Raw genomic sequence first — 1,098,581 nt, forward strand, 5'->3', positions numbered from 1 at the left:
TGAAAATACTCATGATGCAGAATAATTTTAAATGAAATCAACATCAAAACTTTAACTAGCATTATATTGCAGGAATTTGAAAACAAATTTGCAGATCAACCAAAAATATAGAGTAGTAAGAATACAACAGACACGATATTGTATGTTGTGAAGGCTAAACAGCAAATACTATTCTCTCTGCCCTAAAAGTACTATGACACAGGGTTGATTGCATTATCAAAGGAAAATCACAGTCATTTTTTCTCTTTATTTAATCACTTGTTTCAATTTTTCTAACTTTTCAGATATCTGATTTATAAGTAACAGAATTCCAATTCAAACCTGGTGAGTATGAGATAAATTTGGGGTTTTAGTATTGAAAATGTATGTGTAGATATTTCCAAGCAAATTTCAGAATAGGCTGAGTATGCAGTCTCTGTTTTTTATCTTTATCTTAACTCTTTGTGGATACCCAGGGAGTACAGTTTGGAGGCACAGCAAGCCTGCACAGTTCAGAAGTTCTCTCATCCCACATAGCAGCAGATGAGCACATATCCCAGGCAGCAGCAATTGTGTAAGATGTGACTAGGCAAAACACAATACTCATATGCTCACCATGCTGACATGGATGTGGACCATATATGCACATGCATGTACAAGCCAAGGATGTACGACACATGTGCATGTCCATGTACCATTTTGTGCCAAAGCCTATAAAAGGAATGGAGTGAGAGTAAATTTGTTGTCTCCCCCAGATGATGGCTTCCTGTGCATTCTTCATTCTGGTGATCTTATCACTTGCAATCACAGCTGGTCCCTGACAATTGTAGTAGTCAGCAGAATGTGGTGAGAGCCCCCCTCCCAGCACCCTGTGCCCCTTCAGAGGAGTAGCCTTGGGAAGAACAATCCAGGGTTGAAAATATATCACCTAATGAGGACCTCAGGGTATTAGAAGTCCTGGAGCCCAACCATCCAGGGGTGTATAGAGAGGCAGCCGGACAGTTGGCTTGATAGTTCTGTTGCATGGCAGCTGTGACTGACTTTCTCCCAGACTAGGTACTTGGATGAGTTATCCAGTTTTGGGGGGAAACAGCTGACCTGTACCTGCATTTACTGGTCCCCTTACAATATGACAAGTTGAACATGCCCCAGTTACTTGGAGAAATGAGCATTTGCCTCCTAAGCAGTATGATATGTTTATATTCCCCACAGCTGAGTATACCCTGGGAGTGGATTTATTACAGAAATAGGTTGTATAGATAACTGTTGGTGAATTCTGGCTACAAATGTGTGTGGAAAAATCTATTACTAGAGGACAGCCCCATCAGGGTTACAACTCCCCCAAGCTACAAGGATTGTGAATTTACAGCACTTCAAGTTACAAGAAAGGCAAGAGGAAATGGTACAAATTATTAGAAGAGTTAGAAGAGGCCAGTGTAATTCGTGCAACTCATAGCCCATTCAACTATCCCATGTGGGTAGTAAAAAAACATGACAGTTCCTGGTGCATAACTATGGTCCATCAGGAACTAAATCAAGTGACATCACCATTGCATGCAGTGGTACCCAACATTTCAAACCTGATAGATGGATCACTGGTCAAATAAACTGCGACAATTCTATTATGTTGTACTGTGTTGGCAGAAGCCTGGGGAATGTCACAGTAGGGTGGCACAGGATTTAACCTCTTGGCAAAAGCCTGAGGCTGCACAGTTGTACCATTGTATTGATGATGTGAGGCTAACCTTTCATTCTCTTACAGTTAGAAGCAAATACGACAAGCCACTCTCTAGAAATGGGAGTGGGCTATCAACAAGGACAAGGTCCACGGAACTGGGTATTCTGTCAAATACTTGGAAGTTGTCTAGTCAAGCAAGACAAAGATGATACCTAAAACAGTGATTAAAAAAAAAAAAACAAGCATAACCACAATCAGGAATGGTTAAGACATTACTGGGTCAATGATGGTGCAGATCACCTATTGTACTGACTGTTGGCTCAGATCCTGGACTTGGACTCCTTACACAAGTGTAACCAAAATGCTCACTCTGGAAAATTGAGGAACATACTTTGAATACAGAGCATAGTTTTCTAATTGTTACATTCATTTTTGGGGCCAGTACAGTTTTGAGCAGTAGTGCCTTGGACCCTGTGAAAATGGAAGATACCCCAAGTTGCTATGAGGAATGGAAAGCACTATAGCCATGGAAACATGATACACTGATGGTTCTTGTCATGGGCAAATGCCCACATGGGCTAAACTTCAGCCAGTTTCATTAGCTCTCATGAAAAATATTGGTAAATTGTATGTCTGTACAGATAGCTGGATAGTCTAGCATGGGATAAACTTGTGGCTGTCCTGACTGGCAGCACAAGACTGGGTTTTTTTTGTGTGTGTGTGGGGGGGGGGTTACCAGTTATTGTGGGTCAAGAATATATGAGAAGTTTTATGAAAATGGGGCCTCCAGGAAAATACTGTTATATAGCATGTTCCAGGGCATAGGCATTACAGACTCTGGTAATGACATGGCTGATACTCTAGTGCAAGTCTAGTCCAAAACAGCAAAAATAATTGAATGCTTTCATGAACTTCTGAAGGTACGCTGAAGGCCTTGGGCCCTCATTGGAAGAGGTGATGGGCACAAGTACCTTGCAGTGTAGTTTTGAGTAACCTCAGCTCACTGAGCCCGTCCTCTTGAATAAGGTGATAGTAGGAATGCCCCACACTTTGAAGGTGCTAGGAAGCTCAGCAGGCTCCTAGGGGCAACCAGAGGTAAGAGGAGATGGTCTCTTACTCTCTGCACCTTAACTCTTGGTGCTGGGGTGATGTCTGAGAGTAGCACTGTCATGTGAAGAAGCCATGGGTTTCACTCCTGGAGCCATGAGGCCTGGAAGGCTCAGTTATAGCTGGACCCTTGAATAGCTGCCTAGCCCTGCCTGGTATGGTACAGGTCATACTCCCTGCAAGGTGGAAGGCAAATTTTGAAGTCATACAGGTCATAAAATTATGACCTATTTTCTTATATTTTGTAGAGATTATTTGCAAGGTGAGCATGGCATCCATATTCTCCTAAAAGAGAAGGACTTAGCAATAATGGTCTCTCTTTACACTCCTGTCTTACCATCCAGGTTAAGGGTAGGGGACAGCCTGTTTTCCTGGCTACATGTGTTTGAAAGACTGCACAGCACCTTCCATTGCTGAGTTTCTATTGAGCTGCCAGTGATCACCAGAATTCTCCTGCTGTGAATTGCCTCTTCTGCAGAAAAGTGGACTACCTTGTGAATCTGAAACCACTGAACTGGTTAGAATGGAATACATGACAGCAGCCCCAAATGGAATGAATGACACCGTGTTACAGAGAATTTGTTACACAGATACAAGTAACAATCTCCTATAATAATACCCCCCTTGGGGAATATGCTATGGAAAATGGGTGGGGATGGTTAATAGGGACACATGTTGAGCTTCTAAGCATAGCACCTTTTTTGAATAGAAGAGTTAAACCAGCTTGTGACCAACTATATTATTGGATGGTTGTGCCAAAAATTATGTTAGGTGGTACTATAAATTTAGAAATTCAGGTGGAAGTCTTATTCCAACATGTTGTAAAAGCTTTAAATACATCTCAATGTGCTCTCTTCCTTTTAATGTATAGTCCCCCCACACCCCAGTTGTGGAAGATGGTTTTGTAGAATTCAGTGTCATTAGATATGTTCATTGCTACACAGGGTTAATATGTGTTTTTCTCATGTAGAATATTGCATGTATATTCCAGATACTGGCAACAGGCACAGCATGCCTTACAGAAAATGGATGCAGAAGTTTAGGCTATTCAGCTTTACAGGAGGATCCACCTAGAGGCTGGTATAACTCATTGTACTACCCCTGGAGATGAGTATTGACTATCTTCGCCTGTATGGCTAGAGGGATAGTTACCTGTTCTGCCCTTTATGCTGTAGTGATCTTTGGGCAAAATGTAATATTACTCTCTGGGTCAAGTCACACACTGCCACCTTGTAGGGGGTAGAGTGTGGGGATCCCAGAAGAAGTATAGGCTGCAGCAGGGACATGCCCTTGCTAGGCCTGCACATCCACAGAAGTTCGTTTAATTCAAGGAACTACAGTTGTGTAAGATATAACTAGGAAAAACACAATGCACATGCACACATAGTGCTGACATGGACACACCATATATGCATGTTTCCCAGGATCCTATATAAGGAAACAGTCCAAGAATAAACTTGCTGGTTTGTTCTCCTCCAGATGGCAGTTCCTTATGTGTTCTTTGTCCTGGCAACTATAGCTGGCCCCTGACCAGGCTCCTGACACTGTCTTAGCTTCATTTGCTGGCAGCTTTTTTTCTGAAGGGAAAGAAATAGCTGCTGCAAAATATTAAATTAAAAATTTAGAAACTTTAGTAGAAAGAGATTTTTCTACTGTTTTTCTCTGCTTCCCCTGTATTAACTCTGGAATTCACTTTGATTGAATCTTATTGGAGTTTTAGCATCTTTATTGAAGACATTTCTATATTTCAAGGCATGAAATCCTGATTGGCCAGACTTGTATCATATAAAAATAGGAGATCAGGAGTAAATGCATTAAGAAAAAAGCAAAACACTCTGGCTAAAAAGAGGAATGAAAATAGCTCAGATACCACAAACAAAATTACAGATATTTATTATACTATCTACCCCTTAGGCTTCATAATTTTAAAATAGCACTTTATGAATGATTTAATCACAAATTTATTTTTTATGAGAAACAAAATTTTCCCATAAAGAGAATAAAGCTAATATAAACAAAAGTAGGGAGATAGTGAAGGAAAAAAATCATTGTCAACCTATCATTTGTACACAGATGGAAAATGTAACCCAAATTTCCTATGGCATATTTATATACTGAACATTTTCAAAACAATCATTCCAAATGTTTGTTAGATAACTTGGTTACACTATCATTTTATGCTATTTATGTTTTTCTTCTTTACTAGAAAGCTGAGTCTAGGTACATTTAGTAAAAGTAAAATAAATCCTGACTAGCCTGTTCCTAGTAAGCAGAAGCCTCAAGAATGTGAAGACTTGAGGTCAGCATTCACCTGCAACACTAACTCTGTGACAATGGTGGTAAAAAAAAAAAAAAAAAAAAAAAAAAAAAAAAATTACCTTTGGTGTCAGGTCCTTCAAACCTTAAAAGAGGGAGGCTAGAAAAACTGACATCTAAGGCAGGGCATAGTGGCGCACGTTCATAATCCCCCACTTGGGAGGCGGAGACAGGAAGATTCCGCTGGTTCAGAGCCAGACTCCCTGGCTTAAGAGACCCTGTTTCCAAATAAAAAAATATAAAATAGGTCTGGGAGTGTAGTCCGGAGGTAGACGGGCTTCCAGGAACCCCAGCACACCCCCCCCCCCAAAATGACATCTAATGCAACCTTATTCATAAGTTTCCCCAAAATAGTGACCATATTTTCTCTTTTGCCCAACCATAAAGTTTATTTCTAAAAATATATGTGTCTGCTTGCTTGTAATTTTATTAATAACATTTAACTTCCTATTATTTTTATTTCTCTTTGTTTTAAAGATGGATTTTTCTTGGAACTTCTCAATGTAAATAAATAAAAATATCTATGATATTAATATTTTTATAATAAAAGATAATTTTACAATAATATATAACTATTTATTAATTATAAATACAATTATACTTTGATGTATATTTGGATATAATTTAGGCAAATGTATTTACAGACTAAATATATTTGAATATTAACATTTGTATGTATGTATACATTTATATATTAAAATGTCACACATATTATTTCCTATGTATGTATATGTGTTGAGTAGGTAGTCATATTATCTAGTGGTTTGCAGAAACTGAGAGTCATAATTAGTTAAGCTCTTAAAATTAAAATAGATTATCCACAATACAACTGGGTGGTGTATGAGAGAAATGTGATTAATTAAATTCTCAAATAATCAACAACACAAAAAACATTTCTTCGATTATCTTTTCCTAAAATATACTGCAACTCTACTAGTAAAAAAAAAAATGGGATGAAGGAACATGTTTTACCTTTTTACTGTGTCAAGCATATATACACTTTCAAATGTATAAATAATTGAACAAAGACAGAACCAAAAGAAGGAAAATCAAAGTACTTAGAAAATCATTAATAACTTGCCATCTATTGAGAAGAGTTGTAAATACAGTATATAATTGCTTTTTCTATAAATTCTTGTAAATTTTAGAAAAAACATATAGATTTTTATGATAAATGCTCTACACTATGTCATCAGTAAATGAATATTAATCTGGGCTCTCTTTTTCCATATAGTATAGTATTTATATAGTACTTATGGTAGTCCTAGTATAATCTATAGAATATATTTTAAAATTTCTTTTGTCATTATATCCAGACTAAGCTTTGTTTTCTTCTGAACTCAATTTCTTAAAATGCCCTGTAGATAAGAAAAACAAAAAAAAAATAAGTGGAATGTTACATAATCAGATTTATTATTACTAAATCAAGTAGAAAACATTTATGCTTGCTTTTGGTTAATATGTATTTTAAGTAAAATTACCTATTAATATAGTTGGATTATTTTCATTCAAAATATACAATTTATTAAAAAAATCATATGCATCCAGTCATATGAACTGTACTTTGATAAACTTAGCAAAATAATGTAAACAGTGTATAATGAAAAAAAAAAAACAAAGAAAACAAAATAGACTAGGGTAATCTGGTCATGGTGGCGCATGCTTGTAATCCCCCCACGCTTGGGAGGCAGAGACAGGAGGATTGCGCAGGTTCGAAGCCAGCCACGGGCTCTGGCTTAGGAGACCCTGTTTCCAAATGTAAAAATAGGTCTGGGAGTGTAGCCCGGAGGTAGAAGGGCTTCCAGGAACCCCAGTACCACCAAAAAATAGACTAGGGTTTCTTGTCTGTGTTACTAATATTAGCTTTTGTTTTGAGAAACATTTCACACATGCTGACAAAGATTTTTAACAACAAGGCTAATAATTCTTATTATAGGGAATGTAGCTAACCTTTCCGTGAGGAAGACAAGTCACAAATAGATTTAAAAATAATACATTATAGCAAATGGGACAAAATAATTGTAGTGATGTCTAACAAATTGTCCCAAAACTTGGTGGCTTAACATGGCAACCCTGTATTTTACTTAAAATGTGCTCTTTCGTTAGACAGTGTCCTTGCATCACTCATGTGGCCACAATAATCAACGTGTCTGTACAGGATGATAAAAAATGCCCTCACTCAGCTAACAACTGAGCCATGTGACTTCAGGAAGTGGATTCTAGGCTAGGTGTTTTAATGTCCTAGCCACAGTCTAGGGAGGCAAAACACAGAGGGCAAAAGCAAATTCATCCGTTTCTTGTGCTATGTTTGCTGATGTCCCATTGGACTTAGCAAGTCAGATGGATGAGCCCAGGACCAGTGTGATGGGGATTATATCACACATGGGGAAGAGAGGAAAAAGATGACCAAAAATCATTTTTTGTTTTGGTACTGAGGATTCAGTCCAGAACTATTCTACCTCCTAACTACAAACTCAATCTCTATTTTGTTTAATTTTTTACTTTTTAAATTTTGAAAGAGTTCTCACTAAGATGTTGAGGATCTTACTACGTTCCTGAGGCTGGCCTCAAACCTGAAATTATCTTACCTCAGCCTCCAAAGTACTGGGATTACAGGCATGTACTACCACACCCAGCTCAGCTATTACATATGCATTTTCTAAATATTATATGTAATATTTTATTGCCCAGAGTCACTCTTAGTCTTCTGAGCAGAGAGATTTATAGCAGGTGTCACAGGAGGATTTTTTAGTTAATGATCTCAAAGTAGAACTGTAAATTCTACCCCTAGGAATGCTGCAGGCAGGAAGGGGGGGCGGGGATGAACACCGGTGGTAGCACTGGCTCCTTCCCTGTCTAGCCTTGAAAGACTCACTGTCAACTCATTGACCATTTGTTTCTTCATGCATGAAATGAGCTGCGGCCCTGGAGGAGTCTGAGCTGGACTGGAGCTGAATTCTACTGAGGAAATACATTCAGGGTATTGTTAATCTTGCTCTGTGAAGGGGAAGCCCTGGGGTGATATGTTTTTTTTTTTTTAAGATTTAAAGTCTGTCTGACATATATGCCTTCTAAGCAAGTTTAGTGCTGCTGAAAAAGTAGCACAGAGAAGCTGGGATGTCTTTAGAAATGTGGATATAATGAGCATGGCTCCTTTCCTGCCATGAGGACAGCAGCAAATGCTCACCTCCTTTCTGGATGCCTGGAGGGGAGAATTGTATCAAGCTTTATTATTGTCTCTTTTCTTTTCCTGTTTTCCCAACCTTTCTTCTTTTTATAATTGTTTCCCTGGTACACATAAATCATTATGTGATCACATATTATAACAGATTTTCAAATGGTGGCGGGCCATAGGAGTCATGAAATTTGAATTGCCTCTTTCTATCTCCCCTGACATCTTTCTGTTAAAACGATCTGTTTCCATAAAATCAGTCCTCGTCTTTCAGCACTGCATAATATGCTCTGTTGGCTCCAGTTAGGAAGAGATTGGTTTGTCTTTGCTCATTTACATCTCACTCATTCTTCCCCGGTGACATATCTATTCCTCCAACACATACTCTAAGCTTCTCACAATGCCAACTTTCTACCCTGGAGGGATCAATTCACCTTTTTCAGAGCTCTAACCTAGCCACCCTTTACCTATCTGGGATTTGATCCATTTTCACAGGAATCCATATTTTCTGGCTTTCCAAATGAAATTTAGAAGTCAATACATTCACAATGGCACTCACCACTTATACGACTTTTTCCTCCCCACATCAAGAATACCATGCTATGTTCTTGATCTAAGTTGGCAATCCCATTTGGGCATCATGTATGACTCCACTGTGTGGTGCGTGCATGCATGCATGCGTGTGTCTGCATGTGAGTGTGTGTGTATGTAACAATGTGGTTTTAATTCTATATGCTAGGACATGATAAAGCCAGTGTGAAAGTAACTTGGTGAAGTTTAGCACTGAGCATCCTTAGAAGATGAAAAGCCTTATATCCCTGCATACTTATTTAAATGTTGAGTATTAATATTTTTATTTTCCTTTATTTATATATAATATCTAAATTGATTTTCTCCATACTTCATTCAAACATGTTGAAAATTTATTAATGTTTAGCACTCATCAAAACCTTACTTTACAATAAAAATATGAAAGAATTTAGAAAGGGAAAATGAGAAATGGAAGTAAAGGGCAGGAATATGGCTGATGTTGCTTAAGTTACGCTCTCATTTTAAGAGAAAGAGTAAGCCAAGACAAATGAGCTCCTCACAAAAGTTGCTGAACAAAGTGCTATTAACATATAGCGTGTCTGTTTTTTTTTTTTTTTAGTTTTTTTTTAATTTTATTTATTTATTTATTTATTTATTTATTTATTTATTTATTTTTTGGTAGTACTGGGGTTCCTGGAAACCCTTCTACCTCCGGGTTACACTCCCAGACCTATTTTTTATATTTTTATTTGGAAACGGGGTCTCTTAAGCCAGCGAGGCTGGCTCTGAACCTGTGTGATCTTCCTGTCTCTGCCCCCCAAGTGTGAGGATTACAAGCATTCGCCACCACACCCGGCAATGTCTGCTTTTTAAGATGAGCTATTTGTTACTTGTTTCAAGAGCAATACATGGCACAAAAATGATTATCTTATTATTAGTATAATGTGCTCCTTAAAAACACTGTGCTTCTTCTCAGCCCCTTCTTAGCTGAGAAGAATGATAGTATTTTATTAGTATTTAGATTTTATTAAAAATTCAAGCCAGGTGTGGTGGTGCACGCTTGTAATCCTAGCATTTGGGAGGTTGAGACTGGAGGATCAAGGTTTGCGGACAGCCTCAGTAAGTTAGTGAGACCCTCTGCAACTTAGTGAGACCCTGTTTCAAAATAAAGAATAAAAAAATAGGTCAGGGGGTGTGGCTCAGAGGTTGAATGCCCCTGGGTTCCATCCCCAGACCTAAAAAAAAAAAAAAAAAAAAAAAAAAAAAAAAATCAGATTGTGTTGTTTTAGAGACAAAATGGGGAATATTTAATTATGTGCTTTTTGGCAATTAAAAATAATGTTTTATTCTGTTTTCATCAGATGATCTTCACTTTTCTCTTTTCTATATCAAAGTGCACAAGATATATGCCCAAATAATGCTTAAGAAAATTTTGTGATTTGTTTTGTTTTGTTTTCTTTTCTTCATTTTCTGAAGACCTTATGATGCAGAGGTCAAGTAGAGAAGAACTAATAATCTTCCAGTAATCACTGTGAGCTATTGATGATCACCAACGGCTCTTCTCTGCCCTATTTTATTGTTATATATTTGGGGAAAGAAGAGACTAAATGAATGATGTGTGCATGTATGCTTATACCATCTTGTACCCCATTAAAGTGTAGGACTACAATGCACCAATAAAAAAAAAGAGTTAAAAAGAAAAAGAAAAAAGAAAATAGAGACATAGAGATGCAATGAAGATTTCAATAATTCTATGTTCACATGTGAAATTATGAGTAGCAACCTCAGTGTTGTGTGTGGGGAAGAGGAGGAAGTGGAGAGGGATCCAAGTATGTGCATGCATATTTCTATCACTCTATACTTTATTAAGATATATGATCACAACACACAAGTAAAAGTATTTTTAAAACACCTCACTGTTTTGACATATCCTCTACAGCCAACTTTTTGAAGTCCCAGATATGTGATCCATCTTACACTTGATTGCCAAACTCACCTCTCTGAAGATTAGTTCTTTAAATATTTTTTCACTGTTTTTTCCAAGAAAAAGAAACAAACAAAAATTGTCCCAATATTTTTAACCTTAATTCTAACCAATATCTCCTGTTAATATTTCCAGGTTTTTTTTAAAAAACATTTTATTAGAGCACTGCAATTATTCATCATAGTAAGATTCAATGTGATATAAAACAAACATGCAAGTAGGGCATGGTGGTGCACACCTGTAATCCCAGTACTTGGGATGCTGAGACAGAAAGATCATAGATTCAAAGAAAGGCTCAGCAATTTAGCAGGACCCTCAACAATGTAGCAAGATCCTGTTTCAAAACAAAACAATAAATTAGGGCTGTAGCTGTAGATCGGTAGTAGAATGCCCTTGGGTTCAATATTTGCTGTCATAAAACACAAAACAAAATAAAACAAAAATACATGCACACAGTTCTTGGCATATATCCCTCTACATCCAGCCCCCTCTCCTTTTTTCTCTCCCCACATATGTTAGTGAAATTGGTCGTAATACCCTTGCATATTTCCAGGGTTGTTAAGGGCTTATGTTTTCTTAGTTACTCTAGCTCTATTGTCCCATCACTTCACTATATCTTTTTTTTTTCTTTTAGCAGCCTCAAGTTAAGTAAAAAACAAACATTATAACTTTTCTCTTTACCATTTCCTCTCCAAGGTCCCAATTCCACAATGCATTCTATGTTAACGAAGCTTGATATGGAATAGAGAAACAGCAAATCATACTGTGTATTATTACTACACATGCATGAAAATACATTAGGATTCTGAAGTCTTTACTAGTTACTAGGAATGACACCTCTGCTTCCAGTAGCCTGGCTTTCTGTTGTACCTTGGGAGCTCTTCTTTAACCTTTTTTTTTTTAACTTACCTCTTTCCAAATAAAATTTCCACATTTTATTTCAAGTATAAACTCAGTCTTTTTCAGACTGGTGTTCACATGAGATCAGTGAATGTGGAAGACATATGCACTTTTAGAATAGAATCCAGTTCTTTTGTTCATATGATTCAGCATCTACCTACTTATCTATTCTTTTTAACCCTTACCATTTCCACACAAATATTGTTCCTTCATTGATAGTTAAAAATAGTGGCTATTTTCTGAAAATCCTATGATTTTTTTCTCTTTGTACTGTTTATTTGCTGTGTTTACACCTGTGACATAGATATCAGCTTTGCTTCTCTTGTATTGTAAATGGCCCAGATGTCATCTTCTTCAAAATACTCTTAATAAGGTACCCACTCTGCCTCTGGTATAATGTTCATATTTTCTCTGCCTGTGCTATGCATTATTTTTGGGGAATGCCTATTTGTATGTATTCTGGCAAGTAGTTTTGGTTGCTATTGTACTTGGGAGCTGATATAATCATTTTAATTTATGTGAGACCACAGTTCCTATTGTTACCTGGTAATGATTTCTCTTGGGTCCTTGTTTCATTTCATGGAAAGAATTTGGTTGAAAAGCATGAATGAAGGGACATAAAATGTTTGTCTAGCATCACAGAAGCCATGATAAAGAAAAGAAAAATGGTGGTGTTATGATCCAGAAAAAAAAAATGACTAGAATGGGCCATTTTCTAGGAATTGAAATGGCCTGGAGTTTTCCATGTGGCTGGTCTTGTATTCTCTCTGGACACTTTTTCTTTCATATTTCTTTTCTGCATCATACCTTAATGATTCCATGTTGTATCTGTCCCGATCTACTCTATCCACTCATTTTTAGCTAACTACTTGACACTATCCAAATGATAGTATACTGCGGAGAACAGATGATCAACAAATGTTTAAAAATAAGGAATTGTTGCCAGAGTTTATATTTGTTTATAAGATTAAATATTGTATTAGTATATTTTGCCCTTAAATATTTTTCTAAAATATATATATATTTTTTTTTTTTTTTTTTTTTTTTTTTTTTTTTTTTGCGAGTCTGGGGATGGAACCCAGAGGCATTTGACCTCCGAGCTACACCCCCTGCCCAAGTTTTTATTCTTTATTTTGAAACAGGGTCTCACTGAGTTGCAAAGGGCCTCATTAAGTAGCTGAGTCTGTCCATGAACCACCATCCTCTGGTCTCAGCCTCCCAAATGCTGGGATTACAAGCTTGTGCCACCATGCCCGGCTTCTAAATATTTTAATGGAGAATTAATGCAAGCATTATATTATATATTGTAGAACTTCTTTGCTTCAGCTGGATGTGAAATTTTTTTTCTCATACGTCAATGACATCCCCAAATATGTTCAGTTCATTCCTGACCTACTTTTAAAATATCTTACATTGTAACACTGAAAAATCTAGTCAACCTATCATATTACTGAGTTTGCTAACATCATCTTATGTCTTTGTGCACACTCTGCAATAAAAAAAAAAGTATGAATAGCTGCCTTAAAAACATCCATGGAAGGATTTTTAGCAACAGTCGTGAAGGAAAAATGTGTGGTTTGCAAAGTGACAATTTATTGAATTTTCTTTGTCATTTAAATAGTAGACTGTCACAACTGTTAATTGTCTTCCACAAGTCACAGACTCTGCTTAACTATATCATTCAGTTCATGGAACAGTTACTTCCCAGTTGTCTCAGCATTAGTTACAAAAAGGCAGCTTTGGAATCTTTCCAAGGTTCTCGTAGGATATACAGCAAGAGGAACTTATTCCATAAAACCTCTTTTCCCTTTGTAAAGTTAAGTATCCAGAAAATATGAATTATAAAATCACTTTCCTGGACTGTTCCTGGTCTAGAGACTTGAGGACATCTGTTCAAACTACATTGGCATTTTCTTCCCATTGAAGTTATTCTAGGTGGCACATCCAGATAGCCTCTCATCTGGCATCTGTAGAAAGCCATCTAGTTCTTTTCAGGAGTTTGGCTTCCTAAATGCTGGCTTCTAACTCTGTTAGCAATAATGTGGTCCAGTGTTTATGAGTCCAGTGATATTTAAAATTCTACAGATTTTGTGGACACTTTTTGTGAAGACTTGCAAATTGTTCTTAACCTAGCTTGACCTTAGCCTCCTTATATCACAACTGAAGACCATGGAATTTTCATGCCAAGAGATCTCTTTGCTCCTGTCTTTACTGAAGATGCTGATTTATCTGATATCTGGATTTAGAGCTGAACTCATAAATTATTTTCTTTTCCTGCAATGCTGGAGATTGAACTCAGGGCTTCCCACATTCCCACATAGGTAAATGCTCTACAATGGACCTTCATTCCTATGAATCTGAAAATTTTTATTTTCCTAAGATTGTATGTATTGGAGGCAGGCAGGCTTTGCACTGAAATGTTTTGTCCAAAATCCGTGCCCATAAGCATCTAAGCTAACCGTGGCTCTGTTTATTTACACCTCCACATTGGTTTCTCAGTTATACAGTCAATTGATCCTCTTAATTTACCACACTGACATTATAGATCACAGATGAAATGAGATTTCTCCATGTGCCAGCCTATATTGTGCACTTAAAATAAAGCTACACAACCTTTCTAAGGTGCCAATTTTTTTTTAAGTACGTAAACAATAGCTGGGCATAGTGGCACACGCTTGTAATCCCAGCATTTGGGAGGCTGAGACAGAAGGATCGCAATTCTCAGACAGCCTCAAGTACTCAGTGAGGCCCTTTACAAATCAGTGAGATCCTGTTTCAAAATAAACAATAAAAAAAATAGGGCTTAGGGTATAGCTCGGAAGTAGAATACCACTGGGTTCCATTCATGGCACCACAAAAATAAATAAACGAAAATAAAATATGTAAGCAATATGTGAAGGCCAATGACTGGAGACATTAAGACAACTTCTAGGTCACAAGTTTAGGTTTCACTCTGTCAATGTACCTACAAAAGGCACTATATTTCCATAGCTCTAATTCATACCCTGCACTTATCTTACTGCCTAGAGATGGGCATTTCCTCTATGTTACTCCTCTCTGTAAATTTTTTTATTTACCATTCAATTCCTTTTATCCCTATGGAATATTCATTTGTCAAGTATAGCTCCCCTCAACACATTTTTATACCAAAGACAGATTATGACAACAATGGTAAAAGGAATATCTAATATTATTGAGCATTTGTGTTTCATACTTTGTTGACATTGCATACATCCCTCAAATCTCATGTAATCCTTACAACCAATCAATTCACTCTTGTGATCTCTAGTTTATCACTGAGGAGCTAGTAGTATATGGCCCAATGTTATCCAGTTCACAAATGACATAATTTGTATTTAAATTCAGACAAATTTTATAAATATCTTGTTAGTTCTATAATAATGTCTAAAATTCCATTTGGACATTTTGTGATTTTTATTAATTTTGATAGAGGGGCTAGGAGCTGAATTTGGTAGCACACACCTGTAATCCAAGTATTTGGGCGGCTGAAACAAGAGTATCAAAATTTCAAAGCCACCCTCAGCAACTTAGTGAGGTCTTCAGCAGCTTTGTGAAAGCCTATTTCTAAATAAAAAAATGTGACTGGGAGTCAGTCTCAGAGGTAAAATGACCCTGGGTTCAACCTCAATATCAGAAAAGAAATTTAAAAAAAAGAGAAAGGAAATAAAGAAAGAAGGGACAAAGGTAGGAAGGGAGGGAGGGAGGGAGGGAGGGAGGGAGGAAGGAAGGAAGGGAGGGAGAGGGAGGGTGGGAGGAAGGAAGGAAGGAAGGAAGGAAGGAAGGAAGGAAGGAAGGAAGGAAGAAGAAGGAAGGAGGGAAGGAAGGAAGGAAGGAAAATACAGGAAACTTTGATATTCAGACTCTTATAATACCTGACCCTTTAGTATTGGAGTCCCAGATACATTTTACATTTAGTTTTATAAGGACTGGAATCTTGTCATTCTTCCCTTCTGGTCAACGTATAGAGTTTCCAGTGCCGACCACAGCATGGATCACTGCATATAATGTGGCTCTGGCTTCTTTATGCTCATGTTCTGATTGTCCTTCAAAAACTTGTAGGCACAAATGGAAGTCATTTATGCTAATAATGCTACTAGGCTTTCATCTGTTGTCTGTTCTTATACCCTCTGAATATCATGCTCTGTTTATTGACCTTGGATTCCTTCCTTAATACGAAAAGCATCCTTGCTATTCATTCTGGGACATTGTTCCTACTCCTACTGCCAGATCCCAAAAGAAATATCAGACCTATGCTCTGTTTTATTCTCCTGCTGTGAAAAGAATCTACCTTTGAAATGACTATATTAAATTTTCATGTTTTATCTTTATATGTCATTTGTCTTTGGCTCATCAGATATGAGCTCATGGATCTTCCCCTTCATTTTGTTAAGTTACATATTTTTATTCTGTTTTCATAACAGCATCTTTCTTTTCCTACCATTTTTTTCTCTCTGGCAATATATCTAAATTAACCAAACATTTACTTTCCAGTTTTTTAATAATCTTGATTCTAATAGTTGAGGGACTTTAGTAGTTACCACAGTAACTTATATTAAATAATATTTAGTTCAGGTTTTTTTTTATCTGACACATAAATTACTTGAAACACAGAGAAGCTAAGTGATTGGACTTAAGTGGGAAATGATGAGTTGAAAATTTCATAAGCATCTGTAATGAACACTTATAAGCAGAGGAGTTACTTTAATTGGTCAGCCAGTCAAAGAAAATTTCCTTCTACCACAAATATACTAAATAATAAAGCATGCATAATTTTAAATATACACAATTTTAAATATATTTTTGTTTTGTTAAAAATAATTAAATGGAATTAATTAAAATTACTGTTTATTGGAACATATAACACATGCATTTGTTTAACGTCTCATTTTATGGCCCCTAGTGAGTTGGGTTACATCTTGGGATACATTTTGCCTTAATGGAGTAGTGGCTCTACATAAAAGGCTAGCAAATATCATGGTCCAATCAAATGAGTCAAAGTGAAGGGCTTTGCTTCAGAAAAAAATCTTATGCATATATTCTTCAATCAATAAATGTGAGTAATATAAAAGTAACAAGATAATTTGTTAATAATTATTAGTCTATATTTCTTAATTCTGAAAAGTTTCATTTCTCAGTATTTTTTCTTTAATTTTTTTTCTTTCAGACCATTTAATTTTTATTGGTGCATTGTATTCGTACATTATAGTGATAAAAAAAATTGTGTAAACATACATGCACGCACCACCCAGTTAGCCCCTACTCAATCTCCACCCCATTCCCTCCCCATCCCTCCTTCTCATGCTTGGCTTAGTGGTTGATATGTGTATGTTTGTTTAAGTACATCAGATGCTTTAGAGAGTTTCCTTCTTCCCTCTCCCATCCCCTCAGGCTACTTTACGTGCTCCTCTATAGGATCTCCTTTTTCACATAGAGTTTCTCCTATGACCCATTTCTCCTTAGCTTTCACATATTAGGGAAAGCATCCAATTTCTTACTTTTTGTGACTGACTAATCTCGCTTAGCATAATGTCCTCCAGTTCTATCCATTTCCCTGAAAAGTATATAATTGTGTTTTTTTATGGCTGAGTAAAATTCCATCGTGCACATATCCCACAGTTTTGTAATCCATTCATTTGTTGATGGATATCTTGGCTGGTTCCATAGTTTGGCAATGGTGAATTGTGCCACTATGAACATAGATATGCATGCATTAGTTTGGTAGTTTGGTCTTTCTTTTGGGTAGATACACAGAAGTGGTATTGCTGGGTCAAATGGTAAATTTGTTCCCATTCTTTTGAGGATCCTCTATACTGTTTTCAGTATTTATTAGTAATTGTTTGCTTTGATTTTCTGTTTTGTATGATCATTTAAAAATATTATCTTATAGTGTTAAAGTAGAGCTGTAATTTTTACTCCATACTGTATAAGTCACTAAAATATTTCTATCCTATTGAAAGTTCTTAAGTAGAAGCAAAAGTCTTCTAAATTAGTTTTAAGCTTTTGTTGTCTTAATTACTCCTTAATTCTATATATTGGCCACCCATAAAAAATAAAATAAAAATGAATATTAAATAATACATGAAAATGAAAGTAAACATTATTTACACATAAATTAAAATATTAAGAGGCTTGAACCTTTCTCACTATAATACAATTTGCTACATGGTGATATGATTTCAGATTTTATCTTAAAACACATTATTTATTTATTTATTTATTTACTTATTTAGATACTGTTGATTGAACCCAAGGGTATCTATATCAGATTCATACTCCCAGCCCTTTTAGTTTTTTTTATTTTGAAACAGGGTCTATTAAGTTTCTGAGACTGGCCTGGAAACTTCAATCCTTCTACCTTATCCTCCCATATACTGAGATTTTAGGCATGTCCCACCACACCCAACTTTAAAGCACATAATTCTTGTTTGACAGAGAAGAAAGTAAAGTTTTATATTGATATGTCACAAATAACATACACTATCTCAGAAAAGAAAGGTGAATACTGCCGATATAAAAACTAAAAATCATTTTATTTAAATTAATAAAATTTTCCATTATCTAAGCTTTTATCATATATATATTTTTCATATATAATATTTGTAAATTGTTTTATTCTCATGGAATAAAGCAGAAACATAAAAAACAATCACTTTTCTATTGAAATCCACTTGATAGTATTTGCACACATAAATATAAAAGATTCAAATAAAAAAAGGAATATGACTAATATATGTATGAAAGTCGTTTGCCTCACAGGTTATGTGAGTATGGCCATATTTAATTATGAACCTTGCAAGCTATCACTGTGTTCCCACACTCTCTGTATGGAAGAGAGAAGGCAGTGGTAGCCGAAAGTCTCGTGTTTGATTTAACACATTCTTTTCTTCCTAAACTTTTGTAGATATGATAGGTTGTACTTGCTTCTAGAAAACAATACAATAATACAGGCCTCAATAGAAGAAAAGACTAGAGAGAAAAAACTCAAGACTCAAGAGATTTCACTCAAGTTCTCTTTCCTCTAAGTCTTCTTTTAATACAGCATTTTATAGCTCATACTTTGTTTCTTATTATTGAAAATCAAATCCAATCTGAAGTTCATGATTATTAGACAAGTTAATAGATTTTATGGAATCTTCAACAAGGTAGTATGGTTTCTGAAGATATGCAAACAATTGTGAAGCTTCTGGTCTCAAACCACTGACAATAAGCCTTTCAGCACATATTCATTGTGAGTTATAATGAGAAACAGCTTTGCTTAATGGAAATCATTCGGAATCAGCAACCTAGTGACAAAAAGATAATATTTGAATCGATTATGTTTCAAAACAATAAATTGGATACTCAAATTAAACAATTACAACTAAAACATTGCAAGCGGACTAAATGGTTAGAATATTTCATTTTCCACTTCTGTTCTCCTTGGTTAAATAGGTTTTTGCTAAGCAACCTGCACCATTAAAAAAAAAAAAAGACTGCACATTTTCAAGCCTGGGTATTAATGTAGTCAATGTAAATGTCAATTTAGTAATTTAGAATATCGATGCATAAATAAATACGACAGCAAATGGGAATGTTGACAAACTTCCTAGCTTACAAAAAAATTATACATTTTAGCCGGGCATGGCGGCGCATGCTTGTAATCTCAGCATTTGGGAGGCTGAGACAGGAGGAATGAGGTTCAGTGAACATCTCAGCTACTTAGTGAGGCCCTTTGCAACTCAGTGAGACTCTGTTTCAAAATAAAGAGTACAAAACAGGACTGAGGTGTAGCTTGGAGGTAGAATGCCTCTGGGTTCCATCCCCAGTATTGCAAAAAATTATATGTTTATATAAATTTTCAGCTATGCTGATAAGTTGAAAACAGTTTTCTGAAGTTTCTGATTTTGGAAAGTGTTGTGTGACAGCTTAGCCAGTGCAGTAACCTTCAGCGTGAGATCATGTCTTGGAGCAAAAGAGAATTTCCCTTGTGAGTTGTATAATACACTTTTATTGGTGCACTATAGTTTCACGTCATACTGTAGTTCAGAGCGATAGCGACATCATTCAAGCACATAGCACTTGGTGGGGTCTTCCACATTTTAACTTACAGCTTTGTCTTTGTTTTATCATGCTTTTTTTTTTTTAGCAGGAATTGAATCCAGGGACATTTTTATTTGGAAAAAAGGTCTCATTAGGTTGATGAGCATTTCACTAAAAAATGCTGAGGCTGTCCTCAAACTTGAGATCCTCTCTCAGCCTCCCAATTACTGGGATTACATGCATGTGTAATGTTCACATACATGATCTTTAAAAGATATGACTACAATACATCAATAAGTGATTAAAAATAAATAAAACAAAATAAACAGGGTGTACTCTATGTGAGAATAAAGTATGTTGATGTTTAATTAAAAAATAAAATAATTGACTTGAGTATCTCCAAGCATTTTAATTTTTTTCTTATCTTAAGATTCATTTAAAAATATTTTTGAATCCAGGGGTGGTGACACATGCAAATAATCCTAGTACTTGTTTGGGATGCTGAGATAGGAGAAATGCAGGTTCTAGGCCATCTTCAGCAACTTAAGAACCTCAGTAACTGAGTGAGATCTTATTTCAAAATAAAACATAAAAATAGGGCTGGAAGTATAACTCAGACGTAGAATGCCCATGGATTTAATCTCCAGTACCACATACACAAAAAAGTATTTCAATCCCCGACTTTCACCAAACACAAATGGAAATCTAGTGCTTTCTAATTAATATCAATAAAATGTTTCTGGAGCCCTCCTCTTTGAGAAACTTATTAAAATTCTTACTTTAACTTACACTCAGTTGCCTTTTTTTTTTTTTTGTAGTATTGGGGTTCCTGGAAGCCCTTCTATCTCTGGGCTACACTCCCAGACCTATTTTTCTACATTTTTTAATTTTTGGAAACAGGATCTCGTAAGCCAGTGTGGCTGGCTTTGAACCTGCGCGATCCTCCTGTCTCCACCTCCAAAACCTGGGGATTACAAGCGTGCGCCACCACGTCCAGTGTTTCAGTTGCCCTTTTCTGTTTTACCTTCTTCGTTCTAGTCCTAACCTACTGCCACATGGACTCAAATGTGGACTGAGTCTTCCATTTTTCATTAGCAGATCTCAATATCCAAGAGAAATGAAACAATTACTGAAAACGTTGGTTAATCAGAAAATAGCATAATTAAGAAGCCAAAGTGAAATTGAACAAGAGTTAAGACACCTTTGCTTTTGAAAGATTATCAGCCATTCTTCTTACTGTTAACTTAGCACTGCCCAAATCTTCTGCCTAGACCCTGTTCTCTACCACTTTCTAAGTCATTTCTCCGCTTCTTAGGTCTTCTTAGGGTTCTCACTATTACCCAACAGACTGTCTCTGTATACCTGACACTCAGTTTTCTTTCTCATAAAAACACTTTTCTTATTAATAGTTTCTCAGATCAAAGAAGCCATTCATTTGTTTAGTCATCATCTTAGAACCATGACATCCCCTCTGACTTCAGCCTATATTTGCACAAAAGAGTTGCCATCAGTATGTGTGTGCATGTGTGTGTGTATATACACGCATGTGTATGTTTGTATATATATAAAACATAATATATCATATATATGGATACACACATATGGGGCATTAAACCCAGGTGAATTATACCTCTGAGATACATCCTCAGCCTTATTTTACTTATTCATTCATTTATTTATTTACATATTTAATTTTGAAATATTTACATATTTAATTTTGGAATAGTGTCTTGTAAAGTTACTGAGGGCCTCACTAAGTTGCAGAGGCTGGCCTAGAACCTAGGATACTCCTGTCTCAGTGTTTCAAGTATTGGGATTACAGGTATGTATCTCCATGCCCTGCTGCCATTCAGTACATTTTCATAATTAAAAATGCAAAATATTTAAACTGTAAGAATTGCATATGAAATGTATTCTACTCTGATATACATTCTTAGCCCTATTTTATTTTTAAAAATTCTGAAATAGGGTCTTACTAAATTGCTGAGGCTGGCCTTGCATCTGTGATCCTCCTGTCTCAGCCTCCCAAATTCTGGAATTGCAGGTGTGGTCTACCATGTTCAATATCATTTCCTTCTTAAGCCATTTAACAGCAATGCACTAACTCAAGTGCCTGGTTTCATCTCTGAGTATTGTTTTCATTTATTTTATTGTCATCTACAATGTAAACTGCATTTCCACAAGACATCCTGAAATGAAGAATTTCCAACTCTCTGCTTTCTAGAATGTTTCTGCCTACTCCATGAGATATCTACTCTTGTCAAATAGTGACTTCCTGGTCACGATCCTGTCCCCATGGGCTGCCCCTGTCATCCTTTTGATCATACTACTACTTAGCTGAAATCCACTGCCATAGGGTGGCTTCAGATTGGATTTAAGCTGTTTTTTTTTTTTTTTTCATTGATTATACACTAGAACTTCTTGGAAATCACTAAAATAAAGGTTAATTTTTTCATGAATTTTGGTTTTCAGAATCTAAAATTTGGCAATCAAACTTTATATATCAGTGAATTTTCCTGGAATATTTTATAGGGTACTGTAGCTAACTTGTAAGTGGAACTATCATGAAGTTCTAAATGTACCAACATTGGACCATCTTATTTCAGAACTTAAAGAACTGTTCTCGATTCGAGACTTTCCAGTGCTCTAGTAAATTTTCAGTGCCTGAGACAGCTTAGACTGATCACATCATAGGTAACATCACACCAACAAACACAGAAGTAACGTCTCCAAACCTATTATAATCTCCAAAGAGCTTGTTACTGAAGAATGAGCTGGAGACACAAAAATATATAAACCTTGAACCTATTATTTTCATAGCACTCCACCTATCTTATACTGCTTTTCCAATGTTCACGCATGATGGGGTGTGTCCATACAGCGCCTAATGAGATTCGGCCTGAGCGGCCTACGGCCTAAGGCAAAACTTTAAGTAAAGTGATTCAGCAAAAACGGGGCAAAGATGGCACCTGGAGGAAGCTAGGAAGGCGTGGTTTTCCCATTCATTATGGGTGGGGAGACTGAGCAGTTTTTCCCTTTCTACCTTTAAAGGAGCTTTGTGCACACATGAATTGCTCATGTACTGGCCTGGGATTAGCTGTAAACTACGTGCTAGTGATCTTTATCCTGGATAGAAAAGGCTATTTCTCATGGAAATTCCCCTCGTGGCTTGGTGCTATATATAGGACTGCTTGGAGAGAGATAAATGAGATCTTGCTTGACTTGACTCCCGGCTCATGGGTTTTTGTTCGAGTCGTCGATACTCATCATCTTACTACGCCCCGCCAGCTGTTGGGCTGGATTCCCGACACATGCATATCTGAAGGTCTTGTGTGTTGCTTCTGTGATGATGATTGACTAATTAATTATATGTAAGTGCATGAAACTCTTAAAGTACCCATGAAAACATGTGGACATACCAACGTTCAAGTAGGGTTTTGCTTGCCAGAAATTTTGAGAGAATAGCTTGGAATTTTCAAGATCAATCCTCTGGCAATATTTGGCTTCCAGTAAGTGCTTTTTCTCCTGCCTTGCAGAGTGTGCTTTCTACTGTGTTCTTACTTGGTGAGAAGAACAAATTTTGATGTCTCTTCTTAAAACTATAACAAAAGCTGTCAAGGTGGCACATGCCTGTATTCCCAATACCTGGGAGGCTGAGACAGCGGGATTATGGGTTCAAGACCAGTCTCAGCAACTAAACAAGTACTTTAGCTACTTAGTGAGACACTGTTTCAGTGTAAAAATATAAAAATTGTTGGGTTTAGCTCAGAGATAGAATGCCCCTAGGTTTAATCTCATAACCACACACACACACACACACACACACACACACACACACACACACACACAAGGAAGGAAAATACTATCAGCCTAGGATTCTATAATTATGATTTCGATTAACTGTAATTATTTCCTAAAATTCTTCTCCTCAAACGTTGTCACACTGCAGGTTAAGGTTTCAAAATATAAACTTAGGAAAGACAGTTTAATCCATGGCAACTAAATTTCTCTACAAGCAAATACTAGCAAACTTAAAATCTTAAATGTTTTGTGGTTTAGCTAGAAAAAAACTTAGTCATTCCCTCATATTCATGAATTCCATATATTTACATTCAATCATACATGAATAGAAAATATTGAAAAATGTACATTTGTACTGAGCATATACAGACCCTCAGCAACTCAACAAGACCCTGTTTAATGAAGCATTGAGGGTATGCAGTAATTACTCAACTCTGCCATTATGTCTAGCCAAAGGCCTGTCATTATTTCTGACTTCAGTGAAATTTTTGTACCAAGAAAGGCAGGATTACAATTTTTTCTGACAGATTGAGTCGGTGCACTACATTTTTGGTTATTGAAAATATTCTTGTAGCTTTAGAATTTTGAATGGAATATTGATGTGTAGAAAAGCATGGTATATACTGTGATCTTGATCACACAAATTGCATGTTGGGTATGTGTACACAGGAGTGGGAAGGCCACAGCCAACTAAGCTACTTGGGACTGGATGACTTCACTCTTTGTTTCTTGTGTTTTTATTTCCTGTAGTGCATATATTCACTTTTTAAAAAAGGATATTTTATAAACCTGAACAAAAACTTAAAACAACAACAACAACAACAACAACAACAACAACACAAATAAACTGGGCTGTAACTCAGAGGTACAACATCCCTGGTTTCAATCCCCAGTACCAAAATTAAAAAAAAAAAAATCTACCAAGGAATGCATAATTATATTCAAATTCCATATCATATTATATAAAAGACCTAAGCATAGTATATTTTGGTACTGTGGGAAGTTCTAGAATTATTCTTTCATGGATACTGAGGTACACTTGTATAATTTCTTTGTTTTGGATTGTTAAAAATCGAATTTTAGAGCCGCATGTGGTGGTTCACACTTGTAATCCCAGTACTTGGGAGGCTGAGACCGGAGGATCGTGGTTCGTGGACAGCCTCAGCTACTTAGTGAGGCCCTCTGCAACTCAGTGAGACCCGGTTTCAAAATAAAGAATAAAAAATAGGGCAGGGGGTGTAGCTCGGAGGTTGAATGCCCCTGGGTTCTATCCCCAGACCTGCAAAAAAAAAAAAAATCAACTTCAATATTAATAAATTGAGATATTTGGTTTTCCAGCATGGTAGAGATTTTAAGAAAGCTTGGTACAGAATAGAATTTGAGACTATAGAAAAAAATAATATTGTCAATGTCTAACCAACATGTTACTTTCTGATTAGTTTCATGTGTCTACATTAAATCATATTTTAGTAGGAGAGGAGGAATCATTGCTTAGCAAACTGTTAGATTTATGAAGTAAATTTCCTGCTGCAAGTATCTGATGAATGGAGCTATATTGATTGAACAATCTTGATATGCTGTGTGGCTTCAGAAACTGCCATTATGCACACTGTACCCAATTAGAAAAAGACACTTACATGAGAACATGAAAAGGCTAAGAAGCCTGCATGTTCCTTCTGCTTGTGACCTTCCGAGTCATCAAAATTTCCAAAGGTGACTTTATAGCCACAAAATTGCCACCTTTCTCTGACATGGATTTTCTCACTTCAAGAGCTCATAGTGGTTCAGAAATGCCATCTTACAGATCCTCAAGGTAGATCTTGAGGACACTGACAGGGACCTATTAAAATGCTAAGTGGGTCTGGACCTAGCACAGGATAATTATTGTTAATTTAGGGCCAAAATAAAATGACATGTCAAAGGAATAACTATATTAAATAATTATCTTACTTCCTGAGATGAGGATATTGAAGCAGAGGATCAGCCCCTGACACATTTTAACTGCAATGCCTATATTCTAAGGATGCAACTCAATCAACAAATGATTCTATTGAGGGTAAGTTGTGGTTATTGTTGTTTAAAATGTCTTTATGGTATGCAATATGGTGCCTACAATTTCAGGGCACAGGATTCAAGGGATTCAGTATTTCTGAGACTTTTATATTTTGGAGGGATAAGGCTCTGTATGTGTAAGAGTACTTTTCTTCTGAATAGACTACTCATAAATTTCATCATGTTTTAAAAGCCAGTAAATATCAAACTTTAAGAATTGCTGCTCTTGAGTTATAATACAGTGGAATAAATCAGTCAAGCTCTAATATTAAAATGTAAAGTACAGCCAGGTGTGGTAGTGCATGCTTGTAATCCCCGCTCTTGGGAGGCCTAGACAGGAGGATTGCACAGTTTCAAAGCCAGCTTCAGCCATTTAGTGAGGTTCTCAGCAGCTTAGTGAGACTCTGTTTCCAAATAAAATATAAAATGTGTCTGGAAGTATATCCCAGAGGTAGAAAGCCCCTGGGTTCCACCCCCAGTACCACCAAGAAAAAAAAAAAAAAAAAAAAGTAAAGTGCAACTGGAGGTATCGATCGGAAGTAGAACATGAGCATGGTATATGTCAAAAAGAACAAAATCAATCTGAAAAAAACACAGAATACTCAATATTAAAATTATTTATTTATTTATTTTTATTCATGTATTTATTTATTGGTGCTAGGGATTGTTCTCACATGCATTCAAACTCTGAGCTACACTTCCAGCTCTATTTTAATTTTTAATTATAAACAAGGTCTCACTAAATTGCTAAACAGCCTTCAATTTCTGATCCTCCTGTCTCAACCTCCTAAGTATTGGATTACGGGTATATACTATCATGTCTGGATAATACTAGAAAAAATTGAGCAACCAAAATTATACTATTTAAATATAATAAGAATAAACTATATATTCATGAGTCTATATTGATATAAAACTTGCTGAATATAATAAAATAGTGGGGAAAGAACAAATCCCCCTTACAAAAAATTTCAAAGCATAAATAACAATACATGTACATTCAACTGGTGACGTCTAGTGTCCTTCGTTCTGTATATGGACACGAATTACTTGAGACTTGCCTCCAAACATTAAAAAATAAAGAATAAAAGTCATTTTATATTGGTGAAATTCACCTGACATCGCCTTAAAAATTAATAAATAATATCATTATTTATAACTCATTGTGTCTTTCCTTACATAATGTAAAAATAATTACTTCATATTTGTTTTATTTTTTTCAACTACATAATCCAAATATAATACTGAGAATCATTAGGAAAACCCAAATCAAGATATATTATTCAAGCCAGATATGTGTGAGGCTGAAACAGGAAAATTTCAAGTTCCAGGTCAGCCTCAGCGACCTAGCAAGCTCCTACTGGCAAACAAAATAAATTAAAAAGGGCTGTAAGTGGAGCTCAGGGGTAGAAAGATCCTGGGTTCAATCCCTAGCAAGAGGGAAGAGAGAGAGAGGAGAAGGAGGAGGAGGAGGAGGAGGAGGAGGAGGAGGAGGAGGAGGAGGAGGAGGAGGAGGAGGAGAGAGGGAGGGAGGGAGAGAGAGAGAGAAAGAATTGTTCAAAATATTTGACAAATATTCTTCAAAACTATCAACGGTTATAAAAAATAAGAAAAGTTTGACAAAATGTAACAGACTGGCAAAAAATAAAAGATGTAACAACAAAATGGTGTGTTGAGTTCCGGAGAGGCTATTTTAATAGGATGAGAATATTATTGGAAAAAACTGGTCAAACAGGAATAAATTTATAGTCTATTTTATAACACTGAACCCATGTCAGGTTTTAGTTTGGACATGTTGTAATGCACTTTGCTAACACTGGAGGAGATTGGGTGAAAAACGAATGGGAACTCTCTGGATTGATTATCTTTGTCGATGTTCTATAAATCTAAACTATTTGAAAACAAAAAGTTAAAAACATTAATTTCTCACTAGGATATTCTATAAACTCTAAATTGGTCCAATAATCTCTCTCTAGTAGAAATTATTTTTGCTTTAAGTACTATATGTATGTATTGGCTTGAGTAGAGCACCTAAATGGTGGTAAATCCAACTTTAAGTGCTAACATAATAACAAGAAGGGTGATACTGGCAAGGTATTTACACTGTGAAGGGAGATACAGGCTCTCTGAGACTTCGTTAAAAATTGACATAACATGGAATTAAATCTCATTATTTTTAAAATATTTATTGGGTGCATTGTAGTCCTATATCTTAACGGAGTACGCATCACTCATTAAGCTCTTCCCTAATTCCCTCCCTCCTCCTTCCTTCTCATGTTTGGCTTAGTGATTGACTTTGATTTGTTTGTGAATGTACATCACGTATATTTGGGAATTTTCCTCTTCCCCTCCCATCCCCCTCAGTTAGGTTGACGTATTTGTTCATCTCTGATTTTTCCTTCACCCAGAGTTCCTCCTACGATCCTTTTTCTCCCTACCTTCCACAGATCAGAAAGAACATCTGATTTTTTACTTTTTGTGAATGACTAATCTCACTTAGCAGAATGTTCTTCAGTTCCATTCATTTCCTCAAAAATGACATAGTTTTGTTTCTCTTTATAGCTGGGCCTTTTAAAATGCACATTTCAGTGGCAGGTAGTGAATTCTCAATATTATATAAACAGATACCTCATTCTAGTTTCAAAGCCATTTCAACACCCCAGAGGAGAACTCCTAGGCTCTTTTGTGATCAGACCACACATATTTCTCCCCATCCACTGGCAGTCACTCGCCCACTTTCTGTGTCTTTGGACTTGTCTATTCTGGATATTTCATGTAAAGTTAATTACAATATTTGACTGCTGTTTCTTGATTTTTTTTTTTACTTTTTATGTTTTTAGGTTCATCTAAGTTGTACCATGTACCAGTATTTTCTGTCTTTATGTGGCCAAATAATATCTATGCTTGCATATGCTTGAATATATATATATATATATATATATATGTATATATATATATATACATATATATATATATATATATATGTATATATATATATATACATATATATATATATATATATATATATATATATATATATATATGTGTGTGTGTGTGTGTGTGTGTGTGTGTGTGTGTGTGTTCATCCCTTGATAAGTGTTGGGGTTTTTGTACCTTTCAGTGTTTATGACTAATGTTGCTATGAATATAAGGAAGAAATATTTGTGTGAACATGTTTTCTTTCAAGTATATATAGAAATGTCATTAACAGATTATATGGTAATTTTACTTTTCCAGTTTGAAGATTCTCCTTTTCTAAGCTTATCACTTTACTTTTTGGAAAATGTCCTTAGATTTAACTTTAAAAAATTAATATGGAGTAAAATTTGTCTATTTGTTATTTTGTTAAATAAGAGTTTTGGGCTCTAATCTAAGAATGCATTGTAAAACCCTTGGTTGTAAAGGTTTATTTCTAAACTTTCTTTGACTAGTTTTATAGTTTTAGCTTTTGTGGGGTTTATTCCAGTTTGTGTTAATTTTGACAGATGTAGTAGTATTGAAATACAACTCTTTTCTCTTTACATGTAATAATTCAGTTAACCCCTCACTATTTGTTCTAGAGATTTTTTTTATCATTTTCTGAAACCCTGATAAAACCCAGCTATATATTAATACAGTCAGTATGGAAAACAATAAAGATTGCTAAAATTATTAAAAATAAAATTTCAAAGTAGTCCATCAATCCACTACTAGAACCAAATAAAATTAATTCAGTATGTTAAGGAAACATCTGTACTTACATATTTAGTGCAGCACTATTCATGGAAGTAACCCATGTGTACATAAACTGAAAAAGAGACAGAGATAGTGTATTATATAAATGCAGTGGAATACTATTTAGACATAACAAATGTTGGAACCCTATCACTTATGGCAACATAAAAGAAGTAGAAATCATTATGTTAAATAAAATAAGAGACACAAAAAGACAAGTTGTGCATGTTCTCACTTGCATTTCTAGTCTAAAAAAATTGATCTTATAAAAATAAAATATATAATGTTAGTCAGCAGATGCCAGAGATGAATAAAGAATATTTGGTCAACGGGTACAAAATAAGTCTGGTGTCCTTTGGAAATGTAGCAAGTGTATAATAATAATAATAATAATAATAATAATAATAATAATAGTAGTAGTAGTAATAATAATATAGTGCGTGTTTCAAAAGCCAGGAGAAAGTATTTTGAAAATTTTTACCATAAGAAAATAAATAATAAATGTTTGAATAGCTAAATGATAGACCTGATTTAAGCATTGTGAAATGTAGATCCATGTCTAAAAAGCACAAAACCCCTTTAGCATGTACATTTTTGTCAACATGTTCAAATTAAAATAAACATAATTAAAAATTAGAAATATACCAGGATCTGTGGCACATTCCTATAATCCCAGTACTTCAGAGACCGAGACAGGAGGATTGCAAGTCTGAGGTCAGCCTCAACAACTTAGAAAAACTTTGTTTCAAAACAAAAATAAAATAAGCTGGAGTGTAATTTGGAGACAAAATGACCCTGAGTTAAATATCCAGTATAAAATAAAATTAGTAAAATAAATTTAAATTTAAAATGTCAGTTGGCCATAGATGTAAGGTTTTATTTCTTCTTTAATTTCTATTCCATTAGTCTGAGTGTCCATCCTAATGTCAATACTATTTAGTTTTAATATTACAGGTTTGTAAGTTTTTAAGTTGGAGAAAGTCATCCTTTGAATTGGATTCTTTGTGTTGTTGCCTTAGCTATTTGGAGTTCCTTGAAATTCCATATGAATTTCAAGTTTGGCTTTTATATTTATGTAGAAAAATGATCACCAAGATTCAAGTAAATGTTATTCGTGTATTTATGGAAAGAAATTATCTGTATATGATTTTTCCAAATCATCTCTACTTCACCTAGCTCAAAGCTCTCGGGATTCCATTTCCACTTCTCTTATATGACTTTTGTCTGCCCTGAACTTTAGTATATTTAAGTGTGTAAACCAAAGAATAGCAAATGAGGCAGGGTATTTTCATATAGCTGAGGTGTGTGTGTGTGTGTGTGTGTGTGTGTGTGTGTGTGTGTGTGTTTTACTGGGATTGAACCCAACGACCTTCTACTTCTAGGGTACATCTTCAGCTCTATTTTATTTATTTGGATGCAGGGTCTAGCTGAAGCTCTCTTCAAACCTGCTAACCTCATGTCTCCACCTCCCAAGTACTGGGATTACAGATTTTCACTATGAAAACTAGCTTATTCATCTTATATTGGCAGAAATTACTATACTGAGCAGATATGCTTCAGACTTCTCAACTGTCAATCAAAATTAATATTCATGCATTTCTTGTGCAATTGTTTTGAAGACTAAGTTAGGATGTTAATGCAAGAAGAGTACTATTTAGCATCTACTAGGAGCTCAGTAAATGGTACTTGCCATTATGACTAGTTATAGTCACTTTAAACAACTTTGGAAATATGTATTTTCACACATTTGGGAGCTGCAAATTGAGGAATTGACTGAGGTTGCATAACTGGAATAACATGAAGGGTGCCTTGCTGGATCATGTGACTTTGCTGGTGAGAATGAAATAAAACCTGGCAGCATTAATCACAGCCTGATTATGGGCTGAGCTGTTAGTCAGAAATACTGTGGTTCTCAACAATGAACCATTCTAGCTCTTTCTAAAAAAGAAAGATGTGATTATTCCCACAGACCAACAACAACAACAAAAATAAAAACAAAAAAGGCAAAAAGGTGAAATAACAACTGACACTCACCATAGACTGGAATGAAATGCAATTATTAACTTGTACTGCTGCCTTTACAAGATACAGCTTCTTTTTAATTCTCCAAAAAGCTGTGAAGCATGTATCTTTTATTAGGTGGTTACTGTGATCTCAAGGGTTTACAAAAAGCCTATTGCAAAATGAAATACATGTTATAAAGCTGTTTTTTCTTTAATCTCTTTTATAATAAAGGATGATAATTAGAAAAACATTATAAATAAGGGACTCAGTAATCTATGTTTTACTAAAATGCCAAGAGCAAAAATTCAAGAAATGGGACCTCTCATGCTTTCTTTTTTCTCTGCTGAAACTATAAAGATCTGAAAACAGTTGAAAGAAGCCCTTAAGACATATTTTAACCCCATTATTGCCACTCCACTTCATTGCTTCAGAAAAAACTTGGTGAAAAATTGAATTAAAATAACCTTCAGCACCGGGCTTGGTGGCGCATGTTTGTAATCCCCCCGCTTGTGAGGCGGAGACAGGAGGATGGCTCAGTTTGGAAGCCAGCTGTGCTCGCTTAAGAGACCCTGTTTCCAAATTAAAAAAAATATATAAAATAGGTCTGGGAGTGTAGCCGGAGGTAGAAGGGCTTCCAGGAACCCTAGTGCCACACACACACACACAAAAAAAAAAAAAAAAAAAAAAAAAAAAACCCAAAAAACAAAAAACCTTCACTTCAGAAATAAAATAGCCTTCATGCAAGATTTGGTTTTCCTGGTGGCATTTTGAAATTTTATTAACGTAAAAATTCCTGAAAGATAAAACAGTTTTACATGATTCATTGTAATTATACATAATATTGAAGTATAGAGTTATAGAAATATAAATACATGCAATACTTGGAGCATTTCCTACCTGATTTTATCCTTCCTTCCCCTTCCCTTTGAGATTTGCATTGGTAATTTAATACATGCACATAGCATTGTTTCAACTATTACCTTCTTTATGTCTCCATCTCTGCCCCTCTTCTCTTTTTCCCCTAAGTCCCCCCCACCACCATCATTCCATTGGAATCTCTGCTCTACTATCCTACGTTGCCATTGTTTCTCAATTGCTATTTGCTTTAAATATATGAGAAAACACTCTACTCTTCACTTTTGGAGACTGGCTAATCTCACGTAGGAAAATATTCTCAAATTCAATCCTTTTTCCTACAAATGACATAATTTTGCTTTAATACAAGCTCTTGGGGGACAGTCCAGATGAATGTCATAACACCCGCTTAAGCAATACATAGACACTGAGAAAAGAATTTGAAAGGTGACTATGATGGGGAAACATCTAGGACAGTGAACATACATTCTTGAATTCAGCAAAAACTGTAGCCAGGAGTGATTTCAAAGAAATCCTTGCTTAAAACACACCTAGGTAATTAAGTTTCTCTATGCTTGTCTAGAAGCCTTGGGCAAAATACCTTATTACAAACTAGAAAAATGCTTGGTAAATAAATCCCTAAAGAGTAAGACAATAATAGTAAATTATAATATATTGTATGTTTGCTAAATTCTGAACCTTGAGTAATGTGCATTTTAAAATATTTCATCTCATTAAACTTATCAAGATCGTTAGAAGCCAAATATTATTAGTAATATTTTATATTCGGTCAAATGAACTTCCAAAAGTTATACAACATATAATTTATAACTTATCAGGGAAATAACTTTTCTGTCCCACTGGAAGCTGAAACTAAGAGAGTGTAGGATGTATTTCAGGTAGAAGAGTTGAAGCCTGTTTCTTGACAAAAGCAAGAAAACATTCATTTATGTAAAAATTAGTTTGTCAGTTGGGCATGGTTCCATATCCAGTACTGAAAAAAAAAGTCCTCTTGTTTTGGGCAGGTCACTAATATGTGTTTTGGTTTTCATATATGAAAAAAGAAATGATTCTCTTGTGGAGGCTATAGGTAGGCTCAAGGAAGTCTCGGCTATCCAAATTCACTTAGCCAAAAATAATTTACTACACATTTATTTCTTACATTACTAATCATGTGCTATACTTTGTAAACTCTGAAAGATACCAGAATAGTAAAGGCACAGACCGACCTGAAAATGTTTATTTAAATAAAATGGAGAGCCTGATGTGGTGGCAAACTCTTGGAATCCCAGCATTCAAGAGGCACAGACAGGAGGACTGTATTTCGTAGACAGCCTCGTCTACTTAATGAAGCCCTTTGTAACTCAGTGAGACCCTGTTTCAAAAATTAAAAGACTAAAAAGTAGGGTTGGAGGTGTAGCTCAGAGGTAGAATGCCCCTGGGTTCCATCCCTAGTACCATAAAAAAAACAAAATGTAGAAAAGAAAAATGACCAGCAATTATAAACAGTACAAGAAATCAAAACATTTTGACTAAGTCTTCTCCAGTAATGCTCAAAAAAATAAGGGAGGTATATTTATGGAAAATTACTGTAGCTTCTGTTGTGATAGAGAAGGCTGACATAACTCCCATTTAATTAAAAATATGCATAGCTAGTGCTCTGGAATGAAGTAAGAATATATAAGTTCTCAAATAAAAAATCTCCTAAGGAATATTTAATAGTTTATTATCTACTGCTGTATTCTAGATAGCTAAAAACATAGTCATTAAATCATTACTTACACAAACATTATTTATTATAGTTTCTGAATCAAGATTATGAGTGTGGCTTCGCTATTATATTTCTGGTGCAGGGTTACCCACAGGCTGAAAGTGTTGTTTAGGGCTAACGTTGCATTTACTTTGATGAAAGGAAGATTGGGGTCCAAGCACATTCGCATGGCTATGATCAGATCTTGACTCCTGACTAGCTCCCAACTAGCCGGTGGTCACAGACATCAGTTTCTTTCCACATAAGCATTTCTCATAGAGTATGTTGCAGTTTATTAGGCCACTTCTGGACTGAAGACTCCCAAGAGAGAAAAGCAAAGAAAGAGAGGCACACACAATAAAGCACAACATTATTGGTGAAGTAATTTCAGAAGTATTACTCTTGTTGGTTATGAGTAACACATCCAGCCCACAATCAAAATGAGAAGATTAAATATGAAAAATAGATATTATTAGGAAGTAGGGATCTTTGGGAGCAACTTTAGAGTTTGTCTACCATAGAAAATATCAGTGATTTTTTTTATAAAACCTTAATTTTTGTCTGTTAATACTTAATTTTCAGCATAAATGAACACTTAAATGATATACTTACTTAATATTCCCTTAAGACTTTACTTTTACAAATTAAGTTTTATTCTTCATACCTAATGTGTGGATTTTAAATAATAAATCTTAATAATAAAATAGCTAATCATCTGTGAATTCTTCAATATGAGTTGTGTAATATATGGGTTTACAAAGTGATATACTTTATTATGAAAACTATCTGAAGCAATTGTTATCGTTCATGCAAAGAACAGAGAACAACTTCAAAGGAAGAGAGGAAATATCATTTTGATATTGTCCTATGAAAATGACGTTGATATTTATAGGAGTTTCTTCCATCATTTAGTTTACTCATTTCTTTTGACCAACTATGCACTGAACTTCAACAGTAGGTGTCATAAATTTTTTAATGTATCCTTAGGACAGCACTTTCAGTTCCAATTTTTGCTTATCATTATATCCAGGAATAATTTTAAGTATATTATATTATATTTCTTATAACTATATGTAAAATAGGCTCTAACTTTTCAATATATTTTAACTCATTTTTTTGTTGTTTTTAAATAGTCTTTGGAAAACAACTCTGATACAACATTGAGGTAATGTTCAGAAAGCTTATGGAACTTAGCATCAGGAAGCCCTTTTCTTTCTCTTTCATTTTGATTTTATCTTCTCATATTTGTTCACTAAAGTTATATTGTGAATGTTGTACATTTTAAATTTTTGATATAAACTGAAGTTATGAATGTTAGGTAAACAGAAAATCAAGAGTGATAGTTAAAATTAAAAAAAAAAATCTTCTAGGATTTTGGAACCACCCATAAAGAATTAGTTCATGTTTTGTAGTGTAGAATAAGAATCTGGAAAATGGAAGATTATAAAATACTTAAATTTATAAGAAAAAGATTTTTGTAAATTCACTGAATGTAGTTAAACACCTAATTTTCTACTGTACCTTCCCTATATACCTTAATCACATACACCCTAGCAAGTTTCTGCCAATCTACAAACAGACAAAATTACTTTGCAAAATAACCCAAGAGACTGAAAACAGTCATAGAGCCTCATCTTAAGCAGCGAGCAGCGCCCACACTTGAATCCTGTGTGCTCACCAAAAACGGGACTGACAGTGAGTCAGTCCTAAAGACACCTAAATCAAGGAAGCCAGGTATCTGAGATCTGCGGGTCTTAGTGTGCACCACAGGTCTGGCACTGGCCCTGGGCGTCTGTCCCCCACCCCAGAACCCAGCACTGTCCTCGTGCGCCCTGTCTGCGCCCCAGGACCCCCACTAGTTGCCTGTGCCACCCTTACCCCTAAACTCGGCGCTCACCTTGTGCGCCTAGACCCTGCACCCTGCAGGAGCCTGGGCACTTACCTCAGGAGCCCTGCCTGCTTCCTGGGCAGCAAAAGCTCTGTGCGCATCCGTGAGATATCCTCGGGCCCCCAGCTCATGCACCGGGTCCACCACCAGCGTGTATGCCTGCCGCACGCCCTGGACCCTAGTGTTACTGTCCTGCACCCTGTGCACGCTGTGCGCCCTGCCAGAGCCAGAGACCAGTGCTGGATTCTGCGCTGCAACTGCACCTCTGGACCCATGTGCACCCTCCCCACACTCCTGACCCACCGCTGGGTGTCTGCGCCCACCCCACAGCTGGAGACTCAGTTCTAGTCTAGAGCACAGCCCTGTGAACCCTGGCCTATCCCAGGTCCACACAGTAGGCATCTGTGCCCACCCACGCCGGGGTCCAGTAATAGCAGGGCACCCTGCCTGCACCCTGGTAACTGGCAGTGCTCTGGCAGTAAGTGTGTGTGCCTAGGGACCAGCAACCCTTTGCCCAGGATGCATCTTGAGACCACACGGGCTAGCCCAGTTAGAATTTTCAGAGACACAGGAAAATTCATCAAGGGTAATACCTGCACAGGGCCTCAAGGGGAGGTTCCAAGTTTACTTTGGACATCCTCCATCCCTGCTGTAGAGAAGTACAGGCCTGAGTCTAGGGTGGTGAGTGCAGAAGCACTGAGTACAGGTTGGAAATACATAGAACCTGGGAATTGTACAGAATTTATTAACAGTGACACCAGACATTCTGACACCTAAACCCAAAGCTGTCAAAGGAAAGAAAGGTGTCCAAACACCCAGAGAGTGACTTAAGAAGATGAAAATAAAGTACAGAGAAAATTAAGAGACATTGGATTATATTCTGAAAGCTACCACAGCAATCAGACATCCAAATATTGCATGAACCTGACCCCATATTCATAAATAAGTAGGACTGTTTTTTTTCTTTTGCTGTTGATGTTTTGTTTTGTTTTTATATTGCTTTTTTTGTTATTGTGGTTTTGTTTTTTTCCCCATCCTTCTTTTACTTTTACTTGTTTTTTAATAAATATATTTAATAGTTTGCTTTTGTTTTCTGGTTTCACACAGTCACTAGTTCTTTTTATTTTATTCTTGTCCATTTTTCCGCTTTCTTCCTCCTTCTTTTCTTTTTCTTTTTCCTCTTTTGGTTGGTTTTTTCTTTGATTACATAATGGTTAATCTTGGTATCTTGTGTTGATATTTTATTTATGTTTGTTTGCTCCTTCCTCCACCCCTCTTACAAACTTCCCCACACTAACCTATCTACTCTTTTTCCCAAAAACTTTTTCCCATAATATGCCTCCTTGTTTAATACTCAAAGTATTTCATATTTCCATACTTACTCTACTAACTACAAGAGTCCTACTAATTAACTCTCTCTCATTCTCAGCAAGATATTACCTTATCATACTTGAAGTCTTTCTCAACCTAAACATATCCTCTACCTAATCTGACTCCTATACCCATCACCCCAGCTCCTCCCCCATCATCCAACCCTCAATACTGGAAAAGCATTGCTGACCTGCCAATACCTCTAAACTCCTAATACTAAATTGGACTAAACATAATACTCACAAGCAATGTGTATAAATCAGAAAAACAGGGCTGAGAATGCTGAAAATACGAGAACCAGGAATAATGAAGAGACAACAGAAATCACGAATACCGACCTACAAGAAATGCAAGAAGGAGAGTTCAGAATCTTGATATACACTATGATGAAAGGTTTTAAAACAAGTCTACAGGAGATGAAAGAGGAAATTGAAACATTAAGAAATAATCAGAAGAAGGTCTGGAATGAAATGAAAGAGTCAATAAATGAAATGAAGACAGCAATAGAAAGAAATTCTGGAAGGTTAGATGAAATGGAAAGTAGAATATCACTGTTATAAGACAGTTCATTCAAAACTGAAAATACAGTCAACAGCATACAGAAGTCATTACAGCAACAAGACCTAAGCATCCAGCAACTATTGGACAATATGAAGCATCCTAACCTACGGATAGGATAGGAACACCACTAAGACAAGATCAAAGAAGAATATCCCCACGTCATATAATAATCAAAATGACCAATATAGACATCAAGGAAAGAATCTTGAAAGCAGTGAGAACAAAAGGATGAGTAACATATAGAGGCAAAACAATAAGAATCACTCCAGACTATACATCCCAGGTCATGAATGCCAGGAGAGACTGGTATGATATGATCCAGACTGGAAAAAAAAAACAACTTCCAACCAAAACTACTATATCCAGCAAAACTATTATTCAACATTGATGGGGAAACAAAAGTATTTCAGGATAAGCAGAACCTCAAAAAATTCATGAATTCTAAGCCAACACTAGAGAAAATACTTAAAGAAATAAACCATAAAGAAGAAAAAAGAAGCAGACTCCAGAACCAGAAAAGAGATAAAGCTGATCAGCAGGAAATAAATGAAATAGAGAACAAAAACCAAAACAATTCAAAGAATCAACAAAATAATAAGCTGGTTCTTTGAGAAGATTAATAGGATTGACAAACCCCTGTCCAACCTAATCAAAAGAAAGAGAGAATCAACTCAAATTATTAAAATCAAAAATGAAAAAGAAGACATAACCACAGACAGAGGGGAAATTCAGAGGATTATTAGAAACTATTTGAGAATTTATACTCCAACAGACTGGAAAACATGGAAGAAATCAATAGATTTCTAACCACATATAACCTACCTAAACTGAACCAAGAGGACATAGGAAGCCTAAACCAACCAATAGCAAACAAAGAAATAGAAACAGCAGTCAAAATTTTGCCAACAAAGAAAAGCCCAGGCCCCTACAGGTTCCCAGCTAAATTCTACAAAACTTTCAGTGAAGAACTAATACCAATACTTCAAAACTTGTTCCAGGAAATTAAAAGAGATGGAATTCTCCCTAATTCCTTCTATGAGGCCAGCATCACATGAATCCCCAAACCAAATAAAGATACTTCAAGAAAGGAAAATTACAGACCAATATCCTTAATGAACATAGACGCAAAAATTCTAAACAAAATACTAGCTGTACTCATTCAAAACCATATCAAGAGATTTGTACACCATGACCAAGTTGGTTTTATCCCAGAAAAGCAAGGCTGGTTCAACATATGCAAATTAATACATGTGATTCACCACATAAATAGAACTAAGAACAAAAACCACATGATCATTTCAATAGATGCTGAAAAAGCATTCTACAAAATCCAACACCCATTTATGTTAAAAACACTGCAGAAAATTGAAATAGAAGGAACATATTTCATCATCATTAAGGCTATATACAATAAACCCAAAGCCAACATCATATTGAATGGAGAAAAACTGCAAGAATTCCCTTTAAAATCAGGCACAAGACAAGGATGCCCATTATCACCTCTCTTTTTTCAATATAGTTCTTGAGACTCTTGCCACAGCAATAAGAAAAGAGAAGGAATTCAAAGGAATTCAAATAGGAAGAGAGGAGCTAAAACTATCCTTATTTGCAGATGACATGATTCTGAATCTAGAAGATCCAATGAACTCAACCAAAAGACTTCTGGAGCTTATTAACCAATTCAGCAAAGTTGCATGGTACAAAATCAACCTAAAGAAATGAGTTGCTTTTCTGTATGCCAACAATGAATCCACAACGAAAGAAAGAAAGAAAACTATTCCATTTATTATAACCCCTAAACCAATAAAATACTAACCAAAATAAAATAAACCTAACCAAAGATGTAAAAGACCTCTACAGAGAAAACTACAAAACATTAAAGAAAGAAATTGAAGAGGACCTTGGAAGATGGAAAGATCTCCCTTGCTCTTGGATAGGCAGAATTAATATCATCAAAATGGCCATTCTGCCAAAAGTGATCTATAGATTCAATGCAATCCCCATTAAAATACCAACAACATTTCTCATAGACCTGGAAAAATCAGTTATGGATTTTGTATAGAGGAAGAAAAGACCCAGAATAGCCAAAGCAATTCTCAGCAACAAGAACAAGGCAGGAGGCATCACAATCCCAGACTTCAAATTATACTATAAAGCAATAGTAGTAAAAATAGCATGGTATTGGCACAACAATAGGCAGACTGACCAGTGGAACAGAATAGAAGATACAGAAACAAACCCACACATCTATAGTCAACTGATCTTTGACAAAGGGGCCAAACTCATATGCTGGATAAAAGACAGCCTTTTCAACAAATGGTGCTGGGAGAACTGGCTATACATTTGTAGAAAGTTGGATCTGAATCCTTACTTCTCAGCGTGCATGGGAATCGACTCAAGATAGATCAAAGACTTAGAAATTAGACCAGAGACTGTGAAGTTATTAGAGAAAGGCATAGGATCTAAACTCCAACATATAGGTACAGGAAGTAACTTTCTCAATAAGACTTTCAAAGTGCAGGAAATTAAAGCAAAAATTAATAAGTGGAATCTCTTTAAACTAAAAAGTTTCTTCTTATCAAAGGAAACCATCAAGAACCTAAAGAGGAAGCCTACAGAATGGGAGATCTTTATCAGCCACCACCATGATAGGGGACTAATATCTAGAATATACATAGAGCTCAAAAGACTCTACACTAGCAAAACAAACAACCCAATCAAGAAATGGGCAACTGAAATGAATAGACATTTCACAAAAGAGGAGATACAAATGGCCAATAGATACATGAAAAGATTTTCAACATCACTAGCCATCAGGGAGATGCAAATCAAAACTACTCTGATATTCCATCTAACCCAAATCAGAGTGGCAAACATAAAGAAATCAAAGAACAACAATTGCTGGCAAGGATGTGGGGAAAGAGGAACTCTTTTACACTGTTGGTGGGAGTGCAAAGTAGTTCAGCCACTATGGAGATCAGTATGGAGATTCCTTAGAAAACTGGGAATAGATCCACCATTTGATCCAGCTCTACCACTCCTGGGTATCTTTCCAAAGGGGTTGAAATCAGAGAACTACGTTAACATATGCATACCCATGTTTATAGGAGCACAGTTTGTAATAGCCAAAATATGGAACCAACCTAGATCTCCATCAACAGATAAATGGATTGCAAAATTATGGGAAATATACACAATGGAATTCTATTCAGCTATAAAGAAAAATAAAATAATAGCATTTGCAAGAAGATGGAAGGAACTAGAGAACATTATGTTAAGTGAGATTAGTCAAGAATAGAAAGAGAAGGGACATATATTCTCTCTAATATGTTCAAGCTAGGGAGTAGTGATAATACCAGAGGGATTCCAGATGATGGAGGGGAAATCTCAGCAAAGCTTGAATGGAAAGATAGGAGAGAAAGAAAGCTGAGGTTGTTCATTGGAGGAGCTACAATATGAGTATGTGTAATAGCATAAATACAACATGATTAACCTTGTCACTCTCAATTGGGGGTGAGGGAAAGGGAGGGGGATTGGCATGAAGCACAATGTAAATGTATACCACTCTCAATATGTTCCACTTATAAAAAATAAAAAATAAAATAAAATAAAATCCAGACAGTAACCGAAAAAAAGTAAAAAATATGAAATTTTACATAAACTATGAATTTAAAAAATCTACTAAATAGTACTATGTATTTATTAAAACTTAGAAAAAGATAAATGAAATCAATTCTTGAAGATGGGAATATACTGGATGATAATTGCATATCTGCTGCTTTTTGGCTAGTAGTCATTTATTGAAAGCTGATATTTTTATGAGTTGTTTATACTAGAATTCAGTGTTCAGAATTGTCAGATTAACAGGAACATGATAAAGTAACAGAACCTTGCAAAGAAAGGTGCTTCTGAAACAGCACACTTCTAAACCCTTCTTCAATGCTTATCTGAACAGCAAACCACATGTGCATGGAAAGTAACTCAGGAAGCTGGGCAAAGAAAGCAGCTACAAGACAAAAATTGAGCAAAGATTTTAGTTGTTTCCTTGAGATAGAGACTAGGGTTGTTGTCTAACCCCATAAAGTACCACTGAGCAAATAAAAGCTTTTGGGGACATTTGCCTTAATTTGTGATCTCTATCAATCAAGATTTTTGGACATATGTCATGTTACCCTTTGGAGACAATGGATTAAGCTATATTTCTCAGAGTATTGACATGTTTTTCTTATCAAATTAGACTTCAGCTTCTAACTCTGTTTTTCTCTGTATTAAACAACATGTCCAATTTCCTTAGTTCTTTTTGTGTAAATTGCAGCTGTTTTAGGACTTCCCAGAGCATGCATGATTCAGAAATCAGTCTGCCAATTAGACAAAATTTATACAAAGATTTTGGGCTTTTTTTTCTGCTCCCTACCAAGATTCTCCCTCACTTTTACATATTTATGGGTATCTGGGCACTGTCCTTTTTTTCTACAGTCAAAAAAGATGAGTTTTTAATCAGGATTATAGCTGTTCTTTATTGCAAATGTAGTTGATCTTCAAAACAAAGCTATAAAACTTGAAAGTATATTCAATGTCATTCTCTATTTCATGTTATGACTCCCTGCCAAGAACTGCTTGCATTTGTTCAGCTTCCAAGGAATTTTTGCATTTTGCTTAGTTTATAGTTATGGGTAAGGGGAGTGATAGTCCTCTGCAATGAGCGTACTCCGTATCATTAAAGCAGAATTCCATATGCATAGTCTTGAGAACTAAAGAGGGAAATCTAATAAAAAAAATTCTAATGGAAATTTTTTTCTCTTATCTTTCTATAAGGAGGTTTATTCTCCAACATTTTGAAAATAAAATAAAAAATGAAAAAAGAAAAGAAATAATCATAAAAAGAACAATTTTTCATTTAACATGAATCTTTCCACACTGATGTCTTGTTCATAGGGTTTATGCCCTCTATAGAAAGACCACATCATTAAACATGCAAATTTACTTTGTGTTAGATGAGGGCACAGGTCATAGTACATAAAGATGCAGAGGATACAATGTGAAGGATCTAATTAGAAGGAATACAAAGGGCACTAGATCAGAAGGTTTGGGTATGAACTGGGTTTACATTAGAATGCTTTTAAGAAGCCTATTTGATTTCCTTTAGCATTAATCATTTTGCAAATCCTTGAGGAGTTGTTTGATGAATAGCTAAATCATTTCCTACTTAGTAGGTGGAAAGAAAATCAAAGAGAGAGAGCTGTGATTAATAAAGATACGGCAGCTTCATGTCTTTTCCTTGTTTTCCAGAAAAAATGAACTTTTGGTTATCTTTGTTGTTTTCTTTTTATTTTTTTCTGTACTCAGAGAGTGGTCTTGTTTCTGTATTTATCTAACAAAGTTCGTGAATGTTGAAATTGTTTCACTTCTGTAGAGCAATGCCATCATCATTGTGACCCAGTAACTAGTGTTAGATTGTCTTCACCTAAACAGTTACTTTTGTTGTTGTTTGCATCATTTTTATTTTCAATAGAATTAAGGCATGTAAACGGTGTCATAAAAGAAGTTATATAAAGTCATTATTTACTCATTTACTTATTTTAAAGTAAAATTATTTAATAAGTTTATTTATTAAATATACTTATTTATTAATTTATTTTTACCAAGCCGTCAGTTGCATGTGGTATACTTCTGCAACAATAAATATTTGTTGGAATTTTTTGTGTTTTACCAAGAGAGGCAAGGTTCAGCATATTATTAAGATTGTTTTCTAAAGAGTAAAAAACATTTCTGTTGTACCCTTCTTTTCTGTGTCCCCAATAAAAGGCCAATCTGGAGTTCAAATTTAAAACATTCTCAGTGTTTTTAACAAAAATACCTAGGTCTCCTAAGGGTTTTTGATAGTACAGTTCTCTGAGTCAGCAAGAATGATGCACTTATCTGTAACACTGTGCAGGGATCTACAGCAATAACTATAACCAAAGAATTTATGTAGCAAAGTTGCTAGAAACAAGGTATTGTGCAAAATTTACATAATAGTTGCTTAATGAATATCTATTTCAATAAATAAACTCACCCATTAGTGAATGGCCTTAAAAAATAAATGTATATCTTTGTGAAACTAAATATAATTAGAAAAAAAGAATAAACCAAGATACAGTCATATTAAAAACATAAAAATCCTAGAAATATATTTTACAAAAATCTGTGAAACAGTACACTAAAATTACTACATAATTTATGAAATACATTTTTAAAATATCTAAACCAATGGAAAGATACATAATATTTTTTAGTTAGTAGATTCCTTATTACTGACATGAAAATTTGTTTCATCTTGATAGATTCAGCATAATTCTAATCAACACCTCAATAAAATTTCTGGAGATAGTAAAAATACATTTTTATTAAGGATATAAAAACAAAATATTGTAATAAAAAAGAAGACTTAAACTGTTGTAGTGTTAGTGAACTATAGAAAACCAAATTAAAGGAACAAAATATAGGGTATAGAAGTAGATATGTACACATGTAGTCACTGTTAATGCCATCACTTAATATTTTCTAAATATTAATTTTCAAACCTAGGGAGGTTGGATGGGACATGCTTACATTACCAGATACTTGAGAAGCTGAGAAATAAAGATCTGCCTATAATCTGTCTATCTATCTATCTACCTACCTATCTAAACTGTCTATCTAGTTTTAAAAATCATTCAGTTTATTCTCAAAAAGAAAAATCAACAAACTGTTTAAGCAAATGGCTATTAATGAGAAATGAGATCAAGTTAATCCTGGTCACACATGATACTAACAACAATTCAAAATGAAACACAGAGCTAAAAAGAAAGCCTAAAATATGTATGCTGTAGAAGAAAACATTGGAGGATATCTTTATTTTTGTGAAAGAAAATATTTATTAAATTTATCACAACCAAATAAATGATATCTGGCTAAGACACCAGCATACATATGTTTTAGTCTGCATTTTCATTGCTATAATCCAAAAATCTGATGGTAACAATTTAGAGAAAGAAGATCCATTTGTTCACAGTTAACGATTCAGTCCAAGTTAGGCTGAATGAATTCTTGCAGCTTGGAGTATGACACAGGAATGAGAGAGAAGAGCTCAAGGGCTTGCCTCCCACATCGAAAGTCCAGAAACAAAAGAAACAGGGATTCAAGGACACATGTGCAACCAAGGCCATACCCCTAGTGATCCACCTCCTTCAGCTAATCCCACCTACCTTGGTTGCTACCCAGTGAATCTTTTACAATGTGTCTATCCACTGATGAATTGCAAGCGTGATTATATAATTATATCAACATGAATGTGAACATATGAGCTCTCTCAGGGGATATTCTCTATCTAAACCATAACATTATACATGTATGTGTGTGTATATCTAACTATTCATCTCTATATACATTCATACATACACACACACAAACACACACAAATTTAATACTTCTACTAATCAAATGATCCTAAAGCAATCTGTGGTGGTGCCCACCATGTGTAATTCTAGTACATGGGTAATTTTAGTACATGTAATTCCAGTACATGTAATTCTAGTACATGTAATTCTAGTATATATAATTCTAGTACATGGGAGGTCAAGACAGGAGAATTGGGGCTTCAAGCCCAGGACAGAGTAACTTTGGGAGATTCAGTTCTGAAACAAAACAATGAAATAGGGCTAGAGGTTTAGCTCATAATGCCCCTGGGTTCAATCTAAAGTACCAAACACACAAACAAAAGAAAAATGAGACCATTAAGTAGGTGAAAATTTTAAGCAGAGAAACACATATTCAGTACATATGTTTGAAAAGAGGCATATATACTTAATATACTTTACATATATATCAGTATCTTCCACACATCAATAAGAAAAAATAAATAATAAACAAAGACCTAGCTAGACACTTCATGAAAAGCATTCAAACATCGTCAAACACATGAAAATATGACAAGCAACTCTAAGCTTCAGGGAAATACAAAATTAAATGGCAAAAGATGTTGCTATACAGCTCCCAAAATGGTCAATAAGTATAACCTTATAAATCTGTTAATGAAGATATGGAGCAATTAGAACATGTATATATCATATGTGGAATATAAAAGTTACAAACATTTTGGACAATTTTATGTTGTTTTAAAACTAAGCTTACATGTATCCAGTACCAGGTAGCACTACTCTTAGGGAGACATTCCAGAGAATAAATGCCTCTTATCACAAAAGTGACTCATGTATCCACATGCCTAACAACTTTTTCCTTATATACCCTGTCAAGACAAAAATGAATCATAAACTTGGTATAGTCAGATAGAAGAACACTACATAGCATAAAAAATACCCTTAACATGTTGAAGACCACTGAATAAGGGAGAAGTTAACTCCTCTTATAAGTTTGAAAATGCAAATAAATTGTATAATATTGAACATCTTCAAAAGGCACAATCTCTAGGTCTGTCTATTCCATGAAATTATTTGCATCTTTTACAAACCTCTTACGGTATAGAATTGTAAATCCCCTGTTTGTTAGAAAGTCAAGCACAGGGCTGAGCTGAATGAAGACATTTTGCCAGCAAAGTGCGTGGCACTCTCACCATCTGGGCTTGTGGAAATCACTTTAACATCCCTGTAAACTTGCAAAATCCTTGTCAATTTCCACTGAAGAACTTCATTATTAGCAGAAGGTTATGGTACACATTTTTCTTATGTAAGCCAGAGTGTACTTACAAATTGCCTTGTTGGAAATAGATAAAATATCACTTTGTGACCATCTGACTAAGACCTCTAAACAGACTTCAGCACTTTGAATGGTTTGATTTTTTAAGTTATGTTCACTTATGCGAATAGGAGCAGGGTTCCTCGAAGCTCTGGCAGTCTTCCTATGGCAAGATCTACATCCAGCATCAGCATCGGGAGCTGGAAAATTATTTCAGGGTGGACCCTATTCAACCCACGAGGTCATGGAGGGCCTTCAACCTGAAAGGACAACTGGCGTGAAGAGGATCCGTGGATTTTGAGGCGCCGAGTGGGCGCTCACCATCAGTTGGCTGTAGGCTGCAGCATGGAAGCTTCAGTCTGATCTCCCTGAACCACATCAGGAACCACCTGGGCGGGCATCAGGGCGGCCCCTCCTACCTCTTTCCTGTGCAACTGAAACTACTGCAGGATTGTTGTCGCTGCCTTCCAGCAAGGACCCCTGTGCTAATCCTTGCTGGCCAAGGCCACACTGTGGTCCTGTGGCAGCACCCTGCCCTGCTTCCACCATTGCTGTTCGGCGTCTGGGGAGGATGTGGCCTGGCCTTCGGGGTCCCACCGCCCATGATGAAGATGATGAGACAACCCTGGCCTCCTCGCCACTCTGGAGGCCTCCCATAGGCTCTTGGTCTCAGACACCATCTTGGGTGTGCCCGCCAGAGACTTTTGAGTCTTCGGATTGACCCCAGGGGCATCCTAACGCCTCGCCTGTGATTTGGCCACGAGAAGCATCTTGTCTTCTCGATTGCCTTCACTTCTTACAAATGTTAAAGTACCTCAAATATCTTTCCCACGAGTACTGGCTATTTATTAGTGGAATATGCACCTATTGTTGGCTGTTTTAGTATTTTTTAAATTACTTGTTAGGAATACTTCTTTGGTTTTCTGTTCCCATCAGTGGCAGGCTGTTGTGAAACAATAAAATTAAAAATTAAGGTGACTTGGAAAAATTGTTTATGGATTCCAAATAAAAGAATAGAATACTGTCCCTCTGCATCTCTTTCCTTTCAAAGGCTTCTTGTTAAAAGTTCTACCTAGGCCATGAAAACCTGTTTGTTTTAGGCTGTCTTCTCACCTAAACTTTTTCTTCTTCCTTCCTTCCTTTCTTCCTTCCTTCCTTCCTTCCTTCCTTCCTTCCTTCCTTCCTTCCTTCCTTCTTTTCCTTCCTTCTTTCTTTCTTTCCTGCTGGGGAGAGAACCCAGGAACATTCTACCTCTGAGCTATACTTCCAGCCCATTTTATATTTATTGTGAAGCAACAGGTTCTCACTAAGTTACCAAGGCTGGCTTCAAACTTTGACCCTCCTATCTCAGCCTCCCAAGTATTGGGATGTAAAGGCAATTACCACTATGCCTGGCGCACCTAATCTTAATATGGAGGAAGTGTATGATATGTCACTAGGGATGGGAAGAAGCAATGAGTAAGGAGTTGGAAATTAAATAGAGTGGACTATGGAGAATCTGCAGCATTAGGAACTATGAAAAAAAGAAAATTTATTTGGCCTTTTTTTAGAGTTTTCTCGATGAAAAGAGCAAAAGGAAAGAGTGGTGACATGAGGTGAGAAAAATATTAAGAAACTACTTCAACTACTGCAAAGACAGAGTCTTAATACTTACTGTACATGAGGGTTTCTTCATTGCTGTGCAAGTGTGGCTTCTGCGTGTCCCTACCTCCATCCTCTACAAGAGTTCTTATTGATGTTATGATATTTCTACTTCACCATTACACATGGGTGGGGATTAAACTTCTCATTGACAGGACTCTCATCTCCCCAAATTACTATAATCTGAGCAGAATGCAGAATTGGATTAGGCTTCTATGTCATTCTGAAGGAAACACCCACATGTCATAAATCGGAAGGGTGCATAGTGTGTGTCTGGTTATACAGAGTGCAGAAGATAGTCACTAGCTGATTTTTAGTATCTATATTATTATTATTATTATTATTATTATTATTATTAATTTTGCGGTACTGGGGATGGAACCCAGGGCCATTCTACCCTCGAGCTACACCCCAGCCCTATTTTTTTTCTTTATTTTGAAACAGGGTCTCACTGAGATGCAAAGGGCCTCACTAAGTAGCTGAGGGTGTCCGTGAACAGTGATCCTCCTGTCTCAGCCTCCTGAATGCTGGGATTACAAGAGTGTGTCAACACACCTGGCTTCCTTTTTCAAATTGATAGGAATAAATCTAAATCTATGTTTAATCACACAGCAAGATAGAGCTTTTTCATTCTCTGCAATTAGTGGAGGTCATGTGAGTACCAGTGGACTGACAGGGTTTGAGGAGAAGTGAAGTGTGATACTTATTATTAGTAGTGCACTTGATAGGAGGAAGTTTTAAAATGTGACCTTAGCTGTATGTCAAAGAGTTTTTAAAAGTATAGAAGAGTCATGATATAGAGGAGAAAAGTACACATGGACTATGACTTAATATTTTCTTGGTATCCATGGTTAAGACATCAATCTGACAAAATATACTTCTTTTCGATAAGGAAAAAAATGAAAGAGAAGGCCAAAAATGCAAAGTAAGATACAGGAACGACAGGAGGATGAGGTTCTTGAGAGCATAATTGTGAGTCCATGGGATCCCTGTGCCTATTCAATCCAATACCACCTAGCATTGTTTAGCTTATTAGTTAAATAAATGTAGCGAGCACATCATTGGAATGTTACCTTGGCTTTGGCAATCAGTCAGCAAAGTTGTCCTAGAGCCTAAACTTTTCATTCAAGGTCAATTAATTTTTTTATTAATTATTTATAGGCACATACCTCTAAAATGTCTGTAGAAGTATTATTTTGATATTCTAATCCCCACTACCAGAATTTATGGCTACCAAAAATTATAAATTATATATTATTATTTATATCATTCTAAGTATGATCAAACTGAGAGAATGTTTTACTATTCTATAGTCATAAATATAGAAAATTATAGAACTAGTATTTGAAACTACTTCTACATTTTTAATAAAAAAAACCATTTACAAAACTCACTCAACACTACATTAAAAATGGCAATTTTACTATTTGATAATTATACCTCAGTAAACCCAATTTTTGTAAACTATTTTAAAAACAGGGTCTCACTGAGATACTGAGGATCTCACTAAATTTTTGAGGCTAGCCTCAGACCTGTGATCCTTCTGTCTCAGCTTCTCAAGTACTTAGACAATAGGCATACACCCTGATCCCTTTTTTACCTATTGAGTTCAATAGGTAAATGGAAGATGAGTCACTTTGCCCTTTAAAAATTGCCATTAAAACACATTAATGCATTATATTTATTTTTAGGGTTTTCTTTTTACTGGTGCATTGTAGTCATTCATCTTAATGGGGTACAAGATAGTAGAAGCATCCGTGCACACAACATCACTCATTTCCCATTTCCCTTTCCCATTTCCCACCTCACCCACCCCCACATTCCTGATGTTTGGCTTAGTGAAATGAAAGTTTCTTCTGCATTTGCCAAATTGGAAGTGTGGACTGAGAAGAAAAGGCACTGAGACATTGTATCTTTGGAAACAAGTGTGACAGGAGAAATAAAGAGGCCATTCAGCATCAACAAATCAAGGAGATGGGACAAATAAGCAGGACACAGACTTCTTGTCTATTAATGCTTCCAAATATAGGAAGGCGAAAGGTGATTTCCTCTGAGTTCATACTTTTTTCTTTGCCAAGAACTACTGCCATTGTCCTCTGGAATGTTCAGTGTATTCAGCAATCATTTATTAAGTGACTCATAGAGGCCAGGTGCTAGAGGCTTGTGTCCCGGAACTGTCAGTAATGATTTAAATATATTTGGGTCACAGAAAAGTGGAATTGAAAACAGCCATTAAGATATGTAGTCCCCTGCCTTCTAAATATGGGTCTCAACCTGTATTCTATTTCCCTCACTCCAAGTAGACCCTGAGTGGACAGTTTATCTGGTGGGAAAGCTAACGTCAGAAGAGAGAGATGTTAGCTCAAAGGATATATGATGATGCTGAATTCTACTGAAAAAGCCTGGAGCTCAGTACGTAGGGAGCCCTGTGTGGCAGTGTCATACACAGTTCTGAGAGTGTGAGGAATTTCATGCCAGTATGTTGACTCCTACGAGAGAGATAGAGGGAGGCATCTTCTGCATCTCTGATCTTTTATGGGGAGACAAAACACTTGGGTCAAAAACAGTTAAAACCTTCAGGCAAATAGAAGAGGATGCTGGCATATTGAACTTTGTGTAGCTTTTATGAAATAGAGCGGAAGGGGTTTCAGGTGAGGGCTTAATAGCATAATTTGGATAAAAGGAAGGTTATTCAAATCTAAAGTAGGTTCCTTTACTCTTGATAATCTCAGCTTTATTTCTTTGTGTATATAAATTAACATAGGGTAGCTTCAAGAGGACGACGTATTATGAGTGTTTACAAACTGTTTGACAAAAAAATACTTTGAATCTTCAAACACATTATAAGACTAAAGTTTCCTAGAAATATTTTGACTTTCTTTGATCTAATCCAGTTGTCTATATTTTATAAAGAACATTAAGTCTAGATTAATGATATTATATTCATAAAAACTAAAAGTGCAGAAATGTAGAAAGAGATTAGTCCATCTGCCCAAAGTTAAGGAAACAGAGATCCAGACATGTGAGAGAAATTTTCTATTGAACATATCTGTGCGGTTGTCATCCTCATTCTGGTTCCATCCAGTCTTTTATTAGCCTTTATGACTCTGACTCTGTCTTCTGAGACTAAAATTTAATGATCAGCAACCTATAATACACATTTAATTGTCATATAAATTATGACATTAGGTAACATATTAAATATTAGTTGATATCCAGGTATATCAACACCAATGAATGATAATTATGTTATTGTTATAAAAGTTTAGCTCCTCCCACAGAAAACTTCATTTATTTATTTTCTTTTTTCTCTGAACTATGAATTAAATCCAGAGCCATTCTACCTCTTATCTACACCCCCAGCCCTATTTTGTATTCTTTATTTTGAAACAGGATTTCACTAAGTTATAGAGGGTCCAACTAAGTAGCTGAGGCTGACCTCAAACCTGCTGTTCTCCCGTCTCAACTTCCCAAATACTGAGATTACAAGGGTGTGCTACCATGCTTGTCCAAATATTCATTTTCTATTCATTATCCCTATGTGTGGGTTATATATTTAGAAAGCAGTAATTGCTTATTTTGTAAGGAGACTGAGGCTGGGAAATATTGGCATCTTTCGAAGTGTTAAAGTAATTTAGAATCAGAGCCACGTTTCAGGGTCAAGAATCAAATCCTCACTGCTGATTATTTGAGGCCCACTGCTTTCATTTCCAACAAATTTCCCTGTCTTCTTAAAGTTCTTCAGTTAAGATTTTGAAAAATGTAGTTAAAGTTATGAGTGGCATGGGGTAGAATCATTTTCGTCTAAAACACATTTAGTAAATTGATGGTATGCAGGAAGGAAGTTGCGATTCTAGCATTTATCATAGCATGATTTATTGAAAGGTCACCATGTATAGGCAGAATATATGAAATGTTAAGTGGCTTAAATCTATACAACTAAACTACTTATCTGAATGTATTATTTGTATTTGTACAACCCTATGTTTTGTCAAATCATGAGGATGAGTTACTCCTAGAAAACTGGGGAATAGAGTCAAAACTAAGTATATATGAGTGTGAGCTAAGAATCTGATCTTCAGAATAGAAACTAGCCTAGGAAATTGTTAATGTAATAGTGAAGACTTAGACTTATTTCACCAATCAGAGAGGTATTTTTTTTTAAAGTGAATATTGTATGTATGTATGTATGTATGTATGTATGTATGTATGTATTTTTATTGGTGCATTGGAGTCATACATCTTAATAGGGTACAAGATGGTAGAGGTATACAAGCACACATCACTCATTTAGCCCTTACCTAATTCCCATGCCATTCCCTTCCCACTCCCTCAGAAAGGTTTTCTTAAAACTATAGCTCTATTGTTAGAAGGAATTCCTTGTACAGCCCTTTGTGGAATAATGAATGAGTTAATTGTTGATAGACAGGCATCCAGCTAGAAAAAGGGAAAAAAAAGAGAAAGAAAGAAAGAAAGAAAGAAAGAAAGAAAGAAAGAGAAAAGAAAGAAGGAAAGATTAGCACTTCTTATAGAATATTGCTAACCACCATCAGATACAAACCACTTAAGTATGTATTGTAAGGAGCAAGAGCAGGAAAAAGGAAGACATGAACTGGACTCCTCTCACCAGAGCCCCTCCAAATGTGACCATTTCACTATGTGGAAGCTTCAGAGGGTCCCTGAAGGCAGGTTCAGTGCTTAATCCTACAAATGTCAAATGATGGCAGACGTGAAATAAAATTATGCTCATCAATGCAGCCTACTATGTAACAAGAAATATTGAAGGGGATACTTTTTTGTTAGAATCTAGGATAGCTCTTTATAAAATGAGCTGAGGACACTTTAAAGAAACATTATGGTAATAACAATAGCAATACCATAATGCATGTTTTATGGCCATGTTTGTACACTTTTTGAATAATTTTCACATAAGTATAACCACTTTTAATATCAAATTATTAATTATTCTTTGAAAACAGAGAAGATCCATAATGTTATTGTTGCCATATAGGCCTAAATCCACATTTCTTAAATAAACATGGTAAATTTCAAATAATGCTTTGTTTAGATCTCTGGGGTGTTTGGCAAGTGTTAATGCTTCTAAACAGATGTTCAATTTACTTGATTGTGAAGGTTGGAACATCCAAAACAATAATTTTCTTTTGTAGTACTGGGGATGTAACCCAGGGGCATTCTACCTCTGAGCTATGCCCGCAGCCCCTTTTTTTTTTCTTTTTGTCTTTTTAATTTTGAAACAGGGTCTCACTCAGTTACAAATGGCCTAAGTAGCTAAGGCTGTCGCGAACCTCAATCCTCCTATTTCAGCTTCCCGAATGCTGGGATTACAAGTGTGTGCCACCAGGCCGGGCTTCGGAAAAACAATTTTATATGTATTTATTTACCTGATAAAATTGTGGTTTTAAAACATCCACCCCCCCCTCAAGAATTATTCATTCTATGCAAACATGATGTTATACATTGGTAATCCCAGTACTTATGTGGCTGATTCAGGAGGCTCGTAGGTCCAAAACCAGGGCACAGTAACTTAGCAAGACCCTGTTTTAAAATAAAAATATTAAGACTGGGTGTGTAGCTCAGAGGTTGAACATCTTTGGGTTCAATCCCTAGTACTACGTATGCACACACACACACACACACACACACACACACACACATGCATACACACACACAGAAAATAGTCATCAACCCTTCAAAAGGTAGTAGTCATAAATCACAAAACTAGATTAACTAAATTCAGTCATCACATTTTCTTTACAGGTAACAAACTTCATAAAAACAAACTTTGTCATTTATATATAAAACAGAATTACTCTACAGTAAATTTTGCAGTAACTGACCCATCAATTCAACACGTTTATTTCTTTTTCTTGTATTTTTTACTGTGAATAAATGCACTACTCCCAGATCAATATTTCCCCCTAATATGTGCTTTATTTCTTATTAGTACATTATAATCATACATTATGATGAAGTTCAGAGTTATACAAATATACATGTACACAGTACAGTATTCAGTGAGCTTCCTCCTGCTCCCATCTAGCTTCTTTACTCTTGCCATTCATAACTTTGAAATTGACATTGATAAATTTATATATGTACTTCATGTTTATTGAAATGTTTTCTTAATAGAATCTCCCTTAAGTCACCTGCCTCCCCCACTTAGGCCCCTTCCATCACTCCACTAAGAGTTTTCCTCCTTTGTCTAGAGTCCTTTATCTATCCCAATTTCTCCCTAGTTTCCACATATGAGGGAACATATGATCTTTTATGTTTTCTGGCTGATAATCTCACTTAGCATAATATTTTCCATTTTTATCACTTTCTCTGTAAATGATATAATTTTATTCTTCTTTATGGCTGTGTAGACTTCTATTGTACATATAATAATTTTGTAATTCATTCATCTACTGACAGAGACTTAGGCTAGTTTCATAATTTGGCTATTATGAATTATGCTGGTATAAACATTGATATGCATACATTATTGTGGTAGTCTAATTTAAGTTCCTTTGGATAGATACCCAGGAGCCAAAGAGCCCAGGTCCAGATGGATTCATAGTTGAATTTTATAAAACATTTATATATAAGTTCTAAACCCAATACTTTTCAAACTATTCAATGAAATAGAAAGGGATAGAATTCTCCAAAACTTATTCAGTGTAGCCAGTATCACCTTAATATCAAAACTGAATAAAGAAAGCTTAAGAAAATTACAGAACAATATAATTAACTTAGACACAAAACTTCTAAACAAAATACTATAAATATTTATTCAAAACGACATCAAGATTATTATACACCATGATGCTTTTCTTAAATTAAAAATATAAATTGGTGTTGACCCCTGCTACCAATCAACAAGATTTCAAAGATTGCCATTACTAAATTATGAACTTTTAAAATCCACAGGACTCAAATTTTGGCTGCCAACTGTGTTAGATTTTCTATATACAAATGTATGCAGAATATAATGACTTCAAACAGAACAACTCTCACACGAGCTTATAGTTCTACAGGTCAGAAGTCTAGATAGGCCCTGATGAGTTCTGTACTAGAGGCGTCACAGGAGGAAATTAAAGTGTTCAAGTCTGGGCTTTTATCTAGATATTCTGGGGGAGAGAAGTCTGTCTTTCTCATTAAGGCTGTGGTCTGAATTCAGTTTCTTACAGTTGTAGGACTGAGGCATCTATTTATTTCATGGCTTTTAGCTGGTGGTATCTCTTAGCTCTATAAAGAACTCTTCAATCTTACTTATCTAGTTGCTTGCATCTTCAAAAGTACGTACACACACAAATGCAGAAAACACCTCTCCAGCTTCAAACCTTGACTTCTTTTTCTTCCAAAATTTGTTCTTTTAAAGTACATGCAAGGTTACATTGGAATCATTCAGACAATCCAGGACAATCTATCTTAAAATCATGTGTTTTAGTCAGAATTCTCACTGTTTTAATTAAAAAACCGGACCACACCAATTTATAGGAAGAAAGGGTTATGTTTACAGTTCTGGAATCATGAAACATGTCAGTCAAAGTTAGACTAGGTTATATCTGCAGAACTCAAGTCACGGCAAAGAGAACAGAGATAAATAGATACAGATGATAGATAGATGACTCTGCTTTCACATAATCAAAACAGGAAGCAGATAGAAAGCAAGCGGATGAAAGACCGTATGTAATTTCCAGGTCCACACTCTAAGAGACACTTCCTCCAGCATGGCTGCCTTGTCTATGTGAGGTCTAGAGGAACATATTAAATCCCAACCATGACATCAAGTATGTCACAAACTATAATGTATTATGTGGTGCTGTATATTAACAATTTCTAGATTTCAGATATTAATATATAATATGATTTTTAGAATATATTTTATTGTAAAATTATTTTGACAAATAAAATACATATACTGATAATATAAAATATGACTTTTCTTTTGGTGGTACTGGGGTTCCTGGAAGCCCTTCTACCTCCGGGCTACACTCCCAGACCTTTTTTTTATTCATTTGGAAACAGAGTTTCTTAAGCCAGCGAGGCTAACTGCGAACCTACGCGATCCTCCTGTCTCTGCCTCCCAAGAGCGGGGATTACAAGCGTGCGCCACCACACCTGGCAAAAAAAAAAAAAATATATATATATATATATAGTATAAAATATATAATATATAATATAAAATATATATAATATAAAAATATAAAATATATATTATATATATTATATATATATATATATTACAAAATTGTTAAATCAAGCTGATTAACATAATCTTACTTTATACCCTTATCAACTTTTGTGGTAGGAAAACTTAACATTTACATTTTTAGATATTTCCAGTTGTATACTTTTAACTACAATCAACAGGTTTACCAAAGATCACTTGGACGTGTGTGTGTGCGTGCGTGGCGTGTGCATTAAGATGCTTGGGATTGAAACCAGGAACATTCTACCTCTGAGCTAGACCTCCAGATCTAATTTATTTTTTATTTGAAACAGGATTTCACTAAATTGCTTAGAGCCTTGCTAAATTAATGAGGCTAGCTTCAAACCTCTGATACTCCTCTCTCAGCCTTCCAAGTACTGGGATTATAGGCATTTTCCACTATCCTTAGATTTATTCCTCTTTTCTAACTGAAAATTTGGTAATGAGATATTTTTCTGAGGACATTTAAATTTTTTGCCAACCACACCTAATTTAATTAATAGCCTTAAAAATGTAGCTATGCATCTTTTAGCAGGAATTTAAATTTTTATGTCTAAACCTATAATGTAGTTGGTAGATGAAATAATGTTGGCACTAGAAACATATATTCCACTTTTATACAATTATATATTCAGCATATAAGAATCTACTTGCAGTGAGATAATTTATTGTTAATCAAAAATAGATTTGGAAAATAATATGCATTGAAACATCTAAAGATAATGCTTTTATTTGAAATGTCTGAAAGTTTTAGACTCAAGAGCCTAAAAAAAGGTGACCTTCTTCATATTTATACTTGCAACATCCTTATGAGATGACAGAAGTTCAGGCTAGAAACTCATCATAGAATAAATGCAACAAAAAGGTTTCTGATTTTTGTGAGAAACAAAAATGGTCACTTGAAGCAACTGCCAGTAGACTTTGGCAATAAAGATATAGTTTTCTTTATGAATTTGAGAAAAATTTTAAAAGAATTGTCTCTTAATATAAGAACTGTGATTTCGGTTTAAAATAGCTGTGGGATGAATTAGAAATTACTTCAGTTCCTCTCAGGTAGAAATAGTAAAATCTTTTTTCTAGATTTAAAAAAAAAATTATTGGTGCATTGTAGTCATACATCTTTTTTAAATCCTTTTATTGGCCGGGCGTGGTGGCGCACGCTTGTAATCCCCTTGCTTAGAGGCAGAGACAGGAGGATTGCGCAGGTTAGGAGCCAGCCCCGCTGGCTTAAGAGACCCTGTTTCCAAATTTAAAAAAGTATAAAATAGTTCTGGGGGTGTAGCCTGGACGTAGAAGGGTTTCTAGGAACCCCAGTACCACCAAAAATAAAATCCTTTTATTGGTGCATTGTAGTTATACATATTAATGGGGCAGAGTATGATAGATGCATACTTGTACACATCACTTATTTAGCCCTTCCCAAATTCACTCCTTACTCCTTGCTCCTTTAGTCCTTTCCTCCTTCTTATGTTTGGCTTAGTGATTGACTTTAATATGTTTGTGAATATACATCATGTTTATTATGGAATTTCCCTCTTTCCCCTTCCCCATTAGGTCACCTTATTTTCTCATCCATGGTTTCTCCTTCTTTGCCTAGAGTTCATACATGATGGAATTTTACTCAGCCATAAAGAAGGACATCATTAGTGGGAAAACGGATGGAACTGGAGAACATTATGTTAAGTGAGATTAGTCAATAACAAAAAAAATCAGATACTCTTTCTAATATTAAGAAGCTAGAGAGAAAATGGGTCATAGAAGGAATTATAGAGGAAGAAAAAAAAATGGATGAAATCTTTATTTATAGTCTTGATCAAAATGTTTTTAGAATCTAGTTAATTCAAATCATATTTTTATGCTGGGTATTGCACCCAGGGCCATTCTACCTCAAGCTACACTCCCCACCATATTTTCTTTTTTATTTTTAAAATATATTTTTTGATGCATTGTAGTCAATATATTCATGAGATACAAGATGATGAAGGCATTCATACACACATCACCCAATTAGCCCTTACCTAATTCCTGTCACATTCCCTCAGCCTCCTTTCTTCTAATGTTTGTTTTAGTGATAGACTTTAATATGTTTATTATTGTAAATCATGTGCATTAGAGAATTTCCAACTTTTATCTAGAGTTTCTACTATGAACCATTTTCTCCTAGATTCCACACATTAGGAAGAGCATCAGATTTCTTTTTTGTGTGTGACTGACAAATCTCACTTAGCATAAGTTTCTCCAATTCCATCTATTTCCTGGTAAGTGATGTAACTGTGTTTTTCTTTATGGCTGAATAGAATTCCCTTGTGTACATATTCCATAGTTTTGTAATCCATATATACTTCAAAGTTAGGTATTGTGATTCTTCTTTCCTGGTTTTTGTTGCTGAGAACTACTTTGGCTATTCTGGTGTTTTTGTTGTTCCCAATGAATTTAAGGACTGATTTTTCTATGTCTGTAAGGAATAAACTTGTAATTTAATGAGTATTGCATTGTATCTATAGATCACTTTTTGAAATATGGCCATTTTAATTATATTTATTCTGTCCATCCATGAACATAGAAGATATTTCCATCTTCTAAAGTATTTTTTTATTTCTTTTTTCTTTTGCTTTTTTTTTCTTTCTTTTCTTCTTTTATGGTACCAAGGTTAGAACCCAGGTTTTTTTTCTACCTCTGGGCTATACTCTCAGACATATTTTATATGTTATTTGAAAACAGGGTCTCACTAAGTTGCTGAGAGCCTCACTTAGTAGCTGAGGCTGGCTTTGAACCTGTGCGATCCTCCTGTCTCAGCCTTTCAAGCACTGGGATTACAAGCATGTGCCACCATGCCTGGCTTGATTTCTGTTTTCAATGTTCTATAATTTTCTTTCTAGAAGTCTTTTACCTACTTTGTTAAGTTTATTCCTAAGCATTTTATCTTTTGTAAGATATCCTGAGTGGGAGTGTTTTCTGACTTTCCTTTTCAGTGGATTTATGGTTAGCATACAGAAAATCTTCCTATTTTTTTAAGACTGGTTTTGTATCCAGACACTATCCTGAATTGGTTGATAATTTCTATAAACCTTTTGATAGAATTTGTTGGGTCTTCTAAGTATAGTATATCATCTGCAAAGAGTGAAAGTTTGAGTTCTTAAATTCCTATTTGTACTCCTTTGATTTCCTTTTTTTGCCTTATTGCTCTTGCTAGAGTCTTAAGTACTATATTGAAAAGAAGTGGTGATAATGGACATCCTTGTCTTTTTTTCTGTTTTTAGGGAGAATTCTCAAAAATGTTTTCCCATTTAATATGATGTTGGATGTGGACCTATTGTAGATTGCCTTTATGATATTGAGTTATGTTTTTCTATTTTGATCCTCTGCAGTGATTTTAGCATAAACGGGTATTGGATTTTGTCAAATGCTTTTTCATTGTCCATTAAAATGATCATATGATTTTTGTCTTTGTTTCTGTTTATGTGATGGATTATATGGATTTATTTTCATAAGTTGAAATAGCCTTACATTCTTCAGATGAATCTACTTGGTAATGGTGTATGATTTTCTTGATGTGGTTTTGAATGCGTGTTGCTAGTATTTTATTTAGTAATTTGGCATCCAAGCTTATCAAAGATATAGGCCTATAGTTTTCTTTCCTTGAGCTGACGTTATGTGGTTTTGGTATTAATGTAATGTTGGCTTCATAGAACGTATTTGGGAGAGTTTTAAGGTTATTGTGAACATAAATTTCTGTATTTCTTTCTTCATGAATTCATGGTTGGGTAATAGAAAAGCTACTGATTGCTTTAAATTTATTATATATATATATATATATATATATATATATATATATATATATATATATATATATATATTGGTGGTACTGGGGTTCCTGGAAGCCCTTCTACCTCTGGGCTACACTCCCAGACCTATTTTATATTTTTGAAACAGGGTCTCTTACGCCAGAGCGGCTGGCTTCGAACCCGCGCGATCCTCCTGTCTCCGCCTCCCAAGCGCGGGGATTACAAGTGTGCGCCACCACGCCCGGCTTTAAATTTATTTTGTATTTAGCTATTTTGCTTATTTTTTTAATCAGCTCTAGCAGTCTTTTGGTTGAACTTTATAGATCTTCAATGTCTAGGATAATGTCATCTGTAAACAAAAGTAATTTTATTTCTATTTATACTTCTTCTATATCATTATCTTGTCTTATTGTTCTTGCAAGGGTCTCAAGGACTATATTAAGGTGATAGTGGACTTCTTCATGAGTGAACTGAGTGTCACCATTTAACTGTTTAGTCATTGCAGAGGCAGAGCCATGTGGCTTTTGTTTGAGTCATAGGTACTTGAGATGCTTTTAGTTTTAAATGTAGGTAAGACTTATTCATTTATTTAAGATTTAATTATTAGAGTTATATTTTTATACCTCAGGAATTTAAAGGAGAAAACAATCATCCCTTAAAAAGAAAGATTTTTTTTAATTCATAGTTTATCTTGGTTGATGCACATGATATTTTTTTCCAGGATCTGATTTCACAACTATGTTAAATCAAATAGAACTGAGTTTTTTGTGGTTCAAAGTGGATTGTTTATTTATTTATTTATTTATTTATTTATTTATTTATTGTGGTACTGGGGATGGAAACCAGGAGCATTTTTCCTTCAAGCTATATCCCTGGGCCATTTTAAAATTTTTATTTTAAAACAGTATCTCACTGAGTTTTAAAGGGCCTCACTAAGTAACTGAGGCTGTCTGCAGACCACAATTCTCCTCTCTCAGCCTTCTAAATGCTGGAATTACAAGCATGCATCACCACACCTGGCTTGGTTCAACTACTTACAACTTTATATAGTCCAGTTTCACTGATAAAATAGACATAAACTTTCAATTGTTTTTAGCAACAACCATAATTCATAATGCAATAACTTAAATTATGACCAATGTGCTTATTTTTGAAATTTAATGTAGTTATATTAATTATAAAATTAGATTTTCTTCATTCATTTAATTACTATTATTTGAATCATCCCTGTTTACAAGGTATTGTTCTGTGTATAGCACAGAAAACAGAGTTATTTTCTTACCTACAGAAGGTATAAACTGTGGTGCAGAGATGAAAAATAAGAACAGAAACTTATGTTTACTATATAAAATAACAATAACTTCAAGGAAGAAAAAGTAAAGCAGAAAGAAGATCAGGTTAAAAGAATAAGTAAAAGTTTAATATGGTTGTTGATTTCAAGGAATAAGAAATGCCTGAATGTGAAGAGAAAATAATTATTGTGAATGTCTTTTGAAAATTATGGCAGACAGAAGAAACAGAGTACAGAAGCATTGATTTTTCCTGGTGATGGAAGAAGGTTACTGTAGGTAGAATAGAATAAACCTAAGGAAGAATAAAAGGGACTTCATGTACCACTTAAAAGTCTGAGTGTACACAGAAAACAGATGGGGCCTAAGGGCTAAGTTTTGGGAAAGCTTAATACCTGATGAGGTGTATCCATACAGCTCCTAAGGAGATGCAGCCTCCCTCGGCCTGAGCCACCTGCAGCCTAAGGCAAAACTTTAATTAAAGTGATACAGCAGAAAAGGAGCTAAGATGGTGCCTGGAGGAAGCTACGGAGGCGTGGTTTCCCCATTCATTATGGTTGGGGAGACTGAGCAGTTTTTCCTTTTAAAGGAGGTTCCGCACACATGAATGGCTCATGTACTGGCCTGGGATTGGCTGTGAGCTACGTGCTAGGGATCTTTATCCCGGATAGGCTAGGCTATTTCCCATGGGAATTCCCCTCGTGGTTTGGTGCTATGTATATGATTGCTTGGAAAGAAATAAATGAGATCTTGCTTGACATATCTCCCGGCTCTGTGTGGTGATCGGGCCCTCGGTACTCATCATCTCTCAAGCTCCGCCGCTGTTGGGCTGGATTCCCAACAAATACCCAATGCTTTGATTTCACACCAAGTTCTATTGCATGTATGTTTTCTTCACATTGAGCCTCTCTATGATGTATAATTACAGTATAATTATTTTAATATACTTCTTAAGAAGTATATTAAAATAGATTTCAATAATTTGAAGAAAAATGATCAAGTACTAAGAAAGAGTGGCAAGTAATTTATAAGAAGATAAAATTATTGTAGAATACTGAAGTTCAGGTTTAAAAAAACTATTTTGAGAAAGATAAAGTGATCATGTGCTATCATTCATGAAAATAAAGGGATTCTTTCATTTAGAATAAGATTTGCATTTTTCATCCAAGATTTTGTGAAGGTATAATAAAAGAAAAAGAAACAGAACCTGTTCTTATGAAGTTTTTTATTTCAAAAATATATGAATATAGCCGAGTGTGGTGTCACATGCTTGTAATCCGCACTTGGGAGGCAGAGACAGGAGGATAGCATAGGTTCAAAGCCAGTTGCACTGGCTTAAGAGACGGTGTTTCCAAATAAAAATATAAAAATAAAAATTGGTCTGGGAGTGTAGCCCAGAGGTGGAAGGGTTTCCAGGAACCCCAGTGCCACAAAAATATGAATATATAAAATAATTTTGTATAATGTGTCATTTAAAATATTCTACACTCATATAATAGCCATTAATAATATGTGTAATGCAAAATATAAAAATACTTTAAACACAATAAACATTTCTGACTATGTTCTATGGGTAACCCATTTAAATTGAGAATCATCTTCAGCTTGTTTATAGAATACTATGGGTCAGAGGAAAGCTTACAAAAACAGAATAAACTTCTGATCTGGAATAAACAATCTATAAATTTCTTTCAGTCTGAGCTATTTTTTTCAGTAAATGCAACTCCAGCAACTCATGTCTTATGAAATATCAATACCCTTTAGCTTGCACCCATTCATGAAGTCATTTGGCAGTTGCTTTTATACACAAGCTGATTCTGAAGTTTTCATCTCCTTAGATGAGTCATTTAACCTCTTTACCCTCTAAATATAGGAATAAATTGTTCCTTGGCCTACCTCACCCACTGAAATGACTATTGGTGAGATAATGTCTTTGAAACAATGTGAATGTCTTACAAAATCTGTGGCACATGTTGCCAAACTGACCTGCTGATGTTCTGACCCAGAGGCTGATGAGGACAGATACAAACTGGATTCTTTCAGTGACTTTACAAAGATTAGTGGCTAAGGGAGATTTTTTCTTTTACTTGAAAAAGAGACAGGATTGCTCTATGGTTGTAAAAATAAAATTGAAGGAGAGAAGCTCATCCGCCTCGAGTAAATTTCTGTTGTAAACTTACTGCTTCTGTAATGGTTCAATAGTCATGTTAAAGGATGGATATAAACCTGACTGTTACTAGAAGTAAACTAGAGTAATCTAAGCAAACTTTAAAAGCAAATTTCTTCCAGATTTTCTTGATTTTGGCACAATGTAGTATCTACCAGGTTGGCCTAATATATTTGTCAGGCTTCTTTAGAGTAACAGAACTCACAGCTATGCGTATGCTAAAGGTGGATTTATCAAATGCGTTTCTAATAGAAAACAATGTAGTCTGAAGTAGTCTCCTGCATGTGGAGGGCCAGAGGAACCAGCAATCCATGAACTTGAGTCTCAGAGTCAGAGCAATTGATAATAGTTCCAGTTCAACATAAAGAAGCCACGAAACTCTCCAGAGAAATGGCGGTGAAAGCCTAGTTTAAAGAGTTGAAGTCTGATATTTCAGGTAAGAACAATTATGCTTTTCTCAGGAAGAACTAATCATGCCTTCACACAGCTTTCTCCTTATTATCCAGGTTCCGCATCTATCAGAACAATGCTGCCCACATTTAGAGCAAGACTTTCAATCTGTGATTACATAAACTAATCATCTCATCAACCCTCAAACTAGGAGCCAAAATAAATGCTGCCAAAACAAATCTATCCTCTTTTAAAATGGATTTTCTCAGCAATTTGTTACAGTGGTAGAAAGTTGAATTATACAAATACACTTTCTTGTTCAGGAGCAAAAGTAGAGTAACATGTTTGGGAACTGGCCTTAGTGTCAATGTCAGCCTCCCCTTTCTAACTATCTGTCTCTGAGAAAAGTTCTGAACTTCTTAATGTTTCAGTGCCTCCACTTGTCTCTCATGTAGAGATGATATTAATATCAATCATAATTTGTGATAAGATTAAATGAAGGAGGGGGAAAGAAGGAAAATCTCTAAAACACACAATGTACTTAAACATATCGAAGTCAACTACTAAGCCAAGCAAGGGAAGGAGGGATGGAGAGGGAATGGGGTGGGAATTGGGTAGGGGTTAAATCAGTGATATGAACATGTATATACACACAAGTTTTTTACCCCAATATGATGTATGACTATAATGCACCAATAAAAAATTTAAAAAAGAAAAATATTAATTTTCAGTTGGGGGTGGTGGTACATGCTTGTAATTCCAGTACTTGGGAAGCTGAGACAGAAGAATCTCAGGTTCTCAGCCAGTCTCACCTATTTAGTGAGGCCCCCTGCAACTTAGTGAGACCCTGTTTCAAAATAAGGAATAAAAAATTGGGCTATGGGGAGTAACTCAGAGGTTGAATGCCCCTGAATTCTACCCCCAGTATTGCAAATTAAATAAATATGTAAACATAAAATAAAATAAATGAAAAATATTAGTTTTCTATTCTAAAGGTAAAAAAGATGTCATTTGTGCAAATAAATTAACTTGACTAAAATTAAATTTATTATTATTATTTTTGTTTGTTTAAGTCTTCCTTAACCTTCATTTCAAAACTAGCTTATTTTATTTTCATAAATGTCTCTTACCACTCTCTTCTCTCTGCAGCAGGGAAATTTCTGATCTATTTTTCATTCCATTCCTTTATCATACATGCATACTATAATAATCTTAACATTTGTTTGAAATCATTTGCCAAAATATTTGTCATATACTTCAACTGTGAAACTTAATTAAGAATAGTTCTGGTTCTTACTTACTTACTGATTTCCACCAAATAATATATTGTTAGTATGTATGTAGGTATGGATTTGAAAAAGTAGAATTCTAAGTCTTTATTATAAAATTTTCTACCAAAATGAAAGAAATGTCTCTTTTTCTTTCTGTTGGGTAGCACATGCCCTAGGGCTTAATGGCAGATACCTTTGTTTTCCTGAAAGTGATGTTTTCTTTCTAAACAACTTCCTCAGGGACACACAAAACCTTAATGATAAATTTGGTAGAAAATCTCAAATGGCTTATTGTAGTTATTAAGACTGCACAATCTACAGTGAAGTACTGATTTTATCTATCAGAATGTGAGTTTCATATTCTTGGTAGGTAAAGTATTTAAGATTAAACTAGTTACTACTAGTCTGTAGTCACTGAAATATCTTGGTAACATAGCTTCAGAAAAAAGCACTGGGCATTTATTTTAATATGTGTGACCTGAACATTTTTAATTAATTATAATTAAAGTCTGACACATAAGTTTACATATAAAATGCCAGCATTAATAGTTATATAATATCTGTAACTTCATTATAAATACTAAATTATTATAACCTAATTGAATAAAAGTTAAGAAGTCAACGTTTTTAATTCTTAGAATCAATGTAGCTGAAAATATTTCTGAAAGCAATTTCTGTGCTGAATGAGTTACCTACTGAAGAAAATAAAACTGTACCTTTGGTGCTAATCAAAAAATTCAATCAGAATTTTAGGTGTATGTATTTGGAAAATATTGAATTCAATCTTTTAGTAACTCGACACTCATCCTTAATGAGAAAATTTTGAGAGAGAGGGAGAGAAAGAGAGAGGGGGGAGGGAGGGGGAGAGAGAGAGAGAGAGAGAGAGAGAGAGAGAGAGAGAGAGAGAGAGAGAGAGAGAGAGAGAGACTAGCAACACATATTTTGCCTTCACAGTATAGCTTCCCAAAGCAGTGGGACCCTATAAATAAAAGCTGAAGGTAGAGACAGATCTTATTAATAGCTTCCAGGTTTTTCTTTTTTTTTTTTTTCTCAGTGCAGTTTTGGGTATCTTAAGACAGTATAATCACTTCTAAAGAATAAAACAAATGGTAGGTGTTCAGCTGCCGTGTGCTCTGCACCTAGTCAGCCCAGTGCATTGCTGGGCAGCATACCCTTTACACTAGGAGCTGGAAACTCCCTTGTGTCATCCTGTGTTATATTTTGACATTTAGCTCAGAATGGCATTCCTTGATACAAGAAAAAATAAATACATTCTAGAGTGTATGGAAATCCAAGATATAATATATAGTCTGGAAGTATTTAAGCTTCTAATTAATAAATATAGTTTTTAGGAATAAGAACTCAAGATGAGTTGAGTTTCTTATTTGATAATGGTGTTTCCCCTGTGTTTTCTAATAAAGATAAAGTAGCCTTACTATCTTGATTCAGCCACTTACTTCATGAATGATAACATACTTAGATGTTTGGCACCTCAGTTCTTTATGTGTGAGATTTCAATCACATCTTTCCTGCTGTGTTAGTTTCCTCTTGTCACTCTAACAAATCACTGAAAAAGTCTATCACATAAAAGAACACAACTTGACCATGTAAGAGTTTGAAAAGTGTGATATTGAGTCTCACCAGTTTAAAATCAATGTTTCACAAAGGCTGTGCTCTTTCCTGTATGTTTTAGGAGAAAACTTGTTTCCTTCCTTTTTGCGGATTCTAAAAGTTTCCCACTTACTGAACTCAGAGCTGTCTTCTTTCATCTCAAAGCCAGTTACATTTCATCTTTTTGATGATTCTCTATAGGTATGTTGCCCTCTGATTACAGCCAGGAAAGCTCTTATGTACTGCTGAGCTTAGATGAAGAACACTTAAACAACCGAAGATTCTCTCCAATTCAAAGCCTAAGACTAATCACATTTTAAAGTCTCTTTACCATTTATTTAAAGTATCATATTTATAGATCTCAAAGGTTAAGACTTAGAGTCCATAGGAACCCATTATTCTGCCCTCCATATCTACCTTGGGAAGTTTTATGTATTGCTTATTGATAATTTTGTAAAGCTTTTAGCACACTATCTGGGCTGGAGACTCAGTAATCACTGTTGATGCTTAGAATGACAGAGGCTTGCTGGGCGTGGTGTCACACGCTTGTAATCCCCGCACTTGGGAGGTTGAGACAGGAGGATCGCGCAGGCTAGCCTCAGCTGGTTTAAGAGACCATGTTTCCAAATAAAATATAAAATAGGTCTGGGAGTGTAGCCCGGAGGTAGAAGCCCCTGGGTTCCATCCCCAGTACCATAAAAAAAATAAAAAATAAAAAAATAAAAAAGAATGACAGAGGCAAGTTCTCTTCTGGGATTTTTCTTTTCTATATGCTTTGATGTTAAGAATACTTTAAGTTATTTTTTGTAGCTGTAATATTTTATAATCCTGAACTAGTGACTCCTGAGATAAAAATGTTTGGATTTTATCAAATTAAATGAAGGAAAGTCATTTAATCTCCTTAGAGCATATTTAACCTTTGTTAAAATCTTAAATACAATCAGATTAAAACCAGGACCTATTGTATGCAATTTCAGTTTTTAATTTTCTCATTTCTTTTTTTTAGCAGTTATAAATTTTATAAGGATTGGTATTTTATAACTTTAATTACTTCATAAAGGTTCCTCAATGTAAAATACAAATTTATTATTTAAAGAAGAATAAAAATCATCATCTATAAGTTCTGAATGTACTTAATGAGTCTTGAATTCTTTTATAAACCTGAGATACATTATCAGAAGTATCTCAGTTTTCCAGTGTTGTAAAACAGTTTTTCATTTTATTTATCCTGATATGTATTTTAAATTCACTACATACTAAGTATAGCCAACAGTAGTATAAATATATAAAAATAATGAGAAAATGTAATAGTGAAGTCACCCTTCCAAATTGCTCTTTGTCCCACACTTCCATGTCTTTGTGTATATTGTTTTCTCTGGCTGGAATGGTTTCTTTGCTTCTGACACCAAACCAAATTCTTCATTCTGAAGTCTCGCTTTCAGCCTTATCCCCTTTTTAAAAATTCAGGATTATTTCGTGGTTCACTGTGAAAATTTCATTCTTTAATTTTGTTTCTTTTGAAACATATGAAAAGACTTCATGTCAGCACAGAACTCATTCAACTGTAATTCACTGACTCTATGTGTGTGTGCCTGGAGAGGATAAGCTCCTAAATAAGGGAAGCCAGTTCCTTAGTACTTACTATATAAAATGTGTCTAATAAATTTTACCTGGCTATGCTACTTAATATGAATAATGGTAATGATGTGAATTAGGCACCAAACATTTTTATATTGACAGATATTTATAAGATGACAGATGCCTAGATGATCATAAGTAGGTTATACAAACCAGAAAACAAAGGATTTTGTGACGATGCCTGGGCATGAGTTTTCAGAATCTGGCTTCAGTTACAAATGTTACTTAATTACTCTTAAATACTTACTTTTGTCTCTAATCTCTCATGGCTCTCACTATCAGTCACTGAAATTATCAACAACTAATTAAAAATCCTTAGGTTCCTATGGACTTTCTAAGATCTGTGCTTTTGTTTATTCTATTTCTTATTTTATTTTATTTTTATTTTTTGCAGTACTAGGGATAGAACCTATGGGCATTTTACCTCTGAGTACACCCCCAGACCTACTTTTTAATCCTTTTTTATTTTTTGAAACAAGGTGTCACCGAGTTGCAAAGGGCCTAAGTAGCTGAGGTTTGTCTGCTAATTGTGATCCTCCTGGCTCAGCATCCCTAATGCTGGGATTATAAGCATGTGTCACCACACTCAGCTGTTGATCCTATTTACCTTCATGAAAATATTTCCTATGTATATTAGCATATTTAATTATATTTATTTCCATGCTCTAACTGAAAGTGTAATTTTTTTCTTATTTTCTCTAAGGGAGTATTTACATATACCACCCCGGGTTCCAAGGTACTTTGTTCATACAGTGATACAGCATAAAGAACAATTATAGTTTATTTTATTTATTCAGTGTTTACAATGTACCAAGAGCTACTTTAATGTTTTCCTCTATTTCATGACGTAGTTAACATGAATATCCACGTGTTAACATGTGCTAACCAGCTGAGCATGGTGGCCTATCCTTGTAATCTCAGTCATTGGGAGGCTGAGATTGGAGGATCACAGGTTGTGGCCAGCCTCAGGAATTTAGTGAGGTTCTCAGCAACTTAGTGAGACCCTATTTCCAAACAAAAAATAAAACAAGGCTGGGATTGTAGATCAAAGGTAAAAGCCCCTGGGTTGCATCCACAGGTCATAAGTTAAATATGTTATCCAAATTTACAAACCTGGTAAATAAATTATCTAACATTTCTATATATACATTAATAGCATCTGTACGTACATGTTTTTATGTATACACTTATAGCATCTGCTCTTAAATTTTGTGTTATATAGTTATACATATGTATGTATTTTATACTATGGGATATAAAAGATTCTTAGCTCTTTGAAGACAAGAACTTTCTTATTCTTTATCTTAAAGAAAAAAAAAAAACAAAGAGCTTTTTGTGGGCTACCTCTTCATGTTGTTCAGAGAATCTGCCATGATATTTGTAGACAGTGCTCAGTAAGGGATGAAAAGAATCAATACAAGCACACTGTCAATGTGTCCTATTCAAGTGAATGTGCTACACTGCAGAAAGAAATGGAGCTTGCATTGCTTTTAATTAATTTGGATAGGCCAATTGTAGTAAAAGCCAAGATATATCTTATAGACATCTACATCTGCACTTTCCTTACATGCACCAACTGCAACACATAAAGTTTTCCATCTGACAATTTTGAATGCCTGGGAGACACACTACGCATTGTTTTATCCTGGAGAGTAGGGCTTTGTATAAAGGAAATGATCCATGAATTCACTGTTAAAATATTTTGTGAATGTTAAATCTGGTGCTGTAGTGGAGCCTTAGAATGTCTGTTCACTGAATGGTAATCATGAGATCTGGTCCTGGTTCATTCCCTAGCTTATTCCCTAGCCACACTGAGACCTGTGCCAGTTTTCTCTCCTACCCAATTTGATCACCATCCTCCTCCTTGGTAGCTGCAGAAAAACATCCTAGACCTTATCCTTATTTAAAACAAAAAAACTTACTATAATTATATCACAACCCTGCTTGTATTTGTGGTATTTGTATTGTACCTAAGGACACTCTACCTCTGAGCTAGAACCCCAGTATTAATTAATTAATTAATTAATTATTGCGGGTCTGGGGATAGAACTCAGGGGCATTCCACCTCTGAGCTATACCCCCTTCCCTATTTTTTTTTTATTATTCTTTATTTTGAAACCAGGTCTCACTGAGTTGCAGAGGGCCTCACTAAGTACCCGAGGCTGACCGCAAACCACATTCCTACGGTCTCAGCCTCCCGAATGCGCCAGCGTGCACCACCACGCCCGGCTTCTTTTTTATTTTTTATTTGAAACACAGTCTCTTTAAATTACTATGCTGGCATCAAACCTGTGATCCTCTTATTTCAGCCTCCCAAGTATAGGGATTATAGGCGTGCATCATCTCTACTGGCCCCTTCTGATAAACAAAACCACGTTTTCATTTGTTTACCTATCAATAATTTTCTTTACTTTTAACAAATCCATAAATAATTCAAATAAACCTGCATGATCCTAAGAAATAGTTCTAATACTAATATTGCAAAGTCTCAGCCTAAGAAGCTGGCATTGGTGGGAATGCTCTCCAAGTGATCCACAATTGTCAATCCTTCCCTATATATTTCACTATCTATAATATATATCACTACCTAAATTAATGATTTCTTTTCTTCTTTTCTAGTAATTGGCCATAAAATTTTAATGTTTTATAGTTATATAATACTTCCAGTGTAAAACCTAATGTTTGTATCAATATTTATCAAAATGTAAACCTGGGAATATTCCCAGGATCTAGTATAAGAGATATAGCATATATTTATATAGCTATGTTTTATTTTTGTTTTGTAGAAACAAGATATATAAATCATAATTTTAGACTATATACTGTAGATTAAATTTCTTAGTTTTAAGAATATAAAAATTCTTATGGTTTTTACTATTGTAGAATTATTCTCCAAAATGACTATAATAATTTAAATTACTATGATAAATAAATGTTTATTTTTCAGTTTCCCTATGTCCTACTGATTATAGGACATTATCTATCATAGTTTGTCTTCACTAATTATATTGTGTTATAGTTAGACCTCACAAAAATTTTATTTGTGTATGTGTGAATATTTTTATACTGTATAACTTTTGTTTAGGTTAATGGTGCCTCTGATGCTAAATCCTGAAATTAGTGATAGTAAAACTTTTATTCACCTCTGTTTAGCTGTTTCTAGGATCTTGCAGAGTTATGAGAGCAAGTCAAAAACAAGATTGGCAAGAATATCTACTGAGTTTTAATTCTGTGGCAAAAACAGAATCACTTAGAATTTTTGTGTTGTTTTACAAATCACTTAAGGTTTTCAACTACAAATAACACATTATCCAAGAAACAAAGAGAGTTTTAATTCCTGTTTCTAGATCAATATACAGACACATCAATACAATAAAAATGGAGAGAGTAGACATCTTGCATTTTTTATAAATTTGGGGAAATTGTTGCGCATTTCGTCAGTAAGTGCCATGTAAGCTGTATGCTTTTCGGAGACATTCATCATCAGATTGAGGTAGTTCTCATTTTCCAAATTTACTGAGAGTTTTTATTATGTATATACTGTTACTTTGCTCATTTTCCCCTTCTACTGAAATGATTAAGTGTGGTTTTCTTCTGTATTCTGTTTTATGGTGTGTTAGTTTCCTGCCATAACACATTATGACAATTTGGTAGTTTCAAGCAAGAAAGATGAATTCTCTCACAGCTCTGAAAGCCAAAGCTTTGAAATCAATGTGCTGGCAGGGTGATATTCCCTCTGAAGGATCCAAAGGAGGATCCTTTTCTTCTCCTTCCAGCTTCTGGCAGCTCCAGGGATGCGTTGGCTTGGAGAAGCACGGCTCCAAACTGTGCTCCTGTTTCCCCTGCTCTGCTTCTCCGCATGTCTCTCTCTGTGCCTAAACTTCCCTCCTTTTAAGTTTTATTCTAGTTAACACCAGCCATTGAATTCAAGAGTCATTCTAAAGCTACGATTATTTCATCTTGGGATTTTTAGTGAATTCAATAGTTAAGGACCCTGTTCCCCCATTATCTAATATACTAAGGTTTTTTGATAAACAAGCCTAGTTGAGGAACTACATAAGGAAAATACATTGACTGGTTTTAAATAGTTTAATTAACCTTGTATTGAAACCGGGTCTCACTGAGTTGCAGAGGGCCTCACTAAATAGCCGAGACTGTCTGAGAACCGTGATCCTCAGGTCTCAGTCTCCCAAATTCTGAGATTACAAGTGTGTGCCACCACACCCGGCTGGTAGCAAACTTGTTTTTGTGTTTGTGTATTTTTTTTTGTTTGTTTCAATATCACTATCTTGTTGGTCTCATTAAATGAGTTGGAAAGTGATCCATTTGATATTGAATAGGAATGAAACTGTCCTTTTAACTTTCCTTTTAACTTTGTTCTTTGTGTGTTTTTTAAAAGTCAGCTTTAATTTATGTCAGGGCATATCTAGAGAAGTCCTTACCCAAAGGCTTTTTGGCCTCGCTACTAAAATCTAAAGACTTATTATTTTTATTCCATTTTTGCATATTTCTTGCATATCTATTGATCAGTTAAGTTTTCAACACATTAGTTGATAATCTAACATTGTCCAAATATTCTAACCTAGAGGGTGGTCAACATTTTATTTTATAACTGTAGAATTCATTTTCTAGGCTTCATGATTTCACAAAGCATGCATTTACAATTAATTAAACAACTAACACTTGAGGATGATTCGTTTTCTGGAGTTTTTCTCCCTTAACCTTTTTTCTTTTGTGCTCTGCTCTGAAAACTCCATCTGCATTAGTGGTCCTGTGGTCTGATCTCTATTTCCTAGTCAGCAAAATTGATGTTCTCAGCTCAGGTATCCTTTCCCTGCACAAAAGCCTGGTATGAAACATTTTAAGGACAATAGTTAAGTGACCATAGTGCTTACAATTGCTACAGTTTCTGTAATAAGTCATTTGGGTAGAATGTGAAGAAAGAAGTATGAAACTGAGATATTGGCTAAAGGCCAGAAGATTGGCCCTTCTTTTTTCTTTCTTTCTTTCTTTTTTCTTTTTTTTTTTTTTCTTTTGGTGGTACTGGGGTTCCTGGAAGCCCTTCTACCTCCGGGATATACTACCAGACCTATTTTTACGTTTTTTTTTTTTTTAATTTGGAAACAGGGTCTCCTAAGCCAGCGCATGCGGCTGGCTTCGAACCTGCGCGATCCTCCTGTTTCTGCCTCCCAAGTGCGGGGATTACAAGCGTGCGCCACCACACCCAGCAGATTGGCCCTTCTATAAGCACAATGGTAGTCGTGCTTTGTTGTCTCAAAACCACCTCTTTTACTCTGCCAAAAACCTAAATTCAAAGTGAGCATTAAAATAGAATAACAGACATTGTGTCTCTAATGAAATGTCCATTTGCTGAGCAAAGTTGAGTTTCTGCCTTTAGCAAGTTGTGTTCATTTTATTTGTAGCATTTACACTACTGTTACTTTGTGAATGTTATTTTAACTTCCTAGATATTTTACTGCTTGAAGTATTTTACCTACTATAGATGAGAACTAAATAAGTGAATGAACAAAGGAACCTTTTCATATGCTGAAATATGGCCTCTAGACACCCAAGGTATGGCACAGAGGAAGTGAAAAGGTAGCAAACGAAAAGCCTGAGACAATTCCAACATGTCTGAGGGTGTTTTTCTTAGTAAGACACTGTTTAAATAACAAATGACTGAAACTAAAACTAAAGTGTCTGGTTGGAGGAATGGTAAACTATTATAATTTAAACAGAGACATAGATAAATTGAGTCTCAATTGACAGGTAATTTTGACAAACAAAAGAAAAAATATTACACACTAAAAAATAAAAACCATTGGAGCATATGCTACCCTCTAACCAGCCGTTTTCTAAACATGAAAATAATCATATTTGACATTTGACCATTATAACTCCCAGGTTAATACAATAAATAAATATGAAAATGTGTGTATGTGTTTGTGTTTGTGTGTGTGTGTGTGTGTGTGTGTGTGTGTGTGTGTGTGTATGTTTGATGTATAAGCTGAGGGATTTCAATTTTCCCTGCAGGATTTTCTGACATTGTGATATCAGTGTTGAGTTGCAAGAGTTAACTGACAAAAGAGGCTTATGAAATACAAGGCATTTATGGATAATACCACCTGAAATTGTATTCCCTTTACTACCAATTTATGATTGCAATCTAGCCAAGATATTTACTATGATTTTTAAAAATAAACTGTTGTTTTAAAACAAATATAGAACACTAAAATAGCATAATTCATAAGGAAGAAAAACTTTTTTGTCATTCATTTGGCTGACTTTCCCTTTTAAATCTATCCAAGAAAATAAATATTTGAAAATTGACTTAATCTAAATGTTGAGATTCCAGCCTGAAAAATAGAAAAAAGTAAAGTAATCACTGAGATTAAAAATTAAGAGTACAGTGGAAGAATTAATGTAAAGTTATATTAAAATACTGATTCAGTTGAGGTCTAACTTGTAGCTTAGTGTGATGGTGCATGTCTGTAGTCCCAGTATTTCGGAGGCTGAGACAGAAATATCTCAGGTTCAAGAGTAGCCTAAGAAACTTACTGAGACTCTCAGCAATTTAGTGAAATCTCTGTTTCAATAAATAAATAAATAAATAAAAAGTCTGAGGGTATAACTTGGAGGTAGAATGCTCCTGGTCTCATTACCCAGTACCACACACACACACACACACACATAACTCGAAAAGTTAAAAAAGTGAGTTATTAAGCTCATCTTACAGAGGCTCCCACAAGTTAATCATCCTTCTCTTTTTAACACTCATTACTCTTTCAAAATGGTGCACCAGTGGCAACAACAACAACAAAAATGTTTTGGTATTTCTTCAAAGACTTTAAGGTTATGAGATTTCCCTAAATATTTTGCCTATGCCTGTCTCTCTCTCCCTCTCTCTCTCTCTCTCTCTCTCTCTCTCTCTCTCTCTCTCTCTCCCTCCCTCCCTCCCTCCCTCTCTCTCTCCCTGTCACATAAAAACATACTTTGAAATCATTATATTCAAATAACTTTTATCCATTGTTCAAAATTTAACTTATAATTTATTCATTGTCATGCATTTATCTGCCCTTATTGCCACAGAATGAGTGAGTGAGTTTAAGGAAATAAGTTTATCTGGGCTCAGTATTTTAGAGGCTGGAAGTCCAATCAGCATGTGCAGGCTCTGGCCAGGGCCCCAGGCAGATCATGGGAACATATGAGGGAACATATGAGGGACCATGGAGACACATTTAAGAACAGGATGCAAGACAGACTAGGTTGAGCCAGGCTCAGGCTGCTCCTATGAAAACGCGCTCCACCAGCCTAGCTTTTCTTTCTGAGGGACACTCCAATGATCTAAGAGCTCCGTAACTTAAAGGCTCCACCTCTTCCAGTATAACTATCCTCGGGAACAAATCTCAAACATATTAATGTTAAGGGGGACAAACATCTTGGCCACAGCCTCTCCATTAGTATATTACAGTTTTCTCAACCCCAACAATGTATTAAGTAAACTACTGTTGTCTTTTAAGATGTGGTCCATTCTTTCATCCTAGTACTACAGTGTGATGGTTAAAACTAGGACTGCAAATGGAACCACCATATGACTCAGCTATATCAGTTCTGGTTGTCTTTCCAAAAGAACTGAAATCAGAATATTATAGTGATGTGTATATGTCAATGCTTGTAGCAGCAGCACAATTCACAAAGCCAAGTTATGAAACCAGCCCAGGCATCTATCAACAAATGAATGAATTTTAATTATGGTATATACACAAAATGAAATTCTACTCAGCTGTAAAGAGGAAACATATGTAATTTTTAGGGAAATGGATGGATTTAAAGAATGTTATGCTAAGTGAGATTATCCAGTCACAAAAACTGAAGGGTCATATGTTTTCTTTCATATATGGAAGCTAGGAAAGAATATGGATACAAGAGTTTTTACAAAATGTAGGAGAAACCTCAGTGGAGCACAGGACGGTATGTAGGGGAGGGTGTGGGGAGAGTGAGACTTGAGAAAGTAAACATTTCTATTGATATTATGCACATATACAAAATTATAAATGATAAGTCCGTACGCCGCTTGGGGAAGGGGAGGAATGGGTGGGTGGGGAAGCTCACCACGTGCTGTGCACAGGTAAAGTCCCTAGCACTCTGAGCTTCATTATGATGTGAGACTGTAATGTACCAGTGATAGTACATATAGACCTAGGGCCATGAAGATAAATTAATAAGGATTAAATTCCTTTCTCTTTAGAAAATTATCTTAACTTCATCAAAACCATATTCTCCTCTCTAAAATTTAGTTTAGAATGTTGCTTCGTTCATCAGCTTCTGGTGAGGGTCCTATCCCATTACAGAAGTAAAGCCTTTAGCAGAAGATATAGTACATACAATATAGGTAATATATAGGTACAATATATATTATTTATTGCACCAGCCCTCACTGCACTGAAATGAAACCATGTCTTCCTGTTTCCTTTCTGCATCCAAGGACATAGAGAGCAGAGGCCCTGCTTTCTTCTCCCGTGTTTCTCCAGAGAGGCCCCATTGTCTGTTGCGCGGTAACCACTTACTAGCTCTTTGATGAACTATAATCAACATAGGGACCTTACCATAACATTTGTAAATTCTTTTAGGCATTCTGTCATGTGTGTCCATTTTTTGATGAAGAAATGATGGCATGGAGGGGATAAGATAACTGTCCAAGCCCTAGTAAATATCAGGCCAGCTCTGACAGTAAATTTTCTGGGAGCAAAGCTCCCGTTATATCTAATCTGGCACAGTGCACTCAGCATGGAAACACTGCCTCTTCTGACAGAATACCTCATTAGCTAGAAGTGTCAGACATGGTATTTAAGCTTGTCATAATTTGTACTTAATGCATCAAGGAATTCAGGGTTTGAACCAAACAAAAGCCATAGGCATGATTCTGTTGACAAGACAGAGAGTTCAGCAAATAACCCTGTATTGATGTGTGGGCACACCTCGTTTCACAGAAATTGTAGTGAACAACTTGATAGGAATGAAGCATTGGGCCATAATGAATGTGCCTTAGTATAATAGATGTCCTGTTGAGAGGAAGGTTTTTTATGAAGGAAAGCATCACAGTAAATTCTCACTGCCCTAAAAAATACCCAGCATCTCATCAAATGTCAGCCGTACTGAATAGAAGTAATTAAAACAATTACTAATGAGTATCAAATTCAAATATATTATCAGAACACAGAAGGGTATATTTTTGCCTTTTTCAGTGGGAATACCAGGTATTCTGCACTTGCCTTGATCTATTTATATAGTTTGTGGCTATGGTATTATTTCAAATCCAAGAAGGACTTCTCCCTCACCTGCTCTCCAGCTGAAAGTGTGGGTGACTTAAATAAGAGAATGGCCATTCTCTAATGCACAGCTGTCTTAAATACACATATCATAGGCTATCTATTATATTAAACAATATAAAATTATATATTTTCTGTGATTTTTAGATTTTTTGCTTGAACATATGTCCTCTGAACACATTTTCTTTTGTCCCTCATTTTGGTGCTCCAGACATCTCAGAATGCTTTGCTTAGAAAGTTTCAAAATCATTATACAAAAGTACTATAATATAAGACATACAAATGTTACCAATATCTCTATGTCTATAGAGATATTGTTTCTATATATCTATGCATATAGAAATATTATATATATTGTATATATGTAGTGTATATATGCATATATTTGTCTTTGGATTTGTCTATGAATAATGGCAAGTAATACAAACAAATGAAGAGAGAAAAATCAACATGTTTTGATTGAGTCCCAGATCCCCTAGTGCTTGTCAGGGACTTTATTTAATTCCTTTTATTTTTGACTTACATTCTCAAAAAGTGGGCACATTATATTCATTACAGACAAAATAAATAGGCTCCAAAAAGCCAAATTTATGTAAATCTACATAGGCTATACTATACCCAGTTGTCTCTAAAAATCCTTCCAATTTCTACTACACCATTTAACAAACTATTTGATACTTATATGTTACTGAAACAAGTGAAACATAACAAAACTTCTTGCAAAGCAATCAGGAAAGAAATATTATTACATAATTTTGTAAATATCGCAGTAGCCAATAGTTTTAAGTTCATACAGCATGACAGAGGGTCATCCCCTTCATTTGGCACCAAAAGGAAGTTAACTTTCATAGGCAACATAGATTGTGAAACATATAAGCAAGATTCTGTTTCCTCTCACTTTTTAAACAGGGTTATATTTGTCAAAGAAAACAGATAGAAATGAAACACACATGCCATTTATGAATGGGTTTACAGTTCTTCTGTCAGCTTATATCATTCCAATCATAAGCTGGAGAGAGAGAGAGAGAAAGTGAGATTTTCAGGGTGTAGTTTTACACTATTGGGGCAAGAGAGTAAATATGATATATTCTTTCCTCTTTATTAGTCTAGGTCTTTACTCCTTGATAAATATTTAGAGATTTACTGATTTTCAGCTTCAATTTTATCTACTTTGCGGACTTGTTGCTCTTTTTTTTTTTCTTACTCAACTGGAGAAATGTGTAGACTCAAGGATCTTATATGTTTGAAGGACCTGAGATATTGATGACTTAGTTTATTATAATAACTGATGAATGTGGGTGTTTTATAGTTATAGATGGGACCTTGTGATTATGATTATGAAAGTAACCAGGGTCATACGAGTGAGAAAGGGATATGAGTTATTACAAGTGTCTTTTGGCGTCCCTAGAAACATACTGCATTAACATTCTACTATGGTGCTTAAAACGCTTCATTTTAAACATGTGTTTTTGTTTATATACAGAAGTAATACTCTTCTTCCTTTATTTCATTTATGACACAAGGAAAAATAACAATAGCAATAACATTCTTACTTTTTATTGAATTCTTTCTTTGTAGTTAATGTGTGTTATATTTTCAGCAATAATATGAGAACATTGTCATCATTATTCCATTCTATAAATGAGAAAGATAAAAAATAATATAGTAACTAGCTCAAGGCTACCCAGCTAATAGGTAAGAATCAGGAGTGCTATATACATATGACTAATGTCTGAGTTGGTATCCAGTAATGAGCTATTAAAATACTTGAGAAATGAATACAATACCAGGACTATCAGGAGTTTTTATTTAAACAATATTTACACAGTACAATATCAATAAGCATTATGAAAAATACAGTAAAATAAAAAGGAGAAAATAAGAAGTGTTCCCAAATTCCATATACTCAGAAATTACCACTGTTAACCATTAGTTTCATTTATTTTTTATTTTATTTTATTTATGTATTTGTGTGTTTCTCTCTCTCTCTCTCTCTCTCTCTCTCTCTCTCTCTCTCTCTGTGTGTGTGTGTGTGTGTGTGTGTGTGTGTGTGTGTGTGTGTATGTCTATATAACACTGGGGATTAAATCCAGGGGTATTATACCTCAGTGCTATGCCACCAGCCCCATTTTACTTTCTATTTTTGAGAAGGACTTTGCTGAGTTGCTGAGGATCTTGTTAAATTGCTGATGGTAGCCTCAAACCTGTGATCCTCCTGTCTCATCTGCCCAAGTACTGGGATTACAGGTGTGTACCATGCACCTAGCCTGTTAGCAATTTTGTATACTTAAGTCAAATAACATTTCAGTCATCTTGTATTCTTACCTAAAGGAGATACAGTTGTACAAATATACTTTTTATTCCTCTACAGTTATGCTTGAGTCCTTGTGCATCTGTTTTCTCATTTAGTTTTTGCTTTGATTTTTGTCTATACTTAAGGATGTCCGTAAGAGTTTTTCTGATGTAAAACAGATTTTTATTCTCTTAAGGGAAAACTGTCACCTTTAATGAAGTCTTCCAGGTTATTTTCAGCAGGTGAGCACTCACTCTCTCCACATTCACTTCTGTTTAACATCTTTATTAACTGACTTTCAACTTCATATTTGGCCTACATGTTGATAAGTAGACTTTGGATTTAGCTAATTAAGATATCTCCAAAGGCAGAATGTTGTAGTTAATGAGAGACCTCAAATCCTTGTTCACAAATCAAACAACTTGCTGCAAAGCATGCTGGTATTCTACAATTAAGCCAATTAACACCAGAAAGTTGGGTGGAATTTTTGAATTAGGCTGACTCCACTTTTATTCCATGGTATAGCTATGGGTTAAGTTTATGAGGATCAAATTAATGCAAGAACTTAGATATTTTACAAGTGTTTCTTTAAAAAATAATAGTGCGTGTTGTGTGTGTGTGTGTGTGTGTGTGTGTGTGTGTGTGTGTGTATCCGTGTGTGGTTGCTGTGTGTGGAATGCAAGGGCATTCTAACTGAGCTACATTTTATCGCCAAGCTATCCCTCTAACCCAAACTTTTAAAAAATTGAAAAGAGAGTTTCAGTACATTGCTAAGAGCCTTACTAAGTTACTGAGGCTGACTTTGAAATAACAATCCTCCTGCCTCAGCCTTCCAAGTACTGGCATTGCAGGTATGTACCACTATGCCTGGCTAAGTGTTTCTATTTTAATACTGGTTTTTGCAATTTCTACTACTGGATAAACTAGAGTGAGGCATAATATAGTGCCCTTCACTGCAAGATAGTTCTGACTCACATTAGCCCCCAAAATATTTATCAGTTTATAGAACTGGCTTAAGGATAATTAGGTCAGTGGGTTAACAATGTCATCCACTCTATGGGTTTTTTCTCTCTTTCCTCCTTGACCTTTCCAATGTGTGAGTTTATCCAATCCAATGGGCACACAACAACTGGAAATGGCCTAAGCAATTATGGTTGAAGGCTGTCTCTCTTTTTCATGTGTGATGGTCAGTTTTGTGTGTAATTTTGCTAGCATATGATAGTTTACAATCAAACAGTAATGTAGGTGTTGCTGAGAAGGGTTTTGGAGACATGACTAACATCCACAATCAAGTTAACTTTATGCATACAATATTGTCCAGGATAACTTGAAAGGGACCCTTACATGAAAGGCTTTAAGAATGGCAATGAAGATTCTCTTGGGAAGAAGTTCCACCTTGGCCTTCACAACCAGTTTGTGCTTGAAAGGCTCCATGGGCTTCTCCAGGCAGCCTTCTCTATAAAGCTTTTACTACGTTTGGCAGCACTCAAAATTTAATAAGCCAGTTTTTGCAAGAAAACTTCGATTCACTGTTTCTGGTTCTTTTTCTCTGACAGAATCAGACTGATTTACCACACATCTTGTTTTCTCAGGAATAAAAGTTTACCCAAAGCAGAATTTACCAAAAGCCACCATATAGGGCAAGAATTATATCTCCTGTTTCTTTTAATAATAATAATTGTTATGAAGAGTAAAGTAGTTTAACTTATAATGACTCATTCCCAACAAGCTAGAAGAGAAATAGACATAGGAAGGGGCAGATTTCATTAGATAGTCATTAGAGATAAAGGAACAGTGAAAGATTAAACAGAGAAAAATTGCATGAACATTCTTTATTCACATTAGAGGTATAAAATTATATAGTAGAAAGAAGATTAATCCATGAATAATGATGGGTACCTTTCCAGGCTCTATCTCAAAATATGTGTGAGAATTTGGCTGATCCCATGACCCTTCTGACCCTCAGTTTTATCATCATTATAATAAATATGCTAAATTAATAAATTCTAAGCTCAATTTAGCTTGTTTTGGAGACAGAGGGTTTCGATGTCTTTATCAACTTGCAAATTTAAACACCTATTTCCTGACCTAGTTCATATTCTTCCTTCTGTTACTGCCCAAGAGAAAGTAAACTGCCCTTAACATTTTATCATGTCCATAACATCACAGATGTAAACTCATTTGTGTTATATAACGTTAGATAGTAAGTCAACTTAAGTAAAAAAATATCTTAAGATGCCTCCCTCATCCCCAGTACTTGGGAGCCTGAGGCAAAAGGATAACAGGTTTTAGGTCAGCATCAGCAACTTGGCAAGACCCTGTTTTAAATAAAAACTTAGAAGGGTTGGAAATGTGGCTTGGAGGTAGAGTGTCCCTTGGTTCAACTCCTAGTGCCCCCCACCCCCCAAAAAAGAAAGTCATAATAATATCTATAATGCCTAGATTATTATGTAACATGGTGCATAAGCATCTGATAAGCACACCTAGTCTAAATTAAATACTGTAAACATTGCATTGCTTGATGTGATGGTTAATAAAAATTAATCAATCCATCAGTTTTTCCTACCATTGTGGGATAGGGCTTAGACTAGTACAAATGTGATGAAATCCAAAGACTAATCAATAAGCTCCTTGGAGCATGTATTATTGCTACAAGTCATAGAAGAGTAATCTTTAACAGTGAACCTAATGTGGGAATTGGAGGACTGTCTACATAGTATAGCTATGACAGCATGCTACAGTAAATGGTTACTGTTAACCAGAATTAATGTGATGCTGACATGAATATAAAACTGTTTCAAATATTATACTAAAGACTAAACCATAAAATGAAAAGTAATGTTTTCTAAACATATGTGCAACTAGTTCAATAAATTTATTTCTGATCACATATGTGAAAAGCACCTGAACAAGTTCCCCAGCACCTGCAGCATATTGGCAATTAGGATCTCAGCTTCTTGTTTCAGTATGGTAAGTAATGTCTGAATCTTCATAACTATAAACGACTTTGATCTGAACTACACATCAAGCCCTATTTTTTATTCTTTATTTTGAAACAGGACTCACTAAGTAGCCAAGCTTGGCCACAAACTCAGACCCTCCTGTCTTAGCCTCCCAAGTACTAGGATAACACGTGTGGGTAGATTCACATTCTTTAAGACCCTTGATCTCTGCTCCCATGGTCTTAAACATGTACTTCCTGAGCCTTGAAAGCAAAAGAGATTATGTCTTTATTATTTTTGCATTCACAACTTTTAAAAGCACTTAGAATATGCTGAGAATGCTTCCTAGAATATAGGACAGGTTACATGAAAAACTGATAAAATGCCAACACTGTTATTATATTTTTTATGATTTTTCCTGATACTAGACAATTACTTTTATTTATTCAGAATGGTCCTTAGGTTGTACTGTAAACAAACATAGAATGCAATAACTAAATATGATTAGACATAGAAGTCAGTCACTCACTCCCTCACACTGAAAACAAACTGTTTTATTTAGACACACCTATGAAATACTTAAGCATCAAGATCATTTGCTCTCTTCTTCCCCTCACTGTGCTATTATAAATATCACAAACAGATTAGCAAATAACTCATTACCTGAATAGTTTGGAAAATTATCAGCATGAAACTGTTAAAACACTGCATGCTATCAAAATTTTTTCCTAAATGTGAAGCAATTTCTTAGCTATCAAACCATGACTATTCTTCTCTAGGTGAAATTTTAGGACAAAGAAAGCAATAATGAGTTACTATCCCTGTCTCACTATTTGATATTAAAATTAAGCTTTTCTTAATTTTTAAAAAGGGGCACTGCCTCACTGAAAAAGCATAACCTTTATCACGACAGAAAAGTATGGAGGGAGGCTTAATCTGACACCAAAGAGACAAGTGATAGAATTGTTTAATAATGTCTTTTTTGAAGAGAGGTAAAATGAAAGATTCTGGCATTAATTAATTAACTCTGGGAAATTATTTAATCTTTCTGATCTTGATTATCTGTATATATAGAATGACAAATTTGTAATCAGGTGTGGTGGAATATGCCTGCCATCCCAGTACCTGGGAGACAGGAGGAAGCCCATCCAGCCTCAGCAATTCAGCAAGACCCTCAGCAACTTAGTAAAACTCTGTTTCAAAATAAATAATAAAATAAAATCAGAAGGTGTTGCTTAAAGGAAGAACACTCATGAGTTCAATTTCCAGTACCACAAAATACATACATACATACATACATACATACATACATACATACTTGAAATTAGTTATCCTTATTGTCCAGGAAAAGATGCATTCAAGGTCTTTCTTAGACATAATTCAGTTACTCACTGGTTTTTAAAATTAAGCACAAAAATGGACAGAAACAGATTTTACATGTTTTGCTGAAGTTATACTATATACATTGTACCACTTTAAATCCTGATAACTTTATCATTGGCCCAATTCTGAAATAATGGAGTGTCCAGTATTTTTTAGTTTTACAAAGAAAGCTGTAGAATGATTTCATGGGGTCATTCTGTGGCAATATTATAAAACTTTGAGAGAAATACTACAAATAGAAAAGTCTTCTGTTGAACATAAAACAGAATGTGTCATAAATTTACACATTATATGGTTTTCTACATATTTCCAATTTCTTCTTATTAATAAAACAATCAAATATTCTGGTTCTTTAGAGCATATTACTGGGACCAAAACTTGAGACTCAGTTTACAGTATATCTTAGGCTTTAAACCTGGCCTTCCGCCTAATCCTCCGCATCTCACAACATGAGCTAAGTGGAGAGAAGATTTGGGATGCAACAGTGACTGTTAATGGACTACCCTCTGTTACTGATTTCCTTGGACAGACTTTTCCAACACTGACTCTGATCTAGACCAGAAGGAGCATTAGCAAGAATGATGAAAGCAGAAGTTTGCTAACTTCTCGCACAAAAGAAGATCCAAGAGCCCTAGTGAACAATGGACAAAATGATTCACAGCATGAACAGGGTCAACAGTCCTGGGCTCCCAACTGACTTCATAGTTGGATCTGGCATCTTTGCTATAAACCAATGAAATTGAAGCCTGCATACAAATAAATAAGAGGGTTCCTCTAAAAACTAGGAATGGAACCAACCCACATGTTCATTAACAGGTAAATGAATAAAAAGAATGTGGTTGAATGGAATTTTACTCCACTATAAAAAACAATAGCTGGGCATGGTGGCACATGCTTGTAATCCCAGCACTTGGGAGGCTGAGACAGGAGGACTCCACAGGTTCGAAGTCAGCCTCAGCTACTTAGTGAGACTCTCAGTAACTTACTTAGACCCTGTTTCCAAATAAAAGTATAAAATAGGTCTGGGATGATACCCCAGAGGTAGAAAAGCCCCTGGGTTGCACCCTCAGTACCACTAAATCAATCAATAGCAACAGAATTATGTAATTTTCAGTAAAAAGTGGATCTGAAAAATACTATGATAGGTGAGATTAGTCAGTGTCAGAAAGTCAAGAGTCATATGTTCTCTCTCATGTGGAAGATAAAAAATTAGGAAACATAAGGGACTTTAAATCATGCAGAGAAAGAACTGTAGAGTAGCTGAAGAGGGTTAGGAGAGGAACTTAGGTAAGGGAAGAGGGAGGATTGAAGAAGAAATCAATTCAAATAATACTATAGCAATAGGTGAAGATATTACTACCAATCTCACTAACTCCTGTGGGGAAGAGGAAGAAGAAAAGGAGAGCTGAGTGGAATGTGGGGAAAAATGTGTGTATGTATGCTTTTTGAACACATTGAACCTTGCTATAATGTATAATTGCAATGCACTAATAAAATTTGTTTTTAAATAGAAACAGATAAAAGATGTATCTGGTGTGTTCCCCTTCTTCATCTGAACTCTCCCCTGTCTCTCAGAGTACGTACTTTTTTTTTTTACCTTCTCTAAATAAAACAATCTGTGCCTTATTATGACCTATACTTATTCCTTTCTGTGGAGATATCAAGGACCCTCATGGCCTGAGTCAAAACCCAACTTTCTTTTGGGAACTTCCTCAGGTTCTTTGTCCCAGTGACATTACCAGATATAGTTTTGATAAAGAGATGGACCACCTAGAACTCTAGGATACCAATGAATTACATGTACAATCATACGATCACTTTGGAAAATAATTTGGCTGTCTCTTTTTTTATTTTATTATTTTTTAACAGCAGGAACGGATTTATTTGGAGATAAATCTGGAAGGAGGCACCTGACCTGGAGAGAGTCCACAAGAGTCAGGGGCTGTAAGACTAGGAGCTTTTATGGGGCTTTTATTGTCTCTTAAAAGTTAAATAGTCTCAGCTACTTTGTGAGGCCCTTTGCAACTCAGTGAGAACCTGTTTCAAAATAAAAAATTAAAAATAGGGCTGGTGGTATAGTTCATATGTAGAGTGCCCCGGGCTCAATCTCCAGTACCACAAAACAAAGTTAAATAGTCTGACCTTATGATATAATCAATTTAATTCTAAGTATTTTCCCCCAAAAAGAAAAAAGTTTTATGTACAAAATTATTCATAGAAAATATATTTATATTAACAAAAAATTTAAAATATCCTAACTTTGTATCAACAATTAAATTGATAAACAAGTTCCATATGAAGGAATACTAGAGCCTCTACTGTGCAACTAAAGGAATGAAGTAGGTGATAATATAGATAAATTTAAAAATAATTTTTCTTAGTGAAAGATGTCAGGCCAAAATACACTATCTACTATTTAATTAAATCTATAAAAATGCTTGAAATAGCATTTTGTTGTTGGAGGATGGGATGAAGCAGATAAAAAGAAATACAAATAAAGCATTAAGATAAATTTCACGGTGATATCTATATTCATAATCTCAATCGTTTAATGTTATTTTGGTAGCTATTTATGTCAAACTTAAAAATTGTAGTTTTTAAATAAACGAAGTTGGTTGCAGGTCATTTTTAAAACATGCATATGTAAATGATTTGTATAGTTATTTTAAACATATTGAAGTACCTTCATAAAATGGAATAGTAATCAGCAATAAATATGAAGCACATGCAATAATATATGTATCACAACAAAGACAATATTGAAGTAAAAGAAGGAAGACAGAAAAAGCTACACACAATGATTTTATGTATAATACATTCTAGGAAAAGCAGAAATACCAAAACAGAAACAGAACAATGGTTCCTAGGAGCAAAGGGGAAAGAAGTATATTGGTTTCAAAGGAGAGATGAGGAGCTACTTAAGGATGCTGAAAATGGCCTATATCTTTTGCTTTCAAACTTTGTGTGTCTGTGGTACTGAAGATTGAATCCAGGGGCAACCTACCTCTGAGCAACATCTCAAACTTTTCTTCTTCTTTTTTCTTTTTTTTAATTTAAAAACATGATCTTGGAAGTTAGCTATTTTTCTGGCCTGAAACAAGTGATCCTTCCACCACCACCACCCCCGCAAGTACTGGGATTACTGATTGTACCACCTTGCCCTGCAGTCTGTCTGTCTATGGGGTGTTTATATGAGTTAATATATTTGACATGATTTATAAAAAAACAATGCTCTTAAAAGACCTGAATTTTATCTATGTAAATTATACTTCAGTGAACATCCCTTAGAGTTTTATTCTAAGCACAAATTAGAAATGAACTTTCCTATCCCTTCAGCTGACTGCATTCATACAATAAACAATCATTCACTGTGCTTGCTGAAAGCTGCGTGGTGTGCAGTTTTAACACGTAAGAATTTCAAAGACACATTCATGCCTTTTCTCCCATCTTATTGCCTTTCTCTTACATAAAACATTTTATTCTGCTGCCACAGATACTCTGAAGAAATGTTACTTGGGTTTTAGAAGTGTTATATTTTTTCCTACTGTATTGAAGAATTAAGAGAAAAGATGGTATAAATTATGAAAGATTTTCATCTGTCTTACTTATGTATTCAATTATTTAAGCATGTACTTCTCTATAAAATGTTTCTCAAGCCAGTTATGTTGTTGCATGTCTATAATTCCAGTACTTGTGAAGATGAGATGTAAGGATCATGGGTCTGTTCCCAGTTTCATCAACTTATCAAAACTCTTGCCAACTTAACCAGATACTCCTTCAAATAAGAAGTAAAATGGCATTTTAGCTTGGAAGTGGAATACCTTTGTAGGAACACACACACACACGCACAAACACAAACAAACACAAGAAGAAGAAGAAGAAGAAGAAGAAGAAGAAGAAGAAGAAGAAGAAGAAGAAGAAGAAGAAGAAAAAGAAGAGAGAAAAGAAAAGAAGGAAGAAACATTTCTCAGATTTTATAACCTCTATTTTTTGCTAGGCATGGTGGAGCACATTTGTAATACAAGTATATGAAGAATACTCATTAAAAGACCAAAAATACAGCCTCAGCAAGCACTGAAACTCTCATCCATCTAGAAAGATCTTGTTTCAAAATAAAATAAAAAGGGCTGAAGGTTTACCTTGGAGGTAGGATACCTCCAACTCTCGTACCCCCTCCACACAAATATACAAACAAATAACCCCAATTCTTAATTCCATGAGCTATATATTTATTATTTTTATTATGAAATCAATCATATATTTTTATTTTCAATATATGTGATTTATGAAATGCATACATGTTCTTACCTCAACTCCTGCCAGAATTTTGGTATCACCCTTTATTTTTGTTCCTTCCTGCCCTCTTTTAAACATCTCTTACAAAGCCAGGTCATTATTTTCAACAGCTTCACTGTGTCCCTAGCTCTTTCACTTCTCAGGATCATGAAAACTTTTTTCATTTCAACCTTCCTCACTTACTCTTGCAATGAGTCTTTTGGCCATTTTGCTAAAATAAATAAAAGAAGGAAGGCATGGTGGCACACATTTGAAATGCTAGTATTTTGGAGGCTATGACAGAAGGATTTCCACTTCCAGGCCATCCTTATCAACTTAGCTAGGCCCTTAGCAATTTAATAAGACCCTATTTTAAAAATAAAAAATACAATAGGACTGAGGTTATAACTCAAAAGTAGAATGTGCCTATGTTCAACACTCAGAACTACAAAAATAAATAAATTACTAAGTAATAAATAAAGTATAAACTTAAACTTTTACAATTTCAGTTTACCTTCTTACTGGCACCCTTTGAAAAATCTATTTTATTCATTACAGGTGAAAGAAAGAACATTTAAACCCACAAATCTCCAGCACTCGCATACCATTCTCCTTGATATTCTTCAAAAATTTTTAGCACAAGCTTGCTGAAATCTGCTCATCCTAGTCAGATACTAGTGCACTTCAGTACCCCATATTTTCATGAAGTCACATAGGGAAAAATAACAAAGAAAACTTAATCCCTTATTTTCTTTTGTGGAAAATAACTTTCCCAGACCTTCATTTTGCAAGCCTTGTTTTGTATAAATGAGCATTAACAACCTTGGTAGGCTGAGTAATGGTTTCTCAAAGATATACAGGTCCATCAGAACCTATAATTGTGTATCTAATAAGAAATAAAAAATGACTTTGTAGATGTGACTACATTTTAAAAATCTGCTATAAGTCATACAGCTGACTGAAGACAATTTAACATTTTAATGTCTTCCTGTTACTGAATTAATCTTAATTATTTCAATGTAGCTCTCTTAATGCTTCTGAAACATGGTAGGTATGTCTGCCATATACCTTACATTCATTTTTTTATCCTGTACAAAAATATCCCAAAACTAAGCAGTCAAAAAATGAAAAAAAAATAATATTACAGTTTTTGTGAAGTAAGATCTTGAACATGACCTACATGGGGACTCAAGTTTAAGGGTTCTTATGATTTTGATGTTAAGATGTTGGCCAGAAATACAGTGATCTGAAAACTTGAAGGACGGACTTCAAGAGGCTGAGAGAATCAACTTCAAGAGGTCTCATTTTCCTGGTTATAAGCAGGAGATCTGATTTTTACCACAGGGCTTTTTGCTGGGCCTGTTTGCAGTGTTCTCAGGACATAGAAGTTGGCTTTTCTTTGAATAAGTGATTCCCTAGTGAGCTAAAACCAAGACAGATCCTTGGTGTTTGCTATGACCTAATTCAAATTTCAAATGCCATTACTTCTGAGGTATTTGACTCAGTAGAAACAAGTTACATAACCCAGGCAACACTAAAGGGAAGAGAAATTTGGATCCAATTTTTGAAGAAAATTTGATAGAATTCATTGAAATACTTACATTGTGATAGAGCTTTTGCTTTAATTCTTCCAACTTGCTGGAATTCTCTCTTCTTTGACATTTGTTTGAAGAACTTTGTAAGATTTTGAGTCTTTGCAAAAATGTACCTTGTTATTCCCTTGCTTTCTGTGATGATAGAGCCAGATTTTTCTAGATCCCTTTTTTGCATAAGGCTGAAGTCAAGAATTTACTTATAATTGCAGGTTTTTTTCTTTGCATTTTTATCTATTTCTCCAATCTACTAGCACCTTTTAGTGATATTATTTTTGAGAGGGTACATGAGGCCATAGCATTCTACCTACAAGCTACACCCTCTCTGGATCTATTTTATTTATTTATTTTTTTAAATTTTGAAACAGGGTCCTGTTGTTTAAGGACTGCTAAATTGTTGAGGCTGGCTTCAAACTTGTCATTTTTCTGTCTCAGCCTCCCAAATACTGGAATTACAGGCATGTACCACCATGCTTACTTCTTAGTGTCATTTTTATTAAGTTACTTTCACATTAATTCTCACTCCAAGACTAGAATCTAGAGAACATGATTCAAAAAAATTTTTTCTTGGTATGGTGTCACATATCTGTATTCAAATTATTTGTGAGGCTGAGACAGGAGGATCATGAAATCAATTCTATCCTCAACAACTCTAAGGAGCCCTCAGTATCTTAACAAAACCCTGTTTGAGATTTAAAAAAAAATTAAAACCAAAATAGGCCACAGGGTGTAGCTCAGAATGTCCCTGGGTTCAATCCCCAGTACAAACAAAAGGATAAAATAAAGAAAGGAAAGAAAGAAAGAAAGAAAGAAAGAAAGAAAGAAAGAAAGAAAGAAAGAAAGAAAGAAAGGAGAAAAAGACAGAGAAAGCTGTACTTTTTGTTACATGAAATGTTTATCACCTGACAATACATATCTGATAGCCTTTATTTCCTTATTTTTCCATTGGATGTATACAAATCCTACTTACAATCAATTTTGTTTACTTACCCATTTATTATTTACTGCCAGTCTCCAACAAAGTATGATCAAGCAAAGCAGAATCAGTGTCTGCTTTATTTCCTTCCTTCCTTCCTTCCTTTCTTTTTTTTTAATCTTAAGTAGACTGTGATCCTTTCATTACTTTGGGAACATTAGAAATTTCTCTAGAGGTGAAGTTTAGTGGCAAAGTAAATAATTAGATGACTGAAATGCCAACTATTTTGGAAGCTTCTTTAATAAAATCTCACTAGTACCTCATTGATGAAAAAGCTTTAAACAATCTACAACTTAAAAACAATAGGTATTTGGAAAATTAATGTGGCTAAACACCAACTCTAGCCAGTTAATGGTACAGAACAGTCATTTGGCAGCCAAACTCTATCCCAGCATTACACTGATTACTGAAATTGTAAACAATAGCCCCTGTTACTTTTTGCAGTGATAAATATGCTTGTGGATAATAAAGAATAGAAAAGAAGGGGTCGTAATTATCCTGCCTTTCTACCTCACTCAGAGTACAAAACACAGCAGTTTAGAGGAGGGTGTAGGAGTGTATGTGAGTGTTGAACATTGAATTACTTTTTCTCTTTTAAAACTGTTATTTTGTTTTTGCTGTTTTCTGTGTATTTCTGTACATCAATTAAAGTCACTAGAGAATGGATGATCTTTTAAGTAACCCTTTCGTGTTGATAATTGGTATTCATTTTTTCCAAAGAGTACAGGACAGTGTGTGGAACATGCCTCAAATAATTCCGGCCCAGGAATGAGGAAACTGGGAGACATTTCTGTCCAATTCCTATCAATCTGTGTTGCTCTCCTGCTGGCTAAGAACACTTCTCAGTAGACAAGAGTCGTCAGTAATAGTGTTATGCTGTTTTCTAGAAGTAGTTTTTGGCAAGTAGAAGTGAATGTTGAATGAATATAGATAGGGCAGCAAGAGCAGCTGCTTCAGGCAGTGAAAAGTGTTTGGATTCTGGAGATACATGTTATAGCTACAGGCTGAACATAAAAGTATCTCAAATACCCACACATAAACACAAACACATACACATTTAACAATTATATGTCTATAAAACATGTTTATTGAGAATTTGAGAACTTCAAATACCTGTTTTCTTTTAGCAGATACATACTGAGCATAAAAATAAATATATCCAATGCACTTATAAGAAAAAATAGGAAAGGAAAGAAACATAAATACTGACATCAAGGGATTCTAATTTTAGATGGGAATTTAAGACTTTTTCATTACTTATACATTTAATAATAAGCCATGCCTTTAAATGAAAGGTAAAATATAATATAGCAGAAAAGGATGATGAAGTCTTTATTAGAGCAATGATTCTGGCATGGAGGCTGGAGGGCTAGCCTATTTTCCACCTTGAATTCACAGGTCCAAGGATAGATCCTGGCTATTGGAAATTGCTTAATGAGCCAGGCATGGTGGCACACGCTTGTAATCCCATTACTTGGGAGGCTGATACAGGAGTATCTAGATTTCGGCCAGCCTCAGCTACTTAGTGAGACTATTTACAACCTAGTGAGACCCTGTTTCAAAATAAAGAATAAAAAATTAGGCTGGGGAGTGTAGCTCATAGGTAGAATGCCCCTAGGTTCAATCCCCAACACCAGAAAGAAAGAAAGAAAGAAAGAAAGAAAGAAAGAAAGAAAGAAAGAAAGAAAGAAAGAAAGAGAGCATTGTGGTCATATAGCTCTTTCACAACCTGCTATCTTACTTTGCAAAGCCAGCAAGGGACTCTCCCCATTTCAGGAAAAAACTAGATCCTTATGAAGACCAGATCTACCCAGGATACTGTTCTTTTTGATTAACTTGAATCTACTGGTTTTAGACATTAACCGTATGTTTAGAATCTTTTCACACTTGTTATGTAATGTATCCCAATAAAAGCACTGAAATCTTATAGATTCACGGGTCCTGCCCATACACAGGAAATATATAAGTTGTGTTCATAAGAAGACGAGAATCTTGAGCTCAATTTTGAGTTCTGCCTTTCATATCCTTCAAAATGAAAAACAAAGTTTTTCATTTGCTAGGACTGTATCTTATACCCATAATATTAACTTATTTTCCTTTCCCCAGCTTATTTAATGCTACCATCATCCAACCAAGTATTTGTACTAGAAATATAGACATTTGTACAATTTCCCCTTTTCCTTCACCTTAGAATATACCTCTTATTAGTGCTTTATTTTGAATTTACTTACTCAAGAACTATATACTATACACTCTGTTCTAGGTTTCAAGTTTGAACATATTTATTCAAACTAGAATAAAATAGGCCAACCCCCATTCATCATGTCCTGGACCACTCCATCAATCTAAACCTTTACTAGTATTTTTTATTAAAATTGTTTGTGTGTGTGTGTGTGTGTGTGTGTGTGTGTGTGCATGTTTATATTTGTTACTGAGGATTGAACCCAGGAGTATTTTGTCTTTGAGTATACCCCTAGCCTTTTATTTTATTTTATTTTTTTACTGGTACATTGTGGTCATACATCTTGATGAAGTTTAGGGGTGATAGAGACATACATGCACAAAGCACTCATTCATTATTCCCCTAGTTCCCGCCCCACTTCTTCCCCTCCCCACTTTTCTATGCCCAACACATTGATTATTTTATAACAGGGTCTCCCTAGGTTTCTTTAAGTCTTGCTACATTTCTGAGGCTGTCCTTGAGCCTGTAATTCTCCTTTCTCACTTTTCCAAGGACTAGAATTATAGGCATGTGCCTAACATAACATATACATTAACTTTTATTTAACCTGATTGTTCTGCTTTCTTTCTTTAACTGCAATTTATGCTTAAACTGGCATTAAAATAGACAGTGAAAACTTTCTCAAGACCCCAAAGGCATAAGAAACTAAAAGGATGACCAATATGTGAGATTGCATTAAACTGAAGAGCTTCTGCACAGCAAAGGAAAATTTCAAGAACCTCAACAGAGAGCCAACAGAATGGGAAAAAATTTTTTGCTAAATATTTCTCAAATAGAGGAATAATATCTAGAATATACAAAGACACAAGTAACTTACGACTAAGTAAATAAATAACCTAATCAAAAGATGGACAAGGGAAATAGACAATTCACAAAAGAAGAAAAATTGCCAGAAATTTATGAAAAATGTTCAGCATCATTAGCAATCAGAAATGCAAATCAAAACTACCCTGAGATTTCACTTAGCTCCAACTAGAATAGCAATCATTTAAAACACAAACAACAACAAATTCTAGTGAGGATGTGAAGAACTAGAAACTCTAATACATTGTTGGTGGTATTGCAAATTAGCGCAAGGACTTTGATAAACAGTATATAGGATCTGTAGAAGAATGGAAATAACTCTACCATATGATCCATCAAATACCACTTCTGGGTATCTACCCAAAAGAACGGAAACCAAACTACCAAATTAATGCATGCATATCTATGTTCATAGCTGCATAATTCACAATTGCCAAACTATGGAACCAGCCAAGATGTCCATAAACAGATAAATGAATTACAAAACTATGGTATATGTACACAATGGAATTTTAATCAACCATAGAGAAGAACAAAATTATGTCATTGTGGAGAAATGGATTGAACTGGTGAACATTATGCTAAGTGAGATTAGTCAGTCAAAAAATGTAAGAAATTGGATGTTCTCCCTAATATGCAGAACCAAGAAAGAAAAAGGGTCATAGAAGGAACTGTAGATGAAAAAGGGGAAATCATAGATGAGCTAATAAGGTGACCTAACTGAGGTGGATATGAGGGTTGAAGAGAGAAATTCCCTAATGTGCATTCATAAATATATCAAAGTCAATCACTAAACCAAACATGAGAAGAAGGGGGAAGAGAATGGGGTGGAAATCAGGTAAGGGCTAATTGGGTGATGTGTGCATATATGCTTCTACCATCTTGTACCCCATTAAGATATATGACTACAATGCCCCCAATAAAAAATTTTAAAAAGTTAGTAATATATTTCTAAAATATAACTACATTTTCAATAATAAAATACAACTATATTGCATTCTGGATTTTTTGGCTGTCTATTTTGGCTCATTTCAAAATTACTCAAACCAAACTGGATGTCTTTTGTTCTTTTTCTGTTGTTTTTACTGCTTTTCAAATTAAAAATTTTCATGGTATTTTTGGATTTACACTAGGTCCTTGTTTCAATCACCATTCTTTCAGTCATTGTAGCAACATTTCTGAGGTGTGTTGTTGAAGATCAACATGAGTAACACCCATTATAAATCAGTTACTGTGGTCTGTAGAGTGAGTACACAATCTGACAAGACTACATTACATTCTCACTCCTGGATCCAAAGAATGAAGTCATTTCTAACAGAACTATGTCAATCAAATATCAAAAGAAATTGAGTCTTCAATAAATATTTCCAATTATTTCATTAAGTAAAAAAGCAGTGAGTGAGGAGATTTGACACTGGATACATAAAATAATATATGTCCACAGACCTACCTGTAAAATTAGCATGAATCACGATATTCCTTAATGTGAATTACAAGTTTTTGTACAGCATTACTATCATCTAACTTATTAATCTCTTCTTATCACTTCTTTTGAGCCAACTTAAGTTCCAAAAGCATTAATTCGGCATCTGTTCTACAGTGCTCTGTCTGGTCTCTATCTCTGTTCTGGTTAATCTCCCCGTACTCTGCCCTCTGTCCTTCCCTCCAAGTAAATTTCCCCTGTTAATAGTAAAAAATCTTTTATTCAATAAAACACCTTTTCTGTGAAATTGCTCCTGTCTCTCCTGTAACAGCAATTGTCAGCTACTCTCTGTCCTTAGCAACACCTTGCACAGGGCTCAATTTGGGTTCTAATTGTGTCTGGTGATTTTCTGTTTGAGTCTTGTCTCTTTCTCTACAGATTGACCTTGAAGTAAAAAGGCCTACAATCGCCCAGTTAACATTATATTTCTTGGACCTGGTGGGAAGTCTTTGAAATTTGTCAAATTAATAATATTAAGTAAGTGAATGAGATACTGCTTTTAGACTTTACTTTGCAGGCCAAAGTGTTGGGAAACTTTGGCAGTTTTTTTTTTTTTTTAATAGAGTTTTGTGGGTTTTTTTAGAAAAAGTTAAAAAAGACACTGCATTTTTTATCAAATACATTTATTCTTGATTTCCTATATTTTTCTACAATTTTCTAAAGATTAAATACGACATATATTCTAAATAGTGACAGTCTTGGTGATCAATGGTGATGATATACTCTTATTTTAAGTACCTTTACACTAAATGGAAATAAACTTCTTTAAAAGCCTTCAAAAATCTGTAAGATTTATATCTTTGTTCAGGTAGGCAATTGTGATATGCCTCTACACTAACATGAAGAGTCATAAAAAATAAGCAAAATATAGCACATATCAAAAGTTTCATGTACAAAAGATCCCATTCCTAGTGACAGTGTAGAATAAGGTGGCGGGTGGGGATAGATGAAGCAAGAAAACTTGGGAATGGTGTGTGAGCAGTGCGAAGCTGTAAGTGTATAGAAGGTGGGCATTTATCTTTTTGTTCTTTTTTAGGTACTGAAGATAATTCCGACAACCATTCTATCCCTGAGCTACATCTCCAGCCATTTTTACTTTTTTACTTTTGAAGCAAGGTTTCTCTAAGTTGCTGAGGCTGACCTCGAACCTGCGATTCTCCTGTTTCAGCCTCCCAAGTACTTGGATTACAAATATGCACTGCTCCCCATGCCTGGTTTGCCATTTATCTTCTTATACTGTATTAAAAACAAAAAAAGTTGGGTAGCATGATAGAAGTCTTCTGTTTCACTTTCCTAAATGAAACTTAAAGCACAGAGACACAGAAGAATTGATGTCACACAGTGAATGTGTGGCAAAACTGCAAACTGAGGCCTATGACTCCTGGCTTGGCATACATATTTATTCATAATTCTTTCAGAATACTTCCCAGAAGGCTTGTTAGTGGAACACAATACAATGTAATTGAAAATATTAATAATATAGAAATAAAGGGTGACATTTGAGGCATTACATGTATAAAAGTTATACCATAGCCAAGAGTGGTGGCACACACTTGTAATTCCAGTACTTATGTAGCTGAGACAGAAGGATTACAGGATTGATTCCAGCCTTAGTAACCTAGCAAGACCATGTTTAAAAATGTAAAACAAAAGGGTTGGGGATGTAGTTTGGAGGTACAATGCTACTGAATTCAATGTTCATCCAGTACTAAAAAAAAGGAAGAAAGAAAAATAAGTTCCCATCCCATAGCCCCTGGCATTTTATTTGAAGAACCTGTGTTTTGAAATTTGTCAGGCTGACGGTTACAAAGCTTCTCCTTTATTTTGAAAAGTTTGGACCTAGAGAAGATGGGATTAAGGGACTTTTCCATTCTCACCTCAGCCCATCTTATATTTTTGCATGTAGAATCAAAAACTAGTTAAGATAAACTGATGGAATTTATTCTTTGTAGGTACAAGATCTTCAAAGTCTTTTCTTAAAAATAATCCATGTATACATATGCAGCCCATTAAAATGCAGCAGGTGCATACTATGTATTAATATTAATAAATAGATCAAGAGAAATATAAGCAGAAGTGCATGAGACTATTAACTCAAGGAAGTCCCTGGACCTCGGTTTTGCCATCAGCTTGAGTAATGATTGCTTAGGTTGCTGTACCCAGGACTGAGAAGCCAAGTCATCAAATAGTGCACAAACACAGATTTCCATGCTCTGCTCTCAACACTTATTCTTGGGCCTCATTTGGCCCTTTGATCACTGATGCTTCTGTAATCTTTATTTATAGCACATCTTTCATTTACTTCTGAAAGACATGTTTATTCCAGCTCCTCACTCGTTTCCCAATAGCTGGAGAAAAAGATGAAAAATTCAAAATTAGCCACTGCTGAATAATATGTCAGCTTAAATTTTACTGGTGACCTTCTGAGTAACCTGTGAACATTTTCCATCTCCTTTCATCACTTCCTCTCCCTTTTACACTTCATGAACTTTAAGTACACCTCTTAATTTCCCTAGGCAGTACCATCAGACCTTCTTGCTCACTCTCAGCCTACTCTTTTCTGTATTTATGATCTGTCTCCACAAAAATTTCCACTTATTTTTTAGCCCACAACATATAAAGAAAAGTTATAACTTTTCCATATTTTTAAAAAGGAATGTTTTGAACTTTCCTAATGGGTCAATGCCCTTTAAAATACCAAATCAGAATAACCCCATTCGTGTTAATAGTAGTTTAAGAGAAGTCACTTATTATAGGATGGAGAAAAAACATGTACTGCATGCAAATTATATAGATATACATTAGAAGTAATGGTCATAGATTTTGAACCAGCAATTTCTCAATTCAAGTATCTTCTCAAACACTTACTAATCAAGACATGAGCTAGTTATTTATTCCTTGTAACATTTAACTTTCTTCATTCTTAGTTAGGGATAATATTATCTCTCAGATTCTCAAAAATGAGAGCACTTTAGTTTCGGCACTTTCAACTTGCACCAGAGGTTTTACAAAGGGATAATATGAATAATTATTTATTTAAATAATTCTTCTTTTGGAAATAAATACAAAGTCTCAGTTAATTTTATTATTTTATTATAAACTTATTTTCTAGTACAAGACTTTTTTCTTAGTGTAAAATTATGAATTTTTTCAAGTACTTCTTAAATAATTTAATAGTGTAGTAACTGATAAAAATACATATTTAGTATTTTAAATATTTATCATTTGACTAATGATTTAACTACACCTATTATTTTAGAGGATAAGTTTTGGTAATTAATAGGCATATTATTTAACTTTTTATCAGTATATTGTAGTCATACATCTTAATGGACTACAAGATGGTGAAGACTTACATGCACACATCAGTCTAATAGGCATGTTTTAAGCCAATTTGTGTTTATGAAGAACAAACTGATTTATCTAATCAATCATTGTAATATCTTTTGGCCACAAATTTGGAGATGGTGAGGTGCAGCCTCAAGCATTAAAATGTCTTTAATATTATATTGTCAAGCCCTTGTTCTAACCCAGAATAGCAAACGTGATTCTCACCAGTAAGAACATTCATGAGGTATCAAAACATCTGTCTTTAATTATACTATAAATCTATAGTAAAAAAAAATAAACAACAGCATGGTATTGGCATAAAAACAGATACATAAACCAATGAAAAATAATAGAAGACAAAGGAAAAAATCTATACACATATAGCCAATTGATTTTGGAAAAAAATTGCCAAAAATATTCCTTGGTGAAGATAGCCTGTTCAACAAATGGTATTGAACAAACTAGTTATCTATTTGTTAAAAAAATGAAATTAAATCCCATCCTCTTACTTTGAACCAGAGTCAATTCAAGATGGATCAAAGTACTTGACACTCTAGCCAGAGCAATAAGGCAAGACAAAGAAATCAAAGGAGTACAATTAGGAAAAGAGAAACTCAAACTTTCACTATTTGCAGATGACATGATACTATACTTAGAAGACCCAAAAAACTCAACCAAAAGGCTTATATAACTTATCGACAAATTCAGCAAAGTATCTGGATAAAAAAAAATCATTCTTAAAAAAATCAAGCTTTTCTATATGTGAACCATAAATCCACTGAAAAAGATACTCAGAAGACACTTCCACTCAGGATTTCCCACAAAAAAATAAAATACTCAGAAATAAACTTAAGCAAAAAGGTAAAATACTTCTACAAAGAAAATTATAAAACATTGGAAAAAGAAATCAAAGAACTTAGAAAATGGAAAGATCTTTCATGTTCATGGATAGGCAGAATAAATACCATCAAATGGCCATACTTCCAAAAGTAATCACAGATTCAATGCAATACCCATTCAATTACCAAGATAATTCCTCATAGACATAGAAAAATCAGTCTTTAAATATGTTTGTAACAACAAAAAAGCCAGAATAGCCAAAGTAGTTCAGCAACAAAAAACATTAAGAGGGAATTACAATACCCAACTTCAAACTGTACTACAAAGCCATGGTAATGGAAAGAGCATGGTGCTGGCACAAAAACAGATACTTAGACCAAAGAAGCAGAACAGAATACTCAGAAAACAAGTCCACACACTTATAGTCAATTAATTTTTGACAAAGGGGCCAAAAACATACACTAGAAAAGGGTAGGCTGTTCAACAAATGGTGTTGGCAAATCTAGCTTAACCATATTCAGAAAAATAGAAATAAACCATACTCTTTCACTCTGCCCAAGAGTCAATTTAAGATGGATCAAAGACTTGGAAATTAGACAGTGATCTTGAAGCTCTTTGAAAAGGGCATAGGCCCAACATTGCAACACATAGGCAAAGATAAATATTTTATCAGCAAGACTCCCAAGGCACAAAAACCTAAAAGGTTTGTGTATTCCAATAAACTAAAGAGCTTCTGTACAGCAAAGGAAACTATCAAGAACCTCAACCAAGAGCCAACAGAATGGGAGAAGATTTTTGCCAACTACTTCTCCAATAGAGGACTAATATCTAGAATATACAGAGAACTGAAGAAACTCAGCACTAAGAAATCAAATAACACAATAAAAAATGGGCAAGTGAACTAAATAGACACTTCATAAAAGAAGAAATACAAATGGCCAATAAATGAAAGAATGCTCTGCATCATTAGCAATCAGAGATGTGCAAATCAAAATTACCCTGAGATTTCACCTAACTCAAACTAGAATGGCAATCTTTCAAAACATAAACAACAACAAATTCTGGCAAAGATGTGAAGTGGAAATTCTAAAACACTGTTGGTGGGATTGCAAATTAGTGCAACCACTTTGGAAAACAGTATGAAGGCTCCTCAGAAGAATGGAAATGAATTTACCATTTGATCCAGCAATACCACTTCTGGGTATCTACCCAAAAGAAAGAAAACCAAACTACCAAACTAATGCATGTATATCTATGTTCATAGCTGCATAATTCACCATTGCCAAACTATGGAACTAGCCAAGATGCCCATCAACAGATGAATGGATTATAAAACTGTGGGATATGTATGGAATATCCTACAGTTTTGTAATCAATAAAATAGTTTTATAAACAATAAAATAATGAAATTTTACTCAACCATAAAGAAAAACACAATTAAATTATTTAAAGGGAAATGGATGAAACTGGAGGACATTATGTTAAGTGAGATTAGTCTGTCACAAAAAATAAGAAATCAAATGCTCTCCCTAGTATGCAAAAGCTATGGAGAAAATAGGTCATAGGAGAAACTCTAGATGAAGGAGATACTATAAATGAGCAAATAATGCAGAAGTCAAAGGCAATTTTCTTTGCCTTCTTTGGTATTTGTGTAATTTTTGTGAAGCAAAATAGCAATATTGATTTTTAGATATAATTAAATTTGCAGATTTATTGACCTTGAGATAGGGAGTTTATTTGAGTGGGCCTAATGTAGTTACATGAGTCCTTCAGAAGCAGGGCATTTTTTTTTTCTATAATAGCAGCACAGGATGTCAGAAAGAAGGAAAGAATTTATTATGAGGAGGATCTCTTGCTGAGATAAAGAGGGGCACAGAATCATGATCTGGGAGCAGCTTCTGGAAAGAGAGCAGTCCCAGGCCAACACTCAGCAAAAGCATGGAATTGAATTCTGCCATTCTGAACTATCTTGGCTATATATTTCTCCCAAGAGCCTCAGGGTAAAAACCCATTCTAGCTAATACCTTGACTTTGGTCTTATGATACCCAAAGCAAACAACCAGGTCAGTCTACCTGGAATTCTGAACTAAAAAACTGTAAAATAGTAGGTGAATATTGTTTTAGACTGGTGTTTTGTGGTAATTTGTTTCACAGATGTTCTAAACAGTATAAATTTTACAGAGAATTTTATGAAAATTCCCTTCGAGTAGTCCACAAAAATATTGAACAGAAAGCCAGATAAAATACTCTGTAGGCTCAGCTTCTTTTTTCTCATGATCTTGAGTTTACTCTTATAAATTCCATGTGAATAAAGGCATGTATAAAATGTAGGGTAAGAACTAATGATTTAGCACAAAGTGTATATGATGGAAACAAATTGAGAAATGCAGGTTTATATGTCAGTTTATTTTATTTGATTAAAATCCTAATGTTAGCTGGGTGTGGGGATGCACGCTTATATCCTAGCATTTGGAAGGCTGAGACCAGAAGATCATGGTTTGCAGACAGCCTCAGCTACTTAGTGAGGCCCTCCACAACTTAGTGAGACCCTGTTGCAGAAATAAATAATAGAAAAAATAGAGCTGAAGGTGTAATTCAGAGATAGAATGCCCCTGGGTTCTATCCCCAGTACTTAAAAAATAAATCCTAATGTTAACTGAAGAAATTGGAAACAAATCCAATAGTTGGGATGCAATTCAAAATTTATTGAGTATTATACCATATCCTGTGTTAAAACATCAGACTCAATAGGAAAAAGTGCTAAAGATAAGATAAAGCATTCTGGGTTAAAATTGTGGAAATACAGAAAAATGACTGTGTTGCACAAGATAAGGACAAATAAGACTTAATTAGTGAGATTATCATTTGAAGCATGTAAATTGTCAACTACCAGGACATGACTAATTCCCACACCATAGAGAGATACTTGCATATCTAGTATTTCTTGATACTGGCATAAAAGTCTCATACCTTATCTATTAGAAAACTGAAATGTCTTTCTAACAATTCCTCAACTTGGGGGATTATGTTCCTCTAGTTTCTATTCTGAGGAATTCTTGATGATGTTTCTGTTTTGCCATCTGTAGCTCCCATCTCTTTTCTAGTTAAAGTTACTGAGACTGACACTATTTTCCTTTTCCTCATAAGATTAGAGTAGATGAATGATATATTAATAGTTTGAAGCATATAAAGATTATGTATGGCCGGACATGGTGGCACATGCTTGTAATCCCTAGGCTTGGGAGGCTGAGAAAGGAGGATCACACAGGTTGGAAGTCAGCCTCAGCTACTTAGTGAGGCTCTCAGCAACTTAGCGAAACCCTGTTTCCAAATAAAATATAAAATAGGTCTGGGAGTATAGCCCAGAGGTAGAAAGCCTCTGGGTTCCACCCCCAGTACCCCACACACACACACACACACACACACACACACACACACACACACAGATTATATATGTAACATTAGCCAACTTTAATTAACTATTTTTTGTTTTAAAAATTTACATATTTGCTCTTCATAGAAGTTTTACCAAGAGCCCTGTAATTTAACTTCTCTTGGATTTCTGTCATTGCTTCCTTTCCAACTTAGTATCTCATACATTTCTTATCTAAAATGTGTTAAATATTTTGCTATATTATCCATAAATTATCAGGATACATCTGTAGTATTTTAATTCTTAATCTATATACTCAAAAGGAATTTCCTTGTTATGAAATCTTAAAGCAAATAAAGCTAGAAAAGTTATGAATCTCTGAGATAAAATTTGTATTTTGATAGAAGAGTGGCCTAATGAAATTTTCTGGAAAGATGGAAATGTTCTGTAGATGGAGATGTGTGAGTTAAATGGTCATATTTTTTAATCAAAATTTATCCAAATGTATATTTAAGATTTTTATATTTTATTGTATATAATCCTTTCCTAATATATTATGAAAAAGATATATACTAAAAATGGAAGAAAAGAGAAAAAAAAGCAAAGAAAGGAAATGAAATATATTTAAACATAACAAGAATATACTTTTTAAAAGATTTCAGAAACTCTTTATGACCAATCTGAAATCTGAGTTGGGATAAAATCTTGGAAAGATAAAGACAGATTTTGAAAGACAGAGGTAAAAGTAAGATTATATTATGGACATTATGATGTAGAATAGCTACTTAAAGAAAAGAAAGTTTGTTACATTTAGAGCATGTAAAATATCTGGAATCAGAAAAAAGAGGAACAATTCAGTAGAGTCTCTTAAAAGTTCAATTAAGAAATTTATAATATGTTAATGGCTGAAAAATATTGAACATTTATAAGCATTAAATCTTTGCCCATGAACCTATTTAATTATTAATAGTATTCATTATTAACAAGATTAATGAAAGAAATGAAATATTTTTAATGCAAAGGAAAATAGACATAATTCATGCCAATGGGTGTGAAAAAGACAGACGGAATAATGGTAATAGCAAATTCTTACAGAAACAGGGAGAATACAGAACATCATTCGAAAGACTTTATATTTGATAAATTGCATTTCACAACCATCTTAGGAGGCAAGCATCGTTATTTTTATTTGATAAGGGGGAGGCATGGTGACACAAAGTTAACACAGAGCCATTCACCCAGACTCACATTGCTGTTCACAAGTTGTGGAGCCTTCTGATTCTAGATGGTAGAACCATAGAAATTTCTTCCAGTAACAATTTAACCTACATTCACCATGACATGAAGAAGCTTGGGCCAATCTCGGCTAATAAAAAAAAAAAAAATACTTTGGATGGATTTTGTTGACTATATATGTTTTTTTCATGTTTTTTATTGGTGCACTGTATTCATACATCATAATGGGATAAAAAAAAAAAAACTTTTGTAGACATACATGCACACATCACCCAATTAGCCCCTACCCGATCCCCACCCCATTCCCTCCCTATCGCTCCTTCCCATGCTTGGCTTAGTGGTTGACATCTAGTATTACAGCAATTTATCCAAAATTAACAATAATAATCTCACATAACAGTTTCATTTGTCTGATACCAAGCTTTTGATGACTTAAAGATAACATTTCAATATTTCTTTTTGTTTTCTTTCTTACCAGAGAATATATGTTTGTTTTGAGGGTTTTTTTTTTTTCTGGGATTTGAACTCAGGGGCATTTTTTTTTCAGAACTCCATTTCCAGTACTATATTATTTCTTAATTTGAAACATGGTCTCCTTAAGTTGCTGAGGCTGGCCTAGAACATGGGTTCTTCCTGTCTCAGCTTCTCAAGTACTGATATTGCAGGTGTGCACCACCATGTAGCACTTGGAACTCTATTGCAATATATACGTGAGAACAAAGAGTCTCAGTTGGCTTCAAAGAGTACTCTGAAAATTTGAAAGTTGGCAAACACTGCCAAGAAAGTATTCACCAAGGTCTGAAAAGTGTGATATTGGAAATAGTTAGAAAAAAATTACTACCAGAAAACTTCCTACTCTGAGTTTTCTGAAAAAAGTGAAAATGAAAGTATTAAAAATACTTTTTTTCTGAGTTTTCTAAAAAAGGATGAAAATGAAAGTAATGAAGACATTTTTAGTTTATTGGTTGTTTTACCAACTATCATAGGTCAAAGAAAGTAAATGAAACTAAAGGAGGTCTGGGTGATTATACATCTGGAGCTTAGGATCATACTGGATTAGTTCTGTTTTAGAAAGAGTTCAAAGAAAAAGACTGTGTGACTATTTAAATTGGTCAGAGAAGACATCAGATAAATTTTCTTTTTTTATGTGACCCCCTTAGATTATCTCAAGGTTTCTGCATTCAAATAATAGATAAGAAATTTATAGTTACCTATTTGTGGAAGGAGGAGCTCATGCACATGCCTATGGGTGGTGCTAGAAATTGAACCTAGGGGTAGCCTGTCGCTGAGTTATAACCCCATACCATTTTTATTTTTTATTTTGAGACAGGGTCTCATGAAGTTCCTAAGGCTGGTACCAAACTTTCCATACTCCTGTCTCAGTCTCCCTAGTACTGAGATTAGAGGTGTGTACCACAGCAGCCAGAAGGCTGTCTGCTTTAATTAACTGTGTGTTTGAATTCTGATGAAACTAGAAATCAAAACAGCATTTTGTCAAGTGCTTTAGCCACTCCATAATATTGAATAAAAATATATAATTCTTACATAATCATAAAACAAATTTGCAATTATAAATGGATCCAAGATATATGTGAAAGCTTTCTCTTCTATTTTATAAAATGTATTAAGTTTAATGCTAAAATTTAGAGTTTGTTCAAGTGAGAATTATAATTATTTTAAAGCAAAAAATAGGATAAATGTACAGGGACCAGTAGAACATAAGTAAAAGTAAGAAAATACAATTTCAGTTGCCTCTACTGAATGCCTATTAAAGATAGTCTTAATTAAAGAGGTAATTCTGATAGTGTCATACAATTAAATATGAGCTTAAGTGATTTGTCAAAATTAGTGATTATCCCAGTTGTTATCTTTCCAGAGAGAGAAACATTAATGAAACCTATAGGTTCTTTTTTCTTTAGAGTTTAACCTGGTTTATTCTTTTTTATATATATTTTATTGGTGCATTAGAATTTACATCATAATGAGATATAGAGTGATACAAATATTTATGCACAATATGTGCATCCCACTCCAATCTCCTACCCCTCATATGTCACTGAGATTGGTATTAATAATTTTGTATATGTATACAGCATTATTTAAACTATTACTTTAAGTCTCTATCCTCCCTTGTCCCTGTCCTAAAACCCCTCCATCTCTCCACTGTAGTACCTACTCCTTTATTTGAGGTCTCTTTTGTTACCCAACTTTTCTCTAGCTTTCACATATGACAAGAAACATACGACTAGTCGCTTTGAGACTGGCTCATCTCAGTTAGCATAATATTCTCTTGTTCCATTCACTTTCCTTCCTACAAATATTCTCATAAAATATGGAGTTAAAGTTTTGTGTAATATTTTTTATTTTGTTCATAAATTAACTATCATACTTTCATTAGGCAGAGGAAATATCATTTTTTATATTTATTTTTATTGGTGCACTGTATTCATACATCATAGTGGGATACAAACTTTTGTAGACATACATGCACAATTATTTGTTTCTGCCAGGCGTGGTGGCGCACGCTTGTAATCCCTGCGCTTGGGAGGCAGAGACAGGAGGATCGCGCAGGTTCAAAGCCAGCCGCACGCACTGGTTTAGGAGACCCTGTTTCCAAATTAAAAAAAAAAAATGTAAAAATAGGTCTGGGAGTGTAGCCCGGAGGTAGAAGGGCTTCCAGGAACCCCAGTACCACCAAAAAAAATTATTTGTTTCTGAGTGAGTCAACTTTTAATATAAACTTGATGTCCCTGTTTATGAGGTTAAGGTCACGTTTTTGTGAATATAGTAAGTTATTCTCCTCACTCTTTCCTTCTACTTTACTGAGGGAGCCTTGTTTTGTTAGTTATGTATTTGTTCCCAGGGACATTGTTGGGTAAGGCATATCTAGGACTAACAAGAATATATTCTCATGAGTCAGAAACTTGTTCTGGGTATGGGGTAAATTCTTCCAACTGGCCACTGCTCACTCTTTGCATAGACTCATCTCTTTCTTCTTGAATTGTCTACTGAAGGTCCTGAGCATGCATCTTCCTTCACACTGATACTGTTTTGTTTGTTTTTTCTTTAATGCTTTATTCCAAGTACAATCACTAAATTTGACTTTTAAATACCCACAATAACAGCTGAGACCAGACGGTACATTGTGGTGAAGTATTATTATATATATAGATATAGGCATAAAGAAATAACAGCACAAAAGAGGAGTGATGTGTAATTTCTAATAAAGGTCAAATGTCCAACCTGACTGATTCCCCTAGACACCATAAAGAAAGAATGGATTTTTATACAGTTTGTCAACTTTTTTCATGTTTCCAATAGGAATGCTTTGGGCAGCCTGACTTTTAATGTCATTTTTCTTAGCCCTCATTTATTGGCTTTGTTCTCTTCCTAAATTATGAGTAATAATTAAAATGTCTACTTTTTCTGAGCAAGTCAGTAATAATGCTCAAGGCTATAGAATTGTCCAACAACCTCTAACAGAGACTTAGTTGCTCTCAAATGAAACAAGCCAATGTTAGTACTTTGTAGGATTTTTATCTTTGTATGTTATTTAGTGAAAAATGTAGAGGGATAAAATTGACAGACCAAACTCAAACCTATTTGAGATTGATGAGGCCAGGTTCTTTTTCTTTTCTTTTCTCTCTTTTCATTTTTTATTTTATTCTTTAAATTTTCTTCTCATTTTTAAGTCTTCATCTTGGTGTTTATGACTTAAGCCTTTTATAACTTGACCTTCCCAAATTTATTGGCACAAGTAACTTGGAAACAGTGACATCTGCCTTCTCCTTAGGGGAAAAAAAAAATCACTACTACTATATGGGAAATAAAAGAAAAAGGCACCTCCGGAATATATTTCTCTCATCATTCTTATTCAAACTTAGAAAAAAGAAATAAAGGGAAATAATAGGCATTCAGATTAAAAATACAGCAACAAAAATCTTTCTCTTTTAAATGGCACGATTTTCTATATAGAAAAATAAAGAAATCTACAAAAAATATTCCAGAAAGTATAAACTGTTGAGTAAGATGATGATAATCAATATGCTTAATTTTTTCTAAATATATATATTTTTAATTATTTTGTTTTTATGTGGATTATATTGAAAATAGCATACATTCAGACTGTGCTTGGTTCTCTCTCCCCCCCCACTTCCCCTTCCCTCCTCCCAACAATGAGTGTCCAGGTTGACCACCGTACATTCATACTTTTACACATATTCAGATATAGCTTCTCCATTAATCAACCTCAGGCTTCTTCCTCTCATATCCTTTCATTCTAGCTTTGCTGAGGTTTTCCCTTCATTATCTGGAGTCCTTCTGGTATTCCTAATATTCCCTAGTTTGGGCATATTAGAGAAAACATATGTCCCTTCTCTTCCTGTGCCTGGCTGATCTCACTTAACATAATGTTCTCAAGGTCTTCTCATCTTCTTGCAAATGACATGATTTTGTTCTTTATTGCTGAGTAGAATTCCATTGTGTGTATTTCCCATAGTTTTGCAATCCATTCATCTGTTGATATAGACCTAGGTTGGTTCCATATTTTGGCTATTACAAATTGTGCTGCTATGAACATGGGCATACATATTATGTTACTGTAGTGCTCTGATTTCAACCCATTGAAAAGATACTCATGAGTGGTATAGCCAGATTATATGGTGGATCCATATAGAACAATTTGAATGTAGAATGCTTATCAGGATATAAAAGTGTGTGTGCACTATGGTAGTTTCTCAAAAAATTAAAAATAGAATTAGTATATATTCTAGTAATTTAATTTCTGAGTATGTTATCAAAATAATTCACAAGAATTAAAATCAGGTCTCAAAGAAGTATTTTATACCCATATTCATAGCAACATTGTTCCTAATAAAAGGTAGGAACAATGTACTGTGCATAGACAGGTGAATAGACAAGCAATATTTGCATGTATACACAATGCATTACTACCAGCTTTACAAAGCAAAGATGTTCTGAAAATGCTAAAACATGGAGGAATGTTGAAGATATTTTTCTGGGTGAAATAATAAGTCATAAAAATAAACCACATGATTCCATTTATATGAAGTATTAGTCAGATTCATAGATACAGAAAGTAGAATGGCATTTCCAAGGACTTGAAAGAGGTAGAAATGGTAGTTATTATTTAATAGACATAAAGTTTTGATTTTGGAAAATGAAAAAAATCACATTTTTGGGCATGGATAATGATGACGTTATACAACAATGTGATATAAATTGTCACTGAAACTTACAATTAAAACAATTAAAATTATAGATTTTTATCTTATATTCATTTTATCATAGTTTAAAAATAAAAAAAATGTTGAAGCTGTAACAAATCTGGAGGAACATATAGAAGAACATTATGTGGCTTTGAGTTAAGTAGAATGTTCTTAGAAATGGCACCAAAAGTAAAATGTAAATCAAAAGAAGATAATTTGGGTTCCTTCAAAATTAAAAGTTAGTGTTAGGCATAACACATGCCAATAGAATAGTTTTTCCATTACTTATAAGAAAATATTTTCTTTAACCTCTGATAAAAGAAATATATGAGGGATATGCAAAGATTTTCAATAAGTCAATTATAAGGAAAATTTAAAAAAAATTTGAATGTCAGTACACACAAGTGTGTGCCATCTGAAAATATGCAAAACATAAACCAGAGTGCAGATTATGATATCCAACCATGGGAATTTTCATATACTGTTGATAGAAATAAAATAAAATGACACAACCCCCTTGAAATCATGTTGGCAGTTCAAAAATAGATAATATATCCAATATAATAATTTTTATTGCTGCAACCCAAATTATCATGACCCCATAACCTTAATACAAGACCTATTTTTAGGTCATAGTTTAGTACCTCAGAAAGTGTAGATGGGCATTACCAGGTTCTTTAGTTAGACTTTCATGAAACTGAAATCAAAGTGCTGTGTGTAGGAGGTTTTAGCTGTCTCTGAGAAAAAATATTCTTTCAGTCTAGTTTAGCTTGATGAGATAGCCCAGTTCTTTTGTGGTTGTAGGAGTAAAATTCCTGTCAACGCTTCTTTAGCTACTTGAATGGGGTCTACATTCCTTCTTATGTGGTCTCATCTACTTTTTAATCATCTATGACTGCAGTCTCCCTCACACTGTAAATCTCTCTTACTTCTTCTGATACTCACCAGAGAAAACCCATTGCTTTTTAAAGGCCTGAAGCTAAGTATCTCTGTGCACATCTGTAATCCCAGTTCTTGGGAGACTGAGACAGGAGGATAACAGGTCCAAGGCCAGCCTCAGCAACTTAACAGAACTCTTGGCAATTTAGCAAAGTCCTGTTTCCAAAAAAAAAAAAAATAGGTCTGGGAATGCAGCTTGGAGGTAGAATGCCCATGGGTTCAATAGACAGTACAAAATAAAAAATATATAAATAAATAGGTGGCTCAAAAACTACCTCCCTGCAAGGCCGGTATTGGGGCTTCCGAGGCCAGGATAACAACCTGCCGAAGGGCTAGACCGGTGCTGGGGCCAGCAAGGCTGGCATCGGAGCCTGCCGTGAGGCGAGGCCAGCATCGGAGCCTGCCATGAGACATGGCCAGTGCTGGGGCCTCCTAACCCGGGAACGGAACCTGCCGTGAGGCTAGGCCGGTGCTGGGGCCTCTGAGGCCGGGATTGGAATCCTGCCAAGGGGTTAGACCGGTGCAGGGGCCAATGGCCAGCATTGGAGCCTGGCGTGAGGCAAGTTCACTCCTGCGGCCTCCAAGGCTGGGACCAAAGCCAGCTTAGGGTTAGACTGGTGCAGGGGCCAGCGAGATCAGAACTGGGGCCTCCCATGAGGCAAGGCCGCTGCTTGAGCCAGCGAGGTCTGGATCAGTCCACTGAGTAGTCAGGCCACTACTGGGACCATCAAGAGTGGGATCGGTACTTGCAACGCAGCATGCACAGAGAAATATCGTAGAAAATATAAATCAGACACTTCTCTTAATCAGCAACAACTAGGAGGAAAAGGGCAACAGGAAGAGGTTGAGCTATAGAAAGGGCCCTATAGTGAAGCAACTAATGTGACCAATCAGAGGGTATGTAATACTGGAGGACGGAGCCTCTTTAAAACACCGGAGGTACATAAACAAATGTATCAAAGTAAATCACCAAAGAAGCGTGTGATGGAGGGAGGGGGAGGGAATGGGATGGGGGCTGGAGGAGGGCTAATTGGATGATGTGTGCTTGTATATCCTCTCAAGTCTTGTACTCCAATGTGATTGATATATGGCTACAATGCACCAATTTAAAAAATAAATTAATAAAAATTAAAAAAAAAGAAATCAGAAAAAAAAACAAAATAAAGAATAAAATAGAGCAAGGAGAATAACTCGGTAAAATACCCATGGGTTCCACCCCCAGTACCAAAAATAAAATAAAAAAATAAGAAAACTTCAAAAAAAAAAAAAAAAACTGCCTCCCTGGAGCATGGTAGTTGGAGCTTCTTGAACAGCTGTGGGCTGGAGATTCTCCTTCTCTGATTTGCTACTGGGCCTGGGCTGGGCTGAATGAACTTGACAGGTGGGAATGAGGATAAGTGGAGGACAGGTAGGAAAAAAGTAGATCAGTAGATATTTAAATATGGAAAATTGAAAGGCAGAATCTCTTAAAAACAACATAGCCTGTGGGCCTGACAAATAAAATAAGCATTAAGTGATGAAATACCAAAGTTCCTAAGCAAAGTGCAAAAGATATACCTTTGGTCAATTAATTGTTCATAATTAACTCTCCTTTCTGTGCATAGTCCTGGCTATCTTTAGTTCATTAACTATTAGAAATTTTTATTTGAGATACATTGATATCAATTGCCTATTTTGAGGAGAAAACCATAGCTGAGTATTTTTAGATATCATTGACACATAAAAAAAAAAAAAAAAAAAAAAAAAAAACGCCCTTCCACCACTGTGTCAGCTTTGACCCAATGCCTGGCATAGAAAAAGAGATTTTCATGACCTTTCTGATTATTGAGCTGTTTTGAGTACCATGAAAGCAAAAGCACACAGCTAAAATCTAATCAAGGAAGCATTTTTACCAGAGTGGATAGGTGTTCCATTGGGCAATTTTCAAGCCTCCCTAAAGTGGCAAAAGAGAGCTATAATGTGGAGCAAAGAAGGCAAATAACAAAGAAGAAAAATGTTAAAATCCCATTAACTACGCGAAAGACTCTTAGGTGCTCAGACAGCCAAAGCTGTGACTAGCCCACACTTTTCTACTTAAATTTCTTCACATTTCCTAGGAGCACTCCTTCCTATGTTAAGTGTGGCATTTGCAGGAGTGTCCTTGGTCTAGAGACACAGAGCCTGAGGATCCCTAGAGGCAAGAGATCTCAGTAATGGCACAAGTGTCAAACATCTTGACAGTTACTACGAGCAGAAGCAAGTCTGAAAGTTTAGATTCCCAGGGTTAATGCATCATCTTCTTCCCCTCAATTACCTAAATGCATTTTAAGGGTTTGCAATTTTCCTGAGATGTAATTTTATATTTCTAAACCCTGGTTCTTGTTTCAGATCTGCCATTAAGCATCTATGTGAACTTCAGTGGGTTATTTTACCTCCTCAAGTCTCAGTTTCCTTCCTTTTAAAGTAGTATGACAAGTTAGGCACCTATGGTTCTGATTCATTATGGATTGTATAAAGAAAATAGATTTTTGAAAGTGAATTGTGGGTGTGTAACAATAAGTACATATGAAAGGTTGTATTATTCCAAGAAGAACCATGTGGGAGTATTTTTTTTTTTTTTTTTTTTGCAGGTCTGGGAATGGAACTCAGGGGCATTCAACCTCCAAGCTACAACCTCTGCCCTATTTTTTATTTTTCATTTTGAAACAAGCTCTCACTAAGTCATGGAGGGCCTTACTAAGTAGCTGATGCAGTCCACAAACTGTGATCCTTCCGTCTCAGCCTCCCCAGTGCTTGGATTACCGTGCCTCTCCACTCCTGGCTCCTATGTGGGAGTTTTAAAGGATGACAAATTGAGACACAGAGAAAGGACATAAGGATCAAGATGTTTCTCTTGCTGTAAATGAAGTACAAAACATGACATGACGTGACTGAGGGGCAAATGGACTCTTGACAGCTTCTATAGGGAATTAAAGTTACATGCCCATCCAGACATCGAAGAAGAGGAATCACTGGTTTCTTCTGTGAGAAATTCCCTGAGTATTATTCTGTGTACTTCTGGAGAATGATTAACAGAAAGATAACAAAAATAAAATAAAAAGGAGGAAATACCACCATTTCTGCCCCTAGAATTATTCAGGTTAGTACAAATGGAAGAACAAGAGGAAAAGATAGAGGCTTTCTTCTGAATTGTGATTGAGGATTTGATTATGATTTTAATAACACCAAAGCAATGGGAAACAGTAAATACACAAAAAATGTACTTACATTGTAGGACATAAATATGTTATTTTATGAGAAAAAAACCTGTGTGAAATTATAAGCATATGATCTAAAAAAGAGAATTTAAAATTTGTGCATATAATTTATGTCTTTCTAGGAATCGGGATTTCTCATAATGTAAAATATTTACTGTAAAAATAATTTATTTTTAATTTCAAAACTGAGATTAATAATTATTGAAGTATTAGCTATATATGGCATTATATATGATATGATCATATGTAGTATGAGATGATATATGTATTAATCATACATATATGAGGGTCAACTTATTTTACATAATAATCATAAATGCTTATAAGTTAAAGAATGGTGTTTCCAAAGAACTATACAATACTGTAAAAATCAAATTACAATTTTATTTATTTATTTATTTATTTATTTATTTATTTATTTATTTATTTATTTTGGAGTGCTAGGAGTTGAATGTAGGGGCATTCTACCTCTGAGATAAACCCCAGCAGTATTTTATTTTTTATTATTTACTTATTTATTTATTTGGTAGTACTGGGGTTCCTGGAAGCCCTTCTAACACCAGGGCTACACTCGAAGACCCAATATATATATATATATATATATATATATATATATATATTTTTTTTTTTTTTTTAAACAGGGGCTCTTTAGCCAGCACAGCTGGCTTCGAACCTGCGGGATCCTCCTGTCTCAGTCTCCCAAGTACTGGGATTATAGAAAACATGACCACACCTAGCTCAAATTACAGTATTTAAAATATCCATCACTAGCGCTGGCTTGGTGGCCTACGCCTGTAATCCCCCGCGCTCAGGAGACAGAGACAGGAGCATTGTGCAGGTGCTCGCTGCCGTGAGACCCTGTTTCCAAATAAAAATATAAAAAGTAGGTGTCTGGGAGTGTAGCCCGGAGGTAGAAGGGTTTCCAGGAACCCCAGTACCACCAATAAATAAATAAATACCCATCACTTCAAGCATTTAATTTTTTTTTGTGAGACTATTAAAAATTTACTCTTGTAGATATTTTGGCATATACAATAGGATACTATTGACAGTAGTCCCCCTACTATGCAATAGACCACCCCAAAGTACTCCTTGTATGTAATTATGGAATTGTTTCATAGAAAACTTATGGAAGACTAAATACAAAATATTTATTTTTAAAAAGTTGTGAATGTGGTTTATATAAAGGAGAAATCCATAAGATTTCTAAAAACTACACATTTAAAAAATACATTGTTTAAACATGGCCATCTATGATAAAAATGGACAGTGAGTATACAAAAATTTAAAAGGCTACTGTACTCCAAAATTATTATTGGCAGAAGCAGTTTCAGCCTATAAAACATGAAATATCTCATGGATAAAAAAAAAAAGGAAGAGGGATCACTACTCTACAGATGTGGGTATTCTTTAAAACAAGGACAAAGCAAGAAAATAGAATTTTTTTTTAGCCAGGCATGGTGGCTTATGCCTATAATCCTAGTACTTGGGAGGATGAGACAGGAGGACTATCAATTTGAATCCAGCATGTGGTAACTTAGTGAGATTCCATTTTAAAATTAAAAAAATATAAAGAGACTGAGGATTTAATTAAGAGATAGAATCCCCCTGTGTTCAATCTCTAATACCACATAAAAAGTGGATTTTTTTCTTAAAACATCCAAGAAATAATTTAATCCTACTGACATTTTGATTTAACTTTCTGAGACCCAGGCCAGATTTTGACCAAAAACACTGTAAAAATTATTATTAATTTATATTGCTTTTAGCCAGTAAGCTGGAGCTGTTTCATTACAGAACCATCAGCAACCTAAGACAATATTCATTACTGAGATAGTCCTTAGGCAAGGTCAATGGTATGAAAATAAAATATACTATTTAAGGAAAAATAAGATGATAAAAAGCAGTGTACCTAAGTGAGCCCCTTTCATGGCAATCAAGCAAGTTCTCACTAGGAAATTGATTATGGTCCTTACAATGATTGCCACAAAGAGTGACAGCAAATGAAAACATCACTGGGTATATATGACTTTTTATTCATGATTTGTATTTGCTTGACATCAAGCTTATAGTCTCCATGTAAAAGAGAATAAAATTCAGCAATTTATAAAGCACTGTATCATAGGCATTCTACACAATACGATTTAGTAGGGTTCTACTTAAGCATGTCTGTGACTTTTCTTTAGTGTATTACAAGATAATATTAAAGACAGTCGGAAAGCCAGAGTGCTAATTTTAAGGGATACATATTACAGGTGTGTACTTTTAAAACGTGCATTATCACAAGATCAATTTTAAGGAGACAAAGTAAACCAAAAAATTATGTCTCTCACATTTAAAAATGTTACTGAGGCCTTACTGTGTGCTAGATCTTAAGGGTACAAAGTTGAATAATATATGGTGTTAGACATTAAACAAATAATAGTTTGGTCTAGAAAGGTAAAGAAACATAGATGGATGTAATGTTTCTTTATAATGTGTATAGAACTAAAAAGTATATATATCTGAGAATAATAAAGAAATAGTACAGCCAGCAAGATGAAATAACAAAAACAGGAGCAGGAAAGGTAATCATGTTAGGAAGTAAAGTTATAAATGATCTCATAATGCGTGCCATTCGGTTTAGACTTTACTCTGTAAGACATTTCACAAATATTACCAATGTATATAATATTTTCAGGATATTTTCACATATCAACATAGCAAAAAAAATTTATTCTATGGTCTGCTTCTTTCTTGCTATTTGAAAAAAATGAGTTCATATATAGTGCACATACCTATCACACACCACACACCATGCACAAACACATATACATAAGTGAAATTTGTGTTGAGTGGAATCTTAGCACATGCTTTTATATGGGTAAGTGACAATACAGACATTATTAGTACCCTGGTGCTATTTGACTCTTTGTCCAGATTTTCACCTTTATGTTTTTATATCATTGCAAGAAACGTGTGTTTGGTGGAAGAAGTCTCATAAATAAGTCTGAAAAATTTTACACACTGAATATTTAGCCCTTGTTCTTCTTAGTAGCCATGATATTTCCAAGGCCATCTAGTGAAGTGGAAATGAGGATATAAGAGCTGAGAATCATGAACTTTGTAATTCACTTTCTGAGCAAAGATGACAGAAAAAGACTTTGAAGGAGCATGATGAGACACAGAAAACTTACAAACTATCCAGATTTAGAGAAAGCCTAAGGCATGTGTGTAAAAAACATGTGTCAATAATAGGCCTATCCATGTTTTACAGCAACCTTTCTAAGAGTTTATTGCAGGCTTCTTCACACATAAATCTTGCCACTTTCCCCTTGGGGAAATTTGTAATTTCTCAATGGAAAAGAAAAGGAAGATGAGGAAGAGGCAGTGGAGGGAAAAGAGGAGGAAGAGAAGGAGGAGGAGGAGAAGGAGGAGGAGGAGGAGGAGGAAGAGGAGAATGAAAGCTTGACCAATATTTAAAAACATGAAAAGAATTTAATTGGCAATTTAACAGGTCAAAGTGACCAACTGAACTGTAAAAGTATTCTAGAAGACCACAGGTGCAACAAAAGTGAGGACACCTTATTATAAGAATATAAAGTCATGTTGGCTTGGCTCATGCTTCTGGACTCTGGGAAGTCCTACAGCATATTACTGTGGCATCTGTTCTCTCTCTACTAAGAACCTTCTCGCTGCATCACATCATGTCAGAGGACCCCATGGTGAGCGTAGCAAGCATGTTAGCTTATTTCTTTCTTAAAAAGTCATTAATGCCATTCTGGGGGCTCCACCCCCATGACCTCCTGAGTCTTAATTACCTCGAAAAGCCAAACATCCAAATCCCATTAACATATGAATTGTGCATTAGGACTTCAATACATGAAGTTTTGGGGGATACATTTAAACCATAGCAAGAACTAAAATATTAGAGTTTGAGTAGCTAAAAGTTGAAACTCGTTAGCAACAGACCTAGATGTTATATCCAGTTTGCTTACATAATTTGTACACCTTCACTAAGTAGAAGTTGACTGCAAATAAAAGAAATAATTCTGATGATTATTACTCAAGGAGCTTTATGATGATAAATTATCACTTATTTTCAACATGGGCAAAGTTTTCATAAACAAAATTTTGAGTGACAAAAAAGAGTAATTCATAGGATTTAATAGATTATTAATTATAATATCTCAACATTGTTTATTACATACTGCTAGTGACATAATACATGTTAAATAATTTATTATGTTAAAACAGAGACAATAACTTTACATTAAAATTAAATTGAAATTGGTAATTTAAAAAAGTATTTGCACAAAGGAAACTAAAATTAACAGATTTATTTTACCAAGATACTCTTATTTAGTAATATATATTACTCAGAAAATTTTCAAAAAGCAGAGGGTTCATTTTAGCTCAGAATCCTCAGATAAAAAAATAAATAAATGTAATTTTTCTCCAGAGAAAATTTCTTATATCTCAAGGAAATGAGTTTTATGTATTGAAAAAAAGAATAAAATTCAGGGATGAAGGCTTAATCCAAAAGTATATGCAAAAAAAGACAAAACAAAACACGTCATTGTTCTAAAAATAATTTTGTTTTAGTGATTCTAGGTTTACAAAAGCTTTTAAAAATAAAACTTACTATTTAAATAAAATGGTATGAGACTCTTAAATGTATAAAGAAATCTCGAACTAAAGAAATGGTTTGTATAAAGAGTGTTTTACTTCTACACCTTCCTCCTACCCAGTAGGTGACAGAGATGGATTTTCCAAACTCATTGACTGAAATAGAGTTACATGGTCTGAATATAAATATATATATATATATATATATATATATATATATATATATAATCTGGAAGAAAAATTACTATCTCATCACTATCTCATCAAAGTGACCTACAGAATTGGAATTGAATATATTTATATTGTTCCAAATGTTTACAGTGGAAATACAATAAATACCATGCTTGCACAGTGATAAACTAAATGTAGAGATTTGAGCCTGGCATGGGCCACATGCCTGTAATTCACATGCTTGTGAGACTGAGACAGGAGGATCTGGGTTTGTGGCCAGCCTCAGCTACTTAGCCAGGCTATCCAAAACTTAGTGAGACACTGTTTCAAAGTAAGGAATAAAAAATTGGGCTGGGGTTGTAGCTCAGAAGTAGCATGCCCCTATGTTCATTCTCTAGCACCACTAACAAAAATAGTAAAGATTTATTTGTAATCTAGTTCAATATGAGTCAAACTCCAATAACCCTAGCAGAAATGTCATCAGCTCTTACAAATGTTGTGCAAATTCCACTGTGCTTTTCACTGGCCAAAGACCTGCCTTTTGGACAGCAGTGTTCAAAATCTCTATTTCTGTTTGCTTCACCTGAGAGATAGGACTTTTAGTGCTGATAACAATTTATAAAGAACAGTTTTAATCACTTAGCTTGTGGGGAAAATGATATCTCTTACGGTCTTAAGAACTAAAAGGACAACCATGATTTGCTGCATTCATAAGTCATCAGACATCTTTTTAGAAAAATATTCTCTTTGCCGTTTACGAATATGATTTTATTAAGATAGTTTTATCAATATAAATTTATACATATTCCTCATTCAATTAATCTGTAAATTATTGCATCTTTTCCAAAGTAATAGAAAATAAAGTCAGGTGTATGGGGGTACTACTTGGGAGGCTGGGACAGTAGATGTGACAAGTGTGATACTAATTATTGAGTTTAAAGGTGTCCAAATGCAAACATAGCTTCTTATTTCTGTCTTGCATGTCTGATCTTGTGTTGAACATTTTTTATCTAATTCAATATTTTCTTATTGCCAATCTGAGTTAAATTCAACTAAATTGATTTGAATTAAGTAAATATATCATAGCAACTATCTTAGTCTCTTCAGGCTACTATAACAAAATGTCAAAAACCAGGTATCTTATAAACAACAGAAATTTATTTCTTATAGTTCCAGAGGATGGGACGTAAGAAAAACAAATCAGAGAACTGGCAGATTACAAGTCTGGCGAAAGTCCACATTCTGGTTTACAGAAGATACCAACTTCATGTGTCTCTACAAGCTGAAGATGGCAAAGCAGATTATTTGTGATCTTTTTTAAGAGCACTAGTACCCCAAACCCCATCTACTATCATTTAGATTTTATGACTAATTTTTAACACAGGAATTTTAAGGGGATATATCCTTTCAGATCATGGTAGCTATTGGTGTTCAGTGTTTGAAAAGGTAAAGAATTAATAATGAACTCTGAAAAAATGAGAAGTCTTAAAGAAGCAAATTTAAACACCAGATCTCAGAAAGTTAGACTATGATACTATTGATATCTTTTCCTTATTACTATTTATTTAGGACTGACTGTAATAAATTATTTGTCACACCTATAATAATATTTCTAACTCTATTTGTTCAAGGCTCTACAGTTAGATGATTAGATGGAATTTATTGCCTGAACTCATAGATTTTCTATGTGCCTAACATGATTCGTATCTGTTGATTTCTACTTTTGTTCAGTGGTTCTTTGTTAGCCTGTCATGTCTTTAAATTTTGTAGGGTGTCTAAACAGAGTCTAATATAATATTCAAATTCTGGTTGCATTGTCGTACCCATTAGGGTTATATTTCAAAAAAGTTATATCTTAAAAAATTTGGGATTTAGATGGTGAAGGAAGAAGCTGACTACTATTCTACAAAGACAAGAAGAAACAAGACAGAAAGCAGCAAATAATGAAGAAACATTTTCCCCTACCTAACCCAGGGGACTTGTTTGAAGACTAATAATAATAATAATAATAATAATAATAATAATAATAATAATAAATACATTCACTACTGGAAACTAAAGAAGCTGAAAAAAAGATTTTTTTAGAATCACTATAATCACTTTATTTTATTTTATTTTATTTATTTATTTATTTATTTTTTTGGTGGTACTGGGGTTCCTGGAAGCCCTTCTACCTCCGGGATACACTCCCAGACCTATTTTATATTTTTGAAACAGGGTCTCTTACGCCAGCGCGGCTGGCTTCCAACCTTCCTGATCCTCCTGTCTCAGCCTCCCAAGCGCGGGGATTATGAGCGTGCGCCACCACGCCCGGCTCTTTATTTTATTTTTTTAATTTTGTTTTCTTTCCACAATGTCACAAGGTTTATTCAACACTTAAAGATTATAACACACAGAAAATTATTGATAAATTGTCTAATTTAAGCTAGTTTCAGATGTTAGGCAGCTGCTTTGTCAAAGCTACTTAGCTATGAATGAACATAATATGTTACACTTCATGCTAACAATTTTTTTTTTTAGGTTCCAAGATTTCATGATGCTTTATTTCCTTTTGCATATGTTAAGGTAAATTTTATTTATTTTTTAATTTAATTTATTTTTATTGGTGCATTGTAGTCAAACATCTCAATGACATACAAGACTTGTGAGGATATACAAGCGCACATCATCCGATTAGCCTTTATCCAATACCCATCATATTCCTTCCCCCTCCCTTGATCCATGCTTGATTTAGTGATTAATTTTGATATATTTGTTAATGTGCATCATGTGCTTTAAAGAGATTCCATCTTCCCCCATCCCATTCCCTCTGATTGGTCACCTTAATTGCTCCACCATAGGGCCCTTTCTTCAACTGGATTTCCTCCTATTACCTATTTCTTCCTAGTTTTTGCATATTAGGGAAAGTCTTTGATTTTTTATTTTCTGTGATATTTCTCTGTGTATGCCGCATTGAAAGTTCCGATCCCACTCTTGGAGGCCCCGGTATTAAAAATGTGTTGAGAATCACTGCACTCACTATACAGCATAGTGTATACCCTTACACACTATGCTGTCATTTCAGGATGGCTTTAAGATAAAACACAGAGTAATATTTCCATTGAAAGCAGAGGTGAAGTCACTGTCATGACGATGATGAACCAGTGTGAGAGAATGGAAACTATTTTATTTTTTATTGGTGTACTGGTGTATTTTTTATTTAACCTCCATGGATCGTCTGATTTGATCAAGAAAGACATTAAGGATTGTGGTAAGAGGGCTGAGGACCACCTGGGCACATAAAGGTGAAGTGTTAATGTGGTCTAATCTTGACCACAAGCTGGAGATGCAGATCAGTTATGTTTACGTTTCCTATACACTTCTACTTCCTCTATAGACTAGCCATTTCTTAAGTCCTAACTCATCTGTCATACTGTGTTTAAATCCTGCGCATGTCTTTACACATTTTGAGCACTAATACCCCTTGAGGAAAATAAAGTTTAAAAGGATTACTGAAAAAAAAGATAAGTCAATTTTACATCTCAGTAGATTTGAGTCATGATTTCTTTACATGCTGGGTTTTGTACTAGGAAGAAAATCTAAAGTGTCCTTGGAGTCTGTGGACTTTTATACAGGTATTTATAAAATGTATGAAAGAAGTGATTTTGTAAAATTCAGAAGGTGCAATATATTTCAAGTTGATGGGATCCAGATATTTCAGAGTAAGTGACCTTAATGAATTTATGATGGGCTTCCAGTCTATTTAGCTGTTCTATTCTATTTCTTGTGTAAAAGAAAGCAAACTATATTTAAACAATGATACTATAGGGGATAAAGAATATAGGTAAAGATACAGGAATAAATGCTGTCTTGAGAATAGAAGCAGAGCATTATTTTGTAAAAATGTGAGTTTTCCCCATTTGGTTTACCCAGGTCTGCTATTATACTCTTTTTTCAAACAATTTAGACATAGATTTAATCAATATTTTAGTGACTATACTTTAGTTATGTACCATGATAAGAGAAAAAAAAGAAATTATCCTTTAAATATGGAATTTATAATATAAAGATAGAGATAAATTTAAACAAATAAACACTATAAAATTAGAAACTCGGGCATGGTGGCGCACGCTTATAATTCTAGTTCTTGGGAGGCTGAGAAAGGAGAATTGGGATTCCTGGCCAGCCTCAGCTACTTAGTGCTTAGTGAGATTCTGTTTCAAATAAAGATTAAAAAATAGTTCTGGGGGTGTGGATCAGAGGTGGAATGTCCTTGGGGTTGATCCCCAATACTGCAATAACAACAACAACAATGAAAATAAATAATAATAATAATAAGCTGAAAAATTAGAAATGTGCCTATCCCCAAAATAGAAGTATATAGTTATCTAAGTTTTAGTATGAAACAGATATTTTCATGAAAATAGAAAAAAGATAATATAAGAAATGTGATGCTTCAGATGAAAAATAAAGACATTGACTGATAATGTTTAAAGCAGTATAAGAACATCCCTGGAAGAAGAACAGAACATATAAACTTGGGTTTGGTTTAGACACCTGACAAAATGAAGACTGAAGTTTGCTATTTGAGACATTAATTTTAGAATTTCTATAATCACTATCTTCTCACTGATCTAGAGAAGGTAGCTGATGTAGTAAAAAAGACACTGTACAGAACATAAATTTAGCCTTATAAGTTCCCTAAAGGCTCATTTCATTATCTTGAACTATTTTATAGTTTTATTGATGCATTGTAATTATATATTATAGCAAGAAACAAAGCGATACACTCATACATATACACACCATTTGTTATTTTTTATTAAATGGTCTTAATTAAATTTGCAGCAAAAGTGTGTTGTATATTACAAATAGCAAAATAGTCCATTCCATGATGAAAAATGTGATATTACAAATTTTCTAAGAACCATGTAAACAATGGTGCATTTAAGTACATAAGAATTTGATGCCTTTCCCCTCATTCCTTTCCTTCCTTCCTTCCTTCCTTCCTTCCTTCCTTCCTTCCTTCCTTCCTTCCTTCCTTCTCTTCCCTTTTCTCCCATTTCCTTTTTTTTCCTTATCTCTGTTTCTCACCTTACAAGAAAGATATGAGAGATGACCACCCACATGCATTGCCACCACTGATCTGACTATGATGATCACCTCCACAGTAAAGTGGAAAGCTCCATGAGTACTTACTTGTTCTGAGGATCACCAAATAGGTTGCCTAAGAAGATATCTGTTTGATATTGAAACCTATTTAGTTAACAAAATAAGTTTTAGTCAGTCAGTTTGTTTGTTTTTTTTTCTAATTTGAAGGATGGTAACACCATCCACCCTCTGAGAACCTAAATGTCATTCTCCTTCACTCTCATTCCTAGTATCCAATAGAAGATGCACTACATGTTTTCTTCTCTGGTTTCACCAGACTCCAAGTCAACTGCAACTGACCAGTCTTTCTAATACTAGCTGTGCTTCCTCAAGTACGGTCTCATCTCATCAGTTAGAATCAGACTCTTAAAACACAAACAAACTGAGTCGTATCACATTCCACTATATTATGAAAGTTTGATTTCTACTGAATGCTTTTTTTTTTTTTGCAGCATCATACTGCTGGCAATGTGAAATAACACCATGTGGGCCATCTGTATATACTATTACACATGCACCACCTGTGACAGTATGTGGACTAGATTTTAAAATGCCAAATGCCATATTTAAACATATTTTAACTCAAAATGTTGTCTAGGCATGCTAATAATTTTAATATGCTTTCAAATTTATTTTCTCTCTGTCAAAGTTATTTTTCTCTGATCCCTGAATTTCAAGTCACCATTCAAAAGAATACCCTTCTTTTTGGAAGTCTGCTTTATTAAGCCTCCTTACTCATTGGTATGGTTACTTTTCCTTTGTGTATTTATATACTGCAAATATAACAATCATGCAAGGGCTTATACTTAAGCATTTCTGTCTCTATGCTAACCTGTGTGCTCTTCTATTTAACCCTGCGTTCATCAGATTTTAGACTCTCAATAAATCAATATGTTACAAAGGGAAATATTGAAAGGTAATTTGATGTGTAAATTTACTCTGAACTATTTGCATAGTTTAGCAACCACCTAATATAAAATATGAGTTTTGAAACAAATTAGACAAAATAAATCTTTGATGAAACACTAAACAAGGTAGATGGTGTTATTGTTTAAAGTAGGAATTACTAAGAGACTTAACAGGGAGATGTGGGTATAGGTTTATCTATGAAAACAGTTTTTCTGGTAATATTTTTCATTTCATTAAAAATATTAGTCAGTAACTACAGTTCAGTCACTTTAATTAACTTATCTAAATACAGTTTCCTGGGGGTCTAGAATGCACTCCAGACTTTTATAGCAACTTAATTAAAATATATGTTAGAAAATTGAGGAATAAAAATGCTTCATCTCCTTTATTTTAATATAACAATTGTGTATTTCAGAGATTGAGATGCTCCCCTTAAAATAAAAGTGATGGAAGTAACCATGTGCCTCATGACAGCCCTTCAAATGGGTTTCTGATATTGGCTTCCATATTTTATGTTGTTCTTTGTAAATAGTACATAAAAGATAGTGAAATGCTTTACAAGGCCTTTGAGATAAAGAAAATAGACTTAACCTCAGAGATTTAAAAGACTAAAAGTGCAGAGACTGGGAAGAGATAAGAAGTTTTCTATATTTGCTGGAACTACCATCTAGATTATTAAATTTAAAGAAACATGATATTAAATAATAGAACTGACCAACTTAGAAAATTAAGTTTATACTATCTTCAGTCCCCACAGTTTCTTAATCCTTTGCTGACTAGGAATACATAGATTTAGTCTATATGTATGAATGTGTGGATAGGACGATCCTAAACATTTTATTCCAACAGACAAATGAGAATAACCTGAGTAGAATTCCATCAAATTAAAGTGTAGATGTGAGGACTACTGGGTCTTTTCCTGGTAGAAATACCTTTTCTACCTCACTTTCAGAACATGGGCTAATGAAAACATCTTATGAGGAAGTACATTGAGTCTTGTGAGAAAGTTTCAAGAAGGACAAAAGTATTTTACTCAGTGTGCCTCGGACTAAGAGGTAGCCTTGGTGTGTTCTGCTTCCTGCCAAATGAGTATGTTTTAACCAGTCATCCCTAGAAAAATGTATATTCCTTATAAAAAGAATTTGTTGCAGAACACTTTTACTTGGATATTTTTTATTTTCTATTGGTGCATTGTATTCATACATCATAATGGGGTAACAGCCTTGTGTGGACGTACATGTCCACATCACCCATTATTTTGAGAATGTAATTCATTGTGCTACTTGCTTAGTGCTGTCCCATAGTCTGTAACCTCTAATAACCTCTTGATTGTAAAAACCTCAAATTTCCCAGAATGAAATGGCCAATGCAAGAATTTAGTCCAACTAATATATCTAGCTTTGCAGTACAAGTTCAGCACCGATTTTGAGAGTGGTGGTCAAACCTCACCCCCACTGTATCTGTTTTATTTGGGATGATGTACATAAAATTGAATCCATGGGCATCTCCCTTTGAGTTGAATTCTTAGCCATTTTTTGTTTCTTGTTTTGAAACAGGGTGTCACTAACTTGCTGAGAGTCTCACTAAGTTACTGAGGCTGGGCTCAAATCTGAAATAATCCTCTCTTAGCTTCTTCAAAATGGAAATTACAGGCATGTACAACAGTGCCCGGCTACTGTATCTCTTTAGCAAAATTAACTTATTTTTTGCTTTTTATTTCATCAATAAAATATTGGCTCATAATAAATATTGAAATATAGGCATGACTTTATTTCTAGGTTGGTTTCTACCTACAACAGTTATAAACATCACAACCTCCTAGAATCCAAGGCATCTGTGTGATAAATTAATTGAAATTCAGCTAGCCAACATGTCTCCAAAATAATAATATACTGGGAGCTGGAATTCCCAGTTCCCTCATCAACTGAGATCATACAACTTATATCTTACAAACTCTCACATCACTCAATAGTTACATTTACTAGAACTAAAAGTTAAAAAGATTGTTAAAATTAAGTAATTTACCTTTCCCACCTAAGTTTATAGCCCCACACGATATCTTTAAGTTATAATGTGATAGAAAAATGTCTGGAGGGGCCAATTAGTCACTTTTTGAGGTAGCCAGTTTTATCAACAGCTCTGAAAGCAAAATTATGATTTTTCCTAGAGCGTCTACCAACCATAATCAGACCATGACTTACATCATACATAATGCTATATTTCCCTTTGCAAAGCTACTTCCTGAAGCTATAATTTGACCCAGATTTACAATTTGTTTAACAATTTTGACACATCTCTATTTAATTTCCATTTGAATATATTTTATTTCACCTCTATAGCTCTTAAAGGGTGGTTCTCTCTGATAATTGCATCATTTCAAGGGCATTTTGATAATGAGGACAAAGTAGAGTGAAACTTGTATGTATGAACTGTGTTTTTTATTTGCTCAGAATTCAAATGTCTAAATACTAATGCCTAGTGGGATGATATTGAAAAGCAGAGGCTTTGCTAGGTGATTGGATCACAAAGGTAGATTCCTTATAAACATTATTAGTACCCTTATAAGAAGAAGCATGAGACAGATAAATTCTTTTCTGGCCATGTGAGAATACAGTGAGAAGTCAGCTGTTGCTTTGACCTTGGAATTCAAAGCCTCCAGCATTAAAATAAATATTTGTATTTAAGTCACCCTATGTGTGATATTCTGTTATAAAAGCTGGAACTAAAATAGTGTATATATATATATAATTTTATTTTTTTGGTGGTACTGGGGTTCCTGGAAGCCCTTCTCCCTCCAGGCTACACTCCCAGACCTTTTTTTTTATTTATTTGGAAACAGGGTCTCTTAAGCCAGCCAGGCTGACTAAGAACCTGCATGATCCCCCCCTATCTCTGCCTCGTGCATCACCACGCCCGGCTAAGATAGTATTTTATGTAGTAATTTCCCCGTCTATGATAGTATTTGTTAACTCAGTGATAAATGGAGTGAAGTTACCTCACACCATTAAAACATACCACACTTACTGCCAGTTGGAACTTGTAGTGTTTTTTACTTCCTAATGTGAAACATTTGAAACTTGTCTCCTGTATCTTATAGTTAGACAAAACAGATTGCGTGATTCACTATAGTTAACCATTCACTTATCCTGATAAATGTGTTTATGTATCTATTCACTTTAATTAACCATAAATGAAATTGTACTTATGACTAATTTTCTAATGTTTTCTTCAGGAAATTACTCATATTGGCAATTCTGTTTTGTTAAATTGTCGATGAATTCAAGAAGCCATACAAACTTGAAAAACCTGATATAATCTGAATTAAGATGTTATGTTATTTGAACTTTTTTGTCACATCTAGGCTAAAAATACAATTTAGAACTGCTTCTACGAAATAATTTAGTTTAGCAACAATAGGTTAAACTCCACAATAGAAAAACTAATAGTTACCAATGTCCTGCAGATCCCTTAGCATAGTTTCTCTTCTGATGAATTTTCATTCTCTCAATAAGAAAAATTTGTTTTAAAATTCATGTCCACATCTCATTGAGCAAAATAGTTAGACAACAAAATCATTTTTGTAACATTTTACTTATAAGTCTGATATTTTAAAAACAAACAATACAAAATAAAGTAGAATAATTTTAAACAAATTACTTAAAACTATTCTTTGTTGTAGTGGTGGTGGTGGTGGTGGTACTGGGGGTGGATCCCAGAGGCTTTCCACCTCCGGGCTATACTCCCAGACTTTTCTTATATTTTATTTGGAAACAGGGTCTCACTAAGTTGCTGAAAGCTTCACTAAGTAGCTGAGACTGGCTTCGAACCTGTGTGATCCTCCTGTCTCAGCCTCCCAAGCTCGAGGATTACAAGCCTGCGCCACCACACCCTGAAAGGCTCCATTTAGAAAAAAAAAAAAAAAAATTATAAGCCCCTAGCAGCCAGCTAATAGTTAAAAAGAAAAGTATATTTTACTGCAGTTTACAGCTTAGGAATGTAAAATATGCGATAAGCCCACCCCATCTTATCTATACTGTCTGGGTCAGAGCGCCTTGACCCGGGAGCTTACTGACTACACCTGGTATTTTATCTAACACTTGACTACAGAATGTACTTTTCAAATAATTCTTTAATTTTCTGTAAACGCATGCAATCTAGCCCAACCCCCCCCCCTAACTAGTGGTCTTTCCCCTATAAATACCCTCAGTTTCAGTGGCTTGGGGCCGAACTCCTATACGAGTCGGCCCCAGTGCACTGGCTCCTTAATAAACCTTTTTTGCTCATTGCATCAAGGACGTAGTCTCTCGTGGTGGTACTTGACGTCGCTTATCCCAAGGTTGATTGAGGGTCTCCCCTCGGCGGGGGTCTTACAACCCGACTACTTTAATTGTGAAATTTTAATAAAATCATATAAAAATAACACTGTAAAGCTTCAAGGTTCATTTCTTTCATTTTATTTTTTTACTTTCTTTTCTTCTTTCTTTCTTTGTTTCTTTTTTTTATGTTGAGCCTAGAAAATTCTAACTCTGAGCTACACTCTTAGCCCTTTCTGTTTTATTCCTTTGAAACAGTCTTGTAGTTTCTGAGAGTCTTGCTAAGTTGATTAAGAAGGCTTCTAATCTATGTTCCTCCTTTCTCAGGCTCTCAAGAACTTGTATTTACAGGCATGAGTCATTGAACCTAGCATGAAAAATTACTTTTTAAAGACAATAATTATTATTTTTATTACCAGCATTAATTTTCTTTCATGATGCAATTTTATTTGTTCTATACAATATAACCTACCAGTCTGATAAACTGACTTAATATAGAATATAATAGTTACATCATAAGATTAACTCCCCAATTTAGGTGGTGCAGATTTATTATAATAAGAATTTAATAAGTTAGTTAAACAGTTTGTTTTCAAATCTGTTTTGATTCTATGGTTATTGCTTATTTTAAAAACACAATGGTTTTCCTTCAGTGTTAGTGAAGAAATAAAAAAAAAGAATATATTTAAATGCTAATTTTATTCTTTACATAATGGAAAGACTTATACCCAGAACCAGTCTAAATACAGTATGTTTCCAAATAGCAAATTTAATAGAAAAAATATGTAAACAAACAAAGTTTTGTTTGGTGAGAAGGATACGCAAGACTTTATTAAAGACAGAGGTAGAAAAATAAGTATTCAGGTTATTATTATTATTATCATTATTATTATTGTTTTCGGTATTCTTATTTTGGACTGGACTACCCGTTTGAAATACATCTCATGGCACTAAATACTTTAATTTCACAGCTTCTTATAGATGTATAATATACAAACAGACATAATACAAAATTACCCATGTGTATACTGCTTGCTCTATTTACAAAAAGTAAGTATAGATATTTACTTAGAACTAAGATAATAAATCAGTCAGCAAACACTCTTAAAGCCTTTTCTTCCCTCCCTGCCAACTTCTAGCAGCCTCTCCTGAGTCAGTATCTTCCATGGGATTTCCCAATTTGATACAAAATAATGTTTTCTGTATCCACACCCAATGAAGATAAGGATTATGCAGTGGGTACTTTCTTGTGTTTGTCTATTTTCTTCAACATTATGTTTGTTACAAAGGATTTCCATATATAAACCTTTGGTAAACAGCAATAGTATTCCCAAGTGAGTATACACATTTCCTCACAATTGCTGTTCTCATTACCCTGTATCTTTGCCCTTATCTGTAATTTTATTTTTCACTCATAGTGGTTGGAATTATAGTGCTACCTCAATTGCTTTTGCAAATGGTTGTAATTTGATTTTGCCTGCTACATAATTAATTTTAGTATCTTTTAGTATTTATCTTTTTATATATTTTTCTTTCTTATGTAGAATCACAAATAAATTTATTTATGGTCTTTCTTTCTTTCTTTCTTTCTTTCTTTCTTTCTTTCTTTCTTTCTTTCTTTCTTTTCTTTTCTTTCTTTCTTTTTTTGGTGGTCCTAGGGTTCCTGGAAACCCTTCTACCTCCGGGCTACATTCCCAGACCTATTTTATACTTATTTGGAAACAGGGTGCGCCGCCATGCCCAGCTTGGTTTCTTTTAAGAATACTTCAAGTTGGGCGTGGTGGCTCATACTTGTAATCCCTGTGTTTGGGAGGTGGAGACAGGAGGATTGCGCAGGTTCGAAGCCAGCCCTGCTAGCTTAAAAGACCCTGTTTCCAAATTTTAAAAAAAGTATAAAATAGGTCTGGGAGTGTAGCCCGGAGCTAGAAGGGTTTCCAGGAACCCAGTATCACCACCAAAAAGAAAAAAAAAAAAAGAATATTCCAATTTTAGTTTTTATGTTTGAGTTTAAGTGACCTTTGTGTAATATTTACTTAATTTATACTAACACATGGTATGAGGTAAAAACAGAAAAATTTTTTTCCCAATACCATTTATTAAAACTATTGTTCTTTTTCTAGTAAGTTACCTTTGAATTTTTGTCAAAAATCAACTGATCAGCTAGGCATGGTGGTGCACACTTGGAATCCCAGGACTTGGGAGCAGGTTCGTAGCCAAACTCAGCTACTTAGTGAGTCTCTCTGCAATTTAGTGAGATCCTGTTTCAAGATAAAGAATAAAAACTAGGGCTGGTAGTGTAGCTCAGAGGTTCAGTGTCCCTAGCTTCAATCCTTGTACTGCAATATAAATAAATAAATAAATAAATAAACAAACAAACAAATTGATCGTGTCCATGTAAGTCCACTTCTGGACTCTTTTTTTACACCATTCATCTATTTGTCTTCATGTCGAAACTGTACACTTTCGATTTGTGTATTTTAAGTAAATTCTGATATCAAGTAAAATAAATAAAAATAAAATATAAAGAATAAAAAACAATCAGGTTTTCTGGCAACAAGCCACACTTCTATTATCTCCTTGCTAATTCACTACTAACACAGATGAGCTTCTTCTAGTAAAAAAATTGATTAGATTCGCAGGGCGTGGTGGCGCACGCTTGTAATCCCAGCATTTGGGAGGCTGAGACCGACCGGAGGATCGCGGTTTGCGGACAACCTCAGCTACTTAGGCCCTCTGCAACTCAGTGAGACACGGTATTCAAAATAAAGAATAAAAAATAGGGCAGAGGGTGTAGCTCGGAGGTCGAATGCCCCTGGGTTCCATCCCCAGACCCGCAAAAAAAAAAAAAAAAAATTGACTAGAATCAATAACATTAATATCTGCTTTGAACAAAAGTGTAAAAATCATCTTTTATAAAGATACTCTTCACATTTAAATGTGTTCTAATTCTATGAAAATATCTTAAATTTTGATATACTTTTTATATTTTTGGCATTGGTGATCATAGAATATTAAAATCTATAGTTATGAAGAGAGATCAGAAGTTTTCGTATCACCATCTGTTCATTGCAAGGTCCATAGTTCCAAAGTTAATAGTCCAATTTATTAAACAAAAAGCAAACCATGCAATTGTGGTTGATGTCAAATTAATCATCTCAGTCTTTTGAAGTAACTAAATGAGCAAAATGTGTCTTCTTTCTAAAAAAAAATATTCCTGGCTCTTTGCTGTGAATAATTTGTTTTAAATTCCAGATGGTGAGGGAGAAAAGTAATTTAATGTAAAAATATATAGAATATTCTTAAAGTTCTATGGAGTTTTAGTAATTCAAAGTTAACATTCATTGGAGTAGATCATCAAAAATATAATAAATATTGTCCATATTATAGAGATCTTGTGAGGATCAATTTATCCCAGAGTATAGATCTATATGAATAAGTAATACAATTTTACCACACTCAGTTGTAAACTTTCATTTTCTAATCATATTTTATGTGCTCATGATTTCATTTTCTTACAGAAAAATAACATCTCAGTATTTCAGATATATCTCAAATGTTTCTACATTAAAAATATTGTCATTATTATTTTAAAAACAGTACCATGGTAACTACTTATATTTTAATCAACATTTATTATTTAAGATTTTCAACCATCAGTCTATTTCAGTGAAAATTTTCTAAGTGTTCATTGATCATTGAAGATTATTTCAACAAGCCAATAGATATTTTCTAAATACTGTATGCTATTCAAAATAGTTTTATTAGATAAATTGGGATGAGTATAAAAGAATGTGCACTCACTGTGATAGACTGAAACAGGAGGGAGAATTCTGGGGTCACCAAAAGACTCAGCTACTTAGCAAGGCTCTCTGTAACTTATTGAGTCCCTGTTTCAAAGTAATGAATAAAAAATAGGGATGAGGGATAGCTTGAAAGTAGAATGTCCCTGAGATCCATCCCTACTACTGCAAAAAAAATTTAAAAAGGACCTTTGAAAAAGTGACTAAATATTTGGAGATAAGAATGCCATTCTTCATTATCTGGATGAACTCAATGTAATCACAAAGATCTCTGTAAGGGAGATAGAAATTCTGTCAGGACCAGAAGCTCAGAAATGAAGCCAGCCTAGGAAGCTTGAAAAGACAATGCAACATAAACCCACTAAGGTATTCAGGGAGGACACAGTCTTAATGATACTTCAGTCTAACTCAGTTTACTTATGATATGTAGAACTATAAGATAAACGTAACTTAATCCACTGTGTAATGAATATTTGCTACAGAAGCAATAGGAAATTAATATCAGTATATCATCTAAAATCAATGGATGAGTTATGTAGATAGAAAATACAAACCCCAAAATATGTGAAAGCATTCAAGAGGAAAATGGTGTGAGCAGAGACCATGCAGTCTTCTGGGATGCACTGCTTGGAGTAAAATAGACTTTGAGTCATATTTAGAAAAATTAAATTCAAATATGTAAAAAATGTATAAACAGAATACCACTTCATCTCACCAACTTTTACTAAAACCTGCCACCTGTCTTGGCATTACAGCTCCCAATCAGCCTGTAGGGGTCCCAAACTGCACATATTATTAATATATTTCTTCAATTTGGTATCTTCTGTTCAAAAATATATTTGGATTTTGTTACATAATTATCCTAGTAACTCATATTTTTAATGAAAAATTTGTGCCAATTCTAAGGATGCTCATCCTTAGTACTATGAGTATTAAAAATGAAGCTATATGCCAGGTGTGGTGGTGCACGCTTGTAATACCAGCGTTTAGAAGGCTGAGGCAATAGGACTGCGATTTGCAGCCTCATCTACGTAGGCTCTTTGCGACTCAGTAAGACCCTGTTTCAAAATAAAAAAAAAATAGGGTTGGGGGTGTAGTTCAGAGGTAGAATGCCCCTGGGTTCCATCCCCAGTATTACATAAATAAATAAATAAATAAATAATTAAATAAATAAACCTGTATTTTAAAGAGATCCCACAGGCTCCGTTCCTCACAGATTTTCCAAAAAGCTATCATAAAAATCTACCTTTCTTAACTCCTATACCTTGTCATTTACCAAATATGTAACACCAACATTTGATTTCCACATTATCTGTATAGAAACAGGAGTTCATGGAACCAAAAAGGAAAGGAACTAAGATGAGCACAATGGTATTCAGCATGGTTGGAAACTGTGTGGTATAGAGGTGTAATTTTTATCAATGAATATGTATATTAATGTGCATTCATTAGGTATAAACTTTTTGAAATATATTCCTATTATAATGTGAATCATGTTTCTCCCTTTTTCAAGGAACAGAAATAGTTATCTGCTCTTTATTAAGGGACCGTGTCATCTCCATATTACCATGTATATCTTGTGAGGAAACAAAGGCTCTAGGAAGTTAAATCATCTTCCCAAGTTTGTGTAAATTAAATACCAAACTCTATTCATATAGGACTTGTCAATGTTTATGTGCTATGAAAACACTTAACATGTAAATAATAATAATAATAATAATAATAATAATAATAATAATAACAGAAAAATAGCTACTGGTTTATGATGATTCATGTATTTAGTAATGAATTGAATTGGAACACAATCATACCTGAACTCTTTTTTATCACACATGTCAAAAGGAGTAGTAAGAAAAAGGCTTAATAGTGTTTTGTAACACCATATTTCAAGCTAATTAATAAAGACAAGTGATGTGTACATTAACTATCATATATAGCAAAGCTTCAGTTACCCATGTAAAATTTATAGGAAAATTATTCTTTTATTTTCAATTACAATATATGACAGTGTAAAATAACATTTTGTAACTCTAGGAGCCAATCAGAATCTGATATTTTTGAGAGTTTTTTATGTTGTTGTTGTTGTTCTATTTTAACAAATTTGATTACAAAACTTTGTTTCAGTATAAAACAGTATCTCTCCAGGTGCTTGTTTATTTCATTATAATTAGAAATTATATATATATATATAATTATATATCATATATATAATTATATCTCTATATATAATTATATATATATAAATATATATATATATATATATATCTTTGCTTGGTTATTATATCTTTTCCCTAGCAAAAACAATAACATGTTTCTTAGTGACTGATCAATTCATTTCACCTAAAAAAAAATTCATGACCTAAAATTTTTTGGATAAATGAATAAATAAGATGAAGGATATATATTTTACCTGATTTATTTAGGTGTTCTATATACACATATATATATACATACATACATACATACATGCACTTGTGTACATACACACATATATGGTACTTATATGTACAAATAAATATATGTACGTATATGTGTATATGTGTGTATGTGTGTATGTGTGTATGTGTACGTATGCTTGTGTGTGGACTCACTTATTGATGAATGGACTGGATACATATTTAGAAGCTCCTTTTCTGGATTCTATGGTTGACAGAAATCTAATATTACCTGAGATTCATCCCTGTTGATGTACATATCTTCTGTATTTCCACCTTTTGAGAATGGCCTTTACCTACAAACACGATGGGTCTTTATTCCTCTGATTTTTATGTGATATGACAAAAATGAAGAGATTTTTTAATAAAATTAATATCATATATCTGTTGATTTTGAATCAGTCAAAAGGGAGACTATAGCAAATTTCTTGCTAATTAGCTGAAAGTCTTTAACAAAGAGAGTAGATCCTTTCTGAAAAAACCACAGAGAACTGAGATCCTTTGTTTGACATAGATAAAAGTTACAGCAGAGAGAAAGTTAACAGAGGATCATACTTCAGGAACTGTGAAAGGCTGCAGGTCCTGAAAAGCTGTCTTTCAGAACCACCCTAAAAGTTAATGGAAACTTCAGTAAACAAGGACAGAGACTGAATCCCATTAGTAACTAGTGGAAAAGGGCATGAACTCCAAAAATAAACCTAGCCAGGTAGACACTTGAATTTTAGCATCGAATGACCATAAGAATACAGGTCAGTGAATCTATAACTAGACTCCTGATCCAAAAAAACCCTATGAGATTGAAAAAATGTACACTTATTTTAAGCTTCTGAATGTGTAAACATTTGTTACATAGCATAGAAATATGTGAAGAATCAGTAAAGAATGTTGTTTGTACAGGAAATTTGAGATTTAAATACAAAAGCTTAAAAGTCTTATAATCCAGAGCAGGGCGTGGTGGCGCACGCTTGTAATCCCCGCGCTTGGGAGGCAGAGACAGGAGGATCGCGCAGGTTTGAAGCCAGCCGCGCTCTGGCTTAGGAGATCCTGTTTCCAAATATAAAATGTAAAAATAGGTCTGGGAGTGTAGCCTGGAGGTAGAAGGGCTTCCAGGAACCCCAGTACCACCAAAAAAATAAATAAATAAATAAATAAATAAATAAATAAATAAATAAATAAAATAAATAAATAAATAAATAAAATAAATAAAATAAATAAATAATAAAAGTCTTATAATCCATAAATAGTAGAATAGCAGATAGACCAAGTTGAAGGGCTCTTCTCTTTTATCTTCAGGACAAAAACAACAGCAAACCATTTTATAACTACTAATTTTTTTAGAATATTGTTGCTGAACAGTAGACAACATGGTGTGTGTGTGTGTGTGTGTGTGTGTGTGTGTGTGTGTGTTTGTGTGTGTAGGGTTATTATAAAATGGCAAATGGCACCAATACATCTTTTACCAGTAATTATGAGTTATATAATCTTAATTTAAGACTCAAAAACTCAAGCAAAGCAACAAGACCCAAAGCTATATCTAGAACAAGTGACAAATTTAGTATACCAAGACTTGTGGCTTTAATTTTTCTTTGCCTATGGATAATGATAATGAGACTATTTCCTATTTTTATTTTTTAAGTATATATTTAAATAATTTACCAATTTTTAATTAGATTGTGATTATATATATATATATATATATATATATATATATATATATAATCTTTTTAGAACTATATGCAGAGTGGTTACAAATCTGAATTATTGGATCCATGCATTTCTACCTAAAGTTGAGCTCAGAATTTTTTTTTTTTTTGAGGTACCATAAATGTAACCGAGGAGCATTCTACCTTTGACCTACACCCCCCAGCTCTATTTTTTATTCTGTATTTTGAAACAGGGTTTCACTGAGTTGCACAGGCCTCACTAAGTAGTAGCTGAGGCTGTCAATGAACCATGATCCTCCTGTCTCAGCCTCCCAAATGCTGGGATTACAAGCGTGCACCACCATGCCTGGCTAGGCTCAGTATTCTTTGTTTTCTTTCTTTCTCTCTCTCTCTCTCTCTCTCTCTCTCTCTCTCTCTCTCTCTCTCTCTCTCTCTCTCTCCTCTCTCTCTCTCTCTCTTTTTCTTTTTTATGCTACTGGGATGGAACCCTGGTGTATTCTACCCCAAGCTACATCCCTAACCTTTTATATTTTATTCTTTGGTAACAGGGTCTCACTAAATTTCTGAGAGCCACACTAAATTGCTGAGGCTGGCTTGAACCTGAAATCCTCCTGTTTTAGCCTCCCAAGTACTAGGATTACAAGATTGTGCCAGAACACCCAGATTAGCCTGCGTGTTTTCAGTTTTTATGTTGAGATGACCAGACAATGGAGACATTAGGAGACACAGCACAGCATATTGCAAAATCTCTGTGTGAGAGTTAGTAGGAGGTTAATTCCCAATTATGAAACCTATATTGTGACAGCCTTAGGAGAATCACTTTATACTTCTGAACTTTGCTCTCCCTTTAATAAGGAAAATAGAACACACAAAAATAAAAAAGTACATTTGTGCTATTGGATCCCTACTCTGAAAATCATTGTCTGTATCAAAGTCTTTAAGCGTTTCTTCTATGTCTAGCTCCAGTGGCTTCAGTTTCAGGTCTTATATTGTTGTTGTTTTTTTTTTTTATCCATTTTGAGTCGATTTTTGTACTGAGAGATAGATTTAATTTTTAATCTTCTGCAAGTAGATATTCAGTTTCTCCATCATCATTTGTTGAGGAGGCTGTCTTTTTTGAATGTGAATTTTTGGAATTTTGTCAAGAATAAACTGACTATAAATGGATTGGGTGGATTATTTTTGGGTTTTCTGTTTGGTACCATTAATATATTTGTTTATCTACCATGGGTATGTAGTATGACTTGAAATAAGGTATCTTGATGCCTTCATCTTTGCTTTTGTGGTTGAGATTAATTTGGCTTTGGCTTTCTGTGAAAGTTATGGGAATTTTTTTTTCTAGTTCAGTGAGAAGAGCAGTTACTATTTGGAAAAAAAATCAGGAAGAGTGAGTATACCGGTTAAATAACACCTTTAATTTTCAGCCAAAATGGTATTTAAAAACTACATGGTAGACCTAAATAAAAAAATATCCTGCTCATTATGATAGTTCTAGAACTTCATTTTAAAATAATTTTATTATGAATTATAATTATAGAAGTTAGTGAGATTCAAATTAATAAATTTATATGTGCATATGTCAGTTATACAAATTAAAGAAGCTCTCAGTCTTTGTAGAAGTTTGAAGTTCTTTAATTGAAGTTTGTTGGGCAAGGTTTTAATAAATGTCAAGGAAAGAGATATTCTGCTTTATGGAATGAAACTTAAGAGAAATTTCCAAATGCCCTTGATGCATGCTTTTTGATACAAGCAAATAAGATAGGAACATCAAAAGTTTCTCCATCACGAGTCTACCATATCCAAATATCTGATGCCCTGGAGCACAGGTAACTGTGGGTAATAATAAGCAATGCAGAAAGATCCTCCAGCATTAAGGACAATGCAGAACGGAGTCATTGAAGCAGAAGGCTCGGCATTAATAAGAGACATTGGAGCATGAAAATTAAAATTGCATATTTCACTGAAATAAACTATGGTAACATAATAATTGTTACAAGGAGAAAGAAATCTTAACAAGCAAGCATAGGAATAGGTAATGTGTGAGAACATAGACTTTAAGGAAAAAGAGATTTAGCAAGAGTGAAAGAGAGCATACTTACTTTTGAAAAGTTTAATATTTGAAACTTTCTGGGTTATTTGAGGCAAAAAAACAATAGGTAATGTGTGAGGACATAGACTTTAAGTAAGAGATTTAGCAAGAGTGAAGGAGGGCATACTTACTTTTGAAAAGTTTACTATTAGAAACTCTCTGAGTTATTTGGGGAAAAAAAAAAAAACAGGGAACAAGTTAAGTACCATGCTCCTCATAATGATGTACAGAGTGAAACCAGATGCTACAAATAAGGTAACCATTACAATGTATATGTGATGTCATTACAATGTATATGTGTAAGGTAATCATTACAATGTATATGTGATGTCAGCCTAAGACTACCATGCTGTAAAGTTAATTGATATGAAGAGGACTTTGCTGGGGAAAAAAAAAAAAAAAAAAAAAAAACCATGAAGGACAGAGTCCATAATCTCTCCTTTGAAGAATTTGTCCAGGTTGCTGGAGGGAGAAGCTAGCAAGAGAGTTAATGAAACTGGAATAAATAAAGTACTTTCCAAATTAAATAAAATTTGGTCATGAATTGAAATATACTTAAGCTTATTAGTAATTTGGCCTACATTCATGATATTCTAGGAAATTAGGGAAGCACTAAAGGAGTGATGTGTGCATGTATGCCTCTATCTTTTGCACCCCATTAAGATGTATCACTACAGTGCACCAATAAAAAATTAAGAAAGTAAATAATGTTGACAATATATTTAAAGATGTACAGGCAGATGAATTACATTGTAACTATATCACACAGTAAAGACTTAACAGACTTCAGAATCAGTAATAATATCAATATAGTGCTCTTTTGCTATGCAGTGTCTAATGTGATATAAATTAAAACAATACACATAAAGTAACACTGGAAAGTTAAAAGTAAGCATTTCAGTAGGTATCAAGTGTCACTTTGAATGTAGAGAACAATATTCCAGCTTTCTATAAATGCTCAATGAGTGGAAACCATGTCTTGCTACTGCTTCTGAAATTCTGACATGTTGTGTATTACTTGTCACAAAATAAGAAAAACATTATATGCAAACAAATAATTTAATTTGTTACTGTTGGCAATCTAAATTGTATTGAAAGAAAAACAAAAACCTCCAGTGAGAATTTTCATAATATAAAATGCAGCAAAACTTTCTCTCTGTTTTGAGAAATAACACATGCCCTGTGGTCATAATTGTAATAACACTTGACCTTGAATATCGAATAGTATCTAGTAAGGAATCCAGAAAGAAAAGTGGCTTCAGCCAGGGTGGTGATATATGACTACAGTCCAGTAGCCTTAGGAGGCTAAGGTTTAGGAGGAACACAGACCCCAAATCATCCTCAGCAATATACCAAGACTCTGAGAAAATTAGTTGAACTCTGCTTTGAAATAAAAATTTAAAAGAACTGTGGTATAGCTTGAAGCAGAATGTCCCTTGGTTCCATCCCCAGTATGACATACATATAATCACACACACACACACAGGATTGGTATTCATTTTATTTGCAATGTATTAAAAATCAACTTTAAATATCTTGGAAAAATGCATGTGAAAAATATCAATTTTTGTTATAAAATGTTCAATAAAAATTCAAAACTCAAGCTAGGCATGGTGGTACGTACATGCTTGTAATCCCAGTACTTGGGAGGCTAAAACAGGAGGATCACAGGTGTGAAGACAGCCTCAGCAACTTAGTGAAGTCCTCAGCAACTTAGTGAGACCCTGATTCAGAATAAATAAATAAATAAATAAATAAATAAATAAATAAAATGGGGCTGTGTTTCTGTTACTTTTCATTCCTACATTTTGAGTAATAATTATATTCTCTATTATGATGTGTTATTTAAAAGATGTGTCTATCTGAGGAGACTTTGGACTCATTTTTGAAAAATTCTAGAACTTTTATAATTTGGGAGGACTAAGAAATGGATTAAATGCAGTTTGCTTGTGAGATTGGCATAAGCCTTTGGGCAGTAGGGACAGAATGTTATAATTTGGATTTAGAATATCTCTTAAAAGGTCATGTGTTGAATACTCGGCCCCCAATACAGCAGTGGTCAGAGGTGGAGCTTTTGGAAAGTGATTAAATCCTGATGGTTCCAACCTCATTAATGGATTAAACCATTGATTACCAATTGAGTGAACTGCTGGTGGGTGGTAGCAACTGTAGGAGGTTGGACATAGTTAAAGTGAGTGAGTCTCTGGAAGTCATCCTTGGAGACTATGATTTTTCATCTGAATTTTGTTTAACTTTCTGCTTTCTAGTTGCTATGAGGTGAGCCACTTTGTTCTGGTATGTCCTAGTAGCACGATGTTCTCTCTCACCACAAGTCCAGGTACAACTGAGACACTCATCTATGAACCAAAGCCTCTGAAACCATAAGTCAAATATATTTTTACTTCCTCAAGTTGATTTTCTCAAGTATTTTGTTAGAGAGGCAAAAAGCTGTTTAACATTAAAGTATTGTTTCCTCGATACAGTGTGAGATTAACAAACAATTTAACTAAAAGGAAAAAAGTGGCAGTTGATGACACTTGATTTAGTAAAATAGGATATCAGTAAATTTGTATATGCTAATGCACACTATTTTATGGCAAACAGAAGACTAAAAAGTAAGTGATTAATTTATCTTTTTTTTTTTTTAGAGGTACTAGAGGTGGAACCCAGAGGCTTTCTACCTCCGGGCTATACTCCCAGACCTTTTTTATATTTTATTTGGAAACAGGGTCTCACTAAGTTGCTGAGAGCCTCACTAAGTAGCTGAGGCTGGCTTTGAACCCATGCGTTCCTCCTGTCTCAGCCTCCCAAGCATGGGGATTACAAGCGTGCGCCACCACGCCCAGCTTAATTTATTTTTAAATTTATTTTCACTTCCATCCTTTTCCCTACTGGAAGAAAACAGGTCATTGGAGGAACTCTAGATAAAGAAGAAGAATTGGGATGAAATTTGGGGTAGGACTAAATGAGTGATGTGTGCATGTATGACACTGCCATCCTGTATGATTAAGATGTATGACTACAATTTATCAGTATAAGAAAGAAAATAAACAATATTAAAATATTAAAAATAAAAACAAAGTGTTATTGTACTTAGCAAAATAATTTGCTTAGTAAACATTGTGCTTAATAAAATATATGTTTTGTCAGTATGTATGATAGATTTCAATGAATAAAGATTAGTAAAAGGTATATTGATCAGAAATCAAATATATCTGTATAGATAAGAGGTAGTAAATAGTCATTACCATGACATGGGTAGTAGCCATAGAGAGAAAAAATGGTTATATTTGAGAATTTTTACTTTATAGTTTCTCTCTAATATAATCCAATTATTAATAGCTTGCCATATTTTATTTCTGTTGATATAGTGCTTTTGAAGTACTGATATTTCTCCTTTTTTGTTTTTCATGTTGTAAAATCAAATTTATAAAATATTGACACAAAGTTTGTTTATATAAGTAGAAATAATTTTTGATGTTCAGAACTTATAGAATAAGGTTATGTATAATGATCCTTTGTTATCTAATTTAAGAAATATTGAAGGTGAATTTTATAGGTTTTTATCAGAAAAATAAGGCATAAATGTATATATGCATATATGTGTTTGCATGTATTTAATCTGATATGAGTACTATATAATGTACACATGTATTGAGAAATCACATTACCCCTCTAATCTTTAACAATTTTTAATTATCATTGTTATAATTAAAAAATTATCAGAAGAAAATAATAGAGCAAACATTATGAAATGTTTTTAGGATAGACTGAAATGAATTATTATTATTCCAAATTTTTAATGTAGTCCTGAAAATTGTGGGTAGTTATTCTTTTATTTTTTTTAATTTTTATTGATGCATTGTAGTCATACATCTTAATGAAATACAAGATGATAGAGGCATAAATGCACACAATACCAAATTAGCTCTTATCTAATTCCAGCCCTGTTTTGTCCCTCCTTCTCATGTTTGGCTTAGTGATTGACTTTGATATGTTTGTAATGTACATTGCACATTAAGGAATTTCCCTCTTCCCCCTTTCCATCATTCTCAGATCACCATATTTGCTCATCCATAGTATCTCCTTCTTCATCTAGAGTTCCTCCTATGACCTATTTTCCCCCTAATTTTTGAATATTTGAGAGAGCATATGATTTCTTATTTTTTGTGACTAATCTCAATCAACATAATGTTCTCCAGTTTTATCCATTTCCCTATAAATGACAAAATTGTTTTTTTTTCTTTATGGCTGAATAAAATTTCATTATGTACATATCCCATAGTTTTGTAATTCATTCATCTGATGATGGACACCTTGGCTGGTTCTATAGTTTGTCAATGGTAAATTGTGTAGATATAAACATAGATACACATGCGTTAGTTTGGTAGTTTGGTTTCCATTCTTTTGGGTAGATACTCAGAAGTGGTATTGCTGGATCATATGGTAAGTTCATTCCCATCCTTCTGAGGATCCATTGTACAATTTTCCAAAGTGGTTGCACTAATTTATAGTAATTTAAAACAATGTAGTTGACTTTACACTTCTCTCCTTGTCAGCATTTGTTGTTGTTTGTGTTTTGAATGATTGCCATTCTAGTTGGAGTTAGGTGAAATCTCAAGGTGGTTTTGATTTGTATCTCTCTGATTGATAATGATATTGAGCATTTTTTCATACCTTTATTGACCATTAAAATTTCTTCTTTTGTGAAGTATCTATTTAATTCACTTGCCCACTTTATGATGGGTTATTTGTTTTCTTAGTGCTGAGTTTCTTCAGTTCTCTGTATATTCTAGATATTATAATCTATTGAAGGAGTAGGTGGTAAAAATCTTCCATTCTGTTGGCTCTAGGTTGAGGTTCTTGATTGTTTTCTTTGCTGTGCAGAAGCTCTTCAGTTTAATGAAATACCATATACTGATCTACCTATTAGTTTCTTGTCCCTTTAGGGTCTTCTTGAGAATGTTTTTACCTGTGTTTGTGTGTTACAGTGTTAGACTTTTGCCCTCTTCAAGGAGCCTCAAGGTTTCTGGTCTACTTTCTAAGTCTTTGATCCATCTTAATTTGACACTTGTGTAGGGTTAGAAGGGGAATTTTTTTCAATTTTTCTTCATATGGCTAACCAGTTTTGCCAACATCATTTGTTGAACAGGTACTACTACTGCAGTGTAGTTTTTTTGCCCCTTTGTCAATAATCAATTGGCTCTAAGTTTATGGTTTTGTTTTTGAGTCTTCTAGTCTGCTCCATTGGTCTACATATCTGTTTTTGTGCCAGTACCATGCCTTTTCTTTATTACTATGGCTTGGTAGAATTCTTTAAAATCAGGTATTGTGATTATTTCTGCATAGTTTTTGTTGCTAAGAATTACTTTGACTATTCTGGGTATTTTGTTGTTCTAAATAAAGTTGAAGACTGATTTTTCTATATCTGTAAGAAATGACTTTGGTAATTTAATGAGTTTTATGTTGAATCTGTAGATCACTTTTGGAAGTATGGCCATTTTAATTATATTCTGCCTATTCATGAATATGGAAGATCTTTCCATCTTTTAAGATCTCCTTTGATTTTATTAATATTTTATAATTTTCTTTGTAGAGGTCATTTACTTGTTTGCTTACGTTTATGCCTAAGTATTTTGTGTGTGTGTGTGGGGGGGGGGGATATCCTGAGTGGAAGTGTTTTTTTTTTATTTCTCTTTCAGTGGCTTTATGGTTAGTATACAGAAAAGCTTCCAATTTTTTAAGATGTATTTTGCCTTCAAACAATTTGCTGAATTTGTTGATAAGTTCTGTAAGTCTTTTGGTTGAGTTTATTCTGTATTGTAAGCATAATATCATGTCATCTGCAAATAGTGAAAATTTTAGTTCATCCTTTCCTATTTGTACTTTTTTGATTTTTTTTTTTTATCTTGCCTTAGTGGTCTGGCTAGAGACTCAAGTACTATATTGAGAAGAAGTGGTAATAATAGACATCTTTGTCTTGTTACTGCTTTTAGGGAAAATTCTCAAAATTTTTCCTCATTTAATATGATGTTGGCTATGGGCCTATTGTAGATTGCCTTTATAATGTTGAGGTATGTCCCCTCTATTCCATTTCCCTGCAGTGCTTTTAGCATAAATGGATGTTGGGAATAATCATGTGTTTTTTGTATTTTGTTCTGTTTATGTGGTGAATTACATGGATTTATTTTTGTATGTTGAACCAGCCTTGTATTCCAGGGATGAAATCTACTTGGTCATAGTGTATAATTATCTTGATGTGGTTTTGAATGGGTGTTGTTACTATTTTGTTTAGCAGTTTTACAGATAAGTTTATTAACAATATATGTCTGTAGTTAGTTTTCCTTCCTTGAGCTGTCTTTATTTGGTGTAGGCATTAATGAAATGTTGGCTTCATAGAATGCATTTTGGAGAGTCCCATTTCTTTCTATTTCACAAAATAGATTAAGGAGTATTGGGATTAGCTTTTCTAGAAAGGTTTTATAAAATTAACTTAGCCCTGGGCTTCTTTTTTTCTTCTTTTTTTTTTCTTAATGGTAGGCTCTTTATTGCTGCTTCAATCTCTTTGATTGCTATTTGTTTATTTAAATTTTTAAATATTCTTGCTTCATTTTAGTAAAGTTGTATTTATCTGGGAAGTTGTCAGTATCTTCCTGATTTTACTTTTTTTGGAGTACAGCTTTTCAAAGTAGTTTCTGATAATCCTGTGGTAATTGGTGGTAATATCTCCTTTTTTATCTCTTATTTTGTAATTTTAGTTGATTCTGATTCTCATTATTGACCTTTTTGCCTAGAAGATTGGTCAAATAGTGTGAGGGGGTGTGTTGAAGTCTCCCACTATTATTGTACTGAGACTTATGGGTGAATCTATTTCACAAAGAGTTTGTTTTATGAAAGTAGCTTCACCTATGTTTGGGGCATAAATGATGACTATCATTTCCTCTTGCTGGATTGTTTCTTTTACGAGGAAATCTTACACTTTTTGTCTTTTAAAATAATCTTGGGCTTAAAGTCTAACTTGTATAATATAATAGTTGCTACTCCTGCTTGTCTTTGTGTCCACTGTCTTGGATTCCCTTGCTCTGGCCCCTTACCTTTGGTGTGTGGCTATCTTTACTTGTAAGGCATATTTCTTGTAGAGAGCAGATAGATGGATTCTGATTTTTAATTCACCTTGCCACCTTATGTATTTTTATTGGGGACTTGAGTCAATTTATTTTCAGTGTGATTATTGAGAGATGATTTTTAATTTCTAACATTTTGAGTTTTAACTTATGTTTGAGTTAGTGTTTGTTCTTCTTTGCCTAGTTGTTTGCTTGATGGAAATACTTATTTCTCTGGTTCTGATGTGTATTACTTATTTCTTCTTTGTAGTTAATCTCTTTATGTATTTTCTCTAGTGCTGGTTTGAAAGACATAAGTTCTTTTAGCTTCATTTGTTGTAGATTTTTATTTCCTTATATAAGTTGAGAGATTATTTTGCTGTGTAGGAAAATTTTGGCTGCAAGTTGTTTTTCTCTCAGAGTTTGAAATATGTTACTCTAGGTTCTTTTGGCTTTCATGACTTTATTTGAGAAGTCTGGAGTGATTCTGTTTTGCCTCTGAATGTCACTTGGTGTTTTGTTTTGTTTTTTGCCTTTAAGATTCTTTTCTTGTCTTGTACGTTGGTCAGTTTAACTATTATGTGGTGTTGTGAACCTTTTTTCTCTGATATTGTCTAAAGAAGATTTTCTTTTTCTATATTTGGAAATTTTTTTGTTATTGTTTCTTTGAAAAGATTGTTGATCCTTTGGTTTTACCTTTTATTTCCTCTTCTATGCCTATTATTCTTAGGGTAGCTCTTTTAAGATGGGTACATATCACTTCAATGTCCAATTTATGCTGTCAAATTGCTTTTTTTTATAAATTACATACTATGCATTTGTTTTTGGAGTAATCATCTTCTAAAAGTGATATTCTATTCTCCATGTGTTCTCATTGATTATTTATAGTTTGAATTGATGCCTTCACTTCAATGATTCTATTCTTTATTTATTTCAAACTTTCTCTAAATTCTTTTTGAAAGTCCTGTATAGTTTCCATAATTATAGTTCTGATTTGTCCTTCTGTTGATTTATTCTATTTTGTGTTGTCAGGTTTCATTTTGACTGTGGGATTGTGAGAGCTCATTCCTTCCTTGTTATTCTTTCTTCTTATCTGTTACTTTTGATAGAATTCTCTCAGTCTTTAGGTGTCAGCTGGTATATTCAAGGACAAGTTGTATTGTATTCAACAGTGAAAGTTGAGTGAGGATTAAAGTGATTTCATAAATGCAAGAATAAGTGATTCCAAAAAAGCCACAGATAGGATTGAATACAATGAGAGTATGAGTTTGGTAAAGTAGAGATTAGAGATAGTGAATATTTAGTAGTATTTTGGGGTATTTAGTAGAGCAATATAAAGTGGATTTAATACAAGACAAAGAAGAGAGAAAAAAATACATGAAGCGAAAAGAGTAGGTTTGTACAAGAGAAGAAGCTTGGGAGAAGGTTGGGAAGAGAGTAGACAAGCATACACACACACACACAAAAAATAAATAAATAAAAACAAGAGATAAAAACAAAAAATCAAAACAAATCAACAATATAATGCAACCCTACAAATATATGAATGTTCAGCAGAATAAGCCTCTGTAGTCTCTCTCTGTGCAGGCATTGAGTGACACCAGAACCTTTCTTGTTGCAAAGCTTGTTCTCTGAGTCTTCCCAGTCTATGCAGATGGATGGTATTTATGGGCCTGGATCCAGTATTTAGTATAAGTCACCCTCCATGTTTTCCATGGGTGGAGCCTGAGTATCTTCCTGCCTTCAAATGTAGTGGATGCCTCTGTCACCAAACTCAATGTAAGAGTCTATGTTCTCCAAGGCTAGTGCTGGGCTGATCTGACTTTTTTCTATTTATTATGATTGGGTAGTCTGTGGTGATCCCAGAGATCTTACTATTTGGATTTAGTGTTAAGCAATAGATTTCCTTCATGGTTTTCACTGATGCAGAGCCTGAGTTTGTCCAAACCTCTGATATCTCAAACTGCAGACTCTTTCCCCACATTTTTTCAGGTTGAACTGCAAAATGTCAGCCACAGGGAGTTTATCATAGCTGCGGCCACCATTGCTGCAAGTTGTAGCTGGTGTATGAGCAGGCAAAACTGATGGTTTACATTTCTAATTACCTAAATCTGCTTTCCTTGTTTCAAGTCCTTGGTTGTTTTCCTTTGAGTCTCTGGAGTAAGGCAAAATAATGCTAGGGCCACTGAAGCAGGTGGGGTTCTTTTCTATTCTCTGATCAGTCTTCTAGCTTTTTTTTTTCCCTGTAGCCCTTTACTTATCATGTTATTTTTAAAGTTATGGTGTTTTCTTGCTTTTGTAAAAATGCTATTTTAAAGGCAATGGAGATCAGGTGTCAGCAGAGCTGACACCTGTGTGGCTTCCCTCAGACACCATCTTCAGTTATTTTATTTTAATTTCAAAAGTGTTTATAATTTGAAGCATAGAGAAAAACATTTAATTCTAGACATAGCAAAATCTTGGTATTTTAAATAATTTAAAATTTTTTAAATTTGTAAGGACATTACATTGGGAAAAATAAACTTAATTATCACTGAAAGAAAAAGAAGAAATGCCTTTTATGAGTAGTAAAACTGTTGAAGTCAAACCAGTGATATGATCAATGATCTGGTGCTTCAATGTTGTAAGTAGTCTGTTTAACATGGTTTCAGAAAATAAAGCCTAAACCAGACAAAAACAAAATCAACTCTTTTATTATACTAATTCAAAACCCTAGTAAACTCATGAGAAAAAACATATTCTAAGCAGTAAAGATGAAAAGGCAATGCTTTATAATAGAACCTTAAATTGTATTGGGTTATAAGTCATTAGAGTAATGAGATCTACTCAACCATTGTTTTTTATAAATTGAATGTGTAGTGCTGCCTGCCTACCTGAACTCTATTATTGTTATAAAAATATATTTAAAGACACCTATCTCCATGTTCAGGAGCTATACATATTAAATATTTTTGTGCTATTTGAAAGACACTCATGCACAAAATGTGAAGCTATTTTATGTAAAATATGTTTATAAAATTGCACATGATGTTCTAGGATATACTTATTTGGAAGAAATGCAATTTTGTAAATATGTATGAATGTTAAAAACTTTTGAAAACTGTAGGTTAGAATCTTATGCTCTGCTTAATGCTATATAAATATTGCTTCACAAAAGAAGAAATTTATATGGTCAATAAATGTATAAAAATTTAACATTATTATCATTGAGAGAGATGCAAATCAGAACTACCTTGAGATTTTACCTAACTTCAATTAGAATGACAATCATTCAAAATACAAACAACTAATGTGGGCTAGAATATAGAGAACTGGAAACTATAATACACTGTTAGTGGGATTGCAAATTTGTGGATCCATTATGGAGGAACCTCAGAAGAATAGAAACCATATGATCCAGCAATAACAGTTGTGGGTATCTACCCAAAAGAATGGAAATCACAATTATCAAATTAAGGTATGAGTATCTATATTCATAGTCTCAGAATTCAAAATTGCCAAACTATGGAATGAGTCAAGCTATCCATCAACACATGAATGGATTACAAATCTATGGGATATTTATAAAATGAAATTTTACTCAGCCATAAAGAACAAAATTATATTATTGGAAGTAAATTATCAAGAGTCTAATGAGAAAGCCTACAGAATAGGAGAAGATCTTTACCAGCTATCCTTCTGACAGAGGTCTAATATCTAGAATATAGAAAGAACTTAAGAAAACTTTGTACTAGAAAAACAAATAACCAAATCAAGAAAGGGCAACTGAATTGAATAAACATGAAAGAAGTGATACAAATGGCCAATAGATAGATGAAAAAATGTTCAACATCACTAGGTATCAGGAAGATACAAATCAAAATTATACTGAGATTCCATCTAACCCGAATCAGAATGGCAAGCATAAAGAAGTCAAAAAACAATAAATGTTGGAGAGGATGTGTGGAAATAGAATATCTTCTACAATGTTGGTGGGAGTGCAAACTAGTTCAGCTACTATGGAGATCAATGTGAAGAGTCCTTAAAAAATTATCAATGATTCCACCATATAATCTGTCCAAAACACTACTGGGTATAATTCCAAAGGGGTTGAAACCAGAAAACTACAATAATATATGCATACCCATGGTCATAGCAGAACAAATCACAATAGTCAAACTATGGAACCAACCTACATTTCCATAAGCAGATGAACAAATTACAAAACTTGAGAAATGAAGAAAATAAAATTCTACTTAGCAATAAGGTAAAATAAAATTACATCATTTTCAAAACAAATGGAAGGACCTAGAGAAAATTATTTTAAGTGAGATTATCCCATCACAGAAAATGAATGGTCATATATTTTCTTAAATATTTGCAGGATAAGCTGGGTGTGATGGCTCATACTTGTGATTCCAGTATTTTGAAGGCTGAGGCAGTAGAACTGTGCAAGTTTGAAGCCAGCCTCAGCTACTTAGTGAGGCTTTCAGCAACTTAGAGGGACATTTTCCAAATAAAATATAAAAATAGGTCTGGGAGTGTAGCCAGACAGTACAAAGCTTTTGGGTTCCATCCCTAGTAACCCCCTCCATACACAAAATGCTCAGTATAGAAAGTAACTGGGATACAAGAGAGACTCCAGATAATGAGGAGAAACTTCTGGGGAACCAGGGAGATGATATAAAGGTAGGGATGGAGAAAGACTTAGGTTCATTAATAAAAATACTATCATAAAATATGTATATACATATGAGTATATACCAAGTCAATCTGGGTAATCTATATTGGGAGGGAGGAAAATGGGGATGGGGCACCAAGAGCATGTGCACATTTGTCCTTGCCAATATGATTTACATTATGATGTGACAAAATAATTCACCAATATAAACACATAAAAGCCAATCTAAATCTTAAGAAATAAAAAAAAAATACTAAATACAGGCATGGTGGTGCATGCCTCCCAGTACTTGAGAAACTGAGACAAAAAAATCCCACGTTTAAACAGAGCACCGGCAAAGTAGTCTCACATCCACCTAGCCAGAACTTGTGGCCAAATAAAAATAAAATATGGTCATATATTTAGCTCAGAGGAATGCTGTCCCTGGGTTCAATTCCCAGTACCACAAAATACAAGACAAAACTAATTAAAACTAACTAACTAAAAGGGCTTGGTGTGTCGTTCTGTGGTAAAATCCCCTTGAGTTCATTCTCCAGTAAAATAAATAAATAAGTTTTATGAAACTATCCTAAATTTTATATTTAGAACTAATTCACAATGCCCTACACTTTCTCTCTAACATTGGGGTTAATTGTGACCAGATATGTTCTGTTGTCATGGTGGTAGGGCAAGTCCCTTACAGTGAGTGAATCTTCAGTTCATTTGTATATGAACTGCATAACTCAGTACAATGGCTGTATGTTTCACACACACACACACACACACACACACACACACACACACACACACACACACAAATAATGCTCATTGAATTGGATATTACTGTTAAACTGCAGTGATTTCAAATACTAGAAGCCTTCCAAACCTTATCCCCAAAGGCGTTTTCCTATAGGAGGAACTTTCATTTATCTACTAGTGTTTTTAAATTGCCCTACAACACTGTTCCTACAGGTTTACTAAACCTCCTGCTGAGATAGTACAATTAGGAGCTACATATCTTGCCAATTTGTGTCATAAAAGGTTAAAATATTGTCTTTTCCCAACTGAACTTAACATCAGGGGCTCTGAATAGTTACCCTGGCAACAGAGGTGAGGGAAGTTGAAAGGAGCCTGTAGACTCCATTGGAGATGGGAGGGCTGGGTTTGCTAAAACATATGAACAGAGAGCCCCCAAGGGCAATCTCAGTCCTCTTTATGTAAAAGGGCACAGAAGCTGCTTTTGCTAACATGTTCTGAATCTTCACTTAGGTTTTCAGATTCCTAATGGGTCACTAAATGCAAGATGAATCTTGGCGTCTCTGCCTTTATTTTGCATCCATCCTTTGACCACCTTAAACTTAAGGTCAAATACCTGCTTGACTCTGCATGTAGGAAGATACATTGAGAAAATATTTTCTGTCTATATTCTAGTCTTTGGTATTGTTCCAAGAAGCACAGCAATCAAGTTTGAAAGCTTGTTTCCCACAAAATTACATATGTTGAAATCCTAAACTCAATAAAATAAAATTAAATGGTGAGGCTTTGGAAAGCAATGAGGTCATAAAAATGGTGCCCTCATCAGTGAGATCAATATCCTAATAAACAGACCCCAAGATAGTGTTTTATTTCCTCTGCTCTCAACCATGTAAAAATACAATGGAAAGCAGCTGCCTGCAAATGGCAAGGAGAGTCTCACTAGATATCAGATCTGTAGACACCTTGATCTTGGACTTTTCAGACTCAAAAATAATGAGAAATGAATGTTGTTTTAGCGACCTAGTCTATGGTATTTTGATATAGCAGCCCAAACAGATTAAGCAGTAGTATTGAACACTGCCTAGAGAATAGGAAAGAAATTGACAGTATTATAGACAATAATCAGATTCCTATATGGAAATAGACCTTTCACTTAAATACCATACACCTATATTTTATTATACTTTATTCAGTGTGTGTGTGTGTGTGTGTGTGTGTGTGTGTGTGTGTGTGGTGCTGAAACCCATGTGCATTCTATTTACTAGCTACACCCCTAACCTTTTTATTTTTTTATTTTTATTTAGGAATAAGGTCTCATTAAATTGCTGAGGTTCCTGAGGCTGGCTTTGAACCTGTGATCCTCCTCTTAGTCTCTCAAGTTTTGAGATTACAGTTATGTACCACCAATTTTCTCACTAATTTTAATTTTATTCTTTTTAGATTTCTAACTCATTTTAAATTATCTGGTAATATAATTTTCTTTGTTTTTCTTCCTACCACAATAATTTATTACATGTTTTTATCTCTCAGATTGTAATTTTGTCCAGTGGCATTTATTTTATAATTTTCAAATTTAAGCAAATATAATTTTAAGAATATTAAATGAGTTTTTCTTGAATATATTTTATGTATAAATGTTTGTGTTTATTATTTGCATCTCTTTTGTTTCCAAATTTTTAGTAATTCATATTTTCATGCTTTGCTAGTTCCTATTTGATACATTAATTTTCTCCATATATTTTCACAGTCTTAGCTATGGCATGTATAATTAATCATGCCTTCTAATAATGTGAAAAATTTTATGAGCAATTTACTGTTTTTATTTTCTACTTATGTATGCAAAATTCTCCCTTAAGATTTACCTTGAAATTACAATTAAAATGTAAATATCCATCCTTTTTATTTTTGTAATATCTTATGTACTATAACAAATATTGACATTCTTAGCATTTAAAATTAGAAAACTTGACTTCTGAAATGTTTGTTTTCTTTCTCTAATTGCTTGTTGAGTTGAAAGAGTGAAGTAATCTAATTGAGGTTATGGTTTTATACTGTAAACTCAGACCTGTGCTCCTGTGCTCAATACAGACACAGAAAAGCAGAACCATTGATAATCAACTAGTAAATACCAATACAGCATATAAAGACTTGTTTTGCATTTGACAGACCAAATTCAATTTCTTTTATCAAAGATTTTTATAAAATGTTATGATAAGATCCATATGTAAACTACCAGATCACTTAAAGCTTTTCTTCCTGCCAGTACTCTCTTCTAATAGAATCCTTCCTATGTTAGAAAAGTAGCATAGCTACTATCAAATGAGATTAAAACTATAATAAATAATCATGTACTTCCCATTTTTTATCCAGAAAGCTCTAGATATAAAAGATGTTTATTTGAAGCTAAAAAGGGAGCTTTGCATTGGCGTCCTATATCTACCAAATGGACTAAATTTACTTTTTGTTTCTCTTAACTAGAATAATACAGGTTTCAAAATATCATACCATTTTCCAACACCATTTTATTGATGCATTGTAATTCTACATCATGATGAAATTAATAGGTGAGCCTTTTCCCTGTTCCCACCTCATTCCTCCTTCCCATCTTTCTGTGCACATCATTGTGACTTGGATTGATAAATTTATTTTCGGTAAATGTAATTAAATAAAAATAAATAGGAGGAAAGATATAAGTGAACTTCCGGTATTCTCCTACTAAACTGGGTTTGTTAATCTTCACTGGAAGCTTACAGCATGTGATGAACTATATATCGTAGTGGAATAAATCATGTCTCCTCAAAGTAATGCCCACCTGGAATATTAGAAAGTGCCTTTATATAAAAATTAGGTCTGTTAAGACAAAATTAAGATAAATATTTCTAAATGAGATCACCATGTATTTAGGTGATAACCTAATGACAATGTCTTTATAGAAAGAAATGACACACAAAGAAACAGTGGAGATGACCATGTGAAACTTCATGTGAAGGCAGAGGTAAAACTGGGGCACCAAAAACAAGGGATAGCTCAAACCATCAGTAGTTGGACAAGACATGAAATAACTCTTTCCTAGAGTCTTTTAAATTAATGAGATTCTTCTGGCACCTTGATTTTTGGCCTCCAAAACATTGAGAAAATAAATTCACTTTGTTGTAACTCATTTTGTCCCATCATTTCACATGTGGAACACTTAAAAAAATCTTTAAATATAGTATGTAGTATACAATATAATTATATAACATAATATTAATTTATTTTTAATTTAAATATATATATATATACATATATATATTTTATTGGTGCATTGTAGTCATACATCACAATGTAAAACAAGACTTGAAAGGATATACAAGTACACATCATCCAATTAGCCTTTATCCAATCCCCATCCCATTCCCTCCCCCTCCCTCGATCCCATGCTTCATTGGTGATTAACTTTGATACATTTGTTTATGTACATCATGAGTTTTAAAGAGATTCCATCCTCCCCCATTCCATCCCCTCTGATTGGTCACCTTAATTGCTCCTCTATAGGACTCTTTCTTGAACTAGATCTCCTCTTATTACCTATTTCTTCCTAGTATTTGCGTATTGGGGAAAGCATCTGTTTTTTTTTTTTTATTTTTGTGATATTTCTCTGTGTATGCTACAAGTTTTGATCCCACTCTTGATGGCCCTGGGACTGCTCTGGCCACCCAGTAGACTCTGATCCTGGCCTCATTGGCTCCAGCACCGGCATTGCCTCATGGCAGGCCCCTATCCTGGCCTCTCCAGCCCTGGCACCAGCTTCACCCCTCGGCAGGCTCTGATCCTGTCCTCAAAGGTCCCAGCACTGGCCTTGCCTCACAGCAGACTCCGATCCTGGCCTCACTGGCCCCAGAACCGAATTCACCCCTTGGCAAGCTCTGCTTGCGGACTTGGAGGTTCCAACACCAGCCTTGTCTCACAGCAGGCTCTGATCCGGGCCTTGCTGGTTCTGGTTCTGGCCTAACCCTTAGGCAGGCTCTGATCCCAGCCTCAGAGGCCCCAGCACCGGCCTAGCCTCACGGCAGGCTCCAATCTTGGCCTTGCTGTCTCTGGCACTGGCCTCACCTCTAGGCAGAATTCCATCCAAGCACCCTCTTCACTTAGTATGATGTCCCAAGTTCCCGAGCATGTGCGGTGGTAGCGTTCTGCCTCTGGGGTTATTTCTTCAAAAGATCCAGGTGTGTTGCATCAGATCTCTGCCTCTCCTAAGTACTGGCTGCTGCCATTGCCGCTGCCTCCACCATCTCAATTCTTTCCCAAACTCTTTTCCCACACTGCTTGTTGTCCAGTATTCCTGGGCACGTGCAACAGTAGCATGCCACCTTTGGGGCAATTTCTTCAGAAGATCAGGGTGGGTTGGATCAGATCTCTGCCCCTCCCAAATACAAGCCTCCACTGCCACTGCAGCCACAGCTGCCAACTCTGCCTTCCTCCTAGGTCTCTGCTGAACTCCCTCCTTACAGATGATGTCCAGGATTGTTAAGCATGTAAGAAGAAGCAGTCCCCCTTCGTGGGGAATTTTTCCAAAAGTTCCAGGTCAGTTGGATATATTTTGTTTGCATCTCCAGAACCCTGGCATGGCTGCCATCTTGACCCCTCTCCAATATTTTTCTTTTCTTTTTTCTTCTTCTTTCTTTCTTTTTTTTTCTGAATAAGCGAAGACAGTATGTGTGGTTTGAAGAGATTGTGGGATCAGGCACTTGGTAACAATGCATTTTTTTTTCCTTCCAAGAGCAGAGTCCCACAGCCTCGCCACACAGAGCAGGATCTGCTGTTCTAAGTGCATCACAGCCTGGTGCAGCACAGCAGCGCTGAGTTCCTCAGTACCCGTGGCTCGGCCTCCTGACCAGCAGCAGACCTTCCTGGGAGCAGGCCAGGCCACCCACCCAAACCAGGCACTGGGCCTTCCCAGGAATGGGCCTGTCCACCTGCCCCCAGCCCCGCACTGGGCCTTCTGGGGAGTGTGGAGGGCCCCATAATATTAATTTAAATGAATTGTGATGTGCTATTCATAATACAATGGTATAAGTACTAATTAACATATGCATTTAAGATTATTATTTTCAACATATTTTAATGTATATTTTAACTTATCTTTTTCCATTTTGTTAAAATATTTGTAAAATTGAAAAGTTAGGACTTAATGGATTAAGCAAACAAGTTTGGAGCAAGTTGTTACAACATTATTAGGAAACAGATATAATGCTTTATTTAAATTATGCTGTTTGGGTAATTTTTTTGAGATTTGATAAGCTTATTTTTATTTATACCCTTCTCAAGAACTGCACTTAGATACTTAAAGGTAATGAACTTAAATTATCTGTTCATATTATGCAACTGATTATACAATAATCAATAGATATAGCTATAATAACCTTAATGTTTAACTTTGTTTGAGAGGGTTATTGCAATCTATGTAAGTCAATGATTCAAATTTTCTCTCTAGAAATACAACATACATATTTTATCAACAAAATTGCTTATTTAATATCAGAATATTTCAACTATGATTAGATGTCTTAAGAGATTAATGTGCTATTAAGATGGCTATTGTGTAATTTAAAAAAATCAATACTCACTTTGATATGTTTCCTAGGAAATTTTTTTTATTTTTTCCCTTATTTGATAATTGTTTATGTATAATGAAACTCAATTTTCTATTGATAAAATTATTATTAGAATGAAATGTGAAGTTCTGAATTACAAATTTAAAAAATACATATAATAGAATAATTTCTTACAAGAAGGAACCAGTAATGAAAAATGTCTCAAATTTATTTTACTAGATAGAAGATATAAAATACACATACACAAAAATGCACGTGAATGTACACACACACACACACACACACACACACACACACACACTTAATCTGAGAAGGCAAAATTTAAGTTTCCAAGGGTAAATATGCAAACATGGGAAGGTAAGATGTTTTGTTTCTGTTTGACCTTTGGCTGTAATGAGATGATTAAAAGTAAATTCTGCACAAATATATGAATAAGTAACTGACATTGGAATCATGCAATAATTAACTTATGAAAATGTGAGTACCCTGTCAGGCCAGAGGGAGTTACTGTGAGAAATCTGGCACTAGATAAAGTTTTACAGCACTAAAATTTATGGCTGAATTTAAGTAATATTTGCATCATTGGGTTGTTTGTATGCTCAACTACTACCTCAAGAAATAAAAAAAAAATAAGATAGGTCTCAAATTATGAGAAGTCTTGAATGGAAAATTGAGAAGTCCTGATTTTTCTCTAATCAAAAGGCCTTGGAAATAGTGCCAGGTGTGCTAATTGAAGTTTTTGCATAATTACACAATCAAAATAAATTTCAATAAAATCAACATATTATTAAACAAAAGATATTTTGTAATATATGCTAACATTTGTACAAATAAAAGTGTTTTTCCTCATTTGTTTTTCTTAGAAAATTTCTAAAAAACATTCTCCCAGAAATTAAAAATAAATGAAAACACAATCAAGAAATATGTGAGGCTAATGAAACAGATAAAGATATAAAATAATTAACAAATACTTTGACAGATATATGAACATCATGAAACACACTATAAAAATATAATAATTTTGAAGAATTTCATTTTTTATTCACTTACTCTATTGCCAGACCCTTGTAGAATAAAATGATGAAAATTTCTAATTCCTAAAGAAATTATAAAGTTCCTTATAAATCCACATTAAAGTTTCTTAAAATCCTATGAGCACAGAAGAGTAGAATTAAAACACTAAAAGTAGATAAATATGGTAGTAAAGTCCTATTTTCCACTAGGAGTTATATTTAATTTATATTTTAATGAGAAAATTTGCTCACACATGTGAGCACAATTACTCAGAGAATTTTACCACAATTTTTTATACATTTTGATGTTAATTTTGCCTGGGTTATATGACTATTTTTGCCAAGGGTTTAAAGGAATTCTGAACATTCTGCCATACTAGGCCTTATTCTGGTGTTTATATATAATATCTTCCAATTTTAATCTCAGCTGGTGAAGACCAAGGTTGCAATTTATTTTTATTTTATTTAAAATATTATTCTGTAGCCTTTTTATTTTCTATGAAGTCAACTGAGAAGTTTTACACAGAATAGGGAATCACATAATGATCTCTCTATATAGTGATTTCTTAGTATTTTTAAAAAGCAGCAGGAAGTAGTATTAAAGATAGGGTTTTTCTCCTAGTTTGCAAGGGTTGAGAATACATTAGAGGGAGTGATGTGTAGATTTCTTTATCATTCTTATTTTAAGAATAGTTTTTAAGGTAATTATATAGACTTTCTGAAAAGTTGTGTTTATTTATTTATTCAAAAGTATTAAATGCTTTGTTATTTAGGTGCTAGAAACAAAAAGTTAAATAGCCTAATAAACAACTTATAGTTAACAAAAATAGAAATAATTTGTATACACATATAAGTACAAAACAAATTTTAAAGGTGATATGATTCTTGAGCAAGAGGAAGGCAACTTTCAGTAGGTCTGGAGATCACTAAAGGCCTATATGATTAAATGACTAAATGACTTCTTTTTAATTAAACTTGGAGGAATCTCTCTCTCTCTCTCTCTCTCTCTCTCTCTCTCTCTCTCTCTCTCTCATGGCAATCACACACAGGGCCTTGCACATTTTAGGCAAGTGTTCTACTACTCTAATATTTTGTTAAAAAAATGTATTGGTGCACTGTAGTCATACATCTTAATGGAGTACAAGATGGTAGAGGCGTACATGCACACATCTCCCAATTAGGCCTTGCCCAATTTCTGCCTCATTCCCTTCCCCTCCCTCCTTCTTATGTTTGTCTTAGTGATTGACTTTGATACATTTGTGAATGTACATCATGTACGTTAAGGAATTTCCCCCCTTCCCCCTGAGCCCCCTCAGTTATGTCACCTTATTTGATCATGTATAGTATCTCTTTCTTCTAGAGTTCTTCCTCTGACATATTTTTTCCTAGCTTCTGCATTTTAAGCAAATGTTCTACTACTCTACTATTGAGCTACACCAGCTATAAATTTGCATTTCCATAGCCCCCTTTTCTGATTAAATATCTAGACCTGGTCATAAATCAGAGGGATACACATCAATTATGTTTACCTAAAAATATTATAAAAGACACAAATAAATATTCAGATGGAAGATATGCACAGGGAAGGATACATTAGAAGTGGAAAAGAGTTTCCATGGCCTTTCACAGGGTTGGTGATTCTTCAAAATCTCTCTTTTAAGCTCTCTAGAAATCTGTGAAAACTGGGTCCTTTTGAGTATCAATAAAGCTTTTATAGATTATCATGGTTGGTTAAATCATTGGTCATTAATGATCAACACGCATTTTAGCCCTTTCCCCTCCCTGGAGATCAGGGGGACAAGGTTGAAATTCAAATACTCTAAAACCCTTGGTTGATTTCTATGATAAACAGCTAGCACTTTGAAGCTACCCAGAGTCCACCAGAAGATACCTAAAATATTCTTAAACAAAGAAAATTTTTATCACACAAAAAATTTTAAAGGTCTGAGAAGCTCTGGATCAGGAACTGGGGATCCAAGCATAATTTATATTTATAACTTTTTTTATTTTATATCAACTGGGCATTTGTTACAGAACACTTAGAAATTCATCCCTAAGTATGATTTGACAATCAAATTAGTTCCCAAACTTTAGTAATGTAAGCTGTACCATACACTAAAATGCATCAGTTAGAAAGGAAGTGGTCTTATGTAAATATATATATATATATATATATATATATATATATATATATATATACTTTCAGATATGTTTTCCACCTTAAAATCTTACATAACTTGAAATAAATTCACTTACATAAATTTGATTTTTATTTTTTATTGGTGGATTGTAGTCATATATCTTAATGGGGTAGAAGATGATATACGCATACATGCACACATCACTTATTTAGCTTTTTCCCATTTTCACCCCATATCCTCCCCTCTTCTTCCTTCTCCTGTTTGGCTTAGTGATGGATTTTGATATGTTTATGAATGTACATCATGTTCATTAGAAAATTTTCTCCTTCCCCTTTCCTATCCCCCTCAGTTAGGTTGCCTTATTTGCTCATTATGGTTCCATTTTTTAAAATATTGTTATCTAACTCTAGTACTGGTAATTTCATTTTTCAACTTTTGTCTGCTAGTAATTTGGCCAACAAGCTTAATTGACATGTCTTACTTTTAGTTTTTATTTTTTTTAATTGAGATTTAATTACATTAGCAGAAATGTATAGCTCTAAATTTCTAATAGCAAAGTATTTACAAAACATGAAGGAACTGAAATGATGAGGGAATCTGATATCTGACAAGGTAACATCTCATGAGAGACCTGACAGCCCTAGAGAAATGTCTATCTGCCTTCTACCTGAGGCTGCTTCTTGTACTTATTCACAGAGTTACATATTGCCCAAATTGATACACTTTCATTCATTGTTAGTTGAAAAAAGAAAACAAAAAATAATTAACTGGTAACTATCATTCCCAGGAATAGAAAAAATAGAAATGCAGCATCTATTCACATAAATGAAAATAATATCAATATAATTTTGGGAGGAGATAACCTACTATTTTATTTATAATTATTTTTGTATCTCAAAATTGTAAAATCTACCATTTAAAAATTTATAACAACTGTTTTTAATCCAGATAAAGATGGTCATCTGCTGATTACACATAATTTTTTCCAGTGATAGATCTCAGGGGAAATTGGTTTTAGATAGCAGAAATTTGCAGACAGGTGCTCTTACATTTACATTAGTTCTATCAATTCAATTTGTGTGTGTGTCTCTGTGTGTGTGTGTGTGTGTGTGTGTGTGTGTGTGTGTGTGTGTATTACTGGGGATTGAACACATGGGCACTCTACTTCTGAGCAACTCTCCTAGCCTATATTTTAATTTTTGATATTTTTGAAGTAAGATTTCACTAATCTGTGGAAGATTTCAATAAATTGCTGAGGCTGGCTTCAAAACTGAGACCCTCCTGTCTCAACTTCACAGTTATTGGGATTACAAGCAGCACCACCATGCCCAACTTATCTATGCACTCTTATTACCTAGCTTCAAAGACACCTAGTTCCTCTACATAATATCTAACTCAGGCTTTTTATGAGGTTAATTATGATTTAAGAGGTATAAATCTATTTCACTCTAGAAAAATCATTGTATGACATGTAACAGCATATCCTTAATGGTATCCTAACTTAAGTGGAACTATAAAAAGTCTTTTCAGTGTGAAAAACAATTTAATAAGGCCAGAATATATTGCATGATATTGCACATGCAATAAACAAAGGATAATCCACAAAATTTTAGAATATTGGGATATTGAAGAATTTTAATTGTATACCTGTCATGTAATTTGTATTTCCCACTTGAAAGCCACAAAAAGGTTCAAAATATTTAGTGCTCTGAAAATGTTTCTTTATTCTATTTATACATACTTACAATAATATTAAATTATTTGGCTTGAATATAGGTGATGATATCTTAAACTTTTAAGATTGTCATAAACTTTATTTTCTTCTTCAAATGTTTAATTTTTAAAAATGTTTCAGTTATAAATTACATCCTTTAAAATGCTCACAAGCACTGAATTTGGTAAATTTTGATAAATATTTTATGTCCATGTAGTCCACCAACAAATTAATATATAAATCACTTTTTGTCATCTCTGTACCTTAAATCACACTTATATTTTATAAACACCCCTTCAGTAAGTAAGAAAGACAAAGAGTATATTCTTTCTCTCAGTGTTCTGAGATTCAAGCATTTTGGGGTTTTCCACACAGGCTTTTTAATCTCTGGATTTTTTTTGGGGGGGGAAACACAAAGAGTCATTTATTTTCTTTCTAAAAGTGAGAGTTCTAGAGTCCAGAAACAAAAATCCCCACAACATATTGATCTGGTTAGGTATGTGTGTACAGGGTTTGACAGAGCTTACCTGAGATAAGTATCTTAATTTCTCTTTTTTTAATTATCAAAACTTTTTTTTCTTTTTAATCAGTGCATAGCAGTCATACATCTTAAAGAGTACAAGATGGTAGAGGTATACATGCACACATCACTCATTTAGCCCTTCACAATTTCCTCCTTATTTTTCCCCACTCTCTCCTTTTTATATTTGGCTTACTGATTGATTTTGATATGTCTGTGAATGTACCTGATGTACATTAGAGACTTTTCTTCTTCCCCCTCCTATTTCCCTCAGTTAGGTCACCTTATTTACTCTTCTATGATTTTGCCTTTTTTGTCTAGAGTTTCTACTATAACTCTTTTTCTCTCTAGCTTCCACCTGTTAAGAAGAGCATCCTATTCTTAACATTTTGAGACTGACTAAACTCACTTAGTATAATGTTCTCCAGTTGCTTCCATTTGCCTGTAAATTATGTAATTTTGTTCTTCTATATGGCTGAGTAAAATTTTATTGTGTACATATCCCAAGGTTTTGTAATCCATTCATCTGCTGAGGAACATAATCGCTGGTTCCATATTTTGGCAGTTGTGAATTGGGCAGCTATGAATATATATATATATATATATATATATATATATATATATATATATATATATATATATATATGCATTAGTTTGGTAGTTTGATTTTCATTCTTTTGGAGAGAAACCCAGAAGTGGTATTGCTTATATTATGGTAGGTTTGTTTCCATCCTTCTGAGGGTCCTGCATATTGTTTTCCAAAATGCAGTAATTTGCAACTCCAACAATATATTAGAGTTTCCACTTCTCCACATCCTCACCAGTATTATTGTTGTTTGTGTTTTAATGATTCCATTCTAATTGTACTTAGATGGAATCTCATGGTAGTTTTGGTTTGTATCTCTCTGATTGCTAATGATGTTAAACATTTTTTATATTTCATTTGCCATTTCATCTCTTAAAAATGTGTTTATTTAGTTTGCTTGCCCAATTTTTTATTGGATTATTTGTTTTCTTAGTGGTGAGTTTCTTGAGTTCTCTGTATGTTCTAGATATTAGTCCTGTTTTGAAGAAATAGTTGGCAAAAATATCCTTCCATTCTGTCAGCTCTCTGTTGAGATTCTTAACAATTTACTTTGCTACATAGAAGCTCGTTGGTTTAATGCCATCTGATATATTGATTCACAGATTAGAAAGGTTGTATGCATCTGAAAAATCAATTTCTTCTAGATAATTTTATTTTGTTGGAGTATAGTTTCTCATAGTAGTTTTTGATAATTCTCTAGATTTTCTTGCTGTCAGTGATAATATCTCTTTTTACCTTTTATTTTAGTAATTTAATTAATTCACTCTTTTGTTTAGTTTATCTAGTGGTTTATTCATCTTATTTTTTTGAGAAACCACATTTTAGTTCTGTTGATTTTCTGTACTTTTTATTTCTATTGATTTATTTTTTATCTGAATAATAATTTTCTGTTATCTACTTACTTTGGGATTAAAATGTTTCTGTTTTTCAAGGACTTTGATGTGTGTCACATTATTTTTTTGGTGATTTTCTGTTTTTATATGGGAACTCAGGGCTATGAATTTTTCTGTTAATATTGCTTCAATGTGTTTCAGAGGTTTTGATATGCTGTATCTGTCTTTTCATTTGTTTCCTGAAATTTCTTACTCCCACATCTTACTTTTTTGATGGCCTATTCCTTATTCAGCAGTATGGTATTCACTTGCCACGTGTTTATGTGGTTACTCTGGGTCTTCTTATAGTTTATTTTTAAATTCATTCCATGTATTCTGGAAAGACACAGGGGCGTATGTCACATTTAAAAAAAAAAAAAAATTGATAGTGCTCACTTTGTGGCCCAGGAGAAAGTTCCAGGATCAGCTGAGAAAAATGTGAACTCTGTTGTAACTGGGTGGAATATTCTATATATGTCTAAGAGATGCATTTGGCTGATGGTGTTCTTTAGGTCTGAGGTATCTTTACTGACCTTTTTGTCTAGAAGATTGGTCAAATGATGTGAAAGGTTTGTGGAAGTCTTCCAGCATTATTGTATTGGGACTTATATGTGATTTAACTTTACAAAGAGTTTGTTTTATGAAAGTAGCTGCACCTATGTTTGGGACATAAATGTTGACTATTGTTATTTCCTTTTGCTGAATTTTTTTTTCTTTTATTAATAAAAAATTATCTGCTTTGCTTCTGATAAGCTTGGACTTGAAGTCTAATTTGTCTGGTATCACATAGTTTATCTTTCTGCTTGTCTTTAAGTTCTATTGGCCTTCACCTTTAATATGTAATTATCTTTAATTGTAAGGTGTGTTTTTGTAGGCAGAAGATAGATGGATTCTGGTTCTTGATCTTTTTTACCACCTTATGACTTTTTATTGGAAAGCTTAAGCATTTATGTTTAGAGTGATTATTGAGAGATGATTTTTTATTCCAAAAATTTGAGTTTTAACTTCTGTTTGAGATAGTGTTTGTTCTTCTTGGCTTAATTGTTTGTTTGATGGAAATTATTGTTTCTCTGATTTGGAGTTTATTATTTATTTCTTTTTTAAATGTAATTTTCTTATTTTCCCTGGTGATTGTTTGGGAGACATAATTATTTTAGCTTCTGTTTATAGTAGAATATTTTATTTCCTTGCCAAATTTAGGAGATCATTTTGCTGGATAGAAAATTTTAGGCTACAAGTTGTTTGCTTTCAGAATTTAAAATAGGTTGCTCCAGGCCCTCTTGGCTTCTATGACTTGGTTTAGAAAGTCTGGGATGATTCTAATTTGTTTGCCTCTGAATGTAACTTGATCTTTTGCTTTTGTTGCCTTTAAGATTCTCTTCTTCGCTGATGGGGTGTGTCCATACAGTGCCTAAGGAGATACAGCCTCCCTCAGCCTAAGTGGCCTGCAGCCTAAGGCAAAACTTTAAGTAAAGTGATTCAGCAGAAAATGGGCTAAAGATGGTGCCTGGAGGAAGCTACGAAGGCGTGGTTTCCCCATTCATTATGGGTGGGGAGACTGAGTGGTTTTTCCCTTTCTACCTTTAAAGGAGCTTTCCACACACATGAATGGCTCATGTACTGGCCTGGGATTGGCTGTAAACTATGTGCTAGTGATCTTTATCCCGTATAGGCTAGGCTATTTCTCATGGGAATTCCCCTCATGGCTTGGTGCTATATATAGGATTCCTTGGAGAGAAATAAATGAAATCTTGCTTGACTTGACTCCCGGCTCGTGGGTTTGTGTTCGAGTCATCGGTACTCATCATCTTGTCAAGCCCCTCCAGCTGTCAGGCTGGATTCCCGACAGTCTGGTGCCCCGTGTGAGGATGCCCTCTTCACCCCCTAATGAAAGAAATCGCTGGTGAGCAATCACTCTTCGGGTGAGTATCCCCCCATATATTAATATGGGTATTAATATGGGGAAGTACAGTTCTAAACCTGACCCTGCCCTAGAATCCCTTCGACTCGTTCTCAAGAGCCGAGGACTTAATCTTGCTGATAACCAAGCCACCCAGGCCTGGAGGTATCTTCTAAAAACTGCCCCATGGCTCCCTGAAAGTAATCTTTATGATTGGGATACCTGGGATCAAGTTGAGGGGCTGGTTAGGAGAGCCCAGACAGAGAAAGGGGAGATCTCCCCCTTGCGGTTCTCCCCACCATCTCCATGCTTAAAAGTTGTTTTCCCCCGTGACCCCCAGATAAACTCTCTGACCATATCCCCAAGCCAGTGAAAAATGGGGCCGCAGAGCATATACACCCCTTTGGTCCTGAAGGCCCTAAAAAACCTCCCAATCCCTCTGGGGACACCAAGAACTCCCCACAGCCCCTTTCCCTGGCCAATTCATTCTCCCTCCCTTCCCCTCCGCCGCCATATGCGGGCAAAGCGGAAGCCAGAGGAACCCTAGTGGAAGGGCTGGCCCAGCAGGCTGCACCTCCCAGGCTGCCTCGTGGCTACATCTCCCCGCCTGCCCCAGCCCCAGCCCCAGCCCCAGCTTGGAACAGGGCTGTGCGCCCTGCCACCACCCTCGCTTGGTGGCTGCTGATTCTGGACTCTGCCTGTTGGCTGTTGTTTCTGGGCTCAGCCCTGCTCCGAGGGCGTGAAGGGGCCTCCGTGATTATTTATCCCACTTTCATAAAAGGAATGGATCCTCAGCCCCCCAAAACCATCTTCCAGCCTGTAAAAGGATCCTCCCAATTCAAAGAACCATTTTCCATAGCCCTAGCCCTGCAAGGATTTTTTGAGTCTATAAATTTATTGTCAGATAGTTTATATGTAGTAAATTTGTTACCTACTTTAATAGATGCTTATATTAAATTACATGCCAACCCCGCCATCCTCTTAACCTACGGCATGCTTGCGGTGATGGCCGAGCCGCATACCACTGGCCTACAACAGGTGGCCTTGCCCCCCCCCCCCCATACCAGGATCAGGTTAGGGCGCGTGCACTGGCAGCATGGAGAAAATTAGACGATGGGCCCACTGAGGACCCTATTGCGACAATCACTCAAAATCCCAGTGAGGATCTACCTACATTTATAGAGATAGTGTATAACAGCCTTGGGAGGAGGTTTCCAGCCGGTCCATTGGGAGACAAGTTTGTCAGAATGCTAGTGTGGGACAGGATAACAGCTGATCATAAGCTGGCTTGTGCAGGATTGAAGGGGCATACTTTAGAGAGATGGATTATGGCCTTTTGGGATGTTGGCTCTATGAGCCATCAACTTCAAACCATGACAGCTGCGGTAAAGGAAGGGCAACGGGAGGGCCTACAGACTCTGATACAGACAATGCAGCAGTCAAGGGTTGCCCTCCCCACATGTTTCAGATGTGGAAAGGAGGGCCATTTCCGTGGAAAATGTGCGTCCCAGGCCACGCCTCCTATGGGAGGAGGAAAGAAAGGGGAAACTCCCTGGACACCCTGCCCCAAATGCCTTAATGTATTTCATTGGTCCTGGGACTGCTGGTCCAAATTTAACTTAAAAGGGGAAGCCTTTAACCTCCCAAGGGAGCTTCCCCCAGCCCCGTTAAAAAAGGTGAATGGTTCCACCAAGATCCATTGGACGGTACCTCTGGTAACTGGGTTAAGACCCAAAATGGTCATCACAATTAGAGATAAAAATTCTAAATGTTTAATTGATACTAGAGCCGATCAAAAAGGAGTCAGGTTCAGATCCCCAAGTCCGAAGTGGAGGAGATGTTCGCCGCAAGGTGTCCAGTGCAGTAATGCGACCAATCCCGGAGAAGCCGGTGGGAGCCCCGGGGAGAGTTCTCTTTTCATTGTGAAGGGCAGGGCGCCCTGGAATGGGTTCATCCCAAGAGAGGGGCCTGTACTTTAGACGCAGCAGGTCTCCAAGGTAAACAGCCTCTGGCATGCTGGAACAACAGCAGTCGCACATGGGACAATAGGTCCTAAAGAGATGGGCGAATGCCGTTCAAAAGGGATGGGCATTCAGAAGGGACAGGCGATGGCCTGCACAAAAGTTCAAGCCCTTTGTCTTTTTGTATAGTTTTCTGGGACAGCAATCTTTAGCTTCAAATTATCAGAGACTCTTGATGAAAAAAATTAAGAACAGTGTCTCTAGAGTTTAGATATGAACAAGAAAAAAACTTTAAATGGGATATGGAAAAGAGAAAACATACAAGTGCACAAACACAAACAAAACAAAACAACAACAAAATAATACAGTCCAAAATACTTTAATACTAAGCAGACTTGGCCCAATTGTAATGCTGGTTTTATGTCTCTCTCTGTGCAGGCACTGAGTATCACAGGAACCTTTCACACTGCAAGCCTGGGTCTCTGAGCTCTCAGAAAAGGTGTGAGACTCTCTCAGTTTATACGGGAAGCCAGTATTACTGGGGCTGGATCTACTGTTAAGCACAGGTCTCCATTCTTCCCACTGACACTGAGCCCTCATCTTTCCCTCCCTGTACAGGTGGCATTTGCCACTGGGACCAACCTAGTATACATAAGAGTCCACATTCTCTTCAGGTAAGGCTGAGTTGGTCTGACTTCTAATTGGGTGGTTTGTGGCAGTCTTCAGAGACCTATTAGGGTCTCTGAGCCCTGAGGACTATAGACTTTTTGCTTGATTAGCCCTGGGGGCTGTATGCTAATACATACCTCTGTTATGTCCAAAAGCAGACTCTACTCCCAACTTCACCAGGGTGAACGACAAAGTCTCATACACTGAGATTCTATCATTTGCTGTGCTAGCACCTGCAGCTGTGCCAGGTGGTCTTTAGTAGGATTGGCTGGTTCACTTACATTGTTGTTGAGCACTGCTCTGAAACTCTGCAGAATGAGGTGAGCTCAGCAGCCACCACTACAAGTAGTAGCCAGGGTCTGTGCAAGATGAGCTGACTGCTTACAATTTCACTGAGCTGCAGCTGCTTATTTTGCTTCAGGGCGCTGGCTTTTTTGCTGGGGTCTCTGGAGCTCACAGTGCCAGAAGTTCCAGTGTGCTAAGCCACATTGGTGCATCCTTGGAAGCTGGTGGGATACTTTTCTGCTCTCTCTTCTGCCTTCTAGCATTTTCCTGATTCTTTCTTTTTATCTTTCACTTCTTGGTGCTTTGTTCATATTAATGCTGATTTCTTTCTCTTTTCAAGATGCTGTTCTCATGGAGATAGAAATCGAGTGTCAGCAAGACTAATATGTGCTGCTTCCCTTGGTTACCATCTTCCTGGAAGCTCCACACCTTCACTTTTCTGAGCATCAGATATTGTTCTTGGTGAAGAAAGTGACATTGATGTCTCTGTATAATTTTGTGAAATAAAATATATGTGAGTCTGGTCCACGTCATTTCATTCATCAGTTCTTAGAACTTTTGATTGAAGATTAGCATTCCTCTATACATTCCACAGTGTGTTCAAACATACTTATTTTGTCAGGCATTTGAGTAGATCAATTCTAAGATATTTTGAATTAAAATAGTATTAGAATTTTTTACAAGTACTGTGCAATTTATTTTTATTATTTATTTGTGAAAATATGCAGGAGTGAATGAGAAATATGAAATTTAACCTTACTTGCATTTTATTATATACTTTTATTTGTGCACTGTAATTATATGTCATAGTGAGATTTACAGTGATACATTCCATACATGTATAAATACATAGTTAATTCTCTCCCTCTCTCTCTCTCTCTCTCTCTCTCTCTCTCTCTCTGTGTGTGTGTGTGTGTGTGTGTGTGGTACTGGGGATTGAATACAAGAGCCTTCTACTTTTAAACTACTTCTCCAGCTCTATTTTTTTTTTAAACAAAGACTCATTAAGTTACCATGTGCTGGCCTTGAAAGCATGATCGTCCTGTCTCAGCCTCCTAACTACAAAGAAACAGGTATGTACCCTGGATCATATTTCTTATTTCTTAACATAGAATAGTAGCATCTTTTTTGTGGATTTGTTCTTGTATTGCAGCTACATCATTACTTTGAGAATCCGCTCACCTATTTTATTTTATTTTTTGCTAAAAAGAACTGCTCTGGCCCTGCACATATTCTTCTTGTTCCACTCAAAAACCAACTATTTTGTTCTTTATTTGATCTCAATTCCCTCTTCTTGTAAAATAGTTAGAAAATATGCTCAGAACTTTTTCTAGTAATCTTTTCTAAATCAAGCCACAGCAAATTATAGCTTTCAGGTTAAGCACAGCTCACTTTGTGGGCCAAATTAGCCCTTGTCTATTTGTTCATAGCATAAATAACTTCATGCTATAGTGGTAGATCTGAGTAATTGCAGTAAAGAGGGTATGGTTCAGAAACCATAAGTATTTTCTATTTGGCCATTTATAGAAAAACTTTCATGATGTTTTATCTAGGACAGGGATACATTTTCTATTTTTTTATGTTACTTTAGTGGTATTTTTTAATGTACTTTCTGCCACTACATAAGAAAGACTTTATTTTCTCTATCTTCTGGTTAAATTCTTCTGGTATTTTTTTTTTTTTTTGAGGATTATTTGTCAGACATTTCCAGCCCTGTCATTTTTCTATAAACACACCCCGCAAAGTTCTTCTAAACTTCTATCTCCTACACTATTTTAAAGTGAATCATGCATGTTTTTGAAGTTCTATTATAAAAAGTCCAATTCCAGTAGCAAAAGTTGTTGCAATTCTTTACTATTGAATAATTGTAATACTATTTAGAAACTTAAAGTAACAACAGTAAATGTATTAATTATCATTTTTTAGCAGCTAAAACTTTTTTTTTTTCTAGCAGCTAAAACTTCAATAAGAACTTATATAGTCTTGCCTTAGGTTCTTCTTCTGTAATTACCATTAGGTGGTAGCTGGAACAAGAACAGTGGGAATATCGAGTCATATCTTTATATAACTTTTTATGAAAGCTGGGTGTGGAGGTGCACACTTGTAATCTCAGCATTCGGGTGGTGGAGACTGGAGGATCTCAGTTTTTGCAGACAGCCTCAGATACTTAACAAGGCCCTTCACAACTCTGTGAGACCCTGGTTCAAAAATAAAATAAATAAAAAATAGGGTTGGGGGTATAGCTTAGAGGTATAATGCTCCTGGGTTCTATCCACAGTAACACACACACACACACACACACACACACACACACACACAGAAATGTAAAATAATTATAGGGAAGGTTAATCTACTTCATGATTAAAATTATAGAATCTCATATAAGTTAGTGTTAAATGATAAATACAACAGGCTAAGAACTCAGATCAGATAAATCAATACTGTCAATGTCTAGAGTGATGGATAGCACTGCTTGCTTTTGTAGACATGCTGTATGACATGAAAACACTTATAAAAAGCCTTCCCTTAATAACATAATGCATGCAAATGACTTAATGAAGGATCAGGGGTGCAAAAATCCATAATTGAAAAGTGGAGAATGGTTATGATTATTATCAAAAATTGTGGTAGCCTGGTGTGGTGGCGCACGCTTGTAATCCCCGCGCTTGGGAGGCGGAGACAGGAGGATCGCGCTGGTTCCGAGCCAGCCTCACTGGCTTAAGAGACTCTGTTTCCACATAAAAATGTTAAAAAATAGGTCTGGGAGTGTAGCCCGTGGGAGTGTATACCAGAGGTAGAAGGGCTTCCAGGAACCCCAGTACCACAAAAATCAAATAAAATAAAATAAAATAAAATAAAAATAAAATAAAATTGTGGTAGCACATTAGAAGGAAAGCAGAAGTAGTTATAATAGTGGATTGCATAAATAATATGTGAGTATATTAAAAGGTATAGAGGGTGGGGTGTGGTGGTGATACATGCTTGTAATTTCAGTATTTGGGAGGTTGAGACAGGAGGATTAGGATCATGGTTTGCAATAACCTCCACTATTTAGTGAAGCCCTTTGCAACTCAGTGAGATCCTGTTACAAAGCAATAATAATAATAATAATAATAATAATAATAATAATTAATAAAGCTGGAGGTGTAGCTTGGAGGTAGAATGCCACTGGGTTAGATCCCCAGTAATATAAAAAAGTATTCAATGTAAATAGTAGGAAGAATTTAGATCATATCTAAGGTATCATATTATAGTAATTAAATATTAACAAATATTTGTGCCACATTTAATGTATGAAAAGCAGCTTTAGTCTCTTTCCATTTGACTTGTATTTATTTCATGCAAATCCTTTATTTTATTCAGAAAATGAATAATAGAATATATTTAGGACATGACATTACTTTTGGGATCATCAAAATTTTATAATAAAATACTATTATTTAATAAAATAAACAGTAAATACATAAAAAACTTAATCAGAAAAAATAAAATGTAGTTTGTTTTGGTTTTGTTGTTAATATATGATTTATTCTAATGTGTATTTAAGTTATTAATAATCCTATTGTCTATAAATACATGTTTTATACCATACAGAAAATCACTTTCTTGTCTTAAAAATCCTATAAAATTTTTTAAATATTGAAATCTTTAAGTATATTTGAAAGAAAAAATTATAACTTAAAATGAATATTTTTATACTTTTTCAACAGAAGAACTAAATGGTTTAAACCTGATATTCAAAGAAGCAATCTAAAATAATTTCTCTAAAGCAACATAGAAATCTATGTAGAACATTTTCAAAGAGCACTTAAAGGCTAATTAGTGGGTGTTAAACTAAATCATTTCTCTTTAAGAAAAAAAACATTTTAGTAGCTAAAGTACTGGGCAAGGCTTATTAAATTTTAAAACCTGTTTAAAGAGATAGTGAAAACCAAAAAAAAAAAAAAAAAAAAAAATTAATGGAGAAAATAATCTTGCATTATATCCAGCTCTTATAAGGCTAAACTTAGTTTATAATTACAATGCAAGTTTCTTTATCAAATATGACTTTCTCTTAAATGTTCTGAGTAAATGTATAAAAATTATAACAATAAATAATTTTAAATAAAACTTTCCAAAACAAAACAATAACAATAATAAATCTAATAAAAATGCCAGGGTTCACATTCTTCAGCTTAATTCATTAATTAAAATTTTTCTGAAAATAGATGTCTGCAAAAAAGTAATAGTTTATCTACACAAGGGTCATTAGTATAAGGGTCTTTAGACACACAAAATTTAAATAAGCAAATCTTAGAGAGAACTTTATGTTAATAAATCACCCTTTATCTCAAACTTTATTTGTCCCTAGTTTGCAAACATATGTTGGTTTATTAGATAAATTTTTATTGCATTTATTTTCTAAGCAATATAATTTATTTATATTTTCTAAGCACTAACTCTCAGGATGAAAGAAAAGTATATACAAAGATACACAAAAAAATTGATATAAGAAATTATTTGGCTTGAATAACCAAGGATATCTAGCCAGGCACACAGGAATATTTCTGCAATTTCGGGACTTTAGAGGTTGAGACAGAACCACAAGTTTGAGTTCAGAGCCTGGTAACGTGCTTCAAAACTTAAAGTATAAACACAAGGTCAGAGGAGTAGCTCAGAGACAGAAATTTCTGGATTTAATCCTGAGTACTATGTAAATGCACACACACACACACACACACACACACACACACACACACACACAAAAGGAAAGAGGAGGAGGAGGGGAGGAGGAGGGGAGAAGAAAGAGGAGGAGGAGGAGGACAAGAAGAAGAAGAGAAAGGAAGGAAGGAGGGAAGGAGGGAGAGAAGGAAGGAAGGAAGGAAGGAAGGAAGGAAGGAAGGAAGGAAGGAAGAAGGGCGGGCCATTTTTCCCACAGCAAATAATTTAAGAGTTTAGACACTGTTTCCAAACTGTTTATATGCACTAGACTGAAAGATGTAATTACCCATGGTCTAAGCCAAATAAAGAGGAGGCACATAATTTAATATTAAATCACACATTGGAGTGTTACTTTAATTCATTTCTTCATAAAATGCATTTTAGTAAAATTGTTGTTCATTTGGGTGACATATAGAAGAAGCATATGTACTTTATTACAAATGTTACCAAACTTTATTATAAAAACACTACCAAAATGAGGAAATTTATTGCAATAATGATGAGCTTTCTTTGTGTAATTTATACTTTTTCACCATTTAATTTTCAAGATTTAATATACATCGGAATTACTTAGGTGATTTTGTATATTCTGATTCAAAAGATCTCAGGTATGAAGTAAAATTCTGAGATTTTAAAAACCAATAGGTTATACTAGTTTTTGATTTTAAGTAATAAACATTTATAAAACTTTTTGTTGTTGTTGTACTGGAAATGGAACCCCCTCCTATCTCTGAGGTACACTCCCAGACCTATTTTATATTTTATTTGGAAACAGGATCTGTTAAGCCAGCTGAGGCTGGCTTTGAACCTGCACCCTCTTCCTGTCTAAGCCTTCCAAAAGCGGGGATTACAAGTGTGCGCCACCACACCCAATTTATAAACCTTTTTATTGTAAGTTTCTTATTGTATTGAACATTGTATGTTTTCTTTCATACAATGTTCAATACAATTGTATTGTATCTATGTACAATGTTTGTACATGTCTCAGCATCTATGTAAATGTTTGAAATATAATAGATGCCTAGCAAATGTCCATTGAATAAAAAATACACACGTATGCCAAACACAGTATTTTATTACATGAAATAATAATTTGGCAACTCTAATTTTTTTAAAATGAGCCACTATTAAATTAATAATATGGTTTGAATTTTGGGGTAGATACCCAAAAGTTGGATTGCTGTATCATAATATGTTCATTCCCATTCTTTTGAAGATCTTCCATACTGTTTTTCAAAGTGGTTTCACTAATTTTTAATTCCACCAACAATGTATTAGAGTTTGCTAATATTTCTCTACACACTTGACAGTATTTGATATCAATTTTTTAATGATTGCCATTTTAATTAGTGCAAGGTGAAATCTCAGGATCAAGGAGCTGCAAGGTCTCTGGTCTGATTTTCAAGCCTTTAATCCATCTTGAATTTATTTTTGTACAGGATGAGAAAGTGGGGTTTATTTCCATTTTTCTGATATGGTTACCCAGTTCTGCCAACACTACTGAAAAGGCTATCTTTTTTCCAGTGTATGTTTTTGGCCATTTTGTCAAAAATCTATTGGCTGTAAGGATGTAGATTTGTTTGAGTCTTCTATTCTGCTCCATTGGTCTGCGTTTCTCTTTTTGTTGCAATACCACACTGTTTTTATTACTATGGCTTCATAGTAAAGTTTTAATTCAGATATGGTGATGCCTCCTGTGTAGTTCTTGTTGCTGATAAGTAGAAGTAGCTATTCTGGGTGTTTTGTTGCTCCAAATGAATTTACACAGTGGTTTTATTTATGCATTTGTTTATTTGTTTATTTATTTGTGTGTGTGTGTGTGTGTGTGTGTGTGTGTCTGTCTGTCTGTCTGTCTGTAAGAAATGACTTTGGTAATTAAATGGGTATTGTATTGAATACATAGATTACTTTTGTGAGATTGGCCATTTTGATGATATTTATTCTGCCTGTCCAAGAACATGGAAGATCTTTCCATCCTTTAAGTTTTACTTGGCTTCTTTCTTCAATGATTTATAATTTTATTTGTACAGTTAACTACTAAACTAACACACACACACACACACACACACACACACACACATATATGTACAATTTACAACTGCCAAACTATAGAAGCAGCCAAAATGTCCATCAACACATGAATTGATTACAAAACTATTGTATATGTGCACAGTGGAATTTTATGCATCCGTAAAAATGAACAGAATTACATCATCTGTGGGGAAATGGATGGATCTGGAGTACATCGTGCCATGTAAAATTAGTCAGTTACAAAACGTAAAAACTTGGATGCTCTCCTTAATATGTGGAAACTAGGGAGAAAGAGGGTAATAGCAGAAAATCTAGAGGAAGAAAGAGAAACCATAGATGAACAAATAAGCTGACCCAACTGACAGGGATGGGAGGGAAGAGGAAAATTTTCTGATTTTCTTAAGGTACATTTATTTATTTATATTTTATTTATTTATTTATTTGTCGCAAACCAGCTCAGTCTAATTGGGGCGCGAGTCCACTCGCGGTCGAGAACCTCAGCAAAGATGGGGAAGGATTAGAGTGAAGTACTGCAGCCTCTTATCTGCAGCGATTCATTCCCTTCTAGGAACTAAGAGTTTCTAGTGACGGCGCTCTCTAGAAAGAATCTGATATGGACAAAGGCTTCTTGAGCCAATGACACTTTATTACAAGAACCCCGAAAAATTTATACCCTTCACCAGTAAAGTTAATAGTAAGAGAAAAGGAAGTGAATGCAATCACTGTGAAACAATAGTGAATGACATGTAAACAAAGGTAAAAAAAACTAGTCCGGCTTTCAGCTGGCTTTTGGCTTTCGAGAGATTAACTCCGGATCCTCTCCCAGATCTTGCAAACAAGCAGTTCCAAAGGGCAATCTTCCAGAAGAAACGGGCACGCCCAAGGCTTGGAGGCTTCTCGGGGAATCTTCTTTAACTTTCTTGGAACTTTCCATCTTTTGGGCTCAGTTCATATAGCAAGTATGGGAAGATGTGGTGATTCAGGTGGATGTGATAGAGTTTCTTCAGGTGTTGGCATCTTACCTTCTAAATCTGAAAGCTTAAGCAAACCCACAACACAGTTTGGCAGACAAAACACCACAAACAACACCATGAAGTTCTTGGATTTAGTTGTCAGATGTATTTCCTTAACTGCTGAACACTCTTCTTTAGACAACAAGTCTATTAAAAGCCTATTCATCTTTAATAATCCACTTCCCTGTCACAAACCCTCTGCAACCTGCTTCTAACTTTCTAATTCCTTTCTTTCCCAGTTGGGACGTACTTATAATAAGCTCTTCTTCATGCAAAAATGCTTTTCTTACTCTTACAGCATTTCCTTTCTTTCATACATATATATTTAGAGCATCTGTCCTTTATTTTGTCATATTCATTTCAAACCATGCGGCCAGTCTCTCTGTCTCGGGGAATGCTCATATTGGGCGTAAAAGTCAACAATCTTTTTCCTTCAGCTCTATTGTATTTGGGCAACTAAGTTGTTCATCAACTAAATTGCTTTGAAGTCACACACAAAGTTTTATCTTCTCTGTCTCTAGGCAGGATCTCAAGGGTAAACAGAGTTACCTTAAACTGAGCTACCAGTTACCAGAGTTAATGGCTTAACCTAAGTTAGTGATAGGAATGAGGGTTGGAGACCATTTGTGATTGCTGCAGCTGGAATGCTTATCACAGCATCTGAGTTCTGGCCAGTTTTTTCATTACTATTGAGCAAAGCCAAGGGCGTTTAGACAAATTATTAGAGAATTTATTTCCACGGACTCAATTTCTTTCATAGTTCTGATCTCACATCACCAGAGCAATTCATGTAGAGAGTTAAAAGGAATCATTACCAAGAGAATAATAGTCATGAAGGGTATCTAAAAGTGGGGGGTACTTTGGCCAGAGACGACACCTCCTTCTCGGGGCTTGTTGCCGATTGGCTATGTGGAGTGGGGTCTCAACACATAGATGCTGAGGCAGCAGGCGGTCTCGGCATTTATTTATTTATTTACAGGACTAGAGATGGAACCCAGGGTCATTGTACCTCTGAGCTACATCCTCCGCCCTTCTTTTTTTAGTTTTCTTTTTTTTTTTATTGTTGAAATAAGGTCTCACTGAGTTGCAAATGGCCTCACTATATAGCTGAGACTGTTGGTAAATCGAGATTCTCTGGTCTCAGCCTCCCAAATGCTGGGATTACAAGTATGTGCCACCATGGCCTGCTTAAGGTACATTTATAAAAATATCAAAGTCAATTACTAAGGCAAACATGAGAAAAAGGGAGGGAGGAGGGAATATGGTGAAAATTGGGGAAGGGTTAAATGACTGATATGTGCATGTATGCCTCTACCATCTTTTACCCCATTAAGATATATGACAATAATGCACTAATAAAATAAATAAAAAAATAATTTCATTGACTTAAGTATATCCCCTCCTTTTACTTTTTTTTTTTTTTTGATGGTACTGGGGTTCCTGGAAGCCCTTCTACCTCGGGGCTACACTCCCAGACCTATTTTATATTTTTGAAACAGGGTCTCTTATGCCAGCATGGCTGGCTTCAAACCTGCACGATTCTCCTGTCTCAGCCTCCCAAGCGCAGGATTTCAAGCATGCGCCACCACGCCCAGCGTAGTGGTTTGGTTTTAAAGTTTCATTGTTTCCCCACTATTGTATTTTCTTTCCTTGTATCTGGGCAGTCAATATATCACTTTCTCAGTATGATTCTCCTTATTATGTGTGAAATTAATTTCTTAAAATGTCTAAAAAAAAAGAATACCAAAAAGACTACTACAAATTGTGCTGCTATGAACATAGGTATGCATATGTTACTGTAGTTCTCTGATTTCAACCCCTTTGGGAAAATACCCAGGAGTGGTAGAGCTGGATCATATGGTGGATCTATTCCCAGTTTTCTAAGAAATCTCACACAGATCTCCATACCAGTTGAACTAGTTTGCACTCACACCAACAGCGGAAAAGAGTTCCTCTTTCCCCACATCCTTTCCATCATTTGTTGTTATTTGATTTCATTATGCTTGCCACTCTGACTGGGGTTAGATGGAATCTCAGTGTAGTTTTGATTTGCATCTCCCTGATGGCCAATGATGTAGAACATCTTTTCATGTATCTATCGGCTCTTTATATCTCTTCTTTTGTGAAGTGTCTATTCATTTCAGTTGCCCATTTCTTGATTGGGTTGTTTGTTTTGCTAGTGTAGAGTCTTTTGAGCTCTTTGTATATTCTGGATATTGGCCCTCTATCAGAGTGGTGGCTGGTAAAGATCTTCTCCCATTCTGTAGGCTTCCTCTTCAGGTTCTTGATGGTTTCCTTTGATGAGAAAAAACTTTAGTTTGATGGTGTCCCACTTGTCAATTCTTGCTTTAATTTTCTGAGCTTTGGAGGTCTTGTTGAGAAATCTCAGCAAAGTTAGAATGGAAGGATAGGAGAGTAAGAAGGCTGAAGTTGATTAATAGAGGAGCTACATCTGAATATGTGTCAAAGTATGAATATAGCATGGTTACCCTGTACTCTCATTGTTGGGGGGAAGGGCAAATGAGGGTGGGGAAGAGAGGGCACCAAGCACAGTTTAAATGTATACCATTTATTTTCAATAAATAACTTTACTCAGCAATAAAGAATAAAAAAAAATACCGTTTTCAGGAAAAATGAATAGAACTGAAGAATATCATGCTGAGATCAGTTGGACTCAGAATATCAAGAGCTACATATTTTCTCTCATATGAGAATGTTAGAAAGAAAATAGAATGCTAGAAAGAAAATAGAAAATGAAAAGTTTTGAGTAAAAAGGAGAGGACTCATAGAAGGGTTTGGGGAAGAAGGAATGGATGGAAAAATGAGGTTTGGAGAAAGAAACAGACCTATGCATCTAGGACACATGCATAGATGAATGTATCAGTATCAGTATAAACTTCACAATCACTTCTAAGGAGGGAGGCTTTGATGGAGAGAGGAGGTATGGGGAGGAAATCAGACCAAGTGATGTTGTATACATTTATGAAAGTATCACTATGAATCTCACCATGATGTATATCTATGATACACCAATAAAAATGCAATAAAAGTTAAAAAAGAAGACAAAAGAGACAGCAGAATAAGAAGAAAAAAGAAATTTCTGCAAATCACCAAGAACTATGAAGAAAGAAGTGTGTTAGTTAGCTTGACTACTCAAATCAGTTCACTGTGTTTATGTATATCAGAATGTTGTACAGCTTATGTTTATACAGTTAAAACAAGACAAAAGCACTAGAAGATAAGAGGGTGACGTGTATGAATAGTGTCAAGGAAAAGGATTAAAGCAGGAAAAATATCATGATTAGAAAAAATAGTAAGAAAGCAAGTCAGAAAGACAATGCCCTTCCCAAGAATGTCTGTTTCAGGTCAAGAATGTAAATGATTTCTAACATTTAGAAGGAGCACCAGCAGATTCTAAATGACACATTTGCCTATAGCTTCTGGCTGAGCAGACACTACATGAGTCCAGCTGAAATCAGAAAGCTTCATTGGTTATCCGTAAACTAATTGGATCATCCATTCATTCAAGACTGTATGAAAGCCTACAATATGACATTTATGCTCCAAATATTATATATTATTTCATCCAGTATTATCATGATTATTACAATTAGCCTTTTCTCATTACCTTCAATGATGAACATGCAGCTACTCTTTCCTATTGATAGCTGCACTGAGAATTCCAGCAAAACCACGGATTAAATCGAAGCTAACCTATTCCAGCATAGGTGACTGATACCTTTTCATTAAAAGATAATAATTCATTTTGTAGAAATATTAAAAGTCACTATTTTTAACAATTTATTAAATTTCTAAGTCATATGTAATTAATTTTACAAATAGGTATGGATATGGAATATGAAATATCCTTAAAGAACAATAATTACAAATAAATAAATTGTTGCAGCCTTTTAGGAGACTAAAATTATTAAAATTTAATCGAAATATTACAACAAAAAGAGAATACAACTTTATATGCATAATTCAAAATAGTAAACTGCAGCTATTTATAAATAAAATTAATGAGAAATCTGACAGGGCCAACATGTGGTAAATTAGATTTAGGAAGCTTTTTCTACAATATGGATCCCCAAAAATGCCTAGTTACTTATTTTTATTATGCTCTTATTAGTGCTTTATAGTCTCATATCAAAATGTAAATGATGTTGATAATGACATATATGCCACAGCACTTGGTGTCCTCCCTGCCTCATTTCTTTCAGTTTTTATATAGCATGTTATCCCAAAGTACAAAGAAAAGCGATGAAATACAGATGCCTTAAGTGAGGATAAAATTAAAAAGCTTTGCCCCTAATGTTCATTTATTTTACAAAACCAAATAATTGGATAATGATATTTCAGCTAGAAAAATATTAATATTCTTGTAAATTTGCACAAAAGAACTATACTACAAAGAATTTTCTATCTAGGCAATAAAAGCATGACCTTCTATGACACAATAGATCTGGAAAAGGGTGAGGACAGATTAGAAAATGAAAAGCAGTTGATCAGTTCAACTGGCTGTTTCCAGTGAAATTTTATGAATTGAAAGAAACTGAGACTTTATCTAACACCAAATTTCTATTATTCAACATAATAAATCTTTATTAAGTACTGAAGTAATATTATTTTCCTAGTATGTGTTACTCTATACTAGGTAACATAAGATATGTAAAACTAAATATGTAACATTCCCTTTGCTTTATAATCTATATGACCTGAAAAATGAGGAATATTATCAGAAATTAAAAAGATGGTTTATTGCTTAAATTTTTCAAGTAATTTTATTCTGAAAATTTTTATTGTCACTCAAACTTGCTAGTATCATTTATAATACATATTACAATAATTGTTAGAAACTTAACCTTTCTATAAGTTGGGGTTATCTTCAATATAATCTTATTTTGTGTGGAAGTCGGTACTAGGGATTGAACCCAGGGCCCTGTGCGTTTGAATAAGTATTCTAACACTGCACTGAGCTATAGCCCAGCCCTCACCATGTTTAATTAGTGTTAATTTATTCTGCAATCTTGCAACAGAGTGTGGCACTGTGTCTAAGGAGTCAGTGAATAAGGGTATCAAAATCTTTACTACAGGACATTAAATTCTAATTGGTTTTAACAAAACATGCAATTTAAAAGGCCTAGGTATCATCACCCAAAGAATTATAGTAAATCTCTAGAGGCATACATTTTTATTAATTCTCTACCTTTTTATTTTTATTTTATTTTTCTGTGGATCATATTGATAATGGTATACATTCACAGAGTGCTTGGTGCCCTCCCCCATCGCTTCCCCTTCCCCTCTTCCCAACCATGAGTGTCCAGGTTGACCATGCTACATTCACACTTATATAGGTATTCAAATGTAGCTCATCCAGTTAATCAACCTCAGCCTTCTTCTTCTCCTAACCTTCTTTTCTAGCTTTGCTGAGGTGTCCCCTGCATTATCTGGAGTCCCTCTACTATCCCTAATACTACCTAGTTTGGGCATATTATAGGAAACATATGTCCCTTTTCTTTTTGTGCTTGGCTGATCTCACTTAACATAATGTTCTCCAGTTCTTTTCATCTTCTTGCAAATGACATGATTTTGTTCTTTATTGATGAGTAGAATTCCATTTTGTGTATTTCCCATAATTTTGCAATCCATTCATCTGTTGATGAAGACCTAGGTTGGTTCCATATTTTGGCTATTACAAATTGTGCTGCTATAAATATGGGTGTGCATATGTTACTGTAGTTCTCTGACTTTAACCCTTTTGGAAAGATACCTAGGAATGGTATAGCTGGATCATATGGTGGATCCATTCCCAGTTAAGGAATTTTCACACTGATCTCCATAGTGGCTGAACTCGTTTTCACTCCCACCAACAGTGTAAGATTTCCTCTTTCTCCACATCCTCACCAGCATTTGTTATTATTTGATTTCTTTATGCTTGCCACTCTGATTAAGGTTAGATTGAAGCTCAGTGTAGTTCTGATTTGCATCTCCTTGATGGCTAATAATGTTGAGCACTTTTTAATGTATCTATTGGCCATTTGTATTTTTTCTTTTGTAAAGTGTCCATTCATTTCAGTTGCCTGAGCATGTGACTGACCTGGTATGGCACTCAGTGCCATTTTGAGCTGCTGGCCCAAACTGAAATTGTTGGCTCCAGCGCTGCAGCCCCAAGAAACCCCAATGCAAGAACTTGAAGTGCAGAAAGCAGTGGCAGAGCTCCAATTCTCAATTCATCTTGAAAGTAAAAGAACAGATGTGAACAGGTGTGTGTGTGTGTGTGTGTGTGTGTGTGTGTGTGTGTGTGTGTACTTTCTAACAGTGCTCCTTCTATTAATTCCTTGAGGAACAATAACTACATAGGGAAAGAACAAACTCTTCTTTCAAATGTATTTCATTCTTTTTCTCTTTATTTTTCCTACTTTATCACTGTTCCAGCTTTTAAAGTCGTAGCATCAAATTTCTGGATTTGTTATAAATTCTTCAAATAAACATAGTCATTGAAGTGCTCCAGAAGTGCCAGAGAAAGGATCGCCTCATTATATAAGCAACAGTGTTGAGAAAAGGCAAATATCTTTTTTCAGGTTTAAGATCTGTGCTCAATAGAAAGTCTTTCCTTGACACATCATAATCTTTTATTTTGTTGGAATTTTTCTCTAACTGCTTTAATAAATAGTACTATCATTAAATTTATATTTTCTCTTGAGAAGAGAATCCTGATGTAACTATAACTATGTCATCTATATATTTATCTACACTAAAATCTATGGCATATATTTAAATTTTACTTTGTTCTATAAACATAATTACTGCTTCTGTGTTCCTTCTAAAACTTCCAATTTTCTTTTCTATTATGTAGTTCTATAAATTATTTCATAGACCATTTAAGGAACATCGTGCAAATATTTCTATGTTTAATCAAAGCTCATTTTATCTTTCTACAACAGGTATGTCCTTTGATAGAAATACATTTTTTTTTTTTTTTGGTGGCACTGGGATCCTTGGAAACCCTTCTACCTCTGGGCTACACTCCCAGACACCTATTTTTTTTTTATATTTTTATTTGGAAACAGGGTCTCGTAAGCCAGTGCAGCTGGCTTTGAACCTGTGCAATCCTCCTGTCTCCGCCTCCCAAGCACAGGGATTACAAGCATGCACTACCACAGCTGGCTTAGAAATACATTTTTATAGACAATAAATTTTAATTAAAATGTATATTAATAAAATATTTCTATTTATATGTTTTTAAGAAAAATGAAAATAATTATAAAAATTTTTCCAAAAAAATAAATTTTCTTGACAGACAGAGTAGGGCATGCCTATAATCACAATACTTTGGAGCCTGAGATAGGAGGGTGACAAGTTTGAGGCCAGTGCATGGTAACTTAACTAGAATCTGTTTCAAAATAAAACTAAAAAATAAAATAGGAAAAGGGATATAATTCAGAAGTAGAATGGTCCTTGGTTCCACCCAGAGTACTGCAAAAAATGAAAGATATGGGGAGAGAAAGAGAAGAAGAAGAAGAAGAAGAAGAAGAAGAAGAAGAAGAAGAAGGAGGAGGAGGAGGAGGAGGAGGAGGAGGAGGAGGAGGAGGAGGAGGAGGAGGATGTGAAGGAGGAAGAGGAAATCCAACATGATTAACTTATAATTTGGGATTAAAATGAACCAATAAAAGCATATTTAAAAAAGAGAAGAAGGAATAAAGGAAGGAAAAAGAACTGTAATCTGTACCTGTTTAAAAGAAATCATTATTACGTTACCAGGTAAACTTGAAACCCTATGATTCAGAAGTGTAGTTGGTGCATTTTATTTCCTTTATTTCCAAAACTGATGTTTTGAAAAGTTATGGACATGCATTTTTACACATGAACTGTGTAAAATATATTTTATGAGTATCATTCAATAAAATACATATGCACATGACAGCTACCTAGATGAGCTCTGAAATCTACAAGATAATGGACCAATATTTCAAGAGTGTATCCTGCCTATACTGAATAAACACAGTATAAAGGTCACCCTTTTAGATGCAGAGACACAGCATATTCATTCTTGACACATTTGTAGGTTTGACCTTTCAGTGAAATGTATGTCCACATGGCCATACCATGGTAAGCTCAAATATATTTTCATCAATTTCTTAATTGTTTTGCAATTCTTAAATTCTTAGGACACTGTCATGCAAAAGGTTAGTGTTGCTGTTTAAAATGTGTACTGTATGTAATGCAGTAAAAAAAAATACTACTTTTTTAATACTCAACATGCTCTGTCTCTATAAACTAAGAACACAATTATATGGAAAGTGGTTAAAATAACAGGCAGTAATATCCCAGCTAAAATTTATTTTTTTCTGTTTGATAGTAGACATTTCATAAGGTCCAGAATCTATCTTTATATCTTTCTAATTCTTTTTTAAATTTTAGATCGAACATACTGAGAGAAAGTACTCAGAAAGAATTCACTGAGTACACATTTAACAATCTTGACCTAGAATGAATCATTGTAGCTTCAGAGTCTACATGCTTAAAAAGTTAATGAACCCAGGATGCTCACACACACTCCCCCGGGGAGCTACAAGAGAGGCTTTCTGTAGGTAAGGAAAGAGGTTTTATGGTGTGATTCTACTTAGTGTCCTCTTGTCCTAGCAAGATCACCATTGATCCACCAGAAAGTTTATTTGAATATTACATTTTATAAGAGAAGAAAAAAGAATCCTTCCTGTTTCATCACAGACGCATTGCTTTATTAAAGAACCATCATGAAACTCCAAAATCTCTCTGAAATCTAAAAATAAAGTGTCACCACTTTTCTTAGTGGTATGCTCTTCTTTTGAGCTAAATACCACCTTTAACTAGATGGCATTTCTCCACCATAGTATAGCCTTGATATCTGCAATTTCCCACATTAAGAGAATATTTACTATAGTATAGCACTAATAATGTCTACCACACAGTAAGGCTGAGCATATTTTAGGTTCTTCAAAGTAGTCAATTTTTCTTCTCCTTTAATAAGGTACTTTGTGTTAAATAGAAAGTAAAATTGGGAATAAAAAAGAGTGAGAAGTGGATATAAAGAAAGTATGACACCAAATGTATGCAAGCGTGTTTCTATGATTATGAAATTCAGTATAATGTATGATCACAATGCATCAATAAAAGTATATTAAAATTAAGATATGTAAAAGATGAATAATATTTAAAGAAAGTATCAAGTAAAATAATACTGTAGCAAAGGAGGAAAAGTAACTAAAGAAAAATGACTATGAAAAATAAAATAAAATTAATATATTTTATCCTTTTCTGAACTTGGCAAAGCAAAGTTTAATAACTAAGACTTCTTTTGAATAAGGATCCTTAGAGAAAATTACCCAATTTATAATTTTTTGATACTGAGGACTAAATCTAGGGGTATTCTATCACTAAGCAACACTTCTAGGCCAGATTATATTTTTACTTTGAAACAGGGTCTTGACGAGTTGCTGAAGCTGATCTTGAATCTGTGACCCTCCAATCTCAATTACTGTGATTACAGGTATATGCTACCAAACTCAGATTATGATATCTTTTTGTTTGTGTGTGGTGCTGGGGATTGAAAACAGAAGCATTCTATCTCTGAACTACACCCCAGCCTTATTTTTTATTCTTTATTTTGAAACAGGGTCTCACTAAGTTGAGGTTTTCACCAAGTACTCTAACTGACTGTGAACTTGTGATCCTCCTATCTCAATGCCCAAAGGAGTAGGATACAAACGTGCACCACCATACCCAGCTTTACAATATCTTTTCTTCAGTACTGGGGATGGAACCCAGCAGCATTCTAACACTGAGTTACACCCCCAGCCGTCTTTAGTCTTTTTATTTATTTATTTATTTATTTTCGTGGTACTGGGGGTGGAACCCAGAGGCTTTTTACTCCGGTATATACTCCCAGATTTATTTTATATTTTATTTGGAAACAGGGTCTCACTAAGTTTCTGAGAGCCTCACTAAGTAGCTGAGGCTGCTTTTGAACCTGCAGGATCCTTCTGTCTCAGCCTCCCAAGCAGAGTGATTACAAGCATGCTGCAGAAACAGGGTCTCATTGAGCTGCAAAGAGCTTTACTAAGTAGCTGAGGCTGTTTTCATGAACCACGATCCTGATCCTCTAGTCTCTGCCTCCCAAATGCTGGGATTACAAACCTGCGCTGCCACGCCCAGCTCCTATGATATCTTTTATAAGAAAAACTGTATTCTTTCAGCTGGGCATGGTGGCCCATAATTATAATCCCAGTACTTGGGAGACTGAGAGAGAAAGATTGCAGGGTTGGGGTGAGCCTCAGCTACTTAGTGAGACCCTTCATAATTTAGAGACCAATTTCAAGATAAAAATTTAAAAAATAAGCCTGGGGGTGGAGGCTGGAGGTAGAATACCCCTGGGTTCAAACTCAGTACCACAAAAGAAGAAAGAAAAATATATTCTCAACTTGAAGTGTGTTGTACCCAAACTCAGAAATATACTTGAGAAAAAAAAATGAGTAAATACATGAAACACCAAGGGTAAGCAGGGCAAATGTGAAAACTAGAAAAATATTAAGAAACTAACTTCACGCTAAAAATAAACTCTAATAGTCATGGTCTTGCAAGTGCAGAGGCTATTGCAGCTCAGTTCCAATGAAACACATAAAAAATGCAGAATTTGATAGGAAATGCCTGCAGCAACCTCATATACTCAAGGTTAAGATGCTTTTCATAAGTACCCAGAGAACACCTACAACCTAGCTTTGCATATATCCGGGTCTAAGGTCCATTTCCATTGATACCTATATTTTCTTGCTCTACGCATAATAAGAAATTAATAATTCAACATGGTTCTTTAAAATTCTTTCTGAAACTTCCTATCACCACTTTCCTTCAATAGTATATGAATAATGGATATCAAACTCCAAAATAATGCCAGCCTTGCCATTATCTAGAATTATGTACAGAAAAGTCTTTTCAATTAAAGGTTTACTTATAGCATGGTACCTTCTCTAATAACTAGCTTAGAAGTAAAAATTGGTTACTTTTCTCCAAACTCCAGAAAGCAAACATAGGAAGTGTGGCTCTAAGATAGAGATCATTGAAATGATAATGAGGAGGGGATCTTGAATATGATAGAAAGTGACTTATCTAGGACATACAGTGGAGAATTATAGTGATGATATGGACCGAGTTCCTTTATGTGCCAATTATTAGGAAAAGGTACAATTCTTATTTATTGTTGAGATAAGCCTTTAGTCAATCTTATGCTTGATGCATCTGATATCTCAGAAATGAAAATAATATTTTACTAAAGGTATTATTTTTAAAAGTTCTGACAAATGATAGCTTTTAATAATGTTTCAGATTAGATCTATATCTCTCCATATTTGTCTCATTTTTCTTGGATTATTTAGATAGCCAGAGGATTTCCTTGTCTTAATAATGGCAGAATTCAAGAGGGCCTAAAAACAAAATCAGATGTTTAGAATTAGATTTGGACCTACCTATCAAACCTTTCCACATCTGAAGTTATATATTGAATCCCAGTATTAAAATAAATATGTATGGATATAAAGAGAGGTGAATAATTGGGTAAAATAATAAAAACTTCTACAATAGCATAATTTATGCCAGGTACCATTTCACAAATTGCAGATATATGAATAATTTAAAGTCTCTTCCTTCATGGAGATTGAATCTGTTAATATAGACAAAAATTAAATAAAAATACATGTGAAAGTTTTCAATAATACCCCTGAAAATACCTGAAATATAAGTAAAGTAAGGGTATAAATGTGATGAAAATGTGAGGGTTCTTTTTAAATAGTGAAAGTAAGCTGTGGCCTGTCATCCAAATCTGACTGATGGCCTTTTCACGTAAATGTAGTTATATTGAAACTAGTCAAGCTGACTGCTTATAGAAGACAATTTTTTACTTGCTACTAGGGCTCAAACTTCTTTCCTAGACTACTATACAATCAACATCAAAAACAGAATTAGAACTTATGTCATTTGTAGGGAAATGGATAGAACTGGAGAATATTATGCTAAGTGAGAGGAGCCAGTCACAAAAATGAAAGTCAGATGTTGTTCCTTGATGGAGGACATGGATAAAGCCTGAGGAACGGAAGGTTCCGAAAGAGTTAAAGGAGATTCCAGGAAAGGTCTAATTCTCCAAAATTCTGGTTGTGACCATTGTCTTTCCAAATTTGCCCTTTAAGGCCCACCTGCAAGGCCAGGGGGCTGACCTTAATCACAAGGTCTGGGGATGATCTTAATCACAAGACCTATGATGTCACAGGTCTTCCTTTTGTCTTGCTTATGATTGGTGATTTACATGTCCTTCACTTAATACCCCACTATTGTTCTTTGGTGTTTACTCTTTTCTATTAGGATCTGATGATTAACCTAACTGGAGAAGTGTATAAAGATCTTGGTTTTAGAGAACAAATTTGTCAGTTGCTCATCAGGCAATTGTCCATTCATTTCAGGGTAGTTGCTCATCAAGCAACTGTCAGGTGTTCAGGGCAGCTGCCCATCAGGTAGCTGTTCGGTTTCCCCTCTCAGGTCTCTCCCTCCCAAGTCACGGAGAGGAATCTCCACAGTTCCTAATATGCAGAATCTAGAGAAATAATGGGACATAGGAGGAACTCTATACAAAGAAGAAGAAACCTTAGATGAGTAAAGGTGACCTAACTGAGGAAGATGGGAGGAGAGAAGAGCAAAACTCCCTAATATACATAATTCACATTCACAAGCATATCAAAGTCAATCACTAAGCAAAAATTGAGGAGGAACAGGGCGGGGATTGGGGAAGGGCTAAATGTGTGATGTGTGCATATATGACTGCCATTCTGTGCCTCATGATGATGTATGATTATAATGCACAAATAAATAAAAATGAATAAATAAAAAGTAAAAAAGAAACAAAATTAGATGCTTTGAGTAAAACATTCATTGCCAATGCTCTTGGAAAATCCCAAGATCAATGTTTTTTGTCTGTAAAAGATAAGTGCACTGGCTGTGATTTAGATCGTAGGTTTCACAATGAGATGACCAATGTAAAAATTATAACCTTTCTGTTATTTGTCAAAGGAGAAAAGAAGAAAAGGAAGTTTGATATAACTGAGAACTTGATTGATTTTCTTACTTGCTTTATACTTGTATAACATGTTGACACTGCCTTTTGCTGGTAGTCAGGAAAAGTTAAACTGACCACATTTGATTCAGAGGCCACTTGCCCAGATGTTAGCATTTGAACATATTCTACACAAGGGCTTAGATAACTTTATACTTCAAACATAAAAATTTACCCTTTGTAAACAAACCCCCTTATTCTTGTTTAGTTGTATCATGTGCAAAAATAGGAGAAACATTTTTATTTTACACAGAAACTCAAAATCTTAATTTTCCTTATGGTATTTAAATTGGCTTATAAAAATGACACATTCATCTCCAGGCCTATAAGGAGTAAAATTAAATAAAAAGTTATGAAATGATAGAAATGTATCTCAGTGGCAGAGTATTTGCTTAGCATGTAAAAGTCCCTGGATTTGATCCCCAGCAGCACATCCACACATACCCCAAAACACGTGCGCACACACACACACACACACACACACACACACACACACACACTGTGAAAAGTATTAATGCTTTTTCTTTGTTACATAGGATCTGATTATTTCCCAGGTAAGTCAGTAAATATTAAAAATATGTGATATAAAACATGATGGACTATCACTAAACAAAAAAATTAAAATGTTTCTAACATATTTCAGTCAGTCTTATGTCTTACATTATGTTTTAGAATAACAACTGGGTTTTAGCTTTAAGACATCATGTAATAATATTGTTATTACTGAGTCAATGCATGTACACTTTGTTCTACTTAAATTTTGAATGAGATTTTTCTACATAATCACCTGTAGTTGTCTCCAAAAAAGGGTTATAATTTACAAAACTAAATAAAAGTGAATATTATATTTTCTATAAGTCTTAGATTTTAAAATCTGAAAATAGTTATCTGTAGTGAATTAGAAAATTTCAGTTGTATATTGGAGATGAAGAACTATATTTTAAGGAACTTATTTCAGAATAAATATCTGTTAATGGTGGAAAGGTTAATAAGTTAATGGTAAAATTAACCTAAGCCTGTCACCTCATCGAACAGTTATTCAATATCAGTTTTTAAGTTCAATTATCTTTGTCTAAAAATAAATACAAATATAGACTGAAATATAAAAACTATAAAATCATAGTATGATAAATTATTAATAATAATACAACCCTAGACTCTTCAATGACTGGAATTTTTCATTGTGAGCACCAGGATGTGATTCTGCTTCCTGTTTACAGTAAGAAACACTAATATGGAGGAATACAATTTTTATAGCACCATGACTAATATAAATCTATTATTGAACTAGCATAAGCAGCAAAATAGAATATGAAAGTCAGTCACAGGGATGCATACCTATAAAGACAGTATTTAGGAGGCTGAGACAAGACAAAAGGATTGCAAGTTCAAGGCTAGCCTGGGCAATTTAGCAAGACCCTGTTTCAAAATTTTATTTATTCATTTTACAAGTAAATATGTTTATTTTGAAAACTATGATTTCTTAAATCTTTTATTGGTGCATTGTAGCCAAACATATTAATGGGTTACAAGATAGTAGTGGCATACATGCACACATTATTTTTATAGCCCTTTCCCAATTCCCACCCTCTTCCCTTCTCCCTCTCTCCTTCTCATATTTGGCTTACTGATTGACTCTGACACGCTTATGAATTTATATCATGTACATCAGGGAATTAAAAAATTAAAATGGGCTTGGAGTGTAGCTCAGTGACAGAGCATCACTGGATTTAATTCTTAGTAGAATATGCATACAAACACATGCGTGTGCGCACGCGCACACACACAAATGAGTAGATGAAAAAAAATCCTTTGTTTTGTTTTCTTTAATATTGCTAAGAAATTTTCAAGGCATGGAGTCTAAGAATAAGTATACAATATTTTAATTGATATCTTTGTTTGATTGAAAACAATATTAAATTTGACTCCATGCCATAGTTTAATGTAAATAAAAATATGGAAAATGTTCAAAAGATATCTTTGTTTAATTAACACAAAAAGCTAAGAATTCAGGATTTTAGAGGTATAAATTAGTAGTCCAAAATTTCTAGTAAATGTTCTGATTCTTAGGGTATGGTTGATTGTGTATCTTCACTTGTTCACTCCATAAATATTAGAGTTATTCTTTGTTCTTCCTTTCTCCCACAATAGAATTCTGTATCATTAGTATGTGAAAAAATGTTAGCGAAACTGCATGCCTTTTTTTTTTTTTTTTTTTTTTTTTTTTTTTTTTGGTGGTACTGGAGTTCCTGGAAACCCTTCTACCCCTGGGTTATACTCCCAGACCCATTTTTATATTTCATTTGCAAACAGGGTTTCTTAAGCCAGCATGGCTGGCTTCGAACCTGCAAGATTCTCCTGTCTCTGAGTCCCAAGTGCGGGGATTACAAGTGTGCACCACCACGCCCCACTTCATGCCTCTTTTTAAAATGTAATTTTATTGATGCGTTATACTTAAACATCATAGTAAGATTCATTGTGATATAAACCTGCATTCACACAGCATTTGATGTGATGTCCAACAAATCTTGACACACAACACATTAAATGTGAAATAATTATAAATTTAAGAACCAAATTTTATTTCATGCTCCTCATTTGCAGACTAGAGGATAGTATATCTGTATCAAAGGGTCATTGGGAAGATATATGACTGTCATATATGAATTTCCCGTTGTGTGTGTATGTGTGTGTGTATTAATTGTCTTAAATTTTGTCTAAACACCACATTGAATTTGTTCTCTTAATAACTTCACAATCTAGAAAAACACATTATTTTATTTGTAAAATTAAACTTATTTTTAACATAGCTTAACAAATGAACATAAAGCAAACCAGGTCAACAGTTGTCTTTTTTCTCAAGTACTTCCAAATTACATCTCTTAACTGGAGTGAAGAACATTTATGAGTCCTTTGATCCCTCCTCAGATCGATATATATTGGTTTCCACATAAAATGCCATTTAGTTCCTGATAATATGAAGAAGTTTTATAAGATCAGACGGGAACAAATTTTCAGGAGAATCATGCTTATCCCAGCATTTCTGGCCTGGTCAGATCTAAATGTGACTGTCATTTCAACCATAAATAACTAGCATTTTATCTTTTCTTTTCTTTTGAGGTTTAACATTTATAGATGACATAATCCTATACAAAGAAGACATAAATTTAGGTGACTTGATAATTATTAGCAAATACCACTATGTACAGAAATGAAATTATCAACACCAATCTCAATAGCATGTACAGTGATACAAATAAATTTATATTAAAATGGATTTAACATTATGCAATCCAATTTTTATTATTTTATTTATGAAATAATATCATACAGTAAAATAAAATGTCCAAAGTCTCCCAATTAATGTGACCAAGATTGAATACCCATTGTCCAAGTAATCCTTCATTAAACATGCAATACTATATGCTCTAGAGTGTACATTTTTTACATATTACTTTGATTTAGCCAGGTGTGGTGGCACACGCTTGTAATCCCTGCACTTGGGAGGCAGAGACAGGAGGATGGCGCAGATTCAAAGCCAGCCTTGCTGGCTTGAGAGACCCTGTTTCCAAAAATAAAAAAAAAGGTGTCTGGGAGTGTAGCCCAGAGGTAGAAGGGTTTCCAGGAATCCCAATGCCACCACAAAAATATATATACATATATTTCTTTCATTTAGAAATTTTTATGATGAATTGATGCTAAACTTCATTAAATAGCTTCTGCATCTATTGCAAGTATTACGTGTCTTTTATCTTTTATTCTGTTGTTGTGGTAGATAACATTCCATCCAAGGAATAATACCATTTATTCTGGTATATAATCATTTTGATGTACTGTTGAAGCCAATTTGCTAGTAATTTATTGATGATTTTTGTGTTTCTGCTCATAAGAGTTATAATGTAATGATGGTTTTATCCTATTTTTTGTCCCCCAATCATTTGATCCTGTTGATCAAATTTTCACTCTTTCTGTCTTAATGGGTTTATGTCTTTTTTTCATGCAGCTAAAAAACAATAATGACAGCCTCTACAGCCTCGCCTTGAGCAAGCAGCCTATGTCACAGGAGAGAGCCAACCTGGGACAGAGCAGCCTGCAGTGACCTGTGAGAACAAAAGATGATCTGGGGCTCAAGGTGCATTGGAGTCAAGGATCCAAGCTGAGATTTAGAGTGAAATGCAATGTCACAAATAATGACAGGACTCTAGATCAAGACATGTCGCCAGGCAACAAAGTTATCATGGAGTTATGCAAGTGGAAGAGACAGCCCTACAGAGGCCTGCATAGTTCATAAATATCTTGTAAAATTGCATTAAAATTGTGTGATGAGGAAGAATGTATTTAACAATGAAGTAGAAGACCAGAACTAAATTCTGGCATAACAAGCCATTAACTCTGATAGAAAGCCATACACTGACAATAAGGGCAAACAGATAGATTTGTATATTTGGTTACTGTCAGTTAAAGAGTGAAAAAATATGGAAAATATGAGGGGACGATATTAACATGGTTGTGCTCTAAAGGGTGAAACTAAAGGAATATAACATAAAGAAGATAGATGAAAGAAAAGTGTCTAGAGCATTTATTTTTAGGGAAACAAGCATGTATACCTGAGGCACCTTCAGAATTCTCCTGCTCAATTCTGTACAAGCATCACAATTGCTTTGTAATAAGAAGCTCCTATAGTTGGTCTATACCAATAGTAATTATCAAATCAAATTAATCATAGCCAAAACATTGCCCCAGTAATGACATTACATACTTCTGCTATTAATAAGCCACTATTAACATCTCAACCCATGACATATAATACCATCTAAGTTAAAAGAGAAGGTTAAATATTTATAATATCATATTGTATGTTTTTGTGATTTTTAATTTGTTTTAGATTTGATAAGAGCTATTTATTATATTCTATATCTTAATTACATAAAATATTTTTCAACCTTTTATTTATCGACAAATAGTAAAACAATGAGCTGGGTGAGGCAGTACACACCTGTCATCCTAGTACTTGAGAGGCTGAGATTCCCAACAACATACAGAAAATATGCTTCTAAACAAACAAAAATAGGACTGGGTTTATACTTTAGTGGTAGAATGGCTCTGGTTCAAGCTCCAGTATCACTGGAAGAGGAGGAGGAGGTAGAGGGGGGGAAATTTTCTCTTTAATTTTGTGGTTTATATTTTTGTGTGTGTGTGTGTGGTACTGGGCATGGAACCCATGGGCCTTCTACCTCTGGGCTACACTCCCAGACCTATTTTATATTTTATTTGGAAACAGGATCTCACTAAGTTGCTTAGAGCCTCACTAAGTAAGTAGGTGAAGCTGGCTTCAGACATGCACAACCCTTCTGTCTCCGCTTCCCAAGTAATGGGATTACACGCATATGACACCATGCTTGGCTGTGGTTTAGATATTTTTATAGTTCAAAATTGAATATATTCAAGCATACTACATAATAAAACGCATTACCTGAATCTAAGAATGAAGGGTGTGTTATGAGAAGCTCAGTATTTCATTATGAGTAATTTCCTTGGCAGAAGAAGTAAACAGCCCCATTGTAAAAGAAAGACTTCTACTTCATAGAAGTAGATTTTTTCAATACTATCAAATTTATTTATTGGCAAATTTATTACAGTAAATCTAAATTAGTCAATATATAGCTGAATTATGTTGTCAGTAAAATCAATTAAAATAAATATAGATATCTGATATTCACACACAGAAAAAAGAGAAATTTATTACTCTGAACTCTCTTAATTATTTTAATCATGATTTCATCTTTAAACTGTGTAGTATGTGTGACTGTATATGGATTGTCAAAATTATTATTAAGGGTAAAGTAATATTTGTATAATTATATACATAAATAATAAGGATAACAAAGATCTTTATCTTCCAAATTTTGAAGAAGACAAATATTTCTCAAAGAGAAGATAAAATGTAATAACCATACAAGAAAAGATCAACAAATTTTTCTGTTAAAATAAAAAAATGGGCCTAATGGGGCCCGGGTCGCGGGACTCTGGGCCCCGGCCGAACTGCGCATAGCACGCCAGACCCCTGGAGAAACCAGACCCAGTAAGACGCTGGGTTCTGGGCGGGGGTCGCGGGCTGGGCACGCCAGATGGGGCCCGGGTCGCGGGACTCTGGGCCCCAGACCGAACTGCGCATAGCACGCCAGACCCCTGGAGAAACCAGGCCAAGTAAGACGCTGGGTTCTGGGCTGGGGTCGCGGGCTGGGCACGCCTAATGGGGCCCGGGTCGCGGGACTCTGGGCCCCTGCCGAACTGCGAGTAGCACGCCAGATCCCTGGAGAAACCAGGCCCAGTAAGACGCTGGGTTCTGGGCAGGGGTCGCGCGCGGCGCACAAAAGCCGGGGCCTGGGTCGCGGGACCCTGGGCCCCGGGCCGAACTGCGCGTAGCACGCCAGACCCCTGGAGAAACCAGGCCCAGTAAGACGCTGGGTTCTGGGCGGGGGTCGCGGGCGGGGCACGCCTAATGGGGACCGGGTCGCGGGACTCTGGGCCCCTGCCGAACTGCGCGTAGCACGCCAGACCCCTGGAGAAACCGGACCCAGTAAGACGCTGGGTTCTGGGCGGGGGTCGCGGGCTGGGCACGCCAGATGGGGCCTGGGTCGCGGGACTCTGGGCCCCTGCCGAACTGCGCGTAGCACGCCAGACCCCTGGAGAAACCAGACCCAGTAAGACGCTGGGTTCTGGGCAGGGGTCGCGGGCTGGGCACGCCAGATGGGGCCCGGGTCGCGGGACTCTGGGCCCCAGGCCGAACTGCGAGTAGCACGCCAGACCCCTGGAGAAACAAGGCCCAGTAAGACGCTGGGTTCTGGGCGGGGGTCTAGCACAGGGCACGCCAGCTGGGGCCCGGATCGCAGGACTCTGGGTCCCGCCCGAACTGCGAGTAGCACGCCAGACCCCTGGAGAAACCGGGCCCAGAACAGAAAAAGATAAAGAAAAATATCGGAGAGGTGGTAAGAAAGCCGTTATGGATGCCAGGACACTGGAGATGCAGACAAAACTTATCTAAATGCACTGGAACTTATGGAAAAATTCGCCGTGAAAGAGGACTGCTATTTCTCTATATTGTTAAGAATCTCAGACATCACATATAAGGAGAGAGTTTAGCGGAGACCAAGGAGAAATGCGGTGTTGAAAGAGTTCTTCGCAATGGTGGTAGAGACTTGTATTCAGGAGAAGCAGAAACCGGATCTTACCAACTTTATTTTTTTGGAGAAATTACACCAAATGTCGAATGCTACCATCACGCATGCTTAGGAACACTGGACAACATTCAGAGTGGAAAAAGAGCCTGGGAAGGATTTGAAACGGTGGAGGCAGTGGCAATGCCAGTGGCCAATATTCGGGGGAGGCAGAGATCTGATACATTACAACTGGAACCTTTGAAATACTAACCACAGAGACAGTGATCGGAACCTGCTGAGGGGTTAGGCGGGCGCCGGGGCCAGTGGCCGACATCGGAGCTTGCTGTGAGGCAGGGCCACTACTGAGGCCTCCGTGGCGGGATTGTAACCTGCAGAGGGGTTAGACCGATGCTGGGGCCAGCGAGGCCGGCATTGGAGCCTGCCATGATGCAAGGCTTGTGCTAGGGCCTCCGAGGTCGGGTCCGGAACTTGCTGAGGGGTTAGGCCGGTGCTGGGGTCAGCGAGGCCAGCATCGGAGCCTGCCGTGAGGCAAGGCCAGTGTTGGGGCCCCCGAGGATGGGACCGGAGCCTGCTGAGGGGTTAGGCCGGTGCTGGGGCCAGCGAGGCTGGCATCAGAGCCTGCCATGAGGCAAGGCCGATACTTGGGCCTCCGAGGCCAGGATAAGAGCCTGCCGAGGGGTTAGGCCGGTGCTGGGGCCTCCGAGGCCAGGATAAGAGCCTGCTGAGGGGTTAGGCCGGTGCTGGGGCCAGCGAGGCCGGCATCGGAGCCTGCCTTGAGGCATGACCAGTGCTGGGGCCTCCGAGGCCGGGATCGGAGCCTGCCGAGGGGTTAGGCCGCTGCTGGGGCCAGCGAGGCCGGCATCGGAGCCTGCCTTGAGGCAAGGCCGGTACTGGGGCCTCTGAGGCCGGGATCGGAGCCTGCCGAGGGGTTAGGCCGGTGCTGGGGCCAGTGAGGCCGGCATCGGAGCCTGCCGTGAGGCAAGGCCGGTACTGGGGCCTCCGAGGCCAGGATAAGAGCCTGCTGAGGGGTTAGGCCGGTGCTGGGGCCAGCGAGGCCGGCATCGGAGCCTGCCTTGAGGCAAGGCCGGTACTGGGGCCTCGAGGCCAGGATAAGAGCCTGCTGAGGGGTTAGGCCGGTGCTGGGGCCAGCGAGGCCGGCATCGGAGCCTGCCTTGAGGCAAGGCCGGTACTGGGGCCTCTAGGCCAGGATAAGAGCCTGCTGAGGGGTTAGGCCGGTGCTGGGGCCAGCGAGGCCGGCATCGGAGCCTGCCTTGAGGCAAGGCTGGTACTGGGGCCTCTAGGCCAGGATAAGAGCCTGCTGAGGGGTTAGGCCGGTGCTGGGGCCAGCGAGGCCGGCATCGGAGCCTGCCATGAGGCAAGGCCGGTACTGGGGCCTCCGAGGCCAGGATAAGAGCTTGCCGAGGGGTTAGGCCGGTGCTGGGGCCAACGAGGCCGGCATCGGAGCCTGCCGTGAGGCATGACCAGTGCTGGGGCCTCCGAGGCCGGGATCGGAGCATGCCGAGGGGTTAGGCCGGTGCTGGGGCCAGCGAGGCCGGCATCGGAGCCTGCCGTGAGGCAAGGCCAGTACTGGGGCCTCCGAGGCCAGGATAAGATCCTGCCAAGGGGTTAGGCCGGTGCTGGGGCCAGCGAGGCCGGCATCGGAGCCTGCCTTGAGGCATGACCAGTGCTGGGGCCTCCGAGGCCGGGATCGGAGCCTGCCGAGGGGTTAGGCCGCTGCTGGGGCCAGCGAGGCCGGCATCGGAGCCTGCCTTGAGGCAAGGCCGGTACTGGGGCCTCCGAGGCCAGGACAAGAGCCTGCCGAGGGGTTAGGCCGGTGCTGGGGCCAGCGAGGCCGGCATCGGAGCCTGCCGTGAGGCAAGGCCAGTACTGGGGCCTCCGAGGCCAGGATAAGAGCTTGCCGAGGGGTTAGGCCGGTGCTGGGGCCAACGAGGCCGGCAGCGGAGCCTGCCATGAGGCATGACCAGTGCTGGGGCCTCCGAGGCCGGGATCGGAGCATGCCGAGGGGTTAGGCCGGTGCTGGGGCCAGCGAGGCCGGCATCGGAGCCTGCCGTGAGGCAAGGCCAGTACTGGGGCCTCCGAGGCCAGGATAAGAGCCTGCCAAGGGGTTAGGCCGGTGCTGGGGCCAGCGAGGCCGGCATCGGAGCCTGCCGTGAGGCAAGGTCGGTACTGGGGCCTCCGAGGCCAGGATAAGAGCTTGCCGAGGGGTTAGGCCGGTGCTGGGGCCAACGAGGCCGGCAGCGGAGCCTGCCGTGAGGCATGACCAGTGCTGGGGCCTCCGAGGCCGGGATCGGAGCATGCCGAGGGGTTAGGCCGGTGCTGGGGCCAGCGAGGCCGGCATCGGAGCCTGCCGTGAGGCAAGGCCGGTACTGGGGCCTCCGAGGCCAGGATAAGAGCCTGCCAAGGGGCTAGGCCGGTGCTGGGGCCAGCGAGGCCGGCATTGGAGCCTGCCTTGAGGCATGACCAGTGCTGGGGCCTCCGAGGCTGGGATCGGAGCCTGCCGAGGGGTTAGGCCGCTGCTGGGGCCAGCGAGGCCGGCATCGGAGCCTGCCGTGAGGCAAGGCCGGTACTGGGGCCTCCGAGGCCTGGATAAGAGCCTGCCGAGGGGTTAGGCCAGTGCTGGGGCCAGTGAGGCCGGCATCGGAGCCTGCCTTGAGGCAAGGCCGGTACTGGGGCCTCTAGGCCAGGATAAGAGCCTGCTGAGGGGTTAGGCCGGTGCTGGGGCCAGCGAGGCCGGCATCGGAGCCTGCCGTGAGGCAAGGCCGGTACTGGGGCCTCCGAGGCCAGGATAAGAGCTTGCCGAGGGGTTAGGCCGGTGCTGGGGCCAACGAGGCCGGCAGTGGAGCCTGCCGTGAGGCATGACCAGTGCTGGGGCCTCCGAGGCCGGGATCGGAGCATGCCGAGGGGTTAGGCCGGTGCTGGGGCCAGCGAGGCCGGCATCGGAGCCTGCCGTGAGGCAAGGCCAGTACTGGGGCCTCCGAGGCCAGGATAAGATCCTGCCAAGGGGTTAGGCCGGTGCTGGGGCCAGCGAGGCCGGCATCGGAGCCTGCCTTGAGGCATGACCAGTGCTGGGGCCTCCGAGGCCGGGATCGGAGCATGCCGAGGGGTTAGGCCGGTGCTGGGGCCAGCGAGGCCGGCATCGGAGCCTGCCGTGAGGCAAGGCCAGTACTGGGGCCTCCGAGGCCAGGATAAGAGCTTGCCGAGGGGTTAGGCCGGTGCTGGGGCCAACGAGGCCGGCAGCGGAGCCTGCCGTGAGGCATGACCAGTGCTGGGGCCTCCGAGGCCGGGATCGGAGCATGCCGAGGGGTTAGGCCGGTGCTGGGGCCAGCGAGGCCGGCATCGGAGCCTGCCATGAGGCAAGGCCAGTACTTGGGCCTCCGAGGCCAGGATAAGATCCTGCCAAGGGGTTAGGCCGGTGCTGGGGCCAGCGAGGCCGGCATCGGAGCCTGCCTTGAGGCATGACCAGTGCTGGGGCCTCCGAGGCCGGGATCGGAGCCTGCCGAGGGGTTAGGCCGCTGCTGGGGCCAGCGAGGCCGGCATCGGAGCCTGCCTTGAGGCAAGGCCGGTACTGGGGCCTCCGAGGCCAGGACAAGAGCCTGCCGAGGCGTTAGGCCGGTGTTGGGGCCAGCGAGGCCGGCATCGGAGCCTGCCGTGAGGCAAGGCCAGTACTGGGGCCTCCGAGGCCAGGATAAGAGCTTGCCGAGGGGTTAGGCCGGTGCTGGGGCCAACGAGGCCGGCATCGGAGCCTGCCGTGAGGCATGACCAGTGCTGGGGCCTCCGAGGCCGGGATCGGAGCATGCCGAGGGGTTAGGCCGGTGCTGGGGCCAGCGAGGCCGGCATCGGAGCCTGCCGTGAGGCAAGGCCAGTACTGGGGCCTCCGAGACCAGGATAAGATCCTGCCAAGGGGTTAGGCCGGTGCTGGGGCCAGCGAGGCCGGCATCGGAGCCTGCCTTGAGGCATGACCAGTGCTGGTGCCTCCGAGGCCGGGATCGGAGCCTGCTGAGGGGTTAGGCCGCTGCTGGGGCCAGCGAGGCCGGCATCGGAGCCTGCCGTGAGGCAAGTCCGGTACTGGGGCCTCCGAGGCCAGGATCAGAGCCTGCCGAGGGGTTAGGCCGGTGCTGGGGCCAGCGAGGCCTGCATCTGAGCCTGCCGTGAGGCAAGGCCGGTACTGGGGCCTCTGAGGCCAGTTTAAGAGCCTGTCAAGGGGTTAGGCCGGTGCTGGGGCCAGTGAGGCCAGCATCGGAGCCTGCCGTGAGGCATTACCAGTGTTGGGGCCTCCGAGGCCGGGATTGGAATCCTGCCAAGGGGTTAGACCGGTGCAGGGGCCAATGGCCAGCATCGGAGCCTGGCGTGAGGCAAGTTCACTCCTGCGGCCTCCAAGGTTGGGACCAAAGCCAGCTTAGGGGTTTGACCGGTTCAGGGGCCAGCGAGACCAGAACTGGGTCCTCCCATGAGGCAAGGCCGCTGCGTGAGCCAGCGAGGTCTGGATCAGTCCACTGAGTAGCCAGGCCACTACTGGGACCATCAAGAGTGGGATTGGTACTTGCAACGCAGCATGCACAGAGAAATATCGCAGAAAATATAAATCAGACGCTTCTCTTAATCAGCAATAACTAGGAGGAAAAGGGCAACAGGAAGAGGTTGAGCTATAGAAAGGGCCCTATAGTGAAGCAACTAATGTGATCAATCAGAGGGTATGTAATACTGGAGGACGGAGCCTCTTTAAAATGCAGGAGGTACATAAACAAATATATCAAAGTAAATCACCAAAGAAGTGTGGGATGGAGGGAGGGGGAGGGAATGGGACGGGGGCTGGAGGAGGGCTAATTGGATGATGTGTGCTTGTATATCCTCTCAAGTCTTGTACTCCAATGTGATTGATATATGACTACAATGCACCAATTTAAAAAATAAATTAATTAAAAAAAAATAAATAAAAAAATGATCACAAATGGACATTATTAAGAAATTGAAAAGGCCAACCACATATTGGCTGAATTTTTGCAAAACATTTAAAAGAAACTTTATTTTTATTGGTACATTATAATTTTACATCATAAAGAAGTTCAAAGTGATATGAACATACATGCATACAGTTTTGTTTGTGTTTTCTTTTTAATTCCACCCACTCCCCCTCATATGTAATATTAAAATTGATATCAATAACTTTATATATAAGCATAGAATAATTTGAACTACTTTCCTTTATCAAATCTCTTTCATTCTCCACCTCCTTCCTCAAGCACCAATGCTTATCCTTTAGCAAATGTCTGAGAGCTAAAAAGAAATCTCTTTATGAGAAGCTGAGAGAAGTGAAGGGCAGGGCTGAGGTGGCTTCACAGATGGATCAGCTTAATAAGTGCAAGAAAGTCAAAGTGGATGGCTGCTACATCTCAAAGAATGGTGTTTAGAGGTTCTCCCAACGGACAGAAATCAATGACATAAAAAACAATGTTGTCTAAGGTAAGAATATATAAATCTATAGGTAATGGAAAACAGTTTAAAAGCCTGTCAATCATTAAGCCAAACATGAGAAAAAGGGAGGGAGAGGAAATGTGGAAGTAAATGGGGAAGGGCTACATGAGTGATATGTACATGTATGCCTCCACCATCTTGTACCCCGTTAATATGTATGACTACAATGCACAATTAAAAAAAAAAAGAAATTTGGAGTCCCACTGGTATCCTCTTTGTTTCCTAGTTTGGGCATATTAGAGGAAACATATGTACTGTCTCCTTCTGTGCTTGGGAAATATCAGCAAAGTTTGAATGGAAAGATAGGAGAGGAGGAAGGCTGATCTTGATTAATGAGGGTCTACATCTGAATATGTGTAAAATTATGAATATGACATTGTTAACCTGGACAACTATTGGTGGGAGGGGTGAAGGGAAAACGGGGGCAGGGGGAAGAGGGAACCAAATATAGTATAAATGTATATTATTTATGTTCAATAAAAAATTGTTAAAAGAAAAAAAATAAATAAAATATTTGTAGAAAAAAATTTATGATACATAAGGCTGATTAAATCATTTGGCTTCCCTAACTCTTATCCAAATCAGACATTGGCACAGTTAGCAAGTAGGCATGGTGTTAGAGTTGAGTCTTCATGAACTTAACTATGTGAAATCCTGTTAACCACACATAATTAAGAAGTAGCTGCTTCTGAATGTGTGAAGAAGCTACAGTGAAGACAGAAACCGAGCTCCCAATATGAGACAATCGTCTACCTTAAGAGATTTCCATATACCTAGTATTGGAAATCTGCATAACCCTTTCCTATTCTGCTTCCCTCATGCTGCTGTGATTTTACAAAAAATAAAAAAGCACTCCATGTATAAACCAAGTTTATCAAGTATGTTCAAGTAACTATTTCTTAAAAATAGAACTTAGAATTATATATAACCTAGAAATTCATTTTTACCATCCAAAACTACATATACTTGTTAGGGTCCAAGAGTCGCCCCTTCCCCAAATAACGAAGAACACACCAAGGATGTAAATCACAAGCACAGTTTATTGTGCTGCAGCTCTTACTGGCAAGCGAGGGTCAAGTCTCCTTCACAAGCCTAACTGTCATTCAGAGGAATTGTCCAGCAGCTACCAGAGGAATGCTTCCTTCTGGCTGGGCTAACGTTCAGCCTCTTAGACATCAGCAAGTGGTTGGAGCTCGACCTCAAGCTCAAAACAGACCTTATATTTATAGTCCTAGAAGGGGCATTCACATTGGGATACAGCCAATAGGTTTACAAAGTAAACAAGTGCAGCCATCTTAACAGAAAAACAAGTTCCAGACACTTTGGGAACATTCTTAACAGAAAAACAAGTTTCAAACAAGTTCCAGACACTTTAACTTACTTCTATATCCTAATATTTTAATTTGATAAGGGGAGTGGGATGGCCCTCTCAATAGTCTTACATATTCTACATCAAAAAACATACATAGTAATGTTCTTAATAGCATCACTTATAATAATTCAGAACTTGAAATAACTTAAAATTAAAAAAATGTTGTTAGTAGTTGAGTGTGTATATATTATTTCATCTCTTCTTTATTTTACTGCTTTATATCTGAGAACAGTGCATATCAAATTATATTTATCAAAGACAGTGACAGAAATACCTCCTATCCTACATTCACTGTTAAAAAGTCATTTTAGCACTCCTTGTATGTAGTTGCTCTTTTCTACAGTTCCTTCCCTTCAACCTACTTGTTTATTGCTACTTCTTTTTAACAGTAGTGTTAGGGAAAGTGATGCTTTGAGACTTCTGAGGCTGGATTATAAAGATATCATAATTTCATGTTGATTTTTCAGGATTTTTACTTGGAACCCAGTTATTTTCTATGTGGAAGCCCAAATCTGCCTAACCAGAGAGGCCAGATTAAATGTTTTAGCCAGACTTTTAGTAGGAGTCCTAAGTAACAACAAACATTAACTGTGAGACATATGTGTGAAGAAAATCTCTGGGTGGTTTCAGCTCCAGCCACTGAATCATTCTTGACCTTAACATGTTCTCTAATAAGGCACCTGAGGCCTATGGAACAGAAGCCAGTTTTTCTTACTCCTTCTCCTTCAGCTTCTCCTTCTCCTCCTTCTCCTTCTCCTTCGTTTTTTTCCTCCTGCTCCTCCTTTTGTTACTGGTTACTCTAAACTGAAGGGCATTCTGTTTCTGAGCTACAACTTTAGCCCTTCTTATTTTTTATTTTAAAGTGGTCTCACTAAGCTACTGAAGGTATAAATTGCTGAGCATGAACCTAAATATGATATTCTCCTGTCTTAGCCTTCAAAGTCCTGAGATTATAAGCATGTGCCACCAGGCTCATCTGCAGAATATCTTTGGTATGGCCTTTCCATATTCCCAACACAGGCATTATCAACATAAATAATAAAATGACTGCTTTATGCCATTGAGTTTGAGGAGTTATATAGCACTACTAGAATACATATATCTATAGAGAAGTTAAAATGAGTAAGAGCATACAGATGATTTTCACAGAACATTGTATAAAAGATAGACCTAATGTTCAATGAAAAAGATACAGAATTCATGCACTGTGAAATTCCACTCATGCAAATATCAATAAAAAGAAAATTTAAACTGTGCTAATATAAATCAGAATAGTAGTTATTTGGGGGAGAAAAAAGTAGTGGTTATAAAGACTTGAAGACTTTTCGGTACTGGTAGAATTCTACTTCTTGACATGAAGTATGATAATTTTGTGAGGATAGTTGTAGTTATTCCTTAAAGGTTTTAAAAAATCTATATGAATCATACAAATTAAAATAAATTTTATCTTAACAAATACAGTAGTAACACTTTGTTTTTGATATGGTCATTCATGTTTTCTCTATTATTATTAGATTCCATTTGCATCATTTGTTAAGAACCTTAGTATTACACATATTCCTCCAAAGTTTTAATAATAAATTAGCATATTTTATGGTAATAAATAACACATTCCCTTAATAAGTATTACATGGTAAGAAATTATTATAAGACTAAAGATATACCTCAATGGTAGATCAATTGCTTTGCATACCAGGGCCCAGATCCCTACCACCACAAAGAAAAAGAAATTATATTTGAACAGTAGTTATTTTTTATATTTATAGCTTGACAGTTTTTATTTTTGAAGTGATTCAGTACTACAAATATAGAATTCCAAAATAATACAAATGTTTAAAATTGTATTATTTTTAAAATATGTATATCATTTAATGTGCATTTTTTTACATTACTGGGGATGGAACACAGGGACAGTCTACCTCTGAACTACATTCCCAGCCCTATATTTTATTATTTATTTTTGAAACAGGATCTCACTGATTTGCAGAGGGCCTCACTAGGTAGCTGAGACTATCTATGAACCATATCCTCCTGTCTAAGCCTAATGTGCATTTTCTAAGTACTGAATTTAAACTATGTACATTTTCTCAGCTCTTATCAATCACTCATTCATTATTTATAATTAATTGTTCAATGAAATAATAAATAGTAGTTTAAGACTTCTATAGGAAAATATATATTTTATCCACAATGAACTTGTTCCAGTTCTATACAGGGGGAACAAATGAGTTAAACCATGTCATATATATTAATCTAGAACCAAGGGAAAGATATCTGAACAATATCTGGTAAAAATTTTTATATTTTATTAATATAAAAATTTACATTTATAAAAAGTAACAAAACTTTTGTGCTGATTGAATTATGCCTCTTGATCTGCATAGTCTCTTGCAGTCTGGACATAGTTTCCCATGATTATGCATTTTTAACTTGGTAAGAATAGCCTTTAACCAGTATCATGACATTCTTTGAAATAAGCAGCTCAGTAAGTATCATTTTAGGTCAATTCTTTAAAGATCTTCCAATTCTAACTAAAACACTTGCTTTTAAATCAAATAAGATGAGTACAAATTTATTGGTGGGATTTATGATATCATCATCAAAAACTATAAAAAATAAATTGCATTGAGATTTCAGACCCTTTTACAAAATTAAGATCTTTCTCCAAAGACAGAAGTTAAGCTCACCGTAATGCTGGATGAATTCGAAAATACTTTTTCTAAGATATATTACAGTTGATTAAGTAGAAAGTTCAAATTTTCTGAAATAACCAGAGATTGTTTTATATAATCCAAAGTCTGACTTGGTTTTTAAAACTATGCTTAGAGATAATAAAATAAATATTTTATGAGACAGCTTAAGATTTAATTAACTAAAATTAAACAAACTGATTGTAATTATAGATTAATGCATATTAAAATATTCACTATTATTGAAAAGTAAACTTCTGAGTCTAGAAATACACTGAGGGACGATATAGTCTTAAATATCCTAATGTGTTTTTTGGTGGTGTCTTTTATTAGGTATAGTGTTCTTTGTACCAACCATTGTTATTTGCATAATATAAGACATTAAAGGAATCTCAAAGATATTTAAATCTCTTATTGAACACAATCTTGGGTAAGTTAATGAAATTCTGAGGCTGATACATTTAAAATTGTTGCTTTACCTTCGTGCATTAAAATTTTAAGAATAATTTTTAAAATAAGCCTTGGAAGTCAGGTTAGTGTGATTGTATAAAATAATAGCATTTAGAGACTGTAATCCTAGAGTTGAGTGTTAACTACTATTTATTATCTGAAAACATAGGAAATTAATTTAATATATATAAAATATCTATATCTTTCCTCTCATTTATATGCCACCATCCCTTCCCCGGCAGATGTGAGCGTGAGAAATGCTTGTATTTAATTGGCAAGACCTCACGGAGGCCAAGCCCCAAGGAGGAGACATCATCTCTGGCAAAAATACTCCCTGCTCTTAGATTTCTACACTAATAAGCTCCAATGATCTAAAACAGGATCCCAAGAATTAGGACTGTGGAAGAAGTTGAGTCCATGAAAGATAAATTTTCTAGTAAAATGTCTGAGCCTTCAGAATTTCTCTATAATGTTCCAGCTGTAATAAAGGGCAGTCAGAATTCAGGGGCTGCAAAATTCCTCTCAGCAGGCAGGTCCTTTAACCTAAAGATTAGCTCCCAGCACCTCTCTGCCAGCAGGAAAAGCTGCAAACCTACCTTCTGCTCCATTTCCCAAAGAGATGTAAAACTGTCTCTGGAATCTGGGCCATTTGTTTCCCCCTTAAGAGATGCCAATAAACTCTTCTCTGGCCTTAACTTAACAAAAGCCTACCATTTGTGACTCAGCAGCAGGACAGTAAAAAACCCAAAAGTCTGCTTCAAGATTATGCATTAAATAACAATTATAGAAATCCAATCACCTGTGTTATAATGTTTTTGCCCTGTCTACTAACTGTAATATAAGTATTACCTTATAGGGGATGGCAGAGTAGACAGGGCCAAACAAATCCTCAAAGCAACTCTATGGATCTTGATAAAGGAGGGCCTGGACTAAGCCCTAGAGACAAAAGACTCTGAAAGGATCAAAGGAGATCCTAGAAGACTGCATTTCCCCAAAATGGACTTTGGGTGTGACCTCCACCTTTACAGATGCCTGCCTGTATGGGCACTCCTTTCTGGACTCTGGACCTTGCCCCCTAGGGCTCACCTGTGAGGCCAGAAACCTGATTCCACTGACAAAGGCCAGGGGGGATGAATTTAATCACCCAGTCCCAGACGAATCTTAAACTGTGATGCCATGGATCTTCTTTTATCCTGTTTTATCTTGTTTACACTTAATGCCTCACTATTGTCCTTTGGTGCTTACACGGGGTGTAGGGTATAAGTACTGGTGATGGAAATTAAAACATTGTCAATTGCACAGAAGGCAGTTGTCTGCGTCATTTCTTCAGATTCCTCTCTCCCAGGTCCCCGGGGATGAGACCCCACACTTACAGGGGCTTGAAGGAGCTCCTCCTTGCTAAGGGGGAGGAATCGCTGTAGGACTTAACCCCTGCAGAACTGCAACTAAAGCCCTTGCCCACCTTTCTAAGGATCTCGGTCCCGAGCAGACTCAGTGCCAGATTTATTATTCCCGATTGAGCAAGTTCGTCCAATTTATATATTGGGTAAAACCTTTTATGGTTTATTATCTAACTTAAGTGTACTAAATTTAGTTTTTTTTTTCATTTTTTATTGGTGCATTATAGTCATATATCTTAATGGAGTACAAATGGTAGAGGCATACACGCATACATCATTCAATTATCCCTAATCCAACTCCCACTCCATTTCCTCCTCCTTCTCATATTTGATTTAGTGATTGATTTAGATATGTTTGTGAATGTACATCCTATACCTTAGAGAATTTCTGTCTTCCCTTTCACCTCATTACCCCCAGTTAAGTCTGCTTATTTTCTCATTTGTGTTTTCTCCTCCTTTCTCTAGAGTTTCTTCTATGACCCTTTTTCTCCCTAAGATCCAATTTCTTACTTATTGTGACTGACTAATCTCATTTAGAATAATGTTTTTCAATTCCATCCATTTCTCTGCAAATAACATAATTTTGTTCTTCATTATGGCTGAGTAAAATTCCATTGTTTATATATGTCATAGCTTTGTAATTCCTTCATCTGTTGATGGAAATCTTGGCTGGTTCCATAGTTTGTCCATTCTTATTTGTACAGCTATGAACATAGATATGCATGTTTTATTTTAGTAGTTTGATTTCCATTTATTGGGTAGATACTCAGAAGTGGATCATATGGTAGATCATATGGTAGGATCATATGTGGATCATATGGTAGATCATATGGTAGATTCATTTCCATTATTCTGAGGATCCTCCATATTGTTTTACAAAGTTGTTGCATTAATTTGCAATCCAACCAGCAATGTCTTAGAGTTTCCACTTCTCCACATCCTCACTAGCATTTGATTTTGTTTGTGTTTTTAATGATTGCCTTTCTAGTTGGAGTTAGGTGAAATCTCAGCAAAACTGGTTAAGCATATGCAGAAGGATTGACATAAACCCCACTCTCTCACCCTGCAGAAGGGTCAATTCAAGATGGCTTAAAATCTTGAAAATTAGATCAGAGACCTTGCAGCTCCCTGAAGAGGGCTTAAATCCAACAGTTAAACATATAGGCACAGGTAAAAATCTTTCTCAACAAAACCCCAAAGGTACAAGAAACTTAAAGGTGGATCAATACATGAGGTTGCATTAAACTGAAGAGCTCTTATAAGGCAAAGTAGACTACCAAGAACTTCAACTGAGAGCTGACAGAATGGGAGAAAAAATTTGCCACCTACTTCTCCAATGGAGGACTATTATCTATAATATACAGAGAACTCAAGAAACTCAGCACTAAGAAAACAACCTAATCAAAAAATGGGCATGTGAACAAAATAGATACTTCACAACAGAAGAAATTAAAATGTTCAATAAGTGTATAAATGCTCAATATTATTAGCAGAGATGCAAATCAAAACAACCCTCAGATTTCACCTAAATTTCTAAATAGAAAATATTTTGTTAATAACATTTTATATTTAGAATTAAAGTGATTTTTTAAATTTACTTAATAAAATTACACCATTATACTGATTTTCTTGTATATTCTCACAAAGATACTAAAGTCAATCTCATACATGTGCCTTTTCAGTCTCCTAAGCCCTGTCATATTGTGTTGATCAACTAAAGTATCAGTAATTAGTTTATTTTTTATCTTATTTGATAAACTTCAATATATTACTCAATTATAAAATCATAAAAATTAATATAGAAGAGGCTTAGTAGTGACTTAATCCAATCCATGCTTATTTTAAACTAAAAATCTCCCCATAAATGTCTTAAAAATATATAAATAAGCCAGGCATGGTGTGTACACTTGTAATCCCAGTGCTCGGGAGGTGGAGACAGGAGGATCACACAGGTTCAAAGCCAGCCTCGCTGGCTGAAGAGAACCTGTTTCCAAATAAAGAAAGAAAATAGGTCTGGAAATATAGCCTGGTGGTAAAAGGGTTCCATCCCCAGTACTACGAAAAAAGAAAAAAAAGTGTATAAATAAATATTCTTTGAACAACAAATCAAAACCAAAAACCAGAAAAGACAAAGTTATTCTCAGCAATAAAAACCATGCAGGAGGCATCACAATACCTGACTTCAAACTATACTACAAATCATAGTATTAAAAACAATATGGTGCTAGGAGGGGTAGCACACATTTGTAATTCTAGCATTTGGGAGGTGAAGACCAGAGGATCTCAGTTCTCAGACAGCCTCAGTTACTAAGTAAAGCCCTTCACAACTCAGTGAGACTCTGTTTCAAAAACTAAAAATGACTAAAAATAGGGTTAGGGGTCTATCCTGGGGGTAGGATGCCCCTCAATTCCATTCCTGGTACTGCGAAAAATTAAAAAACAAAAAACCCAGCATGGTATCAGCACAAAAACAAACACATTATTGACCAACAGAGCCAAATAGAAGACTCAGAAACAAATCTACACACTTACAGCCAATTGATTTTTGATAAAAGTGCCAAAAACATAGACTGGACAAAATATAGCCTCTTCAACAAAAGGTTTTGGTAAAACTTATGGTGGATCATATGCAGAAAAATGGACATAAACCAACTTTCTCAACAAAGTCTATTCAAGATGGATCAAAGACATGGAAATTATACCAGAGACCTTGAGGCTCCTTGTAGAGGGCATAGGTCCAACGTTACAACACATCGGCACAGGTAAAAACTTTCTCAACAAGACCCCAAGAGCACAAAAAATTAAAAGGTGGGTCAATACATGGGATTGGATTAAACTGAAGAATTTATGCACAGCAAAGGAGATTATCAATAACCTCAAAAGAGAAAGAACAGAATGGGAGAAAATTTTGTCAACTACCCCTTCTACAGAGGACTAATACTTAGAGTATACACTGGACTCAAGAAACTTACTACTGAAGAATCAACCCAATTAATGAAATGGGCACATGAACTAAATAGACACTTCACAAAAGAAGAAAATAAAATGACAATAATAGTATGAAAAAATTAACATAATTTTAGCAGAAAAATGCAAATCAAAATTACCCTGAGATTTCACCTAACTCCAATTAGAGTGACAATCATTAAAAACAGAAACAACATTATACGCTGGTGAGTGGAGAAGTGGAAACTCTAAGACATTGCTGGTACGATTGCAAATTAGTGCAACCACTTTGGAAAACAGTATAAAGGATCCTCACAAGAATGGGAACCAATTTATCATATGATCTAGCTATACCACTATTCTGCGATACACAACAGAATAGAAGCCAAATTACCAAACTAATGCATGTGTATCTATGAAACCAGCCAAGATGTCCATCAACAGATGAACAGATAACAAAACTATGGGATACACATTGCAATTTTACTCAGCCATGAAGAACAAAATTACATCATTTGTGAAAAAATGGATGAAACTGGAAAACATTATGCTAAATGAGATTATTAATCACACAAATGAAATATAGAATGCTTTCCCTAATATACAGAAGCTAGGATGAAAAAGAATCACAGTATCTAGTGTAGACAAAGGAGAAACCATAGATGAGAAAATAAGGCTACCTAACTTAGAAATATTGGAGAGGGATAAAAAAAATTCTAATGTATATGATGTACATTTACAAACATATCAAAGTCCTTTACTAAGCCAAACAAGAGAAGGAGGAAGCAGGGAGGAAATAGGGTGGAAATTGAAGATGGGCTAAATGAGTGACATGTACATGTATGCCTCTACCATTTTGCACCCGATTAGGATGTGTAACAACAATGTCTCAACAAAAAAATAAAAAAGAGTGGAAAATGACAAAATTTATAAACATGAAATAATGTCTAATTCTCTGAATGGGATGGGATTTATTTTAAATCTACTTAAGTATGATGATTGACAATAAAGAAATCTAGATGTGATGACTCAAAAGAAAAAAAGAAATGAAAAGCTACACAAATAAATATTTAGCAAGGATTGCATTCTTTTCTCCATTTAAGATCCTGAAAGCAGTAAAGAAATACCTACACTGCTAGATTTTCTAATAGAATAACAAAGCATTTGCTTAAATTGTATTCATAAAGACTATACTTTCAGGGATCATTTATATAGTATATTAAATTGTATACATAGACAATCTGTTCGATATTATTTGGTACATAACATGTGTATGTTCATAAACTTACCTATATAGGCATTAGAGAAAATCCAAAACAGTATTATATATCTTAAATATTTATAAAATGTTGTTGTTTTATTTTAAATACCACATGGTTAAATGCTATGTTTTCATATGTTGGAATTATCAAAAATCTTTAGTCGTTTTATTTCAGTTATCAGTTTACTCTCACTACAAACTGATCCATTTTTGCTCTGCTTTTATGATATTTTAACTGGGTCCTATTAATACTTCCACTTGCTGGCTGGAATTACATTGGGCTATTAAAGGAACAATGACAATAGAAGTGAATTTTTACCTGGTTTGTAGCATTTCTTCTTGCTTTTTGGCTCATAATGCTCTGGACTACCCTAGATGCACACAACAAGCTTTACTTCCAACATCAAACAGGCCTGGTTAGTGAGTTTTTCTTGCAAGCAAGAAGGTGATTTACTTACCACCTCCAGTCCATGGCATCTCAGAGAATTTCTCCACTATGCTCTGGGACTCAGGCAACATATTTCTAATAAGGTAAATAATATTAAGTCTGACATGGGGAGAAGGCTTTTTATTTCCTATTTTATTATTTTGGTTCTTTGTTTTATAAATGCAATTTTAAGGCTTTATGTTAAAATTATTTTGTTCATTCAGGTTATCCTCCTACTTGGGAGGCAGACACAAGAGAATTATCGATTCAATGTCAGCCTCAGCAACTTAGTGTTAGTGAGATCCTGTTTCAAAATTAAAAAAAAAAAAAATGAAAGGGATGGGTGTATAAATTGCAGGTAGAATACCCCTGTGTTCAATCCCATCCTGTCCCCAAACAAAATAAAAGAAAGAAGGAAGAAAAAGGGAAGGACCTCCTTATTCAAATAACTGGCATAGGATTTGCCTCATCACTGGATCCTGCACAAGTCTGCCTTCTTTTTTTTTTTTTTTCCAGCGCTTATTTCTACTTAGTAAAGATTAAAACCAAAGGCATGGGAATCATATTGCCTAAACTTGAGTTCTGAAACTGCTATTTAATTTCTCAGTGCTTTTTGGGAACTTACTCTACATCCCTAGTTCCTTGGTTCTATAATTTCACAACCTCAAAATAAATGTGATAAAAATTATATTTTCCTCATAGACTTTTAAGTACAAAATAAGTTATTTGATGCAAGACATATACAGTAAAGCCAGGCAAATAGAAATCATGCAATTAATGTTTGCTGATATGACTTATACTTCCTTAATCTCCCATTTTCATGAAGTTACAGTCATAGAATGACAAAATATAACCTTGACGCAGTGTATAAAAAGGAATATGAAGAATCTAACTTTAACATTCATGTTTTATGGAAAATCCTTTCTAAACATCTCATCTTTCTACTTCATCATATGATACATTACTTTGTCATTGTAATTGCACTGTAAATTGTTCATTTGAAAATCTATCTTCAAGGCTAACATGAAAGTCAAAGGCTATATCTCATCCATGCTTCACACATAGGTAAACACTTATGAAATGCTAAACAATTGAGGACAAGAGGTAGAAATTAAGTGTATTCTTTTCCTGGGTCATACTCTTAAATTTTCAAGACACAAAACTAACCTGAAATGGGAAACTGACCTTGTCACTTCCTATCAGGGAAACTATTTTATTTCCTCTGACACAGAACAGAAAGAAGTACAAATCTAATAGGATCAAGCTTCCAGAGAGGTTGGGGAGAGATCAGACTTGTGCTTAATGGTTAAAGACCTATTGGGCCTGCCATTGCCTACTGACTGGAGTAAACAATATTCTCTATCCCAAATCATCCCTACTTCTTTCTTAATTAGTTTGTTAAAGAGCTAATGCTTCCAATGTACTGTGAAATTAAAACAATGTGTTGTCTACTGTGAACCTTAGACATTTTCATTGGACATAAAATTGGTTTTACCCTCACTGTGATTTTCCTTTTTTTTTTTTTTTTTTGCTTCTTTTCTATTTATAAAAGAATTAAAAAAGAAAGCATAAAAAGGTTCAGGTGTTTTGAATGACTAAATAAACTCTCAGCATGAGGAACAATTAAATAATCTAAAAAAAATGGAACCATAGACAGATGCAGACACCACAGGAACAATGCTTGACTGGCAAAGGCAAAGGCTCTGGGTAGAATGTCTGATGAAGGAACTTGGCTCAGGGGGCTGGGCAATCCTGGTTCTGTCCCTCTGGCAATCAAGAGTACTTTGGACACTCTCTCTGTGCACCTGGGAGGAAGCTCTTCAGGCAATTCTGAGGGAATAATGATTAAGTTTACTGCTGCCAAGTAATCAGACAACACAGAAATGGATGCATAAACACAGCCTTTTCTGGCCAGAATGGAGCACTCAAGAATCCTCAAGCACGCATGGTACTGTCTGCTGTAGTTGTCCATTCTCTCTGGCTGCAGAAATATTCTTCTTGTTTATAATATCCTTATTTGTATTTTTATTTTTTCCTTCATTTTGTTTTTATTATAGCATGTTTGCTTAATTTATAGCAAGCAGAAAATAAGCTGGGTCTTGTTTTGATCCAAACATTGATGTTTAAAGGTTGTATACAATATTTGTTAAAAAGAACATATAAAAATACTTTTTTAGAAGCTTCTATAAGAAAGAAAATACAAAGTTTAACCCCACAACTTTCCTCTTTGCTAGAACTGCAAACTACTGCTACAGTTTTAAATACTTTTTGTTGTTTAAACTATACATCCAGGAAAATCTAAAAAATTAAAGAAACGTGCATATATATGATTGCATATGAACCTGCAACACAAAGGTTCTAGAATCAATCCTTTAAACACATTCCACAAACAATATTTTAAAACCATCTTTTTGTTCTTTACAGGCTAGGCCTAGATTTCTAATTACAAAATTGAAAAAATGTAATCCTCTTAAAGAAATCTTTTCTCCACAATATTCCTCACTTGCATATGTAAGCAAGCAATCTGAGATTTTTAAAAAGATGCTAGCTTTTTACTACTCTGAAATGAGATTGGACATTTCAAGTTATTCTCTATTGCTCCAAACGATCTTTCAGAGAAACACTAGAAATTATAAATAGTTAAGGGTATTACTTCCTCATTTTTAGTCAGGTATGACATTGGTAATCAAAAACTCAAGAGATGAGACTTTTTTTTTTAAACTAATTCTTTTTCAAAATTATTTTAAATTTCATGGCACCAGTCACCTAGAGTGGGAGTGTTCTTTCAACTTGCCTCACATTAAATAAACTGAGGTGTGAAGAACAAGCCTCCCTCATAAAGAGGTAGGCAAATTTTGATACAAATGCACATGCCCAGTGCTGTAAGCATCAAAATTCAGTTCCTTTACACTATGCACACACAAAAAGCCTACTTTGAAACAATTTACTTGCTCCTAACAGCAGTAAGAACTAAGCAACAACGGTCAACAATGCTTCTTAAATTTCAGAATAACTACATTAAGAACATTCTTTTCCCCTCAAAAATTGCCATCATTGACCTGCATAAATTTTAAGGGGAGCTTTTCTGATATTGTTATGTTCCCAATCTTCATAGAAATCAGGAAAAAAAAAAATCCACCAAACACACACACAAAAAGGGAAGGCTCCATGTTTCAGTCAAAAACTTAATCTCCCTGAAAATGCTACCTAACCAGTTGGCATCATTCCCCAAGACAGTGAGGTTAACAAAAGAACTATTCCACGCTGCATCATAAATAAGCTATTATCACGGGCCTAGACATAAAGGTCCACCCTGAACCTAAATGTGTCTGAGCAGTCAGTGTTGTACTGTGACTATAACTCACGTTTGTATCATTCTATCTTATTAGCAAGCTACATTTCTAGGTTAACAATTCTACCAAATATGGATATGAAAGTTTATTTTTAATAAGACAATGTTGCAAATTATGGTCAACCAACATCTTTTCACCAATACTTCAAGCATAAAAAATGAGTATCTTTACAAAAATATACAGAGACACCACAAATTGGTAGCTGCCCATAACATTAAACAAACTGGACTCTTAAGAGTGGCTTCTCAACAGCATATCATTTTAATTATAACCATTGCCTGGTACAGGGAAAACTAACAAGTGTTTTTTATGCATCATTGCAACACTGTATTCCTGATAATTTAAGTATACCAAACTATGAGTAAATGAATGATACATGCCTAAAAATGATCATGGATTGTACTGTCAGTGGCCACTGGACTTAGGACTAGTCCAAGACCTTGACCTAGATTTTGACCTAGACCTAGACTGTGATCTTGACTGAGATTTGGATCTAGGTGGTTCTTTTTTCCTTGATTCCTTTTCATATCTTGAGCCAGACTTATAATGTGTTTTGGAATCTGTTTTAGAGGTGCCTCTAGTTTTGGTTTGAGATGCAGACCTAGAACGTGATTTAGCCTTCATTTCTTTCTTGGGCTGGGACTTGGACCGTGATTTTGAATTGGATTTAGATCTTGAAAAAGATCGATTTCGGTGTTTGAATCTATCATTGTCGGAATGGCTTCTGCTACGTCGTGGTCTTCCAGTCGGTCTATTTCTAGGGCTATAAGATCTTCTATAGTTGTAATCGAAAGACCGACTTCTTGACCTCTTCCTTTCCTAACTTCGGCTTCTGGGCCGTCTAAATCTGTCATAATCATCATAGTGAAGAACTGTAGACATTCCTTCCTTCCTTGGCTTTCATTTGATTTGGTGTCTTCCGATCTCCCTGTGCAAACTGTATTTCGATTTGACGTCCACAAATCCATTTTCTGTCCAAATTATGTAAAGCATCTTCAGCATCACGAACATCCTCAAATTGAACGTAAGCAAATCCTCTTGGACGGCGAGTGTAGAAGTCAAGGGGAACATACACATCAACTATAGGACCATAACGACCAAATTCACATCGTAAATCTTCAGACCTGGTATAGTCGGCCACGTTGCGGACGAACAAAGACGTGTTGGGGGGACGCAGGTAGCGGGACATGGCGGCGGCGAGTCGGGCCGGGCGCACTAACGAAACCATCCGCGGCTCCGGCAGCGGCTCCTCTAGACCCGCACACAGCCAGAGGGCTCCGCTACCCTTATTTGTATTTTTAAATAACACTTATTATAAAATACAGAAAGACCATTATTTCTATAAAGCATCACAATATAAATCTAAATTTATGTGAATTAACACCCCTCTTTTAAAAATATTTCTAACAAAATCTATTGTAAAATTAAGAGACATAAGGGAAATGTTTATTGTCTTTCATTTAAAAGAAAGGCACCAGCTGGGCGTGGTGGTGCATGCTTGTAATCCCTGCACTTGGGAGGCTGAGACAGGAGGATCGTGCAGGTTTGAACCCAGCCTCGCTGGCTTAACAGACCCTGTTTCCAAATAAAAATATAAAAAATAGGTGTCTGGGAGTGTAGCCCTGATGTAGAAGGGTTTCCAGGAGCCCCAGCACCACCAATACATACATACATACATACATACATACATACATACATACATACAAGAAAGGTACCTATGAAAACTACTGGGTAGAATGGAATGAGCAAAAAAGATAGTAACTGTAGTAATCTGAAGCAGAACAATCATTTCTGGCTTGTGAGGTGAAAACGATTTATAGGAAGAAGTTGATTTGAGTCCAAATAACAAGAATGACTTTCATAGATGATACAACCTAGAAACAATAGCTCCAGAAACCCAGTAAATCCTCTTTGTTGACATTTTCTTATTAAGATAAAGAGAACTTACCATTATTTTCTTCTTCCTTTCATCCCTGACTGTTCCCTCCTTTGTCTTTTCTTTCCTTCCTTCCTTTCTTGTTTCCTTTTCTTTTGTATTTCCCCCTCCTCCTCCTTCTCCTCATCTTTATTCTCTTCCTCTTTTTTGTGGTACTGAGGATGAAACCCATGAGTGATCTACCTGTAACCTGAACTCCTATCTCTATTGTATATTTTTTCCATTTTTGAAACAGTCTCACTAACTTACTGATGTTGACTTCAAAGAATGTGCAATCCTCCTTTCTTAACCTCCTAAGTACAGAAATTACAGAAGTGTGCCCCTGCCAAGTTTCCTTCCTTCTTTCTTTTATTACCCTTCTTTTTGTTTCAGATTTATCAAAGAGTCTGACCAATAATGTTTTTAATATAATTTTTATTGTCATTCTGTTTAGGCCAAATTAATCATTCTTATAATGATGTTTAAGATGTATGTATAAGATGCATCAGGTTTGCTCTTCAGCACCAGAACTAATTTTCAAGTGCTTTTTTTAGTGATGTGAAAAAAAAATTTGACTGCATTTTAATTAGAATAGAAAGACATATCTCATGTAGTCTGCTACATATAAAGTTTTTCTAGCTGAGCCTTTTAGCCTCAAGGCAGGAATGGCATTAACTCACTCAGGATTCAAAGTGTGATCCTCAGACTACAGCTCAGTGTTGGTTGCTCTACCTGAAATTCAAAGGACTCCTATATAATTTTTTTTTTTTTTACAGTTAATGGATAAATACTGTACCACTTAGAGAAGCATGCTTATTGAAAGAGCAATCTATTGGTAAATATCCTTGGGCCAAAATCAAGGTTGGTATGGACCATTTGGGCAGAATCATTCAATTCAGCTTGACTGGTGACCTGCTGGAAAGTATAAATTAAAAGTTTCATTTTGGATTATGAACTGTGGTATGTGATTATAATCAGTATATATTCACAAATCATACCCATCAAAAAATGACTTTGGGTGTGCCTCATTAATTTATCATTTTTTTTCATCTTTCAACATTCAAAAATAGATCCATCAATAGTTTTCTCTTAGTTTTATTCCATAAGTTTTACCAATACATTTTCTATTCTTTTGCCAAAAACTAAAATAATTTTTTTTATTATTTTGTTTGGTAGTACTGGGGGTGGAACCCAGGGGCTTTTCTACCTCTGGGCTATCCTACCAGAATTATTTTATACTTTACTTGGAAGTAGCTGAGGCTGGCTTTGAAACTGTGCAATCCTCCTGTTTCAGCCTCCCAAGTGCTACGATCACAGACATGCACCACCACGCCTGGCTAAATTGTGTTTTCATTTTACCTATTGTGATCAAAGGGTTGGACTTGGAAGTCAGCAAGTACTTTCATATGTTTACTCATATTGTTAATGTGTTAATTACAGCACATAGCAGGTAGTTTAATATGTTAAGTGAGATCGGTCAGATACAGAAAGACAAGAGTCCTGTTTTCTAGTTTTTTCTTATAAGTGGAAAAATTAGAGAGAGAAAATAGTAAGCAAAAGGGAGTTTAGATTAATGAGAGGAACCAGTAGAATAGTTGAATGGGACTGAGGTAGATAGGGGGGAAGGGGTAATAAAATAACTAATGGGATTCAATTCAAATAGTGTTATGTCCATGTTTGCAGGCATCACTATCAATCTCACTGATATGAATGGGGAGGGTGGAGGGTGGAGCAGGTTGGGATCTGGGGAATCACATCAAGTGGAACAGTTATTATGTTTGTATCATTGGACTTCAATAGAATATATAATTATAATACACCAGTAACTTAAAATGTATTTTTTACAATAAAATTATATATTGTAAAACATTTTTATATGTAATGAAAGCTCAGAATAAAGCATATCAAATGCAGTTTAAATTTGTTCTCACAATGCCCATTGAACCCTAAGAAAAGATTTCTTCATCAGGATAGATAATTGTAATCAAATAGTCAAATATCTATAACTATGCTGAAACATAGAAATTGTTCACTAAATTACATAAATCATGTAGTTTAACTACATACATAATGAAGAGTATCCATACAAATGAAGTTTTACTTGAAAAAAATCAAGAGAAACAATACATTTAGTATTATATGGGCTTCAGAATCTTAAACAAATGATAAGCTCTATTTTTAATGTCCTTATTTCAAAAATGCAAGAACTGATTCATTGTTTATTCACATTGACACTTTGACTACTTTGACACAAAGAAGAGTCATAGTACAGTAACGAACCTGACAGGAAGACAAATGACTACAATTAGCTTTCTCATTAGTTTTAACTGATATTCCTTCTTTCATCACCACTAATTTATCTCTGTTTCACTTCTCCAGTACATCAGAAGTTGTCTGCCAGACACCAAAGACAGGTAAAGGGAGTTTATTTTAAAATTTAGACAGCAAACATCTATTATTTTTTATTGACCTGTGGCTAACATTCAAAGGACAAAGTATATATGTGAACTTTTATATATTACTATAGAAAAGCAACCAACAGTATTGAAATATACTAATGGACTTATAACACAGACCAATACTTCATTCGATGAAGCCAAAGCTATTTAATAAATATCTAGTGGACTCTTGAAAAATTCTGTATTAAGCTTATGTTCCTGACTCTGTCTCCCTCTCAGTTTTATTTTTCAGTAATACACCAAGAGTAAGAATAAAGAGTTGGGACAGGCACACTGGTAGAATCTACAAAAAGAGCATCGTAGGTAGAGGGTTTTCTTAGGTGATCAAGATTTCCAAGTCAAAAACAAACACGCAAACCTATTCTTCAAGTTTATGAAAAGCCATTTTTGAGGAGCAGAGAATATTTTTTTCTTTTTTTTTTCTTTTTATTTTGCTCTTTTGAGAAAACATCTCACTAGTGTTTTTTGTTTCTTTGTTTGTTTTTTTGTTTTTTAGGCTGACCTTGAATGCCTGAATGCATGTGATCATCCAGTTTCAGCCTCCCAAGTGCTGGGACCTCAAACATGTGCCACTTCATATGGCTAACTTTGCTTTTTCTTTGAGTCTCAGATGAAGATTAACAGTTTATGCTTTCCTTATGAAGGTTCCATTTACATAAGCATGTGAGTTTCTTCTGCAAATTTCTGTGTGTCCCTGTACTCAAAGTGTGGTCAAGAGAAAAATGTTCCAAATTTGCTACCTTATACCTCCCTCAGGATGCAATGAAGTGCTTACAAACACAGATGTTAGAAAAGAGACATGTGAAGGAGGAAATCTAACTGGGGGAAATGAGAGAGGAGAGAAGGAAGACTGAAAGAGGGAAGCACCTCAATAGACTTGATGTACATACACAGACTTTCCAATGTTAACCAATGTGTTAATCATGGGAAAATGGTGAGTGAGAGGAAATGGGGTGAGAATTGAGCAGTGCTCACCAAGTACTTGTGTGTATGTATGCCTCTATCACCCTGAAATTTGTCAAGATGTATAATTACAATGTACCAATAAAAATTTTTATTTTAGAGTCACAAACACACACACACATAGACACACACAAATGACAGCTTTATTCTACTACCAAAAAAAGGAGTAAAAGAAGAAACATGTGAATCAGGCATGTGGCAAACACCTATGATTTCTGTTCTTTGGAAAGAAAGGCAGGAAGATTTCAGGCTTTGGGTCAGCTTCAGAAATTCAGCAATGGGGCGGGGGTCGCATGGGCATGCCGGACCCTTGGAAGAACTGGGGCCTGGGCCGCAGGACCCTAGGCCCCAGGCAGGGGTGGTGTGGGGCACGCCGGACTCCTAGAAAAACCAGGGCCAGGGTTGCAAGGCCCTGGGTCCCGGGCGGGGTCGCGCAGGGCATGCTGGACCCTCAGAAGAACCGGGCCCGGGTCACAGTGCTACTGAGTGCCTGATCTACAACCTCTTCAAACCACACATACTGTCTTCTCTTATTTAAAAAAAAAAAAAAGAAAAGAAAAAGGAAAAGAAAAAAGAAAAGAAAAATATCAGAGAGGGGTTAAGAGGGCCTCGGCGGCTGCCAGGATAATGGAGATGCAGACAAAACTTATCCAACTGATCTGGAACTTTTGGAAAAATTCCCCGCAAAGGAGGACTGTTTCTTCTCTACATCCTTAAGAATCCTGGACATCACCTGTAAGGAGAGAGTTTAGCAGAGATCTAGGAGGAAGGTGGTGTTGGAAGCGGTTGCCACGATGGCAGTGGAGATTTGTATTTGGGAGAGGCAGATCTGATCCTACCAACCTTACCTTCTGGAGAAATTACCCCAAACATCAAATGCTACCTTCGCACATGCTTAGGAACACTGGGCTATATGCAGAGTGGAAAAAGAGCTTGGGAAAGATTTGAAATGGTGGAGGCAGCAGCCAATACTCAGGGGAGGCAGAGATCTGATGCATTACACCTGGAACTTTTTGAAGAAATAACCCCAGAGGCACCTTCAGGAATGTGGGACAATCTGCTGGGTGAAGAGGGTGGTCGGATCAGAGCCTGCTGAGGGGTGAGGTCAGTGACAGGAACAGCAAAGCCGGTATTGGAGCCTGCCGTGAGGCAGTATAGGAGACTACCGAGGGATTAGGCTGGTGCCAGGGCCAGCGAGTCTGGGATGGGAGCCTGCCTGGGGGTTAGGCCGGTGCCGGGACCAGCGAGGCAGGGATCGGAACCTGCCGTAAGGCAAGGCCGGTGCTGGGCCTCCGAGGCCAGGATTCGAGCCTGCCAAGGGGTTAGGCCAGTGCCAAGGTCAGCAAGGCCAGGATTGGAGCCTGCCATGAGGCAAGGCCGGTGCTGGGGCCTCCAAGTCTGGGATCGGAGCCTACCAAGGGGTTAGGTCTGTGCTGGGGCCAGAGAGGCTGGGATTGGAGCCTGCCATGAGGCAAGGCTGCTACTGAGGCCTCCGAGGCTGGAATCGGAGCCTGCCGAGGGGTTAGAATAATGCCAGGGCCAGCAAGGCCGGGATCGGAGCCTTCCATGAGGCGAGGCTGGTGGCGGGTCCAGCAAGGCCAGGATAAGAACCTGGCGACGGGTTAGGCCTGTGCTGGGACAGCAAGGCCGGGATTGGAGCCTGCCGTGAGATGAGGACAGTGCCAGGTCCAGCGAGGCCAGGATCAGAGCCTGCCATGAGGCAAGGCCGGTACTGGGGCCTCCGAGGCCGGGATTGGAGCCTGCCAAATGGTAAGGCAGGTGCCGGGGCCAGTGAGGCCGGGATCGGAGCTTGCCGAGGTGTTAGGCCGGTGCCGGGGTCAGCAAGGCCAGGATCAGAGCTTGCCATAAGGCAATGCCGGTGTTAGGGCCTCCGAGGCCAGGATCGGAGCCTGCCAAGGAGTTAGGCCTGTGACGGGTTCAGCAAGGCTGGGGTCAGAGCCTGCCGTGAGGCAAGGCTTCTACTTAGGCCTCTGAGGCAGGAATCAGAGCCTGCCGAGGGGTTAGGCCAGTGCCGGGACCAGCAAGGCCAGCATTGGCGTCTGTCATGAGGCAAGTCCACTAACTGAGGCCTCCGAGGCTGGGTTCAGAGCCTGCCGAGGGGTTAGGCAGGTGCTGGGGCAAGCAAGGCCAGGATTGGAGCCTGCTGTGAGGCAAGGCCGGTTCTGGGGCCTCCGAGGCCGGGATCAGAGCCTGCTGTGAGGCAAGGCCAGTGCTGGGGTCTCTGAGGCTGGGATCAGAGCCTGCTGAGGGGTTAGGCCAGTGCCGGGGCCAGTGAGGGGATTGTTGCCTGCCGTGAGGCAAGGCCGGTGCTGGGTCCTCTGAGGCTTGGATTGGAGCCCACCGAGGGATAAGGCCGGTGCCGGGGCCAGCAAGGCTGGGATTGGAGCCTGCTATGAGGCAAGGCCAGTGCTGGGGCCTCTGAGGCCAGGATAGGAGCCTGCCGAGGGGTTAGGCCGGTACCAGGCTCAGCGAGGCCGGGATCAAAGCCTGCTAAAGGGTAAGGCCAGTGCTGGGGCCTCAGAGGCTGGGATCAGAGCCAGCCAAGGGGTTTTGCCGGTGCGTTTGCCAGCAAGGCTAGAATCAGGGCCTCCCATGAGGCAAGGCCAGTGCTGGAGCCAGCGAGGTCGGGATCAGAGTCCTCTGGGTGGCCAGGGCACTATTGGGGCCGTCAAGAGTGGGAATCAGAACTTGCAATGCGGCATGCACAGAAAAATATCACAGCAAATTAAAATGATATGCTTCTCCTAATTAGTAAAATCTAGGAGGAAAGGGGTAACAGGAGGAGGAGGTCAAGTTGAAGAAAGGACCCTATATCGAAGCAATTAAGGTGACCAATTAGAGGGAATGGGATGGGGGAGGATGGAACCTCTTCAAAACTCAGGAGGTACGTAAACAAATGTATCAAAGATAGTCACCAATCAAGCATGGGTTCGAGGGTGGGGATGGGATGGGGATTGGATAAGGGCTAATTGGATGATGTGCGCTTGTATATCCTCTCAAGTCTTGTATTCCAATGTGATGTATGATTACAATGCACTAATAAAAATATAAAAAAAAGAAATTCAGCAATGAGAATGACACTATGAGTTCAATCCATAGAGCTGAACAACAACATCAACAACAATAACAATAATAACAACAGAAATCACAAATAAAAAACATAGTCATGTTCTTGCAATTTAAAAACAGATTAAAGAAGCTTTCCTTTCCTAAATGGAAAATAAATATTTTGCTGATCAAGATACTTCCTCCTGCATCAAATCTGAAGATGAGAAAAGACTAATAAAGGAGTAAGTACCAAAAAAATCATTAATGTAAAAAATTTAACTTAGAGCTTGAAAATGGAAGACCAAGCACATTTAGACTATAGGTCCTCATTGACATAGAACTGATTGAATTGTCATTATCTAAATCAGACATTTCACCAAGTAATTTTGTATTTTTAGTGGAAAACATTAAGGAAGCAAATTGTCAAATTATGCTCTCCATGATGAAATGATATTGATTCCAGCTTATTTTAGTCAAAAGTGCTAAAAATACATATTTTCAAATGTGGATTTCTACTATAAACATGGATATGCATACATTACTATAGTCTTCTATATAAAATTCCTTTGAAAAGATACCCAAGAGTGATATAGCTGGAAATAGAGTGAATTCATTTCAAATTTTCTGAGAAAGCTCTGCACTCATCTCCACAGCAACTGTACTAATTCACAATCTCACTAACAATGTAGAAGATTTTATATTTCTTCACATCTACACTAGCAATTTTCTTTGACGTCTTGATGTTTGTCATTTTAATTGGAGTTATATGGAATCTCAGTGTAGTTTTATTATGTATCCCCCTTCCTACTAATGATGTTGAACATTTTTTCACATATTAATTGCCCATTTGTATCTCTTCTTTTTGTGATGTATTTAGTTCAAGAGCCCATTTCTTGATTGGGTTATTTGTTTTATACAGTGTTAAGTCTTTTTTTTTTTTCTTTTTATTTTATTTTATTTATTTTTTTATTAACAGTAGTTTATTTTTTTTAATTAATTTATTTTTTAAATTGGTGCATTGCAGTCATATATCAATCACATTGGAGTACAAGACTTGAGAGGATATACAAGCACACATCATCCAATTAGCCCTCATCCGGCCCCCATCCCATTCCCTCCCCCTCCCTCCATCCCACGCTTCTTTGGTGATTTACTTTGATACATTTGTTTATGTACCTCCTGCGTTTTAAAGAGGCTCCGTCCTCCAGTATTACATACCCTCTGATTGGTCACATTAGTTGCTTCACTATAGGGCCCTTTCTATAGCTCAACCTCTTCCTGTTGCCCTTTTCCTCCTAGTTATTGCTGATTAAGAGAAGCGTCTGATTTATATTTTCTGCGATATTTCTCTGTGCATGCTGCGTTGCAAGTACCAATCCCACTCTTGATGGTCCCAATAGTGGCCTGGCTACTCAGTGGACTGACCCAGACCTTGCTGGCTCAAACAGCGGCCTTGCCTCATGGGAGGCCCCAGTTCTGGTCTCGCTGGCCCCTGAACCGGTCTAACCCCTAAGCTGGCTTTGGTCCCGACCTTGGAGGCCGCAGGAGTGAACTTGCCTCACGCCAGGCTCCGATGCTGGCCATTGGCCCCTGCACCGGTCTAACCCCTTAGCATGATTCCAATCCTGGACTCGGAGGCCCCAGCACCGGCCTAGCCTCATGGCAGGCTCCAATGCCGGCCTCGTTGGCCCCAGCACCAGCCTAACCCCTCGGCAGGCTCCGATCCCGGCCTCGGAGGCCCCAGCCCTGGTCATGCCTCAAGGCAGGCTCCGATGTCGGCCTCGCTGGCCCCAGCACCGGCCTAACCCCGCGGCAGGCTCTTATCCTGGCCTCAGAGGCCCCAGTACCAGCCTTGCCTCAAAGCAGGCTCCGATGCCGGCCTCGCTGGCCCCAAAACCGGCCTAACACCTCGACAGGCTCTTATCCTGGCCTCGGAGGCCCCAGTACCGGCCTTGCCTCAAGGCAGGCTCCAATGCCGGCCTTGCTGGCCCCAGCACCGGCCTAACCCCTCGGTAGGCTCTTATCCTGGCCTCGGAGGCCCCAGTACCGGCCTTGCCTCACGGCAGGCTCCGATGCCGGCCTCACTGGCCCCAGCACCGGCCTAACCCCTTGGCAGGCTCCGATCCCGTCCTCAGAGGCCCCAGCACTGGTCATGCCTCAAGGCAGGCTCCGATGCCGGCCTCCCTGGCCCCAGCACCGGCCTAACCCCTCGGCAGGCTCTTATCCTGGCCTTGAGGCCCCAGTACCGGCCTTGCCTCACGGCAGGCTCCGATGCCGGCCTCGCTGGCCCCAGCAGCGGCCTAACCCCTCGGCAGGCTCTTATCCTGGCCTCGGAGGCCCCAGTACCGGCCTTGCCTCACGGCAGGCTCTGATGCCGGCCTCACTGGCCCCAGCAGCGGCCTAACCCCTCGGCAGGCTCCCATCCCGGCCTCAGAGGCCCAAGTACCGGCCTTGCCTCAAGGCAGGCCCCGATGCCGGCCTCGCTGGCCCCAGCTCCGGCCTAACCCCTTGGCAAGCTCCGATCCCGGATTTGTAGGCCCCAGCACTGGTCATGCCTCAAGGCAGGCTCCGATGCCGGCCTCACTGGCCCCAGCACCGGCCTAACCCCTCGGCAGGCTCTTATCCTGGCCTCGGTGGCCCCAGTACCGGCCTTGCCTCAAGGCAGGCTCCGATGCCGGCCTCGCTGGCCCCAACACCGGCCTAACCCCTTGGCAGGCTCCGATCCCGCATTTGGAGGTCCCAGCACTGGTCATGCCTCAAGGCAGGCTCCAATGCCGGCCTCACTGGCCCCAGCACCGGCCTAACCCCTCGGCAGGCTCTTATCCTGGCCTCGAGGCCCCAGTACCGGCCTTGCCTCACGGCAGGCTCCGATGCCGGCTTCACTGGCCCCAGCAGCGGCCTAACCCCTCGGCAGGCTTCGATCCCGGCCTCAGAGGCGCCAGTGCCGGCCTTGCCTCAAGGCAGGCTCCGATGCTGACCTCGCTGGCCCCAGCACCGGCCTAACCCCTTGGCAGGCTCCGATCCTGGATTTGGAGGCCCCAGCACTGGTCATGCATCAAGGCAGGCTCCGATGCCGGCCTCACTGGCCCCAGCACCGGCCTAACCCCTCAGAAGGCTCTTATCCTGGCCTCGAGGCCCCAGTACTGGCCTTGCCTCAAGGCAGGCTCCGATGCCGGCCTCGCTGGCCCCAACACCGGCCTAACCCCTCGACAGGCTCTTATCCTGGCCTCTGAGGCCCCAGTACCGGCCTTGCCTCAAGGCAGGCTCCAATGCCGGCCTTGCTGGCCCCAGCACCGGCCTAACCCCTCGGCAGGCTCTTATCCTGGCCTTGAGGCCCCAGTACCGGCCTTGCCTCAAGGCAGGCTCCGATGCCGGCCTCGCTGGCCCCAGCACCGGCCTAACCCCTCGGCAAGCTCTTATCCTGGCCTCGGAGGCCCCAGTACTGGCCTTGCCTCAAGGCAGGCTCCGATGCCGGCCTCGCTGGCCCCAACACCGGCCTAACCCCTCGACAGGCTCTTATCCTGGCCTCTGAGGCCCCAGTACCGGCCTTGCCTCAAGGCAGGCTCCGATGCCGGCCTCGCTGGCCCCAGCACCGGCCTAACCCCTCGGCATGCTCTTATCCTGGCCTCGAGGCCCCAGTACCGGCCTTGCCTCACGGCAGGCTCCGATGCTGGCCTCGCTGACCCCAGCACCGGCCTAACCCCTCGGCAGGCTCTTATCCTGGCCTTGAGGCCCCAGTACCGGCCTTGCCTCAAGGCAGGCTCCGATGCCGGCCTCGCTGGCCCCAGCACCGGCCTAACCCCTCGGCAGGCTCTTATCCTGGCCTCGGTGGCCCCAGTACCGGCCTTGCCTCAAGGCAGGCTCCAATGCCGGCCTCGCTGGCCCCAGCACCGGCCTAACCCCTTGGCAGGCTCCGATCCCGCATTTGGAGGTCCCAGCACTGGTCATGCCTCAAGGCAGGCTCCAATGCCGGCCTAACCCCTTGGCAGGCTCCGATCCCGCATTTGGAGGTCCTAGCACTGGTCATGCCTCAAGGCAGGCTCCAATGCCGGCCTCACTGGCCCCAGCACCGGCCTAACCCCTCGGCAGGCTCTTATCCTGGCCTCGAGGCCCCAGTACCGGCCTTGCCTCAAGGCAGGCTCCGATGCCGGCTTCACTGGCCCCAGCAGCGGCCTAACCCCTCGGCAGGCTTCGATCCCGGCCTCGGAGGCCCCAGTACCGGCCTTGCCTCACGGCAGGCTCCGATGCCGGCCTCGCTGGCACCAGCACCGGCCTAACCCCTTGGCAGGCTCCGATCACGGATTTGGAGGCCCCAGTACCGGCCTTGCCTCAAGGCAGGCTTCGATGCCGGCCTCACTGGCCCCAGCACCAGCCTAACCCCTCGGCAGGCTCCGATCCCGGCCTCGGAGGCCCCAGTACTGGTCATGCCTCAAGGCAGGCTCCAATGACGGCCTCGCTGGACCCAGCACCAGCCTAACCCCTCGGCAGTCTCTTATCCTGGCCTCGGAGACCCCAGTACCGGCCTTGCCTCACGGCAGGCTCCGATGCCGGCCTCGCTGGCCCCAGCACCGGCCTAACTCCTCGGCAGGCTCTTATCCTGGCCTCGGTGGCCCCAGTACCGGCCTTGCCTCAAGGCAGGCTCCGATGCCGGCCTCGCTGGCCCCAGCACCGGCCTAACCCCTTGGCAGGCTCCGATCCCGCATTTGGAGGTCCCAGCACTGGTCATGCCTCAAGGCAGGCTCCAATGCCGGCCTCACTGGCCCCAGCACCGGCCTAACCCCTCAGTAGGCTCTTATCCTGGCCTCGGAGGCCCCAGTACCGGCCTTGCCTCACGGCAGGCTCCGATGCCGGCCTCGCTGGCACCAGCACCGGCCTAACCCCTCGGCAGTCTCTTATCCTGGCCTCGGAGACCCCAGTACCGGCCTTGCCTCACGGCAGGCTCCGATGCCGGCCTCGCTGGCCCCAGCACCGGCCTAACCCCTCGGCAGGCTCTTATCCTGGCCTCAGAGGCCCCAGTACCGGCCTTGCCTCAAAGCAGGCTCCGATGCCGGCCTCGCTGGCCCCAGCACCGGCCTAACCCCTTGGCAGGCTCCGATCACGGATTTGGAGGCCCCAGTACCGGCCTTGCCTCAAGGCAGGCTTCGATGCCGGCCTCACTGGCCCCAGCACCAGCCTAACCCCTCGGCAGGCTCCGATCCCGGCCTCGGAGGCCCCAACACTAGTCATGCCTCACGGCAGGCTCCGATGCCGGCCTCACTGGCCCAGCACCGGCCTAACCCCTCGACAGGCTCTTATCCTGGCCTCGAGGCCCCAGTACCGGCCTTGCCTCAAGGCAGGCTCCGATGCCGGCCTCACTGGCGCCAGCACCAGCCTAACCCCTCGGCAGGCTCCGATCCCGGCCTCGGAGGCCCCAGTACTGGTCATGCCTCAAGGCAGGCTCCAATGACGGCCTCGCTGGACCCAGCACCAGCCTAACCCCTCGGCAGGCTCTTATCCTGGCCTCGAGGCCCCAGTACCGGCCTTGCCTCAAGGCAGGCTCCGATGCCGGCCTCACTGGCCCCAGCACCAGCCTAACCCCTCGGCAGGCTCTGATCCTGGCCTCGGAGGCCCCAGCACTGGTCATGCCTCACAGCAGGCTCCGATGCCGGCCTCACTGGCCCCAGCACCGGCCTAACCCCTCGACAGGCTCTTATCCTGGCCTCAGAGGCCCCAGTACCGGCCTTGCCTCAAGGCAGGCTCCGATGCCGGCCTCACTGGCCCCAGCACCGGCCTAACCCCTCGGCAGGCTCTTATCCTGGCCTCGGAGGCCCAAGTACCGGCCTTGCCTCATGGCAGGCTCTGATGCCGGCCTCGCTGGCCCCAGCACCGGTCTAACCCCTCAGCAGGCTCTGGTCCCGTCCTCGGGGGCCCCAACACTGGCCTTGCCTCACGGCAGGCTCCGATGCCGGCCTCACTGACCTCAGCACCGGCCTAACCCCTCAGCAAGTTCCGGACCCGACCTCGGAGGCCCTAGCACAAGCCTTGCATCATGGCCGGCTCCAATGCCGGCCTCGCTGGCCCCAGCATCGGTCTAACCCCTCTGCAGGTTCCAATCCCGGCCACGGAGGCCTCAGTAGTGGCCTTGCCTCACAGCAAGCTCCGATGTCGGCCACTGGCCCCGGCGCCCGCCTAACCCCTCCGCAGGTTCCGCTCACTGTCTCTGTGGTTATTATTTCAAAGGTTCCAGTTGTAATGTATCAGATCTCTGCCTCCCCCGAATATTGGCCACTGGCATTGCCACTGCCTCCACCGTTTCAAATCCTTCCCAGGTTCTTTTTCCACTCTGAATGTTGTCCAGTGTTCCTAAGCATGCGTGATGGTAGCATTCGACATTTGGTGTAATTTCTCCAAAAAAATAAAGTTGGTAAGATCCGGTTTCTGCTTCTCCTGAATACAAGTCTCCACCACCATCGCGGAGAACTCTTTCAACACCGCATTTCTCCTTGGTCTCCGCTAAACTCTCTCCTTATATGTGATGTCTGAGATTCTTAACAATATAGAGAAATAGCAGTCCTCTTTCACGGCGAATTTTTCCATAAGTTCCAGTGCATTTAGATAAGTTTTGTCTGCATCTCCAGTGTCCTGGCATCCATAAGGGCTTTCTTACCACCTCTTCGATATTTTTCTTTATCTTTTTCTGTTCTGGGCCCGGTTTCTCCAGGGGTCTGGCGTGTTAGTTGCAGTTCAGCCTGGGGCCCAGAGTCCCGCGACCCGGGCCCCATCTGGCGTGCCCAGCCCGCGACCCCCGCCCAGAACCCAGCGTCTTACTGGGTCCGGTTTCTCCAGGGGTCTGGCGTGCTACGCGCAGTTCGGCTGGGGCCCAGAGTCCCGCGACCCGGGCCCCATCTGGCGTGCCCCGCCTGCGACCCCTGCCCAGAACCCAGCGTCTTACTGGGCCTGGTTTCTCCAGGGGTCTGGCGTGCTACTTGCAGTTCGGCCTGGGGCCCAGAGTCCCGCGACCCGGGCCCCATCTGGCGTGCCCAGCCCGCGACCCCCGCCCAGAACCCAGCGTCTTACTGGGCCTGGTTTCTCCAGGGGTCTGGCGTGCTACGCGCAGTTCGGCCGGGGCCCAGAGTCCCGCGACCCGGGCCCCATCTGGCGTGCCCCGCCCGCGACCCCCACCCAGAACCCAGTGTCTTACTGGATCCGGTTTCTCCAGCCAGTGTTAAGTCTTTTAAGTACTTTGTATATCCTAGACATTAGTTCTTTATCAGAGAAGTAGCTGGCAGAGCTTTCATTTCATAAGCTCTCTTTGACTTTGATCCCATTGATGAGGAAAAACATTTTAGTTTAATGACATCCCATTTATTATTATTTTTTTTAATTTTCTGAACTTTGGGATCTTATTGAGATAGTTTCTACCTGTGTTTATATGTTGGAGTGTTGTACTTATGCCCTCCTTCCTTCTTTAGCAATTTCAAAGTACAATTCATAATACTCAAATTTTGGAACCAAGCTAGGTGTACATCAAAATATGAATGAATTATAAAAGTATGGGATGTATACACAATGGATTCTGTGCATCAATAAAAATAACAAAACTATGTCATTTCAGAAAAATGTGTGTAACTGGAGCAAATTATGTTGAGATTAGCCAGTCATAGAAAATGAAGGGTTATATATATTTTTTTCATTTATGAAATCAAGGAAACAATCAGAATACTAGAGGAAATTTAGATAATGGAGGGGAAACTCCAGTGGAGTTAAGGCGGTGGTCCAGGAGAAGATGGGGTTGGAGGAGAAGGAGAGTTAATGAAAGAGTCACTTCCTTTGCTATTAGGTACATATGTGAGAATACTAATGCAAATCTCAATGTCTTGTATGAAGAAGGTGAGAAGTGAGAAAGGAGACTGAGGAAGCTCACCCGGTCCTATGTGCATATATTATCACTGTCACTTTGAACTATATTACCATGTGAGACTACAATATATCAATAAAATTTTTTTAATGTGTTCAAAGTGAGACTTCTAATTTAGACACTTCAGATTGTACTTCAATTTCTTTATAAGAATTAGACCTTTTTCCTAAAGTCTGCAGCTGATTAGCTAATAAAATATGTCCCCAATAATATCTGCCCCTTACATGAATCTGGATCATTATGAATATATCTTTGGAGGGTCTTAGTTAAGTGCCTCAGAATTATGGCAAGGTTTTTATTCATTTCTTGTAGTGTCTCTTTTATTTTATCATAATTAAATGGCTTAATTATACATTTCATACCTTCAATTAAACATGACCATATGATTCCATTTGTTAAAGTATTCACTCTCATCTTAATAATTCCAGTTAGGATTTTGACAATGATAGCCTTTTCCCTGCAGGCTGCCTTTGGTCATGGACATAAATTTTATTACCAAATGTTTTTGTTGCTTCCTGTATATGAGTCCTTTTCTCAGAAGTGCAGCAAGTGGAAAGGATAATATAAATATCTATCAACATTGGATGGAACCCATTTTTAAATCTATCAGAGTCTTATAAAAATTGACCCAATTTTTCTTTACACTGGTCTTGCTAAGTCATAGAAAAAGGAATATGTACTCAATATATTTTTCCTCCATTAAAATTTTACTTTAGCCAGGCGTGGTGTTGCATACTTTTAATCCCCATGCTTGGGAGGCTGAGACAGGAGGATCATACAGGTTTGAAGCCAGCATCACCTGGTTTAAGAAACACTGTTTCCAAATAAAATATAAAAAAATAGGTCTGGGAGTGTAGCCCGAGGTAGAAGGCCCCTGGGTTCCATCCCCAGTACTATCAAAAAATAAATTTTTACTTTATATATATATGTATATATACTCAATAGATAAATATATATATTCAGAGTGGTATGATTTGGATTGCCAAGTATTGTATCACCTCTAATTTTGCTTGAAGATGATCATAATATAATTTTCAAACAAATTTTTTTGAAAAGTGCTGAGAGTGTGGCTTGGAGATAAAATGCCTCTACGTTTAATGCCTAGTAGCTCCTTCCCCTCCACACACAAATAAATACACATGAAGATTATGATCCTATCTTGAAGTAACATAATTACTTAAATGGAAGACAAACATGTACAACTAAATAGTACATCAGGCAGAATTAAATAAAAGGATGTTAGCTATACAGATGAAAAGATGTTGAAAATCTCGGCTTAAAAACAGGTGGTTATAACTGAGTATTTGAGAACATATGTACAGCATTGTTCCTCAGCATGAAGGTATGAGAGGAATTTCTAAGAACAGTAATAACTGAAAAATCATTCTAGACTAAAAAATTAATTTTAGAATCAAACCAAGTTTAACTAAAACTATCTTGTACCCCATTAAGATGTATGACTACAATGTACCAATAAAAAATAAAAAAAAATAATTAGGAAGTGAATTTTATAAAACTTTTATAGAAGATTTAATAGTGCTCAGTCTATTCTATAACATAGAAAGAAACATGACTCTCCAAAATACATTCTACAATGCTAACATCACATTAATACCAAAAACCAAATAAAGACAGCTTAAGGAAAGAAAACTACAAGCTTTTATTGTTGAAGAACTTAGACACAAAACCACTAAAGAAAATATTAGCAATACACATTCAAAACCCCTTTAATAAATCATACACCATATCAAGTAGGGTTCATCCTAGAGATGCAAGACTAAGTTCAACATTTAAAAATCAGTCTATGTTATTCATCACATAAACAACCAAAGACAAAAAAAATCACATGATCATTTCAATAGATTCTGAGAAAACATGCTACAACATCTAATATCCATTTATGCTAATAGCACTGTAGAGAATCAGAATATAAGAAATATACCTCACACACAATATAAACAAACAAACAAACAAATAAATAAGTAAATAAAATCAAAGTTATAGAAAAAATATTTTAAATCATATATTTATCGGGGCATGGTGAAACACACTTGTAATCTTAGTTCTTGGGAGGCTGAGACAGGAGGATCTTGGTTCACGGAGAGCCTCATCTACTTAGTGTGGGCCTTTGCAACTCAGTGAGACCTGTTTCAAAAATAAAGAATAGAAAAAATAGGGCTAAGGCATAGCTCAGAGGTAGAATGCCCCTCAGTTCCAACCTCAGTACTGCCAAATTATATATTTAATATAGGATTTTTATACAGAATGCAAAACAAAATTTCACTTTTCTTTTCTAGTTTCCAGTTTTCCAGCCCCTTTAATAGTTTCTTTGTGCTACTTTTTTATAGATTTTAGTGGGATCCAAGTGTTATTCAGATAATTTGGACAATTAAGAAAATATAATTTTACACTAACAATAAACTTCTCTAGGCCATACTTCTAAGATCCATCAAGATATGAGTCCAAATTATTCTTCCAGCCTTACTCTTATTCTCCCTCCATCAGACACTATGGCAGAAATTGCCATGAGTAAAATTACTTGTACAGCACTTTTAGTTGTGAATGCAAAATTCACCTACAGATCAGGTTATTTTTAGTGCTTAAATTCTAAGTATTGACTTCATGTACTTGTGAACTTTTGACTTTGTTGAAAGATTGTTGATCCTTTAGATGTCAAAGTCATGCCATCAAATTTAGTTAATTTTTGATCAGCATCCTGCAGTCAAAGACAAAGATAATCTAAGTGATTATCTGAGGTGACTAAATGGTTTTGGATTTTATTTATGCAATCACTGTCAAAAATAGGTAATAGGATAAAAAAGCAATTAAAATTCAAAGAAGGAATGCATAAAAAGCATTAGCTGTTCACAGTTAGAAGCAAAATCATAATTATCATACATTAGAAGGAAAAGGAATGAAACTTGATTAAGCACCTACTATGTATCAGCCATCTTTTCCTGATTTGCAATTCTTATCTCATCTAGAAAACAGTTCTTGAAGAAAAAAAAAAAACTTCATTTTAAACATATGTGGAATGTATTTGTAAGAAAATTTAAAGTCTAAAATAATTTAAAATTGATCTAGGGTTTGAACTCATGAATATCTATTATATAGGACACTTTTATGAACTTGCTTTAAAGGGGTAGAAATTATTCACTACCTGAAAAAAGTTCAACTGGGAAAGAATAAAAGCAATATGAGAAAATACTTAAAATATAACATTTAATGCCATATCACCTTTTGGCAATATAGACCATTAATCCACATTTTTTTTTAAGGGTCTTGGGATGGAACCCAGGGGCATTTGATCTCCGAGCTATACCCCCTACCCTATTTTTTATTCTTTATTTTGAAACCAGGTCTCACTGAGTTGCAGAGGGCCTCACTAAGTAGCTGAGGCTGTCCTCAAACTGAGATCCTCCAGGTCTCAGCCTTCTGAACGCTGAGATTACAAGCGTGCACCACCACGCCCGGCTATAATCCACATTTTGACTATTCATATTTTAATCACTTCTAATATAATTATATAATTATTTAAGATTCCTATTTTAGAGAAAGAATTTAGTCATATTTTATAAAAAAATACAAATGTATCTACTGTAATGTATTGTTGTGGGCATTATTCATGGTAAACAGCTTTTATATTGTATAATAATTTATTTCTATGGATAAATTTTACATAAAAGTCTTTGTATAATATTTTCCCATAGAAAAGTTTAAATGAAATTTATTCTAAAAATGTTCTTCTCTGGAGTACATATAAACTTAAGTAATTGAATCTTGACAAATAACCATTTAGAAATCATAGACATTTAAGAAATATGAGGAAAATGAGCAGAAAACGTGTCACCACTAGCTAAATAATCTATACTAGGTTACAGTAACATAGAACAAACCCTAAATAACATACTTTAGGTTTTTTGTCTCTGATTAAAATTTCACTATGTGTATGTATTATAGTTTCATAATCCATTCATCTACTGAGGGACAGCTGGGCTGAATCCATAGTTTGGCTGTTTTAAATTATGTTTAAAGATATGGGCATGAATGTGTTATAATATTCTAACTTAAATTCCTTCAAAACAGTCTCCAAAAGTGATATGTGGTTAAGATCAGCTCTTGAGGTGCTATGTAGGTGAAAGAATAAATAAAATAATACAATAAAATATCCTAAGATATATTTTAATTTTAAGATATATTTTAAGATTGTATAGATCAAGTCCTCAGATATTTTTGTAATAATTCAGAGTAAATATTTATTAATTTGTTGATACTTATATAACAATTTGAAGTTCTTTATTTGATAACAGTCCTTATGTCTCTATCATACATGTGCAAATAATATGCATTAATTTATTTTCTCAGTAGATATTAATACTTAGCCAAGAGATATTCACTTAAATAACAAGAAAAAAGTAAAGTGAACCAAACATATTAAGAAATAGCAATAAATATTGGAAATATTTTTTGTAAACATAAGTAGAGCCAGGATAAAGTTTTGTAAGTATATATTTTAAAATAAAATGTGAAGAGTAATGAGAGTAAAAGCTAAGAATTATTTAAAGCCTACATGATATTCCTAATAAAAAACTATTTTAAAAGTAACAAATTTGATGCCAGACATGGTGGCACATGCTTGTGGTCTCAGCATTTGGAAGGCTGAGAGAGGAAGATTGCCATTTGTGAACAGCCTCGGCTACTTTGTGAGGCCCGTTGCAAGTCAGTGAGACCCTGTTCCAAAATAAAGAATAAAAAATAGGTCTAGGGGTATCGCTTGGAGGTAGAATGCCCCTGGGGTTTCATACTACAAAAAAAGTAACAAATTTGATCATTAATAGTGCATTAAAATGGCCATGGTTACATTTTAAAATTACTATTAATGTGAGTCTTTGTAAGTGTGAAAAATAGAGAACAGTAAGAGATCTTTGTCATGTCTTATCAAACTGTGTCTCCTACCATGTTGAACTAAATTTAGTGAAAAAAGACAAATTGGAGAGTGGCTGAAAGACTAACAAAAGTAAAAAATATAAATATTGTTAGGAATAACTACAAAATATAATATTAAGAAAACACAAATATATCTTTGGCTTTGAGAAATATAGAGCACTTATTTAAAAGGTAAGAAAGGTTTCGTTCTCTGACTCTTGTCCATTCTCCATGCTATATTTCTCTTTGTATATGAGAGTTTGTGTGCATGCATCTATCTAGCTACTCCAGAAAAAAATTGCCCTCTGCAGTACACATGCAACTGGGAGTGATTTTTTTCAATTTTGAAAATTTTAAGCATTAAAAATTGAGTTAAATTTAGTCTTAAAATACAAATGCAATATGTTAGAAAAACATTTATTTCTCTTTATTGCTTATAAATTGTTTTATTATCATGAATCAAATAGAAGAGCTGGTCAATGGCCCAAAATATAATCAACATTTTATTTTACACTCAGCTTAATAACTGAACAGAAATATACATGTTAAAACATGAATTAAAGTTGAAGCATAAATGTACATTCACTGAATTTACTGAATAGCTTGTTTATAATATGGATAATGATAAGCAAGAGCTGAATGTGAATTAATTTCTACAAAAATATTAAAATCTATGTACTATTCTTACTTGTTTATTTTTGCACTAGAGGTTAAATCTATGGGCCTTATACCTTCAAGCTATACCACAAATCCTTTTTTTTAAACAACATCTAAGTTGCTGAAGATGTCACTAATTGTTGAAGTTGTCCTCAAGCCTACAATCCTCCTGTTTCAGCCTCCCAAGTACTGGGATTCCAGGCTTGTGCCATCATTCCCAGCTTACATGCATGATTGACAATGAATTGGTGTGAGACCAGCTTTTCTGCTGAAGAACTTTATAGACACTACTGTTTTAAATAATTCAACCTCTCTATTTAATTTTGAATTAAAACTGTCTTTTTGTGTATCACTCCCTTATCTAACACCACAGAAAATGCCTTTCCAAATTCTCATCTTTTTCTTCATGGCATTTCATTTGTTATCAGTAGAAGTGATAATTTCCAATAGAACAAACACAGTGAAGGAGAAAGATAAAATTTCTGAGTAAATATCATACATATGGATTAAAATTTGTCTGCCCATTATATTAGTATTTAAACAGAGACTTCAAAATATTGGGCCAATTTTAGATGGGTCTAAACTATGGCTCACTTTCACTTCTAATCTTAAGATATTATCTTAAAGCTGCTATTTTGCAGGCATTTTTCTCTGCTCTTTTATATGCTAATTAAAAGGAGTAAATTAATATTTTACCTTTACGTATCTATCACAGAACCTGTGACATAATAGGTAGCACTTGGATATTCATTTAATAACGATTAAAGAAAAATAAGATTGATTTTTCTTCAAAAACAATATTTAATTATTCTTCATTGATAGTTTCCTATGATTTAATAGTTTAAAGGAACCTAGCTTAGAATTTTGTAACTTTGTAGATTATTGTATCTTTGTTCCATATATTTTAACATTAAAATAAATATAATATCAAAATAAAGAAACAACAATTATTGCAAGGGTCTTTTTATTTTATTTTTATTTTATTTTTAGTATATTTTTATTGGTGCATTGTAGTCAAACATCACAATGGAATCCAAGACTTGTTAGGATATCAAAGTACACATTGTCCAATCAACCTTTATCCAATCCCCATCTCACTGCCTCCTCCTCCCTCAATCCCACGCTTGACTTAGTGTTTAACATTGATATATTTATTTACGTACATCATGTGCTTTAAGAGATTCCATCTTCCCCCATCCCATCCCCTCTGATTGGTCACCTTAATTGCTCATCCATAGGGCCCCTTCTTTTATTAGATTCCCTCCTATTACCCATTTCTTCCTAGTTTTGCATATTAGGGAGAACATCTGATTTTTTTCAATATTCTGTGATATTTCTTTGTGTATGCCGCTTTGCAAATTCCAATCCCACTCTTGAAGGCCCCAGCACCAGTCTGGACACCCAGTAGACTCTGCTCCTAGCCTTGTTGGCTCCAGTACTGGTCTTTTTCATGGCATGCTCTGATCCCAGCCTCGGGGGTCCCAGCACCAGCCTTGTTTTTAGGCTAGCTTCTATCTCGGCCTCACTGGCTCCAGCTACAGCCTCACCAAATGACAGGCACAGATCCTGGCCTTGCTGACCCCAGCACTGGCTCCGATCCCAGCCTCCGAGGCCCTGGCACCGGCCTTGCCTCATGGCAGGCTCCAATTCTGTCCTCGCTGACCATGGAACTGGCCTTGTACAAGGCTCTTTTTAGCAATGTTTAGATAAAGCATTTAATGAGCAGCAAGAAAACAATTCTTGCCTGGAAATGGTAGAGCAGTTGTACATCTATTGTTCTTTCCATTCTTTATACATCTATTCATCTGCTTCTTAATCATATAATATTCAGTATTTACTAACCAATGTTAATATACACTTATCATTTAACTCTTTTATTTAACTCTTCTTTAAAAATATATGTTTATTGGTGAAATGTAATTATATTTCATAATGAGATTCAGAGTAATGCAAACACATATGCACATAGTGCACACAGCATGAATTATGCTCCTCTCTGGATCCCATTCCACTCCCTCCCCATTCCTGTACATAATATTGAGATTGGCATTGAAAAAAACTATAGATATACAACATTATTTACATTGCCTCAAAACCACCATTCTACAAAGCCAGAAAACAGTATCAGTAGAGGAATAAAAATGATACAAGGGACAGGGAAAAAAAATATTAGAAGACTGATCAAAGAGCAGAAAAAAACCCACCCGCCTTGTGGCAGCTGGCACTGCAGTGGTGCCATATTGGCTCACAGCACCCTACACAAGAGACTAAAAGGAAATCCAAGGGCCTGAGGTGAGCAGCTGCAGACCATTGGGTTGTAAGCCCTCAGTTGTACCTGTGCAAACACTGGCTACAATCTCTACCAGTGGCAAGTGAGCTTACCACATCCTCCAGAAAACCAGAGCACAGCTCAACACCAGAAAAGAAACTCTCTCACCTCACGGGTGCCACAGTGGTGCCATCTTACTTCACTGTACTTGATTCCAGGGACAATCAGGAAAACATCCCAGGACCTGAAGTAAGCAGCTGCAGATAATTGAAATTATAAGTCATCAGTTCCTCCTGCACAAACACCAGATACAACTTGCAGCAGTGGTGGCCAAGTCTACCATTCCCTCCGGAGATCCTGACCAACTCACACCAAAACCATAAATGAATGGCCGGGCATGGTGGCGCACGCTTGTAATCCCCGCGCTTGGGAGGCAGAGACAGGAGGATCCCGCAGGTTCGAAGACCCTGTTTCCAAAAATAAAATAGGTCTGGGAGTGTAGTCCGGAGATAGATGGGCTTCCAGGAACCCCAGTACCACCAAAAAAAAAAAAAAAAAAAAAAAAAAACATAAGTGAAGCTGCAGTCCCACCAGGAGAATGCTCAGTGCAGCATTCCCAGGGAAATGTGCAGCTGTGATAAACTTTCTGGGTCTGATACTTTCCAGTTCAACCCAGCAAAGGAGGGATTTGAGCTTACAACTTGCAGCAGTGGTGGCTGTGCTCACCACACCCTCCAGAAATTCAGAGCTGAACTTAATAACACCATAAGTGAAGTCGCAGTTCCCATGGTAGAACATCTGGTGTGGCACCCCCAGGGACTCGTTCAGCTACAATTCAACCTGGAGAAGGTGGAGCTGGAGTATGCTGTTGGATGTAGCAGAGGCTCAGACATACTTAGGCTCTGATCAGTGAAAAGTGTGGAGGGAAACTTACACTTACCACTAGACCCAACTAGTAGGATCTCTGGGATCACCACTGACCACCCAATTGTGGTGTATTAGAAGTCAGACCAGCCCAGGCCAGCCATAGCTTTGGAGAAGAGACTCTTACATTGAGTTTGGTCTCAGAGGTATATGCCACCTACAGAGGCAGGAAGAGACCAAGATTCCACATCTGTGGAAAACATGAAGGGTGATCTGCCCTTAACACTTGATCCAGCCCCATCAATACCAGCCATCTGCATAGACTGAGAAAGATGCAGAGAACCAGGCTTGCAGCAAGAAAGGTGCCAGTAGCACTCAGTATCTGCACAGAGAAAGACTACAGAGGCTCTGTATACTGACAGTCATTTATTTTACTATTCTATTGATCATTTAACTTTTTTAGGAAATAGTGAGTCCATTTTTTGATGAAAATTAATTAAGTAAACAGAAAACAATGCACAGAAATATACATACAAATACACAAATAATATTTTAAGAGTTCTTTTAAATGAAAATTGAACAAACAACAAGATCATCTTAATTAATATACATATATCAATATGATCATATACAAATGTACTAGTCAATATAAAATTTAGTCCCTGGGTTTCTCTACTGTACAAATCTCCACTTGATCTCCCAGGAAGTGAAGAATCACACATTGGTGATAGGTGTGGGATATTAGAAGATAATTATTTTTTATTTTGTTTCAAGTACATTTAGATCAAATGTCTTTAAGAATTGTCTGTATTCATATTACTTAAATAGAAATATAAAGAGATCATGTTTAGGATGACATAATTAAATCATGTAAACACATATATAAGTATATATTTTCTGTGCTGCTTTTTATGTATCTTACCAAAGCAGTTGCTTCCCTCTAGCCATATTCCATCCACAACCAGTATCCCTCTCCTTCTTCTTCTCCTTTCCTATTAATATTTGTTATCAGCACTATTTTCAAATAATCTGTGCTTTAATTATTTCTCCTATTAATCAACAAAATGAGGAGAGAGCCAGTGTTACCTAGTTACCTTAGTGGAGTAGGAAGATTGGAATGAGAAGGAATTGACAGAAAAGAGCAGAGGTAGAGGTGGTGGGATTGAAAGGAACCCATTTCTGTTCAAATAATTAGGCTCTCTACATCCAGCATATTTCATTGAACTGACAGAAAACTTCACATGGATTTTTGATTTATTTATGTTATAAAAATAATACAAATCACCATGAACTAAATTACCTCCTGTGATTTGCAAAACTTTTGTGGTTGAGAAACCTCATCATCCTGAAGCTCCCATGTGACTTGGCGGGATATGCAGCTTTTCCTTCTTGTAGGGAGTCCCAATAGAACATCCCAATTGTATATGTCCTAATAGAAAATCTATAAAGTGCAATTGAAAGGATCAAGAGAGTCCAGCATGGTACTGCATGATTATAATTTCAGAATTTGAGACTGAGACAAGAGGATCACAGGTTTGCGGTCAGCATGAGCTACTTATTGAGGACCTCCACAACTTAGTGAGACCCTATATCAAAATTAGTGATAAAATAGGGCTGGAGATGTAGTTCAGAGTCAGAATGCACATGAGTTCAATTCATAGTACCACAAAAAGGGGGATAAAAAAGATGCATGCAAGTCTACTCAAAGGTTTAAATACATCAGTGATATATAAGACTGAATTACTTAATAAAGAATTATCACCTTTCTGTCTTTCTATAACACTCTATAAGTAACCATTTCTAAGTAAAACAGACTCGATATAATCTTTCAAGATCAAAACTTTTATTTCATACTGGATATATTTAAATATGCTTTTTATTGGTGCTTTATAGTCTCACATCATAATGTAAATCATGTTGACAATAACATACATGCACACTGCACTTTTTGGCCCCCCTGTACCTCCCCATTTTTCTCCTTCTCAATACAAAATACTGAGATTGACATTGATATATTCACATATGTACACAGAGTAGTATTTCTATTCATGAACTTCAGTCTTCCTACTCCCGTTTCCTCAGACCACCTCCCTGGCTCCAATGAAGTTTCTCCTTCATTATCTAGAGTTCCTCTGGTATCCCAATTACTCCCTGCCTTGCACATATTAGAGAAAATATATGACTCTTCACATTCTGTGACAGGCTAATCTCACATAACATAATATTCTCCAGGTCTTTCCATTTTCTTGGAAATGACATAATTTTGTTCTTTTATATTGCTGAGGAGAATTTCAATGTATATATTTCCCATAATATTGTAATCGATTTATCTATTGATGGATACCTAAATTTGTTCCATAATTTGGCTATGATAAATTTTTCTACTGTGAACATGGGTATGCATTTATTACTGTAATTCTCTGATTGCAGTCCTTTTGGAGATATAGTCAGGAGTGGTGTAGCCAGATCAAATCAAATGATAGATTTGTTTTTGGTTTTCTGAAGAATCTCCACACTGATCTTCTTAGTGGCTTAACTAGTTTGCAATCCCACCAACATTGTAGAAGAGTTTCTATTTCCCCACATCATCACCAACATTTATTGTTATTTGACTTTTTGATGATTGCCATTCTGATTGGGGTTAGATGGAGTATCATTGTAGTTTTTATTTGCATCTCCCTGATTGCTAATGTTGTTGAACATTTTTTTCATGTATCTATTGACCATTTATATGACTTCTTTGGTGAGGTGTTTTATATTTATTTCAGTTGCCCACATCTTTACTTGGTTGTTTTTTTATAGTGTAAAGTCTTCTAAGCTATTTTTATATTCTACATATTAGTCCTCCATCATAGGGAAACTGGTAAAGGTCTTCTCCAATTTTATAGACTCTCTCTTTAGACTTGTAATAGTTTCCATGGTATACATCCTACTTAACTGCCATCCTATTTATTAATTTTTGTTTTAATTTCCTGAGCTTTCAGATCTTGTTGAAAAGTTTGTTCTTGTGTCTATGTGTGAGAGTTCTGGGTCTATGCCTTCCTCTAGTAGCTTTAGACTTTTTTCTCTAACTTCCAGGTCTTTGATCCATCCTGATTTGACTCTTGTGCATGGTGAAAGGTTAGGATTTAGTTCCATTTTTCTACAAATGGACAACCAGTTTTCCCAATATCATTTGTTGGAAGTAGAATCTAACCTAGATCCTGAAAATAGAAACTAAGATCTGCCATCACTTTTTATTTGAGCCCAATAAATCATGTTTTTGACTTCTGGTTTCAAAAACAGAAAGATAATTTGTGTTGTTGAAGTCACAAATTTTGTGATAACTCGTCAAGGCACCAATAATAAATTTGTTTTTATTATAAGTGATTATTCCAGATTGCTTTTCTTTTATTTTGTCCCTTAAAATATTTCATAAAGGAAATATCTATTTCTGGTTAGAAAGAAATAGATCAGTTAATATTTAGTTCTTATATCTAATCATATGATGTAGATATTATGACAATGTTTATTTTATAGATTAAGAATTCAAGCCACTGTGAGTTTGCAAAATAAAGAAATCTTAGACAAATTTAAAAAAAGAGTTTGGTTGAGAAAAAAATGATTTACATATCCAGCGCTACTCAGCCCTGAGAGAAATTCAGAAATCTCTGCCTCAGTGTGGGCAGAAAGTATTTATAGCCAGAAACAGAAATCATGAAGAAATACTAATGCTTGGTTACAATTCAGCATTGGCCTCATTTGAATGTAGTCTAATTATTTGGCAGCCTGGTATTGGACAAAATTCAGCTACTTGTTATAGATAATATTATGCTCTTAAATTAGGTTACAATTTGCTATTAAAGGACTCAAAGGATTGAGGCAGTTTTTGGCCAACAGCATCATGGTATTTATTTTCTAATGTGAGAAATCAAGTTACCATGAATTTAAGTAATGAAGTACATGAGAAATCTAGGATTCAAGGAGAACATTTTTTTTTTAACAGTACTGGGGTTAGAACCCAGGGACATTGTACCTCCGAGCTACACCCCCAGCCCTATAGTTTAGTCCTTTTAAAATTTTGAAACAGGGTCTCACTAAGTTACAAAGGGCCTCACTAAGTAGCTGGGGCTGCCCATAAACCTTGATCCTCCAGTATCAGCCTCCCAAATGCTGGGTTTACTAGTGTGTGCCACCACACCTAGCTAATGGTAAAGCCTTTTGAGAGAAAACACTTAATAACTAAATTAATCTTCTTTTTACAATATCCAATGAAATGTGTTAATGGCATGTGTTGTGGGAGGAACAATTTCTACAATCACATTTTTTTTTTTTTTGGTACTAGGCATGGAACCCAAAGTCATTCTACCTCCAAGCTACATCCTCATCCATATTTTTTTATTCTGTAGTTTGAAACAAGGTCTCATTAAGTTCACTAGGTCTCACTAAGTAACTGAGGCTATACATGAACCACGATCCTCGTGTCTCAACCTCCCAAGTATTGGGATTACAAGTGTGCATCACCAAACCCAGCTCCATGTTCACTCTTAATTGAGAATCACATCTCTACCTGAAAACTCCATACTTGCTGATGCTTAGGCAGCCTATCCCTAAGATATACATATTTTTTCTCTTTAATATAAAAAAGAAAAGAGCATTAAATAAAAACCCCAGTTAAGGTAGAATCTTTTCTGCTTTAAATATAAAGTTAAACTATATCTCATAATTCAGGTACAGTATAATGAAACAATTCTTATGAAACAGTAGTTCAGTTCACCCACATTTTAATCCTGGTCAATGGTATGTGGATTACTCAACCAATATGACACTTTAACTTCATTTATCTTCATGTATTAAATCACATCTAAATAGTACAGCATTAGAACACTGTTCATACCTTGGGACATTTCTAAAATAAAATTTTAAAGTGACTTTTCACCAAACATAGTAAATTAAGCATGCCTGTAGTAACAGATTCCAGAGAAGCCTTAGTAACTTAGTAAGACTCTCAGCTACCTAGCAAGACCCTGTTTTAAAACAAAAATTAAAAAAAAAAAAAAGACAGAAGATGCTACATAAACAGGCATCTGCTAGGCATCAACCAAGATTTCCAAAATTCTTTATTACAAAAATGAGCCTTGGTCATAGGAAAAGCACATTCACTTCTCAGAAGCCAGTCACCTGTAAAAAACTGAGAATCAAAAGGTATATTTGTTTGCTTTACCATCCGTGGAGAAGAGGCACAGGAGCAGAGTAGATGCGAAGTCAGTAAAAGATTTTGATGCCCAGGAAAGAAAGAGAAATGAAAACAAAAAATGATGACTTAATTAAAATGTTTTCCCTCTCTCTGCTTTGAAATAAACACACAGCCATTTTGTTTACTCAAATTTTCTTAACATTTAAATTTTTCACTGGTGTTTTGTATTGATCATTTAGGACATGCTTAGTCTTCTGATGTGGAGAAAGAAAACATGCTCTTTGAAGAAGGACTTTAAAAATGAAAGCTGGTATTTCTTTTGATAATCTAATCTTGAAGTATGCATGTCAAATGGCATATGAGTTTGGCCACTTTGTCAAATATTAATTGACTATGACTGTGTGGATTTGCTTCTGTATTTTCTATTCTGTTCCATTGGTCTGTGTGTCTGTTGTTGTGACAATACCATGCTGTTTTAAATACTATTTCTCTGTAGTATAATTTGAAGGCAGGGATTGTGATGTCTCCTGCATGTTTCTTATTGCTGATAATTGCTTTGGCTATTCTGGCTCTTTTCTTTCTACATATAAAATTCATGACTAATTGTTCTAGGTATATGAATAATTTCATTGGTATTTTGATAGGAATTTCATTGAATCTCTAGATTTCTTTTAGCAGAATGGCCATTTTATTTATTTATTTTTTGGTTGTACTGGGGTTCCTGGAAAAACTTCTACCTCTGGGCTACACTCCCAGACCTATTATATATATATACACATTTTTTTCTTTTCTTTTTGAAAGTTCTTTTAAGCCAGCAAGGCTGGCTTTGAACCTGCATGATCATCCTGTCTCCACCTCCCAAGTGCAGATATTACAATCATGTGCCACCATGCCCGGCAGAATGGCCATTTTGATGATACTTATTCTGCCTATCCATGATCAAGAGAGATCTTTTCATCTTCCAAGGTCTTCTTCAATTTCTTTATTATTTTATAGGGTTTTTTTTTGTAGAGGCCTTTTACTATAAAATATTTTAAAGTTAATTTCTAGGTATTGTATTGGTTTTGAGGTTATTGTGAAAGGAATTGCTTTTTTTTCATTGTGGATATATTGTTGGCATATAGAAAAGCAAATTTTTTTTAAGGTTGATTTTGTATCCTACAACTTCTCTGGATTGGTTAATCAGCTTCAATAGTCTTTTGGTTGAGTTCTTTAGGTCTTCTAGATAAAGGGCCATGTCATCTGCAAACAAAGATAATTTTAATTCCTCTTTTTCTATTTTAATTCCTTTGATATCCTTCTCTTGCCTTATTACTGTGGCAAGAATCTTGTGAACTATATTGAAAAGAAGTGGTGATAGTGGGCATCTTTGTCTTGTTCCTGATTTTAGAGGTAATTCTTGCAGTTTCTCACATTCTATATGATGTTGTCTTTGGGTTATTGTGTATTGCCTTAATTATGTTGAAATATGTTCCTTCTATTCCAATTTTCTGCAGTGTTTTTTTAACATGAATGGACATTGTTTATTGTCAAATGCTTTTTCAGCATCTACTGACATGATCATGTGGTTTTTGTTCTCAGTTCTATTTATGTAGTAAATAACATATATTTATTTGCATGTGTTGAACCAACCTTGCTTTTTTTGGATGAAGTCAACTTAGTTGTGATGTGCAAATCTTCTGATATGGTTTTGAATGGGAATATCTAGCATTTTGTTTAGAATTTTTGCATCTATGTTCATCAAAGATATTTTCTTTTTTCCCTTGAGATATCTTTATTTGATTTTGGTATTAATGTGATATTGGCCTCATAGAAGGAATGCGAGAGAATTCCATCACTTTTGATTTCCCAGAACAAATTGTAAATTATTGGTATTATTTATTCTTGGAAGTTTTGTAGAATTCAGCTGAAAATTTGTCTGTTCCTGAGCTTTTTTTTGATGGTAGAATTTTTATTGCTGTTTCTATTTATTTTCTTGCTATTGGTTGGTTTAGGCTTATTTGGCACCTTGGTCCAACATAGGTAGGTTATATGTGCTTAGAAATGTATTGATTTATTTTATGTTTTCCAGTCTATTGGAGAATAAATTTTCAAAACAGTTTCTGATATCTTTTGAATGCCCCTGCTGTCTGTGGTGATAACTCCTTTTTAATTTCTGATTTTAATTATTTGAGTTGACTTTTTTGTGTTAGTTTGGCCAGGGATTTGTCAATCTTGTTAGTCTTTTCAAGAAAACCAACCTTTTTGTTTGTTGATTCTTTGAATTGTTTTTTACTACTCTATTTTGTTTATTTCTGCTGTGATTTTAGTTATGTCCTGCCTTCTGCTTGCTTTGAAATTAGACTGCTGCAGTTTTTCAAGGTCCTTGAGAAGTGACATTAGGTTGTTTATTTTTTGGTGACTCTGTTCTTATGTACACACTCAATCCTATAAACTGTCCTCTTATTCCTCTTAACACTTCCTTTTAATTGTCCCATTGTTATTTGTATGTTGTTTCTCTATTTTCATTTAATTCCAGTAATTTTTTATTTCTACCCTTAGTTTTTCTTCTTTTTCTTTTTGTGGAACTGGGGATGGAACCCAGGGGCATTCTACCTCCAAGCTACACCCCCAGACCTATTTTTTGTTCTTTATTTTGAAACTGGGTCTCACAGAGTTGCAAAGGGCTTCACTAAGTAGTTGAGGCTGTCTGCAAACCATGATCCTCCGGTATCAGTTCCTGAATGCTGGGATTACAAGCGTGCACCACCACTTCCAGCTTCTCTTCTTATTTCTGATGTTACCTACTCATCATTCAATAGTGTGTCATTCAGTCTCTATGTATTTAAATAGTTTACTTTATTCTTCCTGTTGTTGATTTCTACTTTCATTCTACTGTGGTTGGTCTGAAAAAATGCAGAGAATTATATTACATCTTTTGAATTTGCTGGTGCTTATTTTGTGGCTCAGGATGTGACCTATTTTGGGAGAAGGTTTGATAGTAAGATTCTTGTAGTTGGTACAGAGTATTTAGGTATGACATTATGAAGTAGCTTGAATAAAAATCAGGGAGATACAGTAAGGGAAAAAGTTTTGAGAGAAGAGAATAGATAGGCTAGAGTGAGAAAGCTTGTAAAAGGAAAGGGAGAATGAACAAGCAAACATGCCTAATGTAACAAAACAAGTTATAAAAAATAACAATTAGAAATCAAAGACAAAAATATCAACTAAAAGAGAAAAAAGAAAGAAAAAACAAAAAGAATTAGCAACAATGTGAAAGAAAAAAAAACAACAGTCCTGGATATATATATATATATGTATATGTATATATATATATATACATATAACATATAATATGCCTTTTCATTGTGGTAGATTTTTGAGTATATTACAGTGCCTCTCATTTGCTTCATAACCTATTGTCAGATTTTGGACCCACTTTATAAAAGTTTATACCCCTCTCTTGTGTCTGAGAGCTTTGTGCTCAGAGTCAGGGGATTGAGTGTCACTGTAAATGAGTTTATTGTAAGTTCAGGGTTCTGAATTTCATCCTGGGCTCCAAATACTCCAGCTCTGGCTCTGTATTCTCCATCCTAGGCTCTCCAATCTCAGGCCTGTGCTTTGTACTTTTAAGCCCTTAGCTCTGTGCTTTCCAGGTATGGCCTTTGCACTTTCTGGGCCTGTATTCTAAACCTTCAGACCCTAGGATCTGCACCTTCTGACTCCTGGCTCTGGGCCTTTGGACTCTGGCTCTGTGCTTTCTGGGACTGTGCTCTATTCCTTTCTCCCCTGTGCCTTCCCCCTCCCTACCCACAGGTGGAGGATGTCCAGTATAGTCTTGTAGTGACCCCCTGTGACCCTATGCAGGTATCATGCTCTGAGCACTATGGGACTTTCCTATGTCTCTAGAAGTTCTAACTGGACTGCCTTCAAAATGTGCCACCAGGTCTTAGCCTGCTGGGTCCCCTGCAGTTGTTCTGGGCTGTTGTCCACCTCCACCGAGTAATGCCACACCATTGCCTCGCTGTCCTGTGGGCTGGGACTCTGGATCACACAGTGTGCCACTGCAGGTTCTGTCCTTTGGTGAGCACACAGGCTTTTGGATCTGTATCTGTGTCCCTGAAGTGTGGTGCTGGTCGCTTAAAATGTTGGAGCTCTGCCACTGCTTTCTGCACTTCAAGTTCTTGGATTACTTGTCTGACTTTTTGGGGGATGCAGAGCCAAGCTGGCAATCACAGTTTGAACTAGCTGCCTGAGATGGTGCCAGCTATCACACCAGGTCAGTCACACACTTGGACTCCTTGTAGTGAATCTCAGGTTCAAAATATTGAATTTTTTTCTGCTATGGTTCCCTTTTTGTGTTTTATTTTTTGTAACTATATTTCACCGCTTTTTTTTTTTTGGCATGATGCTGCCTTCTTGGTAGTTGAATTTTAATTTTTACAGCTACTGCAATGTGATGTGTCCCACAGTCACCATTTTTTTTAAGCCAAAAGAATAATCTTTTCAATAAGTGATAATGAGAAAAATGAATAGCCACATTCAAAATAAAACTAGGCCAGTATCTCTTGTGAGTTAGGCAAATCAGTTAGAAATGAATTAAAGACAGATAAGAGATCTAAAACAAAAAATAACTACTAGAAGAAACCATAGAATAGAATAAATGCTTCAGGGCACTGCAATGGGAAAGAAATTTTTGCACAAAATATCAAAAGCATAGGAAACAAAAGTAAAAATAAATAGGATTAAATCAAACTAGTAAGTTTATACACAGTAAAAAAAATCAATCATCAGAACGTAGAGACATCCTACAAGATAAAAGGAAACATGTAAAAAACTATAGAACTTTTCTTTCATATTCTGTAATGAGATTTATTAGTTTTTCATCATTTCTGATAAATATTTCATTTAATTTATATGCCATTATTATGTGTTGGGGGAGGTATTTGGAATTGATCCCAGGAGCATTCTATTTTGTGATATACCCCCAGTCGTAATTTATTGTTTTATTTTGAAGCAGGGTTTTACTATGATATCAAGATCTAGCTTCATTCCTGAAATTCTCCTGTCTAAGCCTCCCAAATATTAGGATTACATATATGTGTATCTGCCATCATATGAAATTATTTCTGACTCATAATCTTTATTATGGCTATTTCAACTATTTCCAAGTTTTGATTTTTATTAATAGCACTACTCTAAATAGTTTTGTGCAATTTTTAGGACATTTTTTTTCTCTTAGATAACAACTAGTACTGAAATTACTGTCTAATGTTACATATCTGATTAAATGAAAAGAATTTGTTAGTCTACAAGGTAGTTTTAAAATTACCACCAGAGGTAAATTAAAGGTTTAGTTCATGTATCTGAAAACATATGTGGTAGTTTTAAAACATATTTCAGTGTTTATGGAATATTATATTGTGAAAGGCTTAATTGCATTTTTCTGGTGATCCATGATGTTAAGCACCTTTTAACATTCATATAGTCCATGAAGATTTTCTCTTTGAGAAGTGTTTGTTTAAATTTTTCTCATTTTTATTTTAATGTTTTTCATATATTATTGTAAGAGCTATTTTTATTTACTTTATACAAGTTATTTCTCATATATATGCAGTAAAATATTATTTTGGTTTTTATTGTGTCTTTCACAGGGCATATATTTTTAATTTCAAAGTGTAATTTGTTATTATTTTCTTTTAGTTTTTATTTCTTTTAGATATTTATGAAAAATGACTATATAAGGTTGCAAATGGTTTTGGTTTTATTCAAGAAATGTTATATACTAGTTTATTTAGGATTAACACTCTCCTACAATGTATTCATGTGTAAGCCATAGGCGTAGTAAGGCATAATAATTTAGTACTTGGAAGGTTGAAACAGGAAGACATCAGGACATCAGGTTCTAGGTCTGCATGTGGTAATTTAGAAAAACCCTGTTTTAAAGTAAAAAGTACGAAGAGCTGAGGGTGTAACTCAGAGGTAGATCACACCTGTATTAAAGCCCCAGTACCACGTACCACATACAAAAAGAGATGTATTTATATTTTGCAAAAGATATAAATGTTCATTTTTCAACCTGTGTGATATTTTCAAGTTGTTCTAGCAATTCTATTCTTTAAAAATATACCTCCAAAGCCACTTAAATTACTGCAATTGTTGAAAATCAAGCTTTTAGGTCCATTTGGGTCTGTATCATTAGGCTACTTGGATATATTTATTCTAATACCAGCATTTTCTTGGTGATTATAGCACCATATTATATCTTGATATCAGGTAGTATAAAATTATACTACTTTACTTTTTTTCTTTTGCAAGATTATTTTGCCTACATTAGATTCTTTGCATATTAAAGTAAATTTTGGAATTTTTATTTATATTTCTTCAAATTTTGTCATTTTTAATGTATCAATTAGAGAAAGTTAGAAGGAAAAATATTTTGAAGAATCCTATCCAACTAAACTTATATTATAGATAGAATATTTTATTGCCATATATTTTGTGTGTGTGTGTGGTACTGAGGGTAGAACCCAGGGACTTTTTCTACCTCTGGGCTATACTTCCAGACCAAATTTTTTATACTTTATTTGAAAACAGGGTCTCACTAATATGCTGTGAACCTCACTAAGTAGCTGAGGCTGGCTTTCGGCCTTTGAACCTATGCAATCCTCCATCTCAGCCTCCCAAGCCCTGGGATTACAAGTGTGCACCACCACATCTGGCTTATTGTTTTATATGATAATTTAAAATTGATATATGTTTATGGAAAATAATGTGCTATTTTTAGAAATTGGTAGTTAGAGTCCTATATTATAATGGGTACAAGATTGTTGAGGCACAGATGCACACATCACTCATTTAGTCCTTACCCAATTCCCACCCCATTTCTTCCCCAATCCTTCCTTCCTATCTTTGTCTTGGTGATTGTCTTTGATACATTTGTGAATGTACAACACATACATTCAGAAATTTTCCTTTTCTCCTGCCATCCCCTTATTTTGGTGTATGAATGCATTGTGAAACATTTAAATCAAGCCAATTTACTGTACACATCATCTTAGATTTTTATAATCATTTTTGGGGATGATTATTTTGCTTATGTATGTATGTATATGTATATATTATGTATGTATGTATGTATATATGTATGTATGTATGTATGTACATATTGTGGTACTGGAGATTTATCCCAGAGGCCTTATACCTCCAATGTATGTCCCCAGACATCTTTTATTTTTTATTTGAAAACAGGATCTTACTAAGTTTCTGAGACCCTTGATAACTTGCTGAGACTGACTTTAAACTTGGAATTTCTCTGTCTCGGTCTCCCAAGTACTGAATTTATAAGCATGTACCACCATACCCAGAAATTCATATGTTTAAAATGACCTACCCATTTTATTATCACTGAAATAAACAAATCTTCAGCATCATTTAACAAAACTGTTTTTTTTTCTTGTAGAACTCAGACATACCGAAGTATTTCCATATATGAAAATCAAAATCACTAGCAACTTTTCAACATAAACATATATTTTTATTAAGTACAGTCATGATGCCCTATTGTTTGTCATGACCCAATAAGGGGGACTATAATTTTGACCAATTATTAAACTTATGAATTATTATTATCACTTAAAAAGACTCTAATATTGCTCCAAATTTTGCCATTTTTCTTATTTTGCAGTTCTTAGAATCAGATACAATTTGCCTACCTTATAATCACAATATTTCTGTTTTGAAGAGAATTCTGTGTGAGAAGTCAGTTCTGCCCAATAAATGCTTGTGCAATGAAATAACATTAAATCAGACCAAAAGTGTTCAATTTGAAAAATTTCAGAGTTACAAATGTAGTGTCATTTTACTAAGATTTACTTGCATGGTAAATGATATTTTAATATAACAGCACAGTAGTAATTAAGCAATGGAGAATGTCTATATATTTGAATATTGTCCAATTAATTCATTTTTACATCTGTCACATCTCAACTTTTAGTATAAAACTTTTACTAAACTATAACTTCTATCTTCATTATTCCAGAAATAAAAATATTTTCCCAAGAGAAGCTGAGTCACACATAATTTTAGTTTGTCTTCTCACAGTTTAAGTTTTTAAAAAATATATATAAAACAAGTTTCAGTAGAATTTACATAAAATCCACATCTTTATGGAGATATCTCATGTGCATTAAACTCAATCAGTGAAACTAAGTGAAAATTCAATGAATAATTTAGAGAATTTTATGTTGTATAATTATTTTAGTTAAGTAATCTCATAAATTTTTAACTGTAAAATCATTTATCCAGCATGTAAATTTACTGAATCATTTAGTTGCATGAGATTAAACTTCTCTTTATTAGAATCTCATTTGATAATTCACAAAATTGAAAACTATTTAATTATTTTAATTACAAAAGTATCTCAGCTATTTACTTAAAAGCATTTTACTAATATACTAGAAACATTTTCACAAGAGAGCAATACAATTTGATAGAATGTTAATTAACCATTTATATTATTTGAAATAAAATATTTCTGCAATTCACATAATTTGTTTCTTCTTTATAGCTAAGTCAAACTCCATTCTGTGTATAGGCCAAATTTTCTTTATCCAGTCATCTGTTGACAAACACTTTGGTTGGTTTTTCTCTCATATGCAAAAGCTAGAGAAAAAATAGGGAAGAAAAGTGATTTCAGGCAAATGAGAAACCAGTAGATTGTTTAAAGAACATAAAAAAAGAGAAGATGGAAGGGGAAAAAGGAGGTTTGAAAAAGAAAGCACATCAAATAATGTTATATTTATATGTGAAAAACTTACTACCAATCACATTATCAGGTACAGGGAGGGAGGAGGAGAGTAATGGGATGAGATGACAAGAGAAAAACACGAAGAGCTATTATGTGCACATTTGAATTTAATTCTATTCACTTTGAATTACGCTATGATGTATAATTAGAATGCACCAATAAAGTTCTAAAAATATATAAAATAATTCAATAAAAGAAAATAGTTCTAGCATTATACATGAGAGTCAAGTTTTTTTGGTACTGGAGATGGAACCCAGGGAAATTCTACCTTCAAGCTATACCCTCAGCCCTATTTTTTATTCCTTATTTTGAAACAAGTTCTCACTGAGTTGCAAAGGACCTCACTAAGTAACTAAGGCTTTTCCTGAACTGTGATCCTTCTGTCTCAGCTTCCTCAATGCTGGAGTTACAAGTGTGTCCTGCCACACATGGCTGAGAATCAGTTTTTAAAATGTTTAAACTTTAACTGGGAGTGGTGGCACACTCTTGTAATCTCAGCATTTGGAAGACTGAAACAGGAGGATCGCGGTTTGTGGACAGCCTCGGCTACTACTTATGAGGCCTTTTGCAACTCAGTGAGACCCTGTTTCAAAATAAAGAATGAAATATAAGACTGGAGGTGTAGCTCAGAGGTAGAATGCCCCTGGATTTCATCCCCAGTACAGCAAAAAAAAAAAAAGTTTGATTTTTGATAAATAAAAAAATATTTTACATTACTGTCCTCCAGTGCCTGCTAACCATTCTAAGATATACTGTAGTTATATTGTGGTATTGTCAAATTGTTAAAAATAATAATAAATCCAAAAAATAGCTATGAAATCCTTGATAGTGATTGTTTAAATATCTTCTATTTTCATTTTATTTGCTCAATTCAATTAAGCAAGGCACTTAAGTACACATAAAGAATATTTGGGTTTTTTTACATATTTCAAATTTTATAGCTCATTCACTTTATTATCACTGAAATGAACTAATTTTCAACACCATTTAACAAAACCATTTTTCTCTTTGTAGAAATCAGATATACCAGAATGTTTTTTGGTGTGTGAAGACTTAAGTACTTTAAATTATATCAAAAGTATATAAGATTTATTGTTGGAATTCATCTGTAAGGCTGATAAGACATTTGTTTTAATATTTCACAGGATGTCCCAGAAGCAACAGCATTAAATACATACATACTGTATATGTATGTGTATATGTATATGTGTGTGTATGTATACTTATATACAGTGCATTATCTGTGTAAATGTTTATGATATATATAATATATACATAGCATTGTCTATATAAAAGAAAACCTAAAGATCACTCATGATCTCTTTCTATTATGTGAGAAGAAAAGAAGTTGGAAGTTTGTGAACTCTTTTAAACATCTAATGGTCATTTATATCATATACATCTTTATCTCTGAAGCCACAGAAACATACAGAAAATCTGAACAAACTAACAGTTCTCAGTTGCCTTTAGTTTGTCTTGTTGTTGTTGTTTTTTTTTTTGTTGTTTTTTTTAGGTTTTGATAGTGGGCTTTTATCCCAGGATATTGAGCATGTAAGAAAAGAATTTTTTGAAGAGTCACTCTCCCGTCCCGGTTTATTGCAATTAGGTCATGTCCCCTTTATCCAATTATATTTTTCCATGACCATCCACCTTTATTTCAAGTCTAAACATAAAATTACACAGGTTGTCCTTGTGCTCCCTGTCATAAAATTTTGCCTTTCCATAGACCAAAGAGCAATGGAGGTAGTGAACCACGGACAACAAACTCTGAAACTCCAAACAAAACAAACCTTTCCTCCTTTAGAAAAAAAAAAAATAATGTAGCATAATATGGGTATCTGTCTTAAATCAAGTCTCAGTAAAACATAGTATATATTTCTTATTTAGAATTTGTCTCTGTTAAAAAAATAAAATGAGATAAATCTTATGAGTAATTGCAAAACTCTCCAGTTTGGTTTTGCACCTTTATCTAAACAATGGGAAAATCAACAAGATGGAACCAGAGTCAGGAAAAAAGTGCTGGCAGCCAAAGTTTTATACTCTCCTAACTGAATTAGGTTATGTCTAATTTTTTTTTATAGTGAAAGTAGTTGATGTATAAACATATCAAAATTTGACAAAAAAAAAACCTTTGCTTTTGTCTATTTTCAGTTGCTTTAAGAGTACTAGAGACTGAGTAATTTGCAGAGTAGAGGTTATTGGTTCACAGTTCTGAGACTGAGAAGTTCAGAAGCATAGAAAAGACATCTGGTAAGAGTGTCGTATGGCTGAAGGTGAAGAAGCAGGTGAGCTTCCAACAGGATGAAGAGTTGAAGGGGGGCGTACCCATTTCATAGCAACTCATTTTTTTAACAATCAATTCCTCCTTGAGAATAAATTTTTATCTAGAAAGAACATATTAATTACTCTTAAAACGTAATTATCTCTTAAATATTCTATGTCTCACAATCACCAAAATGGCAATCCAATTTCAAAATGAGTTTAAGAGAAGACAAAATATATCAAAAACATAGCACTGTGGAATGAAAATAGAGCCTGAAGAAACTAGGAATGATTAACATGCAGAACATATTTAAAGAATAAGTAATTTTTTGTTGTTGTTGTTGGTTTTGTAGTACTGGGAATGGAACCCTTCTACCTCTGGGCTACACTCCCAGACCTATTTTATATTTTTATTTGGAAACAGGGTCTCTTAAACCAGCAAGGCTGGCTTTGAACCTGCGTGATTCTCCTGTCTCTGCCTCCCAAGCACGGAGATTACAAGTGTGCATCTCCACGCCTGGCAAGTAATGTTTATTTTTTTTTAATATTGCAGAATTTGCTTCATGAAAAAATAGAGAGCCTCGTTTGGTGTTCCATTGGGTATCCATTAGATCACTTGGTGAAGGCACCAGGGAAATTGTAAAGAAGATTGTTCAAATAATTACAGTTACCCATAAAGGTAATGCATTGCATTGTATGACTTTTTTTCTTATGTATGAAAAGTAGGACTGATAGCATATACAAGAAGTGTTCTTAGATTGAATATTTTGAATGAAAATCTTTCATAAATTCTAGATACACTTGATCATAAGAGATCAAGTTACAAATATACTTTATTTATTAAATTTGTTTCTGTAACTAAAACAAATCAGTGTATGAAAAGTAATTAAAGCCACAATTATATGACTGAGTTGTAGAATAAAAATTAGAAGATATATTACTTTTCTTCTTGTGTTAGCCACCCTAAAACCACAATGACAAGAAGGAAAAAGAAAAAGAACAGCCAGGATCTGGGAGAGAGAGGAGTCATCTCTCCTAAGATAGCACCCAAGCCTCCACCAACTAACTGCCATAAAGAGATGTTTTACAGACATTACTACAACTAAATAATTTTTAACACAAAGATATCACTTCTGAATCTAATCTGATTCAAAAATATTCCAAAGGACAAGTTACTTCCCTACAATTTATTCCTAAACTCAGTGTTAAAAAATAGAAAAATGGGTGGGGTCAATGCTACCTTCTTTATATTGCTAAATATATTAGATTTCTGTTTTTTTTTAACAAAAAGTATCTCATCAAAACACAATATAAGTTTAGAAATAGAAAAAGAGGCTATTTTCAATTTACTCAAGCACTTATTTGAATCTATTCTGAAACCTGCCTCATCACTGTATCATCATCCATTAAAAATTAGCTATTGGGAGGCTGACACAGGAGGATCACACAGATTCAAAGCCAGCCTCTGCTACTTAGTGAGGCTCTCAGCAATGTAGTGAGACCCTGTTTTAAAATAAAATATAAAATAGGTCTGGGCGTATATCCTGGAGGTAGCAAAGCTCCTGGGTTCCACTCTCAGTACCACAAAAATAAATAAATAAATAAATAAATAAATAAATAAATAAATAAATAAAATTATCTATCACAAAATTACTCCACAACATTTTAAAACTTTGTATGTCTTAATCTTTAAGTAGAATCCTGGAAGATAATAATTCACAATATAGACAATCATACTAACTTTTTAACACTTAAAACTAACATTAGATTAAATTTTAATACATAAAGCCTTCTGTTTGTAGATAGTGTAGGATAATTTGTTACTACCAGTTCCAATTGTCTGTTTTATGCAAATAACATTTTCTGACATACTAACACTATTATTATTATTATTATTATTATTATTATTATTATTATTATTTTGGTGGTACTGAGGTTCCTGAAAACCCTTCTACCTCTGGGCTGCACTCCCAGACCTATTTTTTTTATATATTTTTATTTGGAAACAGGGTCTCTTAAGCCAACACGGCTGGCTTCGAACCTGTGCGATCCTCCTGTCTCTGCCTCCCAGGCACAAAAATTACAAGAATGCGCCACCATGCCCGGCTTTAACATACCAACACTTTTACATCAAACAAAAATGTATAACGCAGGCATTCTCTACAAACACAATAACAGATTATAAAAATAATTTTAATTTGGGGAAAACCAAGAGCTCACATTTTTCACATTTTAATGTATTTAAATAGCTAATAATTTGGTAGATCCATAATCAATGAATTCAAATTAAATATGAATTATGTACATTAATATTAGAATGTAATATAAATATGTTTTATGAATAAAAGAAAGGTATAATAACAGTAAAGTATTTCAATGAAGAGTAATTACTCTGAGAGTAAAATTAATATTTAAATGAATTTATAATAAATCATAGTTGCTTTAAAACCATAAAGAGTAAATAACTGTTGTTTTCTTGAATATTTTGTGAAGTGGAGAAAAACAACAGCATTTTACCTATGGGAAAAAAAATCAGTCTGAATGCATGTGCCATCACTCAGGGTTTTACAATTACAGAAAACCATCAAAAAGGTGAGCACACTGAAGAGCAACTAATTGTGTTTTGGCTTAAAAGTCTATTTAGTTATGAAAGATGGAAAATAAAATATAAATTCTTGCTTTAGTACACCAACTTGTAATAATAATATTGATAATAATAATAACAATAATTAACAATAACATAATAGCACTGTATACTTCAAATTCCTCAGGGCATAGTTTAATTCAAGCACTTGGGAGACTGAAATAGGACAACAATTTCAAAGTCAGACCATGTAATTTAGTAAGACATAAAATTAAAAGTGCTGGCCATGTAGCTTATTGATAAAGTACTTTCCTAGCATGAGTAAATGTCCAATAATGAAATCAAACCAAAAACCAAGAATATATTACAATTCATCAATTACTTATAAGATTGTTCTTTCCAATAATCTCTGCTAGAAAGGAAAATTATTTTTTCACTATTTTTTTGATAAAAAGCTAATGTACAAGGATCTCACCTGGCATAGTCAACCACCTAGTAATGCAATGTTATAGTCACTATAACCTATAGCCCCCTGTGATATTTGCCATTGTTGAGATTCAATTATACACCAATCATAAAGACAGTCATTAAAACACTGACACACCAAAGCAATATTTACAAATAAATGTCAACCATTTTATAAAACAAAAATGTGAGTTACATTTCTGTTACTAAATAATTATATCAAGAGAGTAGTTACTCTTTTGATTTATGCAGCTATATTTGTGACTGACCCATTTTCTTCACTTCTCTTGATGCATGTTCTTATTAAGAGGCCAAGGGTGATATTATGGATGGATCAGTTTTAACCCCCTAGCATTCTTTTGTTTACAATATAATGGTAGTCATTTTTATTGCTAGCATCATCATACTTTTGTATTATTATTTAACTGGCATTACTCAAAAATTTTATTTGATAATACTTCTGCTTTCTAGACTGCTTCATTAGTTCTTCATCCATGACTTTTTTGTGTACCTTGTTCTATACATTTGGGTTGCTTCTTTACTGCTATACTCTAATAATTTCCCTGAGTTTTAAAAATCTGCATTATACAATTCATTTTCTTTTCATTTAATATATCCCAAAGCTATGTTTTATCTTCATCCTCTGTGATTTCCATCACTCCAGATTCTCCCCAATGTGTCTTTCCCATTTGTGACTCACACTACCCAAAAAGATGCCCTCCCTTACATTTTGTCAGCAATCAACACAAAGTAAGTTTGTTTCCTCCAATATAGTTCCATACCAACATAATTGAAAGTTTACATATTTTTGTATTTCTGCAGCACTATTGATTGACTATCTTGTTCTTATTAATATTTAGTTTTGAATCTGGGAAATGAACCCAAGGTCATTCTACCTCTTAGTTATGCCCTCAGCTCCCCTCTTCTTTTTTTCTAAATTTTTAAAAATCCTTCTTTCTTTCCTTTCTTTCTTTTCTTTCTTTCTTTCTTTCTTTCTTTCTTTCTTTCTTTCTTTCTTTCTTTCTTTCTTTCTTTCTTTCTTTCTTTCTTTCTTGTCTTTTCCTTCATCCTTTCTTTCTTTGCTAAACCCAGCCCTATTTTTCATTTATTTATTTATTTATTTATTTATTTATTTATTTATTTATTTATTTTGGTGGTACTGGGGTTCCTGGAAACCCTTCTACTTCTGGGTTACACTCCCAGACCTATTTTTTTTTTTTTTTTTAATTTGGAAACAGGGTCTTTTAAGCCAGCAGGGCTGGCTTCAAACCTGCGCGATCCTCCTGTCTCCGCCTCCCAAGCGCGGGGATTACACGCATGCGCCACCACACCCAGCCTCTTTTTTAAATTTTGAAGCAGGTTCTCATTAGTTACTGAGGCTGACCAGAAACCTGTGATCCTACTTTCTCAGCCTCTCAACCACTGGGATCACAGACATCCACCACTTTGCTTCATAAACACTGCTTCTTAGATTATTAGATCTTTGAGTGTCTGTTATTTTTGAGCCTTGTTCTCATCCCCAAAAGTCCTTGGCTCCTATACACAGCTAGCTGCTTTCATTGCTCTTCCTTTCCTTGCTCTGTATGCTTAAGACATTTTTTTCCCTTCTCTAGATGGTAACTCCTGAAACACTGGTTGTTCCTAAACAAACATCTCAGGATCAAAGATCTCAAAGCATCACTCTCCTACATTTGTTTGTCTGTATACATGTGCATTTAAATGGCACTTGATAGCTGTGCTCAGTTTGCCCAACACGGAGGTAATCATCTTCTTCCCAGAGCTGTCTTTACTTGGTGTTAATGGGCATTATGACTATTCACCCAGTTTAACTAGGTATGTAACCTTGACCTTGATCACATCTACCAATCAATCAGTATATGTTACTGATTTTATCTCTCACCCTGTCATAGTTGAGAGCCTCAGCATCTCATCTAAACTACCATATTGACTTACTGCCACACTGCATGTCTTCAGCATTCAAAAAACTACAATGATACAGCTTAGCTAAAGAATAATAATTTTCCTATCGTTCAAGGATATTCCATCTTTTCTCCCATTATTCATGCACTATGCCTTAATTTCCCTATAATAAACAAGATTCTTGACACAAATATACTATACATCTAAAATATAAAAATGTGTTTGAAAAAAACTTTTGCTTCGAAGAATGCATGCAAAAATGTATATAAGGCATAAGTCTATATTAGAATGAATTTTCATGAAGTGATTACACATGATTTGATATGCCTCAAGATTAAGTAAAAGAATGTTTCCAGCAACCAGAATTCTCTGCTTGAACTCCGCGTGAATGATCAAGGCTGCTTTCAGGCCTGATGTTTCTTAGTATGGCCACTGTGGCTCAGAGGTGCAGTTATATTTAATGCTATGGCTCGTTGCAACCAAACAATAAAAATTAAAGAGAAGAAAGTGAATGGGCACATTGTGTAAATCAGGTATAGGCTTCCAGGTGTCCCCTCCCAGCAGAGTCACATAGGAATGTGCTCAATCTGCCATGAATGGTATGAGAAATTACAAGCCAAGTGTTGCCAGGAAGGAAAGCTCACCTGAGCCTAGGTACCTGCGTTTACATTGGAAGATACGTATACAAGTATAACACCGATATAAGGCTCCAGGCCAACAATCCTTCTAGCAAAAACAAATGTTTGACATGAATCTCATTGTTCAGTAAACTTCATCTGGTGAAATGGGTAACTTCATGACCAAGCTCTTGAGCATATAAAACCAGACATTTGCCATAAATACAAGTTCCCTAAGGCCTCAATCAAATTACAATATTTTTACCAAAAATATTCTAAAATTTAAGAATGCATATCCCAGAATCCAGCAGTTAGCCTAAGGCCAATATTGAAAGATTTTCTTTGGAGCATGACTATGAACAAAACAGATTATTGAGTTAACACTTTCCTATTTGGGTCCCCTGCTAGCCATGTAGAAGGTAACATCCATGCCAAATTACAAAATAAAAATGAGTTTGTATGGCTGGGTATAGTGACACACCCCTATCATCCTATTACTTGGGAGAATGAGACAGGAGGATTCCAAGTTTAAGACCAGTATGGATCACTATAACTTAGTTAGACTTTGCTTTCCAAAAGATCTAGGTATATTATTCAGAAGAGAATAACTCTGGGTTCAATCCCCAGTACCAAAAACAAAAAGTTAGTTTTGCCTGAGTTAGAACTTTCCATCAGCAAAATTATTATGTACATACATTTTTTAGAAGAGAATTTCACTTAACAATATATTAAAATGAATTTATTTTATATTTGTTGTGTGTATTTATCTTCCTTGCTTTATATATATGTATATACGTATATTGTATATTGTATATATATATATATATATATATATATATACACACTATATATATATATATGAAGCAAGAAGGATACATATATATGTCTTATTGGTGAAAGCCACTTGGTATAGGCATAGTTGGATCTCTTATAAGAAGTATGTTCATGAATATGAAACGATAAAACTTATTATAAAATAATTATTTTTGCTGGGGGTGGTGGCTCACACTTATAATTTTAGCACTTGGGAGGCCGAGACAGGAGGATCGCACAGGTTCAAAGCCAGCCTCAGCTACTTAGTGAGGCTCTCAGCAACTTAGCAAGACACTATTTCCAAATAAAGTATAAAATAGTTATGGGAGTATAGCCTGGAGGTAGAAAAGCCCCTGGGTTCCACCCCCAGTACCACACACACAAAAATATATATAATAATTATTATTTATTTTAATTTTATTCTATTTTCTGATAATATTTACCCTATCTGAGTTAGATTATTAAAAATATGAAAATAGGTGCAGTGGGCATATTGTGACTTTTTAGAACACAGTTTTAAATTTTTCTATATTTATAAAAATAATAAAGTACATATTTTAATAAAATTTTAATTCATATTGTGAAACAATAATATGTTTCTTATTGAACACATGTAAACACAGTTCTAAAGGATGCTTGGAATTGTTGCATAGACTCTGGACATATGTATCTTTGGTTGGCACTATAAAATGTTTTCTATACTGTTAAAAAGTATTTTATAATTCAACCAACAATATCTAATAATTCCAGCTATTTTGAAATCTGTCAACAGTGAAAAACAGACATGTCCATTAACAAATGAATGGATTACAGAACTATGAAATATGTACACAATGGAACTTTGTACAGCCATAAAGAACATAATTATAGTGGGTGTGTTGGCACATGCTTGTAATCCCAGCATTTGGGAAGCTTAGACAGGAGGATTATGGTTCACGGACAGCTTCAGATTCTTAGTGAGGCCCTGTATAACCCAGTGAGACCGTATTTTACAATAAAGAATAAAAAAATAGGGCTGGGTTTATAGCTCTGAGGTAGAATGCCCCTGGGTTCCATCTTCAGTCAAAAAAAGTCATTTAAGGGGAAATGGATGAATGTGGAGAAAATTTATGATAAGTGAGACTAGTCAGTCACAAAAAGTTAAAAAAATTCAGATGCTCTATCTAATATGCAGAAGCTAAAGAAAAGAAGATCATAGGAGGGAAATTAAATGAAGGAGAAACCATAGATGAACAAATAAAGTGACCTAAATGAGGGCGGTTGGAGGAGGAAAAGGGAAATTCCCTAATGTACATGATGTACATTCACAAACATATTAAAGTCAGTCACTAAGCCAAACATGGGAAGAAGGGAGTGGGAAGGGAATGGGGTGGAAATTGGGGGAGGAGTAAGTGAGTGATGTGTACATGTATGTCTTTACCATCTTGTACTCCATTAAGATGTTTGACTAAGATGTCCAGTAAAAACTACAAATAAATTAATAAAAATGAATAAAAACATATTAGTCTTACACTTTTACATTCTTGGGTGAAATTTTATAGCAGATTTACATTTGTCTGGTGATAAATTAAGTTTATCAACTTTATATTTCTTATTGGCATTTGAATAATAATTTTGTGAAATGCTTATTTGCTTACTTAAAAATTACATGTTTTTGTTTTTTACAACACTTCTTTATGCATAGCTTTCAACTTTTATTAGATATATTAAATATCATTGATCATTTTATGGCATTTCTTTCTCCCGGTAACTGTTGATAAATAGTAGCTTTTTTCAATATTATCTAATTTCACATCATTCCTTCTGATATAATTACTATTTCCTTGTTCTAAGAAATCCTTGCCTACTCATAGCTACTACACGTATGTTATCATCAAAAGAGCTGTGTTGTTTCACTTTTACATTTAAGTTTGTATTCATCTAGGATTGATTTTTGTGTGTGTAAAATATGAAGATTATGATTTATTTTTGTATGGGTTTTCAAATAAAGTAGCACCATTTATTCAAAAGACTAGCTTTTCATCTAAGTGCTGCAATTTCACCATTGACATAAACTTATAATTATATATTTGAAAGCTTGAGTCCATATTATTAGTCTGTCCCTTTTGTTTGCTTGTCTATGTTGTGCCAGTTTCACTGCTGAAATGTTATTGGGATTTATTTAATTATTTTATATGTATCAATCATAGAATATTATTGTGTTATCTGATGGTTTTTTGTTTGTTTGTTTGTTTGTTTTTGTTTGTTTGTTTTGGTGGTGCTGGGGTTCCTGGAAGCCCTTCTAGCTCCTGACTACACTCCCAAACCTATTTTATATTTTTATTTGGAAACAGGGTGTCTTACCCAGCACGGCTGGCTTCGAACCTGCGCAATCCTCCTGTCTCTGCCTCCCAAGAACAGGGATTACAAGCATGTGCCACTACGCCCAGCTTGATGTTTTGTTATGACTTATACATTCTGGATGAAGATCATTATTAGTCCCCAGGAATGAACAAAATATATATTTTTCTTAGGTGTGGAATGATTAGGGATTTTTAGGGTGCATTATGTTCTGTCATTTTTATGCATTTATAAAATATATCAGGAATAAACACTTTATCCATGTATAATCTTATTTTTATTATTAATTTTTGCAGCACTATTAATTAAACCAAGTAATTCATACATGCCAGGCAAGAAGGAAACCTACCATTGATTTAACACTCTAGCCCCTGAATGCATGATTTTAAAAATGTTTTTGTTTTTCCATGTTTCTCTGCTATATATGGTATATACACAAAGAATAACTAAGAAGACTTAGTAGAGCAACAGAAAATTTTAAAAAAATCTCTCAAAATGACTCAAAAGTATTAGAGGGCCATTAACTGTTGTTACTTTATTTGCCTTTCCACAGTTTATGCATAATATTATTGTTCTGTATTAATTTAATTAGAATATATGGTGGATTGAATTTCTGAGAGAGAGAGAGAGAGAGAGAGAGAGAGAGAGAGAGAGAGAGAGAAAGAACGAAAGAGGATATTAGTAAGTTACTACTGCTCTACTGCTTTTGTTAAATTATTATTATTTAAAGATCAATTTTCAAATAGGACTTTTCTATAAAAATAACCACCAAGAAAATGTATTTCAAAATTACAAATTACAATGGAACTAGCCAAGATGTCCATCAACAGATGAGTGGATTAAAAACTCTGGGATCTGTACACAATGGAATTTTTCTCAGCCATGAAGAAGAAGAAAATTATCACATTTGCAGGAAAATATATGAAACTGGAGAATATTATGCTAAGTGAGATTAGTCAGTCAAAATAATTAAAAACTGGATGCTCTTCCTAATGTACAGAAGCTAGAGAGAAAAGAATGTCATAGGAAGAACTCTAGATAAAAAAGGATAAACCATAGATGAACGAATAAGATGACCAGAGGGAGATGGGAGGGGGGAGGAGGGAAATTACCTAATGTGCATGACGTACATTCACAAACATATCAAAGTCAACCACTAATTCAAACATGAGAAGGAGGAAGGGGGAAGGAATGGGGTGGAAAGTAGGGAAGGGCAAAATGAGTCATGTGTGCGTATTTACCTCTACTGTTTTCTGCCCTTTTTAAGATTTATGACTACAATGTACCAAAAAAAAAATGTGTTGGGGAAAATTTGAAAAAAAAAAAAAAAAGAAGAATCAAAAGGAAAATGTATGCTATAGCTGTATCATAGGGAGCCCGAGAACTGGAGTGACAAGAGACAGAATAGTCAGTGTATGAAACTGGAGCCATAATGGAAATTGATTGGGACCTTTTGGAGGCCTGAGAAATGTTCTCTATCTTGACAGTTTCATGGTTATGTATATATTTGTCTTAGTTAATAGAGCTATACCCATATTTGTTTATTCACTATATATAAATAAAATACTGTTGTCTAAATAAAAATACAAATTAGAAGATATAAATTTGTCTACATTCATTTTAAAAGTCTCATTCTCAGTAAAAATATATATATATAATACACACTCCAATCCTCTCCTAGTATGAGGGCAAGGGCTACAGAAAACCTGGCCTGCATTCCCCCAGACTAAGTTGAAGCCCATTTAGCACAGGCATTGAAAGAGGCTCCAAGTAAGTTGGGGGCGTTCTCCATTTTCAGACTCAGGTGAGACTCCAGAGGTTGGGGAGGTCCTCAGGTCACATGCTGGCTCTTGTGCCAGGAAGACAGGATACAGAGAGGCAGGTAGGATACCATTTCCTATGGCAGTGGCCAATGCTCTTCCAAAACAGAACTGAGGCTATTTCCCTGGCTTGGAGGTTGTGCCATAGATAAAAAGGAAAAATCACTGAGTGAGGAGACCCTGAAGGAGAGCAGCCCAAAGGGGAGAGGACTAAGGGTCCCTTTACCAAGTTCCCCAGGTCATACATTCAAGAGTGACCCTTGGCAAGGCTAGTGAAAAGCCAGGAGAGTCTTGTAAGTTGGAGGCCACAGCTCCTCAACTTCTCATTAGGCTCTAGAATCGGGAAGACAATAGTGTCTCCAGTAACCAGAGCTAGGTTTCTGATGCCATGGGGTGCAAGAGCAAACTCTGAAACATTAATGATACCAACTCCCAGACTCAGAAATATGTCAACCATGACCACCATGGCCAGTGGCTCAGAAGGGACAGTTCATGCCCAGCTTGATTTCAAACTGTAGCTTCTGCCACTTCTGGTAACAGATGCAATCCCCTGCAGCTATAGGATCTCCTTGGTGACCACCACAAAGACTAGGGACAGGCAGCTCAGGAGTCATGTCAGCAGAAGCACATCATTCAGGCAAAAGTGGACATGACTCTTTCTTTGTGTCCACAGATGCAGGTCCACACCATCTGGACCGCAGGCATGGTCCCCACCCACCAAATGTTCATCAGTGGACTCTCTGCATAAAGCTTGGTGTGATGAAGATGATTGATAGAGTTGGAGATAGTGTGTAAGACAATCATGGCGGTTGTGAGCTTCTGAGCCAACAGCAGCCCATTGGCAAAGTCCTCAAACCAGCCTGAAGCTCTGTCATCAGCACTGAGCACATGAGTGTAGCATAGCAACCGGTGAGGTTGTGAGTCTGGGTGCTCTCACAGAAGATCTGCAAGGTGAAGCCAAAGAGGATGAGGGAAAAGCTGAGGTTATGCTGAGCAAGAAACAGAACAGGAAGAAGTGATGAATCTTCTTAGCAATGGACTAATAGTTCTTCTTTGTAGGTATAGACATAATAGAGATATGGGATGGTTTCACCAGCAGAGAGATGCAGAGTGTAGCAAAGCAGGACAGATGGGATGCCTACGATACTTAGAAGTGGTGGCAGCTGAACCAGGCAAGAAAAGAACTGCTGATCATAAAGGTGAGCTGGCACTGCAGTAGGAAGAGAAAGCACTTTCAGATACCATAGGTAGCATGCTTGATAAGCCTAATGATGCTGATGCTTTCCTCCTAGTGAATGGTCAGGAAACAGGGCAGGCAGGCTGTTGAAAGGCCACCCAAGGCCTGGGCCATGATGGAGCTTGTGGTACAGCCAAAGGTCTCCTAGGATCAGCAGGGTGGGTACATGGGATCCAGGGCAATACTGATGTTGTTCCAGAGAAAGAGGCAGCTGTTCCACAGATTAGCAGAGCTGCCCAGGAAGCAGGTTGCCTCATGTACTACTGCGTGATATTTATCATCTCACACATGGTCTCAAGAGCACACTCAGTGAAAAGAGGTACCAACGGAGGCACATTGTCAATGTTCTGCAGGTGGAGTTGCACCTGGTGGATGCCTCTGGGCTGCTTGTGCTACTTGTCATCCTCCAGAAAGCTGGAGATGTTACACTGTTCAGAAACTGAAAGCTCATGAGGTTTGAGTAACCCTTTTCCTCCATGAGGTAGAATCTTTCTGCACCATCTCAGGACACTTAAGTCAGGTCATCATTCAGGGAGCCTGTGAGGCTGGGGTTAGAACTAGTTATCTCCGAGCCAAGCATGTCACTCTTATGCTTGAGAGAGATGTAGCAGTTAGTTCCAGAAAATCTCCAGGCCCATCTTTTCTGCAAACACCTTGCTTTTGAGCTCATCCCTCAAAGAGAAGTAGACAATGTAGATGTATTCTTTAAGCCAGTGATAATGACTATTAGACTATTAGAGAAAAATAAGAAAAAGAGATAAAGAATGCTGATGAGGATGTGGAATGAAAGAAACCCTCATACAGTGTTCATGGGAAAGTTACAGTGCAGTCATTATGGAGAATAGTAAGGAGGTTCCTGAAAAAGGTAACAAAGGAGTCAATTATAGGACACAGCTATGCCACTTCTGGGAATATATTCAAAATAAATGAGAATAGTTTAACAAAGAGACACCTGCATAACAATGTTTCTATTGGCAAGGATTCACAATAGCTAAAATATGGAATCAGCATAGGTGCCTATCAGTGGATGAATGAATAAAGCAAAATTGACATAAATACACAACAAAATATTATTCTGCCATAAAGGAAAATAAAATCCTGTCATTATTAGCAAAATAGGTGGAACTGGAGGACATTGTATTAAGGAAAATAAGCCAGATTAAAAACAGCAAATAGCTAGGAATTGGGAAATGGAGGTAGATAAAGGGAGGCTAGATTTTATTAGTCCATGCTGTATGCATGTATTGAAATATCACATTTATTGCCATTAGTATATACAGCTTATTTACAATAATCAAAAATAAAATATTTTAAAAGCCACAATGCTTCTCCAAGTTCTAATTATAATCCTTCAGTGGTATTAGACAGAAGAGAGTCTAACCAAAGGAAGGAATATTCACTTCATGTAGATTTCTTGGGCATAATTTATTCCAAAAATTGTCATTTTATCCACATCCTACAATGTCACTATTGTCATAAATAACATGTAAATAACTATATATTTAGCTATAAAAACATATATAGTACAAATAAAGTTGTATTCATATCAAATCAGAAGGGCTTGTAACTCATAATAGATGATATTCTTTCTACTGAACAGTGCAGTTTTTAAGCTAGTAGTAATTGATGGCAGTTACAATAAAAGAAAACCTAATTGTTTCTTGGGAAAAAAAGTCTTCCATGTATGGTTATTAAAATGTCCCCAGTTGCCAAAATGACCTTCATAATATCTTTTTAAGTTCAATAATTTATATTCTAACTACAAGAGACAATATATTTTAAGTTTTATAGGTTTCTTTCTGTTGCTATCTTATTTTATATGGGAAGTTTAGAGAAGCTACAAACATTGTTTAGCTCTGTTTTCTATAGAATTTTTACTAAGGAAGAAATGGGCAGCATTCATGAGATCCCTAGAGTAACCTAAAAGCCTCCTCTCGAACCATAATTTGCCAAAGTTTCTGCTAACAATACCCAACTTGGGAAACTGCAAGGAAGGCTAATCTGTGAATAGGAATCTTAACTGAAATCTTCAAATAAATTTCATAACTATTCAATAAAAGATACCTCAAGATCAACTTTTTCAGAGTCAAATTAACAAAACACATGAAGATTTATACTAGCTTGCATTAAGAGAGTCAGGGGAAAGCATGCAAAAGCATATAACACAAAACATTTTATAGTGCAAATAACAGGTTTTAAAAACTGAAAATGAATAACCATTTTAACTCTACAAATCTACTTCTAGAAATTTAAGTTACCAATAAAATGACAAAAGTTCACAAAATAATAAAAAGTGGTACAATATTATCCATTCTAACAGAAGATAGGAAACATCTTAACTATCCATAAAAATAAACCAATGAAATAATTTACAGTGGATCAATAAAACAAAATATTATGAAACCATAAACAAAACCATAAACAAAAATGATGGTGGCCTCTATGTTGGTATGAAAGTCAATCCCATGTGTGAGTTTCTACAATTCTAGGTGGTATTTTCAGCTATATAATAAACTCACTGTGATAAAAGTTTAAAATGAAATGTGCACTCTCTCTTCCTACTGACACTTTATTTGGGCATCTAGGGCTGTAATTTAAGAATCACATTAGAGATAAAATAAAACTTATAAAGTGTAAGCTTAAATCTTGTGTTGTCATTTCTTGTCAATTAAGTCTACTTAATTTTTTAATGTAGTGCATTGCAGGTAATCCAGACAAAGTTACACAGTGACAGTGAGTGGAAAGTGTCCTATGACCCTTTTTCAAGGCTTAAAAATTAAAAATAAGCTAGGCGTGGTGGCACACGCTTGTAAGCCCCGCTGAGGCAGGAGGCTGAGACAGGAGGATTGCACAGGTTCAAAGTAAACCTCAGCTACTGAGTGAGGCTCTCAGCAATTTAGTGAGACCCTGTTAATAAATAAAGTATAAAATAGGTCTGGGAGTATAGCCCGGAGGTAGAAAAACCCCTGGGTTCCACCCCCAGAACCACCAAAATATAAGTAAATAAATAAAAATAAATAAATAAACAAATAAACAAATAAATAAAACACAAAAATTAAATACTAAATTTCTGGTAGAAAAAATGCACTTCCAAATAAGAAATAGAACAGTAGAATAGTAGAAAGAGATTAGGAAAGAGAGAAGAGGAAGGAGAAATCATAGATGAGCAAATAATTCTACCTAATTGAGGAAGATGAGATGGGGAAGATGGAAATGTCCTAATGTTCACGATGCACATTTATAAACATATCAAAGTCAATCACTAAACCAAACATGAGAAGGAGGGAGGGGGAGAGAATGGGGTAGAAATTGGGGAAGGGCTAAATGAGCAATGTGTGCATGTATGCCTCTACCCATCTTCTACCCAATTAAGATGCATGAATCCAATGCACCAATAAAATAGGGCAGAAAAGAAAAATGTATAAGACAAATAAATAAATAAATAAATAAATAAATAAATAAATAAATAAATTTTACTTTAAATAAATAAATTTTACTCTAAAAGGGTAGCTCAAATAAGAAAACAGGTCAAATAATGTATGTTCATGTTTGATGGTATCACTACCAATCTCCTTAGCATGTGTGGATAAAGGGAAAGGGATAAAGATAAGACATGAAGTGAACCACACCAAGAAATGCTGCATACATATATGAATGTATCACATGCCAATAACATTCTAAAAAGGTAAATAAAGATATTTGTGGAACTGAGAATTAAGCCCATGGGCATTGTACCGCCAAGGTACACCTCAGCTTTATTTATTTTTATTGTTATTTTATTATTTATTTATTTATTTACTTATTTTTTGGTGGTACTGGGGATGGAACCCTTATACCTCCAGGCTATACTCTCAGATATATTTTTTATATTTTATTTGGAAACAGGGTCTCTTAAGCCAGTGAGTATGGCTTTGAACCTGTGAGATTTTCCTGTCTCCGGCTCCCAAGCTCAGGGATTACAAGCACATGCCACCATGCCTGGCTATTTATTTTTATTTTTCAGACATGGTCTTGCTAAGTTGATGAGAGTCTTACTACTTGCTGAGGCTGTCCCTGAACCTGAAACTCTCCTGTCTCAGGCTCCCAGTTACATACTTGTGCTACAGCCTGTCTCTAAATAAATAAAGCAAAATGTAAACAACATATTTGGTTATGGATGAATAAAATTTAAAATATTTGTTAAATTATAATTTATTAAATAATTAATAAAATTTTGTTGAAGTTTCTTAATTCTGTTAAAAATATTCTGCCATATTATTTTTGTTTGGTTACTGTAAGATAGAGTGGAAAACAAGTATTTGTTATGCTAAATTTATTAGCACTAAAATATTTTATATTTGGATATTATTTAAGTTTCAATGCAATAAAAATGTAGGTGACAGTAGATTGACTGTAGATATTTGCAAAGAAACCCAGCAATGTATTCAGCTAATAAAGTATAAATTTTTCTATGGGGTTAAGGTGTTAAGTGAAAGAAACAATATCTTCACTACTGTGTACCTCTTCCCCCAACACACACACACTTAGCCCAGTGAGCATCACTCCCAAAACTATATTCTGAGCACTTAACAGTCCACTGTTGATCTTACTGTTGATTTCTCCATTTATATAAGCCTAGTATAATCTTACATTAAACAAATTCTAGAGAATGTGTAAAAACATAATAGTATATTATAGGTGCTTACATTTATAAATGTATACATTTATAATATTAAATATTTTTGAGATAATATTGCAACAATAACAAACATTGATGGCTCTTCCACACCTTTTCCTTTGTTTTATGCAAGAATTTTACATATGCACCAACAATTTTGTATAGCCATAATAAAAAAATGGTACTCCAGTTATCTTACTTTGCAAGAATACATATTTTTGTTTTGCTTTGTTTTATTTTTGTAGTACTAGAGATTGACCTCAGGTGCACTCTACAACTGAGCTATACCCTCAAAACTTTTTAGTTCTTATTTTGAAATAGATTCTCACTTTGTTACTATGCATTGTCTTCAAACTCATATTTTCTTGCCTCTGCTTCCCAAGTACTAGGATTATAGGGGTGTGCCTTACAGCATGAATAATTTGTGTGTGTGTGTGTGTGTGTGTGTGTGTGTGTGTGTGTGTGTGTGTGTGTGACTGGAGACTGAATCAATGGCATTATACCTCTGACCTACACCCCAGCTTTATGTAATGCCTTGAACCTGAGGTCCTACTGTTTCAGTGAAAATCTTCTGACTGTATTGTATTCCAGTGATCCACTTTCATACATGTTTTAAATGCACAGAAGTTTACTAACAAGATACAATTGACTTATCATAATTTATATATGTCTACATAAAAATTCACGTGGCATTATGTTTTATTATGAGGCTCATACATTGAATGAAACCCTGCTTTACACTCGGAGTTTACAATGTTCTAAACTAATTTGGAAAAGTTACAATTGATCTTAACTGTTGCTGAAAATCATTTTAGCAACAGTTTATTGAGATAATTTTATTTGGTCATAATGTCATTTATTTTATATGTTGCTGAATTATATGTTCTCACAATTGTATAGTGTTTTATATATTCAGCTAATAAAGTATAAATTTTTCTATGGGGCTAAGGTGTTAAGTGAAAGAAACAATATCTTCACTACTGTGTACCTCTTCCCCCAACACACACACACTTAGCCCAGTGAGCATCACTCCCAAAACTATATGATATCAAGATTGATATCAGTCTCTAATTTTTTATTGGAATGTTTTGTTTGATTTGGTATTAGAATAAATCTAGTCTCAGAATGATTTGTAAAATATTCACTTCTCCATAGTTTGTAGAAAAATGTGTTTCAAACTGGAACATTTATCAAAGCCCTTTAGATGGCCATAGTGACGCAAGACACACACCCATCTGACTCCCTTACTACCAAACTGCATACATGTACCCTAAAGATGGCCCCCTGCATCACCCCTGTTCAGATACAAGAAGCTAAAAAAGTTGGAATCCTTATTCCTTTGCTAGGCTTACATGCATGTAGCTAAAATAGGGGAAATTGATGGGGAGTATGCTCATGTTAAATGTTAATGAGAATTGTAAAAGTCAAAATGTATTTTCTATGTTTACCTTTGGCCTGATAGGTGTCAGAATGTTACTAGACAGAGGGGGAAATGTACCAGTATTAGGAATGGCCTAGGAAGATTTGAAAAATGAGTTTTGTTTATTAATATATTTTCAAAAATAGGTTAATGGAGGTCAGATCTGTGAAGGAGAAGGGCAGTCAGGGCTTGGTTACTGCCCGGCAGTCAGGTAGCTATTATAATGTAAATTAACCTAGGTAAAAGTAATTGGCAAGTATACAGGAAGGGGAGCTAGGACTTCTTCATTCTAAAGACAGGTTTACATAATAATTGATATTTAGTTAATAGGATGGGAGGAGGAGATCAACCTTCATGAAAGGAGAAACCTGATCATAAACTAAGAGTTCAGTGGGAAAAATTAAGGGGACAGACTTTACCTATGTTAGACTTATGTAGGAGAGAGCAAGATGGAGGATGTCATATCTATAAAAGGCTGTTCCAGATTTTGTATTTCAGTAAATTTGTTCAAACAATCCCTCATGCTACAGCATGGGGCAGTAACTGTCTTCTGTATTTTTATCTTTTTAGTAAACTTCTTTAAATCTTCAGCCAGAGTCTGGGCTATTGTATATTTATCCTTAGCTCAGGACAAGAACCTGCGGTTTGAGGGAAATTGTGTCTGAGAGCCTAACAGGGGTCCCCGGGAACAGTTGCCTAAACACACATCACCCAAAACCGTAAAAGTTATGTTTTCTTTAACAGTAGTTATTTTTTAAAGATAGGCATATATTTTGAGAGGGAAATAATTTTAAAAGCTTTTGGTCTTGGGGGACAAGATGCCAGTGGCCGCAGCATTTTTGGGTGATGTGTGCTTGTTAATCCTCACAAGTCTTGTATTCCATTGAGATGTTTTACTACAATGCACCAATAAAAATATATTTAAAAAAATTTTAAAAAACTATGCAGCTTTCTTTTGTAAACAGACGACAAAATTGTTCTATGAATCTTCAAACATATGTACATGATTGCTGCAGTTCTCTAATATCTATACTATCTATATTTTTCTCTACATACACATTGGATTCAAAGATAGGCACTTTTAAAGTAATTCTGTCATGTACTGATTTTGATACCATATATTCAGTGTACTTCACTCATTTGGAGTGACATCATTTATAGATGAAAGAGAGAATAATAATATTGTTTGAGCAAGCCTAACAAGAAGATGTAAAATTTGAATTGCTCCCCAAATCCAAGCTTTCTAGAATGTCACATGTAGAAAAGTTCACACCAGAAAATATTAATAGGAATTACAAAAATAAAAATACATTTTCTATATTTACCTTTGCCTGACAGGCAAAGGTAAATATAGAAAGTTATTAGAAAGAGGGGGGGATGTACCGGTATTAGGAATGGCCTAGAAACATTTGAGAAAGAAGCTCTGATCATTAATAAATATATTTTAAAAATTGGGTGAAGGGCAGACCTGTGGAAGGGAAGGGCAAGTTTGAACTGGGTTTTGGCCGGAAAGCAGGCAGCTATTGTAATATAAAGTATCCTTGCTTAACGTAATTAGCAAGTCAATAGGAGAGGTGAAACTTTGGACTTCAGATTCTAAGGACAGGTTTACATGATAATTGATATCTAGTCAAGAGGATGGTAGGAGGGATCAACCTTCATTAAAGGAGAAACCTGGGCATAGACCAAAGTTAGGTGGGAAAAATTAAGAGGACAGACTTTACCTATGTCAGAGTTATATAGGCAAGAACAAGATGGAGGATGTCGTGTCTGTAAAAAGGCTGTTCCGTGTTTTATGTTTCTGTTAATTTGCTCAAACCATTCCCTAATGCTATGCCTGAATAGTATGGGGCTATAACTGTCTTCTATATTTCTATCTTTTTAATAAACTTCTTTAAATCTTCAGCACGAGTCCTGACCAGTGTACATCTGTCCTGAGTCATAAAAGAACCCAAGGTTTGAGGGGAATTGTGTCTGGGAACCTAATAGGGGCCCCGGGGAACAGTTGCCCAACAGTCACCACCAAACCATAACAATAACTCATCTTTGCACTGGCTTTTTTTCCACCGTATGGAAACAAATAATACCAATGGTGTATTAAACCAGTGTCCTATCATTATGACAAAAACAAGAAACAGATAAAGATTAACAGAATACAGAAGAAACAACAAGGAACATTATTTAAAGGGCCAAGAAATTAAAATATAATACTCCTTTGTAAGGTTATCAGATATAGCCAGCTAAGGTCATCAGAGTGAGGCTGTGATTAAAACATGATCAGTATTGGCAGGAAAGATAACATTACATCAGCACAGAGCATGAACTCTGTGGTTAAGTGAAACTGACCTCAAGTTCTTCAATCTTTAAATTGTTAGATATTTGACCTCAAACAAATAGCTTAATCTTACCAAGTATAGTTTCACCATCTATAAAAATTGTATATAACTTGCAGGTTTATCATGAAAAGATTTTTTGAACATCTTAATTTAAATACTGCTTGTCACATAATAGGTAATTTACAGGAGATATTTTCTATTACTCTTTTATTTTCTCTATAGTAGTTTCTTGAAGAATATTTTTAAAAGGAAGCATAATAAGCCGGGCGTGGGGGTGCACACTTATAATCCCAGCATTTATATTGTGTTTGTGTGTGTGTGTGTGTGTGTGTGTGTGTGTGTGTGTGTGTGTATTATAGTCTCACATAATAATGTAGGTCATGTTGACAGTAGCATATATTCACATAGTCTTGGTTGCCCTGCCCCCTGCCTCCCCATTTACCTCCCTGTCAATAATAAGTGTGCAGTTTAACAATGGTATATTAACATTTATCCACATAGTCGTAGGTAGGTAGCATTTCCATGAATGAACCTCAACCTTCTTTCTCCTCTATCCTTCTTTCCTGACTCCACTGAGTATCTCTTCTATTATCTGGGGTCCTTTCTCTTTCTGTGTTTGACTAATTTTACTTAACATAGTGTTCTTCAAATCTTTCCATCTTTTTAAAATGACATAATTTTTTTCTTTTTTATTGCTGAGTAGAATTTCATTGTGTGTATCCCCATAATTTTGTAATCCATTTATCTGTTTATGGACCCTTAGGTTGGTTTCATAGTTTGGCTACTGTGGATTGTGCTGCTATGAACATGGATATGCAAATGTTTCTGTAGTCCTCTGATTACAACCCCTTTGCAAAGATAGCCAGTAGTGGTATAGCTGGGTCATATGGTAGATCCACTACCAGTTTTCTAAGGAATCTACAAACTGATCTTCATAGTGGCTGAGCTAGTTTGTACTCCTACCAACACTGTAGAAGAGTTTCTATTTCTTCACATACTCATCAACATTTGTTTTTACACTAGCAAAAAAAAAAAAATCAAGAAATGGGCAATTGAACTGAATAACACTTCACAAAAAATACAAAAGACCTGTAGATACATAAAAAATAATTTCAACATCATTAGCAATCAGGGAGATGCAAATCAAAACTACACTGAGATTCCATCTAACCTCAATCAGAGTAGCAAGCATAATGAAGTCATTTCTAAATGGAAAGGGTGAGTTTCTTCCACGGATAATTTAAAAAATATACATATTGTTCTAATGTTAGCATAATAAAATATGTGCAGTCAAAATATAATATAGATTTTTGTGATAAATACTTGTTTTAGAAAATTGGTATATTTTGTGCAAAACTAAGCTGTGATAAAACTAATATAAATCCTGACTCAAAAATTTTGTTCCTAAAATGACAGCTTTCAGCATCCTTCGTCTTGGTTTCCATCTGGTATCAACAATCAGGCAAGGCACTAAGGACAGACAGACATTTTCTCCTTTGGCATAGGTAAAGAATAAACTACATAGACACTAGTTTTTCCAACTATGAATCTTATCATATGATACATAAACAGGATATAAACCACAGCTAATACTTATCCACATAATTAAAGCCATTCAATACTAGCTGGGGTGATTATCTTCTTTTCTCAGACTGTTATATTATGTGAGTAATGTGTGCAGCAACAGATGGCTGGATCAAGAAAATGTCGTATATGCAACATGACAGAGTTTGACTTAGCCATAAATAAAATCAAATTATATCCTTTGTAGGAAAATAGATGAAACTAGAGAACATCATGCTAAGTGAGATCAGCCATTCTCAAAAAGTCAAGGACCACATGGTTTCTTTTATATGTTGCTGACAGAAAGAGAGAGAGAGAAAAAAAAGGAAAGAAATGAAACCTCATGAAAACTAGAAGAGAGAAAAGCATAGTATTGGAAGGGAATGGAGGATGAAGGAGGTGAAGGAAAGGGAGGTTCAGAGAAGAAACTGAACAAACTATGTTATGTACATGTGGAAGTGTCTCACTGTCAATCTCACTATCCTTTATATATAAATTGCAAGAATAAAAATTAAAAACTTTTAGCTAGGCGTGGTGGCATACACTTGTAATCCCAGGACTTGAGAGGCTGAGACAGGAGAATGACACAGGTTTGAAGTCAGCCTCAACTACTTATTAAGGCTCTCAGCAGCTTAGTTAGACAGACCGTTTCAAAATAAAATACAAAATAGATCTGAAAGTATAACACAGAGATAAAAAGCCCCTAGGTCTTCATATTTGCATCAATTTTGAGTAGAGGTAGTTGCTTATATCCCTAATTGGCAATTACAAAATGATGTTATTTTATAACACAAGTTTCCATATTAATGTGTGCAAAATAATTTGGGATATGAGTACACATATACACAAGCATGCCTATAATTCCAGTACTTGGGAGGCTGAGACAAGAGGCTCAGAGGTTCAAGGTCAGTTTCAGCAATTTAGAAACCCTCAACAACTTAATGAAAACCTATGTCAAAATTAAATAAAAGGACCAGGAATGGTGGCAGATGTTTGTAATCCCAGCATTTGGGAAGTGGAGACTGGCGGGTCATTGTTCACGGACAGCCTCAGATACTTAGTGAGGCCCTTTGAGACCCTGTTTCAAAAATAAAAAGACCAAATAAAAAGGGTTAGGGATATAGCCTGAAGGTACAATGCCTCTGGGTTCTATCCTCAATACTGCAAGAAAAAAAAATAGATCTGGGGATGTAGCTCAGAGGTAGAGTACCCCTGGGTTTAATCCCTAGTACCAGAAAAATGAAAAGAATAAAAATAAAAACAAATGCAAATTTCTAATTTTTATCATACACAAACTAAATCAAGAAAGATTAACTATCTAAATTTGAATTTTTAAAGATTTCTAATACTTGGTTTTATATTAAAAATAAGATAAAAATTAATTCATTTATACATACAACTATATCAAGAAGTATTATATTTGATATTATATTTCTCATGTTTGCTAGAACTTAAAAGACACAATTTTTAAAACAACATATATAGATATGTGAAAATTTGAATTCATAGAAACTTTGATAACAATTTTGCCTCCAGTAATGTGATAGAAGTAGTGCTGGCAACCAGGTATGGTGATGCACACCTGTGATCCCGGTACCTGGAAAGATGACACAGCAGAATTGCAGGCTCAAAACCAGCCTCAGCAACTTATTGAGATTCTCAGCAACTCAGAAAAATCCTGACATGGTGATATAGGGTTCTATAAATGGAACCCAAGGGCATTCTACCTCTGTAACTACATTCCCAGCCCTATTTCTTTTTAATCTTTAATTTGAAATAGGGTCTCACTGAGTTGCAAATGGCCTCACTAAGTAGCTGAGGCTACTCGTGAACTGAGATCTTTCTGTCTCAGCCTCCCAAATGCTGGGATTACAAGCATGCACCACCGTGCCCAAGTATAATTTTGTACTGATTATATTTCAAAATGATTATGTATTGAATATGCCAGGTAATATTAAGCATAGTATTCAAATTCATTTCACATGGTTCTTTTTAATTTTTAATGAAGTTGTAAAATATAAGTTTTATCTATGATTGATATGCATGACACATGTATCTCTATTGAACACTTTTGGAAGCTTCTGCTCAACATAAACATGTTTTTATTATTTTATTCATTGTAATTTTACATCATATTGGTATATATAGTGACAAAGAAATACACGCACATTACTCTTGGCTTTCTTTCCACTGGGTCCTTCCCCATTCCCTCATCTTTGTACATGTTTTTGAGAATGGAAATATTAATTTTATATACATTTCCAACATTAGTTCAAGTGTTACATGTTTTAGTACTTTGTTCCTCTTCTTCCTTCTCTGATTCCACTTTGTCACTCCACTGGAGTCTCTGCTCTTCTACCTAATGTTGCCTTTATTTCCAAATAGCTACCTAGAGTTCATGTATTAGAGAAAACATACTCGCTTTTTGAGACTGGCTGTATTCAGTATAAGATTTTTTACGTTATACCCATCTTTCTACACATAGAATAAGTTTGTTCTTTTTTTATGGCTGAGCAAAATTCCATTATGTGTATATGCCAAAGTTGTCTGATGATGGACAACGAGGCTGGTTTCATAACTTAACAATTTTAAATTATGCTGCTATGAACATGAATACACAAGTATCATTATAATATTCTGATTTCAATTCCTTTGGGAAGATTCCCAGGAGTGCAATAAAATAGGAGACAATTGTTAGGCAATATAAATATTTCTGTAACTTAATATTTATTTAAAAACTAGAGCGATCATGTCTTTCTATGTAGGTTTTTCTGAAATGTTTAACTTTCAGTGCTAAAAATAGTACAGTCTCATAAAAAACAAGAAATGTTGACTAATATAAATAAAGCTACTACTAATGATTTTATAATGAGAAATATATTATAGTGTTTGTATATGGTGTTTCATGGGTACTTAAAAATTGACATGTCCAAAACCTGCCTTCCACAGTATGTCCAATTCTGATCTCATGATATATAAACACAGTGATGTCATGCTTCATCATCTCATGAGTTTAAAAGAGAAAAACAAGTAAATCAAATTTTATAGTTATCTTTTCTCTGGCAAGTTTCATAGTGTTATATTCATAAAATTATATAAATACTTTTTAAGATGTTTTTTGAATCAAGCATCTCCTGTCCATGTCTTTTATTTCCAAATTTCTTCTATATATTACTAATTAGCTACTAATGGAATAATGATAAGTTTTTGATTTTGTGTAGAGCTTTGATTTGTGGTTTGGGTATGAGATGTGAGGTATACGTGTCTAAGTATTGGCTGTATGGATCCTCCATTTGATAGACAGCTGTGGCTTGTAAAGTGAAGGTCACAGTGGATCCCATTTGAATTTGGGTTCAGAATATTTCCCTGAAACTCCTGTTAAAAATATGGGCCCAGTACAGCAAACATCAGAGTTTAGGCCTGGCTCAGGGGCATGACCTTCAGGACTATATGTCCTTGGATGCTTTCTCCCTGCATGTTCTCATATTTTAAAAGTAGTGAACCTTTTCTTGCTGTTTGTTCTCAAAGTTCCCATTATTTTTACCACCTATTTTTCTTGTCAATATTTACTTAGTAGCTGATTCTCCTCAATTTTTACTAGAATATACATTACTAGAATATACATTTTTCATTTTCTATCAAGATAAATTCCTTTTAATATCTTGAAAAGAATTATTTAGATACACAAAATGGTTAGTGCAACTATCTTACAACTGAAGATTACTTGACATAGTCAAGGAAATTAAAGGAGGACAGGTTAGTGGGAATAGAGGGATCAAAAGAGACTGAGAAGCTGGGCGTGGTGGCTCAATCTTGTAATCCCCGTGCTTGGGAGGCTGAGACAGGAAGATCACGAAGGTTCGAAGGCAGCTGGGCTGGCTTAAGAGACCCTGTTTCCAAATTTTTAAAAAAGTATAAAATGGGTATGGGAGTGTAGCCCAGAGGTAGAAGGGTTTCCAGGAACCCCAGTACCACCAAAAAGAAAAAAAAAGAGACTGATAAATTATATGAGAAAACTATCAAAGGAATCCAGCAATGCATAGCCTATATGTGGCAGAGAAATATTGGAGTAAAACTTTATTGTGTGTATGATGAGAAGATATTGTAGAAGTTTGAAATGAGAGGAAAATTTATCATCATTTGAAATTAATCACAAAGATTACTGACTGCGTAATAGAGTTAGGTGAGTGGGAGATTGGAAGTGCTGACTGTTAAAAGGCTACAACAATAATTCAGGCAACACTTGAAGTGGTTTGGATTAGAATAAATTTGGTAGAGGCAATCAATCTTTTTTAAAGATTTATCAATGAATTGCATTTGAAGAGTAGAGAGAAAATGGGGGGAAGATGACCCTAAGCATTTTGATGTTGGGAAGAAAAGCTTTAATGGAGTTGAATGAGTTCAACAATGAAATGGAGCCAAGAAAGTTGATATCATGAATATGGAAAACTGTTCCAAAGAATTTTGCTAAGAAGACAAGCAGCAATACAACCTAATATCCAGTTAGCAGTGTAGGTCCAGAGAAGAATTAAAACACATATACATATAACTTCTTAGTGTTTGTATATAGTATAATGATGTTAATATATGTACAGGTTAAAATGTAAGTATAAAGTATATCTATAGGCAAATAGAGTCAGAACTAGAGTGCACAGTAGGAGCATTCTTATAAACTCATATTAAGTATATCTATTTAAATTCATGAATAAGTAGACTATAAAGGTGCTACTAAAGGCAAACTAGTAGATTATGGAATTACGTTGAAATTCTTTTCTAATTTTTTCTCCCCAGGTTATATTGGAGACTTGAAAAGGCTTGATGTGCAGAAAAAATTGGAGAGAATGAATTTAATAGGTTATATATAGTAGAATTCATGAGGCATGTTGAGGGTTAATTAATAGGCTTGTATTTTTTTCTAAACATTTGGAAAAGAAGCAAGAGATATCAGTATTAAATTCTGATTAGAGGTGTGTTTAGTGAATTTTCAGATATAGAAGCAATGGTGTTAAGAAGATAGACAAATAGCTCATTAAAGCATATTGAATCTAAAAATGAGGAAAAGGATAAAGTAAAAAAAAGTGAAAAATGTACTGGACAATGGGAAGATCAATACATAGAAAATGCCAATCAATATTTTTTCTTATTTTTTTAAGTTGGGTTATTAAAGTGAATGCTTGGATACCCGTGCCTCCTTAAAATCCAGGTGTGAAAGAATAGTCCCAATTGTGGTATTGCTGAAAATGAGGGCTCTGGGAGGTGATTACTAAAACATAAGTCCTTATGAATGCTCTTAGTGCCCTGGAGAGATGCCTTAGCCTCCACCATGTGAGATCACACCAATGAATGAATAAATAAATGAATGAATGAATAAAAAATTAAAATAGATATGTACCAGAAAAATCATCTTCACCAGACACCTAATTTCCTTGCATCTTGATATTGGTTTCAGCTAAAGGAGAATATGAAATAATTTTTTTATAAGCCACCCCTTCTTTAATATTTGATTATAGCATGCTGAATGAACTAAGACAGAAAGTGAAATGGAGAGGGAATAGACAATTAGTGGAAAGTGAGATACTTTAATATTTTGAAAGGAGTAAAATTACTGGAAAGGAAAAGAATGAAGCATGTTAGTGTTGGAGGAGGGAATGAGGGACATAGGAGATGAGAAGCCTCAAAACATTAGAGATCAGAGAATTGCAGTAAGAGAAAATTTTAGGAAATAAAGGATTGCCAAATGGTCCCCATCAACAAAGTGGGGTAAAGGTGACAAAATAAACTTCAAAGAAAAAATGCTAGAGAAGAGAGAATAAAAGTTATATTCAAATATAAATAGGGAGCAGGATGATATGTCCCTTACAGGGAAAGATTATAAAATCATACTATGACATGATGCAATGTTCTCATAGTGCAGCCAGATTTCTATTAGAGTGAGAAAACCAAGAAAGATTCAGAAAAGACATAAAGACATAGATAAATTTTCTGGAGCCATATTGTGAGTTCTAAGGGTCACAGAGGAAATGGCTGGATTATCAAGATATGGGGTAGGAAAGAGAGTTTTATAGAGATAAATGAAGCATGAGCTTTGAGCATAAGATTTTTTGTGGTTACTCAGGTTAACATAGATATAATTTAGGAGGAATTCTCTCTAAAAGTCTCTCAGAGGAGGTCGATCCACTCTAATTATAACCTCCCTCCTGAAACTGGTCTCTTAGACAGATTGCAATGGCCATTTGCATAGTATGGGAAGCGGTCGACAAGTACTGCTAACATCTGCAGAGCTGTATGCATTCTCTTTTAAAACCTGCCAAGAGTAGTGTTAATGCCAAGCAATTAAAATATCTCAAAGACAGAAAGTCATAATATAGTTGCTATATGTATGTTTTGTGCACATTTTGAAAATCTTTGGCTAAAGAGCTTCAAATATTCTTGTATTAGGTAACTTATTTGTCTCAGTCATAATTTTATTTAAGCATTTTAAAATAATACTCTGAAACAAAAAAAATAAATTTTCAAGTGATTACTTGTCCTTTGAGATAATTAATTAGGCTCAGTGATTCTTAGCAGAAAATAATTTGAACCAGTTTACAAATTTCATTCCTTCTAGCTATTATAATTTGAGTCAGATTGAAATAAACAATGCTACAAATCATACAAACTAGAAATCAAACATTTAAAATTGCATATAGTAAATTTCAAAGGACTATAAAGTACATAATAGATATATGTTGTTTCAGATATTCTTAAAATATAGTAGATGATACTTTCATGAGAATCATGAGAATGTTAAATTGAATATTTAATGTTCAAATATGTATATATCTCAAAGCATCTCTTGAGTCATAGTCTAGGTGCTAGGGATGCTAATTTTGATAGCAATTCCATAGAGCCATTACATTCTAGCAGAGAAAATTGATATGTTTATTCCCCAACTTATGTCAATCACTTTTTTCTTTATTTTGGTGGTACTGGGGTTCCTGGAAGCCCTTCTACCCCCCGGGATACACTCCCACGGGCTACACTCCCACCCAGACCTATTTTTTAACTTTTTTTTTATTTGGAACAGGGTCTCTTAAGCCAGCAAGGCTGGCTCCTAACCAGCATTATGCTCCTGTCTCCACCTCCCAAGCGCGGGAATTACAAGCATGAGCCACCACCCCGGCCAATCATTTGTTGTAACATATATTGTCAAGAGTGATTCTTCAGGTTTCTCTACCTGCCACATGTATGGGCAAAGCAAGTTCTAGTGGCTACATAGAGCCCTCCAGTAAAGAGACACAACTGCTGGCAGGTGGAAATCAGGTGATATGAACAAAGCAGTAGGACCATGAGGATGTGCGGGTCACAAATATTTGTTTATAAGAACTTTAACACAATTGTTCTTTTGTCCTCATGGAAACTCTGTGAGCAATTCTTTATTAATTATACATGTCTTATGAGGTAAATTCCAAAGAGAGAGAAACAAATTGTTTTAGTGCACACAGGCATATTTTCAAAAGTCAAAAAGTTGATAGGGAGAGGATTCAAAATGGCGACTGAGGGACACAGCACTTCTCAGTATCTGAAACAAATAAAGTTCAACTACTTAGATAGCAGTGTCTTAATCAACAAAATAAATACACCCCAGGAACCAGAACAGATCAAGGTACCCCGGCAGAATCTCTGAACTCGAAGAAGAAGAAGAACAAAGATCGGGTACCAGACCTACTGCAGATACAATCAGGATCCCCGCTGGCGGGCTGCTGGCATGGGCGGGCTGCCTGCCGGCCCAAACTGCACTCCCGAGAACTGCACTCCCGAGCCCTGACTGAAATCACCGTGGCAAGATAATCCGAGACTGAAAAAGGACATAGGGCCTCATCTTAAGCTGCGAGCAGCACCCACGTCAGAATTCTGTGTGCTCACCAGTGACTGGATCACAATTTCACAAAGACTTCCACAGACCCCTGGACCAAGGAAGCCAGGTACCTGAGTGCGTCCAGGGAAAGTGTGGGTACTAGCGTGCACCCCAGGCCCAGCACTGGCCCGGAGCATCTGTCCTATGCCTCAGAACCCAGCACTGTCCTCACGCACCCTGTCTGCACCCCAGACCCCCTAAATCAGAGCCTACCTTGTGTGCCTAGCCACAGCCCCCCACTGGTGCCCAGACACCCACCCACCCACCTTGCTGGAGGCCTGCTTTCCAGGCTGTGAAAGCTCTGTGTACCCATGAGATCTCCTTGGGGTCCCCAGCTTCTATGGACCGCAGGAGGCATAGATCATTGCTAGACCCCTTGCAGCATCTGCCCCCCTCGCCCCGACACTTGTGCACCTATCCCACACCCCTGGCCCACCTCTGTGAGTTCCCGCCCACCCGGCAGCCTGATACTCAGTTCTAGTCTAAAACACAGCCCAATGCAATGTGGAGGAGCATAGCAGCAGGCACTAGGCAGCTGCACCCACTCACACCTGGGTCCAGTAATAGCAGTGCACCCAGCCTGCACTCTTGGAACTGGCAGAGCTCTGGCAATAAGTGTGGGCATCCAGTAACCAGCAACCCTTTGCCCAGGGCACATCTTGGGACCACACCGGCTAGCCCAGTTAGAATTTCCAGAGACACAGGAAAATCCATTGAGACACAATATCTGCACAGGACCGCAGGGGGAGGTTTCAAGTCTACTTTGGACATCCTCCATTCCTGCTGTAGGGAAGCACAGGCCAGAGTCTAGGGTGGTGAGTGCAGAGGTGCTGACTACAGGTTGGAATTACGCAGAACTTGGGAATTGTACAGAATCTAATAACAGTGACACCAGACATCCTGACACATAAACCTAAAGCAGTTAAAGGAAAGAAAGGTGTCCAAACACCCAGAGTGACCTAAAAATATAAAAATAGAGTACAAAGAAAACTAAGAGACATTGGATTATATTCTGAAAACTACCAAAGCAATCAGATACACAAATATTATATGGATCTGACCCCATATTTGAAAATAAGTAGGACTTTTTTTTTTTTTTTTACTGTTACTGTGGATGTTTTGTTTTGCTTTTACAGTGCTTTTGTTTTGTTGTGGTTATTGCTGTTTTATTTGTTTCCCCATCCTTCTTTTACTTTAACTTGTTTTTTTATATATATTTGATAGTTTGCCTTGTTTTCTGATTTCACACAGCTGCTAGTTCCTTTTATTTTATTCTTGTCCGTTTTTCCTCTTTTTTCTTCTTTCCTTCCTTTTTTTGTTCTCCTCCTTTGATTGGTTTTTTCTTTCTTTTTCTTGGATTACATAATAGTCTTGGTATCTTGTGTGGATATTTTTTATGTTTGTCTGCTCCTTCCATTACCCCTCTTACAAACTTTCCCACACTAACCTATATACTTTTCTCCCCCAAAACTTTTCCCCATAATATACCTCCTGGTTTAATACTCAAAGTATTTCATATCTCCTTACTTACTCTACTAACGACAAGAGTCCTATTAGTTAACTCTCTCTCATTCTCAGCAAGATATTACTTTATGATACTTAAAGTCTTTCTCAACCTAAACATATCCTCTACCTAATCCGACTCTTTTACCCATCACCCCACCTCCTCCCACATCACCCACCCTCAACACTGGAAAAGCTCTACTGACTTGCCGATACCCCTAAACTCCTAATATTAAGATTAGACTAAGCATAATACTCATGAACGATGGGTAGAAATCAGAAAAACAGGACAGAGAATGCTATAAATATGAGAACCAGGAATTATGAAGAGACAGCAGAAATCACGAATACTGTCCTACTAGAAATGCAAGAAGGGAAGTTCAGAATCTTGATGTACAATATGATGAAAGGATTTAAAACAAGTCTAGAGGAGGTGAAAGGTGAGTTAGAAACACTAAAAAAAAATCAAAAAGAGGTCTGGAATGAAATGAAAGAGGAAATAAGTGAAATGAAGACAGCAATAGAAAAAAATTCTGGAAGGTTAGATGAAATGAAAAACAGAATATCAATATTAGAAGACAGTACATCCCAAACCAAAAACACAGTAGGCGATATATAGAAATCTTTACAGCAACAAAACCTAAACATCCAGCAAATATGGGATAATATGAAGCATCCTAATGTACGGATAATAGGCATTGAAGAAGAGATAGAGGTACAGACCAAGGGCATCTGTAATATCTTCAAGGAAATAAGCTTAGATAATTTTTCAAATTTGGAAAGAGACTTAGACCTTCATGTCCAGGAGGCATACAGAACTCCACTGAGACAGGACCAAAGAAAGACCACCCCATACCACATAATAAGCAAAATGACCAATATAGAGGCCAAGGAAGGAATCTTAAAAGCAGTAAGAACAAAAGGACAGGTGACATATAGAGGCAAAACAATAAGAATCACCCCAGACTATACAAACCAGGTCATTAATGCTAGGAGAGACTGGTACAACGTGATTCAGACCCTGGAAGAAAATAACTTCCAACCCAAACTAATCTATCGAGCAAAACTACTATTCAGGATCAATGGTAAAACCAAAGTCTTTCAGGATAAACAGAATCTCAAAAAATTCATGAATTCAAAGCCAACACTAGAGAAAATTCTTAAAGAAAGAAACCATAAGGAAGAAAAAAGAAGCAGACTTCAGAATCAGAGAAGAGAGGAAGTTAATAAGTGGGCCATTTAAGTAAAGAAGAAAGATCACACCACCCAAGAGTAGACAGAACACAAAATGGCAGAAAACAAAAATCATATTTCAATAATATCTCTTAATGTCAAAGGACTTAACTCACCAATCAAAAGACATAGACTGGCAATTTGGATTAGGAAACAAAATCCAAATATATACTGTCTGCAAGAAACTCACCTCACAGCCAAAGACATTCACAGGCTGAAAGTGAAAGGATGGGAAAAAATATACCATGCCAATGGTGACAAAAAAAAGCAGGGGTAGCAACTCTGATATCCAACAAAACAGACTTTAAACTAAAACACATCAAAAGAGACAAATCAGGGCACTTCCTTTTATTAAAAGGAACAATCCACCAAGAAGATATAATGATAGTAAATATTTATGCCCCAAATGTGGGTGCAACCACATTTGTAAAACAAACTCTTCTGGACATAAGATCCCAAGTAGAAACAAATACAATAATTCTGGGAGACTTTAATACGCCTCTCACACCACTGGATCGATCTTCAAGGCAAAAGTTGAGTAAAGACGCTTTAGAACTAAAGGAAACCATAAACTAAATGGACCTAATAGACGTTTTTAGAGTATTTCAACCAGGAACTACAGAATACACTTTCTTCTCAGCAGCCCATGGAACCTTCTCCAAAATAGATCACATCCTGGGACACAAAGAAAATACCAGCAAATTCAAAAAATGTAATATAATTTCATGCATCTTTTCAGACCACAACGGAATAAAAGTAGAAATCAACAACAGGAAACTCGAAAGGAAGTATTCAAATTCATGGAGAATGAATGATACACTATTGAATGACGAATGGGTAAGAGCAGAAATTAGGGAAGAAATAAAGAAATTTATGGAAACAAACGAAAACAGAGACACAACGTACCAAAACCTATGGGACACCATGAAGGCAGTACTAAGAGGAAAGTTTATTGCATTGAGTGCCCACATAAGATGGACAGAGAACCACCAAGTAAAGAACCTAATGACACAACTCAAGGACCTAGAAATTCTGCAACAGTCTATTCCCAAAGCCAGCAGAAGGCAAGAAATCATTAAAATTAGAGCGTAAATAAATGAAATAGAGAAAAAAAAAACAATTCAAAGAATCAATAAAACAAAAAGTTGGTTCTTTGAAAAGATGAATAGAATTGTTAAACCCCTGGCCAACCTAACCAAAAGAAAAAGAGAATCAACTCAAATTATCAAAATTAGAAATGAAAAAGGAGATATCACCACAGATAGTGAAGAAATTAAAATGATGATCAGAAATTACTTTAAAAATTTATACTCCAATAGACTTGAAAACCTGGAAGAAATTGATAGATTTCTAAGCACAGTTAACCTTCCTACACTCAGCCAAGAGGACATAGCAAGCCTAAACCAACCAATAACAACCAAAGAAATAGAAACAGCAATAAAAATTCTTTCACCAAAGAAAAGCCCAGGCCCAGATGGGTTTCCAGCTGAGTTCTACAAAACCTTCAGTGAACAACTAATACCAATACTTCATAACTTGTTCTGGGAAATTGAAAGAGATGGAACTCTCCCAAATTCCTTCTATGAGGCCAGTATCATATTAATCCCCAAACAAAATAAAGATACCTCAAGAAAGGAAAACTACAGACCAATATCCTTAATGAACATAGATGTAAAAATTCTAAACAAAATACTAGGTATACGCATTCAAAACTATATCAAGAAAATAATACATCATGACCAAGTCGGTTTCATCCCAGAAAAACAAGGCTGGTTCAACATATGCAAATCAATACATGTTATTCACCACATAAATAGAACCAAGAACAAAAACCACATCATCATAGCAATAGATGCTGAAAAAGCATTCGACAAAATCCAACACCCATTTATGTTAAAAACACTGCAAAAAATTGGGATAGAAGGAAATTACTTCAACATCATTAAGGCAATATACTGCAAACCCAAAGCCAACATTATATTGAATGGGGAAAAACTGCAAGAATTTCCGCTACAGTCAGGAACAAGACAATGATGCCCACTATCACCACTCCTTTTCAATATAGTCCTTGAGACTCTTGCTGTAGCAATAAGACAAGAGAAGGAAATCAAAGGAATTCACATAGGACGAGAGGAATTAAAATTGTCCTTATTTGCAGATGACATGATCCTTTATCTGGAAGACCCAAAGAACTCAACTAAAAGACTTCTGGAGTTGATTGACAAATTCAGCAAAGTCGCAGGATACAAAATCAACCTAAAGAAATCAGTGGCTTTTCTTAATGCCAACAATGAATCCACAATGAAAGAAACAAAGAAAACAATTCCATTCAGTATAACTTCAAAACCAATAAAATACCTAGGAATAAACCTAACCCGAGATGTAAAGGACCTCTACAACAAAAACTATAAAACATTAAAGAAAGAAATTGAAAAAGACCTTGGAAGATGGAAAAATCTCCCGTGCTCATGGATAGGCAGAATAAATATCATCAAAATGGCCATTCTGCCAAAACTGATCTATGGATTCAATTCAATTCCCATTAAAATACCAGCGACATTCTTCAGAGACCTAAAAAAGTCAATCATGAACTTTATATGAAGAAAGAAAAGACCTAGAATAGCCAAAGCAATTCTCAACAATAAGAAACACACAGGAGGCATTATAATCCCAGACATCAAACTATACCATAGAGCAATAGTAGTAAAAACAGCATGGTACTGGCGTAATAACAGATATACTGACCAGTGGATTAGAATAGAAGATACAGAAACAAACCCACACATCTTTAGTCAATTAATCTTTGACAAAGGGGCCAAACACATACACTGGAGAAAAGACAGCCTTTTCAACAAGTGGTGCTGGGAGAACTGGCTAACCATTTGTAAAGAGATGAATCTAAACCCCTATATCTCACCAAACACAGGAATCAACTCAAGATGGATCAAAAATTTAGAAATTAGACCTGAGACTGTGAAGTTAGTAGAGGAGAGCATAGGTTCAACACTACAACATATTGGCACAGGCAGTAACTTTCTCAACAAAACCTCCAAAGCTCAGGAAATTAAAGCAAGAATAAACAAGTGGGATAGCATCAAACTAAAAAGTTTCTTCTCATCAAAGGAAACTATCAATAACCTAAAGAGGAAGCCTACAGAATGGGAAAAGATCTTTACCAGCCACCATTCTGATAGGGGGCTAATATCCAGAATATACAAAGAGCTCAAAAGACTCTACACTAGCAAAACAAACAACCCAATCAAGAAATGGGCAAATGAACTAAATAGACACTTCACAAAAGAAGAAATACAAAGGGCCAATAGATATATGAAAAGATGCTCTTCATCACTGGCCATCAGAGAGATGTAAATCAAAACTACACTGAGATTCCATCTAACACCAGTCAGAGTGGCAAGCATAAAGAAATCAGACAACAACAAATGCTGCAAGGATGTGGTGAAAGAGGAACATTTTTACACTGTTGGTGTGAATGCAAACTAGTTCAGCCACTATGGAGATCTGTGTGTACATTCCTAAGAAAGGTTGGAATAGATCCACCATATGATCCAGCTATACCACTCCTGGGTATCTTTCCAAAGGGGTTGAATTCAGAGAAATACAGCAACATATGCATACCTATGTTCATAGCAGCACAATTTGTAATAGCCAAAATATGGAACCTACCCAGATCTCCAACAACAGATGAATGGATAGCAAAACTTTGGGAAATACACACAATGGAATTCTATTCAGCCATAAAGAAAACAAAATTATATCATTTGCAAGAAGATGGAAAGCCCTGGAGAACATTATGTTAGGTGAGATCAGCCAAGCACAGAAGGAGAAGGTCCATATATTTCCTCTAATATGCCCAAACTAGGAAACACAGAGGATACTAGTGGGACTCCAGATAATGGAGGGTAAATATCAGCAAAGTTTGAATGGAAAGATAGGAGAGGAGGAAGGCTTATCTTGATTAATGAGGGTCTACATCTGAATATGTGTAAAATTATGAATATGACATGGTCAACCTGGACAACCCAACCATTGGTGGGAGGGGGGAAGGGAAAACGGGGGCAGGGGGAGAGGGCACCAAATATAGTTTAAATGTACACTATCTATGTTCAATAAAAAAATTGTTTAAAAAAATAGAACTGAGGGTGTTGCTCAGAAGTAGAATGACCCTGCATTCAATCCCCCAGTACTGCTAAAATAAAATAAAATAAAATAGTATAATAAAATAAAATAAAATAAAAAGTTGATAGGGCAACTAGACTTTGTATTCAGGTACAAATGATTTTTAAGTTTGTGCTTTTAGCCACGATAATAGCTGCCAAATCTCAATTCAGCATAATTGTATGCGTATTTGTAATTGTACCCATTTGCGAAAGAAAATGTTTTTGTTTTTGTTTTTTTTTTTTTGGTGGTACTGGGGTTCCTGGAAGCCCTTCTACCTCCGGGCTACGCTCCAAGACCTATTTTATATTTTTGAAACAGGGTCTCTTACGCCAGCGCGGCTAGCTTTGAACCTGCGAGATCCTCCTGTCTCCGCCTCCCAAGCACTGGGATTACAAGCGTGCGCCACCACGCCCGGCTAAGAAAATGTTTTTGACCTTGGAACATGTTATAGACTATTTGAATTAATTCCTCTATTTCTAAATAATTTTAAAATCTCACCCTAAAATTGGTGAAACTAGCCAGGCGTGATGGCGCATGCTTGTAATCCCCGCACTAGGGAGGCAGAGACAGGAGGATCACACAGGTTTGAAGGCAGCCTCGCTGGCTTAGGAGACCCTGTTTCCAAATATATATATATATATATATATATATATATATATATATATATATATATATATATATATATATATATAGTAGGACTGGGAGTGTAGCCTGGAAGTAGAAGAGTTTCCAGGAATCACAGTACCACCAAAAAAAAAAAAAAAAAAAAATTGGTGATACTAAATTGAGAATTTTGCATAAAATTACCTCAGGAAAAAAAGCAGGCCTAAAATACTAGCTAATACAAAAAATAGCAAGGAATTTTTTGAACCAATGTATTTCTTTTATTTATTTATGTATTTATGTATTTTTTTATTTTTATTTTTATTTTTACCACCAACCCTAATGGCAATTTGGGAACAAATATAAAATGAAAGGCTTTCATCACCTGTGTAGTTGAGTTAGATTTGTATTATATGACTAAAATACAAAAAATAGTGATTATAGGTCTATAAATAATGCTAGAATTTTTAGAAACTACTGAACCAATATTTAGTTCAGTAATACAATCAAGTTATGCTTAGCAAGCACATCAAGAACTATAAATAGAGATATTCTGAATAAGCAGGTATAGAGAGTGTTTGGGGGACAAATGATTAAGAAATTTTGGGGTCCAGACCCACTGCTCCAGTATCCTATTTTTCTAGTCTCTGTTTTACATTCTCTGCTGACTTTATTAAACCACTTAAAATTTTGGCAGCCTCTATACTATCTCTTGCACTGAATATGACAACATTGACTCCTTAACACATTTTCTTACATAAATAATGGCATACCCCATGGTGAAAAGCTAAATGAGTCTCCCTTAATCTTAGGAACAAGCCAAGGATACACATTAGTATCTTTTTTCTATTTAATCATTACCCATAGGTTTTTATCAGTGATAAAGAAAACTTTAAAAATTTTGTACAAACATCGGAAAGAATTAACTATAACTAGTTCTATTTGTAGATGTAGATTTGTAGAACTATAACTAGTTCTATTTGTAGATTTCTAGTTCTATAACAGCTTCTATAAATTATAACAAATATTAGATAACCAGTACAAGTAATAGTAAGTATAGCAAGCTTATCAAATGCATCTTCAATATTTAAAATCCAGTTGAATCTTTCTACTAGTAGACAACTATTTCAAGGCAAAATTACATGAATTATATTTTCAAGTGAAAAACATACAGTGCTTAAGAAAAAATTAGTAAAAGAAATATAAGACACCTACTTTGCAAGGTCACAGAATCGTGTCAAGAAAAATAAAAGATCTATCTAAAGTTATAATATCATAAGAAAAATGGTTATTGAATTGATCTATAAAGGTTAACACAGATAAAATTCATAATGGGCTTTTCTTTAGAAACTAACAAACTGATTGAAATTTTAGATTGGTATATAAATATGCTTCAAGATACAAAACAGTGGAAAATATAACAAAAGCAGAGAACTCACACCCACATTCAAGATTCAGTGAATAGGTATAGAAATGAAAAGCGTACAATAATGACATACTTATACATTCATGGAATAATAGAAACTTGAAAAATAGCCCAGTGTATAATTTGTCACATAATTTCTGATAAAGTCATATAGTCAAATTAATAGGGAAAAGAAAGGTCATTTTCTCAAATGAGGTTCAACAACTAGATGTCAAAACAAAAAAAGAATTTCATTAATTAGTTTCTCACATGATATGAAATATATACTTGAAATTCATGATAGTTATAATTATAAAAAGTAAAAACGTAAATTTTGTAAAGAAAAATCTTATTGTAAAATTGGCAAAAAATTAGATGAAATATAGACACCGAAATCATGGACTTAAAAAAAGTATATATCCAGTATTATTAAAATGAAAACACTATGTTTTAAAATATAAACCTAAAGAACATTATGTTAAGTAAGATTATCCAGTCACAGAATGTAAAGAGTCATATATTTTGTCTTATATGCATAAGCTAGAGAGTAATCAAGATATAAGAGGGACTTAAGGTAATGGAGAAAAAACCACTGGGTGCTGGTAGATGGGATGGTGGGAAGAAGGGAGAATTAACAAAGAAGGCACTTCCAATGAACTTATGTACATAAGTGATAATACAAATGCCAATCTTAATCTTATTATCAAGTATGATGAAATGGAGGGATTGCGGAGGGAGCAGGGTTGAGGGAAGCTCACCAAGTGCAGTGTGCATGTTTGGCACTATCACTCCGAACTACATTATAATGGCAGACTAAAATGTACCAATAAAAGTATATGAATTTACATTTTTTTAAATATATGTTTAAAGATTTACATATGCATATACATTTTTAGCTGAATTTTAGTCTCCCATTATAATGTAATGCAAGGCTTACATGTAATGTAATGTTAGTCTCACATTCACAATATAATATACTGTGTGAAATATATATATATATATATATATATATATATATATGCATTTGTGAGACTATATATATATATGTGTGTGTGTGTGTGTGTGTGTGTGTGTGTGTGTGTGTGTTTGTGAGACTATCTATATTTTTAAAGTATGTTTAAATATAAAAATATGAGGAAGTCGTATATGGTGGTACATGAGTATAATCCCAGTTCTTGGGAACTGAGATAGGGGATAGCAAGTTCAAGGATAGCCTTGGCAATTTATCAAGACCCTCACAAACCTAGTGAGATACTATTTTTTTTTTAAATTAGAATAATGAGGAGAGGAAAAATGGCGGCTGTGGGAAGCAGCACATCTCAGCAGCTTTAGCAAATAAAATTTAACTAACAAGAAGGCAGTGTCTTGTCAAAAAAAAAATTAGTGGAAGATATTTATGAGCAAAAACTCAAAAAGAAAACTACAGCAGAAGGAAACTCAATATTCCAAACACAAGATCGACTGCAAAGAGCCTGAGTGTGTGGCTTGACTGACCTAGTGTAGTGGACAGGGTCATTTGGGGCTGCTGGCCTGAACTGCAACTGCTAGCTCCAGCTCTGCAGCCTCAAGAAATTTTGACAAGCAATCTAAGACCCTGAAGTGCAGGAAGCAGCAGCCAAGCTTCAGCATCTTAAGCGACCAATGCCATGCTTCGGAGATGCAGAAAAAGATTCATGTGCTCACCAGAGACTGGCACCTGCAGCAGCGCACTGTGCCCTCCAGAGATCTGGCCTGCAGGACAGCAAGGTAACTGTTGCCTTACTTGGTGGACTACCACCCAGAGCAGCTGTGAGACCCCAGTGGGCTAAGATCTTGTGGCCCATCCCTGAGGTAGTCTAGTTAGAATCTCTAGAGACATAGGAAAGGTCCATAGTGCTCAGAGCAAAGTACCTGCACAGGGTCACAAGATGTTGCTCCAACACCAAACTGGATGCCCTCTGCCAGTGAGAGTAGACAAGTGCAGGCCCAGGGTCAGAAGATGCAGAGACTAGAACTGGAAGGCACAGAACACATGCCCAGAAAGCGCAGAGCCCATGCCTGGAAAGCAAAAAGCTGAGGACTTCATCTCAAGGCACAGGAGCTGAGATCAAAGAGAGCAGGATGGAGAGCACAGAACAAGAGCCAGAGGGCATGGGGCCCAGGGCCTGAAGGCATGTAGCTCAGGGCCAGAGAGAACAGAGCCTAGAATCAGAGAGTATAGAATCCAGGCCTGGAAAGTGCAGAGCCCAGGATGTGAAAACCAAGAACCCTAAGCTAACACAGAACTTGTTTATGATGACATCCAATACCCTGACACCTGAACACAAAGATGTCAGAGGCAAAAAAGGGGCACAAGCCAGGCATGGTGGTGCACGCTTGTAATCCCCATGCTTGGGAGGCAGAGACAGGAGGATCGTGCAGGTTCGAAGCCAGCCACGCGTGCTGGTTTAGGAGACCCTGTTTCCAAATGAAAATGTAAAAATAGGTCTGGGAGTGTAGCCCGGAGGTAGAAGGGCTTCCAGGAACCCCAGTACCGCCAAAAAAAAAATAAAAAATAAAAAAAATAATAATAAAGAAAGAAAGAAAGAAAGAAAGAAAGAAAGAAAGAAAGGGGCACAAATATTCATAAAGTGGGATCGAAAGCTGACAATAGGTTATAGAGCAAAAGGCAGACATAGGAATATACTCCAGAATCTACCACAGTGAACAGATATACAGCTATTATACAGGCCCCAGCACTATATATGTAAATTAGAAGGACTGTTGTTTTTCTGTTTTATTTTGATTTGTTTTTCACACTGTTGTTAGCTCTTTTTGCTCTTTTTCTTTTTCTTTCATTTATTTTTTTTGTTTTTGATTTATAATTGTTAGTTTTTGTAACTTGTTTTGTTACTTTGCACTTTTGTTTGCTCCCTCCCTCATTCCTTTTACAAGCTTCCTCCCTCTAGCCTATTTACCTTCCTCTATCAAAACTCTTTTTTCTTTACTCTATCTCTTTTTTATTCAAACTATTTTATATATTCATACTTAAATACTCTATACTAACTATAAGAATCCTATCTAAACTTCTCTTATTCTCAACCAGATATTACCTTATTATACTTAAATTCTTACTCAACATAGTTATGTCCTCTACTTTACACAACTCCTGTATGCATCCCCTCATCTTCTCCCCCCTTACCCAACCCTCATCATTAAAAAAAGCACTGCTTACCTATGATGAACCTGCTGACACCTCTAAGTCCCTACTGCAAAGATTAGATCAGACAGATTACCGACAGTCACACACAAAAAGTAAGAAGATGCCATGACATCAGAGAAACAAACCCGAGAACCCTGAAAATATGAGCTAGGAGCTAGGAACAGTGAAGAATTAAGGAAAATCATGAATCCTGACCTACAAGAAATGCAAGAAGAAAAATTCCAAATCCTGATTTTCAATATGATGAAAAGCCTCACAGTAAGTATACAGAAAGTAAAAGTGAAAACATTAAGAAAGAATCAGAAAGAGACCTGGATTAAAATGAGTCAACAACAAAAAAAGACAGCAATAGAAAGAAATTCTGAAAGATTAGATGAAATCAAAAACAAATATCACTGTTAAAAGACTGTTCATTCAAAACCAATAGCACAGTCAACAGCATACAGAAAATGTTACAACAAAATCTGAGCATCCAATAACTATGAGACAATATGAAATGTCCTAGCTTATGTTTAAAAGACATTGAGAAAAGGATAGAGGTACAGACCATGGGTATTAGTAATCTCTTTAGAGAAATAATTTCAGAGAATTGTTCAAACATGGAAAGATACTTGGACATACTCATACAGGAGACACACAGAACACCGTTAAAACAAGATCAGAAAAGAATCTTCCATTGGTATGTGATCATCAAAATGACAAAAATAGAGGCTAAAAAGAAAATTTTATAAACAGTGAGAACAACAACAAAAAAAGGGTGAGATACAGGTGCAAAATAATCAAAATTACCCCCAGACTCTACAACCTAATTCATGAATGCCAGGAGAGACTGGTATGATGTAATTTAAACCCTGAAAGAAAGCAACTTTCAACCAAAACTGTTATATCAAGCAAGGTTATTATTCAAAATTTATGAAGAAACAAGTGTTTCAAAATAAGGAGAATCTCAAAAAATACATAAATACAAAGCAAACACTAGAAAAAATACTTAAAGAAATAAACCATAAAGAAAAAAAAAAAGAACCAAATTTCAGAACCAGAGAAGAGATTAATTTAATCACTGGGACAATTAAGTGAAAAGAAATAAAATTGTATCAAACAAAAGACAGAACACAAAATGACAGAAAACAAAAATCATATTTCTTTTTTTTTTGTGGCTCTGGGGATGGAACCTAGAGATAATAATATTTGACCTCCGAGCTACACCCTCTGCTCAATTTTTTATTTTTTATTTTGAAACAGGGTCTCACTGAGTTGCGGAGGGCCTCACTAAGTAGCTGAGGCTGTCTGTGAACAATGCTTCCCCAGTCTTAGCCTCCCAAATGCTGGGATTACAAGTGTGAGCCACCACACCCGGCTATCATATTTCAATAATAATCCTGAATGTCAAAGTTCTTAATTCACCAATTAAAAGACATAGACTGGCATTGTGAATTAGGAAAACATAATCCAAATATAAGCTACTTGCAAGAATCTCGTCTTACAGCCAAAGACATTCTTAGGATGAAAGTGTAAGGATGAAAAGAAATATCTCATGCTAATGGAGAACAAAATCAAGCAGGGGTATGAATGATAATATCCAACAAAACAAACTTTAAGCTAAAACATATCAGATGAGACAAAGCAGGGCACTTTCTTTTATTAAAAGAAACAATTAACCAAGAAGATATAATGATAGTAAATATTTATGCCCCATTCATGGTGCACCCACATTTGTAAAACAAACCCTTCAGAACATCAGTTCTCAAATAGACCCGAATAGAGTAATACTGGATGACTTTAACATAAAACTCACACCACTAGATTAATCTTCAAGGCAAAATATGTGTAAAGATGCTTTAGAACTAAATAAAACTATAAACAAAATGGACCTAATACACATATACAAGATATTTCAACCAGGAACAGCAGAATACACATTCTTCTCAGAAACCCATGGAACTTTCTCCAAAACAGATCACATCCTAGGCCACAAAGCAAGCACTAGCAAATTCAAAAGATGTAATATAATTCCTTGCATCTTTTCAGACCACAATGAAATGAAAGTAGAAATAAATAACAGGAAGACCAAAAGAAAATATTTACATACATGAGATTGAATGATACAGTATTGAATGATGAATGGGTAAGATCAGAAATAAATGGAGAAAGAAATAAATTCCTAGAATTAAATGAAAATAGAGACACAGCATACCAAAATCTATGGGACACTTTGAAGGCGATGTTAAGAGGAAAGTGAAATTTCTCTCTTGATTCAGAAACTGACTGAGGCTGGGAATGAAAGAACATTCACAGTGCAGAGTTGACTGAGGAATCATCTGTTGTTGGTGCCCCAAACAGATGTACTGTACCTTGATTGTGGAGGTAGTTTCATGGGTAGATATAGTAGTCAAGCTTCATAATATTGTATACTCTAAGTGGATGCAATTCCTTACAAATAATTTATATAAAAATACTTGATCAATCCTCAGTCAGTGTGTGTATACATATATCATATATACATATATATATGCATATACAAATTTTGTTGTGGTACTGGACTGAGGAGCATTCTATCTCTGAGCTATACTTCCAGTCCTAACTTTTTTTTTTTTTTTTTTTTTTTTTTTGGTGGTACTGGGGTTCCTGAAAGCCCTTCTACCTCCAGGCTACACTCCCGGACCTATTTTTACATTTTTATTTGGAAACAGGGTCTCCTAAGCCTGCGCACGCAGCTGGCTTCAAACCTGCGCGATCCTCCTGTCTCTGCCTCCCAAGCGGGGGGATTATAAGCATGCGCCACCATGCCTGGGTACTATTTTTTATTCTTAATTTTTAAACAGAGTCTCACTGAGTTACAAAGGGCCTCACTAAGATGCTGAGGCTGCCCATGAACCATGATCTTTCTGTATCAGCCACCCAAATGCTGGGATTACTACCTGAGCCAGCCAGCAAAGGTATGAGTTCCGAAGAGACACCTGAGGATGAAGAATTCAACTCTTAAGAATTTGATTCCAAGAATTTTATTATTCTAGCATGGGGGGACCACCAGCTTACTATCTCTACTGGCCAACCCCTGCTCCTGGGTCATTATCTCTACTGGTCAATGACTACTACTGGGTCTATATCCTCTATTGGGCCGGCCATGGGTTTATTTCTCTAGAGGTATTAATACAGTTACAGGTCAATCAATATCCTCGTGCTATCACTGCCTGAATACAATAGAGACCAATCCAAAGCACATACATTACAGGTAGATTACCACCAGCTTACTATCTCTACTGGCCAACCCCTGCTCCTGGGTCATTATCTCTACTGGTCAATGACTACTACTGGGTCTATATCCTCTATTGGGCCGGCCATGGGTTTATTTCTCTAGAGGTATTAATACAGTTACAGGTCAATCAATATCCTCGTGCTATCACTGCCTGAATACAATAGAGACCAATCCAAAGCACATACATTACAGGTAGATTAATCAGTACCCTCGTGCCATCACTACCTGATCTTCTCTCAGACATTTTACTTTGAACTTTCCATGACCCCAAACCTTGTTGACTCTGGGTGAAGGACAGTCAGCTGAGTCAGAAATATTCTTTTAGAGGAAAACCTTAATGGCTTCCCACAGATTACAAACACACACCAACACACCCAGCTCAATTATATTTTTATTATTTTCAGTCTACCCAAGATATTATTCTAATTACAGAGGACTTTTGAAACTATCAACTTTGAAATTAGGAGAAATGTTCTTACCTAATGTGAACAAGATCTAGTATATTCATAATTAAACAAAAATAATAATTCTAAACTTCAATAGTTTACAGCATAAAGATAAAATGAATAAAATTATCTCAACTTTTGCCTAAAATATAGCCTAATAACAAATAAGATTCCATGAATATAGTGGTGGACAAAAAATAACACCATTAGATTTATAGCATTCTAAATTGATACCTATGTCATTATAATTATGAATACTAAGGTTACAAAAGTTAATAAATAGTTGTTAGTTGCCAAAGGCATTTTCTCATATTCTGTCTGGCAGTATCCTGTAGCTATGCCAGAACAATTTTTACAGCAATAAAACCTGTGCTCTAAAAAGCTGCTAGGCATGTCATTTCACTAATAATTGATTTTCTTCTTTCACTTTCAAAATCCCTGAGGTAGAAAACACACTGACAAATAGAAAGCATCACCAGTAGTGATTTACTTTTAAATATTTAGTTGTGATATCAATACCATCTTTCTAGGCTCCACCTAAATAATTTAATGTGCAATGTTTTAAAGTTCTAAGAAACATAATTTTAAAAACTTTCCTCAGTATAATAAAAATAATTATTAATTTTCACATTGTGTTTACATAGTTTCAAAACTACTCAACACACTTAAAAGTTGTAATTTCTGAATATCTTGTAACTTATATAAGACTAAATGATAGAAAATCTGCCAACCTACAGATTCATCTTTTTTTGTTATTCTCTTAATAATCATAACTTTTTGCTCTTTTTAACACTTGAAAGTGGCTATGCAAATTATAATGATTACACAGATTTTACTATTTATGTTTTTAATCTACATTGAAATTTTAGACTCCATGCATAGTGTACTATTCAATTTTTATTTTTTATTTTTTATTTTTTATTTTTGATGGTACTAAGGGCAGAACCCAGAGGCTTTCTTACCTCCGGGCTGTACTTCCAGACCTATTTTATATTTTATTTGGAAACAGGGTCTCACTAAGTAGCCAAGGCTGGCTTCGAACCTATGCTATCCTCCTGTCTCAGCCTCCCAAGCGCAGGGATTACAAACGTGCACCACCATGCCCGGCCGTGTACTATTCAATTTAAATGGATTTAAGACATGGTGTCTATTCTACAATACTCTTTTATATCAGTTTAGGTTATCTGATAAAGAGAAGCAAAATTAGAATTATATGTGCAAGAAATTTTTTTGAAAACACTTTTCATGATTGCTGGGCATGGTGGCACACGCTTGTAATCCCAGCATTCGGGAGGCTGAGACATGAAGATCTGGGTTCGCAGCCATTCTCAGCTACTTAGTGAGTCGTTTTGCAACTCAGTGTGACCCTGTTTCAAAATAAAGAATAAAAAATAGGGCTGCAGTGTAGCTTGGAGGTAGAATATCCCTGGGTTTCATCTTCAGTATCACAAAAAAAGCACTTTTGATGGAAAAAAAATGAAGAAATCCATTAAAAGGCAATAAGAACCTATAGACCAACTTGGGAGTCTGGCAATTTTAAAGAAGAGGGTAAAATGTGAAAGATTTGGTTAAAAAAAATCTCAGCTACTATACTGTTCCAAGCAAGTTCAATCAAGCAAATGGAGATTTAACCAGAGTTGCATGTCAGAAGAATCCTACTTCTTAAAGAAATAGCCCAGAGTTAGTATCTCACTCATCCATGGCCCTTGAAGAGGAGCCAAAGAAAAATGGTCTTGGCACAAATATCATCCAAAGCTCACATGGCATTCTGCTAGAACTATCAGCTGGAGGTTTTTCTGAACAGTACATTTTTATCATCATCACATCTCATCCCTTGAACCATGAGAATCATCTTCTCCATAGAGTCCAATGTGTAATTTCTAGCTGGTTCCTCTGGGGCTTTTTTTTTTATTGATGGAGAAACTTAGAAAAGGAGAGTGGAAGGCAATGGAGCAAGTAGTTATCACTGAATTGGTGTTCAGCTGCAAAATGGTACCTATCATCTCTAGTCAATGGATTATACATCTCAAAATTTGATCATATTTTTGTATTGAGGCTTAAAGCCACCCTCAAAGACTCCTGTCTTATCTTTCTCCCTTTTTCTCATTGTGGCTGTTAAGTATGATCTTTATTGGCTTCTCTTTTCATTTTGCCCCTAAAGAAAAACTACTCTTAGTCATTTCCATGCCTCCCAGTAGATCATGCCCTTTAGCTTCCTCTCTAACAGTGTTGCTAATTGAGGCCTTAAGACTTCTCATCATTTAACACTCACACCTAATCTCTATTACAGGAGATTGAATGGTTTCATTGGATGTTAAAGATTCCAGCTCTGTGACACCTTTCCTAACTGTATCAATAATCTACACTCAGAGTTGTCACTGAACTTTTCTGTGATTCTGATATTCTCTCTTTCAACAGAGCATTCCCAGTGTCTTTGAGAAAGTGTGTGTTATTAGTCTTTTCAATAGAATAAGAGACCTGATGTTTTTGTTTTTGTTTTTGTTTTTTTGTACAGGGCATTGAACTCAGAGATACTGTATTATTAAGTGCTATATAATTGAGCTGCCTTTTCTGCTTTTTAATTATCTTTCGTTTTAGACAGGATTTTGCTTTGTTACCCAGACTGACCTGAAATTTGTAATCCTCCTGCATTAGCCTCCTGAGTCACTGATATTATAAGCATACAATTTCCTCCTGGTAGATTGTATCTTCTTTCAAAGTGTATTCCTTCCAGCATGGTCACTTCATCTTCTAAGAAATTGCCAGGACAATTCCGACAATTCTCCACTAATTGTTGACTAATGATTCATGCCTTTCTAAGAGCCATCCAAAGAATTTTACTTCATTTTGTGGATTTTTGTTGGGGCATTTAAATACTATATCCTGAAAAATTTACAAAGCCAGTGAATTCTGGCTACTTTGGGCTCTTAAATACACTCAAATTCTCATCCCCAGGTATTGTTCTGGTTCTTCCCCTACCTGCAAACTGGCTCATTCAACTTCTTTTTTATGTAATTATATTTTTCTCTTTTCAGGGAAAGCATGTTTCAGCCTAGTTAATGTATCATGCTGAAGGCAGGGTCAATTGGGATGTTTCTAATCAGGACACTAGTCACATTGCTATGAGGAGGCCTCTGCATCATCTTCTAGCAAATAAGTAATGCCAGCTATTATGAAGAAAGGATGGCTAACCTTCTTCACACCCTGAGATTTTTGGTGGAATTTCTGGGCAGACTTCTTCATAGATTCCACCCAAATATCTTCATCCATGTTTTCTGTCACAGATTTTTCCTAAACAGAGCCCTAAAATTATAATTAAAAACTATACATTTACATATCTCTAGAGCTCTGTGAATATATTAGGTTCTTAATCTGCTTCTCCCCAATTTCAGTCTTTCCACTTGATGAAAATGTCTCTTTAAGCTATCAAGGTATATTTATGGCTCTTGAATTTAGGCCCTAACTGCTAGTTTTTTAAATCATTATCAGTTAGCAGTAATCCAGAAACCCTCCTGCCTTTGTACTTTGCACATACTTCAAGTGTCTGAATCATCAAACCTACAAGTTCCCAGGTCACTAGCAGGGTCAGTGCTTGTTCTGTCACCTTGTTTCAGGGGTTATATGATTAAGGATGAGAACCTCTTTGCTGGGAGTGGAATCTAAACCAATCCTCAGGCTCTGTCTTACTGTCTACCTTTCTGTAGTACTCTGAGTCACCATTTACTTCAGGTCATCTGAAAAGCATATGCTATGATAAGGTTATGGATCCAAGATAGACACAGAGGGAAAGGCTCATGAAGAAATAAAGGGAGAGAGGTATGAGAAGGAGAATTCTTTCACATCACACTTAAGGCTGACCACTGTGAAGAAAAGCAGAGGCCAAGGAGGTTGGGTGTGGGTAGGTCTCAGTCTATAGCGCCCTTCTAAAAACAGCTTTAAAAGGGAGGTACACAATTCTCGAGCTCAATTTTCCTGTCAGAACAGTTTCTCTTCTTGCAGGGATGGGCTTCTACTGATGGTCATGGCAATGATTGGGAGCAGACTTTGGGAAAAATAATCTTGTCATTGACACACTGACAAATCATAAATTTACCCTCTGGAACTATCATATATGCAACATACTCTCTCCTTGAGAGAATATCTGAGGAACATTAGATTTTTGTTTTGTGGTTCCTTCCTTCCTTCCTTCCTTCCTTCCTTCCTTCCTTCCTTCCTTCCTTCCTTCCTTCCTTCTTTCCTTCCTTCCTTCCTTCCCTCCCTCTTTCCTTCCTTTCTTCCTTTCTCCTCCCCCTCCCTTTTCTCTCTCTTTCTTTCTTTCTTTCTTTCTTTCTTTCTTTCTTTCTTTCTTTCTTTCTTTCTTTCCTTCTTTCTTTCTTTTTTGGAGGTTGAACCCAGAGGCATTCTACCACCAAGCTACACCCCTTACCCCTTTTTTGTTTTTTATATTTGAAACAAGGTCTTGCTAATTTGCTGAAGGTGTCCTAGGTTCATATCTGCAATCCTGTCTCAGGCTTTCAAGTAATGAGAGTAAAGGCATGGTTACCACATAGAGGAAGTCATTAATGTAAATAAAATTTATGCTACACAGTGTAAAGTAATAACTACATGCGAGGTACAGATGTAATAAACTGACAATTTAGAAAAGTGAAAAGTATTTGATAGTAGCAGAATTGTGGAGGAGGACTGACTGGAAGGAGATGATATCCACAAGGTGTTTGTTTCATGAAGTAGTTGCCAGTAGAAATGAGATTTAGAGGTGCAAAAGAGAGGGTTGGGTTTGAAGGAAGAGAGTAAAAGGGAATAGCCAAAGCAAAACATCAGCTTCCTTGGAAAATGTCCAACACAAAGGCTAAATTTGTATGAAGTAGAGTTGTAGAGGGTGTATATGAAAGTGATGCTGTCAATAGAATTTCTATCTATTCTTCAATTCTAGCCTCTGAGACCACTTCCTACAGTTCTCATCCTGGTAATTGTTGGGGTCATTTCTTCCAATAATTTTGTCCTTCTCCATATAATAAATTTGATATTAACATTAAATTATTGCATTTGAGGAATAATATTCAATGTCTCTATGATGAGTGAATAATTACATATTAGGATGAAGGCTTTGTTGTGTCAGACTCACCACTATTTTCATTTTTGTTGTTGCTTTTTAACTTTTTTGCTTTAGTGCCTTTTTGGTACATTGAAATTGTACAACACAGTGAGGTTCAGAGTAATAGAACCATACATGTATAAAACATTAGCTTTGTGCTGTTATTTTTATTAGTGTTCCTCTTATGATTCAGGTCAATAGTGAATCAAAGTATTTAAATAAAAACATATTTATGGTAATTTGTATTTCTAACTTTGAATTAAAAAAGAATGGCTCATTTCATTTTAATTTGTTTTTTTTCCTCATTTTTGTAATATACTTCAGAATTTATGACCTAAACCACTTGTAAGAAAATATTTGATTTAAAATACAATGTTAATTTTCTAATTATAAGTATAATGAATAAAACAAAATATAACATCATAGTATTCTACTGTGAAAATATTACTGTTGTCATACGTCTTAATGAGGTAAAAGATGGCAGAGGTACAAATGCACATATCACTCATTTAGCCCTTCCCCAATTCACATTTTATTTCCCCCCTTTCTACTTTTCATGACTACAATACATCAACAAAAAGCCTTATTTTGTCTGAAGTTAAAATACATGGAATGCCAGCTCTTCCCTTCATTTTTAATGTGTCCAGCCTTCATTTGCTGAGGGCTCTTTAGCCCCGTGACAGCACCCACAATTCCAAATGCAAAGGTGAAACTGAGGCTATTAGAAATGGCCACTGGATTTAGAAGTATTTAGTTATTTCATTACACAAAAGACATTTTACTGCTGCCAGGAGTATTTTCGGCTTAGAGGAGCTCAGTCACAGAAGCACAAAGCTGCAGTTTCTAAAGGGTTTATACAAAGCATGAAATCATCTCTGCCTCTGTATGGACTTTACTTAACTCTTCACACTAATTCTGCAAATCCAGTGTTCAAGCAATAGCATTTAAACTGAGCACTGCAAGATGTTCTTGACTCTTGTCGTTAGTCCATTGAGAGGGAATATAATTAATGCAACACTGGAGTGCAATTTCCTGAGTACTAGCAAAGGAGAAAATGGCATTTGGGCTTATGAAGTGACTTCTGCTCACATCTTTTAGAGAACGCAAAATTTGTTTTTTAAAATGTAGGGAAGAAATCAGTGTTGTAAACATGTTCTCTCAGCTAAAAATTTAGACAAGAGAACATTCAATTTTAGAATTTTAAGATATATTGAGAATATTCTAGTACTTGATGGTAAATAATTATTTAACCAGGTAAAAAATATACTTCATTGTCAAAACCACATGAAGTTTCATGCTAAGGATGATTTTAATGCTGACATTGGCTTTAGTGGTGGACAATTTATATTGATTGAATAACCAACCCATATGCATAAAAAAAAGAAGTGGCTGGCATCTGCTGGGGAGTTGATAATTTAATGTGGTCTCCTCTTAAACCAGAGAAAATGATTTTTCAGTGCTACATAGTAATATTAGTGGAACATAAGGAATTTAAGTCTCTCATTTTCTAAATCAGCATTTTTCCTACTATATAATATTTCTTGCTGATAAATTTCTATCATTAGTTTTATTAACTGCCTGTCTAAAACACCTATAAGTAATGAAAGGAATTTTTGTTTAAAAGGTTATGAATCAAATATAAAACCTTTCATGAGAGACTTAAGGAACTTAAATTTTATATAACTTAGTATTGACATAATTTAATATTATAGCATTACATTTTTATATCTTTGCTAATAATACTTTACAACAAAATTTGAAAATGTAGAAAATAATATTTTATTACATTCCCTTCTTGCACATAGAACTATGCACATATAATCATTCTCCATTTATCCCTGCATCTCTGTCTTTCTGTCTGTCTCTCTCACATGCACAAACACACTTTATTTTTTCTTTGCTAAGAATTGAACTCAGGGACTCAGTCACCCTAGAAAAGCTTTTCATCACTGAGCTATTATAGATCCAGCCAGAAATACACAGTTTTTATCTCTAAAACTATCATCTTTGTGATATTTTCATTCTGTTTTAGTTGATCGACTGGTTTTCACCAAAGGTTTTAAACATTGGATTGTTTTCTATTAAAAAATAATTGCACTTAAGAGTTTTCTGGGATGCAGCTAAGGTAAATAGAAACATTTTGAAACATAAAGCTTGCTTTAATAGATAGGATCAAATTAGTATTTAGTTGGTCATATTTGGTCCTATTCCTAAAATAATTTATTTTCAATACCCTCCTAAAAACTTCACTCAGTGTTCAAAGTACTTAGAACATACACTCACACATATACTTTAGAAGGAGGCCTTTGCCCTCTGGCTTGGCGAAACATGTTATATTCCTTATCCTTTTGAGGAATTTCTACTGATTCCCTTGAAATCTAGGAATCACTGATCATTTACTATTTCCCAATATATAAATTTTTTTTCAGTTCTTTGAGATGGGAGAAAAATTCCTTTCACTGTTTGTTGGGGTCTGCACAACCGCCTGACAAAACCACGAAAACTTCTGATGAATCAGCAACAAGTAGCGCCAAGCAGATATGGAGCGCTTAACTAGTCCCCTTGTCCCCGCTAGCCCAATTTGGTAATGTTGAGCCTTATGGCTCATATAATGCTTCCGTGCTCTTGAACCCCTCGTGCATTGGATAATGATTGCCTACAAGTTATGTGATTTGTGCATGCAAGAGTGATCTTTAGCATGATAGGTTAGAATAGTTTCCTGTTCGAAAATCCCCCTTGCGGTTTTTTTTTTTTTTAATTGGGTTGCCTGAGAAAAATAAACAAATTCCTGCTTGATATGACTCCCGGCTCCATGTGCTTCTGTTTGGGACCATCGACACTCACTTTCCTGCTGAGTCCTACTGCTAATGGGCTGGACCCGTCAACTGTTACTTTATTATAACATAAACTGAAAATCTGTCCCTACTTTATTATACCCTGCCCCAGATATGTGTGTGTGTGTTTGTGTGTGTGTGTGTGAATTGAACACAGGGCGTTCTGCCTCCAACTACAACCATGGCCTCTTTATTATTATTATTATTATTATTATTATTATTAATTATTATTATTATTATTTTGGTACTGGGGATTGAACCCAGGGGATTTCTACCTCCAGGTTACACTCTAAGATCTATTTTTTACTTTTGTTTTGAAACAGGTTCTCACTAAATTGCTGAGTCTTACTACGTTGCTGAGTCTGTCTTCAAACCTGTCATCCTCCTGTTTTATTCTTCCAAATAATGGAATTACAGGTGTGCAGCATGATACCTGAGATGATAATACACTTTTTATACCTAAATTATTTACTGTTTACTTGAAAACTACAGTGTATTTATAATGAATTAATATTGATCCATAAATTTTATATTATCTACCTCCATATTCAGATTTTATTAGTAAACCCAATAACTTCTTCTACTTTTTTTCTTCCCAAAATAGGATCAGTTTTAGAAACATGCAATGAGATATGATTCTATATTTTACTGCATTTGAAATGATATCTCTTTCCTTTTTTCCACATTTCTTTTTTCCCTTTTCTTCTTATTTTGCAATAAAAAGACAAGTGTTCTTATATTTTGCAATATATTACAATATATGATTATTTTATGATCAAATTGTCTCAGATTTTGAAATCTTGTTTTTCTTATTCTTTTATTTTTTAAATTATTATTGTAGATATACATCTTAATGGAGTACAAGATGTAGACCATCCATGCACACATCACTCATTTAGCCCTTCCCCAACTCTCTCCCCCCTCTTTCCTTCTCCTGTTTGGTTTAGTGATTGACTTTGATATGTTCCTGAATGTACAATCTGTACATTAGAAAATTTCCCTCTTCTCAGCTCCCATTCCCCTCACTTAACTCACCTTATTTGCTCATATATAGTTTATCCTTCCTCATCTAGAGTTACTCCTATGACCCTTTTTATTCCTATCTTCTGCATATTACAGAGAACATCCGATTTTTTACTTTTGTGACTGACTAAATAATATTAGCATAATGTTCTCCAGTTCTATCCATTTCCCTGTAAATTACATACTTTTGTTCTTTTTTATGACTAAGTAAAATTCTATTGTGTACATATCACATAGTTTTGTAATCCATTAATCTGTTGTATTTAGAAATTGATATCTTGGTTATTAAGTGTTTTTTTTATTCTATTTTATTTTTTTGTGATACTGGGGATGAAACCCACAGGCTTTCTACCTCTGAGCTACACCTCCAGACCTTTTTTGTAGTTTATTTGGAGACAGTCTCACTAAGTTGCTGAGAGCCTCACTAACCTGCTGAGGCTGGCTTAGAACCTGAGATCCTCCCCTCTCAGCCTCTCAAGTACTGGGATTACAAACATTTGTCACCACACCCAGCTTAAGTATTTTAACATATATATGTATGTTTTGGGGTGTTTTTTTTTTTTTTTGCGGGTCTGGGGATGGAACCCAGGGGCATTCAACCTCCGAGCTACACCCCCACCCTATTTTTCATTCTTTATTTTGACACAGGGTCTCACTAAGTTGCGGAGAGCCTCACTAAGTAGCTGAGGCTATCCACAAACTGTAATCCCCCTGTCTCAGCCTCCCAAGTGCTGGGATTACAAGCATGCGCCACCATGCCCGGCTTATATTAAGTTATATTGTCTTGATGAATCTTAGAGAAAATAATGTGTGTGAGTGTGTGTGTGTGTGTCTGTGTGTGTGTCTGTGTGTGTGTTGGTGTGTGTTACTGGAGAATGAACTCAGGCATTCTGCCTCTGAGACAAACCCTTGGAAATTTTTATTTTTTGTTTTGACATGGGATTTCACTGGGTTGCTGAAATTCTTGCTAATTTGCTAAGGCTGGTCTGGAACCTGCAATCTTTCCATCTGAGGCTCTCAGGTAACTGTAGCTACAAGGTTGCACCACCATGCCTGGTGTAAAATGACTGTTATAGCTGGTAAAATTTAAATATGCAGGTAATTTGCAAAAGTCTTCAAAATACTGAATGCAGTATGACAGATACATTCACCTCCTAATTTTTGTTGTTTGCCAAATTAAGATAAAGCTAATTTCAAGTCTATATTTGACAGTAATATTTTAGTATCTTTTCAAGTGAATTTCATTGTGCACTTATAAGCACTTGTCTAAACATCAGAGCTATAACAGTGAAATCAAGTAAAAATCACTGCAGTCATGGAAATTATTTTCTAATAATGCAACACAGTCCATTAAAAAGAGAAAAAGTGGGTGGACTTTGTGGTGCATGCCTGATCTCCCTATCCTTTACTTTGTAGGGTGAGACATGAGTATTATAGGTCAGAGGTCAAATCATGGTAACTTAGCAAGAATGTGTTTCAAAATTAAAAAAAAAAAAAGGACTAGGGTATACCATGAAAAAAATTATATTAAATGATAAAGTATGATTAGTCCGGCGTGGTGGCAAACACTTGTAATCCCCATGCACTTGCGCTTGGGAAGCAGAGACAGAAGGATCACGCAGGTTCAAAGCCAGCTTCAGCTGGCTTAAGAAACCTGTTTTCAAATAAAATATAAAATAGGTCTGGGAGGTAGAAGACCCCTGGGTTCCATTCCCAGTACCACCAAAAAAAAAAAAAAGTATGATTGATGGTAAAATTAGCTAAAAAGTAAGATAATAAATATGCTAATTAAAATGTAAGAAAACTAAGGGGATATGGTACATGCCTGCAATCTGCAATCGCAGTATTTGGTAGGTTGAGGTAGGAGGATGGCAGTGTTGAGTCTAGTCTCATCGATTTAGGAGACCCTCAGAAACTTTGCAAGACACTGTATTGAAATTACATATATAAATAAATAAATAAATAAATAAATAAATAAATAAATAAATAAAGGCCAGGGTGTAGCTTGGAGGTAGAATGCCCTTGGGTTCAATCCCCAGTACCTAATTAATTAATTAATTAATTAACTAATTAAAAGAATATGCATCAAAAGTGATTTGTACACTCTTGATTTGTTTTCTTGCTTTTCTTACTTTGTATAATTTTATTTAAATAAATGTGTGAGTTGAGCCAGGCGTGGTGGCGCACGCTTGTGATCCCAGCATTCGGGAGGCTGAGACCGTAGGATCGCGGTTTGAGGACAGCCTCAGCTACTTAGTGAGGCCCTCTGCAACTCAATGAGATCTGGTTTCAAAATAAAAAATAAAAAATAGGGCAGGGGGTGTAGCTCGGAGGTCGAATGCCCCTGGGTTCCATCCACAGATCTGCAAATAAATAAATAAATAAATAAATAAATAATGTGTGTGAGTTGATTACCTTTTTAGAGTATATGGACAAATGTATAGAATTTATGAGAAAATCAAATCCAATTCTCACAGCGCATTTGTTGGCTAGTTCTTTTAAGGTGAAACAAATAACAAAGAAGGTGATGGATGCCATACTTTTTCCAATGGTTCTTTGGTCATCCTGAACAATTCTAATCAGGATAACTGCTTTTCTGCACTCCAATTTGGAGACAATGAGTAAATTTCTATTTCACCGTTTATTGTTACTCTAGTATAGTTTAGCATTATTTAATATTCTTCTCAGATTTCTCTCTTTGACCATATGTAAATATGCAGTTTTATGTTCTCAACTGTGAGGAAGCAGAGAATAAGCATTGTAATAAATATATGGATTCACAAATAATGCAAGTTATGAAATTGCTTTTTAATTTAAATCTTATTGTATCATTTTTAAATTTTCCTGAGATCATAAGTAAAAAACTATGAAGGACTCTGCCTTCTCAATTTTTTCCATTGAAAAAAGCCTAGCTTTTTTTTTAAATTATTACAAAAAAGGTGTATATTTATTTTTAAATCTTATGCTATTGTTAATAGTTAAGAGAGAATAAAATTAAATTTCTCTGATCATGTAATCAACAAAATGTTCTAGATACCTTTTCATGGTAAATATATATAACTACTATTTTATTTCATTAGATTTAGAATGCATTTTAATAGCTAATATTAAAATTCCTCTTTCAAAGGGAGAGAAGTTGCTGGATATGGCATGCATTCTTGTAATCTCAGTACTTGGAAGGTTGAAACAGGAGGATCAAAGGTTTCAGAGCCAACCTCTACAACTTGGTGAAGACCTCTGCAATTTAGTGAGACCTTGTTTCTAGATAAAAAATTAAATAGCGCTGGGGTTATAGCTCAGAGGCAGAAATCCCCCTGGGTTCAATCTTCCAATACCACATAGAAAAATAAAATATAAAACATAAATTAAAAAAATAAATATAAAGGAAGAGAAATATCTATATAGATTACTTTGTAATAGATAATGTGTTCCTATAGTATATGATCAGAAGATTAGGATTTAACTGTATACTAATTTCTATGCATAAAGTGTTAGAATTTGGTGGAGAGATAGAGACCATAGAGGAAAGTATATCAGTAACATTTTACATGGTTATGGGGAAAGATGTTTGCTGTAAAATCACTGTATTCTGGCAGAGTTGACCAGAGCTATTAATATGGTATAGCAACACTGAATTCGTTTTAGTTTGGGATTTATGTTATTTCAGGCCAGCGCACTATCTCTAAGCTTCGGAAAAATCTGTAATAATATACAAATTGCAAGGGGCATTAAGTTACATAGAGAACATTGAGTAAAAGTTACCATGTTCAAGGATAACCTTAAGAGCACAAGTCCAGCTATCTTCCAAAAAGCCAATTGATACCAATAGTCAATAGTGAATGCTCTGTCACAACTTCATAAAACTTGTGAGGTATTCTTTAACTTTTGTTAGATGCTTTAATCTACCATACATTAAATGAATAATCATAATTTTAGGTATTAGTGCAAACAAAATAAGGGTCCTAACAACAAACAAAATAAGTTATTATTTCTAACAAGCTTATATTATTGCAACAAGTTTGAGTTGTTTGAAAGATTGAAGAAAAGGGCAGATTTGGGTGAGGGTAAAACAAAGTTTTGTATGAAAACAACAAATAAAAATAATTTGCAGATGCAAAGTTACATCTCATTATATTAATTTTATTTTTATTCCTGAGGGTCACTCCCCAGAACCTATGTCCTTTTCATAACAGTAGTCAAATAAAACTTGTTTTTCACTCCCAATTCTGAACATGGCTTCAAGGATGTCTACATGTTGAGAACTGAAGTCCCAGTTGCTTCAGACAACATCAAGCTCATCTATGTTCCACCAGAAATGATCTCCTTTGGAATTTTCTTCTATACTGAGAATATTACAATGGGTTTAGTACAGATTCAAAAGTGCACTTAATCTTTTATTTATCACCTTAAAATCCTTTACTTCCTCCAAGTGCAATTTGTGACTTATTCTCTTCAGTGATATGTCTAATTTCTTGCCTATTGGACTTCAGTGATATGTCTAATTTCTTGCCTATTGGACATGCACTTCCCTTTACACAGCTTGCTTTTAATTAAACTGTCTAGTTTTCATGGTTGAGTTATTTTATCAATTATATTAAATTATGAATGTTATCCACAACTGAAATTACATCTCAGAAGTACATTTTTTTCTATTCTAGGAAGTTGATGAAGCTGATGAAGTAATTAGAAATCTATTTTTTATGATCTCATCTATACTTGTTTGTCCATTTTCTATTTTTCATTGACTACTGCATATAAACATATTATTATGTTAAATTATTCTTCGTAGAGTGAGTTTATCTTTAAAAGTTTATTTCCTGGTTTCCATTTCTCATTTGTTTTATGAAGCTATTTCATATACCAGTTTATAACTTCAGATCAAAACACAAAGCAATTATGATCATAAAAACTATTGGCAATAGATAAGAAAACCCATTTGCTATCTTCTTTTTAGGAATATTTGGAGAGATATATTATCATCAAATGGACATTTGTTAATGTTGGCAAACTTTTTTGTCCAAGAGATTCCATTTTACGCAGATATAACCAAAAACTAAAGTCTCAGACTTATTATAACAAGGCAAGTATTTGCCTCATTTGTGCATTAATAGCACAACAAGGGCCGGTGGAAAAATTTTCCTCATTAGAGGCACTTCTAGACTCACATCAGAAGAATAGCCCATTTTGATGCATGCTTCTGGTATAATATTTTAAGTTTTTATACATGTTTCACATCTGAGATGATGGAGTAAATGAGTTAATACCTTTAGCATGGTTTCACCAATTTTTAGTCCAGTCACATTGGAAAAACAGTACTTGTCAAAATTACCCAAAGCTAATATTTAAGATTTTTTAAAATAATTATATAATAGATGAACAAGAAACACCTCATGGAAAAATTATCTGAGGGAAGAAGGTCTAATGTTCTCCATTTGCACATTAAATATATTAATATAATCTATATATTTAAATTTTATTTAACTACCCTTTTTTGTTCATCATGTTACCATTAAATTATTAATTTTTATTTTTGGTGGTACTGGGGTTCCTGGAAACCCTTCTACCTCTGGACTACACTCCCAGACCTAGTTTTTAAATATATTTTTTATTTGGAAACAGGGTCTCTTAAGCCAAGAAGGCTGGCTTAGAACCTGTGTGATCCTCCTGTCTCCGCCTCCCAAGCGTGGGGATTACAAGCATGCACCACCATGCCCGACTACCATTAAATTATATTATAACATTAAATATTTTATAAATGTACTCAACAGAGCAAAAGAGAATACCTCCCTTTCCTAAAACTACACTCTTAACTACACTTAACATCACTAACATATTTCTTTTCAGGATTTCACCAAGAATTGAAAATATATTTTAAAGATATAATGTAATCAATGACTTAGTTTTCTATTTCTGTTATTGGTATAGTCTCTGATTCATTGTGTCTACCATGAATTGGCCTGATGACAACAAACACTGGGATTTAGGAAGACCAGTACTCAATTTAAAATTCTCCGTAAATGGGAATGGATGACAACAGCTTTGGAGATGACCACAGCAATGAGGACTGGAGTCAATAGCTATAAAACAAAAGATTCAGAACTGCAGAGGAAAACTTATTTGCATGTTATGGCATTTTTTTAAGCAATAGAAAAGTAGTATCATTAAATTAATGAAAAGGACTCTAAAGATCACAGGTAATGTCTCTAGGCCCCAAACCTCTGTAATATGGAATAGGAAACAGATTCTATAGAAGAGAGACACATGCAAAGTGGTTCCCTATGAAAAGATCCAGTTGACATTGGAACATGCAGGTAGAGATTGCTTTGTGACAGGAGGAGAAAGCTGAGGTAGGACGAATGGAAAAGTGAGAATGTGCTGAGGGTACAGCACACATGTTGAGGGTGCTAGGAACGGAAGCGTTTCAAACAATGAAAGAAGAAAATTTCTGTATAACTAAGCACACAGGTGACATGGCCAGAGAGAGAGACTGCATTTGCTTGGTGACTGATGGTGACAGATGTGATGGGTGTGACTGATTCTCCTGAATTCTGTATGAGGCTGAGGGTGCAAATGGAAACAGTGACCTAGAGAAATAACAAGATAGAAGCCTTTGCTCAATGTGCAAAATGAATATGGCTAAGCTGTTTGTGTCTTCAAAATGAACAATAATTCCCTTTCATAAGTTGTTATCAGAAATTTTATTGGACTTCTTGAATTTTTTTTAATTTTGGTTGATATACTAATCCAAAGTACCTAGAAGACTCAAGGCTATCAAATTTCACCCTAGATGTTCTGGGTTTCAGATCAGTGGAATATTTGAACTTATACTTTAAAAGCTCACACTCAGTAATTTAATAAGTATTTAATGAGTGTCCTTTATGCCAAAATTATTATTCTAGTTTCTGATTCAGATGATAAAATCTCTTCAAGCATGAAACTAACAGTCCAGGGGAAAAACAATTAAGACCATCAACACAAATTAAAATCTATTGCTTTATTTAATTACAATCATGGCAAATGTCTCACAAAGATTTGTGAATACAAAGAAGTATATTACAGGAGAAGCTAACCCGATGGGGTAAAAAAAGTGATTTTGGGGGTGAGGGTAGTGAGGAAACAGAAGGAAGTTTTTTATAAAAATATAAAATTACTTTTTTTAGAAATAAGAAAACTCATGTGAATAAGGAAAAGTATTTTCAAGCAAAAAATGCCAATATATCTCAAGTAGGATAAAGAGATGGTGTGGTTCACAGTAGTGCACCTATAATCCCAGGACTTGGGAAGCTGAGACAGGGGAGGTTGAGACAGATGAATCTCAGATTCAAGGACAGCCTCAGCATCTCAGTGAGCCCCTGAGTAACTTTATGAAATCCAGTTTCAAAATAAAAAGGGAAATAGGGCTGGGGATGAAGCTCAGAGGTAGAATGTCTCTGTTTGATCCCCAGTACCCCAATAATGACAATAGCAATAGTAATATTAGCAATATTAAATAGAAACAAAAACAAATTAAAGTGAGACTAGTGTAAGTGGTTTCTAATATAATGACTTTATTCTTCCCCTCTATGCAAATTAATACAATTTCTTAAGCCAAGTTCAAATTATCTTCTTAGAGCAACCTTAACTTTTCTGGCCAATAGTGCTCAGGCTATGACTTTCTATAGTGTTTTTTTCTCTATGTCCATCATTCATATTTTGTATTTATTCATATTCAGAGCCTCACGTTTTTCATACCTATAACTGGTTCTCTACTCCTTCTATTCCTCAACCTTTGACTATTTCTCATATCATGATATAGTTTCGTTGGTATCCACATACATAATTCTTTGCAAACCGTAATTTTTCAAAGGATTCTGACAAAATGTTTGAACTTGAGTAATACTTCTCAAATGTACACAGTTCATATTTGGTTATTGTCTCAGTAAAGATTGGTGAGGCCCTTGGGTCTAAACATGGCGGCCTTGGCGGTGAGGAGTGCCATGGCACTGTGGACGAGTAGCAGCCGGCCCATTGCTTTTGTCAGAAAAATTTCTTGGACCGCGGTGGCCAGTGAGCTAAGAGAACACTGCTCAGTTTGGTCATTACACGAAAATGCACTGTACCTTTTGACAAAGAGACTGGCTTTCACAGAGGTTTTGGGTCGGATTCATTTTTCTTCTGAAGAACTTCAGAATGCAGTACAACAGGAAAATCATATTATTGATGGAGTCAAGCTCCACATTCAAGCCCAAAAAACAAAACTTTTGCACAGTGATCAAACATCTGATGAAATAACGATATCTGAGATTAACTGTGCATTAAGTAAAAAAAAAAAACAACACCCAAAAGACAGTAACTAGAAAAAAAAATTAAAGATTATTGAGTACCGTATCTGTATTAGGAAATGCTGTAAATATATTAAGCTGCAATGATATGTTTTCCTCTCAAAAGTCAATGTTAAACACAAGTTTCTAAGTGACCAAGTGGATGAAGAAGCAATGTGCTTTCTAAGAACAAGAGACTAGAGAGATGATCAAAGGCAAAAAGAATGTAGGTTATGGAAAGTGTAGTAATAAAGCCTACTTTCTTAACACTGAGAATTACTATGAGGGGAATTGACAAAAGAAAGTTTTCATACAGATAATAATAATAATTTTCCCCTGAGAACTAAAAGGAAACTGGTGAATCAAGAAGTGGAGGCAGTCAGTATGCTCCAGGCAAAGAATGGTGAAAGCTGTCAAGTAAGCATAAAAGCTGTGGCTCATTTGAATAACTAATTTCTTTTAACAAGTACCTATTGATGCTTAGTGGATACTATTGTTCTAGGATAAGGAATATACTTGGGAATCTATAAGACAAGTCCCAACATAAAGAGTGTTCACCAGAATTGAAAAAAGCTTCCAGATCAAGTTCTGGGCAGCAGCATTCAACTTCTTACTATGTTGCTGTTTCTGCTTTGAGCCTGACTACCACCCATAACCAAAACCAAGAATAAATCCCAAAGATCAGAATGAGGACATCACAGATCTCAAAGTACTGTAGCTTGACATCTGATTTCCCCCCAGTACCTACAAACACTGTGATGTGATTCAGCACTGACCGACCAGGAGGCAGAATGAGGAAGGTAAAAATGAGTAGTCCCTGAGTTTCACCCTCTTTAGCAAAAGATCTCAAATGTCATCCTGGATTTCACAGTGGCCAATGTTTGGTCTTCAAGTTCTCCTTCTGTGGCTCTTCTTTGTTAGATGAAAGTAATTACACTTCTGCAGTCCAGAGAAGAGCTTTTCTGACATCGTAAGATGACGCTGATGCATCGGCTTTTGTAATCATTTTTATAACAGGAAAAGTTTTATCTCAGAAAGGTTAAGATGGCAAGTTGTTAGCCCTGTGTTTACTTAACCTACTCAGCTCCAGAAATGTCATAATGAATGTGTGAGTCCTATGTGCAGGATGCCTCAAACCCAGCATTTCATTGGGTGAGACATAGTGAATGACTCTGGTTTCCCTGGGGCCATAAGTAAAGTAATGAATCCAGGTTATTATCTTTAGTCTCTGTAAAAAAATATTCCTCAGTTAGTCTGCTTCTCATCCCCACATCCAACATACAGCCTCTGTCTACAAATATATTCTATGAATGACAGATAAACTGAACTTGATCTCAAATTAAATATGACAACTTGAACGTTAATGTGACCTGGCAAAAGTACAGATAAAATTAAATAAATAAAATCAACTGGTAATAATATTTAGAGAACAAACAGCCTCCTCTCTTCCATGGCCTACTTTTATTCAGGTCAATTTAAATATCGTTGATTCATTACCTAGGTTCATCTTTGGCTCTTGTGTTTGAGCTGCCTTTGTTCTATTGAGTTCTAACTCCTGGCTCACATCAGGCACACTCTGGCAGCCAAACCTCATCCATTTATTCATCTATTCATTCAATTAACATAGTGTGTACCCCATGCACTGGGTCCCTGGCCAGCCCAGAAATAAAACACAGATGCTAACCCTCATGAAGCTCATCAGGCTGGTATTTGTGCTGATTATCACCTTCATGATATTTTATTTTCTTGTTGTGGTATGTTACTCTATCCAGGATGAAGCTTTCTCTGCATTTTTTTCCTGATTTTTCTTTTTTTTCTGATATTTTTCAATATGTCTTTTGTCTTTAGTTTCATGTTACACAACTTATTGCTATATCAGTTCCTCTGAGTAACTGGCCATAATTCATTCATTCATTCATCCATTAATTCAATAATTCATTTATTCCTTTTGTGTTATTACCAGTTGAGCTGGGGTGCATTCCATCTTAGAGCTGCTACCCCAGCTCTATTTTTTTTTCCCTGTACTGGAGATAGAACCCGGGGGCATTCTACCTCTGAGATACACTCCCGGTCCTACTTTTTCTTCTTTATTTTGAATTTTCACTGAGTTGCTAAGAGCCTTATAAAGTAGCTGAGGCTGTTTGAGAACCACAATTCTGTCTCAGCCTCCCAAATTCTGGAATTACAAGTGTGTGCCACCACACCCAGCTTCTATTTTTCATTGTGAAACAGACTTTCACTAAGTTTTGAGGGCCTTGCCAAATTACAGAGGCTGTTCTCAAGCTGGATATCCTCTTCTTTCACTCTTCCAAGTACTAGGGTTACAGGTGTGTGCAACCATGCCTGATGCATCTGCATATTACTAACAAAACGATTCTGAAAAAAATAAAAACAAAAAAACCTGTATATTAAAACATGCTTTTTAAAAGCTGTAGAAAATTTTTGTTTTCATTCTTTTTAAATGTTGCAAGCTGGGTGTGGTGGTGCACACCTTTAATCCCAGTACTTGGTAAACTAAGACAGCAGGATTGCTGGTTCCAGGCCAGGGAACTGCCAGCTACTGTGCTCAAAGGTGTACCATGGCCAAGAAAATAGCCCTGATGTAGACTTCGGTGGCCTCGGTATCACCCTCTACTCTATGCTCTTAGGTTTCCTCCCATTCAATGACACCATCTTGGGGCAAGTCCAGGAGCAGGTGCTTCAGGAAAGATACTTGGTGCTCCTTCACATTTCTGCCCAGGCTCAAAGTCTCATCAACTGCATATTGACTGTTGACTCTGCCCTGAGTCCAATAGCAGCCAAAATCCTGGGGCACCTATGTCTGAGATAGTGTAAGGAGCATTTACGTCCTACTAGTGAGGTGCTCTCCAAAGGCCTGAACCCCACAATCCTGAGCATGAAGGATCACCTGGGTTACAACACAGATCAGAGTTAAATGTCAGTGGTGAATAGGACATTTTTTAATGCTGTGGCTACATACCAGTTGACCCAGTGCTATGTTGGCTAGGGGCGGGTGCAAGCATCAGGGTGTGGTGCAACCCCCATACACAGCAGATCTTACCACCTTCATTCTGCCCTGGAGGAGAAAAGCCATTGAGCCAAGTCTGACCTTCGTACCTGATGGTTTGTGCCCTGTAAGTATCTGCCAGCCAAGGATGACATGCAGTCCAGGTAGAAGGACAGCAGAAGGGCCAGCCTGCCTACCATTCCCCTGAACTGCTTGGTCAAGAGGACTCCTCCTCTCAGCTCAGCCTCTCCCCCAACCCCAGCATGATCTTGAGGGCCCTCCAGGATAGCCTTCGCAAGAGCAGCAGCAGCAGCAGCACAGAGAAGGCAAAGAGACACTGGTCCTCCAGGGAGGGACCAGCAGAAAAAGCTAACTCCTGTGCCCTGAAACCTCATTATGAACCCACCTCCAGTGCCACAGTGAAGATGACAGGAAGAACCGGAGGCGGGTCACCAGGAGGAATTTTTACTAGTATCCTCCACACCTGCTGCTGTTGAATGCTGGTACCTGGAGCCAAAAAAGTGGCTCCAGGGAGAAGGAGTCAGAGGCATCCCACATTTTTCAACAAAAAAATTGCTCCAGAGAAACAAGACAGATAAGGTGGATGAAACCAACTTCCTGGATCCTGACGTTGGCCAGAGTGGACTCAGCTGTAGGACAAGGTGCTCCAACTGTCACAGGCTTCACACAGATTCTATTCAAGAGGCCCCTTTCTAGGAGAAACCAAAGACTTTTATCCTCTCAGGAAATCCCCCTTTTTCTCTGAGATGATTCTTGATAAATTGTATTTCTTATAATAAAAGTGAGATGCTTCTTGATAAAAGAATAATATGATGGAAAATTAATTACATTTTAACATTATTTCATTATATATACATATATTGTAATAAATGTGTATAAATCTCCAAAAATATATGCATAATGCTAATGTATCTATCAGTATTGTCAATCAAACAATATTAGTAAAATGATTTAGATATCACCTAGACTAATTTAAGAGTGAAATATAACATTGCCACATTTGTGTGTGTGTGTGTGTGTGTGTGTGTGTGTGTCACTGAAGATTGTACCACAGTACAATCTGAGCTACACCCCCATCCTTATTTTATTTTTATTTTTTTATTTTTATTTTTTGGTGGTATTGGGATTCCTGGAAACCCTTCTACTTCTGGGATACACTCCCAGACCTATTTTATATTTTTATTTGGAAACAGAGTCTCTTAAGCCAGTGCGGCTGGCTTTGAACCTGCACAATCCTCCTGTCTCCACCTCCCAAGTGCAGGGATTACAAGCATGTGCCACCACGTCTGGCATCCCATCCTTATTTTATTTTAAAACAGGGTTTCATTCAATTGTGAAGGAGGGCCTTGCTAAATTTCTGAGGGTACCACAAATCCACAGTTCTCCTTTCTCAGCCTCCAAAATACTGGAATTATAGGTGTGTCCCACCACACTCGACTCAATGTCACATTTCAAAACTGTGAATCTAATTTATGTATATGAGAGACTTTTATTATGAATTATTTTATTTTATTTTTTGTGGTACTGGGGTTCCTGGAAGCCCTTCTACCTCCTCCTACACTCCCAGACCTATTTTTCATATTTTTTATTTGGAAACAGGATCTCTTAAGCCAGCGCGGCTGGCTTCGGACCTCTGCTATCCTCCTGTCTCCTCCTCCCAAGCGTGGGGATTACAAGTGTGTGCTACCACGCCTGGCTGAATTATTACATTTTTAAAATACATTGTCTTAACCAAACACAAATGCTTTTGTCACTGTGAATTGAATATCATATAGATACATTTTGAGAATATACTTTATTCTTGTAGCTATTTTAGCTTACGCATTAGTATTTTGTCTCATTCCTCAAACTGCATTTAACAAAATTGAAATTATGTGTAAATAAGACAAACTTTACAATTTCAGAGTATTTGGTAATCATATAACCTATACGATTTAGTCAAATTCTTAGTTTTTGTTACTGTTATCTCACACATAGTAAATATGCACTCTACCACTGAGCTACCCTCCAGCCAAATTTCTTTTTTAAATGGGGTCTTGCTAACTTACCTTGTAATTGGCCTTCAAACTGTGATCCTCTTGTGTAAATCCTTCCAAGTATTATTATTATTCCACCACATCCAGCTTCAAAATCACTTTAAGAAAAACATTAAAGTAGGATAAACTTACATTTTTTGTGACTTTATAATTAGCACACTTAGAAAATACTCTAGTGTTTTCTGTATATGTAGTATAATAAACACCTATTTACACAAAATGTTTCTTTCTGAAACTTCAAACTGTGGTGGGGCACTGGGAATGTTGTTCAGTGGTACAGAGCTTTCCTACTCTTGCAAAGACCTACATTGTTTCAATAGCATCAATAAATACACAATTATTGAATTAATTAATTAAAATGGTAGGGGATATTCCACTGAGAATATTCCTGTATACTCAAAATGACAATGCAATACTTATAATATCACATGGACAGATTCAGCAGTTTTCTCCTTTATGCTACTTATTATCTTAATAAATTGTTAGATAACACAAGTTTCTAAACTAAATATGAGCTTCAGATGAGATGCAAATAGGTATATTGTATTTGAAATACAAATGATTGTAAATATTTATATTAATAAAATATCTTAAATTATTTTAACAACCATTTAAGTTTGTATAACTTAGGTAATATTTGTACAGTTCCTGCTGTAAGATGCCCATGTTGATATTTTTCGACATAACACACATTTGAATAGCATCATCAGCTTGAAAATTTTCTTTTTGGATCTCACAGAATCTCAACTTTAAGATTCTTTGATCCAGCAATACCTCTTCTGGTTATCTACCCAAAAGAAAGGAACAAAACTACCAAACTAATGCATGTGTATCTATGTTCATAGCTGCACAATTCACCATTGCCAAAGTATGGAACCAGCCAAGATGTCCATCAACAAATGAGTGGATTACAAACCTGTGGGATATGTATACAATGGAATTTTACTCAGCCATAAAAAACACAATTACATCATTTATAAGGAAATAGATGGAACTGGCAGACATTATCCTAAGTTAGATTAGTCAGTCACATACACACACACAAAAAGAAATCTAATGCTTTTCCTAATATGTGAAAGCTAAGGAGAAATGGGTCAGAGGAGAAATGCTAGATGAAAAAGGTAATCCTATAGAGGAGCAAATAAGACAACCTAACTGAGGGGATGGGATGGGGAAGAAGGAAGCTCTCTGAAGCACATGATATACTTAAACATATTGAAGTCAACCACTAAGCCAAGCATGGGAAAGAGGGATGGGGAGGGAATGGGTGGGAATTGGGTAGGGACTAAAACAAGTTTTTTTTACCCCATTATGATGTATGAATACAATGCACCAATAAAATTTTTTAAAAGATTTTTTAAAAGACTCATAAAGTGTGATCACTTTTCAGAAATAATGTAGATAACAGTCTTTTTTATTTTCTTGTGTAATAGTTACCATGCCTTTTTTAGGTTAAGATGGTTGTAATTATCCACAATATCCTTAAAGGAATCTATTTGTGGTTGGTATCTTTATCAATAATGTTATCAACAATGTTTGATATCAGGTATTTCCATGCAGAATGCAATTTTATAAGCTTTTAGTATTAACAACTCTTCACATTCTTGCTCATGATAAAAATAGGCATAACTTCTTGTTTCGCCAAACTCCCAATTACTACTTTTTAATACAAATAAATATTTTAAAATAGTTCAATCTAATTATTCATTAAAGAAATCACACATAAAATATTTTAAGTTCTATATAAGCAAATTTATTATTTTACCAATTGGATTATTTAAATGAATATTAATATAAAATATTTCTATTGTGATAAACAGTATAAGTTCTGATTTATGATGATCATGCAGATTTAATTCAAACTGGTCAGTGTATTTATGTTTCTTAGCCAAAAGGCCTTATGATAAAATAATGAGATAAGCAACTATTTCAACTGGAACATCAGCTCCAAATAAAAAATAAATGAATAAACTCATATCAGCTCTTTTATTTAGGAAGCAAAAAAAGAAAAAAATGTTACCCTTACTGCCTAAAGACTAGTCATATTTTTACACTCAAGAAGTTATTTAAAACATGGCAATCAGAAGCTTCATCTAAAATGCCACACACAGTTGCAAAATTGCTTACTTCCCCATGCTATTTTCAATTTTCAGTGCTATGTTACAAGCCAAATTATTGAAGAAATAAACTTTTAACATCAAAATAAACTCATAATAAGAAATGACTCCACGGAGGTAATATAAAGATAAAACAAACCCAGGGGACTGTTGAAATTTAAAATTTTCATCAATATTGGTGGATCTATGATATTAGTTCCTGTATGCAGTTAACAGACTAGACAAAATAGCGGAAACAAAATATTTTGAATAAATATAGGTACTTCAGAAATATTCAAAAAAGCATGTAAACAACTATAAAAGAGTACTTTATTTTTACTTTTATTTATTTATTTTTGGGGTACTAGAAACTGGGGCTAAGTTACTGAGGGCCTCTACAAGTTGCTGAGGCTGTCCTCAACCTGTAATCATCCAAAGCACTAGGATTACCAGAGCATGCCACTACTAACAGCAGGCCAAACAGTATTGTAAAAATAGGATAATATGGAAAACATTAGCGATGAGAGGATTCATATACTACATATACATACAAATATACATGTATACATATATACATACAAATATACATGTATATATCGCCAGTGGGATTTTATATATATATATATATATATATATATATATATATATATATATACCTGTCTCTCTCTATATAAATATACCTCTCTATATATAATAGATACAATATATATACAATATATAATATAATATATACAATATATAATATATAATATATAATGTATATAATGCATATAATATATATATATACTATATAATATATAATATATATAAATATACCTCTCTCTATATATATCTCTCTATATATAATATATATAATATATAATATGTGATATATAATATGTAATATATATTATATATAAATATACCTCTCTCCATACATATACCTCTCTCCATACATATACCTCTCTCTATATATAAATATAAATTTATATATTTATATATAAATATATATAAATATACCTCTCTCTCTATATATATATATATATGTATATGTATATAGGTATATATATATATATACATGTATGAATAATGCGTTATGTTCATTATTATATTTTTCATGAAAAATATTGCCAGTTATTAATAAATAAACTGGGAGAAATAATGCAAAGAGGAGCAAAGAGGGACACATCCTAAGTGATTTCTCTTATTTCTTTTATATAAAGATCCCAAATAGTAAAATTCATAGAAGCAGAGAGGAGAATAGTGGGTTTTAGGTGTAGGGAGAGAAAGGAGTAGGCAATTATTTTCAATGTAATACAATTTTAATTATGCAACATGAGTAAGATCAAGAGAAAACAAAGGTACAGGAGGATATTTTTGGAGGTGAAGGACATGGTTATAGCCTTGAAAACTTTGATGATTATTTCATGGATATACACATAGATCTAAAATAATAAATTTGTATACTTTAAATTCGTACAGTTACTGCATATGACTTATAACTCAACAAAGTTTTATACCATAGAAAAATAAGGAAAACAGTTTATAAGGTCAAGCGTTTGAGAAAACTTTTATTTTGTAGATCTGTTGAAGGACAGTTGCTTCCCTCAAATAAGCTACTTCAGTGACATTTTTAACACAAGTGCACTTTATTGGAATTGCTGTAATTTGTGTATTATATTCCCCACAGCTATGTGGATAAAACTTTCTTCTCAGCGTGGCACTCCTGGAAGGCTATGGAACCTGTAAGTTAGGGTCAGTCTGAAGTGTTCTGGACATTGAGGATATGCTCTTTAAGAAACCATGATGTCTTGGCCTCTTCTCTCTTTTTCACTTCTAGGCCATGGGATGTTTTTCTCCCCCTCTCTACTTCTGCCCATGGCATACTGCCATAACACCCGCCAAAGCAAGGGCAACAAATGACAGTGGGCTGAAACTCACAAAGCTCTGAGCCAAAATCAAGCTTCTCGTTTTACAGGTTTATTCATTTTGTGTGTTGATGGAACACAAAAATTCACATGCACTTATGTATATTGATGAAATAAATGAATTCAGGGAGGTTGGAAATCTAACTTTCAAGAACGAATTTTGAGTAATCCCAGCATTCAGGAGGCAGAGATCGGAGGATCTTCACAGACAGCCTCAGCTACTTACCGAGGCCCTTCACAACTCGGTGAGACCGTTTCAAAAAACAACAACCCCCCCCCAAAAAAAAAAGCCAAAAAATTTGGGGTTAGGGTGTAACTTGGAGGTAGAATGCCCTTTGGTTCTATCCCTGGTACTGAAAAAAAAATGGATTTTGAGATCCCAAACTGAAACAAACAAAAAGACTAGTTGAACAACTGTTTATGTTTTAGGGAAATAATCTTTAAATTATTGAGACAGAGAATCCTTAGTGATATATAAATACATTTTTAAACTCCATTTCAAGATTGCCAGGCGTGGTGGCGCCCGCTTGTAATCCCCGCGCTTGGGAGGCGGAGACAGGAGGATGGCTCAGGTTGCTTAAGAGACTTGTTTCCAAATAAAAAGTATAAAATTGGTCTGGGAGTGTAGCCTGGAGGCAGAAGGGCTTCCAGGAACCCCAATACCACAAAAATATATTTCAACATAATATTTATTTCTTGAATAATAAAGATATTAGAAATAAAGAATATTTATAACATGTTATATGATTTCAACTTAAGAACATTTGGATTAATTGGGAGAAAAATGTTCTTTACAGTAAGTAAAACCCATGTATGTGTGTTTTAATTTATCAATGATGGCATCAATAGGATTGTAATGTTAGAATATTTTAAATAAATGCATCTAAACATCTTAATAATGAAATACCATTTGAATATGTGTTCACGAAAGCATGCTATAATTTTTCTTTCAAAAATAAAAATATTATCCAGTATGATGATACACACCTATAATCGCAGTATTTGAGAGGCTGAGGCTGGAATCTCTTAGGTTTGAAGCAAGCATGGTAACAGTGACATCTTATTTTAAGGTACAAAATAAAAAGAGCTGGGGATGTAGTACACAGGTAGAATGCCATTTGGTTTATTTCCAATGGCAAAACTAACAATTTTATTTTATTTGGAGATTTTTATATACACTAAAAAGTTAACATATTATCTAATATATTCATGCATATATTTGCTTATAATTGTGTATTTTTATTGGTGCACTATAGTCTCATATCGTAATGTGGATCATGATGACAATGGCATACATTCACACAGTACTTGGTGCTCCCCACTTCCCCTTTTCCCTCCCTCCCAATACTGAGTGTCCAGGTTAACAATGTTATACCCACATGTATATACATATTCAAATGTAGCTTTTTAATTCATCAACCTCAGCCTTCGTCCTTCCCTATCCTTCCTTTCTGACTTCGCTGAGGTTTCCCATCCATAATCTGTAGTCCCTCTGTTATCCCTAATATTTCCTAGCTTGAGGATATCTGAGGAAACATATGTCCCTTCTCTTTCTGTGCTTGGCTAATCCCACTTGAAAATATTCTCAAAGTATTTCCATCTTCTTGCTAATGACATGATTTTGTTCTTTATTGTTGAATAGAATTTCATTCTGTGTATTTCCCATAATTTTGCAATCCATTCATGTGTTGATGGAGACCAAGGTTGCCTCTCAAGATGTGCAGGAATCAATTGGATCAAAGACCTGGAAATCAGACCAGAAACTGTGCAGCTGTTAGAGGAAGGCATAGATTCAACACTCTACATATAGGCACAAGTAGGTACTTCCTCAACAAGACCCCCAAAGCACAGGAATTAAAACAATATTTAAGAAGTAGGATGGCATCAAACTGAAAAGTTTCTATGCTTCAAAGGAAATCATCAAGAACCTAAAGAAAAAGCCTACAGAATGGCAGAAGATCTTTACCAGCTACTACTCTGATAGAGGACTAATAACCAGAATACACAAAAAGCTCAAAAGATTACACTAGCAAAACTAATAACCCAATTAAGAAACAAATAACTGAATTGAATAGACACTTCACAAAAGAGATGCAAATGGCCAATAGATACATGAAAAAATGTTCAACATCATTAGTCATAAAGGAGATGCAAATAAAAACTACACTGAAAGTTCATCTAACTTCAGTCAGAGTGGCAAGCAGAAAGAAGTCAAATAACTATAAATACTGGTGGGGATGTGAGGAAATAGGAACTCTTTTACATTGTTGGTGGGAATGCAAACTAGTTCACTTGCTATGCAGATCAGTGTGGCGATTCATTAGAAAACTGAGAATGGATCCACCATATTATCCGGCTATACCACTCCTGGGTGTATTTCCAAATCAGAGAACTAAGTAACATATGCACACCCATGTTCATAGCAGCACAATTCACAATAGCCAAAATATAATTGTATTATTTAAAGAATATATGACTTTTATGTCACCATGATTCATGTAAATGCTCCCAAAAGTTTTATTTCAGTGTAATCTTCTGTGAAAATATAATTAATCATTAGATTATTGATGTAAAAACTTTGAGAAATGCCAGCATAGTGAATAGTGTTTATGACCATTATATGTCAAGATGGATTAACATTTTGGAATATTAAAATGCCTCTTACAGCTGGGCGTGGTGGCGCACGCTTGTAATCCCTGCACTTGGGAGGCTGAGACAGGAAGATCTCACAGGTTCAAAGCTAGCCTCAGCTACTTAGTGAGGCTCTCAGCAACTTAGTGAGACCCTGTTTTCAAATAACGCATAAAATAGGTCTGCGAGTATGGCCTGGAGGTAGAAAGTCCCTGGGCTCCACCCCCAGTGACACCAAAAAAAAAAAAAAAAAAAAAAAAGAAAAAGAAAATGCCTCTTACCAAATGTGAAATTTCAGACATAATGTAGAAATGAGCAAAAATATGGAAACCACAATCTAATAAAAAGGCAAGTCAAATAAAATAAGTCTAAATTATATTTTATCTGAGATTTCATTAAGAGTCTATTTTCTTAGTAAAGATTTTTGTATATTAACATGCTTTAGTGGTTAACAATAACATAATGAAGTGCATTTTTAAATTATTTTAATATATTATATTAGTCAAATGACCTGATTCTGTTAATATTTATTTATTTAAGCACTGGGCATTGAATTCAAGGCTATTATATTCATGAGCTAAACTTTAATCTAATTTTGCTTTTATTTTGAATCAGGGTTTCACTAAATTACAGGGGTTGGCCTCAAACCTGCAGTCTTCTGTCTCAGCATAGTATTAATATTTAAATAAAATTGTATATAGATATTTAAGCGTAAGAGAGCCCTTTCTGGACATTGACACATAATTAACAAAATTATTTTAAGAATCAAAAGTTGATAACATGTCTGATAAAGGAATAAAATGTTAAATATATCAAAGAAAGTCAAATTTCTGGCAGTACAAGGCTCAAAAGATGTATGGAAGTACATAGTCTTAAGGAGTTTTCTAGATAGTTATATTTCAAAATGAAATAACATCAACAGTAAAACTATAAGTTAAACTTAGTTCTTTTTTGTGGTACTAGGGATGGAACCCAGGGGCAATATACCTTTGATCTACACACTCAGCCCTATTATTTTGTTTTTGAAACAGGGACTCACTGAGTTATAGAGGAAATAATTAAATTGCTGAGGCTGGTTGCAAACTTGTGATCTTCTTGTCTCAGTCTCCCATGCTTGGTATTACAAGCCTATGTCATCATTTCTCACCTAAAATTGCTTCTAATTAATAAAATTATATTTAATTAATATTTTGAGAGCATAAGGTGAATCCTTTTAGCTAAAATATTTCCTAGGAATATTTTGAAATTATATAGCTTGACCTACATTTTTACAAATTTTAATGTTGTTACTGAATATTTTATTACATGCATAAAAAAGCTCTTATAAATATCCTTGTATTCCCAACTGTCTTTCTTAGACAAATTTCTTTATTCAAGTTCTAGTATTTAATTATATCTGTGAGCAGTTATATATTCACCACTATGGGTTTTCAGAATTGGGGTAAAGATCGCATGTACAAGCTTAAAATGGGACTTCCATATCAATCATTTTAACAAAACTCTCCACAGCCTAGATTACAAAGAAAAATAACAGAAAGTATTTGAAGCTTAATACTAGAGAAAAGAAGAGACACTTTTTTTCAGCAGTATTTTTCTGCTATAGAGATGAGAGTCTGACCCATGAAAATAAGAGCATAGGATGGATATGGGTTAGCTTTTACCCAGGATGCAGGTCCATTAAACATTTTTCTTAATCTAGACATATGACCACAAAGGGAAAATGTAGCAAAGGCTGGGGAGACAATTGAACCATACAGCTGCCTTTACATGCCAATCCAAATTAGTTACTAGAGATGATTGGGTTATATTTCAGATAAAAATAAATATTTTACCTTACTTCGTATAAGTCTACCATTTATATGCCCAATTGTTCCGGGCGTGGTGGTGTACGCTTATAATTCCCGTGCTTGGGAGGCGGCGGAGACAGGAGGATCGTGCAGGTTTGAAGCCAGCTGTGCTGGCTTAGGAGATCCTGTTTCCAAATAAAGATATAAAATAGGTCTGAAAGTGTAGCCTGGTGGTAGAAGGGCTTCCAAGAACCCCAGTACCACATATATATATATATATGTGTGTGTGTGTGTGTGTGTGTGTGTGTGTGTGTGTGTATAGTTAAGTATATATATATAAATAAAGTATACATATATATGACATTTTTCTTAGGAGACAGATGTGCAATTCCCAAAATCATGAGGACATGCTGAATGGTAATAAGATGGACCCTTTAATCCTCTAAGGCAGTCTTAGGTCTGGTAAATTTTTCCAGGTTTCCAGAGGAGGGTTCTGTCTGATAATATATCAAACAGTGCCAGAATGCATCATATATTGTGGTGAGCCAAGTGAATAGTCAATTCCATATGTGGCTGGGATTTTTTTTGTTGGAAAAGTGATGTATCTTTAGTTAGGGTGAAGGTGCCATCTGAGCTCCAGGAGCATTTCATTGGGCTTTCTTCTCTGCCAATAGAGCCGTCAATAAATCAAACCATATTTCATAATTTCAATAGGGTTCAGTTCATTATCCTCAGCCCCATATTCCCACAGATGCAACAACTATGCAGGTAGTTTTTCTATCCTTTGTTTACCATTGTTTTTCCAAATCATGTAATTTCATCCATGCATATAGATGTGGTAGGTATATTGTCAGAGTCCTGCAATTCCTGCTTCAGAGGCCAAAGGCTCCTCCATCTCTACCTTATGCCTTATCAGAGAATAGACACATTAGAGGGAGCCTATCAAACTACTGGTGAAATAAGTTGGATAAAACTCATTCGGGTTGGAAGGGATTTAGTTGGTGCCCACTAAACATTGCTCTAAGTCTTCTTCCCATCACTGTAGCTGGTGAACCTCTTATGTCAGCTCCTGAATGCTGTGGCTGGCACCTGAGGACACCACCAAGAACTGAACATTTGGCTCAAGCATCTCTAATGCACTGCAGACCTCATCCAGCTGAGGACGTACATCTTCCCAATTCTCTGGTGGGGCCGATGCCACCAGATATCTCATTACTGGAAGCCACCGAGAGTCTGGGGGGCTATTCTTTTTCCACCTCAGTTTGCTCGGTACTGGGGGCATTTACCTCTTCCTACCAACTGCACCAAGTTTCAGAGGTCAGCTGTAGTTAGAGGGGACATTCTGTCTGTAAGATTCCCAGAGAGAAAACACACACACACACACACACACACACACACACACACACACACACAGCTTCCATCAGAAAGAGAACAAAAGCAGCTTTATTTTATAGACTAGTCCTTTACATGGAGTTCTGGGAAAAATGACTCATGTTCATGCCAGCATGACATGCATACGCATGTTGCATTTTACCTAGTCACACTTTTATAACCATATAAACATTTGTGACTGCACACGATGACCTGCGTAGTCATGATTCTATAACTAAGTCCTCATCTGTGTTTGTGTCCTCACCATTGACCTATACTTCCTCTGGACCCCATTTATGCTTTTATTGATGTGTTGTAATCATATATCACGATCAAGTCAAAGTATTTGGTGAGCTACCTCCCAGGTCTCCCCCTCCATACCCAATATTGAAATTTGTATTGATAATTTTCTATATGTACAGAGTGTCATTTGAAATGTTTCTTTCATGAAGTTTCTATGCACACACCTGCCTCCAATAAACTCTCTCCTCACACCACTGGGGATCCTCCTCTTTATGAGATAAAACAAGACCCTTCACTTTCTGTGTCTGGCTAATATTACTTACCATAATAGTCCTCCATTTTTCTGCCAGTGACATAATTTTGTCCTTTGTTATGGTTGAGTAAAATTTCATTGTGTATATAAACCACATTTTTTGTACATTCATCTATTGACAGATACCAAGATTGGTTTCATGATATGGTTCTTGTGAATTGTGCTACTATAAACATAGATATGAATGTGTCACTATAATACTCTGTATTTATTTCTTCTGAAAAGATACCAAGAAGTTGAATAGCTGGGTCATATGGTGGTTCCATTCCCAGTCTTCTGAGGAATCTCCATACTGATATCCATAGTGATTGTACTAATTTGCAATCCCATCAATAGTGCATAAGATTTTCTATTTACCCTCTTCCCCACCAGCATTTATTATTTGTATTTTTATGATTGTAATTATAATTTGGGTTAGATGGAATCTTAATGTAGTTTTGGTTTGCATGTCCCTGATTACTAATACATTTTATTTATGTGTAAATAAATGTATTTTGTGGCATGTTTTTAAATTGTTTGGAAAGAAAATTCCCATTCTACTAGGCTTAATTTTTGTCAATCATACATAAAAGCTCTTCAAAATAACATATTGAACAAAGTAAACAACCTGCTTACTGTGAAGAAAAATAGCATAGCTTCAAAAAAGCAAAACATGTCACAGAGCAGTTTAGGGTATAATATTGTTTATTAAATTCTACAAAATCATGTTCTCACATTAATAACTGACTCTTTCTTAAGTGTTTACCCAAGAATGGGTAATTCTTGGGATTTCATTTGAAATGTTCATTCTGTGTTCATCCAATATGCCTTGTTTATATGGACAGATTAATTTATTAGAGCTCATCTATCAAAAGCAGTTAGTAAAAAGAAGCAATTTTGGTATTTTTCCTAATTAGTTAATGATTTAATTCTAAAGACATCTAAGTCACCATACTAACATTCAATTATAAATAAATTCCCTAGAAGCTGAGACAACCCATGGACATCTATCTAATAAAAATAATGTAGAAATTAGCTTAACTGAGGATAAAAAAAAAACTGTGACTATAATAAAAAGTCCTACTAAATGAATGAAAATAATTGGTATATACCCCAAACCTGAAGAACTCTCTGGAAGAATAGTTTATATGATTTCATGTTTTTTATGACCACTGCCAATAAAGTGAATGCTTATTATTCTAGTCTCTGTGTTCCAGAAAAAAAAAACAATTTCATGTTAATCTTATGTCCAGAATTGCCTTTATACTACAGACAACATTTAAGAAGTTTGTTTATATTTTGGAGCTAACCAATCTTCCCCTTTTATGCAGAAATGATATCAGAGACACAGGAGATGTGCCACAGCAGAACATTGTGCCCTTTTGTTTCCTGGGAGGTTATATTTCTTATTTAAAGTCCTGCAGGTACAAAATTGGTTTCTAAACAGGTATAAAATTTTACTGCCTTCATTAATCAAATCTATTAACGAATTTTCAGTTCCCCCTTAATGGACTGAATGATAATACTATGTACCAGACACAGATATAAAATTGATCTTTTTGACTAATTAAACTGATAGTGCCACCACAGCCCTGTAATATTTATCAGTATTCACTTTATAGCTATTTTCTGGAACTGAATATCATATAAGAGTGGCTTGCTTCAAAGATATCAAATATGACACAATATTGCCTAACTGTATAACAAATTAATTACTATAACGCTGTAATATAAATAAAAGAAAGCTCAGAGGAATAACCTAGGAATAAAAAAAACAATAATAGAAAGCTCAAAGGAATGACCTAAGAATAAAAAATAAATGTTTTTCTTTCTCAGTTAATACTTGTAGTAGTAGTAGTAGTAGTAGTAGTAGTAGTAGTAGTAGTGGCAGCAGATTGAGCTCTGAGGCATTCCACCTCTGAGCTACATCTCCAGCCCTTTTTATTTGAAACAGGATCTCCCTAAGATGCTGAGGGCCTTTATAAGCTGCTTAGGCTGTTCTCAACCTTTGTTCCTCCTGTCTCAGTCTAGTGAGTACTGGGATTGCAGAAATGCACCACCATGCTAGGCACAGTTTATATTTTAATACCTCGATAAAAAAGATATGATGTTTAAGATTTGCTAAATAAATTTTAATATATCAACTAAATCTGAGAAAAAACTTTGACACTTGGAATTTTTATTTCATAATAATCATTTTTCGTAAGTCAAGTATTCATTTAACATCTCCGTGGTTGTTTAAGCCTAAAGAAAAAAGAATTTGAATGAGTTTTTGCCTCAAATTATCCAAAACACGGCCTTTGGGAGATAAGAGTCCTAGCAATGTTCCTGTTACAGGTGAAGTTGCCTAGCAACAAACCCACACACACCACAGTGGAACCCTCTGAACACATCAGTGCCAAGAGCAACCAGCCTGCAGATCAATTATAAAGACAGAAAATGAAGACAAAAGTGAAAATGTTGGTGAAGTGCCCTATGGAGTAAAATAATATTCAGATATTGCAAGGAAAAACTACTATAAAACATCTATTCTTATATATTTTTCTTGCAGAAACACAAATATGTAAGGATCTTGACAGAAAAATTTTCTCTTTTCAAGTGAAAAGTCTCTCACCACAAACAAGAACTGGTAGTGTGGGGACATCTTTCATTATTGCATTTAAGCAACATACATGGTAACACAGAATGTCTGTTTGTTATCTGTTCGCTTCTTTCAAACTGCAGCTTTTATGTATTATGAGAGCCTTGAATAAATTATTTTACAATTGTTAAATGTATGTTTTAAATGATATTTATATATAAAAAATCTATTTAGACTGTGGATTAAACAGTCACTCTATTCCTTTTGTATCTTGTATTTTCAACCTCTCATTAAAGCTATTAATCATAACACTATACAGTTTAAGTTCAAACGAATCATAACCAAAGTCTGAATATTTTCTCTATTTGTTGGAAAGTTTCGAAGACATGTTGTTCTCCAGGTTTATACTAGCTCTCTTCTACTCTTCCACCCCACAGTAATTTGACTTACTTGGTAGGATTGTGAAACAAAATGTCTACACTTTAGATTACTGGGTATATTATAAAAATTCTAGATTATCTTTATATAGCTTTCCATTTTATCATAAAGATGAGATTAGCTGGGTGTGGTGGTGCACGCTTCTAATCCCAGCATTTGGGAGGCTGAAACAGAAGGATCACAGTTTGCAGCCAGCCTCCACTACTCAGTGAAGTCCTCTGCAACTTAGTGAGACCCTGTCTGTTTCAAAATAAAGAATAAAAACATGGGGCTGGGGGTGTATTTCAGAGGAAGAATTCTCCTGGGTTCCATCCACAGTACCGCAAAAACTGACATTATAGAATTAAATCTGTATTTTTATAGTGGAATAAAAAATGACCAAAATATTTTCATGAACCCCACTGGGTTTAATTGTTTTATTTTGGTGTTTTCCATAGTCCAGTTCATCTGTCAATGAGGTATACAAGATGTTTTCACCAATCTACAAAACTACAGTATAATGAGAACATAATGTGTACCTTTGGTTGTTTTATGTAAGAAAAAATTTTACTTTCACTGATTACATTAACTAGTAACTCATTGAAAGTTTATGAATACAAAGATGAAACTTTAAAATGTAACTTTTGCTGAATGTATTTAAATGTGATATGCAGTATATATATTATAATTAATACATCTTCACATCTACTTAAAAAATGTTAATATCATCCCATGTTACATATGAAAAAAAAAAAAAAAACACTGACAACTTATGCACTTTGTCCAAGATCAGAAAGTAATGAACAAGCTCAGATTAAAATTCAGGTTATTTAATTTTAGAAGTTGGTATTCTTACATAATTTACTATATTGCCTTGTGAGAAAACCATTAAAATACAGCCAGAAGAATTATACTTCCTCATCATTTACTCCCCTAGTTTGTTTCTTGTGGTGACTGCACTGAGTTATACTGATACAGTTTATGTGGAAGTCTTCATTTGATCTATTTTTTTTTACATCTGCGTGAATCGTGCAAACCACAATTTTGGAGGCTGAAAATTAGAGCCACATGTGGAGACCCCTCCTCATGGGGGTCGGTACTGAGGAGCAGAGAGTGAGGAAAAAGAGAAAGTAAAGAAGGGCACAGGGCACCTGAGGCTTAGAATCACAACAGGTGTTTATTATGAAGCACCGCAGTATATTTATATCATACAGAAATACCAAAAACTCTTTAACCCAAGTAAACAATTCGTATCAAGCATACACAGCATATTTTCATAAATCATACCCGACATGCTAAACACAGCCTGAGTCACAAGGTCTGAGATCAACACCTGGGAACAGCCTTCTGTTCTCATGCACCAAAGGGCTTAAAGTGTGACCCAGACTCTCGTGACTGGCCTGTCAGAACTCTGTCCCCCAAGAGCCAAACACCAGCAATGACAGTGTACAGCCCCATAACCTCTGAACTACATGTCTCTAAGTATGTATAAACAAGATAAATAAATGTATGCATTGAGTAATTCCTCTTAATAAGAGTCTTTATTGGCTGTAGTCTTATCTAAGATTTCAATAGAGCCTCTAGTCATAGAATTTAAAAGGCCCAGATCACATAAATTATAGGTATTCACCAGTGATTGAAATGCAGCTATCTCTAATGTTTACATGACAGAATATGTATCCTCCCTACTCTTTCTTATTCTACAGAAATAAGAACAGAGAGGCAAAGAGTAAAGAACAGCCTGTTTTTTTATTTTTTATTTTTCGTGGTACTGGGGTTCCTGGAAGCCCTTCTACCTCCGGGCTACACTCCCAGACATATATATATATATATATATATATATATTTTTTTTTTTTTTTTTTTTTTTTGAAACAGGGTCTCTTAAGCCAGCGCGGCTGGCTTCGAACCTGCAAGACCATCCTATCTCCGCCTCCCAAGTGCGGGGATTACAAGCGTGCACCACCACGCCCAGCGGAAAAATGTTAACATGTTAGTATTTTATTTTCTCTCTATTATCTATTTAATGTGACAAGTAATCTACTATGCAAGATCTATCATTATTTAGAAAAATATGTCTTATATGCTATACAGATCTACATCTCAATAAGAATAAATTTTAGTTCACCAATTTAAAATACTCTACACATTTATATTCTTATAATTATCCAGGAATTGTTTTCTTTCTTTTTTCCAGAAAAGAACTGGATCTAACTATGTGTGTTCTAATTTTGTATGTGTTTAACTTTGTATGTGTTCATCATTTGGCAAGGATTGCAAAAGTTATTGGTAGGCTATAACTTTAAAAAAACTTAAGAAAAAATCTTTCTCTCTAGAGACTTTCTGTTGCTATGATCCCATTATTTTATATAGATTCATATCATAAAATTGCAGTCAAATTGATCTGGGTTTAAGTCCAAGCTTACCTATTCTGTGGCCTTGGGAAAAGTATTAATGTTCTCTAAGCCATGATTTTTTTTTATCTGTAAAATAGTGATAATGGTACAATTCATTGCCTAGAATTTAACTGTGTGGATTAAATGAAAAAAAAAATACACGAAAGTACTTAGTCTACTGTCTGGCTTTTAATAAGATCCTGGAACATGCCTATCACCAAAAATTTTTAAATCAAAAAGGAGAAAATATAGAGGTCTAGGAAACAGGAAATCCAAAATTACATAAAATAAAGGGTAAATTTTATGATAATGTAGTAAAAAAATTCCTTTACCATTACCTTTGCCATCAGAAATATCACCACCCATTCAGGAAATCTCAGGAGACTGGAATAGACTTGTAGAATTGGACCAGAATTAGACTGATAAAATAATTGATAATTGTGAAACAGTTTTTGTTGTTTACAGTTCTGAGAGAGAGTTTGAGGAGGATGAGTGGTACATACAAAAATTTTAAGAGCATAGAAGGAGACTAAGGGTGATAGTCATATTTTGATCTTGGGTAGGCATTAGAGAGAGAAGCAAACAAAACGACTTTTAAGATGCAGTGTTCAAAAACAAAATACACAGAGTCCTTTACAAAAAGTCTGCTCAAGGAAAGATATACAAAATATACCCAGAAGCTTCACTTTTTACCAAGTATAACTAGTAAGTTAAAGTGTATCATGATTTTTAAAAGAGAGGGAAGGAGAATATGTCTTGAGTTATAACATAAAGCCTCCTACCTTGCTTTAACCTCAAAGAAGTACCAAAGTTTACCAGTGAGGAATGGTTAAAAACATGTTCTTTGCTAATAAAAAATAAAATACAGTATTTTAGCTACTGAAATATATTAACCCTATTTACATTGATAAAATATAACATATGACGGGTGTGGTGGTGCATGCTCTGAATCCCAGCATTTGGGAGGCTGAGACAGGAGGATAATGGTTTGCGGACAGCCTCAGCTACTTAGTGAGGCCCTTTGCAATTCAGTGAGACCATGTTTCAAAATGAATAAAAAAGGGGGGCTGGGGTGTATCTTGGAGGTAGAATGCCCCTGGGTTCCATTCCCAGTAACAAAAAAATTAATTTATAAATTAGACACAGAAGGAAATTAATAATGCCTAATAATAAAATAAAAGCCAGGAGCAGTCTTGCAAATCTGTAATCCCAGCTACTTGGGAGAATGAAGCAGGAGAAATTCAATTTTGAAGCTAGCCTCTGCAATTTAACAAAACTTTATCTCAAAATAAAAGTGAAAATGGGCTCTGATTGTAGCTCAGTGACCCCTGAGTCCAACTTCATGTACTGAAAATAATAAAATATTTTAATAATTTCAGACTAGGTTTGCCCTCAGGTAGCTGATACCACATAAAGTAAAAGAGCAGATATGTGGGGAGCACTCCCCATCTCTGCCTAGATATCCACATGTGCTGTCTCCTGTGTTTACATTTGCATTTTTCTCTTACAAAAATGCCATTTACATTGGATTTGTAACACACTCTAATCCAGCCAGGCTTGATTATAACTCGGTTATGTACATTTATTATTCCCACAGTTTAAGGCTTTGGGTGGACAAACATTTTCTAGAAGGGGATATTCTTCAATCCATTGTAATTACCTTACCATACCCTAATTCACATTCATCTTACGTACAAGATGCATTCTCTCTTTCCCAACATCCCCTAAAATCTTAGCCAATTCAACCATTAATTTCAAATATATGAACTCAAAATTATTATCAATTCAAAGAATTCCAAGTATTATTATGCAAAAATGTAAATCAAGTAAGTTTATCAATTTCTTGTACATTTAGTAATAAATTATGCAATTTAATTTAATTTTGTTATGATCAATGGCATTGTAATTATATAGATTGGATAGTAATAAAAATAATGAAAAACAGATTCTTGGTGATTTATGTTTAATACGATGTCTATGTACAAAGAGCATTTGCTACATGACTCTATATGAAAAATATATGTAGAAACACTAATGTGATTTGGGGGCAGAAAGAATTAAATGGAGAAATTAGAAACTTATGGAAAAATTTATGATTAAAGGGAATGTTCTGTATTTTGAATTGGGAAATATTTATAGAGGCAGGTATATATACATATATGTAAAATATACCAAACAATATACTTAAGCTTTGTGCAGTTTACAGAAGTTACAATTTAAAAGCAAGTGACAATAAAATAAATCCAGCAAAATGGTCCTTTTTTCACTTTCCTAAATTCTTTTCACAGATTCAATAAATATAATACTTAGAAATTTGTCATGAAATCATAGGAAAGGCCAGTGTAAATGTTTGGAAGAAAGCCATAAAATATAGAAATATTTTCCTGCTATTGTTTCACACAGACTTTATATCCCATAGGAAATACAATTATATCTATGATTTAAGAATGACATCAAAACATAATTCAATAGAATCTAATTCAAAGTATGTATTATTTACTTTCCCATGAAGATCAGTTTATATGTTTCACTTTAATATATTTTATTTTAGGTATGTGTATCTCTTAGATTTTATTTCCAATTATTTTATTTTTATTAACCCAGAAACTTAAATTAGTGTAGTAATAGTATTCAAATGATAGGTCTTTTAGTGTATCTGTTAGCATTCTTCTATGTTATAGGTTGGAAAAAAATTAGTGTAAAAATAACTAAGACCATTTTTATGATATAAATGTAAAATAAACAAAAGCCTAAAATTGTGACTTTTGTACTTTATTGCTTCTCAAAACTAACATGTTAATTAAATAGTTAACATAAAAGCTGATTTAATCTGACATAGGAAGCCCTGGATTGAAAGATACTGCAAAATTTATTTATTAAAGTTTACTTAAACAAACAAAATAATGGAAGCAAATATTTCATCAAATATGTGCAATAAGGTAAGCCTAAGTTTATATAAACATTGGTTTCAAATTTTTTTATTGTTTTTATATAAATAGCATATTGTAATTTTATACTTTTATTGCTGCATTACAATCTCACATCATAAAGTAACTCATGGTGATAGTGGCACACATGCCCAAAGCACTAGGTGAATTTCCTCTTTGGTTCTTCCATTCAACTTCCTCCAGTGTATAGAGGAATACTGAGATTGAAATTGGTATTCTTACATATGTACATAATGTCAGTGGAAGTGTTTTCTTCATTAATTCTTCCTCCCTGCTAATACCGTCTTCCTCGCTCCGCTGGAGTTTCTTCTCCATAATATAAAGTCCCTGTGATATCCCGATTCTTTCCTAGAATCTATTTTCTGCATATGAGATAAAACATATGACCTTTCACTTTTTGTGGATTGCTAATCTCACTTAACACAACGTCCTCCTGGTCCATCCATTTTTTTGCAAATCTATTTTAAATTAAAATTTCAACTTAAAACTGTAAAACAAATATCAGTGGTTTAATAAGAAGATGAAATAAATTCTTGCTTTTAGTTTTTCTCCATAGTGCTAAAGATCAAACTCTGGATTAGTAAAATGTTCTGCCATTGAGCAACATCTTTAGATCATCTGGCATACATTTTAAATATGCTAGAAACCTGGTACATTGCCTAAAAACCAAAATAGTTATTTTCAAGTTTTTAATGAATGCAAAGTATAAAAAAAGTTTCATAAAATTGTGTACCATGACATCTTTGACCAAAAAAGAAGTCAAGCTTTCACCTTTCTCATAATTAAAAAAATAAAAGAAATTCTGTTAAAAAACATTTTTAGAATATTTGCCACTGTATGCATAAAATGATAAAAATTGGAAGCACCTTCATTACTTTCTCACAGTATATTTATTGTGAAAATCAGGAGTCTTTTACCTTTGAATATTTTCAGCAAGCTCTCTAAAAATTATCCACAATTTCTTGCAAGATTTATGAGGTGAAGAGTGAAAATTTAAGTGTTGACAGTGTTAAGATCACTTAACTATATTTTAGTTAAGGTCTCCAAAAGATCATGCGTATTTTGTGAACCATTCCTAGCACCAGTTGTGTTAAGAAGGGACTTCTAATAATCAGTGACCTTTCAAGGAATTGTCAAAAGAATTTGTAATATCAGCACTTTGGAGGCTCTGACTGGAGGGTCTCGGGTTTTCGATGAGCCTCAGAAACTTAGCAAGACTCTCCACAACTTAGTGAGACTTTGTTTCAATAAAAAATAAAATAGGACTGGGGCTATTGCTTAGAGGTAGAATGGCCTGGGTCTAGAATTAGCACTAAATCTCAGTGTGCCTGACACAGCCCTGTGACCCCAGCAGCAGTCTCTGCCCCAGGCCACCCGACTGCCCCCATGGGACTGGCCTTGTTCTCCACTATTTTTGTCCTACAATATGTAATTTTTAATCTCAGATATTATTATACATTATTAACTTGTCTCTATTCTCTAAGATAATGAATATATTTTCTACATTTTATGATTAAAAGCACTTATTTTCTATTATTATTATTATTATTATTAATTAGCATTATAGTCATTATCATAATGATTTGTTTTATTGATCTAGTACTAACAAGAGTGACCACGACTCATTTTCAAATTTGAGAAATATCTTATAAAATAATATACTCTATACTTGATAATACAATTCAGCATATCCTTGTCTCTCTTTAAGGTAATGTACTTAATTCTGATTTAATACTCTAGAGCTTTGTGCTTTTTTCTCAGGGAAAAACAGGTTTTGAACTAGAATAAAAGATGTAGGCATATAATTGTTTCTATGTACTTCAAAGTAATAGTCACTTTGCTATGAAGAAGCTGATAAAAGTTGTTTTCTGGAAATAAGCTCTGACAGTGAATGGACCCAATTTATGAGTGAACATATGAAGAGAATAGATGGTTTTGTGGATATAGAAACACTCAAGTTTGATGTTATGGAGGTGAACATTTAAAATGACTCATCTTCATATAAGAAAATAAAAATTTAAAGAATACCATTCCCTTGCAGCCTAAAAAAGTTCTACTCCCATCATAAGATAGAAGGGGCAATGACAAGTGCATAATTTGCTAGAATCCATCTGATATACCTGGACATCTAAAATTTGTTTATTCATATAAACCTTAAATAGAAATACCAGCCACAGTGTGGAAAAATCAGTGAATATCTCTAATTTGGGACAATATTTGTTCTTTATTATCTTCTTTAAATCATTTGTTAATGGATATATGAAAATTAAAAACAGTATTAAATAAACATTTTGCACTAAAAACAGTCCACTTATATGAGATTACAAGTCAAGAAAGGTAGAAGTTGAATTATATAAATTTCTCTTTTTTTTTATTTCCTCATATCTATGAAGACCGAGGTTTTAAATTGTCAGAGGAGGGATGCTCATGATTCCAAGAAAGTGGCATTTTGTAATTATTTAGAGAAAGTAAACGTTAACTAACACAACAATATCACATCTCTTAGTCATGTGTGGAGTGTACATGTAAATTAATTGCATTAAATTTTATCCAGAAGGACTGGTCTGCAAGAATGTAAATGAGTAAACAAAAACATTCATTGTAAGAGTTTCTGTCCTTTTAAAAATATTTTAATTTTTATAGCAACATGTTCATTTTACAAATATAATTTAAGCATGTTACATAAAATTTTGTTAAAAAAATCTACCTCTCATTTTAGTTGTTTAAATGCTGCCTTGCCTTGCTGTACTGTCTAATATATTTCTGCTTCCCAGGTAGCCAATGTACTTTGAATTCAATGTAGGGAACATTTTTAGGACATAGAAGATATGCTTAGGTGGCAGTGGGAAGTTTTTTAAAGGCTTTCTCTATATTAATTGCAGGAGCAAAATCTTCAATGACAGATGTTGCCATTTCTCTGAAATTTTCTTTTCCATTAACCAGCGCATTTCCATCTGCAAGCATATGTTCAATGGTACTAGTAAGAACATGTACTTATAAGATTACAACCCCATGCACTGTTGAGAACATACTCTATTCTCATTCCCAGAAATGCTTCTAAGATATATATATATATATATATGTATATGTATATGTGTATATATATAATGTATAATGTATACATTGTATACATTGTATACATTATACATTATATTATATATCATACATATACATTATATATTATACATTATACATATATATTGTATATGTATATATACATACACATAATACATATACACACATATAATGTATATGCATACATTGTATACATATACATATTATGCATTATGCATATATATTATATACATTATACATTATACAAATATATGTATATATAATGTATATATGTATGTCTAAGGTATAGTATGTAAGATATCATATATATGATAACACACCTGCCCTAAGAGAGTACTTTGTAAGAAATAAAAAGTATATTTTTATTAAAACATAAAAAGTTTAACAAAAAATGTCTTGCAAACAAACCCAGTAGATTAAAAAAAGGGGTAGAACTTTAGCTACAATATTTTTGGTATTACCAATATAAACTTAGATATATTCCATAACCTCTTAAATTATCATTGTCATCATCTATTAATGAGATAGTGCTAATGCATAAAGAAATGGTTATTTGATTTTTCTGTGCAGTGTATTACATGTGTAACCATGTCTAGAGATCTCCAGAGACACAGATAACCTACTCATAGCAGTATGAACTCTCTTACCATATTTGCTGGTAAGGAAGAGCTGCTATAAAAGAAAAAATCTCAATCCATTACCTAGGTGAGCTAAATTGATATTTCATTTACTCGACTTCCTCATAGACTCAGCTATTATACAAATTATGGTACATTAGAAATCTTTATTTTATTCACCATTTAGACCAAGAAGCTGATAATTTATAACCAAAATTATTTTTAAAGAATTTGAGAAAACGATTAACAAAAGATAAAGAACACTTCTAATTACCACCTTCAGCAAATATAGAATTAAAGGCTATACTATAGTAATATGATATTTTACAAGTACAATGTTTGTAGTATGTATGTATGTATGTATGCATGTATGCATGCATGCATGCATTCATTCATTCATTTACTTATCCTGGGAATTGAACCCAGGGACATTCTACCTCTGAGATACATCCCCAGACCTATTTTATTTTATTTTTTATTTTGAAACAGAGTCTCACTAAGTTGCTGAGTATGGCCTTAAACATATGATCCTCCCATCTCAGCTTCCAAAGTACTGGGATCACAGGCATGTGCCACCACATCTGGTTTAATTTATACTTAGAGATAATATGTAACTTATAAAACCAGTACTCCTGAGTATTCAGGGGTCTAGTAAACAAAATGTTACCAATGACTTCTAAAGAGAGGACTACAGAAATCAACGAAGTAGAAAGAAAAAACAATACAGAAAATCAACAAAACCAAAAGCTGGTTCCTTGAAAAATTTAACAAGATAATCCTCTAGCCAACCTAACCAAATAAAAAGAAAGAGTCAAGCCAAATTACTAAGAGATAAAGAAGGAGATATTACTACTGATAGTGTAGAATCCAGAGGATTACCAGAAACTACTTTGAAAAACTATACTCCAACAAAATGGAAAATCAGGAAATTGACAACTTTATAGGTAAATACAACCACCCTAAACTGAGACAAGAAGATATAGAAAAATTAAACCAATAAATACCAATCAAAGAGATTGAAATAGCAATAAAGAGCTTACCATCAAAGAAAAGCCCAGGACCAGATGGTTTCCCAAGTGAATTTTATAAAACTTTTATAGAAGAGAATCCCAATACTCCCCAATCTATTTCATGAAATAGAAAAATATGGGACTCTCCCAAATACATTCTATGAAGCCAACATCGCATTAATATCAAAACCAAATAAAGACAGTTCAAGGAAGGAAAACTACAGGCCTATATCTTTGATGAACTTGAATGCAAAACTGCTAAGCAAAATACTAGCAACATGCATTCAAAACCACATCAAGAAAATCATACACCATGACCAGGTAGGGTTCAACCCAGGGATGCAAGGCTGGTTCAGCATATGAAAATCAATCCATGTAATTCATCATATAAACAGAAACAAAGACAAAAATCACATGATCATTTCAATAGACACTGAAAAAGCATTTGATAAAATCCAACATCCATTTATGATAAAAGCACGGAGAATCTGAATAGAAAAACAAACCTCATCATAAAAGCAATCTACAATAAGTCCACAGTAAACCTCATATTAAATGAGGAAAAACTTTGAGAATTCTCCCTAAATACAGGACCAATTCAAGGATGTCCATTATCACCACTTCTCTTCAATAGAGTACTTGAGATTCTAGCCAGAGTACTAAGGCAAGTAACGAAAATCAAAGCAGTACAAATAGAAAAAGAAGAACTCAAACTTTCACTATTTCTAAATGACATGATACTAAGAAGACCCAACAAACTCAACCAAAATTCTTACAGAACTGATCAACAAAGTGTCTGGATACAAAATCAATCTTAAAAAATCAGAAGCTTTTCTGTACACCAAGCATAAATCCACTGAAAAAGAAATCCAGGAAACACTTCCACTCAGGATTTTCCACAAAAAAATAATAAGATACTTAGGAATAAACTTAACCAAGGAAGTAAAAGACCTCTACAAAGAAAATTAAAAAACATTGAGAGGACCCTTTAAAGGTTTCACTGTGAAGACTGATCACCAAAGAAAGAGCACTGGGAACATAAAGAGTTCTGAGGTAGTTTTCTGATTGGGGCCTGATTAAGGGACCAATGGGTTCTTTATATCACCATATTCAGTATATGTTATTGTTAGATAATCTAAAAGTAATAAGAGATTGCAAGTGCTAAGTTGAATTGAAATTACTTGTCATCAGTACATGCTAATCTGCACTGTATACATTTCAGACTTTATCAGAATCTAAAAGAGAACTAGAAGTTTGGCTAGAGTATGCAGGAATAGAAGCGAAAAGGCACAGGTAGAGTAGTAGTTTAAAAACTGCCAAAATCCTCAGAAAAGCTTCAATAAGAATAGTATTGATTGAATGTTAAGGTAAGAGATGTAAGTTATTATTTTATTTATCAGTCTTCAAAGTTCTGGTGAAATAGATACATTACCTCAATTTTTCAAATATAATATTTGAAACTATAGTCTTGAAAAGTTACTTGACTATAATTACAGGGCTGGTGAATTACAGAGTTATCATTTGAACCAAGGAATATGGATGGAAAGTCAATGTACTTAACCTCTTGAATGTATCACGTTTCCTTTTAACAGGTGGTTAATTCCTATTTTCTCAATAAATGAAGTGATGAAAGTAAGTAATTACATAATTATAAATGGAAGCTTATTCCAATAAACTATAGGAAAATAGCAGTGGCCAAACAATATATAAACCCACATGCTTACCTAACAATTATAGAACACAGTGTAATAATGTTTGTTTTTTTGTTTTCAAGAACCATGGGAACACTTGTTCTACAAAATATTAGATGGTGTAAAAATATACACACACCTGCATAAGCTAAAAACTTTCCTGGGATATGAAAATTTATTAGACTTAAAGGCAATGAAAGATTATAATCAATATATGGGTAATTTGGGGAAACTTTTATGTGTTTAAGCTAAAGTTGAGGGAAAGGAAATAGCATTTAAAGCTTTTCAGACATATATTTTCTCTTCCTTTTCTTGGAATTATAAATGATGTTAAACTTTATGCTGTACATATTATATGTATTCTCACTAATGTATCATTATAAAATAATCTTACAAATAATGCTCATTTTGAATGTAATTTTTCCTCATAACTTTTCTGGAAATTATGTATAAAATTGTCATAAAATTATAGAAATGGTTATTTAATTTATGTGCAGAGTTTTCAATTTTTGAGTCTATATGGTTACTTTTCTTTTTCAAAAAAATTAACCCATACAATTGTATAGTTAAAATGGCTTTGAGATAAAATTTCCAATTACTTAACAAATAAGAGTGTTGAATAATGTTTCAGTATTTCACAAGCAACTGTTGAGTATCCTGTGACACTGGGCCCAGATTTTGTTTCTTTTACCTGCAGTCATCATGGAAAAGTAATTAAATTGAGTTCAGTAACAACTCTGAGGAGACCTGGCCGGTGGTTGCCTCACTGAAATATCTGCAGTTTTATTAAATCAGGGTTAACATATATATTAACTCACTGTTTTGATTTACCAAAAAATAAAGTTCTGAATTCCCAAATTAGATTTTAAGACAAGTCATTATAAATTTTGTGATTCAGCTTGAAGAGAATTTATTTCTGACATAAAGATGTTCATCTTTTACTTATTTTTTAAAGGTTACAGAATAATTTTACTTATTTACATAAGTATTATAAAGTTAAAACACACAAATCAATAGTTTAAACATAAACCATTAAATGGTTTATCTTTGACAAGTGACTTATAGAAAACTCTGAGTAAATTATAAGAAGACATAACAGAGGGCATTTTTTAAAAAAATCATATACACTTAGAGTTAAAAAGTAAAAATAAAATTTACCTGGTGAAACTGTTGTTTTAAATGACAACAAATCCAAGATTGTTGAGTAAAGTAATCCAAAACTTTTGGGTACTACCCGATCTTTCCTGAAATACCACATCCACTAAAAGATTTAGAGACTTCTCTCTCATTTTTCTCCCATACCCAACTCAAGGTCTCCATGGGCCTATAAAAGCTTTTCTGAAACTTGGAAGAAGATACCTGCTTTACATAAATTAAGAAATGCCCCACCATATACATGCTTGGTGGCTCAGGAGAGAAGAGGCTCCTTTCCCTTTTGGCTAATCTTGAGCACAATGTCACCAAGCATGGAACAGTCAGGATTTTAGAACCCTTTGTACATCAACTCAGTGTTAGTATCTGCTGTGCAAAGTATTCAACAAAATGGGGTTACTCTTTGTTTGTTTTATATCACACTACCTGCAAAGTTAATTTTTTGTTTTCTTAAGAGATTAGTGTGTTCAACTCAATTATTTAATTGCAGTTTTAACAGATAATTTTCCCCTTAGAACATTTTTTGTTCCTTATGCATATTATATCTTCTAATTAGTCGTTTTAATCACTGTGATAATCTTTCCATGATATCCTTTCTTCTGTTCATTAAAATGGCATTGATTTTCAAATTACTGCACTTAAATCATTAATATAACTACTGTTGTCACTCTTTGTTTTTATAAAAATACCTGAATGAATTCAGGGGAAACTACTAAGCACAATGAAATATCTCACTAAGAAAAGAATCATTTTTACTTAACAGTACTTTATTTTAAAGTACCCTGAGATTCCTAATGTATTTTCCACTGACAATACAACTCAATCCTATTCTTCTTATTCCAGGGCACAGATACTTTTCATTTCCCTCTTTTCTTGGCAATTTATCAGATATGGCTTTGTATCGATAGTTCTAGCAAATAGAATATGAGGAAATTAGGCCACTTCTGGACCTAGCTGACCAACACTTCCCAAATTATGATATTTTTAGCCACTGATTAAATGCAGCACTACATTACAAAAGTGCAATACACTTAAATATGGTGACATGCCAAGCTAGAGAAATATCATCAAGAGAGTGATTGCCTTTGTTCTGAGCCATTATATTTTGTAGCATGAGAAGTAGTGGTTCTATTGAAAATAGGGGACAGAAATAGAATATGTGTCTTTTTTATTCAGTTACTACATTATTTTTAGGTAGTTGGAATATGATATTGCATTCTTACGAGGTATTTTGTGTAACTATCTTCCACAAAATTTCAAAATTTTAAAGCATATTTAAATGTATTGCACAAACATTTTGTAAATAAGATATGTGATGAGTAAGTACTTTTATGTGTGATGTGATGTGTTGTTGAATAAATTATATTCAGGAGTTCTATAAAGTTAGAAAAGAGTTGTTTAAATCTTGAGATATTTGTCCAAATATTTTCATGAAACTCTCGAAGCTCAATTTTTCTGAATTAATAAATTTTGATTAAAATTAACCCTTATTTGTGAGAAAGAGATCTTATATCTCATATATGTCCTTATTAATTTAGAAATCTTTAAGTTTAAGTGTATCATCTATGAGCTCTTTGCTAGATATTTCTTTTTTATTTATCTTTATCCTTTTTTTTTTTTTTTTTTTTTTTGGTGGTCCTGGGGATGGAACCCAGGGACCTTCTACCTCCGGGCTACACTCCCAGACCTATTTTATATTTTTTATTTGGAAACAGGGTCTCTTAACCAGCTGAGGCTGGATTCGAACCCGTGGGATCCTCATCTCAGCCACCCACGTGCGGGTATTACAAGTGTGCGCCACCACGCCCGGCTTATCTTTATACTTTTATTGATGCATCATAGTCTTACTTCATAATGAAGTCCACAGTCATTGTGACATACATATACACAGCAATTAGTAGGCTTTCCTCCAGATCCTTCCCCACTCCCTCTATCCCCATACAAGATATCTTCTATTCTGCAGGATCTCTCTTTAGACTCTTGATGGTTTCCTTTGATAGCAGAAGATTTTAATTTACTACCACACCTGTTATTAATTCTTGTTTTATCTTCTTGAGCTTTCAGGGTCTTATTAAAGGAGTTTCTACCTGTGTCTATATGTTGGAGTGTTGGACCTATACCCTTTTATAATTTCAATTTTTCTGGTCTCATTTCCAAGTCATTGATACATCTTGAGTTAACTCTTGCACAGGATGAGAAGTAGGGATTTAATTTCATTGTTCTACAAATGGATAATCAGTTTCATGAACACCATTTGTTAAAAAGGCTACTTCTAACATATGTGTTTGGCAGCATCGCCAAAAATAAGTTGACTCTAAGTAAAATAATTTGCTTTCATACCTTCTATTGGGTTCCATTGGCCGATGTCTCTGCTTTTGTGTTAGTACAATGCTGTTTTTATTACTATAGCTTTGTAGTATAAAGTATGCAATTGTGATGCCTCCAGCATGGATCTTATTGATGAGAATTACATTGGCTATTTTAGAACTCTTTGTTCTTTATATGTAATTTATGACTGATTTTTCTAAGTCTGTGAAGAATGACATTGATATTTTGATAGGGATTGCATTCACTCTACAGATCACTTTTGTAGAATGACCATTTTGATAAAATTACACTGTCTATACAAGAGCATGAGAGACCTTCCCATCTTCAAAGATCTCCAATTTATTTCTTTGGTGCTTTATAATTTTCACTGTAGAGATCTTTTACTTTTTTGTAATAGTTATTCCTAGGTATTTTATTGTTTTTGAGGATATTGTGAATGGAATTGTTTTCTGGATTTATTTTTCAGTGAATTCATAGTTGGCATATGGAAAAGCTACTGGTTTTTTAGGTTGATTTGTATCCTACATTTTGCTGAATTTATTAATCATCTCAAGAAGTATTTTTGTTGAATTTTTATATTCTTCTAAATATAGGATCAAGTCATCTTCAAATAAGATAATATCTGTTCTTCTTTTCCTATTTAAATTTCTTAGATTTCCTTCTCTTGACTTATTGCTCTGCATAGAATCTTGAGAACTATATTGTAAAACCAGTGGTGATAGTGGTTATCCTTGTCTTCTTCCTGGTTTTAAATTTCTGAAGTTTTCCCCCATGTAATATGATTTTGACACTTGAGTTTGTTGCATTTTTTAACTAGTAAATTTATGTACTTACTCTACTAGGATTAGGGATAAAATGGTTTTAATATGGTCACTGGCAGCAAGACTAGTAGACTATAAAAATGCAGTACTTATACTTATAAAAACTTATTTATATCTATATAGCTGTCCAGTAAATAATTTAAAACAAGCTTACTAATAATTTACACTATTGAATCATTTAAACAGATCAGCAACTGCTGCACAATTTATGCATGATTTATGTTTATAGTTATTACTATCTTAAGAAAAAGGTTTTAAATAAGAATATAACATCTTTTTCAAATAACTATAAATAATATTTAGCCTAAGATTTTGCATAATGTGAATATATTATCAAACTTACATTTATTTTTATAAATTATCTTATGGGAATTAATTTTAAAATAAATAAAGAGTTCTAGAAGTCTTAAAAAGATAGATTGCCCTCTGATGGTATGCTAATTTAGGAATAATTTTTCTTCATTTTTGTAGGAGGAATAAATATCAAAGTCAGCTTATTTGTTCTCGAATTCCAAATAAATGTACTTTCAGAAGAATACTGCAGATATATTTTCTTACATAATTTCAGGATGACTTACATTTATTTTGTGTAGAGAAAATTAGTGTATTAAATTTATCTCTCTGAGTAGCATATTTCTTAAAAAAACTAATATAAGGCTTATGTATTTGACTGATTATCTCTTACACTCTATAGCTTTGCACCAACTTGAATATATAACACCTGCTCACATTCTTAGTAAATGGATTGGATCTCAGTGACACGATAACATGAACTATCCATTTCCCAAGATTAATGTTTGTAGAAAAATAGTGGAAACTAAATATAAAGAAAATCCAGGCCATGGTGGCGCATGCTTGTAATTCCAGTATTCAGGAGGCTGAGACTGGAGGATCGAGGTTCGCAGACAGCCTTAGCTACTTAGTGAGGAATTTCGCAACTTAGTGAGACCGTATTTCAAAATAAAGAATAAAAAATAGGGCAGGGGATGTAGCTTAGAGGTCGAATATCCCTGGGTTCCATCCCAAGATCCATAAATAAATAAATAAATAAATAAATAAATAAATAAATATAAAGGAAACATCACAACTTGTAATCTACCAGAAAATTCAACATAAAATAAATGTCATTGACTATTAAACACACTTAAGACAAAGGTAAAAGTTAAAAAAGCATGCAATTTTAAACCTTATCATGTAAATTTGGGTTACAGTTTTTTCTTTCTTTTGAAATTACATTAGTAGTTATAATTTGATACACTTTTATGAACCAAATTTTTTGCCACCTCTTTTGAAGGATAATAGATTAGGGTCACTTACAAAATTTATTTTATTCTTAAACAATATCCATAACAATTAACACATACTAATTGTTATTTAAACATATCAGAAATATGAGTATAATTAATCTATATCCCTGGGAAAACTCTATTTTTCTGAAGCATCGAAAATTAAAACTTGGAAGTACATATCGCTATGAAGGCATAATAGTTAAAGTAGAAGGAAATAAATATTTTTACTTTCTAAAATTTTACTTTCTAAAATAAAATTTACTTTCTAAAATAAAATTTTACTTTCTAAAATTGTCTTATGATGTGGAAATAGTGGGACTGACTTTTACAGGAAAGTAAATTTCCATTCACTATGATGTGCGATTTGTTTAATTTTTTTTTACAAAATATTTGTATAAAAAAATAGGGCACACATCCTTTGTATTAATGTGGCAAAATAAAGGAACACTTTCCTTTCTTCCCTAACCTACATTTTAGTTGTATTTTAATTAGTGGAGCATTCATGAATTAAAGACATACGGAGGGGTCACCAGTCTAACAATGGAGATGCAAAGTTATTATGTACAGAATAATAATGCAATTTTTAATAGTTTTGCTGATTGCGCATTTTTGAAACAGCATACAATATAATCACTTGGAATTTCTAAGACTTTTTTCAACTATCATCATTTTCTCAAAGCCATTGCTAAGTATAAGGAAAGACATTTTTCTAGGATTCTCTGTATGTTCTTAAATATTGATTTTGAAAATTTTGGTTCTGAAACATTCCCCATATATGTTTGGCTTCACTCTATTATATAAATATAAGAAAAATTTTCCCTAGTTATACTGTTAGGTTCGCAATTCCTCTCATATCATGTCTCACAGCAAAGAAATAGGTTTTATTTGATCTAAAAATAATTTCAAGTTCAAATAAACACAATGGAAAAATCAATATTATATTAGCTTTGACTTTAGTAGAAACATAAGAAGAATAGAAAACAAATACAATAGCAAGAAAGTGTAAAAAAGGAAAATCAATAAAAACCCACAATTTCTTACCAAAAGTAAAATTCTTAATTCAATATAAAACCCTAGCCATATACAAATATGAACAATATACTACTGCAAAGAGCCAACCAGGAGAATAACACTGTATTGCATGTATATATACATGCACACAGCACTTATCATACCCTCCCCCCAATACTCACCTTATTTTCTCCTTTTATCCTCCTCCCTGTGCTCAGCAGGGATAAGGTTTTGTATGTACATCATGTCCATAGAGGTGCTTTCTTTTTTCTCCTCCTTCCATCCCCTCAGTTATGTCACCTTATTCACTCATCTGAGGTTTCTCCTCCTTTATATGGAGTCACTCCTATGTCCCATTTTTCCATATTATGAAGAACATCTGACATTTTCACTTTTTGTGACTAATCTCACTTAGCATAATGTTTACCAGTTCCATCCATTTCCCTGAAAATGACATAACTTTTTTCTTTATGACTAAGTAAAATCCTATTATTCTACTTAGTCAAATATGGAATAAATTCCATATTTTAATCCATTCATTTGTTGATAGACATAGCTACTCTTCTGATAGGAGACTAATATCTAGAATCTACAGAGATCTCAACAAACTCACTGGCAAAAAAAAAATTACTTCAGTAAAAAATGGACATGTGAACTAAACACTTTACAAAAAAAGAAATACAAATGGCCAATAAACATATGAAAAAATGCTCAACATCATTAACACTCAGAGAGATGCAAATCAACACTACCCTGATATTTCACCTAAGTTCAACTAGAATGTTAATCATTCAAAAGACAGACAAAAAATACTGGTGAGGATGTGAAGAAATAGGAACTTTAATAAATTGTTGATGGGATTGCAAATTGGTTCAACCACTTTGGAAAACATTGTGGAGGATGCTCAGAAGAATGAAAAGAAACCTACCATATGATCCAGCAATACCACTTCTCTGGGTATCTACCCCAAAGAATGGAAACCAAACTACCAAACTAATGCATGCATGTTCATAGCTGTACAATTCACCATAGACAAACTACAAAACCATATGTACTTTTGATGAGTTAGGCCTTTCTTCTTTCTCCTTCCTTCCTTCCTTCCTTCCTTCCTTCCTTCCTTCCTTCCTTCCTTCCTTCTTTCCTTCCTTCCTTCCTCCCTTTCTTTCCTTCTTTCTTCTTTCTTCCTATTGGTACTCGATATTAAACCTAGTGACATTCTACTATGAGCTACACCCTCATCCCTGTTCTACATTTATTTTGAAACAGAGTCTTGCTAAGTTGCTGAGGGCTTTCCAAAATAGCCAAGGCTAGCCTCAAACCTGCAGCTCTCCTATGTCATCTCCCCAAGTACTAGGATTACAAGTGTGCGCCACTGCTCCCAGTTGAGTTAGGTATTTTAATTAGATACTTTGGGAGAATGATAGGATCATAAACCAGAAGAAGTCTATGTAAATGACAACTAAGTATATTCCAAGAATTTTTTACCTTAAGTAATAGTATATCTAATGTTATGGAGAACTGTCTAATTATTTAAGAAAAAGAAAAGTTAAGAATATGATTAAGTGTTGGTGTGAGCATACAATTTGGATGTTTGATATTTGGAGATGCTAAGTAAGAATAAGAATTCTAGGAAACATGGAAATGTTACAAAATTTCTGTCATACATTTTCATCTCAAATACCTGTATGCTTTAGAGAATAATACCTCTTTAAATTGTTAAATTTTTGGCTCAATTTATCTCTGGTTAAATATATCGATTTCCTTCAAATGCTTTTTGCTACTAAAGTTGTCACAAATGAATTGCTCTAGTTTAGTAAAACAGCATTTGTAGCACTAACTCTTGACATTCCCAAGGTTGTATTGGAAAATTAATTTTCCTGCTTATTTAATTAATTAATTCCAAATTAATTTTTGGAAACTGTCACCAAAATGTTTGCTTTTTAAGGTTTCTCAGGGCTGAAGGTATACTAGATATGTTCCCATTTGATATTTCTCATGTTTATGTCAGTCACCATCTTCGTGAGTTTGACTGGAGGAAGCACAGTTTAAGTCTTATACAGACTCCTTGAGGCCTGCTCACTATGCTAGACGCCAGAAAGCAAGTCCTCTATGTGTCATTCTCTACAGGAATCTCTAAATCAACCTGGTGCCCAGCATTTCCTCTACTCTTTTGATTCATTTTTTTATTTCAGAAGTGGAAGAAAGCATTTAAATGTCACCAAACAGGTTATCTTTTATTCTCTCTACAAAGTATATGTGAGATCAGAAGGTGTATTCTGTTTTGTTCTCACTTTAACATTTTTAAAACATTAAAAATGTTGGTAAGAATGCCATTCCAACATCTTATTGTGTGTCAGAAATTACAGCAAATCCTATGATTTTTCACATTTCCTTCAGTAGTTCTCTCACAATATGTATTGTATACAATTTTAAGAATTAGAGAAATACAAGCTTTAAACCCATGTTGAGATTCATTAAGTTTGAATGAAAGAGGGAATAAAAAGTGACTTTTTTTTTGCATGTGTGGTTTGAAGATGAAACTCGGGGTTTCTACCTCCAAAGTAAATCCCTGGCTCTGTTTTAGGTTTTCCTTTTGATTTCAAAAGAGTCTCCTAAGTTGCTGAGGCTGGATGAGACAATGAACCTGCAATCCTCCTGCCTCAGTCTCTCAAGAACTGGGATTGCAAGCGTATGCTACCATGCCTGGCTACCAGTGAAATCTGAGCAACAAAAAAAGCATTTTTTGTAGCTTTCTCATAAATTAACATGAGTAAGTCTCTTAGATTTCATGTATAAATAATTTTTGGTATAATTTTATATACCCTTGATACCTCTAGAATCATTTAAGTTTTTGAGTATCTGTTTAAATTGATATAATTCATTCAGAAAAATATGACAGAATACTCAGCATGAGCCATATGAACGTATTTAATTACTGGCCTTTTTGCTTTTGTCCTTTATTGTACTAAGGATGAAACCCAGATCATTGCTCTTGCAAGGCAAGTGCTTTGCTACTGAGTTACATCCGGGCCCTTATTACTGGTCTTCTAATGTGTATGTCTGTGTATATGCGTACATGTGTGATCACATTTAATTATAAGCTTATTTTCAATACAAAAACTATGCAGAGGTAAATATATACAAAATAGAAAACACCACAAATACCTATATAGGAATATCATAGTAAATTATAGAATATAGACAGAGAAATTGCAACTTAAATCATTCATAATTATAAAGCCCCACAGACACAGTGGAAATTGTTACAGAAATTTCATTTACATAATGACAATATTATGTAGATTTAGAGTGCAAGCATGCCTCTATTTTCACTATTATTTTAACATATTTTGTGAAATGTGATCCGTGTAAAATAACATAGAATTATTACTGTAAAGATGTGAGAAGCAAAATTTTTAGGTTTATCAGTTAAAAAAAAAGACAAGGACATACAGTCACATTTTCTTTACTGTTGTCTCTCAGATAATTCAGCTTTTAATTCCATTCACATTGATGGATTCAATAAATTCTAATTGGATATAGAATTAAAATTTCTTCTTTTTTGGCTATATCTAGGAATTGTTCTTAGTTCCAAGAAGCCACTAACATTCCTAAATTCATGGGTCCCACCTTTAATCTTCAATGCCATTAAGCACAGATACTATCCTCACATTTCTAATCTCTCCTCTGACTTCCCTCTGCTTTTCTCTCCTGGCCACTAATTATACATGGAAAAGATTCTAAGCTTTTAAAAGCTCACATAACTCTGGGTGCACGCTTGTAATCCCTGCGCTTGGGAGGTGGAGACAGGAGGATTGTGCAGGTTCAAAGCTCGCCTCTCTGGCTTAAGAGACTCTGTTTCCAAATAAAAGTATAAAACATAGGTGTCTTGGAGTATAGTTCAGAGGTAAAAGGGTTTCCAGGAACCCCAGTACCACTAAAAAAAAAAAAAAAAAAAAAAAAAAAAAAAAAAAAAACCTCACATAACTAGATTGCCTCTAACCTGATAATCCAGGACATGGTTTAATTTCATGTTTATATCATTTCCCTCTTAACAGGTAGATTTAGGAAATTCTTCCAATGGCTCAAAGCTTTGTTGGATGCTAAAATAACTTTTAAAGACTTTTTGATTTTAAAAGATATGGACAGAAAATCCTTATACTGCTAACTCTTTTTATCTTTTTTAATTTTTTTTATTCATTGGTGCATTATAGTCATATATGTTCACGAGGAACAGGATGGTAAAGGCATACATGTACACATCACTTATTTAGCCCTTCCCCAGTTCCCACCCATTTCATCCCCCTATCCCTCTTTCTCAAGTTTCGCTTACTGATTGACTTTGATATGTTTGTGAATGTACATCATGTACATTGGAGAATTTTCCTTATCCTCCTTCCCATTTCCCTCAGGTAGGTGGCCTTATTTGCTCATCTATAATTCCTCCTTCCTCTTCTAGAGTTCTTTCTATAACCATTTTCTTTCTAGCTTCTGAATACTAGGGAGAACAACTTTTTACATTTTGAAACTTACTAATCTCACTTAGCATGATGTTCTCTTTTTTTCTCCTCAAAGATATAAGCAGGTCTTTTAAATATTGTCATCAATATCCTTTATATTAATAACAAATACATCATCTCATACTACAAGAGAACCCTGTTGTGACCACAGAACACAGAATTTCCAGATATAGGGCTCTTATTATTTAGCCAATCAGGAAAGTCTAAATTGTCATGAAAATAAAAATACAGGAAAAAAGTGAGGGAAAAACAAATCATAGAAATATCTTGATCAAATGTGTTTCAAGGAGAGAAAAATAGCTCCTGTGGACTTTGACACATTTAAGAAATATAATAGAGCCTGGTGAAGGGGAGCACATCTGTAATTCTAGTACTTGGGAGGCCAATTTGGGAGGCTAACTCTAGGACAGGGACACGGTTCTTCTTTGAGGCTTCTTATTCCAGCAGAAGGGAAGCATGACATAGAACAACAGAATGTCCAGCTAGCTACTAGGACAAAAGAGATAATTTATTTTTATTCCTGTGAGTAGACTGTTTAGGAAGCTAAACTTTTAGAAATGTTAATTGGCTTTAGGAGTTGTTTTATTTCTTTTGTTGTTTTCTTTTCCTATGAGGTTTCTAACTTCTGAGGAAGGCAAGGTCAGTATGTTAGACTGGAGCCAATGAGTTTTCCTCTTCTACATGTTACAAGAATGCACATGAATGTGTGTGTTTGTGTGTGTGTGTGTGTGTGTGTGTGTGTGTGTGTGTGTGTGTGTTACTGGGGAGTAAAATTAGTGGCATTCTGCCTCTGAACAATACCTCCAGTCCTAGTTTACTTTTAAAATAGGGTCTCTTAGCTGGGCGTGGTGGCGCATACTTGTAATCCCCACGCTTGGGAGGCGGAAACAGGAGGATTGCACAGGTTCTAAGCCAGCCTCGCTGGCTTAAGAGACCCTGTTTCCAAATAAAAAGTATAAAATAGGTCTGGGAGTGTAGCCCTGAAGTAGAAGGGTTTCCAGGAACCCCAGGATCACCAAAAAAAAAAAAAAAAATAGGGTCTCTTGTTAAGTTTCTGAGGTCTCAAGAAAATGCTGAGGGTAGCCTCCTGTCTATTCCTCCTATGTACCATGATTATAGGTGTATGCCACGACACCAGATCCCAAATTAGTTTTTTCTATCAGTGCCTCATTCTGTATAACCATCTCTGCCTTGTGGTAAGGATGCAGTGTGTGTGTGTGTGTGTGTGTGTGTGTGTGTGTGTGTGTGTTTAAAATCCATTTCAAGTGATAAGCATATACCTATCCCAGCTTGTTTATGTTTTCCTACACATAGACTATTTCCCCATCCCTTCTCTTTGAGTCTATGTATGATTTACAAGCGAATTTATTTTTTGTAAGAAACATATACTTTGGTCTTATTTATTTGTCCATTTTTATTCTAGTGCTCTTGATAGGAGAATTTAGTTCATTTAACTTCTTCATTTCTATGTTGCTTTCCCCCTTACAATTGTGTATGTGTATGCACATGTGCCTGTGATTTGGTTTTTTAAGAGGTGCTAAAGTTTAATAATTTTAGCTTTTTGACTTGAATGTCTGCTTTACCACTGAGACTTATTCTTTTGTGTATTTCTCTTGGGATAGGTATGATAGGTATTATCTTTTTGCCCTCAGATGTAAAACTCCCTTACACATTTCACATAATAATAATATATTGCTGATGAATGCCTTCATTTCTTGCTTCTCTGGAAGAAAATATATCTCCATCATTTCTGAAAGATTGTTTTGCACAGTATAGTGTTATTTGTTGTGATTTTTTTCTTCTCATTTTAGAACTTTGAAAATATCATGACATTCTCATCTGGCCTGGAAGGCAACTGCTGAAAAGTCAGCAGATTTCTTTATCTAATGGTGATTCCCTTATATAGGACTTGAAATTTTATCTTTATTTATTTATTTATTTATTTATTTTTGCCTTTTGACAGATTGACTAAACTATGCCTCAGAGAAGACTGTTTTTGGTTGAGTCTGTCTCTGATCCTTCAAACTTGCCAAATCTGAAGTCAATTAATCTTCTAAGTCTTGATGTGTTTTCGGCTATTATTTTGTTAAAGAGATTTTCTATGATACCTTTCTTTCTTCTTCTCCTAGAACACCAATAATGAAAATATTTGTTTGCTTCATGGTTCCATAAATCTTTCAGGATTCCTTCATCTTTATTCTTTAGTTTTACTCTTATATTTATTATCGGGCTGACTAGGTTACTCAAATACACCTGTTTTGAAGTACAGATTTTTTTTTCTTCTGCTTGGTCTAGCTTGTTATTGAAGTTCTCAATTGTATTTTTTATTTTATTGATATAAATTATTCAACTCCAAGTTTCTGTTTGATTCTTTGATATATCCACCTCGGATAAATTTCTCATTCAGATCATAAATTATTTTCTCCTTTCATTAAATTATCTATCTGTAGTCCCTTGCATTTCACTGAATTTACTAAGAATTCTTATTTTAAATTCCTTTTAAGGCATTGCATATATTTCCTTTACTTTGAGGGTCTATTCCTAGAAAATCATTATATTTCTATAGAAGTTTCATGATACTTTGCTTATTTATGTTCCTACATTAATGTCTACACATCGGGTGAAATAGTGGCCTCATCTAATTTTATAGAGCAACCTTCCTAGGGGAAGATTTTTTTTTTTTTTCAATTCCAAGGTAACTGTTGAGTAGAGTGTCTTGACTATGGTTCTCAGTGGTTACTAAAGTATAAACTCTATGTGGATTCTTCAGGTTTAATCAAGGGTAGCACTATCTTCACATGTTTCGGTGATTTATAATGAACCAAGTTGTGAAAGTAATATTGCGACTTTGCACTGAATATGGGCTGCCAAGATTATATGGCTTTGTGGCCTGGTGCCCTTCGTTGATCATGGTCAGACCTCCTGTAGCAGCAGCTGCAGTGCCAGAAGTATGAGACAAAGGGATGCATGCTCAGTCCCTGTGGGGCAGATAAATGGTGGTGGGTCCTTTAAGGGTTGCAGAATTAATACTGGGGTTATGAACCACAAGAAACATATCCTTATAATACACAAAATCAAAACATACTGCCACTGATTAAGGCCTCTGACAGTGGTTATTGTGGCATCAGGGACATGGACAACAGTAAATTGTCCTCAGGCCTACAAGGGGAAAGTGCAGAGGTGTGGAGTGTAGAAGCCATAACTTCAGGCCCCATGGCATGATTGTCTCTCGCAGAAACGTCCCCCAGCAGAGTTAGTAGCAGTGCCAGGAATGGGATGGAAAATAGAGAAACATCCTTTGGAGTTCCCGATGTGTTAGGATTGCTCTGGCCCCCTCCGTTGGACCATCACTCTCTATAGTACAATGTACAGGTTTGAGTTTTGGAGTCACAGTTGCACATCTGGTATAAGTTGGGTTAATGGGTTGTATCTCTTGTAATAGTGTAGGGGTAGAATGTTTGTTGGGCCTCAGAGATAGGAAAATAGAGAGCTTATTGGTGCCTAGAGAAATATGAAACACAGTGGTGGGTCCAGTCTTAAGATGTGCAGGCACTGTGCTGGAACAGAATGAGCTTTGGGGTGGGGGAAAAACAATGTGGTTCCTTTTCTGAGGGTGGTTATGTAGACTTCAGGCAGCTCCCCAAACTGGATTCAAAGCCTTTGAGGAATACAGAACTCTCTGTAGCCAGGACTGCCAGCATACTCAGACATAATGGGGCCTGCTGGGATGCTCCCATTTACTCTTTCCCTCCTCGAAGAGAAGAAGTTGCAGTAGCCAAGTACTGGTTCTTCTCTCTGTTCTTTCATCCTGTGCCTCCACACTGTACAAGACTGACCTCTCTCCTCTGCCAGGCTCCAGTGCTCTCCCCTGGTCACTCGCTGAGAGGTGCCCTCATTCATTGGCAGTTTTAGTTCTTCCTGTGGGAGAGGTGAAGACTAGCTACTTCTTTTTGGTAATCTTTGATTAAATATCTCTCATACACCCTAAAATACTAGGCAAATATTAGTGATCACACATATTCAAAGAGTTCCAGTGATTGTAAAAACTGAGTTCTAACCAGGAGTGGTGGTAAACACTTGTAATCCCAGCATTTGAGAGGCTGAGATAGGAGGATAGATGTTCCTGGACAGCTGCAGCTACTTAGTGAGGGCCTTTGCAACTCTGTGAGACCCTATTTCAAAATAAATAATAAAAAATATGGCTGGGATTGGAGCTTGAAGGTACAATGTCCCTGGGTTCCATTTTCCGTACTGTTTCAAAATAAGAAATACAAAATAGGGCTGGTGGTGTAACTCAGAGGAAAATGCCTCCGGGTTCCATCCCCAGTACCACACACACACACACACACACACACACACACACACAAACACACACACACAAAAAAAGAACTGAGTTCTAGATTTCAAAGTCAAATAGTTGGTAGGAGGATAGGTAGGTTTTCTTTTTCCTTCTTTTATATTTCTTTTTTATTTCATTTTCCTACTTATTTTTCCTTTTTTTTTCTTTTAATGCTGGGAATGAAACACACAAGCATATCTGCATGTGAGAGCGAGACCTAGGATTGAATCCAGAAATATTCTACCCCTGAGCTACATCACCAGCCTTATTTTGTTCTTTATTTTGAAACAGGATTTCACTAAATTGCAGAGGGTGTCACCAAGTAATTGAAGTTATCCTTGCAAACCTGTGACTCCCCCATCTCAGCCTCCAAAATACTGAGATTACAAACCTATGCCACTATGCCTGGCACTGTTATTTTTTTTTTTTCAAAATGGTCTTACTAAGTTGCTAAGGACCAGCTGTGAATCTGCAATTCTCCTTTCTGAGGCATCGAAGTATTGGAAGTTCTTCCTTTAACTTTAGTCACAGATTTCCTGAAGCCTTTACCAGAAAAGATAATGCTTGAAGCCACAGATTGAACAATTTTCTCCTACTGTGTATTGTTATTTGTAACTGGACATAAAAAGAATGGTTTTGTTTATTTATTTATTTACTTATTTATTTTTATTTTTGGGGGGACACTGGGTGTGGAACCCAGAGTCTTTTTCTACCTCCAGACTATACTCCCAGACCTATTTTATACTTTATTTGGAAACAGGGTCTCACCAAGTTGCTGAGAGCCTCACTAAGTAGCTGAGGCTGGCTTTGAACCTATATGATCCTCCTGTTGCAACCTCCCAAGCGCGGGAATTACAAGCGTGCGCCACCACGTCCAGCTAAAAAAGAAAGTACTTTTTTTTTTTTTTCATAGTACTGGGATTCCTGGAAACTCTTCTACCTCCGGGCTACACTACCAGACCTATTTTTATACTTTTTATTTGGTTTCTTAAGCCAGCGCATCTGGCTTCGAACCTGCGCAATCCTCCTGTCTCGCCTACCAAGGGCGGGGATTACAAGCGTGCACCACTACGCCCCTCAAAAGAATGGTTTTAAACGGTACATCGATGCATATTTTTATATAAATTCTCATATAGGTTAATCTACTAGAGAAAGTAGCTAACACATCAAAATAGCTATTTTACGAATCAAAATGATCGTGCATATTCTACAGAAAACAATATAATGAAATATTAAATACATAATGGTTCTCTTAAAGCGGAAACTAAAGATAACATAGGCATTTATAAAATCTAAGAAACTTCATATCAGCCTTTCAAAATTCCACTGGGTATGTTCTGCATATGAACAGTCTCCTAGACCATAAAGAAGTCAGAAAGATTAGGTCATGCAGGTCTGCATCAGGGTCCATTGAAATATGCATATCTTCACTTTTTCCTTGTGACAGAAAAGTCCTTTTTCACATTAAGGAGATGATTCTTCATGTTTAATGGAAATGTGTATACATATCTATATATATCTATATCTATATCTATATATCTATATATAAGTGTGTGTGTATGTATATATATACATATATATACACAGACATACATATATGTTATATATATATGTATGTATTTTTATATGTTTATGTTTATGTTTATGTATGCATGCCCGATGTCTTCTGCTTCCACATTTGTATTTGTGTCCATCCACTTTTGCCTTACTGTCTGCCCTGGTATATTGTTTTCTTTCAATTTTTTTCAGGCCCTCCAGGACTTTGGTCATTGGGATTCCCAATGAACATAAGTTGGAGAGAAAGAGGAATAGGTTAATATTATCTTTCTCTATCACCTTCTGCGTCAAGTAAATAATGAATTGACAACTTATAATAGACCAAAATACTTCACATATATTTCACTTACTTTCAAAACAAATATTAAACAGTAATCACTGGGGTCAATATTTAATAATATAATACTTGGGCTGAATGTCATTACTTCACATATATGAAGAACAACATGCTGCTGGGTACTTCTGAAGATTTCATTGCTTCATTGATGTTTAACATCATCTGTGCATATTAGTCTGAGATTATCTATCAGGATCACATGATTTCCTTTTCATCTTGACAAGGGGTCACTAAATACTAGATGGCTGTCATTTTGATTTTCATGTTTTTATGATTATGATGTGTTTCTTGTGAATTATTGTATTGAAATATGAGTCTATATTAAAACACTTCTTACCCCGTCTTTTGCTGAAAAGTGAGTCTTAAACTTGTATCATGTCACTTGCCTCCTAATATTTAGCTCAGGAAATTTACAGTCTACAGTCGGTAACTGAGGCTATGAATGGAAAAATCCAGTCTCACAGACAGAGTGTTTGTGGATTAAGAGGAAAAAAGGACCTGAGCAAGCTTCTCCCATGCATTTGAATATGATGTTATTTTTCTCCATATTCAATTCTCTAATAATCATAGGTTTTCCCAAACCCAACACAGATTAGAAAGACAAATTAGAACTCTACTTCTTGCTACTTCCATTGGTAGCATTCCTTCTTAATAATGGAAATATCTGAGGCACACATGCAGAAAAATGCTAATCTACCTTAAGGTTATGGTTCTTAAAGAGTAAGAAAATTAGAAAGAAACTAAAATTCTTGAATTTAATAAAATGCATATTTACCATAAGAAGAAGAAATACTGCACTAGTTCTAAAATGTTACAACATATCAGAATCCCATGGGATGACATAAAACCTAAATTATGGGTCTCTATCACCAGAGATTTGACTGAGTGTATTTTTTTAACAACTCAATTTTTCATTTTAAACAAGTTCTCAGGTGATGCTGGTTCTAAGTATACTCTGTGGGAATTAATGGTCTAGAGGAAAGTACAGGATTTCCTCCCACAGTTAACGTTATTTTTTCATTCCTCAGAGTTCTAAGAATGCCCCCTTGTGGCAATCCAAGGTAAAAGTTTGGAAGACAATGCTTCTGAAATACCAGAGTGATAAAGGCAACAGATACACACTCAAATTTAAGAGGTCCTTCTACCTTCAATGGGAGGAAAACAATGATCATTGGGTGGCAGTATATCACAGTGTTTAAATGAACAGAACTGAACGTTGAACTGGGTTCAGAGTTTCCACGTTAGTGTAAATGTTAGACACATTATCTTCTCTAAATCAAAGCTTCATTATTATGAAGAAGTATAATAGTACTTATGCATCTTATAAGGTTGCCATGAAGATTATATGCATTAACATACGAAGACTGGACCATCTTGACTTATAATTTAAGGTGCGAAATAACTGTCCTTTAATGTTCTGAAATGCTAATTCTTGAGCCCAGTCATGCACCCACATTGTTAGTCCATTCATAAAAAGCATCTTTCTCAAAATCATTAAAAAAGTGCTTATTAATGCCCACAAAAATTTTGATTCATAACTCAAATATGTCATTTAATTCTGCAGGATTCTATCACTTTCCTGACACCTAATGTCGGTTTCTCCATAATAATCCACTGTGATATTTGGGCTCTGTCTGTTGACAAAGGCAAAGGCTGATTGACATGGCTGATATCCAGACATCTCAAGGTATCCTATTCTTACTGTAGCAGATGGCTCTGAAGTATGTGGTTAAAACACAGCCCTGTGCTTCCAGACCTGAGACTGTCACAAATCCAAGCTTCCTGCCTTAGGCTATAGAGGTCATTTGAAATTCCAGTTTAAACGAACTTTCCTCTCGGTTGGTGCTGTGCTCAGTCACAGATGGAGCATTAAGATGGGCCTGAATTCATGGTGTGTGGCTCCTTGGATATACAAAATACATAATTTTCAGGCTTCAAAATTTCATGAACTAAAAATGATTATTCAAAAAAAACCCAAAAAGCCACCAAAAATAAACTACTTGCTTTTCAAAACAAAATTAGGAAATATATTTTTTACTGGCAATGATTTGCCATTTTCTTACTATATGAAAATAATTGAAAGAACAAGAGATTATCAATGCCTGCCCTCAAGGAACCCACTGCATAACTAGGAAATAAAATTATATTTGGTTTCTTTGACCTAAAGATAATATATTTCCCCATTTGAATATTTCTAAAATCTAAATACTAGTTTTGAATGTGATCATGTTCATTTTTCTCTGAAACTAAATTCTGTTCATAAATTAATGCTGCTTATATAGTCTGGTATTTCTGAATTAAAACTAAAACAGTAAAAGGAACCTAACTGAGGGGGATGAGAGAGGGAGGAAGAAAATTTTCAAATGTACATAATATCTATTCACAAATGTATCAAAGTCAATCACTGACCTAAAACTGAAGAGGGAGAGGGAAGGGAATGGGGTAGAAATTGGGGAAAGGCTAAATGAGTGATGTGTATGACTACAGTGCACCAATAAAAATAAATAAAGCCTTAAAAAAAGGAAAGGTAAAAGTTAATACTTTTTAACAATTATTTAACAGTTGATTTCTGACATTTTATTTTTTCAAATGTTTATTGATTCATTGTAATTGGACATGATAGTGATATTCATAATGATAAATTTATATATGCACATTACACTATTTGATGTTTCCTTCCGCAGATCTCATCATTGTTTTCTGTCCCCTTGACCCCATCTTAACCAACTTTATTGGTCTCTTTCCTCATTTTCATGACATTGTTTTCTTTCTCATTTTTCTCTCTCGTTTCCACATATTAGGGAAACCATGCAACCCTTGATTTTTTGAGTTTTTCAGATCTGGGCATGATGTTCTTTAGCTGTGTTCAATTCCTGAAAATGATGTAATTTTGTTCTCTCTTAACATCTTTTTAATGGAATAAAAGTTCAATGTTTGTATATACCACATTTTCTTTAACCATTCATCTGTTAATGGATACATCGACTGGTTTCATAGCTTGGCAAAATATAATACAATATGAAGGTTAATGTAAAGGTCTAGCTAGATATTCTCAGATAATCTAATGGGAGATGATTATCATCATCATCATCATCATCATCATTTTTGGTGGTACTGGAGATGGAACCCAGGAGCCTTCTAACTCCGGGCTACACTCCCAGACCTATTTAATATTTTTTATTTGGAAACAGGGTCTCTTAAGTCAGCAGAGGCTGGCTTTGACCTGCAGAATCCTCATGTCTCAGCCTCCCAAGCACAAGGATCACAAGCGTGTGCCACCACGCCTGGCTAGGAGATTTGTATTGTATTGTATTGTATTGTATTGTATTGTATTTTGTGGGTCTGAGGATAGAATCCAGGACATTCGACCTCCGAGCTATACCTCCTGCCCTGTTTTATATTTTTTTTTTATTTTGAAACAGGGTCTCATTAAGTTGCAAAGTGCCACACTAAGTGAAAGTGGAAGTCCGGCACAGAAAATAACCAAGGCCAGCCGTCGAAGATAAGCAAGCAAGCAAGCAAAAGCTTTGTTAAGACAGCCCAGCTCCCTTTTACATCAGGCAGTTGGGAGGAGGGCGCTTCTGCTCACAGCAGAAGATCACACGAAGTACGGGGCGCTTACTGATTGGATGGTCCCTACCCCAGTGAGTGTGTTATCAGGAGACTGGTTGTTGGGCATCCCGTGGCCCCTTTGGCAAGCTATGAGGTAACCAGCACAATCCAGAAGAGAAGCCGAGGAAGCTCCATCTTTGGCATGACTGGGCTGCTTATCCTAACACTAAGTAGCTGAAGCTGATCGTGAATTGTGATCCTTCAGTCTCGGCCTCCTGTATGCTTGGATTACAAGTGTGTGCCGTCATGCCCGGGTTATTTTATTTTTTTTATTAGTGCATTGTAGTCATACATCTTAATGGGGTACAAGATGGTAGAGGCATACATGCACACATCACATGAGTTTGAAGAACAGAAATCTTGGTAATGAAAATATGTAGACATTCACTTTCATGCAAACAGCAAACACACACAGATATGATAGGTACGCAACACCATCACTACTGATACTACCACCACTATTCCTATTCATTATTATGAGCCATGTAGTGATTTAAGGAAACAGATGTCTACTCATTTTCAGAAATGAATATACCTCAAAACAATATTAGTAAAAATGCAATAGTTTCATTCAAGTACTTCTAAATGTTCACATGAATATGAATCTCAGCAAAGTACCCATAAGAACTAATAAATTCTTAATTAGTTCAAATATATTACTTAAATATCATACCTGTCTCTGTATTCTTCAGTTAGAATGTCTATTTATTGATACAAATGAATAAATTTCAGTAATACATGGGGTTTCAAAACTGAACTCAAAATTTTAATGGCAGGTGTGAGCACACACACACACAAAAAAACATTTTTATATTTGGGTAGAATTAAAAGGCAAAAAAAAAAAAAAGTTTTTAAAGCCCAAATCTACAACAAATCCCACATTTGCCTAGGAAGCACTAGCATGTGATGAATGAATTTGTCTGAGTATCCCTGCCATTCAGGAGCAAGGGTTGGCATGGACCTATTTTCAATCAGGCAGCTCTGAACTGTGAAAACTGGAAGATATGATTGTTGTTTAAAATATCTACTTCCAAATTCATGTACAGTTTCAGAAATGTTCAATGATTCTCTAAAATAGATTTTCTAAATTTATTGCTATATTTTTAAAATCTGTGATCATCCACCATGGGAAAATAGAAGTTATTCAGAAGTCTTTTGCTTTACAATATGCTTTTATTTCTGGCTCATTCTGTGATGTCACAATCACACACATGTGATGCTTTGAATGTTTATGACTGGCACTCAGGCTTTTATCAGGATAGCTCCTTCAGTATACATCTTTAGACACAAAATTAATTAGACCTTTAAAAAAAAAACTGGAAGAGTGAATTAGTGCAGTGCAGTATGAGAATTCAAGAGACATCAGTGCTATGGTGGTATACAATCATTTCTGGTATGATTTTAAAGAATCCCTTAAGCCATCAAAGTCTTAAGTTTTTTCATATCTACAATGAAGACAACAATATCCTCCATATACGTTCTTTAAAGTATTTAATACATAATTTATATAAAATGTTGTGCCTGGCTCCTAAGTGTTCCACAAATTGGACCTTCATAGTTTTATTTTATTATACTTATGCATAGTGTTGTACAAGGTATATGTGATATTAATAATGTAATTTACTTACTATAAAAATTGTTCAGAGCCAGGCGTGGTGGCACACGCTTGTAATCCCCATGCTTGGGAGGCTGAGACAGGAGGATTGCACTGGTTTGGAGCCAGCCTCACTGGCTTAAGAGACCCTGTTTCCAAATTAAAAAAAAATAGGTCTGGGAGTGTAGCCTGGAGGTAGAAGGGCTTCCAGGAACCCCAGTACCACCAAAAAAAATTGTTCATTAAAATCCATAAATTAAAGTTGCAATTTTAAAAAATGTGTTAGAAACAGAATATTGCCACTTTACACAAAGGAATCCACTAAAGGATTTATTTCTATATCAAAAATTTTTAATTTGCTTAAGCCCTGATTTACATTATTTTGATCCATAAGGAATTTGGCCATATAACATGTAATATAAGGCATGATGAATTAGTAATGCTTTGTAAAATGCCAAATGAATGTGTTTTATAGACCTATAGATTAGAAATTATTTTCTGGTCTGAGTATTTCTATTTTAGAAAAATTGTTTATCTTATTTCTTGGAAATTTTACAGTAAATATCAGAGGTAAGTGTGATCTAGACAAACAGAATTCAACTATGAAACTATCTCTAGAGAGAGAAAGAGAAAGAGAGAGAGAGATGATAGAAAAATAGATAGATAGATAGAGATAGATACATGGTATAGACATACATATCATATATGATATGGGAGAGAAAATAGAAAACTTAAGGAGCTTTAGCTCATTTACGAATCAGACGAGTAGTACAGTAGAGGAAGGATTTGGAGAAGAAAGAAGAGGTGGGTGAGTGGAGAATTTATGAAAGAAACAGTTCAAATAATGTTATGTTCATATTACTACCAATCTCAACAAAATATATGAGGAGGGAGGAAAGGGTTGGGATGTGGAGGAAAATACAAAAAGTGTTGAGTGCATGTATGTTTATATTATTTTGAACCTCACTATCATATATATTACTGTAATGCATCAATAAAAGTCTATGAAAAATAAAATAGAAAGATATCATCTTCTTTGAATTTATAATGTGTCTGGCTTGTTGAGTACTCTGAGGTTTTCCAGTGAGAGGTAACAAAACTATTCAGAGATTAAGAAATGGTCCCAGTCTTATATATAATATAACTTTCAGCCCAAACTAGAGTTGATGTGAGAAAACAATGAATTTTGAAAGACTTATGACAATGTATTTTTTATAAATTTATGATTATTACTGCTTTTCCTTTCCCAAATCTTCCCATTTAAGAACTAATGTCATTGTGGTACTATATCAGGAAGAGAGAGATGGAGCATGGAAATTGCTACCCTGAGAGTCAGAATGAGCTTCATTGATGTGCAACCTGTAAAAGCAGGCAGGCCCCAGGCTCAGATGTCCTTACCTTTGAACTTGTATTTTTCTGCTAGGTATCTGATGCATCTACAGAACACATATATAGACAGAGATGATATGCACAACGTGTGTGACACTGTCTCCACCTCTTTGCTGCTGTCCTTTGCACGTGTCCTTCTATGTGACCAGAATTCTGGAAGACCCATAAGTTCCAGCACTCTAGACATAAGTACAAGCTAAATGTGTTGTGTATGCTTGGTATGCACTGGTTGGAGAAATTTGCCTCAAACTCAGAAAGCACCAGCATCCTGAGAAACAAAGATGATCAAGTAATCTTGTCACATCCTTTTGTGTTTTCTCTTCCTTTTCTTGTGCTTTTATTGATGCATTATAGTAACCCTGTCATATCCTTTTGGATTCATTTTATTTTTCTGTGTTAGCCAACTGCTTATACAGAAATGTAACATAAAAATAAAAGTGAAAGATTGGGCATCTATAGTACATTTTCCTTCAGGACTTATTTCCTATTAAATAAGCTGGAGGTAGAGAGTTTGGGAAAGATATACATACATTAAAAGGTAAAAAAAAGTATAACATTGTGTGTATTTTCATTGTTCTAGTACCAAAATTAAAAAAAAAACAACTTGCATATGTAGAAACTATAAATACAAGGTGTGCTATTCAATGATATTCTATTCAATTAAATATTTTATTTAAGATCAGTATTTAAGATTTTTAATTACTAAAATGGAGGGTGGAAGGAATGAGTTGGGAATTGGGGAAGTGCTAAATGAAAGATGTGTGCCTCTACGCTCATTTATGTCATAATGATGTACGACTACAGCACAATTTAATTTAAAACTAATACACCAATAAACAAAACTGCACAATTTAATTTAAAACTAAAATCATATAAAAATGAAGGTTAATGGTAAATTCTGGGCAAATTATTTTTTTAATTGTCATTTTGTATAAAATACAATTGTATAGTAATTTAAAATTAAAAGGAGAGAGTAGAGAGAACTTAAGAAAGTAAAGTTTTATATTTTAGTACCACTAATACACATTCTTCCTCATTTGTGAACTCAAAGCCCTGCTTTTTTACTTTACATTGGACCCTGCAATTTATATATCTCACTCTGTACAGAGTTAATGAAAAATATAAAGGAGAGGTAAAAGAAGTGCTATATTATAACCAGGAACAAGCATAAGGAAGACTTTTACGATTTGTGGGCCTAGGAAGTCCCTGGCTACTCTTACTAAAGGGCTCACAAGTATACCCTCCTGTTCATCACATAGCCCCCTTTGCCTGTCACTGATACTGAACTCAGATTTACATGTCTTTTTGTAGAAGCATCCCTTTATTAATATCAACGCTGCTTCATTATCGCTCTGGAGAGACACTGGTTATCATACAAGTGATAGATTATTTATTTCAGTCAACTCGTCATTGTCTGATGCATGCAAAGTTCTGCTGGGGTTACGTTTGAAGAGGAATGAGAGGGCATCTCGAGAAGAGCCATCTATGTCCAGTATTTGCTGTGCTTATCCAGAATTAGGGTGATGCCAAAAACTTGGGACATAGATTTATTGGATTGCATTTGTCATATACTCTATCTAGACTTATTTCTTCATCAGATATATTAAGTGGATGTCTTTGGTCATGAAAAGCAATTATGAAAATGACATAAATTTGGGGATCCTTCATGATTTGTAATCAAGATGCTACCATTTATTGGATAAAATAAGCACTCTCTGAATATGTTTTCTCATTAATGAGTCAGCCATGATGTATTCATATATTTCTTTGTTATTTTTTTTTACAAAAGATAGAAAATTTTAACTAAAGCAAATGAGCAACAGGATTAGCAAATAAGATTTAAAGAGAGGTTAACCTTTGGCAATACAGGAATTTGAATCACTTGGCAACATATAAAATAATCTTCTTACGAAACAAAGTCTTCTGTTAAAACATAAAACGTTCTCACTCTGTTGACTTCCCTCACAATAAGGCAAATTGACATACTTAGGATCCTCCCATCACATGCAACCATCCAAGATTTTAAATAATATTTTACTTATACAAAGAACTTGATGATCATAAAAAATATTTTTGCTGAGAATATCTAGCATCAGCAGCTCAAGTTATACCAGTTTACAGAAGCAAATTTGTGACTGCTTTGAAGTGTGCACCATTTTGTTATGTCAGTGGAGTAAGCACTGCTGTCCATGCATGGTGGTTATAATACTGACATCTATGCCAGGACTGTGCTGCAACATACTTCAGAGCATTATTCCATTGCTACATAGGGTCCTGACTTGGTCCCGTGTGCCTCATAAAGATTCTGAGTATTTCTTGATAACCTTTGAGTAAATGTTCTGCTTATATTGGCTGGATTTGTTTTCTGTTGCTTGAACTAATAACCCTTGTTGATGCAGCATTAATCTATACATTCAGATATTCCGGGAGGTCTTGACAAATGATGTGGAGATAAACAATAATTCATTTCTGGGGGAATATTTCTATACTCTTCTTTGGAAAGGCCAACCGAACCGTTTTAATGACTATACTCCAGAGGGAAAATGATGGATGTTTATTTCATATTGTGTTAGAGAAATAACTACTGAATCTGAATGTGCAAGATCACTTTTAAAGAGGTAAGCTAGCTTCAGGGAAAGAATATCCTTTGCTTTATGTCTTTATATAAAAGTATCCATTCACTCTGGCATTATAATTCCTGAAACATTATAATAGACCCAGGGCCAAACTCAAAGGCTATTTGACTATACTCAATAAAGCACAGTATCTTAGTTTCCTTAGATGGCTCTATAATTGCTTTGTGTACTAGGGATTGAATCTAGTCGTATTCTACTTCTGAACAACACTTCTGTACATTTTTATTTTAGATTTTGAAACATGGTCTTTCTAAATTTTTAAGGGTCTCACTTACTGCTGAGACTGGTCTCAATCCTGTGATACTTCTGTCTCAGCCTCCCAAGTACAATGATGATTATAGGGACATACCATCTATAAAATATCTGAGTAATTATAATAAGCCATAGAAATTTATTTCTCGCAGTTCTGTAGACTGAGATTTTCAAGGTCAAGGCTATAGCAGAGGAGGTATCTGGGGAGGACTCATGCCTCACACATGGCACCTTTCTATATGTCTTCATATGGCAGAAAAGCAAAAAGGGCTCCCTCAAGACATTTTTATAAGGGCAATAATCCCACTCATTACTTAATCTAACCTCCTGACCTAGTCATGTATTGGAAGATCCAACTCCTAGTTATCACCACTAAGAACAAGGTTTCAACATGAACTATAACATTCAGGCCATAACACAAATATATGGACATGTCTTACATATATTTTGACATTTCACTTGCTGAACAAGAATGCTGGATTTGACATTGATCTTAGAAAAGAAACTTTGAAATCACAAAAATTTGTATATATCAGATGTTATGAGATATTTCTAAATAGAAGACAATGTATATAGAATGGAAATTGGCCAAAGAGAAGCTGAGGAGATGCTAATATTTCAAAAATAAAAGACTACATCTCTCTTAATTTATTCTTTGATGGGAGGCTGACTCCCAAAACACCAGTTTTGAGCTCCCTTGCCTTTTCATGAAATTCATTTGACCTTATCTCTTGACCCTTGCTTCAGCATTGGCTCTTTTATAAGAAGGTTCTCTAAGACTTTTCGGTTTGCCTTTTATTTTCAAAACAAAGTCTACTTTTCCAAATTTATGTGAAATATTGGTTTCTCTTTGCTTAAAACTCTGAGACCCCTATGATTTAAAATGGCACTGGTCCTCACCTTCTTTAACCCAGTTCTCTCTTCTTACATTACTTCCTGATACCAGTCAACCAGCCTATGTCCATCCTCCTATTATGGAACAAAGATAAATTAATTTCCCTATTTATTGGCAAAAAAGTCAGTTGCAACAGCTTAGTAAAACAGATATAAAAATTAAACTTTGTATTCCTATAGAAATCTGAATATAAAATGTTTTTGAATTGGTACAATCACTTAAAATATAACAAATGACCAAGATATATCACATATATTTACAGAAGACTAGAAATATCTTCTGGATATGAGCATTGGCAATATCTCTCCTCATGGACTCAATGTTTTAATAATATCACCAGTTATTACAATCTCAAAGGACATATAGGAAGGAACAGGACACTTAAGTTAGTTTCTCTTTGTATGTTTCTTCATTTTTACCAGGATGGACAATCTTTGTCAAAGTCTCCCAAGATCTCCCTTCATTATACCGTGAGCCCACCTCTTTCAAAAAAGTTACTAGCAAATGCCCTGGGGGGTCAACCTCTTTAATACTCAAAATCTGTATTCCTTAACAAAAAGTAAAGTACTATTTTTGAATAATAGTATGGCTTCCAGAAAAAACAGAGAGAAGCAATTTCGTTTGAAAAAGTCAAGGCTATAAAATCAGAAGTTTAAGAACATAATTTAAAGTTCAGGAAATAGGTTCTATTTCTAGTGAACAGCATGTGTTCTATCATTCAGTTCAAGGCTAAAGGTAAATTCCTTAGTAACTGTGAAACATATCTTGAGTCCCAGTTTGATTTTATTATGTTGAGGCCATCATATAAGACAGGGTGGGAGCAGCAGCAGAGCTCAGACACTCATGAAGGGGAGGAATCACATCAATGCATATTTTTGCAGTTTCTTGGATTAAGGCAGGTGTAGAAGTGACCACTGCCTGCAGAGACCGATGCTTAAATGGATTTGTGTCATTCTGCCATGAAGAGCTTGTGGGGACATGGCTCGTGGTGACAAATGGTAAATGTTAAAGAGAGTTTCAAATAAAATCTATTCCAACTATACCATGAAAATATGCTGCTGACTTGTTGAGGTAGCTGATAAAAGACAAAGAAGTTCTTAGGATGTACATAAAATTAACCCCCCCCATTGCAGAAATTTCTCAACCAATACCCATGCCAGTAACAAAGCTTATAATTAACTACCTGTGCAAATGAACCAGATTAGATGGAAATGATTTATAATTCCCACACAATAGAAATAACTTTGTGTTCTTTTACACTTTCATCTGCTTCAGAAAATAATTTTGAACTTGAGTCTCAACCTTATTTTATCTTTAATAAGTGCATTTGAAAAATATCAATGTTAAGTGACCCAGCAATGTTAGTTGCAATTGATTTTTAGGGAGCAAAATTTTACCAGTACTAATAAAACAAGAGGAAACCTTTTATTGACATTTTATTCTCCTGACTGGGCAAAATAGCTAATAAAAATATTGATCATTTATTTTTAACCTTGTGCTAACCTAGGCATTTCTTTAATGATTATAAAAGCCCTGTCTAAAAATATCTAAACAGAGGCTTATTTTATGTAGGGCTATGTAGCTAATGAGAGTTGGATCTAGTCTTCAAAACTGCCCTATTTACTCATAATACAGTACTTTATAGAAAAATGAATACCCCACATTACTCATTATACTTTGGGACAATAACAGAAATGTTTATTTGTTTTTTGGATTCCAGGTTTATGAAGGCAATAACACACAATACATTCAGGCAATAACAGATAATTTTATTATATTTTGTTTATTAATTTATTTTTGTGTGTGTGATACCATAGCAGGGAATGGACATCCCCAGCCTTATAATTTTTTTTTGTGTGTGTGTGGTACTGGGGTTCCTGGAAGCCCTTCTACCTCCAGGCTACACTCCCAGACCTATTTTTACATTTTTTGGAAACAGGGTCTCCTAAACCAGCGTGTGCGGCTGGCTTCGAACCTGCGCGATCCTCCTGTCTCTGCCTCCCAAGCATGGGGATTACAAGCATGCGCCACTACGCCCGGCCCCAGCCTTATAATTTATTATTTTTTTTAAACAGGGTCTCACTAAGTATCTGAGGACAGCTGTGAAATTGCAATACTTCTATCTCAACCTTCCAAATACTGGGATTACAAACCTGTGACACCATACCTGATTTATTTTATTTTACCTTTTTTCAGGAGTAGAAAGGGAGAAGGTCTACACAAATTAAAAACAATAAATAAAAATAATTGTTTTCCTCCAATTCCATCCATTTCCCTGTAAATGACGTAATTGTGTTTTTCTTTATGGCTGTATAGAAATCAATTGTGTACGTGTCCTAGTGTTGTAATCCACTCATCGGTTGATGAACATCTTGACTGGTTACTGTTAGGATAAACAGCGCAGTCATGCCAAAGATGGCGCCTCTCTGGCTTCTCTTCCAGATTGTGCTGGTTACCTCATAGCTTGCCAAAGGGGGCCACGGGATGCCCAACAACCAGTTACCTGATAACACACTCACTGGGGTATGAACCATCCAATCAGTAAACACCCTATACTTTGTGCGATCTTCCGCTGTGAGCGGAAGCCCCCTCCTCCCAGCTGCCTGATATAAAAGGGAGCTGGGCTGTCTTAATAAAGCTTTTGCTTGCTTGCTTGCTTGCTTGCTTATCTCCAAAGGCTGGCCTTAGGTTTTTTCAGCGCCAGACTTCCACCTTCAGTTACATAGTTAGTTTGGCAATGGTGATTGTGTATCTATGAACATAGATATGCATTCATTAGTTTGTTTTCCATTCTTTTGTGTAACATTATGATAAGTGGGATTTGTCAGTTACAAAATATATTAAATTAGATGCTCTCCCTAATATGAAGAAGTTAGGGAGAAAATAGGTGATAGAAGGAACTCCAGACAAAGAAGGAGATACTATAGGTGAGCAAATATGGTTACCTAACTGAAGGGATGGGAGGGGAAAAAGGGAAGTTCTCTAATGCACATGATGTATATTAACAAACATATCAATGCCAAGCACTAAGTCAAACATTAGAAGGAGGGAGGAGGAGGGACTGGAGTGGGAATTGTGTAAGGGATAATTGGATGATGTGTGCATGTATGCCTCCACCATCTTGTACTCCATTAAGATGTAAAACTACAATGTGCCAATAAAAATTAAAAAAGAAAAAGAATTGTTATTTTTGTCTCAAAGGAAGCATTGGTCATAAGGCTGGTCCCAAACTGCCTCATGAGTCTTTTCAATCAGTGGGATTTCCACATTTAAGTCTATCCATGGATGAAGACAAAAAGAGAGATGAGAGAGCGAGAGCGAGAGCGAGAGAGAGAGAGGAAACAGAAACAGAGTGAGGAAGAGTGAAAGGTTTTTAAGGAAGTGGGTTTATTTTTGGTGTAGGCAAAGATGAAATCTATAAAGTAGACAGGTGGGCTCAAGAGCCAGGAAAAGCTGATGTTGCATCTGGAGTCTGAAGAGAGAGACTGGAAACATAATTTCATTATTCTTGGGACTCTCTCTCTCTTCTTCACTGGAGGCCTTGCACTTGATAGGATGATTCTTACTACATTATGAAAATTAAACTACTTTTCCTAAAATATAGTGATTTGATTATTAATCATATCTAAAAAGTACCTTCACAGTAACACTAGAATGGTGTTTAGCCAACATTAGATACAATGGGTACCAGGGACTAGCCACATTTATGGATGAAATTAACCGTCACCACAAGAGATGAGAGAAATGCTGTACAGAACAATAGAAAAGCATAAACTTGACTTAGGGGCTATTGTTAAAACACACACAACAAATGCTGGTGAGTGTGTGGAGAAGTGGGAACTCTAATACATTGTTGTTAGGATTGCAAATTGGTGCAAGCACTTTGGAAAACAGTATAGAGAATCCTTAGAAGAATGGAAGCAAACCTACCATATGATCCTGCAATATCACTTCTGGGTATATACCCAAAAGAATTTTAACCAAACTACTAAACTAATTTACATGTATCTATGTTCATAGCCACACAATTCACAATTGTCAAACCATGGAACCAACCAAGATATCATCAACAAATTAATGGATTATAAAAATGTGGGATATGTACACAATGGAATTTTACTCAGCAATAAAGAAGAACACAACTGCATTCTTTACAGGGAAATGAATGGAACTGGAGAACATTTTGTTAAGTGAGATTAGTCAGTCAGCAAAAATAAGAAATTGGGAGAAAAAGGATAGTATGAGGAACTCTAGTCAAGAAAGGGGAGAAACCACAGATGAGCAAATAAGGTGACCTAACTGAGGGAAATGGGAAGAGGGAAGAGAGAAATTCTCTAATGTGCATGATGTACATTCATAAATATGTCAACATCAGTCACTAAGCCAAACATGAGAAGGAGGGGGGGAGGAATGGAGTGAGAATTGGGGAAGGGTTAAGTGAGCAATGTGTGTATATATGCCTCTACCATCTTGTACTCCATTAAGATGTATGAGAATAATGCACCAATAAAAAAAGTATAAATGAAGAAATATTTGTCAGCTTCCTTTCCTATTAAGTCTGAATACCAAAAACCTTTGCAATGCTAATAATTATCACTGCATAAGGTAAAATAACCTCAAGCAAGGAAGTGATTGCACACAAACATCCTAAGGAGGAGTATTTAATTAGTTATTTAAATGTCTACTAAACATCTTACACATGCCATGTAATATGTCAAGCAGTGGATACAAAACAGAGATAAAGACATAGACTATATGCTTACTGGGCTTAACATCTGAGGAGGGTAGGGAAACAAAAGGCTAATGTAAAATAATTAGATTTTATTTTTATTACTAGCTTCAGTGTCAATGCTAGACTTTTTATTATACTTATTCAAGCTGGGTTAAATCACCTTAGCTGATAAGTTGATGAATGCAAAGTTTGTGCTTCCAACAATGTATTTTTGTCATAGATAATTCCTAACATAAAAAGAAATACTACAAGAGTTTTTCTATCTATATTGATGACTCATTGAAAATACTTAATGCATGCATATTAGGGATGAAGGAAATGCAAACTTTAATGACTTAATTAAACAATTTTGGTGGTTCTAATAATTATATATTCATACTACTGTTTTACTTAATGCATGCATATTAGGGATGAAGGAAATGCAAACTTTAATGACTTAATTAAACAATTTTGGTGGTTCTAATAATTATATATTCATACTCCTGTTTTAGTATCCAAAACCTCATAGGTACAAACAAAAATATGAAACTTTACTTGACACAGTAAATTAAACCAAAATCAGTTATTTTCAAAATCAATAAGAAAGCAAGTGTTTTTTTTATTCTGAATAGAGTTCAATAATCTGCTGTCTTTAACAATTGTAACCTCAAGAAAACTACCGAGCCTGCAGAGATCTATTCTACTCTTACTGATAATTATATCAACTATATTTTAGGGTTGTTGTAAATATTAATTGTGACCACATGTGTGTTAGACTCAGAACAAAGAAAGATACAATAGAATAGCTCATTACCTTATGACTTCAGGAGACTGATGGCTATATTTTACATTCTTCATGCCCTTTACTTGAATGTATACATTGCTAATCCAATGTGAATGAGTACTGTGTCCATTTGCCACCCATGTCATTGCTTCCAACACATATGAATACACAGATGCAACTAAACAGACATACTTCCACACACCTCCTGGTAAAATACAGCATGAAATTTATTATAGAATTGTCATTGTTAGAGATTTTAACACTGACACTCATTCTCACTTAAAGTTGTCTTTCATTATCTAAAAGTAAAAATACTCTATGTTTAAAACACAGTACTTTGTATATGAATAACTAATAACTAAATTTAGAAATGCTATTGAAAAGTTGGCTAACAGGAGTACACTGTGCCAAGCTATTTGTAGTTTCTTAAACCCATACGAAACCTGAAAGCCAGACTCAGATCATTATTTCTTGAAGTAAACTGAAACCTATTTGCCCACCAGTGCAAAAGTTTTTCTATCTTGGTAGTGCCCAGACCACAGGGATACCTTTCCTTGCATCTTTGAAGCATTTAGCCCTTTTGTAGATGTAGCATATATTCTCTTTCATTGTCAGTCTCATTCTTGATCTTTTTTTCCAATCATTATTTAAGCTTCCTCAGGGCAAGACCCAATCATAGGTACTGGTCAACCTTCTATTGGCTAAAAATGACCACATACTGTGCTGATGATATTATAGGAAAAGGATCTGAAAGTAAGCTTTCCTGTGGTTGTTATATGTTTATTCACAAAAATAATTTTTAAATGAAGAAAAGAAAAGAGAAAGAAAACACCAGAATTGTGTGTCATCCTTTATTCCAGCCCCTTGCTGCCTATTCCATTTCCTCAGTTAACAGACCTAAGACATGTGCATCAATTTGAGATGGTGTTGGAGAACATCTTGTTCTCACTGGTACATGGTGACAGATATTCCATTCATTTAGGAAAGTAGAACTCAAATGTTGATAAATGTTTCCTAGGATGCCAGATGAGGATAAAAAGAGAGTGAAAGTATAAGTATCTGACCAGGGACTTTTTCAGTATACATCATAAAACTTGAGCAATGGATGAGCTCTGTTAGTCCAAGTTTCTCTTGTCAAAAAAACAACTAACTGAAATTCAGAATATTCTAGCTGGTTTTCAAAGATCAAAATGTTTTCACAGCTAAAGGCTTAAAACCACATTTATCATCTCTAGTTTAGTATCCTTTTCATGAATCATGAATAAAAAAATCCTAAGTTAGCAAAGATAAAAATGTAAAGAATATGCTTGTGGAAGTAGAAATTGTTAGAGGGTTGTTAAAATGAAGCATATCTTTTTTTCTTTTTTTTTTTTTTTAATTTGTGGTACCATAGATAGAACCCAGGACATTCTACCTCTAAGTTCCACTCTCAGCCTGATTTTTATTCTTTATTTTGAAACAGGGTCTCACTGAGTTGCAAAGGGCCTAAGTAGCTGAGGCTAATTGTGAACCTGGATCCTCCTGTCTCTGCCTCCCAAATGTTGGGATTGCCAGAGTGTGCCACCATGCCAAGCTGAAGCATGTCTTTCCAATAAGGTACTTTTTGTGCTCTCCTATTTTTCTTGTTATTACATGGACACAAAATCTTCAATATTTTGAAACAAAGCTTCTACATAATATTTATTAACTAACAAGAATATCAATAATGAGGATAAGTTTAAATTAAAAATACTTTTTGAGTTCCCAAATTTAAAATTTTCTGAGCAAAAGCATATACCATTAAAATATATTTTACTTATTTTAATGTATGGTGCATATGCACAAATATATTTTGATAATGTTTTAATTTTATGTCTGTGATTGTTATACTGAGTTATTAATTTTAAGTGTACAAAGTAATAGATTTAAATACATAAAGAATAAATAACATGGTACTTTTATTTTATTTTATTTTTGTTTTTGCATTACTAGGGATCAAACCCAGAGATATTCTACCTCTGAGCTACATCTCTAGCCTTTTTAGCTTTTGTTTTGAATCAGGGTCTTGCTAAGTTCTGGAGAGTCTCACTATGTTGCTGAGGCTGTCCTTGAACCTGCAATTCTCCTGTCTCAGCCTCCCAAGTACTAGGCATATAGGTATGCACCACCAGCTGCTTATGTTAAAAGAAAAATATTTTAGTAGGCAGGATGACCCTCATTTGCTTTTCCTAAGGATAATAAACTTCTTTATACATATTATTTAATTACAGTCTTATAAAGTGCACAGTGCAGGGCAAATATATGCAATTTAAATGCACTGCAATGTGCATTCCCCTTGCTGCTTCCACTTGATATTTCTTTAACCATTTACTTCTTTTCCTTTTACTGAATGAGTAAGTAATCTCCAACATGTACTATCTCTACTGCCCTAGATTTTCCTCTGCACCTAAAAAATGTCATAGAGGTAACAAATGAAATAAGCTGCAGATAACAAAGGAGATACTCTGTATTCAATATTTCCAAGTAAGGGTCCAGTAAGTGGTTTTGGCACTAATCATCTAGGTGAATAAGGAAAGTGATTTTATAACATATATTCTGCTCAACAAAGCTAGGTAAAACCAGAGTTTTACAGGGGAAAAAAAGTCATCACTCTGCATAGTCAGTCAGGTCAACTCTGGTGTGAGAACTTTTTAAAGAAGACAGGTTCCATTCTAAGACTGGCAAGGTTCCATTCTAAGACTGGCAAATGTTTTTAAAATTCTAGACACGTTTAGAATCTCTATAAAATGGGATTATAATTCTGGGAAAGGATTCCAAATAAACTACTGCTCTTAATTAATTATTCAAGTAAAAATGTCTCCTTTAAAATCTACTATTTAAAACTACTATTAATATGACAACCATCACAATACACTATTACAAATACCATCTCACCATCTACCATTTTAAAAGTCCTACAATGTGCTAGCAACCACAATACTATTAATATTTAATACTCCTAACCCAACAAAGCTAGTTTTCAAAGTAGGCAATACTATTTCAAATGTTTAGGGAAATATACAGATTAACTATGATGATAGCTAGGTTTATATTCTTCAGTTTTGTTTTGATTTTAAATGACAAAATCTACCTCTCTTGCCTCAAAGATATGCATTTCTTTTGCAGGTACATTCCTATAGCCTCATATGCTATTTGTTCATATATATATATATATATATATATATATATATATACACACATATATATATATACACACACACACACACACATATATATATATATATATATATATATATATATATATATATATATATATATATATGGTCTATCTCCTACCATGCTCATCTTTGTCTGCTATATTACCCTTTATATTAATAAAAGTCATCATCTTCTGAAAATAGTTTTTAAATTGTTCATGATCTAGTTTTCCCATAAGAATACAGGCTTCTTGAAGGCAGAGAATATATTAGTTTTGATTGCTGCTGAATTCACAGAGAATAGAGATGTGCTTAATTCTTCATTGACACTTAGTAAATATTTGAGGAAAGAACAAACAAATATTTTTAATGATAGTTTGATAAGTGATAGAACCAGGACACAAGCAAACACAGGTCATCAGGAGATAACATCTATACCTTATTTCTGCTATATTTCATAGCTTATAATGGCATCATATCTCCTGACTATTGGAGAGTCTTGACTGAGAGGAATAAAACCTCAGCCTTCCATGCATGGGAGGATTGCTACCAGTTTCACACCTAATATAGAGGCATCATCTAGGAAGATTTTATTACTGGCAGCCAATATCTGCCCTATTTGAAATCCACTTGTTTGTAACAACATTAGCCAATGCTTGACTCAGAGTGAAAATGCCAGTCTCACCTTTGGCAACTGAACTAATAATCATTCTTAAATGCTCCAGGGTTGGAGCTGAGTTCAACCCCATAAAGCACAACCTAAAAGAGATATTTTAAAAGGTGTTTCATGATGCTCTAATTTATTATGAGGTGAATACTAACTTAAATGATTATGTATTTATTAAAGTATTTTAATAAAGTATCATGTATTAAGGAATCATGTATTTATTAAACATAATTTTAAGTTATATTGAATAAACTACATTTATAGAGTTCAGAACATTTCAAATGTATTGAAGTTTGCAGAAAACATCTGTGCAAAGAAATTAATTTAATAATTAAGTTATTTCACTTCACAAATATTTATCTGTAGACTACTGTGTACAGTTTTATGTACTGGGAGCTTAGTTCAATTAAAAGGACCCCATGCCAGAGGAAATGCTAATTAAGAAAATAATAGATTTATTCTATTTTTGTCCAATCTGAAAATATAACAAATATAACAAGAACACTATTTGGATCTTGGTTAATTTTTAAATAACAGTATAATTGTGTCTAACTTGCTAAATGTGTGCTACCATTAGTCCCGTAAGACATTTAGAAGACATAACAAGATTTCTTCCATTATTATTTGCTGGTTTGCATATTCTTTGCAAACTGCAACTTTAGTCTAATGGCTAAAATGTGTTCTCCAGACTTGGATTTTTCCAGTTAAGTCATTTTTTTAACTTTAATAAGGTCTTTCAATAAAAGAGACTAAGGAATTTGGAGAAAGATGAGTGTGGCTTCAGTGATCTTGAAGGTTTTCTTATTAACCTCATCTGTTTGGAAAATATCTTTATATAATCCTGAATTAAAACACAACCATCAATCATGGGCTTGCACTCAGTGTCATTTTTATTTCTATTCCATCTACTTATCCCCCCATATAAAAATAGAGATTAACATTACTCACCTAAAATTCTATGTTTTATTTCTGTCATGAGTACCAAATCATCATTTTTATAATTGACTCAAGACAAGGTATTGAAGATTTTTCCACACCTGCCTTTAACTTTTCAGTTTCATATTTTGATGTTTTATTGTGATACTTTTGAAATAACCTCCCATACACACTATATGTCTCCATTAATATGGTATTTGTTTTCACATCTCTAGAATTTCATTGGTACTTTCTCTGCCTAAGCTTTGTCTGATGACCTTTGTTGGTGTGTTTGTTTCAATTTGTCCACACACCTATTACAAAAGTCACTATGTCTATTACAAGTTTTTCTTTTTTTTCCTTTGCCTGAATAATGATACATACAATGTGTTTTTTGTTAATTATCATTCTATAATGCTTAGAAGGGAGATCTTTTGCACGTGAGATAATAAAAGCTATATGAATGGATTACATTTTAACACCAAGATGCTATGATCTTTTCAATTAGATATTTTCTTCAGAGAGTTAAATATAATATTGATTTTAATTTAATAGCTTTTGCAAAATTTAAAGAATGTATACTTTAAATTTTCACACGTAAAATTATTTTTAAAAAGTTTTATTCATAGCAAAAATAAAAATCTTTATTTTGAGGCATGTTTTTACTATACATATATATGTATAGTATGTATAGTGTGTGTATATATGTGTGTATGTGAGCACTACATATATATGTGTGTGTGTGTGTTTGTGAATGTGTGTCTGGTGAGCACTAGATATATCTGTGTGTGTTTGTGTATGTGTGTAGTAAAGAGTAATAAAATGCTACTTTTCTGTATATATGTGTGTATGTGTGTGTATGTGAGAACTACATCTATATGGTGTGTTTTTGTGTATGTGTGTGTGGTAAACAGCAATAAAATGCTACTTTTATTATTTTTGTTGATGTATTGTAATCATAGATATTAATGAGACATTATATGATAGAGTTGTACATGTACACATCACTCAGTTAGCCCTTCCCTGATTCCCACCCCATCGTCTTCCTTCCCTCTTTCCCATGTTTGGCTTAGTGATTGATTTTGATATGTTTGTGACTGTGTGTATTTAGGAGTTTCTCTCCCCCTCCCAACTCACTCAGTTATGTGGCCATATTTGCTCATCCATGGTTTCTCCTTCTTTGTCTAGAGTTCCTCCTATGACCTTTTTTTCTCCCTAACTTCCTCATATTAGGAAGAGCATCCAATTTTTTTTAACTTTTTGTGACTGAATAATCTCAGTTTAATGTTCTCCATTTCCATCCACTTCTCTGAAAATGACATAATTTTATTCTTCTATATAGCTGAGTAAAATTCCATTGTGTACATAACCCATACCTTTGTAATCCATGCCTCTGTTGATGGACGTCTTGCTTCATTCCATGGTCTGGCAATTGCAAATTGTGCAGTAGTAAACATAGATACACATGTTATTTGTCTGGTAGTTTGGTTTCCATTACTTAATCAGATGTGGTATTGCTGGATCATATGTAATTGATTCATTCCCATTTTTCTGAGGATCCTCCATATTGTCTTCCAAAGTGGTTGCACTAATTTGCAATCCCACAAACAAGTATGAGAGTTTCTATCTCTCCACACCCTCGCCAGCATGTTGTTGTTTGTGGTTTGAATGATTGTCATTCTTATTGGGGTTCTGTGAAATCTCAGGATAATTTTGGTTTGCATCTCTCCAATTGTTAATGATGTTGAACATTTTTTCATCTATTTTTTGTCCATTTGAATTTCTTCTTCTGTGAAGTGTTTATTTATTTCCCTTGCACATTTTTATTGGGCTATTTGTTTTCTTAATGCTCAGTTTCCTGTGTTCTCTTTATATTCTCTATATTAGTCCTCTATTAGAGGAGTAGTTGGAAAAAATTTTCTCTCATTCTGTCAGCTCTCTGTTGAGGTTCTTGATAGTTTTATTTGCTGCACAAGAGTGTTTCAGCTTAATGTAATCCCACATATTGATCCTCCTTTTAATTTCTTGTGCCTTTGGGGTCTTCTTGAGCAAGTTTTACCTCTGCCTCTATGTTGAAGTATTAGACCTATACTGTAGCTGCACTGTCCCTGGTCTAATTTCCATGCCTTCAATCCATCCTAAATTGACTCTTGTTACTTTCTTATATACCTGTTTTAATAAAAAGTAAGGGCTTACTGTGTTCTTATAGTTCAATACAGTATTTTTGATAAGCTCTGTAATAAATATGCAAAGAAAATTTGAATTTTAAGATATGAATCAATGGATATAATCATCCTATATGCCCTGGAACTGTATAGGCTTGGAATTTACATTTAAAATGTGAAAATTAATATGAAATTGTGAATTAGAAAAACATCCTCAATATAGTATCAAAGAAACCCAGAACAATTTTGAACTCCAGGCATATGGTAAATTTACATACTTCTGCATGTCTCTCACCAGAGCCATCAAATTGGCTTGAGTATGCCATCTTCATTCCAGAAGATTTCTTTATGAAGATTAAGGCTAGAGGGAGTATTTATTCTTGTTCCCCCATATATCCACAACAGGTCATTCTTCCCTCTGCTGAAAGTTTTATTTTGTATACTTCTGATTACAGATGTCCCAAGACTTACCAGCAGAAAGATAGACCTGAAAACTCTTTAGGTGAAACAGGAGGGCTTTCAAAATAGTACAATCACCAAAATATCATTGTGTTGTGATATGTTTCAATCATATGTTTTGCATGCTGTTTCAATTATATTTTTACTGCTCATAGTGTCATATGTGCTATGGTTGCAGATCTTCATTTCTTTAACCATACATTTATACCTGCCAAGGTTTGCTTGCCTTCATCAAGTCCCCTCTCACACTGAGACAATTCCATAGTACGTACTTTTAATTCTAGTATCATTATTACCATTAATTTTCATTACTATTCCCATGCTAACTTTTTAAATAAACACTGAATAGAGGATATCCAATGCTCTAGAAACAAGGGATAGAGTGGTGGAAAAATCTATTCATGATCCTTGGTCTTTGTTTACTTACATTTGATTGGGAAAGTCAAACAGTGGAACTAATGATAACAATATGATGAAAAAGGCATGATATGATATTATAAAACCTAGAGACAGAGCCAAGTTGGAAATCAAGAAAGTCTTCTTTTTGGAAGCTATGTTTAAACTGATATAAAAAGGAATCATCTAGAGTCAGGCTTGGTGGTACATGCTTGTAATCCCAGTGTCTGGGAGGCTGAGACAGGAGGATCACAAGTTCAAGCCAGCCTCAGCAGTTTGGTGAGGCTTTGGGCAACTTTGTGAGATCCTGTTTCCAAATAAAATATAAAATAGATCTGGAAGAGTAGCTTGGAGGTAGAAGTTGCCTGAGTTCCATCCACAGTAACACATACACACACACACACACACACACACACACACACACACAGATACACACACACACACACACACACACACACACACAGAGGAAGAATTGGATAATTTCTGTGGAATGTTGAAGGAATGGAACCTTTGGTTCTCATGCTCATTGAATTTCCTTCCAGTTGTGAAGAAACCAGTATTTTATAAATGCTATACTTAAAAAGATTTAAAATATTTTTAGGCCTAAGAAGTTATGGTACGGTAATAGGTATATTTTCTGTGTGTGTGACTACCCAGGACACTAGTTAATAATTTCATTTGAAGACATATTATGTCAGGATACTGCCCACAAGGATTAGGTTTATGCTCATTACTAAAAAAGGTATTTCTTCTTGATTCTTTCACATCAGGTAAGTAATATAAGAAAAAGAAACATCCAATTTATCTTATATATGAGGCAACTGCCTGAGGTGTCTGCCTTTAAAACATGAAGATACTGAACATCACCCATCTAAAAGACAGATCGTGTTGATCCTTTCTGTCTCAGTTTGGCAGAACATTTTGTAACTGTTTTTTAGTGACTGACCACTTATCATTTTACAACCTATGTAGGGGAAGTGGAGCCAATGTTGCGTTTAACATTTGCCTAGTTTGCATCTATCTAATGCTTGACTTCACCCACTGTCTGCATTCTTATAAAGCACCAACATACTGAGAGCTTGTCCTTTGTCTGTGGTAACCAAGAACAAACTTAGAAATTGAAGTATACACACATTTGCCTATATGAGATGGAAGATGTGTTCATTATACATAAATATTTTCAAATAGTGTACTACACAACTCCCTGAAATTGGATAAATAGCCTTAATGGTTGCAATGCCATTGTTACTTTCTTTTGCTTAGCAATGGCTTTCCTATCTAAGTCAATGAATAAAGATTTTTTTTGGGTGGTACTGGGGTTCCTGGAAACCCTTCTACCTCCAGGCTACACTACTAGACCTACTTTTATACCTTTTAAATTTGGAAACAGGGTCTCTTACGCCAGCGCGGCTGGCTTCGAACCTGCGCGATCCTCCTGTCTCCGCCTCCCAAGCGCGGGGATTACCAGCGTGCGCCACCACGCCCGGCTGATAAAGAATACTTTATATTCCTGGTGTGTTCTTGCACATTTGTAATCCCAGTACTTAAGACGTGGGCAGAGGAGGAGGGCGTATTCTAGTCCAGTCTTAGCAATTTAGCAAGACCACGCTTCAAAACAAAGAATTAATGTATGTATGTCTCTACCATATTGTACTACATGTAGATGTATGACTACATTGCTCAACAAAAAAATTAAAAAAAAGAAATAGGACTAGGGTGGAAATCAGAGGTAGAAGGCCCCTGTGTTCAATCCCCAGTATGACACAAATAGAATGTTCTACACTACATATTTTCCTATTTTTTCTTTGCTAAGGGTATTGATCTATATAGCTTGCTTCTGAAAACTAAAGAATAATAACAGTCCTTCACTTATGGCAAGCCATACTTTATCTGACATGGAAAAGTCCGGAGAATTTAAAATTATTTATCTTTGAAGCTTCTTGAATTAATGATTCTACTTTTAGTTTTTTATTTATAATCCAACCTTTTCATAATTATATATGTTCCATAAAATACCTTCAGAGTCAAAATATAAAAAATATCTAACAACTGTAACATAAATATTGCTGTAAAGGAATCTAATTGTGTAGAAAAACCACACTAGTGATTATTACTAAGATGATCAGAACACTGAGCTTATTTATATAACATGACAGAGATTGGGGGGAATGTTGCAAGAAATAAAAATGAAATTGCTTTTGCAAATACCTTACCACTCCACGAAGGACAGCTCAGTATGTGGAATGACCACAGGATTTAATGATAAGGGTCCAGGACATGACAGCAGTCTTCTCTAAAATTAGGCTTTCTCTTTATCAGAAGCTACTGCCACAGACTTTGGAGAATTAATCTTATGATGAATCGACATTTATAAGGACAGTCTGATGTTGGCAACAGAGCAAAGGTTTTGAGTTTAAGAAGTGAGAGTAAGATTCTAACATTAAATTGGGCAGCTCATTTAAATTTTTTAGGCATTAGTTTCTGTCTCTCTAATTAGAAAGCATAGTACCTAAGTCTCTTTTAATTACAGAAATAATTGCAAAAATATTTCATTTATAAAATCAAAGCATTTGTAGTTTCAGAGACTATTAGAACTCTACCTTCTTGCAACAGATAATACCTTAAAAATAAAATTTGCCCTATTAGAGATTTTCTCTGTGATAGTGTTGAGTTAAATGAGAAGAATACCATGTGAATGGACACATTAAGATAATAGTGTTTGTACATCAATTGATTACCTTGCTAAGTTCCATTCTTCTAAGTGTGGCCCAGTGATTCAGAAGGGAGTTTTAAGGGCAAAGAACTTTAAAGACACTTTTAAAGATCAACTTTTAAATTAGAGATTGCATGAAAACAGCCTCTTTGAAACCTGACTTTTGATCATTCTTTTTGAGGGATTATTATAACTCTTGGTTATATTTCAAAAAAATATAAAAATGATGTTGTATATTAAAAATTTTACTGTTGAACTTTTTTTCTTCCCCACTCATTCAAATTGGAAAATTATAAGACAAATATTCTAAAGTTTTTTAATTATTCTAAAGTGAATTACTTGAGATTTGCCATAACTAAGAAAAATATACTATTTAAACATAATTAATATATTTTACATTTCTAAATATACAATTGTTCATATATATTTAATCTGAAATCAATCTATAAAAGATCACCTCTGGGATTCCTATAAATACCAAATTCTGTAGGTGCCCAAGTCACTCAGATAAAATATAAAAATAGCATTTGTATATAACCATTGCATATCCTCCTGAATATTTTAAAGCATCTCTAGATTACAAATTTTACATTACAGTGTTAATATTATTTATTTATATAGCATGATGTATGATTAGGTAATAATTATAAGAAAAGTCTATTTTTCAATTCAGTTGCCTATTTCTTGATTGGGTTATTTTGTTAGTCTTTTGAGCTCTTTGTATATTCTGAATACTAGCCCTTTATCAGAGTGGTGGCTAGTAAAGATCTTCTCCCATTCTGTAGGCCTTCTCTTTAGGTTCTTCATGGTTTCCTTTGATGAGAAGAAAGGTTTTAGTTTTACGCTATCCCACTTGTTAATTCTTTTTTTTTTTTTTTCTTTTCCTTTTGGTGGTACTGGGGGTGGAACCCAGAGGCTTTCTACCTCCGAGCTGAGGTTAGCTTTGAACCTGTACAATCCTCCTGTCTCAGCCTCCCAAGCGTGGGGATTACAAGCATGCACCACCACGCCTGGATTTAATTTTGAATAGACACTTCACAAAAGAAGAGATACAAATGGCCAAGAGATACATGAAAAGATGTTCAAAATCATTAGCCATTAGGGAGATGCATATCAAAACTACACTGAGATTCCATCTAACCCCAATCAGAGTGGCAAGCATAATGAAATCTAATAACAACAAATGCTGGTGAGGATGTGGGGAAATAGGAACTCTTTTACACTGTTGGTGGGAGTGCAAACTGTTCAGCTGCTATGGAGATCAGTGTGAAGATTCTTTAGAAAACTGGGAATGGATCCACCATATAATCCAGCTATAACACTCCTGGGTATCTTCCAAAAGGGGTTGAAATGGGACAACTACAGCCATGTTCATAGCAGCACAATTCATAATAGCCAAAATATGGAACTAACCTAGGTCTCCATCAACAGATGAATAGATTGCAAAACTATGGAAAATACGCACAATGGAATTCTACTCAAATATAAAGAAGAAAATTGTGTTTTTCACAAGAAGATGGAAAAACCTGGAGAACATTATGTTAAGTGAGATCAGCCAAACGCAGAAAGAGAAGGGACTTACATTTTCTCTAATATGCCCAAAATAGGAAGTAATAGTAATAACAGAGGTACTCCAGATAATGGAAGGGAAATCTCAGCAAAGCTGGAAGGGAAGGGTCAGAGACAAAAAAGGCTGAGATTGATGAAAAAGTTACATTCGATTATGTGTAAAAGTATGAATGTAGTACGGTTAATCTGGACACTCATTGTTGGCAGGGGGGGAAGTTGGGGGTGAGAGGGCACCAAGCACATCTGATGTATGTCATTTTCAATACGATCCACATAAAAATAAAAAAATAAAAACATAAAAAAATAAAACGTCTATTTTTTTTTTTTGGTGGTACTGGGGTTCCTGGAAGACCTTCTACCTTCGGGCTACACTCCCAACCTATTTTTATATTTTTATTTGGAAACAGGGTCTCTTAAGCCAGCGCGGCTGGCTTTGAACCTGCCGGATCCTCCTGTCTCCGCCTCCCGTGCTCCGGGATTACAAGCTTGCGCCACCACGCCCGGCTAAAAAGTCTATTCTTATTCATTACAGAATGATACAATAATTTTGAGACTTCAACACATGTCACTCACCACTATGTAAGTCTTCAAGGCAAAAGATGAGTACAAACTCTTCAGACCTAAAAAATACTATGAACTAAATAGACCTAATAGACATAGAATATTTCAATATCAACAGTGAAATACACATTCTTCTCAGCTTCTCATGAAATCTTCTCCAAAACAGACCACATTATGAGTCATAAAGAAAGTACCAGTAAATTCAAAAGATGTGAAATAATTCCTTGCATCTTTCCAGTTGATAATGGAATAAAAGTAGAAATCAACAACAGGAAGACTAAAATAAATAAGATAAATATATGGAGACTGAATAATACACTTTTGAGCGAAAAATGGATCATAGAAGAAATAAGGGAAGAAATACAAAATACTCCTAAAATAAAAAGAAAATAGAGACACAACATACCAAAATCTTTTTGGCACTTTGAAGGCAGTTTGAAGTGGGAAATTAATACCACTGAGTGCTCACATAAGGAAAACTGAAAGTCACTAAATTAACAACCTAATGATACACCTCAAGGACAATGAAAACCAGGAACAGATTAATCTCAAAGGCAGCAGAAGGCAAAAGGTAATTAAAATCAGAGCAGAAATCAATAAAATAGAGAAAAACAACAATAACAAAAATTGCGGGGCATGGTGGCACATGGTTGTAATTCTGGCATTTGGGAGGCTGAGACAGGAGACTTGCACAGGTTCGAATCCAGCCTCAGCTGCTTAGTGAGGTCCTTTGCAACTCAGTGAGACTCTGTTTCAAAGTAAAGAATAAAAAGTAGGGCTGGGGGTGTCGTTCAGAGGTAGAATGCCTCTGGGTTCCATTCCCAGTACCAAAAAAAAAATCAATAAAAAACACTTAAAATCAATTTATTCAATCAATAAATAAAAATTGAACTAAGTAGACACATCACAAAAGAAGAGATACAAATGGTAAATAAAAACATATGGGGAAGCCGGGCATGGTAGCACACGCTTGTAATACCAGTATTTGTGAGGCTGAGACAGGAGGATTGTTTTGTGGACACCCTCAGTTACTTAGTAAGGCCCTCCACAACTCAGTGAGACCCTGTTTCAAAAAAAAAAAAAATACAGGGCAGGGTGTGTAGCTCGGAGGTCAATGCCCTGGGTTCCATCCCCAGACACAAACACACACACACACACAAAAAAAAAAAAAAAAAAAAAATGGGGAAATAGAAATTCTTCTACATTATTGATGGAATTGAAATTCAGGGCAGGTGCTCTGAATATCAGTATGAATATTCCATCAGAAAACTGGGAATAGATTTACCTACCATATGATCGAGCTATGCCACTACTGAGTAGCTTTCCAAAGGGACCCAAATCAGAATATTATAGTATATGCATGTCCATGTTTTTGCATCACAGTTCACAATAGCTAAATTAGATGTCTAATCTAGGCGTCCATCAACAAATGAATAGATTACAAATGTTTGAGATATGCACACAATGAAATATTCCTCAGCAATAAAAAAGAACAAAATTATGCCATCTACAGTAAAATGGTTGGAACTGGAGAACATTATGTTAAGTGAAATTAGCCAGTCACAGAAAGTGAAGGGTCATATGTTTTCTCTGATATGCAGAAGCTAGGCAGTAATTGGGATATCACAGAGACTTCAGATAATAGAGGAGACACCCCAGGGAAGGTAGGGTGGTGGGCTAAGGTAAGAGGGGGAGGCAGAGGGAGAATAAATTGAGGGCCGGGCGTGGTGGCGCACGCTTGTAATCCCCGCGCTTGGGAGGCAGAGACAGGAGGATTGCGCAGGTTCGAAGCCAGCCCCGCGCGCTGGCTTAGGAGACCCTGTTTCAAAATAAAAATGTAAAAATGGGTCTGGGAGTGTAGCCCGGAGGTAGAAGGGCTTCCAGGAACCCCAGTACCACCAAAAAAAAAAAAAAGAATAAATTGAGGAATCACTTCTAATGACATTGTGTACATATGGTAAATGCCAATGTCAGCCTCAACATCCTGTATGGTAAAGGAAGCAGTGGAGAGGGAGCAAGGGGAAAGCCCACCAAGTGCTGTGTGCATGAATGTCAGTAACACTGTGAGCTACATTATGATGTGAGACTATAATGTACCAATGAAAGTATAAAAATAAAAATAAAAAAATTATAGCTGAAGGTTTTTGGATTCAAAGCAAATGTTGATCTAAAATAATTTAAATTATGATAACGATACTAATTTTCTTTGCTGATGATAAAGTGACACAAATTTATTGGATGACAACAATGCAATTTTAATGCTTTGTAATTCTAGAGGTCAGAATTCAAAATTAGCCTCAAGATGCCTATAGGGCTGCATTTCTTTTTGGAAAGTCTAGGGGAGAATCCTCCGTTTTGCCTTTTTAAACCTGCCAAGGTTGCCCATATTTTGTGGCTCACAGTTCCTTCTCTATTACCAAGCTGGGAGTGCATCTTCCTCCTTTCTATCCTACCTCACACTCCTCCTTCTCTCATCCTATCATCTTTGATTACTTTGGTCTTCTTGAGATTACCTTGAGTCAAACTGGACCCAGCCCCCTATGTAAAGGTCTTACATTTAATTATATCTGCGTAGTTACTTTTGCCATATAAGCTAGCATAGTCACACGTATTGTGGTTATAATACAGATATTTTGTAGAAGCAAGGCATTATTCTGTCTAGGATAATTTTAATTCAAAATAATTATTAAAGTAATGAGATAAATATTATTTTATCATATCAAATACTTCTATTAAAAGAAAAACAGCATATTTATGTTTTATTTAGTCTTTACAATTTTTGAACATAAATTTTAATTTTATCATTCTTAAGAAGTGGTTTTTGTGTTTGTGCTTGTGTAGGTTCATGCGTATATATGTGTGTCCATATGCATGTGTGTGTGTGTGTGTGTGTGTGTGTGTGTGTGTGTTAATGGGGAATGAACTCAGGAACATTCTATTTGAGTTATATCCTTATCCTTTTCATTTTTTACTTTGAGACAGGGTTACTCTAAGTTTCTGAACACTGACCTCATAACTATAATACTCCTGTCTCAGCTTTCTAAGTACTATGATGAGAAATGTTTATAAATAAAATCCAGGTACACACACACACACACACACACACACACACACATGAGTTATTAGAGAGAAAGCATGCAAAACATTAAAGATCATCCAATTTATTATTTTCATGAGATATGGAAAACTACATTTTCAAAGAAAAACCAATGAAAGGCATACGGGCCTATTTTAAAATAAAAAAAATACAATTATATCGTCATTATGTGTTTCAACTGCTTAAAAAATTTACTAATAAATAAGTTTTTATTTAATTTATTTTCTAAGTCAACGAATGTCCAAACATATAGGCAGTTCCTAATTCTACACATTTAAAATTTTAATTTGATGGGTGCTTCTCTATTTCTGAAAAACAGCTTTAAAACAAATTATAATGAGATTTCTTTCATTTTCTTATCTCACCTGAGGCAAAAATCTTTAAAACATATGAGGTTTTTATGATCTTCAGATATTTATATGTTTTCAAAAATATTTAAATTGTCTATAAGCAAGATTTTAACAGAATTATTAATACAATCTATTCTAAATGGTTGTTTAGAAATTTCTGCACTCTACTTGAGTTTGCTATGTCTGACTCTTCTGTGTCTACCTGAATTAAATACACATTTCAACTAAAATAAAATTATAAGACATTTGTTATCTGCATATTTTCTCTTCCATCACTCATTCATTTTCCCGAGTCCTCTGTATTTTTAAGTGTTAATAAGAATAAATGCTTAAATTAACTTGTCTCAGTTTGAGCTGTATTTTAAGATAAATTAAAAGCTGTGAATGTTAGTGAGAGAAGCAAGGATCAGCCTAGTGATATGTTAGCATGTCAAAGGCAGGTGCAGAGAGCTTGAAACATGGGAAGAACCTGAGCCAAAATCTAGTGTTTCTGAGTCACATTAAAGGAACTTAAAATGTAACATTAACAACTTTGAAAAATAAATGTAGTGAGTATTTGTCTCTTTTCCTCTTAGAGCCTTTTTTCTGAAAGCCAGCCCAAATTAGAGTCATACAGCTGTGTAGGCAGCAAAATCTCCAAAACAAACCTGACTTATATGAGTAGTGAATAAGAAAATGAGACCCATTAAAAGAGGACACCATGGGATAAATTCTAATATTCAAAATAACCCCAGAGAAAGCAATCCCCAAGTATTGATTATTAACCAGCACACACACAAATACACGTTTTTATTCTTGGCTATGTATGTGTAAGTCAATGCTATCAAAAAATTTAAGACCTTAACTACAATGTAAAGCACTTACTGAAAAATAAACATTGTAAGTGTATAAATTGGTTATTTGCTAAACAAAAACTAAAAAATTAATTAGTTAAAAAATAAAAAATAAGATCTATATACTCTAAATACTCAGTGTCTCATGAGAAAACATGTACATCTATATTAAAATAAAAGTTAATAGTAATTTAAAAAACAAAAACATACTTGATTCTCATAGGAGTAAAAATCAAAATATAATAATGATCTCAATGAGGAAATTGTTAAGACAATTTTTTAGAATGTTATTGGTACAATATAATTATACATTATAGCAAGTCACAGAAATACACATTTATATGTGCATGCAACATCTTTTAGATTGTTTTCCTCCTAACCCCAGCCCACAACCAGTTTTGAAACAGCTATTTTTATGTTTCGTGAAAGGTAAGCATATTTGAAATGTGTGAAAATGTAGGGAGGTGCTGACCAAGAGCTATGTGCATGTATGTTCCTGGCTCTCAGAACTACATTATGATGTGGAGACAACAACGAGACTCTAGTGTGAGATTACAATGTGAGGTTATATTAATAAAAGTATATTAAAAAAGAAAAAAGAAAAATAAAAAATAAATGAGTGAAAAGAAAGAAATGCTAAAGAGAGAATTACAAAGAACCAAATGGGATTATGAAATGGAAAAAAATTGTTATAACGGCGGAAATCATCAGATGTGTTGAATAGCAAAATGAAGTTCAAAGGGCAAAAATAACAAATGAAAAATAGACTAAAAAATTATCCAATTTTTAAAATAAAGGAAGTAGAGACTTAAAATAATAATCCAAGTCTCTATTACTTTTCAGACATAAGCAGTGGGTGTATAATTTGTGTTACTTTAAACCTATGGCAACATGGGTCTAGTATGGGTCTAGATCTATGGTAGTCTGGGTGTTACTTTAGACCTATGGCAAAATCGGTGGGAAAAGGAAAATATCATTTCATCTGAAGTAATAAGAGGGTAACTCTATATTGTAAAGAGGCATAATTTAATTCATTGAAAAATATACTATATACATGTATATATGAAAAACTGTGTATAAAATATATATATTTCTATGTTAAAATAACTTTGTATATATATTATATATGATATTGCTTTAAGAGGAGCAAACTGTATTCTGTCTACAGGGAATCCATTGGGTATCTAGAGTCCATATTCCATATTAGGATAGATTTTTTTCTGAAAAATAAATAAATAAATGTATGATAGTTTCACCTAAAAAAAAGAAAAAAATATTCTCTGGTAAGAAAGAAAGCAAAAAAAAAATATTGAAATGTTATCTTTAAGTCATCAAAAGCTTGGTATTAGACAAATGAAACTGTTATGTGAGATTATCATTGTTAATTTTGGATAAATTGCTATAATACTAGATGTCCACCACTAAGCCAAGCATGGGAATGAGGGATGAGGAGGGAATGGGGTGGGGATCGGGTAGGGGCTAACTGGGTGATGTGTGCATGTATGTCTGCAAAAGTATTTTTTATCCCATTATGATGTATGAATACAGTGCACCAATAAAAATAAATAAATAAATAAAATAAATATAACATGATAAATGAGTTAAAAGTAAGAAAATAAAGTTCTGATGCACGATACAATTATTAAGCAAAGGAAATATAGGTGGCTATTTTAATATCAGACAACACAATATTCAAAAGAAGAATTATTACCAAGAATAAAGGGAGTCATTATGAAATACTAAAACAGGCATTTCAGAGAGGTTTTAAATATAATACACTTAACAGTAGTACATAAAATAGACCAAGCAAATTTTTGAATTGGATGGAAAAATAAACAAATCTACAACTGTACTTGAATACATCAACATGCATCTTTCCATAATAAATAGAGCAAGTAGAAAGATAAACATCTAACATCTGTTAAAATGGTAATCATAAAAAACACAACAACAAATTCTGGTGAGGGTGTGAAGAAGTGGGAACTCTAATATAGCACTGATGAGATTGAAAACTAGTGCAATCACTGTGGGAAAGTATGGAGGATCCTCAGAAGAATGGAATCAAACCTATCATATGACCCAGCAATACCACTTCTGGGTATCTATCCAAAAGTATGGAAACCAAACTACCAAACTAATGCATACATATCTATGTTCATAGTTGCACAATTCACCATTGCCAAACTATGGAACCAGCCAACATGTTCTTCTACAGATAAATGGATTACAAAACTATGGGATATGTACACAGTGGAATTTTACTCAGCCCTAAGGAAGAACAAAATTATCTCATTTGCAGGAAAATAGATGAAGCAGAAGGACATTATGCTAAGTGAAATTAGTCAGTCACAAAAAGTGAAAACTTGGTTATTTTCCCTAATATGAGGATACTAGGGAATATAATGGGCCATAGGAGGGACTCTAGGAAAAGGAGAATCCTTAGATGAGTAAAGAAAGTGACCTAATTGAGGAATATGGGAGGGGAGAAGAGGGAATCACCGTAATTTGCATGATGTACATTCACAAACATGTCAGAGGCAGTCATTAAGCCAAATTTAGAAAGAGAAAAAGGGAATGGGGTGGGAATTGGGGAAGGGCTAAAAGTTTGTCTGCATGCCTCTACTATTCTGTACCTCATAATGATGCATGATTACAATGCACCAGTAAATTAAACAATGAACAAATTATCAGAAGAAAAAATAAACATTAAATGTGTGGAAAGCCTGAACAATATAGTTAGCCAAATGAACAGGTAATTGACACGTATAAAATGATGTGCCCACAAACAATATCAGAGTCCATATTTTATCAAATATGCATTGATAATTCAACAAGATATACTTTAGTCTGTATGAATAACAACCCTTAATAAATTTAAAATATTTAAAACATAAAACATATATTCTAGCGTAAGAGAATTAACAGCAAATCAATAATATGGATGTGGCTTCTATTTTACTTTGGACTAGATATCTAACTGAAGGTTTTAAGTCATCAAAATAAATAGTAGCTATAAATATTGTGAATGAGTAAATAATAATTGAGGTTATGCAAGTCAGTACATAAAAATAAATGTATTTCCCTATAAAAGTGATAAGAAAACAAAATGAAGAGATAAAACGATACCATTCACAATACAAGAACAATGAGTGAAACACTGATATATATACTAAAAAAATTAGAAGTATTTTCCCCAGAAAATTAGAATTAAAACTGGAAGACTTCAAAGGAGAGCTAAACTAATGGAGAATATACACATACACATACATGTATATATATATGAATATTGATAAAAAGATTCAAAATTGTTTCAATATAAATTGTTCAAATAGGTTATATATTTAATCTAATTATAAATAAATTATCAGAAACTATCATGGTAGATATTGACAACTAACCTAATCCTCCTATAAAATATAAAAATATAAATTTAAGTATAATAAGTTTGAAAAGAAAACATCACAGTTTGAAAGTTCATACTATTTATAAAGTTCCATGCATTTCATAATGTTAAAGCTATCAACAGCATAATGTTGAGAAACTGAAAAACCTACATCAAATAGAACATAAAATAGTCTATTAATAAGACTACTAAGAGCCCAGAAATATATTTAATTGATTTTTGGAATATATACAAAATATAATATTTTCAACAGTGAAATGATGATGGAGCATTTGAACATATTTATTCCATAAAAGAAACCTCAATCTATACATTACATCTTATAGTAAAATATTGGTTCAAAACGGGTCATAAAGATAGATGAAATTTTTTCTTCTATAAAACCTCTAAGAGAAAAGAGGAGAAAAGACTTAATCTTGGCTCATGTAAAAATGTCTTCAGATAAATCACCAAAATCCTTTAAACAAAATAAAGCTGATAAATTGGACTGTATAAATTTTATGACTTCTAATTGTGTAAAGAGAGTGGTAAGAAAAATGAAGAACATGATCCCCAGACCATATAAAGAATTATTTAAATTCAACAAAAAGAAAATAGACAATCTAATAGAAAAACACAAAATATTTAAATAAATATTTCATGAAGGAAATAAGAAAGAAGGCAAGTAAGCACATGAAGAGATATCACTACATACCTACTGGAATTGTTAATAGAACAAAATAAAACAAAAGGAAGAACCGGAAAGAACAAGTCTTGATAAGAATTCACAACACATGTAGTTCCCTTATGTGTTGATATTGGAAAGAAAAATGGTACTGCTTTTTTGGAAAACAGCTTGATAGTTTCTTAGGCAGTTGAGCACATGCTCTCCATGCTCCCAAGCAATCCCATTCTATGACATTTACATAATAGAATTGAAAACTTATGTTCACACAAAAACATTCTGAACACTTATACAATGTGCATAGCAGTTCAACTTGTCATCAACCAAAATTAGAAATAAACCAAACATTATCTCATTAAGGAACGAAGGAAGAATATTAGGTACAACAATATGTTGAATATTTGTAGAGTGTGAACTATTAGTAATTAAAACAACTACTGGTACTATGGTGACATAGGTGGATTTTAAACATATTTTGCTAAGTGAAATTTTCATATTCAAAACTGCACATGCTATTTTCATCTATGTGAAATTTTGGAAAAGAGAAGTTGTAAGACAGAAAAATAAATCAGTGACTCCCTGTTTAGATGTAAAAGATAATTGATGACTAAAATGGGGCAGCTTTAGTGAATTTGGGGGGAATTATAGAGTATTTTGTAAATTTTTTATAAATAATGATAGTATATCTTTGTGTATACATTATAGACAGTGGAAATGACTTACAAATTTAAAAAATGAAAAGATCTATGTAGATTCTTCTGGAGATAACTCATATTTATGCAATAATTTCTATCTTCATTTGATCTAATATAACAATTGCCTAAAATGTAATGGAGTAAAAAGACTGTCCACTTTATCTTATAGATTGCTATTGAAGAATGATAAAAAGGAAGAATTAGTAGACCTGCAAGTACAGGCAATATTATCTCATATAAAATATTTTTCATAGGAAATACAGAGGGAAAGATGGGACTCAAGTCTATCCTAAGCAGCATAGTTATCTGGAGCAGGTCTTGCCCATATTTGGATGGTGTATTGACTCCCATGTATACCATTACTTATATTTAATATTTAATATCTGCTTACTTGACGTGTGTGTGTGTGTGTGTGTGTGTGTGTGTGTGTGTGTGTTTTACTGGAGATTAAACTCAGAAAGGCTTTACCTCTGTATTATATCCCCAGCCCTATTATATCCTTTTTCTTTTCTTTCTTTCTCTCTTTCTTTCATCTTTTTCTTTTTTCTTCTCTTTCTCTTTTCCCCTCTCTCTCTTCTAATTTTCTTCTCAAATAGGGTTTCCCTAAGTGGCTAAGGTTAACTTTGAACTTGTATTTCTACTGTCTCAGTCACCCAAGAACTGGAATTAGAGGTATGTAGCATCATGACCCTCTGTTTACTTGATTCATGAAAGCCTATTCTAATTTAACTACAAAGATTCAATGTATTTTTCTGTAATACAACATTCTAACGTTTGGGGGGTCCTAAGCTGATGTTGATAAGTCTAAGATCTTCACTTCAAATACAAGTCATTTCTGCTTATTGTTTGTCTGCCTTACCCTACTTGTGGTGGGTTGTGGCCTCTCTGTCTACTTCATTTACTCATTTTTCCCAGCCTAGAAAATGATGTTCATGAATTTTCCTCTCAATGTGACCCAATGTGCAGTCTACCATCTTCTGTCAATCATTTTGCCATTAATCCAAACAACTATTCTTGAATTGGGTGCTAGTATTCAGGCTGACAACCATCGTGAGACATAAGTGTTTTCAGCTGTGATCTTTGGAGAGTGATTGGCAGACACTGAAGTTCTGAATATTTCTGTTCCTTAATCACAGCAGAAGGGGCTTTGGGAATTTCACCTCCATCTACAACAGTCTTCTTTGAGAAAAACTACTGCTTAACATAACTTGTACTTCAAAGAGGTGGAGGAAGAAATCAATAGCAAGATGCACTGTTAAATAAAATCAATGAAACAACATCAAACATCCCCTCTTTATAAATGAAAAACATCCAGACTATAAATGAGACAATGTTTTTCCTTGCCTTTGTGCGTAAGATAAAGCAACTTTTAAAGTGATAATATGATAATAGAATTTATCTTTGTTTTAAAATTGTAAGACAAGATGTGATAAAGTGGAGAGAATTAACTTGTGACTTGCAAATTCATTCATTTATTTAATTATTTATTTATTTGTTTTGCAGGTCTGGGGATGGAACCCAGGGGGATTTGACCTCCAAGCTACACCCCCTGCCCTACTTTTTATTCTTTATTTTGAAACAGGGTCTCACTAAGTTGCGGAGGGCCTCACTAAGTAGCTGAGGGTGCACTGTACCAGAACCACGATCCTTCAGTCTCAGCTTCCCAAATGCTTGGATTAGAAGCGTGCGCCACCACGCCCGGCTGTGACTTGCATATTTAGAAGGATAGTGATGGCATCATTATGATCCAACCTCCTCAGCTGGCCACTTCACAGACTAGCTTGTTTTCTTCAGAGTCAACTTGTTCCCCTTTATTTCCATTCACAGCTGATGTCAGCAGGTCCAGAAATAACATGGCTATCTGTTGAGGTACATAGTGATTATAAGACTCCCTTTATTGTGTCAATCCTGTTTGAACAATATTGGTGCTACTCCTGAGTCAGTCAATCTGGCAGTAGACTTATTTGTGGCAGGGTTATCATCCTTTACTGAGACATTAACCTAGAAAAGATGGTAGGACTTTTTCCACTGAAAAAGGTTCAATCCCTCCAATTAGTACGTTTTGTAAAAAATGAAGGGTGAAGGAACAGATAAGTTGAAGCAATTTACCACAGACCCAAATGCATTTAAGAGATGGTGGCAAAATTTCTTTCTTCCTGAATAAATTAATTGCTTAAAGGCAATTATCAGCTTGCCAGTGAGTAGCATAATGCATACAACATCTTACTATTCATTTCTACTTCCTCTTCTTTAAAGTGAGCATATTAACTTCCATACAGAGTCATGAGAATGGAAAGTGGCAAGTTTTGAAAAAGCCCTGAGCTTTCTGAATGTTCAATTTTTAGAAGTACTTAGTAAAGTATGCAGATGTTTTGTAAAAATAATTTGCAATATAATATATCTTCCATTTAAAAAAAACCTGAAACATTTTCATTCAAATAAACTTATTTTTAATGATAGGACTTCCAAATCCAAGTGTTTGAAAGCCAATGCAATAAAGTTGAACAAAATTTGTAGGTTAATTGGGAGAGAATATCTTCTCTCTAAGTGACTGGAGTGTATTCCAAAAGTTCAAAGAATTATCTTTCTGGCAAGTACTGTGTTTTGCTTTTGGGTGAGAAATAAATGATTATGGAGAAACACATAAGTTCAAATAGATAATTGGTTTAAAAATTATATAGAAACTGGCATAAAATGAGTCTACTTATTCTTTACATATTCCTTTATCTTTCTCTGCTCTTGAAGCTGACTTTAATTTCTAATTTTCATATATCAACTGAAAAATTAAGGTACAAAATATCCTTAAAAGTTTATCTCATAATCTGGCAAGACATTATCACAATGGTCATTAGTAGTAGCAGTACTAGTAGTAGTAGTAGTTGTAGTAATTGAGATTGAATTTACAGATATTTTACCTCTGAGCTACACATCAGCTCTTTTTTTTTTTAATTATCTTGCTAAATTGCTATGACTTTCTTCTAACCTATTATCTTCCTTTCTCAGCCTCTCAAGTACTGAGATTACTGACATGTACCACCATGCTAGGCTGATCATTATTTTTAATCAGTTTAAATGATCTTTAACTGAAGAATTATACACCAACAAATAAATGAGATCTCCGCAGGTACTATGTACATGAATGCATGTATACATATGAGTTTTATAAAATTGTATGAGTAAATGTATATACATATATGAGTTATGTATGTGAATTAATACATAGTAGTCATATATGTTACATATACATGAATTATATATATATATATTTGTTATATATATTTGTTTTATATTTGTGTATACACATATACATATATAGTAAAATTCTCAATTGAAAGGTTAGCAAATAAACAGACATTTAATATTACCTTTCATAAACTATACCTTTTAATTTGTTGCTCTTTTTTGAGTGATGGGGGACCAGCAAAATGTGGTGGCCAACTCTTGTAATCCCAGTACTTGGGAAACTGAGACAGGTGAATAGCCAGTCAGAGACCAGCCTCAGCAATTTAGCAAGACACTCAGCAACTTAGTAAAAGCCTCTTATCAAAACATAAACTAAAATGGACTGGGAGTGTAGGTCAGAGTTAGAACACCAGTACAAAAATAAAATTATGGGAAACCAAAATTCCAAACCTGCAATAGAAAGAAATGTTGATCTGAAAGCAATTTAGAAGAAATAGATGGAGGAAAACTGTTCTCCAACTCTGCCTAAAAGCTGGAAATACACTTACAATGATAAAAAATATTCAACTTCCCTTTACTACCAGGGAGATTAAAGGATAACCACTGAAGACAGCTTTAGACCCTTGTTTCTGTGAAGATGATACTAGATCAATCTATTAATATTTATATTAATAAGTTTTAGTAACTAGCCCTTATTTGTCATTTATTTGCCTTCTCCATGTTTCCACCCCTAGAAATGTAACAATTTCTTACTTTTTCTGACTGATTAATCTCACTTGGAGTAATGTTCTCCTGTTCCATCCATTTCCTTGTAAGTGATGTAATTTTTTCTTCTTTATGGCTGAATAGAATTTCATTGTGTACATAGTCCATAGTTTTGTGATCCATTCATCTGTTGATGGACATCTTGATTGCTTCCGTAGTTTAACAATTGTGAATTGTGTGTCTATGATCATAGAAATGCTCTTTTATTTTCAGTGATATTATCATTGGTAAAATATTAATCTCCTTGATGGAAATCTTGGCTATTTCTATAGTTTGGTAATTGTGAATTGTGCAGCTATGAACATAGATATGTATGTGTTAGTTGGGTAGTTTGGTTTTCATTCTTTTGGGTAGATACCCAGAGGTGGTATTGTTTTATCTCCTTTCTATACCGTAGTTGCTTGTTTGTAAAATAGAAGAAATTTTGCCCTGTTTTCTTCTCTCATGAAGATTTTGTAGAAATCAGAGCAGTCATTGTATTAATTTAAGTCTATGTGGCACTCTGGTGATGCTCTTTTGAGTTCTAAAAAAAAAAGCCCCGAATTTCTTATTTTAGGGTGGATGGAGAATAGAATTAGTAAACCAGAAATTTATTATATTTTGTTTTCTTCATGGTTCATGCCACTTCATATATCATTAAAAATTCAAAAAATATTTATCATTACAAATTTAAAAGTTACATTTACATGTTTGGCTGAGAAAATTCTGGAACTTATTTATGAATGATGTAAGTTAAAGATGTAGATTTCTTCTACTGAGGAGCATTTTTGGCTAGGGCACCTTTTTTCCTACTGATTTATAATAATATTACTTTTATACTCAGGACTTTTTCTGAGCTGCTTCTTCAATTTCATCCCTTAATGTATCCTTGTGCCTCTTCACACCATATTAATTATTCTAGCTTTTTAATAATTCTTAATGTGGATTGCCAAGTTCTTTTCTAATTTTTTTAAAAACTTGCTTGACTAATCTTAGCCCTTTAAACTTTCTTAAGAATGTTAGAAGGAGCAAGATAATAATTTTAGTTAGCATTGCATTGTATTGTGAATTGGGAGAAAAGTGGTTTCTTTATGTATTAAGAAATAACTGAGAAGACCTCAGTTTGGGCTCTACACCTGCTATCCAGGTATCCTCAGGTCCAGCATTTTATCTTTGAGCCTTGGTTATTTGATTTATTTTGTTGAGCTTTAGAGTTATATGGAGGAGATTCAGAGAGGAGCGTTTCTTCCTTTATGCATTTCTTGAAGATTTTCACCATCTATTTTGTGCTAGCTTTGAGTTAGTCATTGTTAAACACTTTATCCATTTTCTCCTCTGCTATCTCAGCAACCCAAGTTATCATTTAATCCCCACTCAACAAGTTTAACTAAGTTGCCAGGTCACACAGACAGTAAGAGACTGAGCAAGGCATCAGACAGACCAAAGTCTGATCCAGGTCCTTAGCCACCCAGCTATACTGCCTTCCAATGAAGAGCATGATGAGAGCATAGGATTTTGTTAGTTTTTTATCTTTTTTAAAAATCTTTTTTTGTGTGCGTGTAGTACTGGGGATTGAAACCAGGGGCATTTGAGCTCTGAGCTGTACCCCTAGCCCTATTTTTATTCCTTATTTTTTCATATTTTATTTTATTTATATGTGGAACATATTGAAAATAGTATACATTTAGAATGCTTGGTGCCCTTCTCCCCTTCCCCTGGTGCCCCTTTCCTTATTTCCAACAATGAGTGTCCAGGTTAACCATGCTATGTTTATACTTTTACACAAATTCGGATGTAGCTCCTCTTCCTCTCCTCTTCTTCTCCTATCCTTATTCTTTATTTTGAAACAGTTCTCACTAAACTGTAGAGGTCCTCATCAAGTAGCTGACTCTGGTCATGAACTCCTGATCCTCCTGTCTCAGCCTCCCAAGTACTGGGATTATAAGCATGTACCACCATGGCCATCTTAAAAATCAACTTTATTAAGCTGTAACTTACATAGGATAAAATCCACCAATTTTAACTTTATAATTGAATAAATTTTGACGCATTTTTATAAATAGCACCATAATAACAATGATATAGAACATTCCCATCACTCCAGAAAGCTCCCTCATTCTTTGTTCTCAGACCTCTCTCCTTGCTCTCATCCTTAAGAAACATTACTATGTTGCCACTACTCTATTGTTACTTTTTCTAGAATTTTATATTAATTAAATCATATAATATTTAAGAGAAAAATAAATAACATATATGAACATTTTATATCTTTCCATTTATTCAGAACTTCTCTTTCCTCATATTTGTAGTTTCTCTATTAAAGATATTTTTTATCTCCAATATGTAATTGTTCCTGAATAATAGATTGTGGCACAGTTTAATAATTTATTCTAGATTTTACTAGGGCACATTATATTCTTTACTATTCAATGACAGTAACATATTTATATTGAAATTTTGGCCTACTATTAATATGTCAGGATTTCTGATATTATGTTATGACATTAAGCTTCTTTCTTTATACACTTTTTTTGTCATACTTGAAATTGAACCTAGAGGCATTCTATCTCTGAACTGTACCCTTAGCCCTATTTTGTTTTCATTTTGAAACAGGTTCTTGCTAAGTTACTGCATGCTGGCCTCCAAGTTGCAATCTCCCTGTCTTAATCTCCAAACTACTATACCATATTTATTTTTAAATAGATAACCTTTACAAACAAAAAATGTAAATGCAATTATAAAAGACAAGTAATAAAAATGCCTACCTTCCATTCTATTTTACAGTGAAGATTTTAATATTATTATTCAATTTTGGTGAAAATGACGGATAAGGACATAGTGACATTGAAGTGATCCTTGGTTTCACACATTTTTTAAGAGGAGGAGGGGCACCATGACGTACAGGGCCAAAACAGGGGGAAATACATGAGTAATTTAGAAGGCAGAAAGAGTGTGTTTTTCAGCTTTCCATTACTATACCAAATGTCCATGATAACCAACATAGAGATGATAGTTTATTTTGACTTACAGATTTGAAAGATTCAGTTTATGGTCATTGGCCCTGTTAGTTTGGAGCCTGTGGCAAGGTAATACATCAAGTAAGGGAATGTGTGGAGGAGCAAAATTATTAACCTCATGGCTAGAAGCAAAAGAGAGAGAAGGAGTGGTATGAGGTGATACAGATCTGTAATCCCAGTACTTGAGAGGCTGAGACAGGACGATCAGAGAATTGCTGACTTAGAACAGAAACTTAATCAACTTAGCCAAGATGCTTAGCAACCTGGTGACATCCTGTTTAAAAAGATTGTTTAAGTAGACTGTAGTTTAGTTCAGGAAAAGCCCCACTTTCCTTGAAATATACTCTCTCAATGACCTAAGACCTCCTAGGAAACTCCTATCTCAAAATTTCCACTCAGTTATTGCAAGCTGGAGACAAATCATTTTACACATGGGTCTTTGGGGGACACCTTGGATCCAAACTGTAGCTGGGTTTGAAAATAAGACATGACAGAATCCTTTACTGTGGTTTCCATTGGAAGGAGGCAGGGTAAGCAGCTTTGGTACTTACTAGCTGTAATAATTTCAAGGAATTCTTGAAATTATTATTGGGCATTGGGATGGTTCCGTGTTGTCTGCTACTTGATACTGCAGTAAGTAGTGAAAGGGGATAATAACAGAGTCTAGGGGTCTGATAAATAAAACAGGAAGTTGGGTAATAAGCTCTGGATTGGTTGGTTCGTTGACATAAGAGAAATATTGGCACAGAATCATCTACTGCCTCTAGGAATTGTTCAGCCTTGGAAAAGGCATTCTTTTCAGAGTCTGAGTCTCCAGATATCAAAGCACTAGACAGATAGTAAATAACATATATACTATGCAAGTACTATTACATCTCTCTTCCCTAATCCATAGGAAAGAAACACTATAAACCATTTTATTTTATTTTATTTTATTATTTATTTTTGGTGCTGAGAATGGAGCCCAGGACCATTCTACCTTTGAGCTACACCCCTAGCTTTATTTTATTATTTATTTTGAAATAAGGTTTTACTAAGTTGCAGTGGGCCTAAGTAGCTGAGGCTGGCTGCAAAGCTAGATCTTCTTGTCTCAACCTCCCAAGAACTAGGATTACACGCATGAGCCACCATACCTGGCTTAATCTATGTATTAAAAATCATTCATTTTTACAAAGATTTTCATGCTGTGCATTCTGATATATTTCCTTCAGTTAATAGTATGTATTAGGAATTTTTTCCATTGTTATATATAAATTTTATTTTATTCAAATAACCAGTTGCAGAATTACATTAGATTGCTATATTATGATGTATTTAAGAATTATTTTGCTAAAGGACAATGAGTTTGTTTCAATCATTTGTTATAAAAATAATAATTTAATGAATATGTTTACATATAATTAAGCAATGTACAAATATTAAGAAAATAAAAAGTGATTTAAATGATCCTGTATTGGAAATTATAATATACATTGATAAATTGTCTTCCATAATGTTTATACCAATTTATACCAATATATACATATATTTATTTATTTTGAAATTTTCATGTGATTTAAATTTCAGAAAGTTTTAATGGTGTTGAAAACAAAAGCTTATAATTACCTAAAGAGTCCATTTATTCTAGTTACAAATGAAAAAAAAGGAAATGGTGCTCAAAATCCACTATTTGGTATAAAAATTATGTGCCAACGAAAATATGCCACTAGCATGTTTTACTTGGAGTTTTCTTTTGAATATTTTGTCTTCCACTAGTTAATAGACTTTGAAACAAATGGCATGACTGAGGTAGCCTGACAGGAAGAAGGCTGAGGTTGATTAATGGAGGAGCTACATCCAAATATGTGTAAAAGTATGAATATAGCATAGTTAACCTGGACACTCATTGTTGGGAGGCAGGAAGGGGAAGAGGGGGGGAAAGGGCACCAAGCACAGTCTGAATGTATTTTTCAATATGACCCACATAAAATTTTTTTTAAAGTAAAAAAAAATTGAAAATAAAATGAAAAAAATTAACAATACTGCAGACTTTTTAAAATTCTAAAAACAAGCAGAATTTTTAAAATAAAAAAGAAATACTTTCAAGATACAAAGAACCCAATGTGCCACAAGCAAGCATATTCTTTTACAATATCATTAGGCTTATGATCCCCCCTTAGGTAGGCTGGTCACTACCTCTATCCAGTTCCTTAGTCCCCCAAATTAAAAGCATCTTCTGGAGTGTGTTCATCTCCACCCCCTTGCTTGTTCTTTTTTTTTGGGAGGTGGGGTCAGAGGATGGAATCCAGGGGCATTTGACATCCGAACTATACCCGTGCTCTATTTTTTTTTTTTAATCTTTATTTTGAAACAGGGTCTCACCAAGTTGCGAGGGCCTCAGTATGTAGCTGAGGCTGTTAGCGAACCAAGATCCTCTGGTCTCAGCTCCTGAATGCTGGGATTACAAGAGTGCGCCACTATGCCTGACCCTGCTTATTCTTAATGAAGAGTTTTCAGTCTTATTATTAATAAGGAAATGGAAATAGACCCTCTTTTACAGATTATTGACAACCTAAATGACTAATAATTTTAAATATCCTTCATGTAACACCTTGCTCCCCCCTTTTTTGTGGTACTAAGGATTGATCCCAGGGACATTCTACCTCTAAACTATACACCCAAGCCTACTTTATTTTTTTATTTTGAAACAGAGTCTCACTAAATTGTGGAAGGCCTTTCTGAGTTGCTAGGGCTGGCCTCAAATTTTTGATCCTTATGTCTCAGCCTCCCAAATAAAGGTATTACATTTGAGAGCTACCATGCCCTGCTCTCTTGTTACCCTTTTGAGTGAGCCTTCTCCTTAGTGTGGGTACACTGACATAATAAGAGCATTACCCAAGGAAATTGTCAAAGAGCTCTCACAGTGTGTTTGTGTGTGTGTGTGTGTGTGTGTGTGTGTGTGTGTGTATGTGTGTGTGTGTGTGTCTATGTGTGTGTTTCTGTGGTACTGGGGGTTGAACCCAGGGTCCTCCTACATCTGAGCTACATCTCAGCCTTTTCTTTTTTTGTTTTAAATAAACTATTTTGCTGGGAGACTTAAGTTGCCAAGACTGTTCCCAAACTGTTCCTGTTTCAGCCTCCCAAATACCGGGACTAGAGATTCAGCTTTCACACAATATGAAACAAGAGGGTTTTTGTACCATATCCTATTTTTTACAAATTAATAGATGATAATTTTAAATACTTGTAATTGTATCCTTGATAATTGTTAGAAACAGTAAAAATATACAAATTATTTTTATTTTTAATTACTTTATTCCAATTTTACAGAAAAAGACTGAAGATTCCCAGAGACTTACAAAGTGACATTAAGTCGAGCCGTGTTCCTTGACTATTACAGCAGACTTTTTTTTTTTAATATACCACAGTAGAATAGCCACTATTGAGCTTGTTGGCATTAATAAGCAAACATCAACTGGACAAATTCCATTTTCTGACAGTTTGGTCATGAATATTGCCTCAATACACCAAGACCAGTCAAAGAATAGTGAGAATACATTAGATATCATTCAATTTTTTTATTTTAATTCCTTTACTTCTCAAGACCCATTCCAGACCATGATACTATATTTGTGGAAAGTTAATAGTTATAAATTTATACTTAATGTGATGTGTCATAGTTTATTTTCAGATGACAGTTATTTATTCTAAGCAATGTGACTTCCTAAGATTAAAAGAAAGAAAGCAAAACTGGCCTTCCTTTGGAATTTTAGTGAACAGAACTAGGAGGTGATTATGTAACCATGCCAGAGAACATCAATGAATGCTTTCTTATTGTGAAGATTTTTTAAGAAAGAAAAATATGCTATTTCAGTGACAGTGAAAGTCATTCATTATATTTTATTTTACAAGCTAAGTTTCAAAAAAGTTAGGCAACTCAGTATCTGCGTTATGAGGACATTTTTCTTTCAGTAGTTGTTTTCTGATGCCAAAATCCCAGGAATATTTCCAGGCTTAATTTAAGAGACAAGTATTCAATACCCAAATTGGTTAATTGCCCCCATTATTACTCAGCAAACAACATTATATTTGCATACAGAAAGGAGAAGGCAGCAATGAGAATGTTCCCTCATCACTTTCTTCTAAGATTTCCTATACTGGAAATGACATTGTTGTCATTTTAATTTGTGGTGATTAGAATAATCTTTTCTTCCCCTTCATTTCCATTAGCACAGAGCTTTTCTTTTGCAAAGGTCACAAATAAAAGGAACACTTTGGCTTCAACTACAGTACCAAGGGATACCACTTCAGTGGCTTTTACCAGAGCCAAATTGGCTGGGCCAGAATGAGTGAGTGTCTTAGGGCATTAGCGTATTCAGAGTTACTGAGCCATGAAGCCAAATGTGGTGCCACTTTGCTATTAGATTATAAAAACAGCAGCAGGAGCAACAAAAACAAGACAGAAAGAAACTTTTTTTTATTTGCATTCAAAATTGTTCTCCTTTTCTTGTTTTATTAATACATGTTGGTTAAATATTTGTGTGAATAAGGAAAACCCAGTAATAACATTGGCCCACAGTTTCTTAACTAATTGATCTCTGAATATATCACAATAATGCATAGTTTTCATTCTTGTTTATAATCATTGTGTCCAAATCATTTGCTTTAGAGAAATAAAAACTGATGCTTAGCTTTAGACAGGGTTTTTCCCAATATCAAGCAGCTGAGACTCCACAATCCTGACAAATTCGGTTAAAAGCTGTTCCCTGACCCTGCAGGCCCTTTAATTCCCTGGGTGGCTGTGCCATGCAGTTTCATATCCCTGGAGCTCACTCTGTCTACTCCGCCAGTGCTTTATACTCCAGGACTTTTCAAATTCCCTTTAAAAGAAAGATTTTCTTACCTTTCCCCTAATTCTAGTATGATCTGATTCTTCTTGTTCTGTATTTCCATAATTCATTGATATCTAGCTTTCAGAATCTAAGATGGTTTCTCTTTTATTATTTTTTGTGTGTAATTTGTTTTGACTATTTTTTCTACCCTTTTTAGGATGCTAGTTTCTTGAGAGCAGATAATCATTTTACTTATATTTGTTATTCTCTATTGTATCTGTTGAATATCCTAATATTAAAAATAATAGAGAAATGTATTTGGGAGATTTTTTCTTTGCATTTGCATTTTAAATGAGGTTAATGCCTGTATGTAAAATAATTTAACCTCCATTATATTGCCTTGATGTTATATAGATAAATGATAGATAGATGGATAGAGATACAAATATATTTAAAAAGCAAAATGTAGATCTTCCCCCTGGTTAAAGTATTAAAAACAAGCTGGGTGTGGTTGCAAACACTTGTAATCCCAGCATTTGGGAGGCTGGGATAGGAGGATCACAGTTCGCAGGCAGTCTCACCTACTACTTAGTGAAGCACTTTGCAACTCAGTGAGACATTGTTTCAAAATAAAGAATAAAAGAAAATAGAGCTGGGTGTGTAGCTCAGAGGTAGAATGCCCCTGGGTTCCATCCCCAGTACCACAAAAAATAAATAAATAAATAAATAAATAAATAAATAAATAAAATAATAAAATGATAAAACATAAGTGGAAAATGAAACAGTTCATAATTTTGGTAATACTACATGATCACATAATTTGCAAAAATATTTTGCTTTTTTGCCAAAACTAAAATATATAAAATAAAATAAAATTTCAAAGTTTAAATTGTCAAAGAAGATTTTATTCAAGACTATTGCAATTGGGGAGAGAAACTGAACTCACTTTTATTGAAACAAAAGATCAGAATTTTTTTAATCACTGAAGTGAGTTGGTGGAGAAGAAAGTAAATGGAGAGGTCAGGATAATTTAGTGCTCTGTACTTGCCAAGTAGACCTTATCTGAGATGGTAACCATGTTCCCACAAACACTGAAAGACACAAATCTTTACTTGTCTTTCCATCTTCTTGTGAATGAACTGAGTTTCTGTTCTTCTTATTGCTGAGTAGAATTCCATTGTGTTTATTTCTCATAATTTTGGAATCCATTCATCTATTGATGAAGCCCTAGGTTGGTTCTATATTTTGGCTATTACAAATTGTGCTTCTATGAACATGGTTATGTATATGTTACTGTAGTTAAGAATTTTAAAAAAGTTAAAAAAGAAAGAAACCCTTACCTGTCTTGTTGATTGCACTTTAAAGAAATAGTAGTAATTTCTAGATCTTTGCTTTATTCTGACTTTGATCCATCTTGAGTTGACCGGACTAAGAGTGTATTAATCTTACTTTTTCTCAAAAAAGCACTTTTTATTGATATTTTGTATTGTGTTTATTCTCTATTTTATTAATTTATGCCCTTATTTATATTTTTTTCTGCCTTCTACTGAGGATAAATGAAGGTATCGCTATCAATCTTCTACCATATAAGGAGAGGGAGGAGAAGAATATGGGGTGGCATGCTGAAGGAAATACATGTAGTGATGTATTTATGTATGTTTGCAGTACTTGATCTTCACTATCATGTATATAACTAAAATACACAAATTAATATACATACATATATATAAATATAAAATAAATGATACATAAGTCTTTCAGAATAATGTTCCTAGGTTGTAAAACTTGCAAGAGGCAGAGAAAGAAAATCTTACAATTCAAAGGGGAAAAGAATTTATAATTGCTGGTTTTCTAAAGTAAATGCTCTTAAAAAAGGAAGGTCCAAAACCTATAGTCAATAAAATCTCTATCTTCTTTTTTTGTAACTTTAAGAAATTTGCTTTAATCCCAAGAGAAATTAATTCAGAATGAACTGTATATATTTTTACTATTTATATTCATGTAGCAAACCAAACAGTAAAGAAATAACTTTCCTTAATATTCATTGTAAATGTTACTGTTTCTTTTACAAATACCTAATCGAAGACATTTCTTTGTTTTTATATGCTATATTTAATAATTCTACATTAAAATTAAGAATCTTAATAGAATTAGAACATTTTGCAGCTATTATATTATGACTATGAAGGGTAAAGACCACATATGAATTTTTAATGCTCTTTTTGTTTAAATCTAAGTTAATTAGTATCCTCTGAAAAAAGAACATCCCTAAATTCCTCCATTTAAAAACAATGGTTTCAGTAAATGTATAAAAAAGAAAATAATTTTATTTTCTTAATGATTCATGAGTATGAGAAAAAAGAGAATGCATTCCTCTAGAAAAGGTATGTTTAGAGAAATGTTCTGGTATGTGAAATTGTCAAAAGGTTTAATAAGCAGCACCACTGCTTATGAGAACAAAAATGTTTTCAATGTGCTTGTCTTTTGAATTGCAAAGTATCACCGAGTGATTTTCAAACTGACAAGCAAATTACTGGCATTTATTCATCAAATTCATTTATTCATCAAATTCGAACCATCTTGTAAAGGGACATTTTTAAAATCAAGAACATCACTGACCCAGCACATTTGGCAAAGCCTGGGTTAGGCACTGTCAGGCCAAATTTATCAGCTGAATGTGCCAAAACACTAAACTTCATATGACACTCTTCTAGAGAGACATCTTTCCAATTAGTAGGGAGATTCCAAAAGACCTGCAGAGGTGGTGTTTGGATTTATAAGAGGAACAGACCAGAATAGGATTTTTTTTTTTTTTTCACTTCTACTGTCTCAGCCACCACTGGCTCTCTTTATTTTCTGAATGGGGCCAAAATTCTGTGTGTGTGGCCTCTATCCACGTCAAACCTCTTCTGACAATGCCAGAGACATACAGTGTCCTCATCTTATAGGAGAAAAGTGTAGTCAAGCTGATGAGAATGTTACTGTCATCTTGGTCATCTCCCACATTGTATTTGCTGTGATACTATATGATTTGTGATGCTACTGACTACAAGCGATGGAAAAACGTGTGAAAATGACTTAATAAGGAAATTTGGCTATTTATCTAAACAGAAATATCCACACAATACATGTCCAGGGTTTTGTTAACAGAGCAGCTAAATTATTTTATTAACTACTCAATTTAATTTTATTTTTATACACTGCTATCTTTTCACCGCTGTAAAATTCTCATAGCACAAAATTGGAATTAAGCTTTTAGGCACTTCTTTTATTTATTTTTATGGTACTAAGTATCAAAACCAGAGGTGCTCTATCTCTGAGCTATGCCTTCAGCCCTATTTTATTTTTTACTTTGAAACAGAGTCTAAGTTGCTAAGTCTTTCTGATCACACACTTAAAAAAAAAAGCCAGAAACTTTTTGTCTGCTAATCACCTTTCAACAAAATTATGTTGATTTTTATATCTAATAACTTTCAGAACTAAATAACTAATTATAATATTTTATTTTTTCTTATGTAAGCTCTTATTTTAACTTCTGCAAATAGCTCTCACCAATCTTCACATGTACTTGTTCTTTTCTTGTATTACAGCTCTACTTCATCTTTGGTTTCTTATTTAATTAAAGTCAAGATTTTTTTTTGCAGAAGTTTTTATTTTGAAGTTTTCAAGATATTTTAAAGATACTCTGAACAAGTTTTAATAGTTTCACTTACATTGCTAAAGATCTTGGTCATAAATCAGAATTAATTTTATGTACTTATTTTATTAATGCTTCTTTGAATTACAAAGTACATATACTAGTCACATAATTATCACTTAGATCTAGAAACAAAACACTAACAGTATCCACAAAAGGTCCCCTGTACTCTTTGAATCTTTTTTCTCCCTTCCCTCCCATATGATAAAGGTGATTTCTATTGAGATATCTCCTAAGAGCATCCATCAGTACTGCCTTCTTTTAAACTTTATATAGATAGGAAACATGGGAGGTATTTTACTTTAGGCATCTTTTGCTCAGATGATATGTATACATATGTATTATTATGCAAAGTTATAGCAATTTCAATAACTTTAATCATTGATAAATATTTTTCAGTGCTTTAAATATTGTATATTTATCTATCCCACTGCTGGTGGGTATTCGTATGCTTCTCCAGTTGTCATACATCATGAATAATACCTCTCTCAATATACAAGTCCTTGTATTGTATAAAACACGTATGCAATTATATTGAATACATACTCAAGATTGAAACTGTTGAAACATATATTGTGTATATGCATACCTTCATTTATACTGCCAAATGATTTTTCAAAGTAGTTGTGCCAACTTATCCATTTATCACTTGTATATGATAGTAAAGATTGCTGCATATTTTCTCAAAAGTTAGTATCGGCCGGGCGTGGTGGTGCACGCTCATAATCCCCCGTGCTTGGGAGGCAGAGACAGGAAGATCACGCAGGCTCGAAGCCAGCGGCGCGCGCTGGCTTAGGAGACCCTGTTTCCAAATAAAAATGTAAAAATAGGTCTGGGAGTATAGCCCGGAGGTAGAAGGGCTTCCAGGAACCCCAGTACCACTAAAAAAAAAAAAAAAAAAAAAAAAAAAAAAAAGTTAGTATCTACCTATGATTTTAGCCATTCCATTACATCCTAAGTTGTCTTGGAATTGTGCTTTTAATTTTCACTTCTCTTCTGATTAAGGGTTATTGACAAATTATATATGACAATTTGTGATGTGTCTCTTTAAAAATTTTAACTGATTTTTATTTGCCTTCATTTTTAAACATTTTGGTAGAAAATAATATATCTTATGTCAATTTTTTTTTTTTTTTTTTTTTTTTTTTTTTTTGGTGGTGGTACTGGGGGTGGAACCCAGGGGCCTTCTCCGGGTTACACTCCCAGAACTATTTTATAGTTTTATTTGGAAACAGAGTCTCTTAAGCCGGCAAGGCTTGCTTCCAACCTGAGCGATCCTCTTGTCTCCGCCTCCCACACGCAGGGATTACAAGTGTGCTCCACCACGTCCGGCTATCTTATGTCAATTTTTAACAGATATATACAATATAAAATAAATTTGCCAATTCTATGGTTTGTATTTTATTTTTAATAGGCACTTAAAATTGAACTTAAACCGGGTGTGGTGGTGCATGCTTGTAATCCCAGTACTTGGGAAGCTGAGACAGGAGGCTCACATAGGTTTGAAGCTAGCCTCAGCTACTTAGTGAGGCTAACAGCAACCTAATGAGACCCTGTTTCCAAATAAAATATAAAAAAATAGGACTGCAGGTGTAGCCTGGAGGTAGAAAGCCCCTGGGTTCCATCCCCAGGACCACCCCCCAAAATTGAACTTAATATTTGTATAGTCTGGATCACTATGTCTATGTTATTGACTTACTATGTTTAAGAAACTTTTATCTACTCCCCAAATTTGAAGATACTCTTCTATCCTATATTTTAAAATAAATGAAATTTGACATTTAGATTTGGATTTGTAATTCCTGTATCATTGATATTTTTATTATAACTTTGTATTTATTTTCTGTGACCACTGTAACAAAACGCTACAAACTAAAGGGCTTAAAATAACACAAATATATTATTTTACATATTCTGAAAGTCAAAAGTCTGACACAGATCTGACTGGGCTAAAAACTAATCATCAGGAAAACAAAATGAGTCAAGAGGGCTAGATTACTTTCTGGAGTATCAAAAAGGAGTATCTAGTTCCTTGTCTTTTCAAGCAACTAGACTCTGTGTTCAATTATTGACCTTCCATTGTACACGTTCCATTTTAAGAGCCAACAAAGGAAGTTGTGTTTCATATTACATCACACTGATCTCTTCTCTTGTCCTCCCACATTCAAGTATCCTGTGATTACATTGTGCATGCCGACATAAAACAACACAATTTATCTTAAAACCAAATTCAATCGCATCAGCAATCTTAAATCTTCTTTGGCATGTAAGGTAACATGCTCATAGACTCTAGCAATTAGGGCACTGACATCTCTGAGAGTCAATTTTCTGCTTACTCTAGATATGAAGTAGAGCTTATGGCTCATGTTTTATCCATATTTATATAAAATTGATCAAATATCACTTATTAAAGGTTCATCATAATACTTTGTCAAAAATTAAGCATTTGGTCTTTTTCTAAACTTTGTTTTCTATTCCAACTGTCTATTCTCATGTCAACACCATGTAGTCTTAATTTTAATTTTATAGTTTTAATGTCAGCTGATCCTGTAGTTAAATTATTTTTCTTCATGATTTCTTGGGTAATTTTTATCTTTTAAGTTATTACCAATATTTTGCAATTATATTGTTCATTTCCAAAATCTTACTAGGATATTATTTGAGTCTATTAAATATTGGAGTAACCTGATATTATTATAGCATTTCTGTGAAATGTATATATGTGTGTATGCATTTCTGTGATGCTGGAGATTGAATCCAGGGACAGTCTACCTCTGAGCTATACCCCAACCTTTTATTAGTTTTTTTTTTTTTTTTTTTTTTTTTTTTACATTTTGAAACAGGGTCTTGTTAAGTTGTTGAGACTGACCTCAAAACTGAGATGCTTCTGTCTCAGCCTCTCAAGGGCTGGTATTACAGTCATATGCAACTGTTTTGGCTTATGTTTATGCTTCTATCAGCCAGTAAAACTTTTAAGTTTTATATTTAGAGACCTTTAATTTTTGTAGATTTGCTCGCAGTTATTTGGTGTTTCATGAGGCTATATTAAATACATTTTTATTTTCCAAGTTTTATTTTCTCTGTGTTGTTGATACATGGGATGTAACTGATTTTCTACATTGAATTTTTATTTGGTACCCTTGCTATATTAATTTATCCATTTGTAGCTTTTCTATGAACAGTCAAAACCTCTGTTCTGCTTTTAAAAAGTTTTCAACTCAACTTTGTAGACTTTTATCTTAGAAAGGATGAGAATTCGATAAACTGAATACCGGAGCATGTGAAAAACCAATAACTTCTCTAATATTGAAACCAAAAGGTCTTTCCTATCAGAGTCCTTATGCCCAGATAAATCCTGTATCCTCAGCCTCCTGACAAAACCCAGAATAAACAAATATGTCCAGAAAAAAAATCACTTCAGAAGGTCACCTGGTTTTGTGGTATATTCTTCTCCAGAATCTTGGCTCTTTGTATTTCATCTTAGTAACTCACCAGCTCTCTGATACTTTCTTCTTTTTCTCTCTGATATTTTAAACAGAAGATTTTTGAGTTTTGTATGATTTCTCAAATTGCTTGTGTTCTCTCTTCATCCTGTGTGTGGGTGGATATCAGTTATTGGATTTTATGAAATTGTTTATTAATAGTATTGAAAAGAACACACACTCTTAGAGTTCTTAATTTTATTTTATTTTTTTATTTTTTGTGGTACTGGGAATGGAACCTAGGGGCATTCTGTCTCTGATCTATACTCTCAGCCCTATATTTTATTCTTTACTTTGAAACAGAGTCTCACTGAATTGCAAAGAGCCTTACTAAGTAGCTGAGGCTGGCCGTGAACCCAGATCCTCCTGTCTCAGCCTCCCAAATGCTGGGATTACAAGTGTGCACTACCACAACTGGCTTTAGAGTTCCTAATAAAAAAAATATATGTATATATACTTATATATATACATACATATATATGTATATTATATGTATATATGTATATACATATATACATATGTATATATGTCTATTTCCGATGAACTCATTTGGTTTTTAGCATTTATAAAGTTTACCTAAACTTCATTTATTTTACGTTTATTTTGTATGTTCAGTTATTTAACAGATTAATACTTGGATTGCAATTTTTTACTTTGTTTCACATGTACATATTCATGTTTATTAATTTAATTATACGCACCACTTAGAAGTACTCCCAAACATTAAAATACTCAATGGAAGAATGAATAAATTATCCTCTCTATTTTTAAAATTGAGTGAAGGAATGTATAAAAATTTGTCTTCAATTAGTAAAATTTTTTTTTCAAGCAAAAGAATAAAATAGAGAATGCTAAAAATAAAACAAAATAAAAGAGTTAGAATCACTATAATTGATTGACATATCAGAATGTCAGCCTAAACAGTAGTAAGTGTACATGTAGGAATTACAGGAATCTTTGGAAATAGTTTAAACCCAAACTTTTTTTTTTTTATACCTATGGGCATTCTACCTTTGAGCTACATCCCCATACCGATAATGGATAGAAAACCTCAGCAAAACTTAAATGGGAGGGTAAGACACTAAGAAGGCTGAGGTTGTATATGGAGGCACTGTATTCGAATATGTATAAAAGTATGAATGTCTAGCATGGTCAACCTAGACACTCGTTGTTGGGAAGGGGGGAAGAAGAAGTGAGGGGTCAGAGAAGGCACCAAGCACAGTCTGAATGTATGCCTTTTTCGATATGATCCACATAAAAATAATAACAATAAATAAAAAAAAAACATGATCTCACTAAGTTGTGGAGAATCAAGTTAAATTGCTGAGGCTGGCTGTGTACCTGTGATTTTTCTGTCTCAGCCGCCTATGTACTGGAATTATAGGCACGTGCTCCTACAGCCAGCAGGAAAAAAAAAAATTCTCTATTTGTGTTTTCGCTGAATGTTACCTTTGTTCTTTCATATAAAATTCCTTGTAATGTAAGAGCTTGTTGCCTAATCTCAAACGCATAGTTGCAGTCTCAGAGAGGGAAAAGAGTTTCCTCTCCAACTGCCAATAAAAAAATAACTAGACGTAATGTTAGGGAAATATTCTGATTAGTGCATTTCTAATTTCTTAAGAGAGATAAAGATTGAAGATGTTACTTGGTGGCACTTGCCTAGAATACAGGAAGTTCTGTGGTTGATCCCCAGCAGCAACCAAAAACAAAAAACAAAAAAGAAAAAAAAAAAAGAAAAAACAAACCAACAGCAACAACAAAAAAGAAAGAAAGGAAGAAAGGAATCCAGGCATGGTGATTGTGCATGCCCCTTTAATCCCAATATACTTGAGAGCCTGAGACAGCAAGATCACAGTTTCCTGGCTGCCTTTAAGAACTTAATGAAGCCTTTAGCAACTTAGTGAGACCTTGTTTCAAAATAAAAATAAAAAGCTCAAAAGTAGAATCCCCTGAGTTCCATCTCCAGTATATATACAAAATTTAAGAAAAAGAAAGGAAACAATATTCACAGCAACGCCTGCATCACGCATCAAATACTTAATAAATGTTCTATTACTTTTGAAGAGTTAGGGGTGGGAGGAATGTAACGGGGCATGGTGCCAATGTAATCTGGCTGTGGGAAAATGGAAATTCTAATCATCCTTACTTTCATGGTAGACAGATGATCTCTAGTAAATTGATTTGTCCCTCTGAGTCTAAAATTCTTTATATAGAAGATGTATGGTCTTGACACACTAGCTCCCTAGGCTTTTGCCTTGATAGAATTAGATAAAAATGTGATTCTAAAGTCTATCAGAGCACATGGCCCAAGATAGTCAATAAATACAGTTCATTCTGCTGTCCTCTAAGATTGTAATTTTCAGCCCAATTCTAGCATTACTTGTGAGACCTTAGAGACTCACTCAGCCTCTATCTCTGTGCCCTGTACATTACCAACCCATGCTGAATCCTTCCTGAACAAAAGGGTGTTTGGAAGATCAAGAAAACACTGAAAATGATAATGTTCTGAGAAGATACATTGATTATTTATATGTAAGAGATTATTAAGATATGAAAGAATTTCACTATCTCACTTTAAAAAATGTGGTGACACACGCTTGTAATCCCAGCACTAGGAAGGCAAAGACCAGAGGATGATGGTTTGTGGATAGTTTTAGCTACTTAGTGAGGCCCTCCACAACTCAGTGAGACCCTGTTTCAAATATAAAAGACTAAAAAATAGGGCTGGAGGTATAGCTCAGAGGTAGAATGCCCCTGGGTTCCATCCTTAGTAAAGCAAAAAAAAAAAAAAAAAAAAAAAAAAAAAAATTAATAACTCAGCCACTACCTATAAACAATAAATTTTACAACACATGCAGTGCCATATGAGTTGGTATTATTGGGTTATACTTTAAATTAATAACAAATTCCAATGTTATTACATACATTATTTATGCTGCATAAGTGAATGTTTATCACGATTAAAGCTACTGGGTGAAGAATAAACATGCCTAGAAATCAGTACATCTTAGAGAAAGTCAGCAGATGTTACTTTTGCTGTACTCAGGAAAATATGTCTCCTAAAAATGAAGTAAGTGAGTTAGGAGGTTTTTTAGTGTAGTCAAGCTCTTCTTTTCAAAGTTCTGTTTGCATGGTAGATAAACATTTTTGTTTCTATAATTTTATGCATGGAACTTTACAGAATTGCTTTTTATTCATTATGCTAAAAGTCTTTTTTTTCATAAGAAGAATCTATCTTCTACAATGAGAGATCTAGATATGGATTAGTTACATAGTAGTTGGAGTTGGAAGGGGGAGGAAGAGTTTTTATTTCAGAAAGAAGATCTTGTTATAATCACAGAAACTTGTATTTCAAGGTCCATGAGATTAATAAGATAAAATGTTCAATATCACATGTCATAATGAAGTGTTACTGACACTGTTGGAGAATATGTGGAAGAATTTTTTGGAAGGTGACTGAGATATTGAAAGGCTTATCTGTGAAGAGTGATGAAACTTTGGAAATTATTTGACTTATGGCACTGGAATTTTATGTCCTGATTCAGCTAATCCTGATATAAAAATCACCTGCCTACTCTACTTTTAGATTTCATTTTATGAAATATTACATACCACTACTCACTGATCCAACCAACCCACCCCATACATGAGATACACCATAGCTTCCATAGTTTGGCCAACTATATTACTTTATTTGTAATGCACTTCATCTCTGCTGCTTTGTTCCACTTAACCTCATTTGAGTACATTGTTCTTGTGAATTCTGCGGTACCAGGCTAATGTGTGAGGTGAAGACATCCTATTCACCTACTGCTTCCTAAGGTCCTGTTTGCATCATTCACTTCCTACTTGTGGAAGAACACATTAGTAATTAAACTGGTATCAAAACAGTTATTATATTTGACCTTAGCTGAAAGACTGAGAAGCAATTGCTTCCCTTTTGTAAAACTAGTTGATTCAAGGTTTTGTTTTATTTGTTTTTATCAGAAATTAAACCCAGAGGCATTCCATGCCCAGATCTTTTTATTTTTTAATTTTACACCAAAGTTTCACTATACTGCTGAGACTGGCCTTGGAACTATGATTCTCCTGTCTCAACCTCCCAAGTATTGATTATAAGCATGAGTCATCATGTCCAAATGCTTCAAGATTGTGTGCAGATTTCCCCCTTTGTGTGGGCCACCAAATGAAAAGAAAAGATTAATTTCAACCGAATTTTTGCATTTATATTACATTTTGTACAACATTTTAGCCTTATTGTGGCTCTTTAATGGTGTTTATGTTTAATTAAAACTTCAATTTTAAAATAGTTATGGATTCAAAGGTGTTTGTAATACAATATAGAGAGATACTATGTACTATTTTTCTAATATCTCTTTAAGATAACTACTTGAAAAAGCCTAGTTACACATGAAGACTACAATATTGACATTGATATAGTGAAGGTTCAGAACATTTGTTTCACCAGAAAAGTCCCTCCTGTTGCCCTTTGGGTCATCCCCACTCCCATTTTCTTCACGATGTTCTTCCTATTTAACCCTTGGAAACTACTAATCTTTTCTCCATTTCAATTTACTCATTTCTGAAATGTTATGCAGATAGCATCGTACAATATGCAAATTTTTGGAATTTGCTTTTTCACTTACCATCATACTTTAGAGATGTTTCCAGGTTATTTTTTTGAATGACTCATTTTTTATATTTGTAGTGAGCAATATTCCATTGTATAGATTTACTACTTTAGAAAAAATCATTTATCTTTTGAAGAATGTCTTTGTCTTTGCTAGTTTGAAACTATTAAGAAAAAAAAGCTCCTCTATGAATCTGAGCACATATTTTCCTATGAACATAAGTCTTCATTGATCTGGAATAAGATTCTGACAGTGCATTTACTGGTTCAGATTGTAGTAGTTTTTAAACAAGTACATATGTAGATATATCATTTCACTGTCCCATCAGCAATGTCTGAATGATTCAGTTTGTCTTAGTTCTGTTAGTGTTAGATTTAAATCTATGTAACTAAAAAAAGAAAATAAGGTAAGAATGTAATAATGTAATAATACTACATTATGTTTTCATTTCATCACGAGAAAGGCTAATGCTCTTCCATTGTCATATAGTTGGCTTGGAATTTGTTTTGTTTTTATAGATTGTCCTTTATTTGCCTTTATACTAAGAATTTCACAGAGCAAAACTTAAAAAAAAATTTATGAAGTCAGTTAGCTTATTTTCTTTCATATATGTATCATAGGTACTGACATCAAACCTACTGACTATAAGCCTTAGAACTCTTTGATTTTTCAAAAATTAAAAATTTTCTATTTTTACCAGATGTTTTATGGATAATGTTTTACATTAAAGTTAATCATCTATTTTGAGCTAATTTTATATAATTTGGAGTCTTAAATCAGGTTCATTTTCAGTCAATACCAAACCAATTACCGTGTCATTTACTGAAAGGGTATCTTTCAACACTTTTTAAAATTTTGTCAAAATTAATTAGGGCATATATGTGCTTATCCCTTTCTGGTTTATTCATTGTCTTTTTTTTTTTTTTGGTGGTACTGGGGTTCCTGGAAGCCTTTCTACCTCCGGAATACACTCCCAGACCTATTTTTATATATTTTTTATTTGGAAACAGGGTCTCCTAAGCCAGCGCGGCTGGCTTTGAACCTGTGCAATCCTCCTGTCTCCATCTCCCAAGCGCAGGGATTACAAGCGTGCGCCACCACGCCTGACGCTATTCATTGTCTTTTATTAATCTATAAATCTTTCCAGTAAGTTCAAATAAACTCCTTGTTTGTTTGTTTTCAAGACAGAGTCTCATTGTATTTCCCAGGCTGATCTGGAGCTACTAGACTTAAGAAATCCTCCTGCTTGAGCCTCCCCTCCAAGAATCTGAGACTATACACATGCACCAGAGTATTTGGAAATTCCACACAGTCTTGGTTACTGTTGCTGTATGATGAGTTGTGAAATCAGGTAGACAAGTTTCTCTCTTCTTTAGTGACACCGTTTCTTTTCAGATCTCTGATCTTTTCTCCCTGTAGCTGATGGTGCTTGTAGGTTGTCATCTTAATTAAGCCACAAAGAAAACCCAATGAGCTTGCCAGCTAGTTGTCCCTTGGGTCCTAGTCTCTTTACATCTCTACCTTCTTTTCCCATTTTTTTTTAATGTATTCTTATTCCTATTTTGTATATTATGAACATGTGTTTTGTCTTTCTTGTTAAAAATATGTACAAAGGATCTCCCAGTGGTCTATCCAGGACAATTGAATGATGTTTTAAATTGTGTTTATGGCCTTCCATAGGCATGTCTTAGGGCCTTAAAAACTAATGGTTACTTCAGAGTACTTGAGTATAACATCCTGGTGGGCACCTTATAGTTTGATACTCCTTGAGAGCTATTAGCAAAGGTGGTTTCTAGTACTCACCCCATTGATACTAAAGAGTATCCTTTGGATGACACTCAAACACATGACTCAAGGCAAGGCCCTGGGCCCCAGGCGGGATCGTGTGGGGCACGACAGACCCCAGGCGGGGGTTGCACGGGGCATGCCAGACACCCGGAAGAACCGGGGCCCAGGTGGCAGGACTCTGGGCCCCATGTGGGGTTGTGTGGGACACACCGGACCCCCGGAAGAACCAGGGCCCGGGCCACAGTGCTACCGAGTGCCTGATCCCACAACCTCATCAAATCACACATACTGTCTCTCTTATTTAAAAAAAAATAAAAATAAAAATAAAAGAAAAAAGGAAAGCAAAATATCGGAGAGGGGTCAAGAGGACTGCGGCGGTTGCCAGGATACTGGAGATGCAGATAAAACTTATTCAACTGAACTGGAACTTTGGGAAAAAATTCCCCGCAAAGGAGGACTGCTTTTCTATATCCTTAAGAATCCTCGACATCACTTGTAAGGAGAGAGTTTAGCGGAGACCTAGGAGGAAGGCGGTGTTGGAAGTGGTCACCAAAATGGTGGTGGAGACTTGTATTTGGGAGAGGCAGGAATCCGATCCTACCAACCTTATCTTCTGGAGAAATTACCCCAAATGTTGAATGCTACCATCGTGCATGCTTAGGAACACTGGACAACATGCAGAGTGGAAAATGAGCTTGGCAAAGATTTGAAATGGTGGAGGCAGTGGCAATGGCAGCGGCCAGTACTCAGAGAAGGCAGATATCTGATGCATTACACCTGGAACTTTTGAACAAATAACTCCAGAGGCAGAATACTACCACCACGCACCCTCAGAACTTGGGACAACCTGCTAGGTGAAGAGGGTGCTCAGATCGGAGCCTGCCGAGGGGTGAGGCCAGTGATGGGGACAGCAAAGCTGGGATTGGAACCTGCCGTAAGGTAGGGCTGGTACTGGGGCCTCCAAGCTGAGATAGAAGCCTGCCGAGGGGTTAGGTCGGTGCCGGGGCCAGCGAGGCCGGGATCGGAGCCTGCCGTGAGGCAAGGCTGCTACTGAGGCCTCCAAGACTAGGATAGGAGCCTACTGAGTGGTTAGGCTGGTGCCAGGGCCAGCAAGGCTGGAATTGGAGCCTGCCATGAGGCAAGGCCACTACTGAGGCCTCCGAGGCCAGGATCAAAGCTTGCCGTGGGGTTAGGTCAGTTCCGGGGCCAGCGAGGCCAGGATAGGAGCCTGCCATGAGGCAAGGCCAGTGCTGGGGCCTCCAAGGCCAGGATTGGAGCCTGCCAAGGGGTAAGGGCAGTGCTGGGGCCAGCAAGGCCAGGATTGGAGCCTGTCATGAGGCAACACCGGTGCTGGGGACTCTGAGGCCGGGATCGGAGCCTGCCGTGAGGAAAGGCTGGTGCTGGGGTCTCCGAGGCTGGGATTGGAGCCTGCTGAGAGGTTAGGCCAGTGCCAGGGTCAGTGAGGCTAGGATCATAGCCTGCCTTAAGGCAAGGCCAGTACTGGGGCCTCTGAGACCAGGATTGGAGCCAGCTGAGGAATTAGGCAGGTGCGGGGGCCAGCAAAGCCAGAATTGGGGCCTCCCATGAGGCAAGGCTGGTGCTGGAGCCAGAGAGATTGGGATCAGAGTCCTCCTTGTGGCCGGGCCACTACTGGGGCCGTCAAGAGTGGGATTGGAACTTGCAATGCTGCATGCACAGAGAAATATCAGAGCAAATTAAAACCAGATGCTTCCACTAATTAGAAATAACTAGGATTAAAGGAGTAACAAGAGGAGGTCGAGTTATAGAAAGGGCCCTATAGAGAAGCAAGTAAGGAGACCAATCAGAGGGTATGGGATAGGGGAGGATGGAACCTCTTTAAAACTCAGGAGGTACGTACGTAAACAAATGTATCAAAGATAATCACCAATCAAGCATGGGATCGAGGGAGAGGGAAGAAGTGGGATGGGGATTAAATGAGGGCTAATTGGATGATGTGTGCTTGTATATCCTCTCAAGTCTTGTATTCCAATGTGATGTATGATTACAATGCACCAATTAAAAAAAATAAAATATAAAAATTAAATGGCAACCCATCAGAAAAACTAGTTTTGTTTGCAAGCACATTTTCTATTTTTCAAATAATTGTAATTTTGGATAAGACTTTAGCCAAAATTTACTTAACTGTATCAAGTAAATGATTGAAAAATTAGAAGTATTCCCTTAAATGCCTCAATAAAATAAAAATTTCTTTAAAAAAAACACATGACTCAATCTAGAAAATTGAAGTTCAATCACTGAGGGATTTAAATAAAATAAAGCTATATGTGAAGACAATGACTGAAAATATTGCATTGAAGTATATTAGGAAATATGTACAAAATGCAAGCATGCCTATGTAATAAAAAATAAAATTGAGTACAACCACAACAACGATAGTGAGAAATAGGGTGAGAACTCACTGCCTGAATTGTGCATGTTATTTTTAAATCCTTGTTTCAAGGAGTCACTTCCATTGATACTATATGCATATGTGAAAATAACAATGTGAAAACAACAACCCCAACATCATGTGTGGGGATGGTGAAGGAACAAAGACGGAGAAGAGAGAAAGCTCACCAAGTGCAGTGTGAATGTTATCACTTTGAACTATTTCATGATGTGAGACTACAGTGCTCCAATGAGGGTTTATATATACAAAACAAATAACCATTGTTCAAATTCTTCTGACAGTGGGCTTTGCTTCCTCTTTATTTTTCATATTTCTTGCTTCATCCTTTTCCCACTGCAGCTAAATTTGTTGTTGTTGTTGCTGTTGTTGTTTTGTTCATGAAATAAGAATAATTACTTCAGTAGTTTTGGGTGCACATTTTCTAACTCTATAGAGCTGTACTTTACAGCATCTTCTATTTTCATTTTGGTTTGCTTTTTTCCCCCTATTTCTTATCTGGTCCTATTTTGTCTGTTTCTTTGTTTTGACAATAGAAGAGTATCAGAACTACATGTAGGGTGCTAGTAAGAGAATACCTTATTATCTTTCTCCCACAGCTTTCATTGTTAAGATTCACAAAATACATAATACTTATAAAATCTCTTTCACATATGGGAGTGGCCAGTAGATAGCATTATATCAAAAATCATCCATTTCCTTGAAAGCAGGAAAAAAGACTTTTTATTCAGGAAGTATCCATTCACAGGAAGTGTCCATTGTCCATTTTTAGTGTAGTTATGTTGCAGACACTTCAGAGCTATGAAATATTTACATGGAAAAGCCTCCAAGTGATCATTTTAAATAACCACATCAAGTATATTTTGAAGAACCTTTTGACATTTAGAGATCTTTATTATTTACTTCATTTTGAAGCAAGGTATTAAGAGTGCCTACTGAGACGCTGTAAGAAAGGGTGCTTACTCCTGCAGGTATGATGGCTCACGGACTGAGGGGCACTTGCACTTCATATGCAAGTTTTGGGAAAACAATAATTATCATGATCCTGGAAAGTCTTAGTTAAGATAAGAAAGTTCCTTAATATCAACTTAAAGTGTTTTATAAATTAAAAATAATTATCAGAGGCATTTCCAAAGCATGTTTAAAAATTATCTCTGCCTCTTTCCATTGCTTTTCTCAGGTCTTATGCTTATAACCTGCGTCCAAATTATTATTATGGAAAGAAACAGGGATAACATTACTGATATGAAAATAATCTAACAATGAAAAATGAGGGGACAAAAATAAAATGAAGGCAACATCATATCTGAAAGATAATCTCATTGGAGCTTATCTTAGTTATGGTGACTTGATTTCCTTATGAAAATCACTTGTATGATAAAGCTTATTAGGACTGATAAAATAATTATAATGAGGGTATAATATGCCCTTATGTAGAAATAAAGGTGAGGGGAAATTGTATTTTATTTTAATCATTATGCATCTTATAGAGCTCTTTTAGTATAATTAAGTTTACATGACAAAGCATATATTGGGGTTGGTCAATTATTACTGAATAAGAAGTGAAGGTTATTACAAAATAGCAACTATGTGCCCACGTGTTTAACTGAGTTCTCCATATTCACTGAGTCCCTTAAAATTCACAAACATCAGGCCCTGCCCACGCCCAGGAAGGCCCGGTGTCCAGCAGGGAGAGGGTGGTCCAGCCTGCGCCTAGGGAGGCTGGTGCCAGGCAGGGGGGCAGGTGGTCCAGCCAGAGCCTCAGAAGGTCCAGTGCCAGGCTGGAGGCTGGAGGCCCACCCCGCACCCTGGAAGGCCAGGTGCTAGACCAGAGGCCAAGCCTGTGTACTGGGAGGCCTGGTACTGAGCAGGAGGCCTTGCCATGTGTCCTGAGGAACTCTGCACCTCTGTGCTGCGCTGGGGGCCTTGGTGTTCTTAGAACAACAGATCCTGCTCTGTGTGGTGAGCCTGTGGGACTCTGCTCTTGGAAGGCAGAAAAAATTCATATCTGCCGAGTGCCTGATCCCACAACCACTTCAAACCACATATACTGTCTTTGCTTATTAAAAAAAAAAATGAAAAAGAAGAAAGAAAAGAAAAGAGAAAAAAAATATTGGATAGGGGGTCAAGATGGCCGTGGAGACAGCCAGGATTCTGGAGATGCAGACAAAACATATCCAACTGACTTGGAACTTTTGGAAAAATCCCCACAAAGGGTGACTGCTTCTTCCTTGCACGCTTAAGAATTCTGGACATCATCTGTAAGGAGGGAGCTCAGCGGAGAAGTAGGGGGAAGGCGGTGACAGCAGTGGTGGCTGCAGTGGTGGTGGAGGCTAGTATTTGTGAGAGGCAGTGATCTGATCCAACCTACCCTGATCTTCTGAAGAAATTGCCCCAAAGGTGGAATGCTACCATCGTGCATGCTCAGGAATACTGGACAACATGCAGTGTGGGAAAGGAGTGTGGGAAAGAATTGAGATGGTGGAGGCAGCGGCAATGGCAGCAGCCAGTATTTAGGCAAGGCAGAGATCTGATGCAACACACCTGGATCTTTTGAAGAAATAGCCCCAGAGGTAGAATGCTACCACCGTGCATGCTTGGGAAATTGGAACAACATGCTGTGTGAAGAGGGTGCTCAGAAGAGATCAGAGATGGCTGTGACAGCGGCAGCAGTGGTTAGCATTTGGTAGAGGCAGAGATTCAATCCAATCCACATCATTACTTGAAAGAAATATCCTCAAATGTATACCGCTAATGCCTCACATGCTCGGGAATTCTGGAAAACAAATTGTGTGGGAATGGTGTTCGAGAGAGAACCGAGATGGCAGAGGCAGCAGCGGCGGTGGTGGTGACTAGAGTTTGGAGGGGCAGTCAGATCCAGTCCAGTCCACCGTGAACTTCTGAGGAAATCTTCCCAAAAGTAGACTGCTCCTCCCACATATAATCAGGATTTCTGGACAACATGGTAAGTAGTAAAAGGGTTTGGGGAGTTTTAGAGGGAGCCCCGCATGACCAGGATGAGCTACCACACTGCAAGTTCTGGGAGTCATCAGCCCTCATGGCCACCATGCTCCTTTGTGCAGAGTGGGAGGCCAGGATACATGTGGAGCATCAAAGCCTGCTCTCCAGAGTGAAGCTGTGGACCTCTGCCTTTGGAGGAAGGACACAATTTTATTGTCACTGGATATCTGGGGTCCCAGCTTTTTCAAAAGACATGTACTGCTCCCTCATATTTAAAAAAAAAGTGGGTCCCTGGGAGTAAAGCCCAGAGGTGGAAGGGTTTCCAGGAACCCCAGTACCACCAAAAAAAAGGGGGGAAATATCTGTAGAAGACCTGCTCATAGTGGCATAGAACAGAGCCCAATGCACAGAAAGACAGCAGGGCTGGAGTTGGGACCTCCGAGGCCAGAATAGAAGCCTGCCAAGCAGCTAGGCCAGTGCCAGGGCCAGTGAGGCTGGGATCTGAGCCTGCGGATGGGTAAAGCCAGTGCCAGGGCCAGTGAGGCTGAGATCGGAGCCTGCCGTGAGGCAAGGCCGGTGCTGGGGCCTGGGAGGCTGGGATGGAGCCTGCCAAGGGGTGAGGCCGCTGTCGGGGCCAGCGAACCCGGGATCGGGGCCTGCCGTGAGACAAGGCTGGTGCTGGAGCCTCCAAGGCTGGGGTCGGAGCCTGTGGAGGGGTGAGGGTGGTGTCGGGACCAGTGAGGTCAGGATCTGAGCCTGTCATGAGGCAAGGCTGGTGCTGGGGCCTCTGAGGCCTGGATCTGAGACTGCCAAGGGGTGAGGCCAGTGCCGGGGTCAGCGAGGCAGGGATCAGAGCCTGTCATGAGGCAAGCCTAGTGCAGGGGCCTCGGAGGCAGAGATTGGAGCCTGCAGAGGTTTGAGGTTGGTGCTGGGGCCAGTGAGGCTGGGATCAGAATCTAATGTGAGGCAAGGCCAATGCTGGGGGCTTGGAGGCTGGGATCAGAGCCTGCCGAGGGGGGAGGCCAGTACTGGGTCCTCAGAGGCTGAGATCGGAGCTTGCCTTGGGGCAAGGCCAGTACTTGGGTCGGCAAGGCCGGGATCAGTGCCTGCCATTTGGTGAGGCCATAGCTGTAGCCTGCAAGGCCAAGATAGGAGTTAGCCTAAAGACAAGGCAGGTGCTAGGGACCCTGAGGCTGGGATCAGAGCCTGCTATGAGACAAGGCTGGTCCTGTAGCCAGTGAGGCCTGTAGCAGAGTCTACTGGGTGGCCAGGATGGTGCCGGGTCCTTCAAGAGTGGAATTGGAACTTGCAAAGCATCATATACAAAGAAATGTCACAGAATATTGAAAAAAATCAGATGCTCTACCTAATACGCAAAACTAGGAAGAAATGGGTAATAGGAGGGAATCTAATGGAAGAAGGGGCCCTATGAAGGAGCAATTAAGGTGACTAGTCAGAGCGGATGGGATGGGGGAAGATGGAATCTCTTTAAATAACATGATATACGTAAATGAATATATCAATATTAAACACTAAATCAAGCTTGGGATTGAGGGAGGGGGAGAGAGTGGGATGGGGATTGGATAAAGGTTGATTGGATGATGTGTACTTGGATATCCTAACAAGTCTTGTATTCCATTGTGATGTTTGACTACAATACACCAATAAAAATATATTAAGAATTCACAAACATCAGTGAAAAGTAGACGCTAGCTAGTTAATATGTGGGAAATATGGGGTTGTAAAAAGAATAACATTTTTCAATGTCATGTTTAGAAATATAGCAAACTAATAATTAAAACTCAAATTAAAATTCAAAATCTTTTTTTAATCAAACTTCTATATCTTTTCTCCTTACCTGTCAAAAAAAAACCCTTCCTATATAATTCCTATTCTAGGGAATTTTAAATGTAGTGGTAGTTAATTGATCTAGTATTTCTCTTTAATTCATAGCATTTTGTTGGAAATCCCTAATTTCCTTTTAGGAATAAAATATAAATAATAAACAAAGTATAAAAATACATCTATTTTATCTTAGGCATTAATCAAGGACAGAATATTGATCTCCATATTAAGCTGAAGCCACTTTACAAATTCAATAACTGAATCTATATATTCCTTCTTCACCAAATCTATAATTTCCATTTATACATGCTGGCTTAAAAGATGTATGCTTTAAAACCTAAATTTTTTCTATACAAGATAATATAATAAAGTTAGTTTGATTTTTTGGGGAACCTTAAAATCATAGCTTTTGTCACCTTGTTCTAGGTAAATATTTTTAATAAAGTAAATAAGAATATACTCTATTCAACTGAACACATACTACATTTGAAATAATATACGTATATTTAATAAAATAGAAATATCCAGGTGCTATCATCCTGAAAAAATAATTTTTTGTTATCATGGTGACAAGCTAATATGTCAAGTGCAAATTTCAAATGTGAGATTATATTTGGCGAGAAGACTGAGAGGCTAAAAGCAGAATGTTTCCTTAGAGGAGATATTTGAAGTGAACCTTGAATGGATGGAGAGTTTAGTTTGTTTGACTAACATATCAAAATACCAACTATTGAATGGCTTAAACTATAGTCATTTATTTGGTCACAGTTCTGGAAAGTGAAAGTTCAAGATTAGGGTTCTAGGATAGTTGGATTCTGGTTAGGGCTCACCTCACAGATGCAGTGTGCTGACTTCTCACTGTATCCCTATGTGGCTTCCCCCTGGGCATGTGCACAATAACAGAGAGGACCTCTTATTTTCTCTTTTACTAAGGATGATAATCCAATCATGACTTTTCCATCCTCTTCACCTAATTTAGCCCTGATTACCTTTAAATGGCCTCACAGCAAATACTATTACATTGGTTATTTAGGGGTTCCATATATGAATTTGGTATAAGCATGAGTATTCAATACATAACAATGGTCTATGATTTCACCAATAGCTAGAAGTGATTAATATAAAGAAGGGCCATAAGAAATATCAAACACAAGCTTTTGCATATAACTTATAGGTCTTGAATAGTTTTTTGGCATTATTTTGTTTTGTTTGGAGACTGGGTGGCTACAATAATAAAAGAATCAAATGGTCACTTGTAGAGAACAGTTAAATCTATTGGGATAATGATGTATTCCTAACATATATAAAGCACGCCTCTGGATATTTCTTTGGGAAAGGGGATTGTCTATCAGAAAGAACCCAATGCTGTTGTCTAGGAAGCAAAATAATAAGCAAGCAAACAAACAAATAAGCATCTGAATAAAAGTTGTTGCAAAATAAAAAATGAACCTTTTTCTGGAGATACTATGAAGATACAATCTTCAGGCTTAGCAAATGATTATGTGGATGACAGACAGCTCAGTTGGATTAATGAAAAAGTGGAGAAGGCCATGGAAATAAAATAAAACAGGTAAAACTATTCCTGGTATTCTGAGATAAAGTCCTGTAATTGGGGATTCACTGTAACAATATACATGTTAGTGAAGACCTTTAGAATGTAACACACTTCCCAAGACTCCAGGAATTGTAATACTGTTAGTAGTCATCAAATTGGACCACTCAGGATCCAAGGCTATGTGAGAGGTCAAAATGTCGTGTGGTCCCCAGTGCATTAAGAGTCTGTTGATGCTTATTTTAGGATTCTGCATTAACCAGCCCCAGAGACAGGGATAATATCATGTGTCTTGGTGCAGCTTGTTGCAGATTCCACTACAGACAAATGATCATCTTTTCCATCTTATGTATCAAATTTTAGGAAAAAAAAATCATGAGGGGATCATTTCAGACTTTACCTGTCTTTCTGTCACTCTTTCCTTGCTGTCTGCTGGCCAGTGGTACTTAACAATTAGTGTTGACTGAGAGTAGTATGTTTTCAACTAATAGTGAATTAAAGCAGAAGTGTATTTACTTTGCATGAAATAAGTTTGGAGGTTAACCAGCCTGGAAAATGTTCCGAGAAAACAATATCCTTCTTAGTGAGGCTTCTTTTTCTAAGGTCACATCACTAATATAGACTTCAATCAGTATATTTACATTTTAGGTATTAAGAAGAAAAGGAAGGAAGCCAGACACAGGCTTTTAATTATAGTACTTGGGAGGCTGAGACAGAAGGATCATAGGTTTGGGACCAGCATCAGCAACTTATCAAGGCCCTTAGCATCTTAGAGAGATCCTGTTTCAAAAATAAAATATATAAAATAGAACATGACTATGGATGTAGGTCAGATAGAATGCCCAAAGATACAATTCCCAGTGCTACAAAACAAATAAACAAACAAAAAAACAACAAAACAAAACAACAACAATAACAAAAAACAAGGTGCTTGGTGTGGTGGTGCAGCAGGCTTCTAATCCTAGTACTGGGGAGGCTGAAACAGATGGATTGCAGGTTCCAAGCTAACCTCAGCAACATATTTAGGCGCTCTGCAACTTAGTGATATCCTGTCTCCAATTAAAAAATAAAATAGATCTGGGGTTTAGCCTGAACATGGAAATTCCCTGGCTTCTATCTCCATACCACAAAAAAAAAAAAAAATAAGAAGAAAATGGAAACCATCAAAAGGAGATGTACTATTTATTTTTTTCTTCATTTTTCTTCTTGGCTAAATGTTGTGAAGCTAAGGTTAAAAATGAAACGGGATGATTTAGCAGTATAACAATGTTCTCAGTTAAATAATTTTTTTTTGTTTTATACCAAAGAAAAAGACAAATAACAGATCTTAAAAGATAGTAGTAGTCTCTGGACATATTTTATACTTTCTCAACAGTTATCTGGGCTAAATGCCCACCACTAGTTCAGGTAACATTCCTATGTTGCTCTCTTTATTTTGGTTGTGATCTGCCAATTTTCAAAGACTGAAAGGAAAACAGACATCACATTTGGCCTTTCCAGAACAGGAAAGTTAAATCAACAGCAGGTTTTGAATATGGTAAGCTAAGTAGTGACACAGAATTGATGAGATCAATTTTATCCTCATTAAGTTTTTACTGATGGTAGGCACAACTGCCCATAACTTGGTTTCTGCAAGCCAAATAAAATTACTGCAAACTAGGCTATAATAAATATTATAATACTAATTTGGAGTCTTTGCAATCATAGCCTATTTCCCAAAGGGGACAGATGGCCTAGTATACAGTGGGTAGGCACAGAATTGCTCTCACTTTTATTCTAACCATAGACTTCTCCTGTACTCTCACCCCTGAAATCATGCTTAATGAGAACCTCACATTTATTTTCAAATGGCAAACGGTACTTTATATAATGGCTTTGGCCTTGTTACTTTCCAATGCATACTTCTGCTTCACAATGAACGGGACAGGGATCAGGGCCATGAGTCATCTGTGCCCTCAAATTAGCAAACAGGGAGAGTGAGTTTATTAGATGACAATTTAGAAGCCATTTGTTCTTTCTTATCAAAGAGCTCTCTTGGAAAAGTCAATAACCAAGTCAGCCTAGAATGGGAGGTACCAGATTCTCTCTCTTGGACTACATCAAATTTTAGAAGCATCATTTCCAAAAAGTCAGTTTTATCAGAAGCTGACCACAGAATTATAGGAGTACTTGGAAGAAAGTTGTAAATATCTTGAATGATTACATTTTGAGATTTGTTATTTGAGATCTATACTTTTACATAATTTTATATGCTTTATGGCATGCATGGATGCATACATACACAGAATTATACATACTCATTGTATCTTCCAAATTGCCACTCTTTCTGAACTAAATGTCTACTACAGTTGGAGTGCCCTAGTAGTTACCAAAATGACAGTTCCTCTGTGCCAGGCTTTGACATACTCTCTCTCTCTCTCTCTTTATTTTTTCTTCTCCTCCTCCTCCTCCTCCTCCTCCTCCTCCTCCTCCTCCTCCTCCTCCTCCTTCTTCTTCTTCTTCTTCTTCTTCTTCTTCTTCTTCTTCTTTTCTCTCTCTCTCTCTCTCTCTCTCTCTCTCTCTCTCTCTCTCTCTGTCTTTCCCCCTCTTTTTCTTTTTTCTTCTTTTTAAATCTCTTCTATAAGATTGAACTCAGATGTTTTCTACCTCTTAGCTACATCTTCAGGTCTTCTTATTTTATTTATTTTTAAATTTTACTTTATTTTTGGTATGGTACTGGTATTTGAGCCCAGGGATGTTCTACCTCCAAGCTATACCTCAGTCCTTTTAATTTAATTTAATTTAATTGTTGTTTTGTTTTGAAGGAAAGTCTTGCTAAATTGATGAGGCTAGTCTTGAAACTGAGGTCCTCCTATCTGAGTCTCCAAAGTAGTGGGATTACAGATGTAACCCAATTAACTCTTTATTTTTTTTATTTTTGAAACAGGTTCTTGCTAAGTACCATGCACTGGCCTCAAATATCTGATCCTCCTGTCTTGTGCCTCAGTGACAGCAAGCTCATGTCCCTTGGTATTCCTCTGCATAAAGCTCTGCAATAACTTGCCATATCTTTGCTATATGTTCAAGGATATAATAGATTGCCAATTTACATACCCACCAAACACATATAGAAGTCCCTTTTTCATCCTTTAACATCATTAATAATTCTTGTTTTTTTTTCTTCAAATCAGATTAGGTGTAAAGTGGTATTTTATTGTAGCTTTGATTTGCATTTTCTTTGTCATTGGTGATATTGAACAGGTTTTCAGCCACATATTGTCCATAATTATTTCTGTTGAAAGAAATTGGGAGACAGGAGGGAACCCAAACAAAGAAGAAGAAAAGGAGAAACCTTAGGGGAATAAGGGAGGGGACCTGTAGGAGGGGGGTGGGAGGAGGAAAGGGGACTCAATGGAGGAAACACTTCAGTCTACATGATGCACACACACAAATGTATCAGTGATAATTACAATATCCTCCACAGGCAGGGTGAGGGAGTCAGGTGGGAGCTGAGGGAAGGCATACTGCATGCTATGTACATGTATGCTTCCGTCACTTAGAACTTTATCATGATGTATTACAATACATCAATAACAAAGAGAGTTCATAATATCCAATTTTACTACAATAAAGAAAAACTATCTACTTTCTCCATTTTAATCAGACATTTCTTTTTGCTAATGTGTTTGGTTTTGTCCTTATATATTTCATGTATATGGCTTACAGTATTTTCTCCTTTCCCATTGGTGATCTTTTCAGTTTGTTTATTATTTACTTTTCTGTGAAGAAGCACTTTAATTTTATGTCATTCCACCTGCTTGTTTTATATTTGTTGCATGGTTTATAGCCTTTGTATCCACAAACTTTATTGCGAAGACCAGTGTCAAGGAGGATTTTTTTCTTTTTATTCTAGGAGCTTAACAGTTTTAGGATTTACAGTGAAGTCTTCAATCCATTTTGAGCTAATTTTTGTATAATGTAAAACAAGAGTCTAATTTTGTCCTTTTGTATGTAGATATTCTATTTCCAATAGTACGGTGCATTAAAGAAATTATCTTTTCCCTATTGTGTACTCTTGACACTCTGACAAAGATAAGTAAACTTTATACATCTGAGTTTCTCAGCTCTAGAGTGTTCCATTGGTCTATTCAGTCATTTTATGCTAGTAATGTATTGTTTTATTACTCTATACTTGTAATATGCTTTGAAATTTAGGAAGTTCATTGCCTCCTACTTTCTTCTCCAAAATATTTTAGATATTTGTTTCTTTTTATCTCATACAAATTTTGCATCATTTTTTACACTCAAGAAATGGCAATTTAGCCAGGTGTGGTGGCACACACTTGTAGATCCAGTACTTGGAAGACTGAGACAGGAGGATCATAGGATGGAGACCAGCCTCATCAACATGTGAGGCCCTCTGCAACTTCATGAGAACCTGTTTATAAATAAATAATAAAAATATAGGGTTAGGGATATAGCTTGTAGGTAACATGCCTCCAGGTTGAATTCCCAGTAACACACACACACACACACACACACACACACACACACACACTAATGGACAATTTAACTATATGGATACTCCACAAAAAGAAGTACAAAATGACAATAAATATATAACAAAGTGTTCAGCATTGTTATCAATTAGGAAGATGCAAATCAAAACAATACTGGGATTCCACCCAACTCCAATTAAATGCTAGTCATCAAGAATACAAACAACAATAATGTAAGGAAATAGCAATTTTTCCACATTCTAGGTGAAATTTCAAATTATCACAGTATCTATGAAGATCAGTGTGGAGATTGTTCAGAAGTGGATCTACCATATGATGTAGGTATACCACCCCTAGGAATCTTTCCAAAGGCATTGAAATCTGAATATAAATAAACCTTAGTGAAGGGATAGAGGCAGTCTAGGAGAAGGTGGTGGTGAGGAGGAAAGAATTAATAAAGAAAACACTTCCATTGATAAGATGTATAAATGTGGAATTATCAGTGCCAATCTCAACATAAGTATGGGAAGAAGAGAGAGTGGGTAAGGAACCAGGGGAAATTCAGCAGTTCTGTGTATATGTATGTCCTTATCACTCTGAACTACATTATAATGTGAGACTACAATACACCAATAAAAATATATTTATAAAGGAAATATATCAGTAGAATTGTGTGTGTGTGTGTGTGTGTGTGTGTGTGTGTGTGTGTGTTTCTGGAGATTTAGTCTGTAAGAATTCCACCTCTGGGCTCGCTCCAGTCCTTTTTTTAAGTCTTTTTTTTTTTTTATTTTGAAACAGGGTCTCACTGGGTTGGCGAGAGTCTTTGCTATATTGTTGAGGCTAATTTTCAATTTGTGATCTTTCTGTCTTATCCTCCCTAGTGCTGAGATTACTATTTTGAGACACCATGCTTGGTTTAAGATTGTATTAACTGCCGGGCGTGGTGGCACATGCTTGTAATCCCAGCTCTTGGGAGGCTGAGACACGGGGATCGCCCAAGTTCGAAGCCAGCCTCAGCTACTTAGTGAGGCTCTCAGCAACTTAGTGAAAACCTGTTTCCAAATAAAATATAAAATAGGCCTAGGTTTGTGGCCCAGAGGTAGAAAACCCCTGGGTTCCATCCTCAGTACCACAAAAATTTTTTTTTCTAGTTTCTATATTATTTATTTATGCTCTAATTTGTATTAATTCATTTTTTTTCAAAATTTGAGATGAAGCTCATTCTTTTTTCTGTTTCCTTGAGGGATGAAATTAGGTTCCTTTTGAAAATTTTTTTCTTGATATAGATGTACATTGCTATAAGACTTGTTATTAGAATCACTATTGCTATATAGAAGAAATTTTGCTGTTATGACTTTATTTTCTTTTGTCCCAAGAAAGTTTAATTTTTTTAAATTATTTATTTGACACATTAGTTTTTAGTAGTATACTATTTAATTTTTACATATTTGCAAAATTTTCAAGATTCCTTCTGAGATTAATTTCTTATTTTATACTACTGCAACCAGAAAAGATACTTCAGATTGTCTTAATCTTAAATGTGTTAAGCTGTTTTTAACCTTAAATTTGTTTTGTGGTCCAACATACACTTGAGTAGAATGTGAATTTCTGTGTTATTGGTTGCAAAGTTCTGTAGATACGTGATAAGCCTTTTAGGTCTACAGTTTTCTACAAATATGCTGTTTCCTTATTGATTTTCTGTCCAAAGAGTCATTGTTGAATATCCTTAAATATCTCTGACTCACTTGTAACCTTTTCTACTGTTATCTCCTTTGTCCGACTTGCTGAGGACCAAATGCAGCTGGTCCAGCCTTGAGTATTCATCATTACTCACTCATGACTAACAAAGACAACCTTTTGTATATTTAAAAATGTATAATAACCATTATAAATAATATATTTGAGTTAGCCTTTGCCACTGCAATTGCCATTTTAAGGAGAGAATGGAAATGGTAGAGCAGAATATTCTGATAAATAATTCTTATGGTTCTGAAACTGTGAGCAAATGTAAGCAAGAGTTCTGGAAACAAGGAAGACAAGATTGAAATTTATTTATTCAACACTTTTTTAAGTGTGTACTCTTTGCTAAGCTTTTGAGAATCAATAATTTGATAGATATTCAAAGTCTGCACTGCATGCCTATAAAGCCAATGGTTACTGTGAAATATCTGAGCTAGCTTTCAAAGGCACTCACTGCTTTTAGGTTAAACTCTATCCTTGAGTGGCACTGTGACCTTGAGAAAATGAACGATCCACTCAGACACTCATTTGTTTCATACATAAAATAAGAATGTTGAACCAGATAAAACACTTAATTCTTCTTCATCCAAAATTCAATGATATTAGTTCCTTTGTGTGACATTTTATTATTCATTTGCAGAATGAGAAGGTTTGCAGTGGTGGCTTACTTCAGTAATGGCAAAAATATGTTTTTCAAATATATTCAGTGCTATATAAATGCAAAGTAGTTGCAGGTGGGTTTAGATAATGTTAATGCTTTGCTGTTAGCTTTCATACAGCCACTACATCTGAGCATCTGTTATATTCTCTGCTCTATGTTTATATATATTCTGTTAAAAATAAAATAATTTGGCCTATAAAATTTTTTACTAGAAAAGGTCCAAAATATTTATTTTTTTCTGAAAAAAATGGAAATTAAAATCTACTTCTAATTTAAATTTTTTATTTTAATTTTTCTGTTACTTGTCCTGATTTCTTACAGAAGTCCTGTGGTAACATGAGACATAATTTTACACTGTTGCAGAAGACTTACTGTCTACATGATAACTTTACCTGTTGATCTTGAAAATATTCACATCTTACTCCATTTTTACTATACCCATATTATCAATTGATTAGTGATTTTAGAGACCCAGAGCTCTCTGTGAAGATAATAGTAAAAAGAAAAAACTAGAAATTCATGTGAAATATGAATTGTGTACCTTAAGATGCCTTTCTCTATGTTTTGGGGTTTCAGCCTAAGAATACCTGGTTTTCACTAAAATTCTACCAGTAGATTAGTAGGTGTAAAGACAGCTATTTCTGAATCTCAATGATTTTATTAGAAAAATATTTTAAGCTAACTACCTCTTATTTTCTGTGATGTCAAAAAAAGAGTAAGTACCTAGAAAATCAATTATTATATTCTATGCAATTAATACATACAAAGTTGTTTCCCAGCTCCCACTGCTCTCAAGTCCTTTACATGTCTCATTTTAAATTATAATTTATAAAATATTAAATACATATTAGACATGTTTGCTCATTTATACTGTTTTATTTTTCTACTATGTCTTGAAGAACAAAAATATATCTTGTAGCATGGGGCAGTATGGTGAAAAATTAAACTAAATTCTAAATCTGTACCTGTTAAATGAAAGGGTGGTCTATATATGTATTATGGTGTATTATGTTTGCTATCAAGATTATTATAGAAAATATGTAGAAATTAGAGTTTCTGTTGATATGTGCACATGAAACAAAAAGCAATGAGCCAAAAAGCACTACCAAATGTTATACTATCAGAGTTCTATACTAAATGACATCATAATTAAAGGCTAGATGTAGAGTTACTATTTGGAGAAGAATCTAGGTTCTTTTTTAAAAAGAGAACTATTTTATTGTGTTTTTTTCTTTGACTCTACTAATACATAAATTTATTGTATTATTGAATTTCAGAGCTAACAGGGACCATAAAATCTTGGAGGCATTATCATGTTCATTAATCAAGTTAACCATTTATATATAGATGTAGCATTTACATCTAGTGAAAAAAATCCATTTAGAGAAAGCCTATTATTTTTTCTTTGTCCTTTTAAAGATTGAATTATTGTGATGGATGTATTCAAATATTTTTCAACATGAATCCTATAGGTCTTTAAGAGTCAATTCAGATACCTTACTAGCTGTTTGAAACCAGTAGACAAAATAAATCATTTTAAAGATCTCACAGTGTGGAAAAGCAGTCAAACATGTAAGCCATAATTAGTTTAATATACTTTTATTAGGGCATTATAATTAAGCATCATAATGAGGTTTGGAGTGATAGAAAGATACATCCACACAGCACTTGGTGTGTTTCTCTCTGAATCCTACCCTGATCCCTCTCCCTCCCCATGCATATTACTGAAATTGCTACTGATAACTTCATATGTGAGCAAAGCATCATTTGAACTGTTTCCTTCATCAAGTTTCTTTTCCCTCCACAAAACTTCTTTCACTATTCTACTATTATCCCCCCTTATTTATCTGAAGTCCCCAATTTTCTCTAAATTCTTTCTAGATTTTATATGTAAGAAAAAATATGGCCATTCACTTTCTGAGTCTAAATAATATCACAGTATATTGCTCTCTAGTTCTATCCATTTTTTTCTAAAAAGACATAATTTTGTTCTTTATAGTTGAGTAAATTTTTTATTGTGTGGATGTACCACATTTTTACTATGCATTTATTTGTAGATGGGCACCTAGGTTGATTTCATGATTTGGAAGTTGTGAGTTGTGCTATTATAAACATGGGAGTGCAGGCATCACTACAGTGTTCTCACTTCTCTTTCTTTGAAAAGGCATTGAGTAATAATATAGCTGTGTCATATGGTGTTTTTATTTCTAGTCTCTTGAAAAAACCTCCACACTGATTTCTAAAGTAGTTGTACGAATCCCAACAAAAGTTTGTAATAGTTTCTATTTCTATATGTCCTCAAAAGCATTTATTATTGTTTGTATCCTTGATGATTTCCATAGATAAAAATCTTAGTGTAGTTTTGATTTGTAAGCTATAATTACAATACAATCTAAAATAAATATATAAACAAAATAAAAATGTTGAAATCATGTATACGGTGGACAGAAATGACATAATGAGTAAGGCATGCCTGAGTTTAAAGCACATGTGAGATTTACTTAGATATGAAATGATAGTATTATCAATCAGAAAACATGACTGGGTATCAACAGAAAAGTAGAGATAGGAGATTGTTCATCCTGGGAGATGTGGGTCCACAGTCCTGAAAAATCGGATATGATGAATATTTTGAAGTATCTAGTGTGTATATCAGACTGAATTCTAATTTTATACATCAGTATCCATGAGCTGGTAAGATGGTGATAAATTAAAAGGATGGAATGAAGAAGATGTTCTGATCTTGAGCTAGGCTCCCCAAATAACAAGCAGAGGAGTCAACAACTAAAACCACAGATACAATACCATTTGGAGGTAACACAAAAACTTCAGCTGCGTGTAAAGTAGCATACCTTTAGTCACAAATACTCAAAAGGCTGAGGCAAAAGGATTTCTTGAGCCTAGGTGTTTGAAGCCAGATTGAACAATATAGCATGACCCTGTTAAAAAAAAAAAAAAAAAAGCCAGGCATGGTGGCACACGCTTGTAATTCCCCTGCTTGGGAGGCTGAGACAGGAGGATCGCACAGGTTCGAAGCCAGCCTCAGCTACTTGGTGAGGCTTTCAGCAACTTAGTGAGACCCTGTTTCCAAATGAATAAAATAAAATAAAATAAAATAAAATAAAATAAAAACTAGCCGGGCATGCATAGTGGCGCATGCTTGTAATCCCTGCGCTTGGGAGGCGCAGACAGGAGGATCACACAGGTTTGAAGCCAGCCTTGATGGCTTAAGAGACCTGTTTCAAAATAAAAATATAAAAAATAGGTGTCTGGGAGTGTAGCCCAGAGGTAGAAGGGTTTCCAGGAACCCCAGTACCACCAAAAACAAAACAAAACAAAAAAACAAAGGAAACAACAACAACAACAAAACAACTAGAAGTTATTTATTGGAAAACTTTGAAATATGGTGGGAGATATAATATTTGGCTTACATCTACCTTTTGGAAGAAGGGTACATTAGCCCAACTCTGAGAGGTTTCACAGCTGATGGCCCTTAGTTGTCAACCCTCATACAGATTGTCTCTAGTTATAGAAATTACCTTGCTTAATCTCACACTTCCTACCCTAGGTCTCTTATCATCAATGACTAGGGTTTGAAATGTTCATGAGTCAAAGATAGCAGCAGAGTAACAGGACACGTTGAGGAAGTTTGTGTCAGTGACGGATGCCAAGGAGGAATGGGCCCATTTCTTTCTGAGGGCTGGGACCTACAGATTGCATTAGCAAGCTTTTATGAGGATGGAGGGGATGAAGACACTGTGACCATTTCACAGGCAACTCCAACTTTAGTGTCTAGAGGCACAAGCCCCAGTAATAATAGGAAATATCCTTTAGAGACCTCATTCATGACCAAGATGAGGAGAAAGAGGAGAATGAGGGCCAGAGATTTTATGCTGGGGGGGCTCCAAGGGAAGTGAACAGCAAATTGTTGGCCCTCTTCAGAAGAAAAGTCCCAATTACTTTGCAGATGATCTCTTTAAAGGTGCCAAAGAACACAAAGCCATAGTGTGGCCAAGAACCCTGGAGAGACCAGTAAACCAAGACAATTTGCAGATTGCGGCTACCACCTTGGGGCAGCACCAGAGAAAGAGTCTGCCTATGTGGCAGGAAAAAGAGGTGGCATTCCAGCCAAGATGTCCATGTAGTTCTTAAACTTTGGAAAAGTTAGTTCAGCCTGGACAATTGTGAACTTAGAAGCTACCAAGACCCAGCCAATGCCCAATTTCTGGAGTCTATCTGTAGAGGGGAGGTGCCGGCGAAACTTCAGTGTTTAGATCATGGTGGCCAAGTGAACTTGTATATGGAGGACCATTGGGATGAGGAGTTCATGAAGCTCAAGGAAGCCTTCAAAGCCTTCACTGATGAGGGCCCAAAACTGGGCAGCATGGCCCCCCAGGTGTTGATGACCAGCTCTACAGCCCAACAAGCAGTAAACAAAGCCAAAGCCAACTCCTCCATCTTAATCAATGAGTCAGAACCTTCCACAAACATCCAAATCTAGCTTGCAGAGGGCAGCAGGCTGGTGCAGAAATTCAACCACAGCTACAAGATCAGTGACATCTGAGTCTTCATCATGGATGCCCGGCCAGCCATGGCTGCCACCAGTTTTGTTCTCATAACTATCTTCCCAAACAAAGAGCTGACTGAGGAAAGCCAGATCCTGAAGGAGGCCAACCAGCTCAATTCTGTCATTGTGCAGCAGTTAACATAAACACCTGGCCACTGCCACCTCCCTCCTTTGTCTCCACAGCCACAGCCATGCCCTGTGTGATCAGCCCTCATGTCCCCTGTACACACTTAGAGGTCCAGTGCCACGTTTTCTCTGTAGCGCTGAGTCCTTAGATCTTTGTTAGATTTTTTTTTCTCTTTGTAGTTGCGTCTCCTGGGTTTTTGTGATGGTCAGTGGACGTTAAAGAAAAAATTAAAAAAAAAAACAAATTTTTTTAAGAAATATCACCAGCATGTTGTATACAAACTCCTATGCTGAAGCAAACTTTGCTATAGAATCTACTTATCTTGCAGGCCTGGTAGGAGAACCAACCTTTCATCTTCTGCATAAACTGCTATGGCATACAACACTCATCCACCAATGTGTCTCTCCTGTCACCCCCAAAGATAGCTGTGGAGGATTTTCTTCTTCATAGGGATGGAAGAGCAGAGCCATATGGAAAGAGGCTTTGCAGCTACTTGGCTCCCTAAAGAATATATAATTTGCCCCAATAAAACTGGGTAGTAGAAATGGTCGCCAATAATATGAGGTGATCTTAAGAGGCACATGGCCTCCATTATCTTTCCCAGCAGGCATCACTACTCACTTGTGCTTTCCTACTTCAGCCCCTGCCCAAGCCAAAAACCAGCACTATATCCACCCAGCACCATGTAAGGGTTCATCCAGAGAAAGCGCTTGGCCTGGTGCTTTCCATCTCAAACTTGTGAAACTGGCAGCTGCCTTCCAAGGCTACAGCATTTTCCACTGTTTTCTCAAACAAATGGAAATGCAAGTCTAAAAAAATATTATTGGCACCTTGACTATTAAAAACCAGAATGAGGACAAAAATATAACCAATGACTGCTTGATATATAAATAAAAATATTAGTATTTATTTGTCCAATACTTTAAAAAGCTCTGAAAAGTTTTGATAGATCATTTCATTTTCTGAACTCCCCACAGGATCCTACTTAAACCACACTTTATCTCTTATTTCTCCCTCTGATGAAGCCTGTTCACACCTCATTTCTTTCACAAATACTAGTGTCAAACACTTTAACCATTCTCTTACAAGTTAACTTTCAAGACAGTATATACTTTATTATAGTAATTTAGCACGTGCCTTGTCTAAACCACAATATATGAGTTTAGCATGTTTAAGCCCTAAAGAATAATTAAATCTTAATGCAGTAACTACTGAATGAAGTAAGGTTTGAATTAAAAATTTTACTAATACACTGTCACCAAGGATCTAGAGTGACATAGTATTCATCCCAACAACTCACTGTGTAAAAACACATTGGTTTTCTGTTGTCTTTCAATTGTCAAAGGCATTGGATAGATGTCTACAATTTCAGTCTGATATTCTTTTTAATCTACTTGAAAAAATAAACTTACGGTGTCATTAAATCTATTTTGTAGAGGAAATACTATATGAGCAGTCTCATGTCATCTTAGATTTTTTGTTAGTAATTCCAGTGTTAATATCATTATTTTTATGAAATTTATATGTAAATTACTTAAGATCAATTAAAGTAATGTTTAAGCTCAAGATAACAGCTCATCACTATTGCTTTTTCTAGAAATAGAACTTAATTTGCGGAAGGATTTAGAGGGTAGTTCCTATTTGCTTCTGGTGTCACCTTAATTTGCTAGTATAATTTCCTGTGTGTAATGCATTTATTTCCCTTGAAAGAAATAGCTGTCATACTATCTGTTTAAAGTGTGTAGATAGCTATTTGATTGTCCAAACATTACCATTCTTCTTTTCAGAAGAGCTAATATTGTGAGAAGCTGATGTCATCTTTAATTTACCTTTAAGAAGTCACATGCATCCATCGGAACTTTTAAACACTGTATCTGCTGAAGGCGAAACATTGTGGTCCTGACCCATGACCTTTTCCTAATTCCTGATTGATTTATTTGGATTGGAATCAGGGATCTTTCCTTTCCCTCTGGATTCCAGATTTCAATTGAGCAAGCTTTTTATGAGAGACACTGATAATGAGTATAAGAATACAAAATATTGACTGTTACAACCTTGTGCACACTTTTGTCTTGTAAATATTGTACTATTTGTCCATGGCTGCTTAACTCTTGTCAATGTTAAGACTTTGGATACTTATAATAAGACTGGCTAATCTATAATGTTTCTACTATGAGACATAGTTCAATTATTTAATCCACACAACTCTATATAAAGTTTATACTATATTTACTCCTCTTGTATAGATAAAGTAACTGAGGCAAAGAGAAAAGGTAAATTATTCAATATTATGTAGCTAATATATTTTGGAGCTGGGATTTGAGAGCAGCTGGCATAGATTGTGGTCATTTTAACTGCAACTCTACACTAAAAATATGTTATTCCATGAGTACAAAGCCTTTATATATTTTTAGCCTTCACAGGGGGTTAGTTAAGCTTTCAGTTTGAAACTTGTAGAAAAGCCCAATGATTGTTTTCCTTGGTTATAAGATAATATATGGAAAATTAATATAATACATTGATTTTATTTTCTATCATCAAAATATTTTGACTGAGGCCAGGCGTGGTGGCGCACACTTGTAATCCCCGTGCTTGGGAGGCAGAGACAGGAGGAACGGGCAGGTTTGAAGCCAGCCTCGCTGGCTTAAGAGACCCTGTTTCCACATAAAAATATGAAAAATAGGTCTGGGAGTGTAGCCAGGAGGTAGAAGGGCTTCCAGGAACCCCAGTACCACCAAAAAATTTATATATTTTGACTGAGAATTTGTTTTATGTTATTATTCTCAATTAATTATAATAAAAATGTACTTTACTCATGTAAGAAAGTTCACCTAAGATGTTCCAAAAAGCATTAAAAATTGTCAATTAATAGTCTCATCACCTCTTTATTGTACAATCTGTGTCAGAAGTAGATGGAATATAATTGGAGTTCACATGTATCAGGTTAAGTGCAGTTCCAAGACTGCAGCTCCAAGCCACTGTAAACAACAAAGACAAAATACTTAGATCATACTTAGTTTCTTTGTCACATTATTGTATTTCAATGGAGTTACTTACACAATTATGGGTTAGGAATCTAAATTGTACCCTCATTTTGACATATGCTAAATTTTAAAAAGTTATATTTTAGCTTCTCACCTCTCTCTTTGACATAAAAAGTCATATTCTCGCTTTTCAGCTTTCTCTTTGACATATGAATGTCAGGAAAAATGTCTTATGTTTATTTGTTAGTTTTGGGGAGTTTGGTTAATTTGTATTGCATTGTTTCATAGCCAAAAGCCTTAATAGGTGAGACAAATGTATTTACCATTCAAGTAAAAATGCAGAAACTTGAAATAATCAGTATTAGCTTTATTGAGTGTTTAGTATATACAAATAAGTAACACATTGATTCTCTTGTTGTAATAAGAAAATAAGAAAACTTCTACATGTTAGGAAATAATAATGCCCTTATTCTACAGATGAAGAAACTCTGATTCAATTAGTTAGTTACAGTTGCCAACAGAATGTATTTTCTAATACTTTTTTATTTGATTCATCATATCATACAACCTGAGGTCTCAGATATTCATTAGTAGAGGTAATTATTGGTATAATCACCACCTCTCTGTCTCTTCCCTCTTTTCTCCTCCTCCTCCTCCTCCTCCTCCTCCTCCTCCTCCTCCTCCTCCTCCTCCTCCTCTTCCTCCTCCTCTTTCTCCTCCTTCTTTATCTCTCTCTCTCTCTCTCTCTCTCTCTCTCTCTCTCTCTCACACACACACACACACACACACACACACACACATACATACACACATATGCATCACTATTGTCATCATTTTCAGTGTGAGTCAAGGTGTTGCATGCAAATTTATTTGGAAGAACTCTCAGGAGAGAACTCAAAGGAAGCAAGGAAAGGAAGATACAGTAGGCAAGATCAAAATGGCACTGCAGTGCAGCTAGGGCTGAAATCTCAAACGCAGGTTCTTTGCAGAACTTTAAAACTGAGAAGTGCACATTCAAAGTTTTCTAAAATTGAGCAAGGGAGCTGAGCCTTTGTATACACTCATGAACCTTTGCCTGAACAAGAGTCATCCCATGGAATGAAGAGTATCTTTGGGCAACATAGTTTTGTGCAGTAGAGAACAGTTCTCTTTGAAGAAAAACAGTTATGAGTCACCCACAACTGATATTTTCAGCAGAAAGACAGGGTATGTGGGCCTTGAAGAGGAGTACTGAGCAGAGCATCTGAACATCCATTATAATTAGTAACATTCATTAGGCGTGTATTCTATATCAGCTACTGTTCTAAGACTTATACATGTAGCATCTCAATAAGTCTTTGCAACTTTAAAAGGTGGATACTATTATGGTTCTCATTTTACAGTTGATGAAGTTCGGAATATTTCCTCTGGAATATTTCCTCTAGACAGTACAAATATCATCTTGAACTAAACTACCAATCTGTACTGCTTCTCTAAACTTTATTTCCTATTCCCAAACTGAATTTAATGGGTGTCTTAATTTCCCTGAAAATTCATAGATGTATCCTGATGTCAAAATTGGGTGTTGGGCAGATCAACTTAAATGAAACAATTAATGGTACCTACTGTCCAGCAAAAAAAGAGTTACTTTTACATGCATGTATCTCAAAGAGGTTTTAGTTTAGCAGCTTTAGTCTTGAAAGTACTTCTTAACTGAAAAAATGTGAAGATCTCTAATCAATTTAAAGAGCAACAACAACAAAATATAATCTACTAAATGAGTAATTCTGTGCACTCTTCCTGGTTCCTATAACTTCTGACATCCTTTCATACCTAAGACATCAATCAGGGAGGGAACTTACAAGCAGAGACCAGCATCTTTGTTTTTCTCCCTTCTTCATATGATAGTGAAATGAGCTCAGCCATTCTGAACAATGAACCTGAACTTGACTCTTTAGACATTTCCTACTTGCAGCAAGACCTCCATTGTGACTTTGAGAAAATAATTTTTTGGCATGATCAGAACATTCTGGAATCCATTGTTAAAAGAAACTCACTATTTCCTAAATAGAAATAGAGAATGGGAGAAGAAAAAAGTTGTGGACTAATTATAAACTGCAGTTTCAACTTTTGATAAGATACTCAGCCCAAATTAAAATTGGTAAAGAAAAATAAATAGAAAGCACTTCCCATTTCCATATATAACATGTGGTGACATATCAACTCCTCTATTCTTTTTATTATCTAACAAAATTCTGAGCATGGCTGATTCACTATTAAGACTGATTGGTGCTCTAATGGTAATTAGAATGGTAAGCTGGTTTTCTTTGTTCAGTATAAAAATCAGATAAATAGTATTCAAGGTGACCTTGAACATCATTTACAATCCTGTGCTTTGTTTATGCGGCTGCTATAATAGTACTACTTATTTTTATTTCCCACATACTCTTAAGAGTTTCCGAGTGCTACAAAGACTAAGTTTTATTACCCAATTACATTTTTATGCAATTGTAACCAAAAAATGTGCAATCAGTTTCTTTCAAAGAGGTACATTCTCTATTTGAATCTGATTGATTTTGCAGTGAATGGCTAAAATCTCAGTATAAATCCATACAGTGGTATACTGAGCAGCCTGATTTCCATAGACACCATAAAAATGGAGTATAGTGGCTATGAGCTTGAGATATGCTATTAAATGAAGAAAGAGATTTGAACTAAATGCAGACGTCAATGTTACAAGGCGTTTATAGTTCTTTCACATTTGAGAACTGATGTGCTAAAATACAATAAAGAAAAATATGCCTCAGATAATTCCAATGAGGTAATGCATCTCTTATTTTTATAAGTGAAATCTCAACATTTATGGCTTAAAAGATGGAAGAAAACATAAATGGAAATTTCATAGAACAGTATGAGAAATACATTTTAAGAACTAGAGGATGAGAATGTGAAAAAGATCTTCCCCCAAAGACATGTCCTAACCAGTTGCTAATGGTGGAGGAAAAACATAGAGGAACTGATAATAGTCATCATTTTTGAATGTCACAGAAGGCACAAAATTCAAATGAAATGGAAGTTTAAATATGTTCTGGAAAGTCTAAGAGACTGAAATATTTGAGATGATCCAGTGTGCTATTGATTTCCATGCTCTGTACTCACAATATCCCATCCTTAAATCAATATTAGGACCAAAGTAAAAAATATGCTAAACAGCCTTCAGGGGCATACCTTCTTCTGAATCTAGGATATGTCAGCCCCATTAATACCTCAAGTGAGGGAAGACAAAGGAGTTTCTTCAAAGAAAACAATCAGTCCTTATTTACAGCAGGAAGATAATAAAGGCAGAACTCACTGCTTGAAGAGTAAATACCCACTGAGAGTGAGCATGATCCCAAGCTGGATAGAAGATATTTATATTTATTTATTTATTTATTTATTTATTTATTTATTTATTTATTTATTGTTTTCTGTAGTGGGGATGGAACCCAGGGGCATTCTATCTTTGAGCTACACCCCCACACCTATTTTTTATTCTTTATTTTGAAGCAGGGTTTCACTAAGTTGTGAAGGACCTCACTAAATAGGTGAAGTTGGCCACGAACACGGATCCTCTAGTCTCAGACTCCTAAATACTGGGATTACAAGCATGCACCACCACTCCTGGTTGACATAAGATTTTTATATACTCATTTACGTTTGTATATTTTATGAGAATTATGTGATATGTTTTATGTACTCAACCATTTTTCTGCATAGAAAATATATTAGAACCAGAAATACTTGATGGTTATGATTTTTATCCAAATTTACCTTTAGCTTAGTTCTAACATACAATTCCAAGTTGCATTAGTAGGGATTACTGAGAGAGACATGATAGGTGGTAGGATTTGCTAAGTTGTCAGACTTTGCCAATGTGTTTGGGAACAATTGCATTTCTTCCTCTGGGTGTTTGGAATAAATGTTATCAAGGGCAAATAGAAAGGTTTTACTTTTCTATGAAAAAGGAGCAGCACTAACACAAGTGGGAAATGGAAACAATCTTAAAAATGGAAAACTAATTGGAGAGCATGGACTGATTTCTCAGCGCTGCTCCAGTACTGTGTTCTTTCAGTACGTCCTCGTCTCCAATGAGGTATAAAGCAGGGAGCTGTTATAACGTAGAGATAGGGATAGTGAAGAAAATAATGTATGAATGTTTTTCACTGAAACATGCACGTGCACATACACACACATATTTGGCCAATTTTAAATAATTTAGAAAACGTATTTTATATATTGATAATTTATTACTGTTATTAAAGCTCTAATATTGGTAAACAATGCATTTGGATAACATTAACCTAATTAAAATTGTCAAAAATAAATATAGATCCTAAAAAGTCAATTGCATTTACATATTGCTGTATTTTAATCAAGAAAAAATATTAAATAAAAAACTACTTTTTTCTTGGAGAAAGAGTGACATAAAGAAAGTTATTTTTAAGTTAAAATAGAAAATGATAATGATGAAAATCAGAAACCCTAAGTTGAGAGCCTCCAATTCTATTTTTCTACTCAACTCCGGTTTGGTTACAGGCTTTCAGTCTTTTTACCTCTAAAGACTGTAGGCAAGTTGAGTTCAAATATAGGACCTGGTTTTTGTTAATTGTATGTTTGTGGGCAAGTTATATACCTTTTGGAACTCAGTTTTTCTTTTTTTATTCTATCCACTGGAGACAAACATTGCTACTCCAAAGAGTGGTGGCGACTATTAAAGTTATATTTTATTTTTGTACAAGGAACTTGAGCCTAGGAGCATTCTGCATCTGAACTACACTCCTATCCTTGTTCCATTATTTATTTTGAAACATAGTCATATTTATTATTTTTAAAGAGCTAAGTTGCTGAGCCTGGCTGTTAATCTGAAATCCATCTGTCTCAGCAACACATATACTGGGACTACACATGTGCTTAACCATACCTGGTGGAACTTCTATTTTTAAAATCACTGTATAAGCTGGATGTGGTGGTGCATGCTTGTAATCCCAGTACTTGGGAGGCTGAGACAGGAGGATTTGGGTTCATGGACAGCCTCAGGTACTTAGTGAGGCCCTTTGCAGCTCAGTGACACCCTGTGTCAAAATAATAAATAAAGAATAGGACTGGGGCATAGCTCGGAGGTAGAATGCCCTCAGGTTCCAACCCCAGTACTTAAAAAAAATCACTGTACAAATATTAAAATACCAAGCTTGGTATGATGGCCCACAACTGTAATCCCAGTACTTGGAAGGCTGAGACAAGAAAATTGTAGGTTTAAAACCAGTCTCTGCAAGTAGTGAGACTCATCAACTTTGTGAAATCCTGTTTCAAAATGAAAATAAAAACAAGGCTGAGAGTGTAGCTTGGAAGTAGAATGTCCCTGGGTTCAATCCCAGCACCATAAACATATAGAGGCACTATATGAAATTATTTTAATATTTAATTATTTTAATATTTAAAATATTATGTTAATATCTTAAAACAATCTAAGTTCTGAACTAAGAGTCATGTATAAGGGGTTTAAACATATATTTGATAATGTCTCACCTTATAATTATCTATTAAAGCACAATGACTTATTATAAATCATAGCTTTTAAAACAAGCTCTACTTACCTCAGTCTGTGCTGGTTAGAAAATTAGCCCAGAATAGCTAGGTAATTCTGGTTCATGGTGTTTCATAAGTTTGCATTCAAGTGTTTGTTTGGGGTACAGTCATCTCTAGATTTGATCTGAATAAATAAAAAATTAATTTCCAAGCTCATGCTGAGTGGCAGACCTCAGTTGCTCATCACATGGTCCTATAGATGGAACAACATGGCAGCAAAATGATAATGTAGAGCCAGGCATGGTGGCACACTCTTGTAATCCCCGTGCTTCGGAGGTGGAGACAGGAGGGTTGAGCAGGTTCAAAGCCAGCCTTGCTGGCTTAAGAGACCCTGTTTCCAAATACAATATAAAATAGGTCTAGAAGTGTAGCCCGGAGGTAGAAGAGTTCCATCCCCAGTACCACCACCAAAAAAATAAATAAATAAAAAAATAAACATAATGTAGAAACTCCCCTAAAGTAACTGATAGAAAATAGTGACATAAAAGGTCTGGAGAGAGTATGAAGCTGAAATCTCAGTGTATATTATAACCTAGTGAAGGAAGTGACATACTATTAATTTTTTTCTATCTTCAATTGATGGCAAGATATATACCTGCTTCACCTGTTGTGGGTACCAGGAAGCAGAAAGCATTGGTGGTCACCTTGGAAGCTACAATAAAAGGTCTTCCTAAATTTTTTCTTATGTCTACCCATCATATCCGTGAACATATTAATGCTCTGTACCATTCTAATCAAGAACTTTCTTGATTTTGACACTTTAAACCTGTTAGTCTTATTTTTCCATGCTTTCTTACCAACATAAATATTTCCTTTCAACCACTACTTCAGTGTTCTTTATACAGTAATTTGGAGTTTCCCAATAATACTAGCATAATGGTTTATTATGTTATTATTATAGTTAGCATTAATTATGCTTTGCCTATTTGCTTTTGTATATACCCATTCAATTCTCATAATTCTGTGACAGGTACTATTATTTTCTATTATTTTTATAATAGTTATCAAGGTCTCATGGTAAAGTTATGGCTTCTCAATCCACACAAGTTTCCATGGTAAGCTGGACCCATGATTTACACTTGGCCAGGCCTGAATATTTAGTCCTTGAATGTTCTTTATGTTAGTGATTAGTGACATTATATTTTATGCCTGAGAAGCAATGGGACATAATGCATCTGCTTGTCTAGAAAAAACCTATGATCTTTATCAGTCATGTATGCCAGAGTCCTAAATTTTAGTTATCACAGCTGATTGCAAAACAAGCAGGTGCTTACTTGACCAAACTTCCATAAAAATCTTGAGAGTCAACAGGCTCCCATAAGAAAAGACACCTCAGATGTCCTTTCAGTTCATCAATACAAAGTGATTCCTGTGAGACTCTCATTAAAAAATAAATACTTTTTCCTTCTAGCTTCTTTGTCTTAAGACTAAGTTTTCAGGTTTTAATACTTTTTTATAATTGTGATTTACTTTTTTAAAATGTTGTGAGCTGGGTGTGAGGGTATATCCCTGAAATCCTTGTACTTAGGGGAATGAGACAGAAGATTGCAGGTTCAAAGTCAGCCTCAGCAACTTAACGAGATCTTGTTTAAAAAAAACATAAAAAGGGCTGGGGGTATAGCTGGAAGGAAGAATGCCCCTGGGTTTAATCCTCAGTATCAAACACCAAAAAGCAAAGCAAAACAAAATTAAACACACTTTAGGAATAAACATAAAAACTGCATCCATTCTCTTCTTGGTATGTATTTTTGGCTAGTATGAATATAGCTGCCATAAATAGTTTATACAAGTAGGCATGTTGGTATACACCTATAAGCCCATTACTTGAGAAGCTGAGCCAGGAAGATCTAAAGTTCAAGGCTTGTCTCAGGAATTTAGAAAGACCTTTAGCAAAGTAGAGATCCTGTTTCAAAATAAAATAAAATGTAGGGGTATGTCTCAGGAGTAGAATGCCCCTACCACCTGAGTTCAATTTCTACTACAAAGAAAAGAAGGAGGAGGGGGAGGAGGAGGAGGAGGAGGAGGAGGAGGTGGAGATATATATATATATATATATATATATATATATAATCTTTGTGGACACATACTATGAACTTTTTTTACTAAATTATTAAATTAAAATTTATAGACAATAGCCGGGCATGGTGGTGCACGCTTGTAATCCCCGCGCTTGGGAGGCGGAGACAGAAGGATCGCGCAGGTTCGAAGCCAGCCTTGCTAGCTTAAGAGACCCTGTTTCCAAATAAAAATATAAAATAGGTCTGGGAGTGTAGCGCAGAGAAGGGTATCCAGGAACCCCAGTACTACCAAAATATATATACAATAGTGAAATGTGTTCTTAAGAAAGCAGTTTCCCAAAGTAGTTGTATCATTTTGTAATCTAAGCAATATATGGGTACAAATTGTTCCACATGCTTATTGCTTAAACGTTAACTTTTAACCACTTTCATAGAACATTTTTTTCAAGTTCTAGCTCTCATTGTCTATTTGTTTTGCATTTCTTTGTTGACTAGTACTTTCAACACCTCATTCAATTGCTCCCCTTAATTTTCTATTGTTTTCTTTCCTCCTGAAGTACTTTTTCAACTCTTTTGCCAAGGTCTCTATCATGTTATCTTGTTTTCTTTGGTTTCTGAATTTGTACTGTACATTACATATTCTTGGCAAAATTTGTTTCTTAAATTTTCATTTAAAATATTGTATTCTAAATCTGATTTATATTTGTTTTCTTACAGGTTTCTTCACAGCTAAATGTGTTTATTTTTAAATAATATTTATCAATGCCTTTTCCTTATGGTTTTCACTTTTGTGCCCTAAGGAATGTTTTTCTAATCTAAGTTACAAAATGAGTGTCCTCTGATTTCTTCTTTTATGTTTACCATGATACGAAAGTACACTTCCTTAATGCTCAGTCTTATTAAAAAATGCACACTAATTCAACTTTGAATATAATAAAGGTAGCATAAATGTCTTTAATCAAGTTAATAATTCCCTTTTATTTCATTACTAGTTTTATAAGATTTATTTTCTCAAAAGGTTATTGAATTTTGTTAGATGCTTTTTCTGCATTGAACTAAATGGTCATAAAATTTCCCTGTATCCCTGTTATAGTAGAAATATTGTTTAATACGAATTAAAATATTTCTTTAACAAATAATTTAGAGTCATACTTTCTTTTAAGCCAGTTAATAACTGAGATATGTTATTAACCTCTCTTTTATTCATAATACTGGTAGTATTATTTTTAATTGATAGTTTTATTGATATAATCATTTTTTTCAGAGTCCTTTTTGCTTTATTAATTTTGTGTCTATTTTTAACTTCATTGATTTTGCTCTCATCATTATTTTTTCTGTTCAATTATTTTGAGTTAGCCAGGCCTGGTGATGCACAGTTGAAACCTCGGTACTTGGGAGGCTGAGACAGTAGATTCGTAAGTCCCAGACCCCTAAAGAGGCCCTCCACAACTGAGTAAGCCCTTGTTTCAAAATAAAAATAAAATGTCATTAGAGGTGTAGATGAAAAATATAATACCTCTGAGTCCAACACCTCAAGAAAAAAAAAACTTGCTCTGAGAGTTCAACATTTTTAATATTATGAAGTACTCTTTTTTCTTATGCAGATTTTCTTTTTATTTAAAATATATTTCTCTGATTTCTTATTTTTGTGACTAATTTCACTTAGCATACTGTTATTCAGTTCCATCTATTTCCCTGTAAATGCATCAATTAAAAGAATTTTTAAAAAGTAAAAATAAATAAAATAGAAAAAATGACTTAATTAATTAAAAATAAAATACATGTCTCCTAGACAACCTTAGTAGTAAATTTATATAATCTGATGGCCTAATTTTAATTGATAAACTTCTTAAATTTTATTTTAACTTTATTTAATTATTGATATGATTTGGCTTATGTCTACAACTTTATTATTTCTTGAGAATCCAGTTGTTATGAGTAGTGAGAGCTTCTTCTGTTAGAGTCTTTCAGAGTTCTACTCTTTCTTATACAACAATGCCTTTGGCCAAATATCCATAGTGAACCCCTTGCAGGATTTGGGGGACTTTTTGCAAAATTTGATATCATCTGATAGCCTTTCCTACAATTAGGCAGTTTACCAGATTAAAAATTCTGGCTTCTATCTAGCTTAAGAGAGCTTTGTTTTCTTTGGATTCTTCCATCTTATAACTTGATAATTATAATCTTCTTTGTTAAACTGGTGTTTTTTTTTTCTTTTTCTATCCTATTTTCTGGTGCCTAAAACCAGTCTATAGTTTTGTATAGAACTAGTAGAAATCTGGTATTAATTATTCTTTTTGCCCAGAAACAGAAATTGCATCATTAACTATAATTTATGTTAAATATAATGGTAGATGAGAGATGACCTTTGAAAAATTATATATCCACTATCAGATACAGTGAGTAAAGAGGGACTATGATGTAAAGCTTTTTGTTTAACAGCATAACTGATATGAAATACAGTCATGGAATTGAGTATTAAATTTATGTACTAAGAATTTCACTGAGAAATGGACAAATGTGTATAGCAAAAGAAAATGTACACTTAATCCTAGAAAATAGCAGGTAGGCTCAATTTAAAAGTTGGAATTTAAGTGACCTACTAAATATATGAGTGATACAAACTGAATTCCTTTGTAGGTATACTGAAAAAGATGAGAATACTGGAGGAAAAGTCAAGATGGCCTAAAAATAAATTTAGATATTAAGGCATTAATGCAGTAAGGCATTGGAGGATTTAGTACTCTGGTAGATCCCAAGGTGGTTCTTGGCCAAAAGCAGATTTACAATGTTGTCACTGCATTAGGATAAAGAAAAGCAGAGTATTTTATATGCACTGTCAAGAATTAGGTAAATCTATAAAGACATTATTTATGTTTGACTATTTCTTTTTTAAGTGAATAGACCCAGTCCAGTGTAACTCCTTCAGTATGCTGCTGCAAAGAGAAAGACAGGGGAATGTTTGCAATGAAGACTGCGTAGGGTTGAGTTGATCCTCTAACCCCTTCTCCCTACAAGAGAACTCATTCCACAGCTTGTATCCATCATTGTTGTGAAACAGAGAATATCACATAAAAAGCATAGAAAATTCAATAGATCAAAGTCATTCAGTAAAGACAATTCAGATCAAAAGAATGTCAAGACATTGGAATTATTATCTTTTTGATGTGGGTGTTTTACTTTTGTTTTTGTTTTGTTTTGCTTTATACAAAGAATACAGAAACTTAACTTAGCTTTTTATTTCTCTTCACTCTTTTCAGAGGAAATTGGTCTTTTTACAAAATGGATAATTGGATTTATTAGAGAACAATTATTTGTAAATATTTTCAATTAGAAATAAGTCAGACATGAGAAGGAGGAAAATGGGAGGGAATGGGGTGGGAAGTGAGGAAAGGTTAAATGAATGATGTGTTTATGTATGCCTCTACGATCTTATACCCCATTAAGATGTATTACTACAATGCACCAATAAAAACATAAATAAATAAATAAATAAATAAATAAATATGATAAAATAGTGAGGATGAACACAAAAATAAAATTTTTAATGAACCACACAAATTATCTTTTTATTTGCTCTAAATTCTTTAGCGCCAAGATTTACAAACATCTACAAAAATTTAATAATTGTTTTAGCAAATGTATAATCATAACTGTACATAATATAATTACTTTCCTTAGCAGAAAGTGAGAAATGTCCTTCAACTTTTAACGTTAGTAGTGTGGTAAGTACAGAAACAGAATTATAATATAATAGTATAAGCACAATATCATAGCAATCTGCCACATGTTATAAGATTGAGAAAATGGAAACTCATCACATTTGTGGTGGCAGATGGACTAGAAAAATTTATTCTAGAAAGAGATTATGGCCTGAATGAGACCTAAAGATCAAAGTAGGTAATAAGACTAGTTGAGTGAATAAAAAAATTGTAAAGACACAAGAGGAACTATCTTTTACTGTGTTTAAAGGAAAACATAGGATTTAAAGAAATAATTGAGAAAAAACATGTATTGCATATGATATTTGAATTAATTTTCTGAGAAATATAAAGCCATAATATTATTTTTAGTTTAGAGACATTATAGGAGAGGAATGTATATTAGGTATATTCACCTGATATTAAGAAACACTCTATGGAATCAGTAGATGAGTAACTATAAAGCCCTGGTGATGGGTATAATGTACGGGTGGGATGATTTCTATAAATAAATACTTAGGATATAAAAGCTATAGTAATACGTTATTCATTATATGTGGGGAAAAGATGGATAAAAACAAGGAACAACACTTATAATTTGAGTGACTGAGTTATAGACATATATACAATATATCATTTTATATAATATAAATATAGTTATAGAAATATGAGGAAATGCAGAAATGGAAGATCAGAGTAAGTAATTAAAAGAAAGGGTTCTATGTTATTTAATCTGACTTTGAGGTGTCCAGAAGAAAGAGAGTAAATGGGTCAGCAAAGAATTCTAGGGTGAAGATAAATTTTGAGATTCCTAACTATATTGTAGATAGCAAAACTGAGCCTAGGGAAAAATATAAAATTTTAAAAGAGAAAGATCAAAGAAAATACTCTAGGAGATCTCAGAATTTAGAATATGAAGGTAGAAAATAAAGTCCACAAGTGAGAAAAAGATTATATCATGAAATAAAAGCAAGGAAATTAAATTGCAGAAAGAATAATCATTTCAACAAATGATATTAGGATAACTTGATACCAATGTGCAAAGAACTGTAGTTGGACTTCACAAAAATGGATGACAAGCTTATCTTTAAGAACTAAAACTATAAAGCTCTTAGAAGAAAATATAAGCATTGATGATCATGACAATGGGAGAGGTAAAGATTTCTTAAAATCATAAGTAACAAAAAAAAGTTGATGAAATTCACTGAAAAGCCTTTGTGCTACAAATGACCCATCAGAAAACTAAAAAGGTATTAGTTCTCTATCAGAGTAATGGTTGGAAAATGTGTCTCCCATTCTGTCAGCTATCTGTTGAGGTTCTTAATAGCTTTCTTTGCTTTACAGAAGCTCTTCAGTCTCATGCAATCACTTGTACTGATATGCTTTTTAGTTTTTCTGTGCCTTTGGGGTCTTGTTGAGAAAGTTTTTACATGTGTCTATGTGTCGCAGTGTTGGGCCTATGCCTTCTTCAAGGAGCTTTGCGGTGTCTGGTCTAATTTTGAAGTCTTTGATTCATTTGAATTGACTCTTGTGCATGGTGAGAAAGTGGGGTTTACTTTCATTTTTCTGCATATGGCTAACCAGTTTTGCCAACAACATTTGTGTGTTGTTGAATGTATGGATTACACAACTGTTGGATATATACATACGGAATTTTACTCAGCTATAAAGAAGAACAAAATTACATTATTTATACGGAAATGGATAGAACCGGAGAACATTATGCTAAGTGATATTAGTCAGTCACATTAAATGCTCTTCCTAATATGCGGAAGCTAGAGAGAAAATGGGTCATAAGAGGAACTCTAGAAGAGAAGGGAGAAACCATAGGCGGGCAGATAAGGCAACCTAAATGAGGGGGATGGGAGGGGAGAAAAGGGAAATTTCTTAATGTGCATGATGCACATTAACAAACATGTAAAAATCAATCAGTAAGCCAAACATGCAAAGGAGAGAGAGGGGAGAGAATGGGGTGAGAATTGGGTAAGGGCTAATTGAGTGATGTTTACCTGTATGCCTCTACAATCTTGTACTTCATTAAGATATATGACTACAATGCACCAATAATAAAGAGAAAAAATAACTGAAAACATAACCATCTTATGGCTTGAGAAACACTTTTATTTCATGTATCTGAAAGGAAATTGTATTTAACATATACAACAAATTCTTAGAACTCAAAAATAAAATTCATACCAGTTATAATAAACCAAGAATTTGAGTAAGTAAATTTACAAACAAACACACACACACACACACACACACACACACACATATATATATATATATATATATATATATATATATATATATATATATTGAAATAACCACTTCATACTAGATAGGGTATCTATAACAATAAAAATAAAAAACTGAAAATAATAAGTGGTTTCAAAAATTTAGAGAATTTATACCTTCATATATTAAGTTTAGGATTGCAAAGTGATGCAGCTTTGCAAATTGATTTTCAGTTTTTCCAATTAATTTAGTATAGAGTTTTCATATGAACTAGGAATGTAGCATTGCCCATACTATCTTTAAAAAGGAGAAATTCTAATGTATTTAAAATAATGAAAGGATAAAATATGCTATATCCATACAATAAAATATTATTTAGCAATACAAAATAATAATGTACCTATATATGCCATAACATGGATGAACCTTGAAAAATAAATGCAAAAGAAACATCATATAAGAGGACATGTAGTACTAATCGATTTAAACAAAATGCCAAGAAATGGGTTAATTCATAGAGACAAAAACTAGACTATTATTTTCCCAAGGATGAGAACATATAAAGAAAGTAGTGGTCAGTGATTCGCAGTGGATGTAGGGTTTCTTTAGTGGTACTAAGATATTATAGAATTATTAAACTGTGATGAATTTATAACCTTGTAACTATATATTACAATTTGGAATTATACACTGTAAAAATGACATTTCACAGTGAATTTCCAGAATCATATTTCAATAAAGCTGCATCTTATTTCAACAAGTCTTTTCCAAAAAGTATTTTGTATTTCTCACAAATATAGAGATTCAATGTAGCTGCATTGTTTCACTAGATGTTCTTTATTCAATTTGGTATAATTGTGGCTAACAACTTTTGCTGATCTGGTGTTGGGACTAGGCATAGGACCAAAGGTTTTGGCAAATGAATCTTATTCTATACACTACTATGTCTTTAAAACACTTGTGTCACTCTTTGAAGCCATAAAATCAATTCTGGATTTAAGTTTTTCTGCCAGAGTGTGGACAGAATACCATGGGTGATGGAGATTCATGATTCTCTGATTCACCAGGAAAAAAAAAATCTTCTTGATAAGAGATGCATTTAGATTTAGATTTAGAAAAAATATTTCAATCTTCTAAATATGCTGGAGATTCCAAAATTTTAGGCTAACAGATAAAATGCCTTCCTGATGCGCTCATGCCCTTTAAAGTTAGACTATATTTTCTTTTTTCTTTTCTTTCTTTCTTTCTTTCTTTTCTTTTCTTTTTTTTTTTTTTTTTTTTTTTGCTTGCAGAAAAATTAAAAAGGCCAATAAACCTTGTGTGTTTTTGTAGGTATACCAGAACCAAGACACAGTCTAAACAAAGTTTGGTCTGATACTTCCCTTTCTGTATTGACAATCTAATGTAGCTCAGTTATTTCATGTTTATTTAGTCCACTGCAATAAAATTTAGATTGGGGAAAATCTTTTCTTGGACAGATATAAAACTGCTTCTCTTTTTCTTTTTTTTACACATCCATTTTGAGGTGATACAGAGGGAATTTGGATGCCAGCTACACTATGTGAATTACCAAGCCAAGTCACCTTGATTAAGTTTTGTTTTGTTTGTTTTTGTTTTGCGGCACTGGTGATGGAACTCGGGAGGGGGATTCTACCTTCAAGCTACACCCCCAGCCTTATTTATTTTTCTTTTACTTTGAAACAGGGTCTCACTGAGTTGCAAAGAGCCTCACTAAGTAAGTAGCTGAGGCTGTCTGCAAACCACAGTCCTCCTGTGTCAGCCTCCCAAATGCTGGGATTACACATGCGCGCCACCACGCCCAGCTTTGACCAAATTTTTGACCACTCTGTCAACTAAACTGCGAAAGAGGAAAATAGAAATAATTATCACATTTGGTTCCTTTGCTTAGGACATAAAAATAACTGCAAACAAAAATGTTTTCTGCAAATGAATGTAATTCTCTAGCATATACATCTTCTTCTAATTATTACTCAGTTGCCCTATGTTATTGTTGATTTTGTAAATCAAATAGTCTCCATTAAAAGAGAAACTCCAGGGGAGTGAGGGAGGGGGTGGGGGAAAGGTTGGGTGGGAGAGGTAGAATCGATGAAGGAAACATCTCCACCGGAAAACTCACCAACTGCTGTGTGCATATATGTCAATATCACTATGAACTACATTATGAAGTGAAACTATAATGCACCAATAAAAGTATAAAAATAAAATAAATGTGCTACTATGAACATGGGTATGCACATATTTCAGTAGTTCTCTGCTTTCAACTCCTTTGGAAAGATACCCAGTAGTGCTATGGCAGGATCACAATGGTGGATACATTTCCAGGATTCTAAGGTTTCTCCACAATGGCTGGACTAGTTTGCAACTCCACCAACCCTGTAGAAGAGTACCCATTTCCCCACAGCCTCGTCAACATTTTTACATTATGTGAGGCTGTAATACACCAGTAAAAGCACAAAAATAAAATAAAATAAAAGGGAGCAGAAAATCAACTTCTGGAAATCTCTGGCCAGAGTAAAAGAGAGTACTTATGTTTTCTTGGAGTCAGAGTTCATGTTAGCAAAGAATGGTGGCATGTCTCTTTGCAAATGACAAGCAATTCTCAAGGGAGTTGTTTAGTATATGCCTAGTTATATCTTTCGTTGATCATATTATTGCCCATGGGGCACATATTCATTGCAAAAGTTATTGCTCCTCTATTTAAGTGGCCTGGGGATTTTAAAGCAAATCTGTTTTGTTTGAATGTATTTCAAACTTTAACTTCATCAAAAACAAAACTGAAACATGGCAGTAAATTAGATGGTTAACTCTGCAGTTTTATCCTCCTTCAAATAGAGTTCAATAACAAACGCATTTTCCCCACAAATAGTGTCTTTAAAAATAAAATATAAGGAGATACTGCATCTAAACTTTAAATGGCTCATCCCTGCCGGGCGTGGTGGCACACGCTTGTAATCCCCGCGCTTGGCAGGCGGACACAGGAGGATCTCGCTGGTTCAGAGCCAGCCTCGCTGGGTTAAGAGACCCTGTTTCCAAATTAAAAGATATAAAATAGGTCTGGGAGTGTAGCCCGGAGGTAGATGGGCTTCCAGGAACCCCAGTACCACATTAAATAAATAAATAAATAAATAAATAAATAAATAAATAAAATAATAAATGGTTCATCCATGAAGAAAAAAATGGAATATATAAAATGATCTCTCTGGATAGGAATTCTTGTATCCCCACTGAACTTTGCCCTTTGGGTTTGGTGACTCTCAGCCTTTATATCATCTTGGTCCTAAATCCTGGGTTAGTTGAGCTAGGTGTGATGTTTAAGGCAAGAGCAGGGTTTTCTTAGGATTTAGGAGAACTAGTTCTTTATTAAAAATATGTGGCTAAGCTCTTTATGGTCTTCAGTTTTCTCATATTTATAATGATGATAATATGTATTTCTATTTTACTAGGATAGCTTTTGTTGGTAATATATGTAGAAGTATTTTATATACATTTACTTAACAGTGAATATATGGCAATATATATGTACATATGTCTATGCATTTATATGTATATATTTATACACATACATACACATCATGAGATAATGATTCTAGATTTGAATATCTTTATAGATGAAGTAGTTCTATTTTTATACACTTGCAAAATAGGGTATTTTGTATTAGAGTTGTTTTATTTAATTTTTCCAATTTAATTTTATAAATAAAGCTTATCACATATTGGATACTCATTATAAACACTTGGAAATTACAGAAAACAAGAGACACATGAAGTCTTCTGTCTCCGAATACTGTTAACGTTTTGATGAGTTCTTTCAGCTGTCTCCCTGATGAGTCTCACCTAAGGAAAAGAACTCCTTCAGGTGCTAGAACTTGAACCACCAGCTCCAACCCTATTGTCAGCAGCTAGTAAGAAGAGGCAGATCGCAGTCGGAGGAAGATCAGCAGTCTTCAAAACCCAGAAGCAGCAGACTTCTTCAGGGCCCCCAAGTCTATTTTGTGGTCCACATTCACTGGTTAAGAAGCTTGCCATGGCGTTAGGAGCTCTGCGTGCAGTTCTTGCTCCCCTTCCATCCGCATCAGGCAAGTCACTATGCATTTCTAATTAGGACAATCTTTGAAGCACACTCCTCCAGAGCGACGTCCTGCCAAGCCCGGTTTAATCAGGGAAGAGACACCTGCCTGGGACGCTCAGAGTCTGGTCTTCTTTCCCACTGAATTCAGTCTCACCTCCTACCGAGTACGTCAGTTCACTTAATTGGCAGATTAGTTTTCTCCTTACCCCCACCTCCCCATTCTCAGGAGAAGCGGGAATACACGACCAGCTCCGGATCGGTGCTCGCCCGAGTGGGGAGCGCAGCCGGGGACCGAGCCCGCGGGGCGATCTCCGGACACCCCTCCCTCCCCGCCGCCTCCAGCTCGGGTGACAACGCGCCCTCTGGGCTCCGAGCGGCGCTGAACAATCCGGCACGGCTGGCCTCGCCGGTGACATCACTCCCGGAGATACTCCAGCTCTCGGCTCGAGCCTTAGCCAGCCTGTCCGTGCGTCCTCGCTCTGTCTGTTGGTTGCGGGAGAGGGCTCCTCGCTTCCTAGGAACTGAGCTGGGCGCAGAGGAGCGACAGCACCCGGAGGAGGCTATCCAGCGAGGGAAGGAGGACCCCGGCAGGCGACAACATGAAATTCAGCCCAGCGCACTACTTGCTGCCTCTCCTGCCCGCACTGGTCCTCAGCACCAGGTGAGTACAAGAGCCAGAGTGGCCTGAGCCGGGGCGAGGTGGGTGCTGCTGCGGGTCACCGGTGAGGGTCAAAGGCACTTTAAGTGTTTGCATCTCCCGCCTAAGTAAGAGGATGGCTGTAAGATTCGGGCTCCGATATCCCACTCAGAGACCAGATTCCTTTTCTAATTAACCCAGTCCCTTGGAGAAAGTCTCAAGATTGCTCCTACTAAGGGACCAAGAGCTTCCCTTCAGAAAGAAAAGTCATTTCCCCCCCTCCATCCCTAGTAGTAGTGAACAGAACGCATGCGGTAAGGGAACAAAAATAAAGGAAGTAGAAAAACCAAAAGGGAATTGTCAGCAGGCAGTGTCTGCATTGGGGCTGGTTGAATATCTGTAGAGCTCAACACTTCCCCCTCGGTCAGCCCGATTTGAAGGTACACACGGAACTAGAGAAAATAAAGGACACTAGAAGATGTTAGGAATTGTATAAAAGTTCCTGGACTCTTGAAATGGCCTGTTTGACTCTTTGGCAGGCTTAGTGAAGGGTGTTTTCTTTGAACTGCCTTGTGAACAGGTCTGATTAAGGAGCAAAGTAGGTGATTAAAAGTTAGAAGACACTCTCAGACTGCTGACACAGAGACCCCAGTCAGAAACAATTAAGTACTGTGCTCCATCACTGGCCAGAGATGAGACTTTAAGCCCCAGCACAGAGGAGCTATTTTTAGTGGGGATTTAAAATGCAGTGATTGAGAAGAGTTCTGTGACCTTCTACTATTGACCAAGTCCCAAAGTTGGTGATGTGTTTGTTTTCTTGTTCCACCAGTACAACACAAGGGTGAACTGTTTCATTGCCCAGGACTGGGTCTTTATTCTGCATGCCCCTAGCATCATATTGGCAGCAACCTCTTTTCCTTGGCTATTATAAAATAAAATAACCCACACAGGATGAGGATTCTTTCACATCTACATGAATGGAAACGTTGTCTGAGTGTACATTTGATGGAAAGTAAGGGCAGAATATAGAATCATATCTAATTCTGAAATGAAAAAGGATGAAAAACTCATTATTTCTTAAAATCAGATGTTGAAATTTTTTATTCCATTTCCAACTTACACATCCAACTTAAACATTGCGGGCCCATCCCATGTAACCAAACTTTTCTCTTTGTGTAGGGTTTGTTTCACTTAGCACCAGTGATTGATGAATTTAGTTTTCCTTGCACACAAAGCCCAGATAACTTTCCCAGAGTAAAATAGAATTTGAGTTTCTGCTAAAGTCTGCTTGTTACTCAGTTCATAATATAAAGATGGTTTTAAAAAAGTGATCTTGCTTTCCATTGCTCCAAATGCAGAGCCCATTTTAAAATGTGTGTTTAGCTCTAAATAGACTAATGTGTATGATGCATTACAGTTATGATTTAAACTTTTGCCATTCATTATTATGTTCTGGTTTAATAAGTAGTTTTAGAGTCACCCAGAGAAAGAAAATATCCAAAGTCTTTACACTTAAGTAGATGCCAGTCAACAAATGCATGAAACACTAAACACTTAATGGAGCCCAGAGTGCAGGGATTTTAGAGAGAGTGAAAATCTCCAGAGTTCTAAAAGTACATTTGCTTTTTAAAGATGCTATAACTTAAGTGCTGAGAAAGTTCTACAATATCTATTTCCAAAGTTGTAATGTTAGTAACATAATACAGGGGGAGTGTCATCACTATTTCTCTTTTTTAAATTTTGTATTGGTGCACTATAGTCATACATCTTAATGGAGTACAAGATGGTAGAGGCATATATGCACACATCACTCAATTAGCCCTTAATTTCTATTAAAATATCTTTGATAGAAGTAGATACCTTTTTACAAAATTAAAAGTTATTCCTAATTATCTTTTGATATAAAGTTTTGCAATATTTGTTGTTTGTAAACACTATGTCAGGTATTTTAATTAAAAGTGAGATTTTAATAATCCATAGTACTTTTTGTTAGAATAGTTAAATGGTTACAATGTCGTACTTTATCTTATTAGATATCTAGATTACCTTGTAACAGTGAAGAAATGATGAAAATTGGTATGGTACTATGCATAGATTACTTTGTAAGGAAGGGAATATGTGTTAACGCAAAAGGGAGCCATTATCTTAGCAATATGTAATAGTTCTTAGAAGTATATGGTTAATATGCAGGTCAGAATTCAACTGAGCAGCTTTGTGGGAACAGTTGCATTAGTGGGGGTGAACTTACTGTCCTGCTGGGAAAAACTGTGTAGCTCAGCTAGGGCCACCTGTGACAGTGGGTTTTCTAGCCAAAGATTGCTGTTAATGTAGCTTGCTAGTCAGTGGTCCTGTGTGAAGCAAATGATATTCCACATGATGCTTAGACTATGTTAAATCTATGAGCAGAGGGTGGCGATTGTTAGCTCATCCTATAGCTTTGGGCAATGTCACTTGTCTTTTAATGTTTACTTCCTTCTACATAGTGAGGGATGTGGAGTTGAAACCCTAATTCTTAAAAATATTTACTTTTTCTTTTCTGAGAATAGATCCATAATACTTTGCTATATTTATCCCAGTAAGCCTAAAGTTATTCTTATTTAAAGTTTTCTTTCTGTTTTAAAGTAAATCAACTTATTAACTGAAATAAATGCAACAGAGAATTATAGTCACTATTTAATAATGCTCTTGCTAAATGGATGGGAACTCTAAGACAATTTTGCCTTTTCCTTTTCAATAGAAAGTTTTTAATTAGCTTCATGTTTCTGTTTACTACTCCTTTCTACCTTCACTGTAGCATCTTTAAACACCAAAGAAAACATACAAAGAAAAATAAATTTCGTCAAAGTTAACAGTTATTTTTCCTGAAAGAAAGGTAAATGTTACTCTTCAACTATAACTATAGGAAAGCATTTTTCCCCCTGCTTTTTGGCATAATCCATTGAGTTAAAAAAAGAAAAAAAAGTTGTCTGATTTCTTTGCATGCTGTCCTTCTTATTTGGAAGGTACATGTACATACAAAATAATCAACTTAATAATGTGGATAATGTAGCTAACACAGAGTTCCATTTAGCCTGTGCACAAATAAATACAGTCAAAGAAAATAAACATATGTGTTGGTTTAATAGCTTCAGAGTAGAATGGTTGTACTTTTTAAATAGCTTCATTCTGTACAAGTATTAAATTGCTATTCCAAGACAGCCAGTAATTCACTGCAGAAAGAAGAAGTGTAGGTATTAAAAGGAATAGTAGGGTGAAAAATTCTTTAGAAGTTCTTGGTAAAAAGGGCCCCATGGAGTGCTGGAGAAGGTTGGTGCTTTAGTCTGCTGAACCTCTGTTCTTTTATACTGTGGCTGTGCTCTTGATGCCTTAGGATTGTTAAGTTTTCAGTGACTTGATGGGAGAGAGACATGGCAGGGAGGATTGAAGGTCTACTGACTTCTGGTGATTTTCCATCTATCAAGAACTTTGAGCAGATGGTTGGTTATAGTCCTCCCAATAGGAGTCACCTTAGAGGTCTCTCCTGGGCCCTCTGATCAGTAGTCACACCACATGTTTTCTTTAGAATCTATTTTTAGATGTCATATATTGAGGATACCCCCAGGCTTCTGTTCTGTACCTTACTCTAACCTCAGGATCAAGTTAGGGAATGGACAAGAATCACAATAAAAATGGCTAATGCATGCATACATACAGTGTTTATTTGTTTGTTTGCTTGTTCCAGGGATTTGTGTAATGCCAAGCTGGCCTGGAACTTGTGATCCTCCTAAATAGCATCCCAAGTAGCTAGGATTACAGACATAAGACACTGTACTTGGCTTTGCACACAAAGATTTTTAAGAAAACAAATTTGATGTAAGAAACAGTCTTACTTTAACTCCCCTGAAATAGTCTAAAGTAATTTGAGCTTTTTTCCCTTAGTTTTCCACACAATGAGTCTACTACATGTGCCCTTTTATGTGGCTCTACCTAGGCTACATTTGTCAAAGGCTATTTATAGAAGGAATTGCACAATTGTGTGTAAATGGGTTAAAATATCTTTATAAGAATATATGAAAAAGAATATTTCAACATCTAAAGTTGCAATTTTGTCCCTAAGGTACCTATATCTAATAGCAGTTGTTAAAAGAATTTATTATAGGATTATCTTTGGAAATTACATTTTTCTCTATGGCTAATGACAGGGACACCACAAACATTTGTCTGTTGTTAGTGCAGTTGCCCTAAAACTCAAGAACTAACAGAACAAAACAAAATCAACAACAACAAAAAACCCAAAACATAGAATTTAAATGAAGACTTAAGCTTCCAACCAAGAAGCAAAACTCACTGGAGCCACTGAGGAGTGGATACATTTTTTTTTTTTAATTTTGAGACACTTTTTTATGCATGTTGGTGCATGCCTCTTTTTAAATAATTTCTAAATATATGTTAAAATAATTTTAATTGAAGGTAGCTAAATCAATTAAATTACCAAAGTAAATAGATACTGTTTACCACTATGTTATTTTCCTGGGAAATATAAAAACCTATCTGAACTTATCTTTATCCCTTTAGAGTTGTCTGTTCTGTGTTCACTAGCAAACAATGAATGTTCCTGTAATCAGTAGGTTGTTGCATGAGGCATACTAGTAGTAAAATAGTAGATAATTACTTGTCCTATGATGTTAGGGAAATTGCTTATCCCTTCTAATCTGAGTTCTCACATAGTGAACAATATTACTCATAGAAACCACCTGACAAGTTTATCACAAAGACTGACTGAGTGTTGGGAACATATCCGAGTAGTAGAAGACTTGTCTACTATGTTCAAGGCCCTAGATTCAATTCTCAGTTTCAATGGAAAAAATAAAACAAAGAAAAGTGAAAAACAAAACAAAAACAAAAACACATGAATGATTCAATAGAATAGCTTAGTTCATAGATTACAGTCAGTACTCAGCAGGGGTTAGCTTGTGTACCTTATAATATACTGCCATTATTATCCTCATGAGATTTGCATATCTCTGATTAATCTGTATGTAAAAGAATAAAGAAGAGCTTGAATGCAAATCAATTGAGGGTCACAAAACTAAAAAAGAGTCACAGTTATCTAAAAGAAAGAAGAATCAATCGGTGGGAAAGAGAAGGTATAAGGAAGGTTACTTGGCAGCCTGGCTAGTTCTTCTCAATAGTAATTTGGTGGCATAATGCCTGGATGGTTCCGTGCAGTTTTGTTGAACAACATGAAAAAAATATATATTTAATTTAATTACAAAAACTGTACTTTAACAAAAAAAATTAGCTACTTGTATTCCTATTTTAAAAGTAGTTGCACTTACACTGTATAAATCATAATATCAAGGCAAAGCCATGAGCAAAAGTGTCAATAAACAAATGAAGAAAGGATGTTTTCTCACTACAGAGGCAGTTATTCAAAAGTTTATGTAAATATATTTTCTATTTGTTCATTGGTTTCACTATTAGCATTCTCTAAAAAGTACATACCTTTAATAAGTTAAAGGAAGAAAATATCACTTTGAGACTTTTTTCTACTGTGGAGGACTACTTGAGAACTACCGATATAGAAGACCAACTGTCTTCTTACATGTCTTAGAATCATATGAAAGGGATCTTCCACTAAGATAATTTTGTAAGCAGCTTTAGAGATAATCTGGTCTCAATTATTATAATCCTCACAGGTAAACCACAGAATACTAACCACTACATGATAAATCTAATTTTCTATAGATTTCTATAATCTCTGTATATGGGAGTGAGTGAATGTGTATTGATAGTATCATATATGAACTGAGTGTACCATAGAACAGGGTGTACTTTCTGCCTGAGGAGAAATTAAGGGCTCAGATCATGCTGCCTGAATCAGGGGAAAAGCATGTTTATTAAAACTGATATTAACTTTGCTTCATGATGATGAAAGGCAAAAACCTTCTGAAAGCAACTTGTTCCACTCACACATAAGTTGAAGGTCAGCTGAGTAATCAGCGTGGTCCTAGAATGCCTCACAGGCACTAGGAGATGTGATTATCCCATAGGTGGTGATTGCATTGCAATTATGTCTGACTTGTTTGGTGTAGCTCTCAAGTGTTTTAATCTCTTAAATGTACATTAAAGAGTCTACTATAGGGAAACACGCTGCAAATATAAGGTTTTGTTTTATTCTTTCTTTATTTTTTCTAAGGTTTTGTTTTAGTCCAAAGTCCTACATTTCAGAAGTGAGAAAACTGAGCCTCAGTGGTTGAGATTTATCTAAGTTCACAGAAAAAGACAAAAGCCAGAACTTTCCGCAATCTCTGTTTTTCTGTTATGTGACTCTTTAACACATTTCTTCTGTTATCAAGCAGCATGGGAATTGTTGGCACCTGCAATATAAAACTTTTCCAGTTACTGTAAAATATAAAAAAGTTTAAAACAAAGTCTCTGACAACAGGCAGTATGATAGGACAATAGACTCTAGACAAAGGGAAATATAGGAATTAATAGGTGAACACCATTTTTCATCTTGTATTCAGGCCATTTTTAAAGATTGAGCTAGCTTAAAAGAATCCTAGATATTTTCAAAACTCAATGAAGAGTCATTATGGAATTCTCACCATTGCACACAATGTACCTTTCAAAAGACACATTAAAATGGTTCATATTGACCTTTCAGTTCTATTTTAAGGTTATTATTCTTGCCTTTGAAATATATTAAATTGAAACTATTTGCTACAAATAGAGTTCCTAGATACTTACCTATATATTTCTTACCTCTTAGGTCTAAACTAAATGCATGTGTTAATGCTTAAATAGGCAGATACTTGCTACCTTAAAAAGATGAGTTCCTATGCCGCACGTGGCCGCGCACGCTTGTAAACCCCGCACTTGGGAGGCAGAGACAGGAGGATCCTGCAGGTTCGAAGCCAGTCTTACTGGCTTAAGAGACCCTGTTTCCAAATAAAAATATAAAATAGATCTGGGAGTGTAGCCTGGAGGTAGAAGGGCTTCCAGGAACCCCAGTACCACCAAAAAAAAAAAAAAAAAAAAAAAGAGTTCCTAAATATTTTCCTAGCCAGCTTTGTCATAAGACGACATTACAGTTTGTTCAGTTCATGTTCATCTGTACTTTCATCATGTCTTATGTACAGTTTTCAGTTTTAGAAAATCTTTAGGGTACAATGATTGTATATTTAGACCTATGTGTACATTAAACAAACATTTGCCTTTGGACTGGGTTCTTAACCACGATGAGACTTGAAATTAGTAATATCTAACATTTAGGACCAATAGGACCGAAGAAATGTATTTAATACTAGAGTGTTTGAATGTAGTTGTAGACTATATTCCTTTAGAAAATGCTAAGATGTGTTATATATTACTATATACAGATTACAATTTGATGTGTTAAAATTTTATAGTATATCTCAAGCAATTAAAATGTAATTTAATATTTTTATTAAGAATAGAATAAAGTAATTAGAAATTAAAAACTGGTATATTCCAAATTACACATCTATACATGGATAGTTTATTTCTTGTTAATATTCATCTCAATGGAAGGGATCAGTGAATGCTTTTCATGAAATGTAAAACATTACCCATTTGTATGGCAAAAATGCATTTTAGAGAAAACCTAAATGAAAAATCCTATACTTAAAATTCTCATCCATGTTCATAAATAAGTAAATATTATTGGCATTTGGCTCCTCCTCTTCAGCTTCTTTTTTCATTTTTTTCTTTCTGTTGTTTAGGAAAGAATGGAATTAAAAGTGTAAAACAACTTTTCTGTCTTTCCAAACTAGTCCCTTCAAGCTCAACCAAGATATAGAAAAGAATAAAGCATATATATTTCATGTCTGCTATTGAGGATTTGACTTCCTGTGACACCTGTCTATCCTCAAATTATGAGTTTCCGATTTTTTGCCTTTCATGCTCTGATTCAAACCATACTCATAGCATCTAGAAGCACTTGCTCATAAGTTCCTGATCAATGCTGTAGAGGACAGAACAGGCTGGAGGTGGCCAGATGTGTGCATCCATGAGGTTAATCTCAGGATTATAAAATCAAAGTGTTAAAACATATATTAAGAAATACCAGCGCCGGGCGTGGTGGCGCACGCTTGTAATCCCCGCGCTTGGGAGGCGGAGACAGGAGGATCGCGCAGGTTCGAAGCCAGTTTCATTGGCTTAGGAGACCCTGTTTCCAAAAAATAAAATAGGTCTGGGAGTGTAGCCCTGAGGTAGAAGGGCTTCCAGGAACCCCAGCACCACCAAAAAAAAAAAAAAAAAAAAAAAAAAAAAAATACCAATTAAAATCTATTCTGTATATTTTTGATTAGTTAAAAGGTGATAACATTGTCTTTCTCATAAACTTACTAAAAAGATTAATTAAGCGAATGTATATGTAGAATAATGTCCAGCTCAGGGAAACACAAGATAATATATTGTCATTTCTTATATGATTAAAAGGATTAGAAGGGTTTTACCCCAAATGAGTGAACTTGCATTTGAGAAAGAGTGATTTCTAGTTACAACTTATCTCATGCTGGTATATGCAAGTGTGAATTGTTAAAGAAAAAATTTTAGAGTTCATTTCCATCCTTCCTCAGTATATATTCAAAAACTGAATAGACATGGCATTTTTTTTCTTTTGAGCTCATGCTTATCATTTAGAACCAATATGGAAGCTAATTCACTGATATTAAAATCCACCCCAGTTGGAAATACTATTTTAAGTACCCTTCAGGAACTTTTATTTTTACAGTTATCCAAACATAGGGAAAATAAAGGGATGCATCTTAAATAAGGACATCATGAATGCTGAGGATTCTTCTAACATATTCCAGTCCTTGGACTTTTACAATGAAGTGATCTTGCAGCAGAGTAAGATTGGTAATAGCAGTACTAATGGTCCAGGAGAGGAGTTGGAAGGCAAGAGAAAAAGAGAATCCTAGTGCACTAGAGTTCTTTGAATGTCATGTGCATAGAAAAAAGATAATACAAATAGAAAGAAAAGTTCTCAATAAGTAGTCTCCCAGCTTTTTGTTGTTTTATAAGCATTCCCATTATTGTAATGCTTCCATTTTTTCATTGCTGATCTTTATAGTAAACTAAGCATTTGACATTGGACACAAAATATGGAGAATATCTAAATAACAAAAGCAAAAACCTGCATAAAAAATTGAAGTGACATGTTGGCAAGAAACAGATATGGTTAGAAGAGCCCTATGTTGTGAAGAACATGTAGTTTTTTCCTTCAGATGCCACAAAGTGAAATGTGAGCTCATTGAACAAACAAGAAATTCACTTTAAAAAAATGCAAGAAATTATTCTTTCTTTGGCACTACAGTTCAGAATGATTCTGAAATATATTGCACTATTTTTTATGTCCTGTTTACATCTTTATTTCAGTTGGTCATTTTATAGGTTCAAACTTAGAGTTTTAGGCAGCATTTTAGAGGACTAACTGTATCTCTGGATATGTACAATCTATTTACTTTTCATCACTTAACCCTGATTTTTAACAATACATCTATACATGTTTTATAAAATGTAAATATTTCATGCAATGCAGAGACCTGAGCTTTGAACACATTTAAATGACTTGCCCATATTCCCCTAGCTGGAAATTGACCAGATCCCAGATTTCAGGTCGTCATTTTAGAATGGCTCTATGAATGAAATTATAGTGTTGCCTATAGAATATAATCTCTGCGTCAAATCACACAGAAAAATACTAAAATAAGAGTGCTGAAACTAAAATATGTTGGCAAATAACTGAACGCTCCCAAGAGATGGTACATGATACATTTTTTAAAAAAATCTTAAAATAAATCAGTCAAAAATGTATTAGTCTGAATAGGAGCCAAATTGAAGCTTTTATTATAAATATAAAAGTTTGCCAGCCAAGTTAATCATTTCCTATCTGGAAAATATGTATGTCCCCCAATGAAAATTGCTCAAAATATACTCCCCAGTGTATCTCAATGAGAATATCCTGGGGTGCTTCTTAAATAGGCAAATTCCAGTTCCTATGCTAGGCAGATTGTATTAGACTTTCTGAGGAAGATGCCAGTTTTTATCCTAATTTGGAACTTCAGTATATTCGATGCATAAAGCATTAAACCCACTGTTTCAATATTTGAGAAACGTAGAGTATAGAATACTTTGACCTTTTTGACATTTACTCAACAGAAAAGTTGCCTCTGAAGTCAGGAGGATAGGCATTTTGTGATGTTTTGGCAAATAAAACCACACCTATTTTCACATGCAAAAGAATACATTTAGTAAGTGAATATATTCTCTTTTACTACATTGCATTGATCTAATTACATAAACTTTATTCTCTGCCTTATATATTTTTCTACAGAGAACTGACAAAAGACCAAATAAATTAAATGGGTATAAATGATTTTACACTTCTTCATAGTGGATGTACCCTTTATTTAAAAAATTATTAGAACAAGGTGAAATCTCTTATCTGCATCAAAAAGAATAGCGACTTAACTCTATCTCATCCCTAGCTTTCGTCATTCCAGTTTATAGAAATAGGCAGTAAAAACCAAGAACTGTCAGAGAGGCCATCAAAGTTCTTGTTGTTTTCTATTTGTATGTGCATAGTGGTGGGGTGGTTAAAATACGCCAATGAAGTAAACATTCAACTGTGTGGTTCCAGATGGCCTTCCAGTATTAACTGATGAGGAGAAAGGAGTAGGTTGAAATCAGGTGGACCTTTGTTAAAACTGCAGCTCAGCATCTTCTATTTGTATGATTCTAGGCAGCTGTGTTAACAGCTAAAACTTTTACTTTTTCTGTAATATAATTTAGAACACTAACTACATGTCACTTCTTGTGTATAATAATTATAGACCTGTTGATATTTCTAGAATTATTATATATAACATTTTAAATACCTCATGAATGTACTTACTTTGTCGATTAAGATGTTAGAAATTAGAGACCTGTTGATATTTCTAGAGTTATTATATATAACATTTTAAATACCTCATGAATGTACTTATTTTGTAGATTAAGATGTTAGAAATTAGAGAAGTTAATAAATCTGTTACAAAATTAATACATAGAATAGATAGAATTTGAGTCCATGATCTATTAGGCATTAGCCTAAAGATCAAAATCCCTAATGAATAGCACTAAAATTTGTGTTTCTTGTCCTTTGAAAAGTAACTCAGAAACAAAGAAGCCCCATGAAGACTAGTGGGCAAAAGGATGCATGAGCAGACCATGGGTTTATAACATGGTAGCAACACTCCAAGCAGTGTAGGAAGTACTGAAAATGCCTGTATTTCAGATGTGAAGGGCAATATAATCATCATTTAGCTCCAGTCTGTCTTGAGAAACTGACATCATCATCACGCTTGTAATCCTAGCACTTGGGAGGCTGAGACAGAAGGATCGCACAGGTTCAAAGCCAGCCTCAGCTACTTCGTGAGGCTCTCAGCAACTTAGAGAGACTCTGTTTCCAAATAAAGTATAAAATAGGTCTGGAAGTATAGCCTGGAGGTAGAAAAGTCCCAAGGTTCTACCCCCAGTACCACACACACAAAAATAAATAAATAAAATGAAATAAAGTATGTGTTGTCGAGCTAATCTATTTATAGGCTGACATATATCTCAAAATTAACAAAGAAAGGTTGATTTCACATCAAAATTATTGACATGTATTTGTACATGCCTAAAACATAAGGGACATACCATGCAGAACATTATGTGGTATAAATTACATATATGTGTGTGTGTGTGTGTGTGTGTGTGTGTGTGTACTTATGCCAGTGAACTACACATTCAGCTACCTGGATCCAGATGGCTTCCCGGTGTTAACTGTGGAGGCTAAGGAAGGGGTGTATAGAAATCAAGTGGACTTTTGTTAAAACTTTAGCTCAGCACCTTCTACTTGATATATATCTATAGCATATAATATATGTAATTTTAACTTTATAATGGATCCACAGTGATACACATTTAGTAGAAATTTTAATGTATGAATTATACATGTATATAATGCATAGATATTTTTCAGTTCTCTGATAACTTGTTCTTGAATATAGTTTGGAAACACAGTCCCATTAGCTTAATTCCATAAATCATGCAGGGTTTCCCTATATTTATACCTTCCTCCCTAAGGCAAATTAGGCCTTAAAACTTAATAATGTACTTGTTTCCCCATGCATTCTTTTACCTCAGTAATATTGCATCAAAATGATTCTCAAAGACAGCTGTAAAGGAGAATTGATATCAAATGAGAGTTATAATACTTGATATTTTGCAATATTTTAGTTTTCATACATGCTCATAATATTAATACCTTGTATATAAATTAGTAGTGGACTTATTTAATAGATAAGGAGACTGCTAATAATGAGCAGTCATTCAGGATTTTGCATCCACTTTCACAAAATCAATTGCCTTGGAACCTAGACAATTGAATAATAAAGGTGACAGAGTTTCCTACTAGCTACCTTCTGTCCCTGAAAGGAAAAAGAAAAAAAAAGAGTGTAGTATTTAAACAATCTGGAAATAAATTTTGGTACCTCTCATTTTTATATTTGAAAGGGAAAGCAGAGGCTACTGGCCCAGCAGGATTAAAGGAGGTGGTATGTATGCATGCTTGGCATGTTTTATCAAATGTATCTTGGGTCCCATATTTGTTTTATGTACTTTCAATTATTCAATGTGATCATCTGCCTTAAGCACTGCACATTAATTGGCTAAGACTCATATTTTTTATATATGTTAGAAAATCCCAAATCACAATGCTTCAAACAAGATACAAGTTTACCTTTCTCTCAAATAACATACAAAAGGTAGAAATTCAGGGCTGAATGGTGATCCACAATTGACAAATAGTTAAATAGTGCTGTATTTTAACTTTTATGGACCTAAGACACTTCAACTCTCATCAACCCTCTATCAAATACATATATACACAGATACATACATACAGATAGATGTATATAGATACATATACATATACACACATATAGATGGTTCCTGATATTATAGTTTAAGTATGATTTTTTAACTTTAGAATAGAGCAAAAGTGAGGCACATTTATTAGAAACTATAATATATATTAATCAAATGTCAATTGTGAGTACCCATGTTAACATTCTGTTTTTTTCTTTCAGTGCAGTATTCAATAAATTTATTAGTCAGGATACTTTATTAATAAAATGCTTCATTTATATAATAGTGGCTAGCTTTAGGCTAATGTTAGTGTTCTTGGCATGTTTACGGTAGGTTAGGCTAAGCTATGATGTGCAGTAAGTTGGTGTATTAAATCAATTTTCTTTTTTTAAATTTTTATTTGTGGTACTGGGCATGAAATGCAGGGGCATTCTATTTCCGAGCTATACCCCCAGACCTATTTTTATTCTTTTTTATTTTTTTTTATTTTTATGTAGATCATATTGAAAATGGCATACATTCAGACTGTGCTTTGTGCCCTCCCTTATCAGATGTAGCTCCTTCATTAATCAATCTCAGCCCTCTTCCTCTCATACCCTTCCATTCTTGCTTTGCTAAGGTTTCCCCTCCATTTAAACCCAATCAGAGTTGCAAAGATAAAGAAATCAAATAACAACAAATGCTGGTGATGATGTGGGGAAAGAGAAGTGTAACTAGTTCAGTCACGATGGCCATCAGTGTGGAGATTCCTTAGAAAAATGGGAATGGATCCACCATATGATCCCGCTATACCACTCCTGGGTATCTTTCTAAAGGGGTGGGAATAAGAGAACTACAGTAATATATGCATACCCATGTTCATAGCAGCACAATTCATAATAGTCAAAATATGGAACCAATCTCCATCAACAGATGAATGGATTGTAAAACTATGGGAAATATACACAATGGAATTCTACTCAGCAATAAAGAACAAAATCATGTCATTCTCAAGAAGATGGAAAGAACTAGAGAACATTATGTTAAGTGAGATCAGTCAAGCACAGAAAGAGAAGAGACATATGTTTTTTTTCTAATATGCCCAACGTAGGGACTATTAGGAATACCAGAGGGACTCCAGATAATGGAGGAGAAAACAGTAAATGCATTTTCAACTGATGATATTTTTAATGTAGGATGAGTTTATCCTACATTACAAGGATAGGTATAAATGATATATTAGTCTTATAAATATACTTTAACCTAAAATTTTATTTTGAATTCTAGTTCTAAATAATGTTTGAAACATTTATAGGCTCCAAAACATGTTGTAAATAAGAAAAAGGTATAGAAACTACAATTCTTCACATGGTTATTGAAGAATTCAGTGGTGGTCACAGGCTGTAAAACAAACAGTGCTAGTGACAGAATATTATTAGTATAGACTTCAGAACCACAGAATGTTAGTATTTTAAATCTCAATAAGTGTTTTATTTCTCCTCTAACCCTTTGTTTTATGAATGAACAAAATGAGGACCTTAGATATCATAAGGTGATAGATAATTAGAACTGATGAAACTATTTATCAAGGCATGATGGTTCACATCTGTAGTCACAGTACTTGGGATGTTGAGGCAGGAGTGTCTCAAGATCAAGATCAGCCTTGGCAAATTGCAAAAACCCTGACTCTACAAATTAAAATAAAAAAGAAGCTGAGACACTTTGTGGCAGAGTGCCCTTTGGTTCAATCCCCATTGTTACATACACTTACAAAAAAGAGATATAATTATTTGAAAGTGTAACGAAGACAAGGGAAAATAATAAAATGATACATTATGTGTTTTGCTTCTGATTCACCACCAGTCTTTTATAAAAATCAAGTTCTCACAATCATTAACCTTACCAATAGGAAGTTTCCTGGAAAAAAAAAACATATAAATGGCTCATTATGGTCGTATTCATTTCAGATTTCTAATTTTTTATAAGTAAAAATGTTAAAAATAAACACAATTATTTCATGTTGTCATTTGGTCCTTTCTAACACTTAGCATAGTTTAACATTGATATATATATACTTATAGCTAAACTTATCAATATTTTTTACTTTATGGTTCTAATATTTTCTCCTTTATGACATTGTTTTGCTTTTAGTCTTTATTTTTCTTAATTATTATTTTAAAAAATTATAAATTTTTATTGGTACATTATAGTCATACATCTTAATGGTGTACAAGAGAGTAGAGGCTACATGCACACAATACTTATTCAGCCCTTTCCCATTTTTCACCCCATTTCCTCCATCCTCCCTCCTTCTTATGTTTGGCTTAGTGATTGACTTTGATATGTCTATGAATGTATGTTATGTACATTAAGGAATTTCCTTCTTCTCCCTAATTATCACTTCTAGTTCAGTCTTCTTATTTGCTCACCTGTGATTTCTCCTCCTTTATCTAGAGTTCCTCCTATGAAACTTTATCCCTAGCTTCTATATATTAAAGAAAACAACTAATTTTTACTTTTTGTGATTAACTAATCTCATTTAGCATAATGTTCTCCAGTTTCATCCATTTCCCTGTAAATGACATAATTTTGTTTTCTTTTATGGCTGAGAAAAAGTATATAATAATGATCATCTTTTCCACCTGATATATCTAAATAACCTTCTGTCAGTTGATGGAAATCTACTAGTAATACAAGCTGCTTTATATGTTAAAAATAAAAATGTAATGATAACATACAAATACCAAGAAATGAAGTGACGTTTGCCTGTTTGGGGATTCACAAAAAATTTGATTATATTGCATCTATAGAAACCTATAGATGAAAGCATATCTACAGTTATGTGGCTAGTCTATATATTTTATTAATCACTGGTAAAGTTCTATGTTCATTTTCAGTGAACCAAGTCAGAGAAATGGATGAGATTTGTTTTATCAATCATAAACTGTGTCTTAAAGAATTCTCAAGTATTGGGAAAACAAATTTATCAACAGCCACTTTAAACTATGTTGCCATTTTAAAGTCTCGTAAAATAACCAGAAATAAAGATAATTTTTCTAAAATGTCCAAAGTTTCAATGATACCGGAACCATATTTTGCCTGTGGTGTCTTTAGACATTCACTTTTTACAGATATATTAAGTTTCACAGCCAGAATTTGGGTCCTACACACAGATTCTAGAGCCTAAATTTTTACTATGGAAGAACCGTCAATTTTATTATTACTAACCAAAGGCTAAATCCTGGCAGATATCAGTGAATTGCTTTTCAGGAATCCTTGCCTTTTGTCTCCCAATGCCCTTGGAGCTTGGATACAGACAGTTTATCTCAAGGAAGTGAAGAAAAAGTGATAGACTGAGAAAGGAGGAGCTGCCAAACAGATTGCCAAGTGGAGAAGCAAGAGAGAGCAAAACTGAGCCAGTGCTTCAGTGTCTGAAAAGAGTCATGATTCTCTGATTATATTTTATAACAATTTCTTCCAGCTAGGAATAGAAGCAAACCTATGGAAATAGTGTATTGAAATGAGTGGTCAGCACAGAGATCATCAATAGACATGATGTGTATCAAATATGGGTATGGATTGGTGGCAGAGAAATACTCACCAAATTCTTTGTAACTTTTTTATCCTTTACTTTTTTCTGGAAATATAAATAATGAGAAAAAGAATTCTGAAGCTGAGGATATAGTGGACAGAGAAGAATGACATGTTAGTGTGTTTTACATTAAAATAAAAACATTGGGAGCTAAATAGTTTCATAAAGAAAAGAAGTTGATTGAGTTCATAGCATCAAAGGCGAAAAGTTCAAGATTGGGTAGTCCTGTTGGCTCAGACTCTGGTCTAAATATGGATGACATTCTGGTAGGAGAATGAGAGGGAGAGGGAGAGATAGAGAGAGGGAGAGAGGGAGGGAGGGAGGGAGGGAGGGAGAGAGAGAGAGAGAGAGAGAGAGAGAGAGAGAGAGAGAGAGAGTCTTGTCCATAAAAAATATTCAACATCATTACCAATAAGGGAGATGCAAATTAAAGCTACACAGAGATCCTATCGAACCACAGTTAGAATGACATTCATCAAGAAATCAAGCCATAGCCGGGCATGGTGGTGCATGCTTATAATCCCAGCATTCGGAAGGCTGAGACAGGAGGATCGCAGTTCGCGGACAGCCTCAGCTACTTGGTGAGGCACTCCGTAACTTAGTGAGATCTTGTTTCAAAATTAAGAATAAAAAATAGGGCAGGGAGTGTAGCTTGGGGGTCGAATGCCCCTGGGTTCCATCCCCATTCCCTCAAAAAATTAAAAAAATAAGTAAATAAATAAATAAAACCACAATAAATGCTGGTGAGGATGTGGGGAAATAGTAATTCTTTTATACTGCTGGTAGGACTGCAAATTAGTGTAGCCACTATGGAGATAATTGTGGAGATTCTTCAGAAAACTGGGAATAAATTCACCATATGATCCAGCTATTTAACTCATGGGTATTAATCTGAAGGGACTGAAATTAAAACATCATAGTAATACATGCAAATGCATATTTATAGCAACACAACTCAGCCAAATTATGAAACAACCCAAGTGTACCTCAAAAGATGAATGGGTTACAGCATTATGAGATATGAACACAATGGTATTCTATTAAGCAATAAAGAAGAACAAAATTATGTCATTTACAGGAAAATGAATGGACCAGGAACATGTATTAAGTGACATTACCTAGTCACAGAAAGCAAAGGTTCAAATATTTTCACTTATATGCAGGGGGTAGGGAGTAATTGGGATATAAGAAGGACATTAGATAATGGAGAAGATATCCCAGTGGATCCAGGGTAGTGGTCTAGGAAAAAGAGGAGGGAGAGGTAGAAGAGGGATAATTAATGATTAATGAAGGAAATATTTCCACTGATTATATATATATATATATATATATATATATATATGCATATCAATGCCTATATCAATATCTAGTATGGGGAAGGAGAATTGAAGAGTGAGCCAAGAAAAACTCACCAGCTCCTGTGTACATGCATATCACTATCACCATGAACTACATTATAATATGAAATTATAATGCACCAATAAAAGTACAAAAAAGGAAGCCAAAGAAAAGTTTAGGTTCTTCCTTTAATAAAAACTTCATCACAAAAGAAGTTCCAGGAAAATCACCTTAATCTTTTCTTGAGGCTTCTACCTTTAATACCTAAGGATCACACACTAGAACTTACCTCTGAAAATTTCAACAACAGCTCTACATTACCACACTGAGTACTAAGACTACAACATAGGAACTCCTGTGAGATGCTCAAGCTATACCTAAATCATATAATACGGTTTTAGAATAAATGGTCTTAGAAATAAATGATCCTGGATATAAAAATCGTCCATATCTCAGGGAGGTGAGAAAAAAAAGTAGCAACATAAAATGAGAAAATTATGGTGTTGTTTTAAGACAATACTCATAATATTGCCATGCCCTTACTCATAGATTTCCACACTTAATGGTTTTTGACTACCTTTTCTGAAGAAAAGAAAAAAAAAACCTCAGTGCCCATCTGGGTTCTTCTAATACTCCCTTAATTTTATTCAATGTTTTACAAATTCACTATAATCTACTACTGACCCCCTGGATCATTCTAACATATCTACCCTCCAAGGGCAGCATCTCTGAGTTTGAGAATATATGCCTACAAAATGGTCAATGACCAATGACCAATAAAATGATAATGAATTTCATGTTGTAGGTGATTTCATAGTATGTTTTTATAGAAACAGCAGAGTATGTATTACATATATAAAGAAAAATATTAACAGTATTTTTTGTGAGATTTACAGTTTTAAAAGAAAGTTTCCAGTTGTAGGAAGATGTGTTTACAGCAACATATCAATATATTTACAAGGGTGATTTTGTGAAGAGTTCTTTCCACTGGTGTTGGAGAATATCATGGATATAATAAGCACCTCAGATGAGCACAGTTATAATTGACCTCATGAAAAGTCAAATGTTTAAAAATCAAACACTAAACTGAGGCTCAAGCTGTAAATTTAATCAAATTTTATATGACATTAGGTCAGGAGTCCCAAAAAAGAGAGTAAATGAACTAACTATTATTAGTAAAATTCCAAGCAGTTATTATGGTGAGCAATCCATGTTATTAGATTTTTTTCTACTGGCTGAGCTCTGAGTGCTTACAAGGAAAGGATGCTAGGAAGTGAGTTATTTACTATTCCCTAGACTTCTGGTCAAAGATTCTTGGAAATTACTCCATGGCCTCTGTTACAGAAGTTATTCATTCATCTAGTAATTTTGTTATTTTCCTGGAAAAGAATATCCATGAATACAATGTGCCCAGCATATGTGAAATAAGAGGAGGGAAGTAGATAGTTTTGCTGGGGAGACCACATCCTCTCAACAGTCTCACTCTCTCTATCTCTATTGCTCTCTCCTCTCACTATTTTTTGTGGTACTAATGGAAGTGGAAAACTCTTAAACTCTTGGGTTTTGATGACAAGGTGTCTGGCTCCTATTTAGGAGAAAAGGGCAAGCTTGTTCCCACAAGGTAGGATTAGATTTGGTTTCACTTTGGGTGTCCTGGGCCCCAGTAAGAACTTGGTAAAGTTGGTTTCCTACAGGGACAACTCCTTAATAAACTTCTTTGTCCTTTTATGTTTATCTCTCATCTTCTTTAGAAAATATTCATTCTTGGTAAATTCCCTTTCTAAGGAAATATTTATCTCAGAGAACTGACCGAAAGCAGAGATTCTACTTTTATTTGAATCCCAATGTTATGCCTTACTAGGTATGTGGTATTGGATAAGCTATTTAAAATTACGTATGTTAGATCTTTTTTTTTTTTTTTTTTTGGTTAAATTGGGAAAATAATTTATCCTGTTGTGGAAAGTAACCGATAACAGGTTCAAAACATCTGGTATTTATACCTGTTTAGCAGGTGCTAATTTTGTTTATTATCAAATTATAAAAGTGGACATAAAACATGAATCCATTTCTATAGAATCCTGATAACTCTTAGGTAGATTCAAATTTTGTGACCGTTAAAGGTAGAAAAAGCTTTGTGAAGCAATATATATTTCATTACTCTCTCTATGTAACTTTATCCAAATGTGAGGACCTCAAGTTACCATATTTAATATCTTATTCTATTGATCATTACTGATAAGAAAGTAGTGATTTTCTTTAATATATATTATGTGTTCTAAGTTGAAATGTACACATAAAATTTTATTTGAATAAGGCAGTTATGTAAGGAGTTATTATCAAAGTTTAATAATACTATATGTTAATATCATTTTAAATAAAAATTATTTTATATTTTTGCTTTTGCTGGTGCATTATATTCACATCATAATTTTAATCATGTTGACAATGACATACATGCACATGCTCTTGGTAGCCTCCCACCCCATTTCCCTCCCTCCCAATACAGAGTACCCAGATTGAGGTTGGTATATATTCACATATATACACATAGTCTATGGTAGTATTTCTATTAATGGATTATAAAAGTATAGAAAATACAATAGTATTCTTTTTTAAAAATTTTATTGGTGTATTATATTCATAAATCATACTGGGGTAAAAAACTTGTGTGTACATACATGTACACATTACTGATTTAACCCCTACCCAATTCCCACCCCATTCCCTCCCCATCCCTCCCTTCTTTGCAAGGCTTAGTGGTTGACTTCAATATGTTTAAGTACATTGTGTGTTTTTGAGATTTTCCTTCTTCCCCCCACGTTTCACCTCCTTTAGGTTGTCTTGTTTGCTCCTCTGTAGGATTTCCTTTTTCATCTAGAGTTCCTCCTATGACCCATTTCTCCTTAGCTTTCACATATTAGGGAAAGCATCTGATTTCTTATTTTTTGTGACTGACTAATCTCACTTAGCATAATGTCCTCCAGTTCCATCCATTTCCCTGAAAATGTTGTAATTGAGATTTTTTTAATGGCTGAGTAAAATTCCATTGTGTCCATATCCCATAGTTTTGTACTCCATTCATCTGTTGATGGACATCTTGGCTGGTTCCATAGTTTGGCTATGGTGAATTGTGCAGCTATGAACATAGATACACATGCATTAGTTTGGTAGTTTGTTTTCCTATCTTTTGGGTAGATACCCAGAAGTGGTATTGCTGGATCAAATGGTCGATTTGTTCACATTTTTCTGAGGATTCTTCATGCTGTTTTCCAAAGTGGTTGCACTAATTTGCAGTCCCACCAACAGTGTTTTAGAGTTCCCTCTTCTACACATCCTCACCAGCATCTGTTGTTGTTTATGTTTTGAATGATTGCCATTCTATTTGGAGTTAGGTGAAATCTCAGGGTAGTTTTGATTTGCATCTCTCTGATTGCCAATGATGTTGAGCATTTTATCATGCATTTATTGGCCCTTTGTTTTTCTTCTTTTGTGAAGTGTTTATTAGTTTACTTGCCCATTTTGTTATTGGATGCTTTGCTTTCTTAGTGTTGAGTTTCTTAGGTACTCTGTATATTCTAGATATTAGTCCTTTATTGGAGGTGTAGGTAGCAAAAATCTTCTCCCATTCTTTTGGCTCTCGATTGAGGTTCTTGACAGTTTCCTTTGCTGAACAGAAGCTCTTCAGTTTCATGCAATCCCACGTATTGATTCGCCTTTTAATTTGTTGTGCCTTTGGGGTCTTGTTGAGAATGTGTTTATGTGTACCTATGTGTTGCAGTGTTGGACCTATGCCCTCTTCAAGGAGCTTCAAAGTCTCTGGTTTGATTTCCAAGACTTTTATTCATCTTGAATTGACTCTGCACAGGCTGAGAATACAATGGTATCTACTCAGCAATAAAAAGAAAAATAAAATTATATTATTTGCAAGAAAATAGAAGGACTTGGAGCACATTATGTTAAGTGAGATCAACCAATCACAAAGAGTGTAGGGTCATATTTTTTAATCTGCAGAATAGGGAGTAATTGGGGTAATATTATTTATTTATTTATTATTTACTTATTTTTTGGTGGTATTGGGGTTCCTGGAAACCCTTCTACTTCTGAGCTACACTCCCAGACCTATTTTTATACTTTTTTATTTGGAAACAGGGTCTCTTAAGACAGCGCTCATGGCTGGCTTCGAACCTGTACGATCCTCCTGTCTCTGCTTCCCAAGCGTGGGGATTACAAGCATGCGCCACTACGCCTGGCGATATCTTTTTTAAATGTTTCATAATTTCTTCAGTTTTATATTTTCTCATGTATCTAAATCATGCCACCAAAAACTGAATAGCTTCAATAAGGTCATAATTTACATTATTGATTTACTTTAATTTGAGAGAGTATTCATAATTTACTTTCTTAAAATCCATTTAAGTAGCTTGAATTTATCAGATAGTTTAGTCAATTAAATAAAAACTTAGTCTTGAAATAATGAAAAATTTCTATGTTGCTAGTCAAGGTCGTTTTCATGTTGTGTCTATAGTAAAAAAAAAATTTGTCATGTGTCCATTGTGTATTGCTGTTGCAAGAGTCTTGGTGTTACTGGGCATCCTTGTCTTATTCCTGATTTTGGGGAGAATTATTACAGTTTTCTCCATTTATATGATGTTGGCCTTGCGTTTATTGTGTATTGCCTTAATGATGTTGAGATACATTCTTTCTATTCCAATTTTCTGTAGTTTTTTTTTTTTTTTTTTTTTTTTTTTTTGTGTGTGTGTGTGTGTGTCTGGGAATGGAACCCAGGGGCATTTGAAATCTGAGCTACAACCCCTGCCCTATTTTTTATTCTTTATTTTGAAACCTGGTGTCACTGAGTTGCAGAGGTGTAGTGTTTTTAACATGAATGAGTTTTGGATTTTGTTAAATTTTTTTTCAAAATATATTAATAAGATCATTTGGATTTTGTTCTCAGTTCTGTTTATGTGATGAATAACAGGTATTGATTTGCATGTGTTGAACCAGCCTTGCTTTTCAGGAATAAAACCACCTTGGCACTGGTGTACTATTCTCTCAGTGTGGCTTTGAATTCATATAGATAGTATTTTGTTTAGATTTTTTGTATCTATGTTCATGAAAAATATTGGTCTGTAATTTTCTTGAGATATCATTATTTGGTTTTGGTATTGGCTTTATACTAGCCTCATAGAAAGAGTTGGGAAGAACTCCATCTCTTTCAATTTTCCAGAAAAGTTGTGTAGTTATTCTCTGAAAGTTTTGTATAATTCTGCTAGAATCCCATCTGGCCCTGGGGTTTTCTTTGATGGCAGAATTTTTTATTGCTGTTTCTATTTCTTTGCTTGCTGTTGGTTGGTTTAAGCTTTCCATGTCCTCTTGGTTCAATTTAGGCTGGTTATATGTGCTTAGAAAACTATCAGTTTCTTCTGTGTTTTCTGGTCTATTGAAATATAAATTACTAAAATAGTTTCTTATAATCTTTTGAATCCCCCTACTATATATAGTGATGTCTTATTTTACATTTCTGATTTTAAGGATTTGAGTTGTTTCTCTCTTTTTTTGGTTAGGTTGGCCAGGAGTTTGTCAATCTTATTAATCTTTTGAAAAGAACCAGCTTTTTACTTTGTGGATTCTTTATGTTACTTTTTTTCTCTGTTTTATTTATTTCTGCTCTGATTTAACATATTTAATAACTTTTGCTGTCTTTGTGATTAGACTATTTGACAACTCTCTCTTTTTCTTATGTGGGCAATCAATGCTATTACTTTCCTCTTAACACAGCCTTCAAAAGTGTCCCATATATTTTTGTATTTTTCTCTCTTTTCATTAAATCCAGAAATTTCTTTATTTCTTCCCTTATTTCTGATCTTACTCCTCATTTGATAGTGTATCATTCAATTTCCATGTATTTAAATAGTTTTGGTCTTTCTGTTGTTGATTTATACGTTCATTCCATTGTGATCTGAAAAGATGCAGGGGATTATATTACATCTTTTGAATGTGTTGGTGCTTACTTTGTGACCCAGGAAGTGATCTATTTTGAAAAAGGTTCCATGGGCTGCTGAAAAGAATGTGTATTCTGTTGTTCTTGACTGAAATATTTTTATATGCCTATTAGGTTCATTTGGTTTATATTTTTCTTTAGTTCAGAAGAGTCTTTACTCATCTTTTGTTTTGAAGATAGATCTAGTGGCGTGAGTGGTGTGTTGAAGTCTCCCAATATTATTATATTTGGGTCTATTTGAGATTTGATGTTCTAAAGAGTTTGTTTACAAGTGTGGATCTGCCCACATTTGGGGCATAAACATTTATTTTTATTATATCTTCTTGGTGAATTGTTTCTTTTAATAAAAGGTAGTATCCTCTTTTGTCTCTTCTGATATATTTTAGCTTAAAGTTTTTTTTTTTGTTGTTGTTTTTTTTTTTTACCCTTGCTTGTTTTTGGTCTCCATTTGCATGATAGATCTTTTCCATCCTTTCACTTTTAGTCTATGAATATCTTTGGCTACAAGGTGAGTTTCTTTCAAGCAGCAAATATTTGGGTTATGTTTTTAAACCACATTGCCAAACTATTTATTTTAATTGGTGAGTTATATACTTTGAACTTTAGTGTAATTATTGAGATATATTTTTTTTATTTCCTGTCATTTTGTGTTCTATATTCTGTTTGATATAATGTTATTTTTTTTGCTTAGTTGACCAGCTGATCAAATTCATCTCTTCTCTGATTCTGAAATTTGATTCTTTTTTCTTTTTTATGATTTATTTATTTTCTCTAGTGCTGGCTTAGTATTCATGAATTTTTTGAGATTCTGCTTATCGTGAAACACTTTTATTTCCCCATCAATCCTGAATAATAACCTTGCTGGCTATAGCAATTTTGGTTGGAATTTGTTTTCTTCTAGGGTCTGGATTACATCATACCAGTCTCTCCTGGCATTCATGAATTGGGTTGTAAGGTCTGGAGTGATTTTTATTGTTTTGCCCCTGAATGTCACTCATTCTTTGTTCTCTCTACTTTTAAGATTCCTTAGCCTCTATGTTGGTCATTTTATTACATGGCACAGGATTCTGCTCTTTCCATCTCTGGGCTCTGTACTTTTAAACCCTGGGCTCTACATTTTCTGGCCCTGGGCTCTCTTCTGGCTTTGGGCTCTACACTCTCTAACCCTGGGCTCCGTGTGCTCTCCAGCTTGGGCTTGGCCACTCTCCAGCCCTGAGCTCTGCAATTCTCAGGTCCTGTGTTCTGTGCTTTCAGTCCCTTGGCTCTGCGCCTTCTGGCCATGGGCGCTGTGCCCTCTTTGCCCAGGCTCTGCACGTTCTGACCTTAGGCTCTACACCTTCAAAGATCTGAGCCTGCACCTCTGTACCCAAGGAGCTTTCTTGTCAGTAGTTGGTTTTTGTTTGTTACAGCTACTGAGATGTGCTGCATATATGTCACAGTCACCATTTCCTTCCCCATCATTTTATTTTTAAATCGGCATACTCTAGAAATTGTTTTCACATGTAGATTTGTTATATGCTTACTTTATATTTTTATTTATTAAGTTTCTACTGAATAGGAACTAAATAAAAATATTATAGAAACTAAAATGTGAGTCACAAATATTAAAATGGACTAAACATTTCATTTTCACATTCTATTAAAACAAAAATAATCTTAGAAAATAATGATGCAGAAAAATGAATGCACATGTGTTAGATATTTCCTTATTTAACTTGTAAGTTAGGTGATTTAAATCACTTTAAGCTCAGACAAGCTGAAAGACTTGTTTAGCTAGTTAGCTAGCTAATGGCAAAAATTAGATTTATGCTCAGAGATGTATGAACTTAGCATCTTGGTTCTTTATCATTTTGACTATAATTTTAAAGGCTTTAAATTGTTTTGAAGAAAAATGTGAAATAACAATTATCTACTTGTTATATTCTAAATTTATATTTTGGGTTACCACAAAACAAATAAATATATACCTCCAAAGCTCATGTATTGAAGGATTGGTCTAGTCGGGCGTGGTGGAGCACGTTTGTAATCCCCCTGACTGGGAGGCTGAGACAGGAGAATCACACAGGTTTGAAACCAGCCTCAGCTACTTAGTGAGGCTCTCAGCATCTTAGTGAGACCCTGTTTCTAATAAAATATAAAATAGGTCTAGGAGTATAGCCCGGAGGTAAGAAGCCCCTGGGTTTCACAACCCAGTACCACACACACACACACAAAAAAAAAAAAAAAAAAAGAAAAGAAAAAAAGATTGGTCTTCAGCTGTTAATGTTGTAGGAGGGTGCTGAAAATCTTAGGAAACAAAACCTATTTGAGGGAAGTATGTCACTGGCATTATGCTCTTGTATGGAATATTGGGATCTCATCCTCTTTTTCTCTTTATTCCCAGCTGCCATGAGGCAAACATGTTAAGTCCACCACCTACTCCCCAACATAATACTCTGCTTTGCTGTACACCCAAATTGATGGAGCCAGGTGGCAATTCACTGAAACTTCTAAAATCATGAGCTAACATAAATTTTTCCCCCTTTCAAGTTTTTTTTTTCCTCAGGTGTTCTGTCACAGTCAAAGAAAAAAAAAAAAGACTGACACAAGAACTGTTCATATCACTGCTCAAATATTCCTTGAACATAGTTTATTGTGAATGAGTTTTTAGTTTGACAGAGTCAGGCATGTTATTGGAAAATGCATTCAGCCTTCTGGGAAGATCTAGGAAATTGGTTGTGAGTTAAGAGAAAGATGAAATTTAAATGTTGAATAAAAGATTCTTTTTTGAATTTTGATTATTTTTATATATTTATATAATTTGTGCTCAAGTGTATGAAAAAAGAAGTACTAGGCTTCCTACATTGTGACTGGATTGGGGAATCATTGGAAAATTAGACCTATTTCTTTTTCTATATCTGTGTGAAAAGTACATGGGAAAAAGTTTGAATTTATCCCAAATGTGGTTTCAATGCAGTTCTGTGTGTGTTTTAGAGTTTTCTGTCTTCTGATGTCTTGATTTCTTTGGGATGTCATTTATTAATTGCTTGTTTTGTGAGGAATTTCACTTCAAATTTTAACAGAGTACTGTCATTTCAATGTAATTAAATTCTAGTAGCTATGCATTTTCTAAAATGAATAAGGAATTAAAAAAGAACATTTCATAAAAACATTTTGGCTCATCTTTTAATTTGCAAGTGCATATAATTTTCAGGGATTTTTTTTTTTTGTTCAGGCAGTCTTTCAGCACGAAAGCAAAAACAGCACAGGACAGGAATTGATCTTCGTGCTTCTCTCTTAACAATAGAACAAAAACAACTAGGAGTCTCAGGTACTATCATAAAAGCTTTACTTTCATTATTTGATTTCTTTAGTTTCACTAGCTTACTTAACTAATCTGATTTCAGAGGCTACATAGTAATTGAAGTAACCTAATAATATGTAAAATTCGCAATATCTACAATCTTTAATTTTAGAGAGTGTGAATGGGAAGCTTTAGTTGATTGTGCTAAGAACTCCTGAAAGGAGAAGTCTGGTGGGAAGCCAGCTTCCAGGCTGACGTGTAATTATTACTAACAGAATTAAGTGAATAACACTTTATAAAATACTGCTCTCTACTCCAAAATGCACTAGTATATGACCAACAGGAAATGTATGAAAACAGAACTGTTATCAACAGGAAAGGAAGAAAGCTAGAATCAAAAATGATTGAAATGAGTATTTATAGCTTTGGTCACATTTGAACACCATTTTAAAGCATTCCCTGCCATGTAAATCAGCCATGCTCTCTGAATTTCTGTTCAAAGGAATCACATATAATAAAAAATTGTACAATCGCTCCTATTCAGAAATCGTCTAAGTTGTGAAAATTCTAATAGTTGCTAAAAATTCTAAGGTAATGAAGAATCATCACCTATAGAATGTTTGTCTATTTTATTTAGATAATTTTGAATATTTATGTACATATATTACTCTTCTCACATTCACATATCATAGCTCAAGATAGCTATGAGAATTAGACACTGACATTTTCTCACTCACATTTTCCTGGTAGTGTACTACTCATTATTCATTTTGAGAGGTGGGATTTATTAAAGCTCAGACCAACATAAGTTCTACTTGTATGAGAATCCATATCGGGGCAGACTAGATTTAGGAAATCTTAATACTACTGTTAGATTATGGGCATACCAGAGAGGCAATTGAAACTTAATTCTTCAGCACAAAGTAGGTTTACTAATTCCCAGTCCTAAGAGAAGATTCCCTTTACATAGAAAACAGCAATAGTCATCATCATGGCAAATGCTGACACAGGAATCATACTTATGTCCCCTGCATTCTGCGCTTCTGTCTAGTTCCACTATGCTAGGTAACTATTTATCTGAATCTACTGAGACAGAAAAGACTCACATGCTATATGTTATGTGAGGTGAGTTCATTGCTTACAAACAGGCAGCAAGGAAGAATGAAGTCTGGGATCAATTGTGAGCAGGTCCTTCAAAATTCATGAAAACTTCCCAGGACAGATGGAATTCTGACTAAGCATTCACAAATTTACACCATATCTGAGGGGCTCCAGATTCCCCCACCCCCAGGTTATGTACCTCAAAGTCCAGATGAAACACTGGGAAAAGCTTCAAAGGAACTTCTGATTTCAGAGAAGAGAGAGAGAGGAAAAAAAAAAAAAAAGCCTCTTCTGTCCCGGGTAGTTTCTTTCTAATTATAGTAATATCTCTCCTAGAAAGGATAAGCTCAAGACCAGGATCCTTTCAGGCAGTTCCTCCCTCTCTCAGAATACTGCATTTTGAGTATATTTTATAGTTATTCTTGAGAATCATGAGAAAGGAAGCAGAAAAACTGAATCAGTCCAAGGCCACCTATAGAATTGTCCTACAGTCAGCACAACCCAAATGAGCTAAAACATCAGAGAAGATAAATCGTATCAGTTAAACCCAAATGAATTGAAAGATAAGCTAAAAATTTATTATCATCATTGAGGAGAAAAATTACAGTTGTGCTAGATACTATTGTATGCATTCACTGTTTTACCTCCATATGGAGGGAATAACTATGGGGAGCCAAGCCCTTCTCTAGTCATGGTAATAATGACAGCTGCAGTAGCTGCTATCATCCCTTACTGTAAAACAAACAAGTAACAGAAAACTCCATGAGTCTTAGCATAGTACTAAGTAGCCTTCCATGTATTTTATTCTCTTAACAATTTTATAGCATACGTGTCTTTTGAATCATTTTCATTTTAGATATGAAAAAAATGAAGCTTGGGGTGATTAAGAATTTGTATAAACCTTACAGATGATCAAAGACACTGCTAGCAAATGTGGACACATATTTGTCTGTCAGTAGAAAGATTAAGAGCATAGGCTCTTTATATTCAACGTGAGGTTTAACTGGAAGTAGGGGAGTTGGCAGTGCTGAAGCATCCATTTATATGAAGGGCATCCAAGTATTAAGCTGGTTGTTCACATTATTTATTTTCTTAGCTAGTAGAAATTATTTTTTTCCTACACTTTAAATAGATTTTTTTCTTTTTCCTAGACTTTAGACTAAATAGTTCATATATAGCCTTATTTATTTACAGTCATATATGACTACCCATCTTGATCCTATATTTAGGTGACTTTGAAGAAGAGCTAAGTTCACCCCACTCTCTTATTCACAAATTTAAATATCAAACTCAAGATAGCTACTTATCTTTACCCTAAGTAGGCTTTACCAGGCTATCTTTGAGCTAAGCCTGTTGCCCCTTTTTGGACTTACCTTCAGCATGTCCTTTGCAATTAATAAGTTTAGGGTGGCTCTTTTCAGAACCATAAAATCTTTTACTTTCATGGTCTGATGAGAGTGGTTTTCCAAGGTAGTCACTGGAGTTTTATTTTAGGTGATTATCCAGACTGAGAATATTGAAGCAAATGTTCTTAGAAAAAGCTTAACCTGCTCCAGTCTAAAAAAAAAAAAAAAAAAGAAATCATGCTAGATATTTGTCCTTAGTAGCATGCAATCCTTTTTTGGTACCTATACCCACTGAAATAATACTCCTAAACTTATCCAGACTTGTTTTGGATAGTAGGAACTTCTAATCTTCAAGTCTGCCTTCAAAAGTTGACACTTTGTACTCCCACCCAAACTTGTTAATACATCAATAATCTATTTGTGCTTAAGTATAAATCAGAGTATCAATTATTCCTCAAGGTTTTCTAAAAAACAGAATCAATACGATGTGTTATAGTGAGATGTGGTGGTGCATGCCTTATAATCCCATTACCTGGGAGGTTGAGACAGGAAGATCACAGGCTTTAGGCTAAGTGTGTACAAATGTATTTAAAAGGAGATTTGCTATAGGTATTGGTTTGCATGATCACTGGAGCCAAGAAGTTCCACAACCTGCATTTTCTGCAAGTTGGAAAACAAAGAAAGCTGGTGGTATAACACAGATTCCAAAGGCCTGAGAACCTACTGTAGTGCAGGATATATACATCCTGGTGTTGGTCAGAGTCAAAAGCCTGGGACCTTGAAGTGCTAGTATTCAAGAGTAGGGGGAGATGATAATAAGTCACGAGAAGGTATTTGTCTTTTCTCTGCTTTTTTGTTCTATCTGAGCCTTCTGAGAGTTGGGCAGTGTTCAGCCACATTGGAGAGGACCAGTTGCTTTACTCAGTTCACCAATTCAAAGGCTTATCTCTTCTAGATACACTGTGACAGACACACACAGAAATAATGTTTCACGGGCTATCTGGCCATTTCCTAGCCCAGTCAAGTTGATGGTTAAAAGTAACCATCACATATGCTAATCCATCATGGGTTAGGCTTTTTTTTTTTTTGGTACTGGGGATGTTTTATCTGTAGCCATCTGAGGCTAAGACATTTTTCATAGTGGCAGTATTGTAAAGCCCAGACAAAATAGCATATCACTTGTGGTATCTGCCCTCTAGAAAATGGCTTTCTCTTCAGAACACAGGATAACTTTTTTAGCTTAATAGAAATGTGGAAAAAAGAAATTATTAAAATGAGTTACAGAAAATTTATTTATTTCTTTAGTGGTACTAGGAGTTGAACCTGGGTGAAGGGCGTGTTCTATCTCTGAGCTATACTACATTTCTTGTTTTTTTTTTTTTTTTTTAGTTTGAAACAGGGTCTCACTAAGTTACTGAAGGCCTCGCTAAGTTGTGGAGGCTGGCCTGGGACCTGAAATCATTCTGTCTCATTCTCCTAAGTCTTGTGATTATAGGGGTGTGCCACCATGCTGTATTTATGGACAACTTAAACTGAAGTAATTCATATGTACCCCAAAAAAGGATTGAAAATAGGATCTGTATTGAAATGCATTTGGAAAGCCTTGACTTAATAATGTGAAACAAGCTTCTTTTTTGCTAATGTTGATTGTAAAGTTTCATGGCTGAAGCAGTGATTTTAATAGATAACATTGTACAAATTGCCTTGGTGCTCCCAATCTTCTCTTAAGAGTTTGTTGAATACAATGGGTTTCCTCTACTAAAATGTCTTTGGCATGTGGAAGGTATTAAAATTTCCTATGTTTTTTGGCTGAAACAATGAGACATAGTTTTCCAGTCATAGATGAATTGGGTATGGATCCTGCCAAGAACATATTCCTAAAGAGAGTTTATTTTTTTCTGCACAGACCTCTAACAAATATGAAAAAATATAATATCCCATAGAACTATGGTATTAATGTGTTATAGTAATATCAAAATAGAGCTTGTATTTTGATATGATAAAGAGAAAAGACTAATCAAGAGAAGTTGTAAAAGAGACTAGTCTTTGAATTGCATATCTAAATTTTTGTCCCTGAAATTGTGTCATATAACTAAATATATTCTTCTAAAAGATGAATGTGGCTCAAGTCATTAAACTGATCTCCAACTTGGGAGTTACAGCAAAAGCTGTACCAAGATTTTCCAGAGTTTTAGTGTAGTAAAGAGGGTGGTGATGCTGGCTCGGTGTGTATCATGACTAGCTCCTGAAGAAAGCAGGACAATGCTAAGTGCGGACAGAATGTTGATAAGAGTAAAAAGAAGCTAACGAGAGTCTTTAGAACACTATCAATACTGAAAAAGAAAAAATTCCCATTTCAAGGTTAAGAAAGAAAAATGTGTTATGAACTCTGCAGATTTACCACATACACACTTTATTGGTTTGTCATTATTTGCCTTACTTTTCACAAAGTAATGAGACAACTTTCAGAGAAGTCACCACACTTCCTTTAATTAAAAGGAAATATATTTGGAATTACAGGTTTAATAACTCTGGTTCCAGTGAAGCAGATCACAATGAGGGAGCAGCTGCTTTGCAATTCAAAGCAGATGGTCCTCTCTTTTTCTATTCAGACTTCCCTTATCAAAATGCATGCTTATATATGAAGGTATCACTACCAATCTCACTAACATTTTTGGGAAGAGGATGGAGAAATGCAAAGGAAATATACCATGTGCTGGGTGCATATATGTTTGTATAACTCTGCACCTCACTATGATATATAATTACATTGTACCAATAATACTACAGAAAAACAGCATGTCTATAGAATACCAAGAAAACAATGCCTTTTAGTCTTCTATGTTATGAAACATGTATATGGAAGGATGGTGTTAGAAATGTTGTGTACTTTATATGCATGCTTATTTAATAAATGCTTTGTAACTGAATATTAGAAACATTTTTTTCAAAAAATGCAAGTAATCAGACTCTACCAAGAACCCTGATTTTAATAGCTTAATACTCAGCATAACTTGCCAGTAGGTTTTCTAATTGGTAAAAATAGCTGATTTTAGTAGGAAGGCATGTTTTAAGGAGAGAGCATTAAAGAAATATTATGGTAGATAGTTACTGAGCCAATTTGTTATTGCTGGCATTTTTTTTTTTTTTTGCAGTACTGGGGATATAAATCTGGAGCATTTTACCTTTGAGCTACACATCCATTCCTATTTTTTAGTCCTTTATATGTTTGAAACAGGGTCTCACTGAGTTGCGAAGGGCTTCACTAAGTAGTAGCTGAGGCTGTTCACGAGCCTCCTGTCTCTGCCTCCCAAATGCTGGGATACAACCCTGCGCCCACCACGCCTGGTGGGCACATGCTTTTTTAATGTCTATGATTTTAAACATATAAGCAAACTTATAGCACCTAATGTCAAAAGTTGGATGATTTGGCATAAGTATTCACATAATTTTATAAAACTATTTTTTATTTTCTCATTGTTTATTTTTTTTGAAGATAATATCATCTTTTTATTAAATCAATCATGCAGTGACCCTGTGCTTCAAAATGAAGTGAACTTTTTGTCAATTTCCATGGGCTTCTTAGTAAGTTTGGAGGTTCTTTTTCTCCCACACTGGCAAGGAAAATGATACGAGTGAGAGCAATTCTCATTGAGAATGTCACTTTTTTTTAATATCATGACATTATTTCATGCACTTTACAATACTATGAAATTTCTTCCACCCTTACTCTTCCTCTAAAAGATTGATCCTCCTTTGAAAATTCTAAAAACCGCCTTTTGGAAAATTTTATTTTTCATCACTGAGTCATATTTATTTCGTTTATTTTCCTGAATGAAGCAAAACCTGTGTGTGCCATTCATTTAATCACACTGCAAAAATATAAATAGTGCTATGGAACCCATTCTTTTGTGAAAGCAAGCTTTGGATATGCAACCAAAGTGGAGGCTCCTAAGTTAATCTGAAAGTACTTTGAGTGCAGGGTCTATCTCTGGCTTTTTATGGTACTGCACAGCTCATTGTCTAAAGCCTTACCCAAGTGCTGAATAAGTGTGTGATTTGATAAATTGTCAGATTAGCTGCATTTGAACTGACCTTTAAGTCTCATTGTCAATCCTAAAGTACTCTACATTGACTTTTATATAATCAACTAGGCAAAGGTCTGATATTAAATGTACTGTCATCTTTTTGACAATATGAAGTTTATTGGGCTCTTAATTGGATTTTTGGTCTCCTTGCTGCTAAAAATGACAATGATACTTTAAAGCAAGATTTATACTTTAAGATATTTTTGACTAGCAATAAATAAAAAATAATCATAAATCACTTAGTATTTCTGCTTCCACTTTCTGTACTCAGGAATTTCCTGATACACAGAACTATACCTTGTCTTCCTCCCTTTACTCATAATTTTTATTTATTATTATTATTATTATTATTATTATTTATTATTATTATTATTATTATTATTATTATTATTTTGGTGTTACTGGAATTTCTGGAAGCCCTTCTACCTCCAGACTACACTCCCAGACCTATTTTTTTTAATAATTTTTTATTTGGAAACAGGGTCTCTTAAGCCAGTGCAGCTGGCTTCGAACCTGTGCGATCCTCCTGTCTCCGCCTCCCAAGCGCGGGTATTACAAGCGTGCGCCACCATGCCCGGCTACTCGTAATTTTTATATGAAGGTCTTTACTTAAATTACTCTCCAAAAATTCCTATTGGATGTTTCAACCAACAATTCATGTGGTGATTCTTAGGAAATTACCCCTAACAAGTTTTCCCAGGATTAAATGCCCTTGGCATGCTTTATCCTCAGCTTCTGGTCATACATTGAGAATCTTTATGGAACGTATATTTAATATACATAACTTTTTAGTTACTTTTGAGTATAAGAAACATAAGTGTTCTCCATACCCTATATTACTCTGAACTGTTAATATTATACATCCTGCTTAAATTTGGGGCTCAAGTAAGTAGCTTCATTTTATTTAACGTTTAATTTTCAATAGAAAAATATTTCATTATCATATTACTGTAGACACTGTTGGAAATCTAAAAAAGCAAAAAGGAAAGTCATTTATTCAATTAAACAATTAACATATTACATAATTTATTCATATGTAAAAATCATATAGCTGGGCATGGTGAATCCCAGTATTTGGGAGGCAAAAAACCTGAGGATTGCAGTAGCTTACGGCCTCAGCTACTTAGCAAGGCCCCTCGCAACTCAGTGAGACCCTGTTTCAAAAAAGAAAAAGAATAAAAAATAGGACCTGGGGTGTATCTCAGAGGTACAGGTACAATGCCCCTGGGTTCCATCCCCAGTACTGAAAAAAAGAAAAAGAAAAGAAAAAGAAAAAGAATCATATATAGTGATTGTTTTGTTTTGTTGGGGGTACTGGGGTTCCTGGAAACCCTTATATTTCCGGGCTACACTCCCAGACCTATTCTATATATTTTTTATTTGGAAACAGGGTCTCTTAAACCAGCGCGGCTGGTTTCCAATCTGCATGATCCTCCTGTCTCCACCTCCCAAGTGCGGGGATTACAAGCGTGCGCCACCACAACCTGCATTATAGTGAGTTTTAATGAGGTTAAAAGAATAATGTTATACATGCCATTTCACTTAAAACATCAAACTTTAAAAAGTACTTGATTAGAAATAGCTTAACAAATTTCATACATTATAGACATTGGTAATAGCTCTCATTTTGTCAAGTAACATGTTTAGATGGACTCCTAAGCTCTGAACCGGGAAGCTGGTACCCAGCAGTCACAGGTAAATGAGCCATAGGAGAATACCTTATTACTTTAATTAAGGTCCTACCTCATCTCCGTGAAGAGGTAAAGAACCAATTGACGGCTTTTATTACAAGACTCCATCGTTGCTTTGTAATATATTAACTCTGACTCCAAAAAGATATATATTCTTAAAGCCTTAGAGACAGTAGAGCATAACACATTAAAGAAGACTGAAAATGCTTTCATCTAATATATGTGCATATATAGAGATATATATGATGATGAAAAAGGAAAAAATCATAATATAGCTTTCTTGTGTGTCTAGGCTCTTTGAAATTTCTGTGGTCAGGTTAGACATAAGGGCAACAAAAGGCTGCATTGCTACTTCTATTCATTTATCTCATGAATGAGTCAGATTTTAATTTACCTTAAACAAGGATGTTGGACAGACACTGATATGAAATTAGAGTCTAGATCTCAAATTAATTTTCTTGGATACTGGAAGTGTTTCAGAAATTGAGCTGGCCAGTTCTATCATTTCCTGCCAAATGATAATGTTAAATGCTACATTTCATTATAAAAATAATGTATTAGAATATTTTAAAAATAAAATAGCTTTTACTGTATTCTCATTACAATTGGAGTTACAAGTGATAGCCTGTTGCATTGGCCACCCAAGATGATATAATGTGCTCATGTAAAAGTCCATGGTCCATTTATGAGATGATGTGTCTTCATGAAACTTTCAGCTTTGCCTCAAAAGGCTGATGCAAGGTCTTTCTTCAGAGATAAGAGCTCTTCTTTAGGTAAAACTCCAGTCTATTCAATTCTAAGCCATCTAATTGAAAAAGCTACTTTTCTTCTAATTCAAAGCTCAAATCCCTGAAATAGAGTTTAGGTAATAAAAACCAGTCTTTCCCATAAAATCTGCTATAGACCATGGGGATTTTATTTTTCCTAGGCACGATGTCTCACCCTGTATTTGGGAAGCCACTACAGAAGAATCACAAATTCTAGACTAGTGTGTGGTAACTTATCAAGAGACCTTGAGTCAAAATAAAAAATAAAATAGGGTTAAGGGCGTAGAACAGAGAAAGAATGGATTTTAACCCCACTTCCATACTCACACAAAAAAGAATGCTATTTTTATTGATTCTACCAATAGAAGCATTATTAATAGCATTATTAATTATTTCTTTGTGTGTTACTGGGGTTCCTGGAAACCCTTCTACCTCCAGGCTACACTCCCAGACCTATTTTATATTTTTATTTGGAAACAGGGTCTCTTAAGCCAGCGAGGCTGGCTTCAAACCTGCGCGATCCTCCTGTCTCCACCTGCTAAGCGCTGGGATTACAAGAGTGCGCCACCACGCCCAGCAATAGTGTTATTAATTCTTATACTATAAGAATGCCTTCAGATTCTTTGAGCCAACATCTATAAGACAGTGCCTAACAATACATGTATAATAAAGTAAAATGATTCTCTTAATTATAAAATTTTGAGTAGCAATTTTATTTATTTTTATTATTTTTTGTTGGTATATTGTAATTATACATCATAGTGGGCTTGTACACAGAAAGTCACTGGGTGTATTTCCCTCATCACACCTCACTCCCTTGGGGAGATTTATAGTGATACAATAATGTATATACAGATCATTATTTGGCTTGTTTCCTTCCCAGTACCTTCCCTTTTGATTCCCTCTGCCCGCTCCTAATTCTCTTTCATTATTCTACTGATATCTCTCCTCCTTTACATGAGAGATCTTTTCTTTCCTATTTTCTTTCTAGTTTCAACAGTTGAAAGAAAACATGGTACCTTTGATTTTCTGATTCTGGCTGATATTATTTAGCATGATGTTCTCTAGTTCCATCCATTTTTCTACAAATGACATAATTCTGTTCTTCTTTATGGCTGTGTAAAATTCCATTGTGTGTATACACAGTTTCTTTATCCATTCTTTTGTTTATGAACACCTAGTTTGGTGCCCATCACAACTGGGCTATTCACAACTTGGCAGTTGTGAGTTATGGGGTAATAAACAGGGGTGTGTATGTATCAGTATCATATTCTGCCTTTAATTATTTTGGAAAGATACTGAGAAGTGATATAGTGGGTCATATGGTGGTTCCATTATTAGTATTTTGAGGAATCTCCATACTGATCTTCTCAGTGGTTATATTCCTTTGCAATCTCACCAATAATGTATAAGCATTCCTGCATTCTTCACACCATCACCAGAATTTATTGTTTATATTCCTAATGATTGTCATTACATAGCAATTTTTTCAAGTAAAATAAGAGAGTATACTAGGCCAGTGAAAAGTATATGAAAGTTCTGTACTTGAATGTCATGACATTTAAATCCATTCAGTATCAATTTACATAATAACCATATACATTTGATCCTTTCTTATATTTTCAAGTCATGAACTCAAAAAACTTTAATTAATTAATATTATTTATTTTGGTACTGGCTATTAAAACAAGGGCATCCTACCTCCAAGTTTTACCCCTAGACCTTTTATTTACTTACTTTTGTTTTTGTTTTTGTTTTGAAACAGGACCTTGCTAAGTTGTTGAGTGTCTCAATAAGTTGACGAAGCTGGCCTTGAACTTTCAATTCTTCCATCTCAGCCTCCCAAGTACTAGAATTATAGACGTGTACCACCACTTCTGGGGCAAAAACCTGTAATTTCCAATACTTGTCTCAGTTTAGTCTACAGTTTGAAAATCTTATTGATTAAACTGGCAATTTTGGACAGTTAAAATAAGATTGTCCTGAAAGACTTTTGAGTATTTTCTCTCTTTGTCTTTACTAAAATTTCCTTTGCCATTATTCAAAATTTTATACAACGCCTTCACTGACTAAAAACTACTATAGAGGCACTGTCAAAAATTCTGCAAACACAATAACAACATTTATAGGGAAATGTATAGAACTGGAGGACATTATGCTAAGTGAGGTTAGTCATTCACAAAAAATAAGAAATCGGATGCTTTCCCTAATATTCAAAAGCTAGGAAGAAATGGGTAACAGGAGGAACTCTGAATGAAGAAGGAGACTCTATAGATGAGCAAATATGGTAACCTGACTGAAAGAATGGGAGGGAAAAGAGGCACATGATGTACTTAAACAAACTTATCCAAGTCAATCACTAAGTTAAGCATGGGAAGGAGGGAGGAGGAGGGAATGGAGTGGGAATTGGGTAAGAGCTAATTGGGTGATATGTGCACATATATCTCCACCATCTTTTATCCCATCAAAAGTTATGACTACAATCCACCAATAAAAAAATTTAAAAACTTCTGCCCATTAAAACTGCCTCTGAAGCCGGGCGTGGTGGCTCATGCTTGTAATCCCCAGGCTTGGGAGGCAGAGACAGGAGGATCTCGCTAGTTCGAAGCCAGCCTCTCTGGCTTAAAAGACCTTGTTTTCAAAAATATATATAAAATAGGTCTGGGAATGTAGCCCGGAGGCAGAAGGGTTTCCAGGAACCCCAGTACCACCAAAATAAATAAATAAATAAATAAATAAATAAATAAATAAATAAATAAATAAACTTCCTCTGATTTGATTTGATATGCTATTGAAGAATATTATTTTCAGAATTATGTAATATAGAATTAGAAGAAATCAGAATAGTGAGATTCCATAATACTGAAACAAATTCATTCATTCAGTAATTCAGCGACTACATTTACTTTTGTTTTAACTTTATGATTTAATGTATTTCAAAGTAATATATGTATAAATATATGTACATATATACAAATATGTATATAGATATACACAGGCTTATCGACTATTTAGATAAATAAATGTATAGAAAACACTAAAAGTTAAAAAAAGAAACAACAAAAATCTAAAATTTCTGAAAATATAAGCAAATGAGGGTAACAGGAAAAATGTGTCCAAACATATGGAAAATATGATTTGAAATATATGAGAAAATTAGGAGGTTTTCTAAAAATTGGACAGAAACAGACACTCAGTATTTGATTTGCAGCATACATGCATAGCCACAGGTGCACACACATACACATGTATGGCCACATACACCCATACTCAGAATATGTTGTAGTTGTATAACTCAAGATTATTACATAATTTAAATAATGCATTCATTCAGGAATTGCCTCTAATTGAAACTAATATGATATGTTTATTGATTCCCAGAAACAGAAGTATAAAATAGAGCAAAATAATTTTGTTCAACCTCTTTAAAACTAAATGGAACAATATATTAAAAATGGTTATATCTTATGACATTCAAATTTAACTGCATTTATTTGAAGTAAAATTTAACAATAACACTAAAAACTAGAAAAAAGACTTTTAAGACTTAGCATCAAAAACAATCCACAAAAGAAGGAACAAAAAATTGAATCTGGTCAAAACCTAAAGCTTCTGGTCTACCAATCCTCTGGTTAAGAACAAAGTAATATATAGGCAAAGAGAAAATATTTGAAAATCACATATCTAATAAAGCACTAGTATCTGGAGTATATAATGAACTCTCAAAACTCAGTCATAATATAGGTAGAGACTTATGGAAATTGATATCTATAAGAGATTGACTATGATAACTCACAGGTGAAATCTTACCGCCAAGTTGTACACATTAGATAACTACAGTTTTTATATGTCAATAATATTTTATAGCATTTTTTTAAACTGAGAAAAAAGTCAACAGTAATAAACTCTTCAATGAGAAAATGGATGAAAGACAAGATCTGACAATTCACTAGTGGGGATATAGTTTTTGATGATAAACAAGTGCCATAGTGTTCAGCATCATTCTTCATCAAGGAAATAGAAGCTAAAACTACTATATTACTATACAAATTCCAGAATGGAAAAAATAAAATAGAATGAAAACCTCTGTTGCTAAGCAATGCATGGTGGCACAGATATGTAATTCCAGCACTTGGGAGAATGAGACAGGAGAACCAAAAGTTTGGGGACAACCTTAACAACTTACCAAGACCCTGTTTCAAACTACAAGGTATAACATAGAGATAGAATGCCCTGGTAAGAAAACAGAGAAGTAGAATGTCTTATAATTGCTAGTGTGAGTGTAAAATTGTAGAGCTATTCTCAAAAACACTTTTTTATGTTAACAATGCGAACAACTATCATTTGTCAGCAATTATATAACACAGAAATTGGAGAATTACTGGAAATCTTACAGAGAAATAAAAATTTTACCTTTAAACCTGTTGGTCATAGAAGATTATATAGTCATAACCTAAAACCAAAACAATATTCAAAAGTGAACAACCAAAAATACATCAATATAAAAGAATAGAGTTTGGACATATGCAGTAATTGGGGCAAATCTCCAAGAAATTACATTGACTGAATGATGCCAATTTCAAAAGCTTACACATGATATCTTACCATTCATATATCATTTTTTTCTTCTTATTTTGGCATTGGAGATTGAACCCATGGAAATTTTATCTCCAAGCTATACTACCTGCCCCACTGTTTAAATTTTTACTTTGAAATATAGTCTTGCTAATTTGCTGAGGGTCTTCACTAGTTAGGCTAGCCTTATACCTGTGATTTCTCTGTCTCATCTTCCCAAGTACAAATGTTAAATTTTAAATATTGGTGGGAAATATTTGCATAGAGGGTTTTGCATATTAGATTTTATAATTCCAATACAACTAAAGAATATATTCTAATATGTTGTATCCATGAAATTATCTGAAATGTTTTCTGCCTTCATGTTATTGATATCAACTTCTGCCATCTGATATCATTTGTATATAATATTTTTAAATGCAACATATATATTATAAAAATATAACATACATGTAATATATATATATTACACTTGAGCACATTTATTTTGAAAGATTCTTAATAGCATTGCCTTGAGTGGAAAACAAATTTTGCTTACAATTTCAAAAAATTAAGGGATAAGAGTTAATGCAACTGTCACATTTTATTAGCTTTTATTGATATATTATAGTCTCATATCATCATGTAATTCAGAGTGATACTGACCTTCATGCACACTGCACTTGATGAGCTTCCCCAGCTGGCTCTCTCCCTAACCCCTCTCACTTTTCCATACAGAGATTGGCATTGGTATTCTCACTTATGTATATAATGTCAGTGGAAATGTTTATTTTATTAATTTCCCTCTTCTTCTACCCCAAGGTCATCTCCATTGATCCACTGGGATTTCTCCTCCAGTATCTAAAGTTCTCTTATATCTCTTGCTTCCACATAAAAGAGAAAATGTATTTTTCACTTTCTGTGACTGGCTAATCTCACTTAGCTTAATGTTCTCCAGGTCTATACATTTTTTCTGCAAATGACATCATTTCTTTCTTTATTGCTAAGTAGAATGCCAATGGATATATATCCCATAATTTTTGAACCATTCATCTCTTGATGGATGAATGGTTAAAAAACTTGATGGACGTTGGTTCCATAATTTGGCTATTATGTGATGTGCTACTATAAACATGAGTATGCATTAATTACTGAAATATTCTGATTTCAGTCACTTTAGAAAAATACTCAGGAATGGTATAGCTCTATCATATGTTGGATCCATTTCTATGTTTCTGAGGATTATCCACACTGATCTCCACAGAGGCTATATAGATTTGCAACAGCACAGTGTAGAAAAAAATTATATTTCTCCATATTCACACCAGCATTTATTGTTGTTTGACATATTGACGATTACCATTCTAGTTGGGGCAATATAGAATCTCCATGCAATTTTAATTTATATAGGCACAGAAAGAAACTTCCAAGACTCCCAAAGCTTAAAAAATTAAAACAAAAATTAAAAAATAGGATGACATTAAACTAAAAAGTTTCTGTTCATCAGAAGACATGGATTTGGCTTTCTTGATATTTCTATTTTCCTAAGAGTTTCAACAGTAGGACTACATAGACATATTAACTCTGAGATGACTTACAGGCAGTATAATGAACTTGTGAAAAATATTGCCTTTCAATCTCTGGGAATGGAATGAATTTGAAATAACTCTACTGAAAAGAACATGTATTTGTTCATCAGATTATAGGTCTTTTAGTATGAACCAGTTTTAGGCTGGTGATAGTGGAACCAGAGAAAGATAATAATAATAGGTGTTAATATAGTGCTTTTTTCTGATTTTCACAGAACTAGAAAACGTTGATCTGCAAAATATCTTTCTTTTTCTTTATTGAATTAAAATAGGAAGAAAGTGAATGTCATCCATAAATGTGAGGAATATAAGTACAAATTCTCAGGGTCAACTGTATTTACCGTTTAATTTGATTTTGTGAAATATCTCTAGTGACATATTTTCTTCAAGCCATCATTTTAAGAAAGATCCCAAAACAAATTATCATACCTATTTTCAAACAGTAAGGTGTTAATGTTATGTTTTTTACTTAAAATGTTTTTCTTTCTTTCATTGTTTTTTCTTTTGTTTACAGAGGATGGGTGCTATTTTAAGACATGTATTAGTCACTGTTCCTGAATTATCTGTTTCTCTTTGTGTTTACTAAAGCAATCATCTTGCTTTGGCTGTCTCACTTCCTGCAGGCCTCCACAGTTAATCAATCAATTAACACCAATTAATCATTTGTATAACTTATGACACTAGGGGGAAAAACAACTCACAAGAACATATTACCTCTGTTATTGATGGGTCATTTTTAACTAAAATCTAATTTATTTAGGTTTCATTCCAAAGTGATTCATCGATTCAAAAGTCATGGCTTTTGCACAGTTAATGATTAAAGTAAAGGATCTAATTTAGAATTTGAGATGCAATTTTAATTTGGATGCAGTTTTGTGTGAAAAATTATATTGAAAGGTAACAAGAAATACCAATTATATATGTCTTCACTGCTTATTTTGAGCTCGATGATATGTGATCAAAAATTATATTTTTATTTTTACTATTTTCACATGATTTTGTTAAAACATCTTGTGCTTATAGAACATTCATCCAGATTATTTTAACATGTGTTAGTGCCTAAGCCTTACTATGATGTATTAATAGCCTATGATTAAACTAGATTTTGTATTCATTTAAGGCCTGTCAAAAGTAAGCATCCACATTTCCTGTGAGAGGTCTTACTTTGTTCTGAAGATAGAAGTTTCAGGTCCAGGAGAAAGAGCCCACACTTTCAAAGTGTCTTTTTGGTCTGTGTTTACCCTCACAATCAGATCAGTGATGTTCAGACCACACCTGCAGAGGTGGCACTGTCTGACTTGAAGCTGACTCTGCATTGTTCTGAATGGCCTAGGCATAGACTCTTCCAACTCGATTCAATGTGGTGGTGGCAGTCCCAGAGATTTTTGCAATTCCTGAATTCTAGGCAATTGGATCCTATTGTTCTTGATAGAACACCAGAATTTAAAGTGAAATTTAAAATGAGTCAGTGAAAACGTCTAGTCATAACCCTCATCATATTTGGAATTCTCAAAGGCCTAACTTTTTTTTTATTAAATAATAAGGTGAACTAGTATAAGTGCCATTTAAAGAGAATATGAGAAGTACATTCTGAAGATATTGTTTTCTACTTTCTCCATATGGTGTGCCTTCCGGAAGAGATGCACATATCTTCAGGTACTCTGATTAAAAAGAAAACAATTGTAAGGATTTTTATGGTGTTTCCATAAGCATGTAGATAACAATAAACTTCTAAGGGAAGGCGAAATTTGATGATTTTGACTAATTATATTAAAGTTCCAATTGTTTATTAAAATATTACCAATTTTTCAAGATTTATGGGTAATATCTGGACACATTTCAAAAATATTTTAGCCTATGCTAGGTTATGCTTGCTAGAGTGAATCTAATATTTTTATTATTATTAAATAAGAATGTGTGTGTGCCTGTGTGTATGTGTGTGTCTCCTACTCTCTGCAGATCCATCTACCTCCTTGTCTGTCTGCCCATCCATTTTCCTACACAATTCATTATTTATTACCATCTTCTGGAAATTTCTTCCTGTACTTTCTTTTTCTCTTTCTCTTTCTTTTACACACACACACACACACACACACACACACACACACACACGCAAACACATTTAAACCAGCCTTGAGAAAATCAGACCTTCAACTGAGCATGTTCTTCTTTTCTTATAAATTGGGTCACTCAACAGTCTGCTTTTGGGTCGTCGCCTCATTTTCTTTGCAAAAGCTTTACACGCCTTTAAAGCTTTAAAATTTTCCCAGGGAAGAGTCTTAAAAATCTTTCAAACCCAAAGCTCAAAGTACAAATGGAGCTGAATAGAGGGCAATTTATAATTGGTAGTGCTAGAGGATTTGGGTTTGTGACTATAGAGATCAGCATTCTAAGACGCAGGAAATTACAAATTCCCAGGGCTGGACTTCCGTTCCCGGTCAGATGTCTTTGCAGAGGCCTAAGTGATTGTAGCACTTTTCTCTATTCCTACTAGGTAGAGGCATTTTGCTTTTGTTGATAAAGTATAAATGTTTTCTTTCATAAAATCCAAAGGCTAATTGAAAATGCCAAAGGAAATAATTCTTTATAGTCAAAATCAGTTTTCCCAGCAAGTTTCCCAGGGACACTAGTTTCAGTAGACTTTAATAGACGTTAAACGGACAAAATCATTCTCTTGAGGGAAGCACTCGATTTAAGAAAGTTAAACAAGTTCCTTTACTGCAGGAGTTTTCATAATCTTTGATATACTAATATATAAAAATCTCTAAGGAAGGGGTAAACATACAGGAATTACTAAGTTAATTTGTCTAGTAAAGAACGCCTCATGGAAGCAGGGTTCTTTAAACTCTAATTTAGATAATGCCCTTATGAATGTTTATGGCATAAATATTTTTGTTTGTTTGGTTTAGTGATTCTGAGGATCAAACTCAGGGCCCTACATATGCAGAGTATGTGCTTTATCACCAAGCTGTAGCCCCAGCCTTCATAAATATTCTGTGTGTGTGTGTGTGTGTGTGTGTGTGTGTGTGTGTGTGTGTGTGTTATTGGGAATTGAACCCAGAGATTTCTATCTCTGGATAGTACGCTCAGCCCCATTTTTTTTTTTTTTGAGTCTCACTGACTTACCAAATACCTAAGTTTCTGAGTCTAGCCTTTATCTTATGATTTTTTTTCTGTCTCAGCTTCCTAAGTACTGGGATTATAGGTGTTTGCCACCACACCCAGCTCATAAATTATTTCTTAAATGGTGTCTCTAACCAGGAGAAACATCTCTTCTTTGGAGAAAAGTGTAAAATATTTGAGGGTAAGTTAACTCCTTATTAAGCTACTTATTAAAACATTCCATTTAATTTTCTCCTACAACCTGATCTTTATCTATGGTGTGACTATACAAAGTAGCTTAGAAATTATGTTTTCTAGAAAGCTAATTGAAAGTGTATTGAACTTATTTTTTATCCAATAAAACCTCCTATAATACTCTGAGTTCTCTAGAGGAAAACAAACATTAGGATATGAATATGTGCACAAAAGTCGATTTATTTGATTTGCTTACATGGTCACAAACTGGATGGTTTCGGAATGACACCTGCCTACTGGACAGCAGGAGGAACCTGTAGCTTTTCAATCCAAGAAATAGGAAACCTCAAACAATAAAAAATTATGAACCAAAAACACAACCTGAGTCTGAGAATAAAGCACCGTAGACTCTCTGGAGAATCACTGGCGAGAGGCCACCTTGAAACACTGAAGAAGGAACAGCAGCAGGAAAGACATACCCAGTCAGGAAGGATTGAGCTTGTGTCCCCTGAGGCTACCCACTTCTTTCCCTCTCTGTTTCATCTTGGAACCACAATCTTCTGACTATTGCTACTCATGTTCAGAATGCTTATCCTCCCTCAACTGGTTGTCCCACATGCCAGTCACCTCTGAAAACACCTTCCAGGACACAGCCGGAAGTCTTTTAAATCTAGACATTTCCTAGGCATCTTTCAATGCTTCAAGTTGACAATCTATATAAACCATCACACACCCAAACACTGAAAACTTACCTTAAAAGAGTTTTTTTCTAATTCTTTTCAAGCTTCTTAAAATATTCAATAACTCCTATTTACTGTCAATATAAAATCTTGAAAGAATTTCTACCTGCTATTACAAAAATTATCTTTATTGAGTTTAGTGTTGGCTGTGGTTTTGATCTTTGGGTTTCCCCCAAAGATCCATGTGTTAACAATTTGATCTCCAGTCATATTATTATTTTGTTTATTTTTTAGTGGTAGTAGGGTTCCTGGAAGCCCTTCTAACTCCGGGCTACACTCCCAGACTTACTTTATTTTTGGAAACAGGGTCTCTTAAGCCAGCGTGGCTGGCTTCAAACCTGCACGATCCCCCTGTCTCCGCCTCCCAAGCGTGGGGATTACAAGCGTGTGCCACCACGCCCGGCATCCAGTCATGGTGGTAAGGTGAGGCTTAGTGAGAGATGTTCAGATCACTGAGGAGTGTGCCTCTAGCAGATGGTGAGACACCAACCCTTTTCACTCCCTCACCTTTACTTTCTGGCCAGGAGTTGAGCAGCTTTGCTCCACCGTGGATTCCCCACAACAGGGCCAAACAGTTCTGGAGTAGAAACTATGAAACAGTGATTCAAAATCAGCATTTTTATCTTACAAATTTGGTTACCTCAGTTACTTTTTATTGTAATAGAAAGCTGATTAACAACGTGTAATATATATAGTAGGTGATCAATTTTTAGAATATCGGGTTAAGTCAAAAGTGAGCTTAAAAGCACCCTGTCTATTCTTAGACTTAACACAAAATGTGTCATCTATCTGATCACCACTTCAAAGACATTTGTCCCCATACTCCACTCCAAATTTGGTATTATTGGCATTTTTATTTTTTATTTATCATTGCAGTAATTCTCACTGAGTGGCCTCAGTAAATAGTAGCTGAGACTTAATTGGTGTGCAAACATCAAAGTCTGAGGCCACTCAGCGAGACCCTGTTTCAAAATAAAGAATAAAAAATAGAGCTGGGGGTATAGACTGGAAGTAGAATGCTCCCAAGTTTCATCTCCATTACTGCAATAATAAATAAAATGGACTGGGGATTTGGCTTTGTGGTAGAATGCCCCTGGATTCAAGCCCCAAATCCTTCCCCCCCACACACACACACTCATACTATTTTGCTTCTGATACTAAGACATACAAAAGTTTAAAATGCAATATATTTGATTGCAAATTCAACAAGAGTGACATGTTTCTCATCACTTTCAAAATTCAAATTAAATGTGTAACGTCAGCATTTGTATATTTGACCTGATGGTTTTTCTACTTGACACTTGTAAATTATTTGGTAGTTATGCATTTTGAATTTTGACTAAACTATCATTAATATATCAAACAGAAGTTTACCCATATATGTATGTACATAGATATACATATGTATACACACATATATACAAACTCAGAGGCATATACAGACATATATATCTATATACATGCATGCATATGCAAATATTTTATAGTATCTTACATAGTATAAAATGTAAGATACACTTATATCTAGCTTCTGCCCCACTTTACTCTATGAATTATTTTTAAAAGGAAGAATTTTTATTTGAAATCCTGGCCTTTTTATTTTCTTCACCTTACTGACAATTCTAATGTTTACATAGAACTTTCTGTCTTCGACGTTGTTTGGAATTCGTCAAAGTTTAAAAATTGTTTTGTCTTCAGATTGCTATGTATCTCAGCAGCAATTAACTTATAATACCAATTTATGGTTAACATTTTTTATGTTTTCTGGGGGGGGGCATGGGAAGTATCCTTTTATGACTCCACATTTCCTGTCTCCTCAGTTAGCTGGCTTCCACATTTTCAGTTTCACTGTGGCTCCTTCCCTTCTACTGGTCAACATTTTAGCAGTTTTTTAATTAAGTTATTCAATCAATTTACATGACTTTTTATAATATTTGTGCTGATTATTTCCAAATTTATTTTCTGTGACCTTTCCTCTCAGTCGCAGATGGCTTATTATTCTAACCTCTTCACACCTTAAATTGGATTCCCACTAGAAATTTCCAAATTAACACAGCCAAATTATGTTGCCATTTTAGTAAAATGCAAGACATGAGCATATGTTATTAAGATAAAAATCTGGGTGGCATCTCATCACTGATGCCTCCCTTTGTCGCTTTCTAATCTTTATATTAGTAAATCTCTCTAACCCCAATATTCAAAAATTATGCAGATACATAGTTTTCTTAATTCCCACCACTACCAACATAATGAGCCTAAGCTACAGTAATTTAAGTTAAAAATTACTTTTAAATTTTATCCTTTTAGTGCATTGCAATTATATATCACAGAAAGATTCAATGTGTTAAACAAACACAGCTTTTTTGTGTGTATTTCCCATCACATCCCTTCTCCTACCCATAGAAGTTACTGAGATAGGTTGGTAATACTTTTACATTTTTGCTAATAGATTCTTGTTTTTTTTATTGGTGCATTGTAGACATACATCATTTTGACATTGCATTATTTGAACTCTGTCTTCCTGTATCCTCCTTCTTACCTTCCCTAATTAAAAAATATCAGTTATGTATATATATATGTATATATGTATATATGTGTATTATATGTAACTGATACATACATATATATATATATATATATATGCACAATTGAATTCTACTCAGCCATAAATAAAGATGAAACATGTCATTTGCAAGAAAATAGATGGAATTGAATGATATTATGCTAAGTGAAACTAGTGTCAGAAACTCAAGGGTGGTATGTTTTCTCTCCTATGTGTAAGCTAAAAAAAACTTAGAAAACAAGAAACTTTAAAAATTTTCATCTTGAGCCAGGGGTGGTGGCACACACTTGTAATCCCAGAGCTTGGGAGGCTGAGACAGGAGGATCACACAGGTTCAAAGCCAGCCTCAGCAACTTAGTGAGGCTCTCAGCAACTTAGTGAGACCCTGTTTCCAAATAAAGTATAAAATAGGTCTGGGAGTATAGCCTGGAGGTAGAAAGCCCCTGGGTTCCACTCCCAGTACCACACACACAAAAACATCATCTTAATGTGATTATGAACATTGTCAACAATCACAACAAAAGGAGGAAAACCACTTTATTAATCAAGTGTATTAATCAACTTTATTAATCAAGTATATTAATCAAACTTCTGTCAAGAGACAGAAACAATAGATGTAAGAGGATCTGATAGTGGGATGGACTCACATGATGATGGAGGCTGGAAGTCTCACAGCAGGCTATCTACAGACTATTCTAGAGCCTTGGAGCTGTGAGTAGCATGGTGCAGTCCAAGTTCAAAGGAATCAGGGCCAAGAAACTAATGGTGGAATCCAGCATGAGGCAGGATGCCTGAGAACTTAGGGCTGTGAAGGGGCAACGGTGAAAATACTAGAGTTCAGAAGCTGTACAGCCAGAGTTCTGATGTCCAGAAATAACAAAATGCCATGGTCCTGGAAAAGTGAGAAAAACACTTTTATTTATTTATTTATTTTAAATATCTGAGTTCCATGTTTTTGGATGGTGTCTGCTCACCTCAAGGGCAGATCTCCCTGTCTGTCCACCAGTTTACATGTAAGTATCCTCTAGAAACACATTCACAAGCACAATCATAAATAATCTTTGATTAATTCTTTAGGTAATATTTAATCCAGTCAAGCTGACATGGAAATTGACCATTGTCAATACCTCACTAGATTTTTTTTTTTTTTTTTAGTCTTGACCACTACTACATGTGTACAACCTCTTTTCTCTACAAGAATGGTTTAAATCAATTACCAGGTAAAATAAGTTTAGGTCCACTGAAATTTTAAAAAGGAAATTCAGAATTTTAAAAAGGGAACCACTAACCTAATGATATTAAAATAATCTATTGCTCTAATTAAGTATATAATCTATGTTTAAATTTCTTAATTATATGAAGTGTGGATGTTGATATGGTTACTTCACAGTTCAGAGATTGAAATTTGTTACTATTTGTTATTTTTTTCAATCTAGAAGAGTTACCTCACATCTTAATTTTTCATATCACCATCTTATTGAAGAAATTGTTTTATTTGTAAAAAAGTCTACATCATGGATTTAACTGGTTGAACTTTTATGATGTCAAATATTTATTGTTGGTATTTAGATCTCTAAAAATATAACTAAATTCAGTATCAAATTATTATTATAAATAATTCATAAATGGTAATAAGTTTTGTCTGTTGTTCTCATTATTGAATAAATATCTCCAAATATTTATAATATCATATCTCATTTTTTACTTTTGTTTTTTGTTCTTCTTTATGTACTGGGGATTTAACTCAGGGACATTCTGTCTCTGAGGTAATCCATGGAGATATATATATATATATATATATATTTGTTTTTTGATACATGGTCTACCTAGGATCCCGGGAGCCTCCCTAAATTGCTGATCTCTGGTATAGATCCAGCGATCCTCCTGTGTTTCCCACTACTGAGATTACCGGCATTCTTCATCACTCCTATCTTAATGATTTCTAAAAAGCAGGCTATTGTTGAATTATTTATGTGTTATATTAAGTTGAATTTTAGAAAAACACATTTTTCTGTCTAGTCCAACCTCTTTCTTGCATGCTTCTGTGGTGTTTTGTACTGATAACTGTGTAATTTCAGCCATTTTACTTAAAGCAATGTAGAGATTTATTAATAATTACAAGATAGCCTAACCTACCTACACATTATAATTTCCCAATAACATTTAGTACAATAGTTTTATTAGTCATTGATTCTCACATTTATTTATTTATTTATTTATTTATTTATTCATTCATTCATTCATTTGGGTGTGTCTGGAGATGGAACCCAGGAACATTCGACCTCTGAGATACACCCCCGGCCCTATTTTTTTTATTCTTTATTTTGAAACAGGGTCTCACTAAGTTGCAAATAGCTTCACTAAATCTGAGGCTGTCTGCAAGCCGCGATCTTCCAATCTCAGCCTCCAGAATGCTGTGATTATAAGCGTGTGCCACCATGCCTGGCTTATGATTCTCACTTTTAAACATGTAAAATGGTTTGTATTTTATGATTTTTTCATAAAATAGATGGAAATTTTATATGAAAAAGCCTTTTTTCTCATCAATTATTTGTTTATTTTGAGACAAGTTTAATTAAAAAAAAAGACAGAATGAACTCTTGATTGTTTTCCCCTTATAGAATTTCAGTGTAATGAATGGCCTTGATTTTAAAATTTTAACAAAGTCATGAAATTTAACATAGTTGTTCAGTTTTAATAAAATAAACATTATATTTACTTCATTCAAGTAGCATGACATCCTTGGTCAGTTGTAGTTAATTTTATATTATTTCTTATAATTTTTGGTTATGAATATTATAATCTTTAAGAATACGCTGGGTGTGATGGAGGATTCTTGTAATCCCCACCCTTGGGAGGCGGAGACAGGAGGATCGGGCAGGTTTGAAGCCAGCTGTCCTGGCTTAAGGGACCCTGTGTGCAAATTTAAAAAGTATAAAAATAGGTCTGGGAGTGTAGCACGGAGGTAGAAGGGTTTCCAGGAACCCCAGTATCACCAAGAAGAAAAAAAAAGAATACCCTTGATTTGTGATAAAATATGTTTTAAATTAATCATACCTCTGTGTGTGTGTGTGTGTGTGTGTGTGTGTGTGCGCGCCTTTGTACCAGAGTAACTTTATATTCATTCAACTGTTTTCATATTGCTTTAAAATTGATATTTTATATTCACTTATTTGTCAAAATATTTGCCTATTTGTTTTATCCTTAATATTCTTAACATGAAATCTCCAAGGTCTTAGTCATTTTATTTGACTTTCAAGCTATTTCTTAAATTGTTTCTCTTTTGTACTTTCAAAATGATACGTCTGGATATAAATTATTTCAGCATCCTGATATAAAGGATATAAAAATAAATTTGTTCTGACTTCTCTTACATATTCCATATAACTCTTTCTTTATTATCCTCAAGCCCCTTATAAGAGCCCCTTTTAATACTTTTAAAAATAGTAATAATTTTCTATTGTATGAGTTTCTTAGCTACCACTTTTCAACTATTTTTGGCAATTTAACTTAATTTATTTGTCATATTCTTGATGTGCATATATAAAAAATTGAACATAATGATATTTACCTTTCTGAATATTAGGATTATATTATATAATAGATGCATAACACAGAGGAATTCAATCTATTTGAATTTCTTCTTCTTACAGTCACAGTTTGTGTCCTATATCTTTCTGGTGAACTGTTTAAAAACCATAAAGAAAAGAGTAATGTCTCAATCTCCTTGATAAGTAGAGATTTATTTGGATAAAATATAACAAATACACCTGTCTAAACCTAATCAGTTCTGTGGAACAAAAAGTAAATTATTTTCTCCTATCATTTTCTATTTGTTTATTGAATATAAATCTCAAAATATTTATGGCTTCTTTTTTATTTTTATTGATGCATTATAGTTTTACATCATAATGAAGATCAAGTTGACAACATCATATATTCATACAGTACTTGGTGCCCCCATGCCTCCCCATTTCCCTCCCTCCTAATACCAAGTGTCCAGGTTAACAATGTTATATTCACATATATACACATAGTCACAGATATCATTTCTATTCCTTAACCTCAGCCTTCTTCTTTCCCTACCCTTCCTTCCAGTCTCCACTGAAGATCTTTATTATCTGAAGTTCCTCTTTTATTCAAAATACTCCCTAGCTCAAGCATATTAGAGAAGACATATTTACCTTCTGTTTCTGTGCTTGGCTACTCTCACTTAAAATAATGTTTTTCAAGTCTTTCCATCTCCTTACAAATGACATATTTTTTCATTTTTGCTGAGTAGAATTTCATCATGTGCATTCCTCATAGTTTTGTAATCCATTCGTCTGTTGATGGATACCTCGGTTATTCTATAATTTGACTATTGTGAATTGTGCTGCTATGAACATGGGTATGTTTATGTTACTTTAGGCCTCTGATTTCAGTCCCTTTGGAAAGATATCTAGTAGTGGTATAGCTAGATTGTATGGTAGATCCATTCCCAGTTTTCTAAGAAATCTTCACACTGATTTCCATAGCGGCTAAACTAGTTTGCACTCCTATCAACAGTGTAGAAGAGTTCCTATTTCCCTACATTTGTGCCAATATTTGTGGCTATTTGACTTCTAATACTCATGATTTATTTCTGTTTGTATGTGTGGTAGAAGGAATTAAAACCAAGGGCTTTGTATCATTGAGCTATCCTCTGAGACTGACTTAAAATATATTTTTTAAAACAGGGTTTAACTAAGTTGCTGGGGCTGCCCTCAAATCTACAATCCTCTTGCCTTATCTTTCCAAGTACTGAGAATACATGAATGTACCACCACATATGGCTAATATTTTAAATTACCCAATGCCAAGGTAATATAGAAATTTGAGGTGTCACCTCACATTTATTTTGGAAGAAAATATTTGTATGCGTATTCCACTTCTTTGATAATTCTTATGTGAAATATAATTAAAATATAAATGAATATACATATTTATAAACATATATGCATGCATATTAAGTATATATACTTGCTTACATAAAGATAATATAAGATCTCTGTATAATTTGTACAACTACTTTTGATCTCTAGCTATCTATAATGTATACACACATTATATATATTGACGGGATCCTGCCCATCAGTGGCGAGGGGCTGAGAGGAAGGTTGAGTGCCGAAGACTCGAACACACACACACACACACACACACATGAGCTGGGAGTCAAGTCAAGCAAGATCTCATTTATTCCTCTCTAAGCAATCATATATATAGCACAAAACCACAAGGGGAATTCCCATGGGAAAAGCATGTTGGAAATAGGGTCTCTTAAGTCAGGGAAGCTGGCTTTGAACCTGCATGATCATCCTGTCTCCTTCTCCCAAGCACGGGCATTACAAGCGTGAGCCACCATGCCTGGCTACTAAACTTTTTAAAACAAATTAAACCCTTGACTTATGCAGTACAATCAGTTTCTTGAATCATATGGTGATGAATAAAATAAAGTCATACAATTGAGTAAGCAATTCTTTCTAAGAAATTCAATATACTTTTAATAAAAACTTCTAAGGAATTCAATCCATTTTTAATAAAAATGTTTGGCTTCATATATGTAATTTTATCATAGTTATTTAGTTCTGACATTCTAAATTTACTTCTTGTAATATATTTCTAAGTAATCTTGAATTTACATAGTAAACATAAACCAAGATTTCTGTACTAAAATGCATGTGCTATACTTAATTTAGTATATATTCAAATAAAAATTTATTTTACTACTTGGTAGCATAAAGAGATGACTACAAAGAAGCCACCTTTTTCCCCTGTAGCTTTACATCATTACTAAAGCAAAATATGTCTTAAATTTTGTCAAGATCTGTCTTAGGAATTATTTTCTTTCTAGATCATGAAATTAAAATGAGAATAGTTTTATAAAACATCCAAATACCTTGCATGTATTTGTTATCATTACACTATAATCCAAGTGTCTGGTTATCTCCTATAACAAAAACTACCCCAAATAGAAGTTCATCTTCAAGTAAATAAAATCTTTCTTTTATGTATTTTTGTATATATATACCTAAATATATATACATATATACATATATATATATATACATATATACATATACATATATATATATATATATATATATATATATATATCATATATAACACACACATTTGCTACCATGCTTTAATTAAAACTATTAAATATCTCAAGCCTTGTTAGCTAGCATAAATATACTACTGAGCTATCTGGGTTCTCACTTTTTTCCCCTTAATCATTGTTCATATTGAATGAGTTTGTTTAAGGATCAAAGAAAAGCAGGATTACATATGTACAAGTTTCTACAGCACTGTTTTTTGTAGTGAAAAAAATTAACCTAAGTGTCTACCAGTGAAAATCAAGTACATGCTTGTGCTATGCACATTCAGAGGACATAGACACAAAATTAACTACTTTATAAATTGTAACTTGAAAGATGTCCATGATACATATTTTTTTATTTTTTATTGGTGCATTGTAGTCATATATCTTAATGGGATAAAAGCCTTGTGGGGACATAAATGCACATATCACCCAATTAGCCCTTTAAAGAAAGTAAATAAGTTATAGAGTGTGCATGTATAATTAGCTATGTGCTATGGAAATATTTTACTTTCATTTCATATATTTTATAAATGAAAAATTGCATATATATATTTTATATATTTTTTCTTTAATTTAAATTATGTACCTATGAGTTATAGAAAGAATGTTTTATCTTATTAAAAATCATTCAGTGTTCTAAAATCAATAATTCTAGTCTATAAATTTTTGTTTCAATTTTGTGTGATAACTCATCCTTTTACCAAAGATAATCTGAACTTGTACCTGCTCTCTGTCATAATTATTAGTGGTTCTCTATTCCAGTTTTTAGAATATTATATGATAATACTCACTATAATAACTTCACATGCTATCTGACTTTTCCTAAGTACAGATATATAAGGCAGATGGTTCTGGTAGTTTAAACCTTCTAATTCACATATGCACATTAATTTTGTAAATATTTTCCTCCTCTTCTTATCAATTTTGAAGAAAAATACTCGCCCTGAAGCAATTATCTCTGTACCGCTCTCAATAATTTATTCAAAATTAGTTACACTATAAGTAGATAATATAAGGAAAAAGATACATCAAGCAGTAATAGTAATTAAGCATACATAAATCTAAAGCAAATCAATATATTTAATAGCTCACTGACCCCGAAGCTGTGAATTAAACTATCATCTTGTATAACAAATTATCACCTTGGTCATTAAGTATTTAAATACTGAGGAGCTAATTGGCATTCCAAAACTTCTTTGTTTCAACTGATACATACAAATATGTTAAAAAGCATTCTCTAGCATGCATTAAAACATTCAGTAAATACTAGCTTTTTTGGTCAGTTTCTCCAGTGTCTCATCTTCACTTTTATCATCAATAAGATGTAGATGTATATGCATACAGAATCAATGCATATATAACACAACATGCATGGAGTCTCATTAAGCGAATTACTTCAAATTTAACAAGTAAGCATAGTTTATATGTTCAAAAGAACTATTTGAAAAGTTTTACTGAAAACCACCATAAATCTACATGTTTTGTACCATCTAAAACTTATATGGTTGAAAAATATGTAAAACTTTGTATTTTCGGTTGGTTAAAGAAAATACAATAAAATATCTAGATATAAGACTGTATACATTATTTCTTTTTACAATTATGACCTCAGATTTACTTGAAGTCCAGGAACAGTGAGTAAGATTTTGTGGACTGAATGTTTGTATCCACACACACTTCATATGTACAAGCCCTACCTCTCCTCTTTGGATAGTACTTGGATATGTGATTTGAAAGATGTAATTAGAGTTAGGTGACATCATGAGAGTGAGTTCCTTACAATGAGATTAATGTCTTTATGAACAGAAATTCAAAGAGTTTGATTTCTCTGAATATGATGTGCCAATAAAACAAGCACAGGTATTTTTCAAATCAGAGTTCTCACCAAAACCCAAATCTGCCAGCACATTGATCTTAGATTTAGCAGCATCAAAAGGAATAAGAAAAAATAAATTATATTAAGATAATCAAAATTATCTAGTATTTTATAGCAGCCTGATATATATATATATATATATATATATATATATATATATATATATATATATATATTTCTTTTTTTTGGAGGGGTACTAAGGATTGGACCCAGGGACATTCTATCTTCAAACTATAATTCCAGCCCTTTTTATTTTTATTTTGAAACAAGATCTCACTAAGTTGTTGAGAGTTTCACTAAGTTGTCAAGGTTAACCTCAAACCTGCTCTTCTCTTGTCTCAGCCACCCAAGTCCTGGGATTGTAGGTGTGTGTAACCATATTTAGCCAATATCCTAATTTTCTTTTGTAAGAAATCTAAAATAACTTTTCCACTTGTACAAAATTATCTTTGGAAGAACAGAGGATGAAAGAGGATGGATTTGATGACTGAAATTTTTTAGCTTTCAGCAAAATGTTTGGTAAAATGATAGTTATGGAATCGTAATCATGGATAACAGATGCAGTTATTATAGGATTTTAAAGGAATCGTACTCTGTAAAACTATAAATCCACACAATTATTTAAGCAAAAAGATAAAATATAATAATGAATTAACTATTTGAAGAATATCAATGCAAACTTTAGGCAGTGAGGTGACTGCTTCCACATAAAATTTTTCTAGCCCTAAAGTTTAGGTAATTAGATGACTGCTGGAAGCTTGAAGAAGGAATATTTTAAAAAGTACAGCTTAGTCACAAATTGGAAGTGTGTCTCTGGCAGTTAACCTAGTTCCTGTTGGTTTTCTAGTCTATTGATAAATGTAATTTTGATCTGCTAGAAAACCACCTTAGATCCTGAAATTAAAAAATAATAACTTTCTCATCTTAACATATTTATTTAATTTAACTCTAATTTTATGTCTAACAATCTGGGTTTGTTTATTTTTTAACTCATAGCTTGAAATGCCCATATGATATATTTGTTCACAAATAATATATTTCTGATGACACAGAGAATATGCATTTGTGTAAAGATAATATTACCAGCAAAACACATCAGTATTCAAAATATACCTATGTCTTCTGAGTTGGTATATGTCAACTGTCTCTCATCAATTAAGTGACAAGAATAATAGTAATGTTGTGTGCTTTAAAGAAGGAAGGGCATAAAGACTAATTTAGGCTGAAATTCTAAAATTATCAATGAGCAGCTTCACCAGGCACAGCACAACTAAATTTATACTTCTATATTTATATGAATACAAACTTATTTGTTAAGGTCATCAAATAAAGCTTTATGTTACTTACAAGGAAAAAGAATTTCAGAAAAACAATAGAATATTGGGCCAGGCATAATGGTGCATGCCTGGAATCCCAGCATTCGGGAGGTGGGAACCGGAGGATTGTGGTTCACAGACAGCTTCAGCTACTTTGTGAGGCCCTTCCCAACTCAGTGAGAATCTCTTTCAAAATATAAAAAGATTAAAAAATAGGACTTGGGGTGTATCTCAGAGGTAGAATGTCCCTGGTTTCATCCCCAGTTCTGGGAAAAAATGTATGTGTGTGTGTGTGTGTATATATATATATATATATATATATATATATATATATATATATGAATTAATGTTGTATCAAAAATATTAACTTATTTTATTTTAGCAGCATAAATATGCTAAACACATATGCCAATAATATGTCCATTACAACAATGTTTATAAGAAAGGGAGAGAGTCAGCCAGTTATGTTTGTGCATGCCTATAATCTCAGTACTTGGAAGGCTATGACAGAAAGATCACAGTTTCAAAGCCATTCTCAAAAATTTACGGAGGTTTTCAGCGACTTACTGCAACTATGTTTCTAAATTAAAAAACAAAAACTAGATCTCCATCAACAGATGAGTGGATTGCAAAATTATGGGAAATACACACAATGGAATTCTATTCAGCTATAAAAAATAAAATAATAGCATTTGCAAGAAGATGGAAGGAACTAAAGAACATTATGTTAAGTGAGGTTAGTCAAGCACAGAAGAAGAAGGGACATATGTTTTCTCTAATATGTTCAAGCTAGGGAGCAGTGGTAATACCAGAGGGATTCCAGATGATGGAGGGGAAATCTCAGCAAAGCTTGAATGGAAGGATAGGAGAGGAAGAAGCTGAGGTTGTTCAATGGAGGACTTACATACGAATATGTGTAATAGCATAAATACATGAATAACCTGGACACTATTGGGGGGGGAAGGAAGGGGAAGGGCATGAAGCACAATGTAAATGTACACCACTCTCAATATATTTGTCTTATAAAAATAAATTAAAAATAAATAAATAAATAAAATATTTAAAAAACAATATTCAGAGGTAGAATGCCCAGGGTTTAAACCCTTGTAGTTTCCCCCAAAATAATAGTAATAAATAAAAAAAAGAAAAGGTACTGGGAATGCAGCTCAGTGGTAGACAGTTATCTCAGTAGTAGAGAGTGAGTTCTATCCCTAGTAATGCAATCATCATAATAATAATCATAAATAAAATTAAAAAATAAGAATGATGAAGCCCTCTGGAAACCAAAGATAGTAAGAACAAAAAATAAACATGCTAACAATAAAAAGAGTGATGTAGCCTGGCGTGGTGGCGCATGCTTGTAGTCCCCGTGCTTGGGAGGTGGAGACAGGAGGATCTGTTTCCAAATAAAAAAAATAAATAAGTCTGGGAGTGTAGCCTGGAGGTATAAGGGTTTCCAGGACCCCAGTACCACAAAAAAAAGTGATGCCAGAGAAAATGGAGTATGATCATAAACAATGAACTACAATATTACCATTTCACACTCCCTGTCCCAATACATACCAGATGTTCTCTGCTAGAATTAAAAGAATGGTAAAGTTCAGAATCATGGGGAAGTTGAGCACATTGCAGAGAATAGAATGTGTATGAAAACCATCCCTGATTTTGAAAGTCATGAGATGATGCACACAACCAATATACTTTAGATAAGATCAACCCTTAAGACACAAGAAAGGGAGAAGGATATCTGTGGAAATTGAAACTTGACTTTCATAGGATTTCTATCAAACTGATTTTATTCTTGAATATTAAATGAATATAGAGAATGCATCTGTGTGAGACACAAAAATCTCTAGTTGGAGCCATTATGTGAAGTGTGTAGAAGAAGATGCACTGGGGATAGAAATTTAATTTTCATAGTCAAAATAATATGGAAAACACTTGGACAAGGCTCTTATTTGGGTGTTAATGATTCTACAAAAATTATTTGGAAGTGTACTAGTTCTCTTATTTAGTTATGAGTGATAATCATTTTTACTCATACAAGTAGATGGCCCTTTGTTCTTTTGAATGACTGTGTCATTTTTAACAATTTGTCTGTCACTCACAGATTTGTGGGGAAGATCAATGCAGATGACTACAATTATTGATCAGTCAGATCTCTAGAGGTAAATCTATCCAGGATTTGTAGGCATTTAGTTTTCTTACCTTTGAAATAAGGAGCACTGACAACACAATTTCACACAGAGAAAAACCGAACAAAACCCAGAAAAATGTTGATGGGATTCAAGAAGTAAATATTGATTATAAAATATCAGAGTTTACTATAAATTAGTTAAAATAAATTAAAAAGAGAATCCTTATCATTAATGTACTTATGAAACAGGAAAGATAAGGCATACTATAATTTATGCATGGATAATCATATCACCACTTAGACAATTACATCCAAATGTATAAGATTAGCCAGTTTGTATATTTTATATGTGCATATATTTAATTACAGGATATTCATAGTAGAGGCTTTAAATTTGTATATAAGAAAAATGATACCTTCAGAAGAACCAACATATGTGGTTAATTTCTTTAATGTGTAAAATATATAGCTATAGTATATCTTGACTTTAGTATATCTTGACTTGTAGTATATCTTGATGTTAGCTACCTTATCAAGCCCATGTTATTTTATATAGGGAAATCACTGAAAAGTCATAGGTTTCTTGAAAAGTTATTATGCTATTCTTCAAAAAGTATAACTGTGGCCATGTGACCGAGTCCCTGATAAAAGGATGTCCCTAACTTTGTGCACTATCCCAAAGCTACATGGTGCTGCCCAAAGAAGACATCTTCTCAACATATCATCTGAAAACTGGTCAAGAGCACACACATAGTACATACAGGGGACATATTGTAATGACGAATCATAAATTTTCTGCATAGAAATATTCATGTATTGTTGAAACAGGTAACTGAGTGAAACAACTTAAGTAACCCTAAATACTTATAACTTTCATACCACAAAAGTGTTCATTTTGCCACTGATAGGTTTGGGTTCATTAATTGGAAGATTCAGAAAAATATAAAGAAATAAAATTATTATTTTATGGAGTTAAGAAATAAGAAGGGACCATCATACCACAAACCATAAAATCCTAATAGTACATATATAGAGGAGAAAACCCACTACCTTCTGAGTGAATTCTAAAAGTATACCCTGAGAGACTAAATATTTCTATAATTACGTACAATCTTAAGTTGGATCAGGGTTTGGAGCATTTGAGAATCTACTTCACTGCTTTATAGAATAATATTTCAAACTCATAATGACTCAGAGGTGCTTGCTTTTCTGATACTAATTGCTTTAAAAGACAGATTGTCAAAAATATTTTAAAATAGAGCCTGCCTACATTTATATATTAAAACATAATGCAATGCTAAGGCATAATTTGAGGAATAAGTTTGAAATTTCATATTGTCTCAGTTTTAAGATTGTACCCTAGCTTACGTAAAAAATAATTATACACATTATTTCAAGTACTACAATTCTAAGAGGGGAGGCTGATATTATTAGCTGAAGAACTATTAAATTTTTTTTCACAGGATATTACAATCTACAGTTAAAAGAATATATCCGTATCTTGTTATCCAACTTTATATCTTGAATTGAGATATCTGGATATATCAGATAGGCTGGCAGCTTAATAATTAGAGGCTGGTAATATATTACTAGTCTTGACAATTTCTAAATATTATCAAATTTAATTTTTTATAATGAGCTAAAATAGGTTCCCTTATAGATGTCCTTCCTCACTGATTCTACCTGTTTTCTGGAGCAACACATCTGGGCCTTATTCTCTATGTTTCATCAAAAATACGGGTAGAGTTGGTCATGGTGGTGTATGCCTGTAATCCCAATACTTAGGAGGCTGAGTCAAGAGTATATAGCAAGTTTGAGGCCACCCTCAGCAAGTTAGGGAAACCCTGCTGCAAAATAAAAATGAAATAGTTCTGGGTGTGTGACTCAGGGCCTGGCTTGCTTTCTCCTTTTTGTCTTTTATTTCCTTATTAAAAATTAGTTAAGTCAATATGCTAAGTTTACTTTTGGGCCCTGATTTTTTTCTATTGACATGCTCTTTACTTTTTTTGGAAGTATGAAAACCAGACAGACATACTAAGAAAACTATAGACCAACATATCATATACATGCTTGTATAGATATATGCATGTATATGTATCATATATATATATATATATATATGTATTTACTTATGCATGCAAATATCTTAAATTAAACATTATTTAAATTCAGTCAAGTAATACTTATGGGATATTATAGGCACCAAGTGAGGTTTATTTCTGGGTTGCAAATTTGGTTTAGTGTATACAGTTTATATGATATACCACATTCAAAGAATGCAATATAAAAACTACCAAAAATCTAAAAAAATGCAGAAAAAGTATTTGACAAAACTCAGCAACATTTTTATTTAACAGTTTCTATTGAAAGCTAGGTTTTTGTACTTTAATCACAGAGTAATTGATATATATTTATCTAAATTTTTGGTCAATGAGGTTTTTATAAATATTGTGTAGGCATATGATTAAATTTATTTACAAGAGGTCAAGGTTGTGGAATCACATTTACTTTTTATACTTTTATAGATGCACTTCAATTATACATCACTGAGAGGTTCAAAGTAATACACACATATTTGCACATAGCACTTCCTTCTGCATTCCACCCTACTTCCTCCTCCTCCTTCTCTGTGGATGTTAGTGAAATTGATTGTGATACCTTTATATATATGACTAAAACATTATTTTAACTACTTCATTTATCAATCATTTTTTTCCTCTCTACTTCCCTCTCCCAATTCCCTTTGCTCTTATGCGAGAAAACATACAACCCTTTTCTTTCTTAGACTAGCTGATCTCACTTGGAAAAATATTATCTAGTTCCATACATAGTCTTGAAAAATTATATAAGTTTGTTTTTGATAGCTGAGTAAAATACATTGCATGTAAAGAAAATATGGTGATATTTTCTTTATCCATTCTTCTATTGAAAGGCACCTAGGTTGGTTTCATATTTTGTCTACTGTAAATTGTGCTCTATAAACATGTGTACTCATGTACCACTCTAATATTTTTATTTTAATTCTTTTGGAAAGATACCAAAGGCTGCTGTAGCTGGGTCATATAATGTTTTAACTTCTATTTGTTTAAGGAACTTCCATAATGATCTCCTACCAATAGTGAATAAGAGTTCTTTTTACATCACATTTGTGGCTGCATGTATTATTGTTTATAGTCGCAATGGGATCTCAGAGTGGTTTTGATTTGCATTTCCATGATTTCTATTTTATTTTTTTTTGCAAGAGTTGGGATGAAACCTAAGGGTATTCTGCCTCCAAGCTACACCCTCTCCCCTATTTTTTGGTCTTTATTTTTAAAACAGGGCCTCACTAAATTGCGGAGGGCCTCACTAAGTAGCTGAGGCTGTCCGCGAACCGTGATCTTCCAGTCTGAGCTTCCCAAATGCTGGGTATAAGGGTGTACCATCACGCCTAGCTCCCAGCCCTATTTTTTTTCTTCACTTTGAAACAAGGTCTCACTAAGTTTCAGTGGACCTCACTAAGTAGCTGAGGCTAGCTGCAAATCTGCAATCCTCCTGTCTCAGCCTCCCAAGTGCTAGCTTTACAAGTGTGTGTTACCACAATCACCTGCATTTCCCTGATTTCTAATGATGTTAAAATAACAGCGCATATACACACATATATTTATATATGTATGTATGTATGTATATATCATTTGTATATTTTTGAGAAATGTCTATTTAGTTTTATTTCCCTTTTATTGTTTTGGTGTTAAGATTTTTGGGTTGTTCATATAATTGGGATATTAATCACAAGAATAGCTAAGAAAGATTTCTCTCATACTTGGCTGTCTCTTCACACTTTTGATTATTTTATTTAGTAGAAAAGCTTCTACAAAAATTCCTCATGGCTCTGTATAATAAACCGCCTTTTGCAATAGAAATTTAAATATTGTAAAGTCCTTTATCATTTCTAAAAGATATATCAAATTGTTCTTTTTTTGAAATTTATGAATAATTTGATTCTCAGAAGTCATTTAGTTTTAAGTATAGAGAATTAAGTGAAATAGAGAAGAACAACAATGAAATAGATTATTTTAAAATATTAAACTTCTTGGATATTATATAATACCAACATCGCTTAAGAAAAATGAAAGTTATTGAATAAATATATCTGTAAAAGGATGAAAATTGGATTAAAAAGAAAACACAGTGTCTTGTGTGCGTGTATGTTTCTATCACACTAAACCTCAATATGATGTATTATCACAGTGCAGTAATGAAAGCACATTAAACCATATGTGATCATAGAAATCACATTTATCAGCGTCCCATTAAACACACAAGCTGCAACTAGAGCACAAGTGAAACTTTAGATTAAGGTATAAATAATTTTACTATACTTTCCTAAAGAGGAGAGATTTTATAAGAACATTAATACTTATTTACTACTTACAAAATGGGAAAATATTTATTAGTAGTATGATAACAGCATTAATGATGCCTTTACCAAACAGATAAAATGAGAACAGATATTTGGAATGTTTTTTTTTTTTGTTGTTGTTGTTGTTTTGTTTTTTGATGGTACTGAGGTTCCTGGAAGCCCTTGTACCTCTAGGCTACACTCCCAGACCTATTTTATACTTTTATTTGGAAACAGCATCTCTTAAGCCAGCGTGGCTGGCTTTGAATCTGTGTGATCCTCCTGTCTCCACCTCCCAATCATGGGGATTACAAGCGTGCGCCACCACACCCGGCCTATATTTGGAATGTTTAAAAAATGTATATCTACACTAAACTAAGTATACACCGAGCAAATAAAATAAACCATAGTTACAGAAACTATGAACAAGATTCATTATAGTTATTTATCAAATGATAAATTAATGTGAAAAATTAATTCTAAATTCAATTTTTTCTTGCTGCAGTTCAGTTTTCACTTGGAGTGTGTTTTGTCATTAACCAAAACACAGGAAAGGTCATACTCATGAGCCGGGTTATAGTATATCTACAACCACATCTTTGGTATGCATTTCTGACTTAAATTCCTGTATTTAACCATCTATTTCTATATATCTTTTACTTGGATAAAGCAAATAATCTATAGAAATATATGTTATCCTTAATAGCAATTATTTTTTGTGAAAAAGATGCATAAAACTACCATTTTCATGAGAATTCTCTAGCTCTATGAGCTCAGAATAGCTTGGATGTGTTTTTCTCTATAGTTCTGAGGAAGCAAGCCTTTGTGAGCTTCCATAAGGGAACTGTTTTTCCTCCTGGCACATAGGCTCTGCAGTTCACAGAAGACTAGGGGTTTGATGTTTGCTTTTCTTTGTAAATGTGATGCTAAAGTGTTGATGAGTGAGCCTCAGCTCCTATATCCAGTCTAATGTGCCAAAAGAGATGTAGAATGTCTAATTTCAAAATTGCTACTGCAAAAATTTAAAATTGTGTAAGTAGATAGAGTCCTATTTCCTAATGAGGTCCTTTTTTGCTTGATTGTACTAAGAATATATGTAAAATATGGTTTCAAAAATATCCTTGGAAAAGCATGCCAATTTAAAAAGAATATGACCTTATTCTTTCAGAATAAGGAATTATTAAATGCCATTAAACATTAAATAATAAATTCTGCTCAAATATATGTATACATGGAAGTAAAACATTTTTTCTTAAATGATTCATGTAAGTTATGCCTATAGTTTTAAAACTTTGATTTCATTTTAGAGAATAATTATTACCACTTTTTTCTTATACAGATTAATGATATTTCTTTATATAATCATGAGTGTCTACTATGTCTAAATCCCCTTCTTTTCTACTCCTGCCTCCATTCACTACCCATTCCTTAGTAATCCCTCTTTTACTTTAGTCTTTATGATATAAATTTAATAGAATTATTAAATTTTATTTTATTTAACTATTAATGTAGCCCATTGTAAAATCATTAGAAAACAAAATTTAAATCCCCAAATATTTTTCTAATTATGAAAAGATCTTATATTTTCATTAAAATTTTTATTAGAAAATAATTACTCATGATTTAGTATATGAAACCCAGATAGGGGATCTGTAGTTGTGTAGCACAAGGGAGAGTAGGGGACAGCATCCCAGGAAGAAAGAAGAGTATGTAGTATTATTCCTTGATAGGAGTATATGCCATTTATTTGCCTTGAAAACTAATATCATAGTGGCAATTATCAGATTCCAATACTGACTGAGATCATCTTTATCTTATCCTAATTATAATTTTCAAGCCCACAATAAATTTTCTCCACTAGAATATTTTGTTATTTCTTCCTTGTCATTATAAATATACCTAGAAACACTCAAGTAGGAATGTATAAACCATTCCACTTCCCCCAGCCCCAAATTGTCAGGCCACATGTAATAATTTACTTCCTCTATACTTCTAAGCTCTTTCTCACCTCTGTTATTTTCCATTTGGTAATCTCTTTCCTTGGAATAATCCATTCGAGCCCCAACAGGTTACCTTTCCCTAGTTAATTGTCTGTTTATCTGTGTCTTATCTTCACTATCATTCTTGAACACACTGTGTATTTTCACACGACCTTGAATTTCTTCACTAGACCACAATCCCATTCTAATGTAAATACTTAACTATCTGTATCCTACTTTAGACTTCAGGTACTTTCTGAAGCAATAGAGTTCTGAAAACAATCATGGTCCTATCTCTCTTGTTTCCAGATCTCAGCATTATACATGGCAGTAATGATAAACAGTGATTATGTTATTAAATCCGTGAATAAATGGAATATATAAAGAAGATGCTAGCATCTTGCAAAAAATGAATAAACAAAAATATACCCTGTATAAATCTTCCATAATGGAGTGTGTATGGGTGAAGGGAAGTATGATAATGGTTCTATGCAGAGTGACTCACATATTCAGGTTTTTGTTTATAATGACATTTAGTATTTGACCAGAAAAATTGCTGGGATTTAAGTAAGACAGAGAAAAGTAGAAGTTATAAAGGTGTGAAAAGTATTAGTAAGTAATATAAAGGAAAGGAAAGTTATTTTGTACTGAGTTCTAAATAAAGGAATAATTAAATTCTAAACCATGACCAAAATTAATCCTTTATAATACTTACAGATACATCTGGGTTGTTTTTGGTCTTTACAGTACCTATTGGATTCTTTTCAGTATCTTCCTCTTTTTCCCCACTTCTTTCTTCTGCTTTAATCTAAATTTGTTTTTGCCATTTTGGGGGTAAGAGTTTCAGACTTTGCAGGTCTGTGGTTTCAGTTGCCTTGCTGTAGAAAGTCATGCTTTCTCTTTTGTTTACTTACCTCTTGGAAAAAGTAGTAGCTCTCTGTAGCATTATGGAGTTTTAGCAGAATCAATTTTTTTTTGCTATTAAAACTGGCATCATATTGAATTATATATTCAGAGCTCATTTAAACTCTAATATATTGTTAGTAGGATTTCAAATTAGTGCAACCACTTTGGAAAACAGAATGGAGGAGCCTCAGAAGAATGGGAATAAATTTACCATATGATCCACCAATAACACTTTTGGGTATCTATCCAAAAGAATGTAAACCAAACTACCAAAATAATGCATGCATATGTATGTTTATAGCTGTACAATTCACAGTTGCCAAACTATGAAACCAGCCAAGATGTCTATCAACAGATGAATGGATTACAAAACTATAGGATACATGCACTATAGAATTCTACTCAGCCATAAAGAAGAATACAGTTATGTCATTTACAGGGAACTGGATGAAACTGGAGGACATTTTGCTAAGTGAGATTAGTCAGTCACAAAAAATAAGAAATCAGACGCTTTCCCTAATATGCGAAAGCAAGGGAGAAATAAGTAACAGGAGGAACTGTAGATGAAGAAGGAGATGCTATAGATGAGCAAAAAAGGAGACTTGACTGAAGTGATAGGAGGGAAACTCTAAAGCACATGATGTACTTAAATAAACATATCAAAGGCAATCACTAAGCCACACAAGGGATGGGGAGGAAATAGGTCAGGAATTGAGTAAGTACACTAATTCGGTGATGTATCCATATATGTTTCCATCATCTTTTATCCCATTAAGATGTATGACTACAATGCACCAATAAAATAATTAAAAATAATAATTTTTACTTTAAAAATGAGCAAATCACGATTTTAACTCTTATTTCATTAGATAACATTAAATTGGATAATAAATAATGTAAAATATTTATAAACCGATTTTTAAATTTTTTTGCAGGTCTGGGGATGAAACCCAGGGGCATTTGACCTCCGAGCTACACCCCCTGCCCTATTTTTATTCTTTATTTTGAAACCGGGTCTCACTGAGTTGCAGAGGGCCTAAGTAGCTGAGGCTGTCCGCGAACTGCGATCCTCCAGGTCTTAGCCTCTTGAATGCTGGGATTACAAGCATGCACCACCACACCTGGCTAAATAAACCAATTTCTAAATGGAAGTGTTGTACTTATAAAAATAGCTTCTATTATCTAAATTGTTTTTTAAGCATTTATGAAAGATGTCCTGTTTATTACTTTTGTAGAAGTCACTAAATTTTACATTCTTCTAATATAGTAAAACACAAGGAAAAAGTGTCAAAAGCCTCGTGTGGCACTGCTTGCCCATAATCTAGTACCTGGGGGGAGGAGACAGAAGGATTGCAGGTTCAAGGCCAGTCTAAGCAATTCAGTGAGCCCTCAGTATCTTAGACTCTGTTTCAAATAAAAATAAAATTAAAAATGGGTCCATGTGTGGTGGCACATGCTTATAATCCCAGCATTTGGGAGGCTGAGATTGGAGGACCCAGTTCAGGGACAGCCTCAGCTACATAGCAAGGCACTTTGCAACTCAGTGAGACCCTGTTTCAAACATAAAAGGGCTGGCCTGGCTTGGTGGCACAAGGTTGTAACCCCAGCACTTGAGAAGCTGACACAGGAGGATGACACAGGCCCGAAGCCAGCCTCAGCTACTTAGTGAGGCTCTCAGAAACTTAGTGAGACACTATTTCCAAATAAAGTATAAGATAGTTTTGAGAGTATAGCCCGGAGGTAGAAAAGCCCCTGGATTCCACCCCCAGTACCACAAAAAATAGAATAGAATAGAATAGAAGTGCTAAAAAATAGGACTGGGGTTGTAGTTCAGAGGTAAAATGCCCCCGGTTCTATCCGTTCCATCCTCAGTACCACCACCACCACCACCACAACAACAACAACAACAACAACAACAACAACAACAAAAGGGGGGCTGGCTATAAGTATATCTCAGAGGAATAACAGCCCTGAGTTCAATCTCCAGTACTATACATGTGCATGTGAGCACGCGTGCGTGTGCGCGCGCGCACACACACACACACACACACAAACACTTGTCAAGAGTGTATTGCAAATAAGGGAACTGTTTGCTTCCTGGTTAGTTAATTTTGAAGCTTGGCCATCCTACTAGCTTCAAATCAAAATACAACTGTAATATTCTAATTAACTGGCTGAAAAAGTATATACATACATGTACATATGTATGTATATGCATCAGGAAAATCTCTGTAGATCATAGCCAATCACAATTACAGTCACACATAATGATCTTACATATTTGATTACCCATTAATCAAACTTTGCTTGGAAAAAAACTTCTTAATAGAGAAAAGAAATAAGAAAACATAATTAAGAACCTTGTACTTGGTTATAAAGTCTTATTAAGCCTATTAATATTAAAAAGAAAGTCAGATTTGCCTAATAAAAACTATATGTATGAGCTACATTATGATGTAAAACTTTAAGATCATAATGCACCAAAAAAGTATTGAAGTTTGGCACTTATTACAATAGAAAATAAAGATAGGATTTGTAAATGTAGTTGTCAGACATATTTTCTTTTCCTTCCATGGCTTAAGAAACATCATGGATTTAGGGAATCTTGAACAAGCTTGATAAGATTGTTCATAAATATTTGAAATATTATCACTTTTATGGCTTGCAGTAAAGCTAGCAAGCTTAGAGGCAGACACTGCAGGTAGTCAGGAAGCATAGTTGGATGGCAAGCTCACGTCTTGCCATGCTAAATTATCTACCAGTGATTAAACTTTTTTTATAGCACTCTGCTCGGATATCCTGAGGAAATAGAGCTGAAGTACATGAAATAGGTTTCTATAAGTAACCAGAAACTGTGTACTGTCTTGGGAATTTTATAAAAAATAAAGATTAAAAGATTTTGTACCACTAATAAAAAAAACCTTGGCTAATTAAAAGTGAGAGATAATAACTGGACTTAGTATGAGCACTGGCATGCCTTCAGACTTATCAGAAAGGATTAATATAAGGATTCTATTGTGTGTGAGTCACTTGTATAGTGCTGGGCAAACAACAGAGCATGAGTCATGGTAGCAATCACCAACACAGTTGTCTTTGGGGAGGTAGACATGTTGCTGGACCCATCAGGGAGGCACAGATGCCTCTCATACAGTGCAGTGTGTTGTGAAGAAGGCTATGTGAGGGACCTCCTGAACCAAATAAGCGAAGCCTCTATAGCGTTTCTGATGAAGGACACTACTGAGGGATGAGAGTTAAGGAACAGTTCCTGCAGAGAGTGATGATGAATGAAAACTTTATACAGAGACCAGAGACATGATGAATAATATAGGCTAAGTTGCTGATTTTATTTCTTTTCAAAAATATATTTTATCAAGCAGATACAAATGATGCATTCTGTGTAGTCTAAGAAAAGAACAACCAATTAAATATGTGGCAGGCCATGATTTATTCTGGGAGATAAAAGCAACACTGAAGGAACATGGAAAGTGGCAAGTTCGTATTTCCATTATAACAAACTCACTGTTTCTGTTGATACCAAATAGTACACATTGTATGCAAGCTTATTAAAATATCACAAGTGTACTTCAAAAACATAAATTATTATGTTTTAATCAAAACTTTAAAATGTTTATGAATATAGAAATGCTGTGATGATTTGATGATTATACATTGTATATATTAAAGTATCAAGTTTACCTCATTAATATGTACAATTAAAATAATAATGGATACTTTTTAAAAAAGAATAAGAGAAGAATCCATGTAACAAGTTAGACTCACTTCTACTCCACCTGTGAAACACACATGTAGTTTAAAATAAATGTGGACATCTTCGTTCCATCCAAAAGATTCTCTTTCAAATTCTTAGGTTTGGGATTTTTAAACAAATATCACTGAAAGCTCCCCACATGATTCTAAAGCAGAGTGAAAGCTGAAGACAACTAATGGAGCCTTGCAGCAGACCAGTTAAAACATGGTGGTGTCCTAAATGAATATGATTGTAACCAAGCTGGAGAGAAGAGATAAGGTCAAACGCACTTAGGACATGGCTTATAGATTACTCAGTTATTGAGAATTGCATACGAATGGAGTCTGGGTTTCTGGCTTCGATGTGTACACAGCTGGTGATGACATTCACAGCATCACAAAACCAGAATAAAACAAGTAGGTTTTTGTTGTTTGTTTAATTTTTAGAGCTATTTCAGAGGCATACATGCCAAGTGAACAATATGAATAAGGCACTAAATGAAATATGTCCATATTAAATGTGACAAGCAATGTTGGAAATTTCAGTTAGTCTAGAAAATTTTATTGAGAGCTTATTATATATTTTGAAAAATTTGCTAGACTTCAAAAAGATTCAAATAAACAAAACATGGGTTCCTATCTTGAAAAGCTTATTGTATTATTGAGAAGAAAGATGTGAAACAAGATTATTTTAGATATCATGAACTTGCTAATAGTAATTGCAGATATTACAGTCAAAATTAAAAAGAAAAAAAAAACAATAGTTTGTTCTTGAATCAGTTGTGCCCCCCAGGGTTATAAAGCCTTCTAAAAATACAATATTATTTATTTGACAAAATTTCTGTAAAATTGGTAGTAGAATATTCATTTGACATAAGGAGAAACTGAGCCTAATGTCTGAGCAGCAGAGCTGGAATATCAAGCCTGCCCTTTTTAACTTTTTAAGAATAATGCTAATGGAACTACTTGATGGAGATGAGAGCCATAAAATGTAATCATAATTGGTCCTTGCAAGATGTGAAAATTAATTAAGAAAAAAAAAAGCTAAAATGATTGCCCTGGAAGAAGAAAGAATCTATGAAATACGACATCGCTTTATGTGGAACAAATAGAACGATGATTGGCTGGAAAGTAGTACTCAATAGAAATTGCTAAGAGGTTAGACAGTCATCTCTCTGCTGTTGTGGTCTGAATCATTCATTCTGTGCTATGTCTTCACAATATTTTCAAAATCAAGCCATTCCTGGCCAAGAAGCAGAATCAAAATTGACTCTTTTTCCAGTTAATTAAGATAAAAACTGGTAATAAAATCATTATGACTCCAAGAGATTAAAGAAGAACCAAGCTGGGTACAAGCATGTTGGGTCAATAGTAAATATATGAGACTTTCACAAAATAATAAATTTGAAAAATGTAAAGGAAAAGTGGTTATGTGAATAATTTGTCTTAGGAGCTCTAAGTAAGATATGTGCAGTTACTTTTGGAATTGTAAAGGAAGAGGTCAAAAATGCAAAGATTAACAGAGTAAGTGATACTAAGAATTAAAACTACAGAAATTAAGTGTTTTATAGAAAGCCTTTTTAAATATATAAATACATTGTTATTGTGTATTTAAATAGGGAAAACATATCTTATAAAAGATGTTAATAAAAACTACAAAGCACAACTATAATATATTGCTTGATGGGTCAGGATTTATGGCTCTAACTCAGTGATAATTTCAGATAGAAAGTAATAACTATTTGATAAGAAAGTGGTTCTTTGGGATAAACTACTATAATTTTTATTTTAAGAGTAATTTTATTATCTAAAATGACTCTTACTCTTGACAAGAAGAAAAGAAGAAAACCACATGGAAGAGGGTTTTGAGATAGTTCTAATCTTTAGTTCAGCCACTATGGAGATCTGTGTGGAGATTCCTAAGAAAGGTGGGAATAGATCCACCATATGATCCAGCTATACCACTCCTGGGTATCTTTCCAAAGGGTTGAATTCAGAGAAATACAGCAACATATGCATACCTATGTTCATAGCAGCACAATTTGTAATAGCCAAAATATGGAACCAACCCAGATCACCATCAACAGATGAATGGATAGCAAAACTGTGGGAAATACACACAATGAAATTCTATTCAGCCATAAAGAAGAACAAAATTATATCATTTGAAAGAAGATGGAAAGCCCTGGAGAGCATCATGTTAAGTGAGATCAGCCAAGCACAGAAGGAGAAGATACACATGTTTCCTCTAATATGCCCAAACTAGAAAACACAAAGGATACCAGTAGGACCCCAGATATTAGAGGGGAAATACTAGCTAAGTTTTAATGGAAAGATAGGAGAGGAGAAAGACCGATCTGGATTAATGAGGGTCTACACCTGAACATGTGTAAAATTATGAATAAGACATGGTTAACCTGGACAACCATTGGTGGGGGGGGGAAGGGGGAGGGGGGGAGAGGGCACCAAATATAGTATAAATGTATACTACTTATGTTCAATAAAAAATTGTTAAAAAAACACGTAAAATTTTCTAAATATAGTTTGACACACACACAAAAAAAAGATCTAATCTTACCATGCAAGAGCCCACTAACCAGGACCAAGAAAGTTGCTCTGGAGAGCTGAGTCATTAGGAAAAGAAGGATGAGAGTATGTGATTATGGAGCCTCAGAAGAAGGTAAGACTTTCTTAAATTGAGGGCATTATGTTTAGGCCAACTAGTTGCAATAATGGCTAGACCTTCTGACTTTGGTTGATCAATTACCTCTTGATGAAACACTTAACTTTAGAAAAATGAAATTTGGTGAATTACTTTTGTAAAACAAACTAGCTTTATCCATGCAGAGGATAAGGGATGCAAAGCTAGGAACAAAGAAAGGTTCGGTAATTTCTTCATCCCATTTAAGTTAGAAAGGAATCATTAAAAGAGAGCAGAGCCGAGAGTGGTGGCAAACACTTGTCAGCCCAGTACTTAGGAGGTGAGACAGGAGAATCGCAGGATTGTGGCCAGCCTCAGCTACTTAGTGAGGTCTTTTGCAACTTAGTGATACCCTATTTCAAAATAAAGAATAAAGAACAAAGGGCCGGGAGCACTAGGGGTGTATCTTGCAGGTAGAATATCCCTGTGTTTGATCCCCCGACACACACACAAAAAAAGTCAAAGCAGCAACAGAAAAAAGGAGAAGGAAACAAGAAAACACTCTTTGTAACATATAGTTTATATTAAGAACCAAGTAGGGAGGTTTGGAAAGGAAAAAGAAGGATTGAGGAAGGAAAGAGTTCAAATAATGCAATGTCTGAATATGAAGGTATTACTAAACTCACTAGCTTAATGTAAAAGAGGTAACAGGGTGAGGTACAGAAACCCACCATGTACATTCCTCATGTGCCTTGTATCATTTTGAACCTCAATACAATGTATATATACAATACACTAATAAATGTATTAAAAATAACCAAGTGGTTTCTTTCCATGGAAGTTGACAAAATAGTCACGCTTGTTCAAAATTTTTCATAAAATATTAATTTATTAAACTCATATTTATTGGTCATCTATTATTTGTAGATGTATTTTGAATTCTAAAGATATAAAACAGACTGACACTTCATGAATCTTACATGTTAGTATCTTTCCAGTTTTCTGTAAAAAGATAGAAACAATTTTACTGTGTTGTTGGAAAGATTAAATAATATTTTATAAAGTATCACCTACATTTAGGCACTTTATAATTTTCTCATTTCATAGTTCTATCTATGCCTCTGATTGTCAGCAGTCATATAAAATATGAGGGCAAAGTTTCCCTCAATTTTAGAGAATCATAAACATCTTTGTTAGTATAGAAAAATGGGAGAAGATGAAAGGAAAATGGTATATGAACTTAAAATTTTCAAAAATATTATAATTAAAAGTAGTTGCCAGGTGTGGTGGTGCACACTTGTAATCCCAGCATTTGGGAGGGTGAGACAAGAGGATCATGGTTTGCAGACAGCCTCATCTACTTAGTGAGGCCCTTTGCAACTCAGTGAGACCGTGTTTCAAAATAAAGAATAAAAAAATAGGGCTGGGGTTGGAAATTGAAGTAGAATGCCTCTGGGTTCCATCTTCCTTACTGCAGAAAAAAGTAGATAGCTTTTGCTATTAAATTTTATTCTTTATTTTTATAGTATTTTTCTTTTTTGTCTTATGAATTGTATACTATAAAATATACTTTGTTTTGTTTATGAAGCAGATTAGTGATGGAATGGAAACATATATTACCCTAAAAAATAATTTAATTTTTTCCTTAAAAAAAATGCAAGCCTGCTTTGCAGGTGCAGTGCTCTAGATTCGATCCCTGGTTCCAAACAGACAAAAATAAATAAATAAATAAATAAATAAATAAATAAATAAATAACCCTCTTTAAGAAACAATGCAAACCTAGAGAAGGCAAATTAGCTGTTAAAGTTTAAAGTTGAACTCAAGGAATGGTACAGTTGACAAGGCCATTATTTCACTTCCTCCTTTACCTTAATTCTTTTTCTTTTGATTTTGTTTCAAGAATTTCAAGTATATAGAGATTGATGTTTGCACACATAATATTCCTTCAAGAAGATATACATTCAAGTAAAATTAAGTTTTGAATTTTATCTATGAATTCTTTCAATGAACTTTAAAAAACTTCAAATGCAAATATATAAGTTTTGAAAGGTTTTCTTCCTTTTTCAAAAAATAAAGTACCGGATTTTAGGATGGTAGTGCAAAGTACAGCACTAACAAAGTAAAAATTTCTTTAATACTGCTAAAATTAAAATGTAGGTTCCTAAATAGAACAAATCACTATCATGGAAATACAATATATTGTTTAAACTGTTAATACCAAAATAAATATTGACAGAACATAGAAATGAATCTTTCCTATAATTTTATGTAGTTATACATAATTGGAATGCATATTTTGTTATTGAATATTTACTCTCATCTTGTATTAATCATCAAAAAGAGCAGCACATTTGTATACCCCTAGCCAGAAGCTAGAGCAAAATCCAGAAAATTTTCCAAAGCATGTCAGATTCATTTATCTGGAAGCTACAGCTGGTGCAGGATCTGAGGTAGAACCAGGGCTTGCTTTTAGGTAAGAAGCAAATTAATAATTATATTTGTAACCAGCAGAAAGAAAGTTACCCACATATTTTAAATGACATTTGATTGCTTCAGCTAGTAATATTTGAGAGTAACAAAATCATGTACATTTCTCATTTTGGTTATTATAGGTATATTTTGTTAATTTATTGTTATGACTTTGAAATGTGTATAGTTAAAGAGAATTAAGATCTCGTGTTCCAAAAACAATTTGTTCCTTAAACAATCCAGGAAAAGCTCTATTAAGATTGTATAATTTGGTTTCTAAGATCTGGAGTTAAGAACAGGCAGAAAGTAAATTGTGATGCCACTGAATCCATAAATTAATATTTTATCTGAGGTATGATTCACCCTTAGTGAGCTGGTAAGAAGACAAAGCTTTTTATTTGTTTTTAATGATAACTAAATGTTCCCTCCCAAACCTAGAGTTGTCATGAGTGTGCATGGCAGAACACCATGGAAAGGGCTAGAGTCATACAAAACTTTTTATTTGGATTAATAAAGTATGACATTTTATTATATATCTAGTAAAGCTACTCATTCATATTTGAAAAAAGAAAGGTGGTTCAATTATCAGGATTCATCATTATGAAATAAAAAATGGCTACATAAATCATATAACACTTAACAAAATAAAAATAAAAAATGAATTGCAACAAATATAATTATAGAATAGTGAAGCCTATAGAAAAATGAAGAAGGCAAAATAAACTTTTCTTTAGCGTGACTAAATACTTAAATAGGAAGAACAAACTCACGTATGTGGGAGCTAGAGAATAAAATTTTATGAAATGAGAAGAGAAACTAGTATAACAGTAGGAGGGGAATGGAGTAGGGAAAAGAGGGGGTATGAAGTTTGAAGAAGGAAATAGACCAAATAATTTTATGTCTATTTATATCATCATTATCAATCACACTAACCTGTATAGGGAGCAGGCATCTTGGAAGGAGGTTGAGATACGGATGTACCAAGAAATGTTCTGTTCATATGTGAATTCATTACTTTGAATCTAACTATGATGTATAATTAAAATATGCCAATAAAATATTCAGTTCCACTGGCCTATGTGTCTGTTTTTGAACAAAAACCATGCCGTTCTTATTGCTATAGCTTTGTAGTATAATTAGAAGTCAGGAATTGTGATGCCTCCAGTATGGTTCTTATTGCTAAGAATTGCTTTGTCTATTCTGGGTCGGTCATTTGTTTCTCTATATGAAATTTATGACTGATTTTTCTTGGTATGGGTATTTTGTTAAAGACTGCATTGACTTTGTAGGACACTTTTGGTAGAATGGACACTTTCATAATACTTATTCTACCTATTCAAGAATAAGAAATATCTTTCCATCTTCCATGATCCTCTTCAATTTATTTCTTTTTTATAATTTGCATTGTAGAATTCTTTTACCTCTTTGGTTAGGTTTATTCCTATAAGATAAAGAAAGAAAGAAATCTATATATTTATAACCAATTAACTTTCAACAGTTACCAGATTATATATATATATATATATATATATATATATATATATATGAGAAAAGATAGCCTTTTTATCAAATGGTGCTGTGAAAACTGGTTATCCATCTGTAGAAAAATGAAACTAAATCCAAACTTCTTACTCTGCACAGTAGTCAAACTGAGATGGACCAAAAACCTGGAATTTAGACCAGAGACTGTACAGCTATTAAAGGAGACAATAGTTCCAACACTCCGAAATATAGGCACAGATAGTAACTTCCTCAACAAGACCCCCAAAGCTCAGGAAATTAAAACAAGAATTAATAAGTGGTATGGTATTACACTAAAATATTTCCGCACATCAAAGAAAACCACCAAGTATCTAAAGAGGAAGCCTATAAAATGGCAGAAAATCTTTGCCAGCTATTCCCCTGATATATAGAATATACAAAGAATTTAAAAGACTTTACACTAAAAAAATAACCCAGTCAAGAAATTGGCAATTGAAGTAAATGGATACACTTCACAAAACAAGAGATACAAATGGCTGATAGATACATAAAAAAGTCTCAACATTATTAGCAATCAGGGAGATGCAAATCAAAGCTACACTGAGATTTCATCTAACACAAATCAGAATGGAAATCATCAAGAAGTCAAAAAGGAATAAATGTTGGTGAGGATGTGTAGAAGTAAGAGTTCTCCTACACTGTTGGTGGGATTGTAAATTAATTCAGCCGCTATGGTGCTCAGTGTGGAGGTTTCTGAGAAAACTGAGAATGGACCCACCATATGAGCCGGTTATACTATTCCTTGATAACTTTCCTAAGGAGCTGAAATCAGAGAACTATAGGAATATATGCATATCCATGTTCATACCAGCATAATTCACAATAGCCAAGATATGGAACCAACATAAGTAGTGTCCATCAACAAATGAATGGATTACAAAATAATGGGAAATATGCACAATGGAATTCTACTCAGCAATGAAGAAGAATAAAATTACACCATTTGCAAGAAGATGGAAGGACCTGTAGAACATTGTTAAGTGAAATTAGCCAGACACAGAAAGTGAATGGTGACATGTTTTCTCTAGTATGTGCAAGCTAGGGTGTAATTGGGGCAACAGAGGGATTCCAAATAATGGAGGAGAAACCTCAGTGGGGCCAGAGAGGTGGTCTAATCAAAGGAAAAGGGGAAAGCTGAGGTTCATTAATGAAAATAATACCATCAACTCGCTGTACATATGTGAATATACCCTTCAATTTAAGCACTCTGTATTGGGAAGGGGGAAATTATGAGGGACCCACAAAATGCTGTGTGCATTTGTGTCACTGTCAACATGATTTGCATAATTATTAGAGACTATAATGCACAAAGTGCATTTTAAAAATTCAAAAGTAAAGAATTAAAAATGGGTCGAACTAACAAAAGTTAAGTACATTGAAAGAAAGGAAGAAGGAAAGAAAGAAAATAGTTATCACAGCAATGACTTATTAACTGGTCAATAATAGAAAAAAGATAGAAGGTATTTTATAAAAAAAAGAAATAATAATAATTGGAGAATCTGGAGGTGAAATGACCAAACTGAAGAAATTCCTAGAGATGTTCAAAAGTAGGTTTGAAAAAAAAGGCTAAATATAAGCAGAGATCATGACATCCACATAATAGAAAAATAGCAGAGAAAAATGAATAGAATATCAAGAAAATCTGGAACATCATAGAGATCTAGAAAGAGAAAGAAATGAACAGAATTTATGCTTTTGAAATAATAACTAAAAAACATAAATTCAATAAAATATTAATTTACATTTCCCTAAATAATGTATTAATTAAAAAATCTACATTTAGCATATCATCATGAAAGTGCTAAAGCATATAATATCAGCTCAACCTATGAGCATATCATATCCAGAATGTCATAGTGAAAATATTTAAAGCCAATGTTAAAAAGAAAAATCTGGCCAAGCGTGGTGGCGCATGCTTGTAAACCCCGCGCTTGGGAGGCTGAGACAGGAGGATCGCGCTGGTTCAGAGCCAGCCTCGCTGGCTTAAGAGAGCCTGTTTAAAAAAATATATACATATATATATATATTATAATATATATTTATATATTATATATTATATATTGTATATATTATATATATTATATATATTATTGTATATAATAAAATATATAATATATATTATATATATTATATATATTTTAATAATATATATTATATATATAAAGGGTCTGGGAGTGTAGCCCAGAGTTAGAAGGGCTTCCAGGAACCCCAGTACCAAAAAGAAAAATCTGAAACAGGAGAAAAATAATTCATTATGTACCAGATATCCCAATATTCCAATAAAATAATTAAAGAAGACTTCTCATCAGAAATGTCAGAAACAATAAAGACGTGAAATGAGGTAACTAACTTTCAGATTTGTAAAAGGAAAATATCAAAGAGCCATGTAGCAAGAATCTTATACCCAGCAAAACCATATTTTCAAAATTAAATGAAATAAGGACTAAGCATGAAAAGAAAAACTAAAAAAATATTTCTAGTAAATCTACTTTAAGCAAATCCTAAAGGAAATTATTTTAATTAAAAGAAAATTATACAATACAGAAACTTTATAACACACCAAGAAGCAAAAACACTTGCAATAAAAAAATAGGTATAAAAGACTAGGCAATTGTGTATCTTCTCTTCTCCTCAGTAACATAAAAATAAATTATAAGGCCAGGCATGGTAGTTTGTACTGAGAAACGAGGATCCTAGGTTCATGGCCAGCCTCAGGAACCTTATAATACCTTCCCAACTTAGTGAGACTGTTTTAAATTAAAAAAAAAAATCACACTGAGAGTGTAGCTTGGAGGTAGGATGCCCCTGACTTCAATCCTTACTACTACACACACAAAAAAATTATTTAAAACAGTATCTACAAAAACAGTATTATTTGACACATAACATATGAAAATATCACATATATCACATATTTAATGAAATCAACACAAATGAAATAACCACTTTGATATATTGCAATGAACAAATGACATCAGATGACTTTCTATCCAAAGGTAGAAATGAAGAAAAGCATAGATAACAAAAAATTTTTAAATATAAATATATATGCATTTTTCTTCCCTGATAGCTTCTATAAGGTTTAAGATTATAAGAAAAAATTGATTTTAATATACTTTTATTTGTGCATTGTAGTCTCATATCATAACGTAGTTCCGAATGTTAGTGATATACATGCACACAGCACTTGGTGATATTCCCCCAGTTCCCTCCCCAGTATGATATCCCATTCCCCATATATGATATCAAGATGGACACCGATATTCTCACACATATATATATGTGTGTGTGTATGTATATGTGTATATATGTGTATGTGTATATATGTATATGTATATGTGTATATGTGTATATGTGTATATATATATATATCAAGATGTATGATTACAACACACCCATAAAATATTTAAAATTTAAAAAAATTTACTTAATAAACATGCTAGAACATAATATCATTAGAAGTGTTTCCTTCATCAGTTCTCTCTCCAACCTCATAGTCCAATAGACTACTTCCATCACTCCTCTGATATTTTCCTACATTATCTTTTTTTTTAATTGTTTTCTTTTATTTTTTATCAGGGTATTGTAGTCATACATCTTAATGGGGCACAGGATGGTAGGGTCACACATGCACACATCACTCATTTAGCCCTTTTCCAATTCCCACCCATTCCCTCCTCTTTCCTCCCTCTCATGTTCAGCTTAGTGACTTTGATATGTTTGTGAATGTACATCATATTCCTCTTGTATCCTGATTACTTTCTAGCTGTCACATATGAGAGAAAATATGTGACCTTTCACTTTCTGTGACTGACTGATCTCACTTAACATAATGTTCTCCATGCCCATCCATTTTCCTGAAAATGACACAGTTTTATTTTTCTCAAAAGCTGATCGTAACACTGGAGTTTTAGACTGTCCATGTAGACATAATACTAGAAAACAAAGTAGGGAAAGGAAAGAAATTTTGGTCACATAAAAGTAAAGCATTGTACCTTACTATAAGTTGCGTAGTATTTCTTACATTAATTATGATAAATATATCAATTTTAGATTTATCAGTAAATAACATAAAATAGTTAATAATCATAGAATAAATCATAAATAAATTTAGCCAGAACATTAATATCTTTCTATTTATTTTATTTATTTATTAGTTTTATAAAATAACATTGACTTGTTTTTATCTGTTACTGTTTTTAGAATTTTATTAGTACATTATAATCTCACATAATAACATAGTTTATAATGTATACATAAGTTTGTTCCTCTTTATTGCTATGTAAAATTCCATTGTATCCCATAATTTTATAATTCATTCTTCTGTTGTTGGATACCTCGTTGGTTTCCATAATTTGGTGATTATGAACTCTGCTATTAAATTATGGCTATGCATATATTACTATAATATTCTTATTTCATTATTTTTGGAAAAATGCATGAGTGCAATTACTGAATCATGTGATATGTCCATTTCCAGTTTTTTGAGGAATCTACGCAATGACTCCCATAGTGGCCATATGCCAACTCTGGTACATGGACATTCTGTGGAATTCGGTGCTGATAATTTTCTTTGATGGAGAAGGCAACAGATTTTTTCTTGGAAATTTTTTACCTAGGAACAGTGGTATTGCAAAACATAATTCCTTTTATTTCTAGTTTAATGTTATCTATTATTTGAATAAAAATAAATTGCAAATTGCAGGGAAAATAAATCAAACCAAATATTCCTAGGAATAAAAGTTAAAGACAAAACACAGAAGTCAAACTTCCTAAAAAACAAACAAAACAATAAAAATGACAGGAACTTTTATAATAAAAGCAAAATAATTTTGTCATAGTAAATATGAGATATAACATGAAAATGTAACAATTAATGAAATCAATACAAATGGAATTAAAATATTGATATAAATCATTTACTATCTCTATAAGATACTGGTACAAAATGATTAAGGCTACATGCAAAAAGTAAATCTATATTTGACTTTATATCTATATTTAAGCTATCATCTCTTTACTTATATATGTCCCAGGTTCAAGGACAGCATCAACAATTTGTGTGAACCCTTAGCAATTTAGAGAGATCTTATTTCAAAGTTCTGGAGATCTAGATTAGCGATAGAATGTTCCTTGGATCAGTCTACAAGGACCATGACAACACCACCAACAAAAACTATATCTGTAGCTTATAGGGTTCTCAGAAAATTGAGGAAGAAAGTGCTTTTTAAAAAGAGGGCTTTAACATTCATAAACACATCAATGACAATCCGTAAGCCAAACATGAGAAGGATGGAAGGGGTAATGAATGGGGTGAAACTGAGGAAGGGCTAAATAAATGATGTGTATATGTATGCTTCCACCATTTGTACCCCATTAAGATGTATGACTACATTGCATAAAAAATGAATAAAAAGGTTACTTTAGTACACAAGAATAGATCTTTATATACATTTGACACCTAATATTTCTATTAGTAATGTTCCTCGCAATTGAATATTTAACAGTTACCTACATTATTAAGTTTCAAAAACTTAACATAGCCGGGCGTGGTGGAGCAGGCCTGTAATCCCTGCGCTTGGGAGGCGGAGAAAGGAGGATTGTGCAAATTCGAAGCCAGCCGCACTGGCTTAAGAGACCTTGTTTTCAAATTTTAAAGTATAAAATAGGTCTGGGAGTGTAGCCCAGAGGTAGAAGGGCTTCCAGAAACCCCAGTACCACTAAAACAAACAAACACCACTTAACATAATTTTTTTCTCTAGCAAAAACAATACAGGGGCTTTCATGAAAATATCTTGCACGTACTGATTCTAGTTAAGTTGACTGATATTTAAAATGGGACATTGTCGAATATTTCTCCATTTCAACAAACTAGAGTAACACAGGGGTGGAAGGAAGCTGTTAACAGAAGCAATGACTACAATAAATGGACACATTCCTTTAAATAATATTCAGAAATCAAAACTGGAAGGATATTAACATTCACATGTCCTTCTGTTTCTCAGTTTCTCCTTTAAGAAACTCTCCATTTGCACAGATAAAAGTGCCTAAGGGGCTTCTGAGACAGCCAGTGGGTAAACCAGGAGTACTCCCCATTTGCTTTTCATTAAAAATGAATTCTTTAGCTAATATTTTTTAACATTTTTGTAAAATATCAGAACGCCAAAAGTCAGATAAGGAAAGGATTCAGCTGAAGTAATAGAATCAGGGGGAAAATGAAGTTTAATATGTAAGGTAAAACTTGTATTCAAATATTGATATAGAGAAACGATATGGGTGATTATTTAACCCAATGACATGTGAATGAGATAGAAGTCATTCAGTGGAGTCCCATAGGAAAGTGACAAGAATCGGTGACTGGAAGATCAAAGCAGTAGAAAAAAACGGATTATGATTCTATTCACAGAAAAAAATATCCTGCACATTACATTGTCAAAGGATCAGATGGGCTACTACAGGCACAGTGATTTTCTCAGCTATGGCAATATTGATAAGCAATTTGAAATAGCAGTCTTGGTGCTGATATTGAAAGGACTGATGCAGTTGATCTAAGTATGGGAGGGATGTCTCTTAAGAGCATTTGGCTCTAAGAGTTTGTGATTTACTACATATAAGACTGTCCTACTTTAGGTGGTGTTTTCAGGCTTTGGAAGATTTTGATAAAAGCAAATTTGAAAGTGACCCTGTGCTCTTTTTCCAGAAAGCTTTTTGAGGTTTTTCTCTGGTGAATACATTATCTCTATTACATATACAAAAAAGATATAGACACATTATAAAAAGATGTATCTATGTTTTTTGCTTGTCTTCATCATAACTACATTTAATTGAAATATCAATTATGTATTATATTTTGTGGCTGCCTCAAGGGTTATAAAATAAATAATTCTGATTCTTATTTTGGTTCAAAAGGGAATCAATTTTTCAAAACTGGATGTTAAATAGAGCTGACCTAGATAAAATTAATATATGATTTGTTGTGTAGATATAGAATAATGGGTATTTGACTTAATGGATTAAAATTTTATAAAAGTGCTTTAGAAATATACTTGTTATCTTTCAGCTATGATATTTAAGTTTATAAATTCTCTTTAATAGTTTTTTTCAGAATTTTTTCTTTATTTTACTGGTGCATTGTAATCATACTTCTTAACAAAGTTCAGGATGGTAAAGGCATATATGCACACAGTTACCTTTCCTCAGTTCCCACTTTACCCCTCTCCTTCCCATCCTTCCCATGCTTAGCACAGTGATTGGTTTTTATAAGTTTGTGTAAGTATATTATTTTTAAGTGTTCCTCTCTTTCATTCTTCCTCCTGGTTGTCTTCTTCCCTCCACTAAGGTTTCCCCTTAGTCTGTAGTTTCTCCTGTGTCCCAATTTCTCCCTAGATTCCACAAATGAGGGACAATATCTGATCATATTTTGTGAATGATGAATCTTACTTAGCATAATATTTTCTAATTTCATCATTTTCCTATAATGATACAATTTTGTAATTTTGTTCTTGATGGCTGAGTATAAGTCCATTGTGTATATATCTAATAATTTTGTTATTCATTCATCTATTGATGGACATGTTGGCTGATTCCATAGTCAATAATGAATTGTGCAGCTTTAAATATCAGTATATAGGTATGCATGCATTACTTTAATGGTTTTGTTTCCTTTTTTTTTTTTTTGGATAGATACCCAGGAGTGGTATTACTGGATTATATGGCTCATATTCTTCTGAGGACCCTCTATGCTGTTTTCCAAAGTGGTTGCACTAATATGTGATCCCACCAAAAATATATCACAATTCCTACTTTTCTGCATCCTCACAAGCATTTGTTGATTGTGTTTTTAATGATTATCATTCTAATTGGAGTTAGGTGAAATATCAGGATTGTTTTTATTCGCATCTCTCTGATGGAGATATTAAACTTTTTTCATATATTTATTGGAAATTATTTCTTAAGTATTTAGTTCACTTGCCTATTTTTATTGAATTATTTATTTAATGATAATTAAATTAATTAAATTATTAATAATTAATTAAATTATTTATTTGATGATAAGTTTCTTGAGCAATATGTATGTTCTAGATAACAGTCTTCAGTGCAGCTCCTTTGCTGCACTGAAGCGCTTCAGTTTAATAAAATTCCATGTACTGATTCTTATTTTAATTTCTTGTATCTTTTGAGTCTTGATGAGCAAGTTTTTACCCATGTCTGTGTGTTGAAGTGTTGGTCCTATGGCTTCTTTATGTAACTACAAAGTCTCTGGTCTAATTTTCATGTTTTGGATCCATCATAATTTGACTTTTGTGCAGAGTGAAAAAGTAAGGTTTATTTATATTTTTCTGTGTATGTAGAATCAGTTTTGTCAACATTATTTATTGAAGAGACTATTTTTTTCTGTAGAATACTTTTAGAAAAATGGACATTTTGATGATATTTTTCTAAGTCAGTTTGTAACTTCTGGTTATATCAGGCTTATTGTTATGTCTTTTAAAGAGAAAAGTTTTTACTGTTAGGTCTCATTATAATCCTGCTTTTCCATGTCTAAATATAATGTTCATTATTTTTGTGTAAATATTACGCTGCTTAATGCAGATGGAAAGAGGAAATTATATTTCCAATCTAATTTCACAAACTATGTACAGCCAATTTTATTATTCTCAGAGTTCCTCATCATCTTTACAGCCCTCCCCCACATGCAAAGATGGCAGCAAAGATGGTAATATAAATAAGGGTAAAGCTCTGACTGGAATACATTTTAATGTCTATTCTGTATCAGGCTTTTCAGATGAAAATATCCTTAATATCTAACCATTCAAAAATTAGGTGATTATTAAAATAATCTCCCTACTAGCAGGTCGTGATGGGCGCATGCTTATAATAGGGCGTGGTGGCGCATGCTTATAATTCCAGCATTCAGGAGACTGAGACAGGAGCACTGGCGTTTGAGGACAGCCTCAGCTACTTAGAGATGCCCTTTGCAACTCAGGGAGACCCTATTTCAAAATAAAGAATAAAAATAGGGCCGGAGGTATAGCTCGGAGGTAGAATGCTTCTTATTTCCATCCTCAGTAACACACACACACACACACACACACACACACGCGCGCGCACAAATAGTATCACTACTCAGCTGCCAAATTACCTAAAAAATATCTAAAGACAAAATGTTCTATTTTTCAAATGTGAAATATAGAAAACATACTTTTCTCTCAGCAAAGAGAAAATTTTATTTTTTTTTTCAAACATGGAATACAACGGATTTCAAGACTACTCAAACTAAGACATCAGACATATATTTAAAAGTCCTTCTGCCTAGCATAAAGACTTCAATACTCCCAGTTGGTTTCCTGGTGAGATATAAGAAGAAAACAAAATCAAACCATCTGTGATGAATAAATACACAAATGAATATATGCAAAAGATGTACAAAATAAATCATTATAAATTAAAATAAATGACTTTTCAAGTGAATTATTTAAAATCAGTCTAAATAATAAAAATTGGCACTCCCAGTGCTTGGGAGGCTAAAATAGGAGAATTGAGAGTTTTAGGCCAGGTTCAGCAACTTAGTAAGACTTTGTTTCACAGTAAAAATATGAAAAGGGCTGGTAGTGAGTGTAGCATGGAGATAGAATGCCACTACGTTTGACTCCCGGCATAAGAACAAAATATATTCAATTTGTTATTAAATAAATAATTCAATATTAATCAATGAGAAAATAAGTTAAACTCCATTTAACCTAAAAATAACTCAATTGCCTCATTAACATTTCTAACTAAACGTACAGTAAAAATAACATCTAATTTCTAAAGTTAAATTTCACTCATGACCAATTATTGCCATAATTTGATATATTTGCATTTTATTTACAAATATACTTTAATATTTAGAGGAAGAGTATTCATCTTATCTGAGGTTTTCCTTTTAAAGATTCATTAAAGGGAAGACAAGTATTTGCACAAAATGCCTGTCAATACCCAAAACTACTGTTTTAGAAATAATTAACAAAATATTAAGGCACTCAAGTCACACAGAAAAACCTATCATCCAAATAAACAAATCCTAACAATTTTCTAATGAATTGTAATCAGTCAACTTTTAGAGTTTCTATCTATCATCTATCTACCTATCTATCTACACATACACACAGATATACATATAAAGAGAGATACTCTAAAAGTGGATACAATATATATATATATATATATATATATATATATATATATATATATATATATATATATATATTGTAAAAGAGTTGAGATAAGAAACTGGTAAATGAATGGAGTCAACCAACAAGCAATTTAATTATTTTTAAAGTGTGCTTGAAAGGATTATATATGAGGATTATAATAAGTACCTTATCTTATTACATATTTTTATATATTTTATATAAAATTATATATTATATAAGTTTATCTTATTTAGCTTCAATGTTGTCTTAAATTCTAATTAAGTTAATGTAATTTATTTTTAAAACTCAATTCTGAACTTAACCAGAAGAAATTTATTGTTTGGCTTAAAGAACAATGATCTTCGAAGCAATGAGATGATGGTTTATCTTTTCACATAATGCTAGTGTCCATGCTTTGTGTATTTATTTTCTCAAGTTATTTTATTTTAATTTGTCTCTTAGAATTAAGAGCCAATTTACTGTGGTTAATATTTTATTTAATTCTTTATCTGAAGAAAATATAAGCTGCTGCCTAAAATAGCATCACTTCTGCTTTTACAGAGGCATGGAAACAATATTATAACATTGGACTAATATGTATATGACAAAATAATAAAATTAAAGTTATAATTTTTAAAGTATGGCTTCACGTACACTTCAGTATATTCTGTTTTAATGCAAACAGTGTTTTCTGTATTTTGAGGTGAACAAAGATATTCACTCAGAGGACTTCCCAAGGTTGTACAATCAGGGCAAGCTTTAGAAAAACAGCCCTTTTAAGCAAATTCATTATGCACTCCTCCCAGTGTGCCAGAGCCAGAGCATGTCTTGTGAATTCGATATTTTATGATTAAATGTATTGCTGGAGTTAAAAATATAAGAGATGGAGCAAAACAAAGTTAAACTTACTTATAATTAAGTTATCATTCATATAAAAATGTCTACCTTGTTCTATAAAATGTCAAACAGAAAGAGGGAAGTATTAGAAAGACCCCACTTTTAAGTATTACATGAAATAGAAATTGTCAGTTCCATGGTAGGCATTGTAATAAGTAACTTGCTCATATTGTTTTTTCTAAAATTTTATTCTCCCCCCAAATTTCATAAACTAATTGTTTCTATAGCATCTACCTTACGGATAAATAAATGGAAATTTAGAAGAACTTTCATTCATAGTCATGTCAGAGACATCAAAATTAATGTATTGGTTAGAAATTGCATTGGATTGCAAGGAAGAGATTTAGAAAATTTTGGTTTTAGGAGGAGATGGGCAGGCACACTTGTAATCCCAGTACTTGGGAGGTTGAGATAGGAGGATCACAGGTTTGTGGCCAGCCTCAGCTACTTAGTGAGGTCATAGTTCAAAATAAAGAATAAAAAATAGGGCTGAGGGTGTAGTTCAGAGTGCCCCTCGTCCAACCCCTAGTAAATAAAAAAAAATAAAAAATAAAGGTAACTTCAACAAAAGAGATGTTTTAATCATGTAAGAGGGCTTTAGAGGAAGTCATCCCAGGCCTAGATAATGGCTCTATGATGCCACAAAGATCAGAGTTATGAAATACTTTCTAAGATTTTAGGTATCCTAAGCGTGTGTTATTATCTGATTGTTGTAGCGAAATCTTCAACATATTTTTCCTTCTAGATGTGAAGAAATAACAGGGAAAAATTAGAGCATGAATGTTCTTATCGCAGTGCTTCACTTTAAGACGCTTTCTGATAAACTCCAAGTAGCCACTTCCTCTTTGATTTAATTAATCAGAAATTTCTCACATGTACTAAAATTTTTGTGTTCAGACCTTGTTTTTATCAAACATATCATGATAGTTTGTAATGAATTTAAAAAGCGAGGCTATAGTTTTTACATAATTAGAAATTATATTCATTAGGCTAACCAAGGATTTGATACTTGTGTTTGTCTCATTTCAAAAACAAGGCTTTTAATTTCTGTCTTATTGAATACATTTTCATTTTTCTGGATTTAGTATTATTTAAAAAATTAGGGTGGTGGAAGAGAGGGGCAAAAGGAGGAATAGGAAGAAAACAACTCAAATAATGTTATGTCCATATAATCAGGTATCACTACCAATTTCCCTAAAATGTACAGGGAAGGAGAAGGAAGAAGGATAGTAGAATGTGAAAGAAGTAGACCAAGTGGTGTGCATTTCTGTTTCTATCCATTTTAATATCACTGTGATCTATAATTACAATGAAAAAATAAAAGTATGTAAAATTTAAATGTAACATAATAGAGTGCTGTATTAAATGTTTATTATATGGATCTGAAAAGTATTCATATTTATAAAATCCATAGAAATCTGAAGGATCTAGGAATGCTCTATAAACATGTTGCCTCACAGAATGAATATTTTATTTTATTTTATTTTATTTTATTTTGTACTCTAGACCATAAAGCATTTGCAACTTGACAGATTAATTTTTCTTGAGTGAATTGCAATTTATATTTCAGATGGCTATTTTGAAACTTCAAGAATGAGAGAAATATACTCTGCAAGTTTAACATAATTGCCTCCAGATATTTAATGATGTAAAATTCTATCATAGCATTTTGATTTATTATGGTTTCATTTTTCCTATTTCTGTAGAGTGTAGAAGCTTACCTCTGCAGAATTACAAAGGGCAAAGTTATTATAAATGCTTATACTGTTTCTGATTTCAACGTTTTATTTTTTCTCCAAATTTGCACTCTATAAACACATTTACTTAATATTGTGATATAGCAAAAATAATTTTGCAATCACAATAATAGGTTTTATCAGTATGTTTTAGAAATCATGCATTTCAAATAATATATTAAGAAGCCTGAGTTGCAAATAGAAGTAATATGTACATAAGTTGGGAATTTCCACAAAAAATAAATATGTTTTAAAAGAAAATACTTATAAAAACATGATGATATAGAAAATCAACATAGTAATTTTATCATTTCAGAAAAAAATAAAATATTTCAGTATTTGGAAATTTAAAAGCCATTAGGAAGAAAAATGTCAAAATGCAATTATATTTTTCATATGTCACAAATACTAATTAGGTACATATTTCACTAGGCAGTGGTATATTATCATGATAAAGAAAAGTCACTAAAAGTTAGCTATAAAAGAAAAAGTTTGGGCCAGACGTGGTGGCGCACGCTTGTAATCCCCGCGCTTGGGAGGCGGAGACAGGAGGATCACGCAGGTTCGAAGCCAGCCGCATGCTCTGGCTTAGGAGACCCTGTTTCCAAATAAAAAAGTATAAAAAATAGGTCTGGGAGTGTAGCCTGGAGGTAGAAGGGCTTCCAGGAACCCCAGTACCACCAAAAAAAAAAAAAAAAAGTTTGATAAACTTCATATAGAAGGTCTATGTCTGTTCATTAAATGTATATTCATAGCATTCAGCTTAGTGGCCAGCATGAACAGGAGGTAAAATATATGTAAAAAATTATCCAGTGAAATTTGTTAAAATTAGTTACATTAAAGACTAATTATTCAAATTTTTATTAGTTTTTTTTTTTTCAAAGAAGCACAAGATAGTCTGGTTGTTATTTCTGTTTAGTAACATTTAAAATTTTCTGGGGTTTCTAAAATTTAATGATGCACTGATATAATATACAGATGTTTATGCACACATCTGCAAGTTTTTTGTTCAGTTCTAGGAGATTAGTTAACTCATTGAGAAGAAACTTTAGATTTTTATTACATTCTGGTGTTGCTTAAGGACAGTATTGTTTAAATCTTTTTCAATTGTTTCAGAAGTTGTAAATCAGGCAATTAGAAGTAAAACAGCTGTGTATTTGTTGCCTACAATACTGGAAAGATTCTTTTTCCTTCTCTGTTCCTGTCATATCATATAAATAGGCTGAGAGTTTATCTGTGATAAATGCAGTCTATTTAATGCAATGGGACAATCCCTTAATTTGAGCACCTAGCATAGTGTCAGCTTAAATCTCCTTCTGTTGATTTAATTAGCTAAAGCTCCATGTTAATCACTTTGCAATTAAACTTTTGGAGTCTCACATTGAAAAAATATAATCCTTTCACAAAACAGAAAAAAATAAATAAAATGAGCTCGGTAATAAAAGTAATTTGCATTTTTTGCAAATGTGTTAAAAAGCTAATGAATTATTCAACACTCAGTGTTGGTTCTGCAGACTTAATGAGCCACACTAATTTGACTTCCATGCAAAATTATAAATTTTATTCCATGTTTATGAATTGAAAACTGTTCATTAGCAAAATGCATTCATCAATGTACTACATGTTGTTAATAAATTTTTTTAATTTTTTTTCTTATATAAGCAGAATTCTCTCCACTGATAAAAAAGTTTTATAAGTATTATTCATTTTAGTGCCATATTTATTATAAGCAAAATATAAGTGACAGATCTATTCATTTTGTTATTATAATTTTGCTTTTTCCTAGCTCTCATGTGCTAAAGAACTTCAAAGAAGCAAATTGTACATAGTCCTCAAAGTTCTGAATCTACTTTAGTCCACCTCAGTCTTGAGTGACAGTGTTCAAAGTTCTAGCAAATTAAATTTCTGTTTGTATGAAACTAGTAGGCTACATAAACACTTCAGAAGGAAAGTAGTTCTTATTCCTTTTATGCATTATCTTTTCCTAGCAAAATTAACAATTCTACCCATATTAATGAAGAAGATTATTATAAAATTAAGCAAACAACAAAAAGCAATAAAGGCAAATATAAAACAGTGATCCAAATTTGTGGATTTTACAAAACTATATTATATTTAAATTGCAATTTATGGACAAATACTTCTCAAATAACAGAAATATACAAATAGTGATTTACTACATACTTGTCTTTGTTATACCCCTTTCTCAGTGAATTTTCACAACAAATACTATTAAGAGTTAAGTGCCATTATCCCATATCATTAAGAAAAAGAAGTTGAGTCTCTTTTCCTAAGAGTTACCTGGTCACTAGTGGAGCAGGATGATATTCCAGCCCTATTCATTTTAATTCCAAAACTGTTGATAATTTCTAAACTAGGCTTATTTGAGCTGCAGTGATGATTTAATTTTAGGTGTTTTAATTTTAAGGTAGACACATTTTGTGACCTGCTACCGCAAAACAAAATTATTTATTGAAAAGTTAAGCAAAATTTTATTTATCCTAATTGAGATAATGTTGGTGGTCTACATCATCTAATTATAGTTGGCTTGTATATAATAAAAACTTTAAATATTTTTAATTTTTTTTCTGTGCGTTATCGGCATCCTGATAGTACTTACATTAAAAAAAAATTATTTAAGCAGAGTTTTTCTGCCAAAAGAAGAAATTGAGAGATGAAAATTAATATAAATTTATTGAAACCACAGATCTATGTCTCACATTTTATTGTAAAATTTAGATTTATAACATTCTTAACATTATGTTAGTAATCAAAGTCTCTTTTACATTTATTACCTTGATATTTTACATTAAATAAAACTAAATTCATTCTTAAAAATTAATGTCAAATCTTTGCACATAATGGAAATTAAATAACTACTGACTAATAGCTACTAACTAATAACTATTCTCACTTAAAATTTTATGTTTTGTCCAGTCAGAATGTATGAAGTAAGTACTGTACAAATTTCTATGAAATTTATAATTATCTTTCATCAAATAAGTCCTGAATAAAGTATTATATCTGATTCAAATTTTTTTTGTTTTTTTTTTACTTTGTTTAGTATCATATTGTTTACTCATTTTAATTTTTTCTTACGCTTGTCTCATTTTTAATCATCATCTAATAAAAAATATTAAACTACTTGGTTTTTCAATTATGAAAAATAAGAAAAAATATATAAAACTAGGCCAGATACAAGAAGCAGGTTTATATTTTTGACAGGAGACTAGGAAAGAGGATATCTTATAAGGCCAAATGTATACTGTTAGATACATATCTCCTAAGGCTATTTTAACTCATTTCAGGGTTAAAAATAAGCAAACATATGATTATAAAGACCATTTCAGGAAATGTCATAACCTCTGTCACATTATTTTCCATCAGCCAACAGACTGTTATTTTTACACAAGGGTCTGGACTCTGAATAGAATGTCTATATTTCAAGAAGCAGTATGGCGTATTAGTTTACAATGGACACAGTGGGAGAGGTCTAGGTTTTGTAAGGGACCTATTGGAAGATAAATCTAATTACTTGCTACCATGAGGCATTCTATTTCTACTTTCAGTATTCCAAATAACTAATGAACAAACTAGTTACTACTATACGTCCAACACATCCAAAAATTAACTGTAGATTTTATATTCCTCCTAAGAAAAGTAGACCATGTTAATTGTTTTCACCCTCAGACTTATATAGGTGAAGAAAAAATAGATTATAGCATTGAGTAGAATGCGCATTCATAAACCTATCAAGCTCAATCAGTAAGCCAAACATGAGAAGGAAAGTTGGGAGGAAATGGAGTAGGAATTGGGATTGGGCTACATAAATAATGTGTGCATGTATGCCTCTACCATCTTGTACCCCAGTAAGTTGTATGAGTGGAATGCACCAATAAAAAAATTTAAACATAATAGCCGGGCATGGTGGCTGGCACTTGCTATATAATCCCAGCATTTGGGATGATGAGACTGAAGGATCGTGCTTCACAGACAGCCTCAGCTACTTAGTGAGGCCTCCTGCAACTCAATGAGACCCTGTTTCAAAATAAAGAATAAAAAATAAGGCAAGGGGTATAGTTAGGAGGTCAAATACCTCTGGGTTCCATCACCAAACCCACACACAAAAAATAATAATATAAAAGATAATGTTGAATAGAGTATAACATCAGTAGGGGTCAAAACTGCCATGCTTTTAAATTATTTCTTACTATGTTATTTAAAAAATACACATATAAATATATTTTATTTCATGCTTATTAATTCTTTAATATATTAAATATACTATATTTAATCAAACTATATTTATATAGTGTTTTTTATATTTATTTATATATTATATTTATTTATATATATTTTTATATATTTTATATATATTATATATTAAATATATTAATATATATTAAATATATTAAAATATATTAAAATATATTAAAATATATTAAAATATATTAAAATATATTAAAATATATATTAAATATATTAAAATATATATTATATATATATATTTATATATATAAATATATATATATATTTATATATTATATTTATTTATATATTATATTTATTTATATATTATATTTATATATAAATATACTATATTTAAATTCTGGCTCAATTATCTAGGAAAGAGAGAGAGAGAGAAAGAAAAGAAGAAAGCTACTTTCAGTGTACTCAGGAAGGTACTTTTTCTTCTTTGACCAGAATCACTTTTCCCTCTCTGGTGTGTCTAAGTAGATGACCTATCCAGGCTATAGAAGTGGGCCCAGAACTTTTTTAGTCTACAATTCTAAGGTGCATAATTCCTAAGTTAAATCTTAGAAAGGATAAGGTTAACGCAGACATGGTAGCACATGCTATAATCCTGTCCTTGGGAGGTAGAGACAGGAGAATTGCTGGTTCAAGCCCAGGCTCAATAACTTAGACCATTTCAAAATAGTAAAAATAATAATAATAATGAAATAAAAATGATTGGGAGTGTAGCTTGCTGGTAGAATTGCCTCTACTCCCAAAGGTTTAATTCCCAGTAGCACCAAAATAAATAAATAAATAAATAAATAAATAAATAAATAAATAAATAAATGTATAAAAGAGAGGGAGTTTAGAGTTCTTATTGGATGTATACTATTATCCCTGTGGACTTTGCTTTTCATATAAATAATCTATATACAGGAGAAGTCTGGAATTGTGTCCTAAGACTGGGGTCCATAAAGACTAGGAGAGAACTCTTTTGCCGGATTTATAGAAAACTTCAAAGCATTGTTCAAAGTTAAGGAAAATAGAAATAAAAGAAATAAAACTCTTCCAATACATGTAGCTTAACTATTAACATAGGAATGAAACAATAAATACTGTAAGTAAGTATAAAATACAATATGTTAATTTAAATTCTAAAGTAAAAAAATAGGTTGTAAATTTAGGTAAAATTACGCATGAAGATTGATGTATACTCTGATTTTAAATAATTTGTAATCATATTTGTACACCTCTGTTGAATGCCCATTGTGTCCTAGAAATTCTACAGAAAGGAGATAAGTTTGTGATCAAAATAAAGTTTGGCAACTCTTGTAGTGCAATTTTTGAGGGGGGATTTAAAATGTCCCCCAAGACTGCAGGGAGAATAGACAGCAATGTTGGAGTAGAGCTTGTTTTCTGAGATGGTGTTTCTGGGAGTTTGGCCTCCGTGATTATAGATGGTCTCTCCTACGCCCCCTCTACTTTCCTGCCTCCGTGATGTGAGAACAGAGAGCATTTGTTCTCTCTCCTCCTCTGTTTCCTGAGGTTGTCATGGCTGTCATGCCCTGAGCTCCATAGAACTGGCCTGACATAGACTAAAATTTTAAAATCTCCACCAACTGTGAGCAAATAAATCTTCACTGCTCTTAGTTGTGAGGCGAGATTTATTTGGTCACAGAAGTGAGAATGTTGACCAAGACGTGCATTAATCCTCACTTGGCTGCCACCATAGTTAGGATGTTGAACCCTCTCCAGAGGTCCATAGATTAAAGGCCAATGCTTTTGGGAAATGGAGAAAACTTTGAAGGAGCCTTTTAGGTTAGTCTTAGATTACTGGAGTTCTGTTTCTGACAGAAACTTGGGACTCCAGCCAGTCCACTATTCCTCTTTTGTTATCTAGCCATGAGGTAAGCATTTTGCTTTATCTTATCTTTCCTACCATTGCTATAAAGCACATTTGCTAAAGTCCCAAAGCAAAGGCCTAATCTTAAACTGGAGCCTCAAAAATAAAGTAAAAATAGAAATTTTCTCTTTATAAATTAATTATCTAAGACTACTTGTTTTAGTGATAGAAAGCTAACTAACAGAATACTGATACCAAATGTGTGGCCATTGACTTTAGCTGTACTTGACATAGAGAAGCTTTTGGATTGGTTTAGGAATGAGGTTAGAAGAGTTTGGAGGAAGACAGCAAACAAAGCTTTGAGTGGAATAAATGGAGTTAAGGGAATAATTATAGTGAAAGCTCAGAGAACCAAAATGTTGACAAAAATGTGAACAGTAAAGGTTATGGTAGTGGAGTTTCAGGTGGAAATGAGGACACTGTTGGAAAATAGGATAGAAGCAATCCTTGTTGCAGTGTGGTAAAGCATATAGGGTATATTTGTTTATGTCCTAATATTTTATGAGAGGCTGAGCTTAAAGATGATGGACTAGTTTTTCAGGTAGATGGACATTCAAGGCAGCAAATCATTCAGGATATAGCCTGAATATTACTGAACTTTTGAGCCAAATTTACTCCAAGAAATGGAAGCAGAACCAAAAGCTTCAAAAAAAAAAAAATTGTAGCTTTGCCAGAAAAGCAAGCTATGTAAAGGCACATCCAAGGATAATGTGGTTGTTATCACTGGTAGAAGCTAAGTGCTTTGCAACACAATAGAATGAATGATTCCAGAGTAAATCGGGAATATACAAGGTAACTCCACATATCAAAGGCTCAAAAGTGTAGAATGCAAATTTGCTTCAAAGACTTTGCATGGAGGTATTATTTCAGAAAATAACCCTGGGAGCCCTGTGTGCTCAGGATTCATCACCCTTTTGTCAGTCAGCAAAGGTACTTGGAGGTCATTGATGCCATGATTCAGGAGGGTCCTTCAGTTTATAACAGTGGTAAACCGGAGCCATGGCATCTTCCTTTGAGATGTTAAAAGAAAAACTGGGAAGCCAGGCAATGTGCCACATGTTTGGAATACCTGCAAGAAGCCCCATACAGAAAAATGTGTGAATCTGTGAGACTGAAGCAAAAGCTGCAGAAGAAATACTAGGAAGAAGGAGATACTAGCAATGAGAAATGACTGCCAATGCAAGCTGCAAGCCAGGAGCAAAACTTGCCCCAGAGACTAGCCAGGTAGGCTGCAGCCAGCAAGTCTGTAGGGTTAGAGCTGCCTAAAGCATTGAGATCCCATATCCTATAATAAGGTGTCCCAGATGCTAAACATAGAGATTCAAGCTTTAATATTTGATCTTATGGACTCATTTCTTGCTTTGGCTGATTTCTTATTATTTTTTCTTTAGTTTTGGAAAATAATTGCTTGTCCTGTGCCTGTTGCACCACTATATCTTGGAAGTATGTAACTTTATTTTCAGTTTTTACAGAGGCTTGTGGCTGGGTTTGTCTTGAGTCTTGGAGATTTTTATTTTTATTTATTTACTTTTTTATTTATTTACTTCTCTGCGGTACTGGGATCAAACCTAGGTGTATTCTACCTCTGAGCTTCGCCTCCAGTCCTATTTTATTTTACTTTTTCTTTTTATTTGATACCAAGTTACTAAGGGCTGACTTTAAACCTGTCTCACCCTCCTTCAGACTGGAATTGCAAATGTGTGCCACATGTAATCCAGAATCAAAAAAGACATTGACCTGGTATTTTTGTGAAATACTAAAATAGTTAAAATGTTTGGAACACTTGGAGCTAGAAGAAAATTATTTTACATTGTGAGATACATGAAATGCTGAAGCTTGGGGAAAAATGCTGCTGTTTGGATGCTGAATGTCCTCAAAGATCCATTTATTAAAGCTTTGTAGGGTGTTGCTATTGAGAGGTGGTGGATCATTGGTAGATGGGCTTTGTGGGAGGTCTTTAGGTCATTGGAAAATATCCTCAAAGGAGACTTAGGGATCCTGATACATCTGGTCTTTGTTTTTTCCTTCTCAACATGAGGTAATCATTTTCTCTACCACATACTCCCCACTTTGCACTCCAGCATCCCAGCCATAGGCTCATGCAATGCGTCCCTATGATCTTAGACTAGAACTTACAAATCTACGATATAAATATAAGCCTTTCTTGGAGACTAACAGCTAACACAGAACACTTGTAGTGATCATGATCATGTTAAGTTTGCCATCGTCTTTGTATCTGTCTTACTTCTACCCATAAATCTCATGTCTTCTGTGTTCTTCTCTTTATCTAATCCTTCTCCCACCTTAATCACTCATTGGCCTAAATCTTGGCACAATATCCAACTATATTCCAGTATTCATGAGGTTTGAAAGTTGTTCATTTTTTTTAATTGCCAGTTATTGTGCAGAAATCGTCAACCATTTATATCTCTTCACCAAAGTAAACAGCTGGCCACTTAATTCTGTAATTATGCATCTGATCTATTGTTTCATTAAAGTAGTTAAATAGAGTTAAACAAGTTTCTTTCTCACAGTCAAAGGGAGAGTCCTCAGTAATATTTTATTGTGGCAATGGCTTTTGCATAGTTGTTCAAATCTCCTAGTGGATGGTATTAGTTTCTTCATTTTAATAATTAATTTGTCCTATGGTATATATGGTGTGTGTGTGTGGCAGAATCTGCAAGTATAGGAAAATAATATCAACTTTTTTTTTTTTTTTTGGTGGTACTGGGGTTCCTGGAAGCCCTTCTATATCTGGGCTACACTCCCAGACCTATTTTATATTTTTTTGAAACAAGGTCTCTTACGCCAGCGCGGCTGGCTTCGAACCTGCGCGATCCTCCTGTCTCTGCCTCCCAAGCACAGGGATTGTAAGTGTGTACCACCACGCCCGGCTTAACTTTCTCTTTTTTAATTTGGTTTTGGGGATGGAACCTAGGGGCTTTTCTATCTCCGAGCTATACTCCCAGACCTATTTTATGCTTCATTTGGAAACAGGGGCTCACTTAGTTACTGAGAGCCTCACTAAGTAGCAGAGGCTGGCTTTGATCCTGTGTGATCCTCTTGTCTCAGCCTCCCAAGTGCTGGGATTATAAATGTGTGCCACCACACACAACAGTATCAACTTTCTTACTCCCTCAATTATGTAACAAAGGTGAAAATGGCTTAAAAATCAATAAAACCTCTGAGAAAAACTTAAAGAACTTGAAACTCCAATTGAGAAGATCGCAGAGAAACATAAACACTTGATCCTACCTAACCAATTGCACTCACAAACACAACTGTAGTTTTAGAAAAATATTTTTGTCTACAGTTTTGTTTACAAAAAAACCCTAAAATGAGCTAAGCACTTATCTAGATGCTACCGATACGATCTAGTTTCATCCTCCTGGTAACTCTATGAAGAAGATGCTATTGCTTAATCAATAAAGTCATGTTCTCCCCAGGGTATATCCAACAAGCTGCAGGTCCTGGGTTTTGAGGTTAATGAGTTCTGCTGTATGTGGTCAGCTCTACATGGAGCATATAGGTTCTCTCTCTGTGCAGCCTTTTCTAAATTTTTAATTTATTTTTTATTGGTGCATTAAATTACAGATTATTAGAATTGTTACAAATGTGTGCAGACACATAATGCTGAACAATTCTAAAAACAGTATAAAGTGGGTAAATTTAGTGAAAAAACATGCAAATTCTTTTCCTCAGTCGTATTGTATTTAACATCTATTCAATTCTCATGAACACTTTAGAACACATTAAGAACCCCTAAGTATTACTGTCTCTAATAAAAAGTTTCACTCCATACATTCAATGAAATTGTATTTGACTGGACTTATCCAGTGGCTATCAGCCAGAATTCAGGACTGAGACTTGCTTGTGAATCAATAGCCAACGTCAGGTCCAAATTGAATTTTATTGCTGTTAGTTTCTTGAGTCATCATTTTATGTCTCACTGCATTGCTTAAATCAACAGAAAATGTTGTTCTGGCTTAGCTTTCTTTATTTTTCCCTTCACCTTCTTCTTTGACTTTTATAAGCTGTTTTATTAAACTTCTTTTAAAATAAATGGCATATATTTTTCTTTTTAAAAACTTGGCAATACTTTTACATTCTATTTTTGTTCATTGACTTCAATTACAAGTTTGTTTCTTCAGAGTTTTTGTGAATATCTTTAGGTTACTGCATTAACAGTGATGTACAACTAAGAGAAGAACAGAACTATAAGTGAGCTACTCTTAGACAAGAGCTTTGCCTCTAGAGTTAAAGGTTTAGTCATTCTCACAAGAGCACAAAGGAGAGTCATAAAATTTCAGAATAATATATTTTTTAAATTCTTTAATTTAAATTTTTTTTAATTTTTATTGGTGGATTGTAATCATATGTCACATTGGAATACAAGACTTGAGAGGATATACAAGCTCACATCATCCAATTAGCCCTCATCCAGCCCCCATCCCATTCCCTCCCCCTCCCTCGATCCCATGCTTGTTTGGTGATTAACTTTGATACATATGTTTATGTACCTTCTGCTTTTTAAAGAGGCTCCATCCTCCCCTATTCCATACCCTCTGATTGGTCACCTTAATTGCTTCACTATAGGGCCCTTTCTATAGCTCGACCACTTCCTGTTGCCCCTTTCCTCCTAGTTATTGCTGATTAGGGGAAGCATCTGGTTTTAATTTTCTGCGATATTTCTCTGTGCATGCCGCATTGCAAATACCGATTCCACTCTTGACGGCCCCAGTTGTAGCCTGGCTACCCGGTGGACTGATCCAGACCTCGATGGCTCAAGCAGTGGCCTTGCATCATGGGAGGCCCCAAATATGGTCTCACTGGCCACGGCATCGGCCTAACCCCTCAGCAGGCTCTGATCCAGGCCTTGGAGGCCTCAGTAGCGGCCTTGCTTAATGGAAGGCTCCGATGCTGGCTGCTGGCCCCGACACTGGCCTAACCTCTCAGCAGGCTCCAATCCTGGCCTCCGAGACCCCGGCACCAGCCTTGCCTCGCATCAGGCTCCGATGCCGGCTGCTGGCCCCAGCACCGGCCTAACCCCTTGGCAGCCTCTGATCCCAGCCTCGGAGGCCTCAATAGCGGCCTTGCCTCACAGAAGGCTCTGATGCCGGCTGCAGGCCCCTTGGCAGACTCCAATCCCAGCCTCGGAGGCCCCAGCACCGGCCTTGCCTCACGGCAGGCTCCAACGCAGGTCGCTGGTCCTGGCATTGGCCTAACCCCTCAGCAGGTTCTGATCCCGGCCTCAGAGGCCACAATAGCAGCCTTGCCTCATGGCAGGCTCTGATGTCGGCCATTGGGCCCAGCACTGGCCTAACCCCTCGGCAGGCTCTAATCCCGGCCTTGCTGGCCCCAGCATCGGCCTAACCCCTCAGCAGGCTCCGATCCCGGCCTCGGAGGCCTCAATAATGGCCTTACCTCACGGAAGGCTCCGATGCCGGCCGCTGGTCCCCGCACCAGCCTAAGCCCTTGGCAGGCTCTGATCCCGGCCTCAGAGGCCCCAACACTGGCCTTGCCTCACGGTTGGCTTCTATGCCGGCCTCACTAGCCCCAGCACCGGCCTAACCCCTCGGCAGGCTCCGATCCTGGCCTCGGAGGCCCCAGCACCAGCCTTGCCTCACGGCAGGCTCCGATCCTGGCCACGCTGGCCCTGGCACCAGCCTGACCCCTCGGCAGGCTCTGTTCCTGGCTTCAGAGGCCCCAACACCAGCGTTGCCTCATGACAGGCTCCAATCCCGGCCTCGCTGACCCCAGCACCTGCGTAACCCCTCGGCAGGCTCCGATTCCGGCCTCAGAGGCTCCAGCACCGGCCTTGCCTCACGCCAGGCTCCAATCCCAGCTTTGCTGTGTCTGTCGCCCTGGTCGGTCTCACCCCTCAGCAGGCTGTAATCCGAGCACCCTCTTCACCCAACCATTTGTCCCACATTCTCAAGGGTGCGTGGTGGTAGGATTCTGCCTCTGGGGTCATTACTTCAAAGGTTCCAGGTGCAATGCATCAGATCTCTGCCTCCCCTGAGTACTGGCCACTGCCATTGCCACTGCCTCCACCATTTCAAATCATTCCCAAGCTCTTTTTCCACTCTGAATGTTGTCCAATGTTCCTAAGCATGCGTGGCGGTAGCATTCGACCTTTGGTGTAATTTCTCCAATTAAAAAAAAAAAAAAAAATAAGGTTGGTAGGCTCCGATTTCTGCTTCCCCTGAGTACAAGTCTCCACCACCAACGCGGAGACCGCTTTCAGCACTGCCTTTCTCCTTGGTCTCCGCTAAAGTCTCTCTCCTTACAGGTGATGTTCAAGATTCTTAACAATGTAGAGAAGAAGCAGTCCTCCTTAGCAGGGAATTTTTCCAATAATTCCAGTTCATTTGGATAAGTTTTGTCTGCATCTCCATATCCTGGCATCCGCCACAGCCTCCTCGACCCCTCTCCGATATTTTCCTTTTTTCTTTTTCTTTTCCTTTTTTACAGGGTCCTTCCGGGTGGAAAGGGAGTCACCTAGGGGTGCCCCACCAGCGCCTGCCCACCCACCCAGGGTCGGGGCCAGAGGCCCAGACCACAGGGTCCTTCCGGGTGGAGAGGGGGTCGCCAAAGGGTGCCCCGCCAGCGCCTGCCCACCAGCCCAGGGTCGAGGCCAGAGGCCCAGACCACAGGGTCCTTCTGGGTGGAAAGGGGGTCACCGAAGGGTGCCCCACCAGCACCTGCCTACCCACCAAGGTTCGGGGCCAGAGGCCCGGGCCAGAATAATATTTTAAATACTAAATTTTATATAGTTAATGAGCATGAAAATAAGCCAGTTTATAATTACAATTTTTAAGGGGAGAAAGAAATAAAACCAGAAAAAAATTGTAATGTATTTTTTTAAAAATGACCCATACCCTTTATAATCAATGCATGCTAATCTTTCAATTTTTAAACTTAAACCATCAAACTCACTAATGTTAGTTATTATCCTTCTTTTGGTTTTCCAAATGATTTTCATGAAGATGTAAAAGGGTCTATAACCCAAAGAATTAACATTTAAAAGGAGGCCATGATTTTGTATTCTGTTCTCTGAACTTTCTGTAGAAATGGAAAGAGAGCTCAATGGAAGTTACAAGTGCAAAAAGAGTTGGTAGAAGTAAGGAACCTAATATGTTTCTTCACAGTTTTAGACACAGTAATCTTATATCACATTAACCTCTCTCATTTCTATTCTTAGTTTATGATGCCATTTATGCATTTTTATGATTTATTGTCATCTTATTTTTAAAGTTCAAATTCATATTTAATTTTTTGGTTTTGGTGGTACTGGGTTCCTGGAAGCCCTTCTACCTCTGGGCTACACTCCCAGACCTATTTTATATGTTTTATTTGGTAACAGGGTCTCCTAAGCCAGCGTGCATGGCTGGCTTCGAACCTGCACGATCCTCCTGTCTCTGTTTCCCAAGCACGTGGATTACAAGCATGTGCCACCACGCCTGGCGTCATATTTACTTTTTTCTAAGGATTCTGTTGAAGTTGGTTTTCTAAATAAGTTCTAAAATATTTTTATCTCAGCTATAACAGGAATCTTTATAAGATAGATTTTGCCCCTACATGAGCTTGTTATCTTAATTTTAGTGACCTGAATTTCTAAGAAGTAATAACCATCAGGGAGTCATAGATCTTTATTAAATAAACCCTAATCTGTTTTTCTGCTTAATAAAAGATAAGTTACCTTATTTTTTATCTTTATGATTTAGTACTATTTGAATTACACCAAAAACTATAAATGGGTCCAGCATAATGTCCAAGTGTTTATATTCAAATGCATGAAATTCATAGAGAATAAATTATCCTCTATAGTGAACCAAGTCTTTTAGCCTATACAGAAGAAGTGAATTACAAAAATTATTTGGAGACATAAGATTTTTTTTTAAATTTTTATAGAATGTTATTAGAATCAGGACACATTATTTCTAACTAGTTTTAAGTCACTAATTGTATTAAAGTTATATGCATGCATTGAGTTTGAACTCATCTCCTATCAAAAGCTTTTGGTACATAGGTATTGACAGAGAAAGAATAATTTGGTTTAATGGCTTTCTCCCAAAATTACTTTGAAATATAAGTAGAGAGATTTTCCTTTGTCAAATCCATGACTATATTCCTTGCAGAGAGTTGGCTCAATGGACTAAATATGCACAGGGGCTTATTATTTAAATTTTATATTATAATCCAATTATAAAATCATAAATTTATCTCATATCTCCAAAATGAATCAAACACATTTTGTCAAGATCCTGTCCTTAAGAGCATGCACTAAATATTTTCCTTTGTGAAGGCACCCAGGGGCTCTTGAAGCAATATTCAGTGGGAGAAGATACTTTAGAATTTTACAAAGAAAAATCTGGTGATAGTTTTTTTTTTTGTTTTGTTTTGTGCACTGTAATTGTATATATTAATGCAGTTCAGGGTGATAGAGATATATGTGCACACAGGGCTCCTTGACCCCTTCCCCAGTTCCCACCCTACTCTCTCTCCCTCCCCACTTTACCTGCACAATGCAGTGATTGATAAGTTTGCAGGTGTACATAAAGTCTATTGGGGAGTTTCTCTTCCTTTTTCTATGTCCTAGGTTCTCTCCTTAACTCTATTAAGATTTCTTATTTGTTTGGAGTCCTTCTTGTCTCTTTTCTCTTTGCTCTTGTCTGGAATCCCTCCTTTGTCTGGAGAATCTTTCCTAGCTTCCACATATAAAGAAGAACATATTGAAGTCAACAGGGGAGAATTTGGGATGGGAATTGGGTAGGGGTTAAATCAGTGATGTGTACATGTATGTACACACAAGTTTTTTTTACCCCAATATGATGTATGAATATAATTCACCAATTAAAAAAAATTTTAAAAAGCCAACTGATTACAACTCTTAAAAGATAAAGAAAGAAGAACATCTAACCCTTAAGTTTTTGAAACTAGGGTAGCTACTTTGGGAAACATTGTGGAGGAACTTCAGAAGAATGAGAATAATCTTACCCTATGACCTAGCTATTCCACTGCTGTGTACTTAAGCAAAATAATTGAATTTAGACTATCATAGTAATGTATACATATTTATGTTTATAGCTGAACAGTGTAAACTTTGGAACTAGTTGAGATGTCTACCAACAGGTAATAGTTGTACTCAACTATATCATTTCAGACTTTGCTATTTGGAATTATTTTTACTGGCAGTAACCTCTTTTCCAATATCAGAAAGGGAAAGACGAAAAGAGCTGACAGTATCTGGGTGGGAGACTGTCTTTCTTGGCTTCTAATTCTTAGAGAGACTTTGCGGTCAGCTCATTTCATGAAAATCCCAAATATAATTCCTCAAACTGGTGATGAGATTTTCTCTTAATTTCTTGAAGTTAGCTGTGAAATACAACAACATAAATATTACTGGTAAATATTTATAATAGTTCGAGGAACATAAATAATATTTCAATGAGTCAATATTTAATATCTCTTGAGTATTTGGTAGGCACCTGGAAGTACTTAATAATGGAGTTACAGGAATGAACAAGATAGTTTTTGACCTTATGCAGGAGCTGTCTGGATATCAGAAGGACTTCAGATAATGGAGAAAAAACTCTAGTGGAAGCCGGAAAGTGATCTAGAGTAAGGGGGGTCAGAGGGAGAATCAATGCAGGTATCGCTTCTATTGACATTATGTACATATGTGAAAACACTAATGCCAATCTTAGTATCCTATTCCAGAAGGAGTGAGGATGGAGTGAAGGAGACCCGATAGAGTACTAAACAAATGTGTGTCATGATCGCTGTGAACTGCATTATGATACTATAATGCACCAATAAGTGTATCAAAAATGAATAAAAATTAAAATTTAAAAAAAGATACTGAGCCTAGACATTTTGAAGTGAAATAAAAATATATGAACAATGCAAACAGCTATTGGAACACAGAGAAAAAAGCAGTATATAAACGTTAGAGAGTATTTTTTATTATATTCCATAGATGCTAGGCATTGTAGTTTTACCTATATTTCTCTTTTTGGAACAAAGAAGAGATGTCTAACACAGATGACAATGCAGAAAGGTACAGGATTGATGCTTTAAAAAATAGAAAATATAAATGCAGTGGGATAGAAGGAATCTTATGATTTTAATATTTTAATTTTTGCTTATTTTTAGTAAGTCTATTAACTACTCTTTTTTTTTCTTCAGCTGTAATGTATTTTTATAATAGTTTATATTACCTTGAAGAAAGAGAACTTCCCTTATTAAGCAACTCAGTATTTAGCCCTTAGTTTTATATGCCATCCTAGACTCATACGTCATACAGTTTATATAAACCAGGGAGTGAAGAAGTAATAAGTATATGCAAGAGCATGTGAATTGGAAATCACACCATGGGCAATGACAATTTCCTTAAAACAGAGATTGACAGTTATGCATTCTCTGTGTAGCTACCTGTCATTTCATGTAACTGACCATTTGAAGTTTTCAAAAGCATTAGAAGAATTTTTAAATTAAAATTGACAGAAAATGTGGATTGTAATAGGAAGAAAAATAGATTTGGAAAAAAATAATCTGGCTTTTTGTCTATAACGATCATGGAGAGGTTAGTTAAACTATCAAGAAAATATCTCTACCACATTCCTCATCTTCACATTCCATATTCTTCTCTCCCACTTCATGGAAATAAAATTTTACTCCCAGAAATCCCCAGAGCTCCAAATGTTTTGGCCATCCAATTGTAGTTGGTAGCTTCAGAGAAGTTACCTAATGACACTAGGCCTCTCTTTTTTACCTATAATTGTAGCTTCCTCACAGAATTATAGGAATTGAGAAAAGTCATGTACAAATGTGATTAAAATACATTCTGGAAGTCTCCTCCAGATCTTAGCAATTCCTATGTCTGCTTCATCATCACAGGTTCCTGAATTTTCTAGGCTTGTGTTTGAGGTCCCAGGTCTGAGATCTTTTCTTTTCTCCAGCGATCTATAGTAAAATACTCCTTCGGTGGTGTATGCCTATTAACCTGTCCCCACTTCACAAAGCTGCTGTGAGAATAAGTTGAGAGGGTTGTGTGAAAGTGCTTTAAAGTATTTAGCCCTCTTACTCTCCTCCTCATAGCACTGTAGAGTATTGAACTAGTTTCTCTCTAGCTACTGGTCCTAAAGCTCAGTGTTTCCATCATTGGTGATTTATTAACTTGCAATTCAAGTTCAAAGTATTCCTGATATCAGACTCAAAACATTTTATTGCATGACTGAGGTTGTTCTGGTAGGCACTGAATAAACAGAAGGGTAGATAGAATGCACTTAGACAAACTGAAAAGATATTACATTAATGTTTCTTAAACCAGTGCTGATTATGATTTTTAAGAAGATATCATCCCATTTCTTCAAACTGCTTGAACTAAGTATAATTTTAAATTAGCATTACAAACAGCTCACTGTTTGAAATTATATAAGGCATAAGAATTCTTTCATTTTACTTTGTCTGACCTTGACATATGGCCTACTTTTTCCCCAATTTAGCTTATAATTTTGATTTTTTTTCAGCACTGGGGATGGAACCCAGGGGCATTCTACCTCAGAGCTACATCCCCAGTTCTATTTTTTAGTCTTTTTTATATTTTGAAAGAGGGTCTCACTGAGTCGCAAAGGGCCTTGCTAAGTAGCTGAGGTTGTCCGTGAACTGTGTTCCTACAGTCTCCGCCTTCCGAATGCTGGGATTACAAGCCTGCACCACCATGACCGGCGTAGTTTCGATGTTGAACAAATAACTTTACTGCTCCTCTAATCCAACAAGGAATGCTTATAATTTGACCCTGAATCTTGAGTATGAAATGACAGCGCCTATCTTCACAATTTAAGTGAGGAGAGTTTGGAATAAAAAGTTGAATGCTTTCTTCTAAATTTTAGAATTCTAGTTATGGTAGCAGTGTATGGATTATTTTAGTTTGATTTATGTGCATTTAAATTTGTTCTATTTTCTCTTTTGATTCACAAGTATAAAAATTTGTATATCTTTTATATGTATCTGGCATTCAATCTTTCATAAAAAATGTGAATATTTTAGCTCGTCGTGGTGGTTCATGCCTATAATCTCACTACTTGGAAGGCTGAGACAGGAGGATCAGAAGTCAAGCAAGGGATGGAGGCATACTTCAGATCATACTGAGCCCAAGTCTGAAAATCAAACGCTTTCCAAAGCCTGCCATTAATGCCTTTCTGTTTCAAGGATTGCATATTAGACATTTTGGATATCAGTGGATTCAATTACTTTTTACTTTTCCAGTTTTTGATATTGAGACATCTTAGTCGTAATTACTATTTCTCTGCACCTTTCAGAAGATAAACACAATCTAAATTGATACAGTTAGAAATTGCAACAAGTCTGGATTTTGAGTCAAATTCATTCAAGTTCTGACTTTGCCTTTTAATTTGCTCCATCCAGACAGATAAGAACAGAAGTTCTCAAACCCAGAGCATGGCTGCAGTTCCAGACAGATTTTTATAACCTTGAGCAAGTCATACAACTTCCCAGCATTGTTATTTGCCATGTTAAAACTTGGGATAAGAATAGATAACATTTTAGTGTACCAGGATTTTTACTGCAATCACCTCCAAGGTACGCAGTATTCCAAAGAAGTATAGCATTAAACAAAATGGAAAATAACAAGATTTTGAAAAATATTATTTCTAAGATATTCATTAAATACTTTAACAATTATTGTTCAGCGTATATTTTTAAAGTAAAAATATCTGCCAGCTTTTATTACAGTCCATTTTAGTCAGAGGCGAACATGTTGTAATATATTTATTTATTACATTTTGGACAGACTAACAAAGAATCATTGAGGAAATAATCTGTGCAGTGAGGGCACTGACAGGGAATGGAGAAACCCACCAGGGCACATTCTCTGTTCAGCTACCTTTTGGCTGACAGCACTTTTCACAGTGAATTTTATTGGCTTCCCTTTAAGCAAACATTAAGGACCTTAATTGGGATATTGTGCCAGCACCTTTAGATTTCACTCTGCCTGACAATAGGCACTGCTACAATGTAATGCTAAAATTCTCTTGGACTTTTTCTTAGTCAGATCTATCCTTTCCATGAACTTTTGTGATTAGAATTTGAGAAGTAATTTATTTTTAATTTTATATTTTGATTTTCTTGAAGCAATATTGTCAGCATTTAAATATTTTTAAAGACAATTGCTTATTTATGGGAGAACCCAATGTGAGCTGAGGCCACTGGCATTCTGATTACAGGAAGCCTTGTTTTTTATGTTATTTTTCTAGTGATATGTATTCCTTAGTTTGCATTGTAGCAAAATGGCTGTCAACATTATAAATGACCTAAAATGTCTTTGGAAGATTTTTCCTAGCTTTGCCTATTAGCCCTAACTGGTGTTTTTAATACTAAAAGTTTATAAGAGACACATTGGCTGTGCTGCCCATAAATCCTAGTAAAGCAAGGGGAGCATACTGAGGAACAAACCGAGTTGGCTTGTCACTCCCTTGACTGAAGGAGAGCACAAAGAGAAATAACCTAAGTATGTTGGAAGTGAGATTATTACCTAGTGTGAGGAGAGAGTAATAAAACATTACTTTTAAAGGTCAGAGCCATATAATGGCAGGGGCAGGCAAAGAGAACTGAAATTAAGTGGAAAAAAAGACCAGCCCTTTGGTAGAATCCTTAAGAATAGAATCCATTACAGGTAAGTATCAGTGATGCATACAAGTCAAACAATGCACATTCTTTAGTATCCTGCTGCCCCAAATAGACTTGTACTGTTTTTTGCCTGTAAGATAGGAACAATTTTGAATATGAAACATTGCCATCATAGCCTGTTTTTGCTAGTTCAAAATTGAATGAGAAATGGAGAGCCCATGTGGTAGTCTTGGCCTGTTCAGCATTTTAGAGAGAAAGCATCAAGACAATGGCTCTACAGGACAGGGTGGGCTGCCCTCCCAGGAGGATCCCCAGATTCTCTCCTGCTCCTCTCCTTTCTGCACACAACTCTGAGATTAATTTCTCAAACCAGCCTTACTCTCAATTCATTTTAAATAAGTTCAATCAAGGTCTTCTATTACATGGTTATTAGATTAATTTTCAGGCTTACTCTGCTCTTCCCTTATTCTAACCATGTTCTCGTTTACATTCTTGCTTCCATCTTCTGGCAGCACATGCTATTTCTGAAATGCTTTACACCATCGTTGATTCTTCTCCCTTTTCATACATCTTATTTATGCAAATGCTATCTCCCTTAGAGGCTTGGGTGGTTTAATTTGGGCTTTTAAATGAAAAGCAACTTTTCTGTTTAGAACTCCCACAATACTGTATTTCACCATTCCACATGTCATTGCATCATCCTTGATCATGTTTTATAAATAACTTGCATTATGAATATAATTTTCAGTTATAATTTTTTGCTTTGGGTACCATTATTCCTGTTATCTTTCACTGAGTACAAGTACTGTCCCAATAGTCTTTTAAAACATTCTCATAATTCCCTGGCTTGACTGGATTGAGATGGACAGTTTTTTCTTAGGGCCTCTCATGAGGTGGCAGAAGCTGCTTGAGATAACTCCAGCTCCTCACAAAGCTGTTGGTTGAACTCAACAGAGCCTCTCATTTGCACTGCTAAAATTGGTTATCTTTTTTTTTTTTTGGTGATGGTACTGGGGTTCCTGGAAGCCCTTGTATCACTGGGCTGCACTCCCGGACCTATTTTATACTTTTTATTTGGAAACAGGGTCTCTTAAGCCAGCGAGGCTGGCTTCGAACCTGCATGATCCTCCTGTCTCCATCTCCCAAGTGCTAGGATTACAAGTATGTGCCACCATGCCTGGGTAAAATTGGTTATCTTTAAATGTGACCAGTTTGTTCTGGTATTCCTAGGATACTTCCAGTTTTAGCACTCAAATATCCACATCTTGGGAGATACTACAGATTGGGGCAAAGTGAGATGCTTAGTTATTCACTGACACTTAGGCTTCCCACAGCCTAGTGCTGGTTCCTCAGGACAGTTTTCAAAGTGCCGGTGTTGTTCCAAAAGATTTTTGATTTGTAGAAGCTCAAAGGTTTTAACCACCTAACTCAAGGTGCAATATTTCATCTCCTCAGCTTCACTACTTTTCTCTATATTGAAGTAAAGGCAGCTATAATACAAGAGGAGGGGAGCTATCCTGTAGGGAGTGACAAAGCTACCTTGTGGACATAATTTGCAATGGAAATAGTGTTTCAGCAGTCTTTGTAAAATACATCCTGCCCAACAATGTATTTCAGAATCTTCTAGAAAGCAAGGTTCGGGTCACATTTACATTGCTACTGTAGATATCAGCCAGAGTTATTTGTATTCAGTAGACATTGAGTAAATCTTTGAAAACAAAAGATATCAAGCCCTGCATGATGTCCCATGCCTGTAATCCCAGTTCTTGGGAGGCTGAAACAGGATTATAATTTTGAGAACAGCCTTGCAGTTTAGTAAGACTCTCAACAAACCTACAAAGACCCTTTTACAAAACAAAATTTAAAAAGGGGCTGGAGTGTAGCTCAGAGTTGGAATGTTCCTGGGTTCAATCTACAGTATCACACACACACACACACACACACACACACACACACACACATTAAGACACATCATATTTAGTCTACATATATTATTAGTACTTGCTTGAATAAAAATTGCATTCAATTTGACGTAACTAGGATTATACCCTACTTTATGTAGTTGAAAGAGACAAATATGAGTCAGGAATAAGAGAAAGAAAAAAGACAAAATGTCTTAGAGAAACCTCATGCTTCCTATGCCATGATCAATGCTGGACACTTGCAATAGTATATTAATTATTCCAGACCCTGGGCAGATTTTGATAGAGTCATGGGTAGTGTTTGGAAAGGTAGTAACTAATAGCATTTTGAGGAAATCCTGAATTATGTTATGTATCTACAACCTTGTAAGTCAATAAAAATTAAACTAGCAAGAAGCAACTATTTCTGCTGGAGTACTTGCCTATACACCATTTATGCCTTGAGGAAAAACATATTCTTAAGGAATCCATATTTTGTTGTCCCAGAGAAACATTTTGGCCACGTAGATGAACAATTTTTCTTTCACATGTGTTTTACTAGTCTGTACTTACTTTCCTCCAAATGAGCTAAAATAAGAGGACAAATTCTATCCACAAAAGAATACTTATTTGTCATTAATCAGTAATGTCATTCATTACATGTTGACCTCACTTGAGTAGAATCTTTGTACCTAAACATCGACTTTTATTTGTTAATGCAGAAATTTGGAATTAACTTCCCAGAATCTGGACTCTTTTTTAGATGAATAGATTGGTTTCACAGAGGAAAGGCATAGGGCTTCTAGAATTCCAGCATAGAAGCAGTTTTAATATTTGTCAATACACAGGGCCAACTCTATTAGCTTCTCAAAAAAGTGGTGGTCACAGTTTGTGGGCAGCTCTGATGGCTTTTATTACATGGGCTGAAGCACAGAAGTTCAGCTCTGTTGAGTATTGACATAGAGTGCATTTTACAGAGCCGGATGCCCTCTAATTGCTTTCAAATGTCAGGTGCTCCAAGCAGGAGCAGGAAAGCACAAGCAGAGAAGAACTAATTGGAATTGGGACATGAAACTTTTCTAGGTCACTGGCTTACATTAGGCTCAGGTCAGCAGTAGCTCAAATTCATCCTCTTCGATGGCAAGGTACTTTATGAGGAATCAGGCCTAGGTGCAGTTCAGTGTCTGCTAGATGGTACGTGAAGTGCAAAAAGCAATGTGCAAATGCCAGCTTTCCTGGCATTAGAAGTTATTTGTTTTTGAGATATTTAACTTCAGTGTCAATGTGTTGCATTTTAGAAAAACTAGTCCATGCTTCTCAAAAGCCAGTTAAGAAGGCAAGATTGAGACTATTTATAAACAGATGAAGCTAACTTCAGAACAATCAGGGTCACTGCAGAGAGAATGCAGGACTAGAAAAGAAAGAATATGGGTTTTGTCTGCACCAATGAGTAGATGGCGAGTGTGTATGAGGATGGAATTTAAACGAGTCAGTATCTATTGCCTTCCTTTTGGGAAGCTCTCAGTAAGTATAGGATAAGGCTTCAAGTTAGTGTCCTGCTGCTGGGGTGAGGGGGTTGGCTGTAAAGACACAGAGTCAGCTTAATTGTTGTTCTAAAGAACATTGAAAGTTTTAGCAAAATACTGATTTCAGTTTGTCTATCTAGGAAGCTTCACATGCATGTTGAAATGTTATTCATACCACTTCCTCTACAGGCCAAAATCGTTCAGTGTTATCTCCTTTGTGGAGAATTTAAAAACTACTATAGTAGAACATGAGAGGATAGTGGAAAATATCTCCACTTTTGTCCATTTAAGTTCCCTATGTTACAACATATAGGAGTAATAATCCTAAAACATCAACATTATATTTTGAGGCATTGATTCAAATAACCTTACATCTGTCCTATACTTTATAGTTCTTTTTAATATTCAACAATAGGTGTTATGACTCTGAATATATTTGTCTCTAAAAGTTTATGCAGAAATCATATTTTGAAACCTGTTCTCCAAAGGAGTGTGCTTCAAAGGTGAAGCATGGTGGGAGGAGACAGGTCACCAAGACATGGCCTTGAGGATAATATCTGTCCCTGGCCCCTTCCTCTCTCTCTCTCTCTCTCTCTCTCTCTCTCTCTCTCTCTCTCTCTCTCTCAGTGCATCCCAACTGCGAGTGAGCTGAGCAGCTTTCCTCTGCTATACCATTCTTCAATGATGATTCTGCCTTTGTGCTTGCCAAGAATCAACTGAAACAATGAAACTCTGAGCCCAAATAAACCTTTCTTCCTAGAGGTTTTTCTCATCAGGTGTTTTGTTCGCAGCTAAAAAATGCTGACTAACACCATATGTTACTTTTAAAATTCTTCCCTGTGTTTCTACAAATAATTGCACACAAAGCAGAATCAGTTGTAAAACATAGGTCTAATTTTGTGAGTACTTTAAGAAAGGGAAAGATTAATGTTGCTAGGAGACTAGGTAGGATTCATGGAGAGTGTTTTGCTTGAGCTGGCTTAGGAGAGATTTATAGGATTTTTATATCAGTGATATGATCTATGTTACTATTTCAAAATTAGGGAACAACAGCATCATAGTTAATAATGAAGAAAACAGTGGCTTATTTAGATAATGTTTATTATTAGCATTAAGAAATTTACTACCAAGTTAATTGAAGATTGTCTAAAGTAGTCTAATATCCTATTATATAACATTTAAAATGATATCCAGAAAATTTACCCCCAAAAAACAGCAGCTTTAGTGGCATTTTTTTTTTTTTGGGTACTAGGGGTTCAACCCCTACCCAGAGATATTCTACCTCAGAATGGAGGGCCTCATTAAGTAGCTGAGGCTGACAATAATCCTGTGATCCTCTGGTCTCAGCCTCCCTAGTACTGGGCTTAGAAGTGTACACCACCATACCTGGCTTGACAGTGGCTTTAAGTAATAGATTCCAATTCTGTCTGCGCTGATGTATATTAAAAAAGGTAATTTTTAGAAGAATTTCTGTAGCTTAAAAATTACAAAAAAAAATTGACTTGTGGGTCATTGAATATCAGCTGATGTATTAAGGACTAGATTGTAGGGAAGAAAATAAAATGGCATCAGGAATGAGCTTCTATCTATACAATAAGCCATTAATGGTTAAGGGTGTTCTGCTCTGTAGAAATGGAACTTCAACTCTTTTAATCTCTTTTTTTCAGATAAAATACCAAAAATATTAAAAGGATGTCATGTTGCGATTAAAGGAAAATAAGACCATTGATTTTTTTATGTATTTCAAGGGTAAAGTGACAACTTAAATAATGAATTGTTATTTTGAACACTAATAGAGAAAAATGGGTAGAATCAAGAGCAGTGTATCAGCATTATCATAGATTTACTAAGATAAAACTTAATATTAATTATATATACTAATTTTACATGAATTATAGCCACATAAATATCTATATATCTATCCTTTAAAGTTTTTATAACATCAGTCCTTTCTGAAAGGAGTAGATATAAACTCTTCAACATATGCATTTAACTTGGCTTGTTATCCCATTCATGGGAGAATGATTTGCATAATAAAATGCTTGCTATATCAAATATTCTTCGAAAGTAGCTGTACAGGGGATGAAACACCTTTTATTTTGTTAATCTAAATCTCATCAGATAATTTATATACTTAGATTTTCAATGCCTCCCATAGTTTGTTGGGTACTATAGTTTTAATGGTTCTTGAGTGCAGGTAAACTTTCATAAAAATGTAACCAGATTAAAAGACATAATGGGACGTGTCATGTTTCCAAAAGATATTAATTAATTTTGGTGACAAAAGTTAGCATAGGGCAGACTACAAATAAGTACTGATACTGTCCTTGTGTTTCATGTATAGAAAACCAATGTAAATAAAGTACTAAAACTACATTTTTAATTTTTTGAATAAATTTCTGCCCCCTTTCATTAATCTACCTTAAATACCTTCCACATTAGAAATCATTTTAGACTATAAAGAGTGATATTTATTCCCACTTTGTTTTGTGTGTGTGTGGGTCTGGGGATGGAATCCAGGGGCATTTGACCTCCGAGCTTCATCCCCTGCCCTATTTTTAAAATTTTATTTTTTGCAACAGGGTCTCACTAAGTTGTGGAGGGCCTCACTAAGTAGCTGAGGCCATCCACAAACCATGATCCTCCAGTCTCAGCCTCCCAAATGCTGGGATTACAAGCCTGCACCACCACGCCCGGCTTATTCCCTCTTTCATCATATAATACAATTATAAAACACTTCTTTTAGACCTTTTAGCTACAGAAATATTGGACCAGAGCCTGAAGATGTGAAGAGAAAATCAGGAGTTTATTCCTCCTATCAGCAGTCTTAACGGCAAACAAACATAAGAATGTCATAAAATATAAGCCATCAAAGCATTTTTTCACAAAGTTATGAATTCTAAGCAAATAAAAATATAAGGCTTGTTTTTGAAACTATAGCTGTTTAAATGTTATAAATGTAGGAAATTTTCTTAAAACTGGGGACATAAAAGCAGAGTATACTATTTGGTTTCTTATAGAATCTGTAGCATGATTTAGATCTTTCAGCAAAATTAGATAGAAGTCAAATGCATTTTCAATGTCAGATTGAATAAAATGGAAGATGAAGAGGAAAATGTACAAATTATCTGCATCTTACTGTGTTCAAAGAATAAAATATATTCTTTATTGTCCCTGAAAACAAGCTAATCACAATCAGAGAATAAAAGATCTCATTATGCATTATAAGCAATGACTCGAAGGCAGATTATTATGCCATCTTCAAAAGTAGAAATTTGCAATGCTCAGAAATAAGTTTTTTTCCTCTTATTCATTTTTTCTCTGTTTATCTAAAACTAATCCTTATGGGACATGGAAAGCCTGCAGCTGTTGATAGCACAATGGAATATCTTTGCCGCCAGAGAAGCAATTTCAAAGAAGGGCTTGTTGCCAAAATTGCAAATCTTCTGACACCAAAAAGTCAGGGAAAAATGAGAGGTCCATATGGTAATTACAGGGTAATCTTTTGGATCTGTTTGATTGACCTTTTTTTCATATACCAAGTCATTGAGTATACTTACGTATTGTTTTCTAAATTAGTGATATAGGTAGCAGACAGATGGCAACTTGTCTTTGGTGTTGCACTAATTGGAGTATCCACATGTACTTAGCTGCCAGATGCTAAATTTCCTTCTGAGATATAACACGTTTTTTTTTTTTTTTCCATCAATAAAAGGATGAAGATATGGCAACAGCCATGGCAGAAATAATTTGCCAATTATTTTTAGTACTTTCGTGAAACTACTAAGTTTGAGCAATACATGACTAAACAAAAACTCCATTTATATTATTTGTGTAAAGTTACCATCTTTAATACGTCAAAAATCTCTTGTCAATTTATTTTCACACATAAGTATGATTTAAATTTAAAATTTAAATTTTGTTGAGGGGGCAAACTGCAAATTTCCATTTTATTTTCCTTGCTTTTAAGTAAACTTGCCTTATGAAGACAAAAGTTGGGATATGTTCTCCCAAAATATATGTTGAAGCCCTACCCACTGGTACCTCTTTTTTTTTTTTTTCTTGCAGTACTGGGGATGAAACCTAGGGGCATTGTACCTCCGAGCTACACCCCCAGCCCTATTTTTTAGTCTTTTTATTTCTGAAACAGGGTCTCACTAAGTTGCGAGGGGCATTGCTAAGTAGCTGAGTCATCTCAAACCATGATCCTTCTGTCTCTTCCTCCGGAATTCTGAGATTACAAGTATACACCACCACAGGTATATACCTTCCACAGGTACTTTTGGATTCAGTATCATTTGAAAATAAGGTCTTGATGTAAGTTGACATGAAGTCTTACTGGAGTAAGGCATGTCTTTAATCCAATGAGTGCTATCTTTATAAGAAATACCCCCAGCCATACCCCACATGTTTAGGTCTCTACCCAATAAATCAGTTACAATGGATTTATCTAGATTTATCCACTGATGTGATTACAATCGTCATTACATCAATTCTGAGCATAAATACATGAGCTTTTATAGGGGACAGTCTATATTTAAACCAGAACAGGCAACACATCATGTGAAAACTAACACAAATAGCAAAAGCTGTGTGACACTATAAGTAGAGATGGTAGGTGTATAGCTGCAAGATAAGAAATACCAAGAACTCCTTTTGTAGTTTTACAAAAGGATGTGTACTTTTCAGTAGTAATTAAGCTCTATTTGTCAGTGCTCAAATCTGTTGTATGAAGCTAATAGAATCAATGACAGTTTTAGAATTAAATAAAATTTTGTGTTTAAAATGCCTAGCATCTCACTGGGTCTGAGGAAGCTTTCTGCAAATGTAAGCAAAGGGAAAAGACTGGGGTTTGCTAACACTGTGCACACATATCACCTGTTAAAAAAAGAAGATAGGTGGTCTAAACTCAGGGAATGATACGGAAAGATGAAATACCTTGCCTAAGATTGCATAAAGCTCTTAGGATTTTCACCTTCTGATTTTAAACTCCATTTGTTATTCATATAAATATTACCTGAGATAGTAAAAGAGCAGAGCTTTTCTTTAAGGGAAGGCAAAAAAGACATTATGGAGAGATAATGTACAATAATGATTAAACATATAATTTCATAAAAAATAGAGAGATGCATGTATCAAAGGAATGAAAATCTTAGTCCTCCAAACTTGGTGAACTAAATTATGCAATAAATGGAATCAGCTTTCAATACTTTCTCCCAAATGACTCTTATTGGTACTTTAATTTTTGTCTTGTGAGACCCTGTGCAGAAATTCCAGCTGTGTGGTGCTCTTTAGAATTGTACACACTAAATGATTTTTTTTTTTCGGCAGTACTGAGGGTGGATCCCAGGGTTATTCTACCTCTGTGCTACACCCCCAGCCCTATTTTTTATTTTTTATTTTTTGAAACAAGGTCTCACTGAGTTGCAAAGACCTCACAAAGTAGTTGAGGGTGTCCACAAACTGTAATCCTCCTGTCTCAGCCTCTCAAATGCTGGGATTACAAGTGTGTACCACCATGCCCCGCTTAAATGAAATTGTATTTACATTAGAAACTTATAAATATTTAAATAATTTAGATTGTCAATCAAAAATAGAAAGCTGCATATAATGATATAGTGAAAATAAAAATAATCCCAAATTGCTGTTTTGGTTTCTTTTTCCATTGCCAGTTTTACTGATAGTTTAAATCCATTTTTTTTGTGAAAATAAGTCATATTTTTAATCAAGTAGTTTGTCCAAATGGTTAACAATTTTCTTTGCCCAAGAAATTTATGTAATTACTATTATATTTTTAAATTGTATTTCAAAACATACAAAGAATCACAATTAAATGAATCATATTTATTACTAATAGATATCAGTAATAATAGCACAACTTGAAGTATCTTGATCAAAATATGTCAATTCTTGTCCATGAAAGCAATACAAAATAGTTTATATGAAAATATACAACTATACACAAATATACCCCTACACATATATGATAGACAAAATAAGGTTATTTTATGTGTGTATATGTGTGATACTGAGGATTGAATGCAGGGGCATTCTACTTCAGAGCTACAATCCATTCTTTTGCATTTTAATTTCAAAATAGCATCTCACTAAGTTACCATATGCTGCCCTCGAACCTATGATCCTCCTTTCTAATCCTCCCAAGTACAGGGGGACATTCTATTTTTATGATGCAATTTTTTAACTAAAAATTGGACCTAAATGTAAATATATGGAAAATCTATATGAGAATCTTCCTTTTAGAATATTCAGATTCAGAATCCAGATAGAAAATTTTTACCACTTCAATGCTATCATGTTAAATTTTGTGTCTTGTACCAGGTGTGGTGGTGCACGCTTGTAATCCTAGCATTCAGGAGGCTGAGACTGGAGGATTGCGGTTCACAGACGGTGTCAGCTATTTAGTGAGGCCCTCTGCAACTCAGTGAGACCCAGTTTCAAAATAAAGAATAAAATATTGGGCGGGGGTTGTAGCTCGGAGGTCAAATGCCTCTGTGTTCCAGCCCCAGACCCACACACACACAAAAAAAATTTGTGTGTTGATTTTCAATAATTACTCACATTTCCCCCTAATTGAAAAATCAATTAAAAGGTAAGGATAAAATTAAAATACCGACTCTATTATTGAAAATGGTGAAATAGAAATGTGTCTTGGGTGACTGGATATATCTGGGCTTTCTTACATTTCTTCTAATGCCAAAATTACTCACCAACATGGTTCCTCTTTGGATAACTTGTTCTCCAAGTATATGTTCTTAACTTGGTTTAGTAATCAAAGTAAAAAAAAAAAAATTAAGAAAACTGAAGTTTCTTTCCTTATTTCATAAAAGATTAAAACTATTACTTTTTTGTAGGACACCTACTCTAAGGTTAAACAATCTAAATGTATTTATGTTAGAAATTGTAATATATCAGCATATTTAGGTATCATAATCATAACACACTACTGTAATATCCAAATTCTAAAGTAAAATGTATTTGTTATCTTTTATTGTGTGTATCACTTCTCTATGGCCATGGCACCATTCACTTCTAAACAATGTATAAAAAGGAGTGTATTTGAATCAAAAGAGTGTGAAATGTAGGCTATTTTAAGAAAGTGTAATGGCTTGAGCCATTTAATATGAACTCCCCAGATGGAGTGGAGAGACCATCAGACATTCATGAAGTGAGACATTCCCAATCTGACATTGTACCTGAACACACACACACACACACACACACACACACACACACACTCACACACACACAAATTCAAGAGTATATCTGAGTGACACCAAAAACTCTTAGGTTGACTCCCATTTTTTGAAGAGAAGACAACTTTCTAAGAAGAGGTATAATTCATTAGTTTCCGTGTCAGAGGAATCTTTATCTGAGCCTTCCAGATGTTAATGTGTTTGGAATATTTGAATATCATTCATGTGAAAGTCAGAAATGTGACACAGAAATAACAATCTTAAGAATTCAGGAGAAATTTATGTGTCTGAGAATACAGAAATTTTTGTGATCATTCTCTTCCAAAGAAATATTTTATACCATGAGAGAGAAAAATAAAAATAAAAAGTATTTATATATGTATATGCATATATAAGGAAATAACCCTTTATGTAAATATGTGTTGTTTGATTTTCTGTCTCTACATTAGTTGAATAAGTGAGATGTGACTTGATTTACAAAATATTTTCTTATAAGATATATGTAATTATTACTCTGGTTGTCTTAGTGGTTATTTTTTTCTGAACTTAAATATATTTCCTACTAAAGCTTACTGTGAAGTAGTAAGGGAAGTAAAATGTAGGAATAAAGAGTTGGTAATCAAAAGACCTGGTTTTATGTCCCATTTTGCCATTTCTTTTTAAGTTTAAGACGTTAGTTTATATTTCCCTCCAATTTAAATGAAATGGGATTAAATAAAATGAGCACTGTCACTCTGACATTGTTCTTTAATTTTCCTAGACATTCTGTATTTCCTAGATATTATGTATTATGTACTTAGCATATTTTAACCATGACTTAATATTGCAGTACTTACAGAAATTTTACACTATTTAATTATGATAAAAATATATTGGAGATTAAATAAAAAGGAAAGTGTTATATCCAAAGCATAGAGAACTACATCATGTTCTCTGAGACTGGATGGCTAAAATTCTGTTTTAGATCTGTTTGTACCATTTTTTAATCCTGGCTATTATATTAAACTGTGCATATTTTAAGGTTCTAAAAGTAATTATGTTAATGTAAACAAGCATTAACTTTGCATAATTCTTGAATTATCAACTTTGACATGTACAATGGTATGAAATAATGGTCCAATTAATTTTTATTGTCCATATTCACTTCTTTCAACATCATTTATTGAAGAGTATCTTTTGTTCATTTTGCATTCTTGATACCTTTTGTGAAGAATTAATAATGATGAGACAAGTATGAGTTCATTTTGGGGGCCTTATGTTCCATGATTTAGTGAATCTCTTTTCCTCCCTTCATTTCCCTGCTCTTCTTTCCTTTCCCTTCCTTTTTTTCCCTTGTTTCTTCTCTCCTCTCCTCTCCCTTCCTTTCCTTTTTCTGTGTAAAAGCATATTTGAGTTGCTTGATAGTTCATTTTCAGAAACGTTAGGACCTATTAGATGGATATTTATTTGTCTTTCTGGTAAAATATTTGAACTTGATAAACAGAATAAGAATGAATTATAACAAGAGAAACAACTTAAATATGATAAAGGATAGAAAAATGTAAAAAATTCTAAATTGTGACAAATGCCCATATGAAGTATTTTTTTATTTGTAACTTTAAAAATCTTGTTTTTTTCCATCTATTTTTAAGAAACTTTAAAATAATAAAATAGAAACTTGTTATAGGTCAGAGTTATTCTGGAGTACAATAAATTTGTTTTCATAAGAATTCTGCAAGTGATTAATGATTCCATTCTAACTGATCACTTTGCATAGATTGCAGCAGGATTCTTTCAACATTTACATAACAATGAATATAATCCAATCAATGTGTTAAGTGATGAGGGTTTGATGATCTTAATAATTTTGAATAAAGTGTACATGGTACGAGGAGTTCTGGTACACACTTGTAATCCCAGTCGAGATGCTGAGACAGGAGGATCACAGGTTTGAGGACAGTCTCAGCAAGTCATGACACTCTCATCAACCTAGTGAAACACTATTTTTAAATAGAAATAAAATAGGCTGCAGTGTAGCTTAGAGGTATAATGTTTTGAGGTTCAGTTCTCAATGTCACAAAACAATAAAAATGTAAAAATACAATTATATGGAGAAGCCTTTTTCATTGCACACATCTAAATGAGTGCACTGCATGCTTTTTTGTTCTCAGATTTTTCTGTGCTTCTTCATATCATTACTACAATGTGTAATATTATTTTTATTGTGATTATATGTTTTCTGAAACTGAATTTTCTTTATTTTATTAGGTATTTTTTGTTATTTTATTTTATATTTTTATTGGTACACTATAGTTTCCCATCATAATGTGGATCATATTGACAATGGCATACATTCACACAGTACTTGGTGCACCTCTGGTTCCCCTTCCCCACTCCCAACAATGAGTGTGCAGGTTGACAATGCTCCATGTCTTTCCAATAGTCTTAAAAGTTTTGTAAAAGCTGGGCGTGGTGGCACACGCTTCTAATCCCAGCATTTTGGAGGCTGAGACAGGAGGCATGCAGCTCTGAGGTAGAATGCCCCTGGGTTCCATCCCCAGTACCAAAAAGATAAAAGAAAGAAAATGTTAAGAGTGTGTAAACAAAATGTCAAATCAGTCTGGCAAATAGAGTACTGAGGCTGAGACTGAAAAATGGTATTTAGACAGGTATAGAAATGCCTTTCATCATCATTATCAGTCTCCATCATCATCATAGTTAGCATAAAATGCACACTCAGAAGATGTCCTTAGCTGGGCGTGGTGGCACACACTTGTAAGACAGGAAGATCTCAGATTCACAGCCAGCCTCAGCTACTCACTGAAGCCCTCTGCAACTTAGTGAGACCCTGTTTCAAAATAAAGAATAAAAAAGAGGGCTAGGGGTATAGCTTGGAGGTAAAATGCCCCTGGGTTCAATCCCTGAAAAAAGAAAGTCACGTTTTTTGTAAGCTCTGTTTTGTCATTAACCCTTTCCATTCTCATAGTTAGCCCAGGTATAGATTCTACATTAACCCCCATTTCACAAATAAGAAATAAAATGCAAAGAGAAATAATATTTTACTAATGACTCTCATGCATAGCCTGACATAGTAAGACAATGGTTGGAATGCTAAGAAATCCTAGGACATAAGTGGCATTAGAGGAGGCCTGAGTCAGACCATGTCTATTATGCCAAGAAATGTGGACTTTGAAAAATATGTCAGTGCTGACTCATAAATTAGCATGATAGGACTTAGGCTTTTTTAGAGATTGTTTAGTAGAAAATGTGATCAAGAGAGACCAATTAGGAGAAAAATTATCAAATTCAAGGCAAGAATAAGAGGTGCAATGGTGAATAATTATGGAGATAGAAACAATGAATTTAAATCCAATTAAATATAGAATAGAGTTGACAGTTGTGGTGATTATTTGAATTGCAAGAGGTTAAAATAAAGAAAGGGAGAAATTAATGTTGATTACATAGTTTCACACTTGGATAAATTGGTGAAGAGGTGGGGTCATTATCAGAGAGAAAATGTAGCAGAACAGGTTTGATGGAAATTAATTACTGAAGCTTTAAAAGGGCTGCATTTACAACGTGTAGAGAAACAGAAGTTTCTAGAGCTGCCTGAAGCTTCCTGTATTTAAAAAATAAGGAAAATAAGAAAAATGTATGACTCCATAAATATACTATTTTAGGTGTTATGTGTAAAGGCTTGTTTTTACCATCATATATTTCTACTATGGGTGATGTATCTTTAGTCTTTGTTGTTACCATGTTTACATTGAAGATGTGAGTTCTAATATTTCCTTTCTGATATATAATCTGAACTTTATTTCATTTTCACTCATACAACTCATACATGCAATTTTATGAATGAGGCAGCTTCATTTACTTTCAAAGGTAATTTAAGATTAGGCAAATGTTTATAAATAGGTGAATATTAATCCATATTTTTTCTTCTGTGTATAACTATATTAAAATCTTTTATCATCTAATTCATTTTACTTACACAAGTAGTCTTACTTAATTTTCCTTATGTAAAAAGATTACAAGGGACATTTTATGGTATATTTCAAGAATTAAATAAACTTCCCTTTGGATTTTATTTTTCTTCAGTGATGTCTATTTTTCCTTTCTCCAGTAGGAATTTACCACTTCAAAGTTATCTGATCTTCCAGATATATTAGTGAACCCTACTGATGCTAATAAATTATTAGTAAATAAGCAAAGATTTTTTAAAAGAATCTACAGGGGCTGGGCATGATAGTACCTGTAATTTTAGTACTTGAGAAGCTGAGACAAGAGGATTGCAGGTTTGAGGCCAGCTTCAGCAACCAAGTAAAATATTCAGTAATTTAGTAAAATGCAATTTTTAAAATAAAAATAAAATCAGGCTGAAGGTATATCTCAGAGGAGAGCAATCCTGGATTTACTACCCAATACCACAAGCACACACACTCCACAGGAATAAATATCCCTGATATTTCTAATCTAGAACTGCACTCTGAATATTTATTTATTTATTTATTTATTTATTTATTTATTTTTTAGATACTGGGGATGAAACCCAGGGGCATTCTACACCTGAGCTATACCCACAGCCCTATTTTTTATTTTTATTTATTTATTTTTTTTGGTGGTACTGGGGTCCCTGGAAGCCCTTCTACCTCTGGGCCACACTCCCAGACCTATTTTTATATTTTTTGAAACAGGGTCTCTTAAACAAGTGCGGCTGGTTACAAACCTGCGCGATCCTCCTGTCTCTGCCTCCCAAGCCCGGGGATTACAAGCCTGAGCCACCACGCCTGGCTTCACTATGAATATTTAAAAAGGAGCTCTTCTTTAGTATCCATCTATCTCTAAATCCTTATGAGTTATTTGGAGATCCCTTCCTAGGGTCCCTCCTTTTATCTCAATTTTATAATAGCTAATTTAAAAATGATTCTTCATACATTGTCAGAATGATTCTTCATACATTGTCAGAAGTGTTTCTCTGACCTTCATTCGACAATAACAAGTGGCATTTGCAATCATATGAATAATAAAGGGGTAACTTCAGTTGGATTAAGATTAAAAGTAATGGTTTCATATTTGACCAGGAAAGAATGTTGAAATATATATATATGTATATAATGTGCTTGTGTGTTTAGGTGTCTGTGTGTGGGACTGTAGGTTTGCACACACACACACACACACACACACACACACACACACATACACACTTTTTTCCCTTTCCCTTTTGTTTGGTCATTTATTAAAAAAACACATACCATAAGGTCATTTTAAAGCATAAAAAGAAAAAAAGGCAATACAGGATAAAATAATGAATATATCCTAATACATTTTGAAAGTTACTGCACCTTTTTTTATTATTTCAGCTTAGACTGTGGAAAAATTTTTCATTAATGAGTACTAGTTCACATTCTTTTGGAAGAAATAAGACTCAGGTGTGTTGAATTGGAAATAGATGTGGGAGGAGGCAAAAAAAAAAAAAGTCTAGAATTAGCTGAATCTACAATGCTTTGAAAAATGGAACCAAATGGAGGTAATGTGACTCTGAGCCATAAGTATGTATGACTTAGAGACATGAGAAAGAGAAAGAACACGAAGTGACTAAGATTTCTTTAATGGAAGGAAGAAGAGAAATCACAAAGAGGACTATGATAAAAGATCCAAAGACTATTATTAAGAAAATGTTTTTAATTCTGATGAATCCCTTACTCTATTGTAAATCTATTTGTTTGTTTGTTTGTTTATTTATTTGCTTTCATCTTCTCACTGGGAAGTTTCTGCAAAAGCCTGACTTCTATGCATCTTAAGTACCCAGTAAAGCATTTTACCAGTAAATTTAGGGCTCATACCTCACCTCCTAGGCACAATGAATTGCCTCCTCCTCTGTTTACCTCTGCTTTGCATGCTGCTATCAGCTGTGTTTATGTCCTCTTCTCCTTGCTGCACAAACTCATTCATTGTTCAGCACCGTAGTGCTTGTCATTTGGTGGGTCTAATAGATTATCATAAACGTCTGTATAATGATAGCTTGAATTAATTTTGTCTATAAAATGGTTCTTCTAGAAAAACTGGATTATAAAGTTTTCTAAGCAAAACAAAACCCACAAATACATGCTTTATTTTTTCCTTTCTATTCAGGCCATTCAATTTTTAGCAAGTCTTTTTATTCTAAAAAACATATCTTTAATTGGCTTCTTTTCATTTCCATTACCTCTCAAACCATACTCAGAAGTATCATTTGTCTTATTTGTGGACTTCTACAGTGTATTTTAACTAGTCTTCTTTGTTCTGCCCTTGACTCATCCACAATATTTATATATTTTGAAACTCTCAAAAAATTATTTAAATTAGCCCCCAAAAAGCTTTGTATCATAACCAGTGCCAAAAGATGAATTTTCTAGTTTAGAAAATAAGGTCTTACTTGTTTAACCATGGAGCTATCTCTCAGATGTCTTCTTCCAGTTTCTTTGTAATTCATACTATTATAGACAGAATGATCTTTCTGTTTCTCAGATGTATGAAAAAAAATGACTGCTACCTAATGTTTTGTGCAGCATTTTCCCTTTGCTGGGAAAATATTCTTCTAGTACTTTATGTGGTTTAATCATTTTTATTTTCAAAGAAAAATTATTTAATGACTCATCTTAAGGTAGCCGGGCATGGTAGCTCTCATGCCTTGTAATTCCAGTTACCTAGGCAGCTGAGACAGAAAAATCATAGATTCTTCTGAATCATAGATTCGTTTGAAACCGTGTTTCAAAATAAGAATAAATATAAAGAACTAAAGGTGTAGCTCAGAGGTTAAATATTCCTTGTTTCAATTTCTAAAAAAAAAAAAAAGTAAAGAGAAAGAATGTAGATTTTTGCCAACCCATACTATACCAGAGCATCACCCCATTTTACTTTCTTTATTATCAGCATTTAAATCACCTTCTTAATTTGATTATTTCTTTATAAGTTTTATAGGAATTTTAACTGATTTTCTGGTATCATAAAACATCTGCCTTTTTCATGGTTCTATTTCAAGCATAAAGAACAGACATATTAGCCACATATGGTGGTGCGTACTTGTAATTCCAGTACCGAGGCTGAGACAGGAGGATCCCAGGTTCTTGATCAGCGTCAGCTACTTAGTGAGACCCTCTACAACTTCCTTAGACCCTGTTTCTTAAAATTTTTTATATGGATGGTATTGAAAATGGCATACATCCAGATGATTGAGACCCTGTTTTAAAATAAAGAATTAGAAATAGGAAAGGAGTGTAGCTAGAAGGTAGTATGCTCCTGGGTTCCATCCTCAGTACTGAAAAAACAAAATCAAACAATAGAATAAAAGTACATACTTAGATCCCAGTACTTGGGATTACAGGTTCATGGCCACAACTCAGTGAGGCCCTCTGCAACTTAGTGAAAATCTGTTTTAAAATAAAATTTTTTTAAAAAAAGAAAATAGGGCTTGGGGTGTAGCTCAGAGAATGCCTCTGGTTTCACCCCCAAGTAGCACCAGAAGAAAAAACAAGAAAGATTTTGAAATTTCAATTTTAAAATCATGGTTAATTTTAATTTGGTTATTGATACAAAAATGCATTTTATGTGCTTAATTGCTTAAATACAACTTTTAAATCTTGATACAGTTTTAGATCTATGTGCAGAAATAATACAGAAAAAAAACAGGTACCTTTACTCAAGTACTCCAATCATAATATCTGGCAAAGTTATAGAACAGTATTAAAAACCAAGAGAGTGAATTTGAAATCGCTGAGATACAGGATAGTTCTGCCACTGCAGGGACCACTTTTGTTGCTACTTTTAGTCCACTCCATTGTCTTCCTCATATATTTCAGTCACCTCTCATCAACTCTCCATTGCTAAATTATTGTTCTTTCTTTTTTTTTTTTTTTGGTGTTACTGGGGTTCCTGGAAACCCTTCTACCTCCAAGCTACTCTCCCAGACCTATTTTTATACTTTTTAAAACTTGGAAACAGGTTCTCTTAAGCCAGTGTGGCTGGCTTTGAACCTGCGTGATCCTCCTGTCTCTGCCTCGCAAGCACTGCGATTACAAGTGTGAGCCACCACGCCTGGCTTAAATTATTGTCTTTTAAGAGCTGTTTCCTAATATGAAAAGATTTGAGTTTGGCTTCTCTTTGTTTACTCAGCATAATTCTCTGAGTATCCTATTTTTTCTTGAAACAAAAGTTACAGTTTTTGTTGCTGAATATTCAAATGCACCACCATTTTGCCATTCTATTATGAAAGATTCCTGTATTATTTTTTTAACTTTTGGAGTATTACCCATACAGATAATATGAATATTTATGAGCAGGTTTTTATGTGAATGTAAGTTTCTATTTTTGGTGAAAATTGCTTGGATGTGCAAATGCTGAGTCAAATAGTAGTATTGTGTTTAGTTTTCAGCACAACTGTCAGTTTTGCAGAGCAATTGTATTATTGATTTTGATTCTTTGCACCTTTTCCAGTTTATATTCCTAGTTAATTATATAATACACTGGCCATTTTCATAGATGAATCACAATATCTCATCATACTTTTATGCATTTTTATAATGACTAATGATGATAAATATTTTTATCCTGTGTTTCTTGCCAGTTTTACGCTGGAGACATGTCTTTTTAAGTCTGTGCATTTTCTATTTGAATCACTATTTTACTATACATCTTTTTACTAGGCCTTTTTTGTGTTATATGTTGTTTGCAAATATTATATCCTAGGCCATAGCTTGTTTTTTTTATCTTAATAACAGGGTTTTGGATAGAGGTTAATTTTTAATATTTATAAAATATAGCCCATCTATTTTTCCTTCTATCATAGTTTTGGTGTCATATATTTTGCCTATACTTTTTAAAATTTTTTTATTGGTACACTGTATTCATACATCATAATGGGATAAAAACTTGTGTAGACACATGTGCACACATCACCCAGTTAACCCCTATCCAATCCCCACACCATTCCCTCCCCATCCCTCCTTCCCATGCTGGGCTTAGTGGTTGACATCTAATAGTATAGCAATTTATCCAAAATTAACAATGATAATCTCACATAACAAATTCATTTTTCTGATATCAAACTTTTGATCACTTAGAGATAACATTTCAATATTTCTTTTTGCTTTCTTACTTACCAGAGGATATTTTTTTATTTTTTTATTTTTAAGGTGAAACTATCATACATTTATTTTTTTTCAGAAAAAAATTATCCTAACATGAACTATGAACTATAAATACCCAAAACAATCTCAAAAAAGAACAAAGCTAGAAGATGTGCATTTTCTGCTTTCAAGCCTTATAAAGCTATTATAATTGAATATCTGCCTATAAAGGCAGATATATAAACCAGTGGAGTAAAATAAAAAGCCTAGAAATAAATTCTTCCACATATGGTCAAGTTATTTTTGACAAGGTTTCCAAGAACATTTGATGAAAGAAATAATAATCTTTTCACTAAATATTGTTAAAAATAATAATTACATGAAAAAGAATAAAATTCGACCCTTACCTAACACCATATACAAATATTAACTCAAAATAGATAAAAGACCTAAATGTAAATCTTAAGACTATAAACTTTTAGAAGAAAACCTGGGTCATAATACTTCACAACATTGAAATTGGCAGTGATTTCTTGGATATGATTTCAAAGAAACAGGAAACAAAGAATAAACAAACAAACTTCCTAAAAAATAATAAAATGTATATCCAAAGACAATGTAAACAGAGTTAAAAGTTACTAATAGAATGGGATAAAATATTTCTAAATGCTATATCTGAAGGTATATTAATATTCCAAATAGAAATCCTAAAAATTAGCAACAATAAAATAAACAATACAATTTACAAATACAATTTAGAAATAGGTAAAAGACTAAAATAAATAATGAATCTCTAAAGATTTTAATCAATAAACACATGAATATATTCTTCTTTGCTTAAGTTGTCTGTTGGATGGAAAATCTTGTTTCTCTGGTTCTGGTGCATATTACCTATTTCTTCTTTGTAGTTAATCTCTTTGAATATTTTCTCTATCTCTGGTTATTCCTTCACTTTTTGTTTGTCGTGGAAGCTTCTTATTTCCCCATCTAATTTGATAGGTAGTTTTGCTGGGTAGGAAATTTTTGGCTGGAAGTTGTTTTCTTTCAGAGTTTTGAATATGTTACTCCAAGGCCTTTTGGTTTTCATGACTTGGTTTGGGAAGTCTGGAGTGATTCTAATTGGTTTGCCCTCAGCCTGTTACATCCAGGTGTCCACTGCTCCTAAGTCTATTTGGGGTGCCATGGCTCTAGCTTTATCTGTTCAGCCCGTGACACCAATCCATCTGACATGCCACCTTCATCATGGCCATTGCTGGACCCAACTACATCATGGCTACAACTTTCTCTTTCCTTTCAATCATCTTACTTCCTTCCATGACATAATCTCTTTGAGCCCCAGCTTTTACATATACCTTTCCAGCAAAACTGAAAATCTATAAAATCTTTCCGCTTTACTTTATATTCCCAAAATTTGGTGTGCAGTTCATTAAATATGGATATCAATATTTATATTCAGTTTGGATAATTTTTGGTTTTATATTTCCTTCACCAGTTTATTTATCCCATCTTTAACTCTGGCCTCATAAAAAGCTTTAGGATTTATGTCATGGACAAATTCAATCACTAAGCCAAACATGAGAAGGAGGGAGGAGGGAGAAAAATGGTGGCAAAATTTGAGTAAAGGCTAAATAAATGATATGTTCATGTATGCCTCTACCATCTTGTACCCTATTAACATGCATGGCTACAATGCACCAATAAAATTTAAAAAGTTTTAGGACATGGGCAAAATGTGAATAACTTCTTTGCTGAAGTATAAAAAACATGGCTTCTACTCCATTTTCCTATAGAATCCTCTTTGCCATCCAGAATCTTCTGAGTACAGTCTCTACCATCTGCATTTCTAGCTACATTCTGTCCCTTGCACCTTCCTCTCACAAACCAACTCTAAAGAGTCACAATCCACATAGCCACACTTGGGTGATAGTAATAACCCACGACCAGTACCATTTTCTGTTCATGTCAGCATTCTTTGGGTTAGAACCCAAAGGATCAACTATCCAACTTAGAGAAAATATTGTAGTGAGGCTGAGGCTCAGGGCATGACAGCAGGAAGCAAACAAAAGGAAAGTATATGGGCTGTGACCCTCACATCATGGAGACTGGAAGCAAGAGAAAGTGAGAAGGAGAGGAAACATTAACATTATCCCTAATAGTATCCCAGGGATCCACCTCTAGCTACACCCTACCTGCCTACCTGGTAACCACTGCCTACCTGCAACCACTCAGGTAAATCATTATAATGGATATACTCACTCTTGGATTACAACCCTCACATATTATATCAACACCAATTTTTTAGTTCTTCAAGGTACCATTCTATATGTAACCAAACATACAGCATTTATTGATTATATAGTATTATAAATTTTGATTTTATTTCACATGTACCTTTTAAATATCAATAGTTGTAAGAATGCTGCAGGTTAAACATTATTTTCAACTTATAGAGAGAAAAATAAAAACAGAAAAATAAGGTAAAATTTTGCAGTATAACACAAGTGGAATAAAATCAATAATAATCTCAATGCCTGAATTTATATTTCATGAATTAATCAGTGATAATTCATTCATATATTCATTTATTCATAGACTAATATTAAATTACATTCAGTGTAGTAGTTAGTATATGCTTGAATCAGAATAAAATTAATAATAAAAATTTCTCTTTAAAACACTAATTTTACAGTCTGAAACAGAATTGAACAAATTATTATAATATATAAAAGAAAACTGCTAATTAAATATAGCTGATTGAGCTGAAAATGTTGTGACATGCTCCCCATACTTGTGAGGCTATGACAGGAGGATGACAAGTTTGAAAAAAGCCTCAGCAACATAGCAAGACCCTTTGAAAATTAGAGACACCAGTTTCAAAACAAAAATTAAAAATCCTGCCGGGCGTGGTGGTGCATACTTGTAATCCCCGCGCTTGGGAGGCTGAGACAGGAGGAACGCACAGGTTCGAAGCCAGCCTCAGCTACTTAGTGAGGCTCTTGGCAACTTAGTGAGACCCTGTTTCCAAATAAAATATAAAATAGGTCTGGGAGTATAGCCCGGAGGTAGAAAGCCTCTGGGTTCCACCTCCAGTACCCCCCCCCCCACACACACACAAATCCTGGGGGTGGTGCTCAGAGGCAGAATTCCCTGGGTCAATCCCTCAATGTATGTGTGTCTGCATGCTCGTGTGTGTGTGTGTGTGTGTGTGTGTGTGTGTGTGTATTATGAGTTGATGCTTGCTGAACATCTGTTTATTTCACTTATTTTGGAATCATAAAAATATTAAAAGTAAAGGCACAAAATATGCATGAAGTCATAATTGCATGGACTGAGCTTTCCAGGAGTACAAGGGTGAGGAGAAAAGAGAGTTCATGACCATGTTGAGAATTTTTTTAATGGTGTAGCTCAAATACTCTGAGTCTTAGAGGTAATACTGTATACTAAGGAGCAAGTGTGGATTTTGAGATTAAAAAAGCATGCCTGCTCTCTCATTTTAATGATGGCATAATTTGATGTGTACTCATAGATTATTAGTTTTGCCTCTCTACCTTCAGATGTAATACTATAAAGTGGTACATATGTACAGTGTCTGCTATGTAGTTTTTCAAGGTATTATTCTTAATATTACTTTACTAATTTTTACTGTTGTTACAAATAGGCTATCTTAAGAAATAATATAAATAAAAATAATGACATATTGTGAGAATATCATGAAGTCAAGAATAGGAGAATAATAAAAGACAAGTGAGAGTGAGAGAGAGGGAGCAATGCTCATCATATCTGTTCAACAGATGTTGTAGATTAAAAAAAGACAATGGGGAACAGACAATGTCTTTGAGAAATGGTGCTGAGAAAAACAGATATTGCATACAGAATAAAAGTGAGCCCATTTTTCATACCATATTCAAAAGTCAAGTCAAAATGTATTAGAGAATTAAATATAAGTCATAAAGCTATAAAATGAAGAAAAAATTTCTTGACATTGGTAACTCTATTTGGATCATAACAAAAATACAGAACGTAAAAAAATACATGTCAGATTTCATCAAACTAAAAATACAGAATACAAAAAACACATGTCAGATTTCACCAAACTATAAAAAAATTATGCAACAAAAGGAAACAATCAAGTAAAAATCAACTTAAGAAAGAATAGAAAATATTGACATAGAATAATATTTAATATTTTCTTCTTTTCTTTCTTTTATTCCCTTTGCGTTAGTGAAAATTAAATCTAACACAGAGCTACACCTATACCTTTATTTTTCTATATTGTGTATTTTTAAAATAGCATCTTACTAAGCCCCACCCCAAGTACTCCATTGAGCTTGTTTGCCACCCAGATTTTTTCTTTCTTTTCTTTTTTTAAATTTGCTTTGTACCCTCTTCCTCTTCCTCCTGTTCTTCATTTTATAAAAATAAAGAAGACCAAAAATCTGGATATAAATTTTCAAAAGAAGATTTGCAAATAACTAATATGTACATGGAAAAAATAACTCCAAAAAGAAATCATCAGGGAAATAAATGCAAACCAAAAGCAAAATGGGTGATCACTGCAACCTCTCAGTATGGCTGATATCTAAGAGACAAGCTGATAAGCATTAACAAGGATGTGGAGAACAGGAAACATATTGATGGGAATGTAAATATGTACAGCCATGTAAAGAACATCATAGGGTTTTCTAAAAAAATTAAAAGTATTACAACTATATGACTTAGCAATCCCACTTCTAGGTATATATGCCAAGGCAACTAAAGGTGAACTTCAAAGAGATATTTTCACTCCTATGTTCAAATGGCATTATTACTATTATTACAATAACCAAGATATGGAAACAACCTAATTTCCCATCAGTGTTTGAATGGATAAAGTGTGGCACATATGAATACATACATATGCATATATAGTATTATGCATAAAATATTATATATAATATATATAGTAATATTATTTAGCCTCAATAAAAAAGAAGTCTTATCATTTGAAGCAGTACAGATGAACAAAGGAAAATAAGACAAACACAGAAAGATAAACACTGACAAATTCTGCATGCTTTTACTTATATTGTAAACTAAAATTGTCAAACTCATAGAAATAGAATTTAACAATGGATGTCAAATGATGAATTAGGAGGTAGAAACAAGTTGATAATGTCAAAGGTTATAAGGTTTTGGTTTTAGAAGATGAATAAATTCTGGACAGATAATATATAACAAGGGGAGGGCCTCACTAAGTAGTTGAGGCTGGCCTTGAACCACGATCCTGTTTCAGCCTCCCGAATGCTGGGATTACAAACCCACACCACCATGCCTGGCATTTTATTTTCTATATTAGTGCATGTTAATTCTACTTAATAATGAGATTCATAATACATATCATTATTTGGTTTCTTTCACATATTTCTCTTTTCCCTTCTTCCTTCCATTGTATAATAAGAATGATTCAAATAAAATTTATAGTTGTCAATTATGCCTCCAATGAAACTACAAATAAAAAAATGATAAAGTTCAAACGGGCCCTGTGTTTCCTGAGTTGAAACGAAATATCTTTGAGAAAAATATTAAGAAACATTAAGTAATAGATTGTCATTCACATAGATATTAAGATTTCCTCATTCCAAGGCTAGAGTCCTCAGTCAAAGTATGTGAATAACCAAACCCACCAAAGATACTGATGAAGATACCAAGGGAGCAGTTTAACTAGGTGGTATAATATTCAAAGAACATATTTGTATGTGAAATATAATGAGTCATATGCAGTGAAAATATCTTGGAGAATTAAAGTCATTGGAATTTAAGAGGAAGCACAGTAGGTAAGAACCAGGACTTGGAAACTTACAGAGTGCCATTCTTAGCTTTTTAACCTTGAATAATTTACTTAAGGCTTTCTGAGTTTCAGCTTTTTCTATTATAAAGTGCCAGTTTCAGAAGATTGTTATCCTGATAAATGAAGCAAGGTCTATGAAACCATGATCAGAGAAATAGATGGGGTGATCCTCCAACAAATGGCAGGCACTTCATTATCCTTCTCCACTGAGAATAGCAGGACATGAATGTACTCCCAGGGGGGAACTTGATTTCAACTAAGACAAAGAGTGTCAGAGAAGAGCCTACATCCTCTCAATTGTAGCAACCTATCACTGGAAAAGAAATTCAGGAACTGTCATTACGCATCCTCAGCAATCAGCAGGCTTTAAAATACCTGTTACTAGAAGGATAAAGATAAATCAAATTGCTCTCAATTTTGAAGTCTTAAAATGCCTTCTTAAGTGTAATTTCAGAATGAATTACAGTTGCATTTTTTCCTTATCAGACATTCCATCAATAGTTCTTGGTGTGTCCCCTGTTGGAGTTTTATCAGTGACATGGCAGCCTTTCAGCTAGTTATAAGTCTGAGGTTGGAGACCAGCAATCAATAAAACACATAGATTCTGTAAATAACAGCCAATTTGATAATTTCCAACTGTTACTGAACTTTAGTCAATTATTTGTGAAGAAAAAACTATTGGGAATCAGCTGTGCAGCCTAACATAATGATGGTTAGTCGATATCAAAATGATTGTTAAAATCAATGGAGAAAAGATGACATTTTAACTCATTTCAACATTTAGATAATTAATAGATTTCAAGACATTGAGCATCTTCTTTATGTTATTATTACAATAACAAGCAAGCCTTGATGTAAACCCTAGACGGTGTATGACAACGTGTTATATTAAGTACCATGTTGCTAGATGTGACACATGGGATGAGATTTTTGAGGGTTTCTTCATATTAGAAATATACCAGATCCAGTCTACCAGCCAAATATGGAATGTTTATTCCTGCAAATACATTATAAAACATGTATATTTCCACACATTTTGATTATTTCTGCTTTCTTTCATGTGTAGTTATGGCAGAGATTATATGGTTACTCAAACCTAAATGTTTACTGTCTAAATCTTTGCAGAAAAAACATTTTCAACTATTGTTCTAGATAATAAGGAATAATTCAGAAATATTAAGGGATAGATATGTTTTTTAAAAAAAATATTGTGGCAGCTGGGCATGATGATGACACACTTCAGTAATCCCAGTACTTGGAAGGCTGAGACAGGAGGATCGCAGGTGTTAGGACAGCCTCAGCAAGTAGTGAGACTCTCATCAAACTAGTGAGACCCTGTTTCCAAATAAAAAAGATAAAATTGGGGTGGGGTGTAGCTCAAAGAGAGAATGCCTCTGGATTTATTCCCTAGAATCACACACACACACACACACACACACACACACACACACACACAATTTATTGTGCCAAAAATTTTGTTTGTATATCCATACAGGTGATAATTTATTCTCTGTTGTTTGGATATTGAAGTCATGCTTTATATATCCTACATCATAAACATATCAGAGCTGCATTTTACCTCAGTACTAAATTTTTTCTTTTTTATTGGTGCATATTAATTTTACAGAATGGGTGGTTTCATTGTGGTATATTTTTGCATGTATAGAGAGTTAATTTGATTAACTTCCTGTCCCATTACTTCTCCCATTCTTTTTACCTCCCTTTCTAAATGTACTTCCTGTACCCTACTGATCTCCCTTCTAATTTCATGAAGTTCTTTTTTTTGTTTGTTTCTCGTTCCTAGCTCTCACATTTGAGAAAAAACATGCTATGCATTTTTCTCTGCATCTTGACTTATTTCACTCACAAATATGGTTTCTCGTTCTATTCCTTTTCCTCAAAATGATATAATTTCATTATTATTTATGAATAAATAAAACTCAGTCCATATATACCTCATTTTATTTATCTAGTCATCTGTTCCTAGGCAACCAGGTTAGTTCCGTAACTTAGTTCTTGTGAGTAACTCTCCATTCAAGAGGGGTATGCATGGATTTCAAAAATATGCTAAATTCTTTTGGATAAATACCACTGATTTTATAGTTGGTTAATGAGTAGGACTACTTTTAGCTCCGTGAAGAGCCTTCATACTCATTTCCATAGTGCCTGTACTAATTTACATTTTCACTAACATGAGTTAGTGAAAATGAGTTCCATTTTCTCCACATGCTGGCCAGCATATTATTACTTGTATTTGTGATGCTTGCTGTTCTAACTGGCATAAAATGAGATCTTAGTGTAGTTTTAATTTGTGTTTCCCTGATAACTAAATATGTTGATCTTTTTAAATAATATAATTCATGAACATTTGCACTTCTCCTGATAACTGTCTGTGTAGTTAAATTGTCCAGCTATATATTGTTTTTTTATGCTGAATTTCTTATATATTCTGGATAATTATTCTCTGTCAAAAATGGCTTTAAAGAACCAGCCTGATGGCACATGCTTGTAATAACAGCATTGGGGAGTCAGAGACAGAAGGATTGTGGTTTGCTGAGAACCTTAGCTAATTAGTGAGGCCCTTTGTAACTCAGTGAGACCCTGTTTCAAAAATAAAAAAGGCTAAAATATAGAGCTAGGGGTATGGCTCCAAGGTAGAATGCCCTTGGTTCCATCCCCAGTACCAAAAAAAAAAAAAAAAAAAAGTTTGTCAAAGATTTTTCTCCCACTCTGTTGGTTGTTTCTTTGTTTTTTCCTTTACTATGTAGAGACTTTTAATTTGAGTTCATCTCATTTATTGAATTTTTATCTTATTTTATGTAATATAGGGCTTTGATTCAGAAAGTAATTGCCAGTTGAACTGTTTTTATTTTTTCTTCTAACAATTTTAAAGTTTCTGTTCTTATAGTTAAGTCTTTTATCTTTTGAGTTGAATTTAGTGATGAGATACAGAGAGAAGGACCTAGTTTCATTTTTTCCACACATGAATACCCAGTCTTTCCAGCACCAATTGTTAAAGGGAATTTTTTTTCCAATGTATAATTTGACACCTTTGTCAAGAATCAGATTACTATAGCTGTGTGGGTTTTTCTCTGAGTCTTCTACTCTGTTTAATTGGTCTACATGTCTGTTTTTATCCTAGATCTATACTATTTTAGTTACATCTATCCATTTATGTAAGTTGAAACATCCTTTATCTCTGAAAGAAAATAAACTAGATCATGGTGTGTCATCATTTTAATGTTTTAACCTACTTGCTAATATTTTATTGATTAATTTTACATATATATTTATTAATTATATTTGTTTATAGCTTTTTTCCTTGAAGTATCTTTATCAAGTTTTGTTACCAATATGATACAAGTATCTTGGAATTACTTTAGAAGAATTCCCTTTCAGTTTTATGAAATAAATTGAGTAATGACATTAATTCTTCCTTAGTAGCCCATTAAAATTCAGCTGTGAACCCATCAGGGGTTTTGTTTTTGGGGGCTTTCATTAGCTCTTCAGTCATGTTGCTTATAATTAATATCTTTAAATTTTCTACTTACTTTTGTTTCATTTTGGAAGGCCACATCTGTCTACAAATGTGTTCAATTATTCTAAATTTTTTGACATACTAGAATGTAAGTATTCAAAAGAGCAAATCTTTCTTGGTATCTGTTTTAGTAACCAGAGTGTCTGAGTATATCTAAGTCTGTGGCTGTCTAATATTGAAGCCCAGAGCATCTTTTCAGTCAGTCACCTCACTGAGTAGCTATTGTTCAGATATTTTAATTCTGAACTGCAAAGGAGATTGGATGAGCAGTCTTCATCTACGCTACAAATTTTGAGCCACCTTAACTTTCATCTTGAAAGAAATCAAAGTTTTTGCTTTTAGTTTATATGCAATCTATGATCATTAAATATAAAATAAAAGTTTCCAATGCATGATTTTTTCTAAGAGGTTGATATTTTGTTTAGTTGAAGATTATACAATCATTTCTTAGACTAAAATTTTAAAAGCTTAGATTTATAAAATCCTGAGTAATATATACTCTGGAATAGCTTTAGTCTTTATGATATTCAGCTGCTGTAATGGGGAAAATTGAATACACACTTTTGGTTGGATAAAAAATAAAGTAATCTGTGTATAAACACATAATACAGAGATATGCTCACACATTACAGAAAAACACATGAGGTACTGTTTTCTGATATTCAAACTCCAAAATCAATGGCAGTTAACACCTCAAAGCAGACATAGGTAAACACATGTTGAATTGGTCTTAGGGCAGGAGTATTTGGCAAGGATCAAATAGCTGAATACTGTAAAAAATGTGCCACGAAGAAGAGAAGAAATTCTGGCTCTAGAAAGAGAGCTGTATGGCAGCGTGTCAATAACCATTTGGGCACTGTCTTGAGGATGTTACTCTTCCTGTAATACAAGCCTATATCCTTTAGGTGGCAAGTGTATTGTTACAAAAGATGGAAGAAAAATTCATTTTTAAAAATTATGATACTATATTTGAATATAAAACTAATTATCTTTCTGAGAGAAAAGGCTAGCCAACAACCATTTGCCATGTTGTTGCAAAGACAATTTTTCTTTGATGTTTAGAAGCAGAACCTGAAATGCATACATTGTCTTGCCATAGGTAAATAACTTGTGTTCTGGTTGTAAACACACATTTCTGAAAGCATTCTTAACTTGAATTTTCCCTAAAATATGAAAGCACTGAATCTTTGAGGCACTGACAGTTTCATTGTTGGAGCTTGCAGATCTGAGAGCCATAGGCTGAGCTGATGTAGTCAGACAGTACAATGCCTTCTGTGACACCTCTTGGATGACAGAAAGTATTTCTTCTCAATATTCAGAGCATACTATACTGTTCCTTCCTCTCTAAATGCAGTGTAAGGCAGTATCACACCTTTTCCTTTAGTATGTGATCATATATTTAACAAAACTTGATTAATTAATACTATATGTTTTTAAAAGGCTAATTATAAGCAAAACTACTCAAACATTTAGGAGCTGAAATTATTGTCTAGAGAGCTTCTGGTCTCTGGCACCATGTTGTACTAGTGACATTTCATACATGATGAAACAGTTTTTAAGAGAATTATACTCTAGGGGGAGGAGAAGGATTGCATGATACACTTGCTAGTTGCATACTACAAAATATTCAAACAATGGAAAGTTTTATAAAATTGTGTTTTTCTCATACATGCATACATGCATACATTTGAACATACATGCACACATGCATACATTTGAACATACATGCACACATACACATACACCTAGACATACACACACACACACACAAACACACACTTGGGAAAAATGACCTGTCTGCCTGAAGCTTCTATTTATCCTTAGAAAACATGCTAGTCTTTTGTCATTTATGCTTTTGTGTTATGCTCAAAGAATTTTAGAAACTTAATAATGTAATATAGATTTCCATGGAATGAGAACTGGTTCCTCTCCTGTTATTCACTGAAGCTGTTGACAGACTGAAGACCTTGTCTGGACTCATGGATTTGATCCGTGCGGTGCTGGCTTCCTGTCTCAAATTAGTTCTAAATGAATTTAATCTATCTTTGATTATGGCTGTGACCAAAATACCAGACAAGAACAATTTAGAAAAGCAAAGATTTATTGGAGCTCAGGATTCAGAGGTTTCATCTATAGGGCTAGATGGAGGTGACAGCAAGAGCAGGGAGAGACATCACTCTCATGTCATAGAGACTGGAATCAGAGGCAGAGAGAAGGAAAATGGCCTTTGGATATGTATAGTCCCCAAGACAATACCTAAATGACCCACCTCTGTTAGCCATCCTCCACTGTCCTACTTTACCACACAAAAAAATCTATTCATGGCCGGGAGTGGTGGCACACACTTGTAATCCCAGTGCTTTGGGAGGCTGAGACAGGAGGATCACACAGGTTCAAGGCCAGCCTCAGCTACTTAGCAAGGCTCTGGGCAACTCAGCGAGGCTCTGGGCAACCTGTTTCCAAATAAAGAATAAAAATAGGTCTGGGAGTATAGCCCGGAGGTAGAAAAGCCCCTGATTTCCATCCCCAGTACCACACACACACACACACACACAAAATTCTATTCATGTATATATATGGCTTGTATACATATAAGCCCATGTATTGGGCTTACACCAATATCATAAACCAACAAATATTATGGGCTTAAACCAGTAGCCCTTTGCATAGATTAGTTTTATTTTGTTGCCACATAATTATTCCATATAATTTATTTTAATTGATGTAATGGTCACAAAGTATGTATCAAATATACACCGTGAATTACATACAAAATACATGCTTAAGTATACACTTAAGTTCCACAATTTGCTTTCTATTTTTCAGGTTCTAATTTCTTTCTTTTTTATTTGTGGTACTGAGAATGGAACCCAGGGACATTCTACCTCCAAGTGACACCATCAGCCAGCCCTACTTTTTATTCTTTATTTTCTTTATTTTGAAACAAGGCCTCACTGAGTTGCAAAGGGCCTCCCTAAGTAGCTGAGGCTGGCTTTGAACCTGCACAATTCTCCTGTCTCCGCCTCCCAAATGCTGGTATTACAAGGTGTGCCACCATGCCCAGCTAGGTTCCACTTTTTCGATATTTTCTACACGGAGGAACCAATTATCATCTTCAAATTGTCCCAGTGTTCAGTGCTATTTTTTTTTTTTTTTTTTTTTTGGTGGTACTGGGGTTCCTGGAAGCCCTTCTACCTCCAGGCTACACTCCCAGACTTATTTTTTTATACTTTTTTATTTGGAAACAGGGTCTCATAAGCCAGCGTGCGCGGCTGGCTTCGAACCTGCGCGATCCTCCTGTCTCTGCCTCCCAAGCGCGGGGATTACAAGCGTGCGCCACCACGCCCGGCCAGTGCTATTGTTTTAAAAGTATGCACCATCACACTTGGCTTAAAAGTAAATGTGCTTTTTTTTTCTGTTGCTTTTTTTCTGGGTTCTTGGCTTCTTGAAAAAAATTAAATAAAAATACATTTATAGTCATGTAACTTTTTCAGCTTGTTCTATTCCCTTAGTTTGTATTACCTATTCAGCCTATAGTCTTTAGTTTTCAAGTGGCAAGTAGAAAGGTCCTGTCTTCATAAAATAAAGGATGTCCTTGACCTTCCACTTTTAAAAAGAAAACATCCAGGAAATTAGTGCTATATTAGTACTATATTTTTCCTTTAACTTTGAACAGCTGTTTCTTAGGATGAATCCATTAAGAATGAATAAGATGCACTTGAGATTAAATGAATGCACATATAACTTAGTCCCTCAACAGATATATCTCCCATTTGACCCCAATTATTTACCATAATAACATTAATAAAAAAATAGAGATAACCTTGTCACCTCAAAGGATATCCTGGAAAAACTTATGAAATATTAATTCTTCCATTTTTACTTTTTTATTTCTGTGAATAAATAGAATAAGAAGTCACACTTTATATACAAAGATATACAAAGAGTGCTACAAAAAATCAAACAGTTGATCTTACCTTTACATTTCATGACACAGATTTTATATTAATTTATTTTAAAATGTAATATGAAAAAATCTATCAAATTAGAAATGATTGTATGTGTTACATATCATTATAAGTAAAAATTGAATATATTTTGATTTACATTAAAATATGCTTTACTACCAAAAAGCATATTGTTGATCACATTATTTTAAATATACTGTGATATAGAGTATTTTTTTTGGGGGGGGGTGGGTAGTACTGGAGTTCCTGGAAACACTTCTACCTCAGGGCTACATTCTCAGACCTAATATATATATATGTGTATGTATTGAAATAGGATACTTTAAGCTAGCAAGGCTGCCTGGCTTTGAACCTGTGCAATCCTCCTGTCTCTGCTTCCCAAGCACGGGGATTACAAGCATGCCCTGCCAGGCCTGGTCTTGATGCAGAGTAATTTCCAAAATTAAAAATTAATTCAAAAATAAAACTCATGTCAATTTGGTTAAAGAAATACAAGAACTTTTATTGAATTATCTTCTATAAAATAACTGAAAACAAGTAAAGATACTTTAAAAACTCATCATTGATGAATCTGGGACAGAAGATAATAAGGCGGTCACACATTTGAAACTTACAAAAAATCATCCTAGGAGAATAAATGAGCCACACAATGAGAATTGACTAAAAGTAAGTCTCAGTACATGAAGAGGCCCCTCAGCAACTATGCTTTACCTGAAATGGAATGCATGTGAGACAGGCAAACCATACAGCAAGCTTATCCAAGCAGGAAGTGACTCTGCAGAATGAAAGAAAAAGTGGATGACATATTTTACGTTTTGTTTTATTTTCTTTTTAGTCATTGGAGATCGAACCTAAAGGCATTCAACCTCTGAGATACATTGTCAGATTTGTCATTTTTAAGTTCTGAAATAGGATCTTGCTAGGTTGTTGAGGGTCTAAGTTGGCGAGGCTGGCTTCAAACCTGCCATACTCCTGTCTCAGCCTCACAAGTATTGGTATAACAGGCATGTGTCACCATGCCCAGCATTGGTGACATTCTTACAAGGCTCGTGTTGTCTGTGGGAAATGTTGGAGGGAACTCACTGGGTGGCTGAGAGAGAAAAAAAGATCTAAATTTATCCCTAAAAATTATGTATCTTAGGGGAAGTAGAATTTTTCTGGGATACAAGAAGACTTTATTTTTCCAATAAGATTGCAAGCTGAAAAAGATCACTGGATGTGATCTGCCGTTTCGATAATGTGATGGTATTCTTAGTCATCATCAGTATGCAAAAGTGAAGATGGTTTTAATCACAGTACTTTCTTCAGGTCTTCAGCAAATAAATAATTTAATTCTACCTGTACAACTTAGTGAGACACTGGTTCAAAATAGAGAATTAAAAATGGGGCTGAGGGTATAGTTCAGCAGTAAAATGCCTGTGGTTTCAATCCCCAAGTACCACAAATATTTAGTCATCATCATCATCATCATCATCATCATCATCATCATCATCATCAACATCAAAACAAAAATTGAAACTAAGAATTTAACAATCTAAATATGCCAGTTCCCAAGAGGAGAAAACTTGTCAAAAAATCTAGTGTGAAAAACAAAGGCATCAGAATGCATTCAGGGTGATTTGGCCTTAGACGTTGGCAAAATTCCCTACTATACATTACAGACATTCATAAACACATCAGAGTCATTCACTAAGCCAAACATGAGGAGGGAGAGGAGAGGGAATGGGGTGGGAACTGGGGAAGGGCTAAATGAATGATGTGTGCATGTTTGCCTCTACCATCTTGTACCTCATTAAGATGTATCCCTACAATGCACCAATACATTTTTTTTTAAAGAAAAAGGATATCTAGGTGTGTGTGTGAGATAACATGCCTATAAGCCAACTACTTGGGAGGCTGAGACAGATACAGTTTTGAGGATGTTATTTAGTGAGATTGTTTCAAAATAAAAAAAAAATAGGACTGGGGGTGGGAATATAGCTCAGAGACAGAATGTCCTAGCTTTGATCTCCAGTACCTAAATAAATTAATGAGAAAGGTATAAACTCTTTGTAGAGGCTAAAGACTGAATTTGAATCTACGCTGCTTATCCTAAGGAATTAAAGAAATATATCTCTTTAGTTTACAAATATGGACTTTAGCATACTTGTGATTGATTTTTCTCATAATATATACTATCATATATGTTAGGTGTATATTTTTAACAACCAGCCCAATATTTCTTTAATATTTTTAATCACTTCTATTTTTATAACTGAATTTCCATTTTTATTATCATAAAGTCTTTGTTTGTTTACATTCTATTAGTTTTGTCATTTTAATTTTTTAATAATGCTTAATTGGTTTCTGTTTATTCTCTCTAGACTCCTACCGCCTCTGCACAGTTTCAACCTTTGTATTTCTTCTTTGCTGATTAAAATTTTATCAAATTTTTTCTCTACAGTAATAATTTTATTTGAAATCATGTCATTAGGTTCTACTTTTAATTAATATGTCTGTATTTATAGTTCAATGACATTGTTTTGAAAAATAACAAGTAATATCTGAAAGGTGCCTGGGTACACAATTTAATCCTACTCTATTATAGAAGCTCAAGATAGCACTGTGAGTCAGCGCCAGCATCTCAAGCAGGATGTTTTTAGTCACAGTATGTTCTTCACTTCTTCAGCAAATATCTAGATTTGAACGTTACACAAGTAACTTGGAGCTTGGATTTGAACATTAGAGAAATAACTGGACAAGTGGAGTTCATCAGGTATCCAGGAAGAGTCTCTTATTTGTCCAGGCTGAAAGAGAGCACCTAATATTATCTGCCTCTTTGTCAATGTATTGATATCCTGAATCTAGACCAATTAAATTATAATAGAGAACAAAAGAAAATATTTTTTTAATTCTGCTATGTTCTTTTCCATCTTGCTTTGCTGTTTTCAAGTTTCTGTGATCTGTAATTCTGGTTTTGCTTTTAATACATTATATTCTTTTCCTGTGTAATGTTTTGCATCTTTCAATTAATACATTATATTTTGCTATTAATACATTATATTCTTTTCTTGTGTTAGTTTTTTCATCTTTCAATTTTTCCAATTTCAATTTTTCTACTATTCCATATTTATAGACTACATATTTCTATATACATATACATATTATTTTTTCTTATATTTTACTCATGTTTTGCTACTCTTTTCTTGCCTCATTATTATTTTCATTTTACTTGTTATTGGTGATTATGAAGAAACCATCTGTTTTCTCCATTATAATATTTGTTAATTCTTTATAATTACAGTTCTACTTTTCTTGCTTTTCTCTCTCCTCAATTCTTCGTTTGTCCTTTCTTCTGTATCTCCATGTAACCAGGGAAAAGTTTAATTGAAGCTCTGTGGAACTTTTATTTAATAGAATATGTTTGTCTTTTTCCTGTGATGTTATTTAAATGTATTTTTTATTTTTTTATTTTTTATTTGGTGGTACTGGGGTTCCTGGAAGCCCTTCTACCTCCGGGCTACACTCCCAGACCTATTTTAACATTTTTATTTGGAAACAGGGTCTCCTAAGCCAGCGCGCGTGGCTGGTTTCAAACCTGCGCGATCCTCCTGTCTCTGCCTCCCAAGCGCGGGGATTACAAGCGTGCGCCACCACGCCAGGCTCTTAAATGTATTTTTTAAAAGTTACCTATTAGTTTTGCAAATTGATCCTTTAAAATGTTAAAGTTACTAACTCCCCCTCACAGACACTGGAGAATAAGAGGAGACTCTTTCAATTATTATATTTTGAAAAGATGACTCTCAAGTCCTTGAAAAAGATATTTATTTCTGTGATGGAAAATTAAATCTCAAAATGGTAGAAAAGATAAATTATAACTGTATATTTTCTAACTTAAAATCTCTAAGAAAAAGGAGTCCTAAAGACTCTTATCTGAAGTTAACCATCTTGGTCACTAATAAGTAAATGTATAAATAAATACATATTATTATGGAGTATAAGAGATAGGAAGTAGGTGACTACCTGGGGTAAGTTTCAATTTATACAGGGGACATGTCTCCCTGGCCTTTGAACAGAAACTTATCTGGATAAAATTGCTCATCTACTATTTTTTCATGGTTTAGTTGAATACTGAGATATGTGTGAATATATTTGACTGGGGTTTAGTAGATTTTATCTGTCCAGAAAAATGGGTTATATGTAAAAGGTAAAATATCTTGTACTTGTTTAGATGGATTTTCAGCACATGAAGTTGCAAAATGTATAGTAACATATGCAATAACAGTGCAAAATCAATGTTGAATATTGTACATGTGCCAGGTCATATTGAAATTGGTTTTCAAATTTGCTTACAGTGTCATAGGCTCTTACATAGATAAACAGTCACAAATATGTTACAATGAAATATTAGATAATAACATGTAAACTGTGAATTACTATTTCCAGGTTGTTTACTTTTATGATTTATTTCCTAACAAAATGGAGCACCATTGCATAATATTCTTTTTGCATGTAAGTGTATTGATCATTACGAGGAAATCTGATGTAATTTTTCTAATGAGGTAAGAAAGTCACTAGAAGGTGACTTGCTTAAAGACACAAAATTCATTAAGGAAATTGAAAGAACATATAGTCTCAACAATTGGATTTTCATATTTTGGAATGAAATTATGAATAACATTAAATATATTTTAACATCATTGTTGGATTTGAAAAGATTATAAGATATAATTTGAAAGGTATAACTAGCTGGGTGTGGTGGAACACACTTGTAATCCCAGCATTCAATAGGCTGAGACCAGAGGATCACGGTCTGCAAACAGCCTCATCTACTCAGTTAGATCCCCCCAAATTTAGTGAGACCCTGTTTCAAAATAAAGAATAAAAAACAGGGCAGGGGTGTAGCTCAGAGTTCAATGCCCCTGAGGTCCATCCCCAGGCCCCCCCCACACACAAAAAGGTATAACTCAGGTATTTTATTTTATTTTATTTTATTTTGATGGTACTGGGTTTCCTGGAAGCCCTTCTACCTCCAGGCTGCACTCTACACTCCCAGACCTATTTTATACTTTTTTATTTTTGGATACAGGGTCTCTTAAGCCAGTGCCTCCTAAGCGCTGGGATTACAAGCATGCGCCACCAAGCCTGGCCTGAGGTATATTCTGAAAAACATATTCTAAACTTGTCAAAGAATACAACCATCAACTCCATAATAATTAGAGAACATGAATAAGGCATATTCAGTGGCCTAATTTTGACCCATAAAGAGGCATGATGTTTTAAATTTCTAGATCATTTGCTACACATGTAGTAAGTATTCATTAACAATTATTTATCTTTAAAAGCAGTTTTCTTGCTGCAATATACAAATTGAAGTAGAGCATATGACTGCAATTGGTATCTAAATTAATGAATTTTAAAATATCGTTAAAAGTCAGATCCTTCTCAAATAAGTTATCTATGACTTTAAAATTAGGTAGAAGTTAATACATATGATTTTAATAAAAGTCATCATCATGTTATTCAGTTGTATTGCAGTTGTGGTATATATAAATCACATAGTCATAGTATATTTAAATTATTTGGGTCTATTCTACATCTCATCCTAGGATTCCCCAATTATTTTTGCAAATGTTACATACCTTAAGGTTCTCTCTTTACATTATAAATTTTATAATTTTAGCAAGTTCATAGTGTAAAATGTCTCTCATAGAATCATAAAAAATGTAATTTTCTTAAAAAACTAATATGTCACCTACTCAATTCTCCTTCCACCTACTAAATTTCTCCTATTCAGTTTCTTTTTTGAACATTTGACTCTCCACATTTCAAAAAAAGTTGAAAATCTGTTTTGTCAAACATGGACTAGAGTGGGATTCAAAATGGCAACTTGTGGGACACAGCACTTCTCAGTAGCTGAAATAAATAAAGTTCAACTACCTAGAAGGCAGCATCTTAACCAACAAAATAAATATATCTCAGGAGCCAAATTACATACAGGAGCCTCAGCGGAAGGGATCCAGAAACCCTGAACTGTGAGATCCACTGCAAAAAAACCCACAAAAAACAAAAAAGAATTCGGGCATCAGATCTGCTGCAGACACAACCAGGTCACTCACCAGCACCAGCACGGGTTGCCGGCCCAAACCACAATCCCTGGACCTGACTGATACCACCGTGGCAAAATAACCCGAGTATGAAAACGAACATAGAGCTCCAACTTCTTAAGCAGCGAGGGGCGCACGAGCCAGAAGCCTATGTGCTCACCAAAGATGAGACCACAGTGAAACAGTGAGTCCTCCATACACTGGATCAAGGAAGGGAGGTATCTGAGTGTGTCCAGAGAAGCGGTGGGGGACAGTCACGTTAAGATACAAATGGCCAATAGATAGATGAAAAGGTGTTCAACGTCACTGGCCATCAGGGAGATGAAAATCAAAACTACCCTGAGATTTCATCTAACCCCAATCAGGGTGGCAAGCATAAAGAAATCAAATAACAACAGTTGTTGGTGAGGATGTGGGGAAACAGGAACTCTTACACTGTTGGTGGGAGTGCAAAGTAGTTCAGCCACTATGGAGATCAGTGTGGAGATTCCTTAGAAAACTGGGAATAGATCCACCATTTGATCTGGCTATACCACTCCTGGGTATCTTTCCAAAGGGGTTGAAATCAGAGAACTACATTAACATATGCATGCCCATGTTCATAGCAGCACAGTTTGTAATAGCCAAAATATGGAACCAACCTAGCTCTCCATCAACAGATGAATGGATTGCAAAATTATGGGAAATACACACAATGGATTTCTATTCAGCTATAAAGAAGAATAAAATAATAGCATTTGCAGAAGATGGAAGGAACTGGAGAACATTGTGTTAAATGAGATTAGTCAAGCACAGAAAGAAAAGGGACATATGTTTTCTCTAATATGGCCAAGCTAGGGAGTATTCCAGATGATGGAGGGGAAATCTCAGCAAAGCTTGAATGGAAAGATAGGAGAGGAAGAAAGCTGAGGTTGTTCAATGGAGGAGCTATATTCAAGTATGTGTAATAGTATAAATATAACATGGTTCACCTGGACACTCTTTATTGGGAGGGGGGAAGGAAAATGGGGGGGAGAGGGCATGAAGCACAATCTAAATGTACACCATTTTCAATGCGTTCAACTTATAAATAAAATAAAATATGGAAAAAACATAAAAATACACACGCAAAAATCCATGGACTAATAGCAGAGCTTGGTAGTGCATGACTGTAATCCAAGTACTTAGGAGGCTGAGATAGGATCTTGAGTTTGAGGCCAGCCTCAGCAACTTAGAAACTCTGTTTCAAAATAAAAAGGTAGGACTGGTATATAACTTGGAGTTAGAGTGCCCCTAGTTTTAACCCCAGTACCACACACAAGAACAAAAAAAGGAAAAAAAAAAAGCAGTAGACTAACATTTAATACTTTTATGTGAGAGGGTAATATGCATGTATCTGAATTTAACATATCTCTTTTGGTTTGTGCAGGGGGCATATGAAAATAAAATTATTCTAACATCCGTAGTATGATAAGAATATTATATTCAAGTGTCTACTTCAGTGATTGCTTTCAGTAAGGGAGAGAGTGGGATCGATTACATATAGAAGGAAGAGTTGGATTGATAATCAAGTAGAAAGGTGGAAGCCAGTGGATAGAAATTACTAACGTGATACTTCCCGGGGAGGAGAGGAGATTGTAGATCAACTGGCTTGAAAGGATTCTTGCTGAAGGCAGGTCTGGATGATAAAAAGTTGAGGGTGTTGAATTCTTGCTAAATTGAATAGCATTCTTTTGAAAGGGATGTTTGAAAAGAGAGCTTAGTTTTTTTTTTTTTTTTTTTTTTTTTTAAGCAAAGAATTAACAACAGTAAAAAAGAATGTAGAGAAGCCCTGACAACATTTTTCTTAAGGAGATAATTGCTTTTGGGGGAAGAGAGAACTGGAGATTGAACCCAGGGGAATTCTACCTCTGAGCTATACCCTCAGTTCTCTTTATTTATTTTTTTATATGGTTTGTTTTGTAACAAGATTTTGCTGCTGTCTGACTAAATTGCTGAGGCTTTCCTCAGCCTCCTGAGTACTGGGATAACAGGAGTGCACCATTATTCCTGGCAGGAGAGAGTCTTTGAGGTAAAGAAAATTCTGAGAACTAATATCTAAATGAAACATGATGACAGATTAATTTACTGAAGTTGAAAATAAAGATGGAGAATAAATTGAGGAATATTTTAGATCAATTTCAAAAGTAAAACTGGTATAATTTGATCACTAAGCAGAAAGAAAATCAAGTACTCCATAATATAAGAATTATTAGTAGAACTATAAATGGAGAATGCTTCTTTCCGATAGACCAAAACATGAAGTTACTTACCCCGCATAAATACTGCTAAAGAAATGTGTTCATCCCAAGAAATAATGCAGATTTTGGTTCTCACATGAAACCTCTCCCTACATCATGTCAGTTACATTGGACCAACTCATCATTGACCTTAGTGACTTATCAATAGCAAGGTATATAAATTGAACCTGAAGGATCCTGGTCATTCATTTTCCAAGACAATTAGGAGAAAGTAGATTAGTTGTATCATCTTTAAATCACATTTATTGTTTAAATTAGCCGCTAATTATTGAAAAAGATACCCATAAATTGTAATATTGTTTGCTATCTTTATGGAAGTTTCTTTCTGAATATTTTTATTTATTTATTTATTTTTTGTGGCACTGGGGTTCCTGAAAGCCTTTCTACCTCCAGGCTACACTCCCAGACCTATTTTTACATTTTTTAAATTTGGAAACAGTGTCTCTTAAGCCATTGCAGCTGGCTTTGAACCTGCGCAATCCTCCTGTCTCTGCCTCCCAAGTGCAGGGATTACAAGCGTGCACCACCATGTCAGGCTCTTCCTGAATATTTTTAATGTTAATATTTTTAGTATTAAATTTTTCTTTTCCCATAGTTGTGAGTCTCATTCTTGGATAATCCTAATGAATAGAATGACTTTTCTATAGTCATACTATAATTGACTTATTTATGCAATTGGAACCAGAGAAGCCTACATTCCAGGGTCAAGCAGAACAAATTGTCTTTCTTTTCCTATCTGACACTAGTGAATATGTTTAGGCACATTTCACATTTTAACCTTCATGAGATAATCATAGTATTCACTTCCGTAGGGGTAATAATTCTCATCCTTGGAATGATTATTGAAATAACTAATTTCACTTTCTGGTGTTTTTATTTGAAATTCTTGCAGTTAATTTCCAATATTCCTAAACATCCATAATTTCCACAGAGCACATTTATTGCCCTGTGGTGATGGAAGTTATTCTTGACTCTTTCTTCTATTTCTCTAATGTCAGTTGTTGGAAGATGGGCCTGCTTGTATGCTTAAACTTGTTTGAACTTCCAGATAAGGGTAGGACCAGCATGAGGGAAAGTTCTCCACAGTCTGCTTTCCCTATAAAGGTATAGCCCACTCAAACGCTGTTTTCAGCTGTGTGATAAAAGGTGGATTTTCATCTGTTCTGCGCCTGCTATCCTCCATCAGTAAGAATGCTGCACACCTTCTCTCCCTTCCTGGTCTTCCATTTTTACACATCTACTCAAGCATTATGCAATAAACTGAAATCAATGCCTAAGATAATAGCAAGCTTATTTGCAGCGGGTTAATAGTTTTATGTGCATTATTTCCTTAGATAGAGATCACAAAGGAAATAACAGAGTGATGAAGCAGAAGACTCATGTAGGGAGAGACATGTCCTCCCCATTTACATGCCAATGTGTGAGTCAGTCACAAGGAATACTAGATCACAGGGCATGCAATCAGAAAGGAAGGCAGAAGGAGGTTTTGATTATATCAGAATATAAGTTTCATAATATTTCTCAAAAGTTTAGTTTAGGTTTCTTTCTTTCTTTCCATCTATGTTTCTTCTTTCTAAGTAATCTTTCTGGAACCAAATACAGAAAAAAATCACAAAAGTAAAAACTCCTACTGCTGAAACACCACTTCAGAGAAAAAAAGGGGGAAAGTACAACATAAGCTTATATTATTTCAGAATAAATGATTTAATACAAATCTCTTCATAGACTGTGATTTTAATGTCTTTTTATTACTTTTCCTTATTTATGTCTTGTATTTGTCTAACTCTAATTGAAATTTTTCTTCTAAATCTCATTCCTACTTATAATATTAGTTTTTGTGCAGTCTGCTGTTATTGCAACTAATAAAAATTTCTAGTCTCAGTTTACTATCAGATTGTTTATTCCTTTTGCAAATATGATGAGGAAAGAAAAATGTTTTAATAGAGGTAGATCACAGACAATAAGACAATCTCTAACTTCCTTTATACTAGGGACAAAGAGAGACACTCACATAAAAGCACACAAACACACAGATATTTATCTAGAATATATTGTTATCCAGTTAACTCATTTGTTTCCTTCTTTTTTTCTGGTATTAATTTGTTATACTAGATTAGTTTGACTCTTTTTTATGTTATTATTATTTTCTCCATTGGTTCTATGCACACATTTTATGTGTTTATTTGTTTTTATTCTTTTTAGTTTTTTATTGGTGCATTGCAGTCATTTATCTTAATGGAATAAAAGACTTGTGGAGACATACATGCACACATCACCCAATAAGCCCATTGCCTTCTATCCCTCCTTCCTATGCTTGGCTTTGTGATTGACATTGATATGTTTATTTAAGTACTACATCATGTGCTGTAGAGAGTTTCCCTCTTCCTTACTCCCATCCCCTCAGTCAGGTCGCCTTATTTGCTCCTCTGTAACATCTCTCTTCATCTAGAGTTCCTCCTGTTACTCATTTCTCCCTAGCTTTCTCATATTAGGGGAAGCATCCAATTACCTTTTTGCATAACTGTATGATATTGAACGTATAGTCCTATAGATTCTTATGTTCCTTTATAATATATACTGACAAAGGTATCTTGGGTTCAGAGCACTTGAGTAATGTCATAGCAATCAGGGAATCACTAACTCAAGGAAAAGATTTGACAGCTATCATCCTTGTGTTCAAATATTTTCATAAATTTCCAGTTCTATGCAAACAGAAGCACACTGTGGCTAATTCATCTAATTAGCAGAGTACCTGCTAGTCTAGTCTATTAATTATCTGCCTGCATTTTCCCCTTAAAATGCTCTCAGAAAAGTATAACTTGTATTTGACTGTTTTTAATTTCAACTGGGCTATATTTTCCAAATTGCTTTGATGTAATAACATGAGAGAATGAAGTAATAAGTATGTAGGCAACTACGAAAAGCAAACAAAGCCTATAATGTGGATGTTTACACCAACACTGTATGTGTTTATCCTCAGAAACAGTCATTCTCCTTTTTTCATAAAAATAAGACATAAACAAAAAACAAGAAAAAACATTAGCTTACTGCATTAAGCCTTGTATAATCAAAAGGCTCATTCATTTTAGGAAATTGGAGCTGTACTAAACAACAGCAATAACATAGACCCTTCAGCAACACTACTTAAGTACAAATGTAACTGGTACTCTTGAATTCTGTGCTCATGGATTGGTTACATTTCTGAACTGACTTTTTGTAAGATATAAAGCTTAGTGCACCAGATTTGTACTGTTATGGAGCTGATTAGATAGATCAAAGCTCTCTAGATACCTCACAGGCTTTATGTGGCTCATCCAAAAAACTCAATGCATGCTGCTTTGGATATTCCTATTTAACTCAGAATAAATATGTCTAATACAAGCATACTGTGCATCTACAAATATTAAAATAAAAATGGATATTAGATTTAAATAAACAAAAGCTGATAAAATCAATCATTTTAGTGCTTTTAGTATTTGATAGATTTTAAATGTATATAACAGAAAGCCTAAACAATGCTGTCTTAACACGTATTGCCTAATTTGTTCCCCTGAACAAGTCAGGGGTATTACAGGCATAGATTCATCTGCCCACTATCACCAGGGACTCAGAATTTTTCACTTTAATGCTTCAGCATATGTATATCTGGATCCTTGCTTTTATAGTTCAGCTTGTAGTCTCACTATTGCAAGGCAATTACCTCTGTTGGAACCACATACCCATGTTCAAGGAAAAGACAAATTGATCATGGATGGGATCAATGGATTGTTTCTCTTTCATCAGGAAAGCAAGTGATTTTCCCCAAGTGTCACAAAGATTTTCCTTGATGTCTCATTGTCTATCTATGTTTCCAATACTTCTTCAAAACTGCAAGGTAGCTGAGAAAACAAATGTTAAGCTAGGGACGATATTCCCTACAGTATTGTTAAGGCTATATTAGAAGGAAGAAATCAAAGAAATGGAGGAAGGTGTATCAAATGAGGGACTTTTAGTTCATGCCACAGAAGTCATTGTGGGAAACCACAGCAAGTTCTCAGATCTCTCTATACTCACGATATAATTAATATTTATTGTATTAATATTGAATTATGAATGAGGAAGAAGCCTTACTGAGCTTTCATGCTTCGGGAAATTTATGTTTACATTTGCCTCTAGCAGGAGGGGTTATTTTTTCTGCATTTGGCATTTTTAAATGAAAGTGTTTTGTGTGTGCTCTTCTTTTATTTCAAAACAAAAGCCAGAGGGTGGGGTATGCCACTTGAGAAAGTTCTTTCTATCTCATTTCACACTTCTCACATGCACACTGCTATTTATTTTTCTTCTGGAATATGCCAAGCTCACCCTCATCTCATGGCATTTGCAATTTTTCCTTTAATCTGAGGACTTTCCCTCCACCCCTCTACATTATTTAATTAATTTAGCAACTACATAGTACACAACACCTGGCTATATTTTCTGCCTTCAATTACTGCAGGTTTTATTTGTATAAGTAAATCAATCAAATTTAAGGAGAAATAAAATGGTGAGAATTAAGTATAGTTAACAATAAATGAACAGAAAACAAAATAAAAAACAAAAGGATATTTCTACATTCTTAAAACTCATGAAAACTATTAACAAAGCTTTTCCAAAAGTGTATGCCTATGCAATACATGACAACCCCAGGGAGGTCTGTATTCTCTCAGGAGAAAATAGACTCTTTTCAACTTGATGAAATAAAATGAAATGTAATTACATACTAAACCTTTTACTAATTGGAAATCACTCACACAGAGAGAAACAACTCAACACCACTTTGGGTATTAGCTTATGCTATTATCTACCTTTCTCAAATTAAATTATCTATCTTTTTGTTTTCTTTTAACTCAAAACGAATAACTCCTTACCATAGTTGTTTCTCATTAGTTCTAAAATGCTTTTATATTTTCATTTTTAAAAAATTTCAACTAAGCCGGGTGTGGTGGTGCACTCTTGTAGTCCCAGTACTTGGGAGGCTGAAATGGGAGGATTGCACAGGTTTGAAGTCAGCCTCTGCTACTTAGTGAGGCTCTCAGCAACTTAGTGAGACTCTGTTTTCATATAAAATATAAAAAATAGGTCTGGAAGTATAGCCCAGAGGTAGAAGACCCCTGGGTTTCATCCCCAGTACCACAGGAAAAAAAAATTAATGCTTTGTCTCTTGTCTATTTTATTTATTATGTCAAACATCAGTTTTAATATATTCTTTCCCCCTTACGTGCTCTGATGTCCCAAAGTTATAGAGTATATACTATCCCTACCACCAATTATTTTTCATATTTTATTGATGCATTATAGTCTCACCTCATAATGTAGTTCATTGTGATGATAGTAGCATACAGGCACAGAGCACATTGTGGGCTTTACTCCCTTCCCACTCTGTCCCTTCCCCTTACAGAATATTGACATTGATAGTCTCACTTATATACATAACATCAATGGAAGTGATTCCTTCACCCTACCACCTGTCTTCTCAGTAGATATTACATATTTAGGAGACTCATTGTACATTTTAGCTGCTCTGGTGTGTCTATTCAGTGGCCTTCTTCTTATTACCCACCCATGATATATTTGTACATTCTTCAACACCTTGTGAAATGAATACATGTGCAAAGAGTTCTACTTTTTATGGGCAGATAAGATCAATAAGAGATTGAAGAAGGTTTTCAGAAGCTAAAGTACAAGTGAGTGTGAGTGTTTCTTGGTAAAGGAGTCAGATGGAAGCTGAGTAGTCTGCTGAGGACACTGATCATTAGAATGGAGTAATGGCTCTGAAAACTATGACGATGCTAGACACTGAAACTATAAATATTACTTAAATATACTGGAATGACTTGTTATCATAGTATCTTACTCAGCAAACTTCAGTGCACAAGATATACTGAGTATTATTTCCTTTAGTAGACTATGATGAGTATTATTTTTTCCTTTACTAGACTATGATGAGTATTTTTTTATCTAGCCAGGGAAGAATTAATTTTTATTCTTTATTAGAGTTTTCTACTTCAAATAAGGGCATTCTCATTCGTGTGCTTGCATCCTGTAGCTATATAAGTAAAACTAAAGCCTGAACATCTGCCTAAATTGGGGAATTCAAAATAGGGAAAACATACATAACATACATTACTTTATTTTATCTTATAAAACTTTCATTTGCATCAAATAAATATATTTATATTACCTGGACCTAAACAATCATTGAGAAATAGTGACTTTGGTGGATGGATAGAGAAAGGCTTTGCAGTAAAATGAGTTCAACAAATATAGAAATTTTTTTCTAAGTGAATGATAGCTTTCTAGGGATCCCAAAGTGCTCAAAATGGACATCTGGTTCTCAGATCTTGCTCATACCTATCCTCTTTAGAAGTCTACTTTGCTTTTGGAGAGAAATTAATATTTGTGGTGGCTCAATCCTACCTCATGTGGAACATGTCTTGGTTCTGAATAATAATTCTAAATTATAAGAGAGTAAAGGCTTAATTATGTTCATATAGTTTTATCTAATTTAAATGGCAAAATATTTAAATATTTTAAAATATAAGTGCAATTAAATATAAATATATTTAAATATAAGTGCAAGGCATTTAAATATTAAGATATTATCCTTATTTTTATTTTTAATTTTATTGGTGCATTGAAGTCATACATCTTAATGGAATGAAAATTGGTAGAGGCAAATACATACACACATCACTCAATTAGCCCTTACCCAACTTCTACCACATTACCTCCCCACCTCCCTCCTCTCATGTTTGGCTTAGTGATTGACATTAATATGTTTGTGAATGTACATCATGTACAATAGGGAATTTCCCTCATCCCTTCTCCCTTGACATATAATTTTTATTATAATGTTCTTATCACTAAAGAACTGTTTAGAAGCATTAGTGACCTTGAATTCTGGTTTCTTCCAGCATTAAAAAAGATGCTGATATATTTTGGACTTAGGTGCTTTCTTCTCTCTTCCTTTGATACCATACCCTTGGTAACAATCTTGAGTATTATCTCCTAAGTCAAGAGTTTTATTTCTAGAAAGCAAGGTGGTGGCATTGAGTTCAATAAAAGATCAATTCTATCATAAGCAAAAAGCTGTCTCACATTCTGATCCAGTATATTACCTCCAGTTGTTGGTGGTGTTTAAAGGATTGAGATAATAGGCTTATTATTATTCTCAGAAATTTCTGCAAACTTTTGCCAACTGTGTGCTTTCCTTCAGAATAATAATCTATTATTTAAGAAATGTGTAGAGTTACACTGATTCTTAACTTCATCTCTATTCAGTGTGTGTGTGTGTGTGTGTGTGTGTGTGTGTGTGTGTGTGTTTGTGTTTCTGCACGTGTTTTTGCTGCAAATATGGAGAATTCATTTTGCTTCTTTGATGTTTCTGCTGACCATCATATGTCTTCTATATCTGTTCCAGGGTTCTAAGGCTTTATGGATAACCTATTTAATGAACCATGATGCAAATACTGAAAACACTTTTAATGATGCAAATACTGAAAACACTTTTAATTTTGTTTCCATATAGCAAATAATATATATAGTGTTGCTAGCAAGATGAGGGACAAAGAAGGAATGGTGAATGCAAAGGGTAGTACACCAAGAGCTTTGTGCATCTATGTTTGTATCAAATGGAATCACAATATGGTGTATACTTCCAATGCACCGATAGAATATTTTTAAAAGATAGAGAAGAGTCAGGCATGGTATATACTTTTGTAATTCAAGCATTCAAGCATTTGGGAGGCTGAGACAGGAGGATCCCAGTTCTCTGACAGTCTCAGCTACTTAGTAAGGCCCTTTGCAACTATGTGAAACCCTGTTTAAAAATAAAGAAAAAAAAATTAGGGCTACAGAGAGTGTAGCTCAGAGTTAGAATGCCCCTGGGTTCCATCCCCAGTACCACAAAAAACCAAAAAGAAAAAAAAAAAAAGAGAGAAGAAGAAATTCTAGAGAGGTAGAGAAGTTGGCCCAAGATGGGAAACCAGTTTACAGTCACAGTAACTAGAAGAAGATAGTGCATATATAAGAAACCAACTGGTAATAACATATGATAATTAATTTAATTAATCTTAAATTTTAATTCATAAAAATATTTACCAGATATTTTATATATTTAACTAATTTCATGTTTAGGCTATTATAAAATGCTCTGTTAAGCATACCTAGAGGTGATGATTTAACATTTTTTTAAAAATTATTTTTTATTTTCGACTCTTATCTGAATTAAAAATTTAGTGGCATGTCCTCCCCCCAAAACTGAACATTTATTTGGCAAACTTTAATTGATTTGGAGTTGATTTTTAAACTGAATAACCCATAAAGAACCTGAAAAAAGCCAATTGCAAAAATTTAAATATACTTATTTCTATTTTATTTTATTGTATTTACAAGTGATGAATAGGATGGAAAAGAAAAACATAATAATAGAGTATTTTTTATTCATGTGAACATCAGTTGTTTTATTATGAAGTGGTAGTTAACCATGAAAAGAAAAGTGGTTTTCAATTTCACGTCTTTGTTTCTTTTTATACTGGTTTAATTAAGACCTGAGTTTCATTGGGTAAATGGAGACTTTTGTCAGAGGTGAAGATAAAAATCAGTCTTTTGTTCAATAAATGAAGGCATTTAGAATTATAATTATTAGGAAATTTAAAAAGGAGCTTGGGAAACAGGTGTCTGTGGGTCCCATCCCAGTGATGTCGATACTGCAGATGCAGGGAATATCTGAATTATGACACAGAAAATGAACATTAGGGTGTAGGTTGGTGTTGAACATTGAAGGGCCCTTTAGATTGTTGATAGTTAAGGGAGTACTATTAAAGGTGGTAACATGAAAATTGCTAGAATCAAACATAAAATATTGTACTTTTGAAATCATAAAATAATGTGTGCAGATCAAAGTAATACATTGCTGAGTTTATATGCCATGCAAGAAATCTCAAGAGGAAATAAATGTGTGGTGTGAAGTTCTCTAGGGAACTGTCAGTGTTGGGAATTTAGTGACTAGCCTGCCTGTCCACTGTAACTTGCTATACTGTACTCTAAGTGATATTTTCCCCTGTCACTTTTTAAAAATTTTCACTGTGTTTTTAGTCAATCTTTGGAACAAATTAAGAAACTAACACATTTCTTTGAAAAGTAAAAACTAAAGTGCACTTTTCTTTCTATATAGCCAAAAATAGGCAGTCTATTACTTGTTATTGGGTTTTACATACAGATAAAACTTTTAAGAGAAATGCATTGAAATATATAAAATTTTAAATAAGAAAGATTTCTGTTAATATCATATTTTTATGCTTGCTAAAGTATCCTAACCATCTGGAACAAATAACTATTGATTGGCTATTAGCTAATGTCAAATATATCCATTGCATTAATTAATGTGTATTTTTATTGCTGGTTAGTATATTTTTGTAAATTTATATAAGATAAAGATAGACGTGACTAAGCAGAGTAAATGAGGGATAAACAATTTATGGAGGTAGATGGGATGCTTGATATCTAGGCTCACAAGGGATATTGCACATTTTTTTGCTTTTATAACAAATTACCACTTCATTAGTGTTTTAAGACAAAACATATGTATTACTTCACATTTTTGTAAGTCAGAATTCTGTTCCACAGATCAGAAGACTAAATCAAGGTGTTGTCAGGGTCTCACATCTCCCTTGACCCCTGGGGAAGACTATACATCCAAGGTCCTTCAGGTTTTGACATAATTGAGATCCATCTATTGTAGGACTGTGGTTCTTGTTTCCTTGGTGAAATATGGCTGGCGGTTGGTTACTCTTGAGGTCACAGGCACTCTACAGCAGCATAAGGCTCCCTTTCTACAAAGCTAGCGACAGGGGCCGAGTCCTCCTCACTGTATGAGACTATTCAATCTTATCCTTTACTTTTCTGTTTCATCAGTCATCTGTGTACATACAGAAAATGTTTTCTGTTTCTAAAGCCAGTATGTTTAGATTATTAGAGGCTACCTGGGCAATTCCAAAAATATTTTTAATGTATGTAGGACTGATTCACAAAACCCATTTGCCTTGTAACTATTTAAAACTTCTTGGAATTAGGGCATGGAAATTTTGTCAAAGCTGGGAGCAAGATGGAGAAAATTATGCTTTCAAAGTGTTTCTTCCTCAGACAGAATGATGATAGTTTTCCTCCTCAGTATGATGGTAAAACAGGAAATTCTTCTATTTACATTTCTGAACTCTGATTTATATTTCTTAGAAGGATAATTATTCTTAATCTCTGAAGGAAAAAAATAAAGCAAAATTAAATATAACAAAGTTACTTAGTAGGCTACTAAAATTGTCAAATTGAGAGACATGGAAATATAATTTGAGAGTAGAAATAATAGATGTGTTTGGATTGATATATATTTTGACAGGGCAAACTGATAGGTTAAATTCTGGTCATCATCAAAAATAGGGACAAAATGAGTTCTTAATTTTGGATTGAGCAATTCAATAAATAAGGTGCTGTTGAACTGGGATTTTTAATCTTTGTGTGTTCCATTCATCATTTTGGCAGCCTAGTGAAGCCAGTGAAGCTCTTCCCAGAATAATGTTTTCAAATACTACAAATAAATTGTGCAGAATAAAACATAGCCAATTTGTTCGGATATATTTATCAAAACATTTTTAAATGTTTGCTATTTTAATATGTGTAAATCCTCATCATTATGTTATATATGATGTAGAAGGAAAGATTTAATGATGGTCCTAAAATTTCTGCACTGTGATCTGTGTACATTTTCTCCTAGGGCATGAACAGAACCTCATGAATATTTAGTGCCATTGTGTATTTAGTTAATATACATGGTAAAGATGAAGGAATATTTGAAGATGTAATTAGGTTTATAATCGTTTCACTTGCATTAACTCTAAGGAAGATTATCAAGGTGGAACTTGCAAACTCTTTAAACTAAGGTCTAAAAGTAAGTGACTAGAAGAAGAGGCATTCTCTTCAACATGCTTTGAAGAGACAGCCCCTATGTATTTCACAATGGCAAGAAATCAATTCTACAAACACCATTTTAGTTTAGAAGAGCTAGACCCTTATATGTAGTTCTAGACTCAATTGCAGTCTTGTTAGATTATGTGCAGAAGAACCAATAAAACTATGTCCAGTATCTGACCCAGAGAGTTCTAAGTCACTGTTATAGTATCCTTACTATGTAACACAAAAGTTAAATATACATAAAAGGATCTAGCAATTGGTTTAATAGCTTCCAGCATTTCAAGTCACTAATGATCATAGACTACTCTTCTAGATTATTTGCCACAAGTATTAAATGATGCCACAGAGTCATATAAACAAATAATTCTACTATTATTTCTTCATTTATAATGGGATAAATACCATATTTTATTTATAAGTTAGGAAAAATGTACAAATTTTCCCCAATAAAGTTACTGATACCCTGAATTCTATTGGCTACTTGAGGTAAATTCAAGCTCAAGTGAATAATTTCACCTCATACTGTGCAGTAAATATTTTTAAAAAGTTTTCCTTTGGTCAAATCTACTTAAAGCAGAAAAGGAAGTCACTGTAACCCTTGGCTAATGAGAATCGTTTAATTAATCAAGATACCATTTCAATTATTATGTGTTTTATTATATTACTGGGTGCAAATATAAAAACATGTTGGTAACATTTAAAGTGATATTCTTTTTTATTAGACTGCTTTAAAACACCTAAACATATTTTTATGAAAGACATAAATAATGATGTTATTTAAAGACCTGAACTGCATATATATATTTTGTAGATGAGAGATTAGATACTCAAAATCTATAATCTTGCATGCTACAGAAATACATTTGAATGTGCAGATAAAATTGAATAAAACTTTGCTTATTTTACATTTTAAACAATTATGAAGTCATATAATTGCAAGAGGAGAATATTAACTTTAGATACAGCATAGATTTTAGCTATTGAATTCCATCTATAAGTACGTTTTCAAGGAGATACAATTGCCTTCATTCTTTTCACAATTTTTTAGAATTTCATTCTGTAATATTCTAAGAATAAGATATGTTTTCTTACTTTATTCCTTTAGAAATGTTCCTCCAGAAATAAAGGTGATAATAACATGTTACATCACAGAAGAAATGCAGCTTGGGCTATTTTACTTCATGTCCTGTGATAGCTAATTGGAAGAGAATTCTGATTTTGGCAAGTTAAGATGAATGAAACTTGTTGAAGATTATGCCAATTTAAAAGCACACTCAGCACCTGCTGCCTTTTTAAAACAATTATCATACTGGTTAGACTTTGTGGTGTCTGCTCAGGGGGCTTCAGACAGATGCTTGCATCAGATGTCAACCTTGCACAGAGCAACAGTGGCTGCAAAGTCAGCAAGGACTTCTCTGCTTCCTTTTGGTTTCCTTGTCAGTGCACACTCATTTTCAGCAGATTAGAGTGTTGCCAGGACCACTGAGCTCAGTTTTTCTTTGTCTTGAAGTTTATCTCATTCTAGGTACTTGTAAGTCTCAACTACCAGATTGATAAAATCTAGGTTTCTTATTTTGCTAAGATTCAGTGGTCATAGCATTTCATTTTTTATAATTATTTATTATATTTTGCAAGTCTGAGGAAGAAACACAGGGACATTCTACCTCTGAGCTACACCCCTTGCTCTATTTTTTACTCATTATTTTGAAACAGGGTCTTACTAAGTTGCAGAGGGCTTCACTAAGTAGCGGAGGCTGTCCATGAACTGTGATAATCTGGTCTCAGCCTCCTGAATGCTGGGATTACAAGCATGCGCCACCATGCCGGGCTTAGTCATGGCATTTTAAAATAAAGCTTTTCCCACTATAACAAAATTCTGACCATTACTAAATCTAGATAGAGGACATTTATAGATTCATTACACTGTTCTGACTTTTCTAGGAAGGTGGCTAAGAAAGTAAAAAACTAATAATAATAACAGCAATTATTGTTGTTTTATTAATTACTGGAGATCAAATCATAATTAATCATAAGTATTATTAATAATTACTGGAGATTAAACTCTGGGAAACTCTGCCCTCTACCTACACCCTAGACTTTTTTTTTTTTTTTGAACCATTTCTCTCTTGTCAACTAGCTGATTGTCTCCTATATTTTTGAGGCTGAACTAGAATCTACAGTCCTCCTGTCTCAGGCTCCCAATATTTTTTATGAATAGATTTCTAAGTGTAATGTTACTTGATGGAGGCAATCTAAACATTTGTGAAACTTAAAAAGTATTCCCTAGGAGAATTTTATTCATTTGTGTATTTTTTAATTTCTTATTTTTATCTGGATCATATTGAAAATGGCATATATTCAGAATGTGCTTGGTGCCCTCTCCCTCCCGCTTCTCCTTCCTTTCCCCCTTTCAACAATGAGTGTCCAGGTTGACCATGCAACATTTATACTTTTACACATATTCGAATGTAGCTCCTCCATTAGTCAACCTCAGCCTTATTCTTCTCCTACTCTTCCATTCTAGCTTTACTTACTCTAAGAGGAGAGGTTTGGAATGAAGAGGACTGAAAGGCTGAAGCAGGATTCAGGAGGAAATTAACTAAGGGAAGGATAAATCAGTGGGCTATATTGAGACCTATAGATATAGACAGGAGCCACAGAGTATGAAAACCCTCCTAAGCAGACATGACTCAGAGAAGCAATATGTGGGTACCGTTTGCCAACTCCTTCCTTGTCGTTTCAAGTCACTGATTTATAAGGAAGAATACTATCAAATGTACCTGAAACGCAGGCACATTACAGGGAACTTATACTAAATCCTTTCTGTAGGAGAGATAAAGGTTTCTAAAAAACCTCTCTGATATTGGAAATGAAAAAAAAGATGAAAACATAAGCCCCCCAACCCCCATGAAATCAGTCCTTATGCTAACAATAATCAAAAGGTAAAAAATAAAGGTAAATGTAGTTCTGAGACAATTTAATTTCCACTATATATGGAAATTTTGAAATTAGGAAAAACTTATATCATTTATTTTTTATCCTGGCCTGGAAGAAGTTTCTCTTTGACACAAATTTAGGTTTTTATTATTGAATAAATCACATAGAAAAATAATTATTTTTAAAGATGTTCTTGAGGCCGGGCGTGGTGGCGCACGCTTGTAATTCCTGTGCTTAGGAGGCAGAGACAGGAGGATTGTGCAGGTTCGAAGCCAGCAGCGCGCTCTGGCTTAGGAGACCCTGTTCCAAATAAAAATGTAAAAATAGGTCTGGGAGTGTAGCCCGGAGGTAGAAGGGCTTCCAGGAACCCCAGTACCACCAAAAAAAAAAAAAAAAAAAAAAAAAAAAAAAAAAAAAAACAAAAAAAGAAAAAAAGAAAAAGAAAGATGTTCTTGCCCTGAAAGTTTGAAAGTCAAGAAAAAGTTTTAGGGTAATAATTAAATGGTTTAAGAAGGATCATTTTAGCAAAAGAACAAAATAAGATATAATCTTTGATTCTGCTGAAAGAAGTTGGAAGAGAAAAGCACAGTGTACAGAATACATGAACTGATTAATGATTTTAGTTATTTTTTTCCAGTCCCACTCCATTTTTCTTTTTTTTCTTTTTTTTTTTTTTTTGGTGGTACTGGGGTTCCTGGAAGCCCTTCTTCCTCCGGGCTACACTCCCAGATCTATTTTATATTTTTGAAACAGGGTCTCTTACGCCAGCACGGCTGGCTTCGAACCTGCGCGATCCTCCTGTCTCTGCCTCCCAAGCGTGGGGATTACAAGCGTGCGCCACCACGCCCGGCTCCCACTCCATTTTTCATTAATTTAATAGCTTCCTAAAAGTTGCTTAAGATTTCAGCTTTTATCATCAGTTTACATATTAAATATGTTATAAAATTAAAGCAAGATAGAGACATTATTTAATAACAGTACAGGGCTATTACATCTAAATAACACTTGTTCATGAAGACAGTGAATGAAGATAATTATTCATCTGCATATTTGAAATACATCATATTTCAGCTCCTGAAGTAGTGGTGATTTACTGGGCTATACTGGAGGTTGAACGCAGAGGCATTACATTGTGTTATACCACCAGCTGTTTCTTAGGCTGGACTCAAACTCACAATCTTCTTGTCTCAGACTCTGAAGCATTGAGATTAAAGGTGTGGACCTCCATGGCTATGTGTTCTATAATGTATAAGTGTAAGCATTCAATTTGAATGGATATAACAAATTAAATAAATTAAACCATGTACTTTGTAGGATGGGTGGCAGAATAAACAAAACACAGAATTTGTACACTCAGAAAGCTGATTTTCATTCCTGAGATTTTCAAATAGCAGTTCAAACTTGTTAGAACATTTTATTCCCAATAAACCATGAACCTGAGAAAACATACCTTTTGATAAATAGGCTTAGTAAAATATAAAATATCCCATCTGAGCAGAGAGAATATTATGGATCCTTCGAATGAACAATGGCTTTAAAAATGACCTCTATTTGATTGTCTGGACAGAATTAGTGCCCTAGCAATTCAACTATCCTAAAACTTAAGTTTTCTGAGTTTTTTCCAGAGAAGTGCATTTTTCAATGAAAAATTTCTAAAGAATGAAGAATTCATAGGATGGGTATTTTTCTTTTAGAGTTTACTAATTAGTCTTTATGGAATTGAGATTTGTAAAGTAAAAGAAAAAACACTATCACTAATGAGTATCACTCTCAGGACTGTATTGAGGACTATAGTGACTATAGTCCATCTCCTGCCCCCGAGTTCATGTGCAATTTTGAGTACCACTTTTTCAAAAGAAAACCAACTGTGATTTGTTTTTTCTTTTGAATCATTGGTTCACATACTGGTATTTACCAAGTTTTTAAAATTTATTTTTGTGCTTATCAAGTACTAAAAACCCTAAATTTTAAGCATAAATAAGGTATTCACTAGTCTCAATGAAGAATCCTGGAAATGTGTAATGGGCTTCAGACAAGGTTGGTTCCAAAAGCTTAAGTAATGTCTTCAGTGGCTCTTTTTTTGTCTCATCTTTCCTTTTTTAGTTTTATTCTTGTTAACTCTTTCTAAGTGAAGAAAATTGATATGTTGGAAAGTTCAAAAACACTTCTACAGAAATTTTACCCCATTAACTGTTGAAAAGATATGAGATGCTCTCTTAACCAGTGGGGTCCATATCTCACCACTTAGCCAAAGGTATGGAATCCTCCTATGGATCAGCTGTTGGGTTGATAATGCTAGATAGGGTGACTTCACTAAATAAAGTCGAGTACTTCATCCAGAGAAATAAATAAATGTGAGACACTAAAACAAGCCAATGCTTCTTATTCTGCACATTTCTTGCTATCTATTTTTATAAATAGCTCAATTCTGAAATCATAGCTCCTCATAAGAAATAAAATACACACAACTCAGATAAAAAGGGGAAGTAACTATTGAAGTGTGGCTTTTCACAAGTAGAATCTGAGCAAGTAAGTTTTACCTATTAAAAAGTTTATTGTTTCATTTTTCAACCACAGGTTTAAACATAGTTTTCAGAAAATTTAGCCTATGTTGCAGTTGAATAGATTTTGCATTTTTATAGTTTTGTTATATTTTTCTTTCCATTGATGAGAAAGGCTGGTTTTAACTACCTAGTGAAATAGAATTTTATTAACTTGCTACTAGCTGGCAACAAGTTGGAATATTAGAAATGTAAATCAGAATGGAGTTCAAGATCCAGATCTGACCAAAGCTACCTTTGAGATTTTGCTTTCTTATCAGCAAAATTGGGGAATCTACTCATTAAAAGTAATGTGTATGTGTGCTCAGGTTTATCCAAAGCTATGAATCCAGTCTTCCAAATTATTTAACCTTGTGCTTGGTTTTCAGTTTGACTTAAGCATAATTTCTCCTGCAATAATTTTTATCCTACCCTTATAATAAAATAAATTATTTCTAGATGGGCTACATTTTTCCCCTGATTGCTATTTATAATTTGCTTTTAAAAGAGCTGCGTATTTTCATAGAACTAACATTTGAGGTTATAATTTGTCAAAATTTTTAAGAGGAAGCTGGCAATCCTTTTCTAAAATTTTCCCCTATGTTCTGTGCTATGAAAATGGCCACTGAGATATATAATGATTTTAGGTGTGTGTTTGGGAAAAGAGTGTATTTTTGTTTATTTTAAGCAGACATATTTTGTAATAATTTCCAGTGGCTACACCTCATTTATTTTATTGGTTCAATTTAGTATTTGAGGAGCTATGTTCTGGTAGTGGTATGAAAATTAGACACCTAGTATCTTTGGAAAATCTTAAAAGGCAATGATTCAGGCTCATGTCATAAATCTAAAGAAACTTTCCCTAAAGTACAGGGAAAGAAAGAAAAATTCTATTGATAACTTATTTACTGACCAGATATTCTGTAACTTCTTTGGCCAAGAACATTTTACTTTAAAGCACAATGGTAGAATATGAAACACATAGAAACAATAACATGCCAGATGTAGTGGCACACGCTTGTAACTAACTCCAGCCTTCTAGATGCTGACCGAAGGATCGTGGTTTGTGGACAGCCTCAGCTACTTAGGCCCTCCGCAACCACAACTTAGTGAGACCCTGTTTCAACATAAAGAATAAAAATAGGGCAGGTGTGTGGCTCAGAAGTTGAATCCCCCTAGGTTCCACCCCCAGACCCGCAAAAAAAAAAAAAAAACATATTTCTTTTTAATCTGGCTACACACTGAAATAGTAATTAAATGAAAAACCTGAAACATTTTCTTATACCAATGCATTTATAAAAAACAATTTTATAAATTTAAAATTAAAAGAGTGAAATGTAGTCTAGTTAATATCCCTTAGATAAGCTTCTTAATATTTTCTCATGTTTTCAATTTGACGGTTGAAAATATTGTGCCTATATAGGCAAGACTGGGCTTAGAATAAAAAATGTACTACAGTGAGATCACCCATTCATCCATTCTCAGAGAGTCAAACGTTGTAGGTTTTCTATCATAAGTGGTAGCTAGAGAGAAAATAGGAAACAAAAAGGAGTTCAGATGAATTAGGACTGAGCTCAGTAAAACAGCAGAAGGGGATTGGGAGACGAAAATGAGGAGAGAAGAAAGGAAGCTTGACAGAGAAAAATACATTTGAATAATGTGATACCCAAATATAAATGTATATCTGCCTATCCCACTAATATGTAAGAGGAAGGAGAAAGGGTGAGATTGGGAAGGAAATATGTCAAGTACTGCAAGCATGTATGCTTGTGTCCTTTTGAACGTCATTGTGCTGTATAATTTTAATGTAATAAAAAGTATATAAAATAGTACACTGAGAGTGCACCCTGGAACTAATAGCTCTGTGACCATGAATAACTTCGTTCATTGCTCTCAACCTGAGATATTTTCATAGAAATTACTTTATCATTTTTCTTGTATAAGTATTATTATGATCCTAATACTCTTTACAGATACTCTAGGTTAACTATATGATGTTGCTATATTCATTTTATGAGTTGAATTCATATAAATTTATAATAAATCAGACCAACATATAAACCTAGAGTCAGTTCACCTTAGGATGTGAGCTTTGAAAGTGTCACATTTATCATATCAAATACCCTTCATTCCAGTTGAATGTAGACTAAATACCAAATTTCTGTCTTTGAGTTTTTCCTAATTTATCTTTTTTTTTTTTTTTTTTTTTTTTTTTTTGGTGGTACTGGGGGTGGAACCCAGAGGCTTTCTACCTCTGGGCTATACTCCCAGACCTTTTTTATTTTATTTTATTTGGAAACAGGGTCTCACTAAGTTGCTGAAAGCCTCACTAAGTAGCTGAGGCTGGCTTCGAACCTGTGCGATTCTCCGGTCTCAGCCTCCCAAGCGCAGGGATTACAAGTGTGTGCCACCACGCCCAGCTCCTAATTTATTATATTTTTAAAACACACATAAACACACAACCACATACACACATCTCTATATCTCTTTTTGCCAGACTTTTCATATTCATATTCATAAATTTATTAACTTATTTGGAGTGTTTTAAAAATAAATTTCTAAAAAACCTACAAATACACATTTTAGACATTTCTAATAGTTTTATATTTTATTTTACTAAAAATGAAGCATTTTAAATATTTTCCAATTATATATTCATTTCACTTCTATAAAGTCAGTATTAATCTTTATATTTTCCTCAAAATGGTGAAGTATTTGTAACTTAGAATTCCTAATAGAATAATCCAGTTTTCCCTAATGGTTTTGAATATGTTAGTTTCTGTGAGTCTATCTGCAATTAAACCAATACCAATCTGAATTAAGGTAGTTTGAAACTGTATTTATCTTTTCTATTAATACTAATTATCTCTCATTATTCTTCTTCAAAAATGAAATCTTTCTCATTATTGTTTTATTTTTTCAAAAGTCTTCCTTTTCATGTAATTTTATTTTAATGAATGTTGGAATATTTCTTAAATTCTTTAAAAATTTTAGCTATGATAATTATACATAATTAACACTATTGTCTCATGTTTGAAATATGTGCTACTATGTGCTACTATGAGTTTCACTTTCCAATACAACTAAACTATGTTCTAGCATCTTTTTTATCTTGTATCTGTGTAGAATTTAAATCTCTTTCCTGCATATCCTTATGTTTAACTTATTTCTAGTTAGTCTGAGCATGATTGCTTTACAAATTATGCCTATAATTTTTATTTTGTCTGAAAATATTCCTTTCACATGAACCTCATAGTTGTTATTTTGTGGTTAGATTGAATTTTTTAATTTTTGTTATTGTAAAAAATGTGGTGAATTTATCTGCATATAAAAACTTTATTTTAAAAGAGTTACAATCAATACAGATTTAACAAATTCTAGATTAAAATGTTTTAGGGATTATTTTTTACTTTATTGGCCCAAATAGTATCTTATCTAATCATCACATGTGCATACACACCATGACACACACACACACACACACACACACACACACACACACACACACTCACACACACTCCAAACAAATTTCAAATATGTATTACTGTCAATGGAAATATTTATTACTGTCTATGGCAAATAAACTTGCATTTATTTATCTATGTCTTTTTCAATGCCAAATAACTTCAACAGATTGACTAGATATAACAGTATTTTATGACAAAGAATCTAAAAAGAGTTCTACTACATGAATATTACACTAACCTAGTTAAGCTATATGTAGTAAATCTTCTCAGTAAGCCCTTGCAAATGATTTTAAAATCTAAGACATCCCATGGGATTAAAAGGATATATGAATAAAGGGTAGATATTTCTCTTTCAAAACAATAGTAAGGAGCACTTATTATTTCTTTTTTCTTTTTACATCTTCTCAGCAGGAAAAAAAAAAATAAGCACATTAAGCTTAGCAAACACAGAACTTCCCAAAAGACTAACAAAGAATATTGTTAAGGTCGGGCGTGGTGGCGCACGCTTGTAATCCCCGAGCTTGGGAGGCAGAGACAGGAGGATCGCGCAGGTTCGAAGCCAGATGCGCGTGCTGGCTTAAGAGACCCTGTTTCTAAATAAAAATGTAAAAATAGGACTGGGAGTGTAGCCCGGAGGTAGAAGGGCTTCCAGGAACCCCAGTACCACCAAAAAAAAAAAAAGAATATTGTTAAGGAATTGAGGTTTTAGCAACATACATTCTGGAGCAGATACAATTGCAGTTTAGAGATTCATCCATCCATCCATCCATCCATCCATCCATCCTTCCTTCCTCCCCCCTTCTCTCCCTCCCTCCCTTTCTTTCTTTTCTTTCTTTCTTTCTTTCTTTCTTTCTTTCTTTCTTTCTTTCCTTTCTTTCTCTCTCTCTCTCTCTCTCTCTCTCTCTCTTTCTTTCTTTCTTTCTTTCTTTCTTTGTTTCTTTCTGTATTTCATGCTGGGGGTTGAACTCAAGGGCATTCTACCTCTGAGCTACCAGTCAGTCTGATTTTTTTATTCTTTTTTTTTATTTTTGAGACAATTTCTCACTAAGTTGCAGAGGGCCTCTTTGAGTAGCTGAGCCGGGCCACAAACCCAAATCCTCCTTTCTCAGTCTTACAAGTACTGGGATTACAAGTGTGCACCACCACACCCAGATGAGACTATTCTCATAGTTTGTGATTTATTAAACATTTTGCAATCTAGTTCTGTAGAAATATTGAACCCTCTTACACATTTCTTGGAAGAACTGAATCACTATATACTCTGAGTTGTGAAATAAAGCCAATTCTTCCTTGCTTACTGAAGCAAATTTACTGAAGCCTTTAGATACTTTGGAAGTAGTTGTAAAATTAGTCTCCCTGAGTACAATATTGTATGAAATCTCAAATTATGGTTAAAATTATAGTGTTTGATTATCAAATTCATTTATTATTGCTTTGGAGAAGACATAATGGGTATAATAATGTCCGTCTATGACCATATCCTTCTGCATCATTTACCAATTTTTTTTTTATATAAGACCCAATGGAGTTGCCCTGGATGGAATTTTTATACTTTTATTGGTATATTTTAATTATACATCTTAATTAAGTTCAACAGCATATAAACAAACATTCACACTAGTTCTGGTGTGACTCCCTTTAGATTCCACCCTACTTCCCACCTCTCCCTATACATAACAGCAAGTTTAATAGCAATGCCTTCATACATTATAGACTCATTTGAATTGTTTATTTCATCTCTTCTTCCCCTTTCCCTTCTCCTACTCCTTTACACTATTCTACTGGTCATTCTCAATTATTTGAAAATGATTTTGTTTCCTCTTTTTTTTCTAGCATCCCCATATGGGAGAAAACATTTGACCCTTTACTTTGTGTTACTGACAGATTACAATTAATATAATATTCTCTAGTTCCATCTATTTTCCTGCAAATTATGTAATTTGGTTCTTCTTTATGACTGAATAAAATCTCAACGTGTATATATTTACCACATTTTTTGTTTTCCATTCATCTGTTGATAGACACATTTTTATTCTTTTGAGGAACTTCCACACTGATCTCCTGGTACTGCACTAATTTGCAGTCCCACCAACAATGCATAAGAATTTCTATTTCCATATATTCTTGCCAGAAATTATAATTATTTGTATTTTTTACAATTTCCATTCCAACAGGAGTTAGATTTTCAAAGTAGCTTTGATTTTCTTTCCCCTCATTATTTATAATCTTGAACATTTTTGTATGCTTATTAGCCACCAAAATCAACTCTGAATGAAGAAAAGATCTATAAATTAGACCAAACATTTTACAATTACTAGAAGAGGGCATATAACTCTTTAATATTTAGATATCCAATAGAGACTTTCTCAGTAAGGCCCCAAAGATCAGATATTAAACTGAAAAATTGATAGATGATATGGCAGAAATTAAAAATATTTCATAATGCTCATGATATACATTCATGGCCATTTTTTTTTAATTTATTTTTTTTAATTAATTTATTTTTTAAATTGGTGCATTGTAGTCATATATCAATCACATTGGAGTACAAGACTTGAGAGGATATACAAGCACACATCATCCAATTAGCCCTCCTCCAGCCCCCGTCCCATTCCCTCCCCCCCCCTCCGTCCCACACTTCTTTGGTGATTTACTTTGATACATTTGTTTATGTACCTCCTGCGTTTTAAAGAGGCTCCGTCCTCCAGTATTACATACCCTCTGATTGGTCACATTAGTTGCTTCACTATAGGGCCCTTTCTATAGCTCAACCTCTTCCTGTTGCCCTTTTCCTCCTAGTTATTGCTGATTAAGAGAAGCGTCTGATTTATATTTTCTGCGATATTTCTCTGTGCATGCTGCGTTGCAAGTACCAATCCCACTCTTGATGGTCCCAGTAGTGGCCTGGCTACTCAGTGGACTGATCCAGACCTCGCTGGCTCAAGCAGCGGCCTTGCCTCATGGGAGGACCCAGTTCTGGTCTTGCTGGCCCCTGAACCGGTCAAACCCCTAAGCTGGCTTTGGTCCCGACCTTGGAGGCCCCAACACTGGTAATGTCTCACAGCAGGCTCCGATGACGGCCTCACTGGCCCCAGCACCGGCTTAACCCCTTGGCAGGCTCTTATCCTGGCCTCAGAGGCCCCAGTACCGGCCTTGCCTCAAGGCAGGCTCCGATGCCGGCCTAGCTGGCCCCAGCACCGGCCTAATCCCAAGGAAGGCTCCGATCCCGGCCTCGGAGGCCCCAGCACTGGTCATGCCTCAAGGCAGGCTCCGATGCCGGCCTCGCTGGCCCCAGCACCGGCCTAACCCCTAGGCAGGCTCATATCCTGGCCTCGGAGGCCCCAGTACCGGCCTTGCCTCACGGCAGGCTCCGATGCCGGCCTCGCTGGCCCCAGCACCGGCCTAACCCCTCGGCATGCTCTGATCCCGGCCTCGGAGGCCCCAGCACTGGTCATGCCTCACGGCAGGCTCCGCTGCCAGCCTCGCTGGCCCCAGCACCGGCCTAACCCCTCGGCAGGCTCTTATCCTGGCCTAGAGGCAAGAGTACCGGCCTTGCCTCAAGGCAGGCTCCGATGCCGGCCTCACTGGCCCCAGCACTGGCCTAACCCCTCGGCAGGCTCTTATCCTGGCCTCGGAGGCCCCAGTACCGGCCTTGCCTCACGGCAGGCTCCGATGCCGGCCTCGCTGGCCCCAGCACCGGCCTAACCCCTTGGCAGGCTCCGATCCCGGCCTCGGAGGCCCCAGCACTGGTCATGCCTCAAGGCAGGCTCCGATGCCGGCCTCGCTGGCCCCAGCACCGGCCTAACCCCTCAGCAGGCTCTTATCCTGGCCTCGGAGGCTCCAGTACCGGCCTTGCCTCACGGCAGGCTCCAATGCCGGCCTCGCTGGCCCCAGCAGCGGCCTAACCCCTCGGCAGGCTCTTATCCTGGCCTCGAGGCCCCAGTACCGGCCTTGCCTCAAGGCAGGCTCCGATGCCGGCCTCGCTGGCTCCAGCACCGGCCTAACCCCTCGGCAGGCTCTTATCCTGGCCTCGGAGGCCCCAGTACCGGCCTTGCCTCACGGCAGGCTCCGATGCCGGCCTCACTGGCCCCAGCAGCGGCCTAACCCCTCGGCAGGCTCCGATCCCGGCCTCTGAGGCCCCAGTACCGGCCTTGCCTCAAGGCAGGCTCCGATGCCGGCCTCACTGGCCCCAGCAGCGGCCTAACCCCTCGGCAGGCTCCGATCCCGGCCTCTGAGGCCCCAGTACCGGCCTTGCCTCAAGGCAGGCTCTGATGCTGGCCTCGCTGGCCCCAGCACCGGCCTAACCCCTCGGCAGGCTCCGATCCCGGCCTCAGAGGCCCCAGCACTGGTCATGCCTCAAGGCAGGCTCCGATGCCAGCCTCGCTGGCCCCAGCACCGGCCTAACCCCTCAGCAGACTCTTATCCTGGCCTCGGAGGCCCCAGTACCGGCCTTGCCTCACGGCAGGCTCCGATGCCGGCCTCGCTGGCCCCAGCACCGGCCTAACCCCTCGGCATGCTCTGATCCCGGCCTCGGAGGTCCCAGCACTGGTCATGCCTCACGGCAGGCTCCGCTGCCGGCCTCGTTGGCCCCAGCACCGGCCTAACCCCTCGGCAAGCTCTTATCCTGGCCTTGGAGGCCCCAGTACCGGCCTTGCCTCACGGCAGGCTCCGATGCCGGCCTCGCTGGCCCCAGCACCGGCCTAACCCCTCGGCAAGCTCTTATCCTGGCCTTGGAGGCCCCAGTACCGGCCTTGCCTCACGGCAGGCTCCGATGCCGGCCTCGCTGGCCCCAGCACCGGCCTAACCCCTCGGCAGGCTCTTATCCTGGCCTCGAGGCGCCAGTACCGGCCTTGCCTCAAGGCAGGCTCCGATGCCGGCCTCGCTGGCCCCAGCACCGGCCTAACCCCTCGGCAGGCTCCGATCCCGGCCTCGGAGGCCCCAGCACTGGTCATGCCTCAAGGCAGGCTCCGATGCCAGCCTCTCTGGCCCCAGCACCGGCCTAACCCCTCGGCAGGCTCTTATCCTGGCCTCGGAGGCCCCAGTACCGGCCTTGCCTCACGGCAGGCTCCGATGCCGGTCTCACTGGCCCCAGCAGCGGCCTAACCCCTCAGCAGGCTCTTATCCTGGCCTCGGAGGCCCCAGTACCGGCCTTGCCTCATGGCAGGCTCCGATGCCGGCCTCGCTGGCCCCAGCACCGGCCTAACCCCTCGGCATGCTCCGATCCCGGCCTCGGAGGCCCCAGCACTGGTCATGCCTCACGGCAGGCTCCGCTGCCGGCCTCGTTGGCCCCAGCACCGGCCTAACCCCTCGGCAAGCTCTTATCCTGGCCTGGAGGCCCCAGTACCGGCCTTGCCTCACGGCAGGCTCCAATGCCAGCCTCTCTGGCCCCAGCAGCGGCCTAACCCCTCGGCAGGCTCCGATCCCGGCCTCTGAGGCCCCAGTACCGGCCTTGCCTCAAGGCAGGCTCCGATGCCGGCCTCACTGGCCCCAGCACCGGCCTAACCCCTCGGCAGGCTCCGATCCCGGCCTCGGAGGCCCCAGCACTGGTCATGCCTCAAGGCAGGCTCCGATGCCAGCCTCTCTGGCCCCAGCACCGGCCTAACCCCTCGGCAGGCTCTTATCCTGGCCTCGGAGGCCCCAGTACCGGCCTTGCCTCACGGCAGGCTCCGATGCTGGCCTCGCTGGCCCCAGCACCAGCCTAACCCCTCAGCAGGCTCTTATCCTGGCCTCGGAGGCCCCAGTACCGGCCTTGCCTCACGGCCGGCTCCGATCCTGGCCTCGGAGGCCCCAGCACTGGTCATGCCTCACGGCAGGCTCCGCTGCCGGCCTCGTTGGGCCCAGCACCGGCCTAACCCCTCGGCAAGCTCTTATCCTGGCCTCGAGGCCCCAGTACCGGTCTTGCCTCAAGGCAGGCTCCGATGCCGGCCTCGCTGGCCCCAGCACCGGCCTAACCCCTCGGCAGGCTCTTATCCTGGTCTCGGAGGCGCCAGTACCGGCCTTGCCTCACGGCAGGCTCCGATGCCGGCCTCACTGGCCCCAGCAGCGGCATTCATGGCCATTTTAAAGTCAGTCATAAAGCACAAAATAAGAAGGGAGGGAGGAGGGAATGGGATGGGAATTGGGGAAGAGCTAAATAAGTGATGTGTGTACTATACCTCTACCATTCTCTACATCATAATGATGTATGATTACAATTCACCAATAAATGAAAATAAAATAAAACACTCTGCAGAACAAATGAAACCATCAAGAATATAGAGAGTTTGCTGAATGGAAGAAAATCTTTGCCAGCTACTCTCCTATGAATAATTATCTAGAATATATTAAAAAAATTAAAAATAACACTGAAAAAACTAATAACTCAATTAAAATGTGGACAATTAAACTAAATATACATTCCTGAAGAGAATACAAATAGCCAGTAAATATATTAAAATATCCCCCAGATAGGATTTTGTAAGAAATATTTCAGAAATTTTAAGATAGAGTTCTTCCTCTTCCCTATACAGCTAAGGAACTATAATATCTGTTTCTTTTATCTTTAAAACCTAAACTCAGTTCTTACTCAAAAGTATTGTTCATGTATCAGATATATCAAGTCAAGAATTGGCTTTTAAGTTGGTCTCTAGGAAGTTAGGCAACGTTTTGAAATCTTCTGCTTTAAGGTTAGAAAATGTGGTTCATTCCAAGTCTCATCATTACAGTAGACATGACCTTGATGTTTGTTTTTATCCAATGATCACTCTGAGAAAATTAGGCTATTGTTCAGGTGCAAGGTAAATCGATAAAACCCCTAAAGTGGGTTTGGGTTTTCTGAACATGAAATTTAATCCCATGGACCAATGTTAAAGTGAAAAATAAACCATGTTTTCTCTAAAAGACTTATAGAATGAAACATATTTGGCATTTCTAAAGTTTGAACTCTCAAGTTTTCAACATGATTGCTATTAAGGGAAAAGGAAATGTATCAATTTTCCTGAGAACAATATGACAACTTGAGGGACTATAAGGCATTTGGTGTTGTTGGTTATACATTACAAAACTTTCTTTATGGGTCAAGAAATTGCTCATTTGTGATATAAACTATTTTTCATATCATGCACAGTGTACTATAAATGCCAAAATACTCCACAGAAAATTAGCTTATATAGAGAATTTTCAAGATAGAACTATCCTGGTTGAAATAAAATATTATTTCTTTATTCAATCTTTAATACATAAGCTCTACTTTTGAATAAAAATTGATGCAGCCTCATGCTATTTTATAAGGTAATGACTTTTAATAAAATAATAATGGAAAGTATTTTTAGTCTCTGATATTTTCAAGAAATATCTCATTGTTTCTTTAAATTACTACTCTTAGCCTGGCTTGGGAGGCGGAGACAGGAGGATCACACAGGTTCAATGCCAGCCGCGCTTGCTTAAGAGACCCTGTTTCCAAATAAAAAGTATAAAATAGGTCTGGGAGTGTAACCCGGAGGTAGAAGGTTTCCAGGAACCCCAGTACCACCAAAAACAACAACAAAAAAACAAACAAACAAAAATTACTACTCTTAATATTTCTGTCTTACAAACCTCCCATTTTTATAATTAGCACATAAAAATGAATAGAATGCTAATGTTAGGTTTTGATCTTCCTCATCTTTTAAAATGAGAAGAATAGAGATCAATGACTTTGTTTTACATCATGAAATAATATTCAAAGTGTAGTTTTTGTAGGATATAATTTTTCTGAAGAAGCCCAAATGACTTCATTGAATCATCTTTGAAAAGAAATCATATAATTAAAGTACAGATGATCTGTTGAAGATATTTTTCTTCAGTGGATATATTTACAAATCTTTGCATGAAATATCAAATCTTTAGCTAAAATATAAATCAAAAGTCTTTAGTAAATGCTATTGTATTGACATTAAATTGTACCAAGGCAGGAAAGGTAATTTAATAAATTCAAGAGTATGTTTCTTGATCTCAATTAATAAATGAGGACAAATGAATAAAGCTACTACAATCAGGTGGAACTTTTTTGATGTTGAAGTAGAGCTAAGTATTATTTCTTAGTAACAGAAGATAGTAGAATACTTTTTCTAAAACCACCCATTGGTCTTGCCAAACATAGAACTCTAAAAGAACATTATAAATGTATGCCTCTACATCTTTAACCCAATAAAATGTATGAATATGATACACCAATAAAAAAGTTTAACATAAAAAATAGTGCGTAAAAAGAATGTTTACCAATGAATAATATAATAAATGATAAATTACCACAAAATAAAGAACATTAATACATTTTAAGTACAAGAAACAAACTTATCAGATGTTTTACTCTTTCTTTCTTTCTTTCTTCCTTTCTTTCTTTCTTTCTTTCTTTTTTATTTTTTTATTTTTTGCAGTACTGGTTATGGAACCCAGGGACATTCTATCTCCGAGCTACACCCCAGCCCTATTTTTTATTCTCTATTTTGAAACAGGGTCCCACTGAGTTGCAAAGGACCTCACTAAGTAGCTGAGGCTGTCTGCGAACCTCAATTTTCCTGTCTCAGCCTCTCAAATGCTGCAATTACAAGTGTGCACCACCATGCCTCTTTGCTCTAGTTTTCCGCCTCCAAATTATACCACCTATATTCATTGTTTATTTCTTCTGTGAACATTTTGAGTATTGATCCTCAGCTACCTGGCAGTATTATAGAAACTTCTTTGCTCCTCTTACACAAAAAGTTCTTCCATTCCCTTCCGCCTCCCTCCATCTCATGTTTGGCTTAGTGATTGACTTTCATGTGTTTGTGACTATACATCATGTACATTAGGGAATATCCCTTTCCCCTTTTCCCATCATCCTCAGTTATGTCAGCTTATTTGCTCATTTATGGTTTCTCTTTCTTTCTCTAGAGGTCTTCCTATGACTCTTTTTCTCCCTAGCTTTTGAATATTAGGGAGAGGATCCATTTTTTATCTTTTGTGACTGACTAATCTCACTTAGCATAATGTTCTCCAGTTCCATTAATTTCCCTGTAAATGATGTAATTTTGTTCTTTATAGCTGAGTAAAATTTCATTGTGTACATATGTCATAGTTTTGTAATCTATTCATCTGTTGATGGACATCTTGTCTGGTTCTGTAGTTTGGCAATTGTGAATTGTACAGCTATGAACATAGATACATAAACATTAATTTGGTAGTTTGGTTTTTATTCTTTTAGGTAGATACTCAGAAGTGATACTGATGGATTTCATGGTAGGTTCTTTTCCATTCTTTGAGGACACTCCATACTGTTTTTCAAAGTGGTGGCACTAATATGAAATCCCACTAACAATAGACTTCCTAATTCTCTACACATTTTCCAGCATTTCTTAAGTTGGAGTTAGGTGAAAACTCACGGTAGTTTTAATTTGCATCTCTCTGATTGCTAATGATATTGTACATGTTTTCATATATTTTATACATTTCATACACATGTATTGGCCATTTAAAATTATCCTTCTGTGAAGTGTCTCAGAATAGTCAAAGTAGTTCTAAGCAACAAGAACATGCATATTTGTTTTTGTTTTTGTTTGTTTGTTTTTTTTTTTTTTTTGGTACTGGGGATGGAACCCAGAGGCTTTCTACCTCCGAGCTATACTCCCAGACCTATTTTATATTTTTTATTTGGAAACAGGGTCTCACTAAGTTGCTGAGAGCCTCACTAAGTAGCTGAGGCTGGCTTCAAATCTGTGCGATCCTCCTGTCTCAGCCTCCCAAGCTCAGGGATTAGAAGCGTGCGCCACAAGGCCTGGCAGAACATGCATATTTGTAATTCCAGTACTTGGCAGGCTGAGACAGGAGAATCAGAGATTCAAGAGCAGCCTCACCAACTTAAGGAGACTCAGAAACCTAGTGAGACATTCTTTTAAAACTGAAAATAGACAAAAAAATAAAAAACAAACACACTGGGATTTACCTTGAGGATAAAATGCCTCTGAGTTCAATCCTCTGTACCAAAAAGAAATCCCATAACATACTAAGTACCTAACATAACCATAAATGCAGGTACATATGTGTACTATTTTTTTTTTTTTGTGGTACTGGGGTTCCTGGAAGCCCTTCTACCTCCGGGCTACACTCCCAGACCTATTTTTACATTTCTATTTGGAAACAGGGTCTCCTAAGCCAGCGCGCACGGCTGGCTTCGAACCTGCGCGATCCTCCTGTCTCTGCCTCCCAAGCGCGGGGATTACAAGCGTGCGCCACCATGCCCGGCAAATTATTATTTTAATGTATACTTAAAAATCAGTAAAGGGTGTCAGAACAAGGTTGTTGCAAAGGCATGATCTTCAATTCCTCTGGAAAGTACAGTGAATCTCCCAATTTTCATTTAAGCTTGACAAATGAGGAGTGGATTTATTTGTAACTGAGTTCATATCCTCATTGAGAAGCATTTATTCTTTCTTGAAAGGTTATTTTCTGCAAAACAAGATATAGTGGTGCATCCAAGCCTGCTCTGCCAGAGAACAATCTTTGGCATTTAGACTAAGTGTTATGTCTCCTCGCTAGGAAATGAGTTGTGAGAAGTATTTTTTCATTTCTGACTTCAGATCACAGGAAGAGCTTCAGTAAGCTTATATAGGGACACCTGCTGTAAAACAGGTTTATTTTCATTAGGTTGTAAAATAAAATATGTATGGAAAGAATGCATTCTCCCTTAGTTGAAGAGACTTTCTTTCAAGAGTAGACAGTGTGTCTCCTCAGTGTCAGAGGATGAAAGTTTAGACAAAATGAGCATTAACAATTCTACTGCTTAATTTTCTAGTCAGAATTCTAAATTTATTAAGCAAATACTAAATTAAATGAAGATTTGACCTTCATTCTCTAGTGATTTTTTTTTTAGTTATAGCATACCTCTCTCATAAAGAGGCTGAAATGTTTAATCATGTATTAAGTATTCAACACATTGTGTGTGTGTGTGTGTGTGTGTGTGTGTTTCTTTAGTGTGTAATACTGCGAATTGAACTCAAAGGCATTCTACCTTTAATCTATACTCCTAGACATATTTTATTTTTATAATTTTAAACAGTATCTCCCCGAGTTGCTGAAAGCCTCGTTGAGTTGTTGAAGCTATTCTTGAACCTGCAATTCTTTTGTCTCAATCTCCCAAATATTGGGATTATAAGTGAGTGCCGCCACACCTGATTCACATGGTGTTTAAAATCTAGACACTAATAATAATGAAGACAAGTTACTTTTCACAAAACACCAAGAGAATTAATTTATGTAAATAGAAAAAATTAAGTATACTTCTAAACAATTTTACTTAATTCATAGTTTTTAAAGCATTAATCTGTCCCTACTAATAGGATTGTGGTGGTACACACTTACAATCCCAGTACTGGGGATTCTAAGAAAATGAGAATCTAATATTTGGGGCCACCAAGAAAAAACTTAGCAAGAGCTTTTTTTTTTTTTTTAAATAAAAAGTAAAGTAGGGCTGCAGGTATACCTCAGAGGGAGAAGAAACACCATGGGTTCAATCCCCAGCCCTCCCCACCACCACACACACAGACTGTTGTCTACTGTATAACATGCAGTGAGCTAAAATTGTTTAATAAAATCATAACTGTTTTTTTCCTCATGAAGAGTTAGACTTTATTTTCTATCATTTTATTTTCAATACTTTAAAATTAGCTAGTTTACAAATGTTCTATAAAGTATGGTAAGGTTAATATTTGATTTTATAATGTAAGATTCTTGTTATCAAGCTATGTAACTGTTAGAATTAGCCCTTGATCTTTAAGAGACCATGATATAAAGAGGAAATGGAATAAGAATTTATTTTTAGAATGTTCTTATTGTGACGTGTAAGAACTCACCATACTTACCCACTAAAATTGCATTCATTGGTTTAATGGTCTCAACTAGTAGACTATAGAACCCTTGCTATGCAAGTTATGATCTGAAAGTTACCATCTAATTTTGCAAAATTATGTGAAAAAAGACAAATTATGTACATGCAAGCATCTACTACGTTACTGACATTTAAAATAATTTAATTATGAGCAGAAAAGAATGTTTGAACATAAAAATTAGTCTGACATGTTTTCTGTAATTTTTTACAATATAAAGAGATTTTAAAGAAATCAATATTTTCAAGTAAAAATGCCCCACAAAGTCTGTAAGGAAGACTTGGTGTATGACCCACCCATGTGTGACATGGATAACCTGATGAAGTCAGCTCCAAAATCATCCTTTCGGTACTCACAGTTTTGTGTGTGTGTGTGTGTGTGTGTGTATGTTTGTGTGGTACTGGGGATGGAACCCAGGGGCATTCTACCTCTGAGCTACACCCCCAGCTCTATTTTTTATTCTTTATTTTGAAACAGGCTCTCACTGAGTTTCAAAGAGCCTTCCTAAGTAGCTGAGGCTGGCTTTGAACCTGCACAATCCTATCTCAGCCTCCCAAATGCTGGGATTACAAGCACACGCCACCATATGTGGCTTGGTACTCACAGTCTTTAATTCAGTCTCTGCTCAAAATGTTTAGAAATATGAGCAGCAATTTAGTTAAATGAAGAAATAGGATTGTAAAAGCTCTGTCTAGCCTGGGAGCCTGATGTCCAATTAGGGAAAAACAATTTTGTAAATAATTCCCATAAAATTAAAATATAAAAAGTTAAAATCTTAGACAAATATTGAATTTCTTACTTTCTGAACTGGTAAGAGCTGATATGATGTTAAGTAAAAGCATATACTTGGCTTTTTATAATTGCTATGATCTTTATCATAGTATATCCTTATTTTCTATGGTTGACAACATTTGTTTATTTAAAGATAGCTAATATAATGGACCTCGACTGTTACTTTTTCATTTTTATTTTTTTTATTTGTGCATTGTAGTCATACATTTTAATGGGATAAAAGACTTGTGGAGACATACAATTTGTATAAGATGATTTAAATATAAACTTTGTATCATCATACAATTTGTATCATAAGAAGTTTATTGAATTAGTATTTTTGTTTTTTTAACATATAATGTATAATTTGTTATTTCTACTACTTTTTCAGAAAAAGTTATTGAATGTGAAATATTGTAAAACCGTGTCCAATTGTCATTAACTTGAAATTGTTGTTGAGTTATTCTAAGATAAATTTTGTAACTTATCCTGAGATAGACTTCTTTAAAGTGTTATATAGATAAGAAAAGTCAATGTAAATAATTTTTGGTGGTATATGAATCTTTCATTTTGTCTTTGGAGAAATTAGAAATGTTTCAACATAAATTTAGGTGTATTACAATTTAACCAAAGTATTTATTAGCTTGGGATAATTTATTATTTCAAAAATGTAATTTATTCCTAGAAAAACAACACAAAATTGTGTTCAATTAGATCTGTGATACATAGTGAACTAATGTAAATAGTATAAGGACAAAAATTAAAATAGACTAAAAATTTTGGAGAAATAAAAGTGAAAACATTTTAAATTAATGTAAATATTGCATGTATTAAGTCTATTAATTCAAGATTTATTTTATTTTATTTTTTATTTTTTGGTGGTACTAGAGGTAGAACCCAGAGGCTTTCTACCTCCAGGCTATACTCCCAGACCTATTTTATATTTTATTTGGAAACGGGGTCTCACTAAGTTGCTGAGAGCCTCACTAAGTAGCTAAGGCTGGCTTCGAACCTGTGCGATCCTCCTGTCTCAGCCTCCCAAGCACTGGGATTACAAGCGTGTGCCACCACGCCCAGCTAAGATATATTTTAAATGAAGGTAATTCTTCTTATAAAATACAAAGCTTATTGTCAATTTGATTAAAGTGTTAATAAATTCAAAACACATTTCAGACTACAGTTGGGCCAAATAAGCCAGATAATTTAACTGTAAGATCAATCAGGAATCTAATATACATCTGTTCCTACTACCATATCCTAAATATGAAGAAATAAAAGAAGAAACATTATAAATACAAATGCAGGAAAAATGAGAAAGTGAGAATTATTTTAAGAATTGAAAAGCTTAAGAGAAATATCTCCTCTCTCACTTCTTGCATTCTTATTAACCTGCCATGCTCTTTTTATTTCTAAATGAGCCTAGAATCTTAGAATTTCTCTATAAATGCATATTTGAGAAGGCTTCTAGGATCACAGACCTTAGAAACATGGTTCTTTAGGGCCAAAAAAGAAAGCATAGACTCAGAATATTTACAAGTTAAACAACTATTGCTTTTTGATAATAGTCCACATTTTAAGAAATGTTGGGAGTGGTGAGAAGACTGTGAAGTAGGGTACATATGGTTTCAAGCCCCAGTTACGGTATTATAATCCTGTGACACTGGGCAAACCAATCCCACTTAAATTATGATCCTTGATTCTATTTTCTATAAAATGAAGATAATAATTTCTTTTCCATGATTCACAGGACCATTATTTGAGAGCAGGTATATGAAGTTCCTAGACCATCATAATTACATTGAAGACCTAGAGATATTACTGGCCCAAAGAAAAACATTCCAGCTAATGAGCTAAAAGATGTCAAGAAATCTAGCCTATCAATGTTACCAAAGAAATAGAGAGGCTGAATACTCTGTCTTCTGCCTCTCACTACCTGGCTGACCATCCTTTGCCAATTATTTTCTTTTTATTAGTGCATTGTAGTCATAACTTTTAATGGAGCACAAGCTGTTAGGGGCATATATGCACACATCACTTTAGCCCCTACCAGTTCTAAGAAATGAAATGGCTAATGGAGGGCTGGTAGACCTATATGGATTGGATTGGAGCTGCATTCTCACTGAGGAAATTCATTGGAGGCAGTAAAAATCCTTCCCTGTTAAGGAGAGGCCCCTGAGCAATCTTTAAAAAAATATATATTTAAAAGCCTTCTGACATGTTTTTCATTTACACAAGTATAATGGTGTTACAAGGAAGCTGGAAGCGACTAGAGAGAGTGTAAAGATAATGAGCCTTGCTTCTTTTCTGTCAGGGCTTTAGCAAAGCAGTGCCCTTCCTCCCGCATGGCTGGAAGAATTTACTATGGATGTTCTTTATCTTTTTTCTCTGTAGTTATTGTTTCCCCCTTTTTTCCCCTCTTTATCCCCCCCCCTTTTTTTCTTTCTCCTTCACTACCAGTGGAATAACCTGCCTGAGCTGATTATCCACTACTAACACTAATGATACCAAGGAACACAAAGGAAGGAAAATTAATTTTTATTTTCAATCCCCTACCAGCATCTCCTGGCAGAAGAGCAATGAATCAAAGGAAAAGAACCTCTTTTCTCAGCACTGCCTCACATGGTCTTTTGTCTTCAACTGGGGGTATCTGTCTATCTCTTTTCATGTTTATTCTGTTTTCTTCTTCTATGGCACTCATCCACATTTATTCTCTAGCAGTGTCTTTTGTTCTTACTGCTGTCCTGGAGCTGTTTCTACTCCCCTGCTTTAATATGTCTAACACGGTCAATATCAGCTCTTGCTTTTCCACTGATGGAGTTCAAAAAACATTGCAAGCACAAGAGGCCAGCATAAAACCCACCATTTCTTTATAGTTACCTCTGCTCAGCACACAAAACCTATCCTGAGTTCCTGATCTAGGAGGGCGGCCTCACAGAGCAATCCTGTATTGCCTTGTGCTCTACATCAAAACATTAGCCAAACCTTATAAAGACTTCCTCTATCATTTTCCTCCTTTCTTCCCCTCTTCTAAATCTTTCTGGCCAACTTTCCAAATCAAATATTTAAAACTACTTTCTAATATGCTTTTAATTACCTTCTAATTGAGCTGTGCATGGTTGTGCATGCTTGTAATCTCAGTATTTGGGAAGCTGAGACGGGAGGATAGAGGTTTACAGCTAGCCTCAGCTACGTTGTGAGGTCCTTTGTAACTCAGTGAGACCCTGTTTCAAAATAAAGAATAAAAAAACAGGGCTGGGGGTGTGGTTTGGAGGTAGAATGCCTCTGAGTTCCATCCCCAGTACCGCAAAAATAAATAAATAAATAAATAAATAAATAAATAAATAAATAAAATGACCTTCTAATTGAACTTTCAATCAACCCTCTTTTCTGTTTTATTATATACTCCACCGGAAACTAAGGTGATATTTCTGAAGATTTTGCTTACATTTACTGCTCAAAACACGGTTGATTACAACTGCCTACATCAAAAAATTAAACTCTTTAACATAAAGTTTCAGCTTATCTTTTTCCAAGTCTATTTCATCTGGATTTGTCTTCATTCTTTGATTTTGCACAGCTATAGTATATAGTATACCTGGATTTTCATCTATATGTGTTTGGTTGTCATGATTCTTCTGTTCCAGAGACTTATCTTCCAGTTTTCTTAGATATTGTTGAATGGCCATAGCTGTTGCAAATGTTTCTGTGCCGTCGGAAATTCTGATTCCCCTGCACATTGATGGCTTGCTGGAAACATTGTGAAGTTGAGACCACAGGGACGATCTTCAGCCAGTGACAGATGAGAGTTGGAGGAAGAAGGACCCTGGTGTCCCTACTCTTTAGAAAGGCAACTCTGAAGTATGTTCTTTGTAATTTCATGAAGGTGCCCAGCTCTATTGCTTTTCAGTGGCTCACAGTGTCAATCTTCTCCTTAAGTCAACTTTGTTTTCCTTCTCTTCTCTGTCTTATTTTCCCAACCCCCAACCAAGGCTTTATGGATTCAAGAGTAAAATAAAGTATTTACAAACAGATCCTATTTCAGAGGTAACATAAGGTAATAGTCAATCTTTTAGGGGGGGTGGAGAAGGCCAGTGGTTACCAGGGTTTGAATCCATGGACAGTCTACCTTTGAGCTACAACCACAGCCCTATTTATTCTTTGTGCACTTTTTATTTTAAAATAGCATCACACTAAGTTGTTGAGGTTCTTGCTAAGTTGTCAAGGCTGGCCTCAATCTTTAAATTCTTCTGTTCCAGCCTCAAAAGTACCAGGATTAGAGGCCTGTACAATTATGCACTGCTTGGGTACTATGGCACACATTCCAGTGTTTGGGAAGCTGAGAAAGGAGGAATATAGGTTTCATGTCAGCCTCAGCAATTTAGTGAGACTGTTTCAAAATAAATAAAATAAATCTGTGAGTGTGGCTTTGAGGTAGGATGCCCCTAGTTGAATCACAATACCACTAAGATGAATGAATGATTAATCACTGCAATACAGCATTTAAGATTTCTGAAAGAGCTCTCACTCAGTTGAGACAACTGTGTGTGTGTGTTTTTTTTTAAAGTCACTCTTTTCTTTATTTTACCCTATATATAAGCATGTGTTTTTTGATAATTTTAAGCTTCTTCATATACAAGAAAGAGCTGCATCACCTTCACCTGTATCTCTTTCACAAGTATCTGCTATACTATGTGATGGGTTAAAGCATTCTCTGTGTGTGTGTGCACATGGGCACAGAATAGCATTGGGTCCCTGTGCAGGGGAAGTTTTGAGTGTACTATCCAGGTTATTTCATCCTCTAATTGTAAGATATGATCGGTTGCTTATTTTCATCCTATATCTCTCAATAAGTAGAAAAAATATTCAGTTTTATAAAAGGTAAATTCCATGTAGAGTGTAGAGGAGAGTCATCTTCTTTAATGCCTTTAAATATTGACCATTGCCTTGTCTCAACTTCTCTTTGGACTGGCCTTTTGGATTTTTATATCGTTTTTGTTACTTAACAACCACCTACTTTATTCTTTTCACTCTACCTACACAAAATTCTGCAGAAGCCCCTGAAATTTTAAACCCTTTTCTAGATGAATAGCTTAGAAGCATAGTTAAGCTTCCTTTGGTGATATAGTTATTGCTTTGGTGATATAGTTATTGCTTTGGTGATATATTATATTGCTCACCTGTCAGGAACCCACTGCTCCCTGTCTTCCATTGTTTGTAGTTACCTGGGTATCTTTAAATGTACTCAAGCTCCTTTTCTCCAGTGTAGGGAACTCCATACCCTGTCCACCTTCTTTATTTCAAGTAATAATGTTTATTCTTAATTGGTGCATTGTAATCATACATCATGATGAGGTTCTCAGAGTGACAGAACATATGTGCACACAGTATGTTTCCCTCTGGATCCCACTCCACTTCCTCTGCTTCCCTGTGCATAATTTTGAAATTGTTATTAATGGCTTCAGAAATGAGCAGAACATTATTTGAAGTATTTATTCTCTTAAGTCTCCCCTTAATAAGTGTTCTTGAGATTTATCATAAAATTTTAGATCTGAAACTTCCCTTCACAGTTTTAGGAATCATTTATAATACCCATGGCACTAGCAACATGTGGAAATAAGTTGGATATGATGATTGTTTTATGGGTTTGAAGTAAAATTAGGAAGAGAGAAAAAAACACTGTAAAATATAATGTTCCATGCAATTTGGTCCTTTTAATTTACTTTTTGATGATTATACTTGGCCTAATTGTAGGATAATTTTATAGAGAGATATTATTTTATTATTTATGATTTTAAACATCTAATAAATTAGAAATAAAATGTTTTTATTCTGTGAAATGGCATTTATATAGAACTATAGTTTTTTTTAATTTTTAACATTCTTATTTACGAAAATAAACACTTATCAAACTTATATTAGTCATCAAATAATTTTTTAGAGATTTTGTCAGGCTTTGGATTTCAGAGGCTAGAAAATCCATTAATATAAGCAAGATCCTTGAGAAACAACATACAGGTCAAATAGAAATTTCTGTGTGCTGGGATCTATTCTAAATGCTTTGCCTAAATTAATCCATCTAAACTGGGCATAGTGGCACAGGCCTATTAGCTCATCACAGAGATGAGCTGTTCACAATAAAAAAAAAATATATATATATATATATGTATGTATATATATGTATATATATATACACATATATATGTATATATATATGTATGCATATATATATATATGTATATATACATATATATATATATATATATATATATATATATATATATATATGAAGCAATCCCTTTTAGTTTTCATATTTTAAATGGTGGGGAGCAATCAAACTTTTTTTCAATTTATTATTTTCTCTACTACATATTCAGGTCTATATCTAACACTGATGCAATAGTAATATATAAGCACTGGGGGCATTTCAAATTAAAAGAGAGATTTAATTTGCAAATAAGAACTTTAGTGATCATTTGAACAATGAAAAAATCATCTTACATTTTAAACTGTTCTTTGTAAGGTAAACCAGGCATGGTGGCACAAGTTTGCAATCCTAGTACTTAGAAGGATGAGACAGGAATATCACAGGCTGGAACCAGCCTCAGTAATTTAGTGAGGCCTTTTCAACTCACCAAAAACTTGTTTCAAAGTAATAAATAAGCTGGGTGTGGTGACAAATGCTTGTAATACCAGTATTTGGGGACTGAACAGGATGATCCAGGTTCAAAGCCATTCTCCTCAGCTACTTAGTGAGGCCTTCCACAACTTAGTGAGAACCTGTTTCCAAATAAAGAAGAAAAAATCAGGATGGGGGTTGTAGCTTGGAGGTAGAATGTCCCATGGGTTCAATCCCCAGCACTACACACACGCACACACACACACACACACACACACACACACACACGTAAATAAAATCTGCCTGGGGTTGTATCTCAGAGGTTTGACCCTGGGTTCAATCCCCAGTATAAATAAATAAATAAATAAATAAATAAATAAATAAATAAATAAACAAACAAACTCATTTAATCCTCACAGCAAATCTGAGATAGGCAACTTTATCAGGTCCATTTTACAATAACACATTAATCTGAGAGCTTCTGTAATTTACCAATGGCACAAACCTGCTAAGAAGCAGAAATAGACTTACCTGCTACAACTATATTGTGCCCGCCCAAAAGTCTACTAACTGAAATTAATATGAGCCCTTGAGAACTTTAAAAGTTAACTATAATTTATTCTGATACCTGGATTTCTAACACTTGTGTATTTATAAGGAGATACCTACCCATTTTCAACTTATGACTGAGACTTGCTTTGGTCCTTTTCATTTACTTTTTGATAAATTTTATAAAATTTTGTACCTGGTTCAGAAACCAGGGCTAACCCTTATTGAGGGACGTTTTCTATTCTTTACTTAATGCCAGCTTAGATCACTGCATATAATTTTCATCTGTTTTAGGAAATTTGTAACTAATAATAGACCCCTAGTGCTAATTGTGCTTCTGGGCCTATATTTCTCATATATCATCAGACCTCCTGGGTGCCATGCTCTTTTAACTGTTCATCTATTACCCTAGATTGACTTTGGTATCTCACCCGCAGAACTCTTCCATCTTCAATCTGAACACCTAGTTCCACCTCCTAGCACTTGCTTCCCTGTCTTGTTTCACTGTAGTCAATAAGACCTATTTTTTGTATTGTGTTTATATTTTTCTTTGGTTCTCAATTATCTATTTGAACATGAAATATTTTATCATGTATTTACTTCCTTTTAAAAATGATTTCTGTTTTTTTTTTCCTTTTCCCTTTTTTGTAATCTACTTAAACTAATTCTTACTTCACGTATTTAAAACTTTTTTCCAAGAATTTTGAAAGCCATAAAAATAAGCACAACAAAGAATCTCATATAATGTTTGAGAAGGTCTAAGAGAGGTGTAAAATATTTAATAATAAATTTTTAAAAATACATTTATTTTCTGAATTTATAGAAATATTAAGACAATGGCTGGAAGAGAAAAATATATAGGACAGGAAATCAGTTCTTTTAACTCAGATCACAGCTTTTTATTACTATGATAACTATATTTGATTTTGCTGATATTTAAAACTTATAGTCCTCAGCCATTTAGCTATGACTTAATAACATTATTCATTACTAAATATTAACTGACATTAATTCAATTGCCTAAAGACTCAGACTTTTTAATAATACATATAGTCTTGAAGAATTTCTTCTAACTTTTCAAGATAAGAGGAACGTTAGTGAATAGACTTGGCATTAAAAAATCATTTGCTTTTTAAAAAGTTTAGATCCTGTATTTTGAATGTTAAATCCCACTTTAATCAAGGCTCACAAACACAGATCTCCCATGAAGTTAATGAAGCTTAAGTTCTGAACTTTTAATTAGACAAACTCCTTTAAAGGTCTTGGGAAGGGTTCTATCCATGTGTGCTCATGATCTTAGATTTTTAAAAAATTGTAAATGTAAAAAAAAAGAGAGAGAAGAAATGTTACAAAGTTTCAAATATACAGAATCAGAACATTACATATGAAAATATCTTCTGTTAAAAACATAAATTGTAGGAACACAAAACAGAATTCAGTTCTCTTGGACAGCTAATCAACACAGCGATTATTTTTGCTCCCCCCAAAATGTAGCTCTTACTAGTATAAATATATAAAAATATCTATAGCTAAAAGCTATGATGCACATATGTAATCCTGGTAGTTGGGAGACTGAGACAGGAGGATTTCAGGTTTTAGGCAGTATATTGTAACTTAGTAAGACCCTTTTTCAGAACAAAAAATAAAATAGGGAAGGCAGTATATAGCTCAGAGACAGAATCTTATGATTAAATGCCCATAATCACTAAAAAAACAAACATCTATAACAGTAGAACAAGTAAAACGTACATCCACTTGCCACCTGTTCTAAGCAACCCGGTGCTTCGTTGAGATCATGTTGTATAGCACAGGATGTATATTATATGTAAAATTTGGTACTGCCAGACAAATGGTAATGAGGTTGCCATCAGTGCAGGGAAATAACCTAGAGAGACTAGTATTCCCTTAAAAGTCCCTATTATATCTATTATTAAACCAATACAAGTAGCAAAAAATGTATATCAGATAGTATGCTAATAAATTCTATTTGTCTAAGTTTGTGAATTCTTATGATTTTTCCCATTTTAAACTACACAATCATCTATCTGTTTTAAATTCCTTCCTTTTGTCTTATTTTTATTTCCTCCTCCTCCTCCTCCTCCTCTTCTTCCTCCTCTTCCTCCTCCTCCTCCTTTTCCTCCTTCTCTTTTTCCTCCTCCTTTGTTTCTTTTTGGTTGAATATGTGTGCACCTTTATTTCTTTCATCCTTAAAACAGTTAGTTCAGTAAGAAAATCTTCCATCTGAACTCTAAAACCAAGGAAATTGAAGAGTTTGAAATTTTACCTTTCTACTCTTTGTCCATTTTGGACTTCTCTGTTTAGAGCAGTTTGTGCTTCGTCCTCTAAAAATCATGAAGTGAGGGCAATGGTGTTGGGCGATGTGTGCATGTATACCTGTACCATCTTGTACTCCATTAAGATGTATAACTACAATGCACCAATAAAAAATTTAAAAAGAAAATAACACAAGACAAGAAAGTAGGAAAGTATATAGCAGGATATTTCAAAGCCATTTTTTCATTTTCCTTAGAGTATTTCCTGCCTTGATTATTATTTGGTGAAAAAGAAAACCAGTGCTCACATGAAGACTAAAGGCAAGGTGTAAGATTTATGAAATTACAGACCTGGGCATAATCGTCTAAGAAAATGTGAGGATGGGAGATTTTAATATTTGGTTTCAATATCTACTGACATTAGACCTTTATCTGCAAACATTTATAAAGGCACATTGATAATAGTAAGTTAAAAAAAAACTGTGCCTGAATTTTAGTATTTGGCAGGCTGAGACAGGAGGATGGCAGGATCAATGCCAGCCTTAGCAACTTAGCAAGGCATTAAGCAACTTCAAAATAAAAATAAGTAAGTAAGTAAAAATAAAAAGGGCTCGGGTTATAATCTTCAAGGTAGAATGACCCTGGGCTCAATCTCCAGTACCAAGAGAAAAAATAAGCTGTGGCTGTTGAAAATCATTTGAGAATGCAATTTGCATGACACAAGACATGAATTGCCCAGGCTTCCGAACAGAGAGTAAGGCACAAATACAGTGTCAGGAGTGACTTCCACCAGCTGGAAAGTTGCCCCCTGCCATTACTGCTCACCTTGATTGATACGCATTTTCTACAGTGACTGAACCATTAAAAGGTGACACTTTACATTTTCAAGATGGCCATTCATTTAATCTGTGTAAAAACAGATACATAATCTGTAATTTGCCTGCCTATATTTTAAATTAAAATGACATGCAATCTGTTATGATGAGCTGGCTGCTCAAGATTCCAGCAGTATAAAATATTTGTCCATGATGTGGAAAATTAAAAGTAAAAAAAAAAAAACTATCCTAAAGTGTTGGCCACCTGTTCAGAAGGTACTACTGTGTGACATCTTAAATAAGCATTTTTAATCATGGGGGCGAGACTACCTCTTGTAAAGATGGAGATATTTCACTGTGAGCTGTGAGGTCACTTGACACTTTTTTCTCGATCAAAGGGACAGTCATATTCTAAGGCACAAACAACCAGAAACACATGGTCTGGTTTATATTTTATTTCATTTTTCTTTTTGATTCATTTTTGTTGTTTGGGTCTGATTATTAAACCTAGGGATATTCTATCTCTGAGGTTAGCCCTTATTTATTTATTTATTTATTTGTTTGTTTGTTTGTTTTAGTTTTGAACCAGGGTCTCCCTAAGTGGCTGAGGCTCTCACTGGTTGCTGATACCGACATCAAACTTGTGCATCTCAAATCCTCCCTAGTTCTGTGTTTACAGGTGTGCACTACCATGCCCAGCTTGATGGTCCCGTTTCATAATCTATTTAATGAGAAAAATTATCCCTACCAAATTTCATAATATTTTGACCAGATTAAGGAAGGGATAAAAGTTAAATATATTTATTAAATGCCAGGAACTTGCTAGTTATATTGTTGCAATAGAAATAGTAATACTGTGGAGTAATTATGATGTCTCTTCTTTCACTTGTACTTTTAAAAGATTTTGAGTTTTTATCTCAATCCATGGGAAGAGAGAAATCTAATATCTGTTTTTCGTTAGTAAGAGTAGGGTTTCTCTAAGGTTTTAAACTCTTCTAAGGGTGTTTGGGAAGATTTCTTCCTTTCATCAGGTGCTACAGGCTGCCCCTCTCTATCTTCTCTGTATGCTGCCTCTTCTTGTTCTTTATTCTCTACTCTTAGTGATCCTGGGTCAGAGGGCAGTTCCATTATCTTTCAGTTCCTCCAGAGAACAACTGATATAAAAAGCCTTACCAGGCATGGTGGCGCATGCTTGTAATCCCAGTGCTTGGGAGGCTGAGACAGGAGGATCTCACAGGTTTGAAGCCAGCCTCAGCTACCTTAGTGAGGCTCTCAGCAACTTAGTGAGACTCTGTTTCCAAATAAAGTATAAAATAGGTGTGGGTGTATAACAAGGAGTCAGAAAAGTCCCTGGGTTCCACCATCAGTAACACACACACACACACACACACACACACACACACATAGTGTGTATATTTTTGTGTATATTTTGTGTATATATATATAGCCTCATAGAATATGAGAGTGGAAGACCAAGCACAGCTCCAAAATCCTTGTAAAATATTCATTGTATAAGCTAGACTTTGAGAGGCTTTATCTCAACCTGCTAGTAATTATTTTTCATGTATTAAGTTTCACTTCTTTAATTCCATGTTTCCCACCTTTTGCTGAACAATACCTACCTATCTTTAAATCTCACCACTTATCTTTTCTCACAATAATAATACCTTCAGGGTGTCTCCATTTTTTCTCCCTAGATGTCTTTTAAAAATAAGACACATTTTTTTTTTTACCTGTGACCAGGTGCCCATCTTTACATATTCAAATAGTTAATAGAGTATTTTCTTGAAAAAATATAAAGGAGGGGAAAATAAAATGAGAAAGATGATACTAGAGCTATATATGCACTCATCTTGCTCATCTTATTATTTTATTTAAAATGATAGTAGTTTTTTTTTTTTAAAGCCACAGTATCTTCAATTTTCCATTGTGGTACTCTAAAATGTTAACTATATAGTCTAAGTCACAAAGCTAAATGGTACAACTTTTTAACCTCAGTCTGTGAAACTAGAGCTGTCAGATGTGTGTGTGTGTGTGTGTGTGTGTGTGTGTGTGTGTGTTTGTGTGTAATATTTTAGGTTAAACTCTGTCAAATACAATGTTCGATACTGTCAGATTTAAGTTATCAAATGAAAAACACAGAAGAAATGATATTATAAAATTTCAAATGGAAACCTTAAATTTTTGACGACATTTTTAGGTTTTTCCATAAAAGGAAAATTAAACAAAGAATAAACATATGTTTATTTATCTCATGATTATGAATGACAAAAGTTCTAAGTTCTCTCATGTGTAAATGAAAACCAGATTCAGTTTTGGTTGGAAGGCTGGAGATCCAGTAGTGCAGAGGAATACATACAGCTTTGCACAAAGGAAAGAAGAACAAAGTGATTTCTCCTTCTCTTAGGGGGTCCTCTAAAGACTGGATGATACCCCCATTGGTGAGGGTGGGTCCTCTTTACTCAGTCTAATTCAAATTTTAATCTCTTTTTCAAAAATATCCACAGACTTAAATAATAAAGTTTTACCAACTATATGGCATTCTTTAGTTCAGTCAAATCAATGCACAATAAACATCATATAGGGTTATCAGGATTTGTATCTATTTTCTGTGTTGGCTAAATTTCCTCACAGATTACATTTACTATATTCTCCTTTTCCCCACACATTTATATTAAATGACTTTTGCATGTCACCATAGCCAGTATATTCCTGAGAAGCAGGCAGGTTAATTTAGATTCATTTCAACTTCTTTGGATGGACTCAATATGCTGAGGATTACACTAGAGTCAGAGCATGTAGTGTAAAAGTAGAAAGCACTCTTACACTCCTATTTTTTTCAGATGGAAGATTTTTAAAAAATTTTACCATGGTGCAAAAGCAATATGCAATCAGTAAAAACTATTCTTAAAATTTCACAATTTGTATATAAAATACCTTTTCAATTTAGGTTATTTCCATCTTGCTATAAGATTATTGAGATGCTACTTCACAGAAAGTCGAGGAGCATGTTATGGATTACATGAAAGGGTATTGTTAGGGCATAGCTGAACTATAAGACAGCATACATCTTAGAAATTGTATATAATTTTTAGTAATCATATCCTTACCATATTTATTATATAATTATGATTTATGTCAACTTGAATATTTGAATATTTTAGATTTATATTTTCCAAAACTAATTATGATAAATCTATGTGTAAACCTCCTTGGCTAATGGAATCTCAACAAATTACTAATATCTTATATACTTCATAGGTCCTCTGTTAAAAAGATATGGTAACAGCCTTCCATTGTATCTTTTTTTTTCAAGTATTTAAATTTGTAAGCGTCAAAAGCAGACTGAGGGGAGGAATTAGAACTTCGGAGGAGAATTTCATCAAGTATTTCTTTCTGTTCATGATTAGATTTTCTGAAAAGAAAGTTGTGGATTTAATAGCTACTGTGTGGATTTCTGAAGGAAAATGGCAATAGAGAGCAGCAGCGCATATGAAACCTCGGTCATTGCTGTCCCAAAAACAGAGCGCCACAAAACCAGATATTACTTTTAGCAGAGGAATAAGAATGATAAACACAAGAGACTTGAGAGGAAAAAAAAAAGATCAACCAGAGAGAAAAAAAATAAAAGAATAAAGAAAAACAGCCCCACCCACCACATGGGCAGTGGGCACCATCAGCAGCATAGCCTTCTTGTACAGCACTGCATGCCAGAAACAAGGATTTAAAGGGAGAAATGGCAGACACATGGATTGTGTTTGCGTGAAGACCTCCTACAAATTCCAAGGAGATAAACACGCCACCCAGAGAACCAGAGCAGAGTTCAGCACCAAAATAGAAATCCACCACTCTCCTGGCATGCTGACATGATGCCATCAACCCAGGGACAGCCCAGCCCACCACACCCCCAGAGTCCCATCCCAGTGAGCACCTACAGAGTAGTAAATGATCTGCATCCTAAAAGGGATTGCTCAGCACCTTGCCCCTAGGGATTTGGGCAACCAAAATAAATAACCCCCAGTCTGTGACTTCCTGATACAGCCCAGAGAAAGTGGGAGAGGGGGCTGCTGTTGGACAAAACAGAAGTTCTGACAGAGTTAGGCTTTGATCAGCAGAACATGTGGGGGGGAATTTTCTAACTAGACCCAACTAATAGAAGCTAGGGGATCACCATAGACCTCCCAACTAGAATGAATGTGGAGAAGTAAGATCAGACCAGCCCTAGCTGTGGAGAACAGAGATTCCTACATTGAGTGTGGTCTCAGAGGTATATGTCACCAGTGGTGGCAGGGAGAGATCTAGTCTCCAAACTGGTGGAAAGCATGAGGGTGACCTGTGCTTAATACTTAACACAGCCCATATGGTATCGGCCATCTACATAGACTGAGAAAATCACAGAGAACCAAACCCACAGTAGAAAAGGGGTAGGTAGTACTCGGTATCTGCACAGAGAGAGAGAGACTGCAGCAGACCTATCTGCTAAATAGACATTTAATTGTAGACTTGCATTAATTTGTAGTTGAGGTTATTTTGTTTTCTTTGTTGTTATTTGCTTTTGTTTGTTCTTTTTTTGTATATGAGTGTGTATATCTGTTTGGTTTTATTGTTGTCTTGATTTTTTTTGTTTCTATTTTAACCTATTCCCGAACTTTCCCCCAAGCTTCTTCCTTTGTACATACCAACTCTGTTCTCACTATCTCTTTCCTATCTTGCTTCTGCATTTATCTCTCCCTTGTCTTATAACAAACACACTTCATATAATTATACCATGAACTCTATATCAGTTACCAGAATACTACTTTATTCTTACTATCTCTAATCCCTAGTATATACTGCTCTATGAAACTCATACTTTCATTCTATACAACTCTATTTGAGATTTTACCCTATTCTCCTATTTATTCCTGCACTTACCTCCTTCCTCAACCTTCACTATTGAATACAATACAAACTCCCCTCAGATGATATATCAGCTGACACCTAGAAACTGAGAGAAGTTTACCAAACGCAATGGAGACAAACATCTGAAATCATGAAAAGGGAAACAACAAAGGAGCAATAAGCTCCCATAATGCCACGTTTACAGAACCTGATAACACAGAACTGCAGAGATCTCCAGAAGATCAAATCAAGAATATAACTGCAGAATTAATCCAGGAATTCCAAAAAGAATTTAGAAAGAGTCTGAAAGAAATAAAGAATCCAATTATTGAAGTAAAGGCTTCTATTCAATCAATAAACAATTGGTTAGACCACATGGAGAGTAAAATATTGCTCCTAGAAGATGATCACTCCAAAAATTAGCACATAGTTTATAACATAGAAAAAACAATTTGACAGCAGGAATTAGACATTGAACAAATATAGGCCCATTTTAAAAGAGCCAATATAAGAAGTACTGGCACAGAGGAGGGAAAAGAAGGTAAACCCAAGGGGCTCAATAATTTTTTCAAAGAAATAATAGCAGAAAATTTTCCAAACATTGAGCAAGAGGTTGATACACAGATTCAGGAAACGTATAGAACCCCTTTAGACAAGATCAGAGAAAATATTCTCCATGCCACATAATAGTCAAAATGACCAATGAGCCAAGGAGAGAATCTTAAAGGCAACAAAAACAAAAGACAAAGTGACATTCAGAGGGAAACCAATTAAAACCACTCCAGACTTCCCAAACCAAGTCATGAAAGCCAGAGGGTCCTGGAGTAACATACTCAAAAGTCTGAAAGAAAACAACTTGCAGCCAAAAATCTCCTACACAGCAAAATTATCTCTCAAACTAGATGGGGAAATAAAAATCTTCCATGAGAAACAGAAGCTCAAGGAATTTATGTCTTCAAAACCAGCACTAGAAAAAATACTCAAAGAGATTAATTACAAAGAAGAAACAAGAAACATAGGACAAAACCAGAAAAACAAGAATTTCTAACCAACAGACAACTAAGAAGAGAAGAACAAACAGTATTCAAACCGAAGTAAAAATCTCAACATGTCAGGGATTAAAAATCACGTTTCAATAATCACACTGAATGTAAATGTCCTCAACTCCCCAATAAAAAGACATAGAGTTGCAAAATGGATTAAAAAACAGAATCCATCTATATGTTGATTGCAAGAAACACACCTTACAAATAAAGATAGCAACAAACTCAAGGTAAAGAGCTGGAGCAAGGTAATCCATGCCAATGGAACTCGAAGACAAGCAGGAGTTGTAACTATAATATCAGATAAGTTAGACTTCAAGCCCAGGCATATCAGAAGAGACAAAGATGCTCATTTTTTCTGTAAAAAGCATAAATCCAGCATGAGGAAATAATGATAATCAACATTTTCATCCCAAACATAGGTGCAACTACATTCATAAAGCAAATGCTTTGTGATATCAAGCCACATGTAAATCCCAATATGATAATAGTGGGAGACTTCAACACACCTCTCATACCGTTCGATCAATATTCTAGACAAAAGGTCAGTAAAGACATCTCATACCCAAAAAGCATCATTAATCAAATGGACCTATTGGACACAGAATATTCCACCCAACTACAGCAGAGTTCACATTTTTCTCAGCAGCTCATAGAACCTTCTCCAAAATAGATCACATCTTGGGCCACAAAGTAAAGTGACCTCCAGCAAGTTAAAAAAATGTGACATAATAGCTGGGCATGGTGGTGCACACTTGTAAACCCCGTGCTTGGGAGGCAGAGACAGGAGGATCGTACAGGTTCGAAGCCAGCCTCACTGGCTTAAGAGACCCTGTTCCCAAATAAAAATATAAAATTAGGTCTGGGAGTGTAGCCCAGATGTAGAAGGGTTTCCAAGAACCCCAGTACCACACATACAAAAAAAGTGACATACTTCCCTGTGTCTTTTCATACCATAATGGGATGAAACTAGAAATCAACTATAAGAAGACTCAGAGAAACCGCATAAACATGTGGAAACTGAACACCAGACTACTAAATGAAGAATGGGTCATAAAAAAAGTAAGGGGTGAAATAAAAACATTTCTAAAAACAAACAAAAATAAAGAAACAATATATCAACACCTCTGGGACACATTGAAGGTAGTATTAAGAGGGAAATTTATAGTACTGAGTCCTCACGTAAGAAAAACAGAAAATCATCAAATAAATAACTCAATGACACACCTCAAAGCCCTTGAAAAACCTAACCTCAAAGCCAGTAGAAGACAGGAAATTGTTAAAATCAGAGTGGAAATAAATGAAATAGAGAATACAAAAAGATATAGAAAATCAACAAAACCAAAAGTAATTCCTCAAAAAAGTAATAAAATAGATAATCCACTAGACAATCTAACTAAAGAAAGAGAGAATCAACCCAAAATTTGAAGATAAGAGATGAAAAAGGCGATGTCACACTGACAGTGCAAAAATCCAGAGGATTATCAGAAATTACTTTGAAAAACTATACTCCAACAAAATGGAAAATCTCAAGAAAACTGACAACTTCCTAGATAAATACAACCTTCCTAAACTAAATCAAGAAGACATAGAAAATTTAAACCAACCAATAGCAATCAAAGACATTGAAACAGCAATAAAGACTTTACCATCTAAGAAAATTCCAGGACCAGATGGCTTCCCAAATGAATTTTATAAAACCTTTATAGAAGAGATGATCCCTATAATCCTTAATCTTTTTTTGTGTGTGAAATAGAGAGAAACAGAACTCTCCAAAATACATCCTATGAAGCCAACATCACATTAATACCAAAGCCAAATAAAGGTAGTTCAAGGAAGGAAAACTACAGGCTTATATCTTTGATGAACTTGGATGCAAAACTGCTAAACAAAATACTAGCAACATGCATTCAAAACTACATCAAGAAAATCATACACCATTACCAGGTAGGCTTCATCCTAGGATGCAAGGCTGGTTCACCATACAAAAATAAATCCATGTAATTCATCATATAAACAGAACCAAAGACAAAAATCACATGATCATTTCAGTAGATGCTGGAAAAGCCTTTGATAAAATCCAACATCTATTCATGATAAAAGCAATACAGAGATTCAGAATAGAAGGAACATACCTCAACATAATAAAGGCAGTCTACAATAAATCCACAGCCAACATCATATTATGGGGAAAAACTTTGAGACTTCCTCTTAAAAACAGGAACAAGAGAAGGATGTCCATTATCACCACTTCTCTTCAATATAGTACTTGAGACTCTAGCCAGGGCAATAAGGCAAGAAAAGGAAATCAGAGGAGTACAAATAGAAAAAGAAGAACTCAAATTTTCACAATTTACAGATGACATGATACTCTACCTAGAAGACCCAACAAACTCAAAAAGACCTGTAGAACTGATCAACAAATTCAGCAAACTATCTGGATACAAAATCAATCTTAAAAAATCAGAAGCTTTTCTGTACACCAACCATAAATGCACTGAAAAAGAAATCTGGAAGACACTTCCACTCAGGATTTCCCACCAAAAGAATAAAACACATAGGAATAAACTTAACCAAGGAGGTAAAAGACGTCTACAAAGAAAATTATGAAACATTATAAAATATTATAAAAATTATTTTAAAAATTATAAAAGATAATTTCTTATAAACATAGAAAAATCAGTCCTTAAATTCATTTGGATAAACAAAAAATCCAGAATAACCAAAGTAGTTCTTGGCAACAAAAAACATGCAGGAGGAATCACAATACCTGACTTTAAACTGTACTACAAAGCCATTGTAATAAAAACAGCATGGTACTGGCACAAAACCATATACAGAGACCACTGGAGCAGATTAGATGACTCAGAAATGAATCCGCACACTCACAGCCAATTGATATTTGATAAAGGGGCCAAAAACATACAATGGAAGACAGTCTGTTCAACAAGTGGTGTTGACAAAACTGGTTATCCATGTGAAGAAAAATGGAATTAAATCTCACCTTCTCACCCTGCATAAGAGTCTACTCGAGATGGAAGAGATGGAACAAAGACTTGGAAATTAGACCAGAGACCTTGAGGCTCCTTGAAGAGGGCATAGGTCCAACTCTGCAACACATTGGCACAGATAAAAACTTTCTCAGCAAGACCCAAAGGCACAAGAAACTAAAAGGGGAATCAATACATAGGACTGCATTAAACTGAAGAGCTTCTGTTCAGCAAAGGAAACTGCCAAGATCCTCAACCGACAGCCAATAGAATGGGAAAAGATTTTTGCCACCTATTCCTCAGATAGAGGACTAATATCTAGAATATACAGAGAGCTCAAGAAACTCAACATCAAAAAAAAAAAAATAACAATCCAATTAAAAAATGGGCAAGTGAACTTAATAGATACTACACGAATGAAGAAATACAAATGGCCAATAAATTCATAAACAAATGTTTAACATCATTGGCAATCAGAGAGATGCAAATAAAAACAACCCTGAGATTTTACCTAACTCCAACTAGAATGGCAATCATTCCAAACACAAACAACAAATGCTGGCAAGGATGTGGAGAAGTGGGAACCCTGAAACATTGTTGGTGGGATTGCAAATTAGTGCAACAACTTTGGAAAACAGTATGGAGGATCCTCAGAAGAATGGGGACAAATTTACCATTTGACCCAGGAATACAACTTCTGGGTATCTATCCAAAAGAAACCAAACCAAACTACCAAACTAATCCATGAGTATCTTTGTTCATAGCTGCACAATTTACCATTGCCAAACTATGGAACCAGCGAAGATGTCCATCAACAGATGAATGGATTACAAAACTGTGGGGTAGGTACACAATGGAATTTTACTCAGGCATAAAAAAAAAGCAAATACATCATTTTCAGGGAAATGGATGGAGCTGGAGTACATTATTCTAAGTGATATTAGTCAGTCACAAAAAGTAAGAAATCAAATGCTTTCCCTAATATGTGAAAGCTAAAATGAAATGGGTCATAAGAGGAACTCTTGGTGAAAAAGGAGATCCTATAGAGGAACAAATAAGGCAACCTAACTGAAAGGATGGGGGGATCTCTCTAAAGCACATGATGTACTTAAACAAACATATTGATAGCAACCACTTAGCCAAGAATGGGAGGGAGGGTTGGGGAGGGAATGGGGTGGGGTTTGGATGGGGGTTGACTGGGTGATGTGTACATGTATACCTACTTAAGTTTTTTTTTTTAAATCTCATTATGATGTATGAATACAATGCACCAATAAAAAATGAAAAAATAAAAATAAAATGTTTCTTTAAGAAAAAAGCTACTGTGTGTGTATACATACACACACACACACACACACATATACATATATATATATATATATATATATATATATATATATATATATATTGAATGGCAGTTTTTTATATAATTACAATGAAGCAATAATAGTATTTTTTAAAAAGGCTACCTTGGTTTCTGTCCCTTGCATATACTGGTTTATCAAATTCTGCAAAACAGGCAGAGTTTAGGTAAACATGAGCTAAGATTCAATCTTATTGTATGAATCTTTTTTAGAAAGTTTTAAAAATGCACTCTTCTGGTGAAGGCTTTTGCTCTTAAGTTAACAGTGCTGGGACCAGACCCACATAACATGTTAATAGGTCCCTGCCAGTGTCTTCAGTAATGAAATGGGAAACCTGTGAGGTGGGTTTTCTGAACCTCTGAGAAGTTATAAAAAGCAGAATTTTAACATAAATGAAAGGTGGTGATTGTATTATTCCAAAGGTGTACTTGGAATTGTCTCTTTGTAGAATCAAATAAATTGTTCAGAACTTATAGAGTCTTTTTTGGCTAGATACAATTTGCAGAGGGCAGAATCTGAAATTACACAGCATCAGAGACTTGCTAAATCAATAGGATTCCTATCAGTCATCAAGCAGAAGATTCATTTCATGCATCAGATGGAGTGCAAAGCCATAGATTCTTCTCCTCCCAATGAAATGTGTTTCTGTACAGATACACAAAGTTAATAAAAAAAAAAACTAACACATTGATCATTCATTGGCAGAGATATTTTTCTTTGTGATTAATAACCTCACATTTTGTGTCACACCATACCATGTCTTTCTGAAACTGTTTTTCATACTTTTTGAAAGTAGACAGCCATTTTTCTCTGTTGTGAATTCCTTTAAACACAAAATATTTCTACTACTTTAATTATCCATTAAGAATTTTATGTGTAACAATCCATCCTCTCCCTTCCTTCCGCTTAAATGTGTAACACTGCACTGCAGTTATTTATTTTGTATTGCAAATATGTAGAATGCTTTAAACTAAAAGCTCTATGATGGCAGGGGCTATATTTTAGTCATTTATAATATACAAGCATAGCTTAAAAACTGGTAAAAAAAAAATTTGACCAGGCATGGTGGTGCACACTTGCAATCCCCACGCTTGGGAGGCAGAGACAGGAGGATTGCTCAATTTCGAAGCCAGCCATGCTGGCTTAAGAGACCCTGTTTCAAAATAAAAGTATAAAATAGGTCTGGGAGTGTGGTCTGGAGGTAGAAGGGTTTCCAGGAACCCCACTACCACCAAAAACAAAACAAAAAAACTGGTTACAAATAGAAAGGAAGACAGTAAAGCAAGAAGAAAGTCAGGAAGAAATGGAGGAATGAATAGAATCAACTAGTGTGCTAAGCCTCAATGAAAAATAAATTATAAAAAATAATAGGGCCAGGGGTAAATAAATTACTTCACATCTTTGTAGAGAAAGCTAGGATTCTAGCTATACATAAATATTTGTTGGCGTTTTTTTTCTTCCTGAAGAGGTTTTCTTTGTAGATAAGTTGCTAACTTATTCCACTTTGTTTATCAAGTAGCATTCATTACATTCCAGATGGCGCAGAACAGATGTAAGGGAAAACTGTCTGTGATTATTCACATACTATAAAAAAAAATGGCACCAGTATCTCTTTCTACTTGGATGCACTCTGTCTGCTGTCACAGTCTTATAGATGTTCTGCAGTGATAAGTGTTTTTTCTAGCCCTATCATTGACAAAATGCTGTACATGATTTATCCATCTAGGACTCAGTAACCACTGACTCCAATAATCGTCTTAAATCTAAAGGTAATTTGATTAAAAAATCAACTAAGTAAGTAAGCACAAAACAACAATGACAATCTGGGCCTGAACCTGGGTACCTGAGACTCTGAAACAGGAAGATCACAGGTTGGATGATAGCCCAGCAAATTAGCGGGAAGCCTGTTTAAAATAAAAAAGAAAAGAAAAGAAGGCTGTTTGTAGAGCTCAGGGATAGAATATCTTTGGGTTCTATCCCCAGTAACTAAAACAAAAACAAAACAAAAAGATAAAACAGGTAGTTAAATATCCTAAATGACTCCTTTTAGAATAGAAGTATGAAGGTTTATGATTATTTTTATTACTTCATTGTTATTATAAACATATAGTCATCAAATATATCTTTTGCATTTCATTAATTTTATACAGTATTATGTATACTAAGTTATTCAATTTTTTTTAATTTTATTTTATTGGTGCACTGTATTCATACATCATAGTGGGATACAAACTTTTGTAGAAATACATGCACACATTGCCCAATCAGTCCCCACCCGATCCCCACCCCATTCTCTCCCCATCCCTCCCTCCCATGCTTGGCTTAGTGGTTGACATCTAGTATTATAGCAATATCCAAAATTAAAAATGATAATCTCACATAACAGTTTCATTTGTCTGATGCCAAGCTTTTGATGATTTAAAGATAACATTTCAATATTTCTTTTTGCTTTCTTTCTTACCAGAGCATATTTTTTTCTGTTTTTTTTTTTTTTTTGGTGAAACTATCATATATTTATATATTTATTTTTCAGAAAAAAATCTATCCTAATATGGAATATGAATTCTAGATACCCAAAACGATCTTGAAGAAGAACAAAGCTAGCAGATATATATTTTCTGATTTCAAACCATATAAAGCTACAATAATTGAAACAGTGTAGTACTGTTCTAAAGGCAGATATATAAACCATTGGAGTTAAATACAAGCCTAGAGCTAAATTCTTCCCTATATTGTCAAGTTATTTTTGACAAGGTTTCCACGAACATTTGGTGGTGGAAATAATATTCTTTTAACTAAATATTGTTGAAAAATAATAATTACATGGAAAAGAATAAAATTGGACCCTTACCTAATCCCACATACAAGTATTAACTCAAAATAGATAAAAGACCTAAATATAAATCTTAAGACTATAAACTTTTAGGAGAAAATCTGGGTCATAAAACCTCACAACACTGAAATTGGCAGTGATTTCTTGGATATGATTTCAATGGCACAGGCAACAGAAGAATATACAAACTCCCTAAAAAATAAAAAAAAATATTGTATATCCAAAGACAATGTAAACAGAGTTAAAAGTTACTAATAGAATTGGATAAAATAGTTCCAAATGCTATATCTGAAGGTATATTAATATCCCAACTAGAAATCCTAAAAATTAACAACAATAAAGGCAAACAATACAATTTAGAGATAGGTAAAAGACTAACATAAATAATTAATCTCCACAGATAACCAATCTTAGTTGTCTGTTGGATGGAAAATCTTGTTTCTCTGGTTCTGGTGAGTGTTACCTATTTCTTCTTTGTAGTTAATCTCTTTGAGTATTTTCTCTAGCGCTGGTTTTGAAGACATAAATTCCTTCAGTTTCTGTTTGTCATGGAAGCTTCTTATTTCTCCATCTAATTTGATAGAAAGTTTTGCTGGATAGGAAATTTTTGGCTGGAAGTTGTTTTCTTTCAGAGTTTGGAATATGTTACTCCAAGCCCTTCTGGCTCTCATGACTTGGTTTGGGAAGTCTGGAGTGATTCTAATTGGTTTGCCTCTGAATGTCACTTGGCCCTTTGTTTTTGTTGCCTTTAAGATTCTCTGCTTGGCTTCCACATTGGTCATTTTGACAATTATGTGGCGTGGGGATCCTCTTCGCCGATCCTGTCTAAAGGGAGTTCTATAAGTTTCCTGGACCTGCATATCGACCTCTTGCTCTATGTCTGGAAAATTTTCTGCTATTACTTCCTTGAAGAGATTGTTGACCCCTTTGGTTTCACTTTCTTTTCCCTCCTCTATTCCAATTATTCTTAGGTTAGCTCTCTTAAGATGGGCCCATATTTCTTCAATGTCAGATTCCTGCTGTCGGATATTTTTTTCTAGATTAGAAACTATGCGTTCATTTTTGGATTGCTCATCTTCTAAGAGCGAGATTCTGTTCTCCGTGTGTTCTAATCGGTTGTTTGTGCTTTGAATTGAGGCCTTTACTTCATTAATTGCATCCTTTATCTCTTTTTGGCTCTCTCTGAGTTCTTTTCGAAGCACCTCTATTATTTCTACAGTTATTTTCCTGATTTGATCTTCTAGAAATCTCTGATTTTCTGTTTTATCGGGTTCTGATGTTGTGGGGTTGTGGGCGGTATTCATTGCTCCAGTATTATTCCTCTTTCCCATGATTTCGGATGCTTGTGCCTTCTCTGGGTTCTTCCCTTGGGTCACTATGACTTCACTTAAGGTGTTCTGGATCTCGAGTCAGTAGTATCTCAGACCCCACTACTCCTTTACTGGGTTTTATCACAGAGTCTCCGACCCAGGGAGTCGATAGAGGCTGCTTTAAACTATGGGGGGGTGCCAGGTTGCACGTTCTCCTATGGTGTGATATCTCTGCCACCACCACTCCCTTACTGGGTACAGTGAGGTACAGTACTGGGATTTCTCCTCTGTGGCCCGCAATTTGACTCACTGTTCTTGAGTACGCAGATGTAGCTGTACTGGATTCGGCGAATTCACTGCTTCTGCCGCCGCTGGTGGCAATATGGCGCCGCAGCCACGCCCTCGGCCATGAGGCTGGCGTATTTTTTCTTCTCTGGTTTTGATTTCCACTCTGAATCCCTGCAGCGTGTGCTGAGCTCAGCCACTGGGAGCTTTAAATCCTCTCTACGCCGAAAGATCCTGCCTGGCTGTTCCGCAGCGGTTCACCTTGGCTTGCTGTAGCCGTCCGATGAGTTCGCCGCTGCCGCCGGCAGTATGGCGCTGCTGCCGCGTCCTCGGGCGCGTGTGTCTCCTCTGTGGCCCTGAGCTCTGTTCTCAGTCCGCTTTCTCTCTGGAGCCTGCTGGTTTTTTTGTTTTTCTGGTGATGGTGTTTTCTGGCTATGAAAGGCGCTGGTTTTGTGGTAATGGAGATTGGTTGTTAGCAGGGCTCTTAAGCCCCGCTTTTCTCGGTCGCCATCTTCCCGGAAGTCTAAGTTATTCAATTTTATGAAAAGTTTGCTGATACTACTACCTAGTGTGCTGGAAAATAGTTATATAGTAATTTATCTATTCCAGTGTTAATAGATACTTGTTTTTCCTCCTAGTTTTAAACTATTACTTGTAATGCTGTAATGAATACTGTGTTTAACACATGAATACATTTATTCTGGGTATATATTATATTTAAGATTAGGATTCCTGCATCATGGGGCATGCATGTATCTATATATATATATATATATATATATATATATATATATATATATATATATGTTCAATAATTATGGTCAAAGAATTTTTAAGTCAGTTGTAGTGTAGAAGATGCAGAATATTTCAACTTTTACATTATTATCCCCACTGATATTGTCATAATTTTTGTTCAGTTAAGTAATTCTAATAATTACCTATAATTTTAGCTAGTTTTGCATATTAAGAGTGACACATAAAGTAGGCACATTACAAAGATGATATCCACACAGTATTCCTTATACAATATTGTGCTTTGCTGCAACAGACCTTGCATATGAATGAAATAACTAACCCAGAATGTAAATAGATAAAAACTATAAACAGATAACTTGGAGAAAGATTTACAAGTAATAATTTTATAAAATTATAATCTCTCTGATGTAGGGTATAAAAATTATATCAGCTTCTCCCCATTCTATCAACAAATATTTTTTAAATATGTAGGACAATGTTCAGGTTTATTGTGAAGAATAAACTTATGAATAATATAATTTTAAGCTAAAATAGTTTATAAAAAGATAACTTATTAGCATATACCATAATATGTATGTTAACTGTTAGTATAACATTTCCATTTCAAGAAAAACATTGCAAACGTATTTAGGAACTTTTATTTACTACCAAACTTATATTTACTACATGGATATCATGTCTTTTGTTTTGTTTTTTCTTTCTCTTGAGGATACTGAATTCAGGATATTCTACCCCTGAGTTACACCCCAGTATTTTTTTTTTAATTTGTTTTTTATACTAAAACAGGGTCTCAGTTGCTTAGGGCCATGCTAAATTGCTGATGCTGGCTCCAAACCTCTTTGCTCAACCTTCCAAGAACGGGGATTATGGCATGTGCTATCATGTCCAGCTTCATTACTTTTTAACAGAAATAAAAACTAGAAACACTGTTATTTGCTCGGTGGTAATATCTACCTGAATACATCTCAAATTGATAATAACATATAACATGCATATAGGTAGACAGATGATAGGTAGATAGATGATAGATAGATAGATTGATAGAACTATAATACACAAAGCCAGTGGCATAACATGAGTATTGAAGGATATTACTTTTATGTTTTTTATGTTTTTTTTTTTTTTTTTTGGTGGTACTGGGGTTCCTGGAAGCCCTTCTACCTCCGGGCTACACTCCCAGACCTATTTTTACATTTTTATTTGGAAACAGGGTCTCCTAAGCCAGCACGCGTGGCTGGCTTCGAACCTGCGCGATCCTCCTGTCTCTGCCTCCCAAGCGCGGGGATTACAAGCGTGCGCCACCACGCCCGGCTGTTTTTTATGTTTTGTAAAAGACATTTATTATAAGATGAATGTATACTCATGCGCAAATGAAAAAAAATCTGAAAAGTTGTTAACCAAAATGTGCATTATTGTTAGTTTTAATGATTTAATCTATAACAGTAGTAATTATCACTTTCTTTACTTTACATTATTTCTTCTTTTTGATTCTCACTGTATTTGCCAGTGTTACTTAGCTTGATTCTTTTGTTCTTATAAATTTATTTGAAGACCAGACACAACTGTGAAATTAAAAGAAAATTTCAAAGTATAAACAACAGAAAATAGAAATATTATATATTATAAAATCATAAATTACAACTAAATTCAATGTTGAAAACTTATAAAATAACAGATAAGAAGGAAACAAATTCAAAATAAGTTTTGTGAAGACACAATGTTCTTTAACTGTAATAAAATGATAGCCAAGGCATTGTGTTCTTAGTGATTAGTAGCAAAGACACTAAATTCTTGAGGTTGAGTGGCATCCCGCATCTTGATGGGGGCATGTCTTTGGAAGCCATTTATTATCCACATGTCTTGATTTCTTCATCCATAAAACAAGGTTAATACCATAGCAAATTGTGTATAGTTGATCTGAATATGAAATTAGTTAAGATTTATAACACCATCCTGGATTTAAAATGTTGCCAATAGATCTTGCCTGTCAATATGACATTATTGTAATTTCAGATAATGTTATATATGTGTTCATTGTTCAGGAAAAACAAACCAAGGCATGAAGTGACATGGTGAAATTGAAATAAAATAAAAATATGCTTTGTCACCACTGGTTGACTTTGGTAGGGAGAGGTTGAATAGAATTCCAGGGCATTAATAACTGTCTGCTTACAAACAGATTATTGTCAATGAGAATTTCAAGGTCAGCAGAAATATTATAGTTCTCAGCAGTAGGCCATTCTAATTTCCTTTTATCAAGGAGACTGTGAAGAAAAGTAGACACCTATATTTAGTAAATGAGAAAAAATGGAGAAATCTATTCTAGGTAGAATGCATTTATTGATTATTACAAAGCCCAGCCCCTGGTGAATCCATTTTCTTTATCATTTTGTGGAATAGCATGAAATGCATTAAATTTCTTTATAATTGAAATGTTATGTATATATATAATGAAATATATACAAATATAATAGAATATATTATATTTATTACTATTTACTATGCCTTCAGAGCTTTCTCTAATTCCTCTATTTAGCACAAAAAATATGGATTAAGTCACTGTTACATTTTACAGATAAATAAATTAATGCTTAAAAAGAACTGGCTACCTTTCAGTTTAAAACTGAAACTGTCCACAGATTTTTCATGCACAAACACCAGTATTCTTCCTGTGATGGCTCTCTTTGCGGGCTGTGTCCAACAGTTGTTTAATGCAGAATGATGAGATCCTTAAATAACTTTCTTCCTTCTTTTTTCCAAAATACAAATAGAAAAAAAAAGTGATTGAGGAAGGAGAAACCATAAAGGAGCAAATAAGGCTACCTAACTAAGGGGGATGTGAGGAAAAGAGGGAAATTCCCTAATGTACATGATATACATTAATAATCATATAATCAAAGTCAATCAGTAAGCCAAACATAATAAGGAGAGAGGGGAGAGGGGGATGGGATGAAAATTGGGGAAGGGCTAAATAAAGTGATGTGTGCATGTATGCCTCTTTTGCCCAATTAAGATGTATGATTATAACACACCAATAAAAGAAAAAGAAATGAATTAAAAATGAGCCTTTCTTCTTAAAAAACAACCTAAAGTACAGATGTACTAATGATTTCTGTTTCAATATTATACTAGATCAATTTAAATTTCTAATCCTGCCTCCTTTTGATCTTCTCAGGTCACCATGATATTTTTCCTGGACTAACACAATGATTACTTCCTTAATAGCCTCTATATTTTCCCTACTCCAATACTCTCTCAGGCATGAAGACATGGAAATGATTTCAGAAGATAAATACAACCATGGCATTCCCTGTTTAATTTTTCACTTCTTATGTTCTCAAAACAGTCTCTAAACATATAAACATCATTCAAGAGGTGTTCATATTCTGCTCATACTTTCAAATCCCCATTTTACCAGCAATCTCCTTCCCCTCTATGAAGATAAAACCTCTTGATTTTTATTCAATTTCTTAAAAATTCTAAAAGCTTATTGTCATCAACATTTACAAGTGCTTTCATGTTGTATATGACTAATATCTGCTTATCTCTTAAAATATTTCCTATATATTTTTATATTATTTCTTCTAGAAAGTTAGGCTTTGAAACTCTCCTATGTGATTCAATAAATGATTGTGACCTTCCTATAGCCATTAAAGTTTTAGGCTGCACTGGATACTATCAGCTTTTTATCTACCCCCTCTAACTTACTAAAACATATGCAGAACACACACACACACATACACACACACACATACACACACACACACACACACACACACAGGCACAGGCACATGAGAACAGACTGGTTGCTTATTTTTTTTCTTTCTCTCTCTCTCTGTGTCTCTGTCTCTGTCTCTCTCTCTCTCTCTCTCTCTCTCTCTCTCTCTCTCTCTCTCTCTCTGTATGTGTGTGTGCTCCCATGTGTGTCTTACTGGGGATTGAACTCAGGGCTGTTTTAGCTGTGATCTACACTCCAAGCCCTTAGTGAAAAAGGTTCTCCCTAAGTTGCTAAGGCCGTTCTCAAACCTGTGGTCCTCCTGTGTCAGCTTTCCAAATACTCAGATTGTAGGCACGTACCACCATTCTCATTTAGTTTCTTATTCTTTATATTCTTTCCTTGAATAGGACATTAGAGTAGTAATTTAATTTCTCTGCTCAAAATTCAACGTGATTAGTGAATTTATGACAAATTTGTGAAGATATTTAGCTCTTCCTTACACCTCCTTAATAGCAATAGAGTTTTTAAGATATATTTGGAATGGGGTGTCACTGTGAACCAGGAAAGAAGCATACCCCTTGCTTTCTGATCTGGCTCTACCTCTTAGTTTCTTGCCCTATTGTTTTGCCCTGTCCATGTTTCTGGGGTACATTGCTCCAAATCATCTCTTATGCTCTAAATGTTTAAAAATCTGAGGGAAAATAATTTTTATGAAAAATATCTACTTTCCAAGAAGTAGATGATATAGTAAAAAGTCATATAATACTGTTCTAGAGACCATCATAATCCTACATAATTTTAATTGAAAAAATAAAACTTTTGTTATAACACCTTTTCAAATTTACCCTTTTTATAAGAACAACACAGCATTCTAGTAATTAAGGTTTCAATCTGTATTTTTAATAGAAATGTGATAGTTACTGGTTCGATTGAGGCCAATTTAAAGTGGTTTGAGGGCACTCATGCCTTTTCTTTCTGTGGTAGACAGGACTATGAAGAGCTAGAAAAGCAGCTCAAGGAAGTCTTCAAGGAGCGAAGCACCATCCTCCGTCAGCTGACAAAGACATCAAGAGAATTGGATGGAATTAGAGTCAACCTTCAGGTGAAATGAAAACTCATTTTCTCAGCAGTAAAAGAGAAGCCACCCCCTGATGGGCCTCACTAGATTAATATGCATTTTTAAAAAGATTTTAATACATTTATGGGCTTGACCATTATGGTTATTATTTATTATTATATGAGCTTTGAAAGGAAATGTCATTTGAAATGCAGTCTAGGGATCTGTGGTTTGCAATTAGAGAAAGAAGAAATTCATGTGCTTGGCAAAGACATCAATTCCTCATTGCTTCTAAAACCAATATGACCCCTACGCTTTTCATATTATAAGACGATGAAAAGTAATTAGACCAAGAGGTAAATGAATATAGGAATTATATCTAGAAGAGAATATTAAATTTCCCCTCAGAGAGCTCTGATGTTTTTTTAATAAAACTCATTACTGAAATGGGTAAATGCCTTAGCAAGGAGACTGACATCTGTAAAATGTATTCATAGATGAAATCTCAATCAAAAAGCAAAATAAAGGTCTACTTCAGATAGAAAGGATTTCATAAATGCATGATAATATCTAATACTTGTCTTTAATCACTGAATATATTGAATACCTTCTGTATACTAAAAGCTTTCTCTCTCTCTCTCTCTCTCTCTCTCTATATATATATATATATATATATATATATATATATATATCATGATTTAATTTTCACATCTATGCAGTAGGTATTGTTATTGATTGTGGGTTTTCTTGTTATATATAACTCATCTTGGTTAGAGAAAATATTTTTTTTGAAGGTCAGAAACAAGAGCCAGAGTTTTAATGCTAGCAATTTGGTTCTAGAGTCTTTCTACTTGTTATTGAACCTAATCATGTGGAATTACTGTTTCCCAGTTTTCTCCTTAGTTTTCTGCTACTAAGAAGATGGTATAAGGAGGATGATGGCAGTGTTTGGCAACCATTACATCTTGTTGAACTTTATAAAAGTACTGTTTTAGTATTCTTTCTGCAATTTTATTTAATTTCCATGTGAATACTATGGTATATACATATTAGTCTTTTTTCATAGGTGAGAAAAAGGTTAGAAATGATTAGAAAATCAGCACACACATATCACTATAAGAGACGGAGCGAGTCTTTGAGCCCAAATTCAAGTTGCTGTTAAAGAAACTGCATTATTCTAGAAAAGCTGGAAATAGGAAGCAAAGGTCCAACTACAATTCAGCATGACAAAATGGGGAGAGAGAGAGAGAGAGAGAGAGAGAGAGAGAGAGAGAGAGAGAGAGAGAGAGAGGAAGAGAGATAGAGAGAGAGGAGAGAGAGAGAGAGAGAGAGAGAGAGAGAGAGAGAGAGAGAGAGAGAAAGGAAAGAGAGAGAGAGAGGAAGAGAGAGAGAGAGAAAAGGAAGGTAGCTGTGCAGAAATAGTACTGCTCTGCTGGAAATATGCACAGAACACTGAGCAAACAATAATTAGGATGAAATGGGGTGCAAACTGATTTAAATTTTGTTTGAAGTCAATGCCTGAGGTGTACTTTACTAAGTGAAAATTCACCAGGTGAATAAGCCTGGGAAAAACATTCAAGACATCTGTGTCTTCTCAGAGGCATGTACCATCTGGCACTTTGAGAATACTGAAAACATATGGTGAAATGCCCAGGAGTGGTCAGTGTTTACAGTCTTCCCAGGACACCAAGTCTCCCCAAACCAGGAGTCTAAGTCAAGCCGTCTGATCACAGACTAGAAAAGTGTTTGATTAAAAGTTTTATGGAGTTATAGTTCTTGAATAGATAAAAATTCTGCCCTTATGAGTAATTGCATTTTTAAAATGCTCTTGTAACTATTGGGCCACCCATTGTAGAGGATGCTTTTTATTTCTATTACTTAATCTTCTAGCAAACTCTCCCCGACATTATTTTTTATTTATTTTGTTTTTTTATTGGTGCACTGTAGTCATACAACTAGTGCTTTCACATATATGATTCTCTCTTTTGAGTTGAGTTGTCCAATAACTGTCTAAAATAGACTCTTCATAAATTTCATCTCTGTAGTTTAAGTGAGGAGGTCAAAAGACTGAGTTTGTGACCTGCCTCAGATCTTATGCCCATCATGCACTTTGATCTGTAAATTCTATATGTGACAGCCTTTCCCCCAGTTTAATTCCACATTTTACTTTCTTTGAATTTTACATATAGCTACTTCTTCCAAAGAAATATGGAACTACTTATGGGTGGCTTCCTCATAAGAACCTTAATTATTGCAGGGAAGAGGTTTCCCTGATTAGTTCATCCTGCAACATTTTTGTGATACTGACACTTTCTTTTTAGCATGGGATTGAAAAATGTGTGGATGCAGAACACTATGGCTTTGAATAGGTCACTGCATAATTCATGATAGATATTTGCTAAATAAACATTAAGTAAATAATGAATTTGCATTCTGATCTTGTCATTTTCCTGTCACAGTTGCTCTATACACTAGTGTTGCTCCTCCATTTCAAAAGTTTAATGTTCAGAATGGCAGGTTATATTCTTAAATAATTTATAGAGTATAAATAGGAAAGTTGTTACAGAAGGCTTAATAACAGCTTCTCTTATAAGAAAAAGCTCAGGGATATTTTCTACTTTAATTGGTTGTCTTTGAATCTCAACTGATTTTTCTGGAATATATAAGCACTAATGACTGAGATGGTATATGTTGCTTTCATAACAATTTATCTGTGGAAATCAGGTATAATTTTACATGATTCTAGTTTTATATGCATCCAAATCCATTATTAAAATATAAGAAATAGACAAGACCAAACAGGCATGTGCCTTCTCAGTTCTTTGATCTTTAATCGTGTTATTTCCTGACTTACAAAGAGAGACATTCTATGTTCCTTTGTATTTCCTAAAACTATTACAGAGCTAGTTTGATATGTCTGCACAGAACATAATAAAACTTCAAAGGAAATGTAGGACGTATATTTTATATTCACTTATATGGAGTATTTTCTTCTCCATCAAACTTTTAAAAGCAAAGACACAGCTCAAATCCTTTCACTCTTTGTATTGTTCTTGCACTAGAAGATGCCATGAATCCCTGTGTGTTTTTAGAGCCATGAGGACCATGACAACCTCATTTCACCATCTGGATCTGGGTCACAAGTATAGTCAGAAATTGAACTAGATAGCCAAGTGCAGAATGAGTCTCTTTGTTTCACCTAAATAAGACTTGTTTTCCCCACTTTTATTTTTTCATCAGTCTTTAAAAAATGATGAGCAGTCTGCCAAAACTGATGTTCAGAAGCTTCTGGAATTAGGCCAGAAACAAAGGTAAGATTACAGTTTATTTTCCTCTTCAGTTCTTTTTTTTATCATGTCAAAGTCTATCAGGGAATTCACTAAGACTCATTTACTCTAAATACATGAACTTATATGTCTTCATGTAGTTGTAAGTTTATGGTGGTACACTTGGGAATCTTGTTCATATGCAGATGTTTATACATTTCCTCTGGGGTGGAGCTTGGGATTCTGCATTTATAACAATCTTCTTGATTTTGAAAATACATCCATTTCTTATATGCAGGAATCACATTATGAATGTCAATGATGTGTAATATTTCCCTCCATATATAAGATACACCCAGAGATATGAAGCCCATCAGGTATAATTGACCAGATGCCATTGACCTCAGTGGAAAATAACGAAACTCAATCTAGATTATAATGAATGTAGGAATACTAAGGGAAAGTAATTCTAGTAACTATATAGGTACAATTACTGTAATAGTATTGATATTTATTTATTTATTTATTTATTTATTTATTTGAAATTCATGAGGTTCTGATATTTTTCTGGAAATTTAATCAAGGAGGTCAATCTAGAAACAAGTTAATATTTTCTGTGCATTTTCTAAACTTCTAGATTATTTATAGATATAGACATTTTCTTATTATATCCTCATAATTAACTTGTAAGTAGATACTATTTTCATATTATATTGGTTAGATATTATTACTCAAAATGTTTAAGTGAGTTCTGAGAGTCCTGTTTATTGGGATTTCAATTTAAACCCTGCTGTATTATTTGATAACCATGTCCACATTGGTTCAATAATTCCAAAGCCAAAAGCTGTTAAGTTCACTCAGAATGATGCTATACAGAATTGATTATAAGTCCCTTCTCATCTGCCTGTGTCTTCTCTGTTAACCATGCCTTGGGACCTTGTGACTTATTCTGGATGTACATTTGGGTTGAGTTTAATGGTTCCTAGAAGACATGCTACTTCTATATCACTTTTAAGCCAGTAATTATAATCATAGTTTCTTGGTTCAGAGATGGACACCGAAATACAAGTAAATCTATTATAATTTCCCATGGAGCCAAAAAGCAACTGATATCTGGAACTAGATATAAGAGAATATGGTGTGGTCATATATGGCTTTGTGGAGAGGTAAATAGAGTATTTCTGCCAAGAGACAGGGAGATAGATAGATAGATAAATAGATAGATAGTAGACAGACACAGAGATTTGTGTTTGTATTGTTATATTGACTCCTGAATATTACATTTTCAGAAATATGTAGCTAGTATGGATAATATTCATAGAATATTAGCTTGGTAGAGAGGTTTTAAATTATATCATGTAAGCCGGGCATGGTGGCGCACGCTTGTAATCCCCACACTTGGGAGGCAGAGACAGGAGGATCACACAGGTTCAAAGCCAGCTGCATGTGCTGGCATAGGAGACCCTGTTTCCAAATAAAAATGTAAAAATAGGTCTGGGGGTGTATCCCGGAGGTAGAAGGGCTTCCAGGAACCCCAGTACCACACACAAAAAAATTATATCATGTAGTAAGGAAAAGGGTATAATCAAATAAAGGACACCAAAGAGTAGAGGTTACTCTGAAATGTCTCAGGGTTTATCTTAAAAAAAGAATAAAACATTTTATTCTCCATGTGGCTGGTAGATAGAGATTTTCTGAATGATATTTTTGAACTCAGAATACCTGGGGACATTACAGTAGTGATACCTGCAGTCTAAGAGAATGAATAGAATTGTGGTAACTTCTTCATCTGTGATTCTGTTGAAATACAAGCTCCGAACCATGCAAAACAGCTATCTTTCTATAGAGTGATTTGTGTGAATTTGCTATTATATATGTTATCTGGGACAAAAGAGGTATGAAATACCTACCCTTTGATGTAATATGTAATCCTCTGCTAAATATATGATCACTTGAGCAACCTGTTGCATATGTCATCGGAATTGTCTCAGCACTTGAGCTTCAGGTTAGCTTCAAATTGGACCCTGGAACAGTGAGACATAGTTTTTCGTCAAACTCCAAGGCACAGTGAGAGTAGTGTAGAAACAAATCTGGAATTATCTCCCAGAGAAAGACAAAGTGCAAATCTGTGAGGCAGAATTTTTGACTACAAAACACATAAGAGTAGGGAGCAGGTAAAGAAATAAATCTGAAGAAAAGACAAAAGGAGACAGAGATTCAGGAGATGAAAGACTCATGGTTCCACTCTGCCTGATATTTTTCTTTGTCATGAAAATATGCAGAATTCTCTACCTCAACAAGGTTTTGTTAACATTGTTTTGCTACCTGGTATATTTTTCACTATTCCCTACATTGCCTCTAGAAGGGGGTTGTACCAAATATATTTTATAATTTCATTTTTGTTATATGTTTTACTTTCAACTAATTAAAATGTGTGTTTAGATAAAATATCAAGTTAATTATTTTATAAAATAATTTTAACTTTTATATTTGAAATTTTTATTGGATTTTATTTAGGGCTTATTAAAATAATCTGAATCTTCAATATATAATTTAGGTCTTTTCCTTTCTCTCTCCTTCAAACCCTTTCTTTCTACATTCCTACTTTCTTTCCTCTTTCTTGTTCCTCAGTAGAGATAGAGATGGTAAAATGTTTCTCTAAAGTTTGAGCACAAAGACTTGGAGACACATTTCTATAATCTCTCTATTCATCAGTTTTCTACCTGTAATATGCTACCATTAGTTTAATATGAGGATTATAAAACTAACTTGTACATTGTAAGCCTGCAATATTTGTAGATATTTATATTACATTGCATCATGTTATATTGTGCCACACATGGTCTTCATTAAAAATATCAGAAGTAGAACGTAGATTTAAGTGTGTTATATATGGAACAACTCTGATAAATGAAATTGGCTCAAGGCTGTAATGTTATACCATGCTAAGCCAAATCAGAGTAAAAACATGACTCAAGCAGTCATAAACATCATGGAACCAAAGTTACTCTCTCTCTTTTTCAACTTCCAGAAATTGAATCTGGGATGTAATAGTTTTAGAGTAGGAAATCTGGGACCACCAGTAAATAATTCTGAGTTAAAAAAGCTTTTGAGTGTAGAGGACATGATGGTTAAAAAATGAGCATGGGTACCCAGAGGGTTGCTAGCACTGTAGCAATGATCTAACATGTATTAATTGTTCTCATTATTATGCTAATCATTTTACATATTTCCACGTAAATCTGATTGCAAGCATCCCAAACTTAAGCCAATTGCATAAGTTAAGCAACTGAATGTAAGGAGTCTTGTCATTTGCACAAGCTACTAGACCTAGGGTTTTGGTTCTTGATTGGGAATTTTAAACTGGTTTAGATACTGGTAAGACTAACAAAAGTTTCTGTTTTGTTGCTGTTGTTACTTTGAGTGACTTTCTCTTGCCAGAATTTGTGTACCTGTATACATACATAAGCGCACACATAAATTTTTATTTGATATTTAATCTTTTAAATATAAAAGCTTCAGTGATAAGTCCCAGAAAGATAATATTATCAGTCTTAAATTACAAATCCTTAAGAAGAATGCAAAGTTAGACAAATATTTCTATTTTTAACAAGGGAGACAAGGCACATCTATACATTAGTGGTTTGTGTGTGTATAGTTGCATGGTCATGTATTTTCTTTATTGTGCTCATTAAATGAAGCAGCTCTCAAGTTAGAAATAAGTCACTTTCCCCTTTGTTTTTATGAAATGTCTCAGGCTCTGTAAACGATGTCTTGAGCACAACAGTATATAACTAATCAATTAGAGCACCAGACAGAAATGTAATTTGATCCCATTGGCAAGTCTGTGGTGACTTATCTAACCAGCACGTTCACAACCTGGCTTGCTGTCAGAAAAATTAGCTTTTCAACTCGAATCAATATATTGATTTGATTTAGCACATTATGAAGCTTACAGATGATTCACACAGTGGGGTTCTTATAAAACATAATAGCAAGGCAATTTCCTTTAAATACAGCTTACTTCTAGTATTTGTATAGGAGAGAAAGCTATTTATTACCAGACTATTTAGATATATCCTATTTGTATAACTACAGCTTTGTAATTCTAGTTATTTGTTCCCTAGATGTACATAGAGAACAAACATCCTTTTATAATATTCACAGAAAAGATGGAATTATATCTCCCTTTTATTCTCTGTTTTCTACTACAACTAGAGAAGAAATGAAGTCTCTTCAGGAGGCCCTGCAAAATCAGCTTAAAGAGACATCTGAGAAAGCAGAGAAACACCAGGCTACAGTAAGTGTATTTCTTTTTTGTCCCTTGGCTTTGGGGCTAGGGACATTTTTTTCTTTCTTTTTTCTTTGAGACTTTCATTGTTGTTTTGGGAAATTGTTACTTTTTTTCAATATCTCTATGAAAAATATGCACATAAGAAGTAAATATGCAAACAACAAAATAAATTATAGTCACTATGGTCAGATTAATATTGATAACTGTTTAAAAATATTAAATTTATATATAGATGATACACCATGAGAAAGAAGAGGACAAGGCTGTTGGTTCAGGATTCACATCAATAACTTTTAGATTATGGAAGAAACTGGCCTTGAAATAATTAACCTATGCAATGATTAAGTCTTAACTGTAATCTGCTGGTGAAGAATTTGAAGGGCAAGGCCACGCCATCTGACTATTCAATAAATTCCCCAGATTATTCATCCACTATACCACAAATATTAAGAGCTGAATTGTTCTCCAAATCTTTCACTTTCAAAATGACGTTCCCTTGACTGACACATTTCAGCTCCTATAACCAATATTTGATATAAGCAAGCAGGAGGAGGATGCTTGTGAAATAATGCTAAAAGTTAGATTTCTACTTTATTCCTCAAAATGCATATGTATTACCTATGGGTACTGGACTTTCTATTTTGTTTCCAGGGTCTGAGTCCATTGTATAACATATGAGAGTCATAGAAAATGTTGTTCAGTAAAGACCTACAGATATCTAAAAGACAACTATTAAAAAGACAATCTCTTAGAGTTCTTATAGAGGACCATGTGAGAAACACCTGTACTGGACATGAGGCAGAAAAATAGTAAAAATCTGTGGAAGGTGACATTACTGTGGCCCCTGAGGCAAGGAGATTGTGAGGGTAGGCTCAAACCTGTGATCCTCCTGTCTCAATCTTCTAAGAACTAGGATTATAGGTGTGCACCACCATACTTGGCCTTACTGAGGCAATTAAATGTGAGGCAGAGTAAGAGGCTTAGGAATGAGCATTGTGAATAATTATGTTGTTTCTGGGACATGCAGATGCTGCAAGTTGTGGGGACTTGCTTCTGAGATGATTAGTTCAGTTCTGTAGCATCCTGAAGTCTAAGGATCCAATAAAATAAGAATGTTATCTCTGATTGCTTTGCATGGTCTTAGGGAGAAGACTCCTCCCATTTGGACTATAGCAAGGGAGAAAAGAGGCTAAGGCAGGCTTTCTCAATCATTATTTCCCCAATACTAAAACCAAGAAAGAACATTACAAGAAAAGAAAAGTACAGGTCAACATTCCTAATGGACATAGCTAATATGTAGAGAGAAATGAACCAACTGGCCTCTGAATGTATGTTTGTATCATTTTGACTATTACTGTGATGCATAATTCCAATACATCAATAAAAATATAAAAATAGATAATAAGGAACAAAAATAGGATGTGGCTACTCTTTAGTAGTTTAGTAGTTGAATTACTACTTACTATAGGACAATTGTTCATAGAAGCAAAAAATCAATCTTACTCCTTTTGAGAGAAGAAATTAAAAACAGGGTATGGTGGTGCATGCATGTAATCTCAGTATTTGGGAGGCTGAGATAGGAGGATTGCAGGTTCACAGCCAGCCTCAACAACTTAGTGAGGTTCCAAGCAACCTAGTGTGACCTTGTTTCAAAATAAAAAATAATATAAAAACTGGAGTTATAGGTGTAGATCAAAGATAGAATTCAAAGAGTTCAATCCACAGTACCTAAATAAATAAATAAATAAATACAAAAAAGTACAACACATGCTCGGTGTGTTGGCCCAAGCCTGTAATAACTACACCATTTTTTATACAAAAAAGTTTCTATGTTCTTTGCAAAGTTGTTTGCAAATAACAAAATCTTGTAAGCCCTAAAAAGTAAGATATTATGACGCATCAAGGAAATTGTGCTTTACTTCAAGTTATAAAAATATAAAAGAAGATAACTTCCTGAATTATAGAATTGTAAAATCAGTAAATCTGTCTTAATTTAATTCTATTTTTGCATGCTTTTTATGAAGATATAAAAATTTGTTTTTATCCCTAAGCAAATAGTGGTGTAGAAAGTCTTTCAAACTTGTCTTCTTTATGGAAAACTCCAACAAAGAATGAGCTCTCAGGTGTAACCAGCATAATTAAAGGCATTAATGATCCTTGAATGCATTTCACTACTCTTGTTAATTGTTATGGCTTAACATGTCCTAAGTGAGACATAATTAGTCTAAAGCAAGACTTACCTTAAAGTTTTTACTCTCATTAAGTTAAAGAATTACTGTTCTTCATTCTTTATTAAAAGTAAATACACAGTATTCCTTGTCTCTAAGAATCATTTCATAAGTAATTGCCAGGAATGTTTATTTCTCCAGGGATTTTAAAACCTTCTTAAACCTCCTGGGATTCTAAGCCAATGGTCATAAAATGCTAATTCTTTTTTAAATATTCTGAATATATTTTAGGCCCTGAATATTTAAGTGCCACGTGATTCAGGTTTTATATTCATATTTAGCATTTAAAGACATATAGTCCTCATTACAAAATATATTCAGCACATTCTACATTAAAGGTAAATTTAATTGTTGAAAACATATACAGGATAGTATTAATCTGTGAGAGTTTAGAGAAAATAATGTCAGTGAAAAGCAGGTTATTAATAAAGATGGCTTTAGCCAGTTGATGACTTTCATGACATATCTGCAGCATACCTAATTTTGGTGCTGATAAAAATTCTTGAGTAGAAATGGGGAAAATATGTCCATTGGATTACATGCTGTAATTCTAAATAAGTATTTAATTTCAAATGACTTCAAGCCCTTCCAGATAATATCTTTGTTTTATCAACTAACTGAATTTCTCTACATAATAGAACTATATGTGTGACTAACAATTTTGGATTGCTGTTACTATCCTCGTAGTTCAAATTTAACCTTGAAAATTAATATGTCCCAAAACAATAGACACATTAGTTTTTACGCTTCTCATGTCTTATCGGGATTTTCTTCACTAAAATTATTTCGTATGGGTTTCCAAAAGCATGTGAAGTAATGTTAATATGTTCCCTCCCAAGCCAGAAAGGAGGTGACTTGACAAGTGTTAAAAGGTTTCAAAATGACCTTTATAAGAAGCCAAGCCTAGAAGTCAGAAGTGTTGAATCTGCTAATTTGAACTAGAGCTCTGTATAGTGTAGCTCTTGAAGACATCAGAAGAAGTCCACTGATTTTCTTTCTTGAAGTTCTCTACTTATATGGCTGGACTACTTCTCCAAACGCTTTTTTTCCCCCACTTAATCTAACCACTAATAATTTGTATGGTACATGACTTACCAAACACAGTCTCAAAATTAGTCTACATTTTGATTTTGTAAACTGTGTTGAAAATTGAGCCTATGGCCTCTGATTTTTTTTTTACTTTTTTATTTTGAAAGAGGGTTTTGATAAGTTAACATGCATTTACCTCAAGCCTATGATCTTTCTTTCTCAGCCTCCAAGTCCTGAGATTACAGAAAAGATCGACTACAATTTAGGACGTTCTACTTCAAACTACACCTTCAACTTTATTTACTTCCTGTTGTAAAACAGGGTCTCACTATTTGATGAGAGTCTCACTACATTGCAGGGTCTGTCCTTGAAGTTGTGATCCTCCTGACTCAGCCACCCAAGAACTAAAATTACAGGCATGTGTCACTACATCCAGATCTTGCTACAACATTTTTATTAACTTCAATTGCAAACTGGCCACTTCTCTCTGAAGGTCAAGGTTCAAACAAATGTACCAGAGAAATTCTAACAATATCAGACTGTATTATGAATGTCAATTTTTTGTAGAACTTATTATTTGCCCTGAAATTATCACATGCATCGGATAGGAAATAGTGATATTAAGAATCAGTGATTACTGAAAATATTCATGCAGGAATATTTGCAGAGGTCAATGTTCTACCACTTCTCTGAACTTTAGACCTCGGACACTCACTCCTGGGTCCCTGGCCTTGGCTATATTCCTCCACATTATTACATAAAAAAGCATCCATCTTATTTAAACTGCTGTAGTCAGGAACCTACTATTTATAGTGTTACTTCTTTATCTTGAATAATCTAGGAATTTTACTTTCAAATGTATTACAAACAGCAAATTCATCAACTACAATAAATTAAATGGTTTTCTATAAAATGGACATGAAGAAACCTCAAAAATATAATGTTGAGTTTTAAATAATTTGCAAACTTTTACACAAAAGATGATATTTATTTTTTATAAGAACACATACAATAAATGTAATGGTTAAAGTATTCATGAGAATAATATTGATCACCTTCAGGATAGTGGTCACATCTGTGAAGAGGAAATTAAGAAAATTAGGGATCTAATAGTATTTATCACTCTTTATTTATAAAAAGGTCTGATGGAAGGTGGATAAAATATTTACATCTGTTTAATCACAGGGGTTGACATATAGGACATTTATTTACATGTTCTTATTTTTTTAAACTGGTACATTATAATCATACATCTTAATGAAGATGTATTGTAATCATACATCTTAATAAAGTACAGGATGGTAGAGACATACATGTACACATCACCCAATTACTCCTTACCCAATTCCATCCCCATTCCCTCCCTCTTCCCTTATCATGTTTGGCTTAGTGATTGACTTTGATCTGTTTGTGAGTGTATATCATGTGAATTAAGGTGTTTCCCTATTTCCTTCTATCAATCTCCTTCAGTTATGTTGCCTTCTTAAATTATTTAAGTTTTCTCCTTTTTTGTCTAAATTCCCTATGACCCATTTTCTCCCTAGCTTCTGCATATTTAAGAGAACATCCAATTTTTTGTTACTTTTTTTGACTGATTAATCTCAGCATAATAGTATTGGTAAAACTGGTTAACCATATGCAGAATAGACATAAGCCACACTTTCTAACCATAATAAGAGTTAATTTAAGATAGACCAAAGACCTATAAATTAGGCCAGAGATCATGCACTTTAAAAAAGAAGAAATTCAAGTGACCAGTAAATGTATAGAATAAAACTTCTGATTTTTTAAGATTAATTTTATATCCAGACACTTTTGTTGAATTTTTCATTCATTGTATAAGTTTTGTGGTTGAGTTCATTGGGTCTTCTAACTATAGTATAATGTCATCTGCAAACAATGTTAGTTGTAGTTCTTCTTTTTCTATTTATACTCTTTTGATTTCATTCTCTTACCTTATTGCTCTGGCTAGCATCTCAAGTACTATATTGAATGTAAGGGGTTATAATGGAATCTTTGTCTTGTTCCTGTTTTTAGGGGAAATTCTTGAAGTTTTCCCCACTTAATATGATGCTGGCTGTGGGCCTATTGTACATTGCCTTTATGATGTTGATGTATGTTCTGTTTATTCCAATTCTCTGCAGTGCTTTTAGCATAAATGGGTATTAGATTTTGTCCAATGATTGTTTAGTGTCTATTGAAATGATTATGTATTCATTGTCATTGGTTATGTTCATGTGATGAATTACATGGATTTTTATTTCTATGTTGAATCAGCCTTGCATCCCTGGGATGAATCCTACTTGGTCATGGTGTATGATTTTCTTGATGTGGTGTTAAGTGCATGTTGCCAGTATTTCTTTAGCAGTTTTGCATCTAAATTCATCAACGATATAGACCTGTAATTTTATTTTCTTGAGTTGTCGTTATTTTGGTTTTTGTATTAATGTGATATTGGCTTTATAAAATGTACTTGGGAGAATCCCATTTATATTTTATGAAATAGAATGAGGAGCACTGGGAATAGGTCTTTTATAAAGGTCTTTTAAACTTCACTTGGGAAACCATCTTGTCCTAGGCTTTTGTTTGGTGGTAGGTTCTTTATTGCTGCCTTTATGATTGCTATTGATCAGTTTAAGTTTTCTATATATTCTTGTTCAATTTAGGAAAGTTATATGTTTCTAAAAATTTGTCAATTTCTTCTAAGTTATACATTTTGTTGGAGAATTTTTTTCAAATAGTTTCTAATAATCCTGTAAATTTTATGTTGTCCATGACAATATCTTCTTTTTATTTCTTTATTTTTTGGACAATACTACATTAAAATTTTTTATTAATATTTTATTGGTGCATTGTATTTATACATCATAATGGACTTAAAAACTTGGGTAGGTATAAATATACACATCACCCAGACAGCTCCTCCCAGTCCCACCTCACTCCCTCCCTATCCCTCCCTCCCATGCTTGGTTTAGTGGTTGACTTTGATATGAATAAGTACATCATGCGCTTTAAAGCGTTTCCCTCTCCCCACCTCCCATCCCCACAGTTAGATTGTCTTATTTGCTCCTCTATAGGATCACTTTTTTCACCTGGAGTTCTTCCTATGACCCCATTCACCCTACCTTCCACATATTAGGGAAAGCATCTGATTTGACTTAATTCTCTCTTTCTTTGGTTAGGTTGTCTAGTGCTTCATCCATCATGTTTACCTTTTTAAGAAACCTGCTTTTAGTTTTGTTGAATTTCTGCATTGTTCTCTTATTCTGTCATTGATTTCTGCTCTGATTTAATAATTTTCTTTTTTTTCTACTGGTTTTAGAGTTAAACTGTTTCTGTTTTTAAAGGGCTTTGAGATGTGGCATTAGTTTATTTTTTGGGGGGTTCTGTTCTTGTTATGGAGTAAGTTAGAGCTATGAATTTTCCTCTTAATCCTACCTTCAAGGTTTCCCAGAGGTTTTCATATCTCTATTTTCATTTGTTTCTGTGAATTTTTAATTTTACAACTTACTTCTTTAGTGTCTCATTCCTCATGCAGCAGTGTGATGTTCAGTCTCAACATATTTATGTAGTTACTCTGGGTCTTCTTATAGTTGAATTCTAGTTTCATTCCACTGTGGTCTAAAACAACACAGGGGAGTATGTCATATCTTTTGAATTTGCTACTGCTCACTTTGTGGTCCAGGATGTGGTCTATTTTGTACAGGGTTTCATTAACAGCTGAGAAAAATGTGAATTCTGCTGTAGATAGGTTGAATATTCTGTATACATATAAAATATCTACTTTATAATGGTGTTCTTTAGGTCTGAAGCATCTTTATCTTTATTGATCTTTTGTCTAGAAGACTGGTCTAACAGTATGAGAAAAGTGTTGAAGTCTCCAAGTATTATTATTTTGGGATCTATGTGTGACTTAATGTCACAAATAGTTTGTGCTTGGGCTTGAAGTCTAATTTGTCTGATATCATAGTTGCTATTCCTGCTTGTCTTCAAGTTCTTTTCACATGGATTACCTTGCACTAGCCATTCACATTGAGTTTGTGACTGTCTTTATTGTAAGGTATGTTTTTGGCAGGCAGCATATAGATGAATTCTGGATTTTAATCCATTTCGCAAACATGTCTTTTTGTTGAGGAGTTGATGCTGTTTATGTCCCACCTGATTATTGAGAGATGACTCTTAATTCCTAACATTTTGAGTTTTAACTTCTGTTTGAGGTAGTTTTTTTTTTTTGTTGTTGTTGTTTTGGTTTTTTTTTTTTTGCTTAGTTGTTTGTTTGATGGAAATTATTGTTTCTCTGTTTCTGGTGTTTATTACTTGTTTCTTCTTTGCAGTTAATCTCTTTGAGTACTTTCTCTAGTGCTGGTTTGAAAAGAAAAATACTTTTAGCTTTGATTTGTCATGGAAGATTTTTATTTCCCTGTCAAATTTGAGAGATACTTTTCCTAGGTAAATAAATTTTTGGTTGCACATTGTTTTCTTTCAAAGTTTGGAATATGTTGTTCCAGGCACTCCTGGCTTTTATGACTTGGATTGGGAATGCTGGAGTGATTCTAATTTTGTTGTCTTTAAGATTCTCTTCTTGGCTTCTACATTAGTCAGTTTGATTACTGTATTGTGTGGTGAACCTTTTCTCTGATCTTGACTAAAGGAGGTTCTATAGGTTTCCTGTACCTGTTTTGCTAAGGTTGGAAATTTTTCTAATAATATTTATTTGAAGAGATTGTTTGTCCCTTTGGTTTCAATATCATATTCCCTTTTCTATGCATATTATTCTTAGGTTAGCTCTTTTAAGATAGGTCAAAATTTTTTTTAATTGTATGGTATGTATTCATTTTATAGTGATCAACTAAGAATGAAATTCTATTTTTCTTGTGGCTAATCTTTCTTTATAGTTTGTATTGATGTCTTTACACCAATAATTGTATTCTTCACTTCTCTTAGAGCTTCTTTCTGATTCCTACTCAGTGTGTCAGATTTTTTATTTGTTTCTTTATTTTTTACTCTCTCTCTCTCAATTCTTAATGGAAATTCTGTATCATTTCTACTATTAAATTTCTAATTTGTCTTTCTGGTCATCTCTGTAATTCTATGTTGTTGGGTTTTATTATTGGGTAGTAGGAACTCATTGCTACCTTGTTCCTTTTCTTGATTTAAGGTTTCTTAAGCTTGCCTCTTTGTTGTTTTTGATAGCTTTCTTTCACTCTGTACGTGTCAGTATATATATATATATATATATATATATATATATATATATATGTATATATGTATATGTATATATATACATATATGTATATATATATGTATGTATATGTATATGTATGTATATAGACAAGTTGTGTTGTATGCAATGGTTAAGTTTGAGATAGGATGAAGATGATAAAGTCGTAAATGCAAGAATAGGGTAAAGTAGCAGAATTCAATAGAATAAGAGTTTGAGTTGGTAAGGTAATATATAATAGATATTAGAGATAGTAAATATGTAGTAGGTTTCTAGTAACCAATATAGAGTATTTAGTATAGTGATATAAAGTGAATTTAATACATGACAAAGAAAAGAAAAGGAAAAGAAAAAAGAATGGAGAGAAGAGAGTAGATAATTACAAGGGAAGAAGTTTGTAGAGGAGTAAGAATGAGAGCAAACAAACAAGTCACATATTCAGATACAACAACAATAGCAACAACAAAAATAACAAACAGAACAAAAAACAAGAACAAATTAATACAACCCTACAATTATAGGAATATGAGCAGAGTTGGACAAAACAGTCTTTCTCAGTCTGTGTATATTATTTTAGCTGTTTAAGGTTCACAGTGTATAATAGGTTCTTGAACATGTCCAAGCACTCTCATTTGCTCTGTGACCTATAGGAATGATATTAGTTTAAAGCCTGTTTTTTTGTCTCCTTCAGTGATTGGGACCCTGCCCTGGTATCTTTCTCTGTGCAAGCACTGAGTGCCACTTGCACCTTTTCTACTACAAGTATGGCTCTCTGAGGTTTCAAGAAGACTTATCTTTGAGACTCTCTCAGTCTATGCAGGTAGTCAGAATCATGCAAGCTGGATCTCCATGCTAAGCACAGGTTCCCATGCTTTCCATAAACACTTGGCAGGCTTCTCTCTCTGCCTGCATAGGTATTGGGTGCTGTTGGAACTAGACCAAGTGTATATGTAGAAGTCTTTGTTTACCACAACTATGGCTGGGTTGGTCTGACTTCTCTAGAGGGCCAACTATGGCTCTGAGCCCTGAAAACTGTAGGCCTTTTTGCCTTATTGGCCCTGGGGGCTGTCTATTAATCTGCACCCTGCTGAGTCTGACTCATTTCCCACCTTCACCAGGGTGAACTGCAAAGTCTCAGACTCTGAGAATCTATTGCTTGCTGCATGAGCCCCTATACCTGTGCTGGGTGGTCTCCCTAGGGGAGGGCTGGTTCACTTATGGTGTCATTGCCTGCTTCTCTGGATATTAGTAAGACCATGTGAGCTTGGCCACTGCTACTGACAGTTGTATCTGGGTTCTACACAGCAAATGAGGAGCCCACTCCTTATAATTCTGATTAGCTACAGCTGTTTAATTTATTTCAAATTATAGGCTTTTTTTTTTTTCTGGGGGTCTGGAAGTCCCAGGAGAGTAGTCCTGGAATGGTAAGGCAAGATGGCACCACCACAGTTTCTGTAGTAGCAGCCAATGGAGGAGTACTGCATAATTTTCTCCTCTCTGATCTGCCGTCTAGCTTTACTTCCACTATCATTTAATTCTAGGAGCTCTTTTCAAACTTTTGTTTGTTTCTTTTATTGTCAAAATGCTATTTTCAGGGCAATAATTATTGTATGTCAGCAGGACTGATATGTGCTGCTTCCCTCAATCAACATTTTCCTGGAAGTCCACTCACTATAAATTTTAGCCAGATAGAATACTTACAGTCATAATGTGCGTGGCTTCTCAATTAAAAAAATGAATATTTTGTTAGGTGAGAAAACATATTTCTGTGTAATCATTGAATAAATTTGAGTTGAAAACTGAAGGTTTTGGTTAGCAAAACTTTAATTCTTTTGTTCCCTTTCAAAATGATGAAAATCAAGGAAATAAATTCAGAACATATCTACATAATATTCTTTTCATTTTCAGATTAACTTCTTAAAGACTGAAGTAGAGAGAAAGAGCAAAATGATCCGAGACCTCCAGAATGAGGTAAGGCTTATATTTTGGGCATTGTTTATATAAATCAATGAATACACATATGTGCACATATAAATTTGCCACAGAATTGGAGTACTGATCAAATAATGACATGGACTTTGCCTATAAACTAATGAAGAATAATAATAATCTTTCCTGGATCAGTCCTCACAATTATGACTTATTTTGAAGTCAATATCTTTAGCTCTTAGTAATATTTTCTTCTTCCTTCTCTATTTATTTTGTGTTCTCCATAACTCCTTTCTTCCCTCCTTCCTGTCCTTTCCTTTTTTCTTTATATTTTTGATATATTTAAATAGCAGATGAACCATATTATTTCTATATAGCTTCCACTTTGACATCAATGTACAAATAGATTTTAATACCTTGGTACCAATATTTACATTAGTAATCTGATTATGAGAGAAAAGCAGTCTCTCAGACATGAAAAGGAAGTATAGAAAAAAGGTATACAAGCATATTTCTAACTAATTAATTTAATAATTTTCTCTAATGATTTCTTATTTTTGAGTCTTTTTAGAAAAGTGTAATAGGGTGGACTTGAAAATGGTTACCTTGTGTACTAATTCTTGATTTCCTGATTATGATGGGAAATATTATCAGATAAGACTTAAAAGAATATTAAGTATTCTGGATAATTTCTTGTTTACTGGAGCTTATTTGAGAGTTCAGTGAAAGAATATATAACTCACATTAAAAGGAAAAAAAGTAAAAGAAATTGTCCACAGACCATGTGAATTAGGGGATGTATTTAAAACAATGTTAAAGCCTGCCCTAAAATAGGATAAGAAGTATGTCTGTGCATATACACAAACACACACACATAGCACACATAGAAACAATCATATACAGCAATATGAACCTAGCCATCTGATAATGGGATGATTATGGATATATATATATATATATATATATATATATATATATAATGAACTTTTAATCTAAAATTTCTAAAATAATATAACATTCAACTTAGAAAAAAGCATTTTGAAAATAAAATTAAAAATTACTCATATCAAATAAGTTATATGTGCATCTATACCTCTACCATCTTGTACCCCAATAGGATGTATGAGTTAAGATGGGCATGGTAGTGCATGCTTTTAATCCCAGCATTTGGGAGGCTGAGACAGGAGGACTGCAGTTTTTGCATAGCCTCAAGTACTTAACAAGGCCTTTTGCAACTCAAGTGAGACCCTGTTTCAAAAGAAATAAAAACACTAAAAAATACGAGTAGCAGTATAGCTCAAATATACAATGTCCCTGTGTTTCATCCCCAGTACCGCAAAATTTATAAGAGAAATAAGACGTATGACTACAATGCACCAATACAAAAGAAATTGAAGAAGATCTTAGGAGATGGAAATACCTTCCATTTTATGTATAGGCAGAATAAATATTATCAAAATGGCCATAATTCCAAAAGTGATCTACAGATTCAATGTAATACCCATTAAATTACCAAGATCATTCCTCACAGACATAGAAAATTTAGTCTTTAAATTCATTTAGAACAACAAAAAACCCGGAATAATCAAAGTAGTTCTCAGAAAAAAAAATCATGCAGGAAGAATCACAATACCTGACTTTATAAAAACAGCATAGTATTGGCACAAAAACAGATATATAGACCAATGGAGGAAAATAGAAGACTCAGAAACAAATCCACACACAGCCAATTGATTTTAGACAATGGGACCAAAAACATACACTGAAAAAAAGATAGCCTGTTCAACAATAATGTTGGCAAAACTAGTTAACCATATGCAGAAAATGGAAATAAATCCTACTTTCTCACCCTGTACAAGAGTCAATTCAAGATGGATCAGAGACATGAAAATTAGACCAGAGACCTTGAGGCTCCTTGAAGAGGGCATAGGTCCAACACTGCAACACATAGGCACAGATAAAAACTTTCTCACAAGACCCCAAAGACAAATAAAAATTTTAAAAATAAATAAGCCAGGGATATAGTGCATACTTGTAATCCCTATATATAGTGCATACTTGTTTTGTGTGTATGTGTGATACCGGGGATGAAACTCAGGGGCATTCTACCTCCTAGATACACCCCCAGTCCTATTTTATAGTTTCTTTATTAATTTTTGAAACAGGGTCTCACTGAGTTGCAAAGGGCCTCGCTAAGTAGCTGAGGCTGTTCATGAACTGAGATCCTCTGGTCTCTGTCCCCCGAATGCTGGGATTACAAGCATGCATTACCACACCTGGCCCCAATTCCAATACTTTGGAGACTGAGACAAAAGAATCACAGGTTTATGGTCAGCCTCTTCTATTTTGTGAGGCCCTCTGAAACTTAGTGAGATCCTGTTTCAAAATAAAAAATAAAAAAATAGGACTGGGGGTGTGGTTCAGAGGTAGAATTATCTTAGGATCAATCTCCAGTGCCATAAACAAACAAACAAACAAACAAATAAATTTCTGGAACCAACCTGAAGTCTTCTGTGTGATAACACTTTTCTTGGGGGAAGACTGTGGATGCAACCCAGAGGCATTCTAACTCTAAGCTACACCCCATCCATATTTTTTTATTCTTTATTTTGAAACAGGGTCTTACTAAGATGCAGCGAGGTTCACTAAGTAGCTGAGGCTGGCTGCAAACCAAGATCCTCCCATCTCTGCCTCCCAAATGCTGGGATTACAAGCATATACTACCGTACCTGCAACTGTATGATAACTTTTAAATTGCCTGTGCCATTGAAATCATATCCAAGAAATCACTGCCAATTTCAGTGTTGTGAGGTTTTATGACCCAGATTTTCTCCTAAAAGTTTATAGTCTTAAGATTTATATTTAGGTCTTTTATCTATTTTGAGTTAATATTTGTATATGGGATTAGGTAAAGGTCCAACTTTATTCTTTTCCATGTAATTATTATGTTTCAACAATATTTAGTTAAAATATTATTATTTCTACCACCAAATGTTCGTGGAAACCTTGTCAAAAATAACTTGACAATATAGGGAAGAATTTAGCTCTAGGCTTTTATTTAACTCCAATGGTTTATATATCTGCCTTTAGAATAGTACTACACTGTTTCAATTATTGTAGCTTTATATGGTTTGAAATCAGAAAATATATATCTTCTAGCTTTGTTCTTTTTCAAGATCATTTTGGGTATCTAGAGTCCATATTCCATATTAGGATAGAGTTTTTTTCTGAAAAATAAATAAATAAATATATGATAGTTTCACCTAAAATAATAGAAAAAAATATTCTCTGGTAAGAAAGAAAGTAAAAAGAAATATTGAAATGTTATCTTTAAGTCATCAAAAGCTTGGTATCAGACAAATGAAACTGTTATGTGAGATTATCATTTTTAATTTTGGATAAATTGCTATAATACTAGATGTCAAACACTAAGCCAAGCATGGGAGGGAGGGATGGGGAGAGAATGGGGTGGGGATCGGGTGGGGGCTGACTGGGCGATGTGTGCATGTATGTCTACAAAAGTTTGTATCCCACTATGATGTATGAATACAGTGCACCAATTAAAAAAAAAAAAAAAAAAAACAGGAACCATGGTTGAAGAAATCCATTACTCTGAACTCTGAGATCCTTTGCAAAAAGCCTGAGTGTACAACTGACCTGTTGTGGCCTCCAGCCTGGCCACCAGAGCCATTTCTGGCTGCTGGTCCTAACTGCAAGTGCCATCTCTGTTCCTGCTGAATGTGGTGCAGCAGCCCCAAGAAATCCCAAAAAATAATCCAAGAATTTGAAGTGCAGAAATTGGCAGCAGAGCTCCAACATCTTAAGTGAGCAGCACCATACTTCAGGGATGCAGAAAAACATGCTGAATATTAAAAAAAAATAAAAAATAATATATCCAATGTTTTATAATAGCCAGTCACTGAAGACTTATGTTATTTTATCCTAGGAATGATTAATGGTTAGTATTTTTTAAAAACTCTAGATTCTACTTTGTTTGTAGATGACTTTTTTTTTTTATTTTGGGGGTTAAACTCAGGTCCATTCTACCTCTGAGTTATACTCCAGGCCCTATATTATTTTTAATTTTTGAAACATGATCTTGCTAAATTGCAAGTGCCTCACTTAATTGCTGAGGCTGGCCATGAACATGCAATTCTCCTGTCTCAGCTTCCCAAGTACTGAGAATACAAGTGTGTGCCACCATTCCCAGCTTCATTGATGACTATTGATTTTGATTCTTAGGCAAATATTTATTTGCTTAAACTGAAGCTTCATATATTCTGTGTTAACAAAAGCTAAAATCTCAATTAATTTTCTTTTGTTTTATATATGGTACTTGGGGTTAGACTCAATAATTCAAATTTTAGAGGTCAGCCAGAAACTAATAAATTTTATAAATAGATTTGGTTTTCCTCTCTAGTTATTTCTTTTTTCCCCCAAGCATTTTCCTGCCATTTTTCAGTGAATCTGGTAGAGAGAAAAAAATTTAATATTAATATTTAATATTTTAATATTTAAGTGTATAGTTTCTAACAGTTCATTCTGTCCTCGCAGAAAAAGTCCATAACCAAACCTCAGAAACGAAATCCAGAAAAAATGCTAATTTCTTCCATTTACTAACAAAGAAGTGCTTTTATTTTAATACCTTCATATGTTTTTATTTTTGTATGCAAATTTGTTTTTATTTATGTTTTATTTAAAAGAAATATTTATACATCCCCATGGGGTCTATTATTATAATAAAATCAGGATTATATTATTTCTTTTTTTGTGATACTGAGGATGGAACCCTTCTACCTCTGGGCTATACTCCCAGACCTATTTTATATTTTTTTATTTGGAAACAGGGTCTCTTAAGCCAGCCCGGCTGACTTCGAACCTATGTGATTCTCTTGGCTCTGCCTCCCAAGCGTGGGGATTACAAGCGTGCGCCACCACACCTGGCTGTATTGGTTTTATCTAAAGGATAAGTGTCTTTGCTGGAAACTATTCAGCCATGACCAGAAGATCCTATGATTATCATTTTATGAAGTGGAAAATATATTTCTATATTAATACTTGTCAAAAATTTTTGTCATAAATGAACATGTGCCAACTATTACAAGTATATTATATAAACTTCTCTAAATTAATTATAATTGAATAAAGGTAGTCACAGAATTAATAAAAAAGAAAGTGTTAAGGAAGTCTCAATACAATGGAATTTTGAAATATTTTTAAAATAATAATTAGTATTTATTTCCATATATGAAGTCAAATGTCTTAAAAGGTGTATTTACATTAGTTCTTACAGATTTTTTTTTAAGATTTAGTTTTTGTTCTTTGGAGGATAAAAGCAATTCAGACTATATATTTTTAAAGTAAAGCTTGTCTATGGCCCAAATATTTTAGTTTGTTTTTCATCCAGGTAGCCTCACCCTAAACATGCCTTACTGGCATGAGAATCTGTAAGTCTGTGGTTTAGAGCCCTTAGGATATTGAATACACTGAGAATGATGTTGGATAAGCTATCGAGGTAAATAAAGATGAAAGAGAAAATGAGGTGTTGGGAAGGAGTGATGTATGAGTATTTAATTACATTGAAGTTTATTTTAGCCGGGCATGGTGGCGCACACTTGTAGTCCCCGCACTTGGGAGGCGGAGACAGGAGGATCACGCAGGTTCAAAGCCAGCCGCTCTGATTTAAGAAACCCTGTAGCCTGGAGGTAGAAGGGCTTCCAGGAACCCCAGTACCACCAAAAAAAAAAAAAAAAAAAAAAAAAAATGCTCATTTTATCCACCTTTATTTTTCTATCTCTGTCTACATCTCTGTCTTCATAAGGGAATCACTTTTCCTTTCTATATTGGAACAATTTTACATATAATGAGCTCCAGTGTGTCTTCAAGTTTCAATTCCTGGTCTTCTACATTTCTGTTCAAGTTCTCTTTCATGAAATATTCAAGTCAAAACTATTATGTCTCAGTGCATATTTATTTGTGTTTCTTTGGTATTTGTAATTGACCTAAATTTAGCCTCAGAATCATTTGTAACACAATAATCAAGGAGATTAACAACAAAAGTTTACATAGAGCATGGGTGCTAAAAATAGTTTTTAGTAATAAATCACTATGTTACCAATTTATACATGGCAGAACTATGTCAGTATGATTTTGAAAATTATTTTCCTTAATATGTTAAGATTTGAAGCAACCATATGAAAGCCTTTTCAGATTTTAGAAAAAAATAAGTCAACAAAGGGCACAAGAAAAAAAATTACTAAAAAGTTCTACTTTAGTGCCTATAATAGAAGTTTTGTTCTTTAAAAACTCATGTTTTCACTGAACCCCAATATATCTGGCTAAATTATGAATGCAGAAGATTTTATTGAAACTTTTCTCTTGCATCCATAAAAAGTAGAAATTAATGAAAAAGCTTCATCAGATTTTCATTTTATGCTAATGTAAAACACATTTATAAGAAGCCAGTTTCCTTCAGTGTTTACATCTTAAGAAACAATACATCCTTAATGTAAACCCGCAAAGAATTAACTTACCACCATGTATAGTATAAATGCTGAAAAAAATAAATTTTTCTTGTATGCTTATTAGTTTTGTTATTGTTTTTGATAGTGCTATTGTTCCAAAGTTACAGACTAAGTGGTCTTCACTGAGCCTGTTTTTTCCTTCATACTAAGTATTTTTGGTGTTGAGTTTATAAAATGTAATGTTTCCCCACATCACTAACCTTTTTTCCAGTTACTTCCTAATCTTTGTCTATAGTTCTGAACTTTTCCATGCAATCCATTTTTGAAAACTGTAAGAGAAAGCACAATAATTTATAAAAGTATGTTATTTATTTATTTTTAACATTTTATAGGTGCATTATATTCATACATCATATTGGAGTAAAAATATTGTGTGAACATACATGTACATGTCACTGATTTAACCCCTACCCCATTCCCACCCCATTCCCTCCACATCCCTCCTACCCTTGCTTGGCTTAGTGGTTGACTTCTATATGTTTAAGTACATGGTGTGTTTTAGAGAATTTCCTTCTTCCCCCTCCCACCCCTCCTTTACGGTTGTCTTGTTTGCTCCTCTATAGAATTTCCTTTTTCATCTAGAGTTCCTCCTATGATCCATTTCTCCTTAGCTTTCACATATTAGGGAGCACAATAAAATTTTTAAACAAAAAATCTGAATAAGAAGAAATCTTAATTGGACTCTACAGACACCTTTATAGGACAAACACAGCACTAAGGCAAAAAAAAAAATAATTATAACTATGCAGTTAGTTTATTTAGCCCAGTTCCCTGGAAAATCACCAGTAGTAAAGTTAATTATTATGTCCTCTGGTTAAACTTAATTTCTGTTTTCTTAAATATAGTCATTCATTCATATAAAATATCCCAAATTAAGTTTTTGCTTATGGTTGCAAATCAAGGTAAAGGTCACTAAAAAAGCCTAACTGGATTTGTCTTCTCAGGAATTCCTTGGTCCTGGTCTCCATTTGAACCCACTTGAACATGTCTTTGCACATTCAAATACTTATCACATTTTACTTATCTATTTTATGATAAAATTAATATGAAATTTTCTCCAGAAAACTAAACAAATAAACAACAAAATTAATCTCACTTCCCTTACTTTCATATAATTGGTAGTTATATAATGTGATATAGTCAGTCTTCTGTGAACCAAAGCCTATAATTCATTTTAAAATGTTCAATATCAATGCCCACTATTTTTAATTATATTTCAAATTATCCTGAATTTCACTGATATTTTTTTCTTTTAAGAAAATATACTTTATCTGTAATGGTATGAGATAAAAGGAAGTCTGAAAGAAAGATTAGACTAATATGTAATATTAAAATAATATGTAAGAAATATGTAATGTATATATAATATAATATGTAATGTCTTAGAAATATTAAACAAAAAAGGCATTGACATAAATTATCTTAGATTAGTTGAAATACCTTAATAGGAAGTATAAGTTTGATAATTGTCAAGATATATTAAGGAAATACATAATGAGAAATATTTGATATACATTGATATTCATCATAGCCTATATTAAGTTAATGAATATTCATAAAATGGAAACAGGAGAGGAAGCAGAAGCAGATGGAAGGACAAGACAGGGGAGGGCTCTCATGGTGATTTTATTTGTCTGCACTTTGATTCTTTTTTTGATGTTCATTCTAAGTAAGGGTGGAATAAAGAATCACACCGATAGAAAACAAGGTCAGGAAACATGGAAGAGGGCCTCACTCTGCCCAGTGGTGATCAGAAGCACAGCAAAGCTACTCCTTTTTATATATTATTTTTATTTTTCAAAAACTTCTGAGTTAAACAGTCGAGCCACATGTTCATAAATCAAATCAACAACAAAAACTTAAAAAAAAAAAAAAACAGAGCCTTAACAACAAGTACCAGACTCTACTAGACTACAACTGAAGGGCTGGGCTAAATGAACACAGAAATCTCTCTAACACTGACATTCTATCACAGAAAAGAGAAGTGATATCTGCTTTCCTGCCCATGTGTCCGTCCCCACATGCATGTGTGCCTGGGTGTGGCAATCGCTGGGAAAAGAATTGGTACAATAAAATCATTCAAGTTACTTCACAATAATTTGCATAATATTTCTAGCACTAAAAAATTATGAGCATCCTTCTGTGTAAAAAAAAAAATGTATCCAGGATAATAAACATTTGAAAGTTTTCTTATTGAAAAAATACAACTACATAAAATATTAATCCTTAAGTAAAAGCATTGGGTTTTTTATTTAAGTGGCTAAATCAAACAGACTTTTGTCAGTTTCAGTGGAACTTTTTCTGTCATGTTTTATCTTTTTATTTTTCTTTCTTAACAGAAACTCAATGTCCTTTTTCATCTAGTCTACAGTATTTAAACCAATTTTGATTTAACAATCTGCTATCTCCAGCTTCTATTAGCAACTGATTTAATCTCCTTTTAGTTTAGTTTTGTTTTGCTATTTCTATAAGTACCTGGGAGAAATATCTTGCCATAAGCCTCTATGTGGATTTCCAAATAGTTCCAAACAGGTACAGGGATGTGAAGAATAAGGTGTGGGTTGTAGGTATTAGTTACTATTCTCAGATATGTCAAGATGTATAATTTGTTAAGAATGGAATTTACAGGCCATATAGAGATTTTGAAAATTATTAAAGAAATGCATATATAGCTTGTAGGCTAGTCTTAGGACTAACTCAATAAACACACTGGGCATCACTGTACTGAGAATGGGCTACCTTGTCCAGCATTAGGAAGCTGGCAATAAACATGGTACCCCAGTCTCACAACCTCTTGTATCACACCACCTTATATCTTTCATAACTGTAAGTAGGTGATATTTAGTCTGTTTTTATCATGTAGCAAATGTCTGTAGGTAGATATTACAAGTATCATTTCTGCCCTAGAGCTGCAACAACCTTTGGGAATAGAGTTCATTTGTTTTATTTTTATTTTTGCTTTACTTCTCTGCTTTAATTTTTGGGAAATGTAGATGTAATTATATAAAAACGTTCAAAATACAAAAAGCATGATCCACAATTGATAGCAAGTATATTAAAAGCAACATATTATAAGGTGTTGTGGCGCACACTTGTAATACCAGGATTTGGGTAGGCTGATACAAGAGGATATGGGTTCTCAGGCAGTCTCAGCTAGTTAGTGAGGTATTTTGCAACTCAGTGAGACCCTGTTTCAAAATAAAGAATAAAAAATAAGGCTAGGGGTGTAGATCAGAAGTAGAATGTCTCTGGGTTCCATCCTCAGTACTGTGAGAAAAAAATAAAGCAGCATATTTTAATGCATATTGTGGTACATAGTAACCATCTTTAGTATCCAATAGGTCATCAATGAAGGGTATGAGTAGTTGATAAATATATTCTGAGATCTGACGAAGCATTCTGTTTTGCATGTCTATGTACTATAATATTTTAGCTGTATACATGGCATTTTGCCTAGTCTTATGTTGTATTTTTAAATTTTCTTGTGTCAGAATTGTTTTCTCATCTGGATATAGGATTCTTGAATTTATAAACCCCTTTTAATAAAAATATCATAATTCACATTTAAAAAAAATAACGCACAGCCAATACATTATAATGTCTTGAAAGTAAAGTGAACATTGAAGTTTCTCTTTCCACCAACATAGCAAAGAATCACTGAACACTACCTTCTAATTTGGAAGTAAGACTAACTTTCTCATTTGCTAATAGGATTCTTTAGCAATATTATGATATATTACAGGACTGTCAGGACATAATAGAAAATGAGCTTACATGCATATATGCATTTCTTAAAGAAGTATAGTGCAAGACTAAAATAAAAAAATAGTAAAGACTGATAATCATTAATGTAAAAAAAATTCAAATTTTTAAAAAATACCCATCTTGCTTTGACTTTTGTGCTTTAAATAGATTTAAAATAAATAGCTCTATCTTCTTTTCTCAATAAACACACTAAAATGGGGATAGTAGGGTGTTTTATCATGTGATCAATTTCCTCAAGATCATAGTTCTCATGACCACCTGTAGATGAGTATGTAGATATGAGTTAGAGTCTAATACACACTGAACCCAGAGTGTAGTCAAGAGACTTTAAAATTATTTAAGCACAACCTTTTCACTTTATTTCTAGTTATTTAGTTTTCTTAAGTGAAGATTTATGAAAAAATTGATCAACAAATTATTCTGATGAATCTTATATATAGTATTTAGTGTTTAAATTAATTAATTTTCTATTTTATTTGATACACTGTAATTACACATTATGTTGGGGTACAGAGTGATAGAAACACACATGCACATAACTCTCGGAGCACTTCCTTCCAGAACCAACCCTCTCCCCCTCCTCAATGTACATGATAATTTTGTATACATACATGCATAGAATTATTTCAATTGTTTTATTGCCTATTCATAGCAGTATAATTTACAATAGTGAAATTATGGAACCAGAAGTATGATTTACAAAACTATAGTATATACACATAATTAAATTTTACTCAGCCACAAAAAAACAAATTTATGTTATTTGGAGGAAAATGAATTGAACTTTAAGAACATTATGCTAAACAAGATTAGCCAGTCTAAAAAAATAAATAGATGCATGTTTTATTGTATATGTGAAAGCTAAGGAGAGATTCAGAAATAAGGGTGACATCAATTAGCAGAACAGAGATTCCAATGGAGTAACTGAGGGAGTTTTGTGAAAGGAGAAGGAACGAAGATGTATCCAGTATGTAGAACTTAACTACAACCTATATGTAAAGGTCCTTGGGCTTCTGTAAGCAGTACCAAGACTGGATGGTTTAAAAAAAACACTGAAATTTGCTTTTTCACATATCTATGGACTATAAATCTGAAACCGACATGTTAGCAGAGGTATACTTCCCCATATGTGTATGGAATAAATCATCCCTTACATCTTCCTAGCTTTGGTGCCTTCCAGCATGCTGTGACATGCTTTGACTTGTAATTCCATCACTTCAATCTTTGCTCCTATCTTCAGATGGCCTTTAATGTGTCTGTCCTTTATTTATAAATCTTAAATTAGTAAATTTAGGACCCACTCTGATATAGTAATACCTTGTTACATCTTAATTGTTGCAAAGACTTTTTCTTACTCTAAATAAATATTAATTTGCAAACTATTATACCACCTGTGACAGATTGTATATTTCCCAAAGCTTAATTATTTTGTTTTTTTTTAATTATTTTATTTTTAATAACCTGACTAATTCAAAATATGAAAAGAGTGAAAATTGTTCCTGAAGGATGCTGCCAGGAATGCCTCATACAAACATGATCAAAGGCAAAGAGAACACGATTCCAAAGGGTGTGGGGGATAAAGAAGGCTTCGTGGCTCAAAGACTGTTGCGTTTGGTTATGAAGTCTCCGGTAGCAGGCAGAGGAAGAGAATAGAAACTTAAAAGATCCTCAGAGCACAGGGCCACGCCTGCTGGGTCATAAGCACTTTGAACCGCTTCTTGATGGTGATTCGGGGTCGCGTATAGGTGTCATCTGGGGAAAACCGAGCAGGGTGGGCCAAGCAGGTCTGTTGTCCCATTGGGTCAAATTTCTTCAGTGTGTAGACCCGATCGCCGTCTTCGTTGAGGTAATACTGGAGAAACATGACCATGTTTTCGCTAGAAACCTCAAGTCGGTGTGAATCTTCAGGTCCATATCAAGCTTAGTTATTTTGAAAAATAGGCCAGAAGGGAGCATTTTTATTAGTTGTCAATTTGTCTATGGAAATATTTTAATATTGTTTATATAAATGCATGAAAAAGATTTATACTAATGTCTATGATGAATATATTACTTAATTGCTAATATTGCAATGGATTATACAGACACAAATATTATCAAATTAAAATATGGAAAGCAATTTCCAACCATGAAAAACGCAAAGACAAACAATATTATATAATTGATGACATATTTGCCACATAGAATAAACTAATTACTAAAATTATACAAAATAAGTATAAGGCAGAATAAAATAAGCATTTTGGATTAAAACATAAAAAAGGAACAGATGAGGATAGCAACCTCCACAGGTGTGCTGGCCATGAAGGCATCAACTAATGAGGGCCTTTGAAAGGGAATGAAAGGATTAAAAATTTTGGCTGTTTATTCACAGCTAGGGAAGCAAACCTAAAAAAAGATGATGTATCAAAAGTTCCCTTGTAGGTGAAGAGATTGTTAATGTTTATTGATGTGAAGAAAGTAGGTACTTTTGGTGGTATGTTGCAGCTCAGTACAACTTCAGGACAGCTTGCTTACAAATAATATTATTTGAAGTTCCTGAATCAAGGCTGTACGTATCTGGTATAAGAACATATTGGGGCAGCCAATCTGATTGATGCAGCCAAAATGTAATACACAGAAAAATAAATCTGAATGGTGCCTCTGTCACATATAACTGTATCAAAGAACTTTCTGCTTTGCAAAGACATAATAGTTTTTTTCAGGACTTCAGAAGTCAAAACTACTATCTCATAATAATTTACCATCTATGTTACATAACATTCTATTTATCATTGTTATCAATTAATTTCATTGAGTAATTTTACACTGAAATAATGGCTAGAAAAGCAGATGATATGAAATGTTTTTTACCGCAATACATGGAAATGACTCTAAAAAACTACTTTCCTGTAATCCCCCCAAGTATGGGCCATTTTTCTTTTCCTCTGAAAAATGAAGACTTTAGCATGTTTCAAGGGAAAGAGAATATTGACTCTTTATTTTCATCTCTTTTGTAACTATTATTTTATATATTTTATATACTGGAAGTATTTTTAATTTATCAAATAAAAATGATTCATGAAAGACATTGTACAAATATTTATCTCTCATCTTCCTAGAACTTATTTTTACATGTTCAGAAGGTTTTTTTATTTTTAATTTTTATTGGTGCACTATTGTCATACATCTTAATGGAGTTCAAGATGGTAGAAACATACATGTTCTTAACTGAGTATCAGTATAGGCTATTCATTAGCACATGCAAAAAGAGAGTATTTTACATTATTATCAAGTTACCAACCAAGGTTATTTTAAAAATATTAATCATTCAATCTATATTTATGAGGGTAAGATTTTAAGGACAAACAAAGTTGTTTTTTAAAAGAATCTTTTTTTTTAGTGAGTGTGCAAATTCAGTTTTGGAAATAGTTTTCCAGAAATTGGAAACTGGAGTGGGGCTAAAATGAGTGATGTGTGTATGTATGTCTCTACTATTTGTACCACATTAAGATGTATTTCTACAATGCACTAATACAAATTTATAAAAAAAATCTTAAACTAAGAAAAGAAAAAGAAAATGAAGGAAAAAAAAATGCTACTCCCTCAGATGTGTAGAAAATACCAATACATAAAAGGAAAACTATTAGATAATAAAAAATTGAAAAAGTTAAGAAAAATACCCAACTTCCTATATATTTTATTTTTCTATCTAGCAAGCCCAACTATAAACATCTCTCTGATATTTGTAATACTGCAATCTATTTACCTGAAACATTAACCCCACCCCCACAGTTGGGTCAAATAAGATAATATTTACAAAAATAACTGTCATTGTTTTCTTGTTTTTTCCTTGTTAAGTTGAAAATGTGAATACATGATTTTCAGAGGTACTGATACTTTACTCTTGGTATATTCTTTAATTTACTCTTGCACAGAAAGGACATTGCATAGTAGATCAAAACATGACTCAAAGATATAAAGGTCCCATTTACTTGAAATTGTGAGAGTTAGCCAATTTTTTAAATGTATGTATATATAAGATAAAGTTAAGAACCTTGAAAGGATAAAGTTCTCCTGTATTATCCTGCTAAGCACTAAATATAGATCACAAGTGTTTTTATAAGAATGAACCAAAAAAAGAAAATGTATACACACACACACACACACACATGCAGATAAAAAAAACATGATGATGATGTGAGATATATATATATATATATTAGAAAATGGGAAAAAAGACCAGCCACATGTCAAAAAATTTGAATTACAAGAATAACTGGAGGATGACAGGAATAAGTCCTATCCTATGACTTCTAAAGGAAGCTCATCCTGCTTCCTATATGATTTTTCCCCTGGTGACTTCTGAATTTTAGGTTGTTTTCAGAACTAATAAAGATTGAGTTTCTGTTTTTTTAGGTTACCCAATTTGTGGTGATTTCTTATGGTGGCCATAGGAAATTAAAAATATAGGGAAGGGGATCAATAGTAATAAATTAATAATATTTAAGATTTCCCAAGCCTTTGTCTTGTTTGAGAAAGACCTCTCAAAAACACATGCATTAATACAAAGGCAGAATACAGCATACTAGGTATTGAACATTTTATTCACTTATTACACAAAAATAATATTGAACAAAAATAATATTGAACACGAAATTGTCAAGTGCTAGGATATATCACAATGAAAAGCCTCACGGTGGTGTTGATGATGACTAATGATAATGATGATGATACTGGATAATGCTTTACAGTATATACTCTGCTTATCATCAGTCAGAGCCTGGTTGCATGCTATCAAGAAAAATAAAATATATGCATCATCCTACTCAATTAAAATAGTTGTTTATTATTTGATTTTTGTTGTCTGCTTTTAATCTAATGACTTCTGGTTTTCTCTCATAATCTGTATTTTTATGGCTCTTTAGCACATCTTTGCCATATAACATTTATTGTGTATAATTCTTTTATTTTATTTATTTTTTAAATTTGGGGTTTTGCTTGTTTGTTATTTTTTTTGTGCTTGGCTCTCACCATGTTGCCCAAGTTGATGTCTAATTCATGAGTTTACATTATTAACTTACTCCATTCAGCGTTTCAACAAACTGAGTTTATAAACATGTACTATCATGCCCAATTATTTTTAGTTACTTTTCATAAACATAAGTAAATGCACCAACCAACAGGAGACGTAGACCTAGCAAAAATGTCCTTGTTTCTTCAACATGCACAGTTTTTACATGAAGGATTTGAGAGAATTAAAAGTTATATAGCCAGTCATGCTGCTGGGGATTCAGCCCAGACAGACTAATATTAGAACAAATATTGTCGCCTTTTAGCCAAATGTAATACTGTGTATTTAAGTTACAGTGTTCAGGCTTTATCATTTTTGCATTATGCCTAATTTGAAATACTTTTGTTCTTTTTAATGTAATTTTCACCATCAGCAAAAATGTTTCATCTTCTGCCCCCTTTTTCTCTCCTCTCACTTGTTTTAGATAGTCTATTCAACTTTCTTGTACTTAAAACTGGCTGATTATGTGATCTACAATGATATAAACATGTATTTGTTTCCGTTTCAAAGAAATTTAGATACAGTATAACCTTTATGCTATTTTACCATTGCTGAAATGTTCTGAATCCTTTTCACTTGGCTACTCAAAAGAGTATGTTCTTTTTCTGCATGATGTTTGAGCATTGCGGAAGGCAACACTAGGTGGAGCATTTGTCTCCCTCTGTCACTGAGACTTGTGTTCCAGGCTTTTAATAGCCATAGGTCAAAGAAACTTTAATTTCTAATACCATCTCCCATTTGCTATAAAAATACAACCTTTGATATATCATCGTGCATACTAGCAAACTACAGTTTGTATTAGAACATTGCAAGTGATTTGATATTTTATATAGAAATTAACTTTTTATACACTTCTGATTCTGAAATTATCTTACACAATATTTAAATTTAGCATTCCACATATATTTATAATTGCTATTTTACCCAATATTTAAAACAAATAACTAGGTTTCTTTCCTCATGATTCTGAAATTAAATATGCATGAGAAGCACCTGGGAATCTTTAACCTTGAAGACTGATTAAAAGGTAGGTCCCAAGAGTCTTCATTTCTCACAAATTCCAAATTGATACCAAATCAGCCAGTGCCTGCCCCACACTTTGATTCAAAAGGCTCTAAGAAAATTCTTGTGAGAAAATGCTTGATGGGCAGGTGCTGGCTGGCTGCTAACAATCATTTTCTGAATGTGTGAATCTTGAACAATGTTTAGGAAATCTGAATCAAGATGTTACTTGATATGCATTTCTCAAATTTAGGTGAAAAATATTTTTATTTTACAGCTAAAATGTCACAGAAATGACTGGCAATCTGTAACTCAGTAACTACAAAAGTTTGAGTTATGCTTTGAATTTAGAATGCTCCAACCGAAAGCTCATGTGCTGAAGGCCTGGGTCTCCAATGCAAAAAGGTTTAGAGGTAGAACAGGGCTGGGGTTACTGCAGGTGTGGTCTTGAGATTCTCTCTCTCTCTCTCTCTCTCTCTCTCTCTCTCTCTCTCTCTCTCTCTCTCCTCTCTCTCTCTCCCTTCTCCTCTTTCTCTTTTCCTCCTCTTCCTCCTCCTCCTCCTTCTTTCTGATTACCATAAACTAAGCATCTTTCCTCTACCATGTCATGCCATGCCACACCACCATGATGTATGTTTCTGCTTTGTTATCAGCCATTCTTGGACTGAGCCTATAAAATCATGAGCCAGAATATTCCTCTAAATTATTGTTTTAATGTATTTTTTGTCACAACAATGTAAAGCAGACTAACATAGTCTGGGAAGGAAAAATATTCAAAAGTAGCTGTTTTTTTTTTAGAAGTAAGTTCAGATATGATGATATAAGACAGTCTATTTGGGCCCTCATGTACGCTTATTACCCAAGAAAGAGAATGCCAACTAATTAAATTCTTTGTTCAAATTATGTACACTGAGCAAGAGATAATTCCCCAAATACAAAATTTGAGGGCAATGTTAAGACTGAAACCTCGATAGCTAAAATATCCAATATATTACAACAGAGACTCAAATAATTTTCATGATAAAATGTGGCATTTAAAATATTAATTAAAAAATCAAAATCTAGACTTGATAACCACAGTGCTGACATGACTCCAATATAAGAAATTATAAATATTTAAGCAAACACAAATGTTAATCACTCTGATTCAATCATTATACATTATATGCATGTATCAAATTAACACAGCATATCTGATAAAAAGTACAATTATTTTGTGTCTGTTAAAAGAAAGAACAACTCTGCCCCTGACACTGCTATTCATGTGGATTAACATTATTATCTATTTAATTGTACATCTTAGTGGCAAACTTTTATATACAGAATTTCACTTACTCTTTTTACAATCCTGTAAGTCAGGCAGAACACATTCTGAAATAAAAGAAAGAGAGAAAGAAAACTAAATCCCAGGGAGACTCCAAGATGCTTAATTTCACAGCTAGAAGAAAGTGGGGAAGGAACTAGGCAGTCAATTTTTTGTCTCCTTTTCCGGTCCTTTTCTAACTGTACTTTCTGTGCCCCCATGACTAGTGATTTGGAAATAAACGTGACACCAACACCCTAAATAACTATCTCCTTTAATCTTTCTAAATGTCACTGGCAGGTGTCCATTGTCTAAGCTCACTATTCTTGCCACTATTGCAAGAAAATCAACCTCTCCTCTGTTCTTCAGAAAGCATTTTCTGTTATTTAGGATGGTACATCTCTTAATCTCCCAAACACTTCTTTTCTAGACAAGATTAAACCACAGTTCACAAAGCAGAGGTGTGCTACTAAGGTCTTTCAACAAAGTGCCACTTCCAGACAAGACTAATGCAGTTTTAAAAACTTTTCTCATAATTCAAACTTAAGTGACAAATGTGAATGCAAGTTATGATTTAAAAGTTAAGACTATACACTTTAAATAAGAATATCAAAGTTAATCAGGAAACCAAGCATGGGAAGGAGGGAGGGGGAAGGAAGGGTTTGGGCTTGGGTAGGGGCTGACTGGGTGATGTGTGCATGTATATCTCCACAAGTTTTTTTTTTTTTTATCCCATTAAGATGTATGACTATAATGCACCAATATAAATTTATTTAACAAAAAATAATTAAAAACTGAATTATTAATTGATATGATTTTTCCAAACAAGCCCCTGACATTTTTCTCAAATGTGAGAAATTAGGATCCATGAAAACATGAGGCCCTGACTTATTTTACCATTTAAAGAAGTGAGGGTAAAAAAAATGCAGTAATTATTGAATATTTGGCCACTGAAAAAAATGGTTCCAAATGAGTTTTATTTTAAATGTATGTGTCGAACTAGTGTTTGTTCTATAGAGTTACTTTTTTTTCTTAGTAACCGATGTGAATTTTATTCACTATGACTGAATAAATTGTAAATAATATTGAAAGATTTTTTTTTTACATGTGTGGGTCTCGGGATGGAACCCAGGCGCATTCAACCTCTGAGCTACACTATGTGCCCTATTTTTTATTCTTTATTTTGAAACGGGGTCTCACTGAGTTGTAGAGGGCCTCACTAAGTAGCTGAGGCTGTTCGCGAACTGCGATCCTCCTGGTCTCAGCCTCCCGAATGCTGGAATTACAAGTGTGCCCCACCACACCCGGCTGTAGAAAGATTTTAATATATAAAATAGTTATTTTCATATATAATCTTCTCTATGTCTGTTTTGAGATGATTTCTTAGATTGTTCTCTTTTTACATTCTTGTCAAATAAAGTAATCTATTTTTTCTATATCTGAACTTACATACATCAACTTTTGACCCAGTCCTTTAGACCCTGCATGCTCCTTGCCAGAGCTGGACTAATGGGCTTTAATGTGTTCCCTAGCAGTGTGCTTAACTTCTCCTTTCTCTAAAGGTATCACACTGCAATGCAGTTGTCTGTTGTAGAGGGGGCAGAAAGACATATTTGTTCTCAGTTTACCCACTGTATCCAAGGTATGTAATAAAGAGTAAGTTTTTGTTTGTGATCTGTGGCCTAAATCCAATATGACATTCTACCTCCCAGCAATAACCCTACCCACAGCTCTTTGTATTTTTATTTTTATTTTGAAACAGGGTCTTGATATATTTCTGACACTAGTCTGAAACCTGTGATTCTGTTATCTCAACCTCCCAAGTATTGGATTTACAGGCATATGACATCACACTGAGTTTCTGTCTTCATTTTTATTTATTTTTAGCTTTTTTATTTTTATTTTTAAAAAATTTCATTTGTGCATTGTAGTAATATATCTTAATAGAGTACAAGATGGTGGAGACATACATGCACATATTACCCAATTAGTCCTTACCCAGTTCCCACCCCATTCCCTCCCTCTCCCTCCTCATAATTGGCTTAGTGATTGACTTTGATGTGTTAGTTAATGTACATTATGAACATTTGAGAATTTCCATCTCCCCTTTTCCCATTTTCTCAGTTAGGTTGCCTTATTTGCTCATCTATAGTATTCCTTTCTTCATTGAGAGTTCCTCCTATGACCCATTTTCTTCCTAGTTTCGCATACATATGTATATACATATGTATTTGTGACTGAGTAATCTCACTTAGCATAATGTTCTCCAGTTCCATCCATTTCTCTGTAAATTATGTAATTGTGTTTTTCTTTGTGACTGAGTAAAATTCCATTGTGTACATATCCCACAGTTTTGTAATCCATTCATCTGTCGATGGACATCTTGGCTGGTTCCATAGTTTGGCTATGGTGAATTTTCAGCTATGAACATAGATACGCATGCACTAGTTTGGTAGTTTGGTTTCCATTCTTTTGGGTAGATACTCAGAAGTGGTATTGCTGGATCATATGGTAAGTTCATTTCCATTCTTCTAGGATCCTCCATACAATTTTTCAAAGTCATTACACTAATTTGCAGTCCATCCAACAATGTATTAGAATCCCTACTTCTCCACATCCACACCAGCATTTGTTGTTGTTTGTGATTTGAATGATTGTCATTCTGGTTCGAGTTAGATGAACTCTCAGGGTAATTTTGATTTGCATCTCTCTGACTGCTAATGATGTTGAGCATTTTTATCATATATTTATTGTCCATTTGAATTTCTCCTTTCAGGAAATATCTATTTAGTTCACGTGCCCATTTTTTGATTGGGTTGTTTTCTTAGTGCTGAGTTTCGTGTGTTCTCTAGATATTAGTTTAGATATTAGATTCTATATATTGACTTCAAGCTCAAGCTTATCAGAAGAGACAGAGCAGGTCCTTTTTTACTGGTAAAATGAACAATCCAGCAAGAGAAAATAACAATAGCCAACATTTATGCCCAAACATAGGTGCAGCTACTTTCATAAACAAAACTCTTTGTGACATTAAGTCACACATAAGTTGCAATGCAATAATACTGAGAGACTTCAACAACCCTCTCATACCGTTAGACCAATCTTCTAAACAAAAAGTCAGTAAAGATGCCTCAGACCTAAATAACAGCATCAACCAAATAAAATTATTAGACACATACAGAATATTCTACCTAACTACAACAGAGTTCACATTTTTCTCAGCTGCTCATGAAACCTTCTCCAAAATAGATCACATCCTGGGCCACAAAGTGAGCACTAGCAAATTTAAAAAATCTGACATACTTCCCTGTGTCTTTTTGTAATATAAAGGAGTGAAACTAGAAATCAACTGTAAGAAGACTCAGATACCAAATAAACATGTGGAGACTGAACACCACACTTCTGAATGAAGAATAGGTCATAGAAGAAGTAAGAGGTGAAATCAGGAGATTTCTAGAAACAAATGAAAATAGAGATACAATATATCAAAACCTCTGGGACACTTTGAAGGCAGTATTAAGAGAAAAAAATTCATAGCACTGAGTGCCCACATAAGAAGAACGGAGAATCACCAAATAAATAACCTAATGACACACATTTTTTTATTTTTTATCTTTCTCTTCCTCCTCTTCTTCCTTTTTCTCCTTCTCCTCATCCTTCTCCTCTCATAATTAAAAATTTTGGAAATAAAGAGTCTTCTTAATGGGGATTGGGATTTGTATTGAAATAGTGCCACTTAGATAGCTCTGAGGCTTTTCTTTTTTATGCATTCTTAGATATTGCTATAGACACAGAGCTAGAGTCTACTATTATTTATTTATTTAGAAGGGAGGATCATGTAGGTTTGAAGACAGCCTCTCTGGCTTAAGAAACCCTGTTTCTAAATAAAAATTGTGTGTGTGTTTGTGTGTGTGTGTGTGTGTGTGTGTGTGTGTGTGTGTGTAGGTCTGGGAGTGTAGCCCGCAGGTAGAAGGGCTTCCAAGAACCCCAGTACCACCAAAATAAATAAATAATTAAATATTTTTATAAATATTCTGTTCTTTCAACCTTTAAATGTTGCTTATTATTGGGCATGGTAGAATATGTCTGTATCCCCAGTACTTGGGAGGCTGGGACAGGAGTATCTTAAGTTCAAAAACAACTTCAGCACTCTCAGTAACTTAGACCCTGTTTTATATAAAGTAAAATAGATCTGGGGAAAGAATGCCCCCACTTTTAATCCCAGGAAAACACACACACACACACACACACGCATCCTATACACACACAAAAAAGCTTTTCATTGATCCTTCCACTAAAAGATAAAACATATTTATGTTTCCTTTTTTCAGTAAATGTTATTCATTTTCTAAGACTAATGAACCAGATTCTTCAACATGCTTTTATTTCCCCACAATAGCACCTGTGCCTAAAAACAAAGAGTTAAGCTCATAGTCAAATAGTGAATCTTTCATCTAAATTGGAAAACCCAAATTGGTGACATTATGGATGAAGTACTATTTATGTCATATATAACTAACTGGTAAGGCCCACTCAACACAGAAATTCAATTTGATGTCAATCAGAATTTTTAGTAGATTATTTTTAGAAAAAAATATATATACTTATTATTATTTTTAGATATATATATATATATATATATTCATATATACTATATGAATAGGCATACAATAAATGCATAGAAATAAATGCACGTGTGTGTGTGTGTATGTGTGTGTATGTGTGGGTGTATTCTGACATCAGATAGAAATCAGCCTTTTGGAAAATGATGCCCCATGCCATTTTATCTCTTCTGTGCTGCCTTTCATACCCTCTTGTGTAAACACATTGATTTTATCATTTGTTACTTTCATAGTTGGTACATAGCTCTCTGTTGCTACTTTTAACACTTTCTTCACTGGTTTCTGTTTCTACACCTATCTTATATACTATTCTCTGAAAATTTACTACATACTATTTTCTTTGATCAGGAAGGAAGTTAGAAGCAAAAGAGGAATTAACAATTTTAGCCTTGAATAAATGAATGGGTAGCTGAATTTATGATTACTCATGTGATATAAAGGTATGTTAAGCTGAGTGTAGTGGTGAATTCTTATAATCCTAGTACTTGGGAGGCTGAGAGAAGAGGATCATAGTTTCATGCCTGATTCAGTAACTTATCAAGACCCTCAGAAACTTAGTAAGATGGTATTTCAAAGTAAAAAATGAAATATGCTGGTTGTCACTCAGATATAGAATGCTTCAAATTTCAGTCCCCAGTACATGGACACCTACCCCTCCCATACACATGCTTGTCTTTACTTTTTATCAGTATATAAAATATTATATTAAATATGAACCTTGCTTGAAAATCTTTATCTGAAGTTGGGTTATACCTGAAATCCCAGAACTTGAGAGGCTGAGACAGGAGGATTTCAGGTTTCAGAACAGTCACAACTTTGTATCTCAACAACTTAGGTAGACCCTGTTTCAAAAGAAAAAGAAAAATAGGGCTGAGGGTGTAGCTTGGAGATAAAGTACTCCTGGGTTCAGGCAATATGATTCTGGTATCAAAAAAATTTTTTTTGCAGTACTGAGTATTGAACCCAGGGGCATTCTACCTCCGAGATATACCCTCACTCCAATTTTATATTCGTTATTTGAAACAGGGTCTCACTAAGTTGTGGAGAGCCTAAACTAGCTGAGACTGGCCATGAACCCAGATTTTCTTGTCTCAGCCTCCCATGTACTGGGATTTCAAGTGTGCACCACCATGCCTGGCTTCTAGTATCAATTTAAATCATAACATTTTATTAAATATGATTAAAATGAAGAAGAAAGAAATATAAATCACTGTATTAAACAGTTAAATTATGACTAGGATTCTACTTATATTAGTAGGTGAAACCATTAGAACCATAAGAAATTTCAGTGTCTAACCTACCTGTTTCCTTGTGTAGCTAGAAAGGACCAGTGTCAAAGAGGCTTAGGGACTACCAGATTGTTCTGTGTCTCCCTATAAGTACTTTGTTTCAAATTGGCACTGGTTATAGTTCTCAGAAGCTTTTCACATAATTTTCTAAAAGTAATTTCTAAATGTAGAATTGAGTTTGTGTTCATGAGCTTTACATTTCCACCCACCAGGTGGTGTCTGGTGTGGTGACAATCAGTAAGCACTGTAACTAAAACTTATTAGTGGGAGCATTCCTCTGCTGCTGGCATTTGACAGATGATTCCATTTTTATCTATATAATCTCACAAATTCCTCAGTGCTATGAAGAGATTATAAATTACTAAATTATGTACATGAGGGAGCTGCATTATACCTCAGTTATAATGATACATATGTTCAATATAAGAACAAATATGAAGAAAATAAAATATAATCAAAAACTGTGTTATCTTGCTATAGGTAAAAGTAGTTACACTATAAGGGCATAGCTAATACATATAGTCCCAATGATATTTCAATAAATATGTTGTTTTCTTTCCACTTATTATGCATACAAATTTTGTATTATGCCATAAATTACTAGTAAATATAACTTTACTATCTCATTTTAGTTATAATGGGTCTATGTGTAACATTTGATCCTTTCCTAAAGAAATGTATATATTATTTCTATATGGGAAGTATAGCTAAATACTTTTCAAATTGGCAAAATTTTGCCATTAGCCACAGTCAATCACATTTGATGTTTTCCCTCTACCTCTGCTCTAATGAGTACATTTTATTATTAGAGTAAGACTTAGTTTCATTAAGATACCTCTTTATAGTTTGGATATAAAATGTCACCCAGAGAAGCTCAGGTGTTAGGCTTGGTTCAGAGCTGGGGAATAGCTGGAGGAGGAGGTGGATCATGGGGATTGTGGCCTTGGAGACTGTACCTTTCCCTGGTCCCCTCCTTTTACTTTCTTTTCTTCCTGGACATATTTTTATCAATTTCCTTGCCTTAAATCCCTTCTACGAAGTTAGTTTCTGCCTTGTAGTCAATCAACAATGGAGGGAAAACATTGAAACCACTAAAGCCATGAGCTGTTAAACCTTTCTTTCTCTATGTTGTGATTATCATGCATTTTGGTAACAATAATGAAAAGACAACAAAGTCTATGTTGACAAACAAGATTTTATCTGCATATTCTTTAGTATATATTAAATACTTAGAAAATAATAACTATTATTAAAACACAGCAGGACTAACAGTTTTTTTTTTTTCTTATTGCATTCAAGTCCAGTTGTCAATGTTACTGAAAAATGAATGTTTGGATTAATTGAATGTTTCTGTTATTAAATAACATAATATTTAAGAACGAGTGTTTAGGTTAATTGGATATTTATGTTAAGTCAAATAAGACAAGCTTTGCCCTATGTTCTTTGAAATGAAATGATTTTTAAATGATTTTTAAATGCCTCATCAGCAGGTAGACTCGGGCATCCTTCTAAACTCTGGTCAATGAATTAGTTTTAAAATTAAGACTTTTTGAATCTCTAAAATCTCCTAGTGCATGGAGTTCAACATTTAAGTATCGGTTAAATATTTTCTAAATCTTAAGATATTTATATTAAAATACTGAGCTAAATGTATATTTATTTTTTAAATTCACAAATGCTGGTGGTAACTTATTTTTCTGAACTATAAAATAGTCATTATTATATTGTGAGACAATCAACCTCAAATTTTTATTGCAAAAACTAAGTGCTTAGAATAGTCACTGTCACACAGTCACCATCTCACTAATATTGCCTATAATTGCAATTAATATTGTTAACTAACAGACAAATGGATAAAATTCCATCTTATTTTCAGGTGAATTTTCATTTATATTTAGTGAAGAAATCAGTAGTAGTATAGATGACTGGAATAAAGCTTTTAATTGATTTTCTAATCCATTTGTTTTGGGTTAGTCACAATTTCATGACTCTTCATCTAGCATCTGCTCCTACTTATTTTATCTGCAAAATCCTTTCTTCCTCCATATATCGTCTTGTGCCATGTTAGAAACAGAGAGAAAAGTCAGTTCATACTCAATATTTGTCCTAAGATCACAAAACTAGATTCTGATTGTGGTATACCTAGAGTATCAATGTAATTGTTTTTATTAAAAGCATGTTTACTGCTGCTACCTGCCCATGCACCAAGCCCCAGTTGCTGTGAGAGCTGGTAGCTGAGACAACCCAAGTAGAACACCTGCATTTATTCACTAATTTTTCTCACTAAAGGCCATTTTCTACAATTGCCTAGCAACCTGAAAAACAATATAGGATAATTAAGACTAAATGCAGAATTCTAAAAGAAAGTCTGATTATGATTTTACAACCATTTAAAGTACTGTAGCATGCAAAAAGGTATAAATAAAATAAGAGATGAGATAGCTATCAGGAAATAATTTGGTATACGATAACTCTAGTTTCATCTCTAATGCTATATTTGATTTGATTTGATTTGATTTGATTTTAGTGGTACTGGGGGTAGAACTGAGGGGTTTTCTACCTCTGTGATAAACCAACAGACCTATTTTTTATATTTTATTTGGAAACAGGGTCTCACAAAGTTTCTAAGGGCCTTACTAAGTAGCTGAGGCTGGCTTCAAACCTGTGCAATCCTAGTGTCTCAGCCTCCCAAATGCAGGGATTGTAAGCGTGCACAAACATGTCCGGGTCTAATGCTATTTTGAATTTTCATCTTTATTCTACATCTTTAGTATTTCATCTATATTTTTAATATATAGTGTTTATGTATTTAACCACAGAAATATTTACATGTTATATATTTAAACACACACATGTATAGATACATATGTGAAACAGTCTCCTCAAAATTTATTTCCAGTAATTTTCTGATCTTTCTAAACTTTTTATAACTACCATCCATTGTAAGATATCAGATATGTTGTGGCTGTGGCTCAGAAAATGATTTTTTACAGTACAATGTATTGTTAAGTTGATTACTTTAAACTGAGAGCATTTGGAAACCTCCCTTTTTTCATAAAGACCAGATTCTGCAGAAGGAATTCAGTTGACTTGACTTTCTTAAGCTAATATCTTATTAATCACGGAGACTGATTCATATCTCATGAAAAGAACAAAAAACAGGCAGATGTGGTGGTGCGTACCTAAGGCAGGAGCCTATCTAGTTTGAAAACAGCCTCAGCAACTTAGCAAGACTCTGTTTCAAAATTAAAAATACAATTTAAAGAAAAAAAAAGGGCTGGGGGTAACTTGTTGGTAGGATTCCCCTACCACCCATTGCTCCTCCCACACACAAAACAAAAACAGAATAAGAAAAGAAATAACTGGCAGCCCAGTGTGGTGGTACATACACACCTATAATCCCAGTAATTAGAAGACTGACACTAGAGGACTCCATGTCCCAGGCTAGCTTTGTCAATTTATTAAGACCCTATTTCAAAATAAAAAATGTTTGGAGATTGTCAAGCTCAATGCTGTGGGGCCCTGTTTTTAATTCCCTATTTATGTACTCTTACATGGGTGCTCTCTTACACACACACACACACACACACACACACACACACACACACACACAACTAAAATCAGCACCTCTTCTAGAAAAACAGTAGGACGGCTTGTGAGGAGATTCTGGGGTCTGATGACTGAGAGATTTCATGTTCACGAGAACTTGACATTTGTTTACCATGCACTTTCTCTCTACACTCCTCCATGGCATGTTGCTCCTCCCCTCGTTCTAATGTCCTTATTTCTTTCTCCATCATCACTCCTGTGTCTCCTCTTAAAGTGTATCATATTTTCTATGACTCCTGTGCATTTGCACACAATTACAGTAGCTTTCCTCTTTGTTCCAGTGTACACTGTCAGTGTATCTCATAGACTCAAATTACTGAAACATCAGAGTGTTGAGGTAAAGTTTTAAACTCCCTCACACTGTTTATATGCCATTTTCTTTTTTAATGAGGTTTATAATTTACATGTTCTCTTCAAGGTATGGCATTTTGGGGATTCAGTTTTATAACACATTATCTGTTTAACCATATGGCATCCCTTCTATGAACAACTAAATATATGTCCTTCAAGAGTATGTACAGGTAGCATTTATTTTATCAACTGCCAGTATGTTCTTATTTTTAAGTAATAAAAATTATGTTGCCCATTTTCTGTTTGTGTTTATTCATTTGTTTTGCATGTTAATTTGCCCTTGATGGAGTGACATGCACCCAATGATCTCACAACTTTTTACTGTCCTTTAATCATTCCCTTGGAGTGCTTATTTTCCTTTTCCCATTCTACATTATATTGTCCATCCTAAAAACTACTCCCTTGAATATTCTCTCACTTCTATCACCCATCCCTCCTTTATGGCACACACATAGATAAATATATTAATCCTCTTTATACTATGCATATTCCTGTGAGTGCTATAATAAAGGAGATTATGAATGGTAAAAAATAATAATAATAAACCTGATGACTAATCTTTCTTTTAATTTGTGATCAGTAAAATTAAGTGAACTTTTTTACTGCTGCTTTGGAATCTTGCACTCTTGTATATTTAATTGTATGGTGAAGCTGGGCATGGTGGCGCACACTTGTAATCCCTGAGCTTGGGAGGCAGAGACAGGAGGATCGCGCAGGTTGGAAGCCAGCCTTGCTGGCTTAAGAGACCCTGTTTCTAAATAAAAATATAAAAAATAGGTGTCTGGGTGTGTAGCCCAGTGGTTTCCAGGAACCCCAGTACCACCAAAAAAAAATAGTATGTTGATTCTCCCATGATGACAGATACATACTTTATATCTTTTTCTCTGTTCATTAATTATAATTTCTTCAATGTAAAACCACATTATTAATCAATATTCCTGAGTATTAGAATTTCCAAATAAATTTAATTAATAGGAATACATTTTACTAAAAATGTTGATTTAGTTCATGGCTAAAGGTACAAATAGTATGACAGAGGTTCTTATGAGCCCTTCCTTTGCCCAAATAATCTAATGGCAGATAGCAATTGTAGGAGCCTATGCAGAAAAAAGAGATTTCTTCTTAAACCAGGAGACAGAAAATGATTCAGAATCAGGACTTATTCTGAGTGTTTACCTAACCCCACAGATGGAATACAGGGAAAACATGTATCTGAATATTCCAGATTCTTACATGTAGAAGAATAAAGACAAAGGTGGGTGTGGTGGAGCACTTTTATAATCCCAGCTTTCAAGAGGCTGAGATAGGAGGATCCAGGTACACAGATGGCCTTAGCTACTTATCAAGGCCCTTTGTAACTCAGTGAGAACCTGTTTCAAAATAAAGAATAAAAAATAGGGCTGGGGATATAGCTCAGAGGTAGAATGCCCCTGGGTCCCATCCCCAGTACCACAAAATAAATAAATAAATAAATAAATAAATAAATAAATAAATAAATAAATAAATAAAAAGAAAGACAGCCCCAAATAAATATCATCAAAGGAAATTAGCCAGATGAAGTTAAACAAGCAATAAAAAAGATTATCCAAGGCTACTACAATAGTGGGGAAAGGCCAGAACAAAATCAGAACTCAACTTTGTTTCATCAAAGACAGGTGTGCTGGTAATCACTGGAGTTAGCATAAAAATCTAGAGAAAGTTATAGTGGAGATTAATTGATATGGTTTGCCCTATACATTGACTTGTTCCTGATATTACACACATTTTCTTTTGTAAGGCACTGTATTTTCTAGTTCCTCCCCATACAATTTAGATACCCACCTACCCACAGAAGCTAGTAGAAAGGGTGCCTTTTTTTTTTTTTTGATTATTATGTTTCAAAAGGATGGCTCCCAGATCTTTCAGGAATATATTTTTGGTGGAAAACTAGCAAGAAATGTTCAAGAATTATTTATAGCTTAGAAAAGCAGAGAAAAATTTATAATTATAAGCTTGCTAAAAATATGATCTACGAAAAGGTGGATCAGAACCTAGAGTCAGCTTTCCTAGAGTTTGGTGTTGAGGGAAATATCAAAGTTGTCTTGGTAAAATCTCATCTTCTGAAAAACACTATCAATCATCCGAAGTCTATATCGCTATTTCACCTTTAATCACACCTATTAAACAACTCCCAGGCAACAATAGCTGCCCTGACATCCTCTTACTATCTTCCTTGAGAAGTTTTATCTTTTCCAACTCAGTCACAAGAGATTGTATTTATAAAAATTTCATGTTTTATATTCTGATTACCTCAGTTACTTATTAATAAGATGTCAAAAATATAATCTTAATATGATTACAATGCACCAAAAAACAAAAAGTAAATAAATAAAAATAGCATAGTATATAAGGTAGATAAAAAAGCAAAATTTGTTTCCCTCAAACTTGTCCTTTAAGATAAAAAGACCATGCAGTCATGTAAATAAGTCCTTAAAATCATTGGGTAAAATAAAGCAGCATTTCTTAATAAAAACTCAGTAGAACTAAAAAAATACAGTTCTAATTGGGTATGGTGGCACACGCTTGTAATCCCAGCATTTGGTAGACTGAGACAGGAGGATCATGGTTCACGGACAGCCTCAGCTGTTTAGTGAGGTCCATTGTAACTCAGTGAAACCTTGTTTCAAAATAAAGAATAAAAAATAGGGCTATGGATGTTTCTTGTAGGTAAAATGCTCCTGAGTTCTACCCCCAGTACCACAAATACAAATATATATATATATTTGGTAAATATATATTATATATTTTTCTATATTTTCCATTTTCAGAAACAAGTAGGCGACAACAATGACTTTAAAATAAGATTTCATCTGTTCATTATTATTCTTATCTCGTTGCCTGACTTGATTTGTGAAGTTTTGGAAAGATATGCCATTCTACTCTGACCCAACAACAACAAAAATTCGTCACAATGCTATGGGCAACCTACTGTGGTATTATAAATAATCCATACGGTTTATACTTGACATACTAATTTTGGAGGAAAGAGATGGATTTATCATTTGTTAATTTTTGCATTTAGATTTCAGTATTGAGAAATGAATGTACAAGTCTCTGATCATTCTTTGTCCTAATATTTCTGGTGTCTACTAGTGTGCATTTTCAGAAAGATTATGATTGGGGTTCATGATCTAGTAATACCACTTCTGGGTATCTACTCAAAATAATGGAAACCAAACTGCCAAACTAATGTATGGGTATCTATATTTATAGCCACACAATTTTCAATTACCAAACTAAAGAACTAGCAAAGATGTCCATCAACAGATGAATGGATTACAAAACTATAGGATATACACACAATGAAATTTTACTGCGCATTAAAGAACAAAATTACATCAGTTTCTGGGAAATAGATAGAACTGGAGAACATCCTGTTAAGTTTAGGCAGTCACAAAAAGTAAAAAATCAGATGCTCTCCCTAATATGTGGAGACTAGGGAGAAAAATGATAATAGGAGAAACTCCAGATGAGAAAGAAGAAACAATAAATGAGCAAATAAGGTGACTGTACTGAGGAGGATGGGAAAGGGAAGAGGGGAACTCTCTAATGTACATGATATACATATGAAAGTCAGTCACCAAGCCAAACATGAGAAAGAGGGAGGGAGAGGGAATGGGGTAGGAATTGGGAAAGGCCTAAATAAGTGATGTGTACATGTATGCCTCTACCATCTTGTACCAAATTAAGATGTATCACTACAATGTATCAATAAATATTTTTTAAAATATCAAGAAATACTAACAAACATGAAAATTAAAATCCTGTCCTGACTTCCACTCATGTGCTATACTTAACTGAATTAAACAGTCTTACTTTTTATGTTTATCAGCTTGCCAAGACACAGGAGGTATGTCTACAGAAACTGTTTATGCATTACAAACAATTTAGTGTTCCATGATTTACCTAAATGTAGGGAGCATTTTTTGTTTATGTCAGTTTTACCTTTCTCACTTATAAAATAAATGTAGCTGGGTATGATGGTGCATGCCTGTAATACCAGTACTTGGAAGGCTGAAGCAGAAAGATTTACAAGTTGGAGCTTCAGAAACTTGGTGAGAACTTGTCTCAGAATAAAGAATAAAAAGGGGCTTTTTATCCAGTGGTAGAACACCCATGGGCTCAATTTCCAATACTGCAAATAAATAAATAAAATATGAGTTATAATCATATTATCTGAATTATTTTCCTTAAGTTTCTTTAACCACTCAAGGTGTTGCATTAAAAGTACTACTGGAGGTATGAGCCATAATATTTTATAAAATCAGTAAAATAGAAAAGTGATATCATAACTTAATAATAAAGAAGTTAATTGCAATAATTAACCAGGCATGTTGGTGCATACCTATAATCCTATTACATGGGAGGTTGAAAAGGAGGATCACCAATTTAATTTATTTCATTGCAAATGTCATAATTTTGTTCTTTGTGGCTGAGTAAAATTCCCGTAGTTTTGTAATCCATTTTTCTGTTGATGGACACCTTCGCTGGTTTCTTAATTTGAAAATCATGAACTCTGCAGCTATAAACATAGATACACATACATTAGACTGGTAGTTTGGTTTCCATTCTTTTGGGTAGATACACAGAAGCAGTATTGCTAGATCATATGGTAGGTTTATTCCTATTCTTTTGAGGATCCTCCATCCTGTTTTCCAAAGTGGATGCAGTAAATTTGTAATCCTACCAACAATTTACTAGGGTTACAATTTCTCCACACCCTTGCCAGCATTTGTTATTTGTGTTTTTAATTATTGCTAGTCTACTTGGGATTAAGTAAAATCTCAGGGTAGCTTTGATTTGCATGTCTCAGATTACTACTTATAATATTTTTCATATATTTACTACCCATATAATTTTTTGTGAAGTGTCTATTGAGTTCATTTGACCATTTTTATTGGTCAGTGAGTTTCTTGAGTTTTCTATATATTCAAAATATTAGTCCTCTATTGGGGAGTAGTTGGCAAAATTTCTCTCCCATTCTTTTGGCTGTCTATTGAGGTTCTTGATAGTTCACTTGCTACATAAAACCTCTTCAGTTTAATATAATACTAAATATTGCTATACCTTTTAATTTTGAGTGCCTTTGTGGTATTGTTGAGAAAGTTTTTACCTGTGCCTGTGTTGAAACATTGGACTTATGCCCTCTTCAAAAAACTGTAAATTCTCTGGTCTAATTTCAGGTCTTTTATACATCTTGAATTGAGTCTTGTGCAGGGTGAGAAAGTGGACTTTATTTTTATTTTTCTGCATATGGTTAACCAGTTTTACCAACACCATTATGCTGATATTAGTCATAAAAATAAAAAAAATAGATATTCTTTCAATATGCAGAAGGTAGGGAGAAAATGTGTCATAGGAGGGACTCTAGATAAAGAAGAAGAAACCTTAAATGAGTAAAGAAAGTGACCTAACTGAGGGGGATGAGAGAGGTGAAGAAACTCCCTAATGCACATGATATACGTTTACAAATATCAAAATCAATTACTAAGCAGAACATGAGAAGGAGGAAGGGGGAAGAAAGAGGGGGGGATTGGGGAAGAGCTTAAGGAATGAGCAATGTGTGCATGTATGCCTCTACCATCGTGTACCTCATTAAGTTAGATGCTTACAATACACCAATAGAAATATAAAAAAAGAGAGGAGGATCACAAGTGCAAAGCCAGCCTCAACAATTCAGTAAGACTGTTTCAAAATGAAAATATAAAAGGCTTAGCTCAAAAGTAGAATTCTTCTGAGTTCAGTATCTAGTAACACACACACACACACACACACACACACACACACACACTCACACACACACAGAAACACATTATAATTAAAAGCTTTTAGAGTGTGAATGGATTTATAATCATTTGGCCACAAATACCATGTGTTTCCTTGTATTTATTTTGACTGCAATGGAGGGACAAAGTTAAATATTTGTAAAACCTACTCATAAAGTAGAATTCAAATTTATTTTCTTAACCTCTTCTCCCATTACATTCCCAAGGTGTTTCTAATTTATGAAGAATATTCATGATTATTTCTATTTGTTTCTTGATCATGTAATGATAATGTAAATAATGTATATGAGCTAAGGATTAAATTACCTTATTCTGGATGTGGTCATGTGTATTTTATACTATTATGTTTCCTGTTACAACAAAGCAGTTGCAGACTTTTAAAAACACTGTTTCTAACTTTTAGTTTGTTTTTATTCTTAGTGTCTTCTCTTGAGAATACTTGGAAAGTCAGACATATAATACTTATATTTATATTTAGCAAGTGCACTAAATATTCACTGACTATATCTAATACCTACAGCTTCAAAGGAGTATAAATTATTATAAATAATAATAGGGTAATATCAACAATAATTTACTGTGAAGAGAATACATCTTACAGAGGATTTAATAGATTTTGTTACGTATACTTCTCCTGATATCCGTTTGAAATTGAGAGTAGTGCAATAGTTTCGCTGATTAAGGTCCAGAGGCTTTTACAATTTATAGGAATTATTACAAGTCTCACAACTGAAGCAGGACTTCTGACTCTGAAACGTGAGCTCTTTATAGCATTCTGCACTGCTGCTTTGTAAAGTCTTCAGTGTACTACTTTTCCTTGCCTGGATTTTTAAAGTGCACTTATAGAGTTTACACTTAAAGTCTTGTGATTAGTTAAAGAGTTATAGAAAAACAGAGAAAAATAAACTGCATTAGGATTAATTCATGCATTGCTTGCTGGGCATGGTGGTGCACATCGTAATCCCAGAATTTGCGAAGCTCAGACAGGAGGATTGCAGGTTTGAGGACAGCCTTAGAAACTTAGTAAGGCTCTCGACAACATGGCAAATCCCATGGTAACTGAATGATTATAGACTAGATTATTTTCTGCTCTTTTCTTTACCATCCAAAAACTTCTCAAGGATTTCTTTCACTTCATGTACTAGAGTCATACTTTTATTTACTGAATATATTTATTTTGAAAATTTTTAAGTGTAGAAAAGCTTTGGCTTCTTAGTGCAAGTTTGAATTTTGGACCCAGATAAAATTTATTTGTATTCACATTGTGGTGAATAAATTAATGAACAAACAGGCATATACAGTTTTTAGAACAAAAATTGCCCCAGTACTTTCAAGGCCTTAAATGCCATAGGCACAGCAAATTGCACTTTTTCAAAATTACTTGGTTTGTTCCTTTGAATAACCTGATTAGCATTTTCTTTGTTTATCATTTTCTACCTTTTCTGTTCTGTGTCACTCTGACAGTTGTAACTTCTTTTGCAAGACATGTATTATTTGTTATTAATCACAAATTGTAGTTCTATTAGTATGTCATTTGTATAGATTGCTAATTTAAGACTCATAGCAAATACAACTCTAATTTGGTTTAGTAGTAATAACCTGTGTGTGTGTGTGTGTGTGTGTGTGTGTGTGTGTGAGCGCGCGTGTGTGTGCGTATGTGTGTAAAAGCAAGACATAGAGAAAGAAGAGCAAAATAATAAACCTGAGAGTGGGAGACTAATCCGGAGACACATGAGAAACACAAGTTGGGCTTGTGATTGGTCTCTTGAGTTGAATATGCACGTGGTCAAATTGAATTGAACTCTCTCATGTGAAAACAATTCTAATTCCTATAATGGCTTTTTATGTGAAGTATTGTTTCATACTTGATCTTATTTAGATAGTAGAGTTTGTTACGAATTATGCATCTAGCAAAGATTAGTTGAATGGTTTATGTAGATGCATAGATAAATAAAATAAATCCTCCACAAGCAAGCTGAGATCTATCTACATATTAATGGTGTATCTTGTACAGTAAACTATCTTTATGTGAGGTAAGGAGGACTAGATTTGGAGACAACAAAGTATAGTTGATAGGGATCCCAAATTTCCAAGTCAGAAGTTAAGTCATCTATGTTTAAATTACATTCCTCTCTCAGCAGATAGATTTGTGCAAGTTGTTTAAATTCTATCAACCTTAGTCTCTTGTGAATTACATAGAGAGAGCAAAACTAAAAAACTCATAGGCAAGTTGTAAAGTTAAATGAATCAACATGCATAAAAATCTAACAGTATGTGACTTATAGTAATAACTGAATAACTGTAAGCCTTAATATTACTTCATAATATGTAATAATGAAGACATCTGAATTTTCATCTTGGTTTGATGTTAAAATATTTAGAGGCTAAATCCTAATTCTTATTTCTGTGCACTTTTTATTTGATATACAAAAATCCAAGAACCATTACACTGAAAATACACCGTGCCTATAACTGTATAATCAGATAAAATACATATATATTATCGTGGTTAGATAATTCATCAACATTCTCTAGTCTTTTTCATTGCTATTTTCATAACTCTTGAAAAGTTTGTTATCATTTGAAAGCATTACTTCTGCTTCTTAAAAGTAGCTACTTATGATATGTTGTAAGTGTTAAAATATTGTGGGTAAAGTTATACTACCTGGTACACATGGGGCTAAATTCATAAATACATGAACCTATGAATTATAATCAAGTTTGAGGTTAAAACTCTACATTTTTATAAATATTATATTTATAAAAGTATTAAATTGTTTTAAACTTAAGTTTTAGATATTTCTAGGAAGTGGGTTGCCATGGTGATATTAGGGTAGTGAGAATTCCCCCAAAACACATAGTATTATTCCTACAGGTAATCATCAAATAGAAAACCCTGAATACATGTAAAATCCTTTCCTATGCTGATATATTCTATAGACTAATTTCAATAGTTATTATATAAATTGTCATTCTGTTTATCAAATAAGTTATGGTACACCACATTAAAGTGTGGTTGAACTCAGAATTTATTGTTAGATTTACTTTTCTGAAGGGGTAGAAATTCTCAAAAGCACACTAATAATGCCAATGTTTTTTTTTTTTTTTAGTAATGTTTAGGAAACACTGTATGAGTTGCCTTAATGTAAATCCTTTTATTTAATAAAAATTATATTTCAAGGGAAATATTTTACTTCCATTTTACATGCAAAAAACACGGGAGCTCAGGGTTTTTGAATCTGATACAGGTCAGAAAGGACAAAAAAGTAAAACCAGGATTCAAGCCCCAGAGAACTTTCTCTTACTAGGACATCTGCCAGTCAATAGGAATGAAATTTCCCATGTATTTGTAGATCATTATTTAAGAGAAATATATTTTACAACTAGCATATTAATTTAGTATTGCTAAGATAAATGATTTTGGTATTTATGTCGTGAAATCTACATAACAACTGACATGGTTTAAGAGTTGTTGGGTTTTCTTTGTTTGTTTGTTTCTTTGTTTGTTTTGCTTTTTTTCAGTACTGAGGATGAAACTAAGGGGCATTCTACTACCAAGCTATACCCCCAGCCCTATTTTTATTTTTTATTCTGTAACAGGGTCTCACTAATTTGCAGAGGGTCTCACTAAGTAGCTGAGGCTGTCTGTGAACTGTGATCCTCCTGTCTCAGCCTCTCAAAGGCTGGGATTACAAATGTGCACCACAATGCCTGGCAATAAAGTTGTTTCCTAAATATGCCACAAGACATTTATAAAAGTTATGAACAAAAGTTGAGTAGAATTTACCAAATTAAGTAGAATTTCCTCATTTGTGCTTGTAAGATATCTTAAAGCCTTTGTTATCTGAGAGATAAAAAATGAGAGTCTGTGTGAAACATGATATAAAAAAGTATAAATTTAAAAAAGAGAGTCTAAGACCAATTTACCAATAGGGTAAATAACAATTACAGAAAGCTTTCCTTTGTTTTATGTTGTTAAAATGAAGTTCTTTTTCTTTTGGCTCAGATACTCTGTGGAATGCATGAACACTTTCTTGTTGTTGATTTTGTTTTTACTTATTTACTTATTTATTTGAAAATTTGAAATATGATTACTGATTTCTTGATACCAGGTACATATTAATCTTATGTTATTTAAGTTTGAGGAATTTGCAGTAAATACTTGCTATAATAAAGAGCCATCTTCTAAATTTCAATCTGATTAAAGAATAATACCATGTAAGAATGACTGAGAGTTTTTTCACATGCAAACTTCATGTGACAAGTACAGACTCCCTTTCCATACAAGGCCTATGAGTGCTGTGGGAACCAGGGGCTGTCTTTCCTGCCAGGTGATCATATCCCTTTTCCTGCTGCTATAGGAGAGGAGAAAGGATTCCTTTGGGGAAGAGGGGCTGGGCCTGAGAAAATAACTGATATATCTGAAATGAATTTTCTGTCAAGTTAATGCAGTCAATAGTAGAAAAGATATTATGCTAAGTAAGATGGGGTCTCAGAAAATCAGAAGTCCTAAGTTTTCTCCTATATGTAAAAGCTAGGGAGAAAATGAGAAATTAAATGGATTTTGGATGAATGATGGAGAAGACCAGTAGAATACTGGAAGAGGATTGGGGGGAGGAAGAGGAGGAGAGTGGAAAGAGAACTGAGGAAGGTAAGAGTTTAAATAATGTTATATTTACCAATGAAGGTATCACTCACTACCAATCTCACTAGCATGTATGGGGGAAAATGTGGGAGTAACAGAGTAGGAACCCAGAAGTTTCATCAAGAGATTTGTGTTTGTATGCTTTTATCACTTTGAACCTCACTATGATGTATAATTACAATATAGCAATAAATTTTAAAAATAGTGGAAGTAAAATCAAAGCAGAAATAAATGAAATACAGAACAAAAAAATCAATTCAAAGAATCAACAAAACTAAAAGTTGGTTCTTTGAGAAAATTAATAGGATTGACAAACCCCTGGCCAATCTAATCAAAAGAAAGAGAGAATCAACTCAAATTATTAAAATCAGAAATGAGAAAGAGACATCACCACAGAGGGGAAATTCAAAGTATTATTAGAAACTATTTTGAGAATTTATATTCCATCAGACTGGAAAACGTAGAAGAAATCGATAGATTTCTAAGCACATATAACCTACCTAAACTGAACCAAGAGGGCATAGCAAGCCTAAACCAACCAATAGCAAACAAAGAAATAGAAACAGCAATCAAAATTCTGCCAACAAAGAAAAGTCCAGGCCCCGACCAGTTCCCAGCTGAATTCTACAAAACTTTCAGTGAAGAACTAATACCAATACTTCACAACCTGTTCCAGAAAATTGAAAAAGATAAAATTATCCCTAATTCCTTCTATGAGGCCATTATCACATTAATCCCCAAACCAAATAAAGATACTTCAAGAAAGGAAAATTACAGACCAATATCCTTAATAAACATAGATGCAAAAATTCTAAACAAAATACTAGCCATACACATTCAAAACCATATCAAGAGAACTGTACACCATGACCAAGTTGGTTTCATCCTAGAAAAGCAGGGCTGGTTCAACATATGCAAATCAATACAAGTTATTCACCACATAAATAGAACTAAGAACAAAACCCACATGATCGTTTCAATAGATGCTGAAAAAGCATTTGACAAAATCCAACACCCATTTATGTTAAAAACACTGCAAAAAATTGGAATAGAAGGAACATATTTCATCATCATTAAGGCTATATACAATAAACCCAAACCCAACATCATAATGAATGAAGAAAAACTGCAAGAATTCCCTTTAAAATCAGGCATATGACAAGGATGCCCATTATCACCACTCCTCTTCAATATAGTCCTTGAGACTCTTGCCACAGCAATCAGACAAGAGAAGGAAATCAAAGGAATTCAAATAGGAAGAGAGGAACTAAAACTATCCTTATTTGCAGATGATATGATTCTTTATCTAGAAGATCCAATGAACTCAACCAAAAGACTTCTGGAGCTGATTAACCAATTCAGCAAAGCTGCAGGATAGAAAATCAACCTAAATAAATCAGCTGCTTTTCTTTATGCCCACAATGAATCCACAACGAAAGAAATAAAGACCATTCCATTTACTATAACCTCTAAACCAATAAAATACCTAGGAATAAACCTAACCAAAGATGTAAAAGACCTCTACAGAAAAAAACTACAAATCCTTAAAGAAAGACATTGAAGAAGACCTTGGAAGATGGAAAGATCTCCCTTGCTAACGGATAGGCAGAATTAATATCATCAAAATGGCCATTCTGCCAAAAGTGATCTATAGATTCAATGCAATCCCCATTAAAATACCAACAACTTTTCTCAGAGACCTGGAAAAATCAGTTATGAATTTCGTATGGAGGAAGAAAAGACCCAGAATAGCCAAAGTAATTCTCAACAACAAGAACTAGGCAGGAGGCATCACATTCCCAGGATTCAAATTATACTATAGAGCAATAGTAATAAAAGCAGCAAGGTATTGGCACAACAATAGGCAGACTGACCAGTGGAACAGAATAGAAGATATAGAAACAAACCCACATATCTATAGTCAACTGATCTTTGATAAAGGGGCCAAACCCATATGCTGGAGAAAAGACAGCCTTTTCAACAAATGATGCTGGGAGAACTGGCTATACATTTGTAGAAAGTCGGATCTTAAACCTTACTTCTCAACATGCACAGGAATCAACTCAAAATGGATCAAAGATTTAGAAATTAGACCTGAGACTACGAAGTTATTAGAGAAAGGCATAGGATCTTCACTTCTACATATAGGTACAGGGAGTAACTTTCTCAATAAGAGTTCCAAAGCACAGGAAATTAAAGCAAGAATTAATAAGTGGGATCTCTTCAAACTAAAAAGTTTCTTCTCATCAAAGGAAACCATCAAGATCCTAAAGAGGAAGCCTACAGAATGGGAGAAGATCTTTACCAGCCACCACTCTGATAGGGGACTAATATCCAGAATATACAAAGAGCTCAAAAGACTCTACACTAGGAAAACAAACAACCCAATCAAGAAATGGGCAACTGAAATGAATAGATATTTCACAAAAGAAGATATATTAATGGCCAATAGATATATGAAAAGATGTTCAACATCACTAGCCATCAGGGATACGCAAATCAAAACTACATTGAGATTTCATCTAACTCCAATCAGAGTGGCAAACATAAAGAAATCAAACAACAATAATTGCTGGTGAGGATGAGGAGAAAGAGGAACTCTTTTACACTGTTGGTGGGAGTACAAAGTAGTTCAGCCACTATGGAGATCAGTATGGAGATTCCTTAGAAAATTGGGAATAGATCCATCATTTGATCTGGCTATACCACTCCTGGGTATCTTTCCAAAGGGGTTGAAATCAAAGAACTACGTTAACATATGCATACCCATGTTCATAGCAGCACAGTTTGTGATAGCCAAAATATGGAACCAACCTAGATCTCCATCAACAGATGAATGGATTGCAAAATTATGGGAAATACACACAATAGAATTCTATTCAGCTATAAAGAAGAATAAAATAATAGGATTTGAAAGAAGATGGATGGAACTAGAGAACATTATGTTAAGTGAGTACTATGGTTTACTCAAGATTAGAAAGTAACTGTTTGGAAAAAAAATATGAAGTTTGTATTTTATCTCAGGTTCAGAGAAAAGAAAAAATAACTTCTCTAGTTATACAGGGCTGTACAAATCTAAAAAGAATGTGCTCTTGGTTGAAAAGTCAGGCTAACTATGTTTTGTAAGAGAACAAATCAACTAAAACAAAGTAAAACAAAACAGAAACACATAAAAAATAAAAATAAATAAATTTAAAAAATAATAAAAATAGTCAAATTAGCCAAGGCAGTACTACTATTGTAAGATGTTTACATAGTGCCTAGACGTTATACATTTTGTCTAGGTAAGCTTCTTTACTATGATTCTAAGAGGAAAGGAGGTTTTAAAGTACAAGCAACTTACAGTCTATGTTTTATTAACATTGGATGCTTCAGTCAATGTGAGTAAATCCATTTCAACACTGAAAGCTCTGTATTTTACCATCATTTTTTCTAGCCCCATTCTATTATAATCATCATCATCATCAAAAACAAACCCCAAATAAGTAAAATATCTTTAATTATGTCTAGGTTCCATTAACTCTTCTATGGACTTTAGGCATAAATTTGACACAATTGTCACAACATTCCTATGAGAAATTGTTTACATTTATATGGAGAAGAAACTGAGAGAAACATTGGAGGAAAACACCTGTACAAAGTTCACAGCTATCAAATTCAAACTGGAATATCTGACTTCACATTCTTTCCCTGGAAAAGTTTGTTTCCTTTGCCTAGAGTCTGGCAAAAATGGTTTCTCATAGTGGGTTGGCCAAATACCAAATTTACAAAAATGATAAATTTAGTTATAAAGTTGATCCTCAATATCCTTGTCTATAAAATTGGATAACTAGTGTCAGCAATTGCATTATAGTATTGTGGATATTAAGAAAATATAGGGAAAATATATTTTGGTTTCTGGAAGTAGAAATAACTATTAGAACACTAAATGTTTTACTATCCTTTATCAGAAATAGAAAAAAATAATATTCTCTTAATTTGAAGCATTATACATATCTTGCTGATTGATTGCTACAGTACCTGGGAATTTTAATAAAATTGCTTAATTAATTTAGCTAATCACCAGGACAAGACTACATCACTGGAAGTAATGCAAGGTAGGGATCCAGATGTGACCTCTTTAATTCCATCCTCGAGCACTCCCCAGGCTCTGCTTTCTTTTGTCTTACTTTCCATAATGTGTTCTCTGTTCAGACCTACATGTTTCTACTCACAGTTAGATTCTGGTAAATGAGGACCTTTTAGTTCTATCTGATACCCACCCTCCATTCACATATGGGATACCCTGAAGGAAACATTGTTGAAAGCTCTCCCTATGCTGCAGAAGTTTTGAAAATATATTGCTGTAAAATTCTTAGAAAAAAATATCTAGGTGGCCCCCTTCTTCCTAGCTTGTCATCTTTGACTCTGAGTCACACTCTGTTGTACTTTAATATCCCTTAGCATTAATTTCTACCTGACAGTCAACAAGAATAATTGCTGAAGGGGTCACTGGAAATGTATATCTCAGTGTAAAAGTGCTTGACTAGCATGTGTGAGGCCCTGTGTTCAAACACCTCTTGTTTAGCACCTCTAAACAAGCAAAAAAACAAATAAAAACTGTTAAACAGATATGACACAGAACATTGGTAGAAACAGGAGTTACTGAATTCCCCAGGCAAGCAAATTCAGAGAGGTGATGATGTCAAGTCTACTTCCCATGCTCTGTTTGTGTGATTGTCATCCAGGTCAGTAAACTCTAGGGAAAGTAAGGTTCTGCTTTTCATCTAAGGAACACATTTGTCTCCAAATTGTTGTCTTTTCTGAGAAACTGAGCAGCAGTTGACATAATTGGTTCTTTGGAACTTTATTTTGAATGGGCTAAAAAGAGTCCATGTAAAACCCAATTAAAAGTTACTAAATGATAATGGAGTTATACTATAAACTCATTATTTCCTTCAAGTTTAATTTTTCTAAAAATTCCTCCTTAAATCTGCAAGTTGCATTTTTTGTTTTTAATTAGTCTATACTACATAACTTATTTTATTATATACTTTAATGTTAAAAAAATAACCAACAGCTACCTAAAATTCACATGCATTTGTCAGCAAACCAAAATAATTTTTAGCAAAAAAATGGAGAATATATTAACCTTTCTAACCCCTTCCATTTCATGTTACATCATTAAATCTGGTTTTGTTTAATTTATAATTATGTTTGGCTGCCAAATGTAAATTTGCTAAAAGAGCTTTTATTTATACAACAATTTTCTCTAAGGACTCACCTGTCACAAGGGAATGCTTTTTTTTCTTATGAAATTAGCATACTACTCATCACATCAAAGAGGTACTGATGAAAGGATTTCTGCAAATATTCTCAGCAGGAGTACTTTTTAAGAACCATCACTGACAAGAGAATATTATTTCCGTATGCTAGGAGCAGATATACCTACTCCTATTATTTAAGTCCTTTGCATTCTCAAGGACTCCTAGATACTCCATTAAATACATTTTTAGGTCTTCTAGCTATCATATGTTCATTACAATACTTTACATATTTGAATGATGTGTTATTGCCATAGTCCATTTGTAATGCTATAACAGGATATCAAAACTGGATAATTTATAAGAAAGTTTATTCCTGACAGTTCTGGAGGCTGAAAAGTCTGAGATCAAGGCATCAGCAGGTTGTGAGGGGTACAGTCTTCTTTAAAGATGGTACTTTGAGCTTGGCCTCCTTCAGAAGATAGGGGTACTGTGTTCTCAGCTGAAATAATATTGTGGAATACAAATAACCAGGGGTATTCTATCTCCAAGCTAGAGACCCACCACTATTTTGTTTTTATTTTGAAACAGGTTATCTCTAGATTGATAAGTCTCAACTGAGGCTGAGGCTGTCCTGGAACCTGAGATCCTCCTCTCTCAGCACCCAAGTACTGAGATTATAGACATGTGCCACCATGACTGGCATTATTATTATTAATGACATTAAATTTAATTGTGATTTGAAAATTAAGTTTTTCTTAAAGGGACCAAACTGAGAACATCGAGAGTTCAGATGATAGGACTGAGCCACATGTACATACAAACAAGTGTCATGATAGAGACCAGTAGAAAAATATTTCTTACACTTCTGACAGTAAATAATATGTCAATTTTCGACACAAAGCAATTCCCTATTTTTCTGTGGACTTCAACTGAGTATCCTTGAAAAGTTGAATTATTTTAATTCTAAAACTAACTAGAATTAGTGCGAACAACCTAGTTAAGGGCTCAGTTCCAAGAGAAGGCTGCTCTCAACTTCAGACACCAATTACACGTACTATGTTGCCACATTACCTGCACTTCTGTTTCACATGACTATGAGTTAGATCATTGCTATTATGGCTCAAATATCTCAATGAATACACTCTACTTGATATTTTATTAAAAAGTATATAATAAAAGGGTGTAGGTGGATGGCCAGATGAAGAGATATATGGGGCAAAGTCCTTTGGCATGAAACTTCTGTTACTGTGAACTTGAGGATCCCTACTTTTCTAGCAAGTGAGTGCATTCACTGATCAAGATGCTTTCTGAGTCTTGCTATTTAGGAGTTTTATTGAAGTTCATTATATAAGGCATGAACGACTAAATCACTAGCCGTTGATAATTAAGTCAACCTCTAGCCCCTGTCCTATCCTTAGAGGTCCAGTTGGGAGCGGAGAGTTCCAAGCCTCTAATCACGTGGGTAATTTCTCTGTCAACCAGACCACATACTTTAAGAATAGTCTGACTAGAAAAAAATTCAGTACATTTAAAAGGAGCTTATTATGTTTAACAGAATAAACTCATCCATTCCTATTATTCAGGAAGTCAAAGAAACAAACAAACAGAAAGAATTACTATGATAAAAAATGATCCATCACCTCATTCTTCAAGAGTTTCACCTGTTGTGAAGATCTGTGCCATGAATAAGGAAAAAACCTAAATATGTTCTTATTATATCACAATATTGTATTAAAGGAAAGTCAGGTAAAATGCTGGCAAAGTGAAATAAAACTGAACATCCACAACATCAGTACAGATCTTAAATTTTTAGTTAGGAAGGTATTAGTGCCAGAGAGGAAAAAGTAATGTTATATTATGACCTGTATCAATGTTCATGACTGAGATTCCCGTAACAAAGGGCATGAATTTATTTAATAAATTTTACTAGACATAGAGAGACCTTAAGTATAAATACCCAAATAAATAGAAAAACCTGTTTACTTTTTTTGGACAGTTGTACAGTATTGTGATAGAAGAAATAAGGATATGATCTAATGGTAATAAACCCGGGCAACTTAGGAAGGCCTGTTTCTTCATATTCTCCTTGGCATCTCTGTCTTCAAACATAAGGATTCTTCTTCCTTTTGGGTACCAAAAAACTTCCCCTGGAATAAACGTCTTATGACCTGTCAGAGGAATATTTTACGATTTATTCCAGTGAGAAAGGTAAAAAAGACCATTGTTTTTCTGTTGTTTCTTCAAATACCAAGATTCCATGTTTTGGGGTAGCATATTCTGAATTTCATCAACAACAACCCCTTTATTTCACACTCTTTCATTTTGCATTGTACTCTTGTTTTTGTCACTAAAATTATATTAGCAAAAATTAGTAAATGTCTTATATAAGCCATGTGGAAAGACAAAATATTCTAGATGTTTCATCCTGAAAATTTCAGATCTAATCTGAATATTCTTTTTACTTTTATTTTTTTGGTGCATTGTAGTCACACATATTAATGGAGTATAAGATGGTAGAGACTTACATGCACCCATCACTCATTCAGTCCTTCCCCAATTACCATTCCATTTCTTCCTCCTTCCCTCCTTCTCATGTTTGGCTCAGTAAATGACTTTGATATATTTGTGAATGTAGATCATGTACACTAGGGAAATTCCCTCTTCTCCCTCCTATCCCCTCAGTTAGATTGCCCTATTTGCTCATATATTGTGGCTGCTAAAAATCCAAAGCTAAAGTAATCATTGAGCTTTTTTTAGCCCAACGTTTTCTTAATTATTTCCTTAGTATAGATTCCCCCTCAAGCAGACTCTAACAAAAAATTCAAAACTAAGTACTTTATTTGGGAAGAGAAATAAACAGCAGAATAATGAAGAAGAAAGTCAAGAAAGGCAAGGAAGCCAATTAAGAGTGATGGAGTTTAATCTTCCCAGAGCAACTTTTGGATGACATTGTGAGATTTCTCTTAAATTTTGGCTGAGGGCTAATTGCACAGATTTTAATTCCATGATATTTCTGTCTTGCATTATAAGCAAGAAAAATGTGCCTTGGCAGAAAGCCTTTTAGCAAAGAATTGTAGTTATTGGGAATGTAATGCTGGACTGAAGTTCATGTACAAAATAAGGTGGGATGATATGAAGAGGCCAACATTATTATCTGTAAAATTGTATTTTCTACATGCCAGTTTATACAATACTTTTTATGGTTAAAAACCTTTGAGAGGAAAATCTAAGTTAAGTAAAAGAAATTTTCTTATTCTATCATTGGTAAATTATATCATATTCCTTTTGTAGGAATATCAAAATTTTTATTCAAATGGTTCTTATTACTTGGTGACTATTAATTTTTAAATATTCAGAGTTTTTTGAGTCAATTGTTGGTAGCTTGAAATTGGACACTGTGGGAATATTTGGCAAATGTAACAAATTAGCCTCCACTACCTTCAGAGTTTATTTACGTGTGTATCCCCCAAATTATGCAAACTTTTGTAAACTATTTTCAGTACCAACCTTTAAATTATCAAAACATTGTGTGGGATCAGTGTACTCTGTGGGATTTAGTGACCAAATCTAATTTTTTTTTTACCAGTGTATAACATTAAGTTTATATTAGTAGTGCTTTCTTAATAAACACAGAATTGCTACAATAAAGAAAAAAGGAGCTGGGCGTGATGGCACATGCTTGTAACCCCAGCATTTGGGAGGCTGAGACAAGAGTATCACACTTGGCAGACAGCCTCTGAAACTTAGTGAGACCCTATTTAAAAATAGAGAATAAAAAAATAGGGCTTGGGGTATAGATCAGAGTAGACTACCCCTGGGTTCCATCCCCAGTAATAATGAAAAAGAAAGAGGGAGTGAGGTAAACTTGGATTTTTTTATATATATTTTTATTTGGAAACAGCGTCTCTTAATCCAGAGAGGCTGGCTTCGAACCTGTGTGATCCTCCTGTCTCTGCCTCCCAAGCGCAGGAATTACAAGCGTGTGCCCCCACTCCAGGCTAAACTTGGATTTAGATGTGGAAAGAGAGAAGACAACATGGACCTACAATATACTATGGAAAATATTTTGTAATCCTACAATCCTACTGATGTGCTCATGTCATTTCTATCAAGTCACCTAATAACTCTTGTTTCTTTAGCTTTGTTTCCCGAAACAAGATGTTAGAATATAGAAAATGCCACATCTAATTTAACTATCAAATAAATCCTTGGCCTTCTCCTTGGAAGGTCTGTTTTGATAAGGTAAGCACCATATACATTCCTAAATATAACCACATATGAATTTATTTGGGGTTTGACATCAACAAAACAAAATAAAATACAAGGTGTTATTTAATGAGTGATTTTATTAAACATGTTGGAGTGTAAACCAACGGACTTACTGTTCCTCAAAGAACATAAACCAAGCAGGGCGTGGTGGCACACCTTGTAATCCTAGCGCTTGGGAGACTTAGACAGGAGGATCGCACAGGTTCAAAGCCAGCCTCCACTATTTAGTGGGGCTCTCAGCAACTTAGTGAGACCCTGTTTCCAAATAAAGTACAAAATAGGTCTGGGAGTGTAACCCAGAGGTAGAGAAGCCCCTGGGTTCCACCCCCAGTACCACCAAAAAACAAAAAAAAAGAACATAAGGGGGTCAGAATGGCGCGTTGGCTGCTCACATGGAAACTCTGTTATTGCCCATGCTAATGCCCATGCCATTGATACCGACAAGATATTTTGAAGTCTGCTCTTCCTATTGTTACCCTGAAAACTTGCAGCTAAGTTCAGAAGAGAAATAACATTATTGTTATCAAATGGACTCCAGTTCACTCTCTACTTATTTTGAGATATAATTTTGTGGAAAGTTTACATTTAAAATTGCCAGATAAATGGATAAATTGTAAAAAAAAAATACCAAGAAATAAAAGCTACAGTATATATTGCATAGTTTTAACATCAAACAAAGCACGTTTACTTACATTATTAATTCCAAATTTAAATTAAACTTTAATTAATCAATTTAAACAGATTAGGGCAATATAAGTATTATTCTCATGTTCATAAGCCCCACAACTTCGAGTAATAGTTTGTGCTATATACAGTATAAATTCTAATAAGGTTTAACACCTGTCCCTCTGAAGGTCACTAACATATTATCTTGCGTTTATTTAAGTCTCTGACTAGATTTGCAGAGTACTCAGTTCTGAAGGTTGGCAAATTCCAATGTGCACATAACCTTTCTTATAAATATTATCTGATAAAATGAGGCTGAGGAAATTTAATTCTTTTTCTGCCAATCTCTAGAATGGGAGAAAGAGTTTGCAAACCCAACTTCTGACTTTTAAACCTAATGCTGCATTTACCAAAAGAGATAAATTTAGGGTGAAAAATAAAACCTAAAATCTTGATTTATTTAATGTTCTCACATAGATTTACTCTATAGTATGCATTAAAAAATAAACTTGTTTGGTCCATGTTCAAAGATAAAATTTAAGCATATTAACTGTGTAAATTTGCCTCCTTTTCCCACAACTCAATATGAATTTGAATATCTACAATATTTTTTACCCCTAATATACCGAAATATAACAAATGAATAAATATCAGTGATTAAATCTAAAATTAAGAAAAGTGTTTTCAGGTTCATGTTTGAGTGTTCCGCTATCATTTACTTTATTGTATTAATGTATAATCACTAAAATATAGCCAACTGTAACTGGACGTGGTTGTGCACACTTGTAAGTTTATCATGTGGGAGACTGAGGCAGGAGGATCACAGTCAGCCTCAGCTACTTAGTGAGGCTCTTTGCAACTCAGTGAGACCCTGTTTCAAAATAAGTAATAAAAAATAGAACTGGGAGTGTAGGTCAGAGGGAGAATGCCACTAGGTTCCATCCCTAGTACCTCAAAAAAAAAAAAAAAGAAAGAAAGAAAGAAAGAAAGGAAGAAAAAACACATTAAATGAGATTAATACATAAGACAATATACTTGCTCAATTACATTCATAACATGTTTTTCATCTATTGAATAATTAATTTTATGGAAGATAAAACACCAGAAAAATTCACATAAAAATGAATATTTGGACAAGGGACCCTGTTTCCAATTTTTAAAAAATCAAAAATTTAAAAGCATGAGTATTTTTTCCTTGTTGTGGTTTGAATGTGTCCCTCAAAAAACTATGTTTTGGAAACTTCATCCCAAAAGCAGCAGTGTTGGAACTTGGTGCATGGTGTGAACTGCTTAAGTCAGAAGGGTTCTGCTCTAGTAAAAAGATAAATGCAATTATGAAAGCTTGTAAACTGCAAGTTTGGTCTCTTGCTATCAACCTTGTCCTTTCACCAAGGGATGATACAGCATTAAACCCTCACCAGAAGCTTGCACCATGCCCCTGAAATTCCACACCTCAGGAACTGTGGGCTAAATACATAAATAAATAAAATTGTTAATTATTAATTACCCAGCTGTTGGCATTTTGTTATAGCAGCATCAAGTAGACTAAGGCATTCCACATGCATTCACGAAACCTCTATACATTTTAAAATGTGAGTAGGCAGAACCAGACCAAATTAACGTATTCCACCAATAAAATCAAAGGAAGAAAAAATTTCTTGTATTTTAGGCTATAGAAAATAATCGCTAACTTGCCCAGCTGTGCTTTTTTGCTTTTTTTCTTCATCTAGAGTTTCTCCTATTATCCCTTTTCTTTCCTAGCTTCTGCAAATTAGGGAGAATATCTGATTTCTGTGTGTGTGTGTGTGTGTGTGTGTGTGTGTGTGTGTGTGTGTGTGTGACTGGGAATGAAACCCAGGGGCATTCTACCTCTGAGTTACACCCCCAGCCCTATTTTTTAGTCTTTTATTTTTGAAACAGGTTCTCTCTGAGTTGTGAAGGGCCTCAATAATTAGCTGAGGCTATCTGCAAACCAAGATTCTCCAGTTTCTGCCTCCTGGATGCTGGGATTACAAGCATGTGCCAATATGCCCAGCTGAGCGTCTGATTTTTTACTTTTATGACTGACTACTCTCACTTAGCATAATGTTTTATAGTTCCAGGAGGAGGAAAGAGGGAAATTCCCTAATATACATGATGTACATTCATAAACATATCAAAATCAATCACTAAGCCAAGCATGAGAAGGAGGGAGAGAGGAAGGAATGGGGTAGGAATTGAAAAAAGGCTAAATTAGTGGTGTGTGCATGTATGCCTCTACCATCTTGGATTCCATTAAGATGTATTATCAGTAGTGCGCCAATAAAAATAAATAAAATAAAAGTAGTAAGAACGGCAAAAAGGAAAATAATTAGTAAGTGGCCAGTGGGCTTAAATAATAGAGAAAAGATTTTTACCTAAGAGATGATTATCTTCATGAAGTACTATGTTTAAGTGAGAATTTTCTATGTCATAATTTAGGTCAAGAGAAAATATTAAATTAATGTTTATCATTTTTATTCCTCTTGAAAAATAAGTAGAGTCTTTTTAGATATATAAAATATAAATATTCAATAAAATCCCTTGGCATGAGCATGCTTTTTTATTAAAAATATCAAGCATGGTTTAACTTCTATGACAGGTGTTTTGATATTAGTGAAATCTGTGTTCCAATGAAAGTTTTATTATTTGTTACATTTATAATTTTAAAGCTGTTTCAAACCACTTTTGCAAAATGAAGAATATATACAAACAAATAAATCAACAAATAAGCAGAGAATTAATACAATGTACATCAGCTTGGGTCATCTTATTCACCTCAAGTTATTCAAAGTTGGACTGAGAAAGAACAATCTTACCTTGTTGGATTGCTGAGGAAACAAACTAGTAATTTAATGACATGTCACAAATGATCAATGAGTTGGCTTCTTTTTTAACTGCCCACTCTTTCAGGATCCCATTACAGTTCCCATTTCAGCTTCTCACCTGAACCTGCCAGCATTAACCCCACGGACATGTTTCTTCATTCATATTACATGCTGTGAGCTAAACTCTCACTTTTCATTAGTTTGACCATACTTAAGTGTATAGGAGAAACAAACTACATCAGAATTGTACAGCATATTTTTAGATAGGTGAGAAAATGAATTAGGTAGGAAAAAAGTTTGAAAAAAAAACAGCTTTCTAAAAACAAAGGACTTTAAAACCTAATCCAGGAATATTTTTATCTGGGTGTGATGGCACATGCCTCTAATCCCAGTACATGGGAGTTTGAGACAAGAGGATCACACATTTGAGGCCAGCCCCAGCAATTTAGCAAGACCCTGTTTCAAAATAGAAAGTACTGTTTTTAGAGTTCAGAAATAGAATACCACTGGATCAATCCCCAATACTAAAAGTTAGAAAAAAGGATAAAAATAAAATAATTTCAAAATAAAATTTTTCTTCATTATCCCCTAGTAAATCAACAAAATACATGTTCTTGATTTGTGTATGTGTATATGTGTGTGTCTGTGAGTGTGGTCCACAATATAAATGAAATATTATGACAGATACTATAAATGGGTACTTTGCTCATTACTAAAATATATTTACTACATTACATTAAGTTTTTTTCTTTCATAAATTTTAGTGGCAGGGAAAGGTGGATTTTACAGGATGCTTCAATAATGCAGTTCAGTGCAGAGATATTTTTCCAGCATGTACTGAGTATGCTCATTTCACCTTCACATAACTGCAAAGCAACAGTTAAGCTTATACACTGTTATATCCTAGGTGCTTGACAATCTGTCAAGAAAAAAAATAAAGCCCTGACAGAAGGGAAGGAGTGGTTGAGACTTTCTTTAGAAAAACTGCAGCTATTATCCTCTGAAGGTCAGAGTAGAGTGCCAAGTGCTGTGAGAGCATATGCTCGGTACCACTGATCTGCCACTCAGCATGTTGATAGTAATAGGTAAGTCCTGTACTCTTTCAATTTCTGAGTCCTGAACTAGGAATTTCATGATCAATGGTACCAGCATTTTCTGAAAGTAGGGTTGTTGTAGAGGTTAAATAACTCAATTTCTGTTTATCCGGATGTGTTGCACTTTGTTGTTAAGCTTTGATTGATTCTTGAGGGCTCTGCTTTGTCCACAATCATCTGACTTCTTTCCAGTCTTCTTACTGACTGCCGGGCTTGCAGACCTTCTCTGATTTCATGTTCAGAAATATTAGACTTCCACAGACATCTTCACTAGCACATGATCCTGAAAATATTAATCTCTAATATACATATCATATCCCATATCACTTTCACTGGATTTACTTTCTTGACTCAATACTAATTATTACACTGAATAACCCTTAATGTGTGATAGGCTTCTTAAATAGCATATCTGCAACTCGGTTTCTGATATTTTTTATAACACAGACTTGCTACCCCCGCATGCTTATCTCACACAATTAGTAGCAAATTTACCCTCTTTGTTCAGCCAGATATTGTGGAGTCATCTTCGACAATTCTTGCGTATAAACACCATATTCTGAAAATTCTCACATCTCTAGTTTTAAAATATAGCCAGGAAACCTGGCGTGGTGGCGCACGCTTGTAATCCCCGCGCTTGGGAGGCGAGACAGGAGGATCGCGCAGTTTCGAAGCTAGCCGCAGGCTTAAGAGATCCTGTTTCAAAAATATAAAATAGGTCTGGGAGTGTAGCACGGAGGTAGAAGGTCTTCCAGGAACCCCAGTACCACCAAAAAAAAGTATATATATATAGCCAGGAAACAACAATTTTTCCAAGGTGTACTACTGTGTACCAAAACACTATCATATCCTGCCCAGATTATATATGGTCACCTGTACTGGTTGAGCATAGATAAAAGAATGAAGGGGTCCAAGCAGTATCCCAATCCTCAAATCCAGGCAACTGAGCTTAGCACACTCTACTAGGGTGGGAAGAAAGTGAAATTAATATGGTAAGCTGAAAAATCAAGTGAAATTAAAAACAAAAAAGGTGATTAATCAAAGAAAAAGATCATTTGCCATCTCACAGGATGACATAAAGATTTATCTTTTGTGCAGCATAGGCTGTTGTCTTTCATCATTTTTTTTTAACCAGGATAAAATAAACAATGTATGATAGACCCTTTCCAAATAGTATTTCATGGTAGAAATTTATGAAATATATTTTCATGCTATGTTAGGATATATTTTAGGAAAATATTTTATGTGAATATAAAATTTTATTTCATCGGTATTTCCTTTCACATTTCTGTGGATGTTTCATTGATGTGGCACATGACCTTGAGATTCTTATTAATTCAAAATACAGATTAACTGGGAAGCTTACTATGAGTTGAGAAAAAACTGTATCTCCTGAAAAACCGTTCCAATATTCTGCTTCCACTTCTGATCTCATTGTTTTATGATAGATCATTAACCATTGCCAAGTCCAATTCCACATAAGGAGAAGCTGATCTTAAAGACTGAACTTCTGTTTCTAGCTTTCCAGATCAGTCATTTAACCTCTCTTTAAACATAGGCTTAGTTCATTCTTTGGCACATATGATGAAAATAATGTGAATGCAGATGAAGTAACACCTGTAAAACAATTTGAATGCCTCTCAAAAAGAGAGAAACCACAATCTTCCCATGGGTTTGTGTAGACTAGGGGCAATGTGAGATTTTGTATGTTTTATTTTTTGTACTATAAAGAGGGACAAAATATTACATTTTTGCAAAGAATTAAAAAAGTGGCATCCTGTCTCATAGTAAATTCAGTGAACCAATGGCACATTTGCAAAGGTTCACTAGACATATGCATACCATCAAGATATATGTGGAGTCCTTATTGCTGTAACCTGCAGATATGAATCTTAGAAAATAACATGTGCTTTTGTTCTGGTGTGTAGTAAACTCAGTTCTACGGCACATGGATTGTCTACCTGTGAGTCCCTCTAGTCTCTTCCTCTTTCAAATGACACATTTACTTTCATTCTAAATTTCATCCAACCTTCCTCCTCAGCATCTCGATAGTTGCCTTATCCCACTTTACTTCAGGATTATATCATTCTCTCCTGTTGACTTAGATGATCATTTCCCTCTGATCTCAACTACACTTTTCTGTTTCTTCATTTTATCCTTAATCTGCATGGTGTCCTTTTCTTCTTGTCTGTACCTCTTTCTCTTATCCAGTTCTATGCCTCCCACTTTCAAACAGAGATGTGCTAAATTACTCGATGCTGTTATACACCTCTGAGGCTGTCTGCGTACCACAATCCTCCTGTGTCTGCCTCCCAAATGCTGGGATTGCAAGCATGTGCCACCACGCCTGGCCTACCTCCATCTTCTGAATGTTTATTTTTCAAAACATCTCTCCTTCCTTCTACATAAGACGCAGCATGGTATAAAGGCAAGAATCAATGTGGTAGGCTCATTTTCAAATCCAAATACCTTCCATACTCTATACAATATGGGGCAAAGTTATGAACTTCTCATTACTTAATATTGTAAACTGTAAAGTGAAGACATTGATAGTACTCACTTTAGTGACTGTCATAGGAGGTACATGATGTCACAAATATTTCTAAAGCACTTACCATAGTGTCGCGTCCCTAACGCTCCATCCTGCAGAGCCCTGGGAAAGAACACACAAACGCCGAGTCTGTTGATGATACTTCTTCTTCTTTAATGGTGCTTCCTCTTTAATGTGTACAGCAAGCAAATATATATCAGCATCATAACCCCTCCCTCATCACTCCACCAACCCCAAGCTTCCCACAGCTAGGGCATGCACATTTCTAACCCTCTCATAGGCAGGCTGGTGGTAGCATGAGGCCCTGCGTCACTGATCATCCGTAGGGCGCCTGATAGGGCTCACTGCGCAGGCTCAGGGCACCTCCAGCCTTGTGAGCCTTGTGACTTGGCAACATGCCTAGGCGCCATCTTGAGGCACCGCCCCATCCCGGTCTAGCCGAGCTGGCCGTGACACCATAGTGTCTCACAAACAGTAAACAATTGATGACACTAGATATTATTATACTATTTTGGCCTATTTGAATTTATACTTTGTATAAATCAAAATTAGCTTAATTTTTCTGTGCAAAATATTCTACCATATTTTCCTCTTATAGCTAGAAATAAATTGTTTTCTTTTTAGTCTTAGGCTTCTATATTTTATATAATGATTATAACAGACAATTGGACGTATTTGCTTATGTATTACTATGCCATGAAAAAGTATTTATTTTTTCATCCTTTTCTCTCGATAACCATCCTAGGATATAAGAGATGTCATAAATATGTACTGAAGGATAGGAATGAATGACCAGTGAGATTAAGTGATTCTTCGCACGCTCTCTCTCTCTCTCTTCTCTCTTTCACACACACACACACACACACACACACACACACACACACACACACACAGACCATTTAAAAATAAATTTCTGTAGGACATGCATGTGGTTCTCAAAGGTTTCATGAAAGAATTTTATCTTTTCTCATACATGGGGATGCCCAGTTTACACGTTCTAAATTTTAAGAACAGCTTTTGCTTCTCTCAATTTTACCCTTAAAGAATATTCTCTCCCATTTGCAACTTAATAGTTAATTGACCCAGAAATCTGAAATGCTTTTGTTTTCCACAAAGTCACATTAGCCTTCCGGTAGTTACAGCTTAACATGCCTATAAGGATAGCTTTAAATCCCAGTGTGTTAGATTGTTCTTAATATTGTTAAAAAATTACCATGGGAGCAAAATTATTATTAAGCTTCATTTCCTAAATATTGATTTCTTAGCTTGAGAATAGAAGTCTGAATCTGTTATTAAAAATATAGATTTTAATTTAAAGTGAAAGTGTGTTCAATTTTGCACAAATAAACCCTCTCACACAACTTGTTTCATAAAGTGATATATCAATATATTTAATTGATCATTTTTACAATTTAATTAGAAAGCACAATACTATTAAAGTTTTGTATGAAAGAACTGTCAGTCAACCTGTTTTTAATTTTTAAAGTGTTTCCCTTAATGTTTTTTTTTAACATTTTCTACATTTATTTTGGTGCATACTGCAAGAAATTGCAATTCATATCTCTAATAATAACCAAAACCTTTAATCAAGAAATTAACTTTAGACATTTTGAAGAATCAGCATTTAATTTGATTTCTTAATATCTTAATGTCTGCCTTTTAGTGAGTTTAAAAACTTATTATTAAAATTTTTATTTGCTTTAATAATATAATTTTTTAAATCATTTGGGACACAGATAGGAGTTGAAAGTATATTGCTTCTAGAAAATTCTTTCTTCCTTTTGATCAGCCTTTAGAATCTTTAAACACTTATAATTCTCTTAGAAAGATGGGTTTCTTTTTTTCCTAGTCTCTAGACCACTCAGCCTCTACTTAATTCAGTCATCCTCCTAGAACAACACTGACTTATCTCTTTATCATTGAGTTTCAGGTGTATAATGCTCTGAGTATTGTTAATATAGATTAGCAAAATATGCTTTATAAAAAAGGGTGGTGGTGCACGCTTGTAATTTCCATACTTGTTAGGAGAAGACAGGGGGATTGCGCAGGTTCGAAGCCAGCCTCACTGGCTTAAGAGACCTGTTTCCAAATAAAAATATAAAATAGTCTGGGAGTGTAGCCTGGAGAAGGGTTCCATCCCCAGTACCACCAAATAAATAAATAAATAAACTAATTAAATAAAATAAATAAAAAGAAGGTGGTGTGTATGTATTTCTCTACCATCTTGTATCCCATTAAGATGTATGACTACAATGTACCAATAAAAACTTAAGAAAAACAGCAAAAAAAGGGTAGTGATTTCAATTTCCATTCTATATTGAATAGCAATCAGTACAGGAAAAATACATATATATATATATGTTTAATAAATGAATGTAGTATAATCAACTTTGTGCCAGATGCCAGTGTCAGGGTGTCTATTCAGCCATGGAAGTGGCTTCTATTGATTCATCTCTTTCATCTTCTCTATTCTAATAATTAAAAAAAAATTTGTTATCTGGTACTGTATACTTTTACAAATATGTATTGATACATTATTTATGTAAGCTTTCTCAGTCTACACATTTCCTTATGTAATAAGGAAATATAATAGGTTTTGAGAGGGTTAAAAGTAATCTTATGCAACTTTCCCTCCTCATAAAATATGATGATTTGATAATTTTAGTTCTTAATTTTTTTCTTTTTTTTAGCACTTTAAAAGGCAGAAATGAATATTTTTAAATCCCTTCAAAAATAAAATGATCTGAAAAATATATCACATTTACAGGATATAAACAAATTAATGTCACAAAATATTTAATGACAAAATATTTAACCTCATTAAATGATTAAAAAAATATATATATATTTTAATGAAATAGCTCTCAAAATATTCCCCCAAAATTTAAAGATATAGAAAAACATTGGGCAAAAAATGCCTATTTATTTTAATTGGTGCTGTGAATAAAACATCTAAATTTATACTTGTTTTGTCATTTGGTAATTTTTAAGCACATGTTATATAACTTACAAACATTAATAATCTTCTGTATTCTCATTATAACCTCTATTTTAGGTGTCATTGTTATTTACAATTTGAAAGTAACCAGTGACACACAGACATATAATTGATATAGTTCCTGTGGTTAAGTTTGCAATTTTTTTAAAGTTGTATGCTTGAAGCTTTTTGTAGTATTTAATATCAAATCTCTTCATATTTTGTAGAAACAAAGACAAAGCAGGAAACAATTAATATTAAAATAGTTTATTATATGTTTTAAGGAATAAAGCTATACTTTAAGAATAAAATTTAAGAAATTATTTTTTACAAAATAATTTCAGAAAAGTATGCTCATTGATATGGGCTATGAGTTCACAAACATAGATTTAGAATTTGCTCCATCATGCCTGGCATGGTGGTTCATGCTTGTAGTACTTGTGCTTGGGAGGTGGAGACAGGAGGATTGCACAAGTTCGAAGCCAGCCGCTCTGTTTTTAAGAGACCCTGTTTCCAAATAAAAACATAAAATATAGGTCTGGGAGTGTAGCCCAGAGGCAGAAGGGCTTCCTAGAACCCCAGTACCACCAAAAAAAAAAAAAAAAAGAAAGGAATTTTCTCCATCATTCTTTAATTTGCTTATTAAATATTTCTGTATGCACTAGATAGATAGATAGGTTGTTTGTTTGTTTGTTTTTTTTTTTTGGTGTACTGGGATTCCTGGAAACCTTTATACCTCCGGGCTACACTCCCAGACCTATTTTTATACCTTTTTATTTGGAAACAGTGTCTCTCAAGCCAGCTTGGTTGGCTTTGAACCTGCATGATCCTCCTGTCTCCGCCTCCCAAGCACAAGGATTACAAGTGTGCGCCACCATCCCCGGCTTTAAGTATATTTTTCTAAGGATCATTTTCATCATCCATTAGGTGAAAATATCATACTAATTTTCTATGTTTTGTTGTAATTAATGAATGTTATCATTAACAATAGCACAGCTGTATCTGGAGATGTACCAAAGTGCACCAAATAAGATAGGTAGCATCAGAAGCTAGGATGACTCTTGTAAAACTACAATCTTCACAATCCTCTTGAAACATATATCAAGAGTATAGAATAACTTGGCAGTACGACTTCCTTGGGTTCGCTTCCAAATACCAAAATAAAAAGCATATTGAATCTCTAGTTTCATAGCTATGTTATATGAAGGTATATAATATCCATAATTATAAATGGGCATCAGTCCTATAGAGGTTAAATTGTCCAGGGAAAGTTGGACAACTAATAAGTGGCAGAATCAGAATCTAAAATATAAATTTCAAAAGCAGGGTGGAGGGGCATATGTTTGTAATCCGAGCATTTGGAAAGCTGAGACAGGAGGAGCATCAGCTACTGAGTGATGCCATTTGCAATGCAGGGAAACCCTGTTTCAAAATAAAGAATAAAAAAATAGCCCTGGGGGTATAACTTGGAGGTAGAATTTCCCCGAGTTTCAACCACAGTACTGCAAAAATAAAAATTCAAAATATTCATTGTGTTCGAAGCCCACATATTTTCCAATTAAATTGCAAATATTGAGAATAACAATATTTTCAAGAAGAGTTCATTCTCCAAAATTGCTGAGGATATAGAGCCTTTACTTTGCTGAAGAAAGCCAAGTGAATATTGATACTTTTTCAATGAACAGGTTGTAGTTTTGTCCGAAAATAAGACAACGCTAGGCAGTATTGCCCAACTGCACAATTAGATGCAGTAAACATCATTACCTAAGACATAGAATTCCCATCAAAGTGGTTGCCTATCATATGCTGTGTTATCTTTATATGTTATGAATCTATTTTCCAACTCATTTTGCAAATATGTGAATACCAAGATTTATTATTGTGTTTTGCACTTATTAAGTTTATGTTTTGGAAAAATGGCATACATAGGCCACATTATGATCAAATAAAAATATTTAGATTCTAGGCTAGAAAACTCCCTTAGCTCTTTGAATGGCAGCAACCTAGATCTTTTTAAATAAATTTGGCTCCATTCCCTAAATAGATTAGCAAAATAGAGTTAGCTGTCACTGGGAAAATTTTTCAAGAAATCCTTGCAGTCAAATGACAAGATGGATGACCTGTCTTGCAGGTGTATGATGTTCAGGGTCTTTGTGTCAAGGAAGGAGACAGCAAGTGATTTATTTTTTAGGAACATTCCATGTATGACAATTGCCTTACCTTTATGATAATAGCTAATGGAATTTATTATCCTGGTTGAAAAATGACAGATTTATTTTGTTTTCATGCCATAACTAACAAATGGGTGTTTAGAAATGACATAGTACCAGGATCCTGACATATCATATATCCTTCTGACTTTAATCATTATTTCTACAAGTACTATGTTTAACTCAATTAGGGTCACAGTCATTACAGAATTCTACCCTAAATTATTTGTGTTGGAAATATATTTTAAAATTTTATCTTACTAGCAAAAATTAGAACCTTTAAATATTCATTTTTTCAATAGATATCAAACTTTATGAAAAAATTTTGTGAAAAATTTTATGAAAATTTCCTTGATTTTATACAAAAATCAAGGAAAAGGTTTTCTTTATAATTTACTTTTAATTCTGTAAGTGTTTACTATTGGCTGGCTATATGTCATTTTTTATGTTGGATAAAAGGCAGTACTTCTACTAATTCATACAGGTTCAACTTAGATGTCACAATAATAGAGAAGTTTTCCATTATCATCATATTTGCCTTTTCACTCTTGATTATATACATATATACTCTCTATTCTCAATGACTTTGTTATTGCTTATAAATTGTCTATCATTCCTAAATGTCTGTATGTTTGTGTAAGCCAAGAACTCTGTTTTATTAATTATTTTAACTTCAGTGCTCATAAAAGAAGATCATTATTTTTCTCTTATGCTGGCTTCTTTATTTATAAAATGCTTTCATTGGTACAATATATTTATACATTTTAATGAGATTCAACGTAACAAAAATACATGCACATAATACTTGCTATGTTTCCCTCCCCATTCCACACTGTACTCATCCCTTTTCCCTACCCAAACATATTAGTAAAATTAGTAACGATACCTTCATATATAGACACAATATTAATAGAACTGTTTCTTTCTTCAATCATTCTTTTATATTTGCCTACCTCCCACCTCTAATACCCTTCTACAAGTAAGGTGGTATTTTTCCTCTTTTATCTGGAGTCTCTATGTTTCCTATTTTCTCTCTAGCGTCTACATTTGAGAGAAAGCATAGGATCTTTGAATTTTTGAGACTGGCTGACCTCACAACATAACATGCTCTGATTACATCCATTTTTCTGCAAATGAAATAATTTATTCCTCTATACGACTCCATAAAATTCCATTGTGTATATATACCACATTTTCATATCAGTATCCTTTGAATATATTGAAAACACTCATGTAAAAACTAAACTAATATTAATATTCTTAATGACATTTATTGGAAAGCACAAGGGCTATATAGGATAGGTAAAAAAAAAAACTGAATGTATGATACTGTCAAGAGTACTTTATGGAGGAGTTGATTCTGAGAAAAGATTTGTTTGGGAAAGAAAAGGAGGTGAGACAAATAAAATGCAAAAGAGATTGTCTCCCCTTGCAGTATGCTTTGGAAGCTACAGACTGGATGAGAGAGATGGCAATGTAACGTGCCCGGAAATTATGATTTCAGATAAATGTCAGAAGCCACCTTTTGAAAAGTCCTCCTTAAACCTAAGAGACTAGTATTGATGGGAAGATTTCAGGAATTCTGAGAAAATGTCTAGTATTTAATCTTATGTGAGAAAAAAATAAATGTATAATGACTATTGGGAAAGTAGCTACTGCTGGCCTCAAATATCCATGTAAGCTTATGTTATTTAGAAAGTTTGGTCCCTTAGACATTCCTTTTGGCAAATACGTCCACAAGACTTTACAGAAATGTATATCAATAATTATGGCTGAAGTTTAAAACTTTTTATTGCACTGTATTTGGAGTACTTCTGTTGAGTCATCTTTTTGAATTACACTTCTTATTTTACATTTTATAGACCATAAAACTTTCATGGCCTATAGTGTGATTCCAACTGTTAATCAAATTCCTGTCACCTGCCTGGAAGCTGGATTTTTTTATATACATTCATCACAGAGAACTTTGTTTTAAAATGCCTCAATGATTTACAAGTGAATGGTTTTTAGTAAGCAAGAGTACACCTTTTTTTAGTAAGCTAGAGTACACATCAAAAATTTAAGTGTTCCAGTTAACATTTAGATTATTCTATAATAATTTTTCTAATAATGTGGCTCTTCATTCTGAAACATAATAAGATATGAACAAAATATATTAGATACTAAAAGAAAGTGACAATTCCTTACTTTTTGCAAGAAAGCTACCAACGTTGTCTTGGAAGCTAAGTGTGAAAATGAGGCTACTTCACTCATCTGGTATTTATTGAGTGTTTAGTAAATGCATTGCCTAATGAGAGTGATATATTTTTAGGAATGTATCACATTATTAGTTGACTTTGTTTTTGTGTAAATAGAATATATTGTATTTACTCAAGCCTTTATGGTATATACTACAATGCTCTTAGGCTTGGTACAAACACCATATAGTCTATACTAGGACCATAAGAAATTCAACACACAGGATTAAGTCAAGCCCAATAGAAAATAATATAACAGAAACAGTGGTAAATTTGAAATGGATGAGTGTTTTCTATCATTACATGCCACACTCTTTCACAAATCTATCTGATAAGTAAAACAAATACATCCTACAAATTGTAAAATGTGTAGCATAGCTGGATGGAGTGATGCACACCTGTAATTGTAGTACTTGGAAGGCTGAGATGGGAAAATCAGATTCAAGGCCAATGTGGAGTAACTTATGGAGATGTTATTACAAAATAAAATAAATAAAAAGAACTGGGGGTGGATCTCAGTGGTATAATGTCTCTGTATTCAATCCTTAGTAACACACACACACACACACACACACACACACACACACCACATACATACATACCATGGTAATTACATAAGCTAGTAATATAGAAATTCATTGTAATTTTCAAGTATTATGTAAGTTTACATAATTAGAACTGTAGTTGTTTTGTTTAAGCCAGCAAAACTGTGAAAATGTGAAGAATGCCTTGTTCTACTACATTATGGTAGCTATGATTTCAATAAGTGATAGAAAATTTGAGTTTTATTATAATTTGTGAGATTATAAATGTATATGCAGCCTATAATGGACCAAAACACTGTTATAAGATGCATAATTGTACCTAAGAAAAGCATTGTGTTGTACTCTCATGGAAGTTTTAGCCTAGAAAAAAAGGAAAGAAACTTTTTCAATAAAATGTGGACATTATTAATGAAAATTATTATATACACTGGCAAGGAAGCACGTGGTCTGTAGTTTTAGACAAAATTTTCTTAAGAAGGCAGCATTAGAGCTATGTCAAGTGCTCATGAAAATGTTCATCGAGGGTCTGGCATGAGGCAACAGAAAACACGTTTGACATTTTGGTTAATGAAACTCTATCCATTTGTGAGAATATAATGTATTTCTGCAGAGTGTGTGTGTGTGTGTGTGTGTGTGTGTGTGTGTGTGTGCATGCACACACACAATGCATGCACACATATGTGCTTACACATGAGAAGTCAGATTCAAGGGTCTTCAGGAAACAAATAAAATATGAGAACACAAAGTTATTTTGGAGGCAGGGGTGATATTAGGCCCCAGAGTGCTTAAAAGAAGGGAGCACCTTGTTTAGATTTGTTCTGGAAGGAAAATCATGGGAATGAATTAAAGGAAAAGAAGCTGGTGACAAGAACTTAAAATATAAAATTTAATGTGTGCATGTATGTTTCTACCATCCTGTTCTCCATTAAGATGCATGCCTATAATGCATCAATAAAAAAATTTTAAAAATACAAAACCAGCAACCAAAAAACAATAAAATTTAAGAAATGAACAGTAGAATTAGGGGAAAATATAGGAATTTGATAGTCATCTTCAAGGTAATGACTGACTTAATATGCTAATATGCAACAAAATGTAGGAATTTGATTTAGAGATTGTTCATAATTGAATGGGGCTACCTGATATTCTGGAATGTATATAGTAATAGGTAATACTGTAGAAGCCACCCAAACCAATATTTTTCAGCCATCAATTATTCTATGAGGAAGGAAACTTTTGTAGTCCAATGATTGGCTGTAACTTCAGTGGATCGTCTGAGATTGGAAAACATATAGAAATCATATGGTACATTTCAGGTAATAAATGGATCTGTGATTTCAATAAGTGATTGGAATGTATAAACCTTTGTCATGTCTTTCAGAGAGCACTGTAGAGATGATTGATCAAAATCACTATACCTCACAAAGATGTTGTCCTCCAAATGAGTACAAATTTGAAAGAAAATATAACATGAGATAGGTTGTTTTTGATCATTTATTCTTTTTTGAGGGAATAAGGATTATTTAACAATGTTTAGCTAATCTAGTGTTTTTGTGTTATATGTGTCACTCACAAATGTCCAATCTTCCCATCATTGAACCAGTGCCCATAACCCATGTGTCTTCAACTACTTTTAGAATTAATGAACATACGTGTAAGTGAGTTAATTCTGTTCTCCAGATGTTCTTTTTAGAATTAATATGTTAATGGCTTTTGGAGTTCTAAATAAGAACATCTTATTAATTAAAATAGCTATTTCTCATAGCTATTTTTGGCACTTCATCACCATTTCACCTGGTAATGATTTAGGAACTTATTTCAAACTCTGCTTTGCTCTATGTCTTAGGATTTGTGTCATTAAACATGACTGAGTAGCTTTTATTTGGAATTTGAAGATTGTTGTCTGGCACTTATGAATGGTTTCCTTGTGAAAAAAAAAACGAAATACTTAATGAATACTATCTCCTTGTACATTTAAAAAAAATGTTTATTGGTGTATTGTAGTCATACATCATAATGGGGTACAAGATGGTAGAGGCATCCGTGCACACATCAGTCACACCTAACACATTTTTAAGAAGATACTACATGGTAAAAAGGGAACAGAATGTCTTCATGTTTCTTGAATCTATTATACAAGGAGAACAGTAAATAAAATGATGAAACTGTAAGTGAAGTTTAAGAAGATTTAAGAGACTTCAGTATTTACAAAATTTTTCAAAGCATGGATCCTATTAAAAATGAGGAAAACAATAAAAATCAGTTTAATGGAATTTTATTTAGCCATCAAGAAGAACAAAATTAGCTGGGCATGGTGGTGCACACTTGTAATCCCAGGATTTGCGAGACTGAATCAGGAGCATCACAGTTCTCATTTTCAGAAATAAATCTGTATGGAGGATTTAAAAATATAAGTTCTATGTTAGATTAATGAAGATTTCAGTAGCTAAAAAGGGTAGTTGATATGTTGTACTTAATTACTAAATTTTCTTGTATATAAAACATGAAATTTACACTAAAAAGTCTTTTTCTCTCCCTTTTGTCATGGATGGGAAGAAAACCTAAAACTCTATATTCTTTCTTAGTTGTGCACATGTAGTCATGTCCATTGATCCATTCATAAGTTTTTCTATATACTCCTAACACATGTCAGAAATTTTTCTCAAGTTGAAATTACTGAGAACTATGCAGATAATATTTCTATTGTCCCAGGGCCTATATTATAACAAGAATTTTAGGTAGTAATACAATCTATGATATTAATAAAGCAAGTTACATAACATAGGGTGATCATGTCTCTGTACTGGTACTATGACCAGTTGTCATAGTAGGTTTCTCTAACATGGCAGTAACATTTTATCTGAATCCCAAATACTAAAGAGGCAGCCATATTAAAATTTTGGTCATACATATTTCAAATAGAATTGAAAGCAAGTACAAAGGCATTGAAGTAGTGCTAGGCTTACTGTGTTTTAGCAGTGTCTTTGTAACTAGACAGAATGGATCAAAAGAGAATAGAAAAGCAATGTGCTTAGAGAGAGGGGCACGATTTAGGTCCCTAACCTTAGAGCTTCAGAAGTCCTGATTGTACTATTTTGATTTGTAGTGAGTATGAAGTACAATATTAGTGCATTTTAAACATGTTTATAATATAATTCAATATAAATTAACAAAACAAAATAATTGTGTCCATTTGTGGAAAATGGATTGTGTTAGGGCGGTAGAAGAAGCATTAGCTCAAATTTGTTGTCCTCTGCAATATTCCAAGTGGAGAAAACCATGCCTGATACTGTGTTAGTAACAGTGAAGATGGAGAGAATTGAAGATGTTCTATAGAAATCTACTGTCCTTTAGCAAATCTAGAAGATATATTTATAAATAGAAATAAATAAATATTCCTTTAAGTTTTGGGAAAAGTAAATAAATGGTAACATTTATTATGACAGAGAAGTCATAAGAGGCTTTCTTAAGGAGTCAGGTGATAACAAAAATGTGCCAGGGAGGTCCACTTACAAATCTCTAAGTTATAGTTTTTCATCATAGTAATAAATAGCAGGATAACAAATGAATTACAAAACCTCATTGAACTTAGTTTCACTATGTGAATTTTTTAGGCTTTAGAGTTTGCTCCTGAATGTAAAATATAACAAACATTAAAAAATAAAAATTCCAGTAGCTTTTTCACATAAAGAGATCTGTCTATATTTGTTTCATATAGTTCTCTGTTTCTTGAAGTTTAAAATGTGCTTTTCCTGATATTTTAATGTGAGTCATGTGCTTTCCAAAATCTCATTTTTTGTTCATGCATGCTACTATGGATATCAAAGAATACATTATTATCAATTATTCACTGAAATATTAACAAAATAAATTATAACCTTATGTTTTATGCAAATATAATATTTTTATTTATTTATTTATTTATTTGGTGGTACTGGGGTTCCTGGAAACCCTTCTACCTCTGGGATACACTCCCACGGGCTATACTCCCAGACCTATTTTTTAACTTTTTTATGTGGAAACAGGGTCTTTTAAGGCAGCGAGGCTGGCTCCGAACCATTTTATTACATATAAATATATATACATATGTTGTTAGTTTAAAATATGAACTATTTTATTTATGCTTTATCCAGTGAAACTCTATTAAACATGATACTTGAAGACAAGAGTATATAAATGTAAATTCACATCAAAATCTATTCATATGCTGGGCATGGTAGCACACATTTGTAATCCCAGCATTTGGGAGGCTGAGACAGGAGGATCATGGTTTGTGGATAGCCCCAACTACTTAGTGAGACCCCTTTGCAACTCAATGAGACCTTGTGTCAAAATAAAGAACAAAAAATAGGGCTGAAGATGTAGCTTGGAGGTAGACTGTCCCTGGATTCAATCCCCAGTGCCACACACACACAAAAAAATTATGCATATACATACACATATGTAAAGAAAGAGTATTTATGCATTTATTCATATTTTATAGACTATGTAGTCTATGGGAACAACTAATTTTAATTGCTTATAATTCTAATGTAAATTCTCATTTCAAAATTATTGAGATAGTTTTATGAGAATTTTCTATTAAAAAGGTAAAGTTTGCCTAATGTGGTGGTGCATGCTTGTAATACCCGCGCTTGGGAGGCGGAGGAGATAGGAGCATCGCGCAGGTTTGAAGCCAGCCTCCTTGGCTTAAGAGACCCAGTTTAAAAAAAAATATATATATATATATATATATATACACACACACACACACACACACACACACACACACACACACATACACACATACATATGTATAGGTCTGGGAGTGTAGCCCCGAGGTAGAAGGGTTTCCAGGAACCTCAGTACCACCACCAAAAAAAGGTAAGATTTCAAAAGAAATAAATATTTTACTATATCCTTGCCTCTTGAAAGGTAATTATTCACCAAGTTCACTCATGTTTTAATCTAGTTTCATTGAAACAAGCCTGATAGCTACAGTGTCTTCTCCACATTGAAAGTCTGGCCACTTTGCATTCCAGCACACTTCCTTTCTCATTCAGCCTTTCTTGCTCTTCTCATTAGGTGTGTTAGAGAACCATGCCCTGCCTGTTGTTAAGATTTGATATATAAATCTCTCTTAAGGATACACTAGACTTGATGTTGTCCTTGATTATTGAAGTACTAGTCATCAAAATCATTTAATGTATGAATAGGATGTGTAGATTTTTCTTATTTTTTCAAAGAATGAAGAGAATATTTTATACATTTATATTCAGTGAGGATTGTTTCCACCTTCATGAATTTTAAAATATAGTAGTGTTTCTTTATGTGCTTATTACAAAGAAGCTCTATAGGAAGCTTCTCATTTCTTTCCCACTTGGAAAGGATCAATATTAAGGAAAATTGTTACAAAGCTTAAAATAAAATTCAATTACAATATCAGTAAAAAAATTAGTGTGTAGCTCTACTTTAAGTGAAATATATTTAAAACATTAGAATAACAATTTCAGGGTACAGTTCAGTGATTTTTTAATCGATCTTGTCATCTTAAATTGTGTTAATAAGTTCTTAAGATTAGTACTCTATAATTATAGTCACATAGATACTGAATATGATATAGTAGTTGCATTTTATTGAGATACAGAGATGGCTTCCAAGAAGGAAAAATCAAATTGACTGTCAGTAGGTTGGAAGATTATGGTATTCCTATGCTACTAAAAATCATATAGAAGGCATACACTGTGGTATTGAGCCTATCTTCAAGTTTAAATTCACAGAAAATTTAGAAAACTTTTCTCCAGGACTGTATTAGACCTTTTACCCCTCACAAAGTTCAATCTTTCTAAGCAAATATCAATAACACCTTCACAACTTGTTTTGGCAGCAAAGATAATAATAGAAAAAGCAAATCAGTTTGTCACTGCAGTTTTCACCATCTTACTCTAAACACATGCTGTCCATAAACCGAAGGACATGGGATTTCATAAAAGGTACCACTATAGTGAATAAGCCCAACTCATAAATAATTGAATACTCAACAATATTCCTAAGGTAATAAGAGGAAATCTTTCCTGAGTGGGTGACCATATTTAGTGTAAGGGTAAGCGCAAAAAAGATGCAATATTACTAAAGGTAGAACTATATAAAATTATAATGTTCCAGTCTTTAGCCACCCACGAACATGATGTTAATTCTTAAGAAAGACATTTATAACAGAAAAAATCAGTATTATTAAAACTATTTTGACACAAACAGATATCAAGTCACATGTAATACTGATAAATAACCACAGTGGCATTGGTTTTTCAATTAAAATAGAAATACTGACACAAATTTCTAACAAGTATACAACTATGCAAAATAAATGTATAGGGTCACTTTTATACCTTCGAAAATAAATAAAATATTGGCTGACTAATAGGTAAACACATGAAGCATAACCTATTCAGGTGAAGGACATTGGATGTGCATGGTTTCATCAGCAATCAATATGACCTTTCTAGACACAATACTCATTTAAGAAAGAAGAGTGAGTCAATACTTAAAACATAAAGGTTATTTCTAGAAACAATCATGTTTTATGCTTTTTTGAAGCCCAAGAGCTAAAAATAATTTTCAATTTTTTGTTTAGGTATGATTTAAACATTTATTCATTCACTTATCCATTATTTATTTTACTGGGGATTGAATCCTGGGACATTTATTTGGGATGGATTGACCCAGGGACATTTTACCTCTATGCAATACCCCCAGACCTATTTTATTTTTTATTTTGAAACAGGGCCTAAGTTGCTGAGGCTGGCCTTGATAATTTGATGAGGTTGTTCTCAAAATTGCAGTTCTCCTGTCTCAGCGTCCCAAGTAGTGGAACTGATTAAAATTTTATACCAAAAATTATTTTTGAGTAGCACTTCCGCTTTTGCCACCTTACAGAGAAAGATTACACAACTTTATTTTTTTAATATTTATTTATTTTTTTGAAGATCTAAAGAAGTTTATTAAAAGATAGAAATATAGAGGATAGGTACAGCTCCATACCAGACTGGCATGGAGGGGTGACTCAAATGAATACACCCTATTTTTTAATATTTAGGTCATTAAGGAAGATTGGAAAACGTGATAGTATTTCCTATTAATTGCCAATATTTCTGAATAGTCTCTATATTCTAAGCACAGGAGATACATTGGAAAGTGCACAGTACTAGCCTTAATGATCCTAACCATATTGCAATGGATTCAGATATTACATAAATAGCATACAAGTGTTAGGGAACAGATACATAACTGTTGAGACTACAGAGAACATTTCAGATAAAAATGCATTATAGTAGGACAGTGTGACTGGAGCAGAAAGGAAGTGGTAAGCCTGGTGCAAGGTGAGGCTGGAGGGATAGGTGGGAGTGAGGACACAGAGTTGTGACTTATGCGCATGCTGTTTCTAAATTGGAGATCTCTGAAAATACAATCTGCATTTCAAAATAAATTTTATGTATTATAATTTCTTTTTAAAAATAGTTGCCAGTGAACAATCTTAGATGCTATCATAGAAACTCAGGATTTGGGATAACCCATTAATGTGAGAGAAAACTAGATAGAATAGCATGGCCATTTAAAAAAATACTAATTCTCTCAAGCATGAACATGAGGATCTTTTTATATCTTAGTGTCTTCAATTTATTTTTTCAACGTCTTATAATTTCAAGTCAGAGTTTTATTTTGATTAAATTTGTTCTTAGGTATTTTTTGAGGCTATTGTGAATGGAAGTTTTCCTGAATTCTTTCTCAGTAACCTTATTATCGGTGTGTTGGAAAAGTATTGATTTTGGTATGTTGATTTTTATATATACTTCTATTCCCCTGAATTTGTTTATTAGTTCTAAGAGATTTGGGGGGACTTTTTAGTGTTTTCTAGATATAAAATTGTAGTAACTGTAAACAGAGATAATTTACCTCTTTCCCATTAGTATCATTTTATTTATTTTTTTATCTTGTGTGACTGCTATAGCTAAACTTTCCAATATTATATGGAATAAGAGTGATGAGAGTATATACCTTATCTGATTTTTTAAAATTTTAGATCATTTTTGTATGTATTTTTTATTTTATAACATTGCATGCATATATGCACATAATAGAGTTTTTATTTAGCCATAAAAACATAAAATCATGTTATTTGCAGAAAAATGGATAAAAATAAGAATGATAAGGTTAAGCAAAATAAGTTCATTTAGGAAAGTCTACATATTTTCCTTTTGGGTAGAACCTAGAAAGAAATAAATAATAAAATAAAATTAAGACCACCTGAAAATACAAATGGACATATTAGAGGAGGAGATAGGGACCAAAAACATGAAGGAATGGGGTAAGAAAAAGTAGTAGGGAGAATAAGTAAAAACAAAACTCTATATGCAGTTTTGGAAATGTCACAATGAAATTCATTCACTAATTTGTATAATGAATATATGTTAATAATAATGAAGATGAACACATTCCAAAAGAAATGGAAAATAATAATAATAAAAGTAAATTGATGTCCACATTGTAAACTGTGGAAATTTTCAGAAATCCATATATTAGACAAGAACTTGAAGTTTGCTGTAGATCTATAATATATAGTTTTGATCTTTGTTCTACAAAATTTAGACGACTCACACAGGAACACAATAATATGCACACATCCATACATATAAAAATAAAAATAATTGAAATAAAAAGTAAATTACAGAAGAAAAAATGTTTAAGTGAGAGATATACTGATGACATTTTACAGATGGCAAAGAAATGAAATACAATCCCAAAATTACAATCTAAACAAGGGCTTCTTTTTTTCTGCTTTTCTACTAGTTCATATTTTATTTAATCTGGCAAAATGATAAAGAATTTATGTCAAATAATAAATATCACTAGAATTATTGAATTGGTCTGTGTTTAAGGGCATGCATATTTAGAGCTTGCTTCAGGTAGCTTAAAAATAGCCTTTAGTTGTCTTTTTTATAAAGAATTTTTGCTACATTTACTACTTTATGAAACATAAAATTTCTTCATGTAGATTTAGAATGAAAAATCCCCACTTTTGGGAGGAGGAAACAGGAGGATCGTGCAGGTTTGAAGCCAGCCTTACTGGCTTATGAGACCCTGTTTCCAAATAAAAATATAAAGAATGGGTCTGAGAGTGTAGCCTGGAAACAGAAGGGTTTCCAGGAACCCCAGTACCACCAAAAAAAAAAAAAAAAAAAAAAGTGATAAGCTTTTGTGTTAGCAATTTGTAAAAAAAAAAAAAAAAAAATCATTAATCTCCCAGTTATTGATCTCTTACATTTTAGATTCTTTATATAGTTTCATATAGCTACCATGCTTGTGCCAAAGCCAGCCGGCAAAGGTACGGGTTCCGAAGAGTGAGGATGAAATAATATAACTCTTAAGAATTAAATTCCAAATATTATTTATTCCTAAGCAGGGAAGGATCAGCTCCTGGGTCAATATCTCTACTGGCAGACACTGGGGCTTCTTCTCTTGTGGTATTTATAGTTTTTAGCTTTAGGTTATCCTGGAGGGAAAAATTCCAAAGTCCAGGCAGGTCAAAGAATACCCTGTTGCCACAAACAATACAAACAGAACAATAGCATCATTAGCATTAGTAACCTTGAAGCTTCCATGGCCCCAAACCTTGTTGACTCTGGGTAGAGGACAGTCAGAAGTATGCTTTTAGTAAAGATAAGGGGAAGACCTTAATGGCTCCCCACATGCTTGTAGCAAAAAAAATATGTCTATTACTATTACTTGTCTTGTTCAGTGGATCAGTGTATTTCTGTCAGCTGATTCATACCCTGGGTGAATGACAAGGCAGAATTCTAAACCGATGTTTCAGTGTCAGCCCAGCATTTACACTAGAGTTGGAGAAGATGTAGTCGCCCAGTGGTGGTCAAGTTGCTCTGGAAAAACCATTGGTGGGTGTCAGGGTCAAGATGGCCATAAAGAAAAGTCAATTTGTAATTAGCTTCTTTTTAGATTTTGCCTGCAGATTTTAACGAAGGATTTATAGAAAACTACAAAATAAAAGAAAACAGAACTCTGAAATCTCTCTAGGTAAGAGGAAAAACAGAGTGGCCCTGGGACTCAACTTCAAATCAAAGGGAGAGAACAAGGATGTTGACATGCTCTCCTGTGTCTTTTTCAGAAAAGGGCATGATGAAGCCCAGTTAGTTTCCTTCAGAAAGAACTAGCCAACTGCTGAGAGGGAAAAGCTTCACTGCCAACAGTTTTATTGCTTGTAAAAGAGCAAAGGCTGGCAGACATGCCTGAGCAACCTGCTTCAGAGAGCAAACAAGAGGTGAAATGAAGGAATGACAAAGGAGAGAGGGGACTGAAATAAGGAAGAGGAAGGAGAGAGAATGCCTAGAAAGACTTCAGCAGAAACAAAGAGGCTTGGCAGTGAAAAGGGCTCACCATTAAATGAATCAATATCAGTACCAGAAGAAAGTAAAAAAAACAAAACAAAAAAAAAAAAAAAAAAACACTCTAGGTTAGGGGGGAAAAAGATAGGAATAGCAGATTGAAGAAATCACAACTCTCTTTTTACAAACAAGCAAACATGAGACTTTAGATTTGAAAGTCCTTATTTTGAAATGACTCAGTTTGTAGTGATATATAATAATGGTATAGAGTATGGAAAGAAGAAGATGGATTACATACATAAACATACACATGCACATAGAGTTGCTGTTTTGTTCAGAGAAAATGAGGCTGTAATCTTAATATTATTTTCTTGTGGGCAGCACTGCATTGCTGTGACCAGGACATTGGAATAGATGCTTATTTATCTGTTAGAAAAAACATGAGGCCGGGTGTGGTGGCTCATGCTTGTAATAACACACACACACACACACACACACACACACACACACTCACACTGGCTTGGGAGGCAGGCAGAGACAGGAGGATCGCACAGGTTTGAAGCCAGCCACACTGGCTTAAGAGACCCTGTTTCCAAAAATAAAAAAGGTATAAAATAGGTCTAGGAGTGTAGCCTGGAGGTAGAAGGGCTTCCAGGAACCACAGTACCACCAAAAACCAAAAAGAAAAAGAAAAAATAAAACCAAAACATTATTATATTGTACAAATAAAATGAAAGAAAGAAAGGAGACACTGGGCATGGTGGCACATGTTTGTAATCCCAGCATTCGGGAGGCTGAGACCTAATACCAGAGGATTGCGATTCGTGGACAGCCTCAGCTACTTAGTAAGGCCCTCCACAAATTAGTGAGACCCTGTTTCAAAATAAAGAATAAAAAATAGAGCAGGGGTTATACCTCAGAGGTCAAATGCTTCTGGTTTACTTCCCCAGACCCACAAAGAAAGAAGAAAGAAAGAAAGAAAGAAAGAAAGAAAGAAAGAAAGAAAGAAAGAAAGAAAGAAGGAAGGAAGGAAGGAAGGAAGGAAGGAAGGAAGGAAGGAAGGAGTTAGACTTTACTGTTTCAAGAGAGAAAATTGATCCTGCTTTGAGGTTTTAGACTACCTGTGTATGACTACCTGGAAGCTGACATTGGAGAGGTAATTTTCTGATGTTCTAAGGGACTGTGGCCTTATCAGTCACAGCGTAATACCATATCCTGCCTTCTTGAAAGACACAATTGTGGATAAAAAAACTTGTATTTTATTTTCAGTGTTCTGCATTTTAGAATTTCATTGTCTCTGTCTTCATCTTCTTATGGAAGCCAGAATAGCAATGTTTTAAAGATTAAAAGATTTACAAAAATAACTAACAATCACAGTAGGAAAACAACCTAATTTTGCCACCACTAAAATAACTGAAATGTGACGAGAGAGAGAGAGAGAGAGAGAGAGAGAGAGAGAGAGAGAGAGAGAGAGAGAGAGAGAGGGAGAGAGAGAGAGAGAGGGAGAGAGAGAGAGAGAGAGAGAGAGAGAGAGAGAGAGAGAGAGAGAGAAAGAGAGAGTCAAAACTGCTTTATTTTAAAAGTACTTATATCACAAAGTTCCATGGTATATTTCACAGTTAACATGTCTGGCTCATCCTTTAGATCTCAATTAGATCAAGTTTTTCTTCCTTTTCAAGTATGTCCAAAAGCCTACCTTTCCTTCCAATTTCTTGGTTAAAATTTTTTCTTTATATCTTATTATACCTGTAGTTTTAACATGAAATACCACAGAAGTTCTATTTGCTTATAAAACCAACATGATGGAGGGCCAAAACCAAGTTTTCTTCAATGCACTACCTCTTAGACTTAGCACAGTGTATAGTACCTAGAAAATAACAAAAATATTTAACGAAGAACAATAACTAATATCAATAGAAAACTTTCTATATATCAGGTATTATAAGAGCTTTACATATATTGAATTACTTAAACATTAACTGTTTGAAACTAGGACCTCACTCATACTAGGCAGATATTCGACTACAGAGCTATACACCCATACCCTATTAGCCTTTATTTTTACCTTTTTTCTAAATTAGTACTAGCGATAAACAACAAATCTCTACTACAAGTGTGTGTATGTGTGTGCGATACTGGCATGTAGGTTTCTCAAAGACTAAGAAATGTCCAATAGAATGTAGACACTGTGAGTACTATAGTGATATATAAATGATACATTTCTAGTGCCTGGATCAGTGGTAGGTAAACAAACACACATGTATATATTATATATATATATATATATATATATATATATATATATGTATGTATATACACACACACATATATATAATATAATCATATATATATGGAAAGATATATAATATATAATCTATAATACATATAATCTATAATATATAATCATATATAAGGAAAACTACAAATATATCAATGGAAAATGAATGAATAAATAAAATCTTTATTTAAAAAGAACATTTATTTAAATATATGATTTTATGTAGTATGCAAGGGGCCTTACTATGTGTAATAGAAGAAAAGAGAAAAAATTTTAGCTATAAAATAATGGAAACCATTACTGAGAAAATAGACCTTCAAAAATGAATAGAATAAAATATAAAAGGTTATTTCACATTTAAATTTTTAATCTTAACACTTGACCCAGCATTTTTTGTTAAATGATCATATGAGCTTCTCTAATAGTCCTGACCCTCAAATAAAAGGGGAATTAAATGATTAATAAATTATCTTGCCTTTTTATAGAAAATGAATGTAGCTTGAAGGCAATTAAATAGATTTCATAATAAATATATCTGATTTTTCAAGGTCTGATTTTTCTAAGTGGGCATGTTCTATTTGAGAAAAGTTGTTTATAAATGTAAAATAGAATATTATATACCAGAATCTATTTTTATACTTATAATTAAGCCTATGGGCATGCTAGCTCTGATGTACACCCTTGTTCTTCTCATTTTTTATTTTGAAACATGGTCTTACTAACTTACTAAGTATCTCATGAAGTTTGAGCCTGGCCTTAAATGTGCAACCCTCCTGTAGCTGCACAAGTACAGATATTATACCACAATGCTTAACAAATTAAATTTTCAATAATTTGTTATTCATTATTTTAATTACAATAATAAAAATAATTTTAAATATGCAAAAATGAAAAATTATGCAAAAATATTAATTATCCTTATCAAATGAAAATTGGAAAGTAGTTTAACAAAATTATATATATCTAGCTGGAAGGTAATGAAATTAGAACATAGTGATGTCTTATAATGTTTCTTAAGTTCTAGAAGAGAATTTCAAAACTGTTTACAAAAATATTGTTATTGTTCAACTAAGATAATTTTGTATAGCTGTATTACCATGTATTTTATTATAATATGTATATTAATATATAGATTCATAAAAGGAGTACCATGTACTTTAGCACCCTGTGTAATGAGCATGGTTTAATAAAAACTCAGAGGCCATAATATAATTCTGACATACACCACAGGCAACTTTTTTTAAATTAATCATTTTACCTTTTGGTATTTCTCTGACTTATAAATGGCATAAAACGAGTATTTTAACAGGGGCGTCCCTAAGTGATATCCTGTAGCAATATTGCAAGAGCTTATAGCCATATGTAAAACATGAAGACTTAATAGAAAGGCATAGAAAAATATAATTTAGTTTATAGTTATTTTAAAAGATAATATACAGATGATCCTGGAATGATAACTAAACCCTTATTATATGCTAGATTTTTTTTGTATAAAATTTTCAAGATTTAGAACTGGAAAAAACTCAGTAATGATAGAGAAAGACCTCTGAAAGATAATATCTACCGAAACACTGGAGATTGTTAAAAACAAAATATTCAACTTTTAATCTTTCTGAGAAAATTTTGATTTTTATGTGCTGTTTAGATTGTTGAGAAAAATAGTTATGTATTTTCATTATTCAGGTTGTCTAGCAGTGTAACAATTCTCCAAAGCTGGGGAAGCGTAGACTGATTTTCTAGATAAATTCAAGTCAAGAAACAAGTACATTCCTTGTTTCTAATCTAGAAGTTCTCAATCTTGGCTACCACTCAAAATCACAAAGGATGATTTTATAAAAGTGCTCATCTGTTAGTTCCCATAAATATTAATTTAATTGGAATTTCTTAATAATGGGTCTTAGATATCCTTGTTTTCAATTTCTCTTCCTTCAACCCATATTCAAATACCTCATTTTATTGTCCAGCCTATAGGAAGAATCATAGGCTCATTGTGTGAATCGATAAATGAAAGGGCACAAAATTTAGAAGCTTCTGCACAGAAAAGGAAATAATCAAGAGTTTTCAGATAATGCCTACAGAATAGAAAACAATTATCAGGTGTGGTGGTGCATGGCTGTAATCTTAGTACTTAAGAGGCTGAGACAGGAGGATCATAAGTTCAAAGCCAGCCTCTACAACTTAATGAAGTGCAGAGCAACTTAGTGAGACACTGTTTCTAAATAAAAAATAAAATAGGACTGGAGTTGTAGCTCAGAGGTAAAATGCCTCTGGGTTCAATCCACAACACACGCCACACAAATATACATACATATATACTTACTTATATAAATACATACATGCAAAAAAGGAGAAAATATTTACCAGTGACTTTTTTTTTTTTTTTTTTGGTGGTACTGGGGTTCCTGGAAGCCCTTCTACCTCTGGGCTACACTCCCAGACCTATTTTATACTTTTTTTTTTTTTTTTTGAAACAGGGTCTCTTAAGCCAGCATGGCTGGCTTTGAACCTGCGTGATCCTCCTGTCTCCGCCTCCCAAGCACGGGGATTACAAGCGTGCGCCACCACGCCCGACTACCAGTGATTCTTTTTTAAAAAATTAATATATAGAATATAAGGAAAAATAAAATTACTTAACCCAAACATCTCAACAAATGACCCAGTTAAAAATGGACACTTCTACAAAGAAGAAATACAAAGAACATATATAAAAAGTAGTCAACATCATTAACAATCTGTGAAATACAAATCAAGTTATTCTTATATTTTTTTCTTTTTATAAATTTTATTTATATGTAGAACATATTGAAAATGGTATACATTTAGACTGTGCTTAGTGCCCTCTACCCCCACTCCTTTCACTTTTCCTCTCCCAACAATGAGTGTCCAGGTTAACCATGCTATATTCATACTTGTACACATATTCAGGTATAGCTCCTCCATTAATCAACCTCAGCCTTCTTCCTCTCCTATCCTTCCATTCTATCTTTGCTGATATTTCCCCTCTATTATCTGGATTCCATCTGGTATCCCCAATGCTCCCTGGTTTTGGCATATTAGAGAAAACATATGTACCTTCTCTTTCTATTCTTGGCTGATCTCACTTAACATAATGTTTTCCAGATCTTTCCATCTTCCTGTGAATGGCATAATTTTGTTTTTATTTATAGTTGAGTATAATTCCATTGTGTGTATTTCCCATAATTTTGCAATCCATTCATCTGATGAAGGAGACCTAGGTTGGTTCCATATTTTGGCTATTACAAATTGTGCTGCTATGAACATGGGTATGCATATGTTAATGTAGTTCTCTAATTTCAACCCCTTTGGAAAAAATACCCAGGAGTGGTAGAGCTGGATCATATGCAGGATCTTTTCCCAGTTTTCTAAGAAATCTCCACACTGATCTCCATAGTAGCTGAATTAGTTTGCACTCCCACCAACAGTGTAAAAGAGTTCCTCTTTCTGGGTCTTCTATTCTGTTCCATTGGCCTATGTATATGTTTTGTGCCAGTACCATGCTGATTTTATTATACCTTTGTATTATAGTTTGAAGTCAGGTATGTAATATGTGAAAGCTAAGGTGAAATGGATCATAGGAGGAATTCCAGGGTAAAAAGGAGATCTTATTGAGGAGCAAATAAGGCAACCTAACTGTAGGGATGGGAGGGGGGGAAAGAAAACTCTTTAAAGCACAGAATGTACTTTTTCATATAATAGACAACCACTAAGCCCAGCATGGGAGGGAGGGCTGAGGAGGGAATGTGGTGGGGACTAGGTGGGGACTAGCTGGGTGATGTGTACATTTATGTGTACACAAGATTTTTACCCCATTATGATGTATAAATACAATGCACCAATCAAAAAAAAAAAAAAAAGCAAAAAAGAGTTCTATTTCCCACATCCTTGCCAGCATTTGTTGTTATTTGATTTCTTTATGTTTGCCACTCTGATTGGGGTAAATGGAATCTCAGCATATTTTTGATTTGCATCTCCCTGATCCTGATGGCTAATTATGTGAATACCTTTTCATGTATCTACTGGCCATTTGTAACTATTCTTTTGTAAAGTGTCTATTTAGTTCAGTTGTCAATTTCTTGATTTGGGTTATTTTATTTATTTATTTATTTTTTGCTAGTGCTAGTCTTTTGTGCTCTTTGTATATTCTGGTTATTATTCCTCTATCAGAGTGGTGGCTGGTAAAGATTTTCTCCCATTCTCTTTAGGTTCTTGGTGGTTGCCTTTGATGAGAAGAACTTTTTTGGTTACATTCTTTATAACTCCATTAAAATGGCACTATTGAAGAAAACAAACCATAGCCTGGCATGGTGGCACATGCTTGTAATCCCAACATTTGGGAGGCTGAGATAGGATTATCTTTCATGGAAAGCCTCAGCTTCTTAGTGAGGTCCTCTGCAGCTTAGTGAGAGCCTGTTTCAAAATAAAGAATAAAAAGTCAGGCTGGAAGTATAGCTCAGAGGTAGAATGCCCTTGGGTTCCATCCCCAGTACTGCAAATATATAAATAAATAAATAAATAAATAAATAAATAAATAAATACAAACAATAAATGCTGATGAAGACATGGCAATATAGGAACTCTTATAATCTGTAAATTAGTATAACCACTGTGGAAATCAAAATGGAGTGTTTTCAAAAAAGCTGGAAGTGGAAACCACATGGCAGTGATGTCATTCGTTATTATAATTTGGAACAAATTAAAGTCATAGTACTCTACTGATACAAGCATATCCATGTTTATTGGATTTACAATAACAAAGTTGTGGAACCAAACTATATGTCTGTCAACAAATGACTATATAAGGAAAATGTGATATATACACACACAATGAATTTTACTCAGTCATGATAGAGCAAAAAGCATTTATTTTGTAAGAATATGGATAGAACTGTTGAACATTATGCTAAGTGAGATTAATCAGACTCAGAATGCTAAGACTCATATCGTTTTTGCTCTCTTATGTGAAAGCTACAGAAAATAATGGAAGGGGCTAGGAAGAGAGAGATGTGGGTATGGAAAAGAGGATTAAAGAAGAAAGCAGTTCAAATAATGCTATGTTTATATATGGAGATAGCACTACAGTCTTACCAACATGTATAAGGTGGAAGAAAGGGGAGTGAGGTGGGATGTGGAAGGAAAAGCACCAGTTTTGTGTGTATATGTATTACTTTGATCTTCAGTGTAATATATAATTAAAATTTACTAATAGCCAGGCATGGTGGTGCACGCTTGTAATCCCTGAGCTTGGGAGGCAGAGACAGCAGGATCACACAGGTTCAAAGCCAGCCACGCTAGCTTCAGAGACGCTCTTTCCAAATTAAAAAAAAAAGTATAAAAATAGGTCTGGGAGTGTAAACCTGAGGTAAAAGGGTTTCCAGGAACCCCAGTACTACCAAAAAAAAAATTACTAATAACCATATAAACAAAATAGTTTTCTCACCAACATATTAAGTTAAGCAAGTTAAAGTTATATTTATTTTCCACCTCAATTACATTCATATAACATTGTGAGAGAGTATCAGGAGATTTGTAAAGATATGTGAAGACCACTGAGATTTTATTTCCTGTTATTTTATTTTTAATTTTTATTTGTGCATTGTAATAACATATTAAAATGAAATTAAAAGTGATAGAGACATACATACATATAGAACAAATAAGTACTCCCATTCCACACTCTCCCCTACCTATACATGATATTGAAATTGAGAATTTTGCATATATTCATCATGACAAGAAAACATAAGAAGCTGGGCGTGGTGGCGCATGCTTGTAATCCCAGTATTCAGGAGGCTGAAACCGGAGGATCGCAGTTTGTGGACATCCTCAGCTACTCAGTGAGGCCCTTTGTAACTCAGTGAGACCCTGTTTCAAAATAAATAATAAAATATTGGGCAGGGGGTATAGCTCAGAGGTCAAATACCTCTGGGTTCCATCCCCAGACCCACAAAAACGAAAGAAAGAAAGAAAGAAAGAAAGAAAGAAAGAAAGAAAGAAAGAAAGAAAGAAAGAAAGAGAGAGAGAGAGAGAGAAGGAAAACATAAAATGCTTTCTTCAGTAAATCTTCATTTCCCCACCCCTCCTTTCTCTAGACACTTTACATAACTCCACATGGGTTTTTCTGCTTTGGCTGGAGTCCCTATTTTATTCCTATTTCTTTCTAGTTTCCAAAGAAGTGGGAAATATATGACCCTTACATTTTTTTTTCGTTAGTGGCTGATCTTACTTAGCATTATACTCTCTGGTTCTATCCATTTTCTTGCAAATGACCTTGTTTTGTTCTTTTTTTATTAACTTAGTAGATTTCAACTATGTATTTAACCCCCAATTCATAATCTATTCATCTACTGATGGACAGCTAAGTTGGTTCCAAAATTTGGCTATTGTGAATTGTGCTGATATATAAAAAGATATGCATGTATCGCTACATTATTCTGGAGCCATTTTCCTTGGAAAGATACCCAGGAAGTGATGAAAAATTTGGATCTTTTTCTTTAAAAATGTATATGATAGTTTGGTTTCTATTCTTTTGGGTAAATAACCAGAAGCGGAATTGCTGGATTATATGGTAGGTTTGTTCCTATTCTTCTGAGGATTCACCATATAGTTTTATAAAGTGGTTCCACTAATTTGCAATCCCTACAATGTATTAGATTTCTCACCTCTCCATATTCTTGCCAGCATTTGTTGTTGTTTGTGTTTTGAAAGATTGCCATTCTAATTGAAGATAGGTGAAATCTCAGTGTAGTTTTGATTTGCATGGGTATCTATGTTCATAGCCTCATAATTCACAATTGCCAAACTATGGGACTGACAGGGTCCTGCCCGTCAGTGGCGCAGGGCTGAGCAGGAAGGTTGAGTGCTGACAACTCAAACACACACACACACACACACACACACACACACACACTCACACACGAGCTGAGAGTCAAGTCAAGCAAGATCTCATTTATTCCTCTTCAAGCAATCATATATATAGCACAAAACCATGAGGGGAATTTCCAATGGGAAATAGCCTAGCCTATCAGGATAAAGATCACTAGCACGTAGTTCACAGCCAATCCCAGGCCAGTACATGAGCCATTCATGTGTGGGGAAGCTCCTTTAAAGGTAAAAAGGCAAAAACTGCTCAGTCTCCCCACCCATAATAAATGGGGAAACCACGCCTTCATAGCTTCCTCCAGGCGCCATCTTAGCCCCTATTCTGCTGAATCATTTTACTGCGGAAGTTCTTAAACTTTACCTAAAGCTTTGCCTTAGCCTGCAGGCCGCTCAGGCCGAGGGAGGCTGCATCTCTTTAGGTACTGTATGGACACACCCCAACATGGAACCAACTAAGATGTCCATCAAGAGATGAATGGATCTCAAAACTATGAAATATGTACACAATAGAATTTTACTCAGCCATAAAAAAGAACACAATTACATTATTTACAGTAAAATAGATGCAACTGGAGAAGACTATGATAAGTGAGATTAGTCAATCACAGAAAGTAAAAAATTGGATGCTCTCCCTAATATGCAGAAGTGAGAAAATCAGACAAAAAAGAGAAACCAGAGATGAGCAAATAAGGCGACCTAACTAAGGGGAATAAAAAGGGAGGAGAGGGAAGTACCTTAATGTACATGATGTACATTCACAAACATATCAAAGCCAATCACTAAGCTAAACATGAGAAGGAGGGTGGAGGAAAGAAATGACATGGTAATTGGATAAAGAATAAATAAGTGACGTGGGCACAAATAAGTGATGTGTGTACCCTATTAAGATGTATGACTACAATGCACCAATAAAAATATTTATGCTAAAGAAGGATTTTTAAATGGTTTTAAGCATTTCAAAGTCTCCATAAACCTGAGAGCCAAATACCAAATTAAAAGTCATTGCCTTTTCTCCCCTATCACTTTGCCAGTGTGCACATTTGTAATACAGGCATTATTTTAGTGCTTGATATTTGATGTGTTAATACATATATGTTAATATATGATTATATTTCATACAATATTAATATCCAAATTAGACATATATGATTATTATAATTATAAATTTATTTTAAATATACAGTTATCATACTATAGGATGGGTCCTCAAGAGTATTTTTCCCCAAAATTACAATACCTGAATTCCACCCATAGCCATTTTTATAGAATTTTTTTAAAGTAACTTGCTAAAAGTACCCCATCTGGGTTGGAATTATTACTTTAGCAATTTATTTTGTGTATTTATATAAATATGGCAAAAATCCTTTATTTGAAACATGGCTTTCTATTACTAATCTGGTTTTATTTATAATAGTCTATTTTCTGGAACAAGCTTCACACCAATGGTTAAACTTCCTTGTTCTATTTTTTATTTTATTCATTAAAATATCTATTTTTATAGAGGCCAAACCTTCTAGGCTGTATAAATTCAGATAAAATAATAATGATCCCAAATATAATCAAGTCAAGTTATGAATCATTAATGTCCCAAATTGCATGTGCTGCTGAATTTATTGCTATAATATAATTCAGTATTGATGAGAAGAATCCTTAGGCTTTTATGATTATGGAATTCTTTGTCACTGCTAAATGATCATTGCAAATGTTCCTGAAGAAAGCCTGATGACAAAGGTGTCATACTGTTAATACACAATTCCTTTCTGAGAATATGAATTCCTGTGAAACTAACAAAGAACTTAAGACATCCAGCACTTAAGGGGCACTTTCATGTGACAGTCAAATTATAGCTGGTTCTGTTTGTTCTTACCTGGTCTTTCACAATCCAGGACAAAGAATAAAAATGCCAGTGAGTCATAATATAAATAGAAGTAAGGCTTTATCCCTCACTTTTGATATAGATGATTCAACCTAGTGATATAATTAGAATGTTTCTGGATTGGATCCATGCTCTAAGTTTCTGTATTGATTATTGTCTTAGATAGCATAGCATCTAGCCTTTATAATATTTTGCTAAAAAAGAGGAAAAGTGGCCCATGCTGCCCTTTATTATTGCTGATAAATTGATGAATATTGCAAATTATTCTTGACTTTAAATATAGTGCCTTGTTTTGTGTGAGTGTGGGAAGAAATCTGGGACTTTTTATTTAAAATGCAAACTTATTTTTAAGTATCAGTGTTTTAGAGCTCAGGATCTATAGACTGTGTGCTTAATTAATTCTTATAGCTTGATTGGTATCTTTCTTTAATACTCTCAACTCTTCTTTTTTATGTCTACCTTTCTCACCCTCAGACAGTAAGGTTTATCATAATTAAGGACTGATGCCAGCATGCTCTGCAACATAAACCCACTAGAATGAAGTCTGACCTCATAGAGGAAATATTTGACCCATAGTAACTAGTTTTAGCCCATTTCTGTTGTATAGAATGGTCAGTTCTGTGTGTGTGTGTGTGTGTGTGTGTGTGTGTGTGTGTGTGTGTGTCTGGTTATTGATATTATAAAAATGGTTAATAGCATGTAGAAATCAGAGAAAAGGTTCATTCATAAGTGGAGAGTGAGGTAGAATTGGATGGTTCTGGCTTTTTCTGTTGAGTGTAAGATAACTTATATTGTCTGACAGAAGGCAGCCATTGGTGATGTCCTCACTGAAATTCTCCTTCAAATACCATCGACTTTTACAGTTGCCTTTGAGCTGTCCAGATCCAGCTGTGACATTCATTCTCTTTTTTCTCTTCCATCTTTATACTTTTCTTTTTAGCCTTTTTCTTTTCTTTTGTAGAATGTTTGTTTGTTTGTTTGTTTGTTTGTTTGTTTTTGGTGGTACTGGGGTTCCTGGAAGCCCTTCTACTTCTGGGCTACAATCCCAGACTTATTTTTACATTTTTTTATTTGGAAACAGGGTCTCCTAAGCCAGCGCGTGAGGCTGGCTTCGAACCTGTGCCATCCTCCTGTCTGCTTCCTAAGCATGGGGATTACAAGCATGTGCCACCACGCCCGGCTGTTTTGTAGAATTTTAATGATGAATTATAATCACACATTGTTGTAAATTTCAATCACATTTTGTTTTTCTAGGTCCATTCCTTAGTATACAATGAGTCACTTAGACTTGATTTTGTTGTTGATACTGCTTTTCTTTGCTAAAGTCTCTTCTCTCTTTTTGGCTGCCATCATTACCACCACCTTGGTTTAAGGTATTGCCATCTCATTTAACTGACTGTTCCTATATTAGGTTTTTCTTTTTGAAATTTGATTTGCACATTTTCTTCTCTGATATTCCGTGTGAAATATATTTACTGGCATTTTTCCATTGCACATTTAGCAAATGCTACCTTAGTTACTACCAGCATCTCATTTTATTCTGAATTGCTAATATTGTGTATTGCAAATTGAAGATTTTTGGCAGTGCTGTATGAATTAAATTTTGGAGGAGTCATTTCCCCAAACAACAGCATCTGGTTCATTTCATATTTCATGTCATGTTCTAGTAATTTTCACAATATTTCAAACATTTTTATTTTTGTATCTGTTAGGTGATTTGTAATCAATGATCTTTGATGTTAATATTCTAATTTGGAGGAGCACTATGAATCATGCTTGTATAAGGCAGTAAATTTAATTGACCAAAAATTTTAAATTAAAGTACATTAATACATTGTAATAAAAATATAAATTTTAAAATTTTGATATAATGAAACCATATAATTATTAAATAGAAAGGAACATTTAAATCCTCATGTTAAAATGACTAATTAAAATATCAATTAATCAAGTATTCAACATAGAAATTAAAGAGAAAAGTAAATTAATTTACTGAGGCTCATATCAAACCTTGGCTTCTTCTCTCTCTCTGCCACTCATGTACTGGAATTACAGGTTCACATCACAGTACCTGGCTAGAAAAGCAAATTAACCTCAGAAAAAAAATAATACAGAATAAATAAAAACATTGATAAGCCGGAAAACAAAAAAAAATTGATAAATTCACAAATTAATGAAATAGATTTTAAAGTACTGATAAAGAAAAAATAACCAATAGAAATAACACTATAATGAAAAAGGATACAAATACAAATTACAAAATATATTAAATATAAAATAGAATGCTATGAAAAAATTTTGTGACAAAAGAGCTTGCTTTTTATAAAAATGTAGATGTTCAAATAATTATCAAAACTTAATAAATATAGTGAATTGACTTAGCCATTAAATAAACTGCATTATTAGCATCTTTTCCAATTGGGAAAAAATCAGCCATTTAATTTTAGAAGTAAGTTTTACTAAAACTTTTATAAAATTTTTATAATCTTCTATAGCTTATTCAGAAAATAATCAATGAGTAAAGGTTTCCTAATAATTTTAGCATAATGCTAATATGAACAACATCATAGAATAAGGAATGGAATCTATAGGTCAATCTCATTAGCATCATTAGAAAATTTATAAACCGATATTCTTAGCAAAATTGTAGCTCTATTTAAAATTGTAACATATTATAAACATCTATAAAACATATAAAATATAATTTTACTCATCATTCAGACATATTAAAGAAGAAAAAATGTACAAATTTACCATAACATACAAAAAATATTAGCTAACTTAGACATGTGTGGATGATAAAGAAGAAATAAAAACGTCCTCCTGGCTTTGGTGAAAGCATCAATCCGACATATTTGAGGGCAGATTTGTAGCTTCATAATAGTTTAGCACATTTCCCTCTTCCTGTCTCTGTATTTATGTCTCTGTCTCTATTTATACACACAACACACATAACTTAATTATTAGCATTATTATCATTAGTAAAATGGTGCGTACTCTTCACTGGAGGCATATGATGTAGACTCTTCTTCTGATGGTCTTCATCATGATACTCTAGTCAGGTTGGTGTTCAAAGTTTCTCCAAGGTAAAATTTACTATTGTCCTACATAAATGAGAATAATTTAGAAAGAGCTATCCCAATCCAACAATTTTAGCATGCATTGATCACTTCTGCCTCATCCAGTTACCCCAGCAGTTACTGTCAAAAGTTCATTTCGGTCTGTAATCTCTTCTCCATTTTTTAGTTAGCACTGTCCTCTACCATAGAACTTTACTGATCTCATTTATATTTTTATGTACTCATGAGTTTATATTTTAACCAATGAATAATGTTTTTTACTCTTACTACTTTAAGAGGCTCTTCACAACTCAGTGAGACCCTGTTTCAAAAATAAAAAAACTGAAAAATAGGGCTGAAGGCATAGCTCAGAGGTAGAATGTCCCTGGGTTCCATCCCCAGTACTGCAAAACAAAACAAAAAACAAAACAAAACAAAAAACAAACAGAAACAAAATTTTATATAAGCTGCCAGAACTTGCACACACATTCCAGCCCTTGGCCTATGTGCCTCTACCTTCTTGATACCCACTACCTCTGACCCACTACCTCTGGCTAAAAATCATGGCTTTCTATTAGATTTTGCTATTATTTAAACCTCTGACCACTACTATTTCCAAAATATGAAGAAAGAAGTGATAGAAGTGGAGAGAATTGTAATTTTTTAAATGAGATCAGCAAAACTTGACCAAAAAACTTGAAAAAAAATTTCAAGAAAGGAAATTATAGGTGATTTATTTTAAATATTATCAGAGTTAATATAATAGTACACAAGCAAACATGGATTTCATCTAAAATATTTTAATATATATGCAACTTATTAAGCAAATAAAGAAAAATGGTATGGCACTAACTACATATGATTGGATTTTGCTATAAAACATCATTGATGACTATCACAAAAATATGACTTGCTTAAAAAAAGACCATATACTCTATAGTAACAGTTATATAAAATTACAGGCAAAATAAATTTATGCTACTAAAAGGTAGTAGTAGTTCTATTTTGGTATAATGACCAAAATAGAGCATAGGTGGCTTTTACATTGCTACTGATACCTTATTTCTTTATCTGTGTTGCTTATATACATAGGCTTTATTTATTAAATCTCAACAAATTGCAATTAAAATTTAGGTCAACCTCTATATGATACCTTCTTCAATAAGAGTGCACTTACAATCCAAAGCAAATAACACAATTTATCTAGGTTACTGGCTATGAAATAAATATATACATTGCTGTAAGAATCAATTATACTTCTGTATCAAAAAATAAATATTAATAAAATATATTTTAAAAATATAGTATATACACGATATGTAATAAGTTGATGTTTATTTATGGAGGAAATTTTGAAATTTATTTCACACAGGTCTTAATCTGAACTTCTTCCACTGGCATATATGAACTTTATTGATGCCATTTATTTCTCTAGTCACATCTTCTATCACTTCACAACTCCTTACAGATCATATTCTAGTGCAAAATCTCAATACACAATTTCATAATTTAGTTCTGTGTAACTTGGTGAAGACAGTTTTTCTTTTTGCAAAGGCCTTAAGTTTCTGTTAATTTAAGGTGGAATAACATCTTCTTGATGAAGCTGTCTGTGCCTGACACTTGTCTGATACTGTTTTGCACTTTTGAGCTGTCATTGCCCTTTGCAAATAGCTCTATCAGAACCATTTACCTTGCCATAATTTAATTATTTGCATAAAATTTTCCTCAAGACTGAGGCATTTTAAAGTGGATATGCATTTTCATCTTAAATTCAAAACATAGCTTTATGTATATAGAAGTATAGAAGTATATTTGTGTATATATGCATATCTATTGTTGACTTTGTTTTTTGGAGAATGCTAAAATAAAGGCAATTTTTAAAATAGAGATGAAATATTCAGTTGACTTGTCCATGTGTCACAACTAATAAGGGAATGCCCTGCTTCCAGAAATATCGTCCCACCCAAAGACTGAGCAGCAGCCACTCTGCTCCTCACCCCAAATGCACCTTATAAGGAAAACTACTGAGTTCATTTGTTAAAAACTTGTAATTTAAAATTGAGCTAAATTTTACAAAGGTTAGCAATGTCAAAGACCATATCAGTGAAAATACTCTATATTCTTTACGGAATTGTCAGAATATCCTCTCAATACTACAAAGCTACTTATAAATCTGAGCCACTTAATAGGGTTTATAAATCTTTTTATCATCTTGTCCACTTTCAAAGTTCTGGTCTCCCTCTCTACTTATGTAACAAAAACCCACCAACTTTCTTTCAGTTTAACACTGATTATTATGCCTAGAATGCTCTGAACCCCACGTGCTTTTTCTCATCCTTTCTCTCCCCTGTATGAATTTCTTTAAAATGCATTCCATGACCACTTTAACAAGGCTCTCATTGTCCATCATAATATGATATTATGATAACTTTTGTTTTGTTCACTGGAGTTAACAAAGTTACAAATATTTTTCATATATCTTGTGTATAGTCCATGTATACTTGTTCCCATATTCAGTAGAATATAAGCTCCCACATTACAGGTATGTGTATACATTTGTATATTTTATATAAACATGTATTTCACAAAATTATATAAAGTGCTGAGTACAGCATATGAAAAATTACAGTGATTCAGTAAGTACTCCTATAATAAGTTACAATATTCCCCATTTAATATCATTATTTATAAATTCATAGTGCTAGGATGTATTGGTCTCTCTAAGTCAAATTTTCTTGCTTGGAATCCTGGCAGGGTATACCTTGAAAATACATTGTTTTTCATCCTGTGTCTCATAGCATGGAATCCTTTTAGATGATTTTGATGGTGTAAATCAATGTTAATATATGTAAAACTATTAGAATGATACTTGGCACAGTGTGAACACTTGATAAATGTGAACTAAAATTACTTGTTATCTTAAGCTGCGTTCAAATGGTAAGTCCATTTAAATCCCAGTTATTTGTTGAGTTAATTTGCTATGCACACTGACACTGCTATTTCTGAATTTCTGTACCTTCAGTATAAATTAAAATTTTAATTTAAAATTTAATTTAAAATTAAAATTTTAATTTAAAATTTCTAATATACTTAACAGATGATTGTCATATTACATTGGTTAAATAGAATAACTTTATCACAATTACATTGATTGAAGTACACTCTAGGTGTTTTGAATCCAGAATTCCTGTGTCAGATTCAAGTAGTCTTTTTGCAAACCTAAAATGATATGCTTATTTTTTTGCGCAAGTATGCATGTTTTGACATGGGGATAGTACTCATAGCTTTTAATATACATCCAAAGATTTCTCTGACATCCAATGACCAGAATTATCCCCAGAAAGGAAAAAAATATCTACATATCTGACTCTAAACTGACTTTGCCAAGTCATCTGAGGACTCCTTCAAAGATTAGCATTAAGAATACTTTTAGGAGACTATCATGATATTTTGTAGTCTTCCTGAAAGTGAACATTGCCATTTAACCCTTGTTTCCCCCCAAAATGAAAAAAGCAAAATTATTTTCATGTTTTACTTCTTTTTCCTAATAAATTGTAACCACAGTATTGAGAGAGGTAATTTTGCTTTAAAGATGAAGCTATTATTTTCAAATAGTGTAATAGTTTCCTAGGCAACCCAAGTATCCTGGAAAAAGTTGTTCTTTATCACTGGGGGGAATTTTTTCTATGCAGATGCTATCATCCCACAGAGAAAATGAGTCATAAAATAATGTCACCTTTTTTCTGTGTGCCTACCTGAGTAGATTGTCTCAGCAGGAGCATTTAGAAAAATAAAAGACCTGTTGCGATTTTAACGATCCTTTTATAGGTAGAAAATTATTGTACATCCCTGCCTGCTAAGTGATAACTGGTCTTAGAACAATGCATTATTGTGTAAAAGAATGTGCCTGTGAAAATGAAATAGAGTACACTTTGAATGATGTTTAGCTGACACTATTTGAGGGGAGGACACAAATATCTTTTGCTAAACTAATAGCAGTAGGATAGACACAAGGAAACTTTCCATGATACCTTCAGACAATGTCTATCTTTCAGTTTTATGGTCTTTAGTTTTTGGCTTATTCCACTTATCCCACAAAGTTTTGTGGAGCTACAGCACAAACAATCCTAAAAGCTAGACTCAGTCTCACTTTTGTTGTTTTTTATGATGTACTATGATATTTTTTACTTAATGTTCATTATAAAACTGTCAGTATGTGCACCTGTTGTGTCTGTATATTTGTGTGCCTTTGTTGTTTTCTGGTTCTAGGTTGAGTCTTTGGGCAATATACTTCTCAGATATACTCCCTAGCCATTTTTCTTTTGTTCCTTTGTAGTACTGGGGATAAAAACCCAGAGGCACTGTATCTCTGAGGTACACCCCATCCCCTATAAAATTTTTTTTTGTGGTACTGGGGATGGAACCCAGGAACATTCTATTTCTGAGCTACACCCCCAGCCCTATTTTTTATTTTTTTATTTTGAAACAGGGTCTCACTGAGTTGCAAAGAGCTTCACTAAGTAGATGAGGCTGTCCGCAAACCACTATCTTTCTGTCTCAACCTCCCAATTGATGGTATTACAGGCATGCACCACCACTCCTGGCTTTTAATTTTTTTTTTTTTAAACAGGAGCTCTCTAGATTTCTGACAATCTCATTACATTACTGAAGTTGGTCTCAAACATGCAATCCTACTGTCTTAACAAGTAGGGAAAGAGTATTTCTTAAGGTTAAAGATGTCATGACTAAAAGAGACTAATATATCCTGCAACTAAATTATTTTGAAGAAAATAAACTTACTATAGGTTTTAATGGTTTGTAAATGTTTTATGGTGTCAATAGATACAATTGAAGAGCTTTTAAGTGAACAATATTTTTTAAAAGTCTAATTGTAACATAAAGAATGTTCCACATTTGGCACCTGAGAAATTTGTCCTCTTGCATATGAAGACTCACCATTATTGATTAAACTCAAATTTAGCATGTCTCACACTGAGTGGTCCCTTTTCTTCTGCTTATACTGTATACTAAAATTAACCTAACTAGACCAGATATATGGACATCAGAGATAAAATTATAAAATATTTAGAAGAAAACACAAGAATAAATATCCATAACCTTAGTTTAGCATATATATGAGAATGGGACCTGTATTCATTTCTAGTATAAATATAAAATAAATGTTTTGATTTGCAGAACAATTTTACCATTCCTCTCATACAATTATATATAACCTACAATTTAAAACAAAATCAAACTGGACTTGACCAAAATTTTAAAATCTTGGCATCAAAAGAATCATAAGGTCAGAAGAAATTTGAAGAATGGAATAAAGTATTTTAAATCCTATTAAATAAAAGATGACTATCCAGGATATATAAAAGACTCTTTCAATTTAGTAATGATAGTACAAATAACAAAGTAAAAATGGTGATAGTGTTTCTCTAAATAATATAAAGAGACTTTTGATAAGCCCATGAAAAGTTGTTTAGTGTAATTATTCAGTGCAAGGGTAAGGCTGAGGAGATTTGGACTCTTATTCATTTCTGGTAGAAATGTAAAATAACTGTTTTGATTTGCAGAACAATTTGACAATTCCTCAAATGTTAAATTTAGAATAACTATCAAGCCCAGTAATTCCATTTCTAAATACATACTCTAGATATTTCAAGCCCTTGTACACACAAAAAAATTGTACATGAATGTTCCTAAACATAACAGCATTTTTCATAATAGCCTAAAACTGGAAATAAGCAAAATGTCCATCAACTGATGATACGATAAACAAAATGTGGCATGTCCATAAAACTAAATATTCAACAATATTAATGAATTAAATATTTGATACATTCTTAGATGAACTGTGAAAATATGATACAACTTAAGCCTTTCACAAAGGACTATATACCTTATTATTACATTCATATGAATAGGTAAATCAATAAAGGCAGAAAAGGAATAAGAATCTTCCAAGTATGGAGGAAAATAAAGGAATAGAAAGTGAATTACAATTTCTCTTGAACATTTCGTGTTAGTGGAAAAGGGAAAATAGCATGCCGAGTAACATTTGTGAGATTCACAATGATGATTAATTGCTTATAAAACTCTCATTCTGACCAGTGTATATGAAATGGTTTATACTGGCTCATAAATTATTCTCTTTAGGATAGTGAGAAATAGCAGTGGTAAAAATATGGGAATGTTATCTAAAATTGAAGTAGTTTTGACAAAAAAGATGGTTTGGTATGGAATAAGAGATCTTTATTATATCCCATTTTAAATGTGATGTCCAGAGAATTACAGATTTACTCAAAACCCCACATCTGGGTATTGGTGGAACAAGGACTTAAAAATCAAACCTTTTTATCTCCCGATTTGTTTTCCTCTTTTCAATCTATATTTATTACTTAAAGGTATGAAGTACTGATGCTGGTGGATTGTAATAATGATGTGTGTTGAGGAAAATGTTTCACTGGGGTCAGTCTATTACATGACAGTAAAAGTCAAGGTTTGTGGAGTCAAAATAATCCATGTTAGAATAACAACTTTTCTTCATACTAGTTTTGTAACCTCAAAAATTGTAGTATAGACCCTCTCTGGTACTGTCATTAGAAGCCTGATATTAGATGCTTAGCCTAATACCTAGAATTTGGAAAGTATTAGTAAATGTTTGTACATGGCAAAAGCAAATAATGATTTTTAAGGTTAAAATACATAGAGTCTAATATATTCACTCCTTCTTTTTCAGAGTATACTTAGTGAGCACAGCAGTTTAAAACTAAGTCTCTGCCAGGGCGTGGTGGCTCACGCTTGTAATCTCTGCTCTGGGAGGCGGAGACAAAAGGATCGCGCAGGTTTGAAGCTAGCTGCACTGGCTTAAGAAACCCTGTTTCCAAAAATAAAAAAAAAAAGTATAAAATAGGTCTGGGTGTGTAGCTCGGAGTTAGAAGGGCTTCCAGGAACCCCAGTACCACCAAAAATAAATAAATTAATTAATAATAATAATAATGTCTCTGGGATTATTCAAAGCCATCCTCTGCTGTCAGATGTCTGCTTTCGCTTCCTCTTTAGATAGCCTTTGATAGGTTTCCTTTATTGGCATGAATGTTTTCATATTTTTCAGTAATTGGTTTGGATAGATAGATTCACATATACACACATACTCTTATATACATAAATACAGGTTGATCATTATCTCTCTTTTTTTAAGTGGGTCTGGGGATGAAACACAGGGATATTTGACCTCCGAGCTATACCCCCTGCCTATTTTTTATTCTTTATTTTGAAACAGGGTCTCACTGAGTTGCAGAGTTGAGGCTGTCTGCGGAACACGATCCTCCAGTCTCAGCCTCCCGAATGCTGGGATTACAAGCATGCACCACCATGCCCGGCTGATCATTCTATCTTAAATATCTAAAATCTCAAATGTCGTGAAATCTGACAAAACATTTGGGATTTGGGGATTAGGGTTACTCAACCAGGAAATCTGAAAATATTCTAGTAAACAAGTATCTTCAAAAGTTGAAAAACTTTTGATCCCAAATATTTCACTTAAGAGATCTTCAAACTGAATGTTTCTCAAACTGCTTTTATATTCACATGTTACATTTTCAGACGTTTTAATGAACATTCCTTAGTTCACTTTTTTCTTGAAGTCCTCATAAGACGGTACTGAACAGCTCAGCAAAATATTTGGTTAATAGGGAAACAGAAAAAAATCTCATGGGGAATAGTTTTCCATATAAAAACTCCATCAGAGAAGTGTAATATATGTATTTTCTTGTTGAAGCTTATAGCAACAATTATTTAATTCTATTGGCCATGATACCTAGCTTGGAATAAGATTTTCTAAGAGGAAATTGCCCAAGACTTTCTTTCAGGAACAAAGTGATATAAACCAAATTTACGGATACTTTTAGTAATATACATAAAACAAACATTTTTCTGTAAAACTGCAAAGCTACATTAAAGAGAAAAGATGATATAAAATGCTTATCAAATGCTACTGTTCTAAGTATTATGTATATGCTGAAAGAAATGGAACAAAAATCAGTTATCATCCTACCTTACCATATACATCATTGCCCGGAGGAAAATGTATGTTTATAAACATAACTGATAATGTGATAACATTGAGAAAATTAATTGGGTCTTTTAAAATCCAGAAAAGCTTCATAGAAATGGCTGAACTTACTTCCTATGTTTTGTAGGCTGAGTTAGGATTTCGATTGGTGGAGAAGTGTAGAATGTAAGGAAATGCACAGATATATAATAGTGAAGCCAGACAAATATGTATTTTCTTGTTGAAGCTTATAGCAACAATTATTAAATTCTATTGGCCATGATACCTAGCTTGGAAGAAGATTTTCTAAGAGGAAATTGAATTAATTAGGAAATGAAGTTGTACCTCTGACAGAGGGATAGGGGAGGTGACTCAGGAGATAGATGGAGGCCATGCAGAGGTGTGCAGCTTCGGCTAATGGCTTCAGTGCGGGTCCTAAATCCTGGTTCCCAGGAAAGCAGGAAGCTGATAAAACCTGAGCAATGGAGCTTGACTTCAAAAAGACTTTGAAAGAGTTAGCAGGCCATCAATTATGTGAAAGAGTATAAATTATAAACTATAGTCTTTCTTATTTTTCTTCCAAAAGTGAATGAATAAAATAGCACATTTTTACCAAAGGAAAGAGAAATTATTTCTTCTATGAGCCAGTTGTAATTGCTGGCATTCTCCTCATATAGAAAGACAGGACTCAAGAGAGGAAAAGCTTAGATGTGGAGTGTCAGAAATGTTATGATGCTTTCAGTTAATAGCTATATTTTGGCTCCCTTACATTGTTTATTTTAACAAATTTTAAATAAAAAGCGATCTAGTGTATACATTTCTCTGTAGTTCTTTCCTTCCATTTCTTCTTCAACTTTTAATATTAGCTTCACTTTTACTTTTGTTGTTTTCAGAAACTGCAGCAATTGACCTACCCTTGTTAGTGAGGTTGAAGCTTACTTTACATGAGGAGTTTAAAGCTCTTTCCATTTCCTTTGCCAGACTGATAAACACTCACAGAGATTTGGAATGCTCCTGTGATTTTTTTATGTGTCCTTTGAGGCATGGTCTCACTGCTTGTAATTCTCATGGAATTTGTTTCTTTTGGAACTTAGAACAAGTTTTGGAGAATAGATGGTTCTGGAAAATTTGCTATTTTCCTACCTGAGAAATATTTTCCACACATACATCCAGAGAAAGAAAAAGCAACATCTGGCCATCTACTTGTGTCTACCTCAGTAGTGGTCAAACCATGGTACAAATGAATCAACCAGGTGTTTTAATTTCTGGTTTATTTTTGATACTTCAAATTGAACTCTCAAACCTGTGATACTCCTGTTAGAGCCACTGGAGTACCAGGCAAATAGATGATTTTCAATGTATCTTTATTCTCATATTTTTCAATATTACAACTCATTAGTTCTGAGGTGGGCAACTAATAAACTATTTGTGTAAAGTAGTACTTCAGGTGATTCTTTCAAAGGTGATACCTCTTTGAGGAATACAAACATCTATGTATTTCTAAATTTCCCTGTTCTGATGCATGGGCAGTTTTCTCATTAAAACTCGTTATATCTTGTCCAGCTATCTGTTAAAACTTGTCCAACCATATCATTAAAACTTGCCCAACCATCTCTTGAACAAAGAGTATCTTGTTAAACTTTCCGTACTTCTCTTAAACTACAATCATCATTTAAACAAACAAACAAAAAATAATCTAGAGCCGGGTGTGGTGGTGTGCATTTGTAATCCCAGCATTTGGGAGGATGAGAAGGGAGGATCTCAGTTTGCAGAGAGCCTCAGCTACTTAGTGAAGCCTTCTGCAACTTAGTGAGACCTTGTTTCAAAATAAAGAATAAAAAGTAGGCCTGGAGGCTGTAGCTCAGAGGGAGACTACCCCTGGGTTCCATTCCCAATATAATAAATATAGTAATCTAATCATCTACATCAGAAAACTTAAAAAAATGGAATACCACAGCATAATGAGCACCTGTTTTAGGTACTTACTAATCTGAATATAAATCATAATCCATTCCATAATGGATTTCAAGCTGTAATACCACTTGTTAACAGTTAGTTCCTAGTCTCCTTTGAACCTTTGTTCTTTCATCTTCTGTTACAACAGGATTCATTTCAAGCAGACACATTATCCTGGTCAAAGCAGAGTCTCAGTTTTCAAAAATCAGGATTACCAGCCAGAGATGGTGGCACATACCCAGTACTTCAGAGGATGAGACAGGAGAACTGCAGGCATGAAGCTAACCTTAGCAACTTAGCAGGACCCTCAGAAACTTAGTATGACCTTGTTAAAAAAAAAAAAAAAAGGCTACGGGCTCAGTTCAGAGGTAAAATAATCCTGGGTTCAATCCCTAGTAAAAATAATAAAAACAAACAAACAAACAAAACAGACAAAGACAGAGAAAAAGAGAAATAATAATGATTTTTAGAAAAGCAAACTCAGAGCTACCAAATGAAAGTCTTCTCTAGATACAATCACAGGTATGGAAGAGTAACAGAATGAGGAGAGTCACAAAAAGGAAAGTGGCCATGCAAAAGTTTTCTGCTATAATTTTAGCCATATGGGTTTTTTTTTATTTTATTTTGCCCCTTTTTTGGGGAATCTTTGGAACTTGCTAGTCTTCTAAAACTGGGAGACATTTTCCACTTCATGACAAGGACTTCCTCTGGGAGTTCTGAGATCCGGTTGGGTGATTTGAGCAGATGTAAGATTAAAAATACCCTTCTTGAGACATACTTGAAAATGGAATGAGATGACATTTTAGATTGTGGAGGGTGAAATGGTACTGATGCTGAATAGGAGCAAATAAATTAGAAAGCTTGGTTTAAATAGAAGACTATTTAATTAAAATGCTATATGAAACTGAGTTTTTGTCCTTTTTTATTTTTTGTGGTACTGAGGATGGAATCCAGGGGCATTACACCCCAAGCTACAACCCCAACTCTATATTTTATTCTTTCTTTCTTTCTTTCTTTCTTTCTTTCTTTCTTTCCTTCATTCCTTCTTTCTTTATTTTATTTTTTGGTGGTACTGGGGTTCCTGGAAACCCTTCTACCACCGGGATATACTCCCAAACCTATTATATATATTATATATTAATATAACATATTATATATTAATTATATAATTATATATATATATTATATATATATATATATATATATTTTTTTTTTTTTGGAAACAGGGTCTCTTAAGCCAGCAAGGCTGGCTTCAAACCTGCAGGATCCTCCTGTCTCTGCTTCCCAAGTGCTGGGATTACAAGTGTGCTCCACCATGTCCGGCTATTCTTTATTTTGAAACAGAGTCTCACTAAGTTGCAAAGGGCCTAACTAAGTAGCCAAAGATGTCCTCAAACCGTGATCCTCCTGTCTTAGCCTCCCAAATACTGGGATTATAAGCGTGTGCCACCTGCTCAGTAGTGAGATACCAATTGTTTTATACTTCGATTAAGTCTCTTTATTATCACTGACATGACAGTAGAACAGTTTTTTCAAAGTATGTATGTGTGTGTGTGTGTGTGTGTGTGTGTGTGTGTGTGTGTGTGTTATTGGGGATCAAACACAGGCGTATTCTACTTCCATGCTATGCACCACTAGTCATTTTTATTTTATTTTTTTAAATATGGTTTCACTAAAGTGCTGAGAGTCTCTAAATTGCTGAGTCTGGTTTGAAACTTGCAATCTTACTGTCTCAGCCTCCCAAAACAGTGGGATTAAAGGTGTGCCCAGATGTTTTTTTTGCATTGTTCAATAAAATTTTACTGGAAATAAGTAATGTGAGTGTGTGTGTGTGTGGTGGTGGTGGTGGTGGTGGTGGTGGTGGTGGTGGTGGTGGTGGTGGTGTGTGTGTGTGTGTGTGTGTGTGTGTGTGTGTGTGCAAACTTTATATCCTACTTGTAATCACCATTAAGGAGAATTTAAGCAAATATTACTGGAATTATATAGGATTAAAGGCAAATTTAGATATAATCTATTTATGCTAAGATCTAATACATTTCTTCTCTGGAGGAAAATTTTCCTTCTAGACTTTCTTATAAATATGAACAAATAACAGTGCTAAGAGGATTAGATATACTAAATAAGATAAAAGTAATATTGAAAATTCCCCCATCAATTATAACGGAGCATGAAAAAAGGATGTTACTTCTTTCATGATATTAAGTAAGCAACTGTTATTCTAGTCACATAGCTAGACAGAGATTAGAGGTAATACTATCAGAAATTTATGATAAAATTATTATAAATTTTATAATAAGTTAAACAAAAACAGGTTTGACCTAAAAGATAAGAGGGCTTAATCTGACCTGGGAGTGTTCAAAAAACCATCCACAAGAAGGAGAAAATTTATATGCTTGTTTTCAATAACATGATACAGAAATGGAATATATCATGGATTTTTATTATCTTTTATTAATACAAGGCAGCTCCAAAATTGTAGCCAACTGTTAATTTTGGCAATGGGGCAACCAGTTGATTCCATCTTCCTGTGGGCATCATTTCTTCCCATCTGGAGGACTTTTCCATTGATTATTGTCTTGCTGCTTGCTGTTCTTGCCTTCTGTTACAAAAGCTGAGGTAGGATAGACCCTTCTTTTATTAGTCTTTTTGCAAATCGCATCATATATGTCTCCCATCATATAGATAATATGAATGTTTAGATGCATTGATAGCAGCTGCAGCATAATATTAACCACTTTTTCTCTGACTACCCTCCTGTTTATGAGTTCCCAAGGGCCCTACCTGTCTTTAAACTCTAGTTCTTCTTCATCCATCCCAAATTAGTGGAATTAATGAGCACAGTAGTTAAAATCTACACATACACACATGTGCGCCTGTGCATGCACCCACAGACAAACACACACACACAAACATACTCACAAGCTCACATAAGCAAACAAAATGTAGGATGTTTTTGGTACTGGAAAATGAATGAATGAACCCAGAACCATTCTACCTCTGAGTTAAACCTTAGATATTTATTTACTTATTTATTTATTTATTTATTTATTTATTTATTTATTTATTTATTGTTGTTGCTGGAGATTGAACCCAGGATTGTTCTACCTTTGATCTATACCTCAGCCCTATTTTCTTCTTCTTTTTCTTGATGCATTACAGTCATACATATTAATGGGGTACAAGATGGTAGAGACATACATGCACACATGACTCATTTATCCATCCTCACTACTTTATTTTTTATTTTGAAACAGGGCCTAAGTTGCTGAAGATCTAAGTTGCTAAGCCTGTCCTATAACCTATAAATTTTCTTGTCCCAGCCTCCCAAGTACTAGGATTACAGACATGTACCACCACCATGATTATCACAGTTTTAGGTTAGATATACATCAATATTTATCCATTCTGAGACTGAAAACAATGTCTTTAAAAATGTCTCAGCCTTATTTTTTGTGACTGACCTAATATGTGAGAGTTAAGGAGAAATGGGTCATAGGAAGAACTCTAGATGAAAAAGGAAATCCTATAGAGGAGCCAACAAGAAAACCTAAAGGAGGAGAAAGGAGGGGGGAAGAGGAAAATCTCTAAAACACACAAAGTACTTAAACATATTGAAGTTAACCACTAAGCCAAGCAAGGGAAGGAGGGACAGGGAGGGAATGGAGGGGGAACTGGGTAGGGGTTAAATCAGTGATGTATGCATATATGTACACACAAGTTCTTTACCCCAATATGATGTATGAATATAATGCACCAATAAAAATCTTAAAAAAAATGTCTCAGCCTCCTAAGTACTGGGATTATAAACAGGCACTACCATCTGGTTAAGTTTTTATCTCCCTTTATCTTGACCACATCAGTTACAAAAATCTAAAAGGAATTTATTTTGTCAGGCATCTTTAAAAAAGCAAATCATTCACAAATCAATTTGTTTGATTGGGATCTTTATTCTCATTACTTCATAAGAATTCCAATAGATAATATTTTCAACTGGTGTTCTACATAACAACTAAATGACAGAAAAATTAAAGAGAAATAAATTGGCCATAGGATGTATATTAATTCAGTTACCTTTTTTTCTTGAAAAATATTTCTTTCACCTATACAGTAATATAAAATATTAAGTGGTGAAACCTTTTTCTGAAAATATTTTTCTTATACTAGACTTACTTTCATTCTAAAGTTATAATACTGAGTTACTAAGCAATAAAAATCTTAAGATATATAAATATATTGTTAAATTATATCCCAAAGTGTCATGCAAACTGATATCTTTGGTCATGTTTAAAATACACTATGCATTATATTTTCACTTTTTCTATATATTAATTTTAATAATTTTAATGACTTTTTTATATTTTTATGAATTAAAAATTACTGATGCATTTTAGTCATACATCTTAATGGAATGCAAAATGGCAGAGGCATATATGCACACATCACTCATTTATCCCTTCCCAAATTCCCACCTTATTTCCTTTCCCCTTCCTCTTTCTCATGTTTGACTTAGTGATTGAGTTTGATGTGTTTGTGAATGTACATCATGTCCATTATGGAATTTCCCTCTGTCCCCTTCCATCCCCATCAGTTAGATGGCCTTATTGTCCATCTATGGTATCTTCTTCTTCATCTAGAGTGCTTCCTATGAACCCTTTTCTCCCTAGTTTCTGTATTTTAGAGAGAGCTGACTAATCTCACATAGCATAATGTTCTCCAATTCCATGCATCTCCCTTTAAGTGAAGTAATTGGATTCTTCTTTTGGGCTGAGTAAAATTCCATTGTGTACATATTCCATAGTTTTATAATCTATTCATCATTGATGGACATCTTGTTTGGTTCAATAGTTTGACAATTGTGAATTTGCTGCTATGAACACAGATACTCATGCATTACTTTGGTAGTTTGGTTTACATTATTTGGGATAGATGCTCAAAGTAGTGTTTCTGGTTCATATGGTAGCTTTGTTCCCATTCTTCTGAGGATTCTTCATATTGTTTTCCAAAGTAGTTGCACTAATTTGTAATCCCACCAACAATATATTATTAGATTTCCCACTTTTTTACATCCTTGCCCACATTTGTTGTTGTTGTTGTTGTTATGGTGGTGGTGGTGGTGGTGTGTGTGTGTGTGTGTTTAAGCATGGTGGCGCATGCTGTAATCCTGGCATTTGGGAGGCTGAGACAGAAGGATTACATAGGTTTGAAGCCATCCTCAGCTATTTAGTGAGGCCCTTTACAACTCAGTGAGACCCTGTTTCAAAACAAAGAATAAAAAAATAGAGCTGAAGATGTCTCTCAGAGGTGGAATGGCCCTTGGTTCCATCCCCAGTACCATAAAAAAGTTCATAAAAAATAATTGCCATTCTAGTTGGAGTTAGGTAGGTTTTATTTATATCTCTCTGATTGCTAATGATACTGAACATTTTTCATACATTTATTAACCATTTGAATTTCTTCTTTTGTGAAGTGTCTATTTAGTTTACTTGCCTATTTTTTGATTGGGTTATTTGTTATTTTTTTTTACATTGAGTTGCTTGAGTTCTCTCTGTATTCTAGACATTAATTCTGTCTGTATCAGCAGAATAGTTGGAAAAATATTTCTAATATTCTATAGGCTCTCAGTTAAGGTTCTTGATAGTTTCCTTTGTGGTATAGAATATAGAAGCTCTTCGGTTTACGGTAAATCCCATGCATTAATCCTTCTTTTAATTTCTTGTTCCTTTGGTGTCTTGTTGAGAAAGATTTACCTGTTGAAGTGTCAAACCTATGCCCTCTTCAAGGAAATTTAAGGTCTTTGTTATGATTTCCAAGTCTTTGATTCATCTTGTGTTGACTCTTATGTAGGGTGATAAAGTGGGATTTATTTTCATTTTCTGCAAATGCCTAACCAGTTTTGACAACACTATATGTTGAAGAGGCTATTTTTTTTCCAGTGTATGTTTGTGCCCCCCTTTTTCAGGAATCAATTGGCAGTCACTGGGTGGTTTGTTTCTGAGTCTTCTGTTCTGTTCCATTGGTGTATGTGTCTTTTTTGTGCCTATTTTTAAGAATTTGAATGACATTTATTCCTAGTGAGTTTGGTGACTGTTAGGTTACAACAGGGACATTGGCATCCCAATACCTCTGAAAATTTTCAGTTGGCTGATGCATGTAATCACAGATGCAGGTCTCATCCATCCATCTCCAGGAACTCAGACTATTCCAGTATCCCAAAGACCCCTCCCTGGCTGGGGCATGTCATTGCAGATGCACGTGTCACCCACCCAGCTCCAGGAACTCAGCCTGTTTTAGGATCCCAACAGGGAGCACTGCTCCAGAAACAATAAAGGCCCAACTGCTACAAAAAGGCCCTGGCTCTCCACTTTCCCCCACCCTCAAAAAACAGCCCCATTAGCCAGGTATGGTGGTGTATGTTTGTAATCCTAGCATTCAGAAGGCTGAGACCTGAGGATCATGGTTCATGGACAATCTCAGCTCCTTAGTGAGGCCCTCCACAACTTATTGAGACCCTGTTTTAAGAATAAATGATAAAAAAAAATAGGGCAGGGCGTATAGCTCGGAGGTCAAATGTCCCTGGGTTCCATCCCCAGACCCACACACACACAAAAAAAGCCCCATAAAAATTTTTGACCTGTCGTCCCTGATTGTGTGCTTCACTGGCTCCACCTTTGGACCAGTAAACATCACCCTGGAGGGCATAATAAAGTTTCTCTTGCTTTTATTTGGCCTACTTGCCTCATTTTTGAGTAGTAACTTTATAGTAACCACCATCATTTTTTCTATTGAAATGGTAATTATTAAAGTTAACCCAATCATATGATTTTCCTTTATCTGTCAATAAATAATAGTCTCTTATAACTTTGTAACATTTCTACCATACCAAGCAGTCATTTGTACCTGGTTTTAGAGATCTTCCCTTACTCAAACTGTGATGTCAATCTGAATGAATTTCTGCGAGCACTTCAGATTTAAATGTGAGAAAGGCTTTTTCAGGGAGACAGTTCCATTTTAAATGATGCAACTTCTAGTCTCTCTCAACAGTTTTGTTTTTTTTTTTTTTTTTCGTGGTACTGGGGTTCCTGGAAACCTGTCTAACTACTCTCCCAGACCCACTTTTATATTTTGATTTGGAAACAAGGTCTCTTAAGCCAGCAAGACTGGCTTAAAACCTGCGCAATCCTCCTGTCTCCACCTCCCAAGCTTGGGGATTACAAGCCTGCACCACCATGCCCGGCATTTAAATCATGTTCTGAGATATCCTTGAAAGTAGAACAAAAATTCTGAAATGAATTTAATAACCAAATGACTTGTGATGTTATTTAATTAATATTCCAGCAGCCAGTTTTCTTTAGAACTTATATTAGGAAATGTTTAGTAGTTGTCTAGAAAATCTTTAATAAAAAATTTTATAAAGCCTATGTAAATATTTCTTTGAGAGGAATGATACTTTTCAGGATGGAAATATTTATTTATTTATTATACTAGGAATTGGTACAATAGGGTTAAGTTTAATAATTGGACCTAGAGACATTTGTATTTTATTTTAAACAGGGTCTCAGTAGAATACTGCATGGGGTCTCAAACCTGTGATCCTTCTACCCCACTTTTCTGAGAACTGGAATTATAGGCCTGAACCAGCATTCCCAGCTTGGGATGAGCTTTATGTGCAAAGTGCCATGTAGTTACTTGACAAAGTGACTTTTCCCAAACTATAATGATAAACAGTGATAGTCATAAGATTCTCTTTACACGTTTATTTATTTTTTTATATTGGGGATTGAACCTAGGGAAATTCTACCTCAGAGTTATATTCCAAAGACATTTATTGTTTTTTGTTGTTGTTGTTTTGGGACAGCATATCGCTGTTAGTAGTGTGTGAGAGTCTCATCATGTTGCTGAGGCTGTTATTTTCAGTACTTTTATGGCTGCATTATAATCTCACACCATAATGTAGTTCACAATGAGAGTGACATAACATACATGCATGCTGCACTTAGTGAGTTTCCTCCCAGCGCCCTTCCCACTCGCCCTTCCCAGTACAAGATATTGAGATGGGCATTGGTTTTCTCACATAGGTGAATAATGTCAGTGGGCTGTTTCCTTCATTAATTCTACCACCCTCCCCACAACCACATCGCTGCCTCATTCTATTGGAGTTTCTCCTTCATTATATAAAGCCCCTCTTATATCCTGATTCCTCCGTAGTCTTGAACCTGTGATCAATCCTTCTGTCTCAGTCTTTTCTTTTCACTTTTAATCCAAATTTGCCAAGGAAATAATGGAAACTATTAGTTTGATATGATTCTGATCTCATTTGTTTCTTATCTTTCCTGACTGTTCTTTCCTTCTCCTCTGTCCATCCACCTCATATTTGCAGTCCACTCTTTGCCATCCTCTAGCTTCTTGTTACATATATTGTTCTTTGTGTGGGCCAGACACCATCCTTCCCCACATCACCCTTGAAAAACTATCATTTTCTTATATCAAAGCATGTGTCATCTGTAGACTTTTCTCCATCATTGCATGCGATTACTGAAAATCCACTTTATATGGCAGTTTTAGTCTAACTCAGTAGCATTCTGAAGGAGATTTGTTCCCTCTAATATGCTCTGCACCATGCTTGCTACTAATTATGGGTACTTATATCCATCTGGAATGATTTCACGCCGTATTTGCTTGCTCTATTTGCCGCAGTCTCAGCTGTACTCCCTAATCTCAGCACTTTGTTCTGTGCCCTCATTGTAGCGGCTCAGTAGTGCATCCATTAAACCATTCAAGGGGATTAAAACATTTTGGAGGATTAAAAAGCATATTTAAAATGTTAATTACCTATCAATTCCTCAATAGTCCTTTCTTCCTGCATGTTTTTATCCCCCGTTTTAAACCCACCACAACACATGGAAATTTAAACATATAGAAGAAACAGAAACACATATAGATTTTTATACAACTAGAAAACTCTATGTTTTAGCAAACTCCTTCACCTGTAGGTTTTAGTTTATACTTCATATCAGTGGCATATTAATAAATGCAATATGCAAAGTTGCATTTTTATATTTACGAAGCACTTGTAAACTCATGGTTTCCTTTTCCACACTAACATAGTGAAGAGGTAAACAATACAGAAAGAGGAACTGAGGTTTAGAAATATCACAAGACCAATATACCCATGGCGTAAATGGGAAACTGAGAACTGGAGCTTGTACTTCACGAATTCTGCACCATGTGTTGACCTCTATAACATTCTATAAAATAAAAAATAAAAAAGCCTTGGTAGTGACTGTAAGAAGAATGATACTAAGAGTTTTTTTTCCCCCTTGTTCTTGTCTAATCAGCCAAGTCCAGGTGCACACTGCATGAGCAGATGGAAATGCAATTAAGACAGATGTGATGACAGTTCATTCATAGACTCTAATGCTTTCAAGTCCCAGTGCTAGTCGTAAAGCACTGATCACAGCAGGCAAACCGCAAGAATAATCAAGTGCGGGCACAGATCTGCACAAGTCGTAGGTCTTCTAGAATTCTGAAAGTGAATGGTCGATAGTGATTTTAATGATATGCTTCTATTCTGAATTCCTTTTGGAGGGCATATTTTAAAATTTTGAAAAAATCAGAAGAAATAAATATACAGGAAAAACCATAGACCATATATAAATCAAAGCCCAAGGATAAGTTACAATGGAAGAAGAGCAAAACCGTGGGTCTTTGGAGTCCAAAGTTGTGGTTACTGTTGTGTGAGAAGCACATCTCCACTACTGAAGCAGATATGCACCGACAATTCCTTCCCTAGCCTTTTCCCTCAGGATGAGCCTTTGGGTTCAGGTATTTTTTGCACTTTTAAAAAGTGTAAGCTTTCTGTTTGGGGTAAGTTTCAACCCCTGAGAAGATACTTATGGATAAAATATTTATGGATAAAATATTGTATAAGACAGTAATTTTAAAAGTCTAGTTGTTTCAGTGACTCTTTACGTCTTCTTCCTGAATGTTTGAGCTACAATACCTGGTAAAGATTAACAATCATAAAAAAGAGATTAACCTGCAGATATTATAGAATAACATTTTCAAGAGAAGAATATATTTAAGATAAATAAGCTCTGAAAGAATTTATGTATCTTCGTTTAAGCTATGTATTTATTATTATTAGTAGTAGTATTTTTATTTGTATATTATAATGATACCTTTTAATGAGGCTCAATATGACAAAAGTAATATTTTTTTTATTGGTACATTGTATTCATCATCTTAATGAAGTGGAAGATAGTGGAAGCATACATGCACACATCATTCATTTAGCCCTTTTCCTTTTCTTATCCTATTTTGATCCTTTCTCTCATTTTTATATTTGGCTCAATAATTGACTTTGATATGTTTGTGAATGTATATCATGGATTCATGTTTTAATGCAAGATAAATTTAGATAATTTAGAAGATGTCTTTAATGACTTCTCTTATTTTTAAATTATTTTTACATTTTTATTGGTACATTTTAGTCATACATCTTAATGGGTATAAGATGGTAGATTTTGTTACTGTCCCACATATTCTCAGTTTATTTCCAGAGCTTTGGAGGTCTTATTAAGAAAGTTTCTACCAATGCCTAGATGTTAAAAAGTTGGTCCTATGTTTATTAACTTTTTTCTAGCAACTGTAAAATTTCTGGTCTAATTTCTATTTTTGATCCACCTTGAGTATTTCTTATTTATTTATTTATTTATAATTTTACTGATATATTATAATCTTACATCGTAATGGAGTTCAAATTGGTAGTGACATACATGCACATAGCACTTGGTGAGCTTTCCTGGCTCCTTTCTTTCTCTCTTCCCTTCCCCATACATGATATTGAGATTAGCATTAGTATTTTCACATATGCACATGGCATCAATGAAATGATTCCTTCAGTAATTCCTCTTCCTTCTCCCTACCCTAGGCCACTTCTCTCTTGGGTTGATTTTTTGCACAGGATGAGAGATGGAGTCTGATTGCATTCTCCTACATATGGATGTCTGGTTTCCCCAGTACCATTTGTAGAAAAGGCTATATTTTTAGCAGCATATGTTTTGTATAGCGTGTGTGTGTGTGTGTGTGTGTGTGTGTGTGTGTGTGTGTTAGTTTAACCTGTAGTAAGCATGACTCTCCTGAGAGCAATGCTAGAATGCTGGTTTCTGACCCATATGCCTAGAGATTGTGATTCACCTAATCTGGGCTGCAACTAAAATTATGATTTATTATGAAATATGCCTGGTGATTCTGAGGAAACCTTAAGAAATACCAACTAAATCATTTGCCTATGATGTAGCCACTTTATCACCAGTTGGATAATACCTGCTTTGGGAACCAGAACCAGATCTCATAATTAACTGCTTCCTACAAACTCATGGAGTGAGTAGGCATTTGGACTAATTTTGGTTGCTGCAAAGGAGCTTCTCATGCATAAAGCTTATTGACCTTAGTAAGAAAAGTTTATTTTCTATTTTTCTCTGTCTATTTTTGGTTGAGATTCAGGTTCTGAATTGTTAGGAGAATGAGTGATAAACTGTGTTAAGTACTGATAATTATCTATCAATATCTGGTCTCTTTTTTCTGAAATGACTCCTTTTTCATCTGAGAAAGTTATTATCCAGAATAAAGATTTCCCAGCTTCCCTCAAAGCTTTCTTACACTCTGGTCACTGGTATAGGGCAGAAGAAAGGATGACACCTTTCAGATTGAATAAAAGAGCAAAAATGCTTTCTCTTTTACTTTTCTTCTCCTTTGATGTTACAAAATGGATATAGAGATTAGGCTATTATGGACCAAATAGACTGGAGCAACACCATAGCCATGATAATGTACAAAATGAGAAAGATTCTGTTTCTTTACGCCTTCATAAAACATACTCAAAACACTTTGACTTTTATTTCAGAAAGTCAGGAGAAGAAAGAAACTTCCCTTTTATTTAAAACTCTGCAATTTTTGGATTGCATCACACAGAGGTAAACAGTTTGTTCTAATCAAAGCATAAAATAAGCACCCAGGAGTAAGACTACACAGTGTTTCAGTGAGAAATGCAGAGCTTAGTTAGTTCACTTGTGAAATAGGAATCAAAACACCTCTCCTAAATAGGAATCAAATAACCTAAGATTGTTAAGAAAGCCACAGGAGAAACATATGTAAGATTGCCTGATTTAATGCCCACAACTCTTAAGTAAACAATCTTTATGACTAAAGTGTTGTATTTATGATAAAAATACTATCCTAAGGTGGGTAGAGTAACTTAGACAGAAAACATAATAAAATTTAAAAAGAAAAAACTCAAAAACCTCCTTCCAATTTTAGGCTGTGAGACTCTTTAAATAAATGTCAGTGGAATTTTACTTAGTCATAAAGAAAAACAAAATTACTTTTTTTGCAGGGGGAAACTGATGGAACTGGAGAACATTATTCTAAGTGAGGTTAGCCAGTCTAAAGTAAAAAATCAGATGCTCTCCCTAATATGCAGAGGCTAGAAATAAAAGGGATAATAAGACGAACTCTAAGCAAAGAAGTAGAAACCATAGATGAGCGAATAAGGAGACCTAACTTTGGAAGGTGGGTAGGCGAGAGAAGGAAATTTTCGAATGTGCATGATGTATAGTCACTAACATATCAAAGTCCATCTGTAGGCCAAACATGAAAAAGAGCGAGGGGGAAAAGAATGGGGTAGGAATTTGGAAAGGGCTAAATAAGTTATGTCTGCATATATTATGTGCACATATGCCTCTACCATCTTCTATCAAATTGAGGTGTATGAATACAAAGCACCAATAAAATAAATAAACAAAATTCAGACCTTGAGTGAAACATGCTAGGCAGTCTAAATTTGATGTGAGAACACTGATTATTTTTCTGGGAGCAGAACTGAAAGTCAAACAGGAGCAAAGCGATGTGCCAAGACACTTAAAAACATCGAGGGGATGTTTGTCAATTTAGATATTAGAAAGGTAATTCAGGTGGTTAATTTACTATTCATGAACAGTGTACAGTGCAAAGTTTATGATAAAGCCTTTTGGAATCTTATTCCTATCATCATAAAAAATAGACTTGTCACAATATTATAAGAACATTCATCTATAGGCTCCTTTCTCTATACTTGAGAGAGTAGCTTACACATGATACCAGAGTAGCATAGGTATTAAAGTACCTCCAGGTAGATATGTGATAGTAAGATAATCTAAATTATTTAAAATCATACAAGTGATGCAGTAGGATAGAGGTGAAAGAACAGGGATAGTTCTGAATGTTTGCAAGTCAGGTGAACTAGAAAATCTTTCCTTACTTATAAGCATAAAAGCAGAAACTGTGTGCCCATTGGATTCTGTCTGTATAAATCTTGAGCATGTTATTCTATTTGCTTTCTACAGCGCTCTTTACACTTGAGTGAGATGCTAAGCCACCTGAGGGGCTTGAGAAACACAAAAGTTCAGCCCTACTCAGAATTTCGGGTTCTGTAGATTTGGGTCATTTTGGGGCCTAAGAATTTGCATTTCTAGTCAGTACGTATGTGATGAGATTAGACATTTTGAGATCTACTGGCATACAAGATTTCCCCAAGTGTTAGATGAGGAGACGCATTCTACATTGAGATACTAAAGAATGTTGTGTTTATCCATTCCTAAATACACAGAAGCTAGTTTATAAATTGATAGATGGAGCCTGACGTGGTGGTGGACTCTAATTCCGATACTTGAGAGGCTGAGATAGGAGGATTGTAGGTTTTCAGCCAGCCTCAGCTACTTAAGTGAGGCCCTCTGCAGCTTAGTGAGACCCTATTTCAAAATAAAAAATAAGCCAGGAGTGGTGCCGCACCCTTGTAATCCCCGCGCTTGGGAGGCGGAGACTGGACGATAGCGCAGGTTCAAAGCCAGTCGTGCTGGCTTAAGAAACCCTGTTTCCAAATATAAAGTATAAAATAGGTCTGGGAGTGTAGCCCAAGGTAGAAGGGTTTCCAGGAACCCCAGTATCACCAAAAATAAAGAATTAAAAAATAGAGCTGGAGGTATAGCTTTGAGGTAGAATTCTCATGGGTTCAATCTCCAGTCCTGCAAAATAAATAAATAAATAAATAAATAAATAAATAAATAAGTAAATAAGGTTAATTTTTTTGGCCATAACTTCAGGGCTCTGTTCAGTGACAGAATTCATAGCCGACTCAGACTTTCTTTTGTTCCTATGCTTTCTTTTCCTTCACTGATATGGTTCTAGACAATATTTCCTTTGAAATATGTGTTGCAGAAATTGATTTGCAGAAATTGATTTGTAGACTCATAGTCTGGAAATAATTGATTCACAGAAAGGGATGCCCCCTAGGATAAGTTGCTGTGTACAGTTGCTTTTTTTTAATAGGGCACAGGGACATGGTTTTTTGTGTGCCTGGGCCTTAAAGATGGAAGATCTAATGCTGACGAGAATCTAGGTTTGAAACTTGGCATTTTTAATTTCCAGGTAAGTTTAGTAGATATTCTGATCTTTTTGCATGCCTTCACTTTGATGCCATATGGGTCTGATCATTTGAAGTAATAATAATTTATGAGTTTATTTCAAATAATTAGTGAGTTAATGCATTTAAAGTTAAATTACATTAGTTTTCATTTAGCTGAGAAATGTGGGATTCTGATTTAAGGAAAATAAGAGCTATTTATTTTTTGGTCCTTAGGATTGAACCTAAAGGCAAAGTACCATTGAGCTATACCTTTCGACCTATTTATTTATTTAGTTAGTTTTTGAAATAGGTTCTCACTAGATTGCTGAGAGTCTCACTACATTGCTTACTTTAACCTTAAACATACAACCCTGTTTCAGTCTCCCAAGAACTGGCAATAAAGGTCTTTGCCACCACAACTAAGAACTATTTTTTATTAAAATTTTCAATAAAAGGAAGATACTGAATATTAGCCAAAAAATAAAAATTAAGTACAACAGGTGCCATAGCAATAGAGACTTGGTAATTGGATAAGGGTTCTGAATATTTCTTTGTGACTACAAATTTGATAGGATAAGTCCTTATAAAGGAACTACAAGATTTTTCAAAATGGCGACTGAGGGACACAGTACTCCTCAGTAGCTGAAGCAAATAAAACTTCAGATACTTAGAAAGCTGTGTCTTAATCAACAAAAAAAAATACATACCAGGAACCAAAACAAATCCTGGTACCTCGGGGGAACTCTGAACTTGAAGAAGAAGAAGAACATAGACCCGGACACCGGACCAGCTGCAAACGCTGATCGGCGGCTGCGGGCTGCTTTCGCGGGCCCGCGGAGCTGCCTGCCTGATAGCCCCGATAGTCCCGCAGCAAGATAATCCGGGACTGAAAACAGCGAGCAGCTCCCACGTCAGAATTTTGTGTGCCCACCAGCGACTGGATCACAACAGCATAGAGACTCCCACGAATCCTGGACCAAGAAAGACAGGTACCTGCGGGCAACGGGAAGTGCGGACCCTAGCGTGCGCTGCACTCCAACCCCCCAGCACGCCCAAGCCTCAGACCCGAGCACTCCCCTCTGCGCACCTTGTCGGCGCCCCGGTTCCCTGCTAGCAGTCATTGCCTGTCCAACTCTCTCCACTAAATTGGAGCCTACCTGGGTGTCTAGCTCCCCCCCCCCCCGCCACCTTGCCAGAGACTGCCTTCAAGGCTGCGAAAGCCCTGTGTAAACTGGAAATCTCCTTGGGGCACCCCCAGTTTCTACGTCCCGCGGGAGGCAGAGGCCTTTACTGGGCACCACGCACTGGATCCTTGAGCACCTATCCTGCACTCCTGGCCCACCGCTGGGTGTTCCCACCCTCCTGCTAGCCAGAGGCTTAATTCTAAGCGAGAACGAGAACTCAGCTCAATACACCTTGGAAGAGCATACCAGCAGCAACAGACAGCTGCATCCACTCACTCCTGGTTCCAGTAAAAGCAGCACACCCAGCCTGCACCCTTGGAATAGGCAGAGCTCTGGCAGCAAGCGTGGGCACCCAGGAACCAGCACCCATTTGCCCAGGGTACATCTTGGGACCACACCGGCTAACCCAGCTGGAATTTCCAGAGACACAGGAAAATCCATCGGGCCACAATATCTGCACAGGACCTCAGGGGGAGGTTCTAATTATACCTTGGTCATGCTCCACCCGTGTCGTAGGGAAGCACAGGCTGGAGTCTAGGGTGGTGAGTGCAGAGGTACTGACCACAGGTTAGAATTTCGCAGAACCTGTGAATTGTATAGAATCAAATAACAGTGAAACCAGACATCCAGACACATAAACCTAAAGCAGCTAAAGGAGAGAAGGTGTCCAAACACCCAGAGTGACCTAAGAAGATAAAAAAATAGAGTACAAAGAAAACTAAGAGACATTGGATGGTATTCTGAAAGTTACTAAAGCAATCACATACGCACATATTATATAGGCCTGACCCCATATGCGTAAATAAGGAGGACTGTTTATTTTACTTTTAATGTGGATGTTTTGTTTTATATTGCTTTTACAGTGCTTTTGTTTTGGTATGGTTATTGCTGTGTTATTTTTTTTTCTTTCACCCCATACTTCTCTTACTTTCACATGTTGTTTTTTTATATATATATATATTGGATAGTTTGCCTTATTTTTTTATTTCACACAGCTGCTAGCTCCTTTTATTTTATTCTTGTTCTTTTGTCCTCTTTCTTCCTCTTTCCTTCCTTTATTTTCATTCTCCTCCTTTGATTGGTCTTCCTCCCTTTTTCTAGGTTTACATAATAGTCTTGGTATCTTGTGTGGATTTTTTTTCTATTCTTTTTTTGTGTCTGTCTGCTCCTTCCATCACCCCTATTTACAAACCTTCCCACACTAACCCTACATACTTTTCCCCCCCAAAACTTTTCCACATAATATACCTCCTGGTCTAATACTCTAAGTATCTCTTACATTCATAATTACTCCACGAACGACAAGAGTCCTAGTAGTTAACTCTCTCTCATTCCTAGCAAGATTTCACCTTACGATACTCAAAGTCTTTCTCAACCTAAACATATCCTCTACCTAATCTGACTCCTTTACTAATCACCCCAGCTCCTCCCACATCACCCACCCTCAACACTGGAAAGGCTCTGCTGACTAGCCGATACCCCAACTCCTAATATTAAGATTTGACTAAGCATAATACTCACGAACGATGGGTAGAAACCAGAAAAATAGGACAGAGAACGCTACAAATATGAGAACCAGGAATTACGAAGAGACAGCAGAAATCACGAATACTGACCTACTAGAAATGCAAGAAGGGGAGTTCAGAATCTTGTTGTTCAATATGATGAAAGGATTCAAAACAAGTATAGAGGAGGCTAAAGGTGAATTAGAAACACTAAAAAAGAATCAGAAAGAGGTCTGGAATGAAATGAAAGAGGCAATAAGTGAAATGAAGACAGCAATTGAAAGAAACTCTGGAAGATTAGATGAAATGGAAAACAGAATATCAATATTAGAAGACAGTACATCCCAAACCGAAAACACAGTCAGCGATATACAGAAATCTTTACAGCAACAAAACCTAAACATCCAGCAATTATGGGATAATATGAAGCGCCCTAATCTACGGATAATAGGCATTGAGGAAGGGATAGAGGTACAGACCAAGGGCATCTGTAATATCTTCAAGGAAATAATCTCAGAGAATTTTCCAAATTTGGAAAGAGACTTCGATCTTCAAGTCCAGGAGGCATACAGAACTCCACTGAGACAGGACCAAAGAAAGACCACTCCACGCCACATAATAACCAAAATGACCAATATAGAGGCCAAGGAAGGAATCTTAAAAGCAGCGAGAACAAAAGGACGGGTGACATATAGAGGCAAAACAATAAGAATCACCCCAGACTATACAACCCAGGTCATGAATGCTAGGAGAGACTGGTATGATGTGATTCAGACCCTGGAAGAAAATAACTTCCAACCAAGGCTCATCTACCCAGCAAAACTACTATTCAAGATCAATGGTGAATCCAAAGTCTTTCACGATAAACAGAATCTCAAAAAATTCATGAATTCAAAGCCAACACTAGAGAAAATTCTTAAAGAAATAAACCATAAGGAAGAAAAAAGAAGCAGACTTCAGAATCAGAGAAGAGAGGAAGTTAATAAGTGGGCCACTTAAGTAAAGAAGAATGATCACACCACCCAAGAGTAGACAGAATACAAAATGGCAGAAAACAAAAATCATATATCAATAATATCTCTTAATGTCAAAGGACTTAACTCACCAATCAAAAGACATAGATTGGCAATGTGGATTAGGAAACATAATCCAAATATATGCTGTCTGCAAGAAACACACCTCACAGCCAAAGACATTCACAGGCTGAAGGTGAAAGGATGGAAAAAGATATACCATGCCACCAGTGACCAAAAAAGAGCAGGGGTAGCAACCCTAATATCCGACAAAACAGACTTTAAACTAAAACACATCAAAAGAGACAAATCAGGGCACCTCCTTTTACTAAAAGGAACACTATACCAAGAAGATATAATGATAGTAAATATTTATGCCCCAAATATGGGTGCAACCACATTTGTAAAACAAACCCTTCTGGACATAAGATCCCAAGTAGACCCAAATACAATAATTCTGGGAGACTTTAATACACCTCTCACACCACTGGATCGATCTTCAAGGCAAAAGATGAGTAAAGACGTTTTAGAACTAAGGGAAACCATAAACCAAATGGACCTAATAGACATTTTCAGAGTATTTCAACCAGGAACTACAGAATACACTTTCTTCTCAGCAGCCCATGGAACCTTCTCCAAAATTGATCACATCCTGGGACACAAAGAAAATACCAGCAAATTCAAAAAATGTAATATAATTCCTTGCATCTTTTCAGACCACAACGAAATAAAAGTAGAAATCAACAACAGGAAACTCGAAAGAAAGTATTCAAATTCATGGAGAATGAATGATACACTATTGAATGACGAATGGGTAAGAGCAGAAATTAGGGAAGAAATAAAGAAATTTATGGAAACAAACGAAAACAGAGACACAACCTACCAAAACCTATGGGACACCATGAAGGCAGTACTAAGAGGAAAGTTTATTGCATTGAGTGCCCACATAAAAAGGACGGAGAACCACCAAGTAAAGATCCTAATGACACAGCTCAAGGATCTAGAAATTCTGCAACAGTCTATTCCCAAAGCCAGCAGAAGGCAAGAAATCATCAAAATTAGAGCAGAAATAAATGAAATAGAGAACAAAAAAACAATTCAGAGAATCAATAAAACAAAAAGTTGGTTCTTTGAAAAGATTAATAGAATTGATAAACCCCTGGCCAACCTAACCAAAAGAAAAAGAGAATCAACTCAAATTATCAAAATTAGAAATGAAAAAGGAGATATCACCACAGATAGTGAAGAAATTCAAAATATTATTAGAAACTACTTTAAAAATTTATACTCCAATAGACTTGAAAACCTGGAAGAAATTGATAGATTTCTAAGCACAGTTAACCTTCCTACACTTAGCCAAGAGGACATAGCAAGCCTAAACCAACCAATAACAACCAAAGAAATAGAAATGGCAATAAAAATTCTTCCACCAAAGAAAAGCCCAGGCCCAGATGGGTTCCCAGCTGAATTCTACAAAACCTTCAGTGAACAACTAATACCAATACTGCATAACATGTTCCGGGAAATTGAAAGAGATGGAACTCTTCCAAATTCCTTCTATGAGGTCAGTATCACATTAATCCCCAAACCAAATAAAGATACCTCAAGAAAGGAAAACTACAGACCAATATCCTTAATGAACATAGACGCAAAAATTCTAAACAAAATACTAGCTATACGCATTCAAAACTATATCAAGAAAATAATACATCATGACCAAGTCGGTTTCATCCCAGAAAAACAAGGCTGGTTCAACATACGCAAATCAATACATGTTATTCACCACATAAATAGAACCAAGAACAAAAACCACATCATCATAGCAATAGATGCTGAAAAAGCATTCGACAAAATCCAACACCCATTTATGTTAAAAACACTGCAAAAAATTGGGATAGAAGGAAAGTACTTCAACATCATTAAGGCAATATACTGCAAACCCAAAACCAACATTATATTGAATGGGGAAAAACTGCAAGAATTTCCGCTACAGTCAGGAACAAGACAAGGATGCCCACTATCACCACTCCTTTTCAATATAGTCCTTGAGACTCTTGCTGCAGCAATCAGACAAGAGAAGGAAATCAAAGGAATTCACATAGGAAGAGAGGAATTAAAATTATCCTTATTCGCAGATGACATGATCCTTTATCTGGAAGACCCAAAGAACTCAACCAAAAGACTTCTGGACCTGATTGACAAATTCAGCAAAGTCGCAGGTTACAAAATCAACCTAAAGAAATCAGTGGCTTTTCTTTATGCCAACAACGAATCCACAATGAAAGAAATAAAAACAACAATTCCATTCACTATAACCTCAAAACCAATAAAATACCTAGGAATAAACCTAACCCAAGATGTAAAAGACCTCTACAACAAAAACTATAAAACATTAAAGAAAGAAATTGAAGAAGACCTTGGAAGATGGAAAGATCTCCCGTGCTCATGGATAGGCAGAATAAATATCATCAAAATGGCCATTCTGCCAAAACTGATCTATAGGTTCAATGCAATTCCCATTAAAATACCAGTGACATTCTTCAGAGACCTAGAAAAATCAATCATGAATTTCATATGGAGAAAGAAAAGACCTAGAATAGCCAAAGCAATTCTCAATAACAAGAAACACGCAGGAGGCATTACAATCCCAGACTTCAAACTATACTATAGAGCAATAGTAGTAAAAACAGCATGGTACTGGCACAAAAACAGATATACTGACCAGTGGATTAGAATAGAAGATACAGAAACAAACCCACACATCTTTAGTCAATTAATCTTTGACAAAGGGGCCAAACACATACGCTGGAGAAAAGACAGCCTTTTCAACACGTGGTGCTGGGAGAACTGGCTAACCATTTGTAAAAAGATGAATCTAAACCCCTATATCTCACCAAACACAGGAATCAACTCAAGATGGATCAAAGACTTAGAAATTAGACCTGAGACTGTGAAGCTAGTAGAGGAAAGCATAGGTTCAACACTACAACATATTGGCACAGGCAGTAACTTTCTCAACAAAACCTCCAAAGCTCAGGAAATTAAAGCAAGAATAAACAAGTGGGATAACATCAAACTAAAAAGTTTCTTCTCATCAAAGGAAACTATCAATAACCTAAAGAGGAAGCCTACAGAATGGGAAAGGATCTTTACCAGCCACCATTCTGATAGGGGGCTAATATCCAGAGTATACAAAGAGCTCAAAAGACTCTACACTAGCAAAACAAACAACCCAATCAAGAAATGGGCAAATGAACTAAATAGACACTTCACAAAAGAAGAGACACAAAGGGCTAATAGATACATGAAAAGATGTTCTTCATCACTGGCCATCAGGGAGATGCAAATCAAAACTACACTGAGATTCCATCTAACCCCAGTCAGAGTAGCAAGCATAAAGAAATCAAATAACAACAAATGCTGGCGAGGATGTGGGGAAAGAGGAACTCTTTTACACTGTTGGTGGGAATGTAAACTAGTTCAACCACTATGGAGATCTGTGTGGAGATTCCTAAGAAAGGTGGGAATAGATCCACCATATGACCCAGCTATACCACTCCTGGGTATCTTTCCAAAGGAGTTGAATTCAGAGAACTACAGCAACATATGCATACCTATGTTCATAGCAACACAATTTGTAATAGCCAAAATATGGAACCAACCCAGATCACCATCAACAGATGAATGGATAGCAAAACTATGGGAAATATACACAATGGAATTCTATTCAGCCATAAAGAAGAACAAAATTATATCATTTGAAAGAAGATGGAAAGCCCTGGAGAACATTATGTTAAGTGAGATCAGCCAAGCACAGAAGAAGAAGATACATATGTTTCCTCTAATATGCCCAAACTAGGAAACACAAAGAATACCAGAGGGACTCCAGATATTGAAGGGGAAATACTAGCTAAGTTTGGATGGTAAGATAGGAGAGGAGGAAGGCCGGTCTCGATTAATAAGGGTCTACACTTGAACATGTGTAAAATTATGAATAAGACATGGTTAACCTGGACAACCATTGGTGTGTGTGGGGGGGGAAATGTGGGCGGGGGGGGGAGGGCACCAAATATAGTGTAAATGTATACTATTTATGTTCAATAAAAAAATTGTTATATAAAAAAATAAATAAATAAAAAAAAAAAAAAAAATAAAGGAACTACAATAAGATGCTTTTGCATAATGTGTCTCTGGCCAAAGCTAGAGATCTTGATTTTATATATCTTGAATATGAAAGTATCCAAAGAAGGCTTTAAAAAGTTTGATGCTAATTCTAGATTATTAAATATTCAGAGAAGTATAATGGACCACATATATATACAAATACACATAATACATATTCTCTGGCTTAAAACAGTGATAAAAGCATGAGGGAAAAAGGATAAAATCAGATAGTGACAATAACAATAAAAATTCTAATGAAAATGTAATTTCAAGTGGAATATTTGCTGATATTTATAACAACTTCAATAGAAGCATTTTTACAAAATGCTTGCATTTACATTATGTTGAAAATTAAGTGAAAAGATTTTATGAAGTGTTTATAGAATTGAAAAAAGAAAAAAATAGAATAAATATATATTTTTTACTTATTCAAAATATGAATAAGTTAAAAAATCTAATACCGGGTGTGGTGGTGCACACTTGCAATCCCAACATTTTGAAGGCTGAGACAGGGTTCTCAGACAGCCTCAGCTACTTAGTGAGGCTCTCAGCAACTCAAGTGAGACCCTGTTTCCAAATAAAAATATGGTAGGGGTTAAATCGGTTATATGTACATGTTTGTACACACAAGTTTTTTACCCCAATATGATGTATGAATATAATGTACCAATAAAAAATTTAAAAATAAATAAAAATAAAAATAGAAAATAGGTCTGGGAGTGTAGCCTGGAGGTAGAAAGCCTCTGGGTTCTATCCCCACCACCACAGTAAATAAATAAATAAATAAATAAATAAATAAATAAATAAATAAAATGAAAAATAGGGCTTGGGGTGTAGCTCAGAGGTAGATTACACTATAGATTACAAGAGTAGGCTGCCACACCCGGTTTACATTAATTCAGTATTTGAAAAATGAATAAAATGGTTAAACTCAAACCTTGTGTTTCTGATTTTAATGGTGAGATTTCTGACATCATTTCAGGCCAAAAATTATGTAGAGAGGTAATCTTTTCTTGAACTTCTTCAATATCTTATGAAAAGCTACGTCTTCAATATGCACTCAGAACACAAATGTTTTCTCTAAGATCAAAATACCCTTTCACGCTGGGCGTGATGATGCACGCTTGTAATCCCCGCACTTGGGAGGCGGAGACAGGAGGATTGCACAAATTCGAAGCCAGCCACGCTGGCTTAAAAGAACCTGCTTCCAAATAAAAATATCAAAAAATAGGTGTCTGGGAGTATAGCCCGGAGGTAGAAGGGTTTTCAGGAACCTCAGAATCACACCACACACACACACACACACACACACACACACACACATTCACATGCAAAAAATGCAAACTGATACAAAGGAGAAAGTCTGTGAACCACTAGAAGTGACTGTAGTTCTCACAGCATGCAAAGACACTTGGAATACAATTGCTGTAATCAAGTTTTTAAGTATTAAATAACTAAAAATGGGTAATAATGTCAGAACTCTTGGTATTCCAAGTGTATGAGTAAAGATTTTCATATAGGACTAAGCAGGCTACCACTTAATATACAAATGGTAGCAGATGAATTTGACACTAAATGAAGTACAATTACATTTTTATCTCAAACTTTCATCTAACTTGATTTGCTCCTCTGAACTTTTATTATTTGATAGGGAATATGAAAACAACAACAAAAAAAAACCTTACGTATTTCCAGCATTGAAGAAGCTCACTGATGGTAAGAAGATATCTCTAGGAAATCATATAATCAGTGCCAAAACTGAGCACAGCTCATTTTTTTTTCTATTAAAAGAATACGATTCAGATAACTTTCTAATAAAGTGTGACATCCTACTAAAGTGAATGATATTAATATACTGAAATGTATACTAGAAATTGTCATTTGAACTTGAAAAATTTTGCTTGACCACAGTAACAGATGCTCAAAATAAAAAATTTAATTTAATTTTGTATATACCTATAAAGTAGATAGAGTAAAGTAAAACTTTCAGTATTTCATATTTGTCCTATGAAGCTATATTAAAGAACTTATGCTCGCTCTGTGTAGACCTTTTTCCTTCATTCTAGATACCACAATTTGAATGCTTTTATTTCAGATCAATTATATTTACCTGTGTTTGTTAGTATTATATTGCTTATGTTTGGTTACCTCCATCTTCAGAGTATTTAATAATTATAATTCCAAAATAAATATGTATTGTATTTATGAAACTTATTACCTATGTCAAATAAAATATTAAATATATATAGAGAGGGACTAATTTAATGCAAAATTTCACCTACTTATAATTAGAAAATATATAGATTGTGTTGTAGTCAAGAATATCAGCTATACTACTGTTCTTAAATACACTTTTGTTAATTTGCTGGCTACTTATCTTTCCAGGGGTAAAACCACTCTTGTCTAGGTTTCCAAACATTTTATTTATAAAAAAATTAAATTATTTCACTAATACATTGCAATACATCATACTAAGATTCAATGTAATAAAAACATACATGCACACAAATCTTTATGTATTTCCTTCCACATTCCACCACCTCCCTTCTCTTTTCTCCCCAAATGAATTAGAAAGATCTTCTGAAACTGCCATAGTATTATTTGAACTGTTTACTTCTTTAATCTTTTCTCTTCTCTTACCTAGCTCCTCTCCTAATTCCCTTTCAAAATCTCTAACTATATCAAATATTGATGATAAAACAAGAAAAACAAAACCCAATTATTGTTAATAAATTTAACAAGATTTTACTCAATGTTAGCATATATATTTTTAAAAACATATATAGTGTTTATAGATATACACATATATAAAATCATATAGCAAATTTTGTCTGTAAGCATATGAAGCCAATTATATTTATCTTTTCACTTTTACATGTCTCTTACTAATAGGGTATTTTCCTTTCTATTGATGTCCCAATTGAATTATGTAAAATTTTCAGCAGGGCTAATTTTCCTAAACTTGGAAAACAAAAGGCAATGGCTAGGCTATTCTTCCTTGCACACATGTTGAGAATTCTTTAGTGATCCTGTGAAGAAAATAATAAGTATTAAATAAATAATCTTTCCTTAGCTTTATAATAGACAAAATTTGGCTTGAAGTACAACATGGTATTGTCAATAGCACTATCTTGAGAAGGAAATGCTCAAACTGTCAATAATTGGCAAATTTCAATTAATTCATAAATAATAAATTAGGTCTAATTTAACCTTATAAGCATATATTGATATCCTTCAGTCATCATATATGTTACACTGATTGACTAACAAACATCAAATAAAGATATTTCTACATTAATAGCACTGGCTTTAAAGGATATAGTTTTGACATATCTTATACATCAATAATACTTATATTTAAATGTGGAAATAAGTAGAATAATTTATACACTGGGACTCAGGATTAGTAACAAATTTTTGTAACCTTCAAAATTAGAATTAAATTCTCAACAAAGTCAAAGAAAGAAATCTCCTACCAATCTGCCACTGAGCTTTGTTCCTGGAAGGAAAAATTTTATTGCAAATTATCAGGAGAATTACAAATAAAAGATGGCAGGTATTCAAGGCTTAACTGGGCAGATCAAGACAAAAGTATTCTCAGGAGGAATGACAGCTAAATTAATCTTTCCCAATAATGTTGACAAATTTATTTTGTATAGTTATGGAGCTGGATGCAAAATTATTTCACAAATCCTAATTTATTTTTTGGCTGGTGGGACCGTACTAGATGGTGAAACTAGCATATAGACCCTTAGACAACTTCCATGCAAATGTCTGTTTTGACTAAAACAAGTTTAAATAAAGTTCTGAAGAATCGGTTTGTCATTTATAAAATGGAGATGATTAATAAATTACTTCATAGGGTTATCAGCTAAGACAAAGCACAATTAAGGAATATATCAAATGTTAAATCTAACAATATTTTAGAAGCAGAATATCTGTGTTTGCATATCATCTCTAAATTCTATGGCTGTCTGTAAGGTGAGATATAAGAAGCTTTTCTTTTTCTTTTTTTTTTTTTTTTTCGGTACTAGGGATGGAACCCAGGGGCATTCTACCTTCAAGCTACACCCCTGCCCTATTTTTTATTCTTTATTTTGAAACAGGTCTCACAAAGTTGTGGAGGGCCTCACTAAGTAACTGAGGCTGGCTGCAAACCACAATCCTCCAGTCTCAGCCTCCTGAATGCTGGGATTACAAGCATGCACCACCACGCCAGGCTAAGATATAAGGGTTTCATCTGGCATGTTTGAAAAGGAAAACTTATTTCCTAGACATTAAAAAAAAAAAAACATTTGAGCTGAAAGAAATTTTGATCTCCTGCAGTCATCTAGCATTCAAATACAGCAATCTACTGTTTCATTTTACATGCTGCTGTAGGTATTTTTGCTCTTGGTTTAAATTTAATTACACTGGAGAAATTAAAGTATGATTGTGGATGTTTTCAGGTTCCTGACCACAGTGGTATAATTTCAATCTAAAAAGCAATGTGATGAACATATATTAACATAATTATGGATGATGATCTTAAGGGCATCTAGAATCTAAGCTTCAGCATGAAAATACAGTGAGACCTCATCATTCCAACTTCTAATTAAGTACCATGACTCTTGCCTTTGCTTTCAGTTATCAATCACTGCCTCCCCCTTCTACTGTGTCCTGCTTGTATTATGAAACTCTTTCATAGAATTTATCTTTTTTCCTTTTTTTTTTCTTTGTGTGTGAGAGGGCAGGGAACTGGGCATTGAATCCAGAAAAATTCTACCTCTGAACTATAGCCCAAGCTCTACTTTTAAAATTTTGAAAGAGCATCTAACTACATTGTACAGAGATTCGCTAACCTGCTGAAGCTGGCCTTGAACCTGTGATATTTTATCTGAGACTCTCAAGTACTGAGATTACAAGTATGTGCCACCATGCCTGGCTTTTTAATAAATTCAACTTTGCTTTGTTTAAACATTAATGAATATGATTATTTGAAACAAAAATACCTACATTTGAGTTTACCTGGCATTATGTAAAAGAAGAGCTCATAGTAATTTTTAATTTAATAAATGCATATAGCACAATTTTAAAAGTATACCATACTTATTATAATTTATTTATATCTTGTAGTCCAAAGACTTTTTTGGACCTAACCTACTCTGTAAGCTATATCAAATGTAATATCTTTTGTTTTCAACAATCAAACCTAGATTGGAGCTGAGCAAGTTGATTCCTTCCCCTAATACCAGCTCTTTAGGAAGGTGAAGCAGGGTCATCACTTGGTCACAGTGTTTGTGGTCAGCCTAAGCCACGTAGAAAGCTGCTATCTCAAAGAAAAAGAAATTAGATTAAATATATATTTAGTATAAGAACAATTTATTTGTTACTGCCAGATTTGTGCTTTGTGGGATATTTTTTATTAAACTAGCCTGAAGCCACACACCAGCCACTTGAGATGTATTATCTAAAAATGTATTATTCAGGGTGTAACTTCTACTAGGCGGAGTCAAAATTGGGTGGAGAGGTTTTATGCCTATAGCCTGGAAAAAAAAGACATTATCCTGAAATATAATTATGGATACTTGGTTGTTCTTTGCTGTCTGATTTACAAGGTAGTGTCAAAACTATATATAAGTGTGTAACAGGTAGAAAAGGCAAGATGTCAAGAGATCTGGATGACCTTGGCATGGTGGTGTATACATGTAATCTCATTACTTGGGAAGCTGAAACAGGAGGATCTGAAGTCTTAGCCAACCTCAACTACTTAGTGAAGCCCTCTGCAACTTATGTTGAATGTGCCTGGGTTTAATCCCCAGCACCACAAAAAGAAAGATAGAAAAAAAAAAAAAAAAAAAGATCAGGATGACCAGATAGATGCATGTAGCTATAAACCCAAGAATATAATAGCATCAGGCAAGGTTTTATCAAAGTGAGAAAGTGGAATAAACAAAATCATCAGGTTGTCTGTCTCTCCTTGCATTGAGATCTTCTTTTTCTGCGTATGTTCTGTTATCAGATACTTTCTGATTTTCAGTATCTTTCAGTACATTTTCCCCAGTAATTCTCGAAAAATAAATTTATATTTGAGTATTATTCGTAATAATGTGCTATTATAGCATATATGGGCCATGGTTCTAATAGACTTAAATAAAATTAAGTCCTATCATTCCCTTAAAATTTTGCATCTAGGTGTCACAAAACCTCTAGCAGGGCCTTTAAAAAATCTGAACTATTAGCCGGATGTAGTGGCACACGCTTGTAATCCCCGCGCTTGGGAGGCAGAGACAGGAGGATTACGCAGGTTCGAAGCCAGCCTTGCTGGCTTAAGAGATCCTGTTTCCACATTAAAAAAAAAAAAGTATAAAATAGGTTTGGGAGTGTAGCCCATGGGAGTATAGCCTAGAGGTAGAATGGCTTCCAGGAACCCCAGTACCATCAAAATAAATAAATAAATAAATAAATAAATAAATAAATAAATAAATCTGAACTGTTATCTGGGTGTGGTGGCACATGCTTGTAATCTCAGCATTTGAGAGGCTGGGACTGGAGGATCTGGTTCGAGGACAACCTCAGCTATTATTGAAGCCCTTTGCAACTCAGTACAACCCCAGCACAACTCTGTTTCAAAATAAAGAATAAAAAATACAGCTGTGGGTGTAGCTTGGAGGTAGATTGTCCCTGGGTTCTATACCCAGTATCACACACAAAAAAAATAATCTTAACTATCTATTTCCAAATAGACAAGCTACATTTCATGATGCCAGCAACATAGAAAATAATTTTTATTTTAATAGAAGACGTACCAAATTATACCCCTTTTAATTTGATTTTCAAGGTGAATAAGTGAAATGAGATCTTATACAAAAGTCATTTTCTTGCTCACTGACTAGAGTCGTTGAAATCCAAAAAAGTTCATAGTGGAGGCTTTTGACATTGAGAAAAAGAATAAAATAGTTTCTTAAAATATTTAAAAATATTAAATTTTAAAATATTTGTAAGATAAAATAACATATCCCACAAAATATGCTCCTAGAATATTAAGGAGCATATTTGTATGCTAGTCTCCATAAAGATTTAATTATTCAGTAGAAAATCTACTAGCTGCGTTTGGACAACAAAGTAATATTGTACCTGAGAGCGATGGTACATACCTGTAATGCCAATATTTGGAAAGCTAAGACAAGAGGACAACCTCAGAAATGTAGTGAGGTCTTCCACAACTTAGTGAGAATCTGTTTCAAAAAAATTATGGCTAGGGGTATAGCTCTCAGGTAAAATGCCCTAGGTTCAATCTCTAATATAACACACACACACACACACACACACACACACACACACACACACACTGTGTTTTTTATATAAAATGGTTTCAAATTGAGTTCACAACCATTAAATAAGTTATTAAATTACTTTATCAATTAACATTTTTGAGCATCTATTTCGTGCTTTCTACCTCTGACCTATAATAGCCTTTCTTTATTTATTTATTAAATTTGGTAACAGGATCTTGCTATGTTGCCAAGATTCTTTTATGTTACTGAGGCTGTCCTCAAACCTGAAATTCTCTTGTCTAACTCTCCCAAATATTGGGATTATGGGTATGTGCCCCAAAACTGTTTCTATTTCATGTTTTCATTGAGAAAACTCTTAAATATAATGAGGTAAGATCCACAACTTCTGAACTTAAAAGCTGTGCCAGGGTAGCAAATAAAGCAAGAAAATGAAATACCACTATGTCTCTTGATAGTAAATTATATCTTACAATCATTGAACCAGTGCAGCATTTATAAACCTGCCAAGCTTCAAGAGTCCTGAAAAACTAGTGAATTATACATCATCTAATTTTTTACATATTAATATCTCTTCTTTTTGTTCCAAAGGAAAATCATGCGGGCAAAGATATAAGAAACATTATTATTTATTTTGAAGATATGTGTTTAAAATGTTCAGGTATTATTGAATGAAATAATAAAATGTCAGAGGCAATGAATTACCAGCTTAGTCTTTAACAAAGCATTATCTATATTACCAAACATTGTTTCATAAATGTTATTCATTGAAAACAATGACAAGTAGGATAATGATTTTTTTGGCACTGGAAACTCAGAAGTAAACATAAATTCTCTCTTTAGTTTAAATAAAATAGGAACTGACAATAGTAGTAGCATAAAATAGAAAACACAGCAAAATACAAAAGTCAAAAAAGACAGTACCTAGCCACTCTGTATATGATGTATAAACATATAGGAGTGCAGGCATGCAATATTTACCTGTAATCCAACTTTTATTGTCATATTTTTATACTGTCATTTAATTTATTTCAGTCATACTTAAGTGTGATTTTTTAAATATAAAATTCTATTTATATAACAATATAGATTCCTTGGGAAAACAATACATAATCATATTACATAATCCTATAAAAGTTCTTATCTCTTTAATTTATGTTATAGACTTAAATATACACATTATGATTTGAAAATTTAAATTCAAACTACAAAGAACATTTCACTGTCTGAATTTTCAGTTAATATTACAATAAGATATTTAAAAACATAGCATATGCTTTTTTAAATTCCTATCCAATTTCATGTGAATTCAGACACACATATATGCCTATATGTAGATTTTTTTTTTCAAAATTTGAGCTAAAATGCTATATACTTCCTTGCAATTTTTTTTCTCTAAACAATTTAATATGAGGAACTATATAAGAACAACTTAGGTAAATTGAGTTATAGTCAATATTAGAGTAGGCTAGAAAATTGACTTTCACAAACCCAGCAAATGGGAACCTGGGCTAGAGTAGGTCCATGTAATACAAGTTTAAAAATAGTTATAAAAATTTGTAAACCCACACAAGAAAGTCAGATTTGAAATCTAGTTTGTTCCCTTTTTTATTTGCCTATCACATAAATTTTTTTCATAATTTTTAATGAAAGAGTGAACCATAATAAAATTTAAATTTATCTGAGCGTGGTGGTGCATGCTTGTAATCCCAGAATTCATGAGGCTGAGACAGGAAGATTGTGGTTCGTGTCCAGTCTTAGCTACTTAGTGAGGCTCTTTGCAACTTAGTGAGACCCTATTTCAAAATAAAGAATTAAAATAATGGGGCTAGTGGTATAGCTCAGAGGTAGAATGCCCTTGGGTTCCATCCCCAGTACTGGGGGAAAAATAACAAAATTTAAATTTGAAAAAATTATATAGGCAATTTAAAATTGTGTATCAATATAGAGTATTCATATGTATACTAATAGGTTCAACATGTCAAGGCACATATGATGAGTAAATCAAGGAAATGTTCTTGTTGAGAAAAAATATTTCCTAAACTACAGAATTACTTTATTTATGCATTTTTACATTGGAAATATATAATATGTGAAAATATTTATAAAGAGTAATATATAATAAAAAGAGAGTAGGTAGTTTTAAAGAGTTGAACATATCCAAGATATACAGTTTATCCATATATCATTTCCTGAGACATGCTACCACACAATATAGCCAAAGAGTAGAAAAATTTTCTTGGAGAAATAATTTACAAATCAGAAGAGGTCGGACTGGTACACAAACTCATATGAAATGACATAGTTTTCTCTAAAAATATATTTTAAATATTATAACTCTCACATAAAATTTACAAATATTTGTCCATTGACTTTTGTAGTAAATAACTGAAATCCTTTTAAGGAACTATGGAATGGACTGCCATTCTGGAAAAAGAGGGCAGGAAATGAAAGCAGAAAAGTAATTATTTTTATATGGGATCATTGCTAAATTTTATTTGCATCTTTTTAAGAGAATTTTTAAAAAATGGCTGTCTTTTGACCTGTTAGAAAGACTGGTAGTTTTACTAATTTACTTTTGTTTGTGGGGGGGATACTAAGGATGAAACCTAGAATTATTCTAACTCTGAGCTATATCCTCGACACATTTTTATGGTTTTATTTTGAAATGGGATCATACTAGACTGCTGAGAGTTTCACTAAATTGCTAGAGTTGATATTGAACCTGTGATCCTTTTGTGATCCTTTTAGCAGTCACTTGACTGTCAATCAAAACTCCTTTGTTCCTTTAGGTTTTCCTTCTTTATTTTACTTCATACTGTACCTGTAGCTGGAGAACCACAGCAACTGTAGGAATCATTTAATTGTTTTTTTCTCTTTGAAACTATGGTCTGGCAGGGTATGTCATGCCTAAAACATTTACTTAATGCATTTGTTCCAGTTGTCTGATGGCTTAGGGCAAGGAGACAAGTCTGGTGCTTGCTCTCCATAATGACCAATGAGTTATTTGGTAAATTTATTTTTATTTTCATAATAGTCTAAGGAATTAATTAGTCAGTTGATTTTTGCAAAAACCTCTTAGATATTTCAGTGTACAAAGAAGAGTCTGGCCTGGAGTGGTGGCCTGTAATGACAATCTTTGGGAAGCTAAAACAAGAGTTTCACAGTTTTGAGGCCAGCCTCATAAATGTAGCAAACTCAGAAACCTATCAAGAACCTACTTCAAAAATTAAAAAAAAAAAAAAAATAAGAGCTTGGTGTAAGTCAGAGGTAGAATGTACTAGGCTCAATCCCTAGTATCATGTGGAAGAAAAGAATAAAACAAAGAAGGAGGAAGAAGAGGAAGAAGAAAAAGAAGAAGGACAAGGGTGCTTTGTTCATACAGTCGATACTCAAGTAGCTGGATATTTGTATTAAAAACAAAAAAAATTAACATTGACCCATATGTCACTTCATATAAAAATACAATAAAATGATTAAAAATGTTAATCACATGCAACAATAAATTTAAAATGCAACAATAAATTTAAAAAAAAATAATAAAAAAGATGTTAATTAGATGTGAATTATACAAAAGAGCACAATCAAAAATATTAAAATTATCCAGGTATGGTGGCGCACATTTGTAATCCCAGCATTTAGGAGGCTGAGACAGAAGGATCGCAGTTCTTAGACAGCCTCAGCTACTTAATGAGGCCCTTTGTAACTCAGTGAAACCCCATTTCAAATTAAAGAATAAAAAATAGGACTGGGAGTGTACCTCAAAGTTCCATTTCCAGTACTACAAAAAATAAATAAAACTTTACAAAAGTAATTATTTGGGTAAAATTAGTTTGGATTTTGTAGTAAGCAAATATTTTCTCAGATAACAAATAAAAACACTAGGGTCAAGGATTCCTTGACTAAACCTGACGATTCGTCTGAGACCTGAACAATTCATTTATAGCAAATATTCTTCTTCCCTTTTTTTTGCAGTGCTATATCAATGTCTTCTTCCCTTTTTTTGCAGTGCTAGAGATTGAACCTAAGAACACTGTGCACATTGGATGAGCTCCCTACCACTGGGCCAAAACCCTACCCCTCCCATCCCAGAAAAGCATCTTCCCACAAGCCAGAAGTCAAGGCCAGGTCCTCCTTCCACACCACTATGCCTCATTAAAAAGCAGAAAATCCAACAGGCAGGGGAGCAGGTTTGAGCTAGAGACCTGAAACAGCATTTACATATCTTCTAAGCAAGCTTTAGTCCAAGAAGAAAGAAAAACTTGTCAAGGGACTATCCAAAACCACTATATGATTCAGCTGGTCTTCTACAGGAAATTTTACTCAATATCTGTTAGAGGATGTTTAAGGCTACTCAAGAGTATTTCTTTTATTTTAACATTTTTCTTCCTTCCTCTTGTGTGCATATGTGGGAGTGATTATTGTGCTTTGTTTTGTTTGACTTCCAATGCAACTAATTTCCCAGGCCTTATATTTTCCCACTTATTGTTATAGCTATATTTTCTATACTGTTTACTAAGATTTTTCATTTTCAGTACCTTAATTTTTATTATCTTTTTTTTTCTATTCTAACTTAAACCCATATTCTACTTGATTATAATTTCTACTTTAGCCTATTCTTGCATCCCTCACTCTATCCCCTTCATTTTCACTCATCCTTTCCCATTGTTTACATCATATTTTTTCTGATTTATACCAGTTCACTCCTCTAAACTTACTGCTGAGGCTGGACCAGATAGGTAAAACATAAGGACAGGTCAGTCCCAGCTGAAAGAAGGAGCTGTTGAGCACACCACACAAAATATCAGAGAAGAACAGGACAAAAACTCCATAGATCCACACCTGAGAATCTACTCCTATTAAGGAATTAACAGACAGGCCCCTGGTCTTAAACACCTGTGATGTATCAATGCCACCATTGCAACAGGCAGAGAGAGTTCAGGAATGATTCCAAACCCATGTGAGTGATCTACAAGAAGAAAAACAGAGAGCTAAAATGAACACAGGGAACAGAGATGGCATTTTAGGGTGAAAAATACTCAACAGAAAGCTATACTCAACTGAAAGCTACCCATATGGCTGAGATTATTCATTTTTAAGATATAGCTTGAGGTGAATATTTACCACTAGAATAGGATAACAGAAGATTAGTCATAAGAACTTTACAGAGTGAGAAAGAAACAGCAAACACAACAGAGATACAAACTTAAGAGATTTAAGAAACTTAAAAATATGAAAAAAAGGATAGCAAGGCAACAATTAGTCTACACAATCCAATGAAAACAGAAAGCAACAACTCAGAGTTTCAGAGAAGGTAAAAAGAAAATTTCTGAACTTTAATAGCTGAAATGATTCAAGATCTTAAAAAAGAATTTAGGAAAAGCCTGAAAGAAATGAAAAATTATATCATCAAAGAAACTGATGCCCTGAACAAGATTCAAAATGAAGCTCTAAAGGAAGTAAAATATGTAATAAATGTGATAAAAATATCAATACAAACCATCAAATGTAGGCTAGACCACATAACAAATTGAATCTCACTTCTATAAGACTACCACTCCAAAAATGAATACAGAGTCTATAATTTAGAAAAAAAATCAATCCAATATCATGAACTGGACCTCAAAGAGATTTGGCATAACATTAAAAGAGCAAAGCTAATAGTAATAGGCATACAAGAGGGCCTAGAAACTGAAATGAAATGAATTTAAAAACTCTTCAGAGAAATAATATCAGAATTTCACATATATAGAAAATAAGGCCCAAACAAAGGTACAGAAGCATATAGAATTCCAATTAGGCATGACCAGAAAAGAGATTTACCATGCCCCATAATCATATTGAATAACATAGAGTCCAAGGAGAGAATTTTAAATGCAAGGAGAGTAAAAGATTGAGTGACATTCAGAGGCAAAACATTAAGAATCACTCCAGACTTCTCAAATCATGTCATAAAAAGCTACAGTGAACTGGAACAAAATATTACAAACCCTGAAATAAACAAATTATATGTCCCTTCTCTTTCCGTGATTGGCTAATCTCATTTAACATGTTTTCCAGGTCTTTCTGTCTTCTTTCAAATGACATGATTTTGTTCTTCTTTATTGCTTAGTAGAATTCCATTGTGTGTATTTCCCATCATTTTGCAATCCATTCATCTTTTGATGGACACCTAGGTTGGTTCCATATTTTGAATATTGTGAATTGTGCTGCTATAAACATGGGTATGCATGTTAATTTATTTCTCTGATTTCAACCCCTTTGGAAAGATACCCAGGAGTGGTAGAACCAGATAACAGAGTAACTCCAGATAATTGATGAGATCCTCAGTTTGCCCCAGGGAAGAAGGGGAGGGAAGGAAGAAGGCTGAGATTCATTAATGGAATGCTACCTTGACTATGTATATGCATGTAAATATAACATTGTTGACCTGGACACTTGCTATTGGGAAGGAATAAAATGAGGAGGTAAAACACCAAGTATGGTGTGAATGTATGTCATTGTCAACATGACAATTATGGTGTGAGACTATAGTGCACCAATTGAAAAATAATAAATTAAAAATATTTTTTCTAAAAAATACCTTATAGCCAAGACAATCTACCCAGAAAATACAGCTTTCAAATTTGATCATTTTATGTCTTTCAAATCAGCACTAGATTAAATAACCCCCAAATAAATTACAAATCAGAAATAAAAATAATTAATGCCAGAATCAAAGAATGATTTCCATTAAACTAAGAACTAAGCCAAACAAACAAACAAACATGACCTCAAACAGATAATATAATTCAAAATGTTATAAATTAATTGTCATCTCTCAATAATTACATGGAATATCAATGGCCTCAATTTCCCAATTAAAAGATATAAAGTAGTAAAATAAATTAAATATCATCTATATGTTGTCTGTAAAAATGCATCTGATAATTATAGATATTTACAAACTAAATGTGAAGTAATGAAATAAGTTAATCCATGCTAATAAAACTCAAAGACAAGCAGAAAGAGCAACTTTCATGTCAGAGAAAATAGATTTTAAGCCTAAATTTATCAAAAGAGAGTAAGCAGGTCATTTTTTATTTGGGAAAAGCAACAATGGAAAAAAAGAGATAACTATATTCAACATTTATGTTCCAAATATACGTGCAATCCTTTTTATAAAGCAAACTTCATGACACTAATTCTCACATATATCCCAATACAAAAGACTGAAAGACTTTAACACTTCTCTCATATCTCTAGACAGATCTTCCAAACAAAAGATAAGCAAATATTCATCAGAACTAAAGAACACAATAAACCAAAAGGAACTTTTAGATATAGATAAAACATCCTGTCCAATTATATTTGAATACACATTATTTTCAGTTACTTTCAGAACCATTCAAAACTATAACAAGAAAACTATATACCATAACCAAGTCTGGTACATCTCAACAATACATGACTGATTCAATATGTAAAAAAAAAAAATCTATGTAATTCACCACATAAACATAACTAAAGGAAAAACAATTGTAATTTCAATAGATGCTAAGAAAAAGCATTATACACAATACAAAACACATTCATAATAAATATATTGCAGAGAATCACTGCAGGAACTTGTCTCAATATTATAAAGACAATATATAGTAAATTCATAGCCAACATAATATCAAATGAGGAAAAACTATGAGAAATTCCTTTAAAATTAAGAACAAGACAAGGATGACTACTATCAACACTCCTTTTCAATATAGTACTTGAGACTCTAGCCAGAGAAATATGTCGAGAACAAAATCAAAGAAATACAAATAGTGAAGAATAACTGAAATAGTCTCCATTTGCTGATGACATGATCCTATACTTAGAAGTCCAAATAAACTTAGCCAAAAGACTTTTAGAACTGATTAACAAATTCAACAAAATTTTAAATACAAAATCAATCTAAAAATAGAAGTTTTACTATATGCCAACCATAATTACACTGAAAGATAAGTGCAGAAAACATTTCCATTCACAATAACTTCAAAAATAACAAAATACTTAGGCATAAATCTAACCAAGGATGTAAAAGTCCTATATAGTAGAAATTATAAAGCATTAAAGAAAGAAAATGAAGAACTTAGAAGATGGAAGGTTCTCCTATGCTCTTAGATAAGCAGAAAAAAACATCATCAAAATGACTGTGTTTCCAAATGTAATCTACAGGCTCATTTTTTGTGCGAGATCAATTAAAATATCATGTTCATTCTTCACAAATACAGAAAAATAAGTTCTTTTATTCATATAAAACAACAAATGGCCAATAATTGCAAAATAGCTCTCAGCAATAAGAACTATGCAGAAAGCATCATGATACCTGACTTAAAAATATACTACAGATCATAGTAATAAAAATAGCATGGCATGGGCACAAAAAAGACACATAGGTCAATGGAGAAGACTAGAATATTCAGAAACAAATCTGCACGCTTTATTCAATGGATTTTTGACAAAGGAACCAAAAATATACACTGAACTATAGTCTTTTCAACAAATGGAGTTGGCAAAACTGGTTATCCATATGCCCAAAAACGAAAATAAGTTTCACTTTTTCACCTTGCACAAGAATCAATTCAAATGGATCAAAAACATGGAAATTAGACCAGGGACTTTTCAGTTACCTAAAAGTGCATAGGGCCAAGACTCCATCAAATAGGAACAGGCAACTTCCTGAACAAACCCTCAAAGGCACAAACAATTAAAATGAGAATGAATGCATGAAATTTCATTAAATAAAAGAGCTAATAAGAAGCAAAGTAACTGTCAGATCCTCAAGAGAAAGCCAACAGAATAGGAGAAGATTTTTTTAAGCTTCTAACTTCGAATTAGAACTAATTAGTGCAAACAGTTTGGAAAACATTGTTGAGGGTCCTCAGAAAAATAGAAATAAACCTACCCTATTACCTACCTAGCTATAACACTCCTAGCTATCTACCCCAAAGAATTGAGACTACTATATTCATACATGCATATCTATGTTTATAACTGTACAATTAATAGCTGCCAACAATGGAATCAAGTAAAATGTCCATAACAGATGAATAAAATTTAAACTTATGGGTTATATGCACAATGGAATTCTACTCAGCCACAACAAAGAACAAAATTATGTCATTTTCAGGGAAATGAATGGAACTTGAGAATATTATGCGAAATGAGATTAGGCAATCACACAACGTAAAGGGTCATATGTTCTCCCTCATATTCAGAAGCTAGGGAGGTATTGAGACACAGGAGGTACTTCAGCCAAAGGAGGAGAAAGCTCAGTAGATTGAAGGAGGAGACCTAACTAAGGAAGATCGATGGGTAAGAACACTTGAAGAAGAAGACACCTCAATGGACATAATGTACATACACAAACTTACTAAAGCCAATCGCTGTGTTAAGCATGGAAATGTGGGGATGGAGAGAGGGAATGGAGTGGGAACTGGAGGAGGGCTCAATGAGTGCTGTGTGCATGTATGCCTATATCACTCTGAACTTCATCAAGATATATGATTGCAATGTACCAAAATATGAGAATAATGTATATTAGATATTCTATACAAATTTTGATCTTATGCCTCATTTTCTGAGGACTACACATTTTTTTCAAAAAGATTTTACTTAAGTTAATAAAGTCTCTCCTTGTTTGTGTACACTTTAGAGTATTGAAATTCTATTTGCTCTTTCTAGAATTGCAAAACTTAAGTACAGAAAAAAATTGAACACATTTTTTTAAACTAGCAAATCTATACCCCTCACAGCATTATATTCAAACTGCTCTTTCTAGAATTGCAAAACTTAAGTACAGAAAAAAAAATTGAACACATTTTTTTTCAAACTAGCAAATCTATACCCCTCACAGCATTATATTCAAACAAAAGAGGAAACAATATTTAAAATCATTAGACTTAGACTCAGCAATTTAGCAAAACCTTTTTTAAAGTAAACAAACAAAAATTAAAAGAGGCTGGGGCATAACTTGAGGTAGAATTTCCCTGGGTTTAATTCTTAGTATTGCATGCAAACACATATGCGCGCGTGCGCGCACACACACACACACACACACACACACACGCACATAAAAGATGAGCAGTATGGAGATGAGAGTAGAAATGAGTACTTTTAGTTCAAAGGGAATACTTTTAAGAAACTAGCACACACTCATCACCTGAAACTATTATCTCATGAAATAAAAAATAGTGTAATTCTAAGTAAAGTTTTATTGTTTTAAATGAACATTATACTGCAAATACATGAACAATTTAGTTGAATAAAATGCACGCTATTATATAGATTTAACTCAGCTTTTACAAATTTATTAAATTATATATCACGAAGATCAAATCTGAACCAAAGACTAATGAATAAAGAAAATTCTAAATATCTTATCACTTCTTAGCATAAAACTGTTTCTTTCCACAGAATAAAAGCCTGAAAAACAAGCTCTTGTCAGGAAGCAAGTTGTGTGGGATTCATGCAGAGGAGGTAAATAAATTTTCTTTTTTTTTTCTGGCTTCAACTGGGTTAAAATATCCATGTCCAATATTTCATTTTTAATTGAGACATTTTAATTGAAACACAAATCAATTTTGGAATAAGAAAATAAAACGCATCTTAAATGTGTGGATATCATTGAATATTTTGATACTGTCCAGCTAAAAGAAAAAAGATAATAAAGTCACTCTCATAAGATAATATTCAAGATTTCTACCTTAATTGTAGTATCAGCATTTCCATAATAAAAAATACCTGAACATTTATTAAAATGTACTCTTTATATACTACCTGTTATATGTCTATAAAGGTTTTTTGTGAAAGTTTATTGGTTTATTGTGAGAATGAGCATTCTCTAATTTATCATACATTTACAAAACAAATACATTCATTGGTTCTATTTGCTGTGCAATAAAACATTCTTATGCATCATTCTCAGGGAGAAAAAAATTCCTTCTAGTTAATCTAGTTTTAATTAAAATATTTATTCTTCTGTGTTTCTTACCTAAAAATTTATTTTAATATAGAAATATAGCTCACAGTCATTTAAATGATAAGGCTGATAGCAATGTAATACCACAGGTGGATTTTTATTCCTCAAGGAGAAAAGAGTCACTATGTTTCCCTGGTACTGCCAGAAGTACATGCAAATATAAATTATATGCAAAAGGACTCTATTTTAGCAAAAGTCTGTTAATGATAAGAATCTGGCCTGAGAGGCTTTTCATACCAATGAAGACCCAATGCCTTTGAAAGAGGCAGTAAGAAAGGGGCCTTGGGAAGAGAAAGAATAGTGGCATATCCATGTTGAAAGTTTATCCTATCCCCTATACGTGTCTAGGCATAAGGCATAGAGTTGATCAAACATTGTATCCTGAATAATGAACCACTCCTACCACCCATGGTTCAAAATCACTTTTTCCTGCCATCATCATCTTTCTGCAAGAGTATAAGTAAGGGGGACTGGGGGAAGCAAGAATTCTGCTCCTTAGTGCTCTGACTAGGGAATGATGTCAACAGTCTTAATGCACCTGTTTGCCAGGACTAGGTCAAAAGTTTAGCCAAGTCAAAGGGAGAGAGACATATCTTAGTAGATCAGTAGTCATATGGCCAGGCAAAATCTGGATTTCTTTTATCAAAGCAGGTGAGAATATGCCTTCATAAACAGTCATTATTACAAATACTACAATTTAAATATTACTTGCAAAACCATCTTTCTAATATCTTTCTAATAATATAATTTGCTAAAAAACTATTTTTAAAACAAAGAAAATGAATGATGATGCTTAACAAAATGAAAAATCAGACTAAATGGTTTTGATCCCATGTAGATTTTCATTTCATTACAATTATTTGCATTTTTGTTTGGCTAGAAATAGATTTGGTAATGTTTGTATTTTACTAACTTCCTAGAAATAGAGCAAATGTGGCTTAGACAGGTTCTGAATATTACTTACAAGGGAGTAAGAAAGTGAATTGATGTTTTAAATAAGGGATATTTAGATGAAAACACTACTATGATATAGTCAAAATGTTCCCAAAGTCCCATAACATTTGAGTTCATGAAAGAAAAGGGGGTACTGGGAGAAAGAATCTGTGATGTTTAGGAAAAAAATGAAGCCTCCTATTTTTAGCCCCTTAATTTACTGAAAATTAGAAGACAGTTTGCACATGCTATTCAGAAAATGACTCCTAAAATTTATTTTTATATCATGACATTTCAAGAATGTTTCATATGTTTTCTTCATCTCAATGTCATGAAAAACATATCTTATTACATTCTCATTTATGAATTACTTTATGCTAAATATTACTAATGTTTGAAATGCATTATCATAAGTTAATTGTAATTACTTGTATGTGTTATCTTTTTTTTTTTTTTTGCTGTATTGGAGATGGAACCCAGGGTCATTCTACCTCTGAGCTACAACCCTGGCCCTATTTTTAGTATTTTATATTTTTTGAAACAGAGTCTCACTGAATTGTGAAGGGCCTTGTTAAGTAGCTAAGACTGTCAGTGAACCACCATCACTACCTCCGGAATGCTGGGATAAGTGTGCGCCTTGTTATCTTATTAATTTTTATGGAGTCTTTTTTGGATACTTTTAATACTTGAAATTCTGCTAATATACAAAAACAAGCAACATGTTATTTGTGTTTCAAATTAATATCCAGTACAGAAGAGATACACTCACTCAAAAATATTTATAGCCTGGCATGGTGGCATACACTTGTAATCCCTGCACTTGGGAGGCAGAGAATGGAGGATCACACAAGTTTGAAGCCAGCCTCGCTGGATTAAAAGACCCTGTTTCCAAATAAAAATATAAAAAATAGGTGTTTGGGAGTATAGCCTGGAGTTAGAAGGGTTTCCAGGAACCCCAGTACCACCAATATATATATATATATTTATATTTATCATTTTTATTATATATATATATATATATATATATAATTTTTATAATATTTCACCAAAGCTTCAGAAAATATTTTTATTTTGACTCAATGAAAATTTGTAGAAACTTGATTATGTTATATAGAAGAATAACTCCTAAAATTTATAGTTATATCATGATAGCAAACCTCAATAAATCTACCAGCTCATGGTGACTAGATACAGGAAAAAAAAAATCTGAGTTTTACAGAAATGAGATTAGTTTCTGATATGAGAGAGAGAGAAGCTAAGAGTGGAAACTGAATGTAAAATAACAAGAAATTTTTGGAATGATGGAAACTTTCTGTGTCTTGAATTCCTACATTGGTAAAACCCATCAAGATGTATAGGTAAAGGATATTAACTGTATTGCATATAAATTATATCTCAATAAAATCTAACTTTAAATAAGCAGGGTTTAGAAGGTATTAAATGCAGTAATATTATATGACTAATGCATTCTAGAAAACTTTATTGATATGAAAATCTATTTAATAAAAAGTACACCAAGGGTCTAGATTGTTGAAATTTTATAATTTTTCAAGCATATATACATATATTAATCTTTCACTGAACCTGTCCATATTAAAATTTCTCCAAGAATATTATACAAGTGGAATTATACAAAGCACAACTTCAAGTGACTTAATTATGTCACATAGTATAATGATATCAATTCAAATTTATACATGGTTTTATACTTCATTTTTAATTATTCAACACTATTCTAGTATTTAATTTCATCGATATAAGTTTTTACTTTCCAGTTAATGAAAATTTAAGTTGTTTTCAGCTACTGGCTATTATTAAAAAAAAAGATGCTATAAACATTTTATACACATTACAATTTTTCTTGATTGAATATCTAGGAAGAATGGCCATGCACTGCAATGTGCATATGTTTAACTTTGTAAGAAGCAGTTTTATAAAATGATTGTACCATTTAAATTTTTTTTCTTTTTTTTCTTTTTTTTTTTTTTTTTTTTTTTTGGTGGTACTGGGAGTGGAACCCAGAAGCTTTCTACCTCCGGGCTATACTCCCAGAACTTTTTTTAAAATATTTTATTTGGAAACAGGGTCTCACTAAGTTGCTGGAAGCCTCACTGAGTATCTGAGGATGGCTTCAATCAAACCCATGCAATCCTCCTGTCTCAGCCTCCCAAGCGCGGGGATTACAAGTGTGCGCCACCACGCCCAGCTACAATTTACATTTCCATGTATCTTTTTTTCTAAATTATGAAACATCCAAAATATTTATTTTTGGGCTAGAAACTTTAAATACATTAATTATTAACAAAGCAAAGAGTTACAGATAATTACAGACTGCTTCAGAAATCTGCAAGTCTTCTAGGTGCAAGGGATGTGTTAGTCTTGTGTTAGTCTTCTTATTCTCCCACTTTTACTCTATGTGCTAGATAAGTGAGTATCAAATATGTTTCAGCTCAATTTTATTTTTCTTCTTGTGTCCATGATAAACATCTGTATCATCACATACATTTGTGTGTGAATTGGTGTATGTTTCTCCTGATTATACAATGAACTTTACATTAGAATGTTGTAAACTGAGTTTCTACTGAAAATTTGATGATATAGGCTCAGAATCTGTAGTTTAACAAAACATAATTCAGTGTGGTAGTCAAATAAATATGCTGGAAGAAATTTTCTTGTTTAGCATTCTTATATTTTTCAGTGAACCTCTTAAAGAGGACAATCTTCTAAAGCTCAAACAGCTTTCATCTTATAGCATAGCATCCTTCAACTCCTAATACATATGTTTGCTGCATTTCAACAGCCTCTCAACAAATGGTAGATTGACACTTGACTATCAATTTATTTTATTATTTTATTTTAATTGTTTTTGGTACTACAGACTTAACTTAGGGTTTATCTTCCATTGAGGCACATTTCCATGTATTTTGTTTTTTATTTTATTTTGAGACAAGGTCTCCATAAATTGCCCAAGCTGGCCTTAGTTGTGATTCTCTTACTTTAGCCTACTGAGTAGGTGGGATTACAGGCATGAGCCACTGTGCCCAGCATAGTCATCATCTTAAACTTCCTCATATTTGGTTTTAAAAAAAACATAAAATATAAGTATTGATAATTGAGGCATGTATATGAACAGATATATTTAACATATAAAGTTATATAGGCAGTCTGGTTAAGAGAAATTTTGTATGCTTGGTTATAGAGAAGAGAAAGAAAAATAGCAACTTTAAGTAATAACTTTTGAAAATATGATTTTTTAAAACAGGCTTTTTTCTCATACAGCTTTAGATGTCAGAATGTTGATGTCCAAAGTAGAGCTTAAACATTTCTGTTTTGTTTTCAAACTAGTGGAATTGTACTTTGCTTGCCTAAAAAAATATTTTTATGCAGGTTGAAATAATTTCTATCTTCAAGTTTGAAATTGTGAGTTTTGGCAATAATCCATGTTTCTGCTTTTACAGTCCAAAAAAATCCAAGCCCAGCTGAAGGAACTTCGTTATGGGAAGAAAGATTTATTATTTAAGGTGAGCATCTTCTTCCCTTCTGCCTTCAACTTCCTACCTCAACACATAAATTATCAACTACAGTATTTATGTTAAGCTTGATTTTTACCATTCCTCAGGAATTAGAGTTACAATTGACTGAATTGAGGTATTTAATATAGATACTTTTCATGCCCTTTTTATAATCCTTATCAAAGGCAGACTTTGTTACCAAGTGTTTAAAGTCTTTGCAACTCCAAATACTTTAATATGAAGAACGTTGTTTTTTGAAAGATTGCCATAACATATATCATATATTAAGAAAGTTTCCAGAGCTATGATTTCTGGTAACCTATAGTCTTGACTTTTAAAGATTTCTTAAGAAACCTCTTTATTACTGTGTCATCATATTTAATTACTATTGATTGTGTCTTGATTGAGTCTTGAATCTTCCCTTTACAAGAGTTTCTAGGGAAATCCTATGATTATGTAGAAATCTGATACATACTAAGTATGTGGAAAATTGAATAATGGTCTCCCAAATATATTCAAATTCCCTATTTCCTCAAACATGTGAAATTAATGTTATGCTGCAAAGGAGACTTTGTGAATTAAATTAAGTATAGTTTCTTGAAATGGAAAGATTATATTTATTATTGAGATATGCTTAAATATAATTATATGAGTTTCTGTGAATGAGGCAAGAAGGGAAAAAGATTACTACATGATCATAGAAACAGCAGAAGAACAGATAATAGAAAAGATTCTCCCTGCCTCCAGAAGGAACCAGCCATGCAAACACATTGAATTTTCTCCCAAGAAATTCATTTTAGATGTATGGTCTTGAAAACAATAGAAGAATAACTTTGCATTATTTTAAGCCACTAAGTTTGGGGTAATTTTTATAGCGCCAACAAGAAACTAATACAAATGGGCAGGGGAGAAAGATGTTTTCAATTGTGCTTGTTATATGTCTACCTTGACAAATGAATGGATTTATATAGACTTAGGCTCTCAGGAATAAGAATGATAATTTGTTATTAAAGTAAGTTTAACTTATATGTAATAGTTAATGCTTAAATATTTTCATTACGATGGTCATTTCAAACAACAAAAGTCAGGTATAAATTGAAAATAAATAAGTCCCCATTTTATTTAATAATTAACAAATTCATCCATTCTTGTTATAAGAACAAAAAGTGATTTTGTTCCCCTCTTCATTGCCTTCATTCTTGCATTGTAATCATAGATAAATGCTACTCTTATGTATATGAAACAATAGTTATTAAATACTTACCATTTGGCCTTCTATAAATATGCATTCTGCAATTCCTTTATATATGACAATACTTCCTATGCAGCCCCAGAAATTTGTGAAATAATTGTTGCTGATGCCTAATACATCTTTTTTTAAATTTTTTTAATTGGTGCATTGTAGTCATACATCAATCACATTGGAGTACAAGACTTGAGAGGATATACAAGCACACATCATCCAATTAGCCCTCATCCAGCCGCCATCCCATTCCCTCCACCTTCCCTCTATTCCATGCTTGTTTGGTGATTAACTTTGATACATTTGTTTATGTACCTCCTGCATTTTAAAGATGCTCTGTCCTCCACTATTCCATACGCTCTGATTGGTCACATTAGTTGCTTCACTATAGGGCCTTTTCTATAGCTCAACCTCTTCCTATTGATTAGGGGAATCATCTGATTGATATTTTCTGCGATATTTCTCTGTGCATGCCGCGTTGCAAGTACCGATCCCATTCTTGACGGCCCCAGTAGTGGCCTGGATACCCGGTGGACTGATCCAGACCTCTCTGGCTAAAGCAGCGGCCTTGCCTCATGAGAGGCCCCAATTCTGGTCTCACTAGCCCCGACACCAGCCTAACCCCTCAGCTGGCTCTGATCCCGGCCTCGGAGGCTGCAGTAGTGGCCTTGCCTCACGGCAGGATCCAATGCCAGCCATTGGCCCCGGCACCAGCCTAACCCATCGGCTGGCTCTTATCTTGGCCTCAGAGGCCCCAGCACCGGCCTAGCCTCACGGCAGGCTCCTATCCCAGCCTCTCTGGCCCCAGCACCAGTCTAACCCCTCGGCAGGCTCTGATCCCAGCCTCGGAGGCCCCAGTAGCGGCCTTGCCTCCTGTCAGGCTCTGATGCCGGCCGATGGCCCCAGCATTGGCCTAACCCCTCAGCAAGCTCTGATCCCGGCCTCAGAGGCCCCAGCACCGGCCTTGCCTCACGGTGAGCTCCGATCCCGGCCTTGCTGGCCCCAGCACCGGCCTAACCCCTCAGCAGTCTCTGATCCCGGCCTCGGAGGCCCCAGCACCGGCCTTGCCTCACAGCAGGACCCGATGACAGCCTCATTGGCCCCAGCCCCGGTCTAACCCCTCGGCAGGCTCCGATCTGGCCTCAGAGGAGTCAGTAGCAGCCTTGCCTCACGGAAGGAAGGTTCCAATGCCAGCTGTGGGTCCCGGAACCAGCTTAACACCTCGGCAGGATCGGATCCCGGCCTCGGAGGCCCCAGCACCGGCCTTGCCTCACAGCTGGCTCTGATGCCAGCCATTGGCTCCGGCACCAGCCTAACCCCTCGGCAGGCTCCGATCTTGGCCTCAAAGGCCTCAGTAGCGGCCTTGCCTCATGGAAGGCTCCGATGCCGGCCGCTGGCTCCGGTAACGACCTAACCCCTCAGCAGGCTCCAATCCAGGCCTTGGAGGCCCCAGCACTGGCCTCTTCTCATGGTTAGCTCCGATACTGGCACTGTTGGCCCTGGCAGTGGCCTAATCCCTCAGCAGGCTCCGATCCCGGCCTTAAAGGCCCCAGCACCAGCCTTACCTCACGGCAGGCTCCGATCCTGGCCTCACTGGCCCCATCATTGGCCTAACCCCTCAGCAGGCTCTGCGCTCGGCCTCGGAGTCCCCAGTAGTGGCCTTGCCTCACTCCAGGCTTCAATGTCAGCCATTGGCCCTGGCACCAGCCTAACCCCTCAGAAGGCTCCGATCACTATCTCTGGGGTTATTATTTCAAAGGTTCCAGGTGTAATGTATCGGATCTCTGCCTCCCCTGAGTACTGGCCACTGCCATTACCACTGCTTCCACCATTTCAAATCCTTCCAAGGCTCTTTTTCCACTCTGAATGTTGTCCAGTGTTCCTAAGCATGCGTGATGGTAGCATTCGACATTTGGTGTAATTTCTCCAAAAAAATAAGGTTGGTAGGATCCGATTTCTGCTTTTCCTGAATACAAGTCTCCACCGCCATCGCGGAGACCTCTTTATACACCCCCTTTCTCCTTGGTCTCCGCTAAACTCTCTCTCCTTACAGGTGATGTCCAAGATTCTTAAAAATATAGAGAAACAGCAGTCCTCCTTCATTGGGAATTTTTCCATAAGTTCCAGTGCATTTAGATAAATTTGTCTGCATCTCCAGTGTCCTGGCATCCGCAACGGCTTTTTTAACTCCTCTCCGATATTTTTCTTTTTCTTTTCCTTTTTTTTTTTTTTTTTTTTTTTTTTAATAAGAGAAGACAGTATATGTGGTTTGAGGAGGTAGTGGGATTAGGCACTCAGTAGCACTGTGACCCGGTCGGTTTCCCTATGGGTCCAGAGTGCTCCGCACTACTCTGCCGGGGGCCCAGGGACCTGCGACCCAGGCCCCAGCTGGTGTGCCCTGCGTAACCCCCGCCCAGGACCCAGGGTTCTGGGCCTGGTTTCTCCAGGGATCTGGTGTGCTACGCATGGTTTGGCCCAGGGCCCAGAGTCTCGCCACCTGGGCCCCGGCTTGTGTGCCCCACGTGACCCCCACCCGGGACCCAGGGTACTGGGCTGGGTTTCTCCAGGGGTCTGACGTGCTACGTGTGGTTTGGCCTGGGGCCCAGAGTCCTGCGACCTGGACTCCGGCTCCTAATATATCTTACCTTTCAGCATTCTACACATTTATGTAATAAGAAGATATGATAAAAATATAAGGCTCAGGGTATTTGCTTCCTAATTTTTTTTTGATTTGAGGATGTGTTTTTTTTAATTTTTAATATTTTAATTTATTTTATTGAAAGGAAATGTTATACATTTAATCTGTATTTGGTGCCCTCTCCCCCCCTTCATTTCCCTTTCCCCCTCCCAATACTTAATACCCAGGCTAACCTTGCCATATTCGTACTTTTACACATATTTAGAAATAGCTGCTCATCAGTCAAGTTCAGCCTCCTTCCTCTCTTAGTTTTCCATTCAAACTTTGCTGAGATTTCCCTTCCATTGTCTGGAGTCCCTCTGGTATCCCCAATACTCACTCGTTTGGGCATATTAGAGGAAACATATGTCCCTTCTCTTTCTGTGTTTGGCTGATCTCACTTAACATAATGCTTTCCAGCCCTTTCCATCTTCTTACAAATTACATGATTTTGTTCTTCTTTATAGCTGAATAGAATTCTATTGTGTGATTTTTCCCATAACTTTTCAAACAATTCATCTGTTGATGGGGGCCTAGGTTGTTTCCAAATTTTGGCTATTACAAATTGTGCTACTATGAACATAGGTATGCATATGTTGCTGTAGTTCTCTGTTTTCAACACCTTTGGAAAAATACCCAGGAGTGGTAAAGCTGGATCGTATGGTGGATCTATTCCCAGTTTTCTAAGAAATCTCCACACAGATCTCCATAGTGGCTGAAATAGTTTGCACTCCCACCAACAATGTAAAAGAGTTCCTTTTTCCCCACATCCTCACCAGCATTTATTATTGTTTGATTTCTTTATGCTTGCCAATCTGACTGGTGTGAGATGGAATCTCAGTGTAGTTTTGATTTGTATCTCCCTGATGGCTAATGATGAAGAACATTTTTTCATGAATCTATTGGCCATTTGTATCTCCTCTTTTGTAAAGTGTCTATTCATTTCAGTTGCCCATTTCTTGATTGGGTTGCTTGTTTTGCTAGTGCAGAGTCTTTTGAGATCTTTGTATATTCTGGATATTAGCCCCCTATCGGAGTGGTCACTGGTAAAGATCTTCTCCCATTCTGTAGGCTTCCTCTTTAGGTTCTTGATGGTTTCCTTTGATGAGAAGAAACTTTTTAGTTTGATGCTATCCCACTTGTTGATTCTTGCTTTAATTTCCTGAGCTTTGGAGATTTTGTTGAGAAAGTAACTGCCTGTGCCTATATGTTGTACTTATGAACCTATGTTCTCCTCTAATAACTTCACAGTCTCTGGTCTGATTTCTAAGTCTTTGATCCATCTCGAGTTGATTCCTGTGCATGGTGAGATATAGAGGTTTAGTTCCATCTTTCTACAAATGGATAGCCAGTTCTCCCAGCACCATTTGTTGAAAAGGATGTCTTTTCTCCAGCGTATGAGTTTGGCCCCTTTGTCACATTAATTGACTATAGGTGTGTGGATTTGTTTCTGTATCTTCTATTCTGTTCCACTGGTCAGTATACCTGTAATTGTGCCAGTACCATGCTGTTCTTACTACTATTGATCTATAGTATAGTTTGAAGTCTGGGATTGTGATGCCTCCTGCATGATTCTTGTTGCTGAGAATTGCTTTGGCTATTCTGGGTCTTTTCTTTCTCCATATAAAGTTCATGATTGCTTTTTCTAGGTCTGTGAAGAATGTAATTGGTATTTTGATGGGAATTGCATTGAATCTATAAATCATTTTTGGCAGAATGGCCATTTTGATGATATTTATTCTGCCTATCCACAAGCATGGGTGATCTTTCCATCTTCCAAGGTCTTCATCAATTTTTCTTTAATGTTTTATAGTTTTGTTGTAGAGTTCTTTTACATCTTTAGTTAGGTTTATTCCTAGGCATTTTATTGGTTTTGAGGTTATAATGAATGGAATTGATTGTTTTATTTCTTTCATTGTGGATTCATGGTTGGTATAAAGAAAAGCCTCTGATTTCTTTAGGTTGATTTGTATCCTGCAACTTTGCTGAATTTGTTAATTAACTCCAGAAGTCTTTTGGTTGAGTTCTTAGGGTCTTCTAGGTAAAGGATCATGTAATCTGCAAATAAGGATAATTTTAATTCCTCTCTTCCTATTTGAATTCCTTTGATTTCCTTCTCTTGTCTTATTGCTGTGGCAAGAGTCTCAAGGACTATATTGAAGAGGAGTGGTGATAGTGGACATCCTTGTCTTGTTCCTGATTTTAGGAGAAATTCTTGCAGTTTTTCCTCATTAAGTATATTGTTGGCTTTGGGTTGTTGTATATTACCTTAATGATGTTGAAGTATGTTCCTTTTATTCCAATATTCTGTAGTGTTTTTAACATGAATGGGTGTTGGATTTTGTCGAAGGCTTTTTCAGCATCTATTGCTATGATGATGTGGTTTTTATTCTTGATTCTATTTATGTGGTGGATGACATGTATTGATTTGCGTATGTTGAACCAACCTTGTTTTTCAGGAATGAAACCAACTTGGTCATAGTGTATTATTCTCTTGATATGGTTTTGAATGTGTATGGCTAGTATTTTGTTTAGAAATTTTGCATCTATGTTCATTAAAGATATTGGTCTGTAGTTTTCCTTTCTTGGGTTCTTTATTTGGTTTGGGGATTAATGTAATACTGGCCTCGTAGAAGGAATTTGAGAGAGTTCCATCTCTTTCAATTTTCTGGAATAAGTTATGAAGTATTGGTATTAGTTCTTTACTGAAGGCTTTGTAGAATTCAGCTGGAAACCCATCTGGGCCTGGGCTTTTCTTTGATGGAAGAATTTTTATTGCCATTTCTATTTCATTGTTTGCTATTGGTTGGTTTAGGCTTGCTATGTCCTCTTGGTTCAGTTTAGGTAGGTTAACTGTGTTTAGGAATCTATCAATTTCTTCCATGTTTTCTTTTCTATTGGAGTATGAATTTTTAAAGTAGTTTCTGATAATCCTTTGAATTTCTTCACTATCTGTGTTGATGTCTCCTTTTTCATTTCTGATTTTAGTAATTTGCATTGATTCTCTTTTTCTTTTGGTTAGGTTGGCCAGGGGTTTATCAATTCTATTAACCTTTTCAAAGAACCAGCTTTTTGTTTTGTTGATTCTTTGAATTGTTTTTTTGTTCTCTATTTCATTTATTTCTGCTCGGATTTTAATAATTTCCTGTCTTCTCCTGGCTTTGGGGTTGGACTGTTGCAGTCTTTCTAGATCCTTGAGTTGTGCCAAAAGGGTCTGAACCTGGTGATTCTGAGTCCTTCTTATGTGGGCACTCAATGCAATAAACTTTCCTCTTAATACTGACTTCATAGTGTCCCAGAGATTTTGGTAAGTTGTGTCTCTGTTTTCATTTATTTCCAAAAATTACTTTACTTCTTCCCTAATTTCTGCTCTTACCCATTCATCATTCAATAGTGTATCATTCAGTCTCCACGTATTTGCATAGTTTCTTTTGAGTTTCCTGTTGTTGATTTCTACTTTAATTCCATTATGGTCTGAAAAAAAGCAAGGAGTTATATTACATCTTTTGAATTTGCTGGTGCTTTCTTTGTGTACCAGGATGTGATCTATTTTGGAGAAGGTTCCATGGGCTGATGAGAAGAATGTATATTCTGTAGTTTCTGGATGAAATTTTTGTATATGTCTATTAGGTCCATTTGGTTTATAGTTTTCTTTAGTTCTAAAGAGTCTTTAGTCAACTTTTGCCTTGAAGATCGATCCAGTGGTGTGAGAGGCTTTTTGAAATCTCCCAGAATTATTGTATTTGGGTCTATTTGAGATCTGATGTCCTGAAGGGTTTGTTTTACAAATGTGGTTGCATTCACATTTGGAGCATAAACGCTTACTGTCATTATATCATCTTGGTATATTGTTTCTTTTAATAAAAGGAAATGCCCTGGTTTGTCTCTTCTGATGTGTCTTAGTTTAAAGTCTGTTTTGTTGGATATCAGGATTGCTACCCCTGCCCTTTTTTGTTTTCCAGTAGCATGGTATATCTTTTTCTATCTTTTCACTTTCAGTCTGTGAGTGTCTTTGGCTATTAGGTGAGTTTCTTGCAAACAGCATATATTTGGGTTATGTTTTTTGATCCACATTGCCAATCTATGTCTTTTTATTGGTGAGTTAAATCCTCTGATGTTAAGAGTTATTATTGAAATATGATTTTTGTTTTCTGTCATTTTGTGTTCTATCATCTGTTTGGTAGCTTTTTCTTTCTTCCTTACTTAGAAACCCCTCTGATCACTTTTCTCTCCTCTCTGGTTCTGAAGTCTGCTTCTTTTTTCTTCTTTATGGTTTATTTCTTTAAGTATTTTCTCTAGTCTTGGCTTTGAATTCATACATTTTTTGAGATTTTGTTTATCCTGAAATACTTTTATTTTGCCGTCAACTTTGAATAGTAGTTTTGCTGGATAAAGCAGCTTCGGTTGGAAATTATTTTCTTCCAAGGTCTGGATCACGTCATACCAGTCTCTCCTGGCATTCATGACCTGGGTTGTATAGTCTGGGGTGATTCTTATTATTTTGCCTCTGTATGTCACCCAACCTTTTGTTCTCACTGCTTTTATGATCTTTTCCTTGGCCTCTATGTTAGTCATTTTGACTATTATGTTGCATGGAGAGGTTCTTTTTTGACCTTGTCTTAATGGTGTTCTGTATGTCTCTTGAACATGAAGATCTATCTCTCGTTCCATGTTTGGGAAGTTCTTCTGAAATTATTTCTGTGAAGAGATTACAGATGCTCCTGGTCTGTACCTCTATCCCTTCTTCAATGCCTTTTATCCATAAGTTAGGGCATTTCATGTTGTCTCAAATTTGCTGTATGTTTAGGTTTTGTTGCTGTAATGATTTCTGCATACTATTGACTGTGTTTTTGGTGTTGGATGAACTGTCTTCTAACAGTGATATTCTACTTTCCATTTCCTCTAATCTTCCAGAATTTCTTTCTATTGCTGACTTCATTTCATTTATTGACTTTTTTATTTCATTCCAAGCCTCTTTCTGATTCTTTTTTAGTGTTTCTAACTCATCTTTCATCTCCTCTAAACTTGTTTTAAATCCTTTCATCATACTGTAGATCAAGATTTGGAACTCCCCTTCCTGCATTTCTTGTCGGTCAGTATTCGTGACTTCTGTCATTTCTCCATTGTTCCTAGTTCTCATATTTTCAGAGTTCTCAGGTCTGGTTTTCTGCTGTCTTCCCATCGTTAGTGGGTATTATTTTTAGCCCAGTCTTTGTATTAGGACTTTAGAAAAGACTTATACCCCCAGAAAAAAAAAGAAAAAAAAAAAAAACTATTCCCCCAGAAAACCAAAAACCAAAACAAACCCAAAGACCCAAAAAGTAAAACAAACAATACCAAACTGCAATAGTAAAAAAATAAAATAGAAAAGGATAGAAAAATAGTAAAGAAAAAAAATAATAATAAAAGAGATAACAGTCCTACTATGTTGTTGATATATGGTGAATCTTGTATTTGCTTGGAGTGTCCCCTTGTGGCCCCGTGCAGGTATCGTGCCTTAAGCGCTCTTCTTTGGTCCTGGAGTTGAATTGACCCACTTTGAGCCCACTGGCACTCACATATATCATACTCACTGTGTGCTCGCCGGGTCCGTGGCTCCCCTGAATTCACGCTGGCAGTCCAATCTGTGGCTCTGAAGCTCTGGCAGCTCTCCCATAGCCTGCTGACTTTTTGCTCCCGCAGTAAGCAGGTCCACTTCCTGGTCCCTGCCGATCTCCAGGCGTGTCTGTGGAGCCGCCTTTGTTGGGTGCTGTTCAGGAGCTCCAGTTAGCTAGCAACTTCAGGTATTGGAACTCTCTGGTCACTTTCAGACGTTAGAGCTTCTCTGGGAATGTTAAAGACCCAAAAGTCCTGTTTGGGCCAGCAGCCCTGAGGCCACTGCGCCTGCGCCTGCACTCTGCCAGCTGCTGATTATTCAGCTCACTATCTGCTTTCTTTGTGTGTTGTGGTGAATCTTGCAGTTCAGTTGCTGGATTATTTCTGCCGTACTCCCCAAGTCTGTTTTGGATCATACATTTAATTTTTTCTTTATTAAGACACTTCTGTCTCAGTAGTTGAACTTAGTTTGCCTCAGCTAGTGAGGGACGCTGCGTCTCTCCGTCGCCATCTTGGAAACATCCTGCTTCCTATCTTTTAAGCATTCATGGAGCACAGAATATCATAACTCTTCCATTCATGCTTTAGCATTTTGTAGTCATGAATGATTAAAATAAAAGTTATCTAAATTGCTGCCTTATAGTCTAATAATAAAAATACAGTATGGTGAAAATATTTAGCACTTGTAAAGGTAGGATGATGTGATTTTTTTTCTCTTCATCATAACAGTCATGGATGATAGTCTTATAACAAAATATTGTTTATCAAGAGAAAAAGAAGAAAGTGGGTTGGGAAACGGGGAAGGTCTAAGTGAGTGATGTGTGGCATGTATGCCTCTACCTTCTCATACCTCATTAAGATGTATGACTACAATTCACCAATAAAAAAAAAAGAGAAAAAGCACAGAAAGTATTGAATTTTGTCTCCAGAAATGAAGACTCAAACACAGAAGGAAAAATGTCTACAAAAACACTTTAATTTACAATGGATACGCATGTAGAGATGTGAATGGACAGAAGTATATGAAGGACTGGTAACATCCTGTATAGAACCCAGAAAAGACTGTCCAGGTTTTCTTGGCTTCTCTGTGTAGCATTCCTTTCTTGCTAAGGGTGGAGACCTCCATTGAATGAAGGTCTTATGACCTATCTTTAGAAAAGTATGTTCAAGAACTTTTATTTACTCATTTATTTTCAAAAATCTGTTTTTAAATTTCAGTTAACATGTTACTATGCATCCTGAGACACATATCTATTTTTTCTATTGATACGTTATAGTTGCATATAACTGTGGGATTTACTGTGATGCATTTGATAGACATACATTTTTTCCATTTCATCCCCTCTGTCTCTTTTTTCTTTTTCCACATCCTCCCCTCATCCCTTTTTACAACTGTCTTCTGCTTTTATTAGGTACCTATTCTTTCCTATTAAAGAATTTCTTTATGGCCATCTACAAAGCAAGGCAAAGAAAGGTCAGAGAATTATTTCTAAGTGTTATTGCTGTTTTGGGGGAAGAGAGGTTCTGGTTTCCATTACTCACCTCAAGGAAAGGAAGAAGACGACAGACATTCGTAAAGAGAATAAGTCTCTTCCAATGTTTCCCAACTTAAAGTAGTCAGCAGGCCAAAATATCATAATTTGAGGTAACATTTTCTGAGTCACAACATATTTCACCCTTTATCCAGTTTTGTGATATACGGGATTTCATCTGATCCTGACCACAGCCCATAAAAGACAGAGATTAATTAAGAGTTGTGGAATTCATTTCTCAATGAAAGAATTGAGTCCTAAAGAAGTTTAATCCTTACTCATAAGCAACAAAATATTAACCTTCAAAGCAAAGTAAATGTACTAAATAGTTGAAGTTCTCACCAAGGGATATATAATTATAAAATTGACATTTTGGTTATATGAGTCCAGTATATGTTGGGCTTATCAGGTCAAGTGTACATGGTCGGGTTCTTTTCCTGTAACAGCTATTCTTGTAGCCTATGTTTATTTTAACAAAATGGTAACTAGATTCTGTAATGTGTAGTGTCAGAAGCCATCTATTCCCTATGAAATTCAGACATTAAAATGGCATGTTTTATCAATGGATGGAAACTAGACATATTAAACTTCTAACCCCATTATCAGCTGCTTGCAAAAATGGGTATGTTTCACATGAATTCCATGTATGGACATTGATGTATGTCAACATTACTTCCTGATGATTCAAGTCATTTATAAAGAAATTTTTGAAGCTATAGTTCCTTAGTTTTTAAAGTCTTGTGTAATTTAAGATAGTGTTTGTACATCTGTCTCTCATTAATTCACACTTATCTCATGCATATTTTAAACAATTTTAATGAGCAAAATAATTTTCACTGCCATTTATTAGTTATGTGTCAATTTATCTACAGTAAATGTAGTTTAGTGCTGAAATGTAGGCATCTTGTAAGAGAGGCTTGAGTGATTACTGATTTAATTTTCTTACATGACTCCAAAAGCTTTAAGGTTTTCAGAACACATATTCACTTGAAACTCAAAATAATTATGGATCTGTAGGCAGGCAATATTGTCTTCATGTCATGAAGAAGAAAAACAAGAGCAGCTATAAAATTCATCTGAAATTAAGGGACAAGTAGCTGGAACTGTTTTATCTTTATCAAAATCATCTGATTCTGTTAGGTCACATTTTTAAAATTGTATTTATATTCGATATCTAAAAGTGATTTGCATATTATGTGTTTCAGAGATACTTTATAATGTATTCAGGGTTTAAAAGGCATATATAAAATATAGGTTTGGTGATACAAAATAGAATAATTTATTTGGTAACTAAAATTCAAGATATTTTCTTAAAGACATGTGTTTTCAGTGTAAAAGCATGATGATATAAGTCTAGATTGAGAATATTTAAAACAAGGATATCTCTTCTAATACAATTTTTTTTTTTGTGGTACTGGGGATGGAATCCAGAGGCCTTCTACATCTGGGGTACACTCCAAGACCTATTTTATATATTTTTTGGAAACAGGATCTCTTAAGCTAGCTGAGGCTGGCTTTGAACCTGCACGATTTTATTGTCTCAGCCTACAAAGTTCAAGGATTACAAGCATGTGCCACCACGCCCGGCTTTAATAATCTTATACAACAGAATCACCCTATTAGTTAAAAAAAACTCTAAATTTAGAGATATGTTTATGAGAAAAAGCATTGTTTTGCCAAAATCAATCCAATTTTTCAGCCATATCCAAATAATTTACTTATCTTTCATTATTCATTTAAATAGATGTGCAGGTATTTTAAAAAAAATTATTGGTGCACTGTAGTCATACATCTTAACGGGGTAAAAAATGGTGGAGACATACATGCACACATCATTAAAACTCACCCATGCTTCTCATCAGAAGTGATGAAAAGCTGAATTTTAATAAACATTTATTTTTTCTCACCAAACTATAGTAATTCTCCAAAGACTAAAACCCACTAAAGTACAAGACTTTTAAAACAGAGTTCGAATGAAGTAACCAAGCCCAGAGATTTTCAATGATTTATCTACCATTAAAAACTTATAAGGCCGGGCATGGCAGTGCAAGCAAGTAATCCCAGGATTTGGGAGGCTGAGACAGAAGGATCGCGATTTGAAGACAGCCTCAGCTACTACTTAGTGAGTCCCTTCATAACTCAGTGAGACCCTGTTTCAAAATAATGAATGAAAAATAGGGCTGGGGTTGTAGCTCAGAGGTAGAATACCCCTGGGTTCCAAACCCAGTATCACACACACACACAGAGAAAAATTCTGTCTGTTGCATACTTTTGTGAGGGCTTTTAATTCTACAGATACATTTCAGGAAGATAACTGACTCCTCAAAAATTGTCCATAATTTTATAGGCTTGTGTATGGTATTTTTCTTTCCAAAGAATTTTTAAAATATCAGATTATTAAAATATTTTCAGTCTTTAACAGTATAATAGTTATTGCCATTGACCATGATGCTTTACCTTCTGTTATCCTAAGCACTCTCAGGAAATTGTAAGAGAAACTTTCTCTGACTGTCACTGGGCATAAATCATGCTTGTTCCATGGTTTTTCATTTCTCATTATTCAGTTAACTTATTTGAAAATCATGATGTATTTCATAACTTCCAAGTTTGTGATTTTATAGCAAAAGTTTTTGAAAATATGTGTAGCTTTGAATAATGCATATTGTAATTTTATATGTAATTTTTTAACCAAATTTACTATTGATTCTGTATTCTCTAACTGGAAAAATGCCCAATTCAAAGCAATTAAAAAGAAAGTATGCCAGACTTTAAGTACATCTAAAACATTAAGCTGAGCATGATGGCACATGCTTGTTATCACAGTACTTTAGGGGCTTAGATAGGAGAATCTGGAGGACCGCAGGTCTAGAAATCTACTCAACCAAGATCCATTTACTGTTATCTTCCATTACAGTAAAAATACATGCTATTTCTAAAAATAATTTGTAGAAAAATAATGTATAAGCTGAAGAATATTGGATACTAATGCAAACGTCATAATGTCTGTACCTAAAACTAAAAAAAAATAACTTGAGATCAATCATAGAACATTTCTTTTTGGATTTGAGGTGATGGGTTTTGTTGACCTTTCCTACATCTTCTTTTCCCTCAGACTATCCATGTGTCTTGGCTTTGCAAGCTTTATTGCCACTGAGAAGGACCATCAACCTTATACCTTATATTAAGTTTAGTTGACTTTGCATATTTCCTTACTTGAAGAATAGAGTAGGGTTGCCATCATGAAACCTTTGGGGCAATTCATTTGTGGGACAGTTTGGAGCTATTACTATTTCAATTATAGGCGAAGCAACTGGCAATCAACATTGGATTTTTTCAGTTAGAATCATGTCATTTTTATGTGTGTTACAAATGCATTTAAATATGAGATATCTTTTGAGCACATGGAAAATGTTTCTGATCAGAAGTCATCTTGAGTGATGGAATAATAGATTAGAAATAATACCCTCTTCTAGACTCATATCTGAACATTTTGAAGATATTGCACAGTGAGAATTCTACATTCACAAATAGTTCTCACCTATAATTAAAATATGGAACAATTACAATGTCTCTATTCTAAACAAAACTAAAAAGAATGAATGAACCAATCAGTAATTTTGCTCCTTATACAATTTTAGAAACTATCTTGTTTTCTATATCTTTTATCCTAATGCTGATATTAACCAATTTCAGAAGTCACAAACAAGTTATTGTTCTCTTTTGAATATTCTTGTTGCAATGTATTTAGATATTCTCCATCTGTCTCAACAGGAAACATTTCAAAAACATATTTGTTTCTAATTTATTTCACTCCATTACTGTTACTCAGTTACAAGAGTTTTTGTTATCCCACACATAATAAAAAAACAGAGGCCCATTACCTCTGAAGAAAATTGCATAGTAATTTGCTGTGGATGATAGAGTTTATAGTAATTAAAACTGAGAGAAAACTACTATAAATTTCATCATTTATAAAATGCTCATGGAGGCAAAGCATAATCCCTGAGCATCATGCTGGGAGTCATTTACCAATGACAGCAAAACCATTATACCTGGATTTATATTTTTAAAGAAAGATTTCAGGTGTCTTGACCCTTGTCACAGTTATTTGGACAGAAGAAACCCCATCTGAGATGTAAGTCAGATCACCTTATTATGTAAACCTTCAAGAGCATCCGACCTTCATATTGTAAGGGTTTTATGAGCAGTTTTTGAACCAGTCACCTGCTAAATACAGGCTAATATCCTTTAATTTATTTATAAATACTGCCTTTTATTATAAACAGTTAGTGATTAAGGATCACAGTATTTCAAAGCAAGTATTTTGCCTCCTCAGAAATTCTGAGTGTTGGAGAAACCCTTCTCATTCTCAATTACAGGCGTATTATAATCCTGCCTGATTTCCACACAGATGCCAGGCTCCTGTGTTATAGGTTGGCTCTCTCCCAGTGCCTTCTTCTTTTAGTTCCTTCTTTATGCTCTGTTTTTGTCTGTCTTTCCTATTCTCTAAACTAGTCTCCCCAAGATCCCTTCAGAAGAAGAATTTAAATTCAAGTCGTAATTGTTTTGCAATTCCCGGAACATTGGTGATTTTAACAAAGAATAGAGTTTAATTCTCTGTTAATCATAAAATAATCATGGAAGGGAATGTCCATTGCAGGATTTGAGTGGGAATGACAATCATTCCAGCACTCAGAACTCTCAACATTTAGCCAGAAACCAAAATTAACAGCCAAATATACAAAAGAACATAAGTCTGAAGAGAAGATATCTGGGCTCTTTACTTGCTAATTTCACTCACCTTTTAACTGATCTTAGGGAAAGTTGCTTGTGGAATATCAGTTTCTCTGGGGGTAAAATATGGATATGATCAGAACATATACTTCACATTTATTTAGCAATATTAAATTAAATTGTGTATGCAAATGCATCTTGAAAAATATTTTATATATGCTTCATGATCAGTGGATTGTTTCTTTATCCCTAAGGGGAATTTATTTCTCAAGAACTTAGCACCTCACTTTTTCAGAGACTAAAGAAGTGCTATTGTTAGTTGCATTGAAGAAACATATCACATGTTCTTAACTCGACTATCAAAATGGCTAGTGTCTAATATCCATAAAATTATATTCTATGGCCTTCTTCCCCATTCAAGATATGAAGCAACTTTGGAATCCAGGAGAAAACAGTTCATCCTTTTTATATTATTTTATACTTATTTTATTTACTAATAATTAAGAGCAAAATATCTTGGGAACATTCTAGACAGAAAACAAATCATTTTTATAATACTATACAGCAATGAGGAATAAAGGTCTAATTTCTATTTTAAATAGAATAATTAGAATATATAATTCATCCTAGCAAATCTTCACATGAGATTATTAAATAAAAATGATGTAAATAGTAAAGATAAATGTAACTTCTTTTTTTTTTTTTTTTTTTGGTGGTACTGGGGTTCCTGGAAACCCGTCTACCACTGGGCTACACTCCCAGATCTATTTTTTAATTGTTGGAAACAGGGTCTCTTAAACCAGTGAGGTTGACTTCAAACCTGCGTGATCCTCCTGTCTCTGCCTCCCAAGGACGGGGATTACAAGCATGAGCCACCACGCCTGGCTAAATGTAACTTCTTAATACAATTACAGTTAACCATTGTGTGGAATCAGAGATCTGAAAGTTCTTATTCTTTCCAAATATATTTGACTTATTGTTTGTGAGAAAAACAAATACTCTAATTGTTGATACATTAAGAACCTATGCTGTAATAATTGAATGTCACACTGGATTCTCTTTTGGACAAATTTAATATGATTATATACCTGATAATTAATTCATTAATATCAATAAAATCTTCTTTAATAATATTACTGAGTTAGCTCCTTGGCTTTTTTCCCCTATTGATCAGATACTAGATTAACTCAGTGTTTCACTACCTCCGTTCTTTGTGTGCTTAATTTATTTAATTTAGATAGATTGTGGAGAATTGTGATCCTCTATTAATATCTTCAATTTACCCATCTATTTGCACATTGCAATGTTATATTAGCCTACAATAATTCAATAATAATTAAGCAGTCTTATAGATTGCCTGTTTGATTCTGGCTGTTTTAATAATAATTCTCAGCTTGATCCAAACTGAAAGAAGATGCTCTGTTGGTAGTTTCACAAATTTTAACAAGTGTAGAAAACACCTGCATACCTTGCTAAGAAATTCTGACACAGTAGATATGGCAGGGGGCTTGGGATTTGTGTTTCTAACAAGCCTAAACATGGCACTGATTCTGATTGTCTATAATCCACACTTCAGATCTAAGGCTCTAGACATTTAACCCATCTGTCCTGATTTTGTTTTTCTTTGTCTTTCTTTTAATTAAAAAATACCTCTACACATTGATGTAATATAAAGAGCAGGCACTTAAAATTCAGTGATATAAATTCTATTTTAGCCAATTATCTTAGCCAAGTTACTATTTTATATGAATTCATGAAAGATAGTACAGTCACAGGTAATGAAGAGGATTCTTAGAAATGCACTATTTGATGACTATTCTTGTGTAAACCTAATAGAGTGCACTTAGTAAGAGATTATGGTGCTGTTGTCAGTGTAATAAAGCATCCTGTTTACAGTAAAAACTTGTTTTATAAGTAGAAAATACAGTCTAAAACAATGATAAAATTATAGAACAGTAAATACATAAACCATTGGCATAATTATTAATGGTTATAATCATGTATTATTTACTGAACAGAATGCAATTTTATACCCATGGCAGCATAATATGTTTCCATCAGCATCAGCTGATAAATGGTATATGATTTAATTTAAATTTATTATTAACATCTTTTTCATTTAATTCAGGAGACATTTGTAATAGACATAGAAAAAGATGGATAACAAATCTTCAGGCCCTCAGACTAATAAGATATGTGCGCTAGTTGGGACACAAACTTCAGAAAACATGGTGTTTTATAAACACTGTAACTATCACTCTTGGGCTATCGTATCATAAAGAAGTTTCAAAGATCAGTACATTTATCTCTAGCTTGGGAGAATCTTCATGGAACAGTGAGAATGGATGAGATCTAAGGACACTATATCAATATTTGGTTTATACGCATTAATATTTATAGAGAGAGGAGGAAAGGGAAAGAAAGACAGGCAATGATTCAGTGAGAAATGCTATCTTTATTGAGACAGCTTGATATATATCACTAATAAATTGTCATAGGAACTAGCTGAGATGTATGTCACATATGGAGAAAGGCAAGGATGAGATTGGGAAGATAGGTTGGAGAAAAATTATTGAGTGTGATATTAATAAACTTCAGAGGAAATTGAAATGATTATATGTATAGGGCTTCATTTTGCTGGTGTAATAATGGCTCTAGCTTCTGCTGTCATGCCTATGTGTCAATTAGCACCCTGACTTGTCTTTTTTTCCTATGCTTCCTAGACTTGGCTTATCATTCTTTCCATTCATGAGGACTGTGATTTTGGTCTCATATAGGAGCTTCTGACTGATGAGCAGGCTCTATGGTTCTGGAGATGGAAATAATAGTTTTCAGTTTAAATGCCCTTCTGTCTTAAATAGTGTGGGAATGGGGTACTAGGGATAGAACCCAGGGGACGTTCAAGTTCTGAGCTCCATCGCCAGCCTTATTTTACTTTTTTTTATTTTGAAACAAGATCTTACTAAGGTGTTGGAAGCATTGCTAAGTTGCTGGGGCTAGCCTCAAACCTTCAATACTTCTTTCTCAACTGAGATTAAAAGCATGTGCCACCATGGCAAGTTTAAATATTCTTATATTTTAAATATTTTTTGTTTATATTTTTCTAGTTGGCACAAAATTTGATAGATTCATGAGGCACAGTTTGATATTTTAACATGTATACAATGTGTAATGTTTAAATCAAGAGACATCTTATTTAGAATTGTAATCTAGCCGACTATACCTGGATGACATGTTAACTGAAATCAGCCAGGCACAGAGAGAAAAGTACTGCATATTCTCACTCATTAACAAAAGCTAAAATAGTTAATGTCAAAGAAGTCAAGTAGAATAATAGTAACTAGTATGGGAAAGTAGGGAAAAGTAGAGAATAGAGAATGTGTAGCTAATGGATAGAAAAATAAAGTTAGATAGAAGGATTAAGTAGTAATTTTACATATAGCACAGTGAGGGCATTACAATTGAAAAATCTGTATTTCAAACTTACAAGAAGAGAGGATTTTGAATATTCACAATATAAAGAAAAGAAAATATGGCTAAGTAAAAATGTGCTAGTTTAAATGTCTTTTTGTTGTACAGTGACCAGAGGACAAAAGGGGATAGGAAAGGCAGCTATTGGCATTGAAGCATTGTACCCAGAATATAGACTTAAAGAAAACATTAAAATATAGTATTTTCTTATTTCTATCTACTAAGCAACTTAATAAGAATGGAAATGATCTTTATAATCAATGTAATATACAAATTTCTCCATTTACTGTTAACTACAAAACTGTGAAAGGAAATGTAGAACATAATATTTTGGGTAATAGAAAAAAGGAAGTAATCTGGTCTTACTTACTTTAGGCATTTACTAAGACAGTATTTTACTCACAACTTTAGTTTCTCTTTTTGTATTCAACCCATATACATAGCAAGACTTTGCAGCATTTAAAAACAGAGATTCTGGATATAGGTTTGCTGTGGTTAATACTATCCTAGTCAATGACAATATGGACTTGAAGAAGGCAAGGAAACTTTCCTCTTCTATCTCATCTATAAAATGACATTAATGATAGCTTTCATGTTCTATAGTTATTCTGAGAATGTAATGAGTTAAATAAGAAAGATTTTTAACTTATAATACCATATAGAACATATTCACTTCACAGTAATTATTATCTTTCATTGCTCAAAAAAGCGGAAATGTTCTTTATAATATCACTCACCAAGTATTTTATGTCCAACAAGAGTTTAGGTTTGATTCAGGCTCTTCTAACTGAGGGAGCTGAACAACCTCCAAGTTGTTTTTCCAGCTGCAAAATGTAAACTATCACTATACCAAGAAATGGTGCGTGTAAAGATAGAAGGAGGGTATGAATCAGTGACCTTATAGGCACCCAACAATGCTAACTCTCTTCACAATCTTTTATAGATGTTTGTTTGTTTTACATGCATACATATAAATATATGAATATATAAAGATAAAGCTAATTTTATTTTCCCCTTCTCATGATTCTCTTAGGCAAGCCTGGGATTAGGAGTGAGAGCTACAGTTATATTAGATAGAAGGGTCGAAAGAAGAATCCACAGGAAATATCACTATACCCAGGATCATTAATCCTTTCTTTCTTTTTCTTAAGTCAAATATAGAAAGTTAGTTTATTTTTCTTCCCCAGCATCCATCTATGAAGTTTCCAGGACATTTTGAGATGTTGGTTCTCAATTTATTATACAGCATAACTCTAACGCTTTACCAAATATTAAAACTGGTTATAATCTCTTGAAATGCTAATTATGAGTTTCTAAATCAGTAGTAGTGTTTTTGTGGACAATTTTGAACAATTTATGTCATCATTCCTTATTTAGAAATCTCCGCTCTTAGTCTCTTTGTTTATGGAAAATATATGAATCACACACTCTAAATTCATGAATTTGAAAAACTACTCTTCAAATTAGAATTTATCAGCTGGATCAAACAGAAATTCAGCAGATGTTTCTCAAACACATGCAGTGTTTCAGATGCTGTTTTACATGCAGTCCCATAGATCATAAAATGATTTAAATATAACACTTCCTATAGGAAAATTATAGTTTACTGGTGATAAGTGGAGACATTGGGTACTATACGATTGTCCAAAACATATTATGTCTACTCCATATTTGCATAAATTTCCATATACCCTACATCCCTAAAAGAAAGAAAATTGCTTATATATATTTTTCTCTATCTCTTTCTATATCTATATTTCCATTGAAATATTATATATATTTAATAAAATACATATCATTTTAGTTGGATAATTAATTTGTTTATGTATATGTATATATATGTATATATGTGTGTATGTATATATATATATATATATATATATATATATATATATATATATAAAATCTCCAGCCCCTTTGCTGGCAGTCCTCCCTGCTCTCTAACTCCTCCTTGTTATTGTTATTTTCCCTATTTTAGAATGTCATAGAAAAAGAAACATTTAGAACAGGTGTGGTGGAGCACGCTTGTAATCCCTGCGCTTGGGAGGCGGAGACAGGAGGATCGCGCAGGTTCGAAGCCAGCCGCGCTGGCTTAGGAGACCCTGTTTCCAAATAAAAATATATAAAAAAAAATAGGCGTTGGAGTGTACCCAGAGGTAGAAGGGCTTCCAGGAATCTCAGTACCACCAAAAAAAAAAAAAAAAAATTAAAACAAAAGGAAACATTTAGTTCAATCCTTTGATTCTCATCCTGTTTGTTGCATGCAGAAGCCATTTGTTTTTTTGTTGTTCTTGTTTTGTTTTGTTTTTGGTTTTTTGGTGGTACTGGGGTTCCTGGAAGCCCTTCTACCTCTGGACTACACTCCCAGACCTATTTTTTAAAATATATTTTTATTTGGAAACAGGGTCTCCTAAGCCAGCGTGGCTGGCTTCGAACCTGCGCGATCCTCCTGTCTCTGCCTCCCAAGTGCGGGGATTACAAGTGTGCGCCACCACGCCCGGCCATTTGTTTCTTTTAATTATAAATTTCATAGTTGTACATTGTGAAATTTACCAGGTAATTAATATTTTAGTAATTTCTAGTTAGAAGTATTAAAATTATTCTTTTATGAACATTAACATGTTGTAATTATTTTCTTTTTCTATCAAATTCATTTATTTTTAACATTTTTATGAATATCATATTGAAAATGGGATACATTCAGACAGTGCTTGGTGCCCTCCCTCCCTTGCTCCTCCTTCCTCCCTCCCAACAATGAGTGTCCAGGTTGACCATGCTACATTCATACTTTTACATATATATATATATATATATATATATATATATATATATATATATATAATTATTCAGAGAATGATATTAGATACTTAATATAGAGTCTAGAGTAGAAGGATGGGAAACCCAATGTCAATTAGGAAGTGTCTGCATTTGTCCTGTTATGACTGAAATACTTACGTGACATTTTTAAGAATATAAATTTGCACTCATTTTGTAAGGAAAAGGAGTTATCCAGTTGCAAACAGTGAGGAGGGCTTTTGGGGGGCTCTTCCAGCACTGTACTCTACCTGATCAAGGCATAATGCAGATGGGATGTTTCAATTGGCAAATAACAAAAGGAGGGAGAGGTGGTTTGGCAAAAACTGACACCTGGAGTCAGAACTGAAAGATGTTTGTGAAGTATCTTCTATTGTAAAGATTCTAAACTTTGCTACCTATTAAAGCCTTGCTGGATTTAATTGGCAATTAATATAAATTGATGCAGTTTCAATGCACATTATATACTTATATCTACATTTATGTATAGATTTGATTTTGAGTACACTCCAATAAAAATAAAAATAGCGAGGGCCAATTTTCTTTAAATCCATTCAGTGAAATACGGAGTTATTTGCAAGTTGGAAACCACATTTCAGTATTAATTGCCAGATGCTACTGGCAAGAATCACAAATCCCTGAATAGAGTCCTATTTGCCTGTTCCAGAGATTAGGTATATAATTGGATGTCAAAATGCATCCTCTCCACATCTCTCCCCGGTCCTCCCTGCTGTTTTCATAATGCAAAGCTGAAAGGAACGAAGATGATCTCACTTACTCTGCAGCTTAGAAACCTGCAGTAAGATACAATAAGATGTTTCCAATATGAGCACACATTTATTTATAACCATGCAGAGAAGTTATAGTTTTCTTTTGAAATGTTTTCCTACATACTTACATAAACATAAATATTGTTTATGTTATTTTAGACTTTCTGTACTCCTCCTCCTAAATCACTGACATGTCTCCCTAACTCCAATTTTCTCTTCCAAGTTGTCTTTCACACTCTGGAAAAAAATAATGTCTGTTTAAATTTCAAATTTGCCATTTTTGACTCCTGAGCCCATCATTATCTGTCCATTTCTTAGAGGAACAATTACAACCTCCTCTTCTCAGTATAGCTTCCAAGGCTCCATAGGAATCAACTCTAATAATTTATTCAGTCTTGTCAACTTCAAACCCTGAGTAATAGAGGTCTTTGCCTTTTTAGTAGTTTTCTACTTTTTATCTGTTTTACCCTAATATTCATTTTCTTGTCATGGCAAGTCTTTCCAGGCTTTCTATTGTTGATAAATTTCTTACTAATTATACATCAAAATAAATTTAAAAGTAATACAAACATACCTGCATCAGAACTTGGTGTGTTTTCCTCCACATACCACCCTGACCCCTTCTCTTCTCTCCCTGTACATGTTACTGAGATTCTTAAAAATATCTTCATATATAGATATAATATTACTTGGACTGTTTTCTTCCCCAGCATTTCCACCCCCTCTCAGACTCCCTCTCTTAATCTCTTTCAACTATCCTACTGGTCTCTCTCCCTATTTATTTTAGTTCCTTTTATTTATTATTTCCTCTACGGCTTCACCATGTGAGATAAATTATATAACTTATTGGTATCTTTGAAAAAAAGATAAAATCAATCCATTTAAAGTGCACAATTCATCAGGTGTTGTGGCTCTCATTTGTAATCCCCGCGCTTGGGAGGCTGAGACAGGAGAACTGCACAGGTTCAAAGCCAGCCTCAGCTACTTAGTGAGGTTCTCAGCAACTTAGTGAGACCCTGTTTCCAAATAAAATATAAAATAGCTCTGGGAGTATAGTAGCCTAGAGGTAGAAAGCCCCTGGATTCTACCCTCAGTGCCACCAAAAAAATAAATTAAAAAAAAGCACAATTCAGTGGTTTTAAGATATTGACATATTGGTGAAATCATCACCAAAATCCAATTTTAGAATATTTTTTGCTACCACAAACCCAGGTCCATTAAGTATTAACTGCCTGTTTCTGCTTATCCCAAGTTTCAGGCAATATCTAGAATATTTTTGACTCTCTAGAGGTGAATTTTGTGAGGATTTCTGATCAATAGGATTATATAATGTTTTCAGGGCTTATTTTATGTAATAACATATTTTAATACATTTTATTATTTATGGCATATAATATTCTATTGGGTGAATGAACACTTTTTGATTATTATTTCATTAGGTTATAGACATTAAATTTTTCTACATTGTAGACATTATGAATAGTGCTGATACAAAATATAGCTTATTATATCTATTTGGTAATCTCTGTCTTTTGATTGGATTTCACAACCAATTCACTTTTATTGATTTATGTATTTAGCTATTTGTAGTGGGAATTGAACCCAGAAGCATTTCTGAGCAATACCTACAACTATTTTTTTATTTATTTACTTACTTACTTACTTATACATTTTTATTTTGAAACAGGGTCTTGCTAAATTACTTCAGTTATGACTAAATTGCTGAGGCTGGTCTTGAAACGGCAATCCTTCGGTCTCAGCCTACTAAATAAGGGATTAGAGGCAGGTGCTACCCTGTGCAATTATTCAATTCACATTTAATATTATTATTAACATAACGTGGTATATGACTTTCATTTTTCTTTTTGTTTTCAATATGCTTCATAACTATTTTATTTTCTTACATTATTTCACTTTTGTGGTGATTTTTTTTGTTGTTGTTGGAACTGGGGTTCTTACATTATTTCACTTTTTCTAATGTAGTGATTTTTTTTTGTATGTGTGTGTGTGTGTGGAACTGGGGTTCCTGGAAGCCCTACTATAGCCGGGCTACACTCCCAAACCTATTTTCATATTTTTATTTGGAAACAGGGTATCTAAAGCCAGCGAGGCTGGCTATGAACCTGCACGATCCTCCTGTTTCTGCCTCCCAAGCACGGGGATTACAAGCGTGCGCCACCATGCCTGCTTAATGTAGTGTGATTTTTTAACATAATATTTCAACTTATTTTAATAGCATTTATCTCTATTTCTCGAGCATACAGTATACATCTTAAAATATAACACTATTTCAGATTTATACTGACATTTCTATTGATGTGTCTTTGTCTTAGACCCATATAGCTGCATTTCTCACTCCTTTTCTATTATGTTGATACATATTTAATCACTTATTTCATCAGTTTTTTAAAGAAGCCAAGACAATAAATTAGAGCAAATACATAATTTCATTTGTGTAGCATTAGCTTTTTTACTTTTAATTTATATTCCCCTTTGTTTTCTACTATAAATTTCAATTACAAACTAGTACAATTTCACTTTATCAGTTTAGTTTTACTCTATGTCTTTTTATTCTATTATTTTCAAATATATTCTATTTGTATGTATACAATTTCATATTTGTATGTGTATATAATATTTATATATATATGTACGTATAATTTTATGCAATTGTTTCAGTTCTTTTTTTTGTGGTGCTGGGGATGTAATTGGTACATTGTAGTCATACATCTTAATATGGTGTAAGATGGTAGAGGCATACATGTACACATCACTCATTTGAAAATGGTCTTCCTAAGTGGCTGAAAGAATCACCAAATTGTTTAGTCTGTCTTTGAATCCATGATACGCCTGTCTCAGTTTCCCAAGAATTAGGATTATAGGTGTGTGGCTATCATGCGTTTTTCAATTGTTTCAATTCTCACAAACAAGAAAGTGAGGGAGATATACAATTAGAGTTTGTGGTACTGGGGTTCCTGGAAACCCTTCTTCCTCCCTACACTCCCAGACCTATTTTTACCTTTTTATTTGGAAACAGGGTTTCCTAAACCAGTGCACGTGCGGCTGGCTTTGAACCTTCGAGATCCTCCTGTCTCCTCCTCCCAAGCGCAGGGATTACAAGCGTGTGCAACCACGCCCGGCACAATTAGAGTTTTTACAATAAGTATTTATTTATTTATTTAGGTGGTACTGGGGTTCCTGGAAGCCCTTCTGCCTCCGGGCTATACTCTCAGACCTATTTTATACTTTTTTAAATTTAGAAACAGGGTCTCAAGCCAGAGTGGCTGGCTTCGAACCTGCAAGATCCTCCTGTCTCTGCCTCCCAAGCGCCACCACGCCCGGCAACATTAAGTATTTAATTACCTTTCTTAGTGTGCCCTTCTCCCATGTATAATTGAATAATTGCCTTCCAACCCTCAGTTTAGACTTAACAACTTCTTTGGGGGTTATTTGTGAACAGATATGCTAGCAGTATCTTTTATTTTTATTTTATTTGGTAATGTCTTTATTGGGGTTTGGGTGCTGGCAATTGAACTCAGAGCCTCACATGCCCAGGCAAGTGCTTTCTCACAGAGCTACACTCCAATACCTCCCTTTATTTTTTAAAGAGTTTTTCTGGGGCATTAGAATCTTGGTGACAATTTTTCTTCACTTTAAATATGCCATCACAATGCTTTCTAGCCTCCATAGTATCTCATGAGAGGTCAGCACTTGGTCTTACTGAGTTAGTAGCATTTGTGTATGTGCTTTATTGCTTTACTATTGTTGCTTTCATGATATTCTTTATATTTGACTTACATTTTATCTGCGATATGTCTAAGCCTGGGTCCCTTTGTGTTTATCTTATATCATGACTGTTAAGCTTGTTGGATGTGTTCATTTTCCCCCTATATTTTTAGCTCTCTTTTACTGTTTCCTAAATGAGCATAATTTTAGGTAAGCAGTCTTTTATAGCATCAAGGATGAGCATTATTTCATTTATAACCATTGCTAATTAGGATTTGTCCCTACATCACAATAGGTTTTCATTCTATCAGTGTTTGGTCACAGGTTGTGCTTATGCCAAATGTATCACTGATGTTTCTGTCCTGTGCTGATAAACCTTCCTGTGACTTAGGAAATACTTTGAATCTGTCTCATATTTTACTCTTCTCGTGAGTAGATAAAATCAATGTATGAATGAAGGAGGAAACAAAACACATTAATGAAGAAGAGCAGCAGCCATATTATATTCCTAAAATCTTATGAATATAACTTTTCCATATTCATTAAAAGTGGTTATCTTTAGAAAAGTTTTATTGATTATTCAGTTGTGGATTCCTTGGAATTAGATCATGTTTATGAGTAGGTACACACTAAGTCCTGTGGAGGCTAAGTTGAGAAAACAGTGACAACTACCTAAAAACTTAAGAAAACTGCCCCCATTTAACAGATTAAATTTTAAGGTATACAACCATTGTAACTTAAGAACCATGGCATATGAGCCATACCAACAGAAATTAAGCTAGTTTTTTTGTCTTTAGAGAAGCAGTGTAGCTAATGAATTGATTTACAAAGACAAAGTTTTACTGGGCAACCTAACTGTGGGGACGGGAGGAGGGAAGAAGGAAACACTTGAAAGCACAGTATGTACTTATTCATATTGTAGTCAACACTAAACCAAGCCTGGGAGGGAGGGATGGGGAGGGAGTAGGGTGAGGACTGGATAGGGGCTGGCTGGGTGATGTTTGCATTTATGTCTACACACATTTTTTTACCCAATTATGATGTATATATTACAATGTGCCAATAAAATATTTAAAAATGGTAGTTCTACTTTAAGGTAATTATCCCCCAAAAATCATAAAATAAACTTAAAACAAGACACAATGATACATTATCTTTTTGTTTTAATTTTGCATTATTATCACTTTTAAGACTATGAACATTTATGTACTATAAGTAAATGTTTCAGTACTATTTTATTAAGAAGGAAATATCAATAGGGGGAATTAGGTTAATTATCTAAGATCTCTATAACTAGAAAAAAATCTATTAATGAAAGCATCAATAAGAACATTTCTTAGGGGCTATGGGTGTAACTTAGTGGTAGAGAACTGGCCAACCATGCATCAGGACCAATGTTCAATCCTCAGCACTGCAAAAAAAGAAAAGAAAAAAAAAGGTTTCTTTTTTTCCTCTGTTTCCTGTAGTAATTTCAATAAAATATCTCAAAAACCCCAGTTTGCATTTTACCATTTTTGTTCTTAGCTAGATAGGGAAAAATAAATTATATGTCTAATTTTAGTTAGTAACTTCATTTGAATGTAATAAAGCCTCAAAAAGCAAAACTTTTTTTGACCAAAATGTGCATTATTTTATTAACTTTGCACAACTGGTGCTAATTAGGTGAAGTTTTTGAAAGGTATATGAAGACCAGCAGGCAAATACTATTGAAAACCTAAGTCTTAGCCATTTTTAGTTTCTCTGCCTCCTTTAATAAATGATTAGATGATTTACAGAATAATATAAACACTGAAATATCTAACACATGTAAATGTCATTATAATTCTTAGAATATGGTCAGTATTCCACAAATTTACAATGGTACTATCAGGATTTATAATAATAATAATGACTTTCTCTATAATCTTAAAACGAGTGAATAAAAAAATCAACACATGAACACACACACACACACACACACACACACACACACCTTCTAAGTTACATATCATTTTTCCTTCTTACAGCCCTAATTATAAGCACTTAAAGTACAAGTATTTAAAATTCATTAGATGATTTAACAATATATATTTTATTGTTCTATGTAGATTTTGATAAGCCAATTATACTTTATTCTTATAGCTTCAGTAATTATCTTAATTAGCTCAAGTAAAATATATTTAAACACATACAAAATAACTTTGTGTTACTAGATATGAGAAAATCTTCAATCAGTCTTTCCCACTCAATAGTACAATTTGGGCATTTTTTTTCTAGCATAGAAAGAAAGCCTACATTATTTTTGCTACTTTAATTTTTATAAAATTAAGTAAGACTAGAAAATTCTCTCCTGATCTTTGTGTAATCTGCTTTTGTAGAACAAGTTTATAAGATAAAAATTAACTGTTAATGTATTGCGTCCTCTATTCCAGTAGAAGACAGGATTTGTACCTTGTGCCTTTATAATGCTCACATGTTCATTTCAAGTGGTTCATAGCAGGTAATCAATAAATCAGCCAGAACTTATTTAGATTCAGCTCATAACTATGTTAACAGTTCAGAAGATGTATTTACTGGAAACTTAGTTTAAGAAAACTCTTAGATTCAGTACTTGATGACAAAATATTAACTAATGTGGAAGTAGCAGATTACAAAGAATGAACACCTTTCTAAATATACTATAAATTATTATCATTATTATTATCTGTATTTATTGAACACTTTGTATTCTGATAATATTTTAAATAATGTTTCAAATTTTGTTAAGTCATAATGTAAGGATAATTTTTCAATAAATAATTTGTACGTGTGTGTGTGTGTGTGTGTGTGGCACTGGGTATTAAACACAAGGGCATTCAACTTCTGATCTACATTCTTCCAGGCCTATTTATTTTTTACGTTTTATTTTTAAACAGAATCTCACTAAGTTGGTTAGGGACTTCTAAGTTATTAAGACTGTACTCCAACATACAATCCTGTCTTGGCCCCTTCAAGTACTGAGATTACAGGCGTGCACCACCAAGTCCAGTTCAAACAACATTTTTTTTAAGAAACTGATATTGACAAATAGTTTCTTCAGGTGTTTATGTGATTAACTATGAACAAAGATTTAAAAAGCTTTTATTCAAGTGAGTGTGATAGGCAATATTCAATAAACAGAACCATAATATATGTGGTATGTTTTAAAGGAGAATAAACGAAGAAATAAGGGACACCTGAGGCCAGAACTGAAAAAAGTGAAAAATTTGAGAGGAAAGAAATCCTAAAGCATGGACTTTACTATTATCAATAGCTGAGTCTTATCTCTTGATTTTACTTACTAAGTATAATTTATTAGACTTCCGTGCACTACACGGTTACCAAATGAGGAAAAGAGCACTTTGTCATACTGTTTGGCTGTTATATATTAGATATATTTATAAGTTACTTAGCACTTCACTGGTATACACTATGTGCTTTTTAGTGAACTATTTAGAAGATATTATGAAAAGTCTTATTGGGATCATGTACAATTGCTTAAAAGGTGAGATATTGATGCAGGATGAAGAGCTCTTTGTCCAGTCTGGGAGACACTACACATTCCTAGGGCTTCCATATTCCTTAGTTATTCTAACCCCTTTAAGCATATCTACGATTATTTTTGGTGTTCTGTATTTCTGCTTTTAAATTCTATTGAAAGAACAAGAAATATTCTTTTGGCTATGGAAATGTATTTTAAAATCTCTACTAAAATGCATTGAAGCAAATTTAAACAAAAATATGCATTTAGCATGGTATGGAATTTTAAAAGTTGTTACATAGAGAGATGTTTCAATACATGCTACTTTCAACCGAATTCATTTAGTAGAATAAATTTTTTAAAGGATGTTTGAGATAAGCCTCCAATGCAGCTGCTGTCTTTGGCAGTAACAAGATTAAACAATTGGCTTCATCTATCCTTCAAATGGCAGAAGTATTTGCACAAATATAGAGGTCTTTAACATTCAAGCAATTCACATACAAGTACCTACCAGAAATATTTCTACCAACTTAATCCTGATATCTAGAAAAATTTCTGTTGCATTATATCTATCCACTGTCCCCTCAGCACTCTTGCCGTTTATGATTATAGTCTATCAATTATTTTGACTCTTGGGGGGGGGAGCAACTGGTTTCTGTAATGTCAATTAACTGCCAGAGAAAAGAGATTTGATAGTGGACTGAGAGGGCTTCCACTGGAACATTCCCTAGATTGGTAAAGGGACAACATAGATTCTTCAGAATGCTTAAGTAGATATAGTGTACTTGGGAACAGTGAGGCTCAATATCAAAACCACAAGAAAGTTCACCAGAAGAACTGTTTTCCTTAGCTACAGATGTGACATCAGCACCAAATTTACTCACATGATCTTTCATTCATCTGATATTTACTAAGCAGCCACTATGTACCCAGAGCTAATCTGATAATTATTGATTCAATCATTAGCAAAACAGATGTAAATCTCAATAGTCAATGAGCCTCTTGTGCAGTGAAGACATGATGTATTAAGCAATCAAACAGAAAAATAGATCAAAGACAACTGTAATAAGTAGAGATGCAATTTAACCAGTTTGTATTTATTAATCGATGTAAATTGCTCATATATCAAATCACTTTTATTCTGTTTGGGAAGTAGCCACTGCCTTCTTCCTAGCTGATTTCCCATCACCTCTACATAGCTCTTAGATATTATTAATTAATAAATAAAACACCTGTTGTAAGATATTATGTTATTAGGCATAACATCCTAATAACCATTGTAGGTTTCCACATATATCAAAGAGGCAGCGTTGCCTGTAGTTTAACTTAAATCTTTGTGGAATGACCGGTGACCTGTGAATCTCTGTAGAAATATTGGTAGGGCAAGTAATATTGGTAGGAGATGCTATAAATTTTTAAATCTACTTCTCTATCTTGAAGGAGACTGCCATGAAATAATTTCTTATCTGTCACCTGGTGCCAGAAAGGCCTAGGGCTTTCCACAATTCACCTCTCCCTTCTTTTGGGTATAGCTGTTGATAATAAAATTGTTTGGCTGTAGTTTTCAATTGGTTTCTCAGTGGCAGAGAGATCACCAATTGTGTTGTCTGCCATCTGGCATCCTGGGTTCTTTGCCTTCCAGAGACCGAGAGTGTGGGTTGTCAGTACCATGCTGATCTCTGCTGTACTTTGAGTTTGAGTAATAACCTGTCCAGATCAATTTGGGCTTACTGTCTCTTTCTTGGCTGACTGTATGGGAGTGTGGAAAGGCATTAATGCGCTTTCCCATGTTCAGGGATTGCCTGACTGCTTGAATCTGTCAAGGAGGAAGCCCTGGGGACCTTGCCTTAGCAGTCAAGGCAGTCAGATTGTATTGATTCATGTCCATCTTCATACTAGTCATTTTATATTTTTATATCATAACTGAAAAATATAGTAGAAAAAATGTAACATGCCCCAGGAGAATATAAAAAGATGCTAAAATTATATTTACACTTATAAATGGATCTTTACAAAAATAACATTTTTAAATAGGACTCGATGATTTTTAGAAATTTCCCAGGGCTAAAGGGTAGGTAGAATTTTCCAGGATCCTAGCCAGAAAGAACAGGTATCTGTGATGATCTTGAGAGGTATAAGAACAAGCCTTACTCATTGAAGAACTTCAAAAAGACATTAGATAATATCTGGGGACAAATATGCCTTTCTTTCTTGTAAGTATGTGGTACTAGGATTGAACTCAGGGAAATTTGACCTCTGAGCTACACTCCCAGTCCTATTTTATTTAATTTTAATTTTTAAATTTGGAAACACAGTATTGTTCAGTTGCTGAGGACCTTTTTTATGTTTGCTGAGGTTGGCTTTGAACCTGTAATCCTCCTGTCTCAGCCTCCGAAGTACTCAAATTTCAAACATTTGCCAACACATCAAGCAGCATTATATTTTTAAATTAATTATTCAAATTAGATTTTTGGTTGGAAATTGAACCCATGGCATTGTATATGCTAGGTACACACTGTACCATTGAGCTATACCCTCAGCCCCAAATATCTATTCTGACAGCCTAGCAAAAGACAGATAATTCTACCAGAGAAGATGAAATTCTGAAGATCAAATAGAACCACAATAATTATATTGTCTAACTATGTGGAAGACATATGAGTAAGATTAGTGGTAATCACAGAAATATTGATAAAGTTCTTTTAGACTATAAGTTTCATAGATATGAATGTTGCTTTATGTTGTGTAATATTTGCAACTAGCATCCTAGTTAAATGTTGAAAATAATAACTGACAAATGAACCTAGGGTAAGAAGGAAGCAAGGAACTGAGAGGGAGGTTGAAATGGAACAAATGGAGGGACAAATTGAGGGAAGGGCAAAGAAATTCTTATATTTTAGAGTAGTATAAAATTTCTATGATTAATTTATTTTATCATAAATATCTATAGAAAGATGGGGAAAAAAAGAGATAAATATTATACAGCAATTACAGGGACAGTGTGCTGTAACTTAGCAAGGACCTTTATCAAAATAATAAAAAAAAATAGACCTGGAGAACTGGGCATGGTGTTGCCTGCCTGTAATTTCAGGTTTGAAGTTAGCCTAAATTATATTGCAAGGCCCTCATCAATTTAGTGAGACCCTATTTTCAAATAAAAAATAAAATAGGGCTTGAAGTATAGCTCAGAGGTAGAATACCCCTGGATTCAATCTTCAGCACCACACATTGGATAATTTATAGATGATAGATAATAAATGAATAAGTAAAAAAATAATAAATAAATACAATGTCAATACAATTAACCTAATGTTATGCAAATTAACATCATACACTTGTAATGGAACTCCTCTATGTCTTCCTGGAAGAACACACTTCCTGGCTTGTTTAGGTGAATTTTAACAAAGACTGGGATTACAAGCCTGCACCACCATGCCTGGCTTTTCCCTAACAATTTTGAATCTTTTTTTTTTCTTTTGGATTTTTCTCTTCTGCTACTTTAGTGTACATATTCTAAAATGTTTAATGTTATTCTAGATGTTTGTGATGCTTTCTGTTTCTTCAAGCTTCTTTCACACTTTTCTTCAGAATGGGTAATTTCTAATGCGATCAAATCATAATGGCCATATCTCCTGTGATCTTCATTTCTTTAAGATTATCCAAAAATTTTTTCTATAATTTTTGTTTCTTTTTGTGCTAAAATTATCTATCACTTACTCATTAAGAACAAAATGCCTATAATTCTTGATCTTTTTAAATAGCTGCCTTAAAGTGTTTTGCCTATATATTTAACATGTAGGTCATCTAGATTTAGTTACCATTATTTGTTCAGATGTTTCACTTTGCTTCATATATTACACTTATTTAATATCTGGTAAAATTTTAGTTTGTGCTAGACATTACTGTTGATATATTAAGACTGCAAATTTTATCTTCTTCTGAATATCACTAATATTTTTCTAGAATACAATTAAAACTTAGTAGTCACCTTGATTTTTATAAGATTGGCTTTATTCTTTGTTAGTGCAGATCAGTAAAAATCCACGGTAATAAATATCAAGATCTCTTTTACTTGACTGAGTTAAATAACCCAAATCCTCTCCCTCTCCTCGTCACAATGTAATATAAAGCTTGATTTAGATTTCCTTAATGTAAGCCTAAGGGAAGCTCTTCTTTAGGGCAGGGCTCAGTCGACTTTCTAAAAATGGTCACAGAATAAATAATTCAGTTCTTTCAGGCCATATGGTCTCTGTCACAACTAATTAGTCCCACCACTGCAGCACAAAAGCAACTTGACAGCACAGAAGCAAATAAGAGTGGTTAAATAAAGGCATTTGAAGAAATGTTAACAGGGACCCAAAGATCTGTAGGATTATATTAATCAATGCCAGAAGAAGAATAGTAATAGAAAGCAAAATATACTCAAAATTGTTAGAAAAAATTAAACAATAATGTGAATTTATTTAGCATTGAATGTACAAAAAAGAGACAGTGGGCCAGATTTGGTCTTTGGGCTGTAGTTTGCCAACCACTGTCTAGTATTAATCTATCTAATAGCTGTTGTTTTTTACCCCTGCCAAAAAAGATTTTATGAGTGTTTCTCAAACTCACACATCTCATTGGAATGTGTCCTTGAGTGTTTCTTTTCTGCTGTCAACATGTGATAGTTGTTCTATGATTATTCTTGTGTAATCTGTTTTGAATTGCATGTTTAGACCAATTCTCAATCAATGAATGAATAGAATTTCCTCCACTGACTTTTGGTTGACCTGTCCTTTATAGTGTTTTGTTTTTTATTCTAGTAATTTCATACACTTGAGTTTAGACATAAGTATCTTCATGTCATACCACCACATCACACCAAAAGAAACCTAAATGAGAGAGACAGCGTTTATTCTAAGCAATTTCCTTGTATATACCTAATTAATTAAATGTCTAAATGAATTCACAATAATTTGACTAGAGAATGAATCTGATAGATTTAAGAAGTTGCATTTTTACCATTAGAAATGAGCATTGAAATCCACCTAAAATGTATAGCTGATAAACTATATGAAGAAATTCGTCTCAAATCTAGATGTTCTTGAGAATGGAAAGGGAATCAATATTAAGGTCATAAAAATAATTATTCAATATGTATTTTTTTTTGGTGGTACTGGGGTTCCTGGAAACCCTTCTACCTCCTGGGCTACACTCCCAGATCTATTTTTATACTTTTTTTATTTGGAAACAGGGTCTCTTAAGCCAGCAAGGCTGGCTTCGAACCAGCGTGATCCTCCTGTCTCTGCCTCCCAAGTGCGAGGATTACAAGCGTGTGCCACCATGCATGGCTCAATATGTATTTTTAATTGGCCATGAATACCATGTACATATATGCATGCATATGATGAAAATATATTATGTTTATAAAAAAAAAACTTTAAGATTATATATTTTCATTTATTTCCCAAAGCAAAGTTTACTGGACTGTATAATTTGGAAATACAAAGTTCTTCCTATCTTTAGAATTTTCATTATGTTGAATCATAGTTCTTACCAGTTAATATATTTTTATTTATTGTTTATAAACTATATGCACCAATATGTTCAGTAGTTAGGATTGTAAATTATATATCAATACTGCTTAGGTTTATGTTAAAAATCAACTATTTTTAACTAAATAACATTGAACAAGATATTTAATTATTCTGTCAGTATTTTTACTTAAAAATAGTAAAAATAATACTATATCATACATAGAGTGATTCTGTGTGAAACTATTCATTATTTTCAGTGACAAGAAAAAAGTTGTATTTTCATATCTTTGATTCTAAGCTATTTATTGTTCATTTGTATTTCAAATCATCTTTGAGAATTTGTGATAAAGTAATTATTGTGCATATCATAAGAGGCAAGTTGGCATTATTTTCTCTGTGTGTGTGTGTGTGTGTGTGTGTGTGTGTGTGTGTGTGTGTGTAGTACTGCAGAATGAACCTAGGACCATTCTACCTCTGAGCTACAAGCTGAACCCTTTTTATGTTTGGTTTTGAAACAGTATACCCACTAAGTTACTGGGAGTCTTGCTGCATTGCAGAGGCTGGTGAAGATCCTATGTTCTCATGTCTAAGAAGGATTATAGGCATATCCCACCATGCCTGGCTGGCTGGTCACTTAATTTTACATTTTCTACATTCTGCTTTCTGTCTCTCTCTGTCTTGGTGGGAACACACACACACACACACACACACACACACACACACACACACTTGAGGCATTCTAGGCTTTATACTTTGATTTAAAATGAACCTTGGACTTTATCATTTTTCTTCTTGGTTCTGAAAAAGCTGGTTTCCTAACATAAATTTAAAATTTGTTAGTTAAAATTTTATTTTATAACCAATCACTTGAAAACAACAATATTTTTTGTGTCTCTGGGATGTTTACTTCATTTGATACTGAGAATTATAAAGCCAATAGCATTTCTTTTTATATCTGGATGCCAGAATTTTCAGGACAAAATTTACAGTTCAGACCAGACAAATGGATAGAAGCATAAAGCACCATGTCAGTGTGTCCTTCTGCTGTTACTACTCCCACCCTAGCATCATATATCAGTCATAATACTTATACATCAGAGCCTACCTTCATATTCCATTCATGGACCTATCACAAGTTGTCCATAGTTCTTAAATGCTTAATTTGTGTTTAGAATTTTATTACTGTGTAAGCATGTATGTTGTTGAGAATTGAACCCAGGGACCTTTTAATTTGGAGCCACACCCCAGCCCTTTATTTTTTTTTTTTTTTGAAGCAGAATCTTATTATGTTTCTGAGGGTCTCATTAAGTTGCTGAGCCTGACATCAACTCTTGTGATCCTTCTGTGTCAACCTTGCAAGTACTGGCATTACAGGCATGCATCATTATGACCAATGAGATTTTTTTTTACTTTTAATGTGATCAGTTTTAAAGAAATGTAAGGCAGATATGTATGTGTTATGTGTGTGTACAAATTTTTATATTATATAACCTCAGGGAATTCATCAAAAAAAATAAAGACAGATGGGTATTCTTAAGTTAAAGAGAAGGTAGAAAAGTAATTTAAATAAATAAATTGTGTCCTTGAACTTTTCAGAAATAAAGATTTAAAACTGAGATATATTTTATATATTAGAATTTGCAGACTAAGAGATATTTTGTTTTTCTTAAATAATGAGAATGTCAGATAAAAATCACTATGTATTTTATATTTTCTTTAACAAACACATCTATATCCTCATGTTTTTAGAAATAAAACTTGTTTTAAATACATTGTTGGTGATATCCTTTATAATATATCTCAATTTAACACTAATACTTAAATATGAAAGAAAAAGTAAGCAAAAGGAAAAGTAGATTTAGAGGAAGGAGTCATGGAGCTAAATAACACTTCATACTTTCATGGTCTCTATAAACTCGATTTCTGAAGTTACAGAATTTTAATAAAGTGAATTGATATGCAAACTATATCATCAAAATGTACCATAATGTTAAAATAATAAATACAGATGTGTGAAATTAATGTTATATTTATGTGGTATTAATTTTATTGGGAAGAAGACATTTTGGCTTCTCAAACCACACTAAGAATGTAACTCCTCTTTTTTTTAAGCTTTTTTTTTTATACTGATGGTTGAACTCAGGGACATTCTTTCTAACAGCTGTGCCTCTATTCCTTTTTTATTTTGAAACAAGGTCTCTTTAAGTTACTGAGGGTCTTGCTTAGTTATTGTGGCTGGCCTCAGACCTGTCTCAGTCTTCCAAGCATTGGCATTAGATGTAAGTGCTATCACACCTGGCTATTTTTCTTCTTTCCTCAATTTCAGCTTACATTCACTTCCATTTTAGCAAATAAATTCTTACTTGGTAATTTTAACTCTATGTATGTTTACAACCCTATGCATTCAAATGATGTTTTCTTGTCTAAGAATAATTAATTACTTCATAAATTAATTAAATGACTTAAGTGAACTAAAGCTACTCTTGAATCGTTATGATAGACATTGAGTTAATACTATATTTATATTATAGCGAATTGCATTATCTCATTTCAACTTTATTAAGCTAAAACAAATACATTTCACTAACCTGTTAAATTTCTTCTTTAATTGTTTAACATTAACATGTATTCTTGCTATATATAATATAGCTATGATGCATGACCTTATACGACATCTGATTCTTTAAAAACTAGGAAGGAAGTATCACAATATGTTGGTATCTTCAATTTTCAGATGTAGAATGCCCCTGGGTTTAATACCTAGTAACACACACACACACACACACAGTAGAAGAAAAATGTGGAAGATTTAGGTGCAGCATCTGAAACTAGCACTTTCTTATACATGTATAAAAAAGCAGGGTAATACAAAAGTAATTCTGTTTAGTTATGAAAAATAATATTAATACTAAATAGTAACAAACATGGTGGAGGATGTAAGGTTGTAAATTAATGTAACCGTTTTGGAGATTAAAATATAAGTTCCTCAGAAGAAGACATAATTTTACTACTCCTTGATATTTTCTTGAAAAATTAAAGTCAGCATTCTTTAACAATATGATCGTACCCATGTTAATAGCAACATGACTCACAAGAGCAATGTATGGGACCAAACTCGGTGTCTATCACATATTAATTAACTGCTATTGGTTGGTTCAAATTTGTTATATCTTCTTGGTTCAGTTTAGGAAAGTTGCATGTGTCTAGAAAATTGTCAATTTCTTCTTCTAAGTTTTTCATTTTGCTGGAGTATAGTTTTTCAAATAGTCTTTGATAATCCTCTGGATTACCATGCTGTCAGTAGTAATATCTCTTTTTCATTCCTTATTTTGGATTGATTCTTCATTTTTATTAGATTGCCTAGTGGTTTATTCATCTTAATTTTTTGAGAAACCAGCTTTTGGTTTTGTTGATTTTCTATATTGTTCTTTTATTCTATACTTTGTTGATTTTTGTTCTGATTTTAATAATTTTCTGTTTTCTACTGGTTTGGGGGTTAGAGTTTTCCAGTTTTTTAAGGACTGAAGTTTGTCTTTAACTTACTTATTTGATAATTTTCTCTTCTTATGTGGGCACATAGTGCTATGAATTTGCCTCTTACTACTGCCTTCAAGGGGTTTCAGAGAATTTGCTATGTTCTGGCTCAATTTTCATTTATTTCTAAAAATGTCTTAATTTCACCCTTTACTTCTTCAATAATCCATTCCTTATTCAGAAGTGTGGCAGTGTCCACATATTTATGTAATTACTCTAGACCTTTTTATGTACATCACTTTTTTTTCTTAATGGTACTAAGGATGTTCCCAGAGCTACACCCTTGGACCAGTTTTTATTCTTTATTTTGAAACAGGGTCTCATTAAATCACAAAGGCCCTCACTAAGTAGCTGAGGTTGTCTACAAACTGTGATCATTCTGTTTTAGCTTCCCAAATGCTTGGACTACAAGTGTGAACCATGCCTGTCTCCTTATACATCATTTATCTTGTCCATATTCCCCAATATCCACTGTCTTCCCTTCCTTTCTCTCCTCATTTTGTCTTTCTTATTGACTTTCATATGTTTATGAATATACATCATATACATTAAATTTTTTTCCTTTCCACCTCTCCCATTCCCCTCAGTTAGGTCACCATTTTTGCTCACCTATCGTTTCTCCTTCTTCCTCTTGAGTTCCTCCTATGACCCATTTTCTCCCTAGCTTCAGCATGTTAAAGGTAGTATCTACTTTTTTACTTTTTGTGACTGACTAATCTCATTTTGCATACTGTTCTTCAGTTCCATCTATTTCCCCACAGATGAGATAATTTTGTTCTTTATGGCTTAGTAAAATTTCATCATGTACAAATCCCAGAGATTTTTAATCCATTCATCTGTTGATGGACATCTTGGCTGGTTCCATAGTTTGGCAATTGTGGATTGTGAGGCTATGAACATAAACACACATGCATGAGTTTGGTAGTTTGTTTTCATCTTTGGGGGTAGATACCCAGAAGTGTTATTGCTGCATCATAACATCCCCATCCTGAGAATTCTCTATACTGCTTTTCAAGTGGTTGCACTAATTTCCAACCTCACCAAAAATGTGTCATAATCTCCACATCTCTACATTCTCACCATCATTTTTGTGTGTGTTTTGAATGATTCCCATTCTAATTGGAGTTAGGTGAGTTCTCAAGTATGTTTTGATTTGCATCTCTCTGACAGCTAATTATGTGAACATTTTTTTTTACATTTATTGGCCATTTAAATTTCTTCTAATTAGTTACATTGCCCATTTTTGTATTGGGTTATTTGTTTTCTTAGCTGTGAGCTTCTTGAATTCTCAGTAAATTATAGATATTGGTCTTCTATTGGGGGAATAGTTGGCAAAATTATTTTCTCATTCTGTAGGTTCTCTGTTGAGGTTCTTGATAGTTTATTATCCTGTATAGAAACGCTTCAGTTTCATTCAATCCTATGTAGTAACCCTCCTTTTAATTTATTGTGCCTTTGAGGTCTTGTTGAGAAAGTTTTACCTGTGCCTATGTGTTGAAGTGTTGTACCGATGCCCTCTTCAAGAAGCTCTTGTGCAGAGTGAGAAAGTGGGGTTTATTTCAATTTTTCTGCATATGGTTAACCAGTTTTGCCAACACCATTTGTTGTCAAGCTATCTTTTTTCCAATGTATGTTTTTGGCACCTTTGTCAAAAATCAATTGGCTGTGAGTGTGAAGATTTGTTACTGAGTCTTCTGTTCCATTGATCTATGTATCTATTTTTGTGTTAATGCCATGCTGTTTTATGACTGCATTTGTGTATAGTTTGCAATCATTTATTGTGATGTCTCTGGTATGATTCTTGTTGCTGAGAACTACTTTGACTATTCTGTGTTTTATTTTTCTAGTTTATTCTTTTTTTTCTTGTTTATTATGGGTTTTTGTTTTTGGTTCTATTTATGTAATTAATTACATGGATTGTCTTTCATATGTTGAACTACCCTTGTATCTTTGGGATGAACCCTACTTGGTCATGGTGAATTATTTTCTTTTTGTGATTTTGAATGTGTGTGCTAGTATTTTGTTTAGCAGTTTTGCATCTAAGTACATCAAGAGTAAAGGCCTATAGTTTTATTTTCTTCGTCTATTTTTATTTGTTTTTGATATTAATATAATGTTGATTTGGGATATTTGAGAGATTCCTATTTCTTTATATTTTACAGAATAGATTAAGGAGTATTGGGATTAGCTTTTCTACAAAGGTTTTGTATAATTCCTTTGGGAGACCATCTGGTCCTGGGGTTTTGTTTTATGGTAGGCTCTTTATTGCTGCTTCAAACTCTTTGATTGCTATTGGTCAATAAGGAAACATAGTATATATACATAATGTAGTTTTATTCAGCCATTAAAAAGAACAAAATTAGTTTTTTTTTCTTTTTTCAAAATGGCGACTGAGGGACACAGCACTTCTCAGTAGCTGAAGCAAATAAAGTTCGAATACTAAGAAAGCAGTGTCTTAATCAACAAAATAAATACATACCAGGAACTAAAACACAATCAGGTACCTCGGCAGAACCCTGAACTTGAAGAAGAAGAACAAAGATCGGACACGGGACCTGCTGCAGATACAATCGGAACGCTAATTGGAACGCCAATCTGCGGGCTGCTTTTGCAGCTGCTCGAGGAGCTGCCTGCCAGATATTACCGTGGCAAGATAATCCGGGACTAAAAACGGACTTAGGACCCCATCTTAAGCAGTGAGCAGCACCCACGTCAGAATTCTGCGTGCTCACCAGCGACCGGATTACAACTGCATAGAGACTCCCACGGAATCTTGAACCAAGTCAGGTACCTGAGGGCGCCCTGGTAAGTTGGGTTCCTAGCGTGTGCGCAGCCCCAAACCCCCAGCACGGGCCCAAGCCTGAGAACCGAGCACTCTCCTCACGCACCTTGTCTGCGCCACGGTCCCCTGCTAGTAGTCAGTTCCTGTGCCACTACCACCCCTAAATTGGAGCCTGCTTGTGTGTCTAGCCCCTGCCACCTTGCCAGAGCCTGCCTTCCAGGCTGTGAAAGCCCTGTGTGACCTGGAAATCTCCTTGGGGCACCCCCAGCTTCTACGTCCCACGGGAGGCAGAGACCATTGCTGGACACCGCACACTGGACCCTTGAGCACCTACCCTGCACCCCTGGCCCACCGCTGGGTGTTCCCACCCTCCTGGTAGACAGATGCTTAGTTCTAAGTGAGAACACAGCTCAATACACCTTGGAAGAGCATACCAGCAGCAATAGACAGCTGCATCTACACACACTTGGGTCCAGTATTAGCAGTGCACCCAGCCTGCACTCTCGGAATAGGCAGAGCTCTGGCAGTAAGTGTGGGCATCCAGGAACCAGCATCCATTTGCCCAGGGTACATCTTGGGACCACACCAGCTACCCCAGCTGGAATTTCCAGAGACACAGGAAAATCCATCGGGCTACAATATCTGCACAGGACCTCAAGGGGAGGTTCCAATTATACTTTGATCATTCTCCACCCCTGCTGTAGGGAAGCACAGACTGGAGTCTAGGGTGGTGAGTGCAGAGGTGCTGACCACAGGTTAGAATTTCGCAGAACCTGTGAATTGTACAGAATCAAATAACAGTGAAACCAGAAATCCGGACACATAAACCTAAAGCAGCTAAAGGAGAGAAAGGTGTCCAAACACCCAGAGTGACCTAAGAAGATAAAAATAGAGTACAAAGAAAACTAAGAGACATTGGATGGTATTCTGAAAGCTACCAAAGCAATCAGATATGCACATATTATATGGACCTACCCCATATGCATAAATAAGGAGGACTGTTTGTTTTACTTTTAATGTGGATGTTTTGTTTTATTTTGCTTTTACAGTGCTTTTGTTTTGGTATGGTTATTGCTGTTTTTTTTTTTTTCTTTTAACCCACACTTCTTTTACTTTAACTTGTTGATATATATATATATATATATATATATATATATATATATATATATATATATATATGATAGTTTGCCTTATTTTTTTATTTCACACAGCTGCTAGTTCCTTTTATTTTATTCTTGTTCTTTTTTCCTCTTTCTTCCTCTCTCCTTCCTTTTTTTTTTTCATTCTCCTCCATTGATTGGTTTTCCTTCCTTTTTCTTGGATTACATAATAGTCTTGGTATCTTGTGTGGATTCTTTTTTTTATGTCTTTCTGCTCCTTCCATCACCCCTATTTACAAACCTTCCCACACTAACCTACATACTTTTCTCCCCAAAAACTTTTTCCCATAATATACCTCCTGGTTTAATACTCAAAGTATTTCTTATATCCATAATTACTCTACTAACGACAAGAGTCCTAGTAGTTAACTCTCTCTCATTCCTAGCAAGTTATTACCTTATCATACTTAAAGTCTTTCTCAACCTAAACATATCCTCTACCTAATCCGACTCCTTTACCAATCACCCCAGCTCCTCACACATCACCTGCCCTCAACACTGGAAAGGCTCTGCTGACTAGCCGATACCCCTAAACTCCTAATATTAAGATTTGACTAAGCACATTACCCACGAACGATGGGTAGAAATCAGAAAAACAGGACAGAGAACGCAATAAATATGAGAACCAGGAATTATGAAGAGACAGCAGAAATCACGAATACTGACCTACTAGAAATGTAAGAAGGGGAGTTCAGAAACTTGATGTTCAATATGATGAAAGGATTTAAAACAAGTATAGAGGAGGTTAAAGGTGAATTAGAAACACTAAAAGAGAATCAGAAAGAGGTATGGAATGAAATGAAAGAGGCAATAAGTGAAAGGAAGACAGCAATAGAAAGAAATTCTGGAAGATTAGATGAAATGGAAAACAGAATATCAATATTAGAAGACAGTACATCCCAAACCGAAAACAAAGTCAGCGATATACAGAAATCTTTGCAGCAACAAAACCTAAACATCCAGCAATTATGGGATAATATGAAGTGTCCTAATTTACAGATAATAGGCATTGAGGAAGGGATAGAGGTACAGACCAAGGGCATCTGTAATATCTTCAAGGAAATAATCTCAGAGAATTTTCCAAATATGGAAAGAGACTTGAATCTTCAAGTCCAGGAGGCATACAGACTCCACTGAGACAGGACCAAAGAAAAACCACTCCACACCACATAATAACCAAATTGAACAACATAGAGGCCAAGGAAGGAATCTTAAAAGCAGTGAGAACAAAAGGACAGGTGACATATAGAGGCAAAACAATAAGAATAACCCCAGACTATACAACCCAGGTCAGGAATACTAGGAGAGACTGGTACGACATGATTCAGACCCGGGAAGAAAATAACTTCCCACCAAGGCTCATATATCCAGCAAAACTACTATTCAAGATCAATGGGGAAACCAACATCTTTCAGGATAAACAGAATCTCAAAAAATTCATGAATTCAAAGACAACACTAGAGAAAATTCTTAAAGAAATAAACCATAAGGAAGAAAAAAGAAGCAGACTTCAGAATCAAAGAAGAGAGGAAGTTAATAAGTGGGCCATGTAAGTAAAGAAGAAAGATCACACCACCCAAGAGTAGACAGAACACAAAATGGCAGAAAATGAAAATCATATTTCAATAATATCTCTTAATGTCAAAGGACTTAACTCACCAATCAAAAGACATAGACTGGCAATGTGGATTAGGAAACATAATCCAAATATATGCTGTCTGCAAGAAACTCACATCACAGCCAAAGACATTCACAGGCTGAGGTGAAAGGATGGAAAAATATATACCATGCCACCAGTGACGAAAAAAGAGCAGCGGTAGCAACCCTGATATCCAACAAAACAGACTTTAAACTAAAACACATCAAAAGAGACAAATCAGGGCACTTCCTTTTATTAAAAGGAACAATACACCAAGAAGATATAATGATAGTAAATATTTATGCCCCAAATATGGGTGCAACCACATTTGTAAAACAAACCCTTCTGGACATAAGATCCCAAGTAGACCCAAATACAATAATTCTGGGAGACTTTAATACGCCTCTCACACCACTGGATCGATCTTCAAGGCAAAAGATGAGTAAAGACGCTTTAGAACTAAAGGAAACCATAAACCAAATGGACCTAATAGACGTTTTCAGAGTATTTCAACCAGGAAATACAGAATACACTTTCTTCTCAGCAGCCCATGGAACCTTCTCCAAAATACATCACATCCTGGGACACAAAGAAAATACCAGCAAATTCAAAAAATGTAATATAATTCCATGCATCTTTTCAGACCACAACGGAATAAAAGTAGAAATCAACAACAGGAAACTCGAAAGAAAGTATTCAAATTCATGGAGAATGAATGATACACAATTGAATGACAAATGGGTAAGAGCAGAAATTAGGGGAGAAATAAAGAAATTTATGGAAACAAACGAAAACAGAGACACAGCTTACCAAAATCTATGGGACACCATGAAGGCAGTACTAAGAGGAAAGTTTATTGCATTGAGTGCCCACATAAAAAGGACAGAGAACCACCAAGTAAAGAACCTAATGACGCAACTCAAGGATCTAGAAATTCTGCAACAGTCTATTCCCAAAGCCAGCAGAAGACAAGAAATCATCAAAATTAGAGCAGAAATAAATGAAATAGAGAACAAAAAAACAATTCAAAGAATCAATTAAACAAAAAGTTAGTTCTTTGAAAAGATTAATAGAATTGATAAACCCCTGGCCAACCTAACCAAAAGAAAAAGAGAATCAACTCAAATTATCAAAATTAGAAATGAAAAAGGAGATATCACCACAGATAGTGAAGAAATTCAAAAGATTATCAGAAACTACTTTGAAATTTTATACTCCAATAGACTTGAAAACCTGGAAGAAATAGATAGATTTCTAAGCACAGTTAACCTTCCTACACTGAGCCAAGAGGACATAGCAAGCCTAAACCAACCAATAACAACCAAAGAAATAGAAATGGCAATAAAAATTCTTCCACCAAAGAAAAGCCCAGGCCCAGATGGGTTCCCAGCTGAATTCTACAAAACCTTCAGTGAGCAACTAATACCAATATTCACAACATGTTCTGGGAAATTGAAAGAGATGGAACTCTTCCAAATTCCTTCTATGAGGCCAGTATCACATTAATCCCCAAAGCAAATAAAGATACCTCAAGAAAGGAAAACTACAGACCAATAACCTTAATGAACATAGATGCAAAAATTCTAAACAAAATACTAGCTATACGCATTAAAAACTATATCAAGAGAATAATACATCATGACCAAGTCGGTTTCATCCCAGAAAAACAAGGCTGGTTCAACATATGCGAATCAATACATGTTATTCACCACATAAATAGAACCAAGAACAAAAACCACATCATCATAGCAATAGATGCTGAAAAAGCATTCGACAAAATCCAACACCCATTTATGTTAAAAACACTGCAAAAAATTGGGATAGAAGGAAAGTACTTCAACATCATTAAGGCAATATACTGCAAACCCAAAGCCAACATTATATCGAATGGGGAAAAACTGCAAGAATTTCCGCTACAGTCAGGAACAAGACAAGGATGCCCACTATCACCACTCCTTTTTAATATAGCCCTTGAGACTCTTGCTGCAGCAATCAGACAAGAGAAGGAAATCAAAGGAATCCACATAGGAAGAGAGGAAGTGAAATTATCCTTATTCGCAGATGACATGATCCTTTATCTGGAAGACCCAAATAACTCAACCAAAAGACTTCTGGAGCTGATTGACAAATTCAGCAAACTTGCAGGTTACAAAATCAACCTAAAGAAATCAGTGGCCTTTCTTTATGCCAACAACGAATCCACAATGAAAGAAACAAAAACAACAATTCCATTCACTATAACCTCAAAACCAATAAAATACCAGGAATAAACCTAACCAAAGATGTAAAAGACCTCTACAACAAAAACTATAAAACATTAAAGAAAGAAATAGAAGAAGACCTTGGAAGATGGAAAGATCTCCCGTGCTCAGGGATAGGCAGAATAAATATCATCAAAATGGCCATTCTGCCAAAACTGATCTATAGGTTCAACGCAATTCCCATTAAAATACCAATGACATTCTTCAGAGACCTAGAAAAATCAACCATAAACTTCATATGGAGAAAGAAAAGACCTAGAATAGCCAAAGCAATTCTCAATAACAAGAAACACGCAGGAGGCATTACAATCCCACACTTCAAACTATACTATAGAGCAATAATAGTAAAAACAGCATGGTACTGGCACAAAAACAGATATACTGACCAGTGGATTAGAATAGAACATACAGAAACAAACCCACACATCTTTAGTCAATTAATCTTTGACAAAGGGGCCACATATGCTGGAGAAAAGACAGCCTTTTCAACAAGTGGTGCTGGGAGAACTGGCTATCCATTTGTAAAAAGATTAATCTAAACCCCTATATCTCACCTAACACAGGAATCAACTCAAGATGGATCAAAGACAGAAATTAGACCTGAGACTGTGAAGTTAGTAGAGGAGAACATAGGTTCAACACTACAACATATTGGCACAGGCAGTAACTTTCTCAACAAAACCTCCAAAGCTCAGGAAATTAAAGCAAGAATAAACAAGTGGGATAACATCAAACTAAAAAGTTTCTTCTCATCAAAGGAAACTATCAATAACCTAAAGAGGAAGCCTACAGAATGGGAAAGGATCTTTACCAGCCACCATTCTGATAGGGGGCTAATATCCAGAATATACAAAGAGCTCAAAAGACTCTACACTAGCAAAACAAATAACCCAATCAAGAAATGGGCAAATGAACTAAATAGACACTTCACAAAAGAAGAGATACAAAGGGCTAATAGATACATGAAAAGATGTTCTTCATCACTGGCCATCAGGGAGATGCAAATCAAAACTACACTGAGATTCCATCTAACTCCAGTCAGAGTGGCAAGCATAAAGAAATCAAAGAACAACAAATGCTGGTGAGGATGTGGGGAAAGAGGAACTCTTTTACACTGTTGGTGGGAGTGCAAACTAGTTCAGCCACTATGGAGATCTGTGTGGAGATTCCTAAGAAATGTGGGAATAGATCCACCATATGATCCAGCTATACCACTCCTGGGTATCTTTCCAAAGGGATTGAATTCAGAGAAATACAGCAACATATGCATACCTATGTTCATAGCAGCACAATTTGTAATAGCCAAAATATGGAACCAACCCAGATCACCATCAACAGATGAATGGATAGCAAAACTGTGGGAAATACACACAGTGGAATTCTATTCAGCCATAAAGAAGAACAAAATTATATCATTTGCAAGAAGATGGAAAGCCCTGGAGAACATCATGTTAAGTGAGATCAACCAAGCACAGAAGGAGAAGATACACATGTTTCCTCTAATATGCCCAAACTAGAAAACACAAAGGATACCAGTGGGACTCCAGATAGTAGAGGGGAAATACTAACTAAGTTTGAATGGAAAGATAGGAGAGGAGAAAGACCGATCTTGATTAATGAGGGTCTACACCTGAACATGTGTAAAATTATGAATAAGACATGGTTAACCTGGACAACCATTGGTGGGAGGGGGGGAAGAGAAAACGAGGGCAGGGGGGAGAGGGCACCACATATAGTGTAAATGTATACTATTTATGTTCAATAAAAATTTGTTAAAAAAAAGAACAAAATTAGGTAATTTACAGGGAAATGGCTAGAACTGAAGCATATAGTTTAAGTGAAGTAAGCCAGATTTAGAAAGTTAAAAGCCATATACTTTTCCTCATGCTCGGAAACTAGACAGAAAAAAGGTATAAAAAGCAGTCTTAACAAAACAGAAGACAAGTGAAGTAGATGGAGATTGGGAGGAGGGAAGGTGAGATGTCAAAAAGTGTTACAAAGGAATCAAATTATCAAATTGTGTTACATGGATACATGAATATTTCATAATAAATTCCACTATTATACAGAATTACAAAGCATCAATAAAATATTCTCTGAAATATTATATATTAAAATTAATATCTGCAATTTAAAATCTCTAGCAAAATGCCTAAAGTAATGGAAATATAAGAACTAACTAAAGGAGAAACAAATAAACTAATTATAGAAACTAATTGTATGAATAAATGAAATAATAGATAAAACAAGATGATCCAAATGTGTATGCTTATAAAGAAAACTCCAAATCTTCATATTTTTTCTTTAAGTTTGTATTCTTTGTCAATGATGACGGATGCTCAGTGTAACGTGGGAGTTTATAGAACTTTCTTCTGTGTTACAGGCTCAACAGCTGACTGATCTGGAACAAAAATTAGCTGTGGCTAAAAATGAACTAGAGAAAGCAGCTCTTGACAGGGTAAGTTTGAATCTCTGCACCTTCATGATTTTGTTTTTGTTTTTTTATTAAATGATGGGATATGCTCATTCCTTCCTTTTATGTTTTAATGAAACTCTAGATGGCTGTGCTTATAAAAGGGTTATAAAACTCATGAATATTTGAAAATATCCTTTTCTTCTTTATTCTGCTGCAATAAGTTGACTGAAGTTTTCATCTTCATGACTTCATGAATTTATTTTTTACCTTTCTGGCAAAATTTTTATAGAGCACCATAAATAAAGATGATGTAAAGCACCAGTAATATGCCATATATTAACTGCATGAATGAACTATAAGGCAAATAGAAATAGTCATTGACATCTACTTGTTATAACTATTTTTTATATAAATGTTTTAGTATTTATATATCTATATATGTATTTGAATATATGCAAAAGGACATCAAACATAGCAATGTTAGAATTAAAACTAAATGGAAGTAATTGCTTACTATTAGAATTAATGGAATATAATGTATATATTTTATATGATAATATTTAAAATATTAATCAAAATGTAAAAATAATAAATATTAAATATATCGGTAGCAATATAACATATATTGATATAAAATTTAAAATTATATGAAAATATTTTAAAATAAATATATGAAATACATTTTAAAATATTACATATCTTAACATAGATTAAGGATAAAGACACAAAATTCATGAAAAAAAACTGTCTTTGGGAAAAGACTGAGTCAAGTTATACTAGGTATTCTTGTGAAGAGTACCTATGAAAAAGTTTCTTATCATCCAATAATCATACCAATACAAATAGTCTTTAATGCATATGAGCATATATATGCTTTCTATATTATATCCATGAATTAAATAAGTGTAGACATATGCATATGATGTATGTAATACATGCATGTAAAATACATATGAATGTATCATGTTTATGTATCATATTTACAATGTCACAAAACTACATAAATGTTATATATGCACCAAATATATATATATTATTCTATTATGATGGCTTTTGCATATTTAATTCATTTTCTTAGTTACCTACTATTTATTATGTTGTTCTCTATCTACATATTTATAAAATAATTTTTAATTGAGTAATATATTCTCTATGCTGTTAAGAGCTTTCTATATTGTGTTCACAGCTCATTAATCATTTTAATGAGAACATTAAGTAAAATGAATGCACTTATAATTTATTTCTTAGTAACTAATATGTATTTAACAATATTTTTAAAGAAAGGAGATTGCCTTCTAATTACCAACTTAAAGCAGGGGTGTTTTCTGTAGCAAAGAGAGAAAATGGAACATTTAAAAATGGTTTTTTTTGGAGTTCAGCTGGTGTCTCCAGCACCTGTTATGCAATGGTTTTAAAAGACCAGCGAAAATTCTACCCTTAAAAGATTTGTGTCCCTCCCACATAAGCACATTTCTTTATTTTCATAAGACCAAATTGTCTTTGTTGTTATCATAACCATCTTAACAAGTAGGAAGAATTAGTAAGGATATTTTATGAATATTAAGAATATTTCTTTGTAAGTTTTAAAATTCTGGGACAAATTAAGCTTTTTACTGAGCAATTTGGTATCTTAACAATTTTATATCTTTGTGAGTACCTTATGTCTTTATGATAAATTAATTTAAATTTTAAATTAAGTCATTAATATTTGCCTGTGTAATGGCGCATGCTTGTAATCTCAGCATTTGGGAAGCAGAGACTAGAGGATCATGGTTCTCGGACAGGTTCAGCTACCTAGTGAAGCTCTTCACAACTCAGTGAGACCCTGTTTCAAAAAATAAAATAAATAAACAAAAATAAAAAATAAAAAGAACATAAATTGTTAATATTTAATAGTTCTTGGGGTGTCTGATTTCTATTTTGGAGACTAGGTAAAAATTATTAATTTTAAAAAGTCTCAGGCCAGGCGTGGTGGTACACGCTTGTAATACCCACGCTTAGGAGGCGGAGACAGGAGGATGGTACAGGTTTGAAGCCAGCCGCGCTGGCTTAAGAGACCTTGTTTCAAAAATATAAAATAGGTCTGGAAGTGTAGCCCGGAGGTAGAAGGGCTTCCAGGAACCCTAGTACCACCAACCAACCAACCAACCAACAAACAAACAAACAAACAAGCCTTTAGTTTTATAAGCTATGTTTTAATTCATAGAAGTTTATATCAATACATATTAATATCTGGCCATATCCAAATCATGCCTTAAAATATTACTTCATAAAGAGGCTTTTTGCACTTTATAGAATTGGTAGAATTAGAAACCCCAAGGCAATCTTATACTTAAGCTTAACTAGGCTATCTTTCTTCAAATTCTTTCTTTTATTTTTGATACCATTTCTGCAATATGATTTAGGTCCTACTGAATTCTTGAATTTAATGATCCTGACGTATCTAGACATCTTTCAATTTGGGAGTCAAGATCTTCAACAGTGTTATTACTGAAAGTTGATTTTTTGTTTCCTGTTATTTTATGTTCTTTATTCAGTTTGTTGTAGTATTATTTTTTCCTTTGTTTAGTTGACCACATGATGGAATTTGCCTTTTCTCTGGTTCTGAAATTTTCTTCTTTTTATAATTTATTTCTAGCCAGGTGTGATGGCTCACACTTGTAATCCCTGCAATTGGGAGGCGGAGACAGGAGGATCAGACAGGTTCAAAGCCAGTCTCAGCTACTTATTGAGGTTCTCAGCAACTTAGTGAGACCCTGTTTTCAAATAAAATATTTTTAAAAAATTAGTCTGGGAGTATAGCCTGGAGGTAGAAAGCCTTTAGGTTCCACCCCCAGTAACACTCCCCACAAGATAATTTATTTTTCTAAGTATTTTCTCTAGTGTCTGCTTGGTTGTTATACATTTTATGTTTCTGCCTATTTTTCATCAATTTTTTTTTTTCAGTACAGAGGATAAAACCCAGGGGCACTGTGCCTCTGAGCAACACCTCCAGCCCTATATTTTAGTCTTTTTTATTTTTGAAACAGGGTCTCACTGAATTGCAAATTACCTCACTAAGTAGCTGAGGCTGTCCACAAACCACAATCCTCCAGTTTCTGCCTCCCAAATGCAGGATTACAAGTGTGTGTCACCACACCCAGCTTCCATCAATTTTTAATTATATATTTTCTGAATATAGCATTATTGGTTAGTAGTTATTTTATTCCAGGACTGGAGTACTTTCTACCAGTATGTCCAGTCATTCATGACTTAGGTTTTGGAGTCTGAAGTGATTTTTATTGTTTTACCCTTCGATGTCACCAATTCTTTTGTTCTTACTGATTTTAAAATTCTTTCTTTGGCCACTATGTTAGCCATTTTGATTATTACATAGCATGAGGAGGTCCTTATATGACCATGTTTTAATGGTATTTTTTCTGCCTCCTGTGTATGAATTTTCAAGTCTTTTTCTATGTTTGAAAATTCTCTAATATTATTTCTCTGAAGAGATTATAAATACCCTTGTGTATGCTCCTATACCTTCTTTAATGCCTTTTATCTGTAAGTTAGATTATTTCATATTGTCTCATCATTTTTTGGTGTTTAGGTCATGTTGTAATGTCTTTTGTATACTGTTGATTGTCTTTCAGTTTTTAATGAACAATCTTTCAAGAGTGATACCCTGTTTTCCATCTGATCTAGCCAGCCAGGGTTGTTTCTTATTATTCTTTTAAATTCATTTATTGGCTCCTTCATTTCATTCAAAGCTTTTTTTCTGGTTCTTTCTTAAATCTCAATTTTTTTCATATTTGAACACTTTCTATGAGATCTTTTATCATTTTGAAGGTTAAAATTTAGAATTCTTCTTGTATTTTTGTAGATAAGTATTGATGATCTCACTTGTTGAGTTGTGGAAGTTGATTGTTACCTCACTGTATTTCCTTTTTATATTTTCAGAGTTCTCAGGTTTTGTGGTTCCATTGGCTTAGCATCTTCTTCCTCTTGTGTGACCAAATTCCACAGGAACAGAGACTATGTTACTCTATTCAGAACCTGCATCTTGCTGTTTGAGACCTAATACACCCCAATGACCACTGCTGCTTTGCTGATAGTAAGCCCATGATAATACAGAGTGCTAACCTCTGGCCCCTTTGAACAGTTGGCTTAGGCTCAGAAAAGTCACTCCAAATCTGCTTGTTATGGTCATATGAGGTACTTTCCACCACTAACTTACATGTATGCAAGGTGCAAACTCTACTGGCAGAGAAAGTATTTAATTCTCAACTTTTATCTGTGATCAAGTGATACACTGGCCTCTTGGAACAGTCTGGCCAATATGGCACTGCTGCCAGTCTTTGCCCAAAGCCTAAGATCTGGCAGAAAGAAAATGCATGGTTCCAAGCCAAGGATTTGGGTTGTTCAGGTCCTTAGCCCCAGGGACACCACTACTCCTGTTTTATGTGGCTGCACTCCCTGGGCCCTTGCTGACCTCCAATGCTTGTGCTTTTGATACACAAAGAAGGCAGATGCAAGTTAACTGCTTTCAGAACCTGCTACTCAGTAGGCTGAGATATTTCTCCCTGACACCATGAGTCGGTGTCCCGCAGTGATCCTTAGAAACCTTACAAGGGCTCTACAAACTGTGGACTGCAGATTCCCTACAGTCAGTTCCTAGGAACTGCCTATTAATTTACTTTTCTACTGTGTCTCATAGTAGGCCCTACTCCCACCTCTATAGAGATTATTTACAAGGGGTTATTTACAAGGTCTCAAATCCCCACAAATCTGTTTTATTGCCAAGTAAGTCCCTGTGGCCACGCAAAACCAGCTTCTCCTGCTGAGAATGGTTTATCAATTTATATTGTGAATGGATGCTGCTCTGTATCACTGCCAGAGGAGATGTGTTCAGCCACCTTCATAGTGTCCAACTGCATTGTCTGTTCTGCCAGGTCCCTGTCAAGCATGAGGTAAAATGCTAATCATTTTCACTCATGGCTTGTAGTTGTAAAGCTCACAACAATTCACAGTTTCTTCCTGGTAGTATCTGGAAGCCTCAGTGCCAGCAGCCACCAGCTCCTCCAGCATGGCCTGACCCAGATAGGATTGCCACCAGTCTCTAGCCCATGGTCCTCAGCTATTTTTATTTTTAAATAGTGTCCAGTGAGGTTTCTGAGAGTCTCACTATTATTGAGGCTGGTCTCCAACCTATGTCTCTCTTATCTTAGTCTCCCATGTACTGAGATTTACAGGCATGTGACATTGTACCTGGATAACAATTAGAATTTTGTCTCTTTTTTTGGTCCAGTGAACTGTATAATCATTTCATATTAGAGGTTAATTTCAACAAACCTCATGTAAGGTACATAAAAGTCACATAAACTGCAACCATAAAGTCAAGTAGAAATGGTAGCTAATTTTAGAATGGTTAAAAGTATAGTTTAATAAAATTGTTCTTTACCTCTCTTCCATATCTTTATATAAGACATTTTTATTTTATTTAGTTACCTGGCTATTGAAAGTGTCAGTTGGGTGTGGTGGCACACACATGTAATCCCATCCCAGCGTTTAGAAAGCTAAGACAGCCGGGCGTGGTGGCGCACGCTTGTAATCCCCGCGCTTGGGAGGCAGAGACAGGAGGATCGCGCAGGTTCGAAGCCAGCCGCGCGTGCTGGCTTAGGAGACCCTGTTTCCAAATAAAAATGTAAAAATAGGTCTGGGAGTGTAGCCCGGAGGTAGAAGGGCTTCCAGAAACCCCAGTACCACCAAAAAGAAAAAAAAAAAAAAAAAAAAAGAAAGAAAGCTAAGACAGGAGGATAAGGTTTGTGGACAGTCTAAGCTACTTAGTGAGGCCCTTTGCAACTCAGTGAGACCCAGTTTCAAAATAAAGAATAAAAATTAGGGCTGGAGATATAGCTCAGAGATGGAATGCCCCTGGGTTCCATCCTCAGTACTGAAAAGAAAAACGAAAGTGTCATAACTTGATTCCAAATAAGTTTAAATATCTCCTAAAAATTATGAAAATATTTTTGCACTCTATTTGGGTCCTCATGTCATCTATAATTAATTTTGGCTATTAAAAATAAAAATAGAGCTGGGCGTGGTGGCGCATGCTTGTAATCCCCACGCTTGGGAGACAGAGACAGGAGGATCGCGCAGGTTCAAAGCCAGCCGCGCACGCTGGCTTAGGAGACCCTTTTTCCAAAAAAAAAAGTAAAAATAGGTCTGGGAGTGTAGCTTGGAGGTAGAAGGGCTTCCAGGAACCCCAGTACCACCAAAAAAAAAAAAAAAAAAAGAAGAAGAAGAAGAAGAAAAAAAATATAATAATCTCAAAGTATAGAGACTATCTTTGAGTTTCCAAATTAAGGGATTCAGTTATTTATTTAGTAAAATCTTATGAATTATTTTCAGCATCAGCAAAGATAATATAGGAATGACTTTTAGGTGGGTAAATCTCTTAAAATTCCAAACTAACAAAGCTTGTACAGTCTCTGATTCTTGTAAAATTACACCTAGATAGCCATGCATTATTACAGAGCACACAAGTTGAGTGACCTACAAAGACACTCAGGAGTAATTCATAACAGAATGAGGACTCTTTTGATACAGTAAGTGGCACATATCAGCAATATAGTAAATCACTCTTTAAATATATAAATAAATACCTTATTTTATACATGAAGGAATGTACTATCCTGCTATTGTACACAGAAACTGAGAACCACTACAGCAGAGATCAGAATGTTTTACCTGAGTTTCCTGGGTTCATGGAGCTTATTTTCTGGCAGAAATAGTTAGGGAAAAATAAAGTTCATCCTTTCATATTTGTTTCAGAGCCATCAACTAATATTGAACCATGATCTTTCTGAGGTACAGTTTTCATCCAAAAGATTTAACATGAATATTTTGTGAAGTTTCATGTAGTTCAAAATTAGAAGAATACCGCGCTTGGTGGCACATTCTTGTAATCCCAGTATTTGAGAGACTGAGACAGGAGAATTACGGTTCATTGACAGCCTCAGCTACTAGTGAGGCCCTTTGCAACTAAGTGAGATTCAGTTTAAAAAAATAAAGAATAACAAATAGGATGGGGTATAGCTCAGAAGTACAATGCCTCTGGGTTCCATTCCCAGTACTGTAACTTAAAAAAAGGTAGAAGCCTATTTATTTCTATTAAGTACACCTTACTTTTCACAAATAGAAGGCATTTTTTCTGAGAAAAGTACTAATATACACATAAAATATTTTCTTATATGTTTTCTGCCATCTTAAGATCATATAGAACAAAAATTAATTTTATATGATCTCTTCATAGGATATAGCATCCATACAAGTATTTTTAATATCTGATATAAATTTTCTTGTGTATTACCTAGTGCAGTGCATAAAAATAGGAAAAACTTTTACTATTTTCTCATGTAACCAAGCATTATTTTATATATTCTGTTTTTTAAAATTTTGTTAAAATATATTTAGCTAGATACTGTTAATATTGACAAATGATGGTTTTCAATGATGTTGCAAGTAGATAAACAATAAATAAAAAACAATAATATAATTTGAACTGATAGTAAAGAACAAATAAACCATAAAATTAGGAAAGGGAATAAAAAATTAAGAAAGAAAACATTATTGGAAAGGGCAGTCAGGATCTGTTGCCAAGAACATATACTGTGAGCTGTATATGTGAGCATTTTATAAAAAAAAATGTGGATATTTGGGTAGAATTCATTAAGACAGAAGCATCAGCACATGTAAGTTCACAAGAGGAGAATGAGCTTGGGGTCTTTAAGGGTTGTAAGTGAAGGACACATGAAAATAAAAGCATGTTAACTAGAGAGTTTGTATTTTAATGTCATGTGGCAAAAAAGTAAAAAAAGTAGTTTGGTGTAGTGAGGGGAAAACCAAGATGGATCTTAGAAGAAAATAGGTTTTAGGATCTAGGAGAAAGTAGGTTATACAAAGTGCACATCATAATCCACCAAAGATGTCTTGATCTAGCAAATGGCAAACGAAACAGTTGCTTACAGCTTCAAAACAGACTACACCAAGCAGGATAAATGAAAGTGTAATAACACAGGTGTCGTAAAATCATTATCTGGGTCCTACTCATGGAACTGGGTCAAGTCAAACCTAAATAATGTCATCGGCAGTTTCTATTAAGTTAAAGGAATTGGGTTAGGTAGAAGGATGACCAAATTAAGGTGGCTTGTTCACAGCAATTCAAGTTCTCTGGCAAGAAAAATCTACAGTGTTCTCAGGGAACTGAGTAGAATCTAAGATAAGAGTTCATGATCCAGGCTTCTGCTCCCAAGAAAGAAAATCAGAAAGTAAGAGGTTAAGAAGAGGTTGAAATGTAAGACTACAGAAAGTTCCATAACTGTGGCCATTAAAGATGAGGAGTTGGAAAGGGCATTTTAGAATGTTGATGCTGTTAATTTTTTTTATTATCCTGGCAAGGTCAGGAGCCTGTGGGAGCAGACAGTTGGACTAGAGTTCAGATAATTTAAGATATAATGTACATGCCCATTCCCTTTAAAGTTTCACTAAAATATGTCTTGCCTCAACAATATTCAATTAAAAAAATCACTGTTTGGAACTATTGGCTGGATGCTGCTCATTATTTTCAGCATGTGGTTGAGTTATTACCCAGATTTAAAGATTTGTGTACTATATTGCCATATACATTTTAGATATATGGTGTTAATAGGAGTAAGGATAAGAATACAGTGAGTATAAGAAAAGAAATGTCACTGCTTCCCAAGTGACAAGAATTGAAAGTTAGCCATGTGAGGTGGTCCGCGCTTATAATCCCCCCACTTAGGAGGCTGAGACAGGAGAATTGCACAGGTTCGAAGCCACCCTCAGCTACTTAGTGAGGCTCTCAGTAACTTAGTAAGATCCTGTTTCCAAATAAAAATATAAAAACTAGGGCTGGGTGTATAGCCCTGAGGTAGAAAGCCACTGGGTTCCACCCGCAGTACCACCAAAAAAAAAAAAAATTGAAAGCTAAAATTTTAATGTCAAAATATGTCTGACCTAGTCATATTACTCTTTTTTTAAATTTTATCACTAAAAATAGTAAAAGAGTAATAGAAATAGTTACACACATACCCACACACATATCTGCTCAGGGAAATAAGGATTAACTTGCTGCTAACACAAGTTTCAATACCAGTCTCCTAGTATATTGTGAGAGAAGGGAAGGGTCACTCAAGGTTGCAATGAAGAACCAACAGAAAGAGATATTACTTCTTATTTCCTATTTTTTTTTGGAAATAACTTGTTTTTTTCAATGACATATAGAAATAATATTTCCTCTAAGTTTTTTTTTTTTTCTTTGTGGTACAGGGGATAGAACCAGGGGCTTTCTACCTCCAGGCTATACTCCCAGACCTAGTTTATATTCTATTTAAAAACAGGGTCTCACTAAGTTGCTGAGAGCCTCACTTAAGTAGCTGAGGCTGACTTTGAACTTGTGCGATCCTCCTTTCTCAGCCTCCCAAGTGCTGGAATTTCAAGCATGTGCCACCACACCCAGCTTAAGTTTTTATTTTTAAGTTGTTCATTCAAAAAAAATTTTTGAGAACTTTTAGGATCAGGGATTGTATCCGGTGCTAGTAAACTTCCATACACGTACATATACATGCATATTAAATTAAAATTATGATAATTACAATTATTGAAAGTAAATAGGATTAGTAGGAAAAATAATAAACTGAGAAAATGCACAACCCAAGTTCTAAGGTAAGAATACAAAAGGGGCCATTTGGCCAGGTGTGTTGGAACATGCTTGTAATCCTAGCATTCCGGAGGTGGAGACCAGAGGACTGTGGTTCGTGGTCAGCCCCAACTACTTAGTGAGGCCCTTCACAACTCAGTGAGACCCTGTTTCAAAAACATTTTAAAAAAACCTAAAAAATAAGATTGGGGTGTAGTTTGGAGGAAGAATGCCCCTGGGTTCCATCCCCAGTACTGCAAAAAAATAAAAAATGGGGCCATTTTGAGCACAAAACTTGTACTCAAGCATCATCATTTGAGTCATTGTCCTGCTCATTTAACAACACTCCCTCATTTTATTCCTTATCATTATTACATCTTAGAAACCTTGACAGAACATGAGTAATGATAAGGAAATGCATTCTGGTCCTATTCTGGATACATTTCCAGTTGACTGTATCACTGCTGTGTGTGTGTGTGTATGTGTGTGTGTGTGTGTGTGGTATTTGGGATGGAACACAGGGGCTTTCTACCCCTGGCCTACACTCCCAGACCTATTTTTATATTTTATTTGGAAAGAAGGTCTCACTAAATTGCTGATAACCTCACTCAGTAGCTGAGGCTGGCTTCAAACCTTCACGATCCTACTGTCTCAGCCTCCTAGGGGCTGGGATTACAAGCATGAGTCACCATACCTGGCTCATTGCTTTTTAAAAAACACTATTTGATATGACCAAAAGAATGACTTCTTGAGTTGCTATTCTACTTGTAAGGACTTTCTAGATAAATTTTAACAGACAGCCCAAAGAAGTCCTTAGGAAGGATCTAAGTTAACTTTTCAAAATTGAACAGGAGTATTCTATAGTAAGAACATGGGATCTAGGAGAGTGTTATATAAAAGAAAACTCCTAGCACCACATATAAAATGGAGTAGTTTGTTGAGAGTTTATCAGAGAAAACAGACCTTGGTGTTTTGCTAACCCATGTGTCTACTAAAACGTTAGCTTTACTTGTACCTGTTTGTTCATGGACATTGGATTCAGTAACTAACCTCTTTCCTATCTCTCTTGGACCAAAGATAACTTCCTGTGTTCCTACATTATCCTACCTAATTTGTTAACTGGGGATCTTTTGATCATTTTTACTCATAATTTTATTATTCTTATCAACATGTAAGAATATTTTTAGCAGTGGTATCTGGGATATATGTGTGTGATAAATGGTTTTCTAATTTAGTCAGTCAGTCAAAAGGATATGAAAACTTATTTGCCTTTCATCAAAGCTAAATAGTAATAAAAATTTCTGTTCCATAGATGTTTAAAACCATAAAGTTGATTGCATATGAAAATGAGTAGAATATTGTGATATGCTAATATAAGAAAGTGTTAATATTATCATTAACTTCTATTGCCTAACATGGTATAGAGGAAATGAGAAGTTTAACAAAGGCAAATTTATCAAAGACAAATTTCTTTTTTCCATTATCTGGGTAAATAGAACAACATAAGATAATATGAGAAACATGATAGCTTATTGTGCTAAAAAAATTACTCTTTGTTTGTGTGTATGATACTGTGCATTGAACCTAGGGGTACTTGACTACTAAGCTTTTGGTTAAAAATTGAGGCAAGTTCTCCCTAAGTTGGCTTTGAACTTACATTTTACTGTCTTAGCCTCCTAGGCACTGGGATTTAATACATGTACCATTGTACCTGGCCTAGTATAGAGATTCTCAATAACAATGATTGATGTCAAAAGAAAAATGGCAGATGATTGTGAAAGACATTGAATTCAGAGTGACCTAGAGTCAGTTTCCTTCTCAGCAAATTATAATGACCCAAATCCTATCAATTCAAAGACATAAAAGTAAAATATGTGTTTAAGTTTTGTTGCTCAAAATATATCATGAACATATTAGATCTAGAAACAGATTGAATGTAAACTAAGTAACATGTCATAATGGAACTTTTAGATTAGATAATTACATTTAAAAAATAATATTCATTTTTATGGTAAGTGAAGAGTAGATTATTAAAAGTAAAATACGATCATCAAAGCCACATGTAAATCAAATCTCTCTCTCTCTCTCTCTCTCTCTCTCTCTCTCTCTCTTTCTCTCTCTCTCTGTTTAGGAGTCACAGATGAAAGCAATGAAAGAAACTGTACAGCTCTGCTTGACTTCCGTTTTCCGTGACCAGTCTTCCCCTTTGAGTCTAATCACTTCAAATCCAACTCAGATGTTACTTCCACCCAGGACAATTGCTGCTAAGATTCCAGAAGCACGAACAAAACCCAAGGTATATTTTATTAGTGCTTTGTAAAGCAATGTTAAGTACTGTACTATTTATGAAGTCTATTCTATAGAATCAATAGAGTGAACCCAAGTAGGTTATGGAATTCATTGAAAGATTAGTAAGTATATAAATGCTAATAACCCAGTCAGTAAAGTCTCCTTTGTCATTTGGAGAATATTAGAAGGCATATTTTATTTATAGAGAATATGCTTCTTAAGTAGAATCATATAACTGTTAAAATTAAGAGCATCAAAATTAATCAAAATAAAAAATAATTTTAAAGGCCGGGCGTGGTGGCGCACGCTTGTAATCCCCGCGCTTGGGAGGCAGAGACAGGAGGATCACGCAGGTTCGAAGCCAGCCACGCGCGCTGGCTTAGGAGACCCTGTTTCCAAATAAAAATGTAAAAATAGGTCTGGGAGTGTAGCCCGGAGGTAGAAGGGCTTCCAGGAACCCCAGTACCACCAAAAAATAAATAAATAAATAAAATAAAATAAAATAAAATAATAATAATAATAATTTTAAATATATTAAAAGAAAATATCTTGTATCACATTTCAATAAACAACACATATTTGATTGTTTCTGTAAGAATATAAGTGTCATTCTGACAAACATATTATTTTAAAAATTGAATCCAAAGCTCTGAGCTTTTAAAAATTGAATCCAAAGTACTGAGCACTGTCTATACAATTAAATCATTTGTGATACCTGAGAAAATTATTGTAGGACCCATGCTCAGACCTATGCATTCAGATTCTTTTGATTTGATCTCCAGTCATTTTCACCATTCCCAATGAATTTTAACTTACATTGAAGTTCAGGAACAAGAAACTTCAGTAAATCTTTCATTAAATCCACCAGCACCCTTCTGTATGAATAACAAAAAAGCACTTCTTTGTTGCCTTTTTCCCCCTGTCATCAGATAGTTCATCTTGTGGGTTTTACATTCAAATAAATTTTGACAACCTGAGGTACCTGTTGTAGAGAGGAATTGTGTTTCAGGCAATATATTTTCACTTATTTTATTTTTGACCATTATACTCATACATCTTAATGAGATACAAGATTGTGAGGCATGCATGCTCACATCCCCAGAATTAGCCCTTACCCAATCCCCACCCCAATTCTCTCTCCCTCCTTTTTTCTCATGCTTAATTTAGTGGTTGATTTTGATACGTTTGTTAATCATGTGCATTAGAGAATTTCCTTCTTCACCAGTCCCATCCCCTCAGGTCACATTATTTACTCATCTATAGAATCTCTTTCTTCATCTACAATCCCTCCTATGATTTATTTCTTCCTAGCTTTTGCATATTAGGAATATCATCTGATTTCTTACTTTTTGTGACTGACTAATCTCACTTAGCATAATGTCCTCCAATTCCATCCATTTCCCTGAAAATGATGTAATTGTGTTCTTCTTTATGGCTGATTAAAACTACATTATGTACATATCTCACAGTTGTGTAATCCATTCATCTGTTGATGAACATCTTGGCTGGTTCCATTGTTTGGCAATGGTGAAATGTGTAGCTATGAACATAGATATACATGCAGTAGTTTGGTAGTTTGGATTCCTTTGTTTTGGGTAGATATCCAGAAGTGGTATTGCTGGAACTACCTCCCTGATCACTGGCCTTAGGAGCACTTGCAATTTGCAATTAAAAAGTGTCATTGTTCCAGGCTGACTTCTAAATTCAAACTTTTAGAGGAAGCTGAGAAAACCTATGGACCACTGATGTGAACATCAAGTTGTATTCCCCATGACGCTTTCTTACTGCTCCTCTCTGAGATTCCCTATTTTTTAATTAAGAAGATAAAAAAATGTTCTTTAGAGAAATGCTATTTTAAGGATGGAGAGTCAAAAACAAGTAAAGACAAGTCAATATTCTAATACCATGTTTTTATGTGTTAATAATAAGTTTATGGACCAAACAGATTTATTCTGTATATTATTATAGAATACTACCATATAAATACATATTTTCATTTTCACCTTACCATCATCTTTAGTCTTATTATGAACTGAAGGTCCTCTAAAACTGTTGAAGTTAGTATTTCTCTCCTTAATTTTTCTGTCCCTTTCTCTAAAAACTCTAATTTTAGCTGGGTGTGGTAGAACATTCTTGTAATCCCAGAATTAGGGAGGCTGAGACAGGAGGATCATGGTTCGAAGACAGCCTCAGCTACTACTTAGTGAGGCCCTTTGCATCTCGGTGAGATACTGTTTCAAAATAAAGAATAAAAAATAGGTCTGAGGGTTTAGCTTGAAGGTAGAATGCCCCTGGGTTCCATCCTCAGTACTGCAAAATAAAAACAAATAATTAAATAAAAATAAAAACTCTAATTTCAGAGTTTGTTAACTAAATTCAGGCAAGAAAAGTACATACTATTATATTGCTTTATGTCTGTCATAAAATAATACTAAGTAAATTTCTTGACATTGGTAAAATTCAAATCCAAACAATCTTCCCACAGACAAGTATGTCACATGCTGACTCCATCCAGTGTTAATGTCTAACACAGTATTGAAATTTTAGTCTCATGTAGCCCATGACTCTGGGAAAAGCAGCTTTGTAATTTTACAAGCATATTACATTTTGCCTTCAACTCAAAATATATTTGTTTAAATTCATTGCTAAAACTGTGTTCCTTATGATCTTGAATAGTGGAGGAAATTATTGATTGTTGCTTTCATTGATTTCCTGAGAATAAATGTATTTCCCATCATTGAATTAAACAAATATATATATAGTTTGCCTTATCACAGAAAATGACAGAATGTATATAAATGAGCCTCATTTGGAGATAGCTTATTTTTTATTAAAATATCAGTAACAGAACAACCCAATTGCTTAAGATTAAATTCAGTGAATCTAAGTTAATGAGCTGTAGAACATCCTATTTCATAGATTAGCACTAAAAACTTGCCTGGTCTGTATCTTTTGTTCATAATCAATCTCTCTCTCTCTCTCTCTCTCTCTCTCTCTCTCTCTCTCTCTCTCTCTCTCTCTCTCTCTTTCCAGTACTCTACTAGGGATAGAAACCAGGGGCTTTCTACTTCCAAGCTACACCCCCTGTCTAATTTTTTATTTATTGTTTGTTTGTTTAAAACAGGAACTCACTGAGTTGCAAAGAGCCTCACAAAGTAGCTGAGGCTGTCCACAAACCATGATCTTCCAGTCTCTGCCTCCCAATTGCTGAGATTAAAAGCATGCACCATCATTCTGGGCTTTATCTCTCTTAATAGTGGCAGAAATTATTTTTTATGCATATTTGGGGTCTGTTGCACAAGTACATCACAGATTATATATTTAATAGGTGTGATAATATAGTGTGGTATGCATGTGTATTAGAAAAATAAATACGTCAGTCATGGATGATTTTTTATATAAAAATAACTTTTATTTTAAAAATTAATTGGTACATTGTAGTCATGTATCTTAATGGGATACAAGATGATAAGAGCATACATGGATACATCACTTTTTTAGCTTTCAGAGGGTAAGTTTTAAGTAGGCAAGCACTTTACCTGTGAGTGGCATCCCCAGCCCTACTGTTTATGTAAATGAGGGCTTTTAACTCAAAACTGTATTTAGTGTTTTCCTCAAATCTACAACCACATTTAAATAAATAAGTTTCAGCCTGCATATGAAAAGAGACAAAATAGCCCAGAAAGATAGCTATATTTCTTCAAAGAAAATTTTAATATAAACAAATTTGTATTCCTGTGCACGCATATATTATGTTTCAGTGCTATCATGGTGGGTTCTTTTCCTCAGCTCATATAAAAATAATGAGCTGGAAAACTCAGATTCACAGTTAAAATAGGACTTCTTGTAAGCAGAGAGAGTGTGTGACGGGAGCAGAATGGGGGATAATCATCATGAAGAAGGTGGCATATCCTATCACTGCCCTCTCTTTAAATCACAAACCTAATGTAGGGTCTCCTTTCCAGGTTGTAAAGCTGAGGCATCAAATACAAATGCAGATAGCAAATTCGGCATATCAAGGCCAACTCACAGAGAAAGTGTAGGGGGAATCACTAGGGAGTAGCGAGTAGGAATATGTGTAATATTTGTACGGGTGCAGCACAAAAGAGCTTTAGGTATTTTTGCACTCTTGCTTTCTTTCCTGTGCAAATATGTGATAGTCTGATATCATAAATCAAGATTTAGCCAAGTGAGAAGAAACATGGTGTCTTTTAGCACTCCCTTTTAAATTTCAAGCTATGTAATTTTCTCATTGCCATGTTGACCCAGCAGGCTATGTGTAGCCTACTTTGCAAAATATGGGATCAAACAGCAGGCTGGGAAGAGTAGGAATCATCCTGTTTTAACCTTTTAAGTGCCTGCTCTTCTTTGGAATAGGTAATTGTAAGAAATCATATATCCATTCCTGGATCATAGATAATTGATAGGTATATAATTATATATGATAATTATGTATACTTTATATATATGAAATATATATTCAGAATGCATGTATTTCCCATAAATTTTTATCTGTGTGTGTGTGTGTGTGTGTGTGTGTGTGTATACACACACACATTAAATTTTTACTATAGATTTTAAATGCCACAAGTTAATTATAGGGGGAGGAAAAAAAGCTTACAGAAGAAGGCTTGCAAATAATATTATTTCTTTCTTTCTTTCTTTCTTTCTTTCTTTCTTTCTTTCTTTCTTTCACGACTACTTGTTGGTCCTGTAGTTTATTCTTTCAATCAAATCAATCAGCTTCTTTTCCATCTTTCCATTTTCCATAGTTGTTTTTTCTGCTTCTCTCTGAATTAAGTGGTTTTATATTATTTTTTATTTTTCTGGTGGTACTGGGGTTCCTGGAAACCCTTCTACCTCCAGGCTACACTCCTAGACCTATTTTATATTTTTATTTGGAAGCAGGGTCTCTTAAGCCAGCGAGACTGACTTAGAATCTGCAGGATTCTCCTGTCTCGCCTCCCAAGCACGGGGATTACAAGCGTGCGCCACCATGCCCACCTTACATGGTTTTATTTACCTCCTCAATTATTTTTCTACTCTCAGTCATGAGAGAATTGAGTATTTAATGCTTTTTCCCCTTAATCACACTTTCAGTGTAGCAATTTCTGCATATGCTTCTCTTTAAGGAAAATATACTTAGTTCATCAATGTACCTGACATTTTTCATTGCCTAGAATATATCTAGAAATTTTATTTAAAATTATATTTTGTGTGTACACTTAATAGAAATATTTTTATTTAGTAGTTAGAAACATATATTACTAAGTTATTAAGTAATATTTATTTATTTATTTATTTATTTTTGTGGGTCTGGGGATGGAACCCAGAGGCAATTGACCTCCAAGCTACATTCCCTGCCCTATTTTTTTTTATTCTTTATTTTGAAACAGGGTCTTACTAAGATGCAGAGGGCCTCACTAAGTAGCTGAGGCTGTCCAAGAACTGCGATCCTCATGTCTTAGCCTCCCGAATGCTGGGATTACAAGTGTACGCCACCACACATGGCCTTAAGTGATATTTAAAATAATTATAACTTTTATATATACTTTTATCTTTGCATTGTAATTTTACATCACACTGAGATATAGTGTGATAGTAACATATATACACACAATACTTGTATTTTTATCACAAACTCACCTCACTTTATTTTCTTCTCTGTACATGTCATTAAGTGTTTTATACTTAACTAAGATTTTCCATTTACATAACAGGACTGTGCTGGTTACTGGGGATACAAATTTGAAATAACATGGCTTTGACCTTTGAAGATGACAGCCTAATTTCCTAGAAATAGAAAACAAGAAAAATGCATGGAGTATTCCTAGTAGTAGACCAGAACATCTTTTTGTTTTCATTTTTATTTTATTTTATTTTATTTTATTTTTTATTTTTTTCCAACGCCCAATTGTCCTTTATTAAATCACTTATAATATCCAAATCACCATTCTCCCTCTTTATGTATACCTTTACAGAAGCATATTTATTTTTATTTATTTATTTATTTATTTTATTTATTTTATTTATTTATTTATTTTTTTAATTTTATTTTATTGGTGCACTGTATTCATACATCATAGTGGGATACAAACTTTTGTAGACATACATGCACACATCGCCCAGTCAGCCCCCACCCGATCCCCACCCCATTCTCTCCCCATCCCTCCTTCCCATGCTTGGCTTAGTGGTTGACATCTAGTATTATAGCAATTTATCCAAAATTAAAAATGATAATCTCACATAACAGTTTCATTTGTCTGATACCAAGCGTTTGATGATTTAAAGATAGCATTTCAATATTTCTTTTTGCTTTCTTTCTTACTAGAGCATATTTTTTTCTGTTTTTTTAGGTGAAACTATCATATATTTATATATTTATTTTTCAGAAAAAAAATCTATCCTAATATGGAATATGAATTCTAGATACCCAAAACGATCTTGAAAAAGAACAAAGCTAGCAGATATATATTTTCTGATTTCAAACCATATAAAGCTACAATAATTGAAACAGTGTAGTACTGTTCTAAAGGCAGATATATAGACCATTGGAGTTAAATACAAGCCTAGAGCTAAATTCTTCCCTATATTGTCAAGTTATTTTTGACAAGGTTTCCACGAACATTTGGTGGTGGAAATAATAATCTTTTAACTAAATATTGTTGAAAAATAATAATTACATGGAAAAGAATAAAATTGGACCTTTACCTAATCCCATATACAAGTATTAACTCAAAATAGATAAAAGACCTAAATATAAATCTTAAGACTATAAACTTTTAGGAGAAAATCTGGGTCATAAAACCTCACAACATTGAAATTGGCAGTGATTTCTTGGATATGATTTCAATGGCACAGGCAACAGAAGAATATACAAACTCCCTAAAAAATAAAATATTGTATATCCAAAGACAATGTAAACAGAGTTAAAAGTTACTAATAGAATTGGATAAAATATTTCCAAATGCTATATCTGAAGGTATATTAATATTCCAACTAGAAATCCTAAAAATTAACAACAATAAAGGCAAACAATACAACTTAGAGATAGGTAAAAGACTAACATAAATAATGAATCTCCACAGATAACCAATCTTAGTTGTCTGTTGGATGGAAACTCTTGTTTCTCTGGTTCTGGTGAGTGTTACCTATTTCTTCTTTGTAGTTAATCTCTTTGAGTATTTTCTCTAGCGCTGGTTTTGAAGACATAAATTCCATCAGTTTCTGTTTGTCATGGAAGCTTCTTATTTTGCCATCTAATTTGATAGAAAGTTTTGCTGGATAGGAAATTTTTGGCTGGAAGTTTTTTTCTTTCAGAGTTTGGAATATGTTACTCCAAGCCCTTCTGGCTCTCATGACTTGGTTTGGGAAGTCTGGAGTGATTCTAATTGGTTTGCCTCTGAATGTCACTTGGCCCTTTGTTTTTGTTGCCTTTAAGATTCTCTGCTTGGCTTCCACATTGGTCATTTTGACAATTATATGGCGTGGGGATCCTCTTCTCCGATCCTGTCTAAGGGAGTTCTATAAGTTTCCTGGATCTGTGTATCAACCTCTTGCTCTATATTTGGAAAATTTTCTGCTATTGACTTCCGGGAAGATGGCGACCGAGAAAAGCGGGGCTTAAGAGTCCCGCTAACAACCAATCTCCATTACCACAAAAAGAGCGCCTTTCATAGCCAGAAAACACCATCACCAGAAAAACAAAAAAACCCACCAGGATCCAGAGAGAAAGCGGACTGAGAACAGAGCTCAGGGCCACAGAGGAGACACACGCGCCCGAGGACGCGGCAGCAGCGCCATACTACCGGCGGCAGCGGCGAACTCAACGGACGGCTACAGCAAGCCAGGAGAGCCGCTGCGGAACAGCCAGGTGGGATCTTTCGGCGCAGACAGCATTTAAAGCTCCCAGTGGCTGAGCTCAGCACACGCTGCAGGGATTCAAAGTGGAAATCAAAACCAGAGAAGAAAAAATACGCCAGCCTCATGGCCGAGGGCGTGGCAGAGGCGCCATATTGCCACCGGCGGCGGCAGCAGCAGTGAATTCACCGAGTCCAGTACAGCTACATCTGCGTACTCAAGAACAGTGAGTCAAATTGCGGGCCACAGAGGAGAAATCGCAGTATTGGGCCTCCTGAGACTTGACCAGTGAGGGAGTGGTGGTGGCAGAGATATCACACCATAGGAGAATGTGCAACCTGGCACCCCCCATAGTTTAAAGCAGCCTCTATCGACTCCCTGGGTCGGAGACTTTGTGATACAACCCAGTAAAGGAGTAGTGGGGTCTGAGATAATACAGACTCGAGATCCAGAGCACCTTAAGTGAAGCCATAGTGACCCAAGGGAAGAACCCAGAGAAGGCACAAACCTCCGAAATCATGGGAAAGAGGAATAACACTGGAGTAATGAATGTGCACAACCCCACAACATCAGAACCTGATAAAACAGAAAATCAGAGATTTCTAGAAGATCAAATCAGAAAAATAACTGTAGAAATAATAGAGGTGCTTCGAAAAGAACTCAGAGAGAGTCAAAAGGAGATAAAGGATGCAATTAATGAAGTAAAGGCCTCAATTCAAAGCACAAACAACCGATTAGACCACATGGGGAACAGAATCTCGCTCTTAGAAGATGAGCAATCCAAAAATGAATGCATAGTTTCTAATCTAGAAAAAAATATTCAACAGCAGGAATCTGACATTGAAGAAATATGGGCCCATCTTAAGAGAGCTAACCTAAAGAATAATTGGAATAGAGGAGGGAAAAGAAAGTGATACCAAAGGGATTAACAATCTCTTCAAGGAAATATTTTATTTATTTTTTAATTAATTTATTTTTTAAATTGGTGCATTGTAGTCATATATCAATCACATTGGAGTACAAGATTTGAGAGGATATACAAGCACACATCATCCAATTAGCCCTCCTCCAGCCCCCATCCCATTCCCTCCCCCTCCCTCCATCCCACACTTCTTTGGTGATTTACTTTGATACATTTGTTTATGTACCTCCTGCGTTTTAAAGAGGCTCCGTCCTCCAGTATTACATACCCTCTGATTGGTCACATCAGTGGCTTCACTATAGGGCCCTTTCTATAGCTCAACCTCTTCCTGTTGCCCTTTTCCTCCTAGTTATTGCTGATTAAGAGAAGCGTCTGATTTATATTTTCTGCGATATTTCTCTGTGCATGCTGCGTTGCAAGTACCAATCCCACTCTTGATGGTCCCAGTAGTGGCCTGGCTACTCAGTGGACTGATCCAGACCTCGCTGGCTCAAGCAGCGGCCTTGCCTCATGGGAGGCCCCAGTTCTGGTCTCGCTGGCCCCTGAACCGGTCTAACCCCTAAGCTGGCTTTGGTCCCAGCCTTGGAGGCTGTAGGAGTGAACTTGCCTCACGCCAGGCTCCGATGCTGGCCATTGGCCCCTGCACCGGTCTAACCCCTTGGCAGGATTCCAATCCCGGCCTCGGAGGCCCCAGCACCAGCCTAGCCTCATGGCAGGCTCCAATGCCGGCCTCGTTGGCCCCAGCACCAGCCTAACCCCTCAGCAGGCTCCAATCCCGGCCTTGGAGGCCCCAGCACTGGTCATGCCTCAAGGCAGGCTCCGATGCCGGCCTCGCTGGCCCCAGCACCGGCCTAACCCCTCGGCAGGCTCTTATCCTGGCCTCGGAGGTCCCAGTACCGGCCTTGCCTCACGGCAGGCTCCGATGCCGGCCTCGCTGGCTCCAGCACCGGCCTAACCCCTCAGCAGGCTCTTATCCTGGCCTCGAGGCCCCAGTACCGGCTTTGCCTCATGGTAGGCTCCTATGCCAGCCTCGTTGGCCCCAGCACCAGCCTAACCCCTCAGCAGGCTCCAATCCCGGCCTCGGAGGCCCCAGCACTGGTCATGCCTCACGGCAGGCTCCGATGCCAGCCTCGCTGGCCCCAGCACCAGCCTAACCCCTCGGCAGGCTCTTATCCTGGCCTCAGAGGCCCCAGTACCGGCCTTGCCTCAAGGCAGGCTCCGATGTCAGCCTCGCTGGCCCCAGCACTGGCCTAACCCCTTGGCAGGCTCCGATCCCGGATTTGGAGGCCCCAGCACTGGTCATGCATCAAGGCAGGCTCCGATGCTGGCCTCGCTGGCCCCAGCACCGGCCTAACCCCTCAGCAGGCTCCGGTCCCATCCTCGGGGGCCCCAACACTGGCCTTGCCTCATGGCAGGCTCCGATGCCGACCTCGCTGATACCAGCACCAGCCTAACCCCTCAGCAAGTTCCGGACCCGACCTCGGAGGCCCTAGCACAAGCCTTGCCTCATGGCAGGCTCCAATGCCGGCCTCGCTGGCCCCAGCATCGGTCTAACCCCTCTGCAGGTTCCAATCCTGGCCACGGAGTCCTCAGTAGTGGCCTTGCCTCAGAGCAAGCTCCGATGTCGGCCACTGGCCCCGGCGCCTGCCTAACCCCTCAGCAGGTTCCGATCACTGTCTCTGTGGTTATTATTTCAAAGGTTCCAGTTGTAATGTATCAGATCTCTGCCTCCCCCGAATATTGGCCACTGGCATTGCCACTGCCTCCACCGTTTCAAATCCTTCCCAGGCTCTTTTTCCACTCTGAATGTTGTCCAGTGTTCCTAAGCATGCGTGATGGTAGCATTCGACATTTGGTGTAATTTCTCCAAAAAAATAAAGTTGGTAAGATCCGGTTTCTGCTTCTCCTGAATACAAGTCTCCACCACCATCGCGGAGAACTCTTTCAACACCGCATTTCTCCTTGGTCTCCGCTAAACTCTCTCCTTATATGTGATGTCTGAGATTCTTAACAATATAGAGAAATAGCAGTCCTCTTTCACGGGGAATTTTTCCATAAGTTCCAGTGCATTTAGATAAGTTTTGTCTGCATCTCCAGTGTCCTGGCATCCATAATGGCTTTCTTACCTCCTCTCCGATACTTTTCTTTATCTTTTTCTGTTCTGGGCCCGGTTTCTCCAGGGGTCTGGCGTGCTACTCGCAGTTCGGCCTGGGGCCCAGAGTCCCGCGACCCGGGCCCCAGCTGGCATGCCCCGCGCGCGACCCCTGCCCAGAACCCAGCATCTTACTGGGCCTGGTTTCTCCAGGGGTCTGGCGTGCTATGCGCAGTTCGGCCGGGACCCTGAATCCCGCGACCCGGGCCCCAGATGGCGTGCCCTGTGCTCGACCCCCGCCCAGAACCCAGCGTCTTACTGGGCCTGGTTTCTCCAGGGGTCTGGCGTGCTACTCGCAGTTTGGCCTGGGGCCCAGAGTCCCGCAACCTGGGCCCCAGCTGGCGTGCCCTGCCCACGACCCCCACCCAGAACCCAGCGTCTTACTGGGCCTGGTTTCTCCAGGGGTCTGGCGTGCTATGCGCAGTTCGGCCCGGGGCCCCTTTTATTTTATTTTATTTTATTGTTTAGAATTCTAAATATTCAAGTAGTTTTGACTGATGACAAATACTAAGAAGATATATATATATATTTCTACATGCACATGAGATGTTGTATTTATGTTTTTGTTAAGACATAATGTATTTTTTATTTAAGATGTTTCTGCAAACAGGCCAATGATGAAGCTAATCTCTTTTTTGTTTTGTATAAAATGATCTTAACTACTGTAGAAACAACTAAATCAGTGACAATTAAGTTCATTGATTCATGTAGCAGATGATTGTGACCTGAGCTATGTTGCAAAAAATGAAAGTATGCTAAGTGTGGTGGTGCTCCTCTGTAATTCAAGAAAGCTGAGAAAGGAGTATCAAACGTTTGAGGCTAATTTCAGTAATTGTAAAACAAAATCCTTATCAACTTTGCAAGACCCTGTTTCAAAATAAAATAGAGTTGGGGGTAATGACTTAGATATAGGATGCTCCTGGGTTCAATTCATAGTACCAAAAAAAAAAAAAAAAGGAGGAAATGAAATTTCAGATGTCTCTCAAGATAAAATGATAAAATAAGAGTAACACTCAGAGCTTAATTGCATTCATTCACTGTGTAAGGAAAGGAAAGGTTTTAAAGAGAAAGCCAAATACATTTGTTTCCAACATTGTCAATTTTGGGTGTCTGTCATAAAACACAATATTTTTCTTCAGTATTCAAAGAAGACATATGAATTGAGACATTTGATTTAACATTATAAACAGAAATGACAATTAAAACTTCAAAGTAGATATTATTTGAAGGGACTGTGTAAGTTTCTAGAAACAGAAATATACTCCCACAATAGCAAAATAAGAAAGCATAAAAGAACAAAAATTTATTACCATATTTTTCTGTTTTCTTAAGGTAGATTTATTTTTCCCTTTTTATATTTTGTATTGGTGCATTGTACTCATACATCTTGATGGGATAAAAGATGGTGAAGACATACATGCACACATCACCCAATTAGCCCTTACCTAATCCCTACACCATTCCCTCCCCCTCCCTCCTTCCCATGCTTGGCTTAGTGATTGACTTTGATGTTTAAGTACATCATGTGCTTTAGAGTTTCCCTCTTCCCCCTCCTATCCCCTCAGTTAGGTTGCCTTATTTGCCCTATTGAATCTTCTTCTTAAGATAGATTTAGAGGGAGTCACTGAGTAATTTTTTTAAAAAATGTTATGGAATGCCAAGTAAGTTTGAGAATCTATGGAAGAGATGAGCACCATAAAGAACAGTACACATGAGTAATAACTTTGAGTCTGTCCTGTTCATAATCTAAGGATGGGATATTTATGGTAAAAGTTCATATATTCCACTTATCTATCATTGAGATAATTGCAATTATGTATTTAAGATGAAAACCATGGATTTTCTATATCTATTTTTATTTTATTTTTTACTTAAGAAATATGAGGTATATTTTTATACTTATATTACATGAAGTAAATTATACTTTTGTTGGTTCATCATAGCCTCACATCACCTATATTTTACAGTGATAGTGATGTAAATGCACGCAGCATTTGGTGAGTTGGGGATGAGATTATAAAAGAAAAATATGCATGTGACTGTGTTTATTTAGAATCATAAATACTCCAGTGGTTTGCTGAAACTGGTTCACACCACCCTTTAAAGGGTGACTGTTGAATCATTGGAATTGGTTCTACTCAACTGGTAGACAAAGTCATTGTTAAATATTAATTGTACACAATAATTGTACATAATAAATTATATGAAAAGTAATGCCATAAATACACCAGTTTACTATGCATTCCCATTATCTATGCTCCTGAGACTATTATGCCTTTTAAATCTTTATAATGGAAATAATATATAATGGTGTGCTACTGAATATTGAAGTATAGCTCATTTTCAGTGACATCTTATTGGACAACTGAAATTGATACCTTCAAATTTTAAAATTATTATAAATGTGATTCTTAACTATTATGGAAAAGGCAATGTTGCAAGCTTTTTAATGATATCAATACCCCCTTATTGATGAATTTTAAGATCAGGTCCACTAAAAGACATTAGGTAAGACAAAGAAAAATAAATAACAAAATAGTATTAGATCCAATTATTATTAAAATCCATCAATATTGTCATTGACATTATTATCATCATCATTATGAATATTTTGCCACTTAGAAAAGAATACAATAAATGTTATACATGGATTTATACACTTATTCATCCAAAACTTTAGAGACTATCATCGGTCTTATTTTATAGGTAAAATATTTGAAGCTTATTAAATTTATGCAAATTACCCTAAGTCATGGCCTTTGTAAATGGCAAAGTCCAGACCTCCAAGTTACCTATATGTTATAATTTAAAAGCCGGGCTTGGTGGCGCACGCTTGTAATCCCTGTGCTTGGGAGATGGAGACAGAAGGATCAAAGCCACCCACGCTGACTTAAGAGACTACTGTTTCCAAATAAAAATATAAAATAGGTCTGGGAGTGTAGCCCGGAGGTAGAAGGGTTTCCAGGGACCCAAGTACCACCAAAAATAAATAAATAAAATAATTTAATATTTTTTTTCTATTCAAATATGTGTTAAAATACATTTCCAATGTAACATTATTATGGAGAGTAGTCATAAGAAGGAAATTGATTCCTGGTAGCTATGCCCTTATAACTTCAATTAGGTTCCCTCGTAAAAGAAGGTAATGGAGAAAACCTGCCCTTTGGTTCCCTTCTGTCCTTTTTACCATGAGGACACAGCATTCTTCCCTTCCAGAGGAGGCAAGAACAAGAGGTCATTTTGGAAGCATAAACACTATGCTGCCCCAAGCCCAGAACTGTGATAAACAAATTTCTATTTATAAATTATGTATTACTTTGTTAAAGTAGCATAAACATTCTGAGATGCCAGATTCCTGGGAGCCTATGTTACATCACAAACAACCTCAAATTTAGTAGTGGAGAAAGTTCATTTTATTATAGTTTAAGATTTGGGGGGTCAGGGATTAGAACATGGTTTATCTTTGATTTAGAATGACTAAGACTACAGTTAGGAAGACTTAAATGACTAGAAGCTAAAATTGTCCAGAATCTTCAATCACATGTGTGAGGATTAGACTGAGATAACCCAAAGAACAGATTTTCCAGGGGCTATATACAAAAAATATCTACTCACAAACTATTCTTGCACTTTAGATTTCCTCAAAGAATGGAAACCTCAAGTTAGAAAGATTATTTTCTTGGAAAACACAAGACTAATTAAAGAGGATTTGGAAGCATCACACTATTTCTTTTATCATTTCTAGTGCTCAAAGTGGGCACAAGCCTTCCTAGATTTCAAAAATGGGACCTACATCACAAATCCTGATTGAAGAATTATCAAGAATACATGACTATATTTTTTTGTGGCACTGGGGATGGAACCCAGGGGCTTCTACCTCTGGGCTACACTCCCAGACCTAATTTTTATATTTTATTATAAACAGGGTCTCACTAAGTTGCTGAGAGCCTCACTAAGTAGCTTAGGCTGGCTTCGAACCTGTGCAATCCTCCTGTTTCTGCCTCCCAAGCACTGGGATTACAAACATGTGCCACCACGCCTGACTATGGCTCTATTTTGAAACCTCAAGAACCAGGTTTATTTTTTAATTTCACTTTTATAATTTTTTGATGCATTAATGGAGGCATGCATGCACACATAAAGATAGAGAACAATTGCAATTTAGGTGCCTGGTAATTACAATGTGACAGAAAGATGCTGAATCCTTATATGTATTTACAAAACCAGTATGATTACATCTTCACAAATTTTGTACTGACATATTTCTTGGCAGAAATATAATCCTGAATATTGTCATTAGAAAAACTATTGATTGCCTTTAATGAATTAAAATATTTTATCTATTATAATGAGATCCAGTGCATCACTTTCTGAATAAGGAGTTCATGTGTCATGAAACTAAGAAAATGCACTTGACATTTTTTATGCCTATGTATTGATTAAAACAACTACTTGAAGCTTGCCAAATATTTAGGCCTCTATCATGTATAATATTTTAAATGTTTGTAGAAATATAATTCCATATATATGTTTGACAATTTATTTGAAAAACAAATTCAACTATTTTGTTCTGTTGTTTAGAAAATATTAGTTTAGATCAAATAGAACAGAATATTTAAAAAGTTTTAACATTTTCTTACTAATGGGGGAAAACATATGACTGGACATCGTAAATTTATTGTTTAAATATTTTTCTCCTTGGGTAGAATAAAAATGTATGTCAAATTTGGTAGACTCTTACAAAAATCAAGTCTAGAAAATTGTTCACGAATATATTTGGAGTAGTCATAACAGCAATTGAACAATAAATAGAGTTAATATATGTGATCTTATTAAATAGCCTAAGAGTTCAAAATTTATAAATCTCATTAAAGTTAGGAAAGAAAAATAACCTGAATAGAAGGCAACAAGATTTCATTTCTTGGGGAGTTCTGCCTCGCAGCTATACCTCCAGTCTTATTTTATTTTTTTAAAGCATAATCTACCTAAGTTATAATGTGCTTATTGCCTAAAATCTGCAATCCCCTATCTTCGACTACCAAAATTTGGAATTACAAGTGTGTGCTAGCATATATGGTCATCTAGTTTAATTCTATTTTTTATTTGATAGTGGAGATTGAACCCAAGCGTATTCTACTTCCAAGTTATACCCTTCAGTCATTTATTATTATTATTTTATTTTGAAACAGAGTCTTACTAAGTTATATAGGGAATAAGTTTCTAAGGCTGGCCTAGAACCTACAATTCTCCTGTCTTAACCGGTCTAATCTAATTCTTAATAATACACATAAACTTGTTCTTTTATTTTATGGATTCATCTGAAATGTCAATTCTGTTGTGAATTTTTAAGTTTCTAGGTTACATAAGCATTTTTGTTGTGTTTATGTGGCATTTTATATATTTTATTGATGTATTATAGTCTAACATCAAATTGTAGTTCTTTTGGGGCATATTATAAAAAATCAACCTGTTAGCTCTGAATTCTGTAGGAGGGTTATAAATAAATAACTTTATAAGTTTTCATTTTATCATGAGCACTCAAAAAAGTAGACTCTGACAAAATAATATGTATTTCATGATCAATATGTTGAATGGAAGCTTATTATCAATGTCTGTGAACTAATCTTGTACATGGTAAAAATAAATTGTCATCAGTTTTAAGGATTGTGTGTCATATGTGTGTGTGGTGTGTGTGTATATATGTGTGTGTAAGTGTGTGTGTGTGTGTGTGTGTGTGTGTGTGTGTGTGTGTGTTTAAGGAGATGGGTAAACCATATTATTATGCTTTATGCTTTACATTGGATCATACGTTTCATCAAATATAACACAGTGGTATGACTTAACTTTTAACTAAATTGAATTGAATTAGCTGAAGAATGATAAACTGTGAGAATATGTATCTTAGTTTCTTTGTTCATTAATATATCTCAACATTCAAGACTGAAGAAAAACATAGAAATTGCTTAATAGCCACTGTATCCATGAATGGATGAATGAATTAATGGATTAAAAGGACATGTGAATTACTTCTACAAAAAAATTCAAATTCAAATTACCATGTTCTCTACTTTTAAATTATCTTTTGATATATAATAATGCTTCCAAAAAATTATGACATATAAACTTGCCTATTTGATGAAGTTTCTTTTGAAATTCTCATATAATTGTGTTATTACTTATTATATTACCTAATACATCAATTTACTTTGAGCATTTTTTAAATATATAGGCATGATTTACAGTCTTGTAACTTTTTTAATTTTCATAAAATATCACCAATGGAATTAGAAAATTATTTTTTGTGGCATGATTTAAATTTATAACCTCTGCTGGCTATGGTGGAACACACCTGAAATCCTAGTACTTGGAAGGCAATAAAACAAAAACAAGAAAAGGGGGATCAAAAGTTTGAGGTCAACCTCAAAAAAACTTAAAAACATAGCCTTAACAACTTTTATGTTTCGAAACACAAAGATATCCTGTTTCAAAACAAAAATAAATAAATAAATAAATAAATAAATAAATAAATAAATAAATAAAAAGACCTGAGTGAGTAGCTTGGTGGTAGAATACCCCTGGATTTAATCTCCTATAACAGAGAAAAAAGGAAGAAAAGAAAAGAAAAATATCTTAGCTAAATATTAGGTTTTAGCACAAATGTTTTATGTTTTATGCATAAATTTTCTTATTTTCTACAAGTAGATGAACTAAATATTTAATTAATTATAGAGAAATTGAGAATAAGAAAACTTAACCTCTTATTAGGGGTTGGACCAAAATTAAAGAGTTAAAATTTGTTATAAGGGCTATCTGAAAACCTACAGCTCCTGTATCTGTGCCCTGCTGTATTGACTCATCAGGCCAGAACACTTAGGTGGTTCAGAATGGGAGAAAAAAATCAATTCCAGCAGATGTGTTTCACTTGGTCTTCCAATTGCAAAGAAATAAACAACCATTGAGTAGAAAATAAAATAGCTAAGCTGTTAGAATTTAAAAAGTCAATACACGAGGCCGATCTATGTCATAATGACTGGTTATTTTCAACTCTTCTCTAAGCACCAACCTCTTGAGAAATATATCAGAAAAACATAGTATCAGACTTTATGTCTCATACCAGTAGTTCATATATTCCTTTTGTTTTTGCATTGCTCATCTGTTATTGAGTACATAATGTGCTATAATCAGGCACATGCATATTAAAATATTTTAAATGCTTTACTTTGTGTATTATAATTATGCATCATAGTTAGATGCACACTGATAGAAACATGCATGCACATAGCATTTGGTATATTTTATTCCTCATCCAACTCGCATAACTCCTCTGTCCTCCTTGTACATGTTAGTGAAATTGGGAATGATATCTTCATATACTGACGTAGCATTATTTGAACTATTTCCTTCCTCAATCCTTTTCCCATTACCATCTTCCTCCTCCAATCCCCTTGTACTATTCTTGTTTCATATACTTTTGTTGAGGCATTGTAATTATATATTAAAGTAAGGATCAAAGTGATAGAAATAAATATGCACACAGAAGTTATATCCTTCAGATCCCATACTGCTTCCTCTATATGTCATTAATATGGTAGTAATAACCTCATACATTAACAAAGCATAATTTGAACAGTTTTCTTCATCAGGTCTTCATTTTCTCCTTTCCAACTACCTCCCTCTATCTTTCACTATTTTGTCTCTCTCCTCATTTGTCTGAAGACAATTTTGTTTTCTATTTCTTCTGTAGCTACCATATGTAAAAAAAAAAAATATGGCTGTTGACTTTCTGAGACTAGTTGAATTCACTTGGTATATTTTTAGTGCTAATATTTTCATGCAAATTACATAATTTTGTTGTACTTTGAGTAAAATTCCATTCTGAATATATATGTATGTGTGTATATATATGTATATATATATTTTTTTTTTCTTCATTCATGTCATGATGGATGATGGACATCTGGTTTCCTCTCATAATTTGTTATTGTGAATACTGCTATGATAGACATGGACACACTTATAATACATAGTATTCTGACATTAATTATTTTGGAAAGACATGGGAGAGTGGAATAGAGGAATTATATAATAGCTATATTTCTAGTCTTTTGAGGAACCTCCATATTGATTTCTATAGTTGTACTAATCTTCAGTGCCACCAACAGGGTTTAAAAGTTCTCATTTTTCCACATCCTCACCAGGATTTACTTTTGCTTGTGTTCTTGATAATTGCCACTTTAACTGGTGTTATATGGAATGTTAGTGTAGTTTTGACTTTCATTTTCTGACTGGTAGTGAGTCAACTCAATGTGGAATTTAAAAATTATTCTGTGTGGCATGATTTAAATTTATTACCTTTTCTGCATAACCTAGAAATTAGACCAGAAACTTTGCATTTCCTAGAATAAAACATAGGACCAACTCTCCAATACATGGAAACTGGTAGAGGAACCCTCAATAAGACCCTCCAAACCTCAAGAAATAAAACTGATAATCAATAGCAGTATAGTATCAAATTAAAAGGTTTCTACACAGCAAAGAAAATAATCAAGGCTCTGAGGAGAGAACCTACAGAATGGGTAAAAATCCTTCTCAGCTACTCCTCTAATCGAAAACTAATAACCTAGAATGTAAAACGAACTTAAAAAACTTAACTGTAAAAACCTCAAATAGTGGCTCTCAGTGTAGTTTTAATTTGCATTTCCCTGATGGCTAATAATGTAGAACATTTTTTCATGTATCTTTTGGCTATTTGAATCTCTTCTTTTGTGAAGTGTCTATTCAGTTCAGTTGCCCATTTCTTGATTAGGTTATTGTTTTGCTAGTGTAGAGTCTTTTGAGCTATTTGTATATTCTGGATATTAGCCCCCTATCAGAGTGGTGGCTGGTAAAGATCTTCTCCCATTCTGTAGGCTTTCTCTTCAGGTTCTTGATGGTTTCCTTTGATGAGAAGAAACTTTAGTTTGATGCTGTCCCACTTGTCAATTCTTGCTTTAATTTCCTGTGCTTTGGAGAACTTGTTGAGAAATTTACTGCCTGTGCCTATATGTTGGAGTGTTGAGCCTATGCCCTCCTCTAATAGCTTCACAGTCTCTCATCTCATCAGTGTGGAAATTCCTTAGAAAACTTGGAATGGATCCACCATATGCTTTAGCTCTACCACTCCTGGGTATCTTTCCAAAGGGGTTGATCAGAGGATTACAGTAATATATGCATACCCATGTTCATAGCAGCACAATTTGTAATAGCCAAAATATGGAGCCAACCGAGGTCTCTATCAATAGATGAATGGATTGCAAAATGATGAGAAATACATACAATGGATTTCTATTCAGCAGTAAGGAAGAACAAAATCATGCCATTTTCTAGAAGATGGAATGACCTAGAAAACATTATTTAAGTGAGATTACCCAAGCACAGAAAAAGAAGGGGCATATGTTTTCTCTAATATGCCCAAACTAGGGAGTATTAGGGATATCAGAGGGACTCCAGATAATGGAAGGAAAACCTCAGTAAAGCTAGAAAGGGAGTGTAGAAAAGGAAGAAGGCTGAGGTTGATTAATGGAGGAGCTACATTCAAATATGTGCATAACTGTGAATGTAGCATGGTCAAACTGGCCATTCATTGTTGGGAGAGGGAAAGGGGAGCAGGCGGTAGGGGAGGGCACCAAGTACTGTGTGAATGTATGCCTTTTCCAATATGATCCACTTAAAAATAAAAAAAAAAAACCCAGTCAAAAATGGTCAATTGACTAAAAATATACTTCTGAAAGGAGAAATACAAAGGCCAATAATTATATAAAAAACAAGTTCTAGTGGCCCGTGACACCATGCCTGGCTCTTAAAAACCATTCTTTAGTATCATCACAGAAATATTGCTGGTCAAACTCTGAATAATTTTATATGCTTACTTATTTTGTTTTGCTTGCTCAAAATAATTACTTGGCTGTAAAGAAAGCTCTAAAAAATCATAGATAAAGTATGTTTTATCAATCCGCATTTTATGCAGAGTAATATATAGTGTGACCTTTGGTCTTTTTTTCTCCTCCTCCTCCTCCTCCTCCTCCTCCTCCTTCTTCTTCTTCTTCTTCTTCTTCTTCTTCTTCTTCTTCTTCTTTTCTCTCTCTCTCTCTCTCTCTCTCTCTCTCTCTCTCTCTCCCCCCCTCCCTCCCTCCCTCCCTCCCTCCCTCCCTCCCTCCCTCCTTCCCCCCCTCTCTCCCTCTCTGTCTCCCTCTCTCTTTCTCCAATAGCATATAACACACAAAGCAACTAGACTTTGTAAGAGAATAGTTCAGTACAGTATTTGGAAGCTTACGGTGAATGATGGTGAACACTGTCAACCATTCTCTGATTGGAAGCATTAATGTGGAACTGAAAGAAGAAAAATAATGGAATCCTAGAGTTTGGGCTAAATTGATAACCATATTATCCACATATTAATTAATTTTTGGTTACTTAGTCAATCTATTAGTGGTTCAGTGTATATTCTTATAATGTTGAGAAAATAATTTTGACAAAGAATTATATAACATCTTAAATTTTCTTTGATGTTCCTAGTCATTTAAATAATATCAAGTACCTTTTTTTTGATAGTCTTGATACTAGTTGTGAGGAGTCATATGGATAAAATGGATGTTGTCCTTGTCTTTAAAAATGTTCATAACTGTGGAAAATCACTATCCCAGGACTTAAACTGCGTTATCAATTTCAATATATTGGTTTGGCTATTTACATCATTCTGGCCTCTCTAGTGACATGTAATGAATACTATTGTTGACTATATTAAATGAAGTGTATTTGTTGTTATAACATCACAAACTATTATTAAGTATTGATAAGAAGGCTTATCAGTATATATATATATATATATATATATATATATATATATATATATGGATTATAGTAGCACAACTATAATTCTAATTATTGGGAGCCTGAGAAATGAAGATACTAGGATCAAGGCCAGTGTGTAAGAATATAGTGAGATCCTGATTCAAAATTTTAAAAATTAGAGGACTTCCGGGAAGATGGCGACCGAGAAAAGCGGGGCTTAAGAGCCCTGCTAACAACAAATATCCATTACCACAAAATCAGCGCCTTTCAAAGCCAGAAAACAACATCACCAGAGAAACAAAAAAAATCACCAGGCTCCAGAGAGAAAGCGGACTGAGAACAGAGCCACAGAGGTGATCCTCATGCCCGAGGACGCGGCAGACACGGCAGCAGTGCCATACTGCCGGCAGCACCGGCGAATTCACGGGATGGCCACAGCAAGCCGAGGGGAGCCGCTGCGGAACAGCCAGGCGGGATTTCTCGGCACAGAGGACATCTAAAGCTCCCAGTGTCTGAGCTCAGCACACGCTGCAGGGATTCAGAGTGGAAATCAAAACCAAGAAAAAAAAAAAAACGCCAGCCCAATAGCCAAGGGCGTAGCAGCGGCGCCATATTGCCACCGGCGGTACCGAATTCAGTACAGCTACATCTGCGTACTCAAGAACAGTTAGTCAAATTGCGGGCCACAGCGGAGAAATCCCAGTACTGTACTCACTGGGACTTGACCCAGTGGGAGAGGGGCGGTGGCAGTGATATCACACCATAGGAGAACGTGCAACCTGGCACCCCACACAGTCTAAAGCAGCCTCTATCGACTCTCTGGGTCGGAGACTCTGTGATACAACCCAGTAAAGGAGTAGTGGGGTCTGAGATACTACTGACTCGAGATCCAGAACACCTTAAGTGAAGTCATAGTGACCCAAGGGAAGAACCCAGAGAAGGCACAAACTTCTGATATCATGGGAAAGAGGAATAATACTGGAGCAATGAATGCTCACAACCCCACAACATCAGAACCTGATAAAACAGAAAATCAGAGATTTCTAGAAGATCAAATCAGGAAAATAACTGTAGAAATAATAGAGGTGCTTCGAAAAGAACTCAGAGAGAGCCAAAAAGAGATAAAGGATGCAATTAATGAAGTAAAGGCCTCAATTCAAAGCACAAACATCCGATTAGAACACATGGAGAACAGAATCTCGCTCTTAGAAGATGATCATTCCAAAAATGAACGCATAGTTTCTAATCTAGGAAAAAATATCCGACAGCAGGAATCTGATATTGAAGAAATATGGGCCCATTTTAAGAGAGCTAACCTAAGAATAATTGGAATAGAGGAGGGAAAAGAAAGTGAAACCAAAGGGATCAACAATCTCTTCAAAGAAGTAATAGCAGAAAATTTTCCAGACATAGAGCAAGAGGTCGATACGCAGGTCCAGGAAACTTATAGAACTCCCTTTAGACAGGATCGGAGAAGAGGATCCCCACGCCACATAATTGTCAAAATGACCAATGTAGAAGCCAAGCAGAGAATCTTAAAGGCAACAAAAGCAAAGGGCCAAGTGACATTCAGAGGCAAACCAATTAGAATCACTCCAGACTTCCCAAACCAAGTTATGAGAGCCAGAAGGGCTTGGAGTAACATATTCCCAATTTTGAAAGAAAACAACTTCCAGCCAAAAATTTCCTACCCAGCAAAACTTTCTATCAAATTAGATAGAGAAATAAGAAGCTTCCATGACAAACAGAAACTGAAGGAATTTATGTCTTCAAAACCAGCACTAGAGAAAATACTCAAAGAGATTAACTACAAAGAAGAAATAGGTAACACACACCAGAACCAGAGAAACAAGATTTTCCATCCAACAGACAACTAAGATTGGTTATCTGTGGAGATTCATTATTTATGTTAGTCTCTTACCTATCTCTAAAGGGTATTGTATGCCTTTATTGTTGTTAATTTTTAGGATTTCTAGTTGGAATATTAATATACCTTCAGATATAGCATTTGGAAATATTTTATCCCATTCTATTAGTAACTGTTAACTCTGTTTACATTGTCTTTGGATATACAATATGTTTTTTATTTTTTAGGGAGTTTGTATACTCTTCTGTTGCCTGTGCCATTGAAATCATAACCAAGAAATCACTGCCAATTTCAATGTTGTGAGGTTTTATGACCCAGATTGTCTCCTAAAAGTTTATAGTCTTAAGATTTATATTTAGGTCTTTTATCTATTTTGAGTTAATATTTGTATATGGGATTAGGTAAGGGTCCAATTTTATTCTTTTCCATGTAATTATTATTTTTCAACAATATTTAGTTAAAAGATTATTATTTCTACCACCAAATGTTCGTGGAAACCTTGTCAAAAATAACTTGACAATATAGGGAAGAATTTAGGTCTAGGCTTTTATTTAACTCCAATGGTTTATATATCTGCCTTTAGAATAGTACTACACTGTTTCAATTATTGTAGCTTTATATGGTTTGAAATCAGAAAATATATATCTTCTAGCTTTGTTCTTTTTCAAGATCGTTGTGGGTACCTAGAGTCCATATTCCATATTAGGATAGATTTTTTTTTCTGAAAAATAAATATATAAATATATGATAGTTTCACCTAAAAAATAGAAAAAATAGATTCTCTGGTAAGAAAGAAAGCAAAAAGAAATATTGAAATGTTATCTTTAAGTCATCAAAAGCTTGGTATCAGACAAATGAAACTGTTATGTGAGATTATCATTTTTAATTTTGGATAAATTGCTATAATACTAGATGTCAACTACTAAGCCAAGCATAGGAGGGGGGGATAGGGAGAGAACGGGGTGGGGATTGGGTGGGGCTGACTGGGCAATGTGAGCATGTATGTCTAGAAATGTATGTATCCCACTATGATGTATGAATACAGTGCACCAATTAAAAATAAATATGAAAAAAAAATTTAAAAATTAAAATCAAAAGGTCTGGGGATGTATCTCAGAGCTAGAATGCCCCTGGGTTCAATCAAGAGGAGAAGGAGGAGGAGGAAGCAGAAATAAAGGATTCTCCAGAAGATTGAATGACATGAATCATAATCAAAACCTTATTGCATGAAAAAATGTGACAAAGAATCCCACCAGAAGGACATACTTAATCATTTTGACCTTTTACTCAATCTTGTCAATTAAATTACAAGGATTCAATTAATAATGATTCAGCTTACATCTTTTGCCCACATTCTGAATGTCAGAAAATTCAAATACACCAAATAATACTTAGGATATAGCATACCTTGAAAGAAGATAATCTTTCATGAAGAATGTAGAGAATATTAGAAAAATAGAAAAATAAGGAGCTTTTTCTAAGGAGTAATGGGATTTTTCTTAAGATAAATAACTTTGTTTTTCAATCTTTGAATTTTGTACATAATGTTTCCATTGAGTATTCAAAATAAATGTTTAGCATGTCAAATTATTGTAAGTAATCAAAATTGCCACATTTGGTAATATTTTTCCAACCACAGATATGTCCATTCACTCTAATTCAGTACTTTCCTTAATTTGCATCTTCATCCGAAGAAACATACTACACCTGGATATTGTAGCACATGCCTATAATCCTAGTACTTGGGAGACTGAGACAGGAGGAATGTGGGTTCAGGGCAGCACATACAAATTTAAGCCTGTTTTAAAATGAAAATTAAATAAGACTGTGGGTGTAGCTCAGAGGCAGAATACCCCTGCATTCAATCCCCCTCTTAAGAAATACATCATAAATAAATAATGACAAGTGGAAAGTAAATAAAAAAGCTGTTTATTGCAAAATATGTGTTAGCTTCCAAAAATGCAATGGTGAATAAGAAATAATATTTTCCCTTTAGGTGCTTTCAGTTTATTAGGTAAGTCAAATGTTTCAAACAATAACTACAATAAATTTTCATCCAATCTGGTGCCAAGAGAATTGTTGATCATTATAATGTTATTTATGTAATTCAAAATGGGAATCTGTCAAAATCTTCAACTACAATATACAATTTTCAAAGTCTACTGTATGAAATATTTACACCCATAAATTATAAAAAACATACATGGAAAGAAATGTTTTATATTCGATGCGGGAAAACAGAATACACATAGAATTAGCATGAAGACTATTACTATGGAAGATATACATGCATTTGAATTTATTTATTTATTTATTTATTTATTTATTTATTTTTGGTGGTACTGGAGGTCGAACCTAGAGGCTTTCTACCTCCGGGCTATACTCCCAGACCTATTTTATACTTTATTTGGAAACAGGGTCTCACTAAGTTGCTGAGAGCCTCACTAAGTAGCTGAGGCTGGCTTCGAACCTTTGTGATCCTGTCTCAGCCTCCCAAGCGTGAGGATTACAAGCCTGTGCCACCATGCCTGGCTCCATGCATTTGAATTTAAAAATGACTGTAGACAACATTAAGAAATGAAAATAGTTATTATTAGAACATACTGTTGTTTTTTAAATCCTGTGATATATTTATAGATATTTAAAAGAAGATGCCAGGACTATTTTTTCAGTCTGCTTGTTCAACAAAAACAAAGGACACTAAAATTGTTCCTTTCCTGTTAGAATGATTTAATCTATTCTTCGTGTCCTTGCAGCTGTGCTTCTTGCTGTGACTGCCAGAGGAGATTTTCCTTTAGTACTAGTGTTTATTTATTGCCTCTATTCTTCTTAACCTGCTTCTTCAAAACATCTGTAAGTTGGAGGCTATGGGAAGACAGGTGCTGAACGTTCAGTAGGTTTTACCTAGAATAAATAGCTGTTTGGATTCTTGTTAAAATTCATTTTGTTTTTCACACTGCTATACAATAGTCTCTAGCCACCAAGGAGTCTCAAGTGCTCAACGCTCTCTATTGGAACTATCTGTTGGCAGTATTAAGTCAGTAGAGCTGCCTTTCTTTGGGTTTATTTCTGTAGAACTCAGCAAATTTTATCTTTAACCTTTCTTTCAATATATAATCACGGTTCAATATTCAACAAATCATCAGTGTTGATACAGCAGACCAGCCTTTTTTATCATCATCCTGATCATGTTAGTTGTTTCTGTACTACTCACTCCAGTCCCCAGCACCACAAATAAAATAAAATAAAACAAAATAAACAAAATATAATAAATAAAAATTTAAAATGCTAAGTTCTAGGTGTAGTAAAGAGATTTAATAAAATTAGAAAGAAATATTTTATTATCATTTTCATTTCTGACAAATAGTAAAAAAGGGAGGGAGACTAGAGATAGAAGTTCTATACACACAAACACACACACACACACACACACACACACACACACACACAGGCAAGCGAGAGAGAGAGGGAATAAGAGGTGGGCAAACATTGCCTTCTGGACTTCAATCAACAGTCTTAATCTTAATTAGAAAGAGAACTTAATTGTTATACTCCAAGGCTAAAATCTGGGTGAATTAATATATAATCTACTTTAACGAATTGTTCATGCTTTAATTTTTTTCTCTTAATATTCTGTAAATCCTATGGATGTTCATTTTTTGGAATAATATTTTATCAGTTGTACCAAGTATTTTTGTTTTTCATTTTCATAAACATTTTGTAAGCATGTTCTGTTAAAAACATAAGTGATTGGGGAAAACTGGGTGAGTGCTACATAGACATTAGAACATTTGCAAAACCTGGGTGAGGTTTTAGCAGCCATAACAGACTATGTCTTACTCTTTATCTTCTTAGACAACCAGTGATTAGAAAGCTTGTTTTTTCCACCCTTGTGATCAAACTTTCAGATTTAAGAAACAGCATTCACTGAATTTCTCTTTGTCTATCTCAGGAAAGTCCTGCCATGGGTTGATGAGTATAAAACTATATTTAAATCATCTTTTTCCCAAGAAACACAAACACATTTGAGTGGATAACCTAAATCTGTCAGTACTGATATTTACATATATTAGTGGTGAAATGACTTTCTCTGATAAAATCCAGAAAACATCTTTTTGTTTAATGTACCATTCTTTAAGAGCTGAATTCTAGAATTATATACTCAGGTTTCCCATAGGTATAAAGAAGAGCTTGGCTAGTGAAGCACCACTGTGAACATAATCCTTTATCTAATTTATGAATTTTTATACAATGCTTTTTTTCTTATGGAGAAAATAAAACACCTACTTTTCATTTATTTTTTAAAAGTTATATTTGGGATTCAAATAAAGAGAAAGGACAGAATATCTGTCTTTTGAAAGCCCAGAATCCATAAAATACAATATTATTTTTTAAGAAAGAAATACTTCCAGTGAGAAAAAAAAAAAATCTCATTTGACATCACCTTTGCAAAATTAACAAAATTTATTTTATTCAATTTGATTTTTTTCTTTGCAAATTTTAAATTTTATTTTTTTCATTTTTATTGGTACATTGTATTCATATATCTTAATGGGATACAAAACGGTGTAGACATACATGCACATATCACCCAATTAGCCCTTACCCAGTTCCTAACCCATCCCCTCCCCCTTCTTTCCTTCTCCTGTATGACTTAGTGATTGACATTGATATGTTTGTTAAAGTATATCATATACATTAGAGAATTTCCTTCTTTCCCCCTCCCATCCTCTCAGTTACAAGGTCACATTCTTTGCCCATCTATAGAATCTCCTTCTTCATCTACAGTTCCTCCTGAAGTACATTCACAAACATATCAAAGTCACTTTCTAAGCCAACATGAGAAGGAGAGAGGGGAAAGGGATGGAGTAGGAATTAGGGAAGGGTTAAATGAGTGATATTTGCATATATGCCCCTAACATCTTGTACCTCAGGAAGATGATTACAGTGCACCAGCATAGCCGGGCGTGGTGGCGCACGCTTGTAATCCCAGCATTCGGGAGGCTGAGACCGGAGGTTCGCGTTTTGCCGACAGCCTCAGCTACTTAGGCCCTCTGGAACTCAGTGAGAACCAGTTTCAAAATAAAGAATAAAAAATAGGGCAGGAGGTGTAGCTCGGAGGTCAAATGCCCCCGGGTTCCACCCCCAAACCCACAAAACAAAACAAAACAAAACAAAACAAAACAAAAAACAATGCACCAGCATAAAAAATTAACAAATAAAGTTAAAAATTTTCAAGATACTATTTTTTAAATTTTCTGGTAAATATTAATTTCTCTTTTATAATCTTTTTGAGTACAATGTTTTTATTATTATATCATGTATTACAAGAATCATATGAGTCTGTTTTTGTGAATGCACTTATCTTGTTTTTAACAATCCCTCTTTCTTTCCGTCTATCTCTCTCAAGCCTCAACAAAGTGCCACTGGAAACAATGAAAGTGCTCAAGTTGGGTCAACAAAGAGAGAAAATCCAAGTACCCCTGTGTGTGATTCTCAAAATGTAAGACTAACTTAAAGTGGTTTGTAAAAATTCTAGTTCATGCCACGATATAATTTTCTATTTATGTGTAATATGTACTATAAATGTACTATATTTTTATGTGTGAGAAAGCAAATTTTTAAAATAATATGAATCAGGTCAGCATTCTGTTAGAAAACATAGACAGATTTTTAGGATAACTATGAGTGTGGCACGTAGAGACAGAAGTGGCGCAGCTATATACTTATTTCTACCACAAGATCGAAAGCTACTAAAATATTAAAAACAAGCAGTACAAGAACCACACAAAATGTAACGCTAGTGCAAATAAGATACGTATTACAGAAACATAGTAAATGCAGAGGATGAAAGAATATTTGCCTTCAAATAATAATAGAAAGTATAGAATCTGAACCTTATAATGTTTAACTTATTTTAAATTCAATGCAATCTTAATTCTTGAAAATTTTCAATTGGGCAGAATTAAGCTTTTAGAACTATCATGTCTAGATTTAACAAACAGCAAATGACACCAACCAAGTTGAGTAGAATAGGTTATGCTTCCATCCAAAGTGGAAAGTGTCTGCTAAAAGTATTCATGCCTGAAGGAAGTCAGAAAGCAGCAGAAAGTAACAAAAGAGAACAGAAAAAGTAAGCTAACCAGGTCATATCTTTTTTCCACTGCTGGCTGAAAAAGTGGATTCAGAAAAAAATAAAAGAATTTCTCAACACTCTTGCCTTTAAATCTTTGTATATTGAACCATATACAAAAACTATACAATTATAATCACCAAGTTGACTAGAAATACAAATAAAATGCTCTGAAACTGATTTCCAATGGAAAAAATTAGGCTCTGGAAAAGATTAAACGTCTTTGCTGCAGTTTGAAGGATGGCAAGTCTTTGACAATGTGAGTGAGTTTTCAGAAGTAGGAAAACATCAGCGCAGTATGGACAGAATTCAGAAAGTGCTGAGACATATCTAAAAATCGAAGTGCAGACTAGAAAGTATAATATCTTGCTTTCTCAAGCTGATGAGTTTGGGAAGATAGTGATTCAAACACTTAAGTACAATTGAGTAAAAGAAAGGATCATGTTAGTTTTAAGAAGGATGTTTTTATTTTGTGATATTTTTTGATACTACATGAAAATGTGTTCCCAATGGAACAAAAGTGAAATGTTCTGTATGGTTTGCTGAAGTTTACCAAAGCAACATTCAAATCCATAATTTTTACCATGAGTTGGGCCTGTCTAAAATTGTATGTTTTTTCGTGTTTATTTCCTATTATTAGTGTAGTTTTTACTCTGTGTTAACTCTTCTTTCAGTAAGTCCTGTAAGCAACTACTTCCTCAGTACTGGTCCCTATCAAAGACCCTTCCAAAAGCTGCCTTCACTACCAGTACACACACATACACACACACACACACACACACACACACACACACACACACACACATCAAAACAAATCAACAAAAAAATAACTTCTTAGCAGATTGGGACAGGAAAATCACAGGTTCTTGGCCAGCTTCAGCAACTTAGCAAGATCATCTTCAACTAAGTGTGAAACAGTTTAAAAAAAAAAACAAAAAAAAACCCGAAAAAGTAGCTATGGCTGTAACTCAGCGGTTGAATACCCCTGGGTTCAATCTTCAGGACAACTGAAACAAATAAACAACAACAAAAACAAATTATACTAGCACAAACAATGCTATCTCTCACCAGTCTCATCAGTCTCAGGAGACTTTGGTGTTGGGGTATCTATTTCCTAGAAGAGACAGTTTCTAACACTGAGTGCACAATCTACAGAGGATCTAAATTCAGTTGTAGATATAGGCTTGGCAAATAATATACATGAATGAAAGTAACCAGGCGTAACAGTAGAAATTAGTGAAACACATTTGAACATCAGTTTTCAAGTTGTAGATCAGAAAGTTCCTAGTCCTCTCTTTAGAAAATTCACTTGAACAGCTCTTACAAAATGAAGTGCACATAACTTTAGCTAACAACATATTCCATTTGTTTATAAATAATGAGAAAGTCACCTGTAGATGTTTGGATATTTAAGATTTTGAACAATTAGTCTATAAAATCTAAACTAATGAAGAGAAGTGGACTGTGTTCCTAGAACCTTGATCTCAATTTGGGTAATCCCGAGGCACATGATCTGTGAATTGTAATTTGCAAACCATTACTTTTTTTTTTTTTTTTTTTTGGTGGTGGTACTGGGGTTCCTGGAAGCCCTTCTACCTCCGGGCTACACTCCCAGACCTATTTTCATATTTTTATTTGGAAACAGGGTCTCCTAAGCCAGCACGGCTGGCTTCGAACCTGCGAGATCCTCCTGTCTCTGCCTCACAGGCGCGGGGATTACAAGCGTGCGCCACCACGCCCGGCAAACCATTACTTTTGATAAGACAAAAATCCTTTAGTGCATCACTCAGTAATAAGCTTTTACATCTATTCCATTTTATTTGCATTTATAAAGGATAGTTTCTGTTTTATACTTATTATATGATTTTAATTGCATTGAAAAAATTACCTGATTTATTTTTAAAGGTAATTTCTTTTCCTTTTTTTTCTTTTCTTTCTCTCTTTTTTTTTTTTTTTTTCTGGTGCTAGGGCTATACTCCCAGCCCTATTTTATTTTTTATTTTGAGACAGAGTCTAGCAAAGTTGCAGAGGGCTTCATTAAGTAGCTGAGGCTGGCAGTCAACCTGCAATCCTCCTATCTTATCCTCCCAAGTATAGAGATTACAAGCATGCACCACCATGCCCGGCTAAAAAAAGTAATTTCTAAGAAATCCTCTAGTGACGGTGGTGACAAATTGTGCCATGTTTGATGGTGAGTACAAAAATTCTATCCCAGAACCTTCATTGTTAATAGAATCATATTCTATACGCATATATTTCTTTTCATTTTTATATACATATATGTGTATATATGTGCACATTTGTAATGATGTAAAATTTAACATGATATTGACCAAGAAGTTAGAGAAAGCTGGTGGGCTATGATCACTCCTAGCCCAAATTTTAATTAATCTTAAACGCTGAAAAAAACTGTAATTTTTTTTTTATTCCCTGTGTTAAAAAGCCAATTCTATTGACCTCTCCCAATTTACAATGAAAGTGTAGCGGATCAGTTGGGTACAGTAAAATATGCTCACAATCTCATTACTTGGGAGGTTAAAACAAGAGAATCACAAGTTCAAGAATAGCCTTGGCAACTTAATGAGTAGGGGTGGGGGTGTAGATCAGTGACAGAACACGTGTGTTTAATCTCTAGTACCAACTTTAAAAAAAAAAAAAGAATTCTTGTATCTGTGAAAGTGTTCTTGTACTTGTCAAAATGTAGCCAGAATATTTTGACTTGTGAAAAATATTGTGAAATACCTTCATGTGTTCTTTCAGTATGCCAATATGATATATGAAATGTAAAATGTTTTAATAAGATAATTTCAACTGAAATCAAGATAAAGATTCAAGTTCCAATTTAATTTGCTCTATTACCTCTAAGAAGGCAGAAATTAATTTTATTTTTAAAAACAAAATTTAAATCGATTATCAATATTTGTATTTTGTACATTTTTGTGTGTATTGTAAAACATGGACATATACCTTTGTATTGCTTTTCTATAAGAAGATAATGAAAGGTCTTTAAATTTTACAAGAAAAAAGAAGGTAGTACTGAGTTGAATTTTATTTTTAATGCCCCTGACAAAATTAATAGCATTCTATTCCTATTTCTTTTCTAAAAAGAATTTTTTTCAAATAAATTCAAGTAATCTAAAAAGATCTAATTAAAATATTTATCAACCTAGCAAGATTCTGCTTCAAAATTTAAAAAAACATAGTTTCAGGGGTATAGCTTGATATAGAATGCCCCTGGGTTCAATCCGCAGGCACAAAAAATAAAAAAAAGATACATTATATCTAATTGTGAAATATATCATAGTTTATTTAAACAAATTATTGAGATGTCATTTCCTTACCATTTTTTGCATTTTTCTCAATCTTTACAACTAACTGTAAATAATATCTATTTTTCCTATTAAACTATAAAACGACTTTAGTTTTATCAAAAAAAATTGGACACAAATAGGAGTACTTTCAGCTTTCAATTCGATTTTAGTGATCTGCACATCTATCATTTTGCCAGTAACATACTATCTTGATCTCTGTAGCTTTATAATAAGTTTTGGAAATGGGAAATTATAGTAGTGTGACTTTAGCTGGCATTAAACCTTTGATCCTCTTGTCTCAGCCTCCCAAGTATTAAGATCACAGCAGTGCACCACTGTGTCCAACTTGTTACACTTTAAGAATGAATTGGTTATTCTGAGTTCATTGCATTTTCTTGCATATGATGGAAAAGGCTTGCCGTTTATATAGTACAGGCTGCTAGAATTTTGTTGAATATTGCACCTATAGATCAATTTATTAAGAGATTTCATCTTAACCGAATACTGATTACTTCAATCCATACACTTGGAACACATCTCCATTTATTTAGAGCTTTTAAATTTTCCTTCAGCAGTGTTTTGTAGGTTTTTAAAATTTTTTATTGATGAATTGTAATCAAACATCTTAATGAGGTACAGTGGTAGAGCCATACATGCATGTCACTCACTTAGCCCTTTCTCCCATTTCTACCCCAATTTCTCCCCCTCCTTCTTTCTGATGTTTGGTTTAGTGATTGACTTTGATATGTTTGTGAATGTACATCATGTATAGGTTTGAATTAACTATTGAATTAATTCACCAAATTATAAAACTTAAAAAGCAACAAAATAAATATTAAAAAGTAACTGGCCGTGGTGTGCACACTTAGAATCCCAGTACTTGGAAGGCTGAGAGAAGAAGATCCCAGATTGAAGGCCAGCCTCAACTACTTAGGGAGGCCTTTCACAGAATAGTGAGATCCTCTTTCGAAATAAAAAAAATAAAATTAGGGCTGGAGGTGTTGCTTGGACGTAGAATGTGGCTGGGTTCTATCTCCAGTGTTGCCAAAAAAATTATAAAAACATATAAATTATAAATATATATTAAAATGTATAATTTAAAATAGAGGCTAGCTTGTTAAGTTTGAGAAAAAAAACAATATGTAGCTGGAGAAAATAATTAAAACCGAACAATATTTTATTATATTTTATGTATTTATGTATTTATTTATTTTTTGCTGGTCTGGGGATGGAGCCCAGGGGCATTCGACCTCTGAGCTGCAGCCCCTGCCCTATTTTTTATTCTTTATTTTGAAACTGGGTCTCACTGAGTTGCAGAGGGCCTCACTAAGTAGCTTAAGGCTGTCCACGAACCATGATCCTCCGGTCTCAGCCTCCTGAATGCTGGAATTACAAGTGTGCGCCACCATGCCCGACTTAAAAACAATATTTTAATCAACACCATGGAAATCAATATGAAGATTTCTCAAGTAATAGGAATGGGACCACTATATTCCTCAGTCATAGCACTTCTTGGTATTTATTCAAAAGCTATACAGTCATCAACCTGTAGCATTACATTGATATACATTTTCATAAAAACACATTTCACAATAACCAAGTAAGGAACCAGCCTAGGTATCCATCAACAGAAGAATGAATACAGATGAACCCTTAATAAAAAGTATCTGAAATCAAATAAGTAACTTGGAAGGAATATTATATGTTAAATTGAAGAAAACCAGCCATTCTGAAATAGGCTCAGGAAATGAAGAATTAAGGCTCAAGAAAGGAAAAATCATGCTAGGACCATTTTGTATTCCAAGATTTCGTGATCTAAACTGAGAGTATATCTAGTTCAAACTCCAGGAGTGTGTATTATTTTTTAAAAGTCACAAAAATGTTTCTTCTGTTAATGTTTTACAATCAATCCTTTGCATGCTTATTGTGAATATATATGTGTGTGTGTGTGTGTGTGTGTATATATATATATATATATATATATATATATATATATATAATAGTTATAAAATATGTTATATTCAACTGCATCATTGATGTCCATACTAATTTTGTTTTTGCAGTGCTAGGAATTAGACTCAGGGGCAATCTACCTCCAAGCTATAACCCCAGCCCTATTTTTATTATGAAACATGATCTCACTAAATTGCAGAGGGTCTTACTAAGTAGCTGAGGCTGGCAATAAACCTGTGATCCTCCTGTGTTAGCCTCCGAAGTACTGGGATTACAAGTGTGCTACCATGCCCGGCTCATACTCAATTCTTTAAAAAGCTGCTGTGCAGTTTTAATATCCAATCTCACAAGATTCTTTTGGTCAAAGACCTGAAATTTGAATTAGAGACCATATTTATTCTTAGATACATTTGCATATATTTTCTTCCTATATTTGCTCCCTATGCTAGGTAGAAATGGTCATTTAGGAAAATTTTGGAAATTTAGGTCATTTAGGAAAATTTCTTTGGGTTCCTCAATCGTTTTTAGTAGACTTAAAAAACTTAAATTTGTTCACTAAATGCTTAACACCATATTGGACTATCAGTTTGGGTATATTTAAATTACTCAAAAAGCAGCTTTGTTTAAATGATAATATGGGATCACATTGAGAAAGCAAAGATTGTACCTAATCTATCCCATTTTCCCGCAGCTTGAAAATGTGCCTCATATTGTTTAATAGCATATCCAGAATTAAAGACATTGAGCATTTTACTTTAATTTTCACTTAGGGATTAAGAGTTAATGCTCAATGTAAATGTGTTCTGCAATGCTTGTGACTTCTATAAATAGTGAACATTTAGCTTTTCTTAATGTGCTAAGAAAATGAAAAACAACAATGGATTATGTTTAGCACAGAGAGCACTTGCTCAGTTTCCTGCCATTATCCCTGCTTGTGAGTCCCTGAGTCCCTGACCCAAGGGAGTCGATTAAACAGCAAAGCATTTTCTAGGAAAACGAGAGAAGAAAATAAATTCTAGAGCTGCGTGTAGCACATGGCGACAGCTTTTGAAAGGTAAAATCATTTGAGTACAGATTTAAGAAACCCTGGTTACTACTGCGCCCAACATTACTATTACATCCAACATTCATTGCGTGACATTTGGTGACTCTGATTAGTTATTAGCATATATGTGGTTAATAGAATGATTTTGGTAAGTCATGCTCTGATGTATATTGGATGAAAGACCATAGACCATTATCATTCTGGGCTTGAGACCATACAAGGAAGTTGGCTTCAAAAGAGGTGTTGTTTTTTTTTATTTGGTAATGTGGCATTTTTTCAAGAAAATCCAAGGAATACCTCCAGATAATACAAGGATAGTAGTTTTTTAAATCTTCAGAAGAAAATTATTTTTTCTATAAGTTCTAAATCCTTGTTTATCTTCATATGACACTTTATTTTTTTCTGTGATGTTAAAATTGAACTCCTAGTATAGTTAATTATTTTTTTATTTATTTTATTTTATTTGTTTATTTTAATATTTATTTTTTACTGTATCATTTTATTTTTTTTTATTGAACATAAATAGTATACATTTAAACTATATTTGGTGCCTCTCCCCCCCGCCCCCGTTTTCCCTTCCCCCCTCCCACCAATGGTTGTCCAGGTTAACCATGTCTTATTTATAATTTTACACATGTTCAGGTGTAGACCCTCATTAATCAAGATCAGGCTTCCTCCTCTCCTATATTTCCATTCAAACTTAGCTAGTATTTCCCCTCTGATATCTGGAGTCCCACTGGTATCCTTTGTGTTTCCCAGTTTGGGCATATTAGAGGAAACATGTATCTTCTCCTTCTGTGCTTGGCTGATCTCACTTAACATGATGTTCTCCAGGGCTTTCCATCTTCTTGCAAATGATATAATTTTGTTCTTCTTTATGGCTGAATAGAATTCCATTGTGTGTATTTCCCAAAGTTTTGCTATCCATTCATCTGTTGATGGTGATCTGGGTTGGTTCCATAATTTGGCTATTACAGATTGTGCTGCTATGAACATAGGTATGCATATGTTGCTGTATTTCTCTGAATTCAACCCCTTTGGAAAGATACCCAGGAGTGGTATAGCTGGATCATATGGTAGATCTATTCCCACCTTTCTTAGGAATCTCCACACAAATCTCCATAGTGGTTGAACTAGTTTGCATTCCCACCAACAGTGTAAAAGAGTTCCTCTTTGCCCACATCCTCGCCAGCATTTGTTGTTGTTTGATTTCTTTATGCTTGCCACTCTGACTGGGGTTAGATGGAATCTCAGTGTAGTTTTGATTTGCATCTCCCTGATGGCCAGTGATGAAGAACATCTTTTCATGTATCTATTGGCCCTTTGTATCTCTTCTTTTGTGAAGTGTCTATTTAGTTCATTTGTCCATTTATTGATTGGGTTATTTGTTTTGCTAGTGTAGAGTCTTTTGAGCTCTTTGTATATTCTGTATATTAGCCCCCTATCAGAATGGCGGCTGGTAAAGATCCTTTCCCATTCTGTAGGTTTCCTCTTTAGGTTATTGATAGTTTCCTTTTTTGAGAAGAAACTTTTTAGTTTGATGTTATCCCACTTGTTTATTCTTGCTTTAATTTCCTGAACTTTGGAGGTTTTGTTGAGAAAGTTACTGCCTGTGCCAATAGGTTGTAGTGTTGAACCTATGCTCTCCTCTACTAACTTCACAGTCTCAGGTCTAATTTCTAAGTCTTTGATCCATCTTGAGTTGATTCTTGTGTTTGGTGAGATATAGGGGTTTAGATTCATCTTTTTACAAATGGATAGCCAGTTCTCCCAGCACCACTTGTTGAAAAGGCTGTCTTTTCTCCAGCATATGTGTTTGTCCCCTTTATCAAAGACTAATTGACTAAAGATGTGTGGGTTTGTTTCTGTATCTTCTATTCTAATCCACTGGTCAGTATATCTGTTTTTGTGCCAGTACCATGCTGTTTTTACTATTATTGCTCTATAGTATAGTTTGAAGTCTGGGATTGTAATGCCTCCTGCGTGTTTCTTGTTATTGAGAATTGCTTTGGTTATTCTAGGTCTTTTCTTTCTCCATATGAAGTTCATGGTTGATTTTTCTAGGTCTCTGAAGAATGTCACTAGCATTTTAATGGGAATTGCATTAAACCTATAGATCAGTTTTGGCAGAATGGCCAATTTGATGATATTTATTCTGCCTATCCATGAGCACGGGAGATCTTTCCATCTTCCAAGGTCTTCAATTTCTTTCTTTAATGTTTTATAGTTTTTGTTGTAGAGGTCTTTTACATCTTGGGTTAGGTTTATTCCTAGGTATTTATTGGTTTTGAGGTTATAGTGAATGGAATTGATTTCTTTGTTTCTTTCATTGTGGATTCATTGTTGGCATAAAGAAAAGCCACTGATTTCTTTAGGTTGATTTTGTAACCTATGACTTTGCTGAATTTGTCAATCAGCTCCAGAAGCCTTTTGGTTGAGTTCTTTGGGTCTTCCAGATAAAGGATCATGTCATCTGTGAAAAAGGATAATTTTAATTCCTCTCTTCCTATGTGGATTCCTTTGATTTCCTTCTCTTGTCTGATTGCTGCAGCAAGAGTCTCAAGGGCTATATTAAAAAGGAGTGGTGATAGTGGGCATCCTTGTCTTGTTCCTGACTGTAGCGGAAATTCTTGCAGTTTTTCCCCATTCAATATAATGTTGGCTTTGGGTTTGCAGTATATTGCCTTAATGATGTTGAAGTACTTTCCTTCTATCCCAATTTTTTGCAGTGTTTTTAACATAAATGGGTGTTGGATTTTGTCGAATGCTTTTTCAGCATCTATTGCTATGATGATGTGGTTTTTGTTCTTGGTTCTATTTATGTGGTGAATAACATGTATTGATTTGCGTATGTTGAACCAGCCTTGTTTTTCTGGGATGAAACCGACTTGGTCATGATGTATTATTCTCTTGATATAGTTTTGAATGCATATAGCTAGTATTTTGTTTAGAATTTTTGCATCTATGTTCATTAAGGATATTGGTCTGTAGTTTTCCTTTCTTGAGGTGTCTTTATTTGGTTTGGGGATTAATGTGATACTGGCCTCATAGAAGGAATTTGGGAGAGTTCCATCTCTTTCAATTTCCCGGAACATGTTATGAAGTATTGGTATTAGTTGTTCACTGAAGGTTTTGTAGAATCCAGCTGGGAACCCTTCTGGGCTGTGGGCTTTTCTTTGGTGGCACAATTTTTATTGCCTTTTCTATTTCTTTGGTTGTTATTGGTTGGTTTATGCTTGCTATGTCCTCTTGGCTCAGTGTAGGAAGGTTAACTGTGCTTAGAAATCTATCAATTTCATCCAGGTTTTCAAGTCTATTGGAGTATAAATTTTTAAAGTAGTTTCTGATAATCTTTTGAATTTCTTCAGTATCTGTGGTGATATCTCCTTTTTCATTTCTAATTTTGATAATTTGAGTTGATTCTCTTTTTCTTTTGGTTAGGTTGGGCAGGGGTTTATCAATTCTATTAATCTTTTCAAAGAACCAACTTTTTGTTTTATTGATTCTTTGAATTGTTTCTTTATTCTCTATTTCATTTATTTCTGCTCTAATTTGGATGATTTCTTGTCTTCTGCTGGCTTTGGGAATAGACTGTTGCAGAATTTCTAGATCCTTGAGTTGTGTCATTAGGTTCTTTACTTGGTGGTCCTCCGTCCTTTTTATGTGGGCACTCAATGCAATAAACTTTCCTCTTAGTATTGCCTTCATGGTGTCCCATAGATTTTGGTAGGTTGTGTCTCTGTTTTCATTTGTTTCCATAAATTTCTTTATTTCTTCCCTAATTTCTGCTCTTACCCATTCGTCATTCAATAGTGTATCATTCATTCTCCAATAATTTGAATACTTTCTTTCGTGTTTCCTGTTCTTGATTTCTACTTTTATTCCGTTGTGGTCTGAAAAGATGCAAGGAATTATATTACATTTTTTTAATTTGCTGGTATTTTCTTTGTGTCCCAGGATGTGATCTATTTTGGAGAAGGTTCCATGGGCTGCTGAGAAGAAAGTGTATTCTGTAGTTTCTGGTTGAAATAATCTGAAAATGTCTATTAGGTCCATTTGGTTTAAGGTTTCCTTTAGTTCTAAAGAGTCTTTACTCATCTTTTGCCTTGAAGATCGATCCAGTGGTGTGAGAGGCATATTAAAGTATCCCAGAATTATTGTATTTGGGTCTACTTGGGATCTTATGTCCAGAAGAGTTTGTTTTACAAATGTGGTTGCACCCACATTTGGGGCATAAATATTTACTATCATTATATCTTCTTGGTGTATTGTTCCTTTTAATAAAAAGTGCCCTGATTTGTCTCTTTTGATGTGTTTTAGTTTAAAGTCTGTTTTGTTGGATATCAGGGTTGCTACCACTGCTCTTTTTTGGTCACTGGTGGCATGGTATATCTTTTTCCATCCTTTCACCTTCAGCCTGTGAATGTCTTTGGCTGTGAGGTGAGTTTCTTGCAGACAGCATATATTTGGATTATGTTTCCTAATACACATTGCCAGTCTATGTCTTTTGATTGGTGAGTTAAGTCCTTTGACATTAAGAGATATTATTGAAATATGATTTTCGTTTTCTACCATTTTTTTTTCTGTCTACTCTTGGGTGGTGTGATCTTTCTTCTTTACTTACATGGCCCACTTATTAACTTCCTCTCTTCTCTGATTCTGAAGTCTGCTTCTTTTTTCTTCCTTATGGTTTATTTCTTTAAGAATTTTCTCTAGTTTTGACTTTGAATTCATGAATTTTTTGATTCTGTTTATCCTGAAAGACTTTGGTTTCCCCAATGATCTTGAATAGTAGTTTTTCTGGATAGATTAGCTTGGGCTGAAAGTTATTTTCTTCCAGGGTCTGAATCACGTCGTACCAGTCTCTCCTAGCATTCCTGACCTGGTTTGTATAGTCTTGGGTGATTCTTATTGTTTTGCCTCTGTATGTCACCCGTCCTTTTCTTCTCACTGCTTTTAAGATTCCTCCCTTAGCCTCTATATTGGTCATTTTGGTTATTATGTGGCGTGGTGTGGTTTTTCTTTGGTCCAGTCTCAGTGGAGTTCTGTATGCCTCCTGGACTTGAAGGTCCAAGTCTCTATCCATATTTGGTAATTCTCTGAGATTATTTCCTTAAAGATATTACAGATGCCCTTGGTCTGTACCTCTATTCCTTCCTCAATGCCTATTATCCGTAAATTAGGACACTTCATATTATCCCATAATTGCTGGATGTTTAGGTTTTGTTGCTGTAAAGATTTCTGTATATCGCTGACTGTGTTTTTGGTTTGGGATGTACTGTCTTCTAATATTGATATTCTGTTTTCCATTTCATCTAGTCTTCCAGAATTTCTTTCTATTGCTGTCTTCATTTCACTTATTGCCTCTTTCATTTCATTCCAGACCTCTTTCTGATTCTTTTTTAGTGTTTCTAACTCATCTTTAACCTCCTCTATACTTGTTTTAAATCCTTTCATCATATTGAACATCAAGATTCTGAACTCCCCTTCTTGCATTTCTAGTAGGTCAGTATTCGTGATTTCTACTCTCTCTTCATTATTCCTGGTTCTCATATTTATAGCGTTCTCTGTCCTGTTTTTCTGATTTCTACCCATCGTTCATGGGTAATGTGCTTAGTCAAATCTTAATATTAGGAGTTTAGGGGTATCAGCTATTCAGCAGAGCCTTTCCAGTGTTGAGGGCGGGTGATGTGTGAGAAGCTGGGGTGATTGGTAAAGGAGTCGGATTAGGTAGAGGATATGTTTAGGTTGAGAAAGACTTTAAGTATGATAAGGTAATAACTTGCTAGGAATGAGAGAGAGTTAACTACTAGGACTCTTGTCGTTAGTAGAGTAATTATGGATATAAGAAATACTTTGAGTATTAAACCAGGCGGTATATTATGGGGAAAAGTTTTGGGGGAGAAAAGTATGTAGGTTAGTGTGGGAAGGTTTGTACATAGGGGTGATGGAAGGAGCAGACAGACATAAAAAAAAGAATCCACACAAGATACCAAGACTATTATGTAATCCAAGAAAAAGGAAGGAAAACCAATCAATGGAGGAGAATGAAAAAAAAAGGAAGGAGAGAGGAAGAAAGAGGAAAAAAGAACAAGAATAAAATAAAAGGAACTAGCAGCTGTGTGAAATCAAAAAATAAGTCAAACTATCATATATATATATATATATATATATATATATATATATATATATATATATATATCAACAAGTTAAAGTAAAAGAAGTGTGGGTTAAAAGAAAAAAAAAAAAAAACAGCAATAACCATACCAAAACAAAAGCACTGTAAAAGCAAAATAAAACAAAACATCCACACTAAAAGTAAAACAAACAGTCCTACTTATTTACGCATATGGGGTCAAGTCATTTAATATGTGCGTATCTGATTGCTTTGGTAGCTTTCAGAATATAATCCAATGTCTCTTAGTTTTCTTTGTACTCTATTTTTATCTTATTAGGTCACTCTGGGTGTTTGGACACCTTTCTCTCCTTTAACTGCTTTAGGTTTATGTGTCTGGATGTCTTGTTTCACTGTTATTAGATTCTGTACAGTTCCCAGGTTATGCGAAATTCCAACCTGTATCCAGCACCTCTGCACTCACCACCCTAGACTCCTGCCTGTGCTTCCCTACAGCAGGGGTGGAGGATGACCAAAGTATAATTGGAACCTCCCCCTGAGGTCCTGTGCAGATATTGTGGCCCGATGGATTTTCCTGTGTCTCTGGAAATTCCAGCTGGGCTAGCCGGTGTGGTCCCAAGATGTACCCTGGGCAAATGGATGCCAGTTCCTAGATGCCCACACTTATTGCCAGAGCTCCGCCTATTCTGAGAGTGCAGGCTGGGTGCACTGCTATTTCTGGACTCAGGTGTGAGTGGATGCAGCTGCCTATTGCTACTGGTATGCTCTTCCAAGGAGTATTTAGCTGTGTTCTCGCTTAGAACTAAGCATCTGGCTACTGGGCGGGTAGGAACACCCAGCGGTGGGCCAGGGGTGCAGGATAGGTGCTCTAGGTTCCAGGTGCACAGGTATTGTCCAGTGTCCAGCAATGGTCTCTGCCTCCCGCGGGATGTAGAAGCTGGGGGTGCCCCAAGGAGATTTACGGGGCACACAGGGCTTTCGCAGCCTGGAAGGCAGGCTCTGACAAGGTGGCGGGGGCTAAACACACAGGCAGGCTCCGATTTAGGGGTGGCAGTGGTGCAGGCACTGACTACTAGCAGGGGACCGGGGCGCAGACAAGGTGCGCTAGGAGAGTGCTGGGTTCTGATGCTTGGGCCAGTGCTGGGACTGGGGTGGAGGCGCACACTAGGGCCCGCACTTTCTCTAGACGCACTCAGGTACCTGGCTTCCTTGGTTCAGGCTTCTGTGGGAGTCTCTGTGTTGTTGTGATCCAGTCGCTGGTGAGCACACAGAATTCTGATGTGGGTGCTGCTCGCTGCTTAAGATGAGGTCCTAGGTGCGTTTTCAGTCCCAAATTATCTTGCCGCGGTAATATCAGGCAGGCATGTATACCATTTATGTTCAATAAAAAATTAAAAATAAATAAATAGAAATAAATAAATAATATTATTTAACCATTTGGAAACTAAAAAAAAAAAAAAAAATTGAACTCCTAGGAATTCTACTTCTGTGATAGACCCCAGACCTTTTTATTTATTTATTTCACTTGGAAATAGAGTCTTGCTAAGTTGTTGAGGCTGGCTGATAGCTTGTGATACTTGTTTCCGTCTCTCAAGTACTGGGATTACAGACTTGTGCAAGCATGCACAGCAAACACCAGGCAAGCCAAAAGAGTAGTGAAATTAACATTTTAATATTTATGATAAGGATATTACTGAACCAACAATGAAAAAACATAGAGCTTAAATTGAAAAACAATTCATTGACCTCTCCTTTTTTCTTATAAGATATATAATGACCTCCTTCTCTGTATTTAGTTAGTAAGCATTATGTTTAAACATGAATTTTTCTTTATTACAGTCAATCTTGCATTTTGGTCATTTGTATAGCCTCTGTTTTTATTTAAAAATAGGCAATTTGAGGATAGATACTATAATAATCTTTTAATTTTGAATTTAGGTTTAATGCTTGGATGTGACTTGCATAGAGGCAACTACTTTGAGACATTGATGTTGACAACTTCCTCCAGCCTACCTTTCCTTCTGTTTACTCTAGCAATGGAATTCAGATTGTCAACCTTTACTATGACATTTTTTCCAGATATAATGGAGCATACCTGTAGTCACAGCAAATTGAAAGCTGAGATGGGAGGGTTGCAGATTTGAGGCCAACCTCAGCAATTTAGTTTAATAAGTTAGCTAATTGTTTAGTGGCTGAGCATAGCCACTTAGTGAAATCCCATTTCAAAATAAAAAAAATGAAAGGTCTGGGGATATAATTCTGAAGTAGAGCACCACTGGGTTCAATTCCCACTATGCCCCCCAAAAAAGAAAAAACATATATTACAATTTAATCTTTTAATGCCTCATTTTCTAACTATATATATAGGGTCTAGGGATGGAGCCCAGGGGCATTCGACCTCTGAGCTACACCCCCTGCCCTATTTTTTATTCTTTATTTTGAAACTGGTTCTCACTGAGTTGCAGAGGGCCTCACTAAGTAGCTGAGGCTGTCTACGAACTGCGATCTTCCGGTCTCAGCCTCCCGAATGCTGGGATTACAAGTGTGTGCCACCACGCCTGGCCTAACATTATATTTTAAACTTGATGTGGTAGCACATACCTGTAAGACCAGATAATCAAGAGGCTAAGGCAGAAGGATCATAAATTTGAGGCCAGCCTCAACAACTTATTAAATCTTATTTCAAAAATAACATGGGAATGCTAGGATGTATCTCAGTAGTAGAGGGATAGAGTGTCCCTGTGTTTAATCTCTAGTACATACATATATATAGTAATTTAGTAATTATTTCTACCCTTGACTTTTTGCAGTATTATTTAGCCTAGTGTATTCTACATGTGAAAAAAATATAAATAGTGAACCATGATTCTGTACCTATCATACGTATTTTGTTAGTATAATTTAAGGTTGTCTAAGATGTGTTTTATTAATTATTCTGTTATTTATAGAGTTTTATAGGAAATTTATAAGACATACAACTAATCTTTCTTATGTAGTAGAATCGCTATAGAAATTGGCAAGGTAAGAGTTATAATCTGATAAATTTACAATGAATTCCCCTCCAATAAATCACCCTATCTCTTTTAAAACTTAAAGCTTTATTTTTATTTCTGAGAGAAGGAATTGGTATAATTAAAACCAAGCAAAAATTTAAAAAGCCCATTCTTTTTTGTAGGCATTTCAGTGGTTGTTAATGCAGTCATTGTCCATTTTTGTAAAAGTCATTCTAAATATAAATCTTTATTTACATAAATAATTTTCAAAGTATTTTCATTGAAATTAAATACGTCTACAACTAATGCAAATATTCAGAAGTATGTGAATGTCTAAATTATATTACACAGGCTGATCTAATAATTCTGCTTTGAATAGGAACAATAAGGATAAAAGACAGCCTCAAATGTTAAGTTTAGTGAAAAAAAATGAATGGTTGATTAATGTGACATTTTTTTTAATATGTTAAATAACAAATATAAAAGGAGAAAAGAAAAGGAGCCACAGACCTAAGAAAAGTTAAAAATGGAAAGAACTTTACATCTTTTGGCACTGTCAATATTCTCCAGTAATTAGATTCAAAACCTTGACATTAGGTTAGTAAAATTAAGGTGTGAGTGAGCGATCGAGAACTTTTGATGAAAATATGTATGTGAGAGAGTTTTTATCACTTTAATAAAGATGTGTTCATAGCTCATCCTATCTGATCATTTACGCAACCAAATATGCCTCCCTAGGTCTCCTGGCTAATTGAATAGATGAGCTGAATATTAGAGCAGCTGAATGTGTGTGTGTTTTCCTGATCAATCTGCATATTTTATTAGTTGAATCTCTAGATCTGGGTACTTTACTAATCAGCTTGAATTTTACATAATTGAGATCATGAAAGTATTCTGAAGACCTGTGCTAGCCTTTGATTTTACTGTTTTATGCAATTCCCAAGACTACTATTTATTTATTTTTTATTTAGGACAAAAAAATAGTTCCTTTGTGTAATTAAACCATCATTTACGTTTACTATACCTTCTTACATCTTTGTCCATTCTTCCCCAAGTAAAATTATATGGGCTAATTGTCATACATTCATGAGGAAGAAATGACTTCAAAGTAATAAAGAAGAGTACAAGTTTTATGCACTGTTCCAATTTACATATATGTATGTGTGTGTATGTACATATATAGTGGTACCGGGGATATAGTGGAACCTAGGAGCATTCTACCTCAGATCTATGTCCCCAGCTATATTTTTATTTTTTTTTTTTATTTTTAAACAGGGTTTCACTAAGTTGTAGAGGGTCTCACTAAGTAGCTGAGTCTGGCCAACAATCTGCAATCTTCTTATCTCGGCCTCTCAACTATTGGATTACAAGTGTGCACCACCATGCCCATTTGCATATTATATTTTAATGAACTCATGCATTAACCTATTGCCCAGCAGTACACAGATAATTAGATATTGTATAGATAATAATATCTCAATGAAAAGAAGTAGATCAGCCACACATCTAAGAAAGAGAAAAAAGAAAAAAGCAAGAAAAGAGGGAAGGAATGAAGAAAGGAAAGAAAGAAAAGAAAGAAGAGGGGAGAGAAAGAAGAGGTTTGAGAGGGGAGGAGGGAGACAAGAGGAAGATAGAGAGAGAAATAATGGATACATGAATTGAAATAAAGGTAGAATGAGATAATAATATATATATGAACAACTGGCAGATAGATATGTGTTATTAGTCTGAAAGCAATGTCAACACATACAGTTTTTCTTTTTTCTTCCTATATTTTTTCCTCCCAATATTTTATCTTTACATATAAAATATTTTATATTATAATTTTAACTATATATATATATATTCATTCAATTTTTCTAATTATATATAACTATTATTTTCTATGCTTTATCTTATGCATGTTTACTTCTTTTTTTATGGTACTGATGATTGAACTCAGGCATGTTCTATCTCTGAGCTAAATTTCCAAGCCCTATTTTTTTTTGAAACACAGTTTTGCTAAGTTTCTAAGGTTTACACTAAGTTGCTGAGGCTGACCTTGAACCTGAGCCCCTCCTGTCTCTCTTTCCTAAGTACTGGGATTACAAGCATGTGCCACTATACCTGACCTCATATTTTCTTTGATTAGTGAGTTATTTATTTTAATGTTAAATATTTTAGTATCAAAATATCCTAAATTAAAATATTTTATATTCTTAAAAGATTTTAAAAACTATTCATCATATTAAATTATTTTCTAAAATAGATGTATAAATATATTTTAAACCATTATTGTAAAAAGAGAGACAGATTGTATGAGAAGAGTTTATTTCTCCATGTTGTAGCCAATAGAAAATTAATAATTTTTCGACTTCCGGGAAGATGGCGACCGAGAAAAGCGGGGCTTAAGAGCCCCGCTAACAACAAACCTCCATTACCACAAAATCAGCGCCTTTCATAGCCAGAAAACACCATCACCAGTGAAACAAAAAATCACCAGGCTCCAGAGAGAAAGCGGACTGAGAACAGAGCCACAGAGGAGATACACTGGCCTCGCGCCCGAGGACGCGGCAGACGCGGCAGCAGCGCCATACTGCCGGAGGCACCGGCGAATTCATGGGACGGCTACAGCAAGCCGAGGTGAGCCACTGCGGAACAGCCAGGCGGGATTTCTCCGCGCAGAGAGCATCTAAAGCTCCCAGTGGCCGAGCTCAGCACACGATGCAGGGATTCAGAGTAGAAATCAAAATCAAGAAGAAAAACGCCAGCCCCATAGCCGAGGGCGTAGCAGCGGCGCCATATTGCCACCGGCGGCAGCAGCAGCGAATTCAGCGAGGCCAGTACAGCTACATCTGCGTACTCAAGAACAGTGAGTCAAATTGCAGGCCACAGAGGAGAAATCCCAGTACTGTACTCCCTGGGACTTGACCCAGTGGGGGAGGGGCGGTGGCAGAGATATCACACCATAGGAGAACGTGCAACCTGGCACCCCCCACAGTCTAAAGCAGCCTCTATCGACTCTCTGGGTCGAAGACTCTGTGATACAACCCAGTAAAGGAGTAGTGGGGTCCGAGATACTACTGACTCGAGATCCAGAACACCTTAAGGGAAGTCATAGTGACCCAAGGGAAGAACCCAGAGAAGGCACAAACATCGGAAATCATGGGAAAGAGGAATAACACTGGAGCAATGAATGCTCACAACCCCACAACATCAGAACCCGATAAAACAGAAAATCAGAGATTTCTAGAAGATCAAATCAGGAAAATAACTGTAGAAATAATAGAGGTGCTTCGAAAAGAACTCAGAGAGAGCCAAAAAGAGATAAAGGATGCAATTAATGAAGTAAAGGCCTCAATTCAAAGCACAAACAACCGATCAGAACACATGGAGAACAGAATCTCGCTCTTAGAAGATGAGCAATCCAAAAATGAACTCATAGTTTCTAATCTAGAAAAAAATATCCGACAGCAGGAATCTGATATTGAAGAAATATGGGCCCATTTTAAGAGAGCTAACCTAAGAATAATTGGAATAGAGGAGGGAAAAGAAAGTGAAACCAAAGGGATCAACAATCTCTTCAAAGAAGTAATAGCAGAAAATTTTCCAGACATAGAGCAAGAGGTTGATACAAAGGTCCAGGAAACTTATAGAACTCCCTTTAGACAGGATCGGAGAAGAGGATCTCCACGCCACATAATTGTCAAAATGACCACTGTGGAAGCCAAGCAGAGAATCTTAAAGGCAACAAAAACAAAGGGCCAAGTGACATTCAGAGGCAAACCAATTAGAATCACTCCAGACTTCCCAAACCAAGTCATGAGAGCCAGAAGGGCTTGGAGTAACATATTCCCAATTTTGAAAGAAAACAACTTCCAGCCAAAAATTTCTTACCCAGCTAAACTTTCTATCAAATTAGATGGAAAAATAAGAAGCTTCCATGACAAACAGAAACTGAAGGAATTTATGTCTTCAAAACCAGCGCTACAGAAAATACTCAAAGAGATTAACTACAAAGAAGAAATAGGTAACACACACCAGAACCAGAGAAACAAGAGTTTCCATCCAACAGACAATTAAGATTGGTTATCTGTGGAGATTCATTATTTATGTTAGTCTGTTACCTATCTCTAAATGGTATTGTTTGCCTTTATTGTTGTTAATTTTTAGGATTTCTAGTTGGAATATTAATATACCTTCAGATATAGCAATTGGAAATATTTTATCCCATTCTATTAGTAACTGTTAACTCTGTTTACATTGTCTTTGGATATACTATTTTTTTATTTTTTAGGGAGTCTGTATACTCCTCTGTTGCCTGTGTCATTGAAATCATAACCAAGAAATCACTGTCAATTTCAATGTCGTGAGGTTTTATGACCCAGATTTTCTCCTAAAAGTTTATAGTCTTAAGATTTGTATTTAGGTCTATTATCTATTTTGAGTTAATATTTGTATATGGAATTAGGTAAGGGTCCAATTTTATTCTTTTCCATGTAATTATTATTTTTTAACAATATTTAGTTAAAAGATTATCATTTCCACCACCAAATGTTCGTGGAAACCTTGTCAAAAATAACTTGACAATATAGGGAAGAATTTAGCTCTAGGCTTTTATTTAACTCCAAGGGTTTATATATCTGCCTTTAGAATAGTACTACACTGTTTCAATTATTGTAGCTTTATATGGTTTGAAATCAGAAAATATATATCTTCTAGCTTTGTTCTTTTTCAAGATCATTTTGGGTACCTAGAGTCTATATTCCATATTAGGATAGATTTTTTTCTGAAAAATAAATATATAAATATATGATATTTTCACCTAAAAAATAGAAAAAAATATTCTCTGGTAAGAAAGAAAGCAAAAAGAAATATTGAAATGTTACATTGTCTTTGGATATACAATATTTTTTTTTTTTTAGGGAGTTTGTATACTCTTCTGTTGCCTGTGCCATTGAAATCATATCCAAGAAATCACTGCCAATTTCAATGTTGTGAGGTTTTATGACCCAGATTTTTTTCTAAAAGTTTATAGTCTTAACATTTATATTTAGGCCTTTTATCTATTTTGAGTTAATATTTGTATATGGGATTAGGTAAGGATCCAATTTTATTCTTTTCCATGTAATTATTATTTTTCAACAATATTTAGTTAAAAGATTATTATTTCCACCACCAAATGTTCATGGAAACATTGTCAGAAATAACTTGACAATATAGGGAAGAATTTAGCTCTAGGCTTTTATTTAACTCCAATGGTTTATATATCTGCCTTTAGAACAGTACTACACTGTTTCAATTATTGTAGCTTTATATGGTTTGAAATCAGAAAATATGTATCTTCTAGCTTTGTTCTTTTTCAAGATCGTTTTGGGTATCTAGAGTCCATATTCCATATTAGGATAGATTTTTTCTGAAAAATAAGTATATAAATATATGATAGTTTCACCTAAAAAAAATAGAAAAGAAATATTCTCTGGTAAGAAAGAAAGCAAAAAGAAATATTGAAATGTTATCTTTAAGTCATCAAAAGCTTGGTATCAGACAAATGAAACTGTTATGTGAAATTATCATTTTTAATTTTGGATAAACTGCTATAATACTAGATGTCAACCACTAAGCCAAGCATGGGAAGGAGGGATGGGGAGGGAACGGGGTGGGGATCGGGTGGGGGCTGACTGGGCGATGTGTGCATGTATGTCTACAAAAGTTTGTATCCCACTGTGATGTATGAATACAGTGCACCAATAAAAATAAAAAAAAAAAATATATATATATATATAAAATAGGTCTGGGAGTGTAGCCCGGAGGAAGAAGGGCTTCTAGGAACCCCAGTACCACCAAAATAATAATAATAATAAAAAATAAATAAATAAATAAATAAATAAATGAAAATTAATAATTTTTCTTTATTTCCATATTTTATAGTAAAATGATTTATTTAATTATAATACATTTTAGTGTAATTCAACCATTTTCATAAATGTCAGTCCATTAATTCAAACACATCTGAAAAACCTAATGTAATATATCTTCCCAAATCATGAAGACCATATATATTCTTATAAAAACCTACCACTTTTTAAATACATATTTGGTAGCCTTTCATAATAATAACAATAGATATTATTTGTTAATTTTGTAACCTGTTATAACGTTAGGCATTTATTTCAAGGTCCTCATCTTCATGGGGAAATAAATGAGTTATGTGTGTGTGTGTGTGTGTGTGTGTGTGTGTGTGTGCCTCTACCTTCTTGTACCCCATTAAGATGTATGACAACAGTTTATCAATTAAAACTAATAATAATTTAATAAAGCAAATTTATGGGAAAAATAAAACATAAAACATAAAGATCCCATGAAGTCTATTATTTGGCTGTAATAAATAAGTGGTGAACATGATGTACAGGTCCAAAGAAGTTGTGTTACAGCCCTCATGGCAAACAATTAACAAGGGAAAGTGAACTCAAAAAATTTCTGAATACAGAACCTGTACTTCTCATTGCCCAGACACTTGATATACTTCACCTCAATTTATCTTTGAATAGCGTCATTATCATGATTTTGTATGTATTATTTTATTAATTTATTTTGGGTTGTACTAGTAATTGAAGGGTGCTCTACCACTGAGCTCTTCTCCCAGCCCCTTTTTATTTTGTTTAGAAAAAGGATCTTGCTAAGCGGTTGAGGCTTCAAACTTTAAACTATGTTAGCCCTCACCCATGCCAAATACTGGGATTACAGGCATGCCCAACATGCCTGACTGGTTTTGTACATTTTAAAAATGAGAGAAATCTAGCCTGAATATATTCCAAAGTTTTGTTATTTACAAAGCCATTATTCTTTTTACCAAAAGGTAAATTTTCAATCCTCATACTATATTCCCTCTTTTCTCACCATTCTACTTCTGTTGATTTCCTTGAGAAAAATTAGTATATTATAAAGTTATTATTTTCTCATAATAAATAAATTAGTAGAATCTTTAAAACTCTACATAATTTTATTGACATTTACATAGGTAAAATGTATTAAATTATTATATGGGGATCACTTTATAACTAATCATTATGTATGAATCTGCTTTGTGATTAATTTAATTATTTTTCTTCATGGCTTCTTCATGTGAACTCTATTAAGAAATATAAGCAGCATATAAATTTTCTTATTTTAACTTTTCAAAAACGACAGTTTTCTCTAAACTCTTTGGAGATAGAGCATTATCATTAAACATTGGAAGATACATTGCTGACTTGATGAATATGTTAATGTTTGTCTAGAGGGTAGAAAACAATTTCTAGATTTGTAGATGTGTTAGGATTTAAAAACATAATTATATACAAAAAAACGAGGCTAGACTCTAAATTAGTTTTTGGAATAAAAATACAAGGAACAGTAAAGAAAATAAATATACTCTTACCCCCGAAAAGAAATAATTTAATCTCCAAATTATTTAATAATTTTGTAAGAGCAAGATATGTGCTACAAAATATGGCAAGGCTGCTCAAGAGAGCCAAGTGTTTGTATAGTATGTGCTGATTGGATCATGCATTATGTGGGGATTGTTTACCAGTCTACACAGAACACGCCATTATAACTTAGTGCATTTTTATTAAGGCTGGGCAATAAAGCTCACTAATATCATGTGCCCCGTTAGTTCATTGTTTTCATGGTTACTGTTTTTTTTTTTTTGAGTGTCTGGGGATGGAACCCAGGGGCATTCTACCTCCAAGCTACACCCCTGCCCTATTTTTTATTCTTTATTTTGAAACCGGGTCTCACTGAGTTGCACAGGACCTCACTAAGAAGCTGAGGCTGGCCACGAACCGCAATCCTCCAGGTCTCAGCCTCCCGAATGCTGGGATTACAAGCGTGCGCCACCACGCCCAGCTTCATGGGTACTGTAATATACAGTATCTTAGTATCTCAGTAGGCTAATAGGTACTAAGATAAGTGACTTAATATGTTTCTTATTTAATCCTTATAAGTCTTTATCCATAAACTGCACCTTATTTATAATATAGAAATTCAGATGAAGAAAAATTGATTACCTTTTCTGTGGCCACATAACTAGTAAATAGTATATTTAAAAATTTAAACAATGCCTGAGCATAGACGCCTTATCCCAGGAGTATAATCACAGCTTTATTTTATTACTCATAAAATCTGTTACACAAACCAGAACTTTTTGTCTCTTTTTGTAAGGGTTATAATTCTGTTTCAGGTTGTACAATAAGAATTAAAGAAATGAAAGCCAGGAGTGATGGCACACTCTTGTAATCCCAGTACTTAGGAGGCTGAGACAGAAAGATCTCAGGTGTAAATTTTCCAGCCTGGAAAATTTAGCGAGGGCCTTCCCAATTTAGTGAGACCCTGTTTCAAAATGAGAAATAAAACTGGACTAGGGGTTTAGCTCAGAGGTACAATGTTACTGGGTTCAATCCCCAGTGCCACCAAGAAAAAAGCATTAAAGAAATGAAACATCAATATTGCTTTAAATAGTATTGAGGAATGCAGCAAAGAACCTATCAGTTTGACAAATAATTCTGTTTGTGTAATAAATAGTCATAGTAAAATAAAAATCTAAATATGAGTAGGTGAAAGCAAAGTTTCATTCTTTTAATCCCCATTCATTTATCTCTTGAGCATTTGTTGTGTTTCATCTAGGTGAGTTTGATTGATGGCCAGGCTCATATATCACATCTCACTGGTTTAAGAGAAATTTCCAACTGCCTAATTTCATCCATCTCCCTAGTCTTCTCCATCTATCTCTCCAGTCTTCTCCATCTGTCTATTCACTTATCATGACTGACATAAACAAGGAGACTGAAAAAATAATGAAATTTTGCAGGACCAGAATTTTTATACTAACTGTAAAATCTTTCTAAGTTTCTAGGTGAGTGATGAGTCTAATAAGGATTGTTAGACACAACATGGATAGCATTTTGTCTTCTCTGAGAATCTTTTATCAGCACTGGAAAATTTCCCTATTCTTCCAATTTATTATTCATGGCCAAAAGGAAGTTTGAAGAGGGCACATATTTTTATTTACTCTGGCATTGTGCAATAATTTACCCAATAAATACAATTATACCTACTTTATAGGTACAATCTACTTCATGAGAGTTGCATGAGAATAGGGAAAATAGATTAGTTTCATAAAGTTTTTGCACACCACAAGTTTTATAATCCTCAGGGACTTATAATTTGAACTGTTCACTAAATGATAGTTAGGAATCTGGGCATGGTCGCACATGTCTGTAATCCCAGTATTCGGAAGGTTGAGAAAGGAGGATTGTGGGTTTGAGGATAGCCTCCCACAAACTAATGAAACTCTCAGCAACTCAGTGAAACCCTGTTTCAAAACAAAAAATAATAAAGGGCTATGAATGTAGCTTGGAGATAGGATGACCCTGTGTTCAATTTCTAGTACCCCTACACAAATAATAATTGGGAGTTTGCAATATGGTAATGCATTATGATTATTCAGGACATACAAAAACCTGAGTGAATGCTTGAAAATGTAAAGATGCTGTCAAATGTGAAGAAGAAAATGCAAAATGCTGTGACTATTACACTCAGTATGGGTTAGGGAGTGTTAACAGGGGGCTATAAATGCAGCCATGTTTGACATACCTGATAAGATACTTGTGTAAGTGTATACTTTATTCTATAGCAATGATATTCCATATATATATATTTTTTTCTGATACTGGGGTTTCTGGAAGGCCTTCTACCTCTGGGCTACACCCCCAGACCTATTTTTTATTTTTGGAAACAGGGTCTCTTAAACCAGCGTGGCTGGCTTCGAACCTGCGCGACCCTCCTGTCTCCGCCTCCCAAGCACCGGGATTACAAGCGTGCACCACCATGTCCGGCATGATATTCCACATATATTTATGTGAGGTATATTTTCATATTTGTTTTGATTTGATTGACAAATGCAGTGAATATTTATGTTATAATCTATTTTGGGAAGATATTTCTGGTGGCTTAGACAGTTAAGGGTTGTAGAAAGGCAAGGTCAGAAAAAGTTGGAGTGTTTAATTTGACAAGGTAGGAAAGGTATAACAGGATAAACCCCATGATCTCTGCAAGAGAAAAAAGGAACAGCCTTATACACTGAACGATTTGTATGAAAATTGGTTCTCAGCCTTCCCCACAGAAGACTGTCTGCTGCTATCATTGGAAAGTTTCATTTCAGAAGTTGAGATAACATAATCCTTAAAGCCCTCTGAGTTTTGAGACACGGGATCTCTCCATAGCAATTGCAACTACAGAAAAGGATTGTTCTTGTTGTTATATTTTGTTGAATGCACGTAAAGGGAACACTCTCAAAGCTTACTACCTCTGGGGTTGAGTTGTACAACCACTGAAGTGATAAAATTCTAAGATATATTGCTTGTGATGGGAACTTATTCATGATCTGATCATATGTAGTATATGATTTCTGACAGATAAATACTATGAGTCAATTCAAACAGAAACATTTATGTTATTATTCTTTTAGTTACTTAATTTATTTAGTAATGGATTCATGAAATGTGCTCTGAATATTGAACTCTGAATATTTGAGTATAAAAATTTCTGGCCAGGCACAGTGACACCTGCCTGTAATTCAAATACTTGAAAGGCTGAGACAGGACAACTGCAAGTTCAAGGTCAGCTTTATAAATTTCAAAATAAAAAATAAAAGAACTAAAAGTATAGCTCAGAGGTAGAATGTTTCTGGGTTTAATCTCTTGTAAAAAAAAAAAAAAGAAAGAACAACTTTTGACAGGTTTCAGAGGATTAAGGTAATTTTAGTTGTGTTCAATTAAAATAAAAATAATATGAAAATATGGAACACTGTAAAAATTTTTGCTCCAGGTGTGGTGGGTTATGCCTGTAATCCCAATATGTGGTTCACAGGTTCCTACCCAGACTCAGAAGCTTAATGAGACCCTGCCTCAAAATTAAAATAATAATAATAATAATAATAATAATAATAATAAAAGTTAATACTTAGTACCACAAAAATAAATAAAACAAATTTAAATTCTAATTCTAAATATGAATTGAAGTACTTTAAACAATGATATAATTTACATAGTTATTATTTACTCAGAATTTTTTCAAAAGATAGAATTTGAAGCCAGATTAGGTCTCTATGACATTTGTTTTTCTGTGGTAGTAGGGATTGAACTGAGGGACAACATGCCTCTAAGCTATACCTCTAGCTGTATTTTGAAACTGTGTCTCACTAGGTTGATGAGATTCTATTTGCTGAGGCTATTCTTGAATCTGTGATGCTCCTGTCTCACCCTCACAAGTATTAACATTTTAAGAATGTGCCACAATACCTGGCTCCAAGCCGTGTTTGATCCCTCAAAAAGAATCAGAATTCTTCAATGTCAGAGTTGTCCAGCGGTCATGGATTATTAAATTCTTAGTTTCTGCCTTATTCATGGAACCAGTTACAGGAAGCTATATATAAAACTGTAGGTTCATAGCCAGCCATGGTGACACATGCTTGTAATATCAGTACTTGGGAGGCTGAGACAAGAGGATTGCTCATATGTGGCCAGCCTTAGTAATTTAGTGAGTCCTTCCATTGCCTAGGTAAGACCCTGTTTCAAAAAAAAAAAAAAAAGAATAATAAAATGGCTTAGTGTGTAGCTCAGAGGCACAATACCCCTGGGTTCCATCCTCAGTACCTAAAAAATATAAATTCATACACAAAATTATCTTGCAAAAACTTTAAAAGTGTGTTCATCTTTAAGACAAAAAATAAGTGATGGACACGAGGGACAGGAAGAAAAGATCAAACCAAAGAAGGAAAATGCAATATTTTAACCTTTGTTAAAATAGGAACAAAGCACAATTGGAATATTTTGTCAGTCCAGTAAAAAAAGTTAAAGCAAGTAGATGAAATTCAGTGGTTAGCAAAATATAGAATCTTAGTCATAGAAATACAGTCTTTTTAAAAGCACTGAAAATTTTGGCAAGAAATCAATGATCATATTATTTAAATTGAATTCTGTCTTGCACACAGATTATTAACATAATTAAATCTTTGAATCCCCATGCATCAGGAATATAATACTTTTTATTATTATTCACTTCTTTTTTACTTTTTGTGGAGAAAAAAAAAAAAGTTTCTCTTGAAATTGTTTCTTTGTAGCAGCTGACTGCTGTAAGCACTGCTGACATCCCAAAACGGATCACTGAGACTTCATCTCTCTGGAATCCCATTCGTATCGTGGCGTTTCTGGCCCTAGCTTCCCCTTGCAGTCTGTATCAAAAGTAACTGAAACTGCTTAGTGGGGAATTTTTTTAAGGGGTTTACTATTCTCTTTCTTTGTTTAACTCAACTGACCATTTTCAATTGCTGCTTTTATAGGAGGGAAGAAGCTGTTCAATGACACACAAGGAGAGCCCCTCAAGAAACAGTAGGGGAGAATCAGAGCCTGTCCCACAGGTATTCCTTCTTTTTGTTAGTATATTGCATTTTGATTATGTTGGGATGCACTTCTTAGCTGTACTGGATTCCATGTACTTCTCTTCGTCTAGCTTTGGTAGGATGTGAGATTAGTTACTAAAAGTTTGTTCTTTCTCTCGGAGCCCCTGGGTCTTTGCATGGATGCTCTGCCTGCCACTCAAACTTCTGGTTTGATTATATGAGGCCAACAGGAGATCAAAGTCGAAAGATCTCTCTCTCCCCTTCTGCCCATCCCACAACCAAAAAACAATAGCATAAAAATATAAACTAAACTGAAAAGAAAGAACATGCATACACTTATTTTCTTAAGAAAATAAAAAGCCGGGCGTGGTGGCTCACGCTTGTAATCCCAGCACTCAGGAGGCTGAGACCGAAGGATCGCGGTTCGCAGACAGCCTCAGCTACTTAGTAAGGCTCTGCAACTCAGTGAGCCCGTTTCAAAATAAAGAATAAAAAATAAGGCAGGGAGGGTAGCTCGGAGGTAGAATGCCCCTGGGTTCCATCCGCAGACCCTCTTAAAAAAAAAAAAAAAAGAAAAGAAAAGAAAAGAAAAAAAATTAAAGAAAAATTGGGAAAATGGAGAAGATGGAAAGAAATACTCATCCACCACAAAAGCCAACCACACATATACTTCAAGGGCTTAATTCTGAATTCTCATATTTATTGTTTTACAATTGACCAAAAATATTGCATCATATCAATCTTAAGTCCTATTAGGGTTCAATTAATCAAAGTTGAATGACTTTATCAAAGTATGTTCAAAGTAGTCTGAAAAATTTTGCCAGTTGTAGATAAAATGTATACTTTTTTGAAGCAGATTTTTTTTGGTGGTACTGGGGTTCCTGGAAATCCTTCTGCCTCTGGGCTACACTCCCAGACTATTTTATATTTCTTTTATTTGGAAACAGGGTCTCTTAAATCAGTGAGGCTGGCTTCAAACCTACGCGATCCTCCTGTCTCCACCTCCCAAGCGTGGGGATTACAAGAGTGTACCACCACGCCCAGCCAGATTTCTTTTAACAGCTGTACCTGTTTCACTTGTGGTTATCTCTATGTTTCTATAGTATTTGTTGAGATACGTGAATTTTCCTCAATGTCCTGTATTTTATATTTTTATCTGAAAATATACTTATTTTTAGTCTTCTAATTGTCTTTCTATTATTGTCTGACAGAAATTGCAAATGCCTCCTTGTTCTGAATGTGAGGAGAAAAAAAACCCAGAAAAACAATCAAGCAACTTTGAAGGGATAGCAGCTAGAGAAGAAAAACTTCTGTAAATACCAAGAAACTGTGTTATAGACATCCATTTGCTATTGTCTTCATATTCTTTTTAGACTACAGGCTTGATGGAAATACTGTTTCTAAAGCATGCAACTTTTTTCACAATTTTATGTAACTTTATAAAATAGTCTATAAATTTTCCAAAAGATTCCAGGCCGATTATGATCCTTAAGCAATAACCTACTTGAAATGAATTTCCACAGTCATAAATATTTCTTTGTTGTCTCTAAATTGCTCAGTATAAATTGGACTATTTTGAACTCAAATGTAACCTAACTCTTAGTACTTTTCTTTGCATATCTAGTACTTCTGTAATCTAATTGTTAAAATCAATTGGAAGATGAATACATGCAGTGGATTCTCAGTATTCTTAGAATCTAAATTATAACCACATCATAAAGGTTTAATGCTATCCTAGAAAATTAGAGTCACTTTTTCAAGATGGGACTTTTGTTTACCCAAATAAATTTTTTACTTAATGATGTTTATTATTATCCTTATTCTTTTGAACTAATAATTCTTGTTTTGTCTAAGGCAAGAATGATGGTTTATGCCTGTAATCAGCACCTGGGAGGCTGAGACAGGAGGATCACAGGTTCAAGGTTAAAACATGATAACTTAGCATGACTCTGTTTCAAAAATTAAAAATAGAAGAATCTGCAGGTATGGTTCAGAGTAATAACATTTCTAGGTTCAATCTTCACTACCACAAAATATATTATTTTTTGTGTAATGCCAAGCCAATTATTTCAATTATTTATTCAGTTAACAAAATTCATTAAATATATTTGACATGATATAGACAAAAGAATTGGATTAATGACTAAATTTCTGACACAATTGTTTTTTAAAACTCTATATATGCACCCCTTAAATAAACCTGCTAGGATTATTCTAAGTTATCAATCAAGTTGGTTTAAAGGCTCAGCTTTATTTTGGGTATGAAATTGGATAGTAGAATGTAGAATAGGAGAGAAATCCTAAAGTATAAATATGCCAGCAGATAGTATACATTTTCAAAGACGTATTTGATGAAAATAATGTATCTTGTAAACACAATACATCTAGATTTACATTTAAAAAGGACTGATTATTAAAATCAACTAATGGCTCTTTTAATCCTTGAAGCTAAGTTTCTATATATAAGTATCACTGACTAAATAACTGCATTCATGCATAAGCTGAACAAACTTAAAGAAAAGTTAAACCTTGAATATTAATCAGGTAGAATCAATAGAACTTCGAACTTGCAGACTCAGATTAGTAATTGAGGAAATCATGTAGGTTGTCTGCACTGAATATACTCACTTGGATTGTTTAAAAACATTTTTGAGAAGACGAAAAATATGAAACCATTGGTTATATAGAATTAATCTGTCAATCTACAATTAATACATTTGGACTATTGTATACTAGAAAGAAGTTAATAAAAAGATGTTCATTGTAACTTGTAAACCTATAATTCATTTAACATATTAAATAAAACAACCTTTTTTGATACAATGGCATGCATTTAATCATAAAGGAATATTTAAAGAAATTTAGTAATTTAAAGAATTGAAAAATAGAATTTACAGTAAAAGGAATATGGTAGTATACTCAAGTAGCAATTCCATTTGCAAAGTAGCTCACTAACATTTACCCATATATACGTATTTTCGATATGCCAGGCTACCTGGTAAAGAGAAATAATTATAGGCTATCTACAGCATTTCCAGCTGGAGTTACCAGAAAAAAAGAAAAGACCAAGGTCTAAAATTTCTGCTGAATACTTCCAAGTTCTACAATATCTTTTAATTCTACAAGGTGGAATATTACTAGCCTCCATAGTCCTGTTCTCTGTCATTTTCTCACTGTATCCAGGTGCCCTAAACATTGCCATTTATTTACAAAAGTGAATAAAGTGCTTTAGCTTTAACTCAGGCGCTCTTCCCACCCTCACCTTTGTCCCCAACTTCCCTCCTAGCTGCTGGTGATCCTGTGCAAAGTTACTTGCTATTTCACATTTTAAACAGTGTTTAATGGCATCTGAAATTGTTATAAGAAATAACACTTAACAGTGAGAATTTGGCTTAATATTAATCAAGTTTGAGCAGCTTCATTTTTAATTATTTTTTCTGTGTTCTGAATTCCTTTTTTAGTGTGACACATATAATCAATTTGTTTTTCTCAATTCCTGGTAAGATCAAATGAGCTTTGAATCAAAATAATATATTTTCCCTTTTAAAAACATTTTTATGCATCCTACAGAGTTTAACATGGTATGTTTATTCCATAATTTTCACACATATACAGTTTGTATCAGAAAATTTCTATGAGGATTTTTTTTTTTTTTGGGGGTCTGGCAATGGAACCCAGGGGCATTCGACCTCCAAGCTACACCCCTTTCCCTACTTTTTATTCTTTATTTTGAAACAGGGTCTCACTAAGTTACAGAGTGCCTCACTAAGTAGCTGAGACTGTCCGCAAACCGCGATCCTCTGGTCTCAGCGTCCCAAATGCTGGGATTACAAGCATGCGCCACCACACCTTGCTTCTATAAGGATTTTTAAGAAATACTCCATGAGTTCATTTTAATAGTTAAATAGGAGATTCTTTTTAAATATGATATATGACTGTATTTTTTTTTTTTTTTTGGTGGTACTGAGGTTCCTGGATACCCATCTACCTCCTGGCTACACTCCCAGGCCTATTTTATACTTTTTTTTAATTTGGAAACAGAGTCTCTTAAGCCAATGTGGCTGGCTTCGAACCTGGGCGATCCTCCCGTCTCCACCTTCCAAATGCGGGAGTGCGCCACCATGCCCGGTTATATGACTGTACTTTAATGAGTACATTTTATTTTTCTCAAATTGAAAAAATCAAAAATTTAATTGCTTCTGAGCTTGGTGGCACATGCTTGTAATCTTGGTACTTGGGAGGCTGAGACAGGAGGATCTTTGGTTTATAAATAGCCTCAACTACTTAGTGAGACCCTCTGCAATTTTGTGAGACCTTATTTCAAAATAAAGAATAAAAATAATAGGGCTGGGGATGTAGGTCAGAGGTAGAATGCTCCTGAGTTACATCTCCAATACTGCAGAAAAAGAAAGAAAAAAATGCATTGCTTTAAAATAAGAGCAGAGATGCTTAAAATGGATTGGTTATATATATGACACTTGACTATAAGAGAAATATTACTTCTTATGTATTTTGACTATCACCTATATAAATAGATAGTTCTTGAGCCTTTAACACTTATTTCATTATTATCCTCATACAGAAATTCATTAACTTGAATTTTGAAAATGGATAGCAAAAACATATAAGCACCTGTAATGATAAGCAACAAGAGACTGACTACTTATAATTTTCTGAGTATGAATTGATTTGTACTGATTAAAAAAACACATACATAATGTTGGAATGACTTGTACTTAATATAGATATTACCAGAACTAACAGACATTTTATTTCCCTTGCATTATTTTAAAATCTTGTCAAATTTGAAAATACTGATCAAATACCATGTGTTTATTTCTAAGTTAAAATTTGTTTTGGATTTTGTCTTTTCTTCTGTGTGAATTAACTACGTAAGTTGAATTAGTGCCTCAAATGTCTAAGACCTAAGTGAATGCTGACTATATCCAATGACAACCTGCTCTTGAGAAAAGTGAATGGTTTCAGTCATTTATTTGGATGTGGTTCTTTGTGTAATCTCAAACATCTGAATACTAATAATACTAGGTGGCTAATTTTATTTTTTTCTAAGCATATATTTAGCATCACACTGCTGTTTTAGTCACAATTCTATTTCATAAAAACTACTCAATTATAAGTCTAAGACAGTGATACGTAAAGGAGACATTAACTGTTTTAGATGAACAATTTGAATAGCTGAACTTTGCTATAATGGAATCTTTTATTTTTATAGATCAAGTACTGTAATTAGCACTAATAGGAGAGGAGACTAAAATAATTATTGATACCATAAAGTAGAATGAGTTGGCCAGACCTACAAAATGAGGAAAACGCATATGTGCTTATGTAGGGGACATTCTCTAACTAATGTGCACAGTATTGTATCCTCCTAAGCTATGTCTCAATCTAGATCATATTATATGATATTAATGATCAAGTGGTGAAGAATAAAAGGAAGTATTGAAAGATGGCCTAATTTTGTTTAATAAAAGTTTGTTACCAAGATGACTATACTTTATATAAGCTAATTGAAAAAGCAAACATGAGCATGGAAAATGGTACTTGCATTTGTGTTTCACAATCTAAGAACTTTTTTGAAATGTCAATCTGGTAGTTTTTTCAGAGTCCCAAACAACTCCTATTTAATTTAGTGTTTTAAAATATAGTTTCATGTTGGCAAAGATTTGTCTGTCTTGTTTGTTTCTGTCTGTCTGTCTGTCTGTCTGTCTATATATATAGACATATACATATATATGTCTATATATACATATATATATAAATATATGTATGTATATGTGTGTGTGTTTGTGTGTGTGTGTGTGTGTGTGTGTGTGTGTGTGTGTGTGTATACTGGGGATTGAAACCATAAACAGGGTCTCACTAGGTTTTAGAAAGTCATGCTATGTTGGTGAAGCTGCCCTCAAAACCACTATATTCCTGTTTCAACTTTCTAAGCACTGGAACTAAGAATTTGTACCATCCTATCAAGTGGACTTTGTCTTTTTTAATTCAAACTTTTACTCTGTGTGTGTGTGTGTGTGTGTGTGCGCGCGCGCGCACGCGCTACTGAAGAAGGCAGTATGGGCATTCTACATCTGGGTTACACCTCTAATCCTTATTTATTTATTTATTATTATTTTGAAACAAAGTCTCCTTAAATTACATGCACTGGCCTTGAACCTGTGATCTTCCTTCCTCAGACTTTCTAGTCATTGAATTAAGGTGTGTGCCAACATTCCTAGTTTAATGTTTACTTTTAAATGATGACAAACTTTTGCATATATTTAAGAATAGTGTGATATTTTTATATAAATATACATTATAAGTACATCAAGCTAAATATCATATCTATGAACTCTCAAACAATTTTTTGCCTTGATGAAGAACCCATTCAAAGTAAGTCTAGTAGAAGGTCCCAGCATACTTTTAAAGGAAACAGCAGAATTGAGGATTCTTGTCAAATTAGTGGCATATTCGTAATTACATGATGGTGACTTTCCCCAAAAAAATTAATTTGAGTCCTTTATATTTCTGCATTCTCATTCCCAAATCAATTATTTTTTTTGGTTTAGAAATTTCCAAAATCTGTACTCTATGCCTCTATTTTAGATAATGCCTTGAGTATGTAGATCAGTGTCTATTTGGTATATAGTTCAAATCTTGAAATGGTCATGTTTCCTACATGAATAAAATACAACACCGAGCCTATGAAAACCATTAAGAATGACTTAGCCCAGCTGATTTGAATTCATAGATAGAGGAGCAGTAATAACAGGGGTAGAGGATAGGATGAGGAATGTAGAAGAAGTAAAAAAGAACATATTTTAAGTTAACTACTTTAAATCCCAAAATAATTTTTCTAAAGTACATGCAGCACAAATAAAATTGAATTGTTTACTATATGTGTCTCCAGTCATATGTTACTTCTAAGCTACATAGATGTCTTAAAGATTATAAACTCAATTAAGCTCACAAGATTTAAAAAAAATGTGAAATAGTTAATAAATGTTTTCTGCATTAACAAAGCTCTGGATCCAGTAGGTTGGTTCAATAAAGTAAATCATGTCATCGTCAATTTGATGAAATTAATGCTAGGATTCTTGAATGATAATACATTTATTTTTATTTATGTTCTTGGGAATAAAGTGAGCAACCTCTTTGCATGTTTTCAACTTAAAATAAGGGATAAAAAGATGGGTGTGGTTTTGAAAAGAATAAATCCTTAAAGGGAAACCCACATTCTTCCATAATGAAAACAGTTAATAATTTTGCCTGAAAGCTCCAGAGTTTATTTGTACTGAAAATAAGTACATATAAATGTTGAAATAGCTGATTAATAAACTAAAGCACTTGCAGAAATCCATACTACTTAAACTTAGGAATACATTCTGTCTCTTCTTAAAACTTAACATTTACATTCAATGGAGTATATTTGTTTTTTGCTTATTTTTTATTTTACTTTATTTTTTAATTTTTTTATTGGTACATTGTATTCATATATCTTAATGGGGCACAAGATGGTGAAGGCATACATACACATATCAACCAATAAGTCCTTACCCAATTCCAGCTCCTTCCCCACCATTATGCTTGGCTTAGTGATTGACATTGATATATTTGTTAAGGTAAATCATGTGCATTAGAGAATTTGCCTCTTTCTCCTTCTCATCCCCTCAGATAGATAAGAAAAATTTTTGTAAGAGAATTTAGGACTGATCTTCTCTATAATATTGATCTTCAATGTTAGTTATCTCTTCTTTCACTATCACTTCATTTTTGATGTAATCATTTGCCTTTTTTATCTGTTTCTACATAAATTTTAGATATCCCTGAAAATTGTTTTCCACTGACCATTAGGTTTCCACTGACTATTAAGCTATTTACTGAAACTTAATAATTGTCGCATACCTTCTTATAAACATATATGTTCTCTGTAGTCTCAATAAACATACTATGCTAATTCAGGTTATGCAAAAGAATACACCACTTAAGCAATGTATGTTAATCACTTGATACAGAGGACCATCATCATTTGGAATGGCACCAGTTTAGCACTCAAACTCTGCTCATTTATTTATAATAAGACTTACACTAGAAAGGTAAATAGGGAATCATTCTCTGAACACCTTAAATATGAAGGTAATTCTCTGGATGCCCTAAAGTAGGATGTTCCTTTGAACATGGTTTTGTTTCATGAAGCTTCAAAGAGATTTTACAGTTTATCCTGATTGTAACCAAAAGATTTTTTGTTTTGAGAAAATGAGGTAATGAATTGTTGTAGATGATATCCATTGTGACCTTAATGAAAGAAAATAAGAGTGAAATCTTTAAGTCAACGGAAAAGGTTATACTGATTTCATTTATTTCAAAAGGCAATAGAAGTATTTTCTTCTGAAAAAAATGCTATTGAAATCTCTAGGCATAGGGCCTGGAGGTCCGGGTCACAAGGCCCCGACCCCAGGCTGGTGGGCGGGGCACCCCTAGGTGAGCCCCTACCTGGAAGAGCCAGGAGGTCCGGGAGGCAAGGCTCCAGCTCCGGGCGGGGTTGGTGGGTGCGTGTGGTGCACCTGCCGGCGCCCCCACCTCGGAAGGGCCCTGGGCGGAGAGGGGGGGGCGGCTCAACCTACCCATGGGAAGGCATGGTACCGGGCAGGAGGCTGAGTCTGAGTCTCAGGAGGCCCGATGCCAAACAGAAGGAAGGCCCAGCCGCAAGGTATAGAGGAACCCAAGACTTCATTGCTGGATCAGGCCGTGGCATGCTTAAAACAGCAGATTCTGCTCTGCATGATGAGGCTGTTGAACTCTGCTCTTGGAAGGGAGGAAAGAAAAAAAAAAAATTCATCGGTACCGGTACTGAGTGCCTGATCCCACATCCTCCCCAAACCACACATACTCTCTTCGCTTATTTAGAAATAAAAAAAAAAAGGAAAAGAAAACAGAAAAATATTCGAGAGGGGTTTAGATGGCCGCGTCAGCAGCTAGAATATTGGAGATGCAGACAAAACATATCCATCTGAAGTGGTACTTTTGGAAAAATTTCTCGCGAAGAAGGACTGAGGCTTCTCTACATTGTTAAGAATCCTGGACATCACCTGTAAGGAAAGAGTCTAGTGGAGACCTAGGAGGAAGGCAGTGGTGGCAGCAGTCCGAGATGGCAGTGGAGACTTGTATTAGGGAGAAGCTGACATCTTATCCAACTCACCTGATCCTCTGAAGAAATTAGCCCAAAGTTTGAATGCTACCATCGCATGCTTAGGAACACTGGACTTTATGCGGTATGGGAAAAGAGCTTGGGAAAGATTCAAAATGGTAGAGGCAGTCACATTGGCAGTGGCAAGTACTCAGGGGAGGCAGAGATGTAATACACCTGGAACTTTTGAAGAAATTAACTCAGAGGCAGAATACTACCACCATGCACCCTCGGGAACGTGGGACAACCTGCTGGGTGAAGAGGGTGCTTGGATCGGAGCCTGCTGAGGGGTGAGGCTGGTGCCGGGGCCAGAGAGGCTGGTATTGGAGCCTGCCGAGGGGTTAGGTCGGTGCCAGGGCAAGCAAGGCTGGGATCTGAGCCTGCTGTAAGGCAAGGCCGCTACTGAGGCCTGAGGCTGAGATCGGAGCCTGCCAAGGGGTTAGGCTGGTCCCAGGGTCAGCAAGGCCAGGATCGGAGCCTGGCTTGAGGTGTGGCTGGTGCTGGTGCCTCAGAGGCTGGGATTGGAGCCTGCCGAGGGGTGAGGTCAGAGCCTGGGCCAACGAGGCCGGGATTGGACCCTGTCCTGAGGCAAGGCTGCTACTGAGGCCTCCGAGACAGGGATTGGCGCCAGCCAAGGGGTTAGGCCGCTGCTGGGGCCAGCGAGGTTGGGATCGGAGGCTGTCATAAGGCAAGACCGGTGCTGGGACCTCAGAGGCCGGGATCAGAGGACTCTGCCGAGGGGTAAGGCTGGTGATGGGGCCAGGGAGGCTGGGATCAGAAACTGCCATTAGGCAAGGATGGAGCTGGGACTTGCGAGACCCAGATAATAGTCTGCTGAGGAGTTAGGCCGGTGCCAGGACCAGCGAGGCTGGGATCAGAGTCTTCCGGGTGGCCAGGTCACTACTCAGGTCGTCAAAAGTGGGATTGGAACTTGCAATGCGGCATGCACAGAGAAATAGCACAGAAAATAAAATCCAGATGCTTCCCCTAATTAGCAAGAACTAAGAGGAAAGGGGTTACAGGAGGAGGTCGAGTAGTAGAAAGGGCCCTATTGAGAAGCAATTAAGGTGACCAATCAGAGGGGAGGAGGTGGGGGAGGATAGAATCTCTTTAAAACTCATGAGGTGCATAAACAAATATATCAAAGATATTCACCAATTAAGCATGGGATTGAGGGAGGGGGAGGGAATGGGATGGGAATTGGATGAGGGCTTACTGGATGATATGTGCTTGTATATCCTCTCAAATCTTGTATTCCAAAGTGATGTATGATTACAAATATATATATATATATATAATAAATCTCTAGGCATAGATCACTTCAAACAAAATGCACTTTTGCGAAACAATGTTTGTTTGTGAAGAAATACTTTACTATGATGATATATTTTTAAAAATAAATTGTGCATCATTACTTTTTCTGTTTTTTTATGTTTTACTAGAAATTTGAGATAAAACAAATCAAATCTATACATGTAACTTGCAAAATAAAATATAGACTACACCATGGTTCAGCAACCAAAGATAATTAGCACTGTACTGTAAATTTGGTGTTCTTTACATAATTTTGTTTACCTACATAATCTGAATATAGATTTATCTATTGAATCACAATGCCCAGTTTCAGTGGATTCCAAATTTACTAGGTGACCTGTCAAATAACTATTGTTTTTTTTTTAAAATATATTGTACAATTATTTTGCATACCCTTACCTGAAATATAGGGAAAAAATGCAAGTTCACTAAACTTCACCTCCAAAGGTTAAATGGTATGCCTAGCCGAAGCTGGGAGTAAGATGAACATTGTGATTGTGGTACAAGTTATTTTTGTTTTTAATTTTTATTGGTGTATTGTAGTCATACATTTTATCAGGGTACAAAATGGTAGAGTCATTCATGCACACTTTACTCATTTAGTTCTTCCCCCATTCCCTCCCTCTACCCCCTTCTCAGGTTTGGCATACTGATTGATTTTGATATGTTTGCAAGTTTTGAAGAATTCTTAGAAGCCTTCCTGAGCTTTTCTCAATTTGTTCTCTTAAAATACTCTACTTTGATGCAAGGTTTCCCAAAAGTTACTTCACTGTTACTTTAAGGGTATGGATTAAACTGTACTTGAAAAGTTAAGATATGTTCACAGCAGAGGCTTTGGAAGCAAACTGCTTATATAAAATTTTTGTTTAGCATTTTGTTAGCTGTGTACTTTTGAGCATTTTCTATTCCTATAACTGAATACCATGAATTATGTAATTTACAAAGAATAAAGGTCCATATAGCTAAGAGTTTTCCAAGCTGGGGTATCTAAGGCCAAGTGTCTACATCTGATGAAGACTTTTTGTGGATCAGGGCACCATGTGATGAGACAAAGATGTTTGCAATCTGTTGGTTGAAAATAAAGTTAGGGAGTTTAGGAAGGAGGTAAAAACACCAACTGGGTTATCAGAGACCACTGTTTTATTTGGAACAGGCTCTTCTGGAAAGTCAGCTGGCCATGGGGGAAGGGACTGATGCATAGTCCTGATCAGCCGGCTGAGTCACGTGGTGAATCGGAGGCACCAATGTTTTATAGGCATGCCAATTCTCTTGTGACATTTGTAGTCTCAAAACCTCTGGAGTCTGTCTCACGATGTTTGGAGTCTCAAGGCACCTGGAGTCTTGAGATATTGCCATTTCCTAGCGTTTGGGGTTCCACTTCCTGTTCCCACTGCGAGATCATGTGGGGGAGAGACCCAACTTATCATCCTGGCCTTTTGGTAATAATGGGAGGAGACCAAGTCTTAAGCTACTTCCTGCTGTCAGGGGACATCATAGGGGGGCCCCTTAGCTGGGAGAGGTCGGGTCCTCCAGAAGTGGGAAGTGGGCAGGTGAAAGTATGGCTGCAGTGGGAGCCAGAGGTAGCCCTGGACAGCTTGGTGGTGTGTGTTCAAGGAGACTTCAACAGAGCAGCTATTAAAATAAAAGGCAAATCATGAGAGCTAGTCCAAAATTGAACAGTAGCTCACCAGCTACTGACCGAGATCAGAAAAGGAAAACTAAGGACCTGAAAGGATGAAAGGACTGAGCAGGCAACCAAAAAGGCAATTGGCTTACCCGCAGCCTGCAGAGTTACCCTGAGCTGGCAAGGAGGATGAATGTTGAGGGATCCAGGAGCCATCATTCTTTGGCCAGGCTGAATAGGGCCATCGGCGGGGCCTGGTCTGGAAAGGTGGTCCCCTCTGTGTTGAGGCACCTGGGGCTCACCACTTTTCCAAGAGCACTGCTGCAGTGGCCCTCCTGGCCACATGCTGGGCACAGTCTGATTGGTGGGTGTTGTCTTGCCACACTTGAGGCAGGAAATAATGGGGCCTCCGAGGCCAAGAGTGGAGCTAGCTGAGGGGTTAGTTCGGTGTGGGGGCCAGCGAGGCCAAGATTGGGGCCTCCCATGAAGTACTCATGACTACCTCCTGGAGGTAGTCATCATTGCTGTCCTCAACCCCTAGGTGGTGCTCCAGAGGGCTGAGCGCAACCGCCAGCAGAAGGGTAGCTACCAGGGACCTCCTTTTTGAGAAAGTTGGAGTATACACTCCTCTTCCTATTCTTCTCTGGAATTAAAAACTTTAAATGCCATGTTAACCAAATCTCAGATAGGAGTTTGAGGACCATCCTCAGCCTTTCTTAATTTTTTGAGAAACCTCTTGAGTTGGTTCCTAAAGGGAGGATGGCAGGGGGAGCAGTGTGGGTTAGAGTAAGAGGCTGTCCTGGGATAGAATGGTGACTGGGGCAGTAAGGAGAGAACCTTTAAATCAGTGTCTAAAGAAAGTGGCACCTACAAGCCAGCTAGGTCAGATGGTGTCATCCATGTGTCACCACAAAATATTGACTGTGCCTGTGACTCAGCAAAATTGCAGGCTGGTGCAGGCCAAGATGGCAACTGCAGAACGTCACAAGGTCATGACTGTGTAATGTCACAAGATGGTGACCAAAATGGTGACTGTGACATCACCAGGCAGCAACTACGTGCCATCACAAAATGGCAGCTGGCTGGAAAATGGCAACTGATGAGGGAGAGCATTTGGAGGAACGGGAATGCAAGAAAGAAAAAAAAAAAAAAAAACCTGGACATAAAGATTTAGGACCCATTTACCAGACCGTTTACAAAAGTTGTTAACCATTCTTGGGCCAAGGCAACCCATTACCCAACTCGTATCAAGGCCAGACAGGTGCTCAGGTTCACGGGTGAAAATTAAAATGGGTTAACAGGTATCTTATTTTCCTCATCAATCGTTTAGAAACAGGGGTTAAGAGATCGGGAAAGACATCTTCATCCCTTCTCAAAAACCAGAGGATGACCTGGTCATCTGGAGGGTGGTCCCAGTGGACCAGGAGACAGTGGGTCACCAAGTGCTTGGATTTCAGGGTCCCAGTGGACCAGAAGACCCAAGTCCAGAACCTGCTAACCAAGGGAAAGAGAGGGAGTCTATCATAGTGAAATGTTGGCGGCCAGCGCCAGCTACGGCAGAAGCTCTGAGAAACTGCTTGGGGTGCAATAAATCTGGGGCACATGGTGTCTGGTGGCTGGTGTGGACGGAATCAAACTGGTGTGTGGGCAGCATGGCTTGCTGGATCCACGGCATGGAAACAAAATGGCTTCTAGGCGCGTGGCAGAGGCTGAGGCCGGGCCACGGGGCACACCACCAGTGAGTCTGGCCTGGGGCAGGTGGAATGGAGTGGTGGCAGCGAGTGGAGCTAAGCCTGCAAGTCAAGCCTGGTGCGGGTGACTGTGGTGGATGCCAAGGCCAGGCTGTGTGCCAGAGGTTCCAGTAGGGACCAGAGCCAAGTCAGAAAGGTGGTTGTGGGAGGTCCAAGTGTCGGACGGAGGTCCTGGCCCGTGCAGGCAGTTGGCGGCAGAACAGGTGCCAGCACCCCCCAAGAACCCTGGCTCTGGGCGGGTGGAGCTGACGGCCTAGCAGCAGATGGAGCCTGCAGTGGCCACACAAATCCTGCAAGCAGCGGAGGGATTGCAGCCTGCATTCCATGGCAGCGGTGGCAGCAGTGACGGCGGTGGTAGATGAAGCCGCACCTGCAAGCCTAGCACAAGCAGGGAACCTCAAGCTCGAGCTGCTGGTGGGTTGGAAAGTCCAGGGCTCAAAAAGGGAGAAAAATAAAGGGGGAAAAAACCCAAAACTCCTCCTAGGTTTGGCATCACAATGTTAGGTTGAAAATAGAGTTAGGGGGTTTAGGAGGGAGGTAAAAACACCAACTGGATTATCAGATGCCGCTGTTTTATTCGGAACCAGCCCCTCTGAAGAGTCAGCCAGACATGGGGGAAGGGACCGACAGGCCATGCATCTGGAGAGTTGTGCATAGTCCTGATCGGCCTGCTGAGTCACATGGTGGATCGGAGGCACCGATGTTTTATAGGCATGCCGATTCTCTCCCAACATCTGTACTCTTGCTACCTCTGGAGTCTGTCTCACGATGTTTGAAATCTCAAGGCACCTGTGACAGGTCCAGACCATCAGCGGTGGGGCTGAGAAAGAAGGAGAGTGCCAATGGCCCAAACAGAAACACATGAGCCTGGAGTTGAGTCAAGCAGGATCTCGTTTATTTCTCTCAGGCAACCCAATTTAAAGCAAAAAAAAACTGCAAGGGAGATTTCCAACAGGAAACTACTCTGACCTATCAAGCTAAAGTTACTCTTGCATGTGCAAAGCACATAACTTGTAGCCAATTATTATCCAATGCACAAGGGGTTCACGAGCAGGGAAGCATTATTTGAGCCAATAAGGCTCAAATTTACCAAATTGGGCTAGCGGGGGCAAGGAGAGTAGTTACACCCTCCATATCCACTCGGTGCTACATGTTGCCAATTCATCGGAAGTTCTGTCAGGTGGTTGTGTAGACCCCAGTGCACTCGGCGCTTCATGTAGCTGATTCATCGGAAGTTTTGCCAGGCGGTTGAGCAGACCCCAACACACCTGGAGTCTTGCAATATCTCCACTTCTAACTTCCAGGATTCAACCTCCTGTTTCCACTGTGAGATCATGTGGGGGAGGGAAACAACTTATCACTATCTTGGGTGTCTTTTTACTTATCAAACTAATGCAGTCATGGAGGCCATGCTCTTATTACTTAATTTAGTCCTAATCATTTCTCAAAGGTCTCACTTCCAAGTGGCATTGACATGTTTCTGTGAGGATTAAGTTTTAACAGGAGTTTTGGAAGAAGTAAATGCTGAGACAAAACCAATGTGTTGGCTAACCTCTGTGAGGTTCACTACTTTCATCAAAAGACTAGTAATAATAATCATCTAGCTCATAAAAATAATAGCAATCAATTTAAATATTTAATGATATTATTAGGCATACTATGAACATTTAATAAATTCAAGCTAGATTTATTTTTAATTTTTATTTATATGTGGAACATATTGAAAATGGTGTACTTTTAGACTGTGCTTAGTACCCTTTCCACCCGACCCCCTCCATTTTCCTTTCCCCCTCCTAACAATGAGTGTCCAGCTTAACCATGGTATATTCATACTTTTACACATATTTAGATGTAGCTCCTTTATTAATCAACCTCAGCCTTTTTCCTCTCCTATCGTATTTTCAGGGTTCTTATGCTTTTTTTTCTGATATTTTGACATCTTTTGTGGTTATTATATCTAATCCAGTCTTAGTAGTAGGAATTTAGAAGTGACAGCAGGTAAACAGTACCTTTTCCAATGGTGAGGGTTGGGTGATAGTGGAGGAGCTGGGGTGATGGCTGCAGGAGTGTGGTAAGGTAGAGGATAAGATTAGGTTGAGAAAAAATTTAAGTATGATAAGGTAGTATCTGGTTGAGGATGGGAGAAGGTTAGAGAGTAGGAATGTTGTAGTTAGTAGAATATTTAAATATGGAGATATGAAATACCTTGAGTACTAAACAAGGAGATACATTAAAGGAAATAAAACTTTTGAGAGAAGAGAGTAGATAGGCTAGAGTGAAGAAGTTTGTAAAAAAAAAGAAGGGAAGGAGCAAACAAACATGAATAAAATAACAAAACAAGATACAAAAGCTAAGTATTATATATCAAAGACAAACAAAACAACAACAAAAAAGAGTAAAAAAGAAAAAAAGAACAAAAATAAAATAAAAAGAACTAGCACTCATGTGAGACAACAAAGTAAAATAAACAACCAAACAAACAAACAAAAACAAACAAAAGGAAAAAAAACAAAAACTAAACAAAACCAAAAGCAGTCCTACTAATTTACAAATATTGGGCAGGCTTGTGTTGTAGCTTCTGGAGTATTTTCCAGTATCTCTTATTTGCTCTGTACCCTATTGACATCTTCTGAACCTACTTTATGAGTGTTTGGGCCCCTCTCTTGCCTCTGACAGCTTTGTATCTAGGTGTCAGGGCATCTTGAGTCATTTTTAATGAGTTCAATGCAATTCCCAGGTTCTGTGTATTTCTAGCCTGTAGTCCATGCCTCTGCACTCTCCACCTAGAGCTTAGGCCTTGCTTCCCTACCTGCAGGAGTGGAGGTTGTCTAATGTAGTCTTGGAGCGAAGCCCCGTGGCACTGTGCAAATATCATGCCTTGAGTACCTTTCTTGTGGCTCTGGAGTTTCTAACTGGACTAGTCTGCTTGGTCCCATGACACACACTGGGCGCACAAGGTTACCACCATGTCCTGTGGCACACTGGGTACACACTGGGTCCCGTGGCTCATCTGGGCACACACTGTTGCCTGTTTTCCCTGGTCTTTGGCTCTTGAAAGCTCATTGCACTGCTGGGTCCTGCAGCTTCTCTGGACTCACAGGGTTACCTGGTCCAGTTCTGTGTCTCTGGAGGTCTCGCTGTGCTGCTGCATGTGCTGGTTCCAGTGAGTAAATGGTGCCACTCAGGTGCTCAGGTGCAGCATATCACTTAAAATGTTGGAGGTCTATGGCTGCTTCCAAACTCATGAGTGTTTTTGTTTTTTGGGTTGTTTTTTTTTTTTTCTGAATTTCTTGGGGCTGCCACTTCTGAACTCATGGTTTGTACCTGCAGCCCGTGATGATGATGGCAGCTGGCCGTGTCCACAGCAGGTCCGTTTTGTGCTCAGGCGCTTTTGTAGTAGATCTCTCAGTTCAGATTTACTGGATTCTTTCCACTGTGGTTCCTGGATCTCTTTTGTGTCATGAGCTATATTTTTTTTGTTTATTAAGATGCTGCCTTCTCAGTAGTTGAACTTTATTTATTTCAGCTACTGAGGTGTGCTGCCCGCAGTCACCATTTTTTCAAGCTAGATCTTTTAAAGTTTTCTATAAATATATAAAGACATTCATAAATATCAAACAATAAAATGATAGCTATTTTTATTTTGAAGGTATCTATACATATATAAGCTCATTTTAAAAGCATGTAATAAGAAATATATATGCATTTGGAATTGAAACCATGTTTAGTCTCTCTCTGTCTCTTTGTGTGTATATGTATCTATGCATGTGTGCAAAGTGTATACAGTTAGCAGGAGATGTGACTTATTCCAAAGAAACTAATTCTTATTATTAGAATTAGTTTAATTTTTTCAGATACTCTTATTTTAAACTCTTCTTTTTTTCAATAAATTAATTAAGATTTGATGATTATACATTTAAAATCCAAGAGCAATAATTTCAAGTATCTCTTCACTTATTCACTCAGTATTGCCACCCTATTTCTACCTAAAATCATCTAATTATTGTCTCCTGTTTTGAATTGTAAATATTAATTAAAATGATCGAACTGTTTGTTTCTTATAAGAACAAGATTATTTCTTTTACTCTTCTGAAGTAAACTATTTTTTCTACTCTTTTTCTTATTGAATCCTAATAGATGATGATTGAAGTATGGGAGAAAATATAAATTTATTCACCCTAACTTACATTCATAATTATTTGAGTAAGATGTATCATCAGTTATAAACCAGGAAGATTTAGACCTTTATTTCTAAAAAAAAGTTAGTAGATATAGAAATGTAAAAATTGCATTCCCTGACAGTATTTTATAGAAAATAACATGTAAAATATATGCATAACATATGAACACATATATGCATTTTAGTGTGTTGTCCAGGTTTTAAAAGTGTATTAGCTCCACTACCAGTTTTGTAGGGACCTTTAAAACACTAGTAAAACATTAATCAAAACCAATGATTATTTTAAGTTGTATGATAGAAATAATTTTATACATATTCATTACTTTTGAAATTATATTTTATTCTCATTTGAGAAATAGAAACATCAATCTTCTTTTCCAGTGTTTCTACATCTCTACTTCAGAGCTCCCAAGCCAAGTGAACTTTATATCTTCCCTCTTTTTTATATTCTACCTCTTATTAAAGGAAGTCATGTGAATAGATGCCTTCATGATGATCCCTTCAATTTCTATTGAGGGTCTCTGTAGAACTGAAAGCCCCTCAAAAATTCAGGAATTCATATAACCAGTAGTTTTTTAATGTAGCGTTTTTACACATTTGAATTGCACTAACAATCTTTTAGTTGTCATTCTTCATCACCTTTGTCATTGGGGTCTATTCACCATGGACTATTCACACTGATTTTTTTTTTAATTAAAATCAGAAGGCATATAACCTCTGAGCTACACTCCCAGCCCTTTTTATTTTTACTTTTTTAATTTGAAACTTGGTTTCACTGGATTCCTGAGAGTCTGGCTATGTTTCCGTGGCTGTCCTGGAATATGTGATCCTCCCATCGCAACATCCCACCTACTGAGATTACAAGTGTGTGCCACCAGGCTCAGCTCATACTGATTCTTGATTCTTTAAAAATCTATTCATCCATCTATCTCTCTATTTATCTACCATCTATCATCTAGCTATCATCTATCTATAATATAACTGCCTTTTTCATTAAAAATATCCAGTGATTTTAAACCCACTGAGCATATTAAAAAAAAAAAAAAACACCCTCGAGGTGGTTTGTGAGACCCTGCCATGCTGGTGTTGCTCTTGTGGCCTCCTCTCCCACCACTCTCTGTGTTGCTGATATGGCATGGCTCCATTACACTGGTTTCTTGTTGTGTCTGAATTTCCTGAGAGGTTCCTATCAGGGTCTTAGTACTCGTTGACCTCTCTAACAGGGATGCTTTTCTCTAAATACTTATACAGCTCATTCTTTTCTTTATTCAAGTGTATCTATTCACAAAGTACCCTCATAAGATGATATAATTCATAAAGTAAAGTATTCTTGGTTATCTACTAAAACAGTACCTATATCTCTATCACTCTACACCCATCATTTTATTTTTCTATCTTTTCTGCTACTTATCAAATATATCACTAACATTTTATCACATATATGTGTAAGTACATGTCCATTCATCTCCTACCTTTAAAATGCAATCTCCCAGAGAGCAGGTGCTTTGCTATTTTTATATCCATGTTCCAGAGGCTGGATCAAGTGGGTGTCCAATAGGTATTAGTTGGGTAAAAGAATGAATAACACACTTTTTCAAATGCTTTCAGTGCTTCCCTATCATGCCAACAAAATAAGAATTCCTTTGAAAGTTTAAATAAACACAAAGTGCTCAGGCCAAATGGCCTGCTACCTGGAAGAAAATAAACCTAGCATCTGTGGGTAAGGCAATAAATAAGGGGAGAAATTTCTGAGTCATTTATATTTTATGGATCTATGACCAATGAAATTTCATCCTTTCCAACCAAATTGTCATAAAACAGATGAAAGAAAAATACTTGACTCTATATCTGATATACAAAGCACAAATATTACTTCCTAAACAGAAAGAAGAAAAAAATTGAAATAATAATGAGTGATTTTCAGCAACAAACATAATAAATAATAATCATTTTAGAGTTACCAAATTAAAAAAATGAATCAACCAAGGGCTTTATATTATTTTCCCAAAACAGACAAAATCAGAGTTCTGATCAACATTTGGAAGCCAACGTTGTCTTAACTAGCTAGTGTTTAATGTATCCTCTGCATCGAACTTTGGTGAGGTTAACATTACAAAAATAAGATTTCCAGTCTATGATCTAGAAATACTAAAATGGATTCTCTTGTTCTTGCCCCTGCATTTTGTTGACAATGAGAAAAACTTATGCAAAATAAAACTTAAACTACTGCACATTATGTATGGAAAGACAACTTACATAATTACTGTAATTTGTTTCCCATAGATGGCTCATGTTACTGTTACAGAAAATCTATCCAGTTATACCAAGTTTTCTGCTTCCAAATCTTTTCCTTATGATGATCTTTCAACACTTAGTGACAGAAGACAGTTTTTACTACCAATATTTACTATTTTGCTACCAATATTTCACTTTTTCACCCAGTAATGAAGAAAAGTTTTATTTTTCTTCTGATTTCTGCTTTATTTCTTACACAACCATAAATATGTCAGATTATCCTACCAAATTGACAAAGCAAAAACTCTGTTTCATCTTTCTTCCTGGCTGTATTAAAATACTAAATGTGGTAACTAGTGGCTGATTATATTAATAATTATTATAATATTTATCTAATAGGCTACCGTGTAGGATGGCTGTGATAGGTACTCTATAACAATAGTCAATAGTTCTTTTTGGAAGCTACTGGATTTATTATATTTAGGTTTTTTAAAAAAATTTAAACTAAGATTTTATTCTTCCCCTTCAAGATTAGGGAACTTGGAGATTGACATTGAATTTTTGACATTTCAAAAATCTTTAAATGTCTATTAAATGAAGAATAAACAAATGTAGTAATTACCAGGAACAGGGTAATTTTAGAGAAAAACAAACTATAGGAGCTTCTTCTTCCTTTGTCAGAGAAATGACTGTGAAGTAATAAACTGAATATTATCAATGGCTGTGAAAGGAGTTATAAAGTGACAACTATCAACAACTTTGAGTATGTCAGTGGGAAACCTGAACTTGAGCCATTTCTTGAATATATCATAATGTTAGCCTTGGGCTTTCCTATGACTTCAAAGCAGTTGTGGAAGAGAACTTGGACTTGAATTCAGTTAAGTTTCTATTTTGAAAAATTTAATAAGCAGCAAGAATTCCAAAATTTGCTTCTGTTATATTTTTAGTGCTTCTAAAAAAAAATACCAGTTTAAATCTTTAATAAAGGAAGGGGGAAGCGAGGCGTGGTGGTGCACACTTGTAATCCCAGCATTTGAGAGGCTGAGACAGGAGAATCATGGTTCATGGACAGCCTCAGCTACTTAGGGAGACCATGTTCTAAAATAAAGAATAAAAAATAAGGCTCAAGGTATAGGTCAGAGGTGGAATGCTCCTGGGTTCAATCCCCAGCACCACACCCAAAAGAGAGAGAGAGAGAGAGAGAGAGAGAGAGAGAGAGAGAGAGAAAGAGAGAGAGAGAGAGAGAGAGAGAGAGAGAGAGAGAGAGAAAGAAGAAGAAGAAGAAGAAGAAGAAGAAGAAGAAGAAGAAGAAGAAGAAGAAGAAGAAGAAGAAGAGGAGAAGAGAAGGGAAGGGAAGGGAAGGGAAGAGAAGAGGAGAGGAGAGGGAGAGGAGAGAACCTAGAGAATAAAATACAAATCAGAATATTCTGCTTTATTCTTTGGTATTTTTGTTTGTTTGATTGTTTTTTCATTGAGGATCGAATCCAGAGGCAACCTACAACCAAGCTACACCTTCAGCCCTTATTATTATTTATTTTGAAACAGAGTCTCACAAGTTGCCTAGGCTGGCTTCCAATATTCCCCAATGTCAGCCTCTCAGAACCTGGGACCAAAGGGGGTTTATACCACTACTGTTTCTCATTATTAATTGTTTCAACATAAAGCCCAATTTTGCTGAGTGTGGTGGCTGTGTGCATTGGTAATGCCAGTATTTAAGAAGCTAAGACAGGAGATAGCAGGTTAGAGGCCAACTTAAACAACTTAGTGAGACCCTGTTTTTAGATGATAGATAGATGATAGATAGATAGATAGATAGATAGATAGATAGATGATAAAGAGGATTGAGGTGTAGCTCAGAGGTATCATGTCCCTATGTTCAAACCCCAGCCCTCCAAACAAAAGAACAGAAAGTCCATCCTTCTCACCTTTGACCATAAATTCCACTGAGATCTGACTGCTAGTTAGCTCACATCAGATTTCATTCTGTCACTTGCTTCTCCCCCACTCAACAGCTAAATGGATGTCAACACTGTAGTGAAACATTGTTAATTTTCTAGTAACACTATTAATCAAAATAGGTGATACTATATTGTTCTTATTAAACAAAAAGCTGATATTATTCTATGAATAATAGCTAACACTATGGAAAGATATTAGCATGCATTGCTTATAAATAGTCCAGCAATTACTCTAATCATATATTGAATCAATCCAAACACACACACACACACACACACACACACACACACTCACAAAGTAAACTCATCACCACAAACTAAAATAATTTTTATCAATTTCTCATTTTATACCTGAGGATACTAAAGCACAGAAAATTTGAATAAGTCCTTTAAGATCACAGAGCTGGATAAGAACCCAGGTCTTCTGTCTTTAGGTCCATATTATTAACCACTGTTTTCCCCACAAACAAGACAATCTCTCTCTCTCTCTCTCTCTCTCTCTCTCTCTCTCTCTCTCTCATGCTAACATCTGATCTACTAACTAAAAGTCAAAGGTATGTGTCCTTCATGTTCTAATGCATGTCTATGCTTTTAAATATGTTATTTGCCATAAGATCAGCTACATAATATGCTGAACCAAAACTGAATTTAAAATTTGCAGCCTTTGTTCAAAGCTCATTAATTATTTTATAATATTTTTATCTTTTTTGTGGTGGTACTTGGGTTCCTGGAAACCCGTCTACCTCTGGGCTATGCTCCCAGACCTATTACACTTTTATTTGGAAACAGGGTCTCTTAACCCAGGAAGGCTGGCTTCAAACCTGCGCAATCCTCCTGTCTCCACCTCCGAAGTGTGGGGATTACAAGCATACACCACCATGCGCGGCCTATTTTTATCTTTTAAAAAATTTATTTGTATATTGTGATCATACATCATTATGAGGTATAGAATAGTAGAGGCATACATGCACACATCATAGATTTAGCCTTTCCCCAATTCCAAGCACATTTCCTTCTCCTTCTCTTATTCTCAAGTTCAGCTTAGTGACTGACTTTGATATGTTTATGAGTGTACATAATAGCACTAGGATGTGCTCCCTCTTCCTCCCTCCCATCTACCTCAAGTTGCGTTTTTTTTTTTTATTCATCTAAGGCTTTTCTTGTAAATATCATAAAATATTCTAGATAAAGAAAAAGAAACTTTAGATGTATATTATGAAATAATTGGCAGAACATTAAACAATTCTCAGGCCCCTCTGTGATTTGGGATCTTCTGTTGCAATGTTGGTACACCTGTTATGCTCGCCCTGACTTTCTGTCATTCTCTCCTTTATTCAACTAGATTCAGATAAGCTCTTATTCTGAATGCATTTTGATTAGTCCAGGCTGCTTCTGCCTGACCGCTTTCTGGTTGCAGATCTTCTTGCTGGACAGTCTCTGCCAATGATCTCAGAGATTCCTGGAACAACTTCAAGTATACTAACTTAAATATGGTGCCAGTTCGAGAAAGAAATGGAAGAAGAAAAGAATCAGAAGGCATAGTTGAAGAAATAATTGCAAAAAAAAACCTTTTGAATTTTGAAAAAGTTAATTGGAAGTCTAATAAATCCATTGATTTCTAGATTAAATTTAAGAAATACAGACCTAAAATACTCCATAATATTTATTGTACTTTATAATAAATTTCGGCCAAAGATAGAGAATCCCAGAAAAACAACAGAGAGTTGACTTAACATGTTCATAAAACACTCAATAGCATTGACATCCTAGTACTCATAAATTCTGTGGAGGCCAACAAGCCATTACATGATATGTTGAATATATAGAAAGCAAAAGGTTGTCCATTACAAATGTTATAGTTATCAAATAATGCATATGGAAAAAGAAAGCTGAGAATTTATTGTAAAGAGACTTGCCCTTCAAAACCTATTAAGGATGACATTTAGATTGAAATGAAAGGACCATAGGCAAGAATCCATATTCATATAAAGAATATCAGTTAAAGTAACTACATAGTCAATGTAAAATGCAGCATATATGTTCATATATATATATTCATACTACATGTGCTATATATATTATATATAACAATACATATACACATATATGTATATATAAATATATATATATATATATATATTCATATATACATATATATTTATTTATGATCTTTTCCTTTTATGTATGTACGTGCATGTGGTACTGATGATTGAACTCAGGGGCATTCTACCTCATAGCTATACCCCAAGTTCTATTTTATTTTATTTTTTTATTTTAAAATAGGGTCTCACTGATTTGTGGAGGATCGTGCTAAGTTTCTAAGGCCGGCTGTGAACATGTGACTCTCCTGTTTCAGCTTCCCAAGCACTGATATTACAGACATCTGCCACCATACCCATCTCTCCCATCTTATTTTAAAGAAACTAGAATAATAATTAGTAGTCATGCACAGTGGCAAAAACCTGCAATCCCAGGAGAGAGGCTGAGACAGGATCATCACAAATTCGAGGTCATGTAGGACACCTAAGGAAGATCTTGTCTGAAATAAAAAAGGGCTAGTGATATAGCACATTGTTAGAGAATCTTTGGGTTCATTCTTCAGTACAACACATGTACACACATATGAAGAAAGAAGAAGAGGAAGAAAAATTAGAGATCTTTCTGGGCATAGGAGAAAAACAATGTACAAAGATGTAATTTATTTGATAATAATAGCACAAGAAAGCACAAGGAGGGAAAACACAACTATACAGAAACAAAATTTTTGTTGTTGAAAGTAATTTGATATTCATCGGATCTACATTTTCATAAGTTAAAATTTTAACCACAATTTCTGGGTAAGCTGTTAGGAAAAAAAAACTGAAAAACAGTAAAAGAAATGACAAGTGGATTCAATGTACAGAAAAAAATTATCCATTTAACATGAATAAAACCACTAAAAATATAGTGGGAAAATGAAAGAAAAAAATACAGGTAACATATTAACAATACTTAGTAAATGAAAGGCATAAATCTTACATTATCAGCAAAATAATGTATGTGGAACATGAATATATGTGAACTAACAACTCTAAAAGGCAGCAAATAAAAAAGGGTAAAATAGCTCCAGGAGGAGTAGTGCGGAGCACGCTGGACCCATGGGGAAACCGGGCCAGGTCACAGTGCTACTGAGTGCCTGATCCTACTACCTCCTCAAACCACACATACTGTCTTCTCTTATTAAACAAATAAAAATAAAAATTAAAGGAAAAGAAAAAGAAAAAGAAAAAGAAAAATATCGGAGAGAGTTTAAGAAGGCCGTGGCGGATGCCAGGATACTGGAAATGCAGACAAAACTTATCCAAATGCACTGGAACTTATGGAAAAATTCCCCATGAAGGAGGACTGCTGTTTCTCTATATTGTTAAGAATCTTGGACATCACCTGTAAGGAGAGAGTTTAGCGGAGACCAAGGAGAAAGGTGGTGTTGAAAGCGGTCTCCGCGAGTGGAGACTTGTATTCAGGAGAAGCAGACATCGGATCCTACCAGCCTTATTTTATTGGAGAAATTATGCCAAATGTCGAAAGCTACCGTCACGCATGCTTAGGAACACTGGACAACATTCAGAGTGGAAAAAGAGCCTGGGAAGGATTTGAAATGGTGGGACAGCAGTAGCACTACATTCCCCTTCTGGGGCATTCTTAAGTACAGTCTTGAAATCCTTTTTGGTTGTTTGGTATTTGAGATTGAATATAGGGTGATTTTCCCTCAGAACTCTATCCCCAATACTTTTTATTTTATTTTATTTGAAACAGGATGTCACTAGTTTGCTGAGGGTCTTGCTAAATTTCTGCGAGTGGCTTCAAACTTGTGATCCCCCTATCTTACCCTCTGAAGTACAGGAATTACAGGAGTGAATCATTGAGCCCAGGTGAAGGGAAATTCTCCTAATGAACAAAACCTGGCCAGTTCTTTGGTTATTTGATTTACTTGGAAGAAAAAAATGGTCCAAATTATAAATATATACAATATATTAATGAGCAACAGCTGATAGCTGGGTAGATAAGAAATGGGAAGGAACACAATTTGAAAATTTGTAATAAAGAGGTTTGTGGGAAAAGTATATGGATAGAACTCACATATGATTAAGATATGAATAAACTATTCAAAATTAGTAATGCATAAGAAGTAATTTTACATTGCAAGAAAAGAAACAATATTCCATATTATGTGGAAAGAACACAATTTAATTGTGAATTAAACTGTATTTTATACAACAATTAAATATTACCTCAATATGTCATTTTAAAGCTATATTTATTTCAGGATCTTCTTCATATACTTTTCTTTATTCAGTAGGTTTGTCATTTCTCAGGTGAAGAAATTTTAGTTGGCATATAGAAAGTAATTGGACAAAACATAAAACAAGAATAAAATTCCATTTGCACATTCTTTTATATATTAAAATAAATCTTTAACTCCAATTTCTCTATAATAATTGCATAATTTTTTAATGCTACCAGGGATGGAACACAGCAGCATTGTACCTCTGAGCAACATGCCCAGCCCTATTTTTAGTCTTTTTATTTTTGAAATAGGATCTCAGAGAGTTGTAAAGGGCCTCAGTAAATAGCTGAGGCTGTCTGCAAGCCAAGATCCTCTGGTCTTCGCCTCTAATCCTGGGATTACAAATGTACATCCCCACATCCAGTCTGCATATCTCTTTTGAATGATATCTCTTACATAAGCAGTCACTGTTTGCTTGAGAAAATGCGAGGGGCATCATGTCATAAATAAAGGTAGAATGATCTTATATTGTAGTAATTTTGGATGACCTCAACTTTTATTAATTAACCATTCATTAGGTGGATGTATCGAGAAGTTTTCCTATGCCCTACTCTGGAAAAGGTTCTAATCACATCAGAACTCAAAGGAGCAAAAAGAAGAAATATCATCACCTGAGAGAAGAAGCATCCCACTGAATCTGCTGTCTTTAATTGTAGCGTCATATCAGTCCTTCAGCAAAGCAGGAAGAGAACAGCAGGAGTGAGACATGGGATCTGCATTCCAAAGTCTGTTTTCATAGAACTCTCTGATATTCTTCCAGATTCTATGGTTGCCCAGATGGCTAAGTCCATTTTCTTGGACCATGGAATAAGTGAATGAACAGAGAGGGCAACAAAGGATGACAACACAACCAGTTTCCATTTGCATATATCTACTCATGTCTTTGCTTGAAAGAAAACACTCTCTGAATACAGCCAAAATATGTATGGCAGAATGATCGATTCAGACAAATTTCAAGCTAAAATTTAAATTTGAGATAATCTACTACCATAATGTGACATGTAAGATAGCAGGGAAAACATTGAAAAAAGTGCACAGTTGTAGTTAGAGACTTAAACACTCCTGACTCAGCAAAACAAATCATAAAAAATTAGCAAGAAAAACAAAATTAGGCATCTTCAAAATTTTTCTTCTAAATTCTAAGATTTCAAGAGATTCAAAATGGCGACTGTGAGAAGCAGCACTTCTAATTAGATGAAACAAATAAAGTTCAACTACCGAGAAGGCAGCATCTTAACAAACAAAATAAACATAGCTCAAGAACAAAACAGATTTAGGAATCATAGCAGAAGGAATCCAGTAACTCTGAACTGTGAGCTCTACAGCAAAAAAACAAAAAAACAAAAAAACAAAAAAACAAAACAAAACAAACAAACAAAAAAAACCCACAAGAATTTGAAAGCGGCTATAGAGCTCCCACATCTTAAGTATCAAGTGGTGCCCAAGCCAGAAGACCGTGTGGTCACCAGAAGTGGCATTCACAGTGGCACAGCGAGCCCTCCAGAGACCTGGAAGGGGACCAGGTAACCGTGTGTGCCCAGAAAAGCTGCAGGACCCAGGAGCACAGTGAGCCCTCCAGAGTTCTGTACCAGGACACCCAGGTAATTGTGTGCACTCACAAAAGTGCACCCAGCGTGTGCCCAGGGTGTCCTGCAGAACCTGGCAGTAACTGTGTGCGCCAAGAGTGTTCCATGGGACCCAGCAGGCTAGTGCAGTTAAAACCTCCAGAGACAAAGAAAATGTGCTCAAGGTGCAATACCTGCACAGCGCCACAGGGGGACACTCTAAGTTTACATTGGACATACTCCACTCCTGCAGGTACAGAAGCACAGGCCAGAGCCCAAGGTGGAGAGTGCAGAGGCACAGACGAAAGACTGGAAATACACAGAACCAAGAACTTGCACAGAACTCATTAACAGTGACACCCGATACCCTGACACCTAACACTAAGCTGTCAGAGGTGAGAGAGTGGGTTAAACACTCAGAGAGTGGGTTAAGAAGCTGACAATATGGTACAAAGCAAATAAGAGACATTGGAATATACTCCAGGAGCTACCAGAGCGATCAGACATTCAGATATTATATGAGCCCAGCCCCATATTAGTAAATTAATAGGACTGGGTTTTTTTTCCTTTTCTTTGGCTTTTTTGTTTGTTTGGTTGTTTGTTTTACTTTGTTGTCTCACATGGACACTAGTTCTTTGATTTTATTTTTGTTCTTTCTTACTCTTTTTTTCCCTCTTGTGGTTTTTTGTGTTTGTCTTTGATGAATAATAGTTAGCTTTTGTATTTTGTTTTGCTACTTATTTGTGTTTGTTTGTTCCTTCCCCCACTCCTTTTACAAACTTCTTCACTCTAGCCTATCTGCTCTCTTCTCTCAAAACTCTTATTTTTTCTTTAATGTAACTCCGTGTTTAATACTCAAGGTATTTCTTATCTCCATACTTGAATATTCTACTAACTACAAAAGTCCTACTATCTAACATTCTCCCATTCTCAACTAGATACTACCTTATCATACTTAAATTCTTCCTCAACCTAATCATATCCTCTACCTTACCTGACCCCTGCACCCATCACCCCAGCGCCTTCACGATCACCCAACCCTTACCATTGGGAAAAGTACTGCTTACCTGCTGACACTTTTTTCTTTCTTTCTTTTTTTTTTTTGGTGGCACTGGGGCTCCTGGAAACCCTTCTACCTCTGGTCTACATTCCCAGACCTATTTTATGTTTTTATTTTTATTTGGAAACAGGGTCTCTCTCTCTCTCTCTCTCTCTCTCTCTCTCTCTCTCTCTCTCTCTCTCTCTCTCTCTTTCTCTCTCTCTCTCTCTCTTTTGGTGGTACTGGGGTTCCAGGAACCCCTTCTACCTCCGGGCTACACTTCCAGACCTATCACTTCCAGACCTATTTTATGTTTTCATTTGGAAACAGGGTCTCTTAAGCAAGCAGGTCTGGCTTCGAACCAGTGCAATCCTCCTGTCTCCACCTCCCAAGCATGAGGATTACAAGCATGCACCACCACACCCGGCATAACAGGATCTCTTAAGCCAGCAATTCTGGCTTCAAATCTGCACGATCCTCATGTCTTTGCCTACCAAGCACGGTGATTACAAGCATGTCCCACCACACCCGGCACCTGCTGACACTTCTAAATTTCTACTGCTAAGACTGGATTAGACATAATAACTACAAAAGATGTCAAAATATCAGAAGACCAAGCATGAGAACATTGAAAATATGGGCATTAAGAATAGTGAAGAAACAAAGGAAATCACAAATACTGATCTACAAGAAATGCAAGAAGGAGAATTCCGATACTTGATTTACAATATGGTAAAAGGCCTCAAAGCAAGTGTACAGCAAATGAAAGAGGAAATGGAGACACTAAGAAATAATCAGAAAGAGGTCTGGAATGAAATGAAAGAGTCAATCAATGAAATGAAGACATCAACACAATTTGTAATAGCCAAAATATAGAACCAACCTAGGTCTCCATCATTGCAAAATTATGGGAAGTACACACAATTAAATTCTATTCAACTATAAGAAGAACACAATCATGGCATTCTCAAAGAAGATGGAAAGATCTGGAGAACAATATATTAAATGAGATCAGCCAAGCACAGAAAGAACAGGGACATAAGTTTTCTCTAATATGCCCAAACTAGAGAGCACTGGGGATAACAGAGGGACTCCAGATAATGGAGGGGAAATCTCAGCAAAGGTAGAATGGAAGGATAGGATAGAAAGAAGGCTGAGGTTGATTAATGGGGGAACTGTATCTGAATATGTGTAAAAGTATAAATATAGCATGGCCAACCTGGACACTCATTGTTGGGAGAGGATGAAGCAGGGAAAGAGGAGAGGGAACCAAGCACAGTCTAAATGTATACCATTTTCAATATGTTCCACATATAAATAAAATATATAAATAAATTCTAAGATTTCTCCTTAGAAAACTAGAAATATAAGAGCAAAAGTAAATCAACAAAAACAGAATGTAGGTCAGGCATGGTGGCGCATGCTTGTAATCCCTGCTCTTGAGATGCAGAGACAAGAGGATGTCACAGGTTCGAAGCCAGCCTCTCTGGGTTAAGAGACCCTGTTTCCAAAGTTAAAAAAAATATATAAAATAGGTCTGGGAAGTAGCTCAGAGGTAGAAAGGTTTCTAGGAACCCCAGTACCACCAAAAAGAAAAAAAAAAACAGAATGTAGTAGAAATTATAACAGTAATAAAACTAAAAACAAAGAAAAAATAGATGCATTGTAAAGATAATAAAATGATTAATATCTGGAAGAAATTACAAATAAAAAACACAAATTGACATAAGAGAACTGAAAAAAATGCCCCTTAAATTCCCAAATCATTCAAAGAATAATATGAGAAATATAAATGGCTTTATTTGTTTAAGTGTGATAAGTTACAAAAAAGATTTATAACTCAAAAATATAAAATATCAAAGGTCACTAGAGAAAATATAGATAACATATTCATATAATTATTAAACTGAATTATTTAATCTTCCAGATCATAAAACAGACCTAGCATATTTTCTTAAAAAATTGTAACAAACATTTAAAGATAAACAGCAATTTGCAGTGATTTCTCCAAGAAATTAGAAATTGAAGAAATACTTTTCAAGTTAAAACAGTTAATGGGCCAAAATAATATTGGTCCCACAACTTGTAAAAAAAAAAAACTACATGAAAGACTTCCTTATTATTAAAGCCACAAACCCCTGTTTATGTTAACAAATCAAATTAGCAATATGTAAGGAGATGAATATATTATGATGAAGTGGTGAACATTGTATCAGACATATGTTTATGAATGTGAAAAATGATGTAATATTGTATAGTCTAAAACCCCAAAAAATGTGTGATTCCACCAATTAATTCAGAACACAACTCTCAGCAACTGTTAAAATATAAAATCTATCTTTTTTGGGGGTATTTTTAATTTATTTTTTATTTTTATGTAGAACTGAAAAAAATAATATTTTACTTGGAACAGAAAAAAATCACATTTTCCTTAATCACAGATAAGATCATATCTCTATAGACAGTTAAAACCATATAGAATATTCTCCTAACATTAAGACTATATTTGTAGATCAAAAATGATGGTGTTTGACTGTAGTTCCAGTACCTGGGAGATTGAGACAGAAAAATTGCATTTTCAAGACTAGTCTCAGAAATTTAGTGAGACTCTTAGGAACTTAGCAAGATGAGACCCTGTTGTAAAACTATATATATATATATATATATATATATATATATATATATATGGTTTTATATAATAAACAATATATGTATATGTATATATGCTGTGAGGGTAGGTCAGAGGTAGACTGTTCCTAAGTTCAATACCTAGTTCTACACATGTCTTCAAAAAAGAGTATATTTTTAAGATGTAATATTCAAAATACATAAAAGATTGTATTTCTATATATGTAAGTAAAAGTTGAATTTTTAAGATAACATCTACAAGAGCTAAAATTAAACCTAGGAAAATATGTATGGAAATATATATATATGTTGACAATAAAATACCAATAAAAGAAATTAAACTGTTTACATATATAGAGAAGTAAACTGCATTTGGTTGGGAATTTTAATAAAGTAAAGATGTCAAGTATTCCAAAATAATTTATATAAATTAATAATAGTAGTTACTAAAATATCCATTTCAAAATAAATTAATTTCTATTCCTCTTAAAAAAAATCTAGAAATCCCATTTTTTTTCAAAGACAGAGGGATATGTCCCTTACCTGACTACATGGCAACTTCATGCCAGGACTCTTCAGACTTTACACCAGTGCTGGTATATGAGTAAAACTAATTCTTAGACCAGAGTCGCCTTCTATACTCTAATAGGCAGACATTCAATGTTCCTTTGAATTCCAAGCAAAGATTATTTAATTTCTTTTTAGATCTCTGTGTATACAATAAGGAAACTTCTGCAGTTTCTTTGGAGTACTGAATCTCATTTTTTAATTTATTCCCGAGAGTAGTCTAAGTGTGTTTCTAAAACTACCAAGAGAATGTCTGAATATAAACACTGCATTAGAAGGTTATATAAATACAAATTAATAAAGCACATTTGTGTAATTACATCCAGAAGAGGCTTGAACATGTGTTGGATGAAATAGTGACTTCATTTTCTTTATATGACGCCCATCAGCAATTCATATGTCAAGTACCACTGACATAATTCATATGTAAATTGTGTTATACTCTTTATATTTTATAACTTTTACATATTATATTTCAACACTGTATATTCTTACTTTGCATCAAAAATATGTGAAATGCAGAGTGGTTAACTAATTTGTCTGATTTCACAATACCTGAAAATTGATTAATTTTATTTATTATACTAGAGTTTAATTGGTATATTATAATTACACATCATATTGAGATTCAGAATGGTAGAACATACATGCATACAGTCCTTGGTGCATGTACCTCCAGACCCAATTCCACTCCCTCTGATTCTCTGTACATGTTATTGAGATTGGTACTGATAATTTTATAAGTGTACATAGCATTATTTGAACTGTTTTCTTCATCAGGTCTCCTTACACTTACCCAGAATCCCTCCATTGTATTTCAATTTTTTTCTTATTTTCAATGCAACTCAAACACATTTCTTAATTTCATGTGTGTGTGTGTGTGTGTGTGTGTGTGTGTGTGTGTGTGTGTCCTTACTAGAAATTAAACCCAGAGGCTTTCTACCACTGAGCTATATCCAGAGTCCTTTTCTTTCTGTGAAACAGGGTCTTGCTGAATTACTTAAGCTGGCCTTGAACAAGGGTTTCTTTTTAATTTACTTTTTGGTACATTGTGATCTCACCTCATAATATAGTAGAGAGTGATCAGGACATACATGCAAACAGCAATTGATGGTCTCCCCACCCACACCCCAGATCTTATCCCACTCTCTCTTCTTCCCTGTAAAAGTTATTGAGATTGGCATATTATTCTCACAAATGTACATAAATCAATGGAGTCAATAAAGTGTTTTCTTCATTGATTCTTCCCTGCCCAGACTCTATCCTAGACCATCTTCCCTCCTCACTCCTATGGGGTTTCTCCTTCATTATCTAAGATCTCTCTTGTGTCTTGATTTCTTTCTAGTTTCAGCTTATGAGAAAAGAAACCATATATGATTCTTCACTTTGTGTGACTGCGTAATCTCACTTAAACTAAAATTCTCCAGGTCCATCCATTTTTATGTAATTGACATAATTTATTTCTTCTTTATTATGAACCAGACTTTCTTAACTGTACAAGTATTGCTGCTTACTGTTCCACTAAATAGCATACATTATATAGTTATATATCTTAAGAAAAACTTTATTTAAATAAAAACTTAAATTTTACTTAGTAAGTGATTTGGTGATTATAGAGGAATCTTGGGGCTAATGATTATTGCTATGTTGTAACTGAGGGTCATGTCAGAATGAAGGTCTTTAATCATAATAATTATCCCTGAAAGAGGATCCTGAAACTGAGACTGAAGACTTAATACTCAGGCAATTCTATAAATGCCACTCTATATGTGAGCCAATGAAAAGGCAGGTAATGATTCAAAACCATATTTTTAAAGCTATAGTTAAGCTAATTTATTGCAAATTATAGTCTCTCTTTCTGGGAATAATTTTTATGGAACTCATTATTATGAAAATTACAACTGAGAAAATGCTATGCATATGACAATACATTATCCATTTTTTAAAATGGAAGTTTTAAAAATGAATGTTATTTGAAAGAAAAAGACATTAAGAAAAAAAACTCTTCATTGTAATTTCAGACTACATTCCACAGGCTATTATAAAACAACTGCTTACAGTCAACAACCTAAGACAAACAAGGTTCACCAGAGCATAATCATGACAGAGAATAAAGTGTCCCTATATTTATTTATTGTTTATTTATTACTTCACCTTAGGTAGCCAAGTTGTAACATAGCATACAAACTTCTTAAGTCATTAACAGACTCACCTTAAGAAATAAGTATGGTTAAATTATCAGACCACAGATTGATGGGGAAAAAAGCACTGGAAATACACCCACCACCCATTTGATGCAAAGAGCCAAGTACTGAGAACCAAGAATTGCAGGCAACTGTCTTGTTCATTATATCTGATAGGACAGGATCAGCCAGGGAACTGCATGTCATATCAGTGAGTGAATTCATCAGATATATCTCTGTCCACAATAGCAAAGTGAACAAAGAGCTCATTTCATGCCCTGTTCATGAGAATAAGAAAGAAGAGAAGCAAATTCATCAGATAGCATCCTAAAGTAATAATACAATACTAAAGCCATTATTAAGAATGAGCAAATTATATTAAATGTTTCTTATGTACAAAATGGAGAACATTCATAATACCTCCATAAAAAAATTCATTGTTTTTCTAAATCTTACATATAAGGGATATATCAATATATCCCTGATAGTATTGTGCTTTACCTGAATTGAATAATTTTGGAAAACAAGGATAATTAGGAAATTCCCCAGTGATTTGTGTTCTAGAAGATATATTGTCAAAAAGAATTAGCCTTGCCAAATAACTTAGACAGGAATATCTGTGTATACTTTTTCATGAATCCCATAAGATTTGTAGATGACCCTGTTATTTAATACAATAAAGCAGAACACATACTGCTATTCTCCTGTCACTCTGCCTGTTCTTGCTGATAAAATCAGACTTCCCAATTCCTTGCTATATTTTTCATGAAGTTGAACTAGTTGGCCTCCTAAAACAAGATGGACACAGAAATAAACATTATTTTATTTAGAGAATGATTAATAATTAACTTGTAAGTTATTATATTTTTAACTTGTTTACCCTCTCTGTAAATGTATAAGACAAAAGGATCTCACAGAAGCTCTCAACTTCAGAAATGAAGTCTATACTTTAGTGATAAAGCCTTAATAAAGTGAATTTCTAACATTGTTTGGATTCTATCTTCACATGCTCAAGTAGTCCTTTCCCTTTCATATGAATTAAACTTTTATCTGTAATTCGGCAGAGAATTTTATTTGATCTTTACTGCTACTCATGTTAAATTTACAGAAACTAGGGTTCAAAGAAGCTGTGCTACTGTAAGAAGAGGTTTCTTATATCTCATCATTGTAGAGATACAGTTGTCTGAAATGCATCTGAGAGCATTGTTAGCCTTTTCTTACTTGGAAAATGGTTTGTTTATATAACAAAAAGGTTATTTACTTCAAGTATAACTTACACATGATGGAAGACAAGTTATCTTAGTGTTCAGGTTTTGAATCATTGCTTACCTGTCACAGATACAATAGGTTTGAAGGCTGTGAATAATGTTTTAGACATTTAAATAAACATCAAAAGCTATAATTACTTGTCTGATGTGAAGAATCAAATTAGTCTATAACTTTGGCCACTTTCTCTGAGTAAACTTATATATTATACTCAGCAATAAAAACAAAGTGAATTTTAGTGGTATTAATTTTATTACATGTGAGGAATATAGTATGAAATGGAGAATACAAAATAAAAGCTTAGCCTGTATTATATATGTTTTGTGTGCAATTAGGAGGGATAGGTCTAGGTTCTGTGTAGTTTAGTTCACAGTAGTCATCATATGAGTGTGTGTGCATGTGTGTGTGTGTGTGTGTGTGTGTGTGTGTGTCTGTGTGTGTGTTACTAAAGATTGGACCCAAGACCTTCTACCTTTGAGCTGTACAACCAGTCCTATTTTGATTTTTTATTTTGAAAGATAATCTCACTAACTTGTGGAGGGCCTCATTAAGTTGTTGAGTCTGGCTGTGAAAATCGGAGGGGGCAAGATGGCAGCAGCTGAATAGGACATGCATTCCTCAGAGAAGCCCTGGATGCCAGATTTTGGTTTAATATCTGATTGGGACAATTTAAGGAGGCATTTCCAGCCATGACTTTCTATCTAGAATACAGGAGAGAGAGCTGATATTAGAATCAAGATGACAAAGAGGCACCTGCCATGCAAGAAAAGTGATTTTTGAAAGAGCATCCTAGAAGAGATTAGAGAAAAGACTATTTCAGCCATGCATGCTGGAGAACTCTTAACAATATACCTTGTAAGAAAAATTATCAGGGTGTGTTGAAGGGAGCCCAGCAGTGCTGGGCGGGAAGCCCAACCACATGTCCCGGGGAACTCAGTGCACATGGACACCATGCTCCTCTATGCTGCGCTGAGGGCCATGGTGTGCTCAGAACAGCAGATCCTGCTCTAAGCAGTGAAGCTGTGGGCCTCCGCTCTTGGAGGGGAGATAAAATCCATTGCTGCTGAGTGCTCGATCTCACAACCTCTTCACAATGCACATACTGTCTTCTTTTATTACAAATATTGGAGAGGGGCTAAGATGGCAGTGGCGGCAGCCAGTATTCAGAAAATGCAGACAAATCCTATCCAATCCACCTTGAACTTTTGGAAAAAATTATTCACAAAGAGGGGCTGCTCCTGCTGCATATGCTTAGGAATTCTGGACATCATACAATGTAAGGAAGGTGCTCAGGGGAGAGTCAGGAGGATGGCAAAGGCAGCATGGGGGGCAGCGGTGGCCAGTATTTGGGAGAGGCAGAGATCCGATCCAATCCACCTGGAAGTTTTGAAGAAATCACCCCAAAGGTAGACTGCTACAATTGCGCATGCTCAGGAAAATTGTTTTGGAGAAGAACCAAGAATGCAGTGGTGGCCAGTAATTGGGAGAGGCAGAGATCTGATCCAATCTACCTTGATCTTTTGAAGCAATATCCCCAAATGTAGACTGCTACCACCACACATGCTCAGGAATTCTGGACAACATGCTGTGTGAGAAAACTCTGTGGGAGAGAACTGAGTTGAGGGTAGCAGCGGCAGTGGTGGTGGCAGCGGCGGCAGTGATGGAGGCCAGTAATTGGGAGAGGCAGAGATCTGATTCAATCCACCTTGATCTTTTGAAAAAATCTCCCCAAAGGTAGACTGCTATTGCTGCACATGTTTAGAAATTCTGGACAACATGCTGTGTGGGAAAAGTGTTTGGAAGAGAACTGAGATGGTAGTGGCACTGGCAGCAGCAGCAGTCAGTATTTGGGAGAGGCAGAGATCTGATTCAATACACCTGGATCTTTTGAAGAAATCTCCCCAAAGGTAGAATTCTACCACCGCACATGCTTGGGAATTTGGGACAACATGCTGTTTGAAAAAGGTGCTCAGAAGAGAACTGAGATGGCAGTGGCAGAAGCAGCATGGCCAGTATTTGGGAGAGGCAGAGATCCAATCCAATCCACCTTAAAATTTTAAAGAAATCTCCCCAAAGATAGAATGCTACTGCCACACATGCTTGGGAATTCTGGAAAACATGCTGTGTGGGAAGGGTGTTCAGGAGAGAACCAAGTTGGTGGTGATGGCAGAGGCAGTGGTGGTGACTAGTATTTGGAGGGGAGACAGATCCAGTCCAATCCACCTTGAACTTTTGAGTTCAAGTAAATCTCCCCAAAAATGATTTGCTCCTGCCACACATGCCTGGGAATTCTGGACAACATGCTAAGTGGTACAAGAGTTTGGGGTGTATCAGAGGGATCCCCGCATAGCCAGGTTGGGCCACCATGCTGAGTGTTCTGGGAGACATAAGCCCTCATAGCCACCACACTCCTCTGTGCAGCTGTGCAGTACTAGAGGCCAGAGTATGTATGGAGCAGCAGAGCCTCCTCGCTGAAATGAAGCTGTGGACCCCTGCCCTCGGAGAAGAGACAAATTTCATTGCCACTAAGTATTTGGGATCCTAGCTTTGGCAAAAGACATGAACTCATTTCTCATATTAAAAAAAAAAAAATGGAAGAATGCCGGATGTGGTGGTGTAACTGTAATTCCTGCACTTGGGAGGTGGAGACAGGAGGATCGCGCAGGTTCAAAGCCAGCCGGTGCCAGAGCCAGTGAGGCCAGGATTGGAGCCTGCACTGTGGCAAGTCCAGTGCTGGGACCTCTCAAGCTGGGATCAAATCCTGCTGAGGGATGAGACTGGTGCTGGGGCCAGCACGGCCGAGATCGGAGCCTGCCATGAGGCAAGGCAGGTGCTGAGGCTTCCAAGGCCTGGATCAGAGACTGCCATGTGGTGAGGCTGTTGCTGGAGCTAGCAAGGTAGGGATAGGAGCCTGCCTTAAGGCAAGGCTGGTGCTGGAGCCTCCGAGGCTGGGACCAGCAAGGCCAGGATTAGAACCTGATATGAGGCAAGGCCAGTACTGGGGCCACCGAGGCCAGTATCGGAGCCTAATGAGTGGTGAAGCTGGTGCCGGGGCCTTCAAGAGTGGGATCGGAGCCTGCAATGCTGCATCCACAGAGAAAAATCACAGAAAATAAAAAAAAAAAAAAATCATATGCTTTCCCTAATATGCAAAAACTAGGAAGAAATAGATAATAGTAGGAAATCTAGTTGAAGAAATTGCCCTATGGAGGAGCAGTTAAGGTGACCTATCAGAGGGGATGGATGGGGGAAGATGGAATCTCTTTAAAGCACATCATGTACTTAAATATATAAAAGTCAATCACTAAATCAAGCATGGGATCAAGGGAGGGGGAGGGAATGGGATGAGGATTTGATAAAGGCTAATTGGATGATGTATGCTTGTATATCCTCACAAGTCTTATATGCCATTGAGATGTTTGACTACAATGCACCAATAAAAATATATTAAAAAATGAAAATAATTAAAAAAATAAAAATATGATTATAAGCTGGGAACAGTGTACATGCCTGAGGTCCCAGTATTTGTGAGGCTAATACAGGAGAATTTCAGGTTCAATTACAGTCTTGGCAAATTAGCAATAATTTATTTCAAAAAAAAAAATTAAAAAGGGCTGTGGGTGTAGCATGGAGGTAGAATGTTCTTGGGGTCAATTTCCAGTACGATTATCATAATAAAAATTGTCGTAAGTACTTGAATCAGTATTAGTTATATAATTTCTCAATAAGAGAGGCTTCTTTACTGGCTAAGATTTATTATGAGAATTATTGTCAGTCTTATCTTTACAGAACAAACATTTTTGTTTAATAGCAAGTGTGTAAGTCTGTTAGGGTTTAGTTTAGTAGGGATTTGTGTTCAGTTTACTGAGAACTGTGCACCCTGATTAAAGATGTACGAATTCAGGGTTAAAACAGTTTGTGCCACCAAATGGATATTTAAATAAAATTGCATGACATGCCAATTTTTAAAATAGGAACATAAGTAATCATCTTTCATATTTTCAACAACTTATGTGCCTTTACTGAAAAAATGTGTGCATATTTAACATTCAAATATATATCATAAGCTGTATAAAATGATAATTGTTACACTTTAGTTTGTAAGACTCTGGTTTCGAAGAAAAATCATTTTATTTTAATTCTTGTAAGTACTTTATTTTGGGGGGAAAAAATCTCAACAGCTTTTCACTGTTTAGCTTTCAGTACTCACCCAAAATTATCTCTTCTCAGGTATTCCATTATAATAGCACAAGTAAAGGCATGTATGTTTAGACAATTCAAAATTAATATGAAGCCAAGAGTGGGAGCACACCCTATAATATCAGTATTTTGGAGGCTGAGATAGGATAGCAGGTTCAAGTTCAGCCTCACCAACTTAGTGAGGCCCTTAGCAACTTAGACCATGTTTCAAAATAAAGTATGGCTGGGATGTATCTCAGAGGTAGTATGTCCCTACATTTAATTTCCATTACAATACGCAAAAGTACTATGAATATTGGTATGGTTCATTTAAATACTGATTTTGCTATTTGTGGCTTTTATTCCACTTGTTTTTTATTTTATTTATTTTTTTTAAATTTACAGTACAAGTGATGGAACCCAGGGACATTCTGCCTCCAAGCTACGCCCCTAGCCCTATAGTTTTATTCTTTATTTTGAAACAGGGTATCACTGAGTTGCAAAGGGCCTCACAAAGTAGTAGCTGAGGATATCCACAAACCTTGATCCTTCTGTCTCAGTCTCCCAAATGCTGGGATTACAAGCATGCACCACAACACTTGGCTTATTATTATTATTTTTTTTAAAGGTTAAAAGGCTTCATTAAAAAAATGACTGCATCAACAACTGGGTTTATGAGCAGAATCTGCAAATTTACTGATATTTTTAATTTATCCTATATATTTCACCCTAATTTTGAATTACTTATTTTAACTGAGAAAGTTTAGTGTTCACTCTAAACATATTGCTTGTTTATTGACAATTTTTTGCTATTGATTTTAGTTTCTACACAAAAATTTTAATGAGTCATCAATTTTAATTTTATTACAATCTACTTTCAAATAACTATACCATTTAGTTGTTTAGCAAAAAATTAATAGTGTAATTACAATTTACCCTTCAATAGTTTGAGAAATATGTATCAAAATTATTCATTCCATATAACAAAAACCACAAAACATATTTAAGTAATATTGGGAAAAAGGGTTATAGGAGGAAATCTAGATAAAAAATAAACCATAGTTGACCAAATAAGGCAACCTAACTGGGAGAGATGAGTGAAGGGAGAAGGGAAGTTCTCTAATGTACATTCACAAGCATATCAAAATAAATCACTAAGCCAAACCCTAGAAGGAAGGAAGGCAGAGGAAATGGGGTGGTAACTGGGGAAGGGCTAAATGAGTGATATGTGAATGTATGCCTCTCCTATTTTGTACTCTATTAAGGTGTGCAACTACAATACACCAATAAAAATTTTTAAAAATAAAATAAAATTATAATATTTCATATTAAAATATTTAATTATATTTTGGCAGTTTTTAAAAGTAGAAGTAATATGAATTTACATTTTTAATTTTCATATATTTTCTCATTTCCAACATTATATTTCATACTTGAAATATTTAATTATATTTTGGCAGTTTTTAAAAGTAGAAGTAATATGTATTTATATTTTTAATTTTCATATATTTTCTCATTTCCAACATTACTATTTCTTAATTACCTCTTTACATACAGCAAAATTTTTATCTTGCACTTATGTATTTATTTATTTATTGGTAGTGGGATGGAACCCAGAGGCACTTTACCTCCAAGGTACACCCCCAGCCTTATTTTTTATTCTTTATTTTGAAATAGGGTCTCACTGAGTTGTAGAGGGCCTCACTAAGTAGCTGAGGCTGGCCACAAACCAGGATCCTCCTGCCTCAGCTTCCCAGATGCTAAGATTACATGCATGGGCCACCATGCAGGCTTAACTGACTTATTTTCTATGCACTAAGGTTTTTCACTAATGTTTCTGAAATAGTAAGTCTTGTGGCAGCATATTAACTCAAGAGATTTTGTTTGTTTTTGTTTTTTGTTCTTTGTTTTTGCAGTACTAGGGATTGGACCAAGGGGCATTTTACTTTTGAGATACAGATCCAATTATTATTTGTTTATTCTGAAATAGAGTTTCACTATGTTTCTAGAGTCTTTCTACATCACTGAGAATGTCCTCAAACTCACATTCTTACTGTCTCAGCCTCCCAGGTACTGGGCTTATTTATAGGTATGCATTGCCATGTCTGGCCTCAGCTGGTTTTATGTTTGAAATAGTTTTTAATATACTTTCATTTTGGATTTTTTTTAATTGGAGAAGTAATTTTTCATTAGCAGGTTTGTTTTATTTTCTTTTGGATAACTGGGATTGAACTCTGAGGTACTTTGATAATGTGCTAAACAGGATCTCATTAAGTTGCCCAAATTGGCCTTGAACTTGTTAACATGCTGCCTCAGTCTCCTTAGTAGCTGGGATTATAGCTTTTTGCATCTCTGCATGCAGCATTTTTGTTATTGTGTTTCTTTACCTTAACAAGATGAAGATATATAATTTCTTCATCTTGACTGTTCTTCATATGATTATATATATAATCATTACATATCAACAAGATATATAATGATTCTGACATTTTCCCTTGAATGTAATTTGTTCCTTTTATATGATTAACTTTATTATTTTCTTTTTATGACAATTTCATCAATTTTTAACATGAACTGGCTTGGTAGAGTTCTTTATGCTTATCCTGCTCTAATTCTATTTAGCACTGTTTATTTTTATATTTATAGTGTACATCAAACTTGATAAATTAAATGAACATTATTACTTCAATATTTTTGCTGTCCCTAAATTTGCTTTTTTTCTTCTATGATTCCATTTAAAAATATACTGACAGTTCATATTATCCCTCAAATGCTTTTAAAATATTTTACTCTTTTTATGTTCACTGATCTTTGATTCTGGAGATGCTGGTAATCACAGTCACATTAGTATATTTTTCTTATCAAGTGTTTGAGAAAATAACTTCTCATATTACCTTGAATAATATGCATATCTGTTGGATATATTGGTGTTAGGGCTTTTCTACTATGTAGTATAATTGTGATCTATTTTAATTTTTGATCTTTAGATTTTTTTTTTGAATTTTTTTACTAAAGTATTTGAAAATTTGAAAGAAAAATTTTATGTCTCTTTAGATGACTATTCTTAGGGTAAAATTTTAAGGTAGCCCTGGCTGAAAGGAGAGAGAACTGATAATAAGTGATTACACTATGGGAAATGATGTAGATCAATGACAGAGCACTAGACTCATATACTTGAGTTACCAGGTTGGATCCCCAGCCCTGCCCAAAAATCAAATCAAGTACACTGTAGTTTTATGTGTTAGGAATTTTTTTTCAAACACAAGAATAATAAAAAATTTAAAAGACATATACTCATTATATAAAAATTATAACCATATTTTTTGTGTGTATGGCACTAAGAATTGAATGCAGGGCATTCAACCTCTTAGCTAAACTGCCAGCCATTTTGTTTTCTGTTTGGAAATAGAGTCTTATTATGTTGCTGAGAGTCTTCCTAGGTTGTTTAGATTGTCCAGGACATTGTAGTACTAATGTTTCAGTGCCTCCCAAGTACTAGAATTACAGACAGGTGTAAGCCACCAACCTAAGTAATTATAAGAATTTTTAAAATGTACTTTACAAATTTCTTATTTTGTCACAAACTTTACTAAACCACTTGCGGTGATGCCCACCTGTAATTACAGTACTTGAGAAGCTGAGACAAGAAGGTTGCAGTTTCCAGGCCAGCTTCAACAATTTAGTGAGGCTTTCAGAAACTTAGGAAAACCCTATTTCAAAATAAAATAATAAATAGAACTTGGAATACAGTTCAGAGGAGAAACATTCCTGTGTTCCATCTCCAGTATCAAATACACACACACACACACACACACACACACACACACACACACATACACACTATACAAACATGCTGTCACAGGCCCTATTAAGGGCCATCTAAGGTTGCAGGAGAAGTTTCAATAGTGAGATCCTCAGTAAGAAAATACATGAGGTTGCCATCTGGAGGAGAACAAACAACTTTTTTCACAGATTAATACTTTTACAGTACTAGGGATGGAAACTAGGGAAATTCTTGCTCTGAGCTATACCCCTAGACCTATTTTTTTATTCTATATTTTGAAACAGTGTCTCATTGAGTTGCAAAGGGCCTCACTAAGTAGCTGAGACTGTCCTCATACTGCAATCCTCCTGTCTTAGCCTCCCAAATGCTTGAATTTCAAGTGTGTGCCACCATACTCAGCTCACAGATCTATTTCTTATATTAGATTCCAGAAAAAAAATGGTGCATGTTCTGCCAGTGTGACATGAACATGCATGTTACACTTTTCCTAGTCATACTTACATAACTACATACACATCTGCAACTGCATTGGAGTCTTGTCTTCACTGCTGGCCTGTACCTTTGTCTACCACACTCAATTCCTTTTAAGGTGATGGTACATTATTTGATCCAGAGAGCATTATATTGGGCTCAAATACCACAACCACAAAAAAAGTACAAAGAAATGACTATTAGTCCTCTAGCCACACAGGCAAAGATATTTCATATTTATCTCCAGTAGAAGCCTAGTAAGTTCCACCAGTTTGCAAGAGTTTCCTCTTCTAAGGCCTGAATAGTCTATATATCCAAAATCATCTTTACTAAGGTTTGTACCTTTTACTGTTATTCCGGAATTTATACATAGCATTCTTCAGAAAGAAAAGCACACATTCTACCCTGAGCAAGAATGAACATATCTAATGCTATTCTGTTCTGCAAAATTGCTTTTCACATTTAGGTGTTTTTTGTTTATTCAAAGAGAGAGTGCCAGACATGAAGTATTTAAGGCTTTTGTAACATGTTGGGCTAAGCCTTCTACTTATAATTGTACATTTATAGTACTACCTCCTAAAATGAACAGTGCTAATGGTTAGAACCAACATGTGGCCTGACACACAAGGGACCAGCTGTGATACATGGGATTCCAGTTATTAAGATTATGGGGAATAGTTGGGAGTATTTGTCCCTGTGTATATGGCATTCCCCAATACACTCTCCTCTCCAGTGGGCAGAGAGGTACTTCCAACCATAATGTCTGTAAACCGAGGGATAACTATCTGGGAGAAAAATCAGTGGGCTTGGTCACTATTAGTTTTTACCCATTCAACCACTGTTTGATATCTAGTGATATTCTAACACAATTTTTGGAGTAATCATTCAGTGTTTTGATTGGTCACAGACAGGTTCACCTCTTCTATACAAAAAGGTGATATACTTATAAGTTCTCCATGTTCCCCTGTTACCAAGCCCCGTTTTCTATAGCATGTTTCAGCAAAGGAAAGGTGATTTCTTAGTTTCTGTGCAACACATTCTCTATTACTTGGTATCCATCTCATTCTGAGCTACTATGATTTAAGGTTTATAAGGTAACCCAGTTGTCTGCCACTGGGCTACCTTATGGGTGTTTGGGATCAATTCACCACAGAAGACATTCAGCTGCTTCTACTGACAGTTTGCTATAGACCCAGAAATGGGAGTTGTGCAGCCTTTCAAAGATGTGTGCCCAAGAAGACAGGATATTTCCTGCCATTAACCTGTAAATTGGAACAGAGCAAAGAGAGAGACCATCATGGGCATTTCTTCTCTTCTGAGAGAATGCAGGCTACATGCTCATCTTGAAAGAAAATAGTAGCCAGAACAGTGGCAGCTTCAGGGCAATGATACCCCACCAAAGCATCCTGTTGCCGCAGTCCCCCCTCGGCTGATGCAAGCGTAAGAAACGCTTGCATTCGGCAAGACCTCACAGAGTCCAAACCCCGAGGGGAAGACTTCATCTCTGGCAAAAATACTCCCTGCTCTTATATTTCTACACTAATAAGCTCCAATGATCTAAAACAGGATCCAAAGAATTAAGACTGTAGAAGAAGTTGAGTCCATGAAAGAAATTTTCTAGTAAAATGTCTGAGCCTTCAGAATTTCTCTATATTGTTCCAGCTTTAATAAAGGGCAGTCAGAATTCAGGGTATGCAAAATTCCTCTCGGCATGCAGGTCCTTTGAACTAAAGATTAGCTCCCAGCACCTCTCTGCCAGCAAGAGAAGCTGCAAACTTACCTTCTGCCCCATTCCCCAAAGAGATTTAAAACTGTCTCTGGAATCTGGGCCATTTGTTTCCCCCTAAGAGATGCTAATAAGCTCTTAACTTAACAAAAGCCTACCATTTGTGACTCAGCAGCAGGACAGTAAAAAACCCAAAAGTCTGCTTCAAGATTATGTATTAAAGAACAATTATAGAAATACAATCACCTGTGTTATAATGTTTTTGCCCTGTCTACTAACTGTAATATAAGTATTGCCTTATAGGTGATGGCGGAGCAGAAAGGACCGAACAAATCCTCAACGCAACCCTATGGATCTTGATAAAGGAGGGCCTGGACTAAGCCCTAGAGAAAAAAGACTCTGGAAGGATCAAAGGATATCCTAGAAGACTGAATTTCTCCAAAACTTTGGGTGTGACCCCTGCCTTTAGGAAGCCTGCCTGGGCGCCTTTCTGACTCCCGACCTTGCCCCCTAGGGTTCACCTGTGAGGCCAGAAACCTGATTTCAATGACAAAGGCCAAGGGGGCTGACTTTAACAGCCCAGTCCCAGACAAATCTTAAACTGTGAAGCCTTGGATCTTCTTTTATCCTTTTTATCTTGTTCAGACTTAATGTCTCACTATTGTCCTTTGGTGCTTACACGGTGTATAGGGTATAAGTACTGGTGATGGAAATTAAAACATTGTCAATTGCAAGGAAGGCAGCTGTCCACGTCATTTTCTTCAGATTCCTCTCTCCCAGGTCCCTGGGGACAAGACCCCACACTTGGGGCTTGAAGGAGCTCCTACTTGCTAAGGGGGAGGAATTGCTGTAGGACTTAACCCCTGCAGAAGTGCAACCGAAGCCCTTTCCCCACCTTTCTGAGGATCTCGGTCCTGAGCGGAGTCAGTGCCAGATTTATTATTCCCAATTCAGCAAGTTCGTCGCATCCTGTGTAGGAGGTAAAGCATTGGGAACCTCCTCCACATTATAAAATGGCATAGTCCATAATTTTGTTACCTGAACACCTTTTAATTTCTGTGGGTAGCATAACCTGCATAAGGCAGGGTTAGGCAGCTATCCAAGAGTTCATTTGTAACTAGGCCTTCTGTCCAAGAGTCCTTGGCTAAAAAAGTAAAACCCATGGTCCCTGAGAAACCTGCACATTCAAATGCCACTCCGAAATATCTTGCTTCCCCAGAGCCAAGCATTTAGGTTCAGAGTATAATAGGGCTCCTTTTCTCCATTATGGTTGGTTGCACTCAGGGTTTTTTAGAGCTTCCTATTACCTTCAAAGAATGGGCAATTTCTGATATTACCTTATTCAAGTGTGGCTACGTTGCTCACTTACCAGGTGCACTGCCACCAGCACTTGCGCTCACCAACTCTCCCTTTGGAGGTGAAGGGGGCAAAGCCTTTAGCCTATCTTCTAAGAAGCCATTAAAGTATTCAAACATTTCAGCTTCTCATGTTCAGTAATATATAAGGAAAATCAGTTGTCAGGTCAATATAGTCAGTCAGTATTTCTGTAAAGGAAGAGTACCTTGAGAAACCTGTCCCATGAATGTAGGAACCTACATCTCTTACATCTTGGTGACCTGCACACCAAGGACATTGCCTTAGAACATTGTGCTTGAGAGTGGATAAGAGGCAATCTCCGTCTCATGGTGCATACGCCTGCATTATGTAACCATAGTGCAACTGACAAGGGCTTCAGATTTAGTTGGAGAGCCTGAATGTCCATTAAGCTTCATTAACATCATTACTGGGGCCCTGACAAAGCTTATGCCCCAGTAAATTATATAAGTCCTTCCTCTAAGTCCTGTTTCCACAAGTCCTCTCATATATCTTTGCTTAACAACGAGAGGTGCCCAATCAAACAATCTTGTGCAATTAGGAAAACCAAAAGACTAGTTTTCAATAGTTCTCCAGATATCTGTACAGACATGAAAGGGCACAGTTTCCTTCATAAAATTCAACTAGACCACTTAGAGCTCAACCCACTGGCTGGACAGTTTGGCACTAACCTCATACCAAAACAATTTTGTGGTCGGCTTTAAGGCCACAGCTGTCCATGACAAGAGCCATCAGTATACCATGTTTTTATGGGCATAGGCTTTGTCCCTTCCTCCTAGGGGCTTGGGGCATCTACTTCTGTGAGCTCCAGTGGAGTGGTCACTCTGAAATGCATTGGCCCCACCAAGGCTTTTCCTTTCAACACAGGGACTTGAGGTACTTCCTATTTCTCTTGTTTCTAAGAGGGCCACTGCACTGAAGTACACTGCCCCTGAAAAGTATGCAACTGTAAAGAAAATGGGCTACTAGAAAACTATGGCAAATGCCTTAAGTACACAACCCGCTTTGTCAAGATGAGTGTTTGGGATATTTTTATGTTAGGTAAATGATTCCAGGACTTTAGCCAATCTTCAGTAGTATAGGTGGTCTGCACCATGTATTATGGGTTCATAAGGCAAAATGGCAGCATATATGGCTGCTATTTTTCAAAAGAGTAGTGTGCCTTCTGCTTGCATTGCTTTGTCAAGTCAAGTAAATATATCGGTGTGTATTGAGTCATAATAATGTGGCAGGTTGATTGTCAGAGTCCAGCTAACCCTTTACTGGAAGTCAAAGACTCTTTTATCTCTACCTTCTGCCTTATGATGGGGTGGATGTATTAGAGGATGCCTAATGGACAACTGCAGCAGGAAGAAAGACTCTTTCAGCCTATGCAAGACTATGAATATGTCTGCAATTACAGCGATACCTTCACATCTGTAACTGTGTGAAGTCATTTCTTCACCACCAGTTTGTACTTCCTCTGGTCCCCCATACATGGATATATCTATAAAATTAAAAATCACAGCTGGGTGTGGTGGAACACACATGCAATCCTACTTGGGAAGCTAAGACAGGAAGATTGAAGATTCTAAAACACCTGCTGCAACTTAGCTCTAGACCCTCATTTCAAAAAAAAATTTATATATAAAATTATATATATTAAAATCTATTTATATTTCAAATATATTTGTATAATATACTATACTATATATTCATATTTATTTATATTACAAATATATATTTATACCTTAAAATATATATTTATAGTACTAGGGGTGTGCCTCGAAGGTAGAATGCCCCTGGGTTCACTCTTCCAGTGCCACTATAAAATAAAAAATATTAAAATAGATCACATAATTTATAGTATTATAACTTACTTTCTATTATGAAATTATTACCTTCAAATAACTATCTTTATTCTCGTCTTTTGTCATTTAATTATTTATATGAATATGAGAATTTATTAATGAATGAATTTATATTTTTTAATTGGGGAAGGAATTCATTATCAATTGTTATATAATTCAGTGACAATCAAGTAAAATATTATTTTTCTTGGTAGGTGCTTGACATAATGTTAAGTGATACTTGACTTGAATGCCTTTTGTGTGTTCTTTTGTTTTATTTTGTTTTTAACTTACTACTTGTATGTCAACTCTGTTCCTAAATTGGATTTACTTTGTAACTTTGTCATAAACTATCCTCATGTCTTGGGTCCAGAATTTTTGTGAATACTTTATATTTCATGCTAAATCTTGATTTTCTGATTACCAGGTGATAGTTATGCTTCATTCCCTTCATTGTGGCTCATGTTGAAGGTAAGATTAAAGGGAAAGAAATGAACTAAGGAATTTAGAGTAAACTGTGTGTGGAGAGTACGAGAGTCTGAAGTCATTCTACCTCTGAGCTACAACCACATTCGTTTTTACTTTTGTTTTTAAACAACATCTCACTAGGTTGCTGAGGCTGTTTTTGGATCCTGCAATCCTCTTATCTCTGCTTTCCAGTTACTGGTATTATAGGCATGCATTACCATATCTAGTTGTAGAGTAAATTTTTTGTTTTTGTACAAGAACTGCTTGTTTAATCTTTTTATTTTATTTTTAAATTCTTATTTGTGCATTACAGTTTCACATCATAATGTAGTTTATAGTGATAGTAGCATCAAACATTTCCATAAATTCCATGCCAGGCAGAGGAGTGGGGATCAAGGTTAAAACAAATTATAAAAAAGCATTATTTCAGGAAGCACCTTTATCTTTGTACTATGAGAATAGTGCTTATTGACCAGAAGTAAAAAATTTGTCTGTACACTTCTGAGGCATTGGCAGTTTATGTGGATTTTAGGATTTTAGATAGAGTGTTTTTGTTTTTCTCTTGTTATTTTTTTAGTTTCCAAGAACAGTAACTATTAGCATTATTTTTGATCATTTTAGATTAATAATTTTACTTTTGTAAGTAAAAAAATAATTAACTGGAAGAATGCTAGAGTGTTCAGATTTTTTTTTTTTTTTTTTTTTTTTTGCTGGTACTGGGGTTTCTGGAAACCCTTCTACCTCCGGGCTTCACTCCCAGACCTATTTTTATACTTTTTTTAATTTGAAAACATGGTCTCTAAAATCAGCGCGGCTGGCTTCGAACCTGTGTGATCCTCCTGTCTCTGTCTCCCAAGTGTGGGGATTATAAGCATGCGTCACTACGCCCAGTAGCGTGTTCAGATTTTTATTTTATTATTTTATTTTTAAAAATTTTTTAATAATGCATTATATTCAAAAATCATATTGGGGTAAAAAACTAGATTTTTAATTCCATAACCTTGTTAAAGAATATGTCCAACTAATGCCTAAGTAGAGGGTAGTTCAAGCACTTAAAAGAAAATTCTCTTAGACTTGGTCTTAAAGGTGGACCTTTGTCTATATAGTGAACAGAGGCATGCTCTTTCCACTACACTATTGAAAAGACAGGTGTGTGTGTGTGTGTGTGTGTGTGTGTGTGTGTGTGTGTATTTTCTAAAGTATTGTCAATTGTCAAGGTAGATAATATGTGTTCCTCATCTTAATTTTCTATATAGAAGAAAATCTATCATAGGAATCTCATTGCTTGAAGCATGTGGCGGTGGTTTTCACTAAGAGTAAAGGAGCTGCAAGGTATGGTGGCACATGCCTGTAATCCCAGTACTCGAGAAGTATTAGAACAGTCTCAGAAAATTAGATTCTATTTTAAAACTAAAAGTAAATTCAAGTAGAGCTGGAGTCTAGCTCAGAATTAGAATGATTGTGGATTCAATCTCAGTACCAAGTGTGTGTGTCATTATTACTTACTATAAATTTCATTATAACATGAGAATAAAATGCACCAATAAGGTATAAAAATACACAGTACCAAAAACAAAATAAAATAAAATAAAATAAAAAGGCTAGACTTACAGGGTTTGGTTTGGTGGTCAAGCTCTCTGTACCAAACACACACACACACACACACACACACACACACACACACACACACACACAGAGCGAGAGAGCGAGAGAGCGAGAGAAGATAAAATGGCTGAGTGAAGTCTTAACTTGGTCCTGGAAGGGCCTGAGGCAGCTGATTTAAGCATCATCTGTATTCCTTAGACTCTTCTTATAAATTCATATATGAAAGAAAGTCTTTCAGAGATGTTGGTTGCTCCAGAATTGCCCTATCTTTCACAAAATTACAGATAATTATATAGGTTTGAAGAAACTTCTTGGTGAAAACAACTATGAAACTGAAATTCTGTGAACTTGAATGTTAATGGCTAGTACACAGATATTATTTATCTCTTAAAAAAAGAATTAGCAAGAATTCAGGTGAGTCCCTAAAAACATATATGTTGCAAGTAATTTGCAGGTATGTAATTAGCAAAAGTCTTGCAATATCCTGGCTTATCAAGTTAAATTTTTATTTTTATATTTTTAATCATTTAAAATTTTATATAATGTGTTCTAAATAAATGCATTTTACACATGTTGAAAATATTTGTGAATAAACAACTAAAAGCTAAATGTGTTTAGAATGGTAATGCATATCTGTAAATCCAGCACTTGGGAGGCTAAGACAAGAAGATTGTAGGTTCAAGGAAAGTCTCAGAAAGTAGTGACATGTTAATCAACCTATCAACACCCTGTTTCAAAATAAAAACAAAATAGACCTGGGATGTAGCTTAGAGATACAGTCTTGTTGTTTTTCTCAGGCTAATCTTGAACACCTGGGCCCAAGTCAGCCTCCTCCTTCTTCTACAACGCAATCTAGAAAGAAATGATAGAGAGAAAGAAATAATGACTTTAGAGTCACACTGAATATAAGAACCATCTTGACCGCTTCCTTTGGGCAAATTGTTTAATCTCTATGGATGTCAGTCTTTTTTTTATTTTATAAAATGCTAGTACTATTTATTACACAGTTACATTATAATGACCAATGACATTATACCCCAAAACATATTATAAAGCTTTTTAATCCTCTGACGAATTAAGGTCTCTATGTATTCCACTGTGTGCTCTTTAGGAAACCAATAATATACATACTCCCTAAGGTTTTTAAGCAGAAGGGAAAAGAAAAATAGCAAACTGGCAATTAGTTGCATTTATTGAGGGATGGTCTAGATAAAAATAATCAACTCTTCTTATAAATTCTAATGGAGATATCTTGGCAAACAAAAGTGTACATACTGCCAGCCTAGTCTACAGCTATGGGACATTTTAAGAGGGCTATCTCTGATTCACTTAAAATATCACCTGCTGACAAAAATAAAAAATAAACAAAAATAAAAAATAAATATAAACAAAATAAATAAATAAATAAAAATAAAAATAAACAAAAATTAAAAAATAAACAAAGATAAAAATAAGAAATAAACAAAAATAAAAAATAAACAAAAATAAAAAATAAGAAATAAATGAAATGTCCAAAAGCCCTGAAATCTATGGCATGTACTATTATATATCAAAATAAAAATGGGCAAATTTTATTCTTTCATAATCAAATTGTTTTCCATTTGTATGAAATATAAAACACACACACACACACACACACACACACACACACAAACCTTCTTAATTCCTTGAGACCCTGTTTCAAAATAAAGAAAAAAAATAGGGCTGGGGTGTAGCTCAGAAGTAGAATAACACTGGGTTCCATCCTCAGTACATCAAAAAAAAAAAAAAAGCATATTTTAAAGTAATATTGCTTTTTACCATCTTTATATCTTTTAGGATTAATGTTTTGGCAGAGGCCACTTTTCTCTTTTTCAGTGACTTGACACTAGTCGTAAGCATATCATGGAGTGACAAGGATTGGACTTTAGGTCGACATAATCACTGGAGTGCTATCCAAGGGTGCAGGAACTTCTGCCACAAAGTATAATTATATGAACTCTTATGTGATTCTCTTAATACATACTCTAAGTTGATAAACTGGAAGGTCCTTTTTCAAAGACAAGAATATTTTGAGAATTATTGAATAGAATTTATGCCTTGGTAATTTTTACCATAAGTTTGCTACCAGTTTTCTATCTTTTCTGTATACCAGAGTCTTAGCTAGATTTATAACTATGGTTGTTGATTACCTAATCTTTTAGGGCAGCAAATACTGAAGGTATGTTTTTTGGATGTAAATAACTTTTTTTTCATCAAACATATGTGTCAGAATTATCAGAGATAACAATGTTTACATGTAAATTTATTTAAAGTTGTTAACAATATTTGTGTGAGCATGATTCAAGGAATAGAGAATGTGTCATGAGGTCTTCTCAAAGTACAAGTGTATTTTACAATGTCTCATTCATATGTTTTTTTTAGATTTGAACTTTACTCAATATAATTTTAGTGCCTAATTTCTGCCAGAAAACAAATAAAAATTTTATATCCTTATAATGTACGATTTTATGGATGTCACAGATCAAAGAGTAAAAAAGTTTTCCAACTAGTTATTTAGGTTTCTTTGTTAATGTACCTTTGTTAGTGTAATGCAACTATACATCATAGTGAGTTACAGAAATACAAAGGAATAAGCACACGACACTTGGTGTGCTTCCTTTCCCTCTGGATCTCACCTCTTTTCTTCCTCTCCCAGTACATAGTTTTGGAATTGATATTGACAACTTCATACATGAATATAACATTGTTGATATTATAGGCCTTAGTTATCTGAAAGATACCACAAAATATTACTTTTTAATTGTAATAAATTACTCACAATTTTTGGCACACACACACACACATACACACACACATACTAATGTTTGTGTTAATTGTCAGAGAAAATGCATAGGAAGAACCTGTTTAAACAGTCTAAGAAACCAGGTAGACTGTATGAGAACAGAAAGAAGCGAAAGGCTTTTTTATTACATAGAAAAATAAAATAAGGCAGATGTAAAACTGAGAAATGTAATTAAGAGATTGATCTTTTGCTTAATGATGCCAAATACAATTTCTGCCAGTCCTTAAGACATGCTTGGCATACTTATTGGATTATTAAATTTTGTGTATTTATTAAGAAATAGATGGAATAATGATGATTTGAATTAACTGAAGCAAGTGTATCCATAATTGTGTTTTAGAAAACTTATACAAACTCATTATGCATTTCATAATAAGGGTTAATTTTTTTATATTACTGGTAGCCACACCATCAATTCTTCATTGTACTTGCTTTGGATTTCACTTGCTATACTTTTGATTTTTTATTTTTTTCAGGTCTGAGGGTGGAACCTAGGGCATTTGACCTCCAAGCTACACCCCCTGCCCTATTTTGTATTCTTTATTTTGAAACAGGGTCTCACTAAGTTGCAGAGGGCCTCCTAAGTAACTGAAGCTATCAGTGAACCGAGATCCTCTAGTCTGAGGCTCCCAAATGCTGGAATTTCAAGTATGTGCCACCATGCTGGGCTTATGCTTTTAATGTTTTAAGAAAAAACTTTATCATATTGGAATATTTTCTCTAATAATATAGATGGCTTATTATAAATGTATTCTTTATTATTTAGTTAAACTCAGCAATTTTACATGTAGTTTTAATATTTTCTTATAATTAAAAATAACATGCACATATATCTGTGTATGTATATATGCATACAGATATGTAACATTGCATCCACTGGTTGTTTAGAAACATATTGTTTGATTTTAAAATGTATTGGTTAGCATTTCCTAGCTATTTTTCTTATTGTTTTTTGTGTGTATGTGTTACTATAGATTGAACCCAGAGATATTCTACCTCTTTTATTAAATTCACTCTTATTGGTGCATTATAGTTTTACATCATAATATAAATCTTAGTGATAGTGAAATATATGCACTAGCACTTGGTGAACTCCTCCCTGGCTTTCTTCTCACTACCTCCTCTTCTCCATACAATTACACTCCAAGACTGATCTTATTTTTTTAATTTTATTTGAAACAGTGTCTTACTAAATTGCTGAGGCTGCCCTAAAAATCTCAGGCTCCCAAATCCTCTACTTACAAGTCTGTACCACTAAGCCTAGCCTGTAATTCTCTTATTTAATTTTATTTGTCTGATCACTTTAAATTTTCTTTGGCTATACTTTTTTATTTTAAATACTGTGGGTTGAAACTAGGGCCATTATACATCTGAGATATACCCCCCCCCAGCTCTATTTTATTTATGTAGGCATGTATGAATGTATTTTGAAACAGATTTTTTTTTAAGTTGCTGAGACTGGCCTTCTTCCTGTGATCCTTCTGTGTCAAACTACCAGTTAATGGAATTACAGGGCTGTGCCACCATGTCTGGCTCATTGGCTGATTTTATTATACAGAATACTGCCTCTGGAGGTAGCAGTTTTACATAATTAGAAAAAATAACTGTCATACACTTTTGGGAGTGGTGCCAATAACTGTCAATTAGGTCAATTTGTTTAATAAACTTTGTAATTTTTAAATTTTTGTTGATCTATTTTGCTATCAAGTTGTTCATCAATAGATTACAAAACTAACTACTGGATATGTACACAATGAAATTTTGTTCAGCCGTAAAGAAGAACAAACTTACATCATTTGCAAGAAAATGTGTGGAACTGGAGAACATTAAGCTGATATTAGATATTCATCAAAAGTAAAATAAAATCAGATGTTCTCTCTACTAAGCAGAACCTAAGAAGAAAAAGGCTTATAGCAGGAACTCTAGACAAGAAAGGAGAAACCGCTGATGAGCAAATAAGGCAACCTAACTAAAGGAGATGGAAGGGTGGAAGAAGGAAACTCCCTAATGTACATGATGTACATTCACATATATTAATTACTAAGCCAAACCTGAGGAAGGGTGGGGAGGGAATGGGGGGATATGAGGAAGAACTAAATGAGTGATGTGTGCATGTAGGCCTCTACCATTTTGTATCCCATTAAGGTATATGATTATAATATACCAATAAAAATTTTTAAAAATATAAAAAATAAATTTTGAAACAAAGTCTCATTAAATTTCTGAAGATCTCCCTGAATTGCTTGTGGCTGGCCTGGAGCCCTCTATCTTTCTATCATTGTTTCCCAAGTACTGAGAGTACCAGCATGAGCCAATACATAGGTTCTATGTATTTGCTTTTGAAAATATATATGTGAAAATTATATAAATATAATATTTCATGAAGTAATATAGTAGTACAATCCTTTCTTTTACATGTATGGCCTTTATTATACATATATTATATATTCCATGTATTTGTATATATGTGTACAGTTGCAGTTTAAACACCAGTGACATTAATATATAACTTCAACATATATTTTTTTATTTTGTTTGCTCCAGTTTTGATATTTTTCTTTTATTAATTGAAGATCCATTGACAATCAGCTTTGTGTAGCACAATTGTGTGTTTCTTGCTTTATAACCTCAGAAAAATCGTTGAGGTCACATCTCAAGATCTTCACACATTGCCCTATTGTGATTGTTAACTTTGCTGCTTTGATGATGTCTGTGCCAATTTGTGATGCTGATTATTCCATATCTATACATTCATTTTACTGAAAATTCATTTGCAATGGACTTTTTTTCTGTGGGTCTGGGAAGAAACCCAGATGCATTCAACCTCCGAGCTATACCCCCTGCCCTATTTTTTATTCTTTATTTTGAAACAGGGCCTTCCTAAGTTGTGGAGGGCCTTACTAAGTAGCTGAGGCTGTCTGTGAACTGCAATCCTCCTTTTTTCTAAAGACTTTGTTAGTGTAAAAATTTTGATATTTTTGAAATGTTTTTTGGTACTGGGCATTGAACCCAAGGGTATTCTATTTATGAGCTACACCTAATGCCTTATTTTATTTATTTTCATTTTGAAACAGAGTCTCAATAAATTGCAGAAGGCCTCTCTAAGTTGCTGAGATTGGCACAAACGTGATCTTCTTGTTTTTGCATCCCAAGTACTGATTACAGATGTGTGCCACCACTCCAGGTTATTGAAATCATTTAATAAAAATTGTAAAATCATTTCAAGAGTAACACTTTTTCATGTGTGTATCTACTTTCTATTTGTGTGTATGTGTGTGTGTGTGCATGTGTGTGTGTGTTTACTTTCATTTTGGTTTTAAAATTGCAAAACCAAATGTGAAATGTGAACTGTTGCATTTACGCATTGCTTTCTCTTTATTGTTATGCATTTTTCACAAGGCAGAGAGAGAGAGAGAGAGAGAGAGAGAGAGAGAGAGAGAGAGAGAGAGAGAGAGAGAGAGAGAGAGAGCGCATTCACTTGGCATTTCCTCTTACAGCAGTGTTGCATCCATCAGTATGAATGACATGTCCCGTCATAGTGAATGATGCTGATGATGGCTGGAACTGTGGGAGAACAAAACTCTTTAAATCATGTTTAGAGTTTCAATGATGCCAGATGCTCTTTTCCTAAAGCTGCCTTATTGACTAAATTTGAAATAGCTAAGGGGCAAAATAAAATTAAAGCAAAATATGGATGATAAATGAGCATTCAGAAGGCAAAGTCAAGGGTATAAACAGGTAACATTTCCCTTGAAACCCCGTTTTTAAAAGACAGACTATAATTCTTCTGAACTATATAGTATAAATAACACGGAAGTTGGTTTTAAAGTGTAATTGATTGCAGTGTTTACAGAAAAACATGTATCAAGAGACAAGCAAAACAAAGGTGGGACTTAGAAACAGGGTATGAAATTATGGCATAAGAATGATGGAGAGAGATCTTGAGTTAAGGAAATTACAAGCTATTCACTGATGTTTTTAAAATTGTTTTTCTAGATAGTGGTAGCTAATGTAATTAAAACTAGTTTAGAAGTTTATAAATTGCCTACTTGTACTAGTGGCCCCCTAGAGTTGATTAGTTTGCAGTATAGTTTTTATTTGACCATAATTAAGCAGCTTCTTTCTGCTAATTGTAATAGATGACCAGAAGAAAATGCCAAAGACTTATTCTGAAAGAGTTGGAAGTGACATCTTGATTGTTTTCTTTCCCAGTTTGGCTGACTAGACAACCCCCAAAGGTTAGATTTTTGTGCTGAGGCTTACTAATATGACTTAAGATTTTGAAACCATTTCTACCTGCACAAGACATTTTTGTCATGCATCTAATATAAAAAAGGTTGTTCTTCTGACATAGTCCTGCCAAAGTGCATTGTTTTAGCCAGGTTACATCTGTAATCCCAGTACCTGGGAGGCTGATACAAGAGACTCAAGATTTGAGGCCAGTAATTTAAGAAATACTATTTCAAAATTTAAAAATAGAAATTTCTGTATATGTAGATCATTGGTAGAATGCACCTGGGTTCTGTCCTTATTTACTCCTTCCTGCTCCCTCCCCTCACACACAGAAGGCTTTCTTTCTCTATTAATGCTAAAATTGCTATTTTCATTGTGTGGTGCTGTAAGTAACCAACATGTAGTGCCCAAGATATTTTTTATCTCATTATTGTCTATTTTTTCTGCATAATTTTGTAAATGTCCAATTTACTCTACCTATGTAAATACATCTACATTTGGAAGGCTCTTAAGGAAGCTAACAAATTTTTGAAAGAATCTTAGCAATAACCCTGTCTTCAGAAAGTCAATGACTAAACATAAAGCAGAGAAAGGGTAAGAGATATATTTATAAAGGTTTATATGTGTATACCTTGATACAAATAAACATACTTAAAAATAAGTTTATATATATATATATATATATATATATATATATATATATATATTACTTGAACTTTTTTGATATACAGTTTTATGAAAAAAGTTCACATTCTTTTCTACCTGTTCTTTAAAATATCCTTTAATGGTCATAAAATTTATATTTTATTTTATTTTATTTTTTACTTATTTATTTATTTTGGTGGTACTGGAGATTGAACCCTGGGGCATTCTACAGCTAAGCTCCACCTCCAGTTCTATTTTTTTTTTTTTTTTAATTTGGAAACAGGGTCTTACTAGTTTGCAGAGGGCTTCTCTAAGTAGATGAGGCTGGCTTCAAACCTGAGATTCTTCTGGTTCAGCCTCCCAAGTACAGGGATTACAAGCATGGGCCACTACTCCTAGCTGTATATTTTAATATAATAGATATATAATAAATTATTTACTAAGTGACTTTTAGATTTTTCCAAATTTTATGATTAAAATATATACTATGTAAGATTTTTTACATAAATTATAATATTTAATGACTAAAAGTGAAGAATACAAAAATATTTTTCCTGACTCCTCCAGAAGCAGTAGTCCTGTTGATGCCTTATCTTTAGACCCATAGACTCTAGATTTCTGATCTCAAGAAGTTTTTCCATTATGTAGATATTTCCTAGTTTTGAATCATTTAATCTGTTGATGGACATCTTAACTGGTTCCATAGATTGGGAATTTTGAATTGTGTGGCTATGAACATAGGTACACGTGCATTAGTTTTGTTGCTTGGTTTCCATTCTTTTGGGTAGATTCCCAGAAGTGGTATTGCTGGATCATATGGTAGGTTTGTTCCCATTCTCCTGAGGCTCCTCCTTCCAAAGTGGTTCCACTAATTTGCAATCCCATCAACAATGTTTTAGAGTTCCACTTCTCTGCATCCTCACCAGCATTTGTGGTTGTTTGTGTTCTGAATGATTGCCATTCTAGTTGGAGTTAGGTGAAATCTCAGGGTAGTTTTGATTTGCATCCCTAATATGTGGAAGCTAGAGGTGAAAAGGGGTCATAGAAGGAATTCTAGATGAAGAAGGAGAAATCATAGATGAGCAAATAAAGTGACCTAATTGAGGGGGATGGGAGAGTGGAAGAGGGAAATTTCCAGATATATATGATGTACATTCCCAAACATCAAAGTCAATCACTAATCTAAACGTGAAAAAGAGAGGGGGAGAAAATGGTGTTGTAATTGGGGAAAAGCTAAATGAGTGATGTATGTTGTATCCCTCTACCATCTTGTACTTTAAGATGTATGACTAAATGTACTAATAAAAAATAGTAGTTTTTCATAATAAATACATGCTATTTTATGTCATAAGGTTTGTGCTACAAATACCCCTGGGTTAAATCCCCATTAACACAGATAAATAAATAGATAAATAAATAAATAATTTTTTTCTAAATTATTAAGTTTAACTTAACAAACAGAATGCATACAAAGTACTTATTCAACTATCATATATTCTTATATAATGAATAAGCAAATATATAGTATATGTGCCTAAAATGTGTTAAATAATTGTATATATAGAAAGGCATAAATAGGTAGATATTTATAGATATATGCACATAAATAAATATTCACATATATACACATACAGATACATAAAAATGTAAACATTTATTATGTAGTTTATACATATACAGATACATAGATATTCACATGTACACATATATATGTATATATAAACAGAATATGTACTATATATAATGTACCTGCATAAATAGGTATTCACATATGTAAGCCTATATGCAAACATAATTTTGGTAATAATAAAATTTTATATGTATATTTTATATATATACAGATAAAACAATTAGATGTACATGTACATCTTATCAAAAAGTGTTACTAACAAAACTATGGTTTTAGAGATTTTCAGAGATATAAAAACTGCTGCACATAGTGCAATCAATCTACAGATTGTATAGTAAATAAGTAGCTAATATAAAATAGCATGTAGCTGGGTCATATATAAAAACACAATTTGACATGATATTGTGGGTTGTACCTCTTGGGGAATAGTCCTGAGATTGACCTATGCATTCTTAAAGTCTTATACATGATAGATTGTCATTTCTAGGCCATCCAGTCACATTTAATTTTCAGACCTAAGAACTGTTTATAACTCTGTTTTTACAATTATGATAGTTTAAAATTTGCTTTTTTAAAGCTATAAATTTGAGTGTCATATTTATCAAGCTTACCTATTTGCACTCCAGTTTATGAGCAGAGGTAAAGATATTTGCTAAAATATGAAAAAAGTATGAAGAGTAGCATTACATCTAGCCATTTTTAATAATTTCATTCCATAGAGAAGCTGTTAATTTCTAAAAATAAATGCCATTGCAATAATTTAACATCAATCTTTGATCTACTATTACTGGTTTTTTTTTTCAGTTAAAATAGGTATGCAGGTAGAATTAATCCAGAACTACTTTATGACATTAATTTGGTAAACATTGCATTTTCCTTAATGAGTATATGTTTTGTATGTATGTGTGCATTTGTATATGTGTGTCTCTAATTAAATGCCTGTATAATATTCACAGCAGGGAAGAATAATTGCATACATATTCATTAAAATCCTAGTTATAGTGCTATTTTTATATCTCAGATTTTAAAATTTAATTTGTAAATTATTGTTTAATAGATACACATTGCAAAATAGAATTAGCATTTTTATCAAATGTTTCTATTAAAGAGAACAGACACAAGATATGAAAGCTAAACCATATTTTAAAAAATATCTTTGCAATTATTTTTCACTTTATTCAAGATATTTTAGTAGTCTCTAATCAACCAAAAATATGTTTTGACTAATTTTCTGTTTATAGCTTATCAATTGTAGTTGCATTTTCTAACACTTCTACAAACAATGTATGAAACTGTTATTCTACTGTCACTTCCAACATTAATTAGGGTTCAGGTTTCTTTTAGTTTTGCCAGTACTCATAACATACCACACCTTATTTTATTTTTTTTTTCGGTACGGGGGATGGAACCCAGAGGCATTCGACCTCTGAACTACACCCCCAACCCATTTTTTTTTTTTTATTCTTTATTTTGAAACAGGGTCTTACTGAGTTGCAGAAGGCCTCACTTAGTCTCTGAGGCTGTCCGCAAACCGCAATCCTCCAGTCTCAGCCTCCCAAATGCTGGGATTACAAGCATGCACCACCACGTCCGGATCCCTTATTTTAATTTTAATTGACAATCTCCTATCTGCTTCTGAAATTTAGTTTACTTTATTTGTTTATTTTTTATGGGGCATTGTAGTCATAAAGCTTAATGGAGTACAAGATGGAAGAAGCATACATGCACACATCACTTATTTAGCCCTTCCCCAATTACCACCCCATTTTCTTCCTCCTCCCTCCTTCTCATGTTTGACAGTGATTGATTTGTGATTTTTGTGAATGTACATCATGTACATTAGGGAATTTCCCTCTTCTCCCTTCCCATCTTCCTCATTTGCTCATTGATCATTTTTTCCTTCACTATGGGGCACATTTATTTGAATTTTTTCACGTTCACTTTCATTTTTCCTTTTTTTTTTCCTTCACTATGGGGCACATTTATTTGAATTTTTCACTTTCACTTTCATTTTTCCTTTTTTTTTTTTTTTTTTTTTTTTTGCTGTGCCAGGGATGGAACCCAAAGGTATTCTACCTCCAAGTTACACACCCAGCCCTATATTTTTTTTATTCTTTATTTTGAAACAGGGTCTCACTGAGTTGCAGAAGGCCTCACTAGGTAGCTGAGGCTGTACAAGAACCGTGATCCTCCTGTTTCAGCCTCCCAAATACTGGGATTACAAGAATTCACCACCAGGCCTGGCTTCATTTTTCCATTTTTAAATGATTTATGTGTCTTGGTAAGATTCATGTTCCTTTTATATAACTGCAAACAAATCGTTTCTGTCTACAATACATATTTTTCAGGCTTCTTATTTATCTCTTCATTCTGTTTAAGTATAATAGTAAAATGTAAAGAATTTAATAGTTAATATTAGCCTATCTTTCCTCTCTAACTTTGTTTTACTAACACACAGTGAGCATCTGGGTAAGATATGCTATTTGCTTGATATGCTTTTATTTATTCATTCTGAATTCAGAAAATGTTACAGAAGAAATAGTATTTGATATGCATTCATTCAAAAAATGTGAAGAGTTTCAGCAATGAATTAAAGATATCTCTAGATAAAAAACAATTCTAAAAAAACACTGAGACATTAAAAAATACATTCATCCCATACTTTCATTTTTATAATAAGTAACTTATTTTATCTAATACTTTCAAAACTTGGTTTGAGTTTTGTCATGTGAACATTATCTTTCCCAAGTTTCTAGGTGGGATTAGAACCATGTCTATAGTTTATATCAGTAAAATAAACTTTATGTACTCAAGAAGTTTTTATACTCTATGATCATGTTCCTACCCCCGTGGTAATTACCACCTACTGGCTCTCTCCTTCTACCAAATATCCACTGCTTAAAGGATACTTATATCATCCTACATTTCTTTCATCTGTAAAATCAAACACAGAGAATTACAATAAATGGTTAGTATATGCTACTGAAACAAAATTGGATATATTTATAAAATTTTGAACTGGTTTAATTATACTGTAAGATACATACATGGAACAGCAGACTCTATATACTTAATGAAGCTATGTTACTAGAAGTCTCATCTTCCATTCAGGAAGTTGAGACTTGATCTCACAAATAATTTGAAGACACTGATATTGAATAAGTAAGGCTTATCATAATTCATAATTTATTCTACTTTTCCAGTAGACTATTATCATCATGAATTCTGGGAAACCTAAAGATAAAGAGATTGAAACAGATCTATTTTACCCTTCTATCATTTCACTTGTTCTCCATGCACCAGCCAGGTTTTAATGCAGATCCTAATATGTATGGTAGTCAATACAGTGGCCTTTTTACCATGATCAATTCTTTTTTTTTTGTTTGTTTGTTTATTTGGAAAACTCCAACTATTCTGATATTGGCTTAAATAGCAGCTCATTAAGAAGCTCTCCATTATTTCCTCCACATCAAATATTCTCTCAATTCTAGATTCTCAAAATGGTACAGACTTCTTATTTTGTAATATATATATATATATATATATATATATATATATATATATATATATATATATATATTTGCGGGTCTGGGATGGAACCCAGAGGCATTTGACCTCTGAGCTATAACCCCTGCCCACTTTTTTATACTTTATTTTGAAACAGGGTTTCACTGAGTTGCAAAGAGTCTCACTAAGTAGCTGAGGCTGTCCGCGAACCGTGATCCTCCGGTCTCAGCCTCCCAAATGCTGGGATTACAAGTGTGCGCCACGACGCCCGGCTTATTTTGTAATACTGAATAATGTAATTTTTATGCTCTTTGTATGTGTTTATATTTTATATTATTTATCTATATATTTACATATAATCACGAGTTTTATATAGTGGTTCTATAACTAGATAGATACATTGATTGGCAAATTTTGTTCTGATAGCATATGTCAACCATTCTATTGAATGCATGAATGATGACCAAGACAGACATCTGAAAATAACTTTTTTCAACTTGTTATACACAGCTATATTTAACATGGATATGGATTATCTCCAACACATTGGATGAAATATTATTGATATATAGACTGTCCTGTTGTTTTACAAGCAAATAAGCAAAGGTTCAATAAAAGTACCAAAGAGACTCATTTTAGTATCAGAAGTCTTTCCAATTTTTCTTCTTTTGCAGACAAAAGTGCTAATGGTCACAGGGACATTCTGAAGTGTGCCTTGTCTGGTAAAATGACCTCTCACTGGTACTGATGAATTCAGAAACACCTTTCTAGGTTGCATTCTTGTTTCAGAATCCCTGGTGACCTTTTGTTGCCAAAAATAGCTAAAAGCCTACTGATGAATCCCTGATTTGAAAAGAAATATACCAAAGGATAACAAAGACATTTACAGGTGTTTGAGCAGCTGGGGAGCATCTCTATAAACAAAATTGCATCTTTCTATCACATGTTCAATTTTTTATCAAATGTGTTAATAACTTTATTTGAGTTCTTAAATATTTTATTGTATCAATTTGTGTGTGGAGGGGTTACTGGGAATGGAACCCAGTATCATTTTGTAACCCAAGTTACACCACCTGTCCTTTTTAACATTTATTTTGAAATAGTTTTGCTGAGGCAGGCTTTGTGGACCTGAAATTCTCCTGTTTCAGCCTCTCAAATACTAAGATTATAGGAATGCATTTATTTATATAAGAATAGGGCTGTCTGGCATGCTTTATTTTTTATCAGGCTATGAAAGTATTCAAATTATATACACTTATTATTCCATATTAACATTATTTTGTAAGCCATGTCCAGTGGTGCACACTGTTGTGTCTTGAATAGGTATGGGGAAAGGTTAATGGTTACTCTCGGGTGGGTGGAGGCTGATGGCTGTCTACAGTGATCTCTGCCTGTCAATAATCCTAGTCAGGTGACACCATGGCTTCCCAGAACCTAGTGAGAAGACCAAGCTCACCCTGAACTGATCAAGGAAGAGGAGCTCATGGGGATTTTACATTCAAAGATAAAGCTTTTCCATTTGTCTTATTTGAATCAAAAAGAAGACAATGCACCATTCCCCATTGTCCACACCTGGGCAAGGTACCATATACACCTGTAATTTCAGTACTTGGAGATTAATATGAGAAGTGCATATTCAAGGCCAAAACAAAGCAACTTAGTGAGACCCTTCTTCAATTTAGAAATAAAAAGGGCTAGGGGTATAGCTCAGAAGTAGAACACCCCTGGGTTCAATATCCACGTCTATGAACAGAATAACCAAATAGGTACCATGATTTCACACAAGGTTTGAAACTCAAACAGCATCAGAAGAAGTCAGACTGCAAAGGCATGGGTTTCACACAGAATGCATTATCTCAGCAGTGGAGCACAGTGTAACTAGTGTAATCATCCTTTGAAACCCAATACATTCATACCACTCACCACACATATTGACTGCTTTTCATCCTTCTTTATATAAAGAAACAGAATGTCAGAAAAAAGATATGTATTTTATCAGCATGCAAAAAGAGGATGGCACGATTCCAAAAAAGTTTAAATAGAGTATGTACTTTAAACTATCTCTTATGTTATTTCTTTGTTTTTCCCCCCAGGGTAAAATTTGCAAGTTCTGAAATATGTCACCCATTTCAAAAATTAAATATAAATATGTTATTTTGTTTTTAATCAGATTAATCTCATATTTTAATCAAATTAGTCCCTACAGCTTCTAAGTATCTTTGCATGTATATTCTATTTCTTTTTACTTTTTTACTTTTTGCAGTACTGGTGATGGAACCCAGGGGAATTCTACCTCCAACCTCCACCCTCAGCCCTATTTTTATTCTTTATTTTGAAACACGGTCTTATTAAGTTGCCGAGGGCCTCACTAAGTAGCTGAGGCTGGTCACTGAATCTGTGATCCTCCTGACTCAACAGCAACAACAATAAAATAACCAGAAAAGAATAGATTATTTCATTTTATTTTTGTATATGTATTTATTTATTTTTGTACTGTGAAATGAACCCAGGGTTGTTCTACCCCTGAGCTATACTCATTTTTAAAATTTATTTTGAAACAGGATCTCACTAAGATCTCAATAAGTCCCCACTAAATTTCTGAGGACGGGATGAACCTGTGTTCCTCCTGTCTCAGCCTCCCAAGTACTGGGATCACAAGTATGGGTCATCACACTCAATTAATTTCATATTTAAACATAAGGGAACTCACAAAATTTTGTGAGTTCTGATCAAACACTGAGAATCAAATATGTATCCAGCACCCAGGTGCTGGCACAAAATCCCGAAAAGGATTTTAGACATAAAACTGCTTCACCTATAAATTAGTAAGACAGTAAAAGACAATCAAGTAGCAAAAAAAGAGCAAGATCTTTATCAGATATCACAAAAGATTATATTAAAATGGCCAATAATCACTGGGCATGGTGGCGCACATTTGTAATCCCTGCACTTGGAAGGCGGAGACAGGAGGATCGCGCAGGTTCGAAGCCAGCCGCGCTGGCTTAAGAGACCCTGTTTCCAAAAATAAAATAGGTCTGGGAGTGTAGCTCAGAGATAGAAGGGCTTCCAGGAATCCCAGTACCATCACAAAAAAAAAAATTAATCTAAAAAAAATGGCCAATAATCATTTTAAAGGTGCATGATACTCTTTAATTATCAGAAAAATAGACACTGAAACCACAGAGATAACACACTTTTTATCAATTACTTTAGCTAAATATCCAAAAGACTGAAAATATTAAGTGTTTATGAGGATATCTAGTGAAGAGAACACGTGTGTATTTTTGGTTTTGTCACAGGAGAAGGGGAGTTCCAGTGACACAGAAATGTATTTAGAAATGTATGAAATAGAGATTCAAGGGAGCATACAGGCCATTTCCAAAGTGAGACGAATGCACTTGAGGCTTCTTGGCTCTTTCATAGGACTTTTTTGAGAAGCAGATAGAAGGAGATAGATGACAATGACAATGGTCACAAGTTACAAGATAATTTAGGATGCTTTGATTATTAACAGGGTCCTACTGGGGCCTTACTATTTTCTTTATAGATATCTCTTTTGTTTAAACTATTCAAATATAATTACTAGTGCACTTCAAAAAATATGTTTTTTTTTTGAAGATTTAAAGAAGTTTATTAAAAAGATAGAAATACAGAAGATAGTTACAGCCACATGCCAGAATGGCATGGAGGGAGGGTGGTCCAAGCCAATTCACCACCCCCCAAATATGGTTTCTTTTAAACCATTTACATGTGAGATGGCTACCAGTGCTTAAGAAGATCACTCTTTTCTGAGACCTTTGTCCTCTAAGCAACAGATATTTCCCTGCTTAGTGATTCCTAGGTTGGATAAATTACAGTTGAATATATTTGTAAGTGAACTTTTAGTATGGCATCCAGGCCAAATTGCTGGGTCTTTTGTGTGGTCTCTGTTGTTGGATCAATAGACATATCCTCTCTAAGTCTAGTCAACAGAGCTCAGGAAAATTAATAAAGATGTATAGACTCCTCAAACATTGTGCACTAACAGGCCTTGCTAGTATATGTGTCGAGGGAAGAGGGGGTCAGTGATAGGCTTTCCTGGAGGCTTGAGGATATTGAGAAATTCTACTATAGGCTTCTGTGGTATCATGCCTAGGCATGAGAAGAGAGAAAGGAGGAGCAGGGATCTTTGCCAATTAATGGGAAATGAGGAAAGTAAAAGGCAAATTGAAAAGACAAATGGACAGTAGCTTTGAATCTAAAGCCTCTATGATAACACCACTCCCTGCTGCAGGCTGGGACCAGCTCCACTCCTCATCCTACAGCAGGTCACTCAGGACACATCCTGCCAGGTCTGCTGCTAGTCATGGAAAGCTGCTGTTCCTCCAGGCAAGACTAGAGTTCCTGGGAAGCAGCACTAGCATCAGTCCTCCAAGGCCAGAACAGTGGCAAAGAGGGAATGGCACTCTGCCCCACCAAAGGGACTTCGAAGACTCCCAAGAACTTCTGCTGGCATTATGGTGCCTTTTGGAAGTCCAGCCCAAAACCCCAGGGATATTTGAGGTCTTGAATGAACCATGGACAATCAAAGAAATCAAGCTTGCCCCCTCACATGGCCACACTATTTGCTTACAATTCACTAAGTTTCCTACAAAATGAAAAACCAGGATTTCCCAGGGTGCCGTCTTTCTTCCATGAGATAGTTCATATTTCACTGAGGTTGTGTCTCATCTCTCAGCCATTCAGCTTCTTCCTCTCTCTCACTAGCCAGTTCTTCTCTCTTTGTCTCTCTGATTGGCCAGCCAGTCAATACCTCTTTCAACTTCTGTTTTTCTGCCTTTCCCCCCCTCTGAGCTGGTTCACATTATGTTTCTCCCCTAAATAAACTTGTCTGTAGACCTATTCTTGTCATGGAATTCTTCTCCAGTTCACATCCCTGGCACAAAAAATTTCATATTAAATTTATATTTTCCTCATTCTTCCTTATGTCTCCATTGTATGTGTTACTTTTATTTCTTCTATTCTACCTCAATTATAGCTACAAGTTTAAATGTATTCTCTTCCCATGACTCAAAAGTCCCAATCCACAATACAGGTTCAAATATGATTATGGCAGCTTAAAAATAGTAGAAAATAGCCACCAAATATCCTACTGATGATACACTGAAATAAGTAAAAAATTTTTATTCATGTACACGAAAAATGTACATGTATAATTTACAACATCACTTTAATAAAATAAATTAAGTTCATAGCCATAGTGTTGAAAATTTAAATGCTCAACAATGATATTTATAATTATTTAAGGAACAGAAGAGTGTATTAGCTATATTTTAGGGTCCATTTGAAAGAAAAAATATAGGTACCTGAAAATGTACTGCATAATTAGACATTGATCGATTTGATTAATTACATGTGAATCATAGTCATATAGATGTTTACAAACATAAAAGTATAGTGAATAGTGAGTAGTACACTTAAGATTTGTTCATGTCATTGTATGCAGGCTACTGCCTCAAGAGTTGTATTGCATGAAAAAATCAATGAGATATTTTATAAGGGCTTCTAACAATAACATACTACACAAGACAAAATCAATAAAGTAAAAAAAAAACTTGTGGAAGTCAATATATAATAGGAAAGGTAAAATATAAAATAAACCAAAATGCTGTAACTTATGAATTTAATCAGTGTAAACCAATGAGAAATGATCAGTGTAACTAAAATTAACTTTGAAAGTGAAACATCATTTAAAAAACAAAAGTTAAAGCATTAAATAAATATATCCAATGAGAGAAAGTGAAGTTAGAAAAATCTTTCTAGGTCTTTAATGATAGAATTTTTAATTTAAAAATGAATATGCTAAAGTTTTACTTGACCTCAATTAAAATGGCAAACATTCAAAACAAAACTCACAGCAGGGTGTGGTGGCGCACACTTGTAATCCCAGCATTCAGAAGGCTGAGACTAGAGGATCGCAGTTTGAAGACAGCCTCAGCTACTTAGTGAGGCCCTCCATAACTTAGTGTGAACCTGTTTCAAAATAATGAATAAAAAGTAGGGCAGGGGGTGTAACTCAGAGGTGAATACCCCTGGTTTCCATCCCCAGACCTGCAATAAATAAATAAATAAATAAATAAATAAATAAATAAATACAAAATTAAAAACAAAACTCACAATAAATGATGGTGAGGATATAGAGAAGTGGAAACTCTAGTTAATTGTAGGTGGGTTTGCAAATTAGGGTAACTACTTTGTAAAACAGTATGGAGGATCCTCAGAAGAATGGAAATGAAGCTACCATATGACCCAGCAATACCACTTCTGGGTATCTACCCAAAAGCATGTAGACCAAACTAACAAATTAATGCATGAATACCTATGTTTATAGTGACACAATTTTAAATTTCCAAACTATGAAACCAGCCAAGATGTCTATCACTAGATTAATGGAATATGAAATTTACTTGGTCATAAAGAATAAAATTATGTCATTTGCAGGAAAATTGATAAACTTTTTGCCTAGTGGTACTAGTCAGTTACAAAAAGCAAAAAGTCAGATGTTCTCCCTAATATGCATAAGCTAGGGATAAAATGAGACATGGGAGAGACACCAGACAAAGGAAGAGAAAATAACTTTCTTTAGGAAAAAAAGAGGACCTAATCGAAGGAGATGGGAGGGAAGAAGAAGGAAACGCTCCAATGTACATGCTGCATATTCAGAAACATCAAAGTCAATCAGTGAGCAGAACATGAGGAGGGAGCAGGGAGGGGATGTGGTGGAAATAGGGGAAGGGTTAAATGAGTAATGTGTGCATATATATCTCTACAGTCCTGTATCTCATCAAGGTGTATGATTCTAGTGTACTAATAAATTTTAAAATAAAAATAAATACAAAAGCACAAAATTTCTGATTGCTATGTGTTTTGGAAAAGTAAAATAGAAAATGAAGAGAATTTATCAGAAAGACAAGTGAGATAATGTAAGAATATTAATTCCATTTTGTATGCTATTTTACTTTTAATATCTAGTACAATGTCTGAAATCTAATATGTGCTGACTGTTACTTGCTGAGTGAATACAGATTCCTAACACTGATATTTTATATATACAAAAGGAAAGTTCCCACAATTTTTAAATTTAACTTGAGGAAAAATTTAACTTAGTAAGCCTGGCATGGTGGTGAACAGTTCAGTACTTGAGAGGATGACACAGGAGGATCCCAGGTTCAAAGACAGCCTCAGCTACTTAGTGAGACCCTGTTTCAAAATAAAGAATAAAAAATAGGGCTGGAAGTGTAGCTCAGAGGTAGAATGCCCCTGGGTTCCATCCCTAGTACCGCAAAAAAAAGAAAAAAAAAATGGTACTTGAATCTCAATTGTCCTGTTGTGAACAAGGGTTGGAAAAGAATTTCCAAAACAAGAGTATGGCTACAGACTATTCTATTTAAGGAAAAACAGAAGTAAATATTCAGAAAATACTGGTCAAATCAAGGGAGGTAGAGAGATGTGAGAAAGGAGGGATGGAGGAAGAAGAGAAGAAGAAGAAGAAGAAGAAGAAGAAGAAGAAGAAGAAGAAGAGGAGGAGGAGGAGGAGGAGGAGGAGGAGGAGGAGGAGGAGGAGGAGGAGGAGGAGGAGGACGAGGACGAGGACGAGGAGGAGGACGAGGAGGAGGACGAGGAGGAGGACGAGGAGGAGGAGGAGGAGGGAGAAATGGCTGGCTGGCAGGAGATAAAGAGGAGCTGGTAAGAAATACATAGAGAGAAGATGTCAAGAGAAAAAGTGTTGCGTCCCTAATGCTCCATCCTGCAGAGCCCTGGGAAAGAACACACAAACGCCGAGTCTGTTGATGATGCTTCCTTCCTTTAATGCGCACAGCAGGCAAATATATATCAGCATCATAACCCCTCCCTCATCACTCCACCAACCCCAAGCTTCCCACAGCTAGGGCATGCACATTTCTAACCCTCTCATAGGCCGGCTGGTGGTAGCACAAGGCGCTGCGTCACTGATCATTCATAGGGTGCCTGATAGGGCTCACTGCGCAGGCTCAGGGCACCGCCAGCCTCGTGAGCCTTGTGACTTGGCAACATGCCTAGACGCTATCTTGAGCCACCGCCCCATCCCGGTCTAGCCGAGCGGGCCCCGACAAAAAAGAGAGGAGATGGCTGAAGAGACACAAAGTTTGACTGGTTGACCAGCAACTCTGAAGGAACTTGGGGTTTCTTTTACAAGAAACTTTAAAAAGGGTAAACAAATGGTAATGGTGGAGGTGGGGAAATTCTCCTGGACATTTCAAAGAGGGCAGGTGCCTGGGAATCTTCAAATTTACTTTCTACAAGAACATTACAAGCTATTTCTAGCCTGAGGTGAGGGCTGCTTCCCCAGTGATCCCAGTTTTAATGTGTTGTCATGCCTAGGCGAAACACCACATCACTTACCGTGCTGGTGATGATATAGCACACCTATCACTCCCATCATTACAAACAAGTGAGATAATCTATAGCATCCTAGCAGCTGCTGGCATACAGCAATAGTAATACAGCTTACATCTTTACTAGGTTTTCCCGGCTGAAGGCAGAAAAGTTGCCTAAACATAATAAATTACAGTGCTAATAAGTTAATAAGCAGAAAATTAAAACCATTGTGGTAATAATTTCTTACATTGTCTTCAAATTTTGAAAATGTAACTGCCATCTTTGGAATGGATGCCTTTATTAAAATACAGTATTTATAATTTCAGAAAGCAATAGCATTAACATTGTTTCTAAACAACAACAACAAAACCATGCCTGAAGTCTACATGAAAATGATGCTGTAGGGTACCCCTATGAGGAATATTATTATTACAAAGAACTGATATTAATAAATGAATCTTTTTTATACAATTACACCTTTCTCAATTTTCTTTTACACAAAGAAATCTTCTGAACGCATGGTGTATGCTGTACTCATTTTGCCAAGCATATCATGGATTTTTTTTGTAAACAGTAATGCAATTAATGTCAAGAGATGAGCTAAAAGTCTCTGAAAACAGTAAGGTGGTAACAAGAACACCACCCAATTCTTCTGTTAATAACAGAATGGTAGAGGTTTCCATAGAGATCTCTTAGAAGCATCACCAAAACTCATCAACTTCCAGTGGAAGTAGGTTCATTACTCTGGCATGGACCACTTTTATTTGAGAAAAAAATAACTGGTTTTGTGGCATTAACAACAGGGGTCTTAGTTTTGAAGAAAAAAGCCCTATTATGTGAAAATAGCATGAACAGTAAACTGTTCTGTGACATAAGTAGCTAGCATTAAGTCATAGAAGATTAAGCCTGTTTACATCTAGGAGTTAGAACAAAAAGTAACTTTATGCCTTTGTTATACGTTTTAAGCACGTTTCTCCTTACTTTAAAGTACAGAAATGTTCATAGACTATATCTCAGATATTCAGCATACGCAACGTGAAATGCATTCTTTTTTCTCTAAAAAACATATTTATTCACAGAAGGACTGAAAATAATGTGATAGGATTAGGTGACACAGCTTCCAACACAAAAGGAAAACTATGGGAGAGAAAGAATGACCATCACTTGCGCTGCCAACAAACCTTGTTTTGCAGAGCAATCCTTAAGCTTTGACATTATCTGGAGCAATTGTGTTTTTGAATGATGACTCTGTCCCCTTGGCTTTTATATTCCAAAATCTCATTCTGTCTGTGCAGTTAAAACATCTGTGCCCGTTGTTTTCAAACAACAATGAAGAATTCATTTGGGTTCTACACAAAGCCCAGCAACTTCTTTAGTTTTCCCTTTAGAACTAGGAAGATGGATATACTTTACACTTCCAACAGTATTAAATGATTTTGACCTGTGTTGAATAAGTCTTTAGTGGAAAGTAAGGGTTATTATGATTCAAAGTTAATCCCTTGAGCTATAACTCTCATCTACCACAATCATTGGAAATTTTCCCAATAATAACAAAATTCCCTTGTGAAAATCTACAAAGCCATTTTTGAAATAATTTCTATATTTAATTTATTTAGGTTCAATTGAATTCCTGTTATTTCATTTATTTTTCTTCTACATATTTTGGAGGTGTAAAAAAATAAAGAAGAAAGATGCACCAAGAACAAAAAATAAGGTAAAATTTAAGTAAGCATAAATGAATGGCAAAATTTGTATAAAGATAATTTTGTAAGGTTCTTTGAAAGAACTAAAAGAAGATGCTTTGCTTTACATTTGGAATAAGAGGGAACTGGAACCTAGTTGAGATACTGAACACATTCACTTATTCACTTTTTCACCCATTCAACAAATAAATGTTTATTATAATTTTACTATGAATAAAGCACTTACTGAGCACAGATAATAAGTAGATGAATCCATCTGTTATATCTAGCCTAAAGAAATTTAGTATAGATTGAAAAAATAAACATTATATTAATAATTTTACAAATAATAATTCAAGTACAACTGCAATTCAGGCCAAAATATTTCCATAATGCTATGATGCACTGAGACAGTCTTCTTGGTTGGAACAGACCTAGCAGTAGATGTTGCAGACCATAATAAAGGTATCTGTCTTGTGTCCCCTTGCATTTCCCTCTAGTGCAATTGTGCTGAAAAATTAATTTATTAAGCATATCTGCATCCAATACTCACATTTCTTCACCTTTTCTGTGAATAAGAGAATTAAAAAAATAAGAACTATCTCAAAAGTAAGTATATGGGCTTTGTTGTGCACACCGAGTGTTCCAGCTACTTGTGAGGTTTAGACAAGAGGATATCTTGAACCTGTTAATGAAAAAGAGCCTTGCTCTTTACTATCTCTGAAAAATAAATAAAAATACACTTTTACTTTAAAACAGAAGTCAAATTTTATGTTTAATACATAGTCTTTATTGTGACTATCTCAGTTCAGGTAATTGTGTGGTATTCTAAAAATGAAATGTCAATGTTTTCTTCCATAAATCTATATTGATGTAACAAGATGATGGTTCAATGTTAAGTGTGATCAATTCATTTCCTATCATTTTCAAACTCAGAAATGTGTGTCGTGCCTAATTATTGGTAAGGGGGATGGCAATTAGTTGTCAAAAGGAATAGTGAGGTAAAGTAAGAAAGAGGTAAATTAGAAATATCAAATGGGCAGTGATGCCAGGCTTGGTGGTGTACGCTTGTAATACCAGCATTTGGGAGGCTGAGACTGTTTCCTGGATAGCCTCAGTTACTTTGTGAGGCCCTCTGGAACTCAGTGAGAACCTGTTTCAAAATAAAAATACAGAAATAGGCCAGGAGGTGTAGCTCGGAGGTCAAATGCCTCTGGGTTCCATCCCCAGACTCCCCAACACACACACACACACACACACACACACACACACACACACACACACACACACACAAAATGTGGGCAGTGATTTTTCAATCTAAAGTAAGTTCCATTTCTAAGGTATATCTTGCTGGGCACTGAGAAGTGAAGACACCTCTGTACCAGCACTTGACCAATACCATAAACAGCATTCATTGTGACAGAGCTACACCTTTCTGAAAGAGAGACTTTGACGACTCCCTGGAATAACATCCTAACACCTTTTGGGAGGACCATATTAAATGACCATTCACAATTGGAGAAGAGAGCTCACTCCTTCATATATTAAGCATTTGCTCACAGTGAAAAGTTTTTCTGTAAAAGGAAAACCCATGCTTCTTTAGCAAATTGACTCTCTTGAGATGGTCCACACTTCCTTTAATGCGTCTTTACCTTAATAAATATGTTTTTTCCAGCCCTCTTCTCAACAAAACAAGAAAGTTATCATGGAATTTAATTATTTTATACAATGGGAAAGTGCCATGTCAGAAAAACTAGCAAAGTATAAAATAACAACTATTTGGATATAAAGGTGATATTCTACATACAATTGGAAGAATTAATACCAAGGGGAACTTTTCTATGCCACATAGGAATCTCATGTAGAAGACAGAAGCCATTTTTATAGAACTGTGTTATCCATGAAGCAAAACTTAATCTATGGTAGATCTCTATTCAAACCCTCACTAGGGAATCTTCATGTGTAAAGGTATGATGTTTGTAAGACTCAGGTAATGTAAGGTTACTAATAATGTCTACAAGTGACTAAAGATACTATAACTACTAGAGTACGAGCTCTAACATGAGGCTGAGCTCTTCTTTTTCTCACTGTCAAGTAACTATAGATAGATGATGAGCTCTGTTTTTACAAGCAATTATTTTTTAAATACAGTGCTTTCTACCTTAGTGGTTTACTTTACAAACATCATGTTATAAAAAGTCTATTTTGTTGTTAGAATAAAATAGAAACCTGCAACAAGAATGAAAGCAGTAATATATCTGAAAATAAGAAAATATTCATTAAATATTAGAAATCACTTGTTTGCCTCAGTATCTTTATGTTTGAAATAGAAATAAATTCAGCATTATGTGAAATTTTATGTTTTTTCTACTGCTACCCATGTCCTTACTTCAAACATGATAGTGACCTTCACTGTGCATTTACTATGTATCAGATAATATCTATTTTCCACACATTTATTCAGTAAATACTTATAAAAACTAGGAAGTACTACTATTATGGTCTTCATTATATAGATGGGGAAACTATCAGAGAGGTAAATAATTTGGGCAAGCAAGATTCTATAATTACTAAAATCCAACACTTGTTTATACACTTGTATTTTCTGGCAACCAAACCTGTAATGTTAAGTAACTTTCAGTCTCACAAATATTTTTTACGTTCATACCTTTGCCCATGAATTTATCATGGCCTGGGTTTTCTTTTTTTTTTTTTTCTTTTTTTCTTTCTTTCTTTCTTTCTTTCTTTCTTTCTTTCTTTTTTTCTTTCTTTCTTGTTTTGGCAGTACTGGGGGTGGAATCCAGGGCATTCTACCTCCAAGCTATACCCATAATTCTATTCTTATTTTGAAACAGGGTCTCACTAAGTTGCAAAGAGCTTTACTAAGCAGCTGAGGTTGTCCATGAACTGGGATCCTCCTATCTCAGCCTCCGCGATTCAGAGATTACAAGCATGAGCCACCAAGCCCAGCATGGCCTGGAATTTTACCTGTTTCTTTTCTAAGTAATATTCTGCTACATCTCAAATTGTAATTCACATGTTATCTCCTCTAATAATTTTCCTGTGGTTGCCCCACTCCTAATTGTGTAAGAAGCCACTCTTTTGTGATGCTTCAGAACTCAGTGATAAATACTAATCATTACACTTGATTTTAATTGCAATTTAAACTTTCTACCTACCTTCTTTACTTGGGGTCTTTAAAGAAAACCAAACTATGTACTTGATACATATATGCTGAATTTTTGCAAAAATGTGAAATAATCATGCAATAAGTTTTCCAAAACTTATTTAAAGGGTATAAGGAACAAGTAAAATTAACAGGTTATAATTTGACTTTATCACAAAAAATGTATCCTGTGGAGAAAGGTCACCTCAAAAAGAAATGTTCTATATAAATAAAATAAAATAGCAAAATGAAAATAAAAAGACAAGAAAATGCTTCAAACTACGCAATCAATTAATTATGTGCACTGCATGGAATTTTCAAAATTGGAAAAATTAATACCGTAATGGCATTTATAAAGAAAGAGGGTAGAAAAGTATGAAAATTAATTTTGTTTTATTAAAGCGAACACAATAGTCTTATTCTTTACAACAGGAAGAATCAGGTATAATTTCTCATCCAAACTTGGCTAAGAATAATTAAAGAAATCATAATAAATCATGGCTTAAATCATTTTGATTCTATTGAAGCCAAGAATGTCATATTGATTTATTTAAGAACACATGACATAAAATAGTGTTAGCCTGTAAAGTGAACTTCAGTGAACAAATTTTCATTAGAAAAATACCATGTCCATAAATGGTAGATATTGTTAATAAAGAATGACAGTATAATCTATATTAATTTTATTTGTGTTTTAAAAGAAGATGGTGAACAGCTTTATTTAGTACAAGAACACATGATATGAAATAGTGTTAGCCTGTAAAGTAGACCTCAATGAACAAATTTTTATTGGAAAAATACCATGCTGATCAGTGGTAGATATTGGTGATAAAGAATGACAATATAACCTATATTAGTTATATTTGTGTTTCAAAAGAAGATGGTGAACAGCTAATCCATTGGATGGATCTATTAAGTCAGAGAAAATATTGTTTTCTAGAGTCCCCAGGAATATACAAGAATTGTTATGGGACTCACTCCAAAGAAAAACTTATCAATCAATAGTGTATGTATCCAAATTAACTGTAATAATCAAGAAGCCTTACAAAAAAGAGAAGCATAAGAAAAAATTTAAATATAAAAAGCTAAATACGAATCTACCTTCTCACCAAGAAAGGATCTCAGAGCAAGTTATTTTACATATGGTTTATGATCACCAGGCAAGTAGTCACAATCTTCTAAAAGGAATTTTTGTAGATAAAAGAAGATCATTAAGATCAGGTTATGCTAATTTTATATCATATATTTATGGCTAAATTTTGGTAGTTTATTGCAGCTATTATTATAATTGTTATTAATTGTATAATAATTGTGATGCTCTAAATTCTTGGAACACCAAAGTATAATTTATTTCATTTTCCGAAGAAGTAAAAGCCTTAATGTTCTCCAGAAAAACACAATTAATAGACAATATGTGTATGTACACACATAAAAATAATTGTAATAATAAAAAGGTTTCCACATTAATTAAAACTAGGAAGTCCCAAGATCTGCAGGAATGGTCTTTGAACTAGAGATCCAGTAAAGCTGGAATTTTATATCTAGTCTGAGTCTGAAAGCATGAGAATCAAGATTGCTTTCAATCCAAAGCCCTTCAGGTCAGGATTCATGAGCAGCCAATGTTTTAAGTCTAAAAAAAGGCCAGAAGATGATTTTATATTTCTAAAGTATCAGCAAGAAGAATATTCTTCATTAGAAAAGTATTAGGATTTATATACAAGTTGGGCCTTCAATTGATTGGATAAGGTCAAACCATATCAGGGAGAACAATCTGCTTTTTTTTTAACTTTTTATTGGTGCATTGTAGTCATACACCTTAATAGAGAACAAGATGGTGGAGGAATACATGCACACATCACCAATTAGCCCTTACCCAATTCCCACTCCATTCCCTCTCCTCCCTCCTTCTCAAGTTTGACTTAGTGATTGACTTTCATATATTTGTTAATTTCCCTCTTCCTCCCTCACATCCCCTCAGATTGCCTTATTTGCTCATCTATATTATCTCCTTTGTTTAGAGTTATCCTGTGGCTCATTTTCTCCCTAGTTTTCACATATTAGGGAAAACATTTGATTTCTTGCTTTTTGTGAACGACTAATCTCATTTAGCATGTTTTCCAGTTCCATCCATTTCTCTGAAAATGACATAATTGTGTTTGTCTTTATGGCTGAGTAAAATTTCATTGTGTATATGTCCCACAGTATTGGAATTCATTCATCTATTGATGAACATCTTGACTGATCCCATAGTTTGGCAATTGTGAGTTGTGCAGCTAGAAAGATAGATACATGTGCATTAGTTTGGTAGTTTGGTTTCCTGGTTTCCACTGTTTTTTTTGTTTTGTTTTGTTTTGTTTTTTGCAGGGGTAGATACCCAGAAGTGGTATTGCTGGATCATATAGTAAGTTTGTTCTCATTCTTCTGAGGATCCTCAGTTCCAATAAAAATGTATTAGAGTTTCTGCTTCTCCACATTTTCGCCAGCATTTGTTGTTCTTTATATTTTGAATTATTGTCATTCTAGTTGGAGTTAGGTGAAATATCAGGGTAGTATTGATTTGCAACTCTTATTGCTAATGATGTTGAGCATTTTTTATGAATTTATTTCCCATTTAAATTTCTCCTTTTGTGAAGTGTCTATTTGTGTGTGTGTGTGTGTGTGTGTGTGTGTGTGTGTGTGTGTGTTGCTGGTGATGGAACCCTTCTACCTCTGGGCTACACTCCCAGACCTATTTTATATTTTATTTGGAAACAGGGTCTCTTAAGCCAGCGAGGCTGGCTTCAAACCTGCACAATCCTGTCTGTGCCTCCCAAGCATGGGGATTACAAGCGTGTGCCACCAGGCCTGGCTCACTTGCCCATTTTTAGTGGGTTATTTGTTTTATTAGTATTGAGTTTCTTGAGTTCTCTGTATAGTCTAGATATTAATTCTCTATCAGAGTAGTAGGTAACAAAAATATCCCATCTGTTTGCTCTTGGTTGAGGTTTGTGTAATATTCTTTGCTGTACAAAAACTCTGAGTTTAATGCAGTCTCACCTATTGATCCACCTTTTAGTTTCTTGTGCCTTTGGGGTCTTGTTGAGAAAGTTGTTGCCTATGCCTGTGTGTTGTAGTGTTGAACCTATGCCCTCTTCAAGCAGCCTCAAGGTCTCTGGTCTAATTTTCAAGTCTTTGTTCCATCTTGAATAGACTATTATACAGGGCGAGAAAGTTTGTTTATTTCCATTTTCTACATATGGTTAACCAATTCCACCAACACCATTTGTTAAACAGGGTATTTTTTTTCCAGTGTATATTTCTTGCCCCTTTGTCAAAAAAAAAAAAAAATTGGCTGGAAGTGTGAGGATTTGTTTGAGTCTTCTATTCTACTTCATTGGTCTATGATTCAGTTTTTGTGCCAGTACCATGCTGTGTTTATTACTATGGCTGTATAGTGTGGTTTAAAATCAGGTATTGTGATTCCTCCTGCATAGTTTTTGTTGCTGAGAACTACTTTGGTTATTTTTTGTTGTTTTGTTCCAAATGAATTTAAGGAATGATTATTCTATGTCTGTAAGGAATGACCTTGGTAATTTAATGGATATTTCATAGAATCTGTAGACAACTTTTAGAAGTATGACTATTTTGATGATATTTATTCTGCCAATTTATGAACAAGAACGATCCTTCAATCTTCAAAGGTCTTCTTCAATATTTTTTCAATATTTTATCATTTTTTGTAGAGGTCTTTTACCTCCTTGGTTAAGTTTATTTCTAAGTATTTTATATTTTTTGTGGGATATCCTAAGTACTGGGGAAAAAAAGAAAAACAAAGGGTTATACCCATATACCCATTTTTTTTCTTTTTATGTACTTATCTTTTTCTGATATTAAGAATTCCATAAAGAATTTCTAGTAAGAAAATTATAAGAGGGGAGAATGTCAACTGTTATTATGTAATGCTATGCAGATTATTAGAATTTTGATAATCATACAAATGCCAAATCCTTTATGAAATATCTCTTAAGTTTATAATAGCCATTTGCCTTACACATTGGCTTCAATAATAAAAATAATGAATACTATTTATTGTTCCAAAACCTGTGCTAAATCTGTTTCTTTACAATATTATCTTATAAAATCTTCAATATTACTCTCACCATCATCCTGGTTATCAAGTAAGGCTACCAAGATTCAAGTTTCTTTCTATTCTTTCTACTACATCTAATGCCCATCTTTACTACAAAGCATCTGATTTTCACTGATTACAGATTGCACATATTATAAAATGTGGTTAACTTTCCTGCACATCCCAACTATTCTATTTATTTTGTTACTCTAATGCAATCATGATAGTTACCTAAAGCAAAGCTATAATTAATCTCAGCGGGTGATTAAATCTACAGTTGTTTTTATTCTGATTCTCATTGATAAATCTGTATCATTAAATAGTACAATAACAATAAAGAGTCAGGTATTCACTGTAAGAAATAAAACCTTATTTTATAACATATTAATACAAATTAGATAAAAATGAAACTTTCAGATTTGAGATAGCCTGAGGAGCATAACACTGCCTTCAATGATGTTCTTTCCAATTATAACAGTGATTTAAAACTTTTATAACAATACCACTTGACTAAATAGCATGAGCTCATAATTGTTTGGTGCCCATGGTGAAAATCATCTTTTTTCCTAAGAGAAGAGAATTGGATAAATGGTCTAGAGTCATGAATGTTATGGTTTAATTAAAAGGGCAGTGCATTTGTGAAAGGCACTGAGAAATCTGAGGAGCATAAAGTAAAAATTTTATTGTCCATCTGCTATCAATTTGTCTACAAAGACATCAAAGAAAGATTTCTTTTTATTTTCACAAAAGAGAAACATTCAAAACAGAGTTAATGATTTGACCAATGTAACACACAATGAAGAGAACCCTTAAAGCATTTAGATGCCTATCAAGCAAAACAGCAATAATAAATTATCTATGCCAGAAACATTGAATATTTGAAATAGCCAGATGTAGCTTCAGGAGACTCAGAGGTGAAAAAGACAAATTTACTGTTGATTTCACAGGACTAAGATTTTGGTGAGGAATGTGGGGGAATAACAATGAAAGGCATACACAATTATAACAAAGCAGAAAATAGATGCTATTCAATAAGGCAGCAAGGCAGGATTAAATGTGATAAGAAATGTGCTTGTAACTTAAATAGTTCAGTCATAAATATCCTAGATAAAATTTAAACATTAACCTGACTGAGGTGAAGGAGCAAGTCACACAAAGCCGAGGGTAGGTCACACATGCCAATATTTGTTTAAAAATGTGTTATTTGGATGTTCAGAGAACTTCAAGATTAGTGTGGTCAGACAACAATCAGTAAAGGGATGGTGAGAGGAAATGAAGTCAGAGAAAAAGGCACTAGTAAGAGCACACCTTATCTTATAGAAATTTCTTTTTTTTCTCTTTATTTTGTGTATGTCATACTGAGGAATGGGGAATACCACCTCTGAGCTACACCCTTTGCCCTAGTGTTGTTTTATTTTTAAACAGAGTCTTGCTAGGTTTTTGAGGTGCTTGCTAAGTTGCTGAGTCTGGCCCTGAACCTGTGATTCTTCTGTCTCAGCCTCTCAGCTCCTGGAATTAGAGGCATGTGGCACCAGACTGGTCCATTGCTGCATTTTTAATAAGAAGTCTGGTAATTCTGAGTGATTGATGGCTTCTGTAATTCCAACATCTTTGTAGTTAGACCTTAAAATTGCCAGAACTGCTCTGTATCCAGATGAAATGGAAGACTTTAAACAAAACTTCTATAGAGATGTTTTGGTTTTAATCTTGTACCTTGAGTTAGACAGTGAACATTTTCTTTATCCTGTTCTTTGTACACATTTTCAATTTTTTTTTCTGGAAGCCATAACCTACAACACATTTCTGTTTAATAACTACCGTTATTAAATGAATATGTATTATGGACACTTAATTTCTCCACAACTTGACAACTATTCAAGCCACTTCCCATTCATGGGCATGGAAAATGTAAGTAATCATACTGCCATAAACCATGGATCATGAATGACTTGAGTTCAATCAGTAGAAAATAAACATGTGACTTGAAAGTTTGAAGCACAGGTTCAAGACCAGCATATGGTCATTTAGTGAGATCCTGTTTCAAAATAAAATAGGGCTAGAAATATAACTTAGAGGTAGAATGTCCCTGAGTTAAAACCCTAATATCACAAAAAAAAGAAAAAAGAGCTTCAAGTATTTGACCGATTGTTTGTTCAGAATTTTGTGATGCATTTTCTATATATCAATGAAATTTTCAGCTTTTTTTTGTTGTTGTTACTTTTCTAGATCCATTTCACTGTGACATGAAAAATATATTACATTATTTTAATCTTCTGAAATTCATAATACTTGTTTTGTTTCTTAAGATACAATCTATAATGGAGAATGTTTTATGTGCACTTGAGATGAATCTGAATTCTGCACCTATTTGGTTGGATGAATATATATATATATATATATATATATATATATATATATATATATATATCCTTTTGGCCTATACTGTTTAAGTTTCTCCTTGAAATCTGCCTGGATTGTGTATCCACATTACTGAAGATGGGATAACCAAGCTGTCTTCTCTTTTTGTATTACAGTCTATTTCTTCCTACTCTTCTGTAAATGTTTGATATATATATATATATATATATGTATATATATATATATATATATATACTCTGCTGGTGGATATATATATAATTATACTATTATATCATTATTTCTTTTTGTAAATTTGCACTTTTGTCATTATATAATGTTCTTTGTAATTGGTGACACATGTGCTATTAAAGTCTATTTTGTTAATTTAAACCTAATTGCACTTTTATATATTTTATTTGCCATTGTCATGGAATGTCTTTTCCTCTGTTTACATTCAGTCTGTGTGTTCTCAAGCTCTAATGTGTATCTCATAGAATATTTCGTGCATTGTATCTGTTCAGCCATTAAATGACTTTAATTTGAGGATTTTATACACATATTTAAATCGATTATTTACAAAGAAACATTCACCACTGTCACTTTGCCAATTGTTTTTTGTTATTCTTGCAGTTTTTTTTGTCTTCCTTGCTTTCCTTCATTGTGTTTTGCTGCTTTTTATAGTAATGTACTTCAATTTATTTGTTTCTGTAATTTGTATTTTTGTGGTTACCATGAAGTTTACATAAAAACTAATAGTATATTTATGTTGATTACAACTTATGTTCAATTCTATAAAATACTCAAGGCTTTTACTTATCTCCTTCTCTGTGTTACTATTATTAAAACTTATATTCTTTTATATTATAAATGTTAAAATATACTTATTGTTATAATGAAGGGTAAACTCAACTCCTAATACCTCTGAACTAGCCCTATTGCTAGGCTTTTTAAAATTTTGTTTTGTTTTTCTTTTATTGGTGCATTTTAATCTCATATCATAATGTAAATTATGTTGACAGTTACATACACGCACACAGTACTATTTGCCCCCCTTGCCTCCTCATTTTCCTTCCTTCTAGTACCAAGTACCCAGATTGTCAATGACATATTCATAAGTATACACATAGTTGATGGTGATATTTTCATTAGTGGACTTCAATCTTCCTCCTCCCCTACCATTCTTCCTTGGCTCCACTGAGGTTCTCCTCCATTGTCTGGAGTCCCTCTGGCATTCCAAATACTCCCTAGATCATGCATATTAGAGAAAACATATAACCCTTCACTTTCTGTGCTTGGCTAATCTCACTTAACATAATGTTCCAAAGCTCAAGAAATTAAAGCAAGAATTAACAAATGGGATGGAATCAAAATAAAAAGTTTCTTCACATCAAAGGAAATTGTTAAGAGTATAAAGAGAAAGCCTACATAATTAGAGGATATCTTTACCAGCTATCCTTCTGATAGAAGGCTAATATCCAGAGTATACAAAGAACTTAAAATAATTTACACTTAGAAAAAATATAACCCAATCAAGAAATGGATAACTGAATTGAATAGACACTTTACAAAGGAAAAGATACAAGTGGCCAATAGATACATGAAAAACTGTTCAACATCACTAGCAATCAGAGAGATGCAAATCAAAACTACAATGAGATTCCATTTAACCCCAATCATAAAGGCAATCAAAAAAAAAAAAAAGAAAGAAGGCAAATAACAATAAATGTTGGTGAGGATATGGGGAAATAGAAACTCTTGTACACTGTTGGTGGGATTGGAAACTAGCTCAGCCACTATTGTGATCAGTGTGAATATTCCTTAGAAAATTGGGAGTTGATCCACCATATTATCTGGCTATGCCACTACTGGGTATCTTTCCAAAAGTACTAAACCAGAGAACTAGAGTAATATATGCATACCCATGTTTATAGCAGCACAATTCATAATAGCCTAATTATGGAACCAACTTAGGTGTCCTTCAAAAATGAATGGATTAAAAAAGAATTAAAAATACATACAATAGAATTCTACTCAGCAATAAAAAAGAAAAAAAATTACATCATTTATTTTTTATTTTTTAAATATGGATTTGCTAGGTTTTGTTTTTCCATTATATAATTTGTAACATATAATTTTACACTTTTGGAATTAAAGTATATTCTGTTCATAAAAAATATAGATACCACCTTATATAATTTGTTTGCAATTTTCATGCAATATCCTTCTCCTTCTGTTTATTTTTAGTCTGAGAGTCTCACTATGTTGTTGAGGTTGCCCTTGCACCTATAGTCCTCCTGTCTCAGTCTTCCAATAAGTAGCATTACATCACCATGCCCAGCTTTTTTATTATTAATAATTTTTGTCTTTTAACTTTTATTCCAGAGTGAAGGTGATTTACCCATTACCATAGCAGAATTATAGTATTCTACATTTATCCATGCATTTGCCTTTATTAACAAATTTTCAACTTTCTTATACTATCAAGGGTTGTTTAGTAATTTTTTTTTTTTTTTTTTTTTTTTTTTGGTGGTATTGGGTTTCCTGGAAACCCTTCTACCTCCGGGCTACACTCCCAGACCTATTTTTTACATTTTTTAAAATTTGGAAACAGAGTATATTAAGCCAGCACAGCTGGCTTCAAATCTGCGCGATCCTCCTGTCTCTGCCTCCCAAGCATGGGGATTACAAGCGTGCATGCACCACCATGCCTGGCAAAAGTTATTTAGTATTTCTTCTTAAGAAAAATGTTGTTAGAATTTCTTATAAAGCAAATCTAGTGGTATTTGATTTGATCCAACTGCTTTTATTGTTTGTTTGTTTGTTTTTGTTTTGGCTTGAGAAAAAAATCTATTTTTGATGGGGCACTTTTATGTGTATGGTATAATTAATTGAAAAGATTTTTTTTTTGCGTTCTTTTATTTTCAGCACTTCGGATATACCATACTACTTTCCACTTTCTTCTAGTCCTCAATATTTCTTCTGTAAATCTTCTGGTTATCTCATGGAAAATTCTGAAAAGATGCTAGCCATTTTTCTCTAGTGACTGTTTTTTTTTTTTAATTTTACTTTTTCATCTGCCCACTCTGTATCCATTTGGGCAAAAGGCTAAGAAAAATATAAACTTAAATCTTCACCTCTTCTCAATTAATTCACCTCTTCTCATAATAATTCAAGAGCCAGGCGTGGTGGTGCACACTTGTAATCTCAGCATTTGGGAGACTGAGACCGGAGGATGGTGGTTCAAGGACAGCCTCAGCTATTTAGTGAGGCCCTTCACAACTCAGTGAGACCCTGTTTCAAAATTTAAAAAATAATAAAAAACTGGGCAGGGGGTGTGGCTCAGAGGTCAAATGTCTATGGGTTCCATCCCCAGACCTGCAAAATAATAATAATAATAATAATAATAATAATAATAATAATAGAGATGTAATTAGCAACCTAGGAGAGGCAAGACAGAAACCAGTTGTTTTGGGTAAAAGAAAAGTAAGGCTTTGAAAGTGTAAAGCTATCTATATTTTTCTTTTGAGTGAGCCACTGTTTGCCTGTTAATTTTGTTTGCTCACTCTATCCTGACTTAGGGTGGCTATTAGCCCAAGTCACTTTCTTTGTTCTCTCTACAACTAGCTTGTCTGTCATTGCTCCAGGATTAAGTTTTTAGCATATCACTCAACTCTTAACTTCTGGAGGAGACTAAAATCATGAAGGTCTCCAAACCACACGCTGTAGTATCAAAAGTAAAGACAAGTGGGCTATCCAAATCTTCCTATTTTCTTAATGAACTGCTGTAGTCTTTACTCAGGGTTCAAACGCCTAAATTTGAATCATTTTATGGATTCTTTACAAAAGGAATTTGTCCATGAACTGTTGCTAAATGTGTGCATTCCTAGAATAGAGATTTTAGAGCTTGCTGCTCCACCCTCTAACTGATGCCACTATAGCTCAAAACAAAATTATCATGAAGAATCTATATTATAATAATCTAATATTAGTCAGTCCATAATTACTTATTTCTATTCTACTGTTTGTATAATAGTGTTCTAACAGTGATTTAAAAATGTTTAGAAAATAAGCTGGGCATGGTGGTGCCTGCTTGTAATCCCAGCATTTGGGAAGCTGAGACAGGAGGATCCCAGTTCATGGCCAGCCTCCGCTACTTACTGAGGCCCTTTGCAACTTAGTAAGACACTGTTTAAAAATAAAGAATAAAAATAGGGCTGAGGGTGTAGCTTGGAGGTAGAATGCCCCTAGGTTTCATCCCCAATAATGAAAAAATTAAAAATAAAAAATCATTTTGAATATGTGTTGGGTATCTTATTTGTAAATAGAAGATCCCAAAGAGAGTATGTTAAATACATAAGGATTTTATTAGAGAATATAAAGTGGATTATATCTCTGGATCATCAAAGTACTCATAGCATATCATGAAAATGTTCTGGTAAAGATCCTCCCAGCAATTCACACGGGGCACTGGGCATAAAAGTCTCTGTGATGCTCTGCCAGAAGCTCAATATTTTCTCTCTCCTTTTCACTGAGGAAGACTTAACTGAAAGCCCTGCTCCTTTGCACTATTTTTCCATGAAGACAAGGTGAATAAGAAATGTAGAAATATGGTTTTAAAATCAAATGATTTGAATATCAAAATTTCAGATTGTGCTTTAAAATGGAGACATTCATATCAGCATAGATTTCAAAAATGTAAGAATCTTAGAAGCTTGCTACATACACTTTCTCCTCTATAAATAAAAAATAGTTTAAGCTTAAAGTATAAATTTCTGCCTAGCTCAAATAAGTTCTAAAGTGACAGAATTCAGAGGTTGCAGCCTTTGGGAAAAGATTAAAAGCCATAGAAATAATTTAACATAATGGGTAGATCTTGGCAATGAAAAACAAAGTTAACATAAACAGTAGTCACAAATCACTGGTACTTAGGAAGCTGAAAGATAAATAAGCCATGCTTCTAACTGGAGAGCTTATTGAAATGCAAATTGTGTTATGGTAGACCCACAGTGGGACATGAGACGTGCATTTATTACTAGCTCCCACGTGATGGCCAAGCTGCAGGTTCCCAAACCACACATCAAGTGGTATGCTTCTGAAAGATATATTAGTAAGAGATAATAATAGGTGTTCTGGCAGAGAGGTACAATGTTTAAGCCAATAGGAAAAATTATGTCTAAAATTCTGTTAGTCACGTTTTCTTTCTTGTAGGATTCTCAAAGCATTTAATAAGTTACGAGGTATAGAATCAGCCCAGAGCATAGAGGGGAAGGGGAAACAGGAGAGGTTAGGCAGGCTACAAAATTTTGCTTTTCAAAACTGTACTTTACAATCTTTATGATTCATTGATCATTTTAAGGAGCTAGTATTTCATTAGAAATATTTTTAAAAGATACAATATTTTACTTCAAAAATATATATTAATTTGAATATTTCTTCTTTTGTGTTATCTATTGAGTGGATTAACTTTATTAGTAATCAGTGACCAGAAATTGTTTTAGAATTACCATTGTTTGGTGAAAATGTGACAATACATTGTATTATCTAAGAGAAGACAGTTATATGTCATTAAAAATGTGCAATCTAGCCAGGCGTGGTGGCACAAGCTTGTAATCCCCACTCTTGGGAAGCGGAGACAGGAGAATCACGCAGGTTGGAGGCCAGTTTTGCTGACTTAAGAGACGCTGTTTCCAAATAAAAAAGTATAAAAATAGGACTGGAAGTGTAGCTCGGAGGTAGAAGGGTTTCTAGAAACCCCAGTACCACCACCAACAACAAAAAAAAATATGCAATCATAATTCAAGATTGTAGTACCGACTGAAAGAAACTCAAGACATAATATATTAACATATAATGATATTTTTTAAAGTGCTAGTTGCTGTTGTTAGTTGCACTATACTGTTTTTTTTTTTTGTTTTTGTGCTTGTGTTTTTTTGCAGTACTGGGGATGAAACCCAGGGGAGTTGTACCTCTGAGCTACACCTCCAGACTTATTTTATTATATATTTATTTATTTATTTATTTTTGTGGTTCTGGGGATGGAACCCAGGGGCATTCTACCTCTGAGCTACACCTCTGGTCCTATTTTTTAGATTTTTTTTTTTTATTCTTTGAAACAGGATCTCACTGAGTTGCCAAGGATATCCCTATGTAGCTAAGGCTGTCCTTGAGCTACAATCATCTGGTCCCTGCCTACCAAATTCTACAAGCGTGTGCCACTATGCCTGGCTCCGTACTGTTTCTACTGGCAATAATTGTCCATGTGAGGCCCAATCTGGGTTATGTCTGATTCTTTATAAGACTTCCTTTTATTGACTCAGAAATTAATTAGTAGCACATATGTTTTATCTGGTACATAAAGCAATCCAATGTTCCATTCAGCTGACAAAAATAGTTTTGTAATGTTGAAAATTGAGCTAGGGAGTTTGCGAAGGAGTTAAACACCAGCCAGGTTATCAAAAGCTGCTGCTTTAATCAGACCTGGCACCTTCCTGGGAAAAGGGACTGAAGAGCCATGCTTTCAGAGAGTAGCTCGTAGTCCTGGTTGGCCAGTGGAATCACATGATGAGATGAAAAGTACCAGTGTTTTAAGCAGGGGGCCATGGGGTGAGGCTAACAGTGTGGGAATGCCAATTCTCTCATGAAATCTGGAGCCTTGTTATGCCTGGATTCTGCCTCGCAATGCATGATGTATCACAGCACCTAGATTCTCGCAATATCTCTGCTTCTGGCTCCTGGGGTTCTGCCTTCTATTCCCTCTGAGGGATCATGTGGAGGAAAAGGGGAAACCTAACCTATCATCCCAGCCTTTTGATGATAATGGGTGAAGAATGAGTCCACGGCTACTTTCTGCTGTCATAGGACATTGTAGGGCCTCCTTGGCTGAGAGAGGTTGAGTCCTTCTGAAGTGGGCAGGTAGGATTATGGCTGCAAAGGGAGTTGGAGATTACCCTGGACAGCTTGGTAATGCACATTTCCATAGACTTTAACCAATGAGAATCTATTTTTAAAAAAAGGCAAATTATGAGAGTGAGTCCCAGGAAAGGCAGGAGCCCAACAGCTATTAGCCCTTGCCCAGAAGGGAAGGAGTGCAGTGACTGCTGGCCCTTGGAACCTTTCCAAATGAGGTAAATTGACACATCATGCTTTTAGATTTTTGCTTAACCTGGTCAGAGTTTAGACATTTTTCTTTATTCTGCCAGATTTATTAATATAATAGCAGCATTTTTCCTGAGAGACATACACCATCCTTTTTAGTAGTTTTCTTCATTAGACCAGAATCATTAATGTAATAGCACACGCCACTCTTTTCAGCAGTGAGTGGGTATGGGTCAGTCTGGTCAAATGGAGAACATGCTCTTGAGTCAGGAGCACCAGTAACAGATTTTAGAGAGTTTAATACTTACGGCTGTCTGGAAACTGAAGAGGGAGAGCACAGCACTATGTAAACAAGTGGACCTGCTGAAATAAAAGCATTAAAGAGAATTATGCCAAAAAATAAATGGAGCTTAGTGGGCCCCAACACTGTACAAGAGAATTTGTCATGAGGTTTGTAATGGAGCCCTTTTTTAGCCGAGTAAGGTGATGACAGTTGGGGTCCCCAGCAGTTTGGCTGCAGTAGGTGTGGTGAGGATCACTGTAAAAGGCCAAGTCCACTATGGTTGAAGATGTTTCGGTTGGAGCAACTTGAGGAGGTCTTGATCCCCTTGCTTAAGGGCCTTGACTGCCCGAGGTGGAGCTGCTTCTTCAGTCTCAGGTTTGGGAAGATATCAGTCAGCATGTTACCTAAGGGGGTGCCTGAAAAAAGACAAGTAAGGGAGATAGGAAGCCAAAGGAGAGGGGTCCAAAGGAAGAGTGTGATTAAGCAAAAAAGGGCTACCATACAGCAATTCAAAGGGGCTCATGAAGATGGGACTTCAAGGGGTCACCCTTACATGGGCCAGAGCCAGTGGTAGGAGTTCAGGCCACTATACCCAGATCTCCTGGGAGAGTTTTGTTAGATGGTTTTTAAAAATCCCATCCATTTTTTATACCTTTCCTGATGACTGTGGTTGATATGGAATATGGAGCTTCTAAGATATGTCAAGGGCTTGTACCATCTGTTGAGTGACCTGAAAAATAAAAGCTGGTCCATTATCAGACTATAAGGAATTAGGGAGTCCAAACCAAGGGATATTGTTCGAGCATAGAACATTGGCCACTGTGCTTGCCTTCTTGTCCTTTGAGGGAAAAGCCTCTACCCAACCTGGTAGGGTGTCAATCATAGCAAGAAGATATTTTAGTGTTTTGTGAGATGGCATATGGGTGAAAACTACTTCCCAGTCCTGGATTGGCAAATATCCTTTCATTTGGTGGGCAGGAAAGGAGGGGTGAAGGCCTCCTTGGAGAAAAGCAGCACAAGTAGAACAGAAGACACTGACTTTACTAATCAGCTGTTGAAGGAGAGGAGAATAAAAGGCCCAATGTGTAGAGAATTATGTCTTAGGTTAATGACCTCTTTGGCCTGAGCTTCAGTCAGAAAAATTTTGTCCTGTATAAGCGTGCTATAGTGGATGGGCAGGAGAGCTTGCCATCAATCCCTGTACTGAGATCAGAAAAAGAAAACTTGGACCTGAAAAGGATGGAAGGACTGAGCAGGCAACCAAAAAGGAGATTGTCTTACTCACTATCTTGAGATTTACCCTGGGGTCAGCAAGGAGGATTGAAGTTGAGGAGTGTGGGAGTCATGTCTTCAGCCACACCAAGGAGGGCCAATGGTGGTGCCTGATCTAGAAGAGTGGTCCCCCTGTGTTGAAGCACCTAAGGTCCTCTGATTTTCCCAGGGCACTCACTTTTCCAGTGTGCCTTCTGTCCACATGCCAGGCATGGTCCTGTTGGTGGATGCAGCTGAGGGTAATTTAAGACCCAGTGCCTTTGGAATCCACATTTAAAGCAGGCTCCTGGAGGTAATTCTCCTTGCTGTCTCCACCCCTAGGTGGTGCCCATTATCCTGAGGGCTGAGCCTCCTCCACTGGCCACAGGGCAGCTACCAGGACTCAGCCCTGCAAATCTGCCTTCTGGTGAATTCTGAGTGTATGCCCTACCTGTGCCTGTTCCTCTTTGGAATTAAAAAATTTAAATCCTAATTTCATCAAATCTTTGATAGGGGTTTGAGGACAGCCCTCAGCCTTTCTTAATATTTTCCGAATATCAGGGGCTGATTGCCTAATAAAATGAGTTGCCAATACCAAAAATCCTCCCTCAGTAGATGAATCTAAGTGGGTATAGAGGGTAAAAGCCTCTTGGAACTGATTAAGAAAAACAGCTGGGTTTTCATCTAGACCTTGGGTGATTTCCTTAAGTTTATTGTAATTAACTGCTTTATGGGAAGCATTATATGGTCTCTGATTTTTATTCCCTCACCCCTACCATTAGGGACTGGCTGATAATCCCAGTGGAGATCCTCAGAAGGAATTGCAGGTGCTGGGAGCACTGGGTTGGTTAAATGAACCTGGTCATCTCATTCCTGGGCAGACTTACAATATGATCACATTTATCCAGAGTAAAGGTAGAAGTTAAAATAACATGAAGATCCCACCATGTTAGATCATATGCTTGCATGATGTGCTGGAATTCTTTAATAAAACCAGATGGATTGCAGAAAACGAACCCAATTTTCTTTCAATTTGAGCATGCTCAGGAAGGGAGAAAGGAACATGGATACAGACTATGCCTTCTGCACCGGCCACCTCACAGCGCGAGGCCAAGAGAGAAGGGGGATTCCTGGAGAAGGTATGGTAATTTACAGGGATAGGTGAGGGGGAGGTAAGGGTTGGTCCCTTAAGGGAGGATGGCAGGGTGGGAGAAGGAGTGGATTAGAGTGGGAGGCTGTCTTATAGGGTGGTGGTTGGGTGGTTGGGCGGTGAGGAGAGATCCTGTGGATCAGAGTCCTCAGAAAATGGTGCCTATAACCCAGCAGGGTTAAATGCTGGCAACCATGTTTTACCACAAAATGGCGACTGTGCCTGTGATTCAGCAAAATTGCAGGTTGGTGTGGGCCAAATTGGCAACTGTGTAATGTCACAAGGTGGTGACCAAGATGGCAACTATGACATCACCAGGCAGTGACTATGTGCCATCACAAACTGATTGCTTACTGAAAAATGGCAGCTAACAGGGGAGAGCAGATGGAGGGATGGGAGTGCAGGAAAAAGAAAGCCTAGACATAAAGGACTTCCGACCATGTACCAGACCACTTACAAAAGTCTTGGGCCACTTAAACCCATTATCATATCGAGGCCAAACAGGTGTTCAGGACATAAGTCCTCCACTAGCTTGGAGGCTTGGCTTCCCATGTCTGGTTGGCAGGCAAGAACAAAGAACAGGAATCATGTGTCCACATTTTCCTAATTAATAATTCAGGAATGGGGGTTAAGAAGTAGGAAAAGACATCTCAATTCCTTTGCAAAACCAGAGCACAACCTAGTCATTCAGGGAGGTCCCATTGGACTGGAGGACGTGGGTCACCAAATGCTTGTATTTTAGATTCCAGTGGACCGGCAGAGCACCCAAGTTCGGAGAACAAGAAGCTGAAACCCACTAACAAAGGGAAAAGGAAGGAGCTTACCCAGTGCTGGAGCATGGAGCGAACCCATGAAGGTGGCTGCAGGTGGCACATGGGGTTGCCAGGCAGGTGGAGGTGCCGGCTGGTGCAGTTTTCTGTGGCCTCAGGCAGAGGTTACAGCAGGGACAGGAGCATTAAGCCAAAACAGCAATGTCAGGCCTATGGCTGAAGAAGCCCAAGTGGCAGGTGGTGCTGGCACTGGCAGCAGACAGCCGGGCGGGCAGAGGTGCCTTCTGTGGCCACTGTGACACAGTGGCGTCCTGCACACAGTGGTGAACAGAGCCACAGCTGCAGCCCAAGCACCACCTAGTGAGCCTGGCAAGGGACCTTGAGAGTGAGTGGCTGGTGTGTCAGAGAGTCTGGGATTCAAAATAGAAAAAAAAAACGAAAACAAACACAAAATTTCTCCCGGGTTTTGGCACCAAATGTAATGCTGAAAATTGAGCTAGGTCATTTGCAAAGGAGGTAAACACCAGCCAGGTTACCAAAAGCCTTTGCTTTAATCATACCTGGCACCTTCAGGGAGAAGTCTGTTGGCCATGCGGGAAGGAACCAATGAGCCACGTGACTGGAGATTCATAGGTAGGTTGGCAAAATCATGTGGCAGGACAGAAGTACCAGTGTTTTAAATGGGGGGCCTTGGGGTGGAGCTAACAGTGTGGGAAAGCTGATTTTCTTGCAACATCTGGAGCCTCGCGATGCCTGGGGTCTCACAGCACCTAGATTCTCGCGATATCTCTGCTTCTGGCTTCCAGGGTTCCACCTCTTGTTCCTGTTGCAGGATCACAAGGGGGGAAGGAGGGGCCCCGGCCTATCAGTTTTATTGGTTGTGTTCTTATCACAGTAGAGTCTTTTTGGCATAAGTATTCATAGGACAACAGAAGTATTATTAGGAGCAGAGGCAGATTTTATCCAAATGTCTCATCCCCCATGGACTGGCATGATTCAGAAGTAAATTTGCAGCTTGCCAGTGAATTAAATGAACATTCAGTCCATTATCCATGGTAAATGATTTAGTGAAAACAGAACACAGCTCATTGCTTCATGGCCTGGAAAGTATCATATGTGGAGCTTTGCCTACTGTGCCGAGAAATTTTAGCTGTGCCTTGTAAGAGATATAGCTCTTTCAGATTTATATATTTGAGAAGATAGTAATCACTGGTTGTCAGGTGAATTCATGTTTTTCTATATGTCCTATAAAAATTATCATGACCATAGAAATTCCATTAGGATTTGAGGGCAAGGAGAACTTCAGTAGTAGAAGCAAAAACAATGAGGATTCATAGGGGCCCAAAGGGACTCACATATGGCTTCAACAAACGTCCCAGTGGTGATGGCCTTGGGTTATTTTTTACTTTAATATAATATCAAATATCTTCTTTTGGTTTTTCTTAATGTTTTATATTTGGTTTTGCTTTGTTTTATTTTTTAATTTTTTACAGTAGCATAATTTTTATTTTTTATTATTAATTTATTTTTAATTTTTATTGGTGCATTTTAGTCATATATCTTAATAGGGTACAAGAAAGTAGTTGCATGCATGCACACATCACTCACTTAGCCTTCCCCCAATTCCCACCCCATTCCCTCCTCCCTCTCTTCTTCTCATGTTTGGCTTAGTGATTGACTTTGATGTGTTTCTGAATGTACATCATGTACATTAGGGTATTTTCCTCTTCCCTCCTCCCATCCTCTTTGGTTAGTTTGACTTATTTGCACATTTATAGTTTCTCCTTCTTAGTCTAGAGTTCTTCCTATGACCCATTTTCTCCCTAGGTTTCACATATTAGGAAGAACATCTGATGTCTTACTTTCTGTGACTGATTAATCTCACTTAGCATAATGTTCTCCACTTCCATTCATTTCCCTATAAATGATGCAATTTGTTCTTCTGTATGGCTGAGTAAAATTTCATTGTGTAAATATTCTATAGTTTTGTAATCCATTCATCTGTTGATTTTTAGATTTTACATTGAAAATCCTTGACCATATTGAAGCCTTTTCTTTTCTCTAATAGGTTCAGATTTTATTTGTGTATTTAATTAATTTTAACTTAAAATTTATATATGGTGATAAGGCTGAAGTTTCATTATTTTGCATATGAGCATTCAGTTTTCCTAGCACCAGTTATGGAAGACATTTGATGGGGATGCACTGAAAGCTTTTCCTCTAAAATATACAATAAGACAAGAATTACTACTTTTTATCATTAATATTCTTCATAGCATTATGAATACTAGTCAAACAACTAAGAAAAAGACAAAAAAGAGATAACTAAACTGAATTAGGAAGTCAAATATTTCCCCATTTGCATATAACACAATCTTATGTATAGAAAATCCTAAGGACTCTACCACAAGTTTTTATAACTAATAAATGATTACAGTAAAGTTGCCATAAATAAGTTCACAATTTTTTTCTCATTCAGGGAAGATAGTAGCTCTCAGGAAAGTTTGAAATAAAGGATTTGAGCTGGGTGTGGTGGCACAAGTTTGTAATCTTAGTACTTGGGAGGCTGAGACAGTAAGATCACAGGTTTGAGAACAGGCTCAGGAAGTAGTGAGACTCTTACCAAACTATCTAGACCCTGTTTCAAAATGGGGTATAGCTAGGAGGTAGAATGCCTTGTGTTAAACTCCTAGTACCACAAAAGAAATTAAAAAAACAGGAAGGAAAGAAGGAAGAAAGGAAGAAAGTGAGGAAGGGGGGAGGGAGGGAGGAGATGGAAGGAAGGAAGAAAGGAAGGAAGGAAGGAAGGAAGGGAGATTTTAGAAACTACTTAAAATGTTATCATCAATGAAGGCAACATTTTCTAAAATTTAGACCTGAAACAACTTGAAACAGAATTCATAAGACAGATTTCTAAGATCTACTTGAAAAATTTTAAACATGAATTTTTGAGAAATTTAGAGAAGGGAGGTTTATTTTTATTTTTTATTTTTGTACTAAGGATTGATCTGAGGGGCATTCTACCTCCTACCTACACCATTAATCATTTCTATTTTATTTTTATTTTGAATCACAGTCTTGCTAAGTTTCTGAGGATATTTGTGAGTTTAAACTCGTGTTCCTTCTGCGTCACCTGGCCACGCTTTACAATTTTTTTCTTATACTCTCTGAAAGATTATGAGCATTGTAAATTGAATAACAATGTCAAGGTTAAGTCAATGAGTCTCTCAAGAAAGATACCTAAATTTTTTTTCTGGAAATCTGTAAATACAAAGATGTTCTAAAGGGGATATAGAGAGCAGTTCTGCTCAGACTCTGCCCTCATCACATGATACCTACACCATGTTCCTAAAACTTTTTAGAAGACACTTGTTAAACCACTCCTCAAAACCCTCATTCATTTCTTATAAATGTGGAATTATAGTTTATGTCTAGAATTGCTTTGGCCAGTAGAAGTTGGAAGGTAAATGAGACAGCCATCCACCCCCCGTCTGTCTGTCTGTCTGTCTGTCTGTCTGTCTGTCTGTCTCTTTTGTTTCCACTAATGTTTCAGACAGTGGTGATTGGTTCCATAAGGAAAAACAAATCAGGAAAATGAAACTATTCTCTGACAGACAACTTCCTACTTCGCAAAAACTATTTTATTTATTAACTACTGATTTAAAGAGATGTAAATTTAAATAATTTTAGATACCTAATGCATAAGTTAATTTAAATAATCAGAAAATACCACAAATGCATAAGTTGAATGATTATATCTGCTATATACCAGCCACCCTCTAGGTATTTTCAACAAGTTTTCTGATTACACTAGAATTTTTAATTTCAAGATTTTATTTATGTTAATGGTCTAAGTGGGTGTAATAATAAAAGAAATGGATAAATTACCAGCCTCAATAAGTCTAGTTTTGCTAATTTGGTTGAATACTATGGTATTGGTATCTGAAGTTATTAAATAATTGTGTGTATTGTAGCCAGACTTAGTGGTACACACTTGTAATCTCAGTATTTGGAATGCTGATACAGGAGGATCAGGAACTTAGTGAGGTTTGCAGCAACTTAATGAGACACTGTTTCAATATAAAAGCTAATATGGGGCCTGGGTTTAGCTCAGACAAAGGATGCTCTGGATTCAATCCCCAGTAACCCCTAAACACAATTGTTGTGTATTGGAAAAAATAGCAGGTGTCATTATTTATAACAAAATTATTGTTCAATAAGCTGTCTCAGTTTGAATTTACCAGACCTGTGCAGGAATGAGACTCTCTATATTTACTTTTAGTATGAAAAAAAATAATTTTAAGTTTGGCAATTGCTACTGTCTGAAACTGATATACAAAATATTTATTTTAATTTATATTTCACACAGAGACATAAACTTTATGGGAAATAGTGCCAGTTTTAGATAAGGCAACGTTTTATTAAAATATGTTTATATTTTGGAAGTGAATTCACTTTGATTCCAAAGCACCTTTGCCAAGGTCAAGACTCAACTTTATAGTAAGTTTTTTCTTTTTGTCATTTTCAATTTAAGTTACTAAAATGTCTAACTGCAAGTGAAACATAAAAGTGGTCACAGATGAAAGCTGCCTCTGATTGCCTAAGAGATACTTGATGCATTTATACCCCCAAAGCCTATGGCTTTGTAATGCTACAGTCAATGCATTTCTCATAGTCAATGTATTGATATACTGGGACAAGTCAAGCAATGACTAAACATAAGAGTATTTATGGCATTATAAGTTTCTAAAAAAGTAGGGAAACATATTTATAAAACATACTGTGAGACTATAGGCCTATGCCTATAATCCTAGTATTTAGGAGGCTGAGACAATGATCACAAGTTTAAGGCCAGTTTCAGCAGCTTAGTGAGGTTCTCACTAACTTTGTGAGATCTTTTTTTAAAATATGAAACAAGCCAGGCATGGTGGCGCACGCTTGTAATCCCCGCGCTTGGGAGGCGGAGACAGGAGGATTGCGAAGGTTCGAAGCCAGCCACGCTGGCTTAGGAGACCCTGTTTCCAAATAAAAATATAAAAAGTAGGCCTGGGAGTGTAGCCTGGAAGTAGAGGGGTTTCCAGGAACCCCAGTACCACCACCAAAAAAAAAAAAAAAAAAAAAAGAAACAAAAAATAGGCCTGAGGTTGTAGCTCACAAATACCAATAGAATGCCTCTGATTTAAATCCCCAGTAACAAGGATAAACAAATATAATGTGTTGTCTATGAGTATATCATGTAGGTAAGGCCAATCTAAATATGATATTAAAAGAATTTACATTGCCAAAATAAATAATAATAATATAAATGTCAAAATATACACTTATTTTTCTTAGAGTAGTTGGAAAAAGTCACATAAGAGACAAAATTCAATAAAATTTTGCCAGGATATTACATATATAATTTTGGACCTCAGCTCAGGAATGTGCTTCTACATTCTTACTATCAATTTTTTATATTAAGATCATGCAGGTTCAATGAGGTAGAACTTGTAGAATGAGAAGCATGTCATTGATATGCCCTGGGTTTTGTCACTTAAAAGAATATTAAGAAATCTTTGATCCCAGGATTCTTGTCCTTACTCAACTTACTGACATTTCTTCTTTCTACTGCTCTCCTTGGTTAAGAAATGTAGAACAAAACACTCTTTCCCAGGGAAATTAGCCTATATCTACTGTCTGCTTCATCTAAGCCAAGAAAACAACACACACAATATGAAGTTTATGTTATTCTGATTTACAAATCTGATTAGCAAATGTTTATTGAGCAGTTGGAAGTTCCATACAAATCTTCGGTTGCAAAATAATGAACAAGTTAGTGTTCTGCTGCCAAGGAGATTTTGAATGGTTTGGGTAATGTAGTATATAAGGAAATAAACTATAACACAAGTATTGCTGAACTGGTGAGGCTTGACTGGAACTGAACTTGTAATTTTCCTGCCTCAGCTTCTCAGGTACAGGATCAGAGGTGTGTGCTACCACATCCAGAAGGAAAGTGTAATTATTTTAACCTGGGACAGAGAGTATTTTCAAGACATGTCAGTGGAAGATATTTTATCTGATTCAGAATTTGGAGGAAAAATAAAGATTATCCTGGAAGACAGAGAGAAAGGACTTTTCAAGTTAAGAAACAATACGTGCCAAGGCATGTTTTTCAAAACATGAATAGTTAGATATTGGATGAGACATCAGAAAGGAAGTAATCTAATTATGTATATCTAGACAGAATAGTACATAGAGTATAGCAGTATATGGGAAATACAGTAGGCCAAAAATATTAATTCAATAAATAAAGGGCAAAATTTGAAGATCACATCCCTCCACAAAAATTGTGACCCAGTCAGTAACTCTTCAGCTTCTAAAGCCAGAATCCTTATCCCTTCCTGATGACAGAACCTGTCCAATGTTGATAGTGGCCATATATTGGTAAAAGGTTTTTATAGCTCCTGTGTATTTACAGTGTAATCACTCCCTGCTCCAATTTAGTTATTATGTGGCAGTGACAGTAGGGGTAGAGGCTGACCTTCTTTGCCTCTTCCACCCCGTTTTAACTAGTTCTGTACATCATACAGTTTCCGTGTGAGAGTGTTAAAAATAAATAACTATAGAAAATAGAAATGGATAGTATTATCAACAGTCTTGGCAGAAAAAAGACAATGAGGCACACAAATTTGGCAATTTACAGAGAACTGCTATGAAAGGAACTTTCTCAAGGGTGTGCAAGGATTAATGTAAATCACAGGGATGGTCAGCACCTCAGGACCAATATCAGCAGGGACCATTATCACTTCTATAGTGGACAGAAAAATCAAGTATCTGCATGGAGATTCAGATGTATATGGAGAAGTATGGTGTATGACCACAGCAATGTAGCTTACTGGGGAGAAGTTATTGAGGAGGAAGTTATAGAAATAAATACACCAACCTCCTAATTTTCTCTTGTCCCTACCTTGTGTGATTTCTATTAGCAAAACCAAGAAGAAATGAGAAGCCTGTGCACAAATCAAGTCTTTCACCCTAGGCACGAAGCAGAGTAGAAATGGCAGGAGGTTTAGCTGACTTGGCAAGTCGAAAACATCTAGTCCAAGGCTTAGTTTTCACTTTGAAGATTTATGCTCTACATAGAAGGCAAGTGATAATTATGCAGTCAAGTGCTCTTCCACTGAAAATATATTAACAACTCTGAAAAATGCTAGACATTGTTTATGTACATGTTTTCATACGTTATAAAAACTTTAGCATATATGGGGATGTGTTCTCTTCAGTTGTCAGAGAAACCAAAGCAACTTCATTGAAATTCTGACAGTGTTTCATGGAGCCCGCTTAGGGATCAATTCATTCAGTTCCTATAACAATTGCTAGTTCCTCCCATCTGTTTCAAATTGCAAGGTACAAAAATTTCTACAAATACACTATTTCCTGCGATTCATGCAACAGCAACCATTAATGGCATGGTTTTAAATTTAAAATGAATATGAAACATTATATATCAAGACAATGTGAAATTATGTCTTCAGTAATAATCTAAGATAAAAATAAATATTATATTTTGCTCACTGTACACTCCAAAAATTGCATAAAAATTGTGTTCATATCTTGTCAGTTACCTGGTGCCCTCAGCATCTTTGTGACTTATAATACTGAGAGAAAGCAAAGTAATCATTTTTTAGAACTTATGGTATAGACAATTCTTGCTATGAAAATTCAATTTCACAAGATGACTCCGAAAACAAGTATTAGAAACCCTTTTTGGGAACACAAAATTTGATGGTCTATTAAAGAACTTTGTCATTTTCTTGAATGCAGGTAATAGTAATTGCCATAAATTATTCTTGGTTATCTAGTGAAGTTGATTTCAACAGATGCTGTGAAAATAAGGGATTATATGAAGCAAAGACTGTGAATAATTTTCAAGCAGCTCATCTTCTGTATTATTGCTAAAAAATACTATGTAATACAGAAAAGCAAGAGGAGCAAAATATAAAACTTTCTGCTTATTTTTAATAAGCAGACACTTTTGAGCTTTCAAATATAGAGGCTTTTTAACAGGGATCACGGAAAAAAGACAGGGAAGGGGAGCCTAGGTTTTAACATAAAGTAAGAATGATATGTTTAGAATTATCATGAAAGCTGAGTTTGGTGGCACACGTTTGTTATCCCAGAATTTGGGAGGCTGAAACTGGAGGATCATGGTTCCTGGACAGCCTCAGCTACTTAGTAAGACCCTCTGCAACTTAGTGAGACCCTGTTTCAAAATAAAGAATAACAATAGGGCAGGGGGTGTGGCTTGGAGGTCGAATGCCCCTTGGTTCCATCCTCAGACCCTCAAAAAAAAATATATATCATGGAATGTCTAAATATTCCAAATTCTCTGGTTTTCTAGTAGTATAATGTGTATGACAAGTTAGTTTTCCATTGATAGATTTTTCTCTTGATTTCCAATGCTAAAATCTAAGAAAAAACATCATGATGCAAAAAGATATGTATTGATCTGAACATCAGATAATCCCATTTCTGTAAATATCAGGTCATTGATTTTGAAAATGTTAGAAAACCTCTCTGGGATTGAGGTATGTTATGTGTTGTGAGTGGATGCTAATTATCTAAAAGTTATCCTAACTCTAGAAATCATGTGATCTTATTTTAATGACATTCATATAAATATATTTGCCTAATTCTATGTCATGGTGCAATTTCACATAGACTCCCTTTCTTTACTCAAATTAGGTTACACTACATCTATTTCTTAATTGATTTGATGCCAAAATTAAAATCTATAAGTAGTCTTTCGTCCTTGGAAGATATTTTTTTCATATGACTTAAGAAGATTTAGATACATCTTATGTTAAGTAAACTACCTCTACTGATAACCACAGTCAATATATTAACTTTCCACAGACAATAACAACAATATGTAGAAACAATACATAAAATTGAGAGAAAGAACAGTAGAGAATGAGTATCACACAGATTTTGTTGGTGAGTACATGCTTTGGTGGAAGAGCTATTCAATATTAATTTTTTTTCTCATTTTCTTTGTTCTAGCATAGGACAGGACAATGAGAGTACACACATTTTAGAGGAAGATTCAAATAAAAGAGTAGTCTTACTGCATTATGAGAAAGGAATTGAGACAACATTATGGATATTGGAAAAAGAGGACAATCAAAGAAGAAAAATGGCTATTGACGAGTTTCTAGATTTTATCTGGCTGTATTTTTGGGTTATGGTAGACAAATACATACAGGAGGTAGAATGTAAAGAGAAAAAAGAAACTGTACTTTTAATGTGTGCCTTACTTATACATTAGTAACAGATCAATCATTGAAAACTGAAATGGGCCGGGCATGGTGGCACATACTTGTAATTCCAGTACTTGGGAGGCTGAGACAGGAGGATTGCAGGTTCGCGGCCAGCCTCAGGTACTTAGTGAGGCCTTCTACAACTTAAAGAGGTCCTGTTTCAAAATAAAGAATAATTTTGTGAAATAAAAAAAATTCATTAAAAAAGAGAAACTTTGGAATAATCCATGTGAATACCCAAAGGAACAGTGCTCCAACAAAATAAAATTAGCCAGAGATTAGACTGAACTTTCCCAATTTTGAGTTTCAGAAGGGTCAGTGTGACTATATCACCGTGCAAGATAAAAGAGTGGTACAGAGAGAGATCAAAAGAGACTGATCAGATGCCCCTTACATCTGGACACGCTGGAGAGGCACTGCAGTTGCAGCCTAGAAGGAAGAAAGTCAGTTGGGCGAGGAGCTGCTATGGTTTTGAGTTCCCCAGTTGCCCCAACTAAGACCCCACTGTCCTGGCCATGAAGGAAGGAAGGCCTTTGCCAATCAAAAGAAAAGAAACATTTGCAACGAGGCACATTATAGAGCAGAATGATGTGAGGTAAAAGCACAAATTTCTCAGGACCAAGAAAAGATGCCTCTGACTTTGGGAAGCAAAGAAGAGTTTTGGAATATGCCAGGGCCATGTCAATGTGGGTTTTGAGCTGTGAACTGCTGAATGAAGTCAAGGGAAAAGGAGCTGTCGGGGCCAGCATTAAAGATTCGCTGGAGGCAAAGATTTACACCAAACTCTGACTTCCCCACCTACCCAGCAACAGCTACAGAAGACCTTAATATAGTTGGCAAAGCCGGTGGACTTTCCTTTTCAGTGTTTAGAAAGAAGCACGTGTATTGTGCCTGCAAGGAAGATTTCTGCTCCATGTGCTCAGTCTTAGAAGAAAACCATTTGCGATGTTCAACTTGCCACTTGTTACAGGAGACAACCTTTTAGCACCCTGAGCTCATATGACTGGGGGCGAAGGATCTTTGGCAGTACCTCTTTTTTAGAAACATATCCACAGACACTTGTCGGGAGAAGGAAGATTTGAACGATCTCATGCTGTACCATCATGGACCAGACCCAAATGATGACCTGGATACCAGACTTCTAGCAATTTTACACATTTGTTTCAGACTTTAGAGTCCCCTCTGCTACTATGTCTTCCGCTCGGGATGGAATCATGGATGGAGAGTGAAATTTTTAGGTCTGGAGCACTGGCCCAGGTACAGAGTGAAGTGGCTTCAACAAACATCGAAGACAATGATGAGAAAGATGATGAAGAAAACTTGGGGCAGCAAACCCTTGGCATCTCCAAAAATAGAGTGAGAGCCTCCCTGTCTGATTTGTAGAGGCTTGAAGAGGTGGAAGGGATGAGTGTGTGCCAGCTGAAGGAAATCCTGCCTTCGAATTTTGCCAGCTACTCTGGCTGTTGTGAAAAATGAGAGCTGGTTGTAAAAGTAAGTCGGTTTTACAGAGAATGAAGAGAACCAAAAGTCATATGGTGAGCATCCGCAGCTGTAGGAGTAGAAAGACTACAGCCTGTTCCACATCTTCATGGATGCTGTGATTGACTGCGTCCTGCTGGAGTGTGGGCACATGGTCACTTGTACCAAGTGCGGCGAGCGCATGAGTGAGTGTCCCATCTGCATACAGTATGTGGTGTGAACCGTGCATGTGCTCAAGTTCTGAAGCTAACGCTGGGTCCCTCGTCCCCAGACACAATATGAAACTTTTCAGTGCACAGAAAACCAAAGGGACTGGAAATTTACAGTTGAAAAGCTATTTTTAAATTTTATTTTAATTATTGATTGAGGCTGGAAAGATTTTTCCTAACTTGAAGAAACCCTGGTTGGAGCCACAAACCTGCCTGCCAGTGGACACACACTTGAAGGCTCGATCACAGGCCTGTGAGCACTAATCAGAAGTCTGGCTGCCGCCCACATCAACCCCTGCTCTCCAGAGGACTGTGGCCTAGTTCTCTGGCTTCCTCTCATCCTCTGCTTAGATCTCTCTCTAGGTGAGGTTCTCACTGGCCCCAAGTAGCCAGAGAGGATGAGCCTGCTGACCAGTGGCCCTGCAAACTCTCACTTTTTCAGTTATGTATATTTTAAATGTTAATATTTGATGAATGTAAGTTTCCATGTTATTGCTAGTTCTGCTTTTAAACATAACTGGGAGCAATTGATATTCTATAGTCACCTGCCAGGGAATGAGACTAACTTCCCTTTTTTGTTCAAGTACAGTTTTTTATAGGAGGGCTGCAATCCTGATTTGCACTTTAAAATATGTGTGCTAAATTCCTTGTTAAGATGTAACCAGTTAATATATAATCAGTTTTGTATAGTGAAGGGAAGGTATATTTTTAGTGCCACCTGCTAGCTAATTTCAATTTTAGGATTAAATTATATTAAAGATGCTATGAAAATAAAAATAAATAAAAGAGTGATCAAATCATGCACTATGAATGGAAGTCATTGAATGACTTTGAGTACAAATATAACAATTTAATTTATTTTAACATATGTGGTAGAATTTTTTTTTCTGGTGGTACTGGGGTTCCTGGAAATCCCTCTACCTCCAGGCTACACTCTCAGACCTATTTTTATATTTTTTTTATATTTGGAAACAGGGTCCTGCGCAATCCTCCTGTCTCCGCCTCCCAAGCACGGGGATTACAAGTGTGTGTCACCATGCCCAGCCATATGGTAGAAATTTAATAGTAGAAGATCAAATGTGGAAACAAATTCTTTAGGAGTTTATTCCAATACATCAGACTACAAGTGCTGATTGAAAGAGACTTGAAGACAATAACAATTGACTGGACTTAATACAATTTTTAGTTGAGTACATGAATATAATCAGAGGATTTAATATAGTAAGTGATATCAATGCATATATTAATGCATCATAATAAACCATTTTAACAGAATCTATTGTGAAAATTGTTTATTTTGTTTTGTTTCATTTAAATAGTTTTATCAACTTTGACTAATTATGTTGGTTTTTCATAACTGTTAATGAAATTTTTGACATAACATAAAGCGGTAAATATTTATTTTGGCTCACTTTTTCAGAGGTTTCAGTGTACTTTGGGCCTGAGGCAAAGCAGAATACCATGATGGGAGTGTGTGATATGAGGAAAGTTGCTCAGTTTATGACAGCCATGAGCAGAGATTGGAAGAAGGACCAGGGACAAGAAATGTGTCCCAATGATCTACACCCTCTAACTAGGCCCCATCTCCAATAGTTTTCACTATCTCTTCATAATATCATCAAATTAATCCATGAGTATATTAATTCATTCACTAGGTCAGAGCCCTCAGAATCCAGTCACTTCCCCAAAGCTCCACCTCTGAACACTGTGGCCTTTGAGAACAAGGCTTCAACATTTGAATCTGTGAAGATACTTCCTATGCAAACCATAACATTGGTCTTATAGACATGTGAGACACTCCTAGAGGAAGTGTGTTAAGGCTTAGGGCAAATCAGAGCTTCAGGCCAGAAATCTCTGTAGAATGATGGTATGTTAAAGGGAAAAGAGAAATTCAGAACAGCAGCATGTGATGTTAAGTGTAAAAGCTATATTTGGGAAGAATTAAAAATCTGATAAAATCATGCAAAAAATATACTTTTTTAATTTTAAAATTTAATGTAGTCCCAACAGAATCTTTTAGCTTTCATAAAAAGCTATTAAATGTAATTTATTAAATAAAAATAAATGCATGCCTAATGTATTTGCAAAAATTAATCTAAAAATTTGAAAAGTGACCATATTTCTAGGACCACATTAGTTTGACAGTATGAAATAATTTTTGAAGATATTTTTATTATATGCATATATCATAAATAATTCAACTACTTATATGAAGGAGATTTATATCAAATGAGCAAAAGAAGGTATTTTTCATTATTTTGTTCTCATTATTGTTTCAAATTAATTAACTTAATAGGTCATCTAGATAAAAATTGAAATAAAGGAATTAGTTGATTTTAAACAAAGCAGGATAGCAGAAACACTGGGGAAGTTTTTATACTTGTAGAGACAGTGGACTTTTGAATAGATCAATACCATCTCATCAAGAGCAAAGCTATCCAGCAGGATAGCAGTTGACCAGGAATCAGAAGATTCCTTGAAAAGTTTCATGGTTATCTTACTTTTTTAGATCTTTATCCTATTACATAACAAAAGTAATCTTACTGACTTGCTTTAGGGTCTCAGTTTGATTAAAAGTTCTTCATCAATTCAATGTGTGCTGAAGCCTTGCCCGTTACAACTTATCTGGGTACAGGTTAATCTAAGAGATAAAATCATTGCAAAAATGTCTAATCCAGATAGGAGAACTCTGATGAAATGGGTGCCGGGGACAGAATTGCATGAGGTCTAGTAAATGGCCAGGTTAATCCAAAGGGAAATCTATTAAGTTGGATGAGATAAAGCAGTAGTGATGATCTGTCAGCTTTTGCTTTACAACACAATTCTGGTAAGCTATAAAATGTATTAATTTTCACACATGGGTACTCAGATTAACTGGGATGTGACTGATAATATTGTTTGGTTTCATTCTGTAAGTTGAATTCAGGATCTTTCAATATAATGCTCCTGGAAAATCCTAAAGCAGGTTAGATATTAACTTTCATGGAATTAAGTTTAATCTCTAGAAGATGCCCACTGGCATAGTCTATGAGTAGAAAAGATAACTATAAACATTTTCTACCTAAACAATTTCACTTTACTCTTAAATGTTATGCTTCTAAGCCTCTTGAATGACTCACCTCCTTCACTGTTGGACAACAGGTGGGTTTAAGAGTTTTATATAGACACTTGTAAAGCTGTCAGGAAGTATCTTTTCTGCATGCCATAGGTACAGACTCACGTATTCTTATCTATGTACTTCATATACTTGGCTGAATTCCATGACAAAATATTGCAAAGCCTATTTAAATGAGAAAGGCAGAATAAAAATTTTAAAATGAATTAAAATTAAATAGAAACATTGAAATTCACTTATGAAAAATATTTTTTTCAAAACTGAGCAATTAAACACCAAAACAAGAAAGTTTAATTAGTAATGATACAATACTATTTTAGAAATAAATGTATTTATGTACCAAAAGATATTCAAAATTTATAAAATGTCTTCTAAAATATACAAGGATGAAGAAACTAATTTCAGTTTGGCTTCTATATGCCAGGAATACTTGCTGGTGATTTAAATCTGATATTTAATCTATGCAATGACTAGAAAAGAGAGCAGTTGAAAAGAATAAGTAGCATTTAAATATTTTTAAAATATGAGTCAGTAACAATGCCAGAAGTCACAGGGCTAAAAAATGTAAAGTTAAACAGATAGGAAGTATAAAAATATGATAAAACCCAAGTTTACATGGTTTTAAACTAGAAATTTTCACTTACTCATGAAATATTTTCAGGTAAATGCTATATTAACAACATCTATTTCTATACTATTAGATACAAAACCCACTGAACTTCAACCAATGTACTAAATATCTCATTATTTAATCAAAAAATCAAATCTTATGATTAGAATATTAAAATTCAAATATAACTGAGTTCTATCTGATTAAGATATTTAATCAAGATAAGCTGAAATATTTTTAATGTTTTACCATAGATTAGCCAAGACAAAATAAATTACTAGAATTTACATGTTCCAATAATATGACTGTAGAATTAACTCTTGTATGGGAAAAGAACCAACCTAGAAAACCAACCTAGAACCAAACTAGGTAATATTATAAATAAAAAAGGTAAATGAGTTTTTAAATAATTGCAGAGAAACCCTATCTTAATTTTTTTTTCTAGGTTGGTTCTTTTCCCATACAAGAGTTAATTCTACAGTCATATTATTGGAACATGTGAATTCTAGTAATTTATTTTGTCTTGGCTAATAAAAAATTAAGATTGGGTTTCTCTGCAATTATTTAAAAACTCATTTACCTTTTTTATTTATAATATTACCTAGTTTTGCTCTCTATAATAATTGGATAATAATGTGCTTCAGAGTTGAGAAATTATATAGAAAAATGCATTAAAAAGCAATAAGTAAACTATTGATTTTAAAGTTTAATCTCTAAAAGGCATATGTGACAAATTTCACATCTGACGTCAAGAGGTGAATCTCAGTAGAAGTACAAATGCACTAAAATATTATATAATATTACCTTCAGGTGAGATATACAAGGTGTATATGAAACACAAATAAATTTCATCTTTTACATTTTCACTAGATATATTAGAAACCAAATTGAGGACAAGCCATGCTGGTAAGAAATTAGCCAACATAAAGCATATGTTCTTTTCTAATTCAAGTTGTCTGTTTATTTGGAGAATGCAATTAATTCTTGAGGAAATATTTACATGTTAGATAAATAGACTTTTAGTAATTCAAAGAACTTGCTCAAGTTATCACAGAATATTGACACCTTGCTGAAATATTCTGACTGAGCCATCAACAATTTGATAGTAAGAAGATATGCATTTGGTATATTAAGGTATAATATTATATGCATATATAAATATATATGCAAATATATTAATAAGATATGCACGTATATAAGTAAATGATGTTATATTTCATGTTTGAAAGCATTGGAAACACTCAACAATTTCTATTTCAGAAATGTCTTCCAAAATCTTAGGGCACTATGTTGAAATTAATATATCTTAATGGTTAAGAGCATGAGTTTTAGAATTTCAGAAAGTCAGGGAATTAATTTTAGTTATTACATATTAACTAAGAAATTAATTGGCTTACTTTATAATTCATCTAGAAAATTGATAAAATCAATACACATGTGTGTGTATTTGTATGTAATTTTTAGGGTTATAACAATAACTTGTGTTATAATAATTGACATACTTGAATAATATATACTGAAGATTTTATTTCGGTGAGTGAATGGTGAATAGCTAGTGTCATTACTTAAAGAACTTAGTTTTGCATATAAATTTTATAAAATTTATACATTTTTGAAAAAGCAAAAACAATACTAGAATTATGTTTACCCATTTGAATGTATTTTAATCAATTAGGGGAAAACTGAATAATACACTATTTACATCCTTATAAATACACTTATTTGATATTTTCCATCCACAGTATTTGTTATTATCTGTATAATATAATTTCTGAAGTCAAATGCTAGTGAATAGTAAAAATAACATTATTAAATAAAGGAAGATTAGGAAATTATATTTGCTTCTGCCTTATAAAATGACTAGAAATAGTTATCATAAAGGATTCAATTTAATTTTGGCTCAAATTTTAAATGAGAAAAATATGCATAATTATAATATCCCTTTATTTGTTGAGGTTGAGGCCAACCTCAACAATTCAGTGAGACCCTCAGCAACTTAGTGAGACTTTTTCAAAAATAGAATAAAAAATTAAGAAGGCTGGGATGTACCTAGAAAGTAGAATGTTTCTGGGTTCAATCTTCACTTAAAAAGAAAATAAAACTTAACGCCGGTCGTGGTGGTGCATGCTTGTAATCCCCGCGCTTGGGAGGCAGAGACAGGAGGATCACGCAGGTTCGAAGCCAGCCGTGCTGGCTTAAGAGACCCTGTTTCCAAATTTTAAAAAAGTATAAAATAGGTCTGGGAGTGTAGCCCGGAGGTAGAAGGGCTTCCAGGAACCCCAGTAGCAACAAAAAAAAAAAAAAAAAAAAAAAAAACAAGAAACAAAAACTTACTACCTAGTAATGTTGTTTTCGCTAAGAAGCAGTCTATCATTTTCTTTAAGTGCTTGAGCTCTAGAGAATTACCTCTATAAAGGAAATTGTAGCATATTCACACCCAAATCTTAGAATTAAATTCTAGCATATAGTAAACTTTAAAAATGATAGGTCCTATAAAATTTGAAGTCATCCTTGTCACTTTTCATTCTTTCACACCCCATTAGGATTCCATTAGTACCTTTGTCAACCACAGTTTTAAAATAGATCACGTAGCCGGGCGTGGTGGCGCATGCTTGTAATCCCAGTGCTTGGGAGGCGGAGACAGGAGTATCGCGCAGGTTCGAAGCCAGCCATGCTGGCATAAGAGACCCTGTTTCAAAAATATAAAAAAATAGGTCTGGGAGTGTAGCCCAGAGGAAGAAGGACTTCCAGGAACCCCAGTACCACCCCTCAAAAAAAAAATAAATAAAATAAAATAGATCACGTAATAGAAGCAAGCTCACCACACCCATTGCTAACACCATATCTAGTTCCTGGTCTTCTCTCATTTTGATTACTGCATTATTCTTTTAATTAGTTTCTCTGCAGCTGCTCCTAACTCCGAGGTTTTTTGTTTGTTTTGTTTTGTTTTGATAAGGTATTCACAATGACAGTTCAATATATAAGTCAGATTATGCAAATTTCTACTTACACTAATTTCCTTCCCAACAAACCCAAATAAAAACTCATACATGTAATATGCATTGCTTCTATATGATTTTACTATTGCCCAGTTGTCTTCAGGCTAATTGACCTTCAACCGTGATCATCACATATGTCTTTGTGTACTTTATGGAGACCCCTTATAAAAACACAGGGCTTACTCCTCACTACTTATTAATCTGTACTTTTCGAGGAAAACGAAAAAAAAAAGGCTTTCTTTGACTCTTCTTTTTGTGCTCATTATCTACTTTATCTTCAAAGGATTGATCACTATCGGTGTTTCACTGATATTTATCTGCTATGCATCTTCACTGCCAGGATACACTTTCCTTGGCACTAGAAAGCTTACTTTGGTAATAAATGTCCTATCTATGCCCAGAGATGTGCCTCGGGATACAGAGATATTTTGTGCACGTGTGTTGAATGTATGAATAGTCAGGAACCAGGCACTATGTTTGGTGTTTTCAATATATTATCTCATTTGCTCTTTAAAACATTTCTGAATGATGTGATCGTATTTCCTATTTTCACACCTTAAAATAAAATGAGTCAAACAAGAGCAAATCAATTACTTGGAAGCACATAATACTTTACTGTCAATCAATATAGAAATCCAAATATGCCCGTTGTGGTGGCGCACGCTTGTAATCCCAGTGCTTGGGAGTTTGAGACAGGCGGATAGCATAGATTTGAAGCCAGCCTCAACTACTTAGTGAGGTTCTCAGCGACTGAGACCATTTCCAATAAAGTATAAAAATAGGTCTGGGAGTATAGCTCGGAGGTAGAAAATCCCCTGGATTCCACCTTCAGTGCCACAGAAAAAAAAAGAAGTCCAAATATTAATGATTATGGAGTATTTACTATTTCAAGTTTTCCTTACACCCTTTCTAATATGTCTGAATTGAAAGTGAAGAAAATGATGCTCTTGTCTCTGTGACTAAGCCATTATTTTCCTTATATCACAATAGGTTAGCGTGTGACCTCCCTTAATCACTCTCTGTAGTTTCACAAGGAAATCATCCCCAGGACCTTAAAATCAAACCAAGGTTTTTTGGATAATATGATTCTATTTATTCATATTATCTCTACCAAAACAGGTAATATAAATATTTAATTTTAAAATTGTGTGTAATTTTTTTGTGTGCAACCTTTGAGAACTATTTGTCCATCACCTTACGAATCTTGAGGTTGACTTGAACTTTAGGGCTGATTTAAGATCTTCCAAAGGTGGACATATAATGTAATTGTTGGCAAACTGGCTACTGCTTTCTTTGCCAGACGTATTATTAATCTATTGATTTCTTCTATTTCTGCTTTATAATTATATAATATAAAATTTTACTTAAAGTTAATAAAGACACAATTCTATGACTTTCTTATTATTGATGCTAAAACTTATATTTGGACATAAAACTGTGATGGTTGATTTTTGTCTGTTAAAAGATCAAAGAATACCCAGGTAGGTGATAAAGCATTATTTATTCTCAATTGTTGCATTATTTTTTCTTAATGACATTTAATTTATTAGAATTACTGAGTTGTGTAGGTGGGCTGTAGGGGTGCTTCTGGACAAAAGTGATGCTTGTGTTGTTGGGCTAACTGGAGATCTTTCTGTAGTGTGGATGGGCACCATTCAAAAGACTAAAGGCCAAAATGAGCCAAAAAAGTAGGGGGAGGGTGAATTGTTCTTCTACTCTGTAGAGTTCTTGAAAATCAGAACTAGGTCTAGTAGGTTTATGGACTTCAACATTCTCACCAGTGGCTCCTGACTCTGACCTTCACACTTTGACAGGTGGTTCACCCTCATCCTGCTTGATTATAAGGACTTCTGATTTGGTCTGAGTCAGGCTACAAGCCTGTTCATTTTTTAGCTTTAGATGGAATTTTTCAGCCTCATAATTGTGTGAAGCAATTGATTTATCAACAAATTCCTTTCATCTTTATCTTTCTATATATTTTATTTTTTCTGTCTTTTTGGTGAACACAGGATAAAATACTAGTTTGGATGGAGAATCAATTGATTATAAAGTCCAAATAAAGATTCATTTAATTTTTGAGCAATACATGTAATAAATTATACTTCTTTTGCAGTACTGGGGATGGAACAAAGGGGCACTCTCCTTCTGAGCTACACCACCAGCCCTATTTTTTATTCTTTATTTTGAAACAGAGTCTCACTGAGTTGCAAAGGGCCTCACTAAGTAGCAAATGAGGCTGTCTGTGAACCTCAATCCTTCATCTCAGCCTCCCAAATGCTGGGATTACAAGCATGAGCCACCATGCCTGGCATAAATTATACATTTTTTGAAAAATTACAAGTAATAGAATGACCAGGTTTAAGACTAGTAATTTAGTAATTTTGATTAAAATGAAAAGCATAATAATTATTAACATTAAATAAAAATATGTTTAGTCTTGAGTCTGATTAATGTGTTTAAAACTATGAGATTCCCTGACTGACTGATGAATTCAGACTAGATATAGTTTTGATTTCTCTTATGAATTGAATGAAATAATTTGATAAATTGACTTCTACAAACTTAATTAACAGGATAAAACAAAAAATTTAGATTACATATTTTCAAATAAAAATTCAATAATCAGCAAAAAAGGATCCAGAATTTTGTGTCAGGATAACATAAATAGCTGAAATTCTCTTGTTTAATATGTAATTAGGATTTTCCAAATTAAATGTGTTCAGAGAATTGTTGAAACTTACAATCATTACAGCCCCACCAACAGAATTTCTGGTTCAATAATTGCTAGATTAGACTCTAGAGAAGTATATTCATTATGAAAATTTGTAAACAAATATCCTACTCTATTTTCTAAACACAGTTACGAGAAAACTGAAGCTGAAAAGGTTTGTCTATTTTTATCAAAATTTTAATATAGTTTTCTGTCAAACTTTAGAGGTCAAAATATGCTGACATAAAATAATGGGGATATTTACTTGCTTTAATGTATATTTCCTATCTTGAATTTTACCAAAGGTAAAAATATGCTACAGATCTAGGCAGTAAGAAAGTGTTCCTTTACACTTTCTAAATGGGGAGATGGGAGAAGGGAAAAGGGGAACCTTCTAATGTACATGATACACATTAACAAACAGATCATACTCAATCACTAAGCCAAACATGAGGAGAGAGGGAGGAGGGAATGGGGTGGGAAGTGGAGAAGGGCTAAATGAGTGATGTGTGCAAGTATTCCTCTACCATCTTGTATCCCATTAAGATGTATGACTACAATGCATAAATGAAATGTAGATAAATATAAATAAAAGAAAATATAAGGATTTATATTCTCATTCTGTATTTCTATCTCTCTCTCGCTCTCTCTTGCTCTTGCGCCGGCTCTCCAGTTTTAGTGGTTTCTGGTGAGACTCCTCTTTACTCTCAATTCTATATGCTCTTGAAGAAGTGTCCAATTTGCTATCATCTAGTAAATATCCTTGAAAAACAACCTCATGACCCTTGTACACTTCTCCAGTGATGCTTTATTTGCTTTTGTTTGTCCTTAGGGTAGGCACTCCACCTGACCATGTTCGTTTTAAATTTTAATTTACCTCACAGGAAACCAACATGGTTTTCTTTCCAAACCTCAGAAGATCAATCACTGAAATTTCTATTTAAATTTCCAGTCTCATTGCTGTTCAGAGCACACCCCACCACCATCTTTCCTTTAGATTTTTGGAAGCAAGAGTTTAGGTACCAATATGTGTCACTCAAACTCGAATGTATCAAGTCAAACTCTTCTCAGAAGTTATCACTTGTCTGCTATTGAAGCAGCACCAGCATTCATTAAATACAGTGGCTCCACAAAAAAGTGGAGGAAGGGTCATTTGCCATCCTCCTCTCATTATTAACCTCCTTACTTCATGGTCTGGTTGCCTTGGGTGGAGTTAGTAGTGAAGGTAGGGAGGGGGTGGGGAAAGACACTGATCAAACAAATCTTCTTGGAGGAAACTATGCTCTCTATTTCCTATTATGTTGTCCTCTTTTAAATTTGAACTGGAATTGGTAATATTTTCTGAGAAACAGATCTCACTGTTTATAATCTTCTGCAAATGCATTTAGGATGTGAATATAAAAACTAATTTATTTTTTGCAGCTCTGGGTTTCATTCTAAATGAGGAAAAGGAAAGACACATTTTTTTTGTCCTGTTAGGCATTTCATACCTCATTTAATACTTATACCAATTTTAGAAGTTATTATTATAAGCATTTTACAGATGCAGAAATTTATGACCAGAGGGAGTATACATAGAAATTAATTTCTCACTGGTAGAAAATGAAAGATAAATCAATATGTGTTTGTCTTGATAGCCCATGCTAATATCTTTCATGACCCTACTCAGTTCCATTGAACAAGAAGGTTGTTGATAGAACAGCATTGAATGGGCACAAAAAGGGTAATTATTCAATGAGAAACAAATGTGGGTGTGTGGTGTGCCTGTATAGAAACTTCACTCACAAACAAAGTTCTATCTTGGCAGGGTGAGATGGGAGGGAAGAAAGTTTGCAGTGAACTTCAATGACTTAGTGTAACTTTCAGGAACTTAATGAGACAGATTAAAAAAAAAAATTAAAGAACTTGGGTATAGTTCAGAGGTATACACTCTTGGGTTCCATCACCAGGACTGCAAAAGTAAAGTTTTGTATATTTAAGGTTTCTCAGAGCCAGTGATGGAGGCACATGTTTGTAATCCCAGTATCTGGGAGGCTGAAACAGGAGGATCACAGGTTCTCATCCAGCCTCAGCTACTTAGTGATGCCCTCCACAACTTAGTGAAACCCATTTTAAAAATAAGGAATAGGCCGGGCGTGATGGCGCACGCTTGTAATCCCCGCACTTGGGAAGCGGAGACAGGAGGATTGCGCTGGTTCGAAGCCAGCTGTGCAGGCTTAAGAGACCCTGTTTCAAAAAAAAAAAAAAAGTATAAAATAGGTCTGGGAGTGTAGCCCGGAGGTAGAAGGGCTTCCAGGAACCCCAGTACCACCCCCCAAAAAAATAAATAAAAATAAATAAATAAATAAATAAAAATAAAAATAAGGAATAAGCTGGGTGTGGTGGGTCACACTTGTAATCCCAACATTTGGAAGGCTGAGACAGGAGGATCACACAGGTTTTGGAAGCCAGCCTCAGCTACTTAGTGAGGCCCTTTGCAAGTCAGTGGACCCAGTTTCAAAATAAAGAATAAAAAGTTGGCCTGGGGATGTACTTCAGAGTTAGAATGCCCCTGATTTCCATCCCCAATAGTGCAAAAATAAATAAATAAATAAATAAATAAATAAATAAATAAAGGTTTGGGGGGTATAGCTCAGAGGTAGAATGCCTCTGGGTTCAATACGAAGCACCATACCAAAAAAAAAAAAAAAAAAAGGAAGGTTTCTCAGGAACTTTAGAGGATTTTGTTGCTTTTTTTTTTTTATAGTGGTACTGGGGTTTCTGGAAACCCTGCTAACTCCGAGCTACACTCCAAAATCTATTTTTATATTTTTTATTCAGAAACAGGGTCTTCTAAGCCAGCAAGGCTGGCTTCGAACCTGTGCTATCCTCCTATCTCAGCATCCCAAGGGAGGGGATTAGAAGCATGCGCCACCAAGTCTGGCTTGTTGCTCTTTGATAGATGTTACATTTACATCTCTGGTTTCATAGGCCCTTATAATCTCTAATAACTGTTACATTTAGCAAATAATTGACTAGAACAGAAAATAAAAGCATGTTCATGATTTTTGTTTGTTTATAGTTTCCGAAGGTTACATTGCTTATGACCAAGTGATAAACTTAGCTTATCTACTACTAGATTCGAATTTCTTATTGATATTCAGGACAAAAGACAAACCTACTTATTGTATAGTGCCTTCAGTTTGCTACTTTTATATTCAAAGTAATAAGTAAATGTGTATTTTTATTGCTGCTCATTTTTATTTATTCGATGCTCATTTTTATTTATTTTTTATTTTTGTGGTACTGGTAATGGAACCCAGGGGCACTCTACCTCCGAGGTGTTGGGGCCCACTCGGCAGGACCGAGGTGGCACCCAGGCTTGTTGCCAGCGTGGACTCAAGATGGCGCCTGGGCTTGCAGCCAAGTCACGAGGCTCACGAGGCTGGCGGTGTCCTGAGCCTGCGCAGTGAGCCCTATCAGGCGCCTTACGGATAATTAGTGACGCAACGCCTCGTGCTACCACCTGCCCGCCCAGGAGAAGGTTAAAAAGCGCGCATGCCCTAGCGGGGAGGAAGGAGAAGGAGCTAAGAGGGTTGGTGGACAGGAAGAGCGGTTCCTTGGCGGACTGCTCCGGGCTCCGAGCTGGGACGGACATGTTCACAAAGCCACCATTGTGACCGGTGTGTGCTGCAGCAGAGACATAGAGTGCCAGAAGGAGGGTTGGTGGAGTGATGAGGGAGAGGATAGAAGACTGATGTTGTTTTTACCTGAGAGGGCGTTGAGAGAGCATTAAAGAGGAATGGTAACTGTACAAGAACCTGGGGTAATAAAACTGCTTGAGGAAGATCGTGTAAGAGTCGTCACTGCGCGCGACACCGAGGTACACCCCCAGCCCTATTTTTATTCCTTATTTTGAAACAGGGTCTCACTGAGTTGCAAAGGGCCTCACTAAGTAGCTGAGGCTGGCTGTGAACCTGCGATCCCTGTCTCAGCCTCTCAAATGCTAGGATTACACGTGTGTGCCACCATACCTGGCTCATTCATTTTTTTTTTTTTTCATTTGTAAAATACATACTATTCCACAAGGTAGTTTCAAAAAATTTTATTGCTGCATCTCATATGTGTTGTTTGTTCACTGAAAGCCATAACTATTTTAAGGATAAAAGTAAATCCTTATTGCCTCTAAACCCTACAGTCCATTAAATATATGCATTAAGATAATTTTAGTATTTCTTTTTTTTTTGTGGTACTGGAGCTCCTGGAAACCCTTCTAATTCTGGGCTACACTCCCAGACCTATTTTTACATTTTTTTATTTGGAAACAGGGTCTCTTAAGCCAGCGAGGCTGGCTTCAGACCTTTGTGATCCTCCTGTCTCTGCCTCCCAAGCATGGGGATTACAAGAGTGTGCCACCACGTCCTGCTTCTATTATTTTTATTACTATAAATTCATGATTCTTGAAATCCCTTCTCTAGGTATATAGTTTGCTTATTTTATGAATTTCCCTTAAAATTTATCATTCAGTACTATGTATTAACAAAGTGTGTACCTAAAGACTTCTCTGAAACCAATACCTAAAAATCCCCACTTTGATCTTTGCTATTACACCAGTTTAAACCTTTTTTAGGAACAGAAAAGCAGCCAATAAAATTCAGGACCTTTTTACTATTACTTAGACTTTGATGTCTTTTCCTCAACATACCTTCAGAAAACGTTTTCTTTTCTTCTTTTCTCCTCTCCTCTCCTCTCCTCTGCTCTCCTCCTCCTCCTCCTCCTCCTCCTCCTCCTCCTCCTCCTCCTCCTCCTCCTCCTCCTCCTTCTTCTTCTTCTTCTTCTTCTTCTTCTTCTTCTTCTTCTTTTTCCCTCCTCTCTCTCTCTCTCTCTCTCTCTCTCTCTCTCTCTCTCTCTCTCTCTCTCTTAATAGATATTGAAACCAGGGGCATTCCACTTTCAAGCTACACACCAAGCCCTTTTTAATTTTTTAATTTGAAATGGAGTCTTGCTGACTTACCTCACACTGTCCTGGAACCTTCAATTCTCCTGTGTCAGCCTCACAAATATTTGGATTACAGGCATACCCCACTATGCCTAGCTCAAAACACCAATTTCTGATAAAGCCTTTGTGTAACAATAATAGATCCAGAAAAAACAAGGCAACTGATAATGAATTTGAAAAGACAAAATATGGACCTTGATCAAACCACAAACATATTTCCCGATTTTCTTCTAAAATGAATGATTTTAAACTGCTACAAGTTTAATCTCAGCCTAAGCTTTTCACTTTTTATATTTTAGATATGATTAGTGGGATGATCATATAATTACCTTCATGTTCTAAAGTAATCTAATAACCCCAAAGCTCCTCTTCTTTAGAACTGCTATCAAATTACCTAACACAAGCCCAAAATCTGTAAGAAACTATTCCTAATATGCTACTACTGAAAGCTGCCTTTATTCCCTATAACGTTTTCTGACTCTCAAGAAATTAAATCAGCCTGTGCAATCACAGGTTTGCTCCTGCTGATGGTTACCTAGAAGTTTTTGACATTGCTGTGCTGTGATTGTCATCCAAATCTAATGTAGCCCCTTCCTACTCTCACCACTTATACTTCTCCCAAGCCAACTCCATAGATAGTTGTATTGAAAAGCCTCTTAAAAAACTATAAACTCTCAATAAAATTCATATCTCACCTTCCTACCTTTGAGATACAACAATCAGATCTGACCTTTCTACCACTACCTTTGAGGTGGCATTTACCCTGTAAGCAATAAAGCCAGCTTTGTCTTATATCTCTGTAGGTATTTGGTGCTATTCTACAACAAGCATTCTTCTAGGCATTTGTAAGAACCCCATAATTATAATTTAGGTAGAATAAAGTCTCTTTAATATTCTATCTTAAAAATGTCTACTGTGTGATCACAATTATTTAGGGTAATGTATAATTACTTACATGACTTATAAAGTATCATGTATATAAGAACACAACTCAAGTGTTCAAAATTGAGCTTCTTCCATACAGTGGTCTGAGCAATCTAAGTTGTTCAAGTTGTGTGAGTATTTTAAACTTTACAATGGCTTCTAATTGCACTTAGGAAGGTGTCCTATTTCATTCTGGTCCCACAGAACCCTAAATGATGTGGCACTTCTCTGTCAACTCTCATTTGCTGATGCTCCTCCATTTGCTTCTGAGTTCATCCCCATTGGCTTTTTCTGTCCTACTAATGCATATCAAACCAAGTCCTGCCTCAGGCTCTCGCTGTAACTACTTCTGCATGGTAATATCCTCCCCAAAACTGTGCATGGATTTTCATCATTTAAGAATAATCACTGGACTTTTCTGGCTTCCATGTACTACCAGTCAGCAAATATTACCTTGGGCATTTTCTTCTATCATTATATCACACCATGTAGTTAAGCATTTAAAACTCTCAAACACATTAATAAAAAGAAAGAATGCAATTATATTTTTATATTTGTATTTATTAAGCATTGTTTTTTATTGGTACGTTGTTGTCATACATTTTAAGGGGGGCAAGACAGTAAAAACATACAAGCACAGATTACTTATTAAGTTTCTAATGTATTTTTATGTTTCATGTGTAGTTTTTATTGTAGAGTCACATTTTAGGGGAATATGCATTTGTATCTAAATTATCAAACAGTGAACCTAAGAAGGCTTGTTCAAAAAGTAGGGTTACAGTTAATTTGCATTAGTATATCTTGGCTTTTATATTGATTCTTTCCTCTTTATTGACAAAATAGATTTTATATTTAATACTTTTATTGGTGCATTAATGTAGTTCATACATGCACACAGCATTTGGTGGCATTCCCTCAATTTTCTCCCCATTCCTCCACCCTTATCTACACATGCTATTCAGAATGGCACTGGTATCCTGATATAAGTGTGTATGTGATGTCAATGGAAACATTTTCTTCGTTTATTCTCCCACTCTCTGCACCCCACCTACCACTAGATCACCTTCCTTCCTCCACTGAGATTTTTATTTCATTACTTAAAGTCTCTCTTGTTGCACTTTATACTAAGGTGCAGTGTGATATTTACGCACACACACACACACACACACACACACACACACACACACACATATATATATATATATATATATATATATATATATATATATTAATCAGGTTAAACATATGTCTCCTCAGATAATATTTATTAGTTCCTAATGGTAAAACACTTCAAATCTATTCTTCTAGGTTTTTGAAACAAAGATAATACAATCATAATACAATGAACTTAGGAATTATTAGGACTTTTTTGCATATAATCAGATTGACTTTCACCATGAAAATTCAATATAGGCCATTTATGACTGAGGTAATAAAAGTAACAAATTAAGTTTGACTACATATTGAATAACCATTTTTTTGGACCAGTGTTGCTGTTAATGCGTTCTCAGATTTGTTCTCAGATAGAACACCTATCTATGGAAGTTACAGACGTTGTTTTGAAGATCTTATAAGCTAATTCATTTTAACAGTTGGCACATAAAATGTATTTACAAATGTTACCTTTTACCTTTATATTTTTATGTGCTCTCTGTCTATATTTTCTCTGAGTTCATTCACTATTTTTTAAATATCTTCTTACGTTATGGCACTAGTATTTTATAAATTTTGAAAGTATTAATTAGATTATTTTATTTTCTGAAAAAATAGACATTCTTTTCCAATATATCTTTATTGGTACATTGTAACCATGCAATACATTAAATTTTAGTGTAATAGAGACATAAATGGACATAGAATCTTGTGTATTTGGGGTTATACTGAGTTATGTTTGCTTCTGGATTGTCTGTGTGAGGCAATATAAAAATAAAGAAAATGGTGAAGAAAAATGCTGACTTTTTTTTTACATACAATGTTTTCTAATATAGCATTTGGGTCTTGGGTTTCTTAAATGCTAATCATTAGTATAAGAGATGGGAATGTAAACGTTTTTCTGAGGAAATCATCAAAATAAATGATCCTTGAGGTATATGTCCATTACAATGTTTTTTAATTGTAAAACTCAAAGTTAATGAGTCTTGTTTTATTATATACAATATAAAAAGCCATTGACAGTAACATTTTGGTTTTAAGTTTGATTTAGAGGTAGGTTATGCCCTATAAGAGACACTGAATGTCTATTTTTTTCTGTATCAAAAATAACAATGCTACTTCACAATGAAAAAAAAATTAATTAGACTATTTTAGGAGAGTTTGAAGTCTCTTTAAAACATGGTAGACTAAAGTCTATTCTTAATATAATTGCATGTGTTTTATTCATTCTGAATAAAGACATAAATGTCATGAACACTTGACTTATAAGTAATCACAAATTATATTTCAAAATCAGTATAATTGACTAAATTTTATATGTGTAATTCTATTAATATATTTTCCTTTTATATGTTTTTCTTCTTTTAAATAACTTATCTACACTAAAATTGTTTAGACTTATGGTTTTCCAGTTTGAATGTATATCAGTTAAGCCATGAACAAAGCAATAGATAAAAAGTTGTTTGACCTTCTGACTCACCAAAAAGAAGAATAAATTTTTATTGGGCATTCACTAATTTGTTTGTTTGTTTATTTATTTATTTATTTATTTATTTATTGGCACTGGGGTTCCTGGAAACCCTTCTACCTCTGGGATACACTCCCAGACCTATTTTTATATTTTTTTTATTTGGAAACAGGGTCTCTTAAACCAGCAAGGCTTGCTTGGAACCTGCGTGATACTCCTGGCTCCGCCTCCCAAGTGTGGAGATTAAAGTGTGCATGCCAGGTTACTAGTTTTTAAACTTATCATTGGAATATTAATTATCTTCTTTTGGCTTTAATATTTAAATCCACAATACAAAAACATTAGTTTTCTGTCTTTTTTTATATTCTATGCAAATTATTATTTGAAAATGGCAAAAACAATGATAATGTGATTAATTTTAATTGAATGTGTTTATGATTTGAATATGTATACACACACATTAATAACAGGAAGTGAGGTGGTATTTGAGGAAGGGCTAAATGAGTGATAAGTGAATGTATGCCTCTACCTCTTGTATCCCATTAAGATGTATATGACTACAATGCACCAGTAAAAAAATAAAATAGTTGTAATGGCTAACACATACAAGGTATAATGATACAGATATTCTTTTAAATACAATATTATCACAAGGATTCTAATGAGTGATACTATAATAATTCCATTTATAAAGATAATCTGAGGCAGAATAAAATCAGTGTTTCTACCATGAATGGGTGTTGGATTTTGGCAAATTTTTTTCAGCATCTATTGACATGATCATGTTATTTTTGTTCTTAGTCCTATTTATGTGGTGAATAAGATGTATTGATTTGCATATGTTGAACCAGTCTTTCTTTCCTGGGATGAAACTAAGTTGGTCATGGTGTACAGTTTTCTTGTTGTGGTTTGGAATGTGCATGGCTAGTATTTTGTTTAGAATTTTTGCAACTATATTCATCAGTGATATTTGTAATTTTTTATTGTGGTATCTTTATTTGGTTTGGGTACTAATGCACTACTGGCTTCATAGAAGGAGTATGAAATAAAATTTTCTCTTTGAATTTCACAGATTAGAATTCAGCTGGAAAACTATCTGGACCTGGGCTTTTATTTGATAACATAACTTTTATTTTTGTTTCTATTTCTTTGCTTGCTATTGATTGGTTCAGGTTTTCTATATCCTCTTGGTTCAATTTAGGTAGATGAACAATTTAAGTGAATAGACACTTCACAAAAGAGATACAAATGGCCAAGAGATACATGTATGATTACAATATAAAAATTGCCATTTTCCCCCCTCTATTTCCCAAAGTTCCTCTTTCTCAAATAGATGTTTCATATAACTTTTCTTTGACCATAAAATAAGCAACTTGAGTCTACTTACTTTTATTTTTTCAGTTTCTGTTACAGAGAAATATATTTCAAGTACCAATAATTAAATGAAAGTCACAAGCACATGCACACTCTTAGAATGTCCTATAACTATAATCTCCAAATATTTTCATTTTTATTTTTTTTATTTACTTTGCAAACCAGAAACTCATTTCATTTATTGCTTAGCCTTTCTTTTCTTTTTTTTAATTTATTGAAACATAATTTATTGAAGCCGGGCGTGGTGGTGCACGCTTGTAATCCCCGCACTTGGGAGGCTGAGAGAGGAGGATCGCGCAGGTTCAAAGCCAGCCTCAGCTACTTAGTGAGGCTCTCGGCAACTTAGTGAGACCCTGTTTCCAAATAAAAATATAAAATGGTTCTGGGAGTATAGCCGGAGGTAGAAAGCCTCTGGGTTCCACCACCAGTACCCCCCCCACACACACACACACAAAAACATAATTTATTGAGACATAGCCTCATTTGAACTGTTTCCTTCCTCTATGCTTGTTTTCCCCTCCTCACCGTGTCCCCCAATACCCTTTCACTATGTTTCTATTTTTTTCTTTTTTAATTTTTTATTGGTGCATTATATTCATATATCATATTGGGGTAAAAAACGTGTGTGTGCGTACATCCATGTACATACATCGATTTAATCCCTACCCAATTCCTACCTCATTCCCTCCCCCATCTGCATCCCTCCTTCCCTTGCTTGGCTTAGTGGTTGACTTTGATATTAAATTAAAATAAAAAAAATAATTTTCCTGGGTTTGGCACCAGATGTTTGGTCTGTGCGATAAAAAGACTAGAGAGACCAGGGTGCGCAGAAGGAATTTTATTGTGGTCCTCTCAGGGATAGGAGCTGTACAGTCCCTGGAGACCTAAGAGCCCCTCCCAGGCTGGAGAGAAAACGCCTCTCTTTTAAGGCATAAGTCTTGGGGGTGGGACTACACGTGGGAACTCTGCCCTCTCACGACATAGCCTGCCTTGGGATATCGTCTGAGATATCGCCCAGGAGTCTCCTCCTCCTTTTCTAGGGTTCTGCCCCTGCAGGAAGAGGGAGGGACCCGACTTGTCAATATCATATGTAAAACACTGATATTATCTCTGTTTAGTGAACTTGATAAAGATTTTAAAACATGAAAGCAATTTGAAATTAATTTCTAAATGACAAACAAAAGATCACAAATGAATGGAGGATGGAAAAATCATATTTTCCTTCTCCTGTTCATTTTCCTGAATGCTTTTTTTTGTTATTGATACTGCCCTTATTGTGTGGTGATTATTTGTTGTTTATTAAGCCATTTCTTCATAATTATTACTGTACATAATAAAGTATCTTCTTATAGAATCTTCACTCATGGCTGCTCATATGTCATTACTAAGTGAAATGAGGTTAAAAAATTAAATATATGGTGATCAGCAAATTAAAAATAATTATGCAAAACTTCAGGTTTATTAATGAACATTGGACTTTAAGGTTCTGAAGTTGCATTTTAAAATTTTATTCTATTTTGTTTTAATTTTTTGAGTATCCAAAGAAGTTTTATATTATCTTATATTTGGGAAACTTTTGCCAGAGCCACATATACTTCAGAAAAAAAAAAAACATTTAATAATAGATAACATTCTTGATGGTCTCGATGAGAGAGTTATGTTTACTTTTTTATCTTTTAAAGCAAATAGCCTATAACATTTAATAAACTGTAGTCAAAGCATAAGACTCAGAAACAAAAAATAGACACTTTTTTATTTTGAATGAAACTCATATTTTGTATTCTTGGGCGAAATAAGTGGCATGTTGAACAATGGGTAATGTGTTAACATCCTGAACTGTGGAAAATGCTTGGCATATTATACATTTTAAAGGTAGTTTTTTGTATTTTGTTTCTACCCAAAGGTTGTTTCCAAGTTATAATGTCATATGCAAATTATGCTGATTATATAAGGAAGGTAAAATAAAAATTTAAGAAAAAATTGCAATGCAAATATGCGTAACAAAACATTTTCCAGCAAATACTAGCAGCAGTTCTTTTTTTAGCAATTTTCATCATAGACCAAATCAGTTTTATAATACTTCTGTATTAATCAATTGTATACAAATGTGTTGTTTTCAATTTTGCTACTTATGAAAATGCCATTCAAGTTAAACATTCAGTTTTGTTGGCAGATATAAAGTTTATTATATATTTTAACAGGGAATAAGAATATTCCACCTCCCAAAAAAGAGACAGGCACATAAAGTAAATCAGCAAAACTTATTCTGATAAATGAAAATGGCTTTACGATACTGGTATAAAGCTCCTGCAAAGATTTTGAAGGGGAATGAATACAAGGAGATATTAATCAGAGTATTCTTAGTGCATAGCTCAAGGTGGGTAAATAATTTAATATTATTAGTAAATGATTGCATTGTGATTTTTAAATTCTCAGGCATTGTATATAATGAATTCTATAGCTGGAAGTTAAATAGTTGGATAAACATTTGGGAAAAATAATCTTTATGCGACCACATAAACATATGTAAAATTTAATTCAAGAAAACCGGGCATAGCAGTGTACTCTTGTAATCCCAGTACTTGGGAGGCTGAGACAGGAGGATAGTGGTTCACAGTCAGCCTCAGCTACTTAGGGAGGCCCTCCACAACTTAATGAGACCCTGTTTCAAAACAAAGAATTAAATAGAGCTGGGGTCTATCTCAGAAGTACAATGCCCCTGGTTCCATTCCCAGTACCCCCCAAAAAAATTTTGTTCAAGAGCCAAGCATAGCAGTATATGCTTAAAATTCAAGTTCTTCAAAAGCTGAAAGAGGATTATAGGTTTGCAGGTCATCCTCCAAAACGTAGTGAGGCCCTTTGCAAGTTTGTGAGATACTATTTCAAAATTCATAATAAAAGTTGAACTGGGATGTGACTCAGGGGTATAATACCCCTGAGTTTTATTCCTAGTAAAACAACAACAAAAATTCTTTCTAAATGTGTAAACAGTTATGAAATAAATCACACTTTATATTCAGTCTGGCTATATGAAATTTATTTTTGTTTACATAAACTATAAAAAGGATTAATTATTAAAAATAAGCATTTTAATTACCATTTTTCAGAATTAAAATAAGCTTATAGAAAAAAGAAAAATTTATGTAACTATAATATAAATTACATTGTTTAAATAACTTTTCTTAATTTTAAATTTTAAAATAATTTAGAAATGTTTTAGAATTCATGTACTTTTATTAAATATGAATAATAGTAACAAAAGAAAATAATATTTTCCAATTATATGTACTTTTTTCTCATCTTTAAAAATAATAGTGACAATAATACACATTATTAAACATCTACTAAAGGATTACTCTGTGCCAGCATTATTTTAACTAATTTAACTCTCACAGTTACTCACTTAGAAATTCTCACTTGTACTGAGTGTGGTGACACACTCTTGTAATTCTAGCATTTTGGAGGCTGAGACAGAAGGATCATGATTCATGGCCAGCCTCAGCTATTTAGTGAGGTTCTTTGCAACTCAGTGAGACCTTATTTTAAAAAAAAGAATAAAAAATAGGTTTGGGGGTATAGCTCAGAGGTAGAATGCCCCTGGATTCCATTCCCAGTATCACAAAATAATCTTACTTATTTAATTCTGAGATAAATGAGAGATACCAGAAGGAAAGTGGAGGGTATTTTGGAAGGGAGGTGAGAATGGTAAAGAAGAGACTTGTTACTTGTTGATAGAAATAGTTCAAACAATCCTATGTACATTTGTGAAGTTCTTAGTAAAACTTCAATATTGTGAACAGGAATGGGGAGGAAGCATGGTGGGGTTAGGTGGGATATTCAACAGGTGCTTATATGCATGCATATTTCTATCACAATAAACATTAATATGATATAAGATTACAATGCACCAGTTCAAGCATATGTACATAAAAATTATAATTGTGGGAATAAAAGTTAAACTGAGAAAATGTTAATAAAACTAGTACCTGAAAAACTATTCATGAACAAAGTTCTAAATGAGTAGTGGGGATAAGTTTGACTAAAAAGCTGTTGAGAGCATTGTTTGTTAATCAATTAAAGTTTTCTTGATACATAGTTAAGTACTAGCCACCTCTAAGTAATTTGTTACTCCTAGTAATTTCGTAGTAAAAATTAGCAAAACCTAACTCAATATATGTCTGAAAATTTAGCACAATCTTTAAAAAATTTGTGTCCAGTCCTTTTGTACTACTTTATTTTAATCAGAGAAAAACTTCAATTTTACTTCAACAGATGGCCCATTTTCTAGTGGAGTTGCTATATTCTTGAAAAAGTTGTAGTGTCACTTTGAAGTTGAGGTGTGAAATATCTATGACAAGAAATTGCATTGCAGCAGTCCTCATGATGGATGAATTTGAACCAAAAGTTCTCTGTGGGGTCCAAAATAAAAGGATTTCACCAATTGCTCTGACCAGTTCAAGAGTTTCTTATTATCAAATAACCATTCTTTATAAAGACACTTATAACCGATATTGCTCCACTAATGACATCTAGACTCTTACATACCTGAAAAAAATCACCAGCCACCAGGGAATCAACATTCTTTAAGAGCAGCCATCGTGCTCATTCTTCTCAACCACTAAACTCCTGGGTTTTTGTACAAACTATTTTAACAAGGCTCATGGAGGGTGCCACTCTGCTTTCAATGGATCCCTTAGTTGGACATAGAAATCAAATACCTGGTCAGGTACTATCAGAAAGTGGAATTTAGTATTCACAGGTAAGTCAGTAACCAATTTTGAATGCTGCCTAAAGCTCAAAAGTATTTTTCCAAAATATATCTTTCAAAAGAAGTCATAAATAATTTCTAGGGATAAATTTTTTTAGCTTGAATTTTTAATTACTCAAATTTCGTTAATATAAGGTAGAAGAAACAACCCAAATTAGTCTAAGTTTTATTATTTCTAAGAAAGTCTGACATTGTTAACCTATCATCTCTAGAAGTAAGGTTGATTTATTTTAAGAAAAATAAGCCGGGCGTGGTGGTGCACGCTTGTAATCCCCGCGCTTGGGAGGCAGAGACAGGAGGATCGCGCAGGTTCGAAGCCTGCCACAGGCGCTGGCTTAGGAGACCCTGTTTCCAAATAAAAATGTAAAAATAGGTCTGGGAGTGTAGCCCGTAAGTAGAAGGGCTTCCAGGAACCCCAGTACCACCAAAAAATAAATAAATAAATAAACTTCTTTTTCTACCATTATTTGTCATGATAGAAGGGATTATACTTATTTTAATACTTATTGATGAATTGTATTCATATATCTTAATGGGATACAAGATAGTAGAGGGATACACGCACACATCACTCATTTTGCCCTTCTCCAGTTCCCACCCCATTTTCTCTCCCTTTTCTCCTTCTCATGTTTGGCTTACTGATTGACTTTGATATGTTTATGAATGTATAACATGTACATTAGGGAATTTCCTTTTTCCCCCAACTATCCCCTTCATTTAGGTCACCTTATTTGTTCATCTATGGTTTCTTCTTCTTAGTATAGCATGATCTGTTATGTACTACTTACTCCTTTACTTGTTCAAGGCTGAAATCATTTATATTATTACCAATATATTAACTCATGTTTTTGATATAGATGAATTTTCAAGTGTATAAAACAGTAAGTTCAAACATGTAAATTTTAAAGTATCACCTAAACCAAGAACAAAATTCCTCCTTCATATTGGAAATAATGGATCTTCTCAGGTTGGAATGATGTCCTTCCGATTCATGGTTTAACTTTAGTTCTTCATGCAGACAGATCTAGAAGTGTAAGGAAGAAGGAGGCAGGAGTAGGCAAGAAAATTCTTCAAAAACCAATGATGATTTGACAATAATAAAGGAAGTCAGAAAGAAAAAAAATAATGATGGATAGATTCTCACAGTGCATAGAAGCTTAGAGAAACTTTAGTCCTTTCTGTAGAAAGTTACAGCATACAAATTTTTCATAAACTATTTCCTTTATGTAGAATGACCAAGCCTTGTCATTAATACCACGTGAATTTGTGATAGGCAGACAATAGTCTCCCCAAATAAATTAACGTCGTAATTCTCAAATTTGTAAACATGCCATGTTACTTAATAAAGGGAAATTGAAACCACTTATAAAATTTAGGTCCTTAATTAGTTGGCCCAAATAAACACAAGGAGATTATCCTGGATCATCTGTGTGTTCCCAAGGCAATTGCAATATTCTTAAAATCATAGGCTTTTGGTAAAACTCATAGGTATTCCAATATTGTCAGTAGGTAGGAACATGAACATTCTTACATTAATGTTCAGAAAAAATTATTTTCAATAGCATATATATACATATGCATATATATACACACATCTTGCTTCCACTTATTTTCTTGTTGCAAACCCAGCCAAGTAGGCAAACAGTACACTTATCCAGTCCTTTGCCCTAGTTTCAATAAAGAACAGTGTTACATGCCTCTTCCATCACTGAAGCCATTAAGACCAGTGAGTGAAGTTCTTCCTTTATGAATAAAGTCCCATGGTGTGTAGAGCAAAATTTCACATCTTTTTGTTGTGCGTGATATTATTAGTTTCCATCACCAGTTCTTCTTGGAAGTATGAGCCTACCATCTGAAAGTTCTTTTCTCCTTGGTCATTTTATTCTGTAAAAGCCTTTATGCATAAAATATATGAATATAACAATATAAATACATAATCACTCACATTTTAAGTCAGTCTTCACCATTGACCAGTCTACAGTTATACTAAGGCCATCTGAAGTATAGAAAAAGTTGATTAAGATAGATATTACTGAAAAAAAAAACTTGTTCCTTGTAGTGTAAACCTGCTACCAACACTGTAATACTTTATTTCCTCTTTGTTCTTCAGAGGTATTTTCATTCTGAGAATAGTGTTATTTATGTCACCTTAAACTTATTTTTTCAGTTGGGCATGCCTGCAATCCCAGTACTTGGGATGGTGAGACAGAAGGGTCACGGGTTCAAGGCCAGCCTTGGCATCTTAGCAAGACCCTCAGCAATATACAGAGACCCCGAAGCAAAATATAAGTAAAAAAAAAGGATTTGGAGTATATCTCAGAGGTGGAATACTCCTGAGTTCAATTATCAATATTATATGATAAATAAATTAATCAATTAATAATAAATATTTGGTTTTTCACAGTCTTCTAAAATCCATACTTTCTAATGAAAAGTACATATTCATCAGGAAAGTTTATGTCATATAATATCAATGTTCTTGCTTTGATTGAATGTCTTGGACTTTTCAGTAGTTTAATTATGTTATCTCCAGGCAAGATTTTCTTCATTTTAATTATTTTATGGTTTTCTGCTCTTGCAGAATCTTTAAATGTATATCTTTCTCCAAATTGGAGAAAATTGGAGCCTTGATGTCTTTAAATTACATTATTTTTCTCCATCTTCTATCTTCTTTCCTTCTGGCACTCCAATTATAGACATGTCAGAATTTTTGATATTTTCTCCCAGGCCCTTGAGGTTGTATTTATTATTTCATTATTTTCAATCTTTTTTTTTTATTTT

The 1,098,581-nt window shown here is 35.0% G+C and overlaps 1 protein-coding gene and 3 pseudogenes across 5 annotated transcripts; 3 read left to right on the forward strand and 1 right to left on the reverse strand.

The window, feature by feature from the left end:
- Nucleotides 1-216,656: 216,656 nt before the first annotated feature.
- On the reverse strand, nt 216,657-217,440 carry LOC308270275 (serine/arginine-rich splicing factor 10-like; annotated as a pseudogene). Its single transcript has one exon. The product of its transcript is annotated as a serine/arginine-rich splicing factor 10-like (transcript).
- A 146,843-nt stretch (nt 217,441-364,283) lies between these two features.
- Nucleotides 364,284-450,965, forward strand: LOC308259453 (NSFL1 cofactor p47-like; annotated as a pseudogene). Its single transcript has 3 exons — nt 364,284-364,415; nt 371,261-371,344; nt 449,888-450,965. The product of its transcript is annotated as an NSFL1 cofactor p47-like (transcript).
- A 21,217-nt stretch (nt 450,966-472,182) lies between these two features.
- On the forward strand, nt 472,183-967,669 carry LUZP2 (leucine zipper protein 2; the record flags this gene model as incomplete). Of its 2 annotated transcripts, XM_080714586.1 has the most annotated exons (12): nt 472,183-472,244; nt 687,191-687,308; nt 690,504-690,574; nt 694,748-694,829; nt 705,210-705,272; nt 842,384-842,446; nt 847,340-847,402; nt 896,709-896,783; nt 908,573-908,737; nt 937,772-937,864; nt 966,294-966,371; nt 967,565-967,669. In XM_080714586.1, the coding sequence occupies 12 exons, from the start codon at nt 472,183-472,185 to the stop codon at nt 967,667-967,669; spliced, it is 1,038 nt and encodes a 345-aa protein (XP_080570712.1). The 2 variants fall into 2 exon arrangements, with proteins under 2 accessions (XP_080570712.1, XP_080570713.1); XM_080714587.1 differs by lacking the exons at nt 842,384-842,446; nt 847,340-847,402.
- Nucleotides 967,670-1,070,726: 103,057 nt separating this feature from the next.
- Nucleotides 1,070,727-1,071,737, forward strand: LOC308259461 (E3 ubiquitin-protein ligase RNF34-like; annotated as a pseudogene). Its single transcript has one exon. The product of its transcript is annotated as an E3 ubiquitin-protein ligase RNF34-like (transcript).
- The last annotated feature ends 26,844 nt before the right edge of the window (nt 1,071,738-1,098,581 follow it).

This window comes from Muscardinus avellanarius, assembly GCF_963383645.1.
Source record: "Muscardinus avellanarius genome assembly, chromosome: 1".
Taxonomy (NCBI): Eukaryota; Metazoa; Chordata; class Mammalia; order Rodentia; family Gliridae; genus Muscardinus; species Muscardinus avellanarius.